At 42.7% G+C, this 1,153,433-nt stretch overlaps 3 protein-coding genes, 2 long non-coding RNA genes and 3 pseudogenes across 12 annotated transcripts in view; 4 read left to right on the forward strand and 4 right to left on the reverse strand.

Moving 5' to 3' along the window:
* The window catches only part of TSPAN12 (tetraspanin 12), a 363,516-nt gene extending 199,041 nt beyond the window's left edge, over positions 1-164,475 (forward strand). For 4 of the 6 annotated variants that reach the window (XM_063927212.1, XM_063927209.1, XM_063927210.1 and 1 more), the window contains exons 4-8: positions 1,208-1,343; positions 74,534-74,608; positions 86,322-86,429; positions 133,584-133,727; positions 163,884-164,475. In XM_063927212.1, coding sequence (XP_063783282.1) covers positions 1,208-1,343; positions 74,534-74,608; positions 86,322-86,429; positions 133,584-133,727; positions 163,884-164,186 — 766 coding nt within the window. In that variant the 3' untranslated portion in view covers positions 164,187-164,475. The remainder of the gene's footprint in view (positions 1-1,207; positions 1,344-74,533; positions 74,609-86,321; positions 86,430-133,583; positions 133,728-163,883) is intronic. The other 2 variants (XM_063927214.1, XM_063927213.1) reach the window with 2 other exon arrangements.
* LOC134937644 (5S ribosomal RNA) lies at positions 64,804-64,921 on the reverse strand (annotated as a pseudogene).
* On the reverse strand, positions 105,943-106,061 carry LOC134937737 (5S ribosomal RNA; annotated as a pseudogene).
* Positions 164,476-207,775: 43,300 nt separating the features above from the next.
* Positions 207,776-722,555, reverse strand: KCND2 (potassium voltage-gated channel subfamily D member 2). Of its 2 annotated transcripts, XM_063927215.1 has the most exons (7): positions 720,541-722,555; positions 261,260-261,422; positions 257,284-257,379; positions 254,844-254,939; positions 250,449-250,508; positions 212,488-212,738; positions 207,776-208,283 (listed from the first exon to the last, which is right to left on the reverse strand). In XM_063927215.1, exons 1-7 carry the CDS (start codon positions 721,653-721,655, stop codon positions 208,106-208,108), a joined length of 1,959 nt encoding a protein of 652 aa, XP_063783285.1. In that variant the 5' UTR covers positions 721,656-722,555; the 3' UTR covers positions 207,776-208,105. The 2 variants fall into 2 exon arrangements, with proteins under 2 accessions (XP_063783285.1, XP_063783286.1); XM_063927216.1 differs by lacking the exon at positions 250,449-250,508.
* LOC134938880 (5S ribosomal RNA) lies at positions 338,098-338,216 on the forward strand (annotated as a pseudogene).
* A 173-nt stretch (positions 722,556-722,728) lies between the features above and the next one.
* On the forward strand, positions 722,729-858,181 carry LOC134932629 (uncharacterized). Its single transcript, XR_010179429.1, has 5 exons — positions 722,729-722,934; positions 808,109-808,277; positions 840,427-840,686; positions 851,383-851,589; positions 857,956-858,181. It is a non-coding gene; the product is annotated as an uncharacterized LOC134932629 (long non-coding RNA).
* LOC134935374 (potassium voltage-gated channel subfamily D member 2-like) lies at positions 742,138-744,251 on the reverse strand. Its single transcript, XM_063930473.1, has one exon. It carries the CDS (start codon positions 743,254-743,256, stop codon positions 742,138-742,140), a length of 1,119 nt encoding a protein of 372 aa, XP_063786543.1. The 5' UTR covers positions 743,257-744,251.
* A 282,276-nt stretch (positions 858,182-1,140,457) lies between the features above and the next one.
* LOC134935375 (uncharacterized) overlaps positions 1,140,458-1,153,433 on the forward strand; it is a 309,075-nt gene continuing 296,099 nt past the window's right edge. Inside the window, exon 1 of one of the 2 annotated variants that reach the window (XR_010180098.1) lies at positions 1,140,458-1,140,655. This is a non-coding gene — a long non-coding RNA (uncharacterized LOC134935375). The remainder of the gene's footprint in view (positions 1,140,656-1,153,433) is intronic. The other variant, XR_010180097.1, reaches the window with a different exon arrangement.

A 1,153,433-nucleotide genomic window follows, 5' to 3' on the forward strand; every position in this document is an offset into this window, starting at 1 on the left:
ACCTCCCAACATGACCTATTCCAGGAGGGACAAAATGCTCTGTTCATGGACTTCCTTTTAAATTTTTCATTGCCATCACCTGTGCTGAAACTCCTTTCTTATCAATTAACTAGTTCAACACAGGTGATGGCAATAATAAATTAAGAGGGAAGTCCAGAAACAGAGCGCTTTGTCCCTCCTGGAATTGGTCATATTGGGAGATATGCTTTCACTCTCGGTCAGGACTACTGATGCCATGGCCGAAGCTACCATTTTGTCAAACCTCTGGAACTCTCCAAGGCCACGGCACTGCACTCTCACCTGTCACTGTGGCAGTGGTGACCACCCCTTCCCTCTTTTCCAGTCTTCACCTTTCTTCCAGATGCCAATATGACACTCACATAAGAAGCTCTGCCCCCTAGACAACACAAAGAGCTGCATGCCTGCTGCTGCTGAATGGAGCCTGGTAATGGCACTTGTGTTTGTGTGTGTTTTGTGTGTGTGTTGTTGAGTGCTGTCAGAATGTGTGTATGTGTGTGTTTGTGTGTGTTAATGAGTGCTGGCAGGGTATGTGTGTGTGTCATATTAGTTGGGACATTTCTATATAGTATATTATGAATTCGGAACACCGCTGTCCACCCCCCTGAATCTTATTCCAGTAATCTCTTTTTGGTTGTGGTTGGTTGGATAGCTAGACATACTCATGCTGAAGTTGCATCTATTTCTTTATTAAATCCCTAATTGATTAAGCCATTCTCGTCTCTACAATGCCATGTTCACATGGCATACAGCTAGCCTCAATATGCCATACACAGCGAGATGCATGGAAAACACTGTAACATAGCATTTTGTATGCAGATACATCTGCAGTCGCACACAGAATGTAGGCATGCCACATATGATTTTAATCAGCAGAGTCTGCTTGTGTGTCTTATTTGCATAGCAATGCAAATAAGATGCATTTACGGGGGGGAAAATGCACAAAAGATGTGCGGCAAAAACACACACACACACTCCTAGGAACAACTAGAAGGGCTGTTTAAGGTGACTGCAGCAACAATGAGAGAGGACACTTCTGTAATTTTTTGTGTGTTTAAAACAGGCTGGCAAATTTGCCAAATTTTTAAGGTTTGTTGACATTTCTAGTTTCTGCTGTTGTCTTTATTTGTAAATACATTTGTTTTATTTTAATAATGAATACACAAATTAAACCTTCATATGGTTCCAGGGTGGAAGAAGCTGTTCGTCTCATCTACTTCCCAGTATTCCATCCAGTGATGGTTGCTGTCTGTTGCTTCCTCATCATTGTGGGCATGCTGGGCTACTGTGGAACAGTGAAGAGCAACCTGCTACTCCTCGCATGGGTAAGTTTGATTTGGTTTCTTCACTAGTTTTTCTCACCTGTTGTGTTATAGCTCAGGCCCTGAACCAATAACAAAGTCATTGTATCTGTATGATGCTTTTCTCCTGCATTGTAATGGCCCCTGAAATATCTTTCTGCAAATGATTTTTACATTTATAATTTTTAAAGTAAATTTTCTGGAAGTAAACCATTATACACTATATTTTTTAAACTGTTGTTTATAGATATATAGTTGAATTATAAATGTTATTTCACATATCTCTGACTAGATTAGATTTCCAGGAGATTCATATTACTACTCAGTGCAGATAGAAGACCTTGCTTATTTTTACTCCCATGTTTGATGTTAAATAATATATCAATATTTTTTTGATGGTTTCATTTCCATATACAGAAAATATTAAAGAAAAAATAAACAAAAGTACTTGTACAGGTGATTGTGTGTAGTCTGTTGTATATATAAGAATAAAAACAACCACTCAGAAATGAAAAAGGTTTAAGTTCAGATTTCCAGCCCATAATGCATTTCTGAATGCCTGATTAGCCACTGCCCAGTGATAATGTCGGTATTATCTTAGACCGCAAAGCTATACCCCTTTGTACACTATTACCATTGAGCCGCTATGGCCGCTAGACCACGTGCACGTTCTACGCACTTTGTACGCTATTTGCGTACAGAGTCCTGCACGTGGTACGCACTTGGCGTATGCACGCTGCGCTGAGTGTACGGAATACACACAGCGAGCGCACACACAATTGATAACCTTTAAACCTTGTTATGTTACAATGTAATGATATGCTTATACTTTAAACCTTTGGCAGTGTTAGGGTCTCCTGCCCTGTGCTGCCACGTCGTCATGGCAACCGGGAGACAAGTGCTAGCGGAGTAACCTGAGCGCAGCTGATACTCCGGTACGGGTCTTTTGCTGTGCAGTGGTTACAGGCTCTGTGCACGGCAGGGGATCCGGTGCTGGTTTTTGTGCTCACAGTCTGTGAGGTCTGAGTGGGGCGTGGACAGCACCTGCTTTATAAGGCCTCTTCTCAGGTTAAGCAGATGCTGCTGAATCTTTGTTGGTTAGTCAGTTCCTGAAAGTTAGCCAGTACTGTGTAGCTTTGTATTTGTTGTTGCTTACTGCAAATAGGCCTGGGGATTTGGTACTACACTCTGCCAATCCAGACCTAGCAGTAAGACTGGAGTCAGTCGTTTAGCTTGCTGGGGTTCTTTTACTACTCTGTGAACTTAGCAAGTTTGCGGCTGTATTCTAAGACTTGCCTGCCTAAATCCTGTCTCACTGTGCAAGGTGTCAGGTGTCAGTTTAGTGGCAGTAAGCTGAACCTGTGCACTGCAAGTGAGAATTAGGATTGTGGAGACTCTCCTTGTGTCTATCATTCCATCTCTGACCAAGGAGTTTACTGCCACACCCGTTGGTAACCCTTTAGGGTTTTGCTGTTGCCCTTAGCAACAGCATTTCGGGTTCTCTACGTACTAAAACACAACATCTTGCTTTTCCCATCTGAGCATTACTAATACTAGGGAGACACCCAGTTCCTTAGCCTCTGGGCTTCTCTGTTCACTTTGTGTGTATTTTGTTACCCTATCACCTTCTGTGTACGTAATGTCATATTCCCCAGTCTGTCTGTGAGTTCATTTGTTTTGCATACCTATCCATTCTGACACCAGTACATTCCTGCAGGCACTGGTGTGCATAACAGTTCAAACACCAGTACATTCCTGCAGGCACTGGAGTGCATAACAGTTCTGACACCAGTACATTCCTGCAGGCACTGGTGTGCATAACATATTCAGCAGCCTAATACTCCTGTTGAAATTTTGTGGGAATATGGAGCATACCCCTCAAAATAAGTTGCAACAGGTGGTCGATCAGGTGCAAGTCCTGACTCGACAATTTAATGATTTGTCCATTAAAATGCACACCTCCCAGGCCGCTGGCGGAGCTCCCGCAGCAGCAGCACCTTCAGGGGTTAAGGAGCCGAAAGTAAATCTTCCGGATCGTTTTTCTGGAGATCGCTCGCAGTTCTTTTGTTTCAAGGAGAGCTGCAAGCTATACTTCCGGCTTAGGCCTCAGTCTTCTGGGTCGGAGATTCAGCGGGTGGGCATAGTGATTTCCTTGCTACAAGGAGACCCACAGGTCTGGGCATATGGGTTGCAGCCTGACTGTCCGTCGCTTAAAAGTGTTGATGCTTTTTTTACGGCACTGGGCATGTTGTATGATGACCCTGACAAGACGGCCTCAGCCGAGGCTCAGATTTCGATCCTTAAGCAAGGGCGAAGGCCAGTTGAGGTTTACTGTACGGAGTTTCGGAGGTTGGCCCATGATACCCAGTGGAATGACCCAGCCCTGAGACACCAGTACCGAAGAGGTCTTTCTAACCAGATAAAGGACCAACTGGTACAATATCCCTTGCCTGATAGCTTGGATCAGCTCATGCAGTTATCCATCCGGGTGGATAGACGGCTGAGAGAGCGTAGGCTTGAAAGGGAGACTGAGGTTTCCTTCTTTCCCAAGGGAACCTCAGACTCTGAGGAATTTTCCGAGGAGCCTATGCAGATTGGGGCTACCCGCCTCTCCTCGCGTGAGAAGACGCGGAGGAGACAGCAGGGGTTGTGTTTGTACTGTGGGAATAAAGGTCATGTGGCAGTATCATGCCCAGAAAAGCCGGAAAACTTCAGGGCCTGAGGGTGATGGGAAATATCCTGTCAGGCCAGAAGTCAGAATTTCCCAAGAAGACTTTTATCATTCCGGTGACCTTGAAGATCCTCGGTCAAACTGTCAAGACTGAGGCCTTTGTGGACAGTGGGGCCGACGGGGTTTTTATGGACCGCCAATTCGCCCTGAAACACTCTGTTCCCTTAGTACCCGTGGCATCGGAAATTGAGATTTGTGGGTTAAACGGGGAACCATTATCCCAAGGTAAAATTACCTCTTGCACTAGCCAGATTTCTTTGTTTATTGGAGCCACACACTCTGAAAAATTGTCCTTTTATGTGACTGTCTGTACTTTTGCCCCATTGGTGTTGGGGTTACCCTGGTTAAGGGCCCACAATCCTCAATTTGACTGGGTCTCTGGGGAGATTCTTAGTTGGGGTACTGATTGTTTCAGGAGTTGCTCGAGCCTTCCAGTCAGGCTCTCGCAGCTAAGTTTGCCAGGATTGCCAGGGTGTTATGCAGATTTTGCGGACGTGTTCTCCAAAAAAGTTGCAGAGGTACTACCTCCCCATCGCCCCTATGACTGTGCCATTGATTTGTTGCCAAATGCTAAGCTTCCCAAGAGCAGGTTGTACTCCCTGTCACGTCCTGAGACTCAGGCTATGGCAGAGTACATTCAGGAGAACTTGGCTAAGGGATTTATCAGACCTTCACAGTCTCCAGTTGGGTCGGGGTTCTTCTTCGTGGGTAAAAAGGACGGTTCGTTGCGACCCTGCATCGACTTCAGGGAATTGAACCGTATCACGATTAAAAACTCATACCCACTGCCTCTCATTTCGGTCTTGTTTGACCAGCTTCGTACTGCCACCATTTTTTCTAAGATTGACCTACGCGGTGCGTAATAAGAGAGGGGGATGAATGGAAGACTGCCTTTAATACCCACTCAGGGCATTATGAATATTTGGTGATGCCTTTTGGGCTCTGTAATGCCCCGGCAGTCTTCCAGGATTTCATGAATGATGTGCTCAGGGAATATTTGGATAGATTCTTAGTTGTATACTTAGATGACATCCTAATCTTCTCCCATTCCCTGGAGGAACATCGGAAGCATGTACGCTTAGTCCTCCAGAAACTCAGAGACCACCGGCTTGGGGCGAAGCTGGAGAAGTGCGAATTTGAAGTTCAGCAAATCGCATTTCTAGGATATATTATCTCCCCAGAAGGTTTCCAAATGGAGGGTTCCAAGGTACAGGCAGTCCTGGATTGGGTGCAGCCCACTAGTTTGAAGGCGCTTCAGCGTTTCCTGGGCTTTGCGAATTTTTATAGACGATTTATCGCTGGATTTTCGTCTATAGTGGCGCCCTTGGTGGTACTCACTAAGAAAGGGGCGGATGTTGCTCACTGGTCTTGTGAGGCTAAAGCGGCTTTTGCCCGTCTCAAAAGGGCATTTGTATCGGCCAAGGTGCTGCGACACCCAGATCCAGAGTGTCCTTTTGTGGTGGAGGTGGATGCCTCTGAGATGGGTATTGGGGCAGTGCTTTCTCAGATGGGAGTGTCTGATAATCGCCTTCATCCCTGTGCTTACTTTTCCCGTAAATTTTCGCCTGCCGAGATGAATTATGACGTGGGTAACCGGGAATTGTTGGCTATTAAGGATGCACTCGAGGAGTGGAGACACTGGCTTGAGGGGGCTAAGTTTGTGGTCTCAATTCTCATTGACCATAAGAATCTGGCATATTTAGAGTCAGCGAAGCGTCTCAATGCCAGGCAGGCACGATGGGCTTTGTTTTTTGCTCGCTTTAATTTTTTGATAACATATCGCCCTGGGTCAAAAAACATCAAGGCTGATGCGCTCTCGCTGAGTTTTGCTCCAATCCAGGAGACCACCGAGGAGCCGTTGCCCATTGTGTCCCCATCATGTATTAAAGTGGGCATTACCCAGGACCTCTTATCATTAGTCCTTAGAGCACAGGAGCAGGCTCCTCCAGACCTTCCGGTAGGTCTTTTGTTTGTGCCTCCTAGGTTAAGACAGCGAGTGTTCCTGGAATTCCATGCCAAGAAGTCGGCATGTCACCCGGGTATTGCCAGAACTCGGGAGTTGCTATCTAGGGCGGTGTGGTGGCCCTCGTGGCTAAGGATGTGGATCAGTGGGTTCGGGCATGTGACATCTGTGCCCGAAATAAGACTCCTAGAGGGGTTCCTGTTGGCCCATTACATCCACTCTCTATCCCATCTAAGCCATGGACCCACATTTCAATGGATTTTGTGGTGGACTTGCCCAAATCCTCGGGGATGACAGCCATCTGGGTTGTCGTTGACAGGTTTTCGAAGATGGCGCACTTCGTTCCACTGGTTGGGCTGCCATCGGCCAGACGCCTGTCTGAATTATTTATGCTGCATGTTGTGCGTCTCCACGGGTTGCCACTTGATGTGGTCTCTGACCGCGGATCCCAGTTTGTGGCCAAATTCTGGAGGGCATTTTGTTCCGATCTCCAGATTTCTGTCAGCTTGTCGTCAGGCTACCATCCGCAGTCTAATGGGCAGACTGAAAGGGTGAACCAGTCCTTGGAGCAGTTCCTCAGGTGTTATGTCTCCAAGTGTCAGACTGACTGGGTTGCTCATCTGTCCATGGCGGAGTTTGCCTATAACAACGCGGCTCACTCTGCTACAGGGATCTCTCCCTTCCTTTGTGTGTATGGGCATCATCCTAAGGCCAATTCTTTTGACCCCCTGGACTCCACGCCTGGTGGTTCCTCTGTGGTTTCGGTCCTTAGAGGTATTTGGCGGAAAGTGAAGAAAGCCCTTGTGTCTGTGTCATTAGTGACCAAAAGGGTTTTTGATAAGCGGAAAAGACCCTGCAGCTTTAAATTAGGAGACTTCGTCTGGTTGTCTACCAAGAATTTGAAGTTGAGACAGCCATCTCATAAGTTAGGCCCCCGGTTCATCGGCCCTTATAAAATCACCAGGGTTATCAATCCGGTGGCATTTCAGTTAGATCTGCCCCATTCTTTGGGTATCAATAAAACATTTCATTGTTCCCTTTTAAAACGGGCGATTAGTAATCCTTCTTCCAATGGAAGACCTTCCCCTCTTCTGATACGTGGCCAGAGGGAGTTTGTTGTTGAAAGGATTCTTGACTCCAAGATGGTTCGGGGTCGGCTGTCATTTTTGGTGCACTGGAAGGGGTATGGCCCGGAGGAGCGGTCGTGGGTGCGCAGTTGTGATCTTCATGCCCCCAGACTGATACGCTCTTTCTTCTCGCAGTTCCCCGATAAACCCGGTGGTAGGGGTTCTTTGACCCCTCGTCAGAGGGGGGGTACTGTTAGGGTCTCCTGCCCTGTGCTGCCACGTCGTCATGGCAACCGGGAGACAAGTGCTAGCGGAGTAACCTGAGCGCAGCTGATACTCCGGTTCGGGTCTTTTGCTGTGCAGTGGTTACAGGCTCTGTGCACGGCAGGGGATCCGGTGCTGGTTTTTGTGCTCACAGTCTGTGAGGTCTGAGTGGGGCGTGGACAGCACCTGCTTTATAAGGCCTCTTCTCAGGTTAAGCAGATGCTGCTGAATCTTTGTTGGTTAGTCAGTTCCTGAAAGTTAGCCAGTACTGTGTAGCTTTGTATTTGTTGTTGCTTACTGCAAATAGGCCTGGGGATTTGGTACTACACTCTGCCAATCCAGACCTAGCAGTAAGACTGGAGTCAGTCGTTTAGCTTGCTGGGGTTCTTTTACTACTCTGTGAACTTAGCAAGTTTGCGGCTGTATTCTAAGACTTGCCTGCCTAAATCCTGTCTCACTGTGCAAGGTGTCAGGTGTCAGTTTAGTGGCAGTAAGCTGAACCTGTGCACTGCAAGTGAGAATTAGGATTGTGGAGACTCTCCTTGTGTCTATCATTCCATCTCTGACCAAGGAGTTTACTGCCACACCCGTTGGTAACCCTTTAGGGTTTTGCTGTTGCCCTTAGCAACAGCATTTCGGGTTCTCTACGTATTAAAACACAACATCTTGCTTTTCCCATCTGAGCATTACTAATACTAGGGAGACACCCAGTTCCTTAGCCTCTGGGCTTCTCTGTTCACTTTGTGTGTATTTTGTTACCCTATCACCTTCTGTGTACGTAATGTCATATTCCCCAGTCTGTCTGTGAGTTCATTTGTTTTGCATACCTATCCGTTCTGACACCAGTACATTCCTGCAGGCACTGGTGTGCATAACAGTTCAAACACCAGTACATTCCTGCAGACACTGGAGTGCATAACAGTTCTGACACCAGTACATTCCTGCAGGCACTGGTGTGCATAACAGGCAGCAAAGTACTGCAACGATGTTATACCTTTAAACCTTAAGTAGCGCTGGCGATACAAAGTATCTGCAGTGCGTACACCTTAACAATGCTTATACACCTTAAACAGGTTAATCTACTTTAAAGCCCAGGCATGAAAGTGAAAACACAACACCGTTTGTAGTTAAAACCACAGGGTTCTAAAGCCTCCGTGGATTGATTCCAAAAAAGGTAAAACAGTACAGTTTATACACTACAGGCTAACAAGTAAATCTAAACAGAAATAGTGTCAACAGAGAATGTACGTATGTGAGAATATTCTCAAGCACAACCCGAACTCGGTCCTCCGCAGGTCATACAGATAGCGTTTAGAGTCTTCTGACTACACACTACAATGGTCACTGTAATCTCATTGTTCATTGGACACAGAGATATATCTCCACATTACAGCAAAGGTCATAGGTGGATTTGAAAAGGTGCGCGATGTCATTCCCAACTGCTCTTGTGGGTGGTATCCTCTGGATTCCCGCCGCATATGTAATTTACAGTAAATACAGTTAATGTTCATAATCTACTTTTGTACATAACTATACGCAGGAACAAGCGATCTTTCTCTAACTAACACCGGAATGTTACCCTCAAAATACCCTACAGCTGGATACTAGACATCACCTTACAACCTTAATCAGACCCTTCCTATCATGCAAAGGTGAATCTCTCTGTCCAGGAACTGTTTAAACTAATAATACTCGCTAACATGGTCTAGGGGAACTATATCTAAAATATACGCTATATGGGTTAAATATGCAATGTTCTAATAACACGCTACACACTCACAAACTCCGCCATAAATACCCATATCATGCGCATGATCGCCGGAGCGATCTTACGCAACTTGCGGATATGTGCACGCACGGCGGACTGAGTGCACTAGCAGCGGGCATGTGCATGGGGTTAGTACAAGGCATATGCATTATGATATTTTTCAACTTTGACAGTCCACCCTTTGGCAGTCAACAATAACTGCCACTATCTGAACATTAAACAGAAAAATATACAATATAATACCTATAAATGATTGGGTGGTAGGAGGAGAGGAGTAGGCGGGAAATGTATGGCCTAGTGGGATAGTAAAAGCATGTATGTATGTATGAACTTCATGTCTGAGGGGCATGTATCATCGTGCCGTACATGTTCTAGATAAGCTTCGAGGTATTGCGAAGTATACATTAAATCCTTCTTATCCCGTATTAAGGGTCTGTAAGTGGGCCAACAAACACTACCGAGCTCTTTTCGGCTTCTTGTTCCAACAAATGGGGTGCACATTTAGTTGATGATGCATGGAGGGGGAAAAACATGTGAATGCTAATATATGTATCTGTATCACCTGTCGACTATGTGTGTCACTACCTGAAGGTTGTAAAGATGAAGATAAGAAACATATCACAAATACATTCTCATAATAATGTGTGCAATCATCCTTGGGTGTTGATTGAAATCTTGTCCGGATGGGTGTATCCTTGCTGTGGGTGGTAATCAAAGTCTTTCAAGTGTCCATAAAAAGTCTCTAAACTTCTTTAAAGTGTCTATCAAAGTCTTTAGAATGTCCATCAAAGTCTGTAGAAATGTCCATCAAAGTCTTCTTCCGAATAGATGTATTTTTGCTTGGGAGAAAAACAAAGGAGAAACGGGTGAAAGAAACGGACCGTGGAATCACGTCTTATCACAACATTGTCTCAATTGATGGGTCATAGATTAAATCAGTTTGTGTAACAATGCCCCGCTCCTCAAACTCATCACTTTGGTTCTGCGCTTGCACTGCATTAAAAATCGAACACATCTAAATATCAAACCAATCATTACGACGGCTCCCAGGATACAAAGGAGAAACTTTCCTACATTCACGATAACATTTTGAGCCCATTCTCCTAAACCTGAGAACCAATTGCGTGGGTTCAACCATGAGACCCAGCCGGTCAGTTCATTACTCACAGCAGTCAGGGTAAGGTTGTGTCTCCTTCGGAACTCCCATTTCAATTGCAAGATATCGTCCATCTTTTGATCTATGACCTCGGTTGGGTCATCAGTGCTGTTTGTAATGTACGTGCAGCACTTTACACCATACTGGGTTGCTAGGGTGACACAGTACCCGCCTGTCACCGCTGTGATGTAATTGAGAACCATCCTGTGCTGGATCAGTTCCGTTTTGTAAGCTTGCAATTCCCTCCCAGTATACCTGAAGGTGTCATCATACATTTCGGTGATATTATCTATCAGGTTCGCTAGCGCATGAATATACCTAAAATGTATAATTCCTCTGGCTGTATGGGTGATATCTAACGCGAGTAGGAATTGAATCCCGGTGGATTCGTGGATCAAATCAGAGGCTGCATGCTCTGTCCTATCTATAAGGTGTCTCAACGATGTGTTCATAATGAGTGTGAGTGTAAGGAGCTTGAGCATTGCGGTGAACGTCTTTCATCTTATTATGGGTTATGGTCATTACTTCTGGCAACACTCTTCCAATGTAACACAATCCCTCTGAGTTTGGGGCAAGCCACTTATACGCCTTCCTCCCGCATATGAAATATGCATCATCGGGGAGAACATATCGGACAGAATATGACATTACCATATTGCAAACCTTCCAAGTGAAAAATCCTACCCCTAACTCTCTCATCTGTTCAGTACACGTATCAGGCTGTATGATATGCGCACAGTACCCTGGAGATACTTCTCCAACCCGCATGGTCCTACTTCCTAGAGTATACCTGTACCGAAAATACCTCCCACCGTCGGCTATTTGGCGTACAAGTTCGGAGTCTATGGGCATTCTATCGGCTCTGTGTGAAAATGCCATGGTTTGGATATTCCATGTCACTTCCCAATTTCCCGGCTTTCGGGGATTGGAAATGTTGAAACATACTAAGGATCTATCCACATGATATTGGTGGAGCTTCAAACTAGGGGGCCTAGAAATATTAAATTTCTTGTCCACCGGTCTCCCACCCCTTAATTCAAGTACCTCATCTATTGTTAAGGGATACGGTACTAGTCCTGACTTGCTCTGACCTTGAGGTACTTGTGAGCACACCCAGCATTCTGTTTGGTTTAAAACCTTACCCACTAATGAGTGATAGTCACTCAATGGATGACGGTCCATGTTGATAATATTAAGGCTGGACTGACATCTCTGGATGCACCCGTCCTCAACTATGTTTTCACAGTTTCTACAAATACAATTTTCCTCAGCCAATAATCCTTCACACTGCCTCCTAGTTTCGTGACTACCAGATCGTTTTCTGATACTCGCCTTTGCTCGATGGATGTGTAGCTCTTGAAATTCTACAAATCCGTCCTTGCCATCAGAACCCATTCCAGATCCTTTCTCGACCTCTCTGGTACTCTCACCGAAACAGACTGCTCTGGTCAACAACAGGGTCAACAGGAAAACCCTGAATGCAGTCTCTTGGGGTAAGTCCATCTTGTTAAGGGAAGAGGAAAAGAATGAGAAGGGGGGCGGAAAGGAGGGTGATGGGAGGTGGAGAAAATAATAAAAGGGAAAAAGAAAAACTGGTGTGACAACCGCCTCTAGTCTTGTTGTTCTCCGTGCTCAGGTGCCGTCTCAACAGTGCTGCCTCTCAACCTTCCTGGAACAGACACTCCAGTGATACGATGTTCTCTCCGAGTCAGCGACCTTTCTGTAGGGAACATAAATCTTGTATTACCATGTGTTTAACTGTTATGTGAAGTACACCATCCGTGGGAAAATGAAAAAGAGAGAGAGAGAATAATAAAAAGAAAATTTTCCAGATTTGCGTTCACCATCAGGCTGTCACACCATCATGTCTATCGGTATCTCTGCACAGTCTTCCTCCACCAGTATTTCCACTCTCCACCCTCTGTGCATGGCCAGGCACAATGATGCTGGTGAGATATACTGGGGTTGGGCAGACCTCTGAAAAGACCGAGTAGACATGTGACGTTTGAGCTGTAGTTCTGTCGGTGAACGTCAGAGATGAAAAAGGAAACTTTAAAGATAAATCACAGAGTTTACCTGGCCGCCCCTGTATCTACAAGGAATGATCTACCAACTACATCAACTGTGACCTCAGGTTTACTACCTAGGCTAGCAATCAATTTCACTGGCTGCAGACTACAGGTGCAGGCTAAAATTTTCCCTATGTGATCCCTGATTCCAATTACGTGCGTCATACAGTGTGTCATGTTCTGGTCTAGGGGGTCAATATACCTTATGTGGGTCTTTAAAATTACAGTTCCGTGCGTAATGTCCTTCCCTCTGACATTTATAACATTTTCCCACATACGACTTACCATCTGGGGTTTAGGCTGATGTGGCTTCGTTGTCAGGGCTTTTATACTTACTGTCATCAGCTTATCCCCCTGTGACTCCCTGTGCCTAATGATGTTCTGATCATGCTCAATAGCGGACTCTCTTAATGCAGCCACCGAGATACCTCTCCAACTTGGTTGAGTGGTTTGTACCCTTGTTCTCAACGTTTCCTTTAAGCCGTCCATTAATACGGACACCGCTACCTCCCTATGATGCACATTTTCCTTAATGTCCGCGACCCCAGTGTATCTAGCCATTTCCTGCAGTGCTCGATGGAAATAGTCAGAAGCCGTTTCACCTTCTTTTTGTCTAATGGAGAAGATTTTATTCCACTTGACAACAGTTGGGAAATATACTCCTAACTGCAGATTGATCTGTTTTACGTTCTCCTGATTGTATTCATCAGTGAGAGGTACCTCTGCATCTAATTTACAGTCAGCAATGAATTTCACAGGGTCAATATTAGAGGTCAAACATGCCCGTAGCACTGTCCGCCAATCTTTGTTATTGGGTTCGGTGGCGTTACCTAGTTCTCTAATAAACCTCTGACATGCGGCTAGATCTTTCCTGGGATCGGGAAATTCAGACATAATTGTCCTCAATTCTGTCCGGGACCAAGGGCAATGCATAGCAATGTTCCTGACGGGAGTGATTCCCAGAGCGTCAGTCTTCCCATTGGGGACTGCGATCACCCTGACAGGATTCAGTTCAATTACATCATTTTGGGTTGCTTCTGCAATGTGAGGTGCAATTGTCTCTGCATAATGTACTGTACCGTACTTACCTGTGGACACGACCTCACCTGTCCCTCCGCTAGGGGCCTTTGCTACTGCTCTTACTGTTGGGCCGTGCCCACTTGGGTGTCTTGTATGGTGGCTGCTAGAGAGAGTGCCGATATCGTGGTGGGCTCATCTTCTTGGTCGCAGTCCTGAGGGAAGTTTAAGATGGGATCCAACTTGCACGGGTTAGTATTAATACATTTATTAAGTTCACTCTTATCATATATTAGTATGTCATTCTCTGTAGCCACTTTCTCTCCTGTAATGTACGGTGGTGGTGGTGCAGTTGCTATCAGTTTCCTGCTAGGGTTGGAACCAGCCGCTTGAGCTAATCCCCTTTGCATATCACCCTCCTGTTGCCATAAATGTAAACAATCATAATGTCTAATCCTTTGTTTTCTGGATTTTATTAGACATATCCTTCTCCTTAAATTTTGCAACACCTCTGGACTAAAACTGCCTACCCTAGGGAACGGTTCCCTATCTTCCACAGTCATACGTTCCTATTCATTGCATAAGACCTCTGCGTGTGATCCATATTTCTCACACATTATGTACCTCGCCGACCCTTTGGGCCGCGGAATATCAACCTGAACCCTGGTTGATCGTCCCTTACTTGAGCAACTGGCCCCCATTCTTTGCAGGTATTACCTTCTCAGCTAATTCCTACAAAAACCAAATTACTCAGTGGTAAGGCGACGGTGAAAGTTCTCAGAGCGCTCTCACCGACTCACGCCCACGTTGGCCAATACACCTACACACTGTCCTCAGCGCTGGTCGTACCCAACCTAGGGCCCTACGTAACCTCTATTTACTGAGAGTGTGTGGGGGTGACTTACCCTTCCCAGTAAATATCAGTCGTTGGAGATTTCCTGAGTGACCAGCGAAACTCCCTTAAAATAAAAAAACCTGTTACACAAATCACGTTGCGTGTACAATTAGCGTCTATGATCCCGCGATTTTACGCAAATGATGTAATGGGTATCAAGTTGAACTAACTATTGCACACACTAACGCGCGGTACAATCGCACGGCATATAGGTAACTGTTACCTATCCGCTATACGACCAATGGAATCGTTTTTCAGGCTGCGAAACCTCAGCTGGAGCTTTTCCAGAACAGGCCTATATGGGTACTACGCAAACCCCCGGGGCTGCGCTCTCACCGCTGACCTTTTTCAGGCCACGGTATTTAGAGCTTCGCTTGACTTAGTCAGCGGATTTCTGACTTCGCTGACCTCTTGGTCTGCTGTTATACTAATTGCTCCTTTATACCTGAATCAATGTTAACGTGAGAAAGCCACTCCCACGCCACCAAGTGTCCACTCACCTGATGTGGTCTCCTACGGGATCCCGAATTCTGGGTTCACAAAACCTTTATTTGCACACTCACGCTCGTTCACTCATATACACTTTGGTTTTTCTGTACAGAAAATTAACTTTCATTCAGATAAAACAGCCTAGTCCCAGAGGTGACACAGTAAGAGAAGGTTCTTTTAAACTAAATATTGGAAACTGAACAAATTTGTGCTATTATCGCGTGGCTACCGTATTGCCTAAACTGAAACAATGCTATTGTGTGATTTGTATTTAGTGGGCGTACCTGTACGCACGTTGCGTAAACACGCCACGTGTGTACGCCTTTACGTTGCGTACGCAGTCTCGAACGCTGTCCGAGACACGTGTACAAAGGCCGTACGTCCGCAGTACTACAAATCCCACACTTCTATAAATGTAAGCGATATTTAATTATAATCACTTACTTAACACACACACAGTTTCTACTGTATAAACCTTTACAACTAGGCCAGGCTGCGTGTGCGTCTTACACTTACTCCCTTAAATATTAACTCTATATGTTAACTAAATAGCAACAAATTTTCCAGTACAGATCAAAATAAACCTAGTAATCAGTGATTATGGCAACGGTGTGAGCAGATATGCAAAGTACAAAATACAGATGTATGCGTGTGTTGCGTGCGCATTTGGCGCCAAAACAGAAATTTACAGATTTTAAAAAGAAAAATAGCTTTTGCGTTCTTACCTTACGGATCCCTCCAGCATCCCTTCAAACCATGCAGGGCAGACGCTTATCTAATCAGCACTTATTATATCCCCTGACCAAGAGAAGGCTACAGGGGATACTCCGCCCTTTGCTGATAGATAAAGTCTGCGAAAACTCTGCTAGGCTGCGGGTATGAGAAGGAACTGGACGAGCTCCCAATTGATAATGTCGGTATTGTCTTAGACCGCAAAGCTATACCCCTTTGCATACTATTACCGTTGAGCCGCTATGGCCGCTAGACCATGTGCACGTGCTACGCACTTTGTACGCTATTTGCGTACAGAGTCCTGCACGTGGTACGCACTTGGCGTACGCACGCTGCACTGAGTGTATGGAATACACACAGCGAGCGCACACACAATTGATAACCTTTAAACCTTGTTATATTACAATGTAATGATATGCTTATACTTTAAACCTTTGGCAGCAAAGTACTGCAACGATGTTATACCTTTAAACCTTAAGTAGCGCTGGCGATACAAAGTATCTGCAGTGCGTACACCTTAACAATGCTTATACACCTTAAACAGGTTAATCTACTTTAAAGCCCAGGCAGGAAAGTGAAAACACAACACCGTTTGTAGTCAAAACCACAGGGTTCTAATGCCTCCGTGGATTGATTCCAAAAAAGGTAAAACAGTACAGTTTATACACTACAGGCTAACAAGTTAATCTAAACAGAAATAGTGTCAACAGAGAATGTACGTACGTGAGAATATTCGCAAGCGCAACCCGAACTCGGTCCTCCGCAGGTCATACAGATAGCGTTTAGAGTCTTCTGACCGGCCAGGCAACAATGGTCCTTTTATACACAACATGCATACATACTACAATGGTCACTGTAATCTCATTGTTCATTGGACACAGAGATATGTCTCCACATTACAGCAAAGGTCATAGGTGGATTTGAAAAGGTGGGCGATGTCATTCCCAACTGCTCTTGTGGGTGGTATCCTCTGGATTCCCGCCGCATATGTAATTTACAGTAAATACAGTTAATGTTCATAATCTACTTTTGTACATAACTATACGCAGGAACAAGCGATCTTTCTCTAACTAACACCGGAATGTTACCCTCAAAATACCCTACAGCTGGATACTAGACATCACCTTCCAACCTTTATCAGACCCTTCCTATCATGCAAAGGCGAAACTCTCTGTCGAGGAACTGTTTAAACTAATAATACTCGCTAACATGGTCTAGGGGAACTATAGCTAAAATATACGCTATATGGGTTAAATATGCAATGTTCTAATAACACGCTACACGCTCACAAACTCCGCCGTAAATACCCATATCATGCGCATGATCGCCGGAGCGATCTTACGCAACTTGCGGATATGTGCACCCATGTGTCTCAATTGCTACTCCGCTCCGTGCGCACACACTGTGGGATGCATGCACTGTGCAACTATTTAGTGACCTAGATGCATGCACAGTTGGAAAATCAACTGACCATTTGCGCGAATATGGACATTGCATGCGACTCAAAATCAGGCCCAATGTGTTTGTGTGCTATGTATAGGGTAGCTCAGGTTGAATATAGCAATAGAAAATGAGTCACAGCAGATACAATTAATTGTCAAGTGTAGTGTTATAAATAGAGATGTGCACTTGAAATTTTTCGGGTTTTGTGTTTTGGTTTTGGGTTCGGTTCCGCGGCCGTGTTTTGGGTTCGACCGCGTTTTGGCAAAACCTCACCGAATTTTTTTTGTCGGATTCGGGTGTGTTTTGGATTCGGGTGTTTTTTTCAAAAAACACTAAAAAACAGCTTAAATCATAGAATTTGGGGGTCATTTTGATCCCAAAGTATTATTAACCTCAAAAACCATAATTTCCACTCATTTTCAGTCTATTCTGAATACCTCACACCTCACAATATTATTTTTAGTCCTAAAATCTGCACCGAGGTCGCTGGATGACTAAGCTAAGCGACCCTAGTGGCCGACACAAACACCTGGCCCATCTAGGAGTGGCACTGCAGTGTCACGCAGGATGGCCCTTCCAAAAACACTCCCCAAACAGCACATGACGCAAAGAAAAAAAGAGGCGCAATGAGGTAGCTGTGTGAGTAAGATAAGCGACCCTAGTGGCCGACACAAACACCTGGCCCATCTAGGAGTGGCACTGCAGTGTCACGCAGGATGGCCCTTCCAAAAAACACTCCCCAAACAGCACATGACGCAAAGAAAAAAAGAGGCGCAATGAGGTAGCTGTGTGAGTAAGCTAAGCGACCCTAGTGGCCGACACAAACACCTGGCCCATCTAGGAGTGGCACTGCAGTGTCACGCAGGATGGCCCTTCCAAAAAACACTCCCCAAACAGCACATGACGCAAAGAAAAATTAAAGAAAAAAGAGGTGCAAGATGGAATTGTCCTTGGGCCCTCCCACCCACCCTTATGTTGTATAAACAGGACATGCACACTTTAACCAACCCATCATTTCAGTGACAGGGTCTGCCACACGACTGTGACTGAAATGATGGGTTGGTTTGGACCCCCACCAAAAAAGAAGCAATTAATCTCTCCTTGCACAAACTGGCTCTACAGAGGCAAGATGTCCACCTCATCATCATCCTCCGATATATCACCGTGTACATCCCCCTCCTCACAGATTATCAATTCGTCCCCACTGGAATCCACCATCTCAGCTCCCTGTGTACTTTGTGGAGGCAATTGCTGCTGGTCAATGTCTCCACGGAGGAATTGATTATAATTCATTTTAATGAACATCATCTTCTCCACATTTTCTGGAAGTAACCTCGTACGTCGATTGCTGACAAGGTGAGCGGCGGCACTAAACACTCTTTCGGAGTACACACTTGTGGGAGGGCAACTTAGGTAGAATAAAGCCAGTTTGTGCAAGGGCCTCCAAATTGCCTCTTTTTCCTGCCAGTATAAGTACGGACTGTCTGACGTGCCTACTTGGATGTGGTCACTCATATAATCCTCCACCATTCTTTCAATGGGGAGAGAATCATATGCAGTGCCAGTAGACGACATGTCCGTATCCGTAATCGTTGTCAGGTCCTTCAGTCCGGACCAGATGTCAGCATCAGCAGTCGCTCCAGACTGCCCTGCATCACCGCCAGCGGGTGGGCTCGGAATTCTGAGCCTTTTCCTCGCACCCCCAGTTGCGGGAGAATGTGAAGGAGGAGATGTTGACAGGTCGCGTTCCGCTTGACTTGACAATTTTCTCACCAGCAGGTCTTTGAACCCCAGCAGATTTGTGTGTGCCGGAAAGAGAGATCCAAGGTAGGTTTTAAATCTAGGATCGAGCACGGTGGCCAAAATGTAGTGCTCTGATTTCAACAGATTGACCACCCGTGAATCCTTGTTAAGCGAATTAAGGGCTCCATCCACAAGTCCCACATGCCTAGCGGAATCGCTCCGTGTTAGCTCCTCCTTCAATGTCTCCAGCTTCTTCTGCAAAAGCCTGATGAGGGGAATGACCTGACTCAGGCTGGCAGTGTCTGAACTGACTTCACGTGTGGCAAGTTCAAAGGGCAGCAGAACCTTGCACAACGTTGAAATCATTCTCCACTGCGCTTGAGACAGGTGCATTCCACCTCCTATATCGTGCTGAATTGTATAGGCTTGAATGGCCTTTTGCTGCTCCTCCAACCTCTGAAGCATATATAGGGTTGAATTCCACCTCGTTACCACTTCTTGCTTCAGATGATGGCAGGGCAGGTTCAGGCGTTTTTGGTGTTGCTCCAGTCTTCTGTACGTGGTGCCTGTACGCCGAAAGTGTCCCGCAATTCTTCTGGCCACCGACAGCATCTCTTGCACGCCCCTGTCGTTTTTTTAAAAATTCTGCACCACCAAATTCAAGGTATGTGCAAAACATGGGACGTGCTGGAATTTGCCCATATTTAATGCACACACAATATTGCTGGCGGTGTCCGATGCCACAAATCCACAGGAGAGTCCAATTGGGGTAAGCCATTCCGCGATGATCTTCCTCAGTTGCCGTAAGAGGTTTTCAGCTGTGTGCGTATTCTGGAAACCGGTGATACAAAGCGTAGCCTGCCTAGGAAAGAGTTGGCGTTTGCGAGATGCTGCTACTGGTGCCGCCGCTGCTTTTCTTGCGGCGGGAGTCCATACATCTACCCAGTGGGCTGTCACAGTCATATAGTCCTGACCCTGCCCTGCTCCACTTGTCCACATGTCCGTGGTTAAGTGGACATTGGGTACAACTGCATTTTTTAGGACACTGGTGAGTCTTTTTCTGACGTCCGTGTACATTCTCGGTATCGCCTGCCTAGAGAAGTGGAACCTAGATGGTATTTGGTAACGGGGGCACACTACCTCAAGAAATTGTCTAGTTCCCTGTGAACTAACGGCGGATACCGGACGCACGTCTAACACCAACATAGTTGTCAAGGCCTCAGTTATCCGCTTTGCAACAGGATGACTGCTGTGATATTTCATCTTCCTCGCAAAGGACTGTTGGACAGTCAATTGCTTGGTGGAAGTAGTAAAAGTGGGCTTACGACTTCCCCTCTGGGATGACCATCGACTCCCAGCAGCAACAACAGCAGCGCCAGCAGCAGTAGGCGTTACACGCAAGGATGCATCGGAGGAATCCCAGGCAGGAGAGGACTCGTCAGAATTGCCAGTGACATGGCCTGCAGGACTATTGGCATTCCTTGGGAAGGAGGAAATTGACACTGAGGGAGTTGGTGGGGTGGTTTGCGTGAGCTTGGTTACAAGAGGAAGGGATTTACTGGTCAGTGGACTGCTTCCGCTGTCGCCCAAAGTTTTTGAACTTGTCACTGACTTATGATGAATGCGCTGCAGGTGACGTATAAGGGAGGATGTTCCGAGGTGGTTAACGTCCTTACCCCTACTTATTACAGCTTGACAAAGGCAACACACGGCTTGACAAATGTTGTCCGCATTTCTGTTGAAATACTTCCACACCGAAGAGCTGATTTTTTGGGTATTTTCACCAGGCATGTCAATGGCCATATTCCTCCCACGGACAACAGGTGTCTCCCCGGGTGCCTGACTTAAACAAACCACCTCACCATCAGAATCCTCCTGGTCAATTTCCTCCCCAGCGCCAGCAACACCCATATCCTCCTCATCCTGGTGTACTTCAACACTGACATCTTCAATCTGACTATCAGGAACTGGACTGCGGGTGCTCCTTCCAGCACTTGCAGGGGGCGTGCAAATGGTGGAAGGCGCATGCTCTTCACGTCCAGTGTTGGGAAGGTCAGGCATCGCAAACGACACAATTGGACTCTTTTTGTGGATTTGGCATTTCGAAGAACGCACAGTTCTTTGCTGTGCTTTTGCCAGCTTGAGTCGTTTCATTTTTCTAGCGAGAGGCTGAGTGCTTCCATCCTCATGTGAAGCTGAACCACTAGCCATGAACATAGGCCAGGGCCTCAGCCATTCCTTGCCACTCCGTGTGGTAAATGGCATATTGGCAAGTTTACGCTTCTCCTCCGACAATTTTATTTTAGATTTTGGAGTCCTTTTTTTACTGATATTTGGTGTTTTGGATTTTACATGCTCTGTACTAAGACATTGGGCATCGGCCTTGGCAGACGACGTTGATGGCATTTCATCGTCTCGGCCATGACTAGTGGCAGCAGCTTCAGCACGAGGTGGAAGTGGATCTTGATCTTTCCCTATTTTTGGAACCTCAACATTTTTGTTCTCCATATTTTAATAGGCACAACTAAAAGGCACCTCAGGTAAACAATGGAGATGGATGGATACTAGTATACTTATGGATGGACGAGCGACTGCCGACACAGAGGTAGCTACAGCCGTGGACTACCGTACTGTGTCTGCTGCTAATATAGACTGGATGATAATGAGATGAAATTAATATATATATATATATATATATAATATCACTAGTACTGCAGCCGGACAGGTATATATATTTATTATGTAATGACTGATGACGGACCTGCTGGACACTGTCAGCTCAGCACCGCAGACTGCTACAGTAAGCTACTATAGTAGTATGTATCAAGAAGAAAGAAAAAAGAAAAAAACCACAGGTAGGTGGTATACAATTATGGATGGACGAGCGACTGCCGACACAGAGGTAGCTACAGCCGTGGACTACCGTACTGTGTCTGCTGCTAATATAGACTGGATGATAATGAGATGAAATTAATATATATATATATATAATATCACTAGTACTGCAGCCGGACAGGTATATATATTTATTATGTAATGACTGATGACGGACCTGCTGGACACTGTCAGCTCAGCACCGCAGACTGCTACAGTAAGCTACTATAGTAGTATGTATCAAGAAGAAAGAAAAAAAAAAAAAACACGGGTAGGTGGTATACAATTATGGATGGACGAGCGACTGCCGACACAGAGGTAGCTACAGCCGTGGACTACCGTACTGTGTCTGCTGCTAATATAGACTGGATGATAATGAGATGAAATTAATATATATATATATAATATCACTAGTACTGCAGCCGGACAGGTATATATATTTATTATGTAATGACTGATGACGGACCTGCTGGACACTGTCAGCTCAGCACCGCAGACTGCTACAGTAAGCTACTATAGTATGTATCAAGAAGAAAGAAGAAAAAAAAAAACACGGGTAGGTGGTATATTACAATTATATATATATACAATTATATATATATATATATTAAACTGGTGGTGATTAATTAAACTGGTGGTCAGGTCACTGGTCACACTATCAGCAACTTGCAAGTAGTACTCCTAAGCAGACATTCACAATATACTGGTGGTCAGTGTGGTCACAATGGCAGTGTGGCACTCTGGCAGCAAAAGTGTGCACTGTACGTTAAAATATGTACTCCTGCTCTCAGACTCTAACTGCTCCCCACTGTCTCCCCCACAAGTCAGATATACACAGTCACACTATCACTTCAGCAAGTAGTAGTACTCCTAATGCTCCCCAAAATTACTAAATACTGTGTCTCTCTCTACTCTAGTCTCTTCTCTATAAACGGAGAGGACGCCAGCCACGTCCTCTCCCTATCAATCTCAATGCACGTGTGAAAATGGCGGCGACGCGTGGCTCCTTATATAGAATCCGAGTCTCGCGAGAATCCGACAGCGGGATGATGACGTTCGGGCGCGCTCGGGTTAACCGAGCAAGGCGGGAGGATCCGAGTCGCTCGGACCCGTGAGAAAAAAGCTGAAGTTCGGGCGGGTTCGGATTCCGAGGAACCGAACCCGCTCATCTCTAGTTATAAATACATTGATAACACTAAGGGATAATTCAATTATCCACAGTATATTATCCCAGGGTTATTCAATTACAGTGTAGGCAGCCCACAGGTTGCAGTTAACAAGGATTTCTTTTCGAGCCTCAGCAGGCTTGCAAAGAAATCTTCATTAAATAGCCTGTTTGCGGGTAGCGCAATCAAATCAGGGAAGCTGCATTAAGACACCTTCTAGGGCTACACAGCCCCAAGCCTAGAATTATATTATGGGCAGCAATTTAGCACAGTGTGGGCTTCCTGCTGGAGGATCACAGTCCCACAGTGAAAGGAGTTTCTTTCCCCTGAGACTGCCAGCCCAGTATGAGATGAGCAGGAAAGGCCGGTACAGAGCCAACCCTGTCTCTTTGAGCTGGCCCTAAGCATAGGCATCCTAGGAAAATGCCTAAGGGCATGCCAAGCCTAGGGCTAGTGGAGGTTTGGGGAACTTGGATGGAGGCTCTGGCTACTACGATCAGAGCTCCGCTGTGGGTGAGTGCTAATGGTTGTTGTTGGTTGCTGCTGTGATCTGTGCTGCTGCATGAGGAGTGCAGTTCTTGGAAAGGGGTGCTGGGTCAGAGGCAGAACTAGTGGCTTTGCAGCCAGTGCAGTCAGTGTAGCCAGTGCAGGGCCTGCCGCAATGAAGGGGCCCGCAGCTGGCAGCAGTATGACACTAAGATTGGTGGTGGGAATATCTGTTAGGGGGCACTAACAAAACTCTTGCCTAGGGCATCAAATTGGTTAGGGCCAGCTCTGTTGTCTCTTGCTGTCTGCCTGATCATGCTCACTAAGGGGCAGAGCCGAGAGTAGGGAGTGAGACCAAGTGCCAGCTGGGAGCTGAGCCAAGTGACAGGAGCCAGACCGGGCTCACTGAGGCTGGTAGCATAGTGGTGGATATTTACTCAGAGGGGAGGACCCCAAGGTAAAATCTGCCAGGTAGTAAGTTTTGAGGGTATTACCACAGAGATCCTACATGGAAGACTTGCCATCCAAAACAAACCTTTAATCTCTTACGTGAGGAGATTAAACCCATAAAACCCATTAGTAATAACCATTCTGCCTTTTATTTTAATTAAATTTGTTTTGAATTGTCCAACAGAAAAAAACACAAATTTAATAAAACATTGAACACAGATCACCTTGTTAAACAGTATTTTCCTTATTTTCTACGATACCACTCTGCCTAAATTTTGGAGCACAAGAGCACCAGATACTGTAACTTGTACAAAGAACTTGAACGAGGGAATATAGAAAGCAAAGGTAGACCAAGCGGCAAATATCCTCTAAGAGGTCCAGAGCCTCTTATTACAACAATTATAGGAAAACAGTGATCACTAACGGTAAATCTTTTACAAAATGAAATATGAAATGAAAAAAACATTAACCCCAGTCTGTGTCCTTGTGATAGGGAATAATGGGGCAGATGTATTAAGCCTGGAGAAGTGATAAAACAGTGATAAAGCAATGATAGGTGCAAGGTGATAACGCACTAGGGGTGGCACTCGATATACCAGCTGTCTGGATCCTGGCGCTCAGTATACCGACGCCGGAATCCTGACCGTCGGTATACCGACAACTATTATCCCTCTTGGGGTGTCCATGACACCCCTGGAGGGAGAATAAATAGCGTGGCACGTGTAGCTTGGCGTGTAGCTTCCTGCCTTCATTTATTTTATACCATATTTATACTCTTGTTTTTTATATTAAATTTCATTTTATCACTTCATCATTTTATCATATTTGATATCCATTATCCTTATTGGAGATTTGATATTTAAAAGGATCCAGCGCCCACAAGGGAGAGGTTACATCCTATTGCACTGTTAATTACCCAGGCTTGTTGGGAGGGGCACGGGTCTGCACTCCCCCCTCACCCTCCTCCTTACCTGTCGTCCAGCTGGTAGCGGCAGCCTCTCTCCCCAGCCCACCATACTGCTGTGTGCTGTCTGCGGTGGATCCAGGTAGGCTGTTGCCACTGAGTGCAGCATTCTATTCCACGTGCAGGGACGGTTAACGATTGCACAGTACTTTGAAAAGTATTGCCTTTTTACATTTCCTGCTTAAAGATGACTTTAGTGTCAACTAAGGACCTTTTCTTACCTGGTTATGTGCTGGATATATGTGAACAACATGGTTTTAAACCATACAGTTGTGCTCATAAGTTTACATACCCTAGCAGAATTTGTGATTTTCTGGCCATTTGTCAGAAAATATGAATGATAACTCACAAACTTTTCTTTCACTCATGGTTAGTGGTTGGGTGAAGCCATTTATTGTCAAACAACTGTGTTTACTCTTTTTAAATCATAATGACAACAGAAACTACCCAAATGACCCTGATCAAAAGTTTACACACCCCAGTTCTTAATACCGTGTATTGCCCCCTTTAACATCAATGACAGCTTGACCCGGACCAACTTGTTTACTGTGCTCACAGAGGGGGTCATTCCGAGTTGATCGCTAGCTGCATTTGTTCGCAGCGCAGCGATCAGGCTAAAAAACGGCAGTTCTGTGCATGCGTATGCGGCGCAATGTGCACGCGTGACGTACGGGCACAACGAACTATGTAGTTTCACACAGGGTCTAGCGATGCATTTCAGTCGCACTGCTTGCCGCAGAGTGATTGACATGAAGTGGGCGTTTCTGGGTGGCAACTGACCATTTTCATGGAGTGTGTGGGAAAACGCAGGCATGCCAGGAAAAACGCAAGTGTGGCTGGGCGAACACTGGGCGGGTTTGTGACGTCAAATCCGGAACTGAATAGTCTGAAGTGATCGCAAGCGCTGAGTAGGTTTTGAGCTACTCTGAAACTACACAAAAATATTTTGTAGCCGCTCTGTGATACAACCATTCGCACTTCTGCTAAGCTAAAATACACTCTCAGTGGGCGGCGGCATAGCATTTGCACGGCTGCTAAAAATTGCTAGCGAGCGATCAACTGGGAATGACCCCCAGAGTCTCTGCCTAAACTGTAGCCACAGCTGCACTCTGCTGCACCTTCAGATTGAGATCAGTTTTCACAATCCTATAAGTTCCTGCTTGCACTGCAGTCTCTTCCACAGTCTGATGCAGTATCAGTCTGTTTTCACAGTTTGCAGGATCTCTTCTTAAGGGCCCTACACACTGGCAGATAACATGCACGATATGAACGTTCTCCTTCATTAATCAACGAGAACTCGTTCATATCGTGCAGTGTGTAGGTATCAACGATTAACAATGCGCGGCCCAGTGCTCGTTAAACGTTGGTGCCCCGTTGCTTATACATGCAGGCCATTATGGATGAGATTGTCCATATTAGCATGCATTGCTATGGACCCGGGTGACGAGGGGAGTGAAGAAACTTCACTCCCCCCTGCCGCCGGGTCGCCCGTTGGCCGTATCCGCCGTCGGGCAGCTCGGCGGCGGATCTGCCAGTGTGTATAGGGCCCATTGCACTGCAGATGCCGCAGCCCTCCACACATTTATGCTTGTGTCCAACATTTATTGTGGCTAGAATACTAGTACGGATAATGGACTGACCTGCTGGTACTACTTCAAGGACTATAGAATCTTTTTTTTAATGTGAATCTTAATCAGTTTAAAAATTTTTTTTTTTTTTTCATAATAGGCAGAAATGAAAGTCCAGATCTAGCCTTTCAGTTCCACTGTGCACATGTGACTAAGCTAGCCTGGTCATGTACTGTTTGTTCATAGCCCCTCAGATGGGCCCAGAGAAACGGGAAGCTAATGTTTACCTCTCTGAGGCACCTTTGTGAGATTTTAATAATAAATTACTGCTATACTGTAAATTAGTGATATTCAACATATGTCTCTCCAGCTGTTGTGGAACTAAACATCCCAGCACGCCCTGTCACACTTTTAGCATGCCCTAATAGCAAAACTGTGGCAGATCATGCTGGGATGTGTAGTTTCACAACAGCTGGTGTGCAGCATGTTGACTACCCCTGCTGTAGGTGATTTTCTAATGCCATGAAAATCTTTGATTATAAAACTGTACCTCCCAACTGTCTCAATTCCAGTGGGACAGTCCCGCTATTCGGACACTGTCCCGCTGTCCCACCGGCGGGTCACAGTGTCCCGCAGGCAGACGGGCAGTTAGGAGAGCCAGTGATCACCCCTGCTCTGCAGAGGGGAGTGTACAGAGATGAAAATGTGTGTGATGTGCTAGAGACTATACAGGAGATAGACTCCAGTCTATAAACTACGATGGAGCTACGAGTTGGGGGAATTGATTGTTTCTAAGAGAAGTAAATTTAACAACATGTTGCATTTAGTATGTGCCTGGGTGTGTCAGTGGGGTTTGGTATGGAAGGTCGACCACACTTAGGTCGACAGTATCTAGGTCGACCACTATTGGTCGACAGGGATTCTAGGTAGACAGGGTTTCTAGGTCGACATGTTCTAGGTCAAAAGGTCGACATGAGTTGTTGTTTTTTAAATGTGTTGTTTTCTCTGTACAGTGACCGGGAACCCCAATTAGTGCACCGTGTCCCCTCGCATGGCTTGCTTTGTTCGCCATGCTTCTGGCAAGGTGCCTCGCTCCACTACCGCTGCGCTTGGCACAGGTTACTATTCCCAATTGTAGTCCACGTGGATCGTTAAGTATGAAAAAGTTCAAAAAAAGGAAAAAATTGTGAAAGACTCATGTCGACCTTTTGACCTGTCGACCTAGAACATGTCGACCTCGAGACCATGTCAACCTAGAAACCCTGTCGACCTGGTTACTGTCAACCAATAGTGGTCGACCTAGACATTGTTGACCTAACTGTGGTCGACCTAGAGACCGGATACCGTGTCAGGGAAGGGCAGAGGAAAGAGAGAGTATGACGGTCCATTTGGGACATGAATCTGAGTTATAAATAGTAAGGCAAGGTGAGGTAAGGGGATGTACATTTCATCATAGAGTGCAATTTGTTGACAATCCAACAATAGGTGAAGCAGGGTACCCTCCTGCCCAAAATCCTGCCAGCATAAAGGCGATACTGTCGGGTAAATACTATGTAACATTTGAGAAAGCTCTTAGCTGAGTTTTTACAGATGCACATGCAATATGAAGAGGTGAAAATTTTGGTCCTAATATGGCACCAGGTCTCTTGGGCTCGAGAGTCTACCCCACGACTTTCTCCCAGGCCGGTCTATGAAGATGTTTTTAAGGAGCATGAGCTACCAGCAAAAGACGGTAGATGGAAGACAAGAGCCTTTCATAGGGGGAACTAAGCCAACAGAAGGACTTCTGGGCCCCCAAGTAAGGTGTGGAACAAATGACATACTGTATCTGAAAACTGTTGTAATGGTGTTTGGTACTTGTGCAGTACAAAAGTAACCTTTATTTTTCCCTTCTCAATTGCATATAACAAAATGTGATTTCTAAAGGACATATTTTATCTGTAGATTTCAGTGTTCATTGACACCATTCCAAGCCAAATAATACAATAAATTATCTTCAATACATTTGCTTATTACTTTTGTTGCCTGAGTGACAGGAACTGTATGAAAATGGAAGATTAGCAGAGTATGTAGCCCAACTTGGAGGCCAACCCTAAAGCTCACTGTGGTTTTTTTGTGTGCACTTTCCTGGATAAACAATAGAGGTACATGTACTTGCCTTGGGAGCTAATGTAGAGTTGAACTAACGCCTGTTTACAAAGAGTATCTTCAATCTTTTACACTGAGTATGACCCGGGCTGAGTGTATGGGTGATGCAGAGTTGTAACACAGCTACACTTATGGCGGAAGAGGTGTAACAGAGCATTTTCACATAGGCAGATTTCGACTGTGGGCAATGGAGATCTGGACATCAGAGTGAATATCAGTAATAAAGGAAAGAGTGGATACTGTGGATTATAAATCCATTCTCCCTTTATACTAAAGGGTAATCGAGTTTTCTATAATTTTTATTGAATAAATTGCTTATGCACTTTCAATGTATAACAGCTTCTGCTTTTACCATCAGTATTTTGTGATAATGGGCATCTATTTGCCAACAGATGATTTTGTGGTATGAACGCCCAGGAGCAAATATGCATGTTTCCAGGTGTATCTTTTGCCCCTTGTATGAGGTAGGTGTAAGTGTTCACTGTTGATTAAGATGATGATGATTAGTAGTGAGCCAATGGTACACATACTGTAGGGTCCAGGCACACGGCACAGCTACAGCTCTGCAAATGGGAGAATGTCAACATTTTTACAGTTTGTAAGCGACATTTACTTCCATCAAGCCCATAGTGCACAAAGGGTCCGATTCAGCATGGAACACATCTAGGATGTGTTTGCATGCTGAAGCCCTTTTCCAGTGTGCCCATACGCTGATTCCGCACTGCGTGTGCACACACAGTGAGATGCGACGGCATCTCACATATGGAAACGCCTCTGCCTGATTGACAGGCAGAGGCGTTCGCGGGGCGTGGGGTGCATCAACATGGCATTTAGGTTATTGGGCATTGGGGGACACGGTCTGGACAACGCTGGTGTGTTTGGACCATTTGTGGGGCAGGCACGGTGGCTGCGTGACATCACACGCAGCTACTGCCACCTAAAACATGGCAGGTTGCCGTCTGCCTTCGCAGCTAGGCTATATAGGCAGGGGGCAACCGTAATCATGCGAGCAATTCGCTGCTGAGTGAAGGGCTCATATGTTAGCGTGGGTAGCAGGACTCAGCATGCGGGATGGACTTGCCCTGTGCTGGGCGTTCCCCTGGATGCTATTGTAAAGGGTTGTAGTTGTATGATTTATCGCACAACTACAACCCCTGGTGAATTACGCCCAAAGTGCTTTGTAGAAATTCTATTTTCCCACAGATAACAGTTGTTCTTTCAAGCACACTCTTTTTCTAATTTTATCAAAAATCCAACAACAATATGATATGAGTCTCAAAACTCATTGGCTTCAGGTTTGATATGTGATGGTTATTTGCCAAGACCACCTCATCCCCACTCCACATAGTTACAAAAAAAAACCACAATTATTTGTTTTGCTGCATGTAGGGGAGCCACCTGTCTCTGTGGCGTACAGCACTGTAATACCTACCCACCCCCTCCCCCTCCAATATTGGGATGAACATTCTTATCACTGGACACTGGGATAGTCCCCTAAAGTTGGCACTGTCCAGCCAAAATCAGTTGGGAGGTATACATGTGGTACTGTATGTTGTTGATACATATGTAATTTTTCTGTAGCTTTCTTGCTTTTTAATGCAGGTTGAAAGAAAAATTAAAACTTGTCTTTGGTGAAGTTCTTTCTTTAACATTTCTATTTTTCTGTGATTCCCTCAATCAACATGATATATTCCTAATTATTACATTAACCTTGTAATACCTGTTACATAGGTCTAGACTCTACACCAGGGGTGGGCAATTATTTCAGCTGGGGGGCCGCTTAACACTTCCAGTGAATATTCGAGGGCCACACACAAAGTATCTTGTATATACAATACAAGACAATTTTACACATTACAGTAGCAGAGTCCCCTTTTTACACATTACAGTAGCAGAGTCTAGTGATGAGCGGATTCGGTTTTACTCGGTTCTCAAAACCGAATCTTATTGGCTATCCAAAACACGTGACATCCGTGAGCCAATAAGATTCGGTTTTGAGAACCGAGTAAAACCGAATCCGCTCATCTCTAGCAGAGTCCCCTTTTTACACATTACAGTAGCAGAGTCCCCCTTTTTACACATTACGGCAGCAAAGTCCCCCTTTTTTACACATTACGGCAGCAGAGTCACCCTTTTTTACACATTATGGAAACAGAGCCCCCCTTTTTTACACATTACGGCAGCAAAGTCCCCCTTTTTTACACATTACGGCAGCAAAGTCCCCCTTTTTTACACATTACGGCAGCAGAGTCCCCCTTTTTTACACATTACGGCAGCAGAGCCCTCCTTTTTACACATTAGGCAAGCAGAGTCCGAGAGAGAGAGCAGTTCAAGGCTGGTGACATCCACAGCCACACTAATATAATGTACAAAATACCAATAATTTTTAACCAAAGCAACAATACATCACTTGTCCCCCACACACTCATGCCCATGACATGAGTGTGTGATTTTTCACCTTGCAGGATCCTGTTTCCCCGTAGTAAGAGGAGGTGGTGGCGCCAAGCTGCCTGAGGAGGAGGCAGCACTGATCAGTGAGCCGGGGAAGGGAGGCGGACCATGTGCCCATCCAGCTGCATCGCCTCCCCGCTAATGTCACCTGTGGAGTGCGGACATCTGATGACCCAGCGAAGAGGGGGCAGACAATGAGTGCTGGCCACACCGATGTAATGTGGGGTAATGTATGTAGAGGTGTGCTCAGCAGACACAGAGCTGAGCGCACAGCTACATACACTACCAGCGCATTCAAACAAAGACAAGACAGTGCAGCCCCGCTGCTGCTGCCGCTGATGCAGAGGGCACATATCCACAATCCTGCCGTGGCTCCACCCCCAGCGCCGCCCAGCGCCTGACGTCACAGAGGAAATACCGGTCAGCAGTCCCTGTGACGTGACCGGGTCTTTCCTCAGCGGCGCCGCGTCTCAGAGCTCTGTAGCGCAATGACAAGCGGCTCAGCCAGTCGGGCCGCTTGTCATTGCACACTGGTGGGGGACAACGGGCCAGGCAGCATCGGTTCGCGGGCCGCATCCGGCCCACCCCTGCTCTACACAGACGTCCAGGAACAGTTATTTATATTGGCTGTACAATCACTGCATTACATCGTTTAATGGAACACTGGGCCTGATTCAGATGTGGTTGCAACTTTGATAGTGTCACAACTGAATGATTATCAGCAGACTGCACATGCAACACGGCCGCAGTGTGCATGCGACAAGGTACCTTTGCGATGACGCTCACAGTGAGGAATCAGTCGTGGAGTGATTGACAGTTAGAGGCCATTTGGGGGAGGTAACGGAGAATGTCTGCAAAAATGCAGGCGTGCGATCTCATATGCATAAAACATGGTGCCAGCATTGAAGCTCCCGCAGTTATTCTGAGTACCCATGGAGACATTCAGAGAGTTGATGTTCATTGCATCTGAATCATGGTTGCGACGAAGTTCGCTGTTACTGAGCAAGTTGCGATGGCTTCCATGGGTGTGTCTGTTTATTTGTAGGCAGCTGCTGCACTTGCAATGCCTCGCAGTTCCATCACTAAAAGAGACTGCTGCTGCATCAGCATTTCGACCACATCTGATTCAGGCCACATGTGCAGCAGATTGTATCTGTCCAACCTGGTCATCGCATGGTCACTGGGGACCCCCTAAACTAAGGAACAAGATCCATATTATTACTTTGTTTTCATTCTAACTGCATTATATATGCTACAATTAGAAGAAATAAACAGTGGATCAAATAATAATAATAATTTGTTGTATCCTATTGGTACAGTAACAAAAATGATACAAGTTAAAAAAATAAAAAAAAATAAAAATCCTAAAATAAAATAGTGGACAGGTGGCAATTTTAATTGTATAACAAAAACTGTGCAGTATGGTTAGAGGTGAGCAAGCCTGCTCGCTACGTGATGTAACAAGCTCTACATCTCATCATTCATCTAAAAAAATCATGTTCCATCTGTATATATATTAATTATATAAAAATGAATTTGAGCATTGTGAGATCTATTGCTATTCATTATGCAGATGGTGTGAAATGTTAATGAGCTACCAATAATCTTATTTGCCAAAGAGGTGGGTTTTATATATTCATCTGTTCAGTATTTTACAGCCAATATGGACAAGATAACATTTGGGATCCTGAAATGTACTTTATTGTTAAACAGCTCCATAGGAATGTAAGAGACTTGACAGCACAGTGTGTTTAATTGTGGGGTCTGTAACTGGCGCAAGAGTCTGTTTTCTTGGTTAAAGCTGTCTCAGTGCAGATTTATTCACATATCAAACTGTTTTTTTTACCATCACAAGTATCTAACGAATTATAACCTCTTTAAACTATGGTTGTCTGTGTTGAACCAAAACAGCTTATACTGTAGCTAAACCAGCTGGACTTCTATGAAGTGTAGCGTCAGGATGGGATGGGAGGGTTGGTAACACAAAAGCAGGCAAATGCTGACAGTGTCAAAAGAGATAAAAATAGGTATTTTAAATAGTTTACATCAAGTTTCATGTATTTGCTGGGCAATCGTGGAGAAAAGCAAACTGTGTGTTTCAGAGAGATTATCTTTAGTTTAAGATTTAGCAAATGTCATCCTGTTGAACTGAGATTAGGCAGCTGTGTTGGCTTCACTCACTGGGCTTTAGTGACCTTTGCCCAGACGCTTCATTAAATTAATTTATTGTGTGCAGATAAGAACTAATTTATACTCTGTTATCTAGCTTCCTTTCTCCTCAAAGTATGAATAGTGAGTTTTTCTTATGGCTGTTATACAAATAATTAATCCTACATTTACTGTATGTGTTTAGTGATGTACTTTACATACAATTTTAATAATGTATCAGCACGTGTATTAATAGACTGCTTGCAATTGTTTCTATATTAAAGAAACACTAATTTGACTGCTACATTATAAAATCGCTGAGTTGTAATATTTTTTTATTTTTTTCTACTGAACCACATCTACAATATCTTAGAATATCAGTGTGTTGCTTTGTCAAATAATTTCTGTGTGCCTGGGCCATGTTTGTAGGAATGCCAGAAAGGCTTAGCCTAAACCAGTGGTTCCCAAATCTTTTCAATCACGGTGCCCTAAAGTATTACAATTTTTTTCACAGCACTTCTAGGCCAAACGTTTCTTATTGAGAAATTTAGAAATAAATAGTAAATTAAGTAAATTGTGTTTATATGTCATCCTTAGATTCAGTTGTGTGGTGAGGGACAGGATTCGCTTCTGTTTGTCCACATAGTTTATGATTGACAGCCACCAGCACTGGTTTGGCATATTTGGTTCTTGACCACCAACCCAGGGCACCCCAGGGTGCAACTGCACACAGATTGAGAACCACTGGCCTAAACTGTTAGCAATAAAACCATGACGTGCATTTTGTATAATTGAACTACATTCATTTATTTTTTGCTGTATACTGTATATGTGTGCTGATAGTCCAAATGCATTTTTTATATGTACGTCAGCATGCAAAAGATAATAAAATTGAATTACGGTATTAATACAAATGATTATTTACTGGAAATGTGTTAATCATATAATGATTTCTATACTGCTGAAATAGATCTATAGGGCGCTAGGGGTCTGTTATTACAACTTTTATTAATGTTCAACTTCATATTGTGTATGGTGTGATCACGATTGTGATATAGTGGTGCACCCACACAAAGTCCAATTGTAAAATGCAAGAGAAATTGCTGCGCTATATAAGAAACTGTAAATAAATAAATAAAGCATGTTATAGCTTTATTGCAAAATATTACTATCGATGTCTAGTGTTTCTGATTTTATTACTTTATATTTATATCTATGAGACCACACTGTCTCTATCCATATGACTGGGTTCACAGACATCATCATTATCATCACAAACTTTCTCCAGCCCTGCTCTTGGTACAAGTGATCCATCTGAAAGCCAACCAATCTGTACATATGCATAACTTAGCATAGTCCACAGTTCGCCCACATAAAGGCTGTTAGCACCCAGTTACATCCACTGATCTGAAAGTGGAGATGTGTATGGCTCTGACTTACCCATAGATGTGTAAAGTCTGCTCCAGAGCTTGCACAAGATCCGCAATATACGTGTATGCAAGTCTGACTCAGTCCCAATATGGGTGTGCATTGTAAACTCCACTGGTGCAGAGGCTGAAGTGCTGCTGTGTAAAATACATTTTAATAAACTACTGTAAGTAAAAATAGGTGTGATTAGTATATTACTTACTTCAAGAAATACATAATATAAATTGGAACAATTATTTTTACTTGATCTATCTATAAAGTGTTTTGTATTGGCATGTTTGCATACCTCCAACAATTTGGGTGTTTAGAATTGAAACAGAGATGTCACCTCCCTGATCTGCGGCATGCATTGCATCCATCTGTCTCCACCAGAGGCAACTTCTTACCTGTCTTGCCAGGGGATCTGCATTGTGTCTGACTCTGATTCTCCTCCCTGCCTTCCCGGTGATTGATGGCTGATGTAACCGAGAGGCAAGGCTTAAGTCCGGCATCATCAGGTGGTGCCTAAATATGGGGTGCGGCTTGTATCCAGTACACAACTACAGGCTAGCTTCTAGCTTCAAGGGACTGCATCGGCTGCAGTCCCTAGAAGCCAGATAGGGCTGCCATAATAGCAAAGGTGTGACATCCCATGGGAAGAGCTCTCTCTGGGACTGCCTGTCTGGCGGTGATTAGCAATGAGTGCTTCAAGGAAGTCACTGACACTGCTAGGCAGTCCCTGTGTATAGCAGATTTTACTGGGGGTGCTGCACTTCGCCACTGGTCTCCACTGTGTATTGTATTGAAATATCTCCCAAGACCCTGGAAATCAGGACAATCATTGTGATCAAGGGAATAGCTATAGTAATTCCCATTGCTAGGGGGACTGGAGGCTTAAGGGGCTCACCTCTATGACCTGCAACTGCTGCACCATGTAGGCCGATTGTTGTGTGATTTTTTTTCATCTGGCAGTGAAGTTGGGGGTGTGGCTCACTCATTATCATGATCCCTGGGATCTGCCTGGATACATTTTTTAAAAGTAGGGGCCATGCAGCAACAAAGGACAACACAGTCCCTACCTACTGTCTGGAGGCCCTACCCCTTATAAGCCACATTGAGATCTTCTTTCACTGTGTAAAACTGCAGAGTGCCGGCCTGTCTTTGTTTGTAGAAAACAACAAGTTTGTACTCTGAGGGAAGAATATTATTTATATGTCAGCCAATCAGATGCATATTGAATGTATAATGTTGATATTAAGTAGCTTATGTTGTGCAAAAATTTGTACACAAGTAAGTCAACACAGTTAGTGAACATTTCCCTTTTAGAATCCCGTGTCCTAAAATACCAATCTCTGTGCCCCCACCTATCTGTTCAAGGCTTTGCTACAGTTTGCACACTTTTTAAGAGAGAAGCATTATCCCCTAGTTAGCTATGACAGTACAGATGCAGAGAAAGACTACTAGAAGCATGAAAAGGGAGTGTTCCATGTGTCTTTACTGTGGTATGCAGTCAGAATGTCAACATTATCTGAATATTGACATTCAGAACATCAACATGGACAAAATCTCGACAGTGAAAATGTTGAAATTCACATTGTTCACAGTTCATGTTTTTTAGGTGTATTGCAGTGGCGCCTCGTCACTAAGGGGGTGTGGGCTGCACCCAGGGCCAGACTGGCCATCTGGCACTTCTGGCATATGCCAGAAGGGCCGATGGGCAGGTGGTCCGGTCCAATCCCTCAGAGAGCTGGGAAGGCAGCACGCAGCACAGCCTTCAGCTCTCTGGTTGAGCCGCCCCCACCGGTCTCCATGGAAATGGGGGCATGCCGCACGTCCACGCCCCCGGACTCGCGGCGCACCCCCAGCAAGTGTTGCCATGGTAATGGGGGCGTACCATGAGTCCACGCCCCCATGACTCACGGCACGCCCCCGTATTACGTGATGGCGCACCCCCCCCTGGGCCAAAATGGAGGGCCAGTCCATCACTGGCTGCACCTGGGTTTCAACCTCCAAAAAGTAACACCAAAATGCTGTGCTTCTCCTCAGTGGCAGGAGCTGTATGCTGCACTGTGGCACTATGTGCAGTACTCAGCTCCTGTCACAGTGTAGGAACCGACACTGCACCCAGACAGTCTCTGGGGGAAGCCCAGCATCTCTGGGACCCCTGGAGTTATGAAAACAGGTATCAGGCAGTGAGACCACACACCCTCCCCTTGAGACATTCCCTCTTTTGCCGGCATGTGCCTTCAACACACGCAGGATGTATCACACTGCACTGGGTGTCAAAGAGTGTAGTGACGGTTCTAGTTTATTGTTAGGGTTAGGCTGAAGTTAGGTTTAGGGTTTAAATATGCTAAGAATGCTCTGCTGACAGAACTACTGTCGACATTCACAATGCTGATATTCTGGCAATGTTGACATTATAAACAGACAAACAAAGAGGAAGGGGGGTGCAAATCCCCAACCCCAAATTCCCTTCCGCACACTGAAAATTACCTGTAACCATCCCTGAATCTATCTGGTAATAAAATTCAGAGAATTTGTCACAAATGTTTGCAAACACATGTTTAAGCTGCTGGCCACTTCACGGCTTCTCTGATACAGCAGTCCTAACTACTTAATAGCAGTGCCCACATTGGGCCATGTAATTTGTCACAGTACGCCTCATGATAAAGGTCATTACTAAAACATTTCCAGACAGAGAGCTAACTTACCAGGGAGCCACCCCCAGGATCTCCCATTGGCACTACAAGGAACAGCATGCCTTCCAAATGCTGCTCCCATTCAATGCCTCATGCACACAAGCAGACAAACAATTTGGAAGCTGCTCAATCATACCTGGAGATAATTATATATCAGGTGCTGGAAGGGGGAGGGGTCATAGACAGACAAACAAAGAGGAAGGGGGGTGCAAATCCCCAACCCCAAATTCCCTTCCGCACACTGAAAATTACCTGTAACCATCCCTGAATCTATCTGGTAATAAAATTCAGAGAATTTGTCACAAATGTTTGCAAACACATGTTTAAGCTGCTGGCCACTTCACGGCTTCTCTGATACAGCAGTCCTAACTACTTAATAGCAGTGCCCACATTGGGCCATGTAATTTGTCACAGTACGCCTCATGATAAAGGTCATTACTAAAACATTTCCAGACAGAGAGCTAACTTACCAGGGAGCCACCCCCAGGATCTCCCATTGGCACTACAAGGAACAGCATGCCTTCCAAATGCTGCTCCCATTCAATGCCTCATGCACACAAGCAGACAAACAATTTGGAAGCTGCTCAATCATACCTGGAGATAATTATATATCAGGTGCTGGAAGGGGGAGGGGTCATAGACAGACAAACAAAGAGGAAGGGGGGTGCAAATCCCCAACCCCAAATTCCCTTCCGCACACTGAAAATTACCTGTAACCATCCCTGAATCTATCTGGTAATAAAATTCAGAGAATTTGTCACAAATGTTTGCAAACACATGTTTAAGCTGCTGGCCACTTCACGGCTTCTCTGATACAGCAGTCCTAACTACTTAATAGCAGTGCCCACATTGGGCCATGTAATTTGTCACAGTACGCCTCATGATAAAGGTCATTACTAAAACATTTCCAGACAGAGAGCTAACTTACCAGGGAGCCACCCCCAGGATCTCCCATTGGCACTACAAGGAACAGCATGCCTTCCAAATGCTGCTCCCATTCAATGCCTCATGCACACAAGCAGACAAACAATTTGGAAGCTGCTCAATCATACCTGGAGATAATTATATATCAGGTGCTGGAAGGGGGAGGGGTCATAGACAGACAAACAAAGAGGAAGGGGGGTGCAAATCCCCAACCCCAAATTCCCTTCCGCACACTGAAAATTACCTGTAACCATCCCTGAATCTATCTGGTAATAAAATTCAGAGAATTTGTCACAAATGTTTGCAAACACATGTTTAAGCTGCTGGCCACTTCACGGCTTCTCTGATACAGCAGTCCTAACTACTTAATAGCAGTGCCCACATTGGGCCATGTAATTTGTCACAGTACGCCTCATGATAAAGGTCATTACTAAAACATTTCCAGACAGAGAGCTAACTTACCAGGGAGCCACCCCCAGGATCTCCCATTGGCACTACAAGGAACAGCATGCCTTCCAAATGCTGCTCCCATTCAATGCCTCATGCACACAAGCAGACAAACAATTTGGAAGCTGCTCAATCATACCTGGAGATAATTATATATCAGGTGCTGGAAGGGGGAGGGGTCATAGACAGACAAACAAAGAGGAAGGGGGGTGCAAATCCCCAACCCCAAATTCCCTTCCGCACACTGAAAATTACCTGTAACCATCCCTGAATCTATCTGGTAATAAAATTCAGAGAATTTGTCACAAATGTTTGCAAACACATGTTTAAGCTGCTGGCCACTTCACGGCTTCTCTGATACAGCAGTCCTAACTACTTAATAGCAGTGCCCACATTGGGCCATGTAATTTGTCACAGTACGCCTCATGATAAAGGTCATTACTAAAACATTTCCAGACAGAGAGCTAACTTACCAGGGAGCCACCCCCAGGATCTCCCATTGGCACTACAAGGAACAGCATGCCTTCCAAATGCTGCTCCCATTCAATGCCTCATGCACACAAGCAGACAAACAATTTGGAAGCTGCTCAATCATACCTGGAGATAATTATATATCAGGTGCTGGAAGGGGGAGGGGTCATAGACAGACAAACAAAGAGGAAGGGGGGTGCAAATCCCCAACCCCAAATTCCCTTCCGCACACTGAAAATTACCTGTAACCATCCCTGAATCTATCTGGTAATAAAATTCAGAGAATTTGTCACAAATGTTTGCAAACACATGTTTAAGCTGCTGGCCACTTCACGGCTTCTCTGATACAGCAGTCCTAACTACTTAATAGCAGTGCCCACATTGGGCCATGTAATTTGTCACAGTACGCCTCATGATAAAGGTCATTACTAAAACATTTCCAGACAGAGAGCTAACTTACCAGGGAGCCACCCCCAGGATCTCCCATTGGCACTACAAGGAACAGCATGCCTTCCAAATGCTGCTCCCATTCAATGCCTCATGCACACAAGCAGACAAACAATTTGGAAGCTGCTCAATCATACCTGGAGATAATTATATATCAGGTGCTGGAAGGGGGAGGGGTCATAGACAGACAAACAAAGAGGAAGGGGGGTGCAAATCCCCAACCCCAAATTCCCTTCCGCACACTGAAAATTACCTGTAACCATCCCTGAATCTATCTGGTAATAAAATTCAGAGAATTTGTCACAAATGTTTGCAAACACATGTTTAAGCTGCTGGCCACTTCACGGCTTCTCTGATACAGCAGTCCTAACTACTTAATAGCAGTGCCCACATTGGGCCATGTAATTTGTCACAGTACGCCTCATGATAAAGGTCATTACTAAAACATTTCCAGACAGAGAGCTAACTTACCAGGGAGCCACCCCCAGGATCTCCCATTGGCACTACAAGGAACAGCATGCCTTCCAAATGCTGCTCCCATTCAATGCCTCATGCACACAAGCAGACAAACAATTTGGAAGCTGCTCAATCATACCTGGAGATAATTATATATCAGGTGCTGGAAGGGGGAGGGGTCATAGACAGACAAACAAAGAGGAAGGGGGGTGCAAATCCCCAACCCCAAATTCCCTTCCGCACACTGAAAATTACCTGTAACCATCCCTGAATCTATCTGGTAATAAAATTCAGAGAACTTGTCACAAATGTTTGCAAACACATGTTTAAGCTGCTGGCCACTTCACGGCTTCTCTGATACAGCAGTCCTAACTACTTAATAGCAGTGCCCACATTGTAAATGTTGACATGTTATATGTGAACATAACGTTCATGTCAACATTTTGTACTACAACCCTTTGCTACTGTACCACTTTTGTGCCATTTTGGCCAAGCCAAAGACAGCTGAAAACTATGCACATTAAAATTAGAGATGTGCGGTGGGCACTTTTCGTGTTTTGGTTTTGGATCTGGATCCCTGCTCGTGTTTTGGATCTGGATTGGTTTTGCCAAATCCACTCTTTCGGGTTTTGGTTTTAGATCTGGATGATTTTTGAAAAAAACAAAAAAACAGCTAAAATCACAGAGTTTGGGGGTAATTTTGCTCCTACGGTATTATTAACCTCCATAACATTCATTTCCACTAATTTCTAGTCTATTCTGAATACCTCACAATATTGTTTTTAGGCCAAAAGGTTGCACCGAGGTCGCTGGATGACAAAGCTAAGCGACACAAGTGGGCGGCCAAACACCTGGCCCATCTAGGAGTGGCACTGCAGAGTCAGACAGGATGGCAGTTTTAAAAAGTAGGTCCCAAACAGCACATCATGCAAAGAAAAAAAAAAAGTGGTGCACAGAGGTCGCTGGATGACTAAGCTAAGCGACACAAGTGTGCGGCACAAACACCTGGCACATCTAGGAGTGGCCCTGCAGTGACAGACAGGACGGTACTTTTAAAAAGTAGGCCCCAAACAGCACATCATGCAAAGAAAAAAAATAAGAGGTGCAAGATTAAAAATTGTCTGTGGACCCTCCCACCCACCCTTATGTTGTATAAACAAGACAATGCACACTTTAACAAACCAATCATTTCAGCGACACGGTCTGCCACGTGACTGTGGCTGAAATTAAAGTTTGTTTGGGCCCCCACAAAAAAAGAAGCAATTAATCCCCCCACCAAAAAAGAAGCAATTCATCTCTCCTTGCACAAACTGGCTCTACAGAGGCAAGATGTCGCCCTCATCCTCCGATTCCTCACCCCTTTCAGTGTGTACATCCTCCTCCTCACAGAGTATCAATTCGTCCCCACTGGAATCCACCATCACAGGTCCCTGTGTACTTTCTGGAGGCAAATGCTGGTAAATGTCTTCCTGGAGGAATTTATAATTAATTTTGATGAACATCATCTTCTCCACATTTTGTGGAAGTAACCTCCTACGCCGATCGCTGACAAGGTTACCGGCTCCACTAAACACTCTTCGGAGTACACTCTGTAGGGGAGGCAACTTAGGTAAAATAAAGCCAGTTTGTGCAAGGGCCTCCAAATTGCCTCTTTTTCCTGCCAGTATACATACGGACTGTCTGACCTGCCTACTTGGATGCTGTCACCCATATAATCCTCCACCATTCTTTCAATGGTGATAGCATCATATGCAGGGCCAGTAGACATGTCAGTAATTGTTGGCAGCTCCTTCAGTCTGGACCAGATGTCAGCACTTGCTCATGACTGCCCTGCATCACCACCAGCAGGTGGGCTCGGAAATTGCGGGAGAAAATGAGGGAGGAGCTGATGACGGGTCTCGTTCCGCTTGTGTTGACAATTGTCTCACCAGCAGGTCTTTGAACCTCTGCAGACTTTGTCTGCCGGAAAGAGAGATACAACGTAGGCTTTAAACCTAGGATCGAGCACGGTGGCCAAAAGGTAGTGCTCTGATTTCAAGAGATTGACCACCTTTGAATCCTGGCAAAGCGAATGAAGGGCTCCATCCACAAGTCCCACATACTTTGCGAAATCACTTCGTCTTAGCTCCTCCTTCAATTTCTCCAGCTGCTTCTGCAAAAGCCTGATGAGGGGAATGATCTGACTCAAGCTGGCAGTGTCTAAACTGACTTCACGTGTGGCAAGTTCGAAGGGTTGGAGAACCTTGCACAACACGGAAATAATTTTCCACTTCGCTTGAGTCAGGTGCATTCCCCCTCCTTTGCCTATATCGTAGGTGGATGTATAGGCTTGAATGGCCTTTTGCTGCTCCTCCATCCTCTGAAGCATATAGAGTGTTGAATTCAACCTCGTTACCACCTCTTGCTTCAGCTGATGGCAGAGCAGGTTCAGGAGTGTTTGCTGGCGCTCCAGTCTTCGGCACACAGTGGCCTGAATGCTGCAAGTGGCCCACAATTTTTTGGGCCACCGACAGCATCTCCTGCATGCCCCTGTAATTTAAAAAAAAATTCTGCTCCACCAAATTAATTGTATGTGCAAAACATAGGACGTGCTGGAATTTGCCCAGATGTAATGCACGCACAATATTGGTGGCATTGTCCGATATCACAAATCCCCAGGAGAGTCTAAGTGGGGTAAGCCATTGTGCGATGATGTCACTCAGTTTCAGTAAGAGGCTGTCAGCAGTGTGCCTCTTGCGGAAAGCGGTGATACACAGCATAGCCTGCCTAGGAATGAGCTGGCGTTTGTGAGATGCTGCTACTGGTGCCAGTGCTGTTGTTGCTGTGGGAGGCAATACATCTACCCAGTGGGCTGTCAGTCGTGTAGTCCTTAGTTTGCCCTGTTCCACTTGTGCACAAGTCCGTGGTTAAGTGGACACTGGGTACAACTGCATTTTTCAGGACACTGAGGATACTTTTCTTAATGTCCCTGTACAGTCCGAGAATCGCTTTCCTAGTGAACTGGAACATAGATGGGATTTTGTACCGGGGACACACTACCTCCATCAATTGTCTAAATCCCACTGCACTAATGGTGGATACTGGACGCACGCCTAACACCAACATAGCTGTCAAGGCCTCAGTTATCCGCTTTGCAACAGGATGACTGCTGTCTTATTTCATCTTCCTCGTAAAGGACTGTTGGACAGTTAATTGCTTAGTTGAAGTAGTGTGATGACGATCAACTCCCAGCAGCAACAACAGCAGCGGCGGCAGCAGAAGTAAGCCTACCACTCAAGGATCCTCCAGAGGAATTCCTGTTAGGCGAGGACTCGTCAGTCATGCCAGGGACATGGCCTGCAGGACTACTGACGTTCCTTACTGAGGAGGAAATTCACATTGAGGGAGTTGGTGGTGTTGCTTGCAGGAGCTTGGGTACAAGAGGAGGAAGGGATTTAGGTGTCAGTGGACTGCTTATGCTCTAACCCAAAGTTTCTGAACTTGACAATGGGGGTAATTCCAAGTTGATCGCAGCAGGATTTTTGATAGCAATTGGGCAAAACCATGTGCACTGCAGGGGAGGCAGATACAACATGTGCAGAGAGAGTTAGATTTGGGTGGGTTATTTATTTCTGTGCAGGGTAAATACTGGCTGCTTTATTTTTACACTGCAAATTAGATTGCAGATTGAACACACCCCACGTAAATCTAACTCTCTGCACATGTTATATCTGCCTCCCCTGCAGTGCACATGGTTTTGCCCAATTGATATCAAAAATCCTGCTGCGATCAGCTTGGAATTACCCCCAATGACTTCTAATGTATGCACTGTAGGTGACGTATAAGGGAGGATGTTCCTAGGTGGATAACGTCCTTTCCCCTACTTATTATGGATTGACAAATGCAGCACATGACTTGACACCTGTTGTACGGATTTATGAAGAAATAATTCCACACGAAAGAGGTGGCTTTTTTGGTATTTTGGCCAGGCATGATAATGGGCTTATTCATCCCACGGACAACAGCTGTCTCCCCCGGTGCCTGATTTATACAAACCATATCACCATCAGAATCCTCCTCGTCAACTTCCTCCTCAGCGCCAGCAACACCCATATCCTCATCCTGGTGTACTTCAACAGTGATGTCTACTTCAACAGTGACATCTTCAATTTGATTATCAGAAACTGGACTGTGGGTGCTCCTTCCAGCACTTGCAGAGGGGGCGTGCAAATGGTGGAAGGAGCCACGTCTTCCCGTCCAGTGTCGGGAAGTCAGGCTGCTGACACACTTGGACTCTCCTTGGGGATTTGTGATACCATCTTAGAACACGCAGTTCTTTGCTGTGCTATTGCCAGCTTAACTCTTATCATTTTTCTAGCAAGAGGCCAGGGCCTTAGCCATTCCTTGCCACTCCGTGTCGTAAATGACGTATTGCCAAGTTTACGTTTCTCCTCAGACTATTTAATTATTTTATTTTTTTGGGTCATTTTACTGAACTTTGAACATTGACAGATGATGTTGATGACATTTCATCATCTATATCATTATGACTAGTTGCAGCAGCTTCAGCACTAGGAGAAAGTGATTCTTAATCCTTGATCTTTCCCTATTTTATCCTCCAAATTTTTCTGGAGTTATATAACAATATGCGGCACAGGAGAGCGTACCACTACACCACACAGGGCAAACCCTGTAAAAAATTATTTGGATTAAATATTAATAACTCCTTTATTTGGAGTAAATAATATACAGCACAGGACAGCACCACTGGACTTATACGGCAGTACCACTGGACTGGACTTATATGGCAGTACCACTGGACTTATACAGCAGTATCACTGGACTGGACTTATATGGCAGTACCACTAGACTTATATGGCAGTACCACTGGACTGGACTTATATGGCAGTACCACTGGACTTAAACGGCAGTACCACTGGACTGGACTTATATTGCAGTACCACTGAACTTATACGGCAGTACCACTGGACTGGACTTATACGGCAGTACCACTGGACTGGACTTATACAGCAGTACCACTGGACTGGACTTATACGTCAGTACAACTGGACTTATACAACAGTACACCTGGACTTATATAGCAGTACCACTGGACTTATACGGCAGTACCACTGGACTGGATTATACGGCAGTACCCCTGGACATATACAGCGGTACCACTGGACTTATGCAGAAGTACCACTGGACTGGACTTATACGGCAGTAACCCTGGACTTATACGGCAGTACCACTGGACTTGTACGGCAGTACCACTGGACTTATACAGCAATACCACTGGTCTGGACTTATACGGCAGTACCCCTGGACTTATACAGCATTACCACTGGACATATACGGCAGTACCACTGGAGTGGAATTATATGGCAGTACCCCTGGACTTATATCACAGTACCACTGGACTTATATGGCAGTACCACTGAACTTATATGGCAGTACCACTGGACATATACAGCAGTACCACTGTACTTGACTTATACAGAAGTACCACTGTACTGGACTTATACGGCAGTACCACTAGACTGGACTTATACGGCAGTACCACCGGACTGGACTTACGGCAGTACCCCTGGACTTATACGGCATTACCCCTGGACTTATATGGCAGTACCACTGGACTGGACTTATACAGCAGTATCCCTGGACTTATACCTCAGTACCACAGGACTGGACTTATACGGCATTACCCCTGGACTTATACCTCAGTACCACTGGACTGGACTTATACGCCAGTACCACTGGACTGGACTTATACGGCAGTACCCCTTGACATATATGGCAGTACCACTGGACTTATATGGCAGTACCACTGGACTGGACTTATACGGCAGTATCCCTGGACTTATACAGCAGTACCCCTGGACTTATACGGCAGTACCACTGGACTTATACCTCAGTACCACTGGACTGGACTTATTCGGCAGTACCAATGGACTGGACTTATATGGCAGTACTCCTGGACTTGTACAACAGTACCCCTGGACTTATACGGCAGTACCCCATGACTTATACGGCAGTACCACTGGACTGGACTTATATGACAGTACCCCTGGACTTATACGGCAGTACCCCTGGACTTATACGGCAGTATCCCTGGACTTATACGGCATTACCACTGGACTTATACGGCAGTACCACTGGACTTATATGGCAGTACCCCATGGCCTTATACTGCAGTACCCCATGACATATATGGCAGTAACACTGGACTGGACTTATACGACAGTACCCCATGACTTATACGGCAGTACCCCTGGACTTATACGGCAGTACCACTGGACTTATGGCAGCACAGGACACCACCACTAGACTTATGGCAGCAGAGGACACCACTACTGGACTGATGCAACACAACACAGCACCACTAGACTGGACTTATACAGCAGCATCACTGGACTTATGGCAGCATAGGACACCACCAGTGGACTTATGGCAGCACAGGACACCACCATTGGATTTATGGCAGCACAGGACACCACCACTGGACTTATGGCAACACAGGACACCATCACTGGATTGAAGCAGCACAACACAGCACCACTAGACTGGACTTATACAGCAGCACTGGACTTATGGCAGCACAGGACACCACCACTGTTACTGGACTGATGCAGCACAAAACCCGAGCTCGGCTCGGATCCAGGCTCGGGACGTGATGTTCGGTTCTCAGGGAACCGAACCCGCTCATCCCTAATTAATACCCACCTTATTGAATGTGATCTATTATAAACTGTACAAATTGCATTCTGAGACAGACACACTGTGATTCATTTATACATATACATCTGTAGTCACAATGGGTAAAGATTTACACAGATGGTCTCACATTTTTAGGCATGTTTTGCAGACATTTACAGTAATGGACATATCGGACACACTACACAGACTGTATGATTTGGAAAAATTAGGTGGTTAGTACCTTGTTACAATAAGTTCCTCTGGCTGCTTTCACAACAGCATTTTTCCCAGATGCCCCACTGAGTGCCTTAAATGCCCTCAGCATCTCTGTGTCACATGCCTCCTATGTTCACCAAACACCCCCAGTATCTCTCTGTGACCTCCCCCCCCCCCCATGGCCCGTCCCTCAGCACCATATTTCCCACATGCCAGTCAACTTTTGTCTCTTCAAGTTAGCAGAAGGGGGGAAGGGGTGGGAACAAGATGCAGAGTATTTATCAGAATTAAGGCCCATGCATGCCCCTTTATATGCCTCAGAGCCTCCTTATTCCACTTTATATGCCTCAGAGCCCCCTCATGCCCCTTACTGTATATGCCTCTGAGCCCCCTCATGCCCTGTACTGTATATGCCACTGAGCACCCGCATTCACATATTTTTTATCTAAACCATTCAGTACATCACTTCACTACATCCTTGACCACTCCACATTCTGCAATGTATTTCTTTCCTTTCTACATATTGCACTACATCAGTAAACCCTCCATACTTTGCACTACATCTCCACACTTCATCTCTCCACTAACCCGCTGACACCTCTATGCCATAGACTACATCACTGACTCATCATATACCCTGACCTACATTGCACTTCATCACTGACCCTCTATACCTTGCACTACATCATGGACCCTCTATACCCTACACTACCTCCCTGCAGTACATCACTAAACTGTATCAGATCTGATCGCTAGGCAGCGATTTTTGCTGTCCTGTTATCAGATAGTCACCGCCTACAGGTGGAGTGTATTTTCGCTGTGCAAGTGTGCGATCGCATGTGTAGCAGCGCTGCACAAACTGATTTTGTGCAGTCTCTGCGTTGCCCAGGACTTACTCAGCCACTGCGATCACATCAGCCTGTTCGGGACTGGATTTGACGTCATACACCCTCCCTGAAAATGCTTGATTCCATCTACGTTTTCCCGGACACTCCCTGAAAACGGTTATTTCCCACCCACAAATGCCCTCTCCCTGTCAATCACCTTGCAAATGCCCGTGCGAATGGATCGTTCACACAATCCTGTCGCTGACCAGCGATCCCCGTTGCAGCCGTCCATCACACCTGCGCATTGCGGTGCATATGCATGTGCAGTTCGGATCTGAACGCCCGCTGTACGAAAACGCACAGCAGCGATCAGATCTGAATTACCCCCCATATCCGCCCCTATATGCTGCACTACATCACTACAGTACAATCCCATATATGCTGCACTACATTACTACACTACAGACCTCATATGCTACACTACGTAACTACTCCAAATTATTGCACTACTTCACTACATGACATTGCTGCATTACACCAGTAAACTACATCACCCTATATGCCACACTATATCACTACACTACAATGCATCACTGCACTAGATAACTATACTACAACCCCCTATATGTTGCACTAAATCACTGCACTACATAACTACTTTACATCCCCCCATATGCTGCATTACATCACTATACTACATCTCCCCTATGTACTTTACTACATCACTACACTACATACCCCTATATGCTGCACTACATCATTTCGCAAGTTACAACATTTCATTACCTCTCTTCACATGAACTGCTCCTGAGGAAGATCTGTCAGCTCCACTGTCCTACGGAGGTCCACACAGAGTAGAATCTGGGTGTCAGGGTAAAGTGGAAAGAGGAAGGGAGGCCTGATCCCCTGGACTGGAGAGAGCAGAATAGAGGGTGGCAGGGTAGAGGGGAAGAAGGATGGCAGATTAGAGGGTAGAAGGGGGCAGGCCTGGTCCTCTAAATAGAAGCGAGCAGAATAGAGTTAGAGAGGAAGTAGGGGTCAGTCCTGGTCCTGCAGAATCGATGGAGTGCAGGAGGGGGTCTGTCCTGGCCCTGCAGAAGTGAGGAAGTGCAATTCGGACAGTACAGCTGCAGCAGTAGTGGATTTACTGTTATGCAACCAAAGTGGCCGTTTAGGGCCTGGCGGGTCCCAAGAGGGCTACCTTTGTAAAGGGGCCACTGTTATTGGTGCCGAAGTCTGCTGGTATTGCATTACAGTGTTTAAACTGAAAATAAACTACAGTTACCAGCAGAAGGGCGGGGGCAGGCTAAGATTCGTCAGGGAACCTGGTACAATGCCCGGAAATCCCTGCCGGTTTCCATAGCTACAAATATCAGACTGTGCATGTGCGAGATGGGGTGGAGCAATGAGTTTTTGTGTGCAGCGTGCTGACACTGGAGGATTACACTGTTAGGGATACGAATGAGTAATGTAAATAAACACTGCTGTTTTATATGCTCAGTTATCCAGGTCACGTGACCGAAATCCCAGTCACATGTTTCCTATACCGGTTTGCCATTGGATATACAAAGAAAATATATAAACGGAGCTCCTCTGTTAGTCTTGTTGCTATGGTTACTCGGGAATGGGATGCAGCTTAGTTTTATTCATGTTTTTGCCAAGACAATTAATTTGCTTCACATGTTGTTTAATTATTAGTGCACTGGGATTGGATATAGGGGGTATTTAAATATTTTATGGACTACAGGGTAGCATTCACTGCCGTGAAAAAGACCCCAGAGCAGGTTGAAATGTGTTAACATGTTTCCAGATGGGGGACACAGAGAGAATACTTACCTGCTTGGGTTGAGGTCCAGAGAACTGAGCCGGGATGTTCGTTGGTATCCATCTCTCCTCGTGCTCTTTAATGAACTGACTGTTGCCAGTTCTTTTGCAAGCCGGTAATATTATTCATTATTCATTCCCAGGACTGATCCCTATTTGAATGCTTCTAATTTTGATGTGTTATCGGGATATTTTATTGTCCTATGTCTGTCTATTGTATTAAAAAAAATGTGTTATGCTACACTATGTGGTTTTTCCTTCTCCTTAATTGCATGTAATGTGGAGGAAATTTGAAGGAGACAGAGTGAAACCAATACTCGTTGTATAAAAGAAGGAAAACCTGAGTCAACCTTGAATTATCCCACTGCATATGATCTATTGGGGGACGTACAAGGTGGAGAATTACAGCTACTGTTGTGGACTATTGTTGGACTTGAAACAGCAAAGTATCGTTTAATATAAGGGACGTATACATTTTATTATTGTTATCACATAACCCACGATAGGGGTCACTCACCCTTTTGTTTGAATTTGTCTTGAAATATGGAGTTTGAAGATAGGGGGAATTTGAATGTTATCGCAGGTCCCCGCACCTGCCTGCAGCTATTCAAATGATGCTGCCGAGGGCGTGAGACCTTCATTTCAGCTTGCTGCCCTCAGGGGTAGCGAGCTGAAATGCACGAAAAGTGACTCATTTGGGTACCCAAAGTGGACTTTTCACGTCCCGCCCATTACTTTAGTCGGGTTTTGCCGCTTTACATGGCTAAACCCAACTGAAATATTGGGGGACAATTGAATATCGGCCTACAATCTCCTGTCACTTTAGATGGGAGATCCGGTGCGATTAAACAATTGAATTACCCCCTATGAGTTGCACTCTCTACTGACTGCTTTTAAAGTGCACATAACTAAATTACCTTAATCTTGTATATTCTGACAGTCGTAATGTGTACTGCCTCCACCTGACCTTCTGTTGGAGCTACAGTAGCTACTGCAAGAAGAGTTTCAGTGATATGGAGAACCCACTAAGGAGACAATAATCTCAGTTTTATTAACCGGGATTATTATATTTATCCGAGTATAAAACCTTGATGATTTTTGAGGTTTTCCGTCACAACTTCACATATCACCAATCATGTGAATAAATGCAGGGGACCTAGTTTCTCATATCTGGCAACATATAAATGCTTCAGCCCACCTCAATTTCATCTCAGATATATCTTCTTTGGCACATCTTATCGATGAGAAAAAAAATGACATACTGTATTTGCAATATTACATATGTTACATATTACATTCATGATACAGACAACACTTTTGGCCTGTGTAAAACATTGTAATTTTCGACAAACCTATTGAAGCTAGCTCATGTTCAACTTATCTTTGCCCTTTGATAATGCAGAAATTAGAGTACTTAGAGCTTGGCCTCAATACCTACAACTTACAGAGTTGGAACTGAAAATAGAGATGAAGTTGGAATTGGACTCACTTTAATGCCCCAGTATAGCTTCCCTATAATGATTGCCTTACCTTCTTCCATTCCTTCCTGCCCTATCACTCACCACACAGTTACAGTACTCACAATGTCAGTCTTTAATGACACATGAATCTATTAGGATAAGTGTGACAATAAAAATTGTGGAGATTTCAGCATTAATAAAAAAATGTTTTGTTACTTATTATAGGCATTAAAAAAACACAAAAAAATAAACAAATGTAAACATCATGTAATAGGATAATAATATGACTTATGTAAAGAGAGCACAATTGGTTAAACATATAATGCAATAAAAGAAAATAAAGTTATAAGAGGAGCAATCGGTGACCACATGACTGGAAAGGGCAGACAGAGGTTATCATAGTCCCTGTAACTGTCACTCTAAAGGGGGTTACTCACGGAGCGATATTCTAAGCAATCTGACTAGATTGCTTAGAATTTAAGTATTATCGCTCTGTGTGTACCCCCTACAGCGATAGCGATGCGCAGCCCCGCGCATCGCTATTGCTGCTGCTAGATTGGCCAATCCCGCTGGGTGAAATGAGCGCCCCCGTCTCCCCTCGCACGCTCAGCACAGATCGCGCAGTGCTGAGTGGCGGGAGAGATGTGTGCTGAGCAGTTCGCTCAGCACACATCTCTCTCACATCGGCCAGTGAGTACTGGCCTTAAGTGCGGTGGCCCTGGAGGTAGGCATAGAGCAGAGAAGGGAAAGGGGGACATGATAGAATCTTTGAAACATATCAAGACAGGAGGGAGACATTTTATAAAGGAAGAAAAATATTAGAACACAAGGACATCACTGAAACTGGAGGGAGGTAGATTCAGGAGAAACTTGTAGAAAAATGACTTCACAGAAAGGATAGTGGACAAGTAGAATAGTCTCCCAGCAGAAGTGGTAGAGGCTAAGACAGTAGAGCAATTTAAACATGCATGGGATAGACATAGGGATATCCTTACAAAGATATAAGGATCAAATAGGGTTTGATGTAACAATATGCTTAAAACAGGGTCAGACTAGATGGGCCAAGTGGTTCTTATCTGCCGTTAAATTCTATGTTTTTGTGTTTAAGAAGGTAGAGGACCCTGCGTGTGAGAGCAGAGCCATCTTTTCAGAAGTGTAGGTCCCTGGGCAAAGCAATGCACTGGGGCCCCTACCCATCCTCCAGTGTTAGGGATGAGAGATGCTATCAGCGGATGCTTTGATGTCCCTGCAGTATCTTCCACTCAGCATGTAGGACATGGAGCAGTAATATGTGCTAATTACTCCTTTACTGCACAGTTGGTGGGAGATGGAGTGGGTAGGAGAACACTAGAGCATATAAGGGGGCATTGGGCTAAATAAAGTGGCCCCGGTACATGACTTCCATGGTGGTAGGGGGTGTTTAATCTGCAGGGGAGGGGTGGATTGTGGAGTGGGCTTAATATTCATCATTTTCTGGTGTGGGTAGGGGGGCAGCTTGCTTGACTGTACATATCTTCAGTTCCTGGTAATAGCTAGAGAGACCCACCTGCCAGGAGGTGCTGGTGACTTGGGGATCAGAGTTCAGGAGTCAGAGCAATCCACCAATGATAATATAAGACTGCATACCAGGCGTGTGGAGCTGGAGCAGTTAGAGACAAGCTGCCAGTGTCCACCAAAAGAGGAGAGTCTCATCTTTTAGAATATACCCTCATAAAAGCTCTAAAATAGAACCCAAGATATCTGGCTGGAAAGAGTAATTAACAGGCTCAGATGGGGACCGCTGCTTTGAAGTCAGATATCTCCAGCTCCCCTGGGCCGATTTTCAAAAATCTGGAATTCCTGGAAAAAGGGGACCCTCAGCTATCAGCCTTGGGCCCTTGAGCAACTGCCCATTGAGCCCACACGAAAAGACAGCCCTGTGTGAGAGCTTACAATCTAACTGATTGGGGGTCACACCATAATTGCCTACCTGACCCTCTCCATGAGGGAGAAAATGCTCTGTTCCTGGACTTTCCTGGTAATGTATGATTGCCATCCCCTGTGGTGAAACGCCTTTCTTATCAATTAACTAGCTCACCACAGGTGATGGCAATCATACATTACCAGGAAAGTCCAGGAACAGAGCATTTTCTCCCTCATGGAGAGGGTCAGGTAGGCAAGTATGGGTCACACTTGAAGGTAAACTGAAAAAGACGAAGAAGGAGGACAGTGGATTTGTGTTAGAAGTATGAGAAGGACTGGTAGGCTACAAGGAACAGGTGTACTTTGCTTTCAGAGCACATTTGAATCCCTTCAAGCTACTGTAGTAGACTTCCTAGAACAGAATCAGTTTACAAGCATTATGCACAATGGGTCTGATTCAAAGATGGACACAGATGCATTCACAAATGTGTGTAAGTATGCTAATGTCACAGCCACCAGGAGTTGTATAGACATACCACTTGTGTACAAAGATGCAACCTAATGCAGCCCATTTAAAGACAAAACAAGTTACACACTTGACTTCTCAGATAAGTAGCAGAAAAAACAATATCTGCTTTCCCCATAGGGGGCTTCTGACTTCCATACTTTCATTCATTGGTTAGTTCCCCTTTAAAATTTTAGCATATAGTTACAATAAAACATTTATTTTTATTATCACATCTGTTAGTTGTTTTCTTTGGCTCTCATCTAGTAAACATAGATTAATAACATTTTTAATTTTTGCCTAGGCAAGATTTGAGAAGCTTTGACCTCTATTTTCAATAGGATAATGAGTATATTTTTGAGGCAGAAAATTGAAAGTGCTTACTAGCAAAACCTGCAAACCCGACTACAGATAAACCAGTTTTACAGGTTTTCAAGTGTGTTCTAATCAGTGGATTATAATAAGCTGGTGATATAATGAAATGAAACCTGTCTCCCTGGGAAATAGAATCTGTATTTGGAAGCAAGCGCAACACCTGCCTACATCAAATGCTATTATCCCAGCCTTCCATTCAAATGAAAGAGAAGTGCAATGGACAAACACAATTGCTTTTGAAATAAAAATACTCCTAGTGATCAAATTATAATAGGGTTGGATTCATAGAACAGTATTGTCAAACCAAAACTGTGTATTTCTAAATGTGCTGCAGTGCTCACAGTGTATATATTACAGTTAATTTACATGTTTGAAGGCTATATTGAAAAGTCATTCAATTAATTGGTTTTACTGTTAAAATTTTTTAATTATATATATAATTATATAAAAATTTTAAAATAGCCAGACACATAAAAAATGTACTATTTACACATAGATAAAATGTATATTGTCTTGCTGACATCGAACATAAGACACTTGGTTGTGTACACACTAGCACTCACACAGAAATACATACAGACATTCAGAGGACAAGTGAGTAATAGCTATTTACAACTACTACTGTATATTGCTACAGGTCCAGAATTTTCAAGCCCACTGCTAACACACCAATACTATTTGCTTATTTTTTGGGGAGATTATTTGACACGTTATTTGCCGATTTGTGCTTCTGATTTATTTACATATCTATGGATCTGCCAAGTTATGCAAGAGGAAACTTGTTACAAAATCTTCACAAATGTATATTGAAAATGGCAAAACAATGAATTACCTTGAAGTAAAGGGCCACTTTTGCTTGCTAATGCAATAACAAAATATGTCCTGTAATGAAACATAATTTCCTGCTTCAAGAGATGTATCAAGGAAACAGGAATATCTGTCATCGGGTGGAGTACATCAGTGTAAGGGGAGTAAAGGGCAATTTACAGCAGTTCAATTCATTCTGTTCAAAACATGACCAAATAAAAGGAGTATATATAGAATGTAGTTTATATTCTTCATCTTAAAACATTTAGGTTAAGGAATACAGACAGATTATAGAGTTATAGACAGCTATCAAATGCTGTGGGTGCCATTTAATATGAATTAGTGAGTGTCAAAACACATTTCGGTAAACTGAATTGAAATTAGTGAAAGTGTGTAAAAGTTTTCTGAAAATACTTAGACTGACCAGAGGTTCAAGAAAGTAACCTGCTGTCCTACTGTATACTTATCATGGGATATATTCATAGGTGTGCGCAGGGGGGGTTCCTGGTGCGCACAGGCACCCCCTAATGTCTGGCACCACGATCTCACATGCCTGATGCAGCGATCGCCGAGCAGGCTGATTACTATCCCCTCTGCGCTGCACCCTCTCAGGACTGCATTACTGACTGGACGCCTGGGTTAATCAAGGGTGCCACTGCCACCGGCTTTCAAATTCCCAGCTCCACCACCATGTACAAAAACAGCGTGATGTGACGTAATTACGTCATGCTGCTCGCATGCCCTCCCGTCACACCCACCACATACACACCTCTCTCCTTCTATGCTATGCCAATGCCAGCCACTGATGAGGAGCAGCATGCAGCCAGCGTTCCTCTTAGGAAGACAAATTCAATACTGGCAGATGGCCAGCAGCAGCATTGACACGTCACTAGTTTTTCCAGCAGCAGCAGTACTAGTCTGCGACTGTCAGTGTCAGTGAGTGACTGATTTGTAAGTAAGCTGCTGCAGCTTGCAGGTGAAAGAGAGGGGGAGCCAGACCAGGCTGAGGAGGAGCAGTGGAATTGCAGTTAATGCCATCAGGGGTGCTTGTTTGGTGCACACCACAACATCTCACAATGTATCTGCTTTATTAGGATTGGTACAAAGGTGTATATTTTATGCGTTGACCATCAATAGATAGTGCTAGACACGCCCAACAGGCGGTGCTAGACACACCCCTCCGACGGTGCACCCCCTAATAAAATGTGCTGCGCACGCCAGTGGATATATTATTCTCCAGGTGCACTTTTGCAGAAAGGGTGATCTGGGTCTAATTACTGCAATGTAATAATGACATTTAAACATACAATAATGACACCTATAGTGTCTAAAACTGACTAATTTAATATATAATTGCAAACAATAAAACTGAGCAGTATATAGGAGAAAAGTTTGAGTTAATGAGGGATGGTTTTAAAGTAGAAATAGGATTGTACTTACCCTTTTTACAGGGGTCTAATGGTGGTTGGGGGGGTGGAGTGAGCACACTTCTGGAAGATCGTTTGGTGGACAATTAGATAGATTTCTACAAGTAAAAATCAGTTGTAGAACCTCATTTGTGAAGTTAATCAATGACCCTTTGTGAGTAGTTCTGCAGAAAAGCAGAGGAAATCTGTCTAGCAAGATTATCAGATTAAATATAGCATCATTTTAAAGACAACTTGCTACTTAATCACCTATTATATTCAATAATACTTTTCTGATACAATGATACTTTTTCTGTAGAACAACATTCAGAATAGTTTATCACTTTTGTATTGTGTGGCCTCACTTAGCATGGGGAGCTTGATAAACTGGTGCCAAAAAAAAAAAAACACCTCTTACTGAGAGTAATCTGTCTCTCAGGCAACAATTTCAGATCTACACTTCTGCAAATACTGAAATGTCATGTTGAGTTGAATCAAGGAAAAGAGCAGAGAAGTGAATCATTCAGAATATCCTAATGATTTTAATCAATATTACCCACTGATAGCCTTGTCCTGTGGAGTCTGTTCATATACAGATATCCTGCGTAAGAAGCAATGTGCTTTCATTTAGTAAATGCTGTTACCAAACATGAAACATACCCGTTGCACTTCCGAAAGCATTTGCATCCAATAAAAGAAAACAATCTGTATGCTATATTAGCCATACTTTAATTCTTTAGCTATCTGCATTTACAAAATACTGCAGTTCTTTCAATAACACAGGTGGCGATGGCATATGCAGTGTCCGACTGGGCATGAAGGGCACTCCGGGAAAATGCAGTGGTAGGGGGCCTTAGCAGTAGTGCATGATTTGTGTCCCACGATAAATATGTATACAGTAGTAAATACTGCTAGAGCATGCATGGTAATGTGACAGATTATTAACAGCAATACACTGTAGAAAGTACACCATTGTCCTGTGCAGTATAATGTAAAATATGCATAATGTGTAATTTAAGTGCAAAATCTGATCCCAGGAGGATGGGATGGTGGAAGGGGGGAAGGGCGGGGGGGGGGGGGGGAGACAGTGGGGCACACCGGGGTTTTCCCCTGTGCCCCTGTGGGCCAATCCAACCCTGGCCATGTGCATTATGTCAGGTGAGCATGGACATCATGTAACATAAAAAATGTCTGACATTTCTCATAAGTATAATGCTTTGCGCAGTACATGTAACGGTCACTAGGGACAGCAGAGGGTTAGTACCACAGTCAGGCAAGTCGTCTCCTTGGCCTATAGCGGCCTCCTTTGCCATGAATTTTAATGAAACTGATACAATGTTGGTAACAAAATGGGTGCAAGTTACTCAAACTACATCTGCAGAGCTGTGCATCTTGAGATGCATTAGGATGAGTGCATGTTGGCGGAATTGCAGACTATATAGAGTTGTGTGTACAGTATGTGTAATTACGCTTGTGCTTAGGCAAATTAAGTGCACATAAATAATGATGTCGGCTATTAAACTAACCATATGGATAGGGAAAGTCCTGTGGAAGAGATGCATACAGTTCTCCATACAGGAAAATATACACATTTATTTCCATGCACATAATGCTGGCGCAATTACGGCATGTTAGCTTGCATTCTACTCTGCATCAGCTCTAAAATATTTACTGCTATATCAATCAAAATAAATTCCAAATCCTTTCCACAACATATCCAGTAATATACCAGTAAACATAAAAATACATTTAATGAAATGTAAAAAGTATTCATACCATACCTCCCAACTGTCCCGATTTTCACGGGACAGTCCTGTTTTTTGGGACTGTCCCACCCGAGGGCCACAGTGTCCCGCTGTGGGGTAGGGGGGGGGGGGTGTTGGGAGACTCCTGTAGTCACTGCTCTGCTTAGCAGAGCAGCCCTGACTAGATGCTGTGCGCATGCGCGCAGTGTCTATTCACAGGAGACAGAGGGAGAGGGGGCATGCCAGCAGCCATGCCCCCTCAGTGACAGAAGATGGGGCGTGGCATGCGGTCACAGCATTCCCATGAAGCCACGCTCCCTTTTGATGAGTCACACTCCTTTTTCGGGCAGTCCCGCTTCAACTTAATTCAAAGTTGGGAGGTATGGTCATACTGTACATATTTGCAATTGCAAAATCAAATTTGCGCAGGTGCAATACAGTATGTTAGTCCCAAAGTCACAAAAGAGGATTGATTTAGAGTTGCATATACAGTATGTGGATTTGTACAATGTAAAGCTGCATCTTGGTAAAAACTGACACCCTGTGCATATGCACAACTTGCATCTGTATTTAGAATTAGTAGATATATTAATCTATTAATCATAATTATGGGGGGCTGATACTGTTTGCCCCTATGTATGCGGTGGTGTGTGCGTCCCTGTCATATTCAGCACTGATATGGAGAGCAATGTAAGAATGGTCAGTTGCACTGACCGTTCCGACACCAGCAGCTATTGATTCCGTGTGCAGGTTAGTTGGCTTTTGCATTGGTATTGCCTTTTTACTATGTCGAAGAAAGAAAAGGTGTACGTGGGTGCACATTGTAAATTAACTACATAGTTTCAAAATTAAGGCTAAGAGCATCTACACAAGTCAGAACCTGTATATAGATACTCTGTGTAATCCACTGTGACAAAGGGGTAGCAGTATGAAACACACCTTTAAAGGTCAAGCCACCTAAATTTAGTTGCCAGTCCAGAAGACACTTACCAGAGAAGCTTCTGAGGGACCAATGTGACATTAAAGAACCTACAGAACCAGTGCCAGTGATGGAAGATAGTGTACATTGTCAACAATCCCCAAATCATTCCAAATAAGGCAGTTTATGGATAGGGTTGAAGGAAGATGACCCGCCTGGAAACAAAGAGACAAGGGTTCGCAAAAACACATCTAGAAGATACTGCAGAGATGTGGCAGACAGTCATGTGGTCTAAGACTAAAGTACAAATGTATGGTATGAGTAATAAGTTGAACAGTGTCTGACTGGGGCATGGAGGGCCCACCGGGGGAATGCAGTGGTACAGGCCCATATTTAGCGGTGTGGCCAGCCAACACAGAGATTTGGCTAACTCATTGTCTGAGCCCCTTTGCTAAAAGTATATATAGTCAATACTGCTAGTGAATGCATAATAATTTACCAGATTAATAACAACAATGAACTGTCGAAAATACAACATAGTTCTGTGCAGTACCGTATAAGGTAACATATGTATAATGTGTAATTCACAGTCTGATACCTGATCCCTAGAGGTGGAGATGGGGGGGGGGGGGCAGGCAGAGGGGCCCACCGGGAGTTTCCCCAGTACCCCTGTGGCCCAGTCCAACCTTGAAGTTGAATATAAATCAAACACTGCACAGCATCATGTGATCATTACTATTGCATTAATAGCATCATGTCATTATAATTTTCAGTGGCATGATTGATAGATTTGCCAGGATTGGTGAGGAAATGATGGCTTCATATTATGGGCCTGATTCTGATTAGCACAAAATACATACTAATCTGCATGTGCACTGGTCATTTACATTATGACTAGTATGCAGATGCAATTCTATGGCAGTATTCTAGGCCGTACGCATGTTTGTTTATATAACACCCCAGCAGCTCAATTTGCAAATGCAGCAGTCATCACTGTTATTAGCTCTTACACATGTCCTATGCTGAATGTAAGAGATACAGCTGAAATAGGCATCCACACTGCATACACAGAATGGGGAGTAACTCTGGCAACAGGAGATGGTTCTCTGCCATGCACACCCAGAAATGCCCATTTTTCCTACAGGAAGAAAGTGATAAAATCCATCCAAGTCAGAGGACTAGATGCATCATCGCTTGGAAAGTGATAAAATAGAGAGTGAAAAAGTGCCAGCCAATCAGGTCCTAACTGCCAGGTCACAGGCGGTGTTTGAGAAATGACAGTAAGGAGCTGATTGGCTGCTACTTTTTCACTCTCTATTTTATCACTTTCCAAGCGATGATGCATCTGGCCCAATGATTATCTCCCTTGCATACACAAAGATACATGAGGAGTAAGCTAAAAAAAAAAATCGCTTGTTTGTCTGCATTCAAAGCTACATACAACTCTGAATCAGGCAGTCTACAAATCATAGAAAGAAAATGTGTCTTCCCAATAGGGCAATGATTGGAAGTACATAGCAGGAGCAGGAGATGTCCTAGAGTGGTCTTAATTCCAAAGAACATTTTTAGCAGTATCTCATAGTTACTGCTCTCATAGTAATTTGTTGCAACTCGAGCAATTATGCAAGGTGGAATAGGCAAATATTTATCCATGGCGAGGTTAAAAGAGCACTGGAGGTGTCCGTTATTAAAGGATAACATTTCATATGGGAAGTTAAATGTGTGACTCACAACCAGGGCCGGTGCTAGGGTGTTCGGCGCCCCCCTGCAAACTATAAATTTGCGCCCTCCCTCCGCCACACAAAAGGGGTGTGGTATCTCAAGGAAGGGGAGTGGCCACACAATAGTACCCCCAATTCAGATTACATCACATAGCACAATCTTATTTACATAAAACCGCACATAGTGTCCCTGATTCACATTACACCACACAGTAGTGCCTCATTTTCACGTTATGACACACAACAGTCACACATAATGCCCACAGTAGTAGTGCGGCGCACAATGCCCACAGTAGTAGTGCGGTGTACACACACACACAATGCCCACAGTAGTAGTGCGGTGTACACACACACACAATCCCCACAGTATTAGTGCCGCTTACACACGCACAATGCCGACAATAGTAGTGCGGTGTACACACACACACACACACACACACACACACACACACACACACACACACACACTCCCCACAGTAGTAGTGCCTCTTATGCACATAGGGGCTAATTCAGAGTTGATCTCAGTTTAAGCAAAATTACTTCTCACATGCTGGGGGCTGCCTAGAACAGGGCAAGGCCACCCAGCATGTATGGCGCCACCCTATGATGCGATCACTTCATGAAAACCTCAAATAGAGTATCGACACCATGTTTCCACTCGCATGAAACTCAGGCATCTCATTGCCATTTTCAGGGCCTGCTGATGAGTGGAAACATGACGGCGGTACCCCTGTGTACGCAGCCATGCTGCATAGGCAGAGGTCAAACTCTATTTGAGGTTTTCGCGATGCATCAGCCTGCCCCGAAAAGGCCACGACACGCCTGCATTTCCTGCATTTCCTGCTGTCCTCCCCTGTTGCTGTCCCTGGATGTTTGTCGCCTGTCAATCACTACACAATTGCATCCATCCGGGATGCAATCGCATAGTGAAGGGTTTCGCTCGCATACTACTACAGCCGCGGTGTGTGCGCAGACCTTTTGGACGTGGCTGTGCGTGCAAAACGCAACAGCTGCGTCCAACTCTGAATAAGGCCCATAGGTGGTCATTCCGAGTTGATCGCAGCCAGCAACTTTTTGCTGCTGCTGCGATCAACTAGTCCACGCCCATGGGGGAGTGTATTTTAGCATAGCAGGGCTGCGATCGCTTGTGCAGCCCTGCTATGCTTAAAAAATTTAAAGCAGAACAAGACTAGCCCTAGACTTACTTACCCAGTGCGACGATCCCTGCGATGCTGGTGCCAGCTTTGACGTCAGACATCCGCCCTCCGTGACACGCCTGCATTTTCATCACCACTCCCCGAAAACGGCCTGGAGACGCCCAGGAACGCCTTCTTTCTGTCAATCTTCTTGCCGTCTCCTCTGCGACTGCTTTCTTCGTTCTCTGGGACGTAACCCGCAACGACGCGCGTGCGCAGTGCGGTATTCTAGACCCGTTTGCACCGCAGCGACAAACCGCTGCGTGCGAACGGGTCGTAATGACCCCCCCATAGTGCAATAGTAGTGCCCCTTACACACATAATAACCATACACATAGTAACCACAATAGGAGAATTAAGGAGACAGGAACAGAAAACTGCAGTGTGGAGCTGACAGTGGAGAAAGGAGTGGGAGATTTGGTGCACAGAGGAAACTGGTGGGAAGCAGTGGATCATAAAGGGGTTAAGCAAAGAGAAGAAGGCGCAGAGATCGGAAAAGGGGATATTAAAGAAGCAGCTTTCCTCAACTTACCCTATCCACGGGGAGCCGCGGGCCGTGGAGGGGGCGGGGCTTGTGGGAAGGGGCGGAGCTTAAACTACTTGATGGCTAGTCTGAGTCTGCTGTAGCAGGAAAACACCTCCTATCTACAGCAGCAGCAACAGCACTAGGGGATCGGCGCTGAGGCGCCTTGATGCTGTTGCTCTGCTGCTGCATGTCAGGCTGTCAGTTTGACAGGCGCAGCAGAAGCGGATGCTGTAGCACAACAGCTGAGTGGGGAGAGCGCCTCGGTAGTTCGGCGCCTCCCTGCATTGCGGACCTCGCTGAGCGCTTTGCGCCGGCTCTGCTCACAACTAAAAATTCATGTTCAATTCCAGGCTTTGAAATGAAGCATAAAAAATGGGAAGGGGCTGAACACTTAAATTGTTATATGAAATAAGAGCTCCAAAAGGCTATATAATACCTTGAGGAATCTTCAGTGGTGATGTGTGTATGGGCATACAATATGCTCTCTGCGTACAATACAGTTGAGGATGGGATTGCATTGGTAGCAGAATAAAAATGAAAAGTTCCCTTAGGCACAGATCGTAAAAATTGAAGAGATAATACAAATTCTTTGGTTTCAGGTTTATTGAAAACTCATCGCAAATGAAGATTCATAAATCCAATGTCACAACCAATTGATATAAGATTATTTATGGCACATAGATTGCATAAACTTGTAATGCGTTTCACCAGTACACTGCCCACTTCCTCAGACTTCTTTATGTATTTATATATAGTTGCAAATATAATTTATAAATAAATATATTTTTCATGAATAATACAAAGTAATAAAACAAAATTGCAAATCATTGGTTCCCAAAACTTAGTAAATTACAGCGCACTAGAGAATCCGTAGTTTTTCATAGCACGCCTAGGCACAAAGGGGGTAATTCAGAGTTAATAATTATAATAATAATATTCATTTTATTTATGTAGCGCTCTTTCTCCAATAGGACTCAAGACGCTTAACAGATAGATAGCATAATATAGTACAGAAAATAATGAAGCACAGAACAGCTTTTCATAAAATACTGAAGCATGAAGATACTAAAGGGACATTATGGAAATGCTTGAATAAACAGGAAAGTCGAGTCTACTTTTGAAGGATTCTATAGTTGGGGCCTCTCGCACTGTGTTGGGAAGTGAGTTCCATAGAGTCAGAGCCGCATGACTAAAAGCTTGACCCCCAGATGAATTATGGGAGATTCTAGGTACTGTTAAAAGTCCTTCATCTACAGATCGCAGTAATCGAGTGGGGCAGTATGGGATCAGAAGCTGCTTCAGGTACAGACAAAAAAGGGGGTTGGCACTGCGCTAACAGAAGGTACACTTACTTTACTATAGATGCTGCTTAGGAAAGAAATGCGGAATCACTACCTAATTCCGTTGTTCAAACTAGAAATACAAGTAGGTTTATTCCCAGCGCAAAATCAGTAAAGAAGAGTGACAGATTACAGATCCAATCGATCCTGCACATTGCCGCTCAGCGCTGAGGAACGGCTCACGCAGGATCTCCGCCGGCAGACTCCAGACCTACCTGTCATAGGGGGACAACATAACTGGGATCCCTATTCCAGCAAGAAAGAACTTCGGCCGCAGTGAACGCTAAGGTATTTCCAAACCTTGGAGGCCAATAGCATATGCATCCTTTTTGTTTATATCTGGCAACATATACCTTGATAAGACTGACTGAGCCAAATATGGACTTATGATCTTATACCTACGTATTGCTTATTGGAAATTGCCCCTTCAAAGAAATTTTTTTTTACAGCCACAACAGAGAAATTTTTTTTTACAGCCACAACAGAGAAGATAAGCCGCTAAATAGTGCAATTTCTCTGATTATCCATACGTTCCACTGAGCCATATACACATATAGCTCACGTTAACAGACTGTGAACATCTGGGCTTTTCAGCACTTTATTTGTGTTTTATGTATTTTATGTAGTGTAGGTGTTTTATTGACATTTACAAATTCTTATACTTCATATACAGTTCCTGCCATATGGTGCTTTTTATTGATTATTATTCGTAGATAATTACAGAGGACTCCTGCACCTATATTAAATACCATAAGATACATATACTTATGAAATCTTCTTCTAGAATAAAGTAATAATCTTGTATTATACACGTGTCACTCTTCTTTACTGATTTTGCGCTGGAAATAAACCTACTTGTATTGCTGCTTCAGGTACGTTGGGCCCTGGTCATGTAGTGCTTTGAAACTCGGTAAGCCAACCTTGAAGATGATTCATCATCTTACAGGCAGCCATTGAAGTGAGTAGAAGATGGGTGTTATGTGGCTAGAACAGGGCTGGTTAGTTAAACAGCCTGGCAGCTGTGTTTTGCACCAGCTGTAAGCGGTGCAATTCTTTTGCCGGGAGACCAAGGTAGAGGGCATTACAGTAGTCTAATCGAGATTATACAAATGCATGTATGACTTTTGGCAGATCATCTGAGGGAATTAAGTGCTTGATTCTGGCTATGTTCCTCAGGTAAAAACAAGAAAAAGATAAAAAATGACCTTTTTGGAAGCACTCTTATAATTGGTGAATAAACAATGATGAGAGGACAAAAAACGTGTTGAGTCTTTTCTCTAGGGGTATATTCTAAATCTTAACTTTTATTCTACTCGCAATTAATAAGATCACACATAGTGAACCTGAACGTGATAAAAATCTTGATTGCCTTTGTACCAAATAGGGTTCAAGATATGACAAGGTGAAAATATAAAATAATTGTGTATTTGGATTTCTTAAAGAGAATTTCAAGATATCCTGACGGTCACAGATTGATACAGAAGTAGAATCAAATGTATACAAGCTTAAGTGGTCAGTACCACAATATCAACCGGAAGATCAAAATAGTGAAAGTGGAAATGATGCAGAATAGGAGGAGATTTCCTGAGAATATGGCCCACAACACCTAGTATTCCCTGGTGGTCTCCCATCCACTTATTGACCAGGCCATACCTGCTTAGCTCCCGAGATCGGACATGATCGGGCGTATTCAGGGTAGTATGGCCGTGGGCCATTTCTCAGGACAGGCCAGCGGCAGAAGACAGAAGAGGCGGCACCGCTGGCCAGGACGGGCCAGCAGCAGAAGACAGTAGCTGAGGACCGGAGAGGCCACCAGGGGTGGAAAGGAAAAGAGCTAACGAAGCTCCCCCCTGGTGCCTCTCCCACCAGGACATGTAGGCCCTCGGTGAGGGCACCTGTCACCCCCCTCTTCCTCACTAGACCATCAGCGGTCGGGCACTAGGCCCGTGGGCACAATCAGGCTATAGGCCTGTGGCGCAGTAGGCGGGCACTAGGCCCATGGGGTTAATTCAGGCATTAGGCCTGTCCCCATGTAGAGGGCATAAGGCCCTAAATCAGAGGGGCCCTTTAGGTAAATTAGGTCACCCAACTGGTCCCATGTTAGGCGGGTGCTAGGCCCATGGGTGATGTCAAGCTTCTGGCCTGTGTGCAGTTAGGGGGGGCTAGTTAATAAGTGCCCCCCCCCCTCAGGTGATTAAGGGTGATCTGGGCGCAATGCCAAGGTGACTCCAACCTGTCCCTGGGCAATGTGCCTATAATCAATAGGGGATAGGAGAGGTCTCACTCTCCCTGTCACCTCTGTCACTCTCTCTGTCACTGTCCCTGCTGTCACTCTACCTCTCCCATAATTGTGGATCCTATCGTGTGTCATAATGTGAATTGTGGATCATACCATGTGTCATAATGTGAATTGTGGATCATACCATGTGTCATAATGTGTATTGCGGATCATACCATGTGTCATAATGTGAATTGTGGATCATACCGTGTGCTATAATGTGAATTTCGGCTCATTCTTTCAGTGTGCTATAATGTGAATTTTGGCTTATTCAGTGTGCTATAAGGTGAATTTCGGCTCATTCAGTGTGCTATAATGTGAATTTTGGCTTATTCAGTGTGCTATAATGTGAATTTCAGCTCGTACCGTGTGCTATAATGTGAATTTTGGCTCATTCAGTGTGCTATAATGTGAATGTCAGCTCATACTGTGTGCTATATTGTGAATTTCGGCTCATACCGTGTGCTATATTGTGAATATAGCACACGGTACGAGCCGAAAATGTGAATTTCAGCTCGTACTGTGTGCTATAATGTGAATTTCAACTCATACCGTGTGCTATAATGGGAATTTCGGCTCGTACCGTGTGCTATAATGTGAATTTCGGCTTGTACCGTGTGCTATAATGTGAATTTCAGTTCATACCGTGTGCTATATTGTGAATATAGCACACGGTACGAGCCAAAATTCACATTATATAACACGTACGAGCCGAAAATGTGAATTTCAGCTCGTACCATGTGCTATAATGTAAATTTTGTCTCGTACCGTGTGCTATAATGTGAATTTCGGCTCGTACCATGTGCTATAAGGTGAAAGGGGCACCAGTACTAGATAGTATAAGGGGTTCTACTACACTGACCATGCCCCCTTTTGAGTGGCCACGCCCTCTTTCTGGAGCACGCACGCATAATTGCATCCTTAACTTTTGCATACCCCCACTTCAAAATTTCCACTTCGACCACTGACATGCTCTATGTGTAATAGTTCCTGTGTAATAGAGAAGTGTGGCCCCTTTAACTTCAATGTTTGAGCATGGAACAATTTCAGTTCTATGAATTTCTAGCTTGAAAAGTAGCATTCAAAGCATCTGTCTGACGAGATGCAGTCAGGATCCCAGCAGTCGTGATCCCGACACTCAAAACACCACAGCGGGATCCTGACGATCAGTACTGGGGTTAGGCACTAGGGGGAGGGATATGGTTACGATGTGGGTCAGGGTTAGGCTGCAGAAGGGGTGGGTTGGGGTTAAAATACTTACCGGGATCCATCACGATTTTGACCATCAGTATGCCACTGTCGGCATTCTGACGAACGGGATACTGAGTGCCAAGATTTTCAATATTAACCGTGCCTGACAATACCCTTTAATTATTTACAGAGCACATATATTGTATCATACAATAAGATTTATTAAATTAACATAAAAATCACAAATAATAAACATTTGCTATAAAATGTCTGAAGTTGTTGTAAGAAAGGGACTGCAGTTCTGATCTCTTCAAGAAATATTGGGCTTTTTTAATATTGTTGCTTATTTCAGAGGATTTCAAAGGATCTTTTAGTAAACTTGACAGTTTGGAGATATAAAATAAATGGGTTTAGTGCAAAAGTAACAGAATCAATAAAATGTTTGCTTCTGTAAAAGCAGGTATATTTTCATGAAGGAATGCGAGGTCCATAAGCTGCATTATATATCTATGTCCCACACTTTACCTACACTTGTGATGTACAGTTTATTTTATGGCAGTTTATTGAAATAGATAAATCTGCCAGACTTCTTACAGCTTACTGCTCTTCTTTTAGAGCTGAGTTACAAAGTCGCAACTAATCAAAACGTGTGTCTGGGCTTTTGGGGTTTTTTTTTTGCATATGACAGAAGTGATGTGTTCAACAGATCTGATATTGATGACATGATAGGAAAAAAGATGCACATGTAACAGCACTGAAAGAGCTATTACCGTATTTTGCTAAAAGAAAGAAAATAGTTTACAAACATCACACATTTATCACTAAGAGCCACACAGTTGCTATAGCTCCTCATACAAATATCTGGAATGTTCTTATTTTGCATGTTTTATGTTCCGTTGGTAAAGAAATAAACCACTGAGGGCTATAAATTATAACTGTATCTGTAATGTTTTCCTCTAAACAGAGTAATAGCTGGAATTTATCACCTGTTTCTCAAGTTCTAGCATGTTTATTTAATGATACACTTACAACATTCTAGGCTATACTGAAGGAGACAGCGGTCTTTTGCATTTGAGTATAAATGACTTGAGAAGAGTGGAAAAAGGACAATTTTATTGTGATACTGCCTACCCAAGCGCTGCTGTAGTCTACTCAATGATCTGCTCACTTTAATTAACAAAAAATAATGGTGATTATATAAATTAATGCATTTGGAGGGCCCTTGTTTTAGTGTTTCTACCTTAAACGCTATAATTTAAACTGCCAGAGTTGAACATTGATTATTCAATTTAGGCCCAAGACAAACCACCCATGTTACCTCATGTTGTGCACTTAAATACTAACCATTTCTATTCACCCAGCATGCTTCACTGAACTATGACTTAGGCAAATTATAAGATATATTTCCTGATTAGTTTTACTTGAGAAAGAAGCTGTGTAATATTGCAAATGAAATAGTAACTCTAAGAGCAATGGAAATGATCATTAATGGGTTTTAGGAGTATAGATCTACACGCAACATAGAATTATATATTGTCTAGAAATCTGCGCAGACCAACGTGTTTTGGTTTCTAAATCCTCAGCATGTTTTGGTTTAGGCAAAACCACCCTCAAGTGTTTTGGATTTTGTTTTGCACCTGGATTTTTTTTTTAAACAAACAAAAACAACAGCTAAAATCATATAACTTGGACCTATTTTTGTACCTATAGCATAAGTAACACAAATAACATTAATTTCCAATAATTTCAGTCAATTTTGACCAACTTTGAAACCTGAAATCATGAGGTAGGGACTTACATGCAGTACAAAATACGTGAGATCCATTGTTGAGTTCCAAGATCTGAACTTGTGGGAGGACCTGAGCCATAACACTGTTCTACTTGCAATTCTAATGTGACATAATCCAGTACTTGGTTCGACTCGAAACCCCAAAGATCAGATGTGTTTGGTTTTCAGCAAAACCAAACAACGTTTCTCTATCGTCCTTGTGGATGCTGGGGTTCCTGAAAGGACCATGGGGAATAGCGGCTCCGCAGGAGACAGGGCACAAAAAGTAAAGCTTTCCGATCAGGTGGTGTGCACTGGCTCCTCCCCCTATGACCCTCCTCCAGACTCCAGTTAGATTTTTGTGCCCGGCCGAGAAGGGTGCAATCTAGGTGGCTCTCCTAAAGAGCTGCTTAGAGAAAGTTTAGCTTAGGTTTTTTATTTTACAGTGAGTCCTGCTGGCAACAGGATCACTGCAACGAGGGACTTAGGGGAGAAGGAGTGAACTCACCTGCGTGCAGGATGGATTGGCTTCTTGGCTACTGGACATCAGCTCCAGAGGGACGATCACAGGTACAGCCTGGATGGTCACCGGAGCCGCGCCGCCGGCCCCCTTGCAGATGCTGAAGTAAGAAGAGGTCCAGAATCGGCGGCTGAAGACTCCTGCAGTCTTCTAAAGGTAGCGCACAGCACTGCAGCTGTGCGCCATTTTCCTCTCAGCACACTTCACACGGCAGTCACTGAGGGTGCAGGGCGCTGGGAGGGGGGCGCCCTGGGAGGCAAATGAAAACCTTTTTTGGCGAAAAATACCTCACATATAGCCCCCAGAGGCTATATGGAGATATTTAACCCCTGCCAAGATTCACTAAATAGCGGGAGACGAGCCCGCCGAAAAAGGGGCGGGGCCTATCTCCTCAGCACACAGCGCCATTTTCTCTCACAGAAAGCCTGGAGAGAAGGCTCCCAGGCTCTCCCCTGCACTGCACTACAGAAACAGGGTTAAAACAGAGAGGGGGGGCACTGATTTTGGCGATATTGAGATATATATAAAGATGCTATAAGGGAAAACACTTATATAAGGTTGTCCCTATATAATTATAGCGTTTTGGTGTGTGCTGGCAAACTCTCCCTCTGTCTCCCCAAAGGGCTAGTGTGGGTCCTGTCCTCTGTCAGAGCATTCCCGGTGTGTGTGCTGTGTGTCGGTACGTGTGTGTCGACATGTATGAGGACGATGTTGGTGAGGAGGCGGAGAAATTGCCTGTAATGGTGATGTCACTCTCTAGGGAGTCGACAACGGAATGGATGGCTTATTTAGGGAATTACGTGAGAATGTCAACACGCTGCAAGGTCGGTTGACGACGTGAGACGGCCGACAAACTATTAGTACCGGTCCAGGCGTCTCAGAAACACCGTCAGGGGCGTTAAAAACGCCCATTTACCTCAGTCGGTCGACACAGACACAGACACGGACACTGAATCCAGTGTCGACGGTGAATAAACAAACGTATTTCTCATTAGGGCCACACGTTAAGGGCAATGAAGGAGGTGTTGCATATTTCTGATACTACAAGTACCACAAAAAAGGGTATTATGTGGGAGTGAAAAAACTACCTGTAGTTTTTCCTGAATCAGATAAAATAAAATGAAGTGTGTGATGATGCGTGGGGTTACCCCGATAGCAAATATTGGCGTTATACCCTTTCCCGCCAGAAATTAGGGCGCGTTGGGAAACACCCCTTAGGGTGATAAGGCGCTCACACGCTTATCAAGTGGCGTTACCGTCTCCAGATACGGCCGCCCTCAAGGAGCCAGCTGATAGGAAGCTGGAAAGATATCCTAAAAAGTATATACACACATACGGTGGTTATACTGCGACCAGCGATCGCCATCAGCCTGGAGATGCAGTGCTGGGTTGGCTTGGTCGGATTCCCTGACTGAAAATATTTTATTCATATAGAGCATTTAATAGGATGCATTCTATATATATGTACGTGAGATGCACAGAGGGATATTTGCTCTCTGGCATCAAGATAAGTACGTTGTCCATATCACCCAGAAGATGTCATGGACACGACAGTGGTCAGGTGATACAGATCCCATACGGCACATGGAAGTATTGCCGTATAAAGGGAAGGAGTTAGTTGGGGTCGGTCCATCGGACCTGGGGACCACGGCAACAGCTGGGAAATCCAACCTTTTTACCCCAAGTTACATCTCAGCTGAAAAAGACACCGTCTTTTCAGCCTCAATCCTTCCTTTCCCATGAGGGCATGCAGGCAAAAGGCCAGTCATATCTGCCCAGACATAGAGGTAAGGGAAGTAGACTGCAGCAGGCAGCCCCTTCCCAGGAAAAGAAGCCCTCCACCGCGTCTGCCAAGTCCTCAGCATGACGCTGGGGCCATGCAAGCGGACTCAAGGTGGGGGGGTAGTCTCAAGAGTCTCAGCGCGCAGTGGGATCACTCGCAGGTTGACCCCTAGATAGTACAAGTATTATCCCAGGGGTACAGATTGGAGAGTCGAGACATCTTCTCCTCGCAGGTTTCTGAAGTCTGCTTTACCAACGGCTCCCTCCGACAGGGAGGCAGCATTGGAAACAATTCACAAGCTGTATATCCAGCAGGTGATAATCAAAGTACCCCTCCTACAACAAGGAAAAGGGTATTATTTTTCCACACTATATTGTGGTACTGACGCCAGACGGCTTGGTGAGACATAGTCTAAACTGAAATCTTTGAACACTTACATAAAAGGTTCAAATCGAGATGGAGTCACTCAGAGCAGTGATAGCGAACCGGAAAAAAGGGGACTATATGGTGTCCCTGGACATCAAGGATTACCTCCATGTCCAAATTTGCCCTTCTCAACAAGGGTACCTCTGGTTCGTGGTACAGAACTGTCAATATCAGTTTCAGACGATGCCGTTTGAATTATCCACGGCACCCCGGGCCTTTTACCAAGGTAATGGCCGAAAAGATGTTTCTTCAAAGAAAAAAGGCATCTAAATTATCCCTTACTTGGACGATATCCTGAAAAGGGCAAGTTCCAGAGAACAGTTGGAGGTCGGAAGAGCACTATCTAAAGTAGTTCTACGACAGCACGACTGGATTCTAAATATTCCAAGAATCGCAGCTGTTTTCCGACGATACGTCTGCTGTTCCTAGGAATGATTCTGGGCATAGTCCAGAAAAAGGTGTTCCTCCGGGAGGAAAAAGCCAAGGAGTTATTCGACCTAGTCAGAAACCTCCTAAAACCAGGCCAAGTATCAGTGCATCAATGCACAGGAGTCCTGGGAAAAATGGTGGCTTCTTACGAAGCGATTCCATTCGGCAGATCTCAGGGGATTTGCTGGACGAATGGTCCGGATCGCATTTTCAGATGCATCAGCGGATAATCCTGTCTCCAAGGACAAGGGTGTCTCTTCTGTGGGGGCTGCAGAGTGCTCATCTTTTAGAGGGCAGCACACTCAGCATTCAGGACTGTGTTCTGGGGACCACGGATACCAGCCTGAGAGGCTGGGGAGTAGTCACACAGGGAAAAAATTTCCAAGGAAGTGTGGTCAAGTCTGGAGACTTCTCTCCACATGAATATACTGGAGCTAAGGGCAATTTACAATGCTCTGAGCCTAGGAAGACTCCTGCTTCAAAGTCAACCGGTGCTGATCCAGTAGGACATCATCATGGCGGTCGCCCACGTTATCAGACGGGGCGACACAAGAAGCAGGAGGGCAATGACAGCAAGGATTCTTCGCTGGGCGGAAAATCATGTGATAACACTGTCAGCAGTGTTCATTCCGGGAGTGGGCAACTGGGAAGATTTCCTCAGCATAAATGTATTCCACCCGGAAAAGTGGAAACTTAATCTGGAAGTTTCCACATGATTGTAAACCGTTGGGAAAGACCAAAGGTGGTTATGATGGCGTCCCACCTGAAGCGCCAGGTCAAGAGACACTCAGGCAATAGCTGGGACGCTCTGGTAACACCGTCGGTGTACCAGTCGGTGTATGTGTTCCATCCTCTGCTTTTCATACCCAATGTATTGAAAATGATAGGAAGGAGAGGAGTAAGAACTATACTCGTGGCTCCGGTTTGGCCAAGAAGGACTTGGTTCCCGGAACTTCAAGAGATACTAAGAAGGGTCTTGATTCGGCAAGAACCGTGTCTGTTCCGGGACTTACCGCAGCTGCGTTGACGCCAAGGCGGGTGAACGCCGGATCCTAAGGGAAAGAGGCATTCTGGAAGAGGTCATCCCTACCCTGGTCAGAGCCAGGAAGGAGGTGACCGCACAACATTATCACCACTTAGGTGAAAATATGTGCCAGGGTGTGAGTCCAGGAAGGCTCCACGGAAGAATTTCAACTAGGTTAATTTCTACATTTCCTGCAAACAGGAGTGTCTATGGGTCTCAAATTGGGTCCATTAAGGTTCAAATTTCGGCCTGTTAATTTTCTTCCAGAAAGAAATTGGCTTCAGTTCCTGAAGTCCAGAAGTTGTTAAGGGAGTACTGCATATACAGCCCCTTTGATGTCTCCAGTGGCACTGGGCGATCTCAACGTAGTTTTGGGATTCCTAAAAAAATCACATTGGTTTAAACGACTCAAATCTGTGGATTTGATATATCTCACATGGAAAATGACCATGCTGTTGGTCCTGGCCTCGGCCAGGCGAGTGTCAGAATTGGCGGCTTTATCTCACAAAGCCATATCTGATTGTCCATTCGGACAGAGCAAAGCTGCGGACTCGTCCCCAGTTTCTCCTTAAGGTGGTGTCAGCGTTTCACCTGAACCAGCTTATTGTGGTACCTGCGGCTACTAGGGACTTGGAGGACTCCAAGTTGCTGGATGTTATCAGGGCCCTGAAAATATAGTTTCCAGGTTGGCTGGAGTCAGGAAATCTGACTTGCTGTTTATCCTGTATGCACCCAACAATGCTGGGTGCTTCTGCTTCTAAGCAGTCGATTGCTCGTGGGATTGGTAGCACAATTCAACTTGCACATTCTGTGGCAGGCCTGCCACAGTCTAAATCTGTTAAGGCCCATTCCACAAGGAAGGTGGGCTCATCTTGGGCGGCTGCCCGAGGGGTCTCGGCATTACAACTTTGCCGAGCAGCTACGTGGTCGGGGGAGAACACGTTTGTAAAATTCTACAAATTTGATACCCTGGCAAAAGAGGACCTGGAGTTCTCTCATTCGGTGCTGCAGAGTCATCCGCACTCTCCCGCCCGTTTGGGAGCTTTGGTATAATCCCCATGGTCCTTTCAGGAACCCCAGCATCCACAAGGACGATAGAGAAAATAAGAATTTACTTACCGATAATTCTATTTCTCGGAGTCCGTAGTGGATGCTGGGCGCCCATCCCAAGTGCGGATTATCTGCAATACTTGTACATAGTTATTGCTAACTAAATCGGGTTATTGTTGTTGTGAGCCATCTTTTCAGAGGCTCCGCTGTTATCATACTGTTAACTGGGTTCAGATCACAGGTTGTACAGTGTGATTGGTGTGGCTGGTATGAGTCTTACCCGGGATTCAAAATTCCTCCCTTATTGTGTACGCTCGTCCGGGCACAGTACCTAACTGGAGTCTGGAGGAGGGTCATAGGGGGAGGAGCCAGTGCACACCACCTGATCGGAAAGCTTTACTTTTTGTGCCCTGTCTCCTGCGGAGCCGCTATTCCCCATGGTCCTTTCAGGAACCCCAGCATCCACTACGGACTCCGAGAAATAGAATTATCGGTAAGTAAATTCTTATTATCTCTAATATTGTCATCAGCATTGCTTGTCAGTTTCTTTTGGGCCAAGAAGAAAAGTTACAGCTAATATGGTTTATGCATACAGTACTTACCTACATTTGCAAGGTGACCTCTGGGAGATCTGGCGAGGACCAGGTGGGAGGTGCTAGTGACATGAAATGTGTCGTTGCAGCTTCTCACAATGTGCAATTCCGCATTCAGCGACACTCAGTCCATAAGTATATATATTGTGTGACCTTCATCATCTCCCTGGTCAAGTAGACAGCACTTGCTCAGTGTTTCAGGTCACAAAATGCCAGTTAATATTGTTTAGTGTGTTCATATTGTGATTTTTACCTTTTGCAGTATTTTGGAAGCTTGCTGGTCATTTTCTGCATTGAGTTGGCATGTGGTGTGTGGACATATGAACAGGAAATCACGGTACGTAAAACAAAGTCAAGTGAGTATATAATAGTTAATATAAGTATATTTTATGCAGAATGTTTTCTAAAAGGTCATCTATCTGAGATATATTTACTAAAGGTTGTTTTTTATAGATTTTTATTAATTTTAAATTGATCCAAATCAATGTTGGGGTTCAGGGGCTAAAACACACGTTTACTAACATGTAAAAAAAGCAATATTAAAAAATATATGTTAGTAAATGTGTGTTTTAGCCCCTGAATCACAACATTGATTCAGATAGATTTGAATTGATTTAAAATCATAAAAATTCTGCAAATCGATCATTAGTAAATATAACCCCAAGTGTAAATAAAGCAAAAGAGAAAAGTAACCTCATATTTACATACATTAGTAATGCATGTTTAAATTTGAATTGATTTTAATTTAAGCATAGTTGTATTTTTAAAGTTATTATTTCAAAATTAAACATTAAATATAGGATTAATAAGGTATCACTATTATTGTCTGCTAGAGATTTTGTCAAAATATTTCTGGAAATAGCAGCAACATGGGCTCAATATGGTGACTGAATGCCCTAAGCATTAGACATGGAAGGGTGTGAAACGGAAGCTTCCAGGACATTGTTTCTCTTTCTGAAAAGACAGAAATAATGTACAGTAGTTGCCGGTTATGGTATAATAGGTCAACAGTTAAAAGGTTGCCAGCGTGTAGTTAGACACCAAATGGTGGACATGCACAATGTTGATATGGGCAAAAGGTCAATAGGGTTGAAAGGTCTACATGGAAATGGTCAAAACATAAAAAGGTCGACGTGAGTTTTTATGTATTTTTGGTGTCCAATTTTTCCTTACAGCAACCCGAATTAGTGTACTGCGTCCCTTCGCATGGCTTGCTTTGCTTGACATGCTTCGGGCAAGGTGCCTTGCTCCTCTACCTCTGCGCTCGGCACAGGTTACCTTCACCAATTGTAGTCTACGTGAATGGTAGAGTATGAAAAAGGAGAAAAAAATGAAAAAAACTAAAAATAAAAATGTCCATAATGTGCTGTGTCAACCATTGACCTTTTGAAACTGTTGACCTTTTGACCATGTCGACCATAGTACCATAGTCATGTCTTACATTTGGTGTCGACCTATTGACTGTCGACCTATCAACCAGAATACCGTGGTTTCCATGGTTAAGAAACCCAGTTCTAATATTCTAATATTACACTGCCCTGGTCAATGATATTTGTTATTTGTTATTGCACAAGGCATATGTATTATTTACTTTTTATTATAATTGTGGCTCTTTGTTTTACTGTCTTCTTGCCGTCTTCAGAATGATTAGTATATGAATAGGGCAGCTTTTAGTCATAGTTATTAATGGAAATGGAGGGTCTGCAGCAAATATTGGAGATTATCTGCAGCTGTCCCTCCATGGTACATTCGGAGGATATTTAATATTGGGGGTATCTACCAAAAATAGCTGTTTTCAGGGAAAATCCTGCAAATATTAGTTGATAAATAGGCCCCTATGGGGGTTAAACAGCTGTCAGGTAAAGTTAAGTAGGTGATGTTTGCAACTCGGTTCTTAACGCCAAAATTAACGCAAGTTCGGATTTATCTGGATTTTTCTTATTGGTTAACAAAAACACGTGATATCTGAGAACCAATAAGATGCCATTTTGAGAACCAGGTAAATCTGGGTAAATGCGAACCCGCACAACTCTAATTTATAACTTAATAAATGTAATTTATAACTTAATAAATGTATTAATTTACATTATGTTTTTAAATAATTCTGTTCATTGTGTGTTTTAAATTCCTTGCTAAGCATTAAAGAGGTAGCCTAATTACCAGGGCACAACCAAAAAACCATTGGAGCCCGTCATTATACTCAGAGTAAAAGAATGATCCTGATTTACAGCAGGGTACTGTACATTACTTGCAGTGCAGTGTTTAGGTTTTAGCCACCTTAGTATAATTTTTTCCTCATGCTCTAAATGTATGCCGAATAATGTTGTCATACGCATAAATAATCTCTATAATTTTTGAATTCAGACCTATTTGTTTGCATTACCGAACTATCACAAACAGTATTTTATCTATGTTGTGCAGACCACGACTTGTCTTGTAAAACAAAAGTTTGTTTCCAGTCTTTCATTTGTATTAGCTGTAGTGCCAAATCAAACAGTAGTTGCTTATTTTGTTAGTCACACAACGCTGATAGAAAAACGTCTGGAAACCGCAACAAAAATATGTTATTTCGTAAGGCACATAAAGGACATGACTTTGTTTTTTCCTAATAACAATACTTAACATGTCAGAGGATTGTTCATAGAAACCTGGTGGGCACTGCAAATGATAATTTTGTGTGGTGGGTAGTGTATCACTGTGTGTAGTCTTTATGTATAAATTCAATTGAAAAAATTAAAACATACTGTAAGCTGTTTTAATCAAGTAAAATCAACAGAGTTACTTATACCCGTTCAGATAGAAATCCCAGCAATTACCTGGCATTTCGGTGCCGGGTCGTTTTGCCGGTCCCTGCCTGACCCCCCCACAACGCAGTCCTTGGCCTTGCCACTCCCGGAAAACGAGGGCGACTCACCCCCATTTCTGGCAATGCCGGCTGCCCCCGTCCCTCCCCGCAAACACCTCTGCCTGTCAATCAGGCAGAGGCATTCGCATCCCTGCGATGTGATCGCAGGACTCATTTTGCACATGCGCAGAACGGTGCAGGACCCTGGCATCGGGAAAATGCAGTATGGATCACATAAGCAATCCTTACTGAATTAGCCCTTTAGATCACTTTTCTCCCCCATTTTGATGTTTCATCTGAGAACAGCTGAACCTCTTGACCATGTGCGCATAGTGCTTGATTGGCTAATTAGATATGAGCATTAAAAAGCAGCTTTACAAATGTGCCTAATAAAGTATATATTGAGTTTGTGTGTGTATGTTACAAAAAGAAAGCACTCACATTTCAGTAGTAGAAAGCACATTTCACAGGTGCAGTTTGGAGTGATATACAATAAGGTACAGAAGTTCACTCCTGGGCCAAAACTTTCCAGGCCAATCTTTTATCGACTCACTGTTCCTAATGTACAGTTTTAGCTGTTAACATTTCATATCCGTTTTCCATGGCAATATATAAAGATAAAACTAGGGGGAGAAAACGGCTTCCTGTTCTATAATGTTAACTATAGCGTAAGCACCAATTATAATTGCTAGAATGTGCTACAGTTGTGGTCTATATGCTAGATAAATATAATATATAATTAAATATACTATCTACTTACACATGGAAAATCTTTCTCGTGAAAAAAACAGACTTTTTCCACGATTTTTGCCCAATGGTCATTATAGGGCTATCCAATTAGAGCCTTCTTTGTGAGAAAAAGTACCTATTTTTGCACAAAAACACACAGGATCCGGGATAAGTACCTGGATCCTTGTGTTTTCGAGGCCGCAACTGCAAAAACGGTTAATTAATTGGGGATATGTTTTCTCTATGGTAATAATTTAGTTAAAATACGATTGTGTTATAAGTGAGCACAAATGGTAAATTCATCATTGACTGTACTGCATTGAGGGATTTATTTATCCTATGAAGTTCATAGGAATCTTAAAAACCATGGTGCAACAATATTGGGGGCACCTCTTTCCCAGTACCATCACCTCTCACCCATAGCAGTCCTTATTTTGGTGTTTGTACCTCCTATATTTTAAATAGGAACAGTTCGCACATTTGGCGCACAGCCCAAAAAGGGGTGTATTTTTGCTGGCAAGGAGCATGGCCACACAATAGTAACCCCAATTCCAATTACGCCACACAGTACTGCAACTTTATTCACATTTGATCATGCGATAGTGTCCATAATTCATATTACATCCCACGGTAGTATCACTTTATCTTATAAACGTTACTCCTCACAGTAGAGCCCCTTATTCACATTACATCACACTGAATTGCTCCTTATTCACATTACACCACACTCTTGCTCTTTATTCACATTAGACGACACAGTAGTGCCCTTTCTATACGCAATGCCACATAGTAGAGCACCTTATACACATAATGCCACACATTAGTAATGCATTTATACACATAATTCCACACAGTAATGCCCCTTACACATATGAGACACATTATTAATGTCCTTATAAACATAATGCACCTTACACATTATGACAACCTTTATTAATGCCCTTTTGCACATAATGTCCCTTACACATATGCCGCACATTATTAATGCCCTTATACACATAATGACACACATATTGTCCCTTACACATTTGCTGCACATTATTAGTGCCCCTATACACATAATGACACACATACAGTAGTACCCTGTTACACATATTCCGCACATTATTAATAGCCATAGTGCCCCTTTACACATATGTTGCACATTATTAATGCATTTTTACATGACACACATAATGCTCCTTACACATATTCCAAACACTACTGCACAACCAACCCACTCACATGCACACAGCACTCACATTGCCACTAACACTGTGACCTCTGCCTCTGCTTGGATACAGATGTGTCCTCATAAATCTTGCCTCAATGCTAACGTTGGGCACCTTTTTTTTAATGAAACTGCATCTTATTTGCATTGCTATGTGGCTAGGATGCACAAGCAGCTTCTGCTGATTAAAATTATATGCAGCATGCTTGTATACTGTGTGAGACTGTGGATGTATTTGCATATGAAATGCTACACACAGAATATAGGCATGCCGCATATCATTTTAATCAGCAGAAGCTGCTGATGCCCCTAGGCATATCAAATGCCCTAGGCAATTGCCTAGTTTGCCTATGCCTATGGCCGGCTCTGGTCGCACCCAGGAGCTGTACACTGGTCCTTCCCAGTTGCGACCCAGTATGAGACCGCTTTCATTATTATTATTATTATTATTACAATTATTAGTAGTATTATTATTATACCAAGCAGTTTTCTGTACTGCTAACCTCTGCACTAACCTAGCCCTAATGCTGTATAGCAAAGGACTAATGCAGTGTCTCTTGCCTGTCCTGACTATGGTCTATCCAGCATCCAGAATATCTATCTCATAAAGTGTAGGGAAAGGGCTAAGGACCATGTCATTTGTAAGTTTCAAATGAATGTAATTGATTTGTGTGAATTGAGTGGTTATATTATGTTGGTTGGTGTGATAAAGATGGCTTGACTACCTGGAATAACTATAGTGGATCAGAGAGTACTGTTGTTATGGGGCCTGGAGCAATAGGTGGCCTGCCTCCCTAGCTCCTTGCTGTATTCAATACTGTACATTGCACAAAGGAACAATCTACAGATATCTTGCTATGATGCTAATGTGTTCAATACACTGCATTGAATACACTAGGTATCGATGAAAAGTTTGTAGACTTGCTACTAGCCTTGCAGCGGCTTTTGTACAGCTGCAGCATACGTTAGGGGCAGGGGCAGACTGGCCCACAGGGGTACAGGGAATCCACCAGTGGGCCCCACTGCCTGAGGGCTCATCCCCTCCCTAGGAATCAAGTTCTAGAGTGTGCACTTGAATTATACATAATACATATGTTACATTATACTGCACATGACTACAGTGTATTTTCTAAAGTGTAGTGCTGTTATTAATCTGGATTACTGGATATTATTATGCAAAGACTAGCAGTAGTTACTATATACATTTATCAAGGGGCCCAGACCATGCACTCTCTCATGGTTATCCAAGCCTCTATAGGAGCTGGTCACACACCTAAGCATGGGGCCCTACCACTGCATTTCACCCAGTGGGCCCTTCATGCGCTAGTCCGACACTTTACCAACGGATGCTACACTGAAAGCTACACCAATTAGATTATTATAATTATCATTTAAAAGTATGGCACCACAAGGGATCCATAGTGCCTAACAAAGCTCCTAACAACATGCAATGTATTAACATCTCATTTGGCGTAGTGGGGGAGTGAAACTGAACCTCCGGCGATCCCTGCCAGACCCCACAGCGCACCAGCCTCATGCTGATGTGCTGTGTCTCACCCCACAGCTGGCTTCATTTAGCATGTGCAAGATCTCACTACTACCATGATAACATGTACTGGGGGTATTGTGTGGCATATTGATAACTGCAGACACTGTGGGCATAATGTGAATTGGAGGCACATTGGGCATAAAATGAACATAGAAGCATTCGAGCAGGGCCGTAACTAGATGTGTGCCGATAGTGCCTTGCCCACAGCGCAAATGGACTGCAGGCGCACCATCTTGCAGCACTGCCCCCCGCACGGCCGCTCTACCCAGTGAAGCACTAGTGTAAGTTCTGCCTGCCACGACACCTGTTTTCCGCTGCAGCCTCTGCAGCTTCCATGTGGTAGCATACACCCGCGTGCCGTTACCTGGTCTATGAGTCCCACCTTCGTCGCCCGGGCAAGGGATGGGGAGAGGTGCTGCAGCTGCCATGTGGTAGCCAGTGCCGTATCTAGACATTTTAGTGCTGTGTGCAAGACACAGCAATGGCGCCCCCCACCCATATTTATAAGAAGGCCAGTGCGTGCCAAAAATATAGGGGTGTGGTTTCATGGAGAAAGGGAGTGGCCACAAAATAATACAAATTCATATTACGCTATACATAGTCTCCATGATTCAAATTACACCGCACAGTAGCGCCACTTACACACATTACACCAGGTAGAGCCCCTTTTACACATTACGGCAGGTAGAGCCCCTGTCACACATTATGGTTGGTAGAACCCCATTTTACAAATTACTCCAGGTAGAGCCCCTATTACACATTACGCTAGGTAGAGCCATCTTTTACACAGTATGGCAGGTAGAGTCCCCTTTTAAACATTAGGGCAGATAGAGTCCCCTTTTACACATTATGGCAGGCAGAGCCACCTTTTACACATTATAGCAGGTAGAGCCCCCTTTTACACATTATGGCAGGTAGAGCTCCCTTTTACACATTACGGCAGGTAGAGTCCCATTTTACACATTACAGCAGGTAGAATCACGAGAGAGAGAGAGAGGAGAGATAGGGTTGGGAGGGAGAGAGAAAGAAAGGTGGCAGGTAGAGAGACAGAGAGAGAGGGGTGGGAGGAGGAGATATAGGTTGGAGAGGGATAGAGATGCTGTGGCTTAATTTACATGAGCAGCAACAGGCAGCAGCAGCTCCAGTACCGGGAGCCTAGCCTGAGCACATGGGGGAGAGACATGCACACAGGTTACACCTATGGGTACCGGCAGTGGCGGAGCTGAGCTTCCTCTTCCTGGGAGTGTGGGCAGCCATGGCGGCAGCGGAGGGGGATGTCCCTGTTCAAACCCATCCTCCTGACATCCCCTGTGCGGCTCCCTGCTGGGAGGAGGTGCGTACCTGGACCAACCTGTATGCTGCAGCTGCAGCGGAGGCTGCAGCGGAAAACAGGTGTCGTGGCAGGCAGAACTTACACTAGTGCTTCACTGGGTAGAGCGGCCGTGCGGGGGGCAGTGCTGCAAGATGGTGCGCCTGCAGTCCATTTGCGCTGTGGGCAAGGCACTATCGGCACACATCTAGTTACGGCCCTGCTCGAATGCTTCTATGTTCATTTTATGCCCAATGTGCCTCCAATTCACATTATGCCCACAGTGTCTGCAGTTATCAATATGCCACACAATACCCCCAGTACATGTTATCATGGTAGTAGTGGGCTGCTGCACGAGTGAAGGAGGAGGGGGGAGGAGTGGAGAATGACTGCTGCCCAGCGCTGATAGCTATTGTATATCAGCAGCAATGCATCCAGTAGAAGGAGCTGGGCGCAGCGCTACATTTATTAATTGTAGCAGGCAGCGTTGCAGCTGGTGGTAACCAATGGGGGTGTATGCGGATGGTGCGCCCACAGCACAAGTGCACTGTGTGCTAGGCACCATCTGCCAACACCTAGTTTATGCCCTGCCTACAGACACCTACTGACAGACACCACTTTCTAACACAGATACAATTTACTGACACAGTCACCCATTACTGACAGATACCACTTACTAACACAAATGCACTGACACAGGCACTGACTGACACAGATACACTTAGTGACACATCTTACTGACAGACACACACACTTACTGACAGACACTTATTGACACAGACATCACTTACTGACAGATACTGCTTACTGACAGAAACACACTAACACCCCTTAAAATACATACTATTTACTGACACCCCTTACTGACATTACTCGAACATTATTATACATACTTACTGACAGACACAATTACTGACACCCCTTACAGACACACACAAGACACCACTTACTGACCGATGCCCGGCCCTTACTGACACACATACTTACTGACACACTCATTTATTATGCATTCACACAGCCCCTCCCCCCAAAGCTCACTGTCACCCCCTCTTCCGCCGGCCATCAGCAAGTGAATGTTACAGCAAACACCCGCTTCCCCGTGATTCCCGGGTCGATGCCAATGACTTTAATGCTAATTATCTCAGCTTCTATGCGGTCCACAGACTTGCTTTTGGTACCCCCAAAAACTAGAGGGTCTCACCTTCACAAAGATACCTGTTATCAGGAGTCTTGTAGGAGCGCAGATATAAGGCTTCAAAACGGGCCTGTCACAGCTTGCTTTCCTGTTGCTGGAGAGACGATTTATATAGTGGGCACAGGCTGTGACAGCTCCGCCAGCGCTGTGGATCCCCTGAGACCTGCTGTGCCCTAAACGGCAGGTCTCTACTGCTGCTCTCTTCAAAGTGTTCACACACTTTGCAAGAGCAGGTGAGGGGGCGCAGCACATGGGTAAAGACTGCCTGATCAGCGCTGCCTGCTGTATTAAACACAGCGAGCAGTGCAGCAGGTGTCTGAAGATAGGTGGCCGGCTAATCAGGGTGGATGTGGATGGTGCGCCCACAGGGCAAATGTGCTGTGGACAAAGCGCCGTCTGACCACACCTAGTTACGGCCCTGGTGGTAGCACACCCCCTACCCCCGTATCCCGCCTGTGAGTCCCGGCGCCTGTTCAAGGGATGGGGAGTGGTGCCGCAGCTGCCATGTGGTAGCACACATCCCCATCTGTGAGTCCCGCCGCTGGCTCTGTAATGGAGAGGGAGCGCTATTGCAGCCTGCAGCTCCCGGATAGGAGTGTCAGTGCCTGGAAGCCGAGTCACCCCCACAGGTTAAAACCAACACACACACACTCTGACTCTGCCTAATGTGTAAAAAAAGGGGCTCTGTTGCTGTTATATGTAAAAAACGGGGACTGCTGCCTAATGTGTAAAGAAGGGGATCTCTGCTGCCTAATGTGTGAAAAAGGGGGATTCTGCCTGCCTAATGTGTGAAAAAGGGAGACTCTGCCTGCCTAGTGTGTGAAAAAGCGAAACTTTGCCTGCCTAATGTGTGAAAAAGGGAGACTCTGCATGCCTAATGTGTGAAAAAGGGAGACTCTACCTGCCGTGCTGTGTAAAAGGGGGACTCTACTTGCCGTGCTGTGTAAAAGGGGACTTTACCTGCCGTGCTGTGTAAAGGAGGACTATACCTGCCATACTGTGTAACAGGGAGCTCTGCCTGCCATAATGTGTAAAAGGGAGCTCTATGACCACGCCCCTTCCCCATGAAGCCATGTCCCTATATTTTTGCGTGCACCAACGGTGCGCATTGGTCCTGTTTTGTATATTGTGTGTGTGAGGGGGGGGCGCCAATGCTGTTTCTTGCACACAGCGCTAAAATGTCTACTTACGGCACTGCATTCGGGGGCCCTTGAAAATGTTTCTTTCGGGTATACAAAGCTCTACTTATGCACCTGTGCAAGGGCTTATCATTACACCACAGATTGATAGAAAATAGCTCACCTGGTAGATAGATTGCCACACAGATGACATTGAGGATTGTCTTCTAACATTTTTTTTCAATCTTCAGGTTTTTTTTTATTAAAGTCATTGCAGCTAAGTTAGTGCACAGGTTAGCCGTACAGAAAACTGATTGGTATAATAATGTAAATAATACTTTTATAATCCACTCTCAGGATATCCAATATCACGCTGCCAGGGCCAGTGAAGTTTTGTCTGAGGACGTAGCCACTGGCTTCGGCACGCCCCTGTTTTCTACAATGCTGGCTGTCACTGGCTGTTCTCCACCCCCAAACAGCTGCAGCGCAGGGGGGCACTGCACCATTGTTGCATACACAGATCTGCACATGAATAGCTCAGAAAACATCGGAGATGCTGAACCTTCAGGCTTGTGTACATCTCTGAGTCAGGCCCTTAGTTTGGTCTATTGTCACATTAGCATATGAAAGTGAGTACACTGCTTGGTCGTAGGGAACTGTGAGACTCAGGGGTAGATTTACTTAAGATTCTAAAAATGAAAAGTGTGGTTTTGCCCGTGGCAACCAGAAAATTATAGACTCTGATTGGATTGGTGTCCGTTTGGTTGGTCGACCATGTTATGGTCGACAGTCATTAGGTCGAAATTGACATGGTTGACATGGAAAATGGCCGACACATGAAAATGGTCGACACATGAAATAGCCGACATGAGTTTTCACATTCATTTTCTTTTGGGGAACTTTTCCATACTTTACGATCCACGTGGACTACGATTGGGAACGGTAATCTGTGCCGAGCGCAGCGAGGCAGCTTGACCGAAGCATGGCGAGCGAACGCGGTGCACTAATTGGGGTTCCCCATCACTTTACGCAGAAAACGACACCAAAAAAGTAAAAAAAACCTCATGTTGACCTTTTCATGTGTCGACCTTTCATGCGTCGACCATTTTCATGTGTCGCCCATTTGTCCATGTCGACCAAGCCAATGTCGACCAATAGTGGTCGATCTAATGACTGTTGACCATAACATGGTCGACCATTCATACCTGAACCGATTGGATCGCTATGGGCAAAAGCACACTTTTCCTTTTTGGAAGCTTTAATAAATCTACGTTTTAAAATCAATATAGGGTATATTTACAAAAGTGCGAGTTTACAAATGTGTATATTCTTGCCTATAGCAATGAATCAGAGTCTGACTATTATCATTTAGAAGGTGCTCAATACATTTTAAGGAGAATCTGATTGGTTGTTATGGGCAACACATCCACTTCTGAAAACCTGCACTTTAGTAAATACACCCCTAATGTGAAATAGAGGAATGCTTCTAATAACAAACAGAAACTATCCTGCAACATCTCCATGCAGTAAATATCCCATAGTGAGTGAGTCAGTGTTAGAACTTCATTTCTAGCACTCAGTTGTAGTTCAGTCTCAATCAAACACATGTTTATTTTTCTTTTGTTTGAGTTAATGGTAGCTAGAAAAATGTGATAGTTTGAAATTTTATTATCTAGGGATGCAATAAATTTGCCACCTGTCGGGATCTCGGCAGTCAGGATACCGACGCCGGAATCCCGACAGCCAACAATGCCGACAGCCAGAATCCCAGCGCACAGGGGCTATTCCCACTCGTGGGTGTCCATGACACCCGTAAAGTGAGAATAGAACCTGTGGCGAGTGCTACGAGCCACGGAGCCCACATGGGGGCTCTTTACACTTGCCCCACTGCCGGCATTCTGGTGGGTGGGAGGCCACTGTTGGGATCTTGACAGCCAGCATCCTGCCCGCCGGTAAAGAGTAGGTATTCTATTATTTAAAGGATCTCATTCATTTGGTTGTTTGTTTGATTCATTTATTTATTTGTATTTGGTACTTTATATTTTTCTTCTTGTCTAATTTAATATTCACGTTATTTTTTCCCATTACAATCCAGGCTGTAATTCAGTGGTCAGATATGGTTAATTTGAAATCCAGAATGCCAAACTATGGGTTACCCAGATATCAGTGGCTGACTAATGCATGGAACTTCTTTCAAAGAGAGGTAAGCCTTACAGGTCATTATTAATGAGTTATTAATAGATGATTCTGGGTGATTCTTTGCGTGATATTTCCTCACATATCCCTACTCACCTCCTGGAGCAGCAATCTCCCACAGGAGTTCTGTTACAATTATTACTATTAGTGGTGTACAGTAGTTCTCTATATATACTGTACTTTGGTAAATTCTTTCTCAGGGCTGTCTTAACAGCAGTGTAGGCCCCTGGGCAAAGCAATGCACTGGGGCCCCTATCCATCCTCTAGTGGTAGGGGAGGGGCAAGGGCATAGCCAGAACTTTGTGAGCCCCATAGCAACATTTTGAAGGGGCCCCGGTCCCAATGCTTTTAGAAAGACACTTCTCTGTAGCAGTTGTTAATTTTATGCCCTATAGTAGTGTCCTAGTTCATTTTCTGAACCATAGTAGAGCCTTATTTAATGTTATGCCCCATAGTAGTGCCCTAGTTTCTTTTATGAATCATAGTAGTGATTAATTTCACCCTATGTCATATTTCAGAGCTGCCAGTACACATTATGCCACACAGTACTCCCAATACACATTATTATATATAGTGTCCCCGTTCATATTGTGCCTCATTACAGTGCCCCGGTTCATATTATATAACATTAAAATCCCCTCCAGTTCATTTTATACCACAGTACAATGAGCAGGTCCAGGGGCATATCTAGATATATTGCAGGCCCCAAGGAAAAGTTTGAAAGGACCCCTACGTACTACCCAATGGCAAAAAATGTATATAACACATGTAACTTTGACAGGGAAGGTGGGTCCATCTCAGTTCTGGGCCCCATAACAGCTGCACTGTCTGCACCTATGGTAGCTATGCCCTTGGGGAGGGGGATGTTATCAGTGGCTGCTTTGATGTCCCGCGGGCAGTAGGGGGTGTTCTATCTTCCGCTCAGCATGTAGGACCTGAAGCAGTAATTCTGCTAATTACTCCTTTACTGCACAGATGGTGGGACATGGGGTGGGAGCGAGAACACTAAACTGTAGAAGGGGGCATTGGGCTGAATGAAGGGACCCTGGTACATGACTTCCAGGGTGGTAGGGGGTGTTTAATACACAGGGGAGGGGTGGATAGTTGAGTGGGCATAATATTCATCATTTTCCGGTGGGAGGGTAGCTTGCTTTACTGCAGATATCTCCAGTTCCTGGAAATAGATTTCTTAGCTTTCAATGGGATAAAAACTAGAGAGTCCCAACTTTCAAGAGGTACTGGTGTCTTGGGGATCATAGTTCAGGAGCCAGAGCAATCCACTGACGAAAATATAAAACTGCATACCAGGTGTGTGGAGCTGGAGTAGGGACCAGCTGTTGCAAGGCTGATATATCTGGTCCTGGGCAAAGTAGAGACAAGCTGCCAGTGTTCACCAAAAGAGGAGAGTCCCAGCTTTTGGAGTATACTTTCAGAAAAATTCTACATCACACAGAACCGTAGATATCTGGCTGGGAAGAGCAATTAACAGGCTTGGATGGGGACCACTGCTTTGAAGTTGGATATCTTCGGATCCTCAGAGCTGATTTCCAAATATGTAGTACCCCTGGAAAAAGGGGACCCTCAGCTATCAGCCTAGTGCCATTATACTACTGGGGCCCTTGGGCAACTGCCCATTGAGCCCATAGGAAAAGACAGCCCTGTTCTTTCTGCCTGTACAAATGGACCTAGGCTAGAAGAATAGTACATAGAGAAGTTAGTAAGAATTTCTGTAAAAAGTGAGTTCCAACATATTTGCCTGCACTTGCATTAGCCTGAACATTTTAGGAACATTTTAACTACAAACATACTTTGTACCACCATAGCTGATGTCCTTAAAATGGAACTTTCCAAAAATAAATGTATAAAAGTTGTAGAATAAAGTGGGTCATCCGAGTTGTTCGCTCGTTGCCGCAACGGAGCGATTAAGGCGAAAATGCGCATGCGCATGGTACGCAGTGCGCATGCGCTAAGTATTTTAGCTCAAAACTTAGTAGATTTACTCACGTCCGTACAAAGAATTTCCATCGTTGAAGTGATCGGAGTGTGATTGACAGGAAGTGGGTGTTTCTGGGCGGAAACTGACCGTTTTCTGTGAGTGTGCGGAAAAATGCAGGCATGCCAGGATAAAACGCGGGAGTGTCTGGATTAACGGGGGAGTGGCTGACCAAACGCAGGGCGTGTTTGTGACGTCAAACCAGGAACGAAACGGGCTGAGCTGATCGCAGTGTAGGAGTAAGTGTCGAGCTACTCAGAAACTGCTAAGAATTTTCTATTCGCAATTCTGCTAATCTTTCGTTCGCAATTCTGCTAAGCTAAGATACACTCCCAGAGAGCGGCAGCCTAGCGTGTGCAATGCTGCTAAAATCTGCTAGCGAGCGAACAACTCGGAATGACCCCCAAAGTGTACTCATCTATAGGTGGTTATCAGAAAGCTCTATTTACTCATCAAATCATTTATAAGGTGCTCACCTCAGGGTGACTTTTTGTGTGAAAATCCTTTCCACTTTCTAAGTCGCTACCTTAGATCAATAAATAGACAGTCCTGGTAACAGTAATGTATGCTGCAAAATAAAACTATAATGTCATTTTACCTCTTTTATTTATTGCATGTCAATATAAAATCATGGCAGCTCACATAGAACTATTTTAAAGCAGTATAAAATAGTCACGTATAGCTGTTGTATGTTTGAACACACTGTATACATCTTATCAGAGACAATTTTTTGGCAGATTTTTTTCACAATTTTTTCAAAGAAATATTCATATTCTATGTGCGTTATACTCTAATTGCGTAACAAATGCTACATGCATTTTATACATGCTATGGACAAGTCTATAAATTACTTTATTATTTTAGAAAAAGCATGATTTATAGTGTTAGACTTACTAACTTAACTTCATCTGGGTCAGTATAGTTAATAGTGTTAAATACAGATTAGTGTAAGAATTATAAAAAAGGTTGAACTAGATGGACATTTTGTCTTTTTTCAACCTCATTAACTATGGGGGTCATTCCGAGTTGTTCGCTAGCTGCTTTCGGTCGCAGCGCGGCATTAGGTGAAAAAGCGGCATTTCTGCGCATGCGTATGGTGTGCAGTGCGCACGCGCGACGTACTTTCACAAAAAACTATGCAGTTTCACACAAGGTCTAGCGATGCTTTTCACTGCTGATCGGTGAGTGATTGACAGGAAGTGGGTGTTTCTGGGCGGAAACTGACCGTTTTCGGGGAGTGTGTGTAGAAACGCAGCCGTGCCCGATAAAAACGCAGGAGTGGCTGGGGAAATGGGGGAGTGGCTGGCTGAACGCAGGGCGTGTTTGTGATGTCAAAACAGGAACTAAACAGTCTGAAGTGATCGCTAGCTAGGAGTAAGTTTCGAGCTGCTCAGAAACTGCACAATCTTTTTTTGTAGCAGCGCTGCGATCCTTTCGCTCGCACTTCTGGTAAGCTAAGATACACTCCCAGGGGTGGCGGTTTAGCGTTTGCACTGCTGCTAAAAACAGCTAGCGAGCGAACAACTCAGAATGAGGGCCTATGTTACTATATAACTCTGCCCTGCAGAGCCCGGACAAAGTCTTTGAGGTGTGCTAGAAATGGTAGTACAACAGTCTTTCTTTTTTTCCGTGCTACTAATTATCTTTAAATATTAACAGTTCATAACAGTAATAATATTAAATAATTTATCACAAGCATCAATATTTTGTATCAATGATAGTCCACTGTATCCAATAAAGCAGCCTCATTGAAAGTTAAGATGAAGAATAAATCTTGTAAGTGGAAGTGAAGCATATTTGCAGTATGTATCTTCACAATTACCACACAAGGAAGTGCACAAGGGAAAGATGTCAAAATTCAAATATATGCTTGAGCACCGGAAACAAAAAAACTATACTGAGTCTATCATTCTGCTGGCCTTGTCATAGTGTTAAAAAAATCCATTGTTTTACAGATTTCCTGTTAATTTAAGCATTTCCTGTTTCTTCATTGATTTGTCTGGTTCAGAATAGCATATACTAAATCTGAATTCACCTGTTTTCTAAAATGTTATTTCTTACATTTGATACTTTGTACCATATGTGTTTTTGTGTGCTGTATAACTTGTGGATTTATGAAAGGTCATATACTGTACGTTAAATGACATGTTCATAAACTTTATGGGCATGATGCAAAATAAGTTTGATGCCACTTTATGAAATGTAAATTATATGATTTTGCTGTGTGCATGCCCAGAACAGTGTGCGGATATATTGCACCATTGCTGATTTGCATGTTTTTTTCCTTTAACCACTTAACTAACATTTTTTCCAAAAAAATGTTTTAGAAATTGTCAGGGTTTTTTTTTATATTATATAATTTATGTAAAAACCATCAAAGCCATATATTTAAAAACATTTGAAACAATTTTAGTAGAAAAAAACCCTTTCCCTAATTAGGGCTTATTTTGTAAATCAAAGCTGCCCCTGTAACCTTATACTTTAACCTCCCAGCCCACCCTAGTGGCCGTTGACCCTGATATAAAGTTTGTACCAGTACCCGAAGGGGCCATAGATTGCATATGTCGCCCAAGATATATATATATATATATATATATATATCTGTCAAAGTCAGAAAAATATCACGCTACACACTGCCATATATGCACCTCATGCGAGTGCCTGCTGCGAGTGCACATGAGCTCTCCCGTGCGTGCGCATGCTCGCTGTTGCGTGCACCCGCAGGCGCACGGTATGCGCATTTACGGTAAAGTTTATGTGCGTCTAGCGGGCGACTCAACCGTTACATATTTTAACCATATAATGTATTTTGTAGATTATGGTCCCTTTGATAGAATCTGAAAGTTTAGTTAATGTAGCATGTTCATAGACAAAGAGATCCCTCTTTGTTTGATACGAAGGGTCAGACAGGGGTTACACAGTGGTGTTTAGTATCCATCGGAAGAGTATTTAATTAGCAATATTCCGGTGTTGGTTTGAAGCAGATTAATCGCTCGTGCGAATAGTTATGGACATAAGAAGTTTATGGACATTTGCTATTATTTGCACTTTATTATCCATGCGGCGGGAAACCTAGTTTCCCACCCACCTGAGCAGTTGGAAATAGTCACAGCCCACCTGTATGAATCAACCTATGACATTTTGTTATAATGCGAAGACGAATTCCTGTGTCCAATGAACAATAAGAATATAGGGACCATTGTACTGTATTATGTGTAGGGTATAAAAGGACAAGCCGATCTGGGCCAGCTCTCTATTCTCTTCAACGGTTCTCACCACTGATAATCGGGAGCTGGATATCCAGAGGCGCATGCGATTGTTTCCCTTGAGCGTAAGTTTCTCCGCAACCATATTGCCTTTATTGTTATTGTGAGCCATATCTCTCTCTCTCTCTCTTCTCCTCTTTCTCTCTCTTTCTCTTAAGTGTTATTGTACTGTTATTGTATTTCATGTGTAGTTTTCTGGTTAGGTAGTCAATGTTATTTTGGTAGTGTATGACTTGTATTGTATTATTCTTTTGCAAATAGAACGTTCATATAAGGTGTTAGAACCTAATACCGGCATCTGTGTATTTATTATATTTCTAAGTATTCTCAGAGCGTCGGAGACGCTCGTACAGCTTCCAAGTTAATAAGGTTACACTGCGTTACATTTACACCCTATCACTGCACCAAGGTTTATTGCATAAATACATTGTTTATGGTATAGTTATAAAGGTTTAACATTGTGAGCATCAGCGCCGCTTGTGATCTCCTCGTGGTCCCAAGCGTCCGCTACGCTAGTAGCATATCATTACGTTAGTCGGCAGAGTATAGCGTGCCTGCCTGTGATCTCTTGGCCGTGAGCGAACGTGACGCTCGAGCGTCTCGACTACGGCTAAGCGATTGTTACGCAACGTGCGTACCCTTACGGTATACCATACACCAATAGCGTACTGTGTTCTTTCACCTTTTAGAGGGTTTTAAGTAAGATAAATATTAGGCTTTATCAATTGGGGGCTCGTCCGTCCTTCACATATCTGCACTAGGTAATTTCAGCAGACATTATCCATCAGCAAAGGGCGGGAGGTCATATTCCTCGTAGTGCTGACTGGATAAGCGTCTGCTTCGCTTAGTAAAGGGTGCTGAAGGAATCCAGAACCGGAGGTAAGAACAATACGCTAGTGTCTTTTTAAAACTGTTTATTTCTGTCTTGCGTATGCACGCACGCATATCTCTGCATTTCTTTTCATTCGTGTATTTTCACATATCACTCTCCTGTTTGCCATTTCACAATTGATAACGTGCTAAGAAAGATTTGTTGCTATTAGTAGTTAAAGAGTAAAAGTAATACATTAAGGGGTAATTTGTAAAGCACGCACACAGCTTTGCCTAAGATACAAGGAAAGACCTGGGTGGTGCTCGGTAGATGATTGAAGACCATCTACATTGATAAACGTGTTAATTGTATTTCTGTGGACATATCTGGCTGGCATACACGTGTTTCTAACAAAAGGGTTAGACTAGTGTACGCAACGTAAAGGCCGACTCACGCAGCGTATATTACACAACGGAGCGTCTGGGTACGCCCACGTAACTCAAATCACACTATAGTATTATTTTAACAGGCGAAAAGGTGGCAACGCGATAAATAGCGCAAGTCAATTTTAGTGTCCGAAATTTAAACTAATAGATCCTTCTCTAAATTTACGACTCATCTGGTCTAAAGGAAAGAAATTTCTGTGCAGAAATAGAAACAAAAGTAAAGTGTACATGTGGTGAGTGAGTGTTTGCATATATATGTTTTTACAATTTTTGGATTGAACCACAAGAAGTCGAGTTCTCGTGAGGTACATACATGTAAGTGACGTGCATGGTGGCTGGGGAGGCATCCCTTGTTAAACATAAATTTGAGCATTAGAGTATAGCAGACCAGGAGGTCTACTGTAGCACAGACCAGGAGGTCCGGAACAGACCAGGAGGTCCAGGTACAGCAGACTAAGAAGTCCGCTATAGAGAAAAGAGCACAACCCAGGGGGTTGGTGCAGAACCCATATAGGCCATTAAAGCTCTGGCTGAAGGAATTCGCAGCCGCAATTTTCGATTCCACTGGTCGCTCCGCACATAAGATTAGTTGCTTATGTGCCGAACGATTGTACCGCACGTAATTGTGTGCATTAGTTAGTAATTTGACCCAGTACCATTTGCGTACGTTAGAGGGGTCATAAACGCTATTTGTACATTTTAACGTGATTTGTGAAATTTTTTTTATTTTAAGGGAGGTTCGCTGGTCACTCAGGAACTATCCAACAACCGATACTTGCTGAGGACTGGTAGGTCCAACACGCCCCAGTAAGTAAAGGTTCATAGGGGCCCTAGGTTGGGTACAACAGCTCTGGATACAGTGATTGCAGTACTGGCCAACGTGGGCGAGGAGTGAGTGGGGTATTCTGTAAACCGCCACCGCCGGCCTGCCCCGGACATCTTGGTTTTTGTAAGGGTTCGCTGAAGACCCTGATTGAAGGTCAGAGGTAGTGAAAGCAACACCTGCAAGTTATGGGGGCCAGTTGTTCAGGTAGGGGGCGATCAACCTCGGTTCGGGTTGATTCAGTAAACCGACCAATCGGGTCGGCAAGGTATGTAATGTGTGAAAAATACGGTTCACACACAGAGGTTTTATGTGATGAATGGGAAAGAATGACTGTACATGACGGGGAGAAGTTCCCAAGAGTAGGCAGCTTTAGCCCAGATGTGTTACTAAATCTAAGGAGAAGGATATGTCTCATTAAATCAGCAAAGAGACGGATCAAACATTATGATTATTTACAGTTATGGCAACAGGAGGGTGAAATACAGAGAGGATTGGCTCAGGTGGCGGGATCTAACCCTATCAGGAAACTGATAGCTACGGCACCACCGCCACCTTACATAACGGGAGAGAAGTTGGTTGCGGAGAATGACGCACTAATGTGTAATGAACAGGCACTTAGTAACTGTATAAATGTTAAGGATAATATGAATAAGATGAGTAATGCAAGTATTAACCCGTGCAAGTTGTACCCTGTTTTAAACTTTCCCCAGGAGTGTGATCAAGAGGACGAATCGGCAACAATATCGGCGCTCTCTCTAGCAGCCACCATATCAGAAACAGCAGTAGGCACGTCCCAACCCCCGAGATTAGTATCAAAAGCCCCTAGCGGAGGGACAGGTGAGGTCGTATCAACGGGTAAGTACGGCACCATACACTATGCTGAAACCATATCACCACAGGCTGTAGAATCTACTCAGAATGATGTTATTAAACTTAATCCCGTTAGGGTAATAGCAGTGCCAAATGGGAAAACGGACACTTCAGGAGTCACTCCTGTCAGAAACATTGCCATGCACTGCCCATTTTCCCGAATGGAATTAAGAGCCATAGTGTCTGAATTCCCTGACCCTAGAAAAGATCTAGTTGCTAGCCAGAAATACATTAGAGACCTAGGGAATACGGTAGAGCCCAATAACAAAGACTGGCAGATATTGCTGAGGGCATGTTTACCCTCCAATGTCGACTCAGCACAATTCTTAGCTGACTGTAAATTAGATGAGGATGTACCCCTTACGGATGTGTACAACCAAGACAATGTAAAGAGGATAAATTTACAGTTAAAAGAGTATTTTCCAGCTGTAGTTAAATGGAACAAAATTTTCTCCATTAAGCAAAAAGAGTGAGAAACAGCTGCTGAGTATTTTCATAGGGCACTACTAGAAATGGCTAAATACACAGGCATTGAAGACATTAGAACAAATGTAAATCATAGAGAAGTAGCAGTATCTGTGCTAATGGATGGTTTAAAAGAAGCATTAAAGACAAGGGTACAGACCACGCAACCATGTTGGCGAGGTCTGTCGGTGGCTACTTTGAGAGAGGCTGCTATTGATCACGATCGAAATATCACCAGACACAGGGAGTCACAAAGTGATAAGTTAATGGCCGTAAGTATACAGGCCCTGACCACAAGGCCACCTTTGTATAAATCTCCAAACCCTGTGGGTAAGTCAAATGTGGTAACTTGTTATTCCTGTCATAGAGAGGGACATTTTGCACGAGACTGTAGAGTGAAAAACACACAAAAATCATATCAACCCCCTAGACAACGACATGACACACGAAATTGGGATCAGGGACCGCAGAGACGGAGTCATGAGCCACATGCAGGGGAAACAAAAAGGTATCCCCCAAAAAGAGACTGGCAAGTCTCGGGTAGTTCCCATTTACCCCCTTCTCAAGTAGTTGCTGCCAGCGCGATTCAGGGAGGTCACCATACCCAATAGGGGTGTGGCCATACCTGTAATCTGCAGCCAGTAAAATTGATTGCAAGCCTTGGAAGTGAACCCGAGGTCACAATTGATGTAGCTGGTAAATCATTAAATTTCCTTGTAGATACGGGGGCGGCCAAATCAGTGATAAATTCGACAGGGAGCATGAGAACCACTGGTAAGACAATTCCAGCCATGGGAGTAACGGGAGTAGTCTAGCACTACCCTGTTAGCAAACCAGCAGAGATTACAATAGGGCCTTTGCATACCAAGCATTCCTTTTTGCTGGCAGCATCGGCACTGACTAATCTCCTGGGAAGAGATTTATTGTGTAAAATGGGGTGCGTCATTTATTGTACTCCTGAAGGTGTATTCTTAGACATACCTGAGAATCACGCTCAGGAAGTGCGAGACATGTTAGACTCCCCATCAAAATTAATGTCCCACACTGTTATATTAAATAGGAATCCATCCCAGGTAGAAGAAATGACATCCCAAATACCAGAGTCACTGTGGACTAAAGATGGACAAGACACTGGATTAATGGCAAACGTAGCTCCAGTAGTTGTGCAAGTAAAAGATGGTAGGATAGCTCCAAAAATCCCACAATACCCTCTGAAGCCAGAGGTGGAATTAGGAGTATACCCCGTAATAGAGCGCTTGCTACAACAGGGCATTCTGGTAAGAACATCCAGCACTGCCAATAGTCCCATCTTCCCTGTGAAAAAGAGTGGGGGGAGGGGTTACAGGCTAGTGCAGGATCTAAGGGGGATTAACAAAATAGTTGAGAGTCAGTTCCCTGTAGTGCCAAATCCAGCTGTCATCCTTATGCAGATCCCTCCCACTGCGAAATTTTTCACTGTTATTGACCTCTGCTCCGCCTTCTTTTCGGTACCCCTGCATCCTGACAGACAATATTTGTTTGCATTTACATACAGAGGAGTCCAATACACATGGACTCGATTACCGCAAGGTTTCATAGACAGTCCAAGTATATTTTCACAAGCTTTGCATGATTGTTTACAGTCTTTCCAACCAGAGAGTGGATCAATATTGATACAGTATGTGGATGATTTACTACTGTGTTCAGATTCACTGGAAGCGTCCCTGAAGGATACGAAACAGCTCCTGTTTCATCTTTCAGACACAGGACACAAGGTTTCCAAAGACAAGTTGCAATTATGCCAGCCTAAAGTAAAATATCTGGGACACTGTCTAACACAAGGACTGAGACACCTGACCGCTGATAGAATTCAAGCAATTAGAGACATGACTCTGCCACAAACCCAGCAACAGATCAGAACGTTTTTAGGAATGTGTGGGTATTGCCGTAACTGGATCCCAGGGTTTTCCATTCTAGCATTACCTTTGCAGGAGATGGTTTCATCAAACAAACCTGATCGGATTTCGCATACAGACGAATCCGAGATGGCATTTGAGAGACTCAAACAGTGCCTAACGCAGGCGCCAGCATTAGGTATGCCAGACTATGGGAAACCTTTTGAGCTGTACGGAACAGAAAGTGCTGGTTGCGCGGCAGGCGTCCTAACCCAAAAGCATGGTGATACCAGCAGGCCGGTAGCATACTACAGCGCTCAGCTAGATACGGTAGCGCGATCCCTCCCCACATGCTTGCGAAGTGTCGCTGCGATAGCATTGCTAGTCACAAAAAGCGAAGATGTAGTGCTAGGACACAACCTCACAATTCATACACCACATGCAGTGTCAGCCTTGCTGAATTCTGCCCAAACCAGGCACGTCTCATCAGCGCGGTTTACAAGATGGGAATTGGCATTAATGGCCCCCATAAACATCACCATAAGGAGATGCAGTGCATTAAATCCTGCAACATATCTCCCAGGTGTGCCTGGACAGGCACAAAGGGTGGAGGATGAGAGTGATGGGGAAGGAGGATTTAATACAAGGGATGACACACATGATTGTATGGAATATTTGACCCAAAATTTCACAGCAAGACCTGACATCAGTGACAACCCACTGGAAGATGTAGATTTTACTTTCTACACTGACGGTAGTTGTCACAGACAGACGGACTCGGGAGACTTGTGTACTGGATACGCAGTCGTAGATGACCAAGGCACCATAGAAGCAGAACCGCTAGGCCCACCTCACTCAGCCCAGGTTGCTGAACTGGTTGCCCTAACCAGAGCATGTGAATTGGCTAAGGGAAAATCAGCCAATATCTACACCGATTCTAGATACGTCTTCGGGGTAGTCCATGATTTCGGAGCCCTATGGCGCCTCAGAAATTTCATGACGGCAGCTGGTACACCGATAGCGCATGCAGCCCACATCAAAAGACTTCTAACAGCGATACAGGAACCCGACAGAGTGGCTTTTATCAAGTGTAAAGCACATACATATAGCCAAGACCCAGTATCACTTGGTAACAGCCGAGCAGACGAAGCTGCTAAGTTAGCAGCTGGTACCCCCAGACAGACAGACACCACACAATTGATGGTATTCAATACCATCAACACACAGAAGTTGTGTGAAATGCAAAATTTGTGTTCCACACAGGAAAAGGCAGTTTGGAGGTCAAAAGGATATGGCCAGGAGTCCTCAGGACTCTGGACAGATGGACAGGGTAAACCAGTGGCACCCAGAGCATACCTTCCATGTTTAGCTGAAGCAGCACATGGGCTGACTCATCTGGGCAAGGAGGGAATGTGCAAGTTGGTAAGAGCATATTGGTGCGCCCCAGGATTCTCATCCCATGCAGGTAAGAGAGCAATGTCATGCCTTACCTGCTTGAGGAAGAACATCGGAAAGGCAATACCAACAGAACCATCCCATATCCCACCTACAGGCGGCCCTTTTCAGGTAATACAGATTGATTTTATACAATTACCCCCTTGTCGAAATTTGAAATTGGACTTGTTTGTATAGATGTGTTTTCAAATTGGGTCGAAGCATTTCCGGCGGCCACAAATAACGCTATGTTTACTGCTAAGAAAATTGTGCAGGAATTTGTGTGTAGATATGGTATCCCTAGAATAATTGAAAGTGATAGGGGTACCCATTTTACAGGTGATGTCTTTCAAGGAATGTGTAAGTTGATGGGAATTGATAGTAAGCTGCACACTCCATATCGCCCCCAGGCGAGTGCGAAGGTGGAAAGAGTGAACAGCACTATTAAAAATAAATTGAGCAAAGTTATGGCAGAAACAGGATTAACATGGCCAGAGGCTTTACCCATTGTACTATACAGCATCAGAACCACTTCCAGGTCCCCTCTTAATCTGTCCCCCTTTGAAATTCTGTTTGGTCGACAACCGCATGTTATGATTAACCCTCAGGATGATTTGAAGTGTAACAATGAAGTGACTGTAAAATACCTGGTTAACATGAGTAAACAGCTAAAGAATCAAAATGACAATCTGAAGTTAGTGATTCCTGATTTGCCAGATAGTAATTGTCATGACATTGAACCTGGGGATTATGTAATGATACGGAATTTTCTACGCTCAGGTTGCCTTATTGACCGATGGGAAGGACCGTACCAAGTCTTATTGATTAGCACGACAGCATTGAAGGTTGCCGAGAGAGAGACTTGGGTTCATTCGTCCCATTGTAAGAAGGTTGCTGATCCAGAGAGGTCCCGTGATAAAGAACAGACGGTAGAGGAAGTTATATCACTGGAGTGTCTGTTTCAGGAGGACTGAGACAGCACCTGAGCATTGAAAATAATAAGATCGGAGGCAGTTGTCGATCCCCTGTTCCCTTTTATTGTTTTTCTCCACTTCCCATCCCATCTCCCTCAATAATTTCTTTCCCCCTTCTCATTCTTCTCCATTTCCTCCTATAAGATGGACTTGCCCCAAGAGACTGTGATCCGGATTTTCCTGTTGACCATGATGTTGACCAGAGCAGTCTGTTCCGGCGAGAGTACCATGGAGGTCGAGAGAGGTTCTGGAATGGGTTCTGATGACAGAGATGGAGGCGTAGATTTCCAAGAACAACATAATCACTGAGTAAAGGCGAGTATCAGAAAACGATCTGGTAGCATTGACAATAGAAGAAATTGTGAAGGATTGTTAGCTGAAGAGAACTGTATCTGTAGGCTCTGTGACAGTGTAGTTGAGGATGGGTGTATCAAGAAATGCCAATCTAGTTTTAATATCCACATGGACCGGCATCCATTGAGTGACTATCACACCTTAGTGGGTAAAGTGTTAAATCAGACAGATTGTTGGGTATGCTCTCAAGTACCTCAAGGCCATAGCAAATCAGGATTAGTGCCCTTCCCTTTAACTATAGGGGAGGTACTTGAGCTAAGTGGTGGGAGGCCGGTGGACAGGAGGTTTAATATCTCCAGTCCTCCTAGTTTGAAGCTCCACCAATATCATGTGGATAGATCCCTAGTATGTTTTAACATTTCCAATCCCCGAAAGCCGGGAAATTGGGAAGTGTCATGGAATAACCAAACCATGACCTTTTCATACAGAGCCGATAGAATGCCAACAGATACAGAACTTATACGCCACATAGCCGGTAGTGGAAAATATTTCCGATATAGGTATACCCTAGGAAGTAGGACCATGAGAGTTGGAGAGGTATCACCAGGATACTGTGCACATATCATACAAACTGATACGTGTATTAAACAGATGGGAGAATTAGGGTTAGGAAATTTTATATGGAAAATGTGTAATATGGTTATGTCCTACTCCGTCCCATATGTTCTCTCCGATGATGCATATTTCATATGCGGGAGAAAGGCGTATAAGTGGCTTGCCCCAAACTCTGAAGGATTGTGTTATATTGGAAAAGTACTGCCTGAGGTAATGACCGTATCACATACTAAAATGAAAGATATTCACCGCAGTGCCCAAGCTCCTTATACTCACACTCATTACGAACACATCGTTAAACGGCACCTAATAGAGAGAACAGAGCATCCGGCCTCTGACCTGATCAGTGAATCCACCGGGATTCAATTCCTAATCGCGTTAGATATCACTCGTACCGCCAGAGGAGTGATAAATTATAAATATATATCTGCGCTTGCAAATTTATTAGACAATATCACTGAAATGTATGATGACACATTCAGGTATACTGGAAGGGAGCTCCAAGCTTATAAAACAGAACTGGTTCAGCATAGGATGATTCTCAATTATCTCACAGCTGTCACGGGTGGGTATTGTGTCACCCTAGCAACTCAGTATGGAATAAAGTGCTGCACGTATATCACAAACAGCACCGAGGACCCGGTCGAGGTCATAGACAAAAAGATAGACGACATTCTCCAATTAAAATGGGAGTTCCGAAGGAAACACAATCTCACCCTTGCAGCTGTGGGTAATGAGCTGACCAGTTGGGTGTCATGGTTGAACCCGCGAAATTGGTTCTCTGGTTTAGGAGAATGGGCTCAAGGAGTTATAATGGATGTAGGGAAATTCCTTTTGTGTGTTCTGGGTGTCATCATATTGGTCGGTCTGATATTTAGATGCGTTCGGATTTTAACAAAGTGTAAAAGTAGCGCCCGAGTGATGAGTTTAAGGAGTGAAGATACTGTAATAACAACGACTGATGTGATTTATGACCCAACGATAGAGACAATGTTGTGATGAAAATGTGATTCCACGGTCCGTTTCTTTCACCTGTTTCTCGTTTTCCTCCAAGGTAAAAAGACCCGCTTTGAAGAGGAATTTGACGACCTTGTATGCAGACAACAGATGGATTAAAGAAGAAGTTTTGACAACCTTTTACACAGACAACTGATGGACTATGCCATAGACCCCCCATGTCCCTAGTACTTTTAATTTTACGCTAGCCCAACACTTTTTGTAAGTCTATGGACATTGATAAAGCTTTGCTTACGTTTATTAGCAAAAGCACAAAGAGACTACAGTCAACATGTACATCAAGACAAGACAAGACAAGACCTCAATCGGCAAATGTATATTAAACTCACATAGTTTATCAATGCATTTACCATAAGTGTTCTTTATCTTCATCTCTACAACCTTCAGGTAATAACACACATAGTCGATAGGGAATACAGGCACAGATCTCAGCATTCACATATCCCCCCATTCATGTATCATCAACTAAAATGTGCTCCCCCATTTTGTTGCAACTAAAAGCCGAAAAGAGCTCGGTAAAGTTTGACAGCCCATCCACAGACCCGTACCACGGGATAATAAGGAATTCAAATGTATACTTCGCAATACCTCGAAGCTTGATTTAAAACACGTACGGCACGATGATACATGACCCCCCAAACATGGATTCATACACACATGCTTCTGCTATCTCACTAGGTCATACCCTTTTCTCACCTTCTCCTCTCCTCCCCTACCCAACCATAGAAATATTTACACATGACATATATATTTTTCTCGTTTTGAAATGTTTTAGAAAGTGTCAGTTATTGGTGACTGCCAAATGGTGGACTGTCAAAGTCAGAAAAATATCACGCTACACACTGCCATATATGCACCTTATGCGAGTGCCTGCTGCGAGTGCATGAGCTCTCCCGTGCGTGCGCATACTCGCTGTTGCGTGCACCCGCAGGCGCACGGTATGCGCATTTACGGTAAAGTTTATGTGCGTCTAGCGGGCGACTCAACCGTTACATATTTTAACCATATAATGTATTTTGTAGATTATGGTCCCTTTGATAGAATCTGAAAGTTTAGTTAATGTAGCATGTTCATAGACAAAGAGATCCCTCTTTGTTTGATACGAAGGGTCAGACAGGGGTTACACAGTGGTGTTTAGTATACATCGGAAGAGTATTTAATTAGCAATATTCCGGTGTTGGTTTGAAGCAGATTAATCGCTCGTGCGAATAGTTATGGACATAAGAAGTTTATGGACATTTGCTATTATTTGCACTTTATTATCCATGCGGCGGGAAACCTAGTTTCCCACCCACCTGAGCAGTTGGAAATAGTCACAGCCCACCTGTATGAATCAACCTATGACCTTTTGTTATAATGCGAAGACGAATTCCTGTGTCCAATGAACAATAAGAATATAGGGACCATTGTACTGTATTATGTGTAGGGTATAAAAGGACAAGCCGATCTGGGCCAGCTCTCTATTCTCTTCAACGGTTCTCACCACTGATAATCGGGAGCTGGATATCCAGAGGCGCATGCGATTGTTTCCCTTGAGTGTAAGTTTCTCCGCAACCATATTGCCTTTATTGTTATTGTGAGCCATATCTCTCTCTCTCTCTCTCTTCTCCTCTTTCTCTCTCTTTCTCTTAAGTGTTATTGTACTGTTATTGTATTTCATGTGTAGTTTTCTGGTTAGGTAGTCAATGTTATTTTGGTAGTGTATGACTTGTATTGTATTATTCTTTTGCAAATAGAACGTTTATATAAGGTGTTAGAACCTAATACCGGCATCTGTGTATTTATTATATTTCTAAGTATTCTCAGAGCGTCGGAGACGCTCGTACAGCTTCCAAGTTAATAAGGTTACACTGTGTTACATTTACACCCTATCACTGCACCAAGTTTTATTGCATAAATACATTGTTTATGGTATAGTTATAAAGGTTTAACATTGTGAGCATCAGCGCCGCTTGTGATCTCCTCGTGGTCCCAAGCGTCCGCTACGCTAGTAGCATATCATTACGTTAGTCGGCAGCCTATAGCGTGCCTGCCTGTGATCTCTTGGCCGTGAGCGAACGTGACGCTCGAGCGTCTCGACTACGGCTAAGCGATTGTTACGCAACGTGCGTACCCTTACGGTATACCATACGCCAATAGCGTACTGTGTTCTTTCACCTTTTAGAGGGTTTTAAGTAAGATAAATATTAGGCTTTATCAATCTATACTGGAATGGAAAATGAAGAGAGTGCATTCATAGTGCAGATCAATTTTTATTTAAAAACACAAATTAAATAAAAACATCAGGTAATTCTACAGGACTCGTACCCTGAATAACCCACACTGTGGGCAGGTTAGCAGATGGTATAATCAGAATCAGAATCAGCTGTATTGGCCAGGTACACTTGCGTATACTAGGAATTTGTTTTCGGTTTACAGTGCAGCAGCCAGGGGGGAACAAGTAGACAAGAGGGGGGGGGGAATAAATGCAGTATACAGATTAAGTAAAAGTACACGGTGTTCGTTCCAATCAGAAGATCGGAGTAGAGTGACTGGACAGTCAGTCCGTCCAGCGGTTTGTCAGGAGTTCAGCAGGTGGACTGCTTGTGGAAAGAAGCTTTTGAGGCTTCTATTGGTTCTGGTGGGAATGGCCCTATATCTTTTCCCGGATGGCAGCAGGATGAGCTCGCCATAGCCTGGGTGCGGTGGATCATTGGCTATCCTAGTCGCCCGTTTTTTGGCTCTGGACCTGTACAGGTCATGGACAGGCAGGAGGTCAACTGCGATGATCTTCTCAGCGGACCTTACCACTTTTTGGAGCCTGCGTTTGTCTCTCTCGCTGGCGGAGCTATACCAGACGATAATCGTGGAGCACAGGACAGATTCTACAATTGCGGAGTAGAAGAGGAGCAGGAGATTCTGTGGGACATTAATACATTCCACAGTGACAAAACTGCATACCGCTGAGACATGGACCCGGGACCTTACACCGCGCCAGCTGAATATTTTCCAGACCGTACCCGTCAGGATACCGCGTCACGAACTCAGGGAGCCTGTGCAGTGCATGTGGAGAAGATCAAATGTCTGTCAAGCACAGCATCAACATGTTTCATAGATTACTTCATCAGGCGCGGTGCAAGGTCCCGGGTCCATGTGTCAGCGGTATGCAGTTTTGTCACTGTGGAATGTATTATACCATCTGCTAACCTGCCCACAGTCTGGGTTATTCAGGGTAGGAGTCCTGTAGAATTACCTGATGTTTTTAATTAATTTGTGTTTTTAAATAAAAATTGATCTGCACTATGAGCGCACTCTATTCATTTTCCATTCTAGCTATTTAATGCTCATAAGAGTCCTGAGCCTTCTAAGGAGAGTTGCTGCGGTGTTGATGTACACCTGTGCTACAGCCCAGAGTGGATTACCTGTGGACTGAGAACTATTACCTTTTAACTACCAGCGCACCTGTACACACTGCTTTTTGGATATATATATATATATATATATATATACAGGTTGAGTCTCCCTTATCCAAAATGCTTGGGACCAGAGGTATTTTGGATATGGGATTTTTCCGTATTTTGGAATAATTGCATACCATAATGAGATATCATGGTGATGGAACCTAAATCTAAGCACAGAATGCATTTATGTTTCATATACACCTTATACTCACAGCCTGAAGGTCATTTTAGCCAATATTTTTTATAACTTTGTGCATTAAACAAAGTGTGTCTACATTCACACAATTCATATATGTTTCATATACACCTTATACACACAGCCTGAAGGTCATTTAATACAATATTTTTAATAACTTTGTGTATTAAACAAAGTTTGTGTACATTGAGCCATCAAAAAACAAAGGTTTCACTATCTCACTCTCACTCAAAAAAGTCTGTATTTCGGAATATTCCGTATTTCGGAATATTTGGATATGGGATACTCAACCTGTATACACTCACTTTTTCCTGAAAGAAAAAAGAACCTGCACTCACATTTCAGTAGCAGCGTTTTTACTTGAAAAAATGTTAAAGATCCATACAGTCAAAATGTAATGGCAGCAGCGCCCTACAGCCGTTTCAACCACAATCAATTGGTCTTCTTCAGGATCTAATGATACACTGCAGGAGGGCCAGATATATAGCAAAAATAGGCACAAAAACAGAACAAAAAAACCAAACCATGCTGACACAGGCCGGCTGAGCCCACCATGGGCTCATTGGATGCTGTTTGACATGGGCGGAGTCATGTATGTAAACAAAAGTTGAGTACAATGGCCAATCGTGCAAGTGCATGCTGCTGTCAATTACAGCTCATAAATGCAAGGTGCATAATGCTGTGTAGCACGGGTCATGACCCTTAGACAGAGTGTAATACAGCAACATGTGCCACTGCTACAAAGCAATGTCCAAAGGTGAACACCTGAAAACATGGCATGTTTAAAAAAAAAAGTGTATAGTGTGTGCAGAGAAACAATGACTGAACATGAATAAGATCACAAAAGAGAAATGCAATATACAGGATGTTATTCACAAATTATATCAACCAATAATATAGACATAATGATAAATGTTAAACAGAAATTGCAAGCATCAGGTCTGCAACAAAAATAAGTCTTAAGTCCCAAGTCCACAACAGGGATAGCAAAATAGTCTCCTCTTACAGCACCCAGTATACTAAGGAGGTCTCCCATTCAACTACTGGCCAGGCCCAACACTGCTTAGCTTCCAAGATCAGGCGAGGTTGGGCGTCACCAGTGTGGAATGGCTGTATGTAGAATCATACCTCAAGGTAACCTTGGTGGGTGCTCATGGCAGAGAATGGACAAAATAATAACCAGACCAGCATGGACTATTGCAGTTAACGTTATCAAACAATATGTGGTTAAACAACATAGAAACCAGAAGCTCACGGCGGTGCTGAAAACACATGTAAAAAAAACTGGCACACGGCAGTGACGTACATCATGACAGAACAGTGGGAGAGTAACATGTTTGGGGAACAAAGGGATAACATATGCATTTGACATACAGCAGCATCAGCAAGAACAAATAAATACCAACGAAAGCTCATGGCAGGAAAATAATCCCTATAGAAGTCATACATGGGATTGTTTTAAAAAGCATTCCAAATGAAAGTCTTCATTCAGACCACCAGGTGATAGGGACTTAAGTCTGTAGATCCACTTAAGTTCCCTTTGTATCAAAAATTTGTACCGGTCTCCTCCCCTTTGCAGTGGGGGGATCTGATCTATAATGCAACATTTTAGCTGATTGACAGTATTATTGACTTTCTTGAAGTGTCTGACAACTGGTAAATTGGATAATTAATTTAAGTCCATTCCAAAGATTTGGCTTTTCATTATAGATGAACGGTGTTGGCTCAATCTCTCTTTCAACATCCTACTGGTTTTGCCCACATATAAAAGTTACTGGGGAATTTCAGAACATATATTACAAATTTACTGTTGCAGTCTATTCTTTGCTTAATGGAGTATTTCTTGTTATCCTGTGGGTTGGTGAAATAGTTCCCAAGTAATAAAAACTGTCAGTTTTTGCATACATTGCACCTAAAGATGCCAGTCTTGGTGGTAAACCAATTGGAGGCCTTAAAGGCCATTTTTTTTAGAATAATCTATGACTACCAGAGATCCCTAGGATTGGGTCCCCTTCTGTAGGCGAATCTTGGAGTTTCTGCAATGCAGCTGTTAGCACTGGATCACTCGATATGAGGTGCCAGTGTTGAAGAATTCTTTTTCATATAAAGGCTGAGGCAGTGGTAAACATGCTGATTATGTTAAGTCTGTTCTAGTGTCGAGAGTAACATCTTTCTTGTGCAGTAGCTCTTCTTAATTAAGTTTTCCGTTCTTAGATAAAGCCTCATCAATTTCTCCCTTCGGAGTAACCTCGGTCCAGGAACCATTGGCTCATTGCTTCTACTGCCATACGGATAGCAGATAGCTTAGACGTAATATGTGCTACCCTGAGCAATTTTGAGTAGGGTAATCCCCTTTTGAACAGGGCGGATTGGAAGCTAGAGGCCAAAAGCTACTGCAATGTGGGTGCTGGTTCTTTTTTCCTTTTTTCTTGCAGGAAAAAGTGAGTGTTATTTACTAATAATTCTGGGCCCTGCACCGCTCTCTATATCGGATACTGAATGTGTGTGTGTATATATATATATATATATATATATATATATATATATATAGTGACAAGAACACTGGAATAGTGTTTGAGGGCAGGTATGTTTGTCCCAGGTTCTTGTCTTACATGTATTAGGAAAATGTTTTGTTTTGTCAGAACCCTTTCAGTTTATTGGAAAAGCTGGATAAGGGCCCTGAAAGAGAGATAGGGCAAGTTCCAGACATTGGGCCCAGTTTGGGTGTTTGTCCTCACAGAGGGCTAATCAGGGTTTCAGCTGTCTAAGTGGGTTATAGGGCTGCTAGCCTGATTAGTATGTGCAGACTGCCTGGGAAGACTGCAGGATCTCTGTGAGAGAAATACGCTTCCTTACACAAGTGAGCCATACAGTGTTGGTTGGAATACTCTGTTTTTTGTTTAGAGACAGTTAGGAACGTCTTATGTTTAGTTAGTGCCGGACAGGCATGGTATTTTCTTTTGATGTTTGTTTTGTTTTCTGTTTAATAAAACTGGTCGTGGCCAGTTGCACTACACACTGGACTTGTGTGATTCCTCAGCTGCTGCATAGCTGCCATTTACCCCACGAAACGGCACCTTGTTCCCTTACAGTGTTACAACTTGGTGGAGAATGCGAGCATTCCGTTCTGTGCCTAAGTGAAAGCAGCAGCTTTATGAGGCCTGCAGAAAACGGTGGTTTATGCAGATACAGCCCAGTGTGAAGTTGCTGAGACTTACCCCTGAGGATTTGATATATGTCCTGGGTGAAAGCAGCTACAAAGCCGCCTGAAAAATCTGTCGACATGGAGGAACTGCTTAAAGCCTCGCTGCAAGCTACAGCGGCTCAGCAGGAGGCCAACAGACAGCAGCAGGTGGCAATGGAGGAAAATAGGAGACAGCAGCAGGTGGCAATGGAGGAAAATTGGAGACTACAGCAGGTGGCAATAGAGGAAAATAGGAGACAGCAGCAGGTGGCTATTGACGAACTTTACAGGCAACAGCGTCAGGATAGAGAGGCCTTAACAGAAGTGGTGCAGAGCCTTGCAGCCCGGATTGGAGATGTGGCCGTCAGTGCTCCGACCAGCTCTAGTACTATACGGGCCAGTCACTTCCTGCAGAAAATGACAGAGGCTGATGATGTGGAGGCCTACCTGACCACGTTTGAGAGGACTGCCGAGCATGAGAACTGGCCGAAAGCACAGTGGGCCAGTCTGCTGGCACCTTTTCTGTCAGGTGAGCCCCAAAAAGCGTACTTTGATTTAAACCCTGCTGAGGCTCGGGACTATGATAAACTAAAGACTGAGATCCTGACCCGCCTGGGAGTCACGCTGTCAGTACGAGCACAACGGGTGCACCGTTGGGTGTACGCCATGGAGAAGCCTCCTCACTCCCAGATGCACGACCTTATTCAGCTAACAAAAAAATTGTTACAGCCAGAGACATTAACTGGTCCCCAGATGGTTGAAAGAGTCGTCATGGACCGCTATTTGAGATCTTTTCCCATGGTCCTGCGCAAGTGGGTGAGCCATGGAAACCCGGGTACTGCTGACCAATTAGTGGACCTTGTAGAGAGGTATTTGGCAGCAGAGGAATTACTGATGACCACCCAGCAACCCATAGATCCTCAACAGCGCCCTTCAGTAAAGACTGGTAAGACTGTTCCGTGGGAAAACGTTGCTGGGCGGTTAAGAGAGACAGGCCAATGGGGCTAGAATGGTCTATGCTGCCCAAACGGGTTGATAATCGTGTGGTTAAATGTTTTAGGTGTGGTATGCCAGGTCATGTTATTGCCAATTGCCCAGTCACGCAAGAACCCATGCAATGTGATGCTGCCTTTAAATGTCGCAGAATGTCTTTCTTTGCTAGGTTAGCCTGTACTGTGGTACCTTCACCTGAGTTGGAAAAACAAATGTGTGCATGAGACCATAATAGGGAGGGATTTTCCTCATTTTTGGAAACTGTGGGAATCACGTTTATCAACAGATGTGAGAAGTAAAGAGCCAGTTGATAATACCGGTGATTTTATGGATGTACGTGTGTCTTCGGAACTTTCTGACCCTTTGCCTTCTGCTAGTTTGGCTGGGGAAGTGACAGATGGGGAGTCCAGTGAGGACCCTCTTGCTGAGAACAGAGACATAGTAGTTAGAACTGAAAGCGTGCCTGACCTGGAGGTAAAGAAGGATCTGTTTGCATCTGAACAGTTAAAGGATCCTACCTTGATAAAGGCTAGAGAGAATGTTAAGATTGGTAATGGGGAACCTGTGGTACCAGGTGACAGGGTTACGTATCCCCACATGGCCATCTGTAATGAGCTCTTGTACCACATTGTCAAAAAGGGTGAGGATGTGGTGGAACAGCTGGTAGTTCCCCAGCCTTATCAGAGAACGGTACTAGATTTAGCTCATCGTCACGTTACAGCAGGACATTTAGGGGCAGAAAAAAACACTGAAAGAGTTTTACAAAGGTTCTTTTGGCCAGGGGTTTATAAAGAAGTGTCTGAATATTGTTCTTCCTGTCCTGAATGCCAGTATCATGCCCCTAGACCCCATTTCAGGAGCCCACTAGTTCCCATGCCTATTATAGAGGTCCCGTTTGACAGAATAGCCATGGATCTCGTGGGGCCCTTGTTAAAGTCCGCTCAGGGCCATCAGTATATTCTGGTAATAATGGACTATGCCACTCGATATCCTGAGGCTGTCCCTTTACGCACTATCACAACCAAGGCAATAGCTAGGGAGCTGGTGCAGGTTTTTAGTAGAGTGGGAATACCAAAAGAAATTTTGACTGACCAAGGTACTCCATTTATGTCAAGGATCATGAAAGAATTATGCAAATTATTTAAGGTCACTCACCTCAGGATGTCCATTTACCATCCCCAAACTGATGGGTTGGTGGAAAGGTTCAATAAAACATTAAAAAGTATGTTAAAAAAGGTTGTTGATAAAGATGGGAAAAACTGGGATTGTTTGTTGCCCTACTTGTTAATGGCCATCAGAGAAGTTCCTCAGTCCTATATGGGGTTTTCTCCATTTGATTTGTTGTATGGTAGACACCCCAGAGGGCTGTTGGACATTGCCAAAGAGACGTGGGAAGGACAGCCCACTCCTTATAGAAGCGTTGTTGAACATGTAACACAAATGCAGGATAGGATTGCAGCCGTGGTACCTATTGTCAGAGAGCACATGGAACAGGCCCAAAGTGCTCAACAGAGGGTATATAACCGGAGTGCCAAGATACGGGAATTTGCTCCTGGAGATAGAGTTCTTGTTTTGGTACCCACTGTGGAAAGCAAGTTCTTAGCTAAATGGCAAGGTCCATTTGAGATTAGGGAAAAAGTGAATGAGGTTAATTACAAAGTAAACCAACCGGGAAAGAGAAAACCCGAACAAATCTACCATGTTAACTTAATCAAACCCTGGAAAGATAGGTTGTCTCTGTCAGCGGAGCCTTGCCCTTCGGTGTCTTCACCTCGGTTTCTTCCCGCAGTAAAGGTGTCAGAGACATTATCAGCTGATCAGAACAATCAGGTTAAAGAATTTCTCATCCAAAATAGGGAGATATTTTCAGAGCTGCCTGGCCAAACGACCATAATAAAACATGACATTGTCACAGAACCAGGGGTCAGGGTCCATTTAAAGCCATATAGGATTCCTGAAGCTCAGCGAGTAGCTGTTTCTAAAGAAGTTAAAACCATGTTAGAACTTGGAGTCATAGAGGAATCTAACAGTGAGTGGTCCAGTCCCATAGTTCTCATCCCAAAGCCAGATGGTAGCATACGCTTCTGTAATGACTTTCGTAAGTTAAATGAGGTGTCCAAGTTTGACGCATACCCCATGCCCCGTGTGGATGAGCTTATAGAAAGGCTGGGAACAGCCAGGTTTCTCACCACGTTGGACCTGACCAAAGGTTACTGGCAAATACCTTTATCTGATAGCGCAAAAGAAAAAACAGCCTTTTCGGTTCCGGAGGGGCTGTACCAGTATAAGATGTTACCCTTTGGGTTGCATGGGGCTCCAGCAACCTTGCAACGGGCGATGGATAAAATTTTGAGGCCCAATAGAAAATATGCAGCTGCCTATTTGGATGATGTGGTAATTCACAGTACAGACTGGGGGTCCCATTTGGTTAAAGTACAAGCAGTACTGGACTCAATCAGAGAGGCAGGGTTAACTACTAACCCAAAGAAATGCTGCCTCGCAATGGAGGAGGTCAAATACTTGGGCTTCACCATAGGCAGAGGTCTGATTAGGCCCCAATTGAATAAATTGATGCTATTCAAAACTGGCCTCGTCCAGTGAATAAAAAACAGGTAAGGTTTTTTTGGGGAATAACTGGGTACTATAGACGGTTTATTCCCAATTTTGCGACCACAGCAGTGCCGTTGTCAGACCTTACCAAAGGGAAGCAGTCAAATATGGTGAAATGGAACCCTGATGCAGAAAAAGCATTCCAAGCGTTAAAAGTGGCTTTGTGTTCACAACCTGTATTGATAACACCGGATTTTTCAAAAGAATTTGTGGTACAGACAGATGCCTCAGAGGTAGGGATAGGGGCTGTGCTGTCCCAAACCAGAGATGGGGACGAACACCCTATCATTTATTTGAGTAGGAAACTCAATGAGCATGAAAAAAGGTATGCCATTGTGGAAAAGGAGGCTTTGGCCATAAAGTGGGCACTAGATACCTTGAGATATTACCTCTTGGGTAGACAATTCAGACTAGTAACAGATCACGCCCCTTTAAAATGGATGTATGTAAATAAAGGCAAGAATGCTTGTGTAACTAGATGGTTTCTAGCATTGCAGGATTTTAAGTTTACTGTCGAACATAGACCGGGTACACAATATGCCAACGCAGATGCATTGTCCCGCATCTTTTGTTTGGGGGCTACAAGTGTCCCGGCCCCTAGATCAAAACAGGGGAGGGGGATATGTGACAAGAACACTGGAATAGTGTTTGAGGGCAGGTATGTTTGTCCCAGGTTCTTGTCTTACATGTATTAGGAAAATGTTTTGTTTTGTCAGAACCTTTTCAGTTTATTGGAAAAGCTGGATAAGGGCCCTGAAAGAGAGATAGGGCAAGTTCCAGACATTGGGCCCAGTTTGGGTGTTTGTCCTCACAGAGGGCTAATCAGGGTTTCAGCTGTGTAAGTGGGTTATAGGGCTGCTAGCCTGATTAGTGTGTGCAGACTGCCTGGGAAGACTGCAGGATCTCTGTGAGAGAAATACGCTTCCTTACACAAGTGAGCCATACAGTGTTGGTTGGAAACCTCTGTGTTTTTTGTTTAGAGACAGTTAGGAACGTCTTATGTTTAGTTAGTGCCGGACAGGCAAGGTATTTTCTTTTGATGTTTGTTTTGTTTTCTGTTTAATAAAACTGGTCGTGGCCAGTTGCACTACACACTGGACTTGTGTGATTTCTCAGCTGCTGCATAGCTGCCATTTACCCCACGAAACGGCACCTTGTTCCCTTACAGTGTTACAACTTATATATATATAAATGTTATAAAGTCATAACTGGCGGCTCTCTGAATTTAACAGAAAGGCTCAGGACAGTCATATTAATTCAATATTTTGGCGCTTTTAATTAGTGCCTTCCTCAACACGATCAACAGTCTTACATTATAAAACCGCAACCACCATAAATGTTGCACACCACACTCCCTGCTCAATACTGCACATGACCATTGTGTGCACAGGTGCGGATGACTGGTGCATCTAGTAACCATACTAACTGCTTACACAGAAATATTGCAATGGTGCATGTCTGATAGAACAACACAAATTAGAAATATGACATAGCGTAATGCAATAAGACAGTGGTTCTCAAACTGTGTGCCTAGGCACCCTGGGGTGCCTCTGGTACTTGCAGAGGTGCCCTGGGTTGGTGGTCCAGGACCAATTCAAATTATTTATAATCAATGTAATAGTCAAAACCAGTGCTTGTGGCTGCCAAAAATATGTGGACAAACAGAAGTGAATCCTGTCCCTCACCACATAACTGAACCTAAGGATGACATATAAACACAATTTATGTAATTAAATAATTTCTTCTGAATTTCACAATAAGAAACTTTTTGCCCTGGGGTGCCATGAAAACAATTCTGATACTCTAGGGCACTGTGATTTCAAAAAGTTTGGGAACCACTTCAATAAGGTCATCTGTTAGGAAAATACAATGCTGAGCCATACGTACTGTATGTCAACTAAATTCATGCATGTATCTAAGCAAATATTATTAAATGTGGTGAAACAACCACCAATACATTCACTGTGTACAAGACACGAGATTAGTAACACTGTTTAGGTTACATGAATGTTAACAAAATAAATTAACCCAGGGCACCAGAGAGCAGCAGAGCCTGGGGTTGCATGGGATGTGAGCACAGCTTGCCGTCACATCCCATGCAACAAAGCCAGGTAAAATCTGTTTGTACCTGGAAATGGGAAGGACTGGGGCATACAATAAGGGTGTTTTTGTGCAATTGTAAGCACAAGCAGAACATCAGAGAGCAGTATTATTTGTAGGTGGTCGGTGGCATATGCAGTTATCGGATGATGATGATCACCTACACTAGTAAATTGGTAGTAATAAGCTGTTGTGATTTGTCCACTGATGCTAAGTGCTTTTATCAATTATCAGCCATGTGCTGTGTTTGTTTTACCATTTTTTTTTTTGCGTAAGAAATGTGCGCGGATTACGTACTATGATTTGGTTTTGGTTCTAATTTCATCCTCGTGTTTTGATTTTGCAAAACCACCCTCAAGTTTTTTGGTTTGGATTCTGATTTTGTCACAGTTTAAAATCGATAAAGTAAATCGATAATCATTGATATAAATTGTTAAAACTAGCTAAAATCATGCAATTTTTGCAGTCCAAAACCGGAAATTTGGATATAAAATCCTAATTCAGAACCGCAGGAAGATCTAAACAGGAACTCGGGTCGTATCGGATCTCCTCAGAGATCCGGATCGGGTTTTGGTTTGGTACGGATCCACAAAATTCTCGTACATTTGAATTTCTGGGGAACTGAAATGCACATTTCTAATTTTCATACACATGTTGGAGAGATTGTTTCTGTTGTATGAGAGAGGATTTTTTAAGTGTTATTAAGATGTCCAATAGTGAATGTGTATTTTGCCTGCAAAAAAAATGGTTAGAAGTATTGGCGTAAGCGTTTGTGACATTTGTTTTATGTAAACAGGGTCCATATGCTGGCAATGTGCAATCTGTGCACAGCTCCTGAAGTGTTAGACTCGGCATATCAACGGCAATATGCTTTTTTTTTTTACTATAAATGACATATTTTGCAACCAATTCCTTATCAGCTTCCGTGTGTAGAAACCAATTACATACCAGACTTATGATTCATTGATAAAAAATCTAAATAAATAATGTACTAATGGATACCTCCATCGTATACTGCCAGCTCCATTGGATACCACTAGAGAGGGAATCACAATCATCTGTACACCGCTGGAGAGGTACGATCCTCCTCCATTGGGTCACCAACAGTACTTCTGAGTTGTGTGTAGACATTTCAGAAACTGTAGGTACAGTAAGAAGGTGTAACTGAGGATTACACCAAGTCCTTATAAATGAAATATTGTGTATTTGTAGAACCATAATCTATACCCACATGCCATCTAGGGTAATTAGTACCTTGGAATTAGCAGGCATTAATTTCCTTAGAATCAACAAGAATTTTATTTTTCATTGACGTAATTTAAATTCTGCATTGGTTTTTGTATTGTACTTTTGTCCTATTGCACCAGTAAAGTTTTTTTATTGAACTCTCATCTAGTCATCCCTTCAATCTTGACACACGTGGCTGAGCGCTATACTGTTCTTTGTATATAGTATACTTATCTATTAAGGTTGGGCTACCTTTGTATTAAAAGCTCACCTAACAACATTAAGATCCTTTTACTCCGTGCGCAGGTCTTCTCTGTTCACAAGGTACCAGACATAACTGATACATAATGATTTACAGTACAGTATATACTAGAATTTTGGAAATTTTATTTTCTGGGCTGCATGCAGTTATCTAGGTTTTTTCCAGTGGCTTCCCATCTCTCTCCCCCTCCCCCTGTCTCCCCCTGTTTCTTCCCTTTCTACCTCTTGTGCAGGGGTTCATTCTGTTTATCTCTCTCCTTGGTACCCTGTCCTGTTTATCTTATTGGACCTATCCTTTCTGTTCTGACCCCCCGTCCCTCTCTCTCTCCCCGCTGTCATGTTCACACACTGCACATATGCAACTGGCCACTACCTCAGTGCAGCCACTTGGAGCCTATAAGTGTCACTTGCACATGGTCAGTTCCAGTTCTGTGAGTACTTTCATCTGTGTTATGGTCTCAGTCCCCAGTGTGTTATATATTCGGTGGATGGGGGTCCCTGATTGTCTGTTGCTAGTGACAGTGAGAGCAAGTGTGCTTCCACCATACCTCTCACACTGCACATGTGGGTGACAGATGTTTAGCAGGGAGTTCAAAGAATGACAGAAAATGGATTTTGTTATGTACTCGTCTACGTTAAGTGTTGTACCTCTCTGGCCTCCCACAGTTACAGAGGAGACCTGTAGCCAGAGACAGCTCTAACTGCAGAGGCACATTCCAAACTCCTTGTATAACTCCCTGTATAACAGAAACGTGAGCCATAAAAGTAAAATGCAGTGGGAGTACTATCAAGGGTGTACAGAGACGGCCCTAGGCATGTGCAAACTAGGCAAATGCCTATGTCATTTGCAATACATAGGGGCACAAGCAGATTCTGCTGATTAAAATGATATGCAGCATGCGTATATTCTGTGTGTGACTGGAAATCACTGTAACGTAGCATTTCATATGCAGATACAGCCACAGTTGCACACAATATAGGCATGCTACATATCATTTTAATCAGCAGAAGCTGCATCCTAGTCACATTGCAATGAAAATAAGACTAATTTTCTACAAAAAAAGGCACCCAACGTTAGCAGAGCTGCATGGCATATTGAGGCAAGATGTATGAGGACACATCTGTATCCAAGCAGAGGCAGAGGTCACAGTGTTAGCGGCCATGTGAGTGCTGTGTGTGGGTAGGTCCGATGTGCAATAGTGTTCAGCATATCTGTAAGGGGCATTTTGTGTGTCATGTGTATAAATGCATTAATAATGGGGGTAATTCCAAGTTGATCGCAGCAGGAAATTTTTTAGCAGTTGTGCAAAACCATGTGCACTGCAGGGGGGGGGGGGGCAGATATAACATTTGCAGAGAGAGTTTGATTTGGGTGTGGTGTGTTCAATCTGCAATCTAAATTGCAGTGTAAAAATAAACCAGCCAAAATCTTGCCTAGGGCATCATATTGATTAGGGCCGGCTCTGAGGGCGTAGCTACCATAGGTGCAGGGAGTGTAGCTGCTATGGGGACAAGAGCTGAGAGGGTCCCACCTTCCCTGTCAAACAGACATGTGTTACATATATTATTCCCCATTAGGTGATGCATAGAGGCACTTACAAACTTTTGCCTTGGCTTTCTACAATATAGTTATGCCCCTGGACCTGCTTATTGTAATGTGGTATAAAATAAACAGTAGGGCACTATACCGAATGCATAATATGAATTGGGGGCACTGTAATGAGGCATGATATGAACTGAAGATACTGTATGTCATAATATGAATTGGGTGCACTGTGTTGCATAATATGTACTGGTAGCCATAAAATGTGACATAATGTATACCAAGGCACTACTATGGTTCATAAAATAAACTATGAAATTACTATGGTGCATAAAATAAACTTGGACACTACTATGGGGCACAATATTTGCAACTGCTGGTAGAGGTATCTATGTATAAGTATTGGGACAGGGCCCTTCCAAAATGTTGCAATGGGGCCCACAAAGTACTGGCTACGCTCCTGAGTACTATCAATATTACTTTAAATTTGAGTGCTATCTTTTCAAAATAAAAAAAACAATATGATACACTAGAATTTTGTGTCATAGAATTTAATCTTAACAGTTTTAGATACTTGTTGCAAAACTAATACGTACTGTGTCTGGTTGAGAATCAGACTTAGGAAGTACAGTAGACCTGAATTCACGTAGAATATTTGTAATTGTAATGATTAATGTCTTTTATCTATATTAGGCATCAGCTCTGTATGATGATGTATCTACTGTAGGACATAATTGAAAATGAGAGGTGACTCTTGATGTGTTCTTTCTGTTAAATACAGTGAATAATTAGACCTGACATAGGCTATTAAATGTTAATTAAATGTTTGTACAGGTATAGCACATTTTCTTTAGACTTATAATATGATTCTGCATTTTCTGAATTGAAGTGGATTGATCAGATTGCACTGCTTTATGGTGTTCCTACGTGAGGTCCATGTGTGTAGTGGTGGGTGGCCATAGTGATAGCCCTTCAATCATACTGTCGCTCTAAGTTAAACCGTGATATTGCATCTTGTCAGATAATAATAAATTTAAATAAATTGTTCAGTGTTAAGCTTACGTTCCCATACAGGTATATGAAATGGAAAGTATTACCTACCTGCCATTACAGACATTTGGGATTCAGTATGACTGTGACATCATTGCCCTTTGCCTACTATGTACATATCTACCTATCCATTCCTGAATTCATTTTTATTTTCTGTTATTGCTATCAGCAGATTAACAGAGCAGACATTACTGCAGTACAATTAACACCACAAATACTTGTTAAATTGGCTTTTCCATGCAAAGGGAAGTCATAGCCAGCAAAGGCTCAACACTGGCAGGATGGTTGCTAGAGGTAACACCATTATTGTATAGAGTGATGCATTAACAAGCCCTGTTGCCAGCAAAGGCCCAGGGCTCTTCATCCTTTCATCAGTAAATTATCCACAGTATTTCCCTACATTGTCTCTTGACGGGTGTGATATGAAATGCCGAGAGTCAGGATGCCGGTGGTCACGTGACCGACCAAGGCATACCGACTTTTAGAATGCTGACAAGCAGGGGCGGCTAGTGCTAAGACTCATGTGGTGGTGGCTATAGCTAACTCCCCTTGTTGTGTCTAATCATAACCGCCCCCCCATAGTGGTGACTGAAATAATACAGTGGGGCAGATGTATTAAGCCTGGAGAAGGGATAAATAAGTGATAAAGCAGTGATAAGAGCAAGGTGATAACGCACCAGCCAGTCAGCTCCTGTCATTTTTCAAATCCGTAATGATTGGCTGGTGTGTTATCACCAGTGCTGCAATTATGGCGGTACAGGGCGGTACTGCATACCGGTAGGAAATTACCAGGCCGACCGCCATGCTTGCAGCCACTGCTGTGTGAGGGGAGTAGAGCACAGCGCCTCTCCTGCCCCTCAATCCTCAGTAAAGTCCGGTCTCCGTCGGCGACAGCGTGAATCTCAAAAGAGGCACTGGTTCGTTAGCCAATCAGAGCTCACGGACTAGCAGCTGCGGCTCCTGATTGGCTGCCAGTACGTGATCTCTTGCTAATGAACCAGCGCCTCTTGTGAGATTCACGTCGCCGCCGCCAGAGACCGGACTTCACTGAGCATTGAGGGGCAGGAGAGGCGCTCTCCTCCCCTCACACAGCAGCGATGAGCAGCAGGGAGGATGGGGATAAGAAGGAATGAAGGAAATATGCACTGTGGGGCATATGTGCATCTGGCACTGTAGGGCATAAGTGTATCTGACACTGTGGGGCATATGTGCATCTGGCACTGTGGGATACATGTGCATCTGGCACTGTGGGGCATTTGTGTATCTGGCACTCTGGGGCATATGTGCATCCTACACTGTTTAGCATTTGTGTATCTGGCACTGTGGGGCATATGTGTATCTGTCACTGTGGGGGCATATGTGTATCTGGCACTGTGGGGGCATATTTGTATCTGGCACTGTGGGGGCATATTTGTATCTGGAACTGTGGGGGCATGTTTGTATCTGGCACTGTGGGGGCATATTTGTATCTGGCACTGTGGGGTCATATCTGGCACTGCTGGGGACATATGTGTATCTGGCATGGTGGGGGCATTTCTGGCACAGTTGGGGCATATGTGTATCTGGCACTGTGGGGGCATATTTGTATCTGGCACTGTGGGGTCATATCTGGCACTGCTGGGGACATATCTGTATCTGGCATGGTGGGGGCATTTCTTGCACGGTGGGGTCATATGTGTATCTGGCACTGTGGGGGCATATCTGGCATGGTGGGGTCATATGTGTATCTGGCACTGTGGGAACATATGTGGCACTGTGGGGGCATATGTGTATCTGGCACTATTGGGGTCATATGTGTATCTGTCCACCCATATGTGTATCACGCCCCCATGTTCATTGGCTACGCCTATTTTTTGGCGCACGCGCACAGTTACCACTAAGAAAGATTTTCTACTTGCACCACTAGTTATCACCTTGCACTTTTTACTGCTTTATTACTACTGTATCCCTTCTCCAGGCTTAATACATCTGCCCTGGTGTTTCTCAGCAATTGGAATAAGTGAAATAAAAATTAAAAAACACAAAAAATGAAGATGTGATTGTTTCTAAAGCAAAGAATGAACATTCCCATTATCTCTCTCCTCTTTTTATTGGGGGTCATTCTGAGTTGATCGCTCGCTAGCTGATTTTAGCAGCCGTGCAAACGCATAGTCGCCGCCCACAGGGAAGTGTATTTTAGCCTTACAAGTGTGCGATCGCATGTGCAGCCGAGCTGTGCAAAAACATTTTTTGCAGCTTCTGAGTAGCTCTGAACTTACTCAGCCCTTGCGATCACTTCTGCCTGTCTGGGGCCGGAATTTACGTCAGACACCCACCCTGCCAACGCCTGGACACGCCTGCATTTTTCCAAACACTCCCAGAAAATGGTCAGTTCACACCCACAAACACCTTCTTCCTGTCAATCTCCTTGCGATCGGCTGTGCGAATAGATTCTTCGTACAATCCATCGCCCAGCAACGATCCGCTTTGTAGCCATACAACACGCCTGCGCATTGCGGTGCATATGCATGCGCAGTTCTGACCTGATCACAGTGCAGAAAAAAACCTAGCATGTGATCAGGTCGGAATGACCCCCATTACATAGTAACATAGTATCTAAGGTTGAAAAAAGACAATTGTCCATCGGGTTCAACCTATTTGTGTTCTCCTATGCACAATTATTTTGTATAAAATTTTGACTGAAGTTGCTGACTGCCGTTCCGATTAACCCCTCTTTTTTATAATAACCATAGTGCGTGACTATGCCCCGTAACCCTGGATATCCTTATCTATTAGGAATTTATCTAACCCATTCTTAAAGGTGTTGACTGAGTTGGCCATTACAACTCCCTCAGGCAGGGAATTCCAAACACATATCATCCTTACCGTAAAACAGCCTTTACGCCGTATTGTGTGGAATCTCCTCTCTTCTAACCTGAGCGAGTGTCCACGAGTTCTCTGTGTTGATCTAACCAAAAACAGGTCCTGCGCAAGCTCTGTATATTGTCCCCTTATATATTTGTAAATGTTGATCATGTCCCCTCTTAGGCCCTCATTCCGAGTTGTTCGCTCGCTAGCTGCTTTTAGCAGCATTGCACACGCTAAGCCGCCACCCTCTGGGAGTGTATCTTAGCTTAGCAGAATTGCGAACGAAAGATTCGCAGATTTGCGAATAGAAATTTCTTAGCAGTTTCTGAGTAGCTCCAGACTTACTCAGCCATTGCGATCAGTTCAGTCAGTTTCGTTCCTGGTTTGACGTCACAAACACACCCAGCGTTCGCCCAGACACTCCCCCGTTTCTGCAGACACTCCCGCGTTTTTCCTAGAAACGCCAGCGTTTTTTCACACACGCCCAGAAAACGGCAAGTTTCCGCCCAGAAACACCCACTTCCTGTCAATCACAGTATGATCACCAGAACGATGAAAAATCCTCGTTATGCCATGAGTAAAATACCTAACTTTTGTGTAAAATAACTAAGCGCATGCGCTCTGCGAACCTTGCGCATGCGCATTAAGCGACTAATCGCAATATAGCGAAAATCGGCAACGAGCGAACAACTCGGAATGAGGGCCTTAATCTCCTCTTTTCCAGTGTAAACATGCCTAGTCTTGCAAGCCTTTCCTCGTATTCCAGCATCTCCATACCCTTAATTAGTTTGGTCACCAGCCGTTGAACCTTTTCTAGCTCCAGGATATCCTTTTTGTAGTAAGGTGCCCAGAATTGTACACAGTATTCAAGGTGTGGCCTCACAAGTGATTTATATAATGGGAGTATAATACTCTTGTCCCTAGCATCAATTCCCCGTTTTATGCATGCTAATATCTTATTAGCCTTCTTTGCTGCAGTCCTACTTTGGGTACTACTGCTTAGTTTGCTATCTATGAGGAAACCTAAGTCCTTTTTCAGTACAGAATCCCCTAATTTTACCCCATTTAGTAGGTAGGTGTTATTTTTGTTCTTGTTACCACAGTGCATTACCTTACACTTGTCTGTATTGAAGCGCATTCTCCATTTCGCTGCCCAAGCTTCTAATTTAACTAAGTCATTCTGAAGCGACTTAGCATCCCCCTCCGCATTTATAACTTTACACAATTTGGTATCATCTGCAAAAATTGACACCATGCTCTCTAGACCTTCTGTTAGGTCGTTAATGAAAATATTGAACAATAGCGGTCCTAATACTGAGCCTTGCGGCACACCACTTAGCACTTCAGACCAAGTTGAAAAAGATCCATTAACCACAACGCGCTGCTCCCTATTATCTAACCAGTTTTTGACCCAAGTGCATATTGTGCTTCCTAGCCCTGATTCTTGTAGCTTGTAGATAAGTCTCATGTGTGGTACAGTGTCGAACGCTTTGACAAAACCTAAAAAGATTACATCCACCTCTTTACCCTGATCTAGGTTTGCGCTTACTGTTTCATAAAAGCCAAGTAAGTTGGTTTGACAGGATCTGTCCTTCATAAACCCATGTTGATTCCTTTTAATGACCTTATTGACTTCAAGGAACTTCTGAATACTATCTCTTAGAATACCTTCCAATACTTTCCCCACTATAGATGTAAGACTAACTGGTCTATAATTACCTGGTTCAGCTTTACTTCCCTTTTTGAATATAGGCACTACTTCCGCTATACGCCAGTCTTTGGGAACCATACCTGATATTACTGAATCCTTAAAGATCAAAAATAGCGGTTTTGCAAGTTCAGAGTGAAGCTCCATTAGAACCCTTGGGTGAATACCATCGGGACCTGGTGACTTAATAATCTTTAAATGTTTTAATCGGTCACAGACTACTTCCTCGCTTAAATAAGTACCTATCAGTGGGATATTCTCATTATTGAGATTATGTGTTAGTCTCTGAATTGGGTCCTCTCTAGTAAATACTGTTGAAAAAACTCATTTAGTGTGTTCGCTATGTCATTGTCTTCTTAGTTATTGTTGCAAGTGTTTCTATTGTATTACACCCTGTTTGATGGGATATCAACTTTTAAGCAATATGTGTTATATCCTTGCAACTTTCAAAGCATATTCTGCTTATTTATATCATTATATTATCAGTTTTTTTGCCTGTGAACAGATTTATGCCTTTGAACAGACAAATGTATTGTAATTACATTTCATTTATAATTTGCTAAAAATAAATTATACTAAATAATTTTTTTCAAAAGTAATTTAAAAGCTGAATCCTATCACTGTCCTATTCATCTATTACTGCTATAAGAGCAAACCTGAACCAACCCGATATTTGAGCCACAATTACAACTATTTTCTGTGGCCACTGTGGTCCCTCAATTTGGTGCAAACCAGGACCCCATAGCAATAACTTTTGTCTGCCTGTAGATGTCGCCGTTATACTTATAATGTTTGCATTCCAGCGTTAACTTCGTTCCTTTACAGTCAACAGCCTCTGTGGAGTTGGTAAATGTATCCTTAGGCTAAGAGTAATGTACAGCTTGAATGCACTGCGCATGATTAATAGGAGTGCAAATAATAAATACAATTAAAATGCAATCTGAATAATTTGGTAAAAAATAAAATGAGATACATTATTGTATATGGGTTGTGATGCAGAACAATAGGGAAGACTGCAGTATCTTAAAGTATTACTATTGACACTTAGTAATAACCTAATCAGCTTCAATTCATCCAGAAGTTACACAAGGCAAGCTTCGTAGTCCATAGTCATACCTTCTTATGATGATGTGTTTTACAGCAGTTAGATGAAAAGATTTGTTTTAATTATCTACATATGTAGGTGTGCTTAGTCATTTGTCTTTAGTATTAAAAGTATCAATCAATTTAATATAGAATTTTCTATTACATATTCCACAACAATAATGCCATTATCAGTTATTGGTATAAACTTTTTTTCTCTTTCAGCATGGCTGGGGAACACTGGACCATGGGTTAGCAGGTTGGGGCTGGAGTTGGCATCTAAATTAAACTGTAGCTTTAAAAAGTAAGCTCCTCCCCACTGCAATCCCAGAGTTCCAGTGTTTTTTAGGTGCCTGCGTAGTAGGGCAAGTTTTTTAGCAGCCCCTTTGCTGTAGTTTAGTTTTTTATATTTATTTGTAATTTTTATTTAACTTTTTAGTTTAGTGTCTGTGCTCTGCAGCGCACAGTGTCAGTGCTGCAGCGATGGGAGCAGGAAGCAGAGTGATCGGAGGTCCCACTGAGATCAGCAACTGCAGGAAGGGTCTCTTCCTGCAGCTGCACAGTAAGCTTTCTGACAAGGTCGCATCAGATGCGACCATATCAGGGAGAGCACAGCCGGATGTGGTCGCATCTGTAGGTTAAAGAAGTACTGGAATTTTGGGGTTGCAGAGTGCAAGAGCATACTTTTTAAAGCTACAGTGCCAGCTCCAGCCCCAACCTGCAATCCCATGAGCCAGTGTTCCCTAGCCTGCTTAAGAGAAAAGGATTCAACTGTAAGTGACCACAAATCTTCTAATTTACAGTATGCTGAAGCATATAGTTATTCTGATTTAAACCCATTTTCTTATACAATTGAGACATGGTTACAGTAGTTTTAAGTTTGTTCTTGTCCACCCTACCCTTTGCTGTACACGGTTATAGAACCTGTTGATTATCGCTAATACTGTTATTTTCTTATGTTGTAACAATGTTGCAGTGTTTCTCAGTTAACTCTCAGGTCTACAGAGCAACAGTTGATCCTACAATCATATAATGAGCAACTAACATTTACATAGCATCTTATCCTCCGTCGGGGGCCTTTACATTGTTTTAAAAACATTTAAATTGACATGTCCATTAAAGTAGAGTTATAATTTGATTTAAAAAAATCCATAAATCTAAACATCCATGCAGGGGCGGATCCAGAAGAAAATGGTAGGGGGGGCACCATGGAATGGGCAAGTACATTTGCGTGCGGCTTCGGTGCATGGTGCAGTGTGCAGGGGGCAGCGTTTGAGGGACAGGGGGCAGCGTGTGAGGGTCAAGGTGCAGGGGGCAGTGTGTGAGGTGCTGGGTACAGGGGGCAGTGTGTGAGGGGCAGCGTAATAATGCCCACAGTAGTAGCACCCCGTAATACACATAATGCCCACCACAGTAGCACTTCTTATACAATGCCCGCAGTTGTAGCGCTCATTATGCAATGTCCATTGTACTGGTAGTGCCCCTTATATAGACCCCATAGTAGTGGTGCCCCTTATGCAATGCCCGTATTGCCCCCAGTAGTAATGTTGCCTGTTGTAATACCCCCAGTCATTTAGCACCCTAGTAGTTATGCCCCCAGTGGTAATGCTCCTGCAGTTATGACCTCAGTAGTTTACCCCCCCTTTAGTTTAGCCTCCCAGTAGTAATGCCCCCAGTAGTTTGCCTGCTTGTAGTTTAGCCACAGTAGTAATGCCCCCCTGTAGTTTGCCCCATTGTAGTTTAGCCCCTGTAGTTATGCCCCCTTGTAGTTTAGCCCCCAGTAGTAATGCCCCCAGTAGTTTGGCCCCTGTAGTTATCCCCCAGTAGTTTGGCCCCTGTAGTTATGCCCCCAGTAGTTTGGCCTCCCTGTAGTTTAGCCCCCAAGTAGTAATGCCCCTGTAGTTACGCCACCAGTAGTAATGCCCCTGTAGTTACGCCGCTAGTAGTAATGCCCCTGTAGTTACGCTGCCAGTAGTAATGCCCTCCTGCAGTATGCCCCCAGTAGTTAGCCCTTTGTATTTTGCCCCCTTGTAGCTTACCCCCAGTAGTTTGCCCCCTTGTAGTTGGCCCCAGTAATAATGCCCCCCAGTAATAATGTCCCCCAGTAGTTTGCCCCCAGTAGATGCCCCCAGTAAAAATTTCCCCCAGTAGCTGCCCCCAGTAGTAATGCCCCAATAGATGACCCCCCAGTAGTAATGCCCCCAGTAGATGCCCCCCAGTAATAATGCCCCCAGTAGTAATGCCCCCCAGCAGTAATGCCCCCCAGCAGTAATGCCCCTTGTTGATGCCCCCCCAGTAGTAATGTCCCCCCATAATTTGCCCCTAGTAGATGCCCCCGCTGTACTAAGAAAGATAAAAAACGACATACTTACCGAGCCCCGTTCCCGCTTCCAGACCTCCTCCTGGCGTCCTCTACTCAGCACTATGAGACGTCTCTCCCATAGCGCATGCCGCACAGTGACAGCGCCAGAAGCCGGAGCTCAGTACTGAGCTCCTGCCTCCGGCTGCCGCTGTGCAGGGAGACGGGCGCCCGCTGGTAAAACAATCTCAGCGGGCGCCCGTCATCTCCCTGTGCGGTGGGGACGGATGGACGGAGGGAGAACGGCCACAAATGATAGGGGGGGCACGGGCCCGAGTGCCCCCCCCCCCCCCCTGGATCCGCCACTGCATCCATGGTGTTTTTTTTTATTATTGAATGCTATCTGCAATGTCTATTTGATGTTGGATTCATATAATATATTGTATTTTTTGGCCGCCTCCCAGTGCCATCAGTTATAATCAAATGTGATAAAATGAACCATAAAATCACATTATTATTACTAGTATTACAGACATATCATTTGCTGGGTTACTAGCTGTTGTGCGTTGCACTGCCATCTCTGTCCCCCTTTTCCCTCTCATCTTCGACTGTCTTACCATGTCTTAGGATTTTCCGAGGGCAAGGAAAAGGAAAAGATGGCATCTTGAGAGGAAGGAGGACCCATCTCCATCTGCCTCCTGACTGTGTTTGTCAGGGACAGACATTTGACAGCATTATATAATAGATTTAAATCAGTGTGAATGAAACACATGCACAATATTAGCGATGGTAGTAAGATTCCATGAATCTGAGAATCTAATACTAATGTGTTTTGGAGGGAACTACTGTTAAACATGGCCTATACTGTGAAGTGGGACAATAAACAGCTGTGAGCTTGTTGCTAGGATACAGGCACAGCTGCAGTAACACATTGAGAATCCAATGTCAGCGATGATCCCTATTTATGGAGGAAAGAAAAAAATTGTTCTGAGCAGTTTCCTGTACAGTAGTGTTTGGGTCCTGATTGAGACACTAGAGCATATTTACCATTTATCAGGAAGTGTTCCAGATACAGTAATTATAATTTCTTATCACCGCTACTAGAGGCAATAATAATTTTAGTTTCACTGAAATGTAACAATTTTCACATGCAAGTACAGGGAACCTAGCCTTGCTATGGGTATGAAATAAAGTGATCACTAGTACGGGATCCGGTCTCTAGGTCGACAGTAACTAGGTCGATCACTATTGGTTGACAGTAACTAGGTCGACAGGGTCTCTAGGTCGACAGATCAAAAGGTTGACATGGGTTTTTCAAGATTTTTTTCTTTTTTTGAACCTTTTCACGTGGACTACGATTGGAATGGTAATCTGTGCCGAGCAAAGCGGTAGCGGAGCAAGGCACCTTGCCTGAAGCATGGCGAATGAGCCAAGCCATGCATAGGGACACGGTGCACTAATTGGGGTTCCTGGTCACTTTACGAAGAAAACGACACCCAAAAGACTCATGTCGACCTTTTGACCTGTCAACCTAGACCATGTCGACCTAAAGACCCTGTCAACCTAGAGACCCTGTCGACCTAGTTACTGTCGACTAATAGTGGTCGACCTAGACACTGTCGACCTAGTTACTATCTACCTTCCATACCTCACCCCACTAGTACAATCACTTTACTTCTAGATTTGGGGGGTAATTCAGACCTGATCGCTGCTTTGCATTTTTGCACAGTGGGCGATCAGGTCCTTAATGCGCATGCGTATGCAACGCAATGTGCCGGCACATCAGACGACTGCACCAGTCATCGGTGCATAGCGACGGGATGGTGCAAAAAAAGTGATCACACGGGCGATCGTAAGGTGACTGACAGGAAGAGGCCATCTGTAGGTGGCAACTGACCGTTTTGTAGGAGTGTCCGGGAAAACACAAGAGGGACCAGGCGTTTGGAGGTAGGGTTTCTGATGTCAGCTCCGGCCCCGATCATCGCAGCGGCTGAGTAAGTCCTGGGCTGAGCAGAGACTGCACAAACTCATGTTTGTGCAGCTCTCTAGCAAATGCAATTGCACACCTGCACACAGCAAATACCCTCCCCCTGTAGGCGGCCACTACCTGATCTCAGGGATGCAAAAAACACACCTTAGCGATCAGGTCTGAATTACCCCATTGGACCACCATGCCATTCTACTGCACATGCATGGCCTACTGACTGCTCATGTGCTAGTGGTAATTATTGGGGAGGGATCTCACAGGGTCATGTTCCGAAATGCTTTGCATCTAGAGCTTGGTAATTTTGACAATTGAGCAGCTCTAGGGGCCTAATTCAGACTTGATCGGTGCTGTGCATTTTCACAGCCGATCAGGTCTGAACTGCGCATGTGCCGACGCATGCCAGTCAGCCGACGGCCATCTCAGCCCTGCGATCACCTTTGCCTGATTGACAGGCAGATGCAGTCACTGGGTGGGAGGGGGTGGGCCGGCGGTGTTTGGCTGCCATATTAGGGGCGCGGTCTGGGCAGGGGGATGGGCCACGGCAGCTGCGTGACATCACACGCAGCCGCTGCGACCCTCGCAGCGACGAGTTAGCTCCCTGCCAGCACGCAGGTAGGGAGCTACTCCTAAAGTACAAAAGCATTGCCGCTGTGCGATGATTTTGTACTTGTGCGGAGAAGGGGGGGGGGGGGGTGACAGAGCCAGACATGCGGGGCGTACTAGCCCTGTGCTGGGCATCCCCCCACATGTCTGTGTGACTGTTTGTAGATGTGCTAAATTTAGCACATCTACGATCAGGTCTGAATTAGGCCCTATGTTAGCTCCCCACAGATAAAGTGAATGCTGTGACTGGTGAATAATTTTGTATGAGCATAAAAACATGCAGGATTGCAGAGCAATATTGTTTTCCATGTTAAATTGAACAATCTTTTCCCAAATAAACATTTTGAAATCATTTTCTTTGTTTGAAACAGTAAACAAAAGTTGTGTGAAAGGTTATCATGAATACTGACCCAGAATTGCAGATGAGTAATGAACAGCAAGAGATTTTCTGAAATTCAGAAAGTTAAAAGTAAAGGACACATTTTTGAACAACAGGTGATTCTGAGCTACACATGTGTCCTATATACTACTGTCAGTAAATGGTAATTGAACAGTTTTGTTTTGGTTGTCCCCTCTGTGGTCGGTCCTTAGGCCTAACCAACCCATCTGCGTGGAATTTGTACATTATTACTATCATTTTCAGATTATATGTAATGTAGGAGAATATGTTATGGCTTTAAAAATACGATTTTTAATATTGAACACACCTGTTTTCATGGGCAATAGGATAGGAATTTGTTAAGGTACTGAACCCAGTATAAAAATGCCTGCCTCTTCAATCCTCCTAGTTAAATTCATCATTAAAATTCCACTGTTGTATTTTTATGTTAATGAAATATAAGTTTGAATAATTGTAATACAAGAGTAAGGTTTTGTTTTGTGGCGAGAATAATTAAAAATGTGAATATAAATTGTTTTTTGTTTACTTCTATCATTGGATTTGCATATTACCTAGTAAAACTTGCTATATGAGTGACTGCCTTATAAATCATTACAAGGTGACCATATATTAGTCACTAGGCTTTAGTGTTTGTGCTTTATGCCCAAGACATGCTTAATAAATGGGATGCAGAGATCCAATTGCTCTACCAGTCTGTACTCTGATGTATGTTCATAGATGCTTTTGAATCCGAAAATAATTAGATACAGATTTTCAATTATAGCACGAGCAGTGTGAAAATTGAATGTTGCCAGCAGATTAAATTACTTACATCAAAAGGTTTTAAAATTTGGAGGCATTTCCAGTAATTACAGTAAGTTAAACATTGGATTCAGAACTTTGACAAATGAAGACATGGTCTATAACTGTAAAGTTCTAGATGATTTATCAGGCTTGCAAGTAAATAAATTTCAGCAACACATAATGATTAACGGTGTCACAGTGATGGCCTCTCTGTTTAGCTCCTGTCTACTACAATGCATATCTAGTGTCCTGTTAGCTATCCTTGTGCATTGCTGAGTTTTTGCCGTTGCCCTTCTCAGACAATGCTTATTTACGCATTGATACAAAAAAAACCTGTAATTACTATTAGTACATTGATTTTTGTGAGTTTTATAGGTCAAATGTTAATTTAGTTTTTGACCATGGGATACAGTAGTTCAGACAGGAAGACAAAGCAAGCAAATTAGTCAATGTTTATTTTCATAAAAGACATACGTTTAGTACCTCCTTTAAGTGTATTTTTATCTCACTTGCTTAGAAGTAGGTTATACTGTACATTAAACTCCACAGTGCCACCTCCTGGATCTGACAGAAAGAACTATAGAATACTTCATACATACATTTACTATTTACAAAAGTCGCATTATTTTGCAAATCAAATAAAGTAGTGAATAACAGACAATTGCATATAAAATATAGTTTAGCACTATAATGCTATACAAGCTGCAGAATGCTATATTAAAAAATTACTATAAGCAGTGCCTAATAAAAGATGAAAGCAATAAAAAAAACACCTAACGATTTGTACAAAGTAAATGACAACATCAGGGAGATCAGATTATGGATCACTGGGATGCAACAGACGAGACACATAGGAAATATACATTTAGTAGCTTGGTTTTGGTCAGGAACTATTAGAATATGGGATATGGTCATTAGGTCGACCACACTTAGGTTGGCAGTCATTAGGTCAACCACTATTGGTCGACATACATTAGGTCGACAGGGTCACTAGGTCGACATGGAAAAAGGTAGATATGCGTTTAAAAAAAAAAAAAAATTTAAACTTTTTCATACTTTACGATCCACGTGGACTACGACTGGGAATAGTAACCTGTGCCGAGTGCAGCGGTAGCGGAGGGAGGCACCTTGCCCCAAGCTTGCGAGCCATGTGAGGGGACATGGTGAACTAATTGGGGTTCCCCGTCACTTTTCGAAGAAAACAACACCAAAAAAAGTAAAAAAAACTATTTCGACCTTTTCCCATGTCGACCTTGTTCAGGTCGACCTAATGACCATTTGATCTAGTGACCCTGTCGACCTAATGCATGTCAACCAATAGTGATCGACCTAATGACTGTCGACCTAAGTGTGGTTGACCTAATGACCCATACCCTAGAATACAATTTTACAATGTTTATTATTATGGGGAACTGCTGCTGTGCAGTCTAGAGCAGTAGCCCTCTAACCGCAAGCAATATGCTGTCTATCTCCAGTACAGGTATATACTGAGCAGGAGTTCAACTACTTTAATTACACCTCAGCCTATACATAAATCCTGAAATGAGGAAACCAAAAGAGCAGAGAAGATTTTATCAGTTGCAGGAACGGGTTTACATTTTGTTGTCTAGGCTGCTTGTAAATGCATGCCTTCCACTGAAGTTGCATGGTTCCCATCCCATTTGTACAGTATAAAACAAATAAACACATTTCTCTAGTAGTAGTAGGGAGTAGCTGTAGTAGCAAATTAGAACAACTAGAAACAACTTTTTTTGGTTTTGAGTATTATTAAATTCCAGTGGTTAATACACTTTATTTTTATTCTTTACTGAATATTGTTGGTTGTTTAACAGGCATCACACTGTACTTGCCACTCTCTCAAAATGCCCAGGAGACTCTGGGATTTCAGAGAGTCCTCTCATTCTGCTGGCAAAGGGTGAAGATGTGATTCACAGAACTTGTTATTGCTGGTGTTGCACGATGATGAGAATAAAAGTTGGGTACATACCTAAATGATGGAACAGCCCAGCAATGAGCCGATGTGATGTAACAGTATACCATATCACCGTATGCACCACATGATGCATTGTACAATGACACGATATGTTACTACATGCTTTATGTAACAAAATACTGCATCATCCATGCATCATCCATGCAGTTGGAAGTGCAGAACATCCAGTGGAATAATGTGACATGAATTGGGTGGATTTGACAAGATCGTCCAATATATTGTACAATGGGTACTCAGGTTATGTCACTGCACAGCAAGGAGTGAGGCTATGGTAACATGAATTGCATTATCACTAAACGCCTTGAGTCCTTATGAATAAAGAGCGCTATCTCAATAAAATAATAATAATTATTATGAAAACATATGCATGGTCTTCAAACTGGTGAAATCCTCAAAATGTTCAAGAATCTTTACTTTTGAAATATTACATGGCTGTAGATGGACATGGTTTAGAGAAATGATGGCATACTGTACAATTACATTCATGAAGGTTAGCATAGAAATTGGGTTCTGGAATATACAATGAAATGTATTATCAGCCCTGATCACAATGGTATGCGGTCAGAATGTCAATAGGTTCCAAATGTGGACAGAATAACGACATGGACATAAGGTCACCAAGTAAAATGCAGACATTCACAAATGTTGATTTGGTTAAAAGGTCAACATGTTCATAATGTCAACATTTAATGTGTCGATATCAGAATGTTGACAATACATTTATGTTCAGAGTTAGAGATAGTTTTCAGGTTAGGGTTTAGGGTGTCGACATGTTAAACATCAACATTATGAACATTTTAACCATGTTGACATTTCTGAATGTCAGTATTTTGCTTGTCGACCTAATGTACATGTCAGCCTTCTGACTGTTGACATTCAGAATCTGTCTACATTATGAATGTCGACTTTTCATACTACACCCATCTGCAGTACTTACTTGTATATAGGCCCTCATTCCGAGTTGATCGGTCGCAAGGCGAATTTAGCAGAGTTACACACGCTAAGCCGCCGCCTACTGGGAGTGAATCTTAGCTTCTTAAAATTGCGACCGATGTATTCGCAATATTGCGATTACTAACTACTTAGCAGTTTCAGAGTAGCTCCAGACTTACTCTGCCTGTGCGATCAGTTCAGTGCTTGTCGTTCCTGGTTGACGTCACAAACACACCCAGCGTTCGCCCAGGCACTCCCACCATTTCTCCAGCCACTCCTGCGTTTTTTCCGGAAACGGTAGCGTTTTCAGCCACACGCCGCTAAAACGCCGTGTTTCCGCCCAGTAACACCCATTTCCTGTCAATCACATTACGATCGCCGGAGCGAAGAAAAAGCCGTGAGTAAAAATACTTTCTTCATAGTAAAGTTACTTGGCGCAGTCGCAGTGCGAACTTTGCGCATGCGTACTAAGCGGATTTTCACTGCGATGCGATGAAAAAGAACGAGCGAACAACTCGGAATGAGGGCCATAGTTCATTGAAGATGTTTTTTTCCAGCAGTAAAATATTCACCTGAATAATACCTATTTCTGAGGATGTACTATTCTCTTTTTACATAAAGAGTTTTACTTGCAACATTTATCTCCATATATTATTCTTCCAACCCAGAAGTACAAGGTTTTGTTTTCACACTTGATCAACAGTAACATTCAGAGATCAGTTCTGTATAAAGGATGATGTGCTATGTGTCGTTAATCATGCCTCAAATTTAATTTAAATAATAAAGCAAATAAGGCGTGATCAAGGCTCTGTCAGAATTTGGTTGTCGCACTAGATAAGAAGATGTGTATAATTTATTGCAGTATATGTGCATGCATTACTTAAGAATAAAATGCTATCATTATGCAGAATGGTTTTGTCAATACATAGCAAGCTGTTTCCTCTTGGAGGAGCATGATTGCTTTTAGTTCATTTCTTATGGTCTGTGGAACAATTACGTGTAAGATGAATGATGGCATGTCTTTATTGCTTAACAGTTCAGGTGCTGTGGAGTGGTGTATCTGACAGACTGGCTGGAAATGACAGAGATGGATTGGCCCCCGGATTCGTGTTGTGTGAAAGAGTACCCAGGGTGTTCCAGACAAGCACATCATGGGGATCTCAGTGACCTGTATCAAGAGGTAGAGATTTTTACCAATGATTTAATGTTTTAGAGAAGCAGCAGATTAAATTACATTCATTCTGTAACTTTCTATACTTTATTGAATGGCATCTTGCTTCCTTATTCTTTTGGGAATTTTCATAAATGTGTTTCCTTGTAGCTGAATTAAATATAATCAAAATGAACTGTTAAAACTAAATATGTCGCTGCAGTCTGCAGGCACCCATGTAAGATCATACAAGCTGGCCCAGATATGTAGAAAGGCCTAGAGTGGCAGGAGTGTTTGAGTATTATAGCTATATGCTTTATTTTGTATAGTAACCATTTATTATTGGGTGTAGTATGTTATGCCGGCGGTCGGGCTCCCGGTGGCCAGCATACCGGCGACAGAATCCCGACCGCCGTATACTGACAGCTGGGCGAGCGCAAATGAGCCCCTTGCAGACTTGCTGCGCTTGCCACGCTGTGGGCACAATGGTGCGCTATGCGCGCCATGCTATCTATTCTCCCTCCAGGGGGGTCATGGACCCCCAAGAGAGAGAAAACCTGTCGGTATGCCAGCGCTGGTATTTTGGTCGTCGGGAGCCCAGCCGCCGGCAAACTGAAGACCACCCTTATTACTGCTGTAATATAGAATTGAAGCATGGGTACAGTTATGGCTGGATTTTTTGCTTTTGTCTATTTTTCAGCGGTGTGTGGGTGTGGTCAATGTTGGGACCACTCAGGGGTAAATGCAGGATTTCTGGAGGGGGCTTCCAATTCTAAATGTTTGATTTTAGAGTGATTGTTGCCAGCCCATGAAGATGCATAATTAGCATGTAACACACAATAGTTTACCCCAAGCACAGTACAGTTTATGTAATACAGTACTTCAGACATATGCAGCCCAATGATCACGCTAAGCCACTTACCAGGTTCTCTGTCTTGTGCGATGATTGAGCACTCAGATCCAGATTATCTGCTCTCAGAAGAACATTGCAGGGGCTCTTCTGTGCATGCGCCCTTCCACGAGTGCATTAAGCTAACCGCAATGCTCCAGATCTAGTAATGGTAACAAAACATACAGTGGGGGTACATGGTGACACTGAAAATAGACCAAAGGTTCCTTATTTCCTAATAGAACATTGCCTAACAGGTGGGTTTCTAATATAATCAACATCATCAGCTATCAAGACAAAGTTGAGCCATTGTATAAGTAAGGCACATGATAAACACTAGATAATTAGACATGATCATCGCTCATGAGGCATCAGGTCCTAGAGGATAGCTAGGCCACAGATTCATACATTAGATCAGCTCACAAAATGGCTGCTAAACTGTGTAGGTAATAGGTGCTCTTTAAATGCTACAATGCCTACAAAGACATTAAAAGATTACATTATGCAATAGTATTCATAGCATATGGAGAAATGCATTAAAATGGGATGTGGTGAGGATCCAGACAGTCAGAATGCTGACAGCGGCATCCCGATGGTCAGAATCCCAACAGATTCCGACTGTGTGTACCGGGCTTAGGGTTTGGTACTAAGGTCAGGTACTAGGGTTAGGGTAAGGCTATTGGAGGGGATGGTTATGGTTAGGCTTTGGGTGGGGACAGTTAGGGTACATTTAAAATACGTAGCGGGTTCTGTCAAGATTCTGAACTTTAGGATGACACTGTCGGCATTCTGAGTGACGGGATCCCGACCGCTGGGATTCAGATATTATGCCCATTAATATACCAAATAGCAGTGACGTGCGGTGGGGTGAGGCAGGTGAGGCAGAGCCTTTCCTGTCATACTAAAGTTTGTGCCAGAGTTTTGACTGTATAAAGTATATGACAAATACAAAGAATATGTTTGAAATATCTTCTTTGCATTATTCTAATCATTTTTATAGCCAAACCTCACCTGTCTCTTTTCCGCACATCTCTGATCAAGACTCACCAAATTTCCACGGGGTTTATATTTCTGCACCTCTGTATGATACCCAGATGTACCCTTTATCACATATATTGCATGTAAATCTGGCTCAGGTGCAAGCTAGTGCCTCCTGAGCCATTTAGCTCACCGCACGTCCGTGCCAAATAGTCTCTATTCAAATTAATTTAAAAAAAGATTAACTTTAACCTTAAATGCAGAGCAGCAGTGTGTGCTCCCCCAACCATACTCCAAGTGGGACAGCAGGACAGTCCAAGAAAAACGGGACTGTCATTCTGAATGCGGGACAACTGAGAGGCATGGATCATATTAGGCTAATAGGGTGCAATTATTACCATATTCCTTTACAATTTTTTTTTTTAATTATTAAAGGGTTGTTAAGAAAAATAAAAAGAATACAGTAGAAGCATGCCACAATGTCTACACTATTGTTTTGTTATTAAAAAGGATAATGTCAATATTAACCAGCATTATAATTGACATATATTATGTCACAGTAAAGTGTTATATATCAGTTCTACTGGCCTTTTATTATTTTATTTAAAAATAAACCATAGTCTACTGTCTCTTTATGTTAAAAATTGTTTCTTTTATCCTGATAATGAAATGTTGCATTACTTTGGAGTTAAGTAAAAATATAATAAAGCTTTCAGGGCCTCTTACTGGGAAACAATATAAAAATAGCGGTACTCCCCAGAGGCACAGACCTACAAGTAAACAATGGACACCAATACTAAGCAGGCTCATGATAACTCACTTGGGATTAGTGTTCAATTCAACTGCAATTCATCAAATTCACACTGTGTTCAATTGGTAGAAAATGTAGGCCTGAGTGAGATTTGTATTGCTGAGATGTCTTAGTGGAGAATGCTACAGTACAGTATATGCTAGAGAACCTTGCTGGAATCAAATACATAGAAGATTAAATATGATATAAAGTAGTAAGCAAGGTTAACTATTTGACTACAAAAGGTTAAAGTAAAAAATAATACAAGTCCTAAAAATTATATTAAAGTCTCTAGCACAATGATTTTTATTAAAGTATACAACACAGGTATCAGCAACAAGAAGGGTAAGTGACAAACATACAGATGGGTCTTCATACAATTTGGCTGCAGTGGTGCCAGACAGTCCATTTGGCGTACCAGGTTCATGCATACTTACCGACAATCTGGCTGCCCCCTCCGGGAGGAGGCAGCCAGGTCGGAGCAGCGGGGGTGTGGAGATGCGTCTTGATGACGCTTAGGGGCGGGGTTGGGGGCGTGGCTGCACGATCACATCATCGTGGCCCCGCCCCCTGTCCAGCAATGCCGTTAATATTGACATTGCAAGGCAGGGGACGGTCATCTGTCTCCCGGACCGCGCACTTTGAGCTGCGCCTCCGGGGGTTATGTAGGTGATGCGGGTGGGTTGCGGGTGGTGGGCACTCATCCGGGAGACTTGCCTTTTCTTCTGGGGGGCCGGGAGCGCCACCCGATTTTCGGGAGCCTCTCGGCCATTCCGGGAGAGTAAGCAAGTATGGGTTCATGCGACTCTGCTAGAGCCTAGTGTCATTTTAATCTGAAATGCATCTTCATCACACCAGTAGACTGCACTGACTAATTTGATATGCAACACTTGTATATCTGTGTGCAACTAAGTCTGAATTTGTATATGAAGTGCTACAATGCACCAGCCTTTTTCCACACCACATTTTGTATATCAAATTAATCAGTGCAGTCTCCTGGTCCATACTACTGGCATCACATTGTGACCATACTTCCCAATTTCTGGAGCAGGCAAAGCAGAACTCCCTGACGTGGCTTCTGCGTGCCGCACGAAGTGTGGGGGGGTGGCCTATGTAAAAGGGGTGTGGCTTCATGTGAGTGTGTCGATCACTAGCCACACCCCCTTTAATCACTACAGGGGCTCTGTGAGCTGCTGGCATTTCCCCAGTCCTTCTGTGTCCCATGAATAGATGCTGTGCGCATGCTAAGCAGAGCAGCAAGAGACAGGAGCCTCCCAACTGCCCCACCATTGCGAAACACTGTGGCCCCCATGTGGGACAGCAGGACAGTCCCCAAAAAACGGTACTGTCCTGCGAAAATCAGGACACTTGGGAGGTATGATTGAGACTAAGATGCATTTTCTGGTGATAAAGATGTCAGGAACTTGCAGAATTACACGGGACCTGGTGGCTCACTCGCACCAGGCATCTCACTTGCATGGCATATTGATTGAGGCTAGGTATATGAGGATATATTTGTATCTTTAACTAAAAGCAGACTGATGGAAATCACATAAAAACAAAACAAATGTCTTGAGGAAGATGCATGATGTACAGTTTTTCTGGATGGGTTGGGCAAATTTGAAAGCATTCCACTTTTGTGAGTTGTTGAAACTTAGATTACCACAGAGCAGAAATCAAAACTTTTACAGTTAATTCAACTGTCTGGAAATACACCCATCTCCAGTGTGCCATTTTTTGCCACATAAACTGAGGTAAAAATAAACTGGGGGAAAATGGAAACATTTAGATTGCGGATGGGTTGGAGTCAAATAAGATAGTAGCCAATGCTTATCAGATATTTTCAGTTGTGCGAACAATGCCTTGCCTTTTTGAGTGAAACCCTTAAAGCCACGATGAATGCACATAGCACATGGGGGGTCATTCCGAGTTGTTCGCTCGCTAGCAGATTTTAGCAGAGTGGGATCTTAGTGTATCTTAGCTTAGCAGAATTGCTAAGGAAAGATTTGCAGAATTGCGAATAGAAAATTCTTAGTAGTTTCTGAGTAGCTCCAGACCTACTCACAGATTGCGATCAGCTCAGGCCGTTTCGTTCCTGCTTTGACGTCACAAACACGCCCTGCGTTCGGCCAGCCACTCCCCCATTTCTCCAGACACTCCCGCGTTTTTTCCTGGCACGCCTGAGTTTTTCCGCACACTCCCAGAAAACGGCCAGTTTCTGCCCAGAAACACCCACTTCCTGTCAATCACACTCCGATCACTTCAACGATGAAAAATCTTTGATCGGACGTGAGTAAATCTACTAAGTTTTGTGCTAAAATACTAACCGCATGCGCACTGCGAACCATGCGCATGCGCATTTTTGCCTTAATCGCTCCTTTGCGAAAATTGCAACGAGCGAACAACTCGGAATGACCCCCATGGACCATAAACCTGCCTCCAGGTCAATTCTGTTTTATACTTGCTTGAACCCATTGGTGTTCTTATGGTCTACATATGATTTGCAAATTATCTTTTATATATTTTTTTCAGCCTATTATTTTATGATTATTTGTTCGGTATCCGGTCCTTAGGTCGACAGTACTTAGGTCGGCATGCATTAGGTCGACCACTACTGGTCGGCATGCATTAGGTGGACATGGTCACTAGGTCGACATGGAAAAAGGTCGACATGAGTTTTTTTTTTAAAGTTTTTTTTAGCTTTTTCATACTTAACGATCCACGTGGACTACAATTAGTAACGGTAACCTTGCCCGGAGTTCGCTCGCCATGCGAGGGGACATGATGCACTAATTGGGGTTCCCGGTCACTTTATGAAGAAAACGACACCCAAAAAAACTTTTAAAAATGCATGTCGACCTTTTTCCATGTCGACCTTGTTTATGACGACCTAGTGACCATGTCGACCTATTTCAGATGTCAACCTAGTCACTGTCGACCAATAGTTGTCGACCTAGCGACTGTCGACCTAGTTACTGTCTATGCTATGATCCCCCCCCCATTTGTTCTTTACTCCTGAAGCTCTCTGGTGATTTTGCACAATTTGAGGCATGTCCTCTTTTTTACCTTAATGGGATGAAGTTCTCCATCTGTCATCAAGTGCCTGTGATAGTATTTCCTACACTAGCTTCATGGTTCCTGGAGGTTGATTTTCTTAGTGGTTTTGGAATAGCAATGGCCCTTTAATAGTGGTGGTAATGCTTCAATCACAAAAAAAGATGGCCAATGAATGGTTCACCATGCCACTGGTACTTTACATCGAAGGCAGAAAACTATTGGTGGTTTGAACAATTGATGGGCATCACTATCTGGGGACTTGTGAATACAGTAGGCCAATCAAAAAAAGAGTGGGCCTATGTGCGATGTGGACCTCTGTGATAGATGGTAGACAAACATCTTACTTCGACCATTCATGGCAAATCCATTAGCAAGGGCAGAATTTAATTGTTTGTCTTGCCATCGTTGGAAAATAGAGAAAATGTGAGAAAATACAAAACACTGCTAAACAGAATAATTATAATAAATTCTGCAATATAACACAGAGTAAATTTTATGTGTTTAGTATAACTTTAGCCAACAAAATAGGCCCACCAACTTCGACCAGGTGACCTCATCTAGTGAGTCCCTAACAGTAAGTTTGAAGTCTAGGTCATGGCAACCGCCAGGCCCATATTTTTGGCCTAAATTATGCTAGACACCGCAAATTTGTGTTATATTGCAGAGTTTGTTATAATAATTCTGATTAGCAGTGTTTAGTATTTAGAGTGTGGACCTGCATTTTCTCTTTTTTCTGTGTGGAACTACAAATCTAAGCATGGTAACACCTCTCAAGCATCCCGCAAGTCTCGGCATGGTGCGATAATATGATAATGCTGCAGGAGGCATCTCCTCTAAAAAATTAACCTTAGTGTGTAAGTGTGTGTATGGCATGGGAAGACTAGATGGGCCAAGTGGCTCTATCTTCCATCAAATTCTATGTTTCTATGCTTCTCTGATCTGCTGCTGCATCCAAAGACACAGATTTGGATCATCTATGTGAACATCAGTTATCTGAGTAGCCCTCAGGTTACTCAGGATGACCAAGGAATTCACACTGCCACTGGCTTCAGAATGCCCAGAAAACTGGGCCGACATGCCCACATTTTCTGTAGTGCTGGCCGCCATCACCCCTTCTTTGCCCCAAATGTCAATAGTGCTGTGGCTTAGTGGGTACTGTGACGGTTGTCGCAGACCCAGATTTGCACAGTACAGATCCTGGGCACGCACAGATTGACAAACTATCACTTTTGCATACACCTCTGAATTAGGCACACAGTGTTTGCAGTGACAACACGAAAAATCAGAAACAAGCCATAGTGTGGCATTGTGGCATGCGTCTACTGTATTCTTTTTATTTTTCTTAACAACCCTTTAATAATTAAAAAAAAATATTTGTAGGATTATTTTGTTAAGAATATGTTAATAATTGTACCCTATCAGCCTAATATGATCCATACCTCTCAGTTGTCCCACATTCAGCAGGACAGTCCCGTTTTTCTTGGACTGTCCCGCTGTCCCACCTGGAGTGGGATTGGGCATATAATGTCGCACTGGAGATGGGTGTATTTCCAGACAGTTGAATTAACTGTAAAAGTTTTGATTTCTGCTCTGTGGTCATTTAAGTTTCAACAACTCACAAAAGTGGAATGCTTTCAAATTTGTTAAATCCATCCAGAAAAACTGTACATCATGCATCTTCCTCAAGACACTTGTTTTGTTTTTATGTGATTTCCATCAGTCTGTTTTTAGTTAAAGCTACTAATGAATCCTCCTATACCTAGCCTCAATATGTACTTTTTCTAACAAGGTCCTCCAGATAATAGAAGGATAGGTGTTGTTTATGAAGTACAGTACTGTATATAAACTGTTGCTCTTTGAAGATAACATACTTCTCATTTATTTAATCGCCTCATAATTATGGGGCTATTGAAGTCTCCTAAGATAATGGAAGGAAGATCTTAAGAGAGGAAGTGAGGGAGCCAGAAGTTGTCAAGGAATGTGGAGGAAGACTGGGGTGTGTGAGAGAATGTGAGGCCTCCAGAGGAGAGAGCAGCAGGATAAGTGGTGTCAGTGGGGGGTAATCCAGGTTTCAGTAATAGCTAAGAGATTCAGGAAGCTGGAGATGAAGGGGACATGGATGGGAACCAGTTTATTACAGACATATCTAGCTTCCATGAAAGAGATTATCAGGGTTAATGTAGCATTAGCATGAGATTAATTTGAATGGCAGAGATGAGAATGAGAGAGGGTTCCTGAACTAGGAAGGGAAACTGCAGGTGGTGGGTAGGGAGGGCATTTAGTGTGATGCAGATGGAGATGAGGTGAGATGACAGGGAGAGGAGGGAGAGAGCAGGGCTTAGTGTTGGCTGGGTTTCAGGACCATGGTGGGGGGAGAAGCAATTGATAGTGAAGTAATGGGAGTGGAGGGTGAAGATAGCAGATGGGTTGAAGACAGACAGAATAGGAGAGAGGGGGAGGAGACTAGAGGATAGAGGCACACATATGGGGCAGAATAAAGGACACAGAGTGATAGGGTAGTTGAAGAAAACATGGTTGTGTTGTGGATGAGTTAAACATCGAGAGGGAAACTGAAAGTAGGAGTGGAGGCTGTATGAGACATACAGGTGAAGGTACAGTGTTGGTAAATGCATATGCACAACGACAATGGTTTATTATTAAGTGGGGTAAATGAGAACATTTTATGTGTGAAAAATTGATTATTAAAGTAGACAGTGTTCAAAGTTTGAGTAAGTGAGGGTTTGGGAAAGAAAACAAAACAATGACAATTCATATAGGACTTTCAAGGGTATAAATACAATATGATACTGGTACAGATATACATTAAGATATTTGTGAAAATCCAAAAGCTTGGAAAAAATAGTTGATAGTGAAATGGTAGATTCTTGTAGTGTCAAAACTGGGAGTTCAGTTTGAAATGGTCAGGTAATTCAGACTGCAGGTGTTAGTCATAGGGAGTTAGTGAACTCATATTTATAGTTTCAAAGCAGTGCATCTGTAGTAGTGTTAGCTGTTAGATGTCTCGCCTTCAGTTTAAACCCAGGGTAAGTCCATTTTAGTTGTTGAAATCTAATAACACTTATAATCTAAACTCCTTGAATCTTAACACTGACTATAGCAGCCTATGCCCATACAGCCATCTACAGACTAATAGGTATACCTACAAACATATGTCTGTGTGTCACTGATTGAGACCCCACTCCAAAACTCAGCACCCACTAGGATGTGGAGTTATAAAAAACTAAAAAAAAAAAAAAAAAAATGGCGAGAGGAGAATATACTGTACCATCACAGATTCACAATAAAATCCAGCTGCTTATAATAAAAGTAGTTGCATATTACCTGAAGCATACAGTTGTTTTTTAAAGCTGTGCTTATTGGGATGTTGAGTAAAATGTTGAGTAAAAGTTGAAATAATGTAGCCAAGGCTTGCATTTCCACTGTAATAAAAGAGAAATCATACAAAATTTATACCAGATTATTAAAATTGTTTATGTATATAGTTCTATTTAGTTACACTGTACTGTGCAAAGAGAATATTTGTCATGCACATAACTCCCTGCCTCCCTGGTGCATTATTTAGTCAGTAGCCAGTTAACCTACAGTATGTTTTTGAAGTGTGGGAGGAAACCAGAGTACCCAGTAGTAGATGGTACCTTGTTCCTAAGAGATTTCACAAATTATTTTTTATCTTTTACTCCTTTACGTAAGAGGTATTGTGGTTACAGAGGTGATTTTATTCATGTATGGTGTCACTGCCCGAAACCATAAAAATTATTTGGAGATATTTATGCAATGCTTGAACAAATATTTGATATTACATTTCAACTCTTTCTGTGGTCTGCTCTTCTGTGTCTTCAAATTCACATATTCATTTACAACATGTAAAAAAATAAAATATGGCTTATAGCCACAATGAAAAATATTACTTTACAATTGCAAGGAAAAGCTTCAATCTGGGAGCCTTGGTTCATGTTTTTTGGTTTTGGATTTCAGAGGACTTTATCAAATTCAAATAGAAATTGCTATGTACAAATAAAGCTGCCCAGCATATGTGGACTACATGCAAAAGCAGCCAATATTTACCCTGCATGAAAAAACAATACATGAATGCATTTACACACTTACATTGCAACATGGTTTGTCCAGGTGCACATTGCTCTTTTTTGCTTTACTTATAATTAAGCCCTATATATCTATGGCCGGGTTCGGTATGCTATCTGGATCATCTGGATGCCGGTGGTCACATGACAGACACCAGCATCCCGACATTGAAGATCCCAATGGCGGAGGGGGGTAAGCATTTTTAACCCCCACCCACCTTCCTACCGTAACCTTCCGGGGGGTGGTGACTAGGGCTAACCCCCCTGGGGGTAAAGGCTAAAGCGAACATTTTGGAGGGTGGTAGCTAGGGCGAACCCCCCTAGTGCCTAATCCCAACCCCCTTTGTGCCTAACCATAGCCCTCCCCCCACCCCCAGGGCACTATCCCTAACATTCTCCCCAATACTTCGCTTCGGAATGTCGACAGTCGGTCTTCCAGCACTGGTCTCCCGAGTTGTGTCAGGATTCTGGGGTCGATCACATGGTCGGTGGCATCCCGTCTATTGGGATGCTGACTGCATTTGCTATGGCCACACCATAATATTCTGTTTGCTATTTATAATATTTTCAATAGATGATTTCAGTTTATCATATAGACTTTTGGACTTTGATATTTAATTTAATAACTACTGGGTATGGGTAACATACCATTTCTTGATATTTTGGTAAGGAACTTCCTCCATTCCCATCCCAGTCCTTTTCTAGGTTTCCATCTTTCTAATTTTGTTCCAATCCCATAATATTTTGTAAAAGCCTGAAGAAGAGCTTGAGATATTGCACAAGAACGTTCCTTAGTAGTAGCAGCAATGGGAGCATGTCGTCCTACTGACCAGTGTGTCAGAAAATACATAAAGAATCTCTAAATAGAGAAACAGAATAGGTATAAGAGTCCCAGTTGTCAGTTAAGTGTCAGACTTGGTGGGGAAGTGCCATGGATGTACATTATTCAGAATATAAATGCCATGGTGTACATAGATTACAGTCTACTCCTATTTGGCACTACTAACCTGGAGGTGTGGCGGCATATAGTTTCCCGGTATTCCAAGAACTGCCACAAGGCAGGATGAACTTCTCTGCTGGGAGCCCCCAGGATGTGGCTCCCAAAGTTATCACAGGTTCCCAGTGCTTGAATGGAGTAATGAGGTGAAAGGCACTTGACAGATGACACAGCAATAGAACCCTAAACCATGGATACTGGATCAAATTAATACTTAAGATTAACAGTATGGAAAAGGAAATTACTGGAGATAGGATGGACCAAGTGAGACCTGAGGCACCACTGAGATGAGTGCAATCTGTTGAAGAGTATAACTGGAAAAAACTGGAAGACCAGGGCAAGACTGGAGCTCCAGGGGCCAGAAATCATATCAATGGAGGATGAGATGAAACTCTTGCACTAATTGTCAAAACTATGGTGTTTAAATAGGGCACCAAAAGTCAAGGAGACCTTTGACTGGTCGAGGCCAGTCCCATGACTACAGTCTATCAGCAAGAGTGATGGCTTTGCTGCTGTATACAGCTCTAATGTGCAGGTATCCATACTGCATTGCGGTGCCTCCTGAGAGGGTATCAGGCAAGCTGCTCAGAAGAAGAGGTCCATGTGCTCTATGGGACCCCCAAGGTAGCCCCAGCACTACTCCTGACCAGATAATTTGCACCTGCGATCCAGCATGTGACAATAAAGATGAAAAATGTCATTTAAGTAAGGGGCAAAAACATCCCCAAATGATTGCACCAGGAATCCCAAGTTCTAGTAAATTAAACTGGAGTACAATAGCAGTCATGTTTTCCATTTTGTAATTATGCCATATTTAGGGATGTTATAAATGTTTCCAATTCACCACAAGTTGGCATTTTGCTGTGTTCAAAATATGAAAGTTTGAGTTGCTTTCAGCTCTCTGTGGAATGGTACATTATTAGAAAAAAATTTGAGAGTAATATTTTTTGGCTACAACTGTATATTTCTAGAAAAAATAATATCTACTGTACATACAGTAAGCTGTTATTACTTATAATTCATAACGCTGATGATGCCATCACTGTTTAATAGTTAAACATGTGTATTATGAGGAGTAATGACCTCTTGGATTTTTAGTAACTTATAAGAGCATTCAGCGTGTGGTTTGTGCCTATTATTTTGTCACGTAACTCCTCACTCTGGGCCTTACTCAGGTTTGTTAGCAAACCAAAAAAGCACACTAGTGGGCAAAACCATATTGCACTGCAGGTAGGGCAGATGTAACATGTGCAGAGAGATTTAGATTTGGGTGGGGGGTGTTCAAAATTAAATCTAAATTGCAGTGTAAAAATAAACAGCCAGTTTTTAATATGCACTAAAACAATATAACTTACTCAAAATCTAATTCTCTCTGCACATGTTACATCTGCCACACCTGCAGTGCAACTTGGTTTGGCCCATTTGTTTTTTTTTTTGTTTGGTTTGCTTTTTTAGTTTGCTAGCAAACCTGAATAACCGCATGAGTTCTAATTTCTTAGATATTATCCAGTATATTATGTATGTATGTATGTATGTATGTATGTATGTATGCATATCTTAATAACTTTAAGTAGCATCTGTAAATATTTATATTAATATATGTGTGTGTATATATTATGTGACTTTTTGGTATTCTACAATAGTATTTGTTATGGTACTAGCATTTTATCTGTATATTATTTTATAAAATATTTTCCATGCTAGATTTAGCATGCTCATTTTTCCATAATTATACATTATTATTATTAGTTAATTTTTTTTAAGGCAGGGATGGAAAAATAAAAAAAGTGAAAGATATTTTATAGTTTGCATGTAGCTATTGCACTTGACTTTTCAATATTTAGCAAAATGAGCCTATGTAATGTTGACAGACAAGTTTCAAGAATGCAGTGTTCAGTCTGTAAGGATAATACAAAGGTTTACAATTTGGCATTATATTACAAATATGCTTTTTGTTTCACTTAATCCCTTTACGTCAAGCTTTTCAGAGTGTTATATTTTCAGAACTATTTTGTCACTATTGTGTTTATCAAGTCTGCCTTTTCTGTGTCCTAAATTAAACCTCCCCCTTGCAGTAGGTCAATGCACATTTTGTAAGCTTTCCACATGGTTAAATAAAAAAGGGGGTAGCAAAAGTCACATACATATTAGGATAAGCTCTATAAAACAATTTCTCTACTCATTTACAGTACATTTTATTCACTGATGGACATGCAAGGAATTTATTTGGTCAGTAGTTTTCTTGTTATCTCTATTGCTGCTTTTTTGTGTGTGTGGAGGCTTTGCTAGAATTTGGTGGTTATGGCATGTCAGTATGTAAATATGATATACAGTCAGTGGCCATTATATCATGTACACATGCTCATTAATACAGATAACTACTCAGCCAATCGTGGCCAGCATTGTTGTAACAGGGCTTACTAGTGCTCTGTGCCAGCCATACCCTCAAATGTATGATGTCATGTGGAAGGGGTGGATGCGCCAATGCTGGTGAGCACAGAACTGCCTGGCGCATCAGGATGCTTCATGGAGCGTTTCCATGCTGCAGTCTGCATGTCTAGAGCGCCCAAAATATGCACCAGTTGCAATGCACCAGCAATTCTGCCGGCAGAGTGCAGTTCCAGACACCCTGCTCCTTGCAAGGACAGAGGAGCAGAGATGGTGCAGCCCACAGAGCACTGTGCCAGACAGAGGGACTGGGGGCATGCCAGCAGCTCACAGAGTCCTGGGCATGCCCCACAGTGACAAAAGCAGGAGGCGTGGCAGGGGGTTGCGGCATTCCCTTTTTTACTAAGACCATGCCCCTCTGTGGTTGGGAGTGGCTTTGCCACACAGAAGAGTCCCGATTCGGAAATAATAAAAGTTGTGAGGAATGTATATATATATATATATATATATATATATACAGCATATATATAAATATATACTGTATACAGTCAGGCCAATAAATATTGGGACAGCGACACAATTATCATATTTTGGGCTCTATACACCACCACAATGGATTTGAAATGAAACAAAAAAGATGTGCTTTAGCTGCAGACTTTCCGCTTTAACTTGAGGGTATTTACATCCAAAGCAGGTGAACGGTGTAGGAATTACAACGGTCTCTATACGTGCCTCCCACTTTCTAAGGGACCAAAAGTAATGGGACAAACTAAACAATCCTAAATCCAACTTTCAGTTTTTATTACTTTGTTGTAAATCCTTTGTAGTCAATTACAGCCTGAAGTCTAGAACGCATAGACATCACCAGACGCTGGGTTTCATCCCTGGTGATGCTCTGCCAGGCCTCTACTGCAAATGTCTTCAGTTCCTGCTTGTTCTTGGGGCATTTCCCCTTCAGTTTTGTCTTCATCAAGTGAAATTCATGATCAATCGGATTCAGGTCAGGTGATTGACTTGGCCATTGCATAACATTCCACTTATATGCCGTAAAAAACTCTTTGGTTGCTTTCGCAGTATGCTTCGGGTCATTGTCCATCTGCACTGTGAAGCACCGTCAAATGAGTTCTGAAGCATTTGACTGAATATGAGCAGATAATATTGCCCGAAACACCTTCAGAATTAATCCTGCTGCTTTTGTCAGCAGTCACATTATCAATAAATACAAGGGAACCAGTTCAATTGGCAGCCCACATGCCCACGCCATGACACTACCACCATCATGCTTCACTGATGAGGTGGTATGTTTTGGATCATGAGCAGTTCCTTTCATTCTCCATACTCTTCTCTCCCCATCACTCTGGTACAAGTTGATCTTTGTCTCATCTGTCCATAGGATGTTGTTCCAGAATTGTAAAGGCTTTTTTAAGATGTTGTTTGGGAAATTCTAATCTGGTCTTCCTGTTTTTGTGGCTCACCAATAGTTTACATCTTGTGGTGAACCCTCTATATTCACTCTTGTGAAGTCTTCTTTTGATTGTTGACTTTGACACATATATACACCTACCTCCTGGAGAGTGTTCTTGATCTGGGCAACTGTTGTGAAGGGTTTTTTTTTCACCAGGGAAATAATTCTTCTGTCATCCACCAAAGTTGTTTTCCGTGGTCTTCCGGGTCTTTTGGTGTTGCTGAGCTCTCCGGTGAATTCTTTCTTTTTAAGAATGTTCCAAACAGTTGATTTGGCCACGCCTAATGTTTTTGCTATCTCTCTGATGGGTTTGTTTTGATTTTTCAGCCTAATGATGACTTGCTTCACTGATAGTGGCAGCTCTTTGGATCTCATATTGAGAGTAGACAGCAACAGATTCCAAATGCAAATGTCACACCTGGAATCTACTACAGACCTTTTACCTGCTTAATTGATGATGAAATAATGAGGGAATAGCCCACTCCTGTCCATGAAATAGCTTTTGAGTCGGGAGGCACATATAGAAACCATTGTAATTCCTACACCGTTCACCTGATTTGGATGTAAATACCCTCAAATTAAAGCGGAAAGTCTATAGTTAAAGCACATCTTGTTTGTTTCATTTCAAATCCATTGTGGTGGTGTATAGAGCCCAAAATATGAGAATTGTGTCAATGTCCCAATATTTATGGACGTGACTGTATATTCTCCCATTTAGCGGTATATTCAATTGGTGCCAGTTTTATGATAGTCCGAAAAACCGCACTTTTCGACAGTTTAGGTCAAATTTGCATTCGGCCTATTCAATGAAAGTGCCAGTTTTTTGATTGTCGAAAAAACGTCACTTGGCGGAAAACATGGAACTTACCGATCCACGTGTTTCTGTCAAAAACGCGCCAGTTTTCGACATTTTGCCGCTGATGCAGATTCAACTTGTAATCAAGTCGAATCTGCATTTGTTGGAATGCTGGCCGTTTCCGGACAGCATTGAATAGTTGTTTCCAGCCGGCATTGAATAGTGACATGTCGGATCCTCTCCGTTAGAGAGGATCCAACATCAATTTAATATAGCCCTTAATGGGGTTTCTCAGATACCAGCTGCTGCCTACAGGTTTCTATTGGCATAGGCTGTCTACATCAGTCCTCATTCCGGCATCTACTCTGCTAGTGTTAAGAGTGCTAGTTTAGTTAAGTTCAAGTAGTCTGCTCTATGCAAATTAAGCTATGTGGCTTGGATGATGCAGAATGGGGTGTGTGTTGTCCATCTCACCACTCTAGTTCCATATATTGGCTACCTTGTCTGCCTCCCCAGCTCTCAGCTTTGTCTCTGGGTAAGTGGTGTTTGGGCAGGGATAGCTTTTCTCACCACAACCAATACCTAGGGATGTACTCCTCCTCACTGGTAGCAGTTCAATCAGAAGCTCTCTCTCTCTGTCAGCCCTTCCATGGGAAGTGCTCTGCACAGCTATAAATAGATCTCTGCTGTAGCTCCACCCACTGCCTGCACTGGCTCCGCCCACTCACCTGGTTCCCTCTCTGGCATCACCCACTCTCGCACATTTCCCTTTCCTTGCCTGGCAACATGTCTATAGCTCGATGTTTACAGCTAGGCTAGCCACAGGAGGGAGAGTGAGCATGGTAAGGAAGGGAACACCAGTCTGGCTGTCAGCTGTAACTGCAGTGAGTAAGGCCCACTGGATGATTGATAGCTGTGAGAGAGAGGAGTTGCTAGAATGTTCCCTCAGTCACTGGCCATACATACATTTTAATGATACATATCAGTTAAGTGTAAATAATTAAAGTATGTTTATAATCCTTTAAATTAACCATTTATAAATATATATTTCACATTTGTTTCTCTCAGTATAGCGTTATTGCTTTAATTACAACAACTTTTGCCTCACATATAGCACTTAAACCCTTTATCAGGGTTTCAAACATAAAGACAGCAGTAAGAAATGGAGCAAATATAATAAATAAAAATATAACGAGCAGTAATACATTTAAACCAAGAGAAAAAAAACACACATCACTCTGTAATAAATCTAGATTGCTAGAACAGAGCAAGTAATGAGATTGCAACCAATAATAAAGCAATATATTTATGCAGAGTTTATGCTAAACAGAAACAAGTGTTTTCATAGATATAAAACAGCAACATCAATCGCTCTGAGGGCAGCTCTGTGTGGGCATAGCAAGCTCTTTAACAGCAGAAGGGACTGTTGTTTGTATGCCAGGCAGCAGGTGTTGGTCAGCTCATACAGTATTATAGTGAGTATTTCCAATTGTGCGAGAGCTGTATGTGCTGGGAGAATTCTTATTGATCAAATCCATAAAGTATTATGCAAACATATAATAAGGTCTTTTGCTGTGGGTTACGGATCTCCCCTGGGCTGCTTGCAGCCTGCTCCTATCTGGTAGGTAGGTAGGCTTGGGCACTCTATTTATATTGTGAGCTGAATTCAGTATATGCTGAACTATTTTTTTTTTTATGAATGTGTCATTTTTAAATGTGAATAAAAAATGAGTGTGGAAGGTACTGCACAGGATTTCCATCTCTTTTGGGTGGGTTTGGAGCTATAAGAAAGCTTCAGATGTATCAAAAAAGCAAATCCTTGACGGAATTAAAGAAACTGCTATGGGCTTTTTGAAACTGCATTCTAATCAGCACAATACAACTGGGGGTTCTCAAAGGAAATTTGATCTTTGTCCGTGAAGGTGGAGGGCCACGAAAATAGGATTTTGGTTACCAACAGGTAAATCCTTTTCTCGTAGTCCGTAGAGGATGCTGGGGTCCACATTAGTACCATGGGGGTATAGATGGGTCCACCAGGAGCCATTGGCACTTTAAGAGTTTGAGAGTGTGGGCTGGCTCCTCCCTCTATGCCCTCCTACCAGACTCAGGCTAGAAACTGTGCCCTACGAGACGGACATCTTCGAGAAAAGAATTATACACAGATAGTGGCGAGATTCATACCAGCTCACACATACAAGGCACATCAAGCTAACTAGCTTGAAAACTCAGCAACGGTTTAAACATTACTTACCAAGTAACAATGCAGTACGTAACCAACAAAGTTGTACTGAACTAGATAACGAACGCAGGAAAATGAAGCGCTGGGCGGGCGCCCAGCATCCTCTACGGACTACGAGAAAAGGTTTACCGGTAGGTAACCAAAATCCTATTTTCTCTTATGTCCTAGAGGATGCTGGGGTCCACATTAGTACCATGGGGATGTACCAAAGCTCCCAGAACGGGAGGGAGAGCGCGGAGGCTCCTGCAGAACTGATAGACCAAACTTCAGGTCCTTAGAGTCCAAAGTATCAAACTTGTAGAACTTTGCAAACGTGTTCGACCCAGACCAAGTTGCTGCTCGGCAAAGTTGTAACACCGAGATACCCCGGGAAGCCGCCCACATAGACCCCACCTTAAGAGTAGAGTGGGCCTTAACAGGTGTAGGACACGGCAATCCTGCCATAGAATATGCATGCTGGATAGTGAACCTGATCCAGTGATAGTCTGCTTAGAAGCAGGACACCCAATTTTCTTGGGATCATATAGGACAAACAGAGAGTCCAATTTTCTGTGACAAGCAGTCCTCTTTACATAGATTTTTAGAGCCCTGACAACATCCAAGGACTTTGAAGAAATTGAGGAGTCAGTAGCCACTGGCACCACAATAGGTTGGTTGATATGGAGGTTGGATGTGCAGGACTACCTTCAAAAAAGTCTGAACCTCAGGGAGGGCAGCCAACTGTTTCTGGAAGAAAATGGATAGGGACGAAATTTGGACTTTTATGGATCATAACCTCAGGCCCATATCCACACTTGTTTGCAGGAAGAGGAGAAACATTCCACTTGAAACTGCACCGCAGGAAACTTCTTGGACTCACACCAAGATACATATTTTTCCAAATACGATGGTAATGTTTTGACGTTACTCCTTTCTTAGCCTGTATCAGGGTAGGAATAACCTTGTTTGGAATACCCTTCTGAGCTAGTATCTGGCATTCAACCTCTATGCCGTCAAACGTAGCCGTTGTAAGTCTTGATAGGTGAACGGCCCCTGCTGCAGCAGGTCCTCCCGAAGAGGAAGAGGCCTCGGCTCTTCTAGCAGTAGATCCAGAAGATCCGCGTACCAAGTCCTTCTTGGCCAGTCCGGAGCAATGAGGATTGCCTGAACTCTTGTTCTCCTTATGAATTTGAGAACTCTTGGAATGAGTGGAAGTGGAGAAAACACGTACACTGACTGGAACACCCAAGGAGTCACTAAGGCATCCACAGCCACTGCTTGCGGGTCCCTCGACCTGGAACAATACCGTCAAAGCTTCTTGTTGAGATGAGAGGCCATCATGTCGATTTGTGGTACGCCCCAAAGATCTTTTACCTCCTTGAACACCTCCGTATGGAGACCCCACTCCCCTGGATGGAGATCGTGTCTGCTGAGGAAGTCCGCTTCCCAGTTGTCTACTCCTGGAATGAAGATTGTTGACAGCGCCAAAGCGTGTTTTTCTGCCCAGAGGATGATTCTTGTTACCGTTGACATTGCAGCTCTGCTCTTCGGTCCACCCTGTCGGTCTATGTAAGACACATTGTCCGACTGCACTTGAATGGCCCAATTTCTCAGAAGATGGGCCGCCTGGAGAAGAACGTTGTAGACAGCTCTTAGTTCCAGAATGTTTATCGGCAGGCCTGCTTCCGGACTTGATCACCTTTCTTGAAAGGTTTCCCTTGAGTGACTGCACACCAGCCCCGGAGACTTGCATCCATGGTTAGAAGGAGCCAGTCCTGAATCCCGAACCTGCGGCCCTCCAGAAGGTGAGGTAAGTGCAGCCACCAGAGGAGTGAAACCCTGGCCTTTGGTGACAGACATATTCTCTGGTGCATATGTAGATGTGATACCGACCACTTGTCCAAGAGATCCAGCTGGAAGGACCGAGCGTTAAACCTCACGTACTGCAGAGCCTCGTAAGAGGCCACCATCTTCCCCAGAAGGTGAATGCACTGATGAACCGACACCCGGGTTGGCTTCAGGACATCCCGGATGATTGTTTGAATCACCAACGCTTTTTCCTCTGGAAGAAACACCCTCTGCACTTCCGTGTCAAGGATCAACCTCCTGGTTGGTTCCAAATGTGATTTTGGAAGATTCAGGATCGAACCATGTTCCCTGAGTAGCTGGGTCGTGAAAGCTATGGACCGTAACAGCTTCTCCTTGGACGATGCTTTTATCAGGAGATCATCCAGTTATGGAATTATGTTCACCCCCTGCTTGCGGAGGAGAACCATCGGAGAGGCCGAATGGCAGGACCTGAAACTGGAAATGACAGTCCAACAATGCGAAGGTTAGATAAGCCTGATGCGGAAGCCAAATCAGAATGTGGAGGTACGCATCCTTGATATCCAGGGATACCAGGAATTCCCCTTCTTCCAGACCTGATATCACCGCCCTTAGAGACTCCATTTTGAACTTGAACTCCTTCAGAAAGGGGTTTAGAGATTTTAGGTTCAGAATGGGTCTGACCGAACCATCTGGTTTTGGTACCACGAAAAGGTTCCAATAGTAACCTTTGCTTTGCATATGAGGTGGTACTGGCACAATGACTTGTGCCTCCACCAACTTCTGGACGGCTTCTTGCAGGACAGTCCTGTCTGCCAGCAGAGCTGGCAAGCCTGATTTGAAAAATCAGTGAGGAGGGAGATTTTGAAATTCCAGCCTGTACCCCTGGGACACAATATCTTGCACCCAGGGGTCCAGGCCGGATGACACCCAGACGTGACTGAAATGCCTGAGTCTCGCTCCCACCGGCCCCACCTCCGGGCCGTGCAGTCCACCGTCATGCGAGGACTTTGGTGTACCTGAAGCAGGTTCTCTGAGGAGAAGCTTCGCCCCCCAAATGGCGCTGTCATCCTTCTCTACACAATGATTATACTGGCCTGAGGATAATGCCGGCTGAGATCCATGGACAGGCTTTCTGACCAGTGCAGGCCGCCTCCTCACAGCGTCGCACAGTGTGCCTCTGAGCTCCGGAGCACGGTTAATACCGCGCTCCCTACCCTGTTGCTGCCATCTTCATATCGGCCCCCCGCTTGCTAGGGGGGGTTGGTGACTCACCCGCCACCAATCTTCTGGCTCTGTAAGGGGGTGGCGGTATGCTGCTGGGGTGAGTGAGCGATCCCCTGTGGCGGGGAATGATCTATCCCCTCAGGAGCTCAGTGTCCTGTCAGTGGAGATAGTGGCTCAGACTCCACAGGGCGGATATTACTCCCCCCCCCCCAAGTCCCACGAAGCAGGGAGGCTGTTTCCAGCAGCCTCCCTGTAAAATAATAAACTCTAAAAAAAACTTTTTTCTAAAGAAGCTCTGTAGAGCTCCCCCAGCTGTGACCGGCTCCTCCGGGCACATTTTCTAAACTGAGTCTTGTAGGAGGGGCATAGAGGGAGGAGCCAGCCCACACTCTCAAACTCTTAAAGTGCCAATGGCTCCTGGTGGACCCGTCTATACCCCCATGGTACCAATGTGGACCCCAGCATCCTCTAGGACATAAGAGAAAATCATTAAAATTGGATAAAAACACCTGGGTCCTTTCCATAATTATCTTCATGGAAATACACTGTGAATGTATATGATAATTTTAACATGTAATGTATCCTGTGTTGATTGGGAATATTGTTGAAAACAAGGCTGAGTATTACACAGTGTTACCTTAATATCACTTTGTTTATATTTCTATTGAACAAAGCCAATAAGGGATACAAAACAGAGGAAAGATAGGGGACATCAGTCCAAGCCCCAATAGGTTTTTATGGGGCTTCAAAGCTGTCAGTATGCATTCTGAGTTTGGCCCTGGCAGCTATGGACTACACTCTGCAGAATGTTTCATGTTAGGGAGCCATTCAATTGGTGTCGGATCCTCTCCAAAGGAGAGGATCCGACACTGCACTATTACATTTTTGGGCGTTTTCGACAGGTTTAGCCCATTTTCGATAATGCCGATCCAACTTTTTTTAAAGTTGGATCAGCATTGTCGAAAGCGTGCCAAAAACCTGTCGGAAATGCCTGCAAATCTGACAAAATATGTGGATCCACGGCTAATCCGCCGATCCACGTGTTTTTCGACAAGTTGGATTTCCCGACTTGTCGGAAAAATGGCACTTGAATAGATCGATCCAGATTCGACCTAATAACGTCGGAAAGTGACGTTTTTACGACTCGATGGCAATTCCGACTTTAGTTGAATAGACCCCATAGTACCTCTCCCCTCTGCTGCTGGCTCGCACATGCTTCAACCAATGCCGGTGCATGCGCAGCTTGTCAAAATAGAAAGTCAATTGATCATGGATATGATCACTTTACTTGTACTGATCGCTGGAATCTATCAGGGCACCTGTCCCAGCTGCTCAGTAATGATACATTTAGGTGAATAAGGATAACGTGTTGCCGCAGATTGACCAATAGTTTGCTTCTAAGCACACAATGCAGGTAGGATACAATTTATAGGCAGGCAATATAGCTATAAATTATATATATGAGTTTGGGTTATAAAGTCAGAACAAGTGTTTTTATCCAAAAAACATCCATCCATGTGTTCCTTATACACATGAACAGTAATAGTATAGCAGCATACACATTAAAGGGAAAGTTCACTAGGCAAATACGCAAAAAGAAAATAAATGTATAATTGCGCATACACCTGTTACCATGAATACACGTAAACATATATTCACTAGAGATGTGCGGCGGGCACTTTTTGTGTTTTGGTTTTGGATCTGGATCCCTGCTCGTGTTTTGGATCTGGATTGGTTTTGCCAACCACCCTTTCGGGTTTTGGTTTTGGATCTGGATGATTTTTGAAAAAAACATAAAAACAGCTAAAATCACAGAATTTGGGGGTAATTTTGATCCTACTGTATTATTAACCTCAATAACATTCATTTCCAGTCTATTCTGAACACCTCACACCTCACAATATTGTTTTTAGGCCAAAAGGTTGCACCGAGGTCCTGGATGACTAAGCTAAGCAACCCAAGTGAGCGGTACAAACACCTGGCCCATCAAGGAGCTAGGAGTGGCACTGCAGTGGCAGACAGGATGGCACTTTTAAAAACTAGGCCCCAAAGAGCACATAATGCAAAGAAGAAAAAGAGGTGCAATGAGGTAGCTGGATGACTAAGCTAAGCGACCCAAGTTGGTGGCACAAACACCTGGCCCATCTAGGAGTGGCACTGCAGTCTCAGATAGGATAGCACTTTTAAAAACTAGGCCCCAAAGAGCACAATGCAAAGAAGAAAAAGAGGTGCAATGAGGTAGCTGGATGACTAAGCTAAGCAACCCAAGTGGGCGGCACAAACACCTGGCCCATCTAGGAGTGGCACTACAGTGTCAGACAGGATGGCACTTTTAAAAACTAGGCTCCAAAGAGCACATAATGCAAAGAAGAAAAAGAGGTGCAACATGGAATTGTCCTTGGGCCCTCCCACCCACCCTTATGTTGTATAAACACGACATGCACACTTTAACAAACCAATCTTTTCAGCAACACGACTGTGGCTGAAATGATTGGTTTGTTTGGGTCCCCACCAAAAAAGATGCAATTACTCTCTCCTTGCACAAACTGGCTTTGCAGTGGCAAGATGTTGTCCTTATCCTCAGATTCCCTTACCACTTCAGTATTTACATACTCATCCTCAAAAAGAAATAATATTCAAACAAACAAAACCACATAATTCAGGTGTCAGTGGACTGCTTACGCTATTACCCAAAGTTTCTGAACTTGACAATGACTTATGATGAATGCGCTGCAAGTGACGTATAAGGGAGAATGTTCCAAGGTGGTTAACGTCCTTACCCCTATTTATTATGGATTGACAAAGGCAACAGGTGGCTTGACACCTGTTGTCCGGATTTGTGGAGAAATAATTCCACACCAAAGAGGTGGCTTTTTGATATTTTGCCCAGGTATGACAATGGGCTTATTCATACCATGGACAACAACTGTCTCCCCCGGTGCCTGATTTAAACAAACCACATCACCATCAGAATCAACCTCGTCAACTTCCTCCTCAGCGCCAGCAACACCTATATCCTCAACCTGGGGTACTTCAACTGTGACATCTTCAATTTGAATATCAGAAACTGGACTGTGGGTGCTCCTTCCAGCACTTGCAGAGGGCAAGCAAATAGTGGAAGGAGCCACATCTTCCCTTCCAGTGTTGGGAAGGTCAGGCATCGCAACCGCCGACACACTTGGACTCTCTTTAGGGATTTGTGACACCATCTTAGAATGCACAGTTCTTTGCATTGCTTTTGCCAGCTTTACTCTTTTCATTTTTCTAGTGGGAGGATGAGGGCTTCCATCATCATGTGAAGCTGAGCCACTAGTGATGAACATAGGCCAGGGCCTTAGCCATTCCTTGCCACTCCATGTCGTACATGACATATTGGCAAGTTTACATTTCTCCTCAGGCAATTGAAATTCATTTTTTTGGGTCATTTTACTGAACTTTGGCTTTTTGGATTTTACATGCCCTCTACTATGACATTGGGCATCGGCCTTGGCAGATGACGTTTTTGGCATTTCATCATCTATGTCATCAGGGCCGTCTTAACAGCAGTGTAGGCCCCTGGGCACAGGAATGCACTAGGGCCCCTACCCATCCTCCAGTCGTAGGGGTGGGGGGTGCTATCAGCGGCAGCTCTGATGTCCCGCGGGCGTTAGGGGGTGTTCTATCTTCCGCTCAGCATGTAGGACCTGGAGCAGTAATTTCTGCTAATTATTCCTTTACTGCACAGGTGGTGGCAGATGGGGCGGGAGGGAGAACACTAAACTGTAGAAGGGGGCATTGTGCTGAATGAAGGGGCCCTGGTACATGACTTCCAGGGTGGTAGGGAGTGTTTAATACACATGGAAGGGGTAGATAGTGGACTGGACTTAATATTCATCATTTTCTGGTGGGAGGGCATCTTGACTGCAGATATCTAAAGTTCCTGGAAATAGATTTCTTAGCTTTGAATGGGATAAAAAAAAAAAAATAGGAGAGTCCCACCTTTCAGGAGGTACTAGGGACTTGGGGATCAGAGTTCAGGAGCCGATGAAAAGATAAAACTGCATATTAGGCGTGTGGAGCTGGAGTAGGGACCAGCTGCTGGAAGGCTGATATCTCTGGTTCTAAGCATAGTAGAGACAAGTTGCCAGTGTCCACCGAAAGGGGAGAGTCGCAGCTTTTGGAGTATACCCTCAGAAAAACTCTAAGTCAGAAAAAACCCGAGATATCTGGCTGGGAAGAGAAATTAGCAGGCTTGGATGGGGATCACTGCTTTGACATTGGATATCTCCGGTTCTCCTGGGCAGATTTTCAAAAATCTGGTACCATTGGAAAGAGGGGACCCTCAGCTAACAGCCTAGGGCCTTTGTACTCATGGGGCCCTTGGGCAAGTGCCCATTGAGCCCATACGAAAAGATGGCCCTGTATGTCATGACTAGTGGCAGCAGCTTCAGCACTAGGAGGAAGGGGTTCTTGATCTTTCCCTATTTTATCCTCCACATTTTTATTTTCCATTATTTTTCTGGAGTTATATAACAATATGCAGCACAGGAAAGCATACCCCTAAACCACACAGGGCAAACCCTGTCAAAATTATTTGGATAAGAACCCTTTTATTTTAAGTTATTATAATAATATGCAGTACAGGAGCGCGTACTCGTAAACCACATACACACGGCAAAGCCTGTAAAAATGATTTGGATAATAACCCTTTTATTTGGAGTTATTATAATAAGATGCAGCACAGGAGAGCATACACCTAAACCACACACACACGGCAACGCCTGTAAATGATTTGGATAATAACCCTTTTATTTGGAGTTATTATAATAATATGCAGCACAGGAGAGTGTACCCCTAAACCACACACAGGGCAAAGCCTGTAAAAATTATTTGGATAATAACCCTTTTATTTGGAGTTATTATATTAATTTTCAGCACAGGAGAGCGTATCCCTAAACCACACACATGGCAAACCCTGTAAAAATTATTTGGATAATAACCCTTTTATTTGGAGTTATTATAATAATATGCAGCACAGGAGATCGTACCCCTAACCCACACATACACGGCAAAGCCTGTAAAAATTGTTTGGATAATAACCCTTTTATTTGGAGTTATTATAATAATGTGCAGCACAGGAGAGCATACCCCTACACCACACAGGACAAGCGCTGTAAAAATTATTTGGATTAAATATTAATAACCCCTTTATTTGGAGTAAATAATATACAGCACAGGACAGCACCACTGGACTTATACGGCAGTACCGCTGGACTTATATGGCAGTACCACTAGACTTATATGGCAGTACCCCTGGACTTATACAGCAGTACCACTGGATTTATACGGCTGTACCGCTGGACTTATTCAGCTGTACCCCTGGACTTATACGGCTGTATCGCTGGACTTATATGGCAGTACCGCTGGACTCATATGGCTTCATCACTGGACTGGACTTATACGGCAGTACCGCTGGACTTATATGGCAGCACCACTGGACTGGACTTATACGGTAGCACCACTGGACTGGACTTATACGGCAGTTCCCCTGGTCTTATACGACAGTATCGCTGGACTTATGTAGCAGTACCCCTGGACTTATACGGCAGTACTGCTGGACTTGTACGGCTGTACTGCTGGACTTATATGGCAGCACCACTGGACTGGACTGGACTTATACGTCAGCACCACTGCACTAGACTTATACAGCAGCAACACTAGACTTATGGCAGCACAGGACACCACCACTGGACTTATGGCAGCACAGGACACCATCACTGGACTGATGCAGCACAAGACAGCCCCACTGGACTGGACTTATCAGCAGCACTGGACTTATGGCAGCACAGGACACCACCACTGGACTTATGGCAGCATAGGATACCACCACTGGACTGATGCAGAACAAGATAGCACCACTGGACTGGACTCATACAGCAGCATTGGACTTATGGCAGCACAGGACACCACCACTGTGACTGGACTGATGCAGCACAAGACACCACTACTAGACTGATGCAGCACAAGACAGCACCACTGGAATGATACAAAAGAGCGTGAAGTTCTGGGGGGTGGGGGTGGGGGTAGGTAGGTGGTGATGTATGTTTCGGTTCTCAGGAAACCGAACCCGCTCATCTCTAATATTCACCCTTAGCATAAAGTCCTGAGTTATTTAGCAAAAAGACTCCCTTTTTGAAGGATCTTTAGTGGTATAGCCACAATGCCACAATCCTTTTATTTTGCTTTCATGTAAAACATGTAAGTCAGAATGATTCCAACCAAGTAGATTCATGGATATATCATATACTGAAAATGAGAGAAAACAGAATAGTGCAGACACCTAAGAGGGGTACTAAATGTAATTTTATAAAATGCACTCACAAACGTTCACATAAGCAGGCATGTAACACATCACATGTGTGTAGAGGCAAGCTTATAATTGTCTCGCTTCTGAGGAAGAACTGAGCAGGGTTCGAAAAGCATTAAGCAGTGTGGCTGTTTTTTTGCATGTACATATCTGTTGGAAATAGAGGACTGTATTTGGACTTTTCTGAAGGACCTAGGAGTATCCGGAACTATATGTGGGACCTTTGGAGATTTGCTGTCCGATGAGTATACACTGATTTGCCTCTACACACATGTGATGTGTTACATGCCTGTTTATGTGAACCTTTGTGAGTGCATTTTATAAAATTACATTTATTACTCAATCTTGGGTGTCTGCACTATTGCGTTTCCCCTTTTTTTTCAGTAAATGTTATATCCACGAATCTACTTAGTTGGGATCATTCTGAAAGATTTACCTGTTTTCACATCAAAGCAGATTAAAAGGATTGTGGTGTTGTGGCTTTACCTCCCAAAGATCATTCAGAAAGGGAGTTTTTTTTGCTACATAACCCAGGACTTTATTCTAAGGGTGAATATACTTTTATGTGTATTCATGGTAACAGATGTATGCGCAATTAAACATTTAGTTTCTTTTTTTGTAATACCTCGGAGATTAACAGTAAAATAAAGATTCTTAGTGTGGGAAACCCTCTCAAGTTGACTATGCCTTACACTTTTGTCCACTCGACGGGAGGGAAGAAAGGGGGAGTGTGACCGCTGCTTCAAGCTGCAAGTGCTGCTGCCAATGTTACAGCTAGGAGGAGGGAGAGGAGAGAGGAGGGAGGGAGCCAGTGGGACATGACACGGGACCCTCGTTTCAAGAGTTGGGAGGCTGCCTCTTCAACTCAGCACCTTCCTGCTTTGCAGGATGTGCTGAGCGGGTTACGCCGACTTTTTCATGCACCATGTAACGCAAGGAGGATAGTTTTAACTGGGAGGCTACATCTGTACCTAATAGTGTGACCACTGTGTGTACATCTGTGCAGTCCATCCTGTGGAAAATGTTTGCAGTGCTAATTTAGAATATTAATACAGTAAGGTACTGTATTGTGAAAATGAGACTTTAGTTAATTATCTTTTCAGATGTTGAAATAATTCATTATTTATTTAGCAGTTTGCTACTTCAGCTTTATTAGCAATTCCAGATATACTTGAGGATAGAAGAAATTATGTTACATATATTATACTCTGAGAATTTTAAGATTTAATTATAGATAACACAACCAAATTCCTGTGCATTTTATGATGGGAGAAATATAGTGCTACAATACAAGACAATGCAGATTAACCTCACTTATGTGTTTATACACTAAATTTTCCTGGCTGCAAACAAATAGGTGACACATTTAAATTTATAATACAATAAGGTATCTAGATTCTTTGCAGCACTGACTTTATAGGATAATAGAATAATGGAAGTAATATAGAAAATCCATTTCAGGCAGAATTGTGGAAGTTTACTGCTCGTTCACAAACAAGATTTTTCAGCCCTGAATTTAATATCCGAATTGTTCCACTGATATCCCTTATGGCTTTTTACTGCTCGGTATACATAAATGGATATAATTCAGTATTTATTATTTTTCTTCATATAGTAAAATAAAATTACCTTAACACAGCCGTTTATATGATGTATTCTGAGCTGTATTTATTATACACAACTTAATTATTTTATTTCATGTGGTTTTGTTTTGAGAGACCAAATCATGTTTATTCTCTGATAGCTACTGATTTTTATTTTATTTTTTATTTTTTTACAAACATTACTTAAAGGTGAAAAGTCAGTAGGGTGACAATAATTGTTATTCATTTTTACTGACAGTTTTATAGAAACTTACCAAAGTCATTTTTACTGATGCATTTTGTTGTAATCAGCGACGGCTGCAGCGCCAACTACATAGTACATAGGTGGAGCACGTTACCACATATTAACATACATGCAGAGATGTATGTAACTTATTTGGTAGCACCATGTTCCCAGGGATCGGAAGTGCTGCGTCTATGCAGCACCCTGGCTCAGCATTAAGCATACCTATCCTTCTAAGCCCACCCCCAGATTTGCTAGGTTTCACTGGAGTCTGGGGGCGGGCTGAAGGAGACTGAAGCCGGATGCTGCGCTCTGGGGGCAACGGTGGCTGTGATAGACACATTGCTGCCGATCCCCGGGGAACTTCAGCCAGCACATATGTTTCATACAGCACATCTCTGCATGTATGTGGAATGTGCTAACAGGCTCCCGCTCTGTACTATGTAGTCAGCGCTGCAGCCTCCAACTGCTTGTAATCATTTTATCCCCAAAGGTTAGAGTAGAAAGATGATCTAGAGAATAAGGAGGGACATGGTAGATAAGAAATGGGTTTTAATGCCCACGGTGCCATTAGTTTGATGCCATTAGTTTGATGCCGTTATGTGCAGTTATTTATTATTTATTTATTTATTAACAGTTTCTTATATAGAGCAGCAAATTTCGTAGCTTTACAATTGGAACAGCAGTGATAAAACAAAACTGTGTAATAACAGACAGTCATAGAAGTAGGAAAGCCCTGTTTGCAAGCTTACAGTCTATACTGAAATAGTCATTGATACACAAAGATAGGTGCTATCTATTGCATAATGGTCCAGCCAGATTGCAAAGGTGTTTTCTCCCTCTGGGACTGCCAGGCTGGGATGAGTGAAGCAGAGAGCTGGCTTCCTGTAGGAAGCCACTGCCTGCCTTTCGCGCAGCCCAATCTAACTTCTTTGGGCTGCAGCCTAAGAAGTCCATAGAAGCCAGGGGTTTGCTCATGTGCAGTCGCACCATGGCGTTTGCGCATGCGCAGGTCCTGGCACCTGCCAGCTCTATTGCGCAGGAGCTGGGACCCAGGGTTGGCTGTCTCCTCTCCACTTTGGGCACAGGGGGTAGCGGCAGTTTCCCTACTCAAAGTAAGTAGGAGCCGCCGCTGGTAGGACCATTTATTTATATAATATTTATACAGTATATTAATCTAATATTGCAATTATTTTCTTTCTCTTCTGCTTTTCCTTGCTCTTGCCAGCTATCTTTGTTTATATGTTTTTGATTAGCTGTGTTTCTGTTTTGTTCTAGGGCTGTAGCAGAAAAATATACAGCTTCCTAAGAGGAACTAAACAGCTGCAAGTGTTACGGTTCCTTGGCATCTCCATCGGTGTTACCCAGATCCTGGCTATGATTCTCACTATTACATTGCTGTGGGCTCTATACTATGATAGGAAGGATCCGAGACATGAGCTTGTCATACCTCTAAGTCAGGAAGCTGCTCAGCATCAGTGCAATCCAGTTGAGGTTGTACAATCAAATCTCACAAGGACTTCTGATCAAAGACCTACAGCCAATGGATTTAACACATATCTGGAAATGAATGAGTTGTAAATGGTTTAATCTTATATGTTTGGAGCATTTATTATTTTTTTAGTTCATGTTAGAGATGTCTATAGTTTGTTTTGGGGAAAATATGACTATGCAGTTTATTTATTTATTCTGAGAATTTGGAATTTTAGTACAGGTTGAGTATCCCATATCCAAATATTCCGAAATACGGAATATTCCGAAATACGGACTTTTAGGAGTGAGAGTGAGATAGTGAAACCTTTGTTTTTTGATGACTCAATGTACACAAACTTTGTTTAATACACAAAGTTATTAAAAATATTGTATTAAATGACCTTCAGGCTGTGTGTATAAGGTGTATGTGAAACATAAATGAATTGTGTGAATGTACACACACTTTGTTTAATGTACAAAATTATAAAAAATATTGTCTAAAATGACCTTCAGGCTGTGTGTATAAGGAGTATATGAAACATAAATGCATTCTGTGCTTAGATTTAGGTCCCATCACCATGATATCTCATTATGGTATGCAATTATTCCAAAATACGGAAAAATCCGATATCCAAAATACCTCTGGTCCCAAGCATTTTGGATAAGGGATACTCAACCTGTAATAGATTTGTTCTGCATTCAACAATTTAGTGTTGATGAGTAACGGTCGTTCTAAAAATAATTTGTCAGAAACAAATTAAACTTATTTTTGATCCTGATTAATTTAATACATTTAGCCAGACTAATTGTAAATTCAGAACAAATCAGTTACTTGTTCATTATGCAGCTACTTCATCTGTTAATATTACCGCCACTGATTATCCATATACATTGCTGCGGATCGTTGTCTGATGCTTTTTCAAACCTTTGTAGTGATATTTGCTATTGGGTTGGCATTACAAAGCTAAAATGGTATGGGAATCGCATTGACATCAAATATTTACATCCAAGCCCGGTCCAATTTGCAGTGAGTCTTTGCCTGTAAAGAAAAACAGATCGGTAGCTTTACGTTCAGATGCATTGAAATGAAACATGCATTTGGTATTAGTTGTACCAAGTTTTGAAAGCATCATTTTTGTAAAACACATTTGCAGTCACATACATTTGCCGGTATCCCAGGGATATGTCCCTATGTTCAATATTGACCATAAGCACAACAATATTCCAACTCTTATTCTCAGATTCTAGACTTTATACCAGTGGTTCCCAAACGTTTTGGAATCATGGTGGCCTAGAGTATCAAAAAAAATGTCATGCCACCCCTAGGCAAAATATTTCTTTTTGCGAAATTTAGAAAAACATAAAATTAAGTACATTTTGTTTGTATGACATCCTTAGGTTCAGTTGTGCGGTGAGGGAAAAGATTTGCTTCTGTTTGTTCACACAGTTTATGATTGGTAGTCACCAGCACTGGTTTAGCAATGACCATAAATTATCTGAATTGGTCCTGAACCACCAATCCAAAGCACCACTGCAAGTGCTCTGAGGCACCCCTGCAAGTGCTCTAAGGCACCCCTGCAAGTGCTCTGAGTCACCCCTGCAAGTGCTTTGAGGCACACCGTTTGGGAACCACTGCTTTATATAGTAATATTAAGGGGACTTATCTGAAAACGTATTTTTATAAAATACAGCAAACATGACATGATGGGGATTGAGGTGCTTCTAAAGGTCTTGTGAATTGCCTTCATTGCATGGCTCAGCAGTAAAACAGAAATTATTTTCACGTGTTGGCAACTATGGTAGAACACCTATCATGCAGCATGTGTCCCCTCAGATCTCAAGTCACTCCAGCTGCTGTAAGTGTAGGAATCTCAGTATTTGGTTATGTGTATATAATTACAGTAAAACCAAATTACCTAAATCGTGGGCCTTTAGGCTTTCTCTGGTCTATGAATGTATGTTTTATGTTAATAATACACTAACTAGATCACAGGAATTTAATTTCAATTTACACTGGTGGTATTAATTTTCAAGCGTGAACATGAAAACAGTTGTTAGTTTTGTTAGCAATTAGCATTCTACCATAAACATTACTGTACAGCTTTAAATGCAAAACGCCCGTATCAGATATGCTGTCTTCAGTTTTTCTCACCCTCAGGCCTAACCAATCATAACTGGAAAAACGAAAGTCTTACCTCGGTTCATATATCCATTTTAGTCAGAAACAGAAAGGGCGTGGGTGCTCGTATTCTCCCCATAGCTGAGGCTTGGGGTTTATTTACGAAGCTTTGGGTTGTAATATCTGGCGCTTGTGATGATTGAGTTTATGGGCAAAAATGGAAAGGGCAATGATTTTATTTGGAATTAACATTTTGGCCATAAACACCATCAGAAGTGCCAGTATACAAACGTCCTGCTCTTGGAGAACATTAATATGCCTTGTACCTCACTGCCATGTTTTCTACCTCACTATCAGCCTGATAGTCTCTACAATCTGCTTGCCTCTCTACCACTGGAGCTTTACATATGAAAGCTTGAAATGCTGTTTATTCATGCAATTTTTCACATATGTAGATGTGTCCTTAATCACCTAGTATTTTTGTACTAGATCGGGCGAGGCGCATGGCAACAATTAGACACCGCATGTCTTAGACACTGCATGACAGATAGCTAGTTATGGACTTTTGCATCTTAACATCTTTTGTGCACCGCATAGAGGCCCTCATTCTGAGTTGTTCGCTCGTTGCCGAGTTTCGCTATATTGCTAAAGGTCGCTTACTGCGCATGCGCAAGGTTCGCAGAGCGCATGCGCTTAGTTATTTTACACAAAAGTTAGGTATTTTACTCACGGCATAACAAGGATTTTTCATCGTTCTGGTGATCGGAATGTGATTGACAGGAAGTGGGTGTTTCCGTGCGGAAACTGGCCGTTTTATGGGTGTGTGCGGAAAAGCGCTGCAGTTTCTGGGAAAAACGCAGGAGTGGCTGAAGAAACGGGGGAGTGTCTGGGCGAACGCTGGGTGTGTTTGTGACGTCAAACCAGGAACGAAACTGACTGAACTGATCGCAGTGGCAGAGTAAGTCCCGAGCTACTCAGAAACTGCTAAGAATTTTCTATTCGCAATTCTGCTAATCTTTCATTCGCAATTCTGCTATGCTAAGATACACTCCCAGAGGGCGGCGGCTTAGCATGTGCAATGCTGCTAAAAGCAGCTAGTGAGCGAACAACTCGGAATGAGGGCCATTGTTTTTTTCGCACTCCACAGCCACTTACATTGATTTTTATTGTAGCGTACTGGGGGATTAGAATTTGTACTTTCTCGCAATCATGGCAGTGTAACTTCAAACAATGTTACGTTGCGGGACACATGCGTGATTCAGTCTCAACTTTTTCTCAGATTACCATCCTACCGCACGCAAATCCTATCGGTGTACAGGGGGCACATACTTTGTGCTTTCATCTAATTAGGCATCAGTTCAGTAGAAATACTGAGTGATGGGATGCATGGCAAGGTTTAGTTGCATTTTTCATGCCAAAGCAAATGTGGTTATTTGGTACAATTTGGGGCTAGGTGAATAAGGTCACATCTGTTTAGTAGACCATGTGCCAGGTTTGTAAGATACTGTAGTTATGTTTCTGTAATTTATACCATGTCAGAATATCTTCTCATGTTTTGCTCAAATACTTTAAGTGGTTTCTAATGCAGTAAATATTTATACACTGTTCTGCTGATGTGATCTCTTCCCATCAGTGATATCTGGTCCTGCCCTTGTCTCTAGATCAGGCTATTGTATTGAAGGGACATTGTTACTAAATAAAATAAACAGCTGTGTTTTGAGATACAATGGGGGGTTTGGGAGCAGAAGTTAAATAATGTTTCTGTGAAAGCTAAACTCAGCAATCAGACTTCATTTCCCCTGTGCTAGACTTTCCTCCAACATTCTGTACATACAGTATATTTATACATTAATCTACTATTTACATTAAATGATAACAAAAGAAAAATATAAGTAGGGTTAGTGAGCATTTAGATATATGTACAGGCAGGGACAGCTTCAGAAGAAAATGACGGGGGGGGGGGGGGCACCGTGATAGGTGAAGGGGGGAGGTTAGCAGTGGTATCACTCTCAGAAAATGGGCGCGGCCTCACAGGATATGACATCCCTGTGAGCCACACACCTCACTTTTTTCATGCTGGGTGCTTGGGGTACATACAATTAAGAAGGGCATCACCCTTACCTGCTTGACATGCTGTGGATCTCGTCTCCTGGTCGATGACTTTATCCTCCAGGTGGCTCCTCCAAGTAATGGTGGCCAGCTGGCTCTTCTTCATAGTCTGTGCGCCTTGGCTAAAGCAGATGAGTTATAGTGTAGGTCAGTAAAAATAAAGTGGAGACAGTGTAGTTAAAAAAGTGATGTACACCTCACAGCACTCCCCCTTCAATGTCTACCCCACACCATTCTCTTCCCAATATCTACACCACAGCACTTGCCCCCCAGCCCGTTCAATTTCCACCGCACAGCACTGCCCCTCAGCTCCTTCAACGTCCATAGCACAGCACTCTCCACTTCCCCCTTCAATGTCCACAGCATAGACCCCCCCCAGCCTCTTCGTTGTCACCAGTACAACACTCTCCTTCCTGCCCCTTTAGCATCCACAGCAATTCCACCAAGCCCCTTCAGCGTAGACAGCACAACACTCCACCACCAGCTTCTTCAAAGTTAACAGCACAGCACTCCCCACCAGCCCCTTCAACGTCGATAACACAGCACTCCCACCCTACCTCTTCATCATCGGCAGCGCAGAACCTCCCCACCCGGCCTCTTAAATGTCGACAGCACAGCATTCCAAAGCCCCATCATTGTCAACAGCACAGCACAGTTCTTTTAATGTCCATAGTATAGCACACCCTAGCTCCTTTAATGTCCAAAGCACAGCACCCCAGTCCTTTAATGCCCACAGTATAGCACTCCCTAGCTCCTTTGATGTCCACAGTACCCCCAGTCTCCTTAATGTCCACAGTACAACACCCCCCAGCCCCCTCAATGTCTACAGTACAGCACCCCATTTTAATGTCCACAGCACATGTTGACACCCCCCCCTTCAATGTCCAATGCACACTCCCATCCCATCTCCTCACAGATCTGTTATCTTCTCCCATTTGACCTCTCCAATGCTGAGCTGGCACAGCAGCATTTCATACCCTGCCGGCATCCTGTTCAAACTCCCCAGCTTCAGTGACACACATGCGCAGAAGCACATGTTGCTGGAGGGATGCCTGCTGTTAGATCCGTGGTGGGTCCTAGTGCACGCTAGCTCTATCAACCTGAGAGAGAGACCGCAGCAGTGCTGGTGCTGATATGCTTAAACAAACAAACAAACAAAACACAGAAATGACTGCCCCTCCAATGACCTTTCCCCTTGATCCGACAATGTGTTCATGGCTCGCCACAAAAACAAGTTGTTCTGCATGAAATATTATAAAAGAGGCAGACTATAGCATACCTCCCAGCACTGACAAAGTTTAAGTTGGGACTTCTGAGCAGCGTAGTTGCGATAAAAAAAGGCGCATGGCCTGGGGAAAAGGTGGGAATGCCGCGTTGTCGTCACTTAGGGGGAATGCCCAGCACTCTGTGAGCTGCTGGCATGCCCCTAGCCCCTCTTTCATGTGAATAGACGTTGTGCACATGCGCACAGTGACAAAAGCTCTCCCCCAAACGCGGGACACTGCTGCGGCCCGTGGGTGGGACAATACCCCAAAAATGGGACAGTCATGCGAAAATCAGCACAGTTGGGAGGTGTGCTTTCAGTATCACAGACATGTAGTATATGAAAAGAAGCACCCCTAAAATGTTTGGTTTTTAAATAAAAACATATACTATGATTTATGTGACACTACCAGTCTGCTTCTTTCATGTTGCAAAGAATTATGCTCATCCGATAAACCAAATACCACTTTATGCCAAATGTCACAGAAAAAATTATATAATATTTCCTGGACAGCAGCAGAATGATTACATACAGTAAGTTACAGCATGCTGACAACTTAATTAAAGGTGTTGGAAACCATATCTGCACTCCAGTATTTAACACAACTGGACAAATGGTCTCTGCCATACCAAACTAAAGATGGCATCCCAAGTTATTATCTCAGTTGATCACATGACTCTCAAAACCAATCTTGGGACAACATCTGCTGTTGAATCCCGTGGCCAGTTACAGTACATATTGTGGCTTGAATAGGGGGTTCTGCTCCCTTTAAATAGTTTCCCTCTTAACATTTTTTAGATTATTTTCAAAATATAGTAATATATCAGTTTTATATAAATATTTTATTTATCTGTACACAGTTACATTCTGTAAATTCAGTTTTATTTCTTGGGTGTTTTAGTTTTACTTCTGGAATCTGCCCTTATTATTAAATAACTGCATTTCACATGCACAAAGAACTACTGATCTATGTCATCACTATAGGACACATATAGAAGGAAGATATACTTTCTTTTTAACACACACAGTAATACATAATTCATGCACTCCTTTAAACACATCTGACAGTATTCTTATTGACTTAGCTATATAAAAAAGTGCCTATCACTGATACTGACATAAGAAGGGTTAACTGCTATATATATGTATAAAGCACTGTACTGTACTGTGCTATAGCTGATTGCATTGGAAAAAGCTATCTACTAATTTAAAATAATTATTTATTGATAAAATAAATCTATAAAACGTGATGTCGATTTTAACAGCGCCGTATCTTATTGATATTTCTGTTATTTAAAGGCAAATGATTCTACAGGTGATATAGGTACAATGGGCTTATAAGAACTTTGACATAATGTATAGCCTTTGTCATACTTTCTACTTAGAGGTGTGCAATCTGCGGGGCACCTAAGTGGACACTATTTGATTTTGGAATTGGGAACCATCAGTTTAGGATTCACAGAACAATGGCCCATTTCTTGTGTCACTATCAGGGACTGTGTTTTTGAAGACACAAATAATTCTGTGCAGTACTGCATAAGGAATCTCCATTATTTGATGCATGGAAATGATGTTTCAAGTATATGTATATTTAGGATAAAAAATAATTTTATTGTAAAAGTTTGATTATCTTTGATATTTTATTAAAAACATTATTTTTTTATTGTGTCTATAATATAATATGTAATGGTTTTAAAGCATTTCTAATATTGTTTGAGTTCTTAACTTTTTTTTAACAGATCTGAGTTTAAATCTCAGGTGTGTGTAACAAACACAGCGAAAATACCTTAAAATAAACCTGGAAGTTGCTAATTTGATAAAATTGTGTCTCTGTAATTGTGTGTGATTTTACTGTTTTTGAAGGTAAACTACATATTGTATAGCATCAAGCCGCAAAAATGACAGTTAAATATAGAAAGGTTAAGGGGATTCAGAACAAGATAGGTAGGAAATATACAGTGCTGTAAATATGGGTGTGCGAGAGGTGGCACTCAGTAGCGGATCTTGCCACGGGCAAGCAGGACGTTTGCCCGGGGCGCCGCCTTCCGGAGGGCGCAGGGCAAGATCCGCTGCTGCTGTGTGCCCCCTGCTGCCGCTGGCCGCTGCCCCCCCCCCGCTGCCGCTGTGAAGGGAAACTAGATGCGTACGCGTCTAGTTTCCCTTCGTGGAGAGGTCCTTTACTGTGCGGTGCACGATGCTGTCATCGCGCACCGCACATCATTTCAGTCTGTACAGGGGGAGCGTAAATGACCACGCCCCCTGTACGAAGCCACGGGGCGCACAGAGCGCCAGAACCGGCCCTGGTGGCACTGCACAGTGTGCAGGGATCTGTAGGTTGTACCATTCATGCTCCACAGCCCTTGCTTCTAGCTAGCAAGGTGCCTAGAAAAGCACCTGCCAGCCAATATCCTTTGGACGCTGCAGGCACATAACCTACAGTCTGTGTAGCTAAACTGAGCATCCTCAAGGTGCTTTGTGCAGTGCTGCACTTCCCAGTGCTATCAGTAATGCCTCTTCTGCACTATGTAGTGAGTGATGCCGTCTGCGGGATGGGAATGCGTGACCATCGGTCACCATACCCATGCCGGAATCCCGGCTTGCAGCTGGCTGACAGGGGGGCTCGCTGCGCTCGCAACACTGCGGGCTTGGTGGCGAGCTGCGCTTGCCACAGGTTATATTCTCACTCTGTGGGTGTTGTGGACACCCACGAGTGTGAATAGTCCCAGTTAGTTGGCATGCCAACTGTTGGGACTGTGAGGGGGTGGGATTCCAGAGTTGGTATTGTGACCGGTGGTCTCCTGACCGCTGGTCACGTAACTGCCTCCCTCATGTGCTTAGAGGGCGGGAGCAGCACAGGGTGCTCCGGAGCCCTGCTACGGCACTGCTTATAGTATCTACCCTATATTTCTACTGTGAAAATGTTGTTGGGATCCACCCCCCAAACCCCTACTCCCTTCTCTCAATGGAACAAAAAAAGAAAATGTTTTCTCTACCATACTTTTCAAGGAACCCATACTGGATGCACAGAACAAAGCATCTTGTTATCAAGTGGCACACTTAGGGGTATATTTACCAAAGGTCAAGCTTGGTTTGTTTGTTTTTCCATCGGTTTTGCAAACCAACCACTTACTAAAGTCAAAACCGATAGCAAAATGACCAAAATCCTGACTTAAGAACAGTTTAGAACTTTGCAGCAAATTATCGATTTTTTACAATTGTAGTATGAGATCTGGTCTTGCCTTTAGTGGCGTGTCTACAAACCTGCAGGGATTCAAAGTTCTTAAAACCACAATTGTTCATTAAAGCTTACTGCCTTTCCCAAACTCTGAATGCTCATCTACTGTTCTCTCTCATCTCTTCCCAGTTCAACTCCAAGTTAACCCCCAACTTTGATGTAATGTCCTTAAAACAAGTCAAAATGAGGCTCAGTAGTGTGTGTGGCCTCCACGTGCCTGTATGACCTCCCTACAATGGCTGGGCATGCTCCTGATGAGGTGGCGGATGGTCTCCTGAGGGCTCTCCTACCACCTCTTGCTTCAGATGATGGCAGGGCAGGTTCAGGGGTGTTTGCTTGCGCTCCAGTCTTCGGCACATGGTGGTTGAATGTCGAAAGTGGCCCGCAATTTTTCAGGCCACTGACAGCATCTCCTGCACTCCCCTGACATTTTTCAAAAAATTCTGCACCACCAAATTAATTTTATGTGCAAAACATGGGACGTGCTGGTTTTTGCCCAGATGTAATGCATGCACAATATTTGTGGCATTGTCCGATATCACAAATCCCCAGGAGAGTCTAATTGGGGTAAGCCATGGTGTGATAAGGGTGGTCATTCCGAGTTGTTTGCTCGCTAGCTGCTTTTAGCAGCATTGCACACGCTAGGCCGCCGCCCTCTGGGAGTGTATCTTAACTTCGCAGAATAGCGAACGAAAGATTAGCAGAACTGCTACTAAATAATTCTTTGCAGTTTCTGAGTAGCTCCAGACCTACTCACAGATTGCGATCAGCTCAGTCCGTTTAGTTCCTGGTTTGACGTCACAAACACGCCCTGCGTTCGGCCAGCCACTCCCCCGTTTCTCCAGACGCTCCTGCGTTTTTCCCTGACACGCCTGCGTTTTTTTTCCGCACACTCTGGAAACGCTGCATGCAGCTGATAGGACCATTGTGAACTACAGAGAGGCACTGCCACAGTTATTTGTACTAGCTCTCTGTAAAATCATTTTGACCCAATCCTGGGAAATAATTGCCTTATGAGCTTTTGAATGAGCGAAGTGATAATCCATGAGGTGAAATTTAATCTGATACCGTTCTGATAATTTGTCTACTTATTGAAGACTTACTGTGCTGATTATCTGTATTGAAGTCTCTTGATTATAAAGCCCCTGATGAAGTCCGTTGGATGAAACGCGTTGGTTTTTGAGACAACGATTATGTTCTTCAAAGAAGAGTCATTGTCATAATGTTATATGACTAAAATGGAATGTTGTTCTTAATCATCTCATGTATAAAGCATCATTGACTGTCATTTGAAGATTTCAAACAGTTTTATGTATTGCATTTTATATAATAAAAATTCTTATTTAAGAATCATTATTAAGTATATAATTATACTGTGATATACCAGAGCACTACTGCAAGCTCCTTTGGGAAAACCTTTTCTTTTATATATATATATATATATATATATATATATATATATATATATATATAGTATACATGGATACTTACCATTCATAAGGAAAGATGCTTGGCTGAACAGCAGCCAGCTGAACAGGGCTTTATTAGAAGGGCTTTTTTAAAAGGGTTATGAAAATATTACAATATAGACTTACCCAGGACTTCTACATAGTGGCTGTATGTTTGCCATATACTGAAGGGCTGTGCCGGACCAATATGACAATTGCTCTCCTTTCTCTGCAGGTAATCTACACTCCTTGCATTTTGGATCTGCTCAGAATATATATGCATCAGTGATAGTGTTATTATAACTAGGTAATCTACACTCCTTGCATTTTGGATCTGCTCAGAATATATATGCATCAGTGATAGTGTTATTATAACTAGGTAATCTACACTCCTTGCATTTTGGATCTGCTCAGAATATATATGCATCAGTGATAGTGTTATTATAACTAGGTAATCTACACTGTCAATTTGTATATCATAAGCTATATTGTATTCTAGGATGAAACTGTTTTGCAGCTTTATATAGTTGGTAACTGCTATCTTAGTATTTGTTTTAGTTGAGTTTTATGGCATGCTCTGTAAACGGGGGTGGGTTGTTAGGCCTTGATTGCAATTACTAGAGACACATGGATACTTACCATTCATAAGGAAAGATGCTTGGCTGAACAACAGCCAGCTGAACAGGGCTTTATTAGAAGGGCTTTTTAAAAAGGGTTATGAAAATATTACAATATAGACTTACCCAGGACTTACCAGGACGAAAACAGACGGAAACAACCCACCGACAAAACAGAAAACATCATCCCTTCCTTACATTCCCAATCATCTGTGTATTTCAGCGTATGTAAATATTTTACCAACTAAAATCCTCATGACCTCTAAGAACAAAATGCAACCAATTTGGTAGACAACTATATACATTGTGATTGTACATACCTGTTTGTCACTTTGCTCTATAATGCACAGTTAACATACAGCAGAACAACACCAGTAGGCACCTGCACTTTTAACTTGAACAAGTAAAAACTTACACTCTCAGCCTAGAAAACACTGATTTCATCTCAAACTAACTATGTTCCACAAATTGATTTTCTGCATTGCTCTTCATGGAGTATTCATAAAGGCCATTGCATCATTCAGTCTCCCAGCAACTCACCCCTCTGTACATGTTGCCCCCTCAATTCTACACTCCCCTCTTATTAGCACTCATGAGCTTTTTACTTCCCTATACTCATTGACAATAACATCTACAACCTCTCACCATAAAAAACTTTCACAAACCTCTGACACCCACATTTATCTCTCTCTTCTGCTTCTGATAGCTGGTGACATTTCACCAAATCCAGGACCCAGCCACTTGCATCACTCACATTCACCTGATTCACAGCAACATAGAAATCCAGCTAACCTCATAAACATCACATGTCTTCCATCACCCTCCAGATCACTAAAATGTGCCTTATGGAATGCACGCTCTGTTTGTAACAAATTAACATCCATTCATGACCTTTTCATATCTAACAACATCAATCTGCTGGCTATAACAGAAACCTGGCTAACACAATCTGACACAGCCTCCCATGCAGCACTGGCACATGGTGGTCTCCACTTTACACACACCTCCAGACCCGATAACCATAAAGGAGGAGGAGTTGGACTTTTACTTTCCCAATCTTTGGCATATACTGTTCTACCACAGGTTCCATCACTCACATTTACATCATTTGAAGTACATTCCATTAGGGTTTACTCTCCTTTCTCTCTGCGTGTTGCAGCTATCTACCGCCCACCTGGGCATCCAAAACAATTTTTGGAAGATTTTTCTGCCTGGCTCCCTCACTTCCTATCCTCTGACATCTCCACCATTATCATGGGTGATTTCAATATTGCTATTGATTGTCCAAAATCTGCTGCGCATGCCTCCAAACTACTCTCTCTAACCTCCTCTCTTGGCCTCTCCCAATGGACTGACTCCTCTACTTATCAGGCGGGCCACTGCCTTGATCTAGTATTCACCAGACTATGCTCCATTGCTGAACTCACTAACACTCCTTTCCCCCTCTCAGATCACAACCTTATCACCTGCATGCTTTCCTCTGTTAATTCAAACCCTGTGTTGCGGAAGTTCTCCAATCTTCCTCAAACTCGCAGAAATATTAACACAATTAATCTTCAAGAACTTTCCACTTCACTCCAACACTGCTTTCACCTATTTCTGCATTCACCTCTCCTGAGATGGCTGTATCACACCTTAATGAGACTCTAGAACTAGCCCTTGATGAAGTGGCTCCAGCTACCCATCACACTCCACGTAGGCCTAGATGTCAACCATGGCACTCCAAATTAACAAGACAACTACAAAAACTCACACGAAAACTTGAACGTCAGTGGCGTAAATCTCGTATTTCAAGTGACTTCCTCACATATAAGACAGTCTACCATTCTTATAAAAATGCCCTGGACACTGCCAAACAAACATATTTCCAAACTCTTATATCTGCTCAAGCCTCTAACCCCAAACAACTCTTTAATACATTTAAATCACTTCTGAATCCTCCCGCACCTACCCCACCAGCCACTATCAAGGCACAGGATCTTGCTTCCTACTTCAAGGAGAAGATTGCTAAGATCCGAGATGAAATGGTATGCTCTTCGGCAGCCAGTGACCTGCTCCGTTCTTTACCTGAACCCTCTGGCACTCTTTCTTCATTTGATCCCACAAACGAAGATGAAGTATCATCACTCTTCTCATACTGCTTCTCTACTACCTCTCCTCTTGATCCTTTACCCTCACAAATAAGTAAAGCTCTGTCTCTGGTGCTCATCCCTACCTTAACTAACATCTGTAATCTCTCTCTCTCTACTGGTATTTTTCCTTCACTCTTCAAGCATGCAGTGATTACTCCCATTTAAAAAAAACAAAATTCTGACCCTAATGCTCTCTCAAACTACCGCCCTATCTCTCAGCTCCCTTGTCTCTCTAAGCTACTTGAGAGACTTGCCTACACTCGACTCACACACTTTCTTAACTCATACACTTTGTTGGACCCACTTCAGTCAGGCTTCCGTTCCCAACATTCCACAGAGACGGCACTGACTAAAGTGGTTAATGATTTGGTCACTACGAAGTCTAAAGGCCACTACTCACTCCTTATTCTTCTAGACCTATCTGCTGCATTTGACACTGTAGACCACTCTCTTCTCATACAGACACTACAATCCCTAGGTCTTAAAGACACAGCCCTTTCTTGGTTCCTATCGTACCTATCTAATCGCTCCTTCAGTGTTCGCTTCTCTGAATCTACCTCCTCTTCGCTACCTCTTTCAGTTGGAGTACCGCAAGGCTCAGTCTTGGGTCCTCTGCTTTTCTCTATCTATACCTCATCTCTTGGTAAACTAATCAGCTCTTTTGGTTTTCAGTATCATCTGTACGCAGATGATACTCAAATCTACCTATCCTCCCCTGACTTGTCCCTATCTGTACTGGACCGTGTCACTGAATGCCTTTCTGCCATCTCATCCTGGATGACATCTCGCCACCTCAAACTTAATATTTCAAAGACAGAGTTAATTATATTTCCACCGGCCAATAGTAGGTACCAACCTGATATCTCTATCACTGTTGAAAACTCGACTATCTACCCTACCCCACAAGCTCGCTGCCTAGGTGTCATCCTTGACTCTGATCTGTCCTTTGTTCCTCACATTCAATCTGTCTCAAGATCATGTTACATGCATCTAAAAAACATATCCAAAATACGACCATACCTTACACAAGACACTGTTAAAACTCTAATCCACGCTCTCATTATCTCCCGCATTGATTATTGCAATAGTCTCCTAACTGGTCTTCCCAAAACGAGACTCTCACCACTACAATCCATTCTGAATGCAGCGGCGAGGCTTATCTTCCTCGCTAGACGTTCATCGTCTGCAGATCCACTCTGTCAGTCCCTCCATTGGTTACCTGTACTCTACTGCATTCAATATAAAATACTTTTACTCACACACAAGGCCATTAACCAAACTACACCAACGTACATCACTTCGCTTATCACAAAATATCTCCCAACCCGACCTCTTCGCTCTTCACAAGACCTGCGTCTCTCATCCACACTCATTACTCGCTCCCACTCACGACTGCAGGACTTTCATCGGGCTGCACCCACTCTGTGGAATGCCCTACCACGCACAATAAGACTCTCCTCTAGTCTCCAAACCTTCAAGCGTTCTCTCAAAACTCACCTCTTTAGGCAAGCGTATCAAATTCCTGAACTGCCCACATAACTTTCATAAACCTTCCTATCAAATTACATCCACTCTGTACAGTCCACACATATCCTCACATGTCTGTTCATTCTATGCAATAGATAGCACCTTTCCTTGTGTACATATGCCTATTTCCCTATAGATTGTAAGCTTGCGAGCAGGGCCTTCCTACCTCTCTGACTGTCATCACCCAGTTTGTTATTGTTATTTCAAATTGTAAAGCGCAACGGAATTTGCTGCGCTATATAAGAAACTGTTAATAAATAATAATAAATAAATATATATATATATATATTTATATTTGAAGAAGTCTGATGTGACGAAACGCGTTGGGTTCCCTGCAGTGACCCCCTTGCCTATTTTAAAGCTAAGTCTTTTACCTTGCTACCTTTTTACCTGATTCGGATATTATATGACCTTTTATGTATTTTATCTATATGTGCTATTAAAACTGTTTGTTCGATTTTATATTTTTTGGCTCATGAATCATAAGCTTTTAACATTAATTATTTGCATATTTACACAACATTAGTCGCCGGTACCCTTATCCCTCCACTATATATATATATTTATATATATATATATATACTGTATATATCATGCTCATGAAAAAATGGGAGGAAAAAAAGGAGTAAGTATTAAAAAGCAACAGTCCTACAAGCTGATCAAAATCACTGGCTTCGTTTATATCTAGATTTGGGAAATGAAAATAGCAATCATCAGATAAAGAAAATAGTCCCAGACAAACAGGCAGAGATTCTTTCTTTGCTGTAAGAAGAATTTCATCCAGAAACCGACTAGATAGAGTACTTCAGTAAATCTCCTATAAATAGCCAGCCTGTATCTAACAGCAGATGCACTGTTTATTCAGTTTAATGGGTGAAAAACTCACTGTACTGTTTTCATAGAATTTTGGTTAAATAAATAACTTTACAGCTTATATCTTTGGAAACACTTGTGTAAATATTTTTTCAGGAAAAAAAAATATATATATATAAATAGAAACATTTTGGATCCAGCACCATACAGTATACTTTGTACTTATTATTTAGCAAAGAAGATAAGATAAACATAATACATCTAACGAATATGATGAAAATGTAAACATCTGTGGCACTAAAACATACATTACAATCCTTGACATGAGAAACAAAACTGACTTTTCAGGTCTGCGATCATGCAAAGTTTCTAGAAAATTTTACATTTGTTTTATTATTTTCTGCCTCACATCACTTGCACTCTTTGTTATTTTCAACTTTAAAATAATTATATTTCCCCAGAGTTAAAAGGTTATCTAGCTTTTCTGTTGGTGAGATGTATTTTTCCTATAATTCCACTATAGTCTATAACATTTCTCACCATTTCAGCAATTGTACGCTATTTACTTTAGTTCTGTAGTAGAGATGCAAGAGTGTGAACTTGTCTACCATACTGTCTGTAATGACATCTGACCCCTATTTGGCTAATATTATTGCTATCCAATCAAGAGCAAGGGCTCATTAAAGTATATAGGGTAGCTTCAGTGGTGGAACTCCTGGAATCCATGGAAGCATTGGCATCCAGGTGCAAGCTGACACGTGGCATAGATAAATCCATTTCTAGCTGCTACCTGCACCCTGCTGATTCCGGGCAACCACTGTCACTTTCTGACTAATGAAACAGAAGGAAGCTGGCTGGTGTGACAAAAGGGTGCTGGCTGGTTAGACAGAAGGGCACCGACTGGCAAAACAGAAGGGGACTTGCTGGAGACACAGAAGGGGGCTGGCTGGTGAAACAGAAGTGTACTGGCTGGAGAGATAGAAGAGGCTGATGAGACAAAATGGGTTGACTGGTGAGACAGAGGAGAGCTGGATGGAGAGACAGAAGGGTGGCTGGTTGGATAGAGAGAAAGAGGCTGGTTGGAGAGAGAGAAGATGCTGGCTGGAGAGATAGAAGAGTGCTGTCTGGAGAGACCAAAGGGGGCTGATGAGATAGGGAGGCTGGCTGGTGAGACAGAAGGGGGCTGGCTGATGAAACAGAAGGAGGTTGGCTGGTGTGACAGAAGGGCGCTGACTGGTGAAACAGAAGGGGGCTGGCTGATGAAACAGAAGGGTGCTGGCTGGTTAGACAGAAGGGCGCTGACTGGTGAAACAGAAGGGGGCTGGCTGATGAAACAGAAGGAAGCTGGCTGGTGAGACAAAAGGGGACTGGCTGGTGAGACAGAAGGGCGATGACTGGTTAAACAGAAGGGGACTTGCTGGAGACACAGAAGGGTACTGGCTGGTTAGACAGAAGGGCGATGACTGGCAAAACAGAAGGGGACTTGCTGGAGACACAGAAGGGGGCTGGCTGGTGAAACAGAAGTGTGCTGGCTGGAGAGATCGAAGGAGGCTGATGAGACAAAATGGGTTGACTGGTGAGACAGAGGAGAGCTGGATGGAGAGACAGAAGGGTGGCTGGTTGGAGAGACAGAAAGGGGCTGGTTGGAGAGAGAGAAGATGCTGGCTGGAGAGATAGAAGAGTGCTGACTGGAGACACCAAAGGGGGCTGATGAGATAGGGGGGCTGGCTGGTGAGACAGAAGGGGGCTGGCTGATGAAACAGAAGGAGGTTGGCTGGTGTGACAGAAGGGTGCTGGCTGGTGAGACAGAAGGTTGCTGGCTGGTTAGACGGAAGGGTGCTGACTGGCGAAACAGAAGGGGACTGACTGGCGAGACAGAAGTGTGCTGACTGGAGAGACAGAAGGAAGCTGATGAGACAAAATGGGTTGACTGGTGAGACAGATAAGGGCTGGCTGGAGAAACAGAAGGGCGGGTGGTTGGAGAGACAGAAAGGGGGCTGGCTGGAGAGAGAGAAGGTGCTGGCTGGAGAGATAGAAGAGTGCTGGCTGGAGACACCAAAGGGGGCTGATGAAATAGGGGGGCTGGCTGATGAAACAGAAGGGGGCTGGCTGATGAAACAGAAGTAGGTTGGCTGGTGTGACAGAACAGTGCTAGATTTAGAGACAGAAGGGTGCTAGCTGGTTAGACAGAAGGTCGCTGACTGGTGAAACAGAAGAGAACTGGCTGGAGATACAGAAGGGGGCTGGCTGGTGAGACAGAAGTGTGCTGGCTGGAGAGACAGAAGGAAGCTGATGAGACAAAATGGGTTGACTGGTGAGACAGATAAGGGCTGTCTGGAGAGACAGAATGGTGGGTGGTTGGAGAGACAGAGAGGGGGCTGGCTGGAGAGAGAGAAGGTGCTGGCTGGAGAGATAGAAGAGTGCTGGCTGGAGACACCAAAGGGGACTGATGAGATAGGGGGGCTGGCTGATGAAACAGAAGGGGGCTGGCTGGTGAAACAGAAGGAGGTTGGCTGGTGTGACATAACGGTGCTGGGTTTAGAGACAGAAGGGTGCTAGCTGGTTAGACAAAAGGGCGCTGACTAGTGAAATAGAAGGAGACGGGCTGGAGAGACAGAAGGGGGCTGTCACGATCCGGGTTACAGGACACCATTATTTACCTTTCAGGTGTCTCCTGAGGCTGGCTCAGTGTTCCAGGGCCGGGTCTCAGTCATGCTGCTGATATCCTCACTTCATGTCTCCTCTCTGCCAGTCTGCAGATGCTGTCATAAGAAACTCGTATTGTCTGGATGGTGTTTCTAGCCGCCGCGGCCTCCGCCACCATTGCTGCGCTTCTAGTGCTCAGTTGGCTCTGCATGGCATCTCCTGTTAGTTGTGGCCTCTGCCGCCATCATTGTAATTCAAGTGCACAGGCGGGTATGCGTGATGCTTCTCACCCGCTGTGGTCCTTGCCGCCGGCTCCGTGTGTCTGATACGCGGGTTGGCGTCCATTGGCTCTTGCGGCCACCGCCACCATTACTGTAAACCCCCATGTGATGCTACAAACTAGATTTCCCTCCAAGTGCCACTATGGGCGCAGCCATGTTGGTTCTAATCACATGACGCTATTTCCACCAATCCACAGCATTGCTGAACTATGCCTGATTGCTCATCCAATCCCTGCACTGCTGAGGGTATAAAGGGACTGATCCTGAACCAGGAAGTTGTCAGTGCTTTGGTTGTCATTACCAGTGTAACCTGTCTCTGCTCCTTGTAGTTGATTATTAAGTTCCAGGTATTCCAGCTCCTGTGTCTTCATTCCATCAGAGACCCGCACCAATCACCACCCTGCGGTGCAGCCTGACTTCACAGTGTCCTAACTGCTCTCTGCTACTGGCAGTGCTCTAAAACACCGGCTTCCAGCGCCTGGCTCCCAGCGGTGTTTAGCTTCATAGTATTATTGATGTTCCGCCATCGGTTTCCTTGATACCATCGGTATTCAGTCATCTATTCTTCAATATCACCGATCCCTAGCTTCACCAGTGTCATTCAACTCTCCTCCTGTTAACACTGGTTCATCTGCACTTCTTCAGCAGTTCTCCATCACCTGCTCCAACTGGCAAACCCGGCAGTCTACGTGTACAATCTACTTTACAGTACACTCAAGCCTCTGTACAACATCTGCTGATCAGTTCATATCTCCATCTTATTATTTCAGCATACAGGTGTTAGTCAAAGGACTTTCCATCTCCTAATCTCCTAACCCCTCAAGCTAGTCTTGTTGTGGATACCACACCTAAGGACATTTCATCTATTGCTGCATTCAGTGGAACTGTGTATTGATTTTAATAATTCCTCATACTCTACTACTGCTACTGCCGTGTACCATCTGAACTGTGCTGAATAAATATACATTAATTTTATCCTTGTTGTCATGGTCACATCTTCGGGCATTGCTGGAACAAATCTATCTGCATGTCTAGAAGCCCTATACTGCCGCCCAGGTTTACATACACACCAGCCCCTACAACTGAGGCCACTCCTGGTCAGCACCAGCCCTCAGTTGTGACAGTAAGCACTGACCTTATGAATCCGGCCGGAGGCCAAGATCAAGCGGCCAGGCTGATGCAAGAACTGACAGCCCAACTCGAACATCAGGATGCTGCACAAGGCCATGTAATCCGCTGTCTCCAAGATCTTTCTTCTCGGCTGGATGGGATTCAAACGACCATCTGTGGTTCAGGGGCGTCCGGTGTGTTGACCGCAGTATCTACAGTGGTAACCCCACCCACCATACCCATTTCTGCTCCATGTCTTCATTTACTGACTCCAGCAAAATTTGGTGGATCTCCAAAAGCCTGCAGGGGATTCCTCAACCAGTGCGAAATTCATTTCGAACTACAGCCTGGCAGTTTCCCAACTGATCGCACTAAGGTTGCCTATATTATCTCCCTTCTCAGTGGCTCCGCCCTTGACTGGTCATCACCCTTATGGGAGAGATCTGATACTATGCTGACTTCTTATACAGACTTTGTGGCAACATTCAGGTGTATCTTCGATGAACCAGGTCGCGTAACTTCAGCCTCTTCTGAGATTCTCCGTTTACGCCAAGGGACATGAACTGTTGGACAGTATCTAATACAGTTCCAAATTTTAGTATCAGAACTATCATGGAATGATGATGCTTTGTATGCAGCATTTTGGCACGGCCTATCTGAATGTATCAAGGACAAACTGGCTACCAGAGACTTGCCTCCAAAGTTGAACAAGCTCATATCTCTGTGCAACAAAGTCGATCTACGGTTCCGAGAAAGGGCAATCGAGCGAGGGAGGTCATCATTTCCTAAGTCTGCTACTGCTCCTCCTCCTCGTCAACCATCTCCGCCCAAAGACGAACCCATGCAGATAGGTCACTCTTGTCTATCTCCAGCCGAGCGAAGATGTCTTTCTGAACATCTCTGTCTCTATTGTGCTGCACCATCTCATGGTATTAATGCCTGTCCCAAGCGTCAGGTAAACTCCAAGTCCTAGCCCACCAAGGAGAGGGTCGGCTAGGAGCAATGCACTCCTCTCCATCTCCAAGTGATTGTAACCTCCCAGTATCGCTCCAAGTTGATCAGCGCACTAGGAACATTATTGCCTTGTTAGACTCTGGAGCGGTTGGGAACTTTATGACTGAGGAATACGTCAAGCAGTGGTCCCTACCCACCGAGAGACTTTCATCTTCCATATCTTTGACTGCCGTGGATGGCAGTAAGATTTCTGATGCAGTCATTTCCTTTAAGACTCTACCTGTTCGACTGAAAGTAGGAGTTCTTCATTCAGAATTAATTTCTTTTTTGTTGATTCCAAAGGCCACTCATCCAGTGGTTCTGGGCCTTCCATGGCTTCGTTTGCATAATCCTCTGATTGATTGATTGATTGATTGATTGATTGGAGGACGACACATATCCTGGCATGGCGTCCCTCCTGTTCCAAGACCTGTCTTTCCAAGGTGCTTCCTGTATGTTCATCATCCTCCAAGTCTTCTGATGTTCCACCTCCTCCATATCAAGACTACACAGATGTGTTTAGTAAAGCTTCAGCCGATATCCTTCCCCCTCATAGGGAGTGGGATTGCCCTATTGACCTCATCCCAGGGAAGGTTCCACCTCGAGGCCGAACGTATCCGTTGTCTTTACCAGAGACTCATTCTATGGAGGAATATATTAAAGAGAACTTGGCAAAAGGCTTCATTTGACCTTCTTCTTCTCCAGCCGGCGCAGGTTTCTTCTCCGTTAAAAAGAAAGATGGTGGCCTGCGGCCGTGCATTGACTATAGAGGTTTGAATGACATCACTGTAAAAAACGGTTTCCTCTACCTCTGATTACTGAACTCTTTGATCGAGTTAGCGGAGCAACTATCTTCACGAAATTAGATTTGAGGGGTGCCTACAACCTCATTCGGATCCGGAAGGATGACGAGTGGAAGACCGCATTTAACACCCGTGACAGACATTACGAGTACCTCGTCATGCCTTTCGGACTCAGTAATGCGCCAGCCATTTTCCAACACTTTGTGAATGAGATCTTCAAAGATATCCTCTATCGTCATGTCGTGGTTTACCTCGATGACATCCTCATTTTTGCTAACGATCTGGAGGAACATCGTTTCTGGGTAAAGGAAGTTTTGTCCCGTCTTCGCGCCAATCATCTTTATTGCAAGTTGGAAAAATGCGTCTTTGAAGTCAAGTACATTCCGTTTCTAGGCTACATTGTGTCCGGTTCCGGGCTAGAGATAGACCCTAAGAAACTACAAGCTATTCAAGATTGGCCGATACCTACAACCCTCAAGGGTGTCCAGAGATTTCTAGGATTTGCCAATTATTACAGAAAGTATTAGAGACTTTTCCACCATTGTGGCGCCTATCACGGCCTTTACCAAAAAGGGTGCTAACCCTTCCAAGTGGTCCAAAGAAGCTGTTCAAGCCTTCCATTTGTTCAAGCAGAGGTTAATTTCAGCTCCGGTGTTGAAATAGCCAGATACCAACTCGCCTTTCACTCTTGAGGTGGATGCCTCTTCCGTGGGAGTGGGCGCAGTCTTGTCTCAAAGAGCTGAAGATGGTCATCTGCATCCGTGCGGCTTCTTCTCTCGGAAGTTCTCCTCCGCTGAGTGCAATTACGCCATTGGCGATCAGGAATTGTTGGCTATCAAACTCGCTCTGGAAGAGTGGAGATACTTGGTAGAGGGAGCTTCTCACACCATCACTATTCTAACAGACCACAAGAATCTCCTGTATTTGAAAGGTGCACAATGTCTCAACCCTCGTCAAGCCAGATGGGCACTTTTTTTTTCTAGGTTCGACTTTAAACTCCAGTTCTGTCCGGGGTCACAGAATCACAAGGCTGATGCCCTTTCCCGCTCCTGGGAGCAAGAAAATGAGTCTGAGTCTACTGACAAGCATCCTTTTATCAATCCAGTGGCAAGGATGGACTCTAAGCCCCCAACAGGGAACAGTTTTGTAATGCCGGCTCTAAGGAAGAAGCTCTTACATTGGACACATACTTCCTGTTTTTCTGAACATGCGGGCATCCAGAAAACTCTTGAATTCATCTCCAGGTCTTACTGATGGCCAACTCTGAAAAAGGACATTACCGAGTTTATTGCTTCCTGCCCAAAATGTGCCCAACACAAAGTATCTCGCCAGTCACCCGCTGGGCAACTGGTTCCGCTATCTGTTCCTCATCGTCCGTGGACCCATTTATCAATGGACTTTATTACGGACCTTCCTATGTGCAACAAGTTTAATACCATCTGGGTGGTAGTTGACCGGTTCACCAAGATGGCTCATTTCATTCCCTTTACTGGTCTTCCATCAGCTTCCAAGTTGGTTCAAGTTTTCATTCAGGAGATCTTCAGACTACATGGTCTTCCCGAAGAGATAATTTCTGACAAAGGAGTACAATTTGTGGCCAAGTTTTGGCAAAGTTTATGTTTGCCCCTCCAAGTCAAATTAAAATTCTCCACAGCTTATCACCCCCAGACCAATGGTCAAACTGAGAGGGTGAATCAGGACTTGGAGGCCTTCCTCTAAATTTATGTATCCTCCTCCCAAGATGAGTGGGTTCAACTTCTTCCTTGGGCTGAGTTCTGCAATAACAACCAATATCATTCTTTGACCTATCATTCTTCACCAACTATGGATTCCACCCTAAAGTTCCAGAATTTCAACCGCTTCCAGCAACTTCAGTGCCAGCAGCTCTTCGTCAGTTTTCAAATAATTGGAAGAAAGTCCGAGCGGCTCTACTCAAGGCGTCTTTTAGATACAAGAAGTTTGCAGATAAGAAGCATAGGGCAATTCCTGCCCTCAAAGTGGGTGATCGTGTTTGGCTTTCTACAAAGAATTTGAAATTGAAAGTTCCAAGCATGAAATTTGCTCCTCGATATATCAGTCCTTTTCGAATTGAACAAGTCATCAACCCAGTGGCTTACAATCTCCACCTACCTCCGTTCCTGAAAATTACCAAGACGTTTCATATTTCCCTTCTGAAATCGCTGATCCTGAATCGGTTACATTCAGCACTTCCTTCGGCTCCCAAAGTCCAGACACAACGTGGAGTTGAGTATGAAGTCGCCAAGATTCTGGACTCACGCTTTCGATATGGTCAACTTCAGTATCTGATTGATTGGAAGGGCTATGGCCCTGAGGAACGTTCCTGGACCAATGCTTCAGATGTCCATGCTCCTACATTGGTTCGGAATTTCCACTCCAGATTTCCTCAGAAGCCAAAAAAGTGTACTGGGGCCACTCCTAATGGGGGGCGGGGGGGGGGTGGGGGGTGGGGGGGTGGGGTGCTGTCACGATCAGGGTTATGGGACACCATTATTTACCTTTCAGGTGTCTCCTGAGGCTGGCAGGCTCAGCGTTCCAGGGCCGGGTCTCAGTCATGCTGCTGATATCCTCACTTCATGTCTCCTCTCTGCCAGTATGCAGATGCTGTCATAAGGAACTCGTATTGTCTGGATGGTGTTTCTAGCTGCTGCGGCCTCCACCGCCATTGCTGCGCTTCTAGTGCTCAGATGGTTCTGCATGGCGTCTCCCGTCAGTTGTGGTCTCTGCTGCCATCATTGTAATTCAAGTGCACAGGCGGGTATGCGTGATGCTTCTCATCCACTGTGGTCTCTGCCGCCGGCTCCGTGTGTCTGATGCGCAGGTTGGCGTCCATTGGCTCCTGCGGCCGCCGCCATTACTGTAAACCCCCATGTGGTACTACAAACTAGATTTCCCTCCAAGTGCCACTATAGGCGCAGCCATGTTGGTTCTAATCACATGACACTATTTCCACCAATCCACAGCATTGCTGAACTATGCCTGATTGCTCATCCAATCCCTGCACTGCTGAGGGTATAAAGGGGCTGATCCTGAACCAGGAAGTTGTCAGTACTTTGGTTGTCATTACCAGTGTAACCTGTCTCTGCTCCTTGTAGTTGATTATTAAGTTCCAGGTATTCAGAGACCACCCGCACACCATCGTCTCCCAATGCGCACACTGCACACCAGCGCCTCCCGCACACCATCGCCTCACAATGCGCACGCCGCACACCAGCATCGACCGCCAACCACCCACCAGCGCCTCCCGCCTGCCTGTGCCTCCCACTCCTCGGCTCATCCAGCTGCTACCTGAGTCTTAGAGCCCTGTGTGGAAGCAGGGACCTGTTAAGGTACAAGCTGCTGGGCAATGCGGAGACTGTGTTTGGACTGGGCAGCGGCAGGGAAGCAGCTGGTGTGAGGACTGGGAGCTTGAATGGGTGCTGCACTGGATGTAACTCCTATCACAGTTGAGTTCCTCAGTGAATGTCTTTCACCACCGTGCTAAAGCACAGCCCCTGTTCTGCTCTGCACTTCCCATCCCCCCAGATCCAGCCTTTCTTGCCCTGTGCCCCTGCAATCCATCCTTCCCTATCCTTTGCCCCCCCTCTGGTTCAGCCTTCCCTGCCCTGTGCACCACCATTAAGGTCCAGCCTTCCCTGCCCTGTGCCCCAGCAACTCCATCCTTCCATGTCCTTTGCCCCCCCTCCTCCTCCTCAGGTCCAGCCTTCCTTGCCCTGTGTACCCCCATTAAGGACTAGCCTTTCCTACCCTGTGCCACCACCCCACCATGTCTAGTCATCCCTGTGCCCCCTTTAGGTCTAGCATTCCCCATCCTACACTTCCCATTGGCCTAGCCATCCCTGCCATATGCCCACCAGGTCCATCCCTCACTGCTTGGCATCTGCTTTTTATAAAAAAAACACTTTACCCAGAAATTGGTGAGTTTTTCCCGGACGACTACACGCGCCTATCCTATGACACATTACACTGGCACTGGGACGGAAGCAGTTCCCACTCCCGGCTTCCTCCACCGCTCCCGATGACAGGTCTTCATCCTTTAAAAAGGTATGTTTTACACATACACACTTATCTCACCTTGACATACGTTGGTCTTTGAAGTGATGCATTAAACACGGTACACAGCATTGCTTAACTATTGAGACTCCGACTGCCACTGCTTGTTGGATGTTACATATATATATATATATATATATGTGTATATAGCCACACATTACATACATGTACGGAAACCCCCCCATGAAAATCCTGCGTTTGCCACTGGAATACTGGGTGGGAAGTGGCAGGATTACTGGCAGAGTACTTCCTCCTTTGAACCCTCATTTGTGCTATTGCACTGATGGTGTATGGGGGCATCACCATCTCTTTTGCATCCAGGTGCTTGATATGAACTTTCCCCCAGAGTAGCTTTATTAACTGTCATGTATCAAATCCGCCAATGATCTGCAGCTTTGACAAACAGCTCATTAGTAGATATTCCCTTATCTATTGCAACCATTTGCATCTGCTTTTCTGCTACAGGGTTTGTAAAGTTTCTATGCTGAGGTCTCCAGTAAAACTACACACAGTAGTATGTCTAAACACAATAAGGGGCAAATTCAGACCTGATCGCTGCCTCATGGTGGAAAACTACTTTAACCACTTAACTGACAAATTTTGTTTCTAAATACTGCTCAGAAATTGTCTGGGGTTTTTTTATGAGTGAATTAGGTGAAGAACATGTATTTAAACTTATCCAAAATGATTTAATAAAATAAACAACAACAACATATTTTTAATATTTGTAAAAAATATATATTGTTTTTCCAAATATTGGAACATTGGATCATCACCACTGGAACATTGGGAACACCATCTGAGCAGCCACCAAGTACACAATAGGGGATCTGAGGGGGGGTTGATTTACATTTTCTCAGTGGCTGTTAATGTCTGCAGCCACTGGGTGGGGGTTCCTGCTGTGCTGACCGATGAGCAGTGATCCGCAGAATGGCAGACACTGGGGAAGGGTGCAGGGAGGCAGGTCTCTCTGAAAGCAGCAGCTGCGGGAAGATTTTTTTCCTGCAGCTGCCCACACTGTGTATATTACTGTTACTGCAATCCTTGCTACCAAATAAGATAAAGCACTGCTTGGTGTGGTTGCAAACGATGTGACCATGCCAGGCAAGTGGTTAAGGCTCATTCGAGACTATCGGGTACATGTATTTGTATTAAACATTTTAAAGTGTGGAGCGGTGAACAATTGTAGAAGTTGCCCACAGCAACTAACTACTGTCTAGCAATTATAAAGTATAGTTGTTCTTGAAAGTTTGTGAACCCTTCAGAATTTTCTACATTTCTTCTGAACTTTGACCTAAAACTGCCTCAGATTTTTACACAAGTCTTAAAAGTAGATAAAGTGAACCAAATCAAACAAATGAGACAAAAAAATTAGACGTGCTCATTTATTTTTATTGAGGAAAATGATCCAATATCACATATTGTGCCTGGCAAAAGTATGAACCTTTGGCAAAAGTATAGAACCTTTGCTTTCAGAATTTGGTATGACCCCCCCTTCTGCAGCAATAACTCCATGTAAACATTTCCAGTAATTGTTGATTAGTGCTGAACATCGGCTTAGAGTAATTTGACCCCATTCCTCCATACAAAACAGCTTCAACTCTTTTATGTTGGTGGATTTCCTTCCATGAGCTGGTCGCTTCAGGTCTTTCCACAACATTTCAATTGGATTAAGGTTAGAACTTTGACTTGGCCATTCCAAAACTTTCAATTTATTTTTCTTTAACCGTTCTTTGGTCTAATGACTTGTATACTTTGGGTCGTTGTCTTGCTACATAACCCACGTTCTCTTGAGATGCAACTCATGGATAGATGTCCTGACATTTTACTTTAGAATATTCTGATATTATTCACAATTAATTGTCCCACCAATGATGGCAAGTCATCCTGGGTCAGATGCATCAAAACAGGCCCAAACCATTATTTATTAAAGGCTTAGGAACCACATCAGATCATTTATGGGCAAAGCATTGGACAAGAAGCTGCATTGCTCTAAAAGGGTGCTTCTCAAATACCTATCAGTGGATTCTTACAGAATGTACTATAAATAGCAGCTTAGCAGCCAGGAAGTCATGTTCAAGAAAACTCACTAGTTTATTATTACAGCATTGCATCTATAAATAACAAAGAGAGAATATACAGCAGAATAGTTTACAATATAAGTTGATTCTACGTATTCTTGTCCAACCACTCATGTATTGTTTCCTTCAATGAAACCTCTTCCATCCCGACTATTGTAGCAATTTTCTGTTGTTTAACTTGAATCTTTAAATGGACTCCAATACAGCATGTGTGCCCCTGACATAAGCAGTGATTGTGAGACAGCAGCAGGTCCGGTATGTTTTACCGGCAGATGGAATGCTGGCTGTCAGTGTACCAACAGTGGCATCTCATCTGCTGGAATCCTGGCAGCAAGGTAGCAAATACCACATGGGCTTGCTGCGCTCACCACTCTTCGGGCCCGCTGGCTCGCTATGCTTGCCACAGGTTGTATTCCCACTCAGTTGGTGGTTTGGACCCACCAACCGAGTGGCAATACCCTGTGGATGCCGGGATTCTAGCCGTCGGTATTTCACCGGCTGTCAGGATTCCAGCATCAGTCTCCTGAATGGTGGAATCCTGACAGCCGGTATTTTAACTGCAACCCTGTGCCCCATGCTAAAAGCCCTTACTGTCACTAATAAGGAACAAAATTCACAACATTCACATTAACCTAACCTTGGCAATGCACTCCTCCACATTTCCCACTTATCTAAACACTTGCCCCCACTGCTGTTTGTACAGTACACCTTTGCCCTCACATTTATCCTTCAAATTCAGACTGTTACCCTCCTACCAGGGACGGAACTAGACTTTTCTTTTAGGGGGGGCAGTTTACTGTTTAATCTTGACTCCTCCCCTCTCTAGTCCCAACTCCTCCCATCTGCAATCCTAACTCCTCCTCTCTCAATTCCTGAAAAACTGAACTTTTTGAGTGAGACTGAGATAGTGCTTTGTGATTGTTCTATGTACATGTGACTGTGCTGTGGGGTAATTGTATTTATTAGCCCTAGTACCCACACACCTGCAAGTGAGGGGCATATGCTCTGTAACCCTTGCTCTCCTGGCTCCTCTGTGCTGCTGTGGTATAGGCTGCAGCACAGCTTTCTGCCTCAGGCTCTCCCTGGAGAGCTCTCTTCAGCTGAAAAGTGGGCGTGTCTATGACTGTGTTAGGGGGACGGTCACCCCCTTCACCCCCCCTAAATCCGGCCCTGCCTCCTACCACCCATACAACATCTCCAGAATAGATCCTAATAGATCCTGCAATCACAGAGGATGTCATTAAGCTATAGAACACACCATATAATTTCATATCTTTCATATGGCCTAACTTTGAGAACACTATCTACAAAATGCAATCAACATGAATGATGCTGCAAGTCTCATCTACACATTTCACCATTGTCTGCTCGTCAGTCCTTACATTAGTTTCTTCTTCGTTCCAGAATAAGATTAAAAAATGTTGAGCCCAGTCTACAAATCCATGGACAATTACTCTACTTTATCAGATATTCCCCCCACCTCCTAGATTGTAACCATATTACTACAGGGCCATCTTTGCCTTTACTTTTACTTCATTGTATGCCAGGGGTGGGCAACATGCCTGGCCCGCTGACCCCCAACAGTGCGCAATGACAAGCGGCCCGAGTGGCTGAGCTGCTTGTCATAGCGCTACAGCAGCTCACTCTCCTAGACGCGGCGCCACTGAAGAAAGCCTGATCGCGTCACAGGGGAAGGCAGCTGGCTGGGATTTCCTCTCTGATGTCAGGCACTGGGCGGCATAGGGGCAGAGCCAAAGTAAGAGCAGTGATCCGGGCGGCACATTTCTGTTTTGAAGAAAGAAAACACCACCTAAGGTTGGTAGTGCATGAATAGCTAGCGACTGTCAGCGGGAGCTGCCAGACGAGGTGTGCAGGGGTGCCAAGTATGCGGAGGAATCTGCTGTCTGTGTCCAGGGAGGTAGGGAGGGAGTCAGATGATTAAAGGCTGCTAAATATGCTGGGTGGGGGCACTGGAAGGAGAAGGTAGTATCTGTGTCCAATGGCTGCGCAGGATCTCACTATCTGTGTCTGGTGCGCTGGACATCGGCAGGAAGGGTGCAGGCAGGAATCCGCTGATGCTTGCTTCATCAGCAGCCGTGTGGCCATGCCGTTTGTAGTGTCCGTCCCCCGAAATGTTGACTTCATTAAACACCATGTGGCTTCACTTTTAACCTGCTGTGCGCAATTCTCTGAGTGCCACCTTCGCTACTTGCATATATTGGGGCTGCACCACCCCTAGGAAGGCACCTGAGTGAATACCCCAACGGGAGCCGGGAGCATCGGACTGCTATTTTGGATTTTATATATATATATATATATATATATACACACACACACACACACACAATGATTATGCATTGTATATAGAAAATATTTTGTATGCGGCCCTCGAATATACACTGAAAGTCTTAAGTGGCCCCCCAGCTGAAATAATTGCCCACCCCTGTTGTATGCAGTTTCAAAACAAGAAAGTTTGTGCTTTCAAAACATATATTCTCATGGCTTTTGTACTGTTTCTCAATAGCAAAGACTCTCATTCTACAATGTATTCACAGTATAAAGCAAACACTCGTGTTTCATTAGATTTTATTGCAAAATTATTCTCGGAGTACAACTTTAATCATAAATTTCTCTTTGACAATTGAAACATTCAAATGTACTTTCTTTAAAATGATACAAATGGTACGCATTGACTGACTTTAGTGCCAGAAGCTGTAGTCCCTTTTGAACATGCATGTTTTATTTAAATATTCCTCAGTCTATTCATTCAGCTTAATATATGCATTATGCTCACTTTCTGTGTTTGAATTTCAAAGGAAAAAGTCATAAAACAATAAGCTTGGTTTCTTTAGATGAAACACAGAAATAATTACATAGAATTCACATTTTAGTAATTTATTTTGTACAATCATCATCTGTCATTCACTACCACAACATTTAAAGTATTTGAAACACCCAAAATGAAAACAAAAAACATGTTTGCCAAATGAGATAATCCACTGAATGATCTATTGTTAATAAGTAGTAATAGCCAACCATGGTTTTCTGGTTTACAATGTATTTGAAAATGAATATGTTGTAGAACTACTATCATCGGTGAGTAGGCTACATTTATTGCAGCAAATGTAAGTTATCAACAAATACTATATATATATATATATATATATATATATATGACACACATACTAGTGAGTGGGGGGCCAGCATGCTTAAGAAGCATGCACTTTAGTAGTAATGAGTAGCAACGAGATGCGTACAGATGGTATAGTGTTGAGATAAGTACACGCTAAACGATAGTGTGTGCCCATCCAATACATGCTCCGATATGAAGGAGTGATCAGATCGGTGATAATTTTTTTGCTCAGGTTGTACTTTCTTCTGATCTCTAAAACGGGATCCGGAGGTCGGGAACGACATACCATGTGCAGCACACGCTATGTCATTCTCCCAATCAGGAGTGTTTTTAGCGTTCATCAGCTAAAAACACTGACATTCCTGCATGCACACTATCCAATTTTAGGGCAGATAATCGGATAGTGTGTACCTAGGTTAAGAGAAGACTCTGTTCCTGAGGGAGAGATAATATACAAATTGGTGGTGTACATGCACAGCCTGTAGGTTACGCTGATTTCACTGCTGCATCCTTTTATAAGCCAAGTGGTTTCAATAGACACAAATACAATGACATATGGATGCATAAATACGTTTCTGGACTCCATTAAAACATACTAAGATGACTGGAATAATGCATTTCTTGAAAGTTGTCCATTATTTTCAAATACAATATTATGCAAAGTCCAATTAGACATATTTGAAACAACATATCTCAAGTCATATACTGATGACACCAAAGAGGAAGAGTTGGGGTAATGGAGGATCCCATTCTCCTGGATACTTCTTTATTTATAAAATTCATCTGACAGCTTTATTCGTTCTGTATTCATGGAATGGCTCCTAGATAAAGATGACTAACCGGGAGGTGCTAATCCAATAAAGCCGTGATATAAAGCTGACACTTTAACCATTTTCTGTATCAAACTACTGCTGAAATAATCTCCCTTTGTAGCATATTTACTTTTGATTTTACTAAACAAAGCAGTCCATCAAATATCCATTTTCTATTTAAGACATAAAGAGATCCTATTTCTGCTGTGAACTAGGTTATGTTTTTCTTATTACAAGTTTTTATTATTATTATTATTATTATTATTATTATCATCATTATTATTATTATTATTATTATTGTAATTAGTATTCTTTACTTAAAAATGCTGACATACTGTATAATGCAGCACAGTACATAGATGGGATAATGATACAAATTTTAGAACACTTAAAAAATTTGATTTATCCTTAAATCTTCTGAAATCATACTTGTTAATTACATCCAGTTTTTCAAGAGCATACATATTATTTTAATCATTGCATAGATCTGAGAAGCACAGCTGCACAACGCCTTTACACCATGAAAAATATACATTAGTTATATTTACTTTAGACATTAACAGTTACTACATTTAGATGAACATAAATATAAGGCATGTGGGCTGAGAAGTTAGAAATAAACTAATTGAAAAATGTAGATTAAGTGTAAATACGCCACATTTGCATTATGCACCCTATATTTGAAGAGTATTGAGAACAGATTCACCTGGCCTCTAACACTGATATAAAAAGACTGCGAGCAGACGGAAATTAACTCTAACACATTTAGGTCTCTATCAGTCACTGTCTGTTAGACACAGTATGGGAGTAACTGCTTCTAAAGCTCTGTGTGTCATTACCAATGCACCTTCATGCTGAATGAACTTATGTTCTTATTTTGGTAGTTATTTAACTAGTTACATGTTTAAATTTAGACTGGAATAAATGCAGGGTGCTAGCCATGGGCCACTCCCCAAATCTATTAGTCCCCCTGCTATGCAGCACCCATCACCCATCTCACGGTGCTGCAGTGCAGCGCATGCTATTCACACAGAGTTGTGCATGTTAGGTGTACAAGGTTCTAAGAAGACGGTAACTATAAACAGTCAGTGGGATGTTTGCCCAAACTGTGCAAGTGCTGCTTCATATTAACAATGGTATTTTAGTGGCAGTGGCCACAGCAAATTACTAGGCCAAGGGCCTCCACAAATCTTAATGTTTCTTCTGCTAATGAACATCAATTTAGATAAATGCTTCTGATCTATGACAAGTGAAAATATAAGGCTTCTATTCACACAAAAACATACAATTTTCAGTTATATTAAAACAAAAATAAAGAAATTAATGACTGCACAAGCCTCAAATCAGCATTTCCTCCTGTATTCAGCCTCTGTAGACATAAGGAGTAAGAGGAGCCAGATTTGCGGGGTCTGCAATCTAACATACTGTACATGTATGCACTCAAATGAGCATGTGCAGAGCAACTTCCCACAGTTACCCTATGCAAACCTGGCGTACTGCACTCACTCTGCATCAGCCCCATTCTGTCTAAGGGCCTAATTCAGACCTCATCGCTAGCAGGTGATTTTTGCACTGCTGCAAACAGATAGTCGACGCCTACAGGGGGGAGTGTATTTTAGCTGTGCAAGGGTGCGATTGCATGTGTAGCAGAGCTGTACAAACAGATTTTGTGCAGTCTCTGAGTAGTCCAGGACTTACTCAGCCGCTGCGATTGCTTCAGCCTGTTCAGGACCGGAATTGACGTCACACACCCGCCCTGCAAATGCTTGGACACGCCAGTGTTTTTCCAAACACTCCCAGAAAATGGTCAGTTGCCACCCACAAATGCTTTCTACCTGTCAATCTCCTTGCGAATGCACGTGCGAATGGATCCTTTGCACAAACCCATTGCTGAGCGGCGATCTGCTTTGTACCCGTGCGACACACCTGCGCATTGCAGTGCATATGCACGTGCAGTTTAGACCTGATCGCCTGCTGTGCGAAAACGCAGCCTAGCCATCAGGTCTGAATTACCACCTAAGTGCCTACCTGTTTCATTTTCATTGCATTTAATCCTCATTTATGAAAACCTTTGGGGCATAGGAGAACATGGATAATATAACTGTCTCTTCCCTTGTAGATTTGATGAGTCTCTTGTGTCCTAGTGTACAGTTATTTATACAAAGCCCTGTGACTACATCTGTCTCCACCTTTCCATCTGAAATCCAACATACTGTAGATAGCTAATTGTGGACCTTGCATTAGAATCCATCGTGTTTACATCTGGGAGCATCTCTGTAGCCCCTAGCTAATGAAGGGATGATTCCAAGTGTGTCCAATTCCTTTTCGCTGGAATTCTACAGAAAAACAAATGGGTATCTGTCCATAAACTCAAGCCTGACTGAATCCAGTCAAACCCCACTTTAAATTTCCTGATTTAAAATAATTCTTAAACAATAATGATGTAGTGTCTTGTGCTGTCATAGTACTGTAAATCATAACTTGTACACCGGATTTGTGACGAGCCACCTGATCTGCTAGACTACACATGCACAAGTCCAATGATGTGGCAGGACAACTGAAAGATAGTGTCTCTCTCTGTGTGCACGGAGGTACTCTAGGTAGTGGCACTACTGAATGGGGGAGGCTGGTGGCTATGCTGTATTGGGAGGATCTGCCATACTATTTATGGAGGGAGCGACTAGCTGCTGTACTGCCAATTGTAATAGAAGCAATAACACTGGCTACTAAAATGTGGCAGTACGTACACCATACACAACTATAGTATATGGAAAGGACTCTGGATGTTCTATTGTGAAGGTGGTACTAGCTGCTATAGTAAAACAGGGGGAAACTGCTGTACTGTGAAGGGGAGACACAGGTTGATGGCTTTAGTGGCTTCTATTCTGTGAATGGGAGAAACAGGTTGCTGAGCTGTGAAGGAGTGTCACTGGATTCCAAACTGGAATGAAGTGGGGACACTAGATGCTATACTGTGAAGGAGGGGGACACTAGATGCTATACTGTGAAGGAGGGGGACACTAGATGCTATACTGTGAAGGAGGGGGCACTGGTTGCTATACTGTTAAGGAGGGGGCACTGGTTGCTATACTGTGAAGGAGGGGGACACTGGTTTCTATATTGTGAAGGAGGTGGGCACTGTATGCTATACTGTGGAGGGGGACACTAGATGCTATACTGTGAAAGAGGGCCACTTGTTGCTATACTGTGAAGGAAGGGACACTGGTTGCTATACTGTGATGGAGGGGGAAACTAGATGCTATATTGTGAAGGAGGGGGCACTGGTTGCTATACTGTGAAGGAGGGGGACACTAGATGCTATACTGTGAAAGAGGGGCACTGGTTGCTATACTGTGATGGAGGGGGACACTGGTTCCTATACTGTGAAGGAGGGGGCACTGGTTGCTACACTGTGATGCAGGGGGACACTGGTTGCTATACTGTGAAGGAGGGGGACACTAAATGCTATACTGTGAAGGAGGCTCCAATGTTTGCTATACTGTGATGGAGGGCAACACTAGATGCTATGCTATGATGGAGGTGGACAATGGGTGCTATACTGTGCTAGAGAGGGACACTAGATGCTATACTGTTAAAGGGAGGGGTGCTAGATGCTATACTGTGAAGGAGAGGTCCATTGGTTGCTAGACTGTGATGGAGGGGGAAACTGGTTGCTATACTGTGATGGAGGTGTACACTGGACGCTATACTGGGAAGAAGCGGTAACACTGGATGCTGGAAAGGAGGGGAATATTTGATGTTGATGGACTCACATGTGCAAATCCGATAGCATAGCAGGATAACGGATGTGATTAATGGCCATTGCTGAGCACGAGTTACAGGATTAGCCTATTCCCTGGAGTCTCCCAACTCCAGGGGGAGATTACTCAAACCTTCTAAAGAGGCCAAGTAGAGCTATTGGCTACAGGAATACATTGTCTTGTCGATGATCAGAATTTTTAGAAACACGATGTGGACCCCAGAATGTAGAAACTGGGACATATTCAAAACATGAGGCCATGCACTGCTCAGACAATGAGAAGGAGGCATAATTCCTTCCCATAGGAAGGAGCTGGACTCCGAGAACAAGTGCCATCTGAAGATGGTGTTTGCTCTTGAAGGAAAACTCTGAAAACTTTATTTATGTAGTTTGCTGAAGGCTCTGTCGGTCCCTTAATGATGACTGGCCCCTGACATAAAATATGAGGAAACTATCATTCCGCATGTGTAATGGACCATAATAGGCCTCATAAAGTGGTATCAAATAAATCAGCCTACTGTTATGACTGAAGTCAGTTTAGCTGAATATATATGGGTCACTGGTTGTCTGAGACTCACCCTGTGCCCAGAGCTGCATCATGTTCCTCACCCCCTCATCATTACAACTGGTGAATGCCTGTCCATCACTGAATACAGCACAGTGGGGAGGCTGTGGAATTTTTTTCCCATAGTTATGGGTATGCCCCCTATAGTTTACTCCTAACTAATTGAACAACATATACAGTACTGTAACTAGGGTGAAATTCAATTCTCAGCAATGTGCAGTTGTTATGTTTGGTTGTGCACATCCCTGAGAATTACGGTACAGCAAAATCAATCATTTTCCAATGCACTGCTATGAATCTGCCCTTTGTTACATACGCTACAACAACAGTCCTGAAAGCAAAACTAGATATACTGAACAACATGATGTCTGAAACAGAAGAAATGGTACTGTACTTTCATTAATTGCTAGGTACTGACCTTAAACCAGGATGCGGTCAGCATCCCGACGGTCTGGATGTCAGTGGTCATGTGACCGATGCCGGAATACTGAAACCACATGAAATCCCGGCGCCGGAACACCCTCTGCCAGCATGCTGAAGGCAAGTATTGGGATGAGTTCATGTGACCGCCGGCATCGCAACTGCTGGCATTTCGTATCACACCCGGTTATGAAACATTGGGGTATAAACTGCAGCTAAAATTCATTCAAAATGTCCCAAAAACATAAGCAAATTAAAACAAGTGTATTTAGCACACGCTTATAGGACTTGACTATTTTGTTGAGATCACATTTAGGTACTAGAGGCGAGATGTAATAGCGTTTGAGAATGCTGGAGGTGCGAGATGCCAGCGTATCTTGGACGTTTTTTGCATCTACAATGCAACGCCATGCCTTTTAAATGATTGCCGCTTTAAAAAAGTCTGAGATTGTCCAGCATACCGCACCTCCTGCAATCTCTGAAGCTGTTACATCTCATCTGATATGTCGTTTTATAGAGTTCAAAATTGTAAATCCATAGTTCCCCCTTTAAAGAACAGTTTCCCTTTTTAAAAGGAAGGTCATGGAATACACATTAAATAAATCTAAACACGTTGCTAATATAAGAGTGATAAAAGATAGGGGTACAATAAGAAAACTAGTTTCAATACCCACAGAACTCTGTTACTGATTTATGAAATGTACCTTAGAGAATGGATAACAATAATGGCTTCATTCAATATTTACTGTAGTCATGCATCAGTGACAACAACTGTCATAGGAATCAATGAATCAACGCTGTCCTGCTTATATTTTAGAACCAAATCTATATAGCTTTTATGATAAATAAGACACCATGACATATTTCTGAAGGCTCATATTTTTTTCCCCTTGTGCAGGTTTTTGTTTGTAAATTCAAATCTGACAGCATCTAATAAATAATAAACATAATCTCTACTCTCTATATTAGCTTCTCCTAGAAATTGCCATTCGCAGATTTAAGGTGGCAAATTCCCAGCATAAATGCTGTCATGGCTTTGAAATAATCTATGCTAAATGCCTTTAAAAATGATGTGGTATTGTGACCAATTTTGAATTACTGCAGATATGCGTGCTACCGACACTTGATACTGGTATTCAATTGAAAAAAAATTGTTGCAAAATATTTTGCAGCCAAAACCAACGGGGGAGAAAATAAAAAGATGCGGCCACTCATAGCCCGTCACTCACAAAAGTGCTCCAGCACTCCTCTCTTTGCTGTGCTTGGCTGCCGCATGCTCCACACTCCCATCTGTCTGTCTATACACAGACTGATAGTGACTGGGTGAGGGGCACACCAACTGTGATAGGGGTTCACACACATACACACACACACACACACACACACACACACACACACACACACACACACACAGTGACAGGGGGTCTCACACATAATGGGATCTCACACTGACAGTGACAGACGATCTCAAACACACGCAGCAGAAGACACGAAGGAAGACTTGAGTGACTTCAGCAGAGGAGGAGGACAGCACTGGCGGATGGTAAAGTAATTAGGGAATAAAGTTAATTGGAAGCTTACAATTACTTAATTAGTTATTAGGGGGGTGTCTATGGGGTTCTGAAGCTAGTCCGACAATTTTACCTTAAAATAATGATTTTAAGAAAAATTGCACTTGCTCTGAAGCTGCACAAAAAAAATGTATTAATTTCTAAAGTAACGTACCTGATTTTCCCTGCTTCAATTGAATAGGAAAAGCCTTGTGGTTGCGCAAAAAACTTTGCAATTGAAAATGCCACATAATATGTTGTGAACTCACCCAATGTATGGATAAAGACCTGCACCTGTGGGGTGGGGGAGAACTGCGGGGTATATGGATGCAGACCTGCACCTATTGGGGGGGGGGGGGGGGGGCTGTGGGGTATTTGGATGCAGACCTGCACCTACATTACAGTATAGTGTATATACTCATAACCTGACCCTGAAGCTGTGTTAAGCTATTATATTATGTTTTCACTTGGGTAAACAGAGGTCCATATAGTATCCCCTTATTTTGCTTTCTACATATTTATGAAGATGTTATGTACTAAACAAATAAATTGACCATGTAGAAACTAGTGACACATCTTCTATAATACCTCCTGATATACTATAGCTATAAATGATATACAGTACTATAATAATGCTGTCCTATGAATAATAAATATAATTCTAACTTTATATAAACTTGATGTTATAAAAACATGAATTTCATTCATCCGCACACAAAGTTTAAGTTGCCTGGACATTCTTAAACTGTCAATGAATTGATTAGAGACAAACTTATGATATTGATAATGTGCCATGACAAAATTACATAGAATGCTAAAAATCTAATTATACAATTGCCATGAAGGAATAATTGCTCTGTTTGTGCCACAATACACAGGTACAATAACTGCAAGTTTCTCTTATAAGACACAGACATACGTACACAAACAAGTTACAATAATTATCACACATTTAAAATAATACACCTACAGATATGGCTTATTATGAGCTGGATCAGCACCGTATGCTTTGTTTAGTGTGTAGATTCTGGAAATTGTATTGTTCTCCACCTGCAGTGGAAAAACTCAGGGTAACGCAAAGTGTCCACACAAAAACATTGGTGCTTACTACTATACAGTAGTGTGCAAGAGTGCTATGACTTAATATAAAGCAAAGACAGCCACTAAACAAACTAATTTCTATAAACATAAGAAACTCTAAACTCTTCTAGGGAGAGACATTTCTTTTTGAATGAGATTTACGCTTTTTAAGATAAATCGACATAAACTAAAAATAACCAGCAGTTTTTAGGTTTTCAAAACACCCAGTAACTGATAAACCAGAAAAAAAAGAATTGCATATGCTTATCAATACAATACTATAAGTTCAGAATATGCCTTGCTGAAGGTCTGTTATTTCCATAGTAAAATGCTAAACAACTGATTCTAAGGGGGCTATTCAAATGTTTGTTCTTTAGTGATAATTAAAGGGCACATATTGTTGCTATTCAATTGTTCTGGATGCCCTTTTATTATCGCTCTTGATGCACCCAGTTAGACAGGGTATAGGCAGGCGCCCATACAGCCAACTTTTCACAGATTTCAGCTCGCAGCCTCCAGAGCTGCAAACTGAAATGTGACTGCAACGGCTAATGGCCCTCATTCCGAGTTGATTGCTCGCTAGCTACTTTTAGCAGCCGTGCAAACGCATAGTCGCCGCCCATTGGGGAGTGAACGCCTGTGCAGCCGAGCGGCAGCAAACACATTTTGTGCAGTACAAGACCAGCCCTGTAGTTACTTATTCTGTGCGATGATTGCTGCGATGAAGGTCCCGGTATTGACGTCAGATACCCGCCCAGCAAACGCCCGGCCACGCCTGCATTTTTCCAAACACTCCCAGAAAACAGTCAGTTGACACCCAGAAACTCCCACTTCCTGTCAATCTCCTTGCGTCCGCCAGTGCGACTGGAAGCGTCGCTAAAACCTGTGCAAAACCACAAAGCTCTTTGTACTTCTACGACACGCCTGCGCATTGCCGTGCATACTCATGTGTAGATTAGCCTCATTCTGCCATAATCGCTGCACTGCAAAAATCCGTAGCGAGCGATCAACTCGGAATGACCCCCAATGGGCGCCTGATCGGAGCAACATTTGAATAGCTCCGATAGACTTCCATTAGCATTTCACACCTCGCAAACATTTGAATAGCCCCCATCACTAAAAGCCTGCTTTTCATTTTATAAACCTTTCACATATATGCATATAACCAAATAGACAAACAGAAGCATATAGCCATTCATAGCTATTCGGTGTATCTTAAGTATTCTGCTCTGTAGAGAAAGATTTTACAAATGTGAATAGTAATAAATGCTATTTGGATGTACTTTAATTTAGATAATGATATCTATTTTTGTTTTATTTTCAATGAAAGTAACATTTCTTAGGGATTTACTATCAGAAACTGATAAATTGAGAACTGTAAAACCTCACCACCTGGGGAACATTAACACAATAATAACACAATGAAATATTAATTTGAATATCTTTTGTCTCATACTTTAATAAAATGTAAATGTTTTATACCTACAGTGCACAATCTCCCTTTATGCCCATGCTTTATTTTAGCATAAGAAAGCAATTTCCTACATTCACTGTATACTTTTACCATGGACGTATAGAATATTAATGAATATCTGATGCCCACACATACGTTAATCAGACAATATAATGAAAGTTTAAACATGTATAGTGAAAACTATGATGCTTTTATCTGACTTTTTTTTGCCAAATTTAGGATATGACCTCTATAGATATTAGCCAAATCAATTACACAGGAGCATGAAAAATGTACATAATGTATTGTGCGCCTTCACACTCCAACCTGCCAGCATGCCCAAGCAAAACCTTCATGTGGCATACCCAAGGTGACATGTCATTAAGACTGATGGTGACAACTGTAAAGCTAAAGTACCTTGAACAAACATTTATTACTGTAATAATGTAGACTTGTAAACCTATAAAACAGATAACAGCCATATCTTCCCTACATTTACATTAAAACATAAATATAAATAATATTTTGATGATAAATCAACCACTTGTTTAAATATTTTGTTATTAGTAATAACAGTGATACAACTATAACTCTTTGGTATGTGCTATGATGAGACTGTCAGAAAGAATCAAATTTATACTAATTGTATCATGCATGCTGTTTCTTAGTTGTCATAATTTTATTAATTGGAGCAAAGAAATCTGGGAGATCTTATATATATAAATGCACTGATCAATACATGAACTAAAATGCCACTGTTTTTGTTAATTTAGTGAGTGCAGAGCCCCTGTGATCAATGTGTCACATACCGTGTTGCACCCCAAATCTAGGAAAAGCTGAGTGCTGTGGAATAGTGCTATATATATATATATATATATATACACACACACACACACACACACACACACACACACACACACACACACACACACACACACATATATATATAGATATATAGATATATAGATATATATATACCTGGATAATCCCATGTCCAGGTTTGTTACTCATTCAGAGAGATTAGTGAGATGGCTGGATAGTTTAGAACCTGGTTTGCTGGTTCTAAATACATCATGGTTTGTTAAAACTAGAGATGAGTGGGTTCGTATTTCCTTGGGTAAAGTTCAGCTTTCTGGATTTTTCTTATTGGCTATCCATAACACGTGACATCCGTGAGCCAATAAGATGCCATTTTGAGAACCAAGTATTTCCGAGTAAAACCGAGCCTGCTCATCTCTAGTTAGAACATGAATGTGCATATTTTACTGATTCAGATGTCTTACTGTAATTTCAAATGGGGGACAGAACATGGAAACAATACTATGCGTCATATGAATATTATGCACATAACAAATTTCTTTATATATATCACTAAAGTTACTGGCTCACTTTGTTGGCTTTTGAAAAAAAAAAGAGGTTAAGATAAAGAACCAAGATGGAAATATAAATTTAAGCCAATTTGGCTTGGGTACTGTGCAGAAACTATTTGCAAAAAAATGTTGGTATTTAGTCATATTAATATGGTCATTTATACTTACTGTAGGGTACCATAAGGTTGATACAAGAATCTATGGCTGGTGTAAACTATATGAAGCTACAGAGAACAGGTAAATGGATTTCTGGGTCTGTGGCAGCTGTACCATGGAGAGTACCCTTTTTGTGCATTATAAACGTAACATGCAATTTGTAATCACTTCTGCTAATAAGGTTCTCCTATATTATTTTTTCTCTACTGAAATTCATAAATATGAATTCCTGATCTAGATCTAGGGCGTTACTGGCAATATGTTCCTATTGTCCAAATGTGTCAAAAAGATGTCAATGATGTTTCATCAGTTCATGAGATGTCACATACTGTGTTTTCTGTTCCAGAAATACAAGTGCCTTACCTCCACCTTTATTACATCAGTTCTTTATGTTTTCTTCTGGAGATTTTAAGCAGCTGTAATTTCATGTGTTTATTATTATTATTATTATTATTATTTAGTCTGATTTGTATTGTGTTCAGTTAACTGCAGGGAGGGAGGGAGAGAGGGAAGGAAGGAGGGAGATAAGAGGGAGGGAGGGAAGGAAGGAGGTAGATAAGAGGGAGGGAGGGAAGGAAGAAGGGAGATAAAGGGGAGGGAGGGAAGGTGATAAGAGGGAGGGAGATAAGAGGGAAGGAAGGAGGGATAAGGAAGGAAGGAAGGAAGGAAGGAAGGAAGGAGTTAGTACATAAAATATACAGGTTATTTGCTTAAAAGTGAATGTACCCACATTTAAGCATGTTCCAGATTGTGCACTTGAATTATACATATACAGTATACTGCACATATCTATGATGTATTTTCTACAGAGCATTAATCTAGTAAATTATCACGCATGGAATAAATTTATAAAGGGGCCCAGACTATTCACTCTCTTATGGTTAGCCAAGTCTCTGTGTTGACTGATGATACCATCTCTAGAGGCTGACCACACCCCACACCTCTAAGCATGGCCCCCCACCAATGCATTCCCCCGATGGACCCTTCATGGCACAGTCTGACACTGGTCAGGATCAATAGTTTTGGATTGTTATTTCGCATAAATTGTAATATTTTGTCCCAATCACAAAACAGTCAGCTAGTGGGCGTATCAGTCTAGGTTATCTGCTCACATTTTTACCTTAGACCAAGAGGGCAGCAGCTTTTGGCTCTTCGGCTGTTATGGATTGCGTAGTCCCAGACAGGAAGTTGAACAAATCTAATGGACAGGGCATGCAGATTTACAGATTACTTAGCAGCAGGGGGGGTCACCAGATGTCCAAACCTGTCTTAGGCCATGGAAGTGCAATGGTTAATTGTGGTCATGCATTGCATCTTAACATATGTATTCACGTTCTGAAAGTGGAGCAACTGCTGTTCGTATAAATCTTAGTATCCTAGGACAGAGTGCTTCTCTTAAAGTAAAATATGCTTTTATATTAATGCTGAACATCAAAACTGACACCACCAAACACTACAAAATAATAAGTGTAACATCACAAGCATTCCAGACCAATTACAATCGTTTATCATGCATGTTCCAGACTTAAAGAGTTCTTTAAAAATCTTTCATGTAAAAATCCCACTGAGCTAATATAGCTATTATCTTTGCTCAAATTCAGGTTTTCTTTTCCATAAATACAAAGAAACACAAGTAGTGTAGGCAATCTATATGTACAGATATTATTTTTCATTGTCAATGCCTACTTTTCATTGATAGATGTTAATTAGAAAACAAACATAGACTTCTGCTGTAACAAACACACAATTATTGCAGTTGTTGCAAAACAAAATAACTAAACAAAAAACAACTACAAAAACAATATTTCTGTTCAACACGCAATGTAAGTGAGTGGTGATATAATAAATACTGTTCTGTTCCTAAAATGTTTTTGTTTTTGATACTGTAAACATTATTCATCCAGTTGTTTTGAGAGCACTGAAAGGCCTTTTTTCTAATACAATGTTTGATGGAAAAATAGCACAAATGATCATAAATCCCTGCTTTGAAGAATAGCGGCATGCATTACTGATGTCATTAAATGAGTACAAATATACAGGCTATGTATGTTCCATCTTACTCATTACACTATGAAATGTTCAATGTTCTCTCTAGTGAAAACATAATGTTTCCATTGCTGTAATGATGGTTTCAGTACTTCAAAAGAGCTCATTTTCAGGGTGTGTTTTTATTTTTCTATAAAAAATGCTGCATTTGAAAAAGAAAATAAAGCAAAAAAATAATAATAATAAAAAAAAAATCAATGGGTGATCTTTCATTGTGCTCATGTATGTAGTCACACATATACTCGTTTGGAAGATCTGTTCTACAGTCCCATTGCATGATTCAGTAGTTGTTTGTCTTTTTTTTTATTATTAGTATGCAAACAATTTGCTGCTTCAAAATCTCAGAAAACTTTCAGTGGTTTAAATTCCTTCTGAGCTGATTGCAGCTTTTATGTTCATTATTCTTTAAGAAAAAATCCTCTTTGAGCAGGACTTATAGTGCTGACACTCTTACAATGTTCCTTTGTGAGTAGTCAGGGGACTCTGATCTACCATCCTCCTCTGGTGTTGTCACTGGTGGCGTCGGCATGGTTATTACCGCTGTGGTAACATATGGCGGCTCACAATTTAATTTAAGGTGTTCTTCCACTTTGGCATTTAGACTGGACCGGCTGTAAGAGAAATACAAAGTGTGTCTTACAAAGTCACAAAATAAATAAATTGTGTCGTATAAGCTTCCTTCGCCTGTTTCTATGGTTTTACACCATTTGTACTGTGCTTCATTTTATGCAACAGTGAATAGATTTGCATGGCAGATAGGCATGTTTTGAGAAGGACAGCTTTTTAGATCTGTAAAATAGGAGGATTGGGGCGAACAGGGGAATTGCATATTTACAATAAGCTTCTTGGATTAAGTACATTGAACATCTGCATACTTAATTGCCTGCAGTAAGGTTTCTTCAGGAGCAAAACATTAAAATTAATAACAAGTTGTATGGATAGTACAAACATGAAGAGGTAACTCATTTTGCATGTAATCACAGAGCTATATTGACAAACAAAAATCCTTAATTTTCAACAGAAACTTTAAGGTGAAATTATCAGCTGCCTTTTTTTAGTTTTGGCTGCAAAACCTCAGAAGATGCATCTTACACGAGTAACGTGCTATGTACATGTGGTATTTAAAAATACAGAAACTTAAATTATAGGGCCGAAATATAGCCAATATTGATGTCATGAGCCATTTAGCCATTTAAAGCAGAATCCCTAAGAAAAACGTGAGGGGCATTTTTAAAAACAAACAATAGTTTTTATTTTATTTTAGAAAGAGAAAAACAGGCAATACAAATGTGTAACGTAAAATATGACCATCACAATATCAGTGAGCAGCAAAAAGTACACAAGAACATGGAACGTACAACAAAATAACCATGCAGTGCACAAAAAGTTAAAAGAAAAAAAGGGGGGGAAATGATACACTGAGGGCATAGGGGATAAAAAATATGCAACAAAGAATATCAGCAGAGTCCAGGGAGGGGGGAAGAATGGAAAAGGTACCAGGGGGACCATACTTTGTGGAAGGACAGTACCGTGTTATTTTGTAAACTTGTGATGTATTCCATTGAGGCAATAAAATTAATATGATTCAATAGTGCATTAGTTGAAGGCGCTACCGAGGATTTCCAATGTTTGGCTATGAGGGATTTGTCCACATTACATACATGGATTATAAGCTTGTCTTGATGCTTGCTAACTGACGGAGCCGGGGCACACAATAATGCAGTTTCAATATTACCTAATACTGGAGACTCAAATATCTGTGATAGAAGCGCCAACACTTGTTCCCAAAATATCTGAGGCAAAACCACCATACATGAGGGAATGTACCGACCTCTCCACAATTCCCCCAGCAAAGATTTGAGGGCGTGGACCTTGGAGGGTACCAAATACCACCTAGTATACACTTTGTAACACGTCTATCTGATAGTTACATTGATGGAGGCTTTAACGATTCTAGTCCTAATAGTGGACAAATCCATTGGATGAGAGATCTGACTCCCATGCCAATTCATGATATTCACGGTCGGGAGGGACTGGGGCCAGGACGGAATGATAAATAACTGAAAAATTACCTTTGCGGCCCATAGAAGTGGGTGAGCATACGAAGTTTACTAGAGGGGAATTGCGAGTTAACAGAACTCATAATTTGATTAAATTGAAAGTGGCAAGAGGCAGGGATAGAGTGAGCAGCTTGTAGGTTGGTAAATAAGGATGGAGCAAATTGACCCTTTACTTGTTTAAATCTAGTAATATGTAAACTCAGCCAGAAGGATGTCATGTGTATATCTGATCCCAGAGGGAATCACGGGTGGTCCCAGATAGGGGACATAGGTTAGGGAAATTGAGCTAGATCCAATAAGGGACGAAGTTTATCCCATATCTTAAAAGAAAATCGTATGGTCAGAGTTGCACAGGCCGAGGCTGGTCTAAGTGGTCTGGGTAGCCAAACTATGTCATCTACTCGTTCTATCTGCAACATGGAATTTTCCAAAATCTACCCATCATTTCCATCGTTCGGACTGCCATGATACAATATGATTCAGCTGGGCAGCATGATAATAAGAGCAGAGAATTGGCAGATCCAGTTCTCCATCAGGGACAGGCTTAGCCAAAATGGTTCAACGAAGGCGAGGTTTACCTTGTGCCCAGATAAAATGATAGGGCTTGCTTGGAGTCCAAAGCCAAACTCGGAATGGGTACGGGTAAAGTTTGGAATAAGTATAGCAGTCTAGGAAGGAGATTCATTTTAACCATATTAATTCTACCAAACCATGATATAAAGAGGGACTGCCTGCCAACATGATAAGTCTTTTGTCAGTGTGTGAAATATGGGGGAGTAGTTTGCATGGTATAATGAAGAGTATGACTTTGTGATGGAAATGCCAAGGTATATAATCACCAAAGGATGCCAAACAAAAGGAAAGGAGGTAGTGAGCGAAGAAAGGTGTTGTAAGGGAACACAAAGAGCCATGGCTTCAGACTTAGAGTTATTGACTTTGTACCCAAAAAGGGTGCCATACATTTGTAGTTCAGATTGAAGATTGGGGAGTGATAGTAAGGGATTAGTCAAAGTGAGGAGAATATTGTCTGCAAAAAGAAACACTTTGTATTGTCCATCTCCCATGTTGACGCCCTTAATATCAGGGTTAGCTCTAATTCTAGCCGCCAATGGCTCAATGCATATGGCATAAGGAGCATTTTTTATCTATACAGAAGGCTGCAGAGAGAACCTTGGTGATTACAATTTTTTTGGGTTTGTTTCTTTAGGCTGCTTTAATAATTTTTTTTACATTTTTTTATACAAAGATCACACAGTGCCATGGCAACCACAGTCACCAGGCACATGATATAGTGAGCAGAGAGGTTTCTGAAAGTACCATAATGCTCAGTCTGCATCTGCATGATAACATACACCACTTTATGTCACCCCTTTGGCCAACAAATAGCATATGACGCTATGGTGAATCTTGAAAATTTTAATTCAAATAGAGGGAGGAAGAAAGGTTTCCAATATATTTCAGTAGGTATTGCTTTGGCAGATGTTTTGAATCTTTGGAAACCTGTGCATGTTGGAGTCATCGTCTGCAGATGTAATGGGTACATACATCCATAAGAACAAAAGGGGATTTTGCTAATTGGTAGTTTTGTTGGGATTTTAAATCATCTGCACATTGACAACAACTTGAAGCACCTAACCATTGAATTTATTATGGTGTTTTTTTTTTCTTTTATGGAATTTTTACCAAACAACTGCAAACCTGCCACAAAACTGCTATAATACCACGTCTTTTATCTGGCCAATTTGAAGGTTAGGTATCACAATACACTCATAATAATGAATTGCCAATTGGTGTTTACATTTTTTTTAATGATGGGGCAACATTTATTATGTAATGGCTATACTGTATAAATCGTACCCACAATATAAAATAATATACGTTGCAAAAATAGTTTGTTGGGCTATTTGGGATTAGCAAATTGGCATGATGCAATCCTGACAGTAAACAGCCATAAAACTACTAAAAAATGCAAAACCTTTGCTTAGTAAATATACTATGTAAATATATTGGTGACTGAGATAAGTCCAAGAAAAAGCAACTCGGGCTCAAAGCTGTAAAATAGGCTACTTTTAATTAGTGCTGTTCCTTCCAGTCATTAGTCCCAAAAAGATAATTTTTGGTCTCAGGACTGGCAATGTATTCAATTAACACATTCTGTATATGATTTAAATATCATACTTTGAAACAAAGTTTTTACTTTTCTCTGCTTTAATATCTACTCTAGGAATTTCTGGTTTGCTAATATTTGCACTGACTGTACATTTTTGTGTGGTATCGCCTTTGCTCCTAAAATGAGTCACAAAATATGCATTGAGGACAAGCTTCAGAATTATCAGCCTGAAAATGGGTTTGAGGATCATAGAGTTACTGATCACTCATTTAAGTGATAAGCTTATACAAAATTTGTGCAGCAATACAACATCCAGGGGCAGATTCTATTAGCCATGGTTTGACTTGCTGAGTAGTTCTCCTGGGTACAGTGGCTGGAGCTATTCAATTGCAGTCCCACGATCAACCTATACCTATGAGTAGTCCCGAGGGAGCAAATAACACGTACTTCTGTTTGCACCCTCTGAACTGCAACATAAAATGTTGTTTATTACAACTTGTTTTTCCTTATTTCATAGCCTTACATTTCAGAATAATACTGTATATATCAGAACAAATGTATTTGTTTTATTAAAGTTAAAATGCAAGGGAGAACAAATAAATACGTTAATTAATTGTATTTTAATAACAAATAGAAAAATAATACCTGTTTGATAAAGGGGTTCTCTCCAGACATTGGATGTGGATAGCACTGAGCTCCTGAAGGCTGCCTTGATGGCTGCAAGTTGTAACATTAGCATTCGGCATACGTTGATTTTTTTTATTCCGTCTAGAGCAGCAAAAATTGCTCCCATCATGTTGTGATGACAAAGAAGGACTGTGGTTTCTTAGTTTATTTATAGTAGACACTTCCATACAGCTATCTTCATAGCTTTGTTCATCCACGAACTCATGATTCTAGGCCATAAAAAGATATAGACATAAATAATTCAGAATTCATATAAAAGGGTAGCACAAGAAAACCAAGAAATTATGATACTAATATGCATGAAGATATTACAACACTTACAAGAGTTTATATATAATTTATACAGCTCTTAACATATAAAAGAACATAATATACCTCTAGAATAGTACTGTACAAGGTTTAACAATATGACCATGTGTTAAACACAGAGACTAACATAATACCTGTATTTGATTGTATAAAGGCTTTGCACTATTAGTTTATGGATCTTTTGCATAGGCTTTTTTTTCAAAATATACAAGCAGTGAAGTTCATACCATACATAAATTTTTGCCTAATTTCTTCATTCATCCTACATGTATTGTTACAGCAAAATGTCCTCCTAGGTTAAACTTAAATATGTGGAGTAACCTCAAAAATTAAGATTAAGGTTCCTTTGTACTGCCACCAACCTTAAGGGAGCTTTTCTAGTTTCCAGGTTTTAAGGATAACCATGCTTGAGTCCAGATGGTTAAATAAAAATTGACTAAGGTACTAATTAAGTTACCTGTGCTCAAGCATGGATATCCTTCAAGCATGGACTTTAATGGCAGAGTTTGGTAAACTCTGCCATAGAGCAAATGTGGATTTTTTTCTATACGACATGATGGGACTGAAGCTATATTGTAAATAAGAGTAGGGGGAAATTGCACAGCACAAATGTGCAAAGCCTGTAGACACTTTTAGCAGTGGTTCCCAAACTCTGTCCTCAAGGCACCCTAACGGTCCAGGTTTTAAGGATAACCAAGCTTGAGCACAGGTGACATAATTAGTACCTCAATTTGATTTAACTATCTGTGCTCAGCCATGAATATCCTTAAACCTCAACTGCTAGGGTGACTTGAGGACTGAGATTGGGAACCACTGACTTAGGTCCTGATTTAGAACCACGGAAAATTGAGTGATTTTTTTTGCTACTGAGTTTGTGAAAAAATCCCTAATACCTGGTATGGTGCATACATTAAACAGAGTGTATGCACACAAACACTGTTGCAAGATGCACAATATAAGAACTGTCCTGGTAAAATGATGGGAATATGTGGAAGGTGACAGGGAGATGGCTTAGCATACGCATAGAGATGGTCTGTGTTATGTATGTGTATGGAAGTGTCAGTGATAGTGGTTGTATCGCTCACACAGTAGGCCATGCATGAACGGAGAAACTGCACCTGTCGTAAGGCTGGTACAAGTTTTGATGGTGAGACCAATGGTGCATCTAAAAGGCGCACCAATTGGTATTTCAGTGCCTACAGATGCTGACAGTGTGCGTCTCAGTCCTTGCACAGTCAGACACACGGCTGTAGACCAGGGAAGGGCTTTGTACCAGAGTTTTCTTAAGTTGCAGGCAGTGGCCCACCAATAGACACAGACAAGGACATGGCTGCATCCAACTAAGAATCAGGTTCTTAATTAAATGGACTCACAGCTATAATTCCATCTAAATGGGCTTATTCCATGTACTAAACAGTTTTTTTTTTATTATTTGACACTAACAGAGTATTTTGGGTTGGTCTTTCATAAGAATTTCCTAATAACTTTATATTTGAAACACTGTTTAAAAATAATAAAAAAAAAAGACTCAAAACATTCTACTTTTTTTGTCCTTGGACCTGGTTTATATAATAGTGTGGCAAATATGAACTCAGAAGGGTTTTTTAATGCAATGATGCATCTCTCATTCCTGAAGCATTGATAATTGTTACAGAATACCCTTTCCACCTCCATTAACCCCATTCATACTACATATCCTTTTTTAATTTCCTCATTACCATCAGTGTACAAGAATCAGTTCCAATCTCCACCTCTGCATTGGCGATTAGCGGTATTTTGCACATGCCAATATTCTACCCTCTCACCCTGTGAAAGACTGCAGAATCTCCAATTTAATGCCACTGTCTTGACCTTATGTAGGTATCCGTACTGCATGTTGTTTGACATATATATTTATTGCCTTCTGCTACTCACGAGCATTTTACAGTTTTCCATTAAATGAGACTGTCTCTTTTCAGTTCACAGGAGGGCAAATCGTTCCTTTTCCATAGTGTGAAATTGCATTAATAGAGGAATAAAACTAGCTTAAATGAACAAACCCTTTGTACCATTACTACCAGACTGTTGACATCTTGGCAATGACTCAAAAGCATTTCCACAATTAAATTGAGCACATATGCAAAGCACAGGATGTGTACAATGTCATCTTGCTGGAGCATTATTTGGCAACAGTAATGGTAATGTCCTCCACTATAAAAAAAAACCTTGGATTACTCTGGTAACACTGTTTTTAAGAGATGTCTTAGTACATCTCCTAAAAGAGAATAAATATCATGACACACAAAAAAAAATGTCAGCTGCACAAAGGGCAATATTCTTAATTTTGAATGTCAGGAGCAATACCTTTGTTTTTCATTCTCATAGACTAGCAAAGGTATTTCCTTTAAAGATGATACAGTATAATATTTACAAACAAAAGAGGCTGATAGCAGCCAACTACTGCAGTATGCTGTTCTGTTTTGATCCATGTAGGGCATTTATATTGGCATTTAAATTGCAGCTGGTAGCATGTAGTGCATACGATTAACTGAGTGCTTGCTTACTTATTTTGTCTTTGGTTTAAACATTTTTCATAATGTTATCTTAACTACTGTACTTCCATTCATTCTACTTAACACTGGATATGTATCTGAATGATTTATCTGCAAATCAACCAATCTCATGATCGGTCTGACAATGGAGCATAAACAAAGTTGTCCATACACACTAAAAAAATGATCGTTATTGCAAAAAGATATCTGTTTTGATAATATTGGTCAATTAATCTTTTACTCTGTAACCTTATTGCATGGTCAGATGGTTGTCTGTACACAATGCCAGATGTATAAATACAGGGGAATCCATAACGTGTGTGTGTGGGGGGTGGGGGGAGAGGGGGGGGGGGATTTTTCAGTGTGCGCTCCCATAAAAGTCGTGTGGCTTTGCTACAAGAGGCAAAGGGCGGATATGCAATCCTTGAGAGCCACTTCTCTAGTAGTAGTGCCCCCTTCATGGTACCCCACACAGTACTAGTGTTTCATATACATTATGTCCACACAGTAACACAGTAAACATAGTAACATAGTTGGTGAGGTTGAAATAAGACTAATAGTCCATCGAGTTCAACCAGAATTATATTGCATTCCCTATTCTACTTAGGTTAAAAGGCTATATATCCTCATATATCTTTTTCCGTTAGGAATTTGTCTAACTTAATTTTTAAACGCATTGACTGAGTCCGCCATTACAACCTTCTCTGGCAGTGTATTCCATGTTCATATTGCCCTTACAGTGAAGAATCCCTTCCTGCGCGGAGTACGAAATTTCCTCTCTTCAAGCCTTAGCGAGTGTCCGCGCGTTTTGAGTAGATGTCTCTTTGTAAACAACTCACATGATAGCTCCACATATTGCCCCTTTATATATTTGTAAATACTGTATTAATCTCCTCTTAGTCATTTCATTTCTAGTGTAAACATATCTAACCTAGAAAGCCTCTCCTCATAGTTCAGTGTCTCCAACCCCTTAATCAATTTGGTAGCTCACCTTTGAACATTTTCAAGTTCTAATATGTCTCTTTTATAGTGTGGTGCCCAGAACTGTACAAAATACTCAAGATGCGGCTGTACCAATGATTTGTACAGTGGCAGGATTACGCTCTCATCCCTTTTCTCAATTCCCCTTTTAATGCATGCTAACACCTTATTTGCCTTTGTTGCTGCACTTTGACATTGTGTGTTGCTGCTAAATCTACTATCAATGAACACCCCCAAATCCTTTTCTAATACAGTTTACCCTATTTTTTCCCCATTTAATTGGTAGGTTGCATGTTTATTCTTAATCCCAAAGTGCATAACTTTACATTTTTTTCACATTAAACCTAAAACACCATTTTATTGCCCAAACTTCAAGTTTAAATAAATCGCTCTGAAGAGACTCCACATCTACATCTGACTTGATTACCCTACATATTTTAGTATCATCTGCAAAAATTGACACTGTGTTTCTAGTCCTACTCCAAAATAATTTCTAAATATATCAAATAACAGTGGCTCCAGCACAGAACCATGTGGTATTGTGCTAATTACTTTAGCCCAGGTGGAAAACATCCCATTAATCACCACTTGCTGTTCCCTGTTATCAAGCCAATTACTCACCCATGTACAAATAGTGTCTGCTATACCAAGCTCCCTTAATTTGAAAATCAGCCCCCTGTAAGGTACTGTGTTGAAAGCTTTTGCAAAATCCAGATAAAACACAATCTATGTCCTGTAGTGCATTTTTCAGCATGTTTAAATTTGCTTTTTTAAAGTTAAGAGACTTAATTGTACTCCTAGAGTGCTGCTTTTGAATGATAATGTCGAATGTGATCATATTATGATCACTGTTACCCAAGGTCTCACCTACTGCGGTATTCACTATTATCTCCACGTTGTTAGTTAGTATCAGGTCCAATATAGTCCCTCATATGGTTGATTCCTTGACTATTTGCGACAAGTAATTATCCTTTAGTATATTTAAGAACCTTTTACCCCTAACTGTATTACATGATTCGTTGGCCCAATTTGAGTCCAGATAATTAAAGTCCCCAATGATTAGAACCTCCTCCAGCCCTTTAGATTTTTCGATTTGCATCAAGAGTTGCACTTCCTCAGTTGCACTAATATCAGGTGGTTTATAACATGCACCTAATAAAAGTTTTTTTGTACTTTTCTTTCCCATAGAAATTTCAACCCATATTGTCTCAACAATATCTCCAGTTCCCTCATAAATACCCTCCTTTTAAGTATGGTTTTAGAAATGGTTTAACATAAAGACATACTCCACCCTCTCTTTTAATAGCCCTGTCTCTCCTGAAAAGAGTATAACCCTCCAAGTTAGCTACCCAATTGTAGGAATCATCCCACCATGTCTCCGTGATACCTATTATATCATATTGTTCCTTCATTACAAGCATTTCTAATTCCCCCATTTTGCCTGAAAAGCTTCTTGCATTTGCAAGCATACATTTTAGGTTAGTAATACCCTTATCTATTTGTCTATTTATTGGTATCTCTTCCCTTCTTACTTTAGTATTCCCTGATTTTCCAATTCTTGCTGTTCTTCCCCTTCCCCCTTCTCAACCCCCATTATACTTAATACCTCCCCCCTTGCTGCAGTCACTAATGATCCCATAGTTTCTTTGTAATACCTCCCACCAGACATCTAGTTTAAAAGCTCCTCCAACCTTCTAACCATCCTGCCCCCAGCACTGCTGCACCCTTCTTATTCACGTACAATCTATCGCAACAAAAAAGATGGCACCTGACTGAGACGTCTGCCCAGTGTTCCAGGAACACGAACCCTTTTTTCTTACACCAGTCTTTAAGCCACACATTTACCTCCCTAATCTCCCTCTGCCAGCCTAGGCTAGTGAGTGGCACAGGTAATATTTCAGAGAATATTACCTTACATGTCCTTGCCTTAGGCTTCTGGCCTAAGTCCCTATAGTTTTTCTTAAGGACATCCCACCTACCACTAACTTTGTCGTTGGTGCCAACATGCACCAAGACCGCTGGGTCACTTCCGGCCCCTCCCAACAATCTTTCTACCCAGTCCGCAATGTGTCATACCCGAGCACCCTGGAGACAACAGACTGTACGGCAATCATGGTCCAAGTAGCAGATTGCCCTGTCTGTCTTCCTGATAATAGAATCTCCTACCACCACAATGTGAGTAGGTACTTCGCTTTGTTTTTTCCCATCTGTGCTGGAAGTACCGTTCTTCCAGTTGCTTGAGGGAACAGTCTCCTCCAGCTCCTTCATTTCCTCACTGCCATCCTCAGAATCTTCATCCAGTTGGGCGAATTTGTTGGGGTTTGACAGATCAGAGATGTCCTGTCTCCCCCTCTTCTTTTTCCTTCTAACTGTGACCCAGCTGGCTACCTGTTCATCCTCATCTACCAGTGTCTTCCCCGTAACTCCTCCATCGGTCTATCTAAACTTTGCTCAAGATTGTGAATATCCCTCAGTCTTGTAACAGGTTGCTCTAGATCAGTTACCTGGGCTTCCAGGGCAACTGTTTGCACACACTTCACACAGATGTATTCACTTTGGGCTGGTTGCTCCAGATGCACTTACATCTTGCACGACATGCACTGAGTGAGATTCTCAATCCTGGTCCCACCCATTTTGTTTGAAAACGAAGTCCCTGTTACCTTCAGAAAACAGTACAATTTTGCAAAACAATACGGTACTAAAGCCTAGCTGTGAAGAGAAACAATATTCAACAACAAAACAGTAGTTGATAAAACTATGTGTAATAATGTATCAATGCAAAACAGTCAATATAGTAACATCAATGATACTTGCGTGTCTGGGGGGAATCTGGACCTGTCTGGACATCCAGCAGTACAGCTACCCACACACTTAAGAGGCTCAGCTGTTTCCCAGCTTACACACCCACACTCAGGGTCAGTCACTCCCGGGTACTCACTTCTTCAGTTTCAGCTAAGCTTCTCCCCACACACACTCCCCTGGCTCAGCGTCAACACCACACTCTCACTGAGAGCAGCAGTAGCAGCAGAGCCCTCCTGCTACCTGCTTCTGCTCCTTTCATCGGCTCCCACACACTCCCTCTGAGCAGCAGCAGTAGTGCTCACTCCTGCTGACTGCTCTGCTAAGTTGCTTTCACCTCCCTACACACGTGCACACAGAGCGGCAGCTCATTCTCCCACTGCCCACTCCACTCCCGAACAGGCACACTCCTTTACAGCTCATGCTCCCGCTACCAGCTCCACTCCCTCACTGTAATTCCCACACACACAAAGCAGCAGTCTCCTGCTATGCCTGCACCAGCTCTTGCACCCACATTCTGCTTCTGGTTCAATGCCTGCTTCCGGTTCAATGCCACATCACGCCACATCAATCAAGCAATAGTAATAGTGCTCTTCCACATTAAGTAGCACACTATTGGTGCCCCTTACATATTATGCCACACAGTTGTAGTGCCCTTTACACATTATGCCACAGAGGAGGAGTAGTTCCACTTACACATAATGCCCACACAGGTGTTACTTGGTTTTGAATCCAGTATACACTGTTTAATTAAAGGTTATTGATATACAGTACTATGTATGTTAAACTCATGCAATTGATTTATATTACTGTAAAATATTTTATAATCAGGTTTTAACACTATTAAATATAAAGAATTATTTTATATTATTTAATATATATTTTTATTATGCAAATTGAGCAGTCCCACATTTATCAGCCAACAGAAATTAATTGTCAGAATATATCAAATATTATCAATTACAAATCTTACAAGCCATTGAGCACCATCTTGCAAAACCCAAGGCCCATTCTGAGAATTCTATGGAACGTAGGTGAAGCACACAACACTTCCAGTTTCTGGTCCTCCTAATAAGCTAAATAGAAATCAACGGGGCACATCCTTAAAAGCCGGGGGCACATCTTACCATTTCCTCGTTGTTGTGTGACATCATGATGTTATCTGTTTGCGTGCATGATGTGTCAGCACAGGGCTTCTCTGAACCCTGATACAGTGCAATCAATAGCTAAACATGTACAGTACATCTTTGAGGAGAGACTGGAAAGAGGAGATATGACAAAGGTGATATGATGTATACACTCAAGTATATTAAAAGAATAAGGTTCTTTTAGAAAGCTAGAATTATGATTTGGAATTTAAATTGAGTAGGATTTCTGACCACTTGCAAAAATTGCAGTTATATCTAAAAGTCTTAACGTCAATGTTATATTTACTAGGATACATAAGTTAGTAAAATTGTGCAGCTTGAAAAATGTCTGTCAACTCTGAAAGCCTTCTTAAGAAAGTGTTTGGGTATGCACTGAAATGCACCAGCCAAGCTGTATGTATTTATCATCTAGACAGTCTTTACACAATCTGGATACGTCTGTGACTGTTTATTTTGGGGGATATTACAACCTTTTTCTCTGGAGACCACATGGAATCAGGCATATACCTCAGTAGTGGTGAAACACAATCAGCTATATTAAAGGCCATTTGTCCACAGAGACTTATTATGTTCTATAAATTTGTACCACAACTCCAATGAGGATAACCCAGGCTCTGTTTTATAAGACCTTACTATCTTGGAACCTTTTTTCTCCTAACCAATAAATATATAGGTCACTGATACTGTTATTGTGTTTAATTCAATGTTTCAGTGATATATAACCTTTGCTTAATACTGTACATATACATTTGGTTAACTGATTTTGATATACATACAGTACAAGCCATGTCTCACTAATAAGACTGTAAATTAAGCCATGTCTCTCTCCCTTTCCCTGTCTTTGAATTAATAATAGAACACAGTGTGTTTTGGCAGCAACTCTACCTTTGTGATCATATATTTTTTTATCATCCATTAATTTAGCACCTAAAATATTGTTTTCTTTATTAGGTGCTGAATAGATACAGCAACCCCAATGCAAATTAAACATGTCTTAAATCATATGAATAAGGTGGCAAAATGTGGACAGTTACATAATACATATACAGTACAGTACTACACACAGACACACAGTAATTTAAATAGTTCTGATCACACAAAAGCAGAGAGAGACTCTGTACAAGACCTTTCAAGAGAGAAATAAAATATTTTATTTTATAATTCTCTTGTTCTTTAGATTAGACGTTCATGGAATTCGGGTAAAAATGAGCAGATAATAAGCATGTTTCTTTAATGAAGGGATACGAATATCTTAGCGTGTTCACTTTTGTGACAGAGATATATTTCATCACAGAATACTGTCAAACACATACACAAAATAGATAGATTGGGTGAGCTCAAAAACTGAAATCAATACTTGTTAAAATGAATTGACCTAATGAATCTGTGTTGTGCCGTATACTTACAGAGCAACAGATTTAGCAAGGTGCAGCTTCACGGCAGACTTTAGCTCAAAATGGACAGCACCACTTATATTAAGTGCAAAACCCAGCATTATGTACCACGAGACGAGGAGACATATAAACCCCTCTGTCTTTATAAAATAAATTGCTGCTCAGAATTTATAAATGAGAAATCGACTGTATGTTCATTGTCTAAAATTAGCATACAGTACTTTGATTTCAATACAATGTTCACCAATTGCTCTGCAATATATTTTGAAGGGGATGTAGTTGGAATCCTGGCGGTTGGAATCCCAATGGTCGAAATACCGACGCCAGAATCCCGACCGCCAGAATACCGGTAGCACCAACACAGCTTTTTCCACTACAGGGTGTCCACGACACCCATGGAGTGGAAATAGAACCTGTGGTGAGCGAAGCGAGCCACCGAGCCCGCAGCATTGCAAGCATAGCGAGCCCGCAACGGGCTTCATTCTGCTCGTCCCCCTGCTGGAATTCTGATGGTCAGGATTCTGGCATCTCTGGTTGAGATTACCTAAAGGATAAAAAGTAAAAGGGGCAGACTAGATGGGCCAAGTGGTTCTTATCTGCCGTCAAATTCTATGTTTCTATGTTTCTATCTGTATTTTTAACGTCGGTATTCCGACCGCTGGGATTCCGTACCTAATCCTTTTAAAGTAACCATAAAATGAAAAGCCCCAAACAACATTCATTCCTATCCCCATATAGAATGCGGATTCCCCCTCTTACATACATAACCTACTGACAAATATGTGATATCAGGGAAGACAGATATTTCAAACATAAGGTAAAAATATGTTTTCAATGTAGATTGATTTTGTTAATGAATTTGTTACACACCAACTATATATCCATAGCTAGTCTCCAAACATAATTTTGATTAACTATTTTATTATTTTGTTACTTTAGTAGTGTCAATGGATATCTTTAAAATTTACAATAATAATATAATTTATGTTGTGGAGTGAATGCAAAACCTGGATATTTTTATGACTTGAACATTTACATTAGAAATTAAAAATGAAGGGACTATAAAATCAGTTGCCCTTTCCTCTTACATAAAGCTTATATAAAGCAGTATGCTATCATCCATATAGCCATTAGTCTGCTCCTTTTAGTTAAGAGTAATCATTTATGAAGATAATAATATGGGTTCTAAATAACAAGTGAATATTGTCAGATGCTAAAAGATGTTCATAAAAGCTTGCATTAACTATTCCTGCATACAGGCCACATACATAGATATCCATTATAAATACAATTTCAGATTTGCAACTGATTTAAAACATAACAATTATGTTTAATCTATGCCTCACTTATATCCACTTAATGTTTGCACACATAACTCTCTCTGATGCTTGGGAGAGATGCATCTGCTCTGCATTAGACTTCAGCGATGGCTGTGTCTGGTGTGTGTTGTGTACAAGGAAAGTAACAAACAACTGTGAACAGATTGCCATTAACACTGACAAACACCATTAGGTGTATTGTAGAGGAGTAGCATGTAAAAAAAGACAAAACATGAATTGAATTGTGAATTGAGTTAAAAAAGGAGGTTATACCCAAAATCTTTCTAACGGTATACTAATGCTGGCATACGTATACAAGTTACTTTGGTGACTTCTTTTGAGATAATTACATTTATGGAGATGTATGCATTTCTATGTCAATGAACAAGAAACTCATAAATATTTTATTGTTTGTTTGTAAATCCCTTGTTAGATCACATGGGATGCAATCACCATGCTGAGGATGGTATCGATATCCCGGAAGTTGAAGTCCCTACAGTCAAAATGTAGACAGCGTTCAAAATCCCGGCAGATCACAGTAAGTATTTTAACCCTTGCTCTAACCCTAATCCTAATCCTAACCCACTTCTTCCAATGCCAAACCCCCCCTCCCCAAAGCCTAACCCTTACCATCCCCCCCAGTGTCTATCCCTAAACTGATCTGTAACACTAAACCCAGTACGTAGTGTTGTGATCAATCCAGATTTTGACCATTGAGATGCCACTGTCAATCTGACCATCGGGATTTCAAGTGCATCCCCCATGTCGACATTTAATCATAAGGTTATGATGCGGCTGTGTTGAAATGGAACGTGTTGATATCTGCAGAATTTCACAATATTCAGTGTTGACATCTGAAGTTTTGACATATGAAATGCCAACATTCTGCAGAATGCTGATATTAGGGTTAGACTGTGTGGGGCGGGTTAGGGTAATAATCTCAAAAATTACTGGATCAGCTGACTCCACCTGCATGGCCCTTTAGCTGACATTGCCGGAGCTGGAACGCAGGTATAGTAAGTAAGCATGTTGCAGTGTATGCAGAAAACCTAACCAGGCTATACCTTGCCTACATACTCATAAAGTAAAATGTGTATTTAACACATTTGGCTAATAATGTTTTCACCTAACTTAACCTGCTTAGATCAAGCCCTATTCATTAAACTGTATTGCTTTTAATGAAGAATTTGGACAAAGATGTTACTAAATACAGAAACATTGAAGGCAAAATGGAAAATAATTTCAATTTTGGGATATTCATTAGGGTTTATTGATAAGTATAAATACATATTTGTATATTGGGCCTTTGTTAGTGTTAGGGGAAAATTCAGCTATGGGGAGTACATTTATATTGGACCTTTGTTAGTGTTAGGGACAAAATTCAGCTGTGGGGAGTAAATTTATATTAGGACTTTGTTAGTGTTAGGTAAAAATTCAGCTATGGGGAGTACATTTATATTGGGCCTTTGTTAGTGTTAGGGGCAAATTCAGCTATAGGGAGTACATTTATGTTGGGCCTTTGTTAGTGTTAGGGGCAAATTTAGCTATGGGGAGTACATTTATGTTGGGCCTTTGTTAGTGTTAGGGGCAAATTCAGCTATGGGGAGTACATTTATGTTGGGCCTTTGTTAGTGTTAGTGGCAAATTCAGCTATGGGGAGCACATTTATGTTGGGGCTTTGTTAGTGTTAGGGACAAATTCAGCTATGGTGAGTACATTTGTACATAGACAATGCATGAGGTACAAATGCAATTTTTGAGCCTTTCAAGAAAAATATTGTCTGTATTTGCCTATTCTTCATTGGCTTGAACATTTCAAATTTGCGATACCTTACCCACTCAAACTTCTAACTGGACTTATTCCTATCTCTATATAAAGAGGTACAAAGTTTTGATGCTTTTTACTTCTTGTTTTGAGGAGGAGGGACACATCTTCTGTACTTAATTTCACAGGTTACACGAAATTATATCACACCACTGAAATTGAAAAATTCATTAATCGTTGAATTGCTTTGGTCTGGTTTTGATTTCGGATCGTATTTTTTTTTCAAATGAATAAAAACCTCTAAAATCACATAATTTGGGCCTTTTTTGTTCCTACGGTATTATTAACCTTGATAACATTCATTTCCAGATGGTTTTGACCATCTCACAGCTCACAATATTATTTTCATCCAGTTTAGGCCAAAGGCTCAAACACATAGCAGTTTGAAAAGGTTATAGCACATCTACGAAACACTTCCACATAGCAGTGGCAGAAAAGAAAAGTGCTGCAAGATGTAATTGTCCTTGGGCCCTCCCACCCACCTTTATGTTGAATATTAAAAAAGACATGCAGAGTTTAACAAACCAAACACTTCAGTAACAGGAACTGCCACTTTTGTGGCTGAGGTGCTTGCTCTGTTTGGGCCCCTACAAAAACAAGCTACTAATGGGCTGAAGGTAGCTAACAGTAATGCTAATCCTCTCTACAGTTGGAAGAGGTAATTCTCATCTAATTCCTCATCCTTATCAGTGTGTACATCATTCTCACACAATATTAATTCATTCCTGCTGGAATCCACCATTACAGACATTACATGTCTCTTTACTTAAATGTAATTGCCGGTAAAGGTCTTCCTCGTGGAATTTCCAGTTGATTTTAATGAACATCTTTTCCACATTTTGAAGAAGTAACCTCATACACCGATCGCTGACAAGTTTCCCGACTGTGCTGAAAACTCAGTCTGAGTACACACTGGAGGGTGGGTAGCTCAAGTAATGCAAACCGAGTTTGTACAAGGGCCTCCAAATTGCTTCTTTTTTTCCTTCCAGTACTCAAAGAGACTCTGTGACATGCCTATTTGTATGCTGTCATTTAAATAATTCTTCACCATTCTTTGGATGTTCACCATATCAGATGGCATTACAGTAGAGTTGTCTCTAATTTTGACCAATTCTTTTAGACCCGACCAGATGTCAACATTTTGCGTTGACTCCTCTGCAGCACCACTAGATCTCTTGGAAAAGTTGAGTTTTTTCCTAGCAGCAGGATATGCTGGTAAACTGAAGGAGGGGACGTTGTCATGTCATGTACCTCTTGAGCTCACCAGTATCTCTTTGCATCTCTTAAGATCTGGGTCAGTTGGAAACAAAGACACAACCAGTGGGATGTTATGGAGTCCAAGATCGCTGGAGTTATGGGATGCTGGCAATTCTCTGATGTTTTTTTAAAGTGGCAATCACTTACAAGGCATGGTTTTGCCTTGTAAGTGTTCACCCCTTTAAAAAAGAAAGTCTGAGATTGCCCGGCATCCCGCACCTCCGGCGATCTCAGGCTCCATTACATTCAGCCAAGTGTATCACTTAAACCTAGGATCAAGCACAGTCACCAATATGTAGTAATCTGATTTTAAGATATTGCCAACCATTTGAACCTGGCGAAGCAAATAAAGAACTTAATCTACAAGTGTGACATACTTAGCAGAATCACTTTGTTTTATCTCCTCCTTGAATTTCTCATGCTGCTCTTCTAAAAGTCTAATTAGGGGAATCAGCTGACTCAAGCTGGCAGTGTCTAAACTCATTTCACAGGTGACTACGAGTGATCCTTCACTGCCCCCTCCTCTATCAATGTCATGGCATGATGTGCTGCTTTGGGTGGCTTTTGCTGTTCCTCCATCTGCTGAAGCATTTTTGGGGGCCCAAACAAATTAATAATTTCAGCCACAAGAGACAATCCCTGTCGCTGAAATGATTGGTTTGTTGAACTGTGTAAGTCCTGTTTAATATACACAACACAAGGAAGGATGGGAGGGTCCAATGACAATTCCATCTTGTACCTCTTTTCTTTGGATTATGTGCTGTTTGGCACATTGCTGACTGTGAAGACAAACATTTGTATAGTTTATTAAACTGCCACCCTGTCTGCCACTGCAATGCCATTCTGCTTCATAGATGTTGGAAGTTTATGTGCCACATGTTTGTGCCGGCCACTGCTGTTGCTTAGCTTATTCATCCAGCTACCTTGGTGCAACCTTTTGGCCTAAACTGGAAGAAAACAATATTGTGAGCTGTGAGGTGTTCAAAATTGACTGGAAATTAGTGGAAATGAATGGTATGGAGGTTAATAATACCGTAGGAACAAAAACACCCCAAATTCTGTGATTTTAGCTGTTTTTATGATTTAAAAAAAATAAAAATACAGATTCAAAACCAATACAGACCCAAAACTCGCAAACGAGTCAGAGGCAAAACAAATACAGACCCAAAATACGAAGGAGATACAGATCCAAAACAAGAACCTAAAACCACAGATTTGTGCTGGCGCACATCTCTGATATATATATATATATATATATATATATCTTTCTGCATTCAGTAAAGATGAATGCAGTTGCCCCATATGGACTTAATTACTCATTAGGATTAAAGTGCTTTTTATGAATCATGATCATTTCTAGCAATAACTACTTTATTATATGCAACCATTTATTTCTATTTATCTTGCATTTTATATGCATATATCGAATACTGTATGTCTTAGAAATATATCAGACTATATTAATATAAGATACTATTTGTTTATACTCCATCTGCAGTTAGATTTATGTATTAACATTAATAAAAAAATGTATCACGATTGGATATTATGTGCCTTTCTATTCCTGTTTACAGTTACTATGGTGATGGGTTTCTTGCATCACTGCCAGCCGCCAGCGGTTGAAGCATCGATGTCACAATGATGTCACTCTCCTGGGCCACCAGTCGGATGCAGAGTCCTGTGGCTGACAGGGTGTGGCACTTGCTATAGGCCCCAGAGTTTTTCTTAGAACTTTTAACGTAATTGACGTAATCTAGTGAAAATATAAGGAAATCATAGCAAGTGTTGAAAGTGTAAGCCATTAGCATCCAGGCCATCTGTTCACACATGTGCAAAGTGAATTCCAGCTGTACATGCTTATGACATTGGTGTTGTGTACTGTGGCATCCAGTGGTGTCTCCAGAGGTGGGGATGCAGCGCAGTCCAAATTTAAAATATGGGAGCCACACCTACTGCCACCAACTGTCATCCCAAACTTACTCACTGGCAGTTGATGTGGCTCCACTATTTTGAACTTTGGACTGCACTGCAGCCCCACTTCTATGTTGGTGAAAAGTTAAACCTTCCATAACATAAAGCGATGCGTTTAAGCTTGCCTGTATGCTGATGATGAGCACTTTCAACACTTGCTCTGATTTCCCTCATGTTTCTTGTAGAAAAAGCTATGTCCATGTCATTCACTACATTATGTCTAGGTAAATGGCTGAGGAGGCATTGGCTAGTACCAGAGCTATATTTACACACAATATATGAGTCCAATGGTTCATGTGGGCACTATCAGGGGTGCTTTCAGAGAGGAGGAGGCCGCGCGCAGTCTCCTCTGTTCAGGCCCCCTCCTCTCACTAGAGGGCACCGACTCTACTACTACTACTTCTCTACTGCGCATGCGTAGAATGCCGTGAAATGGCCGCTGTGCTATTTTCACAGTGATTTAACACCACTACAGCCATCGGCATGGAACTCCAGCTGGTGAGTATTCAAAAAAAATGGTGCAGAGTGTGGGGTGCGGGCTCCTACTAGACTCAGGGTCCCATTATATATACGCCAGTGGGCATTATATACAGGTGCAGCAGTATATACTGCTGGAAATTCTGTGAGTTTTGATCAGAGATATGCAGAAAAGGTAGGCATGTGAGCCACTGCCTCACCTGTTTTAGGGTGGTATCCAATTGGGATCGGTATGAAATACCTCCAATCAAAATCCCAACGGTCGAACTCCCGACAGCAATTGACCAACGGTCAAAATCCCGACAAGGTCAAAATCCCGACATGGACAAAATACCGACATTTAAAATACCAACAAGGTCAAAATACAGACATGTAAAATGTCGACCGGTCAAAATACCGACATGCGGTTTCATTGTTTTTGTGTGTGTATGTCGACATAGGTCGACATGGACACCATATAAGTGTACCGCGTCCCCTCGCATGGCTCGCTGCGCTTGCCATGCTTCGGGCACGGTGCCTCGCTGCGCTCGGCACACTATTATATTCCCCTTCTAGGTCCACTGGGATGGTAAAGTATGAACAAGTCAGTTTCAATGAAAAAAACAATGAAAAACTCATGTCAACATTTTGACCTGTCGGCATTTTACATGTCGATATTCTGACCTTGTCGGTATTTTAAATGTCAGTATTTTGTCCATGTCGCGATTTTGACCTTGTCGGGATTTTGACCGTCGGTCAATTGCTGTCGGGATTTCGACCGTCGGGATTTTGATTGGAGGTAAATTGACTGCATCCCATCCAATTACAAGTGAAAATACATTGGATGCAAAAAACTTCAGTGAAACCTGTGTGTTATCAGTAGAAACAGCCCTGTTTTTGGATGAATATGGGTCTGTTTCTGGGGATGTGGTTTCACCTGCCTGTGGCAGGTGAAACAAAAATCACAGATAAGCCGACGCAAGCCGTGTCTTTACGGGGCTAATTGGATACCCCCCTGGCAGGACAATTAGCAGTGGCAATTAACCGTGGCTAATTGGATAACCCCCTTAGACTTTTTACTCCAGAGTTTTGACTATAACAATGATTAGAATTATACAAAGAAGATATTTACTCTTTCCATTTTTCATATACCTTATATAGTTAAAACTCTGGTGTATATGTTAGTATAACAGCATGTATGAGAACTCACTGGATCTCATTATTATACAGTATTTTGAGAAATTGTTCTTTAATAGTTATATTCACTTTGGTATATATTTGTTCAGAAAAATGTTAGACTTTTCTATATATTAGCATTTCAGAATAAGCATAATAATGCATGTTATAAACTATATAAATATACTTTCATTCGGATCTTCCTCCACACCTCTCTGTAACAAAATTTAGACTTCGTAATTTCACCTTTGGTATATATAGGATCTGCTCAGGATCCTGATGGTCGGCACCGGAATCCCGCCATTGCTTGGAATGGCGGCGACGGCACCCCCGAATGAGATGACAATACCAGTGCTCGCATCCCGACAGCCAGGCTACTGAACGAGTGATTGCCGGCCACCAGAGAGGTAAGATGGGTGGGGGGGTTAGGTTTAGGCTGCTGGGGGAGAGTTAGGGTTAGTCTGTGGGAACGGGGGTTAGGGTTAGGCTGCAGGGTTAGGTTAAGGCACACCTGGGGAGGATTAGGGTTAGGTTGGGGGCGGGGGGTGTTAGGTTTAGTATAGCTGGCATCCAAAACATAAAAATATATTAAATATTTTAAACATATGACCACATATGTAGTGATCTAGGTTCGTATTTTCTATACTTATTCAACCAAAGCAAGTAAATTTACATGTTATATCCAGTCTCTGAGGATATCGATTCTGTAAATGTATACACCTCTACTTCAGTGATTTTTAACCCAGGAGCTTGGTTATGCACAGTAAAAAAGACACCCTGTGCTTTGAAACCCCTGTGATGGTATTTATCCTGTACTCACAAAATCTCTCTTCCAAGCTTCTTGCAGTCCTTCATACAAATTGAAGCCCGCCTGGGTATCTCAACAATTAGACCCTGTTATTCATGTCACCAGTAGTTGTATTGCACCGTGGGGGGGCTGAGTACTACGGGGACCACTGCTGCCCAGACCAGAAATGAGTAAATCGCTGGACCCTCCACAGACCATTTTAAGCAATGTAAGATGAATGGTCCAGAGCATAGAGCAGGGTAGGCACCACTGCCTGGGGGACCTGCTCCTTGATTGCAAATTTATTATTACAGTATTCATTGAAGGTATGCTTTACTTTCATCTTAACTGCATGAGCAATAATACTAATGAGACTTTTCAATAATTCTGTGCTCGAACATTGAATACAAAGCAAAGCTACAATAATCACTTCCCTCTGATGCTGGGAGCAAATGAGCTTTTGTAAAAAGCCAAATTTGAAATGTTTGGATTCTTTCCTAAAGCAGTCTGCCAGTGCTCTTTAATTCACCTGGATGCACCTGCATAACAGTGCAGCTGTCATTGACAAGCTAGTCTTTCCAGTTTCCCAAATATACATTTTCTAGTTCATGTGCATTTTACTTAACATAATTTTTGATAAATTTGATCAAAAATACTTGACTGTTTTCTAGTGCATTTAGGGTCCAAACCTCAGAGCTCTTGCTGTTCTTTTACTTGAATTTACGGGATCCGGTCAAAAGACTGAATCCCAACACTGATCATATTGCCGGTGCCGGCATCCTGAAAAGGATCACTATGAAGTGCCGGTATCTCGACAGCTGGGATCGGCAGGCTGCTGGGAGTGTGTGTTTTAGATTCAGGCTGCGGGTGGGTGTTAGGGTTTGGCACCACCAAGGAGGGTTAGGCCTGGGGGGAGGGGGGGTGGGTGGAGAATTAGGCTGCAGTAAGGGAGGGTTAGGGGTAAGGGGGTGAATAGTAGCTTGCTTCCCAACCCCTGTTGGAATTCTAAACAGCTGGATTCCACAGTCAGTATTCTGACCACCGGCAGCCCGCCCCGGTATTTCAGCGACAACCTGAATCAATCTATGACTGCATACATGATTTGAATGATGTCACAGTTGTGTATTCTGTATTCATGAAAACTCTATTACTCAGGGTTAGCTCTCTTTTCATTGATTTTGCAGTAAAAGCTTTTTTTTTTTTAAAGAATAAGTCATCATAATATGCTTGTTATTAGGAAATATCCTGTTTCTATGTTGGGCTGTAGCTCTGCATGACCATTTGTACAAGTGCCAAGAAGCAGTGTCACTGTGGCATTTGTATTTGGCACCATGCAGCCGAGAAAGCTGTTGCCTTTGCGCATCCTTCTGCCCAGTCTAGATGAAACTGAGGTCCCATAAAACTTAGCACAAAGGGTCAGAGTAGCATGTGTTGAGCTCAGCACATTATTCTTCTGAGACCTGGTGCTTAGCAGCCCCAAGGGAAAGATCTCCTCAGAAGCTGCTGCTGATTATCACTTGAAAAGATGTATAAAACTGTAATACCAGAGTGACCAGTGTAGTGGTTGGCATTGCTGGCTCACGTTAATGAATTCAATTATTGACCAAGACACTGCTTTTAGAGCGCACTGTATTTTCTCCCATACTTCTGTGGGTTTCCTCTGGGTGCTCTGGTTTCCTCCCACACTACAAAAACATACTGGAAGGCAGTGGCAGATTTTACCTATGGGCTGCAGGACTGTAGCCCTCCCAAGTAAAATCTGCCACTGCAGGGAGTGTTGCAATCTGTGACTGCACTAGTTACACAGTGACTGGCAGTGATGACTTCTATTGGAAGTCCTACCCGCCAGTTATCCCCCAAACAGACAATCCCAATGGAAGGTGTTTCCTCCCTCTGGGACTGCAAGACTGGCTGCGATCCCCTGGGAATGATTGGCGCATGCACAGTCAAGCGGCGGCTTGACTGTGCATGTGTAAACCCCAGCTTCTATGAACTGCAGCCAACACAGTCCATAGAAGCCGGGGGTTTGCGCATGTGCAGTCAAGCCGCCTTTTGACTACGCATATGCGGGTTACCGAACCCGACCGGTGGCAATAGAGGCTTTCCTCCTCTCCCGGGACCTGGCCCATGGCAGCCCTCCTCAAAGGCAGGAGCAGTCGCTGCTGGAAGGTCAAATGGATTATGATTAAAATAAAAATAGATAACCTAGGGATAGATGTATGAATCAGTGAACAGTGGAATGTGGGCCAGTGGAGAAGTTGCCGTGGCAACCAATCAACTACTACCTATAATTATAATTTTACAGAATGCACTTTGTAAATGTTACTTCAAAGTTGATTGGTTGCCATGGGCAACTTCTCCACTCTTTTCACTGCTTCATACATCTACTCCCTAATATGCATGTATGTGGTAGGGGATATAGATTGCTTCACAGGGTCAGGGACTGACTAAATGTTCTCTGTAAAGCTCTGCATAATATGTGTTAACTATATAAATGACTGTTAACCAGATGCGACCATGCCAGGCTGGGATTTCCCTGACATGGTCACATCTGATGCGACCAGTCAAAAGATAATCTTCCAGTAGCTGTCAATCTCAGAGGGACCTCCTAGCCCATCTGCTTCCTGGTGGCCTTCACTTTGCATGCCGTGCAGTTGATCACTGAAATGTTAAAGAAGCAGCCCTGTGTACACCCTAGGAAAATGCAAAACCAGAATGTTGAGCTGGTCTGATTATCGATGGTCTTAAATAATGGTCATCGATGTTTAAATTGATGTTTATAACAATGTTTACTTATCTATCTATCTATCTATCTATCTATCTATCTATCTATCTATCTATCTATCTATCTATCTATCCCTACACAATCACTAGACCCCTTCTTATGGAAAATTGACACTTGCAAGTTGACGAGATCACTTAAATTAAAAGAACATTTTGCCAAACAGACATCATCTACTATGGATTGTAATATGGGTGGACTACCTCCTCAGGTGAGGAAATTTACTAAATCAACTTTTGAACCTAGCTCTGTGAATCCTTCTATTAGGACGTTTGGCAGATTATTAGAGTCATTACCAAGAGATCCGATCAGCACTGTACATTCTAATTTGTCTAGAGTTGAATATGATGCATTGAAGAATCTGAGTAAACATAAAGACATAATTATTTGCAGTGCTGATAAAGGGGGTGCAATAGTTATTTTGGATACTGATACATATAAATCTGAATGTGACCGGTTGTTATCAGATACTAGTACATATAAGTTGTTAACGGGGGACCCAACACATAAATTTAAAGTGGAATTGGATGAACTGCTGACTCGGGCTGTGAATGAGAATATAATTTCATCAACCCTTTTGGCAGAATACCCGGTTACTCCGGTATTTTATGTGATACCGAAATGACATAAGGACCCTCTCAATCCCCCTGGCAGGCCAATCATTTCCACCAGGGGTTCTTTGAGTGAGCCCTTATCGGTATATTGTGATAGCTTTTTACAACCATGTATCCAACATACGGCCTAGCACCTGATAGATACCTCCTCTCTCTTAAAGAAGTTAGGTGAGTTAGGTAAGATTCCAGGGGATACTATTTTGACATCAATGGATGTCACAAGTCTGTATACCTGCATCCCTCATGGGGCAGGTATTGCAGCGGTCAAGTATTTGATTACTAACAACCCACTATATGCAGGCCCTGAAAGAGGATTTTTTCTATCACTGTTGGAATTCACATTGTCCCACAACTATTTTTTGTATGATAAAAACTTTTACATCCAGTGCACAGGCTGTGCGATGGAATTGGCAGTGGTGCCGGCCTTCGCCAATGCATTTATGTGGGAACTAGAGAGAGAATTATTTTTACAAGACAGTGAAGTACAGTATGTGCTTATTTAACACTGTACCAGAGATACATAGACAACGTGTTATTGTTCTGGAGCGGTGAGGAACAAACACTACTAGACATTTTGAGCAACACAATACATCAGACAGTCTGATTAAATTCACAGTGACTATGGATCGAGAACAGATACATTTCCTGGATGTGTGTTTTTCTATTAAGGATGGTACTACTACCACAAGTCTATATGTGAAACTCGCAGACAGGAATAATTTATTAAAATTTGATAGTTTTCACCCTAGGTCCACTATACAAGGACTGCCATACTCTCAGATCTTGAGGGTATGCTGCATCAACAGTGACGATATAGAAAGAGATCAACAGTTGGACAGGATGGTGGATAAGTTCTTACAAAGGGGCTATCCACTGGTTAATTTGGAAAAATCCAGAATAAAAGCATTAAAACATACACAGGATCAAGCTATTGATGCCTAAGGTTGGGAAACAACAGCAGAAGAAGTTACCATGGGTAACGCAATTCAATTCCAGCAGCCATACCTTGCAAAACAGGTGAGGAAATTATGGCCTATAGTAGCTACAGACAAGGAATTGGGAGAGACTTATGAAAGTAAGTTACTATTTGGGTATTCAAGAAATAGAAGTATTAACAGATTTGTCCAGATTTAATACTGCATTATCAAATTTTTTGAAAGGAAGAATGGATGCTACCGGTGTAGTGGCTGCACTACATGCAGTTACTTAATTCCGAGAGATTCATTCCAACATCCACACATGGGCAAGAATTATCAGATACATTTCCCACTATCATGTAAATCTAAATTCGTGGTTCACTTGCTGACCTACCCGTGTGGGCTTGCATATGTTGGGAAGATGGACTGTGAATTTAAGGTCCGCATGGCCCAGCATAGGTATGCTATAAGAGAAGCTATTAAATTGGGGCACAGTGAACAACCTGTAGCACGGCACTTCCTGCAGGCCAAGCATAGCATTGCCACATTAAGGTACAAACTTATTGAGCAAGTCCCTCAATCGTTTAGAGGAGGGAACAGGTCTAAAAAATTACTACAGGTCGAATCTATGTGGATATTCAAGTTAAACACGCTATATCCTAAAGGGCTCAATGAGACAATAAACTTTAGATGCTTTTTATAATCTATATGAATAATAAGTTGCATAGGGTACCAGTAAAAAAAGTTTGCTTGCAATGTATTATTATAAGACTAGCATGAGCTAGTTATTAAAAATAGTTCTGATATGAAGTAGGAGGTCATTGGTAGTGCAACATATTTTCTTAATTAATATATTTTTGCATTATGTCTTTTTGTTATTTTTCACCACTATTTTGTATAGTAAGCATAGTATTTGTTTTGTATAAAAGTGTCACTGTGTCTATTTAAACTGATACATGTTATACTATTCGTATTGGTTTATACAAATTGTTACATGTCACAGCAAATGGTAGTGTATGGGAAGTTGATGATTGCCATGGTGACTGTTTCAGCCCCAACATGCCGGCTGGTCGGTCCGGGATGGTGTCACTTCCGGTGAGACACGACCGGGATCCCAGCGACGTGATTGGAGGCAGAGTGGAGGTTTCCCGGGTGTACAGGTATTTAAACACTGTTTTATTTGCTATTTGTCATCCCGACGAAGGGGCAGCGACCCCGAAACGTAGAAATTCTGCATTAAAGCATGTTTATGCACTTTAAAAGTCTCCCAGTGCTGCCTATTTTTCGGACTGCATATATATATATATATATATATATATATATATATATAAATCTCCAAATAGACAGCACTCCCAGCAAGTAAACACAAGTGGTGCCTTCCGTTAGGGTCCTGTGCAGGGAACTCCAACAATAGCATACATACGGCGACACTCCAATAAATCACGCTGACACCGGCAAGTGCTTCAACGTTTCGAGGGTTTATTCCCTCGTCATCAGGATAAAATACAGTGTACAAACTTACTTCTTAAATCCCCTCACCACACCGCGGGCGCCTTGCACGCGGTGTGGTGAGGGGATTTAAGAAGTAAGTTTGTACACTGTATTTTATCCTGATAACGAGGGAATAAACCGTCGAAACGTTGAAGCACTTGCCGGTGTCAGCGTGATTTATTGGAGTGCCGCCGTATGTATGCTATATATATATATATATATATATATATATATATATCTCCAAGGGAGTCCTGTACTCACATCCTTGTGTGTTCAACTGAGGGGTGCACCCAGTAGAATCCACACAATCATGGTGGATCCACACATATAGTCGTAGTTCCAGTTTCCTGGGGGGCACTGGGCCTCACTGGAGGCAAAAGATGGACGTCCATTCAGTGTGACTGTGTCACACTGAATGGACGTCCATCTTTTGCCTCCAGTGAGGGTTTATTGACTGATGTGCCCCTGTATGGATAATTGCCCAGGAGTTATGTGTGAAGGCTCATATGCCGATTTGGCCGTCTGTCTTTTCACAGTGTTGTACTGTTGAGTTATTTCATCCTAGTTATGACTTTTTTGCAATATGAAAATATGTATGGCTTGTCTTGATAAAGGCTCTGCCTGTTAAGCCGAAACGTCGACCTAATAAAGCCGATTATGATCTAAGAAAATACGATTGGATTTGATTTGTGAAGGAGAGTGCCCCCCAGGAAACTGGAACTACGACTATATATATATATATATATATAGATAGATACAGCAAATTTGGCGGCACTCACAGACTGAAACAGCAGGCTTAAATGCTTCAACGTTTCGGTTTTAATAACCTTCGTCAGGAATAACAAATATCATACATTACAATCTTATATACATACAGACAGGTAACAAGTGCCAATCACCAACACCAATGAATTAACGAACATCCAGTGACGTCAGCCGGCAGTGTGTTCCCGCCTTCGACATCACACCGGTATCCTAATCAAACTAATTGGATAACTATCACCATGGTGACTGAACAACAGTGTAGCTAGAGAAATCAACCTACATTTCTAATCCAGTACAAAGTGTCAAAGCAATTCAAATGAGATATATAATCATTTCACATTCCCTATACAATATAACCATGAGCTAGATGAAGCTAGAGAAGGATAAACACTCATTCAAGCCAGATGGATAAATCGTATTCAGATTATAGATCCACCTGGCTTCCTTTTGCAATAGTAATTTATCACGACTGCCCCCCCTAATGTCCTCAGGGACCATATCAATCATTTTATACTTAAGGGTTGCCAGATTGTGTCTCATATCTTTAAAATGCTTAGCAACCGGCTGATCTGTTTCTTTACCCTCAAGTGCCATCCTGATTGCACTGCGGTGTTGAGCCATGCGTTCCCGGAATTGGCGTGTCGTTTTCCCTATATAGAATAATCCACACGGGCATCGTATGAAATATACCACATAACGGGAAGTACAAGTCAGAGTATGGTTGATAGCTATTCTCTTGCCAGTGTGGGGATGGGCAAACGTATTGCCTATTTCCATATAGGTGCATGTTGTGCACCCTAAGCATTTACATACACCTGTTTTTTTTTGACAAAAAGTGCTTGGCCACAGGGGGTTTTAATTTAGAGATGTCAGTATGTACAATGAAGTCTTTAATATTTCTGCCGCGTCTATAGCAGGGTAAGATCTGTTTATTTTTAAGCGAGGGTAATTCATCATCACATTGTAGTACAGGCCAGTAACGTTTAGCAACACTGGAAATATTGGGGGTTGCTGTGCTGAAATCATTCACCCATATTACTGAGTTTGCAGTTTTATTAACCCTATGTGTCTCTACCGGACATTTGGGCATAAGCATTGCTCTATGCATAGCATCTACAAGTAGTGTGTTTGAATACCCACGTTGTAGAAAACGAAGCTTCATCGCTTCCATCTGTTGTATTTCATCAATAGGATCTGTACAAATCCTATGAACCCTTAAGAATTGTAAATAGGGCAGTCCTCGTTTTAGGGACGGCGGGTGGAAGCTGGAGGAAGCCAAAAGGCTATTGCAATCAGTCGGTTTATTGTATAATGATGTTATTAACCCCTCACTAGTATGCTTCACTAACACGTCCAAGAAATGTATACTGTCAGCTTGAATGTCGTAGGTAAATTTAATATTCGCATCTCTAGTGTTAACACATTCCATCATATCAATAAATTGTGTCTTTGTGCCCTGCCAGATCATAAACATATCGTCTATGTATCTGGTGAAGAAACAAATGTTCTTGGCAAACTGTTGATCACCAAGGAACAAATTGTCCTCCACCCCGAACATAAATGAATTGGCATACGCCGGAGCGACCGGCGTCCCCATAGCGCAGCCAAGCAATTGTTTAAAAAATTTGCCATCAAAAAGAAAATTATTTCTATTGAGCACTAAAGACAATAACTGAACAAAAAAGGACAAATCTGGACCCGTATACAGGGGGTTATTGTACAATAATTCTCTCACAGCATCTATTCCGCGTTGGTGGGGGATATTAGTGTACAGACTAATGACGTCAATAGTACACAACCAAAACTCCTTGGGAAGATTATTTAATGTAGCCAGTTTTCTAAGGAAAGTTGCGGTGTCTTTCAGATAAGTCTTTTGACACTTTACCACAGGTTGCAAGAAAGCATCCAAAAATTGAGACACAGCACTAAAAACAGAATTGGTGGCAGATACTATTGGTCTGCCAGGTGGAAAATATCTATCCTTGTGTAATTTAGGGAGCATATTAAAAATGGGAACCCTCGGGAACTCATTGACAAGTGCTCCTGCAGTGTATGATGTAATTATATGCAAATCCACAGCATTGTTAATAATCACTCTTAATTCATCGTTGTAGCCTTTAGTAGGATCATTGCTTAATAACAAATACACCTTGGTATCAGATAACTGGCGATTGGCCTCAGCTTGATAATCAGCCAGTTAAGTGATTCATAAATAAGCTATATGAACTGGGGGGATATTGTATGTGAAATGGGGGCACAGTGTGTGGGGGGTGTAAGGGGATCAAGCACCAAGATTTATGTTGAGCTCTATTCATAACCCAGTGGAAGACGTGCACATTTAAATAACCTACTAATATAGATGCACTATAAGTATAAAATATTGTGGCAGACAATGAGAACTGGTGGCACTGCATGGTGTACATTGCGAACTGGAATATGATGTGTACATGATATTAGCTGGATGCACTGCTTGGCATACAATGTGAATACAGGGCAAATAAGTGTACCGGGACCCAAGATTTCTGTTGCTGACCTTAATATTAGTGAGCTTCAAGCATAACTAAAGGAGAGTTGTGCACCTCCAAAGTGTTTCGATATAATAACCTCATAATAAATATGCACTATACGTATAAAACAGAAACCTTAGAGGCACAGTTTATCATAATAATAATAATAATAATAATAATAATAATAATAATAAATATAATGCACTTTTTTATTCGACAGATCAGGAGCATAACAGCAAAACACTTTAAAGATCAGCATATTTTGAAAAGCAAAATAGCTAACTAATGCTATCATAGATTTATTAATAATTAAAGATGAGAAGGTTCGGTTCGCAGAGAGCCAAACCCCCCTGAACGTCACGTTCTGAGCCAGAATCCAAGTACGGCTCAGGACTTCCCGCCAGACTCGGAAACCAGAACGAGGCAAAACGTCATCATCCCGCTGTCGGATTCTCGCAGCTTTGGATACCATATAAACAGCCAAGCATTGCCGCCATTTTCACTCTGGACTTGGAGAGTGAGGGAGACAGACCTCTGTCTCTCTGTGGGTGGTGGCGTCGGGTGGGGTCAGCTTGTGCTCTCTATGGGTGCTGTTCTTGTCACAGTGATGTTTGGGGTGCTGTCCTGGCTATCACTGGTGTTTCATGTGCTGTTAGGGGTGCTGCAGCTGTACATGGGTGTTGCTGTCCTGGCTGTAACTGTGTTGTACAGGGGGCAGGAGGACTGTCTTCCTGTATGCAGTGAAAACACATGGGTGCTGGCACTGTCATGTATTCTGTAAAAATGTAGGGGTTCAGTGAAAATGCTATAAAAATTCAGGGGTACTCTTGTTAAATTAAAAGTACACTGGCCCTGTATGCTGTAAAAATACAGGTGTGCTGTTGTTAAAATAAATGTACACTGGTCCTGTATGCTGTAAAAATACAGGTGTGCTGGGAGAATCTGAGGATGAGGACAACATCTTGCATCTGTAGAGCCAGTTTGTGCAAGGAGAGATTAATTGCTTATTTTTTGGTGAGGGCCCAAACAAACCAATCATTTCAGCCATAGTCGTGTGGCAGACGTTCCATCTTGCACGTATTTTCTTTGCCTGCCACATCATTCCAGGGGTACTGCCTTATATGGGGTGCTGCCCCTCTGCCCTATCAGTCCAGGGGTGCTGCTCCTCTGCCGTTTAAGTCCAGGGGTACTATTGCCTGTCTGCTGTGCTGTGTAATTCTCCAGGGGTGCTGTCTATGCTGTATAAGTCTGGGGGTGCGGCCATAAAATTCCAGGGGTTCTGCTGTACTTGACCCTAGGTTTAAATAAAGACTAGAGCAGATATGGAACAAGCTTTAACATCACAAACAGATTTGGGAAAACATAGCCGCAAAGGTGGAAATGGAAATTACAATTTTGACGAAGTGTTTTCCAATGAGACCACATTTGTGGCCAAAGTCAGTGTGACTCAAAAGAGACTGAATCATAATCCAGCACATCTTCCAGAGACGTAAAAGAGAAATTTTCTGTTGGCACATTAGAGAGAGGTTCTTTTCAATTATTTCATGTTAGGGACTCAAAGGAATGGCTCCAATTAGTCAACCTTAAAGCCTGTGTGTTGTTCCTGATTGCGTGCGCCTCTCTGATTTTTAATCACCTTCTTGACACTGTCCTCTTCCTCTTGCCTCTTCTCATAATGTGAAAAGTCATCTAATATGGAGGTGGTATGCTTGTAGCTAGCTATGATTCGGAGAATTTGGCAAACTTTTTCCAGGGAGACCACCTGTCGCTGAAATTATGGGTTTATTAAACTGTGCATGTCCTGTTTAAACAACATATGTTCTCTGAATCATAGCTAGCTATAAACATACCACCTCCTTCTTGATTACTTTTCACAATATGAAAACATGCAAGAGGAAGAGGACAGTGTCAAGAAGGTGACTAAAAATTAAAGAGGCACACACAATCGGGAACAACACACAGGCTTTCACCTCCACTTCTATATTGGTGTGGTACGGAAAGGACAAACTGAAAAACTAAGAGTCAAAGCCTCCAAATTTGTACCCCCTTCTCCATTTTCAGGGATTAATATAATCTGGGATTTAATGCTGGGATGCAAATAAACTGGTGTATACTACAGGATCAAGATTGGAAATTTTCCCCTCCATGGAGTCTGGAGACTTATTTTGCGAAAATCTTGATCAGATATAATTCCACACCAAAGAGGTGACTGTTTTGGTATTTTGCCCAGGCATGACAATGGCCTTTTTCATCCCATGGCCAGCAACTGTCTCCACTGGTGCCGTATTCAAACAAACCACATCACCATCAGAATCCTCACTGTCAACTTCCTCCTCAGCGCCAGCTACACCAATATCCTCCTCATCCTGGTGTACTTCTACAGTGACATCCTCAATCTGAATATCAGCAACTGGACTGGTGGTGCTCCTCCCAGCACTTGCAGAGGGTGTGCAAATGGTGGTAGGAGCCTCCTCTTCCCATACAGTGTTGTGAAGGTCAGGCCTAGACATCTCAACCACGGATAGTGTCAGCACCCCTGTATTTTCACAACACCCCTGTAATTTTACAGTATACAAGACAAGGCCAGTGTACATTTATTTTCACTGCACCCCTGTATTTTACAGCATACAGGGCCAGTGTACATTTATTTTAACAGCAGCACACCTGTATTTTTACAGCATACAGGAACAGTGTACTTTTATTTTAACAGCAGCACCCCTTTATTTTGAGAACATACAGGACCAGTGTAAATTTATTTTAACAGCAGCAACCCTGTATTTTACAGCATACAGGACCAGTTTACGTTTATTTTCACAGTAGCAACCCAGAATTTTTACAGCATACAAGACAGGGCCAGTGTACATTTATTTTCACTGCACCCCTGAATTTTTACAGTCAGCACCCATGTATTGTCACAGCATATAGGAAAACAGTGCCCCTGCCCCTGTACAACACAGTGAAAGCCAGGATAGCAACAACCATGTACAGCTGCAGCACCCCTAACAGCACATGAAACACCAGTGACAGCCAGGACAGCATCCCTAATAGTACAGGGACACCACAGTAACAGGAACAGCACCCCTATAGAGCACACACAGACCCCACCAGACGCCACCATACACAGAGAGAGACAGAGGTCTGTCTCCCTCAATCTCCGAGTCTGGAGTGAAAATGGCAGTGACACATGGCTCCTTTTATGGAATCCAAAACCTGCGATAATCTGACAGAAGGATGATGACATTTTGCCTCGTTCTGGGATCTGAGTCTGGCGGGAAGTCCCGAGCTGGATTCAGATTTTGGCTTGGAACGTGATGTTTGGGGGGATTCGGTTCTCTGAGAACCGAACCCGCTTATCTCTAGTTAAAATATGTTTTTCATAATCATATCATCCTGATATATTACCCCATGCTTATGCCCCGACCCCTCCCCATTCTCTTTCCCCTGCAGGCTGCTGCTGCAGCAGTTTACTTACAGAAGTTATACTGCCTGGGATTATTGTGCAAGTAACTTCTGACAGGTCACACTCACAGGCAGAAGGCTGCTGCTCAAGTCAATGCTGTCTGCAAGCCTGCAACTGACACGGATGAATGTCCTACTTCGAAGAGCAGCACATTGCTCATCCACCTCCTCATCATGGAGCAGCAGTGTGGCACACTGAGCACAGCACAGGCCAGGGGTGGGCACATGGCATGATGTCATCATGTCACATTCGGTGTTCAGATCTGGCACTGCTCGGGCATATTATGTGTATCTGGCACTGTGGGGGTATATTATGTGTATCTGGCACTGTGGGGCATATAATGTGTATCTGGAACTGTTGAGGCATATAATGTGTATCTGGCATTGTGGGGGCATATAATGTGTATCTGGTACTGTGGGGACATATAATGTGTATCTGGCACTGCACTGCTGGGGGACATATTATGTGCATCTGGCACTGCTGGAGGCATATAATGTGTATCTGGCACTGTGGGGGCATATAAAGTGTATCTGGAACTATTGAGGCATATAATGTGTATCTGGCACTGTGGGGGCATATAATGTGTATTTGGCACTGTGGGGGGCATATAATGTGTATCTGGCACTGTGGGGGCATATAATATGTATCTGGCACTGCACTGCTGGGGGCATATATGTATCTGGCACTGCACTTCTGGGGCATATGTGTATCTGACACTGTGGGGGCATATAATATTTATCTGGCACTGTGAGGGCATATAATGTGTATCTGGAATTGTTGAGGCATATAATGTGTATATGGCACTGTGGAGGCATATAATATGTATCTGGCACTGTGGAGGCAATATAATGTGTATCTGGTACTGCACTGCTGGGGGCATGTGTGTATCTGGCACTGCTGGGAACAAATAATATGTATCTGGCACTACTGGGGGTGTATATGTATTTGGCACTACTGGGGGCATATGTGTATCTGGCACTGCACTACTGGGGTCATTATGTGTATCTGACACTATACCGGAGACACTATGCTGGTCATTCCGAGTTGATCACTAGCTGCTTTCATTCGCAGAGCACCGATCAGGCAAAAAAAAGGCACTTCTGCGCATGCATATTGGGCGCAATGCGCACGCGTGACATACTTTCACAACAGCCGATGCAGTTTCACACAAGGTCTAGCGACGCTTTTCAGTCGCACTGCTGGCCGCAGAGTGATTGACAGGAAGTGGGTGTTTCTGGGAGGTGACTGACCGTTTTCAGGGAGTGTGTGGAAAAACGCAGGCATGTCAGATACAAACGCAGGCGTGCCTGGGGTAACGCAGGCGTGGCTGGCCGAACGCAGGGCGTGTTCGTGACGTCAAAACAAAAACGACATAGTCTGTAGTGATCGCAAGCTAGGACTAGGTCTGGAGCTACTCTGAAGCTGCACAAAATTATTTTGTAGCCGCACTGCGATCCTTTAGTTCGCACTTCTGCTAAGCTAAGATACACTCCCAGGGGCGGCGGCTTAGCATTTGCACTGCTGCTAAAAGCAGCTAGTGAGCGAACAACTCGGAATGAGGGCCTATGTGTAAAGTAAACTGCTGTGGGCGTTATGTGTAAGGCTGCTAATTGTGTGTGTAGAGGGTGTGTGAAAATATAGTTATAGTCTTATAATATAAAGTTGCGAGGCCATGCCCACTTAGAAATGTTCTCGCTCAGGGTGCTAGTAGGCCTGGAGCTGGCCCTGAATGCCCAACAGCAGAGGGGCAATCAGTCATCATGCAAGTTCCTTCTATCAGCTCTATTAGCTATCATGCAAGTTCCTTGTATCAGCTGTCACCCATATACCTGCTATCAGCTATCATGCATGCAGAGCCATAGCCAGAACTTTGTGGGCCCCATAGCAACATTTTGAAGGGGCCGCTTTCCCAATGCTTCTATAGAGGCACCTCACCACAGCAATTGTTAATTGTATTCCCCATAATAGTGCCTAGTTCATTTTTTGAAGCATAGTTGTGCCTTAGTTCATGTTATGCACCATAGTAGTGCCCTAGTTTATTTTATGAATCATAGTAGTGCCTTATTTCATGTTATGTCCCATAGTAGAGCCCTAGTTTATTTTATGAACCACAGTAGTGCCTTAGTTCATGTTATGCCCCATAGTAGTGCTCTAGTTTATTTTATGAACCATAGTAGTGTCCTAGTTCACATTATGTCACATTGTAGGGCTACCAGTACACATTTTGCCTCACAGTACCTCCAATTCTCATTGACCTAGTGTCCCCACTTCATATTGTGTTACATTACAGTGCCCCTTCATATTATGCCACACTATAGTGCCTCCACTTCATATTGTGTCCACATTATAATGTCATCAGTTGATTTTATACTACATTACAATGAGCAGGTTCAGAGGCATAAGTAGATAGGAAACGTACGATTTACTGGCAGACGGGATGCCAGCTGTCATGATTCCGACAGTGGGATCCCATCCACCAGAATGCTGGCAGCGGGGCAAGCGCTAGAAAGCCCCTTGCTCGCTCGCTGCGCTCACCACTGCAGGCACGGTGGCTCGCTATGCTCTCCACAGTTTATATTCTCCCTCTATGTATGTCGTGGACACCCACAGAGGGAGAATAGCCTGTGTCATCTGTATTCTGGCGGCGGCATTTAACCGCATGTTGGGATTGCAGCGTTGGTATTGTAATGTAGATCTTTGTAAGGACCCCTTTCACCAATGGTGAAAAATGTATATAATACACGTAAATTTGATAGGGAAGGTGGGCCCCCTCAGCTCGGGCCCCATAGTAACTGCACTATCTGCACCTATGGTAGCTACGCCCTGGCACCCATGTACCAGATATCAGTTACCAGCCATGTACTTGCTATCAGCTACCACCCATGTAGCTGCTATTAGCTGTGGAAGTCACCGATGCTGCTCCCCTTGTGGTGTCATATTTCTAGTCAGCTGGGAGACTAACCATAAAGACTGATACATAAAGCTTCTATACAGTCACAGTAGGAAAGCATTCAGTGTCTGACACTAGCCTTTAAATGGCAGTCTTTTTTTAGTACACTCTTCACGTTCCTTGGCATTAGCTGGAAATGGATTTATAAACTAATTTCAAACTCGTTTAGCTGGAGATACCAGATATACTTCATAATTCAGGAAATTAGTTTGGACAGAGTTATCATCATTATAATACACCAGATTTTCTTTCCTTACAAAAAGAGCTGTAATTAATAGCTGCATTGTATGTTCATTGATTAGTTACTCTATACTCTTTTAGTTACAAATGTGTTCTAAATAAATAAATGTTGCTTTAGTCTACCTTTTACAACAGTACATTTTTTCCCACTATGGACATAGGGAAGTACTCTGTGACTGTATGGGCCGACTTCAATTAGACACAAAATCGCGGTATGTGTGCTCCCGCGATTTGCCTATTCAATTGAAATTTGTGAAAACTGGATTACGGCAAAAATTGTTGCAGGCATTGAAAAGTGAAAAATGGATACATTTGCCTGTAACCCCCAAAAAAGCTAAACTAACATTGGATAACATTCTAAAAGTTTATTATTGGTTATAATAAAAGTATCTCTGGTACTTAAATTGGGTCAAATGGCTGTTATGTGCATTTTTTTGAAAAAATGGGGAAAAAAATGATAGAAAGCATTTTTTTTAGCAAAATAAGTGCTAAAAATTACTTGGGGTACATAAAAATGGGTATAAATATATGTTTGGGTCATTTTAGAGGATTTAAAAAAAAAAAGGGTAAACAGACAGATTACTCCCACCTGCAAGTCTCAAAACACTCTTCACACTCATAAAGCACCCAAATATACCTGTCCCATACAGTGCAAACCAATTTCCATCATTTTGCACTTTTTCACCCCAAAAATTACATGTCATTATTGGCCAATTAAAATAATTAAAAAGACTTCTATGTGCGTAAAAAATCATTCAGGGTGTCCCCCAGTGGTTCTGAACCAAATCCCAACATTTTAAACTTAAAATAGTAATTTTCCCAAAGTTTATCACCTGCTCAGATGTGGTGAATTGAAATATGCAATAAAATTACAGCAAATTCGTATTCGCGGACAATTGTATAGGCGCATTTCACAATTAGCTTTAAATATGTATTTTTTTCATGGCTAATCAAATTCGACACTATGGGGGATATTCAAATGTTTGAAAAGTCGATTGGCTGTCTGTTTTTTCCTGTCTATTGGATAGGAAAAAACAGACACACAACTGACTTTTCAAACAATTGAATCTCCCCCCTTTATCTTATTATACAAACCATCAATTACTCCTCGCCCATCTGCAGGCAGACTGTGTGAACCTGGGAACCTGGCTCCACCCCAGCCCCCTAACTCATGCAGTGAAGGATGGAGCACCAATATTACAGTAGAGGGAGAAGCAGCAGGTCAGACCAGATGCTAAGATAAAAAGAGAGGGGTCACCCGCAGTGCACCAGATATGACAGAAGGAGACAGATATAGGAAACCCAGTAACAATAAATTATTTACATTGTTTAATAAAATCATTACAGATTGTCATTGTGGTGAGGGTGCTGCTGTCTGTAAATGCCCCAAAACTGACTGAGGCTTTGACACTGATAGTGTGTCCTGCAGGAGGCTGGGCAGGCTCAGTACTGCTCCTCGGCAGAGGCGGCAGGAGAAAAGGAAGTACTGATGCTGCACTGCAGCGCGGCATCAGCATCATGACACCAGCACCACTGGGAATGAACCAAGTGACTGGTAATCGGAGGAGGGGCGCATTTAGTGCTGCTGCGGCTGACTGGTTAATTTTTTTAGTTATTTAGTGGACTGGCAGAGCAGGTACTTTAAAAAGTGTTAATAGTGCTGCTAAACCATTTTTTGTCTCCCTGAACCTTGGGGGCCCCTCTGACTCACAAGGCCCGGTACAAGTGTCCCCTTTGTCCCACCCTGTTACTGGGTCTGCACAGACTATTACATAAAGCTCCTAGTCTATTTCTGATTATAAAGGGTCAGGGCATTGACGCACACAAGGGGGGTGTTTCTGAGTACTCAGTAACCCCCATGAAGGTCTAGATTTTTTTTTTCTGAGAAAGCTTTGTCTCTGTCACTGCATGGCCATGAGCCTGCAGCCCACAATTGAAGCCCAACCCTCTTGCATATAATTCTCTGATTTGTGGGTCTATGGGAAGGGGCCATTATGATGCAATTCTATTAGAATTGTATGAGAAAGCTTGCGAGCAGGGCCTTCCTACCTCTATGTCTGATTGTTGATACCTGGTTTGTTCTATCGCTGTTTCCAATTGTAAAGCACAACAAAATATGCTGCACTATATAATAAACTTAATAATAATTTTGGATCTGGCCCTTTCCCATAGAGTCATGAACAGCAGCATTACACTTTGATAGGCAGGGATTAATATGGTTAAGTGCCTGGCCCCACTCCCATCAGTGACCACCTGCTGGTGAAGTAAGTGTCCAAATTCGACACTTTAGCCATAATAACTGCGTGTTCACTGTATGTTCAGTCATAGAAGAAAGTATAACAGATATATATGAAGCCTGAGTGTGGTATTGAAAGTCGACAGTAACTAGGTCGACAATGTCTAGGTCGACCACTATTGGTCAACAGTAACTAGGTCGACAGGGTGTCTAGGTCGACAGGGTCTTTAAGTCGACATGTTCTAGGTCGACAGGTCAAAAGGTCGACATGAGTTTTTAATGTTATTTTGGTGTCGTTTTCTTCGTAGAGTGACCGGGATCCCCAATTAGTGCACCGCGTCCCCTCGCATGGCTCGCTTCGCTCGCCATGCTTCGGGCATGGTGCCTTCGCTCCGCTACCGCTTTGCTCGGCACAGATTACCGTTCCAATCGTAGTCCACGTGGATCGTTAAGTATGAAAAGGTTCAAAAAAAGAAAAACATTGTGAAAAACTCATGTCGACCTTTTGACCTGTCGACCTAGAACATGTCGACCTAAAGACCCTGTCGACCTAGACACCCTGTCGACCTAGTTACTGTCGACCAATAGTGGTCGACCTAGACATTGTCAACCTAGTTACTGTCGACTTTCAATCCGGATCCCATGAAGCCTATGGGCCAGATTCAATTACTTTGTAAATTATATAAGTGCCAAAAAACATGTGGTTTTGCTAAAGAACACTTTAACAAACTTTCCCCTAACACTTATCTTGTTATTGTTTCTAATAATATTGTTAATATGTTCACTTTGTTTTGCTTGCCATTTATACAGTAAAAAATGTGAAGTTGGGTCTGGCATGGGTACTTATTAGTTATTAATATAGGTCATATTTAGTAAAAGTGAGAGAAGAAGCATCTTGCCTGATGAGTGTCAAAGAAATTGTGAAAAATTGTGACGTTTCGCCACAAACTCTACACAATTGACTGAACTGATAATGAAGTCACTATAGAAATTAAGCAGAATAAAAGTGACCAATTATTTGATTTCCTTGATAATGTTAATTAAATGTACCCTTAGCCATATTTATGTTCGGCTTGTTTCATTTATACATGTGATAACCTGATTTGTTCATATTGTTTATTTGTACAGATACATTATAGAGTGTCCTTTACTAAATTATTCTGATACTGCTCACACTGGACCTCAATTTAGAGTTAGAGTTAATCTCTTCTCTCCAGTTTTCAATTAGCTCTGTGTATAAATGAATTTTATATAAAGTCAAAATTTACCATACAAATTGGATAGCTTGCAAGAAATATTATAATGGGGTCTACACCAATCATACTCAGCTGCTGGCACATTTACAAAGAGAGTAAATTAGCAATTAAACACAATTAAAGGAAGAAAGTCAAATTCACTGCTAAGAAAACATTTAAGCAACATTGTAATTATGTAAATCAGCTGGCTAATATAACATTTTCAGGTAGTATTTAGTCACTTTTCACTTTAATATTCATATAGTTTATTTTTAATTTGTTCTTGAAGTAGAATGTTTACTAGCTTTCAAACTTAAAAGTTTAGTTGGGCTAAATAGTTTAAAAAAACAGTTAATAATGAGCTAAAATAGTTTAAAATTTAAAATTAACATCAATTCTTGGTGATTGGGTTGCGTGCAAATTATTTTTATTGTTACCCAATATCCGAACAGTCCACAATTGGAAAATATAGAGACTTATGCTTCTAAAATAGTTTTATTTTTTTATTACATTATATTTTATTAATGGAAAATCAGATTAAAATAAAATGAACAATTGTAATACTTTCACAGAACATGAAGACATTCACACAGACAAACAGTCTGATTCTTTCAGATGTAGGTCACCTTCAGAGTGTATAAACACATTTATCATTTATCACTTCTCTTTTAATAAACTGAAACAATCCAATAATAACTATTACTACAATTGTGTTAGACATGAAGGTGCTTCCTAATCCTCCACAATCAGAAGAAACACTGAAATGGTACCTGAATGATGGGTGGAGAACTTATTGGTAAGATGGACTCATCCACAAACTGAGATAACCCCTACATGTAATGTGATGACAGAAAAATAAGGGAAACAGAAATTACTTAGATGACAGTGACAGATATAAACAGAGTGAAGGCATATTCTCTAACATTAGATTTACCTGAAGAAAAAGCTCAGAAAGGAAATTCTTGAAAATTATTTTATTCCTGTAGATAGCGCATCTCATCAAGAAAATAGTTGCATATCCCGAATATGTAGAAACACTATCATGACAGGAGCAGCTTGCACAGTGATATATCTTGATTGATAAAGTACCGTAATGTACAATTACATGTTATATGCACTTCATGTAATCTTACCTGTTCTGCACAAAAAATGTGTCATACTTCACTGAAGAAGATCAAGTTGGATCTTTCATTGCTAAATATACTGTAAGTCATTTTGAGGACTCCGTGAAACTATATATTATAGTGTGTGATATGTGTACCATGGACACAGTCTTTTGTGTCCATGTTTCTGCACATCTATACAGTATATATATATATATATATATATAAAATAGAAAATGTAGGTATAGAGGAAGCTGTATTTACAACACAATATAGGCAAATACAGACTACAGTAACACCACATAGAGTGGCCCCCATTCTACACGATTAAGATCTTTGAATTCTTCTGTCACAAGTTACAAAAGAAAGAAATGATTAGATACTAAATTTCTAGTAGACAAGTAGTAATATTGTTGAAATGTAAACAATGTATCTGACCGGTGTATACTGTTGTCAGTGCTTATATATACAATAGGAAATCAGTGAAAAATACGCTGACTTCATTAGCAACACATGTGCAATACCTTTGTAGCACTGCCACTTTTACTCTGGGGACTTATAAACCACCTAAGCCTCAGTTCATTGTGATACAGAAGTCAACACAGAATCTTATCCATAAAGTGCACTGAACAAAGGGGTTGTAGTTAAAATACCCTGGACAGGATCTCAGTGGTCTAAATACTGATGCTGGAATCCAGAACGACAGCACGAGACCGGCGTCAAAATACTAGCAGAGCTCGGGATCTCCGCGTCAAAATACCGATGCCTGGAATCCAGATCGTTCTTTCAGCAGGACGTGCGCATGTCCTGCCGTGGGGGTGGGGGTGTTAGGTTTAGGCATTAGAAGGGGGGTTAGGCTTACAATGCAAAGATGGGAAGGATATGGTTATGTATAGGGGAGGGGGGGTTAGCGTTAGATACTTGGAAGAGGAGGTAAGGCACCAAGTGGGGAGGGTTAGGTTTAGGCAGTGGGGAAGGGAGGATTAGGGCAAGGATTAGGGTTAGGCACCACTGAGCAGGGTTAGGCACCAATGGGGAGGGTTAGGCACCCACAAGGGAAGGTTAGGGTTAGGGTAGAGGGCAGGGGAGGGTTAAGGTACTCTTGGAGGGGCTGACGGGATTCTTATGGTCAGGATGCCGCTGTCAGAATTCTGACCGCCGGCATCCCGTGCATCTGGATATCATACTGAATCTGAATGAAGTACTTTGGACATGAACTTTGGGATTGCTGTAGTGCATCTTGACTCTCTTGTGAAGAGACTTTGTAAACTATCATTGCACCTACAGTGCCTGTACACATAAGTAAGAAGATCTGCTCCTACACAAATCCTGCTATCTTGCATAGCCTGCCTATGTGCACTGGTGAAAAGCTGGGCAAAACTGTAACAAATCACATCCACAGAGCCACTAAAGAAGATTTTGTGTTGAGCCTGACCTGGTTTGCCTTATTAATGAAGCCCACACTCTCATCAAAAACTGCCTGAGGGCAGTCACACATTAAATGTATAATATGGTACTTCCCTATAAACACGTCTCATCTTCATTCTATTTCGATACGTCTGCTGAATTATATCCTGGAATACATATCTATAAAATGGAAAAATCAAGATTTCTAGGACAGTTTTTCCAAATGCATGAATTAGTAAAGAGCAACACAAAAAGAAACCTAGCTGCAGACCTGCTTCTTTTGGTTTGTTAGATTCAGTAGTAAGTGGACCTGCACATGGTGATAACCATATAGCACTGATGTCAGAAAGCTCAATCAATCATCAAGCCTCTCCAAAACATTCCTTATCTAATAATGACATTGACATCAGACCAGCTTCCACATCAAAGGAGCCACGATGCCCTTGGACTTCCTGAAAAAGGAATTGCCACTCCCTAGCAAATTACTTAGTCCCATAATGATGGTGAGTGCTGCAGCTGGGATATTCTGGCTTTAGACATTCTGCTTTTTTAAACACATTGTTCTTGTGTCCTTAAGTCCTGTTCCTGACATCGACTACTACAGTATGTGCTGTATAGGGAACTCAGAATAGAAAGGGAGGACCAACCCATAGCACCAATGCCAGTCAGTTTGTAAGAAAAGTATAAGATTCAAGCATAGGGATGTTTTTGGACAGTTAGATTCCCTCACCAAGTGTGCACCTAGTAGAGGAGAGTGAATGCAGAGTACTGCGGCTGCATTACTGACACTTTAATAGCTGAAACAGAACACTGGTTTTGGTATAGACTGGAAAGGTTTTTTTTGGCCAACTGGAAACCCCCAATGAAATATGTGCCAGCATGCTATCCAAGTTTTCCTAATTTCTTCCTCTGGGATACTTTCCTACTACATGAGGCAGTACAGGGGTATATGGCTTTATAGAACAGCACACAGACTCAGTCTCATAAGCACCATTCCCCTGCTTCACAGACTATGAACTATGCCTAGGTACCACAAATGCCTGTACAGATTGCTCTTGCTGATTCCTTTCTCAAACATTTTACCATGACAGTCCATGGAAAGCAAGACTTGGAATGCTGGTCCCAGTAGCTGCTACACAAGGAAAATTTGCCTTCCATTGTTGCTGTTGCTAACATCATTGTATAAACCTTGCCATTAAAATTATATAATAGTGCCTTTATTTATTTTGTTATTCAACTCATACAATGTGATTTGGTCAGAATGCATGATCCTGCTCATTGAATATATTCTGTATTTTGCATTAAGTACCATAAAACATAACAAATAGAGCAAATAAAGCATTTAAGCCTGTTAAGTTAAAAAGTAATGGCTCTTCTAGGTAATTTCTAATATAGTTAAAATATAATGCAAAAGTATGTTCTCTACAGAAGGTTGTCTTACATATTAACTATTTTCTGATTCATGTGGGATAATTCTACAAAGCAACAGATTTTAAATGAACCTACTGTAATTAAAAATGTAAACAAATTCAAAGATATAGTAAAATTTACTTTAGCGTTTATAGATTTTTATTTTTTAAATAAAAATGTAGTTCAAATCTATGAAATATATCAAAATCAAGAATTTACATTACTATTTTTCCAAGATAATTTTGACTTTTACATTGAAACTGTATTTTTATTAACTTATGTATTTGCATTGTTTCTGTGTTTTAATTAATTGATTCCCTACATACCTTTAAAAGAGTACATTAGTAAAGATTTCAAATATATCATTAGCAAACAACAAATTGAAACTTGAAATTTCAGAGTGCCATCCACATAGCAACATTTTTGTTACAATTGTATTTGTTGGGTGACTTATGTTTGGAAAATGGGATCATCCTACAAAGTCTATGGCTTTTTGAAAAGTTTGGTCTGGACCACAAGTTGGAAAATCCTTCACCATACTGTAGTTTGAAAAACACATGCTGTGCAGTATGTTTTACTTGATCCTGTTTTGTGAACATTTGGCCACAAGTACTTTCAACTTGCTAAAATATCAAGCACTGTAAGTCAGGGTGAAGCAAGATGATGGAAGTTTACTATTATATTGTTTTTGCCTTTTTTTAAATTGATTACATAAGGAAATATAACATTGAAAATAATAATATATAATGATTTTAATTTGAGATGTTTTGCCATAGAACAGGCTCACAGAGGATCAAAATGAAAGCAAAATATTCAAGTTCTGCTTTTTCATTTTGTGGAATACCACTCGCTCTGTTTTTTCTTAAATTAGCCTCGCTCAGAATTTACAGTCTGCAAATAGGGCTAGGATGATGATGATCTATATATTCTGCTGTGCAATGTGGTTGGGGTACAACTGGGTATAACACTTTGTGTTAGAGTTAAAAATAATATAAAAAAAAAAAAGGGGGCAGACTAGATGGGCCAAGTGGTTCTTATCTGCCGACAAATTCTATGTTTCTATGTTTCTATGTTTGTCAAAATGTATTGGCAGAAGGTGCACAATTTTGACAGCAATTTCAGAATGAGAATATATTACAGAAACGTTTTTAACATTTTGTTTGAGTAATGCTGTCATCATATACAGTAAATACTTGATAATTTTGATATACAAATCTAATGATCAAGAGAAAATTGCTTTCCTACCGTTGTTTTCTCCAGACAATGAAGCAGGTGATAATGTTGTGTTGCAAATGTAGATCCAGATTTGTTTATAAAAGCTTGTTCCTCTTCACTGGAACCCTGTAAATTAAAAACAAAATATACATATATATACCTTTTTAATATTTGTCTAATACTCTTTTCTTCATATATGATAAATTGACTAAACTCTTTGAGTTATCACACCGCTGTATTACACTGAACATTTTTCTTTCAGTAAACTCCATTCCTGTGTCCCTTATTCATTTTAAATTATAAGGTCACAATAATTTCCAAATTATTTCTGTGGACAGATTGCTTTAACCACAATTTATAAACAGTTATTGACCTGGGAATTGAAACCATGTGGAAAAGTAAAATAACATTCCATACATTTTTTAACATATTGATGGTATACAATTATATTACAAACTTCTTTTTTAGCCTTATGTTTACATAAATCTAGTAAAGATCTCACCTATCAATGTAAATTAACACCAGACGTTAGCTACTGTATGTCATTGTGGGGACATTGGACAAAAAGTTTTCTATTGGAAATTAGGTTTCAGGACCCTATCACAAAGCTGGATAATACAAGTCCCTTGAAGAAAAGGTTTTGCTGCTTGCTATATCTGTGGAACACTTCCTTTAAATGTATGCTCCACCCCTGCAACTGAAGCTTATTAGACACTTTCACTGCTGAGAAATTTTCTCACCCCTATGACGCAGCCATTTTTCAACTTTTGCCCTTGTCTCATTCGAAAATCAATGTCAATACAAAATTGTTGATATTGATTTTGCAGTGCCCACATAAATTTTACTTTGTTTTCTTTCAAAAGGTTTTGCATTTTCAGAAAATACCATTAGTTGTATTACTCATTCTAACACATTCATTAAAACGTCCAAAAAAGTGTTTTATTTCAATTGAAATATCAAAGAAGTGAACTAAAAAATTTTTTATTTTGATTTTATTTTTTAAAAACCACAAACATCCCATATCCAAATCTTGATAGTGATACTTTTGCTTTCTGATAGTTTAATGGGGGTCATTCAGAGCTGATCGCTGTTGTGCGTTTTCACAAAGCGGGCAATCAGGTACTAACTGCGCATGTGTATGCACTGCAATGCGCATGTGCATTAGGCAGCAACAAAGGGCATTGCTGGTCAGCGACGGGATGGTGCGAAAAATCTATTCGCATGGGCGTCGCAAGGTGATTGACAAGAATCTATCTCTTACAGATGCCTCCTGCTGGCTTTGCATTTTAATCACATGAATTGTACAGCTGCTTCCTTGAATCTGTGCAACTCCTTACAAACATGAATTGGTCCCGCTGTAAGTAACTCATGCACTCATTGGACCATCTTTATTTTAAAGAAAATGGTTATGAGGTAGGTGGGTAACAAAGGGGATCAAATAATAACTCTGTTAGTATTGCTGCATAGAAGTATTTTAAGGCTTACCGGCTAAAAGCAGACTATGGGGGAGATTCAAATGTTTGAAAAGTCGGTTGGGTGTCTGTTTTTTTCCTGTCTATTTGATAGGAAAATACGGACTCCCAACTGACTTTTCAAACATTTGAATCTCCCCCATTGAGTCAATAGGACAATGGTAGTGCTGTGCACGTAAAATATCAGAAATTATAGTAAACAAAACCGCAGAATAGTCAGAGTAGTGGGTTGGTAGACCAACAATGACAAAAGTAGGAACAAGGAGAGGAGGAATCATTTATTCTTCCTAATTTTCTCTCTATTTGGCAATATGCCTCAATCTCTAATCAGTGACAGAACTGTGTCTAAGCAGCCAAGGCCGACACATTATTATCAGATAATGAGAACGACTTAGACAATGGAGGTTATTTAGAAAGCACATCCAAGGAACTGTATACTGAGGAACAATATCTTGCCCAGCTCAGGAGAATAGCAGTGTGCCCTGATGTTTAGAGCAGCATAAAAAGGCAGAATAGAACCGCTGTTGATTTTTACTTCTTTTTTTCCTTAGGAAAGATGATTTTGACGGGTGATCATGTAAACTTGCAGACAGTATTTGCCTGAGGAGAATCATCCACATTCAGTTATTCTCAGCCACAAGCAGGGGTCAACAAGTATATCCCAATAGCAGGTAGGTTTACACGTGTTTATTGAATAAAATTGCTAGCTTTAATGGTCTTAGTAACCAGAAACCCAATTTACGCTAGACACATACTATATATCACAGTTGCTAATCTAAAATACTGCCACAGGTAATCAATTATGGATGTTTAGCGCTCTTGTAGTTACTTCTGCATTCACTTCTTCCACTGTACTCAGAATGAACACTGCAATGTGCTTCAGGCAGAGACCATTTAAAGGGGTTGATGGTTTAGTAAACTGGTTTATTTTGTTCTATATTTGCACTCACATACTGTAAACAGCAGAAATAAAGTAAAAGATAAAAACTGGACTTCACCTGAAAAGTCTCGTTTAGCAAGCCATTGCGCTTGCTTTGTAAGAAGGCATTAGCACTTCCACTTTTTGCCACACGAATTCTTGCAAGTCTTGCTTTCTGTGAAATAAAATAACAATATAAGTACATGTAAAGACATATTCAAATATATATTTATTCTTTAAATGTTGTTATGTTATTATGTATGCATTTATCAATTTATGATGCCAGCATACAAATAGCTGCTGTGAGCATTATGATAAGCTCTTAGAGGTTGTTTTATCCCACCTATATCAAAACTGTGGATACACTGACATGCAGGAGAATGAAGAATGATACAGAAACACCAAGGCACATTTTTAATTCAATTAAAATAAAAAATAAAATACTGTATTACTATAAAATGTTCAACTATTTTAGCCAAATACACCTACATAACCCCTGGTTCATCAGTTGTATTTAGAAGTCACATTAAGTGAATAGAATCTAACATTTATTTTTTTTAAATTAGTACACCTGTGTGTGAGAGGTCCCATAGTCGGTTAGTGCATTTCCAAACAAGCTTCCTCATGAAGACCAATGAATATTTAATGCAAATTTGAGGAGAGGCTACTGAATGTAAGGATACAGATACATTATCTAAAAAACTTTAAATAGTCCACAGAGCACTGTCATGTCCATCATAAAGAGATTATAGTGTAACTGTAATTATCGAGAATAGGCCAACCACTACAACTGTTCTTTCATATGAGAAAAGCATTTGAAAGGCTCATGGCAACTCTGACAGAGTTACACGTTGCCTGACAGACACAAGAGAAATTGTCCATGGAACAACAAATCTGGTCACTTAAAAAAATCTCTGTACTGTATGTTAGCTTTCACAATTACAGTAGGGACCTCTTTTTGTCCTATCTCCTGTCCTCTCCTCCTAATGTAAAGGTTTCTTTATGTACAGTATTGCTTTATATTAATTGCTATTTTGTCATTTCTTGTAGTGGATTTTACTGATGCAATTGTTTGTTGCGCTTGTATGTATTTGTATGATGTAACTGGTACATTTCCATATTAATTTGTTTTGTTTTGACTATTGCTGACAGTATGGCCTCTCAAAAAAAAAAAAGTTGAGGATGATGATAATGAGAGGGCCAAAAGAGAACCATTGACTCACATAAACCGTCATCTTTAGTTTACCATAAAGCAGTTGAGACCCTCATATAAAGTGGAAGAAGTGTCTATGGTCTGATAAAACCAAGACTGAAATATAATGACTCAGTGCTAGGCAATTTTTGGCACAAGCCCAAACCTGTCATCATCCCAAGTATACTATCCCTACTGTGAATCATGATACAAGGAGCATATTTCTACTGGGATGTTTCATGGATTGAAGGACTTGGAATCTTGCTATACTGTAACTGTGTTCTAAATGGATCGAACACAAAATTAAAAAATCTCGAGAAAACTTGCTGCAGTCTGGAAGAGCGCAAGGATACCATCAGGACAACAACCCAAAGTAAAAGCCACCTTGGATTGTCTTGAATTAAAACAATAAATATCCTAGAGGCCCAGACCTTAATGCCACAAAGCATACAGTATAAGGAATGATTGAAACTACTGCTCACCAATGGTCCTCATCCAACCCGATGAAAGTCAAACACTATTGCAAAGAAAAATGGGTGAAAATGTCAGCATCCAGATGTGCAATGCTGGTAAAGACTTACCCAAACAGACTCAATGCTGTAAATGCAAGTAACATTTCTTCTACCACGTATAGAAAGGGAGCTTATATAATTATGTATTGTCTAGTTTTTATTTGGAACTATTTAAGAAAAATCTTTAGAGGTTTTTTTAACTGAAATTACAAAGCATTTTATGTTAGTCATGGTAAGAATTACATTTTGATTCTAATATACTGTAAGAAAATAAAATGTATGTGAATATACAGTGATTTATAACCACTGTATACAGTATGTCATTACAGATGGATGCTATGTAAAATCTCTAAATTTGATGAAAAAATAATTATACCATTCCTTCTGTATAATTACAGGTAATGTATTTCACATAATTGTAATATTGGACCATTCAACAAGGGGTAACTCCACCAAAATGGAACTATGTAATACTGAACTCTGCTTATCTGGAATTTGGTTTCCTTCTGGTTGAACATGAAGCTTGTTCAGCACTGCAACCCTGTCTACTATTGTGTTGTTGTTGTTGTTGTTATTGTTTTTTTTAACAAACAGTGGCGTTATCAGTGCCCCTTATCAGAGGGCTGTTACAGACATTGGGTCTCTGCTGAATGTGGGAATGTTATCAGTATTACATTGTAGTACAATGTACTAAACTCTCCCCAAAACATGGATTCCAGTTTTGGATGTAACTCATCTTTTATTTGAAGAACAATATGAAAGAAAGTAGGCCTGCTGTACAGTACCTACACTTATTGCCACTCATATCAGTTGCAAAATGCACATCTTATGTGTCGCGAAGCAACTCGCTACTAATTATGTAGTATAGGTAATGCAGAAATGTACATCAATTACAGGCTGCAATAGAAGAAATGTGATGTTTTATTTCTCAGTCCTCATTCCTACAAATAAATTATTATGGCTACATTAATTAGAATTATATTCTCTTGAAATGTCAGGCAATTTTTTTTTCATGGAGTCCAATTTCTTTCCTTTTTCTTATATGTCTTACTCTTAAAAGAGAGAATTAACTGCTAGCACTTTGACATCTGGTTTTTTAGAAAGGCAAATTGATTTGTTCATAAATTACTCCCTAGTTGCTCATATGGCTGATGTATTAGCTCAGCAGTGGAGATCCTAGTTAAAAGTGTGAAAGTAATTGTTCATTGTATTCCTATTGTAGCGTGTCTCTCTACCTTGCCACTGCGGTGAAACATTCATTGACTAAGGCGAAAATCAGATATCAACACTGAAGTAGAGTCAATAGCAATGCAGCCCAATGCCTAATCAAGAAAGACTTAGTTTTATAGATTTCCATGTTGGTGACTAAGAACTTTTTAAACCACTTTAGTAAAACTAATTGATTGTTTTATAGAAAATACTTTTAACTTTAAGTATTACGACGATTCATGATAAAGAGGTCTGAGTTGTGTTGTTACAATGTATGTTTAAAGAAAGTTTGCTTAAAAATAATTAATTTGGGGTCTCCTTGTGTGATTTGTAAATTCTTAGTACTCTCTAAGTTACCTTGTAGCACTGCTCGTTGGGTCAGTGTAGCCTTGAAGACTGCACTGATGACACTGATGATACTGATTATAATTTATCATCAATGCCTTTGGGGTTGGACAATCATATCTAATAAGGCAAACAATATTGAGGTTTGGGAAATTAAGTCTGACAATTAAATGTTTGGGTCCCAGAAATTGTACTGACCTGATTGGCCTGGTTGGTGATTGTCAGCAATGTTAAAAAAGAGTTACACATTTCTGTTAGATAGATTTAGGTCTTATATATTTACTTGTTTGACAGAAAATAAGAACATTCATGTGACATAAATGTTGTCTAAGCACTGCATTTGAAATAGTAATACTTTTTACACTGGCTACATATTGAGCTTTGCTTTACAACAATAGTACTCTGTGGTGGCTAGATTTAACATTTTCCCCATGTCAGCAATTGTATGTATTAAACACGATGATAATGATTAAATCAATTGTGCTTATGTGGGAGTATACACAAATCCTATTCTGTGTGTGTCTATTGAGCCCTGAACATGACAACCTTTGCATTACAGTACTGTACACCCCTGTGAGACCAACTGTTGCACTTTTCCTGCTGAGAGATTGATTAAAGCACTTAGATTACAATTTTGCAGTCAATGTATCCTTCTGAATACAAACTGTTCTGCACCCAGTATGCTTTGATACTAAACCAATACACATTTTTCCACAACTCATTGTTAATTATTGTTGTAGGTTTTTAAATATAGAGTAAGGTATATGTATATTTAGAAGAAATTATTCTTTTATTACCTTTTGTGCTCTGCGTTTGTCTGCTCGTTGATTCTGGTGGTAGATCCGGCTAAAGTTGGAAACGATTACAGGAACTGGTAATGCAATGACCAACACACCACTCAGAGAACAAATGGAACCAAAAATCTTTCCGGCTATTGTCTTTGGAACCATATCACCATACCTGCAGAAACCAAGACAACATGCGTAATTAGCACACAAATTTCATCAAAGTAGAATTTAAATAATTTAAGTAAATGGACCAAAAATATAAAAATAACATTTATCAGTCTACTTTTAGAATTCATTAACATCTACAATGACGCAGAATACAACATCAAAACATGCTATTAGCAAAAGAATAATTATATGCATTGGGTATGGATTCATAAAATATAGAACAAAAAGCCAAATATGCTGTGCCAAGTTTTCCATTTGGCAAATGCTGATAGATTTATTCAGTAGTAAAATGAATATGCATTGTGCTTATTTTTTTGTTGAAAGATCTTTACAGTGTCATAAGGCCCTATTGCATTAAGCAGGTATAAACTGGCTCTACCAGGGGTGTGCAATACATTTCTGGATGCACAAAAAGTATATTTACAAACAAAGTAAACATTCTATGCCAAGTTGCATGTGCTCAAACAACTTGGCGAAGCAGCTGTATCAGTCCAAAGCACTGTATGTCTTCTACATGCTGGATAAAGGTCTTCACTGCAGCTTCCAGTGACTCAAAACAAATTCTATGCACCTTGCGCTTAGTTTGTGGGAAGTCACAGGGGGCCTGTTCTGGACTGTTCGATGGATGACCAAGCTCCTGTATGTGTTCATGAACCAGAAAATCCACAATTTTCCTGGACTTGTGGGCAGGTGAATTGTTATACTGGAGAAGGTCATCATGAGTGTGAGTTCTTGGACGGTGTCTGGAAATGGCTTCCAGCAGTTGTGGCAGGCATTGGTTGACGTGCCAGTCTCCAGTGACAGTGCGCTGCTGCATGAGTGGTTAGGTAGGTACATGACCAGCCTTGGCCACAAAAACAGTAAAAATCTGCTTGCCCATGCTATGCGCACATTGGAACTTCTGTGGTGGTGCACCTCCAACTGGGGTCCACTTGACCAACTGTTGTTTGGTGTCAGGGTCGAAACTGTAGATCCAGGATTCACTGCCTCTGATGATCTTCCAGGCAGAGTTGAGCAGTCACCATCAAAACTGGCCAATATGATGTGGCACCAAATCACCCGAGCCTCCTTCTGCTTTCGAGTCAGCTAATGGGGCACCCGGCTTGCAGAAATCTTGCTCAGGCCAAGCTTTCATGGAGTATCAAGCAGATGGATCCCGATGAAATGCCTATCTTCTTTTCCAACTCGGCTATGGTCACCCTGGTGTCCACCTCAACTATAGCCAGCTTGGCAGCAACAATGTCTTCACTACTGATGAAAATAGGTCGGGCACATCTCTCTTCTCCACTCTTCCAGAGACCATCTTCCTCACCAAAATTATGGAAACCACTATATATATATCCTAAATGGGCAAATTAGCAACAAGATTATCCAGGAAGAGGATTTAGCACTTCAGAAATTGGAAATTTATTGAACATCCCGTTTACTTACTCAAATACAAGAATGGGTACCCTCTGTAGCTCCCAAACCCTGGATTCTTCTAGAGAAAGCTGTGCAAGGAACCCATAAAGGATTTGCTACAGTTGGTTGCCTAAACCCAGTAGAATATTCTCCTCATCTACTCTACCTGTAAGGCTATGATCCTTACTCTTAGGGGAGCACTGACAGCGGTGGTACTAAAGTGGTGGTTTTCAAAAGAGGATATATTAACCATAGCATCCAATCAAATTCTATCTATCATCTCCTAGAAGGTGCTAGATAAATGAAAAGTACAAACTGACTGGTTGCTATGGGCAACATCTCCACTTCCGAAAACTCACACTTTAGTAAATATACCCCTTGGAGTGAAGGAGAAGATACAGAAGAAATAAAGAGACTGAAGAAACTCTTTTTGTGGGGGCACTCGTAATTTTTTTTTGAACAGTTAAAACTCAATTTTATTAGTCAGAAACTAAAGTCTGATCGAAAAACAGACAAGTCAAACACATAAATGAGAGTACTATTATAAAAATAAAATAAATCTCAACTCCTGCAGAGGAGCCCCCCTGCAGCTGTACAGTGGGAGAAAACCACAATGTTGGTAACACTGGGTTGTGATTGGACAATTGGTAATAGTATTTTGTTATCCCTCTGTGATCGACAGTATCTGAATTACACTGTGTAGCAAGATTCCTATATTTACAGGGGAACTTCTGATACAATGTTGCACATAATTTCTAATTTAAAACAGCATTAGATCAGATGGGTGTGATACAGGAGGCCGGCGATCGGGATGCCGGTGGTCACATGACTGACACTGGCATCCCGACATTTACAATGCCAACAGGGAATGGGGTAATTATATACCAGAGCAGGGCATATACTGTATATGTGTTTCTTGTACGTATCCCACTGGTATATTTAAACGAAGAAAAAAAAGTGACATTATGGTAATAATAGATCATATATCAAGTATGGAAGACAGAGAATATATAGCTGCACATGTCAAATAATGTAATTTACATAATTAGCATCCAATTATAACCCCAGATCTTTAATATAGAGTTTTTATACATCATCCAGGGCCGGTGCAAGGTCTCTTTGCAACCTAGGCAAAGCTTCAGCCTAGTGTCCCTTAATCTGCAAAGCCACCACCACCTCCTGGAGGGGAGATGCATGTGGCCACTAGGTAGGCTGGGGTAAATTGCATCATTATGCATATACAGAGAAAAGGGACAACACTCAAGGATTTTTAAAGTAAAAGGATATTGCCAACACGTCACAAAATGTTGTGACTTTGGGGGTCATTCCGACCTGATCGCTCGCTGCAGTTTGTCGCAGTGCAGCGATCGGGTCAGAACTGCGCATGCCCCAGCACCGCAGTGCGCCGACGCATGGCAGCCGTCGCATGGCAGCCGTCGGTGTCCAGTGATCAGAGGCGGTCGCTGGATGGGAGGGGGCTGAATGATGGCGTTAAGCCGCCGTTTAGTAGGCACGGTCCGGCCAACGCAGGTGTGGCCGGACCGTTGGGGGGGGGGGGTGGCGCAATGGCTGCGTGACATCTCATGCAGCCACTGCGGCCAGCGGCAGTGACACACAACTCCCGGCCAGCCGCAGGAGCTGCGCTGGCCGGGAGTTACTCCACAGATACAAAGGCATCGCCTCTGTGCGATGCTTTTGTATTTGTGTGTGTGGGGTGGGGGGCAGCACTGACATGCGGGGTAGACTAGCCCTGTGCTGGGCGTCCCCCCGCATGTCTAAGTTTACAATCGTAGCTGTGCTAAATTTAGCACAGCTACGATCAACTCGGAATGACTCCCTTTGTTAACAATATACTACTATTCTTTATATACTGTACAATATTGTATATTATGTTAACTGGAGATGTTTAATTGGGGTTGGGTACAGAATTCCGCCATTCATAATGCAGACAGTGGCATCCAGACCACCACAATACTGACACTTTGAATGAAATAAATTAAACTTACCTCTTATCCTAAAGGTGGGTACACACTAGTAGATATATCTGCAGATCAATTGATCTGTAGATATATCTATGGATGGATCGGGCAGTGTGTTGAGCATATACACTGCCCGATCCGTCGGGGACTGACGTCATGAACTGGGTGGGCGTGTACACATGCCCGCCCAGTATAGCTGTCAATCACCGCCGGCCGCCGCAGCATGTGTATGGGCGGTCGGCCGACCGCCGTACACACACAGCGACGTGCCAATATATTGGTAGATATATTGGCCGTCGGCTGTGCTGCGGGGCCGACGCGATACGTGTCTCTTGAACTCAGGCCCTGAGTTCAAGAGAAACGGCCGATATATCGGCCAGTGTATACAGGCCTTAACTCTCCCTCCCCGCAGCCTGACCCTAACCCTCCCCGGCATATTAACATTCAGGATGCCGGCTGTCGGGATTCGCCACCATATTCTGAACGCCGACATCTTGTCCGCTAGGATGCCAACTACATCCCTTTAATTGTATGTGTATACATACATATATATCCACAGACATACATATATTTATATGCTCCTTATTATGTTCTATCCCCCATCTGTAAGTTTATTACTAACCCACATACAGAGACATCCTTCAGTTTTTTGCTAGATGAATTCGGTGATGCCCTGCAGTGGCCGGCGCTCCTAGGCAGCCGCCTAAAGTTGCCTAATGGTAGAGCCGGCCCTGACATCATCATAGGCATATATATTGGATATGTGTGTCTCAGAACAGGATATACAGTACATAAGAGTGACAGTAAAGTATATAAAAGATTTAACTCCAGGTGAGTTAATTATTACTGTTCACCATTGTATCCTAGGATATTGAATAGTGAATGAGTAGATCAAAACACCTACAGTATCTGTTAAATATAATAGATTAAAAAATAAGTAAGGTACTGTAGCTATATTAAGAAAAGACTCAGTAACTAGGATGTCCAGCATCTGCTGGGACCCCCTCATCCATCCAATTGTAAGCACAGTGGAGAGGGACATGAGACATGATGCATCTGATATTGGCTAAATTCAGGTGATTCTGGACAAGTAGTCTGCGAATGAAAGTGCAGTTAAAAAAGATCTGTTTACCTGTTCTGATGAGAAGTACACATTCATAGATAGAAGGTTTGTGAGCCTGAGTCCCGCTGTGCGGACAGCGGGAAACTGTTCCCCAATGATCATTTCACCTAAGGCTTGGTCAAGGTAGTGAACTACTATGACCAAGCCTTAGACAGATTAAATGTTCTTGCTATAATATACGATAAGATCTCTGAAATATTGAAACAATTAATTCTACCTCTAGCTATCCTTCTAATACATAGGTTCTCAAGCTTGGTCCCCATGACCACAAACAGTTAATTTTTTCCAGGTCTCCTCACAGAATCTCGGGCGTGTTTCTTGGAGCACTATGCCCATGTAAAGGACGCAGTGTCTAAGAGCTTTATCACCCTCACTGCAGCTAATAATCTGCCCATCCCAGTGGTGGGGGTGGTGTGGATGGAGATGGAAGTCTGCGGCCAGAACCTGGGGAAGAAGGGGCTGCTGGTGATTATTGGTATGAATGTACTATGACATCTGGACCAACTACTGTTCCAGGAAAATGGGCCGCGGTACTGGAAAAGTTTGGGAGTTCAGCATCCTGTCCAGCAGGCATTCCAACAGGTAGGCTGGTGACAATGGACCAGAGGCCAGGGAATGATCGATGAACATCTGGGCCTCATAAAGATCGGTCACCACCAGTGCCTTGAATTACCCCCTCGTCAGGAGACCATTATCCCTTGGAGGTGCGGACTCATCAGCGCCTGAATGGCATGGAAGTGATGGTGGAACCCACAGATATGTTGGGAATAGGATCTGGGGTGATGGCGGCCTGAACTGTGTCAGTGGTTTCCAGAGGGAAAGTTTACATCTGGTTCTACAATCGTAGAGATCGACTGTGGCGGATTCCGGCGGGAAGAGTTATTGCTCAGGTGGCGGCTATCGATGAAGGCAGCGTTCAGGGAATGCAAAAACTTTCCCTACAACCAAAGGCTTTGGAAACATGGGCAATGTCTGTTTGAGTGGAGGGAGGAGGGGAACCCAGCCCCGAATGGAACGGCACAGTTATCCGAGAACAGATGGATGTGTCACTGGAGGAGTGTAATGCCAGGGATAAAACCAAGTTGGATCAGATGCTCTGGGACCAACAGAAAGTTTTTTCCCGTCATGAGGAGGATTTTAGGTACACCGATGACCTGCAACATGAGATTCGCACAGGGGATGCCTTACCTGTTCGGGAATGGTACCGGCCGATTCCTCCCCGGTTATACCAGGAAGTCAAGACAATGCTGCATCAGATGTTGGACAACCACGTGATACAGGAGAGCAAGAGTCCGTGGGCTGTTTCCATAGTCCTTGTCAGGAAGAAAGATGGGACCATTTGTTTTTGTGTGGACTATCGGAAGTTGAATAGCTGCACTGTCCGTGATGCTTATTCCCACACTAGGATTGAGGAGTCCTTAGCTGCACTGGGCAATGCAAGATTTTTCTTCACCTTGGACTTGGCCAGTGGATACTGGCAACTTCCCATGACCCCACAGGATCAGGAGAAAACCACGTTTGTTATGCCCATGTGGTTGTTTGAGTTCTATCGCATGCCATTTGGGTTGACCAATGCGCCTGCCACCTTCCAGTGGATAATGGAAAGATGCTTGGGGGATTTGAACTTTGAGGCCTTGCTGATTTACCTAGACGATATCATTGTGTTTGCAGCAACATTGGAGGAACACTTTGCTCATCTTGATATAGTTATACAGCAGTTAGAGAAGTATGGCCTAAAGCTTAAACCCCGGAAGTGCCATCTGTTGAAGTCCAGTTTGGAGTATCTCGGGCATGTGGTGTCCCGTGATGGGGTGTACCCTACATACAGCAGAATTGCAACAGTTCAAGATTGGAAGGTACCCACCACTGTTACGGAACTCTAGGTTTTCTTGGGTTTTGTTGGGTATTACTGACGCTTCGTCAAGGATTTTGCCCAGATAACAGAATATCTTCATGCGTTGCTTCGAGGGATCGCTACCATGTAGAGAGCAAACCGGGAGATGTGGGGGGAAGCACAGGACCATGCCTTTAACCGGTTGAAGAAAAGCCTCACGGAGGCTCCGGTGTTAGGGTATGCTGATTTCGAGAGACCATTCATTCTGCACATGGATGGAAGTTTACAAGGACTGGTTGCGGTTTTGGCTAAAGTTCAGGATGGCCAGAAGCGGGTGATCTCCTATGGCAGTCGTAGCTTGCGGGAGACAAAGAGAAATCCGGACAACTACAGTTCCTTCAAGCTGGAGTTGTTGGCGGTAGTTTGGGCTGTAACTGAAAAATTTGTTGAGTACTTGACAGCGGCCCATGTGGACATTTATCCAGACAACAACCCCTTGGTGTATCTGGAGACCGCCAATCTGGGCGCCTTAGAATAATGATGGGTGGCCAGTTTGGACAAGTTTTCCTATAAGTTCCACTATTGGCCGGGGAAGAGAACGCCAATGCGGATGATAGTGTAGAGGTGCCGGATCTAACCCTGAGAGGTATGTCCGGTGAAGATACAAGCCATGCTGCTTCGACACATGGAAGAGGACTGGGCACAGGAGCAGCAGCAAGACAACTGTCTGAAACTCATTCGACAATGGAAACATGAAGGTCGTCGGCCTTCCCAGCAAGAGCAGAACGAGCTGACTGTGTTCTGCAGAAAGCTGATGCATCACTGGGAACAATTGCGGGTCTATTCTGGTACCTTGTGAAGACAGTGCTATTTGGAAAAGGAGTTTTGTACTGTTGAACAGGTAGTGGTGCCAGAAGCCTGGATGCAAGCACTGGTGGAAAAGGCGCACAAGCAGGGGGCTCATTTGGGAACCAATAAGACATATCATTGGTTGCGACGCCAGTACTTTGCCCCTCATCTGCAAACTGTAGTGGAGCAAGTGTGTCGGGAATGTAGGAAATGTGCGGTAGTTAAGCCACAGGAGCACCTTGCACCCATTCAGTCTATTCGGACAAGTTGGGCATTGGAATTGCTGATGATCGATTATGTTTTGATCGGGGAGTCGGTCAGTGGACACCAGTATGCCTTTGTGATGACTGACTACTTCACCAAGTTTACAGTAGTGGTCCCCACTCAGAACCAAACTGCTGAATCAGCAACAAGGGCGATCATTGAGCACTTCATTCAACAGAACAGTTGCCCTGAATGGATTGTTTTCAAGGACAGTTGATGGAATGCCTTTGCCATCTCTATGGTGTCCAGAAGGCCCGTACAATGCCTTACCACCTGCAGGGGAAAGGAGCCTGTGAGAGGTTTAACTGGACCTTGCTGCAAATGCTCCATGTGCTGGAGGGGGAAAAGAAGCACCGGTGGCCCGAACACATGCAGGAGTTAGTCTGGACCTATAACAACCGGATCCATCACACCACCGGGTTCTCTCATTTCTTCCTGCTGTTTGGTCGGGCCAGGGCAGGAAGCACATGATTTACAGTTGTCCGGTACTGAAGAGGGGGTTCCCCTATCTCCAGTTGGTTGGGTGGAGGAGCATCGACTGTGCCTGAAGGCAGCCCACGAGTTAGCTGGGAAACTTATCGAGGATCATCACAATGCACCTGCGAGGTCTTGAGAAGCTGAGCCATTGGCGGTACGCCAGCGGGTCTTGGTGCGTAAGGTCCATCCTGGGGGAAAAATGTCAGAACGATGGGAAGTTACCCCTTACGTTATTCGCCATTGTCTGTCTCCATAATAGTCCAGTTTATCAAGTAGAGTCAACCGATGGGACTGGACATCTACGTAGGTTACATCGGGATAAACTACGACCTTATCCTTTTCCTGACCCCAGTGAGGGGGGTGTGACTCCTGACTGGGAAGTTCCAATTCCTGTGCCGGAAGTAGAGTGGTGGCTGCCTGCTGAGGAGTATCAGCCGGGTGAGTCGCCGGGGACTCAACCCCCGACTGATGTGGTCACCCCACCTTTGTCAAGGTGCTCTCAGCATTCTAACCATGGTGTTCCTGGCCTCCGATACGCGGACCCTGACTTTGTGTAGTCAGACTCTTGCTTTGTAGGGGGGGAAATGTGAAGAGTGGTCTGTGTGGGTGACATGCTGGGGACAGAGTGGAGGGTACTTACCTCCGTTCCCCTTTGGTGGGCAGTGTCTCACGGCGGGCTTCGGCGCGGCAGCTGGCTTCCGGCATGGAGGGACTTGCATTCATTAGGATTCAAGTCCCTCCAATTGGATTGCAGCAGTTTGAATGGTGCGACAAGCGCGAGCAATCAGGGCTCACACATTGTCAGCCAATGGAGAAAGGCAGTAGCGAGCCAATCAGGGCTCACTGCATCATAGCTCCGCCCTCTCCCAGCATCAAATACGAGATGCTGCGGAGCGGGAGAGCTCAGTTGGGCACCTGGCACTGAAGCAAGAGCTCCAAAAGAAGAAGAAGAAGAAAAAGAAGCACCGGCGGAGGCAGAAAAGAAGATAGAAGAAGAAGCGGAAGGAGAGGCAGCCAAGAAGAAGATAGAGGAAGAAGTGGCTGGAGAACTGGCAGCAGAGAAGACCAAGGAAGTGGAGGAAGGAGCCCAGTCGCGGAGGACAGGCGGAGATTGCTGCCTCTCCCACCGAGTCGGGTACGTGGCCTTGGGACACCAGTACTTATATTTAATCCTCCCTAGAGCACAAGGGTTCAGGCATTAGGCCTGTGGGTATAGTCAGAGACGCTGCGGAGCGTGAGAGCTCAGTCGCGCGCCGTGCGCTGAAGCAAGAAGAGCTCCAGAAGAAGAAGAAGCGGAGGTGGAGAAGTAGATAGAAGAAGCGGCTACAGATGGGAGGAGAAGACGATAGAGGAAGAAGTGGCGGGAGAAGCGGCGACGGAGAAGACCAAGGAAGCGGAGGAAGGAGCCCAGCGGCGGACTGGCAGAGAGTGCTGCAGCATGTGGGAAGCAAAATAGCTGACAAAGCTCCCCGCTGCAGCCTCTCCCACCGAGTCAGGTAGGCAGCCTTGGGCAACCAGTACTTATAATTAATCCTCCCTAGAGAACCAGGGTTCAGGCATTAGGCCTATGGGTGTAGTGAGGCACCGCCGGCCTGTGCTCATATAGTCAGGCCCCTCCGGCATGTGCCCTTATTCAGGACCCTCTCTCCTGTGCCCTAACTCAGGCCCCCCTCTGGCCTGTGCGCTAATTCATGCCTCTGGATTGTGCCCGCACTCCAGGCCTCTGGCCTGTGCCCTCACTCCAGGCCTCCGGCCTGTGCCCTCACTCCAGGCCTCCGGCCTGCTCCGTCACAAAGCCTGATCTTAACAGGGAAGACCCCAGCCTGGATTTGTATAGACTGTGTGTCCTGTGAGTGCGATATTCCATAGGACATTCAGGACAAAGGTTGCAGTGTGCAGGGTCATGCCCAGACGAGATTCCGCTGGGAGTGGGTCTGTGCGGTAGCTCACTGAGGATCTGCGTCTGGCCGGGTGTGAGGTAGCGGCTGGTTCCCACGCTGTGCACACTCTAAGGGATTGGAGGGGCTGTGGAGTAACGGACCCGTCCCACATGCCTTAACTTCCCGTTAACCTGGAGTGGACGGCTGTCCACAACAGAGAATCCTATTCACGCTCGCATAAAGGGGAGAGCACTCGCAGTGCCTGTTAACCGGTGAGCGAAGCCGGCCATACGGGACTATCATATATCATCGCGCAGGGGTATTATTCAATCTGTTTCGTTGCATTGTGGTTGTACATTGATGGTGTGATCTCTGTTAGTTAGAGCTAGGAACAGTAGTCCCAGTTGTATTTATTGTATTGTTCGGCAGGTGAAGTTAGGCAGACGGTTGTTGTTAGCTGTTAGTTAAATAAGCCTGCAGTTAGGGAGGCTGCTCTTCTTTCCTCTACAGAATCAGAGATCTGCTTCAATCAAGGTGACCAGTAAGTTGGAAGTGAGTATTGGTCCGTGTCTGTTTGTTACCCACCCCCCGTGCACCGGTCTGGAGGGTGTGAGTGTGTGAGAATTGGGTAGCTGAGGCTTCTAGCCAATGATGACCTTTCACCCAACCGGTGAAGGTCACCGCTGCCCCTGACGCATACCCTTCTCCACCAAGAGAAAGGGTCGATACTACTTAATTAGTTCGCTTTCCTTCCTAGATTGACCGACGACCGCTTTGGGAGGAGGGATCTGTGCTCCGGATTTATCTGGAGGCCCTGGTTCAGTAAGACTTGTGTCCTGCCAGTGAGAGGGTGGGCCACATGTAAGCAGTGGGACTACACCTGCATGGTAGCAAGCACTGCATCGTTATTCACCCCATTACACGCAGTAGATAGTAAGGGGTATATTTACTAAAGTGTGGGGTTATAGAAGTGGAGATGTTGCCCACAGCAACCAATGAGATACTAGCTAATATCTTTTAAAAGGTGCTAGATAAATGATAAGTAGAATCTGATTAGTTGCTATTGGCAACATCTCCACTTTTATAAACCCTCACCTTAGTATATATACCCCTAAGAGTCTCTGTTTAGGGTATATAGTCAGCATATTGACATTCATAATATCGACATTTCCAAATGTCGACAACATCATGTTGTCATGTTAACTATGTTGATATTTAACACATCGACAATCAAACTGATGAAATGTCAACCCATGACTATTAGAGTACAACTGAGCTGATGGATACTTATGAATATTCAATTACGGTACTTTAGTCGTATTTCCTAGAGAAGCTTATGCAAGAGGAAACAAGATATTGAATGCTGTGACAGATGAAGTGATAGAGGGGAAGTTGAAATGATGAGGTTGGAAATAGAAAAGAGAATGATAAACAAGAATCAGATTCCCCATCTTTATGCTGTATGAAAGAGAGTTGGCCAATTCAGTCTTTTACAACACAGCCAAACTACCACATCTGTGGTCAGTTTATTAATCCATTTACGAATTCACACCGTCATTGATTGACCATACATTTTGACCTGTTTGATCCTAATCTGTCAGATCCAAAGATACAGGGGTGGGGGAGGGGAGGTGGTGTTAACAAATTTATGATAGTATGTGCCATACTGTTGATAAACAAATTGGTTGACAGGATCACAGTATGTGAGACAACACTAGTTAATTAATGAAGGCTGAAAGAGTTTACAGCAGGGGAAATATAAAGTCTAATGTTCATTTATCTATTTATGCTGATTACTGAGCAAGTCTTACTTGATTTAGGTGCTGATTCAGACCCTGACACTGATGTGCAAAAATCACTATGAAGTGTTTTCTGCACATCTGCGAATGCCCGTATGCCGGTACGCACATGTGGAAGGCCCTAAACTGCGTTCTCCTCAGAACGCAGTTTAAGACCTGGAGGGGGTGGAACGGGGCCTTCAATGCTGCATCTTCTGGGCGTCGTTGCTCCATTTTAGGGGCGCGATCCGCACAATGCAGGCATGTCCGGACCGTTTGTGGGGTGGTCAGCATCGGCTGCACGACGTCACACAAAGCTGATGCGACCCTTAACATGGTGGGTAACTGTCTGCCTTCAAAGGGCTGCGCAGGCAAAGGGCTACTCTAAACATGTGAAAGCATTGCCGCCATGCGATGCTCTCGCATGTCTGCAGGCGGAGCTGATTCTGGCATGCAAGATGGACTTGCTCTGTGCTGGGCGTCCCCCCACAAATTGATCGTAGATGTGCGTTTATGATCAGGTCTGAATTAGGACCTTAGTTTTGCAGTAAGTTAAAAATAACTTCAAACAAATTGATAAAATATACAGGTTCCTACTGCACTTCTTGTTAAGTATTTGACTGAGACCGGCTGATTGAGAGGTAAAAAATATATAGTGTTATGGGACTTTGAATAGACAAAATGCTGCAAAATGCTGTTATTATGTCATAGATTCACAGGACACATATACAGTATATTATGTTTCAGAAAGGGAAATGGCCAGCAGATGGCATAAAGCACCATTAGAGACAAGTTTTATTTTAAACTACAGAAACACACAGATTGCTTATTACAGTGACACTCATGCTGAGACTTTGTTGATGTTATTGAATCTTTATTTAAATTTAAGTTCTTAGAACCATATTTTGGATTTATTACAAACAATACACAGCATCTAATGAAGCTTAAAGTTAATATTACTTTTTTTTTCTGTCAGTTAACACTTTGGCTAAGGATTTTTTTAATTATTTATACTGTATATAAACCACAAGGACTACAGTAAGTCTGTAAAGAGAGTGGGGGGTGAACATACGGCAGTTAAGTGGTGTTAACCGAGCAGTGACATGGATGGGAGTGGAGGATTGCACAGCACTGCAGGCAGGTCCGGCCCTAGCTTATTTCTTTTAGTAAGCAAAAATCTATTTTAGCGCCCCTTGATTGGATAAACTTTCTAAAGGGACAGTGAGCGCGGAAGGGCGATAGTGGGTGACAGGGAGATAGTGAGGCAGGAGTGGCAGGGAGTTATGGGGTGACTGGTGAGGCAGGGCTGACAGGGATATAGTGGGTAACTGAGGTAGGGTGACATTGATATAGTAGGTGAATGAGGCGATCTATGCAGCTGCGTAGTCCGCGTATGCGTCGGGCCAGCCCTGACTGCAGGGGAGAGTGACGCATTATTACCCCTGACAGGCTTCAAGGCATTGTAGTAGCCACCCTCCTGAAGTAATCTGAAGCTATTCAGCAGGGATTTGAGGAAAGAAGGTAGACACGTGTCCTGGGTTTGGATCATTGGGTCGACCAGTATTAGGTCGACAGTCAATAATTCAACCCCATATGGTTGACTTGGAACATTTCGACAGGGTCAAAAAGTCGACAGGGTTAATAGGTCGACATGTAAAAGGTAGACACCTGAAAAGTTTGACAGTTATAAAAGGTCGAAATATTCATAAGGTCGACATGGAAATAGTCGACACAAAAAGGTCAACACAAGCTTTTTTTTATTTTAGGGTGCCATTTACCATTTTAAGCCACATATGACCCCAATTAGTGTACCACATCCTCATGTGTGTGAAAGGGCAAGGTTACTATTCCCAATATTGTCCACATAGATGGTAAAGGATGAAAAAGTTTAAAAAAATTAAAAATGTTTTAAAAAACTTTTGACAACAGTATGTGTATCAACCACTGAAAAAAATTAAAAATGTTTTAGAAAACTTTTGTCGACAATACGTGTATCAACCATTGCCATGTCAACCATTTGAACCTGTTGACTTTTTGTAGCTGTTGACTTTAAGCACTGTTGACTTTTTACATGTCGACCTATTGACTATGTCAACCTTTTGTACCTGTTGACCTAATGTATGTTGACCATATCAGGTCAACTTGTTGACTGTCGACCTATCATCTGGATTAGTTCAGTATGTTTGCGCAGCAGACGGGATGCCGACTGTCACCATACAAATCTTTGAGATCCTGACAGGGGCGAGGTGGGTATGTTAACCCCTCTCCCCTACTCCGTAACCCTCCCTTCCTGCAGCCTAACCCTAACCTTATCCTTAGTGCCTAACCCTAACCTCCTCCTGGTGGTGCCTAAACCTAACCCCCCCTTCCCTTCCCCGCAGCCTAACCCTAACCCTTAGTGCCTAAACCTAACCTTCCTCCAGTGGTGCCTAACACACAGCCTAACCCTAACCTCTCCGCTGCTCATAAATTCTGAAGATAATTTCCAGGTATCTCAAGTAATATCAATGTGAGTAAAGATGTACATTTATGTCTGAGATTAAAAGATTGATTACATGTGGCAACTCATTTTTTAGGTAGAGTTCTAATGTTAAATAATTGGTCCTTAGTTTTTTTTTTCTAGATGTGCTACTCTACCTCATGACATCTGTTCTTGTGAAGGGGTGTTAGAGGCACAACATTTATTTTGCCCCCGGGCATATGGGATACACCACTGACTGAGGCAGAACTCGACAGGCATCCCAGCGGCCAATCAAATAAATAGCCATGCATATTGCAGAGAAGTGGCCTTGGAGCTCTCAGTATCAAAAATTTAATTATTATATTGCTAGTTCATCTCTAACATCAATAGTGGTTGGCTGTGGTGTGGTGCTTTTATGCCATCACTGGAAGAGAGCTGGTGGTGATGCAGAATCATTTTTTTTTGGTGGGGGGGGGGGGGGGGGGGGGGGTTAGAGCTGCACAGTGAACAGCCCTCCTTCTCTGATTGACTCCTTGTTGTCCTCCAGTGATGTCTATTGATGTTTTGAACCAGTAATGGGGTTCCAACCATCGATGGAGAGTATTGATGGTGCCAGGCACTAATACTACACACAGCATGCAGACAACATTACAAAGCACTGTTTTTTTCAATAAATAAATAAATATATTTATTTAGAGTATAAATGTGACTCTGATATATGAGTCTTATTCTGAGTTGTGCAGATTTCTCTTAATGGACGACAATGGGTTGTTGCATAAAGTGCATGTCCACATGTGAATTTACACATCTTTTGCCATACATTACCTCCCAACTTTTAAGTTGTAATCAGGACCCTTGGCGAGTTGAAGACTGGCTTGTCCAGAAAGGGTGTGGGATCCTTGCGGAAAGGTGATGGGGGAATCGTGTCCATTAGGTCACACCCCTTGATAGATGTGATGGATGCCATTTTAGTCCCCTTTGCACATTAAGCTGGAGACAGACCAGCTCTCCGTCAGAGGCTGGATTTTCCCCAGCCTCCTCCTGGCACTGGATGTAAGCTACCTGCTTGCACTCTGTGTCTATTCACCCCACTGCTCTGCACAGGCTGCAGCAGCTAAAGCCGTGGTGTGATAAGTGTCTCCGAGCCTTACGCCCACCTACGCGACACTGTCACCCACAGGTGAGACAGTGGGACAGTGCCTTAAAAACATGACTCTCCCGCTGAAATCGGGGAAATCGGGACAGTTGGAAGGCATGTATTTCTGTATGTACACCCTTTTCTGAGGCTGACAAAACTTGGCCACACCTGTCATTCTGTGAAATAGGGCATTTCGGTGTGTGAACTGAGTAGTGACACTGCAATTGCACGTAACCACCCTGACTTGTGAGAGTATCATGAGAATGTCTTAGGCGTGTATCAAAAGCTCTGTGCAATTCTGCGTCATGTATACAGGGAGGAGAAGCCTGCTTCAGATGTATCTTTGTGGGCAGAATGGGTTTCCTATTGCACACACCTTGACCCCCACATTAGTTGAACAGATACTCACATTTGCATATGGCAGTAAATCTGGCTTCTGCAACTGCCTGCAACTACAGCCACTTTGTATATGACAGTCCCAATATGAGAACATTTACTGTACCAATGTAGTGTGTGTGTGTGTGTGTGTGTGTGTGTGTGTGTGTGTGTGTGTGTGTGTGTGTGTGTGCGTGCATGTTTAGTTCTGTTTAGAATAAACCTTTTTCAATAATTTTAGAGGTGTAACAAACTTTGGGGGAATTCATTTGACTATCATGCCCGATCTCCCATCTAAGGTGATAGGAGATCGCAGGGGGCTAATTTCAATTAGGTCCTGTTATTCGCTGATCACCCTCATAGAGTTTGGTTTTAGACGTGTTAAGCGACTAAACACCCGACCAGAGTGCTAGGCGCGATTGCGAAAAGTGCAGTTTGGGCGCCCAAACGGGTCACTTTTCGCACATTTCAGCTCACTGCCCACAGGGTGGTGCGAGCTGAAATGCAGACTCCGGCAGCCAATTGCGCTACAATTAAATAGCTCACTTTAGACGCCATCTACTTGAGGTTGGCAGAACAACATTTGAATCTCTCCATTTATGTATTCTGTGCAGGAGCACTTACCTGCTTATCTGTTTTCTTTAGCCCTATGTACAGTATGCATGCTTTACGAAACAGTAGGAGGGTGACATTTACTCTTATGCTTTGAATTTCTGTAATATTACCCTTAAAAAAGTTTTTTTTTTATGAACATTGCTCGAAAGTGCATAATAACATTAAAAGTATAGCAACGAATCGGCATTAGCTATGTGAAAGTTTGATCAACATTAGTAAGTTAGTAATTTGTTTCACAGTCATTTGCACATATCACATGCAGAATTTATGCACAAAAGGAGAGCAAAATGAATCACATAGGTTATAATAAGTTGTTTTTACCGTGACAACAAATGGATGTTGATACATTGGTAATGCACACTGTAAATGACCTTGTCACTGATTTCTAATTATACTGTAAGTCATATAAACATATACTCAGCTATTAAGCTGGGAATTATTGTTAGTGGTTAATGGTAACAACTATTTTCGTGGAGGGCACTGAGCTCTGGAAAGTGACTCACCATTTACTAGTCATGCCTCCAACACAGTATAGACTGGCCCTTCTTTCTGCTGGCGTGTTTGTTATGAAAACCTAATTAACCATACTGTATGAATCATAATTGGCCATACTGTATGATTCATATCATATTTTAGTTACCCTTTAATCACTGGTTCAGTATTTACAAATTGAAAAATATGTGTTACAACATATTACTCCTATTTGTACAACAGCACTTAATTGCCTGACATATCTATCTATATATCTATCTATATATCTATCTATCTATATATATATATATATATATATATATATATATATATATATATATATATATATACAGAAAACTAAGACAATGTTTTTTTTTCAGGACTTTGGAATAAGCAGTCTGTAATACATATTGTTAGAACACGTCTGGAAGATTGCTAGGCAACTGTCAGATTGCATACACATTCTGTGACTATTCACTGTACAATCCAACACATACTGGGCCTAAGTCAGCTGTGGTTGGAGTAGCTATCACTGCTGTATATATAGAAGTAGCAGCGGTAGCACTAATATGGTAAATCATACTGAATCCGTCACGCCTCCTGCATGAATTACTGATCTGAGCTGCGTCCAAGGATGCAGTATTGGTTCATATGAAACACCTTCGTTCAGCTGCATGACCCATTGGGTCATGCAAGCCAGCCTGTCACAGGAGCTGCCAAGCAAAGGAGGCTGTCGCCACCCCATCTCCCCCCCCAAACGGCATCAGACTGTCAATCGCTGAGAGTCTGATGCTGCCTTTCATCCGCCGTCACAGACACATACTGCACATGCGCAGTACATGTTCATCACATGCGCCGCTTATGCGTTGGTACTTGAATAAGGCCCACTGTATGTTTCAGCCACATTCTGTGATCTTTCCATGTTGTATATATAAATATCCCATATGCGTACTGTATGTAATATGGACACTCTCCTCATTGGATGAGCATTGAATAAATAGACGTTCCTACATCTTTTCAGTGCTGGTTTTATTTCTTCTTGCCTGTGGTTACCCATTCTGTGCTTTCAAGTCTACCATACGGACCTCGCCAGCCAGTAGACATCAGGTAGGATATGGAAAGTTAGTGAGCCTCTCAGTCTCTACCACCAGTACCATGGCAACAATTGCAGCAGACTCAAACGGCTACCGGCCAAAAAGCAAATAAACACACAAATGGACTTAAACATTGATAAATTTATGCTTGTTTCTTTTATACAATTTATTGATTTCAATGTTCAGCAATTTTTTTAAAAACACATAGTTGCTTACACACATACCTCTTCCACAGTGTAATATAGCGCTCCTTTTTAACCTATAATTTCTACCTGACTCTAGCTGCTGACTTGGATTGTCCTGTCAACCTTTCTCTGGTGGAAAGAGTCTTGAGCAGGGCTCATAAACACACCCAATCCCAGCCATAGGAGACACACAACAACAAAATTGGATGAATCTACTACTACTCTCTCACCCTTCCACACACACTCCTCCTCATGGAAGAAGAAGGACCAAAAAGGACACATCGACCATCCCATGCTCACCCCCTCCCCCATCCCTTGGAGATAGTCATGAACCAGGCACATCCACAGTATTACTGAGTCCAGCAGTCTACAAGCTAACCCCAACTCTTCAATCCTATAACTTGTCTGCATCCTACCTGATAATGTAACTTAAGAAAGTTTACAAGTCATTGTCACTATACTATCACGTTTCTTTACCCCTGTCACCTGTATTCTCACTACATCTAGCCTAGGGAGCCTCTCAATACATGGCTTAAAGTATCTGCTTGCTGCTGTTTTTCAACATTAAATCTCACTAAAGGTGGTCAGGAGTCTTTGCAGACCCTGACTCTTCTTTACTCACTTGGGGATGAAACATTATTTTGTTGTGGAATCAAATTCCATGCACATTCCCAGCCAGAGTTAGACCCGGAGGAGTGGAGCAGGGGATAACTGAGCCTTCTTTGAAAATATTACAGATGAGCTATTCCGTTTTGACTTGATTCTGCCTGCCAAAATCGGATCTTGAGGCAAAATATCTTTTATGGATATCATTTTTTGGAAGATGATATTTTGGCGGGAACAACTGCGTTAAGACCGAACCACTCATGTCTAGCGTATATTATCTGTTTCAATCTATTCCGCAATAAAGCAGTCCCCATAAAAACCTCTGGGGACGGATTTTGCAAGTGAAAAAACAGGAGACTGCCCCCGCACCTACATTTGGGGGGAAACAAACATAATATTTGTGATTACCCCTTAAAAGGCCCCAAGCTCTTCTATATAGCTTCAGCGGGTGGAAGGTTCGCATTTCATTAGAACACTTTGGGTAATGTGATCAGTGGTGCAGAGTGGGGGGGGAGCAGTTACCCTTTACCTGGCCGTGGGCCTGTTGGAGGGGCCCATATGGGGTCCTCGGCATGCTGCCCCCCTCCCCCTTTCCTATTGCAGAAAGGCGGACAGGAGAGAGATAACTGACTGCCGCTGCAGCAGCCGCTCTCCCCAGCCCAACACACGCTGCTCAGTGCTGCGTGGGTATAGGAGCAAGCGATTACATCCCGCACAATGCTGCCCTCTGTGGTATGCGCAGGACTGCTTCACGCCAACACAGAACATTTTCTTTTTGTTTTTCATGGAGCAAAACTCATCACGCCACCTCCATGTGGCCACACCCCTTCCTTGTACCAGGGCCTGCCAGAACAGTTGGTGGCCCTTAATGTGATCATTTTGTGCATACAGTACTTCCTGCTTGCTGATCACTAAATTCCTCCTTACATATCTAGTTATACTTTATGTGGAGTTCTAAAATTAATGAAACCTTACTTATTTTTTATTTTTCCTATGTTAATTTGCTTTACTGCATTTTGCAAATACCAAAAATTAATTTATGCTAAAAGAACCAAGAACCAAGTACAGTAAGTGCATAATTTATTTAAAGGATTCTACACTTATTTGATGCAATATTTGGTATAACGCTAAATATGTTACTATACTTGCAAACCTGCACCTAAATATGTTATTCTTTTTCATTTTAATGCTTGCTTGTGTTTATAATGTCATTGAATTTACATTTGATATTTTTAATTATGACACCTTCGGGCTACCTAATAACTTTCTTTTATTTTTGAGAAAGTAAATGAATAGTGCCATGAAGTAATGGGTTTTATGCAACCAAATACCTGCACTATAAATGTATTGTTATAATTTGCTATATTTGTACCTGTTCTCTGTACTTTATTTACTCCTGCAAGTTCCAGTGTGCCAATCTGTCATGAGCAGATGCTAGAGATGTATGCATTAAAGACGTTACAGGGGATTGTTGGCAGAAGTCCTGAATATACATTGATGCACCTGCAAGACTTGCTTGTATGAAACAGATACAATTTTATTACAACTCATTCTGATTTTAATAATGCATCATAAACAGGGGCTTTAGGGCCTTCATGTACAATGCCTGGGGTGTATACAGAATGGACCACAATCCCAATAATAAACAGTTATTCTGAGGATAGAAACACACCATTCATTATTAAAGGAGACTGGCGCAACTTGTGTAGATTAACAGTCAGTTTTCAGAATATCAGCTAACAGCTGAGTATAAGTAATGTCTAATACAGGTTGAGTATCCCTTATCCAAAATGCTTGGGACCAGAGGAATTTTGGATATCGGATTTTTCCGTATTTTGGAATAATTTCATACCATAATGAGATATTATGGTGATGGGACCTAAATCTAAGCACAGAATGCATTTATGTCACATATACACCATATACACACAGCCTGAAGGTAATTTTAGCCAATATTTTTATAACTTTGTGCATTAAACAAATTGTGTGTACAGTCACACAATTCATTTATGTTTCATATTCACCTTATGCACACAGCCTGAAGGTCATTTAATACAATATTTTTACTAACTTTGTGTATTAAACAAAGTTTGTGTACATTGAGCCATCAAAAAACAAAGGTTTCACTATCTCAGTCTCACGCAAAAAAGTCCGTATTTCGGAATATTTGGATATGGGATACTCAACCTGTAGTATGTAAGATAGTGCCAGATTCAGATGTGGATGGAGTTGTTATCACTGCTACTTGCATAAAAGCAGCAGTAGCGACAGCACTAATATGGTAATGCAGCAGGCGGCTTCACGCCCCCTGCATGCATTACTGATCCGAACTGTCTCTAAGGGGACAGTAATGGATCTACCCCAGCACCATCGAGCTGCTTTCAACGCTCATAGGGACACGTAAGTCGCCCATCATAGAGGCCAGAAAATCTCTGTGTAACAGAGATTCCTGGTCTCTTCTCTCCCCCTAAACAGTGGCCATCGCCACCCTCTCCCCACCCCCAAACAGCAGCAGACTGTCAATCACTGACAGTCTGCTGTCATCCTGTGTTGCAGGACATGCTTGCGCATGAGCAGAATGGGTCCTGCGCATGCGCAAAGTTCAGATAATTGGTACTTTGTGGCGCATGGTGCACCTACAACCACATATGAATCAGGCCCCATAGTCAGGTGAAGCTAGGTACACACCTCAGCAATGTGGCAACCATGTAAAGTGTTGTAACGATATATGGCATCACCATACACACTACACAATCCCACTTATGGCAACGCAATATATTTTTATATGCTTAATGTTACACCACATTGTCTGTAGCATCTTCCCATCCGATGTGCAGCACATTGTTTGATGAATTGGTTGAATTTGGGGATACACACTATACAATGGTTAATAAAATGCGTTGCAATACATTGTATGGTGTGTACCCACCTATAGCTGTAGTTTTTATCTTCTGGTGCCCATTACCCATAGAACTGAATGTGTTCAAATATATTTAGTTGAACTCAGTATCATAAGGTTGCATTATGAGGCAAGTCAGGAAAACATGCACATGCAAGGTTAGTTCAATGGTCTATCCACAACCAGATCATCAGGCAAAATCAGGGTCAGAATCAGAGGCAGTAATGGTTGAGTAGTGAAATGAACTAAGGAATCAAAATCTTTAACAGGTGCCTAAAGGCCCATACACACTGGGTGATTTTGAGCTCAAAGTAACTAACTTTTGGCGTTTTGAGCTACTTTGAGCTCAAACTCGGCCAGTGTGTATGGTCAGGCGATGAGCGGTGAGTGCTGATGCGCATTCCCGCATCATCGCTGGCCGCCGCTGGCCGTAGGGCTGTTTTACCAGCTGAGTGAAGCACTTTCCACAGTCTCCTACTGTGGTAAGTGGTTCACCCTCGTGAACATCGCTGGGCACAGTGAAAAATGCTCAGTGTGTGTATTCACTGAGCTATTTTCCTGCCAGTGATGTTCACGATCATTGCTCTGCATACACGCTGGGCAAAAACACTCAGTGTGTATGCACCATAAGTGATATCAAGCAAATAGTAATGCTCTATCTATTGTAAATTAGAACGTGAAACTACTTGTATGTTTAGTTGTTACAAGGTTTTGCATGTTTGCCCTTTGTTAGTAAAGTTAGCACTGCCATGAAAAAAAAATCGTATTAAGTAAAATATAGTCAAAATAATCCTTTAGTTTAAGATGGTGTAAGTGTGGTTTTATTTTATTTTAGTCCAGCTGCCTTGGAATGGAAATAATATATATATAAAACATAACATTTGTATAGATGGACCCATACACACAATGATATGCCTTTAGTGTATAAAATAATAAATACTAAGGGAAATACTGGATGAGAATTAGCATAACGCATTTTATATTAACTGAGAAATAGATAAGAAAGGCAATTTATCCCCAGAATAATGTATTAATGCCATTCTATGCAGCTCCAGCCACCCATATCACCAGTTAGTTATTTCACTTGAACCCTCAGGCTCAAAAAATCATATATACTGTAAAATGTCAATTTTTCGAAATGTATATGTTCTGCTACGTACTTCGGACAGTGTGTTATCAACATAATAACATGAAAATAGCATAATAACATTAAAATATATTAGGTATATAAGCTTGAAATGCTAACCAAATTGTGATACTTAATATTATATAGGGAAGTCTCTTGAAGGCATTGCCCAGAGAGGTGACCAATGAATGTTGCAGTGACATTTTGTGCAAATTGAGTTTTACAATAAAACAATGTTGTATTCTGATACTAAACATTATAATGTGATCAGTCAGCGTAGTTTGCATTTTCTGTATTGCATGATAACATTTAAATCGTATAATAGTGTAAGAAATGTTTTACAATTGTGGATTTAAATGTAATGTGATGTTTCCGATATTAGTGGTCACCAAGGAGAGAAGGTGTAGTAGAACATTGTAAATTGGCAGTAAATGTATTTGAAGCAGGGGACAGTACCTCTGTGAGATCCCTGGATGGTGCCTCTACTGCACTCAGTGGTAATGTCTCTCACTCCCTCCTTGGGTGATGTGTTCCCCCTTCTCCCCCATATCAGCACCTCTAGGTTATGTGAAAGTGCCATAGGTTCATTAAAAACACCTGATGAGTGCTCCTTAACCATTTAGTGCCCTGGTGAATGCTTAGGTTTGCCTAATGATAGTGCCACATGGTTCACTATAACTCATTTGTACACAACTATGTTATGTGAAGAGAATGTGTTATAAATTGCAGTGGAATAATAGCTAAATGCTTTTTATGATGTTTTTAATAAAAGTTATACCGCCATTTATTTGGTGAGCCTAGTAAGCACTTTTTTTAAATTAAGATTTCTTCTGGCGCGCATAGCATCTGAAAAAAAAGTACTTGTTAGTCAAAATAATAAAGGGAGGTGCACTTCTCATATTATGGTGTAAGAGTGGTTTCTAGTTTATTTTAGTCACACACGGCAGGAGATACTAAAGCTGAATACACATACAAAACTCAGAAAATGCAGTACTGTATGTCCGCATTCCCATAAGTACCAAGCTCCAGAATGCGACACATTGCAGAGTTTGGATTTTAATCACATTTCTAGGTACATATCGGTGTTATTAATGCCGGTATGCACCCGATAAGTGGCGTGATATATCGCATCCACACTGTGATGTGTAGTACATCCACAATGACTAAGCACACCCTTTATCACATCCGTAGTGCAAATATAACTATGTAGTCTTTGCACACACTGTAACTTACATCACGCTTAGAGTATTTATTTATTTATTACCAGTTATTTATTTAGCACACACACATATTCCATGGTGCCTTATGCTGGGTACACACCTGGCTGACAGATCGCTGACTGATGTAATGACTGGCAAGATGTATGCACAAACGATCTGGTGCATACACAGTTACCAATTCGCTGCTTAATATGTCTGGCAGCAGAGCCATTTGAATATGCCCGCCCACTTTGTGATGTCACGTTCTTTGGCTGCTGTTGCCGACCAATCACGCAGTTGGCAGGTCGGCTAAACACACAGACAGATGTATTAGACATTGGCTGTGCTGCTGGGCCGATGCAATGGTCTGTGAACAATGTCGTTCACAGACATTTCAATTTAGCGTTCATCAATATAATGAACTATATATCTTAACTGATGCAACTGAGATATCATCCGTAGATGAAGTCGCTGGCTGCGACATGCACCCAAAATGGTAGTGGCACACCTGTGTTTTTGTCACCACATACGATTAACTCCCATAAATGGTCGCTGGCTGCTCATCATGCGACCATCTTGAGATCAGGCCCAGAGCCAACTGATAACTATAATAGAGACTACAATAAAATAAATATGATGCATGTTACTATAGGAAATAAACATCGTTATGTATATCCAACATCCAATGCTAATGAATATAACATGTTCAAAGAGAAATAGAAAAGGTCATTTTTGCATATATTTTCAAAGATGAAAAGACTCAACACCCTCCTGAGAGAAATGGAATGATAAATGTGTGCTAGCAATAAAGTACAGACAGCATATCAATGCAAGGCTGTATTTAGGCTCTCTCGTGTTATTACATTTGTTAAATGAGCTACAAAGCACTAGCAAAGTACTATACTCACAGTACAAAGGAATACTCACGATAAAAAAGAAAAGGACAGGGGGGAACCCTAAATGTACATATTGTGCAGTGTACAGTTAAAAAAAAACGTGGTTCTCTGCAACTGATGAAGATACCTTGGATTAATAAACCCTTTTGAGGGATTGATCAACTATGTCAATGTCACTACAATAAAATAATAAATGACTTTTTAGACTCTAAAGGTTTAATGATGGAATAAGGGAGCGGAATGTAATGAAGTCCAAGTTCGGTAGCCATGCAGGATGCTATCCAAAATTGGACATTTTTTTACAGGTGCAATCATTTACAATGCTTAACCATGCCTTGTAAATGATTCCCCTTTAAAAAAACATCCGAGTTAGTCCAGAATCCTGCATGACCCCCGAACTCGAACTTCATTACATCCTGTCCAGGAACTGATTCAGAGTTGCTGATGTGGGGCGCAGTAGAGCATTTTTTATCTTGGTGCACAAGACATCAGCTAACACATTAGCATATTTTCACAAATACCCAGAGAGCAAAATCACAGCTGCACATACCACTGAATCCCGAATCCTTTACTCACAGGTTGATAGTTATACAACAATGGGGGTCATTCCGAGTTGATCGCTCACTAGCAGTTTTTAGCAGCCGTGAAAACGCATTGTCGCCGCCCACCGGGGAGTGTATTTTCACTTTGCAGAAGTGCGAATGCTTGCAAAATCATTTTGTGCAAAACAAGACCAGCCCTGTAGTTACTCTTCGTGTGCATTGATTCTAACGACGGAGGGACGGCTTTTGACGTCACACACCCGCCCAGCGTTTGCCCAGCCACGTCTGCATTTTTCCCGACACGCCTGCATTTTTCTAAGCACTACCTGAAAATGGTCGGTTGACACCCAGAAACGCCCACTTCATGTCACTCTTCCTGCATTTGGCCGTGCGACTGAAAGATTCGCTAGAACATGTGCAAAACCACGATGCTCTTTGTACCCGTACGTCGCACGTGCACATTGCGGTGCATACGCATTCGCAGATTAGCCGTTTTTTTCACTGATCACTGCGCTGCGAACAATGGCAGCTAGCGATGAACTCGGAATGACCCCCTATGTCAGAATGTCCGTCCAGTGTCTGGAGGAAAGATGATCTTTATTAAACAACTCCAATAGAAAGCTGACAGTAGCTAACACAATGTTGACATGAGACTGTCTAAATGGTTCAAACTGCAGAAAGGCACCAGGTCAGCATCCTCAAACTGTCAAAAGGTTCACAATAGCAACATCAGAAATGTCGCCATGTGTAATACAGGGTATTGTTATTGAGATAAGAACTCACAATAGCAGAAATTACAAATCTATATAAATACACATTAACAGTAATAAACAGTAAAATAATAAATTGGAAAAGTAATAGAATATATAAATATATTAAAAACATAAATAAAGCATAAAATCTTACTTAAAAGTCAGTGATATCGGCTGCATTCCCAGATGCATAGATACTTCTATGGAGGCCATGTTCAGACAGAGAAGATGCACCTACTATAGGGCAAATGCAAGTGTTGATGGTGTGCTGATGGTGGAGTGCCCATGGTGGAGCGCCTAGAACCAGCGGTGGTGTTACTGCATGCCTGGGTGCTGAAAATGGGAGTCTCAGGGCTTGCACATTCTAGTGCACACCAGTACACAAGGGGATGGCTGATACTAACATCTATATATTATTATACCTGCAACTCCAGCTACAGGCACTAGTAAGGACACAGCAGCGCACATCTCTTAATTAGGCCCAAAGAGTCTTGAGTAAATTGTTAGCTATTGCTATCACTTTGATTCCAGGTTCTGTTCATACCTATTCTCTATGCATGCATAAATGGAATTACAGAAATAAAGGAGAGATCAGAAGACCCCTTTCTGGTAGTGCTTTGCCTACAAGTTACGCTTTTCGGAGCTTGACAAATTGAGAGTATGATGACTGCAGTATACACTGGTCCATCTTCTACATTCAAGCTGCACACCAGCAGAAATGGTTTAGGTGCAGTTTCCCTTATGCAAAGAAAAGATTCAAAGCATTGGGTATGGTATGCTGGCGGCAGGGATCCCGGCGGTCAGCATACCTATGCCGGGATCCCGGCAGCCAGAATGCCGGCAGGGAGGCAAGCGCAGCAAAGCCCCTTGTGGGCTCGCTGCATGCTCAGTGGCTCACTGCGCTCGCCACAGGTTCTATTCCCACTCTATGGGTGTCGTGGACACCGGCGCATGGGAAAAGCCCCTGTTATCTGGGATTCCGGCTGTCAGCATTGTCAGTGGTCATGACTCCGGTGTCGGTATCCTGACCCCCGCGATCCGGACTGCCGGCAATGTGTAACTGCATCCCGATTCAAATACCCAAAATGCCACATGTAATAATAAATGTTGCGGTGTTCAATCATCTCATGGTTAAGTAAGTTCAACCATGAATGAGGCACTGAAATGTTTCATTTAATACCAGTTGTGGTTCTAAAGTAGTAGAAGGTAGGGCATTTGCATAATTGCAATTTGCGCCTCTTTAGATGTTTTCCCATTTCCGCATACATTGGCATACTTCCTGTTTGCAGACACATCTCCCCAGCATTAAGAATAATCCGTCACCTGTATGGAATATCTATGTCCACAACAGAATAACCAAGGTGTTTTGTGCTTCCATGAACATCTAGGAAATTAAAAATTCACTATAATTGAATTATTTTGCTACATATATTCTGTTAAAGGTAACATATCTAAAGTGATGAATAAAAAATCTGGATTAAAACGTAAAATGTATTTGTTTACAGATACTACATTTGTATATCAGATAACAAAAAGAAAATTGTAATTTGTGTTATATAAATCATGTTCAATCAATTTTAACTACAATTTATTATTGTTACAGTATATATTTTTATATTCCTTAAATATTATCTATTTTTCTTTCTGTTTGATTTTATGGTCCATACTAATGTACTGTTTTATACCCAAGCTATTTTTATTGATAGCTGAAAAAAAAATTATATGGTCATGATTTTACATCCTTTTGTTGCCTCTGAAGTATAAAATCAGTGGAAGCGCACTATTACATGTACAACACAGCACTGCATAACAAGTAATTACATTTTGCATTAAATGTTGAAATTCTGGACAACTTCATTGCTAACCAATAAAAAACAGAGTGAAAGTATTATTATAGCTACCATTTTGATATGTTGGTTGTGATTATGATTTAGATTTATGTTTTTGCTTAACATTTCAGAAATTTATGCCCAAAATCCATATTAAATATTAATTTTTCTTGACATCAGTAAATAAGTACATAAACCAAATGAAGATATAGGATACATTCATTTAAGGAGCAATAGGATATTTCAACCTTAACCCAGTTTCTCATTAGAAATCCTACCTGAAGGAGATATTTTTCATATTTTTCATGCAGTGCAGCACTTAGATATTATGGCTTAGTATCACTAATCTTGTTCATTGTATTGAGGCTGATATGTGTTTTTTTGACAGATATATGGTTGATGAAACAGATGACACATACTTTTTAAGTGGGCAAATTCTTGTTTTAATGTTGGGTAAAGATTGCAATGGAGCATCAAACCCCAGAAAGAGAGAATGATTCCATAAGAGCAAGCTATGTATGTTCTGATGCCACCACCCATGTGCAGGCAAACAAATGCATGTCAGTTTTCAATCACCTAGAATATATAAGGGTTAGTGTCCCCCCCAATAGGCTCACTTCTATGAATCAACATCCATTTGCTCTGCTCAGGACATCTGAGTATTAAGGACGCAACATTGCTTTGTAGCTACATTCTACACTGGTGGAACTTGTGAGTGGCGAGCCCAGGTGCAAAAATATGCTTTGGGGGTTATAGGGAAAGGATGACAGGGAGAGGCAGTGGGTGACAGGAAGTGGGTGACAGGGAGAGGCAGTAAGTGATGACAGCAGTGGGTGACAGGGAGTGGGCAATGGGGAGAGTCAGTGGGTGACAAGGAGAAAAGGACAGGTAGTGGGTGAAAGGGAGATGGTTATGCCAGGAAGAGGCAGTGAGTGATAAGGACAGGATGATGGGGACAGGCAGTGGGTGACACTAGAGAGAGGCAGTATGTGACACCATGCCAGGTGGTGAGAAACCAAGAGAGTGAAGAGAAGCATTGGGTGACAGGGAGAGGGTGGCAGGGAGAGTGACAAGCAGTGGGTGATTGGAAAGATGCAGTGGGTGATGCCCGGGAGAGGCAGTGGGTGACCAGGAGAGGGTGAGTGCCATCATTGTCAAGGAAAGGCAGTGGGTGAAACCAGGGATAAGCATTGGGTGATACAGGGGAGAGGGTGACACCAGGAAGAGGGTTACAGGTAGTGGGTGAGAGGGAGAGTGTGATAGGCAGTGGGGAACACTAGGGAGTGGCAGTGGGTCACAGAGAGAGGATGCCATGCAGTGGGTGATGGAGAGTGTGATGAAGAGAAGCAGTGGGTGACAGAGAGATGGAGACTGGCAGTGGGTGATGGTGAAAGGCAGTGGGTTATGCCAGGGAAAGGCAGTGGGTGACCAGGCTAGGGTAACAAGCAGTGGGTTATGCCAGGGAAAGGCAGCACTTGATGAGGAAAGGGTAACAGGGATTGGCAGTGGGTTATGGGGAGAGTTTGACAGGCAGTTGTTGACTGGGAAAGGCAGTGGGTGATGCCAGAGAGAGGCAGTATATAGCAGGGAGAGGTGGCAGGGAGATGTAGTGTGTGACTGGGAGAAGGTGACAGAAAGAGTGTGAAAGGGAGAGGTTAATGCGAAGAGGCAGAGGGTGACAGGGACAGGGTAACTGACAGTGGGTGATGCCAGGAAGAGAGTGACAGGCAGTGGGTGATGGGGAGAGGCAGTGGGTGATGCCAGTGACAGAGTTGCCAGGAGAGGGTGACAGGCAGTGGGTGACTAATATATTACAATTTCCTTACCCGGGCCCAGAACTGCAGTGCAGCTCCTCCTTGGGTTTTACCCCGGGGATATTACAAGATGGTAATGTCAGATCCCTGGTAGCAATGACAGCTTCAATAGACAGAAAGCTGGGGTCAGAGCATTAGAGACAGGAAAGGAAAGGTGTTCATACTACACGATTCCCTGATTTTGGCCCCTCCTCTCCCTTTGGACAGACTGTCACTGCACTCAGATAACAACTGAATCTCAGCTGCTGAGCTGTTCACTCTATTTACTTGGGGACTGGCAGCACAGATCAGGGACAGGCAGGTGACAGCCATAGCCAGATTAAGAGGGGGTCACAGGGCATACTGTACCCAGGTCCCCCCTTTGAAGGGGCCCCCCAAGCCAGAGCACACTGACGTTACTAGCTTTCCCTCTTACGTAGCAACATAATCAGACAGCCAGAATGTGAGCAGAACAGTATTGAGTGCAGGCAGAGACACAGGAGCATCAGGTTTCATGAGCTACTAATGGAGCACTACGACCAGAAAAATAGGAAGATGGAGGAAGCTGTAAGTGACACAAGAATCTCAGCTTCTCCACCTCCCCACCTGGATATCTGGGTCCTGTGTAACTTGTTATCTAATGAGGGTCTAGAGAGAGACCTCCTGAGCCCTGTCCCAGTGTGTAAGTAGTACAGAGGCTGCTGCTATTCTTGCATGTGACAAGATAAATTATAGATTTTGTTTTTCTATGTGTATTTTAAGGTTGTTTAAGTTGTCTGTGTTCCACTACAAGACAGTGTTATAAAATAGTTGTTTTTCAATTAGATGGAGCTACAGATGGGTCCACGGCTATCTTGGCTAGTTTGCTGCGCCTAGGCACAACATGGTTTATTAACATAAACCCTTCATCTATTGTTCTCAGCTGCAATACAATACAGAGAATACAGCAGGGGATTAAGTAATTAAATCCGACGGCCCAGTCTCAGTTAATCCTACTAAAGGTCAAGATAAACATGGACCCATCTGTATAAACAATACCCAGTAATTATTAAACTGTCAGTTTAAATCTAATATACTGTACCACATTGCTTTAAATGTAATATTCACTATCCATACAGCCCAACATGACTCATTCAAGGAGGGACAAAATGCTCTCTACATGGACTTCCTTCTTAAATTATGATTGCAATTACCTGTGCTGAAAACCCTTTCTTATCAATTAAATAGTTCAACACGTGACATCAATCATATTTTAAGAGAGAAGTCCAGGTAGAGAGCATTTTGCCACTCGTGGAATGGGTCATGTTGGGAGGTATGCACATAATCGAATGCATCTAATATACACCTACCACCACACTTCCCCCGGGCCCCACTGTCTTAAGTGCCCCAGGCACCCCTAAGGCTTAATCTGGCCCTGGTGACAGCGCAGACATATAATGAGTCTTTGTGACTCAGTGTAATGCTGTGGACCCCTTCACTGCTAGTTCCACTTCTGTATCATATGATCATGAATGGGAAACAGGTGTTAAAAATAAGATTTTACTTACCGATAAATCTATTTCTCGGAGTCCGTAGTGGATGCTGGGGTTCCTGAAAGGACCATGGGGAATAGCGGCTCCGCAGGAGACAGGGCACAAAAAGTAAAGCTTTTCCAGATCAGGTGGTGTGCACTGGCTCCTCCCCCTATGACCCTCCTCCAGACTCCAGTTAGGTACTGTGCCCGGACGAGCGTACACAATAAGGGAGGATTTTGAATCCCGGGTAAGACTCATACCAGCCACACCAATCACACCGTACAACCTGTGATCTAAACCCAGTTAACAGTATGATAACAGCGGAGCCTCTGAAAGATGGCTTCCTTCAACAATAACCCGAATTAGTTAACAATAACTATGTACAATTTATGCAGATAATCCGCACTTGGGATGGGCGCCCAGCATCCACTACGGACTCCGAGAAATAGATTTATCGGTAAGTAAAATCTTATTTTCTCTATCGTCCTAGTGGATGCTGGGGTTCCTGAAAGGACCATGGGGATTATACCAAAGCTCCCAAACGGGCGGGAGAGTGCGGATGACTCTGCAGCACCGAATGAGAGAACTCCAGGTCCTCCTTAGCCAGAGTATCAAATTTGTAAAATTTTACAAACGTGTTCTCCCCTGACCACGTAGCTGCTCGGCAAAGTTGTAATGCCGAGACCCCTCGGGCAGCCGCCCAAGATGAGCCCACCTTCCTTGTGGAGTGGGCCTTTACAGATTTAGGCTGTGGCAGGCCTGCCACAGAATGTGCAAGTTGGATTGTGCTACAGATCCAACGAGCAATCGTCTGCTTAGACGCAGGAGCACCCATCTTGTTGGGTGCATACAATATAAACAACGAGTCAGATTTTCTGACTCCAGCTGTCCTTGCAATATATATTTTTAATGCTCTGACAACGTCCAGTAACTTGGAGTCCTCCAAGTCACTTGTAGCCGCAGGCACTACAATAGGCTGGTTCAGATGAAATGCTGACACCACCTTAGGGAGAAAATGCGGACGAGTCCGCAGTTCTGCCCTGTCCGAATGGAAAATCAGATATGGGCTTTTGTAAGATAAAGCTGCCAATTCAGATACTCTCCTGGCAGAAGCCAGGGCTAGAAGCATGGTCACTTTCCAAGTGAGATATTTCAAATCCACCTTTTTTAGTGGTTCAAACCAATGAGATTTTAGAAAGTCCAAAACCACATTGAGATCCCACGGTGCCACTGGAGGCACCACAGGAGGCTGTATATGCAGCACTCCCTTAACAAAGGTCTGGACTTCAGGGACTGAAGCCAATTCTTTTTGAAAGAAAATCGACAGGGCCGAAATTTGAACCTTAATAGATCCCAATTTGAGACCCATAGACAATCCTGATTGCAGGAAATGTAGGAATCGACCCAGTTGAAATTCCTCCGTCGGAGCACTCCGATCTTCGCACCACGCAACATATTTTCGCCAAATTCGGTGATAATGTTGCACGGTTACTTCCTTCCTTGCTTTAATCAAAGTAGGAATGACTTCTTCCGGCATGCCTTTTTCCTTTAGGATCCGGCGTTCAACCGCCATGCCGTCAAACGCAGCCGCGGTAAGTCTTGAAACAGACAGGGACCCTGCTGAAGCAAGTCCCTCCTTAGAGGTAGAGGCCACGGATCTTCCGTGATCATCTCTTGAAGTTCCGGGTACCAAGTCCTTCTTGGCCAATCCGGAACCACTAGTATCGTTCTTACGCCTCTTTGCCGTATAATTCTCAATACTTTTGGTATGAGAGGCAGAGGAGGAAACACATACACCGACTGGTACACCCAAGGCGTTACCAGCGCGTCCACAGCTATTGCCTGCGGATCTCTTGACCTGGCGCAATACCTGTCCAGTTTTTTGTTGAGGCGAGACGCCATCATGTCCACCATTGGTCTTTCCCAACGGGTTACCAGCATGTGGAAGACTTCTGGATGAAGTCCCCACTCTCCCGGGTGAAGATCGTGTCTGCTGAGGAAGTCTGCTTCCCAGTTGTCCACTCCCGGGATGAACACTGCTGACAGTGCTATCACATGATTCTCTGCCCAGCGAAGAATCCTTGCAGCTTCTGCCATTGCACTCCTGCTTCTTGTGCCGCCCTGTCTGTTCACATGGGCGACTGCCGTGATGTTGTCCGACTGGATCAACACCGGTTTTCCCTGAAGCAGAGGTTCTGCCTGGCTTAGAGCATTGTATATTGCTCTTAGTTCCAGAATGTTTATGTGAAGAGACGTTTCCAGACTCGTCCATACTCCCTGGAAGTTTCTTCCTTGTGTGACTGCTCCCCAGCCTCTCAGGCTGGCGTCCGTGGTCACCAGGATCCAATCCTGTATGCCGAATCTGCGGCCCTCCAATAGATGAGGACTCTGCAACCACCACAGAAGAGACACCCTTGTCCTTGGAGACAGGGTTATCCGTAGGTGCATCTGAAGATGCGACCCTGACCATTTGTCCAACAGATCCCTTTGGAAAATTCTTGCGTGGAATCTGCCGAATGGAATTGCTTCGTAAGAAGCCACCATTTTTCCCAGGACTCTTGTGCATTGATGTACAGACACCTTTCCTGGTTTTAGGAGGTTCCTGACAAGCTCGGATAACTCCTTGGCTTTTTCCTCCGGGAGAAAAACCTTTTTCTGAACCGTGTCCAGAATCATCCCTAGGAACAGCAGACGAGTTGTCGGCATTAACTGGGATTTTGGAATATTCAGAATCCACCCGTGCTGTTTTAGCACTTCTTGAGACAGTGCTAATCCCATCTCTAGCTGTTCTCTGGACCTTGCCCTTATTAGGAGATCGTCCAAGTATGGGATAATTAATATGCCTTTTCTTCGAAGAAGAATCATCATCTCGGCCATTACCTTTGTAAAGATCCGAGGTGCCGTGGACAATCCGAACGGCAGCGTCTGAAACTGATAGTGACAGTTTTGTACAACGAACCTGAGGTACCCCTGGTGTGAGGGGTAAATTGGAACGTGGAGATACGCATCCTTGATGACCAAGGATACCATAAAGTCCCCCTCTTCCAGGTTCGCTATCACTGCTCTGAGTGACTCCATCTTGAACTTGAACTTCTTTATGTACAGGTTCAAGGACTTCAGATTTAGAATAGGCCTTACCGAGCCATCCGGCTTCGGTACCACAAAAAGAGTGGAATAATACCCCTTCCCTTGTTGTAGAAGAGGTACCTTGACTATCACCTGCTGAGAGTACAGCTTGTGAATGGCTTCCAAAACCGTCTCCCTTTCGGAGGGGGACGTTGGTAAAGCAGACTTCAGGAAACGGCGAGGTGGATCTGTCTCTAATTCCAACCTGTACCCTTGAGATATTATCTGCAGGATCCAGGGATCTACCTGCGAGTGAGCCCACTGCGCGCTGTAATTTTTGAGACGACCGCCCACCGTCCCCGAGTCCGCTTGAGAAGCCCCAGCGTCATGCTGAGGCTTTTGTAGAAGCCGGGGAGGGCTTCTGTTCCTGGGAAGGAGCTGCGTGTTGCTGTCTCTTCCCTCGACCTCTGCCTCGTGGCAGATATGAATAGCCCTTTGCTCTCTTATTTTTAAAGGAACGAAAGGGCTGCGGTTGAAAAGTCGGTGCCTTTTTCTGTTGGGGAGTGACTTGAGGTAGAAAGGTGGATTTCCCGGCTGTAGCCGTGGCCACCAAATCTGATAGACCGACTCCAAATAACTCCTCCCCTTTATACGGCAAAACTTCCATATGCCGTTTTGAATCCGCATCGCCTGTCCACTGTCGCGTCCATAAAGCTCTTCTGGCCGAAATGGACATAGCACTTACCCGTGATGCCAGTGTGCAGATATCCCTCTGTGCATCACGCATATAAAGAAATGCATCCTTTATTTGTTCTAACGACAGTAAAATATTGTCCCTGTCCAGGGTATCAATATTTTCAATCAGGGACTCTGACCAAACTACCCCAGCACTGCACATCCAGGCAGTCGCTACAGCTGGTCGTAGTATAACACCTGCATGTGTGTATATACTTTTTTGGATATTTTCCATCCTCCTATCTGATGGATCTTTAAGTGCGGCCGTCTCAGGAGAGGGTAACGCCACTTGTTTAGATAAGCGTGTTAGCGCCTTGTCCACCCTAGGAGGTGTTTCCCAGCGCTCCCTAACCTCTGGCGGGAAAGGGTATAATGCCAATAATTTCTTTGAAATTATCAGCTTTTTATCAGGGGCAACCCACGCTTCATTACACACGTCATTTAATTCTTCTGATTCAGGAAAAACTATAGGTAGTTTTTTCACACCCCACATAATACCCTGTTTAGTGGTACCTGTAGTATCAGCTAAATGTAACGCCTCCTTCATTGCCAAAATCATATAACGTGTGGCCCTACTGGAAAATACGGTTGATTCGTCACCGTCACCACTGGAGTCAGTGCCTGTGTCTGGGTCTGTGTCGACCGACTGAGGCAAAGGGCGTTTCACAGCCCCTGACGGTGTTTGAGTCGCCTGGACAGGCACTAATTGATTGTCCGGCCGCCTCATGTCGTCAAACGACTGCTTTAGCGTGTTGACACTATCCCGTAGTTCCATAAATAAAGGCATCCAATCTGGTGTCGACTCCCTAGGGGGTGACATCCTCATATTTGGCAATTGCTCCGCCTCCACACCAATATCGTCCTCATACATGTCGACACACACGTACCGACACACAGCAGACACACAGGGAATGCTCCTAACGAAGACAGGACCCACTAGCCCTTTGGGGAGACAGAGGGAGAGTTTGCCAGCACACACCAAAAGCGCTATATATATATATCAGGGATAGCCTTATAATAAGTGCTCCCTTATAGCTGCTTTGTTATATCAAAATATCGCCATAAATTTGCCCCCCCCTCTCTGTTTTACCCTGTTTCTGTAGTGCAGTGCAGGGGAGAGACTTGGGAGCCGTCCTGACCAGCGGAGCTGTGAGAGGAAATGGCGCCGTGTGCTGAGGAGATAGGCCCCGCCCCTTTTCTGGCGGGCTCGTCTCCCGCTATTTAGAGAAATCAGGCAGGGGTTAAATATCTCCATATAGCCTCTAGGGGCTATATGTGAGGTATTTTTAGCCTTTATATAGGTTACATTTGCCTCCCAGGGCCCCCCCCCCCAGCGCCCTGCACCCTCAGTGACCGCGTGTGAAGTGTGCTGAGAGGAAAATGGCGCACAGCTGCAGTGCTGTGCGCTACCTTTAGAAGACTGCAGGAGTCTTCAGCCGCCGATTCTGGACCTCTTCTGACTTCAGCATCTGCAAGGGGGCCGGCGGCGCGGCTCCGGTGACCATCCAGGCTGTACCTGTGATCGTCCCTCTGGAGCTTGATGTCCAGTAGCCAAGAAGCCAATCCATCCTGCACGCAGGTGAGTTGACTCCTTCTCCCCTCAGTCCCTCGCTGCAGTGATCCTGTTGCCAGCAGGAATCACTGTAAAATAAAAAACCTAGCTAAACTTTTTCTAAGCAGCTCTTTAGGAGAGCCACCTAGATTGCACCCTTCTCGGCCGGGCACAAAAATCTAACTGGAGTCTGGAGGAGGGTCATAGGGGGAGGAGCCAGTGCACACCACCTGATCTGGAAAAGCTTTACTTTTTGTGCCCTGTCTCCTGCGGAGCTGCTATTCCCCATGGTCCTTTCAGGAACCCCAGCATCCACTAGGACGATAGAGAAATCCATAAAAGTAGAGAAAAGAGAGTGAACAGGAATTAACATTGCTACGTCACAGCACTGGGATCAGAGCCATCTTGTACCTTTTGGCCCTTTTATTTGTTCTGGCCTGTCTACAGACCTTCTAAATGTCATAATGACTAGCAAGCCAGACCACTGGGAGGATAAAGTAGACTCCTATAGTGGGATACATACGTATTGTCAACAGTAATGCTGTAGATAGTCCTAATCTCGACTGGATAATGGAAACAAGGTTTTATAATATTATTGAAAGCATTTTAACCGTGTCTACATTCTAACTTTAAACATGATTGTATGGCAATAATATTGTTAATTGTTCTGACATTTTAGATTCATGAAGATACAGACGTTTGAAAAGTTAAGTGTTATACTGGTCATTTGTACATAAAGCAATAACCATTTAAAAACATAAATACTTTGCTTTTTAATCCATCCCAAATTTGGGTTGCCATAGAAACAGTGTAAGCCTTTTAAGTTGCTTACTTTCTAAAATGTATTTTAATATATAAGGTGGCAGATGGTTTAGTATTTGACTGGCATATATTTCTTCATTACAGCATTAAAATAAGGTAAAACAAGTGTTAGTGTACAAATGTTAGATAAGTATATTTCATTAATAATTGTCATGGGGCCTAATTCTGAGTTGATCGCAGCAGCAAATTTGTTAGTAGTTGGGCAAAACCATGTGCACTGCAGGAGGGGCAGATATAACATGTGCAGAGAGAGTTAGATTTGGGTATGGTGTGTTGAAACTGAAATCTAAATTGCAGTGTAAAAATAAAGCAGACAGTATTTACTCTGCACAGAAACAATATAACCCACCCAAATCTAACTCTCTCTGCAAATGTTATATCTGCCACACACGCCCCTGCAGTGCACATGGTTTTGCCCAATAGCTAACAAACTTGCTGCTGTGATCAACTCAGAATTACCCCCTTGGTCTATATCAGGGGTAAGTAAACTGTGGCACTCCTGCTGCTGTGGAACTACACATCCCAGTAGATGCCCTGCTACAGATTTGAGTTTAGTACATGCTAAAACTGTCATAGGGCGGGGTAAATGCAGGATTTCTAGAAGGGGGTTTCCAAATGTTTGTTTTTAGCGCAATTTTCTCCAGCCCATGAAGGATGCACAATAAGTATGTAACAAGCAATAGTCTGCCCCCAAACACAGTGCAATTTATGTAATACAGTTGTTGTTGCTGGGCAGGTGCAGCAGCTCCATTCTGCCCTTTATACTGCATATACTGTAGTGGGCGCTGGCCAGGCTGTAGGGAAGAGGGTTTCTGGCAATTGGAAACACCCCTACATTTACCTATGTAGGGCATGCTGGGATGAGTACTTCCACAAGGAGGAGTGCCACAGGTTGTCTACCTCTGGTCTATGTTATTCTGCAAGTTACTGTAACTGATGTTCATGATATCTTTTAAGCTTCGCAATGTTTATTAGGTATGTGCAAGGACACTACTAATATGAAACACATAAAATCTGAGCATTGTGGCAAGTGTCAGAGCATTTCAACACTGCGCCTTGTGTCATCACCACTCACTGGCAACACATCAGGATCTATTTGTGAAGCAGTGAAAAAAGTGGAGAAGTGAGTCAGTGGAGAAATTGCCCATGGCTACGAATCAGCACTGAAGTAACATTTAAAATTTGCATAGTATAAAATTATTACAGAGCAGCTGATTGGTTGCCATGGGCAACTCGTCCAGTGGCCCATTTGTCCACTCTTTACACTTCTACATGATTAGACCCCATCAAGAGGTGGGGCCACCAGCACTGGGAAGCACAAAGCTGCTTGAAGTGCTCTCAGGATACTCCTTATACTGTAGCTGTACAAGCTGCAAGGTGCGTGTCTGGAGCCAGAGCAATTGAGAACAATGCGATGCCACATGCTGCACCCACCTTAAAATGATGCTTTGTTTTACTACACATTCATTAATAACAACTGTATTGCATCAGAAGTAAGCAGAAGAACCTGCCAGTGAGATAGCTGCAAGATGTCCCACACAGGGGCATCAAATTCGTCCTCAGGCTATAATTGACAGTCACATTAATTCTCTAGATCAATCACCCTCATATTGTCAAATAAATGAACCACTTAACTGGCTTTAATGTGGGCAGGAGAAGAGGAAAGTATGCCTTATATGACACTGTAGGACCATCTTGCTTCCTGTAGCAAAATCGATAATACAACAATCTAGCCATTGGTTTTCAGTAGTGTCCTATAAAACCCAATAAAGGAGCTCTGTTGAAGAACTGTGGACCTACTAAGCTCTTAGGGTCTGATTCAGAGATGTGCACAATGTCGATTTTGTAAGCAATTAAGGTGTTTTTTTTTGCCTTGCGATGACAGTGAGGATATACAGTATTTATAAAGTGATTGACAGCCAGGGACCATTTGTGGGAGTTACAATGCAGTTACAACTGCTCGGGTGTCTTACTGTCAGTGGACATGCTGTGTGACCCTAGAGATTCTCAGAAGTTGATGTACATCCGATGGTTGCATCTTTGTACACAAGCGACCTTTAAGAGATGTTGTCAAATACAGATTCTAGCAGCTGCAACATTTCACTATTTGCGCACAGACACTCTGCTCACATTTGCAGCTGCGGCGGTATTTGCATACATCTCTGAATCTGTTATGCACACCAGTGCCTGCAGGAATGTACTGGTGTCAGAACTGTTATGCACTCCAGTGCCTGCAGGAAAGTACTGGTGTTTGAACTGTTATGCACACCAGTGCCTGCAGGAATGTACTGGTGTCTGAACGGATAGGTATGCAAAACAAATGAACTCACAGACAGACTGGGGAATATGACATTACGTACACAGAAGGTGATAGGGTAACAAAATACACACAAAGTGAACAGAGAAGCCCAGAGGCTAAGGAACTGGGTGTCTCCCTAGTATTAGTAATGCTCAGATGGGAAAAGCAAGATGTTGTGTTTTAATACGTAGAGAACCCGAAATGCTGTTGCTAAGGGCAACAGCAAAACCCTAAAGGGTTACCAACGGGTGTGGCAGTAAACTCCTTGGTCAGAGATGGAATGATAGACACAAGGAGAGTCTCCACAATCCTAATTCTCACTTGCAGTGCACAGGTTCAGCTTACTGCCACTAAACTGACACCTGACACCTTGCACAGTGAGACAAGATTTAGGCAGGCAAGTCTTAGAATACAGCCGCAAACTTGCTAAGTTCACAGAGTAGTAAAAGAACCCCAGCAAGCTAAACGACTGACTCCAGTCTTACTGCTAGGTCTGGATTGGCAGAGTGTAGTACCAAATCCCCAGGCCTATTTGCAGTAAGCAACAATAAATACAAAGCTACACATTACTAGCTAACTTTCAGGAACTGACTAACCAACAAAGATTCAGCAGCATCTGCTTAACCTGAGAAGAGGCCTTATAAAGCAGGTGCTGTCCACGCCCCATTCAGACCTCACAGACTGTGAGCACAAAAACCAGCACCGGATCCCCTGCCGTGCACAGAGCCTGTAACCACTGCACAGCAAAAGACCCGAACTGGAGTATCAGCTGCGCTCAGGTTACTCCGCTAGCACTTGTCTCCCGGTTGCCATGACGACGTGGCAGCACAGGGCAGGAGACCCTAACAGTACCCCCCCTCTGACGAGGGGTCAAAGAACCCCTACCACCGGGTTTATCGGGGAACTGCGAGAAGAAAGAGCGTATCAGTCTGGGGGCATGAAGATCACAACTGTGCACCCACGACCGCTCCTCCGGGCCATACCCCTTCCAGTGCACCAAAAATGACAGCCGACCCCGAACCATCTTGGAGTCAAGAATCCTTTCAACAACAAACTCCCTCTGGCCACGTATCAGAAGAGGGGAAGGTCTTCCACTGGAAGAAGGATTACTAATCGCCCGTTTTAAAAGGGAACAATGAAATGTTTTATTGATACCCAAAGAACGGGGCAGATCTAACTGAAATGCCACCGGATTGATAACCCTGGTGATCTTATAAGGGCCGATGAACCGGGGGCCTAACTTATGAGATGGCTGTCTCAACTTCAAATTCTTGGTAGACAACCAGACGAAGTCTCCTAATTTGAAGCTGCAGGGTCTTTTCCGCTTATCAAAAACCCTTTTGGTCACTAATGACACAGACACAAGGGCTTTCTTCACTTTCCTCCAAATACCTCTAAGGACCGAAACCACAGAGGAACCACCAGGCGTGGAGTCCAGGGGGTCAAAAGAATTGGCCTTAGGATGATGCCCATACACACAAAGGAAGGGAGAGATCCCTGTAGCAGAGTGAGCCGCGTTGTTATAGGCAAACTCCGCCATGGACAGATGAGCAACCCAGTCAGTCTGACACTTGGAGACATAACACCTGAGGAACTGCTCCAAGGACTGGTTCACCCTTTCAGTCTGCCCATTAGACTGCGGATGGTAGCCTGACGACAAGCTGACAGAAATCTGGAGATCGGAACAAAATGCCCTCCAGAATTTGGCCACAAACTGGGATCCGCGGTCAGAGACCACATCAAGTGGCAACCCGTGGAGACGCACAACATGCAGCATAAATAATTCAGACAGGCGTCTGGCCGATGGCAGCCCAACCAGTGGAACGAAGTGCGCCATCTTAGAAAACCTGTCAACGACAACCCAGATGGCTGTCATCCCCGAGGATTTGGGCAAGTCCACCACAAAATCCATTGAAATGTGGGTCCATGGCTTAGATGGGATAGAGAGTGGATGTAATGGGCCAACAGGAACCCCTCTAGGAGTCTTATTTCGGGCACAGATGTCACATGCCCGAACCCACTGATCCACATCCTTAGCCACCGAGGGCCACCACACCGCCCTAGATAGCAACTCCCGAGTTCTGGCAATACCCGGGTGACCTGCCGACTTCTTGGCATGGAATTCCAGGAACACTCGCTGTCTTAACCTAGGAGGCACAAACAAAAGACCTACCGGAAGGTCTGGAGGAGCCTGCTCCTGTGCTCTAAGGACTAATGATAAGAGGTCCTGGGTAATGCCCACTTTAATACATGATGGGGACACAATGGGCAACGGCTCCTCGGTGGTCTCCTGGATTGGAGCAAAACTCCGCGAGAGCGCATCAGCCTTGATGTTTTTTGACCCAGGGCGATATGTTATCAAAAAATTAAAGCGAGCAAAAAACAATGCCCATCGTGCCTGCCTGGCATTGAGACGCTTCGCTGACTCTAAATATGCCAGATTCTTATGGTCGGTGAGAATTGAGACCACAAACTTAGCCCCCTCAAGCCAGTGTCTCCACTCCTCGAGTGCATCCTTAATAGCCAACAATTCCCGGTTACCCACGTCATAATTCATCTCGGCAGGCGAAAATTTACGGGAAAAGTAAGCACAGGGATGAAGGCGATTATCAGACACTCCCATCTGAGAAAGCACTGCCCCAATACCCATCTCAGAGGCATCCACCTCCACCACAAAAGGACGCTCTGGATCTGGGTGTCGCAGCACCTTGGCCGATACAAATGCCCTTTTGAGACGGGCAAAAGCCGCTTTAGCCTCACAAGACCAGTGAGCAACATCCGCCCCTTTCTTAGTGAGTGCCACCAAGGGCGCCACTATAGACGAAAATCCAGCGATAAATCGTCTATAAAAATTCGCAAAGCACAGGAAACGCTGAAGCGCCTTCAAACTAGTGGGCTGCACCCAATCCAGGACTGCCTGTACCTTGGAACCCTCCATTTGGAAACCTTCTGGGGAGATAATATATCCTAGAAATGCGATTTGCTGAACTTCAAATTCGCACTTCTCCAGCTTCGCCCCAAGCCGGTGGTCTCTGAGTTTCTGGAGGACTAAGCGTACATGCTTCCGATGTTCCTCCAGGGAATGGGAGAAGATTAGGATGTCATCTAAGTATACAACTAAGAATCTATCCAAATATTCCCTGAGCACATCATTCATGAAATCCTGGAAGACTGCCGGGGCATTACAGAGCCCAAAAGGCATCACCAAATATTCATAATGCCATGAGTGGGTATTAAAGGCAGTCTTCCATTCATCCCCCTCTCTTATTCGAATTAGATTGTACGCACCGCGTAGGTCAATCTTAGAAAAAATGGTGGCAGTACGAAGCTGGTCAAACAAGACCGAAATGAGAGGCAGTGGGTATGAGTTTTTAATCGTGATACGGTTCAATTCCCTGAAGTCGATGCAGGGTCACAACGAACCGTCCTTTTTACCCACGAAGAAGAACCCCGACCCAACTGGAGACTGTGAAGGTCTGATAAATCCCTTAGCCAAGTTCTCCTGAATGAACTCTGCCATAGCCTGAGTCTCAGGACGCGACAGGGAGTACAACCTGCTCTTGGGAAGCTTAGCATTTGGCAACAAATCAATGGCACAGTCATAGGGGCGATGGGGAGGTAGTACCTCTGCAACTTTTTTGGAGCACACGTCCGCAAAATCTGCATAACACCCTGGCAATCCTGGCAAACTTAGCTGCGAGAGCCTGACTGGAAGGCTCAAGCAACTCCTGAAACAATCAGTACCCCAACTAAGAATCTCCCCAGAGACCCAGTCAAATTGAGGATTGTGGGCCCTTAACCAGGGTAACCCCAACACCAATGGGGCAAAAGTACAGACAGTCACATAAAAGGACAATTTTTCAGAGTGTGTGGCTCCAATAAACAAAGAAATCTGGCTAGTGCAAGAGGTAATTTTACCTTGGGATAATGGTTCCCCGTTTAACCCACAAATCTCAATTTCCGATGCCAAGGGTACTAAGGGAACAGAGTGTTTCAGGGCGAATTGGCGGTCCATAAAAACCCCGTCGGCCCCACTGTCCACAAAGGCCTCAGTCTTGACAGTTTGACCGAGGATCTTCAAGGTCACCGGAATGATAAAAGTCTTTTTGGGAAATTCTGACTTCTGGCCTGACAGGATATTTCCCATCACCCTCAGGCCCTGAAGTTTTCCGGCTTTTCTGGGCATGATACTACCACATGACCTTTATTCCCACAGTACAAACACAACCCCTGCTGTCTCCTCCGCGTCTTCTCACGCGAGGAGAGGCGGGTAGCCCCAATCTGCATAGGCTCCTCAGAAAATTCCTCAGAGTCTGAGGTTCTCTTGGGAAAGAAGGAAACCTCAGTCTCCCTTTCAAGCCTACGCTCTCTCAGCTGTCTATCCACCCGGATGGATAACTGCATGAGCTGATCCAAGCTATCAGGCAAGGGATATTGTACCAGTTGGTCCTTTATCTGGTTAGAAAGACCTCTTCGGTACTGGTGTCTCAGGGCTGGGTCATTCCACTGGGTGTCATGGGCCAACCTCCGAAACTCCGTACAGTAAACCTCAACTGGCCTTCGCCCTTGCTTAAGGATCGAAATCTGAGCCTCGGCTGAGGCCGTCTTGTCAGGGTCATCATACAACATGCCCAGTGCCATAAAAAAAGCATCAACACTTTTAAGCGACGGACAGTCAGGCTGCAACCCATATGCCCAGACCTGTGGGTCTCCTTGTAGCAAGGAAATCACTATGCCCACCCGCTGAATCTCCGACCCAGAAGACTGAGGCCTAAGCCGGAAGTATAGCTTGCAGCTCTCCTTGAAACAAAAGAACTGCGAGCGATCTCCAGAAAAACGATCCGGGAGATTTACTTTCGGCTCCTTAACCCCTGAAGGTGCTGCTGCTGCGGGAGCTCCGCCAGCGGCCTGGGAGGTGTGCATTTTAATGGACAAATCATTAAATTGCCGAGTCAGGACCTGCACCTGATCGACCACCTGTTGCAACTTATTTTGAGGGGTATGCTCCATATTCCCACAAAATTTCAACAGGAGTATTTGGCTGCTGAATGTGTTATGCACACCAGTGCCTGCAGGAATGTACTGGTGTCAGAACTGTTATGCACTCCAGTGCCTGCAGGAATGTACTGGTGTTTGAACTGTTATGCACACCAGTGCCTGCAGGAATGTACTGGTGTCTGAACGGATAGGTATGCAAAACAAATGAACTCACAGACAGACTGGGGAATATGACATTACGTACACAGAAGGTGATAGGGTAACAAAATACACACAAAGTGAACAGAGAAGCCCAGAGGCTAAGGAACTGGGTGTCTCCCTAGTATTAGTAATGCTCAGATGGGAAAAGCAAGATGTTGTGTTTTAATACGTAGAGAACCCGAAATGCTGTTGCTAAGGGCAACAGCAAAACCCTAAAGGGTTACCAACGGGTGTGGCAGTAAACTCCTTGGTCAGAGATGGAATGATAGACACAAGGAGAGTCTCCACAATCCTAATTCTCACTTGCAGTGCACAGGTTCAGCTTACTGCCACTAAACTGACACCTGACACCTTGCACAGTGAGACAAGATTTAGGCAGGCAAGTCTTAGAATACAGCCGCAAACTTGCTAAGTTCACAGAGTAGTAAAAGAACCCCAGCAAGCTAAACGACTGACTCCAGTCTTACTGCTAGGTCTGGATTGGCAGAGTGTAGTACCAAATCCCCAGGCCTATTTGCAGTAAGCAACAATAAATACAAAGCTACACAGTACTGGCTAACTTTCAGGAACTGACTAACCAACAAAGATTCAGCAGCATCTGCTTAACCTGAGAAGAGGCCTTATAAAGCAGGTGCTGTCCACGCCCCACTCAGACCTCACAGACTGTGAGCACAAAAACCAGCACCGGATCCCCTGCCGTGCACAGAGCCTGTAACCACTGCACAGCAAAAGACCCGAACCGGAGTATCAGCTGCGCTCAGGTTACTCCGCTAGCACTTGTCTCTCGGTTGCCATGACGACGTGGCAGCACAGGGCAGGAGACCCTAACAGAATCAGGCCCTCTAATACCAAATGCTGTTAACAGGGTGAGTTAACTCTATCTGCTACCAAGAATAATATGGAAGCGATAAATGAGAGAACCCCTATAATACTCTAGTATTTAAAGAGTAAACCAAAATCCTTCTTATTTCTGTACTTCATTACAAAAATAACAATTTCTAACTGCAGTGTGACAGAATTTAATTTTCATAAACAAATTACCAGAAGAAAAGATTCCGCTAAATTTCTTTGGAAACAAGTTCCATTCTAGCTATTCCATAGAAACTCCAGCCACAATATGTCAGTCATATAGGCAAAGCTGCTTGGGCTGTCAGCAACTATTAGCATTACTACAACAACACACAAATAGAAGTGGATTAGCAATCTTCTGCATTGCTCACTTATTTTGGTAGGTTTAATAGAATGTCAGTTTTGGTTTTGTAAATGGTTTTGTTTCTGTTATTCTCAATAAGTATTTTGTTATTGCTGTAAGCTACACATGCTGACGTGGTTGGACTAGCAGTTTAATTTTGAATGCTATTAAAGAGTTCAGTAAATAATAATTTAAGCATTAAAAAATAATAATAATAGTAGAACACACAAGTGTTACGGTTGCTAAAAAAAATGTTGCAATCTTTCTCTCTTTTCCCCCTTTTACCAATAGAAATGGTCACTAATCTATATTTTGATTACTATTGACTGTTACATTCCTGCTTCATGTTTTCTTTCATGTGTCAATGTACTTGTTCATTGTGACCTTTCAATAAACTTTATTGTAAAAAAAAGCAATAAGAAATTAAGGATAGCTGGAATTTAACACATGCAGAGACAGGGGCTCCACTTAGGAAGCTACCAGGCATGATGCAAATACAGTGAAACCTTTATATTTAACCAGCTGTTCTACTCGTTATTCACACAGGATTGTTAAAAATTTGGTAAATCTATAGAGATGTACAGTACTGTAAATTTGATACCTCTTAATTTAAGTAAATATGAATCCATGGTTCATGACATTACCCGAAGAGCACCCATAGTAGATACGGTAAAAAGTGACAGGACAATTTTAGTAGTTTATTAAATTCTACCCACTGGAGGTGCAATCCAAATTTTTATCCAATTGTCCGTTTGGGCATTATCATTCATGCATTGGTAATGATGTCATTATGTCAACACATTTTCATCGCCCTTAGGGGAGGTTTAATAAAATTCTAACTGTGTCGTTTTCCTATTTCCCACCTGAAGAATACCTGTGTAAAATTTCAGCTTCCTAACATATCGGGAAGTAAGAGAATTAGTGATCAATTAGTCAGTCAGTGAGTGAGTGATATGGTAAAAAGAGACAGGACCATTTTTAATTTATGAAATTCTACACACTGGAGGGGCAATCCAAATTTTTATCCGATTGTCCATTTGGGTACTATCGTTTACGCAACACAGGCCACGCATCGGTAATGATGTCATTATGTCAACCCCATTTTCATCCCCTCAGGGGCAGTTTATTAAAATTTTAATTACATATTTCTCCTATTTCCCACCTGAAGAGAGAGAGAGAGCGAGAGCAATTTATGTTTCTCTTCTCGGTTTCCTTTTTATGTTTTATATACAGTACAGTATTTATTTATTTTTATCAGTAGATTTTATTGAAATTTGAAACAAAGTATGTGGGATACAGAAGACAAAAGATGATTAAGGAGGTACAAAAACAAATGAAAGATACAGCAAAATTACAAAGTATGCAACAAGCACCCTAAATCTAAATAATAATAATAATAATAATAATAATAATAATAATAATAATAAAATACACAATATAGTAATTCACAGTAAATGTAACATATTGGTTGTCAGAAGGCATATAATCAAGAGATAATATCCATCCTTGTTCCCTAGTCTGTTACTATAACAGGAATGTGACAGCTGCCATGGATATTATTGTCCAACTGTGTATACGACCCCACAAACCACACCATCAAGCCCCTTGATTTGACAACAGTGTTCGTGAACTCAGGAAAAGGGGTTGTACACTTGAAAGCCAATGGAGGAAGACAAACCTGGTAGAGGATAAATTAAATCTAATCAAACATATTGGAAAATATCAATCAACAATCACCCGCAAGAAAAGAGAGTTCCTTTCAAATGACATCATGGCAGCAAACAATAGGCCTGCTCAGCTTTTCTTTACAGCTGAGACATGTTGCAAACCAGCATGCCTGCAGCCCTCTCCTATTTAAGGCGCAATGAATTTGCAAAATTCTTTGCAGATAAAGTTTCCACCATCCGAGCTGGAATCCCCACAGGGACACCAAAGGAGTGCCAATCTACCAAGCCTGCCAATGTAAGTCACCTGTCTTCATGGAACAGCTTTGACCAAATGGAAGCAAAAGACGTCACTGAAATTGCTAAATGTTGCATCCCACCACCTGTGATCTGGACTCTTTCTCAACCAAGCTTCCATTAGAGTGTATGGAAATAATTTGCCCTGTATTTGCAAAAATAGTTCAATGCTTTCTGCAGACAGGCATTTTTCCTGAACCACTAAAGGAAGCAATTGTCAGACCACAACTTACCATATCTAATTTAGACATGACTGCATGACTACTACTACTACTACAGATCAGTATCAACCCTTCCTTTTCTAGGAAAGGTTATTGAGAAAGTGGTTGCAATCAACTAGAAACCCGCCTGTCAACCCATTTGATTCACATCAAAAATAAATTTTATGAAGTCCCCACACTAACGGTCATGTGACCGGACTTCATAAAATTTATTTTTGATGTGAATTGAAAATTTCAGAATATTCATTACACATCTAACTGTACATTTGAATAAGGTTTCCTATCAATTATTATGTCTGTCATTATTTGGTCTTTTAATGAGATGGGATGGTCATAATCTATTGCACATGCAAATGAGCAGCCATATTGAAGGGGTATCTGAACCCCTCTCAGCAGGACTAACAGCACCTTGAAAAAGTTGTGTGAGCGCAACGAAACACGTTGGTGAGATCTGCTGCTGTGTGTTTACTCCCACGAACTGACACCTCTGGAAGATCGAGACCTAGACCAAGTCCCCTGCTGCTACACTATATTGGACCCCATTCAACGAGGGATCCTTTCACACCGTGGAAACTGGATTTGCATCACCAATTAAGGGACTGCCATTTGCGGACGCTGATCTGCTTAAAAGCCTTTGAAAGACACTGGTGGTAACTATTACGGTTGTGACCTATATTAGCCCTTGCAGGACTTAGGGGACTGTCTAAATGGAACAGGTCCACTGAACTCTTATTGATCTCCACATACACAAGTGGGAGGAGCACTCTTTCTTCATTTGCCATTATAATCTAATTATTTTTAAAAAAACTGTGTGTTTAAGATTTTTTATTTTTTAGCATTTTCTGCTCTTAATAATACTATTAAATTGTGTTTTTATTATGACCGACCTTTCTCATTAATGACCTATAAGCGCTACATTCTTTTTAATACTGTAATGTATTAATTTGCCATATGAAAATAAATACAGACTTTTTATTTTACACAATGGCATTTGAATAATTTGCAGCACTCTAATTGCCCCCGGGTTATGTAGTTTAATATCACTTTTGGAATAATTGGGTAATATTGACATGAAATAACTGAGTATTATTGACATGTGTTGATTCATGTCTCGCATGTGATATTTAAAATTCCACTAGGTGAGACAGCCACTGCAATTCATTAATTTGACTGAGGTAAAAGACTGAGTGTGGATCATCAAATCGACAGTGTCTATGTCGACAATGTTTAGGTCGACCACTATAGGTCGACAGTCACTAGGTCGACAGGGTTTGAAGGTTGACAGGGTTTCTAAGTCGACATGTGCTAAGGTATACAGGTCAAAAGGTAGACATGAGTTGTTGTTTTTTTGGGGGGGTCGTTTTCTGTATACAGTGACCAGGAAGCCGAATTAGTGCTTTGCTTGCCATGCTTCAGGCAAGGTGCCTTGCTCCGCTACTGCTTCACTCGGCACAGATTACCGTTCCAATCGTAGTCCACGTGGATCGTTAAGTATGAAAAAGTACAAAAAAAGAAAAAAACATTGAAAAACTCATGTCGACCTTTTGACCTGTCGATCTAGCACAGTGATGGCTAACCTTGACACTCCAGCTGTTATTGAACTACACATCCCAGCATGCCCTGCTACAGTTTTGCTATTTGGCCTTGCTAAAACTGATGCAGGGCATGCTGGGATGTGTAGTTCAACAACAGCTGGAGTGTCAAGGTTAGCCATCACAGACCTAGCACATGTCGACCTAGAAACCCTGTCGACCTAAAAACCCTGTCGACCTTCAAACCCTGTCGACCTAGTGACTGTCGACCTATAGTGGTCGGCTTAAACACTGTCGTCCTAGACAGTGTCGATCTTCAGACCGGATCCCAAAAGACTCACGTTGTATTAAACCATTGCAGTGCCATCATGGTCTGTAAGGAAAGCGCACTGATAATGAGTTACAGTAGGTAGGACTATCTGTATGTTTTCTTAATGCTTCAAGTGTCTCTGACAACATAATTTTTAGAGACTCCAGATTACATTCCTTTTATTTATATTTATGTAAAGGTTCTCATTCAATACACTTTTGCAAATGCAGCCCCAACATACAGGGCCATTTAGATCTGACAAGGGCCCAGGTATTGGAAGGAATGGCCACACCATCTCCAAAAATAAAACAAACAAACAAACAAACAAACAAACAAACAAACAAACAAACAAACAAACCACTATGCACTGCAGCATGATGCAGACCCTCCAACAAGCCCAGATATTCAGTACATGCTCCCTCTCCTGATGCCTAGGCCAACTTATGTACATACACTGACAACATTCCTGATTGGATAATTGGGAAAAAACAGACTACACTGCTGATATAACTAAATGACACACCTTCATCTCTTGATGAGGATGAAGTCAACAGGGAGGGAGATGAGATGGGGCTCTCAGTAGTGCACCCCAGGTATAGGCATTTTGTGCACGCAGACAAGTGGAAGATGAGGGTCCATTGATGGCTGGTTTAGTGGGTTGGACCCTCAAGTTTGCCTAACAGATGATCTAGCTCGGGCTGGTACCCCCCTGCTCCATCGACAGTGCTCAGGGTACATTCCCCACTGTTATTATGACACTGACTAGATCCCTTTGCCAGTCTTAATTACATTTCAATGATGTCTTTATTTTAGAGAGTAATTTATGAAAACCTGTAATAGAGCCTTGTAATAAAGGAGAATAATAACACATCTTTTTTTTTTAAATGTGATACTCTACGGCGCCGTGATTCTAAAAAGTTTGGGAGCCACTGGTATAAGCAAATAAAATGTTGGCATTGATTGAAGGAAGGATCTGATTTGTAAGAAACCAGATAATATAAGTTTAGGAATTTTGTACCTAGCCACAGTATCTTGGATGCCAATAATTTTTATCATGTTATACTGTGAATCAAAAATATTTTGTATTCATATATTTATCTTTCAGTAAGTTTTATTTCATGTAATTGGTTTTATTTGCATTGCTGTGTCAATAATAGTTAGAAAAGTTTTAGACATCATGGTTATGTATGTTTGAAATGCACTGTGAGCCTGATTCAGTGCATGCACAATCCTCCCGCCACTGGTGTTGTACACAAGCCATCACGGGAGGCCTGCGCATGCATGGGACCAATTTTGTGCATGTAGAGAACAGAACCTGCGTAGTTTCTTGCAGTGCCCTTTAAGTCGCAGCCTAGTTGACTGGGGGTGTGGAAGGGGTAGTACTGGGGAGCATTCCTAAAACCATTTTCTGGGAGTGCCTAGGTCAGTGTCTGCATCTTCCGCCACAAATTTACTGGATGTTACGGAACTGAGATGGCCATTTTGGGTATGCCTGAAGTTCTTGTAAGTGATCTGATACCTCATCTTCAGACACAGCAGTGGATCACAGAAACTTGCTGGAAGTGTCTATTTACACTTGGCGTCTCCTGCAGCAATAGCATATTTACACATAGTGTACATTGCATCCGGAACGGACCTTGGCCCCGAAGCAGCCCTGGCATGTCACTGTGCATGAAAAAGGGGTCATGGTTCATGGGGGCGTGGTACAAGTCATGGGGTACGGTATTGTGGCATGACCTGTATACCAACTGTGGATGGGACAAAGGGAGGGCGCACCCAAGCATAGAGCAGGGAGGCTGCGCTGCTTAGCAAACCCTAAACTCTGTATTGCCGGACCGGCCCATCCAGCCATCTGCCATTCTGGCATTTGCCAGAAGTGTCAGTCTGGACCTGCCCTGCATCCAACTCTGAATCAGGCCCTTTGTTGCAAATATTTTTTTATTTTTTTAACATCAATTATCCTATTTATATATAGCTCATTGCTGAGTAAAAGTCCACAACACATTCATTTGTAGACTATTTATTGCTCCACCATTCACATATGTCACAGACACAATTTCCCACACTATAAATTATCCTTCCAGTGCTGGAGGAAACCTTGTTCTTCTTAGAAAAATACTTTGCTAAAGAACTTGGCAGTATTTGATATTTTCTGGTAAAACTGCATGATTTGCAAGCTATTTTATGAAATAATCATGCTGCAAATTCAGGTCAAAAACCATTTCTTAGGGTTATGTCAGATAAACTACTGCACTGGACTGGAGTCAGGAGCTTTGCATTTTATATATATATATATATATATATATATATATATATATATACACCGTATCTACCACCCGTGTGGTGGGTGCACTCTTGCAGAAATCAATCACTTTGAGGATTTTGATGTGTCAGTCAGTTTATTCAGGTTAATCAGGTTCAATAACGTTGCCTTTAACATTCGACGTTTCGGTCCTATTATAGGACCTTTATCAAGACCGGCAATTCAAATCATCTACATGATCAAAGAGATAAATACAGTATATATAAAATCAGACTAAAGGTATCAGATTATACACTCACCACCACCACCAGTGCATCCCAGGCCCTTATAGCAGAAAATAGTGGCATCATGTTAATTAATTAATAGAATAACACTCTATATGGAAACAAGGATAAAGATCAGCATACACCAGATCTACTCCCACAGGACAAGCATAGCACCTCACACTAGAGCAAACTACATAGATTTACCTGGGGCAATATTAGACACAACGAATAAAAAATAGCTCCTGAAACCCAGGACTACTAAAAAAGAAAGTGGAAAAACTTATTAAGACACTGACCCTCACCAGTGTGTGATTGGACCCAACATACCATATAGAAGTCATACATGGATCATTAAAAAGCAACATTAGGCAGCTACAGATCAATCAGCAAAAACCACAATGTTTTCAGCAGCAAGGTCTGCAATTTAAAACAAAAAACAAGATGTATGAAATAATCCAAACATGATAAGATATTCCTACCATAGGAGTCCATACTGGCCGGTCCACTCACCACTCTGCTGCTTAATATCTGATGATAGCTGCATGCTGCACATCAGCAGCTGCCAGCTGTTTAACAAGATGGGACAGGAAATGCCACTTAACCAAGAGATGCAACTATATTCGTGCTAAGTGCTACTCACATGAGAAAAAAAGAATGTTACTTAAATGTCACCCCATTAGGTGTACCTAGCGCTACTTGTTCAGGAGCCAAAATCATCCGAGATAGCTCAAAAATACAATATTGGCAGCGTTCACGGCCGCTGGCAACGCCACTTCCGCGTTCCAACGACCGGAAGTGAATGCGTTCCACGGGCCGGAAGTCCCACGGACGCCACTTAGCCGGGCCACAAGAGAAAAACATTAAGTTTAAACGACAAGACAAGACTCAGAAACAGACACTAGGGAATATCCCAGCACATGGGTAAAAGCCAAAACGTCAATGTAACTGGCCACACTCGGTCGATCGTCAAATCGGCCCGACCGGAAGCGACAGCACCATCTAATTAGCATAAATGGGAGGAGAATACGCTAATCAACCGACGGGGTAGAATAAAGTGGGTTATACTAGACAAGGATATATTACTAGGGCAATTAGAAACAATTATCTAATGTCAGTGAAACCCAATAGCAAGAAGTCCCTCACAGTGTATATCGACTGCGTTAATTTATATTCATAATTTCTTTTTAAAAAGGCATAAAAGCGTAACACCTATTAATAAAGTACACCTGTCAATAAACTATCACTATGGGGGATAGAAAGCAATGGATCACACTGAAATTCTGCCAAGGACCTGGGTGGCTCCAGAAAAATAAAACAAAAATAAAAATAAAACAGATTAACAATGTATAGATAATATTAAGGACATTATACAGAAAACTGTATGTACAGATATTCATTTAATATGACAACTGTAATATATAGAGATACACAAGTACCCTGAAGATAACCAACTTATAACCACAGACTGGGGACCCTATTCAAAAGGACACTGTAGACTTATTGTAAGAATACATTTGGACATTAAAGGTTATAAGAATACATTTAAAGGATTAGCCTCATTGAGGCCCCTTGGGGCTACCGTGTCAAGCTTATGTATCCAAAAGCTTTCTTTCTGTTTAAGCATCCAGGTTCTATCTCCACCTAATGGAGGTGGTGGTACCCAATCAATAAGCTTGCAATTTAATGTCGCAAATTGATGTCTAGCAGACAGAAAATGGCGCGCTACAGGCTTATCAGTATGGCCAGAAAGCAAGGCCATATGGATGGAAGACCGATGGTTGGCCAATCGATACCGAAACTGACGGGTAGTCAATCCAACGTAACAGAGCCCACACGGGCATTTCAAGATGTAAATGACATAATCTAATCTACAATGTAGGTGATATTTTAAAAATATTTTCTTCCCAGTATGTGGATGATGAAAATAGGGGCCAGTGAGCATGGATCAACATGTGGTGCATCCTCCACAGGAGAAGCTACCTGGTCTGGCTTGCATTAGTTGGAATTAGATTTTTTTTGGTCAGGGAACATCGTGGGCCTCATTAACAGCTGTTTTAAATTGGCTCCTCGCCGGTAGGCCATCATCGGTGCTGGAGCTCTTGCAAAGGGGAGATTTCCATCAGATGCCACAATAGGCCAATGTTTTCGTAATGCCTTTCTCATACTATCTGAGGTGCCATCGAACTGGGTGGAAAAAGTCATACGCTTCTCACTTACTTTTTTAGGAAGTTGTCCAAGAAAAATACTATTGGCTTTCTCTAAACATCATGCTAATACTTTTTTAGAATAACCTCACTCCAAAAAGCGCATGGTTATTTCGGCACATTGTTGATCCTTTAGAGCAGGGGTCGAATTGATCCTCATTGCTCTAAGGAATTGTGAGATAGGGAGTTGTGTTTGTTTTTTTATATGCATGGAGTATACACTTTCATATTTGATCTAAAGACAAATGTAGAAATAAATGCTGTTACTTAGAGGCTTCTCTGCTTATCTTTGGAGGAAGGAAGACTCAGAACCTCTTTTTCATCTTCAGAAATATGTTTATTTCAATTTGAGTTGCAGTAATAAGTTTCCCTCTTTTTTTCCCCAAGTACCATGTTCTTGCTATGTAGGATCAGTTGAGCCAATTGGTTTAGGGGCAGTAATAGGTAAGGTTGGTGTTGAAAACAGATTCTTTCAGGATAATGGGATTTCACCTATAACATACCTAAGGGGATGCGTTCGGATTTCCGGCAGTCGGGATTCCGGCAGTCATGTGACCGATACAGAAATCCTGACATCACTCTTGAGACCTGGAACACTAACAGCCGGCAACCCAAAGGTGAGAGAAAAGGTTAGGGTTAGGTACTATGGGGGGTTAAGGTAAGGCACTTAGGGGGTCATTCCAAGTTGATCGCTAGCTGCCGTTGTTCACAGCGATCAGGCTAAAAAGTGGCATATCTGTACCTGCGTATGCACCGCAATGCACAGGCACATCGTACAGGTACAATAAGCATCGTGGGTTTGCACAGTCTAACGAACATTCCTGTCGCACGGCCGAACGCAGGAAGATTGACATGAGGTGGGCTTTTCTGGGTGGCAACTGACTGTTTTCAGGGAGTGTTTGGAAAAAGCAGGCGTGCCTGAAAAAACACAGGCGTTCGCTGGGCGGGTGTGTGACGTCAAAAGCTGTCCTTCGTTAGAATCAACGCACACGAAGAGTAACTACATGGCTGGTCTTGTTTTGCACAAAAAGATTTTGCAGGCGCTCTGCTGCACAAGCGTTCGACCTTCTGCAAAGTGAAAATACACTCCCCAGTGGGCGGCGACAATGCGTTTGCACGGCTGCTAAAAACTGCTAGCGAGCGATCAACTTGGAATGACCCCCTAAGGGTGCTGGTTAGCCATAGCCGACACCCATGGAGGGTTAGGGTAGCGGAGGGTTAAAATACACTGTCAGGTGTATGGATCTTCAGTGTCAGAATGCCGCTATCGGTCATGTGACCGCCAGCATCCCGACCGCCGGAATTACATACCGAAAATTTAAATTGATAGTCAGATTGTCTGTTGCCCGGGATTGCTGTTCCTGAGCACAGGGTGGACAAGTAGTGTGACATCACTGATTAATGCTGAACTGCTGGGAAGGCCACTTTGCAGCAGGCTCAGTTGATGGATTTACTCAACTTCACATACTCAGCCTCACCTGTAAGGTGATTCTCATGGGAAGAGTTTTCTGTCTGAAATTTGAAAGGGCCACAACTGGCATTAGCAAGCCATATCATTGTATTCAGCAATCAGCCAGGTTGAAGAGACATCTCAATATTTGGTTATCATATTTCATTTACTCTAATGACGTTCTCATATGACTGGCTCCAGAGGTTTTTTGCAGGCTCCTTCTATTTTTGGAATAAGCAGAAATGAAGTCAGTGCTTGTAACATTTATATTAATGTATCATCAGCCTTAGTTATGTGTGGAATTACAGAACAACTATAATTCTTCTTAAAGCATCAGACACAGAAGTCGGTCCTCCTCTTATCCTATATTGCATATCCAAAGTAGTTGCAGCTCCTCTCAGTAATAATAAATCATGCATAATTGTTTTTTTTTATTCATTTAAAAAAAAAAAAAGCAAGTGTGTCAGTGGAGTGTCTTAAAATGACCCCTAACCACAAGTGCAAGCACTGACTACCACCTCATCTATAGTTCAATCATATCACTGGCATTTTCTTATCAGGAGCAACAAGTATCAGAAAATCTTATCACACATGCAGTAGGGGCTGATTTAGAGATGGATGCGTCTGTACGCAGCGGCCACTTCCATCTGGTCTGCGCACGCAGACTGGCTGCAGTGTGAATCCATTTTACAGTGGCGACATTCGTGGGGCGGCGACATGGCGTTGGGGGGTGCAAGGTTGGCTGAATGGGGGTGGCTGCGTGACATCACATGTCGCTGCTCCGATTAACAAAAATGTTGGCCGACCGCCTGACAGCGCACCTAGGCAGCGCTACCAGGGGTCAACCTTAGTTTGATGCGTCCACAATTAGATTACATCAGGAGGCAGCCTATCACACATGCTGGATGGCCTTGCCCTGTGCTGGATGGCCCCCCAGCATGTAAGGAGATGGACGAAGATCTGGCTGCGCATGCAGCGATCTGAGTCCATCGCTGAATCAGCCCCATAGTTTACTATGGGGCTTGGCTATGGTTTAATGTCTGACCATGCATTTACTACTCACTTTTCACATTTTGGTGGGTTTTACAAGGCCAATGACTACAATGTCACCAAAACTGCTGACAATAAAGAATGGCCATTTACAAGCAGTTAAGCAGTAAATATTCATTTCTGCACTTAACTTGGAATGCAAATATTCTTCATCAACTAAAATGCTGATGTCAACAATGTATTTATTTGCATATTGCACAGAAAATACATTTACACTGTTGATTTGAACATTATCGTTTTTTGCTAGGGACAGAAGGAACACATTTGTGACAATAAAAAAGATTACTTCATTTTTTAAATTATCTTATTCATTTTTCTGTATCAAATAGAGGCCTACTAAAGGTTTCTGAATTCAAACATTTTGAATAATATCAATTATTTCCTGTTTATAAACCATCATTTATTGTTTCAGTGTATTCATTGTACCCCCAGTTAATGCTTTTTGTTGGGTTAAGACTTTTTCAAGGCAAGAAATAGTATATATCTGCAAATACACCTTATATATCATACTAAAAAGAGGGTCTATTGTATCAGAGTAGATAAGAGCTTGTGGCAGAGATGGCAGGTGATTCCTATTCAGTAATAGATGGCAACATATGTTAGTATAAAGACCATAATTGCCTTTTGTAAAGATACTGGTTTCTATCTACAGTACCTGGTGGTAGATCAAAACTGCCTTGAATCAGGGTCTTAGCCCCATATACGAGACTCAGCGTTATAATTTTTCTGTGGTTTGCAAGTCCTCCCCTGCATTAGAGTTATTGGCTATCAAAAACACGTGACATCTGAGAGCCAATAAGATGCTGTTTTGTGATCCGGGTAAATCTGAACCCGCACATCTCTACTCAGCATTAATGCTGACATGTTTCTAAACAAATCACCTAGCGTCATGGCTGCCGCCATCTTGGATTCCTCCATGTGATTCTTTCAGCCAATTACACTGCTGCTGTGATCAGCTTACTCCGTTCAACAATGAACATTCTTCACTGCCTATATAATCTGCTCAAACCTGCTAGCCTGTGTCAGAGCAACCACTTCCCTCTTGGAAAGTTCCTGATCACAGGTCTCTGTTACCTAAAGAAACACTCCTGTTTTACCGCAATCCTGTTGTGTTAGGACTGTTGTGTTAGGACTAGAGAGGAGCAGGTTCGGTTCTCTGAGTGAGAACCGAACCCCCCCGAACTTCACACTCCAAGCCCCGATCCAAGTCTTCCCACCAGACTCAGAAACCAGAACGAGGCAAAACGTCATCATCCCGCAGTCGGCGGGTTTTTCCGATTCCATATAAAATGCCGCACGTCACCGCCATTTTCACTCTGGAATTGGAGAGTGAGGGATCAGACCTCTGTCTCTCTGTGGGTGGTGGCATCAGGTGGGTCAGTGTGTGCTCTCTAGGGGTGCTGTCCTGTCACTGTGGTGTCCCTGTGCTGTTAGGAGTACTGTCATGTCACTGGTGTCATGTGCTGTTAGGGGTGCTGCAGCTGTACATGGGTGTTGCTGTCCTGGCTGTCATTGTACTGTACAGGGGCACTGTCCTGTATGCTGTAAAAATAAAGGGGTATTGTTCAAATACAGGGGTGCTGGCCCTGTCCTGTATGCTGTAAAAATACAGGGGTGCTGTTGTTAAAATAAAAGTACACTGGCCCTGTCTTGTATGCTGTAAAAATACAGGGTGCAGTTGTTAAAATAAAAGTACACTGGCCCTGTCAGGGGTGTTGTTCAAATACAGGGGTGCTGGCCCTGTCCTGTATGCTGTAAAAATACAGGAGTGCAGTTGTTAAAATAAAAGTACACTGGCCCTGTCTTGCATACTGTAAAATTGCAGGGGTGTTGTTAGAATACAGGGGTGCTGGCCCTGTCCTGTATGCTGTAAAAATATAGGGTTGCTGTTGTTCAAATAAAAGTACACTGGCCCTGTCCTGTATGCTGTAAAACTACAGGGGTGTTGCTCAAATATAGGGGTGCTGGCCATGTCCTTTATGCTGTAAAAATACAGGAGTGCAGTTGTTAAAATAAAAGTACACTGGCCCTGTCTTGTATACTGTACAATTACAGGAATGTTGTCCAAATACAGGGGTGCTAGCCCTGTCCTGTTTGCTGTAAAAATATAGGGTTGCTGTTGTTCAAATAAAAGTACACTGGCCCTGTCCTGTATGCTGTAAAAATACAGGGGTGTTGTTCAAATACAGGGGTGCTGTTGTTAAAATAAAAGTACACTGGCCCTGTCTTGTACACTGTAAAACTACAGGGGTGTTGTTCAAATACAGTGGTGCTGGCCCTGTTCTATATGCTGTAAAAATAAAGGGGTGCTGTTGCTAAAATAAAAGTTCACTGGTCCTGTATGCTGTAAAAAATGCAGGGGTGCTGTTGTTAAAATAAAAGTACACTGGCCCTCTCCTGTATGCTGTAAAAATACAGGGGTGTTGTTCAATTACAGGGGTGCTGTTGTTAAAATATAAGTACACTGGCCTGTCCTGTATGCTGTAAAAATACAGGGGTGTTGTTGAAATACAGGGGTGCTGCTGTTAAAATAAAAGTACACTAGCCCTGTCATGTATGCTGTAAAAATACAGGGGTGCTGTTGTGAAAATAAAAGTACACTGGCCCTGTCCTGTATGCTGTAAAAATAAAGGAGTGCTGCTGTTAAAATAAAAGTACACTGGCCCAGTCTTGTATGCTGTAAAATTACAGGGGTGCTGTGAAATTACAGGGGCACTGTTCTGTGTGCTGTAATAATAAAGGGGTGCTGTCCTGTGAAATGGAGAACATAAATTTGGAGGAAAAAATAGTGGAAGATCAGGAACCACTTCCAGTTTCTAGTACTAGTGCTGAAGCTGCTGCTGCCACCATTCATGACATTAACGATGCAATTCCATCAACGTCGTCTGCTAAGGCCAATGCCCAATGTCACAGAGGGCATGTAAAATCCAAGAAGCAAAAATTAATTATCAGAAAAAAAAGAGATTATCTGATAAGAAACGTAAAATTGGCAATATGCCATTCACGATACGAAGTGGCAAGGAAAGGCTAAGGCCTTGGCCTATGTTCATGACTGGTGGCTCAGCTTCTCATGAGGATGGAAGCCCTCCTCCCTCTCGAAAAATTGTAAAAATTAAGCTTGTTAAAGTACAGGAAAAAACAACTGTGCATTCAGAGAGATCACAAATACCCAAAGAGAGTCAGTGTCCGCATTTGTGATGTCTAGGCCTGACCTTCCCAAGACTGTATGGAAAGAGGAGGCCTACCACCATTTGTATGCCCCCTGCAAGTGCTGGGAGGAGCACCGCTAATCCAGTTGCTGATATTGAGATTGAGGATGTCACTTTAGACATACACCAGGATGAGGAGGATATTGGTGTAGCTGGTGCTGAGGAGGAAGTTGACGAGATGATTCTGATAGTGATGTGGTTTGTTTGAATAAGGCACCAGTGGAGACAGTTGTTGTCCATGGGATGAAAAAGTCCATTGTCAGTGTGGAATTATTTCTCCACAAATCCAGACAACAGGTGTCAAGTTGTGTGTTCCCTTCCTCAATCCATAATAAGTAGGGGTAAGGATGTTAACCACCTAGGAATATCCTCCCTTATGTGTCACCTGCAGTGCATTCATCAGAAGTCATTGTCAAGTTCAGAAACTTTGGGTAAGAGTGTAAGCAGTCCACTGACACCTAAATCCCTTCTTTCTGTTGTACCCAAGCTCCTGCAATCCACACCACCGACTCCCTCAACATTAATTTCCTCCTCAGTCAGGAACGTAAGTAGTCCTGCAGGCCATGTCACTGGCATGACTGATGAGTCCTCTCCTATCCGGGATTCCTCCGGAGGAGCCTTGAGTGGTATGCCTACTGCTACTGCCGCTGCTGTTGTTGCTGCTGGGAGTTGATCGCCATCCCAGAGAGGAAATTGGAAGACCACTTGTACTACTTCAACTAAGCAATCGACTGTTCAACAGTCCTTTGCAAGGAAGATGAAATATGACAGCAGTCACCCTGTTGCAAAGTGGTTTACTGAGGCCATAAAAACTATGCTGTTGTTAGACGTGCATCCGGTATCCGCAATTAGTGCAGTGGGATTCAGACAGTTGATGGACGTACTGTGTCCCCGGTACCAAATCCCATCTAGGTTCCACCTCATTAGGCAAGCGATTCCCGGACTGTACACAGGGACATTAAGAAAAGTGTCTCCAGTGTCCTGAAAAATGTGGTTGTACCCACTGTACCCACCAACAACAGCAGCAGCACCAGTAGCAGCATCTCACAAACGCCAACTCGTTCCTAGGCAGGCTACGCTGTGTATCACCGGTTTCCGTAAGAGGCACACCACTGACAACCTCTTACGGAAACTGAGGGACATCATCGCACAATGGCTTACCCAACTTAGACTCTCATGGGGATTTGTGATATCTGACAATGCCACCAATATTGTGCGTGCATTACATCTGGGCAAATTCCAGCACGTCCCATGGTTTGCACATACAATTAATTTGGTGGTGCAGAATTTTCTGAAAAAACAGGGGTGTGCAGGAGATGCTGCTGGTGGCCCGAAAAATTGGGAGCCACTTTCGACATTCAGCCACTGGGTACCGAAGACTGGAGTGCCAGCAAACACTCCTGAACCTGCCCTGCTATCACCTGAAGCATTTGGTGGTAACGATGTGGAAGTCAACACTCTATATGCTTCAGAGGGTGGAGGAGCTGCAAAGGCCATTCAAGCCTATACATTCACCTATGATATAGGCAAAGAAGAGGGAATGTACCTGACTCAAGCGCTGTGGAGAATGATTTCCATTTTGTGCAAGGTTCTCCAACCCTTCGAACTTGCCACACGTGAAGTCAGTTCGGACACTGCCAGCTTGAGTCAGGTCATTCCCCTAATCAGGCTTTTGCGGAAGCAACTGGAGAATTTGAAGGAGGAGCTAAGATGGAGCAATTCTGTTAAGTATGTGGGACTTGCGGATGGAGCCCTTCATTCGCTTTGCCAGGATTCAAGGGTGGTCAATCTGTTGAAATCAGAGAACTACATTTTGGACACCGTGCTCAATCTTAGGTTTAAAGCCTACATTGTATCTCTCTTTCCGGTGGACACAAGTCTGCAGAGGTACAAAGACCTGCTGGTGAGAAAATTGGCAACTCAAGCGGAACGTGACCCGTCAACAGCTCCTCCTTCATTTTCTCCCGCAACTGGGGCGGCGAGGAAAAGAATAACATTTCCTAGCCCACCCGCTGGCGGTGATGCAGGGCAGTCATGAGCAAATGTTGACATCTGGTCTGGACTAAAGGAGCTGCCACCTATTACTGACATGTCTACTGTCACTGCATATGATGCTGTCACCGTTGAAAGAATGGTGGAGTATTATATCGGTGAAAGCATCACTGTAGGTATGTCAGACAGTCCGTTCGTATACTGGCAGGAAAAAGAGGCAATTTGGAGGCCTTTGCACAAACTGGCTTTATTTTGCCTAAGTTGCCCCCCCTCCGGTGTGTACTCCGAAAGAGTGTTTAGTGCAGCCGGTAACCTTGTCAGCGATCAGCGTAGGAGGTTACTTCCACAAAATGTGGAGAAGATGATGTTCATCTAAATGAATTATAAATTCCTCCAGGAAGACCTTTACCAGCAATTGCCTCCAGAAAGTACATAGGGATCTGTGATGGTGGATTCCAGTGGGGACGAATGAATACTCTGTGAGGATGAGGATGTACACACTGAAGAGGGTGAGGAATCGGAGGATGAGGATGACATCTTGCCTCTGTAGAGCCAGTTTGTGCAAGGAGAGATTAATTGCTTCTTTTTTGATGGGGGCCCAAACAAACCAATCATTTCAGCCATAGTTGTGTGGCAGACCCTGTCGCTGAAATGATTGGTGTGTTAAAGTGTGCATATCCTGTTTATACAACATAAGAGTGGGTGGGAGGGCCCAAGGACAATTCCATCTTGCATCTCTTTTTTTTTTTGCATGATGAGCTCTTTGGGGCCTATTTTTTTACAACTGCCATCCTGTCTGCCACTGCAGTTCCACTCCTACATGAGCCAGGTGTTTGTGTCACCCACTTGTGTCGCTTAGCTTAGTCATCCAGCAACCTCGGTCCAACCTTTTGGCCTAAAAACAATATTGTGAGGTGTTCAGAACAGACTGGAAATGAATCAAAATGAATGTTATTGAGGTTAATAATACTGTAGGATCAAAATTAACCCCAAATTCTGTGATTTTAGCTTTTTTTTTTTTTTAAACATCCAGATCCAAAACCATAACCCAAGGGTGGTTTTGGCAAAAACAATCCAGATTCAAAACATGAGTGGAGATACAGGTCCAAAACCAAAACATAAAACCCGAAAAGTGTCAGCCGCACATCTCTAATTTTAACATATATTGTCAATATTTGTTAAAATATATATGTTTTTTTAATAATATTGAACATATACAGATTAGAAGGATGTCAAAATACCGATGCCAGAATCCCGACCGCCAGAATCCCGGCAGCGCCGCCACAGCTATTCCCACTCCTGGTTGTCCACGACACCCATGGAGTAGGAATAGATCCTGTGGCGAGCGAAGTGAGCCCGCAAGGGGCTTTATTCTGCTCATCCCCTGCCGGCATCCTGGTGGTCAGGATTCCGGCATCTGTATTTTAACCGCCGGGATTCCGACCACCGGGATCCCATACCCAACCCAGATTAGATGCACATGTATACAGAGCTCTGTAAATCTAGGCCAAAAAATTGGGGTGAGGGGGCAGCCACTTCTGTATTAGCCTAGCGCGGCTGGAACCCTTAATCAGGCCATGGGTAACCGATGGAGGACTTACAGAGCGGCTTGCAGATGTTGAACAGAAGATTAGCTTCGAAGCAGCATTCAGAATTCTGTGATTTTAGCTGTTTTTATGTTTTTTTCAAAAAACATCCAGATCCAAAACCAAAGCCCGAAAAGGGTGGTTTTGGCAGAACCAATCCAGATCCAAAACATGAGCAGAGATCCAAAACCAAAACACAAAACCCGAAAAGTGCCCACCGCGCATCTCTAGTGAAGACACACTTCTGTGTTACCGCATCCTGCTATATTCAAGATAAACTCCAGTGTCCCTGTGTAACTGCTGCATTCAAGACACACTCCGGTGTTCTGGTGTACTTGCTGTATTCTATATATCCTGGTGCTATAAATGTTTACTGACTTTAGTCTTGTCACAATCATATCAGTTCACCAGTTATTAGACCAGCTACTACCTTGCCTATACTGCTGTATACTATTATCACGAACAATGATTAAGGTTTGTTGGCGCTGTGTACACAAGTGTAGATTACCACCTGCAGATCAGCAGCCACCTGGTGAAGGGGTAGCCAACCTCTTCTATGTAGCAGGCACTAACAATATACAGTACAGTATACCAGGTAGGCGCTCGAAACCACAGAGGCAAGCTTTGTAAAATCGCAGTTTTAATACATATAACAAAACAATAACAATAAGACTAAAAACAATAATAAAACGATAAATCTCAAATGATAAGCTGAGTCACAGGATCTATTACAGACTCACACACATAATTATTGTGTGTGTTAAAAGGAATCCCTGGAGTTTCAACAATAAATAGTCAGATTATAAATTCAAATATATTTACCAGCGGCAGTAGTGATAAGCGGAGACTCTCATACCCCTTTGACACCACCTGAGGCGGGTCGCACACGGGAACCTGACACATGAGCTTCCAGGGTGCGACCCACCTCAGGCATCTTTCACACCGCAGTCAGCAGACCGGCATATTGCCGGGTTGCTGCCTTCAGTAGTGGCGCGGCGGGGGTGGCACTTGGAGATCACATGATCTCCAAGTGCCACCCGTACATAAAGAGTGAATGGGAAACAGGTCGCAATGACCCGGCTCCCGTTCACATCGCACAGTGAGCCAGTTTGAACACGAGTTCAACCCTGCTCAAGAGCAGGTTTGAAATACTGGGTCACTCATCCCGGTATTTCAACCCTGGCACCCTTTCACACTGCACATGAACACGGGTTATGCGCGTTCATGTGCCAAAAACCTGTGTTTAGAGGTGCCGGTGTGAAAGGGGTATTAGTAATGTTCAGTCAGTCTCTAACGCTTGATCCGTGTAGCTGACCAGTGGTGTATATGTAGGTTGAATAGGAGCTGTCAATTTGCATGCATGTAAATCTTATAGGGATAAATCCATCCACTATCTCATTGCTCACAATGTGGAGGAGCATCAGAGGTTGACAGTGGGTACTCCATGGGTACTATATAGTAGTGACTAGGACAATGCCAAGGAGAGCCACCAGGTGTATTCACTGGATGATAGGCAGTCTGTGCAGCAGTGGCAGAAGCTGTTGGACCTAGCCACTGAACTGGCAGCTAGCAGCCACATTCAGCGTCCCCCTATATTGCCGAATCCACTGTCTACACACCCAGTGGCTACTTCTAACAGCTTCTGCCACTGCTGCACAGACTGCCTATCATCCAGAGAATACACCTGGTGGCTCTACTTGGCATTGTCCTGGTCACCTACTCTATACTGTAGTACCCACAGAGTACCCACTGAACGTGTTTAATTTCAACCTCTGCTGCTCCTCCACATTGTGAGCAATGAGATGGTGGATGGATTTATCCCCATAAGATTTACATGCATGCAAATTGGCAGCTCATATTCAATCTACACACCACTGGTCAGCTACATGGATCAAGCATTAGAGACTGACTGAACATTACTGAGAGTCTCCGCTTATCACTACTGTCGGTGGTAAATATATTTGAATTTATGATCTGGCTATTTATTGTTAAAACTCCAGAGATTCCTTTTAACACACACAATAATTATGTGTGTGAGTCTGTAATAGATCCTGTGACTCAGCTTATCATTTGAGATTTATCGCTTTATTATTGTTTTTAGTCTTGTTGTTATTGTTTTGTTATATGTATTAAAACTGCGATTTTACAAAGCTTGCCTCTGTGGTTTTGATCACCTACCTGGTATACTCTATATTGTATACTATTATCAACCTGCTCCCAGCATATCCTACCAGGCAGTCCCGTCTTGAACTTGCATAACATCTATTAAGGATACCTGCTAATGAGTATTGTATATTAAAGTATTATCTCTCTGCTATGCTGTCTCTGTTTTTTCCATAGAGTTGAGCTTCGGGTGACCACCCTGCTGAGGATCTTTGCTAAGGGTTGTTCCTGTATCTCTAATATTGATTACAGGGTTGCAGGGATCTCTGGTTCTTAAGCTCCCCCCATCTGTGGAGCTGGGTATGCCTGAGCTGCATGCCTCTATCTGCCCTGAGTCTCTAATTCCATTTCTGTCTGCTGGCATGGTAAGTTTAGGTCCAAGGGTGAGATAACCCTTAGTTACTTGGTCATAAAATCCTATTCCTCCCTTAGTAGTGGTACTAGGAGACAAATTCCAGGTTCAGTACTATACCACTGAGTTTTTCAAGCAGCCTACACCATACCTTCCAGGTTGGGCTATTACCTGCTAGGATTCCAGTCTGGTATCCTGGTATTGATGCTGTGCTTGGTTGTCATTTGGCATTACTAGGATTGCCTCTATCAATTATCTATTACTCGCCATCTATTCTCTCCATGACCTATTTTAAGACCTTCCATCTTCACTCATAAGTCCCCTTCAGCTGAGCCCAAGGGTCCTGAGAAAGTTCATAAACATCGTCATTCCAAAAAAAACCAATGGTGGTTTATTGAACAGAAAGGGGGACAAACAGATAATCACTCTTCAGTGATACAATACAACACAGCAGTTCCAACAATTATTTCTTGGCAGAGCATCACCACTTACTTTAGGGTCAGTGACTCCTCCAGCAATACAGGGTCCCTGATAAATAACCTGGCTCAATGTACAAAATGATCCTATATAATAGGTTCCACAGCAGATCCCTGACAGAACTTTACCTTTTAGTCTATGGTCATAGACTCATCTTTCCACTCTTAAGCCCTTACAGTAGCCCGTATTTATCACACTCCTCATAGGAACATCTTGCCCAGGGGAGTTACAAAAGGTTCAGATTGGTAGGGTCTGTGCATTATGCAGCCCCCATTCCCTCCCTCAAGTGTCATCTCTCAGGTGACACCCAGCTGGGACTCCTGGCTGTCTGGTATGGCTCTGTTATGAGCTGCCACCACGGCTCATCCTCGTAGTGGGTCCTGGCCATTACTAGGCATCCGGGTCTCAGCTGTTGCTGATGCGTAGCAGCCAGAATTTTGCTTGTGTATGTGCAGCTTATGACTGCAATCTATTTTGTCATTATGGGGGCTGGTCTGCCTGTAACTCTGCCATTGGTCTCTGCTACTGGTAAAAGGCAGCCAGCCCTGCACAGCCTTGCCAGTGATAGTTTCTGTGTTCAAGTTTCTAGAGTTTGTTTCTAGTTATTGTTGGAGCCTTGTCACACAGTCCCTGTTCTCTGAACAGTTCCTATATTCCTAGCTGTGTTTGTGCAGTTTATGCTCAAGCTAAGTATTACTATACGTAACTCTGCTTCAGTATTCAGTGTGTATGTGCAGTGTTTTAATACTATGTATTTCCCCTGTGTTCTGCTAAGATGGCTAATTGACAGTGGAATTCCGTGCGAGTTCAATATATCTCTCAGTCCTGAAATACAACTGTGATTTTTGGTTCATACTTTATTATTCTACTGCTCTGATACAAGTGACTGTTTATTTTCCCATTGCAGTGGATATTTGCTGTGGACTGCAGAAGCAATTGTGTTAAATAATTGTTACTGAATTCAAGCCACGGTGCAAATCTGTGTAGTCCTCAGTTGCATTCTTGCTACACCCTGCTTCAGAATTCTGAACACAACTAATATCCTATAGTTATTTCTGTTAACCATTGCCCTGGCATTCCTTCTTCTGCCTTTAGTTACTACTCTAGCCAATAATCCAGTGGTCTCCAGCCAACTGTAAAAGCCTGTACTGCTTGAGGCCTAAGACCTAAGTACAAGTGTGTGCATAATATACTAAGGGAACAACAGATTGCTGTTGCAGGCAGAAGATCCTCACAGTGACCCATGCAATTATGCTGGAGTACCATAACAAGCTCACTGTTAGACAATAGGGAGTAAACAGAAGGGACAATGTTACCTTAAATGATGCAACCTTTGAGTGCTTGCTGTGGGTCAAGTAAACAAAAGGAAGTTCTGATGCTAACAGAAATAGCCCACATACAGTGTAGCAGATAACATAACACAATTGCATATAGTACCAATATTAAGGCTGGTTCAAACACTGTTATGGGGGTGAGCAGCAACATGCTATGGGGACATGTGGATAAAAGGTAAATATTCAACTGGTTTTGTTACAACTACAGTACTCTCCAGGAAGTTGCGGGAGACTCCCAATTTTACAGGTGAGATGAGATGAGATTCCAGGTGGGTGAGCAGATTTCCCACATCCTGCCTGCTTACTAGTGAAGCTGACATGATGGTGAGATAATCGCGAGAATCATGGCAAGGGAAGGAGAAGTGGGAAAAATTGTGCAAATTGCATACATTTGGCTCACCCCTTACCCATTTTTTCATGTTGGGGTCAGAGTCTAATGACAGGAGAGTCCAGCTCTACCCCCTGAGGTTTGCAGCAGTGTCTTATCTCCAGGCTTCTCCAGGAGAGGAGACAACAAGAGTCGGTAAGTATGATATAGACAGAAGAATGTCAACTGAATACATTAGTAAATTGAGAAATAAAAAGGGCTCTTGTCACTAAACTACATTGCAAATCTGTGTCAGATTTATTTTAGGTATTACGGTATTTATACAACTTAAAACCACATATTGCGGTGATGGCAACTTAAAGTTACAAACCAACAACATTTCACCATGAAGGGTTATGCTTTATCAAGGCATGTTGGGAAATTAACCCAATTCTTTCCATCAAGTGATTAAGGGGCCTACTTTTTAGCAAGGGCTGATTAGCACCTGAAAATTAAGTATCCAACTCGGCACAAATTGCAGTGGTGAATACTAAATTACCAAAGCAATGGAATATTGCTCTAATGCGGGGAATCACCATGCCGGCATTCGCAATCCTGGGGGATCAGGATGCCGGACCCGGTATCCTGACACCTGATGGAATGCCGGCACCGGAATCCCAACCATCGTGATCCTGAACCTAAGTATGTTAGGGAGGGTTAGGTTTAGGCTGCGGGAAGTGGCGATTAGGCTGCAGGAAGGAAGGATTAGGGTTAGGCTGCAGGAGGGGAGGGTTAGGCTTCCAGGAGGGAGGTATTGGGTTTGGGGGAGGGTTAGAATTAGTGTTCCTTTAATGCTGAGCCCCTGTCGGGATTTAGAACAGTCAGGATTCCGGGGTCGGTATTTACAGTGCTGGTATCTAAACTGCCAGTCTCCTGAACCCAACCCACATGGACAGCTTCTCTGAAAAGCAGCTGTCCCCGCAATCACTATCTCTGAAGATTCCACTGCTAATTACTAGCGGCACAATTTTACATTGCCGAGTCTGACCCTGCAGTGTTACTGTGTATGTGGAAAGATCTGAATGGATTCCTCTTTGCAACCAGAACCTCATTCCAGTAGGAAGGAGATGGGCATTGGGGACGAACATCATCTGAAGATTGTTTAGATTACTGCAGTTTTTAGAGATTGATGAATGAAGGTAAGGTAAGGTAAGGGGACTGCAGACAGGAATGGGGCTGCAAGGTAAGAAAGGGTTATCAGTTATATCCTTTGTAATGAAAGGCCCCTAATATGACACTGTACAATATGAAAACATTGTGAAAACATGAACAGACACGTGAATATCAAGACTAAACTGTATTACACAGTAATAAAATATTTGTCCATTTTCGCATTATTTTCACATTGTACAGCGCCACATTCTCCCTATAAGCGACTTTTATTTTCATGGAATCCTACTTCCCATGTCATAATTAGGCTGCCTACCAAATAAAAAAATAGTGCTGCATACAATTGTGATATGAAATAGGGCTTATCTGATGGTCTTTGAATGAATTACATCCACCTGCACGCTCCACTGAAAACTTTAACCATATAGATTCTATATCAATAAATTGAAATCACAAGGCAGAAATACCTTACATGTGTAAAATCTCTTTAGTCAAAGAGCACATTAATGAGACAATAAAACCAATTCCTGGCTAAAAACATACATAGCTTATCTGCATAAAGTATTTTCTCTGGAAGCTGCTGATGCAGAGCGGAAATGATGCACCACCCACATGTGTATCCAGGAAAACAGCTCTGACCACAACGATGGTGTGCATGACGGAAGGCCGCGCTTCATTTCTTGGAACTTTGTCAGGGATTCAAAGTAATGAAACACACCGAGTATGTGTCCAGCAGCTGCAAAGTAGAGAACAGTGATCCCAACTGTCCCTTGCATCACATACAGCATCATGCTTTCCCACCAAAGCGAGGTTCCATACACATGGAAATGACAGTTCCAACACCATAGCAACCTCTTATTGCTTATCTAACTCTGTAAACATTTGCTCAACAAATATTACCAGCATCTCATTAACTAAACATTATATTTCATTGACTGAAATTGATTAATTGAATTTAGCCAGACTTTGAGGATATAAAGGGACTACCCTCAATACTATATTCATTCCTCCTGAAGAACCCTTGCTAGCTCAGTCATAGAGAAACTGTATATATATATAAATATATGTGTGTGTGTGTGTGTGTGTGTGTGTGTGTGTGTGTGTGTAATGTAGGGTAACATTACTTAACTGTTCAGCATCTATTGCCGGTAAATAACATAATAACTAAGCTACTCAGCTGATTACAGTCAGGCGATTCTCTTTGACTATTGATACTAGCTAGCCAGCATCATTGATCATATGCTCTTGTCTATGTTAGAAAATACCCATTTGTCTTTCCACAGTTGAGTAGTTGCTTTGTGTATTTTAAAGTCCATAGGCTAATCACCAATTACAACATTCTTCATCAAACATTGTTAGCTTAACTTACTGATACTTTTCTCGTGAATGACCCATGAGCATGTCATCGAATACAGTATACTGAAAATTAGAGTCGGGATTTAGGAATGCAAAGACTATCTACAGTCATGACCAAAATTAACTGGGTTAACTGTGCCTGTAAGTGATTCCTCACACCCCAAACCAGCCAAAGGCTAAACTAGGGGGAACAGAAGGAGCAACTAGTCCCCATGCTAAAGAAAGGTTGATATAAAAATAGGCATCTGGACCTTGGATGCAACCCAAATGGAGTACATTACCCACCTCCCTCCTCTGTAATATAGTTGAGATGAAGGGGTTAATGCTTTTTATTTGGGGTTAAGTAATGTAGTTTATTTTTATTTTTTTATTATTAATTTATTATTAAACTCAATGATGTAATAAGAGATACATGAAAGTTAAATAAATTAGTTGATGCCGGGCTTAATTAATAATTAGGATGAGGGAGTTCACTATTTAAGGGGCCAATAATGTTAAATGTGGTTGATGCTGAAATAGATAATAATTTGGAGTAGGCATACAATTAGTGATGAGAGGAAGATTTGTAAGGTGGTCAAATTCTCTCCATATTGAATTGCAGTCTGAAAACTGTTCTTTTTAGAACATTAAAATGCTCTCTGTATTGTGTGGCAGTCACAAAAAGGCGCTTTGTATTGTAACTCACTGTGGGCCTTATTCAGACCTGATCACCAAAGCAAATCTTTCTCTAATGGGCAAGACCATGTGCACTACAGGTGGGGCAGATGTAACATGTGTAGAGAGAGTTAGATTTGGGTGGGTTATATTGTTTCTGCAGGGTAAATGCTGGCTGCTTTATTTTTACACTGCAATTTAGATTTCAGTTTGAACACATTCCACCCAAATCTACATCTCTCTGCACATTTTATATCTGCCCCCACTGCAGTGCACATGGTTTTGCCCATCAGAGAAAAAGTTTGCTGTTGCGATCAGGTCTTAATTAGGCCCACAGTGAGTTACAATACTAATCGCCTTTAGGTCCTGTGTTTTTGCTGAGTATAATATGTTGACATGTTGTGAAAAAGAAAAATATATCTTGCTATAAATAAGATACATCAAAATTAATTCACCCCCTTGAGATAAAATTAAAATGTAATCTTTTCTGTTTGCTTGCACACCTTTATATTGCCCTATCCCGACACCATCTCATTTGAATTTCAACAAGCTACTAAGAAAATAACACTGCACGTTAAAGACATTTTCTAACAGTAACATTTTTGCTGAATAAACACTCGTATACCCAATATAAAGCCAGGAGCTACATGTTCCCCTGAGACAACAAAAGCAGCAGTTTTACTTTTTCATATTCCTACAACCATAAAATGCACAATGCACTCCTTTATTCAGTATGAGATTGCTCAGGGAAGAGACAACAAGGAATAATCCTCACATTTACGCTCACGGGGTGGCCCATTAAACTGTGTGTTTATGGTATGCATAATCACCTAAACCTCAATGTTCAGCAGTTTGATGAGAGAAAGCCAATGTTCCTGATATAAAGTACATACTGTACACAATAATACTTGGCCCAAAATTACTAAAAGCATACTGAAGATGCTTTGAAGTAGATTCTCATACTACAAGACATTACCACAATTAATATAATGTGTATAATACTCACCAACTGTTGTTTCACTAATTATTCCTGTTTGGCTAAGTCTGTGGCATTCTAAAACTGCCACTTGTATAAACCTGTACTATGCAAGACAATGGATTAACCTATATACTGTATATACAAGCAATGTGTGCAGCATACATCTACTTCCACCCCCATGCAGCCTAAACCTCCCCGGTGGTTCCTAAACCTAACCACACTTTCCCACAAGCCTAAACCTAACCCTCCCCACCCCATAGCCTAAACCTAACCATCCCCGGGGGTGCATAAATCTAACCCCCCCTTTCCGCAGCCTAAACCTAGCCTTACACTGGAGCCTAAACCTAACACCCCCCCCCCCCCACACACACACACGACTTACCTCTCTGGCAGCTTGGAAGTTACTCGATCGGGATCTCAGCTGTCGGGATGCCGGCGCTGGTATTGTGATCTCATTCTGGATGCCACGCCGGCATTCTAAACAGTGTCGGAATTCCAGCATCGGTATTTCGACAACCGGTATCCCGACTGTTGGCAAGGGTTTAATAGTAGCTGTAAAGGAAAAGTACACTGTAAAGATATGCTGCCTATATATTAAACATGATTGCATGGAATATACTTTACAATTCTTTCAGGGAGGGTTGGGAGGACTACCCCCAAAATTTGGGAGTTTACCGGAAATTCCATCAGAATGGGTAAATACAGTAAGTTAACAAAAGTAAGGCTGTATTTGATGGTGGCTGATTTAACTTGAAAGCTCATGGAGTGCCCTTTGGAAACGCTAATGAAATGTATTTATTCAGTCGCTGAAAACTACTGTACATGTTTCTACAAATATCAAAGGAATCGTTCTTATATGTATGTCAATGATGCTTAAAAAAGTTTGTATGAGAAATAAACATTTGAACCTACTTCAAACATTTCACTGGCATCTATTAATAAAGTATGAATAGTTCTTACTAGAATTTGGAGGAGAACAAGTACTAGTCTTGGGACTCTCATCATCACCATTCATTCAAAAATACATGAGGACTGATGACTATGGCATCATTTACAAGACATGAAAAAGACTTAAATAACAGTTAAAATTTAAACTGGATGTGTACCATCCACAAGAATATATATGTAAGCAAAGGTAATACATTCACAGGCTACTTGGCAACACTGCTCTTGTTTATCCTTGAACTAAGCAAGAAAGGGTGCAGACTGCAAGTGTTACAGCATACAGGGTAAGCAGGTGGTACCCATCATCCATCTGCAAACTTGAGGAAATGTATAGTCTATAAACAGTACGGAATACTTATAAATGTGTCTGTGTTAATTCTCCATAGTGTACAGCAGAATTACAGCCTCGGGCATTGTAAAGAAAAACTGCACTCCCATGCCTTTGGGCCACAGACTCTAAACTAGAAAGACTTTTTATTGTGATAGATGTGTGTGTTTTTTTATTAATAATGCAATCAAGTTGAGTCTTGAGCACCCAATGGACTTATCTTTTCTTTCTGTTGATCTTAACACCCAGTGAGAATAAGTTAGTAAGAATGAAAAGTAAATATATAATATTAGGGTTCTAAAGTGTATATATATATATATATATATATAGTACATATATATATATATATATATATACATATATATATATATATGTATATACAACACATAGTAAAATTCCTGTGCCTTCATTGCTCATAAAGTAATCTGTATATATAAAACTCCATACCCTCATGAAAACCCTGTGTTTCTGCCTCTATAACTTGCTCTGTAGAAGAACACAAGATCAGTAAGTCGGCAAGCAGACACTCACTGCCTTTGATGAGTCCCTCCCATGATGAGGCTGCTGCAGATCTCCTAGCATCTACATCTCCTCCACGGGCTAGAGAAGCATGTGATGATCTCCACCAATCAGAGCTCAGCATATGCCTCTCTGACCTTTAGTGCTAAGTCTCCTGGGACTTAATCATCTCCCAGTAATGCACTGCACTGGTGTGCAATCAGTATGCCCCAGCTCCCGATGCTCAGCATGTACTGTAGCTGCTGGTGCCCATTAATCATTGAGGCTCCAGCAGCCAAGTGAAGCTACAGCACTACCCAACTCCAGTGTGCCATGTAGAAATGTAAAAAAAAAAAACACATCAAACTAAATGCTGACCATGAGGGGCCCCAAGACAGATGGGGCCTGAGGTTACTTACCCCCAGTGACCCCCCCTCCCCCCTTAATCCGGCTTTGGTCACAGGGTCCATCTAGTGGCTTCAAATGAGTTGCACCAAGCAGTTTTTTCTTTGATATTGCATGTTAGCACCAGTCACTTTAAGATAAAGTGCACCTTATTTATACATTTTATCCTCTCTCTGCCCGTGTGAAAATCATCATTGAATGAGTATACCAGATCGGGACAGAGGATAGAGGAAGGATCATTTTTGAAAGAATCTGCTAAGAACCTGTTACTCACATATATCTGGTACGCATATGCAATCACTTATGAGGATTCATGACGCACAGATCACTTTATGAGCAGTGAAGGTGCAGGAATTTTATTATCTATGAACATTACCTAAGGATCTATTGAAATATAGAGAAACTGACATTTCTGCTGCTACTATACTTTGGAGTGCTATTGTTTTATATTGCACACATAGTTGTATGTTTACTATCTTTTTACTGTTTATTGAATTTTAAGGTTGAGCGCTTTTTTCTCAATTTTGCATATATATATATATATATATATATATATATATACATAAATACATGTATAATTTTACTTATTTGGAATGGTAAAAAGTACTTTAGTTCTGGTTGCTGGATCACAAATACATCATCAAAATAAACCCCTAAAGAGAGTATTGTTAAGTAGTCTTGTACTTGTCACGGTCATTTCAACAGAAGATTCAAATTATTTTAATTGCATTGTAAAGTCTAAGGCAAGAAACCTTCCAGGTTACCCCACAGTGTGCCCACTGCTAATGGTCTTCTTCACACACAGGAATATGAGGATCATAACGGCCACATCTATGCAGAGAAATTGTGTAGCACTGTGATAATATGAATGTGAAAATGAATGTTATTATTTCACATTTTTCAGAACTCATGCATAGTGAAATATCGTTTTACATTGTTTTAATTTGCTTTTCATCCCTCTCACTGTTGGAAGACTTTCTACGTATGCTACACGCCCCTGTTGTGAAGGAAAAATAGATGAAAACTCCAACTGAACCACACAGTAATAGTTTTGCTAAAGTGAAGCTACTTTAGGAAAGTACTATAATCGTAGTTAAATTAAATTAAATTACTGTAAAATAAGTATTTTGGGAGAAACTGAGTTTATGGATTTTGCTTGTGTCACTAGCAGATTAAAGATCTGATATCTGATTACTTAGCAATCTGACTAGCAATGGAAGAGAAAGAAGGCTCTTGTGTGGGCACACTCTTGTACAAGGAAGAAAGTTCCAGTATTATATATTAAGAAATATTTAAAACATAACTTTTATTAATAATATTTAAACCATAATTACCCATTCAAAAGATCCATAAGAAAATAAAGTATTGAAAAAATGTTAAAATGTTCTGGTCTCTTTATTTCAAGGAATAATTGGAAAGGTGGTAGACACTAGATTGTCATACCCCCATTTCCCCTGACCAGTACAGAATTTCTGTATTGATGGGACTGAGGAGTGGTCAAAAAAGATATTGTAAGAATATCCAATTAGGATCACTTAGATTAAGTCAATAATGATTAATGGTCACCAAGAATTAAGCACCTGAATTATAGACACGTGGAAAGCAGATCCACACATTTTCACTCACTTCACTTATTCATTCTTATTTTCTTTTTTCTCATCATTTCCCACCTTATAATTTCTTATATAGGTGCATTCTGATTGGTGGACAGATCACATAACCCTCTACTACCATACCTCGCTGCCAATGCCCGATCTCGTCCAATCTTGGAAGCTAAACAGCGTTGGGCCGGGCTAGTACCAGGAGAGGAGACTGCCTGTGAATACCTGGTGTTGTAGAGTAGGAATTGTTTCCCTCTCTATGTGACAAGGGACACCAACAGCAGCATCACCACTGATTCTATCCAATATTTCTCTATTTTCTTATTCATTTATTTCATGTTTATTACAGTTCAATGCCTCATTTTCTATCTACAAATTGTAAAGTTCCTGATGCTCAGAACTGGAGAGATGTTTGTGTAGAGAGTCCAGAGCACCAGGACGTGATGCTGAAATAAGGGATGGTACGGGAATAGCCCCTAGCACCCTACCTCCGTTGTTTTACCCGTGTGGTCAGTTCACGCCTGAGTGACTATGGTTTCTTGAGCCCACGGCAGCCGCGTTTGAAGGGCGGATTAGGTCTGCCCAACTCCGATGCCCCCAGGTCTTAGAGTGAGACAAGGCGTGAATCGAGACAGGATAATAACAAGGGGACCTCTAACTAAAGCAAACAGAAGCTAGGGGCTACTAACTACCCTAAAACTAAATATATGTGCGGCACGCCGCTAAAGGAAAAGAACAACAAAAGATACCACTGTCCACTCCCCCACACGGCACCGCCGAGTTCCGGGGAGGACAGTGAAAAGCGGAAACCTCCGCAAAAACCACCAACACAAAAGTAAAACAAGGACTAAGCAGCCTAGGCTGCAACATGCGTCAGAAGCCGCTACTCACGAAACCGGGAGAGAACCCCAACAAGCAAGAACCCCCAGATGACCGCAACAGGTTCACTTGAACAGGAAGGATTCCCAGGACCGGCTTCAGAACTCCAGAACTCAGGAGCACAGGGAGCAGGATCGACCAGATACAGCTGACCAGGAACAGACGTTGCAAGGCAGGAACAGCATACAGGAAGCTATCACCGGCGAGGCTGCAGTGTGCTGGCTCCCATAAAAAGACCCTGCTGGCCAATGACAGGAGGGCCAGCAAGACCAGCCCCCAGACCCTAATTACTAGTTGCCGTGCAGCTGCCCTGCTGCACGAGCAACTAATCAATCCTATCTGGCAACGGGGAACGCGGTCCGCCAATGGCGTCCCCGTTGCTATGAACCCAGCGGCTGAGGACGACCGGCGTCCTAGCGTTGCCAGGGACCCGGCGGCTACAGTACGCACGGCGTCCTGGCGTTGCTAGGCGCCGGGCGGGCAGGGAGAGAGGTGCGGCGGCCGTGAGCGTCGCTCGGAAGCAGACCGAGCGGCGCCGCGGACCGCGGCACCTAACAGTACCCCCCTTGAGGAGGGGTTAAAGAACCCCTAAAGCCGGGTTTCTGAGGAAATTCCTGAAAGAATAATCTCTTAAGTTTAGGGGCATGTAAATCGTTATCCAGGACCCAAGACCTTTCTTCAGGGCCATAGCCTTTCCAGTGAACCAAAAAATAAAGCCGGCCCCGAGAAACTTTGGAATCTAAAACCTTCTCCACCAAGAACTCTTGTTGCCCCTGAACATCCACCGGAGGTCTACCCTGTGAAGTCTTCTGAGGGAATCTCCTGGAAGAAAAATACTGCTTCAGAAGGGAACAGTGAAAAGTATTGCCAATTTTGAGTGATTTAGGCAAGCGTAGCCGAAAAGCAACTGGGTTGACCTTCTTAACGATAAGGAACGGTCCAATAAATTTGGGTCCCAATCTAGCCGAGGGTTGTCGGAGCTTGATGTTGTGGGTTGACAACCACACCTTATCTCCCACCTTAAAAGTGCATGGGCGTCGGAACCTATCAGAAATTTTTTTTTCTCGGAAGGCAGCCTTCTTAAGGGCAAAGTGCACCTTTTTCCAAATCATTCTGAGATGGGAAGTTAAGGTCAACGAGGAGACTGGAAAATGAGGGTAAAAAGAATTGGCTCTAGGATGAAAGCCCAAGACCGAAAAGAATGGAGACTCCTTGGTGGAAGAATGACAAGAGTTATTATAGGCAAACTCGGCCAAAGGAAGAAATTCAGACCAATCATTCTGAAGTTTGGCCGAATATAGCCGTAAATACTGTTTTAACGACTAACACGTTCAGTTTGTCCGTTAGACTGTGGATGGTACCCAGATGTTAAAGAGAGTTTCATATTTAATGAGGCACAAAAACGTTTCCAGAAACGGGCGATGAATTGCGGTCCCGATCAGAGACAATATCCCTGGGTAAACCATGGAGCCTGAACACATGGCGGAGAAATAAAACTGCCAACCCTTGAGCAGACCGGATGACCAGAAACCTTATTATCATGAAACTCAGCTAGAACAGTGCCTCTCAGAAATTCAGGGACGAAGAGACGATCTGCAGGAGTGACTTTGGGAGCCTGCTGCTGAAGCTGGACTAGCTGTGTAAATAATCCTGTGTGAGGCCAGCCCGTATGACAGACGATGGGACTATGGGGGTAGTAGCCGGGTGGTTATTGTGAACTGGAAGAAAACAACGTGACAGGGCATCGGCTTTTGTATTCTTGGAACTGGGCCTGAAGGTGATAATAAACCTGAAACGAGTAAAAAACAGCGCCCAACGTGCCTGTCGAGCATTAAGCCGTTTAGCTGACTCAATATACTGCAGGTTCTTGTGGTCAGTAAACACCGTAATGGTATGCCTTGCTCCTTCCAGCCAGTGCCTCCACTCCTCGAAAGCCCATTTAACTGCCAACAATTCTCGATTACCAACATCATAGTTGGATTCTGCGGAGGAGAATTTTCTGGACATTAAGGCACATGGGTGTAATTCCTGAGACTCCGGGTCTTCCTGAGAAAGGATAGCCCCCACTCCAACCTCTGAGGCATCTACCTCGACAATAAAGGGGAGATCCGGGTTAGGGTGTCTGAGTACTGGAGCTGAGACAAAGGCCTACTTTAAGGCCAGAAAGGCAGACTTGGCTTCAGGCGACCAATTGGAAGGATCCGCTCCTTTTTTAGTCAATGCCACAATAGGAGCAACCAAATCTGAGAAGGTATGAATAAAACGCCTATAGTAATTTGCAAACCCTAAAAAGCGCTGAATTGCTTTTAAGTTCGTGGGTTGTGCCCAATTTAGGATGGCCTGGAGTTTTTTTGGTTCCATGAAAAACCCCTTAGGAGAAATAATATACCCCAGGAAGGACACTTCTGTGATGTGGAAATCACATTTCTCCAGTTTGGCGTATAAATGATTTTCCCGTAACTTCTGAAGGACCAGTTGCACATGGGTAATATGTTGTTCAAAAGACTCAGAGTAAATCAAAATGTCGTCTAAATAAACGACTACGAACTTTCCTAGAAAGTCGCGAAGGACGTCGTTAATGAGATCTTGAAATACAGCAGGAGCATTAGACAGCCCAAACGGCATCACCAGGTATTCATAATGTCCCGACTGTGTGCTGAAAGCCGTCTTCCACTCATCCCCAGATTTTATTCGGATGAGATTGTAAGCCCCTCTAAGATCGATCTTGGAAAAGATAACGGCAGTTCGGAGCTGATCAAACAGTACTGAAATCAGTGGCAAGGGGTAGGTGTTTTTAACAGAAATTTTATTCAGAGCCCGATAATCAATACATGGTCTAGAGCAGAGGTGGGCAATTATTTCAGCTGAGGGGCCACTTGACATTTCCTGTCAGTATCCGAGGGCCACACACAAAATAGCAGCTCCCCCCACTTGCCAAAAATATAGGGCCGTGGCTTCATGTGGAAGGAGTGTGGACAAAAAATAACACCGATTCGTATTAGGCTGCACAATAGTCTCCATTATTCAAATTGCGCCACTTACACACATTACAGCAGGTAGAGCTCCCTTTTACACAGTACGGAAGGTAGAGTCCCCTTTTACACATTAACATTTTATTTAGGATAATTATTGCGCAGCAAGCAAATTATCCAGTGTCTTATGGCCCCTGGGGAAAGGTGTGACACAGTGATAGGACACGGGGAGTGTGACACAGTGATAGGACACGGGGAGTGTGACACAGTGACAGAACACGAGGGGTCACAGATAAGAGTCGGCACACACATAGTCCAGTCTCCGGGGGCAGCCAGCATCTTCGGGGAAGCTGGACATGCCCCCGGAGCGAAAGAGAAAATACCCGCAAGGCCACGCCCCTTTTAAATTAGGCCACACCCATTTTGGGCACCACACGGCTTGAGCGCGGGGGGGGGGTGTAATAGTACAGAGTGCGCTCCGGGTGTCACCACACCCGGTGACGCCTCTGGGCGACACGGTGACAGAACACGGTGGGGTTGACAGTGACCTAACACCATGGGGGTGACACGGTGACAGAACACGGGGGGGGGGGGTGACACAGTGACAGAACATGGGGGGGTGACACAGTGACAGAACACGGTGGGGGTGACACGGTGACAGCACACGGGGGGTGACACGGTGACAGCACACGTGGGGTGTGACACAGTAACAGAACACCGGGGGGGTGACACAGTGACAGAACACGGTGGGTGACAGTGACAGAACACCATGGGTGTGACACGGTGACAGAACATGGGGGGGTGACACAGTGACAGAACATGGGGGGTGTGACACAGTGACAGAACATGGGGGGGTGACACGTTGACATCACACGGGGGGGGTGACAGTGACAGAACACGGGGGGTGTGACACAGTGACAGAACACGGGGGGGGTGACACGGTGACAGAACACAGGAGGGTTTGGTACAGCGAGAGCTAAAGATCTCTCCCCCAACCTAAAAACAGTCTGACGCCACTGCCCGCACACACAAATACACACACACACACACACACACACACACACACACACACACACACACACACACACACACACACACTTTCTCTCACTCACTTTTCCCATTAACTTACTGATCTGGCTGGCAGTGGCAGGAAGGATGGATCTGCAGCAGTCTAGCTCTTGTCCCGTGTAGCTCCGCCCCCCTGAGGTCCCGTGTAGCCCCGCCCCTTCATCGGCACGTAGCCCCACCCCCTTTTCGGCTGAACACAGCCGTTGGCACTGGGGAGTCTGGAGGCGGGAGGAGGAGGCTGCTACAACGCAGCAGCAGGGGAGAGAGGCGCCGCTGGCAGCTTGGAGGTACTGCAGTGCAGAGCAATGACAAGCAGCTCAGCTGGTCGGGCCGCTTGTCATTGCTTGCTGGTGGGAGGCAGTGGGCCGGGCAGGATCGGTTTGCGGGCCGCATCCGGCCCGCGGGCCGTATTTTGCCCACCCCTAGTCTAGAGCGACCCATCTTTTTTCTCAACAAAAAAGAACCCTGCACTCAATGGAGATTTCGAGGGCCTAATGAAGCCTTTTTTTAGGCTCTCCTGTACATAATCATTCATTGCCATAGTTTCCGGCCCAGACAGGGCATATAGTCTCCCCTTAGGCAAAGAGGCACCGGGAACTAAGTCGATAGCGCAGTCATAGGACCGATGAGGAGGCAGAATATCCACATTACCCTTGGAGAAAACGTCGGCAAAGTCCTGATATTCCAAAGGAATAAGTTCTGGGGTGACTGCCGCAACCCGGACTGGACGGGAAATACATTCCTTAACACAAAAGGGACCCCATCGGGAAATCTCCCCAGACCGCCAATCTATGGTGGGATTATGAAAGGCAAGCCAGAGGTGACCCAAAACTACGGGGACAGCCGGACAATGGGTAAGGTAAAATTCGATTTTCTCCGAATGTAGGGCCCCCACTGTAAGTTGTACTGGAGGTGTGCGGTGAGTGATTACCCCATTAGAAAGCGGACCACCATCCAAGCCGTGCATGGTGATACATTTATCCAAAGGTATCTGTGGAACGCCCAAAGCCTGAGCCCAACCAAGATCCATGAAATTTCCCGCAGCTCCACTGTCGACGAAGATCGACACCAACGAACTGAGGCTACCAAAGGAAATTTTTACAGGAACTAATAAGGAATCATTAGAGGAGATCAACTGCAGACCCAAGTGAACCCCCTCACAATTCACTGGGTCAGAGCGTTTCCCTGCTTATTCGGGTAATTACGTGCGATATGTCCCTTGCCACCACAATACAAGCAAAGACCAGAATTTAGCCTTCTGGTTCTTTCCTCTGGGGACAGCCGGGAGAGACCCATTTGCATGGGCTCCTCGACGTCCTCAGGGAAAGTATACACACATGGACTAGGCCTGAACTAGCTCCTCTTTCAGCCCTCCGCTCCCGGAGACGACGATCAATTTTAAAAGCAAGCTCCATGAGTTTGTCTAAAGTCTCTGGAGCGGGGTACTGCAGGAGACTGTCTTTAATAACTTCAGACAAACCGAGGCGAAACTGACTGCACAGGGCCGGGTCATTCCAGCCACAGTCGTTCGACCAACGGCGAAACTTGGTACAATACGCCTCTGCTGGATTTTTCCCTTGCTTAAGTGCACGCAAGTGGCTCTCAGCCGGCGCTTCTCTATCAGGGTCATCGTACAAAAGGCCTAGAGACTTAAAAAAGGCATCTACAGATAGCAAGGCAACATCATCGGCTTTTAGCCCAAAAGCCCAGGTTTGCGGATCGCCTTGTAGTAAAGACATCACAATCCCAACCCGTTGAGACTCAGTACCAGAGTCGGGGCCTTAAACGAAAATAAAGCTTACAAGCTTCCTTGAAATTAAAAAAATCCTTTCGGTTACCTGAAAAACGGTCAGGAAGGTGCATCTTTGGTTCTGGAATCATACTCGGGGAGGCTCGCAAAAGATCTTCCTGCGATCTCACCCGAAGAGTAAGATCCTGAACCATCTGAGTTAGTTCCTGAATCTGGTTGGCCAAAAGCTGGCTGGGATTCGGTCCTAATACTGCCGGATTCATGAGGCCGAATTTCAAGGCCCACCAAAAACAAATAACTCTTAATATTATTCTTTTTGTTTTTTTGTTTGTTTTTGGGCCGGTGATAATGTTACGTTCCTGATGCTCAGAACTGGAGAGATGTTTGTGTAGAGAGTCCAGAGCACTAGGACGTGACGCTGAAATAAGGGATGGTACGGGATTAGCCCCTAGCACCCTACCTCCGTTGTTTTACCCGTGTGGTCAGTTCACGCCTGAGTGACTATGGTTTCTTGGGCCCACGGCAGCTGCGTTTGAAGGGCGGTTTAGGTCTGCCCAACTCCGATGCCCCCAGGTCTTAGAGTGAGACAAGGCGTGAACCGAGACAGGATAATAACAAGGGGACCTCTAACTAAAGCAAACAGAAGCTAGGGGCTACTAACTACCCTAAAACTAAATATATGTGCGGCACGCCGCCAAAGGAAAAGAACAACAAAAGATACCACTGTCCACTCCCCCACACGGCACCGCCGAGTTCCGGGGAGGACAGTGAAAAGCGGAAACCTCCTCAAAAACCACCAACACAAAAGTAAAACAAGGACTAAGCGGCCTAGGCCGCAACATGCGGCAGAAGCTGCTACTCACGAAACCGGGAGAGAACCCCAACAAGCGAGAACCCCCAGATGACCGCAACAGGTTCACTTGAACAGGAAGGATTCCCAGGACCGGCTTCAGAACTCCAGAACTCAGGAGCACAGGGAGCAGGATCGACCAGATACAGCTGACCAGGAACAGACGTTGTAAGGCAGGAACAGCATACAGGAAGCTATCACCGGCGAGGCTGCAGTGTGCTGGCTCCCATAAAAAGACCCTGCTGGCCAATGACAGGAGGGCCAGCAAGACCAGCCCCCAGACCCTAATTACTAGTTGCCGTGCAGCTGCCCTGCTGCACGAGCAAGTAATCAATCCTATCTGGCAACGGGGAACGCGGTCCGCCAATGGCATCCCCGTTGCTATGGACCCAGCGGCTGAGGACGCCCGGCGTCCTAGCGTTGCCAGGGACCCGGCGGCTACAGTACGCACGGCGTCCTGGCGTTGCTAGGCGCCGGGCGGGCAGGGAGGGAGGTGCGGCGGCCGTGAGCGTCTCTCGGAAGCAGACCGAGCGGCGCCGCGGACCGCGGCACCTAACACAAATATGATAGCTGTCTATAATTCAGGTGCTTAATTCTTGGTGACCATTAATCATTATTGACTTAATCTAAGTGATCCTAATTGGATATTCTTACAATATCTTTTTTGACCACTCCTCGGTCCCATCAATACAGAAATTCTGTACTGGTCAGGGGAAATGGGGGTATGACAATCTAGTGTCTACAACCTTTCCAATTATTCCTTGAAATAAAGAGACCAGAACATTTTAACATTTTTTCAATTCTTTATTTTCTTATGGATCTTTTGAATGGGTTATTATGGTTTAAATATTATTAATAAAAGTTATGTTTTAAATATTTCTTAATATATAATACTGGAACTTTCTTCCTTGTACAAGAGTGCGCCCACACAAGAGCCTTTTTTCTCTCCCATTGCTAGTCTGTGTACTTTCTGGCTCTGGGCGCACTACCAACCAGGACCGCATATAAAAGGGGAAAATTGTGTATATTTTGTCTTTCCAATTATTAAGGGAAATTCACTGTCCAATTTTGGTCCTTCTTCTATATACGTTATTATACTTAATGTGACCTGTGCCCGATCGCCCTGTGTCTTGCCTTACTTAGCAATCTGCTTAGGCTAGCCATACACCAGACTAACGCCAACCATCCAACTGACCAACTAGTCTGTCCAATTAAAATGGTGCCTGGTAATCTGTTTCATGGAATATTGCCACTCTTTTGTACTGTCCCAGAGGAAACACGAGCTCATACTAGTTGTGGCTTTACAGAATTGTCCTCACAGATCTTAGGGGGAGATGTACTAAGCAGTGAAAAGAGTGGAGAAGTGAGCCAGTGGAAAAGCATTTAAGTAACATTTATAATTTGCATACTATAAATTATACAGAGCAGCTTTCTGGCTCACTTGTCCACTTTTTTCACTGCTTAGTCCATCTACCCCTTAAATACCCAATGCGTTTCATTATTGTCGAATTCATCAGGGGTACTGCAATGATAGGTAGTGTCATAATTTCCAATTCAAATAAATAACATGCTATATGGTAGATGACCAATCACTGGTGATAAAGTGCATAGTAACTTCCAGCTCTTTTTAACAGAGTATCAATTGAGTACATCATGCAATGGGATGTAGTTACATAACTTTCGCAAAATGTTTTTTTTTTTTACATTTCCATGGAATGGTGATTTGTTCTGGCATTGCCAAAACATTACACCTCTATTATAGCCTGTTTCACAAAACTTTGCTGCAATTTCACTCATCTCTATTCATAATGTTGGCCAACCTATAGTTACTGGGAACATTTGAAAACTCACAAAAAAAAAAAAAAATTAATAGTGCCAGCTGCTAACTACTGTATAATGGAAACTGCAATAAGATGTGTGCAGATGTCAGTATATGAAATAAACGTCATACATCTAATTTATTGAATTAATGTATTAGATTATGTAATGCAAAATATATAGTATGTAGAATGAGAAATAGGAACAGTATTCTTTGCATTGTACTAAAAGGCACAAAATCCCCCAAAACCTGAGGGAGGTGGAATGAGAAAATATACATACACTATAATATTAATGGAAGGGTGTATTTAGTCTTTTGCATTCTGTTATTACATTTCTTAAGACAAGTTGTAATTACAACAATACAATGGCATGCCTGATAATATATTTCATGAAACGTTTGGATTAGACATTTGGTAAATCTACAGGTGTTTCACTGTATTCCAGGAGCAGATGAATACTAAAAGGCAAATATTATAGCCATCTGTGCCAGCCATTGTCATAATCACTAGGACAGTGATTGTTTGTAAAGTAATTTACCATCAATTTTTTTCATTGGCATGAGTGGTATACGACATGTGCCCCACTTCTCTGTAGTGAAGTTATAAATGGAGCTGACATACAGTAACTGACAAATAGTCAGTACCTATTTCAGGGGAAGTGGCTACAATATCGCTATTCGGGATCCCGGACCTCACAATGCAGACATCGGAATCCTGACTAGCTGTGAAATACCACCACCGGAATCCTGGTACCACAAGCTTTTCTCCCTCCATGGGTGTCCACGACACTCATAGAGAGAGAATATAACCTGTGGTGATCACAGCGAGCCACCGTGTTCGCAAGGGGCTTGCTAATGTCCGCCCTGCTGCCAACATACCGGTGGTCAGGATCCCGCTGCCGGTATACTGACAGCTGGGATCCCGGCCGCCATTTTTTCATACCGATCCCCTATTTCAGGACCAACTTTGAATAAAAACCCAACGGAAAACTCAAAGCTTTTCCACCAATAACATACAGATGTATGTGTGTGTGTGTGTGTGTGTGTGTGTGTGTGTGTGTGTGTGTGTGTGATTTTGTAACTTGTTACAAAAACCTGTCACATGTAAGCCAGGTTTGACTTTTAACCATAGTTTTCCTATATACTTCCACATGAACGATGAGTCTCACATGATTTATACATTACACAACTCAATGCTGAAACTACATTTAATTAATCTGCGGGCTGCAATACCTTTTAGTTGATCCAAGTATCCATCTTATGAGGTATTTTGGCACATATATCTGACTAAGCATTCTTATAAGTGATGTGCAAAATGAAACATTAAAAAATCCCTGAACAACATTTGTTTACATGGAAAAATATACAGTTTAAAACAGTGTCATGAACCTTTAGGATTTATTCATTTTTTATGCTGTTCAGGAATATATTTTGTTAAGTCTGAAAGCTATTGATTGAAGGTGAATACGGATGTTACCAAAAGCAGCTTTTAAACAAAAATACAGTTTTTACTGGAATGAAATGATGTTCACGATTGGAAGCACATCTCAAAGTTTATGCATTTTATGAATATATTCTTCCTGTTTGTAACTCTTATTTTGTTGCATGTGTATTGTACATTTTACACATTTATAATGACAACATTTTATAAGCGGCAGCAAAATGTCATTTTATACTGTAAAGAATTTCCAACTAGTACTTTATGAACTGAAATGAGTGCTTGTCAAAAAACGAAACAAGAAAAAAAACAAAAGTTGCCAGTACAGCGGAGTATAAAGGAACAATAAGCAGCATGTATTATTAACATGTCCTATTATCATACAATGAATAGTGAGTTACCCATTTTGTACACCCTTATCTGTGAAGTTAGGGTGTCCAACCTTGTGAGAAAAGCAGAAAGTCTTAGAAAAAGTGACAAGTTTGATACAAATGCATTCAGCTTCTTGCTAACAAATGCTGCACTGTAGATTCCACTTTACTAAATGTGTACAATTTGCCAATTCCATGCCCTGGGGTGTCAAGGCAGGCCAGGTCTTAAGTGCATCTCTGTGAGACTCCAATTTGCATACACTCAAATCTAATTATGTTTAAAGTAAAGTAATTTGGTTTGGTTGTCCTAAAAATCTGGCCTGTAGGGAAGCCTTGAGGACAAGAGTTTAAAGACGCTGTTCTAAATAAAATGAGAAGCTAATGATTACATAATCTTGATTTAAAGGATCATTAAAAAGTTCAAAGCAATGTTGACATTGAAAGGAAGCATTAAAGGATGAGTGTTTCTCAGGTTAATACCAGTGTTTTCAAAATTTAGCTGATAAAAGTTAACTGGAAGCATAAGAGGCAAATGCTGTGCAATCCTTATATCAATATCACCCACGCATTGCATGATTATAGCATAGGAATAATGCTTGGACTGGCACTGTCTTAAAGAGAGAATATTCATACAACTATTTATTTAAGATACATTTGATTTTAAAATCCTTGGTTTATAACAGATCTATCATCAATGTTTATCTGGAAACCTGTCTGAGTCAGAAAGATTACCTGATGTCTGTAACTAGAAAGTATTGCTGGCCTGGTAGGATTCCAGCCTAAGAAAAACTGTTTAAATATTATTCCCAGCCAAATGCAAAACTGAATCAAATGCGGTTGTGGTGGTTACATGGCGCTACCTCATTTGTCACTTGGTTGGGCACAATCAATGTTTCCTGCAGCATCCAAGTTATATACATATGTAGAAGTCTGAAACTATCTTTTCTAACAGTTCCCAATGTATTATTTATTAAACCTTCTTCAATGGAATTTTTCCATAACAAAACATTAGCTATTGCTAGCTTCTGTTGCTAATTGATGATTGATGTTATACTCTGGTCATGTTAGATGATTTCTATACCCCACATAATTAAATCATGCAAATCATGTAATCATCATACAGTTAGTGATAGAACAAATAATGGACAATGTACAAATGGAAGACATTTGGGGAAGGGGAGACATACTGTAAGGAATGGGCTGTCTTAACAGCACTGTAGGCCCTGGGCAAAGTAATGCACTGGCGCCCCAACCCACCCATTCATGGGGGAAAAATATAAATCATAACTTACCCCTACTGCAGTCCCGAGCCCTCTCGACATGCTTTCATACCATTTCAAAAGGCTGTCATCACTGTGGATAAGTCTAGCCATATACAAATCAGCATTCTGACAGCCATTCACTGTCTGGCTGCAGGTTGGTAGACAGGTAGAGAATGCTGCCCTCTGATTGGTAGATAGCTCCAGCCATCCACCAATCAGCATGCTGACGTCTGGCTGCAGGATGGGAGGCCAGTGGAGTATGCTGCCTGGCTGCTCTGATTGTGTGTAATTCAGAATCAGAGCAGCTGGGCAGCATTCTCTACCTACCTTTCAAGAAGCCCCAGAGGTACCAGCCTGGGAGCAGATGCCCCCCTAGAGCAGATAATGCCCTGATCAAAAGCACCTAGAATTGTGAGGCCCTGGGCAGCTGCCCAGTGTGCCCATAAATTAAGATAGCAATGGAAAAGGGTCAGAGGGCCTTGTCTGTGAGAGTTCAAAGTCTAAAGGGATTTGTTAAACAGGAGCACATGTGATGAGTGGGAAGAGATATATAGTGTCAGGTGGAGGAGATGTAGCCATTGGTAAAGTTCTGTATTTTGAGGGAAAATTGGATACAGGTAAAGTTGGAGGATACCATGGTTTGATGAACTAGTGAGTTCCACAGGCAGGGAGAACTGAGGGACATGTCTTACATGCAGGAGTGAGAAGTGTTTAACAGGAGGGTGAGAGGCAGAGGTCCAAGGAAGATAAGAGAGAGCAATATAGGATGCATAGTGAGACAAAGGGGAGATTTAGCATCATCTTCTAAAGACTGGACAAGTGGACAAGTTGCTCAGAATAACCAATCAGCTACTAGTTAACATTTATCAATTACATTCTGTAAAATGATAGGCAGAAGTTGATTGGCCAGTCTGTAGAAGTTTTGATACATCTCTCGCAAAGACGCATATGGATGGTGAGGGAGGAGCTGGTGAGGGCTTTCAACATAAGGAGCTTCGATTTGGATCTTGTTGGAGATGTGGAGCTAGTGGAGAGATTAACAGAGTGGTTTAGCAGAGGTGAAGCAGCGAGAGAGAAAGATCAGTCTTACCACAGTGTTTAGGATTGTTTCTGAGTGGAAAGTCAAATAGCAGAAAGTTGTGGTAATCTTAGTGTGCTATGACTATAAGTGAGTGCCTCATGGTTTTGGCAACAGTATGTAGTCGCTACTCTATGGTGACATTCATAATATGGATACCATAATGGTGTCATGGACTGAATGTAAACATTAATGTCGACACTGACATAATAGGCTTAATTCAGATGTTTTTGTTCTTGCAATTGCTATCTTTTGCCATATACTGTACAATTGCTAATATAAGCTAATATAGGCAGAAGCTAACGTGCGCATGGGGATGCCCACTGCAGTCTTATCATTTCCTTCCGATGACATCCAGTTGCTGAGACTTCAGTACCATTGTCACAAATCGGTCATGTCACAGAGTGCCCTGTAGATGTGCAGGCTGAGCAAGAGCTCACCAGTAGCAAGTAAGATTGCAACTGCTAGTTTATCCATGCCCAGAAAAATGCCACCTGAACGGCAATGACACACTTGTGTTGACCACTCCTAATTACCACCACCAAACCCTGTCTTCATGTCACTCACTTTATGACTAATGCCTCGGTGAGACCGATATCACAATATACTCACTGCGCATGCGCACTATAGCTCAGATGTTTGCTCAGTAATAAAACATTGATTTGCATACAATAGTCACTTTGCGACAGCATCTGAATTAGGCCCAATGTCTACAGTGTCACAATGACGACAGCCAGAATGTCAACATACGAAGGTTAGGGGTAGTCTTCAATTAGGGTTAGAGTGACATTTAACTAAAAATCCCATTGTCGACAGGCTGACTTTCAACATTTTGAATGTTGACATAATATACTGCACCTTCAGTAACATCCTGTGTCAGGAAGGTGCTTATTGCTACAGTGATGCGAATGGGAGATATTTCCATCTAGATTGTACATGTGTGAACAGGGACCTCTTACTACTTTTTGTATTTTAATACCCTTTTTTTATTACAGTGTTTGACAACAATTGTAAAACAAAATGGTGTTTCCTTGTGCTACTGTATTTAATTAAATATAATTGTTAACAAGATATACACACACACACTAACCACTGATTTTACATAATGGTTACAAAAGCAAAAAAAAAACTTTGGGCAATTGTTGCTAAAATAACTCAGTAAAAAACTTTAAAATTAACAACTAACTGAAAGTAATATAGCATTAGTAGCCACACAAATGAAATATACTCATGTTACTGAATATAGTGAGACAATAAATACTGTATAACAAATCCAAAGCAAAAAGTTAAAAAATATTTAGGAACACTTAAATATAGACTAGCATTTTACTGGTTGGTTTTATTGTATCCCATTCCTGTGATTTGCTATTTTGCAGCGGATTTCTGTTCACTGTCATAAAATGAAATGATGTGGTTTAAGGGCACAAATGTGCAAGTAATGATGCATTCCTTGTTTCCTAACATGGAATAATGTTAAGCAGGTGTCACGCTATATTTTTACACAATGCAACATCCTTGCCCATAATGAAAGATTGTTATTGTTTCTGTCTGAAATTACTGCAGTTGCTTATATTTTATTAATTATTAAAGGGTATAACTTATTACAGCAACATTTAAATGGTATTAATGGAACAATGCAAATGAAACCAATTACATACTGTAATAAGAAGTCAGGTGATTAATGCAACATTCCCTTGGGATAATCTGTCTGTTGAAAAAAATAATGCACTTTAAAGTAATTAAAACAGAGAAACATTGTGGGCTTAGGCTCATGCCTCAAATCACGCTCATTCACTTATGTACTCTGTGGGGTCTGACAACATGCAGATATTGTTTAGATTATTACTGTACTTTGTTTTTGTCATATGAGTACAAGCTCCCTTAATTACAGTGATCATTAACACATATCATTTTAGAATGTAATAAATTCTGGCCTCCAAATCTCAGTTGATGCTTAATACTGTACCTTTTGTCAAATTCCCTAGAATTAGGGGTAGGGTGAAATACTTACCCCGAACTCATCATGACTCTGCTTGCCGAGATTTCGCTTTCGATCTTCTGACTTTTATATCCAACTCGAATATTGAAACTCAATTTTGAATGAACAGCGTGCTACTTTGGGGAAAAGAGGTCTAAATGGACTCCTCTGGCTGCTGCTTTAGAAGAAGTTGTGCCTTTGAATGCAATATTTAATAATGTAATGATGCAATTTTTAATACATTTAGGCTCATAGATTAGTGACAGAGCTACTTTGGGGAAAGGAGGTCTATTTATAAAAGTGGATGTTATTGTTTTTATGTCTGTGTTGTTGAGCAAGGAATGCACAGAGTACCTAATCGCCAATTGGTTTTCTAGAACTACAGATGGAGCCCTCCTCATATATTCTTTTAATAGGATTAAATGAGCCAGGGCAGTCAGACTGAATCCCCTGCTGTAATGACTTAATCCCGTGTATTGTTCTCTCTGTATTGTATTGCAGCTGAGAACAATAGATGAAATGATTATGCTAATAAGCCTTGGTGCACCTAAGCGCAGCAGTGAAGGCTAGATGAGTGAGGCTCCATCTGTATCTGTGCAGTGGCGTAAGTTTGTCACAGACCAAGACAAAAGATATATTGCAAACCGCGCTACACCAATTATAGTGGCAGCCTATGTACTTTCAAAGAAATCCTTCACCAAGAGTCTAAAAACACAATTTTTTTAAAACAAGTAGAAAGGACATATGGCACTACCGTAGATTTTTACACCTCTTAGACAATTGTAAAGTCCCAAAAATTCTAAAAAATATTTGTGAACAATTTTAAAATTGGACAATGGAGGGTGTTTGTGAAACACTAGCAAAGGCGCAAGGGGAATGCTGCCTATAGAGCAGACTGATCCAATATGGATTTCACCTTTTATCCAAAAATAAACTGAATATAACAAGAAGAAGGTAGGATCAGTTCGCTCTTTGGGCGCATAGGGAAAGGGAGGGAAAACAGGGTAAATTAGACTTTCTTTTTGTCTAAATTAATTTCCCATATGTTCATACACAGGGTAATTGTCGAAGGGTTATCTGCGTACCCCCACTCACACTGACGGGGGGTAAATCATGCACATAAAGATATCTTTATCCTTATTCAATGGAACAGTGATGTCAATTCAGATTAATCAAAAAGCCTGGGTATCGTACCCCAACTCACACAAGGATGGAAATGATGACTCCTATCAGGGTATCTTTGAATGCATGTTCAGTTTTGGCTCTTGATGTGTCACTGCGTCGTGTGGTGGTCTCGTGTAGTTGGAAGACAAAAAAAAGGAAAACAACCAATGTGTAGAACCGTGGATGCTACAACCTTATGTAAATTAAGTACTTAGGATGGTGAATAAGTGTCTCACTTACACCTTGGGATAGTGCTGGTATGTGTGTGGCAATTTGTTAATTAGCAATAACACAAACACACCCTTCACCGTACTAAATCAATGCGTACCCCTGACTCACACAGTGATCAATAAGGTGACTCCTATCAAGGTATCTTTTGGTGACTGTTCACGTTTAGATATCGTACCACAACTCACAGCTCGATATGTAGAGGAAACTCCCATCAAGGTATCTTTACTGAATTCATACTTTGTCGACACAGTGGGGCAGAAAACTCTTGGACTCCAAAAATTATCTGACTAGTTTTTATTCCTCAAAAAGTATAACAATCCATAAAAGACATGTATGAAAAAAGCAATAAAAGCAAGTTCCACAGAAAATCATCCGAGTAAAAGAAAAAATGTAACAAAAAAATACAATTAAAAGTCCATAGATGAAAAAAGGCTACTCACACAGCGGTCTGTCGACGCGTTTTGGTCCTAGGACCTTTGTAAAGACAAATGAAAATGGTCAGGATAGATCTTTCAGCATCCTGGTGCAGGGTCACAGCGGTCCAATAGTTGAAATAAAGTTGCTCAAACGCGTTTTCGGTCATTGATTCTGGGATGAATGTAATGATCTAAACACCAAGTGGATGGAATATTGAACGGGCACAGAACGATGAATTACGAGCGTAACAGCGCTATGGAACGCAAACAGGAAGTATAATGCTCTATTTGGAACGCAAACGTCACATCCGGGTGACACACTTCCTGTTTGGTGCCGAGAATACAACGGTGGAACGCATACGTCACAGTGTAGTGACGTACTTCCGGGGAAATCCTGGAGCTCCACCTGATAATCCAGGTGTATTGGATAAGAGTAATATACAGGGGTATATAAAGGGGCTATATTTAAGTGAAAGTTATGCTTTTGATGAAGGTCGTATGACCGAAAACGCGTTTGAGCAACTTTATTTCTACTATTGGACCGCTGTGACCCTGCACCAGGACGCTGAAAGATCTATCCTGATCATTTCCATCTGGCACTGACAGGCTTCTGGGACTGGTGAACAGTGGGAATTCCATCTTGGGTGAACACCATATAGTGTGGTGATACATGCATTGTTTTTAATTGTCAAATGTGAGTGTAATTGTCCATTAAAGTCTGTTTATTTTATCCAGACTCTATTGCACTATGTACATTTGTTTAAAGTTTTAGTACTACGGAGTGGGACCTCAGGATTAAGAAGGAACAGCCATATATGTGGATGATATGCGAAATATATTCCTTTTCCATGTGAGTGGAACCAATAAAGGGGATTGATAAAGCTGAATATCATCTGGTGTTGCACTATTGTTCTTTTGTTTTCATTTTTATCGATTTACGGATCTTCATCTTAAAAGGATGTACTTGCATTAAGTATCAATTTTAAAATTGTTCACAAATATTTTTTAGAATTTTTGGGACTTTACAATTGTCTAAGAGGTGTAAAAATCTATGGTAGCGCCATATGTCCTTTCTACTTGTCTTAAAAAATTGTGTTTTTAGAATCTTGGTGAAGTATTTCTTTGAAAGTACATAGGCTGCCACTATAATTGGTGTAGCAAGGTTTGGAATATATCTTTTGTCTTGGTCTGTGCTATTCTCTTCACCCATATTCCTATACTGCTGCTAACATGCTATCATTTAGAGAAAATAGAAGAGAGCTTTTTGATAGCTTATTCTCAAATGATAAGATTGATATCACCACCTCCGATATAGATTTAACAACTGTCCTCCATAAACTTGATGGGGCAGTTTTGAAAGAAAATCGATTGTGGTGGGAGATAAATACTTTAGAGCGGTATCAAGCAGATGGCTTGATTCCAAAAGGACTTAAGTTGGCAAAAGTCCCATCTTTTGATTCTCATAATGAGGATTTAAAAAAAGAATGGTATCTGATTTTAGATCAATGTTCGCGTCGTTTGATAGATTTAATTTTAAATGAAAGGAAGAAAAATCAACAAAAGTTAAATGAAGAGATCTCTAATCTCCAAACCTCTATAGAACCTTTTAAGGAGCTAGAGGATGTAAGAGAAGCAGAAATTGAGATTATTAGGAAGTTGAATAAAGAAACTAGAGAGTTGAGGGACAAGAAAAAGAGGAAATATCAAAGAGATCTAGATAATTCTCGTCAACTACCTGTTACAGAAGGGAATGAAAGCAATCGGACATATATCTCTAAAACTCCCAGAAAAATTAAACAGGTAAATAGATTTAATCGTAGAGAAAGAGAGGAGGAATGGAAAGAACAGCCCACAAATTACCCATATAAAAATCGCTTTCGTGACTTGAATAAGCCCAATACTAATCGGAGGAATAACTACTCATCTAGAAAGTGGAATGGATATAGAGTGAGAAACTATCATAGTGATGAATTACCAATAGAAAGGGTTATATACAGTGATGACTGGCGTAGACATGATAGGAATGACAGATATAGATCTCCTTTTTTAGGACGCAATCAACAAGACAGGGGGAGACTATAATTAAAAAGACAAAGAAAATTAAGAGAGGAAAGAGAGGTGGCATCCCCAAAAAACAAAAGAAACATAAAAAATTATTAGGATCAACTATGACTAGTGAAGTGCAAAAATTAGATATTACAACAAGTACTGTAAAAATATTCAATCTTAGTAAGAGGGTGTTAATGGTAGACGAGGAAAAAGTTCTCAAACGAGGACTCAAGTTTGCCCCCACAAGTCAGATTGATTCATTTGATTTCTATATAGATCTTCAGAAATTTATATGCAAATTGACTGTAAAAAACAATTTTCAGCGAAGGAGAGTGTTCAGACTGAGGATACTGGGGAGTATTCAGGTCCTCAGTTTAGAACAAAGTCTTCATTCTATCCCACACATATGAAAGGAAGCTTTCTTGATTGTTTTAGTAAGCTAGTGCTTGATGATGTAGAGCAAGTACTAAGAAAAAAGAGAAGAAATTGCAATCTAACCAGGAAAGAATGGCAGGCATTAAAAAGCTTAAGGGAAGACGAACAGTTAATTATTAAGCCTACCGATAAGGGTGGAGGGGTGGTTCTTGTGGATAAGGAAGATTATATTAAAGAAATTGATCGTCAATTGAAGGAAGGTGGGACCTATAGTAAATTAAAGAGTGACCCTACCGTTAGAATTACAAAAGCTCTTACTGTTTTGACACAGGAAGCTTTATCTAAAAATGTCATTACAAAAAAGGAATATGAATATATAAATATTCAATATCCATCGGTACCTACCATAAACACCCTTCCGAAAATCCACAAGGACCTCCTCCACCCTCCTGGTAGACCTATAATATCGGGCACAAATAGTATCACTTCCAACTTGTCATCCATAGTAGACCACTATTTAAAACCATTGGTTAAAAAGACGAGATCCTATCTAAAGGATACAGGTGACGTTTTAAAGATCTTGAGTGGGATTGTTTGGAATGAAAATGACATCCTAGTGAGTGCAGATGTCTCCACACTGTATACAATTATACAGGAGGATAAAGGTGTGGAGGCAGTTAAGCATTATTTGGATTTATCTGACTATTTGGATGATTTAAAGGATTTTTTGGTTGCCAGTATTAGATGTATTTTAAATGATAATTATTTTGTTTTTGGAGGTACATACTATATGCAGCGGGTTGGTACCGCTATGGGCCCCAGGTTTGCCCCTAGTTACGCCAATCTATTCATGGCCTATTGGGAGGATACCAAGGTGCTGTGTGATGGTGGACTGGGGTCAAGCCTGGTGCTCTGGTGTCGTTTTATCAACAACCTTTTGTTCATATGGAAAGGAAGTATGGATGATTTACAGAGCTTCTGTGAACACCTTAATCAAAATGATTGCAATATCAAGTTGACGATAGTCATGAGTCGTGAAGAAATCACTTTTCTCGACTTATGCATTTATATTAAGGAGAATTCATTAGAGACAAAACTGTATCGTAAACCAACAGACTCTAATTGTTTTATTGAGAAAAACAGCCAGCACCATGTAAACTGGTTAAAAAGCATTCCCTATAGTCAATATATGAGGGTAAAACGTAATTGCACAGAGGAAGAAATATTTAAAAAGACTGGAATTTATCCCGCACCAGATTATATATGTATATTGCAATATAAGTGATTGATACCAAAACCCAACTAACCATAGATAGATCCTATTGGAAAACATATCCGTTGTTGGAGGTGCTCCAGGAATTATGTAACAGATACAAAATTATTTGATGTGTAAGGTAGAGCCCACAACACATCAAAGGAAAGAAAATTCCTATATTTGGAGCACTCTTTTGTGAATTATGTGTATTTCATTATCATGTATTTTATAGTTAAAATGTAACTTTTATTCCTCAATATTCAACTAAAAATTAAGAATAGGATATACTTAATAATTGATAGATCCCCTTCAGGTCATAGTGATGGACGTGATATTCGTCTTAGTGGTGAGAATATCTTTTTGAAAAATTATTAGGCTATAATATAAAGATTGAATACCTGGCTCTATATCACTCTAAAATGAGAGGTAATTATACCATACATGGCAACATCAATCTGTCAATATATACATATAATGTTATACTTCCGGGGATGAAAAAAAACAGAACTCCTTATATCTATCACAATATAATAAACAGAAATTTCTGTGCTTAATACATATCCATGACAAAATCTACAGTGCTACAGTAATCATGTATCCTTTCCAAAAACCTGAATACTGATTGTAACAATTGAAGTGTATTGTAACCATTGATCTGATAAACAGGAAATACTCAAGTGCAAACAGATCACATAAACTTGTATTGAGCCATGCATAGAACATAAGTGATTATATAATAAATTGGTTTCACATTTGTCCCATGGGGTTACTGGATTACTGTAGTACTGTAGATTTTGTCATGGATATGTAATAAGCACAGAAATGTATTTTTATTATATTGTGATAGATATAAGGAGTTCTGTTTTTTTTCATCCCTGGAAGTAAAACATTATATGTATATATTGTAGAATGAGATAACCAAGGGGATATACCCATTTTGCTGACAATATAGTATTTGCTAAGCCGCTTTTCTTCCGCTAAGATATTTGCCTGCATTTAAATATATGCCCAGAACAACGAATTACCTGCCCAAAACAAGACAGATTGATGCTGCCATGTATGGTATAATTACCTCTCATTTTAGAGTGATATAGAGCAAGGTATTCAATCTTTATATTATAGCCTAATATTTTTTCAAAAAGATATTCTCACCACTAGGACGAATATCACGTCCATCACTATGACCTGAAGGGGATCTATCAATTATTAAGTATACCCTATTCTTAATTTTTAGTTGAATATTGAGGAATAAAAGTTACGTTTTAACTATAAAATACATGATAATGAAATACACATAATTCACAAAAGAGTGCTCCAAATATAGGAATTTTCTTTCCTTTGATGTGTTGTGGGCTCTACCTTACACATCAAATAATTTTGCAGAGGAAGAAATATGCAAGAGTCAAATTTCAGAAATGACCAATCGATTTCTGGAAAAAGGGTATGAGAAAGAACTGTTGATGGAGGCTAACCAAAAAGTAGAGAGGTTAGAAAGGAAGAATCTTCTTGGAGAAAATATGAATCAAGATGGAAATATCAATAAAAATAAAAGGGATATTACACAATGGTCTTTCATATCCGAATATAACACCCAACATAAAGAAATCGAGAAAGTGTTTAAGAAACATTGGAACGTACTTAGAAAAGACCCTATTATAGGAGAGGCTATACCTGTTAAACCTGGTTTTATCTATAGGAGATCCAAAAATTGAAAAGATAAACTTGTACACAGTTCAATAGAACCGGTAAAAAGAAATAGTATACGTACACAGGGCTTTCATCGCTGCGCGATGTGTAATATGTGCAGGATTACCAAAGGAGTGAGCAAAATTAAAGAATTTGAAGTAAAAGGAATAACATATAATATAACAGAATTCTTATAATATGTGATTATTACTGCGCTTGTATATGTTAGCTGCTCCACATAAAATAAGAATACCAAAATAATTTAAATAAAGGAGCGCTTGTTAGAAATTATACCGCTCATACCTGTAAAAAAAAAAATTGGGTTAGTTGTAATGTTTACAGCCCCTTTTGGAGGTGTTTTTGTTTTTTAAAATGAGGATATGGAGTATTGAGGATTCCAAATGTAAATTGGTCCGGTAACAGAAGTGGGTGATGTTTATGTGCAGCTGTCCCGTCCTATGTAGCCCTGCTGTCCCTACCTTGCAAGCCGCTGACCACGGCTTGCTTCCGGTCTCCGGACCTGGTTTCCTCACCGCCAGTTAGCGGTATGTGAGCAGGTTACTCTGCCGAGTGTCCAACGATGACGTATAACGGCGCCTCCTTCCTCTGTCTCTCTCTCCAACGCGTTTCGGGGTTTGGACCCCTTTGTCAAGGGACACTCGGCAGAGCAACCTGCTCACATACCGCTAACTGGCGGTGAGGAAACCAGGTCCATTTAAATTAATCCAGGTGTATTGGATAAGAGTAATATACAGGGGTATATAAAGGGGCTATATTTAAGTGAAAGTTATGCTTCTGATGAAGGTCGTATGACCGAAAACGCGTTTGAGCATCTTTATTTCTACTATTGGACCGCTGTGACCCTGCACCAGGACGCTGAAAGATCTATCCTGACCATTTCCATCTGGGACTGACAGGCTTCTGGGACTGGTGAACAGTGGGAATTCCATCTTGGGTGAACACCATATAGTGTGGTGATACATGCATTGTTTTTAATTGTCAAATGTGAGTGTAATTGTCCATTAAAGTCTGTTTATTTTATCCAGACTCTATTGCACTATGTACATTTGTTTAAAGTTTTAGTACTACAGAGTGGGACCTCAGGATTAAGAAGGAACAGCCATATATGTGGATGATATGCGAAATATATTCCTTTTCCATGTGAGTGGAACCAATAAAGGGGATTGATAAAGCTGAATATCATCTGGTGTTGCACTATTGTTCTTTTGTTTTAATTTTTATCGATTTACGGATCTTCATCTTAAAAGAATGTACTTGCATTAAGTATCAATTTTAAAATTGTTCACAAATATTTTTTAGAATTTTTGGGACTTTACAATTGTCTAAGAGGTGCAAAAATCTATGGTAGCGCCATATGTCCTTTCTACTTGTCTTAAAAAAGTAAGTTTGTCACAGGCGCCCGGAGCCAAGATACATTTTGCTGTTCCCCCTTAGAAAGATAGAGATAGACGCATGCACACACAGTAACATGTAGCCTATTCTTGAAACACACAGTAACACCCAGCCTGTGCCACAAACACAGCAACACCCAACCTGTGGCCCGGGTGTGGTATGGAAGGTAGATGGTAACTAGGTCGACACTGTCTAGGTCGACCACTATTGGTCGACAGTAACTAGGTTGACAGGATCTCTAGGTTGACAGGGTCTAGATCATCAGGTCAAAAGGCCGACATAAGTTTTTTTTTGGTGTCGTTTTCTTTGTAGAGTGACTGTGAACCCCAATTAGTGCACCGTGTCCCCTTACATGGCTCGCTTTGCTCACCATGCTTCGGGCAAGGTGCCTCGCTCTGCTGCCGCTTTGCTCGGCACTGATTACCGTTCCAATCGTAGTCCACGCGGATTGTTAAGTATGAAAAGGTTAACAAAAGAAAAATAAATCATGAAAAACTCATGTCGACCTTTTGACCTGTCAACATAGAACGTGTCGACCTAGAGACCCTGTCGACCTAGTTACTGTCGACCAATAGTGGTCGACCTAGACACTGTCAACCTAGTTACTGTCGACTAAGAGACCGGATCCCTGTGACCCGCATTCCCCCCCTCCCCCACACATTGTAACACCCAGACTGTTCTTTGGGGTCTGGGGGTCTGTGGTGGGTGCCGTCGGGTTGACTTTGAAGGGCAGGGTCTGAGGAGGGACAGGCACAGCAGGACACACAGAGGAGACTTAGGAGCCAGAAACCACCGACAGAGACCTCTATCCTCCTTGCACAGCGGCAGCCACCAGCCAGCAGCAGGGGACTGTAGTACTTGCCAGAGGAAGGGGGCGAATTAGCACAGAAAAGTGAGACAGCTTGCACCACTCAGGTATGTCAGTGGCTGTATCTCTCCATGGCTACAAATGCCTGCTGGGACTCCAGTCCCCAACATCCCTGAGGAGTGGTGCCCCCTCCAGGGCAGGAGTCCGGTGGCAGCTGACTCCATTGCCTCCCAGAGTTACGCCTCTGTATCTGTGACTGGTTGCACCTCGTTGCAGATATCAATCATAGATTTGTTTGGCACCACTGGACCTAGGCTGTTAGGGGATTCCCTATCTCCATCAGTAGCTGCCTGTTACAGACTCCAGCCAATGCGCAGTAGGTGGTTAATATGTTGCCACCACCAGCATCATACAATCAGCACCTGGCATCAGCGCCTGAAAACTACATACTGTGTATTTGTGGACATGCTGCAACATCTCCTAACTGGTGTCTGCTAATTCCCACTGGTCCTTTACTCTGAACCAGTCTGCATTGAGTAGCTGGCAAAGGGCTGAGCTTGGAGACACTGGATTCACTTCAGGACAGCTGGTGAATGGAATATAGTTTTACATAAGTCTGTTGGTTGCAGGACACAGCAGATGAAAATGTATTGAAGCTAGTAGATGTTTATTACTACATAGCAAGCAAGATGTTACAGAAGATTAGTCTTCTCTCAGAGTCAGAGGATATCTACCTACTCAGTTCTCACATGCCCTCTTTTTACAATACAGCATGGTGAAATCCTCCCATACTTGGTCTTGTATACCAATCAGACCAGCTATCCCAAAATGTACAGTAAATAAAACTCACATTCCATAGGAACTGGTAATTTGCATTCCTTATTTATATTTATCACACAGTCAAAATATCTGTTTGGTTTAAACAGCAAAAGGTATTAGCATTCAACTTCCTCAAATGTACAGAAAATCATGGAAACAAATGGTTTTCCCCAAAAGCCCAGCAAACAAGAGACCACCTAGGGCCATTTTAAAGAAAGTGCTGTAATCAAAGTCTTGGTTATTTCTCACTCTTAAGACCTTCTTAGGCCATTCCACCATACCCCCTGGAGGAAATTTCAAAGAAAGTCTTGTTCAGTCACCACCAACTCCCCTCGCTGGGGAAAGGACAATTACCATCATTTCCTATGTCTAAGAAGTTGGTAGCTGTCTTCAAATTTAAATCCAAAATATTATTATTATTATTAGTTATTTATATAGCGCACATATACTGCAGCACTGTACAGAGAGAATATTTGCCCATTCACATCAGTCCCTGCTCCAGTGGAACTTACAATCTATATTCCCTATCACATGTACACACACACACACACACACACACACACACACACACACACACACATTCACGCCAGGGTTAATTTTTGTTGGGAGCCAATAAACCTACCAGTATATTTGTGGATTGTAGGAGGAAACCGGAGAACGCGGAGGAAACCCACACAAGTACGGGGAGAATATACAAACTCCGCACAGTTAGGGCCATGGTGGGAATCAAACCAATGACCTCAGTGCTGTGAGGCAGTAATGCTAACCATTACACCATCCGTACTGAATAGATGTGCATAGCCCATATATTCAAACATGTATTTTCCAAATTTCACAACTGCGCTCTAAATATAACATTGTAAACCACATTACAAAATGTCCATTTAAAAAAAATGGTGCTTGCTACATGAGTTTATAATGTGTGTCCAGTCTCTGGTGACACAATCCCTTTTCCATACAAGACTTCCTTATTCAAGAATGAAGCCAAGCAGGAACAGGACTTAAAATACCAGCAACAACATGTAGTGCAAGCTGCAAGAACAGATAGGAGAGAACAGCTCAGTTTGCCACCTTTACTGATTCTGGTTGGAGAGTCACAGGTTATTTTTGCAACTGTCCGCAACACTCATGACTTTTCCTGACTGCAGGTACTAATATGTTGTATGTTCCACTTCTCTATACTCCACCAATTACAGTACAATGTTGCAGAATATGATGGAGAACAGATATGTGAAATACAGGGTTTAATTTGCCCTACCATTAAAACATATTATTTTAAGAAAGTCTTTTTACTGTTAAATATTTAATTAATTGATTATGATGTGATAAAATCTGCAGGGATATTTGTCATATTACTTGGTGACAACATGAACATGGCTAATTATGACCTGATTTGAAGGTGGTATAGTCTTAGGCATAGCTGTATCATGTATATATACAGTATCTGTGAATAAGTGGATGTACATGTGCATATACACAAACACATGCACACATAATAGTAACACGGATTTGATTTTATTACAGTTAATTAAAACAAATTTGAACTTTTTGTCATTTAATACTAGTCTAGGGAAAAATTATATCCAGAATTCCACAAAACTATTGAAGGTCAGAAATTTCAATTATGAGTCATAATTGTAGAGATGACCTTTCCTGCTGTACATTATAATGACATGCAAATTCTATGGAAATCAATACAGATCCTTTTTAATTAAATGTTCCTTATATTGTGTTATACTGCAGTTGCACCTTGGTTCCAAATATATCTACATTAATGTCTCTGCTCTTCACCTTATTCCTTTATATGTCATAGAATATTATTCTGTTATGTCTTAAATGACCTCTCTGATAGGTGTAGCTATACATGGCTTTTGATGTTTTTTATTTCAAACACAGTTTCTATTCCTGACATTTTTCTTATTCAAATCAATTCCACTATAGAAGAAAACTCTTGAATTATAGTCATCTTCAGCTTGGCAAATGCAAAATGTTGGACTTAAAGGCTATATATATTTATATATATATATATATATATATAGCAGGTAGAAATAGGCGGCACTCAAGCAGACTCGTATATAATGAAGAAAAGCGGTCCGTTTATTGATACGACATGTTTCGGGGAATACCCCGTCCTCAGGGCCTAACCAGCCAAACTGAACCACTAAATGAGCTTTTATACACACAATACAACGAGACATAATAACATGACCTTACTCACCTGTTCCACGGCGCCAAACGCCCGCTCACAGGTCCGGTCCCGCTCCTGCATCGCCCGTGTGTGACGTCACCGTAGGCCAAAGCGCCGGCTCGTCGCCATAGTGACCAGACGCTCCTTTGCTCGGCTCCACTGTCCGCCCATCCCAGAAGTGCGCGTCTGCGTCACCGGCCAATGCAGTGCGTTAGTCCGTGTGACAGGAAGGTTGCCTAGGCAACCTGAGCTAAACAAAACAAAACACAATCAAATATAAGAAATTACAATAGAAACACAATACCATTAAACACATTAAAAAGCTGTTACCTAAAGCTAATGCATCTATAGAAATACAGTATACCTGATGGGCTAAAGATCCCCCCCGAAATAGAACCCTTTGATCTCGGATTAATGTAATTAAGCATAAAACAACTTAATAACCAAAAACTATTGTAATCAAAGTTAATATGTATATATAGATATTTAAAGGAAACACTGTAACCCAAGGTTCTCGTTGAGACCCCCTGGTGACAGCGTTCCCAACTGATATATCCATCGTGATTCTTTCTGCAACAAAATCCTGTTTCTGTCCCCTCCCCTGAGTGTACTTGGCACCTGATCAATTAATATGGCCCTTATGCTGGCCATCCCATGTTTAGCTATCAGGCAGTGACGGGCGAACGGTTGTTCGCTCGTACCTTTTTCATATGCTTTTTTAATCGCACTTCTATGGAGTGCCATGCATTCACGAAACTGTCTTATGGTCTTGCCTACATAGGCAAGACCACACGGACAGGTTAGCAAGTAAATCACATGCGTGGACGTACATGTTAAACGATGTTTTATAGTGAGTTTCTTGCCAGATCTTAGATCTTAGAAAATGCAAGATTTGAAACAAAAAGTAAAGATATGCATTTTCTAAGATCTAAGAAGGGATGTTTTAGATGTCTAGGCTGTGCCACTTGTAACACCTTAAGTACAGGCACTTCTTTTAATCATCCAATGACTGGCAAGAAACTCACTATAAAACATTGTTTAACATGTACGTCCACGCATGTGATTTACTTGCTAACCTGTCCGTGTGGTCTTGCCTATGTAGGTAAGACCATAAGACAGTTTCGTGAATGCATGGCACTCCATAGAAGTGCGATTAAAAAAGCATATGAAAAAGGTACGAGTGAACAACCGTTCGCCCGTCATTGCCTGATAGCTAAACATGGGGTGGCCAGCATAAGGGCCATATTAATTGATCAGGTGCCAAGTACACTCAGGGGAGGGGACAGAAACAGGATTTTGTTGCAGAAAGAATCACGATGGATATATCAGTTGGGAACGCTGTCACCAGGGGGTCTCAACGAGAACCTTGGGTTACAGTGTTTCCTTTAAATATCTATATATACATATTAACTTTGATTACAATAGTTTTTGGCTATTAAGTTGTTTTATGCTTAATTACATTAATCCGAGATCAAAGGGTTCTATTCCGGGGGGGATCTTTAGCCCATCAGGTATACTGTATTTCTATAGATGCATTAGCTTTAGGTAACAGCTTTTTAATGTGTTTAATGGTATTGTGTTTCTATTGCAATTTCTTATATTTGATTGTGTTTTGTTTTGTTTAGCTCAGGTTGCCTAGGCAACCTTCCTGTCACACGGACTAAAGCGCTGCAATGGCCGGTGACGCAGACGCGCGCTTCCGTGGTGGGCGGACAGTGGAGCCGAGCAAAGGAGCGTCAGGTCACTATGGCGACGAGCCGACGCTTTGGCCTACGGTGACATCACACGCGGGCGACGCAGGAGCGGGACCGGACCTATGAGCGGGCGTTTGGCGCCGTGGAACAGGTGAATAAGGTCATGTTATTATGTCTCGTTGTATTGTGTGTATAAAAGCTCATTTAGTGGTTCAGTTTGGCTGGTTAGGCCCTGAGGACGGGGTATTCCCCGAAACATGTCGGATCAATAAACGGACCGCTTTTCTTCATTATATACGAGTCTGCTTGCGTGCCGCCTATTTCTACCTGCTACATAGAGGAATTGCATAGTTTCTCAAGGAGGGCACCGCAGCAAATTGTTCTTCAGAGTGGGAGTGCCGGGACTTTCTTCTTTATATATATATATATATATATTTTTTTTTTTTCCTTCTTGCTTATGGAATCAATGTAATAATATAATGATATTGTTTCAGTTCTTTTCTTGTGTGTTCCATAATTGTGTGAGTGACATTAATCCATTTACCAGCAGGTTGTTTCGGAAGTTTTGAGATCATATCAATATTTCTAAGAGGAATGCCATTAGAGAAGATGATGCGCTACTTCTATTCTACTATATGTTGTGTTATATTTTCTCACAGTTTACTTGTTAGGTTTTCTCATAGACTTTAGGCAGACAGCCTTCCCCATGTCTATCATACTCGTTCCTCCCAGGTATTATACAACATTAGCCAAAGTATGTTTTCAGTTTAGAGTAAATAAAATACATTAGCCATTCACTGAGGATGTAGGGACCTTGGAAACCCAAAAGAGTGTATCTTGAAGGGAGGGAGCCCTAGTAGGGCCAACATTAGCACTAGCCAACCCTACTCGGATGCCTAGGGCACAAAGGTTTAGGGGAAAATTAAAACACTGATTGAGAGTGATTGAGAGACGTAGCTGATTCAGAGATGGGGTAAAAAAAAAAAGGAGCAACTCTGCACCTAGACAAACTATGTTGTGATGCAAGGTATCCATTTTTGTTTTTGCATGCATGCAGGGTAAGGACAGGGTAAAGATATTTCCCCAAACACTATATAATATAAACACACCTAAATACATATCAAAAAGTGTAGCTTGCAGCACAGTACGCATCTAAAGGTGCATCCAGCTCTGCAAGGGTGGCTTTTGTATCAGTTTATGGCAGAAAATAACAGTGGTGTATGTGCCAGGTTGAACCCAGGAGAAACCAGTAGCATATGCACATGGTTTGTTACAGGAAATGTAGCTTCCAAATGTTAGCAAAAAATTGGAAGTTACACGACAAATTTCATACCCAACATAGTGCTTTGATGAAGTATCTCTTATGCATAAGAGCATCTGTCTGTGTCTTGCTAGTGTTAGTAATACATTCTAAGTTGTATTTACCATGTAAAATACAATTAAATACAGACACAAATACAAAAAACAAGTACCTATTAATTCAATAGAATACAAACATCTGTCATCTTCCCTATTGAATAAGGAAATTGATTTTCATGCCACGGACCAATTGCAAATTAAAAATAAATAACACAAATAGATTACAGAAACCACAGTAATGATAATAATAATAATAATAATAATAATAATAATAATAGTTTCAGTGGGAGCATTCAAGGCAGACTCAGAAATGGCTGATCATAATTATTAACAATATATAGTGAACAGCAGGGGGAAATTTACTAAGAATCATTTTTGGGTGATTTAACAAATTGCCCTTAATCACCCCTTATTGCCCCTAATCACCGGAACAAAGAGCGCACATTTACTAACAAGAATTTTCACTTGCATCTTTGTCATCTGATGGTGTATTTAGTCGCAATGTGGTGTGTGTGCTTTGTGTCGATATCAGTGCTTTTTTATGTTAAGTTGCTCTATAACTTACATTTGAATGTGCTATAATTCACAGTGGAATGCCTGAAAAGATGCTTGCCAACACAAAGCTTATCATGCCCCAATTTGCACCTCAAGTCACAGTAAAGCTACAAAGTCCCCAAATCCATTTCAACCCACTGGTTCCTCTGTTCTGTTTCTTGCTCCTGGTCCCCTTCAGTAAGCTGGTGCAGCCCACATGAAATCACTGCCTGCATCCATACTACTCAAAAACCTGTCCCTGTCATGCTTGAGTGCACAAAGTGAGTGCAGCTTGATGCGTTTTTATTAGCATTAATTAATTATAATGGTTTTCATATGCTGCTTTTTGGAAGAGGTGTATTGAAGTGCGATTTTTGACCAATTTTGGTGGGACTTTTGATTGAAAATTAACATATTGGTAACCAATATTTCAACAAATCGATATTAATGTTATGTGTTTAAAAATATATATTTTTTTATTTCAGGAAATCATGTCGGATACAATTTAATTAGATATTCTTAACCAAATTCAATTATTAAAAAACAAAACCATTACTAAGCAGTTTTTGGAAAACAATTTAGCCAGTTGAGTGGTACTGTATATTCAATTGAAGTCGGATCCTCTCCAACAGAGAAGATCCAACACTTCACTATTCAATGCCGGACATTTCCTGCCAGCATTCGGACAATGCAGATTCGACTTGATAACAAGTTGAATCTGCATCAGTGGTAAACTGTTTAAAACAGCCACGTTTTCTACAAAAATACGTGGCTTGGCGAGTAACTCGCTGATCCACGTGTTTTCTGACAGTCCTGCTTTTTCGACAGTCAAAAAAATGGCACTTTCATTGAATAGGTCATATTCGACCTAAAAACTGTCGGAAAACCGGCAACAATTGAATACCCCTCTAAGTGGTTAATATATAAACATGATTATGATGATGCTGATGTTGATGTTAATGATGATGATGATGATGATGATGATATGACATCTGTTGATCCTTGCTGATTGGCATCTTCACATTCTACAGTATGCATGGTCATTAACCTGATTCTTTAGTCAACGTCAATCATTTACCTTTTTTTCCCTCTAAATTTATTCAGTGATGGTGAATCTTTAAAATCCGTCCAGTTTTCAAAATATAACAAATTAATTCCCTCTTTCTAATATTGCTTTTTGTATACATAAAAACTTGTTTAATACCTAAAAGTAGTAGGATATTTGTGAAAATAATTATATTGTATAAATAATTGCACTGAAATTCAAGTATTACTATTATTCTAAATTGAAAAGAATCAAAGAAAAATGACCCAGCTATTAATAGGGAAAATTAAGTAGTGGTTTGCAAAGGAAGACTGTTAAATTCTATGTTAAAAGGCAAATATTGTTGATCTAATAATCAGATATTAAATCTAATGTCCGGTGAGGGGACATATAGAGAATAGTGATCACAACATGGTAATACTGGGCATGACTTAAGTTTCAATAAAAAGTTTTGTAAGGAAGCTAGAAAAATTATGAGTTTTAGAAGGACAAAGTGTATTCAGCTCAGAGAAGCATTGAACCCATAGGCGTGCGCAGGGGGGGTGCCTGGTGCGCACAGGCACCCCCTAATGTCCGGCACCCCCCATACACATGCCTGTAACTGAGTCATTGCTAGTCTTGCAGTTCTATTCCTGACTGTGTATACCCACCCGCACTCTACGCCCGCCAGCACAGACCGCCCGCTCTCTACGGCCGTCCGCCTGCTCGCTATGCCCACCCACCCTCACTCTCTACACCCGCCCACCCCCGCTCTCTACACCCGCGCCCGCCCTCCACCCGCCGCTTTCCTCTCTTCACCTGCCCACTACGCCCGGTCAGCAGGCTTGGCGATAGGGGAAGAGACACGCCGCTGCAGGGGCAGTAGAGGGTGCATTTGTCAGCTGTACCCGCTACTGAAACCCACATGTGAACAGGACTGCAGGGAATGAGGGGGTGAAGGAGAGAGAAAGGACGGCAGTAGTTATCTATGCATGGAGTTGCAGGCGGTGAGGAGCGCACAGCTGCGAGCGCACCCACAAGTAATGTCTAATGTATATTATATAATGTATTTGGAGAGGCACTATGTGTCACATAATGTGTGTGGGGGAGCATTGTGTGGCATATGTGTTTAGGGTGCACTGTGTATTATATAATGTGTTTGGTGGGGACAACGGGGTCTATTAAGGCCGGGGCATAATGTGGCGTAATATGAATTTTGCCTCATACCGTGTGGCGTAATGTCAATTTTGGCTCATATCATGCAGCGTAATGTAAATTTTGGCTCATTCTGTGTGGCATAATGTGAATTTTATCTCTTACTGTGTGGCGTAATGTAAATTTCAGCTCATACTGTGCGGTGTAATGTGAATTTTATCTCATACTGTGTGGCATAATGTGAATTTGGCTCATACTGTGTGGCGTAACGTGAATTTTGGCTTATACCATGTGGCGTAATGTGATTTTCGGCTCATACCGTGTGGCATAATGTGAATTTTGCACCAAGGCTCACCACTCTCTAGTTCCACCACTAGGTCAGAGATAAGTTGGGGAAGTGTCAGTAGCGATAGGATGCAGCAGCAGCTAGGACTTTATGCCGTAGCGGACAGTCAGTAGTGGCTACTGGTGGCACCATTATGTTTAATTTTATTTTTCTGGGGTGTATTGTATCTACTTGTATTATTAGGAACTAGAGAGAAATTAGATTACGACGTAATTTTACTGAGAGAATGTAAAATGTAAAATAGACATGTCCCTGGGCGATGCGAGACACGCCCAAAAGGCGGTGCTAGACAAGCCCCTCCAGCAGTGCACCCCCTAATAAAATTTGCTGCGCACGCCTATGATTGAACCTATAAACTGTCAAAGTGTACTGTACTCTTGTGTAAGCAGAAAAGGGATCTTGTTTTACATACGTTAAATAAAAGAGTCCCAAGTACATATTGTATGGAAACACCATTCTAGGAATAAATGACAGCCGATATGATTAAATAAAAAAGTATTTAAATTCAGTAAGCAATTAAAGTTAGCACTTAGGATGCTAAGACTAACATGAACTATAAATATTTTAAAAACTATAAGGCTATTACTGTATGTAAAAAGAAAATCAGGTTAGACTGAAAACTTATTACAAAAGAACAACACATCTAATACAAAACATTTTTCCAAGTACATATTGGGCCTCTAAATACATGTAGATGGTAAACAGAAAGCTAATATTTTAAATATGTTTTTTTATCTGTCATCAAACAGCAGGAAAAAATACTAGGAAAGGGTTGTCATTCCTTTGTACAGCAATATAAAATGGTAGCTGCTTAGTCAATTTATAGTAGTAATACTTTTCAGGTGCATGAAAGGAAGGGGTTTATTCTAAACAAGAAAAATAAATACAAATGTTTTTCTCCAGCACACCAACACGTATTAGCAATAAGACTTGAACACTACATGTTAATAGCAAATTCAGAGATCTTATGTCTCTTTTCCACCAAAGTCCTAGGTCTGACCTAGGATTTGGAACATGGTGTCGATCTAGGATATTCCCGGGTCGGCGTTTTTCACACTGCACACAGGTGCAGTCATCTTGTTGGGACCCCGGGGCATGGCCTCAGTCCCTTTTAGGCCACACCCTCTCATTGACAATGCTCCATGTCATTCTGGAGTGAGCCCAGCACTTTGGTAGCTGCTGGACTGCCCCCAGCCTCCATGTCTGTGCACTGAATGGATGTGCACATGTTTTTAAGTGCCTGCCACAATGCTGTTTGAGCTGTTTTCAAGGCAGAAAAGAACATAGCTGCATTAGTTAAGTCAGATTCTTGGTCTCAAATCTGGAGGGTTGTGAGCAGGAAACCTCTAGTCAGGCTTAACCGCATGGTCAATTCATAACATGCTGAACTGAATCGAGCCCTTAAAGAGGAAGATGAACCAAGTAGCAATGGTAATAGATTGGAGTGGGGAGAAGTGAGATTTAGGAAAGCCAGAGGAGGAGGAGTGCAGTCTAGACATGACCAGTAAGATGACCTTATTGCTTCCATGTTAAGAAAAGGGCTGATCGGGAATATTTTGAAGGTAGAAGCAACAAGACTAGGAGAGGCACTAAATGTGCCCTCATTTAATTGTTGCCTCCCTTTCTGATCTCATCAGTCTGATTCCACCTCTCTTCTATTACAACCGCTTCACTTCACCTCATCTCTTTCCACACTCCCCCTTGCCCTCTCCATTCTCCCTCTGATTGCCACTTGTCTTCTCACTGATTAACTCCTGCCACTCCCACATCCAAAACTTCTCCCATACTGCTCTTCTTCTCTGAAAACCCCTTTGCTATCCTGTCAGTTTGTCTACCAGTCTGCAGGGATTCAAGCATGCCCTGAATACATACTTGATGATTAAAGCCTACCAGCCTTCCTCACACATCCACCACCATCCCTTGTAATCTTTTCCCAGTTCACGTCCAAGTAAATTCCCAATCGTTTAGACTGCATGTTCTCATGACCACTGCTCTCCATCATCTTGGTTCTCAACCTGCATTTTCCCAATCTCATGTCTGCCCCCACTTTGAGATATAGTAAACTTTAGGACTTTAGGACTGAGTCAGAAATGTAGAGCATTGCATAGCTGCAGGGCAGGGAAGTCGCTGTGCAATACTGTACATCTAATATGCAAATGCTGCAGGAGGCATATGTAGAAAAAAGACACCTCCTACCAGCATTCTGCGATCCAAGGGCTATGTCAAGGATGCAGCATCAGATTAGATGGTAGCAGTCCTTGGCCATCTGTGTAAGCCTCAGCTTAATTAGACTGCCTGTTGGAACATGCAGATCCTGGCCTTGGCACACATTATGACTTGGTTTTGTTTTTGTAGTGATCTTATTATAATGCATTTATTTTATTACTGATTTAACTATTTAGTTAATATACTGTACGTTTATAAGAATACCAAGAAAAAATTGTTTTAAAAATTAGGGTAATCTTTCCTGCCATATTAACTCATTATTCTCTTGTCTTTGCGTTACTTCTTCCAAGTCTGATCGTTGTTTCTATCCAATAGGATATCATCATTGTAGCTTTTACTATGTATGCTTTTTATACTTCAGTTGTATTAACTATATTGTCTTTTTCCTATGGCTATCTAAAAAAGTTAAGCTAAGAATATGGTACTAGTCTGGGAAATCAGGCACTTTTTACAAAATATGTTTATTTTGTTGTTCTCTACATTTAGCATTACTAATATTTCAAAACAGGAAACATACTGTACAACAGGAAACTAACTGTATTTTGCTGTGTTTTGATATAGTAAAAATAATGTGGGCATTAAAAAAGTTTGGCAAAACAGAAGTCAGTACAAACCCTTTGAAAAGATTTAAGTACATTCTCTAGGTTGAAAACAATTCTGACCTCTTACCTTTTTCCTTTAACCATAAAGGATCAATCCTTACTGTCAGCTAAGATATATTATGAAAGTACTCCTTGAAAAAAAACATTATACAGTATTGCATGACAGCATTGAACCTGAAATAAATAAACTATAAAGCATTTGTACCCATGGAATTGGTTGAGATATGTGCTTTCTTGGCTTGAAAAGTAGTAAGAAAGTGTAGTTGAAAAACCAAGCTTTATATCTTGCTTTCAATAAAAGATAAAAATTACCTAAGCAATAAAACATGGATGCTATATAGGTTTTAAATCACTGTGAACAAAGCAATAAAGCTGATTGAAGTCTACACACCAAATGTTAGGACACAAATACAATGGAATCCATCAATAATGTACAAAGCTAAACAACAACACATAGGGCACTGATCGAATCTAGCCAAAGGAAGAAGTCCAACAAATGCTTTTTGTTCTTCTGCTACTTTGTTTTATCCATATTGATATTATGATATTTTTTTTTGTACAGTACTTTATCAAACATTGGTTAAAAGTTAGAGTCTATGCCATGCAACATTATTTATATAGATTGAGTTTACGTCATTGTTCTTCATGCTATTCTGTTAATTTTAGCATCTATTGATATATTTTCTGTGCAAATCGAGATACTTTTTTCTTTTAATCAATTGTACTTTTGAGAACAGATATCCCAATTAGTTTAACCGGCAACCAATTAATACTGCTTAAAACTGTCCAAACTATAAATGTTTAGTCTAAATTCAATTGTTCCTCATTGACAGTGTATTGCTGTAAAAAAACAAACATCAGATATACAGATATTTTACCCATTCACAAAAGTATGGAGAGTAACATTTTAATTATTAAATATATGCAAGTCAATATTACATGGTTTTGTAGTAAGGCTTTTTCTTTGCAATACATTTGAATACTTATTGGATTATACTGGATTGAGCTGTATATAGAAAGTTGAGCAACACAGGAAAAATACACTTACCCCTGGTTCTGCCATTTCACATACTGGATACAATCCCACAAATATGCTTTTACATTTATTCTGCAACTGCAGGTAGTTTTAGGGGCACTTTTTTACTTTATTGCAGGTTGAGTTTAATTGGGTCATAATAGGAGCATTTGTACGTCTATGTGAAGTTGTTTAATTTGTGCATTTACAGTATTTGTGTATATTTCTTTCAACTTATAATATTATACTATAATAAAGTGGCGAGAGATAAAGTACCAACCAGCTCCTTACACTAGAATCCTTCAAAAACAGACTCAATACTTTCCTGTTTACTCAAGCATTTACGTAATGTCCATTTAGTATCTCCATGCTCTCTGTTTCTGTGGCATATTATGTCCACTCTATCTGTCAAGCACTTTGAGTCACATTGGAGAAAGAGTGCTATTTAAATAAAATTATTATTATTATTACTGGTAATTCACAGCAGTTGTGGTAGAGATAGTGGCAGATCCAGGCCGGGGGTGATTGGGGCAATCTCCTCCCCATAGCACTGTGTGGCAGTCATCTATTTGTGCTGTTTGTTATCTCTGCTTAGCCAGGATCAAAGAACTAAGATTGATTGCACTATCTGCCACAGTCTGAATGTATTGAGTGCTGAGTTGCTCAGGAGCCTACCCACAGCCCAGCACTCTGCTAAGATGTGGACGGGAGTGGCTGCTGTATATCTCATCTCACTGCCTGCAGGATGACCTGTTCCTGCTTTAAGCCAAGTCTGGGAGGTAAATGCTAATACAGGTTGAGTCTCCCTTATCCAAAATGCTTGGGACCAGAGGTATTTTGGATATCGGATTTTTCCGTATTTTGGAATAATTGCATACCATAATGAGATATCATGGTGATGGGAACTAAATCTAAGCACAGAATGCATTTATGTCACATATACACCTTATACACACAGCCTGAAGGTCATTTTAGCCAATATTTTTTATAACTTTGTGCATTAAACAAAGTGTGTCTACATTCACACAATTCATTTATGTTTCATATACACCTTATACACACAGCCTGAAGGTCATTTAATACAATATTTTTAATAACTTTGTGTATTAAACAATGTTTGTGTACATTGAGCCATCAGAAAACAAAGGTTTCAATATCTCACTCTCACTCAGAAAAGTCCGTATTTCGGAATATTCCGTATTTCGGAATATTTGGATATGGGATACTCAACCTGTACAGCCTGTTTAATGAATGTTAAGCATGCTAACACAGACTTTTCATTAATGTATACAGTATAGCCACTTGAAACTGTTAACACTGGAATTAAGATATGCATGGACAGTTAATAATTTTCTAAACACACTGGCTATTGTTGTAGCACATACGGCTGTTGGAAAGGTGTTATAACACAGCCACAAAACATTGGACCAAGATGGCTACTTTAATTACAACTACACACCAGCCTGTGCTCCTTTGCAAAAATAGCACATCAACCTGCAGATAGTCCCAATAATATATTTTTTTGAATAAAATCCGACAAATAAAATCAAAAGCCAAAAAATGTATAAGGAACTACACTCATAAAAATTACCAAATTAATTGTTATGGCAGAAATATAATGTAAATATATGCTATTATATGTTAAACAATTTAATAAACATGTATCATAAATATAAAATTACAAAATATGCAATAATTACTACAAATATTAATGTACATAAAGTAATCACAGTTGAAGTAATTAGTATTATTGATATTAGAATTCTATGTAAAGGACCAGACCTGTGATATTAGTCAACCATCTTGTGAAAAGTCAGAAATGAACAAATGTTGCATTTCCTTGCTTAAGATTTAATGAGACCCACAGGTTAGCATTGCAGTTGCCAGTGGACAATAGGGCGTTCCTACTCCTCTTGGTGAATATCCATCCAATCCAGTAAGGCAAAGAAAAATAACAACCAACACCAAAATAAACAATGTACGTCAGCATCTATCCAGTAGTTCAAGAGTTAAAGGAGTCGATTCAGTTAGGTGCAACTTGGATCCTGCGAGCAATTCTCACAGTGCTCTTGCACCAAAAATGTTATTCTAAACTCACATTGCTTTTCCTGGGTATATTCATGTTTGTTTGTTTTTTTTTGTGCAGAACCCCTGGGGGCTAATGAAATAGTAAAAAAAAAAAAATCTTTACTCTAAAGTAAAAATTCTGGGACACCATGCAGAACCAGTAGTACACTCCTCCCAGCGAATAATCACATACTTAGAGAGGTTTAAATAGCATAATTTGACCAAAAAAACATGTCAGTTTACAGATGAATTTCTCTAAAAAGCTAAATGATGGATTAAATGATGTGGGACATGTATGTTGAAGTGCTGTATTCAGGGCTAAATGTGGTCATGGAGGGGTGGTGGAACTCATCTCCACCATTGGGTTCCTTTTCCCCCCTTCTCCCCACACACACACATAAGGCAAAGCTACTGTGAGACATGTGCAACAAGGTTTAATAGTGACCAGAGCAAATGAAAAAAATGTTGCCTTTTGAAAACTGTTCTATAAAATTCTGGCTGTATACATATATTGGTAATGAAGTGCACAGGGAAGTGCTAGAGCAGGTAAAAGCTCAAGCCTACTAGCCCCTGCATGCCAATAACATAGTTGAAGTTGTTACTAATACGTATGTGCTTCATATTTTAAGGTGTTTGAAATGAATACCCAAAACGAATGATTGTTGTAGTAATAAGTGCTCCGGTTTATTATAAACTTATTATATGTATTGTCATTTTATGAATTAATGTTATGTGATACTGGCCAGTATCTTAGTTTTTAAATAAGTGTATTATGCAATAAATGTCCTTACTTGGATGAGAAGTGCAGTCCGATACTGTTTTTGTCTTTGGAATCTTTAAAAAACCAGACTCTTGTGACTGCTGCTATCATTCAAGGTCAATGGAGGCGTCGGGGTAATTGTATAAAAAGATCAATATGACTGGAATGAACACCACCTGCACACATACACCTTGTTGTGTATAGGGAAGTGAAGGGCCAGTGACCTGGGGGCCGTCCAGGCCTCCATAAGCTTCAGTGCCTATGATAGTGTGAAATACATTTCAGATTCTTTTTTACACTACTCCCACCTGCTTTAAAAAAAATTAAAAAAAATGTCCTATGCCATCAGTGTCACCCTTAATTATTTATCTGCCACCCCTTTGAGTTTTTTCTATGGAGTCCCCGAGTCTTTGTCACTTGGGTGCCCCATGGTTGCTGTTTTTTTTACAACCCTGTGCTTGAGTCTTTTGTTACCTATTTCTTAGTTTTTATGCAATGGGTACCTCTGAACAAACTGAGCCGCCCAACATAGATGTCTTGAGTCTGCATTCAGTATGCATATAGGAGATCATGTGGTACAAAATACACCTGTTTGTGTAGGATGAAAATGTCTACAAGAGCTGAGCACGTTTTTTGCCAAAACATGCATTTTGCAACATAATGCAACTAGGACATAAGGAGACTATGCTGATTAATTTGATATGCAACACTTGTATATCTGTGTGCGACTAAGTCTGTATACGAAGCACAACTTAACTTGACATGTAAAAAAGTCATATACACAAGAAAAGAGAACAGAGTTGCCTTAAAGTGGTGCACATTGTTACAAATAAAACATAACTTTTAATTAATATATATTTAAAAAACTTGCGCAATATAAAAATAGAAAAAAACACTTACATGAAAAGTATTTGTAAAGAGAGTTTAAAATATAACTCCCTGCACACAGGACATCCGCCAGACAAAAGGTTTGTAGGACTATCTATTAAAGCGTATCAATATGTTTGTATCCGTATTGATTCGTGATGAATGTTATGCAGTATCAGTGGTGCAAGAAGAAATATTTTCTTAGTGGTACTGAGTGCCGAAAAATGGGCGTGGTCATGTGTTGTGAGGGGGCGTGGTCACACACTGATAGTGGGAGTGGCTACATGACACTAGTGGCACGGCCACACGACGGCCCCTTTTTGGGGGGAAATCTGGAGGCAAGGCTAAAAATATATAGTAATGCCTCCAGTATTATAGAAATATATAGTGATACCAACAATATAATAGAAATATATAGTAATGCCCCCAATTTAATAACAATATATAGTAATGCCTCCATTATAACAGCAAAATACAGCAACTATCGCACTCCCAGTAACCCTAACAAAGTGGGAGGAACCGTCATGCTGCCAAGCACTATGGTCTTGTTGCTTTGTGGCACATTATAATTGTGGTAATGGAAAAAGTGTGTGGCAGGTGGTACTGCGTACCACAGACCTCTCAGTACTGTGTTCAAAAATAAATGGGGACTATGCACTGCTTGGGCATATCCGTTTCTCTATATCATTGCAGTGGGTATAGGAAGTACTGGTACAGTATCTCTAGATTTATTGAGATTCCTGTAATGGCACAGTCACATTATACATACAGGTTGAGTGTCCCATATCCAAATATTCCGAAATATGGAATATTCCAAAATACAGAATTTTTTGAGTGGGAGTGAAAAAGTTAAACCTTTTTTTTCTGATGGCTCAATGTACACAAACTTTGTTTTATACACAAATTTATTAAAAATATTGTATTAAATGACCTTCAGGCTGTGTGTATAAGGTGTATATGAAACAAATGAATTGCGTGACTATACACACACTTTGTTTAATGCACAAAGCTATTAAAATTACCTTCAGGCTGTGTGTATAAAGTGTATATGAAATATAAATGCATTCTGTGCTTAAACTTGGGTCCCATCGCCATGATCTCATTATGGCATGCAATTATTCCAAAATACGGAAAAATCCAATATCCAAAATACTTCTGGTCCCAAGCATTTTGAATAAGGGATACTCAACCTGTATAGATATTGGGCCCATGTCCCCATAAAGGTCTATATAGACTCATTCACGTGTGGTGTCCAATATGAACCACTGCTACAATCTTATGGGATTTTGAGTCGATATCTATCATCAATTATATTTATATAAGAATAACTCTTTCTGATTAAAATATTAATAGGGCCACATATATGATGTTGCCTAATCAATATCTCCTGTGACTGACATGTAAAAAAGTCACAGCTGCTGCATCGTAGCACTTGACATATTTTAAGGTCCTCCAGTACTTTCTGTATAGTCACTATTAGCTTTCTGTATGGTTCCTGATATAATAGTTGCCACTTTTGTGGGGTTTAGGATGGTTTCCCCACTTTTTCATGTACTTCTTCCAGTTCACTTTTTGTAGAAAAGTTGAAAACCCTTCTACGATTCCCATGAATTGACATCTCTAATTGAATCTCACATTTCTCAGGTGTGCACATTCATGTGAAATATATAATTCATTTTGACAAAGTTGATTCTAATTGAATTGACCTCTTAGGGTCAATGGGGAAATTGCCATCATTTTAAAGGTTATCAGGAGTTCAAGGCCTCTGGCCTTCCCTATTATTACTTTTTACTCTTTTTGATTATTGCTTTCAGCTGTGGGGATAGAAAGAGGCCTATTTATGAAGCAACATAAACCTTTTTCATTTTTTTTTTTTTTTTTAGTGAAGAGGTTTATTTTTTCATGAAGGGAAGGTGAATTTTAGTATTAGTCTAAAATTGTATTTTTATTCAATCTAGCTATTAAAAATGTTGTACAATAAAAGACTCATAAACTTACAAGATAAAAGAAAGAATTGTATTTGGGCATAGTCAAATGCAAACAAAGGAGGGGATTCAATTGTTTTTTTAGGTGGCACTAATTAATGGGCACCAGATGGAGCAATACAATTGTTGCTCCAATCAGGTGTGAGTGCTACGGGCGCCTACATTTCTGCTCGCAGCCTCCTATGGTTGCAAGCAGAAACTTGCAAAAAGTCTGTGTGTGCTGTTTGTGCACCCCAGCCAGTAATTTAGACAGTTTTAGCCACTTTGTGCTGCTAAACACAAAGCTTTTGTGAGCCACAAGAGCAATAATTAATGAGTGCCCAAAACAACTGAAATGCTAAGTTGGCTGCCCATTAATTATCATAGCCCAAAAAAACAACTGAAACAAGTAACAGCTGAATAGGGTTAAATTGTGGAACAGAGACATTAAATATATATTTCATCAATATTTATCTTCCCACACAGTGCCGTCACTAAACATTTTAGAGCTGTGTGCAAGAAACGGCATCGGCGCCTCCCCTCTATGCAAAACAGGGGCGTGGCTTCATGGGGAAGGGGTGTGGCCACAAAATAATACCAATTCATATAACGGTGCACAGTAGTGTCCATTATTCAAATTATGCCGCACAGTAGCGCCACTACACCAGGTAGAGACAATTTTACACATTACAGCAGACAGCGTCCCCTTTTTTACACATTACGGCAGACAGAGTTCCCTTTTTACACATTACGGCAGACAGCGTCCACTTTTTTACACATTACGGCAGACAGCGTCCCCTTTTTACACATTACGGCAGACAGAGTCACCTTTTTACACAGTACGGCAGGTAGATTCCCCCTTACACCCCACTACCCTTAGAGTGTAGTGTAGTGTAGTGAAGTGTACTGTGGTATAGTGTAGTGTAGTATAGTGTAGTGTACTGTAGTGAAGTGTAGTGTAATATAGTGTAGTGTAGTGTACTGTAGTGAAGTGTAGTGTAATATAGTGTAGTGTAGTGAAGTGTAGTGTAGTGTACTGTAGTGAAGTGTACTGTGATATAGTGTAGTGTAGTATAGTGTAGTGTAGTGTACTGTAGTACAGTGTAATGTAATATAGTGTAGTGTAGTGTCTGTGTAGGCACTTACGTGATGTGTACATTCTTCCAGCGCTGTTGCCGGCTCCTTACTCCTCTGCACAGTCTGTCCACTTCACAGGCAGAGAGGGGGCGGGCCGAGGGAGCGCAGCAGTGCAGGGGGGATATCCTGTTTAGCGCTGCTGCTGACTTTACACAGCATGACAGTGAGCGATCAGCGGCTCCAGCTGGTCGGAGCTTGGGGCTGCTGCGGGTGCAAGGAACAGGGGAGCGGAAGGGCGGACGTCAGCGGGAGGGATATTTCGGCCACTTAGGGTGTATGTAGAAGGTGCGCCCACAGGGCAAGTGTGCTGTGGGTAATGCACCTTCTGCACACACCTAGTTACGGCCCTGTTCCCACATTCCAAACAGATATTTGTAAATTAGTTGATTCCTGACTAATGTTCCATTAATATACTGTATGTGTGTAAAGGTGCGTACACACTATGCAATATGCTCCATGGGCCTAATTCAGAGTTGATCGCAGCAAATTTTTAGCAGTTGGGCAAAACCATGTGCACTGCAGGGGGGTGGGGCAGAGAGAGTTAGATTTAGGTGTAGTGTATAACATGTGCAGAGAGAGTTAGATTTAGGTGTAGTGTGTTCAAACTGAAATCTAAATTGCAGTGTAAAAATAAAGCAGCCAGTATTTACCATGCACAGAAACAAAATAACCCACCCAAATCTAACTCTCTCTGCACATGTTATATCTGCCACATCTGCACACATGGTTTTGCCCAACCGCTAACAAATTTGCTGCTGCGATCAACTCTGAATTACCCCCCACGTGCAATATCGCATAGTGTTTTTCCTACCTCCCAGGTGGGCAATCTAGTGCACACATTACACATTGAACAATATCTCTAGTGATATCGTACAGTGACGTCATGCCGCGACCAGCCCGTACATGCTGTTTTGAATGATACGTCCAAATTGACCTGCATGCACAGGCGATGGAGGGGATCGATAAAGATGCATGGGAGTGTGCATCATTCATCGATCTTAGCATACACACTGGGCAATATTACAAATTATATTGCTCAGAAGGGTTTAAATGAGCGATATCATTTAAAATATCGCATAGTGTGTACACACCTTAAGGCTTTGGGCATTATATAAATAACACATAATAATACTAAATACAACTGTTGGCCTAATTCAGACCTGATCATAGCAACACATTTGTTAGCAGATGGGCAAAACCATATGTACTGCAGGGAAGGGGGCAGATATAACATGTACAGAGAGAGTTAGATTTGGGAGCGTTATATTGTTTCTGTGCAGGGTAAATACTGTCTGCTTTATTTTTACACTACAATTTAGATTTCAGTTTTAACACACCCCACTCATATCTAACTCTCTCTGCACATGTTATATCTGTCTCCCCTGCAGTGCACATGGTTTTGCCCATCTGCTAACATATATGCTGCTACGATCAGGTCTTAATTAAGCCCCGTTTTTCTCACTTTGAGAAACCTGAACAAGCTATTAAAATGTACTTGCTTTGTTTTACAGTGAATTCAAACTTTCTGTATGCCACTTAAAATATCATCAAACTAAACCTTTCAGGCATATGGTATAATAGCATATTGATGTGGTTTGTGTCAACAGAAAAAGTTCACCCTATGTTTCATTTCTTTTTAAATTGCATTTCTTTGTGACTTATGTGATCAAAATGTCACTTTTAAGTAGTAGACAGAGGTTATAATTTTCTAAAACATTAATGTGGCCATAAAAACCTAACTTGCTATTCCATCATATATTACGAGGAATATGCTTATGGCAAGAACATTCTGCATGTTAACATACCACAAGATTAAAATATCATTTAGAGGCAGCAATGGTGAATTTCAAATTGAGTTAAGTTTTTTCTTTATCAGCTCAAGTTGTTCAGAAGTCATCATAACTCCCGCTGAATGGTTTTTAACTTTAATGAAACAATTTTCAAACACCCTGGGATAATAATGCTATTTTGCACTGACATACAGAATCTTCCCTGCATGAGCTATAAAATGAAATTACTCACAATTTTAATGCTTCAACCCTTGTTCTGTAGGAATCAATATGTCAATCACACGTCAATTCAGCATTTAAAGGAGACATTCAATATTACAATTTAAGTTGTATGGAGAAAGAACTTATAGAGGAAGCAGGAATTGATAAACTTTTTAATATTTTCATAAAAATGAATATGTAAAGTGAAGAGCACAAACAACAGACAGCAAATGAAAATCTGCATAAACAATGTAAAAAAAGGGTGTTGAAACGGGAAGAATTTTGAAGTTTGCTTTTAGCTTTTCTTTAATTTAATTTAAAAGTGCTCAAGCTAAATGGGGTTGTGGGTCCTTTCCCCGCCGCACAGTGCAACCTTTAGCTGTGCATATTCATGACCCCAAATATGTAAATGTACAACTACCCAAAGATTACTTCTATACTGTAGCTTTATATATTTTGCAGATACTTACACTAGCACATACTGTACCAACTTTTAAGGATTCCTTGAATCATAAACCTTGATATTCTGGTGCCCGAGGGTTAGGGGTTAGAAAAATGTGACTCATTGAAGTACTGTACATTAAGAGTTCAGAAAACAAATAAGATTTTCTACCTATAAACTTAGTCATAGCATCTGTAATTATGTTTTGTATACTTTCTGATTTTCTTGACTCTTTTGCCAACATTCATTCCTAATTAAAATTATTCTGATGATGTGGAGAACAGTTACACATAGTTTTCATAGTGTTACTGTCCACAATATCTGCTGCATTGAGGAGTTGATGCAATTCCTACAAATGACTCACTCCCCAGAGGGCACATGATGGGAAGTCAACTAAGGAGAATTATCACTTTGAAAGTTTAATATTTTTCTATGCAGTTTAAAGATTTTTAGGACACTGATCCATATAAGAGATTAGAGATTGAAAAGACTTGCTTAGTAGAAGGCGCTCCTGCTGCTTGTAAACTGTAAATTCTGCTTCAAGTTTTTTTTAATCAGCTTGAAGTGAAGCACACTGTAATGACTAATCTATTCACACCTAGGATGCTTTAGAAGGCTGGTTGCAGAGGTTTTCCAATCAGTGATGGAATGAGACTTGAATGAGTTCCAGTATGGGAGTACTGTTCTGTTTTCTCTTTAGTATGTCAACTGCAGCAATTGCTTGGCTTGAGTTGTTCCACAAGGCACTAAGAATTGAACTGAATACATACTGTGTAAAAAAATATTATTATTATTATTATTATTATTATTATTACCATGTATATATTAGCATCACACAGTGTATGCAGCTCTAAACATAGGATAGTAAATAAAACACACATAAGCAGTGCCATAACTACACATTTGGGTGCCCTGTGCCATAAAGAGAATTGGTGCCCCCCTTGCTCAAAATAGACACAGTCAAAAATATATGAGTGTTGCTTCGTAGGGAAGGGGCGTGGTCACAGAAAACTTCCAATTCACTTTACACTGCACAGAAGTGTCTGTTAGTCACATTACACTACACAGAAGAGTCCCTAATACAGTACATGCTACACCACAGAAGATCCCCTTATACACACTATGCCAGGTAGAGTCCATATACCTCTTTCCTCCTCATCATTCCTCTCTGTGTGTGTGCTATGGGGTAATTCCAAGTTGATCGCAGCAGGAATTCTGTAAGCAATTGGGCAAAACCATGTGCACTGCAGGGGAGGCAGATATAACATGTGCAGAGAGAGTTAGATTTGGGTGTGGTATGTTCAATCTGCAATCTAATTTGCAGTGTAAAAATAAAGCAGCCAGTATTTACCCTGCACAGAAATAAAATAACCCACCCAAATCTAACTCTCTCTGCAAATGTTATATCTGCCTCCCCTGCAGTGCACATGGTTTTGCCCAATTGCTATCAAAAATACTGCTGCGATCAACTTGGAATTACCCCCTATAATTTATGGTGTAACTTCTATAATAACTGTCTCCAAAAACTAGAAAACACATTCCAGTTATAATCTTTCTGTTATAAACATTAATTAGTATCATTTTGTATATGTATGCTTCACTTCCAAAATATAAAGTGCAGTCTTAGAGATAAAATTCCAATCTCAAGTGTGCTGTCAGGGTGCTGTATATTAAAGCACGCTGGAAATTTTGGAGGTCATTCCGAGTTAATCACTCGCTGAAGATTTTCGCAGTGAATCGATCAGGTAAAAAAATGGCAAAACTGTGCATGCGTATGCACCGCAATGTGCAGGCGCATCGTATGGGTACAAAGAGGATCAGTGCTGGGCGATGGGTTTAGCGAAGATTCCATTCGCACAGCCGAACGCAAGGTGATTGACAGAAAGAGGGCGTTTGCGGGTGTCAACTGACCGTTTTCTGGGAGTGTTTGGGAAAATGCAGGCGTGTCCAGGCATTTACAGGGCGGGGGTCTGACGTCAATTCTGGCACCAAAAAGACTGAAGTGATAGCAAGGGCTGAGTAAGACCAGAGCTACTCTGAAACTGCACAAAATGTTTTTGCTGCGCTCGGCTGCAAAGGTGTTCGCACACTTGCAAAGCGAAAATACACTCCCCCATGGGCGGCAACTATGCGTTTGCACGGCTGCTAAAAGTAGCTAGCGATCAAACAACTCAGAATAAGCCCCTTTATCTCAAAGACTGCACTTTTTATTTTGGAAGTGAAGAATACATATACAAAATGGATTCTGGCAGCCACTCTGTAGGTGTTAGGTACCAGTTGATCACAGCACAGGAGTAGCACTGTACTATGGGGGTAATTCCAAGTTGATCGCAGCAGGAAATTTTTTAGCAGTTGGGAAAAACCATGTGCACTGCAGGTGTGGCAGATATAACATTTGCAGAGAGAGTTAGATTTGGGTGGGTTATTTTATTTCTGTGCAGGGTAAATACTGGCTGCTTTATTTTTACACTGCAAATTAGATTGCAGATTGAACACACCACACCCAAATCTAACTCTCTCTGCACATGTTATATCTGCCTCCAGGGCCGGTGCAAGGTCTCTCTGCACCCTAGGCAAAGCTTCAGCCTAGCGCACCTTAATCTGCAAAGCCACCACCACCTCCTGGAGGGGAGATGCAGACGACCACTAGGTAGGCTGGGGTGAATTGCATCATTATACATATACAGTATAGAGAAAAGGTACAACACTCAAGGATTTTTAAAGTAATAAAGGATATTGCAAACACGTCACAAAATGTTGTGACTTTGTTCACAATATACTACTATCCTTTATAAACTGTACAATATTGTATATGGGGTCTGCTGGAGATGTTTAACTGGGGTTGGGTACAGAATGCCGCCAGTCAGAATGCAGACAGCGGCATCCAGACCACCACAATACTGATATTTTGAATTAAATAAATTATACTTGCCTCTTACTCTAACTCTCCCTCCCCGCAGCCTGACCCTAACCCTCCCCGGCATACTAACATTCAGGATGCCAGCTGTCGGGATTCCGCTACCCCTGGGGCAGATATAAAGGCTGAAGCCATATGTTGCGGTGCTGACAGCTCCTTATCTGTGGGTTACAGTGCGACTCCCCCGCCTCTTCCCAGCTGTTGGCGCAGGCAGGGGGACAGGCAGAGGGCAGTGGCATTGCCCATGCAGCTCATTTGACACTGTTACTGTGTATCACTGTGCTACACAGAGCATTTAAGCAGCGACGCGAGTGATGGACCCCTGGAACAGACAATGCGCTGGTTGTGGCGGGTGGTGATGTCACGAGGGTGGGGTTTCCACTGTACACACACACAGCATGGTGCTGCTGCCTGGAGCGTCCAGCACAGCAGATACAAAGGTGGCTGGTAACCAGGGTGGATGTAGACGGTGCGCCCACAGGGCAAAACCACTGGGCCAAAGCACCATCTGCCCAAACCTAGTTACGGCCCTGCACATACAGTAAGTACAGTACACTACAACATACCATCACATAAGGACAGATAAAGAACAGTACAGTAAATATCTAGAAAGTAGAGGACAGGGGCAAGGAAAATTGCTGTAGCTAGTGCATAGTTGTAAACCCTCCCGAATCCTGCAGGAGACTCCCTGTTTACTGTGGAGCCTCCCTCTACCCTGCTTTTCACCTAAAAAATCCCGGATTCCTGCCCCTGCCCTGTTGGAAATGTAATGATAGCAGGCCCTGTACGAGAGGACCCCAAGCCTTGACACACCCCGACCCCACTGCTTCTCCCCTCCACCCCTGGCAAGCATCACCTGTCCACTTACATTGAGAAGAGACAGGATCCGGCAACCAATGATTTAATGCTTTGGGGGGCATATACTGCATACACATGTAGACAGGGCAAGCCCTGGGCATACTGTAATTTAATGCTTTGGGGGGTGTATACTGCATACACATGTAGATAGGGCAAGCCCTCGGCATACCGTAATGTGGCAGCTTCACTGAAGGGGAGGAGGAGTCCTGTCATGAGCTTGGAGGGAAGAAAGAGATCTGCTCATATTTTTTGAGAGGGATCCAGAGGGGGGTCACACCCCCTGCTCCTAGTATGGCAACAACAACTGTCTGCTCTGCTGTCAGTGTTAATCCCCCTCGGGTATAATTCCTGGTGGCTGGCACTCCCACCTATTTGTAAATTCAGAGGATCATCGCTGTCCAGTCCTCCATAATCACTGCATGTTACTGCAGTTTCTGTTCACTAGCTTACTTCACTTACTTACATATATCCTCCATGCACGTTAAACAGCCATTCTAGTCACACCATGCCGTGGAGTGACATGGTAGCGGCAATTGTCTTTACGTGTGACTTTTCCATTACAATGCGTCTTATTCGCAAAACAATGCAAATAGGATGCACAAACAGCATAAGGTGATTGAAATCATATTTGGCATGGCTATATTCTGTGTGCAACTGTGGCTGTGCTTACATTCAAAGTGGTACATTACAGTGTTTTCCTAGAAACACTGTAACGTAACATTTTGTATGGAATTACAGCTATAGGCATGCTGCATATCATCATGATTAGCAGAGCCTTCTTGTGCGTCCACCTTCCCCTGTCACCTCCTAACACCTCCCATCTCTGGGTGCTCACTTTACCCCACTCCCCCTGTCACTGGGTACTCAACTCTCCTCCTCCCTTCATCCCGTCCTGTCAGTTGCTGGGTACTCACCTTCACCCCTCCCCCACTACTAGGTACTCACCTTCAACCCCACTACAGGGTACTAACCTGCTCCCAACTTTCCATGTACTCACCTGCTCACACCCCCCACTGCCAATGGGTGCTTCCTTTCCCCACCCTTACTATGGTTGCTCACCTCCCCCCTTCCATTTGGTGCTCACATTCCTTCCTAACTCTCTGCCTACCAGCCACTAGTACTCACCTGCCCCACTTCCCCTGTCACTGGATGATCACCTTCCCTTCCTTCCTCCCAGCTACTGGGTGCTCACCTCCCTCCCACACTCCCTTCTACTGGGTACTCACCTGCCCCCATGTACTTACCTGCTAATACCCCAGTTACCACTGGGTGCTCACCTTTGAGCAGAGCTGGACACGTCCCCTTGATGGTGCAGCATGTGATTCTGCCATCAACTGTAATCTCCCTGAAACTACTTTTCAAAACTATGAGCTAATGACATCATGTAGTGTTGAGTCGCAGAGGAGGGAAGGGGGGATAATGCAACAGCTCCTGTACCCATTGTATGGAAAACAGGTTATAAGAGTCTCTCTAGGAGACAAAGGATGATGGGCACTTTAGCTGACATTCCAAAAGGATGTTGGATGGTGAACTGATTATGAGATAAGATAAGATCAAGGGAGTGACTGACTTGGGGGTCAGGAAGAGGGTGGGTAAAAAAAGTTGTGTTTTTAGGGTATCTAGGGAGACAGAAAGTCTGAATAGCAGATTTGTCGGGTAGGTTTTTCTGCAATAAATTTACCTGCAATGTAACAGATGTTAGGAGGTACAGTACACTCATAAGAGATCATATGTCACTGTGCAGCAATTATGAAATTTGTATATAATTATCAGATGGTCTAATTTGTAATGTGAGTATAATGAACTATACAATAAAGTGTGCCAGAGGTAAACAGACACTAACATGAACATTACTATAATAGGCTAATAGGAAAAGTGTTGCAATGAATTATACAGTTAGGTATAACTTTAACAACTATAAATACCTCAGAAAATCTTGGGCACATTGGCCCTCATTCCGAGTTGTTCGCTCGCTAGCTGATTTTAGCAGCATTGCACACGCTAGGCCGCCGCCCTCTGGCAGTGTATCTTAGCTTAGCAGAATTGCGAACGATAGATTAGCAGAATTGCGAATAGAAATTTCTTAGCAGTTTCTGAGTAGCTCGAGACTTACTCCTACATTGTGATCAGCTCAGCCCATTTCGTTTCTGGTTTGACGTCACAAACACGCCCTGCGTTTGGCCAGCCACTCCCCCGTTTCTCCAGACACTCCCGCGTTTTATCCTGGCACGCCTGCGTTTTTCCGCACACTCCCAGAAAACGGTCAGTTTCTGCCCAGAAACACCCACTTCCTGTCAATCACTTCAACGATGAAAATTCTTAGTTCGGACGTGAGTAAATCTACTAAGTTTTGAGCTAAAATACTTAGCGCATGCGCACTGCGTACCATGCGCATTTTCGCCTTAATCACTCCGTTGCAAAATTGGCAACGAGCGAACGACTCGGAATGACCCCCATAGACACTCCCATTATAAATACATTTACTTACCAGTGGTAAGTAAAACAGAAAAACAGGCATTTTGGTCCATTTTCGTTGTTGTTAAGTCTGTTGGTTTTGAGTTTTCCAATCAAAACAAATGGAAAATACAAAAAAAACTCAAAGCCGCCCAAGCACATTGTGAGGGTCTAGGCCTAGGGTCTATAATTTTACAGTATATATGTGAAACAGTTATTAATAAGTACTTTGTCCAATAGAATATGTTTTAGAACTGTCAGTATGTAGTCTATTATTTGGTTGGTTTGTCTGTTGGTGTGAGGCTGATTTTTGTCAGTTTGAAAATGCTTAGTAAATCTGTGATTTGAATACTTGTCTATGTAAATAATAGTTGTTCCAATATCCTAAATATGGTCATCTGGTACGTGACTAAAATTGTAGCCATTTTTTAGCCCTTAATGCTTCCTCCTCCATGTTACAAATTGCTATTTTGAAGTAATAGTATGCACTTTGGGGGTCATTCCGAGTTGTTCGCTCGCAAGCTGCTTTTAGCAGCTTTGCACACGCTAAGCCGCCGCCTACTGGGAGTGAATCTTAGCTTATCAAAATTGCGAACGAAAGATTAGCAGAATTGCGAATAGACACTTCTTAGCAGTTTCTGAGTAGCTCCAGACTTACTCGGCATCTGCGATCAGTTCAGTGCTTGTCGTTCCTGGTTTGACGTCACAAACACACCCAGCGTTCGCCCAGACACTCCTCCATTTCTCCAGCCACTCCTGCGTTTTTCCCAGAAACGGTAGCGTTTTTTCACACACTCCCATAAAACGGCCTGTTTCCGCCCAGAAACACCCACTTCCTGTCAATCACATTACGATCACCAGAACGAAGAAAACACCTCGTAATGCCGTGAGTAAAAAACCTAACTGCATAGCAAATTTACTTGGCGCAGTCGCACTGCGGACATTGCGCATGCGCATTAGCGACTAATCGCTCCGTTGCGAGAAAAAAATAACGAGCGAACAACTCGGAATGACCCCCTTTGTTAACTCCAATAAAGGTGTACATTGATATGGCATTTACCAAAAGTTACCATTATTAAGTGTGTGTACATCATATTTTGAATCAAGATAATGTGGACATGGGGGATTATTCAGGTTCATTAGCAAGCCAAAAAAGCACACTAATGGGCAAAACCATTTTGCACTGCAGGTAGGGAAGATGTAACATGTGCAGAGAGAGTTAGATATGGGTGGGTTATAATGTTTCTGTGCAGGGTAAATACTGGCTGCTTAATTTCTACACTGCAATTTACATTTCAGTTTGAACACACCCCATCCAAATCTCTCTTTGTCTGCACATGTTACATCTGCCCCACCTGCAGTGCACATGGTTTTGCTCATTAGTGTGCTTTTTTTGTTTTGCTAACAAACCTGAATAAGGCCCATATACTGCAGTAAGTGATAATTGAGTTTAATTAGTATGTTTGTATTCCCATTTAATCAAACTAATTGTGGATTTAGGGGGTTATTTACAGCAATAACCCCATTCCTGCACCTATGTGCACGCACAGATCTCATCTCATCCAATCTGATCGCATTGGCTGTGAATGCCTGGCGCAGGCAAAATGGGCGTGGGACGGTGACATTTTTGGGGCAGCTGCATGATGTCACACGCAGCTGCTCCGATCAAGAAAATGGTTGCGGACCGCCTGCAGGGGTGCGGCCACAGTTGCTGCGACCATAATTAAATTGCGGTCACAGCCGCTGGGCAGGCCATTCAGTATGCTGGGCGGCCTTGCCCTACAATGGGCAGCCCCCAGCATGGATTAGGAGAATCTGCAATCCTTACTGATTAACCGCCTTAATTTATTAACAAATTGCTTGCATAACCTTATGGCATCAACTGATCCATTCCATCTATTGAAAAGGAAGAAATGCCTGAAACACTTATCAGTAAATTATAAAGTCACATTTACAAAGCTAGCTACTATGTCTGCATGATAAACCAGGGGAGAGATTATGGATATAGTAGAAGTTTGGATGTATGGAAAATGTATATACAAAATGATTCAGTTTTACATTGTGTTAAAAAACATTATGGCGTACAGTTGGAAAAAATCTAATGCCTTTGTAAGAAGAGAACATTTTAAAAAGCTAAAGTTTTTATAATCCAACATGATACAAAGTAATAACCTATGCTGCAGTAAGAAGAAAATATATGATAAATCAGGCGATTAGAGATGCTTGGTGCACATCATGATTGCTTCCAGGTTTTATTCCTCGGAGAGAGTATAAAAATACTAACTTTTATTGTCTTTGCAGCTAAACAATGCAACAAATCTTTTCTGCTTTTATGCTGTAACAATATAGCAAGCTGGGGAACTTGTTGTTACACCAACCCATGTGTAACAACTACAGCCAGTAGTGAATAATAAAACTAGTCAATGGTTTTCTAGTCAATGATTTGCTGATTGTTCTCCATACTGCTCCTCTGGGCATATTTACTGACAAAATGCATATCTGTCAATCTGTAACTGATTTTATTTTACTATAAATTCTGCTATACACTAGGTTTCAGTTCTCATGCTGTTTTTTTTAAATTCGGAATCATAGTGGGGTTTACAGATAATAAACATGTTATTATGGGAAAACATTAGTTATATGAGTATTTACTACAGTCAATCAAAAACAATTAAGCTTATTAATAATAACAGCTCTCATTGTACTATCTCTGCTTTACTGAACTACCTATATGTTTCCAAAACACTTCTGGTGTACAAATTCTATTTTGTTAAATAAATGCTTGATACTCTTATACCCCTTTTACACCTACGAGCACGGGTCGCAGCCGGGAGCCTGACACGGGAGCTGCCCCCTGCTGCGACCCGTGCTCGGTCCCTTTCCCATTAGCAGTCACAACCCGGCATATGCCGGGTTGGTGACGCTTCTAGCTACACGGCAGGGGCGGCGCAGGGAGATCACATGATCTCCCAGCGCCGCCCATCCATACAGTGTAAACGGGAGCCGTGTCGCATCGACACGGCTCCCGTTTACACTACACCCTACCCGGATCATTCCCGTGTCCTACCCAGGTAAATAGCCGGGTAGGATTCACGGGTCACTTGATCCGGGTTTACCCTTTTCCACTTGCCAAAAACACGGGTAAATGCGCGCCCCCGTGCATTTACCCGTGTTTTTTGAGCTAGTGGAAAAGGGGTATTACAGAAGTGAATAAAAACAAAACAATATGAAATGGTTATTATTATTATTATTACTACTAGTTATTTTATATTGTGCACACATATTTTTCAGCACCTTAAAGAGAATATTAGGCTATTCACATCAGTCCCTGCCCAAGTGGAGCTTACAGTCTATGGGCCTAATTCCAAGTTGATCGCAGCAGGAAATTTTTAAGCAATTGGGCAAAACCATGTGCACTGCAGGGGGGGCAGATATAACATTTGCAGAAAGAGTTAGATTTGAGTGGGTTATTTTGTTTCTGTGCAGGGTAAATACTGGCTGCTTTATTTTTTACACTGCAATTTAGATTTTAGTTTGAACACGCCACACCCAAATCTAACTTTCTCTGCACATGTTATATCTGCCCTTTCTGCAGTGCACATGGTATTGCCCAACTGCTAACACATTTGATGCTGCGATCAACTCAGAATTAGGCCCAATATTCCCTACCACATGCACACACGCACAAACATACATGCTAGGGTTAATTTTGTTGCGAGACACCAGTATATTTTTGGATTGTGGATGGAAACCAGAGTACCAAGAGGAAACCCAGCAAGCACAGGGAGAATATACAAACTCCACACAGTTAGGGGCATGGTGGGAATCAAACCCATAACCCATGGGCAGACTGGGATGGGAAATCAGCCTGGGAGATGTATGGAAGCAGCCCTAATGGGGGCGGGCTCTGTTGTGGGGGTGGGGTCTGTTGAAGGAGCAGGATTCCTCCTCATAGGGTATGATTCTGAATTGGATGCAACTGCGTCCTTACTTGCATCTTTTGCTGCAGTTGCATCTTTATTTATATGGCGCCACAAGGGATCCACAGCGCCCAATACACAGTACATAATTAAATGAGCAAACAAGAAAACAGCACATACCGTTTAAGACAATATAGGACAGGCTTGGAAAACCAGGGGTTAGGTGCCATCAGAGGGAGTATGGAGTATGAGATAGGTTAAGTAAGAAAAGGAAAGGCACATGAGGAAAGAAGGCCCTGCTCTTGCAAGCTTACAGTCTAAATGGTGAAGGGCTGACAGACTGGAGTGACACAGAAGGGGTAGACAGTGAGCATAGACAAGAGGGTTATGAGGAGAGTTGGCTGGGTTTGGTCATACCTCCCAACTGTCCTGATTTTCGCGCAACAGTCCCGTTTTTTTGGGACTGTCCCACCCACGGGCCACAGTGTCCGTGGTGATGGTGGTGGGGGGCAGTTGGGAAGCTTCTGCACTCGCTGCTCTGCTTCGCAGAATAGCGGTGAATAGACGCTGTGCACACACGCACAGCGTCTATTCAGTGAAGACAGAGGGACTGGGGGCATGCCAGTGGCTCACAGAGCGCTAGTCATGCCCTCTTTAGTGATGGAAAAAGGCAGCATGACTCGTGATCGTGGCACTTTTCTTTTCATTTAGTCCGTGCCCCCTTTTTGGGCGGGTGCAGGAGTCCTGCTTCTCAATGATGAAATTTTGGGAGGTACAGTATGCTTGGTGAAGAAGTGGGTCTTGAGAGCCCTTTTGAAGTTTTATAGGGAAGTGGAGAGCCGGATGGGGAGAGGAAAAGAATTCAAGACATGTCCACTGTCAGGTTCTACACGTACTGCAATCATGCTATGTGCATGTTTAGATACACCATCGGTTGCACCATTGAAACTTTCACCAGACCCATGCTAATTGCAGATCATCCAGCTGAGTATGGCCTTTAATGTGAGCAATTCTACACCTCTATATGCAGTCACTTTCAGCAACATACCCACATTACGTTACATCGGCGTCTGATTAGCAAACCCCCTGTAACCACACAGGAATGCCCAACACATTTTTATACACTTCTGTGTCTGATTTTGTATTGCAACTCTACATGAACACCGTTGCGGTGCATGCATGCTCTTTGCAGCTCAGATGCAAGCACAAATAAAAATTATTGTACAATAAAAAAAATAATACACATTGGCCCTCATAGGAAAAAAGAAAATATTAAATGTATAATATAGCTTTTGGTATTACAATTTGTTTCAAGGTCCAGTGACACCAAGAGGTTTTATAATTCTTGGCTGTAACACCTACATTTTTGGGTGGAGCTAATGGAGATGCGGACATGATGATATCATAGTACTGAACAAGGCTTGGAACGCAAAAAGATTCCCTGGGACATCTGTGTCACTGAGCTCTTGTTGTGATATTTTATACAAAATCACGTACACCTATGTGAGGTTTTTTTATTTCTTTAAGTAACACATTATACCTCCTTGTTATCGGTCTGTGTGAATATTAATTTGTTAATTAACAGTTATGTAGTGCAAGCATATTACATTGTATTTTCTTTCAAAGTTGGGAAGGGGCAGATTGGGAACTAAAAGTGGCCCTGAAAAATTTGTAGAAGTGGCCTCACATCGGCAGCACCAGATGTATACCATGTAACCAAGGCGGGAGCACCACCACTCCTCACATATCAACAAACAAAACAGGCCCCACATGCACATCGTCTGGCCGAGAATCTTCCTTGTGGACTCTATGGCCAATCCACCCCTGCCATGGCCCCAGTGCTGTGAGTCAGTAATGCTAACCATTACACCATCCATGTTGCCCACAGTAATGGTTCATTACTTACAGTTTAGAGAAGGAACAGATATTCGTTAGATAGCTTTGATTTAAAATAATTTACTTAGAAAGTTGAACAGTGAAATTACAGTACCTTTACTACAGTATGTTAAAATGACACTTGTGAATGCTTAGGAGGCATTTTCTGTCATTTTCATGGATGTGTGACCTAGTTACATGGATTTTGCATAATATAGTTTGGGAGAGAAAATTAAAGCAAAATCCAATGTGCAAATCTGTGGCTTACACTCTATTTCTTCCATGTTTTCACTTTATGTGCTCCGGCACTGTGTAGAGGCAATATGCTTTCCATGGCATCTACACTTTACTGAAGAGAAGTAACTGGGCTCTAATGGGACATTTTCACTTAGACAAAGTTCAGAGAAGGCAACTCAATGGAACAGCAAGTTTAATACAAACATAAATATAAATACACAAAAGATGAGTGCTACTTCAACTGCGCACAGCTAAAATAATCCACTCAGGTGCCATACACACACGGGGAAATGTCAGTCTGTGCAAGGATAGGAGATTGTCTTCCAATTCTTTCTTTAGTCCATTTTGTAATGGAATTCCCTCTGGGTTGGTCTAATGTCCCTCAAAGAGAAAAATGGAAGAGCAGTATCGTGTAGTAAGTCCTTGGTCTGAGGGGATTTTTCAATCTCAGTTTTCGAGATATATGAGGATGGTTCGTACCGTACCCACGTCTAAATAGATGGATTTCCACATCTAAAGGTTTCTTTTTGGGTCCGAGTTTCTCCTAACCGGATGGAGATGTTGTTTACACCCTTTCCATTCCTCCCAGAGTTGTATCACAACAGGAAAAAGTATTGGAGAGAAAACAACCCAATTACTATATCATAGTGGAATCCATTCCACCAATCCTACTAACAGTGAGGGAAATGAACTGGCGTACCGTACTTACACTCCTCAAGTACTCAATAAGCTCATAAAGGTATCTTTAAATACTTTTCATAATAAGATAAACCACTGAACGGAAGAACACAAAAGGGCAAGCGTACCCCACTTACAGTCTTTCAACTGGTAATGTGCCCGTAGCGGTTTCTTTTTCCACTTCCTACCTAGGAAGTGGAACTCCAATGTCCGATACTCCCAATCTCGGTAGAATAAAAATATGTATAAGGAGTGGCAGTATGGTAAAGACCATGGTCGAAACGTGTTGGTGTGAGGGCTACCAATTACCTGAGGACCTTCCAGGCCACTTTTCCTGAGGTGAGGTAATCCAGATCTATCTCATTTCAGTGATTGTGTTTACATCTTCTGGATGGCCTAATAGGCTTGTGCCCTGTTTTTAGTGTTTGTATTTTGGAAGTTATAATAAATTCCTTTTTACCATACTCCCACTCCTTATACATATTTTTATTCTACCAAGATTGGGAGTATCGGACATTGGAGTTCCACCTCCTAGGTAGGAAGTGGAAAAAGAAACCGCTACGGGCACATTACCTTTATGAGCTTATTGAGTACTTGCGGACTGTAAGTACGGTACGCCGGTTCATTTCCCTCACTGTTAGTAGGATTGGTGGAATGGATTCCATTATGACACAGCAATTGGGTTGTTTTCTCACCAATACTTTTTCCTGTTGGGATACAACTCTGGGAGGAATGGAAAGGGTGTAAACAACATCTCCATCCGGTTAGTAGAAACTCGGACCCAAAAAGAAACCTTTACATGTGGAAATCCATCTATTTAGACGTGAGTACGGTACAAACCATCCTCATATATCTCGAAAACTGAGATTGAAATATCCCCTCAGACCAAGGACTTACTACACGATACTGCTCTTCCATTTTTCTCTTTGAGGGACATTAGACCAACCCAGAGGGAATTCCATTACAAAATGGACTAAAGAAAGAATTGGAAGACAATCTCCTATCCTTGCACAGACTGACATTTCCCCATATGTGTAAGGCACCTGAGTGGGTTATTTTAGCTGTGCGCAGTTGAAGTAGCACTCATCTTTTGTGTATATCTGTATTGTAGGGTGTTGAGTGACACCCATGGTCTACGCAACTGCAGCCGCAGAGGGCGCATCGGTTCACTATCAATTTCTTGTGCATAAATATAAATACATATCTTTTGTACCTAGTATACAGTAGGGCTGGTGCAAGTGCAGACAGATGATGATGATAACTGGTAAGAAACAAAATGTACAGAGAAGGGGAATGTGCACTGCAAGTTGGGTGTAGCTCTGCATACAGGTGATTATACAATTGTTTTCCTGGAGCACATGTGGCCGATTTCTGTCCAACTTAGCATCAGGCCCTATATCACACACCGTGACAATTATAACCATGGCTCTTGCATTAATGTTCAGTTATTTACATCCACCTCAAAATGTGAAATGAGATTACTACTTATCTGTATCATTTGGCTAAAGAGAAAAATCCATATTGTGTAATGTTCCGTTGTGGTGGGGCTGACAGGTTGCTACAAACATACTGTACACATGTTGCATATACCAGGTGGAAAATGAAAACACAATTAGTCTCTTTCAGCTGCCTTTGCATTATAATGGCAATAACATTAATGATAGTCCATTTATATAGAGCAAATGATGATGGCGTTCACCGCTAGCAACTAAAGGAGATATACGATCTTACTGTTACAGATTCTGTTAACCACATACGTTGTCATCATAGTCTAAACAACTTTTACTTGCTATAGAATGGTGTCTTCATCATTTGCTATGTGATGCTTACCTGCTTGTCTTTACCTACAGTACATGTATCTAACTTGCTTTCTTAATTGTCTATTCTTTGGTCCTCAGTCAACATTTGCCCTTATATTGGCTATATGAATGCAGAGACCTGTTAGTTACTGTACTGTATGATAAACAATCCTTTAAGCATACAATATTTTCTAGAAGCTAAAAGTGGCAGTTTTTACTGGATTCTAGGTTCAAAAATCAAAAACATTGTTTTTTCTCGACCAATAACTTAATATTACACAGTTATTGTGGAAATACCATCATTTTTCTTTTTATTTGTGATAGTCATGAAAATCACTCTAAGTACCGTGTTATTTCCCTTAGTTAAGTGCCTCTGTGAGCCACTTTTCCAAATGCTAATAACTAGCTCTACATCTAACTCCTCAAGCTCTAAACTCAAATTCTTGTTAAAGTATTTTATAAGAACACAGAAATCAAAGTCCTCTTATCAACAACAAGCTTAATGTTTTGCTACCTCTTATTAGAACTTGTAAAATAAAATGATGAGATGTATTCCTATTTCAACCATGAGATGAAATGACAGTCATTTTGAAAGTGGTAAAAAGCCTACCAATTTACAAGCCTATATTCCTGGGATGAAAATGAAAGGCAACAAATCATATTGAGTGTTATGGTTTTCCAATAAGGCAAAAACTCAACTAAACGTACAGCTTGAAATCTAATAATATTTCTTTGCCTGTATAATAATAAATAAAATTAATTATATAAAAGGAAGCTGTGCAAAATTCAGAAAAGAATGATGAAACCAAATCTGTCATGCTCTTTATGAAAAATCAGCCACTAATGCTATGAAACCTATGATGTATTCGAGGTCAGCAGACGAAGTTGTTAAGGTTCCACTATCTTGCTGAATCTATAATTGAGGCCATCTGTTGTCAGCAACATTGATCAATGGCTGTAGCTTCCACTGTTTTAAGATAGTAGCTAGATTTTTAGTGAGAGCTAGATAAATATTTTCTAATCCTAGGGATTATTAAAATGATTCAGCAGCAACCATGCATAATTTATATGGCGTTGAACTCATGGGGTGCTGCACAAATAATAGTTTTTTTCCCTTCTAATTATTACCTAATCATGCAGCTCTTCAAATGGTGAGAGCACATCTGATGAAAATATTTATAATCTTATTAATGATAATCAGAGCAGTTACATGTCAATAATTCAGACTGCATATGGGCCCTCATTCCGAGTTGTTCGCTCGTTCTTTTTCATCGCATCGCAGTGAAAATCCGCTTAGTACGCATGCGCAAAGTTCGCACTGCGACTGCGCCAAGTAACTTTACTATGAAGAAAGTATTTTTACTCACGGCTTTTTCTTCGCTCCGGCGATCGTAATGTGATTGACAGGAAATGGGTGTTACTGGGCGGAAACACGGCGTTTCAGGGGCGTGTGGCTGAAAACGCTACCGTTTCCGGAAAAAACGCAGGAGTGGCCGGGGAAACGGTGGGAGTGCCTGGGCGAACGCTGGGTGTGTTTGTGACGTCAACCAGGAACGACAAGCACTGAACTGATCGCACAGGCAGAGTAAGTCTGGAGCTACTCTGAAACTGCTAAGTAGTTAGTAATCGCAATATTGCGAATACATCGGTCGCAATTTTAAGAAGCTAAGATACACTCCCAGTAGGCGTAGGCTTAGCGTGTGTAACTCTGCTAAATTCGCCTTGCGACCGATCAACTCGGAATGAGGGCCATGGTGCGATATAAAGTAACAAAGACCTGATGACATTCAATAATATATTCACTGCAAGAGAATAATTCCATTCAGAGGTTTAAGTGTAAAGTAAATATAAAATGAAATGTTCACATCACTGTTTTTTTCCTGTTTAATACATTAGAGCAGAGTTTATCAATGCCTGTTACATGTACCCTGTGTGATTATAGATGTCTCCTAGGTATTCCTAACAGAGGTTCTTTATGCTACATTTTTTAAATGCCTTTTTTAAAAACATTTTTCTCAACATTTTTTAAATGCCTTTAAGGCTACTTACTCACAGATTGTAAGGGGTATAATTATAAAAATAAAATTTTCAGGATATTTGTGGAAACCCCCTTTTTCAAGGGCTACACAGAAATATTAAGCATCTCCAGAATGTAGGTATGGAGTACCACAGCAGATATTTTATATATTTGCTGCAGTCCTTCTTGTTTGGGGCTACTAAATCACCAAATTTTCAATACTCAGGAATACAAAGCATTGTGGATCTTGGACCCAGTAGCTAATGCCATCTTTTGATGGGATACATCCTGCAAACATTTCCGGGAGATGAATCTGAAGGATGCCCTCACGATACTCTCCGCTTGCACATGTTTGGTCTGATGCCCACCAATGCTCAGTAGCTCACCAAGAGACTGAACCAGGAAGTAAAGTGATTGCTTTAGCATTAGCCCATGTCCCTGAATGTAATTCATTTTAAATTCAGGCAATCATTATTTTTTTTATTGCTTTGGGAAATTTAAATTATCAGGACCAGTTCCAAATAAATAGTAAATATTTACCTAAAAAGCTTACTTACATTATGCTTGCATCTTTGAGTTGGAGTTATGGTGGCGCAGACGCAGTAAAGCTTTTGGATGCTGTTCGCTATATTGGCTTACTTTCACTGCAAATAAATAGAAGGGTGCAGTGGAGTACACTTCACTGACCTCTCCCCGGCCACACTAGTGGGATTACAAACCCGATTCCATTTGCCATGCAGTAGAAAATGCCAGTGGGTTGTAATATATGTTTGATAAGTTTTTTTTATATGTTTTTAGTATTAATTGATCATTTTAATGTTGTTTTGAGTAACAGTTAACAAATTCAAGTACTGTACCTATTGATGCTATCAGAGGATCTCCTCAGGGTATCTGTATCAGAGTTTGATAACCTAGATTGTAATTGTACTGTACATTACAGCGACAAATTCAATAGTTCTATATAATCCTGCCAAGTGTAACACACATCCTGGAACACATAATTGATTTCAGTATCATAAAGCACTCTATGGATGTATATTCAAAGGTTTCAGAAACTACTACTGTATATATAGGTACACTATAAAGTGGACACACTACTGCATATACAGTACACTGTATAAAGTGGACAAACTACTGTATATACAGTACACTGTATAAAGTGGACAAACTACTGTATAAAGTGGACAAACTACTGTACATAAATGACTAACTCCACTTTAGCTAATTTTAAAAAGTTAATATCTACTATGCCTAGTGGGAAAATCAATATTAATAACATCAATAAGCCATTGCTATAACTTAATTGAGTGCAGGGGCAAATGCTAGATATGTCAGTGAGTAGTAAAAGGTAGAAATGTCTTGGTTTCTTCAGAAAAGCACATGAAAGCCTATTTAGCCTCAGCGAGTAAGTACTGCTGCAGTACCTCTTTATTATTACCACATCATGCTGGCAACAGCATAGGATATTAATTCATAGAAAAATTGGTTTACTTGTCTATTCTACCTGTTATTTGAAAGGGAGTTTCTGATTTTCACGGTTGTACATATACATAAGGGTTAATAATTTGGTAGATCTATAGAGATGTAAATTTGAGACGTGTTAATGTAAGTAAATATTAATCCATGGTTCCTGGCGTTACCCGACGAGCACCCGTAGCATATACGGTAAAAAGTGACAGGACCATTTTTGTAGTTTATTAAATTCTATACACTGGAGGTGTGTTCTACACACAGAGTCTCATCCTTCTGACTTCCTCAGGGGTAATGACACCTTAGAAAGTCCCCTGAGGGAGTCAGAAGGATGAGACACAGTTCCTCCTAGATTAAACACATTGGGTGATAACTGCTGTTTGCTGCTATTCAGATAAACTGTAATTTCTTTAAATACAGTACATGTATGGACATTTGCTTTTGTTCCTGTGTCTTTTAAGTAAATTTAATTATACTATGTTTGTTTCTGTATTTATATGTATTCTGAACCTGTATTCAATTTTAAAACTTTACAAGGCTGAGGACCTTGTGTGGATCATTACTAGAACCCGAGATAAGCTTTTAAAAAATTCAAATTGGTACAGGTCCACCTAGATTGGAATTTATACTCTGTGGTGGTGGTATTTACACAACATTGCACTAGGAGGCGCTCCAGTCTTTTTTTCTATATTGTAGGTTGGAGAGGTTGGTGTATATATATATATATATATATATATATAAAGAGAGAGAGAGAGAGAGAGAATGTGTTTAAATATATTAAATATATGTACACTACTGCATTTTTCAACTTTAGGGCTGCTTACTTAAATGCCATGATTCCCAAGTTCATTGTGATTAATGATCCAAAAATTATAAGGGCACTCCAATATGCAGATAAAAAAAAATATTTAATGTTACCACACAGTGAATAAAATAGCATGTTACAGCTATTTGTGGTACTACAAATTCGTCAAGGCATTCAAGCTATCACAACCCACCACGTAACTTAGGCAATATTGGCTAATGGCTATGCTACATGGTGGCTTGTGATATTGCTGCTGGTCTTTTAATGGCCCAGTAGGGGACTGAAGTTTACAGACAACCTATGCTTAAGTATAATGGAGCATAGTGTATTTGAGATTGATGGAGCTTTGCAATCTGATAGCTTGAATGCTTTGATGATTTTGTAATACCACAAACAGCTGTACTGGGTGGTATCATTAAATAAGTGACATTTTACTTGTATATTGGAATGAGTGCCCTAGTAATTTCTGAAAAATATATATAGTAGTACTGTAGTAGTAGTACTATAGTAGTAGTAGTACTACAAGCTGCAATAAGCAGTGATGAAAAATCATAGACCCGTACATTTGGTGGCAGCAGTGATATAGCATTCTCTACACTTGCCTGTTACTATCTGTATAATTTTCCCTACAGTATGCACAGTGTGCACCATAGTTTATGTGTGCAGATGTGTCCTTTTATACTGTTGCTTTAGTTATACCAAATAGGCCTTCTCGGTCTACCAAGCATTTGTTTTGCTAAAAATGTGCATCTTGTTCACATTGATAAAACAGCAGGAAGTGAGAAAACTGTATTGGTAGCACACACAGACCATTGGGGCAGGGGGACTTACAGCATTTGTACATGTGTGTGTGACTGGGTTCAAATCTGTATAACAAGGGGTCTATGCAAGCAGCCACAGCTTTTCCTCACACCAAGTTATGTTGTGCTTCATCTGTACGTGTGTAAAACTAATTCCTGTGCTGTTATCCTAGTGTCTCTGGTGCACTGTGAGCAGCTGTGCCTGGGATGAAAATATAAAGATATACAAGTACCATTTAAAAGTTTGGACACACCTTCTCATTCAATGGTTTTTATTTATTTTAATTATTTTCTATATTGTAGATTAATACTGAAGACATCAAAACTATGAAAGAACACATATGTAATTATGTTGTAAACAAAAAAGTGTTAAACAAATCAAAATATGTTTTATATTTTAGATTCCTCAAAGTAGCCCCTTTTGCTTTGGTGACAGCTTTGCGCACTCTTGGCATTCTCTCAATCAGTTTCATGAGGTAGTCTCCTGGAATGGTTTTGAATGAACAGATGTGCCTTGTCAAGAGTCAATCTGTGGAATTACTTGCCTTCTTAATGCGTTTGAGACCATCAGTTGTGTTGTGCAGAGGTATGGTTAGTACACATTGGACACTCCTATTTGACTACTGTTGTAATCCATATTATGGCACGAACCACTCAACTCAGTAAAGAGAAATGACAGTCCATCATTACTTTAAGACATGAAGGTCAGTTGATATGGAAAATTTCAAGAACTTTGAATGTATCCTCAAGTGCAGTTGCAAAAACCATAAAACGCTATGATGAAACTGGCTCTCATGAGGACCGCCCCAGGAAAGGTAGACCAAGAGTAACCTCTGCTGCAGAGGATTAGTTCAGTAGAGTTACCAGCCTCAGAAACCACTACTTAACAGCACCTCAGATTAAAGCCCACATAAATTCTTCACAGAGTTCAAGTAGCAGACAAATCTCAAGATCAACTGTTCAGAGGAGACTGTATGAATCAGGCCTTCATGGTCGAATTGCTGCAAAGAAGCCACTACTAAGTATGAACAACAAGAAGAAAATTGTTTGAGCCAAGAAACACAAGGAATGGACATTAGAACAGTAGAAATCTGTACTTTGGTCTGATGAGTCCAAAGTTGAGATTTTTGGTTCCAACTGCCATGTCTTTGTGAGACATAGAGAAGGTAAGCAGATGGTTTCTGCATGTGTGTCCCACTGTGAAGCATGGAGGAGGAGGTGTGATGGTGTGGGGGTGCTTTGCTGGTGACACTGTAGGGGATTTATTAAAAATTCAAGGCACCCTTAACCAACATGCCTACCACAGTATTCTGCAGCACCATGTCATCCCATCTGGTTCGTGCTTACTGGGACCATCATTTGTTTTTCAACAAGACAGTGACCTCAAACACACCTCCAGGCTATGTAAGGGATACCTGACCAAGAAGGAAAGTGATGGAGTGCTGCATCCTATGATCTGACCTCCACAATCACCTGACCTGAACCCAACTGAGATGGTTTGGGATGAGTTGGACCGCAGAGTGAAGAAAAAGCAGCCAACAAGTGCTCAGCACCTCTGGGAACTCCTTCAAACCATTCCAGGACACTACCTCATGAAGCTGATTGAGAAAATGCCAAGAGTGTGCAAATATGTCATCAACGCAAAAAGGGGCTACTTTGAGGAATCTAAAATATAAAACATATTTTGATTTAACACTTTTTTTGTTTACAATATAATTCCATATGTGTTCTTTCATAGTTTTGATGTGTTCAGTATTAATCTACAATGTAGAAAATAATTAAAATAAATAAAACCATTGAATGAGAAGGTGTGTCCAAACTTTTGAATGGTACTGTATATTGTATGGTTAGCTATTTACAGGTGTTTGTGTTTGTACAAATAGTTGTATATAATGTGTTTACAGCTTATACAAAAACTGTATGTATAATGTACAGGTAATGTGTGCATGTACATTTTGTACATATTAAATACAATACTGGCTAGAAGTAAATAAACCCATCACCACTGCCTAGAGAGGCACACAAAATAGAAAACGAAAAACAAATAGCAAAGGAGAGCAAAACAAACCCCAAAAAGTTCTTTAAGTATATAAACGGTAAAAAGCCAAAAAACTGAGAATATTGGACCACTAAAGGGCGAGCTAGATGTCTTGATTAATGATGATAGGGAAAAAGCAGATTTATTGAATAAATTCTTTTCATCAATATTCACGAGAGAGGACCGGTTGATGGGAGAAGTGCGCAACATAAGAGTTAATAGCGACCCTTTGCTAAGTACTTGGTTAAACAAGAAAGTGGTCCGAGAGAGATTAAGTAAAATAAAGATAAATAAATCTCCTGGGCCGGATGGACTACACCCTAGGGTTCTTATGGAACTTAACTCAGAGCTATCGAAGCCCCTATATTTGATTTTCAGTGAGTCAATTACATCAGGAATGATACCAAAAGACTGGCGTACAGCAGAGGTAGTCCCAATATTTAAAAAGGGAATTAAAACTCATCCTGGCAACTATAGACCATTAAGTTTGACATCAATAGTGGGGAAAATACTGTAAGGAATATTAAGGGATAGTATACTAGAGTACTTAGATACCTCCAAGGTTATTAATAGGCACCAACGTGTTTTTGTGAAGGACAGGTCAAACTTAATAAGCTTCTATGAGTAAAGTGAGTGACAATATTGATAAGGGTAAAGCAGTGGATGTGGTCTTTTTGGACTTTGCTAAGGCCTTTGACACAGTGCCACATAAGAGACTAATTTTCAAATTGAGATAGCTTGGGGTGAAAAATACTATTTGTACTTGGGTAAGTAATTGGCTGTATAACAGAAAACAGCGAGTGGTGATAAATGGGGTGTTTTCTAAATGGGCCTCAGTGCTTAGTGGAATACCGCAGGGTTCAGTACTCAAGCCATTGCTGTTTAACATATTCATTAATGACCTGGGAGTAGGCCTAGAAAGCACAGTGTCAATTTACGCAGATGACACTAAACTGTGTTGAGTAATTAATTCAGACAAGGATGTTGAGTCTCTGCAGAATGATTTATCCAGACTGTAGATCTGGGCAGACAAACGGGGAATGAGTTTCAATACAGAAAAATGTAAAGTTATGAACTTTGGGACTAAGAATAATTGGGCAGTTTATAAATTAAATTAGGAAAATGTAGGGATAACCGTAGTTAAAAAGGATTTGGGTGTGCTCATCGATAATAGATTTACAGATGAGTCCATGTTTATCTTGACCTTTAATAGGATTAACTGAGACTGGGCAGTCGGACTTAATCCCCTGCTGTAATGACTTAATCCCCTGCTGTATTGTTCTCTATAGTGTATTGCATCTGAGAACAATAGATGAAGGGTTTTTGTTAATAAACCATTGTGTGCCTAGGCACAGCAAACTAGCCAAGATAAGCGTGGACCCATCTGTAGTAGCAGTACACAGTGTCAAAATGCAGCAACAAAAGCAAATAAGGTGTTAGCATGCATAAAATGGGGAATGGAGACAAGGGATGAGAGTATGAACCTGCCACTGTATAAATCATTGGTGAGGCCGCACCTGGAATATTGTGTACAGTTCTGGGCACCACACTATAAAAAAGATATCTTTGAACTCAAAAGGGTTCAGAGGCGAGCTACCAAACTGGTTAAGGGGTTAGAGGCACCGAATTATGAGGAAAGACTAACAAGGTTAGATATGTTTACACTGGAAATGAGGCGGATGAGAGGGGACATTATAAACATTTATAAATACATTAAGGGACAATACAAGGATTTATCAGATTATCTGTTTATGAAAAAAACGCTACACAGGATACAAGGACACCCTCTGAGGTTAGAAGTAAAAAAAATTCATACACAATGGAGGAAAGGGTTCTTCACAGTAAGAACAATAAAGATCTGGAATTCCCTACCAGAGAAGGTAGTAATTGTGGACTCACTGAATAACTTCAAAAATGGATTAGATAAATTCCTAACTGATAGAAATATCCAGGGCTACAGCATCTAAGTGATTTATAATTTAAAATACAGTTTGAACTCGATGGACATCTTGTCTTTTTTCAACCTCACCAACTATGTAACTATGTATGTATGTAACTTATATTTGGCATTACATGGAGAATGAAGGAAGTCCTCTGTGCTGCCTGATGTATGTTTGACGTGTTCGCAAGACTCATGTTTTGGGTAAGGCCCATGGGAAATGAATTGCTTGGTGTGCTGCATGAGCTATTTGTTGATGAGACACAATGTGCTCAACCCATGGCCCCAGAGTATGTTAATCCACCACTAGATGGGGATACACAATGGGGACATCTACTCATGCTCCTGTCAGATTATCAGTGATATAAAGAAGCTAATTTCTACATTAAGACATTTCTGCTAGCGATGCAGTGGCATATGTTTGTCACAGTTCCAAGTTGCTGCCAAGTAAAAAAAAAATATTGACAACATTCTAAAGTGAAACCAGACAGTGTTTAGAGACCATCATTTGGTTTGACCTCATCTGCAGGAGAATGAATCTGCATGCACTGGGCCTGTTCTACAGCCAGAGACTTGTTTTCTATCTCTCATCTTTGAAAAGAATGTTCAGCTAAGCTAAAGTTTCCAATATGTTTCTTTAGAATTAAGATTAAGTGCAGATTGTTATTTTGTGTTACAGTCATAATAACATTATCAATAAAACCAGAGGAAGTTCAAAGGATGATGTATACTGTACGTGAACAGATAGCGTTCACATTTCCTTTTATTTCATACGCTGACCTAACAGCGACCCCAAATGAACAAGCATCTCTGTTAATCATGGTAGCACAGACACAGTAGAGTAACTGCAGAAAAATATATAAAATATCTTACCAAGGTTGTGCTTACATCCCAGCATATTGAACAAGTCATCATAACCAATACAGATGAGAGATTCCACAATATAATTTTTAAAACAAATTACAGTAGTTGGCCACAAATTGTTTAAAAGCACTTTCTCCCTAATTTGTCATTATGCTGTATAAAGCATGCTCATACTTGCTGTACAAACGTCATTAGTTTTAATTATTTTGATTCTATACTTGCTATTCTTTTTATTTCTGTTTGTTTTTTTTATGATAGTACTTTAAGTTTAATTATATTTAATATTGAACTTTAAGGTTTTACTAATCTATAAACTAAGTAAAAAAAAGATTGAAGTTGTGTGCATCAGAATACAATGGAGAAAGACAGCTGTTATTTGATGTTTTTTAATTTATTAGAGGTAACTTACAACGTATCAGTTTAGTGCTTATTACAGTTTATCAATGCGCTGCTGCTCCTGTTCTGCATACTGTGATGGTGTGAAACACACAACAGGTTGTTATAGACAGTAGTTGTGGCTTCAACACGCACTGGTTGGCCAAGGTGAAAGTGTCAGGTTAATGCACATCATACTTACACATTTCTTCCTCTTTACATATTCATTTGTACTTTCCATAAACTATTTGATGGCAGCATCAAATCTGGGTTTAGTTCTCAAGGTCACCCCTATCGAGATGATGACTACTGAGATGCCACCAGAACTAATTATGCTTCTAATTTCTACCAGTAGCTATGATTACCGTTAGATCAGCCAAATCACCTATTAATGGTGTGGTTAGAGCTCATTGAAGAATGTATTTCTAATGTGCATTTATTAATGATGGCCCAATATCTCTGTGCAATATAATCCTCCTACTGTTTTGGTTTATAGCTCAGTGTCATTAAGGGGGATATACAATCACAGTCGGGTCCTCTCCGACAGAGAGGATCTGACACTTCAGTATTCAATAGCTGACCTTTTCTGCCTGTTTCCCCTCCCATTCATTTCCGCCCTCTCATATGGGCGAAAATGAATGGTCAAAAATGGTCCGTTTTTGACCGCACCGGGGCCGAAAACATATGGATGAGCAGAGATTCCGCTCATCCATGTGTTTTTTGATTTGTTGGTATTTCCGACAGGACGGAAAAACGGCACTTTAATTGAATATCGAAGTGTTGGAAAGTTCTGATTATTGACGGAAAATGCCGTCTTTCTGCCCTGTCGGAACTTCCGACTGTAATTGAATATCTCCCTAGGAGAAGATATTAATATACTGTATAATAGCACAGTTTTTAATAATAACTAATTGTATTGCATAGGTAGAGTATTAATAAATCAATCCATATAATTTGTTAGCAGCATGCTGTAGATGTTGGTATAAAAAAGCTAAAATAAGAGATTACAGTTTTGGTCTTTGGATATGCGATTATACATTTCACCCTATGATCATCTGTATCTGTATCCTACAGCTGAGACTTTATATCAGCGATGGCTACAGCGATGATTACCTTTTGCAGGGGGGACCGCTAAGCACATATAAACATACATGTGTTGATGTATGTAATATATGTGCTGGCAGTGTATCAGAATAAGAACCCAGCAATCTGCTTTAGGCTTCCCTCTGATAAGTCCACCCCCAGACTCACCCACAAGTCCACCCCCAGACTGTGAAACTACCCAATAAGAGTCTGGGGACGGGATTAGGAGACTGAAGCCTAATGGGCTGCAGCCGCCGCTGCTTTATATACTTCTAAACACAAGCTAATGTTTTAAAATGAGTGGAATGCACACTTTACACTTTGGGGAAGTCAATTAACTGTGATAACGCAGGTAATTTGCCACAATCAGATTTTTCGTGGAATAACTGCAAAAAGTGGATTATTACAGGTTTTACCTCTCCCGCAATTCACCCAAAACATTATACTTGTGATAAGTCTTGTCATCAAAACCAGAGAAAAGTGTAGGAGAAAATGGAGAAATCTGCCTTTATCCACCAAAAAGCGAAACTGAGATATGAAAACAGTATAGAAGTCTATTAGTGGCTATAATAAAAAGATTTGGGGTACTTAAATTGGGTCAAATGGCTGTTACATGCATTTTTCTAAAAAAGTAAAAAAATATAGAAAGCATATGTTTTTCAGAAAAGTAAGTTCTCCCGATAAATTGGGGGTACATAAAAATGGGTATAATTATATATCTTTGTCATTTATTGTGGACAATTGAATAGCAGTTTATCACAGGACAAACCTGATGGCTTGGGACACCCACATTCTGGATTAGAACCCCACCCACTGCCTCTCAGGCTTTTAAACAGGGAACTAGCACACACTGACTGCACAAAAGCTATAGGTGAGATCAATTCAATTATATAGAAAGTGAGTTGAGGGGTGAACTTTTGGGATGTGGGGCTCCTTGGATTGCTCTGGCTGGGCCACTTTGTGGCATCACCACTTTACATTTATTTTTAACACCTATATCACCCTGTGTTTGTTTTTATTTATGTAGCATTTTTCACACATCTTTAAACTTGTAACACTGATCAGCTAACCTCACCTTCTAAAAGCCCATGCACATTGGGTGATTTTGAGGTCAAAGTAGCTCACTTTTGGCATTTTCAGCTACTTTGAGCTCAAACTCGTCCAGTGTGTATGGGCAGGTGATGTGCGGTGAGCGCTGATGATCATTGCTAGCTGCCGCTGTCCGTCGGGCTGTTTGAACAGCTGAGTGAAGCACTTTCCACAGTCTCATACTGTGGATAGTGCTTCACCCCCCGTGAACATCGCTGGAAGAGGGAAAACAGCTCAGTGTGTATGCACTGAGCTATTTTCCTGCCATCAATGTTCAAAATCATCCCTGTGCATACACGCTGGGCAAAAAAGCTCAGTGTGTTTGCACCTTAACACTCTGACACCTTACTGATGTCCTCTTTCTAATACTCAGCAGCTACTTTCACTTGCCTAACACTGATTTCTCACTTCTATCCCTTATTTGTGTGATGTCCTTGGTGGTTTGGCTGGGGTGGTTTGGGGGTGCCCAGCGCCCTAGAGGCGAACCCCTATAATGTTAGAGACCTGTCCAATGAGGTCACTGTGAAGAAGGTGGGCAGGCTCATATACTGGCCAATATATGCCAAGAACCTTGGATATGATCTATTTCATCATTTTAATAGTTGTATGGTGCACCTGCTCTCTTGTTCATAGATATTGTTTTTGGTCAATGTTTGGTCGATATTTGGTCAATCTTGTATTTCAGGGTCTAAATTCCACATTTACTAACAGATGATTTAAAAAAAAAAGTTTGAAATCATGTTAGTAAATGTGTGATTTGGACCCTTAAACACAAAATCGATCAGAAATCGACCAAACAATAACCAAAATCAACTTTTAGTAAACATAACCCCATGTGTCACTAATTTATTTTTATATTAATATTAATATACATATATATTATATACCTACCCAACAATTTTTTTCTATGGGGCAGCATAACCTGTCTAGTGCCACTTATCTCTCCCCCCACCAATATAGCCCTGCCCTCACCTTATAGCAGCACTGTTTCTGCAATGAGAGCGCAGTGGAGCATGGGGCAGGACGTACTGATCACCATCAGTCCCTCCTGCTGCATCTGGTCTCTGCACATGCTGAAATCAGCAAAGATGTGCTGAGGAGGGAAACGATGTTAAGTTCCTGCACATGCGGCCCGGAATGCCGCTCTCAAGGTATTCTGGAGCTCGATTTCAGAAGTGATGCTGGTGGTTACAGACAACGACATCACTTCCAAGGTGCCGCTGCAGCAGGAGGAAGTCTGTTCTGCGCTTGTGCAGAATGGATTTCCTCCATACAGAGAGGACCCACAGCCGTTTGGCAATATGTGATGCTACCTCTGGCTGCGATCACATACTGAAGTTCCAGGCAAGTAGTTTAGAGAGGAGGGAGCATGTGTGCAGTCTCTGTGCAGTTTCTCTCCTTCTGCCACTGAAGCTTTAGCCAAGTAGACTCTAGCACTGAGTATGCTGCACATGCACAGATCTCTGGTAAAAAAAAATGCATGCGGCCATTTTCCTGGTGATTTCTGATTCTTACAGAAAGGTAAGTATAATCTATGGGTGCAGAGTGTGTGGTGTGAGCTGCACAACCTGCACTCATCATAGACATGTCCATGGTGCACCTGTATGTACATATGGGCTGTGGTTAGCATCCCGGAGCCCTGGATGCTGGCGTTCAGATGACCAACGCCAGAATCCCAACAACACTTGTAATCCCGGCAGAATAACCCTGACAAATGGCATCCCAACGGTAAGTGTTAGGGGTTAGGTTTAGGGCCGCGGAGTGATTAGGCACCAGAGGAGAGGATTAGCCATAGCTGCTACCCTCTGTGTCCTTAGCTCTAGCCCCACCCCCTGGGATCAGCCATAGCTGACACCCACTGAGTCCTTAGCCCTAGCCACCACCCAAGGTGGGTTAGGGGCAGGAGAGGGGTAAATAAATTACCCATACCCTGTCAGCATTATAAAAGTCAGGATGCCGAGGTCAGTCATGTGACCGCAGGCATCCCGACTGTCGGGATAGCATATCACACCCACACAGAGCTAGCTCCAGTGCCTACAACATCTGCCTCTTTTCACTGCTCCCACTGCTCTTTTCTTTCATGTCCTTCTATCCTGTTATTTCTCATTTATTTTCCCCGTTACCTCTCTGCAACCTATCACTTATTACAGTCTCATCTTTCTTAACACTTTTTCTTGTCTCTCAAAAGAGTAACTATATTGTTAGCTCTTCTTTTTCTTAGCTTTCCACTGCCCAGCTGTAAAATATAGAGATATGAATACATAATCATTACTAAAGGCAAAATCATAACTAACACTTTTGCATTGGTGGCTGTTTGGTAGGAACTGATCATTCTCTAATTATCTATTTAGAAGAACATTGTCTCTTAGCTTATCTCATGAGCTGGAAAAAAAAGACTAGCTCAATCTGTTTTGGTTCTCTTTTACAAAAACATTTATGGGATTATCTAAAATTATAAATGCTATTGATGCTCACACATTACAAAGCAATTATTAAAAATGTTACAGCTGATGTTTTGGGTTTACTACAGTTAGAATTTTCAAGTTGAAAGTGAATTTATAATTAAGCAGTAACCCATTTTGTAAAATCCACACTGAAACAAATGAAGAATTTATCATTGAAAACACGCAAGTTTTTAGATATTCATTTAAAAGTACATTAGGTACTGTACAACTGTAAATAAATTATGTTAATATAATTTCCCCAATGCCCTGTAAAGGTTGTATTTAGAGATTTTCTGGAAATGTAATGATTTTTCTAGTTTAATTTTATCATTTTAACTACTAGGTGTAAGTAGAATACAGATTATTACTAAAATAATAACAGATAATAAAACAAGGCTACATAACTAGGTGTCAGTGGACCAAACAAGTAGCGCCAAATACTATCTTACATATCAAGATATAAGGAACAATCATCAATTCCTCATCAAGTCCATAAATTTGTTAACCTTTATTTCATGTGACAAATACTTTAACATTATGTAGTCAGCAACAAACAAGAGAAGAAGACACCAAGTATGAAAAGTAAGTAAACATAGCTAAATACACATAGGTAAAGAATGTGACTTCAGTTGTGAGATGATAATCAAGTGTACGAAGACAAGGGAAAATCTCACCAAAAGAACCTTTAGGGAAGTATGTACTGTACATATAGACTGTGCTCAACTTGTAAATGATAAAGTTCATGACTTCAGAACTAAGTATTACTTTCATATAAGTGTAGTCAGGGGAATTCCCCTTATTTCCAAAAACAACAACATTATAGTGTGAATATGGTTTGCAAAGTTGCATCACCACAAAAACCAATTCACTAAACTGCGGATTGTAAACCCTGGCAGTTTTGTGGTGGTATGGTGGTAGTTTTGCAATCCACTGATTTACTAATGCCAAAACAGCCAAAAAACAGCAGAGAAAGCACACTTTAGAATATAATAGAACTGATAAGCAAAGCACTATCTATGTTTTAAATCGTAGAAAGAATAGAATAGAAAAACCGGATTTATGAAGCAGTGATTTTGAAAACCCTCATAAAACCATTGAAAAAAATTACTAGGCTTAGACAGGTGTGTTTGCTTAAAGATCCGGTAAATGAATCGATTTTGACAGGTAACAATTGATTGACAAGAATATCATGCAACTGACCTATGGAGGATTGTGATGTCTCTCACCAGGCATGACTGCTCTTTAACAGAATTACCCCAAAAACACACAACACACACATAAAAAAAAAATCACACACAGAACTTTAAAAAAAAAAAACCCCAAAGACTATGGGTGTGAAAATTGTCTGTGAAAAGTTACCGGTGATAATTCTCCATAGGTTTAACACAAATTTCTTTTCACCACCTACTGAGTAGGTGAAAAGTTGTGGAAAATCCCTCTTTTAAGGTAAAAATTTTGGGATTTGTTTCACCCCTCGGACACATCATTAATGACTAATTAGGCACTTAGAGATTTTTAATTATTTTTAACTGGCCAATATAGACATATCAGTTCTGGGATGGAAAAGTGCAAAATGATGGAATTTGGGGCACAAGGTATGGAACAGCTTTAGTGGGGTGTTTTATGAGTGGGACACGTGTTTTTAAGCTTGCAGCTGGGAGTGATTTTTTAAAGTTTTTTTAAAGTGGCATAAAATGACCCAAATATATACTTATACCCATTTTTATGTACCCCTAAGTTAATTTGTTTTTTTTGTCATAATATTTTATATTGTCAAGAATAGCAATTACAAAAATTAAATAGACAGATAGCAATACATGTAATATAAAACAATAATTATATTTAAAAAATTTTTTTACATAATTATTGTTTTCTATATTACATGTATTTATAGCTGTGTATTTAATTTTTGTAATTGCTGTTTTTGACAATATAAAATATTATGACAAAAACAAGCCTTGTTATAACTGAACATAACAGACAGCACACTTTTATTGAAAATTGATACATTCAGCTATTAGATTGCAACACTCCAGCGCAGTGTCACCTTGCATCTTTTTTTTTACATACCTATCCTAGGTCAGATAAAAAAAAGTTATTCCAAATGTTATCCTTTTTTTATAGCTATAAAATATCTGGTATCAAAGTTAAATATACATAATTAATAATGATGAAAAAGCTGAGGTTTAAAGTTTCAGCTTACAACAAAAATGTATATCAAGCGCATCATTTTAGTGGACGTGTTTTCATTTCCACCATGTTGTGGTTTTCTCTGGTTTCGCCTCCAATAATTGTCACGCAGATACTGTTTTTGCACATTTGCAATAGGAGAAGTCAAAACACGGGAGTGCACATACTGGTGAAAATTAGAGATGAGCGGATTCAGATTTACTCAGTTCTTTACGCCAGAATTATCGCCATTTCTTATTTTCTGGATTTTTCTTAGTGGCTAACCAAAACCAATAAGGAGGTTCGGGTAAATCTGAGTAAATCCAAGTAAAACCGAACCCGCAAACAATTTAATTGCCCTATATGAACACACCTCAAATAGACAAATACAGAACTAAGAAACAAGACAACTTATAAGAAAAAAAATCACAATTAGCAATCATTTTATACTTTATATTTCCCCATATACTTTCCTACAACTTTCTCCTTCTCCACTTACACTCCTAATAAACCCACAAAGTGAAAGTATCCAGCCGTCTTTCTCTGTGATGGCATAGAATTTTTTTCTGTAAAAGCACCAATAAATGTATGTGAACATTATTATTATCATTACCAGTTATTTATATAGCGCACACATATATACTGCAGCACTTTACAGAGAATATTTGGCCTTTCACATCAGTCCCTGCCCCAGTGGAGCTTACAATCTATACTCCCTTACCACATATACACGCACGCACATTCACGATTGGGTTAATTTTGTTAGGAGCCAACTAACCTACCAGTATAATTTTGGATTGTAGGAGGAAACAGGGGTATCCAGAGGAAACCCACGCAAACACGGGGAGAATATACACACTCCACACAGTAAGGGCCATGGTGGGAATCTAACCCATGTCCTCAGTGCTGTGTGGCAGTAATGCTAACCATTATACCGTCCATGCTGCCCAATTGAATAGAATAGCTTCTAATCTGTAGTGCTTTCAATAGAAACCGCAACCAAATCGAACATGCCATGGTGGGTTGTCATTTAGAAACCACTGGGAATCAATGGCCAATTCAGTTTAGACACGAAAACCACTGCTTAGCAAATGCTATCCATTAGACATACAGTCGATACCGCAGTCAATTGAAGGCAGTTTCTAAATAACACCCTAACCCCCGCTTAGTAATTTTAGTCCCAAGGCTTCTGGAACAATGTGCTCTAGACATACGAAGCCAAGTGAACTTGTTTAGTCTTGATATACATTTCCATGTTCAGTGAAAACCAACACTTTTAACACCCAAAGTATGTCACACGAACTGTAAAATATGGGTGATGGGTGGGGCTGTTTGCCTGCAACAGGATATGTACACTATGAAGCCCACCATGTACTCCAGAGTAATCTAGAGGAAAAAGTGAAGCATCTGACCAGCAAGACGTTTGTCCAAATTATAATCATGCAACAGGAAAATTATGTTAAATACACTCTCAAATCTATAACTGACAGAAAAAGAAAATAAAGCATTGCGATTGCAAAGACAATATCTTGACTTCAGCCCCATGTTGTGATGTTGTGGCGAGACTTTGATAAAGCTGTGTATAAATAATGCCCTTAAATGCCAAGGAATGAGTGAGCCAAAACTCTTCAAATGTAAGAGACTGAAATAAACTCATAGAGAAGATAATTAGTTCAAATTATTGCTGCTAATGTTGGTTCTAAGTTACTGAATTATGGCGTCTAATTATTTTTTCACATACTGTACATCTTTTTGCACATTGGCTACTTTTTAATTGAATGATAAGGCTCCCAGAATACTGTCTGCCATAAAATAATATATAACACAGCTGTGGATTTTTGTAGAACAGGCATTCCTGCATAACTATATATCCAAAAGGAAAAGGGAAAGGGAAATGGTTTGTTGCACAGGAAAAATTGAAAGATACCCCTAATTGAAATATAATATCAATTATTCATACATTTTTATAGGGGGTGCTACCACAGATCATGTCATGGTTGAGGATAAGGAAGAGAAAGAGAGAAAAGGGATCTGTCTTCGGTGCACAGAGGTTTAAAATTTAACTTTTAATTAGTTGCTTAAAATATGACATGCTTTAACTTGAGCGTGTTTAGCTAATCAACTGATATGCGAAATATTACCAAACACACAAATAACATATATGTGAAAATATAACACCACTGTGAATCACAAACAAAAAAGAAAAAGAAAAAATCACATGAACATAAATTTGTTTAAAACTGAGCATCTGTTTTAAATCTGTCCTATTAAATCACTGTTTAAATATATATCAATCAATGCTGTCCTGTATTTATTTATGATTTCTGTTACACAGTAACATAATTGTCTCGGAACTGCTACTTTAATGTTTCTCTAGATGCCTAACTAAATATCCAAGAAGAGCACATGTCAAGGAGACTATTAAGAAAAATATTTCGGGAAAAACTGTGCATGGCACAGCAATAGCATGGACACTTCAAAAGTGTGCCATTTATGGGAAGGTGGCAAATTGAAAAGTATTGTTGAAAAAAATACATTATCTTTGCCTAGAGTTTGCCAGGAAGCATGTGGGAGACCCTCTTGCCAAGCAAATAAAAATTCTATGGTATGATGAGAGTTTGGCTCCAATGCTTCAAAAAACAAAGACTATTTCACATAGAGCACAACACAAATAATGATAGGTATAGACATGGAGAAAACCTGCTGCAGTTCTCCAAAAAAATCTAGCATCTGATAGAATTAAATTTCAGCAAGACAGTGACCAAAATATACAACTGTCAAATTGGAATGCCTTAAATATACACAAAAACTTTTGGGTTTTAAAGGCAGCAGAAGTTCATATAGTTGACATACTGATTTTGGATCACGCCATGGTTATGGTTTTGCTTCACCTGCCATTTCCTGCAATTTACTGAAATATTTGGAGCGTTGCAGAGTACCTTTACCAGCCAGATCAATTTAAGTTGTACTTCAGACATACTGTAAATGGTCTGGCTGTTTAAATAACAATCTAGAACACTGCAACAATCCAATTATTTTCTAAGAGGCTTCAAAGGCGGTCATGCATGGCCATGTGATCATGTATGTGGCTAATTTAAATTGATCAATAGGAATCTGTCCTTGAGTGCAATGTGACTTCTTACATTGAGTGCTATGTGTTAGATCCAGATGATGACAAGCTTGCTTTCTCTAAATTATCCTGTCACCTCCTTGAGAGTTTTTTTGACATCTTAAGCCAAATAGGGTTTGATTTGGTTAACGATAAGTACTATCAATGGTGCAACTGGGTCAAAAAGCTCTAAGCCCACATGTCCAAAACCACTGGATGCAGGATTCATATTGTGGCCATCCGCTTCTTTACCTCTGCACATCTGCATTTAAAAGTGCCTACATATGCTCACTGCTCCACTCTTATTGCTCATAATTTTACATGTCTACTCCCCCTTACCCTCTGAGATGGAAGATTAGCTATATGAGGCACTTCTTCCACTTTTGATGCCTTTTTAATGCAGATATTACATCTCACAATATCATGTCTGCATTGTCTAGTATGAATCTACATAATGCTCCTAAACATTACTAGAGCTATTTCAAACCATACCCAAAAACAAAATCACCCTTACCCCTCCTTTAGATTGCACATACTTTCCTAATTCCCAAAACTGAGAAAGATCCTCAATTACCTTTATCTTATTGTGCCATAACCGTACTTAACCTAAATTGTAAACTTTTGTCTAAAATGATGGCCTCTTCCCTGTATTTTACTAATTCCCTCTCTGCTCATTCCACACCTACTGGGCTTTACAGTTAGTCATCACTTGGTGAAGGACATACACTTGGTGATAGCAGCAGTGGCTGCATTATTCACTTCTCAGTTTAGGTGTTAGTAGAGCATTAGAGTCTGTGTTCTCTTTCATAGATGGGTTAATTTCTGAGTTTAACAACTTAATTACATTTTTCCACACTTTGCTCTCTACTGTATCTCTCTTTATTAATGGTCAATTGGGTGGGCAGAGTGATAAGACTCAGGACAACAGACAGGCATATGTGACACTAAAGTACCAAAGATCAAATAATCCCATCTTAATGCCCTACCATAAATTATGACCTTTTTTTTACATCACAAGGACAAATACAAAGTTTATGTCTCCTTAAACCTACCCCTAATTGGTAACCTTTCTTTTCATAACTGCCTGATGTCCTACTACTTGATACTTTGGTCTTTGGACCTGATGCTTTGGATGCTTGCCTGACTTCCTACGACTTGATGCTTTGGTCAGAGAGGGACATCAAAATGATTGCTTACCTTGTGGATGTTTCTGACACAAAGTCAATATCCTGCCAAGCCTCTGAAAAGTACAGTTATTGTATGACATAGTATGGCCTTTTTTCAATCCCAACATAATCTGAGCATGACACACACAGATTTTCCTTGACTGAGCAGTATAACCCATTGAGTAGGTTGCTCTTTACCAAGGTCCCTCCTCATTGGATGATTTTGGTGCACTAGAGGGTCCCATGTAATTGCCTGTGAGATGCAGTGAATCTACCAATGTTTTTAAGCACAAATAATTTAAAGGCACATACAGGTTGGTTTTTCCTTTTAAATTATTGCCAATTTAAAAAATTGGAAAGACTCACCAGAATCTTGCTGATGCCTGTATCTCACAGGATATTACATTTCCAGTTCCACCTATACTTTTTTGCATGACGAGTTTGACTGTGCTGCCTTTATTTTGGGTATTAAACTATGGACATTACATTTTTCATCACTGACTGTCAATGATCTACTCTTTTCTTTAGAAACCTTGATATGGATTCTTCCAGCTACTACTGTATATTTACCACAGAGCTTATCTGTCTCCATACAGTTGTTACCAATTTGTTATGACTAGTAATCAGTCATGCCCTAAGTGTTGGTCCGAGAAAGCTAATCTGGAACATTGTTTATGAAACTCTACTTATATTACACATTTTGGGAACAAAATTGAAGACTTACCAGCACCCACCTGGTGGGGTCCTTCCCACTGTTCTTCCCTTTGTACCTGAGTTAGCAGATCTCAGTGTAGTACCAACTACAATATATTCGTTTAGGGATGTTAAATACCTGCTCTTGTCTCATTTGGCTGCTGCACACAAGTGTATTTTTCTGATCAAATGCTTAACAATACTGCACTGATTAATTTGATATGCAACACGTGTACATCTGTATTCTTGAATTGCTATAAATAACATTTAATTATATATACTGTAGATTTGCAAATTCCTAGAGGTACATATTTTATTAGACACAGCAGCAATAGCCCTTTATACTGTATGTATCTATTAGGCATAGGAACAAATAATGACCAAAAAATATACACATATCATATTACATTTATTTACAGTGAATATACCTGAATTTGATAAATGTCTCTGCCAATATGTCTTAATACTGCACTCAACTTGCACATCAGAGATAATGACTACATTCTATTGCAAGTACAATTGCTTAAGAATAACAGAAGCAAAGACACTTTCAATAAAGTAATTTATTTTAGACAATGAATACGTTTGACCCCTCCCCCCACAGGGACCTTTAGCGCAGTAACTTTCTGCTTATTATTTCTTTACTGTCAGTTGAGAAAACCAAATGTTATTGACTAAAGAACACCGGAGTCAGTGTAGATGTATCACATTACATGTCCAACTTGATGGCCCCAGGAATATTGCAAGATCTAGAAAATGCATTCAACATTTTGTAGCTTCCCAGCAATTAAAACATACATGAAAATCCAATCAATATAGTGAAGTAGAACAGTTTGTGCTACAAGACCTTAAAATAATTGACTTTGTTTTTAACCAAACTGTCTAATTTATAGTTGCATTTTCCTTTGTAAACCCTATCATTCAATATACTGTTTAAAATTCAGTTTATAATATTTCTTGGGAACCAGCTATTCAATTCTGAATTATTTATTAACTTGCTTCTAGGCTGGAGATAAATCCAAATGTATACTTCAGCATAAAGTGACATATTTATCTAGGTTTAGACAAGAACAAAAAGTACCTTCTTTCTCGACTAATTCTGACAAAAATAGGAGTTTTTAGTAGATATCCACTATGAAGATATTTATCGATTTTATTTAGATATATTGGCAAAATGATTTATATATCTAAGATGATTCTGAAAGGCTTTTTTGCTAGTCCATTCTCTTTCTGATATGAATCTTTTATCATGTTTACAAGTTACGCAGAGGTCGATTACATCAACATACATGGCTAGGCCTTTCCTTGCAATATCTAATGAAATCCTTTGGTCTCCAGAACAACCTCAGTGCTTATGACACTCAAATCTACTTCTTATCCCTTCTCTCTCCTCTTTTGTGTCTCCAATTGTCTTTCTGCCAACTCCTAATGGCTGTCCCCACAGTATCTATCAATTAATAGTCTAAAACAGAGCTCATCATTTTGCCTCCTTCTAGGGTTTTAAACATCCCATATGTCTCTCTCCATTGACATCACTAATCTCTGGGTTTTTTTTCTAAATGTCCTTTACTTTTCTGTCATGCTTCGACTCCTCTTTCGCCTTTACTACCCACATCAATTCCCTCTCCTAAGCCAATCACTCCCACATTTTTAAAATTACACCACTAAAACTTAGCAACTTTATCATTATTACCTGCCTCAACTAATATTACCTCCTCCTGACTGACTCCCTGTCTACCTTTCACCCAATTCCTCTCCTTCATTTGATTCTCAATGTTATGGAAAGACTATTTTTTAATCTTTATGCACTACCAACAATACACTGAGATTTCCAAATCTCTCTCCTCCCTACATCTCTGACCTAATTTCCCACAACAATCCCTCATGCCTATTCTACTCTGCCAATAACCAAAATTTTAAGTAGCCAGGCACGTTGTAGGCTATGTAGAGAACCATCTAATTGTACTAAAGCACTAAAGCAAAACTACACTAAGTAATGATGATTATTACAAAATACGGACAGGGTGGTGCATCACACAGCATTATGAGTGAATATCTATATTAAGTTCTGTGCATGCAGTGTGAGTGTAATTGTGGCTGACTCGTTTGCAACTCTGCAGTGGCATCACTTGGGTGGGTGTCACCCAGTGTGCTGTACTTACTCTAGCAGCCTCTGGCCACCAACAGCACATAGGCCCAGTGGGCATCATCCATCATAGCTGCTCTGCTATTTTGGGCTAAAACCCCCTCCCCCTGCAAACCCCTAGTGATGCTACTGAACCTTTGAATCATCCCATAATGTGCTCTGGTTCTACTAATTAGTGATACAATCTAAGCAATATTTAAGCTCTAGATTTAAGTTTTCTAACTTACAAAAAAGTATTATCTATAACATATCTTGCACACAACATATTTTCCCCTGCATATATTGTAGATACCATGGAGAATGAATGTTGTTTCTCTGGGGCAAAGAACATAATAAAATGAATAAAGAACTAGTTTAGACCATTTATTAGAATGATAAATGTTGGAAACCTTTCAAAAGTGACAAAAGTGCCACCTGTGTAGGGTTGCTCCAAGGAAACAATCCTGAAGATTTATAGCTTACATCACAAATAATGAGCTAGTGTCTCTGTCCATAAATTTTACAACATATCTAATTTCCTTTGTTACCTCTGCAGCAAATGTTTGTGATATGGGTAGTGCATGAACAATCCTAGCTCAGCAGACGTCTGAAGTTACAGGTGTCTGTACATCCACAACTAGGAAGCTAGATATAAAAGTACATGCTGCTCTATGTACAGTTACAGAAATATATTTCAGAGGGTGGCTCTCCCGAGGACTATGGGTCACAGAAAATACTAGTTAAAGCCATGAATTCCGCATTGCATGTTAATAATGCTATGTCATACAAACTAGAATTCATATTCTATTATTTTGAGTAGAATTGGAACAATATTTATTGTATAGCTGACATTTCTTTGAAAAGTGTCATACATGAGTAATTTGTGTGAATTGGTGTTTTCCCACAAGCAAACAAGCATTTGCTGCACTGTTCCTTGAATTGAATGCACATAACATTGTAAAAATAAATGCCAGCTGACTCAAGTAAAGAAAAAAATATTTACTGGCCATTCAGAACTACAAATATAATTGTAACTGTAACTGTGTGTAAGGTGTGCTCATTGTAAATTATTGATATCCTAGAAATATCACAGACATAAATCATTTGGAAGATTTTTTATTTCTACAGTATATATTGTATTTCTGTGCATTTCAGTATTTACAGTACTTTGAGTAAGCAATCTTTAGTAGGTGCATATGTACAGTACACCTGCTTTCTAGTTTCTACTGCTACAGGTATGATAGAGCTTTGTCACACTACTCTCTATCCTGTACATATGACACTGTATATTTGTCAACTTAAAGTAATACTTGTACATTTACATCATATGTTCTCCATAGATCAACACCAGATTACCACAACAGAGGGTAGATTTCCTATAGCTTCTAAAACAGACAAGTGGTTATGTTACCCATAGATTCTGTCTATAATTTTCTAGCATGAAACAGAGAATTAATAGCTATAATCTAAATGCCATGGTCAACACCACCACTTGTCTGTTTTAGAAGCTTTAGTAAATCTACACCCAGGTTTCTAAACTCAAGTAATCATGAATGGTCAAATAACAAGTTTAGTCTTTAATGAATGAAACTGATCTGTTTATCATAGCAAGATATAACCTAAATCTGGTGAAAATATGTGTTTTCTTCAGAGATGGGACTTTCTCTGTTTAAGAAACCCTTGGCAAGCAATAGTTATCGCTGGGTATTGCCATGTTGCCATCATCAGCCTTCACTGGCCACCTGCAGTGGTAGCTGCCTATTTAACCACTTAACTGACAAATATTTTTTCCAAAAACCACTGCCAATTTTTTATTACTGAGTTAGGTTAAGAACATTTATTTTAAAACATAGCTAACAATTTTATATATAATTTTTTTTTATAATCGTCAGTTAATCATCGATGATCAGAACATTGCAACCATCACAAACCTGCATTTTCCCAGTGGCTGCTGATCTGTCCAGCCCAGGTGTGTTTCAACAGAGGAGGGGGCCCATGTGCACCTCCGGGTGGGCCCCCTCCTCTGTACTGTGCTGTAGACTCCGGCATTGTGCCGGAGTCTACTGCGCATGTGCAGGTCTCTTGAAACATGGTGCCCGCCATGAATAGGAGACCAATTTGGCTACCGCGCATGTGTGGCAGCTTTTGGTGGCGATTTCCACCCGCCCGCTGCTCGACTCCGGTAAGGTAAGTATATAAATGGGTGCAGTGTGGGCCCCCCATGGATCCCCCTGGGGGTGCACCACACACATTGCACCCATTATAGAAACGTCAATGCTCCAGCCATCAAGTTTACACAGGCAAGGTAAGGGGGCTTTTGCTACATTTCCCAAACAGCTGCTAATATCTGCAGCCACTGGATTGAGGTGTGCTTCAGGCTGCCTGATCAGCAGTGATCATCAGCATGGCAGGGACTCTGAGAATGGTAGCTGCAGGGAGATACTCTTCCAGCAGCCACACAGAGGGCCTTCTGACAGGTTGCATCAGATGCAACCAGGTCAGGGCAAGTTGAGCCTGGTTTGGTTGCATCTGATGTGACCAGGCCAGTGGTTAACCAGGACATTAACAGTATATGTATCATTGTTAGTCTTCCTATTGATATGGATTCAGTATGGGATTCCGATGGTCGGGCCCGGTGGCAAGCTTAGTTTGCCACACTAATTTATTCTCTCTTGGGGGGGACCACCCCTGAATGGGGATTCCTGAGCCCGGTTGAAATTTCCTAACGCGGGTTTCTTTTGGCTGTTGGGATTCTGGCGTCAGTATACTGACCGCCGGGATCCAGACAGCCGGGAAACTAACTGCTTCCCATTGATATCACCAATATGGCATTTTTCACTCCGCTGATTATATTCCAATTTTAGTACCTATTTTTATCTATGCCAAGAGACCCAGTTTTACTGCATGCTCAAAGTAGATCACATGGAATTTGTTCTCATGAGCATCAGTTTATAATAAACAGTAAAAATCAGATGGTTTTATAGCAATGGAAGACTAGGCTTTTGCCCACATTGAGGGCACAAAACCAAGAGTGGCAAAGCCAGGTCATGCATGCGCAGAGGGAACCAAGACTAGTCGCTAAAGTGTCAAGTCTCACCTTACTGCTGCCAGTATTGCTGTGGAGCTTCACTTCGCTCATACCTGCCTTTCGAAAAAGACGCCCTGCTGGCGTTGAAACGCGTTAAGGATACAGGCTTTTGTCTTTCAAGGATCAACACTGCTAGTGGCTGTTTATTCATTTCCAAACCGTGCATAGGAGCCCGGTTCTAACCACCGCAATTAGGAACACCTTAATTGCAGCTTATACCCCTACAGCCACAGCCGTCCATCTTAACTTGGGGAGGTAGAAGCCACAGGTGCCGTTCCCTTCCAGCCCGGCGCAGACCGGTGTACTCCGGAACATCAGCTTACAGCCTCCGTTTTGAAAGTGCGGAGGTACCGGAGGTGGCGTGGACCATCGGGGACGGCTTGTCGGGACTCCCTGCACGGTGCGGCATCAGTTGTACCCGCTGAGGCTCTGGTGTGTGTCTCTGGTGGGACGGCGGGACGACACCAGGGAGCAAGGACTGAATAGGCTCCTGCCCAGCGGAGGTTGTATTCTTCAAATCATCTTCTCTGCACCAGCTGCTTATTGTTATGGATTTGTGCTACACGCAATCCCTTCAAAACATACAGCCGTGAGTGACTCTTGTTTAGATCAAGCATATAACAGCTATACATTTTATATATATATCGCCGTTTGTGTGCACATAGTGAACCCAGCACGGTCCAAAACCTTCTAGGTGTTACTAATGAATAGTCACGTGCAAGTAAGATTATTTATCATTCATGTTTTTTATTAATTGATAATGAAGCTATAATATAGTGCACATTCACATTATTGTGACATTCTCAATATTGTTTCTTACTCCCGGGAGGTTGTTGTAACTTACATACATTTTATATAAATAAACGTTTTTTTAATTGTCCGATTGTCAAGCGCCACTTGTTATTTATTTGTTAGTTTCGTTTTAAGGGACTGGCAATTCCCTTTTTCAGGAGGCTGCTGACAATCAAAGTGCAGTGCTACTCACCTGAGCGCTTAGTTTTTTCTTTCTTTCACTTCGCTCATTAACTTGAGCAAATATTGGCCCTCATTCCGAGTTGTTCGCTCGCAAGGCGATTTTAGCAGTATTGCACACGCTAAGCCGCCGCCTACTGGGAGTGAATCTTAGCTTCTTAAAATTGCGAACGAAAGATTCGCAATATTGCGATTACACATCTCGTAGCAGTTTCAGAGTAGCTTCAGACTTACTCGGCATCTGCGATCAGTTCAGTGCTTATCGTTCCTGGTTTGACGTCACAAACACACCCAGCGTTCGCCCAGACACTCCTCCGTATCTCCAGCCACTCCCGCGTTTTTTCCAGAAACGGTAGCGTTTTTTCCCACACGCCCATAAAACGGCCTGTTTCCGCCCAGTAACACCCATTTCCTGTCAATCACACTATGATCGCCTGAGCGAAGAAAAAGCCGTGAGTAAAAATCCAAACTTCATAGCAAATTTACTTGGCGCAGTCGCAGTGCGGACATTGCGCATGCGCACTAGGCGGAAAAACGCTGCGATGCGAAGAAATTTTCCGAGCGAACGACTCGGAATGACCTCCATAGTTTTTTGTGAGAGTGGCTGTAGAGGGGTGATAGATGTACTTATGTAATATAAACTCCTGCTATTTATATCTATTCAATACAATAAAGTTCATTGCTTTATTTTCTCTCTAAGTTTTTTTTAGTGCAACTATAGTACATACATCATTGCTTTTGCACACTTTGGTACACGTATGCACAGTAGGGGCTTCCTAAACTTTTCGCACATGTACAGTAGCAAATAATTGCTGAACTGCACAAACATTGATACTGCAATCACCTCTGATTCAGGCCCTGAGTCTCTTTATCAAATGTCAATGGCACCCATCCTATAAGGTGCTACCTGTAATTTTCTATAGCTGGAAACATAAAATGTGTTGTGTTGTTATCAGTATGGTCACAAAATTATAGAAAATTACTGAATGCTATGACTTATTACAATTTATTCCTGAGCATGAGATTTCATACATGTTCCCTGGTGCATCTGTTTTTTATGTTTTTATTAGAGATGAGCGGGTTCGGTTTCTCTGAAACCGAACCCGCACGAACTTCATGTTTTTTTTACGGGTCCGAGCAGACTCGGATCCTCCCGCCTTGCTCGGTTAACCCGAGCGCGCCCGAACGTCATCATGACGCTGTCGGATTCTCGCGAGACTCGGATTCTATATAAGGAGCCGCGCGTCGCCGCCATTTTCACACGTGCATTGAGATTGATAGGGAGAGGACGTGGCTGGCGTCCTCTCCATTAGAAATTAGATTAGAAGAGAGAGAGAGATTGTGCAGAGTCAGACAGAGTTTACCACAGTGACCAGTGCAGTTGTTGTTAGTTAACTTTTATTTATTTTAATATAATATATCCGTTCTCTGCTATATCCGTTCTCTGCCTGAAAAAAAACGATACACAGCAGCAGCCAGTCACACAGTGTGACTCAGTCTGTGTGCACTCAGCTCAGCCCAGTGTGCTGCACATCAATGTATAAAAGGCAAAGCTTATAATAATTGTGGGGGAGACTGGGGAGCACTGCAGGTTGTTATAGCAGGAGCCCCCAGGAGTACATAATATTATATTAATTTAAAATTAAACAGTGCACACTTTTGCTGCAGGAGTGCCACTGCCAGTGTGACTAGTGGTGACCAGTGCCTGACCACCAGTATAGTAGTATATTGTTGTATGTATTGTATACTATCTCTTTATCAACCAGTCTATATTAGCAGCAGACACAGTACAGTGCGGTAGTTCACGGCTGTGGCTACCTCTGTGTCGGCAGTCGGAACTCGGCAGGCAGTCCGTCCATCCATAATTGTATTACAATATATACCACCTAACCGTGGTATTTTTTTTTCTTTCTTTATACCGTCGTCATAGTGTCATACTAGTTGTTACGAGTATACTACTATCTCTTTATCAACCAGTATACAGTGCGGTAGTTCACGGCTGTGGCTACCTCTGTGTCGGCAGTCGGCAGGCAGTCCGTCCATCCATAATTGTATTATTATTATAATATATACCACCTAACCGTGGTTTTTTTTTCATTCTTTATACCGTCATAGTGTCATACTAGTTGTTACGAGTATACTACTATCTCTTTATCAACCAGTGTACAGTGCGGTAGTTCACGGCTGTGGCTACCTCTGTGTCGGCAGTCGGCAGGCAGTCCGTCCATCCATAATTGTATTATTATTATAATATATACCACCTAACCGTGGTTTTTTTTTCATTCTTTATACCGTCGTCATAGTGTCATACTAGTTGTTACGAGTATACTACTATCTCTTTATCAACCAGTGTACAGTGTGGTAGTTCACGGCTGTGGCTACCTCTGTGTCGGCAGTCGGCAGGCAGTCCGTCCATCCATAATTGTATTATTATTATAATATATACCACCTAACCGTGGTTTTTTTTTCATTCTTTATACCGTCGTCATAGTGTCATACTAGTTGTTACGAGTATACTACTATCTCTTTATCAACCAGTGTACAGTGCGGTAGTTCACGGCTGTGGCTACCTCTGTGTCGGCAGTCGGCAGGCAGTCCGTCCATCCATAATTGTATTATTATTATAATATATACCACCTAACTGTGGTATTTTTTTTTCTTTCTTTATACCGTCGTCATAGTGTCATACTAGTTGTTACGAGTATACTACTATCTCTTTATCAACCAGTGTACAGTGCGGTAGTTCACGGCTGTGGCTACCTCTGTGTCGGCAGTCGGCAGGCAGTCCGTCCATCCATAATTGTATTATTATTATAATATATACCACCTAACTGTGGTATTTTTTTTTCTTTCTTTATACCGTCGTCATAGTGTCATACTAGTTGTTACGAGTATACTACTATCTCTTTATCAACCAGTGTACAGTGCGGTAGTTCACGGCTGTGGCTACCTCTGTGTCGGCAGTCGGCAGGCAGTCCGTCCATCCATAATTGTATTATTATTATAATATATACCACCTAACCGTGGTTTTTTTTTCATTCTTTATACCGTCGTCATAGTGTCATACTAGTTGTTACGAGTATACTACTATCTCTTTATCAACCAGTGTACAGTGCGGTAGTTCACGGCTGTGGCTACCTCTGTGTCGGCAGTCGGCAGGCAGTCCGTCCATCCATAATTGTATTATTATTATAATATATACCACCTAACTGTGGTATTTTTTTTTCTTTCTTTATACCGTCGTCATAGTGTCATACTAGTTGTTACGAGTATACTACTATCTCTTTATCAACCAGTGTACAGTGCGGTAGTTCACGGCTGTGGCTACCTCTGTGTCGGCAGTCGGCAGGCAGTCCGTCCATCCATAATTGTATTATTATTATAATATATACCACCTAACCGTGTTTTTTTTTTCATTCTTTATACCGTCATAGTGTCATACTAGTTGTTACGAGTATACTACTATCTCTTTATCAACCAGTGTACAGTGCGGTAGTTCACGGCTGTGGCTACCTCTGTGTCGGCAGTCGGCAGGCAGTCCGTCCATCCATAATTGTATTATTATTATAATATATACCACCTAACTGTGGTATTTTTTTTTCTTTCTTTATACCGTCGTCATAGTGTCATACTAGTTGTTACGAGTATACTACTATCTCTTTATCAACCAGTGTACAGTGCGGTAGTTCACGGCTGTGGCTACCTCTGTGTCGGCAGTCGGCAGGCAGTCCGTCCATCCATAATTGTATTATTATTATAATATATACCACCTAACCGTGGTTTTTTTTTCATTCTTTATACCGTCATAGTGTCATACTAGTTGTTACGAGTATACTACTATCTCTTTATCAACCAGTGTACAGTGCGGTAGTTCACGGCTGTGGCTACCTCTGTGTCGGCACTCGGCAGGCAGTCCGTCCATCCATAATTGTATTATTATTATAATATATACCACCTAACCGTGGTTTTTTTTTCATTCTTTATACCGTCGTCATAGTGTCATACTAGTTGTTACGAGTATACTACTATCTCTTTATCAACCAGTGTACAGTGCGGTAGTTCACGGCTGTGGCTACCTCTGTGTCGGCAGTCGGCAGGCAGTCCGTCCATCCATAATTGTATTATTATTATAATATATACCACCTAACCGTGGTTTTTTTATACCACCTAACCGTGGCAGTCCGTCCATAATTGTATACTAGTATCCAATCCATCCATCTCCATTGTTTACCTGAGGTGCCTTTTAGTTCTGCCTATAAAATATGGAGAACAAAAAAGTTGAGGTTCCAAAATTAGGGAAAGATCAAGATCCACTTCCACCTCGTGCTGAAGCTGCTGCCACTAGTCATGGCCGAGACGATGAAATGCCAGCAACGTCGTCTGCCAAGGCCGATGCCCAATGTCATAGTACAGAGCATGTCAAATCCAAAACACCAAATATCAGAAAAAAAAGGACTCCAAAACCTAAAATAAAATTGTCGGAGGAGAAGCGTAAACTTGCCAATATGCCATTTACCACACGGAGTGGCAAGGAACGGCTGAGGCCCTGGCCTATGTTCATGGCTAGTGGTTCAGCTTCACATGAGGATGGAAGCACTCAGCCTCTCGCTAGAAAACTGAAAAGACTCAAGCTGGCAAAAGCACCGCAAAGAACTGTGCGTTCTTTGAAATCCCAAATCCACAAGGAGAGTCCAATTGTGTCGTTTGCGATGCCTGACCTTCCCAACACTGGACGTGAAGAGCATGCGCCTTCCACTATTTGCATGCCCCCTGCAAGTGCTGGAAGGAGCACCCGCAGTCCAGTTCCTGATAGTCAGATTGAAGATGTCAGTGTTGAAGTACACCAGGATGAGGAGGATATGGGTGTTGCTGGCGCTGGGGAGGAAATTGACCAGGAGGATTCTGATGGTGAGGTGGTTTGTTTAAGTCAGGCACCCGGGGAGACACCTGTTGTCCGTGGGAGGAATATGGCCGTTGACATGCCAGGTGAAAATACCAAAAAAATCAGCTCTTCGGTGTGGAGGTATTTCACCAGAAATGCGGACAACAGGTGTCAAGCCGTGTGTTCCCTTTGTCAAGCTGTAATAAGTAGGGGTAAGGACGTTAACCACCTCGGAACATCCTCCCTTATACGTCACCTGCAGCGCATTCATAATAAGTCAGTGACAAGTTCAAAAACTTTGGGTGACAGCGGAAGCAGTCCACTGACCAGTAAATCCCTTCCTCTTGTAACCAAGCTCACGCAAACCACCCCACCAACTCCCTCAGTGTCAATTTCCTCCTTCCCCAGGAATGCCAATAGTCCTGCAGGCCATGTCACTGGCAAGTCTGACGAGTCCTCTCCTGCCTGTGATTCCTCCGATGCATCCTTGCGTGTAACGCCTACTGCTGCTGGCGCTGCTGTTGTTGCCGCTGGGAGTCGATGGTCATCCCAGAGGGGAAGTCGTAAGCCCACTTGTACTACTTCCAGTAAGCAATTGACTGTTCAACAGTCCTTTGCGAGGAAGATGAAATATCACAGCAGTCATCCTACTGCAAAGCGGATAACTGAGTCCTTGACAACTATGTTGGTGTTAGACGTGCGTCCGGTATCCGCCGTTAGTTCACAGGGAACTAGACAATTTATTGAGGCAGTGTGCCCCCGTTACCAAATACCATCTAGGTTCCACTTCTCTAGGCAGGCGATACCGAGAATGTACACGGACGTCAGAAAAAGACTCACCAGTGTCCTAAAAAATGCAGTTGTACCCAATGTCCACTTAACCACGGACATGTGGACAAGTGGAGCAGGGCAGGGTCAGGACTATATGACTGTGACAGCCCACTGGGTAGCTGTATGGACTCCCGCCGCAAGAACAGCAGCGGCGGCACCAGTAGCAGCATCTCGCAAACGCCAACTCTTTCCTAGGCAGGCTACGCTTTGTATCACCGCTTTCCAGAATACGCACACAGCTGAAAACCTCTTACGGCAACTGAGGAAGATCATCGCGGAATGGCTTACCCCAATTGGACTCTCCTGTGGATTTGTGGCATCGGACAACGCCAGCAATATTGTGTGTGCATTAAATATGGGCAAATTCCAGCACGTCCCATGTTTTGCACATACCTTGAATTTGGTGGTGCAGAATTTTTTAAAAAACGACAGGGGCGTGCAAGAGATGCTGTCGGTGGCCAGAAAAATTGCGGGACACTTTCGGCGTACAGGCACCACGTACAGAAGACTGGAGCACCACCAAAAACTACTGAACCTGCCCTGCCATCATCTGAAGCAAGAAGTGGTAACGAGGTGGAATTCAACCCTCTATATGCTTCAGAGGTTGGAGGAGCAGCAAAAGGCCATTCAAGCCTATACAATTGAGCACGATATAGGAGATGGAATGCACCTGTCTCAAGTGCAGTGGAGAATGATTTCAACGTTGTGCAAGGTTCTGATGCCCTTTGAACTTGCCACACGTGAAGTCAGTTCAGACACTGCCAGCCTGAGTCAGGTCATTCCCCTCATCAGGCTTTTGCAGAAGAAGCTGGAGGCATTGAAGAAGGAGCTAACACGGAGCGATTCCGCTAGGCATGTGGGACTTGTGGATGCAGCCCTTAATTCGCTTAACAAGGATTCACGGGTGGTCAATCTGTTGAAATCAGAGCACTACATTTTGGCCACCGTGCTCGATCCTAGATTTAAAGCCTACCTTGGATCTCTCTTTCCGGCAGACACAGGTCTGCTGGGGTTGAAAGACCTGCTGGTGACAAAATTGTCAAGTCAAGCGGAACGCGACCTGTCAACATCTCCTCCTTCACATTCTCCCGCAACTGGGGGTGCGAGGAAAAGGCTCAGAATTCCGAGCCCACCCGCTGGCGGTGATGCAGGGCAGTCTGGAGCGACTGCTGATGCTGACATCTGGTCCGGACTGAAGGACCTGACAACGATTACGGACATGTCGTCTACTGTCACTGCATATGATTCTCTCAACATTGATAGAATGGTGGAGGATTATATGAGTGACCGCATCCAAGTAGGCACGTCACACAGTCCGTACTTATACTGGCAGGAAAAAGAGGCAATTTGGAGGCCCTTGCACAAACTGGCTTTATTCTACCTAAGTTGCCCTCCCACAAGTGTGTACTCCGAAAGAGTGTTTAGTGCCGCCGCTCACCTTGTCAGCAATCGGCGTACGAGGTTACATCCAGAAAATGTGGAGAAGATGATGTTCATTAAAATGAATTATAATCAATTCCTCCGCGGAGACATTGACCAGCAGCAATTGCCTCCACAAAGTACACAGGGAGCTGAGATGGTGGATTCCAGTGGGGACGAATTGATAATCTGTGAGGAGGGGGATGTACACGGTGATATATCGGAGGGTGAAGATGAGGTGGACATCTTGCCTCTGTAGAGCCAGTTTGTGCAAGGAGAGATTAATTGCTTCTTTTTTGGGGGGGGTCCAAACCAACCCGTCATATCAGTCACAGTCGTGTGGCAGACCCTGTCACTGAAATGATGGGTTGGTTAAAGTGTGCATGTCCTGTTTTGTTTATACAACATAAGGGTGGGTGGGAGGGCCCAAGGATAATTCCATCTTGCACCTCTTTTTTCTTTTCATTTTCTTTGCATCATGTGCTGATTGGGGAGGGTTTTTTGGAAGGGACATCCTGCGTGACACTGCAGTGCCACTCCTAGATGGGCCCGGTGTTTGTGTCGGCCACTAGGGTCGCTTATCTTTCTCACACAGTCAGCTACCTCATTGCGCCTCTTTTTTTCTTTGCGTCATGTGCTGTTTGGGGAGGGTTTTTTGGAAGGGACATCCTGCGTGACACTGCAGTGCCACTCCTAGATGGGCCCGGTGTTTGTGTCGGCCACTAGGGTCGCTTATCTTACTCACACAGCGACCTCGGTGCAAATTTTAGGACTAAAAATAATATTGTGAGGTGTGATGTGTTCAGAATAGGCTGAAAATGAGTGTAAATTATGTTTTTTGAGGTTAATAATACTTTGGGATCAAAATTACCCCCAAATTCTATGATTTAAGCTGTTTTTTAGGGTTTTTTGAAAAAAACACCCGAATCCGACAAAAAAAATTCGGTGAGGTTTTGCCAAAACGCGGTCGAACCCAAAACACGGCCGCGGAACCGAACCCAAAACCAAAACACAAAACCCGAAAAATTTCAGGCGCTCATCTCTAGTTTTTATAGCCCTTTCTGACTGAAGAAATGGATTCAGAGAAGCAGATAGCAAGTGCTAAAATGCTGTGTTATGTACTGTATATTGCCTTTCCAATTAAAGGCTTTTCTGCAGCCTTACCAAATGATCACTGACATCCAGGGAGGGATATGATTTGAAACATTATGTTTTAAAATGACATGCCAGTCATTCGAAGCTTGGGACATACATATATCACAAGATGTAATGTTAGCATAGCACTGCAGTGGACAGCTGAAATCACAAAACCAGCATTTGCTTTATTTTTGTATTGTTAATGCTGAGTATGGTAAACAGGAGTTTAAAATCTACTGAACATGTTACATATTCGTTATTGGCAAAAATTACATTTTATTTTAATTATTTTTTCCAACTCCATATGCTTCATATGCTGCATAATCCCTTTTGAACAACATTTATTATTTATTACCAGTTATTTATATAGCGCACACATATTCCACAGCACTTTACAGAGAGCATATTTGCCCATTCAAATCAGTATCTGCCCCAGTGGAGCTTACAATTTATATTGCCTTACCACATGTACACGCACACACATTCACGCTAAGGTACATTTTTTGTTGGGAGCCAATTAACCTACCAGTATATTTTTGAATTGTGGGCAGAAACAGGAGTACCCAGAGGTAACCAATGCAAGCATAGGGAGACTATACAAACTCCACACAGTTAGGGCCATAGTGGTAATTGAACCCATGACCTCAGTGCTGTGAGTCAGTAATGCTAATCATTACAACGTCCATGCTGCCCCAACATACAGTATATTTGATTTAATCTGAATTTGGAATGGTGATCCACTGAACCTTGCTAATTTACAGTATTTGCTTATCTCCACTGAACAACATTTTAGTACCCTGAATAAGACAGGCCACAGATGTCCCCCGCCCCCCATCCTCCTTTCTTGGTGATAATGATGTTCACTATGAATATCTGAATCGCAGGAGGTGCATGGCCAACCCACTGAGTGGGTATATCTAGCTGAGTGGGTGTGTCACCTGGTTATACTGGTCAGATGGATTAGCTCAATACTTAGCTCAGTACTTTCAGTGGCCATTATTCAGCATAGAGACATGTACCTGGTGACTGACTGTCAATTCTCTCTTTGCCAACATGCTTGTGTATATGTGTGTGTGTGTGTGTGTGTGTGTGTGTGTGTGTGTTTGTGTGTGGGGTGGGGAGACCAGTGTAATCTGTGTAATCTGTGGCCCAGTACACTAAAATGCCTAGTTACTGTTCTGATACAAAAGTGGTTCAATAAGTAAAGTGACAAGACCTCTCACATGTATAATGTTCTCTATTTAATTCTAATTTCCAACCAGGCCAGAGCAGATAGACTCACAGCCATTAGACTGCGCCTCATATCAGTCATACTGTCACAACATCAGTTGTAAAATGGCATGGATGGCATAAACATGGTCAAACATTGAGGTGCGTAGTGTGATCAAATTTCTGTGTCTTTAATATCGGCAGGACAGATGTTCAAGATGAGCAGCGATCCGGCTGGCCAAGCACATATACCACAGATGACAATTTGTGCTGCATTGAAGGTCTGATTCAGGAGGACACAGCAAGTGATATTGCTAACAAACTGAAAATCTCAGTGGGTACTGTGCACAACATCGTTCATGAGCAACTGGGGTACAGGAAAAAGTGTTCATGCTGGATACTGAAGCAACTCACAGAAGTTCACAAAACAAATAGGATGGGATTATCTCTCATGCACTTGATGTGGTACAATGAGGAGGGAGTGTATTGTTACTGTCGATGAAATGTGGGTGCATCATGCGACACCAGAGATGAAGCAAGCATCCATGACATGGAAACATACACCGTCCTAACCTTCAAAGACATAAATTCAAAATAACTCCATCAGAAAAGAAGATAATAGGGACCATGTTTTGAGACCACAAGGGTGTGCTTCTTGTTGATTTCAACCCCAAGGGGGATACTGTGAATGCTGACCACTGTTGTGACACTTTGAGATGGTTGCAGAGGGCAATTTGTTGAAAATGACTTGATGTGAACAGGCGTTGTATTGCTGCATGATAATGCCAGGCCACACTCAAAAAACTGCATGCGTAAGTTGTTATGGCGCTATCATCGGGTAGTACTGGACCACCCTCCCTACAATGCTGACCTGGCACTGAGTGATTTCAATCTCTTTGGACCATTGAAAAAGCACCTGGGTAATTCGCACCCAATGGTGAAGTTCAGCAAGCTGTCATGTCCTGTCTTCTGGTGCTTGGCAATGAATTCTTATATCCCGGGATAGATGAATGGGGACTACAGTATGTGGAAAAATAATCTGTATCAAAGCCATACTATTGATTATACGAATGTGTATGAGTTGAATAAATTTACGCAATTAGAGGTCTTGTTATCTAATTTATTGAACCCCCCTCAAAGATGTAGAGATTTGCACCACCTATGAAAATATATGGATTAAATATGATATGCCGGCTGATGGGAGGCCGGCTCATGGGCTTGCTGCACTCACCACAGGTTCTATTCTCCCTCGGGTGGTGGCATGGACCCACCACCCGAGTGGGAATAGAGGGGAGCGGTCGGTATTCCAACCGCCAGCATTTTGCAGCTGTCGGGATTCTGGTGTCGGGTTCCTGAGCATCAGGATCCCGACAGCCAGTATATTAACTACATCCTAAATACATAGATAACTCTTTATACTGTAGTACTCAAACACAAAAGTGAAAGAGAGTGAACGAGGGACTTTGTATTGGGAGTGAAAGGGTGGCTATCCTGGGTGCATGTACTGTATAAAGGGGCAGATGTATTAACCTGGAGAAGTGATAAAGCAAAGATAAGCCCAAGATGATAACACACCAGCCAATCATTACGGATTTGAAAAATGACAGTTATGCTTTATCACCTTGCGCTTATCACTGCTTTATCACTTCTTTATCCCTTCTCCAGGCTTAATACATCTTCCCCAGTAGTTTTAAGGTGCTGTGCCTACACCCTGAACCCACACCATATTCTCACCTTTCTGCTGCATGTACAGTTGTCATTGGGAAAGTGGCACAGGTGCCATATTCTCAAAGATCTTGGCAAATTACAGGGAAAATGGCACATGATCCATTTTTATGGAGATCTGAATGCACAGTAGACTCTACCACAGTTCTCTGGCCAGTCATCTGACATTGGTCAAAATGGACATGTGGTGGGCATAGAGGAAAACTCATTACTGGTCTAACCAGGAGCAGAACTATGGCCCTCATTCCGAGTTGTTCGCTCGCTAGCTGCTTTTAGCAGCATTGCACACGCTAAGCCGCCGCCCTCTGGGAGTGTATCTTAGCTTAGCAGAATTGCGAACGAAAGATTAGCAGAATTGCGAATAGAAATTTCTTAGCAGTTTCTGAGTAGCTCGAGACTTACTCAGCCATTGCGACCAGTTCAGTCAGTTTCGTTCCTGGTTTGACGTCACAAACACACCCAGCGTTCGCCCAGACACTCCCCCGTTTCTTCAGACACTCCCGCGTTTTCCCAGAAACGCCATCGTTTTTTCGCACACTCCCAGAAAACGGCCAGTTTCCGCCCAGAAACACCCACTTCCTGTCAATCACAGTACGATCACCAGAACGATGAAAATTCCTCGTTATGCCGTGAGTAAAATACCTAACTTTTGTGTAAAATAACTAAGCGCATGCGCTCTGCGAACCTTGCGCATGCGCATTAAGCGACTAATCGCAATATAGCGAAAATCGGCAATGAGCGAACAACTCGGAATGACCACTTATTTGCGGTAGGTGCACCTGCTACGCTATCAGTAGTTTCGCCTTGATTAGACTTGTCCTCTAATGGTGCAGAAATCAGGCCACCTAAAGTGAAGTGATAATCAGAAGTTAAGTAAAATCCAGTAAAGAAATAAGACCACCATGAAAAGATGAAATACGTAAATAAATTATACATTTTATTTCATTAGGGAGATGGTCTGATTTCTATTAATTTGTCAATTGTTTGTAATTATAAGATGCTACCAAGATGCTGTCTGTAACACACCTAACTTTAACTAGATGAAAAATTTCAAAATTGGGATGCTGTACATTTTAAAGGTATGGTGTATTCAAATGATAGAGTTAATTCTACATAATGGATTTGTTCAAATTATTCTAACTCACAGAGATGACGATTAGCATGAACTGTCAGCAAATATTTTCACATATACTCATAAGAAGCTTTTATGCTCTCATTGTGTTCACAATTACAAGGAAATAGACAATTACAAATATAATATACAAAGCCGTCACCTGGCTTCTTACGGACAATGGACATAGACTTTACTAATGCTTGGCAAACTTCTGAGGACATCAAAATAAATGGTTATTTGCTTATTAACAAGTTGGGCAAAAGTGCCCCCTGCTGCTATTGTTGACAGTGTGAATATGATTTACTAATAACTTCTAGAGATTTATATGAATGCCTAATGTTAATCAGATAAGCATTCCGAGAAGCTATATAAATCCCTGCCATGTCAAGAAACTTCAGAGTATGGTATGATACACCATTGTATCTATGTGAGTGACAAATATTCCTGGCCGTCACATTAACTCTTTCCTTTCCAGATAGCCTGGTTAACTGACACTTCCCTTTATTCTGAAATACAGACAACTGTAAGATAATTAGATTTGTCAGTTGGCTACCATTATATGTAACTTCTCCACCTACAATATCTGCTGATTTGTATGCCATTAGAAAATTGAAAATCTACATCATACCCAAGCGTCCCTGAAATTATTACCAAAACTTTGGCAGTTCACTTAAGCCCTGTTTCAAGCTTTATATGTGAGTTCTCGTACTTACATTTTAATCTAACAAATCAAATCCTTTGAAGATATATGAATAATGTTGGCACAGTTCAAGCAGCAAAAAAGCTTTTTGTGCAACCTTTAAAAATTAATGTAAGGTGAACTTTAATTTTCATTTTCTGTTCATCTGAACTTGAACTGAATCCCAAATATTTATTGCTGCATTCAGCATATAAAGTGATCTTCAAATATGTTATTTTGTTTTTTGGAACATGTACATTAATAGAGATTCTTAACACACTGAATCAGTTCTCAAACTGATTCCAAAGTTTTCAAATTTTACTAGTACAAGAAAGTAAGAATGTTCAAACAAATTTGAGTGTAAATTGCTACATTTCTATTTTTTTATCCATGTGATCTATAAATTAGAACCTTGAACTTGGAAAAAGTGCAGTTTGCTGTTTAAATAAAAAAATATTACATTTACAGTACTATGACAGACATTTATAACAGCTTAGTAGTTACAGAATGCAGACCTCGGTGGTTGACTCAAACACATATTTCATTATTTTTTTAGATTGGAACAAGCAAGAATTATCGGTTGCCTAACATGTTGAGCATCTATATGTGTACTGTAGCTGCTCTGTTAGGGGTTACAATTAAAAAAATACAAGAGCAAGTGAACAGAAACATAAGGTTCTATTATTCAGGGAACACTCAATTTTGGCAAATTATGCTAAACTGTCATCAATTTCTATTTGTAACCTGTTCTACTAAGAGCAGATTTTTATGAGCAGACATTGACTGTGATATGCAGAAAAAGTAACTTGCATATTCCCAACCACAAAATGTACAGTTATATGCAGCTTATATATATATTACTGTAGGTCATACTCTATTGATTATGCATGCTATGTAAACATATTTCCCACAGACAATCAATATTATTTAAATACTACACAATAAGTGGTCGTGGGCTGATTTTTTTGTGTGTTGCGTGTTCTCTGTGAGAACTTAGGTTCTAATTCCAGAATCTTAAGGAATATTTAAAGATATTCATCCACAGACCAATGTTTAAGATGAACATCAGAGAGAAAATACTGGCGTAAAGAATTTTCTTTTTCATCATTCCATTTGAATAAGAAGATTTATCTTATTGGGGAATATGAAAGATTTACTAAGAACTTCAGATAAGGATAACAAAGGCATTTTGTATACATACTGTATATTTTATTGGTTAGATAAAATCTAAAAAAAACACCATTGAGTGCCTCCTGGACATTTTTAGATTAGAAAGTTTTTGTGGTTTTATGGCTTGATTCCAATTTATACACATACCTACACAGCTGCAATTTTTAAGCCTACAGACTGGCTAATCATCGCAGGTGAAGCAGCTGTCCCATCTGAGCCATTGCAAAGTCCTCAGCAACAGCATACACATACACAGAATTGATGCAGAAATGAGGAACATTGACCCCCCGAGTGAGTCTATGGTCACACAGACTGACCGCACCAGTAGCAGCACTGGCTCTGTGTTTCTCTATGTACATGATCACAGCTGAAGGCAAAAAACGCCTGTATTTTTGACGCAAATCCCCGTTACCTCCCTCACATGGTCTCTTCTTGTCAATAACTCTGCTTTGAAATACTCACTGCAAACAGCATCGCAAACGTACCTTGGCGCATGCGCAGTCACCGATAATCACTCAGTTGCATGAACATCGGCTTTGCATACAAATCAGAATCAGGCCCTTAGATCATAGGCTGACAGGGGATTGGGAGGAGCTGCTTATTTGAAGTAAATATTGCAGTATGGGTATTTATCATCATATAGTGGAAAAGAATGAATTTTTGGTTGAGAGAGATAGAGAATGCCAGTGGCAATCAGTTACAAGGCAAAAGGAACCTGGTTTTGCCTTATAAATGAGGGCACTTTAAAAAATATTGTCATTCTCACACAAATTCCCGCACCTTCGGCTTCTCGCACCCTATTACATATATACCCGTTTGTATTTGGTGATAATAGCACTTCTCAGACAGCTTGGGTGTTTTCAACAGGGAAAGTCAAATTTTTAAACAATAAATCTAACATTAATTCGTTAATTTAAGTCATGTGAGCACTGACAAGCACAGGTGACTATAATTTCAAATAAATCACACGTGAGTGTAATCTAGTTCTTTTTTGTTTAAGTGATTTGAATTTCTGAAAATGGTGTGATTGTCATGGAATTATTTTAATTTTTATAGTTTCTCCTCCTATTGCTTTTTTGTTATTGTTTTTTTTTTCTCAGCTGTTCTGTGACAAATATGAGTGTCTATAGACTACAGCTGTTTCTCTACCTTCCTTTTTTCAGGAGGTACAGTACTAAAAATTCAAAGGTACCAATAATGTTGACCAAGGATTGGAGAACTATGGGGGTCATTCTGAGTTGATCGCTTGCTAGCATTTTTTAGCAGTCGTGCAAACGCTAAGCCGCTGCCCTCTGGGAGTATATTTTAGCTTAGCAGAAGTGCAAATGAAAGGATCGCAGAGCGGCTATAACAAAAAATTGTGCAGTTTCAGAGTAGCTCCAGACCTACTCAGCGCTTGCGATCACTTCAGACCATTCAGTTCCGGATTTGACGTCACAAACACGCCCTACGTTCGCCCAGCCATGCCTGCTTTTTTCCTGGCATGCCTGTGTTTTCTAGAGCACTCCCTGAAAACGGTCAGTTGACACCCAGAAACGCCCACTTCATGTCAATCACTCTGCGGCTGCCATTGCGACTAAAAAGCTTCGCTAGACCTTGTGTAAAAATACATCGGGCGTTGTGAAAGTACGTCGCGCGTGGGCACTGCGCCGCATACGCATGCGCAGAAGTGCCGTTTTTTTACTTAATCGTAGCGCAGCAAACATTTTCAGCTAGCGATCAACTCGGAATGACCCACTATATTCATAACTATAACAGATCTCTTCAATTATAAAAAAATATATATAACTTTAATTGATAGCAATGTTGCTAATTTATATAACAGTCAAAAAAAGTTATATATAAAATAAAACACAAGTTAATAAATAAGTGGTGAAGCACAATGAAACTTAGTCAATGTATGTATAAACCTGGAACCTGGATACATGGAGCTTTTCTTCCCAGGTACTGTATAAGGAACTGAGGGGCAGATGTATTAACCTGGAGAAGGCATAAGGAAGTGATAAACCTGTGATATGTGCAAGGTGATAAAGGCACCAGCCAATTAGATCCTAACTGTTAATTTACATATTGAAGCTGATTGGCTGGTGCCTTTATCACCTTGCACATATCACTGGTTTATCACTTCCTTATGCCTTCTTCAGGTTAATACATCTGCCCCTTATTTGTCAGTCTCCATAATGATTAATAGTTAATTAATTAGTTAATATCCATGTGCAGGTCTCCCAATTATGTAGCATATATTTCCAGAACTCTGTGTATCAAGCAAAAGTTCATCTCTTATAGGGTATATAAGTCCTTCTTACAGTGCCTCAAGCTGCTGGTGCTTTTCTATTGTGCAGCTAAGGAGGAAAAGTCCAATAGAAGGCATCAACTTGTTTCCTAAATGGTTTTACAACTGTCCACAGTTCAGCAGCCCATTGCCACAGAGTCTCTCCACAGCACAGGGGCAATTAATAATGCATTTCTCCACCTTATTACAGTTTTCAGTGGCTTCTTCAGAAAACACACGCAGTTATAATAATAATAATAATAATAATAATAATACATATGTTACACACAGGGTCGGACTGGCCCACAGGGTACAGGGAAAACCACCGGTGGCCCCCACTGCCTGGGGGCCCTCCTCATCTAGTGATCAGGTTCCAGACTGTGTTCTTGAATGATACATTATACATATGTTACCTTATACTGCACAGGACTAAGGGGGTCATTCCGACCCATTCGCATGCTGCAGTTTTTCACAGTCATGCGAATGGGTCAGAATTGCACCAGGTAGCGATGGGAATAACGAAGAAAGTGGTCACAGCGGCGAATGCAAGAAGATTGACAGGAAGAGGCCGGCCGGTGGTGGCAACTGACCGTTTTCTGGGAGTGCCAAAGAAAACGCAGGCATGTCCGGTCGAATGCAGGGAGGGATCCTGACGTCAGTTCCAGGAAGGAACTGACAGCTCAAGAGTAAGTCTTGAGCTGTGCAGAGCATGCACAAACTTTTTGCTTGTGCAGTCTCTGCACAGTGGATCGCAGTCTCTGCACAGCTAATACCCCCTCCCCTGTAGGCGACAACTACCTGATAGCAGCAGTGCTAAAAGTAGCCTGCTGGCGATCAGGTCGGAATGAGGGCCTATGATGTATTCTCTGCAGTGCATTGCCAATATTTATCTGGTACATTATCATGCACGCACTAGCAGTATTTATATATTTGTCAAGATGCCCAGCCCATGCACTCACTAATGGTTAGGCAAACTAATGTAGCAGCTGGCCACATTCCCTCTGGAGACTGACCACACCCCTAAACATGGGCCCTTACCACTGCATTCCCTGGTGGGCCCTTCATCCCCCACTAGTTACACAAGAGCTCTGTCTATGGTTATAGGCTAACTCTTCCTATAGGCTAACTCTTCCTTGTGGGCTTCATCCAACTGTAGTTTACTAAGAAGAAGAACAATCTTAGGGCTCTTATCTCTGATATTTTGGAGGAATAGGAAAAACATATGCCAGCCATAAACACATCAGTTTGTGTTTGATATGCCTTTATATTAGTGATGTGCACCGGACATTTTTCGGGTTTTGTGTTTTGGTTTTGGATTCGGTTCCGCGGCAGTGTTTTGGCAAAACCTCACCGAAATTTTTTTGTCGGATTCGGGTTTGTTTTGGATTCGGGTGTTTTTTTCAAAAAACCCTAAAAAACAGCTTAAATCATAGAATTTGGGGGTCATTTTGATCCCATAGTATTATTAACCTCAATTACCATAATTTCCACTCATTTCCAGTCTATTCTGAACACCTCACACCTCACAATATTATTTTTAGTCCTACAATTTGCACCGAGGTCGCTGGATGGCTAAGCTAAGCGACACAAGTGGCCGACACAAACACCTGGCCCATCTAGGAGTGGCACTGCAGTGTCAGGCAGGATGGCACTTCATAAAAATTGTCCCCAAACAGCACATGATGCAAAGAAAAAAAGAGGCGCACCAAGGTCGCTGTGTGACTAAGCTAAGCGACACAAGTGGCCAACAGAAACACCTGGCCCATCTAGGAGTGGCACTGCAGTGTCAGACAGGATGGCACTTCAAAAAAATAGTCCCCAAATAGCACATGATGCAAAGAAAAAAAGAGGCGCACCAAGGTGGCTGTGTGACTAAGCTAAGCGACACAAGTGGACGACACAAACACCTGGCCCATCTAGGAGTGGCACTGCAGTGTCAATCAAGACAGGATGGCCCTTCCAAAAAATACTCCCCAAACAGCACATGATGCAAAGAAAAAAAGAGGCGCACCAAGGTGGCTGTGTGACTAAGCTAAGCGACCCAAGTGGCCGACACAAACACCTGGCCCATCTAGGAGTGGCACTGCAGTGTCAGACAGGATGGCACTTCAAAAAAATAGTCCCCAAACAGCACATGATGAAAAAAAAAAAGAGGCGCACCAAGGTCGCTGTGTGACTAAGCTAAGCGACCCAAGTGGCCGACACAAACACCTGGGCCATCTAGGAGTGGCACTGAAGTGTCAATCAAGACAGGATGGCCCTTCCAAAAAATTGTCCCCAAACAGCACATGATGCAAAGAAAAATGAAAGAAAAAAGAGGTGCAAGATGGAATTGTCCTTGGGCCCTCCCACCCACCCTTACGTTGTATAAACAGGACATGCACACTTTAACGAACCCATCATTTCAGCGACAGGGTCTGCCACACGACTGTGACTGAAATGACTGGTTGGTTTGGGCCCCCACCAAAAAAGAAGCAATCAATCTCTCCTTGCACAAACTGGCTCTACAGAGGCAAGATGTCCACCTCATCATCATCCTCCGATTCCTCACCCCTTTCACTGTGTACATCCCCCTCCTCACAGATTATTAATTCGTCCCCACTGGAATCCACCATCTCAGGTCCCCGTGTACTTTCTGGAGGCAATTGCTGCTGGTAAATGTCTCCACGGAGGAATTGATTATAATTTATTTTGATGAACATCATCTTCTCCACATTCTCTGGAAGTAACCTCGTACGCCGATTGCTGACAAGGTGAGCGGCTGCACTAAACACTTTTTCGGAGTATACACTGGAGGGAGGGCAACTTAGGTAGAATAAAGCCAGTTTGTGCAAGGGCCTCCAAATTGCCTCTTTTTCCTGCCAGTATACGTACGGACTGTCTGACGTGCCTACTTGGATGTGGTCACTCATATAATCCTCCACCATTCTTTCAATGGTGAGAGAATCATATGCAGTGACAGTAGACGACATGTCAGTAATCGTTGGCAGGTCCTTCAGTCCGGACCAGATGTCAGCACTCGCTCCAGACTGCCCTGCATCACCGCCAGCGGGTGGGCTCGGAATTCTTAGCCTTTTCCTCGCACCCCTAGTTGCGGGAGAATGTGAAGGAGGAGCTGTTGACGGGTCACATTCCGCTTGACTTGACAATTTTCTCACCAGCAGGTCTTTGAACCTCTGCAGACTTGTGTCTGCCGGAAAGAGAGATACAACGTAGGTTTTAAATCTAGGATCGAGCACGGTGGCCAAAATGTAGTGCTCTGATTTCAACAGATTGACCACCCGTGAATCCTGGTTAAGCGAATTAAGGGCTCCATCCACAAGTCCCACATGCCTAGCGGAATCGCTCTGTTTTAGCTCCTCCATCAATGTCTCCAGCTTCTTCTGCAAAAGCCTGATGAGGGGAATGACCTGACTCAGGCTGGCAGTGTCTGAACTGACTTCACGTGTGGCAAGTTCAAAGGGTTGCAGAACCTTGCACAACGTTGAAATCATTCTCCACTGCGCTTGAGTCAGGTGCATTCCCCCTCCTTTGCCTATATCGTGGGCAGATGTATAGGCTTGAATGGCCTTTTGCTGCTCCTCCATCCTCTGAAGCATATAGAGGGTTGAATTCCACCTCGTTACCACCTCTTGCTTCAGATGATGGCAGGGCAGGTTCAGGAATGTTTGGTGGTGCTCCAGTCTTCTGTACGCGGTGCCTGAATGCCGAAAGTGGCCCGCAATTCTTCGGGCCACCAACAGCATCTCTTGCACGCCCCTGTCGTTTTTTAAATAATTTTGCACCACCAAATTGAATGTATGTGCAAAACATGGGATGTGCTGGAATTTGCCCAGATGTAATGCACGCACAATATTGCTGGCGTTGTCCAATGTCACAAATCCCCAGGAGAGTCCAATTGGGGTAAGCCATTCTGCGATGATCTTCCTCAGTTGCCGTAAGAGGTTGTCAGCTGTGTGCCTATTCTGGAAAGCGGTGATACAAAGCGTAGCCTGCCTAGGAACGAGTTGGCGTTTGCGAGATGCTGCTACTGGTGCCGCCGCTGCTGTTCTTGCTGCGGGAGGCAATACATCTACCCAGTGGGCTGTCACAGTCATATAGTCCTGAGTCTGCCCTGCTCCACTTGTCCACATGTCCGTGGTTAAGTGGACATTGGGTTCAACTGCATTTTTTAGGACACTGGTGAGTCTTTTTCTGAGGTCTGTGTACATTTTCGGTATCGCCTGCCTAGAGAAATGGAACCTAGATGGTATTTGGTACCGGGGACACAGTACCTCAATCAAGTCTATAGTTGCCTCTGAATTAACGATGGATACCGGAACCACGTTTCTCACCGCCCAGGCTGCCAAGGCCTGAGTTATCTGCTTTGCAGCAGGATGACTGCTGTGATATTTCATCTTCCTCGCAAAGGACTGTTGGACAGTCAATTGCTTACTGGAAGTAGTACAAGTGGTCTTCCGACTTCCCCTCTGGGATGACGATCGACTCCCAGCAGCAACAACAGCAGCACCAGCAGCTGTAGGCGTTACACTCAAGGATGCATAGGAGGAATCCCAGGCAGGAGAGGACTCGTCAGACTTGACAGTGACATGGCCTGCAGGACTATTGGCTTTCCTGGGTAAGGAGGAAATTGACACTGAGGTAGTTGGTGGTGTGGTTTGCAGGAGCTTGGTTACAAGAGGAAGGGATTGTTAGGGTCTCCTGCTCTGTGCTACCACGTCGTCATGGCAACCGGGAGACAAGTGCTAGCGGAGTAACCTGAGCGTAGCTGATACTCCGGTTCGGGTCTTTTGCTGTGCAGTGGTTACAGGCTCTGTGCATGGCAGGGGATCCGGTGCTGGTTTTTGTGCTCACAGTCTGTGAGGTCTGAGTGGGGCGTGGACAGCACCTGCTATATAAACCCTCTTCTCAGGTTAGGCAGATGCTGCTGAATCTTTGTTGGTTAGTCAGTTCCTGAAAGCTAGCTAGTACTGTGTAAACTTTGTATTTGTTTGTTGCTTACTGCAAATAGGCCTTGGGATTTGGTATTACACTCTGCCAATCCAGACCTAGCAGTAAGACTGGAGTCAGTCGTTTAACCTGCTGGGGTTCTTTTGCTACTCTGTGAACCTAGCAAGTTTGCGGCTGTATTCTCAGACTTGCCTGCCAAAATCCTTTCTCACTGTGCAAGGTGTTCAGGTGTCAGTTTAGTGGCAGTAAGCTGAACCAGTGCACTGCAAGTGAGGACTAGGATTGTGGAGACTCTCCTTGTGTCTATTATTCCATCTCTGACCAAGGAGTTTACTGCCACACCCATTGGTAACCCTTTAGGGTTTTGCTGTTGCCCTTAGCAACAGCATTTCGGGTTCTCTACGTATTAAATCACTACATCTCGCTTCTCTCCATCTGAGCATTCCTAATACTAGGGAGACACCCAGTTTCTTAGCCTTTGGGCTTCTCTGTTCACTTTGTGTTTATTTTGTTACCCTATCACCTTCTGTGTATGTAATGTCATATTCCCCAGTCTGTCTGTGAGTTCATTTGTTTTGCATCCCTCACCGTTCAGACACCAGTACATTCCTGCTGGCACTGGTGTGCATAACATATTCAGCAGCCTAATACTCCTGTTGAAATTTTGTGGGAATATGGAGCATACCCCTCAAAATACTTTGCAACAGGTGGTCGATCAGGTGCAGGTCCTGACTCGACAATTTAATGATTTGTCCATTAAAATGTACACCTCGCAGGCCGCTGGCGGAGCTCCCGCAGCAGCAGTACCTTCAGGGGTTAAGGAGCCGAAAGTAAATCTCCCGGATCGTTTTTCTGGAGATCGCTCGCAGTTCTTTTGTTTCAAGGAGAGCTGCAAGCTATATTTCCAACTTAGGCCTCAGTCTTCTGGGTCGGAGATTCAGCGGGTGGGCATAGTGATTTCCTTGCTACAAGGAGACCCACAGGTCTGGGCATATGGGTTGCAGCCTGACTGTCCGTCGCTTAAAAGTGTTGATGCTTTTTTTACGGCACTGGGCATGTTGTATGATGACCCTGACAAGACGGCCTCAGCCGAGGCTCAGATTTCGATCCTTAAGCAAGGGCGAAGGCCAGTTGAGGTTTATTGTACGGAGTTTCGGAGGTTGGCCCATGATACCCAGTGGAATGACCCAGCCCTGAGACACCAGTACCGAAGAGGTCTTTCTAACCAGTTAAAAGACCAACTGGTACAATATCCCTTGCCTGATAGCTTGGATCAGCTCATGCAGTTATCCATTCGGGTGGATAGACGGCTGAGAGAGCGCAGGCTTGAAAGGGAGACCGAGGTTTCCTTCTTTCCCAAGGGAACCTCAGACTCTGAGGAATTTTCCGAGGAGCCTATGCAGATTGGGGCTACCCGCCTCTCCTCGCGTGAGAAGACGTGGAGGAGACAGCAGGGGTTATGTTTGTACTGTGGGCAGGGCCGGTGCAAGGTTTCTCGACACCCTAGGCAAAACTTCAGCCTGCTTTTAACCGCCCCCCCAAACCCCCCCCGACCAAAACCACAAACCAGTACACATTTTCCAGCCCGTCAGATGAAAGTATGTAGGCAGCATCTTAGAAGTTCAACAGCTACCGTCTAAATTAAGTTTTACAGGGATGCATCTCACGGAGTTGTCCTTAAATTTGTGATTTAAGCAGACTCAGGGCAGCCCACTCAGATACTGGCACCCTAAGCAGCTGCCTAATGGTAGAACCAACCCTGCACTTACACACAATACCCACAGTAGTAGTGCCGCTTACATATAATACACACAGTAGTAGTGCCGCTTACACATAATACACACAGTAGTAGTGCCGCTTACATATAATACACACAGTAGTAGTGCCGCTTACACATAATACACACAGTAGTAGTGCCGCTTACATATAATACACACAGTAGTAGTGCCGCTTACATATAATACACACAGTAGTAGTGCCGCTTACACATAATACACACAGTAGTAGTGCCGCTTACATATAATACACACAGTAGTAGTGCCGCTTACATATAATACACACAGTAGTAGTGCCGCTTACATATAATACACACAGTAGTAGTGCCGCTTACATATAATACACACAGTAGTAGTGCCGCTTACACATAATACACACAGTAGTAGTGCCGCTTACATATAATACACACAGTAGTAGTGCCGCTTACATATAATACACACAGTAGTAGTGCCGCTTACACATAATACACACAGTAGTAGTGCCGCTTACATATAATACACACAGTAGTAGTGCCGCTTACATATAATACACACAGTAGTAGTGCCGCTTACATATAATACACACAGTAGAATGCCGTTGTTGGGGTGCGGTCCAGACAACGCAGGCGTATCCGAACTGTTGCGGGGGCGGGCCACAGCAACTGCATGATATCACCTAGGCTGCGCAGGCAGGTAGCTACTCAGCGAATGCAAAAGCATCGCCGCCGTGCATTGAGAAGTACATTTGGATCTGGACTATGTACATGCTATTTGAGGATGATATGCAGTGTTTAATACTATTTATGTGAATAGAACCAATAAATCATCTATGATTCTTTATCCCAACAGTCTACACTGTGTCTGCTTGTTTAAATTTTTTCAGAACAATATCTTTATAAAGAAAGAATACATTAGTGCAGACTTCACTGTCTAATTGGTTGAAAGATCGTAAGCATTGATTGTTTTACTCGGGATATGTGGCTGCGCCACGTGTTATTAAGATATTAGCATTCCCCTCAGATGTGCAATCTGTATACTAGTGCTCTGCCTTTATCCATGCCCCATATCTGCTCACTCACTACTAATACAGTAAGCAGGTAACTGTATTATCCACTATATATATCAACAACAGATAGCTACAGGCTACAATCCATACAGAAATATTATTATACGATTGCAAAAAAAAAATAAGATTTTACTCACCGGTAAATCTATTTCTCGTAGTCCGTAGTGGATGCTGGGTAAACCGTAAGGACCATGGGGAATAGCGGCTCTGCAGGAGACTGGGCACAACTAAAGAAAGCTTTAGGGCTACCTGGTGTGCACTGGCTCCTCCCACTATGACCCTCCTCCAGACCTCAGTTAGGATACTGTGCCCGGAAGAGCTGACACAATAAGGAAGGATTTTGAATCCCGGGTAAGACTCATACCAGCCGTATAACTCGTGATACTATACCCAGTTAACAGTATGAAATATAACTGAGCCTCTCAACAGATGGCTCAACAATAACCCTTTAGTTAGGCAATAACTATATACAAGTATTGCAGACAATCCGCACTTGGGATGGGCGCCCAGCATCCACTACGGACTACGAGAAATAGATTTACCGGTGAGTAAAATCTTATTTTCTCTGACGTCCTAGTGGATGCTGGGAACTCCGTAAGGACCATGGGGATTATACCAAAGCTCCCTGTGACAGGGAAGATGGCCCCTCTCAGCTCTGGGCCCCATAGCAGCTGCACTCCCTGGCCCTATGGTAGCTACACCCTGTATATAACACATGTAACTGTGACAGGGAAGGTGGCCCCTCTCAGCTCTGGGCCCCATAGCAGCTGCACTCCCTGCACCTATGGTAGCTACACCCTGTATATAACACATATAGCTGTGACAGGGAAGGTGGCCCCTCTCAGCTCTGGCCCCATAGCAGCAGCACTCCCTGCACCTATGGTAGCTACACCCTGTATATAACACATGTAACTGTGACAGGGAAGGTGGCTCCTCTCAGCACTGGGCCCCATAGCAGCTGCACTACCTGCACATATGGTAGCTACACCCTGTATATAACACATAGAACTTTGTCAGGGAAGGTGGTTCCTCTCAGCTCTGGGCCCCATAGCAGCTGCACTGCCTGCACCTATGGTAGCTACACCCTGTATATAACACATGTAACTGTGACAGGGAAGGTGGCCCCTCTCAGCTCTGGACCCCATAGCAGCTGCCCTCCCTGCACCTATGGTAGCTACACCCTGTATATAACACATGTACCTGTGACAGGGAAGGTGGCCCTTCTCAGCTCTGGGCCCCATAGCAGCTGCACTCCCTGCACCTATGGTAGCTACACCCTGTATATAACACATGTAACTGTGACAGGGAAGGTGGCCCCTCTCAGCTCTGGGACCCATAGCAGCTGCACTCCCTGCACCTATGGTAGCTACACCCTGTATATAACACATGTAACTGTGACAGGGAAGGTGGCCCCTCTCAGCTCTGGGCCCCATATCAGCTGCACTCCCTGCACATATGGTAGCTACACCCTGTATATAACACATGTACCTGTGACAGGGAAGGTGGCCCCTCTCAGCTCTGGGCCCCATAGCAGCTGCACTCCCTGCACCTATGGTAGCTACGACCTTGTTCCAGGATCTGACAGCTCCAGGATCCCTACCACGGCTCCAACTGCCATGTGCGTCAGTGGAGACACTCTGTCCAACAGGCTCTTGTAGTTGTTTCCAGGCAGAGAGGGCATCCCCTCCTTAACCCCCTTTGGGATACCAGCATTTCGTAGCTCGTAGGGGCTGCCGAGGACAGGAAAGGGGCTCAGCCCTCCCCCTGGTGCAGCTAGCAGTTCGAGCTCCGCCTGCTGTGTGCAGCCAGCACGCAGCACAGTGACCAACATGAATCGATTAAGTGCAGCACAGGCAAGGGGGCACAAGAACTGGACTCCTGAGATTCATGAGGGTCCAGGGCCCCTCGGAATCTCAGAGCCTGTTACAAGTGCCCCCTTTGTCCCCCCGTCGCTGGGCCTGTTTACACATAATGACAGACATATTGCCCCACATTATTAAATGCCCTAATACATGACAGTCATAATGGCACTAATGCTGGGTACGCACACTGGTAGATATATCTGTAGATCAATTGATCTGCAGGTATATCTGCGGATGGACCGGGCAGTGTGTTGAGCATACACACTGCCTGATCCGTTGGCACTGATGTCACAAACTGGGCGGGCATTTACATACACCCGCCCAGTTCAGCGGTCAATCACCTCCAGCTGTTGCAGCATGTGTATGGGCGGTTGTCTGACTGCCTGCACATACAGCGATGCGCCAATATATCACTAGATATATTGTCCGTCGGCTGTGCTGCAGGGCCGACGCGATATGTCTGTGAACGACAACGTTCACGGAGATATCGCTCGTACACACTAGCCGACAGACCAGCTATATATCGGCCAGTGTGAACGCACCATGACACATATGCCCCACATTATTACATTCCCTTATATACATGACAGACATAATGGCCCTGTTACACAGCGAGCCAATCTCTGTAACACTTTCGACTGCAATCCCCCACCACCTCCACAGCACTCACCCAGCTTGAGATATTAAACAGCCACGGCCCACGTAGGCTGAGCAGACAGACCGCAGCCAGTCACTCCACACACATAGGAAGAGTCCGGGACCTGGGAGAGCCGGGGAGGCAGCAGCAGCGGAGGCAGACATGCGTGGATCGCGGCCTCACACACGGCGCTCCACCACAAATATTTTCTGCCCTCCGGGACCTGGGAGAGCCAGGGAGGCAGCAGCAGCGAAGGCAGACATGCGCAGATCGCGCCCTCACACCATACTTGCCTACTTTTGGAAATTCATTTCAGGGAGATTCTAAATGGTATGAGAGGTCGCACAGCGCACTGCTGAGCTGGCATGTCATGCTCCGCCTAAAGGATCTGTCTAGCTCCACCTATGGTCATGTCAATTGCAGCTCAGGGTGATATTATGCAGTGGCAGGTGGAAACTAAAGGGGCAATGTGCTATAGTACTTCCTGCTTCGCCTCATTAGCGAGGCGAAGCAGGAAGCTACATTGACCAGATGTATGAATATCTTGTCTGCCGAAGCGGGGGAATTAAATTTTCCCCTCCGGCGATCCCCGGCTGAGCACACAGCGCATCAGCTCAGTGCTGATGTGCTGTGTCTCCCTGTCCGGCCGGCTCCAGTGCACATGCGTGGGATCTCGCTACTCTCACGAGATCTCCAATATAGCCCGGAGCCGGCAGCTGCCACAGCCAGGGACAGCTCTGTCCCTGCTGTGGTGTGTGGGCATCGACACCTGCAGCTGTAGAATTCGATAGCTACAGGTGTCGGAAGAGGTCAGTGCTACTGACCATTCATACATTGCCTGCATGTCTTTGTGCTATGTTTAGAAAGTAATACATGGAGGGGAGCAGTATCAGGGCAGACTAGATGGGCCAAGTGGTTCTTATCTGTTGTAAAATTCTATTTCCAGATGATACATTTACATCTAAATTACTGCCAGAGAGGGATTGTGTATGGGCAGTCGCCAAATATCGCCAATTTATGTGATCATTGACACTGATTGACTCCTCTCAACATGAGCCCTCTTGTGTTTTTATAACTTCCACTGTTCGAGCACACAGGAGTCAGTGCCACCTTACACACACACACACACACACACACACACACACACACACACACACACACACACACACACACACGGGAGTGCCAGCCTACACACATAGGTCAGTGTCAGCCTACACACATAGGTCAGTGCCAGCCTACACACACATGTGGGGGAGTGCCAGGTTACACACACAAACACACACACACACACACACGAGAGTGCCAGCCTACACACATAGCTCAGTGCCAGCCTACACACACACGTGGGGGAGTGCCAGGCTACACACACACACACACACACACACACACACACACACACACACACACGAGAGTGCCAGCCTACACACACAGGTCAGTGGCAGCCTACACACACACACACACACACACACACACACACACACACGGGAGTGCCAGCCTACACACATAGGTCAGTGTCAGCCTACACACACACACATGGGGGAGTGCCAGCCTACACACACAGGTCAGTGCCAGCCTACACACACACACACACACACACACACACACACACACACACACACACACACACACACACACGGCGAAGTGCCAGCCTACACACACAGGTCAGTGCCAGCCTACACACACACACACACACACACACACACACACACACACACGGGGGAGTGCCAGCCTACACACATAGGTCAGTGTCAGCCTACACACACACACATGGGGGAGTGCCAGCCTACACACACAGGTCAGTGCCAGCCTACACACACACACACGGCGAAGTGCCAGCCTACACACACAGGTCAGTGCCAGCCTACACACACACACTCACATGGGAGAGTGGCAGCCTACACACATAGGTCAGTGCCAGCCTACACACACACGTGGGGGAGTGCCAGGCTACACACACACACACACACACACACACACACACACACACACACACACACAGGAGAGTGCCAGCCTACACACATAGGTCAGTGCCAGCCTACACACACACACACACACACACACACACACACACACACACACGTGGGGGAGTGCCAGGCTACACACACAGGTCAGTGGCAGCATACACACACACACACAGGGGAGTGCCATCTTATACACACACACGTCAGTGCCAACCTACACACACACACGTCAGCCTACACACACACACATGGGGGAGTGTCAGCCTACACACACATACACACACACACAGAGTGCCAGCCTACACACACACACACACACACACACACACACACACGGGAGTGCCAGCCTACACACACACCGGGGGGGGGGGGAGTTACAGCCTACACACACACACACACACACACACACACACACACACACTCACTCACACGGGGGAGTGCCAGCCTACACACACACGGGGGGGGTTCCAGCCTACACACATACACACACACATCCACCACACACACACACACACACACACACACACACACACACACACACACACACACACACAAACACACACACACACGGGAGTGCCAGCCTACACACACACGGGGGGGAATTACAGCCTACACACACACACACACACACACACACAAACACACAGAAGAGGGCCAGCCTACACACACACACACACACACACACACACACACACACACACACACGGGGGAGTGCCAGCTTATACACACACAGGTCAGTGCCAGCCTACACACACACAAACACACACACACACATGGAGTGCCAGCCTACACACACACACACAGAGTGCCAGCCTACGCACACACACACACACACACACACACACACACACACACTCGGGGGAGTGCCAGCCTAAACACACGGGGGGGGGGAGTTCCAGCCTACACACACATGGGGGAGTGTGCCAGCCTACACACACACAGGGGAGGAGTAGCAGCCTACACACACACACACACACACACACACACACACACACACATCAGTGCCAACTTACACAGACACATAGGGGTCAGTGCCAGTCAGGCCCCCCCCCCCCATACAAACAGATCAGTGCCAGCCAACCAACACACCACAGCACACAGGACAGTAGCAGCCTATACACAATGCCAGCCTATGAAGCTGCTGAGTTAGAACCATGTACTGTACACTGACCTTGGGAACGGCCACTCCTTCTCCTGCTCCAGCCTCTCCTCTGAGCTCCCAGTCACCCCAGACCGTCAAACTCCCCAGCAGACCAAAGCTGCTTTCCGTGCCAGCTCCCATCAAGCCCCCCCCCCTCATTAAGGTCAATCTGCAGCTCCCAACATGAGGGGGAGAGAGGGAGATCCAATCGTGGGGGCGTGGGTAACATGCGGGAGGGCGGTGCAGCATCCCTGCTGAGCCGTGAAACTCAGCTTAGCTAAGGGTAAGGAATTATTCTTTCACTGGCAGCGTGCAGCACCGCCCTCTAGTGGCTGGCGCCCATAGGCAGCTGCCTAAAGCTGCCTAGTGGTGGCGCCGGCCCTGACTGTGGGAATAAAGGTCATGTGGTAGTATCATGCCCAGAAAAGCCGGAAAACTTCAGGGCCTGAGGGTGATGGGAAATATCCTGTCAGGTCAGAAGTCGGAATTTCCCAAGAAGACTTTTATCATTCCGGTGACCTTGAAGATCCTCGGTCAAACTGTCAAGACTGAGGCCTTTGTGGACAGTGGGGCCGACGGGGTTTTTATGGACCGCCAATTCGCCCTGAAACACTCTGTTCCCTTAGTACCCTTGGCATCGGAAATTGAAATTTGTGGGTTAAACGGGGAACCATTATCCCAGGGTAAAATTACCTCTTGCACTAGCCAGATTTCTTTGTTTATTGGAGCCACACACTCTGAAAAATTGTCCTTTTATGTGACTGTCTGTACTTTTGCCCCATTGGTGTTGGGGTTACCCTGGTTAAGGGCCCACAATCATCAATTTGACTGGGTCTCTGGGGAGATTCTTAGTTGGGGTACTGATTGTTTCAGGAGTTGCTTGAGCCTTCCAGTCAGGCTTTCGCAGCTAAGTTTGCCAGGATTGCCAGGATGTTATGCAGATTTTGCGGACGTGTTCTCCAAAAGAGTTGCAGAGGTACTACCTCCCCATCGCCCCTATGACTGTGCCATTGATTTGTTGCCGAATGCTAAGCTTCCCAAGAGCAGGTTGTACTCCCTGTCACGTCCTGAGACTCAGGCTATGGCAGAGTACATTCAGGAGAACTTGGCTAAGGGATTTATCAGACCTTCACAGTCTCCAGTTGGGTCGGGGTTCTTCTTCGTGGGTAAAAAGGACGGTTCATTGCGACCCTGCATCGACTTCAGGGAATTGAACCGTATCACGATTAAAAACTCATACCCACTGCCTCTCATTTCGGTCTTGTTTAACCAGCTTCGTACTGCCACCATTTTTTCTAAGATTGACCTACGCGGTGCGTACAATCTAATCCGAATAAGAGAGGGGGATGAATGGAAGACTGCCTTTAATACCCACTCAGGGCATTATGAATATTTGGTGATGCCTTTTGGGCTCTGTAATGCCCCGGCAGTCTTCCAGGACTTCATGAACGATGTGCTCAGGGAATATTTGGATAGATTCTTAGTTGTATACTTAGATGACATCCTAATCTTCTCCCATTCCCTGGAGGAACATCGGAAGCATGTACGCTTAGTCCTCCAGAAACTCAGAGACCACCGGCTTGGGGCAAAGCTGGAGAAGTGCGAATTTGAAGTTCAGCAAATCGCATTTCTAGGATATATTATCTCCCCAGAAGGTTTCCAAATGGAGGGTTTCAAGGTACAGGCAGTCCTGGATTGGGTGCAGCCCACTAGTTTGAAGGTGCTTCAGCGTTTTCTGGGCTTTGCAAATTTTTATAGACGATTTATTGCTGGATTTTCGTCTATAGTGGCGCCCTTGGTGGCACTCACTAAGAAAGGGGCGGATGTTGCTCACTGGTCTTGTGAGGCCAAAGCGGCTTTTGCCCGTCTCAAAAGGGCATTTGTCTCGGCCAAGGTGCTGCGACACCCAGATCCAGAGCGTCCTTTTGTGGTGGAGGTGGATGCCTCTGAGATGGGTATTGGGGCAGTGCTCTCTCAGATGGGGGTGTCTGATAATCGCCTTCATCCCTGTGCTTACTTTTCCCGTAAATTTTCGCCTGCCGAGATGAATTATGACGTGGGTAACCGGGAATTGTTGGCTATTAAGGATGCACTCGAGGAGTGGAGACACTGGCTTGAGGGGGCTAAGTTTGTGGTCTCAATTCTCACCGACCATAAGAATTTGGCATATTTAGAGTCAGCGAAGCGCCTCAATGCCAGGCAGGCACGATGGGCTTTGTTTTTTGCTCGCTTTAATTTTTTGATAACATATCGCCCTGGGTCAAAAAACATCAAGGCTGATGCGCTCTCGCAGAGGTTTGCTCCAATCCAGGAGACCAACGAGGAGCCATTGCCCATTGTGTCCCCATCATGTATTAAAGTGGGCATTACCCAGGACCTCTTGTCATTAGTCCTTAGAGCACAGGAGCAGGCTCCTCCAGACCTTCCGGTAGGTCTTTTGTTTGTGCCTCCTAGGTTAAGACAGCGAGTGTTCCTGGAATTCCATGCGGTCACCCGGGTATTGCCAGAACTCGGGAGTTGCTATCTAGGGCGGTGTGGTGGCCCTCGGTGGCTAGGGATGTGGATCAGTGGGTTCGGGCATGTGACATCTGTGCCCGAAATAAGACTCCTAGAGGGGTTCCTGTTGGCCCATTACACCCACTCTCTATTCCATCTAAGCCATGGACCCACATTTCAATGGATTTTGTGGTGGACTTGCCCAAATCCTCGGGGATGACAGCCATCTGGGTTGTCGTTGACAGGTTTTCGAAGATGGCGCACTTCGTTCCATTGGTTGGGCTGCCATCGGCCAGACGCCTGTCTGAATTATTTATGCTGCATGTTGTGCGCCTCCACGGGTTGCCACTTGATGTGGTCTCTGACCGCGGATCCCAGTTTGTGGCCAAATTCTGGAGGGCATTTTGTTCCGATCTCCAGATTTCTGTCAGCTTGTCGTCAGGCTACCATCCGCAGTCTAATGGGCAGACTGAAAGGGTGAACCAGTCCTTGGAGCAGTTCCTCAGGTGTTATGTCTCCAAGTGTCAGACTGACTGGGTGGCTCATCTGTCCATGGCGGAGTTTGCCTATAACAACGCGGCTCACTCTGCTACAGGGATCTCTCCCTTCCTTTGTGTGTATGGGCATCATCCTAAGGCCAATTCTTTTGACCCCCTGGACTCCACGCCTGGTTGTTCCTCTGTGGTTTCGGTCCTTAGAGGTATTTGGAGGAAAGTGAAGAAAGCCCTTGTGTCTGTGTCATTAGTGACCAAAAGGGTTTTTGATAAGCGGAAAAGACCCTGCAGCTTCAAATTAGGAGACTTCGTCTGGTTGTCTACCAAGAATTTGAAGTTGAGACAGCCATCTCATAAGTTAGGCCCCCGGTTCATCGGTCCTTATAAGATCACTAGGGTTATCAATCCGGTGGCATTTCAGTTAAATCTACCCCGTTCTTTGGGTATCAATAAAACATTTAATTGTTCCCTTTTAAAACGGGCGATTAGTAATCCTTCTTCCAGTGGAAGACCTTTCCCTCTTCTGATACGTGGCCAGAGGGAGTTTGTTGTTGAAAGGATTCTTGACTCCAAGATGGTTCGGGGTCGGCTGTCATTTTTGGTGCACTGGAAGGGGTATGGCCCGGAGGAGCGGTCGTGGGTGCACAGTTGTGATCTTCATGCCCCCAGACTGTTACGCTCTTTCTTCTCGCAGTTCCCCGATAAACCCGGTGGTAGGGGTTCTTTGACCCCTCGTCAGAGGGGGGGTACTGTTAGGGTCTCCTGCTCTGTGCTGCCACGTCGTCATGGCAACCGGGAGACAAGTGCTAGCGGAGTAACCTGAGCGTAGCTGATACTCCGGTTCGGGTCTTTTGCTGTGCAGTGGTTACAGGCTCTGTGCACGGCAGGGGATCCGGTGCTGGTTTTTGTGCTCACAGTCTGTGAGGTCTGAGTGGGGCGTGGACAGCACCTGCTATATAAACCCTCTTCTCAGGTTAGGCAGATGCTGCTGAATCTTTGTTGGTTAGTCAGTTCCTGAAAGCTAGCTAGTACTGTGTAAACTTTGTATTTGTTTGTTGCTTACTGCAAATAGGCCTTGGGATTTGGTATTACACTCTGCCAATCCAGACCTAGCAGTAAGACTGGAGTCAGTCGTTTAACCTGCTGGGGTTCTTTTGCTACTCTGTGAACCTAGCAAGTTTGCGGCTGTATTCTCAGACTTGCCTGCCAAAATCCTTTCTCACTGTGCAAGGTGTTCAGGTGTCAGTTTAGTGGCAGTAAGCTGAACCAGTGCACTGCAAGTGAGGACTAGGATTGTGGAGACTCTCCTTGTGTCTATTATTCCATCTCTGACCAAGGAGTTTACTGCCACACCCGTTGGTAACCCTTTAGGGTTTTGCTGTTGCCCTTAGCAACAGCATTTCGGGTTCTCTACGTATTAAATCACTACATCTCGCTTCTTTCCATCTGAGCATTCCTAATACTAGGGAGACACCCAGTTTCTTAGCCTTTGGGCTTCTCTGTTCAATTTGTGTTTATTTTGTTACCCTATCACCTTCTGTGTATGTAATGTCATATTCCCCAGTCTGTCTGTGAGTTCATTTGTTTTGCATCCCTCACCGTTCAGACACCAGTACATTCCTGCTGGCACTGGTGTGCATAACAGGGATTTAGTGGTCAGTGGACTGCTTCCGCTGTCACCCAAAGTTTTTGAACTTGTCACTGACTTATGATGAATGCGCTGCAGGTGACGTATAAGGGAGGATGTTCCGAGGTGGTTAACGTCCTTACCCCTACTTATTACAGCTTGACAAAGGCCACACACGGCTTGACACCTGTTGTCCGCATTTGTGTTGAAATAATTCCACACCGAAGAGCTGATTTTTTTTGCCATATTCGTCCCACGGACAACAGGTGTCTCCCCGGGTGCCTGACTTAAACAAACCACCTCACCATCAGAATCCTCCTTGTCAATTTCCTCCCCAGCGCTAGCAACACCCATATCCTCATCCTGGTGTACTTCAACAGTGACATCTTCAATTTGACTATCAGGAACTGGACTGCGGGTGCTCCTTCCAACACTTGCAGGGGTCGTGCAAATGGTGGAAGGCGCAAGCTCTTCCCGTCCAGTGTTGGGAAGGTCAGGCATCGCAACCGACACAATTGGACTCTCCTTGGGGATTTGTGATTTAGAAGAATGCATAGTTATTTGCTGTGCTTTTGCCAGCTTAAGTCTTTTCATTTTTCTAGCGAGAGGATGAGTGCTTCCATCCTCATGTGAAGCTGAACCACTAGCCATGAACATAGGCCAGGGCCTCAGCCGTTCCTTGCCACTCCGTGTCGTAAATGGCATATTGGCAAGTTTACGCTTCTCCTCAGACGATTTTAATTTAGATTTTTGGGTCATTTTACTGAACTTTTGTTTTTTGGATTTTACATGCTCTCTACTATGACATTGGGCATCGGCCTTGGCAGACGACGTTGATGGCATTTCATCGTCTCGGCCATGACTAGTGGCAGCAGCTTCAGCACGCGGTGGAAGTGGATCTTGATCTTTCCCTATTTTATTTTTAACCTCCACATTTTTGTTCTCCATTTTTAATGTGTGGAATTATATGCCAGTATCAATAGCAATGGCCTACTACTATATTTACTGCGCACAACTGAAATGCACCACAGGTATGGATGGATAGTATACTTGACGACACAGAGGTAGGTACAGCAGTGGCCTACCGTACTGCTATATATAGTATACTGGTGGTCACTGTGTAAGCAAACTGCAAAACTAAAATGCACCACAGGTATAGAATGTAGATGGATAGTATACTTAATGGATGACGACACAGAGGTAGGTACAGCAGTGGCCTACCGTACTGCTATATATAGTATACTGGTGGTCACTGTGTCAGCAAACTGCAAAACTAAAATGCACCACAGGTATAGAATGTAGATGGATAGTATACTTAATGGATGACGACACAGAGGTAGGTACAACAGTGGCATACCGTACTGCTATATATAGTATACTGGTGGTCACTGTGTCAGCAAACTGCAAAACTAAAATGCACCACAGGTATAGAATGTAGATGGATAGTATACTTAATGGATGACGACACAGAGGTAGGTACAGCAGTGGCCTACCGTACTGCTATATATAGTATACTGGTGGTCACTGTGTCAGCAAACTGCAAAACTAAAATGCACCACAGGTATAGAATGTAGATGGATAGTATACTTAATGGATGACGACACAGAGGTAGGTACAGCAGTGGCCTACCGTACTGCTATATATAGTATACTGGTGGTCACTGTGTCAGCAAACTGCAAAACTAAAATGCACCACAGGTATAGAATGTAGATGGATAGTATAGTTAATGGATGACGACACAGAGGTAGGTACAGCAGTGGCCTACCGTAATGCTATATATAGTATACTGGTGGTCACTGTGTCAGCAAACTGCAAAACTAAAATGCACCACAGGTATAGAATGTAGATGGATAGTATACTTAATGGATGACGACACAGAGGTAGGTACAGCAGTGGCCTACCGTACTGCTATATATAGTATACTGGTGGTCACTGTGTCAGCAAACTGCAAAACTAAAATGCACCACAGGTATAGAATGTAGATGGATAGTATACTTAATGGATGACGACACAGAGGTAGGTACAGCAGTGGCCTACCGTACTGCTATATATAGTATACTGGTGGTCACTGTGTCAGCAAACTGCAAAACTAAAATGTACCACAGGTATAGAATGTAGATGGATAGTATACTTAATGGATGACGACATAGAGGTAGGTACAGCAGTGGCCTACCGTACTGCTATATATAGTATACTGGTGGTCACTGTGTCAGCAAACTGCAAAACTAAAATGCACCACAGGTATAGAATGTAGATGGATAGTATACTTAATGGATGACGACACAGAGGTAGGTACAGCAGTGGCCTACCGTACTGCTATATATAGTATACTGGTGGTCACTGTGTCAGCAAACTGCAAAACTAAAATGCACCACAGGTATAGAATGTAGATGGATAGTATACTTAATGCATGACGACACAGAGGTAGGTACAGCAGTGGCCTACCGTACTGCTATATATAGTATACTGGTGGTCACTGTGTCAGCAAACTGCAAAACTAAAATGCACCACAGGTATAGAATGTAGAGGGATAGTATACTTAATGGATGACGACACAGAGGTAGGTACAGCAGTGGCCTACCGTACTGCTATATATAGTATACTGGTGGTCACTGTGTCAGCAAACTGCAAAACTAAAATACACCACAGGTATAGAATGTAGATGGATAGTATACTTAATGGATGACGACACAGAGGTAGGTACAACAGTGGCCTACCGTACTGCTATATATAGTATACTGGTGGTCACTGTGTCAGCAAACTGCAAAACTAAAATGCACCACAGGTATATAATGTAGATGGATAGTATACTTAATGGATGACGACACAGAGGTAGGTACAGCAGTGGCCTACCGTACTGCTATATATAGTATACTGGTGGTCACTGTGTCAGCAAACTGCAAAACTAAAATGCACCACAGGTATAGAATGTAGATGGATAGTATACTTAATGGATGACGACACAGAGGTAGGTACAGCAGTGGCCTACCGTACTGCTATATATAGTATACTGGTGGTCACTGTGTCAGCAAACTGCAAAACTAAAATGCACCACAGGTATAGAATGTAGATGGATAGTATACTTAATGGATGACGACACAGAGGTAGGTACAGCAGTGGCCTACCGTACTGCTATATATAGTATACTGGTGGTCACTGTGTCAGCAAACTGCAAAACTAAAATGCACCACAGGTATAGAATGTAGATGGATAGTATACTTAATGGATGACGACACAGAGGTAGGTACAGCAGTGGCCTACCGTACTGCTATATATAGTATACTGGTGGTCACTGTGTCAGCAAACTGCAAAACTAAAATGCACCACAGGTATAGAATGTAGATGGATAGTATACTTAATGGATGACGACACAGAGGTAGGTACAGCAGTGGCCTACCGTACTGCTATATATAGTATACTGGTGGTCACTGTGTCAGCAAACTGCAAAACTAAAATGCACCACAGGTATAGAATGTAGATGGATAGTATACTTAATGGATGACGACACACAGGTAGGTACAGCAGTGGCCTACCGTACTGCTTTATATAGTATACTGGTGGTCACTGTGTCAGCAAACTGCAAAACTAAAATGCACCACAGGTATAGAATGTAGATGGATAGTATACTTAATGGATGACGACACAGAGGTAGGTACAGCAGTGGCCTACCGTACTGCTATATATAGTATACTGGTGGTCACTGTGTCAGCAAACTGCAAAACTAAAATGCACCACAGGTATAGAATGTAGATGGATAGTATACTTAATGGATGACGACACAGAGGTAGGTACAGCAGTGGCCTACCGTACTGCTATATATAGTATACTGGTGGTCACTGTGTCAGCAAACTGCAAAACTAAAATGCACCACAGGTAGAGAATGTAGATGGATAGTATACTTAATGGATGACGACACAGAGGTAGGTACAGCATTGGCCTAACGTACTGCTATATATAGTATACTGGTGGTCACTGTGTCAGCAAACTGCAAAACTAAAATGCACCACAGGTATAGAATGTAGATGGATAGCATACTTAATGGATGACGACACAGAGGTAGGTACAGCAGTAGCCTACCGTACTGCTATATATAGTATACTGGTGGTCACTGTGTCAGCAAACTGCAAAACTAAAATGCACCACAGGTATAGAATGTAGATGGATAGTATACTTAATGGATGACTACACAGAGGTAGGTACAGCAGTGGCCTACCGTACTGCTATATATAGTATACTGGTGGTCACTGTGTCAGCAAACTGCAAAACTAAAATGCACCACAGGTATACAATGTAGATGGATAGTATACTTAATGGATGACGACACAGAGGTAGGTACAGCAGTGGCCTACCGTACTGCTATATATAGTAAACTGGTGGTCACTGTGTCAGCAAACTGCAAAACTAAAATGCACCACAGGTATAGAATGTAGATGGATAGTATACTTAATGGATGACGACACAGAGGTAGGTACAGCAGTGGCCTACCGTACTGCTATATATAGTATACTGGTGGTCACTGTGTCAGCAAACTGCAAAACTAAAATGCACCACAGGTATAGAATGTAGATGGATAGTATACTTAATGGATGATGACACAGAGGTAGGTACAGCAGTGGCCTACCGTACTGCTATATATAGTATACTGGTGGTCACTGTGTCAGCAAACTGCAAAACTAAAATGCACCACAGGTATAGAATGTAGATGGATAGTATACTTAATGGATGACGACACAGAGGTAGGTACAGCAGTGGCCTACCGTACTGCTATATATAGTATACTGGTGGTCACTGTGTCAGCAAACTGCAAAACTAAAATGCACCACAGGTATAGAATGTAGATGGATAGTATACTTAATGGATGACGACACAGAGGTAGGTACAGCAGTGGCCTACCGTACTGCTATATATAGTATACTGGTGGTCACTGTGTCAGCAAACTGCAAAACTAAAATGCACCACAGGTATAGAATGTAGATGGATAGTATACTTAATGGATGATGACACAGAGGTAGGTACAGCAGTGGCCTACCGTACTGCTATATATAGTATACTGGTGGTCACTGTGTCAGCAAACTGCAAAACTAAAATGTACCACAGGTATAGAATGTAGATGGATAGTATACTTAATGGATGACGACACAGAGGTAGGTACAGCAGTGGCCTACCGTACTGCTATATATAGTATACTGGTGGTCACTGTGTCAGCAAACTGCAAAACTAAAATGCACCACAGGTATAGAATGTAGATGGATAGTATACTTAATGGATGACGACACAGAGGTAGGTACAGCAGTGGCCTACCGTACTGCTATATATAGTATACTGGTGGTCACTGTGTCAGCAAACTGCAAAACTAAAATGCACCACAGGTATAGAATGTAGATGGATAGTATACTTAATGGATGACGACACAGAGGTAGGTACAGCATTGGCCTACCGTACTGCTATATATAGTATACTGGTGGTCACTGTGTCAGCAAACTGCAAAACTAAAATGCACCACAGGTATAGAATGTAGATGGATAGCATACTTAATGGATGACGACACAGAGGTAGGTACAGCAGTAGCCTACCGTACTGCTATATATAGTATACTGGTGGTCACTGTGTCAGCAAACTGCAAAACTAAAATGCACCACAGGTATAGAATGTAGATGGATAGTATACTTAATGGATGACTACACAGAGGTAGGTACAGCAGTGGCCTACCGTACTGCTATATATAGTATACTGGTGGTCACTGTGTCAGCAAACTGCAAAACTAAAATGCACCACAGGTATAGAATGTAGATGGATAGTATACTTAATGGATGACGACACAGAGGTAGGTACAGCAGTGGCCTACCGTACTGCTATATATAGTATACTGGTGGTCACTGTGTCATTAAACTGCAAAACTAAAATGCACCACAGGTATAGAATGTAGATGGATAGTATACTTAATGGATGATGACACAGAGGTAGGTACAGCAGTGCACTCTGCACTGTACTCCTCCTATATAATATTAATTATACTGGTGGTCCCCAGTCCCCACAATAAAGCAGCACACTGAGCACAGATATGGAGTGTTTTTCAGGCAGACAACGTATACTGGTGGTCACTGTCAGCAAAACTCTGCACTGTACTCCTGCTATATGCTGCTCCCCAGTCCCCACAATTAAGCAGTGTGAGCACTCAGCACAGATATATTATGCAGCACACTGAGCACAGATATGGTATGGAGCGTTTTTTTCAGGCAGAGAATGGATAAAAACTGGTGGTCACTTATCAGCAAAACTCTGCACTGTACTCCTCCTAACAGCTGCTCCCCAGTCCTCCCCACAATTAAGCAATAAAGCAATCAACTTCAACAATAAACGGAGAGGACGCCAGCCACGTCCTCTCCCTATCATCTCCAATGCACGAGTGAAAATGGCGGCGACGCGCGGCTGCTTATATAGAATCTGAATCTCGCGAGAATCCGACAGCGGGATGATGACGTTCGGGCGCGCTCGGGTTAGCCGAGGAAGGCGGGAAGGTTCGAACCTGCCTCGGACCCGTGTAAAAAGGGTGAAGTTCGGGGGGGTTCGGTTTCCGAGAAACCGAACCCGCTCATCACTACTTTATATATGGATTTTTTATGAATATTTTGGCAGCATGCTTTCCTATGCATTCAAACGAGGCAAAAGAAGATTATGGAACAAGTAGCTCTATTAAAAACACTACCATAATGCAATGCAAGTATAAACACTGATTACTGTGGTTACACTAGCATCATATCCATTACATATCCATTACATTCATCTTACAAATGTAATAAATAGATGTAAATTGAATTTAACACACGTCAAGTGCAGAAAAGTGACACAAAATCACTGGTTCCCATCCGGAGACACCTATAGTTTCACCTCTTGCCAGTGGGTATGTGACCTTATGCTATAACTAAAGATGATATTGCTAGCTACAGTAAGTAGCAGGTGGAAGCAGCAAATCCTATGATGATCATATGGAGTGGAGCATGTTCTGTACATCTATTTTGTGGTATTATGAGACAACAGTAGCATTATAAGTTATGTGTTGGGCATTGTGTTATGTGTGGGAGAGCATGGAAGAACAAATATTTAATGAGTAAAGAAGGACAAAAAGTTAAACACAGTGTTGGGGTATAGCTCAATCCCACTTCCCCACATACACAGCCCAGGGTTGAAACATTTTCTGTAACAGAAATCAAATTTTTCCCAGATACAAGGGATCTCAACTAATTAGCTAAGAGAAAGATATGTATAGGTTCATGGTAAAGAAACAAATTACACAACATAACACATAAAAAAATGTTTTTATTGTGTTGCAAATGCTTGCAACTTTGCTGAGGGAGATTGTAATGAGGAAACTCACAAGATAGACTAATACTGTATATAGGAGACATCAACATACAGTACTAAGCATTACTTTCACACCAATTAACAGACACATTTATCTGAGGCAGAACTCTAATGACACTCAGCATACATGTCAGTGGGTGTCAGAAAACAACATGGTAAAAGCCAAGCCATACAGTACAGTATATATAGTACCTAATTAACTGTACAAGTGCTCATGCAGCAAAACAATGAAGACCTTGTTAGTGCAGGATGCACTTCTGTAACATGGGCTGTGCAGCTCAGTTTAATTAATCTCTTAGAAAGTAACTTTACAAACTTCTGTAGGCTTTATACATACAGCACTGATTTATACATTCAGTGTATACATATTAAACCAGTATGAGCCCTAACTGTCAGTAGTCCCTAATTTCCAGACAGTACAATTATTGTCTCTTTTTACTTTTGGAATTGAGTTTGTTTTATATTATTGAGCAACTTAACAGTAAAATTAATATTTTTATGCCCACTAGGTAAAATTCTTCCCATCCATTGTAATTGTCTACTAAGACCATCACTTTTATTAGGCAAATTTAAAACACTGAATAAATGACATAATGTCATAATGCACAGAGGTTTGGACCCCACAATTGTAAATGGCAATAATGTTAAATGTAAAACGAGGCAATTTGACAAACTGAGCCCCATGCCTTGTGCATGAATGGGATTTTAATGGGTGGAGGAACCTCAACAATGTTGAATGGAGTTCATCCAGAATCAGCGGTGCAAGTGGGTGGGTATGGATGGGTACGGCGTACCCTTAACAATTTAGCCATGGGTACGCCGTACCCACCACCGACGGGCCGCCGCTCGCTCTTCCCTCCCTCTGCTGCTCACTGCCGCATGAGGGGAGGAGAGCGCAGCATTCGTCTCTCCAGCCCCTCAGTGTCTTCCTTCAATTTAGCGCTGGCCCATGAGCCAATCAGTGCTCATGGACTGGCCGCCAAGGCTGCTGGACTGTGAACTTTGATTGGCTCATGGATCGGTACTGAATTGAAGGAATTCAGCACCGTTCCGTGAGCCAATCACCGTCGGAGACTGAGGGGCAGAAGAGGTGCAGGCTGCGCTCTCCTCCACTCACACACACACACACACACACACACACACACACACACACACACACACACACACACACACACACACAGGGCAGCAGCGGCAGCAGTGGTGAGCAGCAGGGGAAGGGGGGGGGGCATGTATACCTGGTACTTGGGGCATATCTGGCACTGGGGGCATATCTGGCACTGGGGGAATATCTGGCACTGGGGGGATAAGTGTACCTGGCACTGGGGGCATATCTGGCACTGGGGAGACATGTGTATCTGGCACTTGGGGCATATCTGGCACTGGGGGGACATGTGTATCTGGCACTGTGGGCATATCTGGCATTGCGGGGGACATGTGTATCTGGCACTGTGGGCATATCTGGCATTGCGGGGGACATGTGTATCTGGCACTGGGGGCATATCTGACACTGACGGCATATCTGGCACTGGGGGCATATCTAGCACTGGGGGGGACATGTGTATCTGGTAGTGGGGGCATATCTGCCACTGGGGGGACATGTGTATCTGGTAGTGGGGGCATATCTGGCACTGTGGGGACATGTGTATCTGGCACTGGGGGCATATATGGCACTGGGGGGACATGTGTATCTGGCACTGGGGGCATATCTGACACTGAGGGCATATCTGGCACTGGGGGCATATCTGGCACTGGAGGGACATGTGTATCTTGAACTGGGGGCATATCTGGCACTGTGGGGACATGTGTATCTGGCACTGGGGGCACATCTAGCACTGTGGGGGCATTTCTGTATCTGGCACTGGGGCAATGTATATCTGACACAGTGGGGGCATTTGTGTATCTGGCACTGTGAGGCAATGTATATCTGGCACTCTGAGGGCACTTGTGTATCTGGCACTGTGGGGCAATGTGTATCTGGCACTGTGAGGCAATGTATATCTGGCACTCTGGGGCATTTGTGTATCTGGCACAGTGAGGCAATGTGTATCTGGCACTGTGGGGCAATGTATATCTGGCACTGTGGGGCAATGTATATCTGGCACTGTGGGGCAACGTGTATCTGGCACTAATGGGGTCATATGTGTATCTGCGCCTCCCCTATATGTGTATCACCCCCCCATTTTCATTGGCCACGCCCCATGTAGTATTTGGCCACACCCATTACACAGTACCTATAAGACATTTTTTCTACTTGCAACACTGTCCAGAATGCAATCTGAATAAATGTACACACATACTAAATTCATCCCAGTTGGTTTAGTTTAATACCCTTACATACTGGTCTCACAGGGGATGATGCAAAATGGAAGTTACATTACTCAAAAGAAATATGTACAGAAAATTCCTTTTATCCATATGCAGATCAATTCAAATCTACAGATGTGTCCACTTTTGCATTAGTGACACATGGGCCTATTCATCACCTTATTCATTATCATCATCATCATCATCATCATCATCATCATCATCAGTGTTTAATTTACCTATTCTAGGTGCAAAAAATGCATTCATATTCTCACTTACATACAGATCTGCATGGCTAGCATTTACCTGAATACCCCCCACTTTGCTTACATGGGAACATCTATTCCCTCCCATATTCTTCAGTTGTTATGATGAAAGTACACAGTTTGCATAAGACTCCATATACCCACAATTGTGTGAGTTCATTTTCTGGGCATGCTCTGTGAATTAACCCTTTCACGGATGAATAAGAATAACCTAATAAAGATTTTTTTTAAATGTTTTTTTTTATTCCTTAGGGCTTATAAAAACACCAAAAAGTTATTTTTTTTTTTAACTATAAAACTAAAGAAGTTATACATGTGTCCACAACATACATCTGTAACATAACTAAATTGCCCTATGATCGTGGAACAGTATTTTAACTATGAAAGTTTTTTTTATGTCTGTTTTGTTTCTTGTGTTTTGGCAAACAGTAAGATAAAATTAAAAAACAAAAGTCTGGTATGGTTCTAATATTTTTTTATCATGTTGTTTATTTTTCTCCAGAAACAAAAAAATCCTCTATGGTGAAAACAATACTTATTTGTTATGCCTTGTTATGAGTAGCTGCCACTACCCTCAGCCTTGAGAGGAGACAGCCAGCCCTGGGTCCAGGCACCTGCGCAATGAATCTGCCAGGTGCTGGAACCAATGCAGATGCGCAAACCCCCAGCTCCCGTATTGGGCTGCGCAAAAGACAGCGAGTGGCACTGCTTTATGTAAACAGATTTTACATAAATCACTACAGTACTCAGTGCTAGTGAACTTTTTCAGCTATTTTACTTTGTCCAAGTAGTAGACTAACAGTCCCTGCAGACCCCTTGGTGGCTTGTTGGAACTAGGGTACTGTGGAGACAACTGTGCAGGGCCACCATGACGCTATCAGTGCAACAGAGAAAAGCTGTTGGCCCAGGTTTGTAGAGAGCTTGCCCAGGTCCCCAGTAATGCAGGGGGCATGGCCTAGAGCAGAGATGAGGCCTAGCCCCCATAAAAAAAAACTTGAAAAAAGTATTGTTTATGTGCAGCAGAGCAGCGCCATCCTGCACAGGAGGCTGCCACGCGTCCCTCAGCAGGGTCTGGTTCAGGAGAGGGCACAAGCACTGCAATCACTAACCGCTCAGCAGCAGCAGCCCACCTGGAACCACTGCAGCTAAGCACACAGCAGCATGTGCTATGCATGAAAGAGAGACTCCAGTGCTGCAGCCTGACAGGGGAGGGGGGAGCACAGACCTGGACCCCCTCAGGGCCCCTCAAACAGATCTAGGCCCTGAGTAATTAGTACCCTCCTCCCCCTCTCATTGACATTGCATTGGCCTTAGGAGTATCACTGTGAGAAAGATGTCCCTCCCAAAATGCACATCGCTTTAGAGGAGACAGTTATTAAGGATGCTAGAGGAGGCAGTTGCCATTTTGGGAGGGACATATTCATTAGCATGAAGGGGGCAGGTGCAAACAGCTGCCCCACGCTGGGACCGCAGACCCGTGGTGGCAACTGGGGTGTATCCCCTGACAACAAGCATAACCCCTGACAAAGAACAGGTACCATGGTAAGGGGGGTGGACTTCAGAAAGGATTTTGGCAGGGGGTGCAAATGGGGGGAGAAATACTAAGCCTTGAAAAGCTATAAATTTCATGGTGATAAAGTACCAGCCAATCAGCTCCTAAATGCCATGTTGCAGACTGTTTGAAAAATGACAGATACTGGTTGGCTGGTACTTTATCACTGTGAAATGTCTAACTTTCCATGGCTTAATACATCAGGGCCAATTACTTAAAAACAGCTGTCCACTGTAGTAGCCTCTATGCATGAAAGGAATAATGCAAGATACAGCAAGCTATGCAAACAAGTGTACTCTGCATCAGCAACATAATCTTTAAATGTAACAGTTTTATAAATTATACATTAATAACATTAATATTACTCTGGCATTTCAAAAGCAGTTGCTTAAAATTTGATTCCAATGGAGCTCCTTGTGTTGTGGGATAACAGGATATTTGCAGCATGATTGTTCAGCTGACTTAACTGTCATCATGGACCAGAATCTTTGAGTAATGTTTCTGGCACATTATATTTATTATAAAAACATATATGGATAAAGAATAGCAGATGTTCTGCTGTTAATTCAAAGGCTATTAGAATTCATCTTAGAAATTGGTAACAGCAAAAGCGCAAACTGACAAAATCAGGTAGGTACGCACTGGCAAAATCAGGTAGGTACTCCACTTAATTCATAACATTGTAAACGCAGCTTATCATATTATATGGGCAATGACATGAACAACTGCTATCAATGATATATACTACAGTTTACCTATTTTGCATCAAGGCATACATCATTTTGATATCACAATGTAGACATTAGAATGTCTACATGGGTCGACATGTCACCAGGCACAGTGTTGACATGCCTGGAATGTCAACATGTTTACAATGTCGACTTCTGAAATGCAATCATGTGAAATGTTGACTTTCTAAGAAAGGCAACGGTTACAGTCAGGTGCCCCTGGGAGGTTCAGACTGCGGGAAGAGGTTTAGGTTCTCATGATGGGGGGGGGGGGGGGGAGTATTAGGCACTAGGGGAGGGTTAGTGGTTGGGTACAGGGTTAGGGATAATAGGAGAAAAGTCGCGTGAAAATCGCTTAGTACAAGTAACAGCCAAATGAGCTGGTCACATGACCACCGGGACCTAGAAGAAGATCTGGAGAACACAATGGTGTTCTGGGAGTTTAACAGACTGATAAAAACATGGAAGAGTTGTAGAGCACAATGACATACATATATTTGGACCATCGAATAGAATTGTTGTTTTTCCTAAGTTTTTTTTAATTATATTTACATACAACAACATGCTGAGTGGAAAAATTTTAATTTAAAATTTCTGTAATGTAATTCTGAATTTGGTGCTTATGATGCAAGAAATGGCACTGGATGTCTGTTTCTCTTACAGAATGATTACACTTGTTACTTCTTATTACAATCCTGTAAATTGCAATGATCCTTTCTATTGCTTTACATATTGTGCAGCTTATAGAAAACATAATTCACAAATCTGCTAATGATATTCATGTGGATTCTATCAATAAGAGAAGCAATCTAATCCTTGTAGCACAACTAATCGTGTATGTTGGGAATTTTAATCAATCTCTGCCGCACTCTGCAGCATCACAAACTGATTGATAGTCCCAGCACAGTCCTACTGACATTAATAGGATGGCGCTGTCGATCAGTGGATGATATTATACTGTACAAAGAATCCACACTTACTGTAACTCAAACTGCCTAGCATCCTTGACACATTATCCCAGTGTAGTGCTGTAACTTGCAAATTGTTGTAGTCTAGTATTTATTATGTTTGCAAAGCTATTCTTAGATTAATTAAATGATTAAAAATTCCTTTAAGTCAGTGCTTGCTAACCTTTTCTTGTTGTCATTGCAAAACATTTTAATAAAGTCAGAACTTTGTATAAATACATTTCAAATAGAGTTAAAGCAAATTATTGTAATTTGCAATTTACAATTAAAATTATTATTCACATACTGTATATGGAGCTATTTAAGAACATGCTGTTAACAGAGGGAGCTGAGTGATATTGGGCCAAAGTGGCTTTAGTTAACTTACAACTTAACCGGGCTCCAGCAGTGCATATGCACATGTATGACCCAGCCAGTTCACACATGCACAGTTTAACTGATAGGCTAAGCTGTTCAAAAATAATACTGTACAATACACACACACACACACACACACACACACACACACACACACACACACACACACACACACACACACACACCTATATATATATATATCTCTATGTGTATCGCTCTATCTCTCTCTCTCTCTCTCTCTGTATATATATATATATATATATATATATATATATATGTATTGTATATATATATGTATATAAAACTTTTTGGCTAAAGTAGTCTCTGAAGCTATTTGCTAGCTTTTGATACAAACAGGAAAACACAGTCACATACAATCGGATTAAAACAACTAGTAAAAAAGAGAACAGTTTATACTGATATTCAGATTCAAAGTGGAAAATGTTCAATGCATAAATATATCATGTAACATTTCTTTCTGTCCGAAATTTTAAATTATTGTTACAATCCTCCTGTTTTTTAATTGCTGTTGTATCAAATGTACTTTGGTGTGGCACAATGCCCGGAAACTGTTTCAGTAAATTACACACCAAGATGATCCAATCTTTGGATTTTCTCCAGTACAAAGGCTGTGCTGTATAATTAAAACCAACCAACAATTAACTCCAATCAAAGTGTAACATGATAAACAAGCACTGTAAATTCAATAAATGGACAAAGACCTGCAAAGAAATACGTATAATAATACAAATGAACAACTGCTAATATCATCATTTATATGCATTCCAAATTATAATTGTAATTATTATTTTAAAAAACGTTGGAAACTGAAAACTATTTTCAAGGTAGTGTATAGCAATTTATAAGAATAAAGGGGGTCACTCCGAGTTGTTCGCTCGGTAAATTTCATTGCATCGCAGCGATTTTCCGCTTAGTGCGCATGCGCAATGTTCGCACTGCGACTGCGCCAAGTAAATTTGCTATGAAGTTAGGAATTTTACTCACGGCTTTTTCTTCGTTCAGGCGATCGTAATGTGATTGACAGCAAGTGGGTGTTTCTGGGCGGAAACAGGCCGTTTTATGGGCATGTGGGAAAAAACGCTACCGTTTCTGGGAAAAACGCGGGAGTGGCTGGAGAAACGGAGGAGTGGCTGGGCGAACGCTGGGTGTGTTTGTGACGTCAAACCAGGAACGACAAGCTCTGAACTGATCGCAGATGCCGAGTAAGTCTGGAGCTACTCAGAAACTGCACAGAGATGTCTTTTCGCAATATTGCGAATCTTTCGTTCGCAATTTTACTATGCTAAGATTCACTCCCAGTAGGCGTAGGCTTAGCGTGTGCAAAGCTGCTAAAAACGGCTTGCGAGCGAACAACTCGGAATGACCCCCAGAATTAGAACATACCATTGCCTAAATCTATACCATATTAATATTTCAAAATATAGAATGTTTACATTGTGAAAGTTTATAGTTGTATACATATTTAGGGCTTTAAGCACAAATGTACTGATATTCTTAACATATTAGCACATCAGCAAAACAAAAAAATTAGATATAAAAAAATAATTTCCATACAAACACTAACTGCTCCCCAGTTTGAACATTACACAACGTATCCAGGGAATAAAGTCAATTCCTTTCAAGCGCATGTAACAAAATTTCAACAATCACTCAACTATATCTTCATAGTAATTACAAACAGAACAGAGAAATATAGAATTACTGGCTTTTTCTTATTTTCATGATTAAAATAAATGAGACTTCCTGCATAGCAGCACATATATGTTACAATAACAGTGACATTTATATTAGTTTTACATAAAAAAAGTTTTTTCGTCTGTAGAAACTAATAGTTTGTTTTTCTTATGCTTTTGTTTGCTTTGTAATCTTTATTTATCAATCCAATAAGTATCAAATGCCAATACATTACAGTCTCATAAAAACTGTGTTACAACTTATGCTGGGAATACACGCTACAATTATCTGGATGATCTGCCCGATATCAGCGGATCGGCCTGATAATTGTATTGTGTATGTTGCTGATTGACCCGAAAATATTGATCGGTCGGTCATGTTGGATTGTCCTGCATGTCCCTCCGATTTGATATTTTCAAAGTGTCACGTCGGCTGCATCGGGCATTGTATGCCCTACCGCGGCCAATCAGTGGATATTCCCCTGTTCCTTCACATGGGAAGGAATGAGGGAAATGTCTCCTCTCTGGGGAGCCCTGATATCAGGTGACATACACTGTGATATATCTCACAGTTTATGTCCCTTATATAGGCAGGGTCAGATTAAATGCCTGTTGGTCTGACAGGCATTTTATCTGACAATGTATGCCCAACATTCCTCATTGGTGTTTTCTTATAACAAAGGAACAGAGGGAGTTAAAGAGAGGACATAGGAGAGGGAAAAGATGGTGCCATGATTCTCAGATGGATGCAAGTTCAAAAGCAGACTGCACATGCCTGACATGAATTGTCCTCAGTGGCAACATACTCATCTAATGCGATGGGCATTTCTGGGTAGTAACTGTGCTGATAAACAAAACAGATTAATCTTGTGCAAGTGTCATTGGTGTGTGACCCGACTTTCATGCATGTTTGAGGTGTGTGGACAGAGATGGAATGCATGTCTTTTGTGCTGAGCATATGGTGGATGCAAGTGCCAAAAGTCATGATGATACGCATGAATCAAGCCCCATGGCTACTCGCATAGATGAATGGATACACGCTTTAGCATCAGGTACTAAATCTGTCTGCTTTGCATCCAACTAAGGACTGGTGTGTGTATCTGAGGAAAAGGATCACAGTAAATCACTGCTAAGCCTACTGTATTTTGCCCCTTTTTGGGGCTGGTCACATTACAACTTCAAAACCAGCAATTATTTGTGCAGCATCTGCATGCATTATACCTTGTTGTTTTTTTGTTTTAGAAAATTTCACATTTCAAAAATAGTAAAAAGCTGGATTCTACATGTAGGCTTTTCAGACTAAAATGTGCATTTGAAAATAATGATGCATTTTTCTTTACTGCCTATGTTTGGAGGAAACTTAAAATGTGTAGGCATAACATGGTAGCACAACAAGGCATATCATTTTAAAAATTAGACACCTTGCCACAACAAATGAGGGAACCCATGCATTTTTGAATTCCAGGATATGGGAGATCTGTGCATTAGTACCCCTTATCTCCAGTGGCGTAACCAGAGCCTTGGATGCCCCTGGCAAACTCTCATGATGGGCCTCCTATTTGATTTATATAAGCCCTTCGGTCTACATCTTTTATCATATCCGAATAATTTCTGTATCAAACATATTAGAAATACGTGAGGCAGTGCAGTAAGATAGTGTCAAAGCTTTGTAAGTGTAACAGCTGCACTTATTCAGCTGCTAGTTGTTATCAGTGGCAGCTATTGCCCGTGCGTTGCAGCACAGAATACACATAGCATGGGGGAAAATCCAGTATTTTTTATTTTTCAACAATACAAAAACAATAGAAAGAAAAATAAAACAAGTTGATAAAGGTACAGAAGGTCAATACATAAAAAACAAAAACACTTAAAAAAACATAGCATAATATGACACAATGTTGAAGATTATAAAATGCGGTAAGAAACCATACATACTGTATTTCAAAAAGCACTAAAGTAAACGTGGAGCAGGGACAGGTAGCTATAGATCATACAAAGAGATCAACAGATAAGACAAGTATAAAATATGACAATAGCCATTATGTGCTTTATTTAATCATCAAAAGTAATACCACAGTAGGAGGCATGGGCTGGCAGAGGCACTATACAAAGAACTAGAAATTAATTAGGAATGATACCAGAGAAGGGGTTTAAGAGCATATCTAGATTCTTGCCCGAGGCTCCATAATCTATCAATCTTCAAAGTGCACTTTCGCTTCTGGTACATAAAACGCTTCTGAGAAATAGTAATGTTGACCAGGGCCACCCAGTGAGTGACTGAGGAAGTAACAGGAGCCATCCAAGTCCTAGCAATACAAATCTGCTCCAAAGTTAAAAGATTAGTAACATACAGTCGCAAATGGGAAGGGAGAGAGTCTTTAAGGCCAAGGTCAAAAAGGCACAGATGAGGTAATAGTAGGGGAAACTGTACACCCATATTCCGTACAGAGGCAACAAACTTAAGACCAAAAGAAGGCTTCCCCATCGACAGGGCAAATGCCAGAAGCCAGTAGAGGGGGTTGCACTCTTAGGACACAAGTCCAATGACACTCCAAAACCACAAAGCCTAACCGGGGTCCAGTAGACCCTGTGTATGATGTAAAGCTGGATTGTTGATATCTGGCATATGCTGTGACAGTCTTGTGAGAACCCAGCATTCACTGTGCTTGCTGCTTGGTGGCAGTATTTTCCCTGCATGTACTATAAAAATACATCAGCATTTTTTGCATCACAACATGCTTTGTCCAGCTGCAGATTGGCACACTTTAGTCATGGGTGTAACTATATGCCGGGACAGCTGCTGCCTCCCAAAGTGTGGTCCTAGGTCCCAACTTGCATGCAGGGCTTTGTAGTCCTACAGCAGTTGACCAGTTGGAGTCCTGCCCCCAGTGTGTGTAATACAGTGATTGCATGGCTTATATCAGGTATATAACACCAACCAGTCTTAGGGGCTCCTCTCTGCAGCCAGGATAACCCACATTGTGTGCTCCCCCTCCCAAGAAAGTTGGTACTCCTCCTCTTTAATTGGTCTAAGGTCCTGACTTGCATACTGGGCTTTGTAGTCCTACAGCAGTTGGCCAGTCAGAGTCTCCCACAATACTGCATCTGATGTGCATGTTAGTTTTTTTGTGTTCCTATCCATTTTCCAAGGGAATGTGTGCTGGATGCACCCTGACGGTGCTGGTTGTCACTTTGGCACCTGTATATTATGGTGGTTTTTACATGGTTCTAAAGTGTGTGTGTGTGTGTGCGTGTGTGTGTGTGTGCGCGTGCGTGCGTGCGTAGGTGCGGGGGGCGCTAAATTACTGCCTTGCCCTGAGCTACAAAAATCCTAGTTTCGGCTCTGCTTTAGTTGAATTTGCTCATAACTCCAAATGAAGATGTTTGTACAAATGAGTTATTTTAAGTATGAGAAGTTTGCAAAAATGTCCCACCTACAAAAATCTCATTGTATTAAAAATGCAGGTAGAAATATTTTATCTGGAAACCCCATATGCAGAGATTTGAGAAAACAGAAAAAACCTCTTACTGTACAATGAAACGTTATTTTTACACTATACTGTACATGTGATTGTCATATTTCTATGTTAGAAAACAAAGTTTTCTGGTATATTACAAAATTCCCCCCAAAAGTTTAGAACTAGATACAGTATCATATGTCAGAATATACAGTAAATCGAAATATATATTTTAAGAGGTGATACATAACACACAGTTTTAGTAACAGTATTTGCCATGTTTTCAAACTGACATAACACAGATAAATGTAGGTGTACGGAACACCCTGTATTAATAGTACGGCACGAAGCATCCAGGAGTCAGAAAATAGCTGGAAGGAAAAAAATCATGAACAGGTGTTTGAAGTCTGTTAAATTAATACCACATATGTGTCTGGTTGCCAATAGAAATATATAATTGGAAATTCGGTTCTATTTCCATAATCCTATTTTCTCACCTTCTTTTATGGCTTAGTTTCTCCAGAATTGCCAGAAGTAAAACACAAGGAAATGCTAATGAAGCACTTTTTGTAACTACTAATATTGAAAGAATAGCAAGTTACGAGAAATGTTTCCATTAAAAAGAGCAATGACAAAAATCTATTGTAATGTGATATTAGACTTTGTGGCTTTACTCTGAGAATGGAAAGGTACTATTTGGTCACTAACTTGCTCTAATATATAACACACTGGCCAACTTACTCTGCACCCAATTAAGCATCAATAAGTAATTTTTTTGGTGGAATGTATTAAGGTATAGTCGCTGGGACTGGGGGCTTATGATAAAAGCAGTGACATATTTTACCAATGGGCTGCAGCCCCCAGTCAAAATCTATAACCCTCGGGGACTGCCTAGCAGTGGCAGTGTCTTCCTATTGGAAGCACTTCCTACAAATTACAGCCAGACAGTCCCAGGGGGAGGTATTTACTCCCAGAGACTGCCAGACTGGACTGCGATAGCAGAGGGAGGGGTGTAGTATGGCTGACCGGCGGTCTCGACGCCGGGATCCCGGCAGCATACCAACGCCGGGATCCCAGCGGGGAGGGGAGAGTGCAGCAAGCCCCTTGCGGGCTCGGTGGTGACCTGCGGTCGCCACGGGTTCTATTCCCACTCTATGGGTGTCGTGGACACCCACGAGTGGAAATAGTCCCTCTTGGTCGGCATACTGACCATCTGGATAGTGAGGGGTTGGGATGGTGGGAGGTCATGTGACTGTCAGGCTCCCGACCGCCGGTCACATGAATACCACCCCAGAGGGAGTGCTTCCCATGGGAAGCTACTCTCCTGCTATACTGTCAGCCATTTCTGGCTTCTATGGGATACAGCTGATGCTGTCCATAGAAGATGCCTGTTCAGCAGTACCAGGGTTAAGCTCCACCCCTTGCCCTAAGCCCCTCCCTTGCTGTCGCCGGACCTCAGTCCCACCTCCTGGTGACATCAGCCATCAATCACCAGGAGGTCAGGTACTGCAGCTGTGAGGAGATCAACCAGCTACCCCGGACACACAGGTAATTAGTTAGTCATTCTGGCAAACACTAGCGCTTATGCAATTAGTTTAGTTCCTGGTTCAACCACACTACTTATTAACCTTCGATGCTTGTCCTTCGACTACTTCATCAGAAAATGTAGCAATATGTAGCATGTAGACTATAATAGCTAGCGCCATCTAAAGCTACACTTTCTAGAACCCCTAAGAGAGAGAGTTTATTATGTGGCCCTGGCAGTCAGGTACAAACAGATCATTTCTGAATTAAATTTATTGAAATCTGTGTGTACTGTTGGTGAATACAGAACACCAGCTGTGCATGATGCAAGCAGTATCTCCGTTGTGTATTGCAGTATTCAAAGGTTCTCACCAAGCTAAGTGGAACATATCTGTGTTTCACTGTGGTACAGTGACAAGATGGCACATGCAAAAGATGGCATGTGCAAAAGTACAGGTGGCAACCATCTTGGTTAGGGAATGAAACCTGCCTAAAAGAGGCAACAAAGGAGTCAACACGGAGACTGCCTATTAGCGCTCTCCTTCAACAAAATTTTGAGGGAAAATGTAAAAAAAAAGAGAGACTCACCTTACAAAAAAACATTGTCCACCTAGAAATCAATCTTTACAGACCTCCTGGTGCACAACGGTATGAAGTAGGCAAGGATGTGATGGACCAATATATAACTGACGTTAGTGTGTGTGTGTGTGTGTGTGTGGGGGGGGGGGGGGGGGGGGCATATTGTGACTCTGGCAGACAATCACCAGTTCTCAACTCAACCAATTAGTTTGATACAATAGAAATAAATAGCAGTAGAGATCCACTATAGCTAATCTGCAACAATTTTGGGACACAGATATAGATGTGCATCCCTATGCTACACTTCCAACCACTGTTGAAGTCCTTGCCTCCACAAATTCAACCTTTTCCTTTAGAGTAAATTGGAAGCAAAAGTTTTAACAGTCAGGGCAGCCATTTTTGCCTGTATGAAGATCACTATAAATTAGGAAGCATAAAATCTATTATTTTGGGAAGTAAATGATCCCAGGTAGAAGTAATAAAGATATGAGTGAAATTAAGTTGCAGACATAAAGGTACAGTAGCAGATGGTCACATCAACTAGAGTGTCTGAGAAAACAGAGATAATGTCAGCAGAAGTAAAAATTGTGATTTACTTAGGACTAGCTGTTCTACCCTGTTTTTTCGCATGGAAGTTTCTGATTTTCATGGTTGTAAAAATAAATGAGTGTTAATAATTTGGTAGATCTATAAAGATGTCAATCTGAGACATCTTAATGTAAGTGAATATTAATCCATGGTTCTTGGCATTACACGAGGAGTACCCGTAGCAGATACAGTGAAAAGTGACAGGACTATTATGTAGTTTATTAAATTCTACACACTGGAGGTGCAATCCAAATTTTGATCTTATTGTCCATTTGGGCATTATCATTCACGCAATGCAAGCCACGCATCGGTAATGACATCATTATATCAACCCCCTTTTCATCCCCTTAGGGGAATTTTATTAAAATTCTAATTACAAAGTTTTCCTATTTCCAACCTGAAGAATACCTATGTTAAATTTAATCTTCCTAACCTATCGAGAAGTAAGAGAATTAGTGATGAGTCAGTGAGTGATGGATTTCGCATTTATATATATAAATATATATATATATATATATATACACATATAGACAGAATTGGACTGGCACAAAGGGGTACAGGTGAAACCCCTGGTGGCCCCCCCTGCCATGGGAGCCTACCCAGGTTCCAGACATATTTTACCTTAAACTGCACAGGACTATGGTATATTCTCTACAGTGTTATTAATCTGGTACATTATCATGCATGCACTAGCAGTATTTAATATTTATATTTTATCAAGAGGCCAAGCCCATGCACTCTTTAATAGTTAGGCAAACAAATGTGGTGACCGGCCACACCCCCTTTGGAGACTGACCACACCCCTATACATGGGCCCCGACCAGTGCACTACCCAGGTGGGCCCTTAATGCCCCAGTCCGACACTGTATATAGATTATGCAGATTTACCTTCCCTCCTGGAATGGCCAGGAGGCTCATGAAAAGTGGGTGACACTACCGGCACCCAAAAAAGGCAGGCAAGCATCCCATATCTGGCCTGCAGCCCCCTACAGCTTTTAGTGAAAGTAGGCGGTTCGGGGGCACATGATGTGATTCACGCTCAATCATGTCATTGCAGCCCCCTGCTCTACAATACCTGTTTCCTCTGCACTGTAGAACGGAGGGCAAAGCCACAATGACTCCTTCTCATAGCCATGCCCCAGCATGCCCACCATCTATCCGACCAGGCCCCTGGCCACGCCCCTTATACACCAACCAGGCAGCCTCCTCCTGGAAGAGGGGGCAGCCAGGTTGGCAAGTATGTATTATAGCTCTATTTATTAGTTAGAAAAAAGCCTTATATGGAGCATAAGAAGATAGGGCTCCCTGTCTATCAAGGGCTCGTACTGTGTTATTGGCTATGAAGTAGTATGATATCCTAGCTTTCAAGATACTGGCGGTCACAACAGCCAGAATACCAGTAGCGAACACAGAGTGTCCACTCGCCATGCTTCGGACCTGGTGGTGACTTTTGATCGCCACAGGGTTATATTCGGCCTCAGGTGGTGGCATGGACCACCACCTGAGTAGGGATTCCAGCCGGTGGTCGGGATTCAAACCGCCAGTATTTCACTGGGTGTCGGGATTTGGCATCGGTATCCTGACAGCCTGGATCCCATCAGCAGGCAAAATTAATGCCTCCCATTGGCTGCATAAGTGGGAATCATTTTTCACATTGCAGTTATTACATCTTTTTTAAGGGTCTGAAATAATGTGCTTTGCTTTATCGCAAAACATAATATAATCATTGATCAGGTAAAATCAAGGTGAGTATCTTCATGGCTACTTTAAGTTACTTACACTCAATCAATACCATAAATATTTTTAAGAATATTAATTCATACTAGAACATAGTTCGTACCTATATTAGCATATCTTTAAATGATATTAGGTAATTCATACTATCACACTAGGGGCAGATTTAATTAGTCGTGGTTTGAATTGCGCATTCTCTTTTCCCAGGTAAAGTGCCCAGAGTAATTCTGTTAGAGACCTGCAATGAACCCATTAGCAGCTCTGAGGCAACAGTTAACCCACATTTCTGCTTACACTTCCTGCAAATAGAAATACAGTAAGCACCAACTGCTGCCTTGGGGCTCCTACAGGGTCTGTAATTGAATATCTTTGAGCAGCTAATTGAATCTACCCCTTCATGGTCCTCATATATAAAGTTACATAATGATAATAATGTACCTCTATTTTTATTCATTTTATAACAAAATCATTTTCATCAAATATATTATAAAGTGTACATTAAATTACTCCATCTAAAATGTGAAAAATAAATGTTTAATAGTCACTCCACACTGTATTCAAATTACTTTTTTTTTTAGTTTACTTAAATATATCATATAGATAAATCCCATCAAACAAAATGTATATTTTGTAATTCAGCACAAATATGGAAAATAGCACAATATTAAAACAATGCACACAGGTTTAGCAATAGATCAAGAACAATAGAAAGTGCACAAAAAGCAGGGGGGTGGGTCACGTCATCAGGCATCTACTCTTAAGCTGGATGCATATTTCAGACTTCTGCAGTGTGACTAAAGCACCCATTTCAAAGACAGATAAGTGCACTACTGACATATATTTGATGAATTGTGGCAACAAAATGAACCTGGCGGGAATGGAGTGTTGTGTTCAGTGTTGAGATGCTATTTTTAATCATAAAGAAGTAAGCAGGGAATGGGGTTTTAAGGTCATTTCTAGACTATACCATTTGATGTATTATTCTGAATGCATGCATTTTTAAAATAAATCAAGCATTCATTAATATCCCCAGTGATAAATGATTGTTAGATTGTATTTGGTACTTAGCCTTCAGCAGTCATAAGGGACTAGAGTGTGGAATTCTATTTCAGTATGTGAGCTGTAGCTGAATTATTGTACAGATTCAACTGGTAGGTGATAACACCACTTAAGTACAGTATGTATGAATCTTATCTTTTATACTCTTACACAGGGCTGCCATTAGAAATTGTGGGGCCTGGGACTACATAATAGGCAGCACCACCCCTTCCCACACTGCCTCGGGACAAAGGGTGCTGTACTACAATTACTGAGGACCTAAGGGCACTGTGAAAAAAAAGCTTTTGGCAGCCAGTGATACAAGGTGCAGACACTGAGGGTGTGAGATGGGAATAATGAGCCTGTGAGATAGAAATTACAAGGCGGGAATAAGGCAACATTGTGAGGCAGGAATTAGTTGTACAGTGGGCAGAGGGTTTTCCGGGGTGCTGTATGTGGGTATGAGGTGGGCACTATGAAGCTATGAGGCGGGCATTGGGAGGCTACAGTATAATACAGCATAAGGGTATATACAGTGCTAGACATATGGGGGTATGAGGGGAGTATAATGAGGTTGAGGTAAGAGCCATGAGGAGGGAGATATGAGGCACGCGACCAGCAGGTGATTAGTCCTAGGCCATGATGCCACAGCCTGGTTATCGCTACATCATAGCCACATGGTGCAGCCTCACAACCATATAATGGTGACATTTCAGCACATCATCTATGTATCTGCTTTATCTAAGCTGCAAACACCTCATTATGGGGGTGATTCCAAGTTGATCGCCGCAGTGCACATGGTTTTGCCCAACTGCTAAAAAATTTCCTGCTGCGATCAACTTTGAATCACCCCCAATGTCTCTGTAGATCTTCAGCTGTTGACTTACTGCTGCCGGTCACTGCTTATGCCTTTTCACACCAAGAAGATGTTACAGACGCAATATTATTCTGCCTTCTGTGCTCCACTTGACTTGCGTATTCTGCTTTCTACAAGATTTTTGGGCTGTGCGTTTCACCTGCCTTCCAGGTTCTGCATTTCTAATATACACTAATACAAGAGTGAATCCCGCACCAGTTATAGATAAATGCCTCAGTTATTTTTTAGAGATGAGCGGGTTCGGTACTCAGAGAACCGAACCCTACCAAACTTCACTACACGAGCACGGATCCGAGCCCGGCTTGGGTTTTCCCGCCTGACTCAGAAACCAGAACAAGGCAACACGTCATCATCCCACTGTCGAATTCTTGCGGGGTTTGGATACTATATAAGGAGCCGCGCGTCGCCACCATTTTCACTCCAGTCCTGGAGAGTGTAGTGAGAGGATGTGTCTCCATCCTCAGTGTCTGTGCAGGCGGGAAAGTGGGGTTGGCGATTATAGTGCTGTCTTGTGCAGCTCAGTCCAGTGTAGCATCTTAGCTGCATCAATCAGTCCAGTGACCAGTCACAGTGGTGGTGTCCTCTGCTGCCATATGTCCAGTGCTGCTGTATAAGTCCCTTACAGTGTTGCTGTGTTGTCCTCCATCAGACCAGTGGTAGTGTCCTGTGCATCAGTCAGTCCAGTGACCAGTCACAGTGGTGGTGTCCTCTGCTGCCATATGTCCAGTACTGCTGTATAATAAGTCCCTTACAGTGTTGCTGTGTTGTCCTGCATCAGACCAGTGGTAGTGTCCTGTGCATCAGTCAGTCCAGTGACCAGTCACAGTGGTGTCCTCTGCTGCCATATGTCCAGTGCTGCTGTATAAGTCCCTTTCAGTGTTGCTGTGTTGTCCTGCATCAGACCAGTGGTAGTGTCCTGTGCATCAGTGAAACCAGTGATCAGTCACAGTGGTGGTGTCCTCTGCTGTCATATGTCCAGTGCTACTGTATAATAAGTACCTTACAGTGTCGCTGTGTTGTCCTGCATCAGACCAGTGGTAGTGTCCTGTGCATCAGTAAGTCCAGTGACCAGTCACAGTGGTGGTGTCCTCTGCTGCCATATGTCCAGTGGTGCTGTGTTGTGCTGCATCAATTCAGTGGTGGTGTGTTGTGCTGCATCAGTCCAGTCACAGTGGTGGTGTCCTCTGCTGCCATATGTCCAGTGCTACTGAATAATAAGTCCCTTACAGTGTCGCTGTGTTGTCCTGCATCAGACCAGTGGTAGTGTCCTTTGCTGTATATTATTTACTCCAAATAAAGGGGTTATTAACATTTAATCCAAATATATTTTTTACAGGGTTTGCCCTGTGAGGTGAAGGGGTACTCTCTCCTGTGCCGCATATTGTGTTATATAACTCCAGAAAAATAATGGAGAACAAAAATTTGGAGGATAAAATAGGGAAAGATCAAGAACCACTTTCTTCTAGTGCTGAAGCTTCTGCCACTAGTCATGACATAGATGAAGAAATGCCATCAACGTCGTCTGCCAAGGCTGATGCCCAATGTGATAGTAGAGGGCATGTCAAATCCAAAAAGCAAAAGTTCAGTAAAATGACCCCAAAAAATAAACTTTAATTGTCTGAGGAGAAATGTAAACTTGGCAATATGCCATTTACGACATGGAGTGGCAAGGAGGGGCTAAGGCCCTGGCCTATGTTCATGACTAGTGGTTCAGCTTCACATGGCAATGGAAACCCACATACTCCTGCTAGAAAAATTAAAAGAGTTAAGCTGGCAAAAGCACAGCAAAGAACTGTGCATTCTAAGATGGTATCAGAAATCCCCAAGGAGAGTCCAAGTGTGTCGGCGGTTGCAATGCCTGACCTTCCCAACACTGGACATGAAGAGGTGTCTCCTTCCACCATTTACACACCCTCTGCAAATGCTGGAAGGAGCACCCACAGTCCAGTTTCTGATATTCAAATTGAAGATGTCACTGTTGAAATATACCAGGATGAGGATATAGGTGTTGCTGGCGCTGAGGAGGAAGTTGACTATGAGGATTCTGATGGTGATGTGGTTTGTTTAAATCAGGCACCGGGGGAGACACCTGTTGTCTGTGGGATGAATATGCCCATTATGATGCCTGGGCAAAATACCAAAAAAGCCACCTCTTCGGTGTGGAATTATTTCTCCACAAATCCGGACAACAGGTGTCTAGCCATATGTTGCCTCTGTCAATCTGTAATAAGTAGGGGTAAGGACGTTAATCACCTAGGAACATCCTCCCTTATACGTCACCTGCGCGCATTCATCAGAAGTCAGTGTCAAGTTGTGAAACTTTGGGTAAGAGCGTAAGCAGTCCACTGACACCTAAATCCCTTCTTCCTCTTGTACCCAAGCTCCTGCAAGCCACATCACCAACTCCCTCAAAGTCAACTTCCTCCTCAGTCAGGAACATCAGTAGTCCTGTAGGCCATGTCACTGGCAAGACTGAGGAGTCCTCTCCTAACCAGGATTCCTCCAGAGGATCCTTGAGTGGTTCGCCTACTGCTGCAGTTGCTGCTGCTGCTGTTGTTGCTGCTGGATGTCGATCGTCATTCCAGAGGGGAAGTCGGAAGACCACTTGTACTACTTCAACTAAGCAACTGACTGTCCAACAGTCCTTTGTGAGGAAGCAGAATTATGACAGCAGTCATCCTGTTGCAAAGCGGATAACTGAGGCCTTGACAGCTATGTTGGTGTTAGACATCCGTTATCCGCAATTAGTTCAGTGGGACTTAGAGAATTGTTGAGGTAGTGTGTCCCCAGCACCAAATCCCATCTAGGTTCCACTTCACTATGCAGGCGATACCGAGAATGTACAGAGACGTCAGAGAAAGTGTCCTCAGTGTCCTAAAAAATACAGTTGTACCCACTGTCCACTTATCCACAGACAAGTGTACAAGTGGAACAGGGCAGACTAGTGACAGCCCACTGGGTAGATGTATGGCCTCCCGCAGCAACAACAACAGCAGCGGCACCAGTAGCAGCATCTTTCAAACTCCAACTCATTCCTAGGGAGGCTACGCTATGTATCACTGCTTTCTATAAGAGGCACACAGCTGACAACCTCTTTACGGAAACTGAGGGACATCATTGCACAATGGCTTACAACAATTAGACTCTCCTGGGGATTTCTGATATCGAACAACGCCATCAATATTGTGTGTGCATTACATCTGGGCAAATTCCAGCACGTCCCATGTTTTGCACATACAATTAATTTTGGTGCAGAATTTTTTGAAAAATTAAAGGGGCGTGCAGGAGATGCTGTCAGTGGCCCAAAAAATTGCGGCCCACTTTCGACATTAAGCCACCGCGTGCTGAAGTCTGGAGCACCACCAAACACTCCTGAACCTGCCCTGCCACTAGCAAGAGGTGGGAACGAGGTGGAATTCAACACACTATATGCTTCAGAGGATGGAGGAGCAGCAAAAGACCATTCAAGCCTATACATCCACCTATGATATAGGCAAAGGAGGGGGAATGCACCTGACTCAAGCGCAGTGGAGAATGATTTCTGTCTTGTGCAAGGTTCTCCAATCCTTCAAACTTGCCACATGTGAAGTCAGTTGAAACACTGCCAGCTTGAGTCAGGTCACTCCTCTCATCAGGCTTTTGCAGAAGCAGCTGGAGAAATTGAAGGAGGAGCTAAGACAGAGCGATTCTGCAAAGTATGTGGGACTTGTGGATGGAGCCCTTCATTTGCTTTGCCAGGATTCAAGGGTGGTCAATCTGTTGAAATCAGAGCACTACATTTTGGACACCATGCTCGATCCTAGGTTTAAAGCCTATGTTGTATCTCTCTTTCTGGCAGACGCAAGTCTGCAGAGGTTCAAAGACCTGCTGGTGAGAAAATTGTCAACTCAAGCGGAACGTGACACATCAACAGCTCATCCTTCACTTTCTCCCAAAACTGGGGCTGCGAGTAAAAGGATAAGATTTTCTAGCCCACCCACTGGCAGTGATGCAGGGCAGTCAGGAGCGAGTGCTGACATCTGGCCCAGACTGAAGGACCTGCCAACGATTACTGACATGTCTACTGTCACTGCATATGATTCTGTCACCATTCAAAGAATGGTGGAGGATTATATGAGTGACAGCATCCAAGTAGGCATGTCAGAAACTCCGTACGTATACTGGCAGGAAAAAGAGGCAATTTGGATGCCCTTGCACAAACTGGCTTTATTTTACCTAAGTTGCCCCCCCCCTCCAGTGTGTTCCGAAAGAGTGTTTAGTGCAGTCGGTAACCTTGTCAGCAATCAGCGTGGGAGGTTACTTCCACAAAATGTGGAGAAGATGATGTTCATCAAAATGAATTATAAATTCCTCCAGGACGACCTTTACGAGCAATTGCCTCCAGAAAGTACACAGGGACCTGTGATGGTGGATTCCAGGGGGACAAATTAATACTGTGTGAGGAGCAGGATGTACACAGTGAAAGGGTGGAGGAATCGGAGCATGAGGATGAGGTCGACATCTTGCCTCTGTAGAGCCAGTTTGCACAAGGAGAGAATTGACTTCTTCTTTTTTGGTGGGGGACCAAACAAACCAGTCATTTCAGCCACAGTCGTGTGGCAGACCCTGTCGCTGAAATGATTGGTTTGTTAAAGTGTGCATGTCCTGTTTATACAACATAAGGGTGGGTGGGAGGGCCCAAGGACAATTCCATCTTGCACCTCTTTTTCTTCTTTGCATCATGTGCTGTTTGGGGACTAGTTTTTTTAAAGTGCCATCCTGTCTGACACTGCCATATAAGTCCAGGGGTACTGCCGTATAAGTCCAGGGGTACTGCCATATAAGTCCAGTCCAGTGGTGCTGTCTTGTGCTGCATCAGTCCAGTGGTGGTGCCTTGTGCTGCCATATGTCCAGTGGTGGTATCCTGTGCTGTATATTATTTACTCCAAATAAAAGGGTTATATACATTACTTATATTATTATCCAATTTTTTTTTACAGGGTTTGCCCTGTGTGGTGTAGAGGTACGCTTGCCTGTGCTGCATATTATTATAATAGCTCCAAATAAAAGGGTTATTATTATCCAAATTAATTTTACAGGCTTTGCCTTGCATGTGTGTGGTTTAGAGGTACACTCTCCTGTGCCACCAATATTGTGCGTATTACATCTGGGTAAATTCCAGCATGTCCCATGTTGTTTGCAGTGACGTGCGGTGAGGTCAATGGCTGGGGAGGCACCAAGTGAAGCCCGTGTGTGTGTATAGGAGGCATTCGATATCCGGGTGTTGGGATCCTGGCGCTCAGCATACCAGCGCCTGGATACCGACAACTATTCTCCCTCTTGGGGTGTCCACAACACCCATGGATGGAGAATAAATAGCATGGCGCGTGCAGCGCACCACCTTGACCGCAGCGTGGTGAGCGCAGCGAATCTGCAAGGGACTATTGCGCTCACCCCACTGCTGGCATTCCGGCAGTCGGGATCCTGGCACCGGTATGCTTGGCGCCGGGATCCCAACAGCCGGGATATCATAGTACACCTGATCTCTACAGCTACTGCTATGAAATAATATAGTGCAATATCAGTGTATGAGGAGGGTATTAGGACAGGGCTGTGAGTGCAGAGAGGGAGGTATTAGGACAGGGCTGTGAGTGCAGAGAGGGGGGTAATAGGACAGGACTGTGAGTGCGGAGAGGGGGGTAATAGGACAGGACTGTGAGTGCAGAGAGGGGGGTATTAGGACAGGGCTGTGAGTGCGGAGAGGGGGGTTTTAGGACAGGACTGTGAGTGCAGAGAGGGGGGTATTAGGACAGGGCTGTAAGTGCGGAGAGGGGGGTATTAGGACAGGACTGTGAGTGTGGAGAGGGGGGTATTAGGACAGGACTGTGAGTGCAGAGAGGGGGGTATTAGGACAGGGCTGTGAGTGCGGAGAGGGGGGTATTAGGACAGGACTGTGAGTGTGGAGAGGGGGGTATTAGGACAGGACTGTGAGTGCAGAGAGGGGGGTATTAGGACAGGGCTGTGAGTGCTGAGAGGGGGGTATTAGGACAGGACTGTGAGTGTGGAGAGGGGAGTATTAGGACAGGACTGTGAGTGCAGAGAGGGGGGTATTAGGACAGGACTGTGAGTGCGGAGAGGGGGTATTAGGACAGGGCTGTGAGTGCGGAGAGGGGGGTATTAGGACAGGACTGTGAGTGTGGAGAGGGGGGTATTAGGACAGGACTGTAAGTGCAGAGAGGGGGGTATTAGGACAGGGCTGTGAGTGCGGAGAGGGGGGTATTAGGACAGGACTGTGAGTGTGGAGAGGGGGGTATTAGGACAGGACTGTGAGTGCAGAGAGGGGGGTATTAGGACAGGGCTGTGAGTGCTGAGAGGGGGGTATTAGGACAGGACTGTGAGTGTGGAGAGGGGGGTATTAGGACAGGACTGTGAGTGTGGAGAGGGGGGTATTAGGACAGGACTGTGAGTGTGGAGAGGGGGGTATTAGGACAGGACTGTGAGTGCAGAGAGGGGGGTATTAGGACAGGGCTGTGAGTGCGGAGAGGGGGGTATTAGGACAGGACTGTGAGTGTGGAGAGGGGGGTATTAGGACAGGACTGTGAGTGTGGAGAGGGGGGTATTAGGACAGGACTGTGAGTGCAGAGAGGGGGTATTAGGACAGGGCTGTCAGTGCGGGGGGGGGTTAAGACAGGGCTGTGAGTGCAAAGAGGGGGGTATTAGGACAGGGCTGTCAGTGCAGGGGGGTAGGGGGTTAGGACAGGGCTGTGAGTCCAGAGAGGTGGATATTAGGACAGGGCTGTAAGTGTGGAGAGGGGGTATCAGGGTATCCTGTGAGGTCAGATAGCATATTTAAATTTAACAGTGACAGGCACAACTTTTATTTTACAATAGAAGCTATTAGTACATGCATCTATACTGGTACTTGTAGTCCCACCTCCATAGTAGCTAAAATGGTGCACTTTATGTAGTACCAGCACTACCTAATGGGACTTTAGTATCAAACTCCTCTCTATATGTGCCCATTCATTAATATATTATTACTGGTACACAGCCAGATCCCCAGGGTCTTACCTGATGTCTGGCCGCACATCCTATTCCCCTGTTCTGTCCCATTGGACAGAGGTGTGACTATCCTCGCTTCAGCCACAGTATCATCCTGTCACACTGAGAGGGGGAGGACCTTGCAAGATGGAGCCCGCACGGGTAGCCTGCAGTCTCTTGAAGACCAGGAAGAGCTGCTGTCCATGGCTGCGACCTCCAGCATGGTGCGGGTGGGGGAATACCATCAGCGGTCAGCGGTGGCTGTTTTTTTGTGCTGCGGCGGGGGGGGGGGGGGAGAAGGGGGGGGGTTCTGACTGTCAGGAAGAGCTGCTGTCCGTGGCTGCAACCTCCAGCGTGGTGCGGTGGTGCGGGTGGGGGAATACCATCAGCAGTCAGCGGTGGCTGTTCTTTTGTGCTGCGGCGGGCGGGGGCGGTTCTGGCTGTCACTGCTCCGCTCTTCTCCTCTCCGTGCTGGCCAGTTTTCACTGTGCAGGAGAGGAGGAGGGCACTACTGCTCTGTGACTGACAGAGCAGACTGGGCTTGAGCTGGTGGCGGCTCCCAGCAGCAGCTGTCCAATTGTGTGCTGACAGCCTGCTGGAGCCTGGCCGCTCAGATGTATTTTGAAAATATGACGTCTGCAGCAATGTTCCATCACCAGCCGGGACCTAGCCTGTGTATCTGCCCCTGGGTGATTGGACCAGCGGATCCAGCACTGGATCCGCTGTCCAATCACATCGGTCCCTGTCAACGAGGCACTTATATTAGTGCCGCTTTCTGCACTTTTTTCAATAGGCTTTACAGCCCGTTGCTTGGCCCCGCCCCCCGCTTTATCCTCATTCACGTTGTCAACAGGAGGCACTGTTATCAGTGCCTCCTGAATTATTTAAATGTATTAAAATGATTAGAATAATATAACGAAGATACTTATGACACAGAATGTGTCATAAGTATCTTCTTTGTATTATTTCAATCATTAATCACAGGGGAGGCACTGCCTCCCCTGCCTGCACGTCCCTGGTTGTTTGTGCCTCACACAGGGCCGTAACTACGTGTGTGCCAAGGGGGCTTGGCACACAGCGCAGTTGCCCTGGGGGCGCAACGGCCAGCGGCATGTAATGAGTCAAATTGACTCATTACATGCCGCCTCTGTGTGCGCCGTGCGCCGCGCTGGAGGAGAGAGACCAGCGCCGGGTTCAAGGAGGAGGAGGGAGGGGGAGCAGTGAGCCGCAGCAGCGCTATTTGATTGGTAGTAAGCGCCGCTGCAGCATCCCCCTCTCCTTCTGTATTGGCTGCCCGGCGCTGCTATGGATGCTGGGATGCGGTTCCTTCATCCCAGCATCCTCCTTCTCACCTCACACAGCCTGCACCGAGAGGGAACTGCACGAGGAGCCTGTCAGCGGGGAGAAGGTAAGTATGTCTCTCTCTCTCTCTCTCTCTTTCTCTCTCCCTTTCTCTCTCTCTCTCTCTCAGGGGGACACCGTCTGCCGCAATGTGTAAAAAGGGGTCCTGGCTGCCGCAATGTATAAAAAGGGTGTCTGACTGCCGCAATGTGTAAAAAGGGGGCCTGGCTGCCGCAATGTGTAAAATGGGGTCCTGGCTGCCGCAATGTGTAAAAAGGGGGACTGGCTGCCGCAATGTGTAAAAAGGGGGCCTGGCTGCCGCAATGTGTAAAAAGGGGGACTGGCTGCCGCAATGTGTAAAAAGGGGGACTGGCTGCCACAATGTATAAAAAGGGGGTCTGGCTGCCGCAATGTGTTAAAAGGGTGCCTGGCTGCCGCAATGTGTAAAGAGGGGGCCTGGCTGCCGCAATGTGTTAAGAGGGGGACTGGCTGCCGTAATGTGTAAAAAGGGGGGGTCCTGGCTGCCGCAATGTGTAAAATGGGGTCCTGGCTGCCGCAATGTGTAAAATGGGGTCCTGGCTGCCGCAATGTGTAAAAAGGGGGACTGGCTGCCACAATGTATAAAAAGGGGTCTGGCTGCCGCAATGTGTAAAAAGGGTGCCTGGCTGCCGCAATGTGTAAAGAGGGGGCCTGGCTGCCGCAATGTGTAAAGAGGGGGACTGGCTGCCGCAATGTGTAAAAAGGGGGACGCTGTCTGCTGTAATGTATAAAAGGGGCTCTACCTGGTGTAGTGGCGCTACTGTGCAGCGTAATTTGAATAATGTAGACTACTGTGCACCGTAGTAAGAATTGCTGTTATTTTGTGGCCACGCCCCTTCCCAGTGAAGCCACGCCCCTATAAATTTTTCGCGCGCCTGCGGCGCGCACTGCCCCTGTCTTGCATGGGGGGGGGGGGGCGCCACTGTTGTTTTTTGCACACAGCGCTAAAATGGCTAGTTACGGCACTGGCCTCACACTTTTGTCGGCTAGCTTAGTCATACAGCTACCTCATTTCACCTCTTTTTCTTCTTGCAGTGCCACTCCTAGATAGGCCAGGTGTTTGTGCAGCACACTTGTGTCGCTCAGCTTAGCCATCCATTTACCTAATTGCACCTCTTTTTCTTCTTTGCATGATGTGCTGTTTGGGGCCTATTTTTTAAATCTGCTATCCTGTCTGCCACTGCAGTGCCACTCCTAGATGGGCCAGGTGTTTGTGTCGCTTAGCTTAGTCATCCAGCCACCTCGGTACAACCTTTTAGCCTAAAAACAATATTGTGAAGTGTGAGGTGTTCAGAATAGACTGGAAATGAGTGCAAATGGATGTTATTGAGGTTAATAATATCGTAGGATCAAAATTACCCCCAAATGATGTGATTTTAGCTGTTTTTGTTTTTTTTCCAAAAATCATCCAGATACACAACCAAAACCAAAACACGAAAGGGTGGTTTTGGCAAAATCAATCCAGATCCAAAACACGAGCATGGAACCAGAACCAAAACTAAAACACAAAAAGTGCCGGCCGCACATCTCTATTATATTTATATTGGTCCTCTCTCACATTTGCACAGTATAGGCCAAACTATACCAGCCAAATTATTAAGGGCTTATCATGTGGTACTACCCACTACTTAATATGGACATATAGCTTAAACTGAATAAAAAAGGTAAGTTGCTTACTCGGGTGCACTGGGGCTGAAACAATTAATTAAAAAATGTTTATACTTTATTAATATGCATTAAAATATCTCATAATTCTTAAAATGATTAAGTATGAAATAAAGGATGGTGAAAAAAGAAATAAAATATAATGTGTAATAAAAACATCCAAATCCTACTGTTGTCCTGTTGTCTTTATTTGGTACTTTTACTTTCATTCTGACACAATTGCCTTTGTTTCTTTCTGATTAGCTTGTTATGCTTTATTTACTGAAGTTATGTGACATTTTATATTCTTGACACATGGATAAACACTTATTTCAATTATTAGTTTTGTGTTCCATTAACTTTAGAATGCAACAATGTCTGCAATGTTACATAGTCACATAATATCAGTAACGCTAAGTAATCACATTACTAATATCCCAGAATCTGGTGTAATGTAGATTATTAGAGTGGTTAAAATTATCAACGTGACCCTAGGTGATAATTCTATAGCCACTCTCAATCTTACAACAAGTATATGGTTTCCAAACAGTATTGTTATGCCCTGATCAAGCCTAATTGGTGAAATGACCACAGGCCAATTATGTGCTCTAATCAAAACAATTATCAGCCTCAGTTTTGTTTTTATTTAGGCAACCCTTCATCTCACAAACTAGAAGGTCTCTCTAGACGTATTCTTCCTACCTGGTGTTGGACACTGCAGGCACCAGAACTGGAGTCTTGATAATCAGAGTGTATTCAGAAAATACTTTATATTCTAATAGATGCCAAAATTATATTCAATACCCAAGGACTTACCTGCTGATTAATTCCAACATACTGTATACAACAGCAAATGTAAAGTGAAACTATATTTTCTACTGTGAGCCGACATATTTCTGTGTATGATGTTCTTCGTATTAGAGCTAGACTGCTGAAGTGTATCAGATTTATAAAAGAAAAAAAAATAGTAAACTTGATAGGACTGATGCAGAGTTGAATATACGTCACTTATGCATACCATATCTTGTGTGAATTTGCACTGAGCATGCTTAAAATGAGCCAGATGTACTAAGCCTTGAAAAGTGATAAATTGCACCGTGAAAAAGTACCAACCAACCAGCTCCTGTCATTTTTCAAACCCAGCCTGTAACATGGCAGTTAGGAGGTGATTGGCTGGTACTTTATCACCGTGAAATGTATAACTTTCCAAAGTTTAGTACATCTCCCCTAATATGAGCCCACATGGATATGGCTATCCAGAGTCCAATGGAATTCAAAACAAATCGCCAGCAGTTGTCATCTGCAGACCACTGGACAATCATACTGTATTATCCAGCAGTTGTCATCTGCAGACCACTGGACATACTGTATTATCCAGCAGTTGTCATCTGCAGACCACTGGACATACTGTATTATCCAGCAGTTGTCATCTGCAGACCACTGGACATACTGTATTATCCAGCAGTTATCTGCAGGCCACTGGACATACTGTATTATCCAGCAGTTGTCATCTGCAGACCACTGGACATACTGTATTATCCAGCAGTTGTCATCTGCAGACCACTGGACATACTGTATTATCCAGCAGTTATCTGCAGGCCACTGGACATACTGTATTATCCAGCAGTTGTCATCTGCAGACCACTGGACATACTGTATTATCCAGCAGTTGTCATCTGCAGACCACTGGACATACTATATTATCCAGCAGTTATCTGCAGACCACTGGACATACTTTATTATCCAGCAGTTGTCATCTGCAGACCACTGGACATACTGTATTATCCAGCAGTTTAGAGAAGAAAACTGAAAATACTCACAATGTGCAGTGATTATAAACCTTGTAAATTGGAAGCATTTCAGCCCATACGGCATTCAGTATAGAGGTAACCACCATTACAATTGTCAAAAAAGACCCCTCCCCTTTACATTGCCATAATACTCTATTAAAATAAAATATGTGCACCTGTATTATAAAAATGGAATAATTTTGAACCCTATATAAAATAATGCTAGTGACCATTATATTGTTTAAATCATTATAGTGTGCTCCTAAATTGTTTTTACTTAATTTCAATGCCCCCTTAAAATATTTAGTAATGATAATGGACCTCTCTATATATTTGTACATAAGCCCTGTATTTCTCTTAATTAATTATACTGGTCTCCGTCTTTACAATATCTCTATTATTGGTTGCACTAATTACCCAATATTTTTTTTCCTTAGGGTAGTGGCACCCACAATAATTTACCTACAGTTTTCCTATTTTAATCTGTTGTAATCCAATGGGACACACACACACGCACGTGTACACACACACACACACACACACACACACACACACACACACACACACACACACACACACACACACAATATGGAGCACTCAACACAGCTTTTCACAGCAAAATAAGCCACTCCTGTTCACCTATTACATACCCAGTAACCAAATCATTAACATATTAAAACTGAACAGCTGCCTACCTAATTTGTACTGCTAGATCAGCATCTATAGCTGTGTCCTTCCTGGTCTAGCCTATGTACGTTATATGTCATGGCACACAGGGCGCATGAGACCCACCAGCTCCCGTGTCACTTGGCCAGGGCGTCTTTTGTCCCTGATAATGCACCTTATTTACATTGCTATGTGAATACGACTCACAAGCAGACTAGGCTGATTAAAATGATATTAGGCATGCTTATATATTGTGTGCAAATGCAGCTGTATCTGCATATGAAATGCTACATTACAGTGTCAGTGGAAAACAATAAGATACATTTTCAGTGAATAAGACGCACAAAAAGATGCTCAGTGCTAGTAAATGAGCTAGCTAGGACTAGACGTGACTAGGAGGGCTGTTTAACGTGATTGCAGCAACGACGATGGAGGACATATACTGTATGTACATTAAAAATGAGAGATGTATTATGAGGATGAGCTTTGGAAGAATGAAGAGATATCAACACACTGGTTTGGTCTACACTATTGACTTACTGTATGATGTTCTGGCCAGCAAAGGGACTGACACCAATCTTGCTCTGTACAATCAAGATAAACTATGCAGTGGCAAGTTAAATGTTACCACATACACATTCACAAAGCTGCTTGTCAGATGTGATATGGTTGAGTGAATCAAATTTCATTTTGGAACGAGCATTATTTTCACACATGGCGGTTGTGATCTGTGTTGTATATAAGCAGCTTTTTGTGGGATTTTCTTGACTTTATTGGATAATGATAAACATGATTTTCAAGGTCAGGATTTTAGTGTTTCCATATTTTAAATGATTATATATTATATTATAAATTATGTCACTATCAGATGTTAATTATTTTTACACAATAACAGTATTTTGCTTTGCTAGGTTTGTCCACCTTGTAAATTATATCCATTAGTGCTGTGAAATAACTTCTATAAAATTTAACTTTCATATTATAATATATAAACATGAATTATAAACTCTGAATGTGTATTTTCTCAAAGATGAAATCATGTTTTCTACAGAACCAGCTTTCAGGCTAGTCAGTGATAGTCTGGGTATCTATACAGGTTGAGTATCCCTTATCCAAAATGCTTGGGACCAGAGGTATTTTGGATATCGGATTTTTCCGTATTTTGGAATAATTGCATACCATAATGAGATATCATGGTGATGGGACCTAAATCTAAGCACAGAATGCATTTATGTTTCATATACACCTTATACACACAGCCGGAAGGTAATTTTAGCCAATATTTTTTGTAACTTTGTGCATTGAACAAAGTGTATCTACATTCACACAATTCATTTATGTTTCATATACACCTTATACACACACAGCCTGAAGGTCATTTAATACAATATTTTTAATAACTGTGTATATTAAAGTATACATTGAGCCATCACAAAACAAAGGTTTCACTATCTCACTGTCACGCAAAAAAAGTCCGTATTTCGGAATATTCCGTATTTCGGAATATTTGGATATGGGATACTCAACCTGTATTTGGAAAATGGCATAACCTCCTAGAGTCTACCACCAGCTTCACACTGAAAAGTGCTGTTGCTCTTCTCGATTCACCGGAGGAATCTGGGCAATAATACGATTAGGGGCCTGATTCTGAGTCACCTGCAGAAGTGCACGTAGCAGCATCTATTGGCAGTCAGCCATCTGCAAGTTTAAGCAAATGGCCTACAATCTCCCCCTCACATGTGTACATTTGTGCGGCAGAATGTGCAAGGACTGAGACACCACTTTTGGAGCGCCTGTGCACGCTGTAGTACAGATTGGTGTGTTCTTATACACTACCATATCTTGCACCACTGAAAACTGCGCCAGCTCTATGGCAGGTGCAGTTTCTCCATCTGACCATGGCCTCACATGCCTGCAACTGTACAGCTGTGAATGCAGCTGCTTGCATTGACATGCTTGTGACACTCCCCTAATACTGAATAGCCCATTTTTGTATGCACTACTAATTACAGCCCAGGAATGCCCATACCAAGTCTGCCACATTTCTGATACCATCTGGCCCAGTCACAACAGCACCTTTGTGCATGCATCGCATGGGTTTTCAAACAATTTTGCATATGTGCAGTTACAAATAATTGCTCAACTATGTCAACAACAGCATTATGTATGGATTGACAGCAGCTCTGAATCATGCCCTAGGAACATAGAAAATACTATGTTGCATCCCTGTGGTCTCCTAATAGACAAGAACCCCCTCCCCCCCCCCCCTTCCTCCCCGGCCACTTCCAGGAAAAATATATTTTTGAAAAAAAAACTTTACTTAAAATTAGAGATGAGCAATTTGATTCAGAGTCGGTTACGCTTGGATCTAAATACATCATCTCATTGCCAATACGGCTCTCACATGATTTAGATGCTGATAAATTAATCTGAAATGGCAATGTCTAAGTGGAAAAAAAACAAATCCAAACTGATCTGCTCTTCTCTACTTAAAATGGGATACGGTCATTAGGTCGACACAGCTTAGGTCGACAGTCATTAGGTTGACCACTGAAGGTTGGCGTGCATTAGGTCGACATGGTCATTAGGTCGACATGTACTAGGTCGACAGGTCAAAAGGTCGATATGAGTTTTTCACTTTTCTTTCCATTTTTTTTATTTTTTCATACTTAACGATCCACGTGGGCTATCGTTGGAACAGTAACCTGCCGAAGCATGGCGAGCGTAGCGAGACACGCGAGGGGACACAGTGCACTAATTGGGGTTCCCCACAATTTTACGAAGAAAACGACGCCCAAAACAGGCAAAAAATCCACGTCGACCTTTTGACCTGTCGACCTACTACATGTCGACCTAATGACCATATTGACCTATTGTCCCTGTTGACCTAATGCATGTCGACGTTTCATGGTAGACCTAATGACTGTCGACCTAAGTTGCATCTATCCAATGACCCATACCCACTTAAAATAGTACAGACAATGCAATACATATATATTCCCGGCTGACAGGATGCCTGCTGTCAGTATCCCAATAGCAGCATCCCGCCTGCCAGAATGCTGGCAGCGGGACGAGCGCTATGAGTCCCCTTGCGGGCTCGCTGCGCTTGCCACTCTGCAGGCTCGTGGCTCGCTGCTCTCGCCACAGGATCTATTCCCATTGTATGGGTGTCGTGGACACCCACGAGTGGGAATAGCCCCCGGGAGCCGGTATTCTGGCTGTCGGCATTGCCAGTTGTAGGGATTCCGGTGTCAGTATCCCGACAGCCGGCAAATTGATTGCCTCCCCAGATAATATCTTGTGATAAAAAGAAAACATGTTGTCCAGCATGGATTAAAATCTTTCTCCTCAGTGAAGACCCCGTCTGCTCTCAGGGACATAAAAGCCTGTTAAGAATGTCAAACTTTTAAAAATTTCATGCACACTATTGCCAATGGGCACTAAGCATACTAAGCCAAGAGTCTACAAGACACCACGTTCCTTCCTCACCAATCAGATATGTGTCTCTGAATAGTCTGTAGAACCATCCCTGCAGGGAGTCAGTAGGTTCCAGGTGTCATTCATTCATTTTTTTAAAAACACATTTTATTTAGTTATGAGTTACAGAATTTATTGAAAGTTTGCTCGTGTACAGATTGTTAAAGTCTATTACTGGAATAAAATAATGCTTGGTAGGAGGAAAACTGATATTAGAATATAGTTTCATCTAACATAATTGCACTTATCATCAAAACGATGAAGTATCATTTTAACTCAAGGAGTGTTGAGGTCTTCCTCCCACATTCAACATCAGCATTTCTGCTGATAGTGTAAAAATATTATAACTCTAAAAAAGTGCAAATTAGCTTTTCACTGTAATATTTTCAAAGGAATTGACGCCATCAATTTCTAGTTAAATACATGCACAGTCTTTATAAATCCTTTTACAAATCCTTATAACCTATTACAAATATAATTCAGAACTTAATTGATACATTTATATTGTCAGAGTGATAAAGACTCCATTGTACCAAAATATTTTAATCAAATCACACAGGCTCATTGAAATGTAATTTGATTGAGCTGGCAGAATAAGTTATTAATGCATATGAAACGGAAATGCTTACACTGTGTGAAAAGGATACTTGACTAAACTCTGAGGAGAAATGTTAATGCTCATAATGCTAAATGATACAGAATGGTACATAAGGTACAGTACAAGCTCAACCATTCCTCTGCCTGAACTGAAATAACACCAAGCCCAATTCTTACACAGAATCTATACTAGCAAACATTAGTAAAATTGTGGTATTTAATATAACATATAGGGGTCTATTTAGTAATCCTAGGAGAGAGATAAAGTCGAGAGAGATAAAGTACCAACCAACCAGCTCCTAACTGTCATTTTTCAAACACAGCCTGTAACACGGCAGTTAGGAGCTGATTGGCTGGTACATTTATCTCCCTCCACTTTATCATGACTAGAAATGTAGAAATTCTATGCATATGAAAACACATATAATGCCAGGAGTATGCATATCTTTATATCTCCACACTTAAGCAAGCAAAACTGAGAAAAAATAAACCCCTCCCCTTATCTTCTTAAACCCCACCCCTCTCCAGCAATAACCACCCTTTTTTGACTACAAATATACAACTTTTGAAGGACTGATTGTCCAGCCTAAATTGAGGCAGTTGTGAGTTATGTATGGTTCCCATTACATGGGACCCCACGCAAGCTGGTCATGTGGAGGGTGCCAGCAATAAACAGTGAACAGCCTACCTCCACAGAGACTAAGGGGTCTATTTACTAAGCCATGGACAGAGATAAAGTAGACTGAGATAAAGTCCAAGCCAATCAGCTCCTAACTGCCATGTCAGAGGTTGTGTTTGAAAAATGAAAGGAGCTGGTTGGCTGGTACTTTATCTCCGTCTACTTTATCTCCATCCAAGGCTTAGTAAATATACCCCTAAGTGGGAATCCATGTCAAAAAGGGTGGTAGCCTCCGGCTTTAATGTCTAGAGCAAGAAATGCAAATACATATTTCTTTTCCAGCAGGCTAAAAGATATACACAGGTTGAGTATCCTTTATCCAAAATGCTTGGGACCAGAAGTATTTTGGATATCGGATTTTTCCGTATTTTGGAATAATTGCATACCATAATGAGATATCATGGTGATGGGACCTAAATCTAAGCACATAATGCATTTATGTTTCATATACACCTTATACACACAGCCTGAAGGTCATTTTAGCCAATATTTTAAATAACTTTGTGCATTAAACAAAGTGTGTCTACATTCACACAATTCATTTATGTTTCATATACACCTTATACACACAGCCTGAAGGTCATTTAATACAATATTTTTAATAACTTTGTGAATTAAACAAAGTTTATGTACATTGAGCAATCAGAAAACAAAGGTTCCACTATCTCACTCTCCCTAAAAAAATTCCGTATTTTGGAATATTCCGTATTTCGGAATATTTGGATATGGGATACTCAACCTGTACTTTTTATACATGTAACCCACAAATAATTATCAGTTTTGTATTTACACTGCAATTTAGAATTCTGCTTGCTCTCGCGGCACCTCTATCAACTCTAAATCTCTCTTCACATTTTACATCTGCCCCATCTGCAGTGCAACATGGTTTTGACAAGGTGCAAATTTGTACCCTTTTTTCCCTTTACTCCCAATTCTGAATCACAGACAATATGAGTATACTGTACCTCACTCAGTTTGGGGTTTATTCAGAGCTGCATGAAGTGGCAGATCTTGCACTTTTTAGCACTGTGCTATTCTCCATGGCCGAGTGTATTTAACTAAGAGCAACTATGGGTGATTCAGAGCTGTAAGCAACTCAGCAAAATTATTAGTGTTGGGAAATGTAAAGGTGTGTGTGAAACGACATCCCTATATGTATTTAATGAACAGGAAATGGATTCACAATTATAAGTGCACCTCTATAGTTAAAGTAAAATTTTAGTTTCTCTACAGCCTATTCTTTCAATTGTATACAATTTACCTTGCAAGAAACTGGGACGGCACATTTATTTTCTACTAATGTAAGAAAGACAAAAACATATGATGGTGATCCATATAATAAATACAATACCAAGATTAGAGTATTTAAGGAGAAAAAAACTAGTAAAAGTTAAAATGAAAGAAGCTGGTGGTCTTCTAGTAGTAGCAGGATAGACTTTGTTGTGATAGCGGCACTGTTATTATAGCTAGAGATGCAATTCTGAAAAAGAAGGCAAATATGGATATTAGGAAGCACTTCCAAAAAGCAAAATATTGGCATGGGCTGATTGGCCTACTGGGAATTTTCTTGGTATGTTGGCCGGCTTTGGCTGGCCCATGCCCACGGTCCAGCCATCTTGCTTCAGCGCTGCACAGCTCAGGACACAGCTGATCCTTGTTTCCCTTCCGACCAGGAAAAACAAACCAATAGATACATAAAGAAGTAGTGTACATGTATCTGAAGATATACATTATCTCATTAAAATATATGGGATCATTAAATACAGCAAAGATATAAGATTAAGCAGACATGCATTTTGTGGTTGATGAGCCTATAACATTTAACACTAACATTACATGAAATATAAATACATTATATAAATGTAACTGCTGTGAGGTAGTGCTGTAATATGGGAGATGGTATTGCTGTAATGGGGAGGGCATATAATAGATTGCATCAATGTTGAGTGTGAATGGTTATTATTGTAATGGTTTAGGAACAGCATTTTCTGTCATTTGGAAGTACTGATTCAATGGAGGATGCTAATAATGTAATATTAAGGGTCATTAGTGGAGATTGAACTATTTATTAAATGTTAGTGGTATTGATTTAATGTTGGGGATGGTTTGGTTTAGGGGGGACATAAAATGTTTATTAGTTGCTCGACTTTTCAGGAAGTGAATATTATCTCTCCTCCAACCAGGGCTCCAGCATTTCAGTATCCAGCCAAGCAGTGAAAGCTGAATAAACAGTTAGGAGACTGTACTGTATATTATCTGTCTAGTTTGTGTTGGGATTTTCTTATGTACTCAGACCTTTGCCCTAACTGTATACAACTTTAGGAGGTATGTCCCTCTTAAGGATGGCTGGAGGGCCATTCCAGCAGAGCGTCCGCATTGGGGTGCCATTGCATAGATAGTGCAGCACGGCTACTGCCGGTGGAAAAGTATGCCTGGCAGCAACCGCCAGCTTCTGTCAGCATTGCATCCTCTGCAGCCAATACTAACTTCTTTCTTGGCCAGCAATGGGCTCTTACAGGTGGCTCAGACATGCCTAGGACATCTCAAGCCCTGGTAATGAAGGGCATATGGCCAAATCATAGAGTGTGACCATGCCCCTTTAAAAAAAATAAGCATAGAAAATACTTTCTATGTGCCACAAAGTGGCACCAACTTGCACAGGGGGGCACCATGTGCCCATCAACCAGGATCAAAACCAGGGAGAGAGCATGATAAGTATGATCACCCATCCCCCCCCCCCCCCCCCAGTTGCAGAGGAACTCAGGTGGCAGCAGCTTTCCTGGACCTACTACAGCCCAGAACACATCAGAGTGTGCTGGGCTGGGGAAAGTGGCTGCTGCCGGAGACAGGTAAAAGAGGAAGCTGGGCACGGATAATTAGTGCCTGCACCTCTCCCCCCTCAGTGCCACTGGATGCACCCAGGACAATGACCTATAAATGGAGATGTGGTGGCGTGACATATAGGTCCCACAGGTGTATGCTATACCACCCACACAGTGCACTGCAGTCAGAGCCACTGAGAAGGGGGCGGGTACTAATTACCAAGGTCGGGGCTTATTGGATGGTCCCCTGAAAGCCCGGGCAATTGCCACACCTTCTCAAATCTGCCCATGCCCCCGGGGTAGCCAGGCCCATGTTCGCTCTCGGCGGCCCTGACTAGAGTGACTGAGTCACTGAGGCTGCTGTGACAGCAATCTTCTATAATGGCAATGAATGTTTGCTTTATTTTTTCCCTTATTGCTGAAAAAAAATATTTTTTTTTTGGGTGAGTACAATATACAGTGGTCCTCCAATCCAGTGAGGGTATTTCTTTCAGATTATGTTACTCTTATGCCTATAAATATTCACGCTAAGTGGTCTGAAATAGACACACACAGCGAAGTGCCAATATATCGTTAGATATATTGTCCGTCGGCTGTGCTGCAGGGCCGACGCGATATGTCTGTGAACTACGGAGTTCACAGACATATCGCCCGCCTTTAGTTTAAACATACAGTAAATATTGTCAGTAACATGGATTACATAACATGCAATAATAAACAGCGTGATATGGATAACTCCTGACTCAAAGCCTGGGGGGCTGGTGGTGTGTGCAAACAGTATGGAACAGCTAAAAGTCCTGGGTCACAGGCAAGATTAGCTACACACCACCCAGCACTGCCTGGCCATCTGGAGAGTCCAAACAGGAGTCCATTCAGCATGTCATCAGCATGGCATCAGCACAACGCAATCAGATGTCTTCTGAATCCTTTTTCAAGAACAGGTTGCCATGTTCCCATAAAAGTGCTCCATTTAAGGGCTAGATCTGGAAATAATCAATGAGATAATTGTCACGGCTTCCCACGGTATGCGGTCCACCAAGGGAGCCAGAAACCGGAAATCTCTGCAGTTTATGTTCCACCAGGTAAATGGGAGATTGGAAGTTCGGAATGACGTCTGCATTCCATTTGTGCTTTCCAAATACCAGGAAGTCTGCTGTTTGTAGCTCTATTTAGTATTTCATATGCTTTATGTCACCAATTGGATTCCCAGCTGGTACTTTTGTCTGGGTACACCCAAATACAGCTGCAATGTGGCACCCACACTTGTGGCACATCTCCTGTTGATGTGACTCAGATTACTGACAATATGGCCATTACTAACATCAGGGCTGTAACTAGGGGTGTGCGAGTGGCGCTGTCTCAGGGTGTTATGGCATTCTGCAGCCTGTAGCATAACTGTAGAGCTGTCCCACCCTGGGCAGGGACCCTGCAGAGCTGCTTGGTGTGCCTTTAGGATGCTCCAGGCAGCGCTCTACTTCCCAAAGCTGGTGGCTCCATCCCTTGGCATGATGTAATGATGTCATGGGTTTATGGGGAGAGGCCGACACTGCATGCACTCCTGACCTGTTATGGTGCTGCTTGCCCCATGAAGCCACTTTCTGAGTATTTTCCTGGGACAAGTTAAATTCCCAATCCATCCCTGACTATGGGTATGCTTATTGTACTGCATGAGGCTGACAGTAAAGCAGATCTGAACAAAACAGAATTGCATTGTGAGCCAGTATTTCTAGCAGTTCCTAAAATATGTTTAGTGTTTCATGTTCCGTGACTCACCTTCTACCCCCTCATGCCTTATGTTTCATAGTTGCTTTATCCTTTTATTTGTAAGAACCATTGGCGTTTCTATAATGAGTGCAATGTAGGTGGTGCACACGGGCCCCTGGGTCCAGGGGGTGCCCACACCGCACACACTGCACCTATTTTAATACTTACCTGTTCAGAGTCCAGTGTTGGGCGCTGCGATCGTGGCGTAAATCGCCACCAAAATGGCTGCCGCGCATGCGCAGTAGCCAAATTGGTCTCCGGATCATGGAGGGCGCCATGTTTCCGGAGACCTGTGCATGCATGCACAGTAGACTCTGGCACAATGCCGGAGTCTGCAGTGCTGTGCAGAGGAGGGGGCCCATCCGGAGATGCACACGGGCCCCCTCCTCTGTAGAAACACCCCTGGTAAGAACACATGATTAGTTATCTTCTTAGACTATCTTTATTGTATTTAAGTGATTATTATACAGTTATATTCTTGTGCAGTGTAGTAGAACAGCAATAGTAATAATCTCTCATTAGTCCTACTTCACAAGATACATTAAATTCATTTTTTAATTCTTCAGAAATCAGACAAATAACAGAAGTACATTTTCTGAATCATGCAATCATTACATGGCAAATTAGACAGATTTACAAATTACACCTGAAAAGTAATCTAAATTGTTCTTTGTTATTCTCCTCTTGGTATCAAAAAATGTTTGAGAAAATTAGCTGTTTAAAGGACGGAATGCAATTTTCACAGGATCCAAAAAGCATTTTCATTCCACCTACTTTTATTGACCATTTGTAGCATTATATTCCTACTAGCTCTACATTTAGAGGTCAGATATTGATTTTTTTTTTGTTTCTTTCTACACTTTTATTCTTTTAGAAACATGACATATGCTGTGGGGTATTCAACTTGAAATGCTGTAAAGAAGATTAAATGGTTCTCTGTTAATAACCTTTTCTGGATATTACCTAGATGATCAACCTGGGAGCAATGAAAATGACATGCTAATTTCATAACATACCAAATGAGATTCCACTTCCACATTCCAAAGCTTTGTATTATAAATGAATTTTTTTTAAAAATAATTAACAAATTCAACTTTAAAATAGATAGTTGATGATTAGGGGACAGTTTTTGAGAATGTCTTTTTGTAAATGATTATGCGTTGCTGTACAGAGAAAATCTATTCATCTACATCAGTCCCTGTCCATTGGCATTTATAGCCTAAGGGGCCGATGCAGAATTGCAAACAATTCCATCTTGCAGATGTACAGATGTATACTCATACAACACTGCCATGATGCGTACACGTGTGCACATGCATCGCAGCAACACTACGACTTGCTAAGCTGCAAATAGTCGCAGCCAAATGTCTTCAATGCAGAGTGAATGGGAAGCAGCAGCGTGTGCAAGCCTGGCTCCTGCTGGGCCGCGACCAGTGTGCTAAAATACTGTAAAGGGACACATCTATATCTTGTGTGGTTTCACACTGCACATGCTTTGTTGCCAAGTATATGCATCTATGGACATCCAGAGTCAAACACAACTAAGTTGATTGTCCACCTGCAGCTGAAAGTAACATAACAGGATGGTAACAGGAATTCACATGTAGTGATGGTGTGTTGAAACGTGTTGAACGTGCTACAGGCTATGCAGAGTTTTGCATACAGTACATAGAAATCTGCCTGTTATCAGGCAGAAAAGAATAGGGCTGGTACAAGTGTGCACTGATCAGGAACGGATTGGGACTGAAAAATTGGCCCTAGCATTTAAAGCCTACAGGCCTTGCGGGGTCGGACTGGCCAGTTGGAGGAAGGGGGGATTCCCTGGTGGGTCCCACTGCTTCAAGGCCCCATCCTTTTATGTGAGGGTGTGGGACTTAGTGGGCCTTGATGTGGGTGATTGTTCTGGAGAATGCTTCAAGCATGTTCTAGCATGAGGCCTGTTGATTAACTGATTGATTAGTGTAAAGCTAGTTCCTATTTTGAAGAACCAGCTGCTAGTGTATGAGGTGAGGATACCTATGCATTTCCCCCCCACCCCCGTCCCTGCGTGAGTCACTGAATCCTCGCCCTCTCCTCTCTTTTACCATTTCTGTCTTTTCTAATAATCCCTCCTATCCCTGCCCAAGAGCCTTCCCCCTCACCCGAGTACCCTCCCCTTCCTCTCCTGTAGCCTGTCTCTGTATATTCCTTTCCTTTGACAGAGAAGCATTGCAGATGCAAAACATTTTGGAGTTCCGCAGTGACTAGAAAAATCCTCCCTATGGACAGCGGAGGTGTAAAAATCTTGTTATCTGGGAGCGTGGTATATTTATACAATGCAGAGGGTGTATTTGCTTTTTCTAAAGAGGGGGCTGGTGTGGGTTTTAGATGAGCGGATTCGGTTTTACTCGGTTCTCAAAACCGAATCTTATTGGCTATCCAAAACACGTGACATCCGTGAGCCAATAAGATTCGGTTTTGAGAACCGAGTAAAACCGAGTAAAACCGAATCCGCTCATCTCTAGTTTTAATACTGTCTGTGTTGAGGGTGGTACATTAATGTGGTGTGTGTGTGTGGAGGAGGGGGAAGGATATTCATATTATCTGTGTTATATGTGTGCCATTGATGGTCTCTGCATTATATTGCGGTCACTGCATTACTCTCTGTATTATATGGCAGTCACTGCAATGCTCTATGTATTATATGGTGGTCACTGCAATACTTTCTGTATAATACGGTGCCTATTGTGATGCCCTCTATATCATATGGAAGGCACTGTAATTATCCCTATATTATATTTGGGTCACTGATGGTCTCTGTATTATATGACAATCACTATAATTCTCTGTATTATATTATGGGCACTGTAATTCTCTCTGTATAATATGATGGGCATTGTAATGCTCCCTGTATTTTATGGTGGCCACTGTAATGCTCTCTGTATTATAAGGCAGTCACTGCAATGCTCTATGTATTATATAGTGGTCACTGCAATACTCTCTGTATAATATGGCATTCATGCTGTGATGCTCTCTGTATTAAAAGGTGGTTACTGTAATTCTCTCTGTATTATATGGTGGGCACTGTAATTCTTTCTGTATTATATAACGGGCACTGAAGTACTCTCTATATTATATTGCAGGCACTAAATGCTCTCTGTATTACATGGCAATCACTGCTATGCTGCCTGTATTATATAGTGGTCATTGTAATTCTCTCTTTATTATATGTGGGTCACTGATGGTCTCTGTATTATATGGTGGGCAATGTAATTTTCTCTGTAGTATATGGCAGCCACTGCGATGTTAACTGTACTATACAGATGTGTCCTCACACATCTTTGCAATAAATTGTTACTTGGCATGGCATTGCCACAATCGCAGCACAACGTACCCATAGCAATCTATTGTTCTGCTACTATTCGCTGGAGTCCTGCCGGCAAATACTGATTATGGGAATAGGTTGCGGGAGCATTTCTCCCTGATACTTGTTCCTATTGAGTGCCACCACCTCCCGCTTTGCTCCCCCTGCTGACCGAAGCTGCAATTCATCTTTTCCCATTCTGAGTAATGGGAGAATGTGTATGCCGGGAACAGCAGCCTGCGGTGAGAAAACATCAAAGGCAAGATGTGTGAGGACACATCTGTATGGCATTCACTGGAACATGCTCTGTATTATATGGCAGTATTTGTGAAGCTCTCTGCCTTATATGGCGGTCACTATAATTCTCTGTGCATTATATGGTAGTCACTGTGATGCTCCCTGTATTATATGGCAGTCACTGCGATGCTCCGTGCATTATATGGTATCACTACAACACTCTCTGCATTATATGGCATCACTGCGATGCTCTCTATATAATATGGCTGGAATTGCAAAGCTTTCTGTCACACCACTTCAATCATCTGGCTACGCCTCTTCAGCTTTGTGCTGCCTCCTTTCAGTGGGCCCTTACAATTTCCCACTCCGACACTGAAACCACTCATAGGGGGTCATTCCGAGTTGATCGCCCGCTAGAAGTTTTTAACAGCCATGCAAACACATTGTCGCCGCCCACTGGGGAGTGTATTTTCACTTTGCAGAAGTGCGAACGCTTGTGCAGCAGAGCGCCTGCAAAAGCATTTTGTACAAAATAAGACCAGCCCTGTAGTTACTCTTCGTGTGTGTTGATTCTAATGATGGAGGGACGGCTTTTGACATCAAACACCCGCCCAGCGAATACCCAGCCAAGCCTGCCTTATTTCTGCCACGCCTGCGTTTTTCTAAGCACTCCCTGAAAACGGTCAGTTGACACCCAGACACGCCCACTTCATGTCAATCTTTCTGCGTTCCGCCATGCGACAGGAATGTTCGTTACACTCTGTGCAAACCCACGATGCTCATTGGGGGTAATTCTGAGTTGATTGCAGCAGGAACTTTGTTAGCAATTGGGCAAAACCATGTGCACTCCAACATGTGCAGAGAGAGTTAGATTTGGGTGTGGTGTGTTCAATCTGCAATCTAAATTGCAGTGTAAAAATAAAGCAGACAGTATTTACCCTGCACAGAAACAAAATAACCCACCCAAATCTAACTCTCTCTGCAGGTGTTATATCTGCCTCCCCTGCAGTGCACATGGTTTTGCCCAATTGCTAACAAAATTCCTGCTGCGATCAACTCAGAATTACCCCCATTGTACCCAATCGATGCATCTGCGCATTGCAGTCAGTGCCAGATTAAGGACCACATAGGCCTGGAGCTGAAATTTATGAAGGGCCTTTTGTGTGCCACCACAGGGCATGTGATCAGCGCTGCAGATAAGTTCTCCCTGTGTGGGCAGTGTGGTGTGGTGGTATATTACATCACTACAATACAGTACCTCCCCACATTACAGATCTTCACTATACTACATCTCTGCACTATAATCACTCCTACATTACATCTCCGCACTATGGGCCTAATTCAGACCTCATCACTGTTGTGCGAAATCGCACAGCGGCCGATTATCAAACGACTGCGCATGTGTACGGATCACAATGCGCAGACTCGAGGCCAAACTGCAAAAAAATTCTGCTAGGAGTACGCAGGCTGATTGAAAGGAAGTGGAGATTTGGATGTGGTAACTGGCCGTTTTCTGGGAGTGTCAGGAAAAACACAGGCGTTCCTAAGCGTTGTCAGGGCAGGTGTGTGACGTCAGCTCCGGCTCAATCAGCCTGTTTCTATCGCACTGTAGGAGTAAGTCCTGGGCTACGCACAGACTACACAGACTGGAAAAACATTCGACGGTGAGTGAGTTGTGAACAGATTTGCAGCAGGCCGGCATTTACAAAACTTTTAGCATGGCTTACGCAGCCTTCTATGGTGCGGATTTTCACTCTGTCTGCCAGCGACTATCTGATCGCAAACTTCTGCAAATTCACAGAGGTGCGATCAGGTCTGAATTAGGCCCTATATCCCTGCAATACATCACTATGCTACTTTCCTGCACTATATCTACCACCCCAAACTACCTCACCACACTACATCACTATGAAACCTCCCTACGCTATATCACTGCACAACATACCTGCACTATATCACTTCGCTACCTCCCCACACTACATTCCAGCACTAAACATACCCAAACTTCCTCCCATCACTACATCACTGTTACCTACTTACACTACATCCCTGCACTATATCCCTGAACTACCTCCCCCCACTACATCTCAGCACTATACCACTATGCTACTACAGCAGCGATCAGGTCTGAACTGCGTATGCGCCAGCGCCGCAGTGCACCGGCGCATGAAAGACAGACGATGACTGTCTTAGCTCTGCGATCGCCTCTGACTGGTTGACAGGCAGAGGCGGTTGCTACGCGGGCCGCCGGCGTTTGGCCGCCGTTTAGGGGGTGCGGTCCGGGCAACGCAGGTGTGGCCAGACCGTTGGGGCTGCGGGCTATGGCAGCTGCGTGACATTACACGCAGCTGGCGTGACCCTCACAGCGACGAGTAGCTCCCTGCCAGCGCGCAGGAGCTGCACTGGTGGGGAGCTACTCTTCAAGTACAAAAGCATAACCGCTGTGCGATGCTTTTGTACTTCTGTGATGGGGTAGAGAATGTGCTAAATTTAGCACATCTATGATCAGGTCTGAATTAGCCCCAACATCTCTGCACCATATAACTGCACTACCTCCTCACACTACATCTCAACACTACAGTATATCACCGCTCTACCTTCCAACTATATCACTGCACTAACACCCCACACTACATCACTACGCTACCTCCCCACACTACACCTCACCACTATACTACACTTCCTCCCCACACTACATACTATGCTACCTTACCACACAACTTCTCAGCACTATGGGGGTCATTCCCACCCATTTGCATGCAGCAGTTTATCGCTGCAGTGCGAACTGGTACGGAATGTGCATGCGCGGGGGCTGCAGTCCGTGTGCGCGACATTGCCCGGTGACAAGGGTCGCCGGGTTACGTCAAGAAGTACGAACAAATCGGTCGCAGAGCCAACTGCAAGAAAATTGACAGGAAGAAGGCGATCCTGGGCGGCACCGAAGCGTTTCCAGCCGTTTTTGGGGGAGTGGATTTGAAAATGCAGGCGTGTCCAGAAGAACGGAGGGCGGATGTTTGAGCCGGGACCTGCATAGCTGAGATCGTCGCACAGGGTAAGTATGTCCAGGGCTGGTCTAGTTTTACTAGAACATTTTTTAGCATAGCAGGGCTGCACAAGCGATCGCACCCCTGCTAAGCTACAATACACTCCCCCATAGGCATGGACTAGTTGATCGCAGCAGCAGAAAAAAGTTGCTGGCTGCGATCAACTCGGAATGACCACCTATATCTCTGCACTACATCAGTACACTGTCTCCCTCACATTGTATAATTGCACTACCTCACCACAATACATCCCTATACACAACACTGAACTGCCTCCCACACTACATTTTTATTTTTATCTTTGCTCTGGTCTTTGCATGCAGAGTAGCTCTGGAGGATCCAGAGTAGTCCCTTCCATCCTCATCCTCAGGCTGACCCCTTCTTACCCCTTACGCTGTGCTGCCTTGACTGCATCACTAAAAGTTTTAGAGTGCTGCAGTCCTGGCAGCTCAGCATAGGGAGTAAGAAGCAGTCGGCCTGAGGATGAGGATGGCAGGGACTACTCTGGATGTCTGCTTACTCACTACAATGCATCAGCCCATGGGTGGCTGACTTAGGCATGTGCACATGCCTATTCTCAGTGCCCAATCTGTACCTCCCTCCTGGACCCTGGACCATTGATGACTGTCACTCTGTGCCCATGTAAATCCCCAACCATAAAAACATTGCTCTGTACCTGCTGGATACCGTGTGGGGTACAGCGCAGAATACATTGGGACACAGTTAAAAAATAAGTGAGTTACAGTGTGAGATACGCAGTGCGGATCAGATACAGTGCAGGTTACAGTGCGGGACAGATACAGTGCAGGTTACAGTGCGGATCAGATACAGTGCAGGTTACAGTGCGGATCAGATACAGTGCAGGTTACAGTGCGGATCAGATACAGTGCAGGTTACAGTGCGGATCAGATACAGTGCAGGTTACAGTGCGGATCAGATACAGTGCAGGTTACAGTGCGGGACGGATACAGTGCAGGTTACAGTGCGGTTCAGGTACAGTGCAGGTTACAGTGCAGGACAGATACAGTGCAGGTTACAGTGCGGAACGGATACAGTGCAGTCAGATACAGTGCAGGTTACAGTGCGGGACAGATACAGTACAGGTTACAGTTCGGGACGGATATAGTACAGGTTACAGTGCGGGACGGATACAGTGCAGGTTACAGTGCGGTTCAGGTACAGTGCAGGTTACAGTGCAGGACAGATACAGTGCAGGTTACAGTGCGGAACGGATACAGTGCAGTCAGATACAGTGCAGGTTACAGTGCGGGACAGATACAGTACAGGTTACAGTTCGGGACGGATATAGTACAGGTTACAGTGCGGGACGGATACAGTGCAGGTTACAGTGCGGGATGGCTACAATACAGGTTACAGTGCGGGACAGATACAGTACAGGTTACAGTTTGGGACGGATACAGTGCAGGTTACAGTGCGAGATGGCTACAGTGCAGGTTACAGTGCGGGACGGATACAGTGCAGGTTACAGTGCGGGACGGATACAGTGCAGGTTACAGTGCGGTTCAGGTACAGTGCAGGTTACAGTGCAGGACAGATACAGTGCAGGTTACAGTGCGAGATGGCTACAGTGCAGGTTACAGTGCGGGACAGATACAGTACAGGTTACAGTTCGGACGGATACAGTACAGGTTACAGTGCGGGACGGATACAGTGCAGGTTACAGTGCGGGATGGCTACAGTGCAGGTTACAGTGCGGGACAGATACAGTACAGGTTACAGTTCGGGACGGATACAGTACAGGTTACAGTTCGGACAGATACAGTACAGGTTACAGTGCGGGACGGATAAAGTGCAGGTTACAGTGCGGGATGGCTACAGTGCAGGTTACAGTGCGGGACAGATACAGTACAGGTTACAGTTCGGGACGGATACAGTACAGGTTAAAGTGCGGGACGGATACAGTGCAGGTTACAGTGTGGGATGGCTACAGTGCAGTCAGATACAGGTGCTGTGTGGGCCACAAGGGAGGTAGTATGTGGCAGTATAAGAGTGTATGTACCATGAGGTGCTGTGTGGGGCACAGGGAGGCAATATATAGGGCTGTGAGGAGAGTAAACAGTAAGACATCACCTGTCAGGTACAGGAGGCACATGTCAGACAATTAACTATGTAATGTGCAGCACATAGAAATGGGCAATACCCATAAGGGCACCTCTCTTACCTTGGGGAAGTTCACCTCCCTGTGGGGGTTCTTAGCTGGTCAAACTGGCCCGGTCCCGCATCAGGTAGAGGAAGAATATTACCACACAGAAAGCGCTGCCGAGTACCGTGATCTGCCGGCTCAGCTTCATGGTCCTCGTCAGCACCAGCACAGCTCTGCTGACGCTGCAGTTCGGGTCACACAAACAAGCTCTCCCCCTGCCGCCGCCGCAGCCCAACTCACACCAACAACCTCTCCCCCTGCCGCTGCCGCAGCCCAAGTCACACCGACAAGCTCTCCCCCTGCCGCCGCCGCAGCCCAAGTCACACCAACAAGCTCTCCCCCTGCCGCCGCCGCAGCCCAAATCACACCAACAAGCTCTCCCCCTGCCGCCGCCCAAATCACACCAACAACCTCTCCCCCTGCCGCCGCCGCAGCCCAAATCACACCAACAACCTCTCCCCCTACCGCCGTCGCAGCCCAAATCACACCAACAACCTCCCCCCCTGCCGCCGCCGCAGCCCAAATCACACCAACAACCTCTCCCCCTGCCGCCGCCGCAGCCCAAATCACACCAACAACCTCTCCCCCTGCCGCCGCCGCAGCCCAAATCACACCAACAACCTCTCCCCCTGCCGCTGCCCAAGTCACACCGACAAGCTCTCCCCCTGCCTAGGCTGCAGCCCGGGTCACACCAACAAGCTCTCCCCTGATGTGCACATAGTCACACCTGATTTCAATTGGAGAGTAGTGCAGTGTGCGCTGGTGTAGTAGAGAGGGGAGGATATAAGTCTAAGGCGGCCATTGGATGAGACCGCTGCGGGCAGTGAGAGACGCTGAGAATGGTTACTGGCTGCATAGCACGTCCTGCAAGACCACCTCATTTTTAAAAATGGGGTCACAAAATGCCTGTAGCGCATATTTTGCAATTACTGAATCTCTCACATGTCATGCTTGCCATTCCTTCTAATCTCTCACATACAGTATCTTTCTTTACTTACTTCTTTTCTAACAAACCTTAATCTCATTCCTTACCTATATATTCCATCTTTACTTTCCCTCCCATGTAACTTTTCTCTCCTACCTTTTTCATGCCTCAGTACAGGGTGTCATGAGAGCTGCAGTGCCGAGTGCTGGCCCCGCCCCCTGCACGATGTCATGCAGAGGGCGGGGCTTGCAGTATGAGGAAGTGCTGCACAGCCCAGCCACCGAGCACCAGCAGCCAGCAGCCTGCAGATTCTCTGATACTGGCTGCGCGGGGTGCCGTTATCAAATGCTGCCTGATCGGAGCTAAGCTCCGATCCTGGCAGCCGGCCCACTGGAGGGGTGAGTACAGGCCACTGTGGGGACAAAGTAATGCAGCCAGTGTTTTTTTCCTGTCAACACTGGCTGCATTGCAGGGGATCCTGTGGGCCTATTTTCAATGGGGGGCCTGGAGCTGCAGCTCCATCCGCCCCATTGTTTATCCGGCCCTGATTGCGGTGCATACGCATGCACAGAAATGGTGATTTTTAGCCTGATCGCTGCACTGCAAACAACGGCAGCTAGTGATCAACTCAGAATGACCCCCTTAGTTATTATTCAGATGGAAGGAATACTAAGGAAGAAAGCTACAGGGAAGGCATGAGGTGTGCCATGTGAGCAGCTGAGAGGGTGCACTGACAGTGTAAGCCAATCAACTTTTAACCTCAATTTTAATTAAATCCAACTAAACCACAACTCCTGTTGCCAAACAACCATTTTATTTCTCCCTGTATGCCCTTTTATATGCCATCTGCTCGACGTACACTATTACTTTATGGCATTAAATCTCCATTGTGCCTAACAGTCATACAATGGATCTAAAACCAGTGCCATGTCCAGAATAGATGAAATTAGGGCTACATTGTCTTAAATAGGAACTTATTTTAGCTGCAAAAATGTTCTATCTTCTACATAACAGCATGAGTATGACATTTTGACCATTGTCGGAACCTTGCCATGTGCCCATGCAGTCAGAATGGTGAAACCACAGTCATTTAAGAGGTGCATCTCCATCCCAGAGAGTCTGATGACAACCTAAGAGACTAGTCCATCTCTGCTCTATCTTCACTAAAATGACTCAAACCTCCCTCCCTGCAGGCATTGCATCTGGGACTATGTGCACTGTGCCCCATTGTTCTGCATAGGCTTAGTGGAAAGAAGTTAAGAACAGTACTAGGAGTCTATGTTTAAAACTTTCAATATAAATGAAGAACCATGGCTGATCCATCATGATCATCGCTTCCTGCCAGAGCCAGCGCCTTGAGCTTCACTTGCTCCCCCAACACTATGCCGCTGAGTAAGTTTGTGATTACTAACAGCAGTAGCCTTGATGTTTTTGTATTGCTCAGAAGATGTCTAAATTGATTTTTGGATATATTCCCAGTCTCTTTGGGACTGCATTCCATAGTTTCACTGCTTTTTTTGTAAGACACCCTTCACTTACCTTAGAGTCCTCTGTAGAGTCCTTACATATGTTTTCCTCCTGTAAGAGTTGTCCATTTTCATTCTCAAAGACCAAATACTGAAAGTTTCTATACAGACCTTAAATGCATTGATACACAGTGCTCCTATGCGCCATTAAACTTCTCTAGTGTACATACTGTAATTCTTGCTCAGACAAGCCTTACCTGAGATCTTCTATAGCCCTTATTAAATTTACCAGATATCTTGGTACTTTTCCAAGTTTCTGGACATCTTTTATATTTTAGTGCCTGAAATACTGTATTCTACTGTACTGTATAAAGACTAAAAGGGCTCTTGGGGCTTATACAATTACAGTGCAAAATTATATATTTCTATTGAGCCTATGCTCTTTTAAAAGAAACCTCAAGTACGTATTATTGATTCCTCTGTAGAATGCCATACACATCATGCAGATACATCTCTAAACCTGGTAAGTGCAGAAAGTAGCAATACATTGGCAGAAAATGTCGTCAAGAGTTTGTGAAAATGACCACAGATTTTTCTTCAGTTTACCACCACCTTTTCAGTGTAAAACTAGAGGTAGAAGCAGATGTATTGTGGAAGAAGCAGACATATCATCCACTTATTAGGTGTGAATAAAATAAAAATAAATATACCTAATATAGCATGTATAAGTATTCTTTCCTATGTACAATTTAAAAGAAAAATAGAAACAAATAACCCTCAACAAATCATACTATATGGCAAAAAAGCACTTATGACCATTGGCAGAGTATTCACAATCATACAATCAGAAGTAGTTAACCAGTGCTGGTGACTATCAAATGTGTATAGAACTCTTGTCACCGATTATACTTCTCTCTTGGTGCACTTTTCAAAATGGTATAGGGTTAATTTTGTGCATGAAAGAGAGAAAATGCAAACTTAGGGTAAAATGTAAGCAGCCGCTGTAAATTACTGTGGCTAATTGATCCCCAGGAGTAATTCAATTACCACCAAAAATTGCGGAAAAGACCCAATTTACCACATTATTTATTTAAAAAATAAATAATGTGGTAAATCAGGTCTTTACTGCAATTTTTGGTATCAGAAAAAATGGAATTGTGGGTAATTGAATTCCATAGTGTGATACTGTAGATATGACTTGTCACAAGTGACTTTAAAACAAATGTAATTTATAAAAATGCAGAAATGACCTCAAATAGAGCAATAAGTATATATATATATATATATATATATCCCTGCGAACTGAACCCTACCGGACTTCACTACCCGAGCCCGGCTCAGATTTTCCCGCCTGCCTCGGAAACCAGAACGAGGCAAAACATCATCATCCCTTCCTCAGTTTCTGTGTGGGAGGGAACGTGGGGTGGCAATTCCAGTCCTGTCTTGTGCTGCTCAGTCCAGTCACAGTGGTGGTGTCCTCTGCTGCCATATGTCCAGTGTTGCTGTATAAGTCCAGTCCATTGCAGTGGTGCTGTGTTGTCCTGCATCAGTCCAGTGGTGGTGTCCCTGTGCTGCTGTATAAATCCAGTGGTACTGGCTTATACTGTATGTCCAATGGTACTGCCATATAAATCCAGTGATACTGCTGTATATGTTCAGTGGTACTGCCATATAAATCCAGTGGTACTGGCATATAAATCCAGTCCAGTGATACTGCCGTATATGTCCAGCGGTACTGCCGTATAAATTAAGTGATACTGCCATATATGTCCAGTGGTACTGCCATATAAATCCAGTGATACAGCCATATATGTCCAGTGGTACTGCCCTATAAATCCAGTGATACTGCCGTATATGTCCAGCGGTACTGCCGTATAAATTAAGTGATACTGCCATATATGTCCAGTGGTACTGCCATATAAATCCAGTGATACAGCCATATATGTCCAGTGGTACTGCCCTATAAATCCAGTGATACTGCCGTATATGTCCAGTGATATTGCTGTATACATCCAGCTGTACTGCCATATAATTCCAGTGATACTACCGTATATGTCCATTGGTACTGACGTATAAATCCAGTGGTACTGGTGTATAAATCCAGTCCAGTGATACTGCCGTATATGTCCAGTGGTACTGCCATATAATTCCAGTTATAGCGCCATAAAATTCCAGTGATACTGTCGTATAATTCCAGTGGTACTGGCGTATATGTACAGTGGTACTGCCATATAATTCCAGTGGTACTGCCGTATAATTCCAGTGATACTGCCGTATAATTCCAGTGATACTGCCATATAATTCCAGTGCTACTGCCATATAATTCCAGTAGTACTGGCGCATATGTCCAGTGATACTGCCGTATAAATCCAGTCCAGTGGTACTGCCGTATAAATCCAGTGGTACTGCCATATAAATCCAGTGGTACTGCCATATAAATCCAGTGATACTGCCGTATAATTCCAGTGATACTGCTGTAAAAGTCCAGTGATACTGCTGTATAATTCCAGTGGTACTGGCGTATAAATCCAGTGGTACTGCCGTATAAATCCAGTGGTACTGCCGTATAAATCCAGTCCAGTGGTGTTGCCATATAAGTTCAGTGGTGCTGTCCTGTGCTGCATATTATTTACTCCAAATAAAGGGGTTATTAAAGGGTTTGCCCTGTGTGGTGTAGAGGTACGATCTCCTTTGCTGCATTTTGTTATATAACTACAAAAAAATAATGTCGAACAAAAATTTGGAGGATAAAATAGGGAAAGATCAAGAACCACTTCCTCCTACTGCAGCTGCCACTGCTGTTGTTGCTGCTTGGAGTCGATCGTCATCCCAGAGGGGAAGTTGAAAGACCACTTGTACTACTTCAACTAAGCAAATGACTGTCCAACAGTCCTTTGTGAGGAAGATGAAAAATTACAGCAGTCATCCTGTTGTAAAGCAGATAGCTGAGGCCTTGACAGCTATGTTGGTGTTAGACGTGCGTCCGGTATCCGCCATTAGTGCAGTGGGACTGCAGTGCCAACCCTAGATGGGCTAGGTGTTTGTGCCGCACACTTGTGTCGCTTAGCTTAGTCATACAGCTACCTCATTGCACCTCTTTTACTTCTTGGCATGATGTGCTGTTTGGGGACTATTTATTTAAGTGCCATCATGTCTGCCACTGCAGTGCCACGCCTAGATGGGTCACGGGTTTATGCCGCACACTTGTGTCACATGCTTAGTCATACAGCCACCTTGGTGCAACCTTTTGGCCTAAAAACAATATTGTGAGGTGTGAGGTGTTCAGAACAGACTGGAAATGAGTGCAAATGAATGTTATTGAGGTTTATATTAACCTAAGGTCAAAATTACCACCACATTCTGTGATTTTAGCTGTTTTTATGGGGGTTTTTTTTCAAAAATCATCCAGATCCAAAACCAAAACACGAAAGGGTGGTTTTGGAAAAACCAATCCAGATCAAAAACACGAGCATGGAACCAGAGCCAAAACCAAAACACAAAACACGAAAAGTGCCTGCTGCACATCTCTAAATTATTCATAAGAAGAAAGCGTCACTCTCAGGTCTTATTATGCAAATAAATGGGCCATCAGCCTATAGTAGCAGCAACGTTTCGGTTTATAACTTTTCCGCCTTTTTCATACAGTACAAGGCTTTTTTTGTGGGCCTTTATTTTTTACTGAAAGTTCACAAAAACTGTATTTAGTGAGGAACCAATGGATTAAGGACCCTATTCAGGTTGGTTCGCAAAATTTGAGAAAACCAAACCGTCCGACTTTTGAATGACTGTGCATGCGTGATGAGTGGTTATTTCTGCAAATGCATTGTCCTTCAATGCAATAACATTGTCATTGTCAGGAAGCCAGCATTTAGGGGAGGAAACATGGAATTTTGTGGGTGTTTTTGTAAAAACGCAGGTGTGGCAAGGCGTTTTTTGGGTGGGTCACTGACATCAGTGATGACCACTTTAAGCCTCTTGTGTATGCAGAATTGTGGTTGACCTTGCCTGGCGTAGATGGAAAAACTTTTCAATGTTTCAGTATTTGCGTATGGTTTCGCAATTTCTGCAATGGGTGTTTTTTCTCTTTTTATCTGTGGCAACTATTTGTTCGCAGCAACTGCTTTTTTAGCAGAAACTGCAATCTGTCCAGAATAGGATCCTGAGTATATTTTTTAAAAAGCCATTCTTACTATTTTCAGGGGATACTTGCAAATATTTAATATCATCCATACGTATGAAGGAGAGACCACACTAGATATCTCCATATCAGCTGCTGTCCTTTCATTCCGATAGGCTTCTATGGGGATACGAAGCTGGCAGATTTACCAAACACCAGAATGCATCTGAAGATGGCATTAGCCACTGTTGCCTATGGACTACACTTTGCTAAATTTATCAGGAGAGGTTCAACGGATCATAAATGTGTAGTAGCGCTCTGGAGGTTCTGATATAGGGGGTTATTCAGAAGGGCCATCTTAACAGCAGTGTAGGCCCATGGGCAAAACAATGCACTAGAGCTCATACCCTTCCTGAAATGGTAGGGGTGGGGAGCTCTATCAGTGGCAGCTTTGATGTCCCGTGGGTGGTAGGGGGTGCTTTATCTTCAACTCAGCATGTAGGACCTGGAGCAGCCATTTCTGATAATTACTCCTTTACTGCACAGATGGTGGAAGATGCGGCAGGAAAGAGAACACTAAACTGTAGAAGAGTGTATTGGGCTGAATGAAGGGGCCCCAGTACATGACTTCCAGTGTGGTAGGGGGTGTTTAATATGCAGAAGAGGGGTGGAAGGTAAAGTGGGCTTAATGGTCATCATTTTCCGGTGAGAGGACAGCTTGCTTGACTGCAGATATCTCCAGTTACTGGAAATATATTTCTTAGCTTTCCATGGGATAAAAGCCTAGAGAGTCACACCTTTCAGGAGGTACTGGGGAGTTAGGGATCAGAGTTCAGGAGCTAGAGCAATCCACAGATGAAAATATAAAACTGCATACCAGGCATGTGGAGCTGGAGCAGGGACCAGCTGCTGGAAGGCAGATATCCCTTATTCTGGGCATAGCAGACACAAGCTGCCAGTGTTGGCTGAAAGAAGAGAGTCTCAGCTTTTGGAATATACCCTCAGAAAATGGCAACACCCCATATTATAAATAGGGGCAGCATGCTGAAAAGAGGGCATGGTCTCGTGGGGAAGGGGTGTGACCATAGAATAAAATGCCTAATTCAAATAATGCCACACAGTTGTGCCCCTTACTCACATTACACCATATAGTAGTGTTCCATATACAGGTATCTCTTCTTCTGGGCATAGCAGACACAAGCTGCCAGTGTTGGCCAAAAGAAGAGAGTCTCAGCTTTTGGAGTATACCATCAGAAAAAGTCTATGTCAAACAAAACTTGAGATATCTCGCTGGGAAGAGCAAGTACAGACTCGGATGGGGACCACTGTTTTGAAGTCAGATATCTCTGGTTCCCCTGGGCCGATTTTCAAAAATCTGGTAACCCTGGAAAAAGGGGACCCTTAGCTAGAAGCTTAGGGCCCTTATATTCTTAGGGCCCTTAGGCAACTGTCCACTGTGCCTATACGAAAAGACATCCCTGTTATTCAGACTTGATCGGTCCTCTGCAAAATTGCAGAGGTCTGCGATCAGATAGCCAGCGCCCAGACAGCGTAAAATCTCAGCAATCACTTGTCAGCTGCAAATCTGTTCGCAACTCACTCACCATGAAATAATTTTTCCAGTCTGTGCAGTCTGTACATAGCCCAGGACCTACTCCTACAGTGCGATAGAATCAGGCTGATCGGGGCTGGAGCTGACGTCACACACCTTCCCTGAAAACGCTTAGCCACGCCTTCATTTTTCCTGACACTCCCAGAAAACAACCCCCACATGCCTGCTTCTTGTCAATCAACTTGCGTACGGCTAGCGATCAAAAAAGTCGCTGTATTTTATTGCTGTTTGGCCTCTCACATGCATACTAAGATTCATACGCATGCCCAGTCGATCGATAATCGTCCGGCTTGCAAATTCGCACAACAGCGATCAGGTCTGAATAACCCCCATAGTACTAAAGTGACTGATGATATGATCACTTCACTCCTAACACATCGCCTCTATTCCTGGATGTGATTTTAGAATCATTCAGGCAGTAAATCATTTTGTATTACTGTGATTAGCGTCAATAAGAATTGACATTTATCTGTTCTGAAACCCTATGACTAGAGATGTGCACCGGAAATTTTTCGGGTTTTGTGTTTTGGTTTTGGATTCATTTCCTTGGCCGTGTTTTGGATTCGGACGCGTTTTTGTCGGATTCGGGTGTGTTTTGGATTCGGGTGTTTTTTTTCCAAAAACCCCTCAAAAAAAGCTTAAATCATAGAATTTGGGGGTAATTTTGATCCTATAGTATTATTAACCTCAATAACCATAATTTCCACTCATTTCCAGTCCACTCTGAACACCTCACACCTCACATTATTATTTTTAGTCCTAAAATTTGCACCGAGGTCGCTGGATGACTAAGCTAAGTGACCCAAGAGGGCGGCACAAACACCTGGCCCATCTAGGAGTGGCACTGCAGTGTCAGACAGGATGGCACTTAAAAAAATTGCCCCCAAACAGCACATGATGCAAAGAAAAGAGAAAAAGAGGTGCACTGTGGTCGCTGGACGGCTAAGCTAAGCGGCACAAACACCTCAATATCACAGGAATTATTCGTTCTAATCAATGGTATTATTGGTCCAAATCATTGGAAGAAAATGACAAAATCACAGGAATTATTCATTCTAATCAATGGTATTATTGGTCCAAATCACTGGAATAAAATGTAAAAATCACTGGAATTAAATGGCAGTAATGTCGGGAATTATATCAAATGGCAGTACCAATGGACATATACGGAAGTGTCAGACAGGATGGCACTTAAAAAAATTGGCCCCAAACAGCACATAATGCAAAGAAAAGAGAAAAAGAGGTGCACTGTGGTCGCTGGACGGCTAAGCTAAGCGACACAAACACCTCAATATCACAGGACAGGAATTATTCGTTCTAATCAATAGTATTATTGGTCCAAATCATTGGAAGAAAATGACAAAATCACTGGAATTGTTCGTTCTAATCAATGGTATTATTGGTCCAAATCACTGGAAGAAAATTACAAAATCACTGGAATTAAATGGCAGTAATGTCGGGAATTATATCAAATGGCAGTACCACTGGACATATACGGAAGTGTCAGACAGGATGGCACTTAAAAAAATTTGCCCCAAACAGCACATAATGCAAAGAAAAGAGAAAAAGAGGTGCACTGTGGTCGCTGGACGGCTAAGCTAAGCGACACAAAAATCTCAATATCACAGGAATTATTCGTTCTAATCAATGGTATTATTGGTCCAAATCACTGGAAGAAAATGACAAAATCACTGGAATTATTCGTTCTAATCAATGGTATTATTGGTCCAAATCACTGGAAGAAAATGACAAAATCACTGGAATTATTCTTTCTAATCAATGGTATTATTGGTCCAAATCACTGGAAGAAAATGACAAAATCACTGGAATCATTTGGCAAGATCACTGTAATTAATTATTAATTATGAATCACTGATATTAATTGGTAAAATCTCACTATCGCCTGCCTAGTGAAGTGGAATCTAGATGGGATTTTGTACCGGGGACACAATAACTTCATCAATTGTCTAAATCCCAATGCACTAATGGCGAAAAACGGGCGCACGTCTAACAGCGCACTGATTATACTGAGAACTGATTATACTGATCAATGATTATACTGAGCACTAATTTTATTGAGCACTGATTTTACTGAGCACTGATGATACTACGGAGAACTGACACTGAGCAGCAAGAACAGCACTGGACTATTGTACTGTAGTATACTGGTCACCACAATGCAGCACTGACACTGAGCACAGATATTAAGCACTGATCAGGATACTAGAAGTGACACAGAACAGCAAGATACAGCAATGGCCTACTGTACTGTACTACTATATATATATACTGGCGGTCCCCAAAATGCTGCACTGTACTACTATACTGATCACAAACAATGCAGCACAGATATGGATGCTTGAAGTGACACGGAGCTGCAAGATACAGCAATGGCCTACTGTACTGTACTAATATATATATACTGGTGGTCCCCAAAATGCTGCACTGTACTACTATACTGCTCACAAACAATGCAGCTCAGATATGGATACTTGAAGTGACATGGAGCTGCAAGATACAGCAATGGACTACTGTACTGTACTACTATACTGGTGGTCACCAAAATGCTGCACTGTACTACTATATATAATAATATATATAGTATATACTGGTCACACAACAATGCAGCAGATATTGAGCACTGATAATCAGGATACTGTCTAGAACTGAGTCTGACACAGGGCTGCAAGATACAGCAATGGCCTACTGTACTATACTACTATAATCATATACTGGTGGTCCCTACAATGCAGCACACTGAGCACAGATATTTGCAGCACACTGAGCACAGATATAGATCTTTTCAGGCAGAGAACGTAGATATTTGCAGCACACTGAGCACAGATATGGAGCTTTTCAGGCAGAGAACGTAGATATTTGCAGCACACGGAGCACAGATATGGAGCTTTTCAGGCAGATAACGTAGATTTGCAGCACACTGAGCACAGATATTTGCAGCACACTGAGCACAGATATTTGCCACACACTGAGCACAGATATGGAGCTTTTCCAGCAGAGAACAGTAGCCACGTCCTCTCCGTTCAATCTCCAATGCATGAGTGAAAAAGGCGGCGACACGCGGCTCTTTATATAGAATACGAATCTCGCGAGAATCCGACAGCGGGATGTTGACGTTCGGCCTTGTTTGGGTTAACCGAGCAAGGCGGGAAGATCCGAGGCTGCCTCGGACCCGTGTAAAATACGTGAAGTTCGGGGGGGTTCGGATCTTGACGAACCGAACCCGCTCATCTCTACCTATAACTGATAAATATGTCCCTTAGCATAGATTATTTAATGTGCCAGTCATTCCTTTTTGTTATACCTCTGTCCTTTCAAAAGGCACAATAGGGGATTGTGACTATTGCTCTGTATATTTTGCATTATCCAGTCCTTGTCGTGCCCATAATTACACCATATAATGTTACATTCCAATTTACCCCAGACCCTACGTCCTGCAGCTAAGCAATAACCACATTATACTATGAGAGTACTATCACGAATAAGATTAACATGACAGTGTGGGAGGAAATCAGGGGAGGCAAAAAATGACTCAGTCTGTAGTGCAGCATAAGATAATGGACGACAGATATTTACAGCATTTTATAACACTGAATAAAGACACTTTTCTAAGAAAAGCAAAACATGTTTCTACTCCAAATGAGACATAGAGTATTTCTATTCCAACACAATCTAATGGGCTGGCACGCTATTTGTTGTGAATTCCCCAGCGACAAGTATGTGGTAGTATAGATAAAGCATTATATACAATTGCATAATAAGCAGCTTTACCAATATTCAGAAAAAACAGCAATTAGTTAATGCAAAATTTGAAAAGCAAAAAAATAATTATGTTGTACTATACAGTAACTGATGATATAAACATGTTTTATGAAATGTAACAAATGTTCACACATAGCACATAGCATTCTCAGCCAATGGAATATTGAGGTGATGCTTTTTACCATGGTTAATTCCTTAATACCCTTTGGATAACATAATTAAGATAGTAATTTAAACACTATGGGAAAAGTAAAGAAATATTTGTTCTTTGTATGAATATATTGTACAGTACAGTGAACAACACTTGGTTAATTTTTGGTACTGCTGTATTATATGTATCTTCAATGGTGACAAATTAATGAAACAGTAAATTGTAAGGAACATAAAACATACCTGAAGATAGTGTCATGCAACCCAGGTTTTAAAGGTAATATATTAACATTATTCTCAAACCACAGAACCTGAAAAATGTAACTTTATAAGAGAGCTTCAAGGTGCATGTACTCAAGCCTGATGGGTCTTAGCCAGGTACTGTGTACTCCCACGTTCCACCACACCACAGAGGACCAGCCCAAACCAGCATCCCAGTAGTGTATCTGCTGTTTATGTAGTATTTTAATTCCATTTCCAACATTTAGTATATAAAAGCTTTCAAGAAAGCAAAGATAAAACATAGTGATATTGGCTGCACACTAATGAGAGTACGTAAATGCAACAGTGTGACCTCACTACATGTCTGCAGTCATCCATCTGTGACATTTAACACTTGCCAATGCATGCTAATCTTCTCACCTCGGGGGTGATTCCGAGTTGTTCGCTCGTTATTTTTTTCTCGCAACGGAGCGATTAGTCACTAATGCGCATGCACAATGTCCGCAGTGCGACTGCGCCAAGTAAATTTGCTATGCAGTTAGGTATTTTACTCACGGCATTACGAGGTTTTTTCTTCGTTCTGGTGATCGTAATGTGATTGACAGGAAGTGGGTGTTTCTGGGCGGAAACTGGCCGTTTTATGGGTGTGTGTGAAAAAACGCTACCGTTTCTGGGAAAAACGCGGGAGTGGCCGGAGAAACGCAGGAGTGTCTGGGCGAACGCTGGGTGTGTTTGTGACGTCAAACCAGGAACGACAAGCACTGAACTGATCGCACTGGCAGAGTAAGTCTCGAGCTACTCAGAAACTGCACAGAGAAGTATTTTCGCAATATTGCGAATCTTTCGTTCGCAATTTTGATAAGCTAAGATTCACTCCCAGTAGGCGGCGGCTTAGCGTGTGCAAAGCTGCTAAAAGCAACTTGCGAGCGAACAACTCGGAATGACCCCCCTCATTACTTAAAGACTCTGCATAGAGTTACGTTATACTTATCACTAACAGTACATCCACTAAATCTTGTACTTACTTTGTTCTTACATTGTGAAGAAAGAGATAATGGGGTGAGCAATAAAGGTTTTACTTGGTATACCTCTTTTCCACTAGTTGCCATATTATCATTATAGCCACTCTTTCTATAAAAACCATCATTATATTACGTAGAAATAAACAAGGACTTGTGGAATACACAAAAACAAATGTACAGATGGCGCTTCAATTCAAAGGTGCTGCAGTCTCCCAGCTGGGATGGTTATCAATTTCCACTGCTATATACCCCGGGGAGCTACATTGCAAACGCTGTTAGGGTGGGCCATTGTGACACCCCACAACCTCTGGTACGTGGGTCCACTAATCTGTGGTGGATTTTAAGCTGTTTTATTGATCTAGACGTCTAGCTTTTTTAACGAGTACCTTTTCTGCACTTTATTGAATAAACCTATTTTATATCTGAACTCAAGCAATACTTCACTATATATTGATTTTCTTTTCCTACCCATGAAAACCCTTTATCTGGATGGAGAGATAAAGGTGGACTAGGAAAGAACCTTATTTGAATCTGCGGGACAAAGGAAGGGATACTACAAGCGTAATTGGGTGGGCACTGTAGACACCCCATTAAGTCCGGTACGTAGGTCCGCCACACTGAGGCGGATTAAAATTTCCTTTACATTATATTCCTATGTGATTGAAATTTTTGATAATCAAACTGATCCCTACGGTACTTCACTATTTATTGTTTCTTTCCTTGAGGACATCGTGCTTTACTGTACCAAGGAAGTACTGCTGATCAACTATCCAGTGTGGAGAGTTTTTCCTTTCCACACAAAGGACTATTACCCGTAGTGATCCAGGGAGCGCACCCCAGCAAAACCACAGAATAAGGACTTGTGGAAACCACATTTGGATGTTCATCATAAAGATTCATTATACAACCACCTCCTAACACTGATTTTGTTACTCGATAATTGCATTATACAAGTTCACCTGCCCATTGTCCTATGCTGATCCAGTTATCTGATAATTTGTTAATATATGACTCCAACATCCATTTCTCTACAATCATGAGGTCGTTGGATAATTTTGTTATGAAAGTTGTACTTTAAACATGGCTTTAACACTAATTTATTTTTCATAATATTCATTTAACGGCTAACGCATTAGATACTGTATCTGCCATGAAAATTGTCAAACTGTCATATTACCAAACATTACAGGTATTTTTCCAAAAAGTAAAATTTTTTTCTGACGTATCAAGCACAAAAAAAAGGATTTTTATTTTCAAATTTGATTGCTTTAGTATTCACTATTTTTTGATAGCAAGTAGGTAGAATTTAATTAAAATGCATGGGTTAAAGGAATATTATTTCATACTATCCTGAATCTCTGTGTTGCTCCTTCTCCCCAGTACAGGGAGCCAGGGGTGTATCTAGGGGTGTGAGCACCCCAGGCAAAGAAAGGGATTGGCAACCCCCCATATTATAAATAGGGGCAGCATGCTGAAAAGAGGCATGATCTCATGGGGAAGGGGTGTGACCATACAATAAAATGTCCAATTCAAATAACTCCACACAGTTGTGCTCCTTACTCACATTACACCATATAGTAGTGTTCCATATTCACATTACACCACAGAGTAGTGTCTCTTATTCACTTTACACAACACAGTAGTGTCTCTTATTAACATTACATCATATTCACATTACACTACACAACACTACACAGTGTAGTCCCTTATACATTTTACACCAGACAATAGTACCCCTTATACATATTACACCACACAGTAGTACCCATTATATACATTAAGCCACACACTAGAGTCCATTATTGACATTACGCTGCACAGTAGTACCCCTTATACACATTATGCCACACATTAGTTCTCCTTACATATTATGCCCAAACCATAGCTGTACTTGTCTGACCAACGGAACGGCTCCTCAGCAACAAAGGGCGAAGGTCTGAACTCTGGAGAGACATCATGGTGGCATGATGTTTCTCCCTGCAGATAATGCAGGAGCCAGGGAAGGCAGAGCACAGTACAGTCACTGCCCGCTGCAGGGTATATTAGTAGCAGAGAAGGAGCCAGGCACAGCTCTACTAATATGCATGCAGCAGATGCAAGGCAATTACAGATGATGACAGTGGCCGGTTCCACCCACAGTATATCTACGTCTTTGCGTTGGTACCCAGTGATGTGTGGTTTCCTGTCACACTAACATATATGCCAGAATGTTCACTATATAAAGTAGATGGAAAATACAAAGAATATCTTGTACTGTATGTGTTATTCTAATCATTTTTATAGACAAGTCTCTGGAGTAAAAAGTCCTTTTCCACACATCTCTGATTCAAACTCACCACGTTTTCAGCAGTATATACTGCTGTACCTATGTATACTGCCCACATGAACCCTTTGGCTCATATATTGAGTGTAAATCTGGCTCTGGTAGTAGCCATTGCTTTTTCAGTCATTTACCTCACCACACGTCACTGGCGTTACCAGCCGCACCACCCTGGTTATGGCCTGTGCATATATTACATTTATTCAACAAATCATAATAAAATACATAAACACTTGAAAGTAACATAAAAGACTGCAGTCAGAAATATGAAAACATAAGGTAGAAAATGTATGTGTATTAACCTATATACAATTAAAATATCAAACAATTGCCAGATCGGATGTAAGCATTGTACAATAGATACATAGAAAAAGAATGTAATGTTTCTACTGTGTAATGATTCTGCAGAAGAAGTATCTATAGTAAAAAAAAATATATATATATATATATATATATATATATATATACAGTCCAGATCAGTCGGCACTCAAAATAAAAGGACGATGGCTCCAGGTGCACTTCCAATAGTGATACACAGCATTCCAAATAAAGGCACTCAGGAGACTTTGTAAATGAATCAATGCAGCTTGTATTGGCAAATGACGTCAAACGTTTTCGGGGTCACAGACCCTTCCTCAGGACCACACCAACATATAGCATAAGCCACGAACCCCACCTATATACCACACAGGTAATTATACTCACCTGAGCAGAGATCAGAACAGCGCGCTCTCAACCCTCGTCACGGCGTTCAACGCTGTTTCCGGCGGGCTGAAGCGGTCACTATGGAAACGGCATTGCGTTCCACACAGCACCGCTTCTGCGTTCCACCCGGTCACAACGTCACTTCCGCCTCACAGGGGAGACCCGCTGTCCGCACAGCACAGGGAGAACTCTATTATCCGAACCCCAATTGTAATAAAAACAATACCTGCCCCATAATCAGAGCATGACAACACATATTTACAAAAAAACATATTAATTAGTGCTATACCGTGAGAAGACAGAAAATAGCAAACATATGTAATAGTCGAAAAACAAGGAAGATAGCAATTTATAACATATTCCAATTAATTTTCTCGTTCAGACCATTCGGATAAATGGTTCCTAATCTCATAATCCATTGAGACTCCTTAATGAGTAACATTTTAGCTCAATCACCACCTCTAATAGGTGGAGGAACATGGTCAATCATAAAATGCCTAAATGATGACAGTGGATGATTGCATTTTTTAAAATGTTTTGCCACAGGTTGGTTAATATTACGGCCTAGTGAAGTCAGATGTATGGCAGATCTATGTGCTGCCATCCTCTCACTAAATTTACGAGTGGTCTGACCCACGTAGAATAATCCACAGGGACAGACCACAATGTAAACAACAAAAGAGGAATTACAAGACATTACAAATCGTATATCATAGATCCTGTCGACATGAGGATGTCGGAAGGATTTACAAGGGATCATGTGACTACAAGTAGTGCACTGAGTGCACTTGTAACATCCAGGGGCTTTAAAGTACACATTACTGGGTATAGGCATATTTCTACCTGTGATATCTGTCTTCACAAGCCTATCCCGTAGATTACGCCCCATACGAAAAGCGGTCACTGGTTTCACCTCACTGAAGCAATGTAAGTCAGAATCAGATTTCACTATGGGCCACAACACACTAGTAGCTCTTTTTACAATAGGGCTGGCAGTCGTGAAATCCGAAGCCCACGGAAGGATCTTATCATTCCTTCTAACGGCTGGTTGTAAAAGTACATCTCTAGACAAATTGGTAACCTCTTCTTTTTGTTTCCTAAGTACACTCAAGTCATAACCTCTACTAACAAACTTCCCAATTAAGCCATCCAAAAGGGATGATAACTTTACAGGATCACTGGTGATGCGGGCATACCGCATAATCTGTGATCTCGGAAGCCCCTTCTTTAAAGCATCTGGGTGATGGCTGGAGGCCATAAGGAAGGTATTCCTATCTGTAGGTTTATGATGAACTGTCGTCTCGAAACTGCCGTTTGTGAACATTATTTTAACATCCAAAAATACTGCCTCAGCTGAGTCACACTTGTAAGTGAACTTAATGGGGGAGTCCAATGCATTGACCTCCTCCATAAGTTTCACAAACCTATCCTCACCTCCTGTCCAAAGTAAAAAAATGTCATCTATATATCGGGTATACCAGAATATATAGTCACTGGCATGTTCATTATGTAAAAACATGCGCTCTTCCTGTTGAAACATAAAAATATTTGCATACGAGGGGGCCACGGAAGATCCCATGGCACACCCTCGTAGCTGAAGAAAGAACTGTCCATCGAACAGGAAATAATTCTGGTTCAAGGTAAGTTCCAACAAATGCAAAAACAGGTCATGGTTGTCAGAACACAATAAGAACTGCAATAAGAATTCTCTCATAGCTGTCATACCCCCCGTGTGAGGTATAGACGTGTATAAACTGGACACGTCCAGACAACACATCAGGGTATCAGCAGGGATATCCTTTAAATTCATCAATTGGTTCAAGAATGAGGTCGTATCTTTAAGAAACGACTTCTTCCTGGACAACAAGGGCTGAACAATGCAATCAAGTAACTGTGACACAGGCTGAAAAAGCGAATTACGTGCCGAGGTAATGGGGTTTGGGTAAAAGAGTTCTCCCTGTGCTGTGCGGACAGCGGGTCTCCCCTGTGAGGCGGAAGTGACGTTGTGACCGGGTGGAACGCGGAAGCGGTGATGTGTGGAACGCAATGCCGTTTCCATAGTGACCGCTTCAGCCCACCGGAAACAGCGTTGAACGCCGCGACGAGGGTTGAGAGCGCGCTGTTCTGTTCTCTGCTCAGGTGAGTATGATTACCTGTGTGGTATATAGGTGGGGTTCGTGGCTTATGCTATATGTTTGTGTGGTCCTGAGGAAGGGGCTGTGACCCCGAAAACGTTTGACGTAATTTGCCAATACAAGCTGCATTGATTCATTTACAAAGTCTCCTGAGTGCCTTTATTTGGAATGCTATATATATATATATATATATATATATAGTTACAGGGATTGCATAGATGTAGTATAATCCAACACACTTTATTTCCACCTCAGGCATGATGCAGCTTCACGTGCAGGTTTTGCAGTTCAGGTTTTGCAGGCAGTTTCTTAAAACAACTGTATAACATTCCAAGTTCTGGTAATCCCAAACAGTGCATATTCCAAATGGCTTCTAACGTAACCCCAGACCCCCCAAGCTATTACCTGGGCCACTAGCTGCTATCAGGAGCAATGACCTACTGAACAAAATGTGATTTTAAAGACAGCAGACAAGGTAAATTGATTAGCCCAGGTGTGGCTTATCACAGTCTCAGCTAAAACCTGGACTGGATTCCCTCAGATCTGTTGCTGCTGTTCCAATCCTGCAAAAGCCTGCCATTCCAGAGTAAGCTTATATGGAATCATAATGTCCCTGCCACAATATCTATAGTGAGTGGTAAGTGCATTGGTGTGCCCTGCTTCTGGGGTGGTGAGTGCTGTGGTTTTCTTTTTGTGTATATGACGGGGTTAATCTATGGTGAACTCTTATTAACCATGGCGACTAGCTTTCTCATGCACCCCTATGTGGACTCTATTATCCTGAACCTGTCTCAGCTGTTCCTTAGCAATCTATTAGCCAGTGTAAGGTGACTAGTGTACATTTAAAAGCCATAAAGTGTGTGGCAGGTGCACATTAAATCTAGCAGGCAGATGATGTGTGAAACAGTAGTCAGGTTTTAAAACTCTGTGATAGTGTAGGACCTGCATGAAGGTGGGGTACCTTGGCGATCGGTTTGCAGGCTTCCGTGCATTGGTCAATCCACTAACTAAACCCCTATCATTTACTTATTGAAGTGTTGAGGATAAGTGAGCTTATTTGGGTGAGTGCTAGGTCCTCTGTTTGTATATATATATATATATATATATACATAGACAGATGGAAGCAGGCGGCACTCGTGGGATTTACATCGAAATAAAAACACTGAATCTCACTTGGATGCCCTCCTGCAGAATAAAGAGGTGGCACTCCAAGTTTCATAACCAGTGAACAGCTTTTAGTGGAGTAAGATCAATGTTTTGGGGGTTTTCACCCCATCATCAGGATAACATATATATATATATATATATATATATATGTATGTATATATATATATATATATATATATATATATATTTATTGTGGTTCAAGTGAATTGAAAATATATGGTTCATGTTATATTTGAATAAATGCTTAATATATTTTATACTTACAGTATATGTGACAATAATTGTGCTCGTTAGGATGTTGCTAATAGCCTCATATGTCTTTCTGTTAATCTGGATAACTCAGAATTATTCATCTAGGAGAGTAACTACTGTAAAGAAAATCATTTGCGATTTAATTAATTTTTTGATATATTGTGCCTGAAGTTTCATATTTTTTACTCCAGTGGGTAGATTTACTGTATTGTAAAACAAATTGTTGGTACTTATGCTCCAAGCAATTTAATAGCTCACTTGTGAAATATCAGTGAAATTGAGAAGAGAAAAAAGTGTGTGAAAAGTGTTTTGGTCAGTAAATAAAAATAAACTAAGTGTAAATTTTATCACTATTATACAGTACAAAGAGAAGGTGAATCGATGATTTTCTAACTATGCAGGTTAGTGTTTTATACTTACTTTAGTATATTTATTATACTACCTACTGTACTATGGTTGCTTACAAGTTATTGATAGTAATACTCATACAATGAGAATGTAACCGGTCTATAAGTTAGATTTATTGTTTAAGAGCTACTGCTTGCATCCTATAAGAACCAAGATAATACAGTTAGTATTTGGATGGATTTTAGGATGGTGTGAGATGCAATTAATTACTACTTATTTCATCATTTTTTGATTAGAGAGAGATTCTTGTAGTCTTCAAGTCAACAGTGAGAATTCCAGTATAGAAAACTAAAATAACTATTACAGGTATAATGAATATTAAGCTACTGCCTACAGTATATAGTAAATACAAATAAAATAATTGATCCTTTTGACTATTAAATATTTAGTGAAGGAAACACTATTGGCCATAGACATCACTTTGCTTTGGACTTATACCAAGCAGACAATGCATTAATATGTACTGCATTTGAGCGACATGGGCGAACATATACTATGCTCTAGTGAAAAAGCCGATCCTTTCCAAATCATAGGGATTTATCCAAGATATGAAAAGAACTGTCAAAATAATTAATAGCTTGCTTGTAAGTGCTTTAGTACCACTGGATTGAAACTAAGCCAGTGCCTGACTTATAATAACCTAGGAGACAAAACAGAAAATTATAGGCTTGTAACTGTAAGCTATTCAGCTATACTTAACAATCTTTTACACACCGACTAGCTGGTTTAAATGAACTGAAAAACAGTTCACAGAGCCAGCAGATAAAATGTACCAACATAACAGCTAAACATAAAATCCAATAAATTCCCTAAAGTAATTACATTCCTGTTTTCTAAAGTGCCAAATGATGTTCATTTAGTCATCAAGAATCATTCAGTAGATATTTTTGTGATTTAAAAACCTTAACTAAAAACTTCTTCAGAACATTTCACCAAAGGTACATACTCTATATAATGATTTATGTGATCATTTTCAGTAATAGAAAAAGCAAAATATACAGTGTTCTTCATGCAAAGAATTAACAGTATGGCTAACCAAACAAGTAAAATGAAAAAATGTTTCAGGATTTAGGAAAAGGGGGTAAGGCAGGAGCAAGGGGCATCAACATGATATAAAGTAATTATGAAAAAGGGGATAAGAAGATGCAGAGACGGATTATAGAAGGGGCAACAAGGGCGGTTGTCCCAGGGGTCCCACACATTAGGAGCCCCCACATATTGTCCCCCAGACTCCACACTTGCCGATGCCCGCAGTCAGCGGAACGAATAATGAGTCAGACTGACTCGTTATTAGTAAGCCGCGAGCAGTCCTACTCCCAGAAGCAACGACGTATGAAGGATGGAAATGGTGCACTCATGCACCGCATCAGAGGAGAAGAGAAGGCTCTTCCCCACCCCGCCCAGCCTCTCTCTCCCCACATCTGACTTCTCATGTTCGGCTCTTCCTCCTCCTCACTCCTATTGCCGCTGTGGATCGTCTGACAATGTCAGGATGATTCCATCAAAGGGAGCCGCAACTGCCCCGCAGTGTTAGATCCCAAAAGAATGGAGCCCAGCCTGCATCGCCCTGGAGGGAGGGGGGGGGGATACTCTTTTTTTCCCTTCCAGCCAGCAGGGGGAGAGAGGGAAGTGCATAAACAGCCCTCCCACTCCCTGCGTATGGATGAAAAAATATTTTTATATATATATATATATATATATATATATATATAAAATCAATTAATTATAGTATTTGAAAGGGGCCCCCACAAGGTTGTTGCCCATAGGCCCCCACAGCCCTTAATCCGGCCCTAAGAAGATGGCATATAAGAAGGAAGAGTGAGCACAGAGAACAGGTGAGAGTGGAACATAGGGGGTTATTCAGGTTTGATAGCAAACCAAAAAAGTTAGCAATTGGGCAAAACAATGTTGCACTGGGGGGGGGGGGGGGTGCAGATATAACATTATCAGAGAGATTTAGATTTGTGTGGGTTATTTTGTTTCTGTGCAGGGTAAATACTGGCTGCTTAATTTCTGCACTGCAATTTAGATTTTAGTTTGAACACACTCCAATAAAATCTAAATCTCTCTGCACAATACATCTGCCCCACCTGTATTGCCACATGGTTTTGCCCAGTTGCTAACTTTTTTGCTTTGCTAGCAAACCTGAATAAGGCCCAGAGTTGTCAATAATTGCAGTATGAGGATTTGAGAATTTAGCTTTGATAATTTAACTGTTTTCGCAATGACCACTCTTGTGGGTGACCCCAATTAACTCGCGGTTAACCGCAGACCGCAAAGTTCCCATCATTGGTTACAATGGAGCACCACTATGCTACATTGTAACCAGTGTGCTCCTCATGATTGACACTGCAGGAACATACAGCCAATCAGGAGAGTGACATGACGTGGCGCTCCCTGATTGGCTGGCGGGACCTTCACTGACAGGAGTCACGGGGGGTCCCGCCAGTCGGGGAAAGGGGTTCCATGTGTAAACATGGGACCCATTTCAGTTCGTGGTTCGAGTTGTTCGTTTTTTTATTTTAACAAGTCCCTGGATTACAAACTTAAAGAAGAGGACCGATCTACACAGGATTGTTTGTAAGTATATTTTTTATTTACAGGTACCCCATGGATTCTACTGGAGAAGAGGACCGAGGGGCTCCGTGTCAACATAGGTAAGTATGTATGTGTGTAAGTGTGCATGTATGTAAATTACAGATATACTATCAAGTGTGTGTCTTGTGTTTTTTTGGGGGGTTTTGTAGTAGAACTACAGGTACCAGCGGGCCCGTTATTCTCCCGCATGCTGGTACTTGTGGTTCTCCAAGTACCAGCTTGCGGGGGAGGCTTGCTGGGACTTATAGTTATTCTACAAAAAACAATATTCTTTATTTTTACACTATGGCTATCAGCCTCCCATCCAACGCCCACGGATGGGGGGACAGCCTCGGGCTTCACCCATGGCCCTTGGGTGGCTGGAGGGAGGGGACCCCTTGATTTAAGGGGTCCCCACTCCTCCAGGGTACCCCATCCAGGGGTGACTAGTTGGGGGGGGTAATGCCACGGCCGCAGGAGCCGACATAAAAGTACCCCCCGGCTGTGGCATTATCTCTCTGTCTAGTGGAGCCTGGTGCTGGTTTAAAAAATACGGAGGACCCCTACATCTTTTGTCCCCCATATTTTTTGCACCAGGCGCAGAGCCCGGTGCTGGTTGTTTAAATATGGGAGACCCCAGTAATTTTTTCCCCTGTATTTTTTCAACCAGGACCGGCTCAAAGAGCCCGAGGCTGGTTTTGCTTAGGAGGGGGGACCCCACACAATTTTTTTCTGAGATTTTTAACCCTTCCACACCCCTTCCCACAGATAAACATGCACGGATCTCACTGATCCGTGCATGCCTATCAGAATACGGGGAAAAAAGCAGGTCTATTTGAAAACTGCTTTTTTTTTACGATTTGTACTTTTTCCCGGCAGTGTTTGGCTTTTGACGGCAGTGATTGAGAATATGAATTCTTAGTAAATGACCAAGTTGTATAAAATAACAGGCATGTTTGACGGATGGTGTATTCATTCATATTTTTTTTCTCTGCCCTCAAAAAAAAATACGAATGCCCTCATCACTGCCGAGTTTTGTGTTTAGTAAATTGCCGAGATGACACTTTGAACAAAATACACAAATTTGGCCAACATCGGGAGCTTAGTAAATATACCCCCAGGAGAGAACAGTAGCATATGCTTCTGGTTTACAAGAGGAAATGTGGATACACACTAATAGTAGTAAATGCTAAAAGTACCGTACACAATTTTATCCACTGGACTGTTGCCAACTGGATGTTTTTTTTTTCATTTTGTGCACCATTCGTTGTAAACTCTAGAGAGTGCTGTACATGAAATTCCATGAGGTCAACAGCTGCTGATATACTGAAATCTCCACTCATTCCATAGCCAAAGTCACTTAGATCACATTCTCTTCTGCATTCTGGTGTTTGGTCTGAGCAACAACTACTGTAAACGTCTAATTCATACCTAAATTATTTTATTCATTGAGCTGCCACATGCCTATCTGCTTAGATATTTACATTACTGAGAATGTGTACCTCATAATGTGGCCACTGTGTGTATACAGTATGTACTCATAAACACATTTTCTGAAAAATGGATAAAACATTCATACAGTAAATACCAGCTCTGTTAAATTCAATACTGCCATTTATTGTAATCTGAAGGGATTAATTCAATGATATGCTACTTAGTCATGTCTGCTAATATGTCTGCATGCTGCACTTATAGTACCATCGGACTCACACATTTTTATTCGCAGCCCCCATATATTTGCATACAAAACCCCACGAGTCTGGGGCGAGATCGGGTCAGGAGCAATGCGAATTGTGTGGCTGTTTGTGGCATTTCAGTGCTGTTACAATGGCAGTTGACCTGTCATGTCTAATTATGTAATTATTAATATTTTTTATATTATAAATTAATTTAATATTTTGCTGTACTACTTTTTAAATAAACAGCATAGTTGATTACTTTAACCAGTTGCAGTCAAATTATAACAAAACATGTCTGCGAATGCGGTACATATTACCAGTCTTCAAGTAACATTTTGCTGAGCTACTGCATGAGACTATTGATCTTGAAATAGTTGTATTGCACTTGTTATACTTAATAACCATCTTCAAAGGAATTCTAAGTGCTATCTAGCTCTACCGTACTTTGTGTGCATGTTGTTAGTTCCTGGAGGGTACTCAAGGTGTCACTTAGTAAAGATTAGGTTACTTTATTGTGACTGTGAATCTGTGAATAGAGTTCTCAGTATTACAGTTATATTATTTTATAAATATTTTATAGGCACTATATCAGCTAATCAAATTTAAGTTTAAGAAACATTAAGATTAGTTTAAACATAAAAATAAATTGGTGGTTTGAACATATTCTACACTCCACCAGCCATGGTGCGCTTTCACTAACAAGCAATATGCATGAAAATAGCATATCACAGCTTAACCCTTGTACCAGTTTGCTAAACAGTGATGTTAAAATAAAATAAAAATACAATAGCTGGATAGTTTATTCTAAGTGATATATGGAAAACTCTACCGCAAGTGTAAATTACAAGAATATTCTCAATTTCCAAAGACTCATGTGACAATATAGGTCCATTAATACAGATCTAGGATCTCTAAAATGTCCTCATAATAATTTAGAGTAGGCTATGCATTGTTCCTCATAATACGCACACTTTAATGAACACTTAAATGATGACATGAAAACCCACTGAGTGCAAGTACTCACAATGAACCCACCGTTCTTTACAGGCATTATATATATATATATATATATATATATATACTAGCTGAATACCGGTGCTTCGCTACGGAATTTAAAGAATAATGCCAATCTTTGTCAAGTCGCATCTCTGGACTTCCCCGGATTAATGCTGTCAAAATGCTGGTGCTGAGAAGAATAATCCGCCTCCTTCTTTGCCCCGTTCCGCCTCTGATGCTGCCTTGCTCAGTGCTGTAAATACTCGGATAACAGGCCGAGCTCCGCCCGCTGTGTGTTAAATATGTAAGGTTTGCAGGCTGACTCTATTTCAAAGGGCCCTAGGTCTCCTTCCTCAGCTTCTCGCTCTTCATAGGGCTCCTCCTTTAAGGTAAACAGGTAAAGATTTTTGCACAACACTTCAGGTCACTGTGAGAGCTGTTGGTACCCTTTACACAGCAGATAAGCAGTTGCTGACTATCAAACTTTCCAGGAACAGAGCATTGTGTCCTCCCCCCTCCGTGACTTGGTATTGCCAGCACCATGACTCTCCTCTGTGAAGGGGAAATTTCCAATAATCATCTCACCCCTTTTAACCCCTTTGTGGGTGGAATTTTGAAAAATCCCTTCTTAGTGGGTGCCTGCGTCACACAGGCAAGCCACTGTCCAAATGTCCTTATGGTTCAGGAGACTTTGTGGTGAGTCAGTGGTATTTGCTATATACTGCAATAAGACTATTTTTATTGTGCCCATCTTCAAGTTTAAGTTAACTACCCCTTCTCACCCCCCATGCTTATGGGGGCTGAACCTGGACTGAAATGGCATCTGGAGTGTCACTATTCATCTCAGAGACCCCTAAAACTATGGATTTTTACATGTCACTCCCTACCCACCTCTAGGGCGTCTTACCACCACAGTATTTTTATACAGATTGTAAGCCATATGTGTACCAAGTTTAGTGTAATATGCTGGAACATATATACATATACATCTACACACACACACACACACACACACACACACACACACACACACATATAAAACGAGAATCGTCACTCTGTGGCCTTATTCTGGTCAATAAATCACGTCAGTCAGCCAAAGCTATGCAACATTTTGAGTATTTATTACCCATCATCAGGCAGTACAAACAGACAAATAAACACAGACATAGCTACTTTGTATGCCCACCAGAGTCCTCACAGCTGGTGCCTTTGTGTAAAAAAAACCCAGCTAGTTGCTTTCAAGAAAAGTAAATTTGATGTAGCCAATAAAGATTTTGACAAATTGAAAGTATACAAATGGCTGTCCGGGAATACTGATCAGACATTGTGGGGCCCTAAACCAAGACAATGCAGGATGATGGAAACAAGGTCATCCAGTGAGGCAATAACTTAATTGAGTGAGGATTCCGCCAGTGTGACAGGAACTACCACTTCTGGACAGAAACCCTCTTTAGGGGTTGGAACCTGCACTGGACGCAGTGCATGAGGATACCTACAATGAGAGGAGGTTATTGTCGCAGGCAAAGGGGGAAGGAGATAAGTACAGTATTTAATTTATCCAGTCGGACACTAACGTCTACAGAGACAGCAGTACTGGATAAAGGCCTGGGATATGTTCCTACGAACAAATTCGATACATTGGAATAGAAAATTTACCAACATTACCTCCATCGTAAATTAAAATTATGTGAAGTTTTGAAGGCAAAGGAAATGCAGCTATACAGGAGGAAAGCAACCCCATTAAACCTAAATTGTCTGTGGACTTACAATCATTTAACCCCGCCATTAATGGCTTTATGAGAGCCTTGAATGTCAAATTGCTAACAAGCAGAAAAAGTCAGATATATACAGAAACAACCTCTCACAAGTGGAATGGCTAGCCTTGAAACAACTGGGCAAGTATAATGATATAGTCATTAGATCTTCAGATAAAGGAGGTGGAACAGTGGTGATGGATGTAGAGAGCTACTGCAAGGAGATCTACAAACAGATTTCAGTGGATACTGTACATCAACTATTACTGAAGGACCCTACAGATGATTACAAATTGAAAAATGACCTTATTGGATGGAGCATGCTTGATGGGCACAGTTAATAAAACTGTATGTTCCTTTTTGAAAGTTGAACACCCCAGGTTACCTATCTTGTATACTTTGCCGAAAATACTTAAGAGCCTCTCTGATCCTCCGGGGAGACCGATCATCTCGGCTCGTGACTCTCTATACAGCAACATCTCTACATATTTGGATTGTTATTTGCAGCTGTGTGTACAGGCTGGGAGCACCTATCTTAAAGATACTACAGATCTATTGATTCAATTGGATACATTAGGAATTCTCCCCAGCATTACCTAGTTATGCATGTTGGACATAACTAGCCTATATACAAATATTCCACAGGTAGGGAGTTTAGCTGCTATATCCTCTTTGCTGACCAACAACAATCTCTATAAAGAACCGGACTTAATGGTTTTTCTGAAGCTCCTTGAATTGGTACTTGTCAGAAACTACTTCTTCTTTAATGGTTGATACTATTTACAACTGTCAGGATGCGCTGTGAGATTGCCAGTCGCACCATCATACGCTAATGCATACATGGTGCTAATGGATAAGGACTTTTTTATTGGAGAGTTTCAAGATAAAATTTTTTTTTACACTAGATATATTGACGACATCTTGCTACTATGGAGGGGTGGCTCTGAGGAGAGTTTCATTTATTGATGGAGAACATAAATGCTCGTGATACTACCATTAAATTCATGTTTCATATGAGTTTGGAAGAAATAGCCTTTTTGGATGTGACTTTAAAGGGAACAATGGTAGAATCTCCACAAAAGTTTTCACCAAACCTAAGGATAGAAATACAATCCTCGGAGCAGACAGCTTTCATCCTCAAGCCACAATCATAAGCCTCTCATAGTAACAATTATTAAGAGTGAAAAGAATTATGAGCAGTGTTGAGGATCTGGATGTGGGTTTCAATAAAATAATGAATAAATTCTGCAACAGGGGATACAATGATGAACTTTTACAATCAGCAAGAAGAAAAGTGGAGTCCATTCCTAGAAAGGATACTTTGATACCTAAGAACAAAGCTCCCCAACAAGAGGTGTTACATTGTGTGCAGAGATACAATACAGCACACAATAGCATTTACCACACTACGAAAAAGCATGCAGAAATCGAGAATGCCATGTTACAAGAAGGGGAAGAATATCAGGGATTGGATAGTCCACTCAGATATTACACATCAAATGAAGCTGCTAAGTGTTACCTTTAACAACAACAAAAAGAAAGGTTGCTTTCAGTGTCCCAATTGCACTACTTGTAGGCATATGATTGTAGGTAAATATGAGATCCGATAACCTCTTTCCTGCTCCAGTTCCTATGTAATCTATTTGATCAAATGTCCCTGTGGATTATTTTATGTAGGAAAACTATTAGAAGCTTCAAAGAATGCATGGGCCTTCATCGAACTGCAATTAGAGCTGTCCTCAATGGCAAGACTTCTGACCAGTCAGTTGCCAGACATTATGCGGAATTGCAACATAATATGTAAAATTTCAGACATATGATCATTGATCATATACCGGATGATGACACGCAGGAAGATCGCCATAAGAAATTACTTTGTTTAGAATCCAAATGGATCCATTTATTGGGCAATGTTAGCCCCAGAGGGTTGAATGAACAGCTAAACTTAAGTGTCTTTTTCTAACATTTGACCAGATATGTTGTTTGTGACTACATAAATGCTTTATTCTAATATACTGATATATCTATTGCCTATTATTACAACAAATTCAATCTACTATTTTACAAAAGTCACTGTACTCTTTCACATGCTCTTAGCAGCTACAAGAATTTATTCTGTTATTCCATGCACTTTAAATATATATTTCAAGGGGTTATCACCTTTATATGTTATTTTTTTTTATGTTATTATGTGTTATTTTTCTATGTCTGGTTCCAGTTACTGATCATGTTTTTATTTCCCCACGGTTTGCACCGGGTTCCCATGGCAACCCTGTCAAGCTCCGTGACCTGAAGTCACGGCTGTTCCCGAACTTCCGGTTTTGATGGCGGGGGAGAGTGGCGGACCGTCACCGGCTGTGAGGACTCTGGCAGGCATAAAAGGTAACTATGTCTGTGTTTATTTGTCTGTTTGTACTGCCTGACGACGGGTAATAAATACCTGAAACGTTGCACAATTTTGGCTGACTGACGTTATTTATTGACCAGAATAAGACCACAGAGTGCTGATATATTTGTATGTATCTCAGAGCACCTTGGCAGATGAACCAATATGAGTGAGAGTGACACACACACACACACACACACACACACACACACACACACACACACACACACACACACACACACACACACACACACACAGCAAATGCAGCAGTATCCAGGTAATTAATTAGCATTGGGAATTATATACTGTATATTGCATTCCATTGTATTTACAGTACTTTAAAAATGTAAGTGTATAAAATAAGGAGATCTGACAGAGCAGACATTTGTATATTTTTGGACAAATGTCTCATATTTCACATATTTAAACAGATACCATTTTCATCTTTATGGATTGACAACAGCACATATCCTTTGCTTTGAATGTAGAAAGAATATAAACTACTATAAAGTAGTTTATGGCAAAGCACATTCGCATACATGTTTTGGCAAAAATATGGCCAACACCTTATGCTCTTACCTAATATTTCCAATACTAGTTTATACACCTAAAAAGTTAATTTTCATTGGACAATCATTTTTGGTATGGTGAATCAAGTAATAATTGTACAGATCATAGAGTGGACATGGCATATATGCAACATGCAAGTGTGTACTTATATTTTAACTGAAAATATGAAGTATGTTAGATGTAAACTGTTTTATAAACTTTCCATTCTTATTAGATTGTCCTCTAATACTGCTTTCAGACCAAAATTCTGGGGCGACCCAGGATTTTTAACACAGTTTGAAGCTGGGTTTCAAGCCCTATTTAGATGTACTTAAACCACTTTCACACCACAAGATGGACCCAGGTTATTACTGGGTTATCACCTTTCACACTAGACCCATGTCTGCCAGTACGTCATCTAAAGTGGACACTTTGAGATGACATCATCTCCAAGTGCTCCTGAGATGCCAGTTAGCTAATTTTAGGCATAACCTGGTCATGCCTGTCAGACACTGCAGCTGAGTCAGACTGGCCCCGGGAATAACCGGGACAGACAACCCGGATTGACCCTTTCACACCAAGCTAGGACCAGGATTGCCTCAGCAATATCCCTGGTCAAAGGCTTGGTCTGAAGGAGTATTAGTAACCTTGACAACTTGGAATTTCTGTTACCAATATACTGGTTCAAAATCTGGAGTAAGTAAACTAAGACAAATGGGTCATTTATGAAGCTGTGATAAGACCTTTTTCATGTATATTAACCAGTGAAAGAGCTTATCTCAATTGTTTCATAATTTGCCAAGAGGAAAATGGCTCATATATTACCAATTTCTCCTCTGTTACCTCTGTTCCACTGCTTACCATCATGCCCATAGTCCTCTATGGGGACAGAATGTTAAGTCGATATAATAAGTGACATCTCAAATAGCATTAGCTGGATCTGCCAATGAAGGGAAACAAAGTCGCAGAGGTTTCAATAGATCCTTGCCCAGTTATAGAAATATGTTAATGTGTAGGATGTGTCCGTCAGTCTCATTACACCACACAGCAGTAACCCTTATACATGACAGGTAGAGCCCCTTATACACATTGCACCAGATAGAGCCCCTTATACAAATTACGCCAGGTAGAGCCCCATTCATACACATTATGCCAGGTAGAGCTGCTTTTAAACACATTACGCCAGGTAGATCCCATTACCTGTTACACCAGATAGATTCCTTTTTACACATCCACCAGGTAGAGCCCCTTATACAAATTATGCCAGGTGAAGCCTCTTATACACGTTGTGCCAGGTAGAGTCTTTTATACACCTTGCACCAGGTAGAGACCCTAATAAATGTTACAACAGGTAGAGGCCTTTTTATACACATTATGCAAAGTTGAGCCCCTGACACACGCTACTCCAGGTGCAGCCCCTTACACACATTGTGCTAGGCATATCCCCTTAGACACTTAATGCCCGGTAAAGCACCATAAACAAATTGTGCCAGGTAGAGCCTCTTATACACGTTATGCCAGGTAGAGCCCCTTTACACACGTTATGCCAGGTAAAGCCCCTTACACATGTTATGCCAGGTAGAGTCCAGCACACACATTGCACCAGACAGTGCCCCTTACACGGGTTATGCCAGAAAGAGCCCCTTATACATGTTATGCCAAAAAGAGCCCCTTATACACATTGTGCCAGGTAAGGCCCATTATACACATTGTGCTAGGTAGAGCCCCTTATACACATTGCAACAGGTAGAGTCCCTTATACACATTGCACAAGGTAAACCCCTTATACACGTTATGCCAAATAGAGCCTCTAATACTTATTGCATCAAGTAGCCCCTTATACACATTGCACCAAGTAGAGCCTCTTATACACATTATGCCAGGTAGCCCCTTATACACATTGCACCAGATAGAGCCTCTTATACACATTGCATCAAGTAGCCCCTTATACACATTCCACCATGTAGAGCCCCTCTATAGAGTGTGTGTGTGTGTGTGTGTGTGTGTGTGTGTGTGTGTGTGTGTGTGTGTGCTGCTGCCTGTGTCCACATCACTCACCAGTAGGTCCCCTAACTCCTGACTCTCAAACTTCACTTCCACCCAGCTTCACATGAGAAGCTGGGTGCGGGCAGCAAGAGGTTCTGGACTAGCAGCAAGAGGCAGACAGCGCAGTGTGGGCAGCAGGCGGGTGGACACAATAACGCTGGTGGGGTACCCACAATTCAGGATGCTGGCCCTGCTAGCCTGCCCCTAAAACTGACACTAAATACAGAATGTAACTTATCGCATACAATAGACCACAAAAAGTACAAATAATAAAGCTACTGATAAATGGTAATTGTGACTCTAAAATACAACCTTTAACTTAAATCAACAACAGAGCGCAGTCAGTTTAACATTGCAGTACTAGAACATATAACTTTCTCTTTTAAAACCCTGGTTTGAATTTAAAAAAAAAAAAAAACAGAAAAAAAAATCTATACCCTTTTGTAGACATAAAAATAGAACAGGTTATAAATGCAAATAATAACCACAGTTTAAGGCTTTCATATCACAAGGTGAATTCAACACTGCAAATCTTAGTCTATTGTATTACATTCATTAATCATTCAGTATTCAATAGCTAAATGAATTGAAATATAAATAATTTTAGATATAGGAATAACATTTTATATGCATAGAGCATATTATAATATACATCAGCCCAGAGAAGTGGCCATAGGGAAATTTTTTAAATTATTTATTATACAGTAGAGCGAGCCAATGCAGTACACTAGCAGATAAATGAACCAGCTTTCACATTAAACACCAGCATGTGAAAAAGACTTTAAGGAAAAAATTATTAAAACATATAAACAATGGGGTATATTTACTAAAATTCGTATTTTTCAGAATGAGGTTAAAGTTCAAACACGAATGACATCGAAAGTGTAAATTTGCAACTTTTTGAATTTATTATGACTAATTTACTAAGCTGTCGTATTCTGCATTTTCGTGTTTTCCGATGTCGATGTCATTCGTATTTTTTTGCAGTGTTTTACGGGAGTGAATAGTAAAACACTGCCGACATTAACACAATGAATCTTGGCCGGATCTGTGAAATCCGTGCAGGGCTTCATTGTGCACCTTTCGTAAAAAAAATAACATTGTTACAAATCTAAAAAAAAAATGCGTGGGTCCCCCCCCCCCCCCCCCCTAAGCAAAACCAGCCTCGGGCTCTTTGAGCCGGTCCTGGTTGACAAAATATGGGGGGAAAATGACAGGGGTTCCCCCATATTTCATAAACCAGCACCGGGCTCTGCGCCTGGTCCTGGTTCCAAAAATACGGGGGACAAAAAGCGTAGGGGTCCCCCGTATTTTTGAAACCAGCACCGGGCTCCACTAGCCAGGTACATAATGCCACAGCCGGGGTCACTTTTATACTGGTCCCGGCGGCCCTGGCATTACATACCCAACTAGTCACCCCTGGCCGGGGTACCCTGGAGGAGTGGGAACCCCTTAAATCAAGGGGTCCCCCCCTCCAGCCACCCAAGGGCCAGGGGTGAAGCCCGAGGCTGTCCCCCCCATCCAAGGGCGGCGGATGGGGGGCTGATAGCCTTTTGTAAAAAATGTGAATATTGTTTTTAGCAGCAGTACTACAAGTCCCAGCAAGCCTCCCCCGCAAGCTGGTACTTGGAGAACCACAAGTACCAGCATGCGGTGGAAAACCGGGCCCTCTGGTACCTGTAGTACTACTACTAAAAAAATACCCCCAAAAAACAGGACGCACACACCGTGACAGTATAAGTTTATTACATACATGCACACCTCCAAACATACATACTTACCTATGTTCACACGAGGCTCGGTCCTCTACTCCATGTAGAATCCTAGGGGTACCTGTTGAAAAAATTATACTCACATAATCCATTGTACCTTCTGTTCTTTGTATAATCCACGTACTTGGCAAAATAAAAAAACGGAAACCCGACCACGCACTGAAAGGGGCCCCATGTTTACGCATGGGACCCCTTTCCCCGACTGCCAGGACCCCCCCTGACTCCTGTCAAAGAGGGTCCCTTCTGCCAATCAGGGAGCGCCACGTCATGGCGCCCTCCTGATTGGCTGTGTGCTCCTGTAGTGTCTGTGAGGCAGCACACGGCAGAGATACACTGTAGCGCCTATGCGCTCCATTGTATCCAATGGTGGGAACTTTGCGGTCAGCGGTTGACCGAAAGTAACCTCACCGCTGACCGCAAAGTTCCCATGGGGCCCCTTTCAGTGCGTGGTCGGGTTTCCGTTTTTTTATTTTGCCAAGTACGTGGATTATACAAAGAACAGAAGGTACAATGGATTATGTGAGTATCATTTTTTCAACAGGTACCCCTAGGATTCTACATGCAGAAGAGGACCGAGCCTCGTGTGAACATAGGTAAGTATGTATGTTTGGAGGTGTGCATGTATGTAATAAACTTATACTGTCACGGTGTGTGTGTCCTGTATTTTTTTAGTAGTAGTACTACAGGTACCAGCGGGCCCGGTTTTCCACTGCATGCTGGTACTTGTGGTTCTCCAAGCTTGCAGGGGAGGCTTGCTGGGACTTGTAGTACTGCTACTAAAAACAATATTCACATTTTTTTCAAAAGGCTAGCAGCCCCCCATCCGCCGCCCTTGGATGGGGGGGACAGCCTCGGGCTTCACCCCTGGCCCTTGGGTGGCTGGAGGGGGGGACCCCTTGATTTAAGGGGTTCCCACTCCTCCAGGGTACCCCGGCCAGGGGTGACTAGTTGGGTATGTAATGCCAGGGCCGCCGGGACCAGTATAAAAGTGTCCCCCGGCTGTGGCATTATGTACCTGGCTAGTGGAGCCCGGTGCTGGTTTCAAAAATACGGGGGACCCCTACGCTTTTTGTCCCACGTATTTTTGGAACCAGGCGCAGAGCCCGGTGCTGGTTTATGAAATATGGGGGAACCCCTGTCATTTTCCCCCCATATTTTGTCAACCAGGACCGGCTCAAAGAGCCCGAGGCTGGTTTTGCTTAGGAGGGGGGACCCCACGCATTTTTTAAAAAAAAATTAACACTTTCCCACCCTTTCCCACTGATAAACATGCACGGATCTCACGGATCCGTGCATGCCTATCAGAACACGGTAAAAAAAAAACAGGTCTATTTTAAAACTGCTTTTTTTTACGATTTGGATTTATTCACGGCAGTGTTTGGCTATTGCCGGCAGTGTTTGTGAAATACAAATTTTAGTAAATGACCGAGTTCTATCAAATAACAGGCGTATTTGACCGATGGTGTATTCATTCGTATTTTTTTTCTTGGACTTCCAAAAAAATACAAATGCCCTCATCACTGCCGAGATTTGTGCTTAGTAAATTCCCGAGATGACACTTTGAAGAAAAAACACCATCTCGGTCAAAATCGGGACCTTAGTAAATATACCCCTTTATATTTTATATGGAAAATGTGACTTGGATTTATTAATATAAACACTAATGTCTCTCTTGTGTGTGAAACTTCAATCAAATTGTGAAGACAATTGCACAGCAGGACCACAATGCATGTGCTGTACTTCTCTGAATCAGCCCCCTAGTGTGACTGGTACACTGTATGCAACTTGCATGTGGCTATCGGGGGTAATTCTGAGTTGATCGCAGCAGCAAGTTTGTTAGCAATTGGGCAAAACCATGTGCACTGCGGGGGGGGGGGGGGGGGGGCGCAGATTTATCATTTGCAGAGAGAGTTAGATTTGGGTGGGTTATTTTTTTCTGTGCATGGTAAATATTGGCTGCTTTATTTTTACACTGCAATTTAGATTTCAGTTTAACTACACCCCACCCAAATCTAATCTCTCTGCACATGTTATATCTCCCCCCCCCTGCAGTGCACATGGTTATGCCCAACTGCTAACAAAATTGCTGCTGCGATCAACTCACAATTAGGCCCATCATGTGAATAAGGTGCAGGATTCAGGAAAAAGTATAAATCACTACCCATGGTGAAAGTGTCTTGCACTCCATGGCAAAGAAATGTTAGGTGAATGAGGACACATCTTTACAGATGTTCACGTAGGTGAGCGATTACAGTATTTGCAACTCTGCATACACAATCAATTCTGAAACCCTCTACAACGCATGTGTTGTCTGTACATACTGTAGGTGCTGTTGCCATCGCTTCAGATGGTGTCAGAAAAGTGGCGGAAAAGTGGGTGATGGCTGGGTGGTGGCTACCAGTGCACACAAACATGGGATGTTCAGTGGGTATATTATGGGAGTGTCACTGGCGTGTCAATGCAAGCGGCTATGTACCAAGATGCACAACTGCAAGCAAAAGAGGCTATGGTCAGATGGAGAATCTGCACCTGCCATAGTGCTAGTGCAAGTTTCGATGGTATGACTGATGGTGACGCATAAAGGAGCACCATTCAATATTACAATGTGTACAAGTGCTAATAGTGAGCCTCTCAGTCTTTACACATTCGGCCACACAAATATACAGAAAGGAAGCAGTATGTAGGCCATTTGCCAACTCTCAGATGGGCGCCCGCCAGTAGACACTGCTGCATGTGTATTTGTGTGTGACTTACACACAACTGTATGTAATAATATGATGTTTTTCATATTACAGTTTGCAATTAAAGACATGGATAGATAAATGACAGCATTTTACTGTAATATGTCACTTTGTAGAGAGTACGCAATGCTCTTCTCCTTCCCCTGTTCTCTCTCCCTCCTTCAATTATGTTACAATGTAAAATACAAAGGAAAGTCAAGGGAATTTTGTTAATTTTCAGGCAGTGGCTGCACTTGACTCACCATCTCTGGAAGTCATTGTCTCAGTATCATTATGTCACTTTCTCACACTTAAGGGAGATACGTCTCCTTTTTATTCCACATGATGATAATATAGCGACAGGATCCTAAGTATATTATATGGCATGTTTATTACTACTAAGAATTGAAACTGAGAATTTTGCAGCAAATCCCACTTAAAGAAAGCATGCTATCACTTTATGGGACTAATTCAGGGTTGATCGCAGCAGCAAATCTGTTAGCAGAATCACTGTCTGCTTGCCTTGAGTTTCCTGCCGCTGCAGGTCACTGGGAACATGGGGGTAATTCAAAGTTGATCGCAGCAGGATTTTTGATAGCAATTGGGCAAAACCATGTGCACTGCAGGGGAGGCAGATATAACATGTGCAGAAAGAGTTAGATTTGGGTGGGTTATTTTTAGTGATGAGCGGGTTCGGTTCCTCGGAATCCGAACCCCCCCGAACTTCAGCCTTTTTACACGGGTCCGAGGCAGACTCGGATCTTCCCGCCTTGCTCGGTTAACCTGAGCGCGCCCGAACGTCATCATCCCGCTGTCGGATTCTCGCGAGGCTCGGATTCTATCGCGAGACTCGGATTCTATATAAGGAGCCGCGCGTCGCCGCCATTTTCACACGTGCATTGAGATTGATAGGGAGAGGACGTGGCTGGCGTCCTCTCCGTTTAGAAAATAGAAATAGAGAGTGAGACACTTGATTTACTGGAGCTTAGGAAGTTAGGAGTACTCAGAGAGTGCAGAGTTTACTAGTGACTGACCAGTGACCACTGACCACCAGTGCAGTTTTATTATTATTTAATATAATCCGTTCTCTGCCTGAAAAAAAACGATACACAGTGTGACACAGTCACATACCATATCTGTGCTCAGCCTCAGTGTGCTGCATCATCTATGTAATACTGTATATCTGACTGTGCTGAGTGCTCACTGCTCACACAGCTTAATTGTGGGGGAGACTGGGGAGCAGTTATAGCAGGAGTACATATTTTAACAGTGCACACTTTTGCTGCCAGAGTGCCACTGCCAGTGTGACTGACCAGTGACCACTGACCACCAGTATATTGTGATTGTCTGCCTGAAAAAGTTAAACACTCGTCGTGTGGTGTTTTTATTCTATAAACGCATTCTGCTGACAGTGTCCAGCAGGTCCGTCATTATATAATATATACCTGTCCGGCTGCAGTAGTGATATATATATATTTTTTATATCATTATCATCCAGTCTATATTAGCAGCAGACGCAGTACGGTAGTCCACGGCTGTAGCTACCTCTGTGTCGGCAGTCGCTCGTCCATCCATAATTGTATACCACCTATCACCTACCCGTGGTGTTTTTTTTTTTCTATCTTCTTGATACTAGTAGCTTACTTTAGGAGTCTGCAGTGCTGAGCTGACAGTGTCCAGCAGGTCCGTCATTATATAATATATACCTGTCCGGCTGCAGTAGTGATATATATATATTTTTTATATCATTATCATCCAGTCTATATTAGCAGCAGACGCAGTAAGGTAGTCCACGGCTGTAGCTACCTCTGTGTCGGCAGTCGCTCGTCCATCCATAATTGTATACCACCTACCCGTGGTGTTTTTTTCTTTTCTTTCTATCTTCTTGATACTAGTAGCTTACTTTAGGAGTCTGCAGTGCTGAGCTGACAGTGTCCAGCAGGTCCGTCATTATATAATATATACCTGTCCGGCTGCAGTAGTGATATATATATATAATTTTTATATCATTATCATCCAGTCTATATTAGCAGCAGACGCAGTACGGTAGTCCACGGCTGTAGCTACCTCTGTGTCGGCAGTCGCTCGTCCATCCATAATTGTATACCACCTACCCGTGGTGTTTTTTTTTTTTTCTATCTTCTTGATACTAGTAGCTTACTTTAGGAGTCTGCAGTGCTGAGCTGACAGTGTCCAGCAGGTCCGTCATTATATAATATATACCTGTCCGGCTGCAGTAGTGATATATATATATTTTTTATATCATTATCATCCAGTCTATACTAGCAGCAGACGCAGTACGGTAGTCCACGGCTGTAGCTACCTCTGTGTCGGCAGTCGCTCGTCATCCATAAGTATACTAGTATCCATCCATCTCCATTGTTTACCTGAGGTGCCTTTTAGTTGTGCCTATTAAAATATGGAGAACAAAAATGTTGAGGTTCCAAAAATAGGGAAAGATCAAGATCGACTTCCACCTCGTGCTGAAGCTGCTGCCACTAGTCATGGCCGAGACGATGAAATGCCATCAACGTCGTCTGCCAAGGCCGATGCCCAATGTCATAGTACAGAGCATGTAAAATCCAAAACACCAAATATCAGTAAAAAAAGGACTCAAAAATCTAAAATAAAATTGTCGGAGGAGAAGCGTAAACTTGCCAATATGCCATTTACCACACGGAGTGGCAAGGAACGGCTGAGGCCCTGGCCTATGTTCATGGCTAGTGGTTCAGCTTCACATGAGGATGGAAGCACTCAGCCTCTCGCTAGAAAAATGAAAAGACTCAAGCTGGCAAAAGCACAGCAAAGAACTGTGCGTTCTTCGAAATCCCAAATCCACAAGGAGAGTCCAATTGTGTCGGTTGCGATGCCTGACCTTCCCAACACTGGACGTGAAGAGCATGCGCCTTCCACCATTTGCACGCCCCCTGCAAGTGCTGGAAGGAGCACCCGCAGTCCAGTTCCTGATAGTCAGATTGAAGATGTCAGTGTTGAAGTACACCAGGATGAGGAGGATATGGGTGTTGCTGGCGCTGGGGAGGAAATTGACCAGGAGGATTCTGATGGTGAGGTGGTTTGTTTAAGTCAGGCACCCGGGGGGACACCTGTTGTCCGTGGGAGGAATATGGCCATTGACATGCCTGGTGAAAATACCAAAAAAATCAGCTCTTCGGTGTGGAAGTATTTCACCAGAAATGCGGACAACATTTGTCAAGCCGTGTGTTGCCTTTGTCAAGCTGTAATAAGTAGGGGTAAGGACGTTAACCACCTCGGAACATCCTCCCTTATACGTCACCTGCAGCGCATTCATCATAAGTCAGTGACAAGTTCAAAAACTTTGGGCGACAGCGGAAGCAGTCCACTGACCAGTAAATCCCTTCCTCTTGTAACCAAGCTCACGCAAACCACCCCACCAACTCCCTCAGTGTCAATTTCCTCCTTCCCCAGGAATGCCAATAGTCCTGCAGGCCATGTCACTGGCAATTCTGACGAGTCCTCTCCTGCCTGGGATTCCTCCGATGCATCCTTGCGTGTAACGCCTACTGCTGCTGGCGCTGCTGTTGTTGCTGCTGGGAGTCGATGGTCATCCCAGAGGGGAAGTCGTAAGACCACTTTTACTACTTCCACCAAGCAATTGACTGTCCAACAGTCCTTTGCGAGGAAGATGAAATATCACAGCAGTCATCCTGCTGCAAAGCGGATAACTGAGGCCTTGGCATCCTGGGCGGTGAGAAACGTGGTTCCGGTATCCATCATTACTGCAGAGCCAACTAGAGACTTGTTGGAGGTACTGTGTCCCCGGTACCAAATACCATCTAGGTTCCATTTCTCTAGGCAGGCGATACCGAAAATGTACACAGACCTCAGAAAAAGACTCACCAGTGTCCTAAAAAATGCAGTTGTACCCAATGTCCACTTAACCACGGACATGTGGACAAGTGGAGCAGGGCAGGCTCAGGACTATATGACTGTGACAGCCCACTGGGTAGATGTATGGACTCCAGCCGCAAGAACAGCAGCGGCGGCACCAGTAGCAGCATCTCGCAAACGCCAACTCTTTCCTAGGCAGGCTACGCTTTGTATCACCGCTTTCCAGAATACGCACACAGCTGAAAACCTCTTACGGCAACTGAGGAAGATCATCGCGGAATGGCTTACCCCAATTGGACTCTCCTGTGGATTTGTGGCATCGGACAACGCCAGCAATATTGTGTGTGCATTAAATCTGGGCAAATTCCAGCACGTCCCATGTTTTGCACATACCTTGAATTTGGTGGTGCAGTATTATTTAAAAAACGACAGGGGCGTGCAAGAGATGCTGTCGGTGGCCAGAAGAATTGCGGGACACTTTCGGCGTACAGGCACCACATACAGAAGACTGGAGCACCACCAAAAACGCCTGAACCTGCCCTGCCATCATCTGAAGCAAGAAGTGGTAACAAGGTGGAATTCAACCCTCTATATGCTTCAGAGGTTGGAGGAGCAGCAAAAGGCCATTCAAGCCTATACAACTGAGCACGATATAGAAGGTGGAATGCACCTGTCTCAAGCGCAGTGGAGAATGATTTCAACGTTGTGCAAGGTTCTGCTGCCCTTTGAACTTGCCATACGTGAAGTCAGTTCAGACACTGCCAGCCTGAGTCAGGTCATTCCCCTCATCAGGCTTTTGCAAAAGAAGCTGGAGACATTGAAGGAGGAGCTAAGACAGAGCGATTCCGCTAGGCATGTGGGACTTGTGGATGGAGCCCTTAATTCGCTTAACAAGGATTCACGGGTGGTCAATCTGTTGAAATCAGAGCACTACATTTTGGCCACCGTGCTCGATCCTAGATTTAAAACCTACCTTGGATCTCTCTTTCCGGCAGACACAAGTCTGCTGGGGTTCAAAGAACTGCTGGTGAGAAAATTGTCAAGTCAAGCGGAACGCGACCTGTCAACATCTCCTCCTTCACATTCTCCCGCAACTGGGGGTGCGAGGAAAAGGCTCAGAATTCCGAGCCCACCCGCTGGCGGTGATGCAGGGCAGTCTGGAGCGACTGCTGATGCAGGGCAGTCTGGAGCGACTGCTGATGCTGACATCTGGTCCGGACTGAAGGACCTGACAACGATTACGGACATGTCGTCTACTGTCACTGCATATGATTCTCTCCCCATTGAAAGAATGGTGGAGGATTATATGAGTGACCGCATCCAAGTAGGCACGTCAGACAGTCCGTACTTATACTGGCAGGAAAAAGAGGCAATTTGGAGGCCCTTGCACAAACTGGCTTTATTCTACCTAAGTTGCCCTCCCACAAGTGTGTACTCCGAAAGAGTGTTTAGTGCCGCCGCTCACCTTGTCAGCAATCGGCGTACGAGGTTACATCCAGAAAATGTGGAGAAGATGATGTTCATTAAAATGAATTATAATCAATTCCTCCGTGGAGACATTGACCAGCAGCAATTGCCTCCACAAAGTACACAGGGAGCTGAGATGGTGGATTCCAGTGGGGACGAATTGATAATCTGTGAGGAGGGGGATGTACACGGTGATATATCGGAGGATGATGATGAGGTGGACATCTTGCCTCTGTAGAGCCAGTTTGTGCAAGGAGAGAATAATTGCTTCTTTTTTGGTGGGGGTCCAAACCAACCCGTCATTTCAGTCACAGTCGTGTGGCAGACCCTGTCACTGAAATGATGGGTTGGTTAAAGTGTGCATGTCCTATTTATACAACATAAGGGTGGGTGGGAGGGCCCAAGGACAATTCCATCTTGCACCTCTTTTTTCTTTCATTTTTCTTTGCGTCATGTGCTGTTTGGGGAGTGTTTTTTGGAAGGGCATCCTGCGTGACACTGCAGTGCCACTCCTAGATGGGCCAGGTGTTTGTGTCGGCCACTTGGGTCGCTTATCTTAGTCACACAGCTACCTCATTGCGCCTCTTTTTTTCTTTGCGTCATGTGCTGTTTGGGGAGTAGTTTTTTGAAGGGCCAGCCTGCGTGACACTGCAGTGCCACTCCTAGATGGGCCAGGTGTTTGTGTCGGCCACTTGGGTCGCTTATCTTAGTCACACAGCTACCTCATTGCGCCTCTTTTTTTCTTTGCATCATGTGCTGTTTGGGGAGTAGTTTTTTGAAGGGCCAGCCTGCGTGACACTGCAGTGCCACTCCTAGATGGGCCAGGTGTTTGTGTCGGCCACTTGGGTCGCTTATCTTAGTCACACAGCTACCTCATTGCGCCTCTTTTTTTCTTTGCGTCATGTGCTGTTTGGGGAGTAGTTTTTTGAAGGGCCAGCCTGCGTGACACTGCAGTGCCACTCCTAGATGGGCCAGGTGTTTGTGTCGGCCACTTGGGTTGCTTATCTTAGTCACACAGCTACCTCATTGCGCCTCTTTTTTTCTTTGCGTCATGTGCTGTTTGGGGAGTAGTTTTTTGAAGGGCCAGCCTGCGTGACACTGCAGTGCCACTCCTAGATGGGCCAGGTGTTTGTGTCGGCCACTTGGGTCGCTTATCTTAGTCACACAGCTACCTCATTGCGCCTCTTTTTTCTTTGCGTCATGTGCTGTTTGGGGAGTAGTTTTTTGAAGGGCCAGCCTGCGTGACACTGCAGTGCCACTCCTAGATGGGCCAGGTGTTTGTGTCGGCCACTTGGGTCGCTTATCTTAGTCACACAGCTACCTCATTGCGCCTCTTTTTTTCTTTGCGTCATGTGCTGTTTGGGGAGTAGTTTTTTGAAGGGCCAGCCTGCGTGACACTGCAGTGCCACTCCTAGATGGGCCAGGTGTTTGTGTCGGCCACTTGGGTCGCTTATCTTAGTCACACAGCTACCTCATTGCGCCTCTTTTTTTCTTTGCGTCATGTGCTGTTTGGGGAGTAGTTTTTTGAAGGGCCAGCCTGCGTGACACTGCAGTGCCACTCCTAGATGGGCCAGGTGTTTGTGTCGGCCACTTGGGTCGCTTATCTTAGTCACACAGCTACCTCATTGCGCCTCTTTTTTTCTTTGCGTCATGTGCTGTTTGGGGAGTAGTTTTTTGAAGGGCCAGCCTGCGTGACACTGCAGTGCCACTCCTAGATGGGCCAGGTGTTTGTGTCGGCCACTTGGGTCGCTTATCTTAGTCACACAGCTACCTCATTGCGCCTTTTTTTTTTCTTTGCGTCATGTGCTGTTTGGGGAGTATTTTTTGGAAGGGACATCCTGCCTGACACTGCAGTGCCACTCCTAGATGGGCCAGGTGTTTGTGTCGGCCACTTGGGTCGCTGAGCTTAGTCATCCAGCGACCTCGGTGCAAATTTTAGGACTAAAAATAATATTGTGAGGTGTTCAGAATAGACTGAAAATGAGTGGAAATTATGGTTATTGAGGTTAATAATACTATGGGATCAAAATGACCCCCAAATTCAATGATTTAAGCTGTTTTTTAGGTTTTTTTGAAAAAAACACCCGAATCCAAAACACACCCGAATCCGACAAAAAAAATTCGGTGAGGTTTTGCCAAAACGCGTTCGAACCCAAAACACGGCCGCGGAACCGAACCCAAAACCAAAACACAAAACCCGAAAAATTTTCGGTGCTCATCACTAGTTATTTTGTTTCTGTGCAGGGTAAATACTGGCTGCTTTATTTTTACACTGCAAATTAGATTGCAGATTGAACACACCCCACCCAAATCTAACTCTCTCTGCACATGTTATATCTGCCTCCCCTGCTTTGCACATGGGCCCTCATTCCGAGTTGTTTGCTCGCTAGCTGCTTTTAGCAGCATTGCACACGCTAAGCCGCCGCTCTCTGGGAGTGTATCTTAGCATAGCAGAATTGCGAACGAAAGATTAGCAGAATTGCGAATAGAAAATTCTTAGTTTCTGAGTAGCTCGAGACTTACTCCTACATTGCGATCAGTTCAGTCAGTTTCGTTCCTGGTTTGACGTCACAAACACACCCAGCGTTTGGCCAGACACTCCCCCGTTTCTCCAGCCACTCCCGCGTTTTTCCCCTGAAACGCCTGCGTTTTTCCGCACACTCCCAGAAAACGGTCAGTTTCCGCCCAGAAACACCCACTTCCTGTCAATCACTCACCGATCAGCAGTACGATGAAAAAACTTTGTTACGCCGTGAGTAAAATACCTAACTTTTGTGTAAAATAACTAAGCGCATGCGCTCTGCGAACCTTGTGCATGCGCAGTAAGTGACTAATCGCAATATAGAGAAAATCGGCAACGAGCGAACAACTCGGAATGACCCCCATGGTTTTGCCCAATTGCTAACAAAAATCTTGCTGCGATCAACTTGGAATTACCCCCATGGTGTCAGTATGTGTGAGTCAGTAAATATTGTAAAAATTAGATGAAAGCATTTTTACATGGTGAACTATATATCTGAGCAAAACATAATCTACAAGTTTAGATCATGTTTCTTTTGAAAGAATTAATCCAAGTTCCAGGTGTGAAATCTAGAATGTCGGTTAATTGTCACTATTGGAAACCACCTCCTTATTAGGGCCTAATTCAGACCTGATCGCAGAAGCAAATTTGTTAGCTAATGGGCAAAACCATGTGCACTGCAGGGGGGGGGGGGGGGCAGATATAACATGTGCAGAGAGAGTTAGGCTTGACAACTACGGGCCTTATTCAGGTTTGTTAGCAAACCAAAAAAGTTAGCAATTGGGCAAAACCATGTGGCACTGCAGGTGGGGCAGATGTATTGTGCAGAGAGATTTAGATTTGATTGGGTTGTGTTCAAACTGACATCTAAAGTGTAAAAATAAAGCAGCCAGTATTTACCCTGCACAGAAACAAAATACCCCACCCAAATCTAACTCTCTCTGCAAATGTTATATCTGCCACGCCTGCAGTGCACATGGTTTAGCCCAAATGCTAACAAATTTGCTGCTGCGATCAACTCTGAACTACCCCCTATGTTTCTGTCACTCTACTGGGGCAGTGACTTTCTCAGCTGAACTATGATACATGCAATTGAAAATTTTTATTTTCACATTTCGAATTTGGGCGACGTTATCACATCACAAACACATACAAAATTCACATTGTAATAAATATGTTCCTAAGAGTGAAAAATAAGTATGTTAAAAGTTAAGTGACTAATCCTTAGGATTCTATGTACAATGGGGGTCATTCCGAGTTGATCGTAGCTGTGCTAAATTTAGCACAGCTACGATCATCTTCCCTGACATGCGGGGGGACACCCAGCACAGGGCTAGTAAGCCCCGCATGTCAGTGCCAGCCCCTCCCCCACGCACAAATACAAAAGCGCCTTTGTATTTGTGGAGTAACTCCTGGCCAGCGCAGCTCCTGCGGCTGGCCAGGAGTTGTGTGTCGCTGCCGCGACACACAACTCCTGGCCAACGGTCCGTCCGCGCCTGCATTGTCCGGACCACGACTACTAAATGGCGGCTTAACGCCGCCATTCAGCCCCCTCCCGCCCAGCGACCGCCTCTGTCTCAGAGGCGATCGCTGGACACCAACGACTGCCATGCACCGGGGCACTGTGGCGCTGGTGCATGCGCAGTTCCGACCCGATCGCTGTGACAAACTGCAGCGGGCGATCGGGTTGGAATGACCCCCAATATGAGGACAAGTGTGGGGAATAGAATGGTGCAATCCAACTCTTTTCCACATATTTGTGTTTGGATGGCTGATCTGCAGATATGTCTGCCATGTACATTAGAATAAGATAACTGTGAACAGCTTAGGATAGTGTACTAAGCTTTCCAGAAAAAGTAGAACATTTGAATATGTACTTAAAATACATCAGGGTGATTCTCCAGAAAGTGAACATAAAGTCCCATGAATCACATGCTTTTAATTTTTTTTCCTTTTAAACTGGTCTGTTAAGAAATTGTTGTTATATGAAAACTTATTTGCTTAGTAGTAATGCCTTACCGTATAACTTAAGACCCACTAAAATCTTGGCATTTTGGAGAAGTATGCCGTTTGAATTTGTATAGCTGTCCTGTGCATTACGGAGAATCGCCCATCAGATATATTTCAGGTGACTCCTGTACTGTATATTGTGGGTATACTATTAAATAACTCAAATCATCTAAAAATATGTGAAACTTTCTGGTTACACTTTTATTAAGTTTTGAAAATCCCATTATTTATATTGCTTCTAAAAAAGGAAGACAATCATATAATTTAGCTTTTATTCAAAAGAAACAAACTGTGACAGATGTACAGTACCACAAAGTGCTTATGAAATCCACTCATACTATATAGAAAAATCATACACTAGCAATCATAGTAATGCACATCCTAAATAGATTTTATTTTAGAATTGCAAAATTCTACAGTAGAAATTTCCATCACTTTGGCTGTGCTTGGCAAACTCTCGGCACAAGTATTAAATAATATGAAGCAATTCAAAGTGTGTTAACTGTATTTAGAAAACAAACACAATTGAAAGTTTCTTTATGTATAGAGACAACTTTTAATAGGCAGAGCTCAATACAGTCCAAAACACACTTTTTTTTGACGTTACATATAAATGCAATCACCTATTTCTATGTACATTTCACAGATTATTAATTTCTTAAACTATATTTAATCATTTTGAGACAATTGCAGTAGTACAAATATAATTTTTATTTCCAAATTTCCCATATTTTAGTTATTAGAATTACACAGTTATTTGATGACTGGATGTAAAGTAATGTCAAGTCCACATTTCACCAGTGAGGCATGATGGTATTCCTAGATCACTGTGTTGGTGCTTTGGGGGTAATCTTGCTGTGGTAGGAAAAAGTGCTGTCTTGGCAAGGGACTTCTATCAATTAATTAAAATACCATCAGGGAAGTATCTCAGTGGGCAAAGCTTAACTCTACAGCAGGATAAATCATTTTAGTACAGTTTGTTCATGGACATGGAAATGAACAAACAACAAATAACTAAAAGAATATGAAATCTCTTTTAAAACACCATTCTAGTGGTTACAAACCATCACCAAAAATCAGGACATGCCGCAGAGTGCCTCTGTGAAGTGCAGGCTGAGCTGCTCTCCGGGGGGTACAGAGGGCTCTCCAGTAGCGAACAAGATCGCAACTGCTAATTTATGCAGACCCAGAAAATGGTGTCTGAATGGCCATGACACACCTGCTTATACCCGACCACTCCACGTTCCCACCCCCAAATGCTGTCTTCCTGTCACTAACTTTGCAACTAATTCCTGCAGCTCAGATGCATGTGCAGTAAGATTACATCGGTGGATATGAGTACAATAGAGCTTTGGCTGTTCGCTCCAACAACTCATTTGTCACAGTGCACGGGTAAGCCTGTGGGAGCACGAATATATTTGCACCCGAAACCCATTCACTTTGCATTGTGCAACTGTGGGTGCAAATAGTCCCAGTCTGGTGCACTGGATTGTACTTGTGATGCATGTGTATGCATCACAGGTAAGCTGAGTGATGCTACAGGCACATTTTTCTTAAGTAGGATTCTGTGCATGCAAACAAAAAATATTTATTTATCTTATATAAATATTTGTGTATTCTAAACTTGCATCCCTTTATACCTGGTGTAGCATAACGGTGATGTGCAGCCGTGATCAATTATACTACAGTATGGGAATGTTTACCTAACTGCCAAGGAATTACATATATCCCTTGTGAGTATTGGAGGGCTGATGCTACAAAACACATTAATGATGAGGACTACCAACAGCAATGTGTAGTTGCTTCTAATTGGCTGATTGACTAGTTAAGCAGATAGTACTTAAATCATTAGCTTCATGGCTATATTACATGATGTAGCAGATGTTCATTCTCATTACTAACAGTAATTGACATTTTCATTTCAAGTACTACAGAGAATAGATTCCCAGTAGATTTTTAATGATGTAAGCAATAGATATAGACGTGTTTTTACTCAAACATATTTTATATGTAAAAGTCGACTTACCTATATTTTTACAGCTGTAAACATAATACTTTCACTCATGTATGTGACTCTTCATTACAGTGTAGCCACCTGTGACCAGATGCACCTCACTGCACCAAGTGATCACAGATTTGTTTGATCCCATTGGACCCAGGCTTTTAGGGATTTCCTTCTCATCATCAGTAGCCATCTGTTACTGACTCCACCCACTGTACAGTGGGCGTGTAACATGTTGTCACCACCAGGCTCCTACAATCCCTGCACGGTAGCTAACAGAGGGCGGAATTTGGAGTAACTGGGCTCAACCTAGAACACCCGGAGAAAGGAATAGGGTTTAGCCCAATTCTGTTGTTGCAAGATACACGAGCTGTCTTTGAAGCCAAATGTTTATTGCTCAAAAAAATCTTAGAAAAGACTCTTCCCCTTGCAGCTATTGCTTAGGGTTATAGTAGCATACAGATGTTCAACAGCAATGCAACTCTCATTGCTGTCACAGAAGATATACACTCTCAGGGCTCATAGGCCTGTTTTTTTCCTGTTCCAATACAGAATACCACGGGGGAAATTCTGCCTTGTTTTTAGCCAATCAAGTTAAGTACATGTGCCTACCATGCATGAAACATGCTCACCTTTAATATTGTCCCTAATGGACAGTGTCACTCCTCTGTGCCTGAGCCCACCTGAAGTGCTAGTTGCTGCACAGACGCCGGCACATCTACAGTGGGGGTATAGTTCCCTCCAAAAATGACTTCCAGGATTCTGCTAGGGACCCACTTACTGTGGCACATCAAAACCATTAAAAGTTCATATTTTTAATCGAGCAGCAGCTAGCATCGGACACATATTCAAACATTGCGCCTAGCACCTATAGGGTCCTTTAAAAATGGCACCGCGGCATGAGGGTTAAGTGTGGCAATGGCCATTTTAGTCACATGAGATGGGGTCTCTGGCCACACCACCCCTGTGCAGTATCCTATGTGTAGCCAATATTTAAGGAGCATGTGTTTATCATGCTATAACATTAGAAAAGATATTACTTTCACATGATCTCCCAGCACCGCCCTCCCATACACTGTGAACGGGAGCCGTGTCACCTTGACACGGCTCCCGTTCACACTAGACAGCATACCGGGTTGAACACGTGTTCAACCCGGCAAGCTACCCGGGTAGGATTCCTGGATCACTTGATCCGGGAATTTGCAGGGGGACCCTTTTCCACTAGGGAAAAACACGGGTAAATGCGCGCCCCCCGCGCATTTACCCGTGTTTTAAGGAGCTAGTGGAAAAGGGGTATCATTAACAGTTTAGAGCTGCTTCTAGTTACTTCTGTGGCTTCTATGCAGCTATTAATGGGGTATAAAGGGATGCTGCAATAAGGAGGACTGAGGCATGCACTGTGGCTGGAGCTATCCTGCACTCTTGAAAGCCAGTCACTAGTAATTATTGGAAGCTGGAGTGTGGTGACGAGATGTAGCACTGTGCATGGTGTGTAATTACAGAGCCTTCTGTTGTGTTCCCCGTCTCTCTTTACATGAGAGTGTCTCTGAGGAAAATCACTCTCTCTCTCTGGCTACACACTGCCCGCCTTTACTTCACAGTACATATATATACTGTATATATATATATATATATATATATATACAATCGCTGCTGGTGCGGCACTCTGCTCAAGAAGAAATTCCAGTAGACTGGCGTGTATAACAACGTTTCAGTGCTCCTTTTTATTGCACTATCATCAGGATGATTGTGCAATAAAAAGGAGCACTGAAACGTTGTTATACACGCCAGTCTACTGGAATTTCTTCTTGAGCAGAGTGCCGCACCAGCAGCGATTGTATGTATATACGGAGGTATATGTGAGGGCACCAGCTGTTTATTATGCTCATCGGAGTGCCGGTCTGAACATTGTATATATATATATATATATATATACATAGAGAATGCTGGGTCTGAGATGCTGCTGCAAAGTGCTGCTGCTCTGTCCTCCAACACAGCAACATTGCTTCCCTCCCAGTGGTGCAAGTAGAAATATTTTCTTAGTGGTACTTAGTGACGAAAAATGGGTGTGGTCATGTGTTGTGAGGGGGCGTGACCACATGCTGCTAGTGGGAGTGGCTACATGACACTAGCAGTGTGGCCATATGACAGCCCCCCCCCCTTTTTTTTTTAATCTGGAGGCAAGGCTAAAAATATATAGTAATGCCTCCAGTATAACAGAAATATATAGTAATGCCCCCAATTTAATAGCAATATATAGTAATGCCTCTATTATATCAGGAAAATACAGCAACTGTCACACTCCCAGTAACCCTGTGGGAGGAGCCATCATGCTGCCAGGCACCATGGTCTTGTTGCTTTGTGGCACACTATAATTGTGGTAATAGCAAAGTGTGTGGCAGTTGGTACTGAGTACCCGCTGACAAATTCTTATGGGTACTCCGTACCCGAGTGTACCCGCATACTTGCACCGCTGTTCCCTCCACTCACTGGGAAATGCTGGGACTCGGGTACCCCTGCAAAACAGGTCCACACCCTCCGAAGTTACCTCAGACTGTTCCACTGGCGGTTGGGGGGGGGGGGGGGCTGCTATTTGTAGCCTTTGACTGACAACTGTCCACCTCATTCAGCTGCAGCTGGTTCCAGCAGCTTCTATGTCATGCGACTTGCTGATGGCTCACCCCTCTATCACTTACTAAACCCCAACACAATAAATGAACAACATCAATATAAATATTACCACAATATATGTGTAAATCTATACATATCTTTACATGTGTATATATATTTATCTTAGGATCCAGCATGGGTAGGTACACCCAGAGTCCAGGGTTACACACAATGCTGGGTTTGAGGAGGGGGGGCTCATGACATGCTGACATCCGTGATATGTATTTGCTAGCGACATTCCCCGCCAACCCTGCTGCAGGGCTTATGTGGGATGTCATTAGCAACCCGCAGGAGCGTGTAAATCATGGATACACACTAGATGATGTACCAAATACAGTATGTCACTCCGATCCGCGAGATCGGGAGACATATTATCTAGTGTGTACCAAGCTTTACACTGGGGACACATACAGAGCAAGGAGGTGATTTACCAAGAATTGTGTTTGCTCGATTTAGCATTTTTCAGTGTTAAAGCCGCAATTTTGCAAATTGGGAATATACAGTACTAATGTTCAATTCGTATGGATGTCACATGTCAAATACGACTTTGCAGATCAAATCGTGGTAACTCACCATCTAACCAAACATTGTCAAAATAACATTTGGTACCAATGCAAATCCCAAATTTACTAAGAATCTTGTTTGCAAAATTGATCGAACTTGCATCAAAATCTCATACCAATACACAAAATAAATGCATTTGTTTTAAAATTATGTTGAAATGTGAAAACCATTTTAATTAGCACAAACCCAATCAGGATGCTTATAAAATGCCACCAAGTCAGTTGCTGCCCTCTCTTTCTGCTGTCAAGCATGGTTGAGACAGGATGTGCAGTTATGTGCACACAGGTGCGAGATCAGACATATTTGTCATGTGAGTTCCGTCGTATCCCCAATTTGCGATTTCTGTTGTGAAAAACACCCAATACGACTAATCTCACACGCCTTAACACGGCTAGTTACACATCAAATGACAAAATGCAAGCAAACAAAATTCTTTGTAAATGTGTGACAATAATGTGTGATACCGGATCACAGCCTAACATGATTTTTAGTAAATCTCTTCCTCACAATATCATTAAAAAAATAGAACAATGAGCTATTTTTTTCAGTATTGAAGACATTGAAGGTATATGGAAGAAATTTGAGAAAAGTTTGCTTAAAATGGCTAATTACAAATCTCCATAAAGAAATTACACCTTCCCCTTCTGCCATCTTATTATGGATGGTTAGTAAACTAATACTGTCATTTATTAGAATTATTGGAACATTATGGTAATAGAATTTGAGTCAAACAAACTCAGTAATTTAACGCTGAATAAAATGGCTTATACCTCTGTCAGTAGGTGAGATAGTTACATGTCTTGTGAGTTCTCAAGTACAGGATACCTTTATCTCCATTCATTTACCTCAGAGCTCGGCCTGTGTTATACAGTATCTAAGGCAGTGATTTTCAACCTTTTTTTACTCGCTGCACACCGAACAATATTTTAAAATTGCCAAGGCACACCATCAGTTCCCCACAGAAAAAAACAACACACACATTGGCCCTCACAGTAACAAAAAAAAATAAAAAATCCACACATGCATTGGCCTACACAATAAAAAACAATCACATTGCTCCCCACATAAATCCTATTGCTCCACACATAAATCAATCTCATTTCTCCCCACATAAATCCTATTGCTCCCCACATGAATTATTCACATTGTTCTTCCCATGAATCCATAAATTCTTATTCTCCCCACATATATCCTATTGAAATCCTATTGTTCCCCACAGGAGAAATAAAATAACAAATATTATTATCAGCTGTCCTCCACCCTGTCACTCTGTGGCGGGGGTTGTTCATAGGTGAGTTCTGCGAATACTGAGCAGCGGGCAGTCGGGCAGGTTTGGATGTGGGTGGACAAGGAAAGCTGTGTATGCAGGCGGGAACTGGAAGATGTGTATGCAGGTGGGTGAGCTGGCTGGGTGGTGAGACGCGGCAGCTGTGACCTATGATATCACATTGTTTTCAAGGCATAGGTCACGGCCAGAGCCCGGGCCAACAGTTCACTCTGAAGGTGCAGGATGCTGCTCTGGCTCCGCGGCACACCTTGCAACTGGTCGCGGCACACTAGTGTGCCACGGCACACTGGTTGAAAAAGCCTGATCTAAGGAGAGGGGGCCGGTATTTGTTCTCTCTCTGTGTGTGTAGTTATACAGTATATCAGCTGCTGCCATCTAGTTTTGACAAGCAATGTACAAGTTACAAGTTCTGCTACACAGTCAGCATTATAACTTTACTGCCCGCTTCCTATAGATGGATGGAATAGTTTGACGTCTAAATATGCAAACCAATTGTTATGTTAAACTATAATAAAGTTACATATTCTTCCAAAAACATATGTAGACCATCAGATCTCAGTCTAAAATGGGGATTTTCAGCAAATACTTTACCTACCCATCTGTTAGGACAGGCCAGGGCGTTGAGAGAGATTAATTATACTATACATCTGATAAGCCACCATTATTTGTTACAGTCAAGTTGTGCTCACATCTGTGTGCAACCTTCTTTATCACATTATATCCCGGCATGATCGCCATTGACAATGCATTATTAGATTGTGTGCTCTATCCTGGATAGATGAGTGCTGCAGGAGACTGCAGCTGGATGCAGTAATTAAACATCAGTGTCATGCAGACCCAAACTGGCTATATGGGTTTTCAATTAAATGCCAGATAGACGGATGCTCAAAAGCATAGCTGTGGACAGCTTTACATACCAAGCCATCAGCTTTATCAGCATTCATTATTTCAATTGCCAGAGCTGATCAGCATTATAATGTCTGGCCGGCAGGTAGGAGGAAGTGATTGAAGAGGTCAGAGAACAACAGTTGAAGAAATAAAGATTGAGAGAAGCAGTAAAGCTAAATGTTAATTTATTTCATGGCACTGACGGTGGCTGCTGTTGAATGTTAAAGACACCGTTGTTAAAGACACTCAGCCTAACACTAACCCTTCCCAGTGGTGCCTAACCCTCCCTGGTAGTGCCCCCCCCTTCCTGCAACCTAAACCTATCCCTGCCACCCCCTGCAGCCTAACTATGACCCTCCCCATTGGTGCCTAACCATAACCCTCCCTGCCACAGCCTAACCTTAACCCCCACCCCTGTAGCATAACCCTCCCCACCGAGCCTAAACCTACATCCCCCCCCCTTCCCCCGCGGCTTACCTTTCTGCAGTCCTGGCAGTCCTCCATTCAGGATCCCGGCATTCAGGGTCCCGTCGCCGGCATTGCGATCCATGTTTTGAACCCTGCATTAGTATTCTGATCAGTGTCGGGATTCCAGCGTCGGTATTCCGACTGCCGGGAATACCAAATGCTGAGATCCTGACCGGATCCCACTGTAACTTCCTCCAACACTTTGTATACAGCCAGGGCCGCCAACAATGGGGTACTGGGGGTATAATTGTCCCGGTCCCGGCCACTCTGACAAAGAGGAGAGGGCCCAGGCCACTTACACTGCCTGCTGATATTTCCGTTGCTGTGCAATGGGCCCCGGTTCGTCCCCGGCTCCGTCTGCTGCTCATGATGCCCGGCGCGTCAGTACAGCAGACACTCAGTGCTCCATATTGAATACTATTGAATATGTCCCTCCCAATATGGCCGCCACCCTTAGAGGAGACAGTTATTAAATATGCTAGAGGAGGCGACGGCCATTTTGGGGATTACATTTTCAATAGTATTTCCTTACGGAATACTGAGTGTCTGCTGCATGTGGACGACGGGCATCAAGAGCTGCGGGCATGGGAGGGGGTGAATGGGGCCCATAGATAGCAGCTGCTCTTGAAGAGGGGGCAGCCGTGAACAGTGGCCGGCAGTGGCGGCCAGGTAGGGGGATCCTGGCCCTGATGATGAGCAGAACCCCTGGTACAGGGGCATAATATGTTTTCATGGCTATGTGTACATGAATTATGGGGGTAATTCCAAGTTGATCGCAGCAGGAAATTTTTTAGCAGTTGGGCAAAACCATGTGCACTGCAGGGGGGGCAGATATAACATTTGCAGAGAGAGTTAGATTTGGGTGGGTTACTTTGTTTCTGTGCAGGGTAAATAATACTGGCTGCTTTATTTTTACACTGCAATTTAGATTGCAGATTGAACTCACCACACCCAAATCTATCTCTCTCTGCACATGTTATATCTGCCTCCCCTGCAGTGCACATGGTTTTGCCCAACTGCTAACAAAGTTCCTGCTGCGATCAACTCAGAATTACCTCCTATATATATATTTCTTTATTTGATTTTTTTTTTTGGGGGGGGGGGGGGCTGCCTATTATATCAGTCCCGGGCCCCATAAATTCTGATGGCAGCCCTGTATACAGCCACTAACACCCTTCTATACTGTCCTGCTGTCTTATTTGCCACTTTTTTGGGGAGGTTCAGGATGATTTCCTCACTCATTCATGCACCCTGCAGAGTGCGCATGATATTGTGCAATGTCTTTTCTAATTTATTTGCAAGGGAACCAGAAGCATGCTTTATGAAAATACCCCGCAAAATGCATGTTAATGTAATGCAGGTGTTCACGCTACTGGGTGCAGAGCTACTTGAATCTGCCTCTCAGAGGTTAAATGTAATGATAAACAAAATGATGCCCTATGTCAATTTTTACATGTACTATTGCAAACTAGTGATGCCTGCACCAATAGCAATTCTAAAGCCCCTATAAAGAAAAGGTGAAACTTTTACTGGATAAATAAAAAGGACAATTACATGACAGCTTTAAATATCACATCTGCCTCTTCTTCATTTAGTGCAACACAGCAATTAATAAATAAATGAATAAATACATTGAAAGGAGACACTTTGTTACAGAGCAACTACAAGATTAATCTTTGTTTTGGATTTAATGTTAAACTAACGCTACCACTGGGGAATAACTAACACCGCAGTTGTAAAGATAAATAAATCTAATAATGAAGAAACTCTTCCTAGAATCGACTGTGATGTTTAAAATGTAAAACAGGATCAGCCTCTATGGGGCTTTATGCCTCTGTTTCACCACTGGGAAGATCTATTGATTTTCTAATCATCTCTCTTTTGGATCAGGTTTTTCATGAGTTCTCTATTTGGATATGTCTTTTAGAAGCCAGTCTACACTGATGCCCTAGTTTTCTACCAAAGAGATATTGTGAGGGCACATCTGTGTGCTTTTCAAATGCAAATTAACTCTGAATTAATATGTTCTACATAGCATGCTTTTTAAAGTTAAAAGTAGGGGGAAATATATAAATTAAAAGAAAACTGAGCTATAATCACTTCAGCACAGGATAGTTTCAACAATGGGTGAAGTTGCATAAGGACAAAATTTGGCAATGAATGAATATGTTAATGAGAGTTGGAAGGATTTATAAGTAAGAAAATTCACACTCAAATGTTATTTTTATTGAAAAGACTTTGTTTTATTGCATAAACTAAGAAACAAATGTAATAAATGTAATTAACATCACCTATTAATGTTGCATTTTTACAGCTACACATATTGCATAAAGATACAAAGTGGCAGTGAGAAACCTGTGCTGTTTCTCAGTGACAATAGATGTGCCCATACACAGCACACACCTTTGGCCTCTTTGGTTTTACTGTATTTCTCTCTTTAGATATTTAGCCTGCAAGAGCAGGTTCTCATAACTTTATTATTGTATGTTGCTTGTTTGTCTGTTCAGCTTGTATAAACTTTATACAGCCGAGCATCCTAGTCACGGCAAAGCAGGCACGGCTAGTGTGCCCATGTACTCTGACGCATCGCCACAGAAAATACTTGGGGCTGCGGCTAATCACAGCCTGGCTTATTAAGTCACACTCACAACACGGCACACCATGTGTGCCCGTGCGGCCATGCCACTGCTGCGATGAGCATGGTTACTAATCAGGGCCGGCAACAGGAATCTTGGGCCCCAGTACATTCACATTTTTGCCCCTCTCCCCCTATCCCCACCGGTAGGTATAAAGTGCCTTGCCACTGGGCAGAGGTGTAATTGCAGCTGGCGTCCAGGGGAAATAAAAGGAAATAGCACCTCTTGAAATCTGTTCTTTATTCTGGAATACTTATATTGGTACTCATACACATATGGAAGGAATACTAGGGGGGGTTGAGGAGCAAGGCAAGACACTGAATGTCCGAGGGCATTGGGACCCCCTCGGCTCCTCGGAAACTGTAGGGACTTGGAAAATGGGAAATGCAATTTAGATGCTTTTTTTTATCAATCCTGCCACCACATGAGACTACAATGTCAACTATGTATACCATGTGAATTAGAGTCTTTTCATATCTATATGGTAGTTTCTCTGAGGAACCACCGAAGAAAGTAATCCTCATAAGAATATAGCCAATGGGATGATCGTGGAGCAGATGACCAACCAGATAGTACCTCGCACTGTAAAAGAAGTTTCGGAGCAGGGCAAAATGTGAATTTCTGTAATCAATTTTATTATAATAAACTTGCATTGGCATATCTATAATGGACACATTGTGTGCCGTGATCCAGAGGTGCCTACACCACACACACTGCACCCATGTTTAATGACTTACCTTTTGGGAGTCCTGTGTTGGTGCTGCAGCTACACCAACAATCACCATTAAAATGGCTGACACATGTGCACAGTAGTGATTAGTTGTCAGACAATGGCGGGCACCAAGTTTCAGGAGACCTGCACATGTGCCGTAGACTCTGGAACAATGCCAGAATCTACTGCGTCATAGAGAGAAGGGGACTCACATGGAGTCTCACATGGGCCCCCTCTTCTGTTAATACACCCCTGTAAACTATATTTGCTAATTTGGTATCATTCGTATCAGTAATATAGTTTCTTTAGTCTTGGTGACTGTCAAGGCAGGTGGTGTTTGTGGATCCGTTAGACTCATATGCCCCTGAGTGCTGGAAATAAGGAGGGTGAAGGTAATTCCTTTTCATATATTTATTGAAGACAACAAATACGAATGAGATTGTAGGAAGCTGGGGCTAATTAGTTCTGGATTGGGAAACTGCTGGGAATGAAGTCAGTGAAAGATATGGGGCCGAGGTTGGATAACTGTGAAGAATGTAGGTAAGTTGGTATAAGGACGAGACTGAAGAACTGTGAAGTCGAGTTGTAGAATGATGTGGAGGCAAGGCTGAAGAACTGTGAAGGCTGGTTGCTGAATAATATAAAGATGATGATGAAGAACTGTGAATACTGGTTTCTGGATGATATGAAGACGAGGATGAAGAACTGTGAAGACTGGATGCTGAATGATATGAAGATGTGGATGAAGAACTGTGAAAACTGGATGCTGGATGATATGAAGATGTGGATGAAGAACTGTGGAGTTGGCAAACCACCATGGAGATCCTGCGGAATCAGAAGGCACCAGCGGGAGAGCGGGCGATTGTGACTGCACACTGGGGCACTGGTGGGCGTTGTGCAGCGAGAGTCGGCAGAAAAATCGGAGAGCCTGATGGGACCAATGACAAGAGATGCGCAGAACAAGCTGCGGGAGCACAGAGCTAAGGCACAGATTAACTACAACAAAGCACTGCCACAGAATGCAAAAATCCCAGCCTACTTATATGCAGCAGGAAATCAGGATTGGCTGTCACTCACCCATCACGCTCATTGGTGCTGCACTTTGGTCTCCAACATGGCCGTCCCCATACTGCAGACACACAGGGAAGCTGCGGCCACTAGGTCCTTACCTCCTGCCTCCAGGAAGCAGTCACTCCCACCACCGACCACGCCGCATTCCCCCGCAACCCAGAGCGCCGCAGAGCCGCACTGAGCACGGACGAACCCCAGGACCCGCCGCTGCATCGGTAAACACCGCTGCCTGACAGTGACTCACTGAAGATTTCTGTCCCCTATCCCTTTCTTTTAATCCTAAAAGTGATCCATCCTGTGTATTTCCAGCACCATCCCCCCTGTGTCTCCAGTACCATGCATCTTTGTCTCTTTTAGCATCATCCCCCATGTGTCTCTCATGCACCATCTCCCACTGTGTCTCTCCAGCACCATCTCCCCCTGTGTCTCTCCAGCACCTCTCCCCGTGTCTCTCCAGCACCATCTCCCCTGTGTCTCTCCAACACCATCTCCCCCTGTGTCTATCCAGAACCCCTCCCCCTGTATCTCTCCAGAACCCCTCCCCCTGTGTCTCTCCAGCATCCCTCCCCCTGTGTCTCTCCAGCATTCCTCCCTCTGTGTCTCTCCAGCACCCCTCTCCATGTATCTCCAGAAACAAATCCCTGTGACTCTTTAGCATCATCATCTCTTTATCCCAAGCAAAATCTCATGTGTCTACACCACCATCTCCTCTGTGTCCACTACTGCAAGTGGAAATGCAAGTAAGATACGGACTGAAATTGCCCACAGTTACGCACACATTTGTCCACAGAGCTAATAATCTGCATGCAACTCTGCATCAGACCAGTCTTCTAACAATGTTGTAACATTATATAGTTTCATTAAGTTACATCTTTGTATAGTACATATAAAGAAGTTATAGACACTTCCTATTTATAGTTACACAGTGAGACTATGTTAACATATGCCAGTATTTAAACCATCTGCTACATAAAGCGTTCTCTTTATTAAGTCTTTCTTTCATTTTATTTCTCCAAATGTGATATTGAATTTATCAGGATTCTTTGCAAGTAGATTAGAAATTACAGTTTGAAGGAACCTTACAGTAGATCCAGTGTAACCTTGAAGAGTGCTTCACAAAATATCGCTATTACTTAATTTACAGCAATAATAAATTATTCTTCCTAACTTTTTGAACTTCAATTTTAAGGAAATACTTTTCTTTTCCTTTCTCATAATATATACTTAGTAGTTCCTCAATTTTCTCAGTATAGTTCCTCAATTTCATGGATCCGGTGGCTTTGCATAATATGACTTAGAAAGTTGAATTTACTCACAGCATAAGGAGGTGCGAGCAGGATCAGTTTACTGTGACTTAATAGAAATTGTGCAGAGTGAGCTGCCATCATTGAATACAGTCATTGATTACAGTCCCTAATGTTATTATTAAATAATGCAGTATTTCAGATTTGGTTTATAGTTATACAAAACCACAAATAGCAGCGCTTAGCGTAATAACATAAATAAAAAGGATTGAGTGAAAAAAATTGTTACAATTTAATTAAACACAATAAAAAGACATATTTAAAAACACATGAGCTCGCCAATATCTTTAAATGAATTGTGGTCAAATAGCTGCCTTTCTAGTGTGATCCGTTCCTATTAAAAATGAACTGGTAAGTATATGGGTGAGAAGGACTTGAGTTTTGGACCAAGAATTATCATCCCAAAAGATGATTATTACCACAATGAACCGCTGGAGGTGTAGTCCCTTGGGAGAGTCTTTGTGAAGTACTCAAAACCAGGCACGGTATTAGGGATCCTAATATCAGAAACTAGACTGTGCGAGCAGGATCATTTTACTGTGACTTGATAGAAATTGTGCAGAGTGAGCTGCCATCATTGAATACAGTCATTGATTACAGTCCCTAATGTTATTATTAAATAATGCAGTATTTCAGGTTTGGTTTATAGTTATGTATACTGGATTCAACACTATAGGTATATACTTTCCATACAATAATTTGGGTGTCAAGAACATCACTAGTTAAATTGCACTACTTGCATAATTATAACCCTGAGCATTCCTCAGGGAAGAATTGCAATATGTAATAAAACTATATCGGACCATAAAGCAAAATCACCCTAAGAATACTTAAGTTTATCATTAGAGATGAGAACCGAACCCTACCAGACTTCACGCTCTGAGCCCGGTTCCAAGTCAGGCTCGGGTTTTCGCGCCTGACTCGGAAACCCGAACGAGGCAAAACGTCAAAGCGCCTTGAGTCCTGTTGGAGAAAGAGCGCTATATAAATAAAATTATTATTATTATTATTATCATCCCGCTGTTGAATTCTCGCGGGATTTGGATTCCATATAAGGAGCCGCGCGTCACGGCCATTTTCACTCCAGTCTCGGAGAGTGTATTGAGAGGACGTGTCTTCAGTGTTCAGTGTCTGTGTGGGGGGCGGAAAAGTGGGGTGGCGAGTCTTGTGCTGTCCAGTCCAGTGTAGTCAGTGTATTGTGCTGCATCAGTCCAGCCAGTCACAGTGTTTGTGTCCCCTGCTGCCATATATCCAGTGTAGCTGTATAAAGTGGTGCTGTGTTGTGCTGTCCAGTCCAGTATAGTCAGTGTATTGTGCTGCATCAGTCCAGCCAGTCACAGTATTGGTGTTCTCTGCTGCCATATATCCAGTGTAGCTGTATAAAGTGGTGCTGTGTTGTCCTGCATCAGACCAGTGGTAGTGTCCTGTCCATCAGTCATTCCAGTGACGAGGCAGTCAAAGTGGTATACGCTGCTGCTATATGTCCACTGCTACAGTATTATAATAATAATAACAACAATAAGTCCCTTACAGTGTTGCTGTGTTGTGCTGCATCAGACCAGTGGTAGTGTCCTGGCCATCAGTCATTCCAGTCATTCCTGTGCCGTATATTGTCTTATATAACTCCCAAAAAATAATGGAGAACAAAAATTTGGAGGATAAAATAGGGAAAGATAAAGAACCCCTTCCTCCTAGTGCTAAAGCTGCTGCCACTAGCCAAGACATAGACGATGAAATGCTATCAACGTCGTCTGCCAAGGCCGATGCCCAATGTGATAGTAGAGGGCATGTCAAATCCAAAAAGCCAAAGTTCAGTAAAAAGAACCAAAAAAAGAAATTTAAATCGTCTGAGGAGAAACGTAAACTTGGCAATACGCCATTTACGACATGGAGTGGCAAGGAATGGCTGAGGCCCTGGCCTATGTTCATGGCTAGTGGTTCAGCTTCACATGACGATGGAAGCCCTCATCCTCCCGCTAGAAAAATTAAAAGAGTTAAGCTGGAAAGAGCACAGAAAAGATCTGTGCATTCTGAGATGACATCACAAATCCCCAAGGAGAGCCCAAGTGTGTCGGTGGTTGCGATGCCTGACCTTCAAACACTGGATGGGAAGAGGTGGCTCCATCCACCATTTGCACGCCCCCTGCAAGTGCTGGAAGGAGCACGCACAGTCTAGTTTCTGATATTCAAATTGAAGATGTCACTGTTGAAGTACACCAGGATGAGGATATGGGTGTTGCTGGCCCTGAGGAGGAAGTTGACGATGAGGATTCTGATGGTGATGTGGTTTGTTTAAGTCAGGAACCGGGGGAGACACCTGTTGTCCATGGGATGAAGAAGCCCATTGTGATGCCTAGGAAAACTACCAAAAAAGCCACCTCTTCGGTGTGGAATTATTTCTCCACAAATCCGGACAACAGGTGTCAAGCCATCTGTTGCCTCTGTCAATCTGTAATAAGTAGCGGTAAGGATGTTAACCACCTAGGAACATCCTCACTTATACGTCACCTGCTGTGCATTAATCATAAGTCAGTGTCAAGTTGTGAAACTTTGGGTAAGAGCATAAGCAGTCCACTGACACCTAAATCCCTTCTTCCTCCTGTACCCAAGCTCCTGCAAGCCACACCACCAACTCCCTCAACGTCAACTTCCTCCTCAGTCAGGAACGTCAGTAGTCCTGCAGGCCATATCACTGTCAAGGCTGAGGAGTCCTCTCCTAAATGGGATTCCTCCAGAGGATCCTTGAATGGTACACCTGCTGTTGCTGCCTTCCGCCGCTGTTGTTGCTGCTGGGAGTCGATCGTCATCCCAGAGGGGAAGTCGGAAAAACACTTGTACTACTTCCAGTAAGCAATTGACTGTCCAACAGTCCTTTGCGATTAAGATGAAATACAGTATGGCAGTCATCCTTTTGCAAAGTGGATAACTGAGGCCTTGACAGCTATGTTGGTGTTAGACGTGCGTCCGGTATCCGCCATTAGTTCAGTGGGACTTAGAGATTTGTTTGAGGTACTGTGTCCCTGGTATCAAATCCCATCTAGGTTCCACTTCTCTAGGCAGACGATACCGAGAATGTATGCAGACATCAGAAAAAGAGTCACCGGTGTCCTACAAAATGCAATTGTATCCAGTGTCCACTTAACCACGGACATGTGGACAAGTGGAACAGGACAGACTAAGGACTATATGACTGTGACAGCGCACGGGGTAGCTGTATTGCCTACCGCAGCAACAACAACAGCAGCGGCACCAGTAGCAGCATCTCGCAAATGTCAACCTGCTTTCCATAAGAGGCCCACACAGGGCCAGCTCCAGGCCTACTAGCACCCTGAGCGAGAAAATGTAAAAGCGCGCCCCCCCCCCCATGCGCGCGCCGAAGGTGCGCGCGCTCCCGGGAAAGTGGGTGTGGCCTCTGAAAAAAGTGGGCGTGACCTCGTAACTTCATATCATCAAACTATAAACATATTTTCACACAATTAGCAGCCTTACACATAGCCACAGTAGTGTTCCTTACACACAATGTCTCCAGTATAGTGCCAGATACACATAATGTGCAGTGCCAGCTACACATGACATGCCCCGCAGCAGTGCCATCTACACATGACATGCCCCGCAGCAGTGCCAGCTACACATGACATGCCCCGCAGCAGTGCCAGCTACACATGACATGCCCCGCAGCAGTGCCAGCTACACATGACATGCCCCCCAGCAGTGCCAGCTACACATGATAGTGTTCACTTTTTAGGGTATGGTGCTGATCACAGGGAGGGCACATTTTTAAGTTAGGAGGGCAAAATGATGTACATAATGCTTGTTGTTCCCATACCTATATGCCAAAGCATGGACAGTGCGCGCCGAAGGCGCGCCGCAAAAATGAAGGGGAGTTACTTCGTGGGGAAGGTACGTGGCCACATAATAGTTGCAATTTGCATTACACCACACAGTAGTGCAGCTAATACACACTGCACCAGGTAGAATCTCCTATACACTTTGCGCCAGGCACAGCACTGAGACACATTGCACCAGGGAGATAACTGAGACACATTGCCTAGCCACAGACGCCTAGCGGGAACACTACATAACATGCTCCCCAGCAGTGCCAGCTATACGTGACATGCCCCCCAGCAGTGCCAGCTACACGCGACATGCCCCCTGCAGTGCCAGCTACACGCGACATGCTCCCCAGCAGTGCCAGCTACACGTGACATGCCCCCCCCAGCAGTGCCAGCTACACGTGACATGCCCCCCCAGCAGTGCCAGCTACATAAATGGCCACACAGTGCCAGATATGCACCCACAGTTCAGATACATAAATGCCCCCAAAGTGCCAGATACATAAATGCCTCCACAGTGCAGATATGCCCCCCACAGTGCCAGATACATAAATGCCTCCACAGTGCAGATATGCCCCCCACAGTGCCAGATACATAAGTGCCCACACAGTGCCAGATCCATAAGTGCCCCCACAGTGCCAGATATAAAAATGCCCACACAGTGCCAGATATGTCCCCACAGTGCCATATATAAAAATGCCCCCCCAGTGCCAGATATGCCCCAACAGGGCCAGATACATAAATGCCCCCAGTGCCAGATACATAAATGCCCACACATTGCCAGATGCATAAATGCCCCCAGTGCCAGATGCATAAGTGCCCACACAGTGCCAGATGCATTATTGCCCCCCACAGTGTCAGATACATTAATGCCCCCACAGTGCCAGATACATTAATGCCCCCAGTGCCAGATATGCCCCCACAGTGCCAGATAAATAAATGCCCCCCACAGTGCCAGATAAATAAATGCCCCCCACAGTGCCAGATAAATAAATGCCCCCACAGTGCCAGATAAATAAATGCCCCCAGTGCCAGATAAATAAGTGCCCCCACAGTGCAGATATACCCCCACAGTGCCAGATACATAAATACCCCCACAGTGCCGATATGCCCCCCAGTGCCAGATACAGAAATGCCCCCACAGTGCCAGATACATACATGCCCCCACAGTGCAGATACATAAATGCCCCCACAGCGCAGATATGCCCCCACAGTGCCAGAAATGCCCCCACAGTGCCAGATACATTAATGCCCCCTCACAGTGCACAGATAAATGTCCCGTCCCCCCGCAGTGCCAGATAAATGAATGCCCCCCACAGTGCCAGATAAATGAATGCCCCCCACAGTGCCAGATAAATGCCCCCACAGTGCCAGATAAATGCCCCCCACAGTGCCACATATGCCCCCAGTACCTGCTGTGCCGAGGGAGGGGGAGTGCTGCTGTGCGCGCCCGCTGTCTGTGCTGTCTGCGCGCGCTGAGCGGCGCCGGTGTCTGACATCAGACGCCGGCGCCGCATAGCGCACACAGCGGCGGCGCACACAGCAGTGTCAGCCGGGACAGTAGGGGAGATCAGGGCCGGCTCCAGGCTCCGACATGGCGGCGCCAGCGCACGGCGCCCATTAAGGGTGGCGCCCTGCGCGGCCGCTCGAGTCGAACATGCCTCGAGCCGGCCCTGGGCCCACAGCTGACAACCTCTTACGGAAACTGAGGAACATCATTGCACAATGGCTTACTCCAAATGGACTCTCCTGGGGTTTTGTGATATCGGACAACACCACCAATATTGTGCGTGCATTACATCTGGGCAAATTCCAGCATGTCCCATGTTTTGCACATACAATTAATTTGGTGGTTCAGAATTTTTTGAAAAATGACAGGGGTGTGCAGGAGATGCTGTCGATGGCCCGAAAAATTGCGGACCACTTTCGGCATTCTGCCACTGCGTGCCGAAGACTGGAGCGTCAGCAACCACTCCTGAACCTGCCCTGCCATCAACTGAAGCAAGAGGTGGTAACGAGGTGGAATTCAACACTCTATATGCTTCAGAGGATGGAGGAGCAGCAAAAGGCCATTCAAGCCTATACATCCATCTATGATATAGGCAAAGGAGGGGTAATGCACCTGACCCAAGCACAGTGGAGAATGATTTCCGTCTTGTGCAAGGTTCTCCAACCCTTTGAACTTGCCACACGTGAAGTCAGTTCAGACACTCCCAGCTTGAGTCAGGTCATTCCCCTCATCGGGCTTTTGCAGAAGCAGCTGGATAAATTGAAGGAGGAGCTAAGACAGAGCGATTCCACAAAGTATGTAGGACTTGTGGATGGAGCCCTTCATTCGCTTTGCCAGGATTCAAGGGTGGTCAATCTGTTGAAATTAGAGCACTACATTTTGGCCACCTAGATTTAAAGCCTACGTTGTATCTCTCTTTCCAGCAGACACAAGTGTGCAGAGGTGCAAAGACCTAGTTAGTAAATTGTCAACTCAAGCGGAACGTGACCCGTCAACCGCTCGTCCTTCAATTTCTCCCACCACTGGGGCTGCAAGGAAAAGAATAAGATTTGTTAGCCCATCCGCTGGCAGTGATGCAGGGCAGTCAGGAGTGAAAGCTGACATCTGGTCGGGACTGAAGGACCTGCCAATGATTACTGACATGTCTACTGTCACTGCATATGATTCTGTCACCATTGAAAGAATAAATATATATAGATCTTTGGTAAACTAAAAACAAAGATAAGGAGCGCTAATTTGTAGTACAATTAATTAATTTAATATCAATTTAAAAGCACATATACATATAACAAAACCACAGAATGGATATCTATAAAAGCTGATACTTCAATAAGCTCATCGTTGTGCACATAGCTCTAGTTAGGAACTCAGAAATATTGTGTCCATTCGATAGTAACGAGTTCCAATTATGGGACACAGAAACAGGTATCAAAGATTTTGCCAGCCAAAGCTCATTTATGGATCCGGATATCCTCTTAAAGCCTAGAAACTATATTATGTCCTCCAGATGCACAGGCATTAATTACCGTGCGGGCAGCTTCAGGACAATTTATAATGATACTCGGTATCGGTTCGAAGAACAGTGAAGTGTGTCTATGCAGACAATGCCCTGAAGCTGTATTATGTCCTCCAGATACACAGGCGTTAGTTGTCGTGCTAGCGGCTTAAAGACAGTTTATAATAGTACTTAATACCGGTTCAAATATCAGTAAATTGTGTCCATGCAGACGATGCCCTGTAGCTTTATTGTGTCCTCCAGATACACAAGCGTTAAGCATCACTGCTTAGATGTTTTAACGGTACCGTAGTAGACCTAGCGGTCAAAGAAGTCCAAGGGAGGATTCGCCGGATCTAGAAGTCACGGCATTCGGTCCTCACGACTGGTCGGCACGGTGGGTACCTGCACACACAGGAGGTGGCTGGAGTATATCCGAACTGGCTGCAACTTGCAAGTGATAGTTTGAAAAACAAACAGCACTTGGTGGTTAAAGTTCCGTGACAGCCTGGTCTGGTAATTCCATCTTTAATGTGCATTGTCTGCATGAATACACTTCACTGATATTTGAACCGGCACTGAGTATTATTACAAATTGTCTTGAAGCTGCTAGTACGGTAATTTAACGCTTGTGTATCTGGAGGACACAATAAAGCTACAGGGCATCGTCTGCATGGACACAATTTACTGATATTTGAACCGGTATTAAGTACTATTATAAACTGTCTTTAAGCCGCTAGCACGACAACTAACGCCTGTATATCTGGAGGACATAATACAGCTTCAGGGCATTGTCTGCATAGACACACTTCACTGTTCTTCGAACCGATACCGAGTATCATTATAAATTGTCCTGAAGCTGCCCGCACGGTAATTAATGCCTGTGCATCTGGAGGACATAATATAGTTTCTAGGCTTTAAGAGGATATCCGGATCCATAAATGAGCTTTGGCCGGCAAAATCTTTGATACCTGTTTCTGTGTCCCATAATTGGAACTCGTTACTATCGAATGGACACAATATTTCTGAGTTCCTAACTAGAGCTATGTGCACAACGATGAGCTTATTGAAGTATCAGCTTTTATAGATATCCATTCTGAGGTTTTGTTAACTGTATATGTGCTTTTAAATTGATATTACATTAATTAATTGTACTACAAATTAGCGCTCCTTATATTTGTTTTTAGTTTACCAAAGATCTATATATATTTACCTTAACTGACATCCAGAATGTCTTATAAGAGCTGCGATGTAAGTTGAAGTTTTATTATATAATCTATAGATTTTGTTCATACAGGTAGTTTAATAAAATTTGTTTGTGCGCCCGATTAATTCTTCATATGCGCTCAAATAACATTGAGTGCATCTGAAGAGTATTATCATACCATTGAAAGAATGGTGGAGGATTATATGAGTGACAGTATCCAAGTAGGCATGTCAGACAGTCCATACATATACTGGAAGGAAAAAGAGGCAATTTGGATGCCCTTGCACAAACTAGCTTTATTTTACCTAAGTTGCCCCCCCTCCAGTGTGTACTCCAAAAGAGTGTTTAGTGCAGCCGTTAACCTTGTCAGCGATCGGCGTAGGATGTTACTTCCACTTAATGTGGAGAAGATGATGTTCATCAAAATGAATGATAAATTCCTCCGGGAAGACCTTTACCAGCAATTGCCTCCAGAAAGAACACAGGGACCTGTGATGGTGGATTCCAGTGGGGACGAATTAATACTCTGTGAGGAGGAGGATGTACACAGTGAAAGGGGTGAGAAATTGGAGAATGAGGTCGACATCTTGCCTCTGTAGAGCCAGTTTGTGCAAGGAGAGATTGATTGCTTCTTTTTTGGTGGGGGCCCAAACAAACCAGTCATTTCAGCCACAGTCGTGTGGCAGACCCTGTTGCTGAAATGATTGGTTTGTTAAAGTGTGCTGATTATACTACATAAGGGTGGGTGGGAGGGCCCAAGGACAATTCCATCTTGCACCTCTTTTTCTTCTTTGCATCATGTGCTGTTTGGGGACTAGTTTTTTTAAGTGCCATCCTGTCTGTAACTGCAGTGCCACTTCTAGATGGGCCAGGTGTTTGTGCCGCACACTTATGTCGCTTAGCTTGGCCATCCAGCTATCTCATTGCACCTCTTTTTCTTCTTTGCATCATGTGCTGTTTGGGACTTTTTTTTTAAATCTGCCACCCTGTCTGCCACTGCAGTGCCACTCCTAGATGGGCCAGGTGTTTGTGCCGCACACTTGTGTAGCTTAGCTTAGTCATACAACTACCTAATTGAGCCTCTTTTTTCTTCTTTGCATCATGTGATGTTTGGGGACTAGTTTTTGAATAATGCCATCTTGTCTGCAACTGCAGTGCCACTCCTAGAAGGGCAGGTGTTTGTGCCGCACACTTGTGTCGCTTAGCTTAGTCATACAGCCACCTTGGTGCAACTTTTAGGTCTAAAAAACAATATTGTGAGGTGTGAGGTTTAGAATATACTGGAAATGAGTGGAAATTATTGTTATTGAGGTTAATAATACCGTAGGAGCAAAATTACCCCCAAATTTTGTGATTTTAGCCGCTTTTATGTTTTTTTTTTAAATCATCCAGATCCAAAACCAAAACCAAAACACGAAAAGTGCCAGCCGCACATCTCTATTTAGCATAGAACTTGATTCATTGTAAAACTCTGCAATGCCACAGGCCAGATTCTATTTGTTCTTCAATGATTCATGCCCTTTTTCTCTCCCTTGCTCTTTTCTAGCACTTGACAAATAAAGCACAGTTCATTACAACTCATTATTAAAAGCAATGGTTATAAAAACTGAAGACTTGTGCTAGGATATGTGCAGCAGCTCTAGTCAAGGCTATAAAGTAAACAAATTAAACAAATAGACAATGCGCTATAAAGTATGCATTACAGAAACCATATGAAACCTAGATGAGTTCAAATGCTACACTTGATTACCACAGAAATTACCTTGCATAGAAACAATGTTTAAGATCTTTTAAGAAATTATTGAGTCTGGGTAAACATCAACTGGGTGTATATGGGAAAAGGTCATGCAGGCTTGGTGAGCCTGGCTAGCGCTGTCATTACTCTAATACTTCCCTCCAGTCCTCTGTTGCTACTTCTTATGCCAGTTGGTTCTACTACCTTCTATCGGATCGTGCAGCTGAGATCCACACTAGGAACTGGAAGTAGCTGGATGGTGTTGATGTTGAGAGTTGGGGGATCTAGGGGTTAAAGTGGGTAGGAACGGTGTTGAACTGAGTTCCAAGGTCCTGTACAGTAATTCCAACAGAAAAGCCCGCCTATCCACCACTGACGTCAAAAGATGATGCAGGCGGCACTAGTGTAACTGATGAGCTGCATCCACCTCCCCCTTCCTCAGGTTCTGGCAGCTCCAAGTCCCTCCTCTGCCTGCGGCCCTCCTCTCCTGGTATTCACACATGCTGTGTCTGTCGGCTTGTGCTCTTCTCTACCTCAGGTCCCAGCGGCTTCATTTTCTGGCACGGCGTAATTGATGTCATACTGTCACCGCTGCTGAAGTGAAGAAGAGCCACAAAGAGGAGCAGGCTCTGTGTATGCTGAAGACAAGGTGAGAGGGGGCTGGAGGGGACACAGAGAGGCCGGAAAGCTGCTGGAAGGCCACAGGGAAGGAAACATCTGGAGTGACAGGCAGTAAAGTGAGGATTATGTGTATAAGGGGCACTACTACTGTGGGTATTATTTGTATAAGGGGTACTACTGTGGTCATTATATGTATAAGCAGCACTACTGTTGGAATTTTATGTAAACGGCACCACTACTTTAGTCATTATGTGTAAGTGGCACTCCTACTGTGGGCATTATGTGTATAAATGGCACTAATACTGTGGGCATTGTGTATTAAGTACTATTATGGCCATTGTGCATAAGTGGCAATACTATGGGCAATTTGCATGATGGGCACTACTGTGTGGTGTAGTGTGTATAAGGAGCGCTACTTTGTAATGTAATGTGAATAAGGGGCACTACTGGGTAGTGTAATGTGAATAAGGGGCACTACTGAGTGATGTAACATAAATAAGGGGCACTACTATGTGGTGTAATATGAATCAGGATCACTATGTGTGGTGTAATGTGAATAAGATTGTGCTATTGTGTGGTGTAATTTGAATTTTAATGCTTTTGTGTAAAAAAACCCCACACATACTGTAAGTAAAATGTGCTTTTTCTGAAAAATCTGCAGTAGCATGCAAAAATCTGCAGAAGTGTGTCTTACTGTATGTCTATCCCAAACATGTGTGCCAGGTTTACATAAAGCATACATCAGTACAATTAGACCCAATGTTTAAAACTTGTTTACCTTGATAGCGAACTATGCATTTACTATTATGTTAGAATAAAATAAAATTAAAATCTTCTTGAAGCATATGTAAAAAAAATGGAGTACAACACACTTACATAAGAGCAGTGACATGCGGTGGGGTGAGGCAGGTGAGGCAGAGCCTTTTCTGTCATACTAACGTTTGTGCCAGAGCTTGACTGTATAAAGTATATGAAAAATAAAAAGAATTTGTTTGAAATATTATCTTTGCATTGTTCTAATCATTTTTTTTATAGCCAAAACTCTGGAGTAAAAAGTCTATGGCAGGTGAGGCAGTGCCTCACCTGCCTATCTTTTCCGCTCATCTCTGATCAAAACTCACCAAATTTCCAGGAGTTTATACTGCTGCACCTGTGTATAATGCCCACATGTACCTTAAGGCTCATATATTGTGTGTAAATCTGGCTCTGGTGCTAGCCAGTGCCTCCTGAGCCATTTACCTCACCGCACGTCCCTGCATAAGAGGTGGTAGAGGCTAAGACAGTAGAGCAATTTAAACATGTTTGGAATAGACATAAGAATATCCTTGCAAAAAACTAAGAGGTCTTTGTATTAGGCTTTGGAGAGAGATAAAGTGGACGGAGATAAAGTTTCAGCCATTAAGCTTCTAACTGGCATGTCACAGGCTGTTTGAAAAATGACATTTACAGTAGGGACTGGTTGGCTTGTACTTTATCTCTGTCCACTTTATCTCTCTCCAATGCTTAGTACATATAGACCCCATAAGATAGGGTTGATGTTACCAAAAGGTAAAAAAAGGGCTATGTTTCTACGTGTAATCATATAAGAATTGTCAATGAAAACAGAACCTACCGTAGCGTCAGCAGTAAACTTGTTATTGGGCAATTAGAAGCTGTTAACTACTACTAGTGACTATTATCACCAGCATCATGTTTTTCACCAGCTCTTGAGAATTTATATGGCTTTAACAGGCATATAAGCTTCTCTGTGCGAGCCTGCATCTGTTCACAATTACACAAACTTTATTTAGCCTGAATTAGTTTGTCTCACTCTCTTCCCTCCCCTTCCCACCTCTCCAGAAGTAAATAAGCATGTCAGGTGCTAACAAATCTGCAAACTTGCATATGTGTGCAGCCTGTTTTGTGGGCATGCACAGAATTACTTTCCATATTTCTACTTATACTATAGTCTGCTGCCAAATATAGCCAATAATACTGAAGCAGTGTCAACAATTTGAAGATTGCAATGTGCAAAACCATCATATCCTAGGTAGAGAGACAGATTTCCTCAAATTTCTCCTCCCATCACACATTGTAGCCAGCATTGGATCAGAGCAAAATGTGTAAGGAACAATGAAGTTTCTAACGCTAACAATTTCAAACAAAGTGCATGGGCATACCTCTACTGCTGTATTTATAATGGGTGCAGTGTGTATGGTGCCCACGGGCCCCCGGGGTTAAGGGGAGCCCAAACTGCACACCCTGCACGCACTTTTTTCAATGCTGCAGAACTCACTGGGAAAATGTCTCAACAGACATTTTCCAGTGTTTCGCCACCATTTTCACGTAGTCCTGCACATGCGCACTAGACTCTGGGACAGCACTAGTGTCCTCTAGTGACCCTAGTGCTCATAGTCCAGAGCGCTGCCAGCTAGAGAGGAAGGGGCCCACAAGGAGACTGCACACAGGCCTCCTCCTCTCTGAATATGCACCTGCATACCTCCCAACTGTCCCGCTGTCCCACCCATGGACCGGATTGTTCCACGGGCAAGGGAGATTCTCTGATAACCCCCTACTTTGGGCACAGAGTTTATACAGTGTAGTGAGGTAAGCTGGGGCTGCCCAGCTGTTCTGGGAGCACTGGTCATGCCCCCAAAATGCCAAAAATAGGTCCATGCCCTGAGGCCAGGCCTACTCACCTGAGGTCACACCCCTCCCAACCAAGGCCACACCCCTTTTCTGAGTCATGCTACCCTATAGAGCGTGATGGTCTTGATCTCAAGGAACTAAACGTTGGGAGTTATGCTATGGTCTGATGCAGAGATGTTGATATATCGGGTGTAAATGACTTAAAAAAGAACACAAAAAAATATGCAGAGATTTACAGGCATTTCCTAAATGGCAGCATAAGTGCCTGATATACTGTACTACAAGTTAATATAATAATGTGTTAACGTGTGTGCTACAGCATAAGCAGCATTTGTGTAAATATCAATGTACTTGGCCTACATTAAAATGCCACTTGCTTCCCCTAGCCTACCTCCCAGACAAAGAGCCTAATCACACAACATCAGCATCAGCCTGCATCAGCCTCTAGTGTGTTATGGGAGTTGCACTTTATAATTTATTGACATGTAGTATAAAATAGGAAACTTTTAAGTAGGGTCATTGAGGTGAGGAGAATAAGGGGAGAATTCAATTACCTGCGATTTCGTTTTCGCTGTAAAAAATCGTGGACAATACCCAATTTTTTGGGGGGTAATTTAATTACCCCTTAATTTTCACGGCCGTTTTTGCATGAAAACACAGGGCTCAGGGAACATAGCCTCTAGCAGGTGGCTGGCAATAACATACTGTACAGGGGTTTCCTGTAATAATTGTCTCCCATCAGTTGCACAATTGAAGGAATTCCACAGCTAGGGGAAAGCGAGATCCTACATGATAATTACAAACAATCACGGAGAGCTACAGTACAAAAAAAACACAGGAGAAATCTAATCTTTATCACTAGGAATCAGTGAGGTGTGCTGTAAATTTAAAGATTAGCTACAGTAATTTTGTAACATAACAAATCGTGTTATAGATGTGCATTGTTCCAGTGATACAGTTGATACTCTTTTGATTTATTTTTCTGTTAATAAAGCTGGGGACAACAATGGTGTGACTATTCATTCTGTTCTTTGGTGTGGTTGGACTGTAATAAGGGAGAAATCCAGGTGAAGCAAATATTATATGCAGAATTCCATGCATAATGCTTAAAACCAAATTCTACAGGAATAATTTCCATGTCCAAATATGTCATGATAAAATATTTGGATGTGAAATATTTAGCCAAACAGTTCTGGAAATGTTGCAATATTCTACTTATTACATATTAATTATACTGTATATGCATATGAACCTTGATATACCATTTCACATTTTTGAAACCAACCTCCTCATCATACACTAACCACACATTATTAGGGACTGTACACAATAGTACTGACAAATTATCCATTAAAAGCTAGAAGCCCAATATATCTGCCGTCAGGACCCTGCATGCGGCAAGTACAGTACATAAACACTTGCCGATACCGGGTCCGACGGTATCTGCAGCATGTAATCGCTAGCGGCATCCCCCATCAGCCCTACTACAGAGCCAATGAAGGATGATGATAGCGACCCGCGGGAACATGCATATCATGGGTACACACTAGATATGTTATGTTCCTCTGATCCATGGGATCGAGCAACATATTGTCTAGTGTACTTAAAGCAAATGCTAATTTAAAGCATATGAACACCTGTGAGACAAGCCCTAACAATGGTAACTCTCCCTATTAGTTGGACTTCTCATACAAAGGGATTTCTATGTAGACATCTGTGAAAGAAGCAAGCTTTCTGTACATCTACAACAAGCATAGTATCAAAGAGACCTCAACTCAGTCTACAAAAGGTCTTTTACATTGTATGGTATTTTTAATCTGTGAATTCTCAGTAGCATATGATATTTTGTACAGTGATCATTTTGTCAACGAAAATTTTGACTAAAAGAATTTGTCGACTACAGTTTATTTCAGAACTAAAATTAGACTAAAATTAGACTAAATGAAAAATGAGATCCACTGACTAAATCTTAACTAAAACCAAACAAAGGAAAGTGACAAAACTAAAACTAGATTTAAAATCCTATGACGTTGTGTGAAGGGTGAAGGAAATAGGATTGTCTATTGTACTTGGTTGCTCTAACAAACTTCAAGCATTTTGTTTGTATACGATATAGGGGAGCACTACGGTAAGTTGGACTCTGTATGTAACACATTCTCAGCCTACTGAGCCTAGATTACTAAACACATAGGGGGTCATTCCGAGCACAGGGCTAGTCCACCCCACATGTCGGTCCGGCCCCCCCCCCCCCCTACATCCTGCATCAAGTACAAAAGCATCGCACAGCGGCTGCTTTTGTACTTGAAGAGTAACTCCTGGCCAGCGTAGCTCCTGTGGCTGGCCAGGAGTTACTCGTCGCTGCCCCGGATCGCAGCGGCTGCGTGTGACGTCACGCAGCCACTGCGGCCCGCCTCCCGCACGGTCCGGCCTCACCTGCATTGGCCGGACCGCTCCCCAAAAACGGCGGCCAAACGCCACCATGCCATCCCCTCCTGCCCAGCGACCACCTCTGCCTGTCAATCAGGCAGAGGTGATCGCTAGGTAACGACGGCCTTCGGCTGTCTGGCATGCGCCGGCGCATGCGCAGTTATGACCTGATCGCTGTGCTGCGAACAACTGCAGCATACGATCAGGTCGGAATGGCCCCCATAGTTATTCCCTTCTCAAAGGAATTTTAGAGAAATGTTCTTCAACAAAATCCATTACAGTATCAATAAACTGTTTGCAAAAGTTATTCACTAAAACATTGACTAAAATGAAAACTGAAAGCCACTGACTAAATCTTGACTAAAATGAAGCAAAATAATAAGACTAAAATGTGACTTTAAACCAACTACAATTTTAAGTAAGCAACTAAGGTGTCTATTTACTAAGCGTTGGATGGAGATAAAGTGGACGGAGATAAAGTACCAGCCAACCAGCTTCTAATTGACATTTTTCAAATACAGCATGTGACATGGCAGTTAGGAGCTGATTGGCTGGTACTTTCTCTCCATTGACTTTATCTCCATCCAAGACTTAGTAAATAGACCCCTACGACTAAAACTAAATTGAAAATCTAAGTCAAAATAAACACTGGTTTTGTAAGCAAAAAAAAAAAGGTTTATATGGTGCAAATTAATTCACCACTAGCCTGGAAAACAGTAACTATGATTTTACAGCAGAACACATAGCATTGGAAGAGTAAAAACATATTAAGGATAATTGGAGACTGGAAACAGAGCCAAATGAAGCAATATTATTGAATAATTATATTACCATTTTGAGCAATAACATCTGCAATTTATCTCTAATATTGCTCATGTAATAAGAGAACAATGAAACATAAATAAAACACACACACACACACACACACACACACACACACACACACACACACACACACACACACACACAATACTACAACATACAGTAGATATTTTCCCTAACATGTGTTGTGGTTATTCCTTTGTTGATCAGCTGATCAACAAACCTCTTAATGTTTACAATAACACAAATATATGTAAAGAAAACAGGAAATTAAAATTGGAGCAAAAACAAACCCATGTTTCTTGTATGTGTGTGACCTATTTCATTCTCATGAATGCTTATAAAGTGGGTCACATGCAATGTGATGGCCAACCAGTATTTACTGTACAGGTGCTTGCAGGCACATGATGAGGGAAGCAAAAATAGAGATCACCATATTGGAAGCAGTTTTGTTATGTTTTCAGTTTTCAATACCAGCATTACTATGCTCTAATTGCCCATTAATCCTCCAATCACTGGCATTAGTAGGGGGGTGCGGGCCGCTCCCAGGTGTCACCTTCCAAGGGGTGACATCAAAATGCTAGCTCCTTCTCATTGACAGTGACTGTAACATTATGTGCAGCACTTGGCTCCTGTAGCAGTGTAGGAGCTGGCAGTGGAGCCACAGCAGCATCTAAGGGCAGCCCAGCATCTCAAAGAACCCTGAGGTGATGAAAACAGGGGGTCGGGCCATTAGGCCACACCCCGTTCCTGCAAGACCATGCCCTTTTTACCAGCGTGAACACAGGGGGACTTACAGCACACCGTATGTCACAGGACATAAGGACGCCCCTCCCTCCAATTATCAGTAGTTCACCCTGTGTGTTTGGACCCCGTAATATATAGCAGCACTGTATATAACAATAACAACATAAATAATAATAAATTATATATCTGCACATTCCCTCCTCTGCAATTAACTTCCCAGTAGATGAACTGTACAAATATATTTGTATGCCACCGTATCCTTTACAGCAGGAGTACTCAACTCCAGTCCTCAAGTACCACCAACAGATCATGTTTTGTGTCCTTCACTAATCATGGACAGGTGAGTCAGGGGTCTATTTACTAAGCCTTGGATGGAGATAAAGTGGACAGAGATAAAGTACCAGCCAATCACCTCCAAGCTGTCATTTTTCAAACACAGCCTGTGACATGGTAGTTAGATGCTGATTGTACTTTATCTCCGTCCACTTTATCTCCATTCAAGGCTTAGTAAATAGACCCCTTAATCTATGTTACTGCATACCTCCCAAACATCCAGAACCTTCAATGCGAGACGCCCTAGCACAGCTGAGCCGCGTGCGCCCGGAAAGGGGAATGGCCTATAAAAAAGGGGGCATGGCTTCATGGGAATTCCGCTATCTTGAGCCACGTCTCCCATTTTTAGTACTGTGGGGGCATGTGAGCTGCTGGCATGCCCCTAGTTCCTCTGCCTATGCACCACTGCTCTGCTAAGCACTGCAGTGAGTGACAGGAGTCTCCCAACTGACCTCCCCCCCAGCCACCACCACCACCACCTTAGGACACTGTGACCCGTGGGTGGGACAGTCCCACAGAAACGGGACTGTCCCACAAAACTCGGGACAAAAGGGAGGTATGTTACTGGATCAGTATTTATCCCAGCTTTTTGCACAAAACATGACCTGTAGGGAAAACATGATATTTGAGAGGGTATGCTTAACAGAATGGACTGTCTTCTCAAACAGATTAGTGCAAAATGTATTTTCTGTTAACAGTACAAAAGACCCAAAAATATGAAATATTTACATGCATTGTATTTTTTTCTTTTTCTATTCAATATTTCATTCATATAATATGTGTTTCAATTTCTGATGACAAAAGTGATCAATATACTGTAGCACAGCAAGAAACATAATCTGCTTAATAAAATGTAAATCAATGTTGGCAATATAATTACAGTTTGCATTGCTGGGTGTATGCTATAACTTCTGATGAAATAGCTTCAGTACCTCAGAGACAGGACAGATGAGAGGTGCACAAGGCACATATAGTCACTTCCCATAGGAGCAGCAGGCAAATTGACAAATCTAAACTAACTTCACTCATTTAGGAATTTTCATCATTCTAGTGATCAGTTTAATTACACTGTGCATTACTGCAGGGTAACATCTCAAGTACTATATTAGAGCATGATTTCAGTTGTAAGAGTATAACAGCTGTGTGATCTCTTGGGGGAGGGTTAAAGTAGCTCTAAAATTATACATTTAGTTAATGTAATCTAACTTGCATTTTATTAATCCATGTCTTGCATATCATATCTGGGATCCCTGAGGGTCTGACCTGGAGACTCGGTAGGCATTTTGGTACATTTCAAGATTTCAGAGCTTAAGGGCAAAAACTCAGAATCACTTGGCATCAGTCTCTTACGCCATGCTTTTCAATTACTTTCTGCTGCTAGTGTTATTTACAGTATTCTTTATTACTGGCAGCTGCTAGAAATCCATACTGCAAGTTTTCAAACCTACAACCCAAAAGGGAAATACTTATTTGCTCCACTTGCATGACATCTTATATATGTGTCATTCAACCATATTAATAATTCGGTTTTCATTCTCATAGGTTCAAATATACCATGAGATTTTTCAGTACAATGGGGGTAATTCCAAGTTGATCGCAGCAGGAATTTTTTTAGCAGTTGGGCAAAACCATGTGCACTGCAGGGGGGGGGGGGGGGGGGGCATATATAACATTTGCAAAGAGAGTTAAATTTGGGTGGGTTATTTTGTTTCTGTGCAGGATAAATACTGGCTGCTTTATTTTTACACTGCAATTTAGATTGCAGATTGAACTCACCCCACCCAAATCTAACTCTCTTTGCAAATGTTACATCTGCCTCCCCTGCAGTGCACATGGTTTTGCCCAACTGCTAAAAAATTTCCTGCTGCGATCAACTCAGAATTACCAACAATATTGCTGTTAATAATATATTATAAAGCATTTTAGGGTCAGCTTGTTTACCAGCCATGTGTTTATGTGTAATATCCAGAGTTTTTTTCTATGAAAAAAGGGTCTCGTAATCTAAAAAAGGTGCACATTGATACAAGATTTATAGTAGCATCAATACTTTGAACAAGTTTGCAGATTATTACTTTATTTTCTTCTAAAATTATTTTACAGATTTTTTCCTGTTTCTGGAACTAGTTGTAAGAACATGGCCATATTAAGGGAGTGGCGACAGGGGCAACTGTCCCAGGGCCCCCACACACTAGGAGCTCCCCACATGGCATACCTCCCAGCTGTCCCGATATCATGGGCTACAGTGTCCCGCGGTCTGGGTTGGAAGGTTAGGGAGGACACTCCAAGTCTGACACCACTACTTTGCATTGCAAAGCAGCAGAGAATGAATGACAGGCACATCAGCCCATCATCCACAGACTTTGCTATCTCCATGAGAGACTCGTGCTGTCCAGCATGCTGAAAATGGGGTTGTGGATCTCCTGCACTGCATTGCACTGGAGGCCATGCCCCCTTGTTACCAAGCCACGCCCCATACTCCAGCACACTTTCTCTCTGCAATAGTGGGGGCCCCCCACATTCTTGGACTCCCTGGGTCCCCACTTGCTTTAATCTGGCCCTGTGGGGTACTACAGTATGTAGACATTTTGATGAACCTCTGAATACAGATGGGTCCATGTTTATCTTGACCTTTAATGGTATTAACTGAGACTGGGCAGTCAGACTTAATCCCCTGCTGTAATGACTTAATCCCCTGCTGTATTGTTCTCTGTATTGTATTGTAGCTGAGAACAATAGATGAAGGGTTTATGTTAATAAACCACATTGTGCCTAGGTGCAGCAAACTAGTCAAGATAACCGTGGACCCATCTGTATGTGTAATTTATATAATAGTTATCTGTTCTGTGTTTTGGTTCTTGTCTTATACAACTCTATTCGTTGTAATAAGGAACTACACAAATGCTAATAAACTTTACTGACCTCACATACAGTTAGAGCATATTTATGAAAACCTACATTTTAGGCCAGAAAATCATAATTTATTATCAATGCATATCACTACAATATGAAATTTTGTATCAGAATAATGTCTCAGAAAAAGACATGAAAACACTTGGGCTCCTATCAAAGATCCTCCATGTGATGTGTAAAAAGTAAAGTGAATATTTATGTAATCATTTTACTTATGGGTTCAGGTTGCATGTGCAAGTGTTATTTTCAAGAGGGTACCGAAGGATCCATCTCCAAAAAGAGTTGTTGAGTTGTACCTTATATGTTACAGTGGCTAATGCCATCAAAAGATGGTGTTAGATATCAGGTGTCATGCTCTGAAAATGAACTAGACAGAATTGCAGTGAAGATAAACTTCTATGGGGTCTGCAGTGCTGACTGAAATTAGATGCCTGCTGCATTAACCCATTAATACACATAAAAAAATGCAAAATTCTTCAGAAAACACCAGTTTTCAGAGGATTTTCCAAACAATGTATTTAAAAAATATGTCCCACAGAGATTAAAAACCTCAGCATCAAATAGTTTCAATTAATTCACAAGAAAAACATGAAATGATTATGTTACATAAAATCTATATGGGGATACCCACACCTAGTAATTGTATACTATTCTATTAAATTAGGGTTTGGATTTATTTTTTTATTTATAATATTCACTATTAACCACAGGTTTAATCTATACAGTAACTGGATAATGGGAATGAATGCAGTGCAAACCTAACTCCATATTTACAGGAAGCATAGTTTGGAGTATAAACTTCCAGTGTGCCGTTCACTTAAAGCCTGATGCCGAGTTGCACACAACTCTGTGGATTTATATCAACTTTTAAGCTACACATTCATCGTAGTCTTTATACATAACTCACAGTATTACAGGAGAGACAGTCATATGGATCTAAGGGATGTAGTTATGTGACCGACGGTCAGGAGTCGGAAGGTCACATAACCTCCTCCTGCATCCCGGACTATCACTATACAGTCGGCATGCCGACTAGAAGGGACTATTCCCACTCGTGGGTCTACACGACACCCATAGAGTGGGAATAGAACCTGTGGGGCTTCTTGGCGCTCGCCCCTCCTCCACCCGCCCGCATTCTGCGGCAGCGATCCTGGCATCGGGATGCTGACCGTCGGGATCCTGCCCACTGGTAATGCTGCCCCAACCCGGATCTAAGCCACATCTGCACTAACTGCTGAGTAGGGATGACTGGGCGGCAACTGTACATTCACACGTAAGATAAGTGTGCCTAATGCATGTTGTAGGCATGCAAACTGAAGTGCAGTGCAGGCTTTCACAGTTGAGCGTATGCAGAGGTATGTCTCTTGCAGCATGAATGGCTATGGCGCAAATGCATGCTAATAATGAGGAAGACTACTTAATTCAGCGGAAGGATGGAGGTGGACCTGTCGCATAGTTGCATCCAACTCTGAATACAGGCGGAGATTCATATATACAGTAATTCTGAACAGGCAAAGAGGCCACATTTGCAGACCCTTTACATAAAACTCTGAATCATGCCCTTAGGGCCCGATTCAGCATGGATCACAAAAGAAAAATCTTTCTTTAATGCGCAAAACCATGTGCACTGTAGATGGGACAGATATAACATGTGCAGAGAGAGTTAGATTTGGGTGGGGTGTGTTCAAACTGAAATCTAAATTGCAGTGTAAACATAAAGCAGCCATTATTTACCCTGCATAGAAACAATATAACCCACCCAAATCTAACTCTCTCTGCACATGTTACATATGCCCCCTTGCAGTGCACATGGTTTTGACCATTAGAGAAAGATTTTAGTTTTGCAGTTCATGCTGAATCAGGCCCTTAATGTGCACATTTATCTTCACGTAAATTAAGGGGATGGTTTGATGTAAACCACCACTATAGCACAGTTTCTAGTATGGTATTGCAAGGTGGCATAGTCGTTACATTACTGCCTCACAGCACTGGAGTAATGTCTTCATTTTCTGACCAGGGCCCTATTTGTGTGGAGTTTTTATTTTTTCCCAGTGTTTCCATGGGTTTCTCCCAAATACTCTGGTTTGTTCCAACTCTCTAAAAACATACTGGTAAATTAACTGCTAACTAAAATGGACTGTAGTGCTGAGCGAGCTGTCACAAGGGGGTGAGCAAGGAGGGGGAGGGGCGGCGCTTATTTCACCCAACGGTCAAATGAGTGACCTGCTAGATTGTGCCTGCATGCAGGCCAATCTAGTACCAGCGATAGCGACACACGGGGCCGCGCATCGCTATCGCTGTGGGGCATACACATGGAGAGATCCATGCTTAACTTCTAAGCAATCTAGTCAGACTGCTTAAAATGTAAGCGTGGATCTCTCGTGTGTACCTCCCTTTAGACTACAAGCTGCAAAGGGGCACGGATTGATGTGAATGGCACATATTCTCTTTGCAAGGCTAAATAAATAAGCCTTCATGTTAATCAAAATGTTTAACATTAGCACAAATTGTATTCTTATTTTGAATGGCATGTTCTATTTCACATTGCCACGTTCTTAAAGTACATCCTACACACTGATTCCCACAGGTTCAAGCTTTGCAAGCATGAACAATGCATAACGGAGCATTTCTGTTTATTGAATTGTAATGTTCATTACAGTGTATTCATATATTCTATAATTCTGTTTATAATTAATTTTACTTGAACAACTATTAAGCATTCTTGGGGCTTTTAAATAATGTTTATTGTAAATGTTTTATATCACACAATACTTTTTTTTATAATCTCTGCTTTTTGCTTAAAGCCATAGAATTGAGATGAAATACTGTGAGCTGTAAGTTTAATGTAAAGGGGAGTGGTATGTAAGTCAATGAAATGTATGGTGTATCCCGGATTTCTCATTTACAAGAATTGCATAGATTGTATGATATATCTCTGTCCCTTCCATATACTAATTTCATTGCACAGACCAATTGATTTTACTCACTACTTTATATGTAAGCTATGCTGGGAAACATCTAAGTAGTCTTTTTTTTACGACCATGATTATAAAGCCAATCTAGCCTTCAAACGCATCAGCTTTTTTGTAAATGTGATCACATTTTTTATTTGACCTTCACTAAAAGCAAGTACACGTTTTATCACATCTACTGATGACCATCATTTGACTAATTTATGATTACGTTGGCACCTTCTTTTGTCTTCTCCTCATACAGTTATTCAAGGGAATATTTCTCTTATTCTATAATCTATGAATAAAAGCATGCATATTTTATACCTGGGCAGTTTCTATCCCTTGTACTACATGATCATACATTACTTGTAGCTGAATTTCTTGAGTTTAACTAAGATACAGAATAAGCAAATATAGATGTGTTCATAGAATGTCAAAAATGTACTGTTATTTAAGGAAAAAACACTATGGCACTCACGTGGAGCTGGATGCATTTGTGCAAGTGAAGATGTGTGTACACCAGAACATTTTTGAGTAAATATAAAAATGGGGCAGGGATTTTATTATTATCTTAATTTATAAGGTGACACATAATGCCATAGCCACAGAGCTATACAAAGGGGAGTACAGCATATAATAATAATAACAATAATAATAATAATAATAATAATTAAAAATTTTTTTACATAGCACTTTTCTCCCATTTGGACTCAAAGTGCTTTACATTTGCATTTCAAAAAGAAACAAAAATGCAAAACAAACTTTATAGGAAAGAGAGTTAAGCATTGTATTTTTTTAGGATCTAAAGGTACATTAAGGAAATGCTTGAGTAGAACAATAATTACATAGGAGTTATATAAGCATAAGACAACCCGAAAGCTGAAGTATAAACACAAGGTTGAATACTCAATACAGTACATAAACTAGGTAACAGAGAAGATGATGTAGGTAAGGGGCAGGGTGCACTGGTGGACAAGACAAGATAGTGGCAGACGGGAAAACAAGAGGAAGGATGATCTTGCTTGAGAGATCTTGCAGTGTAGTGGATGGGTGGCTGATGCAAGAAAGGGTGACATGAGTGAAAATGTAGGAATGGGGACGGTGGGGCAATAGGGAAGAAGTTACAAGGAGAACTGGTAGGCTTTGATGAACAAATTCTTTTTTGAGGGGGCATTTGAAACATTAGCGACTGGTAGATAGTCTAACTGGGCTTAGGAATGAGTTGCATACTGTAGGCTTGGGGCAGAAAAGTAGAAGTATTGGAGATGGGACATGATGGTGTGGTGGAAAATACGGTTAGAGATGTAGGGAAGTTTACAAGCTGACTTTTGAAGATGAGGGTGAGGAATTTGAAAAAGATTTTAAGATTTTAAGGTAGGATCAATACAGTAACCAGAGATGGGACACATCAATAGAGACAAATTAGTCTATCAGCAGCAGCAAGGAAGGATTGAAGATGAGAAAGGCAAGTGAGAGAAAGGTTACACAGGAGGATGGTGCAATAGTTGAAGTGAGAGGTAATGAAAGAGTGGGTAAGAGTTTTGGTGGCATTAAGGATAAGGAAAGGACAAAGACTGGTGATACTGCAATAGTGGAAGTTGGAGGTTTGGTAGAGGGACTGTATGTCAAGGATGAAATAAATGGAGAAGTGAAGGATGACACCGTCAGTGGTTGTATTTTATTTGTTCTTTAATCATCAGTATGGTAATAACAGAAGGAATTAAATATAAATTTATTCTTTGAGTCAAGCTGGGGTTTTTTTTTGTAACAATTGTTTATTACCAAGTGCAGGCTTTCAGTACCACTGTGCATGTGTGACCTGGCTAACCATGTCATGCCACACTATCCCCTGAATATGGCCATGGAAGCTGTAAAACATATCGCCAATTGCCCCAGTGTGACTTTAAATATGGATTGTGATGATAAAAAACAGCCACATTTCGGTATTGATAGAGGGTTCTCTTTGAAATGACGGCACCGAGTGCAATGTTACACTTTAATCCAAGCCAACTCATAACCTTTTCCAATCATTAGTTGTTATATAGTGTTCAGTGTTTTAGAGGGAGTCTTTTAAATGGGTCTCTCATTTTAACATACATTTCACAAGTACAGTATTTACTCTCAATTCCTAACATTTTTGACAGCCTATTAAAATAGGTCAATGTTTGAACAGTTTGAAGATAAAACAGCTATTTATAGTCAAACAGAAAAAAATGACATTCATTTTTGTGTATGTGAGCATTTCTGTTCCTGTTCTGATCAGTTATACTAATCCACCAAGCTAATGCATATTAAAAGGAACCAATTTCCATACATATATTTTAATCTTGGTAAAAGAAAGCTGATACAGCACAATAACCTGGCAGATATATTAAAATTCATAGCATGATTTTCTTTGAACAGACATAGTTTCAGCAGCTGAATGCATATGTTAAACCACATTGACCTCATACTACTGTACTTCCTTTCATGAGAAGAAATATTACATCTTGCATTATTGATGGGAATGTTATATACAGTATTACACTTAGGTCTGCATCTGTCATGTAGGCACCTGTGTAGAGCAGAAAAGTAATTATATGCAGTAATACTGTAGCTACTTTTCTTTTTGCAGGAAACTGCTTTTAGTGTAATGGTTGTACTATGCAGTGTGTGTGAGAGCAGGGAGGGATGTTCTATATACACACATATTATATGTATATAAATACCACAGCTCACATATGAGGTGGTACAGATGAGCCACGCTCATCTGTGCTGAAATGCGTACGCACGTGCACAAGCATTATTATTATTATTATTATTATCCTTTATTTATATGGCGCCACAAGGGTTCCGCAGCGCCCAATTACAGAGTACATAAACAAATAATCAAACAGGAAAACAGCAACTTACAGTTGATGACAGTATAGGACAAGTACAGGGTAAATAAACATAGTTACATCAGCAGATGACACTGGAATAAGTATCAGGTGGCAGAAGACTGATGGATTTGGTGCAGTTGAAGATTATTAAAGTAAGAAAGGATAAGCACATGAGGGAAGAGGGCCCTGCTCGTGAGAGCTTACATTCTAAAGGGGAGGGGTAGACAGACAGGGGTGATACAGATGGGGTACATGGAGAGTGTAGAACAGAGGGTTAGGATAAGATTTGGCTGGGTTTGGTGAAGAAGTGGGTCTTGAGAGCCCGTTTGAAGTTTTATAGAGAGGTGGAGAGTCTGAGGGGGAGAGGTAGGGAATTCCAAAGAAGTGGTGCAGCACGTGAAAAATCTTGGAGGTAGGAGTGGGAGGAAGTAATCCGTAGGCAGGAGAGTCGGCGTGCATTAGCAGAGCGAAGAGGACGGGTGGGAGTGTAAAGGGAGATAAGGTCAGAGATGTAGATGGGAGAGGAGTGGGTGAGGGCTTTGTAAGCGAGTGTGAGAAGCTTGAAATGGATTCTGAAAGGGAAGGGGAGCCAGTGAAGGTCTAGTAAGAGAGGAGAGGTGGACGTAGTGCGTTTGGTGAGGAAGATGAGCCGGGCAGCAGCATTGAGGATAGATTGGAGTGGAGAGAGGTATTTGTCAGGAATGCCAGTCAGGAGCAGATTACAGTAGTCCAGTCTGGAGATGACCAGTGAGTGGATAAGAGTCTTAGTAGCATCCTGGGTCAGAAAGGGTCTGATCCTGGAAATATTTTTTAGATGAAAATGGCAGGTTTGCGAGAGGTGCTGAATGTGTGGTTTGAAGGAGAGGGAGGAGTCAAGGATTACTCCAAGACAGCGCACTTGGGGGCTAGAGGAGATAGTAGTGCCATCAATAGATAATGAGATTGTAGGAGGTGAGGTTATGCGGGAGGGAGGGAAGATGATCAGCTCGGTCTTAGACATGTTAAGTTTAAGAAAGCGCTGGGATATCCAGGAAGAGGTAGCAGAGAGACAGTTGGAGATACGAGTGAGGAGAGCAGGGGAGAGGTCTGGAAAGGAAAGATAGATTTGGGTGTCATCAGCATAGAGATGATATTGGAAACCAAAAGAACTAATGAGCTTACCTAGTGAGGACGTATAGAGAGAGAAGAGAAGAGGACCAAGGACAGAACCTTGGGGTACCCCTACAGTTAGTGGAAGTGAGGGGGAGGTGGAGTCATGAGAGGAGACAGAGAAAGAACGGTCAGAAAGGTAGGAGGACAGCCAAGAGAGGGTAGTGTCACGCAGACCAATGGAGTAAAGAATTTGCAGTAGGAGAGGATGGTCCACAGTGTCAAAAGCAGCAGAGAGATCAAGTAGAATAAGTATAGAGTAGTGTCCCTTAGATTTAGCAGCATGGAGGTCATTGCATACTTTTGTAAGGGCAGTTTCAGTGGAGTGGAGAGGACGGAAGCCAGACTGGAATGGATCAAGCAGTGAGTGTGAGGAAAGAAAGGAAGTAAGGCGGTTGTAGACAATACGCTCAAGGAGTTTGGAGGTAGAAGGGAGGAGAGAGATGGGTCGGTAGTTGGAGAGAGTGTTTGGATCAAGTGTAGGTTTTTTAAGAATAGGAGAGATGAGTGCATGCTTGAAGGCAGAGGGGACAGTGCCTGATGAGAGGGATAAATTGAGAAGGTGGGAAAGATGGGAACAAGCAGAAGGAGAGAGGTAACGGAGGAGGTGGGAGGGGATAGGGTCAAGTGGGGAGGTGGTGAGGGGACAGGAACGAATGAGGGCCATGATTTCCTCTCCAGATGCATGGGAGAAAGATGTCAGAGTAGGTGCGAGGGATGGGGAGGGTTGGTAAGGGATGGGAGAAGGCTGGTTACTGATGGACTGGTGTGATGTGATGTCCTGACGTATGGAGTCAATTTTGGATGTGAAGTAAGTGGCAAAGTCAAGAGCAGAGAGTGAGGAAGGGAGACGAGGTGGAGGTGGGCAGAGGAGTGAGTTGAGAGTGGCAAAGAGGCGCCGGGGGTTGGAAGACTGGTAGAAGATGAGGTTCTTGAAGTATGACTGTTTTGCAAGAGAAAGGGCAGCACTGAAGGATGAGAGCATAAGTTTGAAATGGAGGAAGTCTGCCTTAGAGCGTGATTTCCTCCAGTGTCGCTCAGCAGTACGTGAGCATTTTTGCAGATATCTGGTGCATTTGGTGTGCCAGGGTTGAGGTGTTAATTTGCGAGGGTGAATAGTGGGTGGTGGAGCAACAGAGTCAAGAGCAGAAGTAAGGGATGCATTGTATGTGGAAGTGGCTTGTTCAGGGCATGAGAGAGAGAGAATAGGAGAGAGAAGTGAGTCAAACAGGGAGGAAAGGAATGTGGTGTCAATAGCTTCAATGTTGCGCTTAGTGATGGTAGCCTTAGGAGGTAGAGATGGGGAAGTCGAGAGAGATAGGTTAAAGGAGAGCAGGTGGTGGTCAGAGAGGGGAAATGGGGAATTTGAAAAATAAGAACTATCACAGCGGTGAGTGAAGGCCAGATCCAGTGAGCTCCCATTAACATGGGAGGGTGAGGAGGTCCACTGGGAGAGACCAAGTGAAGAGGTGAGGTTAAGGAGTTTAGAGGCAGGGGATTGTGTGGGGATGTCAATAGGGATGTTGAAATCGCCTAGGATAATGGAGGGAATGTCAGAAGAGAGGAAGTGAGGAAGCCAGGAAGCAAAGTTGTCGATGAATTTGGAAGCAGTGCCAGGGGGGCGGTAAATGACAGCTACTCTAAGATGGACTGGTTGGAAGAGGCGTATGGCATGGACCTCAAATGTAGAGAATGTAAGGGATGGTTCTGGTGGTATGAGTTGGTAGGAGAAACTAGAAAGTAAAAGGACCCCAACACCACCCCCATGGCGACCCCCAGGTCGGGGTGTGTGTGTGAATGTGAGGACCCCAGCAGAGAGAGCAGCAGGAGAAGTAGTGTCAGAGGGCGTAATCCAAGTTTCAGCAATGGCTAGTAGGTGTAGGGATTTGGAAATGAAAAGGTCATGAGTGGGGACCAGTTTGTTACAAACAGATCTGGCATTCCAGAGGGCACAGGATAAGGGGTATGAGTTTGTGGGAGAGATGTGAATGGGATTATCAGGGTTGCTGTAGCGATGAGGTGAGATTAACTTTGAGGGCAGGGATGATGAGAGAGTAGTGATGGTACGGGTGCCAGAGCTAGGAGGGGAAACTGCAGGAGGTGGGCAGGGAGGGAGGTCAGTGTGATGTGGATGGGGATATGGGGAGGTGACAGGGAAGGGAGAGAGGGAGCAGGGCTGAGTTGCGGGGTAGCAGGACCATGGGGCAGAGGTAAATGAAAGTGGGGTAACAGGAAAGGAGGGGGAAGGAAACAGAGGGATGGAGGGGAGACAGAGGAGGAGGTGTAGGAGACTAGGGGGGAAGGATAAAGATACATTATTAGGTAGACACTGAGTGATGTGGGGAGTATAAGAAAGCCTTGACATAGTGTTAAGTAGGTAAATAGGTTGGGGGAAAGTGGAAGTAGGAGAGGAGACTGTAAGGGAATCAGAGCAGAAGAATTGCAGAAATGCAGGTGAGAAAAGCAGTGTAGTCTCAATGGGTGTAGATTTAGTATGAAATGAGTCAAAAGCGTAGATAAAGTGGGTGCAGAAATGCATTTGGGCTGTAAGAAATGCAGCATAATGCACGGCACTGCGACTGGCTGCAGCAGGCGTTCGGACCATAGGTTTCAATGGGTGCACGTGCGTATGCGCGCACACTTGCTGCACCTTCACTGTGGCAATAATGAGCGTGGCTACATCTGTATGTATTTATACTGTACTTCACATATCTCTATCCAGAACTGGTCTTGATTTAGTACAGTATAGTGTATTTACCCAAATCTGAAGTTGTTGCCTGAAGAGTGATGTCCAGGAGTCGGCTCAGGAAAACCCCAGGATAAGATGTGAGTGTGACTCAAGTATTCAATAATATCTGCTTATCAACTCAATAATAGAACATTGGATTCAAGTTCTTAACCATTAATTAGAGGTAAAATTTATAGAAGAAATATAATAACTAAAATAAGATAGTACAATGCAAATGTCTTAGTTTAGTTATTGTACAATTAACTCAATTGGTTTGGGAATCCCTTAGTTATTCTGATATCAGCAAAAAATGGCACTAACAACTACCCTTTCTAATTCATTTCAATCCAATAATAATTCATTGGACCTTTTTGGAATGAAATGGTCACCCCTTTTGTAGTACCTATTTGTATTGTGCTGACTATTGTGTAGTCTACTTCCTATCAAAACCTAATTTGCATCACACACTCAACCCCTCATGCAGTGGCAAAGCTACCAGTGATGCAGATGGTGAACTGCTTCGTGGCTCCTGTGAACAAAGGACCTGCTGCTTTCCAGATTAGCCAGGAACATGTCTCCCCAGACCCAAGTCACCTGACAATTTCCTCAGGGTTTGACTGACCAGTGGGCAGCTGCTGGTATGACCTTGTACTGTTGGACCAGGAGCAGAGTCAGATGCGTGGTCACAGGCAGGGGGAAGGATGACTGGAGATGAGAATAGTACTACAGTACAGAATGCGGTGTGTTTCCAGCATCCATGCTGTGCACTGGTGAAAGGAGGCAGTGGGACCTCCGGAGACATGCTGTCAGCAATTGGTGGCTCCATGCCTGGTGGGACACAGGGGACACATACAGCATCAATATGGTAAGGTGTGTCTCTCCCTGTCACCCTCTGCCTCCCCATCACCGACTGCCTCCCCCTGTCTCCCTGTAACTCACTGCCTCCCCTTGACTTGCCTCTCCTTAGCGGTAACATGGTGCATCAGCTTATTAGGAACTTGGGGTGAGGCAGAGCCAGATTAAGGGGGTAAGTGCAGCAGGCCTCCGGTCTGAGAGGGCCCCCTGCCACCCGCCACAGATTGGATCTCTATTACCGATACGCGCATGGTGTTGTGCTACCCACTGACAGCCATCGTACTACTCACATGTTCTCAGCTGCCAGCACTGCGCTGTACTTCCTATTGCCTAGTAACCAATGGGAACCCGGTGCCCACAAGTGATGTGAAGACATCACGCCGAGTGCTCTCCTCCTGTACTGAGTTGTGCGCTGCCGCTCTCTCCTGTACCCACTCTCTCCTCCTGTGCACGCTTTCCCCCATCCTTTCCCCTCTCCTCCTGTACCTGTCATTTATGAGGAGCGTTAGGAGGCACAAACGCTATTTCCTGGCCTAGGTCACCAGCCACTGGGGCAAAACTGTAAGGTATTTGCTATGTAAATGTTATTGTCAGGAAATCCTTCATTATTTAGATTATGTTAAGAAAGTATGCTTTTTTAGGAAAGTATGTAACATCATGTGCATATAATATATATTTTTCTTTCCTAAAACAAATGTTATGTCCCTGTAACTCCCCCTCAGCTCCCTCATCCTCCCTGTATCTCCCCCTCAGCGCCCTTATCCTACCTGTATCTCCCACTCAGTTTCCCTGCCCCCACCCTCCCTGTAACTCTCCATCAGTGCCCTTACCCTCATCCTCCCCGTATCTCCCCCTCAGTGCCCTTACCCTCCCTGTATCTCCCACTCTGTGTCCCTGCCCCACGCTCCCGGTAACCTTCCCTCAGTGCCCTTACCCTCACCCTCCCTGTAGCTCCCCCTCAGTGCCCTTACCCTCTCCCTCCCTGTATCTCCCCCTCAGCACCCTCACCCTCCCTGTTTATCCACCTCAGTGTCCCTGCCCCCACCCTCCCTGTAACTCCCGCTCAGTGCCCTTACCCTAGCCATCCCTTTATCTCCCCATCAGCACCCTCCCTGTATCTCCCCCTCAGTGTCCCTGCCCCCACCCTCCCTGTAACTCCTCCTCAGTGCCCTTACCATCACCCTCCCTGTATCTCCGACTCAGCGTCCCTGCCCTCACCCTCCCTGTAACTTCCCCCCAGTGCCCTCACACTCCTTGTATTGCCCCCTCAGTGCCCTAACCCTCACCCTCCCTGTATCTACCCCTCAGTTTCTTACCCTCACCCTCCCTGTAACTCTCCCTCAGCACCCTCACCCTTCCTGTATCTTCCCCTCAGCATCCCCGCCCCTATATATATATATATATATATATATATGTGTGTGTGTATGTGATCCCACAGCACGGGATGCCGAATGTCAGTATACCGACATCGGCATCCCAGGTGTTAGAATGCCAGCAGGGGGCAAGTGCAACAAAGCCCCTTGTGAGCTTGCTGCACTCGCCACACTGCGGGCTCGGTGGCAAGCTTAGCTCGCCACAGGTTCTAGTCTTCCTCTATGGGTGTCATGGACACCCATAGAGGGGGAATTATCTACCTCACCAGTATTCCGGTGACGGTATAGTACCCCCATCGGGATCCCGGCATCAGTATTGAAACAGCTGGGATCCCAATGGGCAGTATGATAACTGCATACTCTGTGTGTGTGTGTGTGTGTGTGTGTGTGTGTGTGTATATATATATATATATATATGTATATATGTGTGCATATAAATATAAGTGTGTATATATGTGTGTGTGATTGTGTGTACATATATATATATATATATATATATATATATATAATACTGTATATATATTTGATTTTTATTTTATACCTTAAGTCCCCCTGTCTTAAGTACCTTGGGCCCCCCAAAGCCTTAATCCAGCTCTGGCGTGAGGTAGAGGAGGAGGCCCCATAGCATATATTTGCATTTGTGCTCACCACTTGCAAGTTCCACCACTGCCCTCATGCATACTATTAACAATAATTAAACTTTAGGTTCTAGTTCACTTAAAATTATTATAATCATGTCATGTTATGGTCATCAAATCATTGGCATAAGCTAAAAAGAAAACTCTATTTCTGTTGCAATGACTGTCAAAGGTTCTCACATAACCATGCTTGAAGTGAGAACTTGAGATAGGAACTACAGTAATTTACATATCATCTCAAGATCTGTATTATGTAATTTCCTTCCACAATTTCTTTTCACTGCAGTATAAAGCATACCTCATATCAAAGATAACTTGAATTGCTTATATAGTATAAGCTATAAACTAGTTCTGTTAAGTTAGAGTCAACTATATGAGCAGGGGGTGTGGTATGATCTGTCAACAGTTATCATGTCAACATGAGAATGCTGACAGCATTGAACTGCTGACATGGAGTATGTCATCATGTCAACAGTAATCATTTGTAATGTCTACTCAGATGATATATCAACATAATAAATTGATGACAAAACCATGCCTGGTGGTAACGTGGCCTCTTACCTGCTCCCGGGGGCAGCGGCGGCTACAGTGTCTTCTACTGGGTCCTAAAAATGAGTGACAGCAACTTCCTACCTGCAATGTCTCAGCATTCCAGTTTTTCTCCCCCTATCCCTAACCCCACCCCCCAGTGCCTAACCCTAACGCCCCCAACCTCACCCGCAGGCCTAACCCTAACCATCAATGTCCTCAGAATGACAACATTTCATGTGGCAACATTTCAGATTTCAATACTGTGAACCTGTCGACAGTATGAGGATGTTGACAGTCTGAACCATGTCGACATTCTGATGTTGACATTGTGGTGTCAACTTTATGAACATCAACATGGTTGCATTCGACCATTTGATTGCATACCATGAGACAGAGAGCGCTTATTTCAAGGTTGATAAGTAAGTCTCTCTTCTTTGGTTTTAATATTTACTGTACAGTATCTGTTCTTAATATTCTATTCTTGTGAGTCCAGGTATAAATGACAGGCTTTGCAATTGAGTAAATACTGTACTTAGTGATTTAATACATGTTCTTTTAGACAGTTTATGTGATCTGAACCCAATAATTCATTCACAAGTACTGTAGCAGGCTGTAATTGAAATTCTCACACTTGAGGGAGCAATTCCCTTCTTTGTCAGTGTAAACTGAGGCTGATTGTCCTGACCACAGTATTTTACAGCTGTTCAGCACCTGGACAGCGCCTCAGCTCCTTCCTTGATAACATTTAAACCAGCACCACTACTTACAGTGGACCTGAATTAGATGCGTACGCAATGCTAATATTAACACAATGGAGCAATAACTGCCCGACTCACCTGTGCCAAGGTACATTTGCGAGGACACTCGCCGTAAGGAATCAATCGCCAATGATTGACAGGAGGACATTTTGTGGGAAGTAATGGGGAGTGGTGTCAGAAATGCAGGTATGTCATGGCCACTTGTGGAGCATGGCTCCATCTATATCTGCACTCTCATACACAGAAAACATGGCACCAGCATCTCGGTTATCGCCACCATCCGGATCAACCATAGAGTCACTCAGATGGTTGATTATAGAAGGATCTGCCATCACCCCTTCATGCGTGTATGCAGTTGCTGATATTTGGGAGGTAGGCAGTGGGGCAGCTCAATACATTTCCAGGTGCTGGCAGCATTAGCATATTTCCACACATTAACTACATACGGAATCGCAGCTGTGACTGCATTACATCTGAATCAGGCCCAGTGTTACTGGATACAGTCATCACCAGTGTCCTTTCTGGAACCTCTATCTGTACCTCTACTTCTACATAGTATTCATAGCTCCACCTAAGAAGTTGCCATTTGACAGATACCTCAGATGAGACTCTCAACAGTTCCTCCTCACTCCTATATATACTGCTACTTCAGGCACCGCTGCAGCTTACTGTTCACACAGCTCATGCAATACTGTATGTCCTCAAATGTCTCCTCAGTTCTGCTTCATAGGTATGATGAGAGATAAAAAGCATTCCTTGTGGGTCACACACATATTAAACTGCTACCAATTTGAACTTGTATTAGTAGATATTAATACTGTGAAATATTAAAACCCTAATGTGATAAAATGTGAAAAAATAATTAAAATAAATTCAAATTAAGTGTATGTTAAAAAGTATCCTGGCAAAATTATTTATGTATTGAGGGTATCTGTGCATTGTACTTTCATCACATTAGCGATGTGAAAAATATGCATGTGTTGTATAATAAAAGTCTCTGGCAGGAAGTCTGGCAAGTCTAAGTAACAAAGGGGTATATTTATTAGAGCTTGGAGAGAGATAAAGTAGAGGATGAAAAAGTACAAACCAATCAGCTAGTACTGTAAATGTCATTTTTCAAACACAGCCTGTAAAATGGCATACACTGATTGGTTGCTACTTTATCTCTCTCCAGTTTATATGTCTCCAAGTTTTAATAAATCTCCCTTAAAGGCTGTGGTGTTCCAAATGAGGCTATTTGAGATGATTTGACATAGTTGTAGTATACACATCTATAGATGTCAGTATGGATAGTAGTATACTGAAGTATATATTGGTAGCTGTTTAATGTGTATACACCACAGTGAATACCCTTTTTCTCTCATGTTACATAAATGTCTAGGAAGCACCTCCCTGACTAACAGGATATCGATTATCTCTGGTAATTTCTATATAGTAAACATCTCCTTCACACTGTACAAACTTATTCTCTATCTCCTGTGCGGATCAGCTACAGTCCGGTTTCTCTCAGTACAGGAACTATTTCCAGATAAACTGCCCTGACACCCATGTACTACACCTACACAGCGCATCATTTGTTCTGTGCCACTTAACCCAATATATGCATGTGCTACAATTTTTTACTGAAATAAACATGGCGCACCCCCACCCCCAAAATGAAAATAATATGACTAGACCGACATATAAATAAGGTTTTCCATTTAGTTTGATTTGTCAAAAAAAGTGAAATTTGGTCTATTCTCACTAATCACGAAGGGACAGCAACTCTCCAGACACTACGTTAGTTTAACAAGTTAAACTGGTTCAGTTTTTGAAATAAAACATTGTGATCCTTTTAAACTAATACATTTAGGCCCTCATTCCGAGTTGATCGCTCGCTAGCTGTTTTTAGCAGCCGTGCAAACGCATAGTCGCCACCCACGGGGGAGTGTATTTTCACTTTGCAAGTGTGCGAACGCCTGTGCAGCCGAGCTCTGCAAAAACATTTTGTGCATTTTCAGAGTAGGTCTGGACTTACTCAGCCCTTGCGATCACTTCAGTCTTTTTAGTACCGGAATTGACATCACACACCCGCCCTCCAAACGCCCGGAAATGCCTGCGTTTTCCCTACCACTCCCAGAAAACGGCCAGTTGACACCCATAAACACCCTCTTTCTGTCAATCTTCTTGCGATCGGCTGTGCAAATGGATTCTTGCTAAATCCATAGCTCAGCTATGATCCGCATTGTACCCATACGACACACATGCGCATTGCAGTGCATACGCATGCACAGTAGAGACCTGATTGCAGCGCAGCGAAAATCGGCAGCGTGCGATCAACGGAATGACCCCCTTAATACTAAATTACTAAAATTGTATCTCTGGTTACCAAGCCTTGTATCTCATCTCCCACTTGTTTTAACATCACAATGATCGGCTGATCACTGGTATTCCCTTCAGCAAAATCTTCTAATCAGCACAGTCCTGTAGAATCCATAGGAGGGTATTATAGCTGATGCTTACTGAATAGGTTATTGGGATTTCTATGCAGGAAAGCATTGATTACTATGTTTACCTATACTCTGAAAGGCAGTGCTAAATAAAAAATGTACCTGATCTCTGAAACAATCATTGTGCTGTAGGAGGTGCTGGGCAAATACTTTTCCTTACATACACAATTGTATCAGGATATATAACAGATGTAAATCAAAGTGTTAAATGTTTGGACTATAAGTTGTAAAAGACAAACTACTCAGTGATAGTTTTCTAGTTCTCTGAAAGGGGTGTTTGGTAGTGTTGTCCTTTAAGTAGTTAGTCTACGTGAAACATGCTGTTTTGAATATATATTTGAGGTGATCGATTTGGAGAACACCACATGAACAATGTCACAATGTTAATGAGGTCTCTTAGGGGATATTACTCACTAAGACCTCAATGGCAGACGGTCAATATGTTGGAGCAGAAAGTAGCAAGAAGGCAAATCATTATCTTTGTGGATTGTAAATAGCTGTTAGTTTTATGGGAGTATGGGATACAAAATTATATTATAGGATTTCCATTAGTACTACAAAGTGCCATGGATAGCCTTAAATATTCCTATTTGCTTTTACTATAAGCATATCAAATGAATAATAGAAACTTATCAGACATAGGGGGTAATTCCAAGTTGATCACAGCAGGATTTTTGATAGCAATTGGGCAAAACCATGTGCACTGCAGGGGAGGCAGATATAACATGTGTAGAGAGAGTAAGATTTGGGTGGGTTAATTTGTTTCTGTGCAGGGTAAATACTGGCTGCTTTATTTTTACACTGCACATTAGATTGCAGATTGAACACACCCCACCCAAATCTAACTCTCTCTGCACATGTTACATCTGCCCCCCCCCCCCCTGCAGTGCACATGGTTTTGCCCAATTGCTAACAAAAATCCTGCTGCGATCAACTTGGAATTACCCCCCATAGGTGGGTAATTTAGAACTGATCGCAGATGTGCTAAATTTAGCACATCTACGATCATCTACTCAGACATGCGGGGGGACGCCCAGCACAGGGCTAGTCCGCCCCACATGTCTGGCTCTGCCCTCCCCCCCTACAAGGGTGCAAAAGCATCGCACGGCAGCGATGCTTTTGCACTTGGCGAGTAGCTCCCTGCCTGTGCAGTTCCTGCATGCTGGCAGGGGGCTACCCGCCACTGCCTGGGTCGCATCGGCTGCGTGTGACGTCACGCAGCCACCACAGCCCTACGCCGCAACGGTCCGGATACTCCTGCTTTGTCCAGACCACAACCCACCAACGGCGTTCTAATGCCGTTGGCACGCCCCCTCCTGCCCCGTGACCACCTCTGCCTGTCAATCAGGCAGAGGCGTTTGTAACCCAGAGATGCTGTTAGTATATCACTAGGCTCACGGGGTGCGCACGCGCAGTGTGCCCGCTGCGTGTGCACACTCCACATAGGGATTCAGACTGCGATCACTGCCACTGCAGTGATCCAGTCTGAATTAGCCCCATTAGATCATCAATCTAGAACATAGGTTCTCAAACTCGGTCCTCAGGACCTCACACAGTGCATGTTTTGCAGGTAACCCAGCAGGTACACAGGTGTATTAATTACTCACTGATACATTTTAAAGGGTCCACAGGTGGAACTAATTATTTCACTTGGTATTCTGTGAGGAGACCTGCAAAACATGCACTGTGTGGGGTCCTGAGGACCGAGTTTGAGAACCTGTGATCTAGAACAAGTGACTATTTAAAGTAAACTTCTTAGGTTAGCATTGATAAATTATTTTTATATTTGCTATGCTATTAAATAAGCATTGCAGTATAAGCACCACACGATACCACACATTGGGCCTGATTCTGACGTGGGAGTAGTAAAGCAAAAAAAGAGCAAGTAACTGTGTACTGTATCTTGGCAAAGCCATGTTGCACTGCAGGTGGGACAGATTTAAAATGTGCAGAGAGAATTACAGTAGATATGAGGGAGGTGTGTCCAAACTGAAATGTACAGTAAATTGCAGTGTAAAAAAATAAAACTGTTCAGCATATTTTGGCTACATTCAAAAGCAGCCAGTATTTCCACTGCATGCAAAAAAAATGTATTTGCACTACTTGCATCTAAGCATGGTTTGTCCAGGGGGATCCGGTCAAAATGCCAGCTGTTGGAATCCCGGCAGTTGGAGTACTGATGCCGGAATCCCGACACCTATCTGAAAGACGTTGCCAGAGTCCCAAAAAGGTCAGGACACTGATGCCAGAATCCCAACAGCTGATGCTGGCATCCCGACTGTGAGTGCAGCGTGAGGGTTAGGTTTAGGAAAGGAAGGGGGGCGGGGGGGGGTCAGGTTTAGGCAACAACAGGGGGGGATTAGGGTTAGATACCAAAGGTGGCAGTTAGGTTTAGACTGCGATAAGGGAGGGTTAGGGGGTAGGGGAGATTAGTCCTATCTCACCCCTGTCGGTATTTCAATTGTCGGGATGCTGTCATCAGTATACTGAACACCGGCATCCTGACCGCCGGTAATTCATACCCAACCCTGTCCAGGTGTATAGTTACTTGCTCTATTTTGCTAAATATACAAAATGTTTTAGATGTTGCTTCATGTTTTGCTCAAAACATTTAAGCTGGCAGACTTTGTCATTAACAGATCCAAACTGCACATGCGCATGCACCGCACCGGCGGGTCGCACAGCTGCAACGAGCATAGGCACCCTGCGACTGGATGGTGTTAAGGATCTAGTCGCATGGGCGTTCGTAAGGAGATTGACAGGAAAAGCCATATGGGGGTGGCAATTGACCATTTTCAGGGAGTGTCCGGAAAAATGCAGGTGGGCTCGTGTTTTTTAAGGTAGGGTGTCTGACGTTAGCTCCGGTCCCGAACAGCCTGTTCTCATCGTACTGTAAGAGTAAGTCCTGGGCTGCGCAGAGACTTCACAAAATCAGTTTGTGCAGCTCTGCTACACATGCGATCTCACACTTGCATAGCAAAAATACACTCCCCCTATAAGTGGCGACTATCTGATCGCAGGACTGCAAAAATCACTGCTCAGCGATCAGATCTGAATGACCCCCATTGTGTGTGCTTCCAACTACACAAAAGTTATGTTTAACATCTGACACTTTTGGTGCTAAACCTCAGAACATTTTTCTGCAAATGTGGGGATTAATGCCACTTTTACATGCTGACACAATTGCTCTGTTGTGTTCTACTGACAGTACTCTACATAGATTGGTAATTATTTTCCTCTTTCCATTCTCCATTTTTAACATCACAAACATCTTTGGGATTTTGTAAAGCCGTTTAATGCAAATCTTAAACTTCAGAAAAGATCATTCATTCCGTAGAGGACATTGCCATGTAGTTTTATATAACTGTTCAGCTGTAAACTCTACATTTGTTATGCTTCTGCTCAGGAAGCAGTGGATCTGTGAAAATATGCTAACTACACTGCCTTAGAGATTTGTACTGTGACAGCAGCTCTTTAATCCGCCGCTTGCTTACAATGATGCATCATCCGTCACACCATTGAACCTCTGATCAACCCTATTGTTGCTCAGAATGTCCGTTGCAGAAAAGCCACCTGAATCTTTACAGAAGTTGCAACATTCCTAAAATTTTGTATTAAGCCCCTCGTTACCTCCCACAAACACTCACTACCTGTTACTCACTTTATGAATAAATCCTCACTGCATCTGCCATCACTAATTGCTAAGTGTAGTACGACTCTGATGATGTCAGTGTCGATAATGAGGTGGGGCTGGCGGTGTTACAGCAGTGCAGAGGTGCCGGCGGTGTCCTCTGTGCGTGGGTGCCAATGGTGTTCTCAATGCATGGGTGCTGGTGGTGTGATCATACAGGGGTACCGATGGTGTCTGCAGTGCGGGAGTGCTGATGGTGTCATTAGTGCGGGGGGTGCCGGCAGTGTCAGCAGAGTGGGGGTGCCGGAGGTGAACTCTGTTCAGGGTGCTGGCGGTGTCCTCAGGAGGGGGTGCCAGTGGTGTCCTCTGTGCATGGGTGCTGGTGCTGTCGGCAGTGCAGAGAGGAGCTGACATCTTCCTTGTGCTCTGCCCTGCCCAATAAAATCTATTCAGAAACGTTTATTGGATGTGACCTCAGATTGGTCAGCCCATTGATTTCAATGGGACTTTTAAATTGGCATAGAATCCAGAACCCCCTTGGATCCTGGAAGCTCGGGTGGGCTTGGTTCTCTGAGAACCGGGCCCACTTATCTCTATTTGGCACCAAGATTGTGAATACTTTGCATATATAGAACCCTTTGACTTTGATATTGGAACCCTTACCAGCTAATTACAGACTGGATATCAGGAAAGGAGGATCCGGAGACTTACTACTGCCTATTGAGAGCCCATTTCAATTTTTTTTAATGGTACAGTTTTAATCCAATATTTGATATTTATATTTATTTTACATTTTATTGAATTGTTACTATATATTGCAATAAAATGTTTCAAGATAATACACTATGAAAAGTATTACTGTTTTTATATGAGCATCCTACCAAGAGCTATCACTGTGACATAGCTAACTAGAACTTCCATAAATACACACCCCAAAGGTGATTCTAAGTTGTAATATAGAAGGATCCGGTCAGGATCCCGGTGATCATGATCCCGACAGTCAGATTACCGATGCCAGAATCCTGACACTACTTGGAATGCGACACCAGGATCCCGACATGGATTGCAATGCTGGCGCTAGAATCCCAACTGCCAGGATCTCAAATGAAGGACTGCCGACACTGCACAGAGGTAAGTCATGGGGGGTGGGTTAGGTACAGGCTGTGGGGAAAGGGGAGGGTTAAGCTGCGGGGTGGAGGGTTAGGCACCACTGGGTAGAGATAGGCTGCGGGGGAGCGAGGGTTAGGTTTAGGCTGTGGGGGGAGGATTTAGGGTAAAGGAGGGTTAGGGAGGTTAGGGATTAGGGGTAGCATAGTTACTATGTGTTGGGATCCTGAGCTTCGGGATGCCGCTGTTGGTATTTTGACTGGCAGAATCCCAAGCACTGGGATCCAGTACCATCCCAATAAAGTAACTACATCTCCTATAGGGCTTGCCACAAAAACATTTTTGTCCACTTTCCCCTTTAAGTGGTACCAAATTCACTATTGGATCACCCATGAAATTTCACACATAAGTATTTTATGTGTCTGCTATATCACACTGTGTGATTTTTCTTCCCCTTGCATGTACTATATGGAAACATCCATAACATCACAAGAGAGCGATCCAGGAATATCCCTACACTATAGCCTACAGTATTTGACTGTTTTCAGGATTTATGGTTATAATATTGATTGTATATCACTTTTCTTGTGTTTACATTCTTCTATTTAGAGCTGTGTATTTCGGTTTTCTAAAGTCAGGAAGTTGAATAATATCAAAGTTAATGTGGTAGGATTAGCACTGGACATGAGTCCATTTACGTTATGTGAAAATCTTTGACACTATACTTTCTGCAGGTTTTATAACAAATTGTGGTTTATTAAGATAAAATACTACAAATATGGGGGGTCATTCCGACTCGATCGCTCGCTGCAGTTTGTCGCATTGCAGCGATTGGGTCGGAAATGCACATGCGCCGGTGCCACAGTGCACCGGTGCATGGCAGCAGTCTTTGCCTAGCGATCACCTCTGAGACAGAGGCGGTCGCTGGGTGGGAGGGGGCTGGACGGCAGCATTAAGCTGCCGTTTAGGGGGAGCAGTTGGGCCAACACAGGCGTGGCCAGACCATTGGGGGGGTGGGCCACGGTGGCTGCATGACATCACACGCAGCCTCTGTGGGCCGGGGAGCGATGAGTAGCTCCCGGCCAGCACGCTAAAGCTGCATTGGTCGAGAGCTACTCTTGAAGTGCAAAGCCATCACTGCTGTGCGATGCCTTTGCACTTCTGCGGGGGGGCCGGCACTGACATGCACTTACCCTGTGCTGGGCGTCCCCCCGCATGTCAGTGTGAATGATCGTAGCTGTGCTAAATTTAGCACAGCTACAATCAACTCGAAAATGACCCCCATGGTGCCTCCACCACATTTATGGCTAAATAGTAGTAAACAACTTATCTTAAAGGCCTTATATGTCCAAATGCTGCAACCATACTGAGCTGCAAATTCAATTACTTCATAAGTTATTCCTCACTCCAATAAAATTATATAAAATGTGGTCCTTACAAGCTAAATTGAGATGGAGGAATTGTTCAGGCCCAAGGGACATACTCCATCATTTCTGGCAATACCAGCATGTTCAACAGGTTTGGCATGAGGTTTTTTTTTATTAATTTCAAAAGTTCTAGACCATATAATGCATCTTTCTTCTTTAATTGCTTTGCTTCAAGTCTACCGCACAGAAATATCGAAACATTATTACATACTCGGCCAAATGCTGATAGCCACCAAAAGCTCAATAGCACAATTATGGAAAAATGTTTTACTACTGCCATTAAGATTATAGCTAAGGTACAATCTGCCTATAGGTTGGAAACACTGGGAATCCCATATTTACAGAAAGCTTGCGGTCATGAAGGAGAGGAGCTTCTCAATAACTTTCTGCCTATTTACAAATGTAGTTGTACCTGATATGTGTCTAAAATTGCATTATGACTTCTTTATCTGTATAAAGACTGCATTGTGGCTCATTAAAAATGCCCCAACTGTTGTGTATCCCTTTTTATCTATTGTTTATATTTCAAAAACCAATAAAATTTTGCTGATCTTAAAAAAAGATAAAATACTACAGTATATCTGAATATATTTTGTTTATTCATATGTAGCTATGAGAACATAAATTCTGGAAAATACACAAATAAGTATTTGAAAAGGCTCTAATAAACTAAGTTTTTATAAGCATAATGGAGAATGGGACTAAAGGTCCATACACACTTAACGATAAAATGAGCGACGTCGCTCATTTTCCCCCTCCTTGAGCGGCGTCGCTCATTTTATCGTCAAGTGTGTATACCGCCAGTAACGACCGATGCGCGGCCCCGCGTTGTCGGCAACGATCGTCGCTGTTGGTAGGGCATGCATGAAGGATGTGGACTGTCGTCCACGACCTTCATGTAGGGCTGGCGGGGGCGTGATGTCACTGAGCGATATGAGTGGTCATATCGCTCAGTGTGTACAGTCGGCCGCCGACCGGCCGGCCCGGGAGGGGGAAACATTAGACGATGTCGCTCACAGAGCGACATCGTCTAATGTGTTAATGTGTATGGACCTTTATTCCTAATTATTTGTTTGTATTGTTCTCACCGTACTTCACTATTTATTTATTTATTCATTCATATGTGTTGCGCTATGTTTTTATTTGCTTTTGTGGTTGTTCATGAACAATGTCAGATATATCAATGAAGTTTACATAGGTAAGTTTTGTCCTTTATTCCTATTATTTATCATTTTCATGGTAACATTATAAACCAATCTTTTCACATTACCTTCCTTTCTTTGACATACTGTATATGGTTATAATTCACTTTCTTTCAATTTTAATCAAAAAACTTTTTTTGCCTTTTTGGGTAGATTTTTTTTTTGTCATATCAGGTGTTAAGTACAAATTATAACTTTGTAAAATATAACTTTTACTTTATAACTTCTTTAAAGTTTGGTTTTTGTGTTCTCTACAGAAGTGATTTGTTTGTACAGCTTGAAACTTTCCCAAATAGCGTTAAAATAAATTTAGCACAGAGGAGCAGGAGTTAATCAGAGATTATCATGAGGACTTGAAGAAGAAAATTTCATTTTTGAAATGTATTTAATTGTAGTCAACACTTTCATCAGTGCTTTAATGTAGTAATTATAACATTGCATAGCAAATGCTGAGAGGAAGATACAGGGTTGCTAATCAAAATATTGAGTTATATTATTTAAACTGCTTGAACTGGGTGGTACTACTACCAGCTAAGGTGCATTTTAGGTTTTGATACTTTTATCTATCCTACAGCACTGAATTATGTATACCACTTAGGAGGAATTCAATTAAAGGAGTAGAAACATTGGGAGCAAAAAAATTCCACTTTTCCTAATGTTTCCCAACGTTTCTCCTGTATTTATTTTTTTGGGGCAATCCAAATTGGCTGCCCGAAAAAATAAATGTTCTACCGAAAACACACAGGTTTAGTGAAACCTATGTGTTTCACAAGAGTAATCTCAATTAACCTTGTGATCTGCAGTAGACCGCCGGTTCTCACACATAGACTTCAATAGGGATTTTCTTCCCTATTAAAGTCTAAGGGCTCTGCTTGATTGGCAGGTAAGGAGCACACAGCCAATCAGAAGAGTGCTATAATGTGGTGCTCTCTGATTGGCTGGCAGGACTCCAAATGACAAAAGTCACGTGGAGAACTGCCATTTGGGAAAAGGGGATCTATGTGTGCACACATGGATCCCCTGACGTCCTCTTGATCGGGTTACTGCGTTTTTTGTTTTTTTAACCCCTGGATGCCTACATGGACCCAAGAGGACAGATCTATAATAAATTAGATGAGTATTCTCTTTTAATTGCAGCTAACCTATGGATTACTACTAGGCAAGGGGACTGAGGGACTACATGGAACAGTAGGTAAGTATATGTAAGCATGTATATGTGTGTGAGTGTGCAAGTATGTTTTATTAAATGTATACTGTGTACAGTGTGTGTCTTGTCTTTATTTATTTGACAGATGAAACTACAAGTACCAGCGGGCCCTTTAACCACTTGCTTGGCATGGCCTCATCAGATGCGACACACCAGGCAGTGCTTTATCTGACCGGCATGCACAGGATGCGACCAGTCAGATAAACAGTGTTAGCAGAGGCAGGGAAGGGAAACTTCCCTCCGCTGCTGCTCTCAAAGGGACTGGAAGGTCCCTCTCAGGGCCGTCTTAACAGCAGTGTGGGCCCCTGGGCACAGCAATGCACTGGGGCCCCTACCCATCCTCCATGGGTGTGGGTGCTATCAGCGGCAGCTTTGATGTCCCGCGGGCGGTAGGGGGTGTTCGATCTTCCGCTCAGCATGTAGGACCTGGAGCAGTAATTTCTGCTAGTTACTCCTTTACTGCACAGATGGGGTAGGAGGGAGAACACTTAACTGTAGAAGGGGGCATTGAGCTGAATGAAGGGGCCCCAGTAAATGACTTCCAGGGTAGTAGGGGGTGTTTAATACGTAAGGGAAGGGTCGATAGTGGAGTGGGCTTAATATTCATCAGTTTCTGGTGAGACAGCAGCTTGCTTGACTGCAGATATCTCCAGTTCCTGGAAAAAAATTTCTTAGCTTTGAATGGGATAAAAAATTAGAGTATCTCACCTGTCAGGAGATCCTGGGGACTTGGGGAACAGAGTTCAGGAGCCAGAGCAATCCACCAACAAATATATAAAACTGCATATTAGGCGTGTGCAGCTGGAGCAGGGACCAGCTGCTTGAAGGCTGATATCTCTGGTTCTTGGCATAGTAGAGACAAGTTGCCAGTGTCCACCGAAAGTGGAGAGTCCCAGCTTTTAAAATGTACCCTCATAAAATCTCTAAGTCATACAGAGCCGGAGATATCTGGCTGGGAAGAGCAATTAACAGGCTTGGATGGGGCCACTACTTTGAAGTTGGATATCTCTGGTTCCCTAGGGCCGATTTTCAAAAATCTGGTCTCCCTGGAAAGATGGGACCCTCAGCTATCAGCCTGGGGCCCTTATACTCCTGGGGCCCTTGGGCAAGAGCCCATTGAGCCCATACGAAAAGACGGCCCTGGTCCCTCTGCCTCCCTGCATACTCCCCTCAGTGTTGCCGTGCTGCCGATCAGCATCGGTCAGCACGGCAGGACCCCCTAACCAGACGGCTGCAGACAATAGCAGCCATTGGGAAAGTGTAAACCCCCCCAAGCAACCCCAAACCTCCCCCCCCCCCCTGTGTACCTGGCAGCTGTCTTGGGGGTAAAATAAAATATATATTTTTTTTAACTAAAATCTTTTTTGATTAAATTCATGTTCTTCACCTAATTCACTAATGGAAAAAAAAAACAATTTCGGAGTGGCTTTTGGTGAAAAAAATTGACAGTTAAGTGGTGAATGCCCCGCATGCTGTTACTTATGGTTCAGCATGCGGGGAGGCTTGCAGGGATCTGCAATGCCACTGGTAAAAGACAATATGTATTCTTAATTTTACACTTTTGCTATCACCCTGCCATTCACAGCCCAGGAATGCTGGGGACAGCCCCATGATTTAGTCCTAGCCCTTGGTTGCCTGGAGAGGAGGGGGGTGGGCTTTATTGTGGGGGTCCCCACGTCCCCAGGGAACGCCAGCCAGGGCTGACTAGTTGGGGTGGGGTGATGCTGTATCCAGAGGGACCTGCATAGATGTGTCCCCCGACTGCAGCACTATCTCCTTTACTAGTGAAGTCTGGTGCTGGTTCCAAAAATAAGAGGGACACCTATGTCTTTCTCCCCTTCCCCATATTTTCGGAACCAGGACCGGTCTAAGAGCCCTGGCTGGTTATGCTTTGGAATGCAGACGTGCATGTCATTTCTTTTCTTTTTTTTTCTGTTTCAGCACTTTTACATACAGACACATGCACGGATCTCACTGATCTGTGCATGCTTCTGTCAAACTCACCAGCTAGAAGCTGATATATTTTGTGGAGAGATTTTGTCAATGTTTTAGGTGAGAGTTGTAAACTCGCATCCTATTATATTGCCCAGGTTGTATGTTTGCAATGGCAATAAATCTGGATGTCAGTTTTGCCATTGCGGGTTTTGGGATTGCAGAAAACATACAAGTTAGCGAGATGGTCAAATCATAAGAGTTTAGCACTAAACTCACATTTTTTACCAAATCGCATCCAATTACATCCTGCCCATGGTGTTGATACATAACATAATACATATCAGACTACTAAATGTCAAACAGTGATACAGCAACAATTATAAACATACATAAAACATTACATATGCATATATATAACGATCTATTAATTATAACATAAACACATATTTCATATAAAATAAACTATACAGTAGTAGTATCGTAAACAGAATCTTCTAGTAGTAAAGAGCTTTTACATTTACCATCACTTTGCCCTCTAAGCGAAAAGATTATCAGTATTTTCTCAGAGTACAGTATATATGAATATATTTGTTTGCAATTATATCTACAACCTAAGAAGAATACCATCAGACGCAAGATTAATCTTCATAAAAATGATTTATTATACACTCTGCCAGCTGCCTAATATTTTTTTGCATCTGTGAACTTCTCTATATCTTTTGATAAAACATTAATAGTTAGAAAAGATGAAGTTAAACTCCATAAATAATTCCCCAATTTACCAACACTAGAGGTATGGAGATTGTTAAATGCATTAGCAGTCCCTGTTTCTCTGACACAGTTTATATTTTTAAATAGCAAGAAAAAAACATTTTGTCTTATTGTAACCCTTGAATTCTGCTCAAGAGCTCATCAATCATTGTAATGTAATTGCAATATCTTATAATAAATAAGGGATAAACAGGTTTGTAATGAAGACCCTGGGCCTAATTCAGATCTGATTGCAGCAGTAAATTTGTTAACTAATGGGCAAAACCACGTGCAGTGCAGGGGGGCAGATATACTGTAACATGTGCAAAAACAGTTAGATTTGGGTGTAGTGTATTCAAACTGAAATCTAAATTGCAGTGTAAAAATAAATCAGCCAGTATTTACCCTGCACAGAAACAAAATAACCCACCCAAATCTAACTCTCTCTGCACATATTATATCTGCCCCACCTGCAGACCACATGGTTTTTCCCATTAGCTGACAAATGTGCTACTGAGATCAGGTCTGAATTAGGCCCCCAAATGTACACTGAAAGGGAAAACTTACCACGGGTTGAGAATTCCTGACTTAGACTAATATGATAGTAACCAACATGAGAATGAACCCATAGAAATAATATATGAATTTAGACCAGTGGTTCCTAAACTCGGTCCTCAAGGACCCCCAAAAGTTCATGTTTTCCAGGTCACCTAGCTGGTGCACATGTAGTCATTACTCACTGACACATTTTTAAAGATCTAAAGGTGGAGCAAATTATTTCACATGTGATTCTGGGGCAGATGTATTAACCTGGAAAAGGCATAAGGAAGTGATAAACCAGTGATAAATGCAAAGTGATAAATACACTAGCCAATCAGCTCCAATATGTAAATTAACAGTTAGGAGCTGATTGGCTGGTGCATTATCACCTTGCACTTAACACTGCTTTATCACTGGTTTATCACTTCCTTATGTCTTCTCCAGGTTAATACATCTGCCCCTCTGTGAGGAGACCTGGAAAATGTGAACTGTTGGGGGTTTTTGAGGACCTAATTTGGGAACCACTGACTTGGACATTTAGCATAACTTTTTTTTTTTTAACACCATAGATTCTATGGTTTAATGTATAGATAAATTGCATTAGATACAAGATATAATTAAATACGTACCATAATGGTGCTAAATCAGTATTACACATGCGTGGGTAAGCCAGAACTAAAGCTTGGCACTGATTAACACTTGGATGAATGCTAGTTTGGCCCCTAGTCCTAGGGCCTTTGTACTGTATACCCAGCCATGGCTTTTGTATTTTATGCCCACCTATTTAATAAATCTAAATGTAATACAAGTATTTTCCACCAAAAATCATTTGGAAATGACAGTTTCTGCATGCATATTAGTATTCATGTACTTTAACCAGAGGCAGAACTCTGGGAGGCAACGGAGTCATCTGCCGCCGGGTTCCTGCTCTGAAGGGGGGCACCTCTCCTCCCATTCTGTGACACCATTGAATTAAGTTCATTGATAGCTGTCACTGTCTCTCAGTGACCGACTTCCTCACTGGTCCGTGCACCTTACAAATCACACCTTCTTTATTATACTGAATATACACATTTTACAAGTGTCACACCCAGGATTAGAAACCACATCCTATTACACTGAAAGCAGACACCTTACTGATGAAGCTGTTTGCTCCTGTATAGGAAATATGAGAATTCTAACTATATGAAGATACTTATCTGACAATTACACGTAACTTCATATAGTTAGAATCCTCATGCTTCCTCTACAGGAGCAAATAACTCCATCAGTAAGGTGTCTGCTGTTAGTGTAACAGGTCATGGGTTCTAATCCTGGGTATGACTGCTAAGGAATGTGTGATTTAAAATAAAAGACAATTAAATGTATAGATACAGTATATAACATTTTTTCAGAACACTCCACACACACACACACACACACACACACACACACACACACACACACACACACACACACACACACGTATACAGTATATATATACAAAAAAGACTTTTGCTTCACCTTGACAAAGGGGCGAATATGCCCCGAAACGTTGGCCTGTATGTGTAGTGACATGGAATAAATCCTCACATTGTATTTGCACTAAGATGAGCCTCCGAGTGCCGCTGCTTGTAAGATTTGTCGGATGTTGATTATTTCCAGAGGGCACCGGACCAATTAGTTGTTAAGGGGTGAGTGCCGGTCCAATGTACTGTGTGTGTATATATATATATATATATATATACATGCACATCTACATACATATATTTATCTTAATATAGTAAATAGGGGGGCACCAATATTTATCTTGCCTACGGGCTACTGGGACGAACTTACGCCACTGACTTTAACACAAGCCATATGCTGAAGATATCAGATATACTACAGGTTGAGTATCCCTTATCCAAAATGCTTGGGACCAGAGGTATTTTGGATATGGGATTTTTCTGTATTTTGGAATAATTGCATACCATAATGAGATATCATGGTGATGGGACCTAAATCTAAGCACAGAATGCATATATGTTCCATATACACCTTATACACACAGCCTGAAGGTAATTTTAGCCAATATTTTTTATAACTTTGTGCATTAAACAAAGTGTGTGTACATTCACACAATTCATTTATGTTTCATTTACACCTTATACACACAGCCTGAAGGTCATTTAATACAATATTTTTAATAACTTTGTGTATTAAACAAAGTTTGTGTACATTGAGCCATCAAAAAACAAAGGTTTCACTATCTCACTCTCACTCAAAAATGTCTGTATTTTGGAATACTCCGTATTTTGGAATATTTGGATATGGGATACTAAACCTGTATTGGGGGAATTCAATTAGCTCCGATAATGTAACTTTTTGTGCTAATTTTTTTGTGTTCAATTAAATTCCCTCCTATATCTCCTGTGTTATGCAAACTAACACTACATATTACAGTCTACATTACTCGCTATGGGACTGCGGTCTGGAGCAATTTACTAGGGAGCTTGGCCCCATTAGCTAACAACATTTTTAGGTTTGTCTCTGGTAGAACACATGCCCCACCCAATGACCACTCATGCACATACCGCTTGAACTCCCCATTGGCAACCTATCATTGCCAGTGAGACTGAAACCATTGCTTAGAACTGTGATTTTCATCAAAGCAGCAAGGGGCTTAACAATCAATGCAATATGTTGCGGGGGAAAAAAAATATTATCGGGATGGCAAAGAGAAAACTTGCATAGAATCATGGGATAGACAAGACTGAAAGACCTATCCTCAGCTGTGAGCCCCACAGCTGCTGCACCCATTGCACCTACAGCATGGTAGTTACGACCTTGGCTATTTTTAATAAATAGTCCCCTTAATCAGAAATGTAAATTTTTTTTAAATAAAAATATACTGCTTTTACATCCACATCTGTGTGCGGAGAGTTATATTCTCACTTTGCCAGAATTGCTTATATTGTTTCACTTCATACTCCAAGGATTAACAACTGAGATAATCATTATAAATCAAAGGTGATACTCCTACACTGAATAAGAAAATTTAGATAATAGATGTACAACTATGGTGCTGAATTAGTTTCTAAAATGATTACCTAATTGGAGAACATTTTCAGTATATTCTTAAATTGCAAAAATAAATAGGTTACATAAATTGAGTTTCAATAGTTTATTTATCACCACCATTGTTTTCAGTTGTTGTTCATGCAGGCTGTTCTAAAGCAGGCATGCACAAGTTTTTTGATTTGTGGGTAACAATGGCAGATTGTACTAGTTTAAAGCAGCCACAATAAAATATAAACTTTCCTAAAAATGGAAAATGCTATACCAATAAAAAATGTTCACTGACACAGCTGGCATGCCATGTTAAAGGAGGTATACAGTACCTAGGGGTATATTTACTAAAGGTTGATTTTAATTGATTCCAAATCAATTAAAATTGATCTAAATTGATGGTGCACTTCCAGGGCTGAAACATACATTTATTAACATTTAAAAATTAATATTAAAAATCATGTGTTAGTAAAAGCATGTTTCAGGCCCTCAGGTGACTGGGGCAGTGATTATTCTCTTGCTCCAACAGACCACATTGCAGGGTAGATGCATATTTCCAACCATGTATCCAGAACACACTCTCTTATGTAAAAGATTCCAGCACGATCTTGAGCAGATTTGCACAGATTGACAAATTGCCTGAGGGTTGCCTTCTGGCAACCATTGATGTCACTAAGTCTATACACATGCATACCCCACAGGGCTGGGTAACAAGCAGTAAAGAACCTGCTGATAAACAATCCACTCTGCTGTGGACCAGATATACAATTCTTTCTTGATTTATTAGAGTTCACCTTAAGTCATTTTACCAGCAACTCACTGGGTGTGCGATGGGATCGGCAGTTGCACCGTCGTTTGCCGATGCATACATGTGGGAAGTGGAATGCAGTATATTTTTTGAGACTCAAGATACCATGTATCTGTAAACATCTTTTTATCTATATCCGATATATAGATGACTTGTTAGTTTTATGGATGGGGGAAGAAGACATCCTTACCTTTCTAGTGGAGATTCACAATCAGTCAGAGAGCCCCATCAAATTAACCATGGTGTCCAGTTATGTGAGTATTCATTTTCTTGACATGTGTATCATGCTGTGGGATCAGCAGATCCATACTGCACTTTACACCAAGCTGACCAACAGAAATACTATTCTTTGTCATGACAGCTTCCATCCACTTCCCACGGTTTGCCCTTTTCCTTAGGGTCTGCAGAATGAAGAATGACCCCATGCAGAAGGAGATTCAACTTGATCAGATGGTAAAAATATTTTTACAATGACGCTATCCCCTTTTAGAATTATTACAAGCTAAAACCAAGGCCTCACTATGTAATAGAGAGGAACTTCTGAGACCATCCCAAACGAAAGATATGCAGAAAATAATACCTTGGGTAAACAGGTACAACACTATGAGTAAGACGACCAGTAAAAGAAAAAGAGAATTGTGGCCCTTCGTGTCTTCGGACCCTGAGTTACAGTTGTTACATAACTCTAAAATCATGCTAAGTTACTCAAGGAGCCGCAATATCAAAGATTGAGTGGTTAAAACAGACGTAACGGGGATGGGGCCCAAACACAATAGGTTCTTACGCAAGAAAAAACATGTTTTTAATGACTGGGGTGCACCACTTGTAATTACATGACAGTGGGTGACACAGTGATGCACCCAGATTCGGGGCGGGGAGAATTTAAGATCGGATGGGCCCTCAGGAGGGGCAATAGAGCCCAAAAAATATTACGTTGGAGTCTATGTGGATTTCCATTTGGACACCCTCTTTCCAAGGGGTCTAAATGAGTCTTTAGGAGTAAAATGCTTTTTATAATAGCGAGGAGTTTAATGGCCCAAATTCTGTATTCAATTATATATAATGTTGTGGAAAGATTTAAAAAAACTTTTTTTCATAATATTTAACATTTAGTAAATTATTGTTGGGCTGTGTTTCTTGGTGAGATACAACCCTGAGATTTTAGTCTTGGCATTATTATGGCAACACTATTTATCATTTTGTAGTCATTGTTAATAGGCACAGCTGGGTTAGCATGAGAGATATATATAAAAATTAATAATAGAAACATGCAGTGATAGCCTTTGGCATAAGAGGTAGAGTCACCCAGGTTTATTTAATTGTTTTATAGTACAGTACGTTTCACAATAGCATATCCTGAATGGTGATGCCTTAGTGACACCGATGGTTTGGGTCACAATTTATGCGCCTCTGTTGATGGGCACCTTAATATATAGGTTTTGTGCACTTTTACGTGTTATATATTTGTATATGAACACTGTATAGTTTTTTTTTGCAATAACACAGTCACTGTCTTTTATAAATTTTTTATTAATATTGTGATATTGTTCACATTTTGTAAAAGTATATGTACTGTATGCCGCTGGTTATGTTTATGTTTTAGGGGTGTTATGGTGTTTTATATGGTATTGAATGGTGCCCACTCTGTTGTTGTGGTTACCATAGTGATGATGTGTATTGCAGCCAGAGTGATGTCTGTGTGCTGGCTGCGACCAGATGTTGTCACAACCCAGAAGTTTAGGGACATACTGCAACCGGAAGTGTACCGCCTGGGTCCCTGGACAGCGCACAGTCGACGCTGAGTCACGGAGGGGTGGGTAATTGATTTAAACTTTTTTTGCACTATACAATAATTTGTCCTGATGAAGGGGAGCACCTACCTGAAACGCTGAAATAAACAGCACAGCTGTTTTTGCACCAATAACAGCCTTTGAGTGCCACCTTGTTCTACTTTGCTACATATGGGGGTTGGTGCTACAGCCCCGGAGGAAGGCACTAAAGCAAGGCACATGCTATACCACCCTAGTGCCGGATCCCTTCGAGTATATATATATATAAATATATGCAAGACATAATCCAGGTTGCATATTCTCTCCATTAACCCTTTCACTGTTGCCAGAGTACCAGGATCTTTTCTACTATTATCCCACATTCAGCAGACAGAGCTCATAAATCAGAAGCTGTAAATATTTAAATGCATCTTTATTAATGCTGTTCCTGGTGCATTAACTCAGTGCTGTACAGAAAAGAAAACACATTTTTTTATTAAAATATCATGTTTTTACATTCCTCTGCTGCAGAGCACATGGGAAAACCATTATCATACAGCAACCTTGACCATCTTCCCATCGGGGTGCTGGGCGTCCATCTTAATTACATGTGGGGAATATTGATTAAAATAAAAACAACATCTGTTTTTTTTTCCATTAGTATCCTATATGTTGATAACACAAGAAGCACCGGAATCCTGACAGCCGCTGAAATGCCGGCGGTTGCAATCCCAACCGCAGCCCTGTATTCCCACTCGGGTGGTGGGTCCACGCTGCAGGACCATGACCATGGCGGCGACCCTTGTATATTGTACATATGACATTTGCAAATAATTCTGATTAAAAATAAACATGTTGCAGTTGTTTATGTTACGCTCCTACTCCTCCCTCTGATATTTACATAGCTTGTCCTCTGGTTTACAGAGGATGAGCTATGTTGTCAGGTTGTTATGTATTACATTAACCTCAAGCATAAGTGCTGAAATAAATTTGATGTGTAGCTTTTTTTCTTTTTACAATGAATGCAGATTGCATTGCTTCCCTATTCACTAAAGGAAACATTTAAAGCTACTGTAAATGGATGTGAATGAATGGATGTTCTTGGGCACAAAGACAAATTGTAAAGGTGTTATAAATAACAACAGGTCACTAAAAGTAAGGGTAGATTTTTTATTTTGAAGACTAGATAAATCTGTTTTTACTTCTGTTTCTGATTTAGAAATATATAACTCTAAAATATGTCATGTGCATTACTAGCTCCACATTGTGTTAATCCCTTATAGAAGAGAAGCTTATATAACTTTGGACATTACCCTCACCTGGTTCCTCTGCTTCTGTAGTAGAGAATGACATCATTTTATCTTATCTGCGGGCACCAAAATGTAAATTTGACTTTGACAGATGTTGAGAGAAATGCAGAATATTGTACTTGAGACCTTGAAATATAAACTGTTATCACTACAATTAGTACATACCTTCCAACTTGTGTCCAGAGCTCAGTCAGACCCTCATGCTTGCTGAAGGTTTCACCAAAAAGTGTCTCCATTTTTGTCATGGTGAGGGCATGTCCAATGCCCCGTGAGTTGTTTGCCATGCCCCCAGCCCCTCTTTTCTGTGAACAGATGCATCACGCACACAGGGCAGGGTCTAGACTTTGTTGCACCCCAGGGAGAATGTTTCCTTTGGCACCCCCCCAATTCAAAATAGGGACAGTGCACAAAAATATAGGGTCGTGGCTTCATTGGTAAGGGGCTTGGCCACAGAATACTACCAATTCACATTACATCGCACAGTAGTGTCCATCAGTCAGATTACACTACACAGTAGTACCCCTTATACACATTATGCCATGCTAGAGACCCTTAAACACATTACACCATAGTAGAGCCCATTATACACATTACAGCAGGTAGAGTCCCTTTTATACACATTATGCCAGGTTAAGACCCTTTTATACATGTTACACCAGGTAGAGTACCTTATACACATTACACCAGGAAGAACCCCTTTTGTGCACGTTACGCCAGGTATAGCCCTTTTATACATATTACACAATGCAGAGCCCCTGTTTTTTACATGTTTCGCCAGGTAGAGCCATTTTTTACACATTACGCCAGGTGAACCCCTTTGTTACATGTTACGCCAGGTAGAGTCCCTTATACACATTACGCCAAGTAGAGCCCTTTTATACATATTACACCAGGTAGAGCCCCTTATACACATTACACCAGGTAGAGCCCCTTACACACATTACACCAGGTAGAGCCCCTTACACACATTACAAGCCAGGTAGAGCCCTTTTATACAGAGAGTGTGAGAGACAGAGAGAGAGACAGAGAGAGAGAGAAAGATAGAGAGATAGGGGTAAATTTACTAAGATGGGAGTTCTATTTAAGATGGGATGTTGCCAATAGAAACCAATCAGATTCCAGGTATCATCTTCTAGAAGGTGCTAGATAAATGAGAAGTAGAATCTGATTGGTTGCTATGGGCAACATCCCATCTTAAATAGAACTCCCATCTTAGTAAATTTACCCGCTTGAGTATGTGTGTGTCCCCCGTCTGTATCACTGCTTGTGTCCTATTGGTATCTGGTGGAAAATCAATGGCATGGCATGGACTCCTGAACTAGCCCTCTGAATCCGTGCATTAGCATGAGACAATAAAGCTGGATTCTGCAGCTGTAACTACAGCCACCTTATGTGCAACTAAGAATCAACTCCTTAATATTAACTGTAAAGAAGTGATATTAGAACACTTTGCATACATTTCCAGCATTAAAAACGTGCAATTTTTATTGAAACCATAATAACCCCACCCCCCCTTCCCAACTGAAAATGGTGTTTACTATACACATACTTACAAATGTTTATTGAGATAATTCAGCCGTGTGATCTATAGACTTTTTAAATCTGGACATGGGGATAATTACCTATTTTACTATATGTAATATCTTTCCAGTATGTGTATGAAAATTTTGATGAATGGCAGAGATTACATTCCCACCTATCAAAATCCTGTGCTTGCTCGGAACAATGTTATATGCTTCTGTGCAAACACAAATTAATATATTAAAACAAAAATAATTGTTAGCCAGCAAGTTACAAGTTGTTCCAATCTGGCTGATTTCTTGTAGAGGTTGTGTAATTAGCCTACTGAGAGAAGTCATGCCGAATATCTTATGGGCACTTGTAATGTGTACGGGCACTGCCGCAGAACTAATTTCATTAATGTGTCATTTGAAAAGGCTTTTAAGTTTATTAGATCATTTGGTGTAAAATTGTAATTCTTAAGGTTAATCATGAGAAAGAATGGGTTCAGCAGAAACGACTGGACAATTAGCGTAAACGTGTCAGAACTACACGGAACTATAAAAATGTTTAGGTCACAAAATACAATAAATGATCATATTAACTGGATCTTCAATTCAAAGTGTATGTATACTGCTTTTAGGACTGAAAATATAATTTGCCATAAGGTACTGCATACTATATGTATTAGATAGCAAATAAATAAATAGCTGTAATAAAGAATGTATTAACTGTAATTAATAGTGTATTAGTCATAAAGATAAGTATACTGTACTTACAAATTTACAATTGCGTAGAAAAATATTTTTGAAATTATCCCGATTGTCTGCCAGTCTGTGAGCCATGATTTATTAAACCCGCTGGTCCACAAGCTGCGACTAGTTTTTGACTAGCACCAAATTTAAACAGACACCACAGCTGGGGACACATCTTGTTAACACATGCCACCGTATTTGTGGCGCTAGGAGTCGACACTTATCCAGCTGCCGCTATGAAGTGTCAATATGACATACCATTTCATACTAGCATACTTCAAGCACTGGTTTAAAATGTATGTAATGTCTCCTTTTATAGCAGTCAGTGACTGAAGAGTGCAATTAATATCTTCATAAAATATAGCATTTTAATAGTACAAAAAAGTTAGAGGACTAAAGCCATATGACCTCTGCTCTTTCCATATTATAGATAATTACATAACTATCTTTTCTACATAGGATAATTTAGAGGCAATTCTCTTATACAATCTATTGCCTCTCATAAGGCACTTTGCATCCAGCATGACAGTTGAGAAATAAGACTAATTACAGTCTGTCAAAAAGTTGATTAATATTCATAAAAAGCAATTTACAAATAACAAAAATATTTTCTTGATACAAAAAAATAAACTAAATATATTGGTAAATAAAGAAAGCGATCACTAAATACATACAGGTTAAACTCAGAAAACTAGAATATCGGGCAAAACTTTTGCATGTAATGAGTCTATATAATATATTAGTTCCACCTTTTAAGTTGAATTATTGAAATAAATGAACTTTTGCACAATATTCTAATTTTTTGAGTTTCACTTGGATGTTCTGTGAAATAATTCCTTTGTTTCTGGACTTCAAAACCTTGTTAGAGCTGTGAAAAACCCAAGTTAGCATTATGGCACAGGCAGAAAAACATGCTCTTCAAACAAGGCTGTGAATAATTAAAGGTTGTAATATTTTCCATTCTTCTGACTTATGGCATGTAATACTTCCAACCAATCAGAACAATGGGAGAAAAGTAGAAAACTTTATTAGCCTTCCTTTGGGTTATAGGAGGATCATTTGAGAATGTTCAGACAACAGAAGCCCAGAGCAGTTTATATAAGCCACTGTCTTCTGAGGTCCATTTTGTTTGTTTACTAGTGCTTTAACTATGTGTTATAAATATATTAACAAACAAACATCTTACAAGATAACAAATATTTGACAAGACTTCTCAAACGATAAAATGATTCAAATGATAATGAATGTATTTCATTGTAATGTTTTGCACAGGGAAACTTTCACCAGTGAAAACCAAAAAGCATAAACTTGGTGGTGGGCTTATCACTTCCGAAAGCCTTATATCCAGTGAAATCAAGCAACTTTTGACGAGGAAACTGCTTTTCACTGCTTGACAAATAGATCTCTAATCCGACAAAACGCAGAACAACTTTATACAAGAATCCTCTTTGTGTAAGAGATTTTACCTGCCTGCTTCTGTAATACCAAGAGATTACAATGCATTTGGTTCTTGTTTTTATTTCCCATATGGAATACCTGTAGGTTTATATTCACTATCTAATAATGTGTTGAATTATGATTTATTCAATTATAATTTATCTTAAATCTGTAAATGTGTCTTATTATTTTTTAATTTTACTTTTTGGTATATAGGAACCACTGGAGTGTAAAAGTTTCCACTCTAACTGTACCAGTCCTACTAATCACATCAGTCAAAACAGCCCATGGTTCAGGAAGAGCCACAGCAGTTTTCAGTGGGGGGCTGGTGGCCCCTAAGACAGGAAGAAACTGTTTTTTATAGCACCGTACCCATATGCATGAGCAGGCTCAGGGAAAGTGGCATGCTGCTCCCTCCCCCAACTTAGTCCAAACCACCACACCCCCTCCCCTTCACAAAATACATTATCCACCCAAGCCCCTGGGACATACACTGTCACTTTTACACCCTCCCTCCCGCCAGGACATATATTACTATTCATCTGACTCCCCCAGGATATACACTACAATTCTAGCATTGATCCTTCCCCACCCAGGATATATAGTACCTGTCTCACCTACACCCCCACATTACCATTCCTCTTTTTTTCCCGGACATACATACATACATTACTCACCTGACCTGGGTACTGGTCACCGCTGTCTCCTCCCCACTTTTTCCAGCTCCAAGGGAATTGGCAAACCTTGCTTTTATTCCAAGATGGCTGATGTAAAACTGCTCCATTTGTATGCAGCAATTTCACATTGGCCATGTTGAATAAAAAAAAAGTCTGCCCTTTGAAGCAGCAACAGTGGAAAGGAGATGCTTTGGTAAGGCTTGAGGATGGATAAGAGTGATGTGGGCGCATACACTGTGCATATGCCTATGTTCTCTCCTTTCCATAGAGGCACCAACCCTCACTGTAAAGCACTAGGTTGCCCCTTATCGTCTTAAATCCCAATCAATCACCATTTCACTGGCATGAACACAAGTGCTTGTTCCTTCACGTGGCATTGGTTCAGGGACATCTTAACATATAAGCACACTAGGCAGCTGCCCAGGGACCCACGACTCTAGGGGCTTTCAAGAATGGGCTTTCTGGGCAGGGTGATGGTGCTCCCCAGGCTGGTGAGGCAGATAGAGAATGCTGCCCAGCCACTCTGATTGTGAATTACACACAATCAGAGTGGCCAGCGAGCATTCTCTACATGCCTCCCAGCCTGCAGCCAGACAGTGAGGGTGTGGATCATCAAATCGACAGTGTCTAGGTTGACAATGTTTAGGTTGACCACTATAGGTCAACAGTCACTAGGTTGACAGGGTCTGAAGGTCGACAGGGTTTCTAGGTCGACATGTGCTAGGTTGACAGGTCAAAAGGTCGACATGAGTTTTTCAATTTTTTTGGTGCAGTTTTCTCTGTACAGTGACCGGGAAGCCCAATTAGTGGACGTGTCCCCTCGCATGGCTCGCTCGCCATACTTCAGGCAAGGTGCCTCGCTCTGCTACCACTTCGCTTGGCACAGATTACCGTTCCAATCGTAGTCCACGTGGATCATTAAGTATGAAAAAGTAAAAAAAAAAGAAAAATTTAAAACCTCATGTTGACCTTTTGACCTGTCGACCTAGCACATGTCGACCTAGAAACCCTGTCGACCTTCAGATCCAGTTGACCTAGTGACTGTCGACCTAACATTGTCGACCTAGACAGTGTTGATCTTCAGACCGTATCCCAGACAGTGAATGGCTGTCATCATGCTGATTGGTGGATGGCTTGAGCTATCCACCAGAGTGCTGACAGCCACTCATTGTATGGAAACATGTGGAGAAACAGCACAAGACAGCAGGAGGGTTAAAAAATTTATTTATTCCCATGAATGAGTGGTAGGGTTCCCAGTGCATTGCTTTGCCCATGGCTTAAAATGCTGTTAACATGGCCCTGCATTGGTTCACTACTTATTTGCTGTGAAAAGCTGCCAAAGCCAATGCAACAACACCTACATGCATGACAGTTCTGTTTTGTGTGTTCCTGCTGCTATCTTCTTTTCTTTGAAATTAGCAGAAATGACTATAGAAAAGACAGGAACTACAAAGTACATGTTCATGATTACCTTAGGGACTAGATGGAGCTAGTTTTTATTAATGTAACCAATACAAAGCTCTCAATAGTGATGGCATCCTCATATGACTGCACATCTGAACTCTGCACCTTGGCCCTCATTCCGAGTTGTTCGCTCGTTCTTTTCTTTCGCATCGGTGCAATTTTACGCTAACTGCGCATGCGCAATGTTCGCACTGCGGCTGCGTCAAGTAAATTTGCTAAGAAGTTTGGTATTTTACTCACGGCATTACAAGGTTTTTTCTTCGTTCTGGTGATCGGAGTGTGATTGACAGGAAGTGGGTGTTTCTGGGCGGAAACTGACCGTTTTATGGGTGTGCGTGAAAAAACGCTGCCGTTTCTGGGAAAAACGCGGGAGTGGCTGGAGAAACGGGGGAGTGTCTGGGCGAACGCTGGGTGTGTTTGTGACGTCAAACCAGGAACGACAAGCACTGAACTGATCGCACTGGAAGAGTAAGTCTCGAGCTACTCAGAAACTGCAAAGAAAAATCTTTTCGCAATACTGCGAATACTTCATTCGCAATTCTGCTAAGCTAAGATTCACTCCCAGAGGGCGGCGGTTTAGCGTGTGCACTGCTGCGAAAAGCGGCTAGCGAGCGAACAACTCGGAATGAGGGCCCTTGTCACTTTGAGCCCTATTTGTTAAAGGGTGAAAAGTCTGATGTGACATATGGTCACCAAAGTGTACAGATCCACTAGATCTTTAAAGATTCCTTGTGTAGCATATATGACAAGGATTGCATACTGTATTACAACTACTGTCGCAATAATTCTTAATTTATAACTATTTGCAGAAGAAAATCAAATAAAAAATGCTTTATTATTTAAATAAAGCATTTTTAAACATGAGGAACTTTTTTTCCATTATTTTATTTTTAAACATTTTTTGGTGAGGCTTGTGCTTATCCTGTGGTAGGCCCAGATGTGGGGACGTATACCTGTACTTCAGCTGCCTCAGCATGATTTTATCACTTTAACTATAGTAACAGGTGATTTCAATTGCTGTGAAAAGTGGTGATAGAAAACCAACCTGTCAGATCTCAATAAACAGGCCCATTTCACTGAAATGTTCACTTACACAGAGTTCGAACACCCAAACTCACACATCCTATAACATGGGCAATAGAGGTGGGGTCAGATTGTTGTTATCCGATCAGTGAGAGCAAATACACACTGAGCTGTCTTTAGTTCAGTGTGTACTGTTATCAATGGATTGGGAGGTCATGCAGTTTAAATACTAAGCTGCACATACCTGTAAGATGAAACCTCCCGATCTGACCATTTGCAGAAGTGTTTTAAGATGTTTATCGGCTCATGCTTCTGCATAAACACTTATACAGGTGATCTGTCCAATGATTGTATAGGTGTGTACCCATCATTAAATAAGAATTATAGAGTCATTTATGGAATTGTTAACCTTTTAAAGATACACTTGCATGAAATGCTACTGCAGTCAACTGGACTTTGGTTGACACATCTCATGCAACCGTGCCATCCACTTCCATCCCAGAGCTTTTAAAACAGAAATCCATTCTGCACTTGCTTCCTTGCAGTGATGTATTGGTTTGTGACTGCCAAAACCACTGTTGGAATTTACACCACAGAATGCTGAATGAACAAGATTCTGGGGTACACGGGCTGATTTTAAAAGTATAAGAAGGGAAACATCACCTCCAAGTATTATTTGGCTGATCTCTGCAAGTGCAGAGATTACCTGCAGCTGTGGTGACTGATGATCAGTTTCCCCGACACAAGCTCAACTGCACTCTGCAGCATGGTGAGGTAGATGGTTAAGTGCCACTGCAGGGTGGTTAGTAACACTGGGGAGACCATTGGCTATGGAGGAGTGTGAATTTCCACACAAAGTTCTGCTGGCGCTTGGTTGATGTCTAATATTTATATATGATACATTGCATTGGGGGGAGGGGGAGTTATGCTGCTGAGGATATATTACCAGAAGAGGAGTGGAGGGTAATGCTACTATTGATCTGTTGCCGCTAACTCTTTTGGCACTAGTGGGTGAAAGGTCATTTTGCAATGGAAGCCTACAGACAAGGGGAGCACAATACATCCGCAAGCCTTATTTTTCAGGGCAGTAACTAGGTGTGTGCGGAAGGGGCATTGCACAGAGCGCTGCAGGGTAGGGAGCGCTGTTGGCAACACTTGTCAATGATCTGTTTTAATTTCTTTCACTTGCAGCTTCCCCCCTTTTTGAAGCCCAGCATCTCCTGACCGTCCCGGTCTCATACCCTGACCCCTTCTGTCACTAATATCTATACAACATTTATGAACTCAACTTGAGATTTCTTTGTTATTCAGTCACACTGTCCTTTATTACATGTCAAGATGCTGACATACTCGGGATTCTAACCCTTTGCCTTAGGCATCGCAGTCATAAAATCTATTAATTGAGCAATCTGCCCTTGCATAGAAAGGTAGATAATTCTAAGCTAAAGAATTCTAACTATTTGAAGCTTACCTTTAATTTGTGAAAAAATTATCAGCATTGCGGCTGAGCAGATCTATGTAGTGTGTGGGTGAAAGGGATTGGGTGTGGCTGCACACACACTACATAAATCTGCTTAATTGCAATGCTGATTATTTTTTCACAAAGTACCAGTAGCATCATATAGTGTTTAGAGTATTTATACAGGATCTAATAGCTCAATGAGTAGGGTGTTTGCTTAGAATTCAACAGGTTATAGGTTTGAATTCTGGGTACGGCAGTATATCAAAATGTGTTATTTATAAAAAGGTATTGTTATACCACGTTCCCATTGCAAATGCAGGGTCACACCCGGGAGTTGGAGATGGGTCCTTCCTGGATGCGACCCAGCATTTGTACCTTAAAACATGCTTCCCGTGTCGACCCGGTAAAATACCGGGTCATTTATGCAGTGTAAACAGGGTATAACTGAACAACAACGAGCTCTCAAGTTAAGTGCAGGAATGTGGTATAAAGAAGATTTGTGGCCAACTCCATCTTCTTGCAGTGGTCTATAAATGTGTGTGCTATATAAATATATATATATATATATATATATATATATATACACTGCTCAAAAAAATAAAGGGAACACTAAAATAACACATCCTAGATCTGAATGAATGAAATATTCTTATTAAATACTTTGTTCTTTACATAGTTGAATGTGCTGACAACAAAATCACACAAAAATTATCAATGGAAATCAAATTTATTAACCTATGGAGGTCTGGATTTGGAGTCACCCTCAAAATTAAAGTGAAAAAACACACTACAGGCTGATCCAACTTTGATGTAATGTCCTTAAAACAAGTCAAAATGAGGCTCAGTAGTGTGTGTGGCCTCCACGTGCCTGTATGACCTCCCTACAACCCACACAAGTGGCTCAGGTAGTGCAGCTCATCCAGGATTACACATCAATGTGAGCTGTGGCAAGAAGGTTTGCTGTGTCTGTCAGCGTAGTGTCCAGAGCATGGAGGCGCTACCAGGAGACAGGCCAGTACATCAGGAGACGTGGAGGAGGCCGTAGGAGGGCAACAACCCAGCAGCAGGACCGCTACCTCCGCCTTTGTGCAAGGAGGAACAGGAGGAGCACTGCTAGAGCCCTGCAAAATGACCTCCAGCAAGCCACAAATGTGCATGTGTCTACTCAAACGATCAGAAACGGACTCCATGAGGGTGGTATAAGGGCCCGACGTCCACAGGTGGGGCTTGTGCTTACAGCCCAACACCGTGCAGGACGTTTGACATTTGCCAGAGAACACCAAGATTGGCAAATTCGCCACTGGCACCCTGTGCTCTTCGCAGATGAAAGCAGGTTCTCACTGAGCACATGTGACAGACGTGACAGAGTCTGGAGACACCAAGGAGAATGTTCTGCTGCCTGCAACATCCTCCAGCATGACCGGTTTGGCAGTGGGTCAGTAATGGTGTGGGGTAGCATTTCTTTGGGGGGCCGCACAGCCCTCCATGTGCTCACCAGAGGTAGCCTGACTGCCATTAGGTACCGAGATGAGATCCTCAGACCCCTTGTGAGACCATATGCTGGTGCGGTTGGCCCTGGGTTCCTCCTAATGCAAGACAATGTTAGACCTCATGTGGCTGGAGTGTGTCAGCAGTTCCTGCAAGACGAAGGCATTGATGCTATGGACTGGCCCGCCCGTTCCCCAGACCTGAATCCAATTGAGCACATCTGGGACATCATGTCTCGCTCCATCCACCAATGCCACGTTGCACCACAGACTGTCCAGGAGTTGGCGGATGCTTTAGTCCAGGTCTTGGAGGAGATCCCTCAGGAAACCATCCGCCACATCATCAGGAGCATGCCCAGGCATTGTAGGGAGGTCATACAGGCACGTGGAGGCCACACACACTACTGAGCCTCATTTTGACTTGTTTTAAGGACATTACATCAAAGTTGGATCAGCCTGTAGTGTGTTTTTCCACTTTAATTTTGAGGGTGACTCCAAATCCAGACCACCATGGGTTAATAAATTTGATTTCCATTGATAATTTTTGTGTGATTTTGTTGTCAGCACATTCAACTATGTAAAGAACAAAGTATTTAATAAGAATATTTCATTCATTCAGATCTAGGATGTGTTATTTTAGTGTTCCCTTTATTTTTTTGAGCAGTGTATATATATATATATATATATATATATAAATAATGTGAGAAGGTGCATCATAGCATGGGCTTTCTCTGGGCTCAATCTTGTCATGCCCCTTACCCAATGAAGGAAAAAAGTGTGGGGGGGGACAATTCTCTCTCTGGCACAGGGCACAAAAAAGTCTAGTTATGGCTCTGATATTTATTTTAATAACATATATATATATTTTTTTAAATGCTTTGTTTACACTGGAAAAGAGGAGACTAAGAGGGGACATGATCAACATCTACAAATATATAAGGGGACAATACACAGAGCATGCGCCGGACCTGTTTTTGGTTAGATCAACACAGAGGACTCGTGGACACTTGCTCAGGTTAGAGGAGAGGAGATTCTGCACAATACGGCGTAAAGGCTTTTTCACAGTAAGGACAACACGTGTTTGGAATTCCCTGCCTGAGGGAGTTGTAATGGCGGACTCAGTCAACACCTTTAAGAATGGGTTAGATAAATTCCTAATGGATAAGGATATCCAGGGTTATGGTGCATAGTCACCCACTATAGTTACTATAAAAAGAGGGATAAAATGCGACGGCTGACATCAGCATCAGTCAAAATTTTAGACAATTAATCCTGCATAGGAGACCACTAATAGGTTGAACTCGATGGACAATCGTCTTTTTTCAACATTAAATACTATGTTACTATGTTACTTTTATGTAATTCAATTTAAAAAAATGTATTATCAGTTAATTGGTTAAATAACTCTGGTTTTTCTGTACTTTTTCCGTAATAAATACTCCCTGCTTGAAATTGTCCTTTGAGTACATTGCAAAGCCTTCAAAAAATCTTTAAAATACATTTTGCATTTGTTTTATATATCTCATTCTTTTAATTATTTTACTTAATATAATTACCTATAATTCTGATTACAGATTTTGCAAATTACAATTTACATTCTCTTGATTATACCAATTAAAAAACAATTTACAAAATAGACACAAATCTGTAAGTAAATTTGGCAACAAAAATATAGCCCAACAACACGTTATATGTTATCTATACATATAACAAAACTGTAAAGGTTGTGTCTGCACATACTGTAGCAATTTTATTTTTGAGAAAAATACTTCTAGGGACTGTTTATGAACTATGGAGATAAAAATATAAAATCATATTTTTGACATTTTTGTCTGACATCATGCAAAAAGTATTGGAAGAATTTGGATTGCGTTTTCACTAGTGTATAGCATAGAGACCTAGAAAAAAATGGACGCTTGACACTCAGTGCGTGCAGTGTGCTGTTAAAAATGACAAGTTAAAAATGACTATATGTATATAAATATATATATAGAATATATACATACAGTATATTCCACATTCCTAAAAAATGCTCAGGGCTGCAGGCTCCCGTAGGCAGCTTTACGTGGCTTGCTCACGAGTTAGTAGCCACAAGCATCTATTTGTGTTAATCCCTGAAGGAAAAACTGCAAATATTGTTTACAAAGACATTTTGTGATCAATGGGGGTAATTCCAAGTTGATCGCAGCAGGATTTTTTTTAGCAGTTGGGCAAAACCATGTGCACTGCAGGGGGGGGGGGGGGGCAGATATAACATGTGCAGAGAGAGTTAGATTTGGGTGGGGTGTGTTCAATCTGCAAACTAAATTGCAGTGTAAAAATAAAGCAGCCAGTATTTACCCTGCACAGAAATAAAATAATCCACCCAAATCTAACTCTCTCTGCACATGTTATAACTGCCTATCCTGCAGTGCACATGGTTTTGCCCAACTGCTAAAAAAAATCCTGCTGCGATCAACTTGGAATTACCCCCAATGTGCACAATATAAAATATACATCACAATATTAGATGGCACTACTGTCTTTGTAAAAATAGTTCCACTGAGCAATAACTGACATGCACGCAAATGCTAGTTTTTATTATGTGTAAAAAAAAAAAAGACCCTAAAACACTAAATATTAAGTAGTTTTGTTGGGTGTGATAGATGATCCCAGCTGTCGGGATGCCAGTGGTCACATGACTGATACTGGCAACGCGACAATTAGATGCCGAGAGGGGACGGGGTCATTATTTTTTACCCTAACCCATCTGGGGTGGTGGCTAGGGCTAAGATAGTGGGGTGGTGGCTAGGGCTAAGACTTTGGGGGTGGCGGCTACAGCTAAACCCCTCTAGTGCCTAACCCTTGCCATGCCTTCCCTATCCCATGCCCTAACCATCACCATGATACTTACCTTCGGGCAGTCAGTGTTCTGGCACCAGGATTCAAAGTGGTGTTGGGATTCTAGTGTGGGTCACTACATCCCGTTTTGTCAATGGAGTGGTAGGAAATCCCAGAATGTATTTCTGGTACAAATCTTATAATTGTTGTCTGAAAAGTGATACATTGATGAATATTTCTTTAAAACAATCAAATATACTTGTGCGCAACCATTAATAATAAATTTAATTAATAAACAATTAGTACTTAATAATATCCTTTACATTCAAATACAGCTACTTGTGAGTAATCTGGTTTACTCTAAATTAGGATAACTATAGTTTCTAAAAATATAAATTTATAATTAGCTATAATTTAGTTGCCAGAATTTAATCAAGATAGATTGTATATTCAGACTGAGAATATGCCTGGTACAGGTGCTTACCATTGTTGTAATTAAAGAGGTTTTACTCCATTTTACATTGGTTGTTTAAATATGGAGCCCAGATGATCTCACAGTTATACAGACCACCATCAGGTTGGGTGAGAAACACATTAGATCATAATTTTCATTACTCCCAAACACAAGTATCCACTTGCAGCGTTGTTCACCACTAACTGGACCCTACAGCTGAATAAACATTGGCAGTGCACTCCCTCCCCCATTGTGGAAACCACAGCTAAGTACTGCAACCCAACTGCAGTGAGAACCAGCAGTAGGGGATTCTGTTGTCTCTCCCTTGTCAGTAACACTGGCCACAGTAATTTTCAATGATAGTGCACTGACTGTGAACCACTTGTAATAGGAGTAGGGAGATGAGAGTGGGGGGAGGTTGAGCAGGCACAGTACTGCTGGGCTCCTTGGTAACTGCTGCTGCATGGAATTTAGGAGCATGCAGGTGTCTGATACAATTTTATTGATCATGTATATGCAACACAGAGACAAGCAGGTAGTTTGAACATAGGGATGCTGAGTATGAATTGATTTTCAAAGTGTTATTAATATTGAACTAATGACCACATTACATGTTGGACATTTATATCAATGACCTTGAAGTTCTTTATATCCAATTAGGATTATTGAAGTAACGTAGGAAATATCAACTATCTGATGCTGACATATATTATTCTGATTCTCTAGAGCTTAATATATGAATTGTCTTTTCTAATAGTGGTCTACTCTGTATGTGATATTTAAAAAACATTTTTTTAGTAAGTTTATGTATAGTTTATTGCTGGATAAATATTGCGCTCTTTTTTATACACTATTGTTATCCTGATGCATATTTCCAAATAATTTGTCTAAAGGACAAGAGCGGGGACCTCAATAACCCTGGACCTGAGTTACTATGATGCAAATTGCCCAATCAGGCTTTGCCTACATCTGGGTACCAAATTGTCTCCTCACACAGCTCATTGGCCATGCCCACTTTCCAGGAAAGGCAAGTATAGAGGCAGATGGGTGAGTGTCTTACTCTCCTCCTAGTAGTCTCACGCACATGCCTGGATGGTATGCCTACAATCCTTACACGAAGTATGTTTATAAAACTATCAACTTTAGCTAAAAACTTATATATATATATATATATTCTTTATTAGAAATTCATACATGCAGTAAATATAAGGTCTCTACATGTTCATGAGCACTTCTAATTACAAGATGAGCACAATAAATACAACAGTGCTATGGGTGCAATGTGCAGTTACCAAACTCCCATTTTTGATATTATATTTTATATATATATATATATATATATATATATTGATATTACAGACGCTCTCAAAAATAATTCTTGGCTGTCTATGGTAAATAATCCCAAATTATAATCCACAGAGATTCCCAGTGCTACAATATAAATATATAGTATCACTTTTTCACAATTTGCCCTCCTGCTCCTTCATTCTGTGACAACTGTTTATAGTGCTCAGTGTTTATTATCTGTTTGACTTGTGTATTCTGTAGAAGGGAAATTCCAACCCCATCTATATCCCTAGAGAGGTGGTTGGCATGCGGGAGGGTGTAATGTTCTTCTATATACCTGTGAGGACTTACTAGAGATGCATGATCAGAGTGCCCATACATATCTTTTGGATCGATGCAGAGCATTATTTCCAAACTGATACGGCAATATTTTTTGGGCCAAATTTCTCATTTGCATATGCTCACCAGAGACCCTCTTTATTGAAAGAACACATCAGAACAGTTCTTTAGAAGTGGTAGAAACAGTGAAAGCAATTACGGATCTGACAGATATATAATATATATTGCACTGTCTGAATCAATAATAAATTAAGATCAGAGCCTAAATATATTTTGTATATCTCAATATATGATGTTCATCCCTAAGAGTTCCCCATTTTGGAAGTCTACAAGATGTTCCAGAGGAGTAGACAAGTAAATGAATCTGGACTTTACTGCAAATAAAATACTGTATAATTGTTTGTATTGGAAAATTTGACTTTACACTTTTATTTATCAAGCAGACTTTCTTATTTTGTGAAAAACAGGAAAAAATATTGGCCCTCATTCCGAGTCGTTCGCTCGGTATATTTCATCGCATCGCAGTGAAATTCCGCTTAGTACGCATGCGCAATATTCGCACTGCGACTGCGCCAAGTAATTTAACAATGAAGATAGTATTTTTACTCACGGCTTTTTCTTCGCTCCGGCGATCGTAATGTGATTGACAGGAAATGGGTGTTACTGGGCGGAAACACGGCGTTTCAGGGGCGTGTGGTTAAAAACGCTACCGTTTCCGGAAAAAACGCAGGAGTGGCCGGAGAAACGGAGGAGTGTCTGGGCGAACGCTGGGTGTGTTTATGACGTCAAACCAGGAACGACAAGCACTGAACTGATCGCAGATGCCGAGTAAGTCTGAAGCTACTCTGAAACTGCTAAGTAGTTTGTAATCGCAATATTGCGAATACATCGGTCGCAATTTTAAGAAGCTAAGATTCACTCCCAGTAGGCGGCGGCTTAGCGTGTGTAACTCTGCTAAAATCGCCTTGCGAGCGATCAACTCGGAATGAGGGCCATAGACCACGCATGTGACCGAATGCATTAAAAAATATAGTATATAAATACATAAATATATCCATTATTCAAAATTTGGTAACAATCACATAAAAACAACAATAAAAAGTAGCACATTACTGTTAAAACGTGGTCACTGGTTCATATATTTTCCGCACAGCTTGTCTTTACTAATCAAACCAACAAGATTCCCTAGCGCTTGTATAATCAACTATCCTGCTCGTTTTATCATATATATTATAAATAAAAATGATTAATACTCAGCTGCTCCCAAATGGTACTTACTGAAATACCAGCTATAGATTAAAAATACAAAAAGGATATCAATATATCAGGAAGCGCTATAGTATTAAAATAAAAATGTTTTATTATACAATATTCTAAAAACAATTCAATGTGACAGACATATAACACTTATAGCTATATAATTGCTTCTCTCAAAATTGTCTCCAATTGTATCCAGCCGCACCAAAGGGCTTTGGTGCGGCTGGATACAATTGGAGACAATTGTGAGAGAAGCAATTATATAGCTATAAGTGTTATATGTCTGTCACATTGAATTGTTTTTAGAATATTGTATAATAAAACATTTTTATTTTAATACTATAGCGCTTCCTGATATATATTTATATCCTTTTTGTATCTTTACAAATCATAATAATGTTAGGCACATATACATTAATTCTGTGAGAGTAACATAAGTCTGCTCTATAGTATAGAGCTCCACAGTAAATGTGGTATACACTCACAGATGGTAGATGATTAGACAACTGAATACAGTGGCATAACTACTGCCCCCGCAGCCCTCGCGGTGGCTTGGGGTCGAGGGGCTGCGGTGGCGCCACTGACTTAGAACAGATTGACATGCGGACGAGCGTCCGCATGTCAATCTGCAGGTCTCCTTCCCTCCGCCGCTGTAAGGAGGGACACGGAGCGCACAGCGCACGCCCCCCTGTGTTCCTCCCTGGCTCTCCGGCTGTCTAATACAGGAAGTGCCGTTCGTGAGCTCTGATTGGCTCACAAACCGGCACTTCCTTTATTAGACAGCCGGAAAGCCAGGAGGGACACAGGGGGACGCGCGCTGTGCGCTCCGTGTCCCTGCAACACAAAGGAGGGGGAGGGGAGCAGGCACTGTGGGGGACTATCTGGCACTGGGGGCATATACCTGGCACTGTGGGGGACTATCTGGCACTGGGGGCATATACCTGGCACTGTGGGGGACTATCTGGCACTGGGGGCATATACCTGGCACTGTGGGGGAATATCTGGCACTGGGGGCATATACCTGGCACTGTGGGGGACTATCTGGCACTGGGGGCATATACCTGGCACTGTGGGGGAATATCTGGCACTGTGGGCATATACCTGGCACTGTGGGGGAATATCTGGCACTGGGGGCATATACCTGGCACTGTGGGGGACTATCTGGCACTGGGGGCATATACCTGGCACTGTGGGGGACTATCTGACACTGGGGGCATATACCTGGCACTGTGGGGGACTATCTGGCACTGGGGGCATATACCTGGCACTGTGGGGGACTATCTGGCACTGGGCATATACCTGGCACTGTGGGGGACTATCTGGCACTGGGGGCATATACCTGGCACTGTGGAGAATATCTGGCACTGGGGGCATATACCTGGCACTGTGGGGGAATATCTGGCACTGGGGGGAGCAGGCACTGAGGGGGCATATGTGGCACTGTGGGGGAATATCTGGCACTGGGGGCATATACCTGGCACTGTGGGGGAATATCTGGCACTGGGGGCATATGTGGCACTGGGAGCACAGCCCTAGCAACAAGCACTACCCCCTAGCAACGAGCATGACACCCAGTGCATGAAACCCCTGGCAACGAGCATGACACCCAGTGCATGAAACCCCTGGCAACGAGCATGACACCCTGAGCATGAAAACCCCTGGCACCGTGCATGGAACAAAGAGCATGAAACCCCTGGCAACGAGCAGGTAATTTAAAAGTAATTAGAAGCCTTACTGTAGAACTTAATGTGTAATGGGCATTACGGTGTGTGGTATAATGTATCACGGACATTGCGGTGTGTGTCATAATGTGTCAGGCATTACGGTGTGTTGTATACTATATCACGGGCATTGTGGTATAATGTCTTGGGGTCATTGCGGTGTGGCATAATGTATAACGGCATTGCGGTATGTGTCATACTGTGTCACAGATACGGTGTGTAGCATAATGTATAACGGGCATTGCGATTCCTGTCATAATGTGTCGGGGGCATTACGGTGTGTGGCATAATGTGTCGGGGGCATTACAGTGTGTGCATATTGTGTCATGTGCATTGTTGTGTGTGGCATAATGGCTAAGGCCATTGCAGTATGTGGAATAATGTATACTGGGCATTACTATAAGGAGGAAAAATGACAAATAATGTAAGGGGCATGAATCAGGATTATTTTTCTTTCCTGTGGTGGCTAACGTCAGGGCATGCAGGTTGCAAAACTGGGGTATAAGGTAGTCTTTTCCTGCAATGCTACGCCCCTTTACGCGAAGCCACGCCCATTCCAATGAAGCCACACCCCTTTTTGGCAGCGCGCGCCACAGGCGCGTGCATATTTCTCCCTTTACTAGTGACAATTATGGGGGTATGGGAGGGGGGGGGGGCGCCGAAGAATTTTTTGGCTTCGGGGAGAAAAATTTCTAGTTACGCCACTGACTGAATAGGTGTATATTTGTCCTCCGGACAGAAAGATTGTAGTGGACAAAGTTGTAAAAGTCCAAGCCTGTGTTTAAGCAGAAGTAAAAAATCTCAGGCTCCATTCTGTTTTTTTTCTCTCACTTTGTGGAGCACACACAGTAGCAGTGTATTCATCCTAACCTTGCTCAACCAAATTCTAATACAGGCATAGATCTGAAATTAGACATAGCTGTTTCATCCTGCCCAGTGGTGCTTTATTAATGTGTCCAAATCTGTGGCAAGCAGACGTCAGCACTTCCCCAAGGTACACGGGCACAGCTATGATGGTTCTGATCAGGTGAGCATTGTTTATGATTCAACTTTAATTGACTCCGAGCTGCCGGCAGTTTCGTCACTGAACACCTAGCTAATAAGGTGTCTATTCCACTACTGAAGATGTCATCGCTTATCTTGGTATGCAGTTAAAATACCGCTGAGATACAGATGTAGCCACCTTTATCTTGACTGGCTGAGGCGTTTGTCCCGATCGAGCATACGCATCGTCCCGGGGCGTAGGGAGGCGCGCCTAGTCACAGAGAGGAGTACCTAATCGCACGGAGAGCGTTTGGCGTTACCTTTAAATGTAATACCTGTGATCATCCACCAGATGTCGCTTTTTACAATCACCACTGCACATGCGAGTGGTCTCCCGTAAAATACAATACTGATATATATAATAAGGACTACTTTACTAAGGCGTCTCATTACGCTGCATACAGAAAATACTCATTACGTTGCATTATTTAATACAGTAAATACTCATTACGCTGCATTATTAATACAGTATATACGGTACAGATGCAAATAGTACAGCATACAGTATATGATCCATCTACAGTACTTTATGAATATGTGAGCGTCCAAGTCCCGCAGACAAAACAACATAAAACCAGTAGTGTACACTGTCGCAAATGGACGTGTTAGAAGTTCACTATTGCCTCTTGAGATTAGGAATTTTGTACAGTATGTTAGCATCCTAATCCCGTTGCCATTACAGCATAATCAAAACCAATGGATTTATTCATCTGTCTGCGGCGAAGTGGTGAAGTGTTCCGCTTCCTATACTCAGAGTCCCGGGTTCGATTCCTAAAGTACGAAAGCATGTTAGATATTTCCAGACACTTTATTATTTTTTTTATTCACATAAACCAGGGCAAAGCTGCAGGAGCGGTTCTACTGTTAAGGTTCTATGCACCGTACAGTACACATACAATTCTGTAGCAGGGTAGACTCAATAGAAATGGCTACCACTTATGACTCCTTGCCCCATGGAGGCCCTAGGCTACAGAGCAAGTAACAGTACAGATTTTGCAGGCTATAGGGCAATGCTGAAGGAGCATCACAATTCCCTACTAAAATACACAGGGGCGATGCACATTACGGTACATCGGACTCCATCGAATAGCACACTGGAAAAATGGCCACCGCCCCTGAACCCCCAACATGTGGCAGGCAGTGCTCGGATATGGAGTGAGAGATGGTATAAGTTTTGCAGGCTACGGGGCAATGCTGAAGGAGCGTCACAATCCCCTATCCAAAATACACAGGGGCGATAGAGATAAGCGAGGTCTATGCACATTACGTTACACCGTGCTCGATCGCATAGCAAACTGACAAAACACAAGTTTTACATAAAGCAGGGCAAAGCTGCAGGAGAGTTTCTACTGTCAAGGTTCTATGCACCGTACGGTACACATTCAATTCTATAGCAGGGCAGACTCAATTGAAATGGCTACCGCCTGTGACTCCTAGCTCCATGGAGGCACTCGGCTATGGAGCAAGTAACAGCACAGATTTTGCAGGCTACGGGGCAATGCTGAAGGAGCGTCAGAATCCCCTAGCTAAAATACACAGGGGTGATAGGGATAAGTGAGGTCAATGCACATAATGATACACCGCCAAGTTCCCCATGGTTTTGATTATGCCTTTTCTTTGAACACGGTATTTTCCACTGCCTCGCCCTACCCCCATCCCACTTTCCCCTTCCCCCCTGGGAGCCTGCAAAGTACATGCAGTAGACAGGGAGGGAGTTCCGATCAGTTTACAAGACATGTGCAACAGTATACTACTGTATGTAGGAAAATCCCCCGCCCACTCTGATTTATGTGAAACCTGTGTGCACCCTTCCATTGAATGTATAACAAAGAAAAAAATAATAATAAAGTGAATGTTACAGGAACACATTAAAAAAAGGTTGGCACTTCCTTCCCATTGGTGTTGGTTTATGCCTAAGGGGACTCGGACGCTAATACTTGTATTTCAAGAGCACAGCATTTTCCACTGCCTCTCCCTACCCCCACCGCCCTTCCCCCCTGGGAGCCTGCACAGGTCATGCAGTGGACAGGGAGGGAGTTCAGGTCAGGTACAATATACAAATGCCGACGATCTACAGTACTGTGTTGCTCAGTTAGTTGCGTCGGAATACACTAATTTATACTCATTACCGCTGTGTATTTGTATATAGTGGAATGAATCGCTGCTGCAGATTTACTTTGATTTATGTGAAACCTGTGTGCACCCTTTTATTGAATGTATAACATAGAAAAAATAAAAATAAAGTGAATGTCACGGGAACAGATAAAAAAAAAGGTTGGCACTTTGGGACTCTCAGCGTGGGAGGTGGGAGCCTTCATCGCTAGGTTGGTATGGAAGGGGAGACAATTAGCTATCGGAGGGTACCAACCCCAAGTTTCTGTGACCCCCACAAGGCTCATGGCAAGCGTTGGAACCCATGGTGGGTCTGAATTAACGGGCCCATTATAGTCTATGGGAAAATGGGTCCACTTTGCGTACTGATATCTCTGGTTCTGGGTGTTCCAGAGACTCAGGACTGGTACCATACAAAAGAGGAGACTCTTGGCTTTCGGGGCAGACCAACCACTAGTTTATGTGACACTGGAAAGGTAAACGGGAAGCCATCATGTTTCGGGTCCCCTCCAGTTGTCCGCCTAGCTTGCACAGGATGCAGGGCTTCTGGCTAGATAGCAAATACTGTACAGAAATGCTAAGCATGGTATTTTGACATCTAGGAACATAGGGAGGAGTTCTTATCTCTCTCCATAATAAATTAGAAAAATTACACTTGCCACTGTACGTTACAAGCTGTTTGTGCTAATTAGTACACTAGTAGAACATACTGTACAGAGATACTAAGGACAGTGATTTGGCATCCACGAACTTAGGGAGGAGCTTTAATCTCTCTCCATTGTAATCTTTCTAAGTATAATGGAGAGAGATAAAAGCTCCTCCCTAAATTCCTGGGTGCCAAAAAAACGTCTTTAGTATCACTGTACTCTATGTTCTACTAGTGTACTAATTAGCACGAACAGCTTGTAACGTACAGTGGCAAGTTTAATATTTCTATGTATAATGGATAGAGATAAAAGCTCCTCTGTAAGTTCCTAGATGCCAAATCACCGTCCTTAGTATCTCTGTACAGTATGTTCTACTAGTGTACTAATTAGCACGAACAGCTTGTAACTGAATGCCAAATCACCGTACTTAGTATCTCTGTACAGTATGTCCTATTAGGGTACTAATTAGCATGAACAGCTTGTAACGTACATGGCAGGTTTAATCTTTATATGTATAATGGAGAGAGATAAAAGCTCCTCAGTAAGTTCCTGGATGCCAAATCACCGTACTTAGTATCTCTGTACAGTATGTTCTATTAGGGTACTAATTAGCATGAACAGCTAATTAGTACCCTAATAGAACATACTGTACAGAGATACTAAAGATGGTAATTTGGCAACCAGGAACTTACGGAGGAGCTTTTATCTCTCTACATTATACATAGAATGATCAAACCTGCCACTGTACGTTATAAGTTGCTCGTGCTAATTTGTACACTAGAAGAACATGCTGTACAGAGATACTACGGACAGTGATTTGGCATCCACAAACTTAGAGAGGAGCTTTTATCTCTCTCCATTATACTTAGAAAGATTACAGTGGAGAAAGATAAAAGCTCCTCCCTAAGTTCCTGGATGCCAAATCACTGTACTTAGTATCTCTGTAAAGTATGTTCTACTAGTGTACTAATTAGCACGAACAGCTTGTAACGTACAGTGGCAACGTACAGTGGCAAGTTTAACCTTTCTATGTATAATATAGAGAGATAAAAGCTCGTCCCTAAGTTCCTGGTTGCCAAATCACCGTCCTTAGTATCTCTGTATAGTATTTTCTATTAGGGTACTAATTAGCACGAACATCTTTTAACTGGATGCCAAATCACCGTACTTAGTATCTCTGTACAGTATGTTCTATTAGGGTACTAATTAGCACGAACAGCTTGTAACGTACAGCAGCAAGTTTAATCTTTCTATGTATAATGGTGAGAGATAAAAGCTCCTCAGTAAGTTCCTGGATTCCAAATCACCGTCCTTAGTATCTCTGTACAGTATGTTCTATTAGGGTAATAATTAGCTGTTCATGCTAATTAGTACCCTAATAGAAAATACTATGCAGAGATACTAAGGACGGTGATTTGGCAACCAAGAACTTAGGGAGGAGCTTTTATCTCTCTATATTATACATAGAAAGATTAAACTTGCCACTGTACGTTACAAGCTGTTCGTGCTAATTAGTACACTAGTAGAACATACTGTACAGAGATACTAAGGACGGTGATTTGGCATCTAGTAACTTACAGAGGAGCTTTTATCTCTCCATTATACATAGATAGATTAAACTTGCCACTGTACGTTACAAGCTGTTCGTGTTAATTAGTACACTAGTTTAACATGCTGCACAGAGATACTAAGTACAGTGATTTGGCATCCACGAACTTAGGGAGGAGCTTTAATCTCTCTCCATTGTAATCTTTCTAAGTATAATGTAGAGAGATAAAAGTTCCTCCCTAAGTTCCTGGAAGCCAAATTACCGTCCTTGGTATCTCTGTACTCTATGTTCTACTAGTGTACTAATTAGCACGAACAGCTTGTAACGTACAGTGGCAAGTTTAATCTTTCTATGTATAATGGAAAGAGATAAAAGCTCCTCTGTAAGTTCCTAGATACCAAATCACCGTCCTTAGTATCTCTGTACAGTATGTTCTACTAGTGTATTAATTAGCACGAACAACTTGTAGCGTACAGTTGCAAGTTTAATCTTTCTATGTATAATGGAGAGAGATAAAAGCTCCTCTGCAAGTTCCTTGATGCCAAATAACCATCCTTAGAATCTCTGTACAGTATGTTCTACTAGTGTAATAATTAGCACGAACATCTTTTTTACCGGATGCCAAATCACCGTCCTTAGTATCTCTGTACAGTATGTTCTATTAGGGTACTAAATAGCACGAACAGCTTGTAACGTACAGCAGAAAGTTTATTCTTTCTATGTATAATGGAGAGAGATAAAAGCTCATCCCTAAGTTCCTGGTTGCCAAATCACCATCCTTAGTATCTCTGCATAGTATTTTCTATTAGGGTACTAATTAGCTGTTCGTGCTAATTAGTACCCTAATATAAAATACTATACAGAGATACTAAGGACGGTGATTTGGCATCCAGGAACTTACTGAGGAGCTTTTATCTCTCTCCATTATACATAGAAAGATTAAACTTTCCGCTGTACGTTACAAGCTGTTCGTGCTAATTAGTACCCTAATAGAACATACTGTACAGAGATACTAAGTACAGTGATTTGGCATCCAGTTAAAAGCTGTTCGTGCTAATTAGTACACTAGTAGAACATACTGTACAGAGATACTAAGGACGGTGATTTGGCATCTAGGAACTTCCAGAGGAGCTTTTATCTCTCTCCATTATTCATAGAATGATTAAACTTACCACTGTACGTTACAAGCTGTTCGTGCTAATTAGTACACTAGTAGAACATACTGTACAGAGATACTAAGGACGGTGATTTGGCATCTAGGAACTTCCAGAGGAGCTTTTATCTCTCTCCATTATTCATAGAATGATTAAACTTACCACTGTACGTTAGAAGCTGTTCGTGCTAATTAATACACTAGTAGAACATACTGTACAGAGATACTAAGGATGGTGATTTGGCATCTAGGAACTTCCAGAGGAGCTTTTATTTCTCTCCATTTTACATAGAAAGATTAAACTTGCCGCTGTACATTACAAGCTGTCCGTGTTAATTAGTACCCTAATAGAACAAACTGTACAGAGATACTAAGTACGGTATTTTGGCATTCAGTTAAAAGCTGTTCGTGCTAATTAGTACACTAGTAGAACATACTGTACAGAGATACTAAGGACGGTGATTTGGCATCTAGGAACTTCTAGAGGAGCTTTTATCTCTTTCCATTATTCATAGAATGATTAAACTTACCACTGTATGTTACAAGCTGTTCGTGCTAATTAGTACACTAGTAGAACATACTGTACAGAGATACTAAGGATGGTGATTTGGCATCTAGGAACTTACAGAGGAGCTTTTATCTCTCTCCATTTTACATAGAAAGATTAAACTTGCCGCTGTACATTACAAGCTGTCCGTGTTAATTAGTACCCTAAGAGAACAAACTGTACAGAGATATTAAGTACAGTGATTTGGCATTCAGTTAAAAGCTGTTCGTGCTAATTAGTACACTAGTAGAACATTCTGAACAGATATACTAATGACTGTGATTTGGCATCTAGGAACTTACAGAGGAGCTTTTATCTCTCTCCATTATACATTAAATATTAAACTTGCCACTGTACGTTACAAGCTGTTCGTGCTAATTAGTACACTAGTAGAACATAGAGAACAGAGATACTAAGGATGGTAATTTGGCACCCAGGAACTTAGGGAGGAGCTTTTATCTCTCTCCATTATACTTAGAAAGATTACAATAAAGAGAGATTAAAGCTCCTCCCTAAGTTCGTGGATGCCAAATCACAGTCATTAGTATATCTGTTCAGAATGTTCTACTAGTGTTCTACTAGAACCTACAATTTGTAGGTTCTCTGTGGAAATCAACTTATATCTATCCGTCACCACTTTGAACCGTGCTGCCTGCATCCAGCTCTCTCCTCCAGTCTGCAAATCAGGCTCCACATCACTGCCGGAGACGTCCGGCTGTGCGGCCACGGTTCATCAGCGCACACTGATAAGCCTGCAGGGGAGACGGGGACACCGCTGAACAGCAATAGATGGGAGTTTGGAAACACTTCCAACAGCGGTGAGCTTAAATTTAAGTGGCATTGGACTGCTACAGTACATCTTTTAACAGTTAAAAGCTACTTGCTGGTGACATTAACGATACACTAGGATTCTGGACTTGCTCAGTAATTATTGGCTAAATAGCCTAACCTGGACCCTTTAACACCAGCAACTGAGTTGTTTATTTCCACGAGAGATGTCCAATTGATATGGTTTTTAATTTTTTAATTGATATATCTTATTATTATTAAATTGTGCATTGTCATTCTATTTTTTATTGTCTAAATAAATTAGATAATTATGAATATTTAGCGCTCCCTGTGTACACATGTATGTATACATTATTGTATTTTTAGACTTGCAGGTGTGAGTAATAGGTTTGTTTCCACTTTTTTTTTAAAAGTCCCCTAAAATGACCCAAATATATACTTATACCCATTTTTATGTACCCTGAATTTAATTTTAGAACTTATTTTGCTGAAAAAAAATAGCTTCCTATAATTTTTCTACATTTAAAAAAAATGCATATAACAGCCATTTGACCCTATTTAAGTACCAGAAATACTTTTATTATAATCAATATCATTTTTTTATACTATTATCCAATGTTAAATTAGCTTTCTTTTGGGGTATAGACAGATTTAACCATTTTTCACTTTCAGCAAAAAATTTTGCGGTAATCCCGTTTTCACAAATTTGTAATTGAATAGGTAAATTGCTGGAGAGTGCATACCTGTGAAAAGCTCATTTTTGCCGTAAAACACCCGCAAAAATGTCAATCACAGTAAATTACTGTGATTTTGCAACTAATTGAATTTGGCCCTTAGCCTGAAGGTAATTACAGTATATACAATATGTACACTAATTTTGTGCATTAAACAAACTGTGTGTACATTGAAACATCAGAAAGCAAGGTGTCACTATCTAAGTCATGCTCAAAACATTTTGGATTGGAATATATAAGATTGTTGAATTTCGTATATAGATATATATATATATATATATATATACTGTATATATATATATAGATATATATACACACACACGCACACACACACACACACACACACACACACACACACACACACACGCACACACGCACATACAGTATATATACTGTAGGAGATTCAACCTGTTCTAAGTTTTGGCAAATAGGGATCAATTTGAAAATTAAATTGCTGGCAGCGACTTTTTGATTTGCTGCCAATTTTCAACACTGCATTAATGTATTCATCCCATCACTGCTTAACACTATTGATAAGCATAATTACAATCTTCTGAAAATTATTCGCAAAATCACTGAAATAAGGTTGCAGCAGGTCACAGAAATTAAATGAGCAGTTCATAAACAAATTTGCATTAAGCATTCAGCATTAAAACACTACAACACTTTGGGGTCTAGTTAGTTATCATAAGCAAAATCCCGTGGGAGTTAGTGCTTTTGTCTATTTATCAATGTCCGGTTTCTGAAGAAGAATCCCTCGTGCTATGGTAGCTGCTGCAGTTGCTGGGGGCGAATCTTCATTCCAGAAAGGGACCAAGAAGACTACTAATTTCAAACAACTAGTGCCTGTGAAACAAGCATTTGCAAGAGGAACCAAGTATGACGGGATCCTGGCGGTCGGGATCCCGGCAGTCAGAATCCTGATGATGGAATCCTGACACTATTCGGTATACCGACATTGGCATCAGTGTCATCACAACAGGGGTGTGGCCTGCACCCAGATGGGTGACACCAAAGGGCTGACTCCTTTTCAATGACATTACGTGCAGCACCCTGCTCCTGTCACTGTGCAGGAGCAGGCACTGCACTTATACTGGTGGAATGATTAAACAGGGGTCCAAACAGAGAGGCCACGGCCCCTGCATGTGAGGCCATGCCCACTTTTCCCAGTGAGCTGATTCCCCGTGTACATAAAGTACATAATGTACCCTCCCACACAGGGTGTCACCGCAATAAGGTCTCCAGGCCAGTGCTAGAATCCTGACAACCGGAATCCCGAAAGTTCACACATCGCTGAGCCAGAGAGGTAAGCCATGGGGGAGAGGATAGGTTTAGGCTTCTGGGGAGATTTAATGTTAGGCTGTACCCAAAGGGGGTTAGGGTTAGACTGTGGGGAGGGGGGCTAGGGTCAGGCACCCCCTCAGGGAGAATTAGGCTGTGTGGGGTGTGTTAGATTTAGGAACCACTGGGTAGGTTTAGGGCTAGCCTGCGAGGTTGTGTTAGGCTGTGGTAAGGGGGATTAGGGTTATGAGGCCGGGAGAGGAAGGCAAGTATACTTACCTCCCTCTGTCAGGATTCTGAACACCGGGATGCTGCGGTCGGTATTCTGAATGCCGGCATCCTGACTGCCACCAATTCACACTCAACCCAGTATGACAGCCATCATCCTGTGGCATAATGATCACTGAAGCCATGATGGCTATATTAGCATTAGAGCTGCATTAAGAATTTGCCATCAATGCATCTGGTTTTAGTCAGTTAGTGGAGTTCATGTGTCCCCACTACCAAATTCTATCTTGATTCCATTTTGCCAGAACAGCAATTCCTCACCTGTACTGGGAAGTTAAAACGAAAAGTTATTCTTTGCTTACAAAATGCCACTGTACTGACTATCCACTTAATTACAGATAGGTGGAAAAGCGGTAGTGGTCAAATTAAAGATTACATGACAGTGACAGCCCACTGGGTGGGTGTATCACATTCTACAGCAGCAGAAGTATCCAATACACAATACAATCTCGTTCACAAGTAGGATACTCTCTGTATTACTGGCTTCACTGAAAGGCATATCAGTGCCAATCTGCTGGAAAAACTCAGGGATGTGACAGCAAAATGGCTTACCCTCTAAAACTCTCCTCAGGATTAGCCATTCCCGATAATACAAGAAACATTGTACAAGCATTACGAGTGGGTGAGTTTCAACACATACCATATTTTGTGCACACAATAAACTTGGTGGTTCAGAGTTTATTAGAAAATAACCGGTGTGTGCAGGACATGCTGACTGTGGCCCAGAAAGTTTCTGGACACTTTCAGCATTCAGGAATTGTATGTAGAAGATTATACTATGCAACATCTTACTTTCCAAATAAAATAGATGTTAAGAGAAGCAAAAAGCTCCTTGCAAGCAAGTTGTCAGCTTGAGTGGCATGTGACTCAACGTCTCCTGCTTCAGCTTCTTCTGCAACTGCTGCTGTCAGGAAAAGCTGAACTTTTCCAAGAGACCCACTGATAATGATGATGAGTCAACTTAGCACACAGGAGTAAAACAACATTATTACATCTGGTCATGCTTAAAATAATTGGCCACAATTATTAAGACCTCTAACCTGACTCAATCTGATACTGTAAGCATCAATAAAAGTGTAGTGGAGGATTATTTTAATGACAATGTACAAATTAGCAAGTCACATAGTTCCTTTGAATACTGGGAGGAAAAACAGGCAGTTTGTAGTCCCTGGTACAAACTTGCTTTAGTGTACTTAAGATGCCCACTCTCTAGTGTGCACATGAAAACATTTTTTTTAGCACAGCAAGGAACCTTGTGTAAAAAAAATTATGTTCATTAAAATGAATTACAAATTCTATGTGGAAGACCTGTACCACCAATTACATCAAACTAACTTTTTTATGTAATGGTGAATTCCAGTGGGGAAATAAGTTTATATTGTGTGATGATATTAACAGCAATGAGGTGGGTGATGATGATGAGCCTGACATGTTCCATATGTGACAATGAATAACAAGAGTTTGCCACCTTAAGCCCATTGTTAGCTTAGTTAGAAGTGGGGTTTTGTGCCAGCCCCAACAAACCAAGTACTTCAGCTACAGAAATGGCAATTCCTGTCACTGAAATACTTGATTTGTTACACTGTGAATGTAATTTTTAATATACAACATAAGCGTGTGTTTGAGGGCCCAAGGGCAATTCCATTGTGCACCACTTTTCTTTTAATAAAGGGTTATTTTTTTGGGGGGTGGGGCATTGTTGATGGTCTTCTGTCTCTCACAAATTGATTTGTTATTAGTTATATGCCTCTTATTATCATACTGTCTTCTGTGAGCTTAACTGGAAGCATTTAATAAATTATAATAATTAACATGTAATACTGTGGGGAGTTTTTTGGGGGGAGGGGGCATTGTTGACAGTCTTCTGCCTTTGAAGGTTGATCCTTTACCAGCTCTTGCTTCTTATCATCGTGTCTTCTGTGTGCTTGACTGGCAATGTATAATACATTATAATATGTAATGCTGTATTTTTGTGTGGGCATTGTTGAAAGTCTGCAAAGCCATTTGAATCTCCCTTATTGCCCTGACTGTGATTTGAAGCATGGATCAGTTTGCAATTGTATTAGAATTTAGAAAACTTATGTAGCCCATTCACTTGTGAGATATCAGGTACTATCCTTCGATTTCGACTGCATCTGTGAGATAAATCGAAGGATTGTATGCACATTTTAGGTACCTTGTGATGCGATGCGCAGGCACGCCGGTCGAATCTAGCGTCACAAGATAGTAAGTTCTGCACTTTATATTTATCGAATCACGGTGCAATCGCATGCTGTTTTTTACCACTTTCGATTTATCACACTGCGATGTGCGATATGTGAAGACAGGAGCCAACTTCCTGGCCACTCCTCTTCCCCTCACTGTGCACATGACTGAAGAGGAGGCTGCAAGCACCCTGCTGAGCTCCAAAACAGCGGACAAGGTAGGCAGGCTACACCACTGGCCACCAATGATTATTATGATGTTTTATCACCACTGCCCACCAATATGCTGCTCTACCCACGATTATAGTGACCCCTTCCCCAAAATTCTGCACCACTGCAAGCACCTGGCTGCGCCCTAAACACCATTATACTGCGCCACTGTCCACCATTATGCTGCTGCACCCACCATATACTGGCCCACTGCCTAAAATGCTGCACCACTGCAAGCTCCTGGCCGCACCCTAAACACCATCATACTGCACCACTGCAAGCCACCATTATGCTGCTGCACCCACCATTTACTGTCCCACTGCCCAAAATGCTGCACCACTGCAAGCCACTGGCTGCACCCTAAACGCCATTATGCTGTCCCAATGCAAGCCACAGCCCACCATTATGCTGCTGCACCCTGCACACCGATGTATTATCAAAACATATTTCAGATAACTCACAGCAGTAACTAGAAAACTAACTTTATTTAATCAGAATACTAGAAATAAAAACTTTATTTAACCAGAATAATACTAGAAAACAAACGTTATGTAACCAGAATAATGGAACTTTTTTCATGTTTATTCATTTTCTTTTTTTGCATTCTGCAGATGTCCTATGAGAGCCATGATTTCCTAATGAGCTTTATCAGCCTGTACCGTGACGAGGAGTGTCTGTGGCTGACGTCCTCACTAGACTACAGCAACAAAAAGAAGAGGGAGGCTGCTTATAACCGCCTGGTGGAGTACTCGAAGTCCACCTACTTTGCTGCCTCGGTGGCCTGGGTCCAGAAGAAAATTGCCAATATACGGACAGTCTTTGTAAAAGAGAACCGCAAGGTGGTGGAGTCCAAGAGGTCAGGGGCTGGTGCAGACAAGGTGTATGTGCCGCAGCTGTGGTACTACAAAGAACTAAACTTCCCCCTGGAGAAACGGTCAGCTAAGGAGTCCCTAGTGGTGATGGCAGAGTCCGAGGAGGAAAGTCTCGATGTGGAGGAGGCCGAAGGGGTAAGTTGCTTTTTAATTGTTATTACTGTTATGCCACAGCTCCTTCCCCATTGAAAAAGGAATTATATTTTTCCTGGACCTCTTTTGCCATGCAGTGTCACGTAAAGTTACTGCAGGTGGTCCCACCAAGGAAATTGACACTGTCACCAGTGGCTGGTTGGGGTCTTCCAGTCCTGCTGGGATCAAAGGCATTTGCCTCGTGGCCTTGCGTAGGAGCATGTTGTGCAGTATACAGCATGCTGTTACTACGCAGTCAATTTTGTCCAGCCTCATGTTGATGGGTTTGTGGATGATCCTGAACCGGTTGCTGAGAATGCCAAATGCATTCTCAACAACCCGACGGGCCCTAGAAAGGTGGCAGTTGAAAATGCGCCTATCGTGGTTCAGGACTCTTTGCGGGTAGGGCTTCATTGTGTTCGTGCAGTGCGAAAGCCTCATCTGCCACGAACACAAATCCCAGGCCATTCTTTGTTTGCTTAATAGGTGGCAGATGAATGGGTTGGTGGTGAGCCTATTATAGAAGCACGTATTTTTCAAGGATCCACCATCTGAGCAACGACCATTTTTCCCAACATCCAGGAAAATAAATTCATAGTTTGCATTGACCACCGCCATGAGAACAAAGCTATAGTAGCCTTTATAATTGAAGTAGTCCAACCAGCTGTTGGTGGGTTTGGTGATGCGCACATGTTTCCCATCTATCGCACCACCACAGTTTGGGAAATTCCAGCGCCTGTCAAAGTCCTCTGCAATAGCTTTCCATTCTTCCACGCTTGTAAGGAACTGTAATAGAAAAAAAAATGTTTGAATATTTACTAAATGTTTTTTTTTACCCTACAGACACCTGAAGACCTCAGCTGTACCCCTGACATCAACAACACATCACAAGAGGAACCAAAATCTCCACAGCTACAGGGTTCCAGGAGGAAGCCACAGAAAACAAATTTGTGGAAGACCCACTACTATTAGAGGCCCGTTCACAGCTGCTCCGGAAACCTGATTAATTTGATGACTTTGCGTCATATGTTAGCAAAACCATGCGTAGGGTTTCCGAGCAGCAGCAAGTAGAGTGCCAGTGCCTGGTGTCACAAGTTTTGTATAAAACACTCACAGGACAACTGACACCAGAGTGGAACATTCATGGGCCAGAACCTCAAGTACCTGCTCCTCATCTCCCATTGACTTTCAGTTCACCACCCACCTACTCTTCCTCCAGTACCTATCCTCCTCCACATCCCAGCTACCACTCCGGTTATCCGCAACTGCAGACCACATCCACCTACCCCTCCTCCACTTTCCATCCTCCTCAAACCCCTCCTCATCAAACCAGCCACACTTACCATTATAGTCAACCCCCACCAACATTCCACCCACCCTTCCCCCACTATCCAATCTCCTCCTCAACCCAGCTACCCTTCCCAAGTCAGCCACACATCCACCATCCCCTCCGCAATTTTCACCTCCTTGATGTCACAGGGGGGACAAGAGGAGACGGATGAGACAAGTCTCTTTCAAATGTAGGGTGATTCTCATTTACTGCTGCCCTTGTTATACATACCAACAGATGTGGTGCATTGTGATACTACAGTGAGTGTCAACGCTTTCAGGTGGACAATGCACACATGCTGCTAGGGACAGGTTGATGGTACTGGGGACCCATCTTGCTGCCCCTAGTTGCATGTGTGCATTGCACCCCTGGAACCAGTGACACTCAACACCATAGTATCAGAATGCACCACATCTGTTGGTATATATAAAATTCCTACTGCCCTGGTATATACTGCGATAGATCTGGTCCACTGTGATATACAGTGTTTTAGTGGCGCCGCTTTCAGGTGGACAATGCACACATGCAGCTTGGGTCAGGTTCATGTGTGCATTGTGCCACTGAAAGCGCTGCCACTCAAAAAACACTGTATATCATACTGCACCATATTTATATTCAAAATTAAAATTTGAAGAAACATTAATATAAAGTTCTAGTGTTTGAAACAGTTCAGCCATGTTGGCCGCATATTACTAAAATACTTATGTTTATATATAAATATATATACAATATTTTTTTTGGTTCAAAGTGTATTCATGCACTTATATATTGCAGGAGATGTGGTGCATTGTGATACTATGGCTTTGAGTGGCACCACAGGAAGGGGCACAATGCACAGATGCAACTTGGTGCAGGTTGATGGAACCAGGGACCCATCTTCCTACCCCAAGCTGCATGTGTGCATGGTGCCCCTGGCTGTGGTGCCACTCAAAGCCGTAGTATCAGAATGCACTTCTACTGCTATATATAGAATTTTTTTTCATTTCATAAATATAATGATGCACATGTGCTGCATCATGACAACCATGGTTAAGAGTGGCACTGCTTTCAGGCACACAATACACACATGCTGCTAGGGGCAGGTTGTTGGTTATGTGGAACCTCAATCTGCACCTACAGTACCTTCATGTGTGTATTGACAGTCCATAAATTTGCAATATTTTTCCAGACCCAGGCCACAGTGTCCGCTAAGAAGGTGGGCTTTGACTACTCCAACAGGCAGCTATAGGCAGTCTCTCTCTTCTGTTTGTTTGTTCAGTCACCCACAGGCACTCTTCATCACTGTATAGTCTGAAATCATGTGCCACTACCACCATATCTCATACTGCACCAAATGCTACTACAAAGATAGTGTTTGAAAAAGTTCAGCCATGTTGGCTGCATATCTATAAAAATAGTTTTTATATATATATATATATATATATATATATATATACTGTAGCATTTTTTTTATGATTCACAAATGTAATGCTGCCCTTGCTATATATAGCAACAGATGTGGTGCATTCTGATACTACGGCGTTGTGTGGCACCGCTGCCAGGGGCACAATGCACACATGCAACGTGGTGCAGGTTGATGATACTGGGGAGCCATCTTCCTACCCCAAGTTACTTGTGTGCATTGTGCCCCTGGCTGCAGTGCCACTCAACTCCATAGTATCAGAAAGCACCACATTTGTCACTATATATAGCTTTTTTTTTCATTTCATAAATGTAATGATGCAGATGTGCTGCATTATGTAAATTTATACTGTTTGCTAAAGTTTAGCCATGTTGGCCACATATTTAATAAAATTATGTCTTGAAATAAAAAGCACATTTTTTCTACCAAATTTAGTTTGCAAAATAAAACATTTTGTTACACGACAAGCAATGTGTGGTGTAATTTTCTTACCTTACAGTACTTATACTGAAGCACCTTGATAATAGCCTTGCAGGTTTCAGGTATGATGTGTCCCAAAGCCTGCACAGAGATACGGGTCCCAAACTTCAGGTCCGCAAATGAATGTCCAGTAGCAAGGAATCGCAGGGTAGCCACGGGCCTCTCCTCAGAAGGATAGGAACCCACCATTTGGTATCCCTTTTCTGTATGAGGGGGGTCACCAGACACAGCAACTCCTGGAAGGTGTCATCTTCCATGTGCAGGAAGTTTCGGTAGTCATCCAGGTTGTCGTCCCTGATCTCATCCAGGAGAGGGAAATAAAGGAACGAGTAGGCCGCTTAAGTAGCCACTCCTTGGTCCAGCAAGATGTCTCCCTCCGCCTTTGCTGGGCCCTCTCCCTGTCTCCCCTCTTCAACGCAGAGTAGCACATGAGGGCCTGATAGCGAGTAGAATCCATCTCTACACCCACACAGCAGTATAGAAACACTTTGTAATGCAAGCAGAACAAAGCAGTGCACGTTAGCTAGCAATGTGGAACGAGTAGCCGGTATAAACCAAAGTTCTTTAGTCACAGAGCAAACAGAAGTGCACAGAGTTAAAATGTCTGCTTGTTTATATATCCCCCAGATAGGCCAGCCCTCTATTTAAATTTTTCAAACTCTTGCTGATAAATCTGGTGTGCTTTGGTCAGCATGCGATGCGCTCGCATTCGATCATCTGATGCCACCTGATTTCTGGTCGTAAGGGGCATGCAATAAATCGCAGGATTGTATGCGTATCGAATGCACAAAAAATGCACTTTCTATGTAATTTATTTCAAGGTGAGCTTCAAGGGAAATCGGGCCCGATATCGCATCGAATGAAATCGCACAAGTGCATGGGCACCATTACATTTGGGTTCTTTGTTTTTAACAATTTGTTCTACATCTACATTCTATAATAAAAAATAATAATTCATCAATCAATTTTTTTAATAAATCAATCAATTAATCAATCAATCAATTATTTGCCTGCCTTTCACTGCATATGCCACCTTCATTTCCCAAGGCATTTGATTTAGTTCTTGATTAATGAAAACATTCTTTCTATGGGGTCATATAGTTTATTAAACTGCCATACTGTCTGCCTTTGCTCTGCCATCTGTTTGTGTTGCTGCTCTGTCACTTAGTTTAGAATAAGAATAGAATAATAGAATAATAATAGAATAATATTGTGAGCTGTGAGGTGTTCAAAATAGACGTTACCGATGTTAATAATACTGTAGGAGCAAATAAATAAATAAATAAATAAATATATATATATATATATATATATAATATACATATAGTATATTAGATAGATAGATAGATAGATAGATAGATAGATAGATAGATAGATTATTGTTCCTAAATAAACCAAACGAGAGGAATCCTTCCCCTGCAATGGTCACAGGCTGCATATGTACTAATTGAATCAAATCAATTTATTCAATCAATCAGATGATGATGCTATTAAAATATATCAATATATAAATGTGAGGCCATATACAATAAGTTTCAAATCCATTTTAATACACAAAAAATCCCCCTACGATTATCCTTGATATATATTCCACAGTGATTTGTAAATGACTTTAGATTTGTATGTTTGGTGTGCTGTCTTGTCTCTTCTCTTTGATAACATTAGACCAGACAGCTGTGTCATATGCTAGAGGTTTTTGCTTAGAGGCATTATGAAAATGTAGTTTAACCCCCTGCCTTCTATGTTTGCAGGTTAAAGAACATAACTCATTATCTGATTACTAATATAGCAAAACATAAGACTTATTGCTACACTATACTGTATTTTTTTTTTAGTCTTATATCCTGAAGATTAAATAGTTGGTACCGTTAGGTGCTGAACCGCGATTGATTCTTACAAATATTTGTTTATATGCATATTTGGCTGCACTTAAGATATAATTATTTCCCTTTATTTTTATTTACTATAAGACCTATTTTTACAGGTAAAAAACCCACCCTACTGTTACTATTCAGAAGCTACTGCATATTAAGTGAGCTCCATAAAATAATTGTTTAACAACTTTGATATGTCAAGGCCTTGACTTTAAGATCCTTGAACATCTTCGAGAGCCTGGTCTTAATGTTCAACATCAGTGGCTGATCTCCTTAATCCACTTGTTGCTGAATGGATGCAAATCCACACAGTCATGTTCCAAAATCTAGTTAGAAGCCCTTTCAGAAGAGTGGATGCTATTATAGCATCAATAGTGGAATCAACGCCATACTAATGCCCATGGTTTTAGCATAAAATGTCCAATAAGCAAACGTGTGTGATGATCAGGTTGCCACACTTTTGACAATGAAGTGTAACTTGAGACTCACAATATACTCTATCACTCACCTATTGTCTCTTCCCACAAACTAAAGGCTGGTAGCTGTACTCCCATCTGGAAAAGTTGTACCTGGTAAATGCATAGCCCGCACTTAGCCTCAAATATTATGCTATGAGAGTGTAAATCAGAAAATCCAGTTACTTAGTTAAGATAATATGCTCAAACCTATAGGCCAAGATGTATCAAGCCTTGGAGAGTGATAAATTGCATGGTGATAAAGCAACAGCCATTCAGCTCCTAACTGCCATGTTACCAACTGTGTTTGAAAATGACAGTTGGGAGCTTATTGGCTGGTACTTTATCACTGTGCTACTTCTCACTCTCCAAGGCTTCATAAATCTGGGCCATAGTGTTTTTACAAGAAAAAGTGCATATGCTGTATATATATATATATATATATATATATATATACATATATCTTAATAATTTGCTTCAATATCTAATATGCACAAGATTTAAGCTAAGTGCCTTTAGTTATGATGAGATATCGCCTATTTGCAGTTTAGTTAGTAAATACTCTATTTTGTCTACTGTCACGTATGTGCTTCAAGTGAGAAAAAGAATTGGCCATGGGAGTTGATAAACCAATCTGAAAATGTACATTGACATTGCTTAGAATTTTACATTTTTTACTTATTGTAATGGATGACTGTGTGATCAGAACCAAAAGGCGCAGGGATGGGGAACAGATTGGGGCCATTTTAATTCTAGCTGGTGCCCTCTTGTAGGGTTTAAAAACAAATAAAGCACTTGCTGTAAAAAGAGAATGCCAGAATGCCACAGTGTTTTGTCTCCTTTTGATTTTGTCAAATATTTTATTTCAAACCTTAGTTAACGAATACTTTGACACTGTACTGTTCATGTTTAAGTGTTTAAGGAGCAATCTGCTGTAAAAATTACTTGTGTTTATTTACCATAAATCATCTCGGTTTTCCTATAAGAAAACGTGTTGTCTTATTTATTTTCACTTTGAGATTTGATTTACAGTAAGATGCTAATTATTGAAATTAACTCACTGTCATGCAATTACCAAGACAACCATAGTTACATGACATAAGATGTATTTATCAGTGTTGCTGATCTCTAAGGGGTCTATTCATGAAGCAGTGAAAGGAGTGGAGAAGTGAGCCAGTGGAGAAGTTGCCCATGGCAACCAATCAGCTGCCCTGTATGATTTTGTAGTATGCAAATTATAGATGTTATTTCAATGCTGATTGGTTATTCTCCACTGGTTCACTTCTCCACAGTTTTCACTGCTTCATGAATAGACCCCTATCACACTGCATGATAATTGTTACCTAATGTTTCTTACATATGAACATTTATTAGTAACTGTCTTTAAATTATTTCATAACTGTGCGAGGCAGTAGATTATTTCTCTGTAAGCTGAATACGGTTTATGGTATTTGCTAGATAATCACGAAAGTGGCAGTCTTTTCAAAGTCTCATTCTTTGGGCATATGAATTAACTCAAGGCAAGCTGAGGCATGCAACCGTGACATTGCAGAGTAAGACTGTGGGCACATCTGTATGTTGTTTCCTTAATACAAACAAAACTATGATAGTCCAAATTCTTTTTACATTCCTGTATATATTACACTACATTTCAAACACTTTATATTGCATATCTATGGGGACTGGTAGAACTAGAATACAAATCAGACAATGGATTTTGCAAATGGTGCGTGGAAGCAGTTTAGTCTTTTACAATGATCTATGCGCTCATAAAACTCTAGAAGGATAATAGGTTCATGTGACAGATGCAGTATTTATCAAATTATTACTTTTATAAAGATAGGAGCTTTCAAACCATGTAATCTAAAAGCATAAACTACATATAACCCTGGCCATTTTTGGACTTAACCCTACAATACTTTTCCACTGCATGAAAATATTAAGTTTTGCTGCACTATCAGGCTTGGGTCTTTCCAAATGGTTATTAGGTGATAAGATGAAATGTTTGAGAGAAGGATACAGTACATAAACCCAATTACTCCCTCTGCAGCCAGCCCAGCTGTAGCCTCACTCAACCTGAGAAACTGTAGTCAGTTCCTGATGGATTACATCATACAACAACTGAAGGGCCAGGGTCCACAAATTTTTAACAGATGTTCTTGAGGCCAGAAATCTAATGGAACCAGAAGGATGCTAAAGCATTAAAGAGCACTATAAATACAATAAATACAATAAGGGGCAATTCATCTTACAATTAGGTGCCATTTTGCATTAATCTATAGTATGGCAACAATTTTCAGAATACAGTGCGCAATAAATACAGAAGTGCAGCTAAAAAATATACATAAGTGTGCATCCAAAAACACACTGAGGATAAACAGAAGTGGAAGATATGTATATTAATAATAGCGCTCTCCAATAACCATGTTAACTGACACCCATGTGCAAAAAAATCCCAACATGGGAGTGGATTCACTGTATAATGAAGGAACAGGGTATCCTTTTTCCTCCTGGTCACATGAAACCAAATGGTCACGATGGATTGACTTATTTCAAAGTACTCAATGATGGGCCCAATTCACAATCTATGAGAGAGAAAATATAAGCACCCCCTAATCCTTTAGCAAGGATAATTGGTGGAGGTACTTATAGAGCAAAATATAGTGTAGTACGCCTTTAAAAATCAAGTCACATTTATTTTTACAAAATGCACGTACAGAAAAAACAACTTAAAAGAGCATATCAATCTCCATAAGACACATCACCATCGTCAGAATCTTTCCAGGGGTTTCTAATGGCGTCAGATGTCCAGTTCAGAAGTGAGGGAGCTCCGGATGCCCAACACTTACACCATGCAGCATTCACCCTGTGACCGACCAGTGAGTGTAGGAGTCCAAGTAAAATACAGCCACGCTTAACGCGTTTCGGATGGGATCCGTCCTTCGTCAGAAGCGTGGCTGTATGAGAGAAGCTTCAGCAATTTAAACCCTTCTAACTAGGGACATCAGGTGTACATAATTACAATCAGAAACCCACACTTCCCGCATTCATGGTCGCTCGCGTCGAAACCGGAAGTACGTCATGCGCGTCAGTCATTCTCGGAACTTCCGGTATTTGCGTTCCATATGCGGTTCACGGCTTGCCGGAAGTCACTGTGTTTGCGTTCCATCGAAACGGACTTTGATCACCTGCCTTAATTCCGGATTCCTTACGTCCTAAGTGTAGTTAGATGTCATCATAATCCAGCATCGGTATGTCCATAGGATTTTAATCCATATAATAGTCCTCTCAATATCCATAGAAATTAAAAATGAATAAAAGCAAGTATTACCATATGTGAAAATAGTACATATACGTGAATTCACAGTACATATGATCAGAGAAAAAAAGGTTAAATTAGAAAACATTTTAATTCGAACTCACCGTTTAGGCCTCCAGGTGTTAGAGTGCCCAAACGGTGAATCCATCTGTTCTCTGCCTGTGCAAGCCTTTTCTGCACATCTCTGGTTCTCCATTTTGGGAGAATCATTTGAATACCACAAAAAGATTTTAGACAACATTCTTTTGATTCATGAATTTTTTTAAAATGAAGTGAAACTGTATGGGTATCCTGACCTTTACGGATATTGTAAATGTGTTCAGCCCACCTGACCTTGACACACATTTACAATATCCGTAAAGGTCTGGATACCCATACAGTTTCACTTCATTTTAAAAAAATTAATGAATTCATTCATGAATCAAAAGAATGTTGTCTAAAATCTTTTTGTGGTATTCAAATGATTCAAATGATTCTCCCAAAATGGAGAACCAGAGATGTGCAGAAAAGGCTTGCACAGGCAGAGAACAGATTGATTCACCGTTTGGGCACTCTAACACCTGGAGGCCTAAACGGTGAGTTCGAATTAAAATGTTTTCTAATTTAACCTTTTTTTCTCTGATCATATGTACTGTGAATTCACGTATATCTACTATTTTCACATATGGTAATACTTGCTTTTATTCATTTTTAATTTCTATGGATATTGAGAGGACTATTATATGGATTAAAATCCTATGGACATACCGATGCTGGATTATGATGACATCTAACTACACTTAGGACGTAAGGAATCCGGAATTAAGGCTGGTGATCAAAGTCCGTTTCTATGGAACGCAAACACAGTGACTTCCGGCAAGCCGTGAACCGCATATGGAACGCAAATACCGGAAGTTCCGAGAATGACTGACGCGCATGACGTACTTCCGGTTTCGACGCGAGCGACCATGAATGCGGGAAGTGTGGGTTTCTGATTGTAATTATGTACACCTGATGTCCCTAGTTAGAAGGGTTTAAATTGCTGAAGCTTCTCTCATACAGCCACGCTTCTGACGAAGGACGGATCCCGTCCAAAACGCGTTAAGCGTGGCTGTATTTTACTTGGACTCCTACACTCACTGGTCGGTCACAGGGTGAATGCTGCATGGTGTAAGTGTTGGGCATCCGGAGCTCCCTCACTTCTGAACTGGACATCTGACGCCATTAGAAACCCCTGGAAAGATTCTGACGATGGTGATGTGTCTTATGGAGATTGATATGCTCTTTTAAGTTGTTTTTTCTGTACGTGCATTTTGCAAAAATAAATGTGACTTGATTTTTAAAGGCGTACTACACTATATTTTTCTCTATAAGTACCTCCACCAATTATCCTTGCTAAAGGATTAGGGGGTGCTTATATTTTCTCTCTCATAGATTGTGAATTGGGCCCATCATTGAGTCCTTTGAAATAAGTCACTCCATCGTGACCATTTGGTTTCATGTGACCAGGAGGAAAAAGGATACCCTGTTCCTTCATTATACGGTGAATCCACTCCCATGTTGGGATTTTTTTGCACATGGGTGTCAGTTAACATGGTTATTGGAGAGCGCTATTATTAATATACATATCTTCCACTTCTGTTTATCCTCAGTGTGTTTTTGGATGCACACTTATGTATATTTTTTAGCTGCACTTCTGTATTTATTGCGCACTGTATTCTGAAAATTGTTGCCATTCTGTATTTCCTTATCCTATTTCATTATTTGTGCTGCAAACATGTATAAATTCAGAGAAAGTAGGAATGAATTAATTCAGAGTACTTTCAAGGATGCCAATAGAAATGTTGATTTAATGGATGATGATTTACCATCAATATTTAAGAAATTAGAAATAGTTATGCAGAAAGAGAACAGGATGTGGTGGGAAGTTGTGAAACTTGAACACTACCAATCAGTCCATCTCATACCTAAAGGTTTAAAATTAGTTAAAACCCCGTCGTTCAATTCTGCAGATTCAAATTTTAGAAATGAATGGGAGACCATTCTTAATTCTTGTTCCTCTGCACTGATGGAACTTATTATTAAGGAGAGGAAAAAGAATCTGTCAGAGTTGAATGACGAGATAAATACCTTTCAAACATTGGTACATCCTTATAAAGAATCAGAAGAATTTAAGACTCTAGAGAAATCCCTTCTATTAAAAATGGATAAAAGTACAAAGGAATTAAGGGAAAGGAAACTTAAAAAATTGAAAAGGGATTCGAGTGATATCGAACCAATGGGATCAGATGTCAATCTGGAACCTTTGGGGACTGATATCGGGACAGTAAGAACGCTCCCTGCCAAAAAAATTAGGAATAAAGCTAAATTAGGCAACATGAAAAAGGGCCAAGATAGGGTTCCAAATGTCTCTTTTCCTCCCAAAACTCAATATGGGAGATTTCCTCCTAATAAAGAATCACCTCTGTGGAGAAGGAATGATAGCCACCATACCTTTCAAAACCAGGGACCACAGAACTATAGAAAATGGGACACTTCACGGAATAGATCATGGGAACAACAACAAAAAAATTCACCCAATATAAATAGGAATTGGGATGGATGGGAGAGAAATAGGCGTTCATTTAAGCAACCAATGCCTGATAATAGATCCTTCCTTGCCAGTTCCTCAAATAGGTTTCAACCATTATCAGAGGCTAATTCCTCTTTTTTAGAGTGGGGCCCCAGGACACCGGGAAATCTCCGGTAGTCATACAGGACACACAGAGGAGAAATAAAATTACTAGAAGAGGAAAAAGAGCAGGGAAAAATAGGAGATTTAAAAGAAATCCCCCTCAGCACCAAAATGTAATTATTTCTGAACCAATCTCTACAGACGATGATTCTACTGAGGGAAAGATTTTTAACTTGTCTGATAAAACCCTAAATACTCATGAAATAAGTGTGTTACGTAAGGGTCTAAAGTTCTCTCCCTCAAGTATGGCTAATTCATTTGATATCTTTTTGGATGTTCAAAAATTCATTAGAAAATTAACCATTAAACGTTTCTTTCAGATTAAAGAGGAGAAGGGAAATGAGGGTCTTCAAGAAATTGGTGAATGTGAAGCTACTACTTCACATTTCAAACCCCCTTCTACCTTTTATCCCACGCAGGTTAGGGGTAACTGCTTGGAGGTTTTTAACAAAGTGGTTTGTGATGAAATAGAAAAGATTGTGGTACAAGATAAAAATAAGAATAAAAACAAGAATGTGAAATTAAATTTAACCAAAAAAGAGTATGAGGCGGTTCGATCTTTGAAAAATGATACAGAACTGGTTATTAAACCTGCGGACAAGGGTGGAGGGGTGGTCCTGATGGGTAAGGATATGTATATGCAGGAAATATATAGACAATTAAATGATGGCAAAACATATTTAAAATTAAAATCTGATCCTACTAGTAGAATAGCCAAAGCATTGCAAGATATGAGCACAAAAGCTTTGGAAAGTAATGTCATAACCAAGAAGGAGTTTGACTATTTGAATATATCAGAGCCATCGATTCCTACCATGTACATTCTCCCTAAGATTCACAAGGACCCCCTACACCCCCCAGGAAGACCAATAGTCTCAGGATGTAATAGCCTAACGAGCAATTTATCCGCTATGGTTGATTACCACCTACAACCACTTGTTCAAAAAACAAGGGCATTCCTTAAAGATACAGGAGATACACTTAGAAGGATTAATCAGTATAAGTGGGAGGAGGGAGACTTTTTGTGTACAGCGGATGTCTGTACTCTGTACACTATCATTGATTTGGACAAGGGACTACTGGCAGTTTCCTATTTTTTGAATGCAAGTACCCTCAGTACTTCACTAAAAGCTTTTATTTTGGACAGTATAAAATTTATTTTGTTGAACAATTATTTCATCTTCGATGGCACCTTCTACCTACAGAGGGTAGGCACTGCCATGGGCACCAGGTTCGCCCCCAGCTACGCTAATTTATTCATGGCCTATTGGGAAGAACATCAGATTTGGCATGATGGCGGGCTGGTGGCGGGCCTGGTGTCCTGGCAGCGCTACATCGACGATATTTTGTTTATATGGCGTGGTGACGAAGAGTCACTTGATACTTTTTGTGAAAATTTGAATCACAATGACATGGCTATACAATTGGTTTTTAACAGGAGTCAGAAGGAAGTCACCTTCTTAGACTTGAGTATTTATATCTGGGATGGTCAGATTAACATAAGAACCTTTAGAAAAACCACAGACTCAAATAGTTTCATAGAGAGAACGAGTCAGCATCACGCCAATTGGCTGGATGGTATTCCATTCAGCCAATTTGCCCGCATAAAAAGAAACTGCACTGATGAACACATATGTGATCAACAAGTTAGTGAAATGTCGGTACTTTTTTCAAAGAAAGGTTATTCTGCTGACCTTTTGGAGAAGGCCAGATTAAAAGTAGCCAAAATAGAAAGAAAGGAGTTACTCAAAATTAACACCAGTCCCAAACCCAAGGATGAACGTTTCCAATGGGCATTCATCAGTCAGTATAACAGATCCTTTAAAAATATAGAACGAGTCTTCAGGGCAAACTGGAATATACTAAAACAAGATTCAGTTTTGGGCCCGAGATTACCTGAGAAACCACTTTTCATCTATAGGAGGGCGTCAACACTTAAAGATCAGTTGGTAAAAAGCGGTATTGAAAATAATCCCAGACAAAGCATAAGAACTAAGGGTTTTCACCGCTGTGGTGAATGCTTAATGTGTAGGACAGTTAAAACTCCGTTACGAAAAATATCTGAATTTACAGTACATGGCCAGACCTATCCGATAAAGGAGTTTATAACATGTCACTCCAAAAATGTGGTTTATATTATGGAGTGTACTTGCGGACTCTTTTATGTCGGTAGAACGGGTAGGTGTGTCAAGGTCAGGTGGGCTGAACACATTTACAATATCCGTAAAGGTCTGGATACCCATACAGTTTCACTTCATTTTAAAAAAATTAATGAATCAAAAGAATGTTGTCTAAAATCTTTTTGTGGTATTCAAATGATTCTCCCAAAATGGAGAACCAGAGATGTGCAGAAAAGGCTTGCACAGGCAGAGAACAGATGGATTCACCGTTTGGGCACTCTAACACCTGGAGGCCTAAACGGTGAGTTCGAATTAAAATGTTTTCTAATTTAACCTTTTTTTCTCTGATCATATGTACTGTGAATTCACGTATATGTACTATTTTCACATATGGTAATACTTGCTTTTATTCATTTTTAATTTCTATGGATATTGAGAGGACTATTATATGGATTAAAATCCTATGGACATACCGATGCTGGATTATGATGACATCTAACTACACTTAGGACGTAAGGAATCCGGAATTAAGGCTGGTGATCAAAGTCCGTTTCGATGGAACGCAAACACAGTGACTTCCGGCAAGCCGTGAACCGCATATGGAACGCAAATACCGGAAGTTCCGAGAATGACTGACGCGCATGACGTACTTCCGGTTTCGACGCGAGCGACCATGAATGCGGGAAGTGTGGGTTTCTGATTGTAATTATGTACACCTGATGTCCCTAGTTAGAAGGGTTTAAATTGCTGAAGCTTCTCTCATACAGCCACGCTTCTGACGAAGGACGGATCCCGTCCGAAACGCGTTAAGCGTGGCTGTATTTTACTTGGACTCCTACACTCACTGGTTGGTCACAGGGTGAATGCTGCATGGTGTAAGTGTTGGGCATCCGGAGCTCCCTCACTTCTGAACTGGACATCTGACGCCATTAGAAACCCCTGGAAAGATTCTGACGATGGTGATGTGTCTTATGGAGATTGATATGCTCTTTTAAGTTGTTTTTTCTGTACGTGCATTTTGTAGAAATAAATGTGACTTGATTTTTAAAGGCGTACTACACTATATTTTGCTCTATAAGTACCTCCACCAATTATCCTTGCTAAAGGATTAGGGGGTGCTTATATTTTCTCTCTCATAGATTGTGAATTGGGCCCATCATTGAGTCCTTTGAAATAAGTCACTCCATCGTGACCATTTGGTTTCATGTGACCAGGAGGAAAAAGGATACCCTGTTCCTTCATTATACGGTGAATCCACTCCCATGTTGGGATTTTTTCGCACATGGGTGTCAGTTAACATGGTTATTGGAGAGCGCTATTATTAATATACATATCTTCCACTTCTATTAATCTATAGTAATCATTCAGATACAGTATTTGATCGTATTGGAATTTGGACCTGACTCAGATGTACACAAAAGCATTGGCAGCAGTAAATGTGTACGCAGCAGCTGTGTGAAAATATGCATTTGTATTGAAACTCCCACCAGCAGCTTTGCAAATCCAAGTGGCTAGATACAAAGATGCTGCATCTGTCACCAATCAACTATCAAAGTTCTGAGTAGCGCTGTGGTTGTGCAGCATGGGCACAGGAAGTAAGATGCTGGAGACATTGCTGTTGCATGTGGGACCACGGTTGCAGCCTCAAACACACCCCAAAAATGGCCATGACACACCTGTGTTATTGCTGCAGTTCCCCATTACTGCTCACATACGCTCCCTGAATGTCAATGATTTTGCAAATAAATCCTCTCTGCAACAGCCATCGCAAGCCCATCAAGGCACCTGCACAGTGAGACTTATGGCCCGTACACACTGGCCGATATATCGGCCGTTCTATTGAACAGCCGATATATAGCGGGTCTGTCGGCCACTGTGTACGGGCGATATGTCTGTGAACTCCGTTGTTCACAGACATATTGCATCGGCCCCACAGCACAGTCGACGGCCAATATATCTACCGAAATATTGGCGCATCGCTGTGTGTGTATGGGCGGTCGGCAGCGGTGACTGACACCTGCTCTGGGTGGGCATGTGTACACGCCCGCCCAGTTCATGACGTCAGTCCCCGATGGATCGGGCAGTGTGTATGCACAGCACACTGCCCGATCCGTCCACAGATATATCTGCCGATCAATTGATTGGCAGATATATCAGTGTGTACCCAAATTTAGACGCATATGCAGACAGCTGATAATCGCTCAGCTGGGAAGAAACTGAGTACATCTCTGAATCAGGTCCTTTCTTTTAGACAAAAAAAATAAAATAATGGTTGGTTGATACGTGCAAATTCACACGTAACAGAAGCGTTAACTAATCCACATAGGGCCAGCTCAGGCCCTTCTTACAGCCTGGGTAGACATATCATGCTAATGTTACAGAATGGAAGGGGACAATTTAAAACGTGCCTACATCAGAGAATGGGAGGAGACAAGTTGTTAAGTGACCACAGAAAGCATGTTACTATATATGATTACTAAGCACATCTAATATTTTTTAACTTACATAAACTAATATGAAATTGAAATTAGATATATTAATCAGTGATATTAGCACCATCACTGAGTTATTTTGTGTCCCCATTCAATCATATGCCACTGACAACTGGCCACTCAGACCACAGCTTGGGCTTACACAAATCCTCACTACAGTATGCTATATACTAGGCCAGTATTTGAATCAATCAACCACAATCCTTTAAATCTGTGGTTCTCAATCTCAACCCTCAAATTTTCCCAGCATGTAATCTTTTAAGGATTTCTGGCGGTATCTGAACTATAGGCCGACAGTCAACAGGTCAACCATTAATGGTTGACATGGTCCAAAGGTCAACATGGTCAAAAAGTCGACATGTGAAAGACAGACAGTATAAAAGGTGAACAGGTTCAAAAGGTCATCAGGTAAAAAAGATCGGCATGACAATGGTCAATATACATACAGTTGACATAAGCTTATTTGATTTAAAAAAAAATTTTTATAACTGTTTCACACTTTACCATCCATATGGACTACAATTGGGAATAATAACCTGTGCTGAGCACAGTAGTACTGGAGCAGGGCACTTTGCCCAAAGCATTGTGGCAGAAAAGTGACAACCCAAAAAAAACCGGTGTCGCCCTTTTTTGTGTTCACTATTTCCATGTTGACCTTTTGACCCAGTCAATATTTTACAGAAAGTAAATCGTACAGTCTCAGGGTTGCACAGTTAAATTGACAAAGCTGCCTTGACACACTGTTCAGGTGGGGGGAAAAACACCAATTCCCAATTAATTAAAAAGAAAAAAATGGAACAAGATGTAACTGGCGCTAAGTCCTTATAGATGTGTATTACGCCCTTAATGAGGCGATAACCATGTGTAGCAGTTACCAAAATTAAAAGACGGCGTAAATACCATGTAACAAGAATATTAACACAATGGACAGATGTTAATTTATAATTTAAAAATGTATTAAATCTATGCAATAGAGAATAATTATATCCATAAACCTTAAGGATATCTATTAAGCCCTTAATAAGGCAATAACCATATGCAACAGTTACCAAACTTATGAGACGGTATAAGTACCATGTAACAAACAAAAAAACAAATCTATTGACACAGTAAAAAAGTTACAAATAAATATCAGTGCAATGTGGAATGATTACATCAATGCAGGTGACTTGTGCTTTCAAAAGGCAAAATGGAAAGAATCTCTCACCATCTCTCAAGTTTGCGGTGGGCTAGCTTATAAATAAGCAAGTGTGGTCCTGGGCTGAAATAGCCTGGCACCACCGCAATGGGTTTTTCAGCGTAAGTTCACCAGTGATCCACGTGCACCTTTCCTCAGTCCAAACTGAATAGTCACATAGCCAGTTGCCAGCCATTTCAGAGTACATTTCAAATATATATTTGCTTAAAGCCAAAGCAGTTATTACAAGTGAACGATGTACTGTATGCTCGGCACTCACTAAAGAGGTGTTGGCATAGTGGTTAGTGTTACTGCCCCAAAGCACTGAGCTTCTGGGGTTGATTCCTACCAAGGTCCTATCTGTGTGGAGTGTGTATGTTCTCCCCATGTTGGCATGGGTGTCCTCCAACAATCCAAAAAAACATACTAGTATGTTAACTGGATTCTGATTAACCCATTAACCCTAGTGCATTTACTGTGCATGTGAATGGGAATATAGATTCAGACACTCTCAGGGACACCAGAACCCATGGGTAGCGGAGACAGCAGCCAGCCGGAGGGTCATTGAGATATTTGTTGAGAATTTGATCACATCTCCACCAAACATGAAGGCATGGTGATCCCTATGTCTGCACACCACTTCTGTTTGGATGTACAGTAATTGCTGCTGCTTGCCTGGTTGACCCTGGAAGTAACCTCACATGGAAAAAAAAGGATGCTCTCTTTTACATATGAGAATTGAGAATTTGGCCTTCAGGAAAAATAGGCATAGACTTCCTGAAGAAGCGGACAGCGGTCCCGTGAAACACATAACCAAGTTTATGCAGATTTGATATTAATTTTTTTTGCAAATAGTGCTTATTACATATTTTCAAAAATACATAGAACAGAGGGTACAATATGTGACAAAATATCCGATAGAAGATCAAATATAGAATGCAGCATTCTCTAGACCATTTGGCAAGAAAACAATATTATACCAAAAAATAGGCTCTGTCACACATAAAACATAGGGGGTCATTCCGAGTTGTTCGCTCGCAAGCTGCTTTTAGCAGCTTTGCACACGCTAAGCCGCCGCCTACTGGGAGTGAATCTTAGCTTCTTAAAATTGCGAACGAAAGATTCGCAATGTTGCGATAAGACATCTCTGTGCAGTTTCTGAGTAACTCGAAACTTACTCGGCATCTGCATCAGTTCAGTGCTTGTCGTTCCTGGTTTGACGTCACAAACACACCCAGCGTTCGCCCAGACACTCCTCCGTTTCTCCAGCCACTCCCGCGTTTTTCCCAGAAACGGTAGCGTTTTTTCACACACACCCATAAAACGGCCAGTTTCCGCCCAGAAACACCCACTTCCTGTCAATCACACTACGATCACCAGAACGAAGAAAAAACCGTGAGTAAAATTCCTAACTGCATAGCAAATTTACTTGGCGCAGTCGCAGTACGAACATTGCGCATGCGCACTAAGCAGAAAATCGCTGCGATGCGAAGAAATTTACCGAGCGAACAACTCGGAATGACCCCCATAGTACAATAACAACACAGAGAAAAAGACTAAAGACAAAGGCCTTAATTCCGAGTTGTTCGCTCACTAGCTGCTTTTAGCAGCATTGCACACGCTAGGCCGCCGCCCTCTGGGAGTGTATCTTAGCTTAGCAGAATGGCGAACGAAAGAGTAGCAGAATTGCTACTAAATATTTTCTTGCAGTTTCTGAGTAGCTCCAGACCTACTCCTAGATTGCGATCAGCTCGGTCTGTTTAGTTCCTGGTTTGACGTCACAAACACGCCCTGCGTTCGGCCAGCCACTCCCCCGTTTTTACAGACACTCCCGCGTTTTTCCCTGACACGCCTGCGTTTTTTAGCACACTCTCGGAAAACGCTCAGTTACCACCCAGAAACGCCCCTTTCCTGTCAATCACTCACCTATCAGCAGTGTGACTGAAAAGTGTCGCACGAATAACAGCAAAACTGCTAAGTTTTTAGTTAAATGACAAAGCGCATGCACGCTACATACCATGCGCATGCGCATTTAGCAACAAATCTCAGCATAGCGAAAATCGGCAACGAGCGAACAACTCGGAATGACCACCAAAAGGAGAAGAAAAGAAAGAGAAAAGAGAGAAGAGAGAAGAGAAAAGCCTCACAACCGCTAGAACTAGGACACGGTTATTAATAAATTCTAACAACAACTTCCCTAATTTCACAATATCTCCTAATGTAGAGATTTATAATGGTCTGATTCTTTATACACTAACCAGGGATACCAAATGGCAATAAAGGCCTGGTTTTTAACAGTAAAGGAGGAGATAAGGTCATCCATAGCCATATAGTGCAGATTTAATATTAGTTGTATCTTATGGGCATCTGTAATACACAGATCTGTTTGAATAAATGAACTATGAAGAATCTTTAATAAAGTACTGACTATTTAAGAAGAATATCTGACTCTTCTATTGGAGGAACCTGCACCAGAAAAGATTTTGTTTACATTTGGATTTTTTAAATAAGTTTCTGGAATTCCATTTTCATTTTAAAGCAGCAAAAACCACCAATTGAGTGAATTTACAGGTCTATTACTAAGCCATGGAGAGAGATAAAGTACCAACCAATCAGCTCCTAATTGCCTTTTTACAGGCTTTGTTTGAAAACTTACAGAAGCTGGTTGGTTGGTACTTTATCTCCATCCACTTTATCTCTCTCCAAGGCTTAGTAAATAGACCCCTACATTCCCTAAATGGACAGGGCATTGATCCTCAACTTCTAAATTTAGACTGAAAGTTCCACTTGGGCAGGGGCAGATGTAAATGACTAAACATTCTTACTGTTGAAGATGTGTGCACTTTATAAATAACTGTTAATAAAAATACAATCAAAAAACTTTCAGACAAATAGGATCTTCTAAAAACATGTTATTATTATAAATGTTTTTCACAACTGACATTTTCATTCAAATAGCGATTTAGTTGTAGTTGTTCACCAGCTGCAATGCTAAAATGCATACGTAAAATAAATATTTCTGCATGCAAGATATTTAAAGCATTTCTACCGTGCACAGACTGTGGCGTTATTACCTGCTAGGAGGTGGTATTAGCCACCACTTTCAGTTGAGTGCTCTTTTAAATCCTTGAACACACGGTCCAGTACAATAGACAGTTTCATATAAATAATGCAGATGGGGAGAAAACTCACCAATGTGGGCACATAAGATTTTTCATTAAGCATATAAAAAATATATTTTTATAAAGAAAAAAATCAATTTATACCTTTATACACTTCGATGACAGCTTTTTAACAAATGTTATTGTGATACAATACAACCTTTACATTATCATAGTGCTTTTTCTGATAAACTATAATATCTAATACAAATTTGTAATACTGTAAAGTGGAGTAAATGGCATAAGATACAATTAAAGCAGCGTAAAATCATAAAGTTTACGGGACTACTGAAACATATAAATGGATATGTTAACATCATCATGCCTCACTGGAATAAAAAATGTAAACAAGAGTACTCTCACATAGTTACCTTTAACTTTACAGCTGGTAAAATGTTCTCTCTGATGTTTAAATGTATAAATGTTCTCAGTAGAATCAGTATGGTAAATAAAAAGTTGAGAGCATCCTGAATGTTTAATAAGACTTCCTTCTGGGTTTTTCCCTATAAATATTCTTTTTATTACTTGTAGAAATATTGTGTAGGTAATGTTCATCTCTTGTAGGCTCTAGCTGTTAGGGAATTGGTTAAGGAACATGTCAAGAGGAAGTGATATTAGATCTTAAAGAGGGAGTTCAGAAAATGCCTCCACAGAGAAAATTTGGCTCCCAATGCCAACAGTAAAATATGCACCCCCTCATAGATATGTTAAATATTAAATATTTGCGCCAAAGTAAAAAAAATGGGTGTGGTCTCGCTGCAATGGGCGTGGCCTTGCAGAAAAAGACTAACTTATACATTATGCCACAACCTAATGTCACATATAACATTAAGTACCCCTTACACCCTATTATGCTCCACATAAAGGTGCACCTTACACCATTTTATGCCAAACAGTAATGCCCCTTACACCATATTTTGCCACAAGCAGTAATGCCACTTGCACCATATTATGCTCCTTGCACCATATTATGCCATATACAGTAATGCCCCTTACACCATATAATGCCCCACACAATAATGCCCAGGATACTTGATTATGTCACACACAGTAATGCCCCTTGCACCATATTATGCCCTACAAAGTAATGCCAGAACATCAGGTTATGCACGACACAGTAATGCCCAGGATACCAGATTATGCCCTACACAGTAATGCCCACGACAGCAGATTATGCCCCACACAGTAATGTCCAGAACATCAGATTATTCCCTACACAGTAATGCCCAATACACCAGATTGTGCCTTACACAGTAATGCCCAGAATACCAGATTATTCCTCAAGTAGTAATGCCCAGTACATCAGATTATGCCTCACACAGTAATGCCCAGTACACCAGATTATGCTTCACACAGTAATCCTCAGAACATCAGATTATTCCCCACACAGTAATGCCAAGTACACCAGTTTATGCCTTACACAGTAATGCCAAGAATACCAGAATATGACCGACAGTATGACTTCCTACTTTTAATGCCGTGGGCTGCCTCCCATTTGGTGCATGCAGTCACTTGAATCACTGCAGAATCTCCCTCGGTGGGTTAGCCATAACCATCAGCAGTCCTGACACTTCCAGGTACCGCTGTTTGCTCCTTTCCCTGTTAGTTACTATAGGTTCAGTAGGACCTCTAGCATCTGCCACCTCTATGGTGGCAGCCATTTTGGGTGGGACATTTTCAGCAGTATTCCATGCGGACAGCTAGACTGAATGGAATGTTACTGCAGATACTGGCCATGGTGCACTAAGCGAAAACCTTGCCTGCAATTTTTTTAAATTGGATACCGTGGATAACAGGAGCATGCATACCCGTGGTAATCCAAAATTGGGTACGAGGTCCACAAGGTTTTGTTTGCAGGCAAAATTTTGCATCCAATTGGATACTTCCCAAAGTTTTGTCCCTCTATGGTCTTCCACAGTTGAAGAGGAAATCTGCAGCCAGAGACAGCACTGTAGAGGCACTTTTCAAACTCCCTATAGTAACAAAAAAGAGCAGGTGTATCACTTAGAGAGAAAAAACAGGGAACGTTTCCCATCGTGCACATTTGTCCTCGGTGGTTAATAACTGTTCTTAATAGGGTCACTGATAATGAAGCAACTTGGAAACAGGATCATTACTGTGTTTAACAATTTACAAAGAAAAGTATTTAATGTTTTTCCCAACAGCACATAGGAGAATTTATTAGTCATGGGGGCCCATGTATTAATAATTGCAGAATTGACATGATTATTAATGGTCCATATCACAACGGATATTTTCATTTTAATAAAAATATCCTTGCTATGTACTAAACGTAACTCACAGGGACAGTAAGTATTTTTGTATGTTGTGAAATATAGTTAGAAGAATGTTAACTGTCAAATTTCAAAATAAAATACTGTTATACTTAAAAACAATCAGTTCCCTGCAATAAGGGCACATAGTGCAACAAGCAAAAGAACCTACTAACCAAAGATAACATCTTAATCACCTTTGATTAAACCAATAAAATAAGACTGGCAAAAACAGTGACATTTCATCTGCCTGCTGAAACTACCAGTGTTAAAGAGTTGGCGAGAGACACAGTACACTGTATAGGAACAGAATGGACAGCTACTGTATCATGTTGCAGACTCAGTCAAATCTGGAAGAAGACAGGTATACATTACAATGTGGTTGCTTGTTGCTGCATGTATATGTTAGTGAGTATTCATTTATGCTAGAATAGGATGAATGCCAAATAGAAACCGTAATTGAAATATATATGCTATATACTGAATTTCAACTCTGACATCTGCTTACAACTCAAGCAGAACTTGTAATACAGACAGTTGTATATGTGATGACGTGGTAGGTTTATGCCACTTGGGAATTTTAATGACAAGATAAAATGTGTTAAAATTGTTGAAGTCTATTTCCTTCCACTAATATATTTATTTGTAGTAATAAAAATCAATACAAATATCCTATATGGACAGATTTATGTACATTATTTAGGTATATTACTTACATTTTATAATGGATCATATTACCTAAAACTAAACATAATTTTATACCTGTATTGCTAGATCCCTGTAAATAGCACCAAATATATATTTTTTTAATGCTTTGCTGATCATAATATGTACTAATTATCTGTTACCTTTTTAAAGCCTGAGTGCTTAATTTATAACACATTAGGGAGTCTTTTTATTATTAGGGGGTCAATCAGCGGCAAAAAATATCATTAGGTATCTGTGCATAGTATTAATACATACAGAGTATATATATATATATATATATATATATATATAAGTACTGCCAATATTTACAACACCAGAACTGCCCTTTGAATCCAGGATATAAAACTCCTCCTCAATAATGACAGTTTCCTAACCTTCTTCCTTATTTGCGCTATGCACGGTTAACGTTGGCATATATGCATAGGGCCTGATTCTGAGTTGGATGCAGCCACATCCATTGTTGGTCACATGAGCAGTGTCTATTCACGGGAGATACAGGAGCAGGGGGCATGTCCAGCAGCTCATAGAGCATAAAGCCATGCCCTCTTCCCATGAGTCCATATCCCCTTTTCAGGAGCAAGCGGCTGCGCAGCACAGGAGAGTCCCGTCTACCTGCCTTAAGATGTTGGGAGGTATAGCTGCCTAGTGTGCTTATACGTTAAGATGGCCCTGATTGCACAGTCATAAGACGGACCGCCTCCCAATCACTGCCCAGGAATGGCCAAAACATTTTTAATGTACCTCTCAATGCAAGTGTCTGAAATCGCAACTCTGTACAAACACAATCAGGCCTTCATAATAATTTCTGAAATGCAGTGGTGCTGTTTTATGATCATACAGGATCACCATGGAAGTGCATCTCATTTGAACGAGCGTGGCCCTGAATCTGTGGACGTCAGAATAGGGGTGATATAGCACTTTTATTGCTCACTCCCCTATTTCCTGGATGTTTGAGAGTTCTGCAATGTTCACTGTGAATGACCATGGCTTAATGACATTTTTGTGGGTCCAACAAGTTATCACAGGTCCCTCTCATTCTTAGCAGCGAGCAGGTTATTAAATTGGATAAAGAGAATCAATGACCATTATTGACTGATCATACCTTAATAAATAGAGCCCTGAAGGGCTGATTTATCAACCAGTTTTATTAGATGCAAACTTGTTGTGTATGATAAAAGATGCACCAGTCATGTGTTTGAAAAATGACAGTTGGGAGCTGATTGGCTGAAGTACCATTTATCATATGCAATGAGTTTTAAAACTCATTGCATATGATAAAACTTTTGATAAATCAGCCCCTAAATGCATTACTGAGAAAAATACACTGTTTTGTTATAATTAATTTTCACAATATTAATTGCGGGCTATTATTGACACTTTACCACTGTTACTGTAGTGGAAAGGTTATAGCAAAGCTCATAAAACTTTTTAATTAAAGTTTCTGTTGAAAAGCTTCAGCAGTTGAAAGACTGAGTATAAAGTCTTCATTTTATATGACTTTGAAATTATTGTTATGTCCAAAAGCATCAATGTGTTGATGCAGCAGATGTCCATGAACGTTAGTCTTTTGCTGACACAAAAACCAATGAAACATTAATTAATGATACTGTATTTCAAAGGCCATATTCAATTTAGAAGAGTGCTCTTTTCAGGTATCAGGTGTGGAAGACTAGGTGACACCTGGAAGCAGGTGCTACCGTGCAAGTTCAAAACAAAACAGAGTTTTAAAGTATGCTTTGTGGAATTTAACAGACACCTGAAATTGTTCCAGCAGACGGTGGGACATGTAATCTATTGTTGTAAGAAGAATATTGGATATACCTATATAAACATTAAATACTCACCACAACTACACAGGATGACAGGCAATTGTTATTTATGCAACGTAGTTGACTGTTATTAATCCCAGAAGGAACATCTTTTTGCATTCAATTGTTTTTTCTGTGCATTTATTTGTGCTCAGTAAGGGATAAATATAATACAGACATATATAATGGTAGATGCTCAATCAGCTTAACTATATCATTCAGGTGCTCGAAAGGGAGGGGTATTTCTAAGCAAGAAAAAAAAAAGAGACATTGTTTCCCCCTGCACCCTAGATGATAACAGTAACCAGATATAAATCCCACATAATATTAGAATTCAGAGATCTTGATTACACATATTTGTGCAAATGTGTGACTAAGCCCCAAAGCCGATTCAAGGTGTCTCTGTATATTTTGGATCCCTAGGGCTATATCTAAGTGCAGGGTGTGTTACCCCAAAACACCAGCATAAGCCAGAAAGCCCGGGGCAGCATACCAGTGAAAACTATAGTGTTAATAAATTAGTATTTAGGAAGCCGAAGCTATAGAGAAGGTGATACAAAAATTAAATGTAATTAAAATAGAGAAATAGTGTTAAAAAATGAATACGTGAAAAGTGTTAATAGGATGTAAAGGTATGCCAAACTAAAACCATCCAGCTCAGCAAGTCCAGAGGCACCACACCTCACACCTCCATTACCCCAATCTGGGTCTATGATTAACCAGCAAGGAGCCACATGATAATGGCTCCTTACTACAATATGTCTAAGCTAAACGCTACCTACCTTGGAGCAACCCCATAATGCTCCATGTGGCATGTCAGGGCCTGCACCTCCTCCTAATGCAGGAACCTCTCTGCCACTGGTATGCTGTCCTGGGCTTTCTGGCTTATGCTGGTGTTTTGGGGTGCCATACCCTGCACCTAGATATAGCGCTAGGGACCCCAAATATACAGAGACGCCTTGATGCGGCTTTGGGGCTTAGTCACACATTTGTGCAAATATGTGTAACCAAGATCTCTGACTTCTAATATTATGCGGGATTTATATCTGGTTACTGTTATCATTCAAGGTACTGGGGGAAACAATGTCTCTCTTTTTTCTTGCTTAGAAATACCCCTCCCTTTCAAGCACCTGAATGATATCATTAAGCTGATTGAGCATCTACCATTATATATGTCTGTTGTGAGAGGCAGAGAGGTTCCTGCATTAGGAGGCCCTGACATGCCACAGAGAGCATTATGGGGTTGCTCCAAGGTAGGTAACTCTTAGCTTAGACATATTGTAGTAAGGAGCCATTATCATGTGGCTTCTTGCTGGTTAATCATAGACCCAGATTGGGGTAATGGAGGTGTGAGGTGTGGTGCTTCTGGACTGGCTGAGCTGGATGGCTTTAGTGGGGCATACCTTTACATTCTATTAACACTCTTCACTTATTATTTTTTTATCACTATTTCTCTATTTTAATTACATTTAATTTTTGTATCACCTTCTCTATAGCTTCGGCTTCCTAAATACTAATTTATTAACACTATAGTTTTTTCACTGGTATGCTGCCCTGGGCTTTCTGGCTTATTCTGGTGATTTGGGGTGCCACACCCTGCACCTAGATATAGCGCTAGGGACCCCAAATATACAGAGACGCCTTGATGCAGCTTTGGTGCTTAGTCACACATTTGCGCAAATATGTATAACCAAGATCTCTGAATTCTAATATTATGTGGGATTTATATCTGGTTACTGTTATCATTCAGGGTGCTGGGGAAACAATGTCTCTCTTTTCTTCTTGCTTAGAAATACACCTCCCTTTCGAGCACCTGAATGATATCATTAAGCTGATTGAGCATCTACAATTATATATGTCTGTTGTGAGAGGCAGAGAGGTTCCTGCATTAGAAGGAGGTGCAGGCCCTGACATGCCACATGGAGCATTATGGGGTTGCTCCAAGGTAGGTAGCTCTTAGCTTAGACATATTGTAGTAAGGAACCATTATCATGTGGCTCCTTGCTGGTTAATCACAGACCCAGATTGGGGTAATGGAGGTGTGAGGTGTGGTGCCTCTGGACTGGCTGAGCTGGATGGCTTTAGTGTGGCATATCTTTACATTCTATTAACACTTTTCACTTATTAATTTTTTAACACTATTTCTCTATTTTAATTACATTTAATTTTTGTATCACCTTCTCTATAGCTTCGGCTTCCTAAATACTAATTTATTAACACTATTGTTTTTTCCCTGGTATGCTGCCCTGGGCTTTCTGGCTTATGCTGGTGTTTTGGGGTGCCACACCCTGCACCTAGATATAGCGCTAGGGACCCCAAATATACAGAGACGCCTTGATGTGGCTCTGGGGATTAGTCACACATTTGCGCAAATATGTGTAACCAAGATCTCTGAATTCTAATATTATGTGGGATTTATATCTGGTTACTGTTATCATTCAGGGTGCTGGGGGAAACAATGTCTCTTTTTTTTTCTTGCTTATAAATATAATACAGACCGACTGACACTCAGAAATGCTGGTCATTCTAGTTACCGTGGCTAGGATATAGATAAAAAAAAGCTGCAGATACTGTATGCCAGTATGATCCATTGCAACCATGTAATACTGTTATCTCTCTGTTGTTTCCTATAGAGGTTTATTTTAACAAACAACATATTTAAACCTGTAAACGCATTTTTCTCCTCTGTCTTCAAGACCGATGCAACTGCTTTAAAATGTAGGGTGTAATATTCAAAATAGGAGACGAGAAGTATTGCACATAAGAGGCAGGGACAAATGAAAGTTGCAGGTTTTAAAGTGCAGAACCTTCAGCCAGTTGCACTTAAAATGTCAATGTTTATTTAGGCAATAGCAGTTGGTTTTGCCTTGGTTAAAATTGGTGTTTTAGAACTAACTGTTAACTTGCTCTTTTAAACGGGATGCATTCAAAATGCTGGTGGTCAGGATCCCGGCATTCAGGATACCGACGCCAGAATACCGACTTTCGCAATTTTACATTTAGACTGAATCCCGACACCCCCCACAGTAATTCGCACTCGGTTGGTGGGTCCACGCCACCAACCGAGTGGGAATAGAACCTGTGGGGAGTAAAGTTCGCCACCATTCTCAAAGTGTGGTGAGCTCAGTGAGCCAGCAACGGGACTTGCTGCCTCGCTGCCGGTATGCTGACAAACACCTGCAATCTGTTGGCCCATAATGTCTGAAGCTATCTAGGAACACACTGCATGCCCACCTTCATTACGATAGATTTTAGAGGTAGTGCAGCAATTCTGTTGTGAATATGAGACAACTTACACAGAAACTCAAGATATCTTCAAACAACTTGACATATATAAGAATGTCCTACATACAGTATGGTTAACAAAAAATATCTTTTAAAATGATGGAGTCCAGAAGAACTAGATTGCATATTGTAATCAGCAATGGAGCAATGGCATAGCCAGTGGGGGAGCTCTTCATGCTGAAAAACTGTCAAAAGCGGTGCCTATGCAGTGGTAAAACGATGAAAGAGGGTCTTTCATCCTCTTGCTATGCAACATCAGCAAGGAAGGCTTAAAAATACATAATGAAACAAAAAAGGGCTTAAGCAATTTACCTTAAATATATATTTTAGAGTTTGTAATCTTTTTCAATGAAATGTTTTTTTGAGTAGAGTTAGAAAACCAAAAGTTACTCATTACTGAAGACACACTTTAAACATTTTAATGAATAAACAACATTTGTGGTTTAAAAGGTGTTTTTTATACTCTATAACTTTTGTCTTATAAATCTACCCAAACTTTACATTGAAAGAGATTTTTTTGGTAGAATATTTACATTCACATGATTTTCATTTTGATTACATTTATAATGAATAAACAAACTGAGCAAAAATGGGGACAATACATTTACATAATATAACCCAGTGTCCCATACTATTTTCATCAGCAATTTCTAAATCTAGGTAAACAAAACATGTATATTTTCACTTAAATGTAAGATATGTCCCATTTAAAATATAGCATGTAAATTATTCAGAGTAAAGTTACATCAGTCATATTTATCAGTACAGGTTGAGTATCCCATATCCAAATATTCCGAAATACGGAATATTCCGAAATACGGACTTTTTTGAGTGAGAGTGAGATAGTGAAACCTTTGTTTTTTGATGGCTCAATGTACACAAACTTTGTTTAATACACACAGTTATTAACAATATTGTATTAAATGACCTTCAGGCTGTGTGTATAAGGTGTATATGAAACATAAATGAATTGTGTGAATGTAGACACACTTTGTGTAATACACAAAGTTATAAAAAATATTGGCTAAAATTACCTTCAGGCTGTCTGTATAAGATGTATATGAAACATAAATGTATTCTGTGCTTAGACTTAGGTCCCATCACCATAATATCTCATTATGGTATGCAATTATTCCAAAATACGGAAAAATCCCATATCCAAAATACCTCTGGTCCCAAGCATTTTGGATAAGGGAGACTCAACCTGTATATGTCTAGCATATAGATTCAACTGAGCAAAGAACAGTCATTATAATCATCAATTACTTATTATCAATCCCTGGTCCATTTTAGCAGATGGTTTATGAAGACTGCTCTACATTTTATTCTAAAAAGAAAAAAATTAACTATACTGGAACCCATAAGCATATCAATAAAGGGTGCAGTGTGTGCGGTCCACACTGCATACTCTGCACCCATGCTCAATTACTTACCTCTCCGGAGTCTCGTGCCCGCACTACTGCAGCAGAACTCATTCGGAAAATTTTGTGGCAGCTATTTTCCTGGAGATTTACACAGTAGAGATTTGTTGTCAGGAATATGTTAGGCGCCATGTTTCCGGAGACCTGAGCATGCACAGTATCTACTGCACTGCAGAGAGAAGCTGGCCCACACAGAGTGTGCACACAGGCCCCCTCCTCTCCTAAACCATCCCTGCTGGTACCCTGACTGGTGCTGACTCCTACTATGCAGATGTTCATATAATAGTTTGCTCCAGCCACACCAGTATAGATTAGTGCTAGTCACCATGACTACACGCTTCTTGGACCCACAATTTATTGGTAACCACTTCAGGCTGTGTAGCACCGAGTCTGGTTTTAGATTTAAGCTTTTTTTGTAAATTATAATACTGATTCACAAGTCATCATCAACCTATAAACTTGCAAAAAGACGTTATCAACTGTATATGTAAAAAATACAGTATAAACCATCCTAAATATCACATCTAAAGAGATGGGTTTGATATTTTTTGTCGACGTTCATCAAGTCAATAGTTATAATGCTGGCTTGAGAATCTTGACATGGTTGTAATGTCAATGTGCTTGAAATGTTGATATTCAAAACGTCAACAGAGATAACATGTCAACATGATTAGAATTTCGACAAAATGTTCCTGGTGGTCCAGTGGTGACATTGTTTAGCATGTATGGCCAGACTGTGATGGAGCGGTTTCGGTGGTAACTCCCCTAACCCTAATGCATAACCCTGACCATCCGGTCCCACAGTCTAACCATAACCCTGCACTCCCTGCAGAATGTCAAAATGTCACATGTTGAAATTGTGAACATGTTAACATTCTGATGTCAACTTTTTAACAATCTTGACAATATGGTGACAACTGTATGATTGTCAACATTTTGAATGTTGACATGGTAACTGCATCCCAAAGAGACTTGTAGCTTTAACAACAGGATGCATCTCTAATGGGTGTGCTTAACTTGAAACTGCACACTGGAACTCTGCTTGCTTGTTAACTCTGGTGACATATAAAGGGTTAACACTCACTAACATGCAGTAAGATACTTCTATTACACCACAGTTCAGCTGTTCAAACAGGTATTCCACACTTTCAGCACATTCAGTAGGTGCATGAAAAAGGTGATTCAAAATGTTTTAATGAAGTTGACCAGAGCAATAATTGTGAAATACATGTGAATTGTGTACAGTCACTATGTCACTTTGGTGACAGTGACAACATCACTGTGCTTAACGTAATAATGCCCACATGTTTAAAATACTTTAAGTAGCATCTGAACCTTTTCAAGATCCCAACCCTGACTTTCTCTTGTCTACATAGTCACCAAAGACTTGGTAACTGCTTCCCATAATTGTCAGTATAGAATACCAGGCTTGACCACATTTTCCATTGTTTTAATGTTACAGATTTGCTTCCTCCTTAAAACTCTACATTGCAAGGCTTCAATAGTATCACAATGTTCAAGTCATCTCTTAAAATGATTACTCTCAGGTTCAATCATTTTAATTAACCTAAGTACTGAAAGTAAGAATTGTTTTTATAATGTACAGCAAGCCCCATTAGCTCTTCGTAAATGGACAGGAGCATTGTAGCCTGATTTTCAAATGTTAGCAATTTTCTGGCACAGATCCAAGTTTTACAGATTTGACCCTGAAAATGCTGTCCTTCAAGTTCAACAGTATTGACAAACTGTACAGTTTATATTATGCTGTATAGAACATGAAATGACCTGCTAGCAATTTTATTTTTCTACCCTAGTGATTAAAATTTACTATACACAAGTATTTACAATGCAAAACAACTAGCAAAAAACAATGATAGCCATGACAAGTAATTACAGTAGTGCACTAAAGTCTGTCTAGACTAAACTGAACATGACATACTTACTGTAGATGCATATGTCTAGACATCCCACTCATCTACTGAATCTATGCCTCACAAGTCACACTGTTACTAATAAAGTTTTTGAAAAATCCTGAAAGAATTCAAAAGTCTTGTCATGATTGGTTTCACAGTCTTACAATGTAAATATGTCGTGGGAGATAGCACTGTTAATAACACAAGTTTCATTTGCTATTAACAAATCATTATTTGTTCTTCAGTATATTATAAAGCTGTTTGGTTCATGGATGAATCACTATGAATACTAATTATGCACAGCTGTGCCTCACACCGAAGATTCCAAATCTAAAATTACAGTTCCTTGCAATTAATGTTTTTATGTTACATAATTAGTACATGGATTTGAATGTATTAGATAACATTACAACAACGTGTGCTATTTAGAGAATAAATACTAGAAGGGTAATCCGGACAAGAGCGATAATCTGTTTAATTTAAACACCATTACGTTATTTTATCCTAATTATAATTTCCAGGCAGTACAGAAATGTAGACAGACTTTATCATGGTAAATGATTACTATAAATATACAATTTCTCTGGGTAAAATAATCCTGCGCCATCTAATCAGTCGTGAGGATGTAAACACAAATTCACCCTGTTTTGCACAAAATGTTTTTGTACCGCTCGGCTGCACATGCGATAGCACACTTGCAAAGCTAAAATACACTCCCCCGTTGGCGGCGACTATGCGTTTGCACGGCTGCTAAAAGTAGCTAGCGAGCGATCAACTCGGAATGAGGGCCTTTGCACAACCAACGGATGCGCTGATACGGGATGCAGTCAAAATGCCGGCTGTTGGGTTCCCGGTGTTCAGGAGACTGTTGCCGAAATCCCGACACCCAGCATTTGACAGATGGACAGAATCCCAACACCCACCCGTAATTCCCACTCGGTTGGTGGGTACACACCACCAACTGACTGGGAATACAACCTGTGGCAAGCAAAGCTAACCTCCAGCCTGAAGCGTGGCAATCTCAGTGATCCCGCAAGGGGACTCGCTGCCTCGTTGCCAGTATTCCGGCAGACAGGATGCTGCTGTCGGTATACTGATACTGTCGGATCCGCTGATACTAGGAATATACTGCTAACGTTCTGTAGCATAATCCAAGTAAGAATATACAGTACAGCAAGCATATTTTGTGTATCTAATGTATAAAGATTATTACACTTTATCTATTAAAGAAGAGCTCAATTTTGCTGAATGTTAACCCCCCATAAACTGATATAACTGCAGTGGAAATCAGTGCTGGAAGTACAATTACATAATTAATGCCTCCGTCATTTTGATTTAACCACATGTACTCCAGGATGCAGATTCTTATTTGAGGACTAGAGTTCAGAACCATTGGGGTCCGTCTACTGACAATCCCATTAACCCTTCACTGCTGACGTTGGGTCTAATGGTTGTTCTATCTGGTCAAATTTCGGAAAAGGAGTGATAAACATTTCGGTATCTTCGTATCCCACTGTTTACTGTCCGTTGACAGATAAAGCATACTGATGTGCTAGTCGCAACTGCTGCAACAGCCCTTCCTCTGTCTACTGGGTCTGAGAGACCCAGCGTCAGTACTGAAGTAACTCTTTTGAGTGGCTGTAGTCACTGCTGTATGGAAAAATTGCCGCCGCCGGGAAACCAAGGAAGATGCAGCAAATGCCTCAACAAGAATATAAAAACACACTATTACTGTGAAAAATGTAATAATTTTCTTTGTACGGAGCATGCACAATTTATGTATGAGGAATACTTAAAAAACTACTGGACAGGAAATGTTATAAATAATAATAATGTTTTGTAGGTGAATTAATAAACAATTAATAATTGGAGATTAACAAGTTGTTTCTTTTTCCATTCTTGACATCATTCCTGATCAATATCCACTGGATTCCTAAAACATTACAGAAATCCAAATGGGTCTCACAGACCCAGCGTCAGCGGTCATGCTATAAAATTTGGCATTACTACTGGAAGATTAATAGATAGTTAATAACAACTGAACTAAAAAAAATAATATTTTTTATAAAGCTAGCAAGGATTAAAATATCTATACAATATATTTGAAGTTTTACTTTATGTACATTTTCTCTGCTGCATCTTTTAAAAAGTGTACCAGGATGTAAGGAAATGAAAAATCACAAATGCAGCAAATTGGTATCAACATTTTCAAGGCCATATTTTGTACTTTGCTACTTCTACTTCTTTTTTAGCTGTAAGTACATTTAATATCCTTGTTTCAATTTGTTTACTGATTCACAATAGAAACAGTTATTTCAGATTTGTCCTTCTTTATACAGCTACAACTCATTAAGTAGCCACAGTTATACAGCATCAATCTATTAGTGTCTGTATTAGAACTGGTAAGTAATTTTGTTACTTTATATATTGATACAGTATATTCCAATCTCACTGTCATGCTATTTTTCAAATACTGACCACAGCCATACTGTATGTACAGATATAGACATTCTCAGCTTAGCGTTGCATAGCAGCAAAGCAATCACAAAAAACATCTCCTCAAATGGGCATGCGCATGCAGGAGTTAAAGTGAGGGATAAACAGGGTGGAACTTGTAATTGTAGGTGGAACTAGTTCAACCTCCTCAACAGCCCTGCACAGTAATTCCAAGAGAAATGCCTACCCCACCACCCACATCAATAGACGATGCAGGCGACGCTAGTGTCATTGATGAGCTGCAGCCTCATCTGCCTTCCTCAGGTCCTGGCAACTCCATGGTCCTCCTCCACCTGTGCCCCTCCCCACCTGGTACGCACATGCACTGTGTCTGATGGACGGCATCCAATCCCTCCTCAGTCCCAGTGACTTCTTTTTCCAGCACAGTGTATGTAATGTCAGGTTGTCACCGCCGCTGTAGTGAAGAAGAGCTATAAAGAGGAGCAGGCTCTGTGCATGCTGAACACTAGATGAGAGGGGGACTAGAGGCACACAGAGAGGTTGGGAAGCTGCATAAGGGATGAGCTCAGGGAGGACAGAAACCTCCCGAGGAGCAGAAAAACATGGAGCTGCTGGAGGGACACAGGCAGTGAGCTGCTGGAGTGACAAAGGCAGACATGTGTGACATGTGTGTAAGAGGCCCTACTGTGGATGGTATGCGCATAAGGGGCACTACTACTGTAAATATTATGTGTATAAGGGGCACTACTGTCAGCATTATGGGAGTTAGTCAGAGATGAACGCAGATGGCTGCATGTTCATCTCTGCACATGATGGGGGCCACACAGAACAGAGCAAGGCCACCCAGCATGTGTGAGGCTGCCTCCCGATGCATCTGTAATCTAATTGCGTATGCATCTGAACCCTGGCAGCATAGCCTGGCTGCACTGGCAGGCAGTCATTGGTAATTTTGTTGGGATTGGCTGCGTATGATGCCATGCAGATGCTCCAAAAACTTTTGTCCCCATTCGGCCCACCCCGCCCCCAAATGCTGTGTCACCACCCCAAAACCACCTGCTGCTGTCAATCACATTGCAGTTGCATCCTTCAAGGATGTGACTGTAATGTGTGTGCCCGCACAGCCGCTGTGCATCGGCTGCGCATGCGTTTTGCCACCATCAGCAAACTGCGCGGCGGGCTGCATGAGCGGGTGAATCTGAATGACCCTCAATGTGTAAAAGGGGCACTACTGTGGGTATTATGTGTATAAGCAGGATTTGTGGGAATTATGTGCAAGGGGCACTAGTACTGTGGGCATTATGTGTAAGGGCTACTAATACTGTGGTAATTGTGTATAAGGGGCACTACTGTGGTCATTGTGTATAAGGGGCACTACAGTGTGGCATAATGTGTATAAGGGGTACCTCTGTGTAGTGTAATGTGAATAAGGGGCACTACAGTGTGATATAATGTGAATAATACATGGTGCAATGTGAATCAGGGGCCCTACATGCTGTATAATGTGAATAAGATTGTTCTACTGCGTGACATAATTTGAATTAAGGCCATTGTGTGACCAATCCCCTTCCTTGTGAGACCACTGTCCCTTTATAAAGTATGGGAGGTAGGGCGCAAATGTATTTGTATGCAGGAGAGTGCCAAAAATCCTAGCACTGGCTCTGGCTCCACCTAATAGGAAGGGGGGGGGGGGGTTAGGTAGCAGGGAAATGAGTTCCACCAGCTCTCCAGGACCACTTTAAGCCCTGCGTGTGTGCATTCACATCAGCCACCTATGGTGAATGCAGCATTCCATGTTTAAACTGTACCACGGTATGTATGCAAGTGTGTATGCTACATCTGTATTAGGGTTCGGTATGTATTTCTGCCACCCGGGAGGCCAAATGTCACTATCCCAACAACGGCATCCTAAGTGTTGGAATGATGGCAGGGTGGTGAGGGCAACAAAGACCCTTGCGGGCTCGCTGCGCTCGCCAGGCTGTGGGCTCAGTGGCGAGCTACGCTCGCCACAGGTTCTATTCTCCACGACACCCAAAGAGGGGGAATTACCTACCTCACTGGTGTACCGGTGGCGGTATTGTGCCCCCGATGGGATCCTGGCATCTGTATTGTGATAGCCGGATCCCAACTGTCGGAATGCTAACCCCATACCCTGTATTACATATATAAAATGAAAGCATGTCAAAGTTTCATTCTTAATTATCAATAGGCCAAAACAATTTGACAAAACCTCAGTAAGAATTAGGGAGTGGATTGGAAGCAACCATAATGGGAGCAGGTCAGTTTAGGGAGCAAGGTCTCTGGAGGGGTTGGATACTCACTCATCATAGGGCTTGAGTCAGAGGTAGTCACGGCCTTCCTTGCATCTTTTGCTGCTGCTTTCACTTTAACACTGTCACTAATAACACTACAAAGCCCTTCCCTGGTGTACATCCGTGCATTCAAAAGTGCTAGTATTAAGATGCCTACTTTCAGTGCATACTGCCTACAGAGGTACAATTATATTAGTGCATCCTTACACTCCACCATCGTCTATACCATTGAAACTATCACCAGTCACATGCTAAGTGCAAATCATCTGGGTGAGAATGGCCTCCAATGTGATAAATTCAGTGACTTTATATGCAACCACTTTCAGCAACATGCCCCTGTCGTTCTAATAATATGTCCATTCTATGCTACATCTGCATCTGAATATCCAACCACCTGTAATCACCCAGGAACACCCAACACATTTCTAATACACATCTTTATGCAAGCATCTGAATATATGTGTGGTGCATCTCAGACACATGCACAGACCAAAAACATCACTCCACTGTGTCCAACATCACACTTACAATACTATATTATGTCATTACAGTATATCTCTATACTAGATTTTGTCATTTTTACTGACTGTGTCACTAGCAACTGTGTTGCTGCTGGAGACTGAAGCAATGAAGAGCAACTCACAGAGCTGCGCAGAGGCCCATGGGAGGATCTCCTGCAGGTGGACATGTGCAGAAGCTCCCTCACAACCATTTTAGTCATGCTACCAGATGAGCTTCTGCATGTTTTGAATACTTCCCAATCGAAGCTGAGCTCCAATCATGGCAGCCAGCTGCCAGTTATGAATTGGCCAGGTGGGGGACAGAGACCTGGCCTGTGGCAAACCACTGAGAGGAGCAAGAAGTCCGGCACTGTGGAAACTGTCCCCTGCTCCTGGTGAACCAATCTGCCTCATGTAATCTTGTAGAGGGGTTTGAAAATCCTTGGTAGATGTCAGTCTGAAGCTGTACCAATTGCTAGCATTTGTAGACCTTCCTACTGTCCTGTACATTTCCTAATCCTTAGAAATATCTTAGCGTGACAAGTCTTTACTGCTTGGAGTTAGAGACCTGTAGGCGCTGGAGCTTTGGCAAATGTGTCTAGCTTTTAGGTAAAGATGGCTTGCTATAGGTTAAACAGTTCTAAAGGTTTTATTAGGTTGCATTGCCTCTTGTCTAATTTCACAGAGACCTAAGATAATTATGAGTAGTGTGATCATTTTAGTTGACAAGGCTGTAAAGGAAACAGAGTTAATGTGGCTTTATACTTATTGTCCACTTAAAACATAGTTATACTGTTTGATTCCAGTGGTCCTTACACAACAGATTGGGATGCAAAGCATTATTATTGTTTTTTCAATATGAAAAGTATTATTCTGTACACGTTGCCATGTTTCTTCTTGTTTATATACAGGTTGAGTATCCCTTATCCAAAATGCTTGGGACCAGAGGTATTTTGGATATGGGATTTTTCCGTATTTTGGAATAATTGTATACCATAATGATATATCATGGTGATGGGACTTAAATCTAAGCACAGAATGCATTTATGTTTCATATACACCTTATACACACAGTCTGAAGGTAATTTAAGGCAATATTTTTTATAACTTTGTGCATTAAGCAAAGTGTGTCTACATTCACACAATTCATTTATGTTTCACATACACCTTATACTAACAGCCTGAAGGTCATTTAATACAATATTTTTAATAACTTTGTGTATTAAACAAAGTTTGTGTACATTGAGCCATCAAAAACAAAGGTTTCACTATCTCACTCTCACTCCAAAAAGTCCGTATTTCGGAATATTCCGTATTTCGGAATATTTGGATATGGGATACTCAACCTGTATAAATTAAAATCAATTTTACATTGGTATGCACAAAAATTAGTTAAAATAAATCTCATTTGCATTTCAAGGTCATCTATTACTTGGTTTTGAGTGGATAAACAGTGAACAAAAAAAAATCTAAAGAAAATGACATAACATTTATTTCCTGGTCTAGCTATAAATTGATGAAGCATTTCAGGCATATACCACAATAAGCACCACATAATAATATAAATATAAATAAAGATAACTGTAAAAGCCTGCTACAACAACAGATAAAACCATACATTAAGTAATATAATTAAGGAAAACATTGAATAGCAATATACTGTAGGTATATAATAGGTGTGAAAAAATAAATATTTTTTATTTCACAGTAGAAAAATAATTTCATAACCATGATAATTACATAATTAAAATAGCTGACTCTGTTAAGTTATAAAGTGTGTTATTTATTAAGAAGAACATATGTTCATAATAGAGATCAACAGAGACTGGTTTGAAGGCTAAACTTCAGCAAAGCTCAGGGCCTAATTCAGACCTGATCGCAGCAGCAAAATCTTTCTTTAATGGGCAAAACCATGTGCACTGCAGAGGTGACAAATATAACATGTGCAGAGAGAGTTAAATTTGGGTTTACAGTGGCACCTCCTTTAAGCCACGCCCCCGCTCTGTAATGCCGCAGTCACCGGCATTACACTGCAGGGGGCATGGCTATGATGACATGTCATCGACTGCCCGGACCACCCATTTTACACACTAAGTGGGCGGACGGGCAGGGGGGACTTCTGAAATCGGGAGACTTGCCTTCTCTTCTGGGGGGCCGAGAGGGTCACATGATTTTCAGGAGCCTCCCGGCCATTCCGGGAGAGTAAGCAAGTAGGGACTACATTCTCTCAAGTTGTGATTTTTAGACTTAAATTAGACTTAAAAAAATAAAATAAGTTATAAGAAATATCAAATGTAGAAACAAGTGGCAATCATAAAATAATAATAAAAAACACCAAAAAATACATGGTCACAAACTATAACAATATACACTGTGAAGGCAGTTTTGCATGTTAACAATACAGCAGTCACTTGCATGGTACTTAAAAGAATTTACATTACACATGGTCAGCAAAAGTACTATGATAAAATGCCCTAGGGTGTGGATTAATAGACAGTTTAAAGGTCTATAGCCAATATAGTAGGTCGACACCACAGGGTCGACAGTCAGTAGATTGACAGGATCAAAAGGTCGACAGGGTCACACTGTCGACAAATAAAGGTTGACTGAAGAGGCAGACAGGTATAAAAGGTCGACAGGGTCAAGAAGTCAACATGAGAAACGTTGACACAAAACAGTCGACAGTTTTTCTTGGAGGGGAAGCAGTTATTTTGTATTTTTACAGATATTTAACCCAAATGTATTGAAATGCGTCCCCTCGCGGGCTTGCTTCACTCGCCACAAAGTTACTTTGTAACATGGATAGTAAGTGCAGCCAAAGTTGTAATATAAAAAGTGAAAAAAAGCAAAAAAAAATATGTCGACCATATGTGTGTCGACCATTTTCATGTGGACCTTTGAACCTGTCGACCTAATGTACCTGTTGACTTTTTGTACTGTCAACCTTTTATATGTCGACCTTTTGATCCTGTCGACCTATTGACTGATTTACTTCACTAATCAAAAATATCCAGCCCTATTAAATCATTGTGGGGCAGATGTACTAAGCCCTGGAAAGTGATAAAGTTGAAAGAGATAAATTACCAACCAATCAGCTCCTAACCGCCATGTTACATTATTATACTATCATCCTGTCAAACACACACAAAAAATGATTTTGCATTGCATCCTTGATAAGGAACATTTTATTATATCTATCCCATTTCATATGGAATTTTTCCATATGTGGTTTAATTATCTCTTCATCTCAAGCAGATAATTGTATATGACACAATGAGTCACGTTATTACATGCAAAACTCTGTAAAAATAGGTGTGTGACAGCAAAGCACAAGTAAAAAATAGAATAAATGACCCCTGGTGTGTGCAGATTATAAATCTTTCACTTTTTACCCTGATATTTATATACTGTAAGTGGAATTATAAAATGATAAGAGTAAGGTACACCAATAAGATGTATTACCATCATGTCTGTGAAAACCCCCCGTCCAGTGATCCCCGCCAGAGCCAAACAGCGTATCAGCTTAGTAATTGCAGTTGGTAATTGCTGTTGATAACTACAATGCATACATGCCTACATTGTGGCTGCTCCCTCCACGAGGGATCAGCTAATTCGCACAAGAGGGGGGTGTGGAGGAGGCAGTCCGAGGGCATGGATATGTGATTGCATCATTGCGGCCCTGTTCCTTGCTTTACAATGCCCACATTACTGGCATTGTAAAGCGGGGAGCAGGGCTACGATGACGCAGTTAAGTCATTGTCTTTGCCCGCCTACTTTTCCTGTGCGAGCAGATGGAGCAGTGGGGTGGGCAGAAGTAAGCAGGATGCAGGAGATTTGCCCACCTTTCCGGGTGGCCAGGAGTGATACCCGATATTCGTGAGCCTCCCGGCCGTATTGGGAGAGTAACCCGGTAAGCTACAATGTAAGCACAAGACTTGCCAAGGTATTTGGAAGAGATGACTGTAACAGGAATTATAATCAGCACAATTTGTCCCTGAAACCACTAACATGGTTTATCATTTCAGTTTCAGGACTAATGAAGGGGATTCTGGACTTCAAACCTCTGCAGTTTCAAGGCAGAATGGGAAGTTCAGGTGGAAAAAAAAAAAGTCCTATCCAAGTTCCCCTTACGTTACTTTGCACATCTTTCTAGCTTTCAAATATCTGATTTCATCTAAACAACTGTGGCAGCTAATATCACTGCAGTCATTTGCTGACAAGCACCTGATTTCTGTGTACTTTGCTCATTTCTAAGCCATCCTCAAGCAGCATGCTGATTAGTTTTCATGGGTTTCTGCTTCATTGATGGCTGCAATGTCCAGTGCTGGCATTACACTTTTTATTAAACACTGCTAAAGATGAGCAATTCATTTTATTATATTGCCAGCGTTGTTTAGATTTTCAAGGAGCTTAAAGTGAAATGTATAATATATATGAAAAACATAAAATATTTTGTGAGTAATACCTGAAACTTCTTACAATGGGGTAAATTTACTAAGATGGGAGTTCTTTTTAAGATGGGATGTTGCCCATAGCAACCAATTAGATTCCAGGTATTAGATAAATGAGAAGTAGAATCTGATTGGTTGCTATGGGCAACATCCCATCTTAAATAGAACTCCCATCTTAGTAAATTTACCCCACTATGTAAATTCTTTAATGAATAGTTATTTACTGTACATCTTATTAAAGCACCATGTATATATTTTAATGAGTTATTTCCATGAAATCTGAAATCATTCACCCACAGCTTCTATATAAGAACTGTAGTTCCCAGTAACCTATCTATGCCGAAATCGCGGGTCGTCTGACCCGGTAATTCAACCCGGGAATAAAGCAGTGTTATACCCGGGTTGAATACCGGGTCAGTGGCTGAGTAAACGGGCTCCCGGGTCGATGCGTCCCAGGACCCGTTTACTACAGCATGGAGAGGCGGCGCAGAGATTATCTCATCTCCCAGCGCCACCTCCGCTTCCCGCTGCTATGGCAACCCGCACGGCATATTGCCGGGTCGGGGAAGCCTGCAGCAGCTGCCAATGCCGGATCCCACCCGGGAAGGGCCCGTTTCCAATTCCCGGGTGGGATCCGGCATTGGCAGTGTGAAAGGGGTATTACTGTCCTATACTTGTCCAGAGCTAAAAAGCGGGCAATGAAGATAGTAAAAGACCAGCTACACCCCGGCCACAGCATGTTTAACTTGCTTCCTTCAGGCAGGCGTTACAGGGCTGTCCCCGCCAGATCCACCAGAAGCCTCAAAAGTTTCTTTCCCCAAGCTGTCCGCCTGCTGAACTCCTGAACATTGACTGACTAGACGTACATGTAACTCACCTGTGTCCCTACGGTATACCTATCTGTGTGACTTTATTTGCCCCCCCCCCCCCCTCACACACACACACACACACACACACACACACACACACACACACCTGCTTACCTGTTACCTACTTGGCTGTTGTATAGCAAACCGAAGACAAATTCCTAGTATACGTAAGTATACCTGGCCAATAAAGCTGATTCTGATTCTGATTCTGATATACAGTAATTAAGTTCACACTGATTGTCTTTTTAAAGGTGACTGCTTTATGTGTAAGATAACTATAATATTTATTCCTGAAAACCTGATTTTGAGCACACCCAATAATTTTCTATACATTTGTATACATTTAAAACAATTTAATATCATTAAAGTAAATTAAAACAATTCACAAATACAATACATGTAGTTTTTCCTTATGAACATAATAGGCACCCTTAGGTGTCAATATACAACTAGTTTGGCCAATTATCAGGTAATGTCATTTTATATATATATATATATATATATATATATAAAGGGTGTGGTATTGAAAGTCGACAGTAACTAGGTCGACAATGTCTAGGTCGACCACTATTGGTCGACAGTAACTAGGTCGACAGGGTGTCTAGGTCGACAGGGTCTTTAGGTCGACATGTTCTAGGTCGACAGGTCAAAAGGTCGACATGAGTTTTTAATGTTGTTTTCTTCGTAGAGTGACCGGGAACCCCAATTAGTGCACCGCGTCCCCTCGCATGGCGAGCGAAGGCATGGTGCCTTCGCTCCGCTACCGCTTCGCTCGGCACAGATTACCGTTCCAATCGTAGTCCACGTGGATCGTTAAGTATGAAAAGGTTCAATAAAAGAAAAAAATTGTGAAAAACTCATGTCGACCTTTTGACCTGTCGACCTAGAACATGTCGACCTAAAGACCTTGTCGACCTAGACACCCTGTCGACCTAGTTACTGTCGACCAATAGTGGTCGACCTAGACATTGTCGACCTAGTTACTGTCGACTTTCAGTCCGGATCCCATATATATATATATGTATATATATATATATATATATACACACACACACACACACACACACACACACACACACACAATAAAGGAGGGCACTCACCAATTTTTTAAGAAAAGCTTAGTAGGTTATTTATTCACAGTAGAAAATCACAAGTCAGGTCGACGTTTCGATCAGCAACATGATCTTTTTCAAGACATATTCACCAAACAAAATGATGAAATGACCCTAGAGCAGCCTGAGTAACCTGGACCCATGCAAGAATATTTATACCCAGATTCATTAGATGGAACACTCCCCCTAACATTGTCACTTCCTGTGCCACAAAAAACCAGGAAGTTATGAAATAAAGCACAATAAAGCCATTTAAATGTTGCCGGATAATCCAGTTATAGTATATATATAGTGGTTACTTCAGACAAAAGTTTATACATGGGTCAACAAAATCTAACTAGCTAGAAAAGGACTTAGAAGAATTGGCGCCACTGCAACCGGAAGTGGTCCGCGCTCCATAGAACACATACCGGAACCGGAAGTCCTGGCCATAAACCGCAAACAGGAAGTGGCAGTGCGTCACTCCGGTTGCTTGGTCCCGGACCTGAGGTTGGCTAGTCCATCACTTTAACTGTCCACACTAATACTGTACCTCAACATTGGTTCTGCCATAGAACCAAAGAAATAGGGAATGCTAACTATTTGATGCTTTATGTTATTAATTGGAAAAACTATTAGTAACATTAAGGATATATACATATTCTGCAAGGGTCCAGGTAACCCAGTATAACCAAACATTTATAAAATGTAACTTTTAATAGAAAAGAGCTAAAATATATTAATAAAAAGTGACCTACAGTAAGTGGGAAAATGAGGATAGTATGAAGATCCTTCACACTAGTGATGTTTTCACATATTAGTTCACATACTGTAGGTGGTGAATCTAAAATAAGAGACAACAGGCGCCTCCTAGTGCAGTATATTGATAACACTTTAAACATGATCCAAATATATTTCCAAGTGCGAACGTACCGTGAGTATTGGCATAATCTTTTTTTTTTCTCTATGTGAGCTGTCAAATATTTCTCAAAGGTGTTCTTGTGACAGGTAAATCATGTAGCTCTTAGGTTTCCATCATTTCGGTGATACCAATAATACAATAATAGAATACAAACAATACAAATAATACAAATACAAATAATACAGAATACAAATAATAGCATATGGTGTAATATGTTTAAAACAAATGTATTACACACATCCACAAACATGTACATAAACAATAAATTAGCCGAGTTGATCTGAACATCAGGAACAATCCTGCATAGTAAATGGAACCACTCCAACTGGAGGCCAACCTCAACACGTATAAGTATTCAGGACTTCATCAGGAAGTCATGAATACTAATTACAGACGAGACACGTTGCAGTTGGCATCTGGTTGGACAGTTCCATTTACTCTTCAGCATTATTCCTTGCATTCTTATTGCACTAATCGTGTATCCCTGGCATGAATCTCCTCACTATGGGGTAAATGTATTAAGCCTTGCAGAGAGATAAAGTGGAGAAGTGGCCATAGCAGTCAATCAACTGCTAACTGTCATGTATCTAGCACATTATTTGAAATGACAGTTAGAAGCTGGATGGTTGCTTCGGGCAACTGCACAACTTTATCTCTCTTTAAGGCTTGAGACATCATATCCTATATGTCTTTAGAAATGGAACAGGAGAATGAAGGGACAGTTAATGTAGGCCAAATACAATAGGGTCTGCATATATACTTGAACTCTACTTATCTGTGGGGACAGATGCAAAATTGCGGGGTATACACCCTATGAGCAAAGGTTCTTGATGGTGATCATAAACAATATTCATTACAAACACCAATATTCATTACAAACACTTGCTCTTTGCAGAGCTGCAAGGTAGGTGTCATGCTTAGCAATGTGGTTAGAAGCTAATCAACAAAGAGCAGCTAAGACCAATCTGACTCGGTTAATATTGGTTCTGCCCCACATGGGGTATAACATTAATGAATTACATTGCTACAATTTAGTACATTGATAAAATGTGTCAATGAACTTAGTATTTTATTGAAGATATACCGCACATTACTAAATCAATATAGAGAAGCTTTCCCATGCTCTCACTAATAATTGCACCCCACTGAGAACAAGTAGCTAACAGCTCCACAGGGAGCAAGATTTATTTGTGAATGTTTTTCTTTTTTTTCAACATGTATGAAGAAAGAAGAGAATCCCCCCTGGATAAAGGTGAAAATAATTTAGTATGAGTGTAGGTGGGATGTACTAAAGGCAGAATTGCGGGAAAAATGCAGAAATCCAGTTTTTGTAAGTTTGGCCGCATTCCAGTGTGTACCAAGCTCCCAAATGCGATCCATTCTGGATCTTAGCCCTGGTGGGTTTCTCCAAGAGAAGCCAATGGGCTACTTTTCTCATTGTCCCTGAGTAGGCAACGCACATCACTTCTGGGTCCTAAACCCTGAAGTTCTTCTATCACAAAGGATAGCTCCTGTACGGAGAGCTGTCCTTTGCAGGTTTTAATGCATTCCTAGGTACATACCAGCATTATTAACATTTGTATGTACCCGATAAGTGGTGAGATGTATTGCATCGAAGATGCGATGCTTAGTGCAACCTTCTGTTTATCATGCATACGGTGCTTTTATTTAGTACTTAGGTCTTTATGATCTGATAACATTATTCTAGGGAGCACCTCCCATATAGTTACATTTTAGCAAAGTTATTTGAATTTACACTATCTAGGAGCAATGATTAGGATTTGCATTATTGCATGGTTTATACTCCTGCTCTCTAGTGTTTTCATTTAACAGTATTTTTTGGTGGTGCACTACAGGTCTTAGATGGCACATGCACCTGCACTTACTGGCAGCCATGGGTATGCTGGACTATGCAGCTTCAACTAATTGTACACTAGGAAATAATGATGAAATTTAACTTTAAACTATTGTATTTATTTCCACAACGCTCAATGGACGCGGGTGTTGGGGAGAGTTCTAGTGTTTCTGCACAAGATTAATCCCCCTACAGAAATCAGCCCCGTAAGGTTGGTTGACATTATGACAGGGCACCCCACACTACCAGTTTTGCACTTATAGGGCGGGATGTATCATGTATCGCAAATACACTGTGATAAATTTCACCTCTATTCACATGCATACTCTCTTTCTGTAGCAATGGTGTGTACCAATACCCGGCTACTGGGACAGTTCTTATTCTGATAAAGAGCTGTCCCAGAAAAAAGTTAGCTTCCAGGTTTATGATTCAGGAGTCCTAAAATGCATGCATGGCCATCATGCAGAAAAAATACCCATAGACTTTTATAGGCAACACCATCTATTGATGACATTGCCTGTTGAGCACAAGCTTTGTAAAGTTATGCTATCCAGTGCTTACTACAAATATCCTTTTTAGTAAATCTGGGAATTTCTTTGCATTGTGATAGACCTCCAAAAACTTCAATTTTCTGAGCTTTTACTGCATTTTACACTTTGATAAATCCTGTTCTTAGTGTTACCAGCCCATCCTGTAATAGCTTAGTGATGTACCCATGCCATTCATCTCGCAACAATTACTGCTACCAGCAATAGTTCTTGAAGCAATGTTTTTTTTTGCTATTGTTCTGCTTTTTATTTATTTATTTATTAAAACACTGTTTATCACCATCAAGTTGATGTGATGTTGCCACATGAAGCTACACCTAAAGTATATCTCTGTGAGCATAAACTGTTCATGCACATGCAGTTACATGTTTATTTTAATACATGAAAGTCAAAATAAGAGAAGTTTTGTTTTCTCTACAGTATTCTTATTGCAATTTTGATGCAAATGCAGTCAACTCTAAATAAGTTCAATATAATAATATTATCTTCAGAAAAAGCATAAAAGCCGAAATTAAATAATGAAATAACTTGTGATATCAACACTTGAACCATACTTAGTCAGCAACCATTGTCTGAGCTTAACAAGTTAAAGGATTAGCCTCAGCTTCTTTAAGTGCCTTTACAGTACAAGATGATCATAAAATGTTCTATCCATAGTAATGGAAGTGAAGGACGCTGTGCAATTGTGTTTAAGTATTTTTACTCCTGAGTCTGCATTTAGTATACTGTAAAGTGTAAAGGTTTAAAGTTACTACAATTTAGAAACAATATAATAAAACGGGCAACACTTGAATAAAATGTCTTTCTGGTATTACATTTTTTTGCGTGCATACACACACACACACACACACACACACACACACACACACACACACACACACACAGAGGCACATATACTTATATTTAATCACATATATGGTTTTGCTGCATTGATTTAGTCACTGCAATCAGTCATTAAACAGTAACAATGTTTACTGTAAATGATAATTAGCAGGGCTGTAAATTATCCTACACAGCTCAATTTCAGCACCATGGATAGAAGCAGTGACTACGCCAGTATTATTCTTCACTACGTCCATGATATATAGTACCAGTTACACAATATATAATATATGCTGTCCACTGTCATTATCTGTTGGTTAGCTTACTGTAAATGGACAGTCTGTACCTTACAAAGGGTAACGTTTACTAATTAAAAATAACAACTGGATATGACATACTGTAAAGGCACCCTGCTATCACACACATAAATACTTGAATTGTATGTCTGCATTGTAGCCACAAGATGTTTTTCTAGTTAAGGTGTTTTATAATACACCAAAATACCATATAGTGCAGAGATTCCAGAAACACTATTTGTGAATTATTTTGTAGATTACATTCAGATTGTTCTACATCGTCCACGTAAAATAATAAAATGTGTTTTGCTCGGCTTATCAGTAGACAGAAATCTGTGATAATTACTACAGTAATATCAAGGACAATTGTGGTAACAGTAGTAGTTTGTAACTTACAGCACTTTGATTAGACAGTTGTGTACAATACAGCAGTTCGCAAACTGGGTTCCATGGCACCTTGGGGTGTCTCAGGGCACTTGAAGGAGTACCTCGGTTTGGTAGTCTACAACCAATCCAAATTATTTATGGTCAATGTAATAGGCAAGACCAGTACTAGTGACTTCCCATCATGTACTGTGTGGACAAACAGAAGTGTAACCCTGTCCACCACCACACAGCTGAGCCTAAGGATGACACATAAACACAATTTACTTCATTTAATATATTTTTTAGAAATTTCTCAATAAGAAACTTGTGGCCTAGGGGTGCCGACAAATTTTTTTTGATACTCTAGGGCAGTGATGGCTAACATTGACACTCCAGCTGTTGTTGAACTACACATCCCAGCATGCCCTGCATCAGTTTTAGCATGGCCAAATAGTAAAACTGATGCAGGGCACGCTGGGATGTGTAGTTCAACAACAGCTGGAGTTTCAAGGTTAGCCATCACTGCTCTAGGGTGCCGTGATACAAAAAAGTTCGGGAACCACTGGTATAATGTATAGGAAGATATTTCAGCAACCACTATAGTAGTGAGCAATTACTTACTTTGTTTAAAGCAACCACAATGCATTACTTCCAGTGTGATTCTCAACTACTCTACCACTGATATTATTTTATTTCTTATTATTCAACTTGGCTTTCACAATGACGTACAAATTTTGTGTGTAACCAAAAGTAATGTTCCCATTAGCATGATATGTGTCTAATATAAACATACTTTCATGACTTTCAGATTCCTGACCATTTACAGATTCCTTTTAAATCTGCTGCTCTGCTATTTATCTGTGGCAGTAATATCTGTTCGCCACTTGTAAATATCTGATATCACAGAAATTATGGCTTCTCATTGGTCCAACCATTCCCATTTCCTTCTGCAGCACCTCATAGTCCAGGTGTTTGCCTTGGGCTGTACAGAGCTCTGAGAAACAAAGCAGCTCCAGTGAATGGTACCATGGATAGGATGAATATTTTACCTATCTGGAAGAACTGCTTTAATATAAAAATTGCATATGGTAAGAGCTCAAGTTCACAGCGAAGGGTGTGCTTATCAAAGGCAGCCAGGCAGCATCACACCCTCAACAGACCTTAGTCGTTTTACAAATGAGGACTAAAGGGTGCTGCAGTTAGCTTCCATATTTACCATAACTCGTCTACAGAGTTTCAGGAGATGAAATATAGGGATGAGTATTATTTATGGGGCCAGTCTAGTACATGTGGCGTTTCCCATACCCTAGAATCCATTTATACAAAATATTCCGAAATCCAAATTTTTTTGAGTGCGACTGCGATAGTGACACCTGTGCTTTCTGATGGTTCAATCTATGCAAACTTTGTTTAATGCACACATTTTTTTAAAATAATTGTATAAAATGGCTTTCAGGCTATGTGCATAAGGTGTACACATAGGCATTTCTATAATGGATGCAAGGTGTGTGGTGCACATGGGCCGCTGGATCCAGGGGGGCCCACACCGCACACACTGCACCCATAGAATATACTTACCTCTCCAGAGTCCCGTGACAGAGGCCCTGCTGTTTGGGCAAAAATCACTCGGAAAATGTCCACAGAGGCCATTTCCGAGTGATTTGCAAATGCGTACTGGAGGTTTCCACCGGTGACAAGCCACGGGCGCCATGTTCCCGAGACCTGCACATGCGCAGTAGACTCTGGCATTATGCCAGAGTCTACTGCTGCCAGAGAGTAGGGGGCCTGCGATGAAGGCTGCACGCGGGTCCCCTCCTCTCTTAAATTGCCTCTGGATGTATATGAAACGTAAAATGCATCTCATGTTTAGACTTGGGTCCCATCCCCAAGATATCTCATTATAGTATACAATTACAAAAGCCAAAATGCTTCAGGTCCTAAGCATCTCGGATACTGGAGACTCACCCTGTATTTATATTTCACTAAAGAATTAGTAACAATGCGTTTGTAACTTGATGCCTTGCCAAAATATACAGATACATTTACCACCGAAGGTAACTGAACATAGTTTTATTATGTGGCTTGTTTGTTTCTAGTTTGCTAGAAGAGTGTCACAGCTTCATGGTCACATGGCCAACATTTGGTTCTGCTGAATTAAATGTACCGGATGTTCAACTTTAGAATATTTCACCTTCTTGTTACTAATTGTTGAAATGATTTATGCCATCATAAAAATAAATTGATGGGTTTATTTACTTAGCGTCGGGTTCTAAAATCCTGCTGTTTTAATCGTCTTTATGCCCGAAATTCAAAACAGCATGACTGGAAGTTTCAGGTTTTAGAACCTGATGCTTAGTAAATAAACCCGTTAGTCCTCTCATAAAGTTGTTTTCTTATGGAAGCTTCCAGATATGTCCATTATTACTTCTCTTTGTTGAAAAAAAATGTTACCTGTCATTTATTGCAATTGAATATAAAGTATTTGGGAGTTTGATATAAACATTGTAAAATGTGTATAATTACACTGGGATAAAAAGTTAAAAAGGGTATTGATCAACTACTGTATATCGCCTTACTCATCACCTGCAAATACAACAGATATATTACAACTAATAAAATGTAAATGGTAGTCCAGAAAAATGCATAATTCAAGCTGTATATAGACAAAGTCACATAAAGCAGAAAATATGTGATGCTACTTATACATACAAAACTCAGGAGTTGGTCACAGATTTTGCTATCGCAGCAAAATCTGCGACCACTAAAATCACATGCTGGGGGCCACCCAACACAGGGCAAGGCCGCCCTGCCTGTGTGACTCTGCCCCATGATGCGATTGCAATTCCATTGTGATTGCAACGCCATGTTCCTCCCGCAGGAAGTGCAGGTAACGTCATCGGGCCACCTCGAAAATGGCCATAACACACCTGTGTTTCTTGCTGTCCTCCCCACCAACACCGCATTGCCGCCCCCAGATGTCCGTTGCCTGTCAATCGTGCCACAATCGCATCCTTTCTTCATGATAGCCTGCACACACATACTACAGAAATTGCGAGTGCGCAGACAGGAAAAACACGCTCTTCAGAGCGATCACAGCCATAGCAATCAGCTTTGAATAAGGCCCTGAGATTGGATATCAGTCATGTTACAGTTAATAAAATTCTATGAAAACTAAATGCTCCTAGATTTACCAGCAAACAAGTGGGCTTTTCTTACAAGGGAAATTGTGTAGATTACAGGACAATGAAAAAACAAAATGGCTTTTAATGTGTTTTACAGTTTTAAAAAATACTTGAGATTGTTATATAAGTACACACACACACACACACACACACACACACACACACACACACACACACACACACACACATTTCAGTAGCAGATGGATGAAATGCTTTGTGTGATTATACTTTTATGACATTCATCATAAACGCTTAAAGCGGCTATATCACTATTTCTACAAGAGACTTTCTCATCACACGTGGTTTTTCCATTGTTAAACTATTTCCCCAGGGGCAAAGTTCAATGAATATGCTAGTAGTGCGGCTCAACAGCACCTGAAGATGTGATTCATATACAGTAGAAAAAATGTTACGGTATATTCCCTAATAATATAACTGCCTATTACAGCATCACATATCCATACTTCCCAACATTTCATGGCCAAAAAGGCACAGCTAGTGTATGCTGCATTATAAACAAAAAAGCAAACTTGTTTCTGCATATACTGTATAGAGATCTGTTGAATGGCAGCATTGTTATATAAATCATTAATAAACATTATTTCCAGGCTCAGCTTCAAATACCAGAAAGCAATAAAGCACACAGTAATCACAGTGGACGCTGTTATTCACTTAAAAGGGGGAGATACTGTAGACTCTTGAGAGCTGGGAAAATGCTAATCCATATATTATATATATATATATATATATATATATATATATACAGTATGCCGGCAGGGGGGCGAATGCAGCAAAACTCAGCTCGCCACATGTTCTATTCTCCCTCTATGGGTGTCCTGGACACCCATAGAAGGCAAATCAACTACCTCGCAGTATAGTACCCCAGTCGGGATCCCGGCGTCAGTATTGCGACAGCCGGGATCCCGACAGGTGGTATGTTAACTGCATACCATACAGTATATACAACAGACCCAGAAATTGGCCTCCAAATTTCCGAATATTACACATATCCTTTGTACATATACTTCATTTTACATACCTTCATGTCGTAATAACTTTGGGGCTGATTGAGAGTTGCATGCTTCTCGGTCAAACTGTACTGGCACTGAGGGTATGGAACTAAATTTGGATATTTGCCCATATACAGAGTAGCATGCATCTATGTGACCACATGGCCCATTACCCTGAAGCTTGATTAAATAACCAGCATTGTTATCATCACATACTTGCACCATCCAAATACTAGGTGCAAGAGATTTGTCTGAAGTCACATAATTCAACGTAGTCCGCAATTGTATCTACACATCCTGGACATGTCTTATTTTTGTTTCAACCAGAAAAATTGGATAGATAATCTTATAGTGTGTATCCAGCTTAAGTTTAGCCTGAACTCAAATGCCCCAATGTCGCACACTTGCAGCCATTCAGAATCACTCAAGGATGCGTGTGCTTGGATACAGAGCATGCGCAGTTCTAAAAATTACAAAATCCATCCACACAACAGACTAGCATGCAGCTCTAAATTGGCCCCTTTATCTTTAGACACATTTTTCAGTTCTTTTACATACTAAGGCAGTGGTTCCCAAACACGGCACAGTCCAGGTTTTAAAGCTATCCATGTCTGAGAACAGGTGGTTACATCAAAATGACTGATGTCCATATTAAATGCAAACTGAAGATACATTCTATTATACTACATTGTGTAGAGAATACAATCACAATAGATGAATGTTCTCTTCTCTCATGTCAGCACTAAGCCTTACAGTAAATACCAATTTACACAAAAATAAAAAATATAAAGCGAATTCAGCATAGTGAGAGGGTTCAGTGTGATTGACCGGCGGATGGAATGCCGGCATCACAATACTGACACCGGCATCCCCATAGTTGAAATCCAGACAAGGGAAAGGTAAGTATGTTATCCCCACTCCTCTGACCCCTAGTCCTAAGCCTCCCTTCCCGCAGCCTAACCCTAACCTCCCCCCTTAGTGGCTAACCCTAACCTCCCCCGGTGGTGTCTAACCCTAACCCCTCTCCCTGTAGCCTAACCTTAACCTCTGCGTGTGGCGCCTAAACCTAACACCCCCCCCCCCCTTCCCCTCCCTGGGCCTAACCCAACTCGCCCACTATACTTACAGTGGGATGACAGCTGTCGGTCTCCTGACCCTGTTGTGATTCTGGCATCGGTATTCTGACGGGAGTTGGGATTCTGGTGTCTGTATTTCGACTGCTGAGATCCCGACACCAGTATCTTAACTGCATTCCGTTTGAGACACCAACTACTAGCATGTCTAAGTACACACCTGAAAAACTTTACTCACAGTCCCCAATTTTCTGAGAGATGAAATTATCTTGATTTTCCCCGATTTCCAGAGTACACTACTGTATTATCTGTTCTTATCAGAACTATATGTTCTAAAGATTAACAAAGGTGATGTTTTTAAATGATCTATGTCAGACAGATCATGTACATAATAAAAGATGTGCATTGTGATTGGGGGCCGGCGGGAAGCAGTCAGGATCCCTGCAGTCAAAATACTGACGCCGGAATACAACACTATTCTGAATGCTGACAAAGGCATCCAAAATGGGTACACCATCCCAGCACCAGGATGCCGGCAGCCGTAATCCCGAATGAGAAAAGACCGTGGCACAAGGCAGGTAAGATCGCAGGAGGGAGGAGGTTAGGGTTAGGCTGCAGGGGGACGCTTAGTGGCGCACCTTCAACCTGATAACTTCATCTTAGTGGCGCACCTCCAACCTGATAACTTCAGTTTAGTGGCGCACCTCCAACCTGATAACTTCAGCTTAGTGGCGCACCTCCAACCTGATAACTTCAGCTTAGTGGCGCACCTCCAACCTGATAACTTCAGCTTAGTGGCGCACCTCCAACCTGATAACTTCAGTTTAGTGGCGCACTTCCAACCTGATAACTTCAGCTTAGTAGCGCACCTCCAACCTGATAACTTCAGCTTAGTGGCGCACCTCCAACCTGATAACTTCGGTTTAGTGGCGCACCTCCAACCTGATAACTTCAGCTTAGTGGCAAACCTCCAACCTGATAACTTCAGCTTAGTGGCGCACCTCCAACCTGATACAATTTTGTGCCTTTTCATAAAAGAAAGGCCAAGTTATTCCTTTCGCTGGTTGGTTTCCCTACAATTATATTGATGAATTGTTGATTACTTGTGCAGTGTCCTCTGGACTTTGTTGTCTCTCCCTAGAGAAGGACGGTTAGGGTTAGGCTGCATCCCGGGGGTTAGGGTTATGTTGCGGGAAGGGGGGGTTAGGGTTAGGCACCCCCCACGGAGGGTTAGGGTTAGGCTGCGAGGGGGTGGAAGTTAGGTTTAGGCAGTGAGGACAGGGGGTTGCATAGTGTTTACATGGCTTTAGTTAGTTTGTGAGGCCAGCAGTTATTTCATTGGCTATTGGCTATGATATTGGTCATGTGTAAATACATGGCTTCTACAACACATCTTTGCGAGTGTGTAAAAGAGATTTGGTATGAAATTATGGAGAAATTAGTTATAACTGAAATATGAAAAACATACAGTAGGTTTATGGTTATAGTAGTGAGTGTATATTAGTCCAAAGAGCAAATATTATGAAGTCTTTGCTTTTACTATGTGTAGTGAAACAACACAGCATGTAACTATGATGACTCAATTAACAAGACAGTTTGCAATCAATTTGTCAGCTGTTGGGATCCCGGCGGTCAGATACCGACGCAGAAATCCTGACAGCCGACAATGCAGACAGACGGAATTCCGGTGCACAGGGGCTGTTCCCACTCTGGGTGTCCACGTCACCCAGAGAGCCACCGAGATCACATCATGGCAAGCGCAGCGAGCCTGCAAGGTGACTCTTTGCGCCTGCGTGTCTGCCTGCATTCTGGCGAGCATGATGCCGCTGTCAGTATGTTAACAGCTGGCATCCCGCCCCCCATAAATAGTATGTATTCCAACAAGACCTATATATTTAATTACAAAAACAGTTCAGCATACAATAAAATATGACACTGTTACCACACTTATTCAAGTGTGAGACTTACCCCAGCGTTGTCATGGTGACGATGGTGTACCAAAAGGCAGCTGGTATACTAGTAAATCTGCTGTTTAAAGAACCCTTCTCAGCATAAAACATTACTGTGGCAAAGATGATGATCGCCATAGTAAGGGAGAATAGCAGAAATCCCAATTCTGAGGCACAACTCTTCAGTGTATATCCCAAGATCCGTAGACCCTGTGAGTGGCGGGAAAATTTAAAGATCCGAAACACACGGAACACTCTCAGCGTGACAAATGCGCCACTTACGTCATCATTGTTTGTCATCACAAGAGCAATGTAATAGGGCATGATTGCCACCACATCGATGACGCTCATTACACTTCGTGCAAACCGAAATCGGCTGGGTGCAGCAAACAAGCGCATCAAGTACTCCACAGTGAAGATAAGGACGCATGCTGTATCCAGACAGAAAAAAGCCGTAGTATAACGCTCACCACAAGGCAAGTCCCGCATAGAGCCTAGACCTGTACCACATGGTACTGTCTCCAACACATTGGCAAGGACAGAGACAGCAATGAAGAAGCCAGTTACATAGTAAAATACCAAGGCTACAGTACTGGTGTGAGGGTTTTCAAATGCTCGCCACATTTTCTGACGAGCTGACATTGGGGGTAGTGGTCCCTCTGATTTGTTCTCACTGTCAGCATCATCCAGTAGTCTCTCTGCATTCTCCCTGCGCCTGTCTCTGTACTCCTCATAACAGCAGTCACCAATAATCTCTGGCATAACACCAAAAAATGCCAACTCTTCATCAAATGCAGCAATACATTCATGCCGCGGGTAGTGAAGCCGACCTGTGCGATAAAAATTCAGAATGTGGCGGAAAATATCCGGGTCCCTATCAAAAAAATATTCTCCAGTATCCTGATTAAAGAAAAAATCTCGCTCAGTGCTGCCAAGCAAAGTATCCGGGTAGCGCTCTAGTGTGTTTCGCCAAGTTTGAAAGCAGGTACCACTGACATTTAGCACAATCAAGGAGTCCTGAGACCTTTTCCTTTCACCTTGGGGTGGTGCAGGCATAGGATCTGATGCCACTGGCATCCAGCCAATGGCAGCAGCTCGCGCAAAGGGCAGCCATGATGACACTCCTGCTGCCATGTTTACCGTGGTTGCCTGTAATGGCTTATCTGAGCTTTAGCAGAAATATAAAGGTTGCTGCAAGTTTATAAAACTTGTTTGATTTTGTTAGCAGATAAAAAGTTTGACCAGAAAGAATGTGCTGAAGATGCTGTCAGTGTCTCTAGGTCACAATCCCATTCTGTTTCCAGGTGTGTCAGATAAGAGCAGTCTGTAGTGTTCAGCAGAAGCAGAGGAAGAAGAATGCCATGTGTTGCTGGCTGAGCTGCAGCTCTCAGAGCTATACCAGCAGCAGGGAGAGAGCTGCTCTGTCTGCTTGCAGCTTTCCGTCACCTATCCGTTGTCTCTTAAGTCTGACAGTGGCAATCACATCACACATGCCTATGCCTGCTCCTTTACTATAGGAGATCCATTTGTGCTATTCATTTAACACAATTAATGATTTGCATAGGAACATTTTGGAACTCATCATTTTCCTATAACGTTCTGCTAAGAACAGAAGCATGGCTTGGCCAGATGCAAGCAGACTGACAAGCAGGAACTGCACCAATATATTCCAATTGCTGTTCCAGCCAGAAGAGCTACGTACCTTTGCAACAAGTATACAGAATCCACAGCAGCAGCTCTTTCCAGGGAGAAGCAGAGGCATACAGCTGGGGAGGCAGAGGTCCGGGGTTACAGGCACTCAGTGTAACTTCAGTTCAGTTTGCCTAGCACATGTGCATCCATACACTAAGCATACATTCTCTGCCAGCTTCAGGTGGATGAGGGGAATGAGCACAGTTAGGAGGGGTGAGTACCTCTCCCCTATCACTTTTTGCAACCATTTCACTAGCTTGTAGCAGGGCAGGAGCCTGTGTAACCCCACCCCCTCTGCCCAGTATTCCTGTCTACTTGTCACATCGCCGGGAGCAGCTGGCTGTGTAGTTTGCACTTCATGTTGCTATTATTGCAACAATGTGTCCAAGCTTCCGGGTGTGAGTTCCTGTATATACTGTAGTGTACCTGATGATTGTCCTCATAGCATGCTGACTCCTTGTTATCTACTTATATATCCGCATCAATGGTGTCCCTTATTTATTTCCTCAGCGGCAGGGGTCGCTGCAGGGAGCAGCACTGGTCCGGCGTTCCGAAATTTGGTCCAGTCAGCCTTTCCACGAATACCATTTGTTTGTGACCGGCCAAATGCACTGATCTTCCAGGCAGCATGTGATTGGTATCCCCAACCCGGTCGGGAGGTAGTGTCCGTGCAGCTGGGTGATCAGGGACGACGTATTGTACACGGAGATCGCATTGTAAAGTATGTGACATTTATTACTGGTGCAGATTTCCAATTAACCCCTTATTAAACAAAAAGTCGAGTTAAGCTATATTACTTATATGCTACACAAATGCCTTTGTAGAGTATTATGTCTCTCTCTAGTGGTCTAGTAAAGTTCTGGGAAGTCACTAGAAGTAAGGAAAGATGCAAATTACTGTACTGTATATGATAGTAGATCAGATGCAGTCGCCAGTATTTTTCCTGCATTTGCGGTTTTCTGTGAATTGTGCACCTCAAACACAGACTAACAGCCAGTGTTCTGGAGGCATGGGGTCACCCAGAAGGGGTTCACTACGATATGCCGGCGGTCGGGCTCCCAGCGACCAGCATACCGGCGCCGGGAGCCCGACCGCCGGCTTACCGACAGTGTGGCGAGCGCAAATGAGCCCCTTGCGGGCTCGCTGCGCTCGCCACGCTATGGGCACGGTGGCGCGCGCCCTCCAGGGGGGTCGTGGACCCCCACGAGGGAGAATAAGTGTCGGTATGCCGGCTGTCGGGATCCCGGCGCCGGTATACTGTGCGTCGGGATCCCGTCAGTCGGCATACTGAAGACCACCCCCCAGAAGTACCTATAGCATTACTAGGATGTGCTAGCCATTGCTGGTAACAGTGGCGGAACTAGCGAGCGATGGGCCCAGGTGCGACAAAATGCTCTGCCCCCCCCCCCCCCTCATCCCATCCAAGTTCACCCCCTCACCCCTGGAGAGGATCTGATGAGGGGGACCTGCTTAGGTCCAGAGAAATGGATACCTAGCAACAGTGCCGGCATTGGAGCACCCCCCCGTGTAAAACAGGAGCCGTGCGTGCCGCAGGCGCGCGCAGAAAATATATGAGCGTGGCTTCGTGGGGAAGGTAGTATAACGTGCACAGTAGTCTCCATTATTCAAATTACGCGGCACAGTAGCACCACTACACCAGGTAGAGCCCCTTTTACACCTTACGGTGGACAGATTCCCCTTTTTACACATTACGGCAGACAGCGTCCCCTTTTTACACATTACGGCAGACAGCGTCCCCCTTTTTACACATTACGGCAGACAGCGTCCCCTTTTTACACATAACGGCAGACAGCGTCGCCTTTTTACACATTACGGCAGACAGCGTCCCCCTTTTTTTGCACATTACGGCAGACAGCGTCCCCTTTTTTACACATAACGGCAGACAGCGTCCCCTTTTTACACATTACGGCAGACAGCATCCACTTTTTACACATTACAGCAGCCAGCGTCCCCCTTTTTACACATTAATGCAGACAGAATAGAAAGAAAGAAAGAAAGAAAGAAAGAAAGAAAGAAAGAATAGATTATACATTTTGTAAGGGAACCATCGATGGTTTTACCCACCAATGGTCACCCCTGCTTTAGTATTCACTGAGCTGCAGCCCAATCGCAGCCTAAGGGTGGGGCCTTGCGGGTGTTGAGGGGAGGAGCTGGGCTCCCTGGAGAAAAAAAATTGGTAGCTCCGGGTAAAGGACTACCTTCTCCACCCCTTGCTCTGGGACATAGACTGCTCACATGGGCCACCCAGGTAAGCAGTCTACAGTATGTCCTGGACTGAAGGGGGAACAGACAGGGCCAGCCCACCCGTTACGCGGGGTACGCGTACGAGTAAGGCGCCACAGTGAGGAAGGCGCCGGCGGACTGCACCACGACCGCTCCGTCAAGCCGCACTCCTAAGCTGCTGTCTGACTCCTGCCCCGTCCACCCGCCCACGCTCCCGTCCGCCCGAGCTGTCAGTGGCTCTCTCCTCTTGCAGGCCGTAACTGCGGCCATACTAAGCTGGCCGCACAAACACGCGGTTCTGTCTGTCTGAGGCTGTCTGTTCCTGAGCTGCTGCTACACACATCTCATTTCACGATATTGCCACTTTCACTTTCTTAGATCTACTTCTAACCTGCTGCACCTTATTTCACCTATGGTAACCCCCTCTTACTCTCACCTAGAGATTTCTCTTGTGCCCTCTACCAACTTATGAAATTTCCTACCATACAGTACCTGATCAGCCTTTTCTACAGACTTCAAATATACAGATAATTGTTAGAAAGAGAGAGAGAGAAAGCGAGAGCGCGAGCTTTAAACTCCCCCTCTTGTGTCTCAATAAATACCTGGCGCATTGTGTATAACGTGCTCTACCTGGCGCATTGTGTATAACGTGCTATACCTGGATCATTGTGTATAACGTGCTCTACCTGGCGCATTGTCTATAACGTGCTCTACCTGGCGCATTGTGTATAACGTGCTCTACCTGGCGCATTGTCTATAACGTGCTCTACCTGGCGCATTGTGTATAACGTGCTCTACCTGGTGCAGTGTGTATAACGTGCTCTACCTGGTGCAGTGTGTATAACGTGCTCTACCTGGCGCAGTGTGTATAACGTGCTCTACCTGGCGCAATGTGTATAATGTGCTCTACCTGGCGCAGTGTGTATAACGTGCTCTACCTGGCGCATTGTGTATAACGTGCTCTACGTAGCGCAATGTGTATAACGTGCTCTACCTGGCGCAATGTGTATAACGTGCTCTACCTGGCGAATTGTGTATAACGTGCCATATCTGGCGCAATATGTATAACGTGCTCTATCTGGCGCAGTGTGTACAGGAGGTTCTACCTGGCGCAGTGTGTATAGGAGGTTGTACTTGGTGCAATGTGTATAAGCGGCACTACTGTGTGGTGTAATGTGAATTGGCACTATTATGTGGCCACGCTCCTTTCCCATTAAGCAACGCCCCCAATTTTTGCAGCTCTTTACACTCTGGGAGGTGGAGCACCAATTCACTTTCTGCCGAAGTGCACTAAAATGTCTAGTTACAGCTCTGGGGCAGAGTGTCCTGCATGCTACACAGTCCAGCAGCATTGTCGCAACCCTCCTCCCCTTGCAACACTTTTGTAGTGTCCAAATCAAGTTTCTATTTTTATATTTTAATCATTAATAAGATTAATAAGAATCTTCATTCCGATGGGACCCAGAAAAGGACAGGTAGGACCCCAATTTTTAAAAGTGAGGGTTCCCTGGGACCCACTTTTTTTTGGGCTCAGCGTGATCACTGCTCCCTGTCACCCCAGCCTTCCCTGTCACCCACTATCTCCCTGTCACCCCAGCCTCCTCAGTCACCCACTATCTCCATCACCTCTGCCACCCAGTCACGCACTTTCTCCCTGTCATCGACAATCTCCCTGTACCCCTGGGGGTACTATTGTGTGGCCACGCCCCTTTCTTGTGAGACCACACCTCTTTTAAAATTTGATCCCATCAAGGGGCGCTAAATTCTAAATTAGCTTACCGAAAAAATTTAGCTCGGGCCGGCCCTGGGAACAGACCATAATGCGGCGGAGGGGGGAAGTCGTGGAGCGTCTCCCCCATGTCCACATCTGCGCATGCCTATGGATTGGGGTGAACCCATCTGGTTCTCCCCATCTATGGTATAAATAATAGTCACCATTGGTCAAAGACCATCATTCTGAAAATCCACATTCTGACTGGATACCAGTGACATAAGTCCAATGCTGTTCAGCATGTGGGCTGTCCGTAGCCCAGACCTAGGAAAAAACAAGCCATACAGAAAGTACCAGTGCTGCATCTGTAATGTGTGTAGTACATATGGCCACCGCACACACTGTAATCACTGTCTGCTTGCCTTGAGTTTGCTGCCGCTGCAGGTCACTGGGATAAATATTGCAAAAATTAGATGAAAGCATTTTTACATGGTGAACTATATATCTGAGCAAAACATAATCTACAAGTTTATATCATGTTCCTTTTGAAATAATTAATCCAAGTTCCATTTGTGAGATCGAGAATGTCGGTTAATTGTCACCATTGGAAACCACCTCCTTATTAGGGCCTAATTCAGACCTGATCGCAGCAGCAAATTTGTTAGCTAATGGGCAAAACCATGGGGGTCATTCCGAGTTGATCGCTCGCTAGCTAGTTTTAGCAGCCGTGCAAACGCTATGCCGCCGCCCACTGGGGAGTGTATTTTAGCTTAGCAGAAGTGCGAACACATGTGCAGCCGAGCTCTGCAAAAACAGTTTGTGCAGTTTCAGAGTAGCTCCGAACCTACACAGCGCTTGCGATCACTTCAGCCTATTCATGTCCGGATTTGACGTCATACCAACGCCCAGCGAACGCCCAGCCACGCGTGTGTTTTTTCAGACACACCTGCGTTTTTGCAAACACTCCCTGAAAACGGTCAGTTGACACCCAGAAACGCCCCCTTCCTGTCAATCTTCTTGCGGCTATCAGTGCGACTGAAAACTTCGCTACAACCTGTGCACAACCACAACAGGCTTTGTACCCGTACGACGCGCGTGCGCATTGCGGCCCATATGCATGCGCATAAATGCCGTTTTTTGTCACCTGATCGCTGCGCTGTGAAAATCGGCAGCGAGCGATCAACTCGGAATGACCCCCTATGTGCACTGCAGGTGTGGCAGATATAACATCTGCAGAGAGAGTTAGATTTGGGTCGGTTATATTGTTTCTGTGCAGGGTAAATACTGGGCGCTTTAATTTTACACTGCAATTTAGATTTCAGTTTGAACACACCCCACCCAAATCTAACTCTCTCTGCACATGTTATATCTGCCCCCCCCCCCCCCTCCCTGCAGTGCACATAGGGCCTAATTCAGACCTGATCGCTACTGTACGTTTTCGCACAGCAGCCGATCAGGTCTGAACTGCTCATGTGCCGGCCATCTCAGCTTAGCGATCGCCTTTGCCTGATTGACAGGCAGAGGCAGTCGCTGGGCGAGAGGGGGCGGGCCGGAAGTGTTTGGCTTCCATTTTGGGGGCTTGGTCTAGGCAATGCAGGCGTGCCCGGACGTGCGGGGGGCAGGCAGCGGCAGCAGGGTGACATCACACGCAGCCGCTGCGACACATCGACGGGTAGCTTCCTGCCAGTGCACAGGAGCTGCGCAGGTAGGGAGCTACTTGTCAGGTACAAAAGCATCACCGCTGTGCAATGCTTTTGTACTTGTGCGGGGGGGGGGGGGTAGGAGCTAAGGTTAGACATGCGGGGCGGACTAGCCGAGCGTCCCCCCGCACGTCTGAGTAACTGATTGTAGCTGTGCAAAATTTTGCGCGGCTACGATCAGGTCTGAATTAGGCCCATGGTTTTGCCCAGTAGCTAACAAATTTGCTGCTGCGATCACATCTGAATTAAGGCCCATACACACTGCTATTTATATATCTAAATTATTGTTGTCTCCAAGAATCTAGGGTTAATCTTTCTTCAGGCCACCAAGTGCACTAATGCTCCAGGGAGTGTGTAATAAATGTTCCTGGTAGCTACAAGCTTTGGCTGTGATTTTGCAGCATCTGTGCAGCTGGAGAGATCAGTGAGGATATTTACAGATGTACTGTAGCATTATAAACTATGTGACAGTATCTGTTCTTGGTGCAGAACACTATTTGGCAAAAAAAAATAAAAAAATGAAGCTATATTAGTGTTACAACAGTTTTAGCATGGCCAGATAGCAAAACCGTAGCAGGGCATGCTGGTATGTGTAGTTCAACAACAGCTGGAGGATCAAAGGTTCTCCACCCCTGGTCTACAGCAAAGTTCTGAGAAGTCAAAGAAACATGGTACTAGTAAGGACAGATGCTGATTTTAGACAATTTTTATCCATTATTCGTGGTTTTATGTGGCTTGTGCACCTCAAACACAAACAGTATGTGTCAAGTATGAATACCTGCTTCTTGAATGGCAGAAAGTTATAGGGCATAAGGACAATTTTCCATAGAAGCCCTCAGCTGCCAACGATCAAAAAACCCAACAGTCCTGATTCAATGTTTGGGGTAAAGGAAAAAGGCTTTCCAACTGAGGGCCTAATTCAGGTTGGATCGCTTATATTTCTCGATTTCATCACAGAATTGTGAATGCTTCTGCCTGATTTAAAGGCAGAGGTGTTCAGGGGGGCTGCATTTCCGGAAACGGGGGCGTGTCATCACCATTTGACGGGAGTGGTGGGGCCAAGTACTGTGTCATGAGATGCAGTTTCCTTGGCCTCACAAGCCGCCCTGTGACAGGTAGTCTGAATAGCCGCCCCGTGACAGGTAGTCTGAGTAAGCTTAGGCCTGCCGTCGCAGATGAACATTTTCATCCCGGACTGCGATCACATCGATCACAGTATTTCTGTTGCAAATGAGGAATCCTCCTGCATATGCCTTGCTAAGGATTGCAATTTGCAAATGCAATCCGTTCTGAATTAGGCCCTGAGTACATGGACAAACCACATTGCAATGCAGGGTAAATACTGACTAATATTACATGTAGCCAGGGGCACCACAACGTTATCTGGTTGGGGGGGGGGGGGGGCGTGAAAAGAAAACCTTTGGCACTCCCCAACGATTACACCTACCCCCCCTCCACATGCGGGAGGGCTTACCGCCGGATCAATGTGAAGAGGCAGAGGCTCCAGTCCCACTTTGGAGAGTCTGCCGCGGCTTCGTTTTGCCCCACGTGCTGTGTCCTGGCCGGCTCTTCAAACAGATGCATTAGTGGGAGGAGGCGGGGATGTCCCAGCAGGCTCAGCATGGGCACGCCTCCTCCCAGTAATGCATCTGTGTGAAAAGCCGGCCAGGACACAGGACATGGGGCAGAACGAAGCGGCGGCAGACTTTCAAAAGTGGGACTGGAGCCTCCGTGGTGATCTGCTGGTAAGCACTCCCCTTCCCAGTGCATGCACCTCTGTTAAGTTTTAGGGGGGCATGCTGCCCCCTTGCCCCCCCCCCATTCTGATGCCCCTGCATGTAGCCCACAAATGCTATATCGCTTTTTTTACACCCCAATTTGGATTTGAGTAAATATTACCTGCAGTGCAACATGATTTTAACAAGGTGCACAGTTACTGAGTCTTTTTTTGCTTTAGTTCCAACTCAGAATCAGGCCCAATAGGGCAGATGTACTGTACAGCTGGATGCAAAATAAATGTAGGTGTAAACTGCAGCTGACAAACATATGTATTTTACATAGCATGCACAGGTATCTTAGATATCCACAAGCTGGACATAGATTTGTTTGAGTAATATATGCTTAAAGGCTAGATGCAGAGTTGGTAAATTGGGCGTATGCTGTTCTTCAACTGTGTGGATAGATAAAAAAGTTTATGGTGGTGGTGTGTGTGCCCTCTTTACAGTATGTGTCCTTTTTGGTTTTTCCTGCGGTCACGTTTTACAGCCGTTCTAGTCGCGCCCAGTTCCGTGTGAGTTTACTAACGCTGAGTGTCGTTTTCTGTATCTGCTGAAAATGCACCTTATTTGCAATACAATGCTAATAAGACGCACACGCAGACTATACTGATCAGAGGCGGATCGGGCATAGGGTTCACAGGGAAAATTCCCAGTGGGCCGACGCATCTGTGGGGCCTGTTTTGTTTGAGGACATGTGGTCCTTTTTATAGACATAATGAATAAGATGCAAAATAATTTGCATATATGAAAATGAATTTGCCACTTAGCCTGTGATTGCAGATGATCTAGTGTATGCTCTGTTTGCCTGCTTGGCTGACATATAAGATTGAGTGAATAGTGATTGGGATATGGTTGGTGTAATAAGCAAGAAAATATATCTTTCTAAATAATGATATAGTCTCCTAAATTCTAAAGGTGTATCATATAATGTGCTCATAATATTTAATTTTATTTCTTTTTAACTTCCCCCTTGATGCTGGACATGCCCACTATCTGGAAAGTCTTGGGGGGAGGGTGCTGCTGCCATGGCACATGGCTAGACCTTACACCTCTGGTGCTGCCCAAGTGGGGCCACTAGTACAAATTTTTCCAGGGCCGCTTTTTGTTCCCAATCTGCCCCTGATACCGATGAATATCATATGCGGCTTGTGTATCTGCTGTATGTGTCTTACTGCAGTTGCATCCATATACAAAATGCTACGTTACAGTGTCAGTGTGGAAAACTGTAATGCAGCATTTCGTATACAAATACAGCTGCAGTCGTGCACAGAACATACACGTCACCAGCGTTGGACTGCGGCATGAAAGGCACACTGGGGGAATGCAGTGGTAGGGGCCTATGCTTAGGGGTGGGGCCAGTCTGCAGGGGAGGTGTGGCCAGCCATAAAGAGGCTTGGCTAATCATTAGAGAAAGCATGGTCTGGGCTCCTTGATAAATATGTAAATACTGCTTGTCCATGCATGATAATGTACCATATTAATAACATGAATGCACTCATACCCTCCAACATTTTACACATAAAATCGGTACAGCTTTGAAAAGGGGCGTGGCCATGGGTAAAGGGGGCGTGGCCACACTCCCTTTCCTATACTTTCAATGTAAGTTTGGAGAGCCAAAAATCGGTACAGACCATAAAAAAAGGTACTGTACCTGCCAAAAAGGTACAGTTGGAGGGTATGATGCACTGTGGCAAATACGCCATACCATAATCCTGTAATGTATAGTGTATAATTCAGATTCACAGTCTTAAAATTGAACCCTGGAGGAAGGGTTGGGCCCTCAGTCAGTGGGGCCCACCGGGGTTTTCCCCTGTGACCGTGTGGGCCAGTCCAGCCCTGCATGTCACATATCATATTAATCAGCGTACAGTGGGGGTCACTCCGAGTTGATCACACGTAGCAACTTTTTGCTGCTCGTGCAATCAACTTGACGTCGCCTATGGGGGAGTGTATTTTAGCATAGCAGGGCTGCGATCGCTTGTGCAGTCCTGCTATGCTAAAAAAGTTTCCTGCAAAACAAGACCAGGGTCAGACTTACTTACCCTGTGCGACAGATCCAGCAACGAAGGTCCCAGAATTGACATCAGATATCCACCCTCCAAACGCCTGGACACACCTGCGTTCACCTCACCATGCCTGGAAAACGGTCAGTTGACGTTGACGCCCCGGAATGCCTCCCGCCTGTCAGTCTTCTTGCAATTGCCACTGCGATCACTTTTTCCGCTGGCGGCGTCGCGGGGCAACGATGCGCGTACGCAATGCGCCCGCAGCGCATGCACTGTTCCGACCTGTTCACGCCGCTGCAACAAACTGCAGCGTGCGAACGGGTCGGAATGACCCCCAGTAGCTCTCTCTTCACCCCCGCACTCTCTCTCTCCCTTCCCAACTCTCTCCCTCTCTCTTTCTTCCCCTTCTTTCTCTTTCCTTCTTTCTCCCTCCCTTTCCCTCCCTCTCTCTCTCCCCCTCTTTCTGCACCTTCTCTCCCTCTCTTTCTTCCTCTCTTTCCCTCTTTCTCTCGCCCACTCTCTCCCCCCCTCTCCATCTCTATCTTCCTCTTTACTTTCAAATTTGAACTAGAATTTGGGGCTCGCATATCCCGTGAGACCACGCCCCTTGTAGTGAGGCCACACACCCTTTCTGAGAGCAGCACAGTTGACACCCCCTTCCCTATCATGGTGCCCCTTCTATCAATTTCTTCTGGATCCGCCTATGCACCAATAAATGTGACCCTGGCATATACCCTACTGCTGCTACTACCTACCTACATTCCCCCATTCATACAGTAGATGTGACCCTGTTATTGCTACTACCTAACTAACACCCACCCCACCCATAGATGTCACCCTGGCATAGACCCTGCTGCTGCTGCTGCTACTACTACTACTACCTACCTACCTACATCCCCCCACTCATACAGTAGATGTGACCCTGTTATTGCTACTACCTAACTAACCCCCACCCCACCCATAGATGTCACCCTGGTATAGACCCTGCTGCTGCTGCTACTACTACCTACCTACCTAAATCCCCCCATTCATACAGTAGATGTGACCCTGCTATTGCTACTACCTAACTAACCCCCACCCCACCCATAGATGTCAGCCTGGCATAGACCCTGCTGCTTCTACTACCTACCTACATCCCCCCACTCATACAGTAGATGTGACCCTGTTATTGCTACTACCTAACTAACCCCCAACCTACCCATAGATGTCACCCTGGCATAGACCCTGCTGCTGCTGCTACTACCTATCTACCTACATCCCCCCATTCATACAGTAGATGTGACCCTGTTATTGCTACTACATAACTAACCCCCACCCCACCCATAGATGTTACCCTGGCATAGACCCTGCTGCTGCTGCTGCTACTACTACTGGACTACTGCACTGTAGAGACACAAGAGGCTGGAGAGACATAGGGGAATTTTTAAGACGAGCCATCTATCACAGCTACTGGACAACTTTGCAGTTATGCTTCATTGGTGGGGTACAATAGTGTTGTGCCTAGGGGCTGCCTGACGCTTAAATCCACCACTGTATGGCATACAGTTTCAATGATATGCCACAACTGGACTTTGGCTAGGTGGGAATGCCCTGTGGAAACCCAGTTATGCCTCTTCAGTCATAAGTGTAGATGTGATAAGTATACAAATCTGTACTGCCAGTACTTGCATGTGCTTGCTTCTGGGGCATGTGTTGAGTAAAAACACACAAAATAAGCTCTGACAAACATTGTACAGTATATTCAACTTAGCAACAGTCCCAAAGTGTATGTTACACCCAGGGGTAACTGTATCGTACAGGTATAACGGGTGTAGTATGGTATGCCGGCGGCCGGGCTCACGGCGACCATCATACCGGCGCCGGAAGCCCGACCGCCGGCATACCGACAGCGTGGCGAGTGCAAATGAACCCCTTGCGGGCGCGGTTCTCCCACCAGGGGGGTCGTGGACCCCCAAGAGGGAGAAAAAGTGTCGGTATGCCGGCTGTCGGGATTCCGGCACCGGTATACTGTGCGCCGGGATCCCGACAGCCGGCAACCTGAAGACCATGCCGAACTTGGTTGATACCACTATAGTAGGGAAACCTACTGTTAAATTCTATGTACTTGGAACCCAGGAGATAGGGTGGCAGCAGAAGAGTTCCGAGTACAGATGCATGAAGCTGCAACAGAACTGGGGTACGCAGCAACACCTAACGAAATCCTTGACTCCGTTGTCCTTCCCTGTGGTCGATTAACGCCTGCGAGACTATGGTTTCTTGTGCCCACGGCAGCCGCATTTGAATAGGAGAATTAGGTCCGCCCAGACTCCAATGCCCCCCAGTCTTACTAGGTGACAAGGCGTTACTCGAGACAGAGAGAGAACAAGGGGAAAACTAACAAAGAACGACAAGACACTAGAGAAGAAAGATACAGAAAATAACAAAGTAGTTTATGTGCGGCGCGGCCGCCAGGAACAATAGCAAAGCAAAGTAATGCCGCCAACTGCCAAATATGAACCTGTCGTAATAAGGCGAGGACAGCTATGTGGAAGCCTCTGCAAAAATGACACAACCAAAACAGATAATGAGAACATGGCTTCAGCCGTAAGGTGCGGCAGAGCTGCTACTCACGACACAATGGGAGGTGCGCGCAGGAAACGACCGGAACCCCCTGAGGCTTTGGACACCAGACCACTCCACTGGAAGGCAAACTCAGGACAGCAGGAAACGATCCCTCAGACCGGACTCTCGGAACTGGACCCCGGATGCTGGAGTAGACAAACTGTAAGCAGGAACACACCAGAGGCAGGAAGACAGGCTCCACAGGAAGCTATCACCAGCGAGGCTGCCTGATTCTGTCTCCCATAAAAAGGACCTGCTGACCTATCACTGAAGAGCCAGTAGACCAGCCCCCCAGACCTAATTTGTCCCAGCTGCTAACAGGCGCGCAGTGCGCGGCATCCCAACTGCTTAGTAACAGCCGGGACTGAAGTGCAGGGCGGCCGCCTGGCATCCCCGGTTGCTAGGTAACCAGCCAGAGACGGTTGCTCAGCAGCAGAAGGGATGCGCTGGCCCCGTTGCCTAGCAACGGCCGGGAGCCAGCGCATCCAACTACACCCACCACCGCTGACAGTACGCCCCCCTTGAGGAGTGGTTAAGGAACCCCTAAACCCGGGTTTATGAGGAAATTCATGAAAAAAAGGCTTTTTTTAACTTAGGAGCATGTAAATCCTTGTCCCGGAACCAAGATCTCTCCTCTGGGCCATACCCTTTCTAATGGACCAAAAAGCAGAGCTGACCACGGGAAAACTTAGAATCAAAAACCTTTTCCATCAGGAATTCCTGTTGGCTATGAACATTCACAGGAGGTCTACCCTGGATAATTCTCCGAGAGAATTTCCTGGTAAAAACAAATGCTTTGAGCAGAGAACAATGAAAGGTGTTAGAAATCTTAAGAGATTTAGGCAACTGTAGCCGATAGGCAACCGGATTGACCTGTTTGATAATAACAAATGGCCCAATGAATCTGGGTCCCAACTAAGCCAATGGTTGTCGGAGTTTGATGTTAAGGGTTGACAACCATACCTTGTCTCCCAACTTAAAAGTGCATGGACGTAGGAACCTGTCTGAAAAATTTTTCTCCCAGAAAGCAGCTTTCTTAAGAGCAAGGTGCACCTTTTTCCAAATGACTCTGAGGCGGGCAGTCAAGGCCAAGGAAAAAGATGGATAATTGCGACAAAAGGAATTGGCTCTGGGATGAAAGCCAAGGACTGAAAAGAACAGAGAAACCTTGGTAGATGAATGACAGGCGTTATTGTAAGCAAACTCGGCCAGGGGAATATATTCCGACCAATCGTTCTGAAGCTTGGCAGTATTAAGACGCAGATACTGCTTCAGCGATTGGTTCACACATTCCGTCTGCCCATTGGACTGTGGATGGTATCCCGAGGTTAAACTGAGTCTCATGTTTAACGAGGCACAAAAGAGCTTCCAGAAACGGGCAATAAACTGCGGTCCCCGGTCTGAGACAATATCAACGTGTAATCCATGTAGCATGAAAATATGCCGAACTAACTAGACTGCCATAACCTGAGCGGACGGCATTCGGGGTAAAGCAATGAAATGGGCCATCTTGCTAAATCGATCCACCACCACCCAGATCACCTGAAAACCAGAAGAGAGTGGAAGATCCACCACAAAATCCATGGAAATGTGTGACCATGGCCTGACTGGAATGGCTAGATGCAGAGACCAGGACACCTTGTGCCTAGCACAATCTTGACAAGAGAGAACAAACTCCCTAACATCCTTGGAAAGATTAGGCCACCACACCGAGCGAGAGAGTAACTCCAACGTTTTAGCAATACCAGGATGGCCAGCAACTTTGTTATCATGAAACTCGTCAAGGACACTGCCTCTCAAGAACTCTGGAACAAAGAGACGGCCAACGGGAGTGTTTCTAGGAGCCTGCTACTGAACCTGAACTAATTGTGTGTGTAAATCCTGTGTGAGGCCGGACCGGATAGAGGATGCTGGAATAATAGGAGTGGCAGGAGAATGTTATTGTGAACAGGAAGAAAACAGCGTGACAGGGCATCAGCCTTGGTGTTCTTAGAACCGGGCCTGTAGGTGTTGATGAAATTGAACCGAGTAAAGAACAAGGCCCAGCGAGCCTGCCAGGAATTAAGCCGTTTAGCTGACTCAATGTACTGCAAATTCTTGTGGTCCATAAACACAGTGACGGTATGCTTAGCTCCCTCAAGCCAGTGCCTCCATTCCTCAAAAGCCCACTTGACCGCTAACAATTCTCTGTTACCAATGTCATAGTTGGTCTCTGTGGAGGAGAAGTTTTTGGACATGAAAGCACAAGGATGTAACACCAAAGACTCGGGGTCTTCTTGAGACAAAATAACTCCCACCCCAGCCTCAGAGGCATCTACCTCAACGATAAAAGGAAGATCAGGGTTGCGGTGTCTAAGGACAGGAGCAGAGACAAAGACCTGTTTTAAAGCCCGGAAGGCACGCTCGGCTTGAGGCAACCACTTAGCTGGATCAGCACCCTTTTTTGTCAATGCTACAATAGGGGCAACTAACTCGGAGAAAGCATGAATAAAACGTCTATAATAAATAGCAAAACCCCAAACCTCTGAATTGCCTTCAAAAGGTAGTGGGTTGAGCCCAATTCCATAAAAAACCCTTCCGGAGAAATAATATATCCTCAAAAGGACACCTCAGTAATGTGAAAATCACATTTCTCCAACTTGGCATACAAGTGATTCTCCCGCAATTTTTGAAGCCCTTGCTGAACATGGAGAAAATGCTGTTCCGGAGACTCTGAATAAATTAAGATGTCATCCAAATAAACTACCACGAATTTCCCCAGGAAGTTGTGGAGGACATCATTTATAAGATCCTGAAACACAGCAGGAGCGTTAGACAGATCAAACGGCATCACAAGATATTCGTAGTGTCTGGACTTTGTACTAAAAGCCGTCTTCCACTCATCCCCAGATCTTATTCGAATGAGGTTATACGCTCCTCTAAGGTCAATTTTAGAAAAAATTACAGCAGTGCAGAGTTGATCGAGCAACACAGAAATGAAAGGTAAGGGGTAAGTATTTTTGACAGAAATCTTATTCAAGGCCCAGTAGTCAATACACGGCCTAAGAGATCCGTCTTTTTTTTTTCAACAAAAAAACCCCCTGCACTCAAAGGGGACTTCCAGGGCCTAATAAACCCCTTTTTTAGACTTTCCTGCATATAGTCGTCCATGGCCTTAGTCCCTGGGCCAGACAGCGCATAGAGTCTCCCTTTAGGCAAAGTAGCATCAGGAATGAGGTCAATGGTGCAATCATAAGAACGGTGGGGTGGATGGACGTCCGCATTACCCTTGGAAAAAACATCTGCGTAGTCCTGGTAAACTGAAGGAATAAGTTCTGAAGCAATGACAGCAACCCGTACCGGACGAGAAATACACCTCTTAGAGTAGTTGGAACCCCACCGTAAAATTTCCCCAGACTGCCAATCAATGGTTGGATTATGTAAGGCAAGCCAGGGGTGACCCAAGACTAGAGGAACAGCCGGACAATGGATGAGAAAGAATTCAATCCTCTCAGAATGTAACGCACCCACAGTCAAATGCAAGGGTGGGGTCTGATGGGTAAGTACCCCATTAGAGAGAGGGCCACCATCCAGACCGCGCATGGTAATCGGTCTTCTGAGCTGGAGCTGCGGAATTTCTAGAGTCTGAGCCCAAGTAAGATCCATGAAATTCCCAGCAACTCCGCTATCAATAATTGCAGAGACAAAAGAACTCTGATTCCCTGAAGATACTTCAGCAGGAACTAACAAGGAATCATGTGAGGAGACTAGTTGCAGACCTAAGCGAACCCCCTCAACTTTCACTTGGTCAGGGCATTTCCCTGCTTATTTGGTCAGCTGCGCGCAAAACATGTCCCTTGCCGCTACAGTATAAGCAGAGCCCTAAATTTAACCTCCTGGTTCTCTCTTCAGAGGAAAGTCGGGACAGGCCCACTTGCATGTATTCCTCGACGTCCTCGGGGCCCCTGTCCCAATTCTTCTAGAGAGATACCTCTACATAGCAGTTGTTAATTTTATGCCCCAGAATAGATTCCTATTTTATTTTATGTACCATAGTAGTGCCCTAGTTAATGTTATGCCCCATAGTAGTGCCCTAGATTATTTTGTGAACCAAAGTAGTGCACTATTTCACATGGGGTGTATTCAATTATTGTCGGATCTTCTCCAATGGAGAGGATCCGATACTTCACTATTCAATTTGCGTCCATTTCCGCCAGGTTTCTGCCCGTTTCCGACAATGCCAATCCAACTTTTTTTTACGTTGAATCGGCTTTGTCAAAAACATGCTAAAAATCTGTGAGAAACAACCGCAAATCCAACAAAATACGTGGATCCATGGCTAATCCACTGATCCACTTGGTTTCCGACAAGTCGGAAATACGGCAACAGACTTGAATAGGTCAAATCCAGATTCGACCTAAAAAAGTCAGAAAATCCAGTTTTTCAGGCTTGTTGGATTAATTGAATACACACCTATGTCACATTGTAGGGCAGCCAGAACACATAGAACCACACAGAACCCAATTGCTTAGCAGGCAAATACAGGAAATTGAATGCAACTACAGTCCACTATACAGTAGCTACAGTATGCCCCTGTTACAATGACAACCAGCCTTAGACTGTTCTGCATAAGTATTCCCTAGGAGGATCTCACCTGCAAACAAATGTGTCCCAGCCCTAAAATGAAATCAGCACTATTGCTCTTTCCCCACATACACTTTATTGCCGGGTGTGGAGTAATAATTATTGTATAAAGCATTTTTACATGGTAAACTAAAGATGCCAGCAGTTCTAGGAAGCCTTAAAGCTTGGGTGCTCGTAGTACTGCCAGTGCCATGGCTGCAGTGCTAGAGCATGCTGGCGCATGTAGCAATGCAAGTGCACCAGCATCAAGGGCACACTGGGGCCTGTAGTGCACCATGTAAAACTGCTTTTAAAAACAAACTGCACAAAACGGAGTAGGGTTTATTAAGTCGTCCATAATTAGCGTCTTTGACCATTGGAGTTAAATGCTAAACAAGCCTGATTTAGCACTTACCACAGTGGCCATTGTAAATTAATTGGTCAAATAAATTATATATCTATCCCATAGCTTTAAAACAATTTATCAGAATTAAATACACCCCCATATATACCCTCTTTCATCCAATTCCTGGGGAGATGGTGCAAATGGAGTCCTCTTCTCCAGTGCTGGTTGGCAATCCAGAGGTCACAAAATACAAAATAAATCAAAAAATCAGTGAAACAGTGATCTCTTACTGTAATACAAGCAGGGGCGGATTGGGAACAAAAAGCGGCCCTGGAAAAATTTGTACTAGTGGCCCCACATGGGCAGCACCAGAGGTGTAAGGTGTAGCCATGGGCCATGGCAGCAGCACCCTCCCCAAAAAACTTTCCAGATAGTGGGCATGTCCAGCATCAAGGGGAAAGTTAAAAAGAAATAAAATTTAATTTTATGAGCACATTATATGATACGCCTTCAGAATTTAGGAAACTATATCATTCTTTAGAAAGATATATTTTCTTGCTTATTACACCAACCGTATCCCAATCACTATTCACTCAATCTTATATGTCAGCCAAGCAGGCAGACAGAGCATACACTAGATCATCTGCAATCACAGGCTAAGTGGCAAAGTCATTTTCATATATGCAAATTATTTAGCATCTTATTCATTATGTCTATAAATAGGACCACATGTCCTCAAACAAAACGGGCCCCACGGGTGAGTCGGCCCACCGGGAATCTTCCCTGTGAACCCTATGGCCAACCCGCCTCTGAATACAAGCCACGTTAAAAATGAGGATCAAGCGCCATAGCAGTTTTATTTATTACAGTGTGCCTTTGGTAAGTCCCAACATACTCAAATGCTTTAAAGCTGCTGAAAGAAATTGCTGCAACTTGTGGTTCAATATACAGTAGGTATTAGTTATTTATATATCATGGGGACCTCATGCTATAATTTCCTTTGGCATAGTGGCTGCGGTCCTGTCTGGCATAGCCTAGCGCTCTTATTGGCAGAAGGTGTTGGCATTTTTGAATGAACAGTTCCTCTCCTGCTGTCCCACGCCATCTCTCCGCATGCTTCCTGGTTACTGCTCCCCCTGACTGTGTGCATGGCTACTGCCCCTCCCCTCCCACTGTTGTCACTGCTCCCCCCTCACGACTGTATGCATGCCTACTGCTCCTTCCCCAAACTGTATGCATGCCTACCGCCCCCAGCCCCCCCAATTGTTGAATGGCTGCTGCTAGGAGTCTTCCCCCCCACAAACACTCACTTTAGGGTTTAGTGAATGCAGGACAGGCAAGTGCTGCCTTACCTGTGGTCTGCGGCTATTGTGAGTCAGGACTGATAGAGAGGGAAGAGCAGGAGCATGTTACCTCTCAAAGCGCTGTACGTGAGGAGGCTGTGGCTGCAAGGTACCAGAAGATCTCACATGTGCTGCTGCTGCAAGCCTGGGAATGGGGGGGGGGGGGGGTGTTGTCAGGAATTACCATCCACAGTTGGAAGCTACGGAGAGGGGGGTAACCGTCAAAACATCCCAAGAGCCTGGTATAATGGGACCCTTGGACAACTGCCCAATAAGCAGTGCCAGATTACCAAATAGGCTCTGCGCATTTTAGGGGCCCCAGCGACAATGGATCAAAATAATATTGATTTGATCTTCAAACAAACTTACAATCAAGCTTTCTTACATTGTTTCCAAAAGCTAGAAAAAATATAACAACACAAAGAAACAAAAACTTCACATTAAAGATTCTATAGAGAAAATACTGCATTAATGTAATGTACCCACTAACAACTTAAAGTACATAAACCATAGACATCATATTCACATTACAGTTTCCAGATCATAGACTGTTGATTGGCAAAAACATATTAGGAGTTCATTTGCTAGGGGGACCCTGAGATTTCGACTGTCTAGAGGCCTCCTCAGGGTTTAATCTGGCACTAAGCAAACGTAGAGATGGCCCTGACTTTAGACTCATTATTACCACAGCTACTATAAAAAGCAAGTGTTTGGTATTCTATGACAATATTTTTATTCATATGGTTGGCAAACTGAATAGAACTACTCTGCACCCCAGAAATGACTGTAAGCGAACAACTGTTTGGGGGGAGTATTTTTTGTTTATACTTTAAATCTCTGTACTGACTGTCCAACACAAGCACAAAACACAGATGAACCTTCTTCTCTGCAGCCATGTCAACACAACATTCTAGACAGCAGTGCAGACAAGAAATTAGAACTAAACAGTGCACGCCAAATCATTAAGCATCATAATGTATACAGTATTTTTAAACAGCAAATATAGCAGAGAGCTCTGTTTAATACATACAGTAAGGCATGTCTAAGTTCTTGCACCACTGGCTATTGTGTATGATATTTGTCATGCTGTGATAACAGAACAATTGTATGAAAAACAATGAAATAGTAAGACTTATCTTATTGTAAATGTTGAAACATGGTAGTTTGTGTATGCTACTAACCTTTACAATCTTTTGATGCAATAGATGATAGAACAACACATTGGCTTTTCAATTGTTCCGTGTGTGTGTGTGTGTGTGTGTGTGTGTGTGTGTGTGTGTGTGTGTGTGTGTGTGTGTGTGTGGAGGGGGGAGGGGGGGGGGGGGGTGTGTGTGTGTGTATAGGACAGTGAAGGTATAAAATGGAAAAATTAATTAGAATTAATAGATATAAGATACAGAGATTTGTGATCATATTGTTGCATGCATGATGGACCACACAGCAAATAGTATACATTGCTTTTACTATGTGTGGTGAAACAATGTAGAATGGAATGATACTGACTCAATTAACAAGACTTAAGCACTTAACTACAAAACAGTTTAGCATACAATAAAATATAAAGCTGTTACCACACTTATTCAAGTGTGAGACTTACCCCAGCGTTGTCATGGTGACGATGGTGTACCAAAAGGCAGCTGGTATACTAGTGAATCTGCTGTTTAAAGAACCCTTCTCAGCATAAAACATTACTGTGGCAAAGACGATGATCGCCATAGTAAGGGAGAATAGCAGAAATCCCAATTCTGAGGCACAACTCTTCAGTGTATATCCCAAGATCCGTAGACCCTGTGAGTGGCGGGAAAATTTAAAGATCCGAAACACACGGAACACTCTCAGCGTGACAAATGCGCCACTTACGTCCTCATTGTTTGTCATCACAAGAGCAATGTAATAGGGCATGATTGCCACCACATCGATGACGCTCATTACACTTCGTGCAAACCGAAATCGGCTGGGTGCAGCAAACAAGCGCATCAAGTACTCCACAGTGAAGATAAGGACGCATGCTGTATCCAGACAGAAAAAAGCCGTAGTATAACGCTCACCACAAGGCAAGTCCCGCATAGAGCCTAGACCTGTACCACATGGTACTGTCTCCAACACATTGGCAAGGACAGAGACAGCAATGAAGAAGCCAGTTACATAGTAAAATACCAAGGCTACAGTACTGGTGTGAGGGTTTTCAAATGCTCGCCACATTTTCTGACGAGCTGACATTGGGGGTAGTGGTCCGTCTGATTTGTTCTCACTGTCAGCATCATCCAGTAATCTCTCTGCATTCTCCCTGCGCCTATCTCTGTACTCCTCATAACAGCAGTCACCAATAATCTCTGGCATAACACCAAAAAATGCCAACTCTTCATCAAATGCAGCAATACATTCATGCCGCGGGTAGTGAAGCCGACCTGTGCGATAAAAATTCAGAATGTGGCGGAAAATGTCCGGGTCCCTATCAAAGAAATATTCTCCAGTATCCTGATTAAAGAAAAAATCTCGCTCAGTACTGCCAAGCAAAGTATCCGGGTAGCGCTCTAGCGTGTTTCGCCAAGTTTGAAAGCGGGTACCACTGACATTTAGCACAATCAAGGAGTCCTGAGACCTTTTCCTTTCACCTTGGGGTGGTGCAGGCATAGGACCTGATGCCACTGGCATCCAGCCAATGGCAGCAGCTCGCGCAAAGGGCAGCCATGATGCCACTCCTGCTGCCATGTTTACCGTGGTTGCCTGTAATGGCTTATCTGAGCTTTAGCAGAAATATAAAGGTTGCTGCAAGTTTATAAAACTTGTTTGATTTTGTTAGCAGATAAAAAGTTTGACCAGGAAGAATGTGCTGAAGATGCTGTCAGTGTCTCTAGGTCACAATCCCATTCTGTTTCCAGGTGTGTCAGATAAGAGCAGTCTGTAGTGTTCAGCAGAAGCAGAGGAAGAAGAATGCCATGTGTTGCTGGCTGAGCTGCAGCTCTCAGAGCTATACCAGCAGCAGGGAGAGAGCTGCTCTGTCTGCTTGCAGCTTTCCGTCACCTATCCGTTGTCTCTTAAGTCTGACAGTGGCAATCACATCACACATGCCTATGCCTGCTCCTTTACTATAGGAGATCCATTTGTGCTATTCATTTAACACAATTAATGATTTGCATAGGAACATTTTGGAACTCATCATTTTCCTATAACGTTCTGCTAAGAACAGAAGCATGGCTTGGCCAGATGCAAGCAGACTGACAAGCAGGAACTGCACCAATATATTCCAATTGCTGTTCCAGCCAGAAGAGCTACGTACCTTTATGGGACTGCAGAAAGTGGAGAATTACATCAAGCATGTGCAGATTGATCTCAGCACACACAATAGGATAAGTAAGCCTGTGTGGTATCCATAGCCTCGGAAAGCGATTCCCACTGAGCTGGACAGAGGTATAGCAACAAGTATACAGAATCCACAGCAGCAGCTCTTTCCAGGGAGAAGCAGAGGCATACAGCTGGGGAGGCAGAGGTCCGGGGTTACAGGCACTCAGTGTAACTTCAGTTCAGTTTGCCTAGCACATGTGCATCCATACACTAAGCATACATTCTCTGCCAGCTTCAGGTGGATGAGGGGAAATGAGCACAGTTAGGAGGGGTGAGTACCTCTCCCCTATCACTGTGTTTGCATCCATTTCACTAGCTTGTAGTCGCATGCAGGGAAGGAGCCTGTGTAATCCCACCCCCTCTGCCCGAGATTCCTGTCTACTTGTCACATCCCTGGGAGCAGCTGGCTGTGTACTGTGCTATAATGATATGCCCTTTACCATGGAGTGTGTAGTTCATGTCACTATTGCAACAATGCGTCTCAGCTTTCAGGTGTGAGATTTATAATGTAACTGATGATTGTCACAATACTACACAGACTCCTTATTATGTATTTATAATAATAATAATAATAATAATAATTAATAATAACAATTTTATTTATATGACGCTTTTCTCCAGAAGGACTCAAGACATTTTATAGAAATCATGAATATAATATGGTATTAAATTTGCAGGAAATAAACAGTGAACGTAATACAGGGTTGATGCAGCCATTATTTATAATAAACGCCAAGGATTATTTATCCTACCCTCAAAGATACCAGATGAGACATCCATCTTTGTGCACTTATAGGTTACACTGGGTGGAATAGGTAATGCCTGGTAGAGATGAGGCATAAAGGGGAAGCTACAGAATACTACAGTAAAGCAAGATGCAGAATCCTTACAAACTCATCAGATCCTTGCATTGTTCATCTTATACAGGAGAGTACCAGGTGAGGCAACCAACTTGGACTTATTACATAGGTTACAATGAAAAGTATCTAGCATGATAGGCACTGCATGAATAGTTCCACGTGTTCTTCCTCCATTCCTTTATATAGCCACTTTCACTTGCTTGTTTTACAATTCAGGGTTAATCCATCTACAGAACGGCCAAATGCACTGATCTTCCAGGCAGCGCGTGATGAGTTTTACCATTGCTGGAAGCTTCTGCTGGGATGTTGCAATGCCTGTGCAGCAGGAAAGTTTATATTCTTGGTATATTATAATAAAGCCTTGTATTGCCTATCTTTAGAGAAACACAGTGAAGTTCCACAAAGTCTAATGAATATGCTGCAGTTGTTATGGTCTTTTATACACAAAGCTCCACAAAGGGGTCCACAGCGACTTACAAAGTGCATGTACAGATACATTGCAAACGTAACAGGATATAAAGCATATAAAAATTACAGTAACACAAAGCAAAAGATAGCAGATTACAAAATAATATTAACTTGGTGGTTTATACAGTAACTACACATTTATACACATTCAATTTCAAGGTTCAGGGACACTTTAAGTAACGGAGTGGATGAAGAAATAAAAACAAATTGTATCAATTTATTCAGGTCCTACCAATCATAGTGCCTTTTCCATATGTAGTCTATGTATACCAGAGACCCATGCTAATTAAAAACACCCTTGGGCAGGTGAGAGGGGCGCCAATCCAAGGTGAAGAAGTCTCCGCCTTCAATTGTACACATTATAGAGTATATGTGGAGGGGGCTTTGGACTGCATAATTCTCTATAAATTAAGAGGTGCTACCATGCTGAGACTTGTAGTTTCACACAGAAAAAATGAAAAATGCAGATTTATACAATTTGTCAGTTTTAGAGATGAGTTTGGGCACGGGTCCCCCTTGGTTGCCTGATTTTTTTTTTTTACCACTGTAACACTTTTTACCATTCTAATTATTACCTTTCACACTTTTAACATATAGCTGTTACTTCTTATGTAACAGTTTTTAACACTTAAACCTCTCACTAGTGTGATGCCTTTGGGGGTTGAATTGCACAGTACTGGCGTGGGGGGCCCCTTACCTTGGACTTGAGCCTTAGTGTTCGGGACCCACCAGGTGAGGTCACCTGGTCGCGGTTGGTGGGCCCATATTTTTGTCCAAAAATTATCCTAAGCACCTCAATTTTGCTCTATGTTTGATTGCAGAGTTTATTATAATTATTCTGATTAGCAGAGCTTAGTGCTATAGAGTGTGCATCTGCATTTTTTCTGTACGGGTTAAGTGGTTATCAGGTCAGGTAAGGATGAGTTGGTACACAAGTACCTAAAAGAGGAATGTGAGTGGGAGCTATGAGAAAACATATAGCCTCTAAACTATTCTTATGCTACTTGTCAAGTCAATAAATTTAAAGGTTTGTCCAGGATTGAGCAACAAACATACATTTCATTTTTAGGTATTCATTCTAAAAGTTTTAAAGACACAATTAACTGCTAAAATACAAAACGAAAATAAAAAGGAAAGAAATGGACATAAAAAAAAATGAAGAAAAATTTGAAATGAATGTTGTCCTTTAAATAATATGCTCTTTGTGGAAAAAGGTAATGGTAATCTTTTCATGGTAAAAGTGAAAATATCAGCTCCTCGTAGAAGATACAGCCTGATACTGCGATGTAACTGCTGATTCAGATTTCTTAGAAGCCGATCAATGATTCCATGTCCAGAAGGCGTCCAAAGAACTGTAAATCCAAGGTGCCTGCATCACAGTATCAGGCTCTACTGAGAAGTCACGATCATCAGACTGCAAGCACACTATCTGCATATTATCACTGCAGTGTATGTGTATGTGGGACAGTGCACTCAGTACTATATCAAAGGTATTTCTTCACCTCTCAGTGATTATAAACTGACTTGGTTACACAACACAGAGCCACAGCTGTTATTAATTCCCACTTATTTAAGGTGGTAGAATTTCCCAGAGCATTCCTGAGAGCTGTAAGAGTACAATACACATTTTTATTTACAGTATGACATCATACCCTGACTGTAGCAACCACACCTTGGGACATATACGCTTATACTGTCAGATGAACATACAGTAAATATTTGGATCTAAAATAAAATCCAAGCTAATGGGAGGATATAATTTTGTTATCCCATTAAATCATTTGTTTTCTTCTACTAGGAGCTGATATTTTCACTATTTACATCAAAATACAGGTTGAGTATCCCTTATCCAAAATGCTTGGGACCAGAGGTATTTTGGATATCGGATTTTTCCGTATTTTGGAATAATTAGATACCATAAAGAGATATCATGGTGATGGGACCTAAGTCTAAGCACAGAATGCATATATGTTACATATACACCTTATACACACAGCCTGAAGGTAATATTAGCCAATATTTTTTATAACTTTGTGCATTAAACAAAGTGTGTGTACATTCACACAATTCATTTATGTTTCATATACACCTTATACACACAGCCTGAAGGTAATTTAATACAATATTATTAATAACTTTGTGTATTAAACAAAGTTTGTGTACATTAAACCATCAAAAAACAAAGGTTTTACTATCTCACTCTAACTCAAAAAAGTCCGTATTTCGGAATATTCCGTATTTCGGAATATTTGGATATGGGATACTCAACCTGTATAAACATCATTACCTTTTTCCACAAAGACAACATATGATTTAACTGGACAACATTTATTTCCAATTTTCTTTTTTTTATATGTCCATTTTGTTTTTAATTTTGTATTTTAGCAGTTAATCATGTATTCAAAACATTTTGAATTGATTATATATACTATACACCTGCTGTAATATTGTTATGCACACCAGTGCCTGCAGGAAAGTACTGGTGTCAGGACTGTTATGCACTCCAGTGCCTGCAGGAATGTACTGGTGTTTGAACTGTTATGCAAAACAAATGGACTCACAGACAGACTAGGGAATATGACATAACGTACACAGAAGGTGGTAGGGTAACAAAATACACACAACGTGAACAGAGAAGCCCAGAGGCTAAGGAACTGGGTATCTCCCTTGTATTAGAACTGCTCAGATGTGAAAAGCAAGATGTTGTGTTTTAATACATAGAAAACCCGAAATGCTGTTGCTAAGGGCAACAGCAAAACCCTAAAGGGTTACCAACGGGTGTGGCAGTAAACTCCTTGGTCAGAGATGGAATGATAGACACAAGGAGATTCTCCACAATCCTAATTCTCACTTGCAGTGCACAGGTTCGGTTTACTGCCACTAAACTGACCCCTGACACCTAGCACAGTGAGACAGGATTAGACAGGCAAGTCTTAGAATACAGCCGCAAACTTGCTAAGTTCACAGAGTAGTAACAGAACCCCAGCAAGCTAAACGACTGACTCCAGTCTTACTGCTAGGTCTGGATTGGCAGAGTGTAATACCAAATCCCCAGGCCTATTTGCAGTAAGCAACAAACAAATACAAAGCTACACAGTACTGGCTAACTTTCAGAAACTGACTAACCAACAAAGATTCAGCAGCATCTGCTTACCCTGAAAAGAGGCCTTATAAAGCAGGTGCTGTCCACGCCCCACTCAGACCTCACAGACTGTGAGCACAAAAACCAGCACCGGATCCCCTGCCATGCACAGAGCCTATAACCACTGCACAGCAAAAGACCCGAACCGGAGTATCAGCTGCGCTCAGGTTACTCCGCTAGCACTTGTCTCCCGGTTGCCATGACGACGTGGCAGCACAGGGCAGGAGACCCTAACAAATATATTACATTGTACAACATGTTACAATATAGATTTGCTATTATGACAAATGAAATATATATTATGTTATTATGTGCTCTGCTTTGTTCTGCCATACAAATTCACAAGGGAATTCACTAGTGTAATGTCTGTCAGTGTGTTTCTGTATTGGGATGAGAGGAAACTTGTTTATCAGAAAGAGTATTATTAAGAAAAATATTTTTTTTAAAAACAAAGTTTAAGTAGACACACTAATCTTAATTAGCTATGTCCATGAAGAAGTATTAAAAAACGATAATTAGATTGGTGATTAAAACAAAATATAGATGTGTCCTCATACGTCTTTGCTGCAGTCACACCGGGATGTGGTCAGGATCCTGGCTGTTGGGATCCCAATGGTGAAAGTAGCGTATGTGTAAGGGTTTGGGTTAGGCACTAGTAGGAGGGTTAGAGTTAGGCCGGGGGGGTGGTAGCGTTTTGAAGCAGGAGGCAGGGGCATTTTAAGAGAGGAGGGGACCCGCATGCAGCCTCCATCGCGGGCCCACTCCTTTCCGGCATTCGAAGGTCTCTGGGAACATGGCGCCCGCGCCTTGTTCCCGGGGGGAATCTCCATGCGCAAATCACTCGGAAATGGCCTCGACGGCCATTTTCTGAGTGATTTATGCCTGCACTAGATTGCAGTCACCGCGGGACTCCGGAATGGTAAGTATATTAAATGGGTGCAGTGTGGACCCCCCTGGACCCAGGGGCCCGTGTGCACCGCACACACTGCACCCATTATTTGCTGCGCTATATAAGAAACTGTTAATAAATTATAGAAACGCCAATGGCAGGAGGTGTGGATTAGGGTTAGGCTGCGGGAGGGGTGGGTTAGAGTTAGGGGTAAAATATTTACCTAGAAGTGGTTAGCGTTCTCAGAGTCAGGATTCTGGTGTGGGGATCCAGATTGCTGGGATTGCATACCCAATCCGTTGTGCCAAACAGCCCCTCTTGGCACACCAGGTCCTGTGAGATTTTGCTAGTATCAGGCGTGTTGTCGTGAAAATGTATCTGAGTTACAATGTGTTGCTACTGGATGCACTAGGAGACTGCATTGATAAATATGATACAGTATGCAACACTTGTATATCTGTGTGCGACTGAGTTTCCCAATTTGCATACGATGGGGGTCATTCCGAGTGGATCGCTCGCTAGCTAGTTTTAGCAGCCGTGCAAAAGCTATGCCGCCACCCGCTGGGGAGTGCGAACGCATGTGCAGCCGAGCTCTGCAAAAACAGTTTGTGTAGTTTCAGAGTAGCTCTAAACCCACTCAGCGCTTGCGATCACTTCAGCCTATTCGTGTACGGATTTGACGTCCTTCACCCGCCCAGTGAACGCCCAGCCACGCCTGCGTTTTTTCAGACATGCCTGCGTTTTTGCAAACACTCCCTGAAAATGGTCAGTTGACACCCAGAAACGCCCCCTTTCTGTCAATCTTCTTGCGGCCGTCAGTGCGACTGAAAACTTCGCTAGAACCTGAGCACAACCACAAAGGGCTTTGTACCCGTACGTCGCGCGTGCACATTGCGGGGCATACGCATGCACAGAAATGCTGATTTTTAGCCTGATCACTGCGCTGCGAACAATGGCAGCTAGCGATCAACTCAGAATGACCCCCGATGTGCTGTGATGCAGTCATCTTCGCATTTTGTCATGCCAAGTTCCACTGGGCTTCTTACACAGACTCAGTCACACACAGATAAACAAGCGTTGCATATCAAACGAATCAGCACAGACCGCTGATGCATCTTAGATGCAACACATTGAAAATAAGACGTATTTTCAGGCAAAAAAGACACCCGATGCTAGCGGAGTTGCACGGAACCTGTCAGCTCACTCGTGCCAGGCATCTCCCTCTGTGTGGAACATTGAGGCTAGATGTATAAAAGCATATCTGTAGCAGCATTCAGTGTGACGATAAAATGACTACAGCTATATGGTGGAAGATCCTTCCCTGGACAAATCCCCCTCATTTCCTTGACTTGTACACACAACATACCACCTTACTGCCTTTAGACATGACCTAAACTTCTCTGACCCTTGGCATCTACTGAACCCGTTGGATAAGACGCACATGCCCTTATCCTTAGCCCATGGCTCTCTCTCCAGAATAGACAAGATTTACATCACTGATGACCTAATGACGACTGTTCGGCGAGTTAATATCCATGATATTCTCATCTCGGACCATGCTCCGGTGTCTCTAGCCCTTTCCGATCCACAGATGCATCCACCCGACCGTATCTGGCGATTCCCCTATTATCTGGCCCAATCAGACGACTTTAAATCTTATCTTACGCAACACTGGACTAACTATGTTGATGATAACACTATGGACCACCCGTGTTGATGGAACACTATGGACCACCTAGTGTTGATGGAACACTAGGACCACCCGGCCCTTTTTTGGGAAACTTCCAAAGCAGTGATGCGGGGACACATCATTAGTTATGTTTCCCAAAAAAAGAAAGAGGCCACTGCCGAATATAACAGCCTCAAAGCGACAGTACAATACTAATTTTTACAATACACACTATGTCCTTCCGAGGAGACTTTGGCCACATACAAAAAAACTAGACAACTTCTTGAAACACATTTGGCTACCCAAACTCGGCATTCTTTAGAATACACGAAACATAGATTTTATCATTGGGGGAATAAGGCGGGTAAACTTCTAGCCTCTCTTACCAAACATTTTAAGTCTAGATCCACTATTACCTCTTTGAAACATCCCTCCACTGGGGCTATACTCACTAAATCCAAGTATATTGTATCGCAATTTCAAACACATTTTGAGGCACTCTTCCACTCTTCATCTGTAGACACTATGTTACTAAGTACTTTCTTTACTGAAACGTTATTACCTAAATTGACCCCGGAACAGAGGGATATTTTATCGGGTGACGTTACCATGGAGGACTCTAACACAGCCATATCCAACCTCCCCCATGATAAATCGCCTGGCCCTGACGGGTTCTGTGGAGAGTACTACTGGATGCTCCAACCCCACATTACTCCCGCTATACTGGAATTATTTTGAAGTATTCAAGACCACAAAGTTTTATACCCTTCTTTCAACGCCGCTCACATGATCCTTTTGCCCAAACCTTACAAAGACCCCACTCTTATTACATCCTATAGACCAGTCAGTTTATTAAATGTTAATTACAAGCTCCTGGCTAAAATCATGGCCTCGCGTCTCCAAACTATCCTTTCCCATCTACTGATGGACCAACAAGTGGCATTTGTCCAGGGTTATCACTAAACAAATACAAGAGTCCACCTTCTGCTGCGCTATCAACAAGTCCTTGAATTGAAATAATGGTAATCTTTCAAGAAATTAGAGTCCCAAACTTCAGAACCCAGAGGGGAGGGCCAACAACAGTCTAGATAATCATCAGACAAGTCAGGGTAAATGATGTTGAAAATCTCAAATGATGGTTAGTTGACAGATGTATATCAAGAGGAAATGACAGGAGAACTTCTTATAGATACGCACCGTACTCACATGTACAATGTGCGCAGAGTGTCCATAAAGGTATCTTTTCCTCCTTAAATACATTGGGTTCTATTGGTCTTCTTTCCTTTTAATAGCCTCTCGTAAAACAAAGGGGGACAAAAAGGGGTGGGAACCCCAATGGTTTAATACGTTCGGTACAGTATCGTCTTAAGAACTCAGGGTTTAAGGAACCAAAATGATGGTATAAATCTTATTTCAAGCAGGAGACATACCGTACTTACATAAATACAAATAAAACACTCTTATAAAGGTATCTTTAAAGAATTCAAATGACAGAAGGGTGAGGCTTACCCCAAACTCACGTTCTGTGTCTGTTGAAAAGACACATCAAGGTTTCTTTAGGGGGTAGCTTCCTTCTTTTCTATGGAGCTCCCGTCGAGACCACAGGATACATAAAACCATGCTATGCTGTCTTGGACCCTCTTGATGGACTCTTTTACCAGGCAAAGCCAAGACAGTGTAGCATGGTTTTATGTATCCTGTATTTAAGGAGGAAAATATACCTTTATAGACACTCTGCACACATTGTACATGTGAGTACGGTGCGTATCTATAAGAAGTTCTCCTGTCATTTCCTCTTGATATACATCTGTCAACTAACCATCATTTGAGATTTTCAACATCATTCACCCTGACTTGTCTGATGATTATCTAGACTGTTGTTGGCCCTCCCCTCTGGGTTCTGAAGTTTGGGACTCTAATTTCTTGAAAGATTACCATTATTTCCATTCAAGGACTTGTTGATAGCGCAGCAGAAGGCGGACTCTTGTATTTGTTTTGTGATTGCTTTGGTGGAGATAGAGTGACATCTCCCTGTACGCCCTCACTGCTGTTATCCGCTGGCGCAGTAGATCCTCACCTCCCATTGTTTTTGTATTTGTCCAGGGTTGCCATGCTATTAAAGGAATTAGAACGTCGATAGCGGCTGTTGCCATGGCATCTACTATGCCTGACATTGCAAATATGCTTTTAAGCCTTGATATACATAAGGCATTTGATATGGATTTATAGCCGTATTTGTTTGCAGTACTGGAGAAACAGGACTTTGACACGGGATTTATTGACCTAATTCATTCTGTTTACCACAATCCTTCAGCATACTTATTGCTTAATGGTATCGTAGGATCTCGTTTTCAACTGGGTAGGGGCACCCAACAAGGTTGCCCGTTATCCCCTTTACTATTTAATCTGGCCCTAGACCCCTTTTTATGATCCCTTCAGAATGACCAATCTTTTCATGGCATTAAATCAGGACATCAAGAAATTAAACTATCAGCATTCGCTGATGATATCCTCCTTTACATAGGCAATCCAGAATTGTCCCTTCCCCTTATTTTAGACAAAATTGGCCTTTTTAGTACAATCTCGGGCCTATATATCAATATGGACAAATCTACTGCATTGGCTTTGGGTAACATGGTTGGGCAACCCCTTTGGGCTAGGCAATTTCCATTCATTTGGGCGACACGTCATATTCCTTATTTGGGTGTATTATTACCCCGCAATTTGAATTTGTTATACAGGTTGAGTATCCCTTATCTAAAATGCTTGGGACCAGAAGTATTTTGATTATCGTATTTTCCCGTATTTTGGAATAATTACATACCATAATGAGATATCATGGTGATGGGACCTAAGTCTAAGCACATAATGCATTTATGTTTCATATACACCTTATACACACAGGCTGAAGGTCATTTTAGCCAATATTTGTAATAACTTTGTGCATTAAACAAAGTTTGTGTACATATACACAATTCATTTATGTTTCATATACACCTTAGACACACAGCCTGAAGGTCATTTAATGCAATATTTTTAATAACTTTGTGTATTAAACAAAGTTTGTGTACATTGAGCCATCAGAAAACAAAGGTTTCACTATCTCAGTCTTACTCAAAAAATTCCGTATTTTGGAATATTCCATATTTCTGAATATTTGTATATGGGATACACAACCTGTATAGCCTAAATGTTAAAAGGGCAATTGCTGTACTCACCAAGGATGTTAAATCTTGGAATCGATTGATGCTATCTTTTTTGGGTAGGGCTAACCTTCTAAAGATGGTGACAATCCCACGTCTATTGTACCCGATCCAATCGTTGCCAATACTTTTGACCAAGGCTGATTCTCTTCTTATTAACTCCATACTTCGTAAGGTTATCTGCAAAGGTGCCAGAGCTAGACTACCTATAATGTTACCTATAATCATGCATCCCCGTGGTTGGATTTTTAAATCATTGATTTACACTGACATCCTTAGAACAAAACTTTTTAATAAACTGCAATCTCGTTTGTTTTCTTCATTCACATGATCATGATGTATCGGATCAGGGGGGTAATTCCAAGTTGATCGCAGCAGAAAATTTTTTAGCAGTTGGGCAAAACCATGTGCACTGCAGGGGGGCAGATATAACATTTGCAGAGAGAGTTAGATGTGGGTGGGTTATTTTGTTTCTGTGCAGGGTAAATACTGGCTGCTTTACTTTTACACTGCAATTTAGATTGCAGATTTAACTCACCACACCCAAATCTAACTCTCTCTGCACATGTTATATCTGCCTCCCCTGCAGTGCACATGGTTTTGCCCAACTGCTAACAAAGTTCCTGCTGCGATCAACTCAGAATTACCCCCCAGGTACGGTCGAATCCACTATTGTGGTCGACTAAACGTTTATGGCATATACTGAGCCATAAACAGAACCTTAATGCATATTGTTCCCTTCATTTACCCTTCCTTCGTAATCCCAATTTCCTTAATGGCATGGCTGCTCACCCTTTCACTGCGTGGAGTTCAGCAGGTTTCCACACTTTACAATCATTTGTCTCTATAGATCAAGAACGCCTTCTAACATTCACATAATTGACTTCTAATCACCCTGAGGTGGGTTCATGCCCACTGGCGTTGTTACAATTAAAGTTTTACGCATCACATGTGCTGCAACATTTCTCTAACACAGATTGGAAAAACAGTTTGGATTCCCTCCTGACCATCCCACCTCCTCAACGTAAAGCTATATCGATTCATTATAATGTCTTGAGGGACATTGTAGATAATGCTAAAACACCAGAGGTATGTCAAAATGGTTACATTATTTCCCGACCCTATCGATACCAACCTTGGAGAAAGATCTACTATATTCCCAAAAAAACCCTGTCAGGCAGCATGTACATGGAATTGTTCCTAAACACATACCATAACACCTATCACCGCACAGATGTTATCATATGGGCATCTCGAAGAGCCATGCCTGCATGCGCTGCCATCCAGAGGGAGCTGACATTTTTCATTGTTTATAGACTTGCCCCATGGTCAAGTATTTTTGGCACCTAATCCACAGATACGCGGAAGCCAAACTTAGAAACCATGTTCCATTCACTCCAGAGTGGGCAATCCTTTGTGTATTCGACCCTGCCTAACAAATTACTCCTGAAAGCAAAAAACTCCTACTCGCACTAAGTGCAGCAAGGAGAAAGACTATACTCCAGGGTTGGTTGGATAGCACGCCTCCACAGAACCTCTGTTCCTGTCCAAGCTCAACTTTATCTTTAAGATGGATTGGATGGAAACACTATTACAATGTGGGAATCATATATAGATACATTACCTCTCTTTATCAAGCAACAACTCCACCATAGTTTAAAGAACACTGTATGTTACCTAACAAAAATTGCTGTGGGTGAAACACCAATTGTTTTTTCTTGATCACTCCCAGGCTTCAAATAATCTATATAGAAATGTATTTCTCTTTTCTGATATGCTGTTTTTTTACATGACATTCTAACACACCTTTTGAGTTTCAACGACAATATTAGGTGTTATATTTGTTGTTTCATTCTCTGTTGATTGTTGATTGTTATTTCTACACATATGTACAGGATGACCCTGCCTCATATATCATTGTTTATGGCTTGTCTTTCTTTTCCTGTAACGCATTTGATGATACCTCCATAAAAATATATATTAAAAAAATGAGCACAGCTGCATGTATTAGTTGCCGCCCAGCTGCACCTTTTTGCAAGTGCTGTTATGTTACAAAGTCCTTCTCTTCTGCACATCAGTGCTTCCAAATTTGCAACAACTCAGATGCCCAATTTCAATGTCCAGACATGCTGTAATACCAATTGGTAATACCAGTGTCCACATGCTGTAATACCATTGGTCAACTCATTGAAACTTGCACCAGCCCTATTGTAGGTGCAGTTTCTCCATCCGAGTATAGCTTCTTATGTGAACGGTTGAGCACCTGTGTATGCAAATACTTTCACCGATATGCCCATGACACTCCCATATCACAATCAAATGGACCATAACCATGTGTGCTCTAAGACACTTACCTGTCCCTGCCCAGGAATGCCTACTACATTTTCAATACAGTTTATTGCATGTATCTGAAATCACAACTACAACTACAGGGAATATTGTATGTGTTTGAGGGGCAGTGGGTATCTGCCAGCAAGTGGTCAAGTCCTGTACTACTTATTTTCAGGTATTAGGTACAAATTGTGTATGCTTGATAGGCAGTGTTATATTACTGTACTTACTAGGTGTTGTGGCCCCATCAGCTATACCCCAAAATAATAATAAAAGATGAATGAAGACTTTTTTGTGGTTTAAAAAATATGTGCAAGTCTGTAATCAAAACTGCATGGAATAGTTGCCTACCCTCCTGCAGGATCCTTTTCAGCCATAAATCTTACTGCTGCACTGCTTTGTAGTTCACATCTCCCAGATTCTTCAGCTTCTGCTCGAGGTGACACTAAGGAATTTCTTTGCAAGAACAGTGATTTGCTGTAGCTGCTCAGGAGTCACTGATGATGACTGTCATTATCCCCCTTGTGGGAACCCTGACAGGAGAAAGAGACAGCTGCACATGATCATACATAGGGTCTTCTTATCTTAGCTGGTGTGCACTGACCCATAGTGTGCTGCTGCTGCTAGTTAGCTATTTTGGTAAGAATTGTTGTTAGTAATCTGTCTTTAGTATGACACATTTGTCTAATTAGAGTATATGGCATGTATGTAATGATTTGGCTAATGCTGTAATGGATGAAAAACAGCACATCCAATAAATATAGGTAGTGCCTACAAGATGCAGACAATGCAGTGTTCACAATAAAATAACATATAATACACCAAAATCATAATTCACTTATATGTTTAGGAATGAATTCACACAAGGTCAACTTGCATTAGGAATTTATTGCATAGGCATCACATGTGTATTGTGCATAGTGAGAAGAAAAGAAATATCATAGCGAATATACAGTGTATTGCAACCAAGAAACCCAGTATAACAGACAGCAATGTTAGTATCAATACTTCCCAAAATATATTGTTGCTAATGTTATATAGGAATATCTTGCAACAACAAGCATTTAAGCATAGACACACCCATTTGTGAAACTAGATATGCCCTTCGGGCAAAGTATGACACGACCCCTCGGCAGCGCGCTGCGATTTGCGCACACATCCTACTATAATCTCCCTGTTTCTAGTTTTCAAAAGTAGGCAAGTATGTTGCCTGGTAAAGGTAAAAGTCCCCTATTTCTCTATCTCATCGTGCATTCGGGATGTAGTTGGCATCCCAACAGAAGGGATGCCGGTGGTCAGAACACCGGCACTGGAATTATGACACCTGTCAGAATACATATGTAGGAATCCTGATAACTGGAAACCTTAATGTAAGTATAAGATTAGGTTGTGTGGGTAGGCTGAAGGTAAGGCACTAGGGAGAGGGCTAGGGTTATGCTGTGGGGGTTAAGGGTTAGGCTGTGGGAGGTTAGGGTTAGGCTATGGGAAGGGAGAGTTACAGTTAGGCTGCGGGAAGGGAAAGGTAGGTTTATGGTTAGATTACCAAGGATAGGAGATCAGGCGCTTATGAGTGTAGTTTTTCTAATGCTGCTGCTAAAAAATTGGGGTAGTCACACCCAAAGATTACAGATACAAAACAACACAAAATAGCAGCGCTAACAAGAATCTTAAATGCTATGAATGAGAAGGATTGAATGAAAAAAATATACATTTAATTAATTAGCACATGAATAAAAACAACATTAAAAACAATATTAAAATCGAAAAATAGAGGGTCACGATAATAGCAACTTCCTTTAAAGTGTGATCCGTTCCTGTTTAGAATAAACTGGATTGCAGGTGAGTGAGGGGAGTAATGGAGGACTGACAGCACAGTCCTACTGATAAACGTTACCACAATGATACCGCTGGAGGTGTAGTCCCTTGTGAGTGTCTCTTAGATGTAATCAGAAACTATTCGGGGTTCGGAATCCTCACTAGGTCGCGGTGTCCTCCTTTTGTAGAGAGGGCTGGTGGTACTCCAAATTCTGTAAATCACCTCAATTTTTCTGCCAGAATAAAAGTCCAGTCTTGGTCCGGGCACACACAGGCAGTGAGCAGTCTGGTAAATAGTGACCCAAAATGCAGTGCGTGTCAACGTGACTTCCTGGTTGCTGGTCTAGGAGGTTGCGGTCACGTGACCGCAGAGACGTTAGATTCAGGATGTAATCTCTGTCTCACTATTCAGTAGTGGACTAGAAATGCGTTCCACTTAGAGGAAAGTATGCAATACTCCGAACCCGGAAGTGATTGTTAGGAACAGATCACACTTTAAAGGCAGTTGCTATTATCGTGACCCTCTATTTTTTTATTTTAATATTGTTTTTAATGGTGTTTTTATTCATGTGCTAATTAATTAAATGTATATTTTTTTCATTCAATCCTTCTCATTCATAACATTTAAGATTCTTGTTAGCGCTGCTATTTTGTGTTGTTTAGGGTTAGATTAGTTGCTCACACCTGCCCAGATTATGGCAGTCGGGATGCCTGTATCCCATACCCACTGTTTGTATCCCATACCCAACCCGTGCATTCACTTGGTGGAAGTTGCAAGTACAAGTACAGTAGCTTTACTTCTGTCCTTGTGTAAATCAATCATGGATCAGTCTATAGAAGTACAAGAGAATCCCAGTACTAGTTCTGCAAGTCATAGTACTTTTTCAGCACCTATTGCTAAAAAACGTCAAAGGGTAAGAAGAAGGAGGTTTAAGAAAGTGCACTCCATATCTACACAATGTTTGGGAATCTTTAAGAAAAGAATCTAACTATGAAGGGAAAAATTACTGCTGAAAAATGTAAAATTTACAACATGCCTTTCACCACACATAGTGGCAAGAAAAGGCTCAGTTCATTGCCTTTTTTGTGCAGGTTGGTCCTGCTACTGCTCTTACATGTACTAGAATGCTTATTGAGCAAACACAGGCAGCTTCCGAAACCTTGCATGCACCACTATCTCGCTCTAAGTCTAGATGTGTCACCTCTAAAACAGGCATATCAGTGCATAAAAAGAACACCAAGCCAAAATATATAATTGTGTGCTCACTAATTTCACAGATTTGTGAGGAGAATCTAAGGATGTCCATGAGTATGATATTTCTGATTCTGACATTGTAATCCTAGAGAAGCCATCTTTCACTACTTGTGAACCCAAATTTGAGAATGATGAGTAGTAAAAGTAATGCTGCTGATGGTTTAGATATATAAATTGGGGATGCTACTATGGAGGTTGTAAGTGTGCAACAGAAAGAGGATAATTACGTATATCTATCAATATTGTGGATTTTGATGATGACTGTGTTGGACACACAAGTTGATACAATTTTGGAGGATGATGTGGTTAGTGTCAAAGTAATGGTGGGTACACACTACCCGATGTTTAAATGTCGGCAGTGAACAACTACATCGATGAACAATATAGCATTCAACGATATAGTGTGTACACACTGAACATTATCGTTCAAAAATAACAATCAGTGACATCACCGCCGGTGCTAACAGCACTAACAGTGGCGGTGACTGCTACAGGAGAGGAGGGGGCCCACACACGGAGTCTGCACACGGGTCCCCTCCACTCTAGAAATGCAGTTGCTTGTGGATCAATTTTCTTCACCAAGACCAAAGGGTTTGCAACATCTTGCAATTGGATCAGTAAATTTTGGCAACCATTCTTGATCCTAGTATTAAGTCCTAAGTGTAGTCTTTCATTTTTTCACATTTCTTAAGAGATATAAAAAGTGCATTGTGAGCAAGTTTGCCGCCCAAATTGCACATGACACATCTGCTATAGTTTCTCCTGTAAATGCTACTACTAGGAAAACACAGACCCTTTCCAAGAGACCCATTGATGATAAGTCAACTCAACAGACAAATATGAAACATTATGACATCTAGTCAGGCTTAAAAGAAGTAACAACATATATTGATACCTCTACCATGACTCAATCTGACACAGTAACAGAATGGTGTTAATGATAATGTACAAATTAGCATCTCACACAGTCCCTTTGAATACTGGGAGTAAAAAAAGGCAATTTAGAGCCCCATTTACTGGCTATGGTGTACTTAAGCTACCCACCTTCCAGTGTGTACTCAGAAAGAGTGTTTAGCACATTGTGGGTGATCGGCATTGGAAGCTACAAAAAATATGGAAAAAGTAATGTTCATCAAAATGAAATACAAATTCTATGAGGAATACCGTTGCCACCAATTACAAACAGAGACTGTAACGTGGATTCCTGTCTCTGTTTGTAATTCTGTGATGATGATACTTACCACATACTATGCAAAAAGAAAAAAAACAACTCTTTTTCATGGGGCACTCTTACTGATAATCTAAAACTTAACTTTTATTTTATAGAAATTGAACTCACATTAACATACTAACATATAACATATATTCAATTAAGATAATATCTGGTGTAACTGGCTATGTCCCCAAAAATGTCTTCCTATAAAGTCCTTCTCACTATATGGACTATTGTAGCCTAATTATTGGAAATTGTCTATAATTATTACTGCAGACGATTCATTGAAAAAACATCAATCTGTAGCCTGCTGCCAAAAACAAGGTTGATCTGTATATTATAGCCAATGATAATCCTCCGAATTAGCTAGAAAGTTAATCAAGCAACCATCGCAGTGTACATATAAATCAATATAAATTTATATAAATTATGTGGCTGAACTTTTTGACCAGTCACCAGTATGCAGGTGTTTAGCCATGTGATAGTATTTAGGCAATTGTATACTTTAGAGAAGGAAAAATGTCAGAAGGAAGACGGGGAATAGTAGGTGACTAGATGCCTGGGTTCTGCTTTTGGAAATCTGCTAAAAAGCATTGAATTTCCAATGAGAGAACCATCTGGAGCATATGCACCAATCCCAAGACCTGTATCTGCTGTTAACTTTTTACTGCCCAATTAAGGGCAAAGTTAATGAGAGTGCAGGGGAGAGATCCCTAACCAGTATTTAACACTTATATTGCTGATTTAATATAGGCCCATTTGAAAATTAATAATAATAATTGAGAAATTAACAATAATTATTTGTTTAAATGTTAATTACTACTTAATATTTCCACTTGTTCACAAATAGATCTGTAGCATCCATGGAAAACACTCTACCAAAAGAGACAAATCGACATCCTTATATATTGGGTAAACATAGGATACAGATGTTAGATTTAAATAGATTATCTCTATGAAATACAGATTTCATCTGTGGTAACATCCAGGATTTCTACTGTCCTCAATCATGTCTAACGACATCGAATTAAAGATGAGAGGGTCCTTTGGGTGTTTGTGCAATATGAAAAAAGAGTGCTTCTGCTGTCGGTATCTCAATAAATGAGTTAAGCCGATGAGAGAGCACTGAAATAAGAAAATAATAATAAGAACAAAGATCATATAATCATGTAATAAATATGGATGTATCTATATGAGTGTATCCACAGCGAGTATTTTTGAAAGTATCACAATTACGTCGTATTTGTGGAAATATCTAAATAGTATAATTACATAATATTTGTGGTAATATCAAATTTGCATCCTATTTGCAGGCGGCGTCTTACGTGCACATCATCAGAATAGCACACCTATAGATTGGAGATTAAATTGCCCTCATTTCTTATATACATTTTCACATTATACATTAAAGGCATAACTCTCCATTAATTTCTGTGCTATTTACTGCTATATGAAGTAAAAATAAAAATAATTTCTACTTATCTGCTGCAAACTCTCTTGAGTCAATTAATAGTATGTATATCCTCAGATATAATTGACACGGTACTCCACAATTGTATTGTAGGTATATTTTCTCAGTCCAACCTACTTATACGGAATATCGGAGACTATTTGTCACACAAGATGTCAGGTATGATGGTCCAATATTTCACCCCACTGATCCAATCACAACTATGGGAGCCGTTGGAGTGACCTAAATAGCCGTCACTTCAAGATGTTTTAAAGGCAGGTATTATGGCAGTGAAACTCTGCTCATAGCCAGTCATAAAAGTATGTGAATCCGCTGCTAGTGGCGTGCGGCTCACCGCTGCTCACCGGATCTGTGTAGAGAGGCAACAGCCGTCACTTCAGAATATTTCAGGACGGGTCTAGTAGTAGTAATAAGTCTCCTCTCACTGTCAGTCAAAGCAGTGTGTGAAGACGCTGCCAGCAGCGTGCGGCTCACTGCTGCTCACCGGATCTGTGTAGAGAGGCATCAGCCGTCACTTCAAAATATTTCAGGACGGGTCTGATGATAAGTCAACTCAACAGACAAATATGAAACATTATGACATCTAGTCAGGCTTAAAAGAAGTAACAACATATATTGATACCTCTACCATGACTCAATCTGACACAGTAACAGAATGGTGTTAATGATAATGTACAAATTAGCATCTCACACAGTCCCTTTGAATACTGGGAGCAAAAAAAAGGCAATTTAGAGCCCCATTTACTGGCTATGGTGTACTTAAGCTACCCACCTTCCAGTGTGTACTCAGAAAGAGTGTTTAGCACATTGTGGGTGATCGGCATTGGAAGCTACAAAAAATATGGAAAAAGTAATGTTCATCAAAATGAAATACAAATTCTATGAGGAATACCGTTGCCACCAATTACAAACAGAGACTGTAACGTGGATTCCTGTCTCTGTTTGTAATTCTGTGATGATGATACTTACAACAGTAATGAGGGTAACGATGAGAATGTTGACATATTTTTCAAATTTGAGGATGATTGATACTGTTGGACTTAAGCCCATTGGTATCTTGTTTTTTTTTTTTTTTAATAAAGTAATTTTTATTCAACAAATTGGTGAAAAAGGTACAGACATTGCAGAGCATCACAATTCCACAACAATAAATCTAGCAGCTCGAGGCAGAGCCCCGATATTAAGGGAAATTCGCTGTTGAGGGATATCAGATCACGATCATGAGGGAATTACACATAATGTCCTGTTGTACAGATTATTTGGGTCTGCAAAATCCGCAGCCATAAATATAAATCCTCATACATTTTTATATTAACGCCCTTAAGCTAACCAATAAAAACATATACTTAAAAGAAAAAAATAAAATAAAATACAAAAACAAAACCCGAAGCAAGTTGAGAAGGGGTAGTCTGAATTCGGACCACCGTAGTCATACAATTAAGTAGGCGACTCTGCAGGGCTCAACCGCCAAGCATCTCAGGTATGTCACTAAGCAGTAAATATTTGGTAAGTTAGCATTGCAGTGCCCTCTAAAGTTGCTGGACCAGGTGAGCATGGGGGGAGTCAAGCCATGGAGACCAGACCCTTTCAAATTTGTCTGATGCGCCTTGTTTCATATATACATATCTTTCCTTAATTATTGTATCATTAATTAGGGTCTTAAGCGCAGAAACCAAGGGGGCTCTAGGGGCCATCCATAGCCTCGCAATGCAAACCTTAGCCAATGCACATACACTGCCAGCATAGAGACCCACTGAAACAGACAGAGAAGATGAGCATCCCATTCCCAGAATACAGAATTGAGGGGTAATCAGTCCGCCATCCACTCCCGTACTCTCCAGGATTGACCTGACCCCCAACCAGAACACCCTCAACCTCGGGCAATACCACACTAGATGCCAAAACATTCCCACCTCCCCCCCGCATTTAGGACAAAGACCAGATCCGCCCGTACCGAAAGTAGCCAGCCTAGCCGGAGTCATATACGTTCTGTGTAAGATGAAGAATTGAATCTGCTGATATCTAAGAGATTTGGTTACTTTGGCAGGGTATTCCAGAGCAAGGGCCCAGTCCTCCTCAGTTATTAAACCCATATCCTCCTCCCACCTTCCACGGAGACGTGTCAGAGGGTCCGCATGGAGACTAGCAAGTAAATATCCATACGCACAGGAGACCATCTTAGCTCTACCCAAAGTAGCCACAAAGGTCTTGATGGGAAATGGGAGGATTCGTGGGGGGGACTCAGCGAACTGGGACTGGAGGGCGTGACGAAGCTGGAGATATCTGAAAAAATAGGAATTGGGTAACCCAAACTCATCTTTCAGTTGCTGAAAAGACCTGAGTACCCCATCTAGGTAAAGTTGGGAGATAGAAATCACCGATCTAGGGGCCCATACCTCCCGCCCCTCAAGCGCATGTAATTCAGGGAGCCAGTCAGAGTACCAAAGGGGGGTATCAGGGTCCAGACCATCGTATCCTAAGAGGACTCTCAGGGCCTGCCATATTTTTAATGCCTGAAAAATAATAGGGGGAAGAAACCGAGCTATGCTCCCGCTCAGCAGCACCTGCACAGGAGAGAGGTAAGGAAAGTAACAGCGAATAAACTCACAGTGTAAGGAGTCAACCCCAGAATCCTGCGCCCACACACTAATATGAGTCAGCTGAGCAGCGTAGTCATACATCTGAAAATTAGGCAGAGCCAGGCCACCGTCAGAGCGCTGCCTGGTAAGGGTATTTAGCTGTATCCTAGGTCGTTTGCTAGCCCATATCAGGGAGGATAGAACACTATTAAATTTTCTAAAAAATAGCGGATAAATATATACCGGGGACTGGAGAATAATGTATAATAGTTTGGGCAGTATAATCATTTTAATGAGATTGACCCTACCAGACACCGTCAGTGGAAGCTTACACCAAGTTTTGGATTTGCCCATGACCCACTGCATGGTTGGGTCCAGGTTCAGAGGGACAAAATCAGAAGGGTCGTTAGTTATTTGAATCCCGAGGTATTTAAATTGTATCGTCCAACATAGTGGCAGGGGGATTTTGGGAGTAGTAGGGGGGGGGGGGCTATGACTGGCATAATGTACGATTTAGACCAGTTAATTCTAAGACCCGAGTGATCACCAAAGCGCTCGATCACATGCAGCAGAGTGGGCATTGACTTGGTGTAATCTTGCAAGAACAACAGCATGTCGTCAGCATAAAGAGCTATTCTATCCTCACGTGAGCCCGTACCGATTCCCACAATATCCGGGTGCGATCTTATCAGACAGGCCAGGGGCTCAATGGCCAGGGCAAATAGTGCGGGGGATAGGGGGCAGCCCTGTCTAGTACCACGGGATAGCTGAAAAGGGGGGGATACATAACCGTTCACCAAGATCCTGGCACTCGGATGTTGATACAGTAATTTAGTCCAACTGATAAAGTTGGGTCCAAAGCCCATACGAGCCATCACCTCCCATAAATAAGCCCACTCAACGCTGTCAAAAGCCTTGGCCGCGTCTAACGAGACCACAGCCGAGTCAGAAGGGGAGTCATGTGGGAGTTGGAGAATGGTATATAATCTACGCAAGTTAATAGATGTGGATTTGCCTGGCATAAAGCCAGTCTGATCCGAGTGAACGAGGGAGGTGATCACTGCGTTAAGCCGTATCGCCAATATCTTTGCCAGGATCTTAGCATCGGTGGGAATCAGGGAAATTGGCCTATATGAGTCTGGAGACCCAGGGTCCTTACCGGGCTTTGGAATCACTATTATAATTGCCTCTGACATAGAGAGGGGAAGCTCGTTATTGGCGAATATATCCAAGTATAGGGCATGGAGTCTGGGCCCAAAGAAATCTATATGAGTCTTGTAAACCTCGGAGGGAATCCCGTCACACCCCGGAGCCTTGCCACTAGGGGACATACCAATGGCCGCAGTCACCTCCTCGAGCGTCAAGGGCGCCTCCAGCAGCTCACAGGACTCAGGGGGGAGTGCGGGGATCGCAATACCTCTCAGGTAGTGCGAGATGTCTAGGGCAGAGCACGTCAATTGTGAGCTATAAACTCCAGAGTAATAAGATCTAAATAACTGCGCAATGTCGGGCGTGGTGTCTACAAAGGAGCCATCCGCATCGGACATCTGGGTGATCGTAGACCCAGGCCGATCATAGTGTATCAGATGGGCCAGGAGTCCCCCCGTCCTATCAGCCTGCATATAAATATTGGTAGCCTTAAAAAGGAGGGAACATGAGTTTTTATCGGACAGGTGAGCCATCCAAGCCGACTGAGCCACTAGCCAGCGTACCTTCGTCGCGGGGGCACCATCTAGCAAGTATTGGGTCTCCAGTTCCCTGGTGTCACTTTCAAGGGCCCGTTCTCTCTCCCTGGAGGATAGTTTATGAGCCGATATGCGTCTAATATATGAACCTCTCAAAAAAGCCTTGTATGAATCACAAACTATCGCACCCGGGGCTGACCCTACATTATCGTTAAAATACCCCCCCCATTGAGTTTCCAGGTCGCTGCAGTCACCTAGCTGGGTGAGCCAAGAGGGGTGCAACTTCCAATAAGAGTGCCCCCCCTGACTTCCCACAGCAATAGTCATCAACATAGGGGAGTGGTCAGAGACCCCTCAGGCCTCATAATGAATGTCAATGATCCCCGGGACAAGGGCAGGGGACACTAGCATCAGGTCAATCCTGGAGAAGGAGCCATGAGTACTGGAAAAACAGGAGAACTGGCGGGCTGTAGGGTGACGGAGCCTCCACACATCAACCCACTGCAAGCTATCCAAGAAATCCGCAAACTTGGTAGGGCCACCACTCACCAGCGCAACATTCGGGGAGTGCCATCGATCCATGGACAAATCTAGGATGTTATTAAAGTCACCCAGGCATATCACTGGGGTGGTAGGAGATGGAGCGATGAAAGAGGCAGCCTATTGCAGCACAGCATATGAAAAGGGAGGGGGCACATACACCGCTAAGATATAATAAGGCTGGGAGCTCAGTTTACATTCCATAAATACAAATCTTCCATATGGGTCAGTTTTGATCGACAATAATTCAAATTGCACTGATTTTTTAATCAGAACCGAGACACCCCTGGAAAAGGAAGAATGAGAGGCGTGGTAAGCCCATCCCACCCAGGCCCGGCGTAAAGACAATAACCTATGTCCCTCTAAGTGGGTCTCACTGAGGCATGCAATATCCGGGTCGTATTTCTTAATCATATTTAAAGCCAGAGATCGTTTGATTTTGTTATTCAGACCTCGGACATTCCATGCCAGCAGTTTCAGGTTAATCATGACTCCATGTAGACTCTATGTGCCTCCCGGATAGACATTTCCCAAAATATACCTGAGAACCAACATCATTGATACCAGCAGCACATGACGTACATAAGCCCAGCATTACAATCGATAGCATCTGAATTAGTAAACATCCTTGCTTCAGAAAAAACTCAGGTAAGAAAAATAACAAACTAAAGAAAAAAAACCAAAAACAGCAACAAAGAGAGCCGCAACTAGCAGCTTCCCAATTTCCCCTCCCCTCCCCGTACACCCCCCAGAACACCGGCATACTTATATCCCAAACCAACAACCCAAACTACCAAGTGCTAAGAAGGCCTAGATTCTCAATTAAACCTCTAACCAACACCACTTGGACGGAAAGTCTTGAGCCACCAATGCAAAGGAGGGGGGCTCCCCGATCTAAGATCGTTCCCTCCGATAGCCTAAGCCCAGCTTCTGTACTCAGGAGATCAGTCCGGAGCCAGCTGTCGAGCACCCGGTGCAAATCTGTCCAGCCATTGTGCCGCTTCCCTGGGGGAATTAAAAAACTTGGTCTCCCCATCCGCCACAACTCGGAGCCTTGAAGGAAACAGCATGGAATACGGGATGTTGAGGTCTCGCAGACGCCGTTTAATGGGCATAAACTGGGCTCTGTCCTTCTGGACGTCTGCGGCAAAGTCCGGGAAGGCCGACACCTTGACTCCATTACGGACCAGCGGGCCCTTTGTACGTCCTAGGCGAAGAACTGAGTCCCGGTCCTTATAGTGCAGGAATTTGGCGATGAAGGTGCGAGGAGGGGCACCAGGAGGTAGTGGCCGAGATGGTATCCTATGTGCACGCTCCACCGTGAATTGGGCCGTAAAGGACTCAGCGCCATACATCTCCTTGAGCCATGATTCGAGGAAGTCCTCCGGCTGCGAGCCCTCTTCTCTTTCAGGTAGGCCTACAAATCTGACGTTGTTCCTGCGCAGTCGTCCCTCCATGTCTAAAAGCTTGGTTTGGAGGGAGGAAACTTGCTGGGTCACCGTGGATACGGACTGCTTCAATGGGCCGCACATATCCTCCAAGTTGGAGACCCTTGTCTCCGCCTCACCCACTCTCTCACGGATACGCTGAACATCTTGTCGGAGTAAGGATAGGTCACACTGCACCTTTTCCATCTTGTCGGAGAGACGCTGTTCACTGCCAGCTATAGCCTCCAGCACCTGTTGAGTAGACGGCGCCTCCGCCACCTCTGGGGAACCGTCCGCAGATGCAGAGGGGGAGTTTGAGTGGGTCGGAGAGTTTCCCTGGGAAGGAGCCGATGACACCCTGGGAGCGGGTTGCCTGGCATATCTTTCTAGTTTGGCCGCGGCCGCACTCTGGCCGCCCTTAACCATATTGGACAGGAGCAGTCACACCCACCCCAGGACAGGGTCTTCAGAATCAACGTGTGGGTAGAAGGCGGTAGCAGCAAGGACGTATGCAATCCGTGGCGGGAAACAACCGTGCCCGGTCTTTAGGCCAAGTTATCAATGGATAAAAAAAAAAAAAACTACAGGCTTGTGTAAAATCAGCAATACGGATGGGGATATTGAGGAGGAAATGTCCTGTAGCAATTGCGGGAGGCGAGGGTAGGATATTGGTGTGTAGTACCCTGTAGGATATTAGTGCAGTGCAGCAGTGTAGTCAATTCCAATCTATATGCAGCTACTATATGACAGAGTGGGAGAGCCGCATAGCAGGAACAGCCGATTGTGCTTCCACGAACATGTTAAGTTAATATAGAAAATATAGATATTGAAAGGCTGAGAATGGATGAGAGCAGCTTGCAGTAAGGTCTCAGAGATCAGGAACAGTTCACAGGGCACAGGAAAATCCTATCAGGCAGCCCATCAGCTATTCAGACTTGGGCAGCAGCCTTTATAATCCAATAATTATCAAGAGAGGAAAAATGGGAGAGAGCATGTATCCAGCTCCCAAAGACAGGTCACAAGGCACATGAGGATCCCACAGACAGCTTTCCATATGTCTAGGCACGGGCAGCAGCTCATATACTAAGATGGCCGCCGTGCCCCTTCCCCTTCCCCAGGAGTACCTGTACTTGTACTTTCGTCGGCTATCCGGGCCCTAAGCCACTGCCTGATAGGTATAAGAGGAGTTATCCCCTGTGTGCAGTCCCTCCGCGGCGTCCGGGGGCCGCGACAGCCGCTGCTCGAGCTCCGGGCGACTCGCGGTCCAGGCCACCGAAATCGAGGCCGGGGATCCGGAGGAGGTGTAGGCCGCAGTGCTGGAGAGCGGTCAGCGCCGCTTCACGGGTCCCGGAGAGTGCAGAAAAAGGCGCCCGCCGGTGTCCACAGCTTGTGGAGAAGATTCCAGCTGGGCAGAGGCACCAGAGGGGGTCAGGATCGATTGCAGGAGTTTGGTGGCCGGGGAGCTCCCGAGTTCTGCTGCCTACTCCTCAGCCGTCGTAGCCACGCCCTGGTATCTTGGTTTAACCAAACCACCAAAATGTTTTCTGTTGTGTGGACCCAAACAAACCAAGCACTTTAACCACAAAAGTAGCAGTCCCTGTCACTTATAAGGGTATATTCAATAAGAGTTGGATCCATTCTGACATGCATTTGTCGGAATGGATCCGACAACCCCTATTCAATAGAGTAGCCAAATCCGACTGTCGGCTTTGAGCCTAATCCGGTAGTCGGATTTGGTCAGTGGCTGTCAGCTGCTCCCGGTGTGTGAGAACACAGGGTGCTGCTGGAGACGCACATCACGGCCACCAAGTGCCGCGCTGCAGGGAGAGAGGTGCCTGGCTGGGGGACAGCCGTCAAGGTACCTCTCGTAGCCTGCCACACCGCTCCCCGTCTCCTCACCTCAATCCGACTTTTTTTTAAAGTTGGATTGAGAATGTCAGAAAGGGGGCCAACATCTGTCGGATTTGGCCCCGTTTCCGACAGAAGCATGTGGATCAGTGGCTATTCCGCCGATCCATGTGTTTTCCGAAAAGTCGGGAATTCACAACTTGTCAGAAAGAAACTGCACTTTTTGAATAGGTTAGAACCCCTTCTGACCAAAATCTGTCGGAAGCTGCCGTCTTTCCAACAAGACGGCAGCTTCTGACAGCTATTGAATACACCCCATAGTGTGTTAAACTGTGCATGTCCTTTTTTAATATACACAAAAAGGTTGGTGGGAGTGCCCAAGGACATTTCCATTGTGCACCACTTTTCATTTTGGGCTACATTCACTTTACTGCATTGGTATAAAGACTACTAATAGCCTGTTATGCCATCTTAATTTTTCTATACTAATATTAGACCTGTGATTTGCTGTTTGTACTAAGTTTGATGGTGATCTAGTTTTCTACTAGACTGTACCCTAGCAGCAATCACCTGCACTGGCTTGAGGCCTATGATTTTATATTTGGATTCAGTTTGCTTTTGAAAACGTACATTTAGGGGGGAATTCAATTGTTTGACAAGTTGGTTGGGTGTCTGTTTTTTCCTGTCTATTAGATAGGAAAAAACAGACACCCAACTGACTTTTCAAACAATTGAATATCCCCCCTAGAATGCTTTACATTCCACTAAACACTCCACCTTTATTTACCTGTGTTAGCCGCAGGGCTGTGATTTGCTGTTTGGAGTAAGATTGATGGTGATAAAATTTTCTACTACACTTTACTCCAGCAACAACCACCTGTAAAGGCCTAAGGCCTGTTATTTGTTGCTTGGATTCAGTTTGCATTTGAAAACTCACATTATACGCTTGGTTTTTAATAATTTGTTTCATGTTTCTAATTTATTTTTTCCTTGTAGTAACAAATGCTTTAACTTCCACTAAATACTCCAACTCCAATCACCTATACTCCATTTGAGCCTGTGATCTGCTGTTTGGAGTAAGGGTGTGTACACACGGTGAGATCCTTGCTGTGCCCGATTTTCACTTGCGATTTCCCTTGAACTCCCTGGAGCCCAGATAGCACAGATTTTGACTAACTTTTCTTGAGATATGTACTATGTGTGCTTACGATTTTGGCTTATGTGAGATTTTGGCTTATGTGAGATGTCATTGACATGTGAGATGAACTAGATAGTACACTGATCTAGCAAGGATTGACTTGGCTGCACAGTCTATCTTTTCTTGCGATGCCGACCTGGCGGGACTGCGTATCGGGATCGCAAGGTGACTTTCACCTTGCAATCTGCACTAACTTTTCTTGAGATTTTGACTATATAGTCAAAATCGAAATAAAATATCTCACCGTGTGTACACACCCTAAGTTTGATCTTGTGTTCTAGACATTATTTTGGCAGCAATCATCTGTACTGGCCTGAGGTCTGTGATTTGCTGTTTAGAGAAGTGTGTTGGTAATAGACAATATTTTCTACCAGGTGTTTAACTTAGGCTGTTCTTGAAAAATTAAGATATTGTATAGTGTCATATAGTTTATTAAACTGTTATCCTGTTTGACACTGCTATGTTTCATAGATGTGCTACAGTATTTTCTGGCATTGGTCTGTCACTTAGTTTAGACAGCCAGTTCACTGCAGTATTTTACCAATATTGGTTAAAAAACATTATTGGGAGTTGGTCAAAATTGACTGGTAATTAATGTGATTGATCTTAATAATACTGTAATAAAAAGACAGGTCCTACTTACTTGATTTTAAATGTTTTTATCTATTTTTAAAGAAATCCAAGACAATTGAGAGTGGTCTTGGCAAAACCAAAACCAGATGATAATTAAGAACCAAACCCAAAACACAGGGGTCTGTGATCATCTCTAGTTAAATTATATTATTCCTTAAGATGGGCATACATTATACAGTTATCTGGACAATCCACCTGATATTGGCAGATTGCCCAGACAATTGTACAGTGTATTTGCACAACCAATCTCAAAATATCAGTCTGTTGGTCATGATGAATTGTCTGACATGTCTGACAGATGTGAGAATTTAGGAGCTACAAGGCAGCCGCATCAGGCCGTGTATGCCACTACTGCTTGACCAACAAATATTTTCTTTGTTCCTTCACAATGGAGGAACAGGGTAATGTCTTTTCCCAGGGGAGGAACAAATATATTGTGGCTCATACACTCACAGTATCTGTTGGGTGTCAGGCTGTCAGATACAATATCTGTCAGTCTGATAGGCATTTTATCTAAGTGTGTATGCCCAGCAGCAGCAGCATTGGTCACATGACTAGTGCTGAAGAACAACTGTAAGCACATTGTAGTGATGTAAGGAATCTTCATAGTAAATGTTATGGACTGAATCATATGGTTGAGGACATATTAATAGGTTTTACTAATATTTGAATGGCATTTTATTCAAAGGGAATATGTTACTTGTTTTTCCTTATATATACATTTTATAACCATCTTTAAATAATATCTTGTAAATAGTGATGAGCGGGTTCGGTTTCTCGGAAACCGAACCCCCCCGAACTTCACCCTTTTTACACGGGTCCGAGCCATACTCGGGTTCTCCCGTATGGCTCGGGTAACCCAAGCGCGCCCGAACGTCATCATCCCGCTGTCGGATTCTCGCGAGATTCGGATTCTATATAAGCAGCCGCGCGTCGCCGCCATTTTCACTCGTGCATTGGAAATGTTAGGGAGAGGACGTGGCTGGCGTCCTCTCCGTTATTGTTGAACTTGATTGTGCACTATTGCTTAATTGTGGGGAGGGCTGGGGAGCAGCTGTATAATATAGGAGGAGTACAGTGCAGAGTTTTGCTGATCAGTGACCACCAGTTATCCGTTCTCTGCCTGAAAAAAACGCTCCATATCTGTGCTCAGTGTGCTGCATATATCTGTGCTCACACTGCTTAATTGTGGGGACTGGGGAGCAGCTGTATTATATAGCAGGAGTACAGTGCAGAGTTTTGCTGACAGTGACCACCAGTATACGTTGTCTGCCTGAAAAACACTCCATATCTGTGCTCAGTGTGCTGCTTTATTGTGGGGACTGGGGACCACCAGTATAATATTATATAGGAGGAGTACAGTGCAGAGTTTTGCTGACCAGTGACCACCAGTATACTATATATAGCAGTACGGTACGGAAAGGCCACTGCTGTACCTACCTCTGTGTCGTCATTAAGTATACTATCCATCTACATTCTATACCTGTGGTGCATTTTAGTTTTGCAGTTTGCTGACACAGTGACCACCAGTATACTATATATAGCAGTACGGAAGGCCACTGCTGTACCTACCTCTGTGTCGTCATTAAGTATACTATCCATCTACATTCTATACCTGTGGTGCATTTTAGTTTTGCAGTTTGCTGACACAGTGACCACCAGTATACTATATACTATATATAGCAGTACGGTACGGAAGGCCACTGCTGTACCTACCTCTGTGTCGTCATTAAGTATACTATCCATCTACATTCTATACCTGTGGTGCATTTTAGTTTTGCAGTTTGCTGACACAGTGACCACCAGTATACTATATATAGCAGTACGGAAGGCCACTGCTGTACCTACCTCTGTGTCGTCATTAAGTATACTATCCATCTACATTCTATACCTGTGGTGCATTTTAGTTTTGCAGTTTGCTGACACAGTGACCACCAGTATACTATATATAGCAGTACGGTACGGAAGGCCACTGCTGTACCTACCTCTGTGTCGTCATTAAGTATACTATCCATCTACATTCTAAACCTGTGGTGCGCCTCTTTTTTTCTTTGCATCATGTGCTGTTTGGGGACAATTTTTTTGAAGTGCCATCCTGTCTGACACTGCAGTGCCACTCCTAGATGGGCCAGGTGTTTGTGTCGGCCACTTGTGTCGCTTAGCTTAGTCACACAGCGACCTTGGTACGCCTCTTTTTTTCTTTGCATCATGTGCTGTTTGGGGACTATTTTTTTGAAGTGCCATCCTGCCTGACACTGCAGTGCCACTCCTAGATGGGCCAGGTGTTTGTGTCGGCCACTTGTGTCGCTTAGCTTAGTCACACAGCGACCTTGGTGCGCCTCTTTTTTTCTTTGCATCATGTGCTGTTTGGGGACTATTTTTTTGAAGTGCCATCCTGCCTGATACTGCAGTGCCACTCCTAGATGGGCCAGGTGTTTGTGTCGGCCACTTGTGTCACTTAGCTTAGTCACACAGCGACCTTGGTGCGCCTCTTTTTTTCTTTGCATCATGTGCTGTTTGGGGACTATTTTTTTGAAGTGCCATCCTGCCTGACACTGCAGTGCCACTCCTAGATGTGCCAGGTGTTTGTGTCGGCCACTTGTGTCGCTTAGCTTAGTCACACAGCGACCTTGGTGCGCCTCTTTTTTTCTTTGCATCATGTGCTGTTTGAGGACTATTTTTTTGAAGTGTCATCCTGCCTGACACTCCAGTGCCACTCCTAGATGGGCCAGGTGTTTGTGTCGGCCACTTGTGTCGCTTAGCTTAGCTATCCAGCGACCTCGGTGCAAATTTTAGGACTAATAATAATATTGTGAGGTGTGAGGTGTTCAGAATAGACTGGAAATGAGTGGAAATTATGGTTATTGAGGTTAATAAAACTATGGGATCAAAATGACCCCCAAATTCTATGATTTAAGCTGTTTTTTAGGGTTTTTTGTAAAAAACACCCGAATCCGACAAAAATTTTTCGGTGAGGTTTTGCCAAAACGCGTCCGAATCCAAAACACGGCCGCGGAACCGAATCCAAAACCAAAACACAAAACCCGAAAAATGTCCAGTGCACATCACTATGTTAGCCCAATAGCACATTTTGAGCATAATTTGTCTGTAGTTGTGGTGTTCTACCATCATTCATATTATGATGAGTTAGTATTCCTACTACCAGGGTTGGATTCCTGGGTCACTGGACCCAGGTTATTTCTCTCACGCTGAGCTGTGACTACTATTAACCCAGCAATACTCCTGTTTTTTGCTTTGGTGTGAAAGTGGTGACAATGTGTAAACAGTGATACAGTCAAAAGCATTCAAAGCTGCTTGTAGTCATAGGAAAGTTGGACCAAGGTATCACTATGTAAAACAAAAGCTGATTCCAAAGCTCATATCACATCATGCAAAGTGAAAACAATCAAAATCTGCAATCTGCTCCAGCATTACACAAGGTCACAGTTCATAGTTAATTCCAGCTGTAATGAAGCAGATCATTGGTTCCAAGTGCATGCAGTTTGTTATGAATAAAGTGCAATTATGACAGCTAACCCCTGGCAGGATTGGACTGGCCCACAGGGGTCCAGGGGAATTCACACTGACAGAGGGCCCACCTCCTCCTCTAAGGATTAGATTTCAGAATATGCACTTGAATCATACATATGTTACATTATACTGCACGGGACTATGGTGTTTTTTGTAAGATGCATTGCTGTTATTAATCTGTTACATTATTATGCATGCATTAGTGTTTACTATATACAGTATATTTATAATCAGGCCCAGACCATTTACTCTCTAATGGTTAGCCAAACCTCTGTAGTGTATGACCAAACCCCCTCTGGAGACTGGCCACACCCCTACACATGGGCCCCTATTCCCCCTGTGTGCCCTGCATGCCACAGACTGACACTGCTGCCTGGTAATCTTTGTAATGCTAACATTCCAGGACAGCTCAGCATCCTTTTCTCAAGGCTATATACAAGGGACCCTCACCATGCACTGTATAATGGTTAGCTAAGACTCTGTGGTGACTGGCAAAACCCTCCTATGGTAGCTGACCACCTCTCCTAATCAGGGTCCTCTCTCACCGCATTGTATAGGTGGGTCCTTCATGCCTCAGACTGACGCTGCCTGTCTCTTACAGTATTTCTGCAGCATACAGTAGTGTGTTTTTTTATACTTGCTTGATCTCCTTTGAAACATCTCAAGTGGCTCTTCCAGATGCCCTGAAGTGTGGACAACATGCCCATAGTCTCTTGGTGCCACCCAATTCCCAAGTGAAGTGAGCAGTCTAAGTGACTGATGATGCAATTTTCTCCCCAACACACAATGTTGGTAATTGCAGCATTGCATAGTGGGGTGCAGGGCCACAATCAGATCAGTCCTGGAGGGGGCAGCCAGAAAGTCATCATAAGTTTTCTTATTGTTTGGAGGTCTCATGTGATCACCGGAAAACAATGGTTACATACTGTAATTTGAAAGAGGGAACATCAGTGTTTCAATTGAGTGTGCCCTTAACACAGTGCCTTTGCCCCATCATCTGCCTCTGCTCTATTCTCTGTAGCTCAGTAAGGTGAATACTATCATGTTTAGTGATATTCTTTTGCACAGATGACGATGTGATCTTTCTACCAGCTCCTCACATGGACCCCACTTAGGGGACATGTATGTTTTTTCTCCCCATTAGAGCTACTTCAGCACTAAGGACAATTGCCACTTTTGAGGTATATGCTGAAGTTGATTAAGTGAACAGGTAGCTTAGTTAATGAGTGACCTCAAACAAGAGAAAATTATGGAATATTTTAATGAGTTGATATAAAGCAACATAGACTGAATTGACACAGACTGCAGTGTGACTCTCAGCTGAACCCAGAAGTGTATACCTGAGAGCTTGGATGTATGCCAGAAAGGATATTGCTTAGTGATGAGGGAAGGGAAGGTTGTAATATGCAGAGGAACACATTTAAACTTTGATGAAAGCTTGTGCACTGTTCTTTAACAGAAGACAAATAGGTCACCCTGTTATTGCTGAAAGGCATTTTTTTTATTTTCCAGTTTTCATTGAGATAAAATGAACATTTAACAAAATGAAATAGTTATTAAATTGTATGATCTCTTTCTAATAGTTTACCCTATTATTAATGCAGCTAATTTCATGGCAGAAAACCTTAGGTTCTGTGTTCTGCTTGGGGCATGAAGATGTCCAATCAACTGCTACTGCGTGTGAGCCAATGGCATAAGTACATATGCTTCTATAAACCTACTGTAATATAGTTTGTTAGTGGTAGTGTGTAGAATCTGTTGTGGAAAAAAAAATATAGACTGCATATTGTAAATGAGCACTACAGTAACTCAACACATGCAAGTGAAGGAGCATTGATCAAGGGTTTAAAATGAACACTAAAAATTATTTAGCTCTCAAAAACTTGGCAGCAAACATTCTACACAATAAAAACATATGTTAATAGTGAGCTATGCTTCTATCAAGCCTTGGCTTTTGATAAGCAGTGTTTCTGCTAAGGATGAAGAAATAAAGAGATGCGACAAGTAAATGTAATTTGCTATTTGTATGGAAATAATGTAAAATTACACTGCAGTTTTGTTTCCAACAGTGCATGTAAGCAATCTGGTACCTAAAGGACTCATTCTGATTTGGGAAAAAATTAAGTAAGAGTAAGTAACTACTGTATGTACATGGACAAACCATGTTGCAATCCAAGGGTTGTAAATACATACTTTTTGTTTTTGCATGTTGGGTAAATACAGTACTGGCTGCTTTTGCATGTAGCCCACAAATGCTGGATAGCTTTATTTTTATACTGCAAGTTAGATTTCAGTTTGAACATGCCACTGTCAAATCTAATTCTCTCTGTACATTTTACATCTTCCCAACCTGCAGTTTAACCTGTTTTTTTTGTTTTTGTTTTATCAATCTGCACAGCTACTTTCTCTTTCACACAGAGGTTTTTACTAGTGATGAGCGGGTTCGGTTTCCGAGAAACCGAACCCCCCCGAACTTTACCCTTTTTACACGGGTCCGAGCCATACTCGGATTCTCCCGTATGGCTCGGTTAACCCGAGCGCGCCCGAACGTCATCATCCCGCTGTCGGATTCTCGCGAGATTCGGATTCTATATAAGCAGCCGCGCGTCGCCGCCATTTTCACTCGTGCATTGGAGATGATAGGGAGAGGAAGTGGCTGGCGTCCTCTCCGTTTATTGTAGAAGACAGTTGATTCTTGTTTGTTTTTTATTGCTTAATTGTGGGGAGGATTGGGGAGCAGCTGTTAGGAGTACAGTGCAGAGTTTTGCTGATAAGTGACCACCAGTTTTTTTATCCGTTCTCTGCCTGAAAAAAACGCTCCATACCATATCTGTGCTCAGTGTGCTGCATGATATATCTGTGCTGAGTGCTCACACTGCTTAATTGTGGGGACTGGGGAGCAGCTATAGCAGGAGTACAGTGCAGAGTTTTGCTGACAGTGACCACCAGTATACGTTGTCTGCCTGAAAAACACTCCATATCTGTGCTCACAGTGTGCTGCTTTATTGTGGGGACTGGGGACCACCAGTATAATTAATATTATATAGGAGTAGTACAGTGCAGAGTGCACTGCTGTACCTACCTCTGTGTCGTCACTCGTCATCCATTATGTAAACTATCCATCTACATTGTATACCTGTGGTGCATTTTTTTAGACTAGTTTAGCAGTTTGCTGACAGTGTCCACCAGTATACTATATATAGCAGTACGGTAGGCCACTGCTGTACCTACCTCTGTGTCGTCACTCGTCATCCATTAAGTATACTATCCATCTACATTGTATACCTGTGGTGGATTTTTTTTAGACTAGTTTAGCAGTTTGCTGACAGTGTCCACCAGTATACTATATATAGCAGTACGGTAGGCCACTGCTGTACCTACCTCTGTGTCGTCACTCGTCATCCATTAAGTATACTATCCATCTACATTGTATACCTGTGGTGCATTTTTTTAGACTAGTTTAGCAGTTTGCTGACAGTGTCCACCAGTATACTATATATAGCAGTACGGTAGGCCACTGCTGTACCTACCTCTGTGTCGTCACTCGTCATCCATTAAGTATACTATCCATCTACATTGTATACCTGTGGTGCATTTTTTTAGACTAGTTTAGCAGTTTGCTGACAGTGTCCACCAGTATACTATATATAGCAGTACGGTAGGCCACTGCTGTACCTACCTCTGTGTCGTCACTCGTCATCCATTAAGTATACTATCCATCTACATTGTATACCTGTGGTGCATTTTAGTTGTGCGCAGTATATATAGTAGTAGACCATTGCTATTGATACTGGCATATAATTCCACACATTAAAATATGGAGAACAAAAATGTGGAGGTTAAAAAAATAGGGAAAGATCAAGATCCACTTCTACCTCGTGCTGAAGCTGCTGCCACTAGTCATGGCCGAGATGATGAAATGCCATCAACGTTGTCTGCCAAGGCCGATTCCCAATGTCATAGTAGAGAGCATGTAAAATCCAAAACACAAAAGTTCAGTAAAATGACCCAAAAATCAAAATTAAAAGCATCTGAGGAGAAGCGTAAACTTGCCAATATGCCATTTACGACACGGAGTGGCAAGGAACGGCTGAGGCCCTGGCCTATGTTCATGGCTAGTGGTTCAGCTTCAAATGAGGATGGAAGCACTCATCCTCTCGCTAGAAAAAAGAAAAGACTTAAGCTGGCAAAAGCACAGCAAAGAACTGTGCGTTCTTCGAAATCACAAATCCCCAAGGAGAGTCCAATTGTGTCGGTTGCGATGCCTGACCTTCCCAACACTGGACGGGAAGAGCTTGCGCCTTCCACCATTTGCACGCCCCCTGCAAGTGCTGGAAGGAGCACCCGCAGTCCAGTTCCTGATAGTCAAATTGAAGATGTCACTGTTGAAGTACACCAGGATGAAGATATGGGTGTTGCTGGCGCTGGGGAGGAAATTGACAAGGAGGATTCTGATGGTGAGGTGGTTTGTTTAAGTCAAGCACCCGGGGAGACACCTGTTGTCCGTGGGACGAATATGGCCATTGACATGCCTGGTCAGAATACAAAAAAAATCAGCTCTTCGGTGTGGAATTATTTCAACACAAATGCGGACAACAGGTGTCAAGCCGTGTGTTGCCTTTGTCAAGCTGTAATAAGTAGGGGTAAGGACGTTAACCACCTCGGAACATCCTCCCTTATACGTCACCTGCAGCGCATTCATCATAAGTCAGTGACAAGTTCAAAAACTTTGGGTGACAGCGGAAGCAGTCCACTGACCACTAAATCCCTTCCTCTTGTAACCAAGCTCCTGCAAACCACACCACCAACTCCTTCAGTGTCAATTTCCTCCTTACCCAGGAAAGCCAATAGTCCTGCAGGCCATGTCACTGTCAAGTCTGACGAGTCCTCTCCTGCCTGGGATTCCTCCGATGCATCCTTGAGTGTAACGCCTACTGCTGCTGGCGCTGCTGTTGTTGCTGCTGGGAGTCGATCGTCATCCCAGAGGGGAAGTCGGAAGACCACTTGTACTACTTCCAGTAAGCAATTGACTGTCCAACAGTCCTTTGCGAGGAAGATGAAATATCACAGCAGTCATCCTGCTGCAAAGCGGATAACTGAGGCCTTGGCAGCCTGGGCGGTGAGAAACGTGGTTCCGGTATCCATCGTTAATTCAGAGCCAACTAGAGACTTGATTGAGGTACTGTGTCCCCGGTACCAAATACCATCTAGGTTCCATTTCTCTAGGCAGGCGATACCGAACATGTACACAGACCTCAGAAAAAGACTCACCAGTGTCCTAAAAAATGCAGTTGTACCCAATGTCCACTTAACCACGGACATGTGGACAAGTGGAGCAGGGCAGACTCAGGACTATATGACTGTGACAGCCCACTGGGTAGATGTATTGCCTCCCGCAGCAAGAACAGCAGCGGCGGCACCAGTAGCAGCATCTCGCAAACGCCAACTCGTTCCTAGGCAGGCTACGCTTTGTATCACCGCTTTCCAGAATAGGCACACAGCTGAAAACCTCTTACGGCAACTGAGGAAGATCATTGCAGAATGGCTTACCCCAATTGGACTCTCCTGGGGATTTGTGACATCGGACAACGCCAGCAATATTGTGCGTGCATTACATCTGGGAAAATTCCATCGCGTCCCATGTTTTGCACATACCTTGAATTTGGTGGTGCAGAATTATTTAAAAAACGACAGGGGCATGCAAGAGATGCTGTCGGTGGCCCGAAGAATTGCGGGCCACTTTCGGCATTCATGCACCGCGTACAGAAGACTGGAGCACCACCAAACATTCCTGAACCTGCCCTGCCATCATCTGAAACAAGAGGTGGTAACGAGGTGGAATTCAACCCTCTATATGCTTCAGAGGATGGAGGAGCAGCAAAAGGCCATTCAAGCCTATACATCTGGCCACGATATAGGCAAAGGAGGTGGAATGCACCTGACTCAAGCGCAGTGGAGAATGATTTCAACGTTGTGCAAGGTTCTGCAACCCTTTGAACTTGCCACACGTGAAGTCAGTTCAGACACTGCCAGCCTGAGTCAGGTCATTCCCCTCATCAGGCTTTTGCAGAAGAAGCTGGAGACATTGAAGGAGGAGCTAAAACAGAGCGATTCCGCTAGGCATGTGGGACTTGTGGATAGAGCCCTTAATTCACTTAACCAGGATTCATGGGTGGACAATCTGTTGAAATCAGAGCACTACATTTTGGCCACCGTGCTCGATCCTAGATTTAAAACCTACGTTGTATCTCTCTTTCCGGCAGACACAAGTCTGCAGAGGTTCAAAGACCTGCTGGTGAGAAAATTGTCAAGTCAAGCGGAACGTGACCCGTCACCATCTCCTCCTTCACATTCTCCCGCAACTGGGGGTGCGAGGAAAAGGCTAAGAATTCCGAGCCCACCCGCTGGCGGTGATGCAGGGCAGTCTGGAGCGAGTGCTGACATCTGGTCCGGACTGAAGGACCTGGCAACGATTACTGACATGTCGTCTACTGTCACTGCATATGATTCTCTCACGATTGAAAGAATGGTGGAGGATTATATGAGTGACCGCATCCAAGTAGGCACGTCAGACAGTCCGTACGTATACTGGCAGGAAAAAGAGGCAATTTGGAGGCCCTTGCACAAACTGGCTTTATTCTACCTAAGTTGCCTTCCCTCCAGTGTGTACTCCGAAAGAGTGTTTAGTGCAGCCGCTCACCTTGTCAGCAATCGGCGTACGAGGTTACTTCCAGAAAATGTGGAGAAGATGATGTTCATTAAAATGAATTATAATCAATTCCTCCGTGGAGACATTCACCAGCAGCAATTGCCTCCAGAAAGTACACGGGAACCTGAGATGGTGGATTCCAGTGGAGACGAATTAATAATCTGTGAGGAGGGGGATGTACACAGTGAAAGGGGTGAGGAATCGGAGGATGATGATGAGGTGGACATCTTGCCTCTGTAGAGCCAGTTTGTGCAAGGAGAGATTGATTGCTTCTTTTTTGGTGGGGGACCAAACCAACCAGTCATTTCAGTCACAGTCGTGTGGCAGACCCTGTCACTGAAATGATGGGTTCGTTAAAGTGTGCATGTCCTGTTTATACAACATAAGGGTGGGTGGGAGGGTCCAAGGACAATTCCATCTTGCACCTCTTTTTTCTTTCATTTTTCTTTGCATCATGTGCTGTTTGGGGACAATTTTTTTGAAGGGCCATCCTGCCTGACACTGCAGTGCCACTCCTAGATGGGCCAAGTGTTTGTGTCGGCCACTTGGGTCGCTTAGCTTAGTCACACAGCGACCTTGGTGCGCCTCTTTTTTTCTTTGCATCATGTGCTGTTTGGGGAGTATTTTTTTGAAGTGCCATCCTGTCTGACACTGCAGTGCCACTCCTAGATGGGCCAGGTGTTTGTGTCGGCCACTTGTGTCGCTTAGCTTAGTCACACAGCAACCTTGGTGCGCCTCTTTTTTTCTTTGCATCATGTGCTGTTTGGGGACAATTTTTTTGAAGGGCCATCCTGTCTGACACTGCAGTGCCACTCCTAGATGGGCCAGGTGTTTGTGACGGCCACTTGTGTCGCTTAGCTTAGTCACACAGCGACCTTGGTGCGCCTCTTTTTTTCTTTGCATCATGTGCTGTTTGGGGAGTATTTTTTTGAAGTGCCATCCTGTCTGACACTGCAGTGCCACTCCTAGATGGGCCAGGTGTTTGTGTCGGCCACTTGTGTCGCTTAGCTTAGTCACACAGCAACCTTGGTGCGCCTCTTTTTTTCTTTGCATCATGTGCTGTTTGGGGACAATTTTTTTGAAGGGCCATCCTGCCTGACACTGCAGTGCCACTCCTAGATGGGCCAGGTGTTTGTGTCGGCCACTTGGGTCGCTTAGCTTAGTCACACAGCTACCTCATTGCGCCTCTTTTTTTCTTTGCATTATGTGCTGTTTGGGGAGTATTTTTTTGAAGGGCCATCCTGTCTGACACTGCAGTGCCACTCCTAGATGGGCCAGGTGTTTGTGACGGCCACTTGTGTCGCTTAGCTTAGTCACACAGCGACCTTGGTGCGCCTCTTTTTTTCTTTGCATCATGTGCTGTTTGGGGAGTATTTTTTTGAAGGGCCTTCCTGTCTGACACTGCAGTGCCACTTCTAGATGGGCCAGGTGTTTGTGTCGGCCACTTGTGTCGCTTAGCTTAGCCATCCAGCGACCTCGGTGCAAATTTTAGGACTAAAAATAATATTGTGAGGTGTGAGGTGTTCAGAATAGACTGAAAATGAGTGGAAATTATGGTTATTGAGGTTAATAAAACTATGGGATCAAAATGACCCCCAAATTCTATGATTTAAGCTGTTTTTTAGGGTTTTTTGAAAAAAACACCCAAATCCAAACACACCCGAATCCGACAAAAAATTTTCGGTGAGGTTTTGCCAAAACGCGTCCGAATCCAAAACACGGCCGCGGAACCGAACCCAAAACCAAAACACAAAACCCGAAAGATTTCCGGTGCACATCACTAGTTTTTACCCAGTAATTTGACGGGTGAACCCGGGTCGTTTTCTGTGCGAAAGGGTCAGCCCGTGTTGAATAACCCAAGACTTCGACCCTAGTTTTTACCAGGGTTGAAAACCTGGGAATTTCGACCCAGGTTGACCCTTTCACACAGGAGAAGTACATGGGTTGATTGTCAAATGACCGCATAAAACTGCTCCACCCACTAAATTGCTTTTCTGTGTGAAAGGGGGGTTTGGCCGAGACCGAAAAAATGACCGTGCATTGAAATGCTGGGAGTTTTCTGTGTGAAAGGGATACAACTTAATTCCCAGCTCAGAATCAGGCCCTTAGTTCCTAGAGGATGGAGACCAGTGCTGTCAGTGAAGACTGTATCCAGGGCCGGTGCAAGGTCTCTCTGCACCCTAGGCAAAGCTTCAGCCTAGCACCCTCTCACCTGCAAACCTCACCACAACCACCACCGGAGGGGAGATGCAGGTGGCCACTAGGTGGGCTGGGGTGAATTGCATCATTACACATATAGAGAGAAAAGGGACAACACTTTTAAAGTGATAATTTTAAACAAAATCACAAAATTATGAGACTTGTTCACAATATACTTTCACTTTGAAAGTCCTTGAGTGCCGTCTATTCTTTATGTATGCATGCTAGCTGGCAGGGTAGGAATCGTGTAGGACACTGAGACAAATTTCACGTTTTTCTGAGTGCTGGGATAAAAATGATATATAAATGTATATACATATCAGGGACGTGCAGTCAGGGGAGGCAGGGGAGGCAGTGCCTCCCCTGTCATAATGACTGAAGTAAAAGCAAAGAAGATATTTATAACACGTTCTGTGTCATAATTATCTTCTTTGCATTTTTCTAATCCTATTTGATTTTGCTGTGGAATCTGCGGGTGGGAGGCAGCTGAGAGCGCTGCCTCACGCTGACAATGTTAAAGTGTCTGAGCGGGGGGCGGGCAGGGAGCGTGGCCAAACGGAGGGCAGGAAAAGCCCATTAAAAAAACGTAGAGTAGAGGCACCAGCAGATCTGCCTCAGTGGCAGGGGCATGCCTGCATCCCACCTCAGAGCACACCCCTGTCAGTGAGACAGATTTGATTGGTCAGCGCGTCCAGCACTGAGCAGTGACTGTTTCCTGCTGTCACTGTCAGTGCAGAGTCCGTCTCTCTCTCTCTCCCTCTGCAGGTGCAGCAGAGTCTGCAAAGCAGGGAGGCGCTCTCCCTGCTCTGCTACTCTGCTGGTGTATGTGTGCGCTGCTGTTCCCCCCACACTGGTGAATGTCGCCACAGACCTGCAATATGCCTCGGCTCCAGTAACAGAAGTGCTCTCGGAGCCTCAAGAAGCTGATGCTGTTTGTGCCTCCCGTATACAGGTCACATGACTGGTGCTGAGCAGTCATGTGACAAGGAAGTCTCAGCTCTACAGAGATGGTGAGTCCAGCTGTCTATATGGGGGCATAGTGTGTGTGTGTGTGTGTGTGTGTGTGTTGGAGCTCAGTGTGTATGGGGGCTTAGTGTGTGTGTGTGTGCTGGAGCTCAGTGTGTATGGGGGCATAGTGTGTGTGTGTGTGAGCTCAGTGTGTGTGTGTGTGTGTGTGTGAGCACAGTGTGTATGGGGGCATAGTGTGTGTGTATGGGAACATAGTGAGTATATGGGAGCACAATATATATGTGTGTATGTAATCTCCGATATGCTATTCCTTAATAAATGGAGTTGGTAGTCGTACCTTGTTTTCTTTACAGTTGTCCGCTTCTTCAATGGTGGGTAAGTATTCTCAAAGTACTCCAGACAAGATTAAGTTTCTTTTTATTTCCAATAAATAATTCACTTTATTCACAATCTTCAATGGGTTTCTAAGAAGCCCTTAGGGATTTTAACCCTTCCCCAGTTATATAACTCTAAATGGTAACAATATATTTATACAAGTAGCTATATAAACATTCTGTGCATTTTATTTTATCCACTACTGAGAATCCACGTAGTTCATTCTTTGACCTGCGGGATTCTAATGTTTTCTTAAACGATATGCAGCACTTTCACTAAATTCAACCTACTCAATTGAATATAATTACAGGTAAATACTGAAAACAATCAAATATTCACTAATAATACAGAATACTCTTATTTCCTTTTAGTCTCTACCTTGAATGTGGTTACCTTGTTTACAAATGTCTACGCTGCGCAATGTCTAATGGCCATGTCGTTGGTGCACATGAAGTTTCTGTTATGTAATAACCTCCAAATTTTCTGGTATTGAGTAAGATAAATCCTAAATAGGTATTTGATACAATTCCGGTGTTAACAAAGCCTTATCCTCCAGTTCGATAACCCCTTATACGATGCAATTCGAAAGCGTTCAAAAATGTGGTAATATCTAGAAGTTGAAGTATATTTTGTCTCAGTGCAGGGGTATCTAACTTTTGTATCCCATATATAAATGCTGGTCTGTATTGTACTCAATCTTCTTTATCAGGGTGGCAGAGAGTTGATGCTAACAATTTCTATCTGTTTGTTTTTTTCTTGCAGCTATATAGGAGGCGGGTAAGCTTGCACACAAGAGAACAAAGTGGTACCGTATCTGCGCCCGTTATAATAAGAATTTACTTACCGATAATTCTATTTCTCGTAGTCCGTAGTGGATGCTGGGGACTCCGTAAGGACCATGGGGAATAGCGGCTCCGCAGGAGAATGGGCACATCTAAAGAAAGCTTTAGGACTATCTGGTGTGCACTGGCTCCTCCCCCTATGACCCTCCTCCAAGCCTCAGTTAGGATACTGTGCCCGGACGAGCGTACACAATAAGGAAGGATTTTGAATCCCGGGTAAGACTTATACCAGCCACACCAATCGCACTGTACAACTTGTGATCTGAACCCAGTTAACAGCATGATAACAGAGGAGCCTCTAGAAAAGATGGCTCACTACAGCAATAACCCGATTTTTTGGTAACAATAACTATGTACCAGTATTGCAGACAATCCGCACTTGGGATGGGCGCCCAGCATCCACTACGGACTACGAGAAATAGAATTATCGGTAAGTAAATTCTTATTTTCTCTAACGTCCTAAGTGGATGCTGGGGACTCCGTAAGGACCATGGGGATTATACCAAAGCTCGCAAACGGGCGGGAGAGTGCGGATGACTCTGCAGCACCAATTGAGAGAACTCCAGGTCCTCCTCAGCCAGGGTATCAATTTTGTAGAATTTTACAAACGTATTTGCTCCTGACCAAGTAGCTGCTCGGCAAAGTTGTAAAGCCGAGATCCCTCGGGCAGCCGCCCAAGATGAGCCCACCTTCCTTGTGGAGTGGGCATTTACAGATTTTTGGCTGTGGCAGGCCTGCCACAGAATGTGCAAGCTGAATTGTACTACAAATCCAACGAGCAATAGTCTGCTTAGAAGCAGGAGCACCCAGCTTGTTGGGTGCATACAGGATAAACAGCGAGTCAGATTTTCTGACTCCAGCCGTCCTGGAAACATATATTTTCAGGGCCCTGACAACGTCTAGCAACTTGGAGTCCTCCAAGTCCCTAGTAGCCGCAGGCACCACAATAGGTTGGTTCAGGTGAAACGCTGAAACCACCTTAGGGAGAAACTGAGGACGAGTCCTCAATTCCGCCCTGTCCGAATGGAAAATCAGATAAGGGCTTTTACAGGATAAAGCCGCCAATTCTGACACGCGCCTGGCCCAGGCCAGGGCCAACAGCATGACCACTTTCCATGTGAGATATTTTAACTCCACAGATTTAAGTGGTTCAAACCAATGTGACTTTTGGAACCCAAAAAACTACATTGAGATCCCAAAGTGTCACTGGAGGCACAAAAGGAGGCTGTATATGCAGTACCCCTTTTACAAACGTCTGAACTTCAGGGACTGAAGCTAGTTCTTTTTGGAAGAAAATTGACAGGGCCGAAATTTGAACCTTAATGGACCCCAATTTCAGGCCCATAGATACTCCTGTTTGCAGGAAATGTAGGAATCGACCCAGTTGAATTTCCTCCGTCGGGCCTTACTGGCCTCGCACCACGCAACATATTTTCGCCAAATGCGGTGATAATGTTTTGCGGTTACATCCTTCCTGGCTTTGATCAGGATAGGGATGACTTCATCCGGAATGCCTTTTTTCCTTCAGGATCCGGCGTTCAACCGCCATGCCGTCAAACGCAGCCGCGGTAAGTCTTGGAACAGACAGGGTCCTTGTTGGAGCAGGTCCCTTCTTAGAGGTAGAGGCCAAGGATCCTCCGTGAGCATCTCTTGAAGTTCCGGTTACCAAGTCCTTCTTGGCCAATCCGGAGCCACGAATATAGTGCTTACTCCTCTCCATCTTATCAATCTCAGTACCTTGGGTATGAGAGGCAGAGGAGGGAACACATACACTGACTGGTACACCCACGGTGTTACCAGAGCGTCTACAGCTATTGCCTGAGGGTCCCTTGACCTGGCGCAATACCTGTCGAGTTTTTCCCAACGGTTTATAATCATGTGGAAGACTTCTGGGTGAAGTCCCCACTCTCCCGGGTGGAGGTCGTGCTGAGGAAGTCTGCTTCCCAGTTGTCCACTCCCGGAATGAATACTGCTGACAGTGCTATCACATGATTTTCCGCCCAGCGAAGAATCCTTGCAGCTTCTGCCATTGCCCTCCTGCTTCTTGTGCCACCCTGTCTGTTTACGTGGGTGACTGCCGTGATGTTGTCCGACTGGATCAACACCGGCTGACCTTGAAGCAGAGGTCTTGCTAAGCTTAGAGCATTGTAAATGGCCCTTAGCTTCAGGATATTTATGTGAAGTGATGTCTCCAGGCTTGACCATAAGCCCTGGATATTCCTTCCCTGTGTGACTGCTCCCCAGCCTCGCAGGCTGGCATCCGTGGTCACCAGGACCCAGTCCTGAATGCCGAATCTGCGGCCCTCTAGAAGATGAGCACTCTGCAACCACCACAGGAGGGACACCCTTGTCCTTGGTGACAGGGTTATCCGCTGATGCATCTGAAGATGCGACCCGGACCATTTGTCCAGCAGGTCCCACTGGAAAGTTCTTGCGTGGAATCTGCCGAATGGGATTGCTTCGTAGGAAGCCACCATTTTACCCAGAACCCTTGTGCATTGATGCACTGAGACTTGGCTCGGTTTTAGGAGGTTCCTGACTAGCTCGGATAACTCCCTGTCTTTCCCCTCCGGGAGAAACACCTTTTTCTGGACTGTGTCCAGGATCATCCCTAGGAACAGAAGACAAGTCGTCGGAACCAGCTGCGATTTTGGAATATTGAGAATCCAATCGTGCTGCCGCAACACTACCTGAGATAGTGCTACACCGACCTCCAACTGTTCCCTGGATCTTACCCTTATCAGGGAATCGTCCAAGTAAGGGATAACTAAAATTCCCTTCCTTCGAAGGAATATCATCATTTCGGCCATTACCTTGGTAAAGACCCGGGGTGCCGTGGACCATCCATACGGCAGCGTCTGAACTGATAGTGACAGTTCTGTACCATAAACCTGAGGTACCCTTGGTGAGAAGGGTAAATTTTGACATGAAGGTAAGCATCCTTGATGTCCCGAGACATCATGTAGTCCCCTTCTTCCAGGTTCGCAATCACTGCTCTGAGTGACTCAATCTTGAATTTGAACCTCTGTATGTAAGTGTTCAAAGATTTTAGATTTAGAATCGGTCTCACCGAGCCGTCCAGCTTCGGTACCACAACAGTGTGGAATAATACCCCGTTCCCTGTTGCAGGAGGGGTACCTTGATTATCACCTGCTGGGAATACAGCTTGTGAATGGCTTCCAAAACTGTCTCCCTATCAGAAGGAGACATCGGTAAAGCCGACTTTAGGAAAACGGCGAGGGGGAGACGTCTCGAATTCTAATTTGTACCCCTGAGATATCACCTGAAGGATCCAGGGGTCTACTTGCGAGTGAGCCCACTGCGCGCTGAAATTCATTGAGACGGGCCCCCCACCGTGCCTGATTCTGCTTGTAAAGCCCCAGCGTCATACTGAGGGCTTGGCAGAGGCGGGAGAGGGTTTCTGTTCCTGGGAACTGGCTGATTTCTGCAGCCTTTTTCCTCTCCCTCTGTCACAGGGCAGAAATGAGGAACATTTTGCCCGCTTGTCCACGAAAAGACTGCGCCTGATAATACGGCGTCTTCTCATGTTGAGAGGCGACCTGGGGTACAAACGTGGATTTCCCAGCTGTTGCCGTGGCCACCAGGTCTGAAAGACCGACCCCAAATAACTCCTCCCCTTATTAAGGCAATACTTCCAAATGCCGTTTGGAATACGCATCACCTGACCACAGACGTGTCCATAACCCTCTACTGGTAGAAATGGACAACGCACTTAGACTTGATGCCAGTCGGCAAATATTCCGCTGTGCATCACGCATATATAGAAATGCATCTTTTAAATGCCCTATAGGTAAAAATATACTGTCCCTATCTAGGGTATCAATATTTTCAGTCAGGGAATCCGACCACGCCAACCCAGCACTGCACATCCAGGCTGAGGCGATTGCTGGTCGCAGTATAACACCAGTATGTGTGTAAATACATTTTAGGATACCCTCCTGCTTTCTATCAGCAGGATCCTTAAGGGCGGCCATCTCAGGAGAGGGTAGAGCCCTTACAAGCGTGTGAGCGCTTTATCCACCCTAGGGGGTGTTTCCCAACGCACCCTAACCTCTGGCGGGAAAGGATATAATGCCAATAACATTTTAGAAATTATCAGTTGTTATCGGGGGAAAACCATGCATCATCACACACCTCATTTAATTTCTCAGATTCAGGAAAACTACAGGTAGTTTTTCCTCACCGAACATAATACCCCTTTTTGGTGGTACTCGTATTATCAGAAATGTGTAAAACATTTTTCATTGCCTCAATCATGTAACGTGTGGCCCTACTGGAAGTCACATTTGTCTCTTCACCGTCGACACTGGAGTCAGTATCCGTGTCGGCGTCTCTATCTGCCATCTGAGGTAACGGGCGCTTTAGAGCCCCTGACGGCCTATGAGACGTCTGGACAGGCACAAGCTGAGTAGCCGGCTGTCTCATGTCAACCACTGTCTTTTATACAGAGCTGACACTGTCACGTAATTCCTTCCAACAGTTCATCCACTCAGGTGTCGACCCCCTAGGGGGTGACATCACTATTACAGGCAATCTGCTCCGTCTCCACATCATTTTTCTCCTCATACATGTCGACACAAACGTACCGACATACAGCACACACACAGGGAATGCTCTGATAGAGGACAGGACCCCACTAGCCCTTTGGGGAGACAGAGGGAGAGTTTGCCAGCACACACCAGAGCGCTATATATATACAGGGATAACCTTATATAAGTGTTTTTCCCCTTATAGCTGCTGTATTGTTAATACTGCGCCTAATTAGTGCCCCCCTCTCTTTTTTAACCCTTTCTGTAGTGTAGTGACTGCAGGGGAGAGCCAGGGGAGCTTCCCTCCAACTGAGCTGTGAGGGAAAATGGCGCCAGTGTGCTGAGGAGATAGGCTCCGCCCCTTTTTCGCGGACTTTTCTCCTTTTTTATGGATTCTGGCAGGGGTTAAAATTCATCCATATAGCCCTGGGGGCTATATGTGATGTATTTTCGCCAGCCAAGGTGTTTTTATTGCTGCTCAGGGCGCCCCCCCCCAGCGCCCTGCACCCTCAGTGACCGAAGTGTGAAGTGTGCTGAGGAGCAATGGCGCACAGCTGCAGTGCTGTGCGCTACCTTGGTGAAGACAGGATGTCTTCTGCCGCCGATTTTCCGGACCTCTTCTGTCTTCTGGCTCTGTAAGGGGGCCGGCGGCGCGGCTCTGGGACCCATCCATGGCTGGGCCTGTGATCGTCCCTCTGGAGCTAATGTCCAGTAGCCTAAGAAGCCCAATCCACTCTGCACGCAGGTGAGTTCGCTTCTTCTCCCCTTAGTCCCTCGATGCAGTGAGCCTGTTGCCAGCAGGTCTCACTGAAAATAAAAAACCTAAACTAAAACTTTCACTAAGAAGCTCAGGAGAGCCCCTAGTGTGCACCCTTCTCGTTCGGGCACAGAGATCTAACTGAGGCTTGGAGGAGGGTCATAGGGGGAGGAGCCAGTGCACACCAGATAGTCCTAAAGCTTTCTTTAGATGTGCCCAGTCTCCTGCGGAGCCGCTATTCCCCATGGTCCTTACGGAGTCCCCAGCAACCACTTAGGACGTTAGAGAAATAGAGTTTATGCCAGAGGTGAGTCTATCTCTTTCTTTAATCGAGAAGCCCTCTTTCTTTAACTACATCCACTTTATTTCAAATATATTAAAGACGACTCTGTCTCTTTCTATCCTGTCTGCTGCTTTTATCCAGTAAATATCTGACTTGCTGCTGGAGGACAGGTTATGTGTAGGCTGGAGATGCTGTGGTATATCCCCTGCATTAGAGGATACTTTCCATCCAAACTATGCTGGCCCACCTCCTTCTTTATATGGATTGACTGAATCCGCCCCTCTCTGTCCCTCTGCTGCGCCCTGAATGTTCCTGCCTCCCTCTTACTGTGATCGGGTTGGCAGACTGATGGATGCGGCCGCCCAGAAGGCGTATCTGCGGCAAAGTCTTTTTCTAACTAGCCTCTCCCGGCCCTCCTTCTTTAGCAGGTCACAGTGTAAGTTTTAACAGAAAGGCTCCTGCTGTCGGATGTACTCACTGCGGGTGTCCTCCGTCTATCTGTGCCTCTAGCGCCTCCTTTCAAACGCGGGACGGGCTTTAAGTTGCTGCGTCACACCCGTCGGGCCGCCTCTATCTAGAGTTGAGGGAGAGACGGATATCTCAACCCCGCCTGCCGCAGTCACTTACGGATCACCTCCTGAACAGAGCCCCGTTCAGACACCGGACCCCGGAGTCGTCAGCAGACCGATAGGTAGGGCTGTACGTGGGGAATTTATGTCCGTTCACAGGGTACACGGGTGCAGCGTGCCTCCCGCTCTCCTCCTTCTCCAACGACGACCAACTGACAACCTCCTGAGCCTCTTATTTATCCTTTTTTTTCATTGGGTGCCCGGATTAGCTTCACCAACTGTCTCCTGCACGAGTCAGACTCTCTCCTGACCAACTCCCATATGAATCCCCCTTCTTGAGTATATGGGTTTATCCCTCCTGCCTGTTTTACCTACAGTCCCATTTGTTTGGGGTATTCCCACTCTCCTATATGAGGGGAAGACACATATACTGACACCTTCTCTCCATGAGAGCATCCCCATCTGAAATAAGTTTTCCCTCTGTGAGGGTTCACAAATCATATACATGTTATACAATGTACCAATGAATTTAATACCTTAGGGTATCACATGTATAGGGCCACGGTGTGTGTGTGAGCTCAGTGTGTATGGAGCACAGTGTGTGTGTGTGTGTGTGTGTGTGTGTGTGAGCTCAGTGTGTGTGTGTGTGTGTGTGTGTGTGTGTGAGCACAGTGTGTATGGGGGCATAGTGTGTGTGTGTATATGGGAACATAGTGAGTATATGGAAGCACAGTATATATGTGTATATAGGGCCACAGTGTGTGTGTGTGTTTGAGCTCAGTGTGTATGGGGGTCACAGTGTGTGTGAGCTCGGTATGTATGGGGGCACAGTGTGTGTGTGTGAGCTCAGTGTGTGTGCGAGCTCAGTGTGTATGGAGGCGCAGTGTGTGTATGGGAACATAGTGAGTACAGTATATGGGAGCACATTGTGTGTGTGTGTGTGTGTGTGTGTGTGTGTGTGTGTGTGTGTGTAGGGGCACAGTGAGTGTGTAAATCCAGTTTTGTTAGCCAGTGCCTCTCCAGTCATTGACCTCACCGCACATCACTGATACATATGGCATACTAACATTCAGAATGCTGGCTGTCGAGATTACGGCTGCGGCATTCTGACAGGTGTCGGGATTCTGGCGCTGGTATTCTGAAGGCTGGCATCCCATGCAACAGGATGCCAACTACATCCCTTTAATTGTATGTGTATACATACATACTGTATGTACACACAGACATATATATTTGTATGCTCCTTATTGTGTTCCATCCCCCACGTCTGCAAGTTCATCTCTGACCCGCACACAGAAATATCCTTCAGTTTTTTGCTAGATGATTTCAGTGGTGCCCTCAAGTGGCCGGTGCCCCTAGGCAGCCGCCTAAAGCTGCCTAAGGGCTGTAACACACGCGCCGGATTCTCCCGGATGGCAAAAAGCCGGACAAACTTTGTCCGGCTTTATGCCATCCGGGAGAAACCGGCAGAGTCTCTCACACACAACGGCTTTGAGCCGTGTGTGATGCTGTACGCATGCGCAGCATTAGACACGGCTTGGAAAAAAAACGTTGTATGTGAAAGCTCCCCTTCACACACACGGTTCACTGGCTGCAAAGACGGCCCGGCGCCGGTCCGGCAGCCGGACCTTCCAGTGGATAGTTCCGGCTGCAACCCGGCAGCCGGGCCAGGGCCGTGCAGTGTGTAAGGACACTACACCTCACACTGTTCATTACAATGCCGGCACGGGAAAAAGCCATCCGGCTTTTTCCCGGCCGGCAAAAGCCGACTCGTGTGTTTTAGCCCTAATGGTAGAGCCGACCCTGATTGTATCAAATAGTCTCTATTTGTAGTATGTATGTCTTTGTGGCTCATATCGTTAATAAACAAAGTATCTTATATATGCAGGGCCCAATTAAGGGCCACATGGGCCTGGAGCTGAAAATATTCATAGGTTCTTTTTGGTAAAGTGTAATGTAATGCTGTATGTTTAATGGCTTGATGGTATAAATATGTTATGTATACTTTGTAACAGTGACAAGCAGTGAGATCAGGGGTTGGCTGGCAACTTTTAGCCTGGGGGGCAAGTGCAGAGTACTGTCTCTTAAGGAATGGCCCTTCCTGAAATCAATTTTAGACAGACTGGCACGGCCGCCACTGCACAGTACACATATCGGCAGTGAAGCTTACCAATATGTTAAAAACAATAAGCCATAACAGTGCGCTTATTGTTTTTTAGTAAAATGTACATTATTTTCTTCAACATACAATAGTATGATGATGCCAAAATTATTAGATGTTTGCTGATATCACAGAGGAAAGTAATTTTCTTTACGTAATCTGCTATTATAGATACAGATGTTCAATGTGTCAAATACGCTGGTTATAGCATCTTGTACATCACCACCATAGGCCAGTATATATATATATATATATATAAGATATGTGCACCGGAAATTTTTCGGGTTTTGTGTTTTGGTTTTGGATTCGGTTCCGCGGCCGTGTTTTGGATTCGGACGCGTTTTGGCAAAACCTCACCGACATTTTTTTGTTGGATTCGGGTGTGTTTTGGATTCGGGTGTTTTTTACAAAAATCCCTAAAAAACAGCTTAAATCATAGAATTTGGGGGTCATTTTGATCCCATAGTTTTATTAACCTCAATAACCATAATTTCCACTCATTTCCAGTCTATTCTGAACACCTCACACCTCAAAATATTATTTTTAGTCCTAAAATTTGCACCGAGGTCGCTGGATGACTAAACTAAGCGACCCAAGTGGGCGGCACAAACACCTGGCCCATCTAGGAGTGGCACTGCAGTGTCAGACAGGATGGCACTTAAAAAAATTAGCCCCAAACCACATGATGCAGAGATAAATAAATAAAAAAAGAGGTGCAAGATGGAATTGTCCTTGGGCCCTCCCACCCACCCTTATGTTGTATAAACAGGACATGCACACTTTAACAAAACCATAATTTCAGCCACAGGGTCCGCCACATGACTGTGGCTGAAATGACTGGTTGGTTTGGGCCCCCACCAAAAAAGAAGCAATCAATCTCTCCTTGCACAAACTGGCTCTACAGAGGCAAGATGTCCACCTCCTCCTCATCATCCGATTCATCACCCCTTTCACTGTGTACATCCTCCTCACAGAGTATTAATTCGTCCCCACTGGAATCCACCATCTCAGGTCCCTGTGTACTTTCTGGAGGCAATTGCTGGTGAATGTCTCCACGGAGGAATTGATTATAATTAATTTTGATGAACATCATCTTCTCCACATTTTCTGGAAGTATCCTTGTACGCCGATTGCTGACAAGGTGACCGGCTGCACTAAACACTCTTTCGGAGTACACACTGGAGGGGGGGCAACTTAGGTAAAATAAAGCCAGTTTGTGCAAGGGCCTCCAAATTGCCTCTTTTTCCTGCCAGTATACGTGCCTACTTGGATGCGGTCACTCATATAATCCTCCACCATTCTTTCAATGATGACAGAATCATATGCAGTGACAGTAGACGACATGTCAGTAATCGTTGGCAGGTTTTTCAGTCCGGACCAGATGTCATCACTCGCTCCAGACTGCCCTGCATCACCGCCAGCAGGTGGTCTCGAAATTCTTAGCCTTTTCCTCGCAGCCCCAGTTGCGGGAGAATGTGAAGGAGGAGGTGTTGATGGGTCATGTTCCGCTTGACTTGACAAGTGTCTCACCAGCAGGTCTTTGCACCTCTGCACACTTGTGTCTGCCGGAAAGAGAGATACAACGTCGGCTTTAAACCTAGGATCGATCATGGTGGCCAAAATGTAGTGCTCTGATTTCAACAGATTGAACACCCGTGAATCCTGATTAAGCGAATTAAGGGCTCCATCCACAAGTCCCACATGCCTAGCGGAATCGCTCTGTTTTAGCTCCTCCTTCAATCTCTCCAGCTGCTTCTGCAAAAGCCTGATGAGGGGAATGACCTGAATCAGGCTGGCAGTGTCTGAACTGACTTCACATGTGGCAAGTTCAAAGGGTTGCAGAACCTTGCACAACGTTCAAATCATTCTCCACTACGCTTGAGTCAGGTGCATTCCCCCTCCTTTCCCTATATCGTAGGCAGATGTATAGTCTTGAATGGCCTTTTGCTGCTCCTCCATCCTCTGAAGCATATAGAGGGTTGAATTCCACCTCGTTACCACCTCTTGCTTCAGATGATGGTGGGGCAGGTTCAGGAGTGTTTGCTGGTGCTCCAGTCTTCGGCATGCGGTGGCTGAATGCCGAAAGTGGCCCGCAATTCTTCGGGCCACCGACAGCATCTCTTGCACGCCCCTGTCGTTTTTTTTTTAAATTCTGCACCACCAAATTCAATGTATGTGCAAAACATGGGACATGCTGGAATTTGCCCATATGTAATGCATGCACAATATTGGTGGCGTTGTCCGATGTCACAAATCCCCAGGAGAGTCCAATTAGGGTAATCCATTCTGCGATGATGTTCCTCAGTTTCCATAAGAGGTTGTCAGCTGTGTGCCTCTTATGGAAAGCGGTGATACAAAGCGTAGCCTGCCTAGGAACGAGTTGGTGTTTGCGAGATGCTGCTACTGGTGCCGCCGCTGCTGTTCTTTCTGCAGGAGGCAATACATCTACCCAGTGGGCTGTCACAGTCATATAGTCCTAAGTCTGCCCTGCTCCACTTGTACACATGTCCGTGGTTAAGTGGACATTGGGTACAACTGCATTTTTTAGGACACTGGTGACTCTTTTTCTGACGTCTGTGTACATTCTCGGTATCGCCTGCCTAGAGAAGTGGAACCTAGATGGTATTTGGTACCGGGGACACAGTACCTCAAGCAATTCTCTAATTCCCTGTGAATTAACGGTGGATACCGGATACACGTTTAACACCAATGCAGCTGCCAAGACCTGAGTAATCCGCTTTGCAGCAGGATGACTGCTGTAATATTTAATCTTCCTCGCAAAGGACTGTTGGACAGTCAATTGCTTACTGGAAGTAGTTCAAGTGGTCTTCCGACTTCCCCTCTGGGATGACGATTGACTCCCATCAGCAACAACAGCAGCGCCAGCAGCAGTAGTCGTTGCACTCAAGGATCCATCGGAGGAATCTCAGTTAGGAGAGGACTCGTCAGACTTGCCAGTGACATGGCCTGCAGGACTATTGGCGTTCCTGTCTAAGGAGGAGGAAATTGACAGTGAGGGAGTTGGTGGTGTGGTTTGCAGGAGCTTGGGTACAAGAGGAAGGGATTTAGTTGTCAGTGGACTGCTTCCGCTGTCACCCAAAGTTTTTGAACATGTCAATGACTTCTGATGAATGCGCTCCAGGTGACGTATAAGGGAGGATATTCCTAGGTGGTTAATGTCCTTACCCCTACTTATTACAGCTTGACAAAGGCAACACACGGCTTGACACCTGTTGTCCACATTTCTGTTAAAATAATTCCACACCGAAGAGGTGATTTTTTTGGTAATTTGACCAGGCATGTCAATGGCCATATTCATCCCACGGACAACAGGTGTCTCCCCGGGTGCCTGACTTAAACAAACCACCTCACCATCAGAATCCTCCTTGTCAACACCCATATCCTCATCCTGGTGTACTTCAACAGTGACATCTTCAATTTAACTATCAGGAACTTGACTGTGGGTGCTCCTTCCAGCACTTCCAGGGGGCGTGCAAATGGTGGAAGGCGACACCTCTTCCCGTCCAGTGTTGGGAAGGTCAGGCATCGCAACCGACACAATTGGACTCTACTCTGGGATTTGTGATTTAGAAGAACGCACAGTTCTTTGCTGTGCTTTTGCCATCTTAATTCTTTTCAGTTTTCTAGCGGGAGGATGAGTGCTTCCAAACTCATGTGAAGCTGAACCACTAGCCCTGAATATAGGCCAGGGCTTCAGCCGTTCCTTGCCACTCCGTGTCGTAAATGGCATATTGGCAAGTTTACGCTTCTCCTCAGACGCTTTTAATTTAGATTTTTGGGTCATTTTACTGATCTTCTGTTTTTTGGATTTTACATGCTCTCTACTATGACATTGGGCATCGGCCTTGGCAGACGACGTTGATGGCATTTCATCGTCTCGGCCATGACAAGTGGCAGCAGCTTCAGCACGAGGTGGAAGTGGATCTTGATCTTTCCCTATTTTACCCTCCACATTTTTGTTCTCCATTTTTTAATGTGTGGAATTATATGCCAGTAATATATCTAAATAATATAGTAATATATAGTAATATATAGTAATAGAAATGCTGCACTGTACTACTATATATACTGCTCACAAAAATGCAGCACAGATATTGAATGGATACTTGCAGTGACACAGAGCTGCAAGATACAGCAATGGCCTACTGTACACAACTATATACTGTTGGGTCACCAAAATGCTGCACTGTAATACTATATACTGCTCACAAAAATGCAGCACAGATATGGAATGGATTCTTGCAGTGACACAGAGCTGCAAGATACAGCAATGACCTACTGTACACAACTATATACTGATGGGTCACCAAAATGCTGCACTGTAATACTATATATACTGCTCACAAAAATGCTGCACAGATATGGAATGGATACTTGCAGTGACACAGAGCTGCAAGATACAGCAATGGCCTACTGTACACAACTATATACTGTTGGGTCACCAAAATGCTGCACTGTAATACTATATACTGCTCACAAAAATGCAGCACAGATATGGAATGGATACTTGCAGTGACACAGAGCTCCAAAATACAGCAATGGCCTACTGTACACAACTATATACTGTTGGGTCACCAAAATGCTGCACTGTAATACTATATACTGCTCACAAAAATGCTGCACAGATATGGAATGGATACTTGCAGTGACACAGAGCTGCAAGATACAGCAATGGCCTACTGTACACAACTATATACTGTTGGGTCACCAAAATGCTGCACTGTAATACTATATACTGCTCACAGAAATGCAGCACAGATATGGAATGGATACTTGCAGTGACACAGAGCTGCAAGATACAGCAATGGCCTACTGTACTGTACTACTATAATTATAATTAATTATATACTGGTGGTCCCCAGTCCCCACAATAAAGCACACTGAGCACAGATATTTGCAGCACACTGAGCAGAGATATGGAGCATTTTCAGGCAGAGAATGTAGATATTTTCAGCACAGTGAGCACAGATTATTTGCAGCACACTGAGCACAGATATTTGCAGCACATTGAGCACAGATTACGGAGCTTTTCAGGGAGAGAATGCAGCCACGTCCTCTCCGTTCAATCTCCAATGCACAAGTGAAAATGGCAGCGACGCGTTGCTCTTAATATAGAATACGAATCTCGCAAGAATCCGACAGCGGGATGGTGACGTTCGGCCTCGTTCAGGTTAACCGAGCAAGGCAGGAAGATCCGAGGCTGCCTCGGAACCATGTAAAATGGGTGAAGTTGGGGGGGGGTTCGGATCTTGAGGAACCGAACCCGCTCGTCTCTAATATCTATCTATCTATCTATCTATCTATCTATCTATCTATCTATCTATCTATCTATCTATCTATCTATCTATCTATATATATACATACTGTATATATATAGTGATGTGCACCGGACATTTTTCGGGTTTTGTGTTTTGGTTTTGGATTCGGTTCCGCGGCCGTGTTTTGGATTCGGACGCGTTTTGGCAAAACCTCACCGAATTTTTTTTGTCGGATTCGGGTGTGTTTTGGATTCGGGTGTTTTTTACAAAAAACCCTAAAAAACAGCTTAAATCATAGATTTTGGGGGTCATTTTGATCCCATATTTTTATTAACCTCAATAACCATAATTTCCACTCATTTCCAGTCTATTCTGAACACCTCACACCTCACAATATAATTTTTAGTGCTAAAATTTGCACCGAGGTCGCTGGATGGCTAAGCTAAGCGATACAAGTGGCCGACACAAACACCTGGCCCATCTAGGAGTGGCACTGCAGTGTCAGGCAGGATGGCACTTCAAAAAAATAGTCCCCAAACAGCACATGATGCAAAGAAAAAAAGAGGCGCACCAAGGTCGCTGTGTGACTAAGCTAAGCGACACAAGTGGCCGACACAAACACCTGGCCCATCTAGGAGTGGCACTGCAGTGTCAGGCAGGATGGCACTTCAAAAACATTGTCCCCAAACAGCACATGATGCAAAGAAAAAAAGAGGCGCACCAAGGTCACTGTGTGACTAAGCTAAGCGACACAAGTGGCCGACACAAACACCTGGCCCATCTAGGAGTGGCACTGCAGTGTCAGGCAGGATGGCACTTCCAAAAAATTGTCCCCAAACAGCACATGATGCAAAGAAAAAAATAGGCGCACCAAGGTCGCTGTGTGACTAAGCTAAGCGACACAAGTGGCCGACACAAACACCTGGCCCATCTAGGAGTGGCATTGCAGTGTCAGGCAGGATGGCACTTCAAAAAAATTGTCCCCAAACAGCACATGATGCAAAGAAAAATGAAAGAAAAAAGAGGTGCAAGATGGAATTGTCCTTGGGCCCTCCCACCCACCCTTATGTTGTATAAACAGGACATGCACACTTTAACGAACCCATCATTTCAGCGACAGGGTCTGCCACACGACTGTGACTGAAATGACTGGTTGGTTTGGGCCCCCACCAAAAAAAGAAGCAATCAATCTCTCCTTGCACAAACTGGCTCTACAGAGGCAAGATGTCCACCTCATCATCATCCTCCGATTCCTCACCCCTTTCACTGTGTACATCCCCCTCCTCACAGATTATTAATTTGTCCCCACTGGATCCACCATCTCAGGTCCCTGTGTACTTTGTGGAGGCAATTGCTGCTGGTGAATGTCTCCACGGAGAAATTGATTATAATTCATTTTGATGAACATCATCTTCTCCACATTTTCTGGAAGTATCCTTGTACGCCGATTGCTGACAAGGTGAGCGGCTGCACTAAACACTCTTTCGGAGTACACACTGGAGGGAGGGCAACTTAGGTAGAATAAAGCCAGTTTGTGCAAGGGTCTCCAAATTGCCTCTTTTTCCTGCCAGTATACGTACGGACTGTCTGACGTGCCTACTTGGATGCGGTCACTCATATAATCCTCCACCATTCTTTCAATGGTGAGAGAATCATATGAAGTGACAGTAGACGACATGTCAGTAATCATTGGCAGGTCCTTCAGTCCGGACCAGATGTCAGCACTCGCTCCAGACTGCCCTGCATCACCGCCAGCGGGTAGGCTCGGAATTCTTAGCCTTTTCCTCGCACCCCCAGTTGCGGGAGAATGTGAAGGAGGAGATGTTGACGGGTCACGTTCCGCTTCACTTGACAATTTTCTCACCAGCAGGTCTTTGAACCTCTGCAGACTTGTGTCTGCCGGAAAGAGAGATACAACGTAGGTTTTAAATCTAGGATCGAGCACGGTGGCCAAAATGTAGTGCTCTGATTTCAACAGATTGACCACCCGTGAATCCTGGTTAAGCGAATTAAGGGCTCCATCCACAAGTCCCACATGCCTAGCGGAATCGCTCTGTTTTAGCTCCTCCTTCAATGTCTCCAGCTTCTTCTGCAAAAGCCTGATGAGGGGAATGAGCTGACTCAGGCTGGCAGTGTCTGAACTGACTTCACGTGTGGCAAGTTCAAAGGGTTGCAGAACCTTGCACAACGTTGAAATCATTCTCCACTGCGCTTGAGTCAGGTGCATTCCCCCTCCTTTGCCTTTATCGTGGCCAGATGTATAGGCTTGAATGGCCTTTTGCTGCTCCTCCATCCTCTGAAGCATATAGAGGGTTGAATTCCACCTCGTTACCACCTCTTGCTTCAGATGATGGCAGGGCAGGTTCAGGATTGTTTGCTGGTGCTCCAGTCTTCTGTACGCGGTGGCTGAATGCCGAAAGTGGCCCGCAATTCTTCGGGCCACCGACAGCATCTCTTGCATGCCCCTGTCGTTTTTTAAATAATTCTGCACCACCAAATTCAATGTATGTGCAAAACATGGGACGTGCTGGAATTTGCCCAGATGTAATGCATGCACAATATTGCTGGCATTGTCCGATGTCACAAATCCCCAGGAGAGTCCAATTGGGGTAAGCTATTCTGCGATGATCTTCCTCAGTTTCCGTAAGAGGTTGTCAGCTGTGTGCCTCTTCTGGAAAGCGGTGATACAAAGCGTAGCCTGCCTAGGAACGAGTTGGTGTTTGCGGGATGCTGCTACTGGTGCTGCCACTGCTGTTCTTGCTGCGGGAGGCAATACATCTACCCAGTGGGCTGTCACAGTCATATAGTCCTGAGTCTGTCCTGCTCCACTTGTCCACATGTCCGTGGTTAAGTGGACATTGGGTACAACTGCATTTTTTAGGACACTGGTGAGTCTTTTTCTGAGGTCTGTGTACATTTTCGGTATCGCCTGCCTAGAGAAATGGAACCTAGATGGTATTTGGTACCGGGGACACAGTACCTCAATCAAGTCTCTAGTTGCCTCTGAATTAACGGTGGATACCGGAACCACGTTTCTCACCTCCCAGGCTGCCAAGGCCTGAGTTATCTGCTTTGCAGTAGGATAACTGCTGTGATATTTCATCTTCCTCGCAAAGGACTGTTGGACAGTCAATTGCTTACTGGAAGTAGTACAAGTGGTCTTCCGACTTCCCCTCTGGGATGACGATCGACTCCCAGCAGCTACAACAGCAGCGCCAGCAGCAGTAGGCGTTACACTCAAGGATGCATCGGAGGAATCCCAGGCAGGAGAGGACTCGTCAGACTTGACAGTGACATGGCCTGCAGGACTATTGGCTTTCCTGGGTAAGGAGGAAATTGACACTGAGGGAGTTGGTGGTGTGGTTTGCAGGAGCTTGGTTACAAGAGGAAGGGATTTAGTGGTCAGTGGACTGCTTCCGCTGTCACCCAAAGTTTTTGAACTTGTCACTGACTTATGATGAATGCGCTGCAGGTGACGTATAAGGGAGGATGTTCCAAGGTGGTTAACATCCTTACCCCTACTTATTACAGCTTGACAAAGGCAACACACGGCTTGACACCTGTTGTCCGCATTTGTGTTGAAATAAATCCACACCGAAGAGCTGATTTTTTCTGTATTTTGACCAGGCATGTCAATGGCCATATTCGTCCCACCGACAACAGGTGTCTCCCCGGGTGCCTGACTTAAACAAACCACCTCACCATCAGAATCCTCCTTGTCAATTTCCTCCCCAGCGCCAGCAACACCCATATCTTCATCCTGGTGTACTTCAACAGTGACATCTTCAATTTGACTATCAGGAACTGGACTGCGGGTGCTCCTTCCAGCACTTGCAGGGGGCGTGCAAATGGTTGAAGGCGCAAGCTCTTCCCGTCCAGTGTTGGGAAGGTCAGGCATCGCAACCGACACAATTGGACTCTCCTTGGGTATTTGTGATTTAGAAGAATGCACAGTTCTTTGCTGTGCTTTTGCCAGCTTAAGTCTTTTCATTTTTCTAGCGAGAGGATGAGTGCTTCCATCCTTATGTGAAGCTGAACCACTAGCCATGAACATAGGCCAGGGCCTCAGCCGTTCCTTGCCACTCCGTGTCGTAAATGGCATATTGGCAAGTTTACGCTTCTCCTCAGACGCTTTTAATTTTGATTTTTGGGTCATTTTACTGAACTTTTGTTTTTTGGATTTTTCATGCTCTCTACTATGACATTGGGCATCGGCCTTGGCTGACGACGTTGATGGCATTTCATTATCTCGGCCATGACTAGTGGCAGCAGCTTCAGCACGAGGTGGAAGTGGATCTTGATCTTTCCCTGTTTTAACCTCCACATTTTTGTTCTCCGTTTTTTAATGTGTGGATTTATATGCCAGTAACTATCAATAGCAATGGCCTACTACTATATATACTGCGCACAACTGAAATGCACCACAGGTATGGATGGATAGTATACTTGACGACACAGAGGTAGGTAGAGCAGTGGCTTTCCGTACCGTACTTCTATATATACTGGTGGTCACTGTCAGCAATCTGCAAAACTAAAATGCACCACAGGTATAGAATCTAGATAGATAGTATACTTAATGACGACACAGAGGTAGGTACAGCAGTGGCCTTCCGTACCGTACTGCTATATATAGTATACTGGTGGTCACTGTGTCAGCAAACTGCAAAACTAAAATGCACCACAGGTATAGAATGTAGATGGATAGTATACTTAATGACGACACAGAGGTAGGTACAGCAGTGGCCTTCCGTACTGCTATATACAGTATACTGGTGGTCACTGTGTCAGCAAACTGCAAAACTAAAATGCACCACAGGTATAGAATGTAGATGGATAGTATACTTAATGATGACACAGAGGTAGGTACAGCAGTGGCCTTCCGTACCGTACTGCTATATATAGTATACTGGTGGTCACTGTGTCAGCAAACTGCAAAACTAAAATGCACCACAGGTATAGAATGTAGATGGATAGTATACTTAATGACGACACAGAGGTAGGTACAGCAGTGGCCTTCCGTACCGTACTGCTATATATAGTATACTGGTGGTCACTGTGTCAGCAAACTGCAAAACTAAAATGCACCACAGGTATAGAATGTAGATGGATAGTATACTTAATGACGACACAGAGATAGGTACAGCTGTGGCCTTCCGTACCGTACTGCTATATATAGTATACTGGTGGTCACTGTGTCAGCAAACTGCAAAACTAAAATGCACCACAGGTATAGAATGTAGATGGATAGTATACTTAATGACGACACAGAGGTAGGTACAGCAGTGGCCTTCCGTACTGCTATATATAGTATACTGGTGGTCACTGTGTCAGCAAACTGCAAAACTAAAATGCACCACAGGTATAGAATGTAGATGGATAGTATACTTAATGACGACACAGAGGTAGGTACAGCAGTGGCCTTCCGTACCGTACTGCTATATAAACTGATGGTCACTGTGTCAGCAAACTGCACAACTGAAATGCACCACAGGTATAGAATCTAGATGGATAGTATACTTAATGATGACACAGAGGTAGGTACAGCAGTGGCCTACTGTACCGTAATGCTATATATTATATACTGGTGGTCACTGGTCAGCAAAACTCTGCACTGTACTCCTCCTATATAATATTATACTGGTGGTCCCCAGTCCCCACAATAAAGCAGCACACTGAGCACAGATATGGAGTGTTTTTCAGGCAGACAACATATACTGGTGGTCACTGTCAGCAAAACTCTGCACTGTACTCCTGCTATATAATACAGCTGCTCCCCAGTCCCCACAATTAAGCAGTGTGAGTACAGATATATGCAGCACACTGAGCACATATATGGAGCGTTTTTTTCAGGCAGAGAACGGATAACTGGTGGTCACTGATCAGCAAAACTCTGCACTGTACTCCTCCTATATTATACAGCTGCTCCCCAGTCCTCCCCACAATTAAGCAATAGTGCACAATCAAGTTCAACAATAACGGAGAGGACGCCAGCCACGTCCTCTACCTAACATTTCCAATGCACGAGTGAAAATGGCGGCGACGCGCGGCTGCTTATATAGAATCCGAATCTCGCGAGAATCCGACAGCGGGATGATGACGTTCGGGCGCGCTCGGGTTAATCGAGCCATACGGGAGAATCCGAGTATGCCTCGGACCCGAGTAAAAAGGGTGAAGTTCGGGGGGGTTCGGTTTCCGAGAAACCGAACCCGCTCATCACTAATATATATATATATATATATATATATACAGTACTGTTGAAAAGTTTTAGGAAGGTGTGGAAAAAATGCTGCAAAGTAAGAATGCTATCAAAGATAGAAGTGTTAACAGGTTTTTTTTTTAACAATTAGCAAAATGCAAAGTCAATGAACAGAAGATAAATCTGTGCACATAAGAACACCTCCCCAAAAAGAGAAATTTACTTCTAGCTCAAATGGAATGACTTTCACAATTAAGGAATTCGTTGCCTGCAAAAGTAATAACTGCATCTATTTGATCGAGTGTGCCTGCAATAAATAAAACATAGGAAAGCCTTCTTTACATTATGTGAAAGATGGGCAGAGCATACTAGAAACATCAAAAAAGGCTTCCAGAAACATCATCTATCCAATCAAACAATTACATTCATGTTCCTTGGATTCAATAAAACAAGTAATAGTGATCAAAAAAGTCACAGGGACCTGGAGAAAGATAGGCACAAAACTGTATTTAGACAAAGTGAATTGAAATATATACATGATGTCAAGACACTAGTACCTTGAAATGTTAACCCCCCTACGCGCGCCCACGATCACGTCTGCCGGCTGCTATTCTAATGTTGCTGCAGATGGGCGGGGGTAGCGAGCTGAAATGTGCCTAAAAAGACCCGTTTGGGCACCTAAACTGGTCTTTTGACGCTCGCACCCATTGCTTTAGTTAGGTTTAGGTGCTTTGCACGCCTAAACCCGAGTGTAATTGCGTGATCAGCGTGAAAACTGGGGGCATTTGAATATTGCCTCTCGATTTCACATCACTTTAGATGGGAGTTCGGGAGTGCAATAACATTTGATTTCCCCCCTTTAAGTTAAAGTGGTTTTTAGTACATTTATACTCCCCTTTCATTAAATAATTTATTCATGTTGCTCTCATCCTTCACTAAAATCCTCAAGTGTTCATTATATCTACATCTCATATATATTTGTATTATTTTTATATATAGCAATGTTTTTTCTATGCTTATAAATATGCTTATTGTTTCATGCTATTCCAATGTGGAACACAAGGAAGTTAATGTGTGGAACGAATATATCAGATATTGCACTTTGTGGAACTAATTATATCATCCACTGTTTCCCACAACTAAATATTGGAACATGCCACCCATAAGTACAGGTCTGTCTGAGAAATCCCCCCCCAGGCTCTGGGTATCTGATAACACTAGAAACCGATTAGCTGCAGCTACAGTATCCAGTCTCCGGACACTAGAGGCCAAAATGCAGCCCCAGTTCGTTCCCACGTCTGGTTGTCTGAGTAACAATTCTGTTACTTCCACTAAAGTCCAAACAATGCCTCTAAACATCTATAATGTACATCCAGGGATTGGCTAAAGCACTGGGTTGCCATAGCAACCATTTGGGCAGCCAAAATTATTTGGAATTATCTAAGTTTTATAAATTAAACCATCAAATCTCTATTTGTATATACATTTTAATAAAATGAAAAATGTGGATTGTTGCACCTTATGAGTGATTGCATGGTACAATACTTTGAGAACATATTTTATGTGATTTCAGCCTCAAACTCAAATCGTCCAATAGGAATAGAGGCAGGATCTTCACAGGAATATATATGTGTGAGACATGGGAAGCACCATCTTGAAAAAGATGTACAAGTTGCAACATGTTGGTATCGTGCTGCTAGCTACGCCATATTGAAGTTGTAAACCACCATTTGGACCACTCGGTAAGATATTTCCCAGGACTTTATTGTATTGCCAGTGGCTAAAAGAAGTGGGACTTTCGTTACCATCTCTCCATCTGAAAAAGTGGACTCAGCATTTTGTTTTGATGTATGGAATCGATTTTATGGAATATTTTTTGCTCCGGTTTAAATAATAAATTATTAACCCTTTAAATACTGTTTGGAGTTCAGAGTAATGTTTCTGGGTGAACCAGCACTAAAGAAACCTTGATGAGCGGATTGCATATAGAGTTGTAGTAAGCATTCATGTGAGCAATTGACACACAAAGTTGATATGATTCTGTCACAGTCCTGACTGAATTTCTTATGGTTTGTGAATTACCTCAGCGTATTCTGCAAACATACATCTGCTTCACATATTAACTGCAGTCTTGATTACTTTCTGATTAGCACCTGAATAGGAATTTCTCTGTGTAATTGCCAAAATCCAGTGTTCAGTAACTGGGCTCTCTGTTCATCGCACCCAGCTGGCATGTTTGGGCCTACTAGGCCTCAATCCTCATCAGAGCCTAAGCCTGGAGTACTGCTGTGACAAGTTCTGATCACCTGACTGCAGCACAGTCAGTCATGTGACTGTCTGAGCTTCCCTGCACCACCTGTTTCCTCTGAGTCTATCCTAAGCATCCTGCTGTCTAGCTGATTGTCCCAGCCAATCCCCTCATAATATTGGACTGCCTAATCGCCAGTGCTATGATTGTCATACCCTGTATGGTTGTTACTCTCAGCTGCTTCCAGGTTACCTTGCTCCAGGAGATTCCATTCTGCCCTGAGACCTGAGTTCCATCCTGCTTACAGCTCTGTCAGGCTCCATCGGTGTTCCGCCATCGATCTCTAGCTCCATCGGTGTTCCGCCATCGATCTCTAGCTCCATCGCTGTTCTGCCATCTATCTCTAGCTACATGGGTGCTCTGCCAGCAATATCCAGTACCATCGGAATCCTTTCCATCTCTAGTGGTCAGTAACCTTATGCTTATTGGTATTGGGACTTCATCAGTGGTTTACAATGCAACTGTGTCTGCTATTGTGTATTCATTTATATTGGGACTTCATCAGTGGTTTACACTGCATCCGATATTACATCTTGCCATCAATGTTACATCTGCTACCGCATTACCTAAGCCTATGTTACTGCATTATCTGTGATACCGATTATTGACTCTGTTACCATCTGCCGCTATCTGTGTCATCTTGTGTGCTGAATAAAAAAAATTATTTTACTTTAAATTCTCTTCCTGTCTGGTCACGCCTTCGGGCCTACACTCAAGTATACCACATTCTGGTTTATGTATAAGAACATTATTAAAGTACCCAGATTCATATTCCAGTCAGCCCCTACGCCTGAGATCTCCACTGGTCAGAGTCAGACCTCAGGCGTGACAGATACTTCCCTCTAGTCTCATGTAAGAGTTTAAAGTGAGCATCATTCCCCTGCATGTTATCACATGGTGACAATCTAAAAAGATAGAAATCACTATCTCATTTCCAGGGGCTTCTCCTTTATGTTTTTTTGTGTTTAATATTTCTTTGAACGCACTAAACCACATGTATTTTCTCTGTTTCTTTTCATGCACATACTCTTAGAAATAACTACGGATCAAAATCTGATCCACAAAAGAATTTGGATGTGAACCAACAGGGAAGTATACTACTATTATATTGTTAGGGTCTCCTGCCCTGTGCTGCCACGTCGTCATGGCAACCAGGAGACAAGTGCTAGTGGAGTAACCTGAGCGCAGCTGATACTCCGGTTCGGGTCTTTTGCTGTGCAGTGGTTATAGGCTCTGTGCACGGCAGGGGATCCGGTGCTGGTTTTTGTGCTCACAGTCTGTGAGGTCTGAGTGGGGCGTGGACAGCACCTGCTTTATAAGGCCTCTTTTCAGGGTAAGCAGATGCTGCTGAATCTTTGTTGGTTAGTCAGTTCATGAACGTTAGCCAGTACTGTGTAGCTTTGTATTTGTTTGTTGCTTACTGCAAATAGGCCTGGGAATTTGGTATTACACTCTGCCAATCCAGACCTAGCAGTAAGACTGGAGTCAGTCGTTTAGCTTGCTGGGGTTCTGTTACTACTCTGTGAACTTAGCAAGTTTGCGGCTGTATTCTAAGACTTGCCTGTCTAATCCTGTCTCACTGTGCTAGGTGTCAGGGGTCAGTTTAGTGGCAGTAAGCTAAAACCTGTGCACTGCAAGTGAGAATTTGGATTGTGGAGATTCTCCTTGTGTCTATCATTCCATCTCTGACCAAGGAGTTTACTGCCACACCCGTTGGTAACCCTTTAGGGTTTTGCTGTTGCCCTTAGCAACAGCATTTCGGGTACTCTACGTATTAAAACACAACATCTTGCTTTTTCCATCTTAGCAGTTCTAATACAAGGGAGATACCCAGTTCCTTAGCCTCTGGGCTTCTCTGTTCACTTTGTGTGTATTTTGTTACCCTATCACCTTCTGTGTACGTTATGTCATATCCCCCAGTTTGTCTGTGAGTCCATCTGTTTTGCATAACAGTTCAAACACCAGTACATTCCTGCAGACACTGGAGTGCATAACAGTTCTGACACCAGTACTTTCCTGCTGGCACTGGTGTGCATAACATATTCAGCAGCCCAATACTCCTGTTGAAATTTTGTGGGAATATGGAGCATACCCCTCAAAATACGTTGCAACAGGTGGTCGATCAGGTGCAGGTCCTGACTCGACAATTTAATGATTTGTCCATTAAAATGCACACCTCCCAGGCTGCTGGCGGAGCTCCCGCAGCAGCAGCACCTGCAGGGGTTAAGGAGCCGAAAGTAAATCTCCCGGATCGTTTTTCTGGAGATCGCTCGCAGTTCTTTTGTTTCAAGGAGAGCTGCAAGCTATACTTCCGGCTTAGGCCTCAGTCTTCTGGGTCGGAGATTCAGCGGGTGGGCATAGTGATTTCCTTGCTACAAGGAGACCCACAGGTCTGGGCATATGGGTTGCAGCCTGACTGTCCGTCGCTTAAAAGTGTTGATGCTTTTTTTACGGCACTGGGCATGTTGTATGATGACCCTGACAAGACGGCCTCAGCCGAGGCTCAGATTTCGATCCTTAAGCAAGGGCGCAGGCCAGTTGAGGTTTACTGTACGGAGTTTCGGAGGTTGGCCCATGATACCCAGTGGAATGACCCAGCCCTGAGACACCAGTACCGAAGAGGTCTTTCTAACCAGATAAAGGACCAACTGGTACAATATCCCTTGCCTGATAGCTTGGATCAGCTCATGCAGTTATCCATCCGGGTGGATAGACGGCTGAGAGAGCGTAGGCTTGAAAGGGAGACTGAGATTTCCTTCCTTCCCAAGGGAACCTCAGACTCTGAGGAATTTTCTGAGGAGCCTATGCAGATTGGGGCTACCCGCCTCTCCTCGCGTGAGAAGACGCGGAGGAGACAGCAGGGGTTGTGTTTGTACTGTGGGAATAAAGGTCATGTGGTAGTATCATGCCCAGAAAAGCCGGAAAACTTCAGGGCCTGAGGGTGATGGGAAATATCCTGTCAGGCCAGAAGTCAGAATTTCCCAAGAAGACTTTTATCATTCCGGTGACCTTGAAGATCCTCGGTCAAACTGTCAAGACTGAGGCCTTTGTGGACAGTCGGGCCGACGGGGTTTTTATGGACCGCCAATTCGCCCTGAAACACTCTGTTCCCTTAGTACCCTTGGCATCGGAAATTGAGATTTGTGGGTTAAACGGGGAACCATTATCCCAAGGTAAAATTACCTCTTGCACTAGCCAGATTTCTTTGTTTATTGGAGCCACACACTCTGAAAAAATTGTCCTTTTATGTGACTGTCTGTACTTTTGCCCCATTGGTGTTGGGGTTACCCTGGTTAAGGGCCCACAATCCTCAATTTGACTGGGTCTCTGGGGAGATTCTTAGTTGGGGTACTGATTGTTTCAGGAGTTGCTTGAGCCTTCCAGTCAGGCTCTCGCAGCTAAGTTTGCCAGGATTGCCAGGGTGTTATGCAGATTTTGCGGACGTGTTCTCCAAAAAAGTTGCAGAGGTACTACCTCCCCATCGCCCCTATGACTGTGCCATTGATTTGTTGCCAAATGCTAAGCTTCCCAAGAGCAGGTTGTACTCCCTGTCACGTCCTGAGACTCAGGCTATGGCAGAGTACATTCAGGAGAACTTGGCTAAGGGATTTATCAGACCTTCACAGTCTCCAGTTGGGTCGGGGTTCTTCTTCGTGGGTAAAAAGGACGGTTCGTTGCGACCCTGCATCGACTTCAGGGAATTGAACCGTATCACGATTAAAAACTCATACCCACTGCCTCTCATTTCGGTCTTGTTTGACCAGCTTCGTACTGCCACCATTTTTTCTAAGATTGACCTACGCGGTGCGTACAATCTAATCCGAATAAGAGAGGGGGATGAATGGAAGACTGCCTTTAATACCCACTCAGGGCATTATGAATATTTGGTGATGCCTTTTGGGCTCTGTAATGCCCCGGCAGTCTTCCAGGATTTCATGAATGATGTGCTCAGGGAATATTTGGATAGATTCTTAGTTGTATACTTAGATGACATCCTAATCTTCTCCCATTCCCTGGAGGAACATCGGAAGCATGTACGCTTAGTCCTCCAGAAACTCAGAGACCACCGGCTTGGGGCAAAGCTGGAGAAGTGCGAATTTGAAGTTCAGCAAATCGCATTTCTAGGATATATTATCTCCCCAGAAGGTTTCCAAATGGAGGGTTCCAAGGTACAGGCAGTCCTGGATTGGGTGCAGCCCACTAGTTTGAAGGCGCTTCAGCGTTTCCTGGGCTTTGCGAATTTTTATAGACGATTTATCGCTGGATTTTCGTCTATAGTGGCGCCCTTGGTGGCACTCACTAAGAAAGGGGCGGATGTTGCTCACTGGTCTTGTGAGGCTAAAGCGGCTTTTGCCCGTCTCAAAAGGGCATTTGTTTCGGCCAAGGTGCTGCGACACCCAGATCCAGAGCGTCCTTTTGTGGTGGAGGTGGATGCCTCTGAGATGGGTATTGGGGCAGTGCTTTCTCAGATGGGAGTGTCTGATAATCGCCTTCATCCCTGTGCTTACTTTTCCCGTAAATTTTCGCCTGCCGAGATGAATTATGACGTGGGTAACCGGGAATTGTTGGCTATTAAGGATGCACTCGAGGAGTGGAGACACTGGCTTGAGGGGGCTAAGTTTGTGGTCTCAATTCTCACTGACCATAAGAATCTGGCATATTTAGAGTCAGCGAAGCGTCTCAATGCCAGGCAGGCACGATGGGCTTTGTTTTTTGCTCGCTTTAATTTTTTGATAACATATCGCCCTGGGTCAAAAAACATCAAGGCTGATGCGCTCTCGCGGAGTTTTGCTCCAATCCAGGAGACCACCGAGGAGCCGTTGCCCATTGTTTCCCCATCATGTATTAAAGTGGGCATTACCCAGGACCTCTTATCATTAGTCCTTAGAGCACAGGAGCAGGCTCCTCCAGACCTTCCGGTAGGTCTTTTGTTTGTGCCTCCTAGGTTAAGACAGCGAGTGTTCCTGGAATTCCATGCCAAGAAGTCGGCAGGTCACCCGGGTATTGCCAGAACTCGGGAGTTGCTATCTAGGGCGGTGTGGTGGCCCTCGGTGGCTAAGGATGTGGATCAGTGGGTTCGGGCATGTGACATCTGTGCCCGAAATAAGACTCCTAGAGGGGTTCCTGTTGGCCCATTACATCCACTCTCTATCCCATCTAAGCCATGGACCCACATTTCAATGGATTTTGTGGTGGACTTGCCCAAATCCTCGGGGATGACAGCCATCTGGGTTGTCGTTGACAGGTTTTCGAAGATGGCGCACTTCGTTCCACTGGTTGGGCTGCCATCAGCCAGACGCCTGTCTGAATTATTTATGCTGCATGTTGTGCGTCTCCACGGGTTGCCACTTGATGTGGTCTCTGACCGCGGATCCCAGTTTGTGGCCAAATTCTGGAGGGCATTTTGTTCCGATCTCCAGATTTCTGTCAGCTTGTCGTCAGGCTACCATCCGCAGTCTAATGGGCAGACTGAAAGGGTGAACCAGTCCTTGGAGCAGTTCCTCAGGTGTTATGTCTCCAAGTGTCAGACTGACTGGGTTGCTCATCTGTCCATGGCGGAGTTTGCCTATAACAACGCGGCTCACTCTGCTACAGGGATCTCTCCCTTCCTTTGTGTGTATGGGCATCATCCTAAGGCCAATTCTTTTGACCCCGTGGACTCCACGCCTGGTGGTTCCTCTGTGGTTTCGGTCCTTAGAGGTATTTGGCGGAAAGTGAAGAAAGCCCTTGTGTCTGTGTCATTAGTGACCAAAAGGGTTTTTGATAAGCGGAAAAGACCCTGCAGCTTCAAATTAGGAGACTTCGTCTGGTTGTCTACCAAGAATTTGAAGTTGAGACAGCCATCTCATAAGTTAGGGCCCCGGTTCATCGGCCCTTATAAGATCACCAGGGTTATCAATCCGGTGGCATTTCAGTTAGATCTGCCCCGTTCTTTGGGTATCAATAAAACATTTCATTGTTCCCTTTTAAAACGGGCGATTAGTAATCCTTCTACCAGTGGAAGACCTTCCCCTCTTCTGATACGTGGCCAGAGGGAGTTTGTTGTTGAAAGGATTCTTGACTCCAAGGTGGTTCGGGGTCGGCTGTCATTTTTGGTGCACTGGAAGGGGTATGGCCCGGAGGAGCGGTCGTGGGTGCGCAGTTGTGATCTTCATGCCCCCAGACTGATACGCTCTTTCTTCTCGCAGTTCCCCGATAAACCCGGTGGTAGGGGTTCTTTGACCCCTCGTCAGAGGGGGGGTACTGTTAGGGTCTCCTGCCCTGTGCTGCCACGTCGTCATGGCAACCAGGAGACAAGTGCTAGTGGAGTAACCTGAGCGCAGCTGATACTCCGGTTCGGGTCTTTTGCTGTGCAGTGGTTATAGGCTCTGTGCACGGCAGGGGATCCGGTGCTGGTTTTTGTGCTCACAGTCTGTGAGGTCTGAGTGGGGCGTGGACAGCACCTGCTTTATAAGGCCTCTTTTCAGGGTAAGCAGATGCTGCTGAATCTTTGTTGGTTAGTCAGTTCATGAACGTTAGCCAGTACTGTGTAGCTTTGTATTTGTTTGTTGCTTACTGCAAATAGGCCTGGGAATTTGGTATTACACTCTGCCAATCCAGACCTAGCAGTAAGACTGGAGTCAGTCGTTTAGCTTGCTGGGGTTCTGTTACTACTCTGTGAACTTAGCAAGTTTGCGGCTGTATTCTAAGACTTGCCTGTCTAATCCTGTCTCACTGTGCTAGGTGTCAGGGGTCAGTTTAGTGGCAGTAAGCTAAAACCTGTGCACTGCAAGTGAGAATTTGGATTGTGGAGATTCTCCTTGTGTCTATCATTCCATCTCTGACCAAGGAGTTTACTGCCACACCCGTTGGTAACCCTTTAGGGTTTTGCTGTTGCCCTTAGCAACAGCATTTCGGGTACTCTACGTATTAAAACACAACATCTTGCTTTTTCCATCTTAGCAGTTCTAATACAAGGGAGATACCCAGTTCCTTAGCCTCTGGGCTTCTCTGTTCACTTTGTGTGTATTTTGTTACCCTATCACCTTCTGTGTACGTTATGTCATATCCCCCAGTTTGTCTGTGAGTCCATCTGTTTTGCATAACAGTTCAAACACCAGTACATTCCTGCAGACACTGGAGTGCATAACAGTTCTGACACCAGTACTTTCCTGCTGGCACTGGTGTGCATAACATATATTATATTTATGTGTAAAGCCAAAACATATTTGCTATATACAGTAAGGTTACATACTGTTTTTCATCTAAGTGGAGTGCTGAATGTTTTTTTTCTTGTATTACCATATTTATGTCCAGTTTGAGATAACACCTGGTTACATTCACAGCTGCTTCTTTCCTGCGCAATATAGGTACATTATTTCCTATATACCCTTTATCTTTATGTTTCTGACATTGACTTTCATTGTGGGACCCACTTTGGGCCTCCCCTGTGCTGGTAGTGTACAGCAGAGGAGTTACAGATCAGAATCTCCTGCAACAGCAGATCCAATCTCTTTTTCTCCTTTTTGTCAAAGCTTGATATATCCCTTTTATGTTCTCACTCACCTGTTCACTGCTACCCATAGATCAAAGATGGGAAGCAGATGCATAGAGACAATCGCAAAAGCTCTGTCACTTATATCTTTTAATAAACACACCTGAATATGTAGTAGACATTATGCCGGCTGTCGGAATCCCGGCGCCCAGCATACCGGTGCCGGGATCTCAACTGCCGGCATGCCAGCAGCGGGGCGAGCGCAAAAGAGCCCCTTGCGGGCTCGCTTCACTCACCACATTGCAGGCACGGTGGTGCTCTATGCGCACCACGCTATTTATTCTCCCTCCAGGGGTGTCGTGGACCCCCAAGAGGGAGCATAGTTGTTGGTATGCCGGCTGTTGGGATCCTGGAGCCAGTATGCTGAGTGCTGGGATCCCAACAGCCGGCATATCAAATGCCTCCCCCTGAATATACCCATTGTCAAAGTCGAAAAATATTGTTATTCTTATCGCCTTGTACTAAACCCATGCGCTTGCCCGCTGCACGTGCACATTCTCTCCCGTGCGTGCGCATATTCGCAGTTGCGTGACGGCACCTCCACGGTCGTGCGCTCAGGCGCGTGGTATGTGCATTTACGGTAGAGTTTGTGTGCGTCTGGCGGGCGACTCGATCGTTACATAGTTAATCCAAATAATGCATTTTATAGGTTATGGTCCCCTTAATAATATCAGTAAGTTTGTTTAGTGTAACTGGTTCATGGACAGAGAGATCCCTCTTTACATGATACGAAGGGTCAGACAGGTTTTGAGCAGTGGTGTTTAGTATGCAACGGTAGAGTATATTGTTAGTAACATTCTGGTATTGGTTTGAAAGAGATTAATCGCTCCTGCGAATAGTTATGGTTATAAGAAGTTTATGGACATTTACTGTATTTGCAATTCATTATCCATGCGGCGGGAATCCTGAGATTCCCTCCCACCTGAGCAGTATGAAATAGTCACAGCCCACCTGTTTGAATCAACCTATGACCTTTTGTTATAATGTGAAGACAGATTCCTGTGTCCAATGAACAATGAGATTGTAAGGCCCTTTGTAGTGTACTGTATGTAGTGTATATAAGAACAGCCAGCCAGGGCCAGCTCAGTCTACTCTCCACAACGGTTTTCATCATTGACTAACTAGAGAGCTGGTTCCAGGACTGCGCAGCGATCATTCCCCAGTGTGTACATTTTTCTCTGTAACCAACTTATTCTCTGTTTGTATTTGCCATACTCTCTCTCTCTCTCTCTGTTATTGTTTAGGATTGAGAAACTGTTGTATATTGTATAATTTCTGTTATTCTGTTTAGGTGTTTATGTTAGTGCTGTAGTGTATAAGCTGTAACTGTTTTCCCCTTTTACATACTAAAATCATCTAGATAAAGGTTTTGGAACCTTACAAGGTATTGTGTGTATCATTACATTGCTAAGGGTATTCGGAGCGTCTCAATCGCTCAAGCAGCTTTTATATTAACAAGGTTAAGAAGCGTTTTATCATTACAGTATAAGTATATCCCTTCATTGTGTTGCATACAAGGTTTACTGTGTGTCATCCTGTGAGCGTCTGCGCCGCTTGTGTTCCGCTTGTGGGCACAGCGTCCGCTACGCTAGTAGCGTAGCATTACGGTACTCGGACCGCCTATAGCATGCTCGATACCCAGCGTAAGCCGTGAGCGAACGTGCCGCTCGTGCGTCTCGACCACGGCCTAGCGTCTGCTACGCTACGTGCGTACCCTTACGGTACCCCGTACGCCCATTGCGTACTGAGTCTCTTACCAATATATAGTGAATGTTATAAGATAAATAATTATCTTTATCAATTGGCGGCTCGTCCGTCCTCCACATATCCGCTCTAGCGAACACAAGCAGACTTTATCTGTCAGCAAAGGGCGGAAAGGCGTATCCCTTCGTATCCGTGTTGGTGGTGAGGGATACGGTAGTGCTGACTAGATAAGCGTCTGCATCGCTATGCTGTAGGAGTGCTGGTGGAATCCGGAACCGGAAGGTAAGAACAGTACGCTATTGTCTTTTAAAACTGTTTTATTTCTGTTTGATACACATTGCGTACGCAACACACGCACACACCTGCATTTTTCATTTGTGTAATTTCACATATCTCGCCTTCCTGTTTGCCATTTATCATTGATAACGTGCTGAGAAAGATTTGTTGCTATTGGTAGATAAAAGTAAAATTAATACGTAAGGGAGTAATTTGTAAAACACGCACACGGCTTTGCCTAAGATACAAGGAAGTACTGTGTGGTGTTCAGTAAATGATTACAGTTAAATGTCATTTGCATTGATAGAAACGTTTTACTTGTGTTACTGTGGACGTGTCTGGCCTGTGTACACGTGTCCCTAACAAAGGGTGGGACAAGCGTACGCGACGCAAGGGCTTACACACGTAGCGTATATTACGCAACGGAGCGTATGGATACGCCCAAGTAATACAAATCACACGATAGTATTGTTTTAGTAGGCGATACGGAGGCAACGCGATAATAGCGCAAGTCAATCTCAGTGTCCTAAATTTTAGCGTAAATAATCCTTCTCTAGTTGTAACTCCTTTCGGGACTAGACTGCGATACTGAATGAAAGGGATTTCTGTACAGAAACTAAAGTAAAGAGTATATGAGGTGAAAGAGTGTGTATATATATATAAGTTTCTCATTTTTTGGTTGGAACCTAGAAGTCGAGTTCTCGTGGGGTACATCCGTGAAAGTGACGGCGCGTGGTGGCTTGGGAGGCATCCCTTGTTAAATACTGAAATAAGAGCATTAGAGTATAGCAGATTAAGAGGTCTACTGTAGACACAGACCAGGAGGTCACGGACCAGGAGGTCCAGAGACAGACCAGGAGGTCTAGGTGCAGCAGACTAGGAAGTCCGCTATAGATAGAGTCAAGAAGCACAACCACAGGAGGGTTGGTGCGGTACCCATATAGGCCATTAAGCTCTGGCTGAAGGAATTCGCAGCCACAATTTTCGATTCCACTGGTCGTTCCGTACATAAGATTAGTTGCTTATGTGCAGTACGATTGTACCGCATGTAATTGTGTGCATTAGTTTGTAACTTGACCCAGTACCATTTGCGTACGCTAGAGGGGTCATAAACGCTATTTGTACATTCTAACGTGATTTGTGTAATTTTTTTTATTTTAAGGGAGGTTCGCTGGTCACTCAGGAATTCTCTAACAACCGATACTTGCTGGGGACGGGTAACCTACTCCCACAACGCCCCAGTAAATAAAGGTTCATAGGGGCCCTAGGTTGGGTACAGCAGCTCTGAGTCAGTGATTGCAGTACTGGCCAACGTGGGCGAGAAGTGTGTGAAAGCACTCGGTTGAACTTTCACCGTCGGCCTACCCCGGACATCTTGGTTTTTGTAAGGGTTCGCTGAAGACCCTGATTTGAAGGTCAGAGGTAGTGAAAGCAACACCTGCAAAGATGGGGGCCAGTTGTTCAGGTAGGGGGCGATCAACCCTGGTTCAGGTTGATGTAGTAAACCGGCCAATCGGGTCGGCAAGGTATATCATGTGTGAGAAATACGGTTCACACACAGAGGTTTTGTGCGATGAATGGGAAAGAATGACTGCATGACGGGGAAAAGTTCCCACGGGTAGGTAGTTTTAGCCCCGAGGTGTTACAAAATCTAAGGAGAAGGATATGTCTCATTAAATCTGCAAAAAGACGGATCAAACATTATGATTATTTACAATTATGGCAACAGGAGGGTGAAATACAAAGAGGATTGGCTCAAGCGGCTGGATCTAACCCTATCAGGAAACTGATAGCCACCGCACCACCACCACCATACATAACAGGAGAGAAAGTGGTTACAGAGAATGGCACACTAGTGTATGATAAACATGCACTTAGTAACTGTATAGATGTTAAGAATAATGTAACTAAGATTGTTGATGCTAATACTAACTCGTGCAAGCTGTACCCTGTTTTAAACTTTCCCCAGGATCGTGACCAAGAGGATGAGCCCACAACAATATTGGCACTCTCTCTAGCAGCCACCATAGCAGAAACAACAGTGGGCACGGCCCAACCAGTAAGAGCAGTATCAAAGGCCCCTAGTGGAGGGACAGGTGAGGTTGTATTAACTGGTAAGTACGGCACTGTACACTATGCAGAAACCATTACACCACATGTTGTAGAATGTACTCAGAATGATGTTATTGAACTTAATCCCGTTAGGGTAATTGCAGTACCAAATTGGAAAACTGACACTTCAGGAGTCACTCCTGTCAGAAACATCGCCATGCACTGCCCCTTTTCCCGAACGGAATTAAGATCAATGGTGTCTGAATTCCCTGATCCTAGGAAAGATCTAGTTGCAAGCCAGAAGTACATTAGAGAGCTAGGAAATACTGTGGAGCCCAATAACAAATATTGGCGGACATTGCTGAGGGCATGTTTACCCTCCAATGTCGACTCAGCGAGATTTATAGCTGACTGTAGACTAGATGAAGAGGTACCCCTTACTGAGGAGTACAATCAAGATAATGTGAAAAGAATTAATTTGCAGCTGGGAGTATATTTCCCAGCTGTTGCTAAATGGAACAAAATTTTCTCCATCAAGCAAAAAGAGGGAGAAATAGCTGCTGATTATTTTCACCGGGCACTGCAGGAAATGGCTAAGTATACAGGGATAGAAGACATTTAGACAAATGTGAATTATAGAGAAGTAGCAGTATCTGTGTTAATGGATGGTTTAAAGGAAGTATTGAGGACGAGGGTACAGACCACCCAACCATGTTGGCGAGGTTTGTCGGTGGCTACTTTGAGAGCGGCCGCTATTGATCATGATCGGAACATCACCAGACACAGGGAGTCGCAGAGTGATAAGCTGATGGCCGTAAGTATACAGGCCCTTACCACAAGGCCAACTCAGCATAAGTCTCAGACCCCTGTGGGTAAGTCAAATGTGGTAACTTGTTATTACTGTCATAAAGAGGGACATTTTGCACGAGACTGTAGATTGAAAAATGCACAAAACTCATACCAAACCCCTAGACAACGACATGACACACGAAATTGGGATCAAGGACCGCAGAGACGGAGTTATGAGCCACACGCAGGGGAAACAAAAAGGTATCCCCCAAGAAGAGATTGGCAAGTCTCTGATAGTTCCCATTTACCCCCTTCGCAGGTAATAGCTGCCAGCGCAATGCAGGGAGGTCACCACATACAATAGGGGTGGGGCCACACCTGTAGTCTGCAGCCAGTGAAATTAATTGCGAGCCTTGGAAGTGAACCCGAGGTCACAATTGATGTAGCTGGTAAATCTCTAAATTTCCTTGTAGATACGGGGGCGGCCAAGTCAGTGATAAATTCGACCGTGGGCATGAGAACCACTGGTAAAACAATTCCAGCCATGGGAGTAACAGGAGTAGTACAGCACTACCCTTTAAGCAAACCTGCAGAGATTACGATAGGGCCTTTGCACACAAAGCATTCTTTTCTGCTGGCTGCATCGACTCCGACTAATCTCCTAGGGAGAGATTTATTGTGCAAAATGGGATGTGTCATATATTGTACTCCTGAAGGTGTGTTCTTGGACATACCCGAAAACCACGCTCAGGAAGTGCAGGATATGCTAGACTCCCCAACAAGATTAATGTCACACACTGTTATTGTAAATAGGTGTCCGTCCAAGGTAGAGGAAATGATTTCCCAGATACCGGAATCACTTTGGACCAAGGATGGACAAGACACTGGATTAATGGCAAACGTAGCCCCAGTAGTTGTACAAGTAAAAGATGGTAGGATAGCTCCAAAAATCCCACAATACCCTCGGAAGCCAGAGGTGGAGTTAGGAGTTTACCCTGTAAACAACAGGGCATTCTGGTAAGGACGTCCAGCACTGCCAATAGTCCCATCTTCCCTGTTAAAAAGAGGGGGGAGGGGTTACAGATTAGTGCAGGATCTAAGAGGGATCAACAAAATAGTTGAGAGTCAATTCCCCGTAGTGCCAAATCCAGCTGTCATTCTTATGCAAATCCCTCCCACTGCCAAATTTTTCACTGTGATTGACCTCTGCTCCGCCTTCTTCTCGGTACCTCTGCACCCTGACAGTCAATACTTATTCGCATTTACATACAGAGGAGTACAGTACACCTGGACTCGCTTACCACAAGGTTTCATTGACAGTCCAAGTATTTTCTCACAGGCCTTGCATGATTGTTTACAGTCTTTTCAACCTGAGAGTGGATAAATATTAATACAGTACGTAGATGACCTACTGCTGTGTTCAGATTCACTTGAATCGTCCCTGAGAGATACGAAACAACTCCTGTTTCATCTTTCAGACACCGGACACAAGGTTTCCAAAGACAAGTTACAATTATGCCAGAGCAAGGTAAAATATTTGGGACACTGTCTGACACAAGGACTGAGACACCTCACCGCTGATAGAATTCAAGCAATTCGTGACATGACCCTGCCACAAACCCAGCAACAGGTTAGAACGTTTTTAGGAATGTGTGGGTATTGCCGTAACTGGATCCCAGGTTTTTCCATACTGGCCCTGCCTTTACAGGAGATGGTCTCCTCAAACAAACCTGATCGGATTTCGCACACAGACGAGTCTGAGATGGCATTTGAGAGACTTAAACAGTGCCTAACTCAGACACCAGCATTAGGCATGCCAGATTACGGAAAACCCTTTGAGCTGTACGGAACAGAGAGTGCTGGGTGCGCGGCAGGTGTCTTAACTCAGAAGCATGGTGATGCCAGCAGGCTGGTAGCCTACTATAGCGCTCAGCTAGACACGGTAGCGCGATCCCTCCCCACATGCTTGCGAAGTGTTGCAGCAATAGCATTGCTAGTAAGTAAAAGCGAAGATGTAGTGCTAGGACACAACCTCACAATTCATACACCACATGCAGTGTCAGCCTTACTGAATTCTGCCCAAACCAGACACGTCTCATCAGCGCGGTTTACAAGATGGGAATTGGCATTAATGGCCCCGGTAAACATCACCATAAAGAGATGCAGCGCACTAAATCCTGCAACATATCTCCCAGGTGTGCCTGGACAGGCACAAAGGGTGGAGGATGAGAGTGATGGTGAAGGAGGATTTAGTAAGGAAAATGACACACATGATTGTATAGAATATTTGACCCAAAATTTCACGGCAAGGCCTGACATCAGTGACAACCCACTGGAAGATGTAGATTTTACTTTCTACACTGACGGCAGTTGTCACAGACAGACGGACTCGGGAGACTTGTGTACTGGATACGCAGTCGTAGATGACCAAGGTACCATAGAAGCGGAACCCCTAGGCCCACCACACTCAGCACAAGTTGCTGAACTGGTTGCCCTAACCAGAGCATGCGAATTGGCTAAAGGCAAGTCAGCCAATATCTACACAGATTCTAGGTACGCCTTCGGAGTAGTCCATGATTTCGGGGCCCTATGGCGCCTCAGAAATTTCATGACGGCAGCTGGCACACCCGTAGCGCATGCAGCCCACATCAAAAGACTTCTAACAGCTATACAGGAACCCGACAGAGTGGCTGTTATCAAGTGTAAAGCTCACACGTATAGCCAAGACCCGGTATCACTTGGTAACAGCCGAGCAGACGAAGCTGCTAAATCAGCAGCCAGTACCCCCGTACAGACAGACAGCACACAATTGATGGTATTTAATACTGTAAACACACAGAAATTATATGAAATGCAAAATTTGTGTTCACCACAAGAAAAGGCAGTTTGGAGGTCAAAAGGATATGGCCAGGAGTCCTCAGGACTCTGGACAGATGGACAGGGTAAGCCAGTGGCACCCAGAGCATACCTTCCAAGTCTAGCGGAAGCGGCACATGGGCTGACTCATCTAGGCAAAGAAGGAATGTGTAAGTTGGTAAGAGCTTATTGGTGCGCCCCAGGATTTTCTTCCCATGCGGGTAAAAGAGCGATGACATGTCTCACCTGCTTGAGGAAGAATATCGGAAAGGCAATACCAACAGAGCCATCCCATATCCCTCCTACAGATGGTCCTTTCCAGGTAATACAAATTGATTTCATACAATTGCCACCTTGTAGAAATTTAAAGTATGTATTGGTTTGTATTGACGTGTTCTCAAATTGGGTTGAAGCATTTCCCGCGGCCACAAATACCGCTGTGTTTACTGCAAAGAAAATTGTGCAGGAATTTGTGTGTAGGTACGGTATCCCTAGAATCATTGAGAGTGATAGGGGTACCCATTTTACAGGGGAAGTTTTTCAAGCAATGTGTAAGTTGATGGGAATTAATAGTAAGCTGCACACTCCGTACCGCCCCCAGGCGAGTGCGAAAGTGGAAAGCGTAAACAGCACTATTAAAAACAAATTAAGCAAGGTAATGGCTGAAACAGGATTGTTGTGGCCCGAAGCTTTGCCAATCGTATTATACAGCATCAGAACCACTCCCAGGTCCCCTCTTAATCTGTCTCCTTTTGAAATTCTGTTTGGTAGACAACCCCATGTTATGATTAACCCCCAGGATGATTTGAAATGTAACAATGAAGTAACTGTAAAGTATTTGGTTAAGATGAGTAAGCAATTGAGGAATCAGAATGATAATCTAAAGTTGGTGATTCCTGATTTGCCAGACAGTAATTGTCATGACATTGAACCTGGGGATTATGTAATGATACGGAATTTTCTACGCTCAGGTTGCCTTATTGACAGATGGGAAGGACCATATCAAGTCTTATTGACCAGCACGACAGCATTGAAGGTTGCAGAGAGAGAGACTTGGGTCCATTCGTCTCATTGTAAAAAGGTTGCTGACCCAGAGAGGTCCCGTGATAAAGAACAGACGGTAGAGGTTGTATCACTGGAGTGTCTGTTCCGGGAAGGTTGAGACGACACCTGAGCGCTGAGAATAATAAGACCGGAGGCGTTTGCCGAGCCAGATTTATTTTTCCCTTTTGTTATTTTCTCCAGTTCCCATCTCCCTCCTATTCTCCTTCCCCCTTCTTATTTTTCTCCTTTTCCTCCTATAAGATGGACTTGCCCCAAGAGACTGTGATCCGGATTTTCCTGTTGACCATGATGTTGACCAGAGCAGTCTGTTTCGGTGAGAGTACCATGGAGGTCGAGAAAGGATCTGGAATGGGTTCTGATGACCAGGATGGAGGCGTAGTTTTCCAAGAACAACATAATCACCAAGTAAAGGCGAGTATCAGAAAACGATCTGGTAGCATTGACAATAGAAGGAATTGTGAAGGATTGTTAGCTGAAGAGAACTGCATCTGTAGGCATTGTGACAATATAGTTGAGGATGGGTGCATCAAGAAATGTCAGTCCAGTTTTAATGTCCACATGGACCGGCATCCATTGGGTGACTATCACTCCTTAGTGGGTAAAGTATTAAACCAGACAGACTGTTGGGTATGCTCTCAAGTACCTCAAGGTCATAGCAAATCAGGACTAGTACCATTCCCTTTAACTGTAGGAGAGGTACTTGAGTTAAGTGGTGGGAGGCCGGTGGACAAGAGGTTTAATATCTCTAGTCCTCCTAGTTTGAAGCTCCACCAGTATCATGTGGATAGGTCGTTAGTATGCTTTAACATTTCCAATCCCCGAAAGCCGGGAAATTGGGAAGTGTCATGGAGTAATCAAACCATGACATTTTCATATAGAGCCGATAGAATGCCCATAGACACAGAGCTTATACGCCAGATCGCCAACAGTGGAAAATATTTCCGGTATAGGTACATTCTAGGAAGTAGGACCATGCGAGTTGGAGAAGTATCACCAGGATACTGTGCACATATCGTACAAACTGATACGTGTACTAGACAGATGGGAGAGTTAGGGTTAGGAGATTTCACATGGAAAATTTGTAACATGGTTATGTCATACTCCGTCCCATATGTTCTCCCCGATGATGCATATTTCATATGCGGGAGGAAGGCGTATAAGTGGCTTGCCCCAAACTCAGAGGGATTGTGTTACATTGGAAAAGTACTGCCTGAAGTAATGACAGTATTCCATAACAAAATGAAAGACATTCACCGCTGTGCCCAAGCTCCTTATACTCACACTCATTACGAACACGTCGTTAAAAGGCACCTGATTGAGAGGACAGAGCATCTGGCCTCTGATCTGATACATGAATCCACCGGGATTCAATTCCTACTCGCGTTAGATATCACTCGTACCGCCAGAGGAGTGATAAACAATAGATATATATCTGCGCTAGCGAACTTGTTAGACAATATCACCGAAATGTATGACGACACGTTCAGGTACACTGGGAAAGAGTTACAAGCCTACAAAACAGAGCTGGTTCAGCATAGGATGATTCTCAATTACCTCACAGCAGTGACAGGCGGGTATTGTGTTACCCTAGCAACTCAGTATGGAATAAAGTGCTGCACGTATATTACAAACAGCACCGAGGACCCGGCCGAGGTCATAGACCAAAAGATGGATGACATTTTGCAATTGAAGTGGGAGTTTCGAAGGAAACACAATCTCACACTCGCTGCTGTGGGTAATGAGCTGACCAGTTGGGTGTCATGGTTGAACCCACGAAATTGGTTCTCTGGTTTAGGAGAATGGGCCCAAGGTATTATAATGGACGTAGGGAAATTTCTCCTGTGTATTCTGGGAGTCGTCATATTGGTTGGTCTGATATTTAGATGCGTTCGGGCTTTAACGAAGTGTAAAGGTAGTACCAGAGTGATGAGTCTGAGGAGCGAGGACACTGGAATAACAACAACTAATTTGATTTATGACCCAACGATAGAGACAATGTTGTGATGAAAATGTGAGTCCACGGTCCGTTTCTTTCACCCGTTTCTCCTTTGTTTTCCTCCAAGGTACAAAGACATCCGCTTGGAAGAAGAATTTGACAACCTCTTTTATACAGACCATTGATGAACTATGCCACAAGCCCCCAATATCCCTAGTGACTTTAACTTTTTACGAAAGCCCAATACTTTAGAGACTGTAATTTTATGGACAATGGAACAGCTTTTGCTCGCTATTTATAGCAAAAGCACCGAGAGACATCAGACAACATGTACATCAAGACAAGACATCAGACAAGACCTCAATCGGCGACTGTTTATTTAAACTCACATAGTTTACGACTGCATTTATAACGATTGTTTCTTATCTTCATCTCTACAACCTCCAGGTAGTATCTCACATAGTCGACAGGTGATTCTCACATATTAGCATTCACATGTTCCCCCCCCTTCATGTATCATCAACTAAATGTGCTCCCCCATTTGTTGCAACCAAAAGCCGAAAAGAGCTCGGTAGAGTTTGACAGCCCATCCACAGACCCTTGATACGGGATAAGAAGGATTCAAATGTATACTTCGCAATACCTCGAAGCTTGATTTAGAACACGTACTGCACGATGATACATGACCCCTCAAACATGGATTTCATACACAAATGCTTTTACTGTCTCACTAGGTCATACTTTTCCCACCTTCTCCTCTCCTCCCTTACCCAATCATAAAAAGGTGTTTACATGATGACATATATTTTTCTGTTTTGTTTAGGAAGTGGCAGTTATTGGTGACTGCCAAAGGGTGGACTGTCAAAGTCGAAAAATATCGTTATTCTCATCGCCTTGTACTAACCCCATGCGCTTGCCCGCTGCACGTGCACATTCTCTCCCGTGCGTGCGCATATTCGCAGTTGCGTGACGGCACCTCCACGGTCGTGCGCTCAGGCGCGTGGTATGTGCATTTACGGTAGAGTTTGTGTGCGTCTGGCGGGCGACTCGATCGTTACATAGTTAATCCAAATAATGCATTTTATAGGTTATGGTCCCCTTAATAATATCAGTAAGTTTGTTTAGTGTAACTGGTTCATGGACAGAGAGATCCCTCTTTACATGATACGAAGGGTCAGACAGGTTTTGAGCAGTGGTGTTTAGTATGCAACGGTAGAGTATATTGTTAGTAACATTCCGGTATTAGTTTGAAAGAGATTAATCGCTCCTGCGAATAGTTATGGTTATAAGAAGTTTATGGACATTTACTGTATTTGCAATTCATTATCCATGCGGCGGGAATCCTGAGATTCCCTCCCACCTGAGCAGTATGAAATAGTCACAGCCCACCTGTTTGAATCAACCTATGAACTTTTGTTATAATGTGAAGACAGATTCCTGTGTCCAATGAACAATGAGTTTGTAAGGCCCTTTGTAGTGTACTGTATGTAGTGTATATAAGAACAGCCAGCCAGGGCCAGCTCAGTCTACTCTCCACAACGGTTTTCATCATTGACTAACTAGAGAGCTGGTTCCAGGACTGCGCAGCGATCATTCCCCAGTGTGTACGTTTTTCTCTGTAACCAACTTATTCTCTGTTTGTATTTGCCATACTCTCTCTCTCTCTCTGTTATTGTTTAGGATTGAGAAACTGTTGTATATTGTATAATTTCTGTTATTCTGTTTAGGTGTTTATGTTAGTGCTGTAGTGTATAAGCTGTAACTGTTTTCCCCTTTTACATACTAAAATCATCTAGATAAAGGTTTTGGAACCTTACAAGGTATTGTGTGTATCATTACATTGCTATGGGTATTCGGAGCGTCTCAATCGCTGAAGCAGCTTTTATATTAACAAGGTTAAGAAGCGTTTTATCATTACAGTATAAGTATATCCCTTCATTGTGTTGCATACAAGGTTTACTGTGTGTCATCCTGTGAGCGTCTGCGCCGCTTGTGTTCCTCTTGTGGGCACAGCGTCCGCTACGCTAGTAGCATAGCATTACGGTACTCGGACCGCCTATAGCGTGCTCGATACCCAGCGTAAGCCGTGAGCGAACGTGCCGCTCGTGCGTCTCGACCACGGCCTAGCGTCTGCTACGCTAAGTGCGTACCCTAACGGTACCCCGTACGCCCATTGCGTACTGAGTCTCTTACCAATATATAGTGAATGCTATAAGATAAATAATTAGCTTTATCACCATGGCATGGAAAAAAGTGATATTTTAATGCCAAAGCAGAATATTGTATGCAAGCAATCCCTAGCTGGTGTCAAGGAAATGTGGATCCATAAGACCAGAAGCTGAAAGATTAAGGGTTAATTCTTCCTAAGCTGTATTGCTAAGACCAGGGAGTACATAAAGAACTAGCCATATGACTCCATGATAACACTTACATAGAAATATAGCAAATCTGTTGTCACAACTGTTCACTGAAAGACCTTGAAAAAGTTGATGACCCAGGTCAGTTGTATAGAAATGAAGGATAATGGGGGTAATACAGACTTGATCGCTGCTGTACATTTTCGCGGACGATCAGGTCCAAACTGCAAATGCGTATGCACCGCAATGCGCAGGCGCGTCGAATGGGTACAAAGCGGATCTCCGCTCAGCAATGGGTTTGTGCGATGGATCCGTTCGCATGGGCGATCGCAAGGAGATTGACAGGAAGAAGGCGTTTGTGGGTGTCAACTGACCGTTTTCAGGGAGTGTCTGGAAAAACGCATGTCCATGCGTTTGCAGGGAGGGTTTCTGACGTCAATTCCGGTCCCAGATAGGCTGATGTGATTGCAGCAGCTGAGTAAGTCCTAGGCTGCGCAGAGACTGCACAAAATATGTTTGTACAGCTCTGCTACACATGCGTTCGCACACTTGCACAGCTAAATTACACTCCCCCTGTAGGCGGTGACTATATGATCACAGCAGTGCAAAAATAGCTTGCTAGCGATCAGGTCTGAATTAGGTCCAATGTCTCCTCCTTAACAGGTGACACTTTTTCTCACTGGTCATATAGTCCATTTTTGCTTGTACTAAAAAATAGCAATGTGCTCAGCATAAGCAACTAACTTCTATTAGGGTATAATGTGTAAATAGGGCTACTCAAGATTGTTGCCATATTTGGACTGTAACATGCCTATTTAAACCTGCTATAACCCATGCAGAATTTGTCTCCTTTCTGTCATGCTTTGTTTTGGCTCTGAACTTGGAGTATGGATCTGGTTAGTATTGGGTCCAAAAGTGTTGAATGAGAAGCTTGTAGGTCTGATGTACTGTAATCTCTATACATGTAATCAGGGTCGGTGCTAGGGTGTTTGGCGCCTCCCTGCAAACTATACATTTGCGCCTTCTCTCCCATACTTAATAAAGGGACAGTGTACGCAGAAGGCATGTGCCGTAAAAAGGGGTGTGATCTTACGAGGAAGGAGCAGGCCCACACAATAGTACCTCCAATTAAAATTACGCCACACAGTAGCACAATCTTTTTTACATAACACTGCATGAAGTTCCGCTGATTCATATTACACCACATAGTAGTGTCCCTTATTACGTCACACAATAGTACCCCTTATACACAATTCCCACAGTAATGTCTCTTAAACATGTTACGCCACACAGAAATGCCTCTTATACATGTTACACCACACAGTAGTATCCCTTCACATTACATCACACAGTTGTGTACCTTATACACATATTGTCCACAGTAGTAGTGTCCCTTCTAATGTTAATGCCCACAGTAGTAGTATCCCTTATAAACATAATGCACACTGTAGTAGTGCCCCTTATATACATAATACCACATAGTAGTGCCCCTTACACATAATGACCACAGTAGTAGTGCCGCTTACACACATACAGCACAGAGTAGTGCCTCTTACACATAATGTCCACAGTAGTACTGCTGCTTATGCACATAATGTCCACAGCAGTAGTACCTCTTTTACACATAATGCCCACAGTACTGGTGCCCCTTATACATGAAGCCCACAGTAGTAGTGCCCCTTACACATAATGTCCACAGTAGGGAAGGGAAGATCAGGAGCAGTGCTGATGACTGAAGTGCCTGCCGCTGCTGCCTGTATTTCATATAGGTGCAAAGAAGATGGGAGGTAGGAGAGGGGAGGCCAGAGGCAAATGCAGGATAATTAATGCAGCAAATGCTGGAGTAAAAAGTCTATGGCAGGTGAGGCAGTGCCTCCCATCCTATCTTTTCTGCACATATCTAATCAAAACTCACCAAATTTCTATTAGTATATCCTGCTGCACCTGTGTATAAATATATAAGCCCTGTTGGCTTATATATTGTGTGTACCTATACCTTACACGGGTTCAGTATGGTATGCCGGCGCCGGGAGCCCGACCGCCGGCTTACCGACAGTGTGGCAGGTGCAAATGAGCCCCTTGCGGGCACGCTGCGCTCGCCACGCTACGGGCACGGTGGCGCGCTACGCGCGCTACGCTATTTTATTCTCCCTCCAGGGGGGTCGTGGACCCCCACGAGGGAGAATAAGTGTCGGTATGCCGGCTGTCGGGATTCCGGCACCGGTATACTGTGCGCCGGAATTCCATCAGTCGGCATACTGAAGACCAACCCCTTACACATGTTAATGTTAGTTCATATTAGAGTATAGTTGGCTGATTAAGCCTGGCTGATTGATACAGGGTGTAGGACTCTAAGGGAGTAGGCTCAAAGGGAGAAGATATATAATTTTAATATCAAAGCCTGACTTAGCCTGGACGAAAAACTGAAAGAAAACTTCAAACAACACATACAACAACAGATGAACTACTTATCAATATCAACTGTATATGCAAATTTATCACCCTCCAACTTTCACTCTGTGAACACTATGCAACCCATTTGCAGAAAGGAACATATGTAAGATCAAGTTTCCATCCATAATCAGGATCACAAAGATCTTCTTTGGGACAATTGGGAGTTCATCTTCTTATCACACCTAACAACTCCTGTCTGTGTAACCTGGACAATAAGCACTGTATGTCCATGTTTTTTATAACGCACTTACAACTTTTAATTTCTCCTTCAGTTACTTGTATGCTTATTTGCAGTATTCACAAACATCTTCATGCACATGCTGAACCTATATCATTTTGGGGGTAATTCCAAGTTGATCGCAGCAGGAAGTTTTTTAGCAGTTGGACAAAACCATGTGCAGAAAGAGTTAGATTTGGGTGGGTTATTTTTATTTCTGTGTAGGGTAAATACTGGCTGCTTTATTTTTACACTGCAAATTAGATTGCAGATTGAACACACCACACCCTAATCTAACTCTCTCTGCACGTGTTAAATCTGCCTCCCCTGCAGTGCACATGGTTTTGCCCAACTGCTAAAAAATTTCCTGCTGCGATCAACTTGGAATTACCCCCTTTGTCTTTACACACCTGCAAATCCAGTCCAAACTACCTTTGCTTCTTGCTAACTGTCTCATGTCTTCTCATTTCTAACACCTCCTTCTACTTCAATTTCTGCAACCACATAAACTTTCTGCTGTAACCAAATTACTGCCACTGAACACTTCCAACAGTGTACTTTCACCTGTATTACTGCTATCATACTGCTTTGTTCATCTTATTGTACATCCACCACTCCTATTTCAAAATTGATCATACTATTTACCTCCTCCACACTACAGTATGTCTTGCCTGTCACTATCACCCCCAGAGGCGGATTGGCCATAGGGTCTACAGGGAAGATTCCCGGTCGGCCGACGCACCCGTGGGGCCTGTTTTGTTTGAGGACATGTGGTCCTATTTATAGACATAATGAATAAGATGCCAAACAATTTGCATATATGAAATTGACTTTGCCACTTAGCCTGTGATTGCAGATGATCTAGTGTATGCTCTGTCTGCCTGCTTGGCTGACATATAAGATTGAGTGGATAGTGATTGGGATATGGTTGGTGTAATAAGCAAGAAAATATATCTTTCTAAAGAATTATATAGTTTCCTGCATTCTAAAGGTGTATCATATAATGTGCTCATAACATTTAATTTTATTTCCTTTTAACTTCCCCTTGATGCTGGACATCCCCACTATCTGGAAAGTCTTGGGGGGAGGGTGCTGCTTTCATGGCCCATGGCTAGACCTTACACCTCTGGTCCCCAAGTGAGGCCACTAGTACAAATTTTTTCCAGGGCTGCTTTTTGTTCCCAATCTGCCCCTGATCACCCCCCAATACTCCTTGTCTGCCCTATACTTTTCTCTGTCCCCTGCTCCCACCTCTATCCTTCTCCCCTAGTCTCTTACATTTCCTCCTCTCTCCCCTCCTTTGTTTCCCATCCACTCCACTGCCTCACTTTCACTCCTCCCCTGATACCCCACTGTCATTCACCTCTACCCTACCTTTGGCCCAATCGTCCACCACTCTGCCCTGCTTCCTCCCTCCTCTACCTATCTCCCCTCATACCACTCTGTACCACACTTTACTCCCTTCATACTCAACTGCTGAAGTGTCCCTTCCTTGCCCTGGAGCCAGCACCCTCACTACACCCTCTGTATCCTTGTCTTCTAAATCCATCTCACCTCATTGCGATAGCAACCCTGATAATCTCATTCACATCAATCCCTGAGACTCTCTCCCTCTCTCCTGTGCCCTCTGGAATGCCAGATCTGTCTGTAACAAACTGGTCCCCATGACCTTTTCATCTCAAATTCCTTGCATCTCCTAGCCATCACTGAAACCTGGATTACTTCCTCTGACACAGTTTCTCCCACTGCTCTCTCTGCTGGGGGTCTCACATTCTCACACACACCCCGACCTGGGGGTCACCACGGTGGTGGTGTTGGGCTAATACTACCCTCTAGCTACTTATACCAACTCATACCACCAGAACCATCCCTTACATTCTCTACATTTGAGGTGCATGCCATACGCCTTTTCCAACCTGTTCATCTTTGAGTAGCTGTCATTTACTGCCCCCCTGGCATGCCCTCCAAATTCCTTGACAACTTTGCTTCCTGGCTGCCTCACTTCCTCTCTTCTGACATTCCCTCCATTATCCTAGGTGATTTCAACATCCCTATCGATAACCCCACAAAATCGCCTGCCTCTAAACTCCTTAACCTCACCTCTACTCTTGGTCTCTCCCAGTGGACCTCCTCCCCCTCCCATGTGAGTGGAAGCTCACTGGATCTGGTTTTCACTCACCGCTGTGATCTTTCTGATTTCTCTAACTCCCTGTTCCCCCTCTCTAACCATCACCTGCTCACTTTAAACCTATCTCTATCTGCTTCTCCATCTTTACCACCTAAGACTACCATCACTAAGCGTAACATTGAGGCTATTGACACCATTTCCCTATCTTCCATGTTTGACTCACTGCTCTCTCCTATTCTCTCTCTTTCATGCCCTGAACAAGCTACCTCCCTTTACAATGCATCCCTTACCTCTGCTCTTGACTCTGTCGCCCCACCAACCACTATTCACCCTCGCAGATCGACACCTCAACCCTGGCACACCAAATGCACCAGATATCTGCAAAAATGCTCACGTACCGCTAAACGTCAGTGGAGGAAATCGCGCAATAAGGCCGACTTCCTCCACTACAAATTTATGCTCTCATTCTACTTTGCTGCACTTACCCTCTCAAAACAGTCTTACTTCAAAAACCTCATCTTCTCCCAATCCTCAAACCCCAGGCGCCTCTTTGCCACTGTCAACTCGCTCCTCTGCCCACCCCTGCCTCAACTCCCCTCTTCGCTTTCTGCTCTTGACTTTGCCACCTACTTCACATCCAAAATTGACTCCATTCGTCAGGACATAACATCCCACCAGAACCTGAGCAACCTCCCTCCTCCATTTCTCAACCCCCCCCTCTCCTTCCCTCCTACCAACTCTGACATCTTTCTTCCCTGTATCTGGAGAGGAAGTCATGGTCCTCATCCGGTCCTCACCCCCCTCCACCTCTCCACTTGACCCTATTCCCTCCCGCCTTCTCTGCTTCCTCTCTTCTTCTGCCTGTTCCCATCTTGCCCATCTACTCAATCTCTCACTCTCATCAGGCACAGTCTTTTCTGCCTTCAAGCATGCACTTGTCTCCCCTATTCTTAAAAAACCTACACTTGATCCAACAATCTCTCCAACTACCATCTCTCTTCTCCCTTTTGCCTCCAAACTCCTTGAGCGTATTGTCTACAACCGCCTCACTGTCTTTCTTTTTTCCCACTCACTGCTTCACCCTCTCCAGCCTGGTTTCCATCCTCAGCACTCCACTGAAACTGCCCTCACGAAAGTCTGCAATGACCTCCCTGCTGCGAAATCCAGGGGCCACTACTCTCTGCTTATTCTCCTTGACCTCTCTGCTGCTTTTGACACTGTAGACCACCCTCTCCTCCTGCAAATCCTTTACTCCCTTGGTTTGCGTGATACTGCTCTCTCCTGGCTGTCCTCCTACCTTTCTGACCGTTCCGTCTCTTTCTCCTCTCATGACTCCACCTCCCCCCACTTCCTCTACCAGTAGGTGTCCCCCAAGGTTCTATTCTTGGGCCTCTCCTTTTCTCTCTCTACACATCCTCATGAGGTGAGCTCATTAGCTCTTTTGACTTAAAATATCATCTCTACGCTGATGATACTCAAATCTACCTTTTCTCCCCTGACCTCTCCCCTGCTCTCCTCACTCGTATCTCCAACTGTCTCTCTGCTATCTCCTCCTGGATGTCCCAGCGCTTTCTTAAACTTAACATGTCTAAGACTGAGCTGATCATCTTCCCTCCCTCCCGCATAACCTCACCTCCCACAATTTCATTATCCATTGATAGCACAACTGTCTCCTCTAGCCCCCAAGTGCGATGTTTTGGAGTAATCCTTGACTTCTCCCTCTCCTTCAAACCACACATTCAGTACCTGTCAAAAACATGCCATTTCCACCTCAAAAACATCTCCAGGATCAGACCCTTTCTCACCCAGGATGCTACTAAGACCCTCATTCACTCACTGGTCATCTCCAGATTAGACTACTGCAATCTCCTCCTATCTGGCCTCCCTCAAAAATGCCTCTCTCCACTTGAATCTATCCTCAATGCTGCTGCCTATCTCATCTTCCTCACCAAACGTACTACATCCACATCCCCTCTCTTGCAGGACCTTCACTGGCTACCCTTCCCAGTCAGAATCCAATTCAAGCTTCTCGCACTCACCTTCAAAGCCCTCACCCACTCTTCTCCCTCTTACATCTCTGACCTTATCTCTCTTTACATTCCCACCCATCCTCTTCGCTCTGCTAATGCACGCCATCTCTACTGCCAACTAATTACCTCCTCCCACTCCTACCTACAAGATTTTGCACGTGCTGTTCCCTATCTTTGGAATGCTCTACCTCACCCCATCCGACTCTGCACCTCTCTACAAAACTTCAAACGGGCTCTCAAGACCCACTTCTTCACCAAACCCAGTCAACTCTCCTCCTAACCCTCTTGTCTATGCTCACTGTCTACCCCATCTGTGTCACTCTGGTCTGTTAGCCCCTCACCTTTTAGATTGTAAGCTCACAAGAGCAGGAACTTCTTTCCTCATGTGCCTTTCCTTTTCTTACTTACACTATCTTATACTCCATACTCCCTTTGATGGCACCTAACCCCGGGTTTTTTATACCTCCTATTTTGTCATGTACTGTAAGTGTGGTTTTCTTGTTTGCTCATTTTATTATGTACTGTGTAATGGGCGCTGCGGATCCCTTGTAGCGCCATATAAATAAAGGATAATAATAATAAAAATAAATCTGGCTCTGGTACAAGCCAGTACCTTCCGAGCCATTTACCTCACTGCACGTCCTTGGAGATGATGACAGGGAGATATTAAGTGACAGGGAGATAGAAGGTGTCAGGGGAGGGTGACAGGGAGATAGTGGGTGATGGAGATAGTGGATGATAGGACACAACCGGCCTCAACTCCATTACACCCCCCACCCCCGAAGAAAGAATTACAGTAAACAGGTCCTGAAACATTGATAACACAATGCTGATTGTCTTTTTTTTTTAAGTCACTTGGAGTGCCACCTGCACGGATATATATATATATATATATATATACACACAGACATATACAGAATTGGATCCAATTCCAAGCAGCAACACTCACAGCATTTGAAGAACGACAGGAACTCAGCGGTTTTTAGCAGTTCCTGTCGTTCTTTGAGAATGCTGTGAGTGCTGTGTTTTGGAATTGTGTATTATGCAATCAATACAAAGGACACCCGGCTGAGTTGCAGTGTAGGAGGGGAGAGTGCGATCTTGGACAGTTGTGTGTGTGTGTATATATATATATATATATAACAATGGAGGGTTCCTTCAGCTATAACAGCATGTCCCCTAGCTGCATGAAAGGAACCAGGCGGCACTCCAATATAACTGGTAAAAGATAAAAATCGCAAGAATACACTTGCAACAGGAGCATTCATAAGCAATTAGAAAAAAATCAAGGATTTCAAAGAGTTAAACTCACTATTGAGATTACCTGGCTGCCCTGAACACAGACAGCTCCCATGCAGCATGTATCGGGGAAGTGCACAGAGAACGGAAAGCAGGGAGAATGTTCCTTGCCTCATATCACAGTTCAGGAGCATTAACGTAAAGTACAGTGACAGAGGAGAGAGTTTCTGACAGCCTGTGCGGACAGAGATGCAGGCTGTTAGTGTGTGCGCTCCTGAGAGGAAGTGATGGGAGATCAGTGTGTGAGCTGACTGAAGAGCTCCTAGCCACATTTCATCATGCTGTTGGCAGCAAGAGCACAGAGAGCAGAGAGTAGCAGAGCAGGGAGAGCGCCTCTCCAGACCAGCTCCTTCCTGCTTTGCAGACTCTGCTGAGTGGGTAGCGACAGGCCTGCATTTAATGAGAAATGTGAATATGAATGAACTGTAGTATAGGTTCTGTCAATAGGTGGTGCAGTAAGGCACCCATGAAGACGATGTTGAATTGGTGAATTGCAGAGAATAGTGGAACAGTCGATTAACCGGTCTGGAACCAGATTGGTACTGTGGTAACTGAAATATGTGAAGCTTTTCTTGAGAAAGACTTGAACTGGAATGATGGATTGACACAGTGAATTGACAAGGCCTGGAACCAGAATGATACTCTATAGTACAATGATAATTGCAGGACTGCATAGAAATCTGGAAACTGGATTGGATGGCAACGATTATGGACCTGGACCAGAACCAGGAAGGCAGAATCAAATGGGAACTGACTGTGCAGTCTGTGGAAAGGCCTGCACAGGTGTAGATACAGGTTAGGTGTCAGAATTGCAGCAGTAGGGAAAACTGCACCATCTGGGAGCACAGGTTAGCTTCACCAAGTAAGGACTGGGTTAGACAGCAGTAGCGGTGCAGTAGGATGGCAGAACTGCACCGCTTTAGGAAACACACTAAAAAGTAGCACAGAAACTCTGAGTAGCTTAATTTAGTGGGAACTGAGCTTAGATATTACACAGTCAATTTGGAGGAGCTACTGCTGTGGATTTATACCCCTGGGTGTGTCGAGAGTAATTGGACAGATTCAGGTGGTACAGGCGAGTGTTGAAATAAATAACCTAAGGTATTTTGTAAAACATAAGAGTTCACAGGCATCTTAGGAATATTCAGTTTATCCTAAACAAGGGTTTGAGTAATACTTAGCTACTAGCTGTTGTTGTTTTTTTAATATGTTCATGAACTTTATTCGGCTCTACTTCACACACAATTCCTGCTGTTTGCAGAAAAAAAGAATATACATGTTCCAGGGACATAATTTGTAACTATGCTTCCTAAAAATGGAATACTGTAATATTATATACATGTGCTTGGGATCGGGAGACCAGCAGTGAAGATGCCAGCAGTCTAAATCCCAAAGGCGGCTTCCTGACAGTTAGTAATCCTAACAGGGGTGCAGCAGGAAACAAACTCTAACCCTCCCCCTAACCCTCTGTCCCTGCAGCCTAACCCTAACCCACTTGGGCATACTTATGTTCAGGATCCAGACGGTCGGTATTCTGGTGCCGGCATTCCTGCAGGTGTCGGGATTCTGTTGCCAGCATCATGGCTGTCAGGATCCAGAACACAGACATTGTGACTACATCTTGCTGGGGCTATATCTACACATATATACGGTACATGTATATATTTAGGTTGAATGTAATTTTATAACAGCATTTTAAATCAGCCATTGTCTTTGTAGCCACTCCTTTCAATTGTCAATTTCCATAAGTTCGGATAATACTTAGTGCTTAAATATCTAATATAGTTGCACGCATATAATAACCTCCCTATTGAAAGCTGTAATGCTTTCTGATTTTATTACAATTACTTTTTCGTCTCAGAGGGAAGAATGTAGAGATATACATGATTTTGGATACAAATGATTGTCGTTTAGTAATATGTTTTACAGTAGCTCTAACACAAGTCTGTAAAGTTTTGAAAGATGATTTGCAGTCATAAGGGTCACGTAGCTGCACATAAGCCAGTAAAGTTGTGTAAGCTTCAAAAGACCAGTAAAAATAAATGAAAGAAGGAATGTGTATTGATTTATATGTATGAGAAGAAATTGTGAAATGTTAAGACCAATTTGTTATGATTTTGGAAAATTCTTTTTGAAAATATGTGATTTTAAGACACACTTGTTGATGATGTTAAGGTTGTTATAAAACTATTGAGCACACTAATAAGATCTAAGGGGGTCATTCCGAGTTGTTCGCTCGGTAAAAATCTTCGCATCGCAGCGATTTTCCGCTTAATGCGCATGCGCAATGTCCGCACTGCGACTGCGCCAAGTAAATTTGCTATGCAGTTTGGAATTTTACTCACGGCTTTTTCATCGTTCTGGCGATCGTAATGTGATTGACAGGAAATGGGTGTTACTGGGCGGAAACAGGCCGTTTTATGGGCGTGTGGGAAAAAACGCTACCGTTTCCGGAAAAAACGCAGGAGTGGCCGGAGAAACGGAGGAGTGTCTGGGCGAACGCTGGGTGTGTTTGTGACGTCAAACCAGGAACGACAAGCACTGAAATGATCGCAGATGCCGAGTAAGGTTGAAGTTACTCAGAAACTGCTACGAGGTGTGTAATCGCAATATTGCGATTACTTCGTTCGCAATTTTAAGATGCTAAGATTCACTCCCAGTAGGCGGCGGCTTAGCATGAGCAAATCTGCTAAAATCCGCTTGCGAGCGAACAACTCGGAATGACCCCCTAAGCACATAACTATTTTCAAGTACTTTAAATACAAATGTACAAATTAATAAAATAGTTTAACAAATTAAAATGAAAAAGGTATAAATGAATTTAAGATTTGCATCTTGTACAGCAGATGGACAATCATTGCATTTTCTTATGCTACATGTTTTTAGTCCACAGGAGATCTCCCCCCTAGAAGCAGGAAATGAAGTCAGCTAGGAAGCTGAAGGGCAGTGACACAGCACAAATGACAAGCCAGCAGCAACAAAGTCCCTTTTTCTCACATTACCGCAGATCGCTTATGATATGATGCATCTTTATAAAACTACTATGACTTACCTACCTGCTGCAGAGGTTTGTTCCATTGATATAGCCTGGGAGAACAGTACCTGATACAACATCACACCTTCCTGCTGCAGAGCTTGCATCTCAGGTGATATAAAAAAATGTCATTTAACTTCAAAAAGTAAGACATGTATGAGTTTATTTAGTGGGTATAAAGTGTTTAGAAATAGGCAGAGGTGTGGCCTGTAGCCATGGCAACAGCTAGTAGAACTGCTAAGAAGCAGGAATAAGTCTTTAGGTATGGGCTACCTCAAATTATATCCTCAGCCCTTTGTACACATTTTACAGGATGGTTATTCAGAGAAATGTGTGATATGATTGGCATAAAGCAAAATCTTCATGTGCCTTATCACCCACAGACAGTCCAGTGGCAGGATCAGGAGGATTAATCAAACTATAGAGACTATGGGGGTCATTTCAAGTTGTTCGCTATATTTTATGTACGCAAGGAGCGTATGCACAGCTGAGAACACTTCGCACGAATGCAAACAAACGCCCACCACGCACTACTGCAAACGAGCATGCAGTAATGCACAAAGTAGGTGTGCATTACTGAGCATCGCATGATAGCGAACCGTTCGCATGACTGCCAAACGTATCGTTAGCAACACATACACTAACGTACATGTGCTATACCTTGGCAGACTTGCACACGGTTTCGTTAGCTTGCAAATATTCGCACAGTGCTAAGTTTTTTTTGCTAAATATTTCATCCCATCCCTTTCTCAATTTTAAAACCAATTAGGCTAAGGATTAGTAATGTGATTGTCCAATTAAGTGTTCAAAGTCTTCAAAAGGAAGAGTTTGTCCACCTAATTGCACAATAACAATCCGCAATGAAGGTTTAAAATGTGGAGTGCTAAAGTACCAAACAATTAGCTTCTAACTGTCATGCCTTTGGTATTTAAGTGTCAGCTAGGAGTTGATTATTTAGTCATTTTTCACTCTTCATTTTAACCGTTTGCATGTGTGGAAACATATCTAGATAAGCAGTATGTTATTTTAATTATACAGATGACAACACACCAATTCTGCCTTTTAACTTTTTATTTTGCAAACATGTTTTTTTTTAACAGTATTTTCATAAACTTCATTTTTTCAAAAGGGCTTTCAGAGCCACTATTCCTGCTAGTAAGCCACGGCTGTGGTGCGCCATCCTGTCCAAGATGGTATACATTGGCACATTGGGATCTCCATCTGCAGCATCTGTAATGAATGTAAACAATAGAAAATTACATTATCACATTAGGCAATATAGAAGCAAGGCACAAAACACACTTTAACTAGCTAGGTCAGGGATGTTGAACGTTTGGCCCTCCAGCTGTTGATGAACTATACATACCAGCATGGCCTGCATTTTTTTATGCTAAAACAGGAGCCTGCCACGCTGGCCTGTCTACTTCACCCACATCTGGAGTGTGCATGGTTCACCATTTGTGTTCTATGTCCAGGGTCAGCAAACTGCGTGTCGACATCTGCTGTGGAACTACAGATCCAAGCATGACCAGACTCAATTATAGCATGCCTTAAACCATACGCTGAGACAGGGGATGTTGGAATGTGTTTCAGCATAGCATTTGCATGGACCCAGTTTGCTAACACATGTAGTTGAATATACATTTCAAACTGCTTACAATTACATTTCTGTTTCACAAATTACTTACTCCCCCTCTGATGCCGGAAGAGCACCCACCACCTCGTCAGGGGCCTCTACTGCCCACTCTTCAGGGTCACATGACATGGCTGAAGGTGGTTGAAAGGGGATGGGAGGTTGGATGGGGAAAGGAGGTTGGATGGGGAGGGTTTTTGAGAGGGATGGTCAGATTGAGAGGGGGAGGGGGGTTGAGAGAGGTGGTCAGATTGAGAGGGGCAGGGTGTTTGAGAGGGGTGGACAGATTGAGAGGGGGAGTGTGTTTGAGAGGGGTGGACAGATTGAGAGCAGGAGGGAGGTTGAGAGGAGTGGTCAGATTGAGAGGGGGAGGGGGGTTGAGAGGGGGGGAAGAGCGAGAGGGGAGGGTGTTGAGAAGGTGGAAGAGTAAGAGAGGGAGGGGGTTGAGAGGGGGGAAGAGTGAGAGAGGGAGGGGGGTTGAGAGGGGGGGAAGAGTGAGAGAGGGAGGGGGGTTGAGGGGGGTTGAGTGAGAGAGGGAGGGGAGTTGAGAGGGGGGGAACAGTGAGAGGGGGAGGGGGATTGAGAGGGGGGAAGAGTGAGAGGGGGAGGGGAGTTGAGAGGGGGAAGAGTGAGAGAGGAAGGGGGGTTGAGGGGGGGAAGAGTGAGAGAGAGAGGGGTTGAGAGGGGGGGAAGAGTGAGAGGGGGATGGGGGTTGAGGGGGGGAGAGTGAGAGGGGGAGGGGGGCTGAGAGGGGGGAAGAGTGAGAGGGGGAGGGGGGTTGAGAGGGGTGAAGGGGAAGAGTGAGAGGGGGGAGAGTGAGGGGGGAAGGGGGTTGAGAGGGGGGTTGAGAGGGGGAGGAGGAGCAAGAGGATGAGGTTTGATGTGGGGTGGGTTGTTGAGGGGGGAGGTGGTTTGAGAGGGAGAGGAGGAAGAGGATCTATGATTTTCCTCCGCTTGCTGAGGGGGGGGGGGGGCTTCGTCTTCCTCCTGTTGCCTTTGGCGTTGTGCTTGGCCTAAAAACACAATATAAAACAGTAGCTTTATGGTGAATCTCCCAAAAAAAATCACAAACATACTGTAAATATTACTGTCATCATTTTAAAACATTTTATACAATACATTTTGAGAAACGTGTGTGTTATTTTTGGACCTGGGTATTTTGTGACCCTTACACATTATTAATATTGCACAAAAAAGATAGCTAACACACACTGGAATGTACTGTAGCACAGGAGTACACGGGAGTTGTGTGGCAAACCACTGTGTCTTGCCATACTACCTGGCCCTATAGGTTTCAATCTCCTGCTTGCCCACATTCACTCTCCATAACACATATGCTAATCCACACTACACAGGACTATTTACAGACTTTTTTTTTTAAACACATAGTGATGATCCTGCTTCCTGTCATTTCTGTATGTATTAATGAAGGAACACACTGCATGCACTCTACATGTTTCTCTAAAACCAAAATGCTGTATTTCTCCAGCCTACAGCCTGTGTGGTGACTCACCACCCCCCTACACATTACCCCCTAACCATTCTGGTCCCCAATGTGTCCTGCAAGCCGACATCACACACAGTCTCTAAACATACAGTACAAGTGTGATGTGTAATGCTGTTTGAAAATATATTTGAACTTGTAACGCTATAAATTTCACTCATGCAAACACACCTTCAATTGCGTATTACTTACGTTGGCGGATTTGCTGGTGCAGCTGCGCCAGCAATTCAGACTGACGGTGGTGGAGGTCCAACCACCGCCGCTCCAATTGCACTATGGTCTGCTTTGTGCGGACCCTAGCCCACAGTAGCCTGTGGACCTCTGCATAGGCTGCATGCTTCCGCGAGTTGGGAACGTATGGGCCCGTGCGGCCTACGTGGCGGTCCATTACAGCGATTAGCAGCCGCAGCTTCTTCCTCGAGAATGCGGCTGCTCGCATGGTGCCAATGGCGTTTTCCTTACATGGGCATATATTTATAGTGTATGCTGCATGTTGATTGGCCAAAGTATGATGTGGTCATCGTTATTGATAAACTTTATTAATATCAGTACACTGACAGGTTGGGGTAAACATTTTGAAAGCTTTCACAGACGCGAATATTATTTGATATATATATAGAGAGAGAGAGAGAGAGAGAGAGAGAGGGTTGGGTTTTTTTTCAAACTCACCACATTTGGATGCAGAAATCAGCTACACCAACGCAGATTTTAGAATTAGTGTGGTCAGGTGGTGGCGTTGTTTGTAAGCAGTTTCATGAAATAAGGGAACATAAATGTCAATACAAAACCTAAACCTAATAAAAATCAGATCAACATAAACTTTTTGGACCAGCACAATGCAAATAAATTTGTACTTTACATTATATATAGACAAAATGCTACAAAACTTTTGTTCAATGGCCAATTACAGACGACTCTTGTTCACAGTCACTTATGGATCGACTCAAAACACATACACAGCACACTTAAATAAAAACCATGTGATCCAAATGTTTGGCACACTACATTAGGATTTGATCCAGTTGTAAGCTACATTCACATATGTTCAACCTCACTCACACCATTGTACACAATATTACCATAATGATGAAGCTAATGTGTTAATAGCATAAGCATACCTGAAATATTGCCAAACTATTCTTGCCCTAAGGGCAGGCCACACTGCGCCTCCGTGCCTGGTCTGAATGTCTGCCCAACCCCTGGCTCTTCATCCTCTCTGGGCAATTCCTATGATCGAGGAAGCTCCAGGTGACTCCTCACAGCAATATTGTGGAGGATGGCACACAGGACCACAATTTTACTTACCATTTCTGGCGAATACATGAGGTCGCCACCAGTGTGGTGGAGCACACAGAATCGTCCCATCAGGACCCTAATGGTGCGCTCCACCAGCTGCCTAGTAGCAGTAAGCGCGGAATTAAACTCGGACTGTGGCCCTGGCCTGGGTGTGCTGTAAGGAGTCATGAGCCAGGGGGTGCAAGGATATCCAGGATCTCCTGTAAAAACACAATAACGTCATAAGTTTACAGATTTAACAACATACCAAAAAAAAAACCACTACAAAAATAATATACCAAAATGCTCATCCAATAGCCACATGTCTTGGCCTTCTATCATTCTTAATCTTTGCCAGATCCCTGATTGCCAACATGGGCATCATGGGCAGTCCCGGGGTACTTTGCATTCAGGGACAGAATCTGGAGGGATGGGCCACAAACAACCATCACATTTAGAGAGTGGAACAGTTTCCTGTTCCTATAGATTTCCTCATTATGTTTTGGTGCCACAAGTGGAACATGTGTCCCATCCACAACCCCAATAACATGTGGGAAGTGACTACCCCCTTCCTGGAATTGCTGCTTCACCACAGCCAGGGCACCAGCATCCAATGGCATTGATATGAACTGCTTTGTTCATTTAAAAAATGCGTCTAGGACGCGACGGAGGACCTTTGAAAACTTTTCCTGAGACATACCTACCAGCACGCCAACGACGTGCTGGTAGGATCCCATAGCACAGAAATGTAACACAGCAAGGAATTGTGTCAATGCTGCTATTGCTGTAGGATACCGAATCGATTGATCCAGATCACTCTCTATTATGGAGAGAGTTTCTAGGATTATATGAGGAGGCAGCCTGTAGCGCCGTAAAACCTTATCATCTGGCATACCAAAAAGAGTGACACGGGTACGGAAAATACTAGGCCTTGCATGCCTCCGTTGCCTTCGAGGATGAGGGTCAGGTTAGGGTTGGGCGTCTTTGGAGGCAAGATATGAGGCAAACAGCATCTTTAAAATGACCAAAACAAAAATAAATACAACATCCAATGTGTTTACAAAATTTAAACAGACACATATTTGCCAACTCCACAAAGTAAACTTACTTCCGGCATGTACTCCATATCTGAATGTCATAGAGCAGGAGGCAAGAAAAAAAAAAAATTAGGCTGGTAAAGAGAACAAGACATAAGTCACTAATCCAACACACACCGCAAACACTGTAAAACAAAACTTTGCTGTCTTATACTTACCTTAAACATAAATGCAACACACCAAAAAACATACATGCGTACGTTTAAGAAGACATACAAGTCCAAAGGCAAACACCCAAAGCACAGCAAGCCACATGACCATACTTACCAGCAATTAGCAGAAAAGCCTCACTTGGGCAAAAGGGGGAAAAATAAATATGCACCCTAAAGAAGAACAAACAGATTCAGAAACTCCTGTAAACTAACCCAGAAATCACTAACCATCTCCACCCAAAGCACAGCAAGCAACTTGTCCATACTTACCAGCAATTAGCAGAAAAAACTCTCTCAAAAAGAAAAAAAAGCATCACTTGGGCAAAGGGGGGGAAATAAATATGCACCCTAAAGAAGAACTAAAAGAATGTAAAAAATGCATAAAAACTTACATAAAACAAAAAAAAAAACCCACGCTGGGCGTACGCACTACAATGAGTCGCACCATCCAAAGTGGATACCCGTGTTAGCAGAGAGATAAAACAAATCATACCTCTCACGCCTTTGCAACTGTAATATTTCACTCAACCCAGCTCTCTCCACAGCAAACACCACTGAACTCCTGCAACACCACTGAACTCCTGCATACACCCACAAATGTAGACCGCATGGATGCCGCTTAAATAGCCAGTAATCAAAGTACGCCCAAACATTCTGTTTATATCACCTGTGCAATTTCCCGCACAAACATACATACGCAGGAATAAAAAGTTGCCACACATTTCAGACGCACATGCCAACACCAATATGGCCAATGTAAGCGAAATAGACACTGAGAGGCAGAGCTGCAGAAGCAGATGCGGGTAATTGCAGCGAGAAGACTGAGCCTGCAGCAGCAAAGACTCCATCTAGCACAGGCCAGTGCAGCGGATGAGGGTGCAGGACCCAGTACTGCAGGACCCAGTACTCCAGCACCCCATCTACTGACCCACAAACACAAGAGGCCCTGCCAGAGGAAGCTGTAAATGAAACTCAGGGAGATTCTGTTCTAACTACTCAAACCCAACCAAGCCAGGGCCACAGTGAAGAGGAAGGTGGTGAAACTTTGCAGGAAGATGCATCACAGGCACCAAGCAAAAAGAGAAAGCGCCAGCCCCCATTTACGAAGAGGGATTTGGCAATTTTGGTCCCACAAGCCATGCAGAAAATACATTATGGCAGTAAAACCATGGGTGCTGCGGTGAAAGACAGCATCTGGAGAGAAATTACTGACCGCATAAATGAAGTTGGCCCAATAGTCCGTACCCCAGCAGAAGTCCGAAGACGGTAAGTACATACTGACACAGAATTGCATACACTATTTAAAAAAAATTTTTTTTTTTAAATGTGAGGTTACCTATAGCAACCTAAAACATTACAAGTGTATAAAAATCGAATGAAACATTGATTGTTCTTTCTTTTCTTCACCTTTCCCCCAAAACCAACCATATATGTAGTTGGGCTGACTTCAAGTCCCGCCTGAAGGCAAAACGGTCTGCGTAGTGGAATGCTTCGAGGGCAACAAAGGGAGGACCACCCCCTGCCCCTGTAGAGTTTACCAACCTAGAGGAGCTGGCGATGCCCTGTGTGACATATGAGGAGGTGCTTGCGGTGTCCAATATGGACACAGACATGCCTGATATGTTTGGCCCACATGACCTGCCCGGTAAGTTGTCTTACATATATATTAAAGTGTTTTATGTCTCAGTTTAGAAGTTGATACTAATGTTTTCTTGTTATTGTTGTCCCCTTTTGTATCACATTAATATCTCTGTTTTGCCCATAACACAGCACAGGAGGGGCAGCTTGGTGAGTCACAGGAGGGGCATCTAGCGGAGGCTGAGGGAAGTAATGAGACCTCCAGTGTGGGGCCAGTCATTCCACCAAGCCAGCCACACACTGCCCCATCCCCCACACACACACCCAACCCTCTCTCCTGGCGATTCTGACCGAAATGTGTTGTCATGGAGATCGGCTCAGCCAATTTCATGATGTGATGACCCGGGAGATACGCGAGATGTCCCTTCGGCACACTGAGCATACCACCTGTGTTCGGCAAGGTGTGGGCGAAATCAGCCAAGGTCTGGCAGAAATCAGGCAAGGTTTATCCGAGCTCACCTCCTCTGTTCAACATTTGGCAGACCGAGTTGGACAAGGTCTCCAGGACATGGCTGTCCTTCTTACCCACAGTGGCAGGGAGCCACCAACACCTGGCCCCTCCCCTACCCCTGCCCAGGAAGTAGAGCCCACTGGGCAGGGCCCTCGAAGGTCACTTCACAGACCTACCAGTGACCAGCCACTTGAGGCGGGGTGAAAGATGAAAAAGTAAAGTCTCTCCAGATGCGGACACATTTCCCAGCACCCATGTTTATAATGTTGCCAAAATGTATTTTCTCTGGCTTGTGGCGCCCAGAATGGCCAACTCCCTCATGCTGAATGGGGTTTGGTGGGTTCTCTTTTTGTTAGTAGCCTGTGATGCATTCTCTTGTAAACTTTAGCCACCTTCCTCTTCATATCGTGCTGTGGCTAGTTGGCTTTTGGTAGTGTGCCCTGAATCTTCCTCAGTTTGAGCTATAGGATCCTCTGGCAGGGAATTGCCAGCTGTTTGGTATATTGTTTGTTGACCAGTAGATGGGGGACCCTGACTACTAGCTTCTGTGGTTGATTTTTTTGCACTGGCATGTGTTTATTGCTAGAGCATGTTTGCTTATTGTATTGGTGTAACTAAATTCGTTATCGATTAGTAAAATTATTTTATTAACATATTATTTGTGTGGATATTGTTTTATTTTTATTGTTTTTTTAATAAACATTTGCTGCTTTTATTTGTATTACAAGTACAAATGCTAATACAGGTTGAGTATCCCATATCCAAATATTCCGAAATACGGAATATTCCGAAATACGGGCTTTTTTGAGTGAGAGTGAGATAGTGAAAGCTTTGTTTTTTGATGGCTCAATGTACACAAACTTTGTTTAATACACAAGGTTATTAAAAATATTGTATTAAATGACCTTCAGGCTGTGTGTACAAGGTGTATATGAAACATAAATGAATTGTGTGAATGTAGACACACTTTGTTTAATGCACAAAGTTATAAAAAATAATGGCTAAAATTACCTTCAGGCAGTGTGTATAAAGTGTATATGTAACATAAATGCATTCTGTGCTTAAATTTAGGTCCCATCACCATGATATCTCATTATGGTATGCAATTATTCCAAAATACGGAAAAATCCGATATCCAAAATACATCCGGTCCCAAGCATTTTGGATAAGGGATACTCAACCTGTATTATGTTTGGGGACAAAGCCCACAATCATTGCATATCTCATAGCTCTAAATGCATTCACAACTTTTTTCTGTTTCTTAAAACACAATATATTGGCACGAAGCAGTTTGGTTACTAGGGGCAACAGGCCATAGTTGAAAAACTGACAAGTGCACCAAATCAGACTTTGCAATGTCTTAGGTACAACAGTATGACAAAACTTTACAGCTTAGCGTGCATTATGTGGGTAATGTTGGTATAGGAGTGACCAAACTAAGGATGCAATCTTGAAAACATGGCATGGTTATGGGTTGCACTTTTAATTTCAATAAATTAGTGAAAACACTTAGCCAATACGTTCCACACAAAACAGACATATGGAACCTAGCAAATACCCATGTATTTTACAATAAGACACATGTGTGATGTTTGTCAGGGACTTTGATTTTGAAATGGGTTTGTAAAATCACATTTCATAGGAATTTAAATGCACATACCGTCTGTGTGACTGACTCAGTAACAATTGCATTGTTGAGCTATTAGCTGCTCACCAGCTGCTTTTTATTGCCAATTATCAGCTAGCTACGGCCTGTCAGCAACTTGTAGCACGAGATCGCATGCTGTAAGTAGCTGAAAACCTACTCCTGTGTTGTGTTCGTCTTGCAAACACTTGTTGTGCAGCACCAACTATCAGCTTTGCAGCGATGTGAAAGCCACACCTGCTATCCTTAGCACACTCCCACAGTAGACACCCACCATCACGCCCATTTTCGTGAGCTAGCGAAGCCTTGCCCCTGCACCGCCTTCAACACGCCCCTTTGTCGTTGGCCCACTGCGAACTCAAAAAGTTTGTATTTCTACACATTCATTGCACAGATCACTCTGCACATGTGCATCGTCGCTTTTGCGCGTGCGCTTTGAGATCTTCCCCGCTGCTTGCAATGCGAAGATCCACAGCGATCAACTCAAAATGAGGGCCTATGGGGGTTATTCAGGTTGGATTGCAGATTCTGCTAAAAGCTAAATTTGCAATCCTTTCTTTAACATGCTAGGGGGCCTCCCATCGCAGGGCATGGCCACCCAGCATGCCAAATGTCCTGACCAGCATCTGTGACCACCAGCAGTACCCAAAGCAGGATGGCAGCAAGGAAGGCTAATAAGATATTAGCATGCATAAAATGGGAAATTGATGCAAGGGACGAGGGTGTTATACTACCGTTATATAAATCACTAGTAAGGACACACCTTGAATACTGTATACAATTCTGGGCACCATACTACAAAAAGGATATCCTGGAGCTAGAAAAGATTCAGAGGAGGGCGACCAAACTAATTAAGGGCATGGAGACGATGGAATACAAGGAAAGGCTTGAAAGACTAGGCATGTTTACATTGGAAAAGAGGAGACTAAGAGGGGACATGATCAATATCTACAAATATATACGGGGACAAAACACAGAGCTTGTGCGGGACCTGTTTTTGGCCAGATCAACACATAGGACTCGTGGACACTCGCTCAGGTTAGATGAGAGGAGATTCCGCACAATAAGTCGTAAAGGCTTTTTCATGGTAAGGACAATACGTGTTTGGAATTCCCTGCCTGAGGGAGTTGTAATGGCGGGCTCTGTCAACATCTTTAAGAATGGGTTAGATAAATTCCTAATGGATAAGGATATCCAGGGTTATGGTGCATAGTCACGCACTATAGTTACTATAAAAAGGGATAAAATGCAATGGCTGACATCAGCATCAGTTTTTTTAGATAAATCATCATGCATAGGAGGCCACAAATAGGTTGAACTTGATGGACAATTGTCTTTTTTCAACCTTAGATACTATGTTACTATGTACTATGTTACTACTATGTTACTATGTTAAAATGTTTTTCATTCCAGCTCCCTGTCAGATCATTGGGAAGGACCTTATCAGGTGTTGCTGATGACTCCAACAGCTGTTAAAGTCAGAGAGAAGTTTACCTGGATAGACATATTGCATTGTAAAAAGGTTCACTACAACCCACCCAAAGACCAACCTGAGGACAGTCAGCTGACAACTTCACTGGTTCTGTTTCCAAAGATGTAATTCCCTGGCCAGGAAGAAGAGTAAGTGTATGAAGGGATAAAGAAGTGTTGCAGTGTGTGAGGAGGAGGGTAAGTGCTGGGGAAGAGTAAGTGTGCTAAGCTGCTGCTGCTGAGTGAGTAAGAGTGTGCTGCTGCTGCTACAGACACGGGGTGAGAGTGTGCTGCTGCTGGGGGAAGTGAGAGGGGGAGAGTAAGTGTGTGAGGGGCTGCTGCTGTCGGGTGAGTGAGAGTGTGCTGCTGCTGCAGACACAGCCCGCGTGTAAGGGACTGCAAGCTGAGGATGACTGAACTGCGAGCTGTGGACGACTGCGAACTGAGGACGAAGTTGGTGCCGGAAGTTGGGTACAGCAAGTGAGAAGGAGGTGCGAATCAACTGCAAGGAGGAGTAGCGGAGTCGCAGGAGAGGGCCCACTCAGATATGTATTGATTACCTACTTCATCGTGTATGTGATTTAGGCCCTCATTCCGAGTTGATCGGTCGCAAGGCGAATTTAGCAGAGTTACACACGCTAAGCCGCCGCCTACTGGGAGTGAATCTTAGCTTCTTAAAATTGCGACCGATGTATTCGCAATATTGCGATTACTAACTACTTAGCAGTTTCAGAGTAGCTCCAGACTTACTCTGCCTGTGCGATCAGTTCAGTGCTTGTCGTTCCTGGTTGACGTCACAAACACACCCAGCGTTCGCCCAGGCACTCCCACCGTTTCTCCGGCCACTCCTGCGTTTTTTCCGGAAACGGTAGCGTTTTCAGCCACACGCCCCTGAAACGCCATGTTTCCGCCCAGTAACACCCATTTCCTGTCAATCACATTACGATCGCCGGAGCGATGAAAAAGCCGTGAGTAAAATTACTTTCTACATAGCAAAGTTACTTGGCGCAGTCGCAGTGCGAACATTGCGCATGCGTACTAAGCGGATTTTCATTGCGATGCGATGAAAAATACCGAGCGAACAACTCGGAATGAGGGCCTTAATTGGCTATTTCTGCTGTGTTGTGAATATTGATTCTCTCCACAGCTAGGTCATAGTCAATATCGTATTGCATTGTTTGTATTCATTGCTTGCATTTTTCTTTGTATTATTCTGCATTGTTCTTTGGAAGTTAATAGGGAGTTGAGTTTTCAAGCAAATGGGAGGGGCCAAGTTTGAGAGTCTCACTCAGTGCATGTCGTGCAAGATGTATGCACACCTGGAGCATCCGTCCCAGGGTGAATACATCTGTGCGAGATGTGTGTGAATGGTTGCCCTAGAAGCCCAGGTAACTGATCTAGAGCAAAATTACGCAACTGAGGGAGATTAACATTCTCGAGCAAAGTTTAGATAGAACGGTGGAGGAGTTGCATGGGTAGACACTGGTAGACGAGGACAACCAGGTAGCCAGCTGGTTCACTGTTAGAAGGAAGAAAAAGAGGGGGGGGGCCACGACATCTCAGAGCTATCAAACCCGAACAAATTTGCCCGGTTGGACGAAGATTTGGTGGATGATAGCAAGGAAATTATGGAGCGGGAGGAGACTGTTCCCTCTAGCAACCAGAGGAGTGGTCCTTCTGGCTTGGATGGGCTGAAAGAGAGAGAGGTACCCAGGCAGATTGTGGTGGTAGGGGACTCTATCATCAGGAAGACAGATAGGGCAATCTGCTACTGGGATCGTGATCGCCATACGGTCTGTTGTCTCCCGGGTGCTCCAGTGCAGCACATCGCGGGTGGACCGGGTAGATAGATTGTTGGGAGGGGCTGGGAAGGACCCGGCGGTCTTAATGCACGTTGGCACCAACGACAAAGTAGTAGGTGGGATGTCCAAGATTATAGGTATTTAGACCAGAAACTAAAGGCAAGGACATCTAAGGTAATATTCTCTGAAATACTACCTGTGCCACGTGCTAGCCCAGGGAGGCAGAGGGAGATTAGGGAGGTAAATGTGTGGCTTAGAGACTGGTGTAGGAAGGAGGGGTTTGTGTTCTTGGAACACTGGGCAGACTTCTCAGTCAGGCGCCATCTTTTTGTCACGATGGATTGCACCTGAATGAGGAGGGGGCTGTGGTGCTGGGGGGGGGGGGGAAGGATGGTTGGAAGGTTGGAGGAGCTTTTAAACTAGGTGCCTGAGGGGAGGGTTTACCTAGAAACTATGGGTCATGCAGTGAGAATAGTAAAAATGGTGGTAGTGAACTAAATGGGGGTGGAGAAGGGGGAAAGAGCAGCCTGCAAGGGTACTAAAAAGGGTAATAACAATGATAATGCCAAAATATTAACTAACAACAATTGTGGTTCATCATTACAGCATATTAAAATTGATGTAAGTAGCAAAAGGGATAAGTATGTAAGTAACATAAGGGAAAATACTTATGATGGGGCGGAGGGCTTAGAAGGACTAAATGGGTGGATCAAAAGGAAAAGTAAGTATGATGGGGGAGGAGGAGAGGGAGTGAGGAGAAGAACTGGCAGTAGGAGTAACTCTAGGGAGCACTAGTAAACCATGAAAGGATACCCTTAAAAAAACAAACGGACAAGGAAAACACTAAGCTAAAATGTATGCTTGCGAACGCAAGAAGCCTAGCAGGTAAAATGGGGGAATTGGAATTGTTAGCATTAAAGGCTCAGTATGATATTATAGGTATTACAGAAACATGGTGGGATGACTCTCACGATTGGGTTGCAAACTTGGATGGGTATTTTCTCTTCAGCAGGGACAGGGCTAACAAAAGAGGTGGAGGTGTGTGTCTTTATGTTAAACCATTTCTTAAACCGTACTTAAAGGAGGTTATTTACGAGGGGACTGGGGATAATGTGGAGTCACTATGGGTTGAAATCTCAAGTTGGGGTATAGATGCAAAAAAACTAGTCATAGGTACGTGCTACAAACAGACGGATATTAGCATACATGAAGAAGATCAACTCTTGCGGCAAATTGAAAAGGCTGTGTTATTGGGAGACATCCTAGTGATGAGCGATTTTAATTATCCTGACATAAACTGGAATAATGATTCATGTGATAAAGCTAGGTGCAACAGGTTTTTAAATATGTTAAAGGATCAATACTTGTCTCAATTAGTCAAGGATCCAACTAGAGGTAAAACTACTCTGGATCTAGTAATTACTAATAATGTGGACATTGTATCAAGCATGAAAGTTGGGGAGACCTTGGGTAACAGTGATCACATTCGACATCAGTTGATCACATTCGACATCAGTTTCAAGAAACATCACTACAAGGGATCAACCAAAATATTTAACTTTAGGAAGGCTAACTTCAGTATGCTGAGAGGTGCACTTAATGACATTGACTGGGAAGACTTGTTTGATGTTAAGAACACTACGGAAATGTAGGATGCATTAAAAGGGTTGTTAAATAGCAATATTGACAAATTCATTCCCATGGGCAGCAAACGCAGGAGTACCAAACTCAAACCGATGTGGCTTAATAAGACGGTCAAGGAAGTAATGAATAATAAGAAGCGCAATTTCAAAGCATTGAAATCTAATGGAACGGAGGAGTCATTTCAGTACTACAAGGAATGCAATAAAAAATGCAAAAAAGCAGTAAGAGCAGCAAAAATTGAAAATGAAAAGCAAATAGCTATAGAGAGCAAAAACAATCCTAAGAAGTTTTTTAAATACATAAACAGTAAAAGGTTAAGAAGGGAGAACATAGGTCCAATAAAAGATGAATTTGGAGTATTTATAAATGATGACGAAACAAAAGTGGAAATACTGAAAAAATACATTTTCATTGGTGTTCACCAGAGAAGAAGCGATGGTGGGAGTAGTACATAACGATAGTGAAAGCAAGGATTCCTGGCTAGATACTTGTTTAAGTGAGGAGATAGTCCGGGAGAGACTAAGCAAAATTAAGATTAATAAATCACCTGGACCTGATGGACTTCACCTGAAGGTTCTTATGGAGCTTAGGTCACAACTAGCAAGACCCCTATACTTGATTTTCAATAGTTCTATTAGATCAGGCATGGTACCTATGGATTGGCGTATACCTGAGGTAGTGCCATTATTTAAAAAGGGATCTAAAAATCATCCAGGAAAATACAGACCAGTTAGTTTTACATCTATAGTGGGGAAATTATTGGAAGGAATTTTAAGGGATAGCATACAGGAGTATCTGCATGCCGCTAAGTTTATTAGCAAGAACCAGCATGGGTTTGTAAGGGACAGATCATGCCAAACTAACTTAGTTAGTTTCTATGAGGAAGTGAGCAACAATCTTGACCAAGGAAAAGCAGTGGATGTGGTATACTTAGATTTTGCAAAAGCCTTCGATACAGTGCCTCACAGGAGACTGATCATCAAATTAAAAGAGCTTGGCCTAGGAAAAACTGTTTGTACATGGATAAGTAATTGGCTGGATAACAGGGTACAGCGATGAAGTGGTCAATAGGATGTCCTCCAGCTGGGCACCAGTAGTCAGCGGAATACCACAAGAGTCCGTACTTGGGGGGTCATTCCGAATTGTTCGCTAGCAGATTTCGGTCACAGCGATCAAGTAAAAAAATGGCACTTCTGCGCATGCGTATGTGGCGCAATGCGCACGCGCGTTGTACTATTACAATGAACGATGTAGTTTCACACAAGGTCTAGCGAAGCTTTTCAGTTGCACTGCTGGCCGCAGAGTGATTGACAGGAAGTGGGCATTTCTGGGTGTCAACTGACCATTTTCATGGAGTGAACAGAAAAACGCAGGAGTGCCAGATAAAAATGCAGGCGTGGCTGGGGAAACGTAGGCATGGCTGGCCAAACATAGGGCGTGTTTGTGACGTCAAAACAGAAACAGAATAGTCTGAAGGGATCGCAAGCGCTGAGTAGGTCTGGAGCTACTCAGAAACTGCATAAAATTATTTTGTAGCCGCTCTGCGATCCTTTCGTTCGCACTTCTGCTAAGCTAAAATACACTCCCAGAGGGCGGTGGCTTAGCATTTGCACGGCTACTAAAAGCAGCTAGTGAGCGAACAACTCGGAATGACCACCTTGGACCGCTACTGTCAACATATTTATCAATGACCTGGAAATATGCCTGGAAAGCACAGTGTCAATCTTTGCAGATGATACTAAATTGTGTAAGGCAATTAATTCAGAAATAGATGTGGAGTCTCTGCAGAATGACGTATCTAAACTTATGGGCGTCTAAATGGAAAATGGGATTCAATATAGAAAAATTCAAAGATATGCACTTCGGGACCAAAAACAAACTTACAACCTACATATTAAATGGAGAAAATCTAGGGGTAACAGTATTGGAAAAAGGTTTGGGGGTACTCATTGATAATAGGCTAAACAACCATAGGCAATGTCAAAATGCAGCAAAGAAGGCAAGTAAGTTGCTAGCGTGCATAAAACGGGGAATTGAGACAAGGGACGAGAGTGTAATCCTGCCGCTGTACAAATCATTGGTACGTCCGCACCTGGAATATTGTGTTCAATTTTGGGTACCACATTATAAAAAAGATATCTGTGAACTCGAAAGGATTCAAAGGCGTGCTACTAAATTGATTAAAGGGCTAGAGGAACTGGAGTATGAGGAAAGGCTCACTAGGTTGAAACTGTATACACTAGAAAAGAGGTGTCTAAGAGTAGACATTATCAATACCTTCAAATACATAAAGGGAAATTACAAAGAGTTATCAGAGGAATTGTTTATTAAAAGAACTCTGAATAAAACGCGAGGTCACTCGCTGAGGCTTGAGGAGAGAAAATTGCATACGCTACTTAGGAAAGGGTTCTTCACTGTTAGGGCAATAAGGATCTGGAATTTCCTGCCAGTGAAGGTGGTAATGGCGGACACTAAATATGCATTTAAAAACGGATTGGATACATTTCTGACTGAAAAAAATATTCAAGGTTATAATATTTGAAATATTGACAGTTTTAATCTGGGAGGAACATGATTTTCAGTTGATAACTAAACATAAAACATTATTTCAATTGGGACATTATAATGAACTCGGCTTAAGACAGAATACAGGTGAACCCGATGGGCATTTTGCCTCTTTTCAACCTCATTAACTATGTAACTATGTAACTATCACAGACTATGGGCATGTGAACAAAGGAAATAAATGCAATATTGACTATTCATCACACTATTGCCAAAGCTAATAATGAATCTCATTATTGGGCTTGCACATATTTGCCAATGACATCTGAATTGGGATACCCTTAGTAACAGTTTCTGTAACTTAGGAAAATGTTATAAATAATGTCTGGGAAACATTGGAAGAACATTGATTAGAGACTAGAAAGAGGGATATAATTAGTCTACAGGGAGGTATAAACTCACCACCGCTAGCAATAGTAGCTAGGATAGGCCAATCAACTATTTGTGTATTACATGATGGGCCAGGGTAATTCTAAATTTGCAGCTGACCCATCTTTCTTTGCAGTTCTGCAATCAGATTATGTTCCAATGTACAGAGAGACGATGCCCCACAATCAATGTTTTCTACCTGAGAAACCACCTCCAAACTATGTATATTATGTGGTGAACTTTCTTCCTAGTCCAGAAGGAGGTCAAGCAAACGTATATGAGAGAGTGGGCAATAATGTGTGACAAAGGAATTTGTCAAAAGGAGGAATTGTCAAGGAAATGAGAATCCATAAAACCAGAAGTTGAATGAGTAAGGGTTCATTCTTCCTAAGCTGTATTACTAAAACCATTGAGTACCTAAATAACTTACCTTATGACTCCATGATAATACTTACATAGAAATATGGGAACTAGGGAGGCCAATCCCGACCCATTTTTTCAATCTCGGGATTCGGGATTGAAAAACTCAATTCTGGGATTCCCGGAATCCTAGGATTGCAGTAGGGAGCAAGGAGAGTGGACGGCAGAGAAGGGTGTAGGGAGCAATGCGAGAGGGAGAATGCTATGTAGGGAGCAGTGTGGGAGGGAGGATGCGATGTAGAGAACAGGGAGGGTGGGTTTAGGTATCAAAAGAATCTTACTATTATAGGTGGACTGCAACAGCCATGGACACACACTGAACGCACCGGCGGGATTTCAAATGTAGCGCTGGCCGCCAGCCAGATTGGGCAGTCCGGCAGCCAATCAGGAGCAGCAGCTGTGCCTGCTTTCCTGATTGGCTCCTGGTCCGCCAGCTCCGATTGGCTGGCGTCCGGTGCTACATTTGAAATGATGCCGGCGCAGTCAGCGTTTGTTCATGCCGCCCACATCAGCTTTAGAAACACCCCGCTGCTAGTGCCACCCATGCCGTACAGCCGGGCAGCGCTGTGCTATAGTGCTCAGCACAATGTAATACCGTGAATCCCGGGATTGGAGGCTCCAATCCTGGGTTTCAAATCCCGGCATTTTTGGGGCAAAATCCCGGGATCCTTCTGATCCCCATCCCGGGATTGACCTCCTTAATGGGAACCCTGTGGTCACAACTGTTCACTGAAAGAGTTTAAAAAAGATGACCCAGGTCAGTTGTATAGAAATTAAAGATAAAGGCCCTCATTCCGAGTTGTTCGCTCGCTAGCTGATTTTAGCAGCATTGCACATGCTAGGCCGCCACCCTCTGGGAGTGTATCTTAGCAGAATTGCGAACGAAAGAGTAGCAGAATTGCGAATAAATCATTCTTAGCAGTTTCTGAGTAGCTCGAGACTTACTCCTACACTACGATCAGCTCAGCCCGTTTTGTTCCTGGTTTGACGTCACAAACATGCCCTGCGTTCGTCCAGCCACTCCTCTGTTTCTCCAGACACTCCCGCGTTTTATCCTGGCACGCCTGCGTTTTTCCGCACACTCCCAGAAAACGGTCAGTTTCCGCCCAGAAACACCCACTTCCTGTCAATCACACTCCGATCACTTCAACGATGAAAATTCTTCGTTCGGACGTGAGTAAATCCACTAAGTTTTGTGCTAAAATACTTAGCGCATGCGCGCTGCGTACCATGCACATGCACATTTTTGCCTTAATCGCTCCATTGCGAAATCGGCAATGAGCGAACAACTCGGAATGACCCCCAATGTCTCCTCAACAGGTGACACTTGTTCTCACTGTTCATATAGTCCAGCATAAGCGACTAACTCATATTAAGGTACAATATGTAAATAGAAAACACTACCTGTTTCTGGCGCTAATCACTATATGTATATATGTATAGATACGTATAGGTATATGTATGAATCCACACATACACCCACCTCGCATATACATACAATCAACTTGAATATTAATATATATACTTTAATAAGAACCCATATGTTCTACAGATCACATAAAGCAGCGAAGGTAAATTGGCTTGTGGATGTAGCCAAAAAATCCCACCTGATGTAAACCAGATGCAAACCTACAAAAAATTATATAACCCCTTGCGCTAATAGAATCAAATTGAGGCAACAGGGCATGAATATACTCAATACATTAATTCCTTTATGATATTTTTAATATCTATAAAATCAATCATATAAAAACAAAATAGCATCAAAAAATTAATTAATATGCGCATATAAAAACCCCAATGATAATAATAATTGAGCATAAGAGGTGGATCATATATCTATATTGCTATAATTGACCGCAGTGGACTAATCCGATAATTGTAAAAATGTTGATGTCCTTATTTTATTCCTTAATAGGACAGTCCCATAAGTTATGCTCCTGATTTGAATATCGTATAGTGTAGCATGAATGAAGTTTTTTACCAGTTCATGGAATTGTCCGTGTGCTCATGGAATGGTAAGTTCTCACTGGGGGAGAGATGTCCTGAATCCTGGAGGATAAAGTCAGACACCTGGGGCTTGGCGCACCGCAAGCGCCTGATGGCTAATAAAGCTCCCGTTCTCCAACCACCACAATTGGCGTCCTCCATCTCCCACTAGACTGCCTCACGCGAGCAGTGCACACACCTTTTGGCTTTGGAGGATACAGTCCGGCTCCCGGAGCTCGGCACACCACAGGTGCCTGTCAGCTGGTTATGCTCCCGTCTTCAAGCCACCGCATATAGCGTCCTCCCTTCTCCCGCTTGTCAGCCTCAAACAACAGCGATGCACATGTATTCACACCGACAGGGACCAACAATTGGTGTCAACTGGGTCACAAATAGGGCACTTTCTCTGACGTGTTTTGCTCCCAATTGAAGCTTCCTCATAGAGTGAAAAACTGTAAAAATGTAGCCCTTTTTAAATAACAGCCTCATAGCCAATTGGTGCAATCATCCACATAGATATAGAACACCTGTCTTAGATCCACCTCCTGATCCACCTCTTTGCTCACCTTTTTCTTAATTAAACCTCCAACATTAGATCATCATATGCCCGCCTGTCTACAAGTTCACATACATTTATAAAATAATAATAAAAGTATATATACACACACACATAAATAAATAAATCTACTCCCATATACAAGAAAACTAATCCTTGTAAATAATAATATAATATGCATACACATATTAATTCTCAATCCATAATCATAATTGACAATAGACAGGAATAATATAAATGGTAATTTCCATGCGTGTATACAAATGCAATCAAATTAAATGAAACAGAAATTAAAATAAAATAAATCTATACAAAACAGCAATCTTCTCATATAAAACTAGGAAATATGTACCATCCGGGAATCAAACTCATAGCCTGCGTTATGGTAAACTAATGCACTGCCTCAAAGCTATCCTCAATCTTAGTCTTATACCTAATTTTCAATGGAGATGTATTCAACCTATATAGTTATTTTGTTCACATACAAAACATAATATAAATACAAAAATCACAATCATATTAAAAACAGATATATTTATAAATGATCTGTGCTAATTATCGTGTTTATGGATACAAAGAATATATATATAAAAAATATACATGACCTTTTTCTAATCTTAATGGTTTGTCACAGCGGGATCTGATCCCATGGCTCTAATACTTGGAGACCAATATTCTACCTTTACTCTATCCAGTCATGACTCTGATCTCTAGAATCCTACTCTACTCTGACCCAATGGTGTTAGTGAAACTAAATCCCCTATAACACCATTGGGTCATTGGGGGGAGTTTATATAGGTAGATAGATGGTAACATGACAGACACGGGATGATGGTCCTTTAGTAGAGTAGGATTCTAGAGGTCAGAGTCATGACCAGATATGAGAAGATTGCTGTTTTGTATAAATTTATTTTATTTTCATTTCTGTTTCATTTAATTTGATTGCATTTGTATACACGCATGGAAATTACCATTTATATTATTCCTGTGTATTGTCAATTATGATTATGGATTGAGAATATATATGTGTATGCATATTATATTATTATTTACAAGGATTAGTTTTCTTGTATATGGGAGTAGATTTATTTATGTGTGTGTGTATATATACTTTTATTATTATTTTATAAATGTATGTGAACTTGTAGACAGGCGGGTATATGATGATCTAATGTTAGAGGTTTTATTAAGAAAAAGGTGAGCAAAGAGGTGGATCAGGAGGTGGATCTAAGACAGGTGTTCTATATCTATGTGGATGATTGCACCAATTGGCTATGAGGCTGTTATTTAAAAAGGGCTACATTTTTACAGTTTTTCACTCTATGAGGAAGCTTCAAATGGGAGCAAAACGCGTCAGTGAAAGTGCCCTATTTGTGACCCAGTTGACACCAATTGTTGGTCCCTGTCGGTGTGAATACATGTGCATCGCTGTTGTTTGAGGCTGACAAGTAGGAGAAGGGAGGACGCTATATGTGGTGGCTTGAAGACGGGAGCATAACCAGCTGACAGGCACCTGCGGTGCGCCGAGCTCCGGGAGCCAGACTGTATCCTCCAAAGCCAAAAGGTGTGTGCACTGCTCACGTGAGGCAGTCTAGTGGGAGACGGAGGACACCAATTGTGGTGGTTGGAGAACGGGAGCTTTATTAGCCATCAGGCGCTTGCAGTGCACCGAGCCCCGGGTGTCTGACTTTATCCTCTAGGATTCAGGACATCTCTCCCCCAGTGAGAACTTACCATTCCATGAGCACACGGACAATTCCATGAACTGGTAAAAAACTTCATTCAAGCTACACTATACGATATTCAAATCAGGAGATTATTTATAGCATACCTTATGGGACTGTCCTATTTAGGAATAAAATAAGGACATCAACATTTTTACAATTATCGGATTAGTCCACTGCGGTCAATTATAGCAATATAGATATATGATCCACCTCTTATGCTCAATTATTATTATCATTGGGGTTTTTATATGCGCATATTAATTAATTTTTTGATGCTATTTTGTCTTTATATGATTGATTTTATAGATATTAAAAATATCATAAAGGAATTAATGTATTGAGTATATTCATGTCCTGTTGCCTCAATTTGATTCTATTAGCGCAAGGGGTTATATAATTTTTACAATATGTAAATAGGATTACTTATGATTGTTACCATTTGTGGACTGAATATGCCTATTTAAACTTGCTGTGACCCATGCAGAATTTGTCTCCTTTCATTCTGATCTTTGCTTAAGTCATTGAATTATTGCCTTATCATTGGAGTTATTATATACATTAATGTACAAGATCATATATAATCAAATAAACATTCTTTATTATTGTTTGATTGTTCAAATAAAAGGTATAGATATGCTTTGATTCATTATTATTGCACCTCTGCAATACTGCAATCACATGACTTTAGTGATAATTGTCAGCATAAATGATGCCTTTATTTGACCATTGTGGTCACCGCCAGGAGTAGACTGAAGGAAATTTGCCTAATTAATCTAGTAATTCTTGAAGTAAATTATTGATTTGGGATTTCTTATAAAATTGTCCACAACATTTTCACCATATAATAGTAAGGATTTCTTTATGCATTATTAAATCAATATTTTTTTTACACAATTTTTTCACTATTTGTTAAACAGATATACAAATTGACCACTAACTCCAGCCCTTTTAAGGATAGTTTTCTAGCCACTACTCAATAAAAGTTGTGTTAAAAGTTGTGTATAGACAGTGGAAAGATATATTCTCTGACTTTTTTTTTGTATATTTACATAGATATTCAGGATTTTTCTGAAACATTATTAAAAGTTATGTTTTAACACATTCATAAACCAATTTACTTAAAGTGTGCCCCAAAATAAGGGACTACCTTTCCTTATACATTTGTAACTCTGTATTCTTTGACTCTAGGGAGCGCCACCAACATGAAGGTATTACCCAGATTTAAGAGCGTTAAAAGGTCTCCATGTTGTTTTTTCAGATCATTATGTAATAAATATCAAAAGTTTCTGTGCGGAATCTTATTTTCTTGTTTGACTATTATAGAATATAGGCTACTATAGAATCTGCAAAGTAGTAAATCATAGGCCAGTATGGGCCAACCCCATCTGCAGAAGGTGTGAGTGGCTGGAGCTGACAGAGCCGGAGTATGGAGGAAGCTAGAAGGCTTGATCCAGCTTCAGCTCATGAAGTTAGTAAGCATGGAGGAACAGTAGAGACTGCTGACTAGTGACCTTGGACTGTAATGTAGATGTATTGGTAGAGGTGAGCCCAACTGGATAGGTGACCAGACTGGAACTGGATAGTTGACTGGACTGAAATCAGATAGGTGACCAAACAAGAACTGGAATGATGATTGGACTGGAACCAGATTGATGATCGGGCTTGAACTGGATGGGTAACTGGATTTGATACATTTTGTATGCTAAAAACTGTGAGCAAAGTTTCATTTTTCAAAACTTTCAGATACCAAAATAGAGGAAATACTGAGAATTCTCATGTGTGGGCAGTAGCAAAGTTAGCTACAACCAGCGACAACATTTGGGTCCTAAAGAGGGACCATGTTTCAGAAAATGTCAGCTGATGATGACATAGAAGCTTACATCGCTGCCTTCAAGAGAATGGCAAATGTCGCGAAATGGGCACCAGAAATCTGGATGGAGAAGCTGGCACCATCCTTTTGCATTGACCACTGCATCCGGACTTTGGACCTAAGTCCTGTAACAATGGTTGATGCAGGCAGACCCCTAAAGAAGTTGCCACATTGATGGAGAGATTTGGGGCATTGCTGTAAATGCCCAAGATAAAAACCAGGGTTATCCGGGAACCCTGTGGATAAAGAGGTGAACCTGTGGATGTCTAAACTTACTTGCTTTGAATGTATTGAATCCAGGTATTTCTGTGCTAAGTGCAGTATACAGTTGTCCGCCTCTCCTAGTTACTGCACCATGTTTCCTTCTACAGGTTGTATATTGCAGTTTTGGATGACTGTTCAAATAAACCAACAAGCTGCGTTAGCCTTGGTGGACTCTGGGAGTGAGATTACATTAGCCTCTAGTCCTGTTAATCCAAAAACAATGTTGGCAAGGTTGCCTAAGGTTAAAGTGCTATGAATTCATGTAGCTACAGAGAAATATGAGTGAGTTTGTCTACTACTTACAGTAAAATGGCAAACATGTATGGTGGTGGCTGCTATGGCCCCAAAATTACTTTACCCTCTTATTCTGGGGCAAGACTTTCCTTTGTTCCAGGAAGATATTGCTGATCAGTTACAGCTGGACATGTCAGCAAATGATACACTGGCCGAACATTCAACTTTAAAGGGACCAGTCCAACTTCTACTAGAGTCAGAAAGGTAGTAGACAAAATTGTTTATGGATTCTGAATAAAAAGGTCCATGAGTGCTACTCATCCCAAGCCTTGCCCAAAAAGAGGGAAGACACAAGCCTGAGCCAGGGACAATGTTGTGGGTACAGTACTTTGGTGCCAGCAGATGGTACTGAGGACTGGTCCCCAATTCCAAGACTTGTTTCACTACAGGAATGTGTTAGGGATCAACTTAATTAAGATACCCCAGAAAATGCATTTAAAACTGTTGTTGAAAGTAATGGTGCAGTGCAAGCTGCCAGACCAGAAGAAGGTTAACCATTTTATTTTGTTTAGAGAAATTTGTTGTACAGAGTGGGGGCTGTTCAAGGGAAATATATTGATCAACTATTGATATTGCAGGTGCATGTTCCTTTAAGTTTGAAATCTGCACACACATACTGCACCTTTGTAGGGGTCATTTCGGGGAAAGAAAGAGCCTAGAAAGGTTGTTACTATGGTTTTACAAGCCAGGAATGTGTATCATATTGAAAAGTTATTGTTTAAACTGAGCAGTATGTCAGAAAACATCTCCAAACCTGCCTTTAGGACCACCCCTAAAGTTCATAAATGAGGTGGAAAGCGGGAAGAATACATTTGTTGTGCTAATGTGCTAAAGCCTTGGCATGAGAGAAACCCTGTGGACCTGATGATAGCCATTAAAATGGAGGATTGGGAGATGCCCCTTAAGTACTCTTGGACACTGCCTCTAAGGCATGAGGTGGTAAGAATTGTGAGACCAAACAGGAACAGGTTTTTCCCTACCCTTTGGCGTAACACTCATAAAAAGCACAATATAGTCCTATTACCTGAAGTAATAGGTAAAGAACAGCCCTATCATAGACCCAAAGCTAGGCAGTCTAGATTGAGGCAGGAATTGGGAAATGCTGTATGTTTCCAATAGGTGAGGAACATATGTCATGAGATATACAGTAGGTAAAATTAAAATACAGGTACTTTCTCCTGTAAGTGTGTGCCCCTCACATTATCAGCTTCACCAAGGTTGGCAAAGCGAAGAGGAGGGATATGTGACAAACTGGGTAATTTGTTCCAGACCCTTGCGAGAAACTATAATGCCTACTCTGGGAGATTGCAGTCTTATGGTAGAGATAGGGTTAAATCTCCACCTGGCCTCCACACACAGCATACACACAACACAACACAACACAACACACACACCTGTTTCACAGGGCTGTGGCTAATTAGAGGGAAGTGCTATTGTGGAGGCTTAAATAGACTCTTTTGTGTGTAGGTGAGTGCAACCAATGCTGGACCAGCTGGCTGGTCACTAGGTAGATGACCAGTATATAGTCAGTGACAAGGCCATGGGAATGGTTGGCTGATGTGACTATTGGAACAACTTACGCTGTTTTGTGCCATGCTGACAATATGGTGAATAAACTACAGTCCAGTGGTTCAGAAAGAAACCTGTGTGGACATTCAATCATTACCCTATGTTCCACAGTACATTTTAATGTACAGTACATGAAAAATATGTCAGATGCACATGGTGCAAATACTAGCTGCCTTTGCATGTAGCCCACAAATGCTGGGCAGCTTTATTTATATTCTGCAATTTAGATTCTGTTTGGACCAGCACCTCCCAAATCTAAATTTATGCACATTTTAAATCTGACCCACTTGCAGAGCAACATAGTTTTAGTAAGGTGCACAGTCACTTGCTCTTTCTTACTTTATTCACAACCCTGTTCCTAATTCAGAGATTAAGTAAATTTAGTAGCTCGCAGTGCCCTCAAGCTGCAGCATGATTGACATGCAGTGGCCATTTGGGGGCGGTGTTGCCTTCACTTCTTGAAAATCAGGTCTTTAAGGCCCCATTTTCTGGGAGTGGCGAGGCCAGTGACTTCCGATGGAGATTTAGTGGCAAGTGGGCAGAAGGTTGCCATTCCGAGTACGCTTAGACATATTCAGATGGTCGAGTCCTGCCTCTGTTGGGACTGATGACCCAATGCTGTGTCTTTGGAAGCGCTTTTTTCCTTCCGGCAGTGAAAACACACAAGTCTGAATTTATCATGGATTCTATGTGTTTTCACCATTGGGTGCAAAAAAACGGGGGGCTAATTCAATAGCATGGGGAAAAAAATTGCGAAAAAGTATTGGGGCAAATTGAATTCCCCTCTAAGTAGTAAAACACAAAACTGGAAATGTTTTCTTTGTATTTATATTAAAAAATCTGGTAATTGATCTAGTGATCTGCCATTTAGCCATTTTCACTTAGATTGGAAGCTGCGTTTCCATGAATTACATTTTTTTTTTACTGGATTAAAGGGGTTATTCAGAGTTTGCATGCAGCGGCCGCATTCAGAAGGTCTTCGCATGCGCATCGGCTATAGTGTGTGTGTGTGTGACCTTTCACCATGCGATTGCATCCTGGAAGGATGGAGATCGCATGGTGATTGACAGGCGACAAGCATTCGGGAGAGGTGAGAGGCTTTGGGGGAGAGGAGAGCAGAAAACGCTACTGGAAACAAGGCACCGTACCGCCTGCATATGCAGTCATGCATATGCATGGTAGGGGTCTACCTCTATTCGATGCAATCACAATTGAATTGCGATTACAACACAGGGTGGAGCCACACATGCTGTGAGGCCTTGCTCTGTGCTGGGCGGCCCCCAGCATGTGATTTTAGTGGTCGCAGATTTTGCTGCCAATTGCAAAATCTGCGACCATCTCTGAATAAACCCTAAGACTATTTCAGCTAATTTTCCAGGTATAGTTAATCATTACCCTTGCATGATACTATAGAGCAGAGCAGTCTAAACCACTGTATAGAACACTGGTGTCACTTTTGTGCATCAAATGTGTGTTGTTGGTAAAATAATCTCATTAAAATTGTAGCAAATAAATAAAAGTTCTTAAATTGGAACAAACAGGTAACCTGTACACCAGCTCCCAATAATGCACCCTTTGCATCATATGAATCTAATATAAATATTCTGTTATTTTATTTTTGCACATTGGTGTAATAAAATATAACATTATCTGCAAATAATAATGATTTTTTTCCCCTGTCGTGACTGCATTTAAGTAACTTTTTACCATGTGCTACGACCTACAGATATTATTTTGAAATTCTGTTTAACACCTGAACCATCAGAATGTTGCAGGGGCAGATGACTCATTCATACACTAGTGTAGAAGTTGACAGGAAGTATAGTATGTCCTCTGTCTTACAATGAATGTTACTGGTGACATTGAGCTCAACTAAATTTATTTTCATTGATTTATACATCTTACTTTTAATATATTTCTTATTACAGTTTTACTTTGACACCTATAGGATACATTTTCCATTTTATCTGCACAAAATGAAATCATCGGCTGTAATAAATTATACAGAATGCTCCCAGAATGACTTTTGCTCCAGTAAAACCCAGTTACGATCATCACTTGAGAAGAGATATAGGAAAATATCACCATGGCTACTAAATTAACCATTATTTTTCATAAATGACTAACTCTATCTCTTGTACATTGCTGAATTGCATAAGAATAAATCCTTTACCGTTTTAAATCTCAAATTGAGATGATTTGTAACTGTGTGAGAATAGACCACACATCTCCATAGCAACATACCGTACTAGTACAAATGTAGTCTTCAGGGGTATAAAGGAGTACAGTCCATCATTTTATCTAACTCAGACACTAACTCTCGTTCTTCACTTCTGCTCTTCTTTTTCAGTATAATTATATACATCAGAAAAGCTTGTAGAATGAAAATCTTTTCATTTTAAAGTTAGCCGATCTAAAAACTTCAGGCTACATAATTTGGTTTCACATGAAGAAGGCATATCTGAATAATATTATTTCAGAAACTTTGCTGCAATTGGAAAGGAGTTTTAGGATACATTATATTATACTGTATTCTTTAGCTGCTACTGCAAGAGTTAAAGTACATAAAAAGGTGAAAACATGCAAGTTTAGTTTACTGTCTTGATTCAAATGCTTAGTATGTGTAGGAATAATATGCATTACACATTTAGCCTCAATATACAGTACCATGCAGCATGAGATGCCTGGTGCGACGTTCAAGTCCCGCACTAATCTGCTAGCATCAGGCGTCATTTTAAGTGATGCAGGTAGGACATATCAGGAGTGCTAATTTAATTTGATTTTTGACACTTGTATATTGTGTGTGACTGAGTCTGTATACAGATCACAATGGAAAAAGCTGGCGCTGCTACATTGTAGCAGATTGTATACTGATTCAGAGTAGATGTAAAGAGGGTCCTCATGGGGAGAAGCGGTATCAGTGCCTTTATGTGCTCTGATACCGCTTCTCCCCCATGTATGAATGCAGGGATGTGTGCAATATTGGCGCTGCTATTTACAAGATAGCATGCTGATATGTATGAACAGTCAATGGTACTGACTGCTCTGACACCTGCAGCTATCAATTTTAACACTGCAGGTGCTATTGCCCATACACCACAACAGTGAGAGCCCTGTCCCTGGCTGTGGTGCCTGTTGGCTGTATTGAAGATCTTGCGAGAGTAGCAAGATCTCACGCATGCCCAGTGAGCTCGCTGGGATTGAGGCACAGCACATCAGCACTAGGCTGATATGCTGTGGGTGTGCTAGAAGCTATTGCCAGAGGGGGAAGTTTTCACTCCCCCACTTCGGCATCCAAGATGTTAATACATCTCTTCACTCTTCTTCTCTGCACCTGGCTCTTTTCTTTTTCCATTTATTGCACCTGTCCATCCCTGGGATGGAAAATTTCACACTTCACACTCGCAGTGCTTATATTTATGAATGCAGTGGCACGGTACCTACTGAGCTTTATTGAACACACAAGTTGTACAAAAAAAATGTCAAATTCACCTTAAAGTTTTGTGGGCACCAAGGGTTAATGCTGCCTATGTATTATATTAGGAGCTCTGGGATGTGGTAAACATGCAGTTGCACCAAGGGTTAATACTCAGCACCAGTGTGACACACATAGGGGTGTATTCAATACCTGTCGGATTCTTTCCAACAGAAAGGATCTGACAGGTCAGTATTCAATGCCGGGACAAACCCAACAGGTTTGGCCCTTTCCCTACAATGTCATTCCGACTTTCTTTAAAGTCGGATTGACATTGTCAGAAACAGGGCTAAAACCTGTCGGGTTTGGCCGTGCTTCCAACAGCCAATGTGGATTCCAACAATCCACGTGGTTTCCGACAAGTCAGGAATTCCCAACTTGTCGTAAAAAGTCAGCCGGCATTTAATAGATCGGAACCCCAATAACCTGTCGGAAGCTGCCGTCTTTCCGACAAGACGGCAGCTTTCGACAATAATTGAACACATCCCTTAGGGTTACAGCACCAGTATGACACACTTAGAAAATATAGATGTACCTTCTTGCACTATAAAAATAAAAAACAATGTTTTGCTAACTGCCTATCATTTATCTAGTTCGCCCAATATTAACACCAAGAGCTTGAGGAATGGACAGTCACATACAGTAGGTCAGCTCAGCAGTCATCAGTTATTTGATTGTTGGAGTTAAAATTTTAACAGTGAGTTAGGAGAAGATTTAATTGGCCAAACTAAGAAAAATAAAAAAAGAATGAAAGAGAAGCAGACATTAGTCATTTTTAAGACAAGCGTTTTTGCATTTATTACTTCACGTATTGTTTCCTTCTCACACACAAGTTCATGTATTGACACCTAATGTAGCGCCATTCTTTAACACCACCTGCACCTTATGTTTAGTATTTAGGGATCACTGGAATAGACGCAAAACATTAATTTAGAGCAGTAAACAAATAGTATTGATTGGGAAAACTGAACACTACAAGTTTGTGAGCTGTTAATTAATAAGACTAGTTATTAAGTTGTCATTCCGTATTTGCCTCACTAATAGCTCCTCTGTGTATGTCGCATGTTCTTTTACACTGACAAATAGCAGCAAAGTTGTGAGTTTATAAACAGTAAGAGATGTTTGCAATTGGAAATTTTATTATTGAGTAATGGATTGAACACGCAACTAGCCATGTTAACAAAAGGAACTAGCCATTTCAAAACTACAGTAAGACATATATGCTAAAAGAGGATGTGACACACACCTTAGAAAACTAAGGGACTGAATCAGAGTCACACACTGCTGCGACCTGTTAAGTGCATTTTGCCATAGTCATGTCTGTGACTTTATGCTTATGCTAGCATCAGCCCTTTTCCTGGTACAAGTGTTCATCTGAATGTTCAAGGAGTGAAACACCCACTATGGGGTATATTCAATTGATGTTGGATATTTTTTGACGGAAAGGATCTGACATTTGAGTATTCAATTAGCCAACAGGATTTGGCCATTCCCGACAGTGCTAATTCGACTTTTTTAAAGTCAGATTGACACTGTCGGAAATGGGCTAAAACCTGACAGATTTGGCTGCAATTCCGACAAAAGACGTGGATCTGCGGCTATTCCGCCAAACCACGTGTTTTCCAATAAGTCGGACTTGCCGACTTGTCGGAAAAATGGCAGCCAAATTGAATAGGTCAGATCAGTTTCGTACCTAAAAAAGTCGGAAACTGAAGACAGTTCCGACTATAATTGAATACATCCCTATGTGCATCTTTAGGTGCAACAATCCCACTTGGTGCATCTTTAGATACAGGCACCAGATACACCATCGAAAGTTGAACCTGCCTCATGCTAGATGCAGATTGTCCATCAGAGTGTGGCCTCCAATGTAAGTAATTAAGAGTCTGGGTTCGCAATGACTTCTGCAACACATCTGTGATAATGCTATGACACACCCATAAAATAGTGCGTCTCCATATGTCTCAATAGTCACCTCCCAGTCACTGCCCAAGAACTCGCAATTTATTTCCAATACATTGCTGAGATTCATTTCTGTGGGATGCATGTAGTATGTGACTTTTTTAGTGAAAAACATTGGCCAATGGCGCACATATCTGCATTGCATGCACCTCAGATCAGGCCCTATACAGTATGTGCTTTAGGCACAAATAGTGTTACAGTTCATTTTTATATCCCTTCACAAAACATGGATTATCTCTTCTGCAATACCTGATTGGTCATGTGTAATAGTATAAATCTTTACAAGTAGTACAGGATACAGAGCAAGAGCTAATTTAAAATTGTAAATCAACCCAATAATTATGATAAAGCTCAGGCATTTCTATTTTAATAAATACTTCAATTTTCTCTGGATACCAGATTGATTCTCTCCATAGCTCTTTTGTAAACTCAATAAGTCACTTTGAATTTCCTAATTAAAATTGAAATTGGTAATTATAATGCACAGAAGAACGTATCCAATATACGAAAGATATTTGATTTCCCTTTTGCATTTTTTCATCTGAAAAATTTAACAGGTTTTACCTAATTTAATAAAAAATAGCTGTGCTTGCATTTCACTGACAAAAGCTTACTTACAGAGCACACAGAAGACTAAAAACCAAAAGTTTTCACATTTCTAAATCCTAGAAGTAACAAACAAAGCAAAATTCCACTATTGTTTCTAATATTTAGAAATATTAGTAACTTCCTCTACAATGGTCATTACAAATTAATTAAAGTATTTTTTCTATCTTCATTTAGTTAATTTGAAGTTTCTTCCTTTTACTTACTCTATATACTCTTACATACTATATTTTTAGCATAGTAAAGTTTTTTCCTTTTTTACAATGTTATAAAAAACATTGCATTGCCTCCTTTTTATGATCATTTAAGCACCAAATTAAATGGACATTTATGTTTTTGTTGGCCGGTGGATGTCCTTGTTTGCTGAAATACTGTATACATTGTAGGGCTATCATTGTGTATTGATTACAATGTCCATAATACAGAAGATGTAACATACCTGTTTTTTGGGCACTGTTCCACCTGTCGGCCGCAGTGTCCCGCAGTGGGGTTGCACAGTTGGGAGACCATCTCGCACTTGCTATTCTGCTTAGCAGAGCAGCAGTGAATAGATGCTGTGTACAGTGTCGATACATGGAAGACAGAGGGGCTGGGGGCAAGTACAAAAAAGAATCCAACTATACTAACAAGTTATTCAAGTTAGTAGCAAAGATAGCAGAAAGCGTTTTCTCAGTGCACCATATGTAATAACACCTGTAGCATAATACTAGCTGTGATTTCCAAACTTCTAGTTACCTGGTGAGCTAAGCAAGAACTGTCCTGGGGTGAGCTCAGCAAGAACTGTCCTGTGGTGAGCAGTTCAAGACAAGTCTATAGTAGAAAAAGTCTATAGCAATGATTGCTACAGGTATGCTGCATATCGATTTACTGTATGTATTTTGTTTTCAAAGAGCTGTGACAGGTACAGTATGAATATTTCATAGATTCAATTTTGTTTTTATTTGACTGTACATCTATCACTTTCGTTTATGAAACATGATGAAGGTTATAGAATTATGTGTGCCTAAATGTTATGAGTGGTATTGACAGATTTATTTTACAGATGTGTACAGGTACTGTATTACTAATTGTATCCTTATTGTTTCAGCATTTCAAAAATGGAAACAAAATGAACACAAACTAAACTTGGACAAAAGCAACCTGATATTATCCATTTATGATTATGATTTGTGTCCATTACAAACATGTCATCTCTAACTTTTAAGTGTATGCGGCCTATTCGGTATCCTAAAATTAGGTGAAAATATCCATTTTCATTTATGTTTGAAAAACATAAGTGCTAAACCCATTCATTAAGCTGGTAACATAGTGGATATTTCATTAAGGGGTGCATGTACTAAGCAGTGATAAAAATGGAGAAGTGAGCCAGTGGAGAAATTTACCATGGCAACCAATCAGCTGCTCTGTACAATTGTATAGTATGCAAATTAGAAATGTTATGTTAATGCTGATTGGTTGCCATGGGCAACTTCTCCTCTGGCTCACTTCTCTACTTTTATAACTGCTTAGTACATGTCCCCCTAAATTCTTCTGCTTACCAGTCATCATTGAATTGGAACGTGGTCCCTATACACTGGTATGGGGACCGCCTCATTTCCCATTTAATCAAACTTCTCAAATACATAATTTAAAGATGGCATTAGTTCTTGAAGCCCTGCTATAGTACACCTTATAGGAAGGAGTCCCAGGTTGAGTATATCCTATGCATACATGATCCAGTTCATGCAAGCACTCTAAAACTGCAGTCAGACTCTGCAATATTAAGTTTCACTGCTATGGAATAGTGGAGATAGAGATTACAGGTACAGCTGCTTTTCGGATCAGCTGTCCTTGCACCAGAACCATGTTGACTTTTGATAAATTCAGCTTCCAGAATTAACTCTAGATTTTCACAATTTTTATTGCAAGATGTGGACATCCAGGTGATACAGCTACATACTGTACATTTGGTAAGAGTGTCACACTATGGGGGAGGGGATATCCAATTAGAGGTGAAAAAACATTGGGGACGTTCTTCGCACTTTTTACTGATGTTTCACTGATATTTTTTTTACAGGCTATTCAATTTGGATCACCCATAAAAAATAGCTTTCCTCCCGAAAACATACAGGTTCAGTGAAACCTTTGTGTTTTCGGTAGAATCAGCCCTGTTTTCGCATGAATGTGGAGCTGTTTCCGGGAATTTGGTTTAGCCTGCATGAGGCAGGTGAAACAAAATCCCCAATAAGCAGCGTCTTGCACCAGCTTATCGGGGCTAATTGGATAGTCCCTGGCAGGACAATTAGCCACAGTAAATTACAGCAGCTAATTGGATACCCCCCTATGTGTAAACTGGGGACTTTTTAATAAAGTACAAAATCACCTAATGTGGTAACTAGAGATGTGTGCTGGACCATTTTTGCTGGGTTTGGTTACAAATCATCATGCACAGTTTAACAGACCGAGCACTACATCGACAGTGACTGCCACCTTCGTGGCTGAAGTGCTTGTTTTGTTTGGGCTCCCACAAAATGATTTTTTGGAAGGACTACCTCCGATCACTAATGAGGAGATGATGATGAGAGTGTTAATTACATTTTCATATTTGAAAATAAATTTCATGAACTCACCGCAAACAACGTAACATGGAAGAGGTACCTGGATGGCTAACATCCTTTCCTCTGCTAACTTTGCCCTTACAAATGGGGCAGGTGCCTTCACAAATGTCAGGATTTGGCTAAAAATAATTCCACACCATAGAGGTGCCTATTTTGGCCTTATGCCCAGGCATCACAAAGGCTTTCTTTTTATCATGGCCAAGAACTGCTGCCACTGGCAGCTGACTTACACAAACAACATCTTCAACATCCTCATCCTCAGTGTCAGATAGTAGTAGTACACACATACCACCTTATCCTGTTCCACTTCCACGCAAGCATTCTCAATTTCTATTATATCCTCATCACCATCTTTATTTGTACTGCTCCCCACATGTGCATATGGTACAGAAATGGTGGAAGGAGGCAAAAGAGGCTTCCGTATGAAAACAGTGTGAGAACTGTCAGACTTACACATAGCTAACGTGGACACCTCTAGACTCTCCTCAGGGATTTTTAATACCTCTTCTAGACTCTGAGTGAAAAGTTCTTGCATCACCATGAGAGGCAGAAGAAGATGCCTTACTGACAGCTGCATAACCACCATTCATAAAGACCAACACCTGAGTTTTTCCTTGCCATTGCATGTGGTGAATGGCATGTTGGCAATTTTATGTTTTTACACACCAAACTTTACCTTTATTAGAGGTGTTTTTTTCTTTACTATTTTATACTGCTTTTTGATTTTTGATGCCCTGGCTTAGACCCTCTATGTCCTTGAGCATAGGCTCTAGTAGATGACGTTGAAGGACTAGCATTGCCACGATGACTCGTGGTAGCAGCTGAAATGCTAGTATTTGGTTGCTCTTCTCTAAAACTGATTGTTATCCATTTTTCAACTTTGTGGGGTCACAGAGTTTATATATGCATGTGGGTCACAAGGTTTATATATGCATGTAAACAAAGTGCACTAGGGTAAAGTACACCAAACAGTACAAACAATAGATCTATTTTTTTCTTTTTTTGAACTCGCAGCTCAGTACAAACTGAATGGTGTCACAGGGCAAAGCACACTTGGGTGAAGTGCACCAAACAGTACAAATAATGAACTATATATTTTTTGTACATTTTTTTTAAATCATAGCTTGGATCAAACAGTGTGGAGTCACAGGGCTTTTAACAAATCACGCTAGGATAAAGCACACCAAATAGTGCTGTATATAGGTCTGTATATTTTTTTGAACCCGCAGCTCAGTTCAAACTGCGTGGAGTCACAGGGCTTTCAACAAAGCGCACTAGGGTAAAATGCACCAAACAGTATAAACAATACTGTAGATCTACATATGTATTTCTTTACATCACCACCCATTTAGTGTCCACCGCACAGCACCGCATACTGCACCATCACATATGATTAATGCTTCTACAAAGCCTGACTGCCTGCACCTACCTTGTAAATATTTATCATTCTGTCTACATTTTCTGCTACTGGTTGTTAGAGTAAACAATACTCACAGTACACAAAGGCAGAACCACAGGAAGTTACTGACATTATGATATTTGGGAAATTAGCCTAGATAATGGGGCACATGACTAACTTAGTATAATACAACGAGAAGTCCCAGCCCACCAGTAACTGGATCCCAAAGCTAAGGTATGGTGGTGTGTCCAGTGCTGCACAGTACTATTTTGTGCACATACAGTAGTTGAATCTTACCCACTGCCATTGTGACTTTTCACTTCTCGTGGGCTGCTCAGCTGGTGGTGGCAGATACTGCTGGTATCAGGTCTGATGTACACTAGGTGCAGCAGCTGCTGCGAGTGGAACCAGCAGGATGAAGTTTCCCTCTCATTTTACATTCATAAGGCAGCAGCAACAATCAGCCAGAGGGATGCAGATGCTGCAGGAGTTCTTACAGACTCCCCCGATAACATGCCTCCCAACTTTTTGTAGGGACTGTGGCTGAAAAGGGGGCATGACCTCAACAAAAGGGGGCATGCCTTAACAGGAATGCCATGATCGTAAGTCACGTCTCCTATTATCGTCACTATGGGAGCATGTCATGTACAAAAAAAATATATTAATATAAAACGAAAACTAACTGCATTTTTTATTTTTATAGTTTTTTGTACTTGGCAAATAGGATTGATATTTTAATAACATAATAATATACCAGGTACTAATCAGCAATCAAATAATTACAATATATATATTTAAATATGATTGCTATGAAGCATAAATATTTCCCCATAATTGTATTATAGAATGAACAGTATTAATCACTAGCTTCATCCATAACCTTGAATTTTAAAAAGAACAGTACAGCACAGTAAATGTACATACAAGATTGTTGATACTGAGTATAGTTATGGACTAGGGTAGTAACCTGCTATAGGTTTGTTATCTATCATATGGAGAGGTTTTGTTATTTTATAACTAAAGCGTTAGGTAGTAATTGGAGTAATTGTAATTATTTTGGATTATATCATCAAATGATATCTGCTAATGGATACTTGTAAGTTGTAACATGGTGTACCAATGTACTCTTATATTTCTAAACTTTACTATTAACACTTACCTTTGAAGAAATTGCCTGTGGAGGTAGAAGTGTTCCTGAAAAATAAAGAAAACCCTTTTTATTTATAGCTTATGTTTATTATAGATTAAATTAATTGTATAAATATTGTGTTGTAATAAATGTCAGGTATCACTAGAAAAAGAATAAAATGGTAATTAGGTTTTTCCCAATCAAGCCCTAGTTATTGCTAGGGAAGTAAAGCTTGTGTGGTGGTACTAGCTATTGTTGTAACCTAACCAAAAGGGAGAGATAGCCCAAGGGTGGTTTACACTGTGTACCGCAAAAAAATAAGAATAATGGACTGCTCTACTGCCAAATTAAATGAGAGGCATACTGTAGGTGCTTGACGTTTATTACTGTGTATACATACAATGTGGGTATACATGTGGCTTTTCTGTGTTACTGACCTTTGTAACTTGGTATGAAAGAAAACTCTCTAAATGGTGATCTGATGCTGATCTGCAATGGGAACCCAATCCATGCAGCATCTAAGGAACAGTTTTTGTGCTGATGTTGCTTCCAGATATAGTTAAACACATGATTTTTACACACTACGCGCCTCAGCTGTTGGTGGTCCTGTTTCCCATTGTGTGGACTTATGTGGCCTACCTCTCCACGTTTCAGCAGATGTTTCTCCTAGACCTTTATAATTCACAATAACAACACTCACAGTTGACCAAGGCAACTCTAGTAGGGCAGAAATAAAATAAGTGACCTGTTGGAACAGTAGCATCTTATGACAGTGTCACATCATCGGATTACATATACTGTATTACTGTATTAATACGGATTAATATTACTGTATTAATATCTGAAGAATACATTAACTATATATATATATAGGTACCAATATATAATAGGTATTTAATGCATGTGTAAATATATAAAATATGTTCCAGCTGTGTAAATGTCTGTGTAAATATATGAAATATAGTCCAGCTGTTTAATATCATACTGGTACTAAGTAGAGAGTTTCTGGTGGGAATGTGTACTGTAAATAGTATATATGGTTCTGGATAATGGGGCCCATTGGCACGAGCAGGGCTAAAGAGACTTTTCCAGAAGCCCTCGTGCCGACTATGGGGTGCCCGGATGGAGAGATCAGTGAAGGGCAGCGCGAGGGAGAAGCGGGAGAGGGGGTCGCGTGCACAAGGGCATTCTGAGGAGATCCCAGTGAAGCAGAGGCGGTGTACCTCAGGCGCGGTGTATTCCGGCTACGGAGCCCTCCGGTGCGTCCCCCGAGACAAAGAGAGAGAGATGCGGCTGTTAGAGGAGAAAACGGACAGAGAGAGCTGTGAGGCTGAGGTGGAGAAACGGATTCACTGAATCGTCAGGCCACGATAACCTCCGGTGTGTCCCTTCAAGCTAAAAGAGAAAGAGTACTTAGACTTACCCGCGGTAATCGTCTAAGGGGAGCCGTGTGCACGAAGGGGATTGCGGGCAGCAGATGACCCGGCAACAGAGGAGTGAATGCATCAGTGACAGCGGCGGTAAGGAGAACTCCAAAGGGGCAGATCAGAAAGCTTTTCCCCACACACACCCCTAGGGCCCGGCTAACAGTGGCTCCACCAACCCGATCAGGGCATAGGTGACTCATAAACCGTGAGTGACTGGACAAGGGAGGGTAGGAGGCGGTTTCAGCCATTACAGAGAAGGAGAGGGCTGGTCCTGCATAAACTAAGTCACAGAAAGGGCCACCCACTGAAGGGGATTACACACAGTAAAGTCTACGGCAGTGAAGGGATTTTATCTCAGCAACGTGTAAGCACCTCTTCTCTCAGGGATGTATGCCCAGTACTAATTAAAAGTGGCTATCCTTTAAGGAAAGAAACCATAATCTCTAATTGTACAGAGAATGAAGTGGCCACTAGAAGAAAGTAACTGACTTGTTTAATAAATTATAAATAAAGGCTGCAAACCTTTCAAGCTATAATTACACATTACTGCCATTATAATAAGATGAAAACGGCAAGTGAATAACAGGGCGACCTGAGGGAAAGGAATTGCAGGAGTAAAACAAGGCACAAACTCCTACTCCTAGTATTAATCATTTAGGAGTGACACAAGCACTGGACATTGGTGTAAAGGGACGTGAGAGGGGTGGACTTCACAGATATAGACCAAGTAATGGGTAACCCCAGGGACAAATGTGCCTAGACTTAGCCTTACATACGATAACCCTGATTATATGAGTCACTGTGCATGTTAACAGGTGGCTCTACCATATCACCTTGACTATATGGTATGGGCATTAAATCCTACTAATTAAATATTCCCGATTCGGACAAAGGATCGGATGATAATCTAGGTGGAAGGATCCTCCGTGGCTATCCCTGAAGTAAGGAGTTGGGGGAGATTGATCCTAGATGTAATCTGTATAACCCTCCGGATATCGATATCCATTCATAAGTGGAGTTGACCAGAGTGGAATAAAGAGCAGAGGATTTTCGAGTTAATTACACTGACTACCATAAGGAAGGTGGGAAAAACAACAAAACTACACTTCACTGCGATAAAGAGGGTTATTCTAGATGTACCTATTTATAAAACTTTAGGGACGCCTGTAATTGAACTCTCAATCTGCCGAGACATAATCCTTGGGCTCCTAATAGGCCCTGGTTACTCCCCGCACAGTATCCTAGTATAACCCTGAAAATACTATCCTGGAAAAGGTACAAAACCGGGAGTAACTATTGGTAACTCTACTATTAAGGTACCATAATCACAAGTACAGTCATCATTAAGTGAAGAATACATCAGGAGTACAAAAGGTAAAACTGGGCCCCAACAGTGCACCAACGATAACCAACGGGTATACCCAACACATAAAATTGAGACTGCAGTGTGACTGATAAGATTATAGTAATTGTATTGATAATTTATCTGATAAACCTAAGTAAACTACGCTGTTGTAGGGTATAACAGATAATACTTTATGTATAGGAATATATGTTGGTAAATGATATCCTTATTTCCTAAAGTTAGGAAGTGTTTATTTTGTGAAGAAAAGAACATGAGAAGTTATTAAAGTACTATTAATAAATACTTACCGTTTACTGGGACCAGTCATCTCATTCATCTGAACATCCGAAATCTGAAAAACAAACAAAGACACAACAGGTAAATTATACATCTTAACCAACCCACACAAGACAGTAAATATAACACTACTTTAAACAGCTTTCCCAAGCAAGCCTGGGTTGGAACAATCACTGCTTGGGTGGAGGCACTTCGTCATATGTATTAAGTAACCCCGTGAGGTGAAATTGGGTTACATATGGAGGCACTGCTGAGATCCTACAATATCAGAGATTCAGTGGTTGATACCGAAACTATACATCATGGAAGAAATTACCAACGCCGATATCTATCGGTGGTGTAAAGAAAAGGGCGTGGAACCCTTATGCAGCTTTGGGCTAGTTGGAAAACTTTCATTAGCCAGTGATGATGCAGTCATTCGGGCTGTGGTGCAACTATATGGGATTAGTCAACCATGTACTGTTGATCGATGGAAAGGACAAGAGGGAGAAACTTTCGCCATTTTACTTAGTAATAGACTTCCGTTGGATAACACATTACTACCCAGTATGGTGGTGGTTGAAGATGTCCCTGGGCGAAAAGTTCAAATAGTATGGCCTGAAAGTATGGAAGAAGCAGCCACCCCCGGAGACGAGATGGGAAATGATACCACGGCTGCAGGAGACTGTTTTCATATCAATAGTGGGGAGGATCTGACAGAGAATGTGGACGAATCTACTGGGAAAGGAGTGGAAACAATGATGAATAAAATGGTTAGTCAGATGGAGAGATTACATTATGAAGGGGGATATAGAAGACTCAGGATTTTCTCGGGTATTTCCCCTGTGCCTGCAGGTGAAGAAACCTACGATACTTGGAGAGAGGCAGCCATTCAACACTCTGAAGAGTGGCAATGTCCCGAGCATATCAAAAGACAACGTATAGTGGAAAGTCTCCGGGGACCCGCTATGAGGGTGATTCAAGCCACAAGGAGGAGTAAATCTACAGCTACTCTGAAGGATTATCTAGAGGCTTTGGATTTTTCCTATGGCACCATGGAGGATGTAGGGGATTTAATGTCAAGATTACATCGCACCTATCAAGAACCGGGGGAGACTTTAACTCAATATATTTATAGAGTGGATAGATTGATTTATCAAATTGTAGAGAAAGGGGGGATAGAAAAGGAGGCGGTAGATGAAAACAGGATGCGACAGGTTCTGAAAGGAGCTCTCACTCTGAATCCAGTTGCACAAAGACTACGGTGTACCCGGCGGTCAGGATCAGCACCAAGTCTCACCGAACTTGTGAAGGAGGTCAAGTTAGAAGAGGTACAAATCGAGAATCGAGACAAGACTATTAAGAGAGTCAAAGCTATTATACCTGCTATCCCTGCCCCCACCTCCACTGTTATGGATGATCGATTGATTAAGTTGTTGGAAGATCAAAATAAAAAAATAGACCAATTGATTGCGTTACAGAGTACAGCTGCATCAAGGCCATACTGGTCATCGGACTCAAACAGAGGAAGGACAAGGGGAAGTGGTAGTCGTGGGAATATACTTTGTTATAATTGTGGACAACCAGGGCATAGATCATTTGAATGCCTAGTGAGTGGTATGGAGAGGAATGGAAGAATGCCGTTTTACCACCGGTCCAGAGATGAGCAGATGGAAAACCCCAACGGGAGTACTGTGAACCCCTCACAGGCTCCCCAACAATAAATGTTCATGCTATGGGGAGTGCCCAGTGGTCTGATGCTATTCCAGACAGTCTCATGGGACATGCACCATTAATGAAGGCCTTGATAAATGGACAGGAATGTATGGTGTTGTTGGACAGTGGGTCACAAGTGTCCATTGTATTTGAAACATGGTACCGGGAGAATCTGTCAACTGTTCCCATTCAAGCTCTTAGCGGTCTTACAGTATGGGGCCTCAGTGAACAGAAGTACCCGTATTTGGGGTACATAGTTACACAACTTACGTTGGAACCTGGATTAATTACCCCTAATGAGTCTATTCCATTGGTTGCCCTGATTTGCCCTGATTCCCCTGGGGATAATGGCCACTTGTCCGCTATAGTGGGTACTAATACCAATATGTTTAGAAATTTAAAGCAATGGTGTGATAAACAAGACCGAGGAAATAATGAAGGGATGAGACCATCGGTAGAACCAGAAACAGTTCACTGTAACTTCTTGGAAAGTCATCCCGATCGAATGGTTACCCCTTTGTCTACTGGGTCTCCAGGAAATTACAACCAATTGAATCTGGAAGAGTGTTTTCATGGGAGTGATATTGATCAGACACGAAAAGACCTGCTAATGGAACAGCTCATGTTAAGGGAAGATGTGTTTTCCAAAAGTGATTGGGACCTAGGGACTGCCACGGATGTTGAACATCATATCAAATTGACAAATAATACTCCATTCCGAGAGAGATCCAGGAGATTGGCTCCGGCTGATTTTGAAGACGTCAGGAGCCACCTTCGGAATTTGTTGGAAAATAATGTCATCTCTGATTCCGAGAGTCAATATGCTTCACCTATTGTGGTTGCTCGGAAAAAGACTGGAGAAATTCGTCTATGTATAGACTATCGTACTCTGAACAATAGAACCGTGCCTGATCAGTACACCGTACCTAAAGTAGATGAGGCCTTGGATTGCCTTCAAGGGAGCCAGTGGTTCTCCGTTCTTGATCTACGATGTGGGTACTATCAGATTCCCATGAATAAGGAGGATAGGGCCAAAACCGCTTTCATCTGCCCTATTGGGTTCTATGAGTTCTTAAAGATGCCCCAAGGAATCAAGGGAGCACCGGCTACTTTCCAACGAACCATGGAACAAACTGTAGGTGACATGTGTTACCGGGAAGTATTAGTGTACTTAGACGATATCATCGTGTTTGGGAAAGATCTAGATGAACACAATGCCCGGTTACTGAAAGTGTTAGATCGTCTACGAGCCAGAGGGTTAAAATTGTCAGCCGAAAAATGTAAATTGTGTAGATCGTCAGTTAAATACTTGGGACATGTGGTGAGTCGGAACGGGATAGCCACAGACCCAGAGAAAGTGGCCACGGTGAAGAAATGGCCCCGACCCACCAACCTTAAAGAATTGAGGTCTTTTTTGGGTTTCTGCGGCTACTACAGGAAATTTGTAGAGCACTATTCCAAAATAGCTAAACCATTGACAGATTTAACAAGAGGATATCCACCAGTCAATAAAGACCGAAGGAAGAAATCAGAGGTAGACATGCCTTACCATAAGCCCAGAGAATTGTTTGGAAACAGGTGGACGGACCAGTGTGAGGAAGCATTTGTTACTCTGAAAGATCGCCTCACTAAATCTCCTGTGTTGGCATATGCTATACCTGATTTGCCTTACGAAGTACACATAGATGCCTCATTAGACGGGCTTGGAGGAGTATTGTACCAAACACAAGCGCAACTATTGAGACCCATTGCCTATGTTAGTCGAGGAATTTCCAGTAGTGAAAGAAATTATCCAGTCCACAAGTTGGAATTTCTCGCATTAAAATGGGTGGTTAGCGAAAAATTGCACGACTATCTGTATGGAGCTAAATTCATTGTACAGACGGATAACAATCCACTTACTTATGTACAGACCTCCGCTAAACTTGATGCCACTGGACACCGATGGCTTGCAGCCCTTACCAACTATGACTTCACCATCAAATATAGGCCAGGTATTAATAACCAGGATGCGGATGCTCTATCTAGAATGCCTCATACGGAAGCTCCAGGAGGTGACTCTGATTGGATTGAAGTACCCGCTGGAGTAGTGAAAGGACTGTGCCAACATATTAGTATCACAAGAAATCAAGATGTGGCTGCTGTATATGATATAGGAGCTTCTGAAATAGCTATTCCACCTTCCTATTGTAGATTAGGAAGGGTTGAACTGCAGGGGTTAGGGATAATAACCTCCGACCAACTAGCTCAAGAACAACGAAATGACCCCAATATTCTTCCTATTGTTCGGAGTATCGAAGATCATACTTATCAGTTACATCGCTCTCAATTACCAAGGAAGGCACAAGTATTGATGCGACAGTACAGGAAGTTAACTATTCTGAATGGGGTATTATTTCGGAAAGTAATTAAGAAGGACGGCGGTTCTAACATGCAGATAGTATTACCAACAAAGTATAAACAGATGGTGCTAGAAGCATTGCATGATCATCATGGTCACCTGGGATATGAGAAAACCCAGGGGTTGGTGTCCGATCGTTTTTTCTGGGCTTATATGAATCAGGATATAGAACGATTCTGTAGAACATGCGGGAATTGCATTCTCCGGAAAACACTACCTATATCTAACGTTCCATTAGTTAATATCACCAGCACGGGACCTATGGAGTTAGTATGCATCGATTTCCTCACCCTAGATGGCCCTGGCAGATCAGACTGTCATATTCTTGTAGTAACTGACCATTTTACAAGGTATGCCCAAGCCTACGTAACGGTGAACCAGACTGCCATAACTGTTGCAAGAACCTTGTGGGAGAAATTCTTTGTACATTACGGGTTGCCAGCAAGGATTCATTCCGATCAAGGTCGAGAATTTGAGAGTAAAGTAATTCGAGAATTGTGTCATTGCTGTGGTATAACCAAATCACGCACTACCCCATATCATCCCCAAGGAGACCCTCAGCCTGAGCGATTTAACAGAACTTTACTAAACATGTTGGGTACATTAGACTCTAAAAGAAAATCCCACTGGCGGAAATATATTGCTCCTTTAGTGCATGCATATAATTGCACTCGGAACGACACTACAGGATACACCCCATATTACCTCATGTTCGGTCGAGAGGCCAGATTGCCCATAGATATTTGTTTAGCAACTCGCAATACTTCTAGTTCAAAGATATCTCACAGCCAATATGTTAGACAACTTCGTCAACAATTGCGAGAAGCCTATCAACTCGCTGAAAGTGCTGCCCGGAAAATGTGTGACAGAAATAAAGAATATTTCGATCGACATATTAAGGAACACATCTTAAAGCCTGGAGACAGAGTGCTGATTAGAGCTCTGGGGTTACCACGAAAGCAAAAGTTACAGTATAAATGGAAATCCACTCCTTATATCGTATTGAAACAGCTCCCTAACATTCCGGTATACCAACTAGCCCCAACAAATGGACAGGGAAATATGGTCACTTACCATAGAAAACATTTACTCCCTATTGCTCAGGACGTTAGATGGGAAAATACTGTATCGTGTCCTATGGAAGATACCGAAGTTGAAAGCATTGGCCCCCAGGAAGTTAACCTTCGGAGTCAGAGAAAAGAAGCTGAGGAGATTGAAGATGACTCTAATACCGGATATTACTATTGGGATAGTGAACCGTGGGGATCCGAAACCCATGTATTGGATTCATATGCAGGGGGACAAGAAAAAATACCCTCTTCATGTAACAGGGCAGAACAGGAGAGTGTTGGAAGCCATGATGATAATGGAAGGGAATCGCTATGTGAAATAACAGAAGTTCCGGACCAAATCCATGGGGATAATATGGGAGAAGGAGTTATTCCCGAACAACCACCTATGTCACCTAGGCCTCAAAGGGTTAAGAGGGCCCCGAGAATACTCACCTATGACCAGTTAGGAACCCCAACTGAAATTCCTTTGGTATTGCAACCTCATATGGTGATGACATGGCCATATTTTGGATGGAGTGTAATCGGTAATACTTAGTAAGAACATTGGAATGTATATGTATGTGGTGAAATACAATTAACTTTAACATAGTGTAAATGTACTCACCAGGGGGAGAGTGTAGCCCTGTAAATAAATGAAGGCGCAGAGGGAGATACAAAATGGTAACTGTTATCTGAAGAATACATTAACTATATATATATATAGGTACCAATATATAATAGGTATTTAATGCATGTGTAAATATATAAAATATGTTCCAGCTGTGTAAATGTCTGTGTAAATATATGAAATATAGTCCAGCTGTTTAATATCATACTGGTACTAAGTAGAGAGTTTCTGGTGGGAATGTGTACTGTAAATAGTATATATGGTTCTGGATAATGGGGCCCATTGGCACGAGCAGGGCTAAAGAGACTTTTCCAGAAGCCCTCGTGCCGACTATGGGGTGCCCGGATGGAGAGATCAGTGAAGGGCAGCGCGAGGGAGAAGCGGGAGAGGGGGTCGCGTGCACAAGGGCATTCTGAGGAGATCCCAGTGAAGCAGAGGCGGTGTACCTCAGGCGCGGTGTATTCCGGCTACGGAGCCCTCCGGTGCGTCCCCCGAGACAAAGAGAGAGAGATGCGGCTGTTAGAGGAGAAAACGGACAGAGAGAGCTGTGAGGCTGAGGTGGAGAAACGGATTCACTGAATCGTCAGGCCACGATAACCTCCGGTGTGTCCCTTCAAGCTAAAAGAGAAAGAGTACTTAGACTTACCCGCGGTAATCGTCTAAGGGGAGCCGTGTGCACGAAGGGGATTGCGGGCAGCAGATGACCCGGCAACAGAGGAGTGAATGCATCAGTGACAGCGGCGGTAAGGAGAACTCCAAAGGGGCAGATCAGAAAGCTTTTCCCCACACACACCCCTAGGGCCCGGCTAACAGTGGCTCCACCAACCCGATCAGGGCATAGGTGACTCATAAACCGTGAGTGACTGGACAAGGGAGGGTAGGAGGCGGTTTCAGCCATTACAGAGAAGGAGAGGGCTGGTCCTGCATAAACTAAGTCACAGAAAGGGCCACCCACTGAAGGGGATTACACACAGTAAAGTCTACGGCAGTGAAGGGATTTTATCTCAGCAACGTGTAAGCACCTCTTCTCTCAGGGATGTATGCCCAGTACTAATTAAAAGTGGCTATCCTTTAAGGAAAGAAACCATAATCTCTAATTGTACAGAGAATGAAGTGGCCACTAGAAGAAAGTAACTGACTTGTTTAATAAATTATAAATAAAGGCTGCAAACCTTTCAAGCTATAATTACACATTACTGCCATTATAATAAGATGAAAACGGCAAGTGAATAACAGGGCGACCTGAGGGAAAGGAATTGCAGGAGTAAAACAAGGCACAAACTCCTACTCCTAGTATTAATCATTTAGGAGTGACACAAGCACTGGACATTGGTGTAAAGGGACGTGAGAGGGGTGGACTTCACAGATATAGACCAAGTAATGGGTAACCCCAGGGACAAATGTGCCTAGACTTAGCCTTACATACGATAACCCTGATTATATGAGTCACTGTGCATGTTAACAGGTGGCTCTACCATATCACCTTGACTATATGGTATGGGCATTAAATCCTACTAATTAAATATTCCCGATTCGGACAAAGGATCGGATGATAATCTAGGTGGAAGGATCCTCCGTGGCTATCCCTGAAGTAAGGAGTTGGGGGAGATTGATCCTAGATGTAATCTGTATAACCCTCCGGATATCGATATCCATTCATAAGTGGAGTTGACCAGAGTGGAATAAAGAGCAGAGGATTTTCGAGTTAATTACACTGACTACCATAAGGAAGGTGGGAAAAACAACAAAACTACACTTCACTGCGATAAAGAGGGTTATTCTAGATGTACCTATTTATAAAACTTTAGGGACGCCTGTAATTGAACTCTCAATCTGCCGAGACATAATCCTTGGGCTCCTAATAGGCCCTGGTTACTCCCCACACAGTATCCTAGTATAACCCTGAAAATACTATCCTGGAAAAGGTACAAAACCGGGAGTAACTATTGGTAACTCTACTATTAAGGTACCATAATCACAAGTACAGTCATCATTAAGTGAAGAATACATCAGGAGTACAAAAGGTAAAACTGGGCCCCAACAGTGCACCAACGATAACCAACGGGTATACCCAACACATAAAATTGAGACTGCAGTGTGACTGATAAGATTATAGTAATTGTATTGATAATTTATCTGATAAACCTAAGTAAACTACGCTGTTGTAGGGTATAACAGATAATACTTTATGTATAGGAATATATGTTGGTAAATGATATCCTTATTTCCTAAAGTTAGGAAGTGTTTATTTTGTGAAGAAAAGAACATGAGAAGTTATTAAAGTACTATTAATAAATACTTACCGTTTACTGGGACCAGTCATCTCATTCATCTGAACATCCGAAATCTGAAAAACAAACAAAGACACAACAGGTAAATTATACATCTTAACCAACCCACACAAGACAGTAAATATAACACTACTTTAAACAGCTTTCCCAAGCAAGCCTGGGTTGGAACAATCACTGCTTGGGTGGAGGCACTTCGTCATATGTATTAAGTAACCCCGTGAGGTGAAATTGGGTTACATTAATACTAAAGTGGGACTATGGAATTTGCATGGTTGTATAGTAATCTATGAACATTTTATTAATGGATGTTGCTGAAATAGCCAGACAAACAACGTATAAGGGGTATTACCTGGCTATATGCCATTTTCTACCATTGTTTCCAGTGGTACACTGGTAAGTTGCTTCTCTACACAGTAAACTTTATGATATTGTTTTAAGATAAAAAAAAATACTTTAAAACAAAACAAAAATCTAAAGCTGTTTATAAAATAGTTCCAGATTAGAATAGTGTGCCTCAACATTCTTCCTAACATCTCCTTACCTAGCCTTTTTCTAGAAAATCTTCACACAATGCAGAATCTCACTAAACTCTTCTTTCTGTAGTTGCACAAGAGAAATGCATATGAGAATTACAAGCAAATCAACGCTGAGACACAGACAAGTAAGTGAGCTAAATATTAAATGATTCAAACGTGATTAATGTCCTTGTTAACCTTTAGATGATTTTGATGAATCACTCATTAACCAGAATAATGTGTAGGTTTAGATCAGAGATTTTTTAAGAGAAGTGTGGTACTGACAATGGTCTATGGCTATCTAAATGCAACAGTCAATGTTTATTTCATACAAAGTACTGAACACTTCAGGAAGATGAAGGGTATGTCACATGTTTAGAGATCACCCAGAGTGATTAATTAAACATGTCATAAGCTCTAAATTGCAAAGAGGAAAATGATTTGAAGCTATCACTGGCATCTCATTCATCACGTAATGGGTTGTGTAACATAAATTATATATATATATTTACATATTTGAAAATTCAGCACCAATTTAGCACATCCCAAAGTAACCAATTTGGGTGCATTATCAAAAGGTTTGGTTATATGATTTTAGTAGTCTTTTATTTAAAATGCATTTTAGACATGAGTGATAATATTCTTAGTATACATTATGGTAGCACATCATTTTATATAATTTTACTAAATTTTATGATTTTGATTACTCTAGAGCAGTGGTTTCCAAATTCGGTCCTCAAGGGCCATCAACAGTTCACGTTTTCCTGGTAACCTAGCAGGTACACAGGTGTATTCATTAATCACTGACACATTTTTAAAGATCCACGGGTTGAGCTATTTATTCCAGTTGTGATTTTGTGAGGAGACCTGGAAAACATGAACAGTCGACGGTCCTTGAGGACCGAGTTTGAGACCCACTGATCTAGAGCGTATGGGTGTGGTATGGAAGGTAGATAGTAACTAGGTCGACAGTGTCTAGGTCGACCACTATTGGTCGACAGTAACTAGGTCGACAGGGTCTCTAGGTCGATATGGTCTAGGTCGACAGGTCAAAAGGTCGACATGAGTTTTTAATGTTTTTTTGGTGTCTTTTTTTTCGTAGAGTGACCGGGAACTCCAATTAGTGCACCGTGTCCCCTCGCATGGCTCGCATTCGGGCAAGGTGCCTCGCTGTGCTCGGCACAGGTTACCGTTCCCAATTGTAGTCCATGTGGATCGTTAAGTATGAAAAGGTTCAATAAAGAAAAAAATCATGAAAAACTCATGGCGACCTTTTGACCTGTCGACCTAGAACATGTCGACCTAGAGACCCTGACGACCTAGAAATCCTGTCAACCTAGTTACTGTTGACCAATAGTGGTCGAACTAGATAGTGTCGACCTAGTTACTGTTGACCAAGAGACCGGATCCCGAGCGTACACCAAAGTGTTACCACTATAGTTATATTTACTGATTTCTATTACAGCTTTGGATACAGTACCACACATGACATATATCTTTGTTAAATTAAACAATAAAAATGTACTGCAACAAACAGAATGAGTGCCCATCTAGCCATCTAGCTTTTATCATGTCACACTCACACAATGAAACTGTTTAGTAGGTGGGGTTATTGCATAGCGCTATGATGCATCTGTTTCATTTCAGGAGGTCTATCTACATTTTAACTCTTTATCTATTCCCTAGTTATATTCCTGTGCATCCATTTGAAATCCATTTAAAAGCAAAGGGCAGGGCTGAATTGATGAACAAATGGACCCAGGGCTGAATTTGATCAGATCTATGGAGAAGATGTGACTCCATACACTGTCAGCCCAAATGTGTCCCTTAATATGTTAAAGTATAGATAATTTCATAATTTTGTGAGGAAAAGGGAATTACAATTTTAATAATTATAATTTTTGGCCAGAACTGTAGCCAACTAGTGACTGTTCATCATATTGCTGTCATGATGATGGGCATATTTTTATCTGGAGGATTGGAAATGCAGTCCCATATGCCCCATTCTTAATTTGGACCTGGCAAATGGGTAAACTAGTGTCTGTGCATTTGAAAACATTTTTATTGTAAATGTATTGATACAGTACTTGTAATTTTTCCATAAACATAATAACAAAAAACAGGAAACTAATGCTACTCATCTGTTAAAGACAAGGGGGGTAATTCAGAGTTGATCACAGCAGCAAATTTGTTAGCAGTTGGGCAAAGCCATGTGCACTGCAAGGGGGGGGCGGAGGGGTGCAGATATAACATGTGCAGAGAGGGTTAGATCTGGGTGTGGTGTGTTCAAACTGAAATCTCAATTGCAGTGTAAAAATAAAGCAGCCAGTATTTACCCTGCACAGAAACCAAATAACCCACCCAAATCTAACTCTCTCTGCAAATGTTATATCTGCCACACCTGCAGTGCACATGGTTTTGCCCAACTGCTAACAAATTTGCTGCTGCGATCAACTCTGAATTACACCCAATGGGGGTAATTCCAAGTTGATCGCAGCAGGAAATTTTTTTGCAGTTGGGCAAAACCATGTGCACTGCAGGGGAGGCAGATATAACATGTGCAGAGAGAGTTAGATTTGGGTGTGGTGAGTTCAATCTGCAATCTAAATTGCAGTGTAAAAATAAAGCAGCCAGTATTTACCCTGCACAGAAACAAAATAACCCACCCAAATCTAACTCTCTCTGCAAATGTTATATCTGCCCCCCCCCCCCCCCTGCAGTGCACATGGTTTTGCCCAACTGCTAAAAAATTCCCTGCTGCGATCAACTTGGAATTACCCCCCATATACTCAAATATGTTGCACACGTTTGCAACCCATTGTTGTATAACTATTCCATTTATTAAAAATAACTGTGCAAATCTATCACAAGTATTGGCTGTCTTTTTAGAGCTTTGTAAAAGTCTTTGTTGATTTTCTGTCACACAAAAACTGATATTATTTTGAAAGACAGAACTGTGCTCTCAAGAAATGATATTATTTTGCATGCAAAAACTGATACTGTTTTGATAGACAGGTGGTACGTATACTTGGCAGTGTGCTTTATGTCATTGCATTGTTAACATAGCTGTATTCTACCTAGCATGGATAATTTTACAAAGACAGTAGTGCAATCGAATATTGTGATGTATATTTTACATTGTACACATTGATCACAAACTGTCTTTGTAAATAATATTTGCATTTTTTCCTTCAGGGATTAACACAAAAAGATGATTGGGGCTACTAAATTGTGAGCAAGGTCCTGATATCTACGCCTGCAGCTTTGAGCATTTTTCTGGGTGTGCAACATATAGCGTCTGTTTTTTTATTTATTGCTCCTCTCCCTGATGATCATACATACCTCAGTTTATTTGTAGGTCACTAATACAATAGTGAAAATGCAATTCAAATTCATCTAGTAGTGATTCCAGAACGAACAAACAGACAAAAAAATTCTGATTTTTTTTTTATCTTCATAGTTCATAAACCGTCCCTAGAGGTAAATTGCTACTGTATGTACAGACACATCCCTTACAGTTTTATTATGTTATATATTGATTTATAGTATTACATGTAATATTTAAACTTTTTTCTATTCAATCTGCTATGTGCCATCAAACTATCCCACATGACCCTTAAATTCCCCCCCGACAAGAGGCGCATGGTCTTATCTGCAGAGAACTTATGTCTAAGCTTATGACCCACTGCTGCTCTGCAACCAAAAATAGGATTTTAATTACCTACCGGTAAATCCTTTTCTCGTAGTCTGTAGAGGATACTGGGGTCCATTTAGTACCATAAGGTATGGACGGGTCCACTAGGAGCCATGGGCACTTTAAGAATTTGATAGTGGGCTGGCTCCTCCCTCTATGCCCCTCCTACCAGACTCAGTCTAGGAAACTGTGCCCGAGGAGACGGACATACTTCGAGAGAAGGATAGATAAGGATAGTGGCGAGATTCTGATCCAGCACACACAACAAGAGGAAAGACAAGCTAACCAAACTTGGAACAGGAACAGCAACGGCTGAACCAATATTACTTAACCAAGTAACAGTGCAGGAAGAACGAAGCACTGGGCGGGCGCCAGTATCCTCTATGGACTACGAGAAAAGATTTTACCAGTAGGTAATTAAAATCCTATTTTCTCTTATGTCCTAGAGGATACTGGGGTCCATTTAGTACCATGGGGATGTACCAAAGCTCCCAAACTGGGTGGGAGAGTGCTGAGGTTCCCGCAGAACTGATTGACCAAACTGAAGGTCCTCAGAGGCCAAAGTATCGAACTTGTAAAACTTTGCAAACGTGTTTGAACCTGACCAAGTATCTGCTCGACAGAGCTGTAAAGCCGAGACACCCCAGGCAGCCACCCAGGAAGAACCCACCGTCCTAGTAGAATGGGCCTGTACAGATTTTGGACATGGCAAACATGCCGTGGAATAAGCATGCTGGATAGTAAGTCTGATCCAGTGTGCAATAGTCTGCTTTGAAGCAGGACACCCAATCTTATTGAGATCATAAAGAACAAACAGTGAGTCCGTATTTCTGTGACGAGCTGTTCTTATCACATACACCTTCAAAGCCCTCACAACATCCAAAGACTTTGAAATAGCAGAGGTGTCGATGACAACCGAGACCACAATAGGTTGGTTGATGTGAAACGCAGACACCACCTTAGGAAGAAATTGCTGACGAGTTCTGCGTTCAGTTCTGTCCTCATGGAAAATGAAATAGGGACTGTTGTGAGACAAAGCCCCCAGCTCCGACACACGTCTTGCTGAAGCCAAGGCCAACAGTGTGATGGTCTTCCACATAAGAATTACGTCCACCTCCTGCAACGGCTCAAACCAGTACGATTGGAGGAAATGTAGCAACACATCAAGATCCCAAGGTGCCGAGGGAAGCACAAAGGGGAGATTTGATGTGCAGAACGCCTTTCAAGAACGTCTGGACCTCAGGGAGAGAAGCCAATTGTTTCTGAAAGAAAATGGACAAGGCCGAAATCTGGACTTTTACGGAGTCCAGATGTAGGTCCACATCCACTCCTGCTTGTAGAAAAAAGATGGAATTACACCGCAGAAAATTTTCTGCTATCACACCGAGAGACGTATTTCTTCCAAATACGATGGTAATGCTTAGACATTACCCCGTTCCTGGCTTGGATCATAGTTGGGATAACCTTGTTAGGGGTCCCTCTCCAGGCTAGAATCAACTGTTCAACTTCCATGCAATCAAATGTAGCCACGGTAAGTCCTGATAGATGAACGGGCCCTGTTGCAGAAGATCCTCGCGAAGAGGTAGAGGCCACATATCTTCGAGGAGCATCTCCAGAAGGTCCGTGTACCAGGCCCTTCTTGGCCAGTCCGGAGCAATAAGAATTGCTTGAACCTTTTCCCTTTTTATTCTCTTTAGAATTCTTGGGATCAAAGGAAGTGGAGGAAACACGTACACATCTGAAAGACCCATGGAGTTGTCAGGGCGTCTACCTCCACCGCCTGTGGGTCTCTCGACCTGGAACAATACCGCTTGAGCTTCTTGTTGAAATGAGAGGCCATCATGTCGATCTGTGGATATCCCCATTGACTTGTCAAGCACCTGAACACTTCCGGGTGAAGTCCCCACTCCCCCGGGTGAAGGTCGTGTCTGCTAAGGAAGTCTGCTTCCCAGTTGTCTACTCCCGGAATGAAGACCGCTGACAATGCCACAGCATTTCTCTCTGCGCCGAGGAGAATTCTTGACACCTTTGACATTGCTACTCTGCTTTTCGTTCCACCCTGTCGGTTTATATACGTCACTGCCGTCACATTGTCTGACTCAACCTGAATGGCCTGATCTTGAAGAAGATTGCATCAGAAACTTCAATGTTTGGCTAAGGACATGGTGCAATGAGGAGAGATTTGGATTTATAGGCCATAGTCACACCATCTGGCAAGATAGGAGCTTATATAAAAGTGACGGCCTGCACCCATCTTCAAGGGGAACGAGAATACTAACTGAACAGTTTGGATGCTTCATCAAGAACTATTTAAACTAACAAAGGGGGGCAGTGAACCAAATAGGAATAAAGAAATCTGCTCCCCCAACACAGAGGTATTGTTTCTGCAGGCAAAGGGAATAGGAAGCATATCCACAGCAACAGAAGATAATTCAGATCAAAACCAAATAAAAATAGGCAGAGAGAAGAACATAGCTAGGAACAGAAAAAGCACAAACAAAACTCTAAAAGCTATGTGTGCAAATGCTAGGAGCTTAGGAAATAAAATCCCAGAACTAACTGCAATAATGACAAGGGATGATCTAGACATTGTGGCAATTACAGAGTCATGGTACAATGAAAATCATGACTGGGACATAGCTATACCGGGATATACTTTATTTAGGAAGGACAGAATTGGAAAAATCGGAGGAGGGGTAGCAATGTATGTAAAAAATGCCATAAATACTACATTAATACAAAGTATTGAAGAAAAAACTGAGGCCCTTTGGGTGACCATAGAAACAGGGGAAAAGTTGATTATTCGTATTGGCGTGATATACAGGCCACCAGGTCAGGAAGAGGAACTTGACAAGAACCTATTGCAGGACATAACTAAAATGGCATTAAAAGGAGAGGTAATAATCATGGGAGACTTTAATCTTCCTGATGTAAACTGGGAGGTGTCTGTTGCTAGTTCCACTAGAAGTAGGAACATTTTAAATTCCCTTCAGGGAGCATCCCTCCACCAATTGGTGAGGGAGCCCACTCGGAAAGACGCAATATTAGACTTAATACTTACAAATGGAGACAGATTATCGGACGTAAAAGTGGGTGAAAACCTGGGATCCAGTGATCATCAAGCAGTATGGTTCAGCATTAAGACAGAGACTGACTCGTCCCATACAAAAACAAAGGTGTTGGATTTTAGGAAGGCTGATTTTGTAGGGATGGGAAAATGTGTAAGCGATTCTTTGGCAGAGTGGAGGAACTTGGAAACAGTGCAGGAGAGGTGGGAAACATTCAAATGTGCAATATTGAAGGCAACAGACCTTTGTATCAAAACTGTTAGGAAAAACACAAGGAAAAGGAAGCCAGTGTGGTTTGCAAAAGAAGTAGCAAATATTGTGAGAGCAAAAAAGATGGCTTTTAAGAAATATAAGCAGACACAAAATAATGAAGACAAAAAGATATATCTTGTTAGACAGAAGGAGACAAAGAAGGTAATCAGATGTGCAAAGGCACAAGCTGAGGAGAAAATGGCCCAGTCAGTGGGTAAAGGAGGCAAAACTTTTTTTAGGTATATAAGCGAAAAGAGAAAAACAAAAGGCGGAATTATAAAACTAAAGACGGACACTGGGAGTCTTGTTGAAGGAGACCATTTAATAGCAGATCATCTTAATGATTATTTTTGCTCAGTATTTACTACTGAAAGAGAGGGGAAGGGGCCACAGTTAAGTTGCAGGGATATTCAGGAAAATGAAACAAGTACATTTACAGAGGAGAAGGTCCTAACAGAACTCTCAAAGCTGAAAGTGGACAAATCTATGGGGCCAGATGGGATACATCCAAGGATACTAAAGGAACTTAAAGAGGTGCTGGTAGCACCATTGACAGAATTATTCAACCAGTCATTAGCTACAGGAGAAATTCCAGGGGACTGGAAAAGAGCAAACGTAGTCCCACTGCACAAAAGTGGAAGCAAGGAAGAGGCAAACAACTACAGACCAGCGAGTCTTACATCAGTAGTAGGGAAATTGATGGAAACACTCTTAAAAGAAAGAGTTGTAGATTATCTCAAATCCGGCAATTTACTGGATCCCAAACAGCATGGATTCACTGGGGGGAGATCATGTCAAACAAATATTATTGACTTTTTTGATTGTGTGACTAAAATGATGGATAAAGGTGGAGCCATGGATATAGCTTATCTAGACTTTAGTAAGGCTTTTGACACAGTTCCACATCGCAGACTGCTAAATAAACTTGAAAGTTTGGGATTGGATATTAGGATTATTGAATGGATAAGATCTTGGTTGAAGGATAGAAAACAGAGAGTTGTGGTAAATGGAGTGCATTCACAGGAGGGAAATGTTACCAGTGGAGTACCCCAGGGATCTGTACTTGGACCAGTGCTTTTTAATATCTTTATTGGTGACATTGCAAATGGCATTAAAGGGAAAGTATGCCTTTTTGCAGATGACACAAAGGTATGCAACAGGGTAGACACACCAGGTGGGGTAAAACAAATGATTGAGGATCTAGGTAGACTAGAGGAATGGTCAAGAGTCTGGCAATTACAGTTTAATGCCAAAAAATGCAAAATCATGCACTTGGGTCTCAAAAATCCTAAAGCTAAATACAGTATTAATGGCACTATACTGGAAACTACTGAGGAGGAAAGGGATCTAGGAGTCACTATTTCAGATGACTTAAAAGCAGGTAAGCAATGTAACAAAGCAATGAGGAAGGCTAGTCAGATGCTTGGCTGCATTAGGAGAGGAATCAGCAGCAGAAAGAAAGAAGTAATAATGCCACTGTATAGGTCATTGGTACGGCCTCATCTAGAATACTGTATTCAGTTCTGGAGGCCATATCTTCAAAAGGATATTAATACATTAGAAACTGTACAAAGGAGGGCAACTAAAATGTTGCATGGCCTACATCACAAAACATACCCAGAAAGACTAAGAAATCTCAATATGTATAGTTTGGAGCAGAGAAGGGAAAGGGGGGACATGATAGAAACTTTCAAGTATATGAAGGGTTTTAACAAAGTCCAGGAGGGAAACATTCTCCAAATGAAGAGAAGCAATAGGACACGAGGACATGCACTGAGACTGGAGGGGGGGAGGTTCAGGGGAAATTTGCGGAAAAATTATTTCACAGAAAGGGTAGTGGACAAGTGGAATAGCCTCCCATCAGAGGTGGTAGAGGCTAAGACAGTAGAGCAATTTAAACATGCATGGGATAGACATAAGGATATCCTTACAAAGAAGTAAGGATCAAATAAGGTTAGTGATAAAAAGAATATATATTAAAAAAAAAATAAGGGGCAGACTAGATGGGCCAAGTGGTTCTTATCTGCCGACAAATTCTATGTTTCTATGTTTCTAAGATGTGAGGCCTGCAGAAGGGCATTGTATATGGCCCTGAGTTCCAAAATGTTGATTGGAAGGATGACTTCCTGACTTGACTATCTTCCTTGAAACTGCACCCCCTGAGTGACTGCTCCCCAACCTCTGAGGCTTGCATCTGTGGTTAGCAGAATCCAGTTCTGAATTCCGAACCTCCGACCCTCGACGAGGTGAGAAGTCTGTAGCCACCACAGAAGGGAGATCCTGGCTATTGGCGACAGACGAATCCTCTGGTGCATGTGAAGATGCAATCCGGACCATTTGTCCAACAGATCGAGCTGGATGGTGAATGCATATATGCACCAATATCCGTGTTGGCTTCAGGACATCCCGAACCATCGACTGGATTACTAATGCCTTTTCCAGTGGAAGGAACACCTTCTGCGACTCCGTATCCAGTATCATTACAAGGAATGGGAGCCTCCGTGTTGGCTCTAGGTGAGATTTTGGAAGACTCCACCCATGATCCTGGAGAAGTTTTGTTGAGAGAGCAATGTTGTCCAGCAACCTTTCCCTGGACGGTGCATTTATCAGGAGATCGTCCAGGTATGGAATTATGTTCACTCCCTGTTTGTGGAGTAGAAACATCATCTCTGCCATCACCTTGGTGAACACCCTCTGTGCCGTGGAGAGGCCAAATGGCAGGCCTGGAACTGGTAGTGACAGTCCTGCAGTGCAAACTGTAGATAAGCCTGATGAGGTGGCCAGATCGGAATGTGAAGGTACGCAGCCTTGATATCCAGAGACACTAGGAATTCCCCCTCCTCCAGACCTGAGATCACCGCTCTCAGAGACTCCATCTTGAATTTGAACACTCTCAAGTACGGGTTCACTGACTTGAGGTTCAAAATTGGTCTTACCGAACTGTCCGGTTTCGGTACTACAAACAAGATGGAATAGTACCCCTTGCTTAGGTGATGAGGTGGAACTGAAACAATGACGTGAGTCTGTACCAGTTTGTGGATGGCATGTTGTAAAGTTACTGTATACTTGCCTCTTATGAAACTGGCAAGCCTGATTTGAAGAATCTATGAGGTGGGAGCTCTTGGAACTCCAGTCTGTAGCCCTGGGAAACAAGATTTATGACCCAGGGACGAATTTGATTGAAGAATTGTAGGTGAGCTCCCAGCTGACAGCCTTCCAGGCATTGCAGTTCACCGTCATGCTGAATTCTTTGAGGAAGCAGAGCCTGAGCTCTGTTCCTGAGCACCAGCTGTTGCTTGTGCCACTGGAGGATGTAGAAGCACCTCTGGATTTGCCCTTGAACTTGGCCATCTGAATGGACTGTAACTTAGAAGCTGAATAAGTCTTCTTAGTTGGGGGTGCTGTGGAAGGAAGATACGTAGACTTACCCGCAGTAGCTGTGGAGATACATTTGTCTACTTCATCACCGAACAAGGCCTCTCCTGTCAATGGTCGGCCTTCCATGCCTTTCCTGGAATCCACGTCAGCAGTCCACTGGCATAGCCACAAGCCTCTGCATGTCAACACTGCCATAGCGGTGGTGCGTGCGTTAAGCATGCCTATTTCCTTTATGGCTTCCACCATAAATTTCGCAGAGTACTGAATATGCTGCAGGAGTAAGACAACTTCCCCCCTAGATAAGGAATCTAACCCCTCAATTAGGTTACATGACCATTTTGCAATGGCTTTAGTGATCCACGCACATGCAATAGTGGGTCTCAGCAGCTGTGTACAATGATTTGAGTGTAGTCTCATTTTTATGATCAGCCATGTCTTTCAGGTAGGCTGCACCAGGAACAGGCAATACAATTTTACGTGACAGCCTAGAGACCGATGCGTCCACTATCGGTGGATTTTCCCATTTTTTCCTATCCTCCGGAGGAAAAGAAAAATATGAGAGCAACCTTTTAGTAATCGTAAACTTCTTATCAGTTTTAACCCATGGTTCTTCAAACAGGGTATTCAATTCCTTTGACGCAGGAAAAGTGACTGAGGACTTCTTTTTTACATTAAAATAAGATTCCTCACACTCCTCTGACACCTTATCAGGAATATCAGAACATCTCTGATATCCTCTTTAAGAGCCTCTATTGCCAGTGACAGAGCTGCACCCCCCCTCTGAGTCCACCTCCCCCTCCTCCATGTCTGACCTGTCAGCGTCAGAGTCAGACTGCAGGATATTGGCCAGAGATCGCTTCTGCGGACAAATGGTAGGGGATTGAGACGCTGTCTTGGGGACTGAGTCTCTTCATAAACTCATCCACAGTCTGTTTTAAGTCTTGCATCTCTTTCTCATTGTGTAACACTTTAGTAGAAAGAGTTGAGATAATTCCCTTAAGAGAATTAACCCATTTCGGTTCAGCCCCGCTAGTTTGTGAACTCTGAGTACCCAGTAGTGAGCCCCCTGGTGAAGAGAAACACTTTGCTGTACAAGACACACACTCTTTGCCTGACATAATGTAAAAATGACAGCACACACACACACACACACACACACAGACACACACACACACACACATACACACGAAAGGTTAAGCACAATTAACTCACAAAGAGCCCTCCAGGGAGACACAGAGATGTTTGGAGCCAGCCCGCACCGCACCCTTATCGCTAATGCCAAGCTTAGCCGGGTCGCAGACTAAGTACTCTGATAGGGGACTGAGTACACTAGTAATCGCTCCCTTCCTTGCTATGACCCCCTGGTACCACTGAGGTAATTTGGAGTCACACTGGAGGAGCTGCACGTCCCTGTCAGTCAGCGTCTGTGTCCACTGCAGAGGGAAAATGGCGCTGGTGAGCTGCTGGATCCTTTCATAGTGAAGCCCTGCCCCTTCAATGGTGCGCGGTCTTCCAGCTTTTTTATACTGGCTGAGGAATCTGGTGCTTAAAATGGAGAAAACCTTTTTAAGGCTGATGTGCCAGTATGGGTACTGTGTACAGAGTACGGGGATGCAGTTGTGTACTATGTCCGGAGACGCATTCCTCCCCATTTAGAAGCCGTGCATCTCCGTATGCTCATGCCGCCATAATGGCTGGTGCCCCACTAGCTGGGACGCCGGCTCAGTACTTACCACTCTTCATTCTTCTTGCTCTGTTAGGGGTGGTGGCGTGCTGCGGGACTGTACGCTCACCATGATGGACTTGCAAATAGGTCCCTCAGGAGCTCAGTGTCCTGTCAGCGGGAAACGGTACCATTAACCCTTCAAGAGGTTGGGCCGTTTCCCCCCCTAAGTCCCACGAAGCAGGCAGGCTGGTGCCATCCAGCCCTGCCTGAAAATAACAAACATATAAAATAAATGCAGAAAACTCTTCAGGAGCTTCCTTTAGCATGACCGGCTCCTCCGGGCACATTTTCTAAACTGAGTCTGGTAGGAGGGGCATAGAGGGAGGAGCCAGCCCACACTATCAAATTCTTAAAGTGCCCATGGCTCCTAGACCCGTCTATACCTCATGGTACTAAATGGACCCCAGTATCCTCTAGGACGTAATAGTAAAAATAGTCTAAAAAAGTAAGAAGTTAGTTGAGGTAATTTTCACCAGAGATAAGGATGGAAGGGAAAAAGAACAGATGTTCAGTAATAAATGAGGTATGTACACTATGTAGACAAAAGTGATTGAACACTGACAGCAAATAGATCAATGAGCTTTTGACATCAGTACTTTGTAGGTCCGTCACGTGCAGTGATTACCACGGACACCCTTTTTGGCAAACTGTCCACAAGTTCCTGGACAACAGCAGGCGTTATGTTTGCCATGCTGCCTTAAGTACAGTGACTAATTCATCCCAGAGGTTCCCAATGGGGTTAAGAACTGGACTCTAAGCTGGCCAGTCCATGTGAGTTACCAAATTTACTGCATACCAGTCCAGCATTGCCCTGGCAACATGGCAGGTGGTCATGTAGTCCTGATAAAAATATTTGTTTTTTTCTTTAGAACTGCCACAATGTAGGACACACAGAGTTACAGTATCAAGAACATCTCTATACTTCTCAGAGTTAATGTGACCATGCATTACAACTAGGGGAGGCCCATGTCACACCAACTGAATCAGCCCCATGGCACGATGTCACCACCTCCATGCTTTACTGTAGATACTGTGCACTCTGGCATCAGACGTTCTTCTGGCAATCTACAGACCAAAACACATCCATCTGATAAATGTATACTGTGATTCGACACTCCATAACACTCACCGCCATTGTATCACTGTCCAGTTTTTAGGCTCTTCACACCATCATTAGTGCTGGGCTACATTCTTCTATGTGATTAGAGGTTTATGAGCGGCTGCTTGCCCATAATATCCAAGTGCATGGTCCTCCCTAGGTAGTGTTCTTGTCAAAACCGACACATTAGTAGCCATATAAATCTTGTGTGCAATGGCATGCATGGGACGACCCCTGTTCTTTTGCAGCTCCCTGGTTAGCACTTTCCAGTCCCTGGGTTGCAGTTTCAGGGGTCTACCAGGGCAAGGTGCATTCCTACAATAACCATTCTTCTTCCATGCATTAATGACAAAAGACAAAGTGGATTTAGGAACCTTCCTAACATCCGCAATGCTTCTCACACACATACCTCAGATCGAGCAGACTTTTCAAACTTGGTTAGCTCTTTCTGGCAAGCCATTTAATTGGGAAATGATCTAATCAGTGCCCCTCTACCCATTTTATACCTTCACGAACATGTCTGCTGCAAGAACACATAATTTTGTTTGTGTGGGGGTGTCCAATCACTTTTGTCTACATAGTGTATATGGAGTATAAGGTATACAGATTAATGAGAGATAAATGGTGATATACAGAAAGAAGACAGAATATACAGAAGGAAACAAGTATTTTGAAAACCATCTTTTAAACAGGTAATTGGGTAAACAGACCAAAATGTATATTTATTTATTTACAGTTTCTTATATAGCGCAGCATATTCCTTTGCGCCTTACAACTGGAGCCAACTGGATATTAAAATACATAAATGGGTAAATTTACTAAGATTTCGTGTTTTCCCGTTTGAGGTCAAAGTTCAATCACGAATGACATTGAAAGTGTAAATATGCAACTTTGTAATCCACGTACTTGAAAAAATAAAAAAACGAATACCCGACCACGAACTGAAAGGGGACCCATGTTTTCACATGGGCCCCCTTTCCCCGAATGCCAGAAACCCACTCTGACTGATGTCTAAGTGGGTTTCCTCAGCCAATCAGGGAGCGCCACGTTGTAGCACCCTCCTGATCGGCTGTGTGCTCCTGTACTGTATGACAGGCGGCACACGGCAGTGTTACCATGTAGCGCCTATGCGCTCCATTGTAACCAATGGTGGGAACTTTCAGGTCAGCGGTTGACCGAAAGTGACCTCACCGCTGACCTGAAAGTTCCCACCATTGGTTACAATGGAGCGCATAGGCGCTACATTGTAACACTGCCGTGTGCCGCCTGTCAGACAGTACAGGAGCACACAGCCGATCAGGAGGGTGCTACAACGTGGCGCTCCCTGGTTGGCTGAGGAAACCCACTTAGACAGCAGTCAGAGTGGGTTTCTGGCATTCGGGGAAAGGGGGCCCATGTGAAAACATGGGTCCCCTTTCAGTTCGTGGTCGGGTATTCGTTTTTTTATTTTTTCAAGTACGTGGATTACAAATGGATTTACCGAGGAGCCTTCAACCATGGATTATGTGAGTATAATTTTTTCTACAGGTACACCATGGATTCTACTGGAGAAGAGGACCGACCTGCGTGGGAACATAAGGTAAGTATGTGTATATGGAGGTGTGGATGGATGTATTAAAGTTATACTGTCAAGGTGTGTGTGTAATGTCTTTATTGGGGTATTTTTTTAGTAGTAGTACTACAGGTACCAGCGGGCCCATTTTTTCCGCCGCATGCTGGTACTTGTGGTTCTCCAAGTACCAGCTTGCGGGGGAGGCTTGCTGGGCCTTGTAGTACTGCTACTAAAAACAATATCAAACACTTATCACAAAGGCTATCAGCCCCCCATCCGCAGCACATTGGATGGGGGGACAGCCTCGGGCTTCACCCCTGGCCCTTGGGTGGCTGGGGGGGGACCCCTTGAATGAAGGGGTCCCCACTCCCCCAGGGTACCCCGGCCAGGAGTGACTAGTTGGATATTTGATGCCACGGCCGCAAGGCACTGTATAAAAGTGACCCCCGGCTGTGGCATTATCTGTCCAGCTAGTGGAGCCCGGTGCTGGTTTCAAAAATACGGGGGACCCCTACTCTTTTTGTCCCCCGTATTTTTGGAACCAGGACCAGGCGCAGAGCCCGATGCTGGTTGCTTAAATATGGGGGAACCCCTGTCCATTTTTTCCCCATATTTCTGCAACCAGGATCGGCTCAAAGAGCCCGAGGCTGGTTTGCCTTAGGAGGGGAGACCCCACGCAATTTTTTTTCTGAAAATTTATAACATTCCCCTCCCCTTCCCACTGAAAAACATGCACGGATCTCATGGATCCGTGCATGCCTATACAAACACGGTATAAAAAAGCAGGTCTGTTTTTTTTTAGCACTTTTTCACGATTTGTATTTTATCACGGCAGTGTTTGGCTATTGTCGGCAGTGTTTGTGTTTTGCACTTTTTAGTAAATTCCCGATTTCTATTAAATTGCAGGCGTATTTGACCGATGGTGTATTGATTCGTGATTTTTTCCTAGGACTTCCAAAATATTACGAATGCCCTCATCACTGCCGTGATTTTTGCTTAGTAAATTACCGAGATGACACTTTGAAGAAAAAACGGCATCTCGGTCAAAATCGGGACCTTAGTAAATATACCCCACAGTAGTAGAGTGTAAAAGTATATTGGACCTTTATGAAGAGATACATGCATACCAGTGCAATGCAGCATCTCAGGAGAAAGTGACTTTATGGGCATGCATAGGAATAAATAGAATTGTTAGACTAAGTGTCATGGTAACTATGACAGATACCTGGGACCAAATGTAATAGAGTGAGAGTTTCAAAAAGTGAGAGATTTAGTAAGGTTTTGCAGTTTTTTTTAAAGTGGCAATCATTTACACAGCAACATCAACCTGGTTTTGCAGAGTAAATGATTGCCACTTTAAAAAAAATAATGAAAAACCTTACCAAATCTATCACTTTCTGATACTCTCACTCTATTACATTTGGCCCTTAAAGTTCACTTCAATAGTCAGAACGGCCAGGACCAGATGGCAAACAGAGAGGTCCTGCATGTAGTGAGATACTCACAGAAAGAGCCTGAAACCATGATATAACCTAAAAGCAGGAGTGTCCCCCACCTGCATACCTTCCATTTTGTCTGCACCAGCGGCTCCGGCAGGATTGCATATAAAACGCCTCCGTGGATCCTCAATCCAGAGGTGACGATAATCTGATATTGGCCAGTCCCATCATCAACATTTCTTCAGCAGGAGATGCGGTTGCTTCCCTTGCATCCCCTTAGGCTACATCACTGTTCCACATACCACCTATAATTTATTTTGCCCCCTCCCTTAAATATATATATATATATATATATATTTTTGGTATGTACGTTATTGCAACCTTTCATTCTTGCAGTTTTTGTATTACATTCTCAACACACAGATAATAGTATTTTATAATTTAATTTCATGCCCACATATGGGCCCTCATTCCGAGTTGTTCGCTCGCAAGCTGCTTTAGCAGCTTTGCACACGCTAAGCCGCCACCTACTGGGAGTGAATCTTAGCTTATCAAAATTGCGAACGAAAGATTCGCAATATTGCGAAAAGACTTCTCTGTGCAGTTTCTGAGTAGCTCCAGACTTACTCGGCATCTGCGATCAGTTCAGTGCTTGTCGTTCCTGGTTTGACGTCACAAACACACCCAGCGTTCGCCCAGACACTCCTCCGTTTCTCCAGTCACTCCCGCGTTTTTCCCAGAAACGGTAGCGTTTTTTCACACACCCATAAAATGGCCAGTTTCCGCCCAGAAACACCCACTTCCTGTCAATCACATTACGATCACCAGAACGAAGAAAAAACCTCGTAATGCCGTGAGTAAAATACCTAACTGCATAGCAAATTTACTTGGCGCAGTCGCACTGCGGACATTGCGCATGCGCATTAGCGACTTATCGCTCCGTTGCGAGAAAAAAATAACGAGCGAACAACTCGGAATGACCCCCATTATTTTGTAAAATAATTAGCTCTGTCCATCGGAAATGTTAACATTTCTGATGCATCTTCATCTGAACCTCAAAAATCAATTGATTTGGAAGCAAAAATGAATGAAATGTATTTTGTAATAATCAACATACAGAACACCCTTTCTGTTTATACATGAAGTGATTACACAACACACAGAAAATAAATGTAATATTAGTGTTTTCTTTTTCAGGAAGCCTATCTAGAGTAGATGCTGGCAGCAGCCATACATCTACTGCTGCTGCTGCTTTGAATAGAGTTGAGCAAAATCATGGAATTTCAAGCAACTTGACCTCTGTGATAGAAGAGACCTTTTTTCAGAGGTGCAAAGTTTCAGGGACAAAATCAATGAGTTACTCTGTTGCTTTGTAATTTCACACTATCAGTGAATTCCATCTAGTTTATAAATGGAGCTGAGATTCTGATCATATCGTAGCAATCTGTTGTGAGGTATGATTAGAATAAGGTTGAGAATTTCAGGCAAAATAGAAATGATCTAGAGAATTTCACAGGAAACACTTAAGACATACACGATTGGTTCCATTGCAGTACATCTTGTAATATCGGAAATTGTGTACAGCTTGTGTCCCAATGGTGGGATGTCCCCATTCATGCCAATACATCTCATGGCCCTCCCACCGCATGAGACATATCCGTAATGTCTCCAAACTTTTGGTGTGAAAATGTATTATGATGTTATAGAACCTATATTCATGTTCATATAGAAATTTTAATCCATAACAGTTAATTACATTAAGTCAACGAAATAGAATTGACATTATAATAGTTTTGCAGTCTTACAAAATAAATTGAGCATACTGTCACAAATGACAACATAAAATGCTACAAAAAATATTATTTGAGTATTTAATAAATAACCAAACATCCAGCAAAATTGTAGAATGAAACATATTACAATCAGTTATTGCCAGAATCTAAACTTACTATATAAAATGCAGAACTTTATTGAAGGGAAGGGATAGCTCTTGAGAATTAAATAGTTCTAATAGTGATATTATTTCCCAAACTGTAGCTAGTGGTAAGTTTGTATCAAATACCTGCGTACTGTATGTATTTTCAAAATATGGCAAGTACTTTTCAACTCTCCTTACTAATATTGTCAGATACACTATGACAATCTTCCAAACCGTCTGCAATTCAGAACTGATATACTCATCTACACTGAAGTATCTGGCAGAATGTTTTCTTCCCACTTCTAGTGCAGTTCTTAAAAGCTATGGAGGGTTCACCTTGTTAGGAGAGGCTTCTTTGGCAGTATAGTCTATGGAGGAATGGCAAGTGTTACAAGCTTTCAAATCTACTGTGATTTATTTCAAGAGGTTTGCAATTTCTTTCTTATGTATACATGAATAGTATGACACATTCTGACTTCTGTACTCATTCCTTCTTTTTCTCCTTCCATCTGATCTTCCTTATATACATTTATCAGCGTATACTGTACACTGTATACAGCTGTATACTGTATACAGTGTATACTGTACACTAAATACAGTATGGTGTAATTATATTTATAGATGCTGTAAATATGTGGTCTGTACAGTATGTTGCATTTCATATGAGCTTTTTGTCCTGACTAAAATTACGTTAGACAGCTATAAGATGACAATTCACTTGCAAAACATACTTTTCAATGTGGGATAAGATATAGTTCAATTTAAATTAAATTAACATTTAAATATAAAATAGGTGATTTTTTTAAACTATATTTACAAATCTAAATCTCCTGCAGCTCAAATAAAAAGGATCCAACTTCATAAATAAATAAACCAAAAAAAGCAGTAAGATAAATGTAAGTATATACTGTCTGACTATAAACTCTCTCAATGATAGATTTTGTTTTTTCCTGTGATTGTCAGTCAGAGTTGCACATCAGAGATTTTTCTAAAGGCAAATCCAATGGATATTTGCATAGACAGCAATAGAAATGTAGGATTTACATATCATCAGTTTTGTAAAACAGATAGAACCCACAGAAAACCTGCAGAAGATATGTCCAAAATATAGACTACCAATTGAGAGGTGATTTTGGGTTTAAAAACAGAATCTATCATTCAAGCTTTGTCATTATGCCTCTTCCAAACCGTCTGCAATTCAGAACTGATATACTCATCTACACTGAAGTCTCTGGCAGAATGTTTTCTTCCCACTTCTAGTGCAGTTCTTAAAAGCTATGGAGGGTTCACCTTGTTAGGAGAGGTTTCTTTGGCAGTATAGTCTATGGAGGAATGGCAAGTGTTACAAGCTTTCAAATCTACTGTGATTTATTTCAAGAGGTTTGCAATTTCTTTCTTATGTATACATGAATAGTATGACACATTCTGACTTCTGTACTCATTACTTCTTTTTCTCCTTCCATCTGACCTTCCTTATATACATTTATCAGCGTATACTGTACACTGTATACAGCTGTATACTGTATACAGCGTATACTGTACACTAAATATAGTATGGTGTAATTATAATTATAGATTCTGTAAATATGTGGTCTGTACAGTATGTTGCATTTCATATGAGCTTTTTGTCCTGACTAAAATGACGTTAGACAGCTATAAGATGACAATTCACTTGCAAAACATACTTTTCAATGTGGGATAAGATATAGTTCAATTTAAATTAAATTAACATTTAAATATAAAATAGGTGATTTTTTTAAACTATATTTACAAATCTAAATCTCCTGCAGCTCAAATAAAAAGAATCCAACTTCATAAATAAATAAACCAAAAAAAGCAGTAAGATAAATGTAAGTATATACTGTCTGACTATAAACTCTCTCAATGATAGATTTTGTTTTTTCCTGTGATTGTCAGTCAGAGTTGCACATCAGAGATTTTTCTAAAGACAAATCCAATGGATATTTGCATAGACAGCAATAGAAATGTAGGATTTACATATCATCAGTTTTGTAAAACAGATAGAACCCACAGAAAACCTGCAGAAGATATGTCCAAAATATAGACTACCAATTGAGAGTTGATTTTGGGTTTAAAAGAATCTATCATTCAAGCTTTGTCATTATGCCTATAAAAAGTATAGATGAGTGGTTCGATTTTATTGAAAACTGAACATGCCTGAACTTTGGGGTTTTAAGTTAAATAGAGTCCCAACTTGGGTCACTTAGGGGTCAGATCTTAGCTCTAAATACTGAATCTCATATGTTTTTTTTTATATCAATTACAGTAAGTCCCTCTTGATTTTAAGGCGCTATTTTAAGTTGATGTTAATTCTACTGTAGGAACAACAACAGATCAAAACAATTCATGGTTTTAGCTGTTTTTAGCAATACTAAAAAAATCCAAAACCAAATTTTAAGAAAAAACTTGAAGGTAGTTTTTCCAAAACCAAAATATGGGGGTGCATGTACATCTCTAATGCCCTGCTTTGTGCATGTTCTCCTGCGCAAAGCATCAAACTTCTCTCCTGAGGAAGTTTGTCAGTGTGTACCATTTATCTTAGATATGTAGCACTCCAACAGCTGAACTAAAAGGACCCAGGAGGCAGAAACAGAGGAGGATAATAAGAATTCTTTGAGGCCCTAAGAGCTGGGTCATCTCTTCCACTGGGCTTAGTGGGAAGTTGCCCAGGGGCTTCAGGATTCTAAGGGTCCATAGCTGATGAATATCCCCCCTCCAGCTGGACTGAAAAGTTGATAGCATCATACCTCCCACCCCCCTCATGCAGCCATGAGGCAACAGCTCACACATTTCTCCATGTGTCACTGCTGGAAAGGGAGAAACATCCACCACTTCAGTAGGTTCAGTGTCATGGCAGCATTGAAGACCCTCTCCTACACCTGTATCGGCTATCCCCGTCGGGAGTGACAGTGGCACAAGCTACTGTAAGGGTAACTTTTCATAGTCTTACAGGCATTAGGCTGAGACCACACATTAGTCTGAGAACACCTAGGAATAGGGCACACATTTATATAAATAGGCAACATGTCTATTCTGTGAATGTGCAGGTGGTATAGCTGGCAATCCTGGGTCCTGTCATAATCCCTTTATTCTTAGTCAGTTATACTTCTATGAGAAGTTTGAGGCAGAACAAATGCCAGATCGATAGTATCTTGGTATGTATATATCATTTCATTATATAAACCCACAAACATATGCCTTTATTTTTGTTGTTGTTGTATTAATCATATACACTTTATTTATGGGTGACTTAAGCATCGTCTCTTCCGAAGATTCCTGCTGAGCCTAAATATTATGATGCTGCACACAAATCCCCTAGTTCAGTGATCAAATACACTGTTTTGCTATTATAATTTAGGTTCAAGTGCCTTGACAAATATCGTGGTGCATTGTTATATAATCTGTATAAGGTGTCAAATTTATTTATTTATTACCAGTTATTTATATAGCGCACACATATTCCGCAGCGCTTTTACAGAGAATATTTGCTCATTCACATCAGTCCCTGCCCCAGTGGAGCTTACAATCTATATTCCCTATCACATGTACATGCACACACATACACACTAGGGTTAATTTTTGATGGGATCCAATTAACATACCAGCATATTTTTGGATTGTGGGAGGAAACTGGAGTACCCGGGGGAAACCCACGCAAGTATGGGGAGAGTATACAAACTCCACACAGTTAGAGCTATGGTGGTAATCGAACCCAGGACCTCAGTGCTGTGATACAGTAATGCTAACCATTACACCATCCGTACAAATGTTGTCCTCTGCTGCTGTCGATTGCATAATTTGGCAGATTAGGCAATAGACCGTGAACAGTTAAGGTTCTTGTTACCAACTAGTAACTATCAGAATATAATAAGTCAGAGGCAGGTCAGGCAGACTTTAATCAGCAATTTTTCACCTGTAAGTATACCATATACGATCAGGGATTTGGTTCAAAAACATAGTTTGCTAAAGTTTTTGCTTGGAGAATTTCATTTTACACATGTGATTGCACAGTACATTTAACTAAGGTGTTAAATGTAAAATATGCATATACTATTTGTCCAAACTCATCCAGTATTATATAATAGTACATACAGTGTGTGTTACAATTCTTATCTCACTTTATATGCAGCAGGCATTGTTATGTAGCAACTCTATTTCACCTCATAGCTCAAGAGTCTGGACCACAATGTAGTATTGTTGTAATTACATTTGTAAACAACCTTCCCTTCCAGTAGTTGTGTTCTTTGCTAAATATCAACACAGGATTCTTGTAAACACATACATACTTAAAAAATTTATATATGTGTAATGAATCCTCAAAATGTATATACAATTCCAACATACTGTAGTATGCAAAAGATTCATCGGAAACAGGTGTCCTGCTAAACACATGCCTCAAACTAGTACAGAAGTCTAGTTTGATGCATTTAAATTAGGTACACACTAACCAATATATCGGCCGTTCTATTGAACAGCTGATATATCACGGGTCCGTCGGCCAGTGTGTACGAGCAATAGGTCTGTGAACTCCATCATTCACCGACCTATCACAGCCGATGGCCAATATATTGTTAGATATATTGGAATTTCAGTGTGTGTGTGCACGGGTGGTCCGCCGTCTGCCCATACACAAGCTACAGGAGCCGATGGTGAATGACAGCTGAACTGGGTGTGTGTGTGTAAATGACCGCCCAGTTCATGAAATCAGTGCCTGATGAATCGGGCAGTGCATATGCACAGCACACTGCCCGATCCGACCACCCGTACACAAGCTGCAGGAGCCGGCGGTGAATGACAGCTGAACTGGGTGGGCGTGTGTAAATGCCCACCCAGTTCATGACATCAGTGCCCGACTGATCTGTAAATATATCTTTAGGGTGTGTACCCAGCATTAGAGTCTGTTGATAATCTTTACAAGTGTTCACAGCTGGTGCTGTGTCATGTACACTGCAATTGATTATGCTTATACAGTACTTCCATTAACTTGTATTCTTAAAAGCTTGTACAGTATATGCTAAACCTACTGTATTACACTATGTTTCTCGCCTATCTTTTGGTCTGTGTTACTAGGGTCAAAATGCCTATAAGCCCAGATAACTTTTTCGTCTGACATGTAAAGCTCTAAAATGTAGCTAATTCAACAATTTTGTCAACAATATTATTAATTTATTGAATTGCACTAAGATCAGCAGTTTTTTTACAACTTCTGCCAAAAATACATAATGTATACATAATCAATAGCTATAAGCATATTATAAGCATACTTCACCCTTGAAATTAGTACCCCTAGCATGCCCAAGGTGCACATGCCCAAAAAAGAAACTGTGCTCATGGGTGGGGCATGTCCTTGGGGCATTTCCAATTTCATCATTCTGAGGACATGCCTAGCACACCCGGAGATGCTGCCCTGCTCCTAGAGACTGTCATCACACTGCGTAGATACCTTGTGCATGCACACACACTCCATATCCTCACTCACTGCTCTGCTATACAGAGCATTGGTGTGTGCTACCCGAACTTCTCTCCCACAAACACCATGGGACACTGCCTCCTACAAGTGGGATGTTGTGACAGTCTCAGAAGAGTAGGACTGATCAACCAAAGCTGGACAGTTGGAAGGTATGCTAAGACCTTAACAACCTTCATATATAAATACAGACTGAGATATAAGTGGCATAAAAAATGGTCAGCTTTTTCATTTAAATTAAATAAAATTGTGGCAGAAGAATGAATGGACAGCTGATTAGTGAAACCACTGCTTGCCCACATAGCAGGGTAAACAGCCTACCTAGTGTATTGAAGTGGAGCACACCTCACAAGTGCAACAAGATACTGTAGTTACTGGACTGCCGTTCTTTCCAGGCACCCACTTATAGGGCCTGAATCTAAGTATCATACAATGCTGATATGTCCTGTATGCCCCTCCTACAGTTCAGATGGAAATTCAATGCTGCTTGAATTCCATCTCTGAATCAGGCACAAAGTCACAAACAAGCAAAATACACTAAAGCAGTCTCAGCAGCATGCGATTCAGAATCATCCCTATAAATGTAAACAAAATGTCAAACAACATGAAAGGGAAGGAAAAATAGATCTACATCATCTACCAACATCTGATCTACAACCATCCACCCACTAATTACTAACAAGACACACTCCATGACCGACACTGGCATTCCGACACTAAGAATGCCAACAGGGGAAGAGGTAATTATTTTACCTCTCCCCTTTCCCCACCCCTAACCCTAGACCACTGGCTGGGGTGGTAGCTAGGGCTAAAACACCAGTGGTGGTTGCTAGGGCTAAGACTTGGAAAGGGTGGGGGTGACTACAGCTAACCCTCCTATAGTGCCTAACTCTAACCCCTGTCCTGGGTCCTAAACCTAACAGTGGCTCCAATACCTACCTTCAGAATGTCAGCGTTCGGTGTTCCGGTGTTGGGATTCCAAGCGTTGTCGGGATTCTGGCGTCGGTCACATGACTGCCAGCATCCTGACTTCTGGGATGCTATCTGCATCCTGAAACATCACATGCACATGCATCACAAAATGGGAACAACAATGTCAGAATATAATTTAGCACACTACATGTTACAGTCCAGGGTTTAAGAGGCAATCAGGCTTACCTCAGCCCACTACTATTCTTCTGCTAAAGATGTTTGGAAACTCTCCTTCCTTTGAATTGTAGAGTGCCGTGGTTTCCAAACTTTTTTGAGTCACGGTGCCCTAGAGTATCAGACTTTTTTTCATGGCATCCCTAGGCCAAGTATAAGTTTTCAGGAAATTCAGGAAAAAAATATTAAATTCAGTAAATTGGGACAGATATAATGACGCCCGAGTTCAGCGCTGTGACGGATGATGAACTCGGGCGTTTTTTTCTAAAGAGGCAATCACTTACAAAGAAAAACCATGCTTTGTAAGGGATTGCCCACTTAAAAAAAATCTGAGTTCGGCCAGCACCCCGCATGGCCACTGAACTCATTACATCTGCCCCATTGTGTTTATATGTCATCTTTGGGGTTTATCATTTACTGTATGTGGAGAGGGACATGATTCGCTTCTGTTTGTCCTCATATTTTATGATTGGAAGCCACAAGCACTGGTGTTGCCTATTACATTGACCATAAATAATTTGAGCTGGTCTGGGTGGCACCCAGTTTGGGAACCACTGTTATAGTGATCCATGTGACTAAAACCTATCCATTTGGGGCATGAACAGGCGTATGGTCAATATGTCTGACCTCTCAGACTTTATTTTTATTTTTTCTACTCTATATTACAAAGATAGGCAAACATTCCCACTAAATTGTGTTTAATAATCTGACTTATACAAATAAATTAGTATAATTTTACTACGTGCATTTTCAGTACATCTCTGATTAAGTCTTTTTAACATAAAGTTGCTCAAGGTTTTCATTATTGCAGTACGAATACTATAGTTTAGTCAGTTATTTTCTGAAAGCAACAGCAGCTCAAGCAGCACTATTTTATACATTTGTACACTATGAATGAACAATGGAAACATGTACAATTCTCATTCAATCTTCACTGTTCAGGGAGAGGATAGAATGATATTTGTAGTGTTCATTTGATTCCTCAGGGAGATTATTAATTTATTGCCATAGCCAACAAAGAACACGTTGGAAAGTTTCAGAACTATGAACAGTTCTAACACTATTAAGGATTGTCAATTTCAGACAAAAATCTGGAAAGAATGTTATTGAATTTCTAGATCTGATGGTCAGTATAAAGTTTTAAGCACAACATTTGCATGAGAAAACTATAGCATTTTATATGTTTTAAATACTTCTATTGTTTTTAAAAAAAAAAGGTTAGAAAATACACAGATATTTTAACCGATCAGTTCTTATTGGCCTGGCATTAAACATACTGTAGAAGCCATAAACATTTTTGAGGTTTCAGTGTATAACTTTTTATGAAACTTACCTCTAAGGGACCTATTTATCAAATAGTATTTGCAGGATATTCCCTTAAAACACCCATTTTAGGGGACACCCCAAATATTAAGGATCCTCCTAATGAATGAAGTTCATCCAATCGACAGCAGCTGCAGCTCCCCATGGGGGCTATGAAGCTGCCAGATTTATCAAGCTTGGTCTAGATAGAATAATTCCATCTCTAGATGGCATTATCCTATAGTCGCCTATGAGCTACTGTTATGCAAAAACTACCTGGAGAGGGTTCCCTTCTTTACACATCACAGGGATGGGCTCCTTTTGGAGCCCCTGTACCTGCATGTGAATTTAGTACATTTATGGGAGATAGTGGCATTAAGAAACTCTATTTATTGGGTCAGAAACCCAATACATAGTAAATTAGTCCCTTTACTGTTTGTATAAGGTCAATAAGATTACTAGGCTTAATAATATACTGCAACAATATAAAAAATTTTGCCATTGCAAGGAAATGGAGAGATACCGCACTAGACCATTAGGTAGTATAAGATGTATATATACACACACACACACACACACACACACACACACACACACACACACACACACACACAGTATATATGCACCACACAATCATGGGTAAGGAAAATCAAAAAGAGTCCTCAATACCCTAGTGTATTACATCTGTTGGTGGTGCTCCCCAGGTTTAGCAAGAAACCTGTACAATATAATATACAAGAGTTTCCTGCAAGATAGCCAGACAAAACCAAAGAAAACCTCTTTTTGGGAGCACTCTTACTGATAATTCTGTCAAAAATAACTTTTAATGACATAAAAAAAAATGAATCAAATGAACCTGAAGTATTTCTTTTGAGCTACTGTATGTATAACATCTCATTAAATCTAATTAAATTAGTGTACTATCTGTCCTGGGTGAAATATTCATTAGTACACTTATATAAGGTATTGGAGCGCATTAACCTAATAAAGTGCTACAATAGCTTTATCAGTTTGGCATACCATTAAAAAACAACATTTCCAACATACAGTAATGCATGGGGGAGCACTATTCAAATTTCAATATTTTGAAGTTGGTCTGCTGGTGCAGGATTGGTTTAGATGCTGTACCGTTTTGTCTACCTATAGCACCTGAACTGTTAAGTTTTTTTTAGGTGCAGCTATCCTTAAACATCCCCAGAATGGAAGAAACACAAAAACTTATTATGCATTTTTTATAATGGTTGTCATTGATATTGAAAATTTATGCTTTTCATTACAGTATATTCGTTGTGGTTGAAATTACATAGATCTATGCACATAATTTTAGAAAATAAAATAATTTCGATTTTACTGCCATCTGGCCATTATTTTAATACAGGTCCAGTTGGAACTTACTACCAGCAGTTATGAACGCTTGAGAAAGCACAATTTGGTAGAAGGTTAAAAGTCAAATGAGTATATGTAGACAAAACAGTTCTTTGAATGCATTATTGACTTTTATCCACTCCAATTTGCCGTAGGAAATACTGCAATTAAAATCAAATGTAACCTGATTAAGACATCAACTTTGAATCAATACATTCATTTTGAACATTAAAAGTAACACAATAAATAAATTAAAACGTCAGTTTAAAAACAGTACATTTAAGAAGAGGTGAAGGGTTGTCATTAAAAAGTAATTATTTAAAAAAATTTAAAATTTGAGTTCAAATATCTAATAATGTAAAGCTGATCTCTACCATAACATTTACTCCATGAAATCTTTTGTTGAGAAAGTAACTGCCAGATTTAAGTGGACAAGATGTCAAGTGAGTCAGGAGTAGCAGTATAACGAAATGAAAAGTACAATTTTTTGGTTGCTATTACAAAGAGAATAATGTGCACCTGGTCTGTCCTGCCTTCCAAGATCACTATACAGTACTTGCTCCACCTGATACTGCTCTTTGTATTTCCTTAATTTTGTTAAACTATGCAAATAAAACACAAATAACATTCCTTTTACTAAAGAAGATATAATGGATAACACTTTTTATTACTAAATGAATTACAAGCATATCACAATGGTATTCTCATGGTACTGTATAATGATGCACTACCAGTGTCGGACTGGGGCATGAAGGGCCCACTGGGGAAATGCAGTGGTAGGGGCCCACTCTTAGAGGCTTGGCAGACCATTAATGCATGGTCTGGGCCCCTTGATAAATAATATATATAGTAAATACTGCTAGTGCATGCATGATAATATACCAGATTAATAACAGCAATGCCCTGTAGAAAATACACCATAGTCCTGTGCAGTATAATGTAACATATTCATAATGTATAATTGAGAGGTTGGGCCCCTAGGCAGTGGGGCCCACCGGTGGTTTCCCCTGTACCCCTAAGGGCCAGTACGAGCCTGTGCACTACTGTATATGATATCCAAGTGTTAAATGTACAGTAAGTAAACGTACAAAAACAGAAATGTATGGGATGAATAGCCCATACTGTAGCAAAGAACCAGTTGCTGGAAGTTTCTCCACGGCCATAGGATATGAGATAAAATATTTCTCTCTGAAAATGCTGCCTACCGGGTGATGGGGGAAATTTATCAGAATGCAGTTTTGTGAGTGGTTACACCACACATCACATAAAGGATTCAGCCCTAAATAACAAGATTTAATATCAGGTGTTTTGGAAACTAAAATCTAAAACTGCAGTACAGTATGTGGTTCAGGCTAATTAGTTATCCAGCAGGTATTCCCACTTAATAAAGTATTTCCATGTGTAAAATGCTGTTTGGTTCTGCTCCATGGTGAATGTTTTTTTTATTGATCAGAATGATTATTGCAGTTTGATATTTGGTTGGGTGCATTAGGTTACCAAATATGTTGTTGCTTCGTTATTTTGTTTGTGTTCTTGTTACGGTAATTTGTTTATTGTCTATGTTAAATGTTTTATCTCAGACATGGGTAAAGGTTTCAGTGGAGATGCACCTTCTCTTAATTTAGATGGGATGCTGGCAGTCAGAATACTGTCAGGGGCACCCCGACACTCAGGATCCCGACACTTACTAGGTAAATATGCTAGCCTTAATCCATAACCTTCCTAACCCTCCATACCCACAGCCTGAGCCTAACCCTCTCCCCCCGCAGCCTAATCCTAACCACCTCTCCCCGCAGCCTAAAACTAATCCTCCCTCCCCCACAGCCTAACCGTAACCCTTTCCAGTGGTGCTTAGCCCTAAACCTCTCTCCCTGCAGCCTAACCCTACCATCCTCACAGCCTAACCCTCCCCCCACAGCCTAAACCTAGCACCCCCCTTCCCCACACTTCTCTGCAGTCCCGGAAGACCTTCGTTCGGAATCCCAGCACTCAGTATCCCGGCGTCGGCACTGCAATCCATGTTGGGATCCTGGTGTTGCTATTTCAAGCAGTGTCGGGATTCTGGCATCAGTATTCCAAGTGCTGGGATCCCGAATGTCGGGATCCTGACCGGATTCCATTTAGATCATTTGGGAAATTATGAAGCACAGACTCCTATGGTAGTGTTTCTAGGACATTATATATATATATATATATATATATATACTCTCCTCTGTGTGAACTGGCACTCTCCTCCCCTCCTGGAAACTGGCTCTGGTGCCTTTCACAAGGCATGTGTGTCCTTACATATAGATGGATTAGAGGCGGCACTCGGAAACTTGATCTATATGTGAAAAAAGCCCACGTGTTTATTCGACGTTTCGAGGGTCGAGCCCCCATCTTCAAGAAACAAAACACACAAGTGACAATGTAAAACAACACACTTAAATAGCTTACCCTTCCTTCAGACGCCAGCCCCCGTTGTGGAAACGCCGCCCGCGGCTCCGGGTCCCGCACTTCCGGCCAAGACTGACCACGTCACAGGAAGGCGCGTCACCACGTCGCCCGGCGGCGTCCACAGCGGCTATTGGCATGGGGACAAATAGTTACTATGGTAACAGTGTAAACAATGTGCATAATATAAATAACTATACGTGACATCTGTTACAAATGTATCAATAAAATCTTGTGAGAATTATCGTGTTACACATATTCATAAAACGGTCTCTATTTATAAACCCAGTGACATTCCAAACAGTTAAGACACTCTGAGATCACTTACTCAGTGTGAAGCATTATGTGCAAACACATCTAACTATTAAAATTTTGACAAAAGGTGCTGCGATCATACCTATCAATCTCATATTGCATAAACTTCTATATATGGCAATCTTCTTTATAAACAATGCAACAGAGATGTGCGTTATATGGCTACCATCACGGACTTATTCTATCTCAATTAACTCTTTGCATGCTTTTAAAAAAATGCTGTGTGACCAACTACTGAAATTCTCGTAGCTTAACACCTATCTGCTGCATGCTGTGATATACCAAATGCATACAGACGAACTGATGCTATAAAAAGCAATGGAGGCCCAAGCTGTCATTTAGGTCTCTGGGATGGATGGTATCTAGCTTAAATATCCAACGCGATTCTAATTGTAAAACCTCCTTACTAGTGATTGAAGGTAATCCTTCCAAAATACAATGTTGTCGGTACCCAACAAACCAAGCATTTCAGTCACAAAAGTGTTGCTGAAGTGGTCGGATTGTTAAACGGTGCATGTCTGTTTTAATATCCAACATAAGGATTGGTGGAAGGGCCCAAGGATAATTCCATCTTTCACCACTTTTCTGCCACTGCTGTGTGGCAATGTTTCATAGATGTACTATAAACTGCTGTGTGTTTATGCTGCTGCTCCATCGCTTAGTAGACCCCAAATTATTTACTATTAAGAAGGAATAGGAGTCCCTTATGTATAAAAGTCCCCAGCAGCCCTTATAGTAGGGTCACTGCCAAAGCAGTGTGGTTTATTGGAGCCATTTCTGTAGGAGAGGAGTGGTCTGCAGCTCAGAGTACACTGCTGAGAGTGTCAGAGCTGTAAATGTACAATTCTTTACACTAATGTCCAGGGGCCTAGCCGGTACTCATGCATAATACACATACACACACATTTATACTCTCATGCATTTACACATAATACACACACACACACACACACACACACACAAACACACACAAACAAACACTGTCACATTCTCGTGCATAATACACACACACTGTCACGATCTCAAGCATAATACACACACACTATCACACTCTCATGCATAACACACACACAAACACTGTCATGATCTCATGCATAATACACACACTGTCACTTCCATGCATATTATACACACACACACACACACACACACACACACACACACACACACACACACACACACACACACTGATTCTCTCATAAATAGTAAACAGAGCCGGCCCTAACCAATATGATGCCCTAGGCAAGATTTTGGCTGGTGCCCCCTAGCACCACCGCTGGTTCCCCCTAGCACCACCACTGGTTCCGTCTCTGACCTTGCACCTCTTTCCCAGCACCATCACCCCTCACCCATAGCAGTCCTTATTTTGGTGTTTGTACCCCCTATATTTTAAATAGGAATGGTTCACACATTTGGCGCACAGGGGTGTGTTTTTGCTGGCAAGGGGCATGGCCACACAATAGTAACCCCAAATCCAATTACGCCACACAGTACTGCAACTTTATTCACATTTGATCATGTGATAGTGTCCATAATTCATATTACATCCCACAGTACTATCACTTTACCTTATAAACGTTACTCCTCACAGTAGAGCCCCTTATTCACATTACATCACACTGAATTGCTCTTTATTCACATAACACCACACCTTATTGCTCTTTATTCACATTAGATGACACAGTAGTGCCCTTTCTATATGGAACACCACATAGTAGAGCACCTTATAAACATAATGCCACACATTAGTAATGCATTTATACACCTAATTCCACACAGTAATGCCCCTTACACATGAGACACCTTATTAATGTCCTTATAAACATAATGCGCCTTACACATTATGACAACCTTTATTAATGCCCTTTTACACATAATGTCTCTTACACATATGCTGCACATTATTAATGCCCTTATACACATAATGACACACATCGTGCCCCCTACACATTTGCTGCACATTATCAGTTCCCCTATACACATAATGACACACATACAGTAGTACCCTGTTACACATATGCTGCACATTATTAATGCCCTTATACACATAATGACACACATAGTGCCCCTTACACATATGTTGCACATTATTACGTAATGTATTTTTACATGACACACATAATGCTCCTTACACATATTCCGAACACAACCAACCCACTCACATGCACACAGCACTCACACTGCCACTAACACTGTGACCTCTGCCTCTGCTTGGATACAGATGTGTCCTCATAAATCTTGCCTCAATGCTAAAGTCGGGCACCTTTTTATATGAAAATGCGTCTTATCTGCTCTGTGGCTAGGGTGCACAAGCAGCTTCTGCTGATTAAAATTATATGCTGCATGCCTATATACTGTGTGAGACTGTGGCTGTATCTGCATATTAAATGCTACAAACAGAATATAGGCATGCCGCATATCATTTTAATCAGCAGAAGCTGCTGATGCCCCTAGGCATATCAAATGCCCTAGGCAAGTGCCTAGTTTGCCTATGCCTATGGCCGGCTCTGATAGTAAACATACACACAGTAACACTCTCATGTATTCATGTATAATACACACACAAACACTGTCACACTCATGCATAATATACACAAAAACACTGTCACACTTCCATATATAATACAAACACACACTGTCACACTATCATGCATAATATACACACAGTTACACAATCATGTATAATACACACATGATCACACTCTAATGCATAATACACACATTCACACTGTCACACTCGTGCATAATACATGCATACCGTCACACTCCTGCATAATACACACACATTGTCACACTCATGCATAATACACACACAGTCACACTCTTATACACAAAACATACACAGTCACATTCTCATGCATAATACACACACTGTCACACTCTCATGCATAAAACACACACAAACACTGTCATGCTCTCATATATAATATACACACTGTCACACTCTCATGCATAATATAGTATACACATACTGTCACACTCATATATAGTATACACATACTTTCGAAGTCTCAGGCAATGCTAGTGACAACTGCTAGAATCTCATTGATCGAAGATGGGGTACAACTGTACAACCAGGGCCGGCCCTAGCTTATTTTTTGGGGTACATTTTTTTTTGCCACCCCTTGATGGGATAAAATATTTAAAATGACAGAGCACACCAAAAAAGGGGTGTGGTCTCACAAGGGGCATGGACCCCAATGGTACAGGGCTTTAGTGGGTGACAGGGAGATAGTAGGTAACTGGGGATGCATGGATGACAGGGAGTTAGTAGGTGACTTTTGAGGCAGGGATGTTAGGGAGATAGTTGGTGACTGAGTCATAGGTCACAGAGAGAGAGTAGGTGACTGAGGCAGGGGTGACAAAGTTAGTGGGTGACTGGTGAGGCAGGGGTGACAGGGAGATAGTAGGTACTTGGGGAGACAGGGGTGATAGGGAGTAAGTGAGTGACTGTTGAGGCAGGGGTGTCAGGGAGAGATTAGGTGATTGAGGCAGGGGTGACATGGAGATGGTGGGTGACTGAGGCAGGGGTGAAAGGGAGATAGTGGGTGAAAGGGAGATAGTGACAAGGACATTGTACAGGGACCAGGGGTACACTGACACACACACACACACACACACACACATTGTACAGGGAGCAGTGGCACACTGACACACACATACACACACGTATTGTACAGGGAGAGCTGGCAGCCATGCAGAGGCACATACTTTCTAACCTCTGTCAGAGTGCAGTGCCAGTTCCCCCTCGTCAGTGTGGTGCTCTGACTGACATATTCTGTTTGCCTTCTCCATTTGAATAGCTTTATTGATAACATACAAAGTTAATAGTTACTCCTTGCTTGTTATACCTGTAACCAGCGTAGGATCATAATAGGGGGGGAGGGCTTTAGGGGGGGAGGGCTTTGCTGAACCAGCACAGACAGTGCCTTTTTGCAGTCCATTTTGCCGCTACAGCCCATAAAAAAAGGTATTGTATTGGCGAAAACAGTACAACTGGAAGATGTGGTGCACTAGGGTTGCTATTTTTCAAAAATAATTATATGTGAAACATTTGGATCCCGCCGGAGCAGTTATCAGGCACCCAATTACATGACGTATAGTAACCCTAGTCCACACCAACCAAAACACATTGCAGATCACAAACTGACTTGAACAGGTCTTAGATTATGAGATTAATGATTGAGGGCAGGCGGGTGCAATGTTTGACATAACTACACATCCCAGCATACTTTGCAAAAGTTTCCAGCTAGAAAAAACTAAATTTGCAGAAAGGTATGCTATTGATAATGTCGATATTATCTTAGACCATAAAGCTATACCTCTAAATACACTTTTACCGTGGAGCCGCTATGGCTGATAGACCGAACACACATGCTACGCACTTTGTACGCTATTTGCGTACAGAGTCCCGCACGTGGTACGTATTTGGCGTACACACGCCGCGCTGAGTGTACAGAGTATGCACAGCGCACGCACACACAATTGATAACCTTTAAACCTTGATAGTGATACAATGCAATGATATGATTACACTTTAAACCCTTAGCAGCAAAGTACTGCAACGATGTTATACCTTAATCCTTACGTAGCGCTGACGGTATAAAGTACCCGCAGTGCGTACACCTTATCAATGCTTATAAACCTTATACAGATAAATATACTTTAAACCCTTGCAGGAAAGTGAAGACACAACACCGATTTGTAGTTGAAACCACAGGGTTCTAAGGCTACCGTGGATTATTTCAAAAGGTAAAACAGTACAAATCATACACTACAGGCTAACAAGATAAATCTAAACAGAGTAATGGCTACAGAGAATGTACATACGTGAGAATGTTCACAAGCGCAACCCGGCCGGTCCTCCGCTCGTCACATAGATAGCGTTCAGAGTCTTCTGGCCAGCCAGGCAACAATGGGCTTTTTATACACAACTTATATACACAATACAATGGTCACTGTAATCGCATTGTCCATTGGACACAGAGATGTGTCTTTTCATTACAGGAGAGGTCATAGGTTGATTTGAAAAGATGGGCGATGTCTTTCCCCAACTGCCCTGGTGGGTGGTATCCACTGGATTCCCGTCGCATACATAATATACAGTAAATAATATACAGTAAATACAGTTAATATCTATATTCTACTTCTGCACATAACTATACGCTGGAACATGCAATCTTTCTCTAACCAACACCGGAATGTTACTCTTAAAATACCCTACAGGTGGATACTAGACATCACCTTCCAACCTTTATCCTATCATGCAAAGGCGAATCCCTTAGTCCTGGAACTGTTTAAACTGTAGATACTCGCTGATGTGGTGCAAGGGAGTTATATCTAAAATGTACAATATTTGGGTTAAATATATAATGTTCTAATAACCCTCTATGCGCTCACAAACTCCGCCGTAAATACCCATAACACGCGCATGATCGCATGAGCGATCCTACGCAAATTGCGGATATCTGCACGCACGGCGGACTGAGTGCACACGCAGCGGGCATGTGCATGGGGTTAGTACAGGGTATATGCATTACAATATTTTTCGACTTTGACAGTCCACCCTTTGGCAGTCAACAATAACTGCCACTATCTAAACATTAAACAGGAAAAATATACAATACAATATCTACCGATGGTTGGATAAAAATATACAATACATTATCCATAGATGGTTGGATGGTAGGAGGAGAGGTGTAGGCGGGAAATGTATGACCTAGTGGGATAGTAAAAGCATGTATGTATGAAATCCATGTCTGAGGGGCATGTGTCATTGTGCCGTATATGTTCTAGATAACCTTCGAGGTATTGCGAAGTATACATTAAATCCTTCTCATCCCGTATTAAGGGTCTGTAAGTGGGCCAACAAACACTACCGAGCTCTTTTCGGCTTCTTGTTCCAACATATGGGGTGCACATTTAGTTGATGATACATGGAGGGGGATCACATGTGAATGCTAATATGTGGATATCACCTGTCGACTATGTGTGTCACTACCTGAAGGTTGTAGAGATGAGGATAAGACACATATGTACAATACATTCACATAACATTTTCGTAATCATTCTTGGGTGTTGATTGAAGTCTTCTCCGGATGGGTGTATTTTTGCTGAGGGAAAACAAAGGAGAAACGGGTGAAAGAAACGGACCGTGGAATCACGTTTTATCACAACATTGTCTCTATTGATGGGTCATAAATTAAATCAGTTGCTGTACCAATGCCCCCGCTCCTCAAACTCATCACTTTGGTACCGTGCTTGCGCTGCGTTAAAATTCGAACACACCTAATTATCAAACCAATCATTATGACAACTCCCAGGATACAAAGGAGAAACTTTCCTACACTCATGATAACATTTTGAGCCCATTCTCCTAAACCTGATAACCAATTTTGTGGGTTCAACCATGAGACCCAGCCGGTCAGTTCATTACTCACAGCAGTAAGGGTAAGGTTGTGTCTCCTCCGGAACTCCCACTTCAATTGCAAGATATCGTCCATCTTTTGATCTATGACCTCGGTTGGGTCATCAGTGCTGTTTGTACTTCACACCATACTGAGTTGCCAAAGTGACACAGTACCCGCCTGTCACCGCTGTGATTTAATTGAGGACCATCCTGTGCTGGATCAGTTCCGTTTTGTAAGCTTGCAACTCCCTCCCTGTATACCTGAAGGTGTCATCATACATCTCGGTGATATTATCTATAAGGTTCGCGCAAATTTATAATTCCTCTGGCGGTACGGGTGATGTCTAACGCGAGTAGGAATTGAATCCCGGTGGATTCGTGGATCAAATTAGAGGCTGCGTGCTCTGTCCTATCTATAAGGTGTCTCTTAATGATGTGTTCGTAGTGAGTATGAGTGTAAGGAGCTTGAGCATTGCGGTGAACGTCTTTCATCTTATTATGGGTTATGGTCATAACTTCTGGCAACACTCTTCCAATGTAACACAATCCCTCTGAGTTTGGGGCAAGCCACTTATACGCCTTCCTCCCGCATATGAAATATGCATCATCGGGGAGAACATATGGGACAGAATATGACATTACCATATTGCAAACCTTCCAAGTGAAAAATCCTATCCCTAACTCTCTCATCTGTTCAGTACATGTATCAGGCTGTATGATATGCGCACAGTACCCTGGTGATACTTCTCCAACCCGCATGGTCCTACATCCTAGAGTATACCTATACCGAAAATACCTTCCACCGTCGGCTATTTGGCGTATAAGTTCAGAGTCTACGGGTATTCTGTCGGCTCTGTGTGAAAATGCCATGGTTTGGTTATTCCATGTCACTTCCCAATTTCCCGGCTTTCGGGAATTGGAAATGTTGAAACATACTAATGATCTATCCACATGGTATTGGTGGAGCTTCAAACTAGGGGGCCTAGAAATATTAAATTTCTTGTCCACCGGTCTCCCACCCCATAATTCAAGTACCTCATTTATTGTTAAAGGATACGGTACTAGTCCTGACTTGCTCTGACCTTGAGGTACTTGTGAGCACACCCAGCATTCTGTTTGGTTTAAAACCTTACCCACTAATGAGTGATAATCACTCAATGGATGATGGTCCATGTTGATATTAAGGCTGGACTGACATCTCTGGATGCACCCATCCTCAACTATGTTTTCACAGTTTCTACAAATACAATTTTCCTCAGCCAATAACCCTTCACAGTGCCTCCTAGTTCCATGACTACCAGATCGTTTTCTGATACTCGCCTTTGCTCGGTGGATGTGTTGCTCTTGGAATTCTACAAATCCGTCCTTGCCATCAGAACCCATTCCAGATCCTTTCTCGACCTCTCTGGTACTCTCACCGAAACAGACTGCTCTGGTCAACAACAGGGTCAACAGGAAAACCCGGAATGCAGTCTCTTGGGGTAAGTCCATCTTGTTAAGGGGAGAGAAAAGGGAGCAAGAAGGGGGAGGAAAGGAGGGTAGTGGGAGGTGGAGAAAATAATAAAAAGGAAAAAGAAATTTGGTGCGACAACCGCCTCTGGTCTTGTAGTTCTCCGTGCTCAGGTGCCGTGACAACATTCCTGCCTCTCAACCTTCCCGGAACAGACACTCCAGTGATACGATTTCCTCTACGCTCTGCTCTTTGTCACGGGCTCTCTCTGGGTCAGCGACCTTCTTACAGTGGGACAAGTGGACCCAAGTCTCTCTCTCGGCAACCTTTAATGCTGTTGTGCTGGTTAGTAAGACTTGGTACGGTCCTTCCCACCTGTCAATGAGGCAACCTGAGCATAGAAAATTTTGAATCATTACATAATCCCCAGGTTCAATGTCATGACAATTACTGCTTGGTAGGTCAGGAATCACCAGCTTTAGATTTCTGTTTTGATTCCTCAACTGCCGGCTCATCTTAACCATATATTTTACAGTCACCTCATTATTGCATTTCAAATCATCCTGGGGGTCAATCATTACATGGGGTTGTCGACCAAAAAGAATCTCAAAGGGTGATAGGTTAAGGGGGGACCTGGGAGTGGTTCTGATGCTGTACAATACAAGTGGCAAAGCTTCTGGCCATAACAATCCAGTTTCAGCCATCACTTTGCTCAGCTTGTTCTTAATAGTGCTGTTTACTCTTTCCACTTTCGCACTCGCCTGTGGGCGGTACGGAGTATGCAGCTTACTATTAATTCCCATCAGTTTGCACATAACCTGAATGACTTCACCTGTAAAATGGGTACCCCTATCGCTTTCAATTATCCTAGGGATACCATATCTGCACACAAATTCCTGCACAATTTTCTTTGCAGTGAACGTAGCAGTATTTGTGGCAGTGGGGAACGCTTCTACCCAATTTGAAAACACGTCAATACAAACTAACACATATTTTAAATTTCTGCAGGGTGGCAACTGTATGAAATCAATTTGTATTACCTGAAAAGGGCCATCTGTTGGCGGGATATGGGATGGTTCTGTTGGTATTGACTTTCCAATATTCTTCCTCAAGCAGATAAGACATGTCATTGCTCTCTTACCCGCATGAGAAGAGAATCCTGGTGCGCACCAGTAGGCTCTCACCAGCTTACACATGCCTTCTTTGCCCAGATGAGTCAGACCGTGTGCCGCCTCAGCTAAGCTTGGAAGATATGCTCTGGGGGCTACTGGCTTACCCTGTCAATCTGTCCAGAGTCCTGAGGACTCCTGGCCATATCCTTTTGACCTCCAGACTGCCTTTTCCTGTGGAGAACACAAATTTTGCATTTCACTTAATTTTTGTGTGTTGACGGTATTGAATACCATCAGTTGTTTGATATCTGTCTGTATGGAGGTGCTGGCTGCTGATTTAGCAGCTTCGTCTGCCCGGCTGTTACCAAGTGACACTGGGTCTTGACTGTAAGTGTGGGCTTTGCACTTTATAACAGCCACTCTGTCAGGTTCCTGTATCGCTGTTAGAAGCCTTTTTATATGGGATGCATGCGCTACAGGTGTACCAGCTGCCGTCATGAAATTTCTGAGATGTCATAGGGCCCCAAAATCATGCACTACTCCAAAGGCATACCTAGAATCTGTATATATATTGGCTGACTTACCCTTAGCCAATTCACACGCTCTGGTTAGGGCGACCAGCTCAGCAACTTGTGCTGAGTGCGGTGGGCCCAGGGGTTCAGCTTCTATGATACCTTTGTCATCTACGACTGCGTATCCAGTACACAAGTCTCCCAAGTCCATCTGTCTGTGGCAACTACCGTCAGTGTAAAAAGTAAAATCTACGCCTTCCAGTGGGTTGTCACTAATGTCGGGTCTTGCAGTGAAAGTTTGGTTCAGATATTCCATACAATCATGTGTGTCAGTGTCTGTACTAAATCCTCCTTCACCTTCATTCTCATCCTCCACCCTTTGTGCCTGTCCAGGCACACCCGGGAGATAAGTTGCAGGATTTAGTGCGCTGCATCTCCTTATGGTGATGTTTACAGGGGCCATTAGTGCTAATTCCCACCTTGTATACCGTGCTGATGAGACATGTCTGGTTTGGGCAGAGTTCAGTAAGGCTGACACTGCATGAGGTGTATGGATGGTCAGGTTGTGTCCCAACACTACATCTTCGCTTTTACTCACTAGCAGGGCTATCGCTGCAACACTTCGCAAGCATGTGGGGAGAGACCGTGCTACAGTGTCCAATTGTGCACTGTAGTAAGCTACCGGCCTGCTGGCATCACCATGTCTCTGGGTTAGGACACCTGCCGCACACCCAGCACTTTCTGTACCGTACAACTCAAAGGGTTCCCCATAATCTGGCATGCCTAATGCAGGTGCCTGTGATAGGCATTGTTTAAGTCTCTCAAATGCCAGTTCAGACTCATCTGTGTGAGAGATCCGATCTGGTTTGTTCGAGGAGACCATTTCCTGCAAAGGTAAAGCCAGTATGGAGAACCCTGGGATCCAGTTCCGGCAGTACCCACACATTCCAAGGAAAGTGCGGATCTGCTGTTGGGTTTGTGGCAGAGTCATGTCGCGAATCGCCTGTATTCTATCAGCGGTGAGATGTCTAAGTCCTTGTGTCAAGCAATGTACCAAATATTTTACCTTGGTCTGGCACAACTGTAACTAATCCTTTGAAACCTTGTGTCCCGTATTAGAAAGGTGAAACAGAAGCTGTTTCGTTTCTTTCAAGGACGACTCGAGTGAATCTGAACACAGCAGTAAGTCATCTACATACTGTATTAATACTGATCCGCTCTCAGGTTGAAAGGATTGTAAACAGTCATGCAAAGCCTGGGAGAAAATACTTGGGCTGTCAATGAAACCTTGGGGTAGGCGAGTCCATGTGTACTGTACTTCCCTGTATGTAAATGCAAACAAATATTGTCTGTCAGGGTGCAAAGGGACCGAAAAGAAAGCAGAACAGAGGTCAATGACAGTGAAAAATTTCGCAGTAGGGGGAATTTGCATGAGGATGACAGCTGGATTTGGCACTACGGGGAATTGAAACATAGAAACATAGAAACATAGAATTTGTCGGCAGATAAGAACCACTTGGCCCATCTAGTCTGCCCCTTTTTTTTTTAATATTATTTTTTATCTCTAACCTTATTTGGATTGAATTGGCTCTCAACTATCTTGTTTATCCCCCTTAGATCCTGCACTAGCCTGTAACCCCTCCCCCCACTCTTTTTCACAGGGAAGATGGGACTATTGGCAGTGCTGGACGTCCTAACTAGGATGCCCTGTTGTAGCAAGTGCTCTATGACTGGGTACACTCCTAATTCCACCTCTGGCTTCAGAGGATACTGTGGGATTTTTGGAGCTATCTTACCATCTTTTACTTGCACAACTACAGGAGCTACATTTGCCATCAATCCAGTGTCTTGTCCATCTTTGGTCCAGAGGGATTCCGGTATCTGGGAGATAATTTCCTCTACCTTGGATGGACACCTGTCTATAACAGCAGAGTGTGAAATTAACCTTTGTGGGGTGTCCAACATATCCTGCACTTCCTGAACGTGATTCTTGGGTATATCTAAGAAGACACCCTCGGGAGTACAATATATGACACACCTCATTTTGCACAATAAATCTCTCCCAAGTAGATTAGTCGGTGCCGATGCCTTTATAATTACAGTTCCGTGCGTAATGTCCTTCCCTCTGGCAATTATAACATTTTATTACATACGACTTACCATCAGGGGTCTGGGGTTTTGGCTGATGTGGCTTCGTTGTCAGGGTTTTTATACTTACTGTCATCAGCTTATCCCCCTGTGACTCCCTGTGCTTAATGATATTCCGATCATGCTCGATAGCGGACTCTCTTAATGCAGCCACCGAGATACCTCTCCAGTTAGGTTGAGTGGTTTCTACCCTTGTTCTCAATGTTTCTTTTAAGCCGTCCATTAATACGGACACAGCTACCTCTCTATGATGTACATTTTCCTTAATGTCCTCGACCCCAGTGTATCTAGCCATTTCCTGCAGTGCTCGATGGAAATATTCAGAAGCAGTTTCACCTTCTTTTTGTCTTATGGAAAAGATTTTATTCCATTTGACAACAGTAGGGAAATATACTCCTAACTGCAGATTGATCTGTCGTACATTCTCCTGAGTGTATTCATCAGTGAGAGGTACTTCTGCGTCTAATTTACAATCAGCAATGAATTTCACAGGGTCAATATTGGAGGGCAAATATGCCTGTAGCACTGTCCGCCAATCTTTGTTTGTGGGTTCGGTGGCGTTACCTAATTCTCTGATAAACCTCTGACATGCGGCTAGATCCTTTCTGGGATCGGGAAATTCAGACATAATTGTTCTCAATTCTGTCCGGGACCAAGGACAATGCATAGCAATGTTCCTGACGGGAGTGACTCCCTGAGCGTCAGTCTTCCCATTGGGGACTGCGATCACCCTAACAGGATTTAGTTCAATTACATCATTCTGAGTTGCCTCTACAATGTGAGGTGCAATTGTCTCTGCATAATGTACTGTACCGTACTTACCTGTGGACACGACCTCACCTGTCCCTCCGCTAGGGGCCTTTGCTACTGTTCTTACTGGTTGGGCCGTGCCCACTTGTGTGTCTTGTATGGTGGCTGCTAGAGAGAGTGCCGATATCGTGCTGGGCTCATCTTCTTGCTCGCAGTCCTGAGGGAAGTTTAAGATGGGATACAACTTGCACAGGATAGCATTAATACATTTACCAAGTTCACTCTTATCATATATTAGTATGCCATTGTCTGTAACCACTTTCTCCCCTGTAATATACGGTGGTGGTGGTGCAGTTGCAATCAGTTTCCTGCTAGGGTTGGAACCGGCTGCGTGAGCTAGTTCCCTCTGCATATCACTCTCTCGTTGCCATAAATGTAAACAGTTTGAGTGTCTGATCCTTTGTTTTCGGGATTTTAACAGACATATCCTAATCCTTAAATTCTGCAACACCTCTGGATTATAACTGCCTACCTTAGGGAATGGTTCCCTATCTTCCGCAGTCATACGTTCCCATTCATTGCATAAAACCTCTGCGTGTGATCCATATTTCTCACACATTATGTACCTCGCCGACCCCTTGGGCCGCGGAATATCAACCTGAACCCTGGTTGATCGTCCCTTACTTGAGCAACTGGCCCCCATCTTTTGCAGGTATTGCCTTCTCAGCTAATTCCTACAAAAAACCAAAATACTCAAAATAAGGCAACGGTGAAAGTTCAACGAGTACTCTCACCCACTCATGCCCACGTTGGCCAATACACCTAAACACTGTCGTCAGCGCCGGTACGTACCCAACCTAGGGCCCCTGTGTAACCTGTATTTACTGAAAGTATATGGGAGTGACTTTCCCTTCCCAGTTAATATTGGTCGTTGGAGATTTCCTGAGTGACCAGCGAAACTCCCTTAAAATAAAAAAAATGTTACTCAAATCACGTTTGCGTATGCTACACCCAGCACTAATGATCCCACGATTTTACGCAAAGCTCGTAAAAGGGTATCACGTTGAGCTAAGTATTGCACCCACGAACGCGCGGTCCAATCGCACAGAGTATAGGTAACTGTTACTTATCCGCCGTACGACCAATGGAATCGTTTTTCAGGCTGCGAAACCTCAGCCGGAGCGTATCTGAACGGGCCTATATGGGTTCTATGCCAACCACCTGGGCTGCGCTCTCTAAACAAAACCTTGCTGACCTTTGGTCTGCGGTACTCTATACCTTCGCTGACCTTTGGTCTGCGATATCTACTACTTTGCTCCTTTGTACTTTAATCAATGTTTACGTGAGCAAGCCACTCTCACGCCACCAAGTGTCCACTCACCTAGTGTGGTCTCCTACGGGATCCCGAATTCCCTGGGTCCACAAAACCTTTATTGTTTGCACACTCACGCTCGTTCACTCATATACACTTTGGTTTTTCTGTACAGAAAATTAACTTTCATTCAGATAAAACAGCCTTAGTTCCAGAGGTAATACAGTAAAAAAGGTTTTTAAACGAAATATTGGAAACTGGTCAATTTGCGCTATTATCGCGTGGCTACCGTCTCGCGCCTAAACTAAAACAATGCTATTGCGTGATTTGTACTTAGCGGTCGTACTTTTACGCACGTTGCGTGAACACGCCACGTGTGTATGCCTTTACGTTGCGTACGCAGTCCCGTACTTTGTCCGAGACTCACTTAACACAACACACAGTTTCTACTGTATAAACCTTTACAACTAGGCCAGGCTGCGTGTGCGTCTTACACTTACTTCCTTAACTATTAACTCTATATTTTAACTAAATAGCAACAAATTTTCTCAGTACAGGTCAAAATGAATCTAATAATCAATACTTATGGCAATAATGCGAGCAGATATGCAAAGTACAAAATACAGGTGTATGCGTGTGTTGTGTGTGCATTTGGCACCAGACAGAAATTTACAGACTTTAAAAATAGCTTTGCGTTCTTACCTTACGGATCTCTCCAGCATCCCTACAAACCATGCAGGGCAGACGCTTATCTAATCAGCACTAGTGTATCCACCGACCAAGAGAAGGTTTACGGGGGATACCTTTCCACCCTTTGCTGATAGATAAAGTCTGCGTAAACCTGCTAGGCTGCGGGTATGAGGAAGAACCGGACGATGCCCCCAATTGATAATGTCGATATTATCTTAGACCGTAAAGCTATACTTCTAAATACACTTTTACCGTGGAGCCGCTATGGCCGCTAGACCGAACACACGTGCTACGCACTATGTACGCTATTTGCGTACAGAGTCCCGCACGTGGTACGTATTTGGTGGTACGTATTTGGCATACACACGCCGCGCTGAGTGTACAGAGTACGCACAGCGCACGCACACACAATTGATAACCTTTAAACCTTGATAGTGATACAATGCAATGATATGATTACACTTTAAACCCTTAGCAGCAAAGTACTGCAACAATGTTATACCTTAATCCTTACGTAGCGCTGACGGTATAAAGTACCCGCGGTGCGTACACCTTATCAATGCTTATAAACCTTATACAGATAAATATACTTTAAACCCTTGCAGGAAAGTGAAGACACAACACCGATTTGTAGTTGAAACCACAGGGTTCTAAGGCTACCGTGGATTATTTCAAAAGGTAAAACAGTACAAATCATACACTACAGGCTAACAAGATAAATCTAAACAGAGTAATGGCTACAGAGAATGTACATACGTGAGAATGTTCGCAAGCGCAACCCGGCCGGTCCTCCGCTCCTCACATAGATAGCGTTCAGAGTCTTCTGGCCAGCCAGGCAACAATGGGCTTTTTATACACAATTTACATATACAATACAATGGTCACTGTAATCGCATTGTCCATTGGACACAGAGATGTGTCTTTTCATTACAGGAGAGGTCATAGGTTGATTTGAAAAGATGGGCAATGTCTTTCCCCAACTGCTCTGGTGGGTGGTATCCACTGGATTCCCGCCGCATACATAATATACAGTAAATACAGTTAATATCTATATTCTACTTCTGCACATAACTATATGCTGGAACATGCGATCTTTCTCTAACCAACACCGGAATATTACTCTTAAAATACCCTACAGCTGGATACTAGACATCACCTTCCAACCTTTATCTGACCCTTCCTATCATGCAAAGGCGAATCCCTTAGTCCTGGAACTGTTTAAACTGTAGATATTCGCTGATGTGGTGCAAGGGAGTTATATCTAAAATGTACAATATTTGGGTTAAATATATAATGTTCTAATAACCCTCTATGCGCTCACAAACTCCGCCGTAAATACCCATACCACGCGCATGATCGCAGGAGCGATCCTACGCAAATTGTGGATATGTGCACGCACGGCTGGCTGAGTGCACGCGCAGCGGGCATGTGCATGGGGTTAGTACAGGGTATATGCATTACAATATTTTTCGACTTTGACACTGTGATGTGCAGTTCCACAGCATGTATTCTACCCCTGATTTAGCATACTCAGCTTAGGCAACCCTGTCTCTCCAGCTGCAGTGGAACTACAAGTCCTAGCATGCCATGGCAAGAGCTTTTCAAAGCATGCTGGGCCTTGTATTTCCACAACTGGGAAGCTAGACACTACCTTACCTAAATTCAACATCTCATCCTGCTAATAGTCCTTATACTCTGTCACCAGAATCCTGCTCTTCTTCCTCATCCTCCTCCACCATGTGCTGCTGGTAATGGGGCAGAGCCATGCTGCTACTCCTATATCCATGCCTGGCCTGCTCATACGCCTGAAAAGGGGATGGAGCCTCAGAAGATGTGGGACCTTGGGGGAAGGGGTGGAGCCTAGCAGTACCCCCTCCTCCCTGTTTTTGTAATTTTCATCATTTTGGACTAGAGATGCACACTGGACACTTTTCGGGTTTTAGTTTTGGATCTGGATTTTTTGGAAAAAAACATAAAAACAGCTAGTCAGAGAATTTGGATCTTTTTTAATCCTTCAGTATTATTAACCTCAATAACATTAATTTCCACTAATTTTCAGTCTATTCTGAACACCTCACACCTTACAATATTGTTTTTAGGCCAAAAGGTTGCACCAGGGTAGCTGGATGACTAAGCTAAGCGACACAAGTGGGCGGCACAAACACATGGTCCATCTAGGAGTTGCACTGCAGTGGCAGACAGGATGGCAGTTTTAAAAACTAGGCCCCAAAGAACACATAATGCAAAAAAAAAAAAAAAAATGTGCAATATTGAATTGTCCTTGGGCCCTCCAACCCACCCTTATGTTGTATAAACAGGACATGCACACTTTAACAAACTAATCATTGCAGTGATAGGGTTTGCCACACGACTGTGGCTGAAATTATTGGTTTGTTTGGGCCCCCACCAAAAAAGAAGCAATTAATCTCTCCTTGCACAAACTGGCTCTACAGCGGCAAGATGTCGTCCTCATCCTCTGATTCCTCATCCCCTTCAGTGTTTACATCCTCATCCTCACAGAGTATTAATTTGTCTCCAATCCACCAACACAGGTACCTGTGTACTTTCTGGAGGCAATTGCTGATAAAGGTCTTCCTGGAGGAATTTATAATTCATTTTGATGAATATTTTTTCCATTTTGTGGAAGTTTCCTCCTACGCCGATCGCTGACAAGGTTACGGGCTGCAATAAACACTCTTTCGGAGTACACACTGGAGGGGGGGCAACTTAGGTAAAATAAAGCCAGTTTGTGCAAGGGCCTCCAAATTGCCTCTTTTTCCTGCCAGTATACATACTGTCTGACATGCCTACTTGGATGCTGTCACCGATATAATCCTCCACCATTCCTTAAATGACAGCATCATATGCAGTGATAGTAGACATGTCAGTAATTGTTGGAAGCTCCTTCAATCCGGATTTGATGTCAAAACTTGCTCCTGACTGCCCTGCATCACCGCCAGTGGGTAGGCTCGGAAATTTTATTATTTTCCTTGCAGCCCCAATTGCAAGAGAAACTGAAGGAGGAGCTGTTGACTTGTCACGTTCCGCTTGAGCTGACAATTTTCTCACCAGCAGGTCTTTGCATATATGCAGACTTGTGTCCGCCAGAAAAAGATACAACGTAGGCTTTATACCTAGGATCGAGCACGGTGGCCAACATGTAGTGATCTGATTTCAACAGATTGACCACCCTTAAATCCTGGCAAAGCAAATGAAGGGCTCCATCCACAAGTCCCACATACTTAATGGAATAGCTCCATTTTAGTTCCTCCTTCAATTTCTACAGCTGCTTATGCAAAAGCCTGATGAGGGGAATGACCTGACTCAAGTTGGCAGTGTCTGAACTGACTTTACGTATGGCAAGTTCGAAGGGTTGGAGAACCTTGCACAACATGGAAATTATTCTCCACTGCACTTGAGTCAGGTGCATTCCCCCTCCTTTGCCTTTGTCATAGGTGGATGTATAGGCTTCAATGGCCTTTTGCTGCTCCTCCATCCTCTAAAGCATATAGAGGGTGGAATTCCACCTCATTATTACCTCTTGATGGCAGGGCTGGTTCAAGAGTATTTGCTGGCACGCCAGTCTTTGGCACGCAGTAGCTGAATATCGAAAGTGGACCGCAATTTTTCAGGCCACTGACAGCATCTCCTGCATGCCCCTGTCATTTTTCAACAAGTTCTGCACCACCAAATTATTTGTGTGAGCAAAACATGAAACGTGCTGGAATTTGCCCAGATGTAATGCTCACACAATATTGGTGGCGTCAGATATCATAAATCCCCAGGAGAGTCTAAGTGGGGTAAGCCATTGTGCAATGATGTCACTCAGTTTCTGTAAGAAGTTGTCAGCAGTGTGCCTCTTACGGAAACTGGAGATACACAGTGTAGCCTGCTTAAGAACGAGTTGGCATTTGTGAGATGCTGCTGCTGGTGCCGCAGCTGTTGTTGCTGCGGAAGGCAATACTTCTACCCAGTGGACTGTCAAAGTCATGTAGTCCTTTGTTTGCCCTGCTCCACTTGTCCACATGTCTGTGGTTAACTGCACAGTGGATACAACCACATTTTTGAGGACAGTAAGGACACTTTTCTTAATCTTCCTGCACAAGCCGGGAATCGCTTGCCTAGTGAAGTGGAATCTAGATGGGATTTGGTACTGGGGACACAGTACATCTATCAACTGTCTAAATCCCACTACATTAATAGTGGATACCGGACGCACATCTAACACCAGCATAGTTGTTACAACCTCAGTAATCTGCTTTGCAACATGGTGACTGCTGTCATACTTCATCTTCCTCATAAAGGACTGTTGGACAGTCAATTGCTTAGTTAAAGTAATACAAGTGGTTTTCTGACTTCTTCTCTTGGATGATGATCAACTCCCAGCAACAACAACAGCAGCAGTAGGTGTAACACTCAAGGATCCTCTGGAAGAATCCCAGATAGGAGAGGACTCGTTAGTCATGCCAGTGACATAGCCTGCAGGACTACTTCTGATCCTGACAGAGGAGGAAATTGACAATGAGGGACTTGGTGGTGTGGTTTGCAGTAGCTTGGATACAACAGAAAAAAGGGATTTAGGTGTCACTGGACTGCTTACGCTCTTACCTAAAGTTTCTGAACTTGACAATGACTTATGATGAATGCGCAGCAGGTGACGTATAAGGGAGGATGTTCCTAGGTGGTTAACATCCTTACCCCTACGTATTATGGATTGACAAAGGCAACACATGGCTTGACACTTGTCGTCCGGATTATGGAGAAATAATTCCACACCGAACAGGTGGTTTATTTGGTATTTTGCCCAGGCATGACAATGGGCTTTTTCATCCCATGGCCAACAACTGTCTCCACTGGTGCCTTATTCAAAAAAACACATCACAGAATCTTCATCATCAACTTCCTCCTCAGTGCCAGCTACACCAATATCCTCCTCATCCTGGTGTGCTTCTACAGTGACATTCTCAATCTCAATATCAGCAACTGGACTGGCGGTGCTCCTCCCAGCACTTGCAGAGGACATGCAAATGGTGGTAGGAGCCTCCTCTTCCCATACAGTCTTGGGAAGGTCAAGCCTACATCGCAACAGTGGACACACTTGGACTCCCCTTGGGGATTTGTGATATCTCTGAGTCTGAACACACAGTTGTTTTTCCTGTGCTTTAACAAGTTTTATTTTTTAAAATTTTTCGAGAGGGAGGAGGTCTTCCATCTTCATTAGAAGCTAAACAACCAGTCATGAACAAAAGCCAAGGCCTTAGCCTTTCCTTGCCACTTCGTGTCGTGAATTGGCATATTGGCAATTTTACGTTTCTCATCAGATAATTTATTTTTTTGTTATTAATTTTTGCTTTGATTTTACATGCCCTCTATGACATTGGGTATCTGCCTTAGCAGACAACGCTTATTTAATTGCATCGTCAATGTCATGGCTGGTTGAAGCAGCTTCAACACTAGTACTATGAAGTAGTTGCTGATCTCTCACTATTTTTTCCTCCAAATTTTTGTTCTCCATTTCACAGGACAGCGCCCCTTTATTATTACAGCACACAGAACAGTGCCCCTTTATGTTTACAGCACACAGAACAGTGCATCTTTATTTTTACAGCATACAAGACAAATCAACAGCACCCCTTTATTTTTACAGCAAAGAGAACAGAGCCCCTTAATTTTTACTGCACCCCTGTATTTTTACAGCATACAGGACAGTGTCACAGTGTTCCTTTATTTTTACAGCACCCCTGTATTTTTACAACATACAGGACAGGGCCACAGCACTCCTTTATTTTTACAGCACCCCTGTATTTTTGCAGCATACAGGACAGGGCCACAGCACTTCTTTATTTTTACAGCGCCCCTTTTTATTTTTACAGCATACAGGACAGGACCACAGTGCTAATTTATTTTTACAGCACCTCTGTATTTTTACAGCATACAGGACAGGGCCACAGCGCTCCTTTATTTTTACAGCACCCCTGTATTTTTACAGCATACAGGACAGGGCCACAGTGCTCCATTATTTTTACAGCACCCAACAGGGCCACAGCGCTGCTTTATTTTTACAGCACCCCTGTATTTTTACAGCATACAGGACAGGGCCACAGTGCTCCTTTATTTTTATGGCACCCGACAGGGCCACAGTGCTCCTTTATTTTTACAGCACCCCTGTATTTTTACAGCATACAGGATAGGACCACATCGCTCCTTTAATTTTACAGAACTTCTGTATTTTTACAGCATACAGGATAGGACCACAGCACTCCTTTAATTTTACAGCACCCCTGTATTTTTGCAGCATACAGGACAGGGCCACAGTGCTCCTTTATTTTTACAGCGCCCCTGTATTTTTACAGCATACAGGACAGGGCCACAGTACTCCTGTCACATCCACTCTTGCACTGCATATAAACATTACTGGAACCCTCACACTGCACAGTGCTGATGGGTGGTTTGGTTCACAGGACCTGTACTTACCACCAGCATGTATCTGACCCACCACTCAGTCTGTACTATACAGCTACTACATAAGACTCAACTCTCTTGGGTGTAGAAGTGGATCCAGTCCAGGGATAATGGAATAGATCAGGATGTCCCCTTTAGGGCTGATGCTGAGAGACGACCACCTTCACTGTGTCACAATCCTGACTAAAATCATATCATTTGGTGTCTTACCTCTGCCATCTGTCCTGTATCCTATGTGTTTTCTGCTGGCTGGGATAAACAGCTCATCAGTACCATAAGTTCCCTGAGTGCTGAGTTCTCTATCTGGAAAGTTAGACTTAGAGATGAGCGGGTTCGGTTTCTTTGAATCCGAACCCGCACGAACTTCACTTTTTTTTCCACGGGTCCGAGCGACTCGGATCTTCCCGCCTTGCTCGGTTAACCCGAGCGCGCCCGAACGTCATCATGACGCTGTCGGATTCTCGCGAGGCTCGGATTCTATCGCGAGACTCGGATTCTATATAAGGAGCCGCGCGTCGCCGCCATTTTCACTCGTGCATTGAGATTGATAGGGAGAGGACGTGTCTGGCGTCCTCTCCATTAGAATAGAGATAGATAGATTAGATAGAGAGAGATTGTGCAGAGTCGCAGACAGAGTTAGTTTACCACAGTCAGTGACCAGTGCAGTTGCTAGTTAACTTTTATTTAATATAATATATCCGTTCACTTCTCTCTGCTATATCCGTTCTCTGCCTGAAAAAAAAAACGATACACAGCACAGTCAGTCACACAGTGTGACTCAGTCTGTGTGCACTCAGCTCAGCCCAGTGTGCTGCACAGTCATCAATGTATAAATTAAAAGCTTATAATTAATTGTGGGGGAGACTGGGGAGCACTGCAGGTTGTTAGCAGGAGCCAGGAGTACAATTATATTAATTAACAGTGCACACTTTTGCTGCAGGAGTGGTGACCAGTGCCTGACCACCAGTATAGTATTGTTGTATACTACTAATATCTCTTTAAATATCAACCAGTCTATATTAGCAGCAGACACAGTACAGTGCGGTAGTTCACGGCTGTGGCTACCTCTGTGTCGGCACACGGCAGGCAGTCCGTCCGACCAGAATTGTATTATTTATTATTATATACCTACCACCTAACCGTGGTTTTTTTTTCATTCTTTATACCGTCATAGTGTCATCCTAATTGTTACGAGTATACTACTATCTCTTTATCAACCAGTGTACAGTGCGGTAGTTCACGGCTGTGGCTACCTCTGTGTCGGCACACGGCAGGCAGTCCGTCCGACCAGAATTGTATTATTTATTATTATATACCTACCACCTAACCGTGGTTTTTTTTTCATTCTTTATACCGTCATAGTGTCATCCTAATTGTTACGAGTATACTACTATCTCTTTATCAACCAGTGTACAGTGCGGTAGTTCACGGCTGTGGCTACCTCTGTGTCGGCACACGGCAGGCAGTCCGTCCGACCAGAATTGTATTATTTATTATTATATACCTACCACCTAACCGTGGTTTTTTTTTCATTCTTTATACCGTCATAGTGTCATCCTAATTGTTACGAGTATACTACTATCTCTTTATCAACCAGTGTACAGTGCGGTAGTTCACGGCTGTGGCTACCTCTGTGTCGGCACACGGCAGGCAGTCCGTCCGACCAGAATTGTATTATTTATTATTATATACCTACCACCTAACCGTGGTTTTTTTTTCATTCTTTATACCGTCATAGTGTCATCCTAATTGTTACGAGTATACTACTATCTCTTTATCAACCAGTGTACAGTGCGGTAGTTCACGGCTGTGGCTACCTCTGTGTCGGCACACGGCAGGCAGTCCGTCCGACCAGAATTGTATTATTTATTATTATATACCTACCACCTAACCGTGGTTTTTTTTTCATTCTTTATACCGTCATAGTGTCATCCTAATTGTTACGAGTATACTACTATCTCTTTATCAACCAGTGTACAGTGCGGTAGTTCACGGCTGTGGCTACCTCTGTGTCGGCACACGGCAGGCAGTCCGTCCGACCAGAATTGTATTATTTATTATTATATACCTACCACCTAACCGTGGTTTTTTTTTCATTCTTTATACCGTCATAGTGTCATCCTAATTGTTACGAGTATACTACTATCTCTTTATCAACCAGTATACAGTGCGGTAGTTCACGGCTGTGGCTACCTCTGTGTCGGCAGTCGGCAGGCAGTCCGTCCATCCATAATTGTATTATTATTATAATATATACCACCTAACCGTGGTTTTTTTTTCATTCTTTATACCGTCGTCATAGTGTCATACTAGTTGTTACGAGTATACTACTATCTCTTTATCAACCAGTGTACAGTGCGGTAGTTCACGGCTGTGGCTACCTCTGTGTCGGCAGTCGGCAGGCAGTCCGTCCATCCATAATTGTATTATTATTATAATATATACCACCTAACCGTGGTTTTTTTTTCATTCTTTATACCGTCGTCATAGTGTCATACTAGTTGTTACGAGTATACTACTATCTCTTTATCAACCAGTGTACAGTGCGGTAGTTCACGGCTGTGGCTACCTCTGTGTCGGCAGTCGGCAGGCAGTCCGTCCATCCATAATTGTATTATTATTATAATATATACCACCTAACCGTGGTTTTTTTTTCATTCTTTATACCGTCGTCATAGTGTCATACTAGTTGTTACGAGTATACTACTATCTCTTTATCAACCAGTGTACAGTGCGGTAGTTCACGGCTGTGGCTACCTCTGTGTCGGCAGTCGGCAGGCAGTCCGTCCATCCATAATTGTATTATTATTATAATATATACCACCTAACCGTGGTTTTTTTATACCACCTAACCGTGGCAGTCCGTCCATAATTGTATACTAGTATCCAATCCATCCATCTCCATTGTTTACCTGAGGTGCCTTTTAGTTCTGCCTATAAAATATGGAGAACAAAAAAGTTGAGGTTCCAAAATTAGGGAAAGATCAAGATCCACTTCCACCTCGTGCTGAAGCTGCTGCCACTAGTCATGGCCGAGACGATGAAATGCCAGCAACGTCGTCTGCCAAGGCCGATGCCCAATGTCATAGTACAGAGCATGTCAAATCCAAAACACCAAATATCAGAAAAAAAAGGACTCCAAAACCTAAAATAAAATTGTCGGAGGAGAAGCGTAAACTTGCCAATATGCCATTTACCACACGGAGTGGCAAGGAACGGCTGAGGCCCTGGCCTATGTTCATGGCTAGTGGTTCAGCTTCACATGAGGATGGAAGCACTCAGCCTCTCGCTAGAAAACTGAAAAGACTCAAGCTGGCAAAAGCACCGCAAAGAACTGTGCGTTCTTTGAAATCCCAAATCCACAAGGAGAGTCCAATTGTGTCGTTTGCGATGCCTGACCTTCCCAACACTGGACGTGAAGAGCATGCGCCTTCCACTATTTGCATGCCCCCTGCAAGTGCTGGAAGGAGCACCCGCAGTCCAGTTCCTGATAGTCAGATTGAAGATGTCAGTGTTGAAGTACACCAGGATGAGGAGGATATGGGTGTTGCTGGCGCTGGGGAGGAAATTGACCAGGAGGATTCTGATGGTGAGGTGGTTTGTTTAAGTCAGGCACCCGGGGAGACACCTGTTGTCCGTGGGAGGAATATGGCCGTTGACATGCCAGGTGAAAATACCAAAAAAATCAGCTCTTCGGTGTGGAGGTATTTCACCAGAAATGCGGACAACAGGTGTCAAGCCGTGTGTTCCCTTTGTCAAGCTGTAATAAGTAGGGGTAAGGACGTTAACCACCTCGGAACATCCTCCCTTATACGTCACCTGCAGCGCATTCATAATAAGTCAGTGACAAGTTCAAAAACTTTGGGTGACAGCGGAAGCAGTCCACTGACCAGTAAATCCCTTCCTCTTGTAACCAAGCTCACGCAAACCACCCCACCAACTCCCTCAGTGTCAATTTCCTCCTTCCCCAGGAATGCCAATAGTCCTGCAGGCCATGTCACTGGCAAGTCTGACGAGTCCTCTCCTGCCTGGGATTCCTCCGATGCATCCTTGCGTGTAACGCCTACTGCTGCTGGCGCTGCTGTTGTTGCCGCTGGGAGTCGATGGTCATCCCAGAGGGGAAGTCGTAAGCCCACTTGTACTACTTCCAGTAAGCAATTGACTGTTCAACAGTCCTTTGCGAGGAAGATGAAATATCACAGCAGTCATCCTACTGCAAAGCGGATAACTGAGTCCTTGACAACTATGTTGGTGTTAGACGTGCGTCCGGTATCCGCCGTTAGTTCACAGGGAACTAGACAATTTATTGAGGCAGTGTGCCCCCGTTACCAAATACCATCTAGGTTCCACTTCTCTAGGCAGGCGATACCGAGAATGTACACGGACGTCAGAAAAAGACTCACCAGTGTCCTAAAAAATGCAGTTGTACCCAATGTCCACTTAACCACGGACATGTGGACAAGTGGAGCAGGGCAGGGTCAGGACTATATGACTGTGACAGCCCACTGGGTAGATGTATGGACTCCCGCCGCAAGAACAGCAGCGGCGGCACCAGTAGCAGCATCTCGCAAACGCCAACTCTTTCCTAGGCAGGCTACGCTTTGTATCACCGCTTTCCAGAATACGCACACAGCTGAAAACCTCTTACGGCAACTGAGGAAGATCATCGCGGAATGGCTTACCCCAATTGGACTCTCCTGTGGATTTGTGGCATCGGACAACGCCAGCAATATTGTGTGTGCATTAAATATGGGCAAATTCCAGCACGTCCCATGTTTTGCACATACCTTGAATTTGGTGGTGCAGAATTTTTTAAAAAACGACAGGGGCGTGCAAGAGATGCTGTCGGTGGCCAGAAAAATTGCGGGACACTTTCGGCGTACAGGCACCACGTACAGAAGACTGGAGCACCACCAAAAACTACTGAACCTGCCCTGCCATCATCTGAAGCAAGAAGTGGTAACGAGGTGGAATTCAACCCTCTATATGCTTCAGAGGTTGGAGGAGCAGCAAAAGGCCATTCAAGCCTATACAATTGAGCACGATATAGGAGATGGAATGCACCTGTCTCAAGTGCAGTGGAGAATGATTTCAACGTTGTGCAAGGTTCTGATGCCCTTTGAACTTGCCACACGTGAAGTCAGTTCAGACACTGCCAGCCTGAGTCAGGTCATTCCCCTCATCAGGCTTTTGCAGAAGAAGCTGGAGGCATTGAAGAAGGAGCTAACACGGAGCGATTCCGCTAGGCATGTGGGACTTGTGGATGCAGCCCTTAATTCGCTTAACAAGGATTCACGGGTGGTCAATCTGTTGAAATCAGAGCACTACATTTTGGCCACCGTGCTCGATCCTAGATTTAAAGCCTACCTTGGATCTCTCTTTCCGGCAGACACAGGTCTGCTGGGGTTGAAAGACCTGCTGGTGACAAAATTGTCAAGTCAAGCGGAACGCGACCTGTCAACATCTCCTCCTTCACATTCTCCCGCAACTGGGGGTGCGAGGAAAAGGCTCAGAATTCCGAGCCCACCCGCTGGCGGTGATGCAGGGCAGTCTGGAGCGACTGCTGATGCTGACATCTGGTCCGGACTGAAGGACCTGACAACGATTACGGACATGTCGTCTACTGTCACTGCATATGATTCTCTCAACATTGATAGAATGGTGGAGGATTATATGAGTGACCGCATCCAAGTAGGCACGTCACACAGTCCGTACTTATACTGGCAGGAAAAAGAGGCAATTTGGAGGCCCTTGCACAAACTGGCTTTATTCTACCTAAGTTGCCCTCCCACAAGTGTGTACTCCGAAAGAGTGTTTAGTGCCGCCGCTCACCTTGTCAGCAATCGGCGTACGAGGTTACATCCAGAAAATGTGGAGAAGATGATGTTCATTAAAATGAATTATAATCAATTCCTCCGCGGAGACATTGACCAGCAGCAATTGCCTCCACAAAGTACACAGGGAGCTGAGATGGTGGATTCCAGTGGGGACGAATTGATAATCTGTGAGGAGGGGGATGTACACGGTGATATATCGGAGGGTGAAGATGAGGTGGACATCTTGCCTCTGTAGAGCCAGTTTGTGCAAGGAGAGATTAATTGCTTCTTTTTTGGGGGGGGTCCAAACCAACCCGTCATATCAGTCACAGTCGTGTGGCAGACCCTGTCACTGAAATGATGGGTTGGTTAAAGTGTGCATGTCCTGTTTTGTTTATACAACATAAGGGTGGGTGGGAGGGCCCAAGGATAATTCCATCTTGCACCTCTTTTTTCTTTTCTTTTTCTTTGCATCATGTGCTGATTGGGGAGGGTTTTTTGGAAGGGACATCCTGCGTGACACTGCAGTGCCACTCCTAGATGGGCCCGGTGTTTGTGTCGGCCACTAGGGTCGCTAATCTTACTCACACAGCTACCTCATTGCGCCTCTTTTTTTCTTTGCGTCATGTGCTGTTTGGGGAGGGTTTTTTGGAAGGGACATCCTGCGTGACACTGCAGTGCCACTCCTAGATGTGCCCGGTGTTTGTGTCGGCCACTAGGGTCGCTAATCTTACTCACACAGTCAGCTACCTCATTGCGCCTCTTTTTTTCTTTGCGTCATGTGCTGTTTGGGGAGGGTTTTTTGGAAGGGCCATCCTGCGTGACACTGCAGTGCCACTCCTAGATGGGCCCGGTGTTTGTGTCGGCCACTAGGGTCGCTTATCTTACTCACACAGCGACCTCGGTGCAAATTTTAGGACTAAAAATAATATTGTGAGGTGTGATGTGTTCAGAATAGGCTGAAAATGAGTGTAAATTATGTTTTTTGAGGTTAATAATACTTTGGGATCAAAATTACCCCCAAATTCTATGATTTAAGCTGTTTTTTAGGGTTTTTTAAAAAAAACACCCGAATCCAAAACACACCCGAATCCGACAAAAAAAATTCGGTGAGGTTTTGCCAAAACGCGGTCGAACCCAAAACACGGCCGCGGAACCGAACCCAAAACCAAAACACAAAACCCGAAAAATTTCCGGCGCTCATCTCTAGTTAGACTTGCTTACAAGCTCCACTTGTGTTGATTAACCTTCTGTGTGAATGCTGAATTCAGCAAGTCTCTTCATGCTGTCTTATGCTTCCGTGCCAGCATCCACAAGTCCAGTGGTCACCAGATATAAATCCTTGTGCTCTCAGGCCTGATGCCATTACTGTCTATCTCTGCAAACTACACCACGCCGGAGTTTCCTCCAAAACTACCTATGGACGTCACCATTACAGTTACTGGTCAACTGACCTCCCTGGGCCCAATCCGGAATCCCTTCCTCATCATGTGAATCCCTCATCCAGTCAGCAGCGAGCAAGGGGTATAAGTTCTAAGTCCCAGCACTGGCAAGGAGTCAGTGCTTTGTTTTCTCTCAGTCTGTAGTGAACTCCTGTATCTTCAGCTGTTTTAGACAGAGTGCTATTACCATCACAGCACAACCTGACCCTCTGGCTGATCTTAAAGGGCCATACCACTATTTCCAACACAGCGTGTCCAAGTGCACTGGTGTGCCATCCCAGTGCAACTAAAGACTGTTCTGCATTCCATCACAGTTGCTGGTTCCGGCCAGCATTCTGAACACTTAACTTGTTGGTTCCACCCAACATTTTGAAAACCTGCATTGCTGTCTTCATCCAGCATTCCAGAAAACCTGCGTTGCTGTCTTCATCCAGCATTCCAGTATTAAATAATAAAATAAATAAATTCACAGCAAACTTGCTCTGCTGGTTCCATCGAGGATCTGGAAAACCTGCTGTGCTGGTTCTGTCCAGCCTTCTGCAAACCTACTCCACTGGATCAGTCCAGCATCTGGAAAACCTGCTGTGCTGGTTCTGCCCAGCCTTCTGCAAAGCGACTCCGCTGTTTCCGTCCAGCATCTGGAAAACCTGCTCCGCTGGTTCAGTCCGACATCTGGAAAACCTGCCTTGTCAGAAAGCCAATCCCGACATATGGAAAACCTGCCTTGTCGGAAAGCCAATCCTGACATCTGGAAAACCTGTCTTGTCGGAAAGCCAATCCCGACATCTGGAAAACCTGCTGTGCTGGTTCCATCCAGCATCTGGAAAACCTGCTGTTCTGGTTTTGCCCACCCTTCTGCAAATCTACTCCACTAGTTCCGTCCAGCACCTGGATAACCTGCCATGCTGGTTCCACCCAGCCTTTTTCAAATCTGTTTGCTGGTGACTCCCAGTGTTCCTACTGCTAGTCTTCATAGACTTTCCATTCTCAGTGACCATCCAGCTACCTATTGCACTGGTGGTTTACACCACCAGTGTTTCAGTATCCAAATGGCTAACTTCCTCTCCTACGTTCCTCAGCCAACTGCCATGTCTGCATGAGGAGATCGTATCTTAAGCCTGCGCAATTCTGTCCACAACGCTCAAGTCCAGACCCAGAGACCAGACCTAGACCGGATTCACAAATAACCATAGCCATGACACACTGTCTCCCATAGCTCTGGGTGCGCTACTAAAACAATGAGCTTCTGTGCATGTGCAGAAGTTCCGGACACTGCCCAATTGGAGATGAGCTCTGATCGTGGCAGGTATGAATAGGCCCAAAGGTTCTGTGTTAAGCCACTGAAGTGGGTGCGGATTGAGGGAAACTCATGGCCATGTGCCAGTCCATCGTGAACTGTCCTGAGCTCCCAGAACCCCAATCCAAATGACTTTCATTTGTGGAAAAAAATGACAGACACAGAAAACTCTACTGTAGTTGCATATATCTGCTTGCCTAAAGATATTTTTTTTAATTAAACCGAGTATTTGTTCTTGTTCTGTTTTGCATATACAGTATAGCTGTAGTAAACGTAGAACACTAAGAATTCTGTATTTCAATGTTTTACTGATTCTCAAAATAATACTTCATCCTGACAGACATTAATAGTTAAGAAACACAAACACTAGCACCTTTGGCTGTTTACTGTTTATGCATGTTTTCAGATAATGAATTTCATGTCTGCCAATATCAAGATGTGTTTTATTGATTGAAGTTGCTATCACAAGATTTTGTGGGTCAAGCCATTTAATTTACCTCAGATAAATAATATGTGAATTTATTATAAAACTCTGTCTTAGGAAATACATCTTAAAACAGGCAAACATTTATTTTAACTATATATATATACATGAATAAAGTCCTGCTACAAAGTAAAAAAGACAGCTACAAAAATCATCTGATACCCACACATGTAATGTAATATCCCAACTAATGTTTGCTTTTTATTATCTCTTATATCCATTGTTGTTTTTAATAATCATTATCTTTGATAATGTAATTGTTTTTACTGAATTAGAATGTGAAAGATAAATAGAAAAACACTAAATATACATGTATACTGTGGTGTATCTATAATTGGTTCTGTTCATGTGGGCCCCTGAGGGGCCCACACCACACCCTTTATTTAATACTTACCTCTCCAGAGTCCTGTGGCGGCAGCAGTGACAGTGACCCTCTGAGCACTAGGTGGTATGTAAGTCTCCGTGAAAATGGTCACCGCATTTTGTCCATGTGCAGAAGGGAAAATGGCCACTGCACCATTTTCCCAGAGACCTGTGCACCAGCTAGTTCTCAGAGTCACTGCCACTGCCACTACTGCTGCCTGCTAGAGAGGCGTGGGCCCGGACGGAGATCCCCTGCTCTCGCAATAAGCCCCTGCATGTGTGCAAATTCTAAAGGGGGGTACTCACGGAGCGATATTCTAAGCAATCTGACTAGATTGCTTAGAATATCGGCAGGATCGCTCCGTGTGTAGCCCCCTCGGCGATAGCGATGCGCGGCCCCGCACATCGCTATCGCCGCTGCTAGATTGGCCTGCATGCAGGCCAATCTAGCGGGTCGCTCACTTCACCCGCTGGGTGAAGTGAGCGGCCCCCCCGTCTCCCCCCGCACGCTCAGCACAGATCGCGCTGTGCTGAGCGGCAGGAGAGATGTGTGCTGAGCGGTTCGCTCAGCACGCATCTCTCCTTGATCGGCCCGTGAGTACTGGGCTTAAGGTATGTAACAATATAAAACAAAAGGATGTACAAAACTAAAAAAAGAAAATAGATGAATAATTGAACTTCAGGTTCTTTCAAAGGTTCAATCTAAATTACAGCTTTGGTTGATAAAAACAAGACAAGTTGTGTTTATCTCAATATGAAAGTGTATTCTTGAATGTTCATGACAGCAAGAATAGATATTAAGTTCAGGCATCTTCTAACTACTATTATTATACATAAGAGTGGTAGTCCATTTCATGAAAATGACATTAGTTCTTACAAACAGCATTTGTGAATCGGTTACTGTATATATTGGTGTTTTATAGACTCTTTGGAGCTATTATAACTATAAAATACTGGGGATGAATCAGAGTCTATTGATACAGCTGCTAGTATATGGTAATGATGATTATTATTATTATTATTATTATTATTATTATTATCATCATCCTTTATTTATATGGTGTCACTAGGGATCCGTGCCCAATTACAGAGTACATACACAAATAAGCAAATCAGGAAAACAGTGACTTACAGTTGAAGACAATGGGCAGTATCGAGCTAGCCCCGATCAGTTTTCGGGTGATAAGAGATATTGGGATTTTTGACCGATGGTCATTTTTGCAGTAACCAATTAGAGGCTGTTTTCATCAGCCAAAAACGGACCTGCGATCATGCGATAAAACATGAGATCGGGGATAAGTCCCCGAACCCATGTGTTATCACGGTTTCGGCAGCCCATTTTTCGATGGCTATGCTTCGGGTGCCTGGGGCACACAAATCATAATCCCTGATAAATGTCGGCATCAGGGGGAGGAGCGCGCCTCATTGGGCTAATAGGATAGCCCCTGGAGATACAATTACCCGTGGTCATTGACCATGGATAATTGGATAACCCCCAATATAGGACAAGTACATGATACATAAACATAACTGCATCAGCAGGCAACACTGAAATAAGCATCAGTGTGGCAGAAAACTGTGGGATTTGGTGTCATCGAAGATGGTATAAGTAAGAGAAGGAAAAGCACATGAGGGAAGAGGGCCCTGCTCGTGAGAGCTTACATTCTAAAGGATTTATAAATAATGATGGGTGTCCTATTGAGACACCCAGACTGCTTCATGACTCCGCTGATGTCCATACAAAGATGATTTATCGGCACATCATAATCAGGACCATCGGACATGGCACCTGTGCAACTGAGTCTTTAGATTCAGTTAGTACTTGGGTAACAACAGTGCTCCTTGAGACAGAGAGCTATATTAAGTTAGAAAACAGACAACACAATTGTTATCACAAAAGGAATATGAATAAATATAATTATAAAATTGGCAAGCTAATTCAGGACAGCGTAAATTGTGACAGGATAAAAAAATAGCATTTTGCAACCTATTCAGGGTGGTTTGCAAATGTGAGATATGAGATATGAACAACTATGCAGAGATAGCAATGTGCCTCCCTCCCCATGCAAGTAGCAGGAATATGGCAGTAGGGGGTGTATTTACTAAGGTGTGAGTTTTTAGAAGTTGAGAGGATGCTCATAGCAACCAATCAAATTCTATTTATTATCTTCTAGAAGCAGCTAAAGTACCAATATAAAGTACCAACTAACCAACTCCTAACTGTTATTTTTCAAACACAGCCTGTAACATGGCAGTTAGGAGATAATTGGCCGGTCTGTCTCTCTCCAAAGCTTAGTAAATAGACCCAGGGCCGGCAACAGAAATCTTGGGGCCCGGTACACTGATATCTCTGCGGGCCCCCCCCCTCCCCCTCCCCAACCTACTCCCCCTTCCCCCTTGACCTCAGACCCACACATCCCTGCCTGCAAACCTAACCCTTCCCCCGCAGCCTAACCCTAACCCTCCTTGGCATACTTACGTTCGGGATGCCGGCGTCACCATTCTGACTGCCGGGATCCCAACTACATTCCGTGGGAAACAGTCCTTTAAGAAGCTAAAATGGTAAATAAATACAACCCAGGCGCTTGAAATGGTGTGCTTTGCTGCAAGCTGCCACCATAAAAAGGGGGTAGTCAGACCCACAATAAACAATATATAAAAAGAAAGAGATGGTGGCGCTGATAAATGATTTCTTGACTGGATAGAACAATATTAAAATAATTATACATTGTATAACAACAATGGCATTAATCAATAAAATAAATCTCACATAACATAAACACCCTGGATAAGCATATTTAACATATAATTCTATTAATATTGTTTTATCCAGTGCATCAAGAAAACATTTATCAGCTACTTTCAGAAGCCTAGTTCCAAATCCCCAAACTCCTGGAGAGCCAAGAGCGCACACTTACCAATATACACAGCTGCCTGCCGCTATCCAGACAAGGCTCCGAGTCTCCAGACAGCCTGAGGCTGTTGTATTCCTCAAGTCTATCTGTGAGCTGCGCCGGCCGTGCGGTCTCTATAGCCGATTGCAGTCCCGCTCCTGCTCGGCTGCTCCTCACAGCAGAGACACAGGGCGGTCGGGGAGGAGAGAAGTGGAGGACTCAGCGGTGTCGCGCATAGCCCGGCGCGACGTCACTGCACACGGGGACTTCAGGAGTTCCGGACAGCTGACCTGGGGAGATGGGAGCTACACACAGCGGGCGGCCGGCGAGATGCCGCGATATCAAAACTTAAACCTACAATTACAAACGTGAATCCATGCTGCACTGCTGTAGGTGGACCTTGGGGCCCCTCACAACGTCGGGGCCCGGGATGGATGTCCCCTTTGACCCCCCCTGTCGCCGGGCCTGAATAGACCCCACAGTACCAAATTAATATACATTACAGTAAGTGACTGGAGGGTGCACATAATATATACTCAACTAACATGGAACCTGTTAAAAGCAAAATGAACAAGACAGAGATGTAAACCATAAACTTCAAGTACCAACTACTAAACACATGGATAGCCTTTTCTTCCCAAGATTGTAAATATATATTTATTTAATGAGTGTTAAGTACTTTGTAATATTGCTTTTAAATTGCAGCCACAGCAGTTTAATTTTTTTGCTTATGGAGTCATTCTTAGATGAATGAAACTAATCGGATTAATCCTGCAGCAGGCATCATCTTTAGCTTGCAAATAGTTTGAGTACCCGTCATGCAAATGGTTTGAGTACCTGTCATGTTCCTCCAAAAAGGCGCATTTGTGCTTTTTTGTCCAATCAAGAGGGGCACACTTCTCATCAACGTACCCTTTTTTTACGTTCCGAAAAGATAAAAAATGTACACTGAATACAGAGCAAATTGCGTCCAAAAAGCCACTACTTGTGTTTACGTTGGTTCAACAATGAACGAGGTACTCAGTGTATATAGGGCCTAATTCAGTAAGGATTGCAAATTCTGCTAATTAGCAGAATTTGCAATCCTTTGGATCGTATGCTGGGGTTCGCCCATCATAGCGAAAGACCATCCAGCATGCTGACCGGCGCCTCCCCCAGTTCAACAAGCAGAAATTACAAACTCATCGCAACTTCTGCTTGTTAGCAGAAGCTGAGGAATCCTCCTGCCGGCGCAGCTTGGCTGTGCCCGCAGGAGTCCCGCTGCTATGTTCGCAATTGCGGCATCACACGCAGCCGCCGCGATCACCCCCCCGCTATGCTCTTGTTTGGCCACCTCCGGCCCCCGTTCATGCCGCACCACCCCACATCGCTCCGTCTCCTCCCTGGAAACAGAGCGTCCGTCCGTCCCCCCCCCTCCCCCGGCCTGCGACTGCCTCTGCCTGATTGACAGTCAAAGGCGATCGCATTTTCTGCGGCCCACATCCTTTTCACTCTGCGAACCTGAATTAGGCCCATAATCATTTAATATAAATTGAAGTCTATGGCTGAAAATATAACCAATTTATTATCCCAGTGACAGATACTGTATCTGTGGTACACTTGTAAAATGTAATTATTACTGTAACCTATATAATTATTGCAGTATATTAAGTCTGCTGGTATTACTAACTCCAAAAGTCTATGAAGTAAGGTAAAATAGACTTCATTCTGCAGTAGCTGTAACTAAAGCACAGCTTTAAAGTCACTGTTACAATCTGCTTATTATGTTTAAGACTGTGCAAAATAGGTTCAAAATGTGAACAGCAAAGAAAGGTTGTTATGTCCCGAGGGATTCATTGTTTGGAGTTGGTACATCTCAAAGGCTGCATTTTGAAGGTCTTTTCTCATCAATTCTCTGCTGTGCAATTTAGTTTAGCTATTATTTGTAACCACTGTTCTTGAGAAAATTCTAGCTGAAAAACATGTGTTCCATCTTAGATCAACCTCAGTGATGAAATTGTTTTATGTCTAAGAGGTCAGAGAAAAATAAGTAGTTCTTCAGCTTTTGTATTGAATGATGTTGTTACACACACAAATGAACCTTTTGTAGTCATTGGTCTGTGTTGTTTCATGAAGTGTTCAGCATGGAAAGCGGGAAGTGTTGAATAAACGCTCTCTTAAAACTTTGCATACAATGTAGTTTTTATTATGGACTAAAGTTTTTCTTGTTTGAGATGCGATGCAAGTATAGTAAATTGCCTATTTTTAAGTGCTAAATTTAACAAAATCATTTGTAAATATAAAGTATACCTGGGACACAAATAAAAATGTTACTGTCCATTACAACAAAACCTATTTTAATAGCATTTTTTTTATTCCTGACCATCGTTCTTTAAAAGTATCCTAAAAATCAGAGAAGCTGCATTACATTTGTGAGTCAATTTCAGTGGCATAGTCTAATAACGGTAGTGAACTGCAGGAAACTGGTAGGAGTCAACAGTGTTTGTTGCTGGATATGACATCTTGCCGGGCAGCAATACAATCTTTTTTATTACACAGTACAAACTAATTATGGAAGTGCTAAATGTGTGCCTCGTGCACTGCTTTTGTCAGATATACCTATATTTTTATATGTTTTTAGATATTATGTTTTTTTTATGGATAAGAGCATGGGGAGTCATTCCGAGTTGTTCGCTCGCAAGCTGCTTTTAGCAGCTTTGCACACGCTAAGCCGCCGCCTACTGGGAGTGAATCTTAGCTTATCAAAATTGCGAACGAAAGATTAGCAGAATTGCGAATAGACACTTCTTAGCAGTTTCTGAGTAGCTCCACACTTACTCGGCATCTGCGATCAGTTCAGTCAGTTTCGTTCCTGGTTTGACGTCACAAACACACCCAGCGTTCGCCCAGACACTCCTCCGTTTCTCCTGCCACTCCCGCGTTTTTCCCAGAAACGGTAGCGTTTTTTCGCACACACCCATAAAATGGCCAGTTTCCGCCCAGAAACACCCACTTCCTGTCAATCACATTACGATCACCAGAACGAAGAAAAAAACCTTGTAATGCCGTGAGTAAAATACCTAACTGCATAGCAAATTTACTTGGCGCAGTCGTACTGCGGACATTGCGCATGCGCATTAGCGACTAATTGCTCCGTTGCGACAAAAAAATAACGAGCGAACAACTCGGAATGACCCCCATGGTTTTGACGGCTAAGATTTATAGATGTAAACTTTTCTTCTCTTTATACTATAATTAGAGGAGCTTGCTAAATCAGAACTATTTCTTGCTGAGTGCAAGCTAAATACATGTTACTTTGAATATAGACACATTGTAATATTTGGCAGATATAAACGCTCTTAGTGCTACTTGTTTTGAATTTCTGTAAATGAATTACTTAAAGTAAACTGATCATCAGTTTAACATTGACATGTTGTTGTCTAGTTCAGCTCTTATTAAGAATTGGGATGCCCGCTGTTTAAATGTAACAATGCATTTGCTGTGAATACATGCAAATCAAATTACATTTGACAGATTCACATTCAATCAGTTCACCACAGAAATATTATATTCAATTTCAGGTTACAATTATTAAATAACTGATCTTTATGCTCATCCAATTCTGACATCATCATTATGAAATGACTGATCTTGTTTGTCACATTATTTATAGAGATGAGAGATGAGTGGTTTAGAATGCGACAGAAACAAATGTAGGGGACAAAGTCTAACAGAATGATTACTCAGTTCCTCCTGCCAAATTCGGGATCTGAAAATGTAAACTGTTGGAGGAGAGCACTCATGCTGTCTCCTCGTGGGGATCTGTTCCCATAGCAATTGAGGCATGCTCGTTGTGCACGTGTGACCTCCGACACTACCAGGTGTTCTTCTTCCTCCATTGAAATAGTATATGCCCACTAGCGTCTCTGTATGTCACTGCTTACCACTGTGTCACCACTGCTTACCACTGTACAGTGCGTAACTACCATGGGTGCAGAGGATGCAGCTGCTATTGCATCCAGGGCCCACCTCTCCCCCTGCACCCAGTCACACTGCACATCCCCCAATAGAAAAAGCCCTGTCACGTGCCACACAGGGGCAGGTCTGATGGGCCAGAGAGAAGGGCCCCCTGCTGCACACCACCATAGCCACAGGAGCCCAGCAGCCCCCCCCCTCTATATATACCGCAATGCCACCAGCCCAATGCCCGGATTCATCCCTCCTCCTGCAGCTGCCCCATGGTAAGGAAGCAGAGATCATCCTCATGTTCATGGGCACAATTCCCCGGGGTGGCCTTCGCTCACTCGTCCATGCCCCTGGCCTTACACTTCAGACATTACCAGCTGGGGGGCACAATGAGGCTGCACAACTGCTCGGTTAGCTCCATCAATCCCTTGCTGCCAGCCTCATCATCAACATCTACCGGGTTGTGCCCAAACCTGACAGAGGAGGCAGCTCTGGTGCTCATGGGAGCCATGGGGGTCTGTACCTGGGTTCGCGAACCTATCTCTCAAAACACCTGCAGTTCACCCTGTACCCCTCTACTCCTATGTGTATCACACCCTTTACCCCATTGTGTATGATACAGTGTACACCCCCTAATCCTGTGTGAGTGACACCCTGTACCCCCCTCACCTTGTGCCCTACTCTACTGCTGCGTGTGTGTTACCGTGTATCTCTCTTCACTGTAGATGAGGGGGCTCTTTCAAACTTTTGCTATGTGGCCTACAAAGTTCTAGTTATGCTACTGCCACTGTGTCACCACCACTAGTGGAACTACAATTCCCACTACCACCACTGCATCTGTTATACCTGTGCGAAGCACAGACACAGCACACTACCTCTGTTAACAGACTCCTGGCTGGCTCTGCGTCATACTACATGTACTGTACCTGAGTTATGCTAAATTTACCCCATGTTGTTTCACATAATTTTGTTCTACCTGTTAAATATACCAATTACTAGTTAAGCTATTCAATGTGTAGATTATCTTCCATCATGCTGTATATATATCTTAAATATGTCCTATGCATGTTCTGCCAACATAAATCTCAGATCTTGCATGTTTTGAATAGAGATGTGCGGTGGGCACTTTTCGTGTTTTGTGTTTTGGTTTTGGATCTGGATCCTCGCTCATGTTTTGGATCTGGATTGGTTTTGCCAAAACCACTCTTTCGGGTTTTGGTTTTGGATCTAGATGATTTTTGAAAAAAACACAAACACAGCTAAAATCACAGAATATGGGGGTAATATTGATCCCACGGTATTATTCACCTCAATAACATTCATTTCCACTCATTTCTAGTCTATTTTGAACACCTCACACCTCACAATATAGTTTTTAGTCCAAAAGGTTGCACTGTGGTAGCTGCATGACTTTGCTAAGCGACATAAGTGTGCGGCACAGACACCTGGCCCATCTAGGAGTGGCACTGCAGTGTCAGACAGGATGGCACTTTTAAAAACTAGGTCCCAAACAGCACATCATGCAAAGAAAAAAAGGAGGTGCACCGAGGTCGCTGGGTGACTAAGCTAAGTGACACAAGTGTGCGGCACAAACACCTGGCCTATCTAGGAGTGGCACTGCAGTGGCAGACAGGATGGAAGATTTAAAAAATAGGCCCCAAACAGTACATCAAGCATAGAAAAAAAAAGAGGTGCAATGAGGTAGCTGGATGGCTAAACAGCACATCATGCAAAGAAAAAAAGGAGGTGCAACGAGGTAGCTGGATGGCTAAGCTAAGCGACACAAGTGTGCGGCACAAACAACTGGCCCATCTAGGAGTGGCACTGCAGTGGCAGACAGGATGGCAGATTTAAAAAATAGGCCCCAAACAGCACACCATGCAAAGAAGAAAAGAGGTGCAATGAGGTAGCTGGATGGCTGAGCTAAGCGACACAAGTGTGTGGCACAAACTCCCCCGCCCATCTAGGAGTGGCACTGCAGTGTCAAACAGGATGGCACTTAAAAAAACTAGTCCACAAACAGCACATGATACAAAGAAGAAAAACAGGTGCACCAAGGTCGATGTATGGCTAAGCTAAGCGACACAAGTGTGCGGCACAAACACCTGGCCCATCACTGCAGTGTCAGACAGGATGGCACTTCAAAAAAACTAGTCCCCAAATAGCACATGAAGCAAAGAAGAAAAAGGGGTGCACTGAGGTTGCTGTATGACTCAGCTAAGCGACACAAGTGTGAGGTACAAACACCTGGCCCATCTAGGAGTGGCATGCAGTGGCTGAATGTCGAAGGTAGCCCACAATTTTTTGGGCCACCAACAGCATCTCCTGCATGCCCCGTCATTTTTCAAAAAAATCTGCACCACCAAATGAATTGTATGTGCAAAACATGGAACATGCTGGAATTTGCCCAGATGTAATGCACGCACAATATTGGTGGCTTTGACCAATATCACAGATCCTCAGGAGAGTCTAAATGGGGTAAGCCATTGTACGATGATGTCCATCAGTTTCCGTAAGAGGTTGTCAGTGGTGTGCCTCTTACAGAAACCGGTGATACACAGTGTAGCCTGCCTAGGAACAAGCTGGTTTTTATGAGATGCTGCTACTGGTGCCGCAGCTGTTGTTGCTGCAGGATGCAATACATCTACCCAGTGGGCTGTCACAGTCATATAGTCCTTAGTTTGCCCTGCTCCACTTTGCTTAGTTGAAGTAGTATAAGTGGTCTTCTGACTTCCCCGCTGGTATGACGATCAACTCCCAGCATCAACAACAGCAGCAGCAGCAGCAGTAGGAGGAAGTGGGTCTTGAGCTTTCCCTATTTTATCCTCCAAATTTTTGTTCTCCATTATTTTATTGTAGTTATATAACAATATGCTGCACAGGACAGCGTACCTCTACACCACACAGGGAAAACGCTGTAAAAATTATTTGGAATAGATATTAATAACCCCTTTATTTGGAGTAAATAATATACAGCACATGACAGCAAAACTGAGCTTATATGGCAGCACCACTGCACTGGACTTATACGGCAGTACCACTGGACTTATACGACAGTTCCACTGGACTTACTGTATACAGCAGTATCACTGGACTTATATGGCAGTACCACTAGACAGGACTTCTACGGCAGTACCACTGGATTTATACGGTAGTACCACTGGACTTATACGGCAGTATCACTGGACTTATACGGCAGTACCACTGGACTTATATGGCAGTATCCCTGGACTTATATAGCAGTACTACTGGACTGGACTTATACGGCAGCACCACTGGACTTATATAGTAGTACCACTGGACTTATATGGCTTTGCCACTGGACTGGACTTATACAACAGTACCACTGGACTTATATGGCATTATCACTGGACTTATACGGCAATACCACTGGACTGGGCTTATACGGCAGTATCACTGGACTTATGCAGCAGTACCACTGGACTTATATTTCAGTATCACTGGACTTATATGGCAGTACCATTGGACTGGATTTATACAGCAGTACCACTGGACTTATACGGCAGTACCACTGGACTTATACGGCAGTACCACTGGATTTATACCGCAGTTCCACTGGACTTATACGGCAGTACCACTGGACTTATACGACAGTTCCACTGGACTTACTGTATACAGCAGTATCACTGGACTTATATGGCAGTACCACTAGACAGGACTTCTACGGCAGTACCACTGGATTTATACGGTAGTACCACTGGACTTATACGGCAGTATCACTGGACTTATACGGCAGTACCACTGGACTTATATGGCAGTATCCCTGGACTTATATAGCAGTACTACTGGACTGGACTTATACGGTAGCACCACTGGACTTATATAGCAGTACCACTGGACTTATATGGCTTTGCCACTGGACTGGACTTATACAACAGTACCACTGGACTTATATGGCATTATCACTGGACGTATACGGCAATACCACTGGACTGGGCTTATACGGCAGTATCACTGGACTTATGCAGCAGTACCACTGGACTTATATTTCAGTATCACTGGACTTATATGGCAGTACCATTGGACTGGATTTATACAGCAGTACCACTGGACTTATACAGCAGTACCACTGGACTTATACGGCAGTACCACTGGATTTATACCGCAGTTCCAGTGGACTCATATGGCAGTACCACTGGACTTATACGCCAGTATCACTGGACTTATATTCCCGTACAACTGGACTGGACTTTTATGACAGTACCACTGGACTTATATGGCAGTACCACTGGTATTATATGGCAGTACCACTAGACTTATACGGCATTTTCACTGGACTTATATGCCAGTACCACTGGACTGGACTTATATGGCAGTATCACTGGATTTATAAGGCAGTACCACTGGACTTATATGGCAGTACCACTGGACTTATACGGCAGTATCACTGGACTTATATGGTAATACCACTGGACTGGACTTATTCGGCAGTATCACTGGACTTATGCGGCAGTACCACTGGACTTATATTTCAGTATCACTGGACATATATGGCAGTACCACTGGACTGGACTTATACGGCAGTACCACTGGACTTATACGGCAGTACCACTGGACTTATACGGCAGTACCACTGGATTTATACTGCAGTATCACTAGACTTAAATGACAGTACCACTGGACTGGATTTACATGGCAGTACCACTGGATTTATACAGCAGTACCTCTGGACTTATACGGCAGTACACTGAACTGGACTTATACGGCAGTATCACTGGACTTATACGGCAGTACCACTGGACTTATATTTCAGTATCACTGGACTTATACGGTAGTACCACTGGACTGGATTTATACGGAAGTACCACTGGATTTATACAGCAGTACCACTGGACTTATACGGCAGTACCACTGGATTTATACTGCAGTATCACTGGACTTATATGGCAGTACCACTGGACTGGACTTATACGGCAGTACCACTGGACTGGATTTACATGGCAGTACCACTGGATTTATACGGCAGTATCACTGGACTTATATGGCAGTACCACTGGACTGGACTTATACGCGGTACCACTGGACTGGATTTATACGGCAGTACCACTGGATTTCTACACCAGTATCATTGGACTTTGGACTTATATGGCAGTACCACTGGACTTATCCGGCAGTACCAATGGACTTGACTTATATGGCAGCACCACTGGACTTATGGCAACACAGGGACACCAGCACTGGACTGAGGCAGGACAACATAGCATAACTGCAATGGACAACTGGACTTATACAGCAGCACTGAACATATGGCAGCAGAGGACACCACCACTGTGAATGGACTGATGCAGCACAAGACACCACCACTGGTCTGATGCAGCACAACACATCACCACTGGACTGGACTTATACAGCAGCACTGGACATATGGCAGCAGAGGACACCACCAGTGTGACTTGACTGATGTGGCACAAGACATCAACACTGGACTGATGCTGCACAACACAGCACCACTGGACTGGACTTATACAGCTACACTGGACATATGGCAGCAGAGGACACCACTGGCGTGACTGGACTGATGTAGCACAAGACATCAACACTGGACTGATGCAGCACAACACATCACCACTGGACTGGACTTATAAAACAGCACTGGACATATGGCAGCAGAGGACACCACCACTGACTGCCGGATGATGCCGTTTTGCCTCGTTCTGTTTTCCGAGTCTGGCGGGAAGTCCCCAGCCGGACTCAGATCCAAGCTCCGGACGTGATGTTCGGTAATTGCGTAAACCACTCTTCACTTTCAGAGAGCAATGTGGGAGGTTGATGATAGGTGTAATTTTAGGTGTGGGAGAGACTGAAGGCAGACTATTTATATTTTGTACTGGACTAGCTAAAATTATACACTTGAATGTATGTGGAGAGGTGTAGAGGTGACAGGTGTTATCAGAGAAAATGAGAAGATTGAAGTAAGAAGCCAATGCAATCAGTGTCTACTTGAATAGCTGCTATTCTACAATTGAAAGTCTGTCCAGCGGTAGCTAATGGTAGTAGTTCTGTGCTTTAAAAGGGGTTAAAGAGAGTGGGAGAGTTTGCAATGGAATTGCTAACTGGGACTCCCCTCCAACCCCAACCCCGTTCCCCATGTCCCCCCATAAAAAAAGAAAGGTAAAAACAAAAAGACAAGTAAAAAAGCACAAAGAAGATATTTATTTATTGTTGTAAAATCTGCTGCCATCCCCCCCTCCTTCCATAAAAAAGACCTTTTAATTAACTGTCTTTGCTACAGCTGGTTATTGTTGTATGATGGGTAGTAGCATATCTCTGGTAGCAAAAATATGCCATGTCAGTGCCTCAAAAAATAACAGTAAATAGTAGTGATGAGCGGGTTCGGATCCTCGGGATCCGAACCCGCCCGAACTTCACCTTTTTTTTCACGGGTCCGAGCGACTCGGATCCTCCCGCCTTGCTCGGTTAACCCGAGCGCGCCCGAACGTCATCATCCCGCTGTCGGATTCTCGCGAGATTCGGATTCTATATAAGGAGCCGCGCGTTGCCGCCATTTTCACACGTGCATTGAGATTGATAGGGAGAGGATGTGGCTGGCGTCCTCTCCGTTATAGTAGAAGAAAAGAGTAAAGAGACTGAGTGACTTATAATTGTGGGGAGGATTGGGGACGGGGAGCAGCTGTTGGAGTACAGTGCAGGGTTTTGATTATACCACCAGTGAATTTAATCCTTTGTTTCTCTGCCTGAAAAAAACGCTCCACCATATCTGTGCTCACTCAGTGTGCTGCACTGCTGCATGATATATCTGTGCTGAGTGCACTGCTCAGTGCTCACACTGCCTAATTGTGGGGACTGGGGAGCAGTTATAGCAGGAGTACAGTGCACAGTTTGCTGACAGTGACCACCAGTCCAGTATACGTTTGTCTGCCTGAAAAACACTCCTGTGGTGGCTTTTTTTTTCTTCATACTAGTTTAGCAGTCTGCTGACAGTGTCCACCAGGTCCGTTATTATTATACAGTATATTTATTATATCTATTAGCAGTACGGTAGGCCACGGCTGTACCTACCTCTGTGTCGTCAGTGCACTCGTCGTCCATAAGTAATATAATACTATACTATCCATCCATCTACATTGTATACCTGTGGTGGCTTTTTTTTTCTTCATACTAGTTTAGCAGTCTGCTGACAGTGTCCACCAGGTCCGTTATTATTATACAGTATATTATATATGTATATATATATATATAGCAGTACGGTAGGCCACGGCTGTACCTACCTCTGTGTCGTCAGTGCACTCGTCGTCCATAAGTAATATAATACTATACTATCCATCCATCTACATTGTATACCTGTGGTGGCTTTTTTTTTCTTCATACTAGTTTAGCAGTCTGCTGACAGTGTCCACCAGGTCCGTTATTATTATACAGTATATTATATATATATATATATAGCAGTACGGTAGGCCACGGCTGTACCTACCTCTGTGTCGTCAGTGCACTCGTCGTCCATAAGTAATATAATACTATACTATCCATCCATCTACATTGTATACCTGTGGTGGCTTTTTTTTTCTTCATACTAGTTTAGCAGTCTGCTGACAGTGTCCACCAGGTCCGTTATTATTATACAGTATATTATATATATATATAGCAGTACGGTAGGCCACGGCTGTACCTACCTCTGTGTCGTCAGTGCACTCGTCGTCCATAAGTAATATAATACTATACTATCCATCCATCTACATTGTATACCTGTGGTGGCTTTTTTTTTCTTCATACTAGTTTAGCAGTCTGCTGACAGTGTCCACCAGGTCCGTTATTATTATACAGTATATTATATATAAATATAGCAGTACGGTAGGCCACGGCTGTACCTACCTCTGTGTCGTCAGTGCACTCGTCGTCCATAAGTAATATAATACTATACTATCCATCCATCTACATTGTTTACCTGTGGTGGCTTTTTTTTTCTTCATACTAGTTTAGCAGTCTGCTGACAGTGTCCACCAGGTCCGTTATTATTATACAGTATATTTATTATATCTATTAGCAGTACGGTAGGCCACGGCTGTACCTACCTCTGTGTCGTCAGTGCACTCGTCGTCCATAAGTAATATAATACTATACTATCCATCCATCTACATTGTATACCTGTGGTGGCTTTTTTTTCCTTCATACTAGTTTAGCAGTTTGCTGACAGTGTCCACCAGGTCCGTTATTATATTATACAGTATATTATATATATATAGCAGTACGGTAGGCCACGGCTGTACCTACCTCTGTGTCGTCAGTCGTCCTCCATAAGTAATATAATACTATACTATCCATCCATCTACATTGTATACCTGTGGTGGCTTTTAGGTGTGCGCATTAAAATATGGAGAACAAAAATGTGGAGGTTAAAAAAATAGGGAAAGATCAAGATCCACTTCCACCTCGTGCTGAAGCTGCTGCCACTAGTCATGGCCGAGACGATGAAATGCCATCAATGTCGTCTGCCAAGGCCGATGCCCAATGTCATAGTACAGAGCATGTAAAATCCAAAACACAAAAGATCAGTAAAATGACCCAAAAATCAAAATTAAAAGCGTCTGAGGAGAAGCGTAAACTTGCCAATATGCCATTTACGACACGGAGTGGCAAGGAACGGCTGAGGCCCTGGCCTATGTTCATGGCTAGTGGTTCAGCTTCACATGAGGATGGAAGCACTCATCCTCTCGCTAGAAAAAAGAAAAGACTTAAGCTGGCAAAAGCACAGCAAAGAACTGTGCGTTCTTCGAAATCACAAATCCCAAAGGAGAGTCCAATTGTGTCGGTTGCGATGCCTGACCTTCCCAACACTGGACGGGAAGAGCTTGCGCCTTCCACAATTTGCACGCCCCCTGCAAGTGCAGGAAGGAGCACCTGCAGTCCAGTTCCTGATAGTCAAATTGAAGATGTCAGTGTTGAAGTACACCAGGATGAGGATATGGGTGTTGCTGGCGCTGGGGAGGAAATTGACAAGGAGGATTCTGATGGTGAGGTGGTTTGTTTAAGTCAGGCACCCGGGGAGACACCTGTTGTCCGTGGGAGGAATATGGCCATTGACATGCCTGGTCAAAATACAAAAAAAATCAGCTCTTCAGTGTGGAATTATTTCAACAGAAATGCGGACAACTGGTGTCAAGCCGTGTGTTGCCTTTGTCAAGCTGTAATAAGTAGGGGTAAGGACGTTAACCACCTCGGAACATCCTCCCTTATACGTCACCTGCAGCGCATTCATAATAAGTCAGTGACAAGTTCAAAAACTTTGGGCGACAGCGGAAGCAGTCCACTGACCAGTAAATCCCTTCCTCTTGTAACCAAGCTCGCGCAAACCACACCACCAACTCCCTCAGTGTCAATTTCCTCCTTACCCAGGAAAGCCAATAGTCCTGCAGGCCATGTCACTGGCAAGTCTGACGAGTCCTCTCCTGCCTGGGATTCCTCCGATGCATCCTTGAGTGTAACGCCTACTGCTGCTGGCGCTGCTGTTGTTGTTGCTGGGAGTCGATCGTCATCCCAGAGGGAAAGTCGGAAGATCACTTGTACTACTTCCAGTAAGCAATTGACTGTCCAACAGTCCTTTGCGAGGAAGATGAAATATCACAGCAGTCATCCTGTTGCAAAGCGGATAACTCAGACCTTGACAACTATGTTGGTGTTAGACGTGCGTCCAGTATCCGCCGTTAGTTCACGGGGAACTAGACAATTGCTTGAGGTAGTGTGCCCCTGTTACCAAATACCATCTAGGTTCCACTTCTCTAGGCAGGCGATACCGAGAATGTACACGGACATCAGGAAAAGACTCACCAGTGTCCTAAAAAATGCAGTTGTACCCAATGTCCACTTAACCACGGACATGTGGACAAGTGGAGCAGGGCAGACTCAGGACTACATGACTGTGACAGCCCACTGGGTAGATGTATTGCCTCCCGCTGCAAGAACAGCAGCGGCGGCACCAGTAGCAGCATCTCGCAAACGCCAACTCGTTCCTAGGCAGGCTACGCTTTGTATCACCGCTTTCCAGAATACGCACACAGCTGAAAACCTCTTACGGCAACTGAGGAAGATCATCGCAGAATGGCTTACCCCAATTGGACTCTCCTGGGGATTTGTGGCATCGGACAACGCCAGCAATATTGTGCGTGCATTACATCTGGGCAAATTCCAGCACGTCCCATGTTTTGCACATACCTTGAATTTGGTGGTGCAGAATTATTTAAAAAACGACAGGGGCGTGCAAGAGATGCTATCGGTGGCCAGAAGAATTGCGGGCCACTTTCAGCGTACAGGCACCGCGTACAGAAGACTGGAGCACCACCAAAAACATCTGAACCTGCCCTGCCATCATCTGAAGCAAGAGGTGGTAACGAGGTGGAATTCAACCCTCTATATGCTTCAGAGGATGGAGGAGCAGCAAAAGGCCATTCAAGCCTATATATCTGACCACGATATAGGCAAAGGAGGTGGAATGCACCTGTCTCAAGCGCAGTGGAGAATGATTTCAACGTTGTGCAAAGTTCTGCAACCTTTTGAACTTGCCACACGTGAAGTCAGTTCAGACACTACCAGCCTGAGTCAGGTCATTCCCCTCATCAGGCTTTTGCAGAAGAAGCTGGAGGCATTGAAGGAGGAGCTAAAACAGAGCGATTCCGCTAGGCATGTGGGACTTGTGGATGGAGCCCTTCATTCGCTTAACCAGGATTCACGTGTGGTCAATCTGTTGAAATCAGAGCACTACATTTTGGCCACCGTGCTCGATCCTAGATTTAAAACCTACCTTGGATCTCTCTTTACGGCAGACACAAGTCTGCAGAGGTTCAAAGACCTGCTGGTGAGAAAATTGTCAAGTCAAGCGGAACGCGACCCGTCAACATCTCCTCCTTCACATTCTCCCGCAACTGGGGGTGCGAGGAAAAGGCTACGAATTCCGAGCCCACCCGCTGGCGGTGATGCAGGGCAGTCTGGAGCGACTGCTGATGCTGACATCTGGTCCGGACTGAAGGACCTGCCAACGATTACTGACATGTCGTCTACTGTCACTGCATATGATTCTCTCACCATTGAAAGAATGGTGGAGGATTATATGAGTGACCGCATCCAAGTAGGCACGTCAGACAGTCCGTACGTGTACTGGCAGGAAAAAGAGGCAATTTGGAGGCCCTTGCACAAACTGGCTTTATTCTACCTAAGTTGCCCTCCCTCCAGTGTGTACTCCGAAAGAGTGTTTAGTGCCGCCGCTCATCTTGTCAGCAATCGGCGTACGAGGTTACTTCCAGAAAATGTGGAGAAGATGATGTTCATTAAAATGAATTATAATCAATTCCTCCATGGAGACATTCACCAGCAGCAATTGCCTCCAGAAAGTACACGGGGACCTGAGATGGTGGATTCCAGTGGGGACGAATTAATAATCTGTGAGGAGGGGGATGTACACAGTGAAAGGGGTGATGAATCGGACGATGATGATGAGGTGGACATCTTGCCTCCGTAGAGCCAGTTTGTGCAAGGAGAGATTGATTGCTTCTTTTTTGGTGGGGGCCCAAACCAACCAGTCATTTCAGTCACAGTCGTGTGGCAAACCCTGTTGCTGAAATGATGGGTTCGTTAAAGTGTGCATGTCCTGTTTTTACAACATAAGGGTGGGTGGGAGGGCCCAAGGACAATTCCATCTTGCACCTCTTTTTTCTTTCATTTTTCTTTGCGTCATGTGCTGTTTGGGGAGTATTTTTTTGAAGGGCCATCCTGCGTGACACTGCAGTGCCACTCCTAGATGGGCCAGGTGTTTGTGTCGGCCACTAGGGTCGCTTAGCTTAGTCACACAGCTACCTCATTGCGCCTCTTTTTTTCTTTGCGTCATGTGCTGTTTGGGGAGTATTTTTTTGAAGGGCCATCCTGCGTGACACTGCAGTGCCACTCCTAGATGGGCCAGGTGTTTGTGTCGGCCACTAGGGTTGCTTAGCTTAGTCACACAGCTACCTCATTGCACCTCTTTTTTTCTTTGCGTCATGTGCTGTTTGGGGAGTATTTTTTTGAAGGGCCATCCTGCGTGCCACTGCAGTGCCACTCCTAGATGGGCCAGGTGTTTGTGTCGGCCACTAGGGTCGCTTAGCTTAGTCACACAGCTACCTCATTGCGCCTCTTTTTTTCTTTGCGTCATGTGCTGTTTGGGGAGTATTTTTTTGAAGGGCCATCCTGCGTGACACTGCAGTGCCACTCCTAGATGGGCCAGGTGTTTGTGTCGGCCACTAGGGTCGCTTAGCTTAGTCACACAGCTACCTCATTGCACCTCTTTTTTTCTTTGCGTCATGTGCTGTTTGGGGAGTATTTTTTTGAAGGGCCATCCTGCGTGACACTGCAGTGCCACTCCTAGATGGGCCAGGTGTTTGTGTCGGCCACTAGAGTCGCTTAGCTTAGTCACACAGCTACCTCATTGCGCCTCTTTTTTTCTTTGCGTCATGTGCTGTTTGGGGAGTATTTTTTTGAAGGGCCATCCTGCGTGACACTGCAGTGCCACTCCTAGATGGGCCAGGTGTTTGTGTCGGCCACTAGGGTCGCTTAGCTTAGTCACACAGCTACCTCATTGCGCCTCTTTTTTTCTTTGCGTCATGTGCTGTTTGGGGAGTATTTTTTTGAAGGGCCATCCTGCGTGACACTGCAGTGACACTCCTAGATGGGCCAGGTGTTTGTGTTGGCCACTAGGGTCGCTTAGCTTAGCCATCCAGCGACCTCGGTGCAAATTTTAGGACTAAAAATAATATTGTGAGGTGTGAGGTGTTCAGAATAGACTGAAAATGAGTGGAAATTATGGTTATTGAGGTTAATAATACTATGGGATCAAAATGACCCCCAAATTCTATGATTTAAGCTGTTTTTTAGGGTTTTTTGAAAAAAACACCCGAATCCAAAACACACCCGAATCCGACAAAAAAAATTTGGTGAGGTTTTGCCAAAACGCGTCCGAACCCAAAACACGGCCACGGAACCGAACCCAAAACCAAAACCCGAAAAATTTCAGGTGCACATCACTAGTAAATAGTAACAAATCTTATATTGCTATTGACATTCAAGTGGTTGTACATTAGTTTGGCATTGTAGTGAGAAGGCAGTCATTTAACAATTCTTATACTGTAACAAGGGCCAAAAGGCCGCTGTGAACAAGAGACAGTACATTAAAGTGCCACAAAAACTTAATAATAATCATAAAAAAACTGATAGGATGAAAGTGGTTATAGGCCCTCATTCCGAGTTGTTCGCTCGCAAGCTGCTTTTAGCAGCTTTGCACACGCTAAGCCGCCGCCTACTGGGAGTGAATCTTAGCTTATCAAAATTGCGAATGAAAGATTCACAATATTGCGAAAAGACTTCTTTGTGCAGTTTCTGAGTAGCTCGAGACTTACTCTTCCAGTGCGATCAGTTCAGTGCTTGTCGTTCCTGGTTTGACGTCACAAACACACCCAGCGTTCGCCCAGACACTCCTCCGTTTCTCCAGCCACTCCCGCGTTTTTCCCAGAAACGGTAGCGTTTTTTCACACACTCCCATAAAACGGCCTGTTTCCGCCCAGAAACACCCACTTCCTGTCAATCACATTACGATCACCAGAACGAAGAAAAAACCTCGTAATGCCGTGAGTAAAATACCTAACTTAATAGCAAATTTACTTGGTGCAGTCGCACTGCGGACATTGCGCATGTGCATTAGCGACTAATCGCTCCGTTGCGGAAAAAAAATAACGAGCGAACAACTCGGAATGACCACCATAGTTGGATATTTTTGTGTAAGGGACAGTATCATATATCTGATAGCATCAGCAAAAGACAGCTATTGACATATGACTGCACAATAAAATGTCACAAAAAACAATACCAATAAGAACAACAAATGTTTTAATAAACTTCAAAGGGGTGATACATTTGTTTTTTTTGGTGGCTATTATTAATGGGTGCCCGATGTAACAATTCAATTGTCCCCAAAGAGGGAGGAAAGCCTTTGGCTTCAGGATTCCAGCATCTGTATTTCAGCGCTAGTCAGGATTCCAGCGTCGGCATTGTGACGTCCAGGATACTGAATAGCGGTATGGTGAGCGCTTCCTGATAAGAAACAACTATATTTGAATATTAGAGATGTGCGCCAACCTCCGTGTTTTGGTTTTAGTTTTAGATCTGTATTAACTTTGTGTTTTGGTTTTGCCAAAACCACCCTCATGTGTTTTGGATCTGTATTTTTTTTTTAAAATAGAAAACCTGCTAAAATCACATAATTTGGCCCCCTTTTTTTCCTTAAGAATTATGAACATCAATAACATTCATTTCATATAATTTTCAGTGATTTTTGTACACCTCACAACTAACAATATTGTTTTCAGTCATTTTAGGCCAAAGGCTGCAGCAAACTGATTGGTTATTGAGGGGGTAATTTAGTACTGATCGCAGCAGCAAATTTGTTAGCAGTTGGTAAAAACCATGGGGATCATTGCGATCTGATCGCACGCTGCCGTTTTTCGCAGCAGTGCGATCAGGTCTGTAGTGAGCCTGCGCATGGGTCACAATGCGCAGGCGTGTCGCTCGAGTGACAGAACTAACGAAGAAAGCGATCGCATCCGCGACTACAAGAAGTTTAACAGGAAGAGGCAGGCCGTAGGCATCAACTGACCATTTTCAGGGAGTGTCCGTCCGAATGCAGGCATGCCCAGCTGTTTCCAGGGAGGGATCCTGACGTCAGCTCCGTACTGGATGATCGCAGCGTGTGAGTAAGTCCTGAGCTGGGCAGAAACTGCACAAACTTTTGTTTGTGCAGCTCTCCCCACAAGCGAGCGCATCCCTGCACAGCGATTCCCCCCTCCCCTGTAGGCTGTGACTACCTGATCGCAGCAGTGCTAATAGTAGCCTTCTAGCGATCAGGTCGGATTGAGGACCCATGTGCACTGCAGGTGTGGCAGATATAACATGTGCAGAGAGAATTAGATTTGGGTGGGTTATTTTGCTTCCATGCAGAGTAAATACTGGCTGCTTTATTTTTACTTTGCAATTTAGATTTCAGATTGAACACACTGCACCCAAATCTAAAGGGGCGTACACACGGAGAGATCCGTGTTTAAAATCTAAGCAATCTGACTAGATTGCTTAGATTTTAAGCATGGACCTGTCGTGTGCATGCCCCCCAGCAATGGCGATGCGCGTCCCCGTGCATCGCTATTGCTGGTGCTAGATTGGCCTGCATGCAGGCTCTATCTAGCAGGTCGCTCACTTCAGCGTTGTGTGAAGTGAGTGGCCCCCTGTCGTCCCCCCCTTGCTCAGCACACATCGCACTGTGCTGAGCGGGGGGAGAGATGTGTGCTGAGCGGTCTATGTTAAGATCGCTCAGCACACATCTCTCCAATCAGTACTGGCCTTAACTCTCTCTGCACATGTTATATCTGCCCCCCCCCTGCACTGCATATGGTTTTGCCCAACTGCTAACAAATTTGCTGCTGCAATCAGATCTGAACTAGACCCTAAGTGACAGGGCAGCGGCACATCATGAAACATTGCCAAACAGCAGTAGCAGATAAGAAAAGTGGCGCAAGATAGAATTGTCTCTGGACCCTCTCACCAACCCTTATTGGATATTAAAAAGGACATGCACAGTTTAACAAACCAAAGAGTTCAGTAACATGGACTGCCACTTTTGTGGTTGAAGTGCTTGGTTTTTTATCGTTTTTTGTTTTACACACTTCTGCAAACCACTGGCACAGTCTGGTTCTGAAAACCTACAAGTTTTTTTCCCCAATATTTATTTTTGTACACACTGCTATGAATCACATTGCTTATTATAGTAATGGTAAAGACACAGACATCAGGAGTTGGCATTTAGAATGAAGATCAAATTAATTTTGAAAGGTCAATCTAAAAATTAGATTATTTTGATTAAATTATAAAGTTATATTAAAGCTACTGTAGTGCTGTGGAGGACCAAGAATGGATGACAAACAGGACAACAAATGCATTCATGCAATTCAAATGTTGGCGTTCAACACTCCATAAATCAATAAAACACCTGGATGGACTTGTCTTAATACCTAAATTAGATATTTATTTAGCCATTGCATTATATGAAGGAGAACAAATCCACTAAAACATAAACAAATGCAAATGATGCAGCTGTTCTACCACCATCAAATTATTAAAAAACAAATATACTAACACAAACTGAGAAATCACCAAAGGAAAAAAAACCTTCACCTAGCTGGTTAAAAATCCAATTAGTCATTTAATAACTTGCTTAAAAAGCACCTAGGGGTTTAATTATGCTCAGAGAGATCCCTGGCTTGTCCTTTAATTAATGCAACAAAAGAAACAATGGTGATGTCATTTATCCTTATTTAATTGACATCACATGACCGGAGTGTCTGCCCTTAAAAGAGACACAGAGCATGCAATCCATGAATCCATTATCCCTGAGGAAGCCTGGTTAACAGGAGAAATGTGTTGGAAGAATACAGAGCTGGAGTGTGATTGTGAGATGCAGACTAAGAACAGAGTGTTAGCTCCCAGGTGGATGCTATTATACCACCAACCCAGAGAGACAGCTAATGTAAGATAACAACTGTCTGCCACACAAAGGGACATTAAGCCTCTTAACAGAATTAAGCAGCCAGAGAGCTGAAGAAAAGGCCCAGAGGAGCATCCTGCAAATTGTCAGTACTCACCTACATTAAAGTGCAGCTGTGAGTCCTGGAGGAGCAGTACCAAGACAGTTTTCTGGGCAAATGCATTTAGACAATACTGACAGTTGAATTTTTTTTTAAGTATGTATGGATAATGTCACCATTTACAGACTATAAAACAGAGTGAGAGTTTTAATTAATACACATTGTGCCTGACTCCCTAACAGCCTATCATGCACTGGCACAATAGCACGCACCAGTACAATTTTCATCATAGGGTAACCACACATTGCACTCAGTTTTGTTTTTTTCCTGGGGTACACCTTGGATCCTCTTTCTGTATCTACTCCACACCCTCTCCACCCTCCTCCACTAACCTACAGTAGCATGGACCTCCTCTTTACTGCTAAACTAACCCTCAAGCCTCCTCCCAGATGCCATCTGGTATGAGGGTTGACCTTAATCCAATCACCAAACTCAAACAATAATGTGGTCTCTTCTCTCTGCTCTTCTACAACTATCTCCTTCCAAAACCAATCAGAGGACGTGAAATCCTGCAACTTGTTTTCCCTTTAATAACAAAGTGGCCACCAGTGGCGCTACTGTTTAAAAAATGAATGGCTTACACATTTGCAGAAGGATAAGTTAAAAATGAACACTCTTAAATTCATAAATAATCCATTTTTCCATACTGGAGATTCTACTTCCTAAAACTTGGAGAAAGACAACACAATAGTGCAAATAGGAGATGGCACCATGAAGTAAAAGATAATTTTATTGGTCCCATTCACATAGATACAGATGAGTCAGCGTGTATCACGCTCATATGGTGAATAGAAGCAAGTCTTCATATACTGTAGCTAGGGCTTAAAAAGATAAATATAGTGCAATCCCATTTATAAAAAATAAAAATGTAATCTAACAACGCACTCACATGGAGACAAGGCACATAAGCATATATCACCAGTCCTCTGGTTAGCCCTCCCAACAGTCACGTAACACCAGATGGAGTTACTTAGGGAGCCAGATGACACACAACAATCCCCAATGCGTTTTCGGATAAACGAGTTTTCGGATATAGTATTCTTCATCAGAAGTTGCTTCTGATGAAGGATACTATATCCGAAAACACTTTTAAGCAGGAAAAGTGACTCTGGACTAATCGGACCTCGCAGCCACACGGTACCAGGAGGACTTTCATCCTTCTCTCCAGCATTGGGGATTGTTGTGTGTCATCTGGCTCCCTAAGGAACTCCATCTGGTGTTATGTGACTGTTGGGAGGGCTAACCAGAGGACTGGTGATATATGCTTATGTGCTTTGTCTCCATGTGAGTGCGTTGTTATATTAAATTTTTATAAATGGGATTGCACTATATTTATCTTTTTAAGCCCTAGCTACAGTATATGAAGACTTTCTTCTATTGACTCTATGAGGGTGATATGCGCTGACTCATCTGTATCTATGTGAGAGGGACCAATAAAATGATCTATTACTTCATGGTGCCACCTCCTATTTGCACTATTGTGTTGTCTTTCTTCAAGTTTCAGGAAGTAGAATCTCCGGTACAGAAAACTGGATTATTTATGAAATTAAGAGTGTCCATTTTTAATTTATCCTTCTGCAAATATGTAAGCCATTAATTTTTTAAATGGTTGTGCCACTGGTGAAGGCACAGGCTGCCACTGATTGCAAGCGCATTTTTGAGAATAATCTATTGTATAAAACTTGTTTTCCCTGTTTTTGACCATTTTTAATGAAAATCAATACCAACAATAAAAGACACGAGGGTATGACAGAAACATAAAACCTGAATATGGTTTTAGAATCAGAAACCAAATAGCACCACTTTATGCAGGAAAAAAAATAGATTACTTATTTACTGTATCAATAAAATATTACAGGACACTGTCTATACAATCATTGCCCAGAGAGGTAAGTATGCCAGACTATACAATATGTACACACAAGCACTCCCAAAATGGTTCTTGCGGAAATTAATGCCTTTGCTTGAAATTTCAGTTCCGCTCTTTAAAAATGAAAAGATAAAATTATGGAAAAGTAATACAGTGCATTTGGTGCCATTCTCAGCTTCCATCAAGACATCCAGTAGCTTGTTCCATTTTGTTACTGGCTCTTTGGATACATTAACATAAAACAGCTCTTTCTCACTATGGAGCATATTCATGTAGTTCTATACCTATTGTTATTTTTCACTATATATTGCATCAGTTCGATGCCTTATACCTTGTTTAGCTATGTTAATTACTGTAGCAATTCATGTATACTCACCTTTCCTGTGATGCAATCCGAAATCCAGAACTCCCGCGATGCAGTTTTTAGCTGTGGTCCCCAATGCCATCTTCAGCTGCAGTCCCCAATTCAGTCTTCAGGGGGTGAGGTGAGAGCAAGGGCAGCGCTTAGCTAGCAGCATGGACAGAGCAAGGTTGAGGGGCTGGGCGCAGAGCGAGACTTCAGCAGGAGATTAGGAGCACCAGGCAGTGAAAAGCTAAAGTCTCATCACCAATAGTATTCCTAAAATTCCTAAAATGTAAGCAATATCTGCTGGCTCCCCCCCCCCCCCCCCCCCTCTTCTCCATTTTTGATCACAAAAGCAGCCCACTTAGGTTTTTGTAGGGGCTGCTGGTTTGAAAAATCTAATTGTGATTTGTGTGATGTAAAAGGTCTGACACCACTTTTAAATTCTGACATTACTTTGAAACACATGCAGACAAACAGTGGCAGTTGGACAATCAAAGGGTGGCTCCTGGGTAAGTTAACCCACTGTCTGGATGCATTTTAGTATGAGCCTATATCATGAGGCCTTACTGTAGGCAAATCACATGGCCTATGTGGGCACTGCCATTGTGTAGTTTTAGGACTGCTGATATCGGAGAAGCCTTGATGCGGCTCAGCAGCTAAACATGTCTTTGCAAATACATGTGACCAATTCTCTGAAATTCTATTACCAGATAGGTTCAGATATGGTTAAAGGTAATTTGTTAGTGTGCTGGGGGGATACCAGGGGCGGCGGGGGGAAAGCACCCCCTCTCTGTATGCTGTTTGTTTGTGACCCCTCCCCCTTTCTAGCACCTGATATATAATTATCTCCAGGAATGATTGGGCAACTGCCACTGTTCATCTGTATGTGTGAGAAGGCATCGAATGGGAGCAGTATTTGGAAGGCATGCTGTTCCTTGTAGTGCTAATGGGAGATCCTGGGGGTGGCTCCCAGGTAAGTTAGCCCTCTGTCTGGATGTGTTTTAGTATGAGCCTTTTTCATGAGGCCTTACTGTAGACAAATCACATGGCCCTATGTGGGCACTGCCATTGTGTAATGTTAGGACTGCTAATATCGGAGAAGCCTTGATGCGCTCAGCAGCTAAACATGTCTTTGCAAACGTATGCGACCTATTACCAGGTAGGTTCAGATATGGTTACAGATAATTTGTTAGTGTGCTGGGGGTATAACGGGGGGGGGAAGCACCCCCCCTCTCTGTCTACCACTTTGTAACACACAAGGCAATGACTGAATGCCCACACAGGTCTTTGCTGAACCACTGGGCTATAATTTATTCACCAATTTGTTAGGATGGCATAATAAGCGTTCAGTTTGCTTCAGCAATCATAACAGCACACATTCTCGTGACCCTGGCACCGGCTATAAACTGCTCACCTAGTGACTGGCCAGCTCGTCCAGCATCAGTTGCCCTGACCCCAACACCAGACAGTCCATTTAAGCCTCCTCCCCAAGCTCTACTTATTAATTAGTCACACCCTGCCCTGTGTGCTGTGTGTGTAGGCTAGGTGGAGACTTAACCCTGTCTTATCCATAAGACAGCAGTCTCCCAGAGCATGCATTAACGCAGTGGATTCCAAACTTTTTTGATCACGGCGCCCTAGAATATCAGAATTTTTTTTTCACGGCACCCCTGGGCCAAAAATTTCTTATTGAGAAATTTAGAAAGAAATATTACATTAAGTAGATCGCGTTTATATGTCATCCTTAGGGTCCGTTGTGTGGTGAGGGACAAGATTTGCTTCTATTTGACTACATATTTTATGACTGGCAGCCACCAGCACTGGTTTTGCCTATTATATTGACCATGAATAATTTGAATTGGTCCTGGACCACCAACCCAGGGCACCCCTGCAAGTGTCCCGAGGCACCCCAGGGAGCCACGGCACACAGTTTGGGAACCTCTGCATTAAACGTCTCTCACCAGGGACTGGGGAAAACTATCCTATTTGTCATATTGGGTACTGCACAAAAAAATATTAATTATTGCTTTACTAAATTTGTTTGTTAACATTGATGGTTTCCAAATTCAGCAAAACAGGTGTACATGCTCTATGTCAGTTTATGAGGGAACAAACAGATGTTTTTGTAGTTTACTATTTAAGTTCTTAAGAAACTGTTCTGATTTTCACTCTTTTCATCTTTTATGTCTGATTTATACATGAATAGGGTATAGTAGTAAATCCATACAATTGCTGTGATATGTCAATATGCATTATTAATGAAAGGTTGAACGCATTTGAAAGTGAAGAATATACTCCATATATACCTGCCATAAAATGATTTGTAGATACAAATATTCACACGGAATATATAATGACTTGATGTACAAGAAAAGGAAATAGAAAAGTTCTTCTAAAGAAGCTTGGAAAACAGGCTTAAAAACCCCCCATTTTTTTCTGTGATTTTCTTTTTGTTACAGTACATCAAACAATATATTGATGTGATAGACTATACATAATAGTGAAACCTATATTTCTAATGGGAAATACTAATTCTCTGCTACATGAGAAACCCTTTTCAGCATTGCAAAAAAAAAATACATGTGACATCAGTCATAAGGCAGTATGCCATGCTACCATACTTCCGCATGTAATGTACAGTACATTTGTGTCTATGATAGTTCTCTGTTTACAGGGATTACAGAAAAAGTATCATGCCAAAATGAATATGGATATCTTTCTGTGTTTATGTTGGATTACATTGAATTTTTAGGCAAAATTTGCATGATCTACAACAACAACCATCCTAAAAACAGAAATGGTGTCAAACTTTACGTACAGTGTATAATGACCTACAATATTTGTTAAATGTGTTGCTGCTGGAAAGGAAGGTACATTATACTACACAAATAACCTTCAACACCAGAATGATCCAGCACATCCATATTTATGGACTTACAAAGACATGGGGGTATATTTACTAAGGTCCCGATTTTGTCAGTTTTTTTTTTTTTTTTTAAGTGTTATCTCGGGAATTTGCTATACGTAAATCTCGGCAGTGTTGGGGCTATTCGTATTGTTTTCCTGGCTAAGTTCACAAATACGAATGAATAGACCATCGGTCAAACACGGCTGTTATTTGATACAACTCGGTAATTGACTAAGAATTCGTATTCACACTAACTGCCGACAATAGCCAAACACTGCCAGTAAAGCATAGACTTCGTAAAAAAAGCAGTTTTAAAATAGACCTGCTTTTTCCTGGCGTGTTCAGATAGGCATGCACAGATCAGTGAGATCTGTGCATGCTTATCTGTGTAAAGGGGTGTGAAAGTGTTAAAAATCAAAGAAAAAAATTGCGTGGGGTCCCCCCCTCCTAAGCATAACCAGCCTTGGGCTCTTTGAGCTGGCCCTGGTTGTAAAAATACAGGGGAAAAAATGCATAGGGTCCCCCCATATTTATACAACCAGCACAGGGCTCTGCGTCCAGTCCTGGTTCCAAAAATATGGGGGACAAAAGATGTAGCAGTCTCCGATATTTTTTAAACCAGCACCGGGCTCCACTAGCCAGAGAGATAATGCCCCAGCTGGGGGACACTTTTATATAGGTCCCTGCAGCTATGGCATTACTCCCCCAACTACTCACCCCTGGCTGGGGTTCCCTAGAGGAGGGGACCCCCCTCCAGGCACCCAAGGGCCAGAGGTGAAGCCCGAGGCTGTCTCACCCATCCGTGGGCGGTGGATGGGAGGCTGATAGCCTTTGTGTAAAAATATGAATATTGTTTTTTGTGGGAAAACTACAAGTCCCAGCAAGCCTCCCCCGCAAGCTGGTACTTGGAGAACCACAAGTGCCAGCATGCGGGAAAATAACGGGCCCGCTGGTACCTGTAGTTATACCACAAAAAAATAACCCCAAAAAACACAACATATACACCATGAAAGTAAAGCTTTATTTTACATACATGCACACTTACACACTCACATACTTACCTATTGTTCCACGTAGTCCCTCGGTCCCCTTGTCAAGTAGAATCCACGGGGTACCTGTCAAATAAAAACTATACTTACAACCAATCCTGTGTAGATCTGTCCTCTTCTTATCCGACGTAATCCACGGACTTGAATAAAAAAACAAACCGGAAACCTGATCCACGCAACTAAAGGGGTCCATGTTTACACATCGAACCCCTTTCCCCGAAGGCCGGGACCCCCCGTGACTTCTGTCACTGAAGGTCCCGCCAGCCAATCAGGGAGCGCCACGTTATGGCACTCTCCTGATTGGCTGTGCGCTCCTAGCCTGTCAATCAGGAGGAGCGCACTGGCTAGAATTGGGCTTAGCACAGCTCCATTCTACCCAATGATGGGAACTTTGTGGTCTGTGGTTAACCGCAAAGTTAATTGGGGTCACTCTTGTATATATAAAAATAGACTATATATATAATATATATATATATATATATATATATATATATATTAAAAATAATGAATACACACTCAATCCATCTCATTCACAGGAAAGAAGTGGAAGATATAAAAGCCCAAATTAGTATAACATTATAAAAACCATTTTGTCTTAAATTTACAATTTAACCCCTTAGGGGTATGGGTTCTCATTTGATAAATGGTTTGCATTTCTTTTTTGGCTAGCAGAACTTCAAAATTTTTCATTCTCCAACTCTGTTTAACCATATGGATACCACAGGTTTTTTTTTATAAATTTTGGATCACACTCATAGTGTTTGAAATGTGCAGACACACTAAACCCTTTTTTATATTATGAACATGTTCATTTGATTTTTCCTTCAACATCCTCCCTGTTCTCCCTATATATTGTAGCCTGCACTGACACGCTAATAAATAAACATTCCTGCTACAACATGTAATAAAATCTTTTATGACGTAAACATGCTGAGTAATATGAGATCTGTATTCAATAATTTTGTTACTGGTTTTACACATCCCACACATGTGGCAGGAACCACATTTATAAAAACCTTTCGACGTAATTCTAGTCAACATCCTTTCCACAGGTAAGGCACTTTTTACTAGTGTACTTTTGAGATTTTTAGCCCCTCTATAGGTGAAAGTAGGTTTCCCTGTAAGGACATGATGAAGGAAGTGTTAAGGGACATTGAATGGGAAATTCTGTTTCAAGGAAAAAATACTACAGCGAAATGGGATGTATTAAAATCACTGCTAATTAATAATACTCGTAAATTTATTCCCACCAGCAGCAAAAGGAATAAAAATCCCAAACCAATGTGGTTTAACAAAAATATAAAGGAATTAATGGACCAAAAAAGAAGAGCATTTAAAAAATACAAATCTGAAGGGGATGCGGAGTCATTTCAACACTATAAGGACTGTAACAAAATATGCAAAAAAGGAATACGAACAGCTAAATTAGAAACTGAAAGACTAGTAGCAAAGGAAAGCAAAGCGAATCCCACATTTTTTTTAAGTACATCAACAGTAAGAGACTAAAGAAAGAGAGTATAGGCCCTTTAAAGGACAAGATGGGAGTCTTAATCAAAAATGATAATGACATAGCAACAGAGCCGGCCCTAGCCAATTTGATGCCCTAGGCAAAATTTTGTCTGGTGCCCCCTAGCACCGCCGCTAGTTCTGCATCTGTACCTGCAACGCTCAGGTAGTGGGGCCCACCGGGGGGTTACCCTGTGGGCCAGTTCAACTCTGCACAATGCCACACAGTAATGACCATAATACATATAATTCCACACAGTAAAGGAACCTTACACATATGCCCCACATTAGTAATGCCCATAATACACATAATGCCACACAGTAATGCACCTTACACATATGCCCCACATTAGTAATGCCCATAATACACATACTGCCACAGATACTGCCACACTTGCTGGTTATACAAAAAGATCAGTATCAAACATGTAGAAACTGTCCATTCTCTTCACTAATCAGTGTGTTTGCTGGTGTCTGTTACTCCCGTTAACTGCATGCACTTTACTTTATACTGTGGGAGCTAAATGCTCTGCCCTCCAGTCTGATGTGTCCAAAAGTCACGCTGCACTGATGTTTCATATAGAAATAGCACAACGCAATTTACTGACCACGTTACAGTGCTGGGTGGCAGGGGAATTTTACGGTATGGACTGACTAGGAAATAAAGTGTGGGGAGAACACTGCCCATGTTATGTCCCTGCAGACACCTGGGGTTTGCACAGGGATAAGGGACACACACAGGATGGCAGGGTCCCCCTCCCCATGTGCACAAGCAGTATAGGTGATGTCAGGTTTCTGTGAAGCAGTCTTCCAAAATACACATGTGTTATCATAAGAAGCCATCCAGTAATAACCTTATATAGTCAGTAAAAATGTCACAGGTCCAGGAATTGCATTTACTGGGCTTCTGCTGTCTGTCTGAGGTCTCACAAGTCAGGGGCATTCAAGCATGTCAGAGGAAGTTTAAGGCACAGTGTGCATTTTTTTTGACAAATGTAAACAGCAGTGTATACAAGTACTGATTGAATACATTTGGAAAGTAACAGTTAGTTTGCGGACTGTCCCTCTCAGCATGAGATGCTGCAGGGACATGCTTGGATGCCCCTAGACATGCTTGAATGCCCTAGGCAAATGCCTAGCCTGCCTATAGCTAAGGCCGGCTCTGCATAGCAAACAAACTAAACAAGTTTTTTTCAACGGTATTTACCAGAGAGGACCAAATGCTGGATCTAATACAAATTCTCAATAAAGATACTATCCCACTGCTAAATTCTTATTTGTGTGAGGAGGTAGTCTGTGACTGATTAAAAAGGTTAAAGATTAATAAGTCACCTGAACCCGATGGAATTCACCCAACGGTTCTTATGGAGCTGCACGCTGAACTAGCAAGACCTCTATTTTTGATCTTCATGGATTCGGTTAAATCGGGTATGGTTCCCAAGGACTGGCGTAAAGTGGAGGTAGTGCCGATATTTAAAAAGGGGAGCATAGCTGAACCAGGTAATTATAGTCCAGTTAGTCTTACATCTATAGTGGGGAAAGTATTGGAAGGTATTCTAAGGGACAGTATTCAAAAGTTCCTTGAAGCAAATAAGGTCATTAAAAGGAACCAACATGGATTTGTGAAGGACAGATCATGTCAGACCAACTTACTTGGCTTTTATGAAACAGTAAGAACAAACCTGGATCAGGGTAAGGAGGTGGATATAATCTTTTTAGACTTTGCCAAAGCTTTCGACACTGTACCACACATGCGTCTTATCTATAAGCTACAAGAAATAGGGCTAGGGAGCACAATATGCACTTGGGTCAGTAATTGGTTAGATAATAGGGAGCAGCGCATTGTGGTCAATGGATCATTTTCAAATTGGACTAAAGTACTAAGTGGTGTGCCACAAGGGTCTGTACTTGGACCACTTTTGTTCATCATTTTCATCAACGACCTAACAGTAGGTCTAGAGAGCATGGTGTCAATTTTCGCAGATGATACTAAATTGTGTAAGGTTATAAATACGGAGGGGGATTCTGAGTCTCTTCAAAATGACTTAACTAAACTGGAAGCATGGGCAGCAAAATGGAGAATGAGATTCAACACAGACAAGTGTAAGGTAATGCACTGTGGGGGCAAGACCAAAAATTACACCTACATACTACATGGGGTAATATTAGACGATTCTGTACTGGAAAAAGACTTAGGGGTTCACATAGATAACAAATTAAGCAGCAGTACCCAAAGTAGGAGTGCAGCAAAGAAGGCTAATAAGATATAAGCATGCATAAAACGGGGAATTGATGCAAGGGACGAGAGTATTATACTCCCATTATATAAATCACTAGTGAGGCCACATCTTGAATACTGTGTGCAATTTTGGGCACCATATTACAAAGAGGATATCATGGAGCTAGAAAAGGTTCAGAGGCGGACGACCAAACTAATCAAGGGCATGGAGACGCTGGAATACGAGGAAAGGCTTGCAAGGCTAGGCATGTTTACATTGGAAAAGAGGAGACTAAGAGGGGACATGATCAACATTTACAAATATATAAGGGGTCAATACACAGAGCTTGGGATGGACCTATTTTCTATAAGATCAGCACAGAGAACACATGGTCGCTCGCTTAGGTCAGAGGAGAGGAGTTTCCGCACACTGAGGCAAAAAGGTTTTTTCACAGTAAGGACAATACGTGTTTGGAATTCCCTGCCTGAGAGAGTAGTAACTGCGGACTCAGTCAACACCTTTAAGAATGGGTTAAATAAATTCCTATTGGATAAAGATATTCAGGGTTATGGTGTGTAGGCATGCATTATAGTTAATTTAACTAGTCCTAACATAAAAATAACTAGTCCTATAATAAGACTGCATAGGAGACCACAATTCGATGGACAATTGTCTTTTTTCAACCTTAGTTACTATGTTACTATGAAATCATTTAAATCAGGATCCCTCGACAAGAGAGTCCAGTGCTTTTTAATAATTTTCTCAATGATTTTATAGTGTATTGTATAACCAGTACATTTACCTATAGACAGGCTAAAAATCCTTTTTTAGGAAGCTCATAAATTTACTGTTACCATTTACCTCTGACTCTTCAATATTATGTGGAGATTTTAATTTGACTTCTCACCCCAAGCTAGATAAATCCCACTCACGTAGCTCCAGGATTACCCTTCCCAAACATTCCTTTTTTAATAATGACTTTGCAGCTGGTAGATGCATGGAGACCATTGTATCCAACAAATAGAGAATATTCTTGCTTATTCTCTGCACATCATACTCTATCTCACATCGATTTTATCCTAATATCCATGATCCTTTTCCCACATATGATAGATGCAGGTATTGATCCCATCACCCTATCTGATCATGCCCTAATCTGGATCACTCTAAAAATGCAAAAGGAACAATCACCACATAGGACGTGGCGTTTCCCTGCTAATTTGACCAAGTCTCCTAAATTTCAGTCTTAAATATCTGAAACCTGGACTGACTTTCAATCACATAACAAAGAACATCTAGCTTCAAACCTGCCATTATATTGGCTCACTGCAAAATCCATTCTCAGAGGGGCTATTTTGTCATTTGAGAAAAATATTAGCAAAAAACAGTCCCAAACATATTTAACACTCCAGGAGAAGCTAACTGATACTTACTCCCAGTTCATTCATAATCCCTCCATCACTAATAGAAGCACATATCATACAGCTAAATCTCAATTAGACAATCTTCTTCAAACGATGACAGGTACAGTACACTTCAGTTTGTCTCCAATTACCGCTTTGATAGATTTGGCAACGAAACTAGAAAATTATTATCCTATATTCTGAATGGTACGAGAGCCCTGATTCATCACTTACTCATCCCATTACATTGGAAGAGGTTCTATTGGCCATTAAGTCCGTTAAGCCTGCCAAAGCTCCTGGTCCCGATGGTTTAAGTGGAGACTTTTATCAAATGTTCCCCAACAGATTCAGAGAGGTTTTAGTCTCTGTGTTTAACTATATTCTCATGAAGAAATCTCTACTCCCTCTTTTTAACTCTGCTATCATTAAAGTCCTTCCTAAGCCTGGAAGAGACCTATCTAAACTGGAATCTTACAGACCTATTTCGTTACTGAATAATGACTACAAAATCTTAATGAAAATTCTGGCAGACAGTCGATCCTATCCTTCCACAAATAATTAATCAAGACCAGACTGGCTGCATTACAGGCAGGCATTCTTTTTTAAATATACGCAAAGTGCTTGCAGCTATCCATGCTTTCCATATGGAATCCCCCTCTGATTCCCCAAACTTGATTCTCTCGGTTGATGCCGAGAATGCCTTCGATCTGGTACATTGGTCTCATCTATATCTTACTTTAGAAAAATTTGGTTTTCCCGCGGTCTTCAACTCTTTCTTTCTTGCAGACTATGGGGGGTCATTCCGAGTTGATCGCTCGCTAACTACTTTTTGCAGCGCTGCGATCAGATAGTTGCCGCCTATAGGGGAGTGTATTTTTGCTTTGCAAGTGTGCGAATGTTTGTGCAGCCAAGCGGTACAAAAAAGTTTTGTGCAGTTCCTGAGTAGGTTTGAACTTACTCATCCGCTGCGATCACATCAGCCTGTTCGTGTCCGGAATTGACGTCAGACACCCGCCCTGCAATTGCTTGGACATGCCTGCATTTTTCCAAAGACTCCCATAAAACGGTCAGTTTCCACCCACTAAAGCCCTCTTCCTGTCAATCTCCTTGCGATCGGCTGTGCGAATGGATTCTTCATTAAATCCATCGCTCAGCAACGATCCGCTTTGTGCCCATACGACGCGCCTGTGCATTGCGGTGCATACGCATGCCCAGTTTTGCCGAGTTTTGACCTGATCGCACTGCAGCGAAATAACCTAGTGTGTGATCAGGTCGGAATGACCCCCAATATACTCTCACCCTACTTCACAAATCTCTTGTAATGGCTTTCTATCCCCACCTTTTCCAATTCAGAAAGGAACTCGACAGGGATGCCCCCTTTCCCCTTTATTATTTGCATTTGCTATAGAACCTCTTACCTTGGCCCTTAGATCTATCACTGAATATCCGGGTATTGGCATCGCCGGCAGGGAACTACAGTACAACTCACACTCTTTGCGGATGATATGATTTTATTTGTTTCTGATCCACTCACCTCTATTTCAGTGATTATGGATGTCATACATAGTTATGAACCTAGGTCAGTATACAGGATTAATATTAGCAAATCTGAAATACTGCCAACCACCCCTATTCCTCCCTCATTAAAGTCACTTCCTGTTCTTTCTCAATTTACAATCCAACATTCTCACATTAAATATCTTGGAATACTTATTACTAGAGACCCTCATAAATTATTCTCCAGCAACTTTTCTCCCCTTGTTTCCAAAAGCGCAACTCAGTTGGAAGCGTGGATTAAACTTCCTCTATCATTGTTGGGTTGTGCTGCAGTATTAAAAAGCATTATATTCACGAAAATTTTCTATTGTTTACAAATGCTTCCTTGTATTCTGAGAAAATCTGACTTAATCAAGATTACAAAAGTTATGTTTTTTCTTTGGGGTGGTAAGAAACCTAGAATGTCACTTTCCAAATTATACAGATCCAGATCAGCGGGGGACTTCGACTTCCTGACTTTGAGAAATATGCATTGACAGTACATTCTAGATACATTTCTGATTGGCTTTTAAATACCTCAACATACTCAGAAAATACATTTGAGATATTGATCTTCGCTCACTTTTCTCTTTAGTGCTCGTTTACACACTCCAATACATCTAGTTCCTAGCCATATACTAAATCATATTCTATTTCGGGATACTTATTAATGCATGGATCCTTATAAACAAAACAATACATAGAAACAATACCAGTACTTCCTATATTCCTATTTGTGGTAATCCTACATTTCCTCCCTCTTTACACAATGCTAACTTCAAAACATGGCATGACAAAGGACTAGACTTAGCTACCAAAGTCTTTGACCCAGGAGGCCGCATTCTCCTCTTTTCCATAATACGAAATACATACCAGCTTCCAAATAACCATTTCTATATGTACCTACAATTACGCCATTATGCCACCTCTAGTCATCCGGCCATGTTATGTCCAATGTCAGCTGATCCTTTAAGACCACTATTCTCCAATCTACAAACACGTAAATCCACATATAAAATGAAAAACCTTATAATAGCCTCATAGAACCTACCGATAATCTTCCTCTTTCTGCTCTGGTTCGCTCATGGGGTCTAGATATACTGTACCAGAAGTAACTGATAAAGACGTTACTACAACATATTTCCTTCACAGTGAAAATACTTAACTCTGCTTATTTACAAGAGGTACTGTACATTTCAAAACATTACACCGACTTTATATAGATCCTGCTCAAAGTAAACATATGTCGTCAGCTGAATCCGGGTAATGCTAAAAGTGTAAAATGAATAATGCCAAAATTGTTCCACTGCTTCTGGGGATGCTCTAAAATACAAAAATTCTGGCACAAAGTCATCACCTTTAGTAACGCCACTGTAACTTATCCCTCATTCCTGATACACTGGCTTGTCTGTGCATTAATTTAAAAAATTGGAAATTAACTCCACAAGGTATACATGCAATTTCCTTTATCACTATAGTATTGACAATGTCAAATAAATTAATTTTGACTCACTGGATTAAAAGATAATCCCCAAGTCTATGTGAATTAAAGAATAGGCTTTTGCAACTTCTTCTCTTTGATATAAGATCACTTCCACATGACTCTGAAAAACCAATGTTTTTTTCTTACTGAAATGGAAGCTATATATTTTGTTGCTTGATAGAGATACCCAAAATCAGATTTTACTGACCATTTTTCCATAACTAGGTTCATATATTATAGTATATTATAGATGTTGTGTAAAGAACCCCCCTCTTTTAGTTTGATGACCAAAGGTCAGGACTTTGCCTGCTTGCAATTGTGAAGAATGCAATTGTTAAGAATATGATTTAAGAATTGAGTTAGAACCGGAACTGAAAACCATTTCTCCTCTCTTCACAGGTAAAAACACCATCTTCATGCTTGTATATCTGAGTCTCTCATCTCTCTCTGGCTACACTTTTCACACCCCAAGGAAATTTGTCTGCAAATGTCTGTGATCCTTCTTCAATGCAAAAAAACCTCTGTTAATTAGCTGAACTTCTGATTGCATACCTCCCCCTTTGCCAGCTGATATAGTTGGAGCATTTAAGAGCAATATTATCAAGGCCTGCAGTCAGGACTTGGCCTGCTTGCAATTGTGAAGAATGCAATTGTTAAGAATATGATTTAAGAATGGAGTTAGAACCGGAGTTTGAACTGGATTTGGACTACGCTAAAATCTCGAATAATACAATTTCCCCAAACACTGCAACTCGGGACCATCATGTGGCCTCTCCTCACCTCTGCCTTGAGAACACCAGGACCAATGCCTACTACTTCTCTGTCCAAGAACATCATGACTGCCCCCAAGACTACCCCTCAAGCTGAGCAGGGAACTGAGGGGCGTGCGCATCAGGACCAGATTTTGCTGGGTCAGTTCCATTGGACATTAGTGTGCACTCCACATTCTTACACCCACCCGCACTGCTCTCATGAGACCAGGACATTTATCATTTTCACAAATTAATGTTTTCCTGCAAATGTGTCTTTCTTTTCTTTCTTCTTACAGGGTACTTTCCCCCCACTGTGTGCTATTCCTGTAATGTGTACCTCCATTGGTTGCACACCCTGCCAGCAGTAACCTACACAGTGCGCCTCACATGGCTGCCTCGGATGGTTCCTCCATGGGCAGGGTGTGCTTCATTTGGATCTTTCCATGCAGGGTATAGCATACTCCTACACTCGTGTCAGTTTTCTCGTGAATGCATTTGGCCCTTGTATGGCTCATCTCCCACTGTGTAACCTTCGTAGTGCGCCCAACATGGCTGCCTTATCTGGTAAACTTGTGGATGGGATGAAAAATACATGGACCTGATGGTTTTACTGGAACCCTACTCTGAACCTAAGGACTCTGCAATCTCCCCATTTTGTGTTCTCTTCTAGGGGTGGACTATTCCACCCTGGGTAATCCTACGCAGAGCACCTAAGATGGCTGCCGCACCTGGTACCTTGTGAGGGTGGAATACACAACCCCTGGAGGTTATTACCCAAAATGCTTACACCAACCCTGCATTATGCTTTCTGTCTTTATTGTCTGTGTGGTTTATCTTTTGATGTAATACTTAAATCTTCTGTATTATGTGCATTGTTTGAGTTCTAGTTGGCGCCGCGGATGGCTGCCTCGGTGCTGCTCTGCCAAGCAGCCTTTGTGTTTAGTCCTACATGTATAATATGTCTATTATGTTGAGTCTATTGTACAGTTGCAATGTGCAGTATCAATTCATACGTGTAATGTGTGTAATGTATGCTATGTTCTTCCCCCTTCGTATGCTATGTATTCCCCCTTCATGTTGCTGCTTGGCGATGCATTGTACCACAAAGAATTCCTAGTGTACGTGAGTACACCTGGCCAATAAAGCTGATTCTGAGGTAAACTTACCCTTATTTTTTATTTTTTGCGGTGCTTAGATATCATTGTTATTAATGAGATAAGTGAATAGGGCTTTAGCATATTCTTTAGATATCGGTACTGCTATTATACTTATACAGTATTCTCTGATTATAATAAAACAAACATATTATAGCAGATTGTATCAGTGATGTTATAAATCTTCATTAGACACCTTCTACATGTTTTAGGGACCTATGGTTTCTGAATTTTGATATATATTTTAAATTTTAGAGATGTGTCATTTGGTGTAGGACTACAAACAACTATAGATAAGGTCTCGGGCCTAATATTTTAGGATCATATGGTAACCCCCTTGTTATGTTAACCCTCGTGTCTTTTTCATTGTCTCTGTCTTGTCTTAAGTGTTTAAGATTGCTGAATGTGCTTACAATAGTATTAAATCTTATAGCTATATGCAGTGCTTAAAGTGCAGTGCTTAAAGTGGTCCTAGCCACTCCCACATGGTATATATCACACCCCAAGCCCCTCCCACATGGCAGATGATGCACCCCTAGATTCTCCCCAGTACTGTCAAGGGGTTGGTATCCGGTCAGAGGTGGAAGTACCAGAGTCAATGGAGTTGGTTGCCTGAGGGGGCACCTCCTCCACTGCCCCAGTATCAGAACCGCCACTGAATCTGGATAGCCTGACATTGTGGGGCCCTCTGCGACAGTCCGGTGGGTGGAGTGGCGGGCAGATGATCTGTAATCTGCAATCTGTTCTTCCAGACAGGGGGCATTGGTGTGGACGGAGCAGCGTTCGCAGCTCCCGCTAAGTCCACGCCATGCTGCCAGCATCAATCACTCCATGTGCATCATTGTCAGCAGGTGATCAGCGCCCGCAGCCAGATAAAATTAGTGGTTAAAGCTCAGAGGAAAGTACGGAGGAGGGAAGGTCTGTGCAAGGGTGCAGCACAGCATATGTATTTAAGGGAGGACAGCTGTGTGAGAGAGGTAGAGAACTATTCAGGGAGAGCTGTGTCTGTGGTAGCATCACAAAAACTTACAATAAATATATTATGCAATTGAAATGCATATTTTTTGTTGTTTTTCTTACATGTTGTGAATACCAAATTGCTTTCTAACAAATATTTTAAATGCCCGCTCTAATATATATTGTAAATGCTTGCACATCTTATTACCATGTGCCATGAATGTGCGCTATACATTGCAAAACACTGCATCCCATAAGAGACAGCAATACACCCATACATTATTTGAGTTCCAAAGCTCATTGATGTATATATTTGTTATTAAAAGGATATGTATTCAATATATCACAATGTACAGTATACATATAGTTACATGGTTACAATTTTTACAGTAAGCAGTTAATACATACAGTTAAAGGCCAGCGATACAATTACCATATCTTTCTCATATAAATTCGTCCCTCCATATCACACTCTCTCTCTCTCTCTCTCTCTGTAAAATCATGCAGGAACTGGACTGGCAGCATCTTCACCAACGTCTGGGATAAAAACAGCAACTCCCAACTGTGTGTCTCTGTAATGTGTTATCTAGTTTAAGGGAGGGAACTTTCTCATTCATGATGAGTCACTGGTTTGTTCATATGCTAAACAGGTTCAGCCTTTAAGACGTCAAAAGGGGCTGGCCTGAGTTTCCTGTCCACCACCTGTTTGGAATGTCTATTGTCCTAATAACAGTGACTTTAGCTTTCATACATTTAATCATAACTATTTGTTGCAATGTCCTACAACTTAATAACAAGTATCAAATGAATCTACACATTAATCTGCTTGCTTTAATACCAAATACGACAGGTCTATCTTGCTTCGTTCCAATAATACACATACATGACATTACTCCATTATATAATTTTAAATCATCATGATGTCTGGCGCTTGATATTATTATAATTATGTGCTGTCTGAAATAAGTGTCGAATCCATCTCTGTGGCATGTCCGTGTAAATGCGTGTGTTACCATATATTGCTGTGTTGCTGCGCGTATTTGCAAGCATAGCGACTTATATGTGTAGAGTCTGTATGTTATTTCTATGTAATATTTTTGACTTCGACAGTCCACCCTTTGGCAGTAAACAATAACTGCCATCAATTATTAACATAAGAAAAAAATATTTCATACAATAATCGGTGACCTAGACACAAGTATGTATTCATTTCGCAAATCAGACACTTGACTATATTTGGAGAAGACAGGGAGGAGGACGAGACATCCTCTATATGCACTCGGCGGTCACGGGACCACTGGTTGGGTGTGGGACAACATTCAACCTATAGAGTATGCTGGGACAGTGCTTTGGCCTATAATGTCTGATTTACGACGAACATTTCACACATACATGTACCTACGTCTTTGTACACTGATGTTTGCATTCGATTGAGGTTCTGCTGGGTAGATGAAGAAGACACAAACAAATCGTGAAAGTGACATATAAAATTTTCATGATCTACATATTCCTATCATTTTGTGAACATTGTTTCCATTTCTGGAACATATGCTAGGTCTGTTTATTAATTGAACAAGGGTTATAAGTAGTGTCCTTCCTAAATAACATAAACCTTCGGCGATCGGGTAGAGAGCCACTCATAAACCTTTCTTCCACATATATTAATGAGCTCTTTATCTGCAATGTGTGAATAGCCATTGTCTGATTGTTCCTAGTTACCTCCGAACTCCATAACTACTAGACCTTTGATTTTTCTCTGGCTTTAACAAACTGATCGGCTAATCCTGGGATCCTATAAGGAAATCACTCCTTCCTCCAGAACCAGTTCCAGTCCCACACTCGACTCCTCATAAAAAAAACTCGCAAAAAATAGAATGTCCTGAAAAAAAATGTTTGTCAGCGGGAAAGAGAGAAAAGAGAAATAGAACAAAACAACTCTTGTTCATAACAAATCAATTGAAATGACTGGTCTTTCTGCAATCCTTTAGTATGCTCAGGTAGTGTTCAACAGTGCCGCCTCTCAGTCTTCACGGAACAGAGTCTCTGGTGATACTTTTGCAATCTCACTCCATTTACGAGTTCCTTCCGGACTACCAACTTTCCTGCAATGGGAATCATGGACCCAAGTCTCTCTTTCGGCGACTTTTAGTGCTGTCGTGCTGGTTAACAAGACTTGGTATGGTCCTTCCCACCTGTTAGGCAACCTGAGCGCAAGAACAATCACACAGTCTCTTGGTTCACAATCAAGACAGTTAGTATTTGGCATACCAGCAATCAACAGTTTCAAGTTCTTTTGTCAAGTTCTCAAATGCTGGCTCATCTCGATAAAGTACTGTACTGTCACCTCATTAGTGTATTTCTGATCATTGTGCTGATCAATCATGACATGAGGTTATCTTCCAAAAAAAACCCCACAAATACTAAAACAAAAACAATTTTCGAAGAGGGTGATTCCACAAGTGAAGATCTGGGAGTGGTTCCGATGCTACATAATACTAGTGGCAGTATCTATGATCACAATAGTACAATTTCCAGCTTTGCTCCTATTTCTAGGGGTACCATAATCTACACACACATTTCTGCGCAATTTTTCTTTGCGGTAAACACAGCAGCATCCGTGGTGGCAGGAAATGCCTCTACCCAGTTTGAGAAAACATCAGTGCACACCAATACATAACAATAATTCCTAAAGGGTGTTAACTGTACGAAGTCATTGTGTGTTTGCAATGTAGAGTACCATGAGCATAACTCAAAAAAAAAGAAAAAAAAACCTCTCTAGAGGAGAGAAAGAAGAAGAAAATGAAAGAAAATGTCAGGTTTGCCATTCACCAACAGGCATATCAGTGTCTATACAAAATTTCCCTTCACCAGTATTCCATCCTTCCTCTACCCTTTGTGTATGACAAGGTACACTGCAGTAATACTGGTGTTATCGTGCTGTTGAGATATACTGGGTTTGGGCAGAACTCTGATGGACCTTGGCATGTGGAGTTTGAACTGTACTTGGGTCCATGTATTGTACCACCCTGTGTGAACGCAAAAGATGAAGAGGAAACTGTAGAGAAACAGAATAGAGGTTGGTGACAGATGAGTTTGTAGAGGTGGAGAAGATTTTATAAAAATTTTACAACTGGATTGGGCACTACGTGGAAGTGATTCTCTACTTGGTCTACTCCCCTTAAAAAAAATTCTGTGTTTATCGTATCGCTATTGGGACTATCCCAGCCATCAATCCAGTGTCCTGTCCATCCTAAGTTCGTGGGGAACCCGGTATCTGTGAGATAATTTCCTCTACCTGTGATGGACATGAATCTAGAACCATAAAATATAACATTAGTCTTCGTGGGTGTCTAACATACTTTGTACTTCCTTATCTAACAAAATTCCTGTTAAGTTAATCAGGGGCCATTTCTGCTAGAGAAAAGAAGCAAAAGTTTAGAGGCCCTATCTTAACCCCAGCAAGTTTTGTCAAAGGGTAATGTTGCATTTATTTTGTTCTTCCCATTAGCCGAATCTGTGTTTTCTATATGGCTTATGATTCCTTACTATATGTCCCTTGGTCCCGTCTATGTGTTTAATAATGTGGCTTGTGTTTTCTGTCTAGGGGGTCTATATTGACTATGTGTTCAATTACTCCTACAATCTCTGGCAAAATGCCCTTCCTTCCTGCAAGTGTAACATATTATTGACCATTAGGGATCTGGGGTTTGGACTGATGGGTTTTTCCTGTATGTGCCTGTATACTTACTGTCCTCAACCTCTCCACCTGTTGTTCTCTGCGCCTAGCACTATTCTTGTGATGTTCAATAGCACACATTTCTAAGATTAGCTACTGTGACCCCTTTCCAATTTTGCAAAGAAGTCTGCACACTGCCCTCAATGCCTTATTGAGCCCGTCCATTAGCACAGAGACAGCCACCTCCCATTTGCCAAATTAGTGTTTACCAGTGATCTTATTCCAGATGGAGAGTTTTCTATTACTGCAAAAGACAAAAAAAAAAAAGAAGTTTAACAAGCTTCTAGGTCATGTGAAGTATTCATTAAATCCTTCTCATCCCGTATTAAGGGTCTGTACATGGTCCAACAAACATTTCCGAGCTCATCTTGACTAGGGGCATTACTAGGAATGAATTCTTCTTATATGGTAACTGAAAGAAATACCCGGGGGTACCTTGTCTCTGTCCGCTTTTCTACTGGCAAATACTAATGTGCGGGCAGGTTTTTTCTCCATTTCTGACGTTACTTTCTTGATTTTTGTTTTATTTTTGGGTTTTACTATATATGTACACGAATGATACCATACTTACCAGTTCCACTGGTCTCAGCCACTTTCCCCGCAGGCTACTGCTCTTCTTTTACCGGTTGGATACTCCTCTGGGTGCATAAGAAATGGCTGAAAACAATCAGGTCACCTTCTCCTCCTAAATAAAACTTCAACATTCATTAGTACATATATAGGTTACAGTCATTTATTTTTCATATTTTATTATTTTCTATAGTTTGTATGCTGGCCGTAACTGCTTCCACATCTACATAAGGCGGTGTACTTGCATTCTCCTTTTTTTTCTACTTGTTTATTGTTGCTACAAGTTCAAACAGTTCTTATATATTTCCATTCTAGTCTTATATGAATTTTGTTAGACCTACCACCTGCAATACCTTAGGATCAAACTCACCAACCCCTCTTGCTGCCACAGGTTTAAACAATTTGTATGTCTGACCCTTTGTTTTCTGGATTTTATCAGACATATTTTAATACCTACATTCTGCAGTACCTCTGGTTCAAAGCTGCCCACCCTAGGGAATGATACCCTATCGTTGTCAGTCATACGTAACCATTCATTGCAAAAAGCCTCCATGTGTGAACCATATTTTTCACACATAATAAACCTTTCTGACCCTCTCGGCCACAATTCTGACCTTCTCGGTCCCACTTCTTCAGCCTGAACCCTAGCTACCAAATGCCCACTGCTTGTGCAATTGGATCCCATCACAGACTTTTTGCCAATAAACTCAATCCCCAATGCACACCGCAAATAGGCGGTGAAAGACACCTAGCACTTTCACTCGCTCCTTCTCCGCTGAGTACTATGACTCACTCCAATAGTGAACACCGCGTACCCAGTGAGGCCCTATTGGTTTCTATTTACTGGAAGTGTTAGGAGTGACTTACCTTTTCCAGCAAATATCCACTGCTGGAGATTTTCCTGAGAGAGACCAGCGAAAATTCCCTATTCACTTTTTTTATACACAAATCACGCCTGCGTATGCTGTACACAGCGCTAATGATACCGCGATTTTACGCAAAAGCTCGTAAAGGGGTATCAAGTTGCGCTATATATCACACCCACAAACGCGCAGTCCAATCGCACAGTGTATAGGTACTTGTTACCTATCTGCCATACGACCACGGGTCGATGTACAAACTGCGACCCTCAGCCGGAGCATAACAAAAAAAACCTTCTTACTTCAATACTACACAATGAACAATTCCCTATTACGCTCCTCTGCAAATCTCCTCACGATTTGCGTATTTCAACCTATATTAACGTGAGTCAGCCGCCTCACGCCACCAAGCCTCCACTTACTTGGTGTACCACGGGACCCGATTTCCAGGGTTCAAATCCACTCACTCCACTTTCGCTCACTCAGATATACTTTGTTTTTCTGTACAGAAAATTTTCACACGTTCTGATTGGCAGCTTTACCCTAAGAGGCAATACAGTTTTTAAACTATATTTAGAGTAACCTGCTTTTGAAATCAGATAGTTATGTGCTATTGTATTAAATGTCTACTATCCCACCTTAATTGAACAAATATCGTGTGGTTTTATTATGCGCACACAACCCTATGCAAGCTTGCGTAATTACGCAACCGTGCATACCTCTATGCCACGTGTGCGGCCTTGCGCCACGTGCACGTTTTTGCACGCTGTCCTCACATTCTGTACCATGTGTACCAATGTGCATATGCAATAAAACAAATCACACAACTCTATAAATGTGAGCAATACTAACTACAATCGCTCACTTAACACAACACCCAGTTTTTTCTTAACAACCAGGTCAGAACTGCGTTACATGTCTATAATTACTCCCTTAAATACATTTATTTGTATAGCAAACAAATGTATCTGATTTCACACAGATCTATAATGACTGCAATAATCTATAATTTAAATGATATGATTCAGATTGGATAGCTATCTTGCAGAGCATACACTGATATAAATATACACATAATTATAATAATATATATGTATCATTCACTGGCCTTCTATGAGACACCTTCACCTATTCAGTGCTTCTAATTTGCATATCAAAGATGTTTTGCCTGCCTGTACTAGTGGTTGAACCAGTTAATTAACATTCCAATGCCTATATTATAGCAAACAGATAGTTAACTAAATCCTGGGAAAGAAGAAGAAAAAAAAAATTTTTTTTTCTTTTTTTTTTCCTGTGTGCAATTTCTTACACCAAGCCAAGCATTTATCTCACCATTTACTCTCACTAGGCCCAATTGAAACTGTTTGTAATTGACTATGACATGGGTTACATAAATGCATTGGTAAATCATAAATGGTGCTTGATGTGACAAAGGAAACTGATTGTTCTGAGCAGACTGAAATCAGCTATTTTGAAAATGACCTTCCTAAAGTGGCCACTGCTCCTCCCCCTTCCACATCCATGAGGTTTACACAAGATGGTGGACAGGCCATGTGGTTAGTCCAAAATGGAGGACAGACAATGCTGCTTCCTTTGTCACAAAGAAATCACAAATCATACAAGCACCAGAAGTTATTTTAGGCCTGAGTTTAAAAAAAAAACTATATCAAGGCTATGCAGCAACTTTTAAATGTACTTTTAAATCTACTTAACAGATAAACAATCCAATCTGAAACAAACACAATATGACTTATTTGAACTTTGTTTTGCAACAATAAAAATAAATTTTAGCATTTTAAATATTATGAGAAACACATTGTCCCTTGAATTTTTCATATCATCGGTTTACTGATAACACAACAGAACACGTGGATGTTATTCATTAGCGTCGCGATGCGTCCATCAGAGCCGGTCGATCACAGCCACGTTTGTAATGTACAGTGCACCATTAAGACTGTGATATCGCGGATGAGCCCTCATCTGTGAATACCAAATTGCTTTCTAACTAATATTTAAAATGCCCACTCTAATATATATTGTAAACGCCTGCACATCTTATTACCATGTGCCATGAATGTGCACTATACATCGCAAAACACTGCATCCCATAAGAGAAAACAATACACCCACACATTATCTGAGTTCCAAAGCTCATTGATATATATATTTGTTATTAAAAGGATATGTATTCAATATATCACAATGTACAGTATACATATAGTTACATGGTTACAATTTATACAGTAAGCAGTTAATACATAGAGTTACAGGCCAGCGATACAATTACCATATCTTTCTCATATAAATTCATCCATCCATATCACTCTCTCTCTCTATGTAAAATCATGCAGGAACTGGACTGGCAGCATCTCCACCAATGTCTGGAACAAAAACAGCAACTCCCAACTGTGTGTCTCTGTAATGTGTTACTTAGTTTAAGGGAGGGAACTTTCTCATTCATGATGAGTCACTGGTTTGTTCATATGCTGAACAGGTTCAGCCTTGAAGACATCAAAAGGGGCTGGCATAAGTTTCCTGTCCACCACCTGTTTGGAATGTCTATTGTCCTAATAACAGTGACTTTAGCTTTCATACATTTAATCATAACTATTTGTTGCAATGTCCTACAACTTAATAACAAGTATTAAATTAATCTACACATTAATCTGCTTGCTTTAATACCAAATACGACAGGTCTATCTTGCTTCGTTCCAATAATACACATACATGACATTACTTCATTATATAATTTTAAATCATCATGATGTCTGGCGCGTGATATTATTATAATTATGTGCTGCATGAAATAAGTGTCGAATCCATCTCTGTGGCATGTCCGTGTAAATGCGTGTGTTACCATATATTGCTGTGCTTGCTGCGCGTATTTGCAAGCATAGCGACTTATATGTGTAGAGTCTGTATGTTCTTTCTATGTAATATTTTTGACTTCGACAATGTGAAGGCGCAGCAGCAGCGTCATTGAGACTCGCTCCCTCTGTCTGTCCCTTCCCTCACCATCTGCATGGCTGGGTAATCACAGTCAGGCTGGCTCCTCTGTTCAGCCGCTGCAGATGCCTGATGACTCCATTTCTACACCGCTGGCAGCAGGTCCGGAGGAGGCGGGGCACGCTATCAATCATTCCCTCTATAGCACCGCCCACCCACCACCACCACATTGGCCATGGCGCTGGTGGGCAGTCTCTCATCCTACTGTCAAATTTTTAAAGCAGCCCCGATCCCCGGCACTTAAAGCATGCTGTCCCAGCCTGACAGCCCCTGAGCCTCCGAGAGGACTATTAAGTCCTCCTTAAGATATTTAATGGCGGCTTGTGATTGTGTTTAAACGTCTTAGTCTAATTTGAATTGTCAGAACGCAGTTCCGCCCAGTTCCGGCCCACTTTATCCCCTGGTTATATGGCCTTGTTCTTTTACTGACTATAGCAAGACCAGTTCTTCAGTTTTTACTCTAATCTGTATTTAATATGTTTCAGGGGAAACATTGATATTATTTTGTTTGGTCTATGGGGTATTTGCAATTGCGGTCGAATTCCCGAAAATGTCGAAAAACGGGACATTTTCGACAAAATTTTTTTTTTCGACAATGCAATTCAGTACTTTCCGTCAAAAAAACGGACTTTCCAAATTCGACTTTTTGAAATTCGACATTTGTCAAATTCGACATTTCTGCAATGGTACAAATGCGGCAATTCGACAAAAGTATATTCAATTGAAGTTTGGAAATTCGACAACAGTGCTTTTAGACAGAAAATTCGTCATTTTCAATCCGCCACACTTTGGTGGCGGAATCTAATAAAAAATTTTTAAAACATGTTTTTTTTTTTGTGTTATTTTTATTGGTAATAGCATATCTATTTATATTAGAAGGGATTAGGTACTTGGTTTGTCTTTTTTGGAGGCACAAGTATTATTTATATATTTTTTAAAATATTATTATTTTTATTTTTAAGTGGAATGGTAAAAATCTGAAAAAAAATTGCGTGGGGTCCCCACTCCAAAGCATAACCAGCCTCGGGCTCTTCGAGCCGGTCCTGGTTCTAAAAATCCGGGGGGAAAAATGACAGGGGATCCCCCGTATTTTTAAAACCAGCACCGGGCACTGCGCCTGGTGCTGGTGCAAAAAATACGGGGGACAAAAAGAGTAGGGGTCCCCCGTATTTTTTACACCAGCATCGGGCTCCACTATCTGGACAGATAATGCCACAGCGTGGTCACTTTTATACAGCGCCCTGCGGCTGTGGCATTAAATATCCAACTAGTCACCCCTGGCTGGGGTACCCTGGGGGAGTGGGGACCCCTTCAATCAAGGGGTTACCCCCCCAGCCACCCAAGGGCCAGGGGTGAAGCCCGAGGCTGTCCCCCCCATCCAAGGGCTGCGGATGGGGGGCTGATAGCCTTGAGAAAATGGAAAGAATATTGTTTTTTCCAGTAGTACTACAAGTCCCAGCAAGCCTCGCCCACAAGCTGGTACTTGGAGAACCACAAGTACCAGCATGCGGGAGAAAAACGGGCCTGCTGGTACCTGTAGTTCTACTGGAAAAAAAATAGCCAAATAAAAACAGGACACGCACACCTTGAAAGTAGAATCCACGTGTACCTGTGAATAAAATTATACTCACCTCAATCCAGTGTCCGGATCTTTTAAAATAATCCTCGTACTTGGCAAAAAAAAAACGAACACCCGGACCAAACGGACTGAAAGGGGTCCCATGTTTACACATGGGACGCCTTTTCACGAATGCCGGGACCCCATGTGACTCCTGTCACAGAGGTCCCTTCAGCCAATCAGCGAGCGCAACGTCCTGGCACTCTGCTGATTGGCTATGCGCGTCTGAGCTGTCAGACAGCGCATCGCAAAGCCTCTCTATTATATTCAATGGTGGGAACTTTGCGGTCAGCGGCTGACCGCGGGTAACCCCACCGCTGACGGCAAAGTTCCCACCATTGAAACTTGGATGGGGGGGACAGCCTCGGGCTTCACCCCTGGCCCTTGGGTGGCTGGGGGGGACCCCTTGATTGAAGGGGTCCCCACTCCCCCAGGGTACCCCGGCCAGGGGTGACTAGTTGGATATTTAAAGCCACGGCCGCAGGGCGCTGTATAAAAGTGACTCCCGGCTGTGGCATTATCTGTCCAGCTAGTGGAGCCTGATGCTGGTGTAAAAAATACGGGGGACCCCTACTCTTTTTGTCCCCCGTATTTTTTGCACCAGCACCAGGCGCAGAGCCCGGTGCTGGTTTTAAAAATACGGGGGATCCCTTGTCATTTCCCCCCCCCCGGATTTTTAGAACCAGGACCGGCTCGAAGAGCCCGAGGCTGGTTATGCTTTGGAGGGGGGACCCCACGCCATTTTTCTTTCGGGTTTTTTACCGTTTTTTCCGGTTTTTAAAAAATCAGATCAAAATCCGTCAAATCGGCCGTTTTTCGACAGCGGGACTGTCGAATCCGTTTTTTATTGAATATGTTGAATTCCGGCACCCACTTGCCGGAATTCGACGGTCGAATTGTGTCGAATTAAAAAACGGGCGAAAAATTGCCGCGATTCGACGCTAATTGCATATACCCCTATATGTCTAATACAGGTTGAGTATCCCTTATCCAAAATTCAAAATCACACATTTTTGGTTCCCCTACTGAGATAATGACACATATATATGTATATTATATATTATATATATATATATATATATATATATATATATAATATATGTCATTATCTCAGTAGGGGACCCAAAAATGTGGAATGTGGAATTTTGAATTTTGGATAAGGGAAACTCAACCTGTATTGATATTCTATTTCTTATGTACTGTAACATTTTGTACTATTACATGAAAACCTCTCAAAAAAACTTTCAACACAAAAAGGTCCTGGAACTCGCAGTGAGGGGTTGCAAATTTTTTTACAAAATGTGACTTGGGAGATGTGAATTAATTACATTTAGGCTGTGTAATTAAACTGATGCTAAATAAAGTGTACGGCACAATCCGTAAAGATCATCAAATTTGCCGACGACACCACTGTCATCGGCCTCATCAAGGACGGGGACGAATCGGCCTTTAGACAGGAAGTAGACCAGTTGGCCCAGTGGTGCATACACAACATCCTTGCGCTCAACCCCCTCAAAACTGTCGAGATGATAGTGGACTTCAGGAAAAAGTCAGCTAGTGCACCTCCGCTATCTATTGCTGACAGTGTGGTATCGCTAGTGGACTCCTTCAAGTTTTTAGGGACCACAATCTCCCGGGACCTTAAATGGGGGTCCAATGCTGATGCCACTGCTGGGAAAGCGCAGCAGAGGTTGTTCTTCCTCAGGCAACTAAGGAAGTTCAACATTCCACAGAAGCTTCTGCTTCTCTTCTACTCCTCGATTGTGGAGTCGGTACTGTGCTCCTCGATACTGGTATGGTACAGCTCTGCCGGCACGAGGGACAGATGCAGGCTCCAAAAGGTGGTCAGAGCCGCAGAGAAGATCGGGGCCAACCTTCCCTCAGTCCAGGACCTGTACCTGGCCGGAGCTAAAAAGCGGGCAACGAAGATAGTAAAAGACCAGATACACCCGGCCACAGCATGTTTAACTTGCTTCCTTCAGGCAGGCATTACAGGGCCGTCCCCGCAAGGTTCACTAGAAGCCTCAAAAGTTTCTTTCCCCAAGTGGTAAGCCTGCTGAACTCCTGAACATTGACTGACTAACTTGTTTCCCTAAGGTATTCCTATATGTATGACTTTACTTGCCCCCCCCCACCCCCACCTGCTTATCTGTTAGCAAACCAAAGACAAATTCCTAGTATACGCAACTATACCTGGCCAATAAAGCTGATTTTGATTCTCTGATTCTGAAGTTGCCCATGGCAACAAATCAGATTTGAAGTAGCATTTAACGAAAATTAGATGAAATAATTTGCGCCCACCAGCTGCAGCTCAATCACCACTTGCAAGAGCACCAAGTCTTGTTCAACACATAAAATACAAAAGTAAGTGGTCCCCAAGCGCTGCTAGAACTTCACAGGAGAGTCCTGTTTTCGATGTTCTGTTGACTTCAAAATAAAGAACAGCAAGAAGATAGTTATCCCAAAGCAGCTACTAAATTCTGTAACTTCTATCAAAGGAACCTTTGGACTCACCCCTATAAAGTGAAATGCGTTCACGTAAAGGTTTCTTTTTTTCTCCTGATGTTCACACTTACATGAAGTTCACAAGATCATCAACATACGGTTGACATCATAAGTCCACTTCCATACTTTTCATACAAACCAGGAAACCGGGAATACTTCATAAAAAGTTTTATTTTACATAAAAAAGTCAATAAAACCGATCTAACATCCAATAAAAAGATTCTTTTAGTAACCCCTAAGGCTAATATGGTTTGTTTCACTCTATACCTTAAGGTCAAGTCCGGAAAGGAGGGATAGAATCCCACCCTTTTTCACTTTCCTGTCCCTGGGAAAAAGAACAGTCAGGGTAATGGGTTCCTCCAGAATAGTAAAACAAAAATCCTTCTTAAACCAATAAGGTAATTTGTATGAGTGGAATAAAAACCTTAGGGGTCCTCAACACCAACGCGTTTCGAAATAACTTCCTTCCTCAGGCTGTCTTTTAGATGCACTAAATAAACGACAGCTCCCAGCAGCCCTTAGCTTCGGCGCTAAGGGCTGCTGGGAGCGGTAGTTTATTTAGTGCATCTACTTCCCTGTAATGCGGCGCGTTGGGACACCGGTGCTAACAATAGTGACTGGCTGGCAGAACTGGCTGACTTGCTGAATCAATGTAAAAGGTGAGAGTGCTGTGCAGTGTCAGTGACACTACACACTCACTGCACTGCACAGCCCTGTCACCTTTTACATTGATTCAGTGTCAAGGCATTACCCGCCACGATATCACCCACTCTATCCGTTACATTAGCCATCTCAGGACTTCCAGGCCGGCAACCCAGGTGCTGTCTTGTGCAGTCAGGGCCTCTGGGGATCTGGTCGTGGCTGTGGTGGGGAGGTACTTCTGTGACATAATGTGCAGAGGAGGCTCCGGGCGCTCAGAGCGTATGCGGCGCAGGGAGGGCCATGAAAGCCTTCCACTGCGCCACTTTCATACACATCTATGCCGATGGCCACAGCAGCTTTTGTTCCACCTGCGCCGCGGCTAGAGAGTGGGGATTGTTGATGCCGAAGGCAGCAGGACATATGACTCTACAGTAGGAGGATTTCCCCCCCCCCTATCTACAGTGCAGAGACTTGCTGCAGATGCAGTGTCATACCCTCCAACTGTACCTTTTTGGCAGATACTGATTTTTGGCTCTCCAAACTTCCATTGAAAGTATAGGAAAAGGGGCGTGACCACGCTATGCCACTTGACCCGTGGCCACGCCCCTTTTCGAATTTGTAGTGTAAATTTGTATGTGTAAATTGTTGGATGGTATGTTGCTGCAGAAGCAGTTGGCCTATTTTTGGGTGTGGACCTGAAGCTGCACCTCCATCAGCCCCATTGTTAATCCTGCTCTGGGAACACACAGCAGCCAAAGGGGAGAGCCTCCCATTGGATGTAACCTGTGTGGGAGGGCATTTCTCCCCTAATCAGCTGTGGACTGGGTGTGATAGACCTGCTGCTAACCCAATGAGAGCTCATAGCCACGCCCAGCGTTATCCACACAGTGACAGAGTGACAGATCTGGGCTATTATATAAGAGATTTATTTATATTACTTTGATGTGAAAATTGTCTGCTCTAAACAATTTGTTTCCCTAACAAACTATAAAACAAAAACTATTATACAGAAGGTGGACTGATTAGATGTCACCTGATCATCTGATAAGCCGAACAGATGTTCTCATCTATGCTTGGTGTAAACATTGCCATTAATGTATTACTAATTAGCTATAATAAAAGCACATTGTCATTGCTATACTTTCTCACAGTTCAGCGTCAAGGCTGTCTAGCTTTGGTTACAAAATGTCATTTAATCTGTTGCTTATTTGAGACCTGTTTCAGATGTGCCTATGATTCTATTGCAGAGTTATTGGTATCCGATGTTTATCTGCAGTTGTACATACTCTGCAGTGTACTTTTTGTTGTCTAACCTTCTACATAAAAAAAATTAAATGAAAAGAAAGAAGACGCAAATCCTGTATAACAGATATGCAGAAGTACAAATATCTGGAGGAACTTATCTTCCTGCCTGTCACACAACAGTATGTTCAATATTATGCTGCACAGGTAACAATTTACTGTATATAGGTGGTCATTCCGAGTTGTTTGCTCATTGACGATTTTTGCATTGCAGCGATTTGTTGCTAATTGCGCATGCGCAAGGTACGGGCGCATGCGCTTAGTTATTTAACTAAAAACGTAGCAGTTTTGCTGTGGATTCTGCAGCGCTTTTCAGTCGCACTGCTGATCGGTGAATGATTGACAGGAAAGGGGCGTTTCTGGGTGGTAACTGAGCATTTTCCGGGAGTGTGCTAAAAAACGCAGGCGTGTCAGGGAAAAACGCGGGAGTGTCTGGAGAAACAGGGAAGTGGCTGGCCGAACGCAGGGCACGTTTGTGACGTCAAACCAGGAACTAAACGGACCGAGGTGATTGCAGTCTAGGAGTAGGTCTGGAGCTACTCAGAAACTGCAAGGAATTATTTAGTAGCAGTTCTGCTAATCTTTCGTTCGCTATTCCGCTAAGTTAAGATACACTCCCAGAGGGTGGCGGCCTAGCATTTGCAATGCTGCTAAAAGCAGCTAGCGAGTGAACAACTCGGAATGAGGGCCATAGTGCACATGTTAGTATTGTTTCTAATTAACATAATCATCATTATGCAACATAAATTATCAGACATATTGCAATCATATATTGAAAACTAGATTAAAAGCTTTCAGTAACTTAACCCCGATAGCTAACGATGTCTTCTGATGGCGTTAGCCATTGTTGCCTATGGTCTGCAGAATGCAAAACTTTCTGGCAGAGGATTCCATGCACAGTATTGCAGCCATTTCCGGGAATCCTTAATTTCTTATTGATGTGACAAGTGGTAAAAAGAAATTGTAATTATCGGCACCAATTCCTGATAATGAATATTTATGCCACTGATTCATTCAGTGCAATCTAGTGGCTGGTGGCATTAATAAAATATGCATTTTATTATTGTTTGCCTACCATGGGCCACCACTTTGCCTTTCCAGATTATTTTTCTTCAGAGAACTGTTTTATTATAACTCATTATTGGACATCCTCTGACATTGAGTACCCAAGGTTAAATTGATGTGTTGTAGGTTACAGATTGTGTACTCTACACTGGAAACCTTTCCCAATAATAAATATTATTTAATAGTATGCACAGGGGTGTTCTAAGAGAGGAGAGGTCCCGTCTGCAGGCTCTGTGCAAGCCCCTTCCTCTCTGGAAGCGAGTAGACTCTGACATTATGCCAGAGTGCACTGTGCATGCACAGGTCCCAGGAACATGGTGACCGCACCTTAGTGGTAAGTATGGGTACAGGGTGTGCAGTGTAGGGCCCCCTGGACCCAGGACCCATATGAACTGCACATCTTGCATCCATTATATATACATCTATAAGTATGCAGAAATAATCTAATATCTGTCAGATATACAAATGGAAACACCAGTATTATTCACAATAGATGCCTCCATATTCCTGGTTAGAGCTGGAATAATATTAGTTTATTGAAATTGGTTACCACTGTACATGTGTAGAATGCTATAGCAGTCAGCTATCCTGTCTTTTCACTTATGCTCTGTATGTCACACAAAAGAACTTTCATCAGTAGAAGAGTCAGTCATAGAAATGCTGTTGTTTCTCATCCAAAATATATAGAGCTTACCTTGTATCAGACAACCTTTTTTCTTTCGATGCTTGTATCAGACAATGTATCCATGATATAACCGTTAGCATACAGTGCATCAACTGTGCACCATTTTCATATTTGTCCTCAGAAGTCTACGGAAACCCTTTAAAGAATACAGAAAAAGACAACAACTTTAATTTACATGAATAGTTGGTTTGATGGGAAAATATACTTTTTTTTTCCCAATAATTTTTTATTGAGACATTATGAAAATCACAACACAGTTAAGATGTACATATGTCATGAAGTAATAGTACACAGGGATTAAATTCAAAAAACGTACATCAATTATTCTATTGTTTCCAACAGTAAAGACGTTGGCTTTCTAAAAATTCAACAATTATCGCGCTGACATTATTATACACAGTATAGGCAACCAAGAGGGGGGCCGCCATAAATGCCCGCTCCTAGACCAAAGATATAGGTTGGTCCTGTGCAGCCAATCTAGTCAGGTACCATGTGGTATTCTTGAGGCTGTTGTGTATGTGTAGATGTGTATTAAGGGGCAAAGTGGAGATATAGGATTCCCAAAGATTAAAGAATCGTTCTACTAGTTTACCTTTATCTATAATGGCCTCCACCCAGTCCATCCTGAAAATATGATTTAGCTTATTTAAAAATAATGGTATCTGTGGTGGCGTACTATTTATCCATCCCTGCAGTATCGTCTTTTTCCCCGCCGCACTTAAGGCTATCAGTATTTTTTTACATTCTGATGGCATGCGGAGAGCAGGATCAATGATACCCAAAACTGCCCATTCGGGGGTAAAGGGCACATAGGTTATTAAGTTAGCCTCCGCATATCTCCTAACTAGATGCCAGAAATATTGCACAATCGGACATGCCCACAAACAATGAAAGGTATCAGCCTCACTCTGATGGCATTTTGGACAGGAGTGTGATTCAGTCGCTCCCATATGGAAGCACCATAATGGGGATAGGTAAGTGTTATGATACACATTAAGAAACAATTCAGTGTTCATGCTTGCAGGGAGGACTTTTCGGGAGTAAAGTAGTGCTTTTTCCATGATTGGTATGGTCAGGACAGGGAAGTGAGCCAACCATGAGGACATACCACCTGTCACAGTAGCGTGATATAATATTTTTCTCAAAAAAGTATAGTGGATGGAGATGGCCTTGTGATTCGGTACAGGGTGTGTTGAGAGGCTATCCAGGGGATTGGTCCAGTTCCCATCCGCAAAGTGTGCAAGAACATGTCTGACATAGAATTGTGTTTGTAGAAATGGAAGGGGAGAGGAAGCAGTAACCACATGCCTCATGGAAACCTCTGAGAGGGTGAGCAGACGGTGGTCTTCCACAGACACCAATGAGCGAATTGACATTATACCATCCTCCCTCCACATTTTGAAGGGATGGGCAGAAATGCCGTCCAAAAAGTTCGGGTTTTTAATCAGGGGTAAGTGTAAGGATTGGTATGGGTTCAATTTCGCATCATGTCGCAGTATGTGCCACATTTTCCTAGTGGACCATAGAAGAGGGTTAGACCGAATATGGTCAGGTATTTCCCAGTCGTGTTGGTGGAGGAAACATGTCAAGGCTACAGTTGGTAGGAAGCACTGTTCGAGAGATGTATTCGTATAGATAGAGCTGTTTTGCAGCCAATCCCTTAAATGTCTCAAGAGAGCAGCATGATTATAAACCACTACATCTGGAAAATTGATACCCCCATTGGATTTGGGTTGAGCAAGCCTGCGCAAAGCAATATGCGCTCTGCCCCCCCTTCCATATGAAGGTTCTAATGAGTTTATTAATCTGTTGTGAGTCCTGCTTAGTCAACAATATGGGAAGTGTTTGCAAGGGGTATAGTATGCGTAGTATAGCCACCATTTTTAAGAGGTTAGCCCTACCGAGATATAACAATGGAAGATGTTCCCACCTCTTAATATCATCAGTTAAGGTGTGTATGGCCTTATGTACGTTGAGTTTGTATTGTTCCGAAATATAACGTGGCACCATAACACCCAAGTATATAATATATGTGGACACCCAGTGTAAGGGGAAACGCATGGCCCAAGGTGGACACGTCACATTGCCACACAACAACAAAGCTTTAGATTTGTCCATATTAATACTAAAACCCGAAATGTGACCAAATAATTGAATCTTGTCTAAAATCTGGGTAAGGGAGTGTTCGGGGTCTGATATATAAAGAAGAATGTCATCAGCAAAAGCTGAGAGTTTAATTTCCCGACCACCCACTTTTATACCTTTGAAAACAGACCAATCCTGTAATGTCCTAAGCAGTGGGTCGAGGGCTAAATTAAATAGCAGAGGCGATAGAGGGCATCCCTGACGGGTTCCCCTTTCCAAAAAGAATCGTTGGCCTTTGATCCCATTAATTAATAGAGAGGCAGACGGGGCTTTGTAGATATATCGTATATAGTTAATAAAGCTCATGTCAAACCCTCTTCTCTCCAATATGGCAAACAAATGTGGCCATAGTACCATATCAAAGGCCTTATTAGCATAGAGGCTAAGAAGCATGTTTGAGTCTGTGCATGAAGACTGGGACGCCGCCACCACCGCCAGAGCCGTGCGGATTGCCTTAACCGCATGCCCGCTAGTTACAAAACCCATTTGTGTCGTGGTGAGGATATCAGAGAGAACGGATTGAAGCCGCATCGCCATTATCTTGGCTAATAGTTTGTAATCTACATTTAAGAGACTAATTGGTCTGTAGGAGGAAAGGAAGTTGGTGTCCCTACCCGGTTTAGGGATAAGTGTAATAAAGGCTTCATTAAAGAGCAGGGAAGGAGAACTCCTCTCATGTATTGCATGAAACAATTCCAGTAAGGAGGGGACAATCTGGGCATGTAACATGCGGTAATAATCTCCCGACAAGCCATCTGGGCCCGGAGACTTACCATGGGGCAAATTGGAGATAGCAGTGTTAATTTCCTCCGCCGTTATAGGACCCACAAGGGCTTCTCTCTGGTCTCTGGTCAGGGGGGGGGGGGGGGGCAATACTATATCTGTGAGCAACTGTGTTTGTATATCTGTATCTATTTGAGTCGATCGAAACAAGGACTGGAAATAGGATTGAAATTGTTCTACAATTTCCTGAGATTTAGTGATAACCCGGCCGGACCTGGGGTGATGTATGGTGGTTATAACATGTCGTTTTTGAGGAGGTCTAGAGATGACTGCCAATAATCTACCAGCATTATTGCCCCATCTATAAAATTAATTTTTGGTGAAGTCTAAGGAATGTTTCGCTTGGGTAGCTAAGTAGGTTTCAAGCAGGCATCTAGCCTGTTTGTATTCATTAAGAGTAGTCTCCGTTGGGTTAGAGGTATATATTCGGAAGGCCCTGGACATGGCTGCTTTTAACGTAGAGTATTCCAATTTGGAATCTCTTTTTTTCCGGGTGACATAACTAATAATGTGACCCCTTATCACTGCCTTTGAGGCATTCCAAAAGATTTCGGGTTTGTCCCAATATTCTATGTTGTCATCAACGTAATTGGTCCAGTGATATGTTAGGTATAGTTTAAAGTCCTCTGAGTCTGCCAGGTATTGTGGGAATCACCAAATACGATCTGTGGAATGCATGTGGGGATGGGTCAGTGCTAGCGTGACGGGGGCATGATCAGAGATCAATATATCGAGTACATCTACCCCAGCAATCTGGGACATTAGGTCATCGGCAATGAAGAACCTGTCAATACGTGACAAAGTTCCATGTGCCAACGATAAATGGGTGTGCGTCCTGTCAGTAGGGTGCAGCAATCTCCATGGGTCAGAGAGGTCAAGGGACTCTCAAAATGCCAGCAGGTGTCTGCTCAGGCAGTCAGTGGTTCTCGACACAGTCGGTGATCTGTCTACTGTGGGATCGTCCACCATGTTAAAATCCCCACCCACTATTAGGGAGTAGTTAGTTTTGCTTAGAAAAATGTGGGCAAAGTCCTGAATAAATGTGTGTGTATTAACATTTGGGGCGTACAAGTTGACAAGGGTATATTTGGTATGAAAAAGCTCTATGTCCATAATGATATACCTGCCTTCGGGATCAATGATTTCTGTCAAAACCGTAACCGGGAGATTTTTTTGAAAAAGTATGGCTACCCCTCTGGCTTTTGTGCGAAAAGGAGCAGCGATACAAGAACCAAGCCATGGTGCTTTCAATACATTTTCCTCACCTGTCAGCCAGTGTGTATACTGTAAGAAAATCACATCCGGGTGGAAGCGTTTAAGGTGCGTGACCACTCGTCGTCGTTTGATTGGGGAATTAAGCCCTCTTACATTCCAAGAAATGAATTGCATCGGTTTCGGGGGTATTACCTCAGACGAGGAAGAAACTGTAGACGGCATGGCTCTCCAATCCCCCCAGGGCGGTGAGAAATCTGACAGGTAAACAATAAATTCAAGCTGACAGTGGCGGCCACCCTCCCATCCCAAGGTCGCCAGGATAGCAGTGGTTTTAACAGCATAAACATCAGCGCAACGTGAAATGTGTAGCACAGTATTAATATCGGAAAGAACAATAGTGAACCATAATGACTCGTAACTCTATTTTCTAACATTTTCCTAACAACCAAAACCTTGGTGGGCACCAACTAGGTCTAGTGGTGTGCACACAAAATACTAACAAAATAATTACTAAATTAATAAAAACGGATACTTATAGCAAATTGCAGTAGGAACTATAATTGAAGGGAAGAAAAAAGAAAAAAATAAGTAATAGGCAAACACACATCCGCCCGAGGCGGGAGTACCCTAACTAGTCAACCCATGGCATATCGACAGATACCCTAAATAACAGGCGACTTTGATGGGGATTTGTAAGTCAAAAAGTGAGATCTCGCCACTTCCGGGTCTGTGTAAAACATTTGATTACCATTCTCTAAGACCCGCAGTTTGGCCGGGTACAGCAAGGCAAACCTGATATTTTTACTATGTAAATGGGAGCAAACGTCAGAGAATTCCTTCCTTTTCTGAGCCACTGCAGCCGAGAAGTCCTGAAAGATCAGAATCTTGTGACCCTTGACCAACAATTCCCTAGTTTTACGATAAGCTGTGAGAACCTGTTCTTTGGCCCTATAGTCTAGGTAACGAGCAATGATCGGGCGGGAGCGCTTCCGCGTCCCATCCTGCATCGCCCCCAGCCTATGAACCATTTTGAGATGAGGGATTTCCATATCATCTATGATTCCCAACGAGTTTGGGAGGTCAATAAAAAGATAGGAGGAGAGGGCTTGGCCCGTCAAGGATTCCGGTTTGCCTATAAATCGCAGGTTATTTCTACGAGATCTATTCTCCAGGTCCTCAACTTTATCCTGCAGTTGTAGTATATATTTATATTGGGATGATATCCCATCCTGACAGGATTGGACCAAGTCCTCAGTATCACCCAATCTCGTTTCCAACGCAGTAAGATGCATCGCATGAGAGTCTATGCGAGCCAAACCCGTTTCTAAGCGAGCCTGTAGGTCGTCAAAACGCTTATCAAGCAAGGGCATAAGGAAATCTGAAATCTCTTTTGCTGTCAGAGGGGGAGTTTTGTCACTAGGTAGGCTAGGTGATTCCGACCCATGTCTAACCGGGGAGGGTGGACCCGATTTAGGGGGGCCTCTTTCCCCTTCCCTGCCTTATAAGAGGTGCCGGATTGTTTCCGAGGCATGGTCTTGTCGAGGTATCTGTCCATACCCCAGAGAATGAAATGTGGAACAATCAACGTATCCTACAAGCAGTGTTCCCCCAGGTACAGACAGTGTCGGAAAAACAGAGGTGATTACATATAAAGCTCGGGCGGAGGTGTAAAACCAACTCTTATTATCTAGAGCATACCGCAACCCGCGAGAAAGCCCATGGAGCAGCCCCGACAACAAACTACGGTAATTCTCGGCTGAGGTGAGAACATATATCTAGGAACGGTATAGTGTGTCAAGCAATACAGAATAGAATATCTGAATAAAAATAACAAACATCACATGAAGGTATAAGAAAATAACAAACGGTACATAAAAGTTGCTTCAGGAGCCAGCAAAGCTGAGTATACGGCTGAAGCAATCAAGGAAACACAGAAGAAGAATGCAAACTCTCTGTGAGTCTCCTAACAAAGAATCACTAAGTGGCACTATTCCCTCTGTTGCAGCATTATGCAAGCTGCACAACCCTTAACACAAAGTCAGGTGATACGATTTCCCTTGTACAGCAAACAAAGCCTAGGCTCGGCAATCAGGGGGAATGATATATAGAGTCCTCCTCTGGGAGTAGAATGTCTCAATATAGCACCAGACGGTGCTGTGCAGCATCAGAGGAAATGGCAGGCACTCCGACAAGGACCACGGCAACTCGGTAGACCAGTCCCATCCGTTGATATATAATAGGCACTCGAACAGGAGGGAAAGAGAGGAGCAAGTGAGGGTAGCTTTGGCAAGGAGGATAGGGATGTATTGCGGGGGGGAAAGGGTCACACAGGAGGGGGGGCGGCACCAAGTGGGGGGCAATGAAGTAGAAGAAAGGGGGGATTGTTAGTAAGGGGCAGTAGGGGGGACAAACAATATTAGTACCTGGGGCAGTTACAAGGCCGTGCAGGCGAGCACCAGTAACAGCAGACAGCAGGTCATTTCCAGGAACACCAGCGACCGAAGGCCCTGAGGGTCACAGTCCCGAGGTCTCCCGAGTATCAGCTGAATGGACGGGCGGTCTCAGTGGTTCAGGTGTAGAAGGGGCACCATTACAATCAGGAGCACGTCTGGATGGACACACAGCCGCACGGTAGGCGTACACCCCCGCCGGCTCCCGCGGTCTTGTACCAGGGCACGGGTCAGGGCGGGCAGCAGCAGCTCCAGCCAGTGAAGCGTCCGTGGCAGTGTGAGCGGACAGCCGCGGCAATCCCCGCAAGCACCCCAAGCGGCACGGAGTCGGGCAGACAACGGAGGCCTCAGAGGAATCCGTTGTGTTTGCGGGGCAGTCGGGCTGGCGGCAAGGGGATGGCTCACGCCGCGCTCTGATCCACGAAAAGGGGAGGCAGGTAGGCCCTCCAGCAGGAGCAGTGGCCAGCGTCAGGACCACAAATAACTGCAGCAGGAAGGATCCCCAAAGTGGCTGCAGCAAGCGTGCTCCACAAGGGCCATAGTAGTGGCAGAGAGTTCCCCCATCTACACCACTAGGGGGTGTCCCGATGGCCCTGGCAGTCAGGTAGTCACAGCAGGAACAGTCCAATATCGGTGTAGTCCTGGAAGATCCACCGCCGGGCGTAGTCAGCACGTCCACTTCAACCTGCCTCTGGAAATCAGAGCAGGACACAGCTCCCCAGATCCCCAATGCCGGAGACACGGCCGATCAAACTGGGGCTGGTGGGGTATGGTCCTGATGCACACCAACGTAGGAGAGTAATTAGGTATAGGTGCGTGGTCTCCAGGATCCAGCCGCACCACAAGCACGATGGTGCTCCCAGGGGCAAAGGATGCTGGGGCGCCACGTCCGTCGCGGCAGTCTCCCGCAGCACCGCACAGCAAGCCAGCGGCGGGGAGCGCATCGTCACCCGTCGCAGCTCGGGTCTTCGTATGGTCCTCGCCTCCACCGTCCCGCGAGCTCTCTCCCCCGTCTCTCCCGCCGAATAGACGCCAAAGCCAGGTAAAGGACAAGACTGCTGCCGTTGGGCGCTGACAGCCCGTCAGGAAACAAGTCAGGGAGCCGGCACGTAGGTGTACAATGGGTGAGGGAGGGGGCACGCTACTCCCGGTGTCTCAGGCTGCCACGAGGGCCATCAGTGTCGGTTGCCGGACTCCGGTGGATTAAAAACGCTCCCCAATAAAAAGGGTCTTAAAGTGTTCCCCACAGTGTGCACCCTGCATGTAGTTGAGTGGTGTATCCAATCTAGCAGGGTTTAAGCAGGATGGGCACCAATTTTGCGGGATGGTGTAGGGAGCTCAGTAAAATGCGGCCATGCTGGATGCCCCGCCCACCGGAAGTCCGGAAAATATACTTTTACTTTAAATATTAACACTGTATTTAGGGGGTTATTCAGGTATGTTAGCAAAGCAAAAAAGTTAGCAATTGGGCAAAACCATGTTGCACTGCAGGTGGGGCAGATGTAACATGTGCAGAGAGATTTGCAGTAGATTTGGGTTGGTTATATTGTTTCTGTGCATGGTAAGTACTGGCTGCTTATTTTCTACACTGCAATTTAGATTTCATTTTGTAATACACCCCACCCAAATCTAAATCTCTCTGCATGTGTTACATCTGCCCCACCTGCAGTGCATCATGGTTTTGCCCAATTGCTAACTTTTTTGCTTTGCTAACAAACCTGAATAAAGCCCTTAATTCCAATAATTAGAACTTTGTGCATTACTCCCTGATCATTTATCCTTTAGCAACATTAGTATATTCCGCAGAATTGGGTACACACACATTTAAAGTGCTCCAATTAACAGTCATGCGGTCAGAGCCGTAACTGGACATTTTGTTGCCCTGGGCCAGAAAAAGCATTGGTGTCTCTCCATATTTTTCAAACAGGGACATAAGGCAAGCACTGGCGCCCAGTGAAAGCACCTACAGTATGCTTACAGAACAATCCCAAAAAAATGGATTTGGACACCAATCCTCTTATACAATTATTTTTGCACTTAAATTTAAATAAAACATTTCTTAATAACATTCTCCTTTATTTAAAGCATACGTTTCAAAATAGTGTCATACCAAGGATTCAAACACATGATCTTCCATAATGCAGTCAGTCACCTTCTTCATGGAGCTAATTGATTTTAGCAGTTGTGATCAGTGAGAAATTGCCACTGTGGTGGCATCTGAATCAGGCTTAATGTGCCTCATCAGGATATAATAAAGTAAGTGAGCAATAAAGGCTGCTGTGACTCCTCAAACACTTTTTGGTAATATGTTAAATAACATGGCAGACATGCCTAACTGTTTTACTATAAATGGATTAGTGAGTGTTGAAGATTCAACATTGGTTTGTGAACCACAATGATCTGCTTTTTCTCTAGCCTCACTATGTTATAGGTAAAATGCATTTTGCTTTGATTAATTAAAGTTTGTGTAATTACTGTTAAACAAATTAACAGCAGCATATCATTTTAATCATAGTACAAGGTGATTTGTACTTTGCCACCTTGCTGCATGCTGCACAACTCATAATTATGCTTTGTGGTTGTAGCGCTTAGTACTGAATGTCTATGATGTCAGCCTTTTGCTAGAAGCAGTAACACCATAGGAGAGGCACGCTCCACTTCTATTTTTATTATATTCAGCTGATCACATCCATGCTTTGATGTCCATATAGCTGAAATGAGGCAACTGGGTTATTGATTTCTCAGTGACATATTTTCGTTTAGCTACTGTAAAACAGGCTGCTTTAATGTGTAAGTCATATAGGCAATGATCCAAATGTAATTTATTATTAATATTAGCATTGTTGTAACATAGTAGACTTGCTCCGTCTAGACTCCAGAAATGTGAGACTAAACAAAGGTAATCCCTCTGTCACCCAAATGTATTGTGAAGGAAACAGCTAATTTTTCAGTCTACGCATGACTGCCATCAGGCAATGAATCAAATTAAGATAAGAAATAAGCCAAGGACTGATGGCATGCTGTGGAAAATATATCGCTGAATGACAGTGCTGATCATTTAAAGGCCATTGTTACCAGTGAACCTCAGGTTACTGGATCTCCCTGGCAATAACTACAGCACAACACAGTTTCTTAACATGACACTGGAGCTCAGTAGTGCCACGGAAGTATGCAACCTGCTTCATTTTACACACATTTGCATATTCATACACAAATATGCAACACCTCAAATACAAATACTTACGTGAAATATGCTGCAACTGAATAAACAGTGAACAAAAGATAGTAATGCAGAGTATAGTCGAACTATAAAAAACAGGAAACAGGAAATCAATCAATATTTGCCCTATCGGTAGTTGGTATATTCCTTAAACCCTTACTGCAGTACATCATCTCAACTTTACAAAACTTATATAAAATAATGACACAGACAACAATATGGCATTTAAAAATAATCATCCCTTTTATTTAAATAATTCAATAAAATGAAACTAGTGGTGGCAGAAAGAAACAACGGACAGAAGACCAGCGGCTAAAATGTCTCAATCCAACAGTTATACTCTCCCACACTTGCAGGACCAATTGCCTTTCTTAACAAGAAGTCAACTAGAGTCTCCACACTCCCTACCATTATCTGCTGACCACAATAGGGCAAAATGAGCCTACCCAGTGTTTTTTTTAAATGATTGCACCAAGATGCAATTGCAGCAAAATAGACAAGCCCGCCACTATACCTAAACTAAACTTCCTGAAACTTTTAACATATTCTCCAATAACAATAAAATACCTTTGTCCGTAAGGTGCACACCGTCCAGACGAAAAACAAATCACGAAGCCTAATCAGATGGGTGCTATCCAAATAAATCGCCCAATGCCAAAACCCAAAAAGCAACCAAAGCATTCACCTTCCACCTTACTTTATCCACAACAACAGTTGGGACTTCCCCGTGCCAGGACCACCTGGGAATGATTCAAAACAGACAAAGGAACACCAGGGCCACCAACCAACAATTGTCTCATACCGAAGGTACAATGTCGACATGATACTCAATTAATTCTCCCCCAAATGCACACCAGGAGTACCAAGTCATTGGGTCAAGCTCCTCCCATCACATGCCCATGCAACCTAACCAATGTATGTGGTCAACTGCAAACCAGCGTGAGTGATGTGTGAAAGATGACTGAGATGCCCAATGTACATATGACTGACCAACAATCCAAATGGCTCATATATCCTATTGAACTCCTGCAAAAATAAATTAACGTGAACCAAGTAAGAGTACACCAAGCGAAGGAGAAAAGAATGGGGAAAAGAAATAAGGGTCAGGTTGGGGGGACTACTTATCCTGAGGTAAAAACCTTAAAAGCAATGCCCAGAGTACAACTCCCTCAGGTTCCCCACTGCTAACAGTGACATGCTCCTAAATTAAATTTGAACAAAGAAAAATAGTCAATTAAAAAAAACTCACATATTACAGGATGCAATAACAGTCAGTGCAAATAACGCAGACTTCCAGTTCCCAAAAACCTTAATTTCAGGCACTGAAATACCTAATGAAACAGCAGCAGTAGCAATCTGAAAAGAATGGGTGCCATATTCACGGGCAGATAAACTGAGTGCAGAGGTATTGTACTGTCCTGGAAAACACTGAAATGAATACACTGTTGATGGGTCGGCACAACATATATGCTCTGGCTACAGACACAGACAAATTCCAGAATCATTACATAGTTCCAGGAAAACTCAGTGACAATGTCCTACTTGATCTGAGTACTGTATATAACAAAGCATAGAGTCCGAAATGAGCATGTGGGACTTGAGTAATGGAGGGTGTTGAAGGGGGGGGGGGGGGGGGGGGTTGAGAAATCCACCGCTGGCACAAAAGACCCCATGAAAAGCCATTGCAAAAGGGAACTGGAACAACAAGGTCTCATATGGTGAGTCACAAATGGCAGAAAGAACAGAAACCAAGTGGATTAACAAACCATGGTAAGAGTAATAGTAATAGTATGCTTGCAATCATTTGGAACTGGGGCAAAACAGGTGCAGCCTTTAATGGCTCTCTGCAACAAAAAGCATCTAGTAAAATCCTGATGGCCATGCAAGTGCAATAAAAACAAAATGCTGGCAATTATATGTAAAACCACTGCCCTGGGCTTACCAGCCGCGAAACATCCCCAAATGAATGACAAAATAAATCTGGTAAAGGTGCTTACCTCCATCCTGTTTGTGCAAAAGAAAAGCCTTCCACTGCCTCCATGCAGACTGGTACAGTATGACCTAAAGTTCCCATGAGCTAATAAGCTATACGTTACCACTTCCATTCGGGACAGATATTCTGCCAACAATGGCCAATCATCAGTAATCAATGCAGCAGAAGACATTAACTACCTAAATCTATGACACTGAAAGTGAAAAAGTGCATCCACAATGGATTTATCAACTCCCGGGATGTGATGTGCCATGAAGAAAATATTACACACTGAGCAAGCAAAACCAGCTGTGTGAGGAGTTGAAGGACTGGCAGCAAGGATGAGCACTGCTGGTTAATGCATGAACAGCATCTAAATTGTCACACCAGAACATGATGTACCTATTATTCCCACAATGTCCGAATACCCCAAAGCAACAAAAATAGGAGAAAAGTTCCAGCAAAGAAGATTCTTGGTCAGTTCCTTCATGACCCAATCAGCAGACCAAGGGGAAGAGGACCAAGAACCATCCAAGTAAGCATCAGAATCAATGAACCCTGCCATGTTCAAAAAAAGTTGGGGCAAGCCAAAAACTCACACCATTAAACTCGGTCAAAAAGGCATCCCAAACACAGAGGTCCCTTCGTATTTCCATGGACAGTCGAATAAAATAATGAGCTTTATGAATGACAGTCATTGCTTTACTGAACTTATGACTAAAAATGCTCCCCATGTGTTACACAAAATGAAAAACAAAGACTGCACTCAGCGAAGAGTAACTATACCTACCACCAGAGCCAGCACACTAGCATCAAGCCACGGTATCTCCATGCCAAGGTACAACAGCTGGTTATAGAGTGCCTCAAACGTATAAGCTAAAATTGCCAGCCAGAATTCTATGAATAAAGACTGCAAAGAAAACAGAAACTCCAATCAAAGGGGGAGATACAGGATATCATCAATGCAATGGGATATCCCAGACTCCCCTGTGCCTGCACAAATACACCAGTGTAAAAAGTAACTGAATGCCACAAAAAATGCACACAAAATGGAACAACCCATGGGAGTCATTTATCAAAGTAAAGCCGTCCTCCAGCATGAACCGAAAGGAGTCTGGATACAAAGGTAAATGGCAGAAAGCAGACTCGTCATTAACCTTACCAAACAGAGCGCCCCAGGCCACCTATCTCAAGGGCTTCACCAAATAACTGTAACAGACCCATGCCATTGATGGAGCATCCCAACCAGGAAAGACAAGTGCTGTTTTAACCAAATCTTCCCATCGTACTTTTTGGCCATGACGCTGACCAAGAACAGCACTAGATCAGGCACAGGAGGTGCAGAAAAAGTGCTTAGCTGCAACTCCTTGACCACTTTGTCTTTCAAAATGAGTGGTCTCTCATAAGCACAAAGGTTTCTAGGGGAACCTGAAGCCACCATTCCGGAAACCAGTAGCCAAAACCCTTTGGTAAAAAACTCTGCAAACTCTTGCCATGGGTACCAATCCAGCCGCATCAGCAAGGATCCCACGTGCAGGACCTGATCCACCGATAGGCTGCAGCCTGGAGTGCTGGGTCCTGGGGGAGGAAGGGAGGGTTACAGCGCTAGCACAATAGATTAATTAGGTTTCTTTTTTTGCTTTTTTTTTACCTCTAAGCGGTGACAGTGCCACTCATTTATGTCATATCCGCTAATCTGCCCTAAACAGTCATTCGGGCCACCCCTGGTTAGAAGTGAGTGGGCCCCGTCTGTCACTAACACCCAGGGTAAGATATGCAGGCAGCTAACCACAAATCCGATGCTGTTAGCTGCCCTAGTACGGTACTTACTTTCAGCTTTGTCTCCAGAGATTTCCACATCTCACAAGAACAGGCTAAGCACACAGACTGCACCTGCAGCTAACAGCATCGCTTATGCTACCGTCTGTCTGTGGCTTGTTTTACAACATTTAATTGCAAATTAAAAAAATAAATAACATTTGTATCAGCAAACAATAGTTGAATCTGTGGTAAATTTTGCTGCATAATTACAGATTTTTAGCTGAATATGAGTGAAATAATTGGTGGTGGGTGGTGGGTAAGTGGGGGGGGGGGGGGCAGCCACTTCTGCAATAGCCTAGTCTGGCTGGAACACTTAATCAGGCCCTGCCCATGTGTACCATAGATGGGGATCTACTGAGTATCACTAGCACTGGTGGGTTTGGTGACGGCCGAAGCACCAGATACCCGGGGGCAGTAACGGACCAGGTGGGTGCACCACAGCACAAACAGAAGGGCCAAAAATACTGCATTGCCATTGCACAAGTGCTGTTGTGTAGTTATATGCATAACAATGGCCCTTGGCAACAGGAGTCCTGGGGGAGCGAGTTGGGGTAGGTGCCACTGCTCATCTGTCAACAAAAGCTTCAATGGCTGCAGGAGCATTCTGTGTCTCCTCCAACCAGACCTCAATGTACTTAAACCCGAAGTCCACAATGCAAACATCTAACAGCTTATGGTGGAACTCCTCATCATACTGTCTCTTCACTGCACCGCAAGATGAGCAGAATAAGCCATGAACGATATGGAGGCATCTGATCACATTCATGGCCTTGCCCAGATGTGTATGCAAGCAATATACTGAAAATAATTAAAACAGTGTTTATATTGGGCCTAATTCAGCATGGGTTGCAGTTGTGTGAAAAAAACTACAACCCTTTACACTAGCATGCGGGGGAACTCCCAGCACAGGGCAAGTCCGTCCCACATGCCGGGCCCTATCCCCTGCTAATATGCGACACTCACATGATAAGGGTAGCTCTCTGGATACCCGCCATCTTTTGAGTCGCAGTGGCTGCCACGGCCCACCCCGCAAATTTCCAAACCGTACCACCTAAATGCCAAAATTCCGCCCACTAAATGCCACGTCGACACCCCCTCCTGCCCCGTGATTGCCTTTGCCTGTCAATCAGGCAGAGGCGATCGCATATGTGAGATGCCGTTGTATCTCACCGTGTGTGCATGTGCAGTGCGACTTCTGCACATGCACACACTGCAAAAGGGCTATAACATGCAAACAAATGCATTGTAGATGCATTCCATGCTGAATCGGACTCATAGTATGGTGAGTGTCCTCCCCAATATCATATTTTATTTTAGCCACTGCCAAAGCCTTGCACACCTGAGAGGTAAAAGAAAAAAACATCTACGCCCTTATCAATACAGTAACTCATATGCTGACAGAGACCATGTATCACCGTAGTATTCATAGAGTGAACCACATCACCCGTGCAAATACCAAATGCTACTAGATGGACGATGACACCTGCATGAGCAGCATGTGGCTTCTTCACCTTACTATACCGTGAGTGCAGATATGGTAGATATCACTATTCAAAGGGGAAGGAGCTATCCCCGTCAGTCAACACCCAATCAATGTCAGTTTCACTTTTTTAAATGGACTTATCACCATGAGGAGCTTGAGAAGACGGCACTGAGCATCCCACTTCTACCTGTACTTCAGGCATGAAACTTGCAATTGAAAAAGAAGAGGCCAAAGACAAACCGTGGTGGAGGGACCAGATAAAGCAGACCAGGGACAGTCATCAGGAGCAGAGGGGACATCAGAAACTATACTGTAGATGGGAAAGAAGCCATAGAAGAATAGACAGTCAGGATCAAAGCAGACAACTACACTACCAGAGGAGCCAACTGGGCTTTGAAATCACCACCCAGCATCCTAAGGAAAGATGCACAGCAGCAGGCACCCCGTATGCCTGTGATGTCATCACAGATGTTAATGTCCCACCATGGAAACCAGTAGCCCAGCAGCTGCTCACAAATGCATAGGCACCCCAGGGACAGGTGCAGACCCAGCCCCCTGGAAAAGTAGTCAGACCCACATTAGTACTCCTATGAACAGGGATTCCCACAGGTCAGGCAGTGCTAGCATGATGGCTGTGGTGCTATGTACATGGATGGGATGACCCCTAATGCAGAGACCAACTGTGCCATCTGCCCACATCAGCCCTACCTGCTTTGTAACCAGACGTACTAGGTACTGTAGCTTCCCACCAGGTGCATGGGCTACAATGCACAAGCTCTGCCCATTCTGTCCCAGTGACCAAGCCATATCCCTAACAATCCTGGGAGCCTAAAACCAGAAGACTCACATGCTTACTGTTCAGGATGGCAATAGTGTCCCCACATGCTTACTGTTCAGGATGGCAATAGTGTTCCATCCAGGCTCTGGCAACTATTACACCAGCCGGCTGCTCCCCCCCCCCCCCCCCACTCAGATGCACTGCAGCACCTCCCCCCGGTGACTGAAGGGATCAGCAGCCTCAGGAGAGGACACTGGCACCTGCCATCATCTCCCCCAGCAGACACCCACGACACTCACAGCCACAGCTGTGTCTGCTGGAAGAACTAGGAAAGCCACAACCACTGAGGATGGAGGAGGGGCAGGGCCCTTCAGCTGCATAAAATGGTCACTGGTGGCTCTGGAAAGCCCAAAAGGCACCAGCGCAGCAACCTTCCAGGCCAGGAAAGAATAGGCATGCCTGCGTGAGCCATAGGAAAGTGAACCTATGCATTCTATGAACCGGGCAGGGCAGAGAGACAGGGGCAAGACATAAGGACAGAAAGAGAGAGAGAGAGAAAGAGGGAAAATAGAAATATGTAGATAATAAATCATAAGAAAAAATAAAGAAAACAGAGGACAGTAATATAAGATATTATGAGTCTACACACCAGATAAGACTTTACTGTATGCGGTTAGCATACGAATCGTAGGGATCCCGGCTGTCACAAACAGATGCCTGGATCCCGACGGGTGAACCATACCGCCGCCGGTATTCCGGCGAGGTAGGTGATTCCCCCTCTATGGGTGTCCACGATACCCATAGAGGGAGAATAGAACCTGTGTCGAGTGTAGTTTGTCACCAAGCCTGCAGCATGGCAAGCGCAATGAGCCCACAAGGGCCTGCATTGCGCTCGCCACCCTGCAGGCATTCCACCGCTCGGGATGCCGATGTCGGGATAGTGAAATTCGGCATCCCGGGCATCAGTATTACATACCGAACTCGACTGTACTTGCCTGTAGCAAAATCACAGCAAAAAGAGGCAGAACCCTGCCTAATTCTCCACTACATCAACACAATTCCTCCCGAATACACTCCTTCAAGACCTGCTGTAAGCTGACAAAACCAAACAGAAGCATTTACCCTTACAGCTCCATCCACAGAGGTCCTCACAATAACATCCACTACCTTCTGTGAGAATAAAGTGATCTCTCTTCATTTTAATTGCAATAATGTTTCAGAACACTGTAAAACAAATTCATATAACCAGTCATATACACTTTGTACACTATTATATTTTCTGTATGTGGAAATATAAATTGTACTGCACTCTTATCTTACTGATATTTAAACATTTATATATGTAACACTTTATACACCATTTAGAGGTTAGCAGAAAGAAAACTTGATTCTGTATTGTGATGGGAGTGTGGAACATAAAGGGAGTACCATCCTCTACCCAGTCACCTAGTAGCTACATCATGCCCCTCTTTCCCCAAACCTCCATTAGGTAATTATTTTCAGGAAAAAAAACATCAGGGAGGCATCTGATTGGCTCCAAATTTATTCCGCAGCAGGGCAACGACCCCAAACATACAGCCAATGTAATTAAGAACTATATTTAGCATAAAGAAGAACAAGGAGACCTGGAAGTGATGATATGGACCCCACAGAGCCCGGATCTCAACATCATTGAGTCTGTCTGGGATTGCACGAAGATACAGAAGGATCTGAACAAGCATACTGTACATCCACAGAAGATCTGTTATTCGTTCTCCAAGATTGCATACAATGACAAGGTTGCAGGTGCACAATTCAAACACTACCAATTGATTAATAATAATGCGGTGTGCAAGCTGTTATTCGTGGCAATAACTATGGCCCTCATTCCGAGTTGATCGGTCGCAAGGCGAATTTAGCAGAGTTACACACGCTAAGCCGCCGCCTACTGGGAGTGAATCTTAGCTTCTTAAAATTGCGATGTATTCGCAATATTGCGATTACTAACTACTTAGCAGTTTCAGAGTAGCTTCAGACTTACTCTGCCTGTGCGATCAGTTCAGTGCTTGTCGTTCCTGGTTGACGTCACAAACACACCCAGCGTTCGCCCAGGCACTCCCACCGTTTCTCCGGCCACTCCTGCGTTTTTTCCGGAAACGGTAGCGTTTTCAGCCACACGCCCCTGAAACGCCGTGTTTCCGCCCAGTAACACCCATTTCCTGTCAATCACATTACGATCGCCGGAGCGATGAAAAAGCCGTGAGTAAAATTACTTTTTACATAGCAAAGTTACTTGGCGCAGTCGCAGTGCGAACATTGCGCATGCGTATTAAGCGGATTTTCATTGCGATGCGATGAAAAATACCGAGCGAACAACTCGGAATGAGGGCCTATGTGTAGAACCTTGCTCAAAATGCTAAATTTTATTGCAATGATTATTATTAATCAATTTGCTGTGTTTGAATTGTGCACTTGCAACCTTATCTTTGTATGCAGTACTGAAAGGTCTCTGCAGGGTCACACCTCTCATTAACAGTGTGCACCCCAGGATCTCTCCCCTGTATGCCTAATACTGTGTATTAGAGATTGTAAGCTTGCGAGCAGGGCCTTCCTACCTCTGACTGTTATCACCCAGTTTGTTATTGTTATTTCAAATTGTAAAGCGCAATGGAATTTGCTGCGCTATATAAGAAACTGTTAATAAATAAATAAATTAATTAGAGATGAGCGGGTTCGATTCCCTGAGAACCGAACCCTACCGAACTCCACTACCCAAGCCCGGATCCGAGCACGGCTAAGGTTGTCCCACCTGATTCAGAAACAAGAACGAGGCAAAAAGTCATCATCCCGCTGTCGGATACTCGCGGGTTTTGGATTCCATATTAGGAGCCGCGCGTCGCTGCCATTTTCACTCCGGAATTGGAGAGTGTAGCGAGAGGACGTGTCTCCATCCTCAGTATCTGTGTGGGAGGGAAAGTGGGGTTGTGATTCCAGTGCTGTCTTGTGCTGCTCAGTCCAGTGTAGTGTCTTATGCTTCATCAGTCCAGTCACAGTGGTGGTGTCCTCTCCTGCCATATGTCCAGTGTAGCTGTATAAGTCCAGTCCATTGCAGTGGTGCTGTGTTGTGCTGCTCAGTCCAGTGTAGTGTCTTATGCTTCATCAGTCCAGTCACAGTGGTGGTGTCCTCTGCTGCCATATGTCCAGTGCTGCTGTATAAGTCCAGTTCATTGCAGTGGTGCTGTGTTGTGCTGCATCAGTCCAGTGGTGGTGTCTTTTGCTGCATCAGTTCAGTCACAGTGGTGGTGTCCTCTGCTGCCATATGTCCAGTGCTGCTGGATAAGTCCAGTCCAGTGGTGCTGTGTTGTGCTTCATCAGTCCAATGGTGGTGTCCCTGTGCTGCCGTATAAGTCCAGTGGTACTGCGGTATATGTCCAGTGATACTGCTGTATAAGTCCAGTGATACTGCCGTATAAATCCAGTCCAGTGGTACTGCCGTATATGTCCACTGATACTGCCATATATGTCCAGTGGTAATGCATATAAATCCAGTAATACCGCCGTATATACCCAGTGGTACTGCCGTATAAATTCAGTGGTACTGGCATATAAATCTAGTCCAGTGATACTGCTGTATAAGTCTAGTGATACTGCCATATAAATTCAGTGATACTGCAGTATATGTCCAGTGGTACTGCCGTATAAATCCTGTGGTAGTGGCGTATAAATCCAGTCCAGTGATACTGCTGTATATGTCCAGTGGTACTTCTATATAATTTCAGTGATACTGCCGTATATGTCCAGTGGTACTGCCATATAATTCCAGTGATACAGCCGTATATGTTCAGTGGTACTTCCGTATAAATCATGTGGAACTGGCGTATAATCCAGTCCAGTGATACTGCCATATATGTCCAGTGGTACTGCCATATAATTCCAGAGATACTGTCGTAAATGTCCAGTGGTACTTCCGTATAAATCCAGTGCTATTGGCGTATAAATCTAGTCCAGTGATACTGCCGTATAAATCCAGTGGTACTGCCATATAATTCCAGTGATACTGCTGTATAAATCCAGTGATACTGCTGTATATGTCCAGTGTTACTGCCATATAATTTCAGTGATACTGCCGTATGTGTCCACTGGTACTGCCATATAATTCCAGTGATACTGCCGTATATGTCCAGTGATGCTTCCATATAAATCTGTTGGAACTGGCGTATAATCCAGTCCAGTGATACTGCCGTATATGTCCAGTGGTACTGCCATAAAATTCCAGTGATACTGCCCTATATATCCAGTCGAACTGCCGTATAAATCCAGTGGTACTCGCATATAAATCCAGTCCACTGATACTGCTGAATATGTTTAGTGGTACTGCCATATATGTCCAGTGGTTCTGCCGTAAAAATCAAGTGGTACTGCCATATAAATTCAGTCCAGTGATACTGCCGTATATGTCCAGTGGTACTGCCATATAAATCCAGTGGTACTGGTGTATAAATCAAGTGGTAATGGCGTATAAATCCAGTCCAGTGATACTGCCGTATATGTCCAGTGGTTCTGCCGTATAAATCCAGTGGTACTGGCGTATAAATCCAGTCCAGTGATACTGCCATATATGTCCAGTGATACTGCCATATAATTCCAGTGATACTGTCGTAAATGTCCAGTGGTTCTTCCGTATAAATCCAGTGCTATTGGCATATAAATCCAGTCCAGTGATACTGCCATATAATTCCAGTGATACTGCTGTATAAATCCAGTGATACTGCTGTATATGTCCAGTGTTACTGCCATATAATTTCAGTGATACTGCCGTATATGTCCAGTGGTACTGCCATATAAATCCTGTGGTACTGGCATATAAATCCAGTCCAGTAATACTGACGTATATGTTTAGTGGTACTGCCGCATAAATCCAGTGGTACTGGTGTATAAATCCAGTCCAGTTATACTACCGTATATGTCCAGTGGTACTGCCATATAATTCATAGTAACATAGTAACATAGTATCTAAGGTTGAAAAAAGACAATTGTCCATCGAGTTCAACCTATTTGTGGTCTCTTATGCAGGATTATTTGGTCTAAATTTTGACTGATGCTGATGTCTGCCATTACGTTTTTTCCTTCTTTTTATAATAACTATAGTGCGTGACTATGCACCATAACCCTGGATATCCTTATCCATTAAGATTCAAGTGATCCTGCCTTATACTGTATGTCCAGTGGTGCTGCCCTATAAATCCAGTGGTACTGGTGTATAAATCCAGTCCAGTGATACGGCCGTGTAAGTCCAATGATACTGCCGTATAAATCCAGTGGTACTGCTGTATAAATCCAGTGATACTGGTGTATAAATCCAGTCCAGTGATACTGCTGTATATGTCCAGTGGTACTGCCATATAATTCTAGTGATACTTCTGTATAAATCCAGTGATACTGCAGTATAAATCCAGTGGTACTGGCATATAAATGCAATCCAGTGATACTGCCGTATATATGTCAAGTGGTACTGACATATAAATCCAGTGATACAGCCATATAAATCCAGTGGTACTGGCGTATAAATCCAGTCCAGTCCAGTGATACTGCCGTATATGTCCAGTGGTACTGCCATATAAATCCAGTGATACTGCCGTCTAAATCCAGTGGTACTGGAGTATAAATTCAGTCCAGTGATACTGTCATATATGTCCAGTAGTACTGGCGTATAAATCCAGTCCAGTGATACTGCTGTATATGTCCAGTGGTTCTGCCATATAATTCCAGTGATACTGCTGTATATGTCCAGTGGTACTGCTGTATAAATCCAGTGGTACTGGCATATAAATCCAGTCCAGTGAGACTGACGTATAATTCCAGTGATACTGCTGTATAAATCAAGTGATACTGCCGTATAAATCCTGTGGTACTGGTGTATAAATCCAGTCCAGTGGTACTGCCATATCAGTCCAGTCCAGTGGTGCTGTCCTGTTCTGTATATTATTTACTCCAAATAAAGGTGTTATAAATATTTAATCCAAATAATTTTTACAGGGTTTGCCCTGTGTGGTGTAGAAGTACGCTCCCCTTTGCTGCATTTTGTTATATAACTCCAGAAAAATAATGGAGAACAAAAATTTGGAGGATAAAATATGAAAAGATCAAGAACCACTTCCTCCTACTGCTGCTGGTGGCACTGCTGTTGTTGCTGCTGGGAGTCGATCGTCATCCCAGAGGGGAAGTCGGAAGATGCACTTGTACTACTTCAACTAAGCAAATGACTGTCCAATAGTCTTTTGCAAAGAAGATGAAATATGACAGCAGTCATCCTGTTGCAAAGCCGATAAATGAGGTCTTGACAGCTATGTTGGTGTTAGACCTGCATCCGGTATCCACCATTAGTGCAGTGGGACTGCAGTGCCAACCATAGATGGGCCAGGTGTTTGTGCCGCACACTAGTGTCACTTAGCTTAGTTATACAGCTACCTCATTACACCTCTTTTACTTTGCATGATGTGCTGTTTGGGGACTATGTATTTTAAGTGCCATCCTGTCTGCCACTGCAGTGCCACTCCTAGATGGGCCAGGTGTTTGTGTCACACACTTGTGTCGCTTAGCTTAGCCATTCAGCAACCTCGGTGCATTTCTTTTTTTCTTTACATCATGTGCTGTTTGTGTCTAGTTTTTTAAAATGCCATCCTGTCTGCTACTGCAGTTCCACTCCTAGATGTGCCAGGTGTTTGTGCCGCACACTTGTGTCGCTTAGCTTAGTCATACAGCTACCTCATTGCACCTCTTTTTCTTCTTTGCATTATGTGCTGTTTGGGGCCTAGTTTTTGAATAGTGCCATCCTGTCTGCCACTGCAGTGCCACTCCTAGATGGGCCAAGTGTTTGTGCCACACACTTGTGTCGCTTAGCTTTGTCATCCAGCTACCTCATTGCACCTCTTTTTCTGCTTTGCATCATGTACTGTTTGGGGCCTATTTTTTAAATCTGCCACTGCAGTGCCACTCCTAGATGAGCCAGGTGTTTATGCCACACACTTGTGTTGCTTAGCTTAGTCATACAGCCACCTCGGTGCAACCTTTTGGCCTAAAAACAATATTGTGAGGTTTGATTTGTTCAGAATAGACTGGTGTTGGAGATAAACTCCTGTAGCAACTTCCTTCGGTTGTCTGTTCAATACCTTTACCAATCGATTGGGAGTCCCAAAAAGCTGACAAGATACATGGTTATGTCCAGCAGAATGAGACTGCCTTCAGTTTGTTTGTCTAGGGTTCTTATAGTGTAAAAAGTTACTTGCACAGAAAGTTGGTGCACGTCATAAACAAAACATAAGCATAATTTCTGGGAAACAAGAAACCTTGATTTCTGGTAGATTCTCTTGTGCTTAGTCCTCTTCTTCCTGTCCTTGTAAATCTTACAATATGTTCCAGTAACCTTATGTTTAACAAATAATTCTTTCTAACTTATGAAATATCAGCATTTTTTAGAACTTCTAAGCAAAAGCATTTCCTCATATACTCAAAATGGCTACTGTTATACAAAATATCTGCTTAGCATAATGCTGTCTCTTTCTCTGGAAATGAGTGGAAATTAATGTTATTGAGGTTAATAATACCGGAGGATCAAAATTTCCCCCAAATCCTGTGATTTTAGGTGTTTTTATGTTTTAAAAAAAAATCATCCAGATCCAAAACCAAAACACGAAAGGGTGGTTTTGGCAAAACCAATCCAGATCCAAAACACGAGCATGGAACCAGAACCAAAACATGAAAAGTGCCAGCTGCACATCTCTACTGTGTATATACTAGAGATGAGCTGGTTTGGTTCGTCAAGATCTGAACCCACCCAAACTTCACCGATTTTACACGGGTCCGAGGCAGCCTTGGATCTTCCCGACCTTGCTCGGTTAACCCGAACGCGGCTGAACGTCATCATCCCGCTGTCGGATTCTAGCGAGATTCGTATTCTATATAAAGAGCCGCGCGTCGCCACCATTTTCACTCGTGCATTGGAGATTGAACGGAGAGGACGTGGCTACGTTCTCTGCCTGAAAAGCTCCATATCTGTGCTCAGTGTGCTGCAAATACTGTATCTGTGCTCAGTGTGCTGCAAATATCTGTGCTCAGTGTGCTGCAAATATCTATGTTCTCTGCCTGAAAAGCTCCATATATGTGCTCAGTGTGGTGCCAATATCTGTGCTCAGTGTGCTGCATTTTGGTGACCAACAGTATATAGTTATACAGTACAGTAGGCCATTGCTGTATCTTGCAGCTCCATGTCACTGCAAGTATCCATTCCATATCTGTGCTGCAGTTTTGTGAGCAGTATATATAGTAGTACAGTGCATCATTTTGGTGACCAACAGTATATAGTTGTACAGTACAGTAGGCCATTGCTGTATCTTGCAGCTCTGTGTCACTGCAAGTATCCATTCCTTTTCTGTGCTGCATTTTTGTGAGCAGTATATATAGTAGTACAGTGCAGCATTTTGGTGACTAACAGTATATAGTTGTACAGTACAGTAGGCCATTGCTGTATATTGCAGCTCCGTGTCACTGCAAGTATCCATTCCATATCTGTGCTGCATTTTTGTGAGCAGTATATATAGCAGTACAGTGCAGCATTTTGGTGACCAACAGTATATAGTTGTACAGTACAGTAGGCCATTGCTGTATCTTGCAGCTCCGTGTCACTGCAGGTATCCATTCCATATCTGTGCTGCATTTTTGTGAGCAGTATATATAGTAGTACAGTGCAGCATTTTGGTGACCAACAGTATATAGTTGTACAGTAGGCCATTGCTGTATCTTGCAGCTCCGTGTCACTGCAAGTATCCATCTATATCTGTGCTGCATTTTTGTGAGCAGTATATATAGTAGTACAGTGCATCATTTTGGTGACCAACAGTATATAGTTGTACAGTACAGTAGGCCATTGCTGTATCTTGCAGCTCTGTGTCACTGCAAGTATCCATTTCATATATGTGCTGCATTTTTGTGAGCAGTATATATAGTAGTACAGTGTAGCATTTTATTGACCAACAGTATATAGTTGTACAGTACAGTAGGCCATTGCTATTGATATAATAATATTACTGTCATATAATTCGACACAATAAAAAATGGAGAACAAAAATGTGGAGGGTGAAATAGGGAAAGATCAAGATCCACTTCCACCTAGTGCTGAAGCTGCTGCCACTAGTCATGGCAGAGATGATTCAATGCCATCAACGTCGTCTGCCAAGGCCGATGCCCAATGTCATAGTAGAGAGCATGTAAAATCCCAAAAAACTAAAGTTCAGTAAAATGACCCAAAAATCTAAATTAAAAGCATCTGGGGAGAAGCGTAAACTTGCCAATATGCCATTTACGACACGGAGTGGCAAGGAATGGCTGAGGCCCTGGCCTATGTTCATGGCTAGTGCTTCAGCTTCACATGAGGATCCTCCCACTAGAAAACTGAAAAGAGTTAAGATGGCAATAGATGGCAAAGAACTGTGCGTTCGTCTAAATCACAAATCCCCAAGGAGAGTCCAATTGTGTCGGTTGTGATGCCTGACCTTCCCAACACTGGACAGGAAGAGGTGGCTCCTTCCACCATTTGCACGCCCCCTGGAAGTGCTGGAAGGAGCACCCACAGTCCAGTTCCTGATAGTCAACTTGAAGATGTCACTGTTGAAGTACACCAGGATGAGGATATGGGTGTTGCTGGTGCTAAGGAGGAAATTGACAAGGAAGATTCTGATGGTGAGGTGGTTTGTTTAAGTCAGGCACCCGGGGAGACACCTGTTGTCTGTGGGATGAATATGGCCATTGTCATGCCTGGTCAAATTACAAAAAAAATAACCTCTTTAGTGTGGAATTATTTTAACAGAAATGTGGACAACAGGTGTCACGCCGTGTGTTACCTTTGTCAAGCTGTAATAAGTAGGGGTAAGGACGTTAACCACCTAGGAACATCCTCCCTTATACATCACCTGGAGCGCATTCATCAGAAGTCATTGACAAGTTCAAAAACTTTGGGTGACAGCAGAAGCAGTCCACTGACAACTAAATCCCTTCCTCTTGTGCCCAAGCTCCTGCAAACCACACCACCAACTCCCTCAGTGTCAATTTCCTCCTTAGACAGGAACACCAAATGACCTGCAGGCCATATTACTGGCAAGTCTGACGAGTCCTCTCCTAACTGGGATTCCTCCGATGGATCCTTGAGTGTAACGCCTACTGCTGCTGGCACTGCTGTTGTTGCTGCTGGGAGTCGATCGTCATCCCAGAGGGGAAGTCGGAAGACCACTTGTACTACTTCCAGTAAGCAACTGACTGTCCATCAGTCCTTTGCGAGGAAGACGAAATGTCACAGCAGTCATCCTGCTGCAAAGCGGATAACTCAGGCCTTGGCAGCTGTGTTGGTGTTAGAGGTGTGTCCGGTATCCACCGTTAATTCACAGGGACTTAGAGAATTTCTTGAGATAGTGTGTCCCTGGTACCAATTACCATCTAGGTTCCACTTCTCTAGGCAGGCAAAACCGAGAATGTACACAGACGTCAGAAAAAGACTCACCAGTGTCCTAAAAAATGCAGTTGAACCCAATGTCCACTTAACCACGGACATGTGGAGAAGTGGAGCAGGGCAGACTAAGGACTATATGACTGTGACAGCCCACTGGGTAGATGTATTGCCTCCCGCAGCAGCAACAACAGCAGCAGCAGCAGTGGCACCAATAGCAGCATCTCGCAAACGCCAACTTGTTCCTAGGGATTTGTGACATCGGAAAACGCCACTAAAATTGTGCATGCGTTACATGTGGGCAAATTCCAGCACGTCCCATGTTTTGCACATACAATTAATTTGGTGGTGCAGAATTTTTTAAAAATTGTGGGTGTGCAAGAGATGCTGTCGGTAGCCCGAAGAATTGCGGGCCACTTTCGGCATTCAGCCACCGCGTGCTGAAGACTGGAGCACCAGCAAACACTCCTGAACCTGCCCCGCCATCATCTGAAGCAAGAGGTGGTAACGACGTGGAATTCAACCCTCTATTTGCTTCAGAGGATGGAGGAGCAGCAAAAGGCCATTCAAGCCTATACATCTGCCTACGATATAGGCAAAGGAGGGTGAATACACCTGACTCAAGCGCAGTGGAGAATGATTTCAACGTTGTGCAAGGTTCTGCAACCCTTTGAACTTGCCACACGTGAAGTCAGTTCAGACACTGCCAGCCTGAGTCAGGTCATTCCCCTCATCAGGCTTTTGCAGAAGCAGCTGGAGAGATTGAAGGAGGAGCTAAGATGGAGCGATTCCGCTAGGCATGTGGGACTTGTGGATGGAGCCCTTAATTCGCTTAACCAGGATTCATGGGTGGTCAATCTGTTGAAATCAGAGCACTACATTTTGGCCACCGTGCTCGATCCTAGGTTTAAAGCCTACATTGTATCTCTCTTTCCGGCAGACACAAGTCTGCAGAGGTTCAAAGACCTGCCGGTGAGACACTTGTCAACTCAAGCGGAACGTGACCCGTCAACAGCTCCTCCTTCACATTCTCCCGCAACTGGGGCTGCGGGGAAAAGGCTAAGAATTCCGAGCCCACCCGCTGGCGGTGATGCAGGGCAGTCTGGAGTGAGTGCTGACATCTGGTCCGGACTGAAGGACCTGCCAACGATTACTGACATGTCGTCTACTGTCACTGCATATGATTCTGTCACCATTGAAAGAATGGTGGAGGATTATATGAGTGACAGCATCCAAGTAGGATTGTCAGATAGTCCGTACGTATACTGGCAGGAAAAAGAGGCAATTTGGAGGCCCTTGCACAAACTGGCTTTAATTTACCTAAGTTGCCGCCCCTCCAGTGTGTACTCCGAAAGAGTGTTTAGTGCAGCTGGTCACCTTGTCAGCGATCGGCGTACAAGGTTACTTCCACAAAATGTGGAGAAGATGATGTTTATCAAAATGAATTATAATCAATTCCTCCGTGGAGACATTCACCATCAATTGCCTCTAGAAAGTACACAGGGACCTGAGATGGTGGATTCCAGTGGGGACGAATCAATACTCTGTGAGGAGGGAGATGTACACAGTGAAAGGGGTGAGCAATCGTAGGATGATGATGAGGTGGACATCTTGCTTCTGTAGAGCCAATTTGAGCAAGGAGAGATTGATTGCTTCTTTTTTTGGTGGGGGCCCAAACCAACCAGTTATTTCAGCCACAGTCGTGTGGAAGATCCTGTGGCTGAAATAATGGGTTTGTTTAAAGTGTGCATGTCCTTTTTATACAACATAAAGGTGGGTGGGAGGGCCCAAGGACAATTCCATCTTGCACCTCTTTTTTATTATTTATCTTTGCATCATGTGATGTTTGGGGCCAATTATTTTAAGTGCCATCCTGTCTGACACTGCAGTGCCACTCCTAGATGGGCCAGGTGTTTGTGCCGCCCACTTGGGTCGCTTAGCTTAGTCATCCAGCGACCTCGGTGCAAATTTTAGGACTAAAAATAATATTGTGAGGTGTGAGGTGTTCAGAATAATCTAGAAATGTGTGGAAATTGTGGTTATTGAGGTTAATAATACTATCGGATCAAAATTACCCCCAAATTCTATGATTTAAGCTGTTTTTGAGGGGTTTTTGAAAAAAAAACCAGAATCCAAAACACACCCGAATCCAACAAAATTTTTTCAGGGAGGTCTTGCCAAAACGCGTCCGAATCCAAAACACGGTCGCGGAACCGAATCCAAAACCAAAACACAAAACTCGAAAGATTTCCGGTGCACATCTCTAGTATATACAGTACATAGGCCCTCATTCCGAGTTGTTAGCTCGCTTGCTGCTTTTAGCAGCAGTGCAAACGCTAAGCCGCCACCCTCTGGGAGTGTATCTTAGCTTAGCAGAAGTGCGAACGAAAGGATCGCAGCGCTGCTATTAAAAAAAAATTGTGCAGTTTCAGAGTAGCTGCAGACCTACTCCTACCTTGCGATGACTTCAGACTATTGAGTTCCTGTTTTGAAATCACAAACACACCCTGCGTTCGGCCAGCCACTACCCTGTTTCCCCAGCCACTCCTGCGTTTTTATCTGGCACGCCTGCTTTTTTACACACACTCCCCGAAAATGGTCAGTTACCACCCAGAAACACCCACTTCCTGTCAATCACTCAACAATCAGCAGTGCGACTGAAAAGTGTCGCTAGACCTTGTGTAAAACTGCATCGCCTTTTGTGAAAGTATGCCGCGCGTGCGCACTGCGCATCATACGCATGTGCAGAAGTGCCATTTTTTAATTGGGTTCCTGACATTTATTAGACTGCATGCAGATCAAGGTGAGTCCGGCACAAATGTATATTAGATTGTGTGATGGGGGGGAGGGGGGTTCCTGGGGTGTGGATCCTCCTGGACTGCTGTGGCTGGTTGGCCTCAGGAGTAACACAAGTTAACACTTAATTTTGTATTTCCTTTCATCCCTATTGTGTGTGTTGTTTCAATGTAACTCATTTCCCACCTTCACGTCTCATTACTTTCCCTCTCACTACTTTATTTCTCACCACATTGCTTCTCACTATTTTACCACTGCTGTTTTTCAGCAGCCTCTCTCAATAATCTATCTTTTTTCACTATATATTTTTTCACTCTAGTGTTGCCTGTCAATATTCAGAGTCTTACCTCCGGTTCTCGTCCCTGCGGCCTTACTGTTAGCTGGCTGGTGTGGCTGCGGTGGATAGGAGCTGCAGTAGCGAGGTCCTCCATTGCGGCAGCCAGGCAACTGGAGGCCAGGATCCGGGTCCTGTGGAGCAGAGCATGGCAGCCGGATGTGTCTGTTTCCAAGTGTCCTGTTGCTGGAGTGCGGCGTCTGGGAGGCTGAGGCCAGAGGTAGTGGCTGTGTGCTGGTTCCACATGTGTCTTCTGTACAGGGAGCCGCCATGTTGGAGACCAAGCCACGCCAATATGCATCCCAGTTCGTGTCCAGCCAATCCGGTGCTATTTTCCTTTATAAAAAGGTGTTGATGCTTAGCTATGGTGCCAGTGCTTCAAGTCACTTGCTGCTGTAAGGTGCTCAAGATCTGTGGTCCCAGGTTAATCCCTGGTATCCTGGTTCTGTGGAGGCCACCCGGTGGTCAATTCTGTTATTGCAGTCCTTTGCTTCCAGTCCACCTGCCCTTGTGGTTTAACTGCTGGGTCCTCTATCTGGTAGAGGATCTCCGTTTGCTGTCAGTGCTCACAGTGATCCTCTCTTCAACATCGTTCTTCAAGTCATCTCATTTGGTGTTCTTCAGCATCATAAACAAATTACAAGTCATCTCATTCAGTGTTCTTCAGCATTGTTTACAAATCACAAGTCATCTCCTCATTCAGTGTTCTTCAGCATTGTTTACAAATCAAAAGTCATCTCTTCATTCAGTGTATTTCAGCATTGTTTACAAATCACAAGTCACTTCTCCATTCAGTATTCTTCAGCACTGTCTACAAGTCACAAACATTTTGTTCTTCAGAACTCATTTGGACTTATCTCCTAGTTGTGGTGTATTATTGCAGTCTCATTAAAACTGAATTAATCTTTCTTCAGAGTATCGTTCTCAGTCATTTCCCTAATTTCTTACCCCTCTTCATCTTTGGGCCAACTCTTCAATCCATGAGTAAGAACTATGGGCCTAAGTCAGAGCTGTTCGCTCGCTAGCTATTTTTTGCAGCACTGCGAACAGATAGACAGCGCCTATAGGGGAGTGCATTTTAGCTTTGCAAGTGTGTGAACGCATGTGCAGCCAAGCAGTACAAAACCAGTTTGTGCAGTTTCTGAGTAGCTCTGACCTTACTCAGCCACTGCAATCACTTCAGCCTATTCGAGCCCGGAATTGACGTCAGACACCCACCCTGCAAGCTCCTCGACACGCCTGCATTTTTCCAAACACTCCCTAGAAAACGGTCAGTTGCCTCCCAGAAACACCCTCTTCCTGTCAATCTCCTTGCGATCGGCTGTGTGAATGGATTCTTCGTTAGAACCAGTGCACAGCAACGATACGCTTTGGTACCCATATGATGCGCCTGCACATTGCGGTGCCTACTCATGCACAGTAGTTACCTGATCGCTGCGCAGCGAAAAATGCTAGCGAGCAAACAGATCTGGATTAGGCCCTATATTCAGCCACCTCGTTTCATTTCTTTGCAGAAAGCTGCTCCCTCAGTCAATTGTCAGTCGTCAGATCCTCAACTCAAGCCGAGTGTGACAGTAAGCACTGGCCCCATGGATCCGATGAGTGATCACGTTTCTGGGAGTGACACAGCCTCAGACATCCTGTCATGTTTAAATAATCAGGAAGCTACGCAAACTCAAATCATGCAGTTTATGCAAAGTATGTCAGCCCATCTCGACTCTCTGAATGCACTCATATCTGTACCTCAAGTGCCAGCTCCCATTGCTACCACTCCAGTTCTAACAGCTCCTGTGTCAGTTCTGCTTCCACGGTTGCAATTACCTTCACCTAGTAAGTTTGAGGGTACTCCAAAGCAATGCCGCAGTTTCCTCAACCAATGTGAGATTCAGTTTGAGTTACAGTCGGTGAACTTCCCAACCGCCCGGACCAGGATAACTTATATTATTTCTCTGCTGACCGGTCAGGCATTAGAATGCACATCTCCTCTGTGGGAAAGAGCAGATCCCATTCTTTCAATTGACTCTGAATTTGTAGCAACTTTCCAAAAGATTTTCGACGAACCGGGCAGGACTTCATTAGCTTCTTTGGAGATTCTGTGTTTGGGACAGGGAACTCGAACCGTCAGTCAATACGTAGTCCAGTTTTATACCCTCTCTTCCGAACTTGGTTGGAATGAAGAAGCTCTCATAGCAGCTTTCTGGAATGGTCTTTCAGACAAGATTAAGGATGATCTAGCCACCCTAGACATTCCAGACAAGTTGGACAAACTAATCTCTCTGTGCAACAAGCTGGATCTGAGGTATAGAGAGCGTTGCCTGGAAAGATCAAATTCACACTGTCTGAGTCCTAGGGTTGCTCCTCTTCCTAGACCATCTTCTCCATCCGCAGAGGAACCCATGCAGGTTAACCGGTCCCATCTCACTGATTAAGAACGACAAAGGTGGAGATGAGGAAACCTCTGTATGTATTGCGAATCGGCTGATCACATTGTCAAGTCCTGCAGTCATCGGCCTGGGAAACTCCCGCTCCTAACTTACGCAGGAGAGGTTAAGAGTGTCCTTGGATTTACCTATCAGGAAAGAATCTGTGCTTACCACTTGTCTAGAGCTCCCCTCTTCTTCTCTTTCTGTTTCTGCACTACTCGACTCTGAAGCAGCTGAGAGTTTTATCACCTTGGCACTAGTCAAGCGAACCGGAATTCAGACGGTGAAGTTGGATCATCCTATTTCAGTCACTGCAGTTGATGGAAGTTACATCCCCGAAGGAATCATTACTCACCGGACTGATACTCTCAAATTAAAGATTGGAGCTCTTCACTCAGAAAACATCTCTTTCCTAGTAATTCCTAAATCCTCTCAAGAATTAATTCTCGGATTCCCTTGGCTACAAAGACATAATCCCCGCATCAATTGGCAGACTATGGATGTGCTCGCTTGGGGTGAGTCTGGCTTCCATGAGGGCTTGGCGTCTGTGAAACGTCTTTGCAATTTGAATCCTGCTGAACTCCCAGTAGTCTATCAGGACTTTCAAGATGTCTTTTGCAAACAGGGAGCTGACACTCTGCCTCCCCATCGGAGTTGGGACGGTCCCATTGATTTGATACCTGGCAAGACTCTTCCAAGAGGTCGAATATGCTTGTTATCCCTTCCAGAGACCCAGGCCATGTCATACTACATATCGGAAAACCTCAGTAAAGGTTTTGTTCGCCCCTCTTCCTCTCTGGCCGGGGCAGGTTTCTTTTTTATGAAAAAGGATGGGGGTCTGTGGCCATGCATTGACTATCGGGGGTTAAATGAGATCACTGTGAAGAACAGATATCCTCTGCCCTTGATTCCTGAGTTATTAAATCGTGTGAATGGGGCCACTGTTTTCCCTAAGCTGGCCCTTCAAGGGGCTTATAACCTGATACGCATCTATTCTGGAGATGAAAGGAAGACTAACTTTAACACCCGGGATGGGAATTACGAGTATCCAGTGATGCGCTTCAACCTCTGCAATGTCCTAATGGTCTTCCAGAACTTCGTGAACGCGATATTCAGAGATCTTCTTTACAGTTGTCTAGTGGTATACTTGGATGATATTCTCATTTTTTCTAGAGATTTGATGGCCCATCGTGAGCAAGTCAAAGAGGTCTTAAGTTGTCTTAGGAAGAATCATCTTTTTTGCAAGTTAGAAAAGTGCACATTTGAGGTACCCTCCATCGCCTTTCTCGGTTATGCAATCTCCGGACAGGAGCTACAGATGGATTCAAACAAGGTCCAAGCGATTCATGATTGGACTCTTCCTACCACTCTAAAAGGGATCCAATAATTTCTTAGCTTTGCCAACTTTTACAGAAAATGTATCAAGAATTACTCCACTATTATTGCCCTAATTACCACGTTAACCAGGAAAGGAGCCAATCCTTGAATTTGGCCACCCGAAGCTCTGAAGGCCTTCACGTACTTAAAAGAGGCCTTCATGTCTGCTCCAATTCTTCACCAACCTGATCTCAATCGCCCCTTTCAGGTGGAAGTAGATGCTTCTTCGGTGGGAGTCAGGGCAGTTCTTTTTGAGTTCTTCGAAGATAAGAACATTTATCCTTGTGCATATTTTTCTCGAAGATTCTCCCAAGCAGAGCAAAATTATCCTATTGGGGAACAAGAACAGTTGGCCATAAAATTAGCTTTTGAAGATGTCCGATATTAATTAGCGGGAGCTCAACACCCTATCTCTGTTATCGCAGATCACAAGAGTCTTCCTTACCTCCAGACAGCTCGTTGTTTAAACCCATGGCAAGCCAGGAGGGCTCTCTTCTTCTCTTGGTTCTCCTTCCAACTCTCTTACCGCCCAGGAACCTTAAATTGAAGAGCAGATGCACTTTCTCATTCTTTTCAAATGGATGATTCACTCGACTCCTCTGAGAAACAATTTTATCTGAATTCGGCTTAATTTGCTTCAACTCATACTGTTCCTCTTCCTCCTCCAGGGAGAACTTTTGTGGCACCAAAACTTCACAGGAAATTGCTTATGTGGGCTCATTCTTCGCCTTTTATGGGTCATGCCAGTGGTCTTAAGACTCTCAAGTTCATTCAACGATTCTACTGGTTGCCTCATCTTAAAACGGATGTCATAGAATTTCTAGCAGCCTGTACCAAGTGTGCTCAACATAAAAGTCCATGAACATCTCCTTCAGGTCTTCTTCATCCACTTCCAATACCTCAAAAGCCTTGGACTCACATCTCTATGGATTTCATAACCGATATGCAGGTCTCCAGAGGGCACAACACCATTTGGGTCATCGTGGACTGATTTTCAAAGATGGCTCACTTCATACCCCTCATCAGTCTTTCCTCTGCTCCTCAGCTATCCAAACTGTTTTTCTCAGAGATTTTCCATTTGCATGGTCTACCACAGGAAATAGTTTCTGATCGGGGGCCTCAATTCGTGGCCAAGTTCTGGAAAGCTCTAAGCTCTGTTTTAGGAATCAAGTTGAACTTCTCTTCAGCCTATCATCCCCAAACTGATGGACAGACAACCAAGATCTGGAACCTTTCTTACGGATGTTCATGTCCCCTGCTCAGGATGACTGGATGGATTACCTCCCATTTGCTGAGTTCACACACAATAACCTATATCATTCTTCTACCAATTCCACTCATTTCTTCATTAACTCCGGTTTTCATCCATGAGTTGCTTACTTCGAATCTCTCCGAGCTCTTGAGGTTCCTGCTGCTGAATCCGCTCATTGTCAGTTCACTAAGATTTGGGGACAAATTCATAAGGCGCTACTTAAGATTTCCCAGAAATATAAGACCTACGCCAATCGGAAACAGAGGGGTGTTCCTAGTCTCAAAGTGGGAGATCGTGTTTGGATACCCAATAGAAATCTCAGACTCAAAGCTCCTACCAAAAAGTTTGCTCCAAGATTCATCGGTCCGTATCCTATTTAAAGAGTGTTGAATCCTGTTTCTTACAAAGTGAAACTGCATCCCAATTTAAGAATTTCCAATGCCTTTCACATTTCTCTGTTAAAGACTCTTGTACTAAATCGTTTTTGGGCAGCTTTCCCTAAACCTTCCAAGGTTCAAGCCGCTCAAAATGAGGAATTCGAGGTTCATAAAATTCTTGATTCCCGGAAGAGGTATGGTCATCACCAGTATCTCATAGATTGGAAAGGATATGGTCCAGAGCAAAGATCTTGGGTGGCTGCAGAGGATGTTCATGCTCCAAGACTGATTTGTGCCTTTCATGCCAAGAATCCCACTAAGCAGCGTGGGTGTTCACAGACCACCCTAAAAGGGGGGTGGGGGTACTGTCAGCCTTCAGAGTTTTACCACTGGTTCTGGTCCCTATAGCCTTACTGTTATCTGGCTGGTGTGGCTGTGGTGGATAGGAGCTGCGGCAGTGAGGTCCTCCGGTGTGGCTGCCAGGTGTCTGGAGGCCGGGGTTGGGTCCCGGGAATGGAGAATGGCAGCTGGAGGTGTCTGTTTCCAAGTGTCCTGTTGCTGGAGTGTGGCGTCTGGGAGGCTGAGGCCAGAGGTAGTTGCTGTGTGCTGGTTCCACATGTGTAGGGAGCCGCCATGTTGGAGACCAAGCCAAGCCAATAGCTATCCCAGTTCGCGTCCAGCCAATCCGGTGCTATTTTCTCTTATAAAAAGGTGTTGATGCTTAGCTATGGTGCCAGTGCTTCAAGTCACTTGCTGCTGTAAAGTGCTAAATCTTTGTGCTCCCAGGTTAACCCCTGGTATCCTGGTTCTGTGGAGGCCACCCGGTGGTCCGTTCTGTTATTGCAGTCCTTTGCTTCCAGTCCACCTGCCCTTGAGGTTTAACTGCTGGGTCCTCTATCTGGCAGAGGGTCTCTGTTTGCTGTCAGTGCTCACAGAGATCCTATCTTCAACATTGTTTTTCAAGTCATCTCATCATTCAGTGTTCTTCAGCATTGTTTACAAATCACAAGTCATCTCTTTATCCAGTGTATTTCAGCTTTGTTCAGAAATTACAAGTCATCTCCTCATTTGGTTTCTTCAGCATTGTTTACAAATCAAAAGTCATCTCCTCATTCAGTGTTCTTCAGCAACATTTACAAATCACAAGTCATCTCATTCAGTGTTCTTCAGCATCATTTACAAATCACAAGTCACTTTTCCATTCAGTATTCTTCAGCACTGTCTACAAGACACAAACATTTTGTTCTTCAGAACTCACTTGGACTTATCTCCTAGTTGTGGTGTATTATTGGAAGTCTCATTAAAACTGAATTAATCTTTCTTCAGTGTATCGTTCTCAGTCATTGCCCTCATTGCTTACCCCTCTTGCTCTTCGGGCCAACTCTTCAATCCATGAGTAAGAACTATATTCAGCCACCAACTGTGCACCCCAGGATCACTCCCCTAGTTCTACAAGATGTCTGGAACAATCTCCCTGCCGAGTTCCTTCGAAAACTGTGTGCAAGTACACCTAGAAAAATGCATGCTGTTTTGAAGGCAAATGGTGGTCACACCAAATATTGATTTGATTTAGATCTCTCTTCTGTTCATTCACTTTGCATTTTATTACCACTTCTATTTTTGAAAGCATTCTTACTTTGCAGTATTTTTTCTACACCTGCCTAAAACTTATGCACAATACTGTATGTATCATCATAATTACGACTCTGCTTTTTGAAGAAATTTTGGTTTACAGATTGTAGTAATAGTTAGAAGTTTACAACCAATAAATCGGAGAAGTGAAGAAATTATCAATGATTGAACACACAAAGTCAGCAAGTGAACACACAAGACCAGTGAATGAACAATGTAACTTACTGTAATAAAACAAAGGTAACAGGTCAACTTGCTTACAGTCGATTGTATGTTAAATCAATGTAGAAGATACTGCAAGTAGAGTAATAATAATTTAAGAAAAAAATAATTTGATGTTTAAATACTATTAAGCATCTTTTTGCCTATATTTAAGTATCTCTGGAACATTGTATGCTCAGTGTATGTGTAAATGTACAACCTGTTTGAAAACAGTGTACACGTCTAAAGCAAATGGGAGCATACCACTAGCCAGGACATGTCCTAATAGACAAGTAGTTAGTTTGTTGGATGTTAGAATGTCAACAATTAGTTTGAGGATAGTGTAATGCTGATGGCAAAATGCCAGAGCTATAATAATTGTCTACATTCTACCCATCTACAAATTGTAACACTTCCGTCCTTATTTTAAATTTTGAGGTCTTATAAATAAATGTTTATGCTTTATAATAACTGGTACTACTTTATAATTATATGACTTTTATTTTTCTACAAATATTGTGATTTTTGACATTATAACTATTTATTCCTTCTCTACTCTCTCCTTTTCCCCTCTGCCCTCTCCTTCGCTTTCCTTATTTTCTTCTGTCTCTGTTTTTTCTTTTTTCTCATATTTATATTTTTAGAACCTAATTATGTTAATACTGATTCCGATATGGAGTTTCATTTGTGATCTGCATTTACTAAATTTTAAGTTGTAAACATACTAAATATATTAAAGGAGTGTTTTAGTCTATGAATAATTCTTCAAAACAATTATAATCATACTTCGAATCACACTTATATTAATTAAATTTTGAAGTGCTTTTTGGACTGTTTAATTACAACTTACTATATGTACTGTAGATTGGTCAAGATAAAGGACTGCATAGTGTTTGTGCATTACTCCCTAATGATTCATCCACCATTAGATCACCAGTTTTGGCATTAAGGACCACTGTCATAGACTGGACTATATTGCAAGGACTTGCTTAAACAGGACTTCATTTTATGTGGGAGTGGGTAATATATATTTTGTACTATAAAGACTATTGAGACCCTATTGTATTTTATATACACCAGCACACTATTCCATATAGTACCACCATTGTACCTAATGGTACCATAGAGAACTGTCATTTGCTTCAAGGGATGATTCATATCATAGTTGGTCTAATTTGTATTATTCAATTACAGTACTATTATTAATATTGTGATTTCACAGTATCACCATTGTCTATATTGATAACTACTGATATTATTATTACCATCTGTATTGGACCTCACAAGTAGGGTAGCCAATCCCACGCCATTTTTTTCAATCCCGGAAATCGGGATTGAAAAATTGATCAATACAGGGATTCCCGGGATAGTTGGGATTAGTTTCTTTTCAAGGTGCCCCCTACCCTGCCCTGCCCAGCCCACGTAATTGTCCCTAATCTGTACGGGTGATAGGGTCAGTCACTTGCTGAGCAGGGGTGAAATGCAGGGCAGTGCAGGTGGTGAGGTCCAATGGACTTCTGGCTGAGCAGCTTGAACTCTGACTTCAAATCAAGCTGTGCAGTGCGCACACCCGGGGGCAGGCGGTGCCAAGCAGGGGTAGCTGAGCAGCGTCTAAGCCTCCTGAGGATACTCAATGCTGCCCATCATAGAAAAATGTAAGGAGGTGGCCAATCCAGAAATCCCTGGGATTGGAGGCTCAAATTCCAGGATTGAATCCTGGACAATTTTAGGCCAGGATCCCGGGATTGGCCACCATACTTAGAAGGGTTTTGTTTTGTATTGTTCTGACATTTATTTTACCATTTGAATAAATAATTGTTAGTTTTAACTTGCTTGTATTTAATATCTGCCATTTGATTTACACTCCCACTTTCATTAACAAGTACTGTTCATTTTGTTAATGTTTTCTTAATCTGTGTATTACTCTTCTATAACAGTAGACATCAAGCAACAATGTTTAACTAATTTTCTTGTTTCATTCCATATGAAGACACAAAACACATTGCCAGAGTTTCAGCAGCTACAAGTCTTAAATAAACTGTATTTTTCTGTCAGTTTACCAGTTGACACTGCAGCTGGCTGGATAAGTTCTGTAAATGTTGCTTTCAATATAGGGTTTTTAGTTTGCTGCATTTAAATCACTTTCAGTCAGTATTGGCACTGTTGGTTTTAAGCATTGGAAACTAAAATAAAGGAACAGTTGTTTAGTATCAGTGGGATCTCAACCATTTCTAATCTGAGCCAGAAATGGAAATTGTAGCTTCTCTCATTCATCTATTTCCGGCCAAGCAGCGTTGGCACTTCATAAAAACTGTGGTACACAACACTGAACAGATGGACTGCCATATATTGTGCCAACTGCATGTGAGATTATTTTGTGTTGGAAAATTCCAGGGATTGAAATTAAATATATATTTATATATGTCTAAATCTATGTTCTGGATAAAGTGAAGTGTAAAACATTAACTATATATTCTAGGATAATTACATACAGTAGTGCTGCCTGAACTGGACTGGTAAAATATTTTCAGGATGAATTTAGCACTATGATATCTTCATCATGGAATGGACTACATTTGGGAATGAAGGCATTGTGGGGGTCGTATTTTGTAAAATCATTATCTACTGTATAACGCTTACTTTACAACATTACTGGAACATTAAGTAAAAGTAAGTCACACCCCTAGTCCACTGTAACCATGCCTTAATCCAACTTCTACAACTGTTTCCTGGAAGATCTTCTCACTTTTGACCACTGGAATACAGGATTATCCAATGAACACTGTATAATGTATCTTGTTAGGTATAATAAAGTAAAATAAAACTGTAGTTCGATATGAATGTGAATATGAAATAAAAATCATGCTGAGTAATACCTGCTTTGAGTCCACACACATAACTTCTTCTGACTGCTCTTCTTTGCACCATGGCTACTCTGTCTTTCAGAGCCGCAATGAGACATCATGATGTCATACGACCCGTGTCGCAATATAAAAATATTTATTGCCCTATATGCTGGTGAGTGACAGTGGTCTTCCCGGACCCCACAGAGAGATCAATCAATACCTGCTGCCTGCACTACTGCAGTGATCAGCAGAGTGCAGGCAGTAGTTATAGCTGGATTATCTTTGCTCTTGTGCCTTCCTGACTGCTGGCACCTGGAGGCCAATGCTTCCAATGCCTCTAAGAGACCCACCACTTTGTATGACTGTTATTGTTTCTACCTATGAATCTCTAAAATTAGTAGCTACAGTATGCACATGCTACTATTATAGTTAATGAAAGCCTTTTGAAAAAAAATCTGAATCAGTATGTAACAGAAGGGAAGGTGCTATGCAATCTAGATCCAGGGTGCCCACTAATAGGAAATCGTAGTAGAAAGCTAAAAGGTATTTCACAATACAATTATTTTATGGATGTAAAATATTTTAAATCATACAGTATATCTCCCATTTTCCAATTTTTAACAGAATTAGTTGACAGGATCCAATAAGATAGTCAAGAAGAAGTATTCATAACAGCACACAAGCAGATAAAAATGAGCTCAGTATCTGTAGCACAGACATGAATGGCATTTAAATTACTTTTTCAAAAGAATGGTATATAAATTACTTTCTTAAAATATCTCATAGCGCTGTCACAGGCTCAGTGTGTCTATCTCAGTTGACACACTGACTGTGGTGAGCACAGCTTTTTAGAATTTGGATTCCATCTATAGCCTTTGGTTTCATGGCAATAGCCAAGTATGATGCACTTTACTAACTTTGAATCCAGTTTGCTGGGTTTTCTTTTTAACCACACTTCAATAGGTTTTATATCCTTTTGGACAACTTTAGGAGAACAGTTTTTGAGAAAACTGCTGTGGGCATGGCTTCCACTGAAATCTGTTTCTCTAGGCCTGCCTTGTTTAGTATAGCTTTTCTCTCCCCACTAGTGTACGCTTCGCTCATTCACTGACACTGTATTGCTCAGGAGTATAGGAAATGGTCAAATGATACATTTTTCCACCTCTCTGTTGAGATACTGTATTCTCCAGCATTATCAGATCTCAGAGTCTTCAGTCTGTAACCTTCTTGATTTTCTACAAGTCTTTTGTATTCTGCAATATTCTTTTCTACTTCAGCTGTTTCTCCAATGAAGTACATGTGTGTTGTGCATGTGAAGTCATCTATGAACATCAGAAAGTATCTGTATCCACTTACTGATTTTACTTCCATTTGACACAAAGTTCTGTATATACTACATCAAGTGATTTTGTAGCTCTACTTGCTGACTTGGGAAATGGCAGACGACTTTCTTTGCCCAATATACAGCACTCATATATGGGTTTCTCTGTGTTATTCACTAACATTCCTGTGATCATCCCATTCTGTAGCTTTTGAATACTGTCATATCCAAGGTGACCAAGGGGTCTATTTACCAACCTTTGGATGGAGATAAAGTTGACAGAGATAAAGTACCAGCCAGTCAGCTCTTAATGGTCATGTTACATGCTGTGTTTGAAAAATGACAGTTAGGAGCTGGTTGGCTGGTACTTTATCTCTGAAAACTTTATCTCCATCCAAGGCTTAGTAAATAGTCCCCCAAATCTATTATGGAAGAGTTCTAATGACTTTAATTCAGTTGTCATCATCGTGTAACAGTGCTGTGTATCAAGGATGTACAATTGTTAAAACCTTGTGCCTGTAGTTATGACTGTACCTTTCTGTTCCACAAAATATACTTTCCTTTAGCAAAGTTAACTCTGTGGACTCTATGTTCTAGGACACTGATGGCTGTGAGATTTGTTCCCATCTCTGGTACAAAGAGTACTTCTTGGATCTCAGTGACTTTTCTTCCTGATTCAGTTTTCAAGCGGGCTTTAATTAATGTAACTTTTATAGTTGTAAGTACTTAGTTGCCAATCCCTATTGTGAAAGGGTCACATTTGATTAACGTAGTGTACCATTCCTCAATGCAGTTGAAATGTCTTGTAGCACCCAAATTGATATATCAACAATCTTTGCTGCTATATGTAACACTCAGGGCTGTCTCATCTTTGCCAATGTATTTATTAATTTGTAAAGGGTTCACATTCTTTTTCTTGCATTCAAATGCTCTATGACCTATATTGTGACATAGCAGCATCTGAACCTGAATTCTTTGAATTTTTCACTCTTTGTATGCAAAGCAGTAGTCTCAGCATTTGACTCGCAAGGAACACATTCTTGGAACTGTCGTGACACTTTTCCAAACATTGCTATGTTTGTCTTCCATGCCGTAACCAGGAAGTCAAACTCAGGTGTTAGGTTCTTCAACATCACAATAGCAATTTCTTCATCATCCACTTGCACTCAAACACATACCAGACATCGTTTTGTCAATACAGTTACTCATACTGCTGCAATCAGACCAGCTTCACAGAATAAATTAAGATACTTAATGCAACGGGACTAAAAAAGTTTTATGGTGTGTTTACCCTACATAATTTCAGTCATTACAATCCTGACAACTATTTTCAAGCTATCCAAGTATGACGACTAACTACATAAGGCGTGGGATCTATCCGAGTCGTAGTAGTTTTCAATGTATTGGGTAAATATAAAAAATTAATACAAACCCAGTCACCAGATCTAGCGACCGGGGTTTATGACACTTTTTTACGCACAGCATGGATTTTCTTATTTGTTAGTTTCAGTTGTATTTGATGGCGGTGGGTAGAGTCATTCACAGTTATATTTTCATTGTGCACTTGTGCTAGTTTTGGATTGGTTTATTTCTATGGGGAGGGTTTCAGTGACTATTAAAAAAGGACCAGTACTGGCATTAAGATGTAGTTTAAAAATTAGTAGAATAATCTCCAAAACATTACTGTTGATTCTTGATATGTTTTAAATGTAACATTCCATTGCATTCATTTATTTTACTCTTATGGATATGATCTTATTGAGCAACATTTGACATGCATAATGTTACTATTATGAATTCAATTGGGAATATTTAATATATAAGGTTATGTTGCCATACCACAGGAATAAATTCTACTTTTGCACCAATAATGATTTTCTAAAGAAAAACTTAGAAGAGTTTCTTCCTACTACAGTACCGTATGTTCCAGAATTACAGTGGGTTTTGTTTCAATGTTGCTTATTTTAGTAATTCACTTATTTTATTTTCCAAAGAGCACCAGGTAATTTTTCTACTTCATTATGAAATCACAAGCTGTCTTTTGTAACCTGGAGAGTGAGCCATGTTCTTATTTGCTCTGAAACTGAGGAACAATCTTGGAAGGCTATTCCATCACTAGGGTTATAAATCTTCATCTGTCTCATAAGTCTCTCTGCTGAGTCAAGCTACTGGTTTTGTTTAAAACTAGTACTAACAGATGTCACATCCACAAAAAAGATCTGAATAGAAAAACCTAAAAAACAAAACAAAAACAAAACACTAACATATTATACATTACACTTTGGTATAAGCATAGCATAGGAATTATTTTTAGTGTTGTTCGAAAAAGTCATTGTTACTGTAGTAGATGTCCATTCCACAGAATGGATAATATATTTCATTTTTTAATATATTTATTTGTTTAATATAGACATCATTGCAGAGAATACAAGTCCATTAGATCTGGGAGATCAGTAGGACAAAATGGGAAAGTTGCAACATACTGGGAACAGTGCAGGTACCATTTATTCAATGAGCTTCAGGTAAATCAGTGATCATGTGGCGTAAGGTGGGTTTCTATATTATTAGTTGGCTGTATTTGATAGGTTGTCTCAGTCATTCCACAATACATATTATCATCAGGGGCACAGAGTGGGGTGGTGTGCATGAAGTACTCGAGTTTCTGTAGGGGGAGAAATACAGTAACCATGCCCTCTGTGATATAGATTTTTTGTAGAGATGTGCAGAGGTCATTTTTCGTGTTTTGTGTTTTGGTTTTGGATTCGGGTCCACGGTCGTGTATTGGATTTGGACGCGTTTTGGCAAAACCACCCTATCGGGTTTTGGATTTGGATGCGTTTTGGATTCGGGTGATTTTTTTTAAAAACAGCTAAAATCATAGAATTTGGGGGTAATTTTGATTCAATAGTATTATTAAGCTCAATAACCATAATTTCCACTCATTTCCAGTCTATTCTGAACACCTCACACCTCACAATATTATTTTTAGTCCTAAAATTTGCACCAAGGTCGCTGGATGACTAAGCTAAGCGACCCAAGTGGGCGGCACAAACACCTGGCCCATCTAGGAGTGGCACTGCAGTGTCAGACAGGATGGCACTTAAAAAACTAGTCCCCAAACAGCACATGATGCAAAGATAAATAAAAAAAGAGGTTCAAGATGGAATTGTCCTTGGGCCCTCCCACCCAACCTTATGTTGTATAAACAGGACATGCACACTTTAACAAACCAATCATTCCAACGACAGGGTCTGCCACACGACTGTGGCTGAAATGACTGGTTGGTTTGGACCCCCACTAAAAAAGAAGCAATCAATCTCTCCTTGCACAAACTGGCTCTACAGAGGCAAGATGTCCACCTCATCCTCATCCTCCGATTCCTCACCCCTTTCACTGTGTACATCCTCCTCCTCCTCACAGAGTATTAATTCGTCCCCACTGGAATCCACCATCACAGGTCCCTGTGTACTTTCTGGAGGCAATTGCTGGTAAATGTCTCCACAGAGGAATTTATAATTCATTTTGATGAACATCATCTTCTCCACATTTTCTGGAAGTAACCTCCTACGTCAATCGCTGACAAGGTGACCGGCTGAACTAAACACTCTTTCGAAGTACACAGTGGAGGAAGGGGGGGGGGGGCAACTTAGGTAAAATAAAGCCAGTTTGTGCAAGGGCCTCCAAATTGCCTCTTTTTCCTGCCAGTATACGTACAGACTGTCTGACATGCCTACTTGGATGCTGTCACTCATATAATCCTCCACCATTCTTTCAATGGTCACAGAATCATATGCAGTGACAGTAGACATGTCAGTAATTGTTGGCAGGTCCTTCAGTCCGGACCAGATGTCAGCACTTGCTCCTGACTGCCCTGCATCACTGCCAGTGGGTGGTTTTAGAAATTTTATCCTTTTCCTGGCAGCTCCAGTGGCGGTAGAAAGAGGAGCTGTTGGCGGGTCACGTTCCACTTGACTTGACAATTGTCTCACCAGCAGGTCTTTGAACATCTGCAGACTTGTGTCTGCTGGAAAGAGAGATACAATGTAGGCTTTAAACCTAGGATCGAGCACGGTGGCCAAAATGTAGTGCTCTGATTTCAATAGATTGACCACCCGTGAATCCTGGTTAACTGAATGAAGGGCTCCATCCACAAGTCCCACATGCCTAGCGGAATCGCTCCATTTTAGCTCCTCCTTCAATCTCTCCAGCTGCTTCTGCAAAAGCCTGATGAGGGAAATGACCAGACTTAGGCTGGCAGTGTCTGAACTGACTTCATGTGTGGCAAGTTCAAAGGGTTGGAGAACCATGCACTACATGGAAATCATTCTCCACTGAGCTTGAGTCAGGTGCATTCCCCCTCCTTTGCCTATATCGTAGGCAGATATATAGGCTTGAATGGCCTTTTGCTGCTCCTCAATCCTCTGAAGCATATAGAGGGTTGAATTCCACCTCGTTACCAACTCTTGCTTCAGCTGATGGCAGGGCATGTTCATGAGTGTTTGCTGGCGCTCTAGTCTTCGGCACGCAGTGGCTGAATGCCGAAAGCAATTTTTCGGGCCACTGACAGCATCTCCAGCAGGCCCCTTTCGTTTTTCTAAAAATTATGCACCACCAAATTAATTGTATGTGCAAAACATGGGACGTGCTGGAATTTGCCAACATGTAATGCATGCACAATATTGGTGGCATTGTCCGATATCACAAATCCCAAGGAGATTCCAATTGGAGTAAGCCATTGTGCAAAGATGTTCCTCAGTTTCCGTAAAAGGTTGTCAGCTGTGTGCCTCTTATGGAAAGCAGTGATACAAAGCATAGCCTGCCTAGGAATGAATTGGCATTTGCAAGATGCTGCTACTGGTGCCGTCGCTGTTGTTGCTGCTGCGGGAGACAATACATCTACCCAGTGGGCCCTGCTCCACTTGTCCACATGTCCATGGTTAAGTGAACAGTGGGTACAACTGCATTTTTTAGGACACTTTTTCTGACGTCTGTGTACATTCTCGGTATCGCCTGCCTAGAGAAGTGGAACCTAGATGGGATTTGGTACCGGGGACACACTACCTCAAGCAATTCTCTAAGTCCCTGTGAACTAATGGTGGATAACGGACGCACGTCTAACACCAACATAGTTGTCAAGGCCTGAGTTATACGCTTTGCAACAGGATGACTGCTGTGATATTTCATCTTCCTCGCAAAGCACTGTTGGACAGTCAATTGCTTAATGGAAGTAGTACAAGTGGTCTTCCAACTTCCCCTCTGGGATGATGATTGACTCCCAGCAGCAGCTACAGCAGCGCCAGCAACAACAGCAGCAGTAGGCGTTCCACTCAAGGATCCATCGGAAGAATCCCAGTTAGGAGAGGACTCGTCAGTTTTGCCAGTTACATGGCCTGCAGGACTATTGTCGTTCCTGTCTAAGGAGGAAATTGACATTGAGGGAGTTGGTGGTGTGGTTTGCAGGAGCTTGGGTACAAGAGGAAGAAGGGATTTAGTTGTCAGTGGACTGCTTCCGCTGTTACCCAAAGTTTTTGAACTTGTCAATGACTTCTGATGAATGCGCTCCAGGTGACGTATAAGGAAGGATGTTCCTAGGTGGTTAACGTCCTTACCCCTACTTATTACGGCTTGACAAAGGCAACACACGGCTTGACACCTGTTGTCCACATTTCTGTTAAAATAATTCCACACCGAAGAGGTGATTTTTTTTGTATTTTGACCTGGGTGCCAGACTTAAACAAACCACATCACCATCAGAATCCTCATCGTCAACTTTCTCCTCAGCGCCAGCAACACCCATATCCTCATCCTGGTGTACTTTAACAGTGACATCTTCAATTTGAATATCAGGAACTGGACTGTGGGTGCTCCTTCCAGCACTTGCAGGTGGCGTGCAAATGGTGGAAGGAGCCACCTCTTCCCGTCCAGTGTTGGGAAGGTCAGGCATCGCACCCGCCGACACATTTGGACTCTCCTTAGGGATTTGTGATTTAGAATGCACAATTCTTTGCTGTGCTTTTGCCAGCTTAACTCTTTTAATTTTTATAGCGGGAGGATGATTGCTTCCATCGCCATGTGAAGCTGAACCACTAGTCATGAGGACCATAGGAGAGGGCCTTGGCCGTTCCTTGCCACTCCATGTCGTAAATGGCATATTGGCAAGTTTACGCTTCTCCTCAGATGATTTTAATTTAGCTTTTTGGATCATTTTACTGAACTTTTGCTTTTTGGATTTTACATGCTCTCTACTATGACATTGGGCATTGGCCTTGGCAGACGACGTTGATGGCATTTCATCGTTTCTGCCATGACTAGTGGCAGCAGCTTCAGCACTAGGTGGAAGTGGATCTTGATCTTTCCCTATTTTAACCTCCAAATTTTTGTTCTCCATTTTTTAATGTGTGGAATTATATGCTAGCAATATATCTGGAATTAGACGGCAGTAATGTCTGGAATTAGATACCACTAGATAGATACCAGATACCACTGTGACTGGAATGATGATGACCTATGCACAGTGACAGGACACTACCACAGCACCCTACAGCAGCAAGATGCAGCACAAGACACTGACCACTGACCAGTGATACTGAGCACTGATGATACTACTGAGAGTGAGAACTGACCCTGAGCAGCATGATTAGCACAAGACACTGTACTAGTATTAGTAATGTAGTATTACTGAGCACCACAAGACAGTGAGCAGTGATACTGAGCACTGATGATATTACTGAGCACTGATACTGAGCACTGATGATACTACTGAGAACTGACACTGAGCAGCACGATGCAGCACAAGACACTGTACTAGTATTAGTAATGTAGTATTACTGAGCACCACAAGACAGTGAGCAGTGATACTGAGCACTGATGATATTACTGAGCACTGATACTGAGCACTGATGATACTACTGAGAACTGACACTGAGCAGCACGATGCAGCACAAGACACTCTACTAGTATTAGTAATGTAGTATTACTGAGCACCACAAGACAATGAGCAGTGATACTGAGCACTGATGATATTACTGAGAACTGACACTGAGCAGCACGATGCAGCACAAGACACTGTACTAGTATTAGTGAGCAGCACAAAAGCACTATGGAATTGTCACCCCCCAGATACCATTGTGACTGGACTGATGATGACCGATGCAGTCACAGGACACTACTACCACAGCACCCTACTGCAGCAAGATGCAGCACAAGAGAGACACTGTACTAGTATTACTGAGCAGCAATAAGCACTGATACTGAGCACTGATATTGAAAACTGACACTGAGAGAACGTAGCCACGTCCTCTCTGTACCCTCTACAATGCCTGAGTGAAAATGGTGGTGACGCGCGGCTCTTTATATGGAATCCGAACCTTGCGAGAATCTGACAGTGGGATGATGACGTTTTGCCTTGTTCGGGTTTTCCGAGTCAGACGGGAATAACCGAGCCAGGCTCGGACCCGTGTTTGACATGTGGAGTTCGTGGGGGTTCGGTTCTCGGCGAACCAAACCCGCTCATCTCTAATATTTTGTGGTATATTCTGGGGACTGTGAAGTGAGCATGAATTATTTAGGCTAAGTGTAATGCCCTGTAAATTGGGTAATGTCTTATTAACTCCTTAACTGTGAAGTACGAGTGGGCTTTCTAGTTTCCACTGGTACTAAATATTGGTGGAAATACTGGTGAAAAGACACAGACAAACATAGTGGCAGTCTCCAATGTCATTAAAAAAAGGACAAAACAAAAGTTAAATCAGGAAATTGGGGGAAGTAATGTGAGTCTCTATATCTCCACAATCTGGCACCTTAAGAGATCGTGCACCCTCCTTCAAACTAGGTGGTGTTCCATTATAAGCAAATGTCTTAAGGACCATTGCAAGGATAATCTTATAGTGGACACCCTGCCTGCTGATAGGCCACAGGAGCCATGGGCAAGGAATCAGGACAGAAACTGGTTGAGCAGCGATCATCTGACTGCAGGCAAGATGGCAGCACCCATCTCCAAGCAACAATGGCTTCACATGGGAAAAACAACAGCCTTTGGCAGCGATACTAATATCAGCAGGCAGGGCGCCCGATATAAGTTTATCCCTGGCTATGCTCCTTTGTAAGAACAACTTCTGCTATAGTCTGCTTACTAGCTTCCTGTGTGCAGTTGTTCTAAAGTTTGGCTCCACAGTCCAGTGTGCTCCATCTGTTGCTGCCATTACTACTGGGTGCACTCCACAGTATCTATTGTGTTCCTGTGATAATCCTAGTACCAGTCACTACTACTGGGAGTTTGTGTGTTGCTGTGATTCTCCCAGTGCCAGTCATTACTACTGGGTACTCTCCACAGGCTCCAGTGTGTTGCTGTGATACCACCAGTTCCAGTCATTACTACTGGGTGCTCTCTGCAGTTTCCAATGTACTGTATTTCTGTGATACTGCTAATTATACTAATAAGAGATGTGCGGTGGGCACTTTTCATGTCTTGTGCTTTGGTTTTGGATCTGGATCCCCGCTCGTGTTTTGGATCTGAATAGGTTTTACCAAAACCACCCTTTCAGGCTTTGGTTTTGGACCTGGATGATTTTTGAAAACAAACAAACATAAAAATAGCTAAATCACAGAGTTTGAGGGTAATTTTGATCCTGCGGTACTATTAACCTCAATAACATTAATTTCCACTCATTTCCAGTCTATTCTGAATACCACACACCTCACAATATTGTTTATAGGCCTAAAAGTTGCACCGTGGTCGCTGTATGACTAAGTTAAGCGACACAAGTGTGTGGCACAAACACCTGGCACATCTAGGAGTGGCACTGCAGTGGCAGACAGGATGGCACTTAAAAAAACTAGTCCCCAAACAGCACATCATGCAAAGAAGAAAAAGAGGTGCAATGAGGTAGATGGATGACTAAGCTAAGCGACACAAGTGTGCGGCACAAACACCTGGCCCATCTAGGAGTGGCACTGCAGTGGCAGACAGAATGGCACTTAAAAAAAACTAGTCCCCAAACAGCACATCATGCAAAGAAGTAAAAGAGGTGCAATGAGGAAGCTATAAGACTAAGCTAAGCGACACAAGTGTGCGACAAATATACCTGGCCCATCTAGGAGTGGCACTGTAGTGGCAGACAGAATGGCACTTAAAAAAACTAGGGCCCAAACAGCACATCATGCAAAGAAGTAAAAGAGGTGCAATAAGGTGCACTAATGGCGGATACCGGACGCACATCTAATGCCAACATAGCAGTCAAGGCCTCAGTTATCCGCTCTGCAAAAGGATGACTGCTTTCATATTTCATCTTCCTCACAAAGGACTGTTGGACAGTCATTTGCTTAGTTGAAGTAATACCAGTGGTCTTCTTAATTCTCCTCTGGGATGACTATTGACTCCCAGCAGCAACAACAGCAGCAGCAGCAGCAGCAGCAGTAGGAGGAAGAGGTCCTTGATTTGTCCCTATTTTATCCTCCAAATTTTGATTCTCCATTATTTTTCTGGAGTTATATAACAAAATGCAGCAAAGGGAAGCATATCTCAGCACCACTGAACTTATATGGCAGCACCGTTGGACTGGACTTATACGGCAGTACCACTGGACTGGGTTTATATGGTAGTATCACTGGACTTATATGGCAGTATCACTGGATTTATACAGCAGAATCACTGGACTTATACAGCAGTACCACTGGACATATACAGCAGTATCACTGGACAGGATTTATATGACAGTACCACTGGATTTATATGGCAGTACCACTGTACATATACGGCAGTTTCACTGGACTGGATTTATACGTCAGTATCACTGGACTTATACGGCAGTATCACTGGGCTTATACAGCAGAACCATTGGACATATATGGCAGTATCACTGGACAGGATTTATACGGCAGTACCACTGGATTTATATGGCAGTACCACTGGACATATACAGCAGTATCACTGGACTGGATTTATACGGCAGTATCACTTGGTTTATATGGAAGTATCACTGGATTTATACAGCAGTATCACTGGAGTTATATGGCAGTATCACTGGACATATATGGCAGTATCACTGGACTAGTTTTATACGGCTTTACCACTGGATTTATACGGCAGTATCACTGGACATATACAGCAGTATCACTGGATTTATACAGCAGTATTACTGGACTTATACAGCAGTACCACTGGACATATATGGCAGCATCACTGGACTGGATTTTTACAGCAGTACCACTGGATTTATATGGCAGTACCACTAGACATATACGGCAGTGTCACTGGACTTGATTTATACGCCGGTATTACTGGATTTATACAGCAGTATCACTGGATTTATACAGCAGTATCACTAGACTTATACGGCTGCACGAATGAACATATACTGCAGTATCACTGGAATTATATGGCAGTATCACTGAACTTATACGGCAGTACCACTCGACAAATACGGTAGTATCACTGGACTGGATTTATATGGCAGTACCACTGGATTTATACCGCAGTACCACTGGACATATACGGCAGTATCACTGGATTTATATGGCAGTACCACTGGATTTATATGGCAGCATCACTGGACTTATACGGCAGTACCACTGGACATATACGGCAGCACCACTGGACTGGATTTATACGGCAGTACCACTGGATTTATAAGGCAGTACCACTGGACTTATACGGCAGTACCACTAGACATATTTACGGCAGTATCACTGGAATTATATGGCAGTACCACTGGACATATACAGCAGTATCACTGGACTGGATTTATACGGCAATAGCACTGGATTTATACGGCAGTACCACTGGACATATACGGCAGTATCACTGGAATTATACGGCAGTACCACTAGACTTATACGGCAGTACCACTGGACTTATACAGTAGCACAGGAACACCACCACTGGACTGATTTAGGATAACACAGCACCACTGCAATGGACTGGACTTATACAGCAGAACTGGACATATGGCAGCAGAGGACACCACCACTGTGACTGGACTGATGCAGCACAACACAGCACCACTGGACTGGACTTGTACAGCAGCACTGGACATATGGCAGCAGAGGACATCAGCACTGTGACTGGACTGATGCAGCATAAGACACCACCAAGGGACTGATGCAGCACAACACAGCACTGGAATGACACACATAAGACAGAGCAGGTCGCCACACCACTTTCCCACACAGACACTGAGGAGAGAGATATGTCCTCTCGTTACACAAGCACTATGACTGGACAGATTCAGCACAATACACGGACACTGAGAGAACGGAGACACGTCCTCTCTGTATACTCTTGAATGCCAGAGTGAAAATGGCGGTGATGCGCAGCTCCTTATATGGAATCCAAAACCCACGAGAATCTGAAAGCGTGATGATGATGTTTTGCCTCGTTCTGGTTTCAGAGTCTGGCGGGAAGACCCAAGCCCGGCTCGGATCCAGGCTCGTGATGTGAAGTTCGGGGGGCTTTGGTTTTTGGGGAACCGAACCTGTTCATCCCTACTACTAATACCAGTCACTATTATCGGGCGCTCTCCACATTTTCCAGAGTATTTCTGTGTACTCTTAGCATCAGTCCTTACAGTTTGACACTCATCACAGTTTCCAGTACTACGTGCTGTTTATGATTATAATTTATAACAGTTTATTATATAGCACAGCATATTCCGTTGCACTTTACAATTGGAAACAACAGTAATAGAACAAATCTGTGTAATAACAGACAGACATAGAGGTAGGAAATGTCCTGCTTGCAAGCTTACAATCTTACAATGATAGGTGCTATCTATAGCATAATGGCCCAGCCAGATTGCAAAGTTTCTATACTCACACAGCACTGTTGGCCATGGATTAGGTGCATGCAAAAGTGAAGAAAAGAAAAAAACAATGTGAGGATGTGTGGACTGTACAGAGGGAGGTGTACTTAGATAGGAAAGCTTATGAATGTTAGGTGGGTGGTTCTGGAATTTGATAAGCTTGCCTGAGAAGGTGAGTTTTCAGGGAGCGCTTGAAGGTTTGGAGACTGCTGGAGAGTCTCTTTGCACAAGGGAGGGCATTCCACAATTGTGAATGGGAATGAGTAATGAGTGTGGAAGAGAGACACAGATCTCAGGGTAGGGAGATATTGGCCCTCATTCCGAGTTGTTCGCTCGCTAGCTGCTTTTAGCAGCATTGCACACGCTAAGCCGCCACCCTCTGGGAGTGTATCTTAGCATAGCAGAATTGCGAACGAAAGATTAGCAGAATTGCGAATAGAAATTTCATAGCAGTTTCTGAGTAGCTCGAGACTTACTCAGCCATTGCGATCAGTTCAGTCAGTTTCGTTCCTGGTTTGACGTCACAAACACACCCAGCGTTCACCCAGACACTCCCCCGTTTCTTCAGACACTCCCGCATTTTTCCCAGAAACGCCGGCGTTTTTTCGCACACGCCCAGAAATCGGCAAGTTTCCGCCCAGAAACACCCACTTCCTGTCAATCACAGTACGATCACCAGAACGATGAAAACACCTCGTTATGCCGTGAGTAAAATACCTAACTTTCGTGTAAAATAACTAAGCGCATGCGCTCTGCGAACCTTGCGCATGCACAGTAAGCGACTAATCGCAATATAGCGAAAATCGGCAACGAGCGAACAACTCGGAATGACCCCCATTTTGAGATAAGCAAAGAGATGTATGTTGGTGAAGTTTGGTTAATAGCCTTGTGTGTAAGTAAAAGTATTGGATACATTTGAAGACAGGTAACCAATGGAGGGACTGACAAAGTGAATCCGCAGACAATGAACATCTAGCAAGGAAAATTAGCCTCGCAGCTGCATTCAAAATGGATTGTAGTGGTGAGAGTCTCTTTTTGGTAAGACCAGTAAGGAGACTTTTGCAATAACCAATGCAGGAGATAATGAGGTCATGGATTATAGTTTTTGCTGTGTCTTGTGTAACATATGGTCATATTTTTTTGGATATGTTTTTTAGATGCATGTAACATAATTTTGAGACAGATTAAATGTGGAGAACAAAAGGCATTTCAGAGTCAAGGAAGACACCTACAGATGTAGCCATGCTCACCGTGGCTATATCTGCACCCCGGTGTGACGGGGCAGGCACCGACACATCTCGGGAGCACATGCATCATAGACGTGCACATGCCCCATTCACATGAATGAGAGTGTCTTTGTGCGCTGTCTCGGAGTGGCTGGGCACCGGATCGCCTAGCTGCACCAGCAGTGCACGTTTGCAATGTAGCCACGCTGGATGAGTATGGCTACATCTGTAGGCAGCGAGCATGTGGGATAGGGGTGCTGTTTTGTTAAATATTTATACAAGAGTGTCATTTGAGTCTCCATTGTCTTCTATGATGTGGCCATTAGCTGTCATTAAGCAAGTAAACCCAGAGATTCTCTATGCTAAGTCTGCACTGTGCACTCTCTGCAGTCCTCTGTCCTCAACCTTTTCATCTTTTCACCACCTTTTCACTGGTATTTAATGACAATATCATTGTGCCTACTCAGACCTCTTTTCGCTGTGTTTGCAGTATCCATAAACAAAATAAACAAATTTCAACAACCATATACTGTACAAACCTTGTGTCCTGCTCTGAGTCAAGAAAACTAACAGATTCTGACATGTACATTGTACACTAGACATCACTCCAAGGTCTGTACGCACTGCATTTTTTGAACAATACCACAGTGATATAAACAACATAGTCAGTGCAAAACTCACTACATCAGGGGCAAAAAGAATTGTTTTTGATCAACCATTGGGCACTTGTGATGTGTACACACTAACGAATTTTCAGCCATGTTGGTCAGAAATAGCCATATCGGGCAAAAATATCTTATAGTGTGTACCCAGTTTAAGAGATACAGATGTGTCCTCATACATCTAGCCTCTATATGCCATGCAATGTGAGATGCCTGACCTGATTGAGCCATCAGGTCACATGCAACTGTGTTAGCGTTAGGCATCTTTTTTTCAAAAAAAGCATCTTAGTTGCAACATTATGCATATGCATATGTGACACATATTTTGTGTGACTGTAGAGGAAACCTGTATTGGAAAAAGAGCTGAGGCTGCTACAGTACATTGTAGCACTTCGTACACAGATTCAGAGACTCAGTCACACACAGATATACAGTTGCATATCAAATTAATCAGCACAGTCTCCTGGTCATAGTAGCTACAATATATTGCGTTGTGACCAAGACACATTATTGTCAAAAAAGGATGCAAAAAAGACACTAGATGTTAGCAGAGTCTCCTTGGACCTAGTGCGCCGAGAGGGGCTCTTTGGTGTGACTGCAGCAATGATGCTTGAGGACACATCTGTACATTTATTCAGTAGCAGATTTCCCACTAGGCGCGTGGGGCACGTGTCTAGGGGCGGCACTTGCTGGGGAGCAGCACACCTGGCTAATAAGGGGTTAGACAATAGACACCAAATTGTGGTCCAGGCGTTGGTAATGGGGTGAGGTTGGGGCTGCTTTGGTGGTCTCTAGGCTTCCAGACTGGCACCCTAAATGAAGGGGGCAATGACGGGATAAAGGGGGATGGGGGGAAGGGCCAATAATGTGCCTAGGGGCGGCCTGACCCCTAAATGCAGCCCTGCATTTATTGAGAGGTAATCCGGAAAAGAAAGTATTTTTTTTTTTATCAATCATTTTGTATCTTTCTTTACTAATAAATATACAGTAGGACTAATCATAGAAACATATCATTATAGCTAATTGGGAAATACAGTACCAGTTAGTGAAGCAATAATTTTATATCACTTATTAAAAAGTGATGGCTAATATAAAAAAAAAGTGTAGCTTATTTCACACTAAGTGCACTGTAAAAAAATAAAATATTGCTAAAAGTGGAATTCTGGAGAGCAGGTACAGTAATTGAGAAATACAAAATAAAGAAACGGTCAATCGAGTAACAGGAAGATATAATAAACCGCATATTTTATGACTTGATAATATAGAACAGAAGTCTGAGTACATGAGGTTGGGCTGTATGCAATGGGGCACCTCCCTTGGCACCCCACAAGCACTGGGAGCAGAAAGCTATAGTGGACAAAGGTTCTGCCCCCTTGTTCTTGTGCCCTGGGGGGCAGCACTGGTTGCACTTTTGTATGGTACAGACTACTAAAGGCACCAAAACACATTTAGAATATATTTAGTTGGGGACAGATGTGACGGTTATAGTACTATTTGTTTCATACTATTCAGTGGAAGTATATGCTTGTTACTGGCTCCTTGCCCTTTGCTTCCTGTTTAGTGTATAACTCTGTTCTGTTCAAATAGTTACCTTATTGGTACATGCTGTTATCAAGTAAAGAAACACAAAGTGTTGCTGCAATATGAAGTGTGGTTTTATATATTCAAACATCCACTCATTGATAAAACAACAGATAAGACTGAAAAAGTACAAGACGACATGATCAGGCCAAGCCTCTTTTCCTCAGGCTGCAACTGGAATCGGCACTCCAAGAATGGCAAATTGAGAAGCCACTGTCCAAGTCATCACCCTCTCTCTACTGGATAGGATTAGTGTTGACATTGCACTTTTCACATCATACACTCCCTTAGTAAGCCCTCTCTATATGAAGAAATTAAGAGAGTTGTCCTGCCAAAACTAAAAAAAGACTTCTCCTGTAAGCAGAAGGCAAGTATACAATTATTAAAATAATATACAGTATAACATACAATGAAAAAAGTTATCTAAGTACCCAGACCTTACCTGGTAGTTCATTGAAAATCAGCAATTGTAGGACTCATAATTTTCATTATTGATGAGCAACAAACTCATTTACAACTTTAAAAAGACTAATGTTTATGACATCGAGAACAACAATGCACTGTCTTTATAATGTTAAGATAGTTGATAGGATTTTGGAAAAAATCATCGCAACCTCTTCTCATCTTTCCATCATCCCAATCACAAATGGTTTTCATTTAAAAATGCTTATTGGCCTGGGTCCTCTTGATGACTTAGCTCTCTGTGGCCCAGATTTATCAAGGCTTGGAGAGTGATAAATTGCACAGTAATAAAGTACCAACCAACCAGCTCCTGTCATTTTTCAAACCCAGCCTGTAACATGGCAGTTGGGAGTTGTTTGGCTGGTACTTTATCACCGTGAAATTTATCACTCTCCAAGGCTTGATAAATCTGGGTGTCTGTCTTGGGTCAGTGATTTCGCCCCTGGTGATGGAGAGATAGTGACCACAGAGCACCACATAGTACCACAGAAGCTTTACCTGATTTATCAGCTTCCTAAAAACCATAAATGGTTTATATCAGGTAGACTTGTCTATTCTATCTATGTTCTGTTAATGATTGCCTGCCCATGCAAAGGTTTTAGGGTATAAAAGTGGTATTGTCACTAAAAAAGCACACAACAGATATTTTGAAGTCTGTTTAAAGCTCTTGTTAAAAACTAGTTCTTTTTGTGAATCTGTATTAAATTGCTGCTGCAAGTGTCTTCTAAATAAAACATAATATATGCCTGTACTGACAAGCCAAAGTACCTTTTATTTGGTATTCTCTCGCTGGCACTTAAATTAGTTCTATGTTAGATACATCTAAACACAATGACAACAAAATATTGCAGACAAGATTGAAGTAGCTTTAAAAAAATTACGAGCTGATTAAAAGGGCCATTAAAGATAACGATACCCTTCATGAACGTTTTCTTAATCAGCTGACCTTGATGTAGTTTGTTACCTGCATGCGTCTAGTGGGTAAATGTGAAAATTAGATTTTAGCATCACCTTCTGACTGTGTGAATGGTATGCAGGCAAAAGACCTTCCTTTATCCTTTTCACTTGTTTGGCTAGTGATCCAAGTACAGCTCTCATCTGTCATCCATCTGAGCAGTATATTTTGGATTGTGCCAACAATTATAGTTTTAATTTCATATTCCCAATGGAGAAGCAATGAAATAAATTTAATGCATTGTGCTGACACAGAGGTTGACTTTAAAGCTCCATGCAATGGGACTAAAACTACTTTCTGCAGTATATTCTCAACTAGTTGCTTTTCTCTGTGACAAAGTCAGCTCATGTCATTGGGTATTATAATGGCTTAGTTGTGCAGATGTTGGGCTGATACAGAGTTAGACATAACTATTAGGAATATGTTGCTGTCACATTGCAGCCATGGGAAGGTGTGTATATTGACCTGTATGCAGCATTGTATGCATTTTGCAATGCCCCTGCCGCTTATGCACATGGTTGATCTGCTACTAGTCCTCATCATAAGTGCACCATTGCACTTACCATATACTGGAAACAGACTTATTTATGCTTACATCCTGGTCTGCATTGTACGTAGTTCCATTTGCTTATTCAGTTCTATATGTGATCAAAATATTTATGTCTCTTCATTATCTGTACTTGTGTGCACTCATTTTGTGGTGTATGCTTAACCTAACACATTAGTCTATGGGGAGATAGGGATCAGTATAAAGGAACAACATTGATTATCCGGCATCTGATGGTCTGACACCTCTTTTAATCCGGACATATCAGGCGCCTGGGGAATTTGGCTGTGTGAGTGCTCAGTCAGGCTGCAGGAAGGGTCAGTTAGGCTGCGTGAGGGCTCAGTCAGGCTGCAGGAGGGCTCACTTAGGCTGTGGGAGGGCTCAATCCTCGCAGTGAGGATTAGTCGCAGAGTGAGTGAAAAGTGCGGAGAAGTGAGCCAGTGGAGAAGTTGCCCATGGCACCCAATCAGTGTTGACGTAACATTTATAAAGTGCATTCTATAATATCATACTGTGCGTAGCAATTGATTGGTTGCCATGTGCAACTTCTCCACTGGCTTACTTCTCCACACTTTTCACTGCTTCATGAATAGACCCCTTTTTCTGAAAAATTGTTCATAGAAAAATGTCCAAAATAATGGCAGTGGTGGACAGTTAGTAGACAGTAAAATGCTCATAATTCAAAACAAGCAGATCATGTGCTGTATACACAATTAAAATAAAATCACAGATCCGAATGTATTAAATGAAGTCACCATAAAGAAAGCAATCTTATCAACAAGGGCTAACTACATGTTAAAGTTGGAACTACAAAATCATCATAAGATACCTTATTTGGTGTCCCAAAAATAAATGAAAAACTCACTTGGTCTGGCTTGTCATAAGATGTCAACAAAGCACACGTAATGTTTATATTCCAATCACAGGACCCATTTGGTATTCAACTTACTCATCTCTTTATGACCATGTGATTTAAACAACAGTCCTGTAGTCATGGAGTGCATCTCATAGGGAGGAGACTGGACATGTCCTGACAATGGGCATGGTCCAGATGTGGTCGCAATGTGACACTGCAGCAAAGCATTGCAAGTGCACAGACACACCCACCCAAACCATAGCAATTTGCTTAGCAACTGAGTACTCCATTGCAACCACGATGCAGATGCAAGGAACATGGACTCCCCGAGTGCCTACGTGACTACGCAGAATAGGTGTGGGGGCTGCGATACTGGTGCCATGTTTTATGCGTATAACATTGCAGGTGCACACTGAGACACGCCCCCAAAACACGACACATGATACGCCTGTGTTTTTGCAGACACTCTTCATTATCTCCCCTAAACTGTGTCTTCCTGTCACTCAATCCTCACTGTGAGTGGCATCATAAAGGTACATGCGCTGCGGCTGCAACGCATATGCACTGTGGCTGTGACGCATATGCACTATGGCTGCGATGCGACGCATATGCAGTCTGCTGATAATCACTCAGTTGTGACACCATCACAGTTGCGACCTCACATGACTCAGACCCAATATTTAGCAACATTTTGAACCAAAAACATAAAGAAATGTTCCAGCACTTAATCTTAATCTTAATTTAGATAATTTATAAATACTGTAGTATAAACTGCACAGCAATAAAATGCCATATGTAACTACACAACAATGCAGTTATTGTCAGTACTTATCCCCAATGCAAAACTGTTTATAGAGATTCTATCAAAGTATGAGGAAGTATGTGGAAATAGTTAATATATATATTTTTCTTAAATTGTATTTTTATTAGAGATGTGTGACGGGCACTTTTCGTGTTTTGTGTTTTGGTTTTGGATCTGGATCGCCGCTCGTGTTTTGGAACTGGATTGGTTTTGCTAAAACCACCCTTTCAGGTTTTGGTTTTGGTTTTAAATCTGGATGATTTTTGAAAAAACACAAAAACAGCTAAAATCACAGAATTTGGGGGTAATTTTGATCCTGCGGTACTATTAACCTCAATAACATTCATTTCCACTCATTTCCAGTCTATTCTGAATACCTCACAATATTGTTTTTAGGCCAAAAGGTTGCACCGAGGTAGCTTGATGACTAAGTTAAGCGACCCAAGTGGGCGGCACAAACATCTGGCCCATCTAGGAGTGGCACTGCAGTGGCAGACAGGATGGCAGATTTAAAAAATAGGCCCCAAACAGCACATCATGCAAATAAATAAAAGAGGTGCAATGAGGTAGCTGGATGACTAAGCTAAGTGACACAAGTGTGCGGCACAAACACCTTGCCCATCTAGGAGTGCCACTGCAGTGTCAGACAGGATGAACTTAAAAAAACTAGTCCCCAAACAGCACATGATGCAAAGAAGAAAAAGAGGTGCACCAAGGTTGCTGGATGGCTAAGCTAAGCGACACAAGTGTGAGGCACAAACACCTGGCCCATGTAGGAGTGGCACTGCAGTGTCAGACAGGATGGCACTTAAAAAACTAGTCCCCAAACAGCACATCATGCAAGGTAGACAAAGAGGTGCACCAGGGTTGCTTTATGACTAAGCTAAGCGACACAAGTGTGCGGCAAAAACACATGGCCCATCTAGGAGTGGCACGCAGTGGATGAATGTCAAAAGTGACCTGCAATTTTTCGGGCCACCAACAGCATCTCCTGCATGCCCTTGTCATTTCTCAAAAAATTCTGCACCACCAAATTAATTGTATGTGCAAAACATGGGACGTGCTGGAATTTTCCCATATGTAATACATGCACAAAATTAGTGGCGTTGTCCGATATCACAAATCCCCAGGAGAGTCTAAATGGGGTAAGCCATTGTACGATGTTGTCCCTCAGTTTCTGTAAGAGGTTGTCAGCGGTGTGCCTCTTTTGGAAACCGGTGATACACAGCGTAGCCTACCTAGGAACGAGCTGGCATTTGTGAGATGCTGCTACCTGCACCGCTGCTGTTGTTGCTGCGGGAGGCAATACATCTACCTAGTGGGCCGTCACAGTCATGTAGTCCTTAGTTTGTAATGCTCTACTTGTCCACATGTCCGTGGTTAAGTGGACACTGGGTACAACCGTATTTTTCAGGACACTGAGGACACTTTTCTTGATGTCCCTGTACAGTCCGGGAATTGTTTTCCTAGCGAAGTGGAATCTAGATGGGATTTGGTACCAGGGACACACTACCTCCATCAATTGTCTAAATCCCACTGCACTAATGGCGGATACCGGACGCATGTCTAACACCAACATAGTTGTCAAGGCCTTAGTTAACCTGCTACACATACTCAGTATTGCAGTGGGCTAAGCTCTGTGTTATGAAACACCCACTGTAGAGATAAGTCATGGTGGTGGCTCATAAAACTTTGACAATAATTGTATCATGGAGATGGGATCTCAATGAGGCAACATAAAATTGTAGACAGGAATCAACATAAAAGGAGATATGAGAGGTGAAAAAATAATGGGATAACCAGCAGGGTAGGTGAGTGATTTGTGGAACTTGGGCTGCTGATAGTGGATAGGAATGGTGGGGAAAGGGTTCCTCTTCCAACACCTACAGTTGTTTATTAGGGATGTGTGCCGGCCCCATCATGTATCTATTTCATGTTTTGGATATCTATTTGGTTTTGCCAAAACCGCCCTTGTGGGTTTTGATTTTGGATCTGTATTTTTTTTTTACAAAAATCATAAAAACAGCTAAAATCACAGAATTTGGGGGTATTTTTGTTCCTACAGTATTATAAACCTCAATAACTTTAATTTCCACTCATTTTTGTCAATTGTTACCTTCTCACAGCTCACAATATTGTTTTCATGCAGTTTAGGCCAAAAGGTTGCACCAAGGTAGTTGAATTACTAAGCTAAGCAATAGCAGTGGGCGGCACGAACATGTGGCACATAAACTTCCCACATGGCATATCTAGAAAACAGAAGGGCAATGCATTGGCAGACTGTGTGTCAGTTTAATAAACTATGAAAACAGTCAGCAATGCTCCAAGCAGCATATAATGCAAAGAAAAGAGGTGCAAGATTATGTAGTATATATTAAACAGGACATGCACAAACTAATCGCTTCAGCGACAGGGACTGCCACTTGTGACTGAAATAATTGATTTGTTTGGGCCCCCGCAAATCATCCGATTCCTCACCCCCAGCAGTGTGTACATTCTCTTCTTCACACACTATTCATTTGTCCCTGCTGGAATCCACCACTACAGATCCCTCTGTATTTTTTTGGATGTAATTAGAGGTAAAGGTCTTCCTCATGGAATTTGTAATTCATTTTGATGAACATCATCTTTTCCACATTTTGGGAAAGTAAACTCCTAAGCCAATCGTTGACCAGGTTCCTGGCTGCACTGAAAACTCTGAGTACACACTGGAGGGTGGGCAACTTAAGTAAAGTAAAGCCAGTTTGTGCAAGGTGCCTCCAAATTGCCTTTTTCCCTGTGAGTAGTGAAACAGACTGTCTGACATGCCTGTTTGGATGCTATCACTAAAATAGTCATTAACCATTCTTTGAATGGTGACCATATTATATGCAGTCACGGTAGACATGTCACTAATTTTAAGCAGTTCCTTAATTCCACACCAGATGTTACCAATTTTTGCTAACTGTTCTGCATCACCACAAGTGGGTCTCTTAGGAAAATTGAGCCAAAGTTGCTGGAAAAACTAAAGCAGGAGATTTTGCTATGTCAAGCTCAGCTTGAGCTGTCAATTTGCTCACCAACAGCTCTTTGCATCTCTTCAGATCTGTGTCCATTAGAAAGACACAAAGTATGACTTAAATCTAGGATTAAGTATGGTCACCAAAATATAATGATCTGATTTCAAGAGATTGACAACCCTTGGATCCTGGTGAAGTGAATTAAGGGCTTGATCTACAAATCCATCATGCTTAGTGGAACCACTTTTTTAAGACCCTCCTTCAGTTTCTCCAGCTGCTTTTCCAAACTCTAGTATGTAGGAGAGGCTATTTTGATTCCGCACTAGTCAAACAATTTCAAAAGAAGGATAAACTGAAACCCAAGATTTGGGCAAATGTAAAGGCAAGGATTAGTTCCTTAATGTCTCCACTTCGTGGTGCACCCAGAGTCAGATTCGAGTAAGTCAACAAACAGATCAGAGGAAAAGAAGACTCATGTGTGGGTGCACTCTTATACACTTGGTAAATACCATTCAATATTAGAAAAATAAACTATAACTTTTATTGTGGATCATTAAAATGAGTTAGTATCCAGCAGACAGGAAATGTTTTGACAAACAACATTCATGACAAAGTTTAAAATTAACAAAAGTGGATTGAAGAGATGTAGACACAGTCATTATTACATCTGTTTCACTCACACCAGTACAGAAAATCTGTATTAATAAGACCACAATAGGTCGATCAGCACCTGGGAAAGCCTAGACACCAGTTTTTGAGAGTACCATACACTTCAGAGCTCTTAAAAAGTGTTACACATTAGTGAATGTAATGTTCAATTAATTTATCTAATGTTCACATGATGCCATTTCTGAACCCTCTTTTGCTCTATTGCAATAACTATTTACCTGCCTTATTCAGGTGCACTCTTATTAGTGTTTCAGCAAGCAAGGTTCACTGTCTACTACCATACCTCACTGCATATGTCTGATCTCAATTGTTTTAAATAATATTTTTAACTTTTATTTTCTTTACACTGGGGCAGAGCTCCTGGATGATTGGGCAGAGCACCCTAGACAGACAGAGCACCCCTGGAGGGCACAGCAGCCCCTTGATGGACCAACAGAGCACCCCTAGATTGACAGAGCACCCCTGGATGGACACAGCAGCCCCTTTTCAGATACAGCAACCCCTTGATGGACAACACAGCACCCTTTTATGTACAACAAAGCTTCCCTGGGACAGACCACCTACAGTTGGGGTACCACCTACAGTGTCACAATACACATATGATTCTTACACTGTGGTCTGACTGGCAGTGTGATAGAAAAATAATAGTATAGTGCACTGGGGTATAGCACAAAATATATAATATATATATTTTTTAATTATATTATTAGCTTTATTTTTTTGACACTGGTGCAGAGCCCATGGATGGATGAACAGAGCACTGATAGATTGACAGAGCACCCCTGAAGAATGCAGCAATCCCTTCATGGACCAACAGAGCACTCCTGCATGGAAACAGCAGGACCTTTATAGAACAACAGAGCACCCCTAGATGGACAGAGCAACCTTTGATGGACACATCAGCCCCATGTTGGACACAGAAGCTTCTTAATGGATTGAAAGAGCACCCTGGAGGATACAACAGCCCCTTGATGGACAGCTAGAGCACGCCTGGATGGCCACATCAGCCCCTTGATGGTCAACACAGCACAGCACCCCTGGATGGACAACGTGGCACCCCTGGATGGAGACAGCATGAAAACATCTGCTCATTACAATCTCCACAGCCAGAGTGAAGATGGCATGTTCACCGAGTACTTTTATAGAATTCAAAACCCGCAAGATCAATACAGCGGAAGGATGGCATTTTGCCTCGTTTTGGGATCCGAGTCAGCTGGAAAAACCTGATCTCTTTAGGTTAAATAGTTATTCATTATCTGTGTCAAAATCTAAATACATCTTTGGAATAATAGATTTGTACTAAGAATGCTTGTTTAGGTATCATTTATCCTTTATTAATACGATTTTACTTTAATTAATATAGGGCCGAATTCAATTAGTCACAGTTAATTATCGCAGGTAAATTGATCTGACGGGGCTATTCAATTATAGTCTGCGTCAGCCCACAGGCTGCAGTTAATGCAGATTTCTGTTTGATCCTCAGGAAGCTTGAACAGAACTATGTTAACTGCCCGATTGTGTCTGCCACAAAGCTGTTAACCCATAGCTCAGTAAACTTATCCCAGATTCTTTGGGTTATTGCATGGTAGTGGTACTTTACTGTGCACGGAAAAGTGGTGTAATTGAATAGCCGCAGATGTTAAAGCCCGAGGCTACCACCATTTTCTCTGTACTGTAAATTACCACATATATTTGAATTTGGCCCTAAATGTTTTAATTTTTATATTTATCTTATAAATATGCAGGAATTACAGGTTACCTAATGTCCATGTTTATTTATGGTTGCATAATTTTATATATGCAAATCTGTGCTTTTGTTTTGTCTATACAGCTGCTGGTTATTCTTCGAATTATCTATTGTATACAAGACAACACAGATCAAGACATCACAATTTACTTCCGAAGAAGCTGCATCTTGCTACCAAGCAAACGCATTTAAGAAAATGTTTTAGAGGACTACATTTATTTGGACATTGTGGATGCCATTCTTCCCATTGTTAACAGACACCTGTAAATAATTTTTTTCCACATCATATACTCAAGATGTCTGTTTTGATGTAAAGATCACCATGGTTATTGCTTATGGTGCTGGCCTGCTGATAGTTTAGTAGAGAAAATTTTATTTTGGCTGATTTGGTTGGTCATAATTGCTGTTTCCTTATACATCAGGGAAAGTTGTGTAGATATTGAGTGTTTATTAGCTGGGCTTCTTTCTGAGTATTTCTCACACTAGGGTCTCTGCTGTCACCTGTATACGTGAAACTTTCTAATATTGAAATAGAGGGCATAACACTAAAATCTAGGTTGCACAGATAACATACACTTGCACACCAGCATAATGCATAATGGTGTCTTTATTATCTGGCATTATCAGTAATGTTTATGGGTTGAATCTATAAAGCAAAACATTTACCACAGTGTGTTATTGAGCTTGCTTGGTATTGTCTACATCAAAACTAAAGCTGGCCGTACACTATACCACCTTTCATCCAAACATCTAACTAGTTGGTTTGAATCAAAATCTGGAAATGTATGGGAACAAATGACAAACAGCTATATGCTCCAAATCCTGTAAAATGGACAAGACCTGTCTTTCAAGCAGATATAAACAATTTACCGAACAACCATTTCTGTCTGTTTTCTGGCATTTGGAGGTAAATTTCTGATTGTCATATGCTCCTAGAAAATACTAGATTTTCGTTCTAACCAGCCATTTAGTTGGCTATAAGTTGGGCAAGTGTATGGCCAGTTTATGAAATTGAACTGGACTGTACAGCAATTTAAACATGCTTGGGATAGGCATATGAATATCCTTACAAAGAATTAAGGTTCAAAAAGGATTGAGATTACCTAAAGGATAAAAAAGGGCCAGACTAGATGGGCCACCTGCCGTCAAATTCTATGTTTCTATGTTGCTTATCATTAAGAAGGCAGTTATCTCCTTACCTTTATCTCTGCCTCTTGGAAGTCTTCAACTGAACCAATTCTATTGTGTTGCTCAGTACAGCATGTAACTTCTTACAAACAGTGATCATATTTTAGAAAACAATAATTACAACAATGCACACATAACACAATCATGCTATGGCTGTATAATGCACATGTGGACGAGGATGTATTTTGAAGCACAAGCTATGCCCTAACTATTATGTCACCTAACCTGAGTGAATACTCATATCTAACTCTTATCTTGTAGAAAATTAAGTAATCAATCATGTCCCAACAACAAAATGGGGAGGTGACAGAAGCAGGAATGTGATGCAAAAGGAGATCTGATGGATACACATGCTTGGAAGCCAAAAAGCCTAGGGGAGAATGAGATTAATGAGTTCATTTTATAAATCCTTTTCTCCCAAGTTTCAGTTTGATTATCACAATTGCTTCACTGCAATTTACACTAAGGATTGCTGGAATGTTTTTATTTTCTTGTTAGAGATTCAATTTATTTTGCTGTCTGAGATAGTCTCTTCTTCTTGCACAAAATTGCACCTTGAAATTTTGTGTTGTGTTACAATGTTTTGTAACTGAGTCATATTATTTTTCTAGGCACATCATGAACTGAATGATCAATACGCCTTGCATTAAATGGGCTAAGTTGTTTTCATAGTATAATTAGTGATGTGCACTGGACATTTTTCGGGTTTTGTGTTTTGGTTTTGGATTCGGTTCCGCGGCCGTGTTTTGGATTCGGACGCGTTTTGGCAAAACCTCCCTGAAAATTTTTTGTCGGATTTGGGTGTGTTTTGGATTCTGGTGTTTTTTTACAAAAACCCCTCAAAAACAGCTTAAATAATAGAATTTGGGGGTCATTTTGATCCCATAGTATTATTAAACTTAATAACCATAATTTCCACTCATTTCCAGTCTATTCTGAACACCTCACAATATTATTTTTAGTCCTAAAATTTGCACTGAGGTCGTTGGATGACTAAGCTAAGCGACCCAAGTGGCCGACACAAATACCTGGCCCATCTAGGAGTGGCACTGCAGTGTCAGACAGGATGGCACTTCAAAAAATAGTCCCCAAACAGCACATCATGCAAAGAAAAAAAGAGGCGCAATGAGGTAGCTGGTGACTAAGCTAAGCGACCCAAGTGGCCGACACAAACACCTGGCCCATCTAGGAGTGGCACTGCAGTGTCAGACAGGATGGCGCTTCAAAAAATATTCCCCAAACAGCACATGATGCAAAGAAAAAAAGAGGCGCAATGAGGTAGCTGTGTGACTAAGCTAAGCGACCCAAGTGGCCGACACAAACCTGGCCCATCTAGGAGTGGCACTGCAGTTTTCTAGCGAGAGGATGAGTGCTTCCATCCTCATGTGAAGCTGAACCACTAGCCATGAACACAGGCCAGGGCCTCAGCCGTTCCTTACCACTCCGTGTCGTAAATGGCATATTGGCAAGTTTACGCTTCTCCTCAGACGCTTTTAATTTTGATTTTTGGGTCATTTTACTGAACTTTTGTTTTTTGGATTTTACATGCTCTCTACTATGACATTGGGCATCGGCCTTGGCAGACGACGTTGATGGCATTTCATCGTCTCGGCCATGACTAGTGGCAGCAGCTTCAGCACGAGGTGGAAGTGGATCTTGATCTTTCCCTATTTTACCCTCCACATTTTTGTTCTCCATTTTTTAATGTGTGGAATTATATGCCAGTATCAATAGCAATGGCCTACTACTATATATACTGCGCACAACTGAAATGCACCACAGGTATGGATGGATAGTATACTTGACGACACAGAGGTAGGTAGAGCAGTGGCCTTCTGTACCGTACTGCTATATATTATATACTGGTGGTCAGCAAACTGTGCAAAACTGAAATGCACCACAGGTATGGATGGATAGTATACTTGACGACACAGAGGTAGGTAGAGCAGTGGCCTACTGTACCGTACTGCTATATATTATATACTGGTGGTCAGCAAACTGTGCAAAACTGAAATGCACCACAGGTATGGATGGATAGTATACTTGACGACACAGAGGTAGGTAGAGCAGTGGCCTTCTGTACCGTACTGCTATATATTATATACTGGTGGTCAGCAAACTGTGCAAAACTGAAATGCACCACAGGTATGGATGGATAGTATACTTGACGACACAGAGGTAGGTAGAGCAGTGGCCTACTGTACCGTACTGCTATATATTATATACTGGTGGTCAGCAAACTGTGCAAAACTGAAATGCACCACAGGTATGGATGGATAGTATACTTGACGACACAGAGGTAGGTAGAGCAGTGGCCTACTGTACCGTACTGCTATATATTATATACTGGTGGTCAGCAAAATTATGCACTGTACTCCTACTATATACTACAATGCAGCACAGATATGGAGCGTTTTTCAGGCAGAGAACGTATAATACTGGTGGTCACTGGTCAGCAAAACTCTGCACTGTCCTCCTGCTATATAATACTGCTGGTCCCCAGTCCCCACAATAAAGCAGTGAGCACAGATATATGCAGCACACTGAGCACAGATATGGAGCATTTTTCAAGCAGAGAACGTATAATACTGGTGGTCACTTGTCAGTAAAACTCTGCACTGTACTCCTCCTATATAATACTGCTGGTCCCCAGTCCCCACAATAAAGCAGTGAGCACAGATATTTGCAGCCACCTGAATAAAACTGAGAGGACGCCAACCACGTCCTCTCACTATCATTTCCAATGCACGAGTGAAAAATGGCGGCGACGCGCGGCTCCTTATATAGAATCCGAATCTCGCGAGAATCCGACCGCGGGATGATGACGTTCGGGCGCGCTCGGGTTAACCGAGCAAGGAGGGAAGATTCTAATCTGCCTCGGAACCGTGTAAAATGGGTGAAGTTCGGGGGGGTTCGGATTCCGACGAACCGAACCCGCCCATCACTAAGTATAATGCCAATGATCAAGAGGTCAGTGTAAAAAAAAATGTGGGTGAAACAATTTTGTTCATAGGAACAGGAATATGGTCATTGCAACCATCATCTACGGGTAGTCACATTATGTATTTTCTAATAATTCCTATGCATATATTAATATTCTTTTAGAACCATATTTTTTATAAAAAGAATGGTAGAATATGTTTAAATATTAAGCATTGTGAGAAAGTATGTACAGGGGACCTCAGCAGCATTTCCTCCCCAGTACTCTCTGTCACACGAGTCGCCTGATGAGCTTGCCTGTGCAGTAACTTGGCCATGGTCTGATCTTGGAAGTAAAGTTGCTGCATTAGATATCACTTTACTTCTTAAACATTGAAGGGACAGGCTTCTGTACTTGAATGTGACTATTATTAGACACTGGCAATTTTTAATTTCTTATTGCTCCAACATTAAGCAAAAAATCCATTTTATTTAATGGGATTAAGTTATGATAATTGATAAATATGCCTCTTAGACATTGTCGAATCTGAACCTGAGTCAGGACTCTGGAACAACGCGTCACTCTGAGAGGTCAGATAAACTTTTTACAACCATCTGCTGAGAGAACAGGAAGGTGTAGCGAACACAAGTGTGCAGGCTGAAAGTTCAAAGCTGTTTTACGTTTATTATAAAAACATTCAGGTATTAAAAAGCATTCTCAGAAGCATTGCATAGAAAAAAACACATTCCAAGTTACCAGGCATTGGGGGGTATCCAGTTAGAATAGAAACAACATCAGGTGCGAAAAATGGCCCTTTTCATCCTTTTTTCCAATGTTTCACCGATATTATTTTACAGGCTATTCAATTTGGTCGCCTGTAAAAAAATACATTATCTCCCGAAAACACACAGGTTCCGTTAAACCTGTGTGTTTTCGGTAGAAACAGCTGTTTCCAGAAATTTGGTTTCGTGAAAGAGACTCCTCGATTACCACGGTTACCTGCAGTGTCTCATGACCGCCGCAGCAGCAGGCTGGGACTGCAGGAAAGGCACAGTGGCCTGGGAGGACAGCAGTTAAGTGTCAGAGTGTTAAAAGGTGAGGTTAGCTGATACATACATAAAAAACAAACACAATGTGTGTGATATAGGTGTTAGGAATAAATGTAAGATGGTTATGCCCCAAAGTGGCCCAGCTAGAGTAATCCAAGGAGCCCCACGCCCCAAAAGTTTACCCCTCAACTGACTTGCTATATAATTACAAGGATCTTACCTGTAGCTTTTGTGAAGTCAGCATGTGCTAGGTCCCTATTTAAAAGCCTCAGAGGCAGTGGGTGGGCAGCCAATCCAGAATGAAGGAGTCCTAAGCTTTCAGGTGTGTATACACACACATAATATTGAATATATTGGAAGGGGTCCTGGACTACACACCCTAGCTATTTAATAGGGGATGTACTACCTTGCTGGGACTAAGTACTAAAACATAGGAACAAGAGTGCAGGTGCACCATACAACCATTAGATTTATAATAAATTAAATTATACATCATATCTGAGGTTCTTGGCTTAAATTGGCCAATATATTAGCCTGCCCATCAATCATAAAGGTGAGCTCATCAGACAACTCCCTAACATTATAGGGGTTTGCCTCAGGGGTGCAGGGCACCCCCAAACTACACCAGGGCATCACACAAATAAAGGATAGCAGTGAAAAATCGGAGTGTTAGGCAAGTGAAAGCAGCTTCTGATTATTAGAAAGTAAAGTGTCAGAGTGTTAAAAAGTGAGGTTAGCTGATCAATGTTAAAAGTGTAAAAGATGTGTTAAAATGCTACATAAATAAAAACAAACACAGGGTGATATATATAGGTGTTAGAAATAAATGTAAGATGGCGATGCCCCAAAGTCACCCAGCTAGAGTAATTCAAGGTGCCCCATGCCCCAAAAGTTCACCCCTTAAACAACTCAAATGATATTTCATTGCTGTCAAGGATATATAAAGTGCTTAGTCTCAGTTTTAATAACATTGAAACGTTGATGCACTTGACCTGTGGTCTGTATTTAGTCATACTGGGAGTGCCGCCAACGGGAACGTGGTGTGTGTGCTGATGGCTTTGATGTCAACTCTGGAGGGCACCGGTATTCTATTTCTTATGGATTGTTGCATTTAGGAGTGCTGCCGACTATATATATATATATATATATATATATATATATAGTATTATGGCAGGTGTGAATTATCCTCCCTTCTCTTGCTGTCTCTTCTAGATCAGTGCTGCTATTCTTTATCTTCATGAATACTGTATCTTGCTGTATGACATTATGGTAATAATGGCAAAGTGGCAGTTGTTTGTATGTAAAAGTTTATATGTAAAGGTTTAACACAAAGTTTACACAAAATCAAGCAGCTGCATCTCTATTCTGCGATGCGTGTGAGGTGGGGAATTCAGCTTCAGAAGTAGCTCCTTCTATGCAGGACCCTGCTCCAGCTTGGGTGTCCACGCTAGCAAGTATCAGGTCAGATTTATCCTCTGAACTGGCAGCCTCTCGAAGGGACAGAGAGGCTTCCACATGGCACTGCATATGCCCACACTAGAACCAGCTTGGGCCCAAGCCCTAGCTTATTTGGTGGAGGGACTTACAAAGGTAATTGGCCCTACAAAGCAGACTGTAAGCAAGCCTTCTTCAAAGAAGAGGTTGTTACCATCTGTTTTACAATCTGGCAACTTGGCAGACGAGGAACATATCTCCACACGTGAGGAATGGGAATTCCTCCACAAGTTAGAAGAAGAGACTCAACAGGAGGATTTCATGTAGTTAACCTCCTTCTCTACAGTTGTGTTCTCTCCATCTCTCCACAGGCTCAGTTTCTCAAACTGGTCTGGAGAGGGGGAGAAGCCAGTCACACTTATACATTTAAAGTGCCGGCTTCACTCATCCACCCGTCTATACCACACTGTCATATGCCTCCAGTTTCCCCTGTGTAATCAGAGAAATGGATTTATTAGTAAGTACCAAAATCCTGTTTACTAACAAGGATTAGCACCAGAAACTGTGTAGTTGAATACAAAGTAATCAATTCTAAAACCATAAAATAAATAACATTTACGAAGGACAACAATGTTTACATATTTATTTATAATATCAATAACAAACCTTAGAAAATCATAAAAGTGTATGTGGTTCACTGCAAAATACATTCATCAGTAGGACTTAAACCTGAAGAGTTGTAGCTGCATGAGAGAGACTACTTAGGAAAATATTAAAAACCAAGCCAAATATGAAAGGACAACAATGTTTCCAAACATACGGGGCCAGATGTGATGCTGTCTGAGTTGGCCAGAGATGTGGGTTGCTGGACGAACTGACATTTTTTAAAGCAGCAATCATTTACACCTCTGGTCAACCTGGACAGCATTACATCTGGCCCACTGTATTGAAACATAAGAAAGTGAACTCATTAACCAAATATTACAAAATGTCTTCAGAGAGACAGGAGTACAATTGAGGAAATAATTGCATGAGAATCAATTTTACCTGGACATCATGCAAGCATAGTAATCATGGCATGACAGCAGTCCAGGCAGTCCAATTATAGCCCTCTGCTGGGTGTACTTATTTCCCTCTGAACCCAGCTCTGAGAGCATGAGCATGGTGTGCAAAAGCCCTTTAGTCTGTTTATACAGTTCTGTCCCACCCATGATACACCCACAGTCCTGACTTCTTGTGTGTGCTCAGTCAGTATATGTACAGGAGCCATCATTGAATTCACACCTCCCTACATTTGTATGCACCCATAATCCAAGCAACAAGTAACTGTGAAGTTCTATGAACTTGAGTAGTCAGCCACAGATGGATACACATACAGTAAGTCCTTTGCAGTTTTGTGCACATCTGCAAGCATAAATGCATGTGACTTAGAATAAGACCAAAACGAGCAAATGTAGTGCTAACTGAAACTAGGCATATAATGCTATGTACCAATGGTGCACAAAAGGGAAGATGAGATAAGAATAGTAATACACTAGCATACTGTCAAAACTCAGATAAAAAAATGCATTCAGAATTAGAATAACAAATAATAGCATTCAAATATGTTTTCTACCAGAACAACCCTGTAAGGAAGGATGCCAGAGGTTATAAGCACCTTTTATAAAGTTATAGATGTGTGACAATTCTTGGTTATTAATGGTTGGTTTCTTTAAATATCGTGCACTATAATTGCTCTTATTTTGCGGGGGTTGTAAAATTTTATTGCATATTGTGGCTGGATATGGACCAATTCTCAAATTAATTAATGAGATGTTAAACTCAACCAAAATTTTTATACATAATAAATATAACTAAATTAAATTTAGTTAATAGTTATCTTCATTTCAGCACAACTTTTCTCATATAATATGTTCTGATCTGATCAATGCAAATTTTATTCAAATCACTCTAAGAACAAACATTTGAAAATACTGGAAAAAAGCTTTTCAGATATAAAATCAAGCAGTGTTAAATATTCAGTCATTGTTCTCTTGACATATTTTCATTCACTATTAACATAAAACTGTGAAATAGATATACAGTAATATAAAAATAAATAGTTGCTCTTTTACTTATACAGTAGTTTCATTCTATTTTATAGATCTGTTAATAGTATTGTGTGCCAGCATGAATTCATGTTTTTAGTATAATAATGAAAATCTACATAAGTATTAAAATAACTTGGTGCAAAATATTTTAACTGCTACCTTTAAACATTTTTTATTTAATTTTTTTATAAACATAAGAATAATAATTGATGTATTTGTAACTGAAAACATTGCTTATAATAAAAGGCTAATTCTGCTTGTATTGTATACAGTGGGCCTAATTCCAATTTGCATGTAATGAGTTTGTAACTTACAAAAGATACTTCTAGCAGTCAGAAGGCCTATATGAACAATTGCCTGTATTCTGAGTTGCCCGAATCCATGTGACAGGACCACCCCAGCATTCCAGCCATGAGAGCAGTTGTAATCACTAGTAATAGGACTTGTACCTAACCCATGCTTAGTACAGAATATACAGTGCATCCAGAAAGTATTCACAGCGCTTCACTTTTTCCACATTTTGTTATGTTACAACCTTATTACAAAATGTAATAAATTAATTTTTCCCCTCTAATTCTACACGCAATACCCCATAATGACAACATGAAATTTGTTTTTTGAGATTTTTGAAAATGTATTAAAAATAAAAAACTAAGAAATCACACGTACATAAGTATTCACAGCCTTTACTCAATACTTTGTTGATGCAGCTTTGGCAGCAATTACAGCCTCAAGTCTTTTTGAATATGATGCCACAAGCTTGGCACACCTATCTTTGGGCATTTTCGCCCATTCCTCTTTGCAGCATCTCACAAGCCCCATCAGGTTGGATGGGAAGCGTCCATGCACAGCCATTTTCAGATCTCTCCAGAGATTTTCAATTGGATTCATGTCTGAGCTCTGGCTGGGCCACTCAAGGACATTCACAGAGTTGTACTGAAGTCACTACTTTGATATCTTGGCTGTGTGCTTAGAGTCGTTGTCCTTCTAAAAGATGAACCGTCACCCCAGTCTGAGGTCAAGAGTGCTCTGAAGCAGGCTTTTATCCAGGATGTCTCTGTAAATTGCTGCATTCATCTTTCCCTCTTTCCCTCTATCCTGACTAGTCTCCCAGTTCCTGCCACAGAGAAATATCCCCACAGCATGATGCTCCCCCCACCATGCTTCACTGTAGTGATGGTATTGGCCTGGTGATCAGCGGTGCCTGGTTTCCTCCAAACATGATGCCTGGCATTCACGTCAAAGAGTACAATCTTTTTCTCATCAGATCAGAGAATTTTGTTTCTCATGGTCTGAGAGTCCTTCAGGTGCATTTTGGCAAACTCCATATGTGCTGCCATGTGGATTTTACTAAGGAATGGCTTTTGTGTGGCCACTCTACCATACAGGCCTGATTGGTGGATTGCTGCAGAGATGGTTGTCCTTCCAGAAGGTTCTCCTCTCTCCACAGAGGAATGCTGTAGCTCTGACCATCGGGTTCTTGGTTACGTCTCTGACTAGAGCCCTTCTCCCCCGATCACTCAGTTTAGACGGTCGTCCAGCTCTAGGAAGAGTCCTGGTGGTTCAGCACTTCATCCATTTATGAATAATGGAGATCACTGTGCTCATTGGGACCTTCAAAGTAGCAGATATTTTTCTGTATTCTTCCCCAGATTTGTGCCTAGAGACAATCCTCAGAGGTCTACAGACAATTCCTTTGACTCATGCTTGGTTTGTGCTCAGACATGCACTGTCAAGTGTGGGACCTTATATAGACAGGTGTGTGTCTTTACAAATCATGTTCAATCAACTGAATTTACCACAGGTGGACTCCAATTAAGCTGTAGGAACATGCAAAGGATGATCAGTGGAAACAGGATGCCCCTGAGCTCAATTTTGAGCTTCATGGCAAATGCTGTGAATACTTATATACATGTGATTTCAAAGTTTTTTATTTTTCATAAATTTGCAAAAATCACAAAAAACTTTTTTTTTCTCTACAGTTGTGTTCTCTCCACAGGCTCAGTTTCTCAAACTGGTCTGGAGAGGGGGAGAAGCCAGTCAAACTTATACATTTAAAGTGCCGGATCCACTCATCCACCCGTCTATAGCACACTGTCATATGCCTCCAGTTTCCCCTGTGTAATCAGAGAAATGGATTTATTAGTAAGTACCAAAATCCTGTTTACTAACAAGGATTAGCACCAGAAACTGTGTAGTTGATTACAAAGTAATCAATTCTAAAACCATAAAATAAATAACATTTACTGAGGACAACAGTGTTTACATATTTATTTATAATATCAATAACAAACCTTAGAAAATCATAAAAGTGTATGTGGTTCACTGCAAAATATATTCATCAGTAGGACTTAAACCTGAAGAGTTGTAGCTGCATGAGAGAGACTACTTAGGAAAATATTAAAAACCAAGCCAAATATGAAAGGATAACAATGTTTCCAAACATACGGGGCCAGATGTGATGCTGTCCGAGTTGGCCAGAGATGTGGGTTGCTGGATGAACTGACATTTTTTAAAGCAGCAATCATTTACACCTCTGGTCAACTTGGACAGCATTACATCTGGCCCACTGTATTGAAACATAAGAAAGTGAACTAATTAACCAAATATTACAAAATGTCTTCAGAGAGACAGGAGTACAATTGAGGAAATAATTGCATGAGAATCAATTTTACCTGGACATCATGCAAGCATAGTAATCATGGCATGACAGCAGTCCAGGCAGTCCAATTATAGCCCTCTGCTGGGTGTACTTATTTCCCTCTGAACCCAGCTCTGAGAGCATGAGCATGGTGTGCAAAAGCCCTTTAGTCTGTTTACACAGTTCTGTCCCACCCACAGTCCTGACATCTTGTGTGTGCTCAGTCAGTATATGTACAGGAGCCATCATTGAATTCCCACCTCCCTACATTTGTATGCACCCATAATCCAAGCAACAAGTAACTGTGAAGTTCTATGAACTTGAGTAGTCAGCCACAGATGGATACACATACAGTAAGTCATTTGCAATTTTGTGCACATCTGCAAGTATAAATGCATGTGACTTAGAATAAGACCAATACGAGCAAATGTAGTGCTAACTGAAACTAGGCATATAATGCTATGTACCAATGGTGCACAAAAGGGAAGATGAGATAAGAATAGTAATACACTAGCATACTGTCAAAACTCAGATAAATAAATGCATTCAGAATTAGAATAACAAATAATAGCATTCAAATATGTTTTCTACCAGAACAACCCTGTAAGGAAGGATGCCAGAGGTTATAAGCACCTTTTATAAAGTTATCGATGTGTGACAATTCTTAGTTATTAATGGTTGGTTTCTTTAAATATCGTGCACTATAATTGCTCTTATTTTGCGGGGGTTGTAAAATTTTATTGCATATTGTGGCTGGATATGGACCAATTCTCAAATTAATTAATGAGATGTTAAACTCAACCAAAATTTTTATACATAATAAATATAACTAAATTAAATTTAGTTAATAGTTATCTTCATTTCAGCACAACTTTTCTCATATAATATGTTCTGATCTGATCAATGCAAATTTTATTCAAATCACTCTAAGAACAAACATTTGAAAATACTGGAAAAAAGCTTTTCAGATATAAAATCAAGCAGTGTTAAATATTCAGTCATTGTTCTCTTGACATATTTTCATTCACTATTAACATAAAACTGTGAAATAGATATACAGTAATATAAAAATAAATAGTTGCTCTTTTACTTATACAGTAGTTTCATTCTATTTTATAGATCTGTTAATAATATTGTGTGCCAGCATGAATTCATGTTTTTAGTATAATAATGAAAATCTACATAAGTATTAAAATACCTTGGTGCAAAATATTTTAACAGCTACCTTTAAACTTTTTTTATTTAATTATTTTATAAACATAAGAAGAATAATTGATGTATTTGTAACTGAAAACATTGCTTATAATAAAAGGCTAATTCTGCTTGTATTGTATACAGTGGGCCTAATTCCAATTTGCATGTAATGAGTTTGTAACTTACAATAGATACTTCTAGCAGTCAGAAGGCCTATATGAACAATTGCCTGTATTCTGAGTTGCCCGAATCCATGTGACAGGACCACCCCAGCATTCCAGCCATGAGAGCAGTTGTAATCACTAGTAATAGGACTTGCACCTAACCCATGCTTAGTGCAGAATATACAGTGCATCCGGAAAGTATTCACAGCGCTTCGCTTTTTCCACATTTTGTTATGTTACAACCTTATTACAAAATGTAATAAATTCATTTTTCCCTCTAATAATACACGCAATACCCCATAATGACAACATGAAATTTGTTTTTTGAGATTTTTGCAAATTTATTAAAAATAAAAAACTAAGAAATCACACGTACATAAGTATTCACAGCCTTTGCTCAATACTTTGTTGATGCAGCTTTGGCAGCAATTACAGCCTCAAGTCTTTTTGAATATGATGCCACAAGCTTGGCACACCTATCTTTGGGCATTTTCACCCATTCCTCTTTGCAGCATCTCACAAGCCCCATCAGGTTGGATGGGAAGCGTCCATGCACAGCCATTTTCAGATCTCTCCAGAGATTTTCAATCGGATTCATGTCTGAGCTCTGGCTGGGCCACTCAAGGACATTCACAGAGTTATACTGAAGCCACTCCTTTGATATCTTGACTGTGTGCTTAGAGTCGTTGTCCTTCTAAAAGATGAACCGTCACCCCAGTCTGAGGTCAAGAGTGCTCTGAAGCAGGTTTTTATCCAGGATGTCTCTGTACATTGCTGCATTCATCTTTCCCTCTTTCCCTCTATCCTGACTAGTCTCCCAGTTCCTGCCACTGAGAAATATCCCCACAGCATGATACTCCCCCCACCATGCTTCACTGTAGTGATGGTATTGGCCTGGTGATCAGCGGTGCCTGGTTTCCTCCAAACATGATGCTTGGCATTCACGTCAAAGAGTACAATCTTTGTCTCATCAGACCAGAGAATTTTGTTTCTCATGGTCTGAGAGTCCTTCAGGTGCATTTTGGCAAACTCCATATGGGCTGCCATGTGGATTTTACTAAGGAATGGCTTTTGTGTGGCCACTCTACCATACAGGCCTGATTGGTGGATTGCTGCAGAGATGGTTGTCCTTCCAGAAGGTTCTCCTCTCTCCACAGAGGAATGCTGTAGCTCTGACCATCGGGTTCTTGGTTACGTCTCTGACTAGAGCCCTTCTCCCCCGATCACTCAGTTTAGACGGTCGTCCAGCTCTAGGAAGAGTCCTGGTGGTTCAGCACTTCTTCCATTTATGAATAATGGAGGTCACTGTGCTCATTGGGACCTTCAAAGTAGCAGATATTTTTCTGTATTCTTCCCCAGATTTGTGCCTAGAGACAATCCTCAGAGGTCTACAGACAATTCCTTTGACTTCCTGCTTGGTTTGTGCTCAGACATGCACTGTCAAGTGTGGGACCTTATATAGACAGGTGTGTGCCTTTACAAATCATGTACAATCAACTGAATTTACCACAGGTGGACTTCAATTAAGCTGTAGGAACATGCAAAGGATGATCACAGGATGCCCCTGAGCTCAATTTTGAGCTTCATGGCAAATGCTGTGAATACTTATATACGTGATTTCTTAGTTTTTTATTTTTCATAAATTTGCAAAAATCACAAAAAACTTTTTTCACGTTGTTATAATGGGGTATTTTGTGTAGAATTTTGAAGTAAAAAATTAATTTATTCCATTTTGGAATAAGGCTGTAACATAACAAAATGTGGAAAAAATTAAGCGCTGTGAATACTTTCTGGATGCACTGTATGACTGAAAGCAGAGAAACATCTGAATATGTTTAAATCTGTCTACATGTCATTGGAACCTTACTGATAAGTGCAAGGTTTTTTGTATACTGTAGTATTATATAATAGTATGACTTGATAAAATTCTGAAAGAGAACATAATGCTTTGACAAAGGAACGTTCATAGCTGCATACCCTTACTAATAAACGTTATACTTGTAAGGCCCTATGGAACCACAGTGAAAATATATCCGGGCCTAACCGGTAATATACCCAGGATTAAGAGGGGCAGTGCCATGAGATGACCAGTGTACATTGGAATCCAATAAACTGTACACACTGGAGGTGATCTCTCTAATAACGGCAACCTCTGGCATCAGCTCTGTCTAGAAACACATTTTGTATCTTATATGCAGTTAACTAAAGTGGACTAATAGAAACTTTTATGAGCTGAAAGGTTTTTGCAGCACGCAATATACCTTTTATCTATACATAAATTTTATAGATGTGCTTTTGTTTTCTATAGTATGTTTTATTTTAAGGTTTTTTTTTATATGTTTAGTTTTACATATCGTTTTTTGGTATAAAGAGAGCCTCATATATTTATATCAAATGCAGATACAACATAATTTTATTTGCGCAGTCAGATTTTCTTCTTTTTTCAAATAAGCATATTTGTATAAAAAAACTATTGAATTATACTAAAACATTTGTATGAAATGAGAAAAAAACCCACATTCAATAAATTAAATATACAACTATAAACAGTATGCGCCAACAACAGATTAATATACACACACAGTTAATTCACATCTGATGTTCAAAGAACTCTACCTAAAGTCTTTTGAGGAAATTACATCCGAACTGCAGCCAAGTACTGTAGGAATGCATTTTATCCACTTATATCAAATGGCTTCTTAAAGCAGATTATAGCAGTTAGTTATTAATGCTGCTGTACTAAGTAACAGACATACACTCTATATGACCACTTTTTATATTCCAACATGTGTAATATACTAATATTATAATATAGTAGAACTAGTTGAATTATTTGGCCATGTCCCCTTGTGAGCATTTTGCTTCAGTGAAGTTCCAGGATATTTAGCTGTGCATTCATTATTTAATGTGTGTTTTTCCATTTTATCTGGATGTTTTGGTTTTAGAGGAAATCAGTGCTTTACTAATACATTGATTTGATTGATACATACCACCATTCCAAGTACAATTTATTTTTTTATTCTGTTCTCTTCCGCAGTGAAATGGTAACTTCTGAAAGTGTACACCACCCTTACCTTATTTCAGTAATGTCACGCTTCAAAAGGAAATCTCATATTAGCAGCTCCAAGTAAAGCCAGGTACACTAGTACTTATAGGCCCTACACACTGAGCGAGTTGTGCGATTTGGACGATGATCGATAGGAACATTGGGCCTAATTCAGACCTGATTGCTAGGCTGCGTTTTCGTACAGCCTGTGATCAGGTCTGACCTGCGCAGGCATATGCACCGCAATGTGCAGGCACATCCGTCCGAAGCGGCGGGATCACCGGGCAGTGATGGGATGGTGCGAGGAATGCGACCGCACGAGCGATCGCAAGGTGACTGACAGGAAGATGATATTTGTGAGTGGCAACTGACCATTTTTAAGGAGTGTCCAGAGAAACGCAGGAGGTACCCGGCGTTTGAAGGGAGAGTTTCTGAGGTCAGCCCTGGCCCCGATCATCACACTGGAAGAGTAAGTCCTGGGCTGTGCAGAGACTGCACAAACTTCTATTTGTGCAGCTCTACTGCACAAGAGATTGCACCCCTGCACAGCGATTTCCCCCTCCCCCTGTAGACGGTGAATATCTGATCGCAGGGATGCAAAAAAAACGCACCCTAGCCATCAGGTCTGAATTAGGCCCCTTGAACGATATCATCCAAATTGGCTTGCTATTTTTAAGAATCGAAAACCAACGATGAACGACTGCGCATCGTTCATCATCGGTGCCTCCACACTAAACTACTTAAATATCGCTCAGTGTGTAGGGCCTATAACAGTTCCAATCTAGGAATACTCACTCTCCACCCATCTCTAATCATCTGCTGTTGCAACCTGTTGCTCATATGCAAAAATCTTTAGATTCCATGTACTTGGTAGAAATCTAGGTATAACTACATTCAAAGTGCACATCACCATCAAACAGGATTTTGCTCATCACCTTCACTGTTATTTCTGTTTCTATATGAGGTCTAGCATTTCTAGATAACGAATAATTTATTTAAAATGCATTATAATAGCATAAGTTTACACTTGTTTTTACTGAAAGACAGATCTATCCAGCTAAGCCACAGTATGTGGAGTCAGTCAGCCCACTGTATGTAACCTTTCCTTATAGACGATTTGTGGATCCTCCATTTATTAATGAGATTTCATATTGCTAATGATTGGTGCGTATTATGTTACATAACTCATGAAAAGATATGAGGGATTATCTAGAATGAAGAATGTAATTAACTGTAACTTCCAGGATATTTAAGAGGTTAATTAGGAAATATTCCCATCATAACAGAACAGAATTATTAATTGCTGTGCACTAATGGCATTGTTTTATAGTTACAGTAATAGAACAGACAAATCAAATTACAATACGAACATATGTTAATTGAACATCACCTGTAATTGCAAGTAATACCTAATTAGAAGCACAAGGCATAATACAGAGCTAGATAATTTAACACTAATTTAGAAGCAGGCTCATGAACTATGACTTAACAAACTGCATTTAAATTATGGAAAGAAGTAGCAACAAAGTCATGGATAAATGATCAGGATACCTATTTTAAAAATAACCTGTCTAATAATTGATTTAATAAAGTATTCTTTAGACCCTTAGGTTGGAACATTACCCATTGTGTATAGCAATCTGTTTCAGTATGACAACATCAAATATACTGTTTCTAGGTATACCTAATATATCAGTGACATGCAGTGAGGTCAGTAGCTGGGGAGGCATTCAGAGCCAAATTTACACACTCATATATCATACCTCCCAACATGACCCTCTCCAGGAGGGACACAATGCTCTGCTTCTGGGCTTCCCTCTTAATTTTTGATAGCTGACATCTGTGCTGAATCGCCTTTCTTATCCATTTGCCTGGTCAAAACAGGTGCCAACAATCATACATTGAGAGACAAGTCCAGAATCAGAGCATTATGTCCCTCCTGGAGAGGGTCATGTTGGGAGGTATGATATATGAACCTGCCTGGCACTAAATATCCCCAGGGAACCAGCCCAAAGAGGGAAGCTGTGCTCAGTGATGCAGCTGGATGCAGTCAGTGCATGAATTCATTCACCGGTGAGAATGACTAAAGGTAAATCCCATGGGTGCTTCTGTGCCGCCTGTGCCCTGGCTGGGTATGGTGGTGTCAGAGAGCTGAAGCCGGGCATATAAACCACACAAGGAGGCTGCACATGGGGCGAATCTGGGTGCCAGGAGCCTGTCTCACCTGCTACTTAGTATAACTCTCCCCTTACTACACACCACAGTATTTACCATAAGCCCAGACCCACGTAACGAGTCTGTGTGATACAACCACAGCATGGGTCTAGTTCTTCTACATCTATAACCACATGCTATGATGGACACATGGCCCTGCAGTGCAGGGTACATGCCCAAAGTGACCAAAGGACACTCCAGCTGGCACTGCAGCTGCAATACTGGCTGCAGGGTGCTATTCCAGGCACCATGCATGCCAGATACAGAGATAGTGGAACAGAGATGGGGCTTCCACTTGGACCCAGTGTAATGGCACCAACCACACACCCCTATTTATGGCCCTTTACTAGGTTGGTCTATCTATCTATCTATCTATCTATCTATCTATCTATCTATCTAATAATTTTACAAAAAATTGTATCATTAAATGTAATTTAAAAAAAAAAAATCTTTTTACCTATTTAATGCATTTATCGGAAATGTGGTCACGTATTACATTATGTGGACTAAATGCATACAGTCCACTCTCCAAACTAATATAATACTATATTATCCAGACTATTATGGTAGGTTATGTCATCCATAAGAATACGTTTTAGGATTATCCCCACTAACCTGTGTATGAGTATTTTACTGCCCTGTAGCAAAAACATACAGTAATACACACAAGTCAATTCAAAGCTCAGCATTCAGGCCTTGTCTCCATGGCCAAACAGCACCAGGAGCCAAAAGAAATGAGGAACACTGAAAGCTGATTCTGTGGGAGCTGGAAGATGGTAAATCTGCAAACACACATACGCCCTGCTCTCCAATTTCCAGTATAAATGGTGGGCTTGTTATACAGCACACAGTGATGCAATGCCCTGCTTCTTAATTGAGTGTTATGACCACTGATGCAGAAATGTTCATATACTGTACCATGTACTTATCTAGCATTGTCTTGTACTGTAAGTTACTGTTTTCTTGTTCTGGTCATTTGTGTATGTATTTTGACTGGGTGCTGTAGAACCCTTGTGGTGCCATATAAATGAGTGATAATGATGATGATGATGATGATGATGATGATAATAATAATTATTATTATTGTGATGATGATGATGATGATGATGATTATTATCTCATAGTGATTGAGGTATATATCAACTAGCCACTTGGCTTGCCTTGCTGTTAAAGTTTTGGGTTAATGCCCTGAGTTATCCAGTTATTAATCAATTTCCCCACATGGTATCCTGCAACTAGCTCACATTAACCCATAGATTGTGAGCTAAGTGACCGGAATCTATGGGTTACCCTGCATGGTTTAGCACAATTAATTTGATAGCCCCACAGATAATTGAATCGGCTCCATTATGTATAGACTATAATGTACTGTATCTCATATAAATCTAAAGCATTTATCAGGTTGTAGGAGGAAAATAGTGAAAATAACCTTTTTCTTTGTCAGTCCAATAAAAACCAGTCCTGATAATAAATATTCTCTGGTGTTGCAGAGAACTTGTAGTTTTCTTGTCTGTGTGTCAGGCTATCTCAAAGTACAAGATTGTTTACAATTATGTTTTCATCTTTTATGAGGAAAAATAAAATAAAAAATGATGTATTCATAAACATGATTAAATAATTGTGACATTTAATTTGGTTAATGTATTAATTTCTCATTTTATCATTATTTGAAAAATGGACAGACACTATAAAAGATAATAATGATGGGAAATCAATAGAGAGGCAATTAGACCTATCAAAGGAAGATAGGAGCCCTTTTAAAGAAACTATACTGAACAAAAAATATAGTAGGGAGCAAGGAGTAAAGCTACTTGAAGAAATTAAAAGAGTCTAATGCCAAGGAAGTACAAAATTAATTGAATCTTTATCTTGTCATATAAGTCTGCTATTGAAAATGGGCAAATCGTGAACAAACTGAAAGAAAAGATTGACATATTAAAAAGTAATTGTACTAAACACTGCCAATAAGATATCATCAAAACTGAAATCTGTAAAGATTAGGATTGAACCAAACAATGCTAAAATACGTTGGTAAGAAATTATTCTGCATAGATACATTATACATTCTAGTATTTAAAAGTGAAAATTATCTATATATATTTTTTAAAACAAATCTTATCAGATATTCATCATCCTGATCTTCATCGTTTATTTTTAAAGAACCAGAAAACTTTGCAATGCCAGAAAAATGTGCATAAAAAGTGATTAAGTACTGACAGGAATGACAAAGGAGATATATATGTGAAACAATGCATAGGGAGGCCCTTGGGGGTGAGAGCTAACTGTCTAGAGATTCATAATTTCTCTTAATTATGCTTCTACAGTATTTTACACCAGGTCATAGTATTTTGTTAAAAAAAACAATTCCTCCTAAGGCGCTGCAAAATGGAGCAGCAACAGACAGTACTAAATATGTCACCAAACCTATAAAACAATAAAATGCAAAAGAAAAGGTACAATCTCACTTTGCGCTCCAAATGTCCAAATATCCAAAACTTCCAATAGTCCTCACAGTGGAGTCAGATGGTATTTAAGCCAATATTGGTAACATGGGTAAAGAAAGACACAAAAAAACATAGCATAGTGTAATACTGCAAAAACACATTGTATTCCTCCTGGTGCACGGAAAAGATGGTAGTGAGGAAAGCCCCAACAGGTTTCCAGAATCCACCTTCTTTATAGTAGACACCCGAAATGGTGATGGGTAATACACCAACAGACTCTTTCATGTATGCTTACTTGAAACAAGAGGATGTGAAGAATATAAAGATTTCTTTGAGCTTCCAATAAATCTTCACTGCAGTAGGAGAAGGACCGATGTCTCTCATAACATATATATGAAGCCAAACCAGGGACCGTATTAGGAACCACAACTCATTTATTTAGAGTAATAAAATTTCAAAAGAAATGAGTGATAAACAACCGTACCATACAGATTAAATAATAGGTATCCACTGGAAAATATAACCCGGACATTAATATGCAGTGGGTTCATACTGTATATATGGATTTGGCTGATCAACCCCATCAAACACACTGTCAATGCTCTGCGGCGTCTTTGTCAAGATTACAACAGTGTGAATAACACAGATGTGAAGTATCTGTTCCTGGTCAGCTGAATGGGAAACAAACCTAGTATTTTGTTATTCACTTTTAATTTGTTATAGAAAATACTGTTAGGTATGATAAGTTAAGGACATATAAACAATGTAATGCACATGAATATGGATCTTTAAAGTTAAACACTCTGGGGTGTATTTACTAAAGGTCGATTTTCATCAATTTTTCCCCCCCCTCAGATTCTAAATCGATGTTATGTTTCATGGGCTAAAACACACATTCACTATCATTTAAAAATCAATACTCAAAAAAGGAATTGTCTGCAAGTAAATGTGTTTTTTAGCCCCTGAAACACAATTTCAATTTAGATTGATTTTTTTTATCAATTAAAAAAAAACATGAAAATCACACCTTTAGTAAATATACCCCTCCAAGTCCCCATGAAATTACCTGAGGTGACCTTTATAAACAATGAAACAAAAACTCCTTTTGCACAGTTTATAAAAAATTTTTGTCAGACATGCGGGCGACACCCTACACAGAGCTAGTCCGTCCTGCATGTCTGCCCCCCCCCCCGCACTGGTGCAAAAGAATCGCACAGCGGTGATGCTTTTGCACCCGGCAAGTAACTCCTTGCCTGCGCAACTCCTATTCTCTGGCATGGAGCTACCCACTGGCTGCGTGTGACATCATTTAGCCACCGCAGCCTGTTCCCCCATCGGTCCGGACATGCCTTCGTTCTCCAGACCATGCCCCGCCAACGGCGTACTAATGCTGTTGGCATGCCCCCTTTCATCCTGCTGCGACCGCCTCAATCAGGCAGAGGCGAACGCAGCTGTGAGATGTTTTTAGCATCTCACTGTGCTCATGGGGTTAGGGCTCCACGGGCGCACACCGCAAAGGGCTTCAGACTGTGATTGCTGCCGCTGCAGTGATCCAGTCTGAATTAGGCCTTGAGTCTTCTGTGCATAACACAATTTTTCCAGAGATGCAGCCACAAGGTAGTGGGTACAGGATGTGCAATGTGGGACCCCCTTGACTCAGGGACCCATGTGCACTTTTCAGAAGCCACAGTCACTAATTTGACAATTCTTTTCACACTTTGGGTGTGTGAAGGAAACGCAGAAAGAGGATTTACTCCATCCATGCACATTTGGGTGAGTACATCTGAGGGTATATTACGGAGAACTGGAGGCTCTGTGACATTGACCTTTTCCCACTTTATGAGCTGGTAGTATTTTGATGCTTTTAAATTGATTTCAGGTACTTGAAATACCTGCACACTTTCAGATGGAGCTGCATTTGCCTGCAAGATGCGGCTCAAACCAAGCAACCTAATATCTCGACTCTCATCTGTGATCATTGACAAGAGGATATTTTCTGGTTGAGCCCAGAAAGCATTACAGGATTTATGACATCTCTTAGTGAGACAGGCTGGTACCTAGAGAGTTTCAGAGACTGCTATAAGTGTCTTGAACCATTCTTACACTTTGGTTTAGGTTTGACAGAAAACCGCACAACAGCAAACACCTTTTGGATGTACGTTACAAGGGCTACAAGGTCTGCAGATGGATTTGGGGTTCCAACATAAGTATGCAGAATTCTCTTGGCTGTGGTCAGAAATTGTGCATGTGGTGGATTACCTGGCAACATGTTGGCTAGGTCTTCAGAGCAGGAACCACTCTTTACTGCATTACACATGTTATAAAATTTAACAACAGGAAACTTGTCGCATTACAAGAGGATTTTCCCAATGGGACCAAAGTACTGATCTGCACATCTCATTCCTCCATTAATGCTGGAGACAGGCTCGACAAAAAATAACACAATATACCTCTATCAGCACTGCCGGAGCACTTTGCGGTGGTGTTCTTTGGGCATGCCAATAGGGCATAAATATGTCATCTTTTAGGCGCCGGTTGGCTGACTAAGATATTTTCTGATTTTGAAAAACTAAACGGCAATCATCTTCTCGAGTGGTCCCACATTTTTTTTGACCCGAGCAATTGATGCAAAAACCCACCCTAATGTGCACTGCACCCATTATAGATACCAGTATCTATACGGAAAGGTACATTTATAGGCTGAAATCTACCATTATGGACAGAAATGTCTGGAGAGCATCATAATACTTCATTGGACTCTGGAGGGAGGAATACGTCTACTTCTGTAGAATTTTTCTTTACCTGCTTTAAACTTAGTTGAAGACCTTAAACAAAATATTTTTTATTTATAAAAGTTATCATTAAATGTAATGGTATTTATTGTAATAACTATTTGTGTATTTTCCACACACATTTACAACACTGCTATTAGTGACAGCTCCAGGCTGTTAGAATGGGAAAACGCTACTGCGCATATTCCAAAATGGTTCCTCTGGGGATGCTTCATTCCCTAACTACGATGGCCACTGAAGTTACTATTGCACTTGTGTGGTGCCATCTTGTTACTGTATACAGTGAGATAGTGGGAGACAGAAATATCCCCCTTAGTAATAAATAATATTCGAGTTATGAAGTGCTGCACTGGGTCACAGCAGCCAGCTCTTGACAACTGGTTTCAACCCAACAAACCAAAATATATAATTTTTTAAACACAGCCTGTAAAATAGCAGTTAGGAGCTGATTGGTTGGTACTTTATCATAGTGCAATGTATCACTCTCCAAGGCTTGATAAATGTAGGCCATTATGTGCTCATTGTACCAAATTTGCAATGTAGTGAAGATATAATGACTAATAAATAGATTTTGTTGAGATTCTATAAATTAAATGTAGATGCACTTATTAACTTTTTAGAATTAATACAATAAATATTAACAAAAAGTACAACAAGCAGTTATACACATTGACTGAACAGGGGTAGTTACATCAGACCTACAACATGACCCCTTCAAAGTGCTCTGCTCCTGGACTTCTCACTTAATTTAGGATTGCTGCCACCTGTGTTTGCATAATTAATTAGGATATTTTTTAACACATGTGACTCCATAAATTAAGTGGGAGCAAAGAGGTCATGGTGGGGGGCAATGCATGGCATCTAAATGCTGTACAGAGGCAGGGACAGCCCAGCAGCACAGGAAGCACTGGGCATACCCCCAGTATGACAAGCAATAGGAGCCACACCTCCATTATGATGTGCTATGGTGTGTGTGCTGCGGGGATAAGGTAACATTTGGTGGGAATATGGCATACCTCCAATGTAATGTACAATGGTTCTGTGATAAGGTCAATTTTGTGTGTGTGCTAAAGTCCAATATCCTCCTATACAAATGTTTGAGGCATGATCTAATGACTGGAGAGTGAGTAAGGGCTTGTATTTTAAAGTGCTGCTTGGATTTGTAAGTGTATGTGAGTTGGTAACAGCACAAGCAGGAGCTAGAAGCCGAGTGAAAAGGAGGTGCAATGAGCTGGAACAACTGCAACTCTAAGTGGAGTATCGGCGCCGCAGGAGAGAGTACTACGGCTGCATAAAAGTGAAGGACCAAGAACCGCACAAAGATAGATAAGTATAAGCCAGCTTAATTATTGTATAAGTGAGATTGTTTGTCTTCTACTATTTCTTTTTTTCTGCTTTTTCTTTGAGAGTAACAGGGAGTTAGACCTTACAAACAATATGGGAGGGGCTGTGATTGGGGACCTCACTCAGTGCATGTCATGCAAGATGTATGCACACCTGGAGCTACCGGCCCAGTGTGATTACATCTGCATGAGGTGTGTGCGAACGGTTGCCCTGGAAGCCCAGGTAACAGATCTAGAGCAAACCGTTACGCGACTGAGGGAGATTCACAATCTCGAGCAAAGTTTAGACTGAACGGTGGAGGAGTTGCGGGAGGGGTCACTGGTAGAACAGGATGATGATCAAGTAGCCAGCTGGGTCACAGTTAGAACGATGAAAAAGAGGGGGAGGCTCGACATCTCCAAACTATCAAACCCGAACAAATTTCCCCAACTGGACGAGGAATCAGAGGATTATAGTGAAGACAATGACGGTGCCGGAGGAGACTGCTCCCTATCGCATCCAGAGGAGCGGTCCCTCTGGCACGGTTGGGATAAAAGATAGTGAGGTACCTAGTCAGATGGTTGTGGTAGGGGATTCTATCATCAGGAAGGCAGATAGGGCAATCTGCTACCGGGACCGTGATCGCCGTACAGTCTGTTGTCTACCGGGTGCTCGGGTACGGCACATCGCGGACCGGGTAGATAGATTGTTGGGAGGGACTGGGAAAGACCCGGCGGTCTTGGTGCACGTTGGCACCGGGTCTGGGACTCAGGGTCGACAACAAAAAGGTCGACACACCTTAGGTCGATGTCAATTGGTCGACACACCTTAGGTCGACATGGACAAAATGTCAACATGGACAAAAGGTCGACAGGAACAAGGTCGACATGGAAAAAGGTTGACATGAGTTTTTTATGTTTTTTTGTGTGTCGTTTTCTTCGTAGAGTGACCGGGAACCCCAATTAGTGCACCGCGTCCCCTCGCATGCTTCGGGCATGGTGCCTTCGCTCAGCACAGATTACCGTTCCAATCGTAGTCCACGTGGATCGTTAAGTATGAAAAGGTTCAAAAAAAAGAAAAAAATCCTGAAAAACTCATGTCGACCTTTTTCCATGCCGACCTTGTTCCTGTCGGCCTTTTGTCCATGTTGACATTTTGTCCATGTCGACCTAAGGTGTGTCGACCAATTGACGTCGACCTAAGGTGTGTCAACCTTTTTGTTGTCGACCTGGAGTCCGGATACCGTTGGCACCAATGACAAAGTTAGCGGAAGGTGAGATGTCGTTAAGAAAAACTATAGGGACTTAGGAAAGAAACTTAAGGCAAGGACATCTAAGGTAATATTCTTGGAATTATTACCCGTGCCACGCCCTAGTCCAGGGAGGCAGAGGGAGATTAGGGAGGTAAATGTGTGGCTTAAGGATTGGTGCAGGAAAGAGGGGTTTGTGTTCCTGGAACACTGGGCGGACTTCTCAGTCAGGCGCCATCTCTTTTGTCATGATGGATTGCACCTGACTGAGGAGGGGGCAGCGGTGCTGGGGGGAAGGATGAATAGAAGGTTGGAGGAGATTTTAAACTAGGAGCCTGGGGGGAGGGTTTAGCTAGAAATTACGGGTCATGCAGTGAGAATAGTGGGGATGGCAGTAGTAAACTAAATGGGGGAGAAGTTGGGGGGAGGGTAAGAGCAGGCGGTAAGGTTACTAACATGGGTACTAAAAGAGATTTTACCAAAGCATTAACCAATGACGATTACAGGTCATCATTGCTACATAAGGTGAAAGATGTCCCTAACGCAAGGGAAAATACTTATCTTAGTTGTATATATGTAAACGCTAGAAGCATTACTGGTAAAAAGGGCGAACTAGAAATACTTGCAGCAAGCAAACAGTATGATATTATAGGCATTACTGAAACTTGGTGAGACGAATCTCATGATTGGACAGTCAATCTAGAGGGCTATACGCTGTTTAGGAGAGACAGACTAAATAAAAAGGGTGGAGGGGTGTGTCTTTACGTAAAGCCGTTTTTAAAACCTGATATACGGGAAGATATTCAGGAGGGGACTGTAGACACTGTCGAGACATTATGGGTCGAAATTGCATACGGGGAAAAAGGAATAAAAAAGTTAGTATTGGGTGTATGCTATAGGCTGCCTGGTATCAACGTATCTGATGAGGAATTGTTACTAAAGCAATTTGAAAGAGAAGCAGGAGTAGAAGACATAGTAGTGATGGGAGATTTTAACTATCCAGAGATAAACTGGAAAAACGATTCATGTGATACTGCTAGGGGCAATATGTTTTTAAACACACTTAATGATAACTACTAAGTTCAACTAATTAAGGAACCAACTAGGTACAATGCAATCTTAGACCTGGTATTAACAAACAATGGGGATTTGGTATCAGGTATTATAGTAGGGGAACCCATAGGAAACAGCGACCACAATATGGTCACATTCAATATCAGTTTTCATAAACAGCCCTATACTGGCTCAACTAGGACTCTAAACTTTAGCAAAAACTTTAGGAAAAAATACTACGGAGAAATGGGAGGTACTAAAATTCCTGCTAGCTAAAAATACACTCAAATTTATTCCTACGAGCAGCAAAAAAAGGAATAAAAATCATAAACCGATGTGGCTTAACAAAAAGATAAAGGAACTTATGGGCAAGAAAAGGCGAGCATTTAAAAAATACAAATCTGACGGGGAAGCAGAGTCATTTCAGCACTATAAGGAACGTAACAAAATACGCAAAAAGGAAATAAGAGCGGCTAAAGTAGAAACTGAAAAACTAGTAGCAAAGGAAAGCAAAGCGAATCCCAAAAAATTATTTAAATACATTAATAGCAAGAGGTTAAAGAAGGAGAGTATAGGTCCTTTAAAAGACAAGTTCGGAGTCTTAAGCAAAAATGATAATGACATAGCGGACACACTAAATGAGTTTTTTTCAACAGTATTTACTAGAGAGGACCCAATTCAGGGACTAACACATAATCTCAATAATGTGAATATCCCACTGATAGGTACTTATTTAAGCGAGGAAGTAGTCTGTGACCAATTAAAACATTTAAAGATTAATAAGTCACCAGGTCCCGATGGTATTCACCCAAGGGTTCTAATGGAGCTTCACTCTGAACTTGCAAAACTGCTATTTTTGATCTTTAAGGATTCAGTAATATCAGGTATGGTTCCCAAAGACTGGGGTATAGCGGAAGTAGTGCCTATATTCAAAAAGGGAAGTAAAGCTGAACCAGGTAATTATAGACCAGTTAGTCTTACATCTATAGTAGGGAAAGTATTGGAAGGTATTCTAAGAGATAGTATTCAGAAGTTCCTTGAAGTCAATAATGTCATTAAAAGGAATCAACATGGGTTTATGAAGGACAGATCCTGTCAAACCAACTTACTTGGCTTTTATGAAACAGTAAGCGCAAACCTAAATCAGGGTAAAGAGGTGGATGTAATCTTTTTAGATTTTGCCAAAGCGTTCGACACTGTACCACACATGAGACTTATCTACAAGCTACAAGAATCAGGGCTAGGAAGCACAATATGCACTTGGGTCAAAAACTGGTTAGATAATAGGGAGCAGCGCGTTGTGGTTAATGGATCTTTTTCAACTTGGACTGAAGTGCTAAGTGGTGTGCCGCAAGGCTCAGTATTAGGACCGCTATTGTTCAATATTTTCATTAACGACCTAACAGAAGGTCTAGAGAGCATGGTGTCAATTTTTGCAGATGATACCAAATTGTGTAAATTTGTAAATGCGGAGGGGGATGCTGAGTCGCTTCAGAACGACTTAGTTAAATTAGAAGCTTGGGCAGCGAAATGGAGACTGTGCTTCAATACAGACAAGTGTAAGGTAATGCACTGTGGTAACAAGAACAGTTAGTCTTACATCTATAGTGGGGAAAGTATTGGAAGGTATTCTAAGAGATAGTATTCAGAAGTTCCTTGAAGTCAATAAGGTCATTAAAAGGAATCAACATAGGTTTATGAAGGACAGATCCTGTCAAACCAACTTACTTGGCTTTTATGAAACAGTAAGCGCAAACCTAGATCAGGGTAAAGAGGTGGATGTAATCTTTTTAGATTTTGCCAAAGCATTCGACACTGTACCACACATGAGACTTATCTACAAGCTACAAGAATCAGGGCTAGGAAGCACAATATGCACTTGGGTCAAAAACTGGTTAGATAATAGGGAGCAGCGCGTTGTGGTTAATGGATCTTTTTCAACTTGGACTGAAGTGCTAAGTGGTGTGCCGCAAGGCTCAGTATTAGGACCGCTATTGTTCAATATTTTCATTAACGACCTAACAGAAGGTCTAGAGAGCATGGTGTCAATTTTTGCAGATGATACCAAATTGTGTAAAGTTATAAATGCGGAGGGGGATGCTGAGTCGCTTCAGAACGACTTAGTTAAATTAGAAGCTTGGGCAGCGAAATGGAGACTGTGCTTCAATACAGACAAGTGTAAGGTAATGCACAGTGGTAACAAGAACAAAAATAACAACTACCTACTAAATGGGGTAAAATTAGGGGATTCTGTACTGGAAAAGGACTTAGGTGTCCTCATACATAGCAAACTAAGCAGTAGTACCCAAAGTAGGACTGCAGCAAAGAAGGCTAATAAGTGTCACGAACCGGTCTCTTACCTCTGCGGGTTCTGGGGTTCATCCGTTGCCAGTGCGGTTGCTCGCGGTGCTGTGCGCCCGTGTGGGGACACGGCGTGATCAATGGCACAGGTAATGCAGAGTCTTGGAACTGTGAGTGCAGGGACCAAATGGCCTAAGGCACTGCGGTGTGTCTGCTGTATAGGAGGTGGCCATGTTGGAGACCAAATAGCTAATACAGAGCACTTGTGAAAACACCTGTGGGCAGGTGTAAGCCAATCCCGTGCTTGTGCTGCCTTTAAGTAGGCTGGGATTATGTTACTCTGGGCCAGTGCTTTGTTGTATCAAAGCTGTGCTCTAGCTCTGAGCTCTCTCCGTGCATTCCTGTGTGATTCCCGTGGTCCAGATATCGCCTCCGTTCCCAGAGGTCCGTCTGCAGCCTTCACTGCTGAAAGATCCACCGGCTCTCTGCTGTGCTGTCAGTTAATTGCACTCCTATTGGAAATAGTTGGATTCCCAGTGTCCTGCATGAGGTTACCTTGTCAGTCTGCCTATCATTCAAAGTCTGGAGGATTCTGTTTCTCTCAGCTGTTCGTTTGTTCAACTCTGCATTTAACCCATTCATCACCTTGTCTTCTACTACAGTTTCACAGTGATCTCCGGAACCCGCAAGTAACCCAATTCAGTACTTTTATTTGCTATGTTGTCATTACAAGGATAATTCATCACAGTCTCTCAGTTAACTCTCAAAGCTCCATTGCCAATTCTTACAGTTAATTCTCCATGTCTGCATTAACCAGTTAAACACAATCTGCAGTTCAGCATCAAAGCTTGTTTATATTTGCTATGTTGTCATTACAAGGATAATTCATCACAGTCTCTCAGTTAACTCTCAAAGCTCCATTGCCAATTCTTACAGTTAATTCTCCATGTCTGCATTAACCAGTTAAACACAATCTGCAGTTCAGCATCAAAGCTTGTTTATATTTGCTATGTTGTCATAACAAGGATAATTCTTCAGTCTCTCAGTTAACTCTCAAAACTCCATTGCAAATCCTTACAGTTATCTCTTCATGTCTGCATTATCCAGTTAATAACATTCTGCAGTTCAGCATCAAAGCTTGTTTATATTTGCTATGTTGTCATAACAAGGATAATTCTTCACAGTCTCTCAGTTAACTCTCAAAACTCCATTGCAAATCCTTACAGTTATCTCTTCATGTCTGCATTATCCAGTTAATCATATTCTGCAGTTCAGCATCAAAGCTCGTTTATATTTGGACAATCCAACATTTATTCATCAGCTTGTTTTGCATATGTTTCCATGAACATTTCTTTTATGTATTTTTGAGTTTTCTCTTGCATATTATTCCTGCAATACTTCAGTATAATATGATGATTAACAACTTGTCAGTTAACTCTTTACTGAATTGTTATTTTGAATAAATATATGAATCGGAACTTTCTTCGTCCTCCCTGCTTTCTTCATAGCCCAGCACCTACACCTGTGGTTGGTCCCGGGTTAACGGATTCACAAAAACACCCGGGCCTGACAGTAAGCACTGGCCACATGGATCCGTCAAGTGACCAATTCGCAGGAGGCGGTGCTACATCAGATATCCTTTCCCGTCTGGAAAACCAGGAGTCTATACAGACACAAATAGTGCAGTTTATGCAAACTATGGCAGACCGTTTAGAGATTCTTCATACAGCTATTAAAACGTCTCTAGTCCAGATTCCAACTCCAATTGTCCCAGTTACCACTACAGCTTCTCCTGAGACGCTACCTACGTCCTGTTTGCAGTTACCCTCTCCAAGTAAGTTTGACGGAACCCCAAAACTTTGCAGAGGATTCCTGAATCAATGCGAGATCCAGTTTGAACTGATGTCTGCCAGTTTCCCATCAGCTCGTTCTAAGGTTGCATATATTATTGCCCTCCTCTCCGGTCAGGCTCTGGAGTGGGCATCACCATTATGGGAGAGAGGTGATCCTATCCTCTCTAATTACAAAGAGTTCGTATCTTCCTTCCGGAGAATCTTTGACGAACCAGGCAGGACCACCTCAGCATCCTTGGAGATTCTCCGTCTACGTCAAGGTTTACGTCCTGTCAGTCAATATATTATTCAGTTTTGCACGTTGTCTTCAGAGTTAAACTGGAATGAGGAGGCTCTGATCGCCGCGTTTTGGAATGGACTTTCAGAAAGAATCAAGGATGATTTAACTATCCGGGATGTGCCAATTAAACTGGATGAATTGATTTCTCTCTGTAACAAACTTGATCTACGTTACAGGGAGCGATGTTTAGAGAAATCCAGGGCAGAGCGATCCAGTCCACGTGATCATCCTAGACCTCGACAAGATTCTTCATCACAGTCTCCAGTAATGACTGAAGAACCTATGCAGATTGGGCACTCTCGCCTCACAGAGGAGGAACGACTTCGTCGTCGACAGGGTAACCTCTGCATGTACTGTGGGTCCTCCGAACATTTAGTTAAATTCTGCAAACTCCGACCGGGAAACTCTCGCCTCCTAGCTTATTCAAGAGAGGTTAAGCTAGGAGTTACTTTAGAATCACGTTCTGGGAAAGAGCCAACCTTGTCTATTCAATTAGAAGTTCCAAGTTCTACAGTGAAAGTTTCAGCCCTCCTAGATTCCGGGGCAGCCAAGAACTTCATCTCCTCAGCCTTTGTCATACGGTCTAAAGTTCAAACCATGCCCCTGGAAGCAGCAGTTGCTGTTACAGCAGTGGATGGAAGTCGAATTCCAGATGGTATAATTACTCATCGAACCGTATGTCTCAAGATGAAAGTTGGTGAGCTCCATTCCGAATACCTCTCCTTCTACGTGATTCCCAAAGCCTCTCAAGATGTGATACTTGGTTTACCTTGGCTGCAGAAACATAATCCTCAACTTAATTGGCAAACCATGGAAGTCCTTTCATGGGGTAAATCTTGTACCAAGGACTGTGTAGCTACAATTGTACCTCTTCGGTCAATTAGCCTTTCCGATCTACCTCCGGTGTATCAATCCCTTGCGGATGTTTCCAGTAAGCAAGCCTTTTTGCCAGCCCTAGAGGTTCCAGCAGCAGATCAAGAGCTTCAACGTCTATCTAGCATCTGGAGTTGTGTACGTAAGTCCTTGGTCAAAACTTCCGCTCGTTATAAATCTTTTGCAGATAGAAAACGTAAAGCTGTACCGAATTACAAAGTGGGAGACCAAGTTTGGATTTCTACGCGCAATCTCAAGTTCAAAGTTCCTTCTAAGAAATTTGCTCCCAGGTTTATTGGTCCATTTCCCATTGTAAAGGTACTCAACCCTGTGTCATACAAAGTCAAGCTGCCACCGTCTTTGAGAATTCCTAACGCCTTTCATACATCTTTACTGAAGCCTTTGATTCTCAATAAGTTCCGTACTACCCAGTCCAAATCTCCTAAAGTTCACTCTTTGCAGAATGAGGAATTTGAAGTTAAGGAGATTGTGGACTCACGTTCCCGATATGGACGTTTACAGTTTCTGGTCGACTGGAAGGGTTACGGTCCGGAGGAGAGATCCTGGGTTTTCTCTGAAGATGTTCATGCTCCAAGACTGGTACAGAAATACTTCTCCAAAAATCCTGACAAGGTTCAAAGGTGTTCGGAGACCACCCGTAGAAGAGGGGGTACTGTCACGAACCGGTCTCTTACCTCTGCGGGTTCTGGGGTTCATCCGTTGCCAGTGCGGTTGCTCGCAGTGCTGTGCGCCCGTGTGGGGACACGGCGTGATCAATGGCACAGGTAATGCAGAGTCTGGGAACTGTGAGTGCGGGGACCAAATGGCCTAAGGCACTGCGGTGTGTCTGCTGTATAGGAGGTGGCCATGTTGGAGACCAAATAGCTAATACAGAGCACTTGTGAAAACACCTGTGGGCAGGTGTAAGCCAATCCCGTGCTTGTGCTGCCTTTAAGTAGGCTGGGATTATGTTACTCTGGGCCAGTGCTTTGTTGTATCAAAGCTGTGCTCTAGCTCTGAGCTCTCTCCGTGCATTCCTGTGTGATTCCCGTGGTCCAGATATCGCCTCCGTTCCCAGAGGTCCGTCTGCAGCCTTCACTGCTGAAAGATCCACCGGCTCTCCGCTGTGCTGTCAGTTAATTGCACTCCTATTGGAAATAGTTGGATTCCCAGTGTCCTGCATGAGGTTACCTTGTCAGTCTGCCTATCATTCAAAGTCTGGAGGATTCTGTTTCTCTCAGCTGTTCGTTTGTTCAACTCTGCATTTAACCCATTCATCACCTTGTCTTCTACTACAGTTTCACAGTGATCTCCGGAACCCGCAAGTAACCCAATTCAGTACTTTTATTTGCTATGTTGTCATTACAAGGATAATTCATCACAGTCTCTCAGTTAACTCTCAAAGCTCCATTGCCAATTCTTACAGTTAATTCTCCATGTCTGCATTAACCAGTTAAACACAATCTGCAGTTCAGCATCAAAGCTTGTTTATATTTGCTATGTTGTCATTACAAGGATAATTCATCACAGTCTCTCAGTTAACTCTCAAAGCTCCATTGCCAATTCTTACAGTTAATTCTCCATGTCTGCATTAACCAGTTAAACACAATCTGCAGTTCAGCATCAAAGCTTGTTTATATTTGCTATGTTGTCATAACAAGGATAATTCTTCAGTCTCTCAGTTAACTCTCAAAACTCCATTGCAAATCCTTACAGTTATCTCTTCATGTCTGCATTATCCAGTTAATAACATTCTGCAGTTCAGCATCAAAGCTTGTTTATATTTGCTATGTTGTCATAACAAGGATAATTCTTCACAGTCTCTCAGTTAACTCTCAAAACTCCATTGCAAATCCTTACAGTTATCTCTTCATGTCTGCATTATCCAGTTAATCATATTCTGCAGTTCAGCATCAAAGCTCGTTTATATTTGGACAATCCAACATTTATTCATCAGCTTGTTTTGCATATGTTTCCATGAACATTTCTTTTATGTATTTTTGAGTTTTCTCTTGCATATTATTCCTGCAATACTTCAGTATAATATGATGATTAACAACTTGTCAGTTAACTCTTTACTGAATTGTTATTTTGAATAAATATATGAACCGGAACTTTCTTCGTCCTCCCTGCTTTCTTCATAGCCCAGCACCTACACCTGTGGTTGGTCCCGGGTTAACGGATTCACAAAAACACCCGGGCCTGACAATAAGATATTAGCATGCATAAAATGGGGAATTGATGCTAGGGACGAGAGTATTATACTCCCGTTATATCAATCACTTGAGAGGCCACACCTTGAATACTGTGTACAATTCTGGGCACCTTACTACAAAAAGGATATCCTGGAGCTAGAAAAGGTTCAAAGGTGGGTGACCAAACTAATTAAGGGTATGGAGATGCTGGAATACGAGGAAAGGCTTGCAAGACTAGGCATGTTTACACTGGAAAAGAGGAGATTAAGAGGGGACATGATCAACATTTACAAATATATAAGGGGACAATATACAGATCTTGCGCAGGACCTGTTTTTTGTTAGATCTACACAGAGAACTCATGGACACTCGCTCAGGTTAGAGGAGAGGAGATTCCGCACAATACGGCGTAAAGGCTTTTTTACGGTAAGGACAATACGTGTTTGGAATTCCCTGCCTGAGGGAGATGTAATGGCCGACTCAGTCAATACCTTTAAGAATGGGTTAGATAAATTCCTTATGGATAAGGATATCCAGGGTTACGGGGCATAGTCACGCACTATGGTTATTATAAAAAAGAGGGGTAAAACGTAACGGCAGTCATCAACTTCAGTCAAAATTTTATACAAAATAATCATGCATAGGAGACCACAAATAGGTTGAACTCGATGGACAATTGTCTTTTTTCAACCTTAGATACTATGTTACTATGTTACTATGTACAGGTGTACCAGTATCTCATAGGTCCCCAATGTGATGAACAGTCATCTACTAGTAGATTGCTGTGTGTCCTCAGTAGTTGATCAAGAGCAGATGGTGGGTACACTATTTCGTTTTCTTGCCAATCACATACAGGGCCATCAACTGGTCATCACAACTTTGTAAATGCTCTTTTGAACACCTAGAAGTAATGATCAAAGGTGATTGAGATAAAATCAATTTAAATCAGTGAATATTGATGTTGGGCTTCGGGGTCTAAAGCATAAATTTACTAACAGATGAGTTTGTAATTTTTTTTTAAATCAATGTAAAAAAAAGTCTGTTATTAACATTCTGCGTTTCATTCACACCAAAGCAAGAACCACAAAGTATTCTTAGTAAATATTGCAAAAACAAACAAAAACATTTTCTTAGATTACTTTCTTGCAGTTACAATATTAAAAAACTCTTCTGGCCATTATGTCAGGATTACCTCTGTCTTGTCAGGAGAAATAAGCTAACTAATGCTGTTTTCATGAAAATCAGTTTTCAAAAAAACAAAACAAAACCCAAAACAACAGGTCTAATTTGTTATGAATAATTACAAATGTTGATTTTGGAATGTGACCAGCCCAAAAAGTTCTAAAAAAAAAAGTATCAGCAACGGAGTTAACTTGCTAACTTTTTTAAGACCTGAGTGAGGGTCAAATAAGCTATATTATAGAGGTTTCGTTATTTGTTTTGGTTTTATGTAAGTCTAAGCTTTTGCCTTAGAAAGGGGAAATCTTGTAAAACATACATCCAATTAATTCAGCATGTCCTCATCTCGTGAAAATGATACCAACATCTTCTCATTCTTTGTTTTTTCCTTTATTTAGTTTTACCGTATTTGTAGGAATAGGCGCCTGGATTTTTAATTCATTTGGAACATTTAAAATGAATAGCTTATTGATTCTCATTCTGTTTTGTAAGTCAGCTAAACCTCGGTATTTTCAAGCACAGTCATCTAAATGGCCTATAAAATTTACACCGGCAAGTTTATTAGGTACAAGTGCCTTTCACGGGTAATTGACTGCTCAGTTAGAGACATCATCACGTTGGCAGACAACAGTTTATAAAAAGATTGCCCTCATAAGTGGAATGAAATGCTAACCACTTGGTTTGACAGTATTCCTGCAACAACTTTGAAGGGAAGAGTATGACTTATGTTTTGTTTTGGTGAAATATGGGTAAAATAAGGAAAGCAGGAAAGCAAGCATACATTTGGCACCAGGCACATCAGTCAGTAAGTGCCCGGAAAGCAACACTGCTGGGATAACGATGTATGGCAATATCAAGGGGGGCATCTAAAATCAGCCAACAGAAAGGGGGTAGTGGAGGCTAAAACAATGTGTGGAGAAAAATAAATGGTCTTCAGTCAGTTAGTTAGGTGACTAACATCTGAGCACAAGATCTGTACCAATAGAGCCAGATCAGTATGCATAACTTATCATATCTTGGCACAGACACACAAATAGGTTGAACTCGATGGACAATTGTCTTTTTTCAACCTTAGATACTATGTTACTATGTACAGGTGTACCAGTATCTCATAGGTCCCCAATGTGATGAACAGTCATCTACTAGTAGATTGCTATGTGTCCTCAGTGGTTGATCAAGAGCAGATGGTGGGTACACTATTTCATTTTCTTGCCAATCACATACAGGGCCATCAACTGGTCATCACAACTTTGTAAATGCTCTTTTGAACACCTAGAAGTAATGATCAAAGGTGATTGAGATAAAATCAATTTAAATCAGTGAATATTGATGTTGGGCTTCGGGGTCTAAAGCATAAATTTACTAACAGATGAGTTTGTAATTTTTTTTTAAATTAATGTAAAAAAAAGTCTGTTATTAACATTCTGCATTTCATTCACACCAAAGCAAGAACCACAAAGTATTCTTAGTAAAGATTGCAAAAACAAACAAAAACATTTTCAAAGATTACTTTCTTGCAGTTACAATATTAAAAAACTCTTTTGCCCATTATGTCAGGGTTATCTCTGTCTTGTCAGGAGAAATATGCATACGTTATGCATAACTTATCATATCATATAAGCAGGGCCGTTTCTTGGGGCAGGCGAGCAGTGCAACCGCTGGCTCCCTGCTTCCCCCTCCTATTTCTCCCCAAGTAACCTGCTCGGGGGGCGGAGTTTCACGGAATGACGCAGTTGCATCGTTGCGTCACGATGCAACCCCGTCACTCCGCGAAACTCCCCCCCCCCCTGAGAGGAGTACAGAGGGGGATCCAAGTTAGGGAGAGGGAAAGGCCGGTGCGAGGAGCGACTGGTGAGGCGGGCCGAAGAGCGGTAATCGCCTCTGTAAGTATTCTCTCTCTCTCAATGTGTAAAATGGGGACACCTGCCGTAATGTGTGAAATGGGGACTTTTGCCTGCCGTAGTGTGGGGATTTAATGTATCAAGGGCATTGCGGTGTGTGGCATAATATGGTGCAGGGAGCATTACTGTGTGGGGCTTAATATGGTAGAATTTTTTCTTCCTGTGGTGGTCGTGATCTGTTGGAGCAGGGTCAAAAACTGGATTGTGAGGTAGTCTTTTCAGACTAGGCCATGCCCATTTAAATGAGACCACACCAATTTAGATGAGGCCACGCCCTTTTTTTATCTAGGTGTGTGTGTGTGGGGGGGGGGCACATTTTTTTATGTCATGGGGGGCGCATTTTTAAATCTCGCACTGGGAGCCAAATTGGCTAGAAACAGCCCTGCATATAAGTATGCATAACTTATCATATCTTGGCACAGACAATCAGTAAATTGAATTCCAACTTAAAAAAACTAAATTACACAATTGCTATAGAGAAGAAAATGTGCCATTTTTACTGACATCCCCTGACAGAATCAGATTCTCCAGTTCACAAGGCCAGTGTTGTCCTGCAGTTAATGCAGAAACATGATAGCAGTTCATCTTTATGAAATGAACTTCCCAATTCAGATCATATGCCAGTCAAGCATCTGTGAGATCAGATGGAACAATGTATTTATTGCCAGTAAATGTTTAACATTTATGGGACTGATTTCAGTAGACATGAACCAGTATCTCTATTCTGCACCTTTCAAACATTATTGAATCCATATCATGCTGAATTCAGGATGCTCAGAAAGTAAATGGAGGTGTACCATACTATTAGGCAGATGTAAATTATAAATGTATGCAAATTCTGATGTCATTTTTGCAAAAATATTTAAGAGGTACTATTCATCAGAATCAGAATCAGCTCTATTGGACAGGTATACTTGCATATACTAGGAATTTGTCTTCGGTTTGCTATACAACAGCCAAGTAGGTAACAGATAAGCAGGCGGGTGGGCAAGTAAAGTCATACAGATAGGTATACCATAGGGACACAAGTTAGCTACATGTACGTCTAGTCAGTCAATGTTCAGGAGTTCTGCAGCACAGAGCAAAAAATACATAAAGGCATCTACTATTTACTTTTTTTTTTTTTTTGGGGGGGGGGGGTAGAATAATAATTGTAAAGAATGTTTGGACTCACTGGTGTAACTACAGCCTCCGCAGCCATCATGGAGGCTTAGGGACGCCAGGCTTGGGGAGTGCTGCTGCTATTTAAGAAGATTCCCATGCAGACTAGCCATCTGTATGTAAATCTGTTAAAAATGTCCCTGCTAAAATGGCTATTAACTCGGAGGAGACAAATGCTTAAGGTCATATTTGACCTCTAGCGTCTGAAAGGGAGCACAGTGCTACAGCGCTACATGGAAATTCCAAGAGCACTTAGTGCCAATGAACATTACACCCCTGGCAATGACCATGATACCCAGAGCATTAAAACCCTGGCAATGAGCATTAAACCCCTGACAACCAGCATGACACTCAGAACATGACATCCCTGGCAACGAGAATGACAACCACAGCATAAAATCCCTGGCAATGTGCATGAAACCTCTGGCAAAGTGTATTACAACCCTGTCAATGAGCATGACACCCCTGGCACTAAGTATTACACCCCTGGCAACGATCATGACACCCAGCTCATGAAACCCCTGGCAATGAGCATTACATCCCTAATAATGAGCATGACACTAGAGCATGAAACCCCTGGCAATGAGATTAGAACCCAGAGCATTAAACCCCTGGCAAAGAGATTGGAACCCAGAGCATGAAATGAGCATAGAACCCAGACCATGAAACCCCTGGCAATGAATATGGAACCAAGAGTATGAAACTCCTGGCAACGAGTAGATAATTTAAAAGTAAGTAGAAGCCTTACTGTGGGGCATAATGTGTAATGGGCATTGTGGTGTGTGGCATTATGTATCACAGGCATTGTGGTGTGTGGCATAATGTGTCATGGGCAATGCGGGGTGAGATATGTGTCAGGGGCAATGTGGTATGTGGCATAATGTATCATGGGCATTATGGTGTGTGGCATAATGTATCATGGGCATTTTGGTGTGTGGCATAATGTGTCACAGGCATTAAGCTGTGTGGCATAATGTATCACGGGCATTGTGGTGTGTGGTATAATGTGTCAGGGGCATTGTGGTGTGTGCTATAATGTATCACAGGGATTATGATGTTTAGCATAATGTCTCACAGGCATTACAGTGTGTGTAATAATGTGTCAGGGGCATTGTGGTGTGTGGCATAATGTGCAATGGGCATTACGGTGTGGCATAATGTGTAAGGGGCATTATAGTGTGGGGCATATTGTGAAAAGGGCATTGGGGTGTTCGGCATAATGTGTAAGGGGCATTACTTTGAGGAGGAAAAATTACAAGTAATGTAAGGTGGCCAATGTCTGGGCATGCAGGTTGCAAAACTAGGTTATAAGATAGTCTTTTCCTGCAATGCCTCACCCCTTGCTGTGAGGCCACGCCACATACAGTGAGGTCACACACCTTTTTTGGAACAAATTCTTTACTTTTCATATGGCTATTGGGGGGAGAGGGTCACCAGAATACCTTTTGGCATGGTGGGGCAAAATTTATAGTTACGCCACTATTTGGATTTAAATAAAATATATGTCATAAATCTTACTACTTCAAACCCTGCCCCATTGCCGATAAAAAAATAGAACAAATAAAACCTAAAGTATGCAAAAAAGCCTGAAAAGATTGACTTGTAGCTATTTTCTTCTACCTTAAAGTGCAAAATAATAATAACTTAGAGACTGATGTAAAGTTGACCACAAGTCATTTCTGAGAATGGATTTTACGTACAGTATTTTTGCTCTACACATGACTAGAGATGAGCGGGTCCAGTTCTCCAAGAACCGGACCCACCCGATCTTCCCGATCCCGGCCGGGATCAGAGTCCAGCTTGGGTTTTCCTGCCTGACTCGGATCCCAAAATGAGGCAAAATGTCATTCTCCCTCTCTTGGTTTCTCGTGGGTCTTGTATTCTATAAAGGTCCCCGGTAATCGTGTCATCTTTACTCCGGAGCTTATAGTAAGTGAACGTGTCCATGCTATGTCTGTCCAGGGGTGCTGCTGTGTCCAACTTGGGGTGCTGTTGTGTTGTCCATCAAGGGGCTGGGGCTGCTGTGTCCAACCAGGGATGATGCAATGTCCTCCAGGGGTGCTCTGTCCATGTATGTCCATTCATGCAGGGGCTGATGTGTCCACCAGAGGTGCTCTGTCAATCTAGGGGTGCTATACTATTATTTTCCTGGGACACTGCCAGTCAAACTGCAGTGTAGTAATAATCATACACGTATTGTGACACTGCAGGTGGTACCCCAAGTGTAAGTGGTCCAACCCCAGGGGTGCCTTGTTGCAGATGAAGAGGCACTGTATTTTCCATCAAGGGGCTGCTGTGTCTGACAAGGGGCTGCTGTGTCCATCCATGGGTGGTCTGTCAATCTAGGGGGTGCTCTGCCATAGTGTAAAACAAAAAATCTAAATATATAATAAAAAAAAAATATATATATATATTTTGTGCTTTACCGCTGTGTACTATACTTTTATTTTTCTGTGACACTGCAGGTCAGATCGTAGTTTAATAATCCTACTTTGATACTGTAGGTGGTACTCCAATTTTATACAAGTATTGTGATGTTGCAGGTTGTACTGCAGCTTATTATTCAATATTCATACACATATTGTGACACTGTAGGCCAAACCACAGTGAAATATTCATACAAGTGTTGTGCTGCTGCAGGCCATACCCCAATTTCATACAAGTATTGTGCTGCTGTAGGTTGTACCGCAGCTTAATATTCATACACATATTGTGACGCTGTAGACCAGACCACACTGTAAAATTCTTGGTTGATGATTATTTTTGTGATAGTATCCAAATAGGCAAGTCAGGCATGTTTCACTACTGGCAAGTTGGAGTCCCTTGCACAAACAGGCTTTGCTTTACTTAAGTTGCCCACCCTCCAGTGTGTACTAAGAAAGAGTTTTCAGCACAGCCGGGAATCTTGTCAGCAATAGCTGTAGGAGATTACTTCCCTAAAATGTGAAAAAGATTATTTTTATCAAAATAAATGACAAATTCCATGAGTAAGATCTTAACTGGCAATTATGTCAAAAAATGTAATGGTGGATTCCTGCAGGGACAAATTAATAGTGTGTGAAGAAGAGGCTGTACACACTGATGTGAATGAGGAATCGGATGATGATGACAATGATGACATCTTGCCAATGTCCACTTTTGTGGGGCCCAAACAAACCAATCATTTCAGCCACAAGTGGCAGAGATTGAAGAGATTGGTTTGTTAAACTGTGTATGTTCTGTTTAATATATACAACCTAAGGGTGGGTGGGAGGACCAAAGGAGAATTCCATCTTGCACCTCTTTTCTTTGCATTATGCACTGTTTGGAGCATTGCTGACTCTCTTCTTGTGTAGATGACAATCATTTTCATAATTTATTAAACTGCGACTCTGTCTGCCACTGCAGTGCCATTCTGTTTCCTAGATGTGCCATGTTGAAAGTTTAAGTGCCAGATGTCATCCAGCTACCTCGGTGTAACCTTTCAGCCTAAACTGGATGAAAACAATATTGTGAGCTGTGAGGTGGTCAAAATTGACTGGAAATGAGTGAAAAATGAATGTTATTGAGGTTAATAATACTGTAGGAACAAAAATAGGCCACAATTCTGTGATTTTAGCTATTTTTATGATTTACAAAACTTGAAAGATACAGATCCAAAACCAAAACTCATGATGGGGGTTGGTGCACAGCTCTACACATGTACCTAGCAGAAGTAAATATGGGCACCATTGAGACATATGCAACCCAGTCTTTTCATCACTTGTGGCTAAGGGGCATAACTTTGTGTTAATGGAGAGTTCAGCCATTAGTAAGGTTTAGCAAGACTTCATCAATGCCATGTCAGAAATGCGGACTATACAGACTTGTGCAGACAAGTAGATTCACCTGTTTTAATATGGATCACTTGCACCAGGGATAGGGCTGGTGCAAGTGTGCACAGGGCAGTAGAGAGCCTGACTGGGCCCAGGTACTTTTCAGGGGGTGTGACCTAATCACAGAAGGTGTGGTCATGCACTGAGAGAAATAAAATACTGGAAAAAATGGTATTTTAAGTGCCTCCATGTACTGGGCTGAGGAGAAGAGCTACAGCTGTTGCTGCCAAAGAAGGGGAGGGGTCCCAGGGCCCCACTGGGCCCCTCCATCAGACCTCTGCCCAGATATTTTGTACCCCCCCCCTCTGTTGGCACCAATGAGTGTGCACAGATATTGGTGATGGCTCTGAAACAAGCATAAATAAAGGCCGTACATTTGCATATGTGTATACAAATCAGCATAGGAGAAAATATCAAAATTCTGCTCCATGCACATTGGGGGTTATTCAGATCTGATCGCAGCAGCAAATTTGTTAGCTAATGGGCAAAACAATGTGCACTGCGGGGGAAGACGGGGCAGATATAATACGTGCAGAGAGAGTTAGATTTGGGTGGGTTATATTGTTTCTGTGCAGGGTAAATACTGGCTGCTTTATTTTTACACTGCAATTTAGATTTCGGTTTGAACACACCCCACCTAAATCTAACTCTCTCTGCACATGTTATATCTGCCCCCCCCCCCACACACACACACACACACAGTGCACATTGTTTTGCACATTAGCTAACAAATTTGCTGCTGCAATCAGATCTGAATAAGGCCCATAGTATTGTTGTAATTACAGCTGATTTGCATTCAACACTACATAGTCCTATTAACAAAATGGCAAAACTGTGCCAGTTTCAATAAAGGGAAAGTCCAAATAAATTCACAGTTGTGTCTCTGGTTGTTCCAGTCACCTTTAAATAAAGGGTGCTTGCATACTGTGTGCAGTACACTGATCATGCATAACATTAAAACCTTCTAATAGTGTGTACAGTAGGTCCCCCTCCTACCACTAAAACAGCTGTGAATCACTGAGGCATAGACTCCCCAAGACCTGAGAAGGTGTCCTGTTTTATCTGTCACCAAGATAATAGCAGCAGATCTTTTAAGTAGATGGGGTGGGGATGAACCAAAAGGGGCAGGCAGCAGCTGCAGCACTGACCGATGCTAAGTGTAATGGTAGCGGTGCGCCCGGCAGAGAAGGAGCCAGACACATCACTACTATTCTATAGTACATTGCAGCCTCTGGTGCACAGCAGCTGGCGGCAGTGGAACACACCGACGAAGGTGATGCCAATGCATTGTTACTGCCCTTGGAGTTAGTTTCTTGAGGTATGCATTGCCATTTTGCACTCTATATTGCAGCATAGCTAATCCTTTGGATTCCCTTTAGTGATCCTTGTTCTTTTTGGTGGTAATAATAACTTGGCAGAGACAATTCTATGCCACACAGACAAAGTTGCCCTAATCGCAGCTCCCGGACCAAGCAGCTGGGGGGCAGCATGTGGAGGTAGCCAAAGCAAGTCTGTAAGCATCACAAAAAAGGAAAGCTGTATCAGTACCCAGGGCTTTGGTGTCAGGGAAGCAAACCAATCACTAACCTGATTAAGAATGGAGGCTGCATGGTAGCCATCTAGATCAGAGTATGCCATACCACCTAGAGGTTTGGGTAGTAAAAGAATCCATCTGGCACTGTGAGGCCAAGCACCTTTCCAAGCATATTGGGATAGGATCTTATTAAATTTATCACCTACAGATTTGGGGAGAGGTCTGGGGATAGCACGGAATAGATCCATAAGTTTTGGGAATATGATCATCTTGGCAGTTGCAATACACACCCAACCAAGATATCTCATGAGTTAGCCAATCTTTAACCAGTTTCTCAAAGCTGCATAGCAACACGTTATAATTACAATCAAACAAATCTATATCTCTAGATAAATGAACCCCCAAATATTTAATAGACCTATATTGCCACGCATACCTATATTTATCTTTAAGCAACTGAACCACCTCTTCCGAAATGTTTAAGGGAAGAGCATCAGTTTTGGTCATATTCAGTTTATAGTAAGAAATACGAGAATACTCATCTAACACCCGGTGGAGTGACGGGAGGGATGTTTCGGGATGCAGCAAACATAAGAGGATATCATCCGCAAATAAATGAATACTATGTGATATTCCCCCTATCTCAGGACTTCTGATGTCAGCAGCAGATCTAATCCTTTTAGCCAGAGGCTCAATGGTCAAATCAAAAATAATGGGAGACAAAGGGCATCCCTGCCTAGTACCATTGGAAATGTCAAACCCCGAGGATAGAGAGCCGTTCACAAATACCTTTGTGGAAGGGGCGAAATAAAGGACCAGAATAAAGTCTAGAATCTGGCCGGAAAATCCAAATCTTGTCAAGACCGACTGCAGATAGCCCCAATGCAATCTATCGAATGCCTTCTCGGCATCCAAAGATAGAACTAATAGTCATTTAATACAGAATCACAGTATTAAATGATGTTGAAGACTTTACAAGTGTTATCAGGAGCCTGCCTGCCCGGAACGAATCCAACCTGGTCAGCTCCAATTAGTGAAGGAAGAAGGGGACCAAGGCGAGAACCTATTAGTTTAGCAAACAATTTAATATCCATAAGGGCTATCGGACGATAATTTTGTATGGAAAAGGGAGGCCTTTCCCAGTTTTGGAATCTTTACAACTTGTGCTTCCATCATTTCCTTAATAAGTCTCCCAGATTTAGATGCCTCATTGAAGACTGCCAACAGAACAGGAGCTAAACTACTTTTATAACACTTAAATTTGCTAGATAAACATCCGGAACCGGGGCTTTGTCAGCTGGCATAGCATCAATAGCAGCCTCCACTTCAGGCAGAGATCAGGGAGCGCAGAGAGATTGACAAGTGTCCAAATACAGGGCAGGCAGTTCAAACCACTCAAAAAAGTCTCAATGTCAAAATCAGATTGTTGAGGCGTTTTAGGATCTGTACGCAAATTATAAAGCTAGGAATAATATTATGCGAAGGCATTTGCAATATCAGATGGGTCCAAAACTTTAGCGTCTGTGGAATTATACACATGGTGCACTCGCGCTTTCGCACGATGACTTCTCAACTTCCTTGCAAATGGGCAACTTTATTGCCAAAAACGTAAAATCGCTGATTCAGGCGAGACAAATTGCGTTGAACTTCTTGGAGAGAGAAAGTATTACCCTTCTCTCGTGCACAAAAGGAGAAGCCTATAAAGCGATCTATCCAAGGGATTCACTTTGTGTACAGCTTCAAACCCAGCAGCCTCTTTTTCTGCAGCTTCAAAGCTAAGTCTATAAGCCTTCTTAAGTCTGGCAGCAGTTTGAGTGGCCGCCGACCTCCGCACCACAGCCTTAAGGAAACAACAATGAATAAAAGTGTACATCTCCTTGGGGTGGTTAGTCTGAAGGTACAGGGATAAGGAGTTCTAAATGGCCTGTTGAGCCTCTGGCTGAGACAAAACAAAATTACCAAGCTGCCATGGGCCTGGGGCAGCTCTACTTGTCTACAAGTCCCAGTGAACAAAAAGGGGGGGAGTGATCAGACCACGTCATGGGCAGTATATCAATCCGACATATAGACAACAAAGTCCACCTATCCATCAGAACCAAATCAATCCTAGAGTAGGAGAAAAGTACATGAGAATAGTAAGTATAATCTCAAACTGTTGGTTGTTTTGCTCTCCAGGCATCATACAGGTCATATTCTCCTAACAAATTATGGAATCCAGAGGCATCCTCTCCGTTTATAGAGAAGAGAGTGAGACAGTAGAGAGAGACACAGTAGTAATTTTGGGGAGCATTAGGAGGAGTTACTAGTTACTTGCTGAAGTGATAGATAGTGTGACTGTATATTATCTGACTTGTGGGGGAGACACTGACAGTGGGGAGCAGTTAGAGTCTGAGAGCAGGACTCAGGAGTACATATAACGTACAGTGCACACTTTTGCTGCCAGAGTGCCACACTGCCATTGTGACCACACTGACCACCAGTATAATATATATTGTGATTGTCTGCTTAGGAGTACTACTTGCAAGTTGCTGATAGTGTGACCAGTGACCTGACCACCAGTCACCACCAGTTTAATATATATATATATATAATTGTATATAATATATATATAATATTGTATACCACCTACCCGTGGTTTTTTTTTTTCTTTCTTCTTTATACATACTACTATAGTAGCTTACTGTAGCAGTCTGCGGTGCTGCTGAGCTGACTGTGTCCAGCAGGTCCGTCATCAGTCATTACATAATAAATATATATACCTGTCCGGCTGCAGTACTAGTGATATTATATATATATATATATATATATATATATATTGATTTCATCTCATTATCATCCAGTCTATATTAGCAGCAGACACAGTACGGTAGTCCACGGCTGTAGCTACCTCTGTGTCGGCAGTCGCTCGTCCATCCATAATTGTATACCACCTACCCGTTTTTTTTTTTCTTTCTTCTTTATACATACTACTATAGTAGCTTACTGTAGCAGTCTGCGGTGCTGCTGAGCTGACAGTGTCCAGCAGGTCCGTCATCAGTCATTACATAATAAATATATATACCTGTCCGGCTGCAGTACTAGTGATATTATATATATATATATATTGATTTCATCTCATTATCATCCAGTCTATATTAGCAGCAGACACAGTACGGTAGTCCACGGCTGTAGCTACCTCTGTGTCGGCAGTCGCTCGTCCATCCATAATTGTATACCACCTACCCGTGTTTTTTTTTTTCTTTCTTCTTTATACATACTACTATAGTAGCTTACTGTAGCAGTCTGCGGTGCTGCTGAGCTGACAGTGTCCAGCAGGTCCGTCATCAGTCATTACATAATAAATATATCTACCTGTCCGGCTGCAGTACTAGTGATATTATATATATATATATATTGATTTCATCTCATTATCATCCAGTCTATATTAGCAGCAGACACAGTACGGTAGTCCACGGCTGTAGCTACCTCTGTGTCGGCAGTCGCTCGTCCATCCATAAGTATACTAGTATCCATCCATCTCCATTGTTTACCTGAGGTGCCTTTTAGTTGTGCCTATTAAAATATGGAGAACAAAAATGTTGAGGTTCCAAAATTAGGGAAAGATCAAGATCCACTTCCACCTCGTGCTGAAGCTGCTGCCACTAGTCATGGCCGAGACGATGAAATGCCAGCAACGTCGTCTGCCAAGGCCGATGCCCAATGTCATAGTACAGAGCATGTAAAATCCAAAACACCAAATATCAGTAAAAAAAGGACTCCAAAATCTAAAATAAAATTGTCGGAGGAGAAGCGTAAACTTGCCAATATGCCATTTACCACACGGAGTGGCAAGGAACGGCTGAGGCCCTGGCCTATGTTCATGGCTAGTGGTTCAGCTTCACATGAGGATGGAAGCACTCAGCCTCTCGCTAGAAAAATGAAAAGACTCAAGCTGGCAAAAGCACCGCAAAGAACTGTGCGTTCTTCGAAATCCCAAATCCACAAGGAGAGTCCAATTGTGTCGGTTGCGATGCCTGACCTTCCCAACACTGGACGTGAAGAGCATGCGCCTTCCACCATTTGCACGCCCCCTGCAAGTGCTGGAAGGAGCACCCGCAGTCCAGTTCCTGATAGTCAGATTGAAGATGTCAGTGTTGAAGTACACCAGGATGAGGAGGATATGGGTGTTGCTGGCACTGGGGAGGAAATTGACAAGGAGGATTCTGATGGTGAGGTGGTTTGTTTGTCAGGCACCCGGGGAGACACCTGTTGTCCGTGGGAGGAATATGGCCGTTGACATGCCTGGTGAAAATACCAAAAAAATCAGCTCTTCGGTGTGGAAGTATTTCAACAGAAATGCGGACAACATTTGTCAAGCCGTGTGTTGCCTTTGTCAAGCTGTAATAAGTAGGGGTAAGGACGTTAACCACCTCGGAACATCCTCCCTTATACGTCACCTGCAGCGCATTCATAATAAGTCAGTGACAAGTTCAAAAACTTTGGGCGACAGCGGAAGCAGTCCACTGACCAGTAAATCCCTTCCTCTTGTAACCAAGCTCACGCAAACCACCCCACCAACTCCCTCAGTGTCAATTTCCTCCTTCCCCAGGAATGCCAATAGTCCTGCAGGCCATGTCACTGGCAATTCTGACGATTCCTCTCCTGCCTGGGATTCCTCCGATGCATCCTTGCGTGTAACGCCTACTGCTGCTGGCGCTGCTGTTGTTGCTGCTGGGAGTCGATGGTCATCCCAGAGGGGAAATCGTAAGACCACTTTTACTACTTCCACCAAGCAATTGACTGTCCAACAGTCCTTTGCGAGGAAGATGAAATATCACAGCAGTCATCCTGCTGCAAAGCGGATAACTGAGGACTTGGCATCCTGGGTGGTGAGAAACGTGGTTCCGGTATCCATCATTACTGCAGAGCCAACTAGAGACTTGTTGGAGGTACTGTGTCCCCGGTACCAAATACCATCTAGGTTCCATTTCTCTAGGCAGGCGATACCGAAAATGTACACAGACCTCAGAAAAAGAGTCACCAGTGTCCTAAAAAATGCAGCTGTACCCAATGTCCACTTAACCACGGACATGTGGACAAGTGGAGCAGGGCAGGGTCAGGACTATATGACTGTGACAGCCCACTGGGTAGATGTATGGACTCCCGCCGCAAGAACAGCAGCGGCGGCACCAGAAGCAGCATCTCGCAAACGCCAACTCTTTCCTAGGCAGGCTACGCTTTGTATCACCGGTTTCCAGAATACGCACACAGCTGAAAACCTCTTACGGCAACTGAGGAAGATCATCGCGGAATGGCTTACCCCAATTGGACTCTCCTGTGGATTTGTGGCATCGGACAACGCCAGCAATATTGTGTGTGCATTAAATCTGGGCAAATTCCAGCACGTCCCATGTTTTGCACATACCTTGAATTTGGTGGTGCAGAATTTTAAAAAAAACGACAGGGGCGTGCAAGAGATGCTGTCGGTGGCCAGAAGAATTGCGGGACACTTTCGGCGTACAGGCACCACGTACAGAAGACTGGAGCAACACCAAAAACGCCTGAACCTGCCCTGCCATCATCTGAAGCAAGAAGTGGTAACGAGGTGGAATTCAACCCTATATATGCTTCAGAGGTTGGAGGAGCAGCAAAAGGCCATTCAAGCCTATACAATTCAGCACGATATAGGAGGTGGAATGCACCTGTCTCAAGCGCAGTGGAGAATGATTTCAACGTTGTGCAAGGTTCTGCTGCCCTTTGAACTTGCCACACGTGAAGTCAGTTCAGACACTGCCAGCCTGAGTCAGGTCATTCCCCTCATCAGGCTTTTGCAGAAGAAGCTGGAGACATTGAAGGAGGAGCTAACACGGAGCGATTCCGCTAGGCATGTGGGACTTGTGGATGGAGCCCTTAATTCGCTTAACAAGGATTCACGGGTGGTCAATCTGTTGAAATCAGAGCACTACATTTTGGCCACCGTGCTCGATCCTAGATTTAAAACCTACCTTGGATCTCTCTTTCCGGCAGACACAAGTCTGCTGGGGTTCAAAGACCTGCTGGTGAGAAAATTGTCAAGTCAAGCGGAACGCGACCTGTCAACATCTCCTCCTTCACATTCTCCCGCAACTGGGGGTGCGAGGAAAAGGCTCAGAATTCCGAGCCCACCCGCTGGCGGTGATGCAGGGCAGTCTGGAGCGACTGCTGATGCTGACATCTGGTCCGGACTGAAGGACCTGTCAACGATTACGGACATGTCGTCTACTGTCACTGCATATGATTCTCTCCCCATTGAAAGAATGGTGGAGGATTATATGAGTGACCGCATCCAAGTAGGCACGTCACACAGTCCGTACTTATACTGGCAGGAAAAAGAGGCAATTTGGAGGCCCTTGCACAAACTGGCTTTATTCTACCTAAGTTGCCCTCCCACAAGTGTGTACTCCGAAAGAGTGTTTAGTGCCGCCGCTCACCTTGTCAGCAATCGGCGTACGAGGTTACTTCCAGAAAATGTGGAGAAGATGATGTTCATTAAAATGAATTATAATCAATTCCTCCGTGGAGACATTGACCAGCAGCAATTGCCTCCACAAAGTACACAGGGAGCTGAGATGGTGGATTCCAGTGGGGACGAATTGATAATCTGTGAGGAGGGGGATGTACACGGTGATGAATCAGAGGATGATGATGAGGTGGACATCTTGCCTCTGTAGAGCCAGTTTGTGCAAGGAGAGATTAATTGCTTCTTTTTCGGTGGGGGTCCAAACCAACCCGTCATTTCAGTCACAGTCGTGTGGCAGACCCTGTCACTGAAATGATGGGTTGGTTAAAGTGTGCATGTCCTGTTTATACAACATAAGGGTGGGTGGGAGGGCCCAAGGACAATTCCATCTTGCACCTCTTTTTTCTTTAATTTTTCTTTGCGTCATGTGCTGTTTGGGGAGTGTTTTTTGGAAGGGCCATCCTGCGTGACACTGCAGTGCCACTCCTAGATGGGCCCGGTGTTTGTGTCGGCCACTAGGGTCGCTTATCTTACTCACACAGCTACCTCATTGCGCCTCTTTTTTTCTATGCGTCATGTGCTGTTTGGGGAGTGTTTTTTGGAAGGGCCATCCTGCGTGACACTGCAGTGCCACTCCTAGATGGGCCCGGTGTTTGTGTCGGCCACTAGGGTCGCTTATCTTACTCACACAGCTACCTCATTGCGCCTCTTTTTTTCTTTGCGTCATGTGCTGTTTGGGGAGTGTTTTTTGGAAGGGCCATCCTGCGTGACACTGCAGTGCCACTCCTAGATGGGCCCGGTGTTTGTGTCGGCCACTAGGGTCGCTTATCTTACTCACACAGCTACCTCATTGCGCCTCTTTTTTTCTTTGCGTCATGTGCTGTTTGGGGAGTGTTTTTTGGAAGGGCCATCCTGCGTGACACTGCAGTGCCACTCCTAGATGGGCCCGGTGTTTGTGTCGGCCACTAGGGTCGCTTATCTTACTCACACAGCTACCTCATTGCGCCTCTTTTTTTCTTTGCGTCATGTGCTGTTTGGGGAGTGTTTTTTGGAAGGGCCATCCTGCGTGACACTGCAGTGCCACTCCTAGATGGGCCCGGTGTTTGTGTCGGTCACTAGGGTCGCTTATCTTACTCACACAGCTACCTCATTGCGCCTCTTTTTTTCTTTGCGTCATGTGCTGTTTGGGGAGGGTTTTTTGGAAGGGCCATCCTGCGTGACACTGCAGTGCCACTCCTAGATGGGCCCGGTGTTTGTGTCGGCCACTAGGGTCGCTTATCTTACTCACACAGCTACCTCATTGCGCCTCTTTTTTTCTTTGCGTCATGTGCTGTTTGGGGAGTGTTTTTTGGAAGGGCCATCCTGCGTGACACTGCAGTGCCACTCCTAGATGGGCCCGGTGTTTGTGTCGGCCACTAGGGTCGCTTATCTTACTCACACAGCTACCTCATTGCGCCTCTTTTTTTCTTTGCGTCATGTGCTGTTTGGGGAGTGTTTTTTGGAAGGGCCATCCTGCGTGACACTGCAGTGCCACTCCTAGATGGGCCCGGTGTTTGTGTCGGCCACTAGGGTCGCTTATCTTACTCACACAGCTACCTCGGTGCAAATTTTAGGACTAAAAATAATATTGTGAGGTGTGAGGTATTCAGAATAGACTGAAAATTAGTGGAAATTATGGTTTTTGTGGTTAATAATACTTTGGGATCAAAATGACCCCCAAATTCTATGATTTAAGCTGTTTTTTAGGGGTTTTTTTAAAAAAACACCCGAATCCAAAACACACCCGAATCCGACAAAAAAAATACGGTGAGGTTTTGCCAAAACGCGGTCGAACCCAAAATACGGCTGCGGAACCGAACCCAAAACCAAAACACAAAACCCGAAAAATTTCAAGTGCACATCTCTAATTAAAACTAAACAATGGTATCAGAGACAAGTGATGATCAAAACGTGCACTGTAAGTAATTACGATTAACATAGACAGGGAAAGAAGACAAAACAAAGGACACATTAGGAAGGACACATATAAAAAATATTAATAAGCAAACAGACTCCAGGAGGAGTCATAGTAAGGCACCAAAAAGGTTTCATAAAGTATAGGGGGGGGGGGGGGGTAGTGGCCTACTGCCCCGCACTCGTCCAAAAAAACAGCTTTCAGCACAGCCAGGAACCTTGTCAGCGATAGCTGTAGGAGATTACTTCCCTGAAATGTGAAAAAGATAATTTTTATCAAAATAAATGACAAATTCCATGAGTAAGATCTTTACTGGCAATTACGTCAAAACTGTAACGGTGGATTCCAGCAGGGATGAATTAATAGTGTGTGAAGAAGAGGCTGTACACACTGATGTGAATGAGGAATCGGATGATGATGACAATAATGACATCTTGCCAATGTCCACTTTTGTGGGGCCCAAACAAACCTATCATTTCAGCCACAAGTGGCAGAGATTGAAGAGATTGGTTTGTTAAACTGTGTATGTCCTGTTTAATATATACAACCTAAGGGTGGGTGGGAGGACCCAAGGAGAATTCCATCTTGCACCTCTTTTCTTTGCATTATGCACTGTTTGGAGCATTGCTGACTCTCTTCTTGTGTAGATGACAATCATTTTCATAATTTATTAAACTGCGACTCTGTCTGCCACTGCAGTGCCATTCTGTTTCCTAGATGTGCCATTTTGAAAGTTTAAGTGCCAGATGTCATCCAGCTACCTCGGTGTAACCTTTCAGCCTAAACTGGATGAAAACAATATTGTGAGCTGTGAAGTGGTCAAAATTGACTGGAAATGAGTGAAAAATGAATGTTATTGAGGTTAATAATACTGTAGGAACAAAAATAGGCCACAGTTCTGTGATTTTTATGATTTACAAAACTTGAAAGATACAGATCCAAAACCAAAACTCATGATGGGGGTTGGTGCACAGCTCTACACATGTACCTAGCAGAAGTAAATATGGGCACCATTGAGACATATGCAACCCAGTCTTTTCATCACTTGTGGCTAAGGGGCATAACTTTGTGTTAATGGAGAGTTCAGCCATTAGTAAGGTTTAGCAAGACTTCATCAATGCCATGTCAGAAATGCGGACTATACAGACTTGTGCAGACAAGTAGATTCACCTGTTTTAATATGGATCACTTGCACCAGGGATAGGGCTGGTGCAAGTGTGCACAGGGCAGTAGAGAGCCTGACTGGGCCAAGGTACTTTTCAGAGGGTGTGACCTAATCACAGAAGGTGTGGTCATGCACTGAGAGAAAAAAAATACTGAAAAAAAATGGTATTTTAAGTGCCTCCATGTACTGGGCTGAGGAGAAGAGCTACAGCTGTTGCTGCCAAAGAAGGGGAGGGGTCCCAGGGCCCCACTGGGCCCCTCCATCAGACCTGTGCCCAGATATTTTGTACCCCCCCCTCTCTTGGCACCAATGAGTGTGCACAGATATTGGTGATGGCTCTGAAACAAGCATAAATAAAGGCCCTACATTTGCATATGTGTATACAAATCAGCATAGGAGAAAATATCAGAATTCTGCTCCATGCACATTGGGGGTTATTCAGATCTGATCGCAGCAGCAAATTTGTTAGCTAATGGGCAAAACAATGTGCACTGCGGGGGAAGAGGGGGCAGATATAATACGTGCAGAGAGAGTTAGATTTGGGTGGGTTATATTGTTTCTGTGCAGGGTAAATAAATACTGGCTGCTTTATTTTTACACTGCAATTTAGATTTCGGTTTGAACACACCCCACCTAAATCTAACTCTCTCTGCACATGTTATATCTGCACCCCCCCACACACAAACAGTGTTTTGCACATTAGCTAACAAATTTGCTGCTACAATCAGATCTGAATAAGGCCCATAGTATTGTTGTAATTACAGCTGATTTGCATTCAACACTACATAGTCCTATTAACAAAATGCCAAAACTGTGTCAGTTTCAATAAAGGGAAAGTCCAAATAAATTCACAGTTGTGTCTCTGGTTGTTCCAGTCACCTTTAAATAAAGGGTGCTGGCATACTGTGTGCAGTACACTGATCATGCATAACATTAAAACCTTCTAATAGTGTGTACAGTAGGTCCCCCTCCTACCACTAAAACAGCTGTGAATCACTGAGGCATAGACTCCCCAAGACCTGAGAAGGTGTCCTGTTTTATCTGTCACCAAGATAATAACAGCAGATCCTTTAAGTAGATGGGGTGGGGATGAACCAAAAGGGGCAGGCAGCAGCTGCAGCACTGACCGATGCTAAGTGTAATGGTAGCGGTGCGCCCGGCAGAGAAGGAGCCAGACACATCACTACTATTCTATAGTACATTGCAGCCTCTGGTGCACAGCAGCTGGCGGCAGTGGAACACACCGACGAAGGTGATGCCAATGCATTGTTACTGCCCTTGGAGTTAGTTTCTTGAGGTATGCATTGCCATTTTGTACTCTATATTGCAGTATAGCTAATCCTTTGGATTCCCTCTAGTGATCCTTGTTCTTTTTGGTGGTAATAACTTGGCAGAGACAATTCTATGCCACACAGACAAAGTTGCCCTAATCGCAGCTCCCGGACCAAGCAGCTGGGGGGCAGCATGTGGAGGTAGCCAAAGCAAGTCTGTAAGCATCACAAAAAAGGAAAGCTGTATCAGTACCCAGGGCTTTGGTGTCAGGGAAGCAAACCAATCACTAACCTGATTAAGAATGGAGGCTGCATGGTAGCCATCTAGATCAGGGTATGCCATACCACCTAGAGGTTTGGGTAGTAAAAGAATCCATCTGCCAATGTGAGGCCAAGCACCTTTCCAAGCATATTGGGATAGGATCTTATTAAATTTATCACCTACAGATTTGGGGAGAGGTCTGGGGATAGCACGGAATAGATCCATAAGTTTTGGGAATATGATCATCTTGGCAGTTGCAATACACCCCCAACCAAGATATCTCATGAGTTAGCCAATCTTTAACCAGTTTCTCAAAGCTGCATAGCAACACGTTATAATTACAATCAAACAAATCTATATCTCTAGATAAATGAACCCCAAAATATTTAATAGACCTATATTGCCACGCATACCTATATTTATCTTTAAGCAACTGAACCACCTCTTCCGAAATGTTTAAGGGAAGAGCATCAGTTTTGGTCATATACAGTTTATAAGATATAAAAAAGAACCAAGAAACAAATGCGCAAAAACCCTTAAGTGCAGCCTAGGTCAGCTCAAACAGGTTCACCACACCTTAAGATGCATACAAGAATAGAAAGAAGAGAGACCCAGTGGCGCAAAGGATGAACCAAATAATAAAATGCAATACAAAACAATTCCTTAAGGAAACAGTTCAATCCAGATTTTTTCTTTCTCCTTTAATGTTTCCACACCGGGAGAAGTACCTCAAGGGAAGAAGAAATATCCTTAGTGCAACACTGTTTACAATACTTGGTTACACTATTTATATTTATGAGTCATGCACTCACATTTGGTATATGAATTAAAGGCACATCATCCTCAAAATTTGCTTGTTTTCATTCACCCACGATGTTTCCTAGGGTTGGTCCAAGTAAAAAGAGTCCAAAGTCCAAGAATCCACCAGCTTTACGCGTTTCGGACACTCCGGTCCTTCGTCAGAAGCATTACTTGGACCAACCCTAGGAAACATCGTGGGGACATTAACACCTTGCTGCAGCTGGACCGGCTGGATCCGATTCCTCCTGTTTGTGAGAGTTACTATTGTCCTCTAAGGAGGTCCTATATGCTTTAAATTTCTTTTTAAATGTGAGTGCTTTTCTGTAATAAATTCTTTCTGATTTTAAGAAAACAGTGTTGCACTAAATACATTTTCTCTTTGAGTTATATATACACGACGGTGAATGAAAACAAGCAAATTTTGAGGATGATGTGCCTTTAATTCATATACCAAATGTGAGTGCATGACTCATAAATATAAATAGTGTAACCAAGTATTGTAAACAGTGTTGCACTAAGGATATTTCTTCTTCCCTTGAGGTACTTCTCCCGGTGTGGAAACATTAAAGGAGAAAGAAAAAATCTGGATTGAACTGTTTCCTTAAGGAATTGTTTTGTATTGCATTTTATTATTTGGTTCATCCTTTGCGCCACTGGGTCTCTCTTCTTTCTATTCTTATATTCAGTTTATAGTAAGAAATACGAGAATACTCATCTAACACCCGGTGGAGTGACGGGAGGGATGTTTCGGGATGCAGCAAACATAAGAGGATATCATCCGCAAATAAATGAATACTATGTGATATTCCCCCTATCTCAGGACTTCTGATGTCAGCAGCAGATCTAATCCTTTCAGCCAGAGGCTCAATGGTCAAATCAAAAATAATGGGAGACAAAGGGCATCCCTGCCTAGTACCATTGGAAATGTCAAACCCCGAGGATAGAGAGCCGTTCACAAATACCTTTGCGGAAGGGGCGAAATAAAGGACCAGAATAAAGTCTAGAATCTGGCCGGAAAATCCAAATCTTGTCAAGACCGACTGTAGATAGCCCCAATGCAATCTATCGAATGCCTTCTCGGCATCCAAAGATAGAACTAATAGTCATTTAATATAGAATCACAGTATTAAATGATGTTGAAGACTTTACAAGTGTTATCAGGAGCCTGCCTGCCCGGAACGAATCCAACCTGGTCAGCTGCAATTAGTGAAGGAAGAAGGGGACCAAGGCGAGAACCTATTAGTTTAGCAAACAATTTAATATCCATAAGGGCTATCGGACGATAATTTTGTATGGAAAAGGGAGGCCTTTCCCAGTTTTGGAATCTTTACAACTTGTGCTTCCATCATTTCCTTAATAAGTCTCCCAGATTTAGATGCCTCATTGAAGACTGCCAAAAGAACAGGAGCTAAACTACTTTTATAAAACTTAAATTTGCTAGATAAACATCCGGAACCGGGGCTTTGTCAGCTGGCATAGCATCAATAGCAGCCTCCACTTCAGGCAGAGATCAGGGAGCGCAGAGAGATTGACAAGTGTCCAAATACAGGGCAGGCAGTTCAAACCACTCAAAAAAGTCTCAATGTCAAAATCAGATTGTTGAGGCGTTTTAGGATCTGTACGCAAATTATAAAGCTAGGAATAATATTACGCGAAGGCATTTGCATTATCAGATGGGTCCAAAACTTTAGCGTCTGTGGAATTATACACATGGTGCACTCGCGCTTTTGCACGATGACTTCTCAACTTCCTTGCAAATGGGCAACTTTATTGCCAAAAACGTAAAATCGCTGATTCAGGCGAGACAAATTGCGTTGAACTTCTTGGAGAGAGAAAGTATTACCCTTCTCTCGTGCACAAAAGGAGAAGCCTATAAAGCGATCTATCCAAGGGATTCGCTTTGTGTACAGCTTCAAACCCAGCAGCCTCTTTTTCTGCAGCTTCAAAGCTAAGTCTATAAGCCTTCTTAAGTCTGGCAGCAGTTTGAGTGGCCGCCGACCTCCGCACCACAGCCTTAAGGAAACAACAATGAATAAAAGTGTACATCTCCTTGGGGTGGTTAGTCTGAAGGTACAGGGATAAGGAGTTCTAAATGGCCTGTTGAGCCTCTGGCTGAGACAAAACAAAATTACCAAGCTTCCATGGGCCTGGGGCAGCTCTACTTGTCTACAAGTCCCAGTGAACAAAAAGGGGGGGAGTGATCAGACCACGTCATGGGCAGTATATCAATCCGACATATAGACAACAAAGTCCACCTATCCATCAGAACCAAATCAATCCTAGAGTAGGAGAAAAGTACATGAGAATAGTAAGTATAATCTCAAACTGTTGGTTGTTTTGCTCTCCAGGCATCATACAGGTCATATTCTCCTAACAAATTATGGAATCCAGAGGCAGATTCTGGGGCCGCAGCAGGTTTCAAAGCGGTCGAGTGGAATCTATCTACTTGAGGTTCCAGAACCATATTAAAATCACAGAGAATCATAACAGCTCCCTTAGCATATTTCTGAAGAATTGTGCAAAGTTTCCTAAAAAAAGGGAGTTGCTAGAGTTAGGGGTGGAGCAGGAGACTATGGTAACTTCAGTATGTTCAAGTCGCCTACCCAAGATCAGGTATCTCCCTTCAGAGTCTGCATATTGAGAGGCTAAAACAAATTAACAATGTTGGAAAATAAGTATTTTCTCCAGCCTTTTTGACAGGGCCATTGGCCATATAGCAGTGGGGGTATCTAGTGTCACAAAAACGGGGATAGTCTGACTTGTGGAAATGCATTTCCTGGACCGCAACAATATGTGGTTTCAGCTTATGAAAGAGAACAGTGCTAGTTTCCTCTTCTGCGGTGAGTTCAAACCTTTGGCATTAATTGAGACAAAGATAATAATGATTAAAACTAAACAATGGTATCAGAGACAAGTGATGATCAAAACGTGCACTGTAAGTAATTACGATTAACATAGACAGGGAAAGAAGACAAAATAAAGGACACATTAGGAAGGACACATATAAAAAATATTAATAAGCAAACAGACTCCAGGAGGAGTCATAGTAAGGCACCAAAAAGGTTTCATAAAGTATAGGGGGGGGGGGTAGTAGCCTACTGCCCCGCACTCGTCCAAAAAACAGCAATAGCGAGCTCAGACTCAAACCAATTAAAAGATGAACAATTGTCAGGAACAGGTGCAGAATCCGGAATTCGGGATCAGGTACCAAGTGGTTGACGTTACCCAGAACAGAGGCGCGGAGTCTAACACGCCGGAAGGTTTTCACCAGGGAACCCCGCAAGGGGATATGGGCTTCGCGGCTTCCGACGTGCAGGTCGCGGCCCCCTGTCTGGGTCACTTGATACCTGAACTGGACTAGAGTTATGGTAGAGGTGTTGTATATGATCAGCCGCAGGGATACACAGGAACAAACAGGAACTGGAGAAGGTGGCAGGGTGCATACTGCCAGATGGTATTCTGGGGCTGTGGAGATGGAACAGCAGCAGGCACTCCAGGGGTGACACAGGAGGTGGCGGCACACAGACGGACTGGGGTGCAGACACTTGGAGACAGGGTAACGGCAGTCGGCAGACTAAAGTCGTCAGCAAGATGTTGAAGCTGGAATTCAATACTGGAACAAGGCAATACCCACTGGACAGATGAACTGAGAACAGAGAGAAACCAGAGAGCAGAACACCACATGGAGTAGCTATAACTGGCAAAGCTTCTTGGGATTGAGAGGCTTAAAAGAACAGGCTGGACCAATCAGTTGTGAGCACCAGACAGGCCCCCAGTAATTTATATAACATGCAGCTGCAGTGGAGACTGAACAGGCTGACAAGCTGAATAGTAGTTTTCAGGTAACGAGCTGTAATTACAGAATCCAGACACCTGTGAAGTCAGTTGCTGAGTGCAGGTGCAAAGGCACTGGGAGACAACTATGCAGGAGTTAGCTGTGACCTGTAGTTCCACAAACTGAAGCAAAGGTAATTATAACAATAACAAAACATGAGTGCTCAGGATTGTAACAGTACCCCCCCCCCCTTGAAGAGGGGTTAAGAACCCCTAGAACCAGGCTTATCTGGAAAATCACAGAAGAAAGACCTCTTAAGTCTGGGTGCATGAAGAAACCGCTCTGGTACCCAGGTTCTCTCTTCCGGACCGTAACCCTTCCAATGCACGAGGAAATGAACTTGACCCCTCCTGAACTTGGAATCCAGAATCTTTTCCACAACAAACTCCTTGTGACCTTGGACTAACACAGTGGCAGGCCTTCTGGAAGGAGATCTTCTAAATCTCTGGGACACAAATGCTGGTTTCAACAAGGAACAGTGGAAAGTGTTATTGATCTTAAGTGATTTTGGTAAAAGGAGTCGAAAGGCTACTGGATTAATCTGTCTAATAACCTGGAATGGACCAATGAACCTAGGCCTAAATTTTTGAGAGGGCTGGCGTAACTTGATATTTCGAGTGGACAGCCACACCATGTCACCCACTTTAAAAGTACAAGGTCTTCGTCGTCTGTCAGCAAATTGTTTGGAACGAACAGAGACTTAGTTGAGTGCCAGACGTACTCTCCTCCAAATTTTCCTCAGACGAGCTACAGGATCAAGGGAAGAAGTCTGTTGCTGCAGGATGTCAAAAGCGTTAGACCTAGGATGGAACCCAGAGAGACAAAAGAAGGGTGACATGGATGAAGAAGTGTGACTGGAATTATTATATGCAAATTCAGCAAATGCCAGATGGTCCACCCAATTGTTATGGTACTTGGAAACATAACAACGGAGATACTGTTCAAGACTGGTTCACTCGCTCAGTCTGTCCATTGGATTGCGGATGATAACCAGAGGACAGACTAAGATTAATATCCAAGGCTGAACAGAAAGCTCGCCAGAATTGAGCAATAAACTGAGTTCCTCTGTCGGAGACGATGTCCTGTGGTAATCCATGTAATTTAAAGATATGTTGGATAAACAAGGTTGCCAATTCCCTGGCACTGGGGAGCTTGCGAAGAGGAACAAAGTGAGCCATCTTACTGAACCGGTCTACCACAACCCAAATGGTATTGTACCCCGATGACTTGGGAAGATCAACCACAAAGTCCATAGAAATATGGGACCAAGGTCTTGAGGGAACCGTAAGAGGCATAAGATGTCCCATGGGAGCTTTACGAGGAGTTTAATGTTGAGCACAGATCTCACAAGCAAGAATGAACTCTCTAACATCTTGATACATAGAAGGCCACCAAACTGAGCGAGACAATAAATCCAGAGTCTTAGAAATCCCTGGATGCCCAGAGATTCTTTTTACATGAAATTCAGATAAAACTGCTTTCCTGTACTCTTTAGGGACAAAGAGGAGTCCTGAGGGAGTCCCCATGGGTGCAAGAGACTGTTTGGCTTGAATCTGGGAGACTAAATCTTGAGCAAGACCAGCATGGATATTGGAAACAGGAATAATTGGTTCAGAAGAGCAGGATGAATTTTGAATTGGAAGGAAGCTTCGTGACAAGGCATCTGCTTTAAGATTCTTCGATCCTGTCCGATAGGAGATCACATAGTTGAATCTAGTGAAGAATAATGCCCATCGTGCCTGTCTTGGATTCAGTCTCTTGGCTGACTCAATATAGGATAAGTTTTTATGGTCAGTGAGGATTGTAATCACGTGTCTCGCCCCTTCCAACCAGTGCCTCCATTCTTCTAGAGCCCACTTGATAGCAAGCAGTTCACGATTTCCAACATCATAGTTGGCTTCGGCAGGAGAGAACTTTCTGGACAGAAAAGAGCACGGGTGAAGTTTAGAATCCACTGGATCTTTCTGTGATAGGACTGCTCCCACTCCCACTTCATAAGCATCCACTTCAATAACAAAAGGCAGGTCAGGATTTGGATGACTAAGAACAGGTGCAGATATAAAGGCTTTTTTTAACTTGAGAAAAGCTTGTAGAGCTGAAGGTGACCAATGTGACGGATCCGCACCTTTCTTGGTCAAAGCAACAATAGGTGCAACAATGTCTGAAAATGAACGAATAAATCTCCTGTAATAATTAGCGAACCCAAGAAAGCGTTGTATAGCTTTAAGGTTAGTAGGTTGTGCCCAATCTTGAATTCCTTGAAGCTTACTGGGATCCATGGAGAACCCCTTGGGAGAGATGATGTATCCTAAGAAAGCGACTTCCTTCACTTCGAATTCACATTTTTCTAACTTGGCATATAGATGGTGCTCCCGGAGCTTTTGCAACACCATCTGGACATGGACTCGATGCTGCTCCAGTGACCGTGAATATATCAGGATGTCATCCAAGTAGACCACAACAAATTTTCCCAGGAATTCTCGGAGCACATCATTGATAAAATCTTGGTAGACGGCAGGAGCATTTGACAATCCAAATGGCATAGTCGTAAGGTCGATGGGGGGGGAAGAGTATCCGCCTCTTTCTTGGAGAAGACATCCGCAAATGAATGATATGGAGTCGGTAGCCCCTCTGGTATAACTTGAGAGCATCGCACTGGCAAGGACAGACATCTTCCTGTACATTCTGTACACTGTAAGAGTTCTCCTGTCTTCCAGCAGATGGATGGATTATGGGATTTCAACCATGGAAGCCCTAGGACTATGGAGGCCATGGGGCAATTGACAAGGAGGAAAATAATCTTCTCCGAATGCAGAAGACCAGTAGTTAAATGAACAGGAGGAGTTTGCTGAGACACTTGCCCACTGAGGAGGGGGTTACCGTCAAGGCCACAAATAGTCACAGAAGGCTGCTTCATCTTTAGTATAGGAATGTTCCAGGACCGGGCGAAAGAGATATCCATAAAGTTGGCAGCTGCACCACAATCAACAAAAGCCTTGACTGCAACTTGCTGAGTAGGTAGACTAATTTGAACTGGAAGCAAGACTGAATTTTTTGGAGAGATTCCAGCCAGACCCAGGAGTAACTCCCCTTTTACCCCTGGGCCTTGTCTTTTCCCGACTTCAGGGTGCAAACATTAGCAAAATGACCCTTTGCTCCACAATATAAGCATAGGCCCATCGATCGCCTACGAGATTTTTCCTGAGCAGAAAGACGAAAGGCCCCAATCTGCATGGGTTCACTGGAATCTTCGGCTTCTTCCAAGGCTACTGCTGAGGGAGATGGTGACCCTCTACCTTTCTCCATCCTCCGTTCCCCGATCCGACGATCTACTCGAATTGTTAACTGCATGAGCTTGTCCAGGGTTTCAGGAGTAGGATACTGGACAAGGTAGTCTTTAATTTACTCAGTGAGGCCTAAGCGGAACTGACTTCGGAGGGCTGGGTCATTCCAACCACTATCACCTGCCCATCTGCGAAACTCAGTGCAGTATACCTCGGCCGTGTTTTTCCCTTGTCTCAGGGCTCGTAAGTGAGCCTCTGCAGAAGCAGCTCGGTCCGGGTCATCATAAAGAATTCCTAGGGCGCTAAACAAGGCATCCACTGTGTGCAAGGCGGGATTCTCAGTTTTCAATCCGAACGCCCAGGACTGGGGTTCCCCCTGCAGGAGGGAGATGATGATACCTACTCGCTGAGCCTCAGAACCAGACGATAATGGCCGGAGTCTGAAATATAGCTTGCAGCTATCACGGAAATTCAGGAACTGTTTCCGGTCACCTGTAAACCGATCTGGAAGATGAAGCTTTGGTTCAGGCCCAGGAGCTCTTGTTACAACCAATGACCTGCTAGTTTCTTCCTGGGTGGAAACTCGGAGCTTTAGATCTTGCAGTTGCTGCGCCAAATTTTGTATTTGACCAGCCAAGATTTGAGCCGGATTTTGCTGTGACGGGTCCATGCCCAGGAAGTGGTGGGCCAGTTAAAATGTCAGGAACTGGTGCAGAATCCGGAATTCGGGATCAGGTACCAAGTGGTTGACGTTACCCAGAACAGAGGCGCGGAGTCTAACACGCCGGAAGGTTTTCACCAGGGAACCCCCGCAAGGGGATATGGGCTTCGCGGCTTCCGACGTGCAGGTCGCGGCCCCCTGTCTGGGTCACTTGATACCTGAACTGGACTAGAGTTATGGTAGAGGTGTTGTATATGATCAGCCGCAGGGATACACAGGAACAAACAGGAACTGGAGAAGGTGGCAGGGTGCACACGGCCAGATGGTATGCTGGGACTGTGGAGATGGAACAGCAGCAGGCACTCCAGGGGTGACACAGGAGGTAGCGGCACACAGACGGACTGGGGGGCAGACACTTGGAGACAGGGTAACGGCAGTCGGCAGACTAAAGTCGTCAGCAAGATGTTGAAGCTGGAATTCAATACTGGAACAAGGCAATACCCACTGGAAAGATGAACTGAGACCAGAGAGGAACCAGAGAGCAGAACACCACATGGAGTAGCTATAACTGGCAAAGCTTCTTGGGATTGAGAGGCTTAAAAGAACAGGCTGGACCAATCAGTTGTGAGCACCAGACAGGCCCCCAGTAATTGATATAACATGCAGCTGCAGTGCAGACTGAGCAGGCTGACAAGCTGAATAGTAGTTTTCAGGTAACGAGCTGTAATTACAGAATCCAGACACCTGTGAAGTCAGTTGCTGAGTGCAGGAGCTAAGGCACTGGGAGACAACTATGCAGGAGTTAGCTGTGACCTGTAGTTCCACAAACTGAAGCAAAGGTAATTATAACAATAACAAAACATGAGTGCTCAGGATTGTAACAATTGTCAATCGCCATGAAAGCAAGGAAAATAAAAAAAAGGACCTTAGAGGCCTCAACAAAACTGATCAAAGCTTTATATAAGATATGGTTAATGGCTTAGTAAGTTCCATAGTACAGGCAAAAATGAATAGCAGATGAGCCCATATTGCTACAGCATCGATGACTTATGATCATAACGGGGAGAGAACCACAGAAAACAAATAGATTAGTAAATTAAAAGTCAATATAAACAAGAAATCTCAGTCAATGAAGGAGTCTATGAATGATTCACAACCGTCGCCCAGTCCTGCTGCAGGCGGTGGTCCAGGGAAGAGGTGCCCGAATCCCCAGAGAGGTTCCATCTGAAAAGAAGCTTCATACCATCTTCCACTGAAGTAATGGACACAGTGTAACCCTCCCTAGAGACCAGGAGCTTAGTCTGGAAGCCCCATCGATAGACTATGGCTTACTTCCGAATAACGGTTGTGACAGGCTGGAAGGAGCGTCTTTTAGTCAGAGTAGCATGAGAGAAGTCTCCAAAAAGTCTTAGGGGCCCCAATATATCCTCAGAAGAAGATGATGTTCTGGCAGCTTTAAGCAAGGCTTCCTTAATATGAAAGAAGTGCACTCTCATTAAAACGTCATGAGGGACACCATCTGGAGCATTCCTAGCTTTTGGAAATCTGTGGATACGATCAATTAGAAAATTTGATGTGGAAGCTGACAGCAACAGGTTCTTAAACAGTTCAAGCACCACATCATGCAGACTACTATTAGAGACAGTTTCAGGAATGCCCAACAACTTGAGATTGTTCCTGCGCGATCTGTCCTCCAAATCAGCCAATTTATCATGTAGGGAGGCTACCTCTCCAAGGTGTAGTGGGAGACAACCAGATCATTATGGGAACTCACCACCTACCCCATTTTAGATTCCATATGATCGGTGCGCTCGCGAAGATTGTTGACAGGCTTGGAGCATAGCACGAAAATCCGCCACGACTTCGTTCTTAAACTGAGCCAGTAGAATCTTCTTGGTGCCTGCAGTCATGGAATCACTGTCCCCCATTTCTAATGTGCCAGCATCACTAGAGGAAGCAGATGATGCTGCTACAGCAGCAGGGAGAGGGGAAGATTTTATACCCACGCTAGATTTGATATTCGTCTGAGTGGACGCACGGTGAGGCAAAGGTTTGAAGAAAGCCACCTGTGAAATGGACTTGGAGACTTTATGTTTCTTTGGAGACATGATGATATAAAGCATTATCAGAGGAGATTAAAGTGAAGACAGAAGGCGCAACGTGAAGACTCTTCAGGCAGTATTATTATAACATCTCAGAGCATGGACCTTCACAGAGTAGCTGAGCATAGCAACCTGGAAGGCAAGTATGCCCCACACACAAAAGGACCAACTGTAGCCCTGGATTCAGCTATTTAATGCCGGGACATAGAGGGATAGACAATGAAGTGGATGAGTGGTTAGGAGCAGGTGAGGCAGAAGCAGTAGAGGTATGCACCTCCACTACTTCCACCAAGGGAACCCAGGGTGCACCACAGAATCTGCGGCTCCCAGACTCCAATATAATGGACCCATGTGCAGCAGTACGTTTATGGGATCCCCGCACCTATCAGCTGAGAGACAGAGAGACAGCAGAGCAGTGAAGAATCACTGTGCCAGGAAGCCAGGGATCTCACCAGCAGTGTTCAGCGGCACAGGGTGACTAGACATGGATGCGCCTCAAGCTCCGGCAGTGAGCTGCCAGCTCCAGGAGTCACACAGCTGCAGGCAGATCAGGACCCTCCGGTGAGTGCTGCAGCCTGAATCCCAGTCCGCGAGAGATGGCAGGGGAGCAGGGAATGGGTCTGGGACAAGCTGTTACCTCCAGCGCAATCACAGGCCGCAACCCACAGGAGGCCTCTCCCAGCTCCGCAACCTGGACATTCACCCTTCAGAGGTACAGGGAGGACACAGGGGGACACACTAGGAAACTCCAGGGAGGGAAAAATAATATAATTTGGGGTATTTAGCAGGAGCTGCAAGACTATGCTCCCTCACTACACGGCATCCAGGCCATGCCCCCACCTCATCAGATTTCAATATGATCATCTTTTTAATCCTGATGGGGTCCATATTTCTCAAGAAGCAATATATCTGTACTTAGAAGATTTAGTTAGGGGTGCTTCTTTAGCTTAGTATGGTGGGTGGCGTCAGATAGGGAATTCTCATTTGGTGGAAAAGGACAGCTGCACTGATCACCTTGCTTTAATTTTGAGTTGCACTCTTTGCCAATACACATGTTAGGCTGATTCCACCAATCTGAGGTAAGTGGTGTCATGGTTTTGGTGCACAAGGTTACATGGTTCAGGTGATGACTGACATCCAGGGTCTGAGGCTTGGAGCTAAAGTCGAGGAGGCAGAATATAGCTTTTTTTAATGGGATTTCGGTAGCAGTGAGAACAACCTTTGATATAAGTTCAAGGTTATGAACCACGCATTGGTAATGTTCCAGACTGGTTATCGGCTGAAGAAAGCTGGACAGGACAGGCTACCGGCTGAGTAATACAGCTGGACCAGACTGGCTACCAGCTGAAGAGATGCTGCTGGACTGGACTAGCTTCCAATTGAGGAATACAGCTGGATCAGACTGGCTACCAGCTGAATAGATGCTGCTGGACCGGACTGGCTACCGGCTGAGGAATACAGCTGGACCAGACTGGATACCGGCTGGAGAATACCACTAGACTGGACTGGCTACCATCTGAAGAAATGCTGCTAGACTGGACTCATTACTGGCTGAGGATATGCAGGACCGAACGGGTTACCGGCTGAAGATATGTAGGACCAGATTGGTAACTGGCTGAGGATATGCAGGACCGGAATGGTTACCAGCTGAGGATATGCAGGACCAGACTGGTAACTGGATGAGAATATGCAGGACCAGACTGGTTACCAGCTGAGGATATGCAGGACCTGACTGGTTACTGGCTGAGGATGTGTTGGGACTGATAGTGTCACAAGGAAGGAGCGAAGCAGGTTCACTTGTCACACTATGTGACTAGTTGCACAGATCCGGAATGCTGCAGCTGGACTTCCCTTAAACCCCCTGCCAGGCTGTAATTGGCTGCACAGTAACTGGCTAGCCGGACTGAGACTTAGGTTGGTGAAGCTGGAAATAATGGAATACAGCAATATCAGACAGGGCCAGCAACAGAAATCTTGGGGTCCAGTACAGTGATATCTCTGGGGCCCACTCGGAGTATATATAAATATATATAATTGTAATAGTCCAGCACTCACAGAAACAAATGCAGCAACTTATCAGGTGCCCCATTGTCACATTGATATATATATATATATATATATATATACATACATTTACATATATATATGTATATATATATTATTTTTTTCGAAGCGCAACAGAATTTTCTGAGCTTTATAAGAAACTGTTAATAAATAAATATATGCATATAATTATTTGTTTATACACGCATATAAATGTGTGTATCTCTCATTCCTACCCCTACATACCGCAGTCTGTGTATCCCTCTCTCCTTCCACCCACACACCCCACAGTCTGTCTCTCCCCAATGACTCCATGCTGCATTCCCAGCTCCCCCATTTCATCCCAAAGCCCAGTAACCCTAACCAATCCACTCTTACCCCAGGAAGAGACTCACCTGCACTGCTCTCTCCAGTATCTAGACCCAAACACCAGCAGTACCATGTGTCCCGAACACCCCACCAGAAGAGGCTGGCACAGGGCAAGGGCATCCTGGCCAGTGGAGCTGCTGCCATGTCCCATAACTGCCTGCAACAGAGCTTGACCCGGAAGAGAGGGCGCACACTTGTGCTGCATAGTCACTGTGTGTGAGAGGCCCCTGTCACTCTGAGGCTGCGCCCACACCGCCTATTTGGACAAGACTGCTAACATCCCTACCAGGCACTAAGTGGCATATCCTTGGGGCCCCTCTGATCTTTGGGCCCAGTACAGGTGTCCCCTTTGATCCCCCCTGTCGCCGGCCCTGATGTCAGAGAATATCATAGACCATACTTGCCTACCTGACCCTGTCCATGAGGGAGAAAATGCTCTGTTCCTGGACTTTCCTGGTAATGTATGATTGCCATCACCCGTGGTGAAACACCTTTCTTATCAATTAACTAGCTCACCACAGGTGATGGCAATCATACATTACCAGGAAAGTCCAGGAACAGAGCATTTTCTCCCTCATGGAGAGGGTCAGGTAGGCAAGTATGTCATAGACTGCACAAAGGAGCTTGAATTATCCTCAGGCAAATGCATAGTTAACAACTGGTCTGAGAACACTGCTGCAACTTGGAATCTGTGCACCTGTGCAATCAGCCTGTGAAAGTGCTGCAGTTTGCAAACTAGTATGCACAGCAGATACTGGAGTCAGAGCATGAAATAAGGAATTCAGGAACAAGTCTGAGTGAACTCTAGGCTACTGCATGAAATCCCGGCCCACAGAACAGGAGACTGAGGTAAGACACAGGGCTGGTTACTACAATTTATGAGAATCTAGTCAGGTTCATGACAAGTGGCACCACTGGTCCAGGAGGGACCTATGGATTTGGGTTATTGGGAGGAGTCTTGGCTACCTTGAGTGGAATATGATGGGATGGAGGAAGGCCCCCAATCTAGTACTTGGTGTGTTGAGCTTGCAGATGGTTTTACTGTCAGTAGGGCAGTTCTTTCACCACCATTCTCCCCCCTTTTAATTAATATCATCATTTAAAATTAAATAAAAGCTGTCCCTTTTTCCCTACCAATTTTTGTTTATATGTCTTTATTTTAGATAAGACTATGTTGTGTGTCAGCTGTCTGGTAAGGGTGGGCTGAGATCAACAAAAATGGAGCTTAAAAGAAGGTCAATAGAATAAAATGTTTAAATTAGTTTCATTTAATCACAATAGTATAGAAATTGTAATCTTCCTTTGACAATAATAGTGTGATCATTTAGGTAACGTTTATATAATTTAACTGGAATAAAAATATCATAAAGTTTGTTTGTGAATCTGAAAAAAAAAAAGATAGCCTTAGCACTGCATTAAGTATTACAAACATGATTTTAGAATGTGTAACCTGAACATTTGGTTTAGTCAGAAACCATTAAGCTACTTTTTCATCAAACTGACACCACACCATTTAGTTGTCTGCAAGATGCTGCCAGGAATGGAAGGAAGTGAGAAGCGTACAGTATATCAGAAAAAAGCATATATTTCTGTGACAATAAATCCTTGTACGCACCACAGCATCAGTACAGCAGAAGGAAATTGTTAAGTTTCCCAAGATAGATGTTATAGTAATGGCAAAAATATCATCTAGGGCTGGATTCAGAGTGTACGCTAATCCAAATTTTTGGCAGCTGAGCAATTATTGTCACACTGCACATGGGGGGTAATTCCAAGTTGATCGCAGCAGGGTCTTTGCTAGCAGTTGGGCAAAACCATGTGCACTGCAGGAGGGGCAGATATAACATGTGCAGAGAGAGATAGATTTGGGTGTGGTGAGTTCAATTTGCAATCTAAATTGCAGTGTAAAAATAAAGCAGCCAGTATTTACCCTGCACAGAAACAAAATAACCCACCCAAATCTAACTCTCTCTGCAAATGTTATATCTGCCCCCCCTGCAGTGCACATAGTTTTTCCCAACTGCTAAAAAATTTCCTGCTGCGATCAACTTGGAATTACCCCCATGGTCTTGTGATGGTAGTAGTAGTTAGGATTCATTTGCAAACTGATTGACGGTCAGGGATCATTTGGGGGAGGTAACGGAAAATGGCAACAAAAATGCAGGTGTGGTGAGACCATGTTGGGGGTGTTTTAGGCTACCACTGGAATCCTGTATTCAGCTGCAATGTCTTTGGTGTCTTACTTCCTGTATCCAAGCTCAGTAGTGAGTTTCCCCTTAGGCACAAGAGGCACATGCCTAGGGGTGGCACTTGAATGCTTTTTTAGTACTATCAAACTGAAATGTACCAGTAACTGCAAAATATTTCCATTCTACTGTAACATACAGCATCTTGAGTGGAGTGTAAAAGGGAAGGGCATTCACAGACTGACCCTGTAAGCTGCCCTACTTAGTAAATATATATTCAGAATTAAAATTAAAATGAAATGTCGTAGTTCATGGCTTTTTATTACTATAGTAAATTGTCAATCATCAAATGAGGGTTTATAACCAATCAGTTAAAATAATAAAAGTAGGCAGAGGGGGCAGCCATTACTGTTGTGCCTAGGGGCGCCATGACCCCTAAAATTTGCCCCTGGTCAAGTTGCTGTGCGTGACCCAGAAGATAATCTGTGTACAAAGGCAAAAGAGGTCCAATTCCAGTGAGTTGCAGCATGCTTCATGACGCACATTGTTGTGCTTAATATGTGTCTTTATACCAATTTCTTTGTGATATAAATACTAATTCTAACTGCCTAGTACACTATAAGCAGCTTTGTATACATCTACAATGCAAATAAAATACTCAATTTAAGAAAAAGTACAAAAGCCCAGGTATCAGTAAAAGTGACAGAGCATCTAAGTCACACCATGCGTCTCTCACCTTATGGCACAAAAGGATAGGTGTATAAGGACACATCTGTATGACACCACACTCAATTGCAGCAAACACAGGGGGTGATTAAGAGGCATATTTTAGTGCAGCCACAACTTCATATTTATGGTAATGCCGTGGTTGATGGGCATCATATTGAGATGCCCACCAGATGTGGCGTAAATCCAGTAATGTGCATACAAAGTATCAACCCACCATTGGCCAGATCATTGGACATTGTCCCTGCCTATGGCACGTGCAAAATGTCTGATGACCATGGCTGCCAGTTTCAGTGAAACTGCATCTTTAGAAACAGTTGCTGACACCAACATGCCCACAACATACCTGCGACTCATAGCAACACCTCCACCTACCACCCAAAACGCCCATCAAAAATGCAATTTGAATCTGTCTCTCTGGGCAGTAAACATTGGGGTGCATGTTATGCTGTGAGGGGTATTATGCTGTGAAGGGAGAAGGGTGCCATGCTGAGAGGGGTGCTGTGCTGTGAGGCAGGCAGTGAAGGGGGCAGTATGAGATGCTGTGAGGAGTTTCAGTGAGTGCTGTTAGGTGGACAGTAACTGGGTAAGTGTGGGTGTTGTGAATGGCTCAGCTGTGAGGGCAATGAGCCAGCTGGAATGGACAGTGGGTGCTGTGAGAGGGCATTGAGTGCTGTGAGAGGGCAGTGAGAGGGTCAGTGTGATATGGAATGGACTGGTAGTGAGAGCTATAGAGGGAGGGGACAATCAGTGATATACAGTATGGAGTGAGAGGGCAATGAGACAGCTATGGAGGGTGAAATCAGAAAGCTACCGTATGAAAGCGCAAGAAAGATATAGAAGGAAGTGGTATTGACACAGCTATGGAGGGGGCAGAAAAATAGATATGGGCAGTGAGAGATTTTGAAGTAGTAGACAGAGAGAGAGCTATGCATACTAATACTTTATGTACTGCTGGCAGTTGCACATTCAGGTGGAGGCAGAGGTGTAGCTAGTCGCCATGGTGCCCGGAGCAAGGGTATGTTTTGGCACCCATCTCCCCTGTATTGAATTAGGGGCCTAGCCAACACATGGTGGTATGTTACATTTGAAAAGAAACAATATTTAGAAATTCAAAATTGGTGACAGGGATGGCTTGATTGTGAAACTGTGCGGCCACAGAATAGTACCAATTCACATTACACCGCACAGTACTGTCCGTTATTCACATTGTACCCCTTATACACATTATGCCACACAGTAGAAACCCATAACACTATCCTTATACATAATACACCATGGTAGAGCCGCTATGGAAGTAGCTGTATTTACTTGTTTAATTTAAATAAATGAAAAACACTACATACAGATGGGTCCATGTTTATCTTGACCTTTAATAATATTAACTGAGACTGGGCAGTTGGACTTAATCCCCTGCTGTAATGAGTTAATCCTCTGCTGTATTGTTCTTTGTATTGTATTGCAGCTTAGAACAATAGATGAAGGATTTATGTTAATAAACCATGTTTTTCCTAGGCGCAGCAAACTAGCCAAGATAAACGTGGACCCATCTGTATGCCCCAACTGAACTGACCACACAACCCCCATTTCCTTCATGGGAAAAAAAGCAAATGTGACATGACACAGACCTGATAACCCCCCCAAGCTCTGATATGAAAATAATGCCCCAAAACTGACCCCCCCCCCCAGATCTGATAATCTCCCAATGCGTCAATGAAAATAATACACCAAAACTGCCTCCCCCTCCAGATTATATAATCTCCCAATGCCTCACTGAAAATAATACACTAGTACTGCCATCCCAGACCTAATAATACCACTATGCTTCAATTAAAATAATGTCCCAGAATTGCCTCAGGGCCAGAGAGAGCTGTGCCGCAGGAGAGAGACAGAGTGAGGTGCTGCTGCTTCTAATGCAAAGAGAAGTGCTGCTGCTGCTGCTGCAGCAGCAGATGGGGCAGAGAGAGATTCTGCAGCATCAATGTAGAGAGAAGTACTACAGTAGCCGGGGCAGATAGAGGTGCTGCTGCAGCAGCGGCTTCTGCTGCTGCAGAGAGAGGTTCTGCAGCAGCTGGGGCAGGAAGAGGTGCTGCAGCATCAATGTGGAGAGAATTGCTGCAGCAGCGGGCAGAGAGAGGTGTTACAGTAGATGGGGCAGAGAGAGGTTCTGCAGATTCCGGGTCAGAGAGATCTGCTGCAACATCTGAAGTAGAGACATGTGCTGCAGCTTCCATGAAAGAGAGAAGTGCTGCAGAAGCCTGAAAGACAGTGATGTGCTGCTGCTTCAAATTCATAGAGAGGTGCTGCAGCATCAATGTAGAGAGAAGTGCTACAGCAGCCGAGCGGAGAGAGGTGCTGCTGCTGCTGCAGCAGCAGCAAGGGCAGAAAGAGATGCTGCTGCAACAGTGACTGCTGCTGCAGAGAGAGGTGCTGCAGCAGCAGCTGGGACAGAACGAGGTGCTGCAGCAGCGGGGGCAGAGAGTTGTGCTGCAGAAGCCTGAGAAACAGAGTGATGTGCTGCTGCTTCTAATGCAGAGAGAGGTGCTGGGGCAGTAGGGCAGAGAGAGGTGCTGCAGCATTAATGTAGAGAGAAGTGCTACAGCAGCAGGAGCAGAGAGAGGTGCTGTCGCAGCCAGGGCAGAAAGAGATTTTGCTGCAGCAGCAGCTGCTGCTGCAGAGAGGGGCTGCAGCAGATGGGGCATAGAGAGGTGCTACAGCATCAATGTAGAAAGAAGTGCTGCAGCAGCCAGGGCAGAGATAAGTTCTGCAGAAGCCGGGGCAGAGAGAGCTGCTGCAACATCTGAAGTAGACACATGTGGTGCAGCTTCCAGGAAAGAGAGAGGTGCTGCAGCAGCGGGGGCAGAGAGTGGTGCTGCAGGACAGAAGTAACCATGCTGAATAGCTACAAGCAGACAGTGAGGCATATAAAGAGGGCGTGCAGAGCTCTAGCGTGTTTCGGCTGTCAGTGTCTCCTGCTATCGCATCTGGCCTGCCCTGTTCCATACCTAGTCAGTGTGCACCCCCTCTGATTCTCCTCCTACTGCTCTGCGGCTGCCAGCACAGTGGCCCGTGGGATGGGGGGCTGGTGGGTGGCAGCGCGCCCTCTAACTTTTTTGGTGCCTGGAGTTGGCGCTCCACCAGAGCCACCCTCGCTACACCCCTGGGTGGGGGGATCTAAATTATTTGACACTTTTTAAATGCAAGTGTTTATTCCCAGTCTGTATTCCAGACAGGACCAAAAACGTTTAGAAAGAGGAAATTGATTTCTGCACTAGTTTAACTGTGGATCCTCAAAAGGATTAATAAGCCTCAAATAAATTATTCTTTATGCCTGTATTTATTTTGGGGGTGCAGCCTTATAGTAACACTGTTACATGGTTTCTGATGTTGAAAAAAGACAACTTGTCTATCGAGTTCAACCTGTGTATTATTTTTAGAACTCAAATTCATCTATTGTGAATGTCTGCCGTTGTGTTATTTTTTTCTCTTTTGTTAATTATAGTGCATGATCTATCCACCATAACCCTGTATATCCTTATCCATTAGGAATTTATCTAGCCCATTCTTAAAAGTATTGACCGAGTCCGCCATTACAACTTTCTCAGGCAGGGAATTCCAAATATGTATTGTCCGTACTGTGAAGAAACCTTTTCACCTCTGTGTGTAAAACCTCCTCTCCTCTAACCTAAGCAGGTGTCCATGTGTCCTCTGTGATGATCTTATGAAAAACAGATCCTCCGCAAGCTCTGTATATTGTCCCCTTATGTATTTGTAAGTGTTAATCATGTCCCCTCTTAATCTCCAGCATGCCTAGCCCTGCAAGCCTTTCCTCGTATTCCAGCATCTCCATCCCCTTAATCAGTTTGGTAGCCCACCTCTGAACCTTTTCTAATTCCAGGAGATCCTTTTGGTAGTATGGTGCCCAAAATTGTGCACAGTATTCAAGATATGGCCTCACTAGGGATTTGTATAATGGGAGTATAACACTCTCATCCCTTGCATCAATTCCGCATTTAATGCATGCTAATACCTTGTTCACCTTTTTTGCTGCATTCCTACTTTGGGTACTGCTGTTAAGTTTATCTTTGTGAACACCTAAGTCTTTTTCCAGTACAGAATCCCCTAATTTTACCCCATTTAGTGTGTAGGTGGTATTTCTTTCTTTGCTACCAAAGTACATTACCTTATACTTGTCTGTATTGAACCTCATTCTCCATTTGGCTGCCCATGCTTCCAGTTTAAATAAATCGTTCTGAAGAGACTCCGCATCCCCCACCGAATTAATAACCTTACACAGTTTGGTATCGTCTGCAAAAATTGACATCATGCTTTCTAGACCTACTGCTAGATCATTTATGAAAATGTTAAACAGTAGTGGTCTAAGTACAGACCCTTGTGGCACACCACTAAGTACTTCAGTCCAATTTGAAAAAGTTCTATTTACCACAATTCACTGCTCACTATTATCTAACCAATTTCTAACCCAAGTTCATATTGTGCTCCCTAGCACTAGTTCTTGTAACTTATAGATAAGTCTCATGTGCGGTACTGTGTTGAAAGCTTTAGCAAAGTCTAAAAAGATTACATCCGCCTCCTTACTCTGATCTAGGTTCACACTAACTGTTTAATAAAAGCCTAGTAAGTTTGACTGACATGATTTATCCTTCACAAATCCATGTTGGTTCCTATTAATAACCTTATTTGCTTCAAGAAACTTCTGTATACTATCCCACAAAATGCCTTCCAGTACTTTCCCCACTATAGATGTAAGACTAACTGGTCTATAGTTACCCGGTTCAGATTTACTTCCCTTTTTGTAGATCGGCACTACTTCTATTATACGTCAAACTTTTGGAACAATGCCTGATGTCAGTGAGTCAATGAAAATCAAATATAGGGGTCTAGCTAATTCGGAGTGTAGCTCCATGAGAACCCTTGGGTGAATTCTGTTGGGACCAGGTGATTTGTTAATCTTAATTTTTTTATTCGGCCACAGACTACTTCCTCACTTAAGAAAGCAGTTAGTAGTGGGAGATTATTATTACTGAGGTTATGTGTTAATCCTGCCATCTATTCCTCTATTGCGAATACTGATACAAAAAGCTAATTTAATTTTTCTGCTATGTCCTTATCGTCTTTGATTAAGACTCCCACATTGTCCTTTAAAGGGCTTATACTCTCCTTCTTTAATCTTTTGCTGTTGATGTATTTGAAAAAACTTTTTGGGGTTTAATTTACTTTCCTTAGCTACTAGCTTTTCAGTTTCTATTTTAGCTGCTCTTATTTCTTTTTTGCATATTTTGTTACAATCCTTATAGTACTGGAATGACTCCGCTTTCCTATCTGATTTATATTTTCTTAATGCTCTCCTCTTTCTGTCCATTATTTCCTTAATCTTTTTGTTAGGCCACATTGGTTTGGAATTATTACTTCTTTTTTTGCTGACCATGGGAATAAATTTATGAGTATAATTATCGAGCAGTGTTTTTAATACCTCCCATTTCTCCATAGTATTTTTACCTTGAAACAAAATTTCCCATTCAATGCCCTTAAAGCTTTCTTTGTCATATCAAAGTTGGCTTTGTTAAATTTTAGAGTCCTAGTTGAGCTTTTATAGGACTGTTTATGAGAACTGATATTGAATGTGATCATATTGTGGTCGCTGTTTCCTATGGGCTCCCCTACTATAATATTTGATACCAATTCCCCATTGTTTGTTAATACCAGGTCTAAGATTGCATTGTAGTTGGTTCCTCGATTAGTTGAAGTAAGTAGTTATTATTTAGTTTATTTAAAAACCTATTACCCCTAGCAGTATCACATGAATCATTTGTCCAAATTATCTCTGGATAGTTAAAATCTCCCATCACTACTACAGTACGTCACCTAATTCTGCCGCTTTTTCTATTTGCTTCAGTAACAATTCCTCATCAGACATATTAATACTAGGTGGCTCATAGCATAGCCCTAATAGTATCTTTTTTGTTCACTTACCCCCACCTGCAATTTCTACCCATAACGTCTCAACAGTATTTACAGTCCCCTCATGAATATCTTCCCGTACTGTATATCAGGTTTTAAAACAGCTTTACATAAAGACATAACCCTCCACCCTGTTTATTTAATCTGTGTCTCCTGAACAGCGTATAACTCTCCAGATTGACTGTCCAATAATGAGATTCGTCCCACCAAGTTTCAGTAATGCCTATAATGTCATACTGTTTGCTTGCTGCAAGGACTTCTAGTTCCCCCTTTTTCCCTGTAAGGCTTCTAGCATTTACATCCATACAATTAAGATAAGTATTCCCCCTTGTGCTAGGGACATCATTTTCTATATGCAGTATTGATGACCCATATTCGTTGTTAGTGTTTTGGCAATACCCTCAGTAATACCCTCGTTAGTACCCTTGCCAGCTGCTCTTTCCCTCCCCTCTTCTCCACCCCCAATTAGTTCACTACCTCCATCCTTACTATTCTCACTGCATATTTATTTTCTAGCTAAACCCTCCCCCCAGGCTCCTAATTTAAAATCTCCTCCAACCATCTAACCATCCTTCCCCCCCAGTGCTGCTGCCCCCTCATCATTCAGGTGCAATCCATTGCGACAAAAAAGATGGCGCCTGACTGAGAAGTCTGCCCAGTGTTGCAGGAACACAAACCCCTCTGCTTAAAGACTCATTACATCAGTGATCTTCAACTTTGGGTACAAGTATCCTTGGGGTACTCGCTATGAATTTCAGTGGTATGCACAAAAAAATTGTAATGGCAGGAAGGACATCCATGTAATAATTAGGGAAAGCAGTGTCCTAATTTTTCTAAAACTGTAACATGTAAGAAATATACAGTACATGTACAATTCATCCTAATTTTTATTCAATCTTGTTAAAAGCACATTCAATGCTTTTACATACAGTGGCACCTAACAATTGAACCTATTAGCAATTATATTAATTATTTTACAAATGTTGGGGATACAAATAATGCATATGTGACTAAGAACAGCAGCTTTACATAATTATGCAAAAATAAGTATAAATAAACATTATACATGATTCTCTATCTTACTTTGTAGGTGATGCTCTGTGTGTTATATATAGCTAGGGTTTTTATATGTATTCAAGTTTTACTCTTAAAAGCAACTTTGATGCTTGTGTTCTATATGACAGTCACTGGGAGGCATTATAATTTTCTCTGGACATCTTTTTCTTCTTATTCCCATTTTATATTATTTTAGTCTCCTCTCTCCATATTTGTATTTCTACTTAAATGTTTTTATACCTTAATATAAATAATATGTATTCATTCTGTGCAGTATATTAAAACATCTCCAGTTCCTTTTCCATTAAATCTAGTATCTTTCTGATGCCTTGACATAATAAATTCAAAGCATATGCAAACATTTTGTATCTTTTCCAAAACGATTGACAGCAAAAGGAGCAATATTGGAGAAACATCTATCACAGAGTTGCTTAATGAATAACATTAATCTGTCTAAATATTGTAATATGAACAAATTTAAAGGATCATAAGATCATGTAGCATTTCCATACTGAGTTATCCTTTGGCGAGGTTAAACAACACTGCAGGCGGAAATCTGAAACATTTCTCAGTGCCAAAAAGCCATCTGCTCTGTTGGCGGAGATGGACTGTTCTGAAAACTCAGCATTACTGGTGTCAAACAAATAGTGACATTAGAGAAGACTTTGAACTCCAGCGTTCCTCCGAGAAATAGTTCTAACTTGATAAGACAGAAATGTAATTTTAAAATGAGTATGACACTCCATAGCTGAAAATTGTTGTTTATTGGCTTGAAAGGTGTTTTATATGTACTGTAAAGTGTAATAAAATCTACTGTCCTAAGAGTATGCACGGAGTGCACAGTACCTCCTGTATAATTGTTGTCTCAATTTCTATATTGGTTTGCTAAATAATTTAGCTATCAGTCCCTCCATTAATTTGTGACACTGAAATCATAGCAAAGTAAAAAACGTGATCTGTAAATAAAAACATTTTTTATAGCTTTATGATAATTATTGGATATTGCATTTTCCAATAATTTGTTCAAATAATATTAGTACAGTAAAAGTTCTTCTTAAAAATAAAAAGTGTGTCTTTTGTTGAAACTGATGATTTGATAAAGCATTAGGTCACCTGAGGATGTTCATGACTTACCTACTTACTGCTCTCTTGAAATAGACTTACAATATTTACAGCAAGGAACAGGTTCATCAATTTAGGAACCAGCGTTCAGTGCCAAAAATTCATCTCAGAATTACTCAGATTGCCCATGATCATGCAGAGTGATGTGTTGCTGCATCTTTTGACACTAGACACAACAACGGATAACACAAGCATGGAGTCCTCTATTAATGCAAGATGCCTCATGCAGCAGTAACAAATTTTTACACAGCAGCTACGTCCAAACACTCAGTTGCTGTGCTTACTGCGTCCTTCTCTGAATCAGTCTGTATGTACAACAACAGCCTCTGCCTGATTGTATGCTTTATATTAGCAATACAGTTGCTTCTTGTGCTCCAACAAACTATTATAGTTGTTATGCTATTTGTTTTAAACATGTAAAATACCTGATGCCTGTCTGCAGTGCATTTATTCCTAAAACATGTTGTTACACAGCTAATCCAACTGAAGGAGGAACCATGCAGTTGGGATGGAATGACAAGAATGGGTGAAGTTGTGGTATACATCAGATAGGGTGGTATTCATGTGACCAGCAGTCGGGAGACCGACGGTCACATGACCTCCTCCAGCATCCCGACCCCTCACTATCCCGATGGTTGGCATGCCGACCAACAGGGACTATTTCCACTCGTGGGTGTCCACGACACCCATAGAGTGGGAATAGAACCTGTGGCGACCGCAGCGAGCCCGCAAGGGGCTTGCTGCACTCGCCTCTCCCCACCGGGATCCCGGCATCGGTATGCTGCTGGGATCCCGGCATCGGTATGCTGACCAGCGGTCAGGACAGCCATACTACACCCAATCAGATAGACTAGGGGGTATTTTAACTGAAGATTGATTTTAGATTAATTTGAAAAAAAAATCTTAATTAATCAACATTAACAGCATGTTTCAGGGTCTAAATTGCATATTTAGTAATAGACTATTTATAAACTGATTTTAAAATCAATGTACTGTAGATATTGGTCGATTTTTAGTAGTGAAAAGTCTGTAATTTTTGTCAGTTCCATTAAAAATCAACTGCAAATAGACCTAAAAATCTAAACTAAAAATCTAAACTAAATTTTTTTTGGACAAAAATCAAACACAAATCAACTACTGCTTCCTACTGATTTTTGATAAAACAAAACATACCTCATGCAAGAGGCTCCCATGGTACCTCTAATTCTGCTTCTTGGGTCTCTTTAGTTACAGGTAGGTGGTGATTTGCATGCTGTAAGAAAAGTGCCTAGAATTGTATAGCCTTGAATTGTCATAGGGTCTTATGCAGAGATGTACACAAGCTCAATGGTTTGAGTACTTCTCTGATTGTAGAACACATGCACATGTGCAGGAACCATTCTGGGCATGTGTAGAATGGATACTGCATCATTGCACACAGTGGATCCAGAGCCACAGCCTGATTGACAGGCTGAGGCCATTTAAGGGCAGGGAGTTCAAATGAGAGATGTGCACTGACCCCAGTGCTTTGGTTTTGGTTTTAACAAAACCACCATCAGTGTTTTTTTTAAATTGTTTTTGGCAAAACCACCCTCAAAAGTTTTAGTTCCGTTTCTGATTTGGATTTGGTTTTCTTTAAACATTGCTAAAAACAGCTGAAAGCATGTAACTTGGACCTGTTTTTGTCCTATAGTATTATTAGCTCAATAACATTAATTTCCAGCCCTCCATTTTTACTATCTCACGATATATTCTCTTGAGTGAAATGGCACCTGAAATGCAAAACAAAAAAAAATCCAAAACTGGGATTCAATTCTACTTGGAATCCCAAGTGACTCGGCTTGGAACTTTGTACGACTTGAAACCCCAGTGTCCGGATGTGTTCGGTTTTCAGTAAAACTGAACCGCTCATCTCTACTTACTATACATTCTCCTTTATGAAATGGCACCTGAAGTGCAATCTACTGTATAACTAAGAGAAGTATGGGTCTGCTCCAACCAATATAGGGGTATATGCAATTGCGGTCGAATTCCCGAAATTGTCGAATTTCGGGTCATTTTCGACCAAAAAAAAAAAATCGCCTATGCAATTCAGTGCTTTCCGACCAAAAAACGGACTTTCAAAATTCGACTTTTTGAAATTCGAATTTTTGCAAATTCGACTTTTCTGCAATGATACAAGTGCTGCAATTCGACCAAAGCATATTCAATTCAAGTTTGGAAATTCGACAGCAGTGCTTTTAGACAGCAAATTCGTCATTTTCAATCCGCCACACTTTGGAGGGTGAAAACAAATAAAAAAATTTTAAACATGTTTTTTTTTGTGTTTTTTTGGGGGGGAATAGCAGATCTATTTATATTAGAAGGGATTAGGTACTTTTTTTTTTTTTTTTTGGAGGCACAAATATTATTTATATATTTTTTAAAATATTATTATTATTTTTTTTTTATGCTGGAACGGTGAAATCATTAAAAAAAATGGCGTGGGGTCCCCCCTCCAAAGCATAACCAGCCTCGGGCTCTTCGAGCTGGTCCTGGTTCTAAAAATGCGGGGAAAAAATTGACAGGGGATCCCC

This window comes from Pseudophryne corroboree, chromosome 6, assembly GCF_028390025.1.
Source record: "Pseudophryne corroboree isolate aPseCor3 chromosome 6, aPseCor3.hap2, whole genome shotgun sequence".
In the NCBI taxonomy this organism is placed as follows: Eukaryota; Metazoa; Chordata; class Amphibia; order Anura; family Myobatrachidae; genus Pseudophryne; species Pseudophryne corroboree.

Excerpts from the sequence above, each read along its gene's own strand:
- LOC134935374 (XM_063930473.1), bottom strand. The coding sequence starts at position 743,256 with ATGGCAGCAGGAGTGGCATCATGGCTGCCCTTTGCGCGAGCTGCTGCC.
- KCND2 (XM_063927215.1), bottom strand. The coding sequence starts at position 721,655 with ATGGCAGCAGGAGTGTCATCATGGCTGCCCTTTGCGCGAGCTGCTGCC. Across the intron at positions 257,380-261,259 it reads ACAAACGCAGAGCACAAAAG|AAAGCAAGACTTGCAAGAAT; the intron begins GTAATAAAAGAA and ends TTTATTTCACAG. Across the intron at positions 208,284-212,487 it reads AGAACCCCTTTATCAAACAG|CCGGTCCAGTCTAAATGCCA; the intron begins GTATTATTTTTC and ends TTTCTCTTACAG.